The 1,107,864-nt window shown below is 38.9% G+C and overlaps 7 protein-coding genes, 2 long non-coding RNA genes and 11 other non-coding genes across 52 annotated transcripts; 9 read left to right on the top strand and 11 right to left on the bottom strand.

The window, feature by feature from the left end:
* Positions 1-9,101: 9,101 nt before the first annotated feature.
* LOC5567052 lies at positions 9,102-26,928 on the bottom strand. Its single transcript, XM_021846672.1, has 3 exons — positions 26,723-26,928; positions 26,054-26,662; positions 9,102-10,167 (listed from the first exon to the last, which is right to left on the bottom strand). The coding sequence occupies exons 1-3, from the start codon at positions 26,756-26,758 to the stop codon at positions 9,133-9,135; spliced, it is 1,680 nt and encodes a 559-aa protein (XP_021702364.1). The 5' UTR covers positions 26,759-26,928; the 3' UTR covers positions 9,102-9,132.
* A 4,820-nt stretch (positions 26,929-31,748) lies between these two features.
* Positions 31,749-42,770, top strand: LOC110676909. The gene is made up of 2 exons (XR_002500821.1): positions 31,749-31,862; positions 42,602-42,770. It is a non-coding gene; the product is annotated as an uncharacterized LOC110676909 (long non-coding RNA).
* Positions 42,771-45,595: 2,825 nt separating this feature from the next.
* On the top strand, positions 45,596-67,476 carry LOC5567722 (transmembrane emp24 domain-containing protein bai). 2 transcript variants are annotated; one of them, XM_021846636.1, is made up of 6 exons: positions 45,602-45,986; positions 46,067-46,187; positions 60,298-60,368; positions 60,569-60,580; positions 66,621-66,747; positions 66,822-67,476. In XM_021846636.1, exons 1-6 carry the CDS (start codon positions 45,798-45,800, stop codon positions 66,938-66,940), a joined length of 639 nt encoding a protein of 212 aa, XP_021702328.1. In that variant the 5' UTR covers positions 45,602-45,797; the 3' UTR covers positions 66,941-67,476. The 2 variants fall into 2 exon arrangements, with proteins under 2 accessions (XP_021702339.1, XP_021702328.1); XM_021846647.1 differs by lacking the exon at positions 60,569-60,580 and having other exon boundaries at positions 45,596-45,986.
* Positions 67,477-72,575: 5,099 nt separating this feature from the next.
* LOC5567723 lies at positions 72,576-74,467 on the top strand. Of its 3 annotated transcripts, none has more exons than XM_021846614.1 (3): positions 72,576-72,929; positions 72,996-73,194; positions 73,983-74,467. In XM_021846614.1, exons 1-3 carry the CDS (start codon positions 72,773-72,775, stop codon positions 74,317-74,319), a joined length of 693 nt encoding a protein of 230 aa, XP_021702306.1. In that variant the 5' UTR covers positions 72,576-72,772; the 3' UTR covers positions 74,320-74,467. The 3 variants fall into 3 exon arrangements, with proteins under 3 accessions (XP_021702306.1, XP_001657629.2, XP_001657630.2); XM_001657579.2 differs by having other exon boundaries at positions 72,577-72,902; XM_001657580.2 differs by having other exon boundaries at positions 72,577-73,194.
* A 10,636-nt stretch (positions 74,468-85,103) lies between these two features.
* LOC5567724 (UPF0565 protein C2orf69 homolog) lies at positions 85,104-191,237 on the bottom strand. 4 transcript variants are annotated; one of them, XR_002500814.1, is made up of 7 exons: positions 190,986-191,236; positions 117,434-117,466; positions 90,401-90,804; positions 87,159-87,391; positions 86,950-87,091; positions 85,999-86,889; positions 85,104-85,829 (listed from the first exon to the last, which is right to left on the bottom strand). XR_002500814.1 is itself a non-coding variant. In XM_021846572.1 (6 exons), the coding sequence occupies exons 3-6, from the start codon at positions 90,755-90,757 to the stop codon at positions 86,095-86,097; spliced, it is 1,527 nt and encodes a 508-aa protein (XP_021702264.1). In that variant the 5' UTR covers positions 90,758-90,804; positions 117,434-117,466; positions 190,986-191,237; the 3' UTR covers positions 86,036-86,094. The 4 variants fall into 4 exon arrangements, 1 of the variants encoding a protein (XP_021702264.1); XR_002500815.1 differs by lacking the exon at positions 190,986-191,236 and adding an exon at positions 153,872-153,952; XR_002500816.1 differs by lacking the exon at positions 117,434-117,466 and having other exon boundaries at positions 85,183-85,829; positions 190,986-191,202.
* Positions 99,512-99,584, bottom strand: Trnav-aac. Its single transcript has one exon. It is a non-coding gene; the product is annotated as a tRNA-Val (tRNA).
* Positions 100,467-100,540, top strand: Trnat-agu. Its single transcript has one exon. It is a non-coding gene; the product is annotated as a tRNA-Thr (tRNA).
* Positions 100,706-100,777, bottom strand: Trnah-gug. Its single transcript has one exon. It is a non-coding gene; the product is annotated as a tRNA-His (tRNA).
* Trnah-gug lies at positions 101,444-101,515 on the bottom strand. The gene has a single exon. It is a non-coding gene; the product is annotated as a tRNA-His (tRNA).
* On the bottom strand, positions 102,821-102,892 carry Trnah-gug. The gene has a single exon. It is a non-coding gene; the product is annotated as a tRNA-His (tRNA).
* On the bottom strand, positions 107,714-107,785 carry Trnah-gug. Its single transcript has one exon. It is a non-coding gene; the product is annotated as a tRNA-His (tRNA).
* On the bottom strand, positions 108,957-109,028 carry Trnah-gug. The gene has a single exon. It is a non-coding gene; the product is annotated as a tRNA-His (tRNA).
* On the bottom strand, positions 110,459-110,530 carry Trnah-gug. The gene has a single exon. It is a non-coding gene; the product is annotated as a tRNA-His (tRNA).
* Positions 111,636-111,707, bottom strand: Trnah-gug. Its single transcript has one exon. It is a non-coding gene; the product is annotated as a tRNA-His (tRNA).
* On the top strand, positions 113,573-113,644 carry Trnah-gug. Its single transcript has one exon. It is a non-coding gene; the product is annotated as a tRNA-His (tRNA).
* On the top strand, positions 116,710-125,908 carry LOC110673998 (TWiK family of potassium channels protein 18). 4 transcript variants are annotated; one of them, XM_021846600.1, is made up of 2 exons: positions 116,710-117,012; positions 124,593-125,908. In XM_021846600.1, exon 2 carries the CDS (start codon positions 124,703-124,705, stop codon positions 125,744-125,746), a length of 1,044 nt encoding a protein of 347 aa, XP_021702292.1. In that variant the 5' UTR covers positions 116,710-117,012; positions 124,593-124,702; the 3' UTR covers positions 125,747-125,908. The 4 variants fall into 4 exon arrangements, with proteins under 4 accessions (XP_021702292.1, XP_021702285.1, XP_021702280.1 ...); XM_021846593.1 differs by having other exon boundaries at positions 124,519-125,908; XM_021846588.1 differs by having other exon boundaries at positions 124,470-125,908.
* Positions 126,661-126,733, top strand: Trnav-aac. The gene has a single exon. It is a non-coding gene; the product is annotated as a tRNA-Val (tRNA).
* On the top strand, positions 175,042-178,553 carry LOC5567714 (protein aubergine). Its single transcript, XM_001657576.3, has 4 exons — positions 175,042-176,672; positions 176,741-176,950; positions 177,010-177,948; positions 178,012-178,553. The coding sequence occupies exons 1-4, from the start codon at positions 175,258-175,260 to the stop codon at positions 178,274-178,276; spliced, it is 2,829 nt and encodes a 942-aa protein (XP_001657626.2). The 5' UTR covers positions 175,042-175,257; the 3' UTR covers positions 178,277-178,553.
* Positions 191,238-236,765: 45,528 nt separating the features above from the next.
* On the bottom strand, positions 236,766-1,018,264 carry LOC5567734 (sex determination protein fruitless). Of its 24 annotated transcripts, none has more exons than XM_021846479.1 (12): positions 1,015,905-1,016,948; positions 937,163-937,270; positions 856,596-856,660; positions 784,192-784,233; positions 764,623-764,781; positions 355,250-355,397; positions 349,475-349,675; positions 348,919-349,398; positions 325,647-325,802; positions 282,603-282,743; positions 275,297-275,426; positions 236,766-238,092 (listed from the first exon to the last, which is right to left on the bottom strand). In XM_021846479.1, the coding sequence occupies exons 2-12, from the start codon at positions 937,181-937,183 to the stop codon at positions 237,686-237,688; spliced, it is 1,950 nt and encodes a 649-aa protein (XP_021702171.1). In that variant the 5' UTR covers positions 937,184-937,270; positions 1,015,905-1,016,948; the 3' UTR covers positions 236,766-237,685. The 24 variants fall into 24 exon arrangements, with proteins under 24 accessions (XP_021702171.1, XP_021702226.1, XP_021702145.1 ...); XM_021846453.1 differs by lacking the exon at positions 236,766-238,092 and adding an exon at positions 247,028-251,077 and having other exon boundaries at positions 1,015,905-1,016,947; XM_021846441.1 differs by lacking the exon at positions 236,766-238,092 and adding an exon at positions 255,036-256,760 and having other exon boundaries at positions 1,015,905-1,016,949.
* LOC110676902 lies at positions 262,230-263,811 on the top strand. Its single transcript, XR_002500811.1, has 2 exons — positions 262,230-263,386; positions 263,440-263,811. It is a non-coding gene; the product is annotated as an uncharacterized LOC110676902 (long non-coding RNA).
* Positions 1,018,265-1,107,864: the final 89,600 nt, after the last annotated feature.

Raw genomic sequence — 1,107,864 nt, 5'->3', positions numbered from 1 at the left:
TCACACGAATAAAGCAAAATAGCATTTATAGTAGCTATTTTGAGGCCGCTTGTTCTAGATGAATGTCGCTTCATCTTGAAAATGATTTTATCATAACGTCGATCTTGCCGGATTTATTCCAACGTAAACAAAATAAAAAAAAGATTGAAAACACAACTGTAGTTAATTGTTTCGTAGTGCTTGTTAAATATTCGGATTGATTTATTTTAATATAGTGCTTAAATCTCTAGTTCCGAGTGAGATTTACTGTGAAATGTGATAAAAAAAAGTTAAATTGCGTGTCCCCCCTCTGAAAGTGCTATATTTCAAGTTATTTAGCATTTGCTAAAAGGAACCGCCAGGAGAAGAATAAATCATATTCAACAATTCTTGGAGTGTTTGGGAAGTAATTGTGCTTCAAATTATATCAGGTCAGTTTAATCTTCATACCATAGCATCTTATGAGCGAATTCACGGAAATAATTTGATTTGAAAATAGTGAAATTATGGCAACAGGAGTGAAATTAATATGGCGGAACCATAATTGATAGATTGCCATCGACAAATGCTTTTTTGTCATCATGAATACACAAATAAGGGCACCTTGTTATGATTCGGCATTTGTGGATGTAAAAATGCCTTAACAAATGCTGATTGAAGACGATTCAGCTTTTTTCCGCTTTTTATGGTAACTAAGCAGCATTCAACAAAGTTTGACATTTCGGGTGTGCTGTTTTGGAGAATATGAAAAAAAAATGAAAACGGTTTTGCATTTTCATATCAGGAATAATTGTTCCTTAGTGATAACTCAATATAAGTGACGTTATATTCTAGTAACAAGTATTAAATGTGCAATGCTAATGGTGTTTTCGCATCTTATGAGCCCAAATACTGATTTGAGAGGTGTAAATAAGGTAAGTCATCAGAAACCAAGTGGAAGTCATGTAGTTTAAAAGCAGATATTATGACAACAAGGTGTATTATATGAGTCTTTTATCAAAGCCGTAACAAATAAGAATTGTTCAGCCACGGCAAGCAGTTGAAATAAGGTATTGTATGCTGCAATAAAGCTGGTTTTGTAGCCACAAAATTTTGGCTTTATGTTTTGGCTCTAAAAGGTTTTGAAAACAGCCAAGAGCCGAATTACAAAATATCATCTTTTGGCAACGTTGAATGTCGCCTCTAAGTATTGTAGCAATCACGTAACTGTCATAAAACATTAATAAATCCATACGAAAGCCAAGTTGCTGTTGAATTGTTACTTGGGTGGTAATTATAATCGCATAACAGTCAGATTGAGATGAGCCTCGTAATGTTGTAGGAATCAAATTTCTATCAGAATTATTTCCTGACTATTCACCCAGTATGCGATATAAGTTGTACACAATTTCAGCCTCAAATAAGCACTTTTGAGTTCTTGGTATTTTTAGAAATTTTAGTTTCCCCCATACTGCCATAACATACACACTTGGTATTCCATTTACTCCATGCCTCCTTTTGTCGAATGTTACGAATATGCAGTTATACGAGGCTCATAATATTATATAACCTCAATGTGACTGTTATGCGACTAAAATAAAACTTGTTTTTTTTCGAATTTTCTAGGACAATCTCACAGATTTCAGTAAGTTGATCGAAAATGTTCAACATTTGATGACTCTCCACGGTATTAACTCGAAATTGACAAAAATGTCGAATGTGACACACTCAAAATAATCCACACGTCAAGGCTACGTGAAAACACACGTAGTTTTTTTCCATCGCACTTTTCACGTAGCAGCTACGTGGATCATAGGTGGCACTGAATGAACTCACGAGTTAATGAACTTTTTTAGATCCACCGGAGTTTCACATAGCAGTTATCAGGGTTGTGAGTACCTTTTACGGAGCGTAACATTGGATTCTAAACATTTTTCCAGTATGTATTACGGGAACTTTAAATAGGAAAGACATTAATTTCAGGTTTTTTATCACTGTTCTAAGTTTTTTTTTTCAATTACTGGAAAGAAATTAAAATTTAAACTAACAAGCAATAACATTTAAACATTTATTCAAACACAAAAAAAAAACACTTTAGCTACACATTGAAAAAAAAAATTCCGTCTGTCATCGTGGTCCAACTCATCGTCTCCAACTCCAAATCCGATTCCAACTCTGTTGTAGACCAGTAAATCCGCTTTCAATGTTGAGTCCGGTGCATGGCTTTGCATGTCGACGATGCTGCTTTTCGTCCAAAACCGGATACATTGCAGGTGGATCATCAAAAACGCGACTGCCGTTGAAAGTACTGCACTCTCCGCTCAGCTCTATTATAAGAAATAAAAAATAAAGCAATAAAGGGAAAGTCTGTTTTAAACGAAGTTTACTTACCATTATTTTTCAATATTGTATGCGGTTCTGAAGTTCTTGCAGTTTATTATCCATGACCGGCGTTTTTTCAACTCACCATAACACAGAATGAACTAGAAGTTGAACTGTCAAAATTTCGGTTCATTCACCCGTACGTTCTTTTCACGTAAGGGTGATGTTCTTCAACAGTAAATGTTATTGAGGGTTCATTTCATATATATCTGCGTCTAGGTGATTGTTACTGTCGTCAGGTAAACTGAAGAAAAAATCATTTTTTTAGAATCTACATGATTTTTCACGTAGCCTTGACGTGTGGATTTTTTTGAGTGCACATATGCAGTTCTGTAATAGCATTCGACTATAAAACCAATTTGGTGTCGAGTTTTACTACCCACTCGACACCAAATTGGTTTTATAGTCGAATGCTATTACAGATTTTGTGAATTTTAAACAAACTATGAATAAATTTACGATGACGTCACGCTGCAACACCCAGCGGGAAGAAAGCCTTTAGTGCGGGCCGTGTTTACAAAAAATGAACGATTTTTCTGCGCATTCATCCACTCAATATTCATCCGGTGAACATTCATTCACTGGATGTTGATCCGGATGTCATTTTATGTAAACACGGACTGCATTTAGCGCGGAAAAGAAAAATAGAATCGACAATAAAAGAAGACCGTGGTTAAATCCGTAGGACCGTTTGATTAATCTTACATTTCCCTTTGATAAAACTACAAATAAATAAGACGAGATTTTCAAAAAGGACATGAGGACAAATAATAAGCATTACAATAATGAACCTTCTCTTGCATACAGTGAATTCTGATGCAAAATGCTTCAGGCTCCGAAACCGCCAGAGACTGTTACAAGACTATTCGACTGATTCCTTAAAAAATTCATCTCATATTTCTCGTAGAAAAACTTTCAGGAACTCTTACATGGATCTCTCCAGAAACTCTTCTGGAGATTCATCTTCCAATTCTCCCAGTTAATTTCCCAACGATTTGTCAAAGGATAGGGTGCGGAACCACTTGGGCACTTCCATGATTCACTTTGACATGGGGGGTTTTTCTCGGCCGAATTGTATGAAGCTTTGCAATAAGATGCACTTCAGTACGACGCATATTTTGGCCAAATATAAGTTCTGTAGCTTTCAAAAAACCCCACTGCCGAAGTGAATCAAAAGTGCCAAGAATAGGATCCGGCTCCCTATCTTGAGAAATTTCTCCGCAATTTGCTCCACGAAATGAACCGGCCTTTGAGCCTCAACTTGTACATTCTTTCGTTGATCGGCCACCACCCGATCACGCGCCTTTGCATATCACCCATCACTATAAACGCATTGGGCAAATACCTGAAATAATTTATAATGAAATTCCTTGAGAAAATAATTGAAAGATGCATACAGTAACATGAGCAGTATTTTTGTCGTAACGTCACGAGGAATTAAAAAAATATCTTATCTCCTCGTTCCTGATGTTTTTTTTTAATTCCTGTTTGTTCTCTTTTTAGTTCCGGTTATCATAGGTAATATTGATTCAGCAAAGTATCACTACCTACTTGCGCTTAAATGCAGAAAGTAAGCTGATACTTTTTCAGCTATGTCAGTGAAAAACACTAACATTCATTATATTAGCTTTTGAGCTTATGATAATGAGGACATTAAGGTGAAAATGAACCGAAACAGGCCTTAGTTCTGCGGAAACACAGTTCTGAAGAGCCGGACAGCTACTCAGGCTGCAAGCTTGATCGATTTGTCACTCGCTGGTAACCAATCGATCAGGGCTTCGTCATGAGTGGTTGTTTTGGTCATTAGGGTTGTGCTCTTGAAGGGTTGAGATTTGGATTCGGTTCAACTTCTCCTTAGATTGACTTCAAAAACCTTGAGAGACAAAGAAATCATTTCTGGGGTCCAACAATTAGTTACACAGGTAGTTTTCTTGAATTTTTTGTTGTAGGCGTTTGGAAGACACAATGATTCTAATTTCTGTGCCGACAAATAACAATTAAGATATGAAAAACGCAGTAGGCCTCGCCGCGAGCGGACGCGGGTTTTCATCTACTCGTCACGTTTTTTCGCTTTCTGCGTGATATTTTTCTGCGATTCCGCTGGGGGTTAGGCCGGTACTACGCCACCCGGACAGTTTTTGATTGTGAATTCTGTGAAAATTTGTTTCAAATACTGCTATCAAATTTGAAGTTTCCCGTTTGGACTGTGTGTTACGAACATTGGACAGGGCAAGTGTACCATTAGTAGTGCACCTAAGGGAAAACTGCTAAAATATGGTGATAAAATCATAAAATATATGATTTTAACGCATTATTCGATAGATCTCAAATCCTTCTATCATTCAAATGTATTAAAATCACGATTCATTTGAAATTTTCCTGCAAAAATACTTGCACCAATAATAAGAACACTGTTCCTTTAGCGGAGTTATGTTTTAAGAATGGTTCCTTTAGTGGCGCAAACCATTGATATCTTATGGGACCCTCCACTATGGGTACTGGTGCACCACTATAGGTACAAACAAGCAAAAATTTAGGCAAAAAATTCGGATTTATTAGTTTTACGGTTACATTTCATAAATATTATTCGATTACTTGTATCATTTTTGCATCGTACATAATAGAAAAATATCACATAATCATTAGTTAGTGCGAAACTTGCCAAAACACAACTACCTTCACTAAGGGAGCGTTAGCCCTATGGTTTATGGAAGAATAGTAGAAGATATTTATTTATATGAAAGTGATAGTGGATAAGGGTTCATTCAAATATTACGTAACGCAAAATTTGCCAATTTTAGACCCCCTCCCTCCCCCACGTAACAGCTTTTGTATGGAAAATTTTAAATTTTTGTATGGACCGTAACACTATGTAAGACCCCCTCCCTCCCCCTATCGCGTTACGTAATATTTGAACGATCCCTAATATTAGATGAAGTGGTTTAAGGCTGGTTTGCTACTGACAAGAAAAGGAATCGCCTATCTCGATGCGTGGAAAATTTCTTCCCAGAAATGGTCCAAAAAATCACATTTTTCTGATCACAGTACGCAGTTGAGAAGAAATGTCATTTCAAACGGGGCTCTCTGTAGGAAATTTCTTGGCCCATTCATTCAAGGAATTCCTTTGCTTTTCTTGAGCAAAACAGCATACTTAGCTTTAGAATGTACACTCCCGTGCAAAAGTTTGGGTTCACCCCCTCAAAAACATACAAAAGTGTTCTGTCCATATCTCTGTGATTACAAGTCCAATTCAAACTCTTTAAGCCGCATTCGAAAGGCAAAGAGTTATTCTTACTTTGTATGTATTTTTCCAAAAACATTTTTTTTTAATTTTGTATACTAAATTTATACTTAAAGTTGTAACATTTTTCAAAAAACACACTGAAAAATCATATCTAATTTCCTCAGCATTGGGTCGACCAAAATTTTAAATCAAAGTGTCATTAGAATCGTAATCTTATATTCTTTGAAGAGACCCCACGGAATTTTGGCGGAAAAATCTGGAAAGTATTCAAAATCAATAAAACAGTCAGTCAAGTCATCGTGCAAAAGTTTGGGTTCACCCCTCAGTATGATCCGAATCGTGCAAAAGTTTGGGTTCATCTGAGCCACACGCATATCATTTTTGTCAATATCTCTGCCATTTTTCAACCGATTTTAATAGTTTAAAGCTTTTTTGAGTGCAAATAATGGCGCGTACATGATTGGTTTGAGATTTCACAGATTTATGTAAGTTCAGGTGAACCCAAACTTTTGCCCACTGAGGGGTGAACCCAAACTTTTGCACGATGACTTGACTGACTGTTTCATTGATTTTGAATACTTTTCAGATTTGTCCGCAAAAATTTCATGAGTGCTCTTCAAAGAATATAAGATTGCGATTCTAAAGACACCTTGTTTTAAAATTTTGGTCGATTCAATGCTGAGGAAATCAAATATGATTTTTCAGTGTGTTTTTTGAAAAATGTCACAATTTTAAGTACATATTTAGTATACAAAGTTCAAAGAATGTTTTTGAAAAAATACATACAAAGTAAGAATAACTCTTTGCCTTTGGAATGCGGCTTAAAGAGTTTGAATTGGACGTGTAATCACAGAGATATGGACTGAACACTTTTGCATGTTTTTTAGGGGGTGAACCCAAACTTATGCACGGGAGTGTATGTATTTTTATGAAATTGATGACCCTGGAGGGATCGATTCTGCATTTTTTTACCGAGCATAATGTCACTACCGTTTGACGCGAGCTAATATCTTTCATTTATTTGTTTTTACGGGAAACAATATTGTCCATACTGTGAATAGCCAACCCGGTGCTAGGCAGCCATGTTCTCGTGGTCAGCATCAAACTCAAGAGCAACAACGTACATTGGCCTAATCTTATTAGGGAATTTTTCCTCCAATACTAAAATGTGTTTCTAGCTAATCACATCAACCCAAATCGACCCAAATGCTGTACTGCAATCCAATAGTTTGCAACCGTTTGCTTGTTCGAATAGCTGTTGTTATGCGGGAAAAGATTTTTTTCGGAGAAAAAGATTTCGCCATCATCGATTGTTATTCCTCAAACGGTTATTTGTTTACAAACATTGAGCTCTCAGTGGGAACCACTTCCCAGTAGGAACCAGAGATGTTTGCTCGTTATTTCTCAATGGGGTTGTATAGGCGGTGTCAGGAGGCTGTGAATAGCGCATTGCTTCATTGTTTTGATTGTCGGCATTCAAAAGATTAAATCTAAAACAGTTAAACATCAAATGCTCTGGGTCCATCACCAGCTTTTCAGGCGAATCCTGACCTAATACCTTTCCCAACCCCAAACTCCGTAGCACTTATAAGGGCGCCGCTGAGTCGGTGGCCTCTCATTAAGTAAAGGCTGGTTTGCTACTTACAAGGAAAGGAATGGCCTATCTCGATGCGTAGGAAATTTCTTCCCAGAAATGGTCCAGAAAATCACATTTTTCTTATCGCAGAACGTAGTTGAGAAGAAATGTAACTTCAAAGGGGGCTCTCTGACCCATTCAGTTTAGGAAATTCTTTACTTTTCTTGAGCGAAACAGCATACTTAGTTTAAGTGTTACATCAACATTTCCTTCCCCTATCAAAACGAGTTCGTGGGAAGTTACCAAGCAGGTTTCATCGAGGGCCGATCGACAACGGACCAGATTTTTCCCGTGCGGCAAATCCTCCAGAAATACCGTAAGTACCAGGTCCCTACATCACACCTGTTCATCGATATCATGGCGACATACGACAGTATTGACCTGTAAAGCTATGGAAGATATTAGATTAGATGTATGTATGATTCTTTTTGGCTAACGTCCTCTATGAGAAAGGCTTGGCGTCGTGGTCGAATTAGACCAGCCTCTTTTTTCCATCGAGAAGTTGGCAAAATCGGACCCCCACTGTTGTTCGCACATATTGAAACATAAAATGATAAGGTACCGCTGGGCAAGTGGGCAAATGGGGTAAGTGAAAACAATTGATATATTTTACTGAATATGTGAATTAACGTTTTAAACTCATGCGTAAACCTTTGAGGCCATTGAGAACATTACGATAGGTAAGAGATTTCTGAGATTTTTCAGCCATTATTGTATAATAGAGCGAAAAATTGTTAACCTGTTACTCCGTAAAATATTGGCGGCGTACAATCTTATTTTAATATTTTCAGTGGAAAAAAGTGGCGGAAAATAATTTCCTGTATCACTTTTTAGTTGTCCTCTGTGACAGTTTCAAACTGCAATAAAAAAAGTTTTAGAATTAATTCGACGTAGACCTAAAAATAACTAAATTTAAGCACCGTCAATTTTCTTATCAGGTGGGGCAAGTGAAAAGTTTATCATTAGAGATTGAATTTGTGTTTTCTCTTTAAGTAGCCATAAGTAAACATGGTTCGCAAACACTATACTCAAGCGTTAACGATCAACGCTCCGTCATCGTAATCATCGAGATTAAACGCTATTAGAAATCATGGAATTTCTCTAAAAGATGTTGCCAAACATTACAATATTAATATGTCTACTTCGGGCAGCCAATTAAAAGGAAGACGTTGACTGACGAGTTGCAATATTAGAGAACACACGGAAATCTCGTGGAATGTCTTTGTAAAGCTAGTTTAAAACATAAAAATGGGGTATAGGTCTATCCACATAAAAAGATTCTAAATACGTTATTGAAGGATTCCGTTTGATTTCTCCCGAAGGGTTATCCGACGTCATATCCGACTTTCTTAAAAACAAATAACGAGCGGTTGAAATGCTACAGAGCAGAAATGCAATTGCTGTCCTATAATGTAAGAACTAACATTGGAAATGTTGCAGTTATAATGTTGTCGAATCATTTCAACTAACATAACTGAACAGAAGAAAATTCAAGTGAAAAGAATAACATTTTCTTTTTTTTTGCATGTTACTTATGTCATTGTTCATTGGGAAGCCTTAATAAATGTTAAAGCTAATAGAAATCGTGAATATAACTGTTTGTTTTTGAATTTATTGTTCAAAACGGTAAACTTTTCACTTGCCCCACTTTTGGGGCAAGTGAAAAGTAAAGAGACATTTTCAAAAAAAAAATTTCTGTATTTTTTTCTTCAATTTTTCATAAAAATCAATTTCAGCATGCTGCTTATATTTGGTGGGAGTCGAGCTAAAAAATATACACGACCTCATTTGTTTCAATTTAAAGTCTCTAGAATTTGAAGAATCTCAACTATGCAAATTCCATTACCCACTTGCCCCACGGTACCTTAATTGAAAATGGACTGAACAAACTTGGGTAGAAACATATTGAAATTTATTCAAGAACTTCTTCCTCAACCATGCTTGTCACCGGTTTCAATCCAAAGATATTAAACTGCTCTTTATTGGCCAAGAAACCACGCATATCTTCGTAACGTTGAACACTTCTCTGGAGCTTAATTGCCTCCCGCTCATCCCGTCCTTGGTCGTCCTCCGAATCACTACTGTAAACCGTTCTTCTCGGCAGGTTTGGGCTTTCCTCATCGGCACTTGGTTCCTCGTCTGAATCAACGACATCGATTCCCTTGTCTCTCAACGCACGCTTTTCGCGTTCTTTGAATTCGACACTTATAGGCACGATACGTTCTCGCAACTGCACCAGGACTGGTTTGAAGTGTCGTTTTATAATTTTTGCGTTGATGCTTTCCAGATCATCGATCGAGTTCGATGATCTTCGGTCATCTTCTTCCACCCGCGCGGTATCGGTTCCATCCACCGCGAAGAATTCGTCTTTGATACAGGGTTTGTCTTGCTCGCTAAATACTCGATCTTCATTAGGCATCATATCCAGGGCTGGCTCTGCACCTTCTTTGAATCTGGCATCAATTTCTAGCTGCGTGTCACTATCATCTTTATTGAACAGCTTCTTCCATGTGATCAACAGTCGTTGACATTCGTCAGCCGAAGCACCTAAATCATTGATGACTTCTTCCATGGATAATGCTAGTTGGTCTTGTGTCTGGTTCGAACTTTTGCTCTTGACTAAATCCGTTACTGTTTCATCCAAAATCTTTTCGATTTCATTGTATCGATGGACGGTACTGTAAAGCTTGGCGGATAAACTCATTGTCAGTGTTCGCAGGTGAGATAGTTCAGGCGAAAGCGACTCTACTACTATGCGAGGAGCTCGTTTTCGATTGGGATCAACAATCGTGTTAAACTGAGACAAACATAGGACTGTTTGATCATCTAGTTTTGCACCAAGTTCCGACAGACCGCAACGACCCATGGCTGACAGCCCACAAGTAACAGCCAGAGCAAGACGCGTTAGTAACTGAGATTGCATGTAGGCAAATACGTTGTAGTAATCCTGAAAAATAAGTTCAAATATTAAGAGATTTACCTAAAAGATTGTTCAATATTTACAGTACCAACATAAAAAATGTCAATTTAATGATTCAACCTTGGGAAGATCACTAACTTTTTTTCAGCACGGAATGAATTAAAACTGGTCTAAAAATAGAACCAAAGTCCTGTGGCCAAAACAGGATACTCTACAATATATACATTGAATCTTAATCTAAGAGTAAGAGACATTTCCTTAATAAAAGAAACATTAAAAAAAATTACCTGATGGGCACTTAACTATGAACTTATCGCCTTGTACGATTGAAGAACACATGGACTAAGTTAAGACATGGACCAAGTTAAGACAAATAGGAACCTTAGAGACCTCTTGCATAAAAATAGACCAAACAGAATCCAAACAGGAACCAAAATGAAACCGGAAAACAAAGAGGAACCTAACAGGATTTAGGAGATATGCTTTTTATTTCTCAGAAAATCTTTCCAAACATTTCTCTAAGAATATTTTTAGAAATTCCTCATGACATTATGACAAGTATAGTTGCTTGTATTACTAGATGCATTTTTTCATTATCTTTTTTTATTTGCTTAAAGTTTGCAATTCACTTTTTCTCAAGGAAGTCTTCAAAGATTTTTTTCAGAGATGCCTTCAGAAAAATGCCAAGGATTTATTTCAGAGCTTATTGAAGAAATTAAAAACAAAAAAAAAAACAGAATGCATTTTAGAAAGAAACCCTGAAGTAATAAAACTTGATCAAATTCTAAAGCAATTCCTCGAAAATTATCGGATGGGATCCCTGATAAAATTGTGATGAATGATCGGAGGAATTACTGTTATACTTGCTGTAGTATTATTAGCTGATGTGAAATCTCAATTAAACTTTTGAATAAGCCATGAGAATTTTGCTTGAGAAATTACTCGAGAAATTGTTTGTAATAACTGCATGAGTATTTCTTAAATGCAATGTTGAAGAAATGTCTAGAGATATTGATGGAAAAACCTCATAAGGAATTCCAGGTCGAATTTATTAAAGAATTTCTGAAAAAGTATTTCCTCGAATAATCTCTGGAGGAATTTTTGGTTCAATTCCGAAAGTAAATGTAGATGGAATTCTTTGAAAAGTCCGTACGGAAGTGCCAAGAAGAAAAACTTGAAAAATAAATTGGCTTAGGAATTCTTGTAGATCTCATTGGAAGAATCCCTAAACGAATTTCTTAAAAAGAAGACTCCTAGTAATCACTAGGAGAATTACTGAAGCTTTTTTTTCGAGGAATTCATCTAATTTCTGAAACCTTTGAAATAGTCACGTAACGGTCTGAAGCATTCTCTGGAACCTCTAGAATTTATCAGCAATATTCACTGCAGGTCGAATAAGTATAAATGTGACTTCTGATACCTTTTTACTTAAAATTTAAAAACTTTCCGTTAGAGACCAAGCATCTAAAAAGAAACCTGCTACCAGTTCTTGTGTGATATATCCTTCAAAAATGTCGAGGTCTCAACGCATCATCTTTTCAACGATTTCAAGACGGCACAAGACAGTATCGACTGCGTAAAGCTATGGAAAATCATGGACGAGAACAGCTTTGCCGGGATGCTCACAAAATTGATGAACAATAAGTTCAAAAAGAAGATCAGTCAGGATCTAAAAACAAATACGGAAAGAGTCCAAACACAAATCAAGTAAATAAAAAGAAACAAACATAAACCTGGACGATGAAAGGTGTGTCAAATTGAATTAAGATTTCAGACTAACATTAATCGTTTAAATCCCGCCAGGGACTAAGACAAGCTGATGGTCTTAAGTGCCTGTTGTTCAATATTGCACTACGTGTAATGCGATGAGCCGGGTTTCACAGACGGGGTACGATTCAGTCAATTTGTTTGCACGAGATCCATACAATTTGTTTGCTTCGCCGATGATATGATAATTTTCGGCCTGGCATTTGAAAAGATTGCAACAAGAGTCGAATCGATGGTGAATGCGTCAAAGACGTTCGTGCTAGTTGGCGGAGCTGAACGTGACAGGATTTTTTCTAAGAAGCAGCTTGACAATAAACGAGAATAAATTCGAGGTCGTCGACATGTTCGTTTACCTACGACTGAGGGCTGATTTCTTCACCTTCGCTTTAGCCGTTTACCCATACGATTATACCTGGTTTAAGACATAAGCGATGGTGAAGAAACCGCTTATAAGTGTCTTAAAATAGGAACTTCGGAGACCTTAAGCTTGAAAAATAAGATCAAAAAGAGACCAAATAGAAATCAAGAAAAAAAAAAAGAAACCAAACATGAATCAGGAGGCAAGAGTTTTCAAGATGTTTTTCAAATAATCCGACCAGACTCCAAAGTTATTTTTAACAGTTTTTTTTTGTATTTTCACGTGATCCAAAAAAAAATGTTTGAGCTATTTTAAACAATCAATCTGATTTTTTTCCAATGATCATCCCAGAAATTACTACAGATATTTCGTCTGAAAATTCTTCAGCAAATCATCCAAAGACGACTTTTGCTGAAATTACCCAGGGAAGTGTTATTTCCACAGGAAAAATACTTTAACATATTACCCCAGAAACTTTACTTAAGATTCCTTCAAAGAATTTATTCTATAACTTAATATTCTACAGCGAACATTTTATGTTTTCGTTTTGTTACCCAAATGGATCTGATTCATGCAAAGCGCGAAGAAAAACCTTATGCAAATTGGCCACTCTGGATCGTTTTCTTGCACGGTGGGTCCTAACTTTTTTCAAGTTTTTTTTAAGTTGTTTTCTCGTATCATATTTGTCTTTAGATAATTAAGTAACTTTCCATTCTTTAAAGTCAATTATATATGAAATGTGTAGTAAGAATTCGAAAAATCTTAACCATGCATGTAAAGGAGAATTTCCGCAGTTCAAGGCTACAACTTTTGAAGAAAAACCTTCTTTATATTTTTCTTCGATTGACATACAATTTGGTGTTGCTCGGCAAATTGGACAATTCATCATTGATGTTGTTCCGGTAATATATGTTAATACTTTTCCATCAATCATACAAATCAATGGATTACCTGTTTTGCTTTTGTCCACAGTTGATCAGCAGTTCTCGTTTTATTTTGTATAGGGAAAAGAATCTAACTTCAAATATTTCGTAAATGAAAGCTTTAATCGAAAAAATATTTGGTCACGCCTGGCATCATCAGTACGCATAACCGGTACCAAATATTTTTTCGAAAATAGTTCCCAATATTGAGAAATAATTCGTTAGATGCAATTCGCAATACAAATATTTTATGCGTTATCTTTTAGCGATTTTTCGTGCATAGACACTAGCGCATGTGCGTTACTATGTGGCGAGTAGCGAATCAGGGCATGCATGTAACCCATTGAAACAAATATGTTGAAAAGAATTTTCAACATTCTCCATATGATTTATTTTGATTTTTCCTTTAGATATTAAATGGAGTACCATGGTCGTGGTCGTGGTTATGAATAAACAAGTAACCTACCTACCTTGATACCTTGATGGCTATAACGTAGCGTCACGCCATTGCCGGGCGTATTGTAGAGCTCCGTCTTCGTCGGTCTTGGGCGAAACTTCTCCAGTTGCCCCGAACGTTTAGGGTCGCCAGGTCCTCTACCACTGCGAACAGCCAGCGTTTTCGTGGTCTTCCCCGAAGCCGCCGACCTCTACCTGGTTCCCTGCTAAATTTGCACTAAGTAACCAGCCCACTGAAGTCTGCCGTATTTTACACGCTTGGTAATATTCGCATCTTTGTACACTTGATACAACACGTGATTCATGCGTCTGCGCCACACACCATTTTCGAGTTTCCCACCGAGTATTGTCCGCAGCACTTCACGCTCGAAAACAGCTTTCCGGTGTGACTTTTTCAACGTCCACGATTCGCGCCCGTAGAGAGCCACCGGAAGAATCATGTTTTATACAGGGCGAATTTTGTTTCCGTTTGAAAACTGCGGGACCTAAGCTGGTTACGTAGTCCGTAAAAGGCCCCATTCGCAGCCGCAACGCGTCTTTTCACTTCGCGGGAAACGTCGTTGTCACATGTCACAAGTGTTCCAGGGTAAACAAATTGTTGCGGCGTGCAACTGGGACTTCTGCTCGGATGAGCGGGAACGGAACGATCGGTTGATCGTCCGCCAACCTGTTGCCGGGAGCAACAGGGCACAGATAGCTCGACAGGAGGGGGCTTTATGTGGTGGTTTCTCCGGCCTGGACTTGGTATGGGGTTGCTTGGAAGAACCAGTCGGTTCGACCAGCGGAATCATCTTCTGGGTCGATCTCTGATTCGGGACTTCTCTCACTACCGGACGTTTTCCGGTGGGCATCGGGTTTGGCTCTTTCGCCGGATGGATTCCGGCTATCGTCGGGATTGACCTCGCTATCGGTGGAATCGTGGTTGGACACCGCAACCACTTGGATACCGAATGGCTTCCGGTTGACACTGGACACGGATGCTTCGCTGGACACATCTCGCTCATCTTCTGTGGCTTGCTGATTGGAGGGATGCCGGCTGACATCCGAGTCGGCTTGAAACTCGCAGGTCTTTCGATGGACGGCAGGACTAGCTTCGATACCGGAAGGATACCGATCGGCAGCAGGAACATCAGCATTGGATACATTTCGATTGGCAACCGAAACGACTTGGGAACCGTAGGAGGAATACCGGTCACATCTGGTGGCTTCGGAACCGGAGGAGGGATACCGGTCACATCTGGAGGTTTGGAGTCCGGAGGAGGGATACCGGTCACATCTGGAGGCTTCTCTGGTGCCGGATAGGATTCGACACTGGGCGGGAATCGTTTCAGAACCGAACGTGGTCCGGTCGCAGAAGATGGCTGCTCACGAATCGAATGAATTCTGGCCACACACTGGAACTTTTTGGCCACCAAATGGAACACGCTTGCAGATGGAAATCTTTGGGACACCGGCTGGTATCCCATCACACTGGACGGCTGCTTCATTACCGGAAGGAATCCGGCCACATCCGGGAACACACGTTGGAAAGGCTTCTCTACTGAATTGGATCTGGTCAGGCTGGAGGAATACTTCAATGCCGGAATGGATCCGGCCACACACGGGAATCGCTGCGGCGTTGGATGGAATCCGGCCAAACGGGATGACAGTCTCGACACTGGACCGAATCTGGTCCTACATGGGAATCGTATCACGACCAGACACAATCCGATCGCTCTCGGGAACTTGATGGGAATTGTGCGGAATCCACCCACACAAGGGAACCGCTGGAGCACCGGACGGGAACCGATTGCGCACTGGAACGACTGAGAACTTGTTGCTGGATTCTTGGGCACTGGAAGCACGTCAGTTGGCATCGATGGCAACCTGGGCGGTGGATGAAAACCGTGTGGCATAAGGAACGTCTTCGGTAACGCACCACATCCGGCAGCTCTCTGGGACGGCGTCGGCTTCGGATAGATTCCAACCAGATTGATTGGAACTGGAATCGGGTTCGTCGCTTCACAGGATGGAATGTTGCTCATGTTGTCGACAAATTGGGTTGACTCATTGCCGACGTGGAATTCCTCTGGGGTCGTCTTTGTTGGATTAGCAGAATGCTCATTCTGCTTGTTGCACGGATGGTTCGACTCGTCTTGGTAGGCAACGGTTGTCACCTCTTCACACCTCGTTGGCACTTTTCCACGGTGGGTGGAATCTTCTTCTCGATGGGCGGGTTGCTCATATTGGGTAGGCACTTCTTCTCGTTGGATTGCTTCTTCTTCACGGGAGCACTTCTGGAGTGTTGGAACATCAGAAGGCGGTACAATCGGCGTGGGTGCCGATGTCGACTTGATGACCTCGGCGAGATCACCCTCGGAACGGGCCAGGGCTGGTCCACACACAGGATTCATGGCAGAAGCTTTAGCGCTTGGCACTCTCTCTTTTCGGGGGAACTTCTAAAGTGGTGGAACATCAGAAGGCGGAACAATCGGCGTGGGTGCCGACTTGCACTGGATGACCTCGGCGAGATCACCCTCGGAACGGACCAGGGCTGGTCCACACACAGGATTCAGCTTCTTGGCAAAATGTTCAGCGCTTGGTGGCTGCACGAACAGGATTGGGTTGATGGGACTCGAACTCACCTTCACCTCGTTGGCTAGGGCTGGGAACAGTTGCTTCTCCGGGGAATGCACTCTCGGTGGCGACGTGTTTGGCTGCTTCATCACGTCTGGAATCGGAACGGCTTGTTCCGTCGTTGGGCTCGGGGATCGGCTACGCCAGCGTGGCGCAGTAAAATAGTTGGATGGCGGCGCTCGGCTGTGCTGATACCTGTTATCGGTGGTCGGAAAGGAAAGCAAAAAGGTTTCCACCAATACGCAGGCATCGAAATGGATTTCCTCGAAGCGCTCGCAATCTGCATCCAACTCTGCAAACCTTTCGGCTGGGAATGCAGACAGCAACTCGCCATACACTCTCTGGTACTTCTTGTAATAGCACTGCAGTTCGTTGTCGTATTGTTTCACTCGTGCCAAACTGGGTCGAATTGCACCATCTCTCGCATTTAGTTTCTCCTGGAGCTGTAGCACTTTTTCCTCGACGAGGCTACGTTCGGCGAATAGCCTTTTCACTTCGGCCATTTCGGAGCAGGAACAATTTCACACGCGCGCGGATTACTTTCGGGTGGAAGGATTCGGACTTTGTGACTTTTTCACACGCGCGCAAATCACTTTCGGATTGGTGGACTCGAAACTTTTTCACTGGCACTAATCACTTCTCTAGGGGAATTTCGTTTCCTCTCCGCCAATGGAAACCGGGAATATTCTTTCTAAACACTGTTGGGTCGAGCTACCGGGGCAGGAACAACAGCAAACCTCTCGGTAGGAATGCTGATTGCTATCGGCGATAGCAATTGGGAAGGATTTGTCTCAATCGGCTGATTGACGACACACACACGGCTGCGGTTGCAGCTTCCTCGGAACAGGATCCTCTATCCGGTTCGATTGGACCAAATGTTGCGGCATACAACTGGGATTTTTGCTCGGGTGAGCGGGAACGGCACGATCGGATGATCGTCCGTCAACCTGTTGCCGGGAGCAACAGGGCACAGGACCGATAGCTCGACTGGAGGGGGCTCTTAGCAACTCTAGCCTTTAAAAAGGCTATTTTGGTTTCCACTGGTGGATGGAAAGGCGGTTTGGTAACTTTACTAAACTCAACTACTGTATTTCTCTTCTAGTTGGTTACAGATCGGTGGTTGAAAATAAAACTGAATTGAATCTTGCGCATACAATCTTCTTAAATAGGCTGCAGGTAAAAACAACTTTGCATGCGCAGCGGTGTGGGGACGATGGTGGAAATTTCCACTGCATGCTATGTATTACTGAGCGAACGATGCTCGGGCGGGTGTCTTCACGCAATACATAGCTGGGATGGATGGTTGGTCGGCTTGACTGCGTACAGGTACATATTCGATCATGTCGCTCGGAAGGATGGAAAGGGGAAGCAAAACTAACGACGTGGTGCGTGTGTGTGGGTTATTTGGGATGGTTGTTAGTTGTCGAGATGAGAGTATTTTACTCGCGGCGGCTCGAGATTAGTAGGGACAGGGGTGGGAAAGACTCATAGGCAAACTCATAGGAAACTTCGCGTTGACGCGAACACAAATTCTTCAACAACTTCAATCACATCTCCATTAAACACTACCTCAGCAGCTACACCACCAAGCCTGACTCTATCTCTACCTGCAACCATGTACTTCGTTTTGGTAGAATTAATGGTCAGGCCTATCCTCACTGTATCCCTCTTCAGAGCATGTGCGACCTTGTGATAATAGTGCCATTTCTCTGCACGCCAGATCTCCTAATAGCACCCTCGAGTGCAAAGTTGAACAGTAAATTCGAAAGTGCGTCTCCCTGCTTCAACCCGTCTAACGTCACGAACGAAGTTGACACCTCATCTGCGATCCGAACACTTGTTTTCGAACCATCCAGCGTGGCACGTATCAGCTTAATTAGTTTCGCCGGAAAACCATGTTCAGACGATATCTGCCACAGCTCATTTCTTTTCACTGAGTCGTACGCCGCCTTGAAATCTTATACTCCCGAAATTTATCTAGGATCATTCGCAGATGTTTAGGCCCGTTGTCGAACGGCCCTCACGAAAACCACCTTGGTATTCGCCGACGAAGAACTCCTCGTGCGGTCTCAGTCTTTTGAACAGGATGCGCGACAGAATTTTGTACGCCGAATTCAGCAGGGTAATTCCACTGTAATTGGCACACTCCAGTCTGTGCCCATTCTTGTAGATGCTCACTTCCGTACTTGAGAAGCTCGACCGGGATCTCGTCTTTCCCAGCAGCCTTACAGTCATTCAGCTCTCTGATAGCATTTTTAACCTCTCCTATGGTCGGGGGGTTCACAGCTAAATCGTCATCATCAATGTTCATCCTGTTTGTCGTAACATTTCCATTTTCACCGTTCAACAATTGCTGAAAGTGCTTCTTCCACCTGGCAGCCACCGCCGTTTTATCGGTCAGCAAATTCCCTTCTCGATCATTGCACATGGCGGGCACTGGTACGGTATTGTGCCGCGCACCATTGACCGTTGCATAGAATCTCCGCATATCATTCCGGTTCATGCTTTCTTGAGCTTCAGCTACCACACTTTCTTCGTGCTGCCTTTTCTTTCTGCGTTGGATTCGCTTTGCTTCGGCTCTCGCTGCCCTGTACAGAGTTGCTTAATATCAATCATATCAGCTGATGGCTGATGGTCTAAAACTATCGCTATCACTTGCGAGCTATCAATATCATTTTGATTTGACAACCAACAGCAGTGATGCGACAACGCACTCTAGATCATAATCACTGCGGAATAAGTGATCACGTGGTAATTATCCATGCTATTACTGTTTTTCAGTGACCAACAAATAGTTTCAGCCTATCTGCAACACTGTCAAAAATATCGTACTGATAAATTGCCATTTTAACTGGTTAATTTAAGGCTAAACTTAACCCATCAGTGATATCCATAGTCTATCGCCATCATTGCACTTGTGATGGAGTAGACAGCATGATATTGATATGATGTAAATTGATCCGAATTGTATCGCAGTCGGCCTGTACAAATCAGCAAATTTTAAGCGTTGATAGTGACAGCGAGCAACTCTGGCCCTGTACCGCTCTCTGTTCTGTCGGGTACCGGCCACAAGCATACTGCTTCTGGCGACATTCGGCATGTCTGTCACTCTCTGGCACTCTTCATCGAACCAGTCGTTTCGTCTTCGTCATTGACCAATGCCAATCACTTCCCGCGCCGTTGTTGTCACAGCTTCGTGGATAAGGTCCTTTATTCGTTGCCGGGTTTGTTGCCGTAAAATCAATCCGTTTGTTCTACTTTTGCCTTTCTGGGTTGGTGAAGTGTCTTCTATAGGCCACCTAACTAGGGTTGCGCTACCTACATCGTGCTAGAGGGGCTGCGTCCTCGGTTCTGACACGATACAGCATTGTCCGTTTGTTCTTTACATGATGACCACGGTCATAGCCAACACAACCATCCACCTTTATCAGGGCTTTGGACCTGTAGCTCTGGTTCTCAATAGTTTCAAGTTCTTTCGGACATGCTACTATGGTGAGCCGTCATGCGCTAGCGGTGTTACAACCTTTATGGGAACGTATTTAGATGAAGAGCATTAATGGAATATGTAATTGTTTAATGCATTTGAAGAAAAAGGTTTTTTTCGCCGAAAAATGTAAATTTCGTATCCAATTTTGATTTTGATACTGTTTTGCTGTTTGCATTTGAGATGCAAATCTTGACTAAACGTTCTCCAAATGCGGTAACACAAAACTATCAAAGGACACCTAGCAACGATTACATAAATCACCGCCGCCCTAGCAAGGACAATCTATCTTTGACATCGCATTTCTTGGGAAAAATCTTATCGCGTTTGGTGTTCCTGCATTTGAAATTTGCATTTGAAACGCACACAGCAATATATCTCAGGAACTAAAGCAAATAGCATCTTCAAATTTCTGATTTTGCTCAATAATGTTGTTAGTAATAATAAGAAAATAACCAAAAATAATTTAGGAAATAAAACTGTTTCGATTTATGACCACCTGATCCTCCATAGGGCATGGGTCCATGGATATTATTTTATATTGAACTTCTTTGTTTGAAATTATGTGTTATTGCACTGTTCAGAAAACTTGTGAAAAATGTTAATTTGAGCAACTTTGATTAAGACACTTTTGGTCTAACTCTTCATTTGTGCTTCTAAAAGTTTGATTCTTTGATTGTAAAAGTCTAAACTAGCCTCGAACAATTGTTTTTACTTAACTTTTTTTGTTTCTCATTTAACGAGAATGTCGTTTTCGGAAAAGTTAGATAAATAAGCTATTCTATTATAAGTATTAAATACATTTGATACATTTGTTTAGTAATTTTACCAGGATAAATCCACGATTTTCACGACAGTATTTCATTCACTCGCGATTTTCGCGACTAGCGGAACAAATCCGCGAAATTCGCGACTGTTGAAACAGCCCTGCATATGCAAATGGTAGGCAGAGTTACAGAAATGATCGGCGAAGAAAGTGCTGGAGGTTTCCTGGTAAAATTACTAAACAAATGTATTCAAAGACTATGGAATGAATCTCTGAGGATTGAATTGAAGTTGGTTAAGAGATTAGAGCTATTGCATGAAAATATACAGTGAAAACGAGAAAATGTGTTCCAAGCGAAATGAATAAAACTTCTGAGCAGATAATATTTGAGTCAGAATTTATGCTACTATCAGCTGAGTTAGTTATTTTATTTCGGTGCCCCTTCTTAGAAGAACTCCTGTGGGAATTTTTGGAAGATCTTCTAGATAAATCATTTATTTATTTATTTATTTATTTATTTGACGTCAAGCATTTTGTAGACCATTCTAAATTACATTGTGTTCTTAATATCTATTTGATTATATACTATAAATTTGTTGAGTATACCCGATTCATAATACATTCCTCAGTTACTATTGTTTTGTATATCAAAAAAGTATTTTTTCAGTTTTGTTCGAGACATGTTAACATCAATCACAACATCATGATTTCACAATGCTGGTTATATATAGTCATCATCTGATTCAACGGACTAAATTTAGCGTAGTTCGTGCGATGATGACCTACTGTGAACAAGTAACGATTGCGCAAGTGACGAGTTGGAGTATAAAAATTCAGTTTTGAAAGTATATCAGCAGAATCAATGCGCTGTGAAACAATATCGTTAACAAAAGAAACCATAGCATAATCACGACGCACTTTCAGTGATTTCATATTGATAAACATGCATCGTGATTCATATGATGGTAGAGGAAGTACTGACCAGCCTAAATTACGTAGTGCGTATAATAAAAACTGCTTTTGTATCGATTCTATACGTTCTTCATGTTTTTTTTGTGTAAGGTGACCAAACAATACTACAATATTCTAATATTGATCTTACATATGCAACATAAAGTATTTTTAATGTGTAAGGATCACGGAAGTGTTGGCCAAATCGTTTTATGAAATTGAGCATATTTCCTGCTCTATGAATTATTGCATTATAGTGATCTACAAATGATAGTTTTGAGTCTAAGATAACTCCTAAGTCTCTTATTTTATCACATTTTTTTTACATGTTCGTTTCCTAAAACAATAGACATATTTGGTGTGGTTCGTTTTCTGCTATAACTTATGAGGTTACATTTTTTTATATTCAATTCCAATAAACTTTTGCAGCACCACGTGTAGAAAATCTGTATCTCATTCTTAAAAACATTATGATCGTCATCATTCTTTATTTCTAAAAATAGCTTCATGTCGTCAGCATATATAAGGACCCTCAGTTTGTTTAGAATATAAGAAACGTCATTAACATATAAAATAAAAAGAAGAGGGCCTAAGTGTGAGCCTTGAGGTACTCCAGATGTAACATGTATTGGATTTGATCTTTTCCCATTGAATTTTACTATTTGCTGACGGTCGTTTAAATAGGACTTGATCCACTTTAGGAGACTCATTTCGATTCCCATTTTTTCAAGCTTGAAAGTCAACATTGGAATGTCAAGTTTATCAAATGCTTTACTAAAGTCAGTGTAAAGAGCTTCTACGAAGTAACCTTTATCCATTGCACTCAGTGAGTAACTTACAAATTCCAGAAGGTTCGTAGTGGTCGAACGACCTTTGAAAAAGCCGTGTTGAGCGTTTGTTATACGATTTTTTATTTGGGCAAACATATTTTTGTTTACAATTGACTCGAAAAGTTTTGGAATACATGACATAATAGCAATACCGCGATAATTTCGAATGTCCGATTTCTTACCTGATTTATATATAGGTATAAGGAATGATTTTTTCCATACCTTTGGAAATTGACCAGTTTGAAGAGACATATTGAATAACCAAAATAATGGAGTTGTGAGTTCAGTTGCTAAGTTTTTAATGAATCCGGGTGGAATTTCATCTGGCCCTGATCCTTTAGTGGCGTCCAAATTTTTAAGACCAAACAAAATGTCTTGAACATTTATAGAATTAACGCCAACATCACTCGGAAAGTCAGCAAAATGTGAAAAGTAAGAATAATCTCGATCGTTTTCCGAAAATGTTGAATAATTTTCTTGAAAAAATTTTGCGAAAAGATTGCAAATATCTTCAGAATTATTTCCTACTTTTTCATCCAAAGTCATTGTTGATGGAAAGTTGCACGATTTGAGTTTAGTTTTAACGTAATTGAAAAAATTCTTTGGACATGACTTTATTTCATTTTCAGTTTTTATGTTGTACTCGGTAAGTGCTGTAGAAATGGCTAAATTGAGTTGGTCGCAAATAACCAAATATTTTTCTAAATCGTCTGGTTTTTTATATCTTCTGTAAACTTTGTGAGCTTTTTGTTTTCGATTTTTCAAATTTATGATTTGCTTGTTGAACCAAATTGGATTTTTTGAGTTGTGATTCCTTCGTCTCTTCTTAACAGGTACTTCCTCCCTAATGGTTTCCCACAATGAATTGTAAAAGATTTCTATTGCACATTCAATATTATTTTGATTTCTCAAAACAGATTGCCAATTTGCGTTATCTAATTTTAATCTAATATTAGTATAATTGGCTCTACTATAATCGAAAATATTCTCATACACATATTCGTGAGGAGTATGATAAATATGCATAAACATAGAATATTCTATTGCCGTGTGAAACGCTTCATTTTTCCATAATGGTGAAATTGACTCACTTACACAGAAATCTTCATGCATATTTGTCAATAAAAAATCTAGGTAACAGTTTTGTTTATTTTTTACGTGATTTATTTGATTAAGGCCTAAGGATGCAGTTTTGTCAAAAATAAATTGCAAAGTTTCATTATCGCCAACAACAGGGAGTAGAATACTCTCGTTTTCAAAATCAGGGATGAAATCTGCATTACGTTGATTGAAATCGCCATAAATATGCACCTTGTTTTCGGGAGGAAGTTGAGTTATGATTTCTTCTGCTATCAGGAAAAAACTCTCGTATGTTGACTTACAAGCCTGATCAGGGGGAAAGTAAACTGATACAAAAATATGAGTTTCATTACCAATAATTGATTTAACCCACACATGCTCAAATTCTTTAAATTTAGGTGAATCAATGATTTCAGAACTGAAATTTGATGATATTGCAACGACGACTCCTCCGCCCGATCTTCTTTGTGTCAAAAGTAAGTCACGATCATTGCGAAATACGTTGTAATTGCTACCAAAAATTTCTTCACTTTTCACATCATCATTCCAACTTGTTTCTGTACCCAATATGATTGAGTACGATGAACTTAATATATTTTTATGAATTTCATTAATTTTAAAAGCACTTTTCATGCGATTAAAGTTCTGACAATAGATTAAAATTTCAGTTGGCTGTGTTTCAGAAGAAATTATTGGTAGTTCGTTATTTAAGTCTGTTAAACCATATGGTGAATTGTCATTATTATTTGTTACCAAGTGCTGATTAGCTTCACCGGGTTGAATTGAATTATTTTCTGCCTCTGAGGGGTCCGTCAATTCCGTAGAAAACACGAATGCCGGCATGCACCACATGCTTCACAAGATCCACCAGTTGAAGATCCTTCCGTTGTCCAGTTCGGGGGTGGTACTGCAACGGACTGCCGGGGCGCCTCCCTCGCCGGATAAGGGTTTAAAATTTCTCCTCTTTTAAACTGCATGGTTGGTCGATAATTTGTTGGCGGTCTAGAGAAATGATGTTTCGCTGCCGCAAGAAGCTCTCTGTCAGGAGGAAGTTGATGACTCCTTTCGTGGTTATTGTTGAAGGCGAAATTTCCGTGATTGTTATTCTGTTGTTTGCTTACTTTGTGATGAATTTTGGATGGGACATTATTACGGCAATGGTGATTAATGTTCACGTTGTTGTTGTTAATGTTTTTCTTATTACAATTTTTGTTAGCGTTCCTGATTCTCCGCTTTCTACGCTTTTTTGCTTTATCGGCCATATTTTGCTGCCTTTTGTGAAAGCTTTGGCGCATGTCATATTGCGTCCAATCGGCTTTCCAAACTTTTCTGTTTCCAATTAGTCGCCATCCTGATACCTCAGCAATTTTATTATTCAATTCGGCTTCCAAACTTGGATATTCTATTGATGGTGGAGCCGACGTATTTTTGTTTGTCAATATATTTGCGGACAAAGACTTTAATTCATCGAGGATGTCCAGCCCCAACATTGGATTTGAATTCATCGCGCAACTTGCCGCTGTGTCAATTGATAATTGACTTAAATGGCTAATTTCGTCGTTTATGTTGCGCAGGTCAGTAGATATATCGGATGTCACCGTTTTTAGCGTGGAGTACATATTTTCAGTAGTTGCCGTTATTGCGGTATCAAGAAGACCGGTAATATGATTCTTGATGGCAACGACACTCCCAGCCAAGCTGCTGTTTTTATTTATTGCTGCCAGCTCATTTCTTACGCTAGTAAGCAAAATCTCCATACCTTCGATAGCTTCGTGGACAACATTGGGTTTTTCTTGATGAAGCGAGAGTCTGTGCATCACTTCCGTATTGGCATTCAGCTGTTTTTCGAGAACTTTTTGTTGCTCCAATAGTCCGTTAAAATCTAATTTCGCCTGAATTAGCTCTTGACAGGATTCACAGCATGGTAGTACGTAAGAGTTAACGTCCACTACCTTCCTGTCTCTCCTCCGCAGTGAACCCCTCTGCACGGTGACACCAATGCAGTTTGCATGGAACTTCCGCGGGCAGCCTACACATGACCACAAGACCGAGTCGACAGAAGTGTCGCAAGCACAAATTTCGCAACTCATTACGCGTGACAAAAAAAAACTGATTCGATTATAAATAATATCGCGCACGGCACCTGTAGCTACTAAAAGCTGATGTAATAAAAATTTAATCACAAATGAAAACGCGCACAGGTGGGCTGGAGCAATTAACAAACGCGTCCGAACTATTGGACGTATCTGGAGAAATTATTGGTATAGTACCTGAGTTTTTTTTCATCAGAGTAATCCTTGTGGAAATCACTGTAGGTAGTAGTGTAGAAGACCGCATTGATTTCGTGGAGCAAATTCTGGAAATTTCTTCTAAGCATTCCACGAAAAATTGCTGCAGGAATTTCTATACGAATTCCTGGCAGCATGGTTGGACAAATGCTGAGAAATTCGAGGGATTTTAGGGCAATCCTTGGAAGTATTCTACTAGAAATCTCTGAAAAAAATCACTAGAAAATTGGAAGAATTACTGAAGCTTTTTCTTGAATATCTGGGTCTCGCCCTAAAAGCCATTGGTAATCGAGTGTGTATCTCCTTGTTTCTAAGCAAATGAATGGATCAGACATATATCAGCCATTGAAGGAAATATTTTGATCTATTTTTTATGTTAGTACTTTTTACTTACTTTTATATCTCTAGGACTTTTCACGTTTGCAACGACGGTTTCGGAGAACAGTTCACAATCTTCCAACGACTCAATCGGGGAGTACAAGCTGTCCCATCTTTCCGTTAATACAAAATCCTGTTCCAATTGCTTCACAGCGCGGTGAACCGCTTTGATGGTTTCAACGCAACTTTTTACACAGTTGCCTACGAATGAATCCAGTCCGGATTTCTCCATCGAATCTTTCATCTCTCGCGAATGTTGTCTTTCGTTCAGGAAGAGCAGATTTTTCCTTACAGCCGTTTCAAACTGTTCCAACGAATGGATGAAAGTTTCCAGCTGTTTCATCTGGACTCGGTATCGGTATTTGTTGAAGCATTTTATTCCATAGCAGGTGCCGTAAGCGACAACCAAAGCGGAAATCGAGTTTTGCCATCCGCTTTTGAATTTGCTGGACAGGAAGCTAATTGCAACTGGAATCGAACCGAGAGCGGCTAATTTTCTGGCAGTGAGATAATGGCTTGATTCCTTTTGTGTGATTTCATTATAGCATTCCTCGAGGATTTCGACATGGTCAATTAGCAAACGTTTGGAGTTTAAGATTTGCAACAGCACATCCTTTTGAAATTTCTAAAAAAAAAAATCAGCCAGCATGAGATTGGACTAGAATTTTATTGAATTCTGACTTACTTCATAGCATTTGATTTCAGCAACAAACAGTGACATTATTAAATAAGTCGCTTTACAAACTTAACAGTATTATTACAAAGATATTTCAGAATTATCCAACAAAGTTATTCAACTATTTTTTCCCAAACGTTTTGCATGCCGGTAAAAATAAAATAAAAATGCATTTTCATGCACTTTTCTGATTTTGCATCAACAAACAACATCTGTCAAACGATTTGCATGCAGAAATGCATTTCTGCTACCAAAGAAACACAGTAAAAAATAAAATTGAGGGAATTTACACGGAAAATGAAATTGGGTTTTTAAGTGCTATAAAACGTTTGACATTTAGGGTCTGTCTCATTTGGGCAATTAAAAATAATTCACACTTAAATTTGACAGTTCGAAAATTATCTCCCTTCGAATTAATCGATGAGCTGTCAAATATGATTTTCTCCTGGTCCAATTCACACGTTGCCGAACAGGTGCCATCACAGATTGTGTTCGGCAAAAAAAAAACACTGTTTTGTCAATTGTTAAGAGCTCAGAATCATTAAAAGTTTGTACTCCTCAAGTCAAGCAAGTAATTTTGAAATTACCATGTATTTATATGGCTGCTGCTGTAATAATGTTCGATATTTGCTTTATTCCAGGAACGCGTGGTCTGTAAATGCCATCATTGTCTCGTGAGCCTAGATGATGAAAATGTTGATGCTTGATCACGTCTTCCCGTTTTAATTTATGTTTGATTTACGAACTTATGATCACTAGTTTGAAGTCCCTCTCAACAAACAACTTTATGTACGATATCTGTTTGCACCAGCCATTGCTATAGCTAGGCTGATCTTGTGTATCCTACGAGCTAATGTAAAAATGATTCGCAAACAGATTTTGAACCTAAAAGCTTTTGGGAACTTCCAAGACAAATGATTTAAAATCGTGGAAAATAATATATTTTAAGTTACATTCGCAGCTATAAAGCACAGCCATGCTTATAGGTTCTGGTTTTTTTTTTTCGAAATGTAAATTTCTTCATTACAACATGAATTACCATTGTGCCTGAAATACGATATACAGGCCTGACTCGTTTATCCGGAGTATCGATATATTCTTGCACTCCGGATAATCCAATCACAAAAATAACCGTTTCATAGATTCCAATTACACTCCTTGGCTATTATGACGTTGAATTAGAAAGAAATACAAAACTATTATAAAGGATTATCCATTTATTGGACAATAAATTGCATGAACGAAAGAAATCTCAAGTCTGTCAACAATACTTGCTGGATTTTAGCCAACTCTCATTATAATACCTTCAGAAATTTAGCACAACATCCAGCACATCACACATTTTTCAAAGAAACCTGGCATTTTTTTAGACCTTTTGCCATAAATTTGTATACAAGATTATCACCTCAATTATCGAAACGCTAAAGTCTCCCTGTATTGACTTCGAGATCAAAAAGTTTTTTTTAATAACAAAAATCATTACTGTCTTCATGTTTCAGTAAACTTGTGTAAAATAGTGACGTTAGTGATCATTTTTGTAATAAACGTGACTAGTAACTTTTTTGTTGCGAATAGTGACAAGTTGACCAGGTCGAGAATAACCAAATCACTAAAAAGTGGCTCGCTACTAGCCCTGAAATCGGTGTCTTCAGCTGGATCATCTTTCGTTAAAAGAAAAAGTTCTCCATTCAGAGACCTGCATGCTTTAATTCAAACCCGCTTTTTAATCGTACCCATGAAGACATAAAGCTGCGGTCATATTACCCAATAGTGGCAGCTCAGTCGTGATCATTTATGTTAGTCAAAATGTAGCTGTAACACCCACGAAGTTGTAATATGCTGCCCATAAACGCATAATTGTCACCGGCATTTGTTACTGCAGAATTTCCATTAACTTGCACTAGATCCGTTCCGTGTATGGCAATGACAATAGTATTTTCTCAACATATATATTATATTTCGGTTAATTCCATCCAGTTTTATAATCTGCCACACGTTTTAGGGAATGGTCGGGATGAATCCCTAAAAAATAGCGAGTGCCGGTCATTAGAATCACTAGAAACTTCATCCACCACAGCCGTGACCATGGATTCGTTGGCTTCTTTGGATTGGAAGAATAAAAGAACCAAAGGCAACCAGCAGATTCGTTATCGATCTCAACCGTAGCCGCCTTGTCCTCATGCTGTAATTATAAAATAGGAATCATATTGTTGGAGCTAACGTAAGAAAATAAGTATAAATAAATACCTTCCCGCTGATCCGCTTCTCATAAAACCATTCAAAAGGTGTTTACGGGTTTACATTCCCTCGAGCAACAATCTGTTTTCACTTGCTGTTACGGAACTGAGAGAGACAATACTGATAACAAACAATTCCAGCTGGAATCGAAGGACTGTCGTTCAAATTACTTCTCCTTTTCCTGATTATGGTCTCGAATCGCCAAAGTAGAAACAGTAAAGTATACGGAAACAGAGTAAACAACAAACACGACCGGTTGACCGAGCGAAAAATTATCAATCTGTCAAATTTAAGTCTACTCGGCAGCAGACTTATTTTTGACAGATCGAAATCCGAGGGGAAATGATTTTCGAAATGTCAAGTTTAAGTTTGATTTCGATTTAATTCACCAAATGGGACAGACCCTTACTGTGCGCCCTGTTTTCAAGTTGCCCATGAGAGAGAGAGAGAGAGAGAGAGAGAGAGAGAGAGAGAGAGAGAGAGAGAGAGAGAGAGAGAGAGAGAGAGAGAGAGAGAGAGAGAGAGAGAGAGAGAGAGAGAGAGAGAGAGAGAGAGAGAGAGAGAGAGAGAGAGAGAGAGAGAGAGAGAGAGAGAGAGAGAGAGAGAGAGAGAGAGAGAGAGAGAGAGAGAGAGAGAGAGAGAGAGAGAGAGAGAGAGAGAGAGAGAGAGAGAGAGAGAGAGAGAGAGAGAGAGAGAGAGAGAGAGAGAGAGAGAGAGAGAGAGAGAGAGAGAGAGAGAGAGAGAGAGAGAGAGAGAGAGAGAGCGAGAAAGAGAACAAAAGAATGTATGGCACGTACAGAGGCTCATTGTAAATGATTGAAAAAGATTTCAATCTGTTCACTCAATGACATTTCAATTTACATAAATGACAGTTCGTCCTGAAGTAAAATTTGTCGAGGGGTGATTCAAAAGTGATTTTCATACACGTAGCGAACTGGACTATGGAAATTCATACATGTTGCCTTATGAAAGGTGGAACGATTATTGCAATGCGAGCGCTTTATGTACCGTTCCAGCATCACTCCCCATCAAGGCGTCGATAGGCGCGAGGTATACACACGGGCCTATTGATCGCAAGGTTCTTGATTCGATTCCAGGTTGCCGCGGAAACATTTTTTGTTTTCAAATTTTGGTTTTATAAGGCAAATTTATGAATTTCAACCCGATTCCTTGTGGCGAATTTTCTTAAGGGGTTCTTAGGTATTTCAATAGTACATTTGCCTGAGTGTACTAACGAAAAATTCTGGAACTTTGGATGCTAGTTCAATTTTCAACGTAGATTCAGAATAAGGAAGAAAATGTATAGGGCTCATTCATTTATTTCATAACGCTGAAATTGACCATTTTTGACACCCACCCACCACTTCGTAACGATTTTTGTATGAACATTCTACAAATTTTATATGAGCCGTAACATCGTGATGACACCCACCCACCCCATTCAGCGTTTGAAATTTGTGAATATGCCCATACCCTATAAACAAGCCAATTACACCCGATTCTGGTTTTGCACTGATTTTTTACACGGCCATGCAAAAAAAGTTTCCATATAATTTTTTTCGCCAAAACCTTCCCAAGTAACCATGAAGCTATATATGAATACTTTAATTTTGCCTTAGAGAGCACTATACAATTTTATTTTAAAGTGACAAAACCCTATATACCTTAATAAAGCATATTTAAAGTCGAAAAGGGCCCCACTACAATCAAATTAAAGTAATACGAGCTGCACAGCAAAAAATTATGTAATATGACTCGATGTAAAAATGCCGACGTAACGAAAAATCAATGTAATCACAAATTTCAGATGCATAATAGCATCAACTGCGGTGTGATATCACATTGCCCTTGAATTACATTGAAACGACATCACTACTTTGCAGTACGTTGGTCCTGTGTAATATTTACATATGAAGCACAAACAATATTACACATAAACAGCTGCAACCACATCAATCCGACCTGGTTTAGTGATATTACACAAAACCGATGCTATTTCACATTCAACCTCAATGCGATAATAAATCTCGCAACACTGTCCGCATGTTGTTGTTCGATGGTCGACAAACGACAAAGCCATTGTGTTTTTCAAAGTTGTTCGCGTTTGAATATTTATTTTGTTAGTTTTATCACGAAAATTTAAAAATAAAATTCGAAAATTTAGTGATTTTAGACCACGACTACGTGTATTAATTGTGGTAAGTATCGGTTTCGGCGAAAAACAACATGATCCGACGGAATCAGACTTTCGATCGTCCGGTGGTTAAAATGAAAAATATCCCAGCGGTCGTTGGTGCGAAATCCACCAAAAATAACTTTTATATGAATATTTTCTCCCACTCAACAGGACCACGAAGAAGCGGTCATCCGGTGCTTGGGTCAACGTTAGCTTCAGCGGCAACAACTCGATTGAAGAGGGCCGTGGCAGTAATCCGGATAGGTCAACCATCAATGTGCCCTCAAAAGACGTCATTCCGATGCCTCCACTTTTTCCGGCCATTCCGGAACTTCCTGAACACCTGGCCAGGGGAACAAACCAAATATATGTAGGTGGCACGAATTTCGAATTGATTGCGTCCGAGAATCGGTTCGGCCAGTTTTGAACCGTCGGTGCAGTGATCGGTTCCGATCCGCGCTACAAGATGGTTTACCCCAGTATGGTATCCTGCTCTATGGGGAAGCTGGTCTTGCCGCCGGCGATTTTTTCTGGCGAAAGGCATGCCAATTTCAAGGAGCTGGAGAAACGGCGGGATTTGTAATTGCCACGGGATACGTTTGCCTTTGTGCAAAGGGAAATATTGACCACCAAGGCAGTTGAATAGAACGATGTTTACCATTATGGAACCATGAAGGAACTTCGTCAGCATATTTGGCTCGAACGGGTCTAATTCCAGCTACCACAGTGAAGAGGGTAATTATTCATATTATTTTCTTCTTCCAACGTCTACTTTTATTTAGCGTTACGGTCCATTTGGATCATACCCTATGTCTCAGCCGAACACTAGCCTATGAGCTCTACTTTCTTTGCTAATTATATATATGTTATTGCATTCTTATATCGCGTAACGTAGTCAGCACAAAAATACCTTGAATTTGAAGAAATTTTAAAGCTTTCAGTTGTTTTTTACAGATGCTGAGTGTTCTCTAAAATGTTTAGTGATTTTTGTATTAAATTACCATCAGTGCACCAGTATCCGCTCACTAGTGTAAAAATATTTTTTCGTGTGAAAAACCAACATTTTTCGCACGGATACATTCTAGAAATATTACCAACTTTCCAATGAAATCACCTGAAGTTATTTTCATTCGATAAAATAATTCTTTATATTGAAAACACAAGACCTCGTGAGCGGTTATCGGATCACTAGGTATTTTTGTGTGTTCCATTAACCGCTCATGCAAAAAATTAAACAAAATGTTCAAGAAATGTCGATTTTAGTATACAGCTTTCCTTATTGCAGTAGTAGCTATGGTTTGACCATAAAAAATATCAGGATGAATAACTAAACTCCAAAAAATGCATTTTTCAGTAAGTTCGTTGCGATTCGTTTTACCGTGAGCGGAAAAAGGAACACTTAGGTGCAGTAACAAATGCAATTAAATATTTGTACATGATAGTTTTTTTTTTATTTTGGTGGGGATTGCTCATCAAACCTTCCGGTCCGCCTCATAGTTACGTACTATTTGGTGCTGGGTGTAGTTCTTGTTTTTCCAGCTGTATTGAAAAGCATGAGCCATAGTCTTTGGCATACAATCGGATCTATCTTTAGCAGAAAAGAACCGAAATGTCTATCGACGACCGGTGATTGCTAGCAGATATAGTGGAGAGCTTGTCTTGAAACGTTCATCGCTTCAAGCTAGTTGAAAAACTGAATACACTGATTGCCTGTCGATCAGAGCCGAACTAGGCATAGATCGTCTACATACATCTGAATCTACATGTCTCCGATGTATTACATCGTTCCAGGTGGGAGTTATCTGATATGTGAATATGGTACCATAACAGAATTTTCCATCTGAACGAAGTGATAAATCATAATATTCCGCAAACTGTATCACACATCTACAGAATGTATTGCGTGAAGTTAAGACACAGCAGAGTATTGGGTACATAGGACCAAGTCCCTGCCGGGTGGCGCGAAACTGATGAGCGATAGACAATAGAATCAACAACACTGCCATAAGGGATAGTAAGCATGTGACTATTGTCGAAACTATGATTAGGAGGCAAATCAACATCCCAAGATCAAATTTTTGTTACAACCCAATGTAGGTATTATTAAATTAGGCTGTAGAAAATGATAAATATCTGATCACTTAGGAATGTGTTGCAAGGTAATAAATTCTCGTAGTCTGTTTTCTTCGAATACACATGTATAAATTGTTAAAATTGCCGAATCATACGCGGAATTTATTAAACGGATCATGAAATTAGGACTGAAATCATAATGATGATAGATTATCAACTTTCCTTTCGTCTTGCTATTTGTTACCGTTAGAATCACCAAACTGATTGGTTTCCCACTACTTACACCAATACAACAGCACGAAAACTGAAGTATTATAATCGCGCGTTGGAACTTTCAATATCCATTTATTACATCAATAGTGAATTCTTGTATGTAGCCAGTATAAATAACAGAATCATCAACTTCTTGAACATTCTTTAACTGAAAACAGGATGCTTGTTTTATCAAACATGCTCAATCTGCACCTAAAATCTCGGATCCAAATAGTTTTCTAAATAAAAATTGTGTCTAAATAAAACGTGTAGGCCAACAAAACATAATTGAGTAGGAGTTTACAAGTTACTTAGCACATAAAAAGCAGTTTAAATTAATCTATTACTAGATCAACACTAATGCTCACATTTTTATATTCTCATTTCATCATGGTCCTCATTGCTCGAGCGGAGACGAACACCCTGGAGATGGAAAAAATCGACAGCGCTACGATAAGGAAACGTAACAGATGAGAAACTATCGATACATTTATCAATTATAAAACCCCGTTTTAATGTTAACACTTTGTTTCTGTTTTTTCTGTTTTTTTCGTTTCAGCAATCAAATAACCGAACCAACTCTACTATCTTTTCATTTCTTCTTCGTTATACTTATAGTCCTTCTGGCACTGAACCGAGTGGTGCGCCTTCCGCTTTCTTACTGGTGCTGTTTTTCCTGTACATTTGGCATAGTGTCGGAGGTGGTGTACTGTATTTGCTATACAACGCGCTACTTTCGATATTGTGCTTGGCGTGTGGGGAAGCAGTACTAGTGGTGAAGCGGAGGGCGCCATTCGGTTTAGTGCCAGAGGGACTATATCTATTTAATGTATCTGAAGCTTGTGGGACCGCTTTAATTCCGGCGCCTGCTTGTGGAAGATCCCGGTGTGCTAAACGGTATAGGACATGTTAACGGGGGAGGCTTGGTAGGTCCTCACCCAGCCCGTGTCTAGATGGGCGGATAATTGTCTGCCAGGGTGTGGATTGAGCAATTACAATTACAATGATAGTTTTTTTTTATTTTGCCGCTGAAATAGTAATGATCGACACAGTAGTTATTTTATAATAAACATTTGAACACATAACTTTCCTTAAATGAGTGGGATCTGGTGCACTGCTGATTTTTTTCAGCGTGTCAAATTTTCAGCGTGAATGGCTTTCTGGCTCTCCAGATTTCTGCTATTGAAGCTGTGGCTTCGATGCCTCTTCACTTTAAGTTTCTACGAAGATTATGTTGAAAAAATCCTCCAGTTATAATCCGTACTGATCTATTACCAATACTTCCAGGAATTTCTCAATAAATTCAAACTTAGATTCCTCACGATGTATGTCAAAAAATCCATGAATTTCTCTAGCATTTCATCCATGGTATATTCCCGTAGTTCTTCCAGACCTTTGTAAAGCAATTTGTCAAGTAAAATCTCCATGTCATTTAAAATTTCAGGCCAGGTAATTAAAATGTAATTATTGTAGTTTGTTTTGCAATTATTTCAGGAATCGCGTCCGATGTTTTTTTTAAGTCAAAATCGTTCTGGATTTATCCAGAGATCTGATTGACTTCTTCTTTCAATTATCAATTTATCTTAGAAGTTCTCCAACCCTGCCCTTGGGTGATGGGATTGACGGTGATTAATCAAGTTCAATCAATCAATTAAAAACATCATTAACAATAATTTCCAATGTTTGAGAAACATTCCAAAATGTGCTGATTTACGCCATTTTACAATATTAAGGTTGTAGCGGAATTAGAGAAGTATTACTGATATATGTATAATAATTAGAAAACTAATGGCGCTGTTGTTACTGAAATGTTTCATTCTTTACTGTCTTTTATAAAATAATATAATATTTTTGAACAGAATGCTGTAATTTATAACTTATTTAATTCTCTAAACATTTTTGCACTACCTTGCATCCACACCAACACTGGCGACATTAGCGTTCTTTGGGTAGTATTTCTGTTATGTAGTAGTAACCTCTACCGTTTTTATTCTAACGATCATAACATAATTATCGTGAGCGTAGTAGTGGAAATAACATAGAAGTAGCTTTTGTATTTGTAGTTAAGGTACCATGATATTAGTTGAATCCTGTCCTTTGGTTCAGAATGGGGTACGGGCGCGTTCTGCCAACTCGGCAGAACAGAGGCAAATTTCTTGTGTGAACAAGTTACAACATGGACGTTGTAAAGTGCCAGAATGAAGTGTTGGGCTTGTGCGGAGCACTTGAAGATGGAATGGAAGGTCATTACTTCGCGTTCCTGCTATGCTTCTCTTTATCTATAAAATTATATACAATAACCGACCCTTAGCCTAATCTTTTTGAGCTAACTAACAAGTCGTCGCGTTAATTTTATCATAATGATCTTTTATCTACATTCGTCGAACCATTCTGAATGGCCGTTGTGAGAATATCATCAAGAACTTCTCACATGCAATAAAGCTGGATTGTCCTACATTGAAACATTAAGATTTTTGCTCTATCGGATAAATTTTATGTGGTTCATAATCAGTTTCAGGGATTGTTATCGTGGGAATCCAAAGAGCGAATTTTGTATGACTTCAGTGTAGGCCAATACTGCAATAAAGCATGTTACAATCACTAACATTCCTTCTCTCCCTATCCTTGTTTTCATTTTTAACCCGCCACTACCACGAGCAACAATGCAATGTAAACAGCGTAATGGCCGAGGAAACGCGGATACGGGAACGATCGTCGGAACCAACGGACCAACGAAGGATTGCAGCAACCTCCAGCTAAATGAGAGAAGTATCCAATATAACAGTCTAATTTGGTTCAGACTTAAAATCTATTTACACCCTGACAGAACTGCCTATCTCAAAAATAGGTAGAAGGGCGGGACGATGGTGCGAGCCTACCCACTCTGTCATCGGTGGGCGTCGGGCGTGCTAACTGGTATAGCATGGCCTATGGGGCTCTGCCTGCACAAATCATGTTTTCTTTCTCTTTCACTTTTTTGTGAATTGCTAACAAAATCCAAAAAGTAAATCCAATACAAGAATGCAGTGCAGAACCTCATAACGCCTTTTTCGGTAAACGTATTTCCCAGTGTGGGGTTTATAGGGATGTTTGTGTAAACAACGCAGATTGGCCATGGCTAGGGGGTGCGTTGATATTAGCAGATTAACAGATTAGCAGATCTTAGAAGTTCTCCAAGACTTTCCAATATTACATTTTTTTTTCTCAGAGATCCTTGTAGAAGTTAATCAAAGGTTACTCTAGGATTTTCTATAGAAATACTTCCCGGATCAAAAAAAAATTACAATAATTTTTGTAAAACTTTCTTAACATTTTTCTGGAGACATCCTTGGAAGAATTACTGAAAAATTCAAGACATTCTTGGAAAATTTCGCAAAGAACTTGTTCTTTGTTGAAAATTTGAAGAAATCTTGATCGAAATACTTAAAAATCCCTAAGGCATCTCTGGAAAAATTACTGATACTTGAAAATGTTATAAACCGACAATTTTAGATAAAATTCTGGGAAATCTATTGAAATTTGACTATAAAAATCTTAAGAGATTGTCGACAGAAGTTCTGAGGTAATTTCTGTGATTCTATGATCTTTAGGAAAATTTCATGTTGAATTCTAGATGGTTTCTAAAACCATTTTTTTTTTGTATGAATTCCTTATTCCTAAAAATCCTAGAAAAATCACCACTCCAGAAGAATTTTTCGGAGTTATATGTGAAGGAAGCTTTGGGCAAATAACTAACATACAGTATTGTACAAAACATTTGCAACTTTTTCAATTTTCCATACAAAATGGTCAACTTGGTAAGCTAGATCGCAGTTATTTATTGACCGAAATTTTCACAGAATGACACAGACACAACTTGAACTGTAACATATATTTTTAAATATTTTTTCCAATCACAAGTTTAAATGTAATAACGATTTAACTAAAGTGAAGTTTTTGACGAAAAATTCAAAACTATTTGTCTTTATATCTGATAGACCTATACAATAACTGTCTTTAGCAAACTTGTTCATCTCGTCAAAATCTACAAAATTGCTGAAGATACCATCAAACTATTCCTCCAATGTGTTTAGTTAGGTCAATTATAAAAAATAATCAGAAAATTCACTTTAGTTAAACCGTTACTGCTTTTGTAGTTGTGATTGAAAAAAAATCACTCAAAATATATGTTAAAATTCATGTTATGTCTGATGTTCTGAGAAAATTTCATTTGAATCGGTCCATAAACTGAGATCAAGCATACCGAAGTTGGTCATTTTGTATGGAAAACAAAAAAAAAGTTGCAAATGTATTGTCCAATATTGTAATTCATAACCGTTCTATCGGTGAAAATGTAAAAAATGTACCTTCTTTGGGTTTTTATAATCTTCTAGTGCAAACATAGCGTAGGAGAGTAAACAAGTTTTTAGCAAAGTTATTGACCAAATTGTTTAAGGTGACAGAATTGTCCCAAATTCATCAATATGAACTACTAATATATACATATTTCAGATATTCCACCAGATATTGCTCTAGGGATGCGAAATTTCCTTATGTAATTCTTAAGTGCTATGGTAATTATCATTATTGATCTACTTGGGCATTTCTATGATTTCACATTAGCATGGGGTGTTTGAAATTGTCTGACATTTTTCAATAAGAAGCATTTCGATACGACGCATATTGTGGCCAAATATGAATTTAGTAACTTTTATAGAACCCCCTGCCGAAGCTAATCAAAGGTGCCAAGCATAGGCTCCCTACTAGGATTCCATCTAAAATATTTACAGTGATGTTTTGACGAATTTCTCTAAGGTTATTACAGTGATACCTCCATGAGTCGATGTTCCATGACTCGATATCGACTCATGGAACCATACTAAAAACAAAATTTCATGGTTACTATGATGGTCCCTAAAAGTAGCTTTCCAAAGGATTGCTGTTCCATGACTCGATATTTCCATGAGTCGATGATCTCTTCAATATCGACTCATGGAGGCTTCACTGTACAACACTTTTATTGATTAATTCCATAAAAAACTGAAAAGTCATCCAAATTTCCACGAACTGCGCTACGAAACTTCCTTAGAAATTAAAATAGAGATTTACCAAAAAATAACTTGAATCTACACATTTCTATACCATTACTAGAATTTTATGGGTTCCATTCCACGTATTTCTTATCTGGAAAATATTCCTGCAATTGGGTTGTTTAGTGATGAAAAATACACGGTTTTTTGTAGCTTGATCGAAAGAGCACATTTTTGTAAGTCTAACACGATTTTATTGCGCTTTACTACCTTAATTTTGATATACTAAATGATTGAAAAAGATTTCAATCCGTCGACTCAATGACATTCAAATTTAAATAGTGACAGCTCGTTCCGAAGTAAAATATGCCGAGGGGTGATTCAAACGCAAAGTTCAAACGTGTTTTAAAAATAGTTCCCGGGCACGGAAAATTATGAAACTTTGGATTCTGGCTCAGCTTTTAACGTAGAATCAGAATTTATAAAAAACAGAATACCCCTAAACAAGCCAATTGCTTTTAAAATTTATTCAGGAATCTCGCAATAAAATTTGCGGGATATAATTTAAAGTTATATGTTGGAATTTTTTTAACAGATTTTAATAAACTAACCTGTGTATTTACGAATTTCTGGAGAGATTATAGATAATTGTCATTACATGAAGAATTTGAAAAATGTAACACATTTTCAGGCGTATTATGAATTCTACGAAGTGTAATGGTTTAATTCTCATTCCACTGCACTGGGTTTCCTGGTGTTCGGCTGCGTAAATGTTAGCAGTGCTATTGATCATATAAAATTTATTGTGCAAATGGTTGAAGACTGTCTTTTAAAAATCTAGATAGAACTAACATAGGAGCAGGGCCGCATTTACGGGGGGTCCAAGGGGGCCATGGCCCCCGGGCCCCCACATTTTAGGGGCCCCCACAAACCATAATTAGAAGCCGATGAAATGAATGATGAAACTTTTTTGAACCACATCGAACGGTTTGAAAGAAGTTACTAGGTGAGTTAGTTTCAAATCAGAATACTAAAGCTAAATACTTAAATGTTCATGGATGAGCTTGAGCTGCCTTTACAAGATTATTTAAGATTTAGAAAGACTCAAAAACAATGTGAGTCATATAATTAGAGTGCCAACTTTTTGTTTGAAATCGAAAAAAAATAAGCATATTTATTGAATCTCGACAATACTTGAATTGAAAAAAATAACCGAATAGGTAATAATTATGTCATATCAAATAACGTCTATGTACAGAACACTTCAATAACTTTTCGAAGTGTAACGAAGATTTACTTAAGTATGCTTAAGAGGATTGAATACTTTAGGACACAAATTATTTAATTTATTTGAATATCGCTTAAGCGGTCATAAGCAAACCATTCGTATTTTTTTAATTTAAACAAATAGAAAGAACAGCAGACAAAAATATGGAATCAATGTTACCGATGATGAAAAGGCTAAAAAAGTTGAATGTTTAAGACATAGCAAATCTACAAAAGTATGTTCGTGACGATGGATGGTCAAAGGGTTGATAATGGGGTAACATAATTTTAGATATCTAAGCAAATATTTGAAATAGAGATGGATAAAACGGTCAAAATTTGGGAGCGAATCGTAGGTGAGTCACTCACAAAAGTAAATCGAATTTTTTGATCGATTCATTGAAAAAATCAAGCATTCCGGTTCTTGAACCTAGAATATGACAATTTTGAAATGGGAACACATTTCATATAACTAAATACTTCAATTACTTACACATGTCTGGTGTACTCGACTATGTTAAGTGTAATTAAAATAAAAACTTTCCATGGTATTTTTGAGCTGACCTTCCATAAGTGCTAGTGAATCATGATTCGTTTGAAAAGAATCGGGATTCGTTCACTCATTTTTTTTTCATTGACTCTTTTGAATGATTCGTGAGTGGGGCTCTCAAATTTGAAATATTGTTTGTAGAATTTCATTAGAACACTCTTTGTAGAGGTCGAAAATTTCCAATAAAAAAGTTTATTTCTGAGACAAGTAGTAAATTAAAGATATATAATTTAGAAAATCTTAGATATTTTTTTTTTAAATTTAGGGTGTCATAGAATATTGAACTTTTAGTAGAATGAACACTATTTTAAAATTTTATTATAATCATTGTTATTGGAAAATTTGTCTGCTTTGTTCCTAATACAACCCAATCCAATTTATTTGATTCAATGTCATCTCCTCGATGAGAATCAGTCAATTTTCATACATTTATAAATTAGTGAAAATTATCGAAAAAAAATTAACCTTTACATAGACTTTACCCATGAACGTATTTCCATAATCCATCGAATACTACAGAAACATAAACTATAATCTACAATCCTAGAATTCTAATCAAAGTAGACGGTAACCCATACTTGAAATTATTTTGTGGTACATTTATGAGGATTTCAAGGTAGTTTAAAACTGACGTTTGGTAGTTAGAACCTTGCATAGCATTAAAAAATAAAATTTCTTAATGAAATTATCCCGTAGTCTATTCCAAAAAAGTTTACTGGGGAAAAGGCCCCCACAAGGTTATGGCCCCGGGGCCCCCACATTTGTAAATCCGACCCTGCATAGGAGTTTAAAAACTAAGCAAGCAGTGTGAAGTACCAGATATGTTTTCCTCAGAATACCATCAAGAGATGTTATGACATTTAAAAATGAATTTACGACTCCGTTTCATTCATTCCCAATTTATACATTTTGTTTAGAAAAAACTATCATTTCATGATAATTAACTTTTTTTATTAGAAGTTATTGTAAAATATGTTTAACCGCTTTTTGGAACAATTCGATATTATCGATATCAGCACAGCACTAGACATGCATTATCATTCAAAACATGCGAGTAAATAATACATGGTAAAAATCTTGGTGGAAGTATTAATCTTTGTTACGGTAAAATTTTAAATGTTTTTTTTTTGAAAATAATGGTAAAAAAATGAACAGGGACTCCTAACAAAATACAAAGAGTGTACTTGAAACTATTTGAGGAATCTGTATTTTTTTATTCTCTCAATCATTGCTTCTTATCTATAGTTATTTTTTTAGATCATTTTCTAATCTTTAGAAAGAAAATGTTTATAAATTTCGAAAATTATATTCTTATATGAGAGTACTTGATATATTCGCTAAACCTAGGGGTTTATTCTAAAATGTTGTATAAACTTTTCTCGATATTTATGTACATACTACGAATTTCAAAATCTACAGCCAATAAATAGATACTAAAAATCATAAAGTAACCGTAACTAATATTTCTTTTTATTTTTTAGGTCTCAAATGAATTAGCCTGGAGATAATTTTGATACAGCTCAATAAAGAATTCATTGCAGAATTTTGGCAGCAATTCACGATGAAACGTAATGATAAAAAATAATCCAGATTGAAGTTCTGAGAGTCTACAAAAAGAAACTTTTTCAGGATTAGTGCATCCGAGTAATCGCTGCAAGTGCAACGTCGCTCAAGTGAATTAAATTGTCAACTGTCGCGTCGCTATTTGAGAAACCGGCGTAAAACAAACCAGATTATTGTTTCATGCGCAAGGTCATCATAATGTATTGAAAAATCTCAAGATGTTCGACGTAGTTTTTTTTTCAATAAAACGTTTAAGACATTTTGTAAATGACCGTGGTACCGCATACAACTGTTAAACAAACCTTTTTAAAGCTTCAATATTGATTGGTTCTAGGGCAATTCCTATAAGAATTACAGTAGAATTTATAGTGAATGCAAGTAAAAATGCGTAATAATCTTGATTGAGTTCATGAAGAAACACTTTCAGAATTTGGTATAGGCATTACTACACGAAACTAGAAGCACTGCATTGAAGCCAAACTTAGAATTTTTAAAAGCACAAATATAGAAAACCAGACAACCGTTTGTGCTGAAAATTCAACTCACTGGTCACTCGCTGGTTGTGACCAGTTAGTGCTATTTTCAGCTATAACGATTGTATTGTTCTCTAGATTTACGCTTGAAAATCCGAGGTTTGGCTTCGATGCATCTTCACCTTAAGTATAACTCTTTTTTCTATCAAAGTTCTTATATTCAAACACGTGAATGTTATGTTCTATTTTCTATTAATATTTCCTTTTCGTTCTCTTTTTTCATGCCAGGTGAACGAGTTTGGATTTCCTGATCGAGCTGTAATCACCGTTCTATTGGCTGCTTTTAGAAAATCGGATCTATATTTCATGCATCAACGACCTTTGGGCCATACTTTTATGCCGTATTTAATCATGTAAATAATTATTAAATAGTGAATAATAAAAAAAAAACAATATATCAACGTATTTTCTTCGCTTCAATTACCATGCATCTGATTACATTTGAATTCTATTCAATGGCCGAATGAATTGCTATTTATCCTTTTATTTTCTAATGAAAGTTACGAAAATACAATTTTAACGCTCAACGCTCCGTCATCGTAATCATCGTCATCATCGAAACTTCAAAAGCAGTTTTTCTGTCCAAATCTAAAAATTATTCGATGAAAATATGTTCACTGTGTTTCGGTTGGGGAATAGAGTATATTGAACACATTTTCATGTAAATTTTCTTGATTTTGAACGAAAAAACTGCTTTTGAAAATTCCGAAATTAATGACGGATCCTGTCCCCTTAATTCAATAAAAGCTGTTTTTACACCTGCAAATGAAATTTATGAGCGTAAAAGGATAAAAAAGCAATTCAATCAGCCATTGAAGTAAATTCGTGATCGCTTTATTTTTGCATAAATCGCTTAGATTACATAGTTTCCATATTACATCGCATTGATTACATCGTATTGTGTACGTTAAATATATTACATCGGAAGAATTACATCGATTGCATTTATTACACCAATAACCCGCGAGTACGTCGAGCTGTGTAATATTACACAACCGAGGGAACGACTTGGTTGCAGCGGTTTCGATGTAATATTCAACAACTTTTTTTGCTGTGTGGCATGACTGTTGCCATTGCTAATGCAATATTAGTGCATATGCTTCATAACAGCATTTGAGCATGTACAGTTAGGGTGTACATTATATATGCTTAAGTCCTTGTTTATGTAGGGCATGCGTGCAAAAATAAACAAAACAATTTTTCCATTCATCAATTCTGTTATTCGCATCAGGCTTCGTTTTTTTTTGTGCATTGAAGCGAGATTTGAACCTGGATTGCTGAAGGTGTTGGTGATCCGTGAATCTCAGTCGTCCTTATCCTCTGTACCGTAGAAGCTTCCAAAATTTCAAGATATATGAGCATAATAAAAAGGAAGCATTGTGATGCAATATCGAAGTTATCGCATCGGGTATTTTATTCTCATCTTTTACACCTTGTGCTGGGCACACAAAAGAATCCACAACAAAATATATATATAACTTTAGGAAGTTGGCGCTATCATCTAGGAAAGCTCTGCGCGAAACAGAATGGATTTCGACAGGCTAAGTGTTTGTGGAACATCAATATGTTTTGGGGGCAAATTCTGTGCGCTCCGGTGTAAGCAAAAATATCCATTAAAAAAATCTATCTTCAGCAGTTGCTGAAGAAACAGTTCTAACGTAAAACAATGCATTTGAGAAAATAAAGGAATACGTTATACATCCTTCGTTATGAAATTTGTGAATGGGCCCTAACGTAAAACAATGCATTTGAGAAAATAAAGGAATACATTATACATCCTTAGGGCTCATTCATTTATTTCATAACGCTGAAATTGGCCATTTTGGACATCCACCCACCCCCTTGTAACGCTTTTTGTATGAATATTATTAAATTTTTGTATGGGCCGTAACATCGCTATGACACCCACCCACCCCCTCGAGCGTTATGAAATTTGTGAATGGGCCCTTATAATCATAGTTTTTGGGATTGTAGAGCAACGAACTTCAAACAAACCATCCAATATTTGTTTCTTTTCGATTAATTATCAATATTCGTCAACACGACCTGAGCTTAGCTTAAGTTGTGGCTTCTATAGTGCTATAAATGCTTGCCCTTTAGTGTCCCGGATAAAAACGTATCATTCAGTGAATGGAATAAACCATTAATGTACAATATAACGTATTGGATACAATACAGCGTATTGTAATTGAATGTCGAAGCAATATTATTCTTGTTTGGATATACAATTCAAAAACAATATAATATATTGTAACAGAACATTGTATTGTTTTTAATTGGTTTTATACCTTACAATTTTGGTCAAATTCCTATTTTCGCGTAAAACAACTGTAGCTTTTTTCTATGTAGCTTTGCTGAAAGAAATAAACAAAACAAGTTCAGAAAGCAAGAAATGTTGGGTGAAAAATATTCAAAAAGTAAAAATAAGTAGTTTTTTAGAAGTCACTTGACATTAGCTGTAACGACGTATGCAACCATGATACAGTTCGTTGAATTGTTTTTGTATTGTACAACAATACAAAAATTGCGAATCAAGACATTACATGAACATTATATCGTATTGTATTTTCAAAATGTTTGTATGAGAAAATATCTATATTTGTATTGTTACGATACTTAACCACCCATACATTATATTGCAAAAATCTCATATACCATACAGTGAACTGTTCGAAACAATATATTGTACTGTAATTGTGTTGTCATTTTACATATACTGTATTGTATTTCCAATATATTGAATGGTACTGTTACAATACGTTATATAGTTTTTGTATTGTATTTTTTTATCCGGGGTGCCATGAAACATTTGTCGAGGCAATGCAATCAGGCAAGATTAAAGCAATTATAAAATATCCAGTAATTTGAAGCTTGCATAATGCCATTGTAATGCGTCATGCCCTAACAGTTGTTACCTAAGGGCTAATTTGCATTAGCAATGTTGATTCTTCGTTGAATTATAAGCGGTTTCTTCACCACCGCTTAGGCCTTAAACCTGGTTTAATCGTATGGGTAAACGTGGTTTACGGCTTAAGCGAAGGTGAAGAAATCGGCCCTTAGTGCAATTATTTAATGCTTGTGCATGAAACGTCGAGAAACAGTGTTACTTTTTTTATGGTGTTTTTTTTCTTGGTAACCAAAATGGTAACCTCGCACAATAAACAAATATTGACACATTTTACCGCGCCGCTGCACAAACTCGATGGCCAGCTCATCTCGGCTTTGCGTTCGTGTGAGCTGTCAAATCGCCAAAAAAAGAGGAAAGCAACTTCGTAAGCAGCAGCAACACCAGCGAAGAAAACTTTCATTTTTCCCCAGTTTTCTAACGAAATTTTCCATTCGCGTAGAATATTTCTGGAGCCAGGAAAAGGGGAGAGAATTCGGGTAGTTAGTGTGGTTTCGTAGAAATCATTCCTTGGAAAAAATGAAGCAGTTATCGTCGTGCGGTTTTCTGTGGCTGTTGATTGCCGTCGTTTTCCAGCAGACGGAGGCAATTATGTTCCGCCTGGCACCGAATATGCAAAAGTGTCTCAAGGATGAAATGCAGGGCAACCAGATTGTGGCCGGCGAGTACGAGGTCACCGGGGCGCCGGGCCAGAAGATCAACTACGTGGTACGTGATGTCCGCGCGGGGATGTCGTTTTTTTCGCAGGAATTGAATTGTAGAGGAATTATTGTTTTTTGGTTTTGTAGGTTCGCGACAGCAAGGGCCACATTATGTCCCAGAAGGAGGACATCAGCAAAGGCAAATTTTCGTTCACATCGGAGATGTACGATACGTTCGAGATCTGTTTCATCTCACAGGTTCCGCCAAGTAAGTTTTCATTTTGAGAGGGAGTTAATGCGAAAGACAGGGCTGGTAGCGAGTATCTTTTTAGTTGACGGTCACTATTTTCGACATCGACATTTGTTCCAATGTTTCAACATTGGATATTCTATGTAACTCATTAGTACTATACCAGGGAGGAAGCTTCAAATTTTCGAAATTTAATTTTGAATCCTCTGTAGAGCTCTTTCTTCCTGGTATTACAACAGCTAGTCCAAAATTGGTGCAACATACAACATGGATGACCTGAAATTTTGCTTGAAGATCAAAAGCTTGCTCTTAAAACAAAGTTCCAATTTTCTGTTAATAATACAGACTTTTTGTATATTTGTTACATGTAGCTTTAAAGCCCTCAATGTGATTTTTGAAAGTTAATGTTTTATCTGGCATGAGCCCTAGATACTTAGCTTCATCTGACCTATTTATTTTCATCGTGACAACATGTCTACTTGAAGGTTTTAAATAAAGAGCTTTTGGTTTATGGGTGAATATTATAAGTTGAGTATTGGGAGCATCAGGAGAAATCTTCCTGTCGTAAATAGTTTCGACAAATGTTCACTCGGACTGAAAGGGGTTACATTTAATTAACCTCCAGAGTAATTTGTAGTTCACAATTCTTTATTTTGGGAGAATCATTTCAATTACAGGTTTACAATTCATGTGTTCATGATAGTTTGAAGTATAAATTATAGTCTTAGGAATGGATAGTATAAGTACATTTAAGTTACAGTTATTTCATTAGGTTTGCATGTAATATAACTGACGACCCGAATAATTTCAAAAGAATAATAACCAGATCAAACACCGGATTTACAATATTCCCAAAAAGAATCCCAGAATTGTTCAAAACTAGAATGCCTAACCCAGAATTACTATATGGATTCCAAAATTCCAAAGGAAATCAGAGAATCTGGGATGTCAGACCAGATGTGTCCCGAAAAAAATCCGGGACGCTTGTCAGTTCTCATCCCCAGTGAAGCGCTGTTTTTATTTGATGTGTCATTTACATTCATAATCAATTTAAGACATGAACTATATACTAAGTTAAATAAAATAAAAAGTATTGATACTGTACTGTCAAGTTAAAAATTGCTATGCCCCGGAAAATCCGGGACGTCTGGCACTTTAAAATAGCTGAAATCCATCCAATATCCGTGCATTCCTAAGAAACTACATAATTATTGTAATGAGTATCTACTTACTTGCCACACGATATTCACATGCAAAATGGTCAATTGGCATTGAAAGCTCTCATTTAATAACTGTGTAAGTACTCATAAGAACACTAAGCTGAGAAGTAGGCTCTGTCCCAGTCGGGACGTAACGCCAGAAAGAATACCAGATCTATCAAATAAATTCAAAATTCCTCACCCAGGGTGTCGACTACTTGGAAAGTCAGGGATTGTCAAAGAATTCAATTGTTGATCTGGAAAGTCAGGGAAAAATTATCAATAATATACTACAACATCAAAGGCTTGTTTTTCACAACAGTAAACTTATTATAAACGCATTATTAAATCCCTGAATGCATTCGTTTAAGAATCTTTTGATAAATTCCTCAGGGAAGAAAACCTAGGCGAAATTCATATCGTAATCATAAAATATTACCCAAAAAAAAATACCTGTAACGAATCATCGTGAAGTGTTCATGAAGTATTCTCTGGAAAAATGCTATTCTGGGAGAAATTTAAGGCGGAAATGTTGAAAAAAATTTAGGTGTTCATACGCAAAATTACGTTTTGGTCGGTTTTGAGTAAGATATACTTTAAAATTATCTTGTTTCTAAGCTTTCCAACGGTATTTTAGGTCTTTTTAGTCCAGCAGAAAAAATAACATAATCCGCAGAAGGCTGGCATGTTTAAAAAATTGCAAAACTGAAAAACTTTAGTAGATTTTCTCAACACTAGGTTTTTCCACTTACACTCTCCTGCTTCTAACTCCCTCAATTGTTTACAACTTTTAGAGAAAGCTCTGGATGCGATTCCTCAGATTAGAGGAATTCTTAGAAGAATTTCAAAAGAAATTTCTAGAGAAATCTCTGTTAAAACTTTCAAAATCAATTTACTTAGCTCAAATGAAGAGTTAGATCAAAAGTGTCTTCGACAAAGTTGTTCAAAATACTTTCTAGAAATTTGCAGAAGAGTGCAGCCACGAATTTCATCAAACAAAAAAGTTTGAGTCAAAATTTTAACTTAAATAAGGGCCACTCTATTCAACTTTTTTCTTAAAAGATGCAAAACTCATTTACGAATAACTTCTCTGAAGACATCGAACGTCTAAAACGACGAGAACAGAGAAAACACTTTTTTCCGGCTAAATTGTCGATTCGGTCCATTGTGCAATGCAGGATCTCGTTCCATGCGCTTCTCTAAGCATTGAACCGCTGTAATGCCATCAGCCTGCTATCCGGCAAACTAATCTTCTCGTAGCGCCATAAGAGTCCCGTTTCATATTTGACACCGTCGAATCGTGTCAATGTTTGTAACATAGTTTTAGCACGTTCGCTTTCCTTTGATATGCAGTTTTTCTCTGGTTTCGATATTCCTAAAGCTTCATACACTATACAGTCGATTCTACTAGACTAGTCCGAATAACACATGCCCACGTACGAGGAGCTCGAATTACACTATTGTTGCAGCACTATAAAACGGAAGAACAGCATGTGTTTCTCATAAGGAACTATTTTAGTTAGCTCTTCAGTTGCTCATGGCGTCAAAAGTTTTTTTTTAGTGATAAGTTTTGCAATTACAGCCGAATGGTAAAGCCTTTTGGTGCTTCATCATAAAAAGGATTCTTTCAACATCATTCTTCTTCTTCTTATTAGCATTAAAGTTCTCACTGGGACAGAGTCTGTTTCTCAGCATAGTGTTCTTATGAGCACTTCCACAGTTATTAACTGAGACTTTTCTTTGCCAAAGTTGCCATTTTTGCATTCGTATATCGTGTGGCAGGTACGATTATACTCTATGCCCAGGGAAGTCAAGGAAATTTCCATTACGAAAAGATCCTGGACCGACCGGGAATCGAAACCAGACATTTTCAGCATGGCTTTGCTTTGTAGCCGCGAACTCTAACCACTCGGCTAAGGAAGGTATTGCAGGTTCAAATCCGAGTTTGGGTCTTTATGATCCCAATATCAAACTAAGGTTAACTCAATAAGGACTGTTAACTACTGGTAATTCAAGGACTCGCGTGAATGCTGATTACTGAACAAATTTTCTAGCTAGATACGGTTTTGCTGCTAGCACAAAGCCCTTTTTTTCTAGTATTTTTCTGGGACTAAACTAAAAGCGAAACAAGGATGGGACTAGAGTTCCGCTGCATGGTTAAATATCAGTAGTACCGATTTGGCTCATCAGAAATTAAATCGATTATGTTTGCTAAGGGGCGCGCCTTCGCTGAGATGTAAGTCTCTATGAAGGGTGTAAATAACGGGACCTTTTCATAACATTCAATTTTTATCAGTCTCTGAGGAATCAAAACAAGAACTGTACAGAAATCGATGCTTCATTACATATCAATGGAAATTGAGCAACGCGACATGCACTATACACTAAGGATACGGGTAATGCCACAATAGATCTGAATAATGGTCGCAGAAGCGCACCCGAACAGAAAACAGGCAATATTGGCCACCCAGTGTTTCCGTAACAGATTCTGTAATTTCCGAAAAGGTGGCTGTTTGAAACATTTGAAGGAACTTGTAACTTGCAAGCCGTGTTACTTCCAGTCTCGATGAGACCCGCCACTCCCAGAACCCAGGTAGCCAAAACTACTCATGATTACTGAATACATCTCTGAAGAATAATCTATAAAATTCTAAAAGGTGTTATGAGCCGTATGGTTGGGTTCCATCCATCAAATGTTTAAATTGGTAATTTATCCAATACTCTTGAAAGCACTAAGTGACCAATGCTACCTTAGATAACTGTGGACAACTCTGATTAATTAGGGGGGTCTGTAACCTTGAGGTTACGCTTTCGCTTCATAAGCGGAAGGTCATGGGTTCGATTCCCAGCCCCTCCACAAAAAACCCGTCCAGCCACCAGAAGACGCCTCACGGAGGACTTTGCTTTGGGGAGCACATCCATCCTCCGTCAGTATCAGATGGTGACTGAGACCAGGGATGCCAGGTGATTTTTTCCAATGTCTTCCAATTGCACGGAAAAATGTCTTCCAATGTCTTCCACTTTAAACTTTTCAATTATCATGGTAACTTGAGGGCAACATAAACGGTGATCAATTTTTTTGGTCAAAATTTACTCCAAATATGTCAAAATTATTTGGACCAGTAAAAATAAAACCAACCGCCCGCGGATGCACCGGTGTTGTATTTTTTCTAATCAAGTTCAAACGTGATCGAAAAACAAACATGTTGGTGATGCTTGGAAAAGCAAAATTCAAGCTGAATCCCTGGAGGAATTTCCGTAGAAATTAACGTAACCACCGGAGGAATGCGCATTAAATATATCGCGAAATTTACAAAGGAGTTCCTGGCAAAGTTCATTCATCCTGAAATTTCAGGCTGACATAGGAATTTTTGACGTTTTGTATATTGGAACTCCTGGTGGAACTTATCGTTTCCGGATGAACTGTGACCTAGGAGACGAACTTAGGAATTCTTGATGGAACTCCCGATAGCCTTTTTTGAGGAACTCCTGGGAACGGAAGCCTCAAAAAATTTTGGAGTATCTCCTAGAGAAATTTATGGAAGAACTCCCGGGGAGATTCTGGAAAATTCCTAGAAGTATTCTCGTAGAAACACCTAGTGGAATACCAGCACTAACTTCGGTAGAATTCTTGGTGGAGCTGCCTGTGGGATTATTGGAGCAACTCACAGAGAAATTCCTGATTGAAGTATGGTGGAATTCCTGGAGGAACTCCAGTTTAATTTTGGAAGGAACTTCTTAGGAATTTCCGATGGAGCTCCTAAAGAATTTCAAAGGAGTTGCTGGATGAACTCCAAAGAAATTCCCGGAAGATTTTTTTTCCCGGAACAAATTTCGAGGCATTCGCAGCGGAGCTCCAAAAAAATTCCAGGCGGAGTTTTGAACGAAATCCCAAGAGGTATTGCTATTGGAATTCCCCTGAGGAATTCATGGATAAAATACCCGGAGGAGCTCTTGGGTGATATCTTCGAATAAATCTTTGAAATTCTCGGAGGAAATCAGCGGAAGAATTTCTGGAGGGAATGCCGAAGGAATTTCTTAATAAAAGCCCCTGAAGATATGCTGGAGAAAGTCACCGGAGGAGTTCTTGGGGATATCTCTGGAGAAATCTTTGAAATCTCCGGTAGAATTCCTGGAAGGAATTTCTTTTCAAAACCTTCAGAGGAAATCCTGGACGAAACCCCCGGAAGAATTTCTATACAAAATACCCAGAGGAATTCTTGGACGAAATCCACGGAGGAATTACTATTTGAATTCTCCTGAGGAGTTTCTAGAAAAAAATCGCCAGAGGAGTCTTTAGGGATCCCCGGAGGAATCCCTGGAGGAAATCCCCGAAGAAATTCCTGAAAGATATCTTCCGACACATTGTCAGAAAAAAAATCCTAAAAGAGATTCTGGATAAAACCCCCGGCGGAAAACAGAGGAATTTCCTAATTAAATCCCCGGAGGAATTCCTGGAGTAAATCTATGAAAGAATTCCTGAAAGGAATTCTCGGAAGAATTCCTGGAGGAAATCCCTAGAGGTTAATTTCTGGAGGAGATCTCTGGAGGAATTCTTGGAAGTAATCTGCGGAGAAATGCTATGAAAAAAATATTCTTGACGAAACCCTCAGAGGAAGTCCTGAAAAAATCTTCAGAGTCAGAGGTAATCTTGGACGAAGACCTATGTTGGTAGCAAAGCTCAAAGTTTTAAGCCAATCTTACTCCATTAGAGAAGCTAAGTAGAACACAGAACGCTTCGATGCTTACTGACTTTAAAATGGCTTGCTCAATTTTCACCACCTAATAAAATTTCAATCTTGTCGCTCCCTTGCAACGCCTATCCACCTAGTCATTTCCATTATTTACAAAAATCTGCTATAGGCTCTCTTTACCTTTGAGTCCGGAGGTTATGAATTACTCTCAGAATTTCTTCAGTTTTTTAACCTTAAGTTTCAATACTTCTTGATATTTCTCATTGTTTTTTTGTCAAGATTTCAAGGATTAGGTAGCCGGATCCTATTCTTGGCACTTTTGATTCACATCGGCAGTGGGGTTTTTTTAAAGCTTCTAAGCTCATATACGGCCACAATTGTCTTAAACGCGATTCATAGCATTGAAGTGCTTCTTATGGGAAAGTTTCAGACAATTCGGCCGAGAAAAACCCCCATGCCAAAGTGAATTATGGAAGTGCCCAAGTAGCTCTTTACCCTACTGGGATAATTTGTACATGAAATGCATGGAATTCATTCAAAAAAAAATCAAGCTAGCTCTTTTTATATTTGGAATTAAATGAATGATTTAACTATATTTCATTTTAAAATCTCCCAATAAATCTTCTACGAATTTTTAAAAAAGTTTGATGGGAATCAGAGCAGGAATTTTATTGAAATTTCTGTCTTTTTTTCTATCTTCAGGGGTTTTGTTTTTCAAGAATACCATGATCCAATAAAATCGTTAGAGATTCTCAAAGATTTTCACCAGACATTTTTCTAAGGACTACTCTCTTCCGAGAATATCTGAGGTAATTAATAAAAGAGCACTTCATAGAAAGTTTCGAGACAAATACACAAAAATTACCAGCATTTGAGCATCTTTTTCCTCTGCAAAAAAAAATAAATTGAAAAACAACCTAAAAATTTCTGAAAACGGTTTTAGTAGAAGACCCTTGAAAAATCTAGGAAGATCTGGTTTTTTATCTAGTAAAATTTTCATCACAGAAACTCCAGATAAATGGTTAATATATAATAACCCATAAGAGATCTGTGCCGATTTTCGGACTTTCATACAAAGCCAAAATTGTATGAATGGGTCGAAAATTGGTGCTCTTCCCCTAATTGTTTAAAATCTGGGTAGAATTTCATACAAAACTCCATAATTTGCTGGAAAAATTTGTTAGAAATTGGAAGAATTCCAGACAAACAAATCTTAAGAAACTTCTATAAGAATTCATGGAGGTATCGCCAGTGGTATCTCTGGACAGATTTGTGAACTTGCCTTTATTTCACTGGAAATTCTCGGTGCAGTGTAAGTCAAATTTTAATACGGTATACCTTTTTTAATTCTGAAAAGTCTTTAGAAGTAATCCTTAACATTCCATAGTGGAATTATGGATAGTATTCCAGGACGGAATGCCCAAAGAATTGTTTTAAGAATCTCTAGTGAAATGTTCAAAGTAATGACTAGTGGAACCAATGTTGCTGAACAACGATCGGAAACGCGAGGCACGATGAATTTTCGTAGGCATCAAAACAGAATCTGCGAATAAACACAAACAACCGTTCGGGCGCTTCATTCGTTCGTGTTTCGTTTTCGGATCGCTGTTTCTCCCGACGCTATCATCGGGTGATTTTCCATCGCTTGGTAATGTGAACGGTACGATCCACGCCGCCTGCTCTTCGCGAAGAACAGAAAAATATTCATTTCGATCATCTTCATGTGGGCTTGCAACAATCACGCTAAATTTGCACCGCTCAAAAATGAGTGCCGAGCGCACAAAATTGGCCTCTTTTCGTGCAGCACAGATTCTGTACAAAGGGGCTGTACACAATTTTGTGCAAACGGTGGTAAACAAAACTGAATGAGTGAATTGCGCACAGAGGAGGAACGCTTGGAATGCGGAATTCGTTTCCATTTTTGTTTTGCTTCTGAAAACAAAAATAAAACATTCCAATTTTAAAGATTTTCAGAGATTTTTTTCATTTGAATAGCCGAAGCGGAAGCAAATGGGGAAAAAACTTTCGCATTTGCGACCACCTTCCGGCTTTTCGCTAGAAAACATCTCAGAAAACTCCCCATCTTACCAACGGCCAGCTGTTTGCTGCCACGCGGGATATCATTGACAGTTCCCTTTCCATCGATCTCGGACAGCCGAAGGCGAAAACGTCGGCAACTCACAGAATTAGTGCGACCTACTCAAAATTTTCACTCAGTCAGCCAGTTCTGCATTGGTTGCCTCATTCTGTGTAGTTTTAACACATGCGCTGCGTGGAGCTGGCTTAGCGTGGAGTGTTTGCTTGACTTTACGAGAAGAAGCAACCTTGCAATGAATCACGAGAATGAACAGCACGTGGATAAATGAATCCTACGAGGAGAAAGGCTTCGCGAACCACTTATCGGTGTGTTCATTTTGCTTCTTCGACGTTGCATCCGTTCGCTTTTTGCGATGCTCTTCGTGACGCAAAAATGAAAAATGAATTTTGGCGAATGTTGGATCGCGAAGATGCGTCGATCATTGTTCACGAAGAAGATCCATCGCAACCCTGAGTGGAACTCTAGAATGAATAATTGAAGATTATATTTCAACTTTTAGAAAAACTCATGTTTTTGAAAAAAAAATGTTGTTTAGATTTTGCAATAGTTATTTTTAGAGAAATTTTTGGAATATGAATTATTATTTTGGTGAACTACAAGAACTGTTCCAAAGTCAAATTATTCTGTTAAAATGCATGTTGAATAGAATCTTCAAAAAATTAAGACACTTCTAATTAGCACACTTGTTTTTTTTACATTGCCCAAGATGTATGTATTTTAATCAGCAATAATCTTCATGGAACAAAATTTCAATTTCAAAGCACTTTTTATTGCACCTTTACTTCTGGTTGTTCAGGGTTTCTCTAGGACTTCACATGTGCATATCAGCTATGTACTTTAGGATTCATTCCCAAGCATCTCGTTCCCCGTTTACAAAATCGATAAAGAAATGATGTACAAATTCTTAAAAAAAGAAGCTTTTTAAAATTTCTCCAGACAGTTTTTAGAACTTGCAAAAAGATTTTTTCACTAGGATTGTTTCAATTAGTTTCAGCCCAAAGTATCTAGAGTACTCCACAGACTCCTTTGAAACATTTCTAAGAGTATTCCTAAACAAATCTGAAATAATGTCATTGAAATTTATTAAGGATATTTTTTGCAGATATTGTTTGAAATATTATCTAACAATTGTTGAAGGAATTCTGAAGAAGTTTCCGGAGAAACCAGTGGAAAAAATCTTGACAGATATCCCGAAAGTCTCTGGGATAATATCAGAAGCAAAGATTGTAGCAATCTCAGGAAAAATCATATAAAAATCTGTATATTTTTTTTATGAATTCGTAAAATAAATACACGAGAATCACTGAAACAGATTTTAGAAAAAAAAAAAACATTGTAGGGATCCCTGAATACCTTTGATGAATTTCTGGAGTAATATTTAAATGCATTACTAGAATGTTTTGCCAAATCTCTGTAAGAGTTTATAGAAGAAACTCTGGAAGAATCCTTGACAGAATTCTCAGATCAATATCCAAATAAATCAATGGAATATTTTCAATGGAATTCGGAGAGGGATAGCTGAAGATGGAGTAAGGTGTGCAAAAATCTTATAGAGGCATTTCTGTATTTTCCAACTCACATGTTTCTTTTAATCTAGGAATTGTTAAAATGCCAATAATTTAAAATTGTCTTCCAAATGTCTTCACAAATTCTGAAAAGTCTTCCAAAAATCTTCCGTCTTCCAAATGTCTTCCACACTACTCAAATGTCTTCCAATGGAAGACATGTCTTCCAACCTGGCATCCCTGACTGAGACAAACTGACCCTCTTCGCAGGCAGCTAGCCTCACTAACAGCAGAGCTCTCTCCTACCTGCTCGGTGTGAGAGTAAAAAGAGTAGGAGAGAGTGTAGATGTAAATATAGATAAGTTAAAAATAGATCTGTATCGGTTAAGAAGCTACAGATCAACTGATTCCGGCACAGTAGTGGCCACGAGCACGGAGTGCCTTACAAAAAAAAATCTGATTAATTCTCTATAAAATTTTGATTCTATACCTACACCACTGAGTGACCAATGTTATTTTAGATAACCGAAGACATTCTTCATAAATAATCTATGAAATTGCAAATATTGATGAGCCGCTCTCAGTCCCATCAAATATTTGAATAGGGTCCTAAAGCCCTATCCCAATTTTAGTGTCAAACGCTTAAGTTTAGGCCAAAAACACATATTTACTCAATTTTCTAATGTTTTCCGTTGGTTAAAGCCCAAAAAACATTTTTTTTAGATTTTGTCACATCTTTTGGCTTAAACTCAAATTTTGGGTGTATTTTGCTTTCCGTGTCCCTTACGAAATGTCAGATAGGAACAACCCCAGTGGTCGAACTAAAACCCCTGTGGTGTTTTTGTCGACTAAGCGAACGTCAAACATGATCAAAAGTGTCAAGGTTCATTTATGGACCAAATTTTTAAATTAAAGTTTAAACATGATATAGCCATTATTTGAGCGGGAAAAATTGCTAAAGTAGTTACAGTACCATGCTTTTTCGTGTTATTAAATAAAAACAAGATTTCATTAAAAATTTTAGGACCCAATTGATTATTAATCCGCGACTCTTAAAAATTGTTACGAAGCTACTTGATTCACAATTTTATTTGAGATAACTGCAGACATTTATGATTTAAGAGATAGGTTGTGCCGCGAGGCTCAGTTCCATCAACTATTGGAATTGGCCATTCTTACGTAACTCCCGGAACCTGTTACTGAGCCAATTAGTAGGTGACCATACATAACTGAAGATTTCTCTTATCAATACTGTGTGATATTCTGAGAATTTCTGAAGTTCTATGTCTATCACAAATTTGAATTGTACCTGTAGTGGAACCGCTAGATGGCCAATGTTACTGAAGATATCTCTATGGAATTCTGCTAATTTTAATGTGCCACGCGGCTCAGTTCAATCAAATTAATAAATTCGTCACTTATCCAGGAAACACGGAACCTGCTACGGAATCACTGGGTGGTCAATTTTACCTTAAATTCCTGAATACATCTCTCATGAATTCTGTACGAACTTCTGAAGAGTTTGATGGGTCTCATGATATGGTTTCATCAAATGAACAAATTGACTACTTATCCGGGAATTCCGGAACATCTTATAGAACCACTAGGAGACGAGTGTTATTTTGATACTTGAAGATATTTTAGATGAATTCTGTATGACAAATGACAACAAATTTTAGGGAAAAAAAATGTAGGGAAAGTGTACCAGTTATGGCCATAGTGGTTCCCTATTTGACCATACGTGAAATTTCGATAACTTTCACATTTCAAATATTTTAGACATTCCAGTAATCCCGTATGGCGAAATGAACCTGTAGAGTTGGTTTACAGTGGAACGTGTAGAATTTCGTCCGCGAAACACGTAGGATTGATAAAATAAGTTTGTTAACTTTTCTGACTTGAGTCTGTTTGAATAAGTCTTCGAGAAATAGTGACTCTGGAAAATATTTCAAATTTGAAATCGAAGCAAGCCAGGTAATGAAATTGTGGAAAAATAAATATAATTGTCATTCTGTTCCCGTTTTTAAAATAGTTAGCAATAAATAAATACCTGTTTTATTTAATTTGGCCAACACAACTCACCTCTGTCGAACTTTTGAATTGGTCACTTAACCGTAAATCCTGGAACCACTAGGTGGCCGAAGAGATTGCTGATGAATTATGTATACAATTCAACAAATTTTGATATATTGCACAGCTCAGTTTTACCAACTTTTTGAATTTCGTACTTGTACGGGAATCCTGGAACTTATTACGGAACCACTAGGTGGCCAATGTTACTTTAGGTAACTAAAATTATCTTTGATAATTTTCCTTGGAATCCTGCAAATTTTGATATGTCACACGGCTCAGTTCTATCAAATGTTTGAATTGGTCACTTCTCCGGAATCCCGGACCCTGTTACGGAACCACTAGGTAGTCAGTGTTTGATGAAGTCTCTTCGAAATTTACGAAAATTTTTAAGTGCCACACGGGGCAGTTCTATCAAATTTTGAATTGGCCACGCCTCCGTGAATCCCAGAACCTGTTACGAAACCACTGTGCTAACCAACATTGACTCATAAATTCTGAAATTCTGAAAAAACACAGCAAGTTGCATGATATGGTTACATCAAATGAATTTGTTTGTACAAACCGAAATTATCATCGCTATCTGTGCGTCAGATGCAGGAATCACCCAATTAGGTCAACTCTGTTCTAAACGGATCATCATGGTCCAATTTGACAGTTGCCTCCTACACGTTCCGGGACAACTTACTTCCGATGGATCACCTATAAAAGACCTCGAAAAAGCAAGAGAAGCCCTCTTTTTATCTTTGTTTTGCTCAGTGCGAAGAATATGAATCAAATTGAATTTATAGTGCAAGAAATATATTAATTATGTGCCAGTAAAAAGGACCCTAGATTAATAAAGTGAACTAAAATGTAAAACTGAAATGGTGTATCAATTGATATGAAGAAGTATTATTTACATGCATGTGAACTTGAAATGAAAAACTAAACTTACCTGTGACCGAAGAAATCTACTGAAGAAATCTAAGAAAAATCTAAAGAATTACTCTAATCTAATCTAATCTAATCTAGAATCTAATTACTAAAGAAATTTACTCAAGAATCCCGCAACCTATTACGGAACCAAATGGTGGCCAACGTTGCCTTAGATATCTGAAGGCATATCTAATGAATTCTATATGAAATTCTGAAAATTTTGATAGGTCGCATGATATGATTCTATCAATTGAATTAATTGGCAACTTTCCCAGGACCCCCCAGGGAATCCAAGAATCTGCAATGGGAACCCGTATGGATAAAGTTGCCATACTGAGATTACAACGTCTTGGATCAATTTGTTATGAAATTCTGCAAATTTGGATGTGACTCGGTTCTACCGTAAACATAAATTGGTCACTATACTCCGGATGCCCTGCCTGAGAACCATTCAATGGCCTCCGGAATTGACCCCTTGACCACTTGGTAACCAGTAGCGCCCTGAACAACTAACCAGTTGATTAGATATTATTTTCAATGCGTTTTAGACCATATACTATGTTTCACAATTCACATCAAATGAATTTTGCTCTTGCAAAAATGGCCAAATTTATTTCCACCAAATTGCATTACAGTAGGAAGCAACAAACAAAAGTTATGACGCTTTGAAATTGCGTTTCGGGTCATATTGACCCGAACCCCTCCTACGGTGTTAAATAACCGTACTCAGTACTGTCACATCCAATCTGGTTATTCAAATTACAGGAAACCTAGATTGTGCCAGTTTGCGCAAGACGATATTGAGGTATACCGAGACTTGACCGAAAAATCTTCAAATTACAGACTAGTGTGATATGTGTGCTCACTAAAAACTGAGTTGAATTTCATTTGGTTGCCCCCATATAGGGAAAGTGTACCAGTAATGGCCATAGTGGTTCCCTATTTGGCCACATGTGAAATTTTGATAACTTTTCAATTTTTAATCTTTTTGTAACATCAAGATATATCTTAAATCTAGCTACTACAACAAACCAAAGTTTTCAAAATTTGAAGACATTAAAGTAATCACGAATCACTATGTCCATAATTGGTACACCTACCCTATTTTACAAAATAGAAAAAAATGCAATTACGTAGGTCATATTCTTGTAATGCTCTAAAAAATCAATTTCCACTTAATCTTCATAAAATATTAGAAAAAAACTTTTCAATTATAACGTCTAAAAATAAAAACATATTTTGAGAACACGCGACCGCTCGTACTGAGTACTGGTGTACTGAGAACACGCGAAAAATGTTAAATTAAAAACACGGCTTTTTCGTATATTTTTCGTTGATTTTTGAGAAATATTTTTTCTCTCTTATTGCTAGTAATAAGAAGAATAGATCTTGGAATAGAAACAACACCCGTTTCAATGGAATTCCAACGTATTTTTTGACATTTCGTGAAATTTGTCTGCCCAGTACACTAGAGGATATGACAGTGGGTTAAGAATATGCATCCTTTATAAAGCATTGTTAGTTGAGACACCATGTTTCTTTGCAAATTTCTGAATATTTGAAGTCTCTTAAAGTCACTATTATTTTGCTACCAACCCTGGAAGAAACATCAGCTAATTATAAATTATTATTAAAAAATTTCAGCTCATCGCGGCATTGAACAGGACATCGCCCTGGACATCAAGAAGGGCATCGAAACCAAGAGTTACGAAGGTGTAAGTATGCGTCACTCCGACCGAAACCATTATTACCACTAGCAAATCGTTTCGAGATGCTTATCTAGTTTCTTCTTTTTTTTCCTTTGGAATCGAAATTACTTCGTTACTTTTTATCACAAACATGAACTTGGTAATGACAAAACAAATTGGTCTATTGCTGTTGATATGGCGGCTTTCAATCGTTTCCGAAAACGAAGTTCATGAGTGCCGTAAGTTAGCGATATCAGTTGTGTTATAGATAGTAAAGATTTGCTTGTTTTGTAGCTCCTACCCAAAACCCTATTTGCTAATGGAATGCAATTCTGAGACATAATTTAGAATGCTGCTTTGAACCCAAAACAATGTCATAAGAAAACTACGATCATCATTTTCATTGACTTATGTACCCTAGGTACTTAACTATCGAAGGGCTTTATTTCACAAAAATAAGCAGCCGCAATCAATCTCGAAATGTGTTTTCAATCATAAAAATACATGTGAAGTAAAATTGAGATGAAACTGCATACCACATGCATACTAACACGATAAGGTGAAGAAGAATCGAAGCCAAAGTTAAAATTTTCAAGAGCACGGATCTGGAGAACCAAACATCCGTTTGAGCTGAAAACCTAATCGATTGGTCACCACCAAGAGTTACCAATCGATTAAGTTTTCAGCTTAAATAAATGTTCGGTTCTCCAGATCCGTGCATTTGAAAATTTGAACTTTGGCTTCGATTCATCTTCACCTTAATATTCAAACCCCATTTTTTACAATAGAAGTTCATGTTATCTCGATATAGCTGAGATATATCATCCTGTAATGGATTAAAAAAACTGATGAAATTGACAGTGAGGGTGGTATTGATAAAAACGATCATTACGACTTTTAAAATGACAAAACACCGTATCAGAGGCACCAATATATTTGCACATTAACGTACCTACTCGCTGCTGAATTTAAAGCCATTCATCAGGTACCAGAAGCATTTTTTATGCAACGCTCTGAAATGTCTTTTATTTGAATGAGACCTTCCATTAAGTATTTTTTTTAATGAATTCTGAAGTCATATGTTTTCCAGTTTTGTTTCAAGTGAATTCTTGTGCAAAATTGTAAAGGCTCTAAAGAAAACTTCAGATACTTGAACAAAAATTTTTTTTTGCTAATTCCTTTAAAAAGCCTCGAAAAAAAGCTTCAGGAGTTTTAGAAAAAAAAAATCAGAGGTTTCTTCTTCATCAATTCTTTTAGAAATTCATCCAGCAATTTTTCAAGAGATTCTCAAAGAAATTTCTCCAAAACTTGCTCCGCAGAATCCTTAACCACTCTAACTAACGTCCTAGTAATTTACACAGGAATTTGCCAGGGGTTATTCTAGGATTTCGTCCACTACCTCTTGCACGGATTTCTCCAGTTGTTACTGTAGAAAAATTTCCAAAGATTTCTACAGAAATTTTCCAAAAACATTCACAAAGGTCTATTCTCGTGGATTGAAGAACTGCTCAAAACATTCTTTCTTGGGTTATTTTAACCTTCCTAATGTATTAAGAAAAAGTTACACATTGTGTATTAAGACCTATGATTTTGAAACGCTCTAAAAATCCCTTTTTAAACTGATTTTTGTTCTTTTAGCTTGAGCATCAGGAGGGCCAACAGATTTGACCGGATTTGTTCGAAATATTCCGGAACCGGTTCCGGTAGGATGTAATGTGGATGTGTGGAACTATATGATGTTCTGAAAATATCATCATATAGTTTCATTATGCGACAGCTCAAAAATCAGTTCTGGATGAAACATAATAGACAGGTCATGTTTTTTATCTATGATTAAAAACATTTGATCGCTGACGACGAATTACAACTTTTGACAGCAATTGCAATTTTGGGACCCGTTCAAATAGGGCTCCAGTAAATCTTCTGGAAGTTCAGGAAAACCTCTAGAGATTACTGCGAGAATTCCTCCCGAAATATATCCAGAGACTAACCCAGAGATTTCGCCAGGAATTCCTTCGGAGATTCCTCCAGGGCTTTTACCAGAAATTCTTCAAGATAGTCTCTACCGTAATTCCTACAACGATTTTTCTAGGAATTTTGCCAGAGTATCCTCCAGGAAGATCTTTTGTTCGTTAAGAGATTTTTAAGACCGGTTGCGATAGGGCTCCACAAATACCTTTAGCAATAACTAGCGAGCGGAAGTGCAAGACGAAAGTTTTTAACAAAGAACTATTTGTTGAGGCACTTCGTCAAGACGGCGATAACGAGGACATCGACGCCATCGAGGTAACACATAGGATGGTATCGGATTGTGACGCAACTATGCAGCGAATACTGGAGCGAAGAACAGACGGCGACTAGCTTACTGTTGGAATGAAACGCTCATCACGCTTCGCACTGCGCAGTGAATCAAATTGTCATCAAAGGAGACGAAAAACAAACAACAAAGCAAGTCGCTCACAACCCGTTTATATATACTTTTGCGGATTGGGATACTATCAGAAGCAAAATTGTCATGACAATCACAGGGCACAACATTTTTGCAACTTTTTCAACTCGTGATTAATCAGTTATTTTAAACACAAAACCGAATTTGTTTTATGAATGCTGATCGATAGTGCGCCAATGATTACCAACACAGAGAAAGTTCTCGAAAATCGCAATGCGTAGCCCAGAAAATCGCTGCGCACGTGGTGATCGATCTTTGTCATATTCTGTTCAAGTGGTGATAAACTGATGTTGCATAATGAAATTGTTGCAACAAGAATAGGAGATGACAATGTCTTAGTTGCTGGGTGTTGGGTGACAATTTATTCACTGGCACTGCGTGCCTCAGGACCAGAAGGCGGGCTCAGAGAGCAGAGACGGAAATGGAAAGAAGAGAGCGAAAGACGGCTTTTCGAGAAGCTAGGATCGCACTCAAACGGGAGATCAAGCTTAGTAAATACAATTGCTTCAAGGAACTATGCCAAGATGCAGACAGCATTCCGTGGGGTAATGCGTATCGAGTCCTTATAGCTAAGATCGAGGGCCCTTCGTCGCCAGCTGAGATGTGCCCAGACAAGGTGAAGGTGATCGTGGAAGGTCTCTTCTTGAAACATGATCCTACATCCTGGTCGAGGATCGGCAAGTGTCATAAACGTACATATTCTGGAAGGTGTTTCATAGATGTCTTGAAGGTAACTTCCCAGCAGGGTTGGGAAAAAATCTGAAATTCATTCTACAGTAGCCAAATAAAGCCAATCGCAGTCAGCGAAGCCAGTGAAACTCACGCCTATCGCTGCTGTAGGCAAGGCAAGAGCCTTGAAAATTGCAAAACACCCGTTGCTAAGGGCAACCCAAAATTACTGTAGAAAAATGTTTTATTTCCCGCTGCATTTCCCGCATTTAGAGCCTTCAATGACACTAACGATTTAGAAAATTCATGCACCCAACATAGGTTACTTGATGAGATTCACGTTTTTGAACTATTGTACTGGGAAAGCCACGTGATTTTCACGAAATTCAAGCCTACTACTATTACCATTACCAGCACTGCTTCCCAGGAATATGAAAGATCCAGAAGCTGGTTACTGCTGCCATAGCCAGGGAAGCCACTGGGAGACCTCATGTTGGCCCATTTGCCTGCTGGATACGATCGGAAAACTCCTGGAAAGAATCATACTCAACTGGCTGATGAAGTGTACGGAGATTGAGCACGGGATGTTGAAAATGCATTTTGGATTCCGCAAAGAAGACACAATTTGAACAGTACTCGTGTGTGCTGAGAAAGCGTCAAAGCAGAAACGAAGAGAAGATCGATATTGCGCCGTGGCTAGGATAGATGTTTAAAACGCATTCAACAGCGCCAGCTGGGAGGCCATCGCTGCAGCACTGCACAAAATGCAAGTCCCCGACTATCTGTGTAAGATCCTGAAGAGCTACTTCCAAAATCTTAGTGTACGAAACAAATGAAGGGCAGAAGTCAATGCAAGTGATAGTGGGCGTCCCTCAAGATTCCACTCTCGGTCCAACTCTTTGGAATAGCATGTTTGATGGAGTCTTGACACTGCGGCTGCCAAGGATGGTGAAGATTGTTGGTTTTGCGTATTGAAGCACCTGGGAGTAATGATCGACCACAACCACGTTGATTACGCATGCGAAAAGCACGAGAAGGCAACGAATGCAATAGGGAGAATCATGCTAAACTTAGGCGGTCCAAGCAGCAGTACGAGGCGTTTGCTAGCTAATGGAATTAGCTAGGTAGGCTAATTATCGTTGCTGTGTGTGTTATAGCCGGTATGTTCCCTATTTGCATCACTTTGGCGGAGGATATCGAGTGCTACCAATGAAAAGACGTCAGAAGCGTACGGAAGATAGTCAGAGCCGAATCTATGGCGAGGTTGCAGCACGAGTGGGACTGCGCGGAGAAAGGAAGATGGACCCACCGGCTCATCCCAAACCTGTCGATGTGGATGAATAGGAAGCATGGAGAGGTTGACTTCTACCTGACACAGTTCCTATCAGGTCATGGATGTTTCAGGAAGTATCTCCATAGATTCGGTCACGCAGAGTCGCCACACTGCCCAGATTGCCCAAACATTAAGGATACACCGCAACAAGTAGTTTTTGACTTCCCAATATTCGCTTAAGTGCGGAACGAAATGCTCGGAAGCTGCGACTGCGATGTAAACCCCAACAATATCATGCATAAAATGTGTCAATACGTAAGTACGTGGCACGTGGTGAACCCAAATCCCGTGACACGCGGATATCCCAAATCCTGTAATCGCTGCAACAAAAATGGCGAGAAGACCAGAGTAGACTAGATCCTAGGCTAGGAATAGGCCAAGTGGTTCGAGCGTCACGTGGTATCGATGATGAATAGTTAGGGCACCCAACCGGAATTACAGGACTGACCCCGGCACTTGACCGACCAACATCGCGTCAGAGTAGGCTAGGTCCTCCGCCGGGGACTAGCTTAGTAGATCGCGAAACAGCACCGACAAATGGTCGTCAGACTTGTAGCCCAAGCCAAATAATGTTAATGGACAAAAGTTCGAAAGACAAAACGTCGAAAGGACAACAGATAGAAAGACAAAAGGTCGAATGGACAAAAGGTCGAAAATGATTTGCTTCCCTCCTTTGAAAATAGATTTTCGACCTTTTGCCCCTTTTTTTCTGTACCACACTTGAGACGTGCATTCGTAATAGACCATTGAGTGAGAACCACAGAGCCTAAACCCCATTAGAATCCAAGATTTCCGGGGTAGGTGAAAGTTTATAGCTTTGCTGCGAAAATGCTATTAAAAAATACCTTTAGCCATTCTTCCAGGGTTTCGACAAAAAATTCTTCCAAGGATTATTAGTTACTGGGATTTCTGATGGATTCCTCCTGGATCTGTTCTAGGAATTCTTCCAGAAATACTCTTCAAAGATTCTTGCAGAGATGTCTTTAAGATTCCAGAGGTTACACTAGGACAATCTTTTCAAGAATTACTCTACTTCATGATTCCTCTAGAAATTTCTCCATGGATTCCCCTAAGGATTATTCCAGGGATTTCTTTTTGAATTTCTCCAGCAAAATTCCAGCAAAGCTCCTCCAGGGATTTGTCTTCCTGCAGAGATTTCCCAATCAATTTCTTCAGGAATATCTCCAAGGATTACTCCAGAAAAATCTGTATGATTTCCTCTGAAAAACATTTCCAAGAATTTCTGAAGGAATTCTTAGGATAATTTCTAATGAAATTCCTGGAAGAATTTCTAAAGGAATTCTTGTAGGAATCCCCGGAGGAAATTTTGGAAGCCCGGAACGAATCTCTGGAGATGTATCAGGGGGAAGCCCTGAAGGATTACTCAGGATGAATCCTTTTGAGCAAATTCGCTAATTTCAAAGGATACGAAGTACCTATCATATTCGGATTGACACACAAATGAGTCAGTACGCATATTATTTGTTATTTGATAGTTGAATCGACAATGGCCAGTATACGCTTTGATCAGCATACTGTGACTGAACATTGCTCTTTGTATGAAAATTAGCCCAAACGCAACACAAATAAGATAAAGACGGTCCACCCACCTAACTACCAGCAAATAGATATCCATAGACGCCTAGTATTAGTTTTTCTAGCTTTATCGAGATAATCTTCGCACAGATGAACAACCCGCATCCAATACCCGATTGATCTCTAAACCGAGTGCTGTTCTTTTGTTTGTGCTAAAACTATTTTTATTTTTGCGTGATTCATTGATAGTAGTGCTTGCTTATTCTAACCAAGCAAAATTTGACTCTTTCAGATTGGTGAAGCCGCAAAGCTGAAACCTCTGGAAGTGGATCTCAAGCGTCTGGAAGATCTGTCAGATGCCATCGTTCAGGACTTTGCTCTCATGCGGAAGCGCGAGGAGGAGATGCGTGACACCAACGGTAAAATCAGACTTTCTTTTTTTTTTTCAACCATATTACGATAACTCTTTCATTACTTTACCATCTAATTACAGAAAGTACCAACAGCCGCGTGCTGTTCTTCAGCATCTTCAGTATGTGCTGTCTGCTTGGACTGGCCACGTGGCAAGTGCTGTACCTGAGGAGGTACTTCATCGCCAAGAAGCTGATCTAATCTGAAAAACGAATTTGATTTTGATTTGGGCAGTAGCTGTGCGTGTATGTGAGCGTTCGCCATGAGTGCTAGAGAGCGTGTGTCCCATTGTGAGATCGATTGTGCGATTGTTTTCCGGATTTATATTTGGGTTCAACTCGGTAGCAAATCAGAAAGATGACATCTGTCGCGTTGTCCAGCGTGAAATGCAGCGGAACAAATTTGTTGAGTTAGTTTATAACCCGGCGCGAATATCGTGTATTACGTTTCTATTCAATTTTTCGACTGTTGGCAACTGATAACAAAAATCGTATTCACAGGAAAAACATATTATTCAGTTTAAAACATCCATGCAAGTAACTTTGGCTTGCAATTTCCCATTTCCTAAGTTTGTCGAAGGGGTTGTTAAAGGCCAATTTTAAATATAAGCTCAAATCTGAAAATATAAAGTTTTCTTTTGTTTTGGTTGTCTTAAACAGGTTTTATATAGTTTAATGTAAAAATAGACTTGGTACATTTGACGCATTCAAATAAAAGAACTTAAATAACGGTGTAAATTGGTTTACCATTTTTGAGAATGTTGCCCCAACTGACCAAAGATTTGAAGAAGTGAGATATCTTTTATATCTAGTAAGAAGCCGGATCCTATTTTCGGCTTTTTTGATTCAGGGCATTTTTGCGAAACAATATTTTTATACCATAAATAAATCTTTGTTTTACTAACAAGTTAACTGCACACTTTGCAATAAAGACATTACAACAAAAACAAGATGACAATAATTTGTTTTTTTTTTGGTTTTTAAATACTTCTGTAAGTATTTGAGAAAAATCGTGCCCAAAACTCATGTTATGTCCAAAAATCTTTTGTATCTGAAAAATCTGTGATCATCTGTGATCTGTGATCATAAATATCTCAGGGTGTCCCTGAGGAATTCCCTGGCTTTCCCTGATATTCAATGAATTTTTTTTTGTAAACTCTAGGCCACTGAATTGATTAATTTGAACCGAAATAAGTATGATTTTTTAAGATCATATTCGACTATTTGCATGATCAAAGTTATAGGTCGTATGAATGAACAGAGCAAAAACTTTTACTTTATTCACTTTGTTGTGCGTTTATTTAAGTTTTTTTTTTTAAGTAAAATTCCAACCATTGCTGAAGAACTATCTCGGAGAATTGGTTCTAATAATTCAACAGAGGTTTCCGTACAATTTTCTTTTCAAATAATTGGACGTATTTTTTCCAGATTTCACTCCAATACTTCTCCACCAACTTTTGAAAAACATTAAGAGTAGGCGTTGCCGCGAACGGTCGTGTTTTGTTTTGCTTGTCACACTTTTTTCGTGCTCTTCTTTTCCACGATTTTGCCGACGAATTGGCTGGTGATACGCCATCCGAATTGTAGTTCGAAATGATTCCACGTGATTATCTGTCGCGAATGTGTTTTTCGGCCGACAGTACAATAGATTCAAGATTCTAGGCCGAGAGTTCGGATAGATTCAAGAATAGAAAAGTGATTTTGTTAGTTGTGTTAATTGGTTGTGATAAGTGGTATGTGCGTCACAAGGAGAAGGGAATGCATATCAAATTTGTTGCTGATTCGATTTGATGACAACGCCGTCTTTGGTGAGATTGTTCTGATTACATTATTATCGGTACCCAATTATTAAATACGCGCCAGTTTCAAAGTAACTATCTTTGAAACAGGAAGTGTGTATGCATCATCATTATCCATTTGACAACGGTAATGCATACATGCGGGGCTTGTTGTTAGTGAAAGTGACTTCTGAATGGACGTGTCTCTCCAGCCATTCTGAAATGGGTCACCGGATCTGCAATAGAGCTATCACCTTCTAACTCCCGGACTGAAGCTTTTTGCAAAAATGTTATGCCAAACTTTTTTCCATAATACCACTGCCGGACAGTGGGGGTTAGATGGATTACACACACACACACACACACACACACATACACACACACACACACACACACACACACACACACACACACACACACACACACACACACACACACACACACACACACACACACACACACACACACACACACACACACACACACACAATACTTCTCCACCAACTTTTATAAGATTTCCTCCAGAAGCTTCTTTTCTGCTTATAGTTTTTTTTTTTTTATCACAAGGAATTACATTTACTGTTTTAAGTATATATGAAGGCGCATCATCATTTTGCGTGTAATAACTTTGAAGTGTTGTGAAAAGTTATTGAATTTTTTGATTAATCGACTCGAATAATGACATATTTTGAAAAATCACTCATTCATTCGTGAACTTTATACGACAACGGAAATCATAAGGATCTAGTGTATTTAATTAGAAATTGTTTAAAATCATGCAAAAATTTGAGGATTCTAGAATATTTTCAGCACTTTTCTCGACTTTTCCTTAAGGTCGCCAAATTGCCCCACTTTCCCCTACATTTATAAATAGTGTTCCAGCGACCGCATTTTTAGGCTTCGGGGGTCACGAGCGATGGGAGCCAGTGCTCGTTTAAAAATATAAAACTGGTAGTATTGGCATTTTCTAATTATTTCCTTTTAAATATTTTTTTTTTTATTTTATTGATGTACAAGGGGGTCAGGGGCCAAGTCTCCAGCATAAGTTTGAAAACTCACACCGTCCATAATACACCGGGGGGTTTTGGAAAATGGTTAGTAGGCAACGCAACATCTTTGACCAGAAGGTTCTTTAAGTTTTGCTTCTACTCTTGACTTCCAATACACGTATGAATGATGCAAGGTCAAAAGAACATGAATAAGTCATACATATAGCGGTAGTGAAGTGTTTTGCCTAAGGATATGGGTAAGGAGGGATTTTGGGTGGTATTTTGTAAATAGCTCTGTGGAACAAGTTTGTTATTAGTTAAAAATTTAGTTAATCTGATTCACCTTGCAATCAGTAATAAGAATATTTACAAAAACATGATACTTATCTTTTCTCGGCCAATACGCTGTCATGTCTTTCCTCTCCAATGGATTTTTCCTCGTTGTAATGGCGGGTTAGATATGAAAACAAGGATAAAGAGAGAAGAAATGTTAGTGATTGTTACATGCTTTATTGCTGTATTGGTCTACAATGAAATCATAGAAAATTCGCTCTTTGGATTCCCATGATAACAATCTCCATGCAGCTTACGAGAAACTCCATGGCAATGATCACTGTACGCCAAGTGCGGCATTCAGTACATCTCAACAATACTGAGGACGAACAACAAAAAATGAATCCAAAAGAGCGAAAACCTCTATGTTTCAATGTAGGATAATTCAGCTTTAATGCATGTGAGAAGTTCTTGGTGATATTCTCACAACGGCCATTCAGAATGGTTCGACGGATGTAGATAAAAGATCATTATGATAAAATTAACGCGACGACATGTTAGTGAACTCAGAACGATTATTGTATTTGCAACTGTTAATTTCGATTGTTAAACTTATGGTCGGTTATTGTATATAACTTTTAAGATAAGCAGGAGTAAAGCACAAACGCGAAGTAATGACCTTCCATCCCATCTTCAAGTGCTCCCCACAAGCACAACACTTCATTCTGGCACTTTAGAACGTCCATGTTGTAACTTGTTCACACAAGAAATCTGCCTCGACCGAGTTGGCAGAACGCGCCCATACCCCTTTCTGAACCAAAGGACAGGGGATTATTTCCTTTTAAATAAATATACAACAAAATTGATCAATGTTGCCCCGGATTACGGTACTTAGTTGATCAGAAAAAATCGCGCAGAAGACACCATAACGATTTGCAATAACTAGAGTGAATTTAGATAGATTTAGATAGGCACTCTAGCAGTAATTGCAACGATTTTGAAGCATTTTTAGAGCTTTATAAGTCGCGAGAAATTGTACCACAATGCACAAAAAGCAATCAAAGTAACATCTTGCTGAAATTTTATTTAATTATTTCGTGACGAAGCACACTGTGATCGGCGGCAAGGTGTGTTGGGCCGATGAGGCATGTGGGGAACATTCATAAAAGTTGTCACAAGCGATAGTACTATTAAGCTATGCAGTTATAGGTCCCCAAGCAAACTGCCACGAATACCAACGCACAATCAATCTTATACACAAGTCGATTTCGGTCAACGGCAGTCCAACAAGGAAGTGGTTGTTTTGCAGCAATTCTGTTTATATTTGGATTCTCACAGCAAACAAAAGCAATGTTGTGACAGTTCTCACAGCAAACAAAGAAAATTTTGTCAACATTGCACTACTACGCAGCAACTGGATTGGTCTATGGCAAAGACAAATACCTCCCTAATTCAATGTTCAATATCGAGTTAAGGAGAGTTGACTGTATATGAATGTTCTTGTGATCATGATGAAAGCCACAAGTTTTAAGATATAAAAAGTGTAACAAGATTTTATTTGATTAGGTAGGGGCAATGGGGGCAATATGAACATACGGGGCAATATGAGCCACCCCGGTTTTGACCTCAAAAACAGTGTTTTAATGTCTAGTGTCATTATGATCTGCTAAAGGATGCCTCAAATAGCCACCACAATAAAAACCGTAAGAATATTCGTTTGAACACTCAAGATATTTACAAAAATGTACAAATTTGTCCTTCGTCATGAAAAGCTTATAATTTTGGCAGTTTTTAATTAAGCCTATAAGACAATTATATTTATAATTATGGTAAATTTTACCAATCCTTTGAAACTTCTAATCATAATGAACAGTTCGTGAGCGAAATTAGATTTGTTCGTAAAAAAATTATTCTCAAGATGAAGGGGCGGGGCAAAATAAGCCACCTAGATTTAAGCAAAACATAAAACACCTAGATTTAAGCAGAACATAAAAATGCATTGCCTAAATATATCAGATTATTTTTTTACTGCATAGCCATCTTTATGCACCATTACAAGTGGAACACTTTGCTAAAAATACGTTGAACCAAGTATCGCAATTTAGTACTAGTATAACATGGTCTGTTTACTATGTATTATGCATCTTTAAAAAATAAGCCGCTAGAATCAATTATTTGAAGCAAAGCTAATACAATTTCCTTTCCAAAAATGTACTTTTCACCACTAACTCTTCTCTATACTGTTTTAAATAAAAATCATTCGATTGAATGAGGTGGCTCATAATGCCCCATATGGTTGGTGACCACGTAGAAAAACATGGTTTTCCAAAAAGTCCCTGACATAATTTGCAAGTTGATGTTAACATTAATTATCGACGTAACATGGAAGATAACATTTTATAGTACAACTCACTTGCATTTAAACCATATTTTTTGCTGTTTTTCTATGTATTTCATGACGTTTTCCTTAGGCGGCCCATATTGCCCCGATCACCCCTATGCAAATAACATTTTGAGTATTAATCGTTTACTGATCAAACAGTTGTCTTAATTTGAAACTGATGATTTTTAATTAATTAATTCAAAGTTTGGCTTCGTATTATAATCACCTCAAATAGACATTTGCTTAATTTCACCAGTTCTTCTTGACCGCCAGAGACTACCAGCGATACAAAAACAAACATATTGCTAAATAATGTTTAAAAACATTGTAGGTAAATACTTTAAATAATATTGTTTTATCATTTATGGAATCCCCCTGCAAACCAGAGGTAAACGTCACCTTGACGCGAGGCTTGATTTGCATTCAAAAGTCTATCAAAATCACGAAGTGTTGTAAATACGTAGCATCGCAGTGATAAACCAAGAGAACTGAAATTTAGTCAATTTTTTCTATATCCTACTATTTTTAATCATAGCATTTGTAGTCAATATAAAATCATTCACATATTCCTAAGTGATTTTGCCTTCAATAATTAGCACATAGGGCCAAATATGCGTAAAACATGGGTCAAACGGGACAACATCTATTACAAGCCCTTCTACAAGCAAAAGCTAAAAATGACCTTGCTGGGAGTTCTGCTGATGGCCATTGTCTTTTTCGGCTACCAGATCTTTTACATCAGTCAGTTGCAAACGGATTCGTGGACGGGTGCGCTCGTCCGGAAAGAAGCTGCCCCAAATCAGGCTAATAATGATCATCGTGTTAATTCGATAGGGAAGGAGGAGGCAGCCAAAGTCGCAGCAGAACCGATAGATGATGCAGGGAACAACAAGGTGCGGGATGAAGGCGGAGGAAGAGCAGCGACTGGCGGTAATGTCAGCAGCAGTAGCATTACTGGACTTGGCGGTGCTTTCGAAGACAGTCGCTACGTTTATGTTGAAAAAATCGGGAATTACGAAAAGAAGATTTTAAGGTAAGTTTGTTTATAAAGTAATCACGGTGTTTTGAAACATACATATTATCGAATTTATATGAACCTCCAATCTCTGTTCATTAAAACTTTGCCTTGGTTGTTAAGAAATGCTTGCTACATACCTACTAAAAAATCTTTCATCTGCGAAAATTTTCAAAAAGTTAATTTTTGTTTTTGTATACGTGTTTATATTAGAATAATGATTACACTAATTTTGATAAATTTCAACGGCTTAAAAACAACTTGACATGGTTTGGACACGAATAATTATTAATCATCGGATGTATCAAATTGAGCATAATTTCTTCCTGTCCTTATATTAAGTGACCAGCCCATGACAGTATACCGCATTTTATATTCAAAAACTTAACTTTTCAGTTTAGAACTGCTAGTTATTTATACGAACGCTTTGTATTATGCATGACAATTTTCTATAAGTTGGATATACAGTCGACTCTCCACATCTTAATATTGAAGAGACTATGAAGATAGAGATAGATAAAGAAAACTTGACTATTTGTTAAATAACGAATCCCAATGATTCCAATTATTTAGGAGAATCGATAACAATGATAATATTATGAGTTGTAGTATGTTTACTTTGTGTCGGTGGAAATTATGCTCAATGAACGCATGTGTGGAAGGAAGACAAACATATTTTTTTTTATTTACCGCGAGCTTTTCTTGACTATCAACTTTTAGTGAAAATGATTGGAGGTACATGTAAGTTCTATAATACCGTGATAATATAGCATACATAACTAATTTATATTGCAAATATATTTCAGGGGCATACGATTGCGTGATATCGATGCATATTCGGATCGTACCGCCGTAGTATTCCGTTGTTTGAATGGAAACCGCGAAATAAGTTGGAGCAGAATCAACGATGATTATTGCGACTGTCCCGAAGATGGAAGCGACGAACCAGGAACTAATGCTTGCGAGAAAGGTCGTTTCTATTGCCGCTTCCAGAAACGCCATCAAACCGGTCGTGGTGGATACGCATCAGTTCCCAGTTCGTGGGTTAACGATGGCGTTTGCGACTGTTGCGACGGCTCCGATGAGTGGCTTCGAAGCGATCGCAACTGTCGAAACACCTGCAAGGAGAAGTTCTCCCACTAAATTAACAGTGAACTGTTGATATTCCTAATGCCACTCTACTGAATCAAAGCTGGGATTGTATATTTTCGGAATGATACGATGCTTGTTACGTGTGATTGGGGATGAATTATGTACGTATGTTGAGAATAAATTATTCTAGTTTATAGCATTGCCTGTCGTACATCCTATACAAAAAAGATGATGACAATGAGGAGCAACATGGTTAACCTGAGAAAAACAATAAATCTTTAACAAGTTGTGCGGCTCCAGTACATAGATTTTGCAGACTTTTCTCATATCTGACACGTTGTTTTTTTTCTACTAACATACTTCGCCCCTTATTTTATATTTCATCTTTTGATTCAATTTCAAGCTAGTCTTTCAGTTAGATTCAAATGATTCTTTACATTCTGCTCTATTTTATTTTATCAATGATTCTATTCCAAGCTTTGGTATGTTTTTATCTTTAGCAGCTACCTAATCTCAGCTTCAACATTTTTGACCAGAAGGTTCTTTAAGGTGATTATAGAACGAAGCCATACCTCAAATTTTTAAGACCACAAGACTAGATAACCAAACAGCGTTCCGCGTAGAAAATTTATCCCATTGGTGACCACCAGCAAGCAAGTAATTTGATTGATTTTCAACGCAAACTGTTGTCAGATTCTCCAGTCTTGTGCACATGAAAATTCAAAGTTTGGCTTCGTTTTATAATCACCTTAAGGTTTGCTTCTACTCTAGACTTCCACAACACGTATGAATGATGCAAGATCCACAGAAAATGAATCAGTCATACATATAACGGTAGTGAAGTGTTTTGCCTAAGGATATTGGAAAGGAGACGACAAATCCTTGATAAGTTCCGGGAATAGGGGAAGACGGCGCCCGCCGCACAGTGATTCCTCTCCATACAAAACATGGAAAAAAGTCTTGAAATAGATTTTTCATATTCTTATTTATTTATTTATATATTTAGGTTTACATCAACAGACTATGTATAGTTCTAATGATATTAAAAATAAAAACAAAAATACATATTATTTAACAAAACAAACATGACAAAACATTGAATATGAAAAAGTCAAGATCGTAAAACATTTCAAACTTAAAATATGTCTTCAGTTCCTCCGGCCAGCGAAAAAACTAGAAAATTTACGACGAAGCATATTTCGTGTCAGATGGAAATCGAAGATCGACGCCACACGATTAAAAACACGTTGCAGACCATGAACAGCATTGCTCAATCCATAATTGGTGCGACGAAATGGAAGCTTCATCATCGAACTATTCCGCAGTGGACGAGGTTGCACGTTCAGATGCATTTGTTGCAGGATAGCTTCGCAATCGATTCTTCCGTTTAGAGTATAGACGACGGTTAAAGCTCTACAAACGTCTCTTCGAATTCGCAAAGGTTGCAAGTCGATCAGTTGGCAGCGGCTCTCGTAACTCGGAAGGCGTAAAGGATCTCTCCAAGGTAGCCTCCGAAGTGCAAAACGAAGAAATCTCCGTTGAACTGATTCGATTCGCTCGCATTCGTTGTTGTAGTTCGGACTCCAGACCGCAGACCCATATTCCAATGTTGCTCGAACGAGGGAACAGTATAACGCTTTCAGGCAATAGATGTCGGTAAAATTCTTTGCAGTTCTAAAGACGAAGCCAAGCGTTCTTGAAACTTTATCGACAATATAAGCGATATGATTGGAGAATGTCAGTTGCGAATCCAACAGAACACCCAAATCCTTAACGCACTGCACTCGTTCGATTGGCGTATCAAAAATGCTATACTCGAAGATTATCGGCTGTTTCTTCCGTGAAAAAGTGATTACGGAGCACTTTGCTGGATTGACGAATAGTCGATTGAGATCACACCATCCAGCGAAGACGTTTATCTGGTCCTGGAGATAACGGCAATCTTCAATTGATCATATTCGCAGAAAAAAATTTAGGTCGTCTGCGAAAGTCAGTCGACGCCCTTCCACAACAAAGTGTACGTCGTTAAAATACAAAAGGAAAATCAACGGACCCAGATGACTGCCTTGTGGTATGCCTGATGACGCGTAAAAGCAGGGTGATCGATATTCTCCTAAAGCTACCACTAATTGACGATCGGTGAGGTAAGAGCGGAACCATCTCAAAAGGCTACCTCCAACTTCAAGCCTATCGGGTTTGGCGATTGCAATTTCGTGGTTTAGCTTATCGAATGCCGCAGATAGATCGGTGTAAATCACGTCCGTCTGGGTCCGAACATTCATACTCTCAGTGATGTACGACGTAAGGCATAGCAGGTTGGTAGTAGTAGAGCGGCCGATAGTGAATCCATGTTGATCAGCACTTAAATACTGTCTGCAGTGTGCGCTTAGCGAATCCATGACCACCAGCTCGAACAGCTTAGCTACAGCATTCAACGATGTAATCCCACGATAGTTGTTAACGTCACGCTTGCTTCCTTTCTTATACACGGGAAACAATTCGGCTGTTTTCCAGCAAGTCGGAAATGTACCGCTGGTTAGCGAAAGCTGAAATACCTTGACAAGCGGTTCCAACAAGCTGCCGACCATTCTTTTCACAAAAGCAGCTGGAACACCGTCTGGCTCTGGCTTGAACGAAGTTTTGAGCTGTGATGCCGATTTCGAGATCGTTTCTTGAGTAAGGTGTATGCTGCTAAGCGTTTGATTTGCCAAAGGCACATTGTTGGCCGCGGTATTGATGGAATCGACGGAAATTTGTTCGTTTACAAACACACTTGCAAATTTGTTTGAGAACAGATTGCAGATTTCCTCTAGGTTAGACCCAGTAGTGCCGTTGAATGTCATGGATGATGGCAAACCAACTTCCTTCCGCTGTTCGTTCACATAATTCCAGAAGGATTTGGGATGCAATTTTAGTCGGAGTTGTATTTTACTCTGATGACGATGAAAACAGAAACGACTCAAATGCTTGTATTCATAGTTGAGTCTAACGTAGTAGCATTTCGATGACCATGTGCGAAATTTGGTAAACCGTTTGAGCGCTGCTTTCTTCTTCCTCTTCAGCAAAAGAAGATCGTTGGTCATCCACGGAACACGTGAATCGGTCCAAATGACTTTTCAGGGAACGTGCCTCACAATGACATATGCCAGGACGTGAGAGAAGGTTAGTGCTGCATTATTGCCATCCGTTATATCTAGAATGCAATCCCAATCTGTCTCGGACAACAATTCAGCTATACTACGGAAATCAGCTTTGCGAAAGTCATATGCAACAACCGATGGACTAGAGATGAAATCACGAACAACATTGATTTCGATGGCGACTACTAGCGGCGGATGATGAGAAACAATCTTGACCAAAGGTGTAGGGGCCGTCGATATGAAAGGAGCAATATTTCCAATCACGAAACAGAGATCCAGGTAGCGGCCATTTTCGTTCATCACGTGGTTGATCTGAGCCAGAGTAGCAGTACTATAACAATCAAGAAGATTGACAGCACCAACGTGGAGCAAAGTGCGTTGATAATCGGGACACAGAAAACCACTGTGGGTTGGAGTTCATGCGATGTCTGGCAAGTTAAAATCACCAAGAACGATCATTTCGTCACTAGGGGTGGCATATTCCGAGACGACGGCGATTGATTGACAGTGCGTGTTGATGTAATCCATATCACGAGTCCGGTCCGGAGGGATGTATACCACGCATAGATAGAGCTTGCGGTCGCTAAGCTGAATAGCCACCCAAACTTGTTCCACAGAAATCCAGGAATCGTTTTCGATTAGACTTGCTTTAAGCCGGGTATGGACTCCCACAAGCACCTCCAACCGTTTTGCGGCTGTTATTCGTATTTCTATCGCAGCGGAATACCTCGTATCCTTCTCCAAAAATGTAGCTCGAAACTGTTCGAGAATCAAGCCACGTTTCGGTCAAGACTATGACATCATAGCCGTGGTCCAAAAAGGCTAAATAATAGTCGTCTATCAGACCGTTCATTCCTCCAACATTTTGATAGTAAATTATGACGTCGGATGCAGTTTGTTGAGCAGCGGCAGCACTGGAAACGGGATTACTATCAGGTGCGGAAGCATTGGATTGCGGATGGTACTTGCCGACATTCGGACTTCGGAAGACCCCGTCACCCACCTCAAGCACAGGACCGGGACGGCTGCAGGTCGCTGGCTGGAGAGGCTCGACTGTGTTGGGAGGATCAGAGGCTTCCTTAGTGCCGACGGTGATTTTGCGTCCTGGTGATGAAGTATCTCCATTAGAGGAAAGCAGTTGAACGGAACGGTGAAGCGACTGTTGCGTGGAAGAAGTAACTCCATTCCATGGAAAAGAGCGTTCAGGTTGGCTGGAAAACGAAAAGCTATCAGGCGATGCAGAATTCTTTATTTGATCATACTTGCCGATATTAGGAGTTCGGAAGACCCCGTTTCCCACACTAAGCACAGGACCGGGACGACTGCAGGTCGCTGGCAGGAATGGCTCGACTGTGTTGGGAGGATCAGGGGTTTCCTCAGAGATTTCGGCAAGTGTGCGTCCCGGTGATGAAATGGAGAAAGGTAACGTTGGAGTTGAACGATGTGGAACGCAATGACTGCAAACCAAAATGCTTTTAGGCGGCGTAAACGTTGTTAGCTGAATATACTTGCCGGTTGCTGGGGTCTGGAAGACCCCGTCTCCTTCCCCAAACACAGGACCGGGACGACTGCAGGCCGCTGGCAGGAAATGCTCGACTGTGTTGGGAGGATATGGGGCTTCCTCGAGGCTGGCGGTAATTGTGCGTCCCGTGGATGAACTGGTTGGAAACGTTGCGACTCGAAGCAAAGGTGATGTATTTGAAGGCTGACTGGAAACCAAAATGCTTTCAGGCGATGCAAAATTCATTTTATGTTTGTACTTGCCATTACTGGGAGTTTGGAAGACCCCTTCTCCAGACTCACACGCAGGACCGGCACGGCTGATGGTCGCTGGCAGGAGGGGCTCGACTGCGGTGAGTAGGATAGGGGCTTCCTCAGGGCAGGTGGCAAGATTGCGTTCCGGTGACAGAAAATTAGAGATGTATCGAGACTGGCCTAGAGATGATCGAGTGTTAGTAATCTCTCTCCCAGCTAGCACATTGGTTCTACTCCTGTTGTAGGAGTTGAGTACTGCGAAGGTCCGGGCTTCTTTACTCTGATTGATTAGATTGTTCATATTTTGGATCTATTTATCATCATTGTATGATTACCCCCCTATTAGGTGATTTCTTAACATATCGGAATTTTATGTTATCAACATGTGATTTGGCTTCGTCAAGCTATACGGCACTTGAGCCCTGCTAGTAAATGGTTCGAAAATGGAATCCTTCAGTATCGTTATATTAGTATATTATGAAATGTTTTTTCAAACAAGTATGCCTTTTGATTGACACCCAAACAGAAGTATTCATTACACTCATTAATATATTACCGTACTCATAATTGTCACATTTAATCAGGTTAGTCAAACGACAGAAAACATATGTTGCGCAAGATGAGTCTATGATTTACCGAAACTTGATCGAAAAATCTTCAATTTAAGACTAGTGTCATACGTGTGCGAGTGTGTGTTCATATTTGGAAAAAGACTATTCAATTATCATATAAAAATACAACAATATTTTGGGAATTAATAGCGCAACTCAGTTTTTCGACTATTTTTCGCTCTCGCATCACTGTGCGCCGGGGTAAGACGGACCACCTTCAGTTTGGCATGAAAATGGCGATTTTCTTAAAAGTTCACCAAGCACTTTCCATAAACACAAGATTTTTGACATTCCGAACCATTTAGGGTGATATGTATTTATATTAAAGTTTTCCTAACAAATATCAAAAACAAAGTTTCTGCTCGTCGATATTGAATTTGAACTAAATTTAACAGATGCTCACTTAAGCATTTCGGAAGGGATTTTTTGTAAAAACATAACTAATTACGGCGTCCATGCATCAACATAAATGTGAAATATGCTTCGGTGAAGTGAAATATGAATTGTAAATATTTAGCTTTGAAATGAGGCCATAGTTGTGAAAATTTTGCAAGCGGGGTAAAACCGACCACTGTTGATGGGGTAAGACCGCCACCCCTAATTTATACAAAAAAATGTCTTTAATTTTAAAAGTTGTTTTTATATCCTGTAAATAAAGAATAAAATAATATGTTAATCAGTCTACAGTTCGGGAAGTCTCTTCTTCATGAGGCAGCCCGTATTTATAGCTCAAAAATCCCGTAGGTACTATCAAGTTAAAGGTACCAGAGTCATGAGGAATATCACTTGAGATAGGTAGACATGACAGTTGTAACTACGTTTTACATTACTGTTCAAGTAAAATGAAATCTATTTTGTTATAAATACAAGCCAAACCCACATATTTTTCCAAAATATGGGTGTCTCAAGGTAAAAATAAGTATATATCTATTTTTTTTCAATAATTTAACCCTAAAAATGATTCAGTATACCCGTTAATCAATGTAGAATTCATAGAACATTATACTTTTTAGAATCATAGGGAAGTGATATATTTTTTCGCAAAATTGTGTACGACAATTGTGGTGGTCGCTTTTACCCCGTGGGTGGGCGGTTTTACCCCGTCGCTAATAATAATCGTGATAAGACATTACTTTTAAAAGTATCAAAAAATAAATATTTTTTTACAAATACGACACCAGTGATATTTTTTGATCATGCCTAAGGCTTCAAAAAACGACATGCTGCGTCGAAAAAGGATTTATTAAATCTTGATTTTGACATATGAATTAAATTGCTTAGGCGGGCGGTCTTACCCCGCCTTCCCCTACAACTTGCAGACTCACCATCTGTTCATTCATTTTAAGGCGGTAAAGAGTAATAAGTTGTGGCAGATAATGATAGAACACAAACCGAAATCAAGTGTGCGGGTTGCGGATAAAATTTCGACCTCCTTCGTAATCTTAGATGAATGAAGCAAAGAGATGCGCTTTCGAACCTTTTGTTCAACATTGCTCTCGAAGTAGCTATTAGGAGAACAGGCGTTCAAAGAAGCGGTACCATCGTGACACGGTCGCATATGCTCCTAGGTTTAACGGACACGGAGACGGAATTCAACTCAATTTTGGGTTGTTTCAACGCAATTCCGTAGTTGAGCCCAATAACTCAATTTTGGCTAAATTTCCAAGGTCCCCACTAGGTAGTTTGGCTTTAATTCCATAAGAAATATATACTCAATTTTGGGTTGATTTAACGCAAAATTGAGTTCTCTCCACCCAAACATAAGAAAAGTTGCATTTACCCAAATTTGGCTTATTGGGCCAAAGTACCCCCATTGGGTAGATGCAGCTCTCTCTATTTTTTGACAACATTCATGTGGGAAAAAGAGAAAACCGAGAGATTTTGGGTTGAAACTATAATCGATATACTTAATTTTGGGTAAAGTAAACTCAAAAAATAGGTAAAAATATTTCTCCGTGGACGATATCGATTTGATCGGAATTAATCGTCGAGCCGTAGAAGATTCGTGCCTTTTAAAAGGGAGACAGCGATGATTGGACTTACCGTCAACATCAGCAAAACAATGTGCATGATCGCCGGTAGACATTTCATTCATTTATTTAGTTAACATCTACACAGATAACACGGAATCAACAATTTCACGCCACAATACTCGGTTCGTGGCCGCATCTCTCCATCCTCACTTGAACCATTTGATAAAAAATGCCTTAAGCAAGATGCATACTTAGGATGAGATCCTAAATACTCTGGAGGGGGCTTGAACTATTCTAGGGGTAGCAGACCTCCCTAGAAACCTCTCCCCACCCCGTATTTACGCCAATGCGTCTACTTCGGATGCTTGCTGACGGCCGACAACAACGTTAGTAGTGAAAAACAATGGCGCATCATCTGTGGAAGTCGTGCCTACTATGGGCTTCAGAAGAAACTGCGGTCAAGAAAGAATCACGCCCGCATCAAATGCACGATGTACAAAACGCTCATTAGACCGGTAGTCCTCTACAGTACTTACTTACATTTTTACTTTTTTACTACGTCCTTCAAGACATGACATGCGTCACAATGTTACGCCAACTAACTCGATCCATGGCTGCTAACCTCCAGTTTCTCGATCGCCCCACACTTCCAAGATCCTACTCCACTTGGTCAAACCACCTAGCTTGTTGCGCTCCTCTTCGTCTTGTACCGGCCGGATTCAAGGTGAACACCATTTTTGCGAGATTGTTGTCCGGCATTCTCACAACGTGACCCGCCCATCATACCCTTCCAGCTTTGGCGACTTTCTGGATACTGGGTTCACCGTAGAGCTGCGCAAGCTCGTGGTTCACTATTCTCCTCCATACGCCGTTCTCACATACTCCGACAAAGATCGTCCTAAGCACACGTCGTTCAAAAACTCCTAGCACTTTCAGATCCCCTTCGAGCATTGTCCACGTCTCATGCCCGTAGAGTACTAACGGTCTTATCAGCGTCTTGTACATGGTACACTTAGTACGGAAGTGAAGTTTACCAGACCGCAAGGTCTTGTGGAGTCCGTAGTAAGCACGACTTCCTACAATGATACGTCTTCGAATTTCTCTGCTGCAGTTGTTATCCGACGTTATCAATGATCCGAGGTAGACAAATTCCCCAGACAACCAAAATGTACGTATAACGCAATCACCTGGAGGCTTTGTTTGTGCAACATTTCACTTATAAGATGTCGCGAAAAGGCCTTCTACGGAGGCGATATGAGTGCATACATTATGTGATGAATAATAACATACATTGCGAGTGTATAAATTTTCTACCGAACTAACCTGTGATCTTATCCGACTTAACTTGTGATAACAAATGTTGATTTGACAGCTGCTACGGAGTGATCCGATTTTGTTTGTACGAGTGTACGAGACGAAACAAAATGTACAAGTAGAACTCAGAAAAGAAGTGTTTTATGCGAGGAAGGTCATCAATCTGACGAGTTTATCCACGGTGTTTTGCGGGTTTGATGTAATTAGTATGAATAAACGAGTTGTAACGTGAACTTTCATGCAATTTCTGGTTGTCTGGGTCGTCCACCACCTCGAACTCATCCCCGTCGATCATCACGCGTCTGCCAATGCGAGCTCTATCGCGCTCGGTTCCTCCAGCTAGCAGATATTTCGGCTTCGACGCATTTACCTTTAATCCAACCCGGTCTGCTTCACGCTTCAGCCTGGTATACTGTTCAGAAACCACCTGGAACGTCCTTCCGACAGTCTCCACGTCGTCAGCAAAACATATGAATTGGCTGGATTTATTGAAGATCGTGCCCCGCATGTTGAAGCCCGTCCGTTTCATAACACCTTCTAGTGCAATATTGAACAGGAGGCAGGAAAGACCATCGCCTTGTCGAAGTCCTTTGCATGTTTCCAACGGGTCCGATAATGCACCCGATATCTTCACACAGCACTGTACAATATCCATCGTTGCGTTGATAGTCATTTTCCCGGAAAAACCATTCTCGTCCATAATCTTCCATAGCTTCTCGCGGTCGATGGTATCATAGGCCGCTTGGAAATCGATGAATAGGTGGTGCGTAGGGACTTGATATTCGCGACACTTTTGTCTTCGCTTATGTCTGGACAAACATTTCAAAAGGGCACATCGACATTGGTAAACATTGGCTTTGCAAGACGCTGTTGAGCCCAATTCAACTCGATTACGCTCACCAATACTACTATCAGGAAGAGCTAACGCCAATCTTTCTGATAGTGGTGTTAGTTTGCGTGGGCGGGCTAAGAAGGGCTCAACAGCAACGTTTCTAAAAAAAGGCTCAAGACCTCTTGGGCCCTTTTCAAATGTTTGTCCAGATGTTTGTATCGTTCCACGTTTTGACGGGTGCCTTGCTACAGCATAATCGTTCGCTCTGCATTCTTCTCGTCCCATTCTCTTTTTACAATCTTTTTGTCGAAAAATTATGTTACTTTCTCTGCATGATGTTTCGGATTTACTGCGGAAAATTTGTTTGCACGTGCAAAAAGAGAATCGGTGAATTGAAATATTTTTAAATATAATGCATTATAAAGTAGGGAACAATCTCACCAAAATACAGTTCAATCTGCATTAATTCAATCAAAATGTTCTTCATTGCTCTTAAGGCTTTCAATATTCGCTTTTCCCGCATTCACTATACAACACTTGCACCCATATTCCGACACGATTCATTTTGATTTGCAGATTTTCTGGTTTCGGGTACAAGAGCTCAAAAAACTACGTTTGATCTAAAACACGACAAAATTCACTTATTATAAAAAAGAATCTCAGCTTTACTCGTATCATCCTTTTTGATTCCACACCATCCGATTTGTTGTTTTCCCAGCCGTATTAAAATCATACGCAGAGCCGAAAAAATGTGACATACCTTAGAAGCACGATCAAAACATCGCATATGTATCGGTCCATGATCGGCAATGTTTCACAAATTGTAACAAGTTTGATAAATAGCAAGAGCGAAGGAGTTTCGAGTGAAATGTGGGACATTGTGCGGGACAAATGATCAAAATACAAGACTGTCCCGCGAAAAGCGGGACGTCTGGTCACTTTATATAAGCTGAAACATTCAAACATGTAATAGATAAACAACTTTCCTGTATTGAAAATGTTCCAACGAAAAAATTTGATTTGAACATTTTAAAAGCAGGGTCCAAACCAGTTCAACGGAGTATCTCAAATGCATTGGCTCTTGCGGGAGAGCTCAACCATTGAGATTTGAGTATGAGACAACCAATAACGAATAAATGGACGGCGAATGTTGTTTCTATCTGCGAACAAAGGATATCTTTCAAATTCTAATCACTCAAACACTCACACATTAGATTCAAACGTGAAAACCTCTCATTTTTGCTTCAATTTTACATTCATTATTTCCATAGCAAACATGAATTTTTACCATTCATCCTAAACAGCAAAACTTTTTTGTTTTTGATTGTTTATTTTTTCCGACAGTTAAAAATCTATGATCTCTGTTTCCGAGTAAAATTTTCCTTATGACTGATTGCCGAAAAAGCAGTTATTATTTAGTGCATAGTAATGATGTACTAATCATTTTTTTTTTGTTCTGAAAAATACAGCATTGCTGCCATCCATTCCTAAATATCAATCCAAATTGAATACTTTTGTGTCGATTTTGTTTTATCACTTAGACTATTCTGAAATAATTGTAGTAGTATGTCGTCATGACCGTAGTATCCGAAAAAACTCGGATACTTACGCCTTCCCTAGCCTAGCCAGCTAAACTTAAACGTTACGCGATCGAAAGAAAGTCACAAAAATATATTATAATTTTTCGTATGATCCTGATTTGCGAACTACAATTTCAAAATAATAATTATTATTCATCTAAAATAAAGACTATCATCAAGGAAATATAATTATTCTGTGTTCCATCTGTTTTTTTCCACGCAATAAATTTTATGCAAAATATAATGGCATGATTGGTTTTGCTAATATAGGCTTAAACTGTACAATTTTCACCTATATATCACATACAATCATAATGCGGCGGCGTTTCACAAAAACAACGAAATGAGAAACGATTCTGTTGAACAGAAGAAGAAAAAAGAGCCCAATTAGTTGCATTATTGCACAGAACGCATTACAATAATCTGGTTCGATATTTAACTCAAATATATCGATCCTTAGCATCGAATAGAGTCTGAAATGTGATTCATGAAGGATGACAATTAAAACGGAAGTGTTCCACTTACCTTTATAAAGCATTCATCACTGGTTTTGCGAAAACTTATCGCAAGAGAAACTGTAAATTCGCTGGCTGAATTGGTGATTAGTTATACGTCACGCGATTACTTGGTACCACTTTCATCGTCTTCATCGTCTTCGACGGCAGCAGCTAATTTCTCGTCATCCACATCTGGATCGGTATCGGTAATCATTTGCTCTACACCAGAGGTAACCGTTTCACCGGATTCTGTTGGATGTAATTCTGATTGCGATTGTAGTTGCTGCTGTTGGAGTTGGACAGTATCTTCCAACGCGGTAGATAAGTTAGTTGCGGTTAGTTGCTGTTGTTGCTGTTGCAAGTGTTGTTGTGCGAAAACGTTGATCTGGTATTGCCGGAAACGATTGAGTACTTCGAAGTGGGTGAACAGATTTGTTGAGTTGGCTTCACTTGGATACAAGTGTCGATCGAAACAAGCACCCAGGCGTTTGAGCAAATCCGTGAAAGCTTTCTCCTCCTTGCGTATCCAAGGACGGTGATCGTCCTGGATCTGATATGGCGTAACATGCACGTGAACGTTGATACCTAACCGACAGAGCGTCTCTAGGAGACTTCGCGAGGTAATCCAAGTGTTCTTGCCGCCGCCATGGCCACCATCCAGCCAGTACATGTCTTTTATTCGGGAAACCAATCGCATCATTGTGCTATCGTCAGGGGTAAGGGTCTTATAGTAATGAAACTCGTAGATGAATTGATTGAGAACGACACATCCTTTGCTGAAACCCATTAATGCGAGGTTTGCTTTGTCTAGATTGAGACTCTCACGCCACCAGAGCAAATCGTTAATATCTGTATTGCTAGCCCCGGAACCCGTTACCGACGATGAAGCTGAATTTGCTGTATTGTTTTGAATGTCCGACTGAAAAAAGGTAATTTTTAATTATAACTCTCTACTTCTACTATAATTATTAAACTTTACCTGTAGAACATCAACGTCCATTTCTTGACTTCCTTCTAAACCTGTTTCACATAAGGAAGAATTCGTAGCCGCTATAAGCTTATGCAATAGATCAGGTTCCAGAACTGGTTTCGTCAACTTTTTCGTTAAATTGATTAGCAATCTGTTGATGTACATAGAAAAAAACATATTACATATTTATTTTAATGCATTTACAACAAGATACTAACTCCTCCAAATGTTGCAAAGAGAAGTGCATCGGAGTGTGATCGGGAATGCCAGCGTTGTTGCCCCGTACAAAGTTGTCGAAGCAACTGAACGTACTGTACTCCATGCGCATGGGACGCACCACAACGATATGGGCCCGCGGAAATGAATCCCTCAGAAGCAAGGCCGTGTTCTCCAGGTTCCATTTGATGTAGTTTTTATTGTCTCTGTTGGTTTCCATCTTTTCCGGGATGTCCTGGAATGAATCAATATTGATATCAATGAATATCTAGGGTCTGGGTCATTTGGCATAAAGCCATTTGGCATAAGGTCATTTGGCATAACGCCATTTGGCATAAAGGACATTTGGCATAACAGCCATTTGGCATAACGGTCATTTGGCATAATTTTGAACAATGTGAAAATAAAGGGTCATTTGGCATAACGGACATTTGGCATAATATCAAGCCATGTGTAAAGTAGGAATCAATTGGCATAATATCAAACCATATGTGAAGTAAAGGTCATTTGGCATATCGGACATTTGTTATAATATCAAATTATCTGAAAAGTAAGGGTTATTTGGTATAATAATGCAAAAACTCCTTTTTTCACATAGCACTGTTGTAATATTACGCAAGAGAATAAGTCATGTTAAAAAGAAGGGCAAATTCCTACATAAAAAATAACACGTCGAATCACTATAGCAATAACCCTAAAAAGAATACCTTATGTTTAAAAGAAGGGTAAATCTCTAGATAAATATCATGACTAAACAGGATAACAGAAGATGAACTAGGGTGTCAATCAGTGACGCAATATTTCATAATTTCAAATTAAAAATTGAAAACAAGGTCATGACTTTGAAAAACAGAAGAAAAAATGCAGCAACATTGCTGCTACAATTATCTTTTAAATAACATTTCGTTTTTTTCAACGAACCCGATCAACCAGTGCACACTGGTCCAGGAAGCTAATTTGGGCGGACATGCGGTTTTCGTCTCGATTTATTGATTTTAGAGCCATAGTTGCTTCTGATAATATGTTCAGAATTTTAGATTCCGGGTCATTTGGTCGAATGCCGTTCTGCCGAAATTGAAAACAAAAGTAAACTATTGTTAGCATGGATTAATAATGAATTTCAAAGAACATATTCAGCTTGCTCATGAAGAAGGTTACACCATCATAGATATACGCATAATTAGCTTTTTAGTAGTAGTTCATGAAACAGTTCGTGCTGAAAGAAGAACATCCTAAATGTAAGCAGTTATTCACTTCTCTGCTAGCGGTGACAGCCACCTGCAGATGTTTGTAGTTAGCTTTTGAAAGTAACATAAAAGGTTTTGGATCGGGTTTCTTTGATCCCTCGAATCGTACTATGTATGGTTCTAGCAACCACAAGTCTTGGTTTCTTTGATTTAAGTGTTTCCCGAGTCGTTTATTGCTATACGCAAGCAACGGTACAAAGTTCAGTTCACATGTTGCAATCTTAAACTTGGAGAAGAATGACATCTCACCCAAGTTGAGGTACAAAAAAAATGATTTGAATAAGACGTAAGAAAATCTGGGGTAATCTGCACCCTTGAGGCAAAACAACCCCACGGTGCCTTTTATGATTATTTGTAAAAAATTTGGAAAAAGATTCGTCAGGGGCGGATAGGAGTGATCATGTGATGACATTTGATTTTACAAATCCAACTTCCAGAAAAATGTCTAAATTTTTCTGAAATAGTTATAGAATCCCCGAAAAGTCGTTTTACTCCTGGGGTGCATATTACCCCTGATACCCTTATTATAAGCTTTAATATGAATAACTATGAGAAATACTTCACTCTTGAAAGAACAGCCTATGATCTAAAGAAGGAAAAATCTCTTATGAAAATTAAGGCAAGTGTAATGCATATAATAGTTTTATCAGTACAACTACAAAGAACTTCCGATGATTTAAAGAAGGTAAAATTCCCAATTAAAATATAAGCTGAACTATTGTCAATAGTAATGAAACCAATATAACTAGAAAGAATAGCCTATGTGCAAAAGAAGGAAAAAATCTGATGAAATCAATAAAACACATCTTTGGTAATCCAGAGGCGAATTAACCGTCACCTCAGAGTCTTGGCGCGATGTTAGGAGTTCACAACTTCGTCCTGAATTAACGGGTCGATTTTATCATTCTCTCAGAGCTCTTATAGAGTGACAAAAAATTACGTCCCGTCACATCATAAAAAATCAACAAATTAATTAGTTTATCAGTTATTGGGCCACACTTATGAAACCTACACATCAGAAGAGTTGTAATTTGATTTTACGATGATCACAAGAGTGAAGTAGAGGCCAACTTCTTTATTTTAACGAATCGTGAGTTGGTATGTTCAGCAAAGTTGTAGCAAATGATCAGAGTTGCTCAATATCGATCATAACAGCGTATGGCTGATTTACATAAACTATTGTCTGTTTCATTCGCAACAAAACGCGCTGCCAACTTTCGAACAGACTGAAAAAATCGTCGCCAGCAAACCAATCAAAGGAGGTGATTTGCCTTTGTGTTGGCTAGACTGGTGAAACGTCAAATTCACAGCGGTTGCTTGGCTGGCGACGATTTTGGCGACGGTTTCACCGGCGACGATTACAAATCGTCGCGTCCAATAGGGTGCAAAATTTACAATATTAATATCAGTTGCGAGCTATCAATATCACTTTGATTTGGCAACCAACAGCAGTGATGCGAGTATCATCGTACCTGCCATGCGATTTACGAATGCAAAAATGGTAACTTTGACAAAGAAGCCTTTCAGCTGTCGTCGCTCTTGAGTGTTTTATTTTTTAGATTTTTTGGCCTACTATGTTCTACAAAGTTTTAATACTTATCATTTCCTACAACTTTGCCATAGTTGTATTTCTTATGGTTTTAATGTTATTTTATTGTTTATAGTTTGTGTGCCTTGTATCTACAGAGAATACATAAATTATTATAAAATAGATTCAGCTGTTACTAAAATAAAACAGTAATAAAATGCTAAAATCTTTAATTTAAGTATGTACAGAAAATATATTGGAATTATGCCAAATGTCCGTTATGCCAAATGACCCTCATCTTTCACTTAGTTAAAAATTATGCCAAATGTCCGTTATGCCAAATGACCGTTATGCCAAATGCCCTTTATGCCAAATGGCGTTATGCCAAATGACCTTATGCCAAATGGCTTTATGCCAAATGGCCCGCTCCCGAATATCTAAACCCTGGCGGATCATAGACCCATCTCACCTGGACATCTCCACCGAAGTAGACAACTGCCGAGCAATCATCTTTGGAGCGCAACAATGGCGGACAATAGATGATATGGTTCGTTCTGTTCTGGTATCCTTTAATGCCATTTATCCGCACTGGGCCACCTTTGGGCAGCTGTGAAGTTTGCGACTGCGTCGATGCTGGTTGTTGTTGTGGCTGAGGCTGAACTTGGGGTTGCGTTGATAGCTGGAGGATCGACGTGCCTCCCAAGGTTGTTCCTCCTCCACCCGCTATGCCACCTCCTGTGTTCGTTCCTCCACTAGCTAAGGTACCGCCAGCTGCAGTTCCCACTGTTCCGGCTGTTGTTGCATCGTTACACCGCAATGCATGCATTGCATAGGGAAAAATGCCTTGAAAGTTCAGTTCAGCTCAGTAGTGTCCTGCAATACGACAGATAGAAATGTGAGGTTCGTTTTAGTGTCACTACCAGAATTACATTTAATCTGAAAAACCGGCCTAAGGCTGAGAGTCTCGTTGGTGAATGAGCAAAGATAACCTTACAATTCGTAGTTGCTACTCCGTGAATGGGAATGTGCACAAATCGAGAGCTCAAAATTTAAGAGTCTAAAATGACGCCGGCCACGTCCTTACGGTCATCGGGGAAGGGAAGGAATGTTAGCTAGACAACTATTGTTACTAGAGTCAAAAAATGTTCTGCATCTTTACAGTTGTCATGGAAAGGATATTGGGTTAGTGGGAAATGGTTAGGATCTGGGAGTCACCTATAATTGGTAATGCGATCCATCATTTTATCACGTCTAACCGGATTCACGGTATTACTCGATAAATGCACTGTACGACGCAAAGTGACGCTCGACCCCGCAAAAGGAAGCGACGCGATCAAAAGATCAAACACTACTAACGATCTGCGTCAATGCTCCATTTCAGTACGCGAATTAAAGAATTTAAATTATAGAGAGTTGTGGATTTTTTCCTAGAATAACCTAAGACATTAAGTGAAAATTGTTGACATTAACCCTTTCCTTCCCATGGTAGCACAGGTGATCCACCATTTTGCGTATGTCGTACATAAACTGTACAAGTTAGATCATATCCATGTTTTCACCACATGTTAACATATATTTCAAGAAATAATGTACAAAGTTTCATCAAAAATAATCACTTGGATTTTTATTTAAAGCACAATAATCGAAGTAAAGTCATTAAACAAAAATAAAAACAAGCTCAATTGTATTATTTTTCTAAGATTCAGTTGAGTTTTTAGAATATTTTTTACACAAAACAATTGATTTTGTGGAAAAGTAGGTGGATTACTGGTGATCCATTGGGAATAAAACGACAATTTCGTCAATTCTGTTCTAACCTCTCTTTTCGAAAACAAAACTTTCATTATGTCTTGGAAAATAATTTTAAGTTGGAAAGAAAATTGTAAGACGCTGAGGACGATCAATAAACCAACATACTCAGCAACAGCTATAAGCAAGGTATGACGGAGTAGAACATTAGCCCGTTGAATACCGTTCTGTGCAAATATCAATTATCATTCAGTTCATTTAAATGCACTAAGTGTGATGTTTGCTTTTGTCTCAAAAAAGGCAAAAAAGTCTCCCCAGCTTCTTTATTTTCCTCCAGAATTAACGAGCGGTGTGCTGAACATATTGTTCAAATAGAATGTATGAGTAAAAACAACGAAATGGGAAAAAATGGATGCCTCTTTCTTACCCTAGTTGCAGCCATCTTCCCAATGGATCACAGGTGATCCATCACAAAAAATATATTTTTCAGTTCTATTCATATTTTCGAGTAAAACTTTACATATTTTGTTCTGGTGATTTTTCCAGATATCATATTTTCTATTTTTAAACTACGAAAAACCTCGTGGGAAAAAAGGGTTAACTGAAATTTTTTACGAAACACTGCCGTAGATGTAATGTAATATAAGGTTCCAAATTTGATCACTATTTGCACCCCAAAAACTGTGAAAGTTCCCTCATACATTCAGATCTCCTATAAGACACATGGTTGGGTTATCTGCGTTATAGTAGACCATTGGCTATAGTTCTTAATCTACTGAACAACTTTGCTGAAGACGCCCTATTTTTAATTGAGTAGTGTTTGATTCTTCGACCTTGTCGCTTGCTCCTGCGGGGAGGGCGATAAGGGCAGGATCAAAGACAAAATAAAGACCTCTATGTCCCATGCAGTTGCCCATCATTTTATGGCACATTAAGTAATAGAGCAAAATCTAGAATGCCGTTAAAAGTGTACTGCGATCTGTCAAACTTGGGTACCTTTTGCAGTACCAAGGGAACAAATGCAGTGCAAGAAGTGGTACCCAATCTAAGCCCGAGTGGGACGGACCTGGCAGGATCAAACATGTCGCGAGTCGGTAGTACAGCTTGAGCTTGAGCTTGATATCATGATCGGCTAATATTAGCCGCCCGTGGATGCTACTCCAGTATCGCCAGATCAGCTGCACTTACACAAGGAACCAACCGAATGACTGCTTGGGACTAACAGGCATCCTCAGTGCTCCCCTGACCGTTATTATCAGAAAAAATCTCCATCAAATCTGAGCTCACCAGTCGTTTTCTTTAGCTATGCTGCATGTCTTGGCAACATTTTAAAAAAATCGTAGGGCCCGTTTTGAAGTTACGCCCTTTTGGTTGTATAAATCTACAAATGGACTTATCCACGGTCTTCTTTTATTGTCGACTTTCTTTTTCTTTTCCGCTGTAAATGCGGGCCATGTTTACATAAAATGACATCCGGACCAACATCCAGTGAATGAATGTTCACCGGATGAACATTGAGTAGATGCATATGCAGCGATATTGTTCATTTTTTGTAAACACGGCCCGCAGTAAAGATTTTCTTCCCGGTGGAAGTTGCGGCGTGACGTCATCGTAGATTAGTTCATGTAATGAAAATCTAAAATATTTGAATGGAATTTTATTGGTCGTGATTATCAGAAGTTTGGTTCGACGTAGGTGTTTTTAGTTATTTGTAAACTCTGGGCTGCGTTTTGAATGAGAATATTGTCGAAATTTTGAGTTACACCCTTTTTTAAGTGTAACTATTAAAATTACTAATTTTAAATAGATTAATTAGGCATTCTAATACCGGTAAGCATGTTCAAATGTTTTCAATGAAATATTGCAATTACATGCCGTTAAAGTCTATGACAATTGATCGATTTTCATCATCGATCAAGGCATTACGGAGCTAATTTTGTACTGTTATCAATAGTCACAAAATATTGTTGTAACCCAACAAGCTGCCTCCGGCTATTCTGGCTAACTTTGTACTACCCCATAACTTAAACCTCAATTACTGAGTAATGCAGTATTGGCCAAATTATGGCACTCAAGACCACTGTCAATACTTTAGTCACAGACAAACAGACGTAACACATCTATCGTTTTCATCACACAGCTGAATAGTGCCCAATTCTAATATTTGTTATTTGGCCGACGGGCTACTCATGGCGCTGACATCGCTTTTGTTCGAGTTTCACGTTTGCTCACTACCGCCACCTAATTGATGTATTTTTAGCAAGGGCGTATGTGTTCTTGTGAATATCTTTTAATTTGATAATTGTTCTAACTGTTACGTCTGTAAGATTTTATTTTTCACTAGTGGTCCCGGCAAACTTCGTCTTGCCATCAAGTAGGCTGTTGGAAAATGTCAAAAAATCCCCCATATAAAATTACCCCTTAGTCTTCTCCCATCCTCCCGATTATTCCGGAGACTTTCCCGAACTTTTGCCTCATACGAACACGTCGTATCCCTTGTGGAGTGCAACAGTGAAAAACTTGCGTTAATCCGTTGACCCGTTCTCAAGGCATTTCGTGACATACAAACACCATTCCATTTTTATTTATATAGATTAAAATATAGTGTTTTTTCACTGTGAATGGTTTCGATATCATATCCTCAAAAACAAGTTATTTGAATTTCAGTGTTACCCCGTCTATGGAGTGAGATTGTGTAGTTTTTCATCCACTTGTAGTACTGTAGTCGATAAATATTTTTCTATAATTGTTCATAAGTTGTTGATATATTATCAAAGTACATACACACCAAATGTGAAGTTTATTGGAGTTAAACTGCGATAAACTTTTTTGACCCATTCTCATCCCTAACGACGATAGGTGACAAAAACAAATAGGGTAATTTGCCCATTATTGCGGTATTCCCTATTATTGCGGTATAAGAATTGAACCCTCATTATAAATCGAAAACTCTATTATCTATGGATATTATTGATTATGATGAAAGCTTATAGTATTCCCAAGCTGTACCAGATGAATGCTTTAAAAATTAAACGATTTTGATCGTTGGAAGAACAGTTTTAAATGATGCATCAAGAAAAGTAAATATTTTTAACCAGTCTCTCTATCTACGGGCGGGTTTTCATAAGCTTAAATTTGTAAGTTTAGAACCAAAACAATTATATGTAGTGGGTATATCAGTTCAGTATGGATGTATTTACATGATAGATATTGAATTTTGAATAAAAGTTCTATATTTTTGAGAAAAAGCATATACCGTAATAATAGGACAATGAAAATAGCACACACCACAAAATGAGTGAAAATAGCTTTTTGCCTATTATTGCGGTATCTGTTAATCATTCGAAAATTCGATATTTTAATTTTCATTTTAAATTGCTGGATACATTAATTATATTATTAGGATACTAATTTGGGACATGTTATTCATACAAAACAAAAGGTTTATGTTTATTTTTACCCTGTTATTCCTCTTATTTACAAATATTTTGCAAATAAACACAATGTTTTACCAAAAAATCACGTAAACTGACTGAAAATCGTAACACATGCCAAAAATACGTTGAAAAACTAAGATATAAGATGATCGCAAGGAAGCAATCCTTTAAAATTGTGTTGCTAGTGGAAACTATTTTTAAAAGCATCAATATTGTAGGTTATACTTAAGTCAACAAATTCATTTCTTATATAGCGACTAGTGGTCTCAGATGGAAGAATCTTGTCTATTCACTTTAAAATTGTCCACCTACGACGAAAGAGGAGACGAGACCGGCAGAAAATCATTCGATTCTGTTGATTTGTTTTCGAATCGTGACATAAAGTAATGAATTAGTTTTCCTCATATATGTGTCCAAAGTCACACAAACTGACAGTACCGTGCAGTGTCATTAACATGGAGGGAGCATAATTTCAATGCTCGAACATTGTGTGGTATTGAATGTATATTGAATGTAATAAAATCTATGATTTTTAGTATACCACAATAATAGGACGGCACTACCGTAATAATAGGACAAAATACCACAATAATAGGACAGAGGAAAAGCTTCAGATTTATGTCAAAAAAATGTATATATGATTCCAAAAATTACTTTTCTACTTCACTATACTCCAGATAAAGGATAGTTTTAACACTTAACATTGCAAAATACTATAATATTTAGATTTTGGACACTGCAATACGATTTAAATTTCAACACCGTGCTTAAGTCCTCCATAATAAATTAGGCCCTGGTAGTGGTATGCTTTCAAATTCTTTTTAACAAAATGATAACGGATGTTCAATACTTTGCATTTTTTTTTTTTCATTTTGTATCGCTGCTTTTTACTTCGTTAATTTCATTTTATTCCCATAATCGAAAACTGAAGTCCGAAAGTATTCTCTGACGTCAACTTACGCTTCGATATACAACATGAATTGCATGTTAAATAATCTGTATCGTGAGTTCAATGCTTCACCAAACTATCCAGAATATTGTTGAATGAAAACTAATTTGGTTACATAATGCAATTGGCTCCGTAATGTCTTATAGCACTTGAGCATATGGAAAATCAGTTAATTGTAGAGGAATGTAAGAGCAATGTGTCATTGAAAAAAAATTAACATGCTTGACGTTATTATAATGCCTAATTAATATATTGAAAATTAGTATCTTTAATGATTACACCTCCAAAAGGGCGTAACTCCATATTTTGTTGATCTTCTCATTCAAAACTCCACCTAGAAGTTACAAATAACTAAAAACACCAAATTTAAACTAAGTTTTGGTTGTTTAGTACTTCTGATAATCACGACCAATAAAAATCCATTTAAATATCGCAGATTTTCGATTGAATTTGTAGACTTATGCAATCAAAAGGGCGTAACTTCAAAACGGGCCCTACGATATTTTTAAAAATTTAGCCCAGACATGCAGCTTAGCTATTGAAAACGACTGGTGACCACAGATTTGATGGAGATTTTTTTTTCTGATAATAACGGTCAGGGGAGCACCGTGAGTAGGCTTGAATTTACCTAAATTCAAGTGGCTCTTCTGACTGCAGTAGTTCAAAAACGTGAATCTCATCAAGTGACATAGGAAACCTGCATGAATTTAAAAACAACAAAATATTTTATTGCGAGCCGATGCAAGGCGTGGAACGTGTCACAATTTATCATACAAGTTGAAAATGACGTCGAATTGACAACTGTTGCATTGAGTACATTGTAATAAGAACAACAATATTTCTGAGCTAAATACATTCCGTATAATGGTATCTTCAACTTTCTAAAAGAATACCACCTTGTAAAACTTTTTTCTAAATGAGTTATGACGAAAGGTCCCACTTACACCGGATCCTCACTTGCCCGGGGTACCTTATGAAACTCTTTAGTGATCTTATTCATGAAGCATGTAGAATAGCACCCAAACTTTTATGTAGGATAAAGTTTGGTTTAAATTTCGATTGAATATATTTTTAACATTCTCGCAGTCTCCATTCAAAGTCTTCGTTTCTTCTATATAGCAAAATACACTACTTTACTAAATCATCAAAATATAGCTTTTGAGCATCATAAATTTTGTTGGTAAGGATTTCTTAACACATCAAAATATAAATCTGTGGTAAATTAATTAAATAAATCACCATACAAGCTGGTAGGCTTGCATGCAAGTTGACTGAAATCGTTAAATAATGCATCTTCAACCGAGATTTCGATAAAAGTTAGAAAATTTAGGTATATTCAACGATTGTTATTAACAATTGCAAAAACACGTTGTTAAAAATCATTTTCTTTAGCAAGGTGATGAACCACTGCTTTGATTTTGACAATATTTTCATTACAGGTTTAAGCGAAGTACGAACTTTGAAACTAAAGCACTCAAGTAAAATTGCCCCTAATTACCAAAGTAAATTTGACAGCTATTCCAGTAGGAGCGAAATGTCACTTTTACTCACGGAATAATTGAGCGGAACATTTTTCCGTCCGCAAAAGTGACAGCTTCATTTGATTTACATTGCAGGCGTTAGCGATGTACAAAATATCGGCTCCACTTACCTGCAGCGTACAGCTCAAGGAACTTCGGTAGCAGAATCATTCCTTGGCCGTTTCTTGTCCTATCCTTTTACAAACCACTTATGAACAGCGTACCACCCATTAAGTACAGAAAATTTTAATGAGGGTTGCTTGATTCATCTCAATTCTGTAAAATCTTCAGTCGTGAAAGGTTGCACAAATATTCAGTTAAATTAATGGAAATATCACTCTGAGTAAGACTAAAACTAGACAAAACACTGTAAGTTATATAAAAGTACATTGAAAAAATCGTACATGTATTTTAAATTGAATAATTAACAAAACAATATTACCCTAAAGTTCTGTAGGCAAGGAAAGGCAGTGTTTTCATTACCTCAAAAATGCCGAATAATGGTCAAAGAAAAATTAAAAAAAAGAAATAATATGCCCAAAATATGGGCCCCACCGGTCGAGGATCTTTTCGGGTTGGAAATTTTCTCGACTTCCCAGGGCATAGAGTATCTTCGTACCTGCCACACGATATACACATGCAAAAATGGTCATTGGCATAGTAAGCTCTCAGTTAATAACTGTGGAAGTGCTCATAAGAACACTAAGCTGAGAAGCAGGCTCTGTCCCAGTGGGGACGTAACGCCAGAAAGAAGAAGAAGAATGCCCAAAATATGACAATAGGCAAATATTATGCGCCACCGTCATAGAGGTCGCTGGGGAAGAACGAGAGAAATGTCACTGAAAATGTTTGTTTACGTTCAAAATTCAATTTTTAAACCCAAAAATTAGGTCATAATCAATCGATTATGGAAATATTTTTCATTGGCTCAATCATTGTGTATCATTATTCTTGCGATACGCAAAATTTCACAACAAATTTAACCACTAACAAAGAATCCGGATGTTTATGACCTATGTTGCCAAATATCAATTTTCCAATTTTACCCTACTAATCGTACATGAGCACTGACCGGATCTATACATTTTCGAAGGAAAAAAAGTTTATTATGTTTTTCAATCATCTCTGATCGTATACAAAACTAACTATTCCGAGAAAAAGGGTAAATTGTGTGGGCCTTCCTATGCTGCACACGGTACGATCTCAACCCAACCTCTTTTTGGCCAGTTCTCCTATTAGGCACCAGATGTCGGAGTGATCGTTTAGCTTTGCAAATATTTGCCTATTGTCATCAAAAATGATCCTCTTTAGCACAAATCGAACTGGCGCAAGTTTGTGTATTTTAGAAAAATGCTATAAATAAGTATATTTTTTATTCTAGGATTGAGCGCCATGACGTTTTGGACATGGATTTGTTTCTGGGGCACCGTAAGCAAGTTGTCAGAAATCGATAAATAATACATTTTCAGCAGTCAATATCTTAAAAACCAGACGTGCTATGCCCTATGACATTTTTAAAAACGACAAAATATCAGCGAACTCAAGGTAAGTAAATAGCGGTATTTTGGTACTTGGGCCAAAAATTTCTTCCGCTGTGAGATCGTATTGATATTTTTTACTGGAAATGTCATAGTAGGGTGCAGAGTTACATGGGCACTTCCATAATTCACTTTGGCATGGGTTTTTTTTTCGGCCGAATTTTCTGAAAATTTGCAATAAAAAGCACTTTAATACAACACATATTGTGGCTAAATATGGGCTCAGTAGCTTTCAATAAACCCTACTGCCGAAATGAATCAAAAGTGGCAAGAATTGGATCGGTTTTCAAATCATTAAACATTCAATGTCATTTTATTCGTCGTTATATTGTCGAACGATGATGATGTAATGCAACCACACTCAGCCAAACGTATAACTAAAATATCTGTTTCCGCCCGGGATCGAACCGGGGGCCTTCCGCGTGTTAGGCGGATGTGATAACCACTACACCACGGAAACTGAGATGCTTGTAAGTTTCTCGAAACACTTCACATGACATATACAGATTCAAAATAATCACATGATAAGAAATTAAGATGAGCGCATCGTTGTATTTAATAACGATTATTATTATTGAATAATATTAATTTCAAATAAGCGACAAATTTCAAAGTGCTATAGACGTTAATGAAAAGCTTTTCCATTTGCTTGTTTAAGTTAATTCATATAAAATAAGCGTCTTCAAAGTTTGAAAATTGAAACAGTAGGTTACACAGAATATTGATTTAAGGGCTCGAAAGGTAATAATAAAACAAAATGAAACAAATTTGTGTTCGACCACACGTAGCTCAGCTCAAATAGTCAAGCAAATATACCGTTGATTGCCACCTAAAAATCTATTACTTAAAGAAAAATCTCGATGTAAGCCCTTTAATTTTAATTATTGTTCATTTCCGTTAATTATGTTAATCCCATATCAATGACGCTTGTTCATGGGACAATGTCAAGAAAATTTAAAAGGCTTCGCGCAAACTACACACCCACGTAGCGCTGCAAAAGCCTGTTGCGGTCGCTGCTATCGACTCATCCCAGTGTGACGATTTAGAAAATTTCAATGAGTTGCGCCACAACAAACAGAAATCGCTTTCCAGTCCAGTTTGACGACGCGACTAGTTGAGGCGATGATGTGGCTCGGAAACATTTTGCTGTACGTAGGTTATATGCTTACATCGCAACACCCGTCGTCATAAATGCTACAACAATACAGACACATGCGGCAAATCACGTTTCAGCGCTGATCAAATTTATTGCCTTGTTTTGCTACCTTTCTTTTGGCACAATTGGAGGAGCGAGGTCAAGTGTGCAAAATGTTGTCACATGTTTTCCACTCAGAAGCCGTGCGGCGCCGTGGCTTAGTTGGTTAAAGCGCCTGTCTAGTAAACAGGAGATCGTGAGTTCGAATCTCGCCGGAGCCTATGTGGTATATATTTTTTTAAGCTCATCATACTGCTTTACCATACTTGATGAGCAAAATGAATGCTTTCATAATATATGAATCAATTTTGAATAGTGTAAAGAATGGATTACGTGAAAAAAAAAATTTACCCTCCCTCCGTGACAATGATCTTGTTATCGATCATTGCCGTGACCAGGATTCGAACCTGGGTTACTACGGCCACAACGTAGGGTCCTAACCACTAGACGATCACGGCTATCGGGAGTTATTGAATAATACAGAAAAAGTGGTTTATATGTATATTACATTGTTGATCGAAGCCTTCATATTTATTCGAAAGTTATTTAACATGAAAGTTTTCGATGAGAAGGCATTTCTCAGACTGCAACCTAGAGCTGGAAACCTTGTGCAGTTTTATTTTTAGCTCACTCGTTGCATTTTGTTGTGAAATACAAGTCAAACTGTTAGCGATCGCCACTCCGTACCTCTTATTAACATGCCTGCGAAAGCAAATCAAAGTACCGGGAAACGAGCCTGCATGATATTTTCGAAGTGTTTTTTTTGTTTTCTTCAATCACACCCCGCTCGACGGTATAAACCTACCCAAGCAGCTGGTTTCAATTTCACAACCGAACGAAAGCAAAAGTAAAATCAAGAGAGAGGGTAAATTCCCCCAGCTAAGCAAGCAACGAGCTTACCATCGCCAGGCAGCAAACAAAATCCGAAAGCGTTCATTTGTCGCGTTTGGTCTCTCCCCATGACTGGACTGATTGAATAGTGAAACGTGCGCTCTAACAGTTCAAACGATTTTCATCTTTTTAGTTAAGTTAGTTGAGTTCTGAAAACCCACAATTAATGACAGTGGGAATCCCTTACATTAAAAAATATATCCTCTCCGTGACAATGGCTAATTATAAGCCATTGCCGTGACCAGGATTCGAACCTGGGTTACTACGGCCACAACGTAGGGTCCTAACCACTAGACGATCACGGCTATAGAGGATCGGTGAAAGTAGAGCAATCGATATGTGAATACTTTCAAAATAAAAATATATGTTGAATCTTTGATTTAACAATCTTTGTCAAACATTTGAAAAAAAAAAATCCGGAATAAGGTAAAATTCCAATAAGCTACAAATACAAAATCAAACGTCATGCAACACTGCTAAGTTGATATTTTTTGACAAAAATATTGATATTTATTCACTATTTCTGATCATCGTACTACTATGTTGGAATTTATTAATAAATCGTGAAGTAGCTGGGAGACGCGCGTTTCGCTGGATAGTGCTTTGTGAAGCCCAAGCTGAAAGTGGTTTGTGGCTGCTCAGTCAAGGATGGAAGATCAATTGGTGAGCTCGTTTCATGCTTTAATTTCAAATCTGTTAATTATGTATGACTACACATTTTTATCGTTACAACTGTGGGAATGTTACGTAAACATGATGACTGTGCGTCACTGTGAGAGTCGGCATGAACTCTTATTTATAAGTCATTTATGTTTTACAACATTATATAAAAACACCCCCCTTTTCTTTTAATTTGCTTTTATTTTTATTTTTCGTAATAAAGAAATAAATGGTTCGACAATATACGTGTCGACTTACTAAAGGTTCACTTTATTCAAAAACAACGAACAGCTTAGCACTGTGAATGTGGTCCACGATGGTCCAATCAATTGAGTTCGTTTTTTTCCTTTCAAATAATTAAAATATGATAACACACGCTTTCGTCATCACAACAATAGCAATGTTGTGTTTACGTATTTGTTCAACAAACTTTAATGGTTCGTCACATCAAGTGTCGGTATTGATTTTCTTCCACTTGAAAATTGTAGCTTAGCATAGACTGACTACACATATCAATGGTTGCTATTCCGTGATTGAGCGAAGTCAGTGAAAATGCACAAAGAATCAATTAGAAGTTCGACTGGGATTGGCCATAATCTTCTTCAGTGTGCATAATTCAGTGCCTCTATTTATACAGGGTAACCATTGCTATTTGGAGACCGTGTTTACCTCTGCATCTCCACAAAAGTTACTGGAAGGGATGTTTGTTAATGGGGAGGATCGTTGGGTCACAGGATTCCCTTTTTAAGCGATTAGACCATGATAAACAATTGTTTGTGAAATATAGAAATGCTTATAATTATAATATTTTCAATTGATATTAAAAATTTCCAAGTAGAAAAAAATAATGTCGACACTTAAAATGAGGAACCAATCAATCGAAAGTGGGATAGGAACCTCTTATATTAAAAAATATATCCTCTCCGTGACAATGACTTATTGTAAGTCATTGCCGTGACCAGGATTCGAACCTGGGTTACTACGGCCACAACGTAGGGTCCTAACCACTAGACGATCACGGCTATAGAGGATCGGCGAGAAAGGTACAATCGATATGGGTACACCTTCAGCAATTTCAAGGACATTTGAAATCAATTGTTGAATCTTCAACAAACATTTGAAAAAAAAATCTACCATCAGTAAAATATCATTGACTACAAATACGCAAAAAAAAAATCAAACGCCGTAAACACGGCTAAGTTGATATTTTTTAAGAAAAATATTGATATTCTAACACTATTTCTTAATGATCATTGAACTAGGATATTGGAATTTATTAATGAACCGTGAAGTAGCTAAAGAAAACCCTTACCCGGACACTCAGAAGCCGCAGAATAGTTTGCATAAAAAGTCGTTTATTTATTTAAATTACACCACAGCGGTACTACATGGTGAAATAAAGTCATTTGATTGATGAGTTTCTTCACACGTACAGTTGATTTCGTCTCGTATACTCGTACAAAGCAAGTCGAACTATTCCGTAACAGCTTTCAAATATATTTTGTTATCGTAAAATTAGGTTGCATGAGATTACAGATATGGGGCGCAGATAGCCGTAGCGGTAAACGCGCAGCTATTCAGCAAGACCAAGCTGAGGGTCGTGGGTTCGAATCCCACCGGTCGAGGATCTTTTCGGGTTGGAAATTTTCTCGACTACTCAGGGCATAGAGTGTCTTCGTACCTGCCACACGATATACACATGCAAAAATGGTCATTGGCATGGTTAGGGTTACCATATTTGCTCTCACTGAAAAGAGTACATTTTTTCAACTCTGTAAAAGAGTACTTAAACCTACCTTGCAAAATTTTAAATGCACTACTAATTAATAATTTCGACATTTTCTTGCAAAAAAAAAGTTTGATTCTTAAGGCCCAAACGCAATGATAGCGTAACGGCAACTGAAAGCGGAACCGGTTCGCCAGCATGAAACACACCGTCCTGACTGAGCTGTCAACGAACGGAAGTGAACCAAGTCTGAGTCGACAAATATGCTATAATTCATGCTGGCGAACCGGTTCCGCTTTCCGTTGCCGTTCCACTATCATTGCGTTCGGGCCTTTAATAACAGCCACTTTTCATACATTTCAATTAAAATTATTTTTTTCAGGGAGACACTATTCTCAACTTTTCATCAAATATTTTACGAAATTTAATTCTTATTTATCTCATGCTATACTTTCATACTATATTGAACATTGACTATAGATGAATCGATTTTGTCAATCATTTTTTTTTAAATTATATTTACGATACCAAAAGTCGTTCGATTTTTTAAAATAATATTGTCTTTCAAATGAGGTTTGTTGTAAAAATTCTTAAGAAAATGTAGAACAATTTGTGTTTGTGAAGGAACCGAAAGAACTGAGAAGAGTGAAACGTGGATTTGTAAAGAACCTCAAGCATTGTCTTCGATTTAAGTTTTATTAAGGACTTTTTAAAACATTATGAAGCTTAGACACTTGATTGTTTTAATAGTTTACTCTATATGATTCTCATACTACACTTCAAACTGAAACCTTTTCATTCCCACATCTTTGTTCATAAAAAATTGCATCGCCAAAACGACGTTTCTAAAAAAAAAAGTTTGATAAAAAAAGTTGCTTCAATAAGATTAAATTGATCAAAACAAAGTGATTTTGAATTTTGGCTGGTTTTTTTTAATTGAAAATATTTAGTAGGTTGATGGTGTGCCAGTTTTTGTCGAAAATCGGTGAATTATCTGTATTATCATGGAAAAAGTTTTCTTCAACAAGTTTTTCGTTTTGACCTTTATCGTCAGTACTAACTGAAAAAGAGTACACTTGACCCCGTTTAGCAAAAAAAAGAAAAGTACCCAAATTTTTAAGGCAAAAAAGAGTACTTGTACTCTAAAAATAGTACGTCTGGTAACCCTAGGCATAGTAAGCTCTCAGTTAATAGCTGTGGAAGTGCTCATAAGAACACTAAGCTGAGAAGCAGGCTTTGTCCCAGTGGGACGTAACACCAGAAAGAAGAAGAAGAAGAAGATTACAGATTATCCCGTAATAAAATCCATACACTCGCATTATATGCCATTTTTCATCATATATGATATGGACGTATACCACATCCTTTTTTACGTATATGACATTTTCGCAATATCTTATACGTGAAACTTCAAACAAAAGGTGATTTGCATGTTCTGGTTGTTTGGGTATGTAAACTCTGATAAAACACCTAAAGAAATACCTTATACACTCTTACGAAGATTTCAGAAAAAAACCCTCTGAACTCTTAACGATGCCTTGGACGATTCTGTAGATAAACTAATGTAATAAATAGGATTTCAATCTACTTCGTCGCAAGCGCTATTATTCGTCGTATCAAACTTCAAATGTTCTACAATGGCGATTATTTAAACTTACTTACATGACCATGCGTGAAAGCTGGTATGGTTCGTCCACTTGTACACAAAAAATGCAATAAAACTACTGTATTTTGATGAATAACTTCAGATCAATTATCCACGTTGCACCTTTCCACAGACATCGCATGGACGAAGACGTACCGAGCGAAAACTGATTAGCGTTCGACTAAGCCATGTCACATAACGATTCAAATTTTGTTCCTACTCCTCTGTGTGATTGACTTCAACGGGTACTTATTTACACTCAAAAAAATCCAAACGTCATTGCTACGTGAAAAATCACGTAGATCATTCCAAATTCATTTTGCCTTCACTTCACCTGACTAAGATAAAGATCACTAAGTCATTCATAACCATCAAATAGTGAATCGGTAATTGTTACTGAGGTTACCTATCGCACCTACGTGAAATTCACGTAGATGCCTAAGTTCATTTTGACATCTGCATATTGTACGTACATTCGGTGTTGAGCGCAAATTCTAAGATGGCGCCCGCTTGATTTTTGCAGAACTTCAGAAGCTGCTGAACTTTAAACCCTGTGTTAGATTGATTTTAAGGTAAATATGCTTTGAATACCGAAGAATCCCTGCATAACTTCAAATTTTACATCTGATTTATAACCTCTATCAATTATAGCACGCGAAGGCTGCAACAAAACAGAACATACTCACAACATTTGGGGAACAAGATTCACAATGCTCAGATTGAATATAAAGATATCACAATCTTTTAGATTTGTTTACATTTTCCAATTGGGAATTAGCACAGATAACAGATGTTTATGTCCGATTGTAAAACTGTGTAAGACAATGATTGGTGATTTTAAGTGGCAACACAAGTAGCAACATCGTGGTGGCGCTGTTATCGCTAAGTTCCCATGGTGATGTCTGTGGTGAATATGAAACATTTCAAGATATTTATATTCACCACTGATTGCAGCAATTCGTTGTGTGGCGGCGCTAGTGTTTTCAACGTGTTTTAGTTTGAATATTTACACAAGTTTTCAGAAGATTTTTGTTCTAGCATAAACATCTGTTATCTGTGGAATTAGTTTTCTTCCAAAACCTATTAGAGATAAGGTTGGTCTATATTCTAGCTAATTTAATGCAAAACCATCTAGGTCCTATTGAAACGCTTCGTAAAGGCTACCGGAAAATCCACGTAGCTCTTACTTGTAGCGCCGGTGGAATGGACGAAGTTCAAAAGTTCATGCGTTCATTCTGGGCTACCTATGATTAACGTAAGAGCTACGTGAAAAGTGCGATGGAAAAAAACCACGTATGTTTTCACGTAACAATGACGTTTGGATTATTTTGAGTGTACACTGCGAAAAACCTTCGCACATCGTCACTGAAGGATATCATTCCAATCACGCGTCGTAAAACTTCAATAATTCATGAAATTTGGGATGGTACACAAATTATGTCACGCTTAATTTCAACTTTTTTGACCCCCTCCCCCCTCTTAGTCACACTTTTTTTATGAGTCCCCCGAAAATTTTGTAAGGCTTGTCACGCTTGGCTCGACCACCTCCCCCCCCTTGGAGCGTGACGTCATTTGTGCATGACCCCTTTTAAGAAATTTTCTAAACCAACTAAATACAAACTAGAACGTAAACGACGATTTTCAATCGTCTGTACTGAGGAAAAAAAACTTGTGCGCATCAATGTGTGCGTAATGTTCGACGTAGAAAACGGTTCCTTTGAATGTGTGTGTGTATACAATCCACCTCCCACTGACCGGCAGTGCTTTTATGGAAGAAAATTGTATGCATGTATTTATTGATACCCTTCGATATCTTTATATATGCAGACAATTTTAGCCCGGGAGATGAAAGGTGCGTAGAAAACGGTTCCTTTGAATGTGGTATAAATATTGTTTTTGCTGCACTGTGAGCCGTCATGCATTTGGTCGTTCAAAGGTAATTGTGCTTATATGTTTCCTATGTTGATGGATGATATATTATGGCTTTATTTTGATAAGGTCAACGAATTTTAAGGGAAATCCACATATTTCATCATGCTGTAGGAATGGAGGGGATCTTTCTAAATAATATAATCGAACATATTATTGTAATGTTGAAGTGTTGCATTTTGACCACTCACTAAATCACAATGAACCGTTAGTTGTGAGACGAATAAAAACTGATTGCGACCGAAATAAAAATGGATACGATCGATATAGGTAACGGAAAGTGATAATGTCATTGTATTTTTATTAAAATCTTGTTTCACTGATCACTGATCAAAGTTAAATAATATTGAAATAGTACATCACCAAACAGGAAAATTTACCAAACGAAATCATGGATAAAATCCTCCAGGATTTTTTTTATCCTCGATATGGTCTTGTATGCTCTTGAATGAATAGCTGCGCGTTTATCACTACGGCTACTTGGAAATATTTCGTAACAATAAAAAATTACTCTCTCCGTGACAATGACTAATTGCTAGTCATTGCCGTGACCAGGATTCGAACCTGGGTTACTACGGCCACAACGTAGGGTCCTAACCACTAGACGATCACGGCTATAGAGGATCGGCGTGAACAGAGCAGTCGATATGTGTACACGTTCAAAAATGCCATATTTGTCGTTCAACATTCTAGAATATGTTGAAATTTTATTAAAATACTATTGGTCCCGGCAAACTTTGTCTTGCCTTCAATTAGGTTGTTCTAAAACGTCATGATACATACCATACAAAATGACAGTTCCATACAATCTCGTGTTTCCGACTATTCCGGTTAATATCCTGTGCTTTTTATACACACAACCTCGTCATAGCACTACAGAAACATGATGGAGAGAATTTTAAAAATTCGATGGCCCGTTCTTAAGTCATTTCGTGTCATACAAACACCATTCCATTTTTTGATAATAATAGAAGATAGAAAGATATCGATGCTGAGAACTTCGCCCATTATCTAGCCGAGATATCAAACCGTTCTTCAGTTTGTTCATTGTGCATGAAATAGGACACACTTTCTATAATACCTATAAAATTTGGATTACATTAATGAACTATTGGCGGCAGGAGCTCCATGGATGCCTGCTGAATAGCTAAATAGCTAATAGCTACAACGGAATCCGGGAAAAAATCCCGTGAGATTCAACACTTTTGCGCAGAATATTATGATGGAATAAATAGATGCTGAGAAATTAGCACCTTATCTAGAAGAAACACCAAACCGTTGTGATATTTTGTTTGTCCATTGTGCAAGAAAGAATATCAGAAAATATTATGATGGCCGAATACAAAAGGTTTGTCATTTCCATAAAAGCTTCATATGAAGTGTTCTCAGCTTGATTCGTTTTAATTTTTTTCAAGCTTAAAAAGGATGATTTTTATAACTTTTGGAAGTGGGATGAGTTGTTCTTATAGTTTTCATTGTTGGTGTTATGTCCCAGTTGGAACAGAGTCTGCTTCTCAAGTTTTGCTATACGAGCTTTCCCATATTTACTTACTGAGAGCTTTTTAATGAATGTGTATTTTTTGCGTTTGTATATCGTGTAGCAAGGCTCTGGGAATTCGAGAAAACTTTCTACTCGAAAAGATCCTCTACCAGCGAGATTTGAACCCATGATCCTCGGTGTGGTCTTGGTGAATAGCTACGCGTTTACCGCTACGGCTACTTGGGAATAGGTTATTTGTCACATTAAAAAATAACCTCTCCGTGACAATGACTAATTGATAGTCATTGCCGTGACCAGGATTCGAACCTGGGTTACTACGGCCACAACGTAGGGTCCTAACCACTAGACGATCACGGCTATAGAGGACCGGCAAGAACAGAACAATCTACATGTGTATACGTTCAAAAATGTCATGTTTGCCGTTCGAAATTTCAGAATATGTTGAAATGTTATTGAAATATTTATTCATATACTAGTGGTCCCGGAAAATTTCGTCTTGCCATCAAGTAGGCTGTTTAAAAACGTCTAGAGATCTCACTTATAAAATTACAAATAAGTTTCCATTTTTTTCTAGAATTCTGGAGATTTTCCTAAACTTTATCGTCAGACGAACACTTCGCAGCCCTTTACCTTTCCACTTGTGGAATAATCACGAAAATCCGCTGAGCCGTTTTCAAGCCATGTCGTGACATACAAACACCATCCCATTTATTTATTTGTTTATTATCTATGCTGAGAACTTGGCCTATTATCTAGTCGAAAAATAAGCCGTTTTGATACTTAGTATGTTCATTATGCAAGAGAGGAAAGACACTGCCCAGACAACCAAAATGTACGTACATATAACGAAATCACCTGGAGGCTTTGCATGTACAAAATTTCACTTATAAGATGCCGCGAAAAGGCCTTCTACGTACAAAAGTGGATGCGATATACGTGCATATATTGTGGGATGAATTATAGCATACAATGCGTGTGTATAAATTTTCTACCAGTTATCTTATGCGACTTAAACATTGATAACAAATGTTGATTCGACAGCTGCTACGGATTGATTCGACTTACTTTGTACGAGTGTACGGGACGAAATAAAATGTACAAATAAACTCAAAAAAAAAGCGATATATGCGAGGAAACTCATCAATCTGACGATTTTATTCACCGTGTTTGCGGTTTTAATGTAATGTGTATGAATAAAAGATTTATTATTTGAACTTTCATGCCACTTCTGGTTGTCTGGGTGTCTATAATACCTATCATATCTGGATTTCAGAAATCAAATTACATAATATGCTGTGCAATCAAATGCACAGAATATTATGAAATACCACAGTATATTATGATGGGACTAATGCAATAGGCTTGCCATTTCCATGAAACCTTCACATGACGTGAGCTAGATTTCCTTTAAATCCTCCCAAACTTCAAAAGAATCCTTTAATTATGTTTGAAGAGGGATGAGTTCTTTCTCTACTTCTCTTTTTGGTGTTACGTGCCAGCTGGGACAAAGTCTGTTTCTCAAGTTTTGTTCTACCAGCTCTTTCACATTTACCTCAGTCAGTAGCTTCTTTTGCGGGTGTACAATTTTTGCATTTATATATCGTGAAGCAAGGATCTGGGAAGTCAGGAAAATTTCCTACACAAAAAGATCCTCTACCGGCGAGATTCGAACCCATAATCCTCGGTATACCCTTGATGTTGTGCTTTCTCCGCTAGGACTACTTGGAAATAAGTTATTCCTTACATTAAAAAATACCCTCTCCGTGACAATGACTGTTGGAAGTCATTGCCGTGACCAGGATTCGAACCTGGGTTACTACGGCCACAACGTAGGGTCCTAACCACTAGACGATCACGGCTATAGAGGACCGGCGAGAACAGAGCAATCGATACATGTAGTGTAGACGTTAAAAAATTTGCCATAAGAGATTTCAGAATATGTTGAAATTTTATTAAAATAATTATTTATGTATGAAAACTTTTCATAGTAAGATACAAATTCGCCAACTTTTAGAAAATCAAAATATCATTTGGGATTCAAGCAAAACAACGATGCTTTATCTACTCTTATATCGATTACGGAAAAGCTTCTAAATTTTCTCAATGCCAAATACAACAGTTAAACAATACCCCTAATACAATATCTCTAAAATAATGTTTAGCTATCCGTTAGATTTGTTATATTATATTATTTTATACTATAACAACATGGATTGTGGCTGATACGGTTTCTTTCTAAAAGCTATATTCAAAATTTTTGACCCAAAGTATAGGAGTTGGTAACCTTTAAAATTTCCATTTTACAAGTAAACGTAATATATGATAAAGGGGTTTTGTAAAGCTCATAATCTAAAGCATAGACTATGATTTTTCAAAATGATTTCTTAATTGATTGCATAACAGGAAGTAACATTGTTCACACAAATTCTATAATCGTGTTTAAACTGAACAGACGAGAACCAGTGCTATTCTTGTGGATTTCCATGTGTTTTAGCTCACTATAAAAGTTAGCCCAAAATGTAAAGTTTGTTTTTGATTACATAAACACAAATACATCATCTGTGTGTGAGTGTATAAATATTCAAATTTTGATCACAAAAACTACTAAAGTTACCCCGTTTTACGGTTATCTCAAAGCATCGATATACGGAGTTCCAACTGCTTCGGGGACTACGATTTGAAAACCACTACTCTATAAGCTTATCTGTCCTCTTATTTGAAGTTTTCAACTAAAACATGATTGCTGCATAGCACATACGCAGCATAGCGTACAAGTTTGTATTCAATATACAACGTCTTCCCTTCGACCGTAGTTTTCATCAAGTTGTGAAATTCCTACATGTGGCAGATTGTACGATTGAGCTTTCAATAATGAGTAGCGGTGTACTTGTGCTATCGTATGCTGGTAAACGGCGAATGAAGAAAAAATCTAACCTCTCCGTGACAATGACTGTTGGAAGTCATTGCCGTGACCAGGATTCGAACCTGGGTTACCACGGCCACAACGTGGGGTCCTAACCACTAGACGATCACGGCTGTAGAAGCTGGTCAAATGAACCATAATAAAATCTCGAACATATGCTTCATTTTCAAGGTCGTGTGAAGTTTTGATTGCTTTGGTATTTATAGAAACTCCCTTGCAGTTTGGTTTCAATATTAACACATGAGTGTTTTGGTGTACTGGAAAAGTAAAATGCGATAATTTGAAAACATCTTCAACCTACAAAAAAAAAAAACGATTCTACACATGATACTTTTGAAAATATTTTTTTTCTAGAACATATTTTAAAATAAAATGACGCAAATTTGATTGTATGTGCACTAAAAAATGCGTCGTTCTTTTAAAATTGCATCCAATGTGACGGAAAAGTCGTGTGATCCATACAATATTATGTTCAATGTGATGCAAAATTACGTTATTTGTGCCTTAAATTTACTTTATTTTACTTGCTTCAATATGTCGGGCGACGTCTATGACGTAAATTTACACGATGTTTTCTAAGTAAGCGACAACTCAAGATGCATTGATCGCATACTATGAAAAAAAAATGAACATGACATAAATTTCATATAAAGCGAAAAACCAGTGATTGGAAAGTTATGTGACTTGAAAATTTGACGCAAATTTGTTGAGTGTACGGATTTGCCCTTTTTGAAAAGTAAATGAAAGCTATTGAAACGAGATATTCTTTCATATCTGATTATCAAAATAGATAAAAAGCTAACTACGGTTTTAAATTAGCTAGCTCAGTAGCTTTGAAAATATATGTACATTGTATAAATATTCTTGTGTATAATATGAGTTCAATTTAACAGATAATAATTCCTTATTTGGAATTAATAAAAGCTATTTACAAGATAAGCTCTATCTAAAAAAATGTTGAAAATAGCAAGTGTTATTGTAAAAAAATCGGGAATCTGTAAGAAGCTTAAAGAAACAATAAGTTAGTCTAGAAGTTTGTAAGTTTCGTTTCCTCCATACGAAAAGCTGTTGCTTCGAATATAGATACGGGAATTTACGTATTTGTAGAATATAGTTACCTCTCATGTATTCGATATTTCGTAACTTAGACTACTGTAACATATGTTAATACTTCTATAAATCGATACTAGATTAGCGTTGGGCAAATTAGTCCAAAACATCGTTGTTAATGAATCGATTCACATTTGAACTTTCACCGATTCAATCGAATCGTTTGCATCGATGTTTTTGAATCGATTCGAATCGAATGGAAATTGAAATTTATAAAGTTTGACATTATAGCAAATGCATTTGCATTCGATTTCAACGTCTTTCACTCAAATCAGTTTTGAAAATCAATCGAGCAGATCTACTACTTCAAAACTAATTCAAAATTTGATTTCTTTTTCACCAACTCATTGAGAAATATTTATCGATTTTAACAAAATGAATCGAATCGAAAAAATCGAATACAGAGAATCGATTCACCCGATTTTAGGTGCTCCAAACATCAATTCAAAAAATCGATTAATCGGAATGAAAACATCGATTTTCGGAACATCGATTCAAAATCGCCCAACGCTATACTATGTAGATGTTTCCGAACTTAATGCGGTTTGTATCATTTTTTATCCTAAGTCTCAATTTAGTAATTTCATAAAAAGTTCCATAATAAGCTCTTTAAATGCTATTATATTATTTCGTACCTAGGTTTGCATTTGCTATTATTTTTTGTGCACATAACAAAATAAGATCGACATTGCAGAGTGAAAGTATTTAATATTTTAAGCTAATATCGTTTTAACTAAGATTAAACCTTAAAATACAATAGCGAAAAGACTTTACCTAACAATAAATATCAACCAACGTAATATCAATAACCTTGAACATGTAGAATATGAACACAATTCATCTGTAGCCCCCTTGCCAGTCCTTTACAGCCGTGATCGTCTAGTGGTTAGGACCCCACGTTGTGGCCGTGGTAACCCAGGTTCGAATCCTGGTCACGGCAATGGCCTCTCAACTGTAAGCCATTGTCACGGAAAGGTATGTTTTTTTTTGATTCGTTCAATTGCTTGATCCATTTCTCACAAAGTATCAATCGTCACTAACAGTTTCATCAGAACTGAAAAGAGTTTTTAACACTATTAAAATGTTATTTTTATTAAATGAATTTTCGCTGCAATTATCAAGCAAAATTAATTTCACAATCCTGTGCAACGAGCACAAAACGAACGATGCCGACATAAGCTCCCATTATACGTGCAACTTTGCATACAAGTTCGCAACGAGCGGTGTAAAACGAAAGCTTCGCATTTTCATGTAGTCTGAAGGTTGGTGAAATATAAAAAGCTCAGCAGTTTCCATCTAATTTCCTCGTAAAAAATAAGCGGCGCTGTTCAGAAATAAATAAGTATAGTAAGTTTAATCCAATTGAAAATCAAGTTGCTCAGGATTTTGAAAGCATTCAAGAGAATGTTTTCAGTAATTTTTGGGTTAGTGGTAGGTAGCGTATCGTTAACATATCTAACAAATGTTTTCAGTTGGTATCTGACAACTGGAAAAATGCCAAGATTGTACCAATTTGAAATCGGACAAAAATCCTGCCAAAACCTCTAGCTATCGATCAATCAGCTTGCTTTTTTTAAAGTCATTATAAAAGAATGATGATTTGTGTCGTTTGAATTTTTAATAGAAATCTGTCTGACCTGTCATCTTAATTTGATAAAACTAAATTAAGCTTTTACATGTTAACATTTTGTTAACAACATATTACATTTCATTTGATGGTTTCAAATAAAGAGCTATTGGTTTATGTGGGAATATTATAAGTTGGGTTTTGGAAGCATTAGGAGAAATCTTACATTTTTGTAAGTATGGAGAAAATATATCCAAACTTATTACAATATACAACAGAGTTTTCGTTTCGATCACCAAAGATTTTTAACAACTCTGATTTAAGTCAGGTAAATCAGATGTTTAAATAATACATAATATTGGTCTCAAAATGCTGCCTTGAGAAACACCACTCTTACAGGAAATCTTTCAGACTTGGAGTTCTGATAATTAACCTGAAGTGTACGATTTGACAGATAACTTTGGATTACTCTAACAATGTATGATGGAAAATAAAAGTTTTTTTTTAATTTTACAGTCAAGCCTTCATGTCAAACACTGTCGAATGTTTTTTCTATGTATAGAAAAGCAAGACCAGTAGAACAGCCTTCAGATATGTTGGAATTTTGGATTGAGAATACTTTCCTGAGTAACTTAATTTTAAATCGAAATAGTAAACCCTACACCAACATTGAGCGCGTTTTCGAACTGCATAGCAAGTTTTGAAGTATTCTCGCAATTAATTAATAACAGTTTGTTTTCCTCTTTTAATTTAGGAATTGTCCATATCAAGTTTTGTTTGTAAAGAAATGTTAACATCAAGATTACTATCGATATATGTTTCATATGTATACCAGTCGGCTCGAAAATGATTGAAAGTGGAGCTCATAGGATTGAGAACCGCTTCAAAATCAGCATGAGTAACTAGTTGGCTACCAAGGTGACTAGAGTATGTTAAGACCAAATTAATCGTAGAAGGGTTTCTAAAAGAGGAAAAATAAGTAATCATCATCATCAAATAAAATTGTACCTTCAGAATTGCTTTGCGAATTATTCCATAAGCGATTTTTGGCATTAACGTCACCAATGATATTTTTTTGAATTTTTCTTCTTCTTGGCATTACCGTTCTCACTGGGACAGAGCCTGCTTCTTCGTTTTTGTTCTTATGAGCCCTTCCACAGTTATTAACAAAGAGCTTTCTTTGCCAAAGTTGTCATTTTCGCATTCGTATATCGTGTGGCAGGTTCGATTATACTTCATGCCCAGAGAAGTGAAGGAAATTTCCATTACGAAAAGATCCTGGACCAACCGGGCTAAGGAAGGCCCCATTTGACTTATTGCAAGTCAATTTCTGCAAGTTTCAAGCAAAGGAATTTGTTTCCAGTGCATAGAAAATGCAAATAGGCAGCCATGGAAGTATATTTACCAGGCTGTGTTTCAACAGAAACACGCAAAGATTCAAAAACTGATAGCAACTTCACCTGTTCACCTCTCGAATGGTTTTAGATAAATTACGGAAGTATAACTAACTTGCAAATTCATAACCATTATCATCATTATTGATTTAAAGACAGCTTATGATTCAGTGAGCTTCAAACAAGTGAGCTTTGACAGATGTATGAACATGGTTTTCCGGTAAAACTTATTAAATTTACTACTAATTTGGATTACAGACGAGATTTCATATTAGACGGATTAAAACAAGAAGATGCACTTTTGAATTAACTGGTCAACAATGCACTCGAAGGTCGCTTTGCAGTCGACTTATGAATATTTCATCTCCTCCTATTTGTCGGGTTTAATTGATCTCTTAAACAAATTTCATTGTAATGGTTTGAAGAATGAGTTTTCACTATGGGATGATAAGTTTGCACTTACATTACAGTACTAACGTGTTTGGAACATTTTCCAAAATTTCACCATAGTAATTTCCATATAAATCTACGTCGTTTTTGGGCCACCTAGAAAGTCGAAAATTTCGCAGAACACTATTTTCATGGAATATATGGGAAATATGGGAGATTGGATTTCCAAACTCCAAGTGCCGCTCTATCCAGTGATCCCATAAATTTCTTATAATCCGTAGATATCTGTGAATCAAATCTGTTGACGTAATGCAGAGTGCCAGCTTATATTAGAAAATCACTACAGTCAGGATTAAGTTTAAAGATGAATTATTATACCATCTACCCCTGTATGATCTGCATACAGTCGCAAAACAATGCAAATAATTATGTTTATTCGAGCGCATAACTGTCATTATGAATTTACTACCTTTACGATATTTAGCTATTGCAGCCCCAAACAACTCTCAAACGTTCTGCGCTAGTCAACAGCAGGATGCCACTTAATTCTCAGTTCAGTTTCTTACTTGAAATTAGCCGGGTTAAACACACCAACACATATGCACCCCAAGCATCTCAAGTGGAAAACTCATGAAACCGTAGCAAATTTTCCGAACCAGCTCTCCCAGTTCAGAACGAGACTTACATCGGTGAAAACGCGCTTTTCCGAGTTCCGTCCTTTGCCACCGCGATCGAGCTCCGTAAAGTAGATCGACATCAAACGGCGCGAATTTAGTTAGTTCGGAGATCAACAGAACCAAAAAACTATCATTCCTTGCTGGGAGCGAACCGCTGGAAGTGATTTGCTGCATTTTACGATCGCGTAAATCACGGCAAAGATGTCCGAAAATGGAACGAATATGATTTGAGGCCTCTGCACCAAGTGACAGTTCCATCAATAAGGAAAATTCCGAGAGAGTGAGAAAATATTATACGTCGAGTGAGAAAATTTGAAAGACGAGAGTGTTATGAATCCAACACAAAGAGAGACACGTGCTCTAGCTGAGAAAAACTTGTTTACAAGATGAAGCATGGAACATTTTAAATTTGTGAACGATAAATTGCATTCATGATCGAACCGTTTTCGATAGGGATACTGGGGCCTTATTTAGTCTCATGGTTAAAAGTCTGCGGCTACAATGCAAAGCCATGATGAATGTATCTGGGTTCGATTCGTGATTGGTTTAACACTAAGCTGAATATCAGGCTCTGCCCCAGTGAGCACGTAATGCCAAGAAGAAGAAAGGATACTTTTAAGGTCTTAGCGATAATGCAATATTCGTTAGTTATTGATGGCAGACATGTATCTACAGTTGACATGAACGTTTTATTAACTAACCTTTTACGTTGCAGGAGAAAGTGTCGCACAAACCTGAAATGAGAGATAATATAATCTATTAGTACCTACACATAAATTAGATAATTCGGCAAAAATGCACATAGACGCGTTATTCTGACTTCAACGTACAAATTAAATAGAAAATAATATTATTTTACGGAATATTCATGTCAAGATGCCTTTCGGATATACTTGAATATTTACCATATTTTGATAAAAATGTCTAATTTAATCAACAACCCGACACAGTAGTTTAATTTCAAAAATGCATTATTTATGACATATTGTAAATTTGAATTTCAATTTGAGAGTTGTACTAATATTTGTATGGAACTTCATACTTATTTGTAGCCTACCTCTTTTTGAAGTATCGAAAATGATGGCATACTTGATATAATTATATGCGTCAACTTCGGGAGGGGGTGGGGTATGGCGAATTACTTGATGCTCCCTCAATAATTTTACAGGGGGCCAAAGTATCATCCACTCCCCATAAATTCTGACAAAAAAAAAATATTGTTTATAAATATTCAGCTATCTACAAGAAGATTGTTTTGAGTTTTCTTGGCAGATTATATGTCACTTATTCTACCCATAAAGGCATAACTAGAGTGCCCATCCCGGGACATACCGGGACGAAAAATCCCGGGATTTGACGAATTTCGGAATTTCCCGTTTCCCGGGATTTTAGCTCTGACATCCCGGGATTCTCGAAATGTACGTAGAATTTGATGAAAACCACTAAATTTCAATAAAAAACAATGATGTTAAACAAGATAATAAACGAGTTATCATTTTCGTAAAAAGACCAATTTAGTGAGGAACACATATTTGTCTAGTTGCAAAATTTTAATGTTTTTTCAACATTAGCTGTTTTTATGAGCCTATGCTGATATAGCAAATTTGAAAGTACACCTAAACTTAAGTCAATAATTTTTAGTGATAAACTTTTAGCATGATCTACAATACCCTTAATGATGTTTAATCGTTTCTTTTGTTCTGAAGTTTTTATGACTCTTCAAATGTTATTCAAAAATTATGACTTAAGGTGAAGATACAGTGCTGTTCTGAATAATAGCAGCGCATGTCGATTTTCATACAAAATGCTCAACTTTGACATGCTGTAGTTTTGTTCCCTTTCAAGCAATCGAGTTGACATTTTCTCCACAGAACTACAAATATGCCCAATTTTGTAAACACAAAATTTCAAAATTTTCTAAGCCCCTGCCGGAAAGTGAGATACTAGGTGAAATTGTTCGAAAAAATAGCAGTTTTAAAAATTTGAATTTCTGCTTGACATTATAGTTTTAAATTGTATATCACTTACCATTGGAACAATCTCCTCCTACTTATCAAACCTACACCTATACCGAAAATGTTTAAAATATTTGTAGAAAAAAAATTTTAAAATGAAAAACTGCTATTTTTTTGAAAAATTTCACCTAGTGTCTCACTTTTCGGCAGGGACTCAGAAAAAACTGAAATTTTGTAGTTACAAAATTGATCATATTTGTAGTTTTGTGGAGAAAATTTTAGCTCGATTGCTTGAAAGGGAACAAAACTACAGCATGTCAAAGTTGAGCATTTTGTATGAAAATCGACATGCGCTGCTATTATTCAGAACAGCACTGTAAATTGAAGCCAAACCCCAAATTTTCAAGAGCAAAAATCTGGAGAGCCGAACACCCGTTTGAGCACTAGCTGGTGGTGACCAATCGATTAAGTTTTCAGCTTAACCCTCTAATACCCAACCCCGCCTTTAGACGGGGTACACTTTGGAATTTTGTGTATTTTTTCGTAGCTCGGAAATCACAATGATTTTATTTTTGGCTAAAACCTTGATTCATAACACGCATATAAGAAAAGTTTGTTATGACTTTTGAAACTTTTTTGTATTTTTGAAAATTGTTTGAAAAATTGTATTCTTATATAACCTACAAATACCCGGGGTTCATTTAACGTGTGATAGAAAAAATCGTACCTTTTATATTTTTCTACGATCATCCTATCACAAAAGAAGAGCTTGGTGGTATTGAAATAATTTTAAACCTGTTTTTCCGTTAAATAACGGAAAATAAAAATATTTCCAGAAAAATATTAAAAATTGGATATTTTTAAAATTAGCGTAAAAATTCGAATTTTTATTATTGCCAAAACACAGTAACAAAAAGAGGCTTCAAGAAAAAATGAAAAAGTGTAGGGATGTTCAAAAATAAAAATTATAAAAATCAAAAACCGAAATCCATAGAATTGCGAATAAAAATAAATCATTGCCCAAAACGTGTTTAGAACGATTTTAGATAACTAAAAATGATATTTAGATCGAAAATAAAAATTTGGGTATTAGAGGGTTAAACGGATGTTTGGTTCTTCAGATTTGCGCTATTGAAAATTATAGGTTTGGCTTCGATTCATCTTCACCTTAAGTTTTTACCATACTTCCATTCATAGATGTTATAGCAAATTAAAAATAAATACATAGCAAAACCCGTAATTAGTAAAGCTAACATTTAATTTTCGTTAGGTTACTTCATAAGAATGAAAAAGTTTTATCTGAAATGTGATTGGCTATAATTAACATATTATCTTGGAAAGTTACATTATCAGTTTATTTCATCGACAAAAAAAAAACATATTGTTAAATTTGTTCATCCTTTTCAATCAAAATGCTTCTTGCATACAAACACCATTCCATTTTTATTTATATTGATTTGATAAATCCCGGGATCCCGGGATATCCCGGGGCAAGCTTAGATTTTTGTCCCGAGTCCCGGGATGAGCAAAATGGTCGGGAAATGGACACTCTAGGCATAACTGTTCCATATGGATTTTTGAACCTACCTTTTTTTCATTGCAACATCCATATTTTTATTTCAAATGTCCCAACATTTCACTTTATCAGAAAACTTGTGGGCTCAACTCCAAATGGTAGCTAAGGATGTTGCAATTGAACTTTTGTATGAGGGGAACTATTTAATACGACTTTTCATTCATTGATGTTTACATGAAATTTAAAGTATGATTCATCAAACAGTTTTGTGATTCTTATCCACTAAGCATGCAAAATGGGACTTTAAATTTCATTTCAGATATAATGTGGTTGAAATTGCACGATTGAATTAAGATTAAATCGATTTTTTTAACATGCTTGCAGTCTACATATAATTTTCTTTACGAAAAGATCCTCGACCAGCGGGATTCAAACCCACGACCCTCAGCATGGTCATGCTGAATAGCTGCGCGTTTACCGCAACGGCTATCTGGGGGATTTTAGTCATAAAAACCTTAAATTCCAGGAGTGTAAATTTACATCATATGAGAAAACGGAGAGGCGTACCGTAATTCGGGGTGTAGTTGATCAGTGGGGAGAAGTTGATCATTCCCGTACCCACGTGTATGAACTACCAAGAGAGCTATTATCCGTTTTCAATTATCACAAGTTATGTCATATTGTATTACTTGATAGCTGCTCTTGATGTTTTCAAATTCGTTTCGTCGTTCAATATAGTTATACCATGGAAAAAACAGATTTTTAAGGAAATGTTCGATGAAATATTAAAGGGTTCTACCCCAAACATTCGACTATTGCCAAGGCTATATAAAGACACCATTTAAATAAACTGTTTCGTACATTCCATATATGTTCTGTTAACCTAGTTTTATGTTTGCATTGAGGATAAAAAATCATTTTCAGAGATAAAAATGTTCTTTTTGTGAGCGAGTTGCCAATTTCAAAGAAAATTGCACACCTTTAGGCGTTTTATTTGGTGTATTCTGGATTTTACAAAATTCAATTCAATAAAATTGATTGATTTATCAACAAGTTGTATGATTTTTGAGACTTGATTCGGGATCAGGGATCGCAAATTTAGTAATTAGCATGTCTCTTTGTTTTAGGAAACATGTCACAGTAATTGATCAACTTCACCCCGGAATGAAAAATTCCACTTTTTGATTTTTAAAAAATGTTTTTGTTATTATGATAACAATTTGTAAAAAAATCGTTTCTATAATTCGATAAACGTCCAGCCAGTACAGGTTTGAAAAATATTTGGATGAGAATACCGTTTTGACTCATATTCCGAACACTTAAGGCCAAGAGTGACTTCAAATACATCTGATTGGCATAAATTGACTGATATTAGTGTAAATTTTCATTTCTTCGCAAAGCCTAACTGTTAGCTGTTGGGTGTACCAATAATAATGTTGATTTAATTAGTTTTAGTATTGTTTTTACGTAAAAGTATGAAACAACATTTTGATTCAAATGCCGAACACGTTGTTCATTCTGTCTCATATTCCGAACACCTTGATTCAAATTCCGAACAGCACGAATAAATCGTATCCAAATGGATAATTTCGCAAATAAATTCATCTGAGCTTATTTTACTGGTCTCAAACTAGAGAATCATCACTACTGCCGCGGTATAAATTATATTGTACACGTTAAAATTGAATTGCAGTTGACTGTCATTTCCTTGTTATTTGGTGACATATTTCAGCGAAACATTTCAACCAAACTGCCATACAAAAACTGAGTGTTCGGAATATGAGTCTGTTCGGAATTTGAGACAAAACGGTACATGCATCCTACTAGGCATTATAGAACAGAATCGCTCAAAAATGATCAACTTCACCCCATTTTACGGTACTTTGTTTTTGTTTACTTTTCCAGCTTTTGATAGTTCAAGATCGCGCTAGAGTTGTCGAAATAGTTCCTTAGTCTGAGGATTATTGATGGTGCAATGTTTTGCATAGTTTTATAGCATAATTAGGCTGATACAAATATTAATTTTCTTTTATGTCACCCCCCCCCTTCAAAAATCCGAAAATTTTGAAGGGGAGAAAAAAAAAATTCATCATTTTTTTGACATCAGTTAGGTTTTTTCAATTTACAAAGTAAAAAACAAGTAAAATAATGATCCAGAGGATGATTTAAAACAGTTTAACAACTATCATTAAAAATAAAAATTTCGAAAAAATAACTTTTTTTTCATTTTTATTTTTTTGTTCCTTATTTATTTTTATCCCCCCCCTCGTACCTTCCAAAAGGTCTCGGACATAAAAGAAATTTAATATTTGTATCAGCCTTACCGTGAAACATAAACCGTTTCATTTTACCCCCCCCTCCTGTTCATTTTACCCACAGTTCCCCTACAACGTTAAACGCCTTGAGGTATGCAACGCCATATGTACTTGAGGCCAAAGTAAAAATGGAGCAAATGTCAAAAACGAAAAAGCAGTTTTCGTGCTTAAAATCGACAAATCGAGAATAGTAAAAACACACAGCATTTTTATTTTGAAAATTAATCAGCTGTCTGTTTTTTTCCGATTTGTAGATTTCAACGGCGAAAACTGTCTTTCACTTTTGACATATGCACGATTTTTACTTAGGCCTTAACGTAATTCATTCGATTTTGTTGGGAAAGCTATGAACGGATAGGGTGTAAGTGTGATAGATTGAGAGTAGAAGATAGAAGCAAGTGAAAGATACAACTACAAAGTATGAGGAAAGGGACGAGCCTGGGATCGAACACACGACCTTCTGCATATGAAGCAGAAGCGGTGGCCATTAGACACCCAACCCCGTCTACTTATCAACAAAGTTCATAATACTATCGATGCTTAAAAGTTATTTTTTGATGGTTTACAAAAGTATTGTATTTTACCATAGAATAGACGTGAAGAATTTTGTATGAACACTGCATACGTGTTGAAAATGTCGGTTTAATCTAATTTTAATCGTGTAATTTAAACCAAATTATATCTCAAATGAAAGTATAAGTCCTATTTTGTATTATTGTTGGATTGAATCACTAAAAAAGGTGATAAATAGTGCTTGAAATTTCATGGCGAGCTGTAGCTCAAAATAGTGACGTGCTGGAACGTTTTTGAGAATGGCATCAGATTTAACAACCCCAAATCTACTAGAGACACAAAATTTGATCCTTGCGACACGCAAACAATTTTTTGCCGGATTTTCTAACGGTTTTTTTTTGGAAATCATCCCAAAAAAAATTTTGTATGAATGATCAGAGGAACTACTGGAATAACTATTGTATTATTAACTGGAGTGCAACCATACAAACTTAGGTTATTTTACGAATGTCGGTGAAATCTTATAAGCTTCAGTTCAGTAATGTGAATTAACGTATTTTTTACATTTTTTTTCCGTAATTACCGAATTGACCGAACTGTTCAGCTAATGAGATTACGTTAAAATTCTTCGAAATTCATAAAATGTGCTTCCTGCGTAAATAATGCAGACTTTAGAGGAATTACTCGAAGAAGAATTGGTAGTAATGCAGGAACATTTCCTGCAAGAAATGGTGAAATTCTTAGAGGAATGTCTCTAGTAACTTCATGAGGAATCCCTGATCTTGTTTATTGTACAACCTAAAAGAGCTTTTATTAGATCAACACTGTCGGATGTTTAATCAATTGCTGGAAGAAACTGTGGATGAATTTTTGGAAAAATCTTTATGAAAAAGCCTGAAAAACTTGCGTAGGAACTCTCCTAGAAGGATTCTTGTTGGGTTTCATGGAAAAATCCTTAAACGAGTTTCATGAAAAAAAATAAGAATAAACCTTTGTAGATATCCTAGAAGGAACTCCTGTACAAAATTGGGAAATGGAACAAATAACTGAGGGAAAACCTGGGATAATACACGCGAAAATTTGTAAGGATATTTCCTGTAGAAAGTAGTATGTATAGTTATAGTAGCATTGGAGGACAGAAGAATCCATTGTGAAAAATTCTGAAGAAATTCCTCTTAGTATCCCTTATTACGTGACGCTGACATTCTAAACTTTTGAATTCCTCCCCCTTAGAAATATTTCAAATACTATTTGTCATATAACATATTTTCGAACCATCTGTGCATAATCACTAATATACTATAAGTAGATTTGAGCATTAATTACTACCCTATGTATCCTAATTATTTTGAATATCGGAATTGGAAGGGCAATGGCTAATAATCAAATTCATGTCCCGTTCAAATTTAGAATGATCCATGCTTTGTTCCAAAAAAAGTAACGAAAGATGTAGGAAAATAAATTGTGATGAGACGCGTCATTTTTAGAGCTACAAATTGATTGCGTAGAGAAGAGAAGATGATGAAAATGAATTTCTCCGCTTATTTGCGTCTATAATTAGTGGAGTAAAGAGTATCGCGCGGAACTGTGAATGCCGCATCGGGTGAAAAGAGCAGCGAAACTAAAAACATTCTAACTGAGAATAGGAAGGCAAGCATCTTGCGAGTGACGATGAATCGGCAGAGATCGTCAGTGCGGAGTCGAGGATCTTCCTCGACGACCACAAGTGATCCCCGTGAAAAGGTGAAGGACTGCTGTAGGAAGTTTATCGCATTCATGTGCACCCAAGTCGGCGTTGGAGGGCTTATCGTGGTGTACGCCTTGGTTGGGGCTGCGAGTTTTATGTCCATAGAGACCCAGGAACCGAATCCATTGATCGAGCATGTGGAAAACCTTCGACGAAACTGTGCCGCTGAGCTGTGGGACGTTACAGAGCAGCATAATTTATTCAATAGTTCAATTTGGCATTTGGAGGCGGATATCGTTCTGAAACGGTATCAGGATGACTTTGCGGAAGCTATTCGGAAAGGCTACGATGGCCGACATCCGGAGGAAGTGTGGAACTTCCCGGCCGCCCTCATGTTCTGTTTAGCGGTATTTACAATGATCGGATACGGAAACATGGTTCCCAGGACTGCATGGGGCAAGGGCGCTACTGTAATATATGCTACATTTGGAATACCACTGTACATTCTGTACTTTATGAACATGGGAAAAGTGCTAGCATCTACCTTTAAATGGTTGTATACATGGCTGCATGAGTGCAGTCACAGTCAAGATGATGATATGAACATCGAAGACGGAAGTGGTGTTCCTCAGAAGAAACGAATCATAGTTCCAACAACGGCATGCCTTTGGGTCATTTCGATCTACATCGCCACCGGGACAATCATGTTTGCGGAGTGGGAAAAGTGGACCTATCTGGATTCGGCCTATTTCTGTGTAACCAGTTTATGTAAAATCGGGATTGGCGATCTTGTCCCAGGTGCCAACATTCTTGACTCTCAGAGTGGAAAACCTACCAAGTTGGTAATTAATTTCGTGTACATGTTGCTGGGAATGGGCCTTGTGGCCATGTGTTACATCCTGATGCGCGAGGAGGTTCGAATCAAGATGCAGGAAATCAAAGAAGACACCAGACTATGTTTGGAAGACATGAGCGCCAAATTCGCAAAGTGCTTCGGTAGCAGTAAAGAGTCCCAGTACTATGATTGAAATTCCACCAGTAGATCGAATAGCAATGATAAAACAAAATGTTATATTTAATTAGATTGTACAGCTTTCAGCCACTTTTTCCACGCATCACATTATGTTTAAAATTTTTAAGACAGAGCCAATAAAGAAATCGGAAATAAATCGCAGGGTGCTTGCATCTGTAAGGTGTGAGATGAGTTATGAATTGTTTATATCCGACCAGCCAGTTAGGGGCGTGAAATACTACTATCGATCGACAGCTTGTATAATTGGCATTCATTAATTTCGACATTCCAGTAAATATGGACAGTAATTGCGAATCTGTTAAGTTTCATCACTTTTGTCTATATTTAAACGTACCCAGTGCCACTTTTCGTGCCCCAAAATGAAGCGGAATAGGAATCTTTATGGTTGATAAACGAACGGCAAGTGCTCTACCCAACTCAAAAGCTATTTCTCAAATATTTGGAGAGTTTCACAAATTCAATCGATATATTTCTAGTTATACTCCTAGTCAAACTTATTTTGGTTATCGAAAAAAAAAACACACGGGAAGTCGTTTTCTTAATGAGTCAGAACTGAATCATGGCTATGTTGTGTTGCGCTTTCCTCGAAAGACCATTCGGCTGCTAGTTAATATTTTTCATCTGACCAGTGCCATCTCAACAGCAACCGGCAGCATCAACACGGAGCAGCGAAACAGGATAAATTAAATTTGTTTTGGTACATTTAATACCCGTTTCGCATTCGATTTTCACACCTCCCAGAGCGTGATTTAGTTGGTGGTAGGTATTTTAAGTATTTACACTCGATGCTTTTCGTGCTCTCTTATGCACTTACGCCTGTCAGGGGTACTGAACTGGTACTGAGAGCTAGGAGAGAGATTGTAAAAAATAAATATATGTTTGATCACCAAAGTGGGTAATAACAGCGCGGTTTCCGTGGTGTAGTGGTTATCACATCCGCCTAACACGCGGAAGGCCCCCGGTTCGATCCCGGGCGGAAACAAATATTTTTGGATGGGTGGAAGTTTCCTTCGTAGCGTAACACATGCATCAAATAAGTATGAAACAAATGGAAGAGCATAACAACCAGTACTACTGTTGTTAAATGTAATGATAATTACTTGACTTCGACGAGGAATACGACCTTGACCGAGCTTGGATGTTTACATATGTACTCAACGGTCATGATTCAACTCGTTTTTCTAATCTGCTTGTCTTTATTGAATTAGACGATGTTCTTCTCTAAACGAGATCTATGACTTGCGGTAATTTTCAAAAACAACAAATAGTTACAACTTGCAAACAAATCGGTTTTGACCTGAGTATCTTAAAAAAAATCTTTTGTCACACCTTATTTTATCAATTGAACGAAAAGACAAACTAGTGCAGTAATTCACCAATAAAACAAACCAACTACCAGATAAAACCCAACTCTTATTCTTCTTTTCGGAAATGTTCATTCCAACCGAGAAGGTCAAATAGTCATTATAAAAAATTAACTACCTTCGTTTTCACAAATTAAAATTTAAATAAACATTTGCACATTGCCTTCTGACGGAGTCTTCACTTCGCGGGAATGTTTTGTTACGCTCCGGATTTCGGTCTCAGCCACACCAGCTGAGTACACAAATCAAAGGACGACGCCACGCTGCTGCTGCAAGCAAAAAAGGAGGTGCAGGAGCAAGAGATTAATCCCCTCGTGGTCGGTTGCTGCACCGTAAATGGTATAAATTAGCCAATCCAACTCAAAGCACCTAGAGTAGGCGCACAGTGGCGCGCCTTCATACAAAAACAGGATAGCGTTAGCGTTAGCGTAGTTACGGTATACTTCGTAGATTGGATACTAGCAACATTCATGTTTCTTTTTAATAATCTCATCCTGACTACTTTCAAGAACAAGGCAGGGGAGTATACCTTGTTCAAATCATAAACAAGAATACTAAAAGCATGAATGTCGCTATTCCCGGCCACGCCCTTCTTTACCGTAACTTGGGATAGGGGAAGGAAATGTTGGTGTAGCACTTACTTAATGAGAGGCCACCGACTCAGCGACACCCTCATAAGTGCTACGGAGTTGGAGGTTGGGGAAGGTATATTGTCAGGATTCAACTAGAAAGCTGGCGATAGACCATAAATATTTGTTGTTTAAGCGTTTTCAAATTAATCTTTTGAATGCCGGCAATAGCTTATTTATAGTATAAATAGTATTTCGCGAAATGCTTGTCGATTGTGCAATAATATTTTTGCTCAATAACTAGTAAAAAGCAAAACCGATCCCTCCAGGGTCATCGGATTGAATAAAATAACGATACGCGTAATAAAAAATCACGCCTATTGAAAAACTGTACTGTGCCCATTGAAAAACTGTACTGGGTGGTACTGTATTTTTAGATAATCGAAAAACGAAAGGAAGCGCGTTCGAACTAAACACACTAGGATAACACAGTCGGTTTTTCTGCTCAAAATTATACGAAAATCAGAATCGATCCCTCCAGGGTCATCGAACGGTTAAAAAGCATCCACAACCGATTGTTAGTTGCGTAACACCCGCCCGGACAGAATGCGCAATCTGAACATAATTATCAAACTCCGAAAATAACATTTTCCGTTCAAGAAACGATCAGAAGTTCCACGACGCGGACGAAAACGATCCGGAAGGCTCACAAAAGAAAAAGTATCATACTGGAACAAACTCACCGGATTGATTCTCTAAATTTATGTGCTGCCTGTCACTTCCGGATGGTTCGGTGAACTTAGGGCAGCCAAAAACCAACAGTACTGAGGTCACAAATCAAACAAATCACTTTTTCATTTTTCACTTTTCACTATTCCATTTCTGAATGTAAAAACTGTCCTGCTTGGGCTTCACGAAGCACTACCCAGCAAGACGCTCCAAAACAGAAAAAAAAATCTCCGGCGACGAAAACACGCGCGAAACCGTGAGCTAAATCTATCGGACGACGCAAAACCGAACTGTCCTGCTTGGGCTTCACGAAGCACTACCCAGCAAGACGCTCCAAAACAGGAAAAAACAAAAAAAACTCCAGCGACGAAAACACACGCGAAACCGTGACTAAATCTATCGGACCCGCCTTCATACAAAAACAGGATAAAACTTTAAGTGCGTCCCAAATCACCTTAAAATAATAATTTAAAATTTTTCTTCGACATCCGGTAAAATCCCGCTGGAAACAAAAGTCAAATTGAAAATCAGATACAATTTTTGCTTTTTTACATGAAATATGGTTGTGATACAATGTTCCTGAGGACTACCGGTCTTACGAGCGTCTTGAACATGGTACATTTGACGAGTTCAGCTAAAAATAAGCAAAATATTGCAGAAATTTTCCGTTCGACAAAGCAAGTTACTGAAAACTGTCAAATCAATTTGGTATTTGTTGAAAAAATTGGTCTTTTTTGGCAAAAATTTCAAATAAGCTAGCCAAAATTTAGCAACATTTTGCTGAATCCAGCAAAAACTTCTTTATAGGTTTTTGAGATATTGTTCGACCATGCGTCACTGTGGACCGTCCCAAATGGCAACGTGAATCGGCGCTGGGAGTTGCTGAAGCTGCCAGCAGGTTAGTTTAGTGTGTTTTCGGTAAGTACTCCTTTGCTGAGAGGATGGAGGCGAAGGCATCATCTATTTCCGGCGTCTGTTGTAGCAAAGAGACAAGATCTCGTTGTGTAAATACAATTTCGCGTTTTGCATCTTTCCGATGCGATGTGGGGGAGTGCTGAGAATGAAAAGCTACCAGCAGCTGTAGTTCGGAGCAATAGGAGTCTGTGTCCTGTCGAAGATGCTTCCGCCGCTTGTCACCGACCGGTTCCCGAATGCGGAGTTGGTTTTGATGACGACGAAAAGCGGTTCAGTGGCACTTGGGCTGCAATAGTGAGTGAGTTTTTGTTGTTTGGAGTATTCGAGAGTTCACACAAAGCTGACGGTTTTTTTTTCTTCTAAGCTTGATTACCAAGTCTAAATCCCAGTTGTTGTACTTTTAGTCATCCGGTGTGTTTATCCCTTATACAAGTTGTTTGCCTTTCTGTTCATTTTTATTCCGGTCCGGTATTCGGGAGTTTCTTTTTTCTGTGTGTCATTTGCTTATGAATTTGTAGATAAAAATAAATAATAATAATCAGAAAACGGAAAAAAAATGTATCCTCACATCGCGATAAGTTCGTAAATCTGTAATAGACGAAAGCTTATAAATTTATTACATTCAAGTTAACAAGTCTTCATCTATTACTGAATTACGAACTTACGTACACGTACTAAAGAGGCTCAGATAAAAAAAAAATCTTTTATCTGAGTGGTACGTGAACAGCTAAGTGTCGTCAATTCAATCTCAGTAAAATTTACATAATTTTATGTTCACTTTCTTGGTGGTTCAGCGGGGAGTGGAATTGATATTTGATTCCAGACAGCTAAACTGATATTATTCTATGATAGCCTCAAAATAATTTCCGTCGTTGCTTTTTAGAATATTGCTTCTGGTATTTTTTTTTTAGAAATTTCTCCGGGGAATCTTCCACACAACCCTCTGTAAATTTCTTAATGATTTTGTCCATCAATTGCTTCGAAAATTCTTCCAGAAATTCCTTAAAAAATACTATATGTTTTACCGGAAATTGTTTCCGGAGCTTTTCCGGAAATATCTCCAAAAAATAATCGGTGTTGAGTCAGACTGGACCCAGCGCATTTTAATGGTTCCAGATAAATTTACTCAATGCATTCCAAATTACAAAATATTTGCATAATTGGCCGTAGTTTTGGATGTTACCTATTTGATAAAGTACAGATGCTTAGAATTCCATGAGAAAGATCAGAATTGATGGAGACCTTGCAGGCTTTGGAAAATTTAACGATCATTGACACACGAGCCATAATTTCATCCCATTTATCCGCCTGCATTCATACAACACGCATGATATTTATCGTTCGTGGAAGATAACGAGCCATGAACAAAAACAGGACAGACACACACCACCCACTGTTTGGCGCCGATCACTGTGTGTCAACACTTGTAACATTCGCTGACCCACTCTTATACTGATCAAGAAACAGAGGCGAATATTTTTTATTTTCTGTGCTATGTTTGCAACCTAAATAGTGTTGAATGATCCAATCGATTATAATTAGGATTTTAAAGGCTGCATTACCAGAAAATATGAAAGTTATTACCAATTTTATGCAAAGTATAAATCACCCGAATGGCTCGATACTGTTGCAGTCTGTGAGAGTTGCTTCTCTTGAACGCTCTCGTGCCACGTACCAAACGAGAGAGTGAATGTTTACATTCATAGGGCTCTCCGAATGCGATATGCAACGAACTGTTAAATTTTTGGCAAATTGTTACACTCTCCGAATATGGTTCGATCGGCTTATTCGGATCAAAATCCAAACACTGAGACCCTGACTAATCGTTAAAAGCCCAAAAAACATGTAGTCCGGTCAGAACACTGGCCAATTAATCCGCGCATTTGTCCAGGAACTCATCTGAGAGTTTTCTCCGGGTATTCTCCAAGGCCGGGATGGCCTCAGTGAACCATTTCAGAAACACTTCATAGCAACTGAGTGAGACTTTTTTGGCAAATTTACGACAAGTGAGACTGCAGTACACATTTATCATGATTTTTTCTACGAATTTCATCAGAGTTTAACGCAGGTATTTGAACTCTTCAGAAATTCATTAACAGTTTAATAGACTTTTGAAAATATATTTTAGACATATTTGCAAGAAATGCTTGAATGAAATGTGAGAGAAATTCCTAGAAAAAATCAAAAGGAAGTTAATTGTAACAGTTTTAATTTATTTAGGAATTATTGGAAACGTACTTGATAAAGTCTCGAAAAAAAAAACAACTAGGATTTTTTGGAGCAACTCTTGGGAGTAAGTGGATGGAATGGCGTTGGCATTCTTGTATGGTTTCTAGGAAAAAAAAATCCCTGAACAAATTTCTTCAAAAACACTGGAATAAACCTCCGTGGATTTTTTTTTTTTATTTCTGTAGAAGTCTTTGAATATCTTCTTGAGTAGTATCAGTAGACTTCGATTAAAGGATCGGTGGAAAAAATATCTACAGGGAATCCTAGAATAGTCTTGGAAAAAAATCAAAGCAATCCCTGGGCACATTACTGGAGGGATTCTACCCCATTACCCCGAATGACATTTCCCAGAATGCCATCACCCCGAATTCCATTACCCCGAATGTACCATTACCCCGAATTCCATCACCCCGAATGCTACTTCCCCGAATTTACAATTATCTTGACAAGATGATATTGATGACATTTCCCCACGATTCGTTCCCCACGGGGTCGTTCGGGTTGATGGCATTCGGGATAATGGGGTAGAATCTACTGGAGGATTGCCAGAAAATAGTTCAAATGAAATCTGTGAAAATAACTAGGATAATTCCCAAAGCTTTTTCTCGAAGAATTTGAACATAAATTCTTGGAAAAACAGTTGAATAAAGCCTGTCCACGATAAATTTCGGACACGGATGGCGGGTGTACCACAGAAAGTTCGAGAATTTTACAGAAAGAAGGATTAACATCCTTGTCAACTGTTTATTTTGTAGATATAACTCTTTTATTCTGAAATAAACAATTGTTTTTGTTGAATTATGAGTAACTTTTTTTTGCTGCCATTATTTGGGTGTCCGAAATTTAACGTGGACAGGCTTTAGTCAAAAAATAGTCCCTAAAAATTTCTCTGGAGTTTGTAGAATTGTGCAACATAATTCACTGTAATTAGAATAACAAAAAAAAAAGCCTTTAATTTTTACTGAATATAGATATCTTAAAGAGTTGTATTAAAATAGATACCTATAGAGAGACCTGATATCAGCCCTCACTTCAGGGAATTAGTGCGGAAATTTCTCAGGGAATTGTTTTAGGAATTCCTTAAGAGAATTACTCTCATAATTTTTCTAAGAACTCTCAAGGATTTTTTTTAGCAATGGCTAAGAGGCCTCCTGAAATTTTTCAATGATTCTTTTTCTCCAAGAAGTCCTCAGGAAATTCCTACAGGATTTTTAAAGTCAATGAATCTCAACAGTAACTCACTGTAAATTCTTTCCAGAATTCCCAGAGATTTTGTCCTGAGAATTTTATAAGATGAATTCAGAAGGAATCATTGAATAATACCTATAAAGGATTTTTTTAAGAATCCCTGAAGAAATCCCTCGAATAATTCCTTAAGATATTTTCTACAGCGATCCCATAAGGGATTCCTAGAAGAATATACAGTGGATTTTTTGGAGAAATCTTCAGAGGAACTTCCATAGAAATTTTTAGAAGAATCCACAAAAGAATTTCAAAAGGAATTTCTGAAAAAATTCCCAAAATAAATGCTGGACAAATCACGGGTGAAATTTCACGAGGAATTTTCGTAGAAAACAGAAAACGCTAGTTTAATTTCAGGAGTAAACACCTAAAAGAATGTCCAACGGAACTCTTAGAGCACATCGTAGAGCTTTCAGAGGACCTACTAGAAAAATTTTCGGAGGAACTTCCAGATGAACTTTCATTCCGGAATTTCGGAATTTCTCCAGGAATTCTTACGCGAATCTCTTCACGAATTCCTTTAGAAGTTCCTCTTGGAAGTTTTTTCAGAAATTATTCTGACTCCGGATATTCCTCGAGTTCCTTCCATTGGAAGTTCCTACCGAATTTCCTTCGGTTTTTTTTACGGAAGTTCTTTCGGAATTTCCTACAGAATTTTCATCGGTAGTTCCTTCGGAATTTCCTACGGAAATTCCTTCAGAACAAACGTGGCAAAAATGAAAGAAAGGACATTTCTCCGGAATGCACGGTTTCTTCCAAGGGTGAAATGATTAATGTTGATAATTGCATCGGAAAGAGCAATCAGTTCGATGCTCTAGACAAATTTTCTGAATACCAAATCGAAACAGCCTTTAGCCCAGGCTCTTTGCTTCAAGTGAGGAAACAAAGTGTGTCGCCTATTGTAATCAGTTGTTCCGAATTTGGAGGATTCAAGCAGGAGATCTTGAACTCCATTAATCAAGGTTCCCTTCTAAATCGCAAAGAAAGGAGACTGCCGCTTTTTGCCGGAAGCTCTTAAAGATCACGATTTTCTCAAACATCATGAAGAGAAGAAGCACATTTTTTATACTTGGGACGACATAACTGAACGTTTGTTCAAAGTCTTCTTGAAAGATCTCTCAACTGACTGACTATAAGTCACCTGAAGAGATCAAAAATGGAATATATGATTTACTTGAATATTTCCCCAGTCCAAGTAATCATGAAAAAGAGAACCCAATCTGACATTCATCGGAAAGGGCTTTCTCAAGAATAATATTTAGTTCACTTTAACAAAAACGATCTAAATAATATTAAAGCTTATGGTCGATGTCTTTGTGACATGGGAACATTTCAAGAAACCTGGAGGAAATTTCCAGAACCCCGCTCAGTGGCGTCGGTGCCAGAAGTGAGGTCATGATACAAAACATTGCCGCATGGACGTTAAATGTATGATTTGCGGAGGTTTTTCTCACGCTAAGGACGTCTGTCCTGTGAAGGAAACACCAAAAAGATTATTTGCGCAAATTGCAGGGGCAACCATAAGTCTAACTTTTGGGATTGCCCTTCGCGTAGGCGAGTCGTCGAGGCTCGTACCAGGCAGATGAACAGTAGCGTTTTTCGATCCCGAAATTCCCCAGGCAGAATCTCCAATAATGCTTATCTTTTAGTTAACGATCGCTTGCTTAAAAATCATACCCATCAGACAAATTTTAATCAAACTCATTCACAAGCTAATTTTCTTCTGTCGGGTAGCCGTTCGAATCTTTTGATTTCGAATGGATTTACCCAACGAAACTCGTGTGCCGATATTGAATCTACAATTGCCTTACATAGAGGCGCGCCTGAATTACTAAAATTAAGCGCCCTTCATACCAGACCTCAAAAAGAATTAAATCTACAAAGTTACAATCAACTGAACATAAACCATGAACAATAGTAATCATCTTGCAATCGTTGGAATAATTTCCGATCTGATAGTTTCGGTCCACTCAAGCTCGCAGCATCTGCACAGGCTTATCGTCCAGCTCTCCGAGCGAAAGAGGATTAGAATTTAAAATAAACTTCGGTCCCTTGAATAGCACAAAAGCACAGCCAGAATGACGAAACAAGTGAAGTTTTCCTTCCATCACTAAACTGAGCAACAAAATAACGCAATTGCACGACACGCGCTTCCATCCGCCGAATAAATATACGAAGTGGGTGCATTCTTGCGGCTAAACCCAGCTGCTACAAGGCCTCCTAAGAAGCGAAAATTTTCCAACACGGAACGGCAAACTGAAATCACTTTTGAAAGATAGAAATGTTTATGTAAATCTGGGACTGACTGTCGCTTTTGTGCCAATCTTTTATGGCTGTTTTTGTTCCATTGGGGAGTGTTTGAACATTTTTTAAAGATTTCCTTCAGTCAGTCCCTTCTGTTGAAATAAATTTACAAACTCGATTGTTGAAACAACTTATTTGAATATGTGATAATGTGCATGAGTATTTTTCCCTGACCTCAACTGAAATTCCCTGACTTGCCAGGTTAACATTCCCAAACTTTCCAGGTTTTTGACACCCTTTATAATGAATCACTTGATCATAGGCGATTTTTGTTCTGAACTTGGTTTTGTATCTAAAATTTGAGCACAACAGTTTTCGTGAACCTTTTTACGACGAAATGAATTAATAATGCCGGGAATAGGATACGTCTCCATATGGCCAATGCAATTAATATACGTTTTATTTTTATTTTTGTCGCTGAAGTTATATAAAACGCTTCTAATTCTTCAATTTACACAAAGTTCGTCGTAATTGAGTCACCACATTTTAATATCACATAAATATGAAGAATGTGGGCTAAAATGCTGCTAATCCCCCCACCGCCGATCGACTGGACAACCAGACCAAGAAGATGAAGTCCAATAGGTTTATGAAGAATGACGGCATCGTCCATCTATTTATTTACCACGGCCTGCATTATTCTGGCCAGTAGTACTAGTCTAACTTGAAACCATAAACATTTTGCACATACCTACCGGATGCTGCCGCCTTGCAACGATACACCACTAACTGGTGTTGCTACCAGGCTCAGGATGGCAGTGGATTAGTGAAATGGAAATTTATTCATAATCGTTGCAAGCGCACAATAGCAGCGAAACTTGAGAGCCCATCATCTCATCATACGCTTCCCTGGAACTTAGTCACCGACAGGACAGCTTTGAGGACATAACAAAGGATACGCGGACAGCTTGGCAGCTGTAGTGGGTGTAGGTGCAATGGGTGGTCGCGTAGTTCTTTCATATTTATGTAAATTTCCGCATAATAATAATTTAACTTAGATGGGTAACTAGACGAAAACTCGCTGGTAGGATTGCGACTGAATGAGTGCATTTTTACAGAAAGATTGTTGAAACAATGTTTTTTTTTTGAATAGTATGCTAAATAAAAAAGTACTAATCTTTCGAAAACGAAATTTTGGAGTTTATTTCTATGTGTTAAGTATTAGTTAACTCATTTTGTAATTCTCGCTGAAAACGCCTTCGGCACACATCGAAAGAATTCCAATTTGTTGTCGCTGTTCGCTAGAATATGCTAAAACTAATGAAGAAGCGTTCTGGTTACCTCGAATTGGTGGACCACTCGTTTGCCAGCAAGTTAAGCAGTTTGCCGAAAGCCCATTTTTTATAATCTATGATATTTCTTCATGCGATGTGTCTAATATTTCCCTCGAAATATACAATAAACTTAGTGGCATCGCATTAAGGAAGGATAAAGCTTTCAAAAAAGTTTTGGCGATCATTTTAAACTCTAATATGTTGAAGAAATCTCGCGTAACTTTTCAAAACGGCCTATCTAACAATTCACACATTTCGAGTAAATCGAGCTTGAAGGTTGTGAAAATATATTTTGAAACTGTATCAAAATGAAACAATTTTTCCCCACTGTGTTGCTTGTAAAGGGAAGCAGTGTAATAGAGATCAACGTATAAAATGAAATTTTGTCAATTTATTTGGAAATTACACTGAAATCTATAAAAACATCAGATAGGACGTTTTGACCAAAAATATGTACATAGGATAAATCACATAGGTCGTTCTGTTTTAACAATTGTTACATTGGACATTCATTTCTGTCATTTTGTTTCAGTTATAGTAACATCGGATATTTTGATTTGAGCACACCACAATCATGTTTTATTTCATTTTGTATCCACGTGCGTTGAACTGCTTCAACATTCAAGTTGAACTGCTCATTTTGTTGCGGTGTGATAATCGCATGCACCAGCTGTGCTTTGTTTTTATTCATTTAAAGAAGAGACGAATGACCTTCGGGTTAAAGTCTCTCGCGAACAACAACAATTTGATTCATTCAATGCCACGCCGTCAGTTTTTCCCCCCGTCTATGTGTCCTATGTAACAACAGAAGGAGGGGAAACGTTGAGCTGTATTTGCGACTTTTTGCTTTCTCACTGTTTCTCTCCCAATATTCCTCCCGTTTCAATGCTGGTTTCGCCCACACTTGTTCGTGTGTGAGTTACCCACTGCACGACGGGTGGTGACGACTGTGTTGCATTCGGCACCAGCCGTCGGCGCAAACAAGAAATAGCGGTGGGAAATGATGACGATGACGGCGCCGTCGATTGTGTTGTAGGAAACCAATACCAAACAAATACATACAGCTTCTCCGCTCTTCGGTGAATGATTGCTCTGCAAATATATGTGCGCAAGTCGCGCATGCACGTTGCTCGTGTTGCTGCCGTGAAGCATATGTATATGCTTCATCGACCATGGATCTGAATCGGATTGATACAATAAGATCATGATGCTGAATATCATTTCCCTACATGCACTCAATACGCTGATAATCGACATTTTGTTGCGGTGTGCTAATCGGAGACACCAGCTGTGCTTTGTTTTGATTCATTCAATCGCACGACGTCACTTCTTCCCATCCGTCTATGTGTCCTATGTAACAACAGAAGGAGGGGAAACGTTGAGCTGTATGTAGGACATTTTGCTCTCTCACTGATTCTCCCTCAATTTTCCCCCCGCCCACATGATCATGTGAGAGTTTCCCACTGCATGACGTGGTGGTGGTGTCGGCTGTGTTGCAATCAGCACCAGCCGTCGGTTGAAACAAGAAATTGCGGTGGGGAATGATGACGATGACGACGCCGTCCATCTTGTTGTAGGAACTCGAGAAAGGAGCCCACGTCTAACAAATACATACAGCTTCTCCTCTCTTCGGTGATCGCTCTGCAAATAGGTGTGAGCAAGTCGCGCATGTACGTTGCTCGTGTTGCTGCCGGGAAGGATATTTATATGCTTGATCGACCATGCATCTGAATCAGATTGATACAATGACATCATGATGCTCAATATTGTGCTCAATATCATTCCCCTATATGCACGCAATGCGCTAATAATATGAAAAGAGATGTTGCAGCTGATCCAATCCAGCGAAACGGTAAAACATGGTTTGGCAAAAAGACCAAAATACAGTTTTGTGTAACTCATTCTCTTTTTGTCACTTGAGCGTTTTCAATTTTGCGAGGCAGTGCGACTTTGAAAATATCGACTGAAATGATTGAGAAGCTATTATGGCATTATATGCATCTAAGTAGTGTCTCAGACACGCTTCTACAAATCATTCTACCTTATAAACTCCATTCCAAAGCTTTATTAAGGAATGTCCAATGTAACATTAGAATCGTGTTTATTCATAAATGTTACATAGGACATGTGGTTGGTTCTCCGATCAAAGGTCCAATGTAACAATTGATTAAAAGCGATGCAGTTTTGAACATTGGTCATTTTGTTAAGCTTTGAATAGATTAATTTGTTGTTTATATATCAGAACGAGTGTTCTAGTGCGCTGCTAAGTGGTGCAACGCAAATGATTTGCAATGATAATCTCGATTTGTTTACATTTGTTACTTAGGACGTTTTGAAAAGTTACGCGAGAAATCATTCCAGTAATACCGTCGATGGGGGTGACAATGGGTCTAGGGGGTGAGATTGGGTCAAAACGGAAAAATATGTTTTGTGAAATATTTCAGCTAATAACACTGATATTACTAAAATGAATAATTCATATGTTAGGGAACATATTATTACACATAATTCATAACAATGAGCTTGAGCTTGAGCTTGAGCTTGATTGGCCGCCCGTGGATGCACTCCAGTATCGCCAGATCAGATGCACTTACACAAGGAACCAACTGAATGACTGCTTGGGACTAACAGGCATCCTCAGTGTATAAGTGCTGGTGATCTTCTATTTTTAGGCAACAATGGCACCTGCCACGTCAGAATGCTGACCAATGAGGGGAAGGGGGAGGAATTGATGATGCATTGAACTGACTCCCACGTAGACCGTATATTCCACTGCATCCACGTCAGTTCATGCGGGAGTGTATGGATTGGGGGAAAGGCATGGCAGAGAGGTTTGCTTTTGTGGTTAGCAGACTGCCTATGTATCAGGCGTAAGAAAGGCGTGCGCGTGAAAGTAGGAAGCGTTAGGGAAACGGTTTCTTGTCCGTCTCTGGTTCTAGCGTTTTGCTATGAACGAATAGTTTGAGTGAGATATATTTAGGATGGAAGATAGAAGCAAGTGAGAGATATACCACTACAAAGTACGAGGAAAGGGACGGGCCTGGGATTGAACCCATGACCTTCTGCATATGAAGCAGAAGCGGTAGCCATCAGACCACCAACCCCGTCTTATTACACATAATTCATAACAATATACATTTTTAGAAACTAGATAAAATTTACAACATAAAATTTCTCCTGTACAAAGTATCACGCATGTACTCTAGCCTCTATCGTTGTATTAGTAGAATGTTGAAAGTCTTTTCATTACACATCACAGGTATTTTCCGGAATCTGTTTGATTTTCTCACAAAAAAATCATTGTTTTCGGTACGATGTCTAGAACATTGAAAATGGGGGTGAGATTGGGTCAAGCAAGAACGATGGTAAATGAAATTCCAAGTCCACTTTTTTGACATTTTACGGTGCCGGATGTTCTTTTTTTTCATTAAGATGTGTTTATTCTTTCTAAATACAGCATCTCTGAAACATCAAACAAGTATACTTGAGTATTCCGTGCATTGAATAACAATACAACGCATTTGAACAACTTCTCAAACCAGCAACTGTGTTTCGTGCGCAGCAACATCGTAAATTTTTATCAAAAGGGTGTTTTTTTTTCTAAATTTGATTATTTATCAGTGTTTTTATATTATAGAAACATTTTACGGAAGTACAAATGAGTTGGATCGCTGAAATACTGGGATTATGACGTCAACTTCTGCCTGAAATTTATTGATCGTGGAATGTCGCACCGAAATTTAACAATTTGCGAAGGTTTAAAATATTCACTTTATAGCAATGGGGATGAGACTTTGAAGACAATTTGAGGGAAAAACCAAGAAAATTTATTTAAACTTGACGATAAATGTTGGGTTTACATATTTTTTCTCATAGCTCTTCAATTTTCAGTATAATTTTTCTTTTAAGTGGGCTTATCATACTTGTGAAACATCTTAGATATCTTTTTTCTTGTTTGCATCGTTTTTCTGTCAATATTTTTCAGTTGTGAATGGTTTTAAAATCATATTCTCAAAAACAAGTTATTTCAATTACAGTGACCCAATGTCACCCCCTCTATGGGGTGAGATTGGGTCATTTTTCATTCACTTGTGGTGCCGCTGTGAATAAATATTTGTCTTCAATTTTTTGAACAGTCCCTTTTTGACCCATTGTCACCCCCAACGACGGTACCTTCAAGAATATCCTTGAGAATTTATTTAGGACTTCTGACAGAGATTTTCCAACATATTGCTAGAAAAATTATTCCAAGAATAATTTCAAGGTTTTTTTTAAGCATTCCGCCAAATAGTCCACCGTGTATTCCATTATTCCCCCCGTATTTTTTTTTAGAAAACTTCCTGGGCTTTTTTGCTAAAATTCCCCCAACGCTGTTTCGGAATTGTCTCCAGCAATTCTTGTGAGGGTATCTCTACGTATTTTTCCGCGAATTTCTCCAGAAACTCCTTAGGGAATTCCGTCTTGGAACTTCATCTTGGATTTTCTAAGCGAATAATAGGGTCCTAAAGCCCTGTCCCAATTTTAGTGCCAAACGCTTGAGTTTAGGCCAAAAACACATGTTTACTCAATTTTCTAATGTTTTCCGTTGGTTTAAGCCCAAAAAACATTTTTTTAGATTTTGTCACATCCTTTGGCTTAAACTCAAATTTTGGGTGTATTTTGTTTTCCGTGTCCCTTACGAAATGTCAGAGAGGAACAACCCCCGTGGTCGAACTAAAACCCCTGTGGTGTTTTTGTCGACTAAGCGAACGTCAAACATGATCAAAAGTGTCAAGGTTCATTTATGGACCAAATTTTAAAATTAAATTATAAACATGATATAGCCATTATTTGAGCGGGAAAAATTGCTAAAGTAGTTACAGTAACATGCTTTTTCGTGTTATTAAATAAAAACAAGATTTCATTAAAAATTTTAGGACCCAATTCCAGAAACACTTCACAGGGTTGCTAGCGCCTGAATGAAACTTTTTTTTGGGAATGCCTATTTAATTTATGACAAGTAAACCTGCTGTAAGTATTTTTCATGACTTTCTGAGTGTTTTGTAAAGCCCAAACAAGACGCTTCGTTTTCGGGACGCCGGGAGTTCGGTTTTCGGTTTGTGGGTTTTGCTGGGCAGTATTTTGGAAAGCCCAAGCAAGACGCTTCGTTTTCGGGACGCCGGGAGTTTGGTTTTCGGTTCGCGGGTTTTGGTGGACAGTGTTTTGGAAAGCCCGAACAAGACGCTTCGTTTTCGGGACGCCGGGAGTTCGGTTTTCGGTTCGCGTGTTTTAGAAAGCCCAAGCAAGACGGTCGTTTTTGGGACGCCGGGAGTTTGGTTTTCAGTTCGCGGGTTTTGCTGGGCAGTGTTTTGGAAAGCCCAAACAAGACGCTTCGTTTTCGGGACGCCGGGAGTTCGGTTTTCGGTTTGTGGGTTTTGCTTGGCAGTGTTTCGGAAAGCCCAAACAAGACGCTTCGTTTTCGGGAGGCCGGGAGTTTGGTTTTCGTTACGCGTGTTTTGGAAAGCTCAAGCAAGACGGTTCGTTTTCGAGGCGCCGAGAAGTTTTGCTGTTCACGCTGTGTGAGTGCGAGTGTTCAGTCGAGGATGGATTACCAACTGGTGAGCTCGTTTCATGCTTATGATAACACATTTTTTCATGTAAACGTTACTTTTTTGTAATATTCAATCAAACTTTGTATGGTTCGTCACTACAAGTGTCGGCATTATGCCTGTTTTATACAATTCTAATAAACATAGAAACTTTGTGACATTACTTAAAATATTTTTTGGATTGTTCGGCATTATGAATGTCGACGTTTATTTTGAAACTTCTACCAAAGACTTTTCTTCTTGAGGCATAAATGTTCAGTAATACTTTTATGTAATTTTCAAACAAACAATGTATGGTTCTTCACTACAAGTGTCGGCATTATTCCTGTTTCATATAATTTAAAACATACGCATATATTTTTCTCTTTTCGCCATTAATAAAAACTTCTTTTGAATGGTTCGACATTACAGATGTTGACGTTTATTTCAAATCTTCTACCAAAAACTTTTCGAGACAAAACTAAAAACTAGCTTTAGGTATAAACCGTATTTTTCCTCCTTATCCATGGATCGCATCACCGACCAAAGGTGACTCCCAGATCTTTTCCTTCTCCACTAATAAACACCCTTCCCGTGGTGATTGTGGAGATGCAGAGGTATTCTGAGCAAACGGATTGATTTTACGGCAACAAACCCGGCAACGAATAAAGGACAACGATTGGAAAGTTGGATCTTGGAACGTGAGAACTTCGAATGAACCCGCGCGTGTTGGGCTCCTGGCTCTTGAACTGCGGAATGTCGGCGTGAACGTGGCAGCTATTCCGGAAATACGCTGGCCGAGAACCGGAGAACGTGAGTTCCCAGCGGTGGACCCCATCGCCAACACTTCATTCAAGTACCACATCTACTACAGCGGTGACGACAGAACAGAACGTGGAGTTGGCTTCATAGTGATTGGGAAGCAGATGAAGCGAATTATTCGGTAAAAACCGGTAAGCGACCGCATCTGTGTGTTGCGAATGAAGGGCAAGTTCTTCAACTACAGCCTGATCAGCATATAGGCGCCAACGAACGATAAGCCCGATGACATGAAGGATGAGTTATATGAGAGCCTGGATAAGGCCTACGGAGAGTGCCCAAAACAAGATGTCAAGATAGTCATCGGCGATGCAAATGCGCAGATCGGGAAGGAAGATTTCTTCCGACCCGTCGTTGGAACGGAAAGCTCTCATTTCGTTACCAATGATAATGGCCTGCGGCTAGTAACCTTCGCTTCTGCTAGAGGGATGGCAATCAGCAGTATCTATTTCGCACGAAAGAATATCCGCAAACACACCTGGCGACACCCGAGTGGCGATGCCTGCCTCCAAATAGACCACGTGCTGGTTCTCAGATGTCATGGATGTCAGGACCTTCCGAGCCCCTAATATCGACTCGGATCATTATCTCGTTGTAGCTAAAATTCGGGCGCGGTTATCCAGCGTCACGAGTTCCAGAACGCTTGTCGACTGATAGGGTAGCTGCACAGTACTACCAGCAGCTAGACGAGCAGTTGGGAAGAATCAACGTTGCTGGAGATGTCGACCCTATCCACGAAGCTGTGACAACAACGGCGCGGGAAGTGATTGGCAGTGGTCAACGACGAAGACGAAACGACTGGTTCGATGAAGAGTGCCAGAGAGTGACAGACATGCAGAATGTCGCCAGAAGCCGTATGCTTGTGGCCGGTACCCGACAGAACAGAGCGGTACAGGGCACAGAGAGCCGAAGAAAAGCGATTCCACCGCAGGAAATAAAGGCAGCACGAAGAAAGTGTGGTAGCTGAAGCTGAAGTAAGCATGAACCGGAATGATATGCGGAGATTCTATGCAACGGTCAATGGTGCGCGGCACAATACCGTACCAGTGCCCGCCATGTGCAATGATCGAGCTGACCGATAAAATGGCGGTGGCTGCCAGGTGGAAGGAGCACTTTCAGCAATTACTGAACGGTGAAAATGGTAATGTAGCGAGGAACAGGATGAACATTGACATTGGTTCTTCCGGTGACTCTCTACGGGCACGAAGCCTGGACGTTGAAAGAGGAAGACCGGAAAGCTTTCGGTGTTGTCGACCGTAAAGTGCTGAGGACAATACTTTGTGGGAAACTCAAAAATGGTGTGTGGCGCACAAGCATGGATCACAAGTTGTATCAAGTGTACAAAGATGCGAATATTATCAAGCGTGTAAAATACGGCAGATTTCAGTGGGCTGTTCACTTAGTGCGAATGTCGGAAGAAAAAATTGCGAAAATAATATTTAGCATGGAACCAGGTAGAGGTCGGCGGCTTCGGGGAATACGCTGGCTGTACGCAGTGGAAGAGGACCTGGCGACCCTAAACGTTCGGGGCAAGTGGAGAAGTTTCACCCAAGACCGACGAAGATGGAGCTCTACAATACGTCCGGCAATCGCGTGACGCTACACTGTAGCCATCAAGGTATGGTAAGGAAACATATAGAGAATTTAATCAAAGGATTAGTTGAAAAATATCTGAAGAAAATCCTGATAGAAAAAAAAACACAAAGTAATGCCTAAACCAAATTACTGGAGGTAGTAGCGTTGGAAGCGAAAAGAAGAAATTGTGCACAGATCCCTGTAGGGTTCCCTGAAAATTTGAAAATTGAATTGACAGTGAATTCGTTTCAGAATTCTCCTAGATTTTATCCTGGGAATTTCTACAGATAAAATTCCTATAGGATATTTTTGAGAATCCCTGCAAAAATCCCTCGGAGAATTCCTGAAGACAATCGCTAGAGCAATCCCGCTAGGGATTCCTGAAAAAATTTACGATGGACTTTGTGGAGCAGTCTCCAGAGGAAGTTCCATAGAAATTTCTAGAAGAGTCGTCGAAGGAATTTCAAGAGGATGAATCCCCGGTGGAATTTTACGATGTATCTTTGTAGAAAACCCTGGTAGAATTTCAGAATAAATCGCATAGAAGAATGTCCGGAGGAACTCTTAGAAAACTCCCTAGATGAACTTTCCTTCCAGAACAGTTGAACGAGAAAACTGAAATTGAATGGGTTCTGATAATTCCACAGAGGATTCGAAAATATTCTGGAATTTATTGTTCCAGAAATTCCAAGGTTTTTTATTTCCGGAGTATACCGGATTTTTTAAAAGATTCTCCCAAAATATTGCCACAAATCTATTCTGGAATTCCTTCGGAGAATTCTACAGAAGCATTTCAGTATTTTTTTTTTTTTCAAGAAAGCCTCCAAAAATTTCTCAGGAAATTCTTTAGAAATTTATGTAGGTAATTACTCTGAAATTACTCCGAGATTTCCATGAAAGGCTCCTTTGGAAATTGACCGGAAAATCTCCAAACAATCTTCAGAAAATTAGTGCAGAAGATCATCAAGAAGTTTATCTGGATTTTATTGGGGAGTTTCTTCAGGAATTCCTATGGTCCTACGGACTATTTCAGAGATTCCTCAAGGATTTTCAAAAATTCCTCCAGAAATCTTAAGGTAGTTTTTCTGACAATTCCTACAGAATTTCTTCAGGAATCTCCTTCAGGAATTATACCGGGTATTTCTATGTGACTTCCTCGGTAATTTTCTCAGAAAATTCTTTGGAATTGTATTCAAACTTCTGGAGAAACGTCCTGGGTAAATTCCCATGGAAATTCTTGGAGGAATTTCTGGAGAAAATTCCTGGAGATATTTCCAGGAATTTTCTCCAAAAATTCCTCCAAGAATTTCCATGGGAATTTACCCAGGACGTTTCTCCAGAAGTTTCTAGGAGAATTCGTCCAGTAATTTCTCATAAAATTCCGCTAGGAACTCCTCCTGAGAAACACTCAAGGAATTTTCAGGGAAATTCACCATTAATTCCTCCAAGAATTCTTTAGGAAATTTTGTCAAGAAATGCCCCAGAATTCTTCTCATAATTACTTCAGAAGTTATTCCGGAATTTTTCCATGAATTATCACAGGAATTCCCCCATGAATTTCTTCACAAGTTCCAAAAATAGCAATACCATTGCAGTTACATGTTAGATTAAATAGAGTAAAGGATTTAATAGGTATCGAAATCTAATCTCATCATATTATCAGGGTTTTGTTCTGCAGCTGTTTGCTGTAGCATGTTGAGTAGTTCATAATTACTACACTTTTTTATATTAAACTTTGGGAGGGATTATTAGAGTATGTTTAAAACTACGAGCACTTGACACTGAAGAAGTCTGTAAGTCGCAGACGAAATAGGCCTATCTGTCAAGATAAGCAACACATATTAGAGTTTAAAGGTATTTGCTCACCTTAGTGATTTTAGTATTTTATTTTTTTTTGCAAAAAGTGAAGTGTTAAAGTTCATTTGTAGTTTTAGTTCAGAATTAGGTACGCAAATAATTTGCCACTTTTTCGTTTTGTTTTCATTCGATTAGCTCAAATTCGGAGGACTTGATCTAAGTTATTTATGAATTGTTTGAATGCAGTGGTGATTCCCTAACCTCAAATCTACCTGTTCCACGATTAGAAATTCTTGAACTTCAGCAACAAATTTGCTTATATGGGTAGAGATTTGTTAGAAAGGACGATTTTGATCATAACCTGTTTGATTTATAATCTAAATTTGTCGAAATAGTCATTTTTAGAGTCGTAGAACAGGTAGAAAGAGAGGTTACGAGTCGCCACTGTTTGAATGATATTTTTAAAATTCTTTGGGTTCAAAATAATATTGGTTTGAATTCCGCAGGAGTATTGCACAAACATTAAAAAAAATGTCAGAACTAAGAACTGCTGCTTAAACTATTTTTATACTAGGTCTTTAACTTTTTTTAAATCAATTCAAATTGTTGATCAAAAAGTCCCTTAAATTTTAGAATCCGGTGAAAAAAGTATTTGGCACGGCGGAAATAACCTCCCAATTGATGGCTTAGTTCAGTTCAGATTAGACTTTATTAGTGAACTCATAAATTCAAATTTGGTCCGGAATTAGGTTTTTGAAACTTTTATGCTGATTAAATCGTTTATGGTGAACTCGTTATGAACTTTAGTATCAAGTTCAATAAAAGCACTAAGCACACCTATAATGAACTTTAGTTTGATATGGAAGCACACATTAAGATCAAATGGTAACTTTAAAGCAACTTGGAAAGGATAAAGTTGAACTGGTTTCAAACTTCGTACAGTAAGTTAAGATTAAGTACTAACCGTACCGGTTTGGAACTTCTTTTGTACTTTGGAAAAGTAAACAGAACAGAAGAAAAAAAACTTTCAAACATCTTTATATGAGTAGTTTGATGCACTGCACAGTTTCGACTGTATTACATAACACACTAAAATTCCAATTCAAATAGATGTAGGAAGAAAAGAAAATTCCAGCGCTAAATAGCGAGTGCATCAAACAACGGCATTTTCATCGGCAACAAGCAAAGTTCCTACAGCTTCTTGGGGGTTTCAGCTTTGTTGGTACCGTGGACGTACCATATTTGACGCGGTTAAGAAAATTCTAAATTCAAACTCTTGTCAAATCGTCTAAATCTATCCGATTTTGTTGAAATTTGAACCTATGCTAGCTCAACTATTATAATATTAGGCAAAAATCAGTAAAAAAATATTAAACGATCTTTTCTTCATGTTTGATTGACTTTTTGTGAAACACATTAGGTTCCTTAATTGACGCATCAATTCTTCAATGTGCCTAATTTGACGCACTATGTTCCTTATTTGACGCACTTACAAATAATTGCTTAAGTTTAAAATATACAAGAGTTTCAGTATTCAATAGTTCAATTAAATGAAAAAAGCGTTTTAGAGAGGACATAAAAGTTAGAACCTTCGGAAAATGTTTTGAATGACGTCATCCGGTAGTCACTTTTGCTATGCGTTTAGTTAGTGTAGAAAATAAAACCGGCGATTGAGTTCAATCTATAGTTAAGCATTATTGTTTAGTTTAATGTATTTTCGTCGTGATATAAAACAAGGGAAAGGTTTGAAAACTACGTTGCGCTGGAACGGGGCAGGTAGTTGCTAAAATAAGGCCAAATTGGTCAAAAACTAGAACGAAAACAATCGGTTCAAAAATAACCGTTTGATAATCTTCGTTACTTATAACACGTGAACTACGCCTACTTGTCCCATGATCTATGTCACCCTTATGGACCCCGGGACAAATATGCGTAGAACCAACGGCAGTATGAGCCTCGAAATAGATCGAGAACCATATATGGGTCATACATTAAGTACGTCATGTTATTAGGGGGAAGGAGGTGCTCTGCAAGATGTGACGAATCATACAAGTTTTTTGAAGGCTCCATATAAAAAGTGTGAAGTAGGGTGGATGGGCGGGGTTTTTGTAGAAAATAGTATGTTTTTGTGACACGTATCTCATGGACACCCCCTATTGTATAAATTATAAGAAACAAACCATTGAACCTACACCTCACCTCCTGACGCATTTATTGAAGCTTCCTTGAAACATTAGGGGACGCCCATAAACCGCGATAAATTGTACAATTTTCAACCCCTCTCAACCTTGGCCTCATTTATTTTATGAAAAGTGCGAATATTTTGTATGAATCGTTGCGTTTCCCTGAACCTCCTCCTCTTCCTAAAAACGTAATCTATGAATGACCCTTTACATGTGATTACATAAAGCCTTGGGTTGTTCTGCGGACGGATTTTTTGAATGCAAGCCCCATAAATATTTATTTTCCTATTTCCGATTCAACAAAGCATGCTGAACAAAATAGCAAATAATTAGGAACATTGTGTGCCTAACTTGACGCACAAGATTTTCATACAAAAATATGTCTTAAAGCTTAAAAGTAGAAAACTTTCGACGTCAATTCATGAATAAAAGAATATTACTGACTGTTGTTGATAATATTGGTGTAAAACAGCACAATAATTTCACGAAAATTGATCAACAATAGTTAGCATATTCACTAAGGAATGAAAAAATTGACGCACTTGTCGGATGCATTTTCAAATAAATTTTATTTTTTAACTATTATCAATGAAATATAAACTTTTTTCGATTGGAATCCATCAATAACATGTAAATAAAGATTAAGCAATACATTTTCGAGTGCTAGTCTGATCTAGAATTAATTTATGATAACATTAATTAGAAAATGCGTCAAGTTTGGACCCGCGTCAAATATGGTACGTTCACGGTAATCCTCATTTAATCTTTAACCACAAACCTAGTCACTGGCGTCTATTGCATTATTACGTATATTTTATTTAGTTATGACTTTTTAATTACTTTTATTGCACAAGTATTGTAGCCCGTAGTTTATGAATTTGATAAATCAATCGCGATTCAAAACAAACTGAGGAATGTCATATGATTCAAGTTTACAAAAAGTTTGTAATAAACTTCTTGATACTTTCAAATTTATATTGCATTCTACCTCCACTTCTTGGAGATCTCAAAGTTCCGATAAAGTTCTATCTCTAATGTGTAAAAGCTCAAATAGACGTAATCAGCACATTGAGTGAAATCATAAGGATTTGCTCAACGCATTGATGGAGCAGTGGTATGTACTCAAGATACAAAGCGGATGATCCGTGTTCAAAACTGATGTAATGTTCTTCATGAATTTAACTAAAAATAAAATAGTGACAGGTGTTTCCTTTCAGAAAATCCAGCAGTAATAAATAATTAAAATAATAGGAAGAAAAAAATGCAACAGCTGCTTTTTAATGTTTGTGTAATATTTTTAAGTTTGTTATTTAGTTTTATAGCATTCTATCAAGCGCAGAAAACAACTTGTTGTGAATTCAAGTTCGATTAGTAATTTAAAAAGTAAGCCGAATAGCACGCTATTCATTAACTTATGATCATCTGATTAAGCCTAATTGTTCTGTGTTATCAGAAACATTGGTTGCTTGGACTTCCAGTATTTATTTTTAGTCGGTAGCACTAACTACGAAAAGTCAAGGAGAATCTCTAAATGTTGACCATAGCACACCAAAATAGAAAATTTTAATAGTCAATCCTTTCACTTCACGCCTTACAAATTATGCGTTAGGCATGACCCATAACCCTAAAAAAATCTTAATCTCATTGCATCCACGGAAAGATGGATAGGATCTCTCGCCAAAAGAACATTTCGACATAGATTTTTTCATCAATTCACCGTTGCTCACATTACATTATTGCAGAAAACTGATTTACTTTTCTTAACATGTTTTCGTGCTGTAGGAAAAAGAATAAGTAACTTCATAAACAACAAATATTACAGATTTGATTAATAAGGCAAAGTTAATAGCGAAATAGATGTTCGAAGAAAAGAATCCGCTCATGTCTCTTATGAAGGAACAGTGTCGATTTGATTGTTCCTCTATGAAGCTTAATAAAAAATTGACAAGTTAACATAAATCCATAACAGCATCTTTCTAGCACCCCTTAACCAAGAATAAGCAATAATAAATTGGCCCATACTTTTACTTTTAGTAGTAAAATCACTCCAGAAAAAATCCTTTTTAGATCAGCTTTCCACTAAGCGCTTGAATTCTACTGAGAATAAAAAAAATCTTTTATAAATCTTGTTTGTAGTGTTATAAGCTATCCACTACTTAACTTCCAAGTTATTTTCCAAAGCACCTTAAATTACCTGGTCAATTATCGCATAGATTCCCGTAAGAATCTCATCCTGCATATGCCATGAATCTTTATTTAAACCTATCATGCATCTCACCTAGAAGCTTGTCGGGAATCACTATGTGCCCTTCTTCAAATTTTTCAAGGATCTCAATGATGTTTAACAAAATCTCTTTTGAATTGGCTCAATATCTTGACGCCAGAAATGTTTAAATCATCTCAAAAGAAATCGGTAGAAATTGATACAAAAAATGCCATAAATCTCTTCAGGAAACCAACGATTTTCGTTAATTAGGATCACTAGAAACCATATACTATCCCTCTAGCATCGCACCAAAAGTTAATCATAATGCAAAGTTTGAGTTGTCAGTTGTGTATCTTGTGGCAAAATTTTTCAGTTTTCAGTGGCAGTTCAGTTCTACAGTACCTACTTAAAATTGAAAACAATTGATTCACTTATATTCGGAATACATATTTTTCCCGGTGTGTTCTACAATTTCCCGGGTATTTCCCGTATTTTTCCCGGCCAAATGAAATTCCCGTGTTTTTCCCGCTTTTCTCGCATTTCCCGGATGGATGGACACCCTGCTCTAGGAAGTTTCTTCTGAAATTCTTGCACCTCCGGCTATTCCTCCTTATGAGTACTTCCACAGTTATTAACTGAGAGCTTTCTTTGCTAATTGACCATTTTTGCATGTGTACATTGTGTGGCAGGTACGAAGATACTCTATGCCCTGGGAAGTCAAGATTTTTTTTTTTACGAAAAGATCCTCAACCAGTGGGATTCGAACCCACGACCCTCAACTTGGGCTTGCTGAATAGCTGCGCGTTTACCGCTACGGCTATCTGGGCCCCTGGGTCTCCGGAAGATCCTTTAGGTAATTCATCCATGAAATTCCTCCGAAAGTTTTTTTTTTCGAAAGTTCCTCTGGAGTTTCCTTCGGAACTTCTTTCGGAAATTCCTCTGGAGCTCCTTTCGAGTTCCTTCAGAAGTTGTTTTGAATCTTCCAAAGGTCTTGCTTCAGAATTTCCATCGGATTTTGAGTTCCTTCGGATTCTTTTCGGAAGTTCGTTCAGATTTTTTTTCGGGAGTTCCTTCCAATTTCTTTTCGGAAGTTTCTTTGGAAGTTTCATCGAAATTTCCTTTGGTAATTCCATCCAAATTTCCTACGGAAATTTCATCGAAATTTCCTTTGGAAGTTCCATCGAAAATTTCCGCAAACTAACCTCCGAAAGGAAATTTCGAAGGAATTTCCAAAAAAAAATCAGAAGGAAATTTCGAGGGAAATTGCGAAGGAAATCCCGAAAAAAACACAAAGGAACTTCATGATGGAGCTTCCTGAAAAAACATCCCCAATGAACTTCCTGAAGGATCTTCCCGCAGAAACTTTTCAACAGAATTTCGCGAAGGAAACTAGCAAAGGAACTTCGCGAATGAGCTTTATGAAGAAACTTCCCGGAGGAAAAAAAATGTGTAGTGATGATAGTGTTTTCTAAATAATGAGTCCTAAATTAAAATTATGTGCTTCCAAACTGCATAGCAACTTTCAAATTTTTTGATAATTTCCAAAAGGGTATACAGCAAGGAATCGATTGAAAATTTTATTTTCAAAAAGTTTACTTCTTAATGGAGAAAAACGTTTTTTGATTTATTTTTGCAGATCCTGCCATATAATTTCCGTAGCAAGATCGCGAGTGCGTTGAAATTGCCTTCTCCTCACGTTTTAAAGATGGATCAAGAGTTTAAGATCATTGTCTATTAACACGGATTCGAAATTTACTTCACATTTGATTTAGGTATTGCAATGCCCCTTGCTTCAACAATGGAATTTGTTAATGTTTCGAGAGTAGTGTCCATATCAAGTTTCATTTGCAAAACAATGTTAACATCAAGATTACTATCGATATATGTTGGATATGTATTCCAGTCGGCTCGAAAATAATTGAAAGTGGAGCTGATAGGATTGAGAATCGCTTCATGGGATATTTGAAATGTAACAGGGGCATGATCAGAATCAAAATCAGCGTGAGTAATCAGTTGGCTACAAAGGTGACTAGAGTCGGTTGAGACCTAATCAATCGGTTTCTAGAAGGGGAAAAACATGTAGGGCTATCAGGGTATTGAATTGAAAAATATCCTGAAGAGTACTCATCAAATAAAATTCTGCCGTTGGAAAAACTTTGAGAATTATTCCATGACCGATGCTTGGCATTAAAATCATCAATGGCAAACAATTTTGACTTATTGCGAGTCAATTTTCGCAAGTCAGTTTTTAGGAAATGACCTTGCTGTCCAGTGCAATGAACAGGCAAATACGCAACTACGAAAGTATATTTTTGCAATTCCGTTGCTAATCAATCAACTTTTCATTGAGAAGTTGATCAACATAACGGCCTACTTTTCCTACCGAAAGAAACAGTGCTGAAAAGTGCTACTTTTCAGCACTCTTTTCGGTGCTGAAAAGTAGTACTTTTCAGTACTGTTTTGGTAGGCGTCAACCGAATAACCCAGTCTCTTCATGCCATGCTTGTTCTGCGCGGCGTGTGAGTCGAGACGAGTCGTTCTCACTTATAGTGGCGTGAGGCGACTAATGTTAATAAAATGGAAGCGAGTCAACACCTCACCGACTCGTCTCGCACAGAATAAGCACAATTACATCTGATTCTGTCGTATAGCGAGGTGGCAATTCTTGACTCGAGTGAAGTGACTTTCCATTTGGTTTACAGGCGAGTCACTTCATTAGAGTCTACATCCGTTGTGCGATCTGGTTCCGACACAGGTTGGCGACTGATGTGGGATCAGATCGTCAGCTACTGTCTGTGCTTTCTTGCCTGTTCATTCATCCAAACCGATGGGAGCGAGAAAATTTGTGACATTCATGGGTGCTACTGTATCACAGCCTACGTGATTGAAAAATACTAAATTGAAACTACGCATGGCTGTATGCCCATGTGGGTTCTCTTGAAATGTTTCTTTGTGCTTTTAGAGTTCATCCAGTTGAAACGGCATTTTTCGAAATAGCAAAAAATGTTGTATGCAACTCGTTGCAAAACTCGTTTTTTTCAGCACTCGTTGTATTTATCCAACTCGGCGAGCCTCGTTGGATAAATGTACAACTCGTGCTGAAAAAATCATCATTTTGCAACTTGTTGCATAAATAACTATTACTAAGCTGCGTTGAGCAGTGAAGAAACACCAAAAGTTTCAAAAACTTTAGCTTCAAATGACGAAATAAGTTGATGTTTTATACGTCAATGAATGATAGTAGCAACTCCACCACATGCTGCATCCACTCGATCATTATAATAAACAAAAAAGTTTGGATCTCTTTTGAGTTTGGATCCAGGTTTCAAATAAGCTTCAGTAATTACATTCTGTTGAATCCCGTAGTCGAATCGTTACTAATTTCCGTCAGAGAGGTAACTTTGGATTGCTCACTTACCTGAAAAGAGAGAGAAAAGAAAAACTTTTGAACATTTCGGTATTTTGTGCTTTGCACAAGGCTATTTGGAAACTCGAAAAGTGCACAAACATTTTAAAATAAACACAATTAAACATGGTAAAAGGAGGATCAACTTTTATGCGTAATGAAATTCATGTCATTGCAGCAACACAGAAACTCAACTAATTAGCCGTATTGCCGTGCAGAGAAGTCTTTTTCTAGAACGGAATGATGTAATGCGAAATGAATTTTAGTGCATCGTTTTGTTCACTCATTTCGCTTGTGTGACTTATAAATATTTATCTTTTTCGAAGAAAGCGTCATTTCCCTTATACTCGTCTCATCTTATTTATGCCTAAAGTTGACTAGCATACGCTAAATGCCATATTTCTTCAAATGCACGAGTAGAAGGTTTCGGAATATAGTTTTCCAGCTAACTGAAAGTGACAGTCTACCGAGGAATTGTGCAGTCTTTTGCAGCGAGGATGGGGCTGATTGAGGAAAAAGTTATTTCCCTTCATCAAACGGCAGCAACAGCAGCCCCTACCAAACGACAGTCGACAGTTTTCGGAGCAAGTGAGCAAAAGTCATTTGCATTAATTATGATAATTTCGAAAAACATTATGCTCTCAGCGAGTAAACCTTTCCCCGAAAACGACGCACTTTGGAAGTTTTCGCGAACGAGCAATTTGTTCTATTTAATAAGCCTTTTGCCGGGAGTCATTTCTCATTTTCCAAAGGTACTTCTAGGACAGGCCGAAGAAATGCTGCACCCCGTACCGGTTCCGGAGCAAAGTAATAATTATTCTATTTGCTTTAGATCTGCTGACAGACGGCCGGCATGAAGATCGCGCAAATTTTTTACAATTTGTCATTGTTTCAACTCTTAAGAGCCACTGGCGATGACGCTCTAATTTATCATTTTAGTTCTCTAAGGAATTTGCTCGCTTGAAAGAAAATGGAAAATCTTTTATTTTCGTCGGATGGCTAGTTCATAAAGAAGTGGGAGTTTTATGGCGCCAGCAAGAGTGTCCATTTCTCCTTATGTTATAATTGTGCATTTCGTAAATGTTTTTTTTTTATTTGCGATTTTCCTAGTATTGCAGTAAACGATACTGATACAAACCGATGGTAAACAATTCTTTCCCAAAACGGCTTTCGCATTGTGCAGTAAGATTTTGATAAATCTTGATCATTTATTGAAATAAAATGCAATGAAATTATGACTTGCCGTTGTCTTTATTCGTCGTAAAAGCAGCACTTTTCAGCATCAGCACTGTTTCTTTCGGTATGAAAAGTAGGCCATTATGATGGTCAATCTCTTAACCCGTATAGGCCTGAGTGAAAGCAAAAATCTCGGGAATGTTCCTGTGGCCGGAGATATTCCGGTGGGTCCCTGGGTCAGGACGGGCAAAAAAGGGCTATTTTTTGGGACTCGACAAGTTATCTTTATTTAGTTGCAATGGCAATCATTTTAATTTGCATAAATCATTACGATCTGATATTCAACATTATAAATGAACTGTTCAAAATGTACTGGATGTGGCCACTCGGACTTAATGCCCTGAAGAACCGGCTATAGATTTGTTGGATACTAAACCGTTCCAATTCTCTGACAGTAGAGATCAAATACCATGACCCCACAGTTATGGATCAAATAGTGTGGAGTCCAACCTATGAAATTCAATAAAACGACATGAAAAACGTAAAATTGTAATTGAAAAGCACGAATTGAATCGTTTCAAATTGGAACTTCGGTTAGTTAACTGTTTTGAGTGTAATATTTACATAGGATTACATAAAAATTAAAAATTGCATTGGTTTCTGAAAACCATATTATGGATCAATTTTCATATTATGGATCAAATTGTGACATATTACGGATCAGTGCGCAAAATCAAGAGATTTTAAACTCAATGCATCTGTATTGCATGATTTGGTGAAAGTTAACAATGTGTCACATATTACTGCAAAAAATAGCATTGTTAGAGCTGAAAACAAGGGTAAAATGTCCGTTTTTGTGATATACTGCATTGTAGTAACTGAGGCATGAACTGTTTTCGCACCACACCAAGTTTTCCACCCATTTTTGTCTGCTAAAAAATGAAAATAACCAACCTTGATGTTCTATTAGTTTTATCCTTAGTGCTATTGTCTGAAAATTTCGAATCCAATGCTTAAAATGGTAGAAATCTACATTCTTTGGTAGTGATCCATAACCGTGGTAAACAATCATTTTCTGATCCATATTATGGATCACTAGTTAGAAGTGCTAATGTTCGGTATTTAGAATCAACAATGAAGAAAACTGTTTTCTAAAGATGAATTCACACTAAATCGAAGCGAACGAGCATGTTTTATCCTATAACATTTGAATTTTACCACTTGTGGGAGCTTATGAATGCTGACGGCACTTCTTACAGAAAACGACCATATAATGATAGCTGTGTGGTACCAACTAAACATTTGTCAAATACACCGTTATTAAGCGGTTGAATGTTGTGCTTAACTTTACAAATGCTTGAAGACAAATAGTATAACATGGGAAAAATATGTTTTACGTCAACGTTTATGTTTTGAGCGAGTTATCCGATGTTGAACGCATAAGTGATCCGTCACTGTGGGTGATCCGTAACTGTGTGGGCATGGTAGTTCCCATAGGCTTGACAATGTTTTTTTTCAGCAATGGAACCGGACACTATTCAAGATTGATGATTGTTTTTAGGTTTTTGAAATAGATGCGTCAACCTAAAGTTAATAAGCAAAAGCACTTCATAGTTTTTTGAAAAACGCATTTTTTCACAAATTCATAATAACACAATTTAAAACGATGACAATGGTTTTTTCGACATTTATTTGCTTGTTCGAGTGTAGTGAACACGTTTGAGCAGAAATAGAAATTTTCGTTTACACTCATAATTCCTTTCACTTAATATACTACAAAAAAAAACTTTTTTAAACCAATTTGCCTGTAACTCAAAATTTAATGTGATGACATATAGTTTTTTCGACATGAAATCGACTCTGAAAGTCAAATGAAATAGTTTGAGTAAAAAAAATAAATTTTCAAATACAGTTTGGACTCGATTATCCGGAATTCGATTGATATTCTTGTTTTTCACTTCAGTTTTTATTCATAAAAATGAGATAATTTAGTATTGCAATATACAATACAGTGAAACCTCCATGAGTCGATATTGAAGGGACCATCGACTCATGGAAATATCGAGTCATGGAACAGCAATCCTTTGGAAAGTGGCTTCTAGGGACCATCATAGTAACCATGAAATTCAGTTTTCAGTATGGTTCCATGAGTCGATATCGAGTCATGGAACATCGACTCATGGAGGTATCACTGTAGCAGTTTTCGACGTAGGTAAGAAAAGGAGGGTTCGAAAAAGGTTTTTTTTGCGTATGCCGATCAAAAATTGTTTGTTTTCTTCTGAAGACCCCCTAATGTTCCTATAAATAATTTCTGGCTACGCCACTGCATCGTGTAAATAAAACAACAAAAAAGATAATATTTAAGTTTTTTTTTATCGCAGATTTAAATTTTTCTCTTAGTGATTCTGGATTATCCAGAGGGAAAAAAATCGATGCTCCGGATAATCGAGTTCGATCCGTACACTCAAAATTAATTTTACCCAGAAAATACACAGAAAACGTATTTCCTGAGCATTTTTATCTGTAAAATAAAATTGACAGCCATCACATGTAGTTTTTTAAGCATGAATTTACTTGTAGAAGTCAAGTCAAAATTATTTTACCTACAAAACAATACAAAAAACTTATTCCCCTAGTTTGTTCGTCTGTAAATAAAATCTCAAAGCTATGATGTGTCATTTTTCGGCATGAATTTACTTGTAGAAGTCAACTGAACATGTTTGAGCAGAAATTGAAATTTTTGATTACACTCATATGTTTTTTACGTAATATATTACGAAAAACCTTTTTTTAACTCTCTAATACCCAACCCGCCTTTAGACGGGTACACTTTGGAATTTTGTGTATATTTTCGTAGCTTGGATTCCAAATGATTTTATTTTTGGCTTAAACCTTGGCTCATAACATGCATATAAGAAAAATTTATTATGACTTTTGAAACAATTTTGTATTTTTGGAAGAATGTTTGAAAAAAATTTTTTTTTTGAAAACCTTCAAATGCCTGGGGTTTATTTGACGTGTAATATAAAAAAATCGTACCTTTAATATTTTTCTACAATCAACTTATCACAGAAGAAGAGCTTGATTTTTTTTTTTATAAAATCTTCTTGTTTATTGTCATTTTGTTTGGAAATTACAGATTATCTACATAAATTTGATATTCTTCAATACTTTGATCTTCTTGTGCATTATTGATGATGTAACAAAACAACGCTCCCAATGATTTAACAATTCTATTCTTCATAGTTCGGCAAATTCTCTGAAAGTCTGGGTAGATGAATCGTTCTGGTTCTGCTCTTCTAAGGTTTGGTTCTAACGAATGGAAGAGGCGCTTTTGGTACATCCAAATACGTCTACTACCATTACACTTAAATAAGCGATGCATAACTGTTTCTTCTTCCGTTGGACATCGATCACAAAATTGGCTGTTGTCAGGATTCTGGTGATGCAGAAGAACATTATGCCGGATTCTCTCATGAATGATAAGATACCACGTTGACTTCTGTTCCGCCGTGAGAATTTTTGAATGAATTGTTTGGAACACTGATTTCCAATTTCTTGGAGCTTGCATCACTACAGTCGGATCCGGTAACAGCGAAACAAAGTACTGATACAAGCCATATCCCGAAATGCAGTCCAACACCCTTTGGGGCAAGTAAGCAGTTTCTTGAACGACGAGTCTTATATGTTGAAATTCGGCAGGGATGCTGGATAGGCACGGGGGATTTGACGACATTTCTAGAAACTGTGAAGCAAACGGTAATTCGTTAGCCATCTGCAAAATTCTATTGATCAGTAGCGCTTTCGACTTTATTCCAGGTGATTGCAAATTCAGTCCGCCTCTTAATTTTGGTAGACATAAGTTTTGGAAAGCGATTTTGAAGTTTCCAGGATGACCTATCCATAGAAATTTTCGAATTTCTGTGACGATTCGTGCCTCGAAGTTCTTTGGAAGATACGCGTTTGATGCGACGTACCAGATCTTGGAGTTCACATACGTGTTTAATAGTATCACTTTTTGTACCAGTGGTAGATTCCTGGGAATACAGGCCCAAATTCTGCGCTGTATCCCGGCAAATATTGCGTTCCAGTTTTGGTCCCTTGAAGTACGTGTATTTTCGGAATAGAAGATGCCAAGAATTTTGATGGAGTTTTCGATTGTCAGCCATTCTGTCCTTTCAGTCAAATTCACATTTCCAAGCATTAGGCCAACAGTTTTGTGCCTATTTAAGACGGCTCCTGCTACAATACCGAAATCATTGAATATGTTTGTTACACGTTCCAGCATCCTCTCATTGTCCATGAACATCGAGATGTCATCGGCATACGCACAAATAATGGCCCTCGGGAATGTTTGGACGATCTTGTCAATAAGTGGTTGAATGTAGAGAACGAAACATATCATTGAGAGTGGATCGCCTTGTCTCACAGAACGTTGAATGTGAATGTCCGAAGATAATCGGCCGTTCACCATAATTTTAGAGAAGGAGTTTCTCCAAATATTGCTCAACAGGTTTATCAGGTTATGGTTGAGGTTCATGTTATGTAACGTCGAGCATAAAAACTGATGATCGACGCGGTCGAAGGCATGGTCCAAGTCAAAGGAAACCAGAAGTCGATTTTCTTTGCGGTGCTTAGTCTCGCAGATTTTGTCGAATATCCTCGTGGTTGCTTCGAAGATGTTTCTGCTTCCATTCGCACATTTTTGGTGTGACGAAAGAACAAGAGGTAGCAACGGAGTCATACGATGTTTGATTATTTTGGATAGTAACTTGAAATCGAAGTTAAGCAAGGATATCGGACGAAACCCAGACAACATGTTGTTTCGATTACCTTTTTTCTTAACGAGCACGATGATTCCATCGAGAAATTTTTTAGGAGTGTTACCTTCCAAAGCCTCGTTCAGCACTAGCGTTATTTCTCTCGAAATGATTCTCCAAGTTTTAAGGTAAAACTCCTTGGGGAGTCCATCTGACCCAGGGGATTTCTTGGAGCAGCTGGCTTTGATAGTAGTTAGAACATCTTCTTCTTCTATTCTTCTCATGTTGGTGTTATTTGAGATGTTGTCACGAGGAATCGAACGGTGAGGGACGAAATTCCCACCATTCTGTGTTTCACTGTTTCCGTAGAGATTTTGAAAGTAGTTGACTATTTCCCTTTCGATGTCCTCCGATGTCGTCATAATACGTCCATCTTGCGTAGAGAGTTTCTTAACGCATGTCCTAGAACGACGCGAAGAACTTTCTTGAAGATGAAACACGCTTGTTTGTTCACCAGCTATGTAAGTACTGTTGTGCCTCCTTATGGTTGTCGAGAAATTCCGCTGCAGTTGAAGCATTTGTGCTTTTATGCGATTGATCACAACCTGTTGCTCCGGATTTCCTAGTAGTTGGGCATACGCTCTGTTTAGACATCCATTATAGATCTCCATAGTGCCCCGAAAGTCATTGTAAAAGATCGATGTTCGCCACTTCAAGAACGATTGCAGCTTCGGTTTGCAGAAAGTTAACCACCAGTCCATCCATGTTTGATATTGTCGGCGACATCGAACCCAATAGACCCATTTGCGTTCTAGTTCAGTCATCGTGTCTGGCTCGTCAAGTATTTGCGGCATTAGTCTCCACACTCCTCTGCCAACAGTACGTCCAATATTTGGCAATGTGATTCGCATAACATAAGCTTTGTGGTCACTGAAGGCGTTTGCTGTGAAATATGCATTTCTAACCCATGGTTGCATTGTATCTCTGACTAGAATTCGATCCAGCCTTGAGGCAGAATCAGCTCTAACATAAGAAAATTCGACACGATTTTTGTTGCGTATCGACCACGTATCAATGAGCTTGGATGCTGACATAATACGCTTTAGCATTGGACTGTAGTTGCTTGATCCAGTTGAGTCTGCTACATTCACGACTGAATTGAAATCTCCACCTAGCACGATTGTTTCGGATGAATGTTGAAGATAGTGAGCGACTGTCGTGTTGAAAAAAATTTCTCTGGATGACTTATTTTGCGCACCAGCGGGAGCGTATACGTTAATAAACGTGACACCTCCTACCTTAATTGAAATCAGACGCGCATCGATACTACGGTGTATGTTTTCATAATGCAGAGGATGTTTAACAGCAATTGCAGTTCCACGCTTTCGTTCGTCGATGTTAAATACAATATCGAAACCTGGTAGATCCAAGTCAGAGTTTTCCACTTCTTGGAGGAAGATTACGTCGAGTTCAGTTGATCGTACAAACGACTGCAGCATAGCGATTTTCGTTTGGTTGGTAATGTTATTAATGTTAATCGTACCTACATTGTAGCTTACGAAATCCATTCTAATGCCGATTTCTGGATCTAGATGCACGCTTGTTGTCATGGTTTTTAGTACCCGGAGACCCAGGACGTTTGAAGTTTTCCTGTGGGGTATTTCGCGACCTCGTCATAGGGCTGATTTTCCTTTTCGCTACCTCGGCTAGGGAAGAAGACGGAGTTGGATTGATCTCATCAATCTCGGTATCGCTGATCTCGGATGCAATTTCGATATCATTTGTACGTCTAGAGACGACGTGTGGGGATGAAGAACGAGATGGTGGAAACGTAGACGCATTTCTTGTTTCTACTTCGTCGAAGAGTTGATCGTCCTCGTTGTCAGCGGTAATTGTAGTGACAGACTTGGTGGCGGCAGTGGCGACGGCAGTGGTGATGGCAGAGGTGCTGGCAGAGGTGTTAACGTGGGCAACAGATGAAGAGCGACTTGGCACCGGAGAGATCGGCCGTGCATGGTCACTCAGCTCTCTTGCTTGCTGTACAGGTCCAGATGATGCTGTGTTGGTCATGCAGTGTGTTTGAGTGCTTGCTACTAGCGATTTGGCGTACTCTGAGCATTTCATGGTGTAGTGTACGCGACGTCCGCAATGGCGACACGTGGGAATTTGATTCTTGTGTGTGCATAGAGTCATTTCTCCAGCCACTACTACATACGACGGCAGAGGTTTTGTAATGCGCATTCGGAGAATTCTCACACCATTTGGAAGGCCTTTGAAAAGTGTTTGCCAGCTATCATTTTTGATGGATAATACCTCCCCATACGTTTTCATGTGTTCGACAATGGTTTGGTTTCCCATGTCGAAAGGCAAATCGTGTAATTTCACATCGACTGCACCATCAGCAACGAAGAATGGAATTTCGTATGTTGTTCCCTTGTATTCCGTGGTGTGTTTCATGTTGTTGTTTTCTACGAATTGCTCCACTGATTCAGGTGAGTCCATCTTCAGGAACACACACGACATGACGTTGTTGAGCTGCAAGCCTTTTACCTGCGCCCAGTCTAGTTGCACTTTACCGATGATAAATTCATGTACACGTGATGGTTTTGGCTTTGCTGGTATGATGCTGAAGTCAATAACAGCGCAGTTTTGACGGCGTTCCATGTTGTTAGTTGGATGAGCTTGTTCCGTTCGGAAAAGGTTGGAGAAATTCATCGGACAAACGTCCGATGTGCAAATAAAAACTCTTCACTCGGCTATTCGTATGATACGTGTTCACGAAACGAAAGCTGTGTGTCGACTAGATGGTATTAAAATAATTGCAAACCTGTTTTCCCATTAATTACACGGAAAATAGAAAAAATCCAGAAAAAAAATAATAATTTAATATTTTTATAAGTACCACAAAAACATGAATTTTTATCATTGCCAAAAATCAGTAACCAGAAGAAGCTTTCAGAAAAAATAAAAAAAGGATAGGGATGTCCAAACATAAAAATTATAAAAATCAAAAACCAAAATTCATAGATTTACGGATAAAAAGCAATGCGTTAGCCTAATACGAATAAAAATTTGTACATTAGAGGGTTAAACCAATTTGCCTGTAACTCAAAATTCAATTTGATGACATATAGTTTTTTTCGACATACAATTGCTTGTGAAAGTTAAATGAAATTTTTTGAGTAAAAAATAAGTTTTCGATAACACTCAAAATTTGTTTTACCCAGAAAACACACAGGAAACGTGTTTCTAGAGCATTTTTGTCTGTAAATCAAAATTGACAGCTATAACATGTAGTTTTTGCGGCCTGAATTCACTTGTAGAAGTCAAGTGAACATGTTTTAGTAGAAAAATATTTTTGACTACACTCCACTAGGCCAATATTGCTTTAGATAACTGAAGATATCTCTGATGAACTCAGTATGGAATTCTGAAAAATATGATGTATCGCAAATTCAAATTTTTGAATCGGCCACTTATTCGGGATTCCAAAACCTGTTATGGGTGACCAATATTGCCTTAGGTTACTACATAAATCTCCAATGAATTTTGTTTGACATTCTAAAAAGTTTGATATGTCGCATTATACGGTTGCATCAAATAAATTAGTTGACCACTTATTTGGGAATTCCGAAACCTGTCACGAAACCACTACATGACCAATATTGCCTTAGCTAATTGAAGACATATCTAATGAATTAGATATGAAGTTCTGAAAAGTTCGATTTGTAAAATGATTTGGTTGCATCAAATGAATGGATAGATTAATTAGATATCTGAAAATATTCTTGATGAATTGTCTGACTTTTTGAAGATTTTGATGTGCTACACGGCTCAGTTTTATCATTTTTTTTAATTGGCCACTTCTCCAGCAATCCCAGAATCTGTCACGGAAGCACTGGGTCGACCAATATTGACTTAGATAGCTAAGTGAATATCTCATGAATTCTGTATGAAATTCTGAAAAGTTTGATGTGTCGCATGATATGGTTACATTAAATGAATTAATTGACCACTTCTCCGGAAATTCCAGAACCTGTCACGGAACCAATGGGTGGCCAACGTTGCCTTAGATAAATGAAGGCATCTCTAATGAATTCTGTATGAGTTTCTGAAAATATTGATAGGTCGCATGATATGATTCTATCAAATGCATGACCTCCCAGAGAACCCAAGAATCTGCCATGGGAATCCATATGGACAATGTAGCCATATTCAGATAGCAACGTCTTGCATCAATTTGTTATAAAATTCAGCAAAATTTGATGTGCCGCACGGCTTGATTCCACCGAAAACATAAATTGACCACTACTCCGGATGCCGTGGGAACCGTTTAATGGCCACCGGAATAGGCCCTTTGGCCACTTAGTAAGTGCGCTGAACAACTAACCAGTTGATTAGATATGATTGTGGCCGAAATTTCCTGAGAATTCCAGGTTTCTTCTCTTCTTCCTCTTGGCATTAACGTCCTCACTGGGACAGAGCCTGCTTCTCAGCTTAGTGTTCTTATGAGCACTTCCACAGTTATTAACTGAGAGCTTTCTTTGCCAAATTTGCCATTTTCGCATTCGTATATCGTGTGGCAGGTACGATTATATTCTATGCCCAGGGAAGTCAAGGAAATTTCCATTACGAAAAGATCGTGGACCGACCGGGATTCGAACCCAGACACCTGGCTTTGCTTTTTAGCCGCGGACTCTAACCACTCGGCTAAGGAAGGCCCAGGTTTCCTCCAGGTTGAATAAAATTCCCTGATATTTTCAGGTTTTCCCAAGTAGTATACACCATGTGATAGGTCCTGTGACTTAGTTGTGAACCAGTTTTTTTTAACAAAACTGAAATATTTCAAGCTTAGGGGGTATTGTCAACTATTCTTCAATTCCTAGGTAGCCAATACCCTTTAACCTTCCGTCAGTCGCTCAAAAAAAAGTTACACCAGCGGTCGCATCGTGTACTGAAAACACGCGGAGCAATTTTGATTGTCAATTTAAAACTAGGCAAGATAGAATATTGACGCCTTGGGCAAATTTCTTCAGTTCAACGGTACCAATTGGTCAGTGGACAAATGAAACGTTGAAAACATCCTCAACTTCCAGTGGCCATCGGATTGTTCCCCGGGGAAACACGGAAAAAAATCCGTTGCCGGATTCATGAACTAAAAGTCATGATTTCATAAAATTTTATGTTTCATGATATCATGACTAAAAGTCATGAAATCGTGACTATTATGCAAGAATTCGTATGCTCAGGGCGTTACACAAATCTAACTGTCTTTTTCTTCACCTTAGTCAACGTGTCTCATGGCGATCGGTGATCTTATCTAGTGAAATTATAAAAAAGTTTTGAAAAAGTTTAAATTCGTCGGAACCTGTAACGGTATCCCGTTACAGCTATGTAAATGAAATCATATATAAATAACTTGTACATACTTGTTCGTCGTTAATCGTTACAAAACATCGCATGCAAAATCATATAACAGATTTAGAAGGTAACAGCTGGTAAATCTCACGCAATTTAAGTTCCACAGCGCCTGCGCATAGGCAATCGCTTGCAATATTGAAATCGCCATTCGCTGGGAAGTGGTATCGCTATCCGTTGACCCTCTCGCGAGATTTAATTGATTGCTCGCGATCGGGCCCAAAACCGAAGGTCAAGTTCAAAGAAGACCTTGAAATTGGGGAGAAGAACATGAAAGCCATACTTAGCAATTACTGGTGGGAGCGAGAGGGCGAAAACCGGAAAGGGAATGAAAAAGCTAACCCGAACGATCCGTTAAAAGACGATGGCAATTCCAAGGTTTCCTATCTGAGGGTTTCAAGATTCCTCATCACTTTGCCTGGATAGTCGAACCAATAAGGAAGTGTTTGCCCGTGTACCGCGAAATTGTAATTTGATTCCGATTGTAGATAGCTCAGTGTGAACTAACAGGTTTAAATATTACAGGATTGTTAGCTAGTTCCTCCGAGTGCTGAAAAGTTATACTGTAGTGATACCAAAGTGCAGTCAGAAAGGTATTAAAGTCGTGCGTTGCGTGAAGTGTGTGCTCTCTTTAACGCCCATTGTCGAACAGCCGTTCGACGGCTTTATTTCTCGGATTCAGGAAAACGCAGCAGTGACCGACCATCCGGCAAACCACCGGCCCACGTGTGACTTGTGGCTGAAGGGGCCGCGCCGCCAACATCGCGCCCATCGCTCTGTGACTCCGTCGAAGAACATCCGTCCGATCACGTGTCCAGAAAACCGACGCTAAGGAAGTTCGTCCAGTCTGGTAGGTGAATTGATCCCGCACCCCGCGTGAATTACGTAATCGTTCGCCCATGCGGTCTCCACAGTCAACCAGCCAAGCCAACAACGAACAATAGACTCAGCCCAAGCCGTCCAACAATAGCGACCATCATCGCCAGTCTCGTCGTCTGCGAAGCAGCCAAGCCACAGCAGCAATAGAATGCGGTAACCGAGAGTAAACGAAATCATGTGCACATGTGACGTCATTTCTGGGGAAATTTGATTCGTGAGGTTGACCAAGTTAAGTTAGAGAGCACGCACGCTTAGGTAGGATAGGCATCTTAGAATTGACTAGGAGGAATAAGAAATAAATCCAGAAATGTAAAATTATTCACTGTGTTGTTCCCTAACGAATAGAGCCCAGCCTACCGATTACGTAATATGTTTCAGTCTGTGGTTCACACGAGCGGTCTCCTTTTGGCGCTTTCCGTCTTTCATTGAGATTTTTGTTGAATGATGTGCTTTCGTATCGGTGCCGCCATCTGTGGTGCGGTGGTAGAATCTTCCAGTGATGATGAACTTTTATAGTGGAAAGCTTCTCTTGGCACGTGTCGTTAGGGTAAAGTGAGTATTGTTTGCTGCTGGATTATCGAAGTCTAGTAAGTCGGACGCTGGGAAAGTGGAGTGGGCAGGATTGTTCTTCAAACCTTTTAAAAGGTTGGATAATGGACCAACTTAGGTGGGTCTCAGACCGGGCATAAAATTAACACGAGCGGGAGGTCCTCTAACGAGGTGGCGCTTAAGCTTCTCGCTTTGCGAAGAATAATCGCGTCATTCCATGGTGGCGAATGACAAACTAGGGATATTTCCGGCCGGCCACGAACTACGAAGTTAGTGCGGCTACAAACCTTGTCTTCTTGGTGAAATTCTCGTGAGTTCCCACATTGTTTCACGACACAATCAATGTACTTACTTAATCCTGACTTTGCAGAACCGTTCAATGTTTGACTTTGAGCGAAGATTTTGTTTGACAAGCTCGGTTTGCCGATATCTTGGTAGAATATGTTCCGAGATTCGATTTTGAAAATTACCGAATTCTCAGCTCTTGGGTTGTTGGCGAAATGTTTCGCTGGGGTCGTAGACATAATGCAAGTGTGTACGGATCTCCATTTACCCGGTTCACCGTATCATGAGAACTTCCAAGATGATTCTACCTGGAAACCGCGTAGATATAGTGCGTTTTATGTGAGAACTTCTGTGCGTTTTACGGAGTCTTTTCACGCAAACATAATCAATGTATTCATCAGAAGTTCGTTTAATGGGCTAAATATAAAAAAGTTCTATTTTAATCTTGAATTTCGAGAATGAACCTTATATCTTTCATTTTATGTTGTGCTTGCCTAATAACTCACTGGTAGTGAAATATTTTGACATTTGACAATACGTGCACCAAATGTCAGCATCATAAGATGTTCAGAAAATAAAATGCTCACTGGCACCGAATTACATAATTCCAAATATAATTAACCATAACATTGCTTTCTGAATAACTTTGACGAAGACATCAAGTTTTGAAATAATCGGGAACTCGAGATTCTGTATTAGAAAAAATTGAATCAGGTGTAGCCTGATGTAAGTATTTGAAATCAAGCAGTCCACTGCATTTTAAATTGAATGTGGAAGAATTTTAAGTATATTTTACCCCTCACACTTCGGCCTGTGATACACAGAACAACTTCATCAAAGACATTATCTTTCTAATCTAATTTTATTTTCCTAATCAGGAGCCTGAAATATATCCTTTCGAAAAAATGCATAAACCGTGTTGTGGAAGAATTTCTAATCAAACGGCACATCACATGTTTAGTCCTTGATCAACTAAACAGCTTTGCAACAGTATCCAAAACAACCTGGCATGTTATCACGTCATCCAAGAACCTTTGAGTTACACTTCTTTAGCCTTGATTTGGGAATTTATGAAGTTTAATGTTGCCAGCTAGGTTTCAGAACCGACAGTTTAGTGGCCATTTCCCCCAGGGAACCGGGAATTCGGAACAATCCGACATGTGGTCAAGTCATTCAAATACATTTGAACCACCTTAAGACTTGATTTGAACCACCTTTGACATTGATATGTCGCAAGCCAGGTTTCAGATTCGCCAATATAATGGCCACCTCCACCAGTGTACCGGTATACGGAACAACCCAGCATGTGGCCAAGTCATCCAATATCGGTCGAACTATTTTTATTCAGACTTCGTTTGCTAAATCATGAAGTTGGTTTGTCGCAAGCCAGCCACTCGAAATTAAAGTGGTTACTGATTCTTCAAGTGGGATTATTTAAGTACTTCCCGTGATGAATCCAAAATTACGATAAATTTCTAATCGATAACCACGGTTCCAAAAACTAGAAGAATTTTGTGATCGACCCTGAACATTCAACTGAAATTCATTGAAAAACGGATGGGAAATAATATGTTGATATTGAAAATTTCAATCAAATTTGACGTCAGGCTCGCATGAATGATGAATGCATCCCGATAATTCAAACACATAAAACGGGTTGTGTTCCACATGGGATGTAAAGCCAACATAAGAAGATGTTCAAAACGTTTTTCCCAAACACCAGCTAATTCAAAACTGCCTAGTGAATATTTTTCTCGAGTTCAGCGCAGCGAACTGTATAGTGTGACAGTTATGCGTAGAAATACAGTAGTGGGACAGTTATGCGTGGAAATTCAACAATGGAACAAATTGACTTGGCTTGCTTTTCATTGAGTCTCCGAATAAAGTTAATTTTTGGTATGTGTTTTCCAAAACTATAATGAAAAATAAACTGTTTGATGACAAAAAGTCAAAATGCATAAAAAGTAACATGGGACAATAATGCGTACAACGGCAGTTGTATCACGGAAGCGTAGTTGTGGTCTTATCGCAATTTTCGTCAGCACAGGTGGATGGTGCCTACACATTTTTACGAGTGGGGACGGAGCCTGCATTACCATACAGTCGTTTTGTATTTCCTTAATGAAAAAGCACAGATCCAGTATGCGATTATTTTTGTTTTCCACATTATTCATCTGGCGGAGTCTAGCGGTACTATACGCTTCAAGAAGTTTCCACGAAGCCAGGCTAATCGAGGATCGGGTTGTGACGGGAAAAAGATAACCGTGAAAATTCCGTTGCCAAAAGATCGCACTTAAGTTGTAGTCACCCAGAATAACGAGTTTGTCTCTTGGTCCCATTTGTGAAACCACCCAATTCAGGGAGTCGAGATGTTTTTCGATTAAAATTTCGTCATTTACACGATCTGGTGGAATATAGACCACGCATAAATATAGCATTGCATCAACAGTGCTGATAGCGATCCAAACTTGCTCAACCATCGAACTTCCAGGAGGATCTATCACATGGGATTTGTAGTTAGAACGAACGGCTAGCAAAACTCCACCTCCTGAGCATTTATCACTATTCGAGGATGACCTATCTTGTCGATAGACGCAATAAGAGTCGTCAAACAGTTGGCTAGTAGAAATATTTCCGTTAAGCCAGGTTTCGGTAAGGGCGCAGATGTCGTAGCAACCGTCACTGAAGGCCAACTGGCAGGAGAGCTGTTGATCCCGCCATGCGTAAAATAATTCAATTTAATTCGAGTCAGAACTAACTCAAGTAAAATGTGAATTATATAAAAAAATATCCAGGGTGAAATCCGAAACTGATAAAGATTAAATACAGTCAACCCTCCCTAACTCAATTTTAAATGGATCATCGTGTATGGGATATATCCAGATAAAGAACATCTTTTTTATTTGACGCTTTTAGTTATTTTGACAAAATATATTCAAAAAGCCAACAATATTACTATATGCAAAGTTAAAGAATAAAATAAAATTTTAACTCATTAAAACTTTGCATGAAAATCTCGGGTTTAAAAGATGAACTTGTATGGAAAACTGAAAAAGACAGCATCGAGTCTCGGATCATCAAGTTGGAGAAGTATCCACTTACGTTTTAGGGTCAAAGTACGCTATATTAACGAAGCCCAACCTCAAATTTTCAAGCTCAAAACATATTATATCGCGTAAGGGAAAGGTGACTGTATTGTTCTCAGCACTCGTAAACTTTTTTTTTTTTTTCATATCGTATTGTCAAACTATTTTGGGAAGCCGTATCCAAAACAGATTGGAGGTGCTTTTCAAGTATCTGGTTTATTGATTCCTTTATTTTTTGGTGGTCTACCGTATTTCTTAGATTTTTTGGAAGACTTTTTCTTAACCACACCAGAAACACAGACATCATTGATAAATATCACAACTTCTGTAATTTTCTACCAAGCCGAGAAGACTTTCGCGGGGTGGAGCTCTTGGAATAGACTGAGTGCTCGTTGAAAATCAAGAGGTGTCTATTGGACCATATCAAAAGGACCGGATTGGACCAACACACATTTCGTGATTTTCATACTAGTTGAGCAGAAATAGTGCATAGACATATCAAACCGATATGATCAGATGAAAGTTTAGGCTTAGGGGATTCGATTATATAATAACACAGAAACATTGGATATTTATTGTCGCTGAAAGAAGCTTGGAAATAATGCTAACCGACGGCACACTAGAGCACTTCAAAACAACAAATCAATATAAAAATCAAACGAATTAACTGAAACGCGTCAAATTCATTGTGTTAGATCCAAGCCAGACGGTGGGTAGAAAAAGGGTACAAACGTTCTTTACAGTTTTTTTTTATTTTATTTTATTGATGTACAAGGGGGTCAGGGGCCAACTCTCCAGCATAAGTTTGAAAACTCATACCGTCCATAATACACCGGGGGAATTGGAGTTTTGGAAGTAGGCAACGCAACATCTTTGACCAGAAGGTTCTTTAAGTTTTGCTTTTACTCTAGACTTCCCCTACACGTATGAATGATGCAAGGTCGAAAGAACATGAATCAGTCATACATATAACGGTAGTGAAGTGTTTTGCCTAAGGATATGTGAAAGGAGGGATTTTGTGTGGTGTTTTGTAAATCGCTCTGTGGAACAAATTTGTTATTAGTTAAATAACAAGTTCATTTGATTTACCTTTCAATTAGTATTCAATGATTACAGAAACTTTATACTTATCAAAGGCGTGGAGTGCAGCAAGCTAGGTGGGCGGATCAAGTGCGTATCGATTTAGCGAGCGTGGGGCAGAACCGAGGATGGAGAGATGCGACCGCAAACCGACGTTTTCTCGGCCATTACGCTGCCATGATAAAAGATGCCTTTCCTCTTCGACGAATTATTCCTCGAAGCGGGTAAGATATGAAAACAAGGATAAAGAGAGAAGGAATGTTAGTGATTGTTACATGCTTTATGGCAGTATTGGCGTACATTGAAGTCATACAAAATTCGCTCTTTGGATTCCCACGACAACAATCCCTGAAACTAATGATAAACAACAAAAAATGAATCCGAAAGAGCGAGAATCTTGATGTTTCAATGTATGACAATCCAGCTTTATTGCATGTGAGAAGTTCTTGGTGATATTCTCACAACGGCCATTCAGAATGGTTCGACGGATGTAAATAAAAGATCATTATGATAAAATTAACGCGACGACATGTTAGTAAGCTCAAAACGATTATTGTATTTGAAACTGTTAATTTAAATAGTTAAGCTAAGGGTCGGTTATTGTATATAACTTTATAGATAAGCAGAAGTAAAGCATGAACGCGAATCCATCCCATCTTCAAATGCACAACACTTCATTCTGGAGCTTTAGAATGTCCATGTTGTAACTTGTTCACATAAGAAATCTGCCTCGACCGAGTTGGCAGAACGCGCCCATACCCCTTTCTGAACCAAAGGACAGGGAACTAATACCATGATACCTTAACTACAACTACAAAAGCTACTTCTATGTTATTTCTACTACTACGCTCACGGTAATTATGTTATGATCGTTAGAATAAAAACGATAGAGGTTACTACTACATAACAGAAATACTACTCAAAGAACATTAATGTCGCCAGTGTTGGTGTGTTAAATGCCAAGTAGTGCAAAAATGCTTAGAGAATTAAATAAGTTATAAATTACAGCATTTTGTTCAACAATATTATATTATATTATAGAAGATATTTAAAAATGAAACATTTCAGTAACAACAGTGCCATCAGTTTTCTAATTATTATACATATATCAGTAACACTACTAAACTATATCTAATACCGCTACAACCTACCTTATTAAATAACGCAATACCGTAAAATGCCGTAATTCAGAACATTTTGGAATATTTCTCAAAAATCGTAAATTATTGTTAATGATAATTTTAATTGAAATAATGATGCATTACCAGCATATATAAATAGCGGTATGGGCATACTTCAAAATTTTTCATAAATTTAGACAAATTTTGGACCAAATTCGCGGATTTAGGCGATGCGCTGAATTACGGTATTACTAAGGTAATAATTACTACATTGTTAGTAAACCTAACATAAATGTCTATTTTCAATGACCTGTGAGACGCAAAGACCACCCGCACCCATTCTTGCGCCTCGTGGTCTACTGAACAAGATTTATGTATATTGAACTAATACTACTATTAGAAATAGTGCTACTGATGAAGGTGATCGTTGGTTTCCCAGTCTTGTTAGTGATTTGAGTGTTAGTAGAGACTGGTAGTAGGCCCTGCCGGTCCCTCCAGCATTACGCGTAGTTATCTGGTGTTAGATCATGCGACAGTAACGAAACTCATGCTGAAGGTGTGATAAATTAAGTGTAAAATATATTTAAGCATTGAAACACATGTCATTATTTAACTTAAAACTATTAGACTAGCTTACATTTTATAAGTTATTGCTGTGTGCATTTGAAATGCAAATATCAAATGCGGGAACACCAAATGCGGTAAGATTTTCAACAAGGAAGGCGAAGTCAAAGATCGTTTTTCTTTGCTAGGTTGGCCGTGATATGAATCATGGTTGCTAAGTATCCTTTGATTAGTTTGTGTTACCGCATTTGCACGTCAAACGCAAACAGCAATATAATTGCGATAAATTTTCGCGATCAGTATATTAGTATTAGAGTAATTTTTCACAATATCAACAATATGTAATCACTTGATGAATCACCGTCAATCCCATCACCTATGGACAGGGGGTGCAAACGTTCTTTACAGTTGGGCCAATATTGAGAAATGCTTGATGGTCCGAATTAGAACAAGGTCCGAATTGGACCAGGTTCCCCTACTTTTCAATCGAACGTTTCAATAATAAACAATCGCGATAGTTAATAATAATTATAGCACTCAGTGACAACTTGTTACCTCATGTTTCATGTTCATAGAAACATAAACTTCATCACAGTTTATTCCTGTACGTCGAAGATTGCCGCAGAAAGTTTACAAGCATCTCATTGCACAAGTGTGTCAGATATGAGACCTGGCTTTTGACAAAATTTATTCGAATATCTGGCCAGATTTTGCCCTAAAATCGTTTCCTAAGTTTTGTCAAACTCTTCTTCAAAATTTACCAAGGAATATTTCACATTTTCCGTTGGAATCTTTCTTGACACTTTAATTTCCAAATCACACTGCGCTTGTATGTAGACTTTTTTTATTGAATATTTGTTTCTTGTTTTTTGACTTTCAAAAGTAGATCCAGCTCTTAGTTTCTTTATCGTCAGATCACTAAAACAGAGACTTTAGTGACCGTTTTTCTGAAAAAAAAAAGTGACTTTAGTGACTTTTTGTTGCAAATAGTGACCAGGTCGAAAAAAGTGACCAAGTCACTAAAAAGTGACTCACTACCAGCCCTGCATCAATATTCTATCTTGCCTAGTTTTAGATTAATAATCAAAATGCTCCGCGTGTACTCAGTACACGATGCGACCGTTCGTGTGACGGGCCCGGCAAAACAAAAAGTTACACGAGCGGTCGCACTGGTGTACTGAGTACACGCGTAAAAACTTAAGTTAAAAACACGATGTTTTCGAATACTTTTCGTTGATTTTTTGGAAAAATTTCTTCTCTACAAGCACAAAGAAGAGTAGATCTTGAAATAGGACCAACACCCGGATCAATTTGAAGATATTTTCAACGTGTTTTTCGGCTTTTCGCAAAGTGCGTGTACTCAGTACACTAGGGCGACCGACGGATGGGTTAAATAATCTTGTTCGATCAGGTCTGGGCTACTTCTTAAAAATGATAATTGTTAATACCCAAAATTTGCCAGTTTAGAAGAAAAACCAAATTGGCCTATTTGGGGTCGGTTCAACGGAGGTCCCATAAATAAGAAGAAAAATGCCCAAAGAAAAAAGCTGATGCCATTGCCTAAATTGACATCCGTAGACGAAACTATAAAAACAATTTGAAATGCATTCAGATTTATATCAATTAGTTGCGTAAAAGTTGATTGCGAAGAAAGTTAGGGTTTCTTTTACCCGGCTTGACCAACCGGAATAACTCCGAACAGATGTACATTTCCAAAAATTCTAATGACGATCGAAAAACTATACATCCAGACCATTCCATTCGAACTGAAACAAAAGTAATCCGCCAAAATTTGTCGAAATTGCGTCAATTTGAACTGTTTTCCATTTGCTTGGCGGATACGGGTTGAACGACGTTACTTCAGAGTGTTTTGATTTGTGGATGAGTATTTTAACAGCACCATAAATTAAGTGAAACAGGAGAATATTGCTACAATACAAGCACGTTTGACTGCCAAAGAGAAATTCTGGTTATTTTCCATGAATGACGAATCAGATCCCAACCATCTGTGGAAAGTTATGCATAAATATGAGTCGATGTTGACAGATTTTTCGAACAGAGTAGGTACCAGAATTTCTGACAGAAAATCATCACATTTTCTTTGCGAACAGAAAACATGCTGAGCATATGAAGGGCAGGTCGAAAGAGAGCCTAACATAGTAATAAAATATCCTTTTTGTGTGTTTCTTTCACGTCTGGTTCATATTTGAGTGGGTACCGATCGAATACGTTTATGCTTGTACATATTGGTGTGTAAGGATGATGGCGTGATCTGTACCTGATGTCTACAAACATGTTTGGAAATATGTATATCTCTATGCGTTGCTCTTTCCTAACGCCAGTACGAATCCATGTCTCTTGTCGATACTTTCTTTCCGTGAATCTGAACGTTTTTTTTTTTAGATTACAATGGCCGAGTATCGTCCACGTGGAGGTAACAATCGACCTCGCGGTAATGTCGGAGGAGATGGTAGCTTTCCACCACTCAATGGAAATAAGGGTCATCGCTCTAGTAATGGTACTTATCGAAATGATGGTCAGTGGAAGCAAAGCAATGGGAATGGCGGAGGAAGCAATCGTGGTTGGAAGGAATCTGGAGGAGGATATGACAACAGGAAGGATGCCAATGAAGGTGTGCGGAACGGAAACGGGAGACAATTTCATAATGGAGGAAGAAATCATAATCAATCAGGAGGTGATCGCGTTAATAATGGCAGACAATTTGTAGATCATCAACGGAACTCGAATGAACGTTATGGCGAGGATCTACGTCAGAAGCACCATGATGGAAACCCATGCAGTTCTAATCCAATTGTAGAAAAGCCAGTTCATAGTACGGAAACACCGCAAACTTTATCTGGCGTTGCCAGAGGGGGTATGCGTGGTAATCGGGCCATTGCAGAAATTGTTCGTACCCGTCCGATAGATACGACTATAACCAAGCAAGGTACGAGTGGAAGACAAATAATGCTTCAAACCAACTATTTCCGAGTGGCCAGAAAAGACGATGAATGTATTTTCCAGTACCGAGTGGACTTCAATCCACCTGTTGAAAGCAGCAGGTTGTTGAGAAGTCTGGTGTATGGACTGAAACCAACGATCGGCGGATATATTTTCGACGGAACACAGCTTTTCACGCGCCACAAACTTCGCAGTGATGAGGTGGAAATCACAACGAAAGATTCCACTTCAGATCAGGAATACATTATCAAATTGAGACGTGTTGGTGTAATTGACGGAACTAACGAAACGGCACTGATGATATACAATCTGATTAATCGCAAGGCAATGGGTGGATTAAATTTGCAACTGATTGGACGAAACTTTTTCGATCCAGCAGCAAAAGTAACAGTGAGCCAGTATGGCATTGAATTGTATCCCGGTTATGTAACAAGCATCAGACAACATGAGAATGATGTTCTGATGTGTGCAGAATTGACGCATCGAGTTATGCGAACAGATACGTGCTATACGCTAATGAAGCAATGCATGAACCATGGAGGCAATTGGAAGGATAATTTCAAACGAATGATACTAGGGTCCGTTGTGATGGCCACATATGGCAGTAATCGGACCTACACAATCAATGATGTCGAGTATAGCACTACAGCAGAGAGTTCCTTTCAGACGTCGAACGGACAAATCTCTTTTGTGCAGTATTTCCGCGAACGCTACAACATCATCATTAGAGATCCAAGGCAGCCCATGTTGGTTTCTCGGTCAAAATCCAGAGATATAAGAGCCGGCTTGCCTGAACTTATCTATCTGGTACCAGAATTAGTACGTGCAACCGGTATTACCGACGAAATGCGACGAAACTTCAAGTAAGTAGCTATTGCATTGAACCACTTATCAAAATTCTAATTTGAAAAAAAAAAAAACATTTTTACAGCTTGATGCGCACCTTAGCGGATCACACCCGTCTGACGCCGGATAAGCGAATCGAACGCCTGGAAGTATTCAACCGGCGTTTGCAGGATTCCAAAGAAAGCACCGAAATCTTTCAATTCTGGAAAACAGAACTTGATCGTCGTTTGGTCGAAGTCCCGGCACGAGTTCTTCAACCGGAAACAATTTTCTTCCATCCGGAGCAACCAAATTAGTAAGACGAATTAGTTGATGTTGTAATGGTCATATAAATGAAATAATTTTCTTTTACAGTGCGGTTGCTGCTGGGGAAATGGCCGAATGGCAAATGGCTTTCCGCAACAACCCCATGTACCACTCAGTTGCACTCACGAAGTGGTTCGCAGTCGTTCCAAAGGGATCGGAACGTTTGATAACCGATTTCATGCAATGCCTTCGACAAGCGGCACGTGGTATGCGTTTCCAGATTGAGGATCCCCAACTCATCGTCATTCCCAACGATTCACCGGCGGTCTACATCGACAGTCTGAATTCGATCGTTCAGCGGGACCCACAAATGATCATGTGCGTGGTTACGAACGATAAGGCTGATCGATACGCTGCCATCAAGAAAAAGTGCTGCGTTGATCGCGCTGTTGCAACACAGGTTATTAAAACTCGAACGATCACACCAAAAGGTGGTAATGTACGAACGTTGATGTCCGTCGCAACGAAAGTTGCAATCCAAGTGAACTGCAAGCTTGGTGGTATTCCTTGGATCCTGAAGAATCCTCTGAGCTCTATTATGGTAATTGGATTTGACGTTTGCCATGATACCCGAGATAAGTCCAAATCATACGGAGCACTAGTGGCGTCGATGTATGGGGCGGGATGTCGACATCCGAAGTATTTCTCCACAGTTAACCACCATTCAAATGGAGAGGAACTTTCGAACTTTATGGCTCAAAACATAATCAAAGCTGTGCATTCGTATCGCGCGGATTTCGGAAATGCGCTACCCGAACGCATCATTGTGTATCGCGACGGAGTCGGCGAAGGACAACTCAAATACGTCTACGATCATGAAGTGAATGCGATCAAGGAGAAACTCCTTCTAGCATGTAAGGAAAGGCGAGAAGCGGCAAGATTAACATTTTTCGTAGTTAACAAACGAATCAACACTAGACTGTTCCATCAGAAGCGGAATCCCGTGCCGGGTACGATCGTGGATGACGTTATAACCCTACCCGAAAGGTGAGTTCTAAATATCCAAGTCATTATAGGTAAATATTCTAACAACTTCTTACATTCTTCCAGGAACGACTTCTACCTCGTTTCACAAAGCGTCCGGCAAGGTACGGTTTCGCCCACAAGCTACAACATACTCAAGGACGAGTCCGGTTTGAATGCTGACAAGCTACAGTTGTATACCTTCAAGCAGACGCACATGTACTACAACTGGTCCGGAACGGTTGGCGTACCTGCGGTTTGCCAATACGCACACAAGTTGGCAGCATTGGCCGGGCAGCACTTGCATCAAGCTCCCAATAGTTTGTTGGAGAAAAAATTGTATTATTTGTAAATTTTGCATATTATCACATGTATTTCACACGAATAAGTAAAAACAAATATATAAAACTAAAATTCTATAAATTATGTGTAAAAGAAATTTGTTATCCACACTGCCCATGTTCGCATAGTCGACGTTAGCGCCAATATGATCAAAATGCATCAAAATAATAATAAAAGCACTCATACCAAAGTGAATTAAAGGTACTAATTAGGGAGAGATCCCCCAGTACCGGACACTTAAGCCACTAAGTTCATAATTCGAAAAATATTAGTTTTATGTGCTCGTGTTACCCATCTATGATAAACATTATAATTTTTATAGCGTACAAAAATAAAATTGAAAATTTAAATATGAATTTTTACATTGCATTTTGATGATGTAATTTAGTACCAAATTGATCGATCTTGAAAGGCGGCACCCAATACCGAATACGATCTGGAAATGCCTCGAATTCTGTAAATTTGAACATCATTGAATGTGTATAATATAAGAATAGTATATAATTGCCAATTCAATGCATTTGCAACATTTACAAGAACAATTTGAGTTTTTCTTAGTTTGCAAGATGTCCATCAAAAACCTCTTTCATATATGATGAAAAATAGCACATTTTACGATGTTGTTCTGAATATTCATTATTCTTAATTTTATTGCAAATTTGACACCATGATCGACGGAATCCACGAAAAACAAATGTATTTTGAGACTCTAACGCAATAATTACAAAGATATCGATAAAAAATCAAACATGGTGAAATTTGCTTTTCAATTACGCGTGGCGACAGTTGTCATTTTACTGACTTTTTCGGTAGTTCCAAAACCCAGTAAAATTTTACCGACCCCAGTAATTTAATCTAAGTGTGTATGTCATTTTGTATCTATGAGAAGAAGAAAAGAAATCTCGCATAATTTATGATCTCATCCTAAAAGCCATAGGTGACCAAGTGTGTAGCTTGTTATTACTGAGCAAACGAATGGATTTCCACTTTATTTCACAATGCTAAGATAAAGAGAAAATCCTCCTCTGTCTCCCAGCGGCGATAGTTTTTATTTTGGTCCGTTTATCTGCTTAATAACAACGAGATACAAACTCGGTTACCAATGGTTTTTAGGGTGAAGGTACATAGAAGCCAAATCTCGAATTTTCAAAAGCACAAGTCTAGAGAAACAGACAACCGGTAACTCACTGGTCACTCGATGGCGACGTCCAATCAATAAAATGTTCAACGCAAAAGGTTGTCAGATTCTCTAGATTTGTGCTCTTGATAATTGACTTCGATGCATCTTCACCTTAGGACGAGATGATAAGTTTTGCGAGAAATTTTTCCCAATAACTTCATACATCATTATGACCAATTCAAGTTCGATTTTCATGGCAAATAATTAAAATGACGCTTGAAACAGTTTTGCGATTATGCATATATCATATGTCATTTATGCTTATTACAGCTCGTTTGACCAAGATCAACTTTACCTTCCATGCCAAGGTGTTCAAATGGTTTGATCTTGCAGTTTGTCCCGTATTTCCATACGTTCAACGCAATGTGCGTCGGTACAAAAACACATATCCATAAATAGACCCCCGACCGATTTTTTTTATTTTTGTCGCAAATGAAAGAGCAAAGTCTAATTGTTTTCAGTGCGAAATTTCAGACTTACCTATTTTTTTTAATAAAGTTACTCCACAACCGTGCTCGGTGAGCGATTTCATATTTTCCATACGTCCTTTGCATACGTCATAGTGTGAGCTACGGTTAACGCTATGCTATTTTTTATCCAATCACCTATTACCCTAGTCAGCAAAAGCGTGGTCTAATTATTGATTCCTTATTCATCGTTATAAATTGATGATTAGAAGATAAACTCTGCTCACAGGCAAGCATGCATTGTGTGCCATCACTCTGCACTTCAATGCGATCCTTTCGCATTTTCTTCAGAAAAAAAAACTGATTCCACACAACACATTAATTAGATAGTTTTTTGTACTTGCACGGCGATTAAAATCAGTGCGATGCGGTGTTAGATAGTTATTAATACCGTTTTGACTCATATTCCGAACACTTAAGGCCAACAGTGACTTCAAATGCATCTGATTGGCATAAATTGGCTAATTTTTGTGTAAATTTTTATTTCTTCGTAAAGTCTAACTGTTAGCTGTTGGGTGTACCAATAATAATGTTAATTTAATAAGTTTTAGTATTGTAGTTACGTAAGAGTATGGAACAACATTTTGATTCAAATGCCGAACACTGTGTTTATTCTGTCTCATATTCCGAACACCTTGATTCAAATTCGGAACAGCACGAATAAATCGTATTCAAATGAATAATTTCGCAAATAAATTTATCTGAGATTGTTCTACTGGTCTCAAACTAGAGAATCATCACTACTCCCACGGTATAACATATATTGGAGACGTTAAAATTGAACTGCAATCGACTACCATTTCCTTGTTATTTGGTGATATCTTTCAGCGAAACATTTCAACCAAATCGCCATACAAAAACCGTGTGTTCGGAATATGAGTCTGTTCGGAATTTGAGACAAAACGGTATTATTATTGCAATCAATAAAGGGTCAAGCAGTCCTGCTTTTATCGCAAGAATCAACTAATGTAAGTCAAGGGGCCTTCCTTAGCCGAGTGGTTAGAGTCCGCGGCTACAAAGCAAAGCCATGCTGAAGGTGTCTGGGTTCGATTCCTGGTCGGCCCAGGATCTTTTCGTAATGAAAATTTCCTTGACTTCCCTGGGCATATAGCATATAGTATCATCAAAGAAAGCTCTCAGTTAATAACTGTGGAAGTGCTCATTGAACACTCAGCTGCAGGCTCTGTCCCAGTGAAGACGTTAATGTCAAAAAGAAGAAGAAGTCAAGTAAATTTTGGGTCACTTGATTCATAGTTAATCCTGCGAAACCTATTCATGTCTGAAAATCTCCTAGTCAGCCAATATTCTAAATTTGCATGACGCAATCAACTTCAGATTAACAATTCATTCCATTTGGGGAACATTTATGCTTCAAGTCAATTATATGTCATTGAGCCAATTTTAAGCATTGAAAATATAATGACTTACTAGATCAACAAAGTTTTTGAAAACTGTAATTTATGTGATATAATTTATGAATACTTAATTCAAAATTATCGTTTCAAGGCCTTGTCTTCACACTACTCATAAGGTCTTGTACAACACTTGGACCAACTTTTTTTTTGCGTGGCGTTCCATTTTTTCTTCAAATCTTCCTCCGTTTTCTCTTCCTTGGGATGCTTCCAAAGTGCCTACTTCATGATGACCCAGTACTTTTCAATTGACCGCAGTTCCTGTGCGGTCGGGGATTAAGATTCTTCGGCACGAAATTGATCTCCTTAGCCTTGTACCACTCCGACACTTCTTTAGAGTAATGGCACGAGGCCAAATACGGCCAGAAAATCGTAGAACCGTCGTGTGTCCTCAGAAGAGGATGTAGACGCTTTTGAAAGCATTCCTTCAGGTATACCTGCCCATTGACCGTTCCAGTTGTCACGAATGGGGTGCTCCGCTTTCCACACGAGCAAATTGCTTGCCAAATCATATATTTTTTGGCAAACGTTAACATCTTCTGCTTTCTAACGTCCTCAGGGACATCGAATTTATGATGAACAGTAAAAAACTGGAGCCCCGGAAGCTGCTGTTTTTACAGACGTCTCATCATTCATGGTTACGTCAACATCTGGGTGTTAAGAAATACACATTGAACAAATTACACCCAAAATTACAATAGAAAACACCCAACGAATGAAAAATTGAAGCCGTTTGAAAGTGGTGCAATTTAATTCCTTTAATCTTGTGTACTCAGGTTTCACTATTTTCAGCAAACATGAAATGGCACACTCGGGAGCGCCCAACTAACATTTACTCATTTAACAAACACCATTATGATAGTTTTATTCAGCACCATTTTTAATAATATTTCCATAATTCCCACGCCCAACCTTTGTTCAGGCGTTGTTTACACAAATTTGGAGAAACTTTAAAGCATGTCGTTGAAAACCAACTTTATTTTTCAGCTTTAAAAACGTTTTACAACCATTTAGATTTTATACGGCTGGTGTAAAAATAATTAAAAACTAATTTATGTTTCTAAATAGGCACTTTGAATGTAGTGTACACATTTATCATGATATAACAATCACATTAAAAAATCGCCTGAATACTGGATTCGAACTCGAGGCCTTCCAATCATCAGCAGTATGCATTGCCATCTGCGCCATTCTAGAATTGATGAATATTCCGTCTAGTGCAAAATATAAACCTCTCTAGGATGAATATTGATCATGTTTGAGCTTCTACTCGACAATGTCTAATTAACACATGGTAGCGTTATTTTTTACCGAACAGATTGATTGTGTATATGAATATATTAAAATAATTGGAAGGGTTCTGAAGACTATGACAAGATAAGTAATCAAAAATCTTGATGCGTGGGATTTTTTTTCAGAAATGTCCAAGTAAATCATTTTTCTTAGATCGCAGTATTCAGTTCAGAAGAAATGTTATTTCAAACGTAGCTCGCTATAGAAATTTCCTTTATCAATTATGTCAAAGAAATTTCCAGTTTTCTTGTACGGAACAACATCCCGAGCAGGCGAATAAAGCATAGCGTTAGTAAATTATAGTATGGATATCTAAAAGTTATATTAACTTGATAGCTATAAGAGATAAAAGAGCTGGAAATGATATCTAAAATTAAATTCTAGAACTACATTGACATGTCATATTTAGATTTCGTAACATTTGACCAATACGAATTTTGCTATGGTTCAGAAGTTCCATCAACAAAATTTTGATATTGTCTCCAGATATTTTATCTCTTATGTCATACAAGTCAATATCACGTTTTGTTTGTAAGAACTTCACTCCTACTTGGAATACATAGTTAAAATATTTATTTTTGTTTTTCAAAATAATCATATACATCTGGAGGCTGAGCATGTTTATTTTCTAATCGGCTTTTTAAAAAGTTATGATTGTATCTGATAACTATTTTATTTAGTAATTTGAACTTTGACAAACATTTGGAACTCAACACAAGTCTCGGATATTTTGTCCATTTTCCGAAAAAATAGCTAGAGTGACATCTTTTGCAAGGTTCGTTTATTGCTGAACAATGTGTTTATTAATCGCTACTTGGGCCTCTTTTGGATCAACTGTTCCAATAATACACTCAAAAAAATCCATCATTGCTACGTGAAAAATCACGTAGATCATTCCAAATTCATTTTACCTCCACTTCACCTGACTCAAATAAAGATCACTACACCACTCATAACCACCAAATAGTGACTCGATAATTTTTACTGAGGTTACCTATCGCACTTACGTGAAATTTACGTAGGTGCCGAGGTTCATTTTGACATCTGCATATTGTACGTACATTCGGTGTTGAACTCAAATACTAAGATGGCGCCCGCTTGATTTTAGAAGAACTTCAGAAGCTGCTGCTGATTTAAACCCTGTGTAAGATTGATTTCAAGGTAAATATGCTTTGAATACCGAAGAATCCCTGCATTACTTCATACTTAGCACACGAAGGCTACAACAAGACTACAAGAAACTCACAACATTGGCGAAACAGGATTCAAAATGCTCAGATTGACAATAAATATATCACAATCTTTTAAGTTTGTTTACATTTTAGAATTGGGAATTAGTTTTCTTCCAAAGCCTTTTAGAAATAAGATTGGTCTTTCTTCTTTCTGGCGTTACGTCCCCACTGGGACACAGCCTGCTTCTCAGCTTAGTGTTCTTATGAGCACTTCCACAGTTATTAACTGAGAGCTTACTATGCCAATGACCATTTTTGCATGTGTATATCGTGTGGCAGGTACGAAGATACTCTATGCCCTGGGAAGTCGAGAAAATTTTCAACCCGAGAAGATCCTCGACCGGTGGGATTCGAACCCACGACCCTCAGCTTGGTCATGCTGAATAGCTGCGCGTTTACCGCTACGGCTATCTGGGCCCCTTTGGTCTTTATTACAGTTAAATTTAATGCAAAACCATCTAGGTCCTATTGAAACGCTTTGTAAAGGCTACCGGAAAATCCACGTTGCTCTTACGGTGGAATGGACGAAGTTCAAAAGTTCATGCGTTCATTCTGGGCTACCTATGATTCACGTGAGAGCTACGCAAAAAAAGCGATGGAAAAAAATCACGTATGTTTTCACGTAACAATGACGTTTGGATTATTTTGAGTGTATACCGCAACTGAATAAGTACTCTATAAAATACTTATTGAGCTCTTAATCATGTTAATGTTAAACATGTTGAAATAGCTGAAGTGCGAAGCAAATAAAACGTTAGTTTGTCTTCTGAATATCCCTTTATACAAATACATTTGTTTGGTAGAATATTGGAAACGTTTAATAAGTGGTGTTATCTTTTGTTCATCCCAATGCATAGCGCTGAACATTGACCTAAGTTTGTATTTCAAAGCTCCTTTTTTATTCTCAATTTACTTATATTCGAATTGGTAGCTCATTTCGCCATTGGACATCACTTGAGCGAGGATCGATTGTATATGTTGTACTAGAGCGCAACGCCTAAGTTCACACTATTTTATTACCGTAATCCGGGGTAACATTGATCAGCGGGGTAACATTGATCGGAATGACTCACCTTATGAAAAGTTCGTATTATCATTTATTGATGAAACATTTTCAAATCATGAATGGTGCTTCTCTTTCTTATATTCATAAGCTAATAAAAGTTAATATTTTTGTGAAAATTGCGTTTACCTTATGCGTGAATTTGTCAACTTTTCGAAATAATGATTTTAATTGTTAAGGATGACACTACCGAAGATTCATGTCTCACAGAAGTTCTGCAAACGATATGAGCAAGGAAAATGCGGCTCTTACTAAAAATAGCTTCGCCGAAAACGATTTCGTTGTCAAAACTTCCATAAGTATGCTCAATTAGGCAACATTACTGAATTACTGTTAGGAATGTAAAATTCCCTTAGGAAATTGCCTACCTTTAGGCGTATTCTGCGGTTCGAGGTGTTTTTAATTTTAAAATAACTCAAAAAGTAAATGACTTGTAAGCGTTTGGTCTTCAAATTCGGCTTCAGGGGCCATTATTTAAGTAAGTAACGACATTTTCAGTGTTACCGAACGTTATTTATATAGGTGATCAATGTTACTTCATATCAACTAAATAAAAAAATCGCCTAAAACATTTTTTTTAATATGCTTAAATCTTTCAATAAACAAAATACAGTATATAGTCTCGAGCTATGGGTAGTTTCGATCAAACTGAACTTGTCTATAATGATAATGTTTTAATCAAAGTTATACTAGGCCAATCTAGTCGGCACTTAAACGAAGTCTAGGGTCAATCAGGCGAATTTAATTTTAGTGAGTTTTTTAATTTAATTAGTTTAAATTTTTTTCAGGGTGTAGAGCTGGTGCTGGTGCATGTTCTCGTGAACTAAGGCTGAATCAGTTTCACCCAATTGGAAGACACTGCACCGTTTTACAGGCGGAAATATTTGCTCTAATGGCTTTTTCCTTATTGGGTTGATTTTTAGCACATATGGCTAGTTCATCATCAATTTTATGCGTAGAGTGTAGTTAGCACGTAATGGATAAAGACCAGAGGCACGTCCACGTTCGAAACCATGGGTAGGACAAACGTTGGTAAATATTTTGTGCACGGTGAAGCTAACAAAAATGTGAACCCTCAAATGCAATGGAGTGTGCCATTTTGAGTTAAGGAACTTTTACTGGTTCAAAGCGTTTAAACGATATTTTCAGTTGGTTTTCTCGCTCAACAGAAGAAATAACATAGTTCATAGAAGACTGGCTTGTGTTTTTTTGACTTTCATTCAATTAGTATAGAATTAAAACTTGTTGAATATTCAAAGCAGATCTTCTCAAAACTAGTTTTTTTTTTACTGACACCGCTTTGCTTCCAAACCCCCTTATCCATATATTTCCTTGGGACATCCTGCAAGATTTTCGGTCAAAACATCTTGAATTCTATCAATAAATTCTCCAGAAATGCCGACAAGAGTTTTTAGGGATTACCTGTGAAATTGTCTTTTGGAATTTATGTTAGATTGCAACTAGAGATTTATTTTCCAAAAATACCTTCAGCAATTGCTCCACAGATTTCTTCTTAGGTTTCTGCAGAAATTCCTCCTGTAACACTTTGAGATTTTTTCAAGTAAGCCTTAAAAGTTTTTTTTCTTCAAGGAATGTGTCCAGGGAAAGGCCAAGAAAAATTTTCTGAAAAATAAATCCATGAGCACTTTTAAAGAATCCTGAATCCTGATCGGAGAAACTATTGGGGGACTTGTTGGAGTATTGGCTGATGTGAAATATTGAATAACCTTATGAAATCGCAAGGGAATTTTTCGCGAAAATTTTTAAAAAATGTTTTGAAAAACTGCAGGAGTAATATTTGGATGAAATGCCGGAGAAATGACTAAAAAACAATAGATTTTTCGAAGAACCTCTTGAAAAATTTTGGATTTCTGGGAGGAATCATGGATGAATTCTTGGTGGAATTTACATGAACCTGCGGGGAATATTTGAAATAAACTTTTGAGGATTTCCTCGGGTGAAATTCCGTAGAAATCTTAGGAACATCTTCTGGAGTAACAACTGGAGAAATCAGTTGAAAGATTAATGAAAAATCTGGCAAAAAGATAGTTTTGGCAATTTTTTGAAAGAAAATCATGAATACATGAGGAAATTACTGGAGGTAATAGCTTTGGAGTTCTCAAGGATTTCCTGGAGCAAATTCTGGAGAAATTTGTCTTAGCATCCTTTGAAAAATCTCTGAAAGAATTTCTGGGAAAATTGGTAGAGAACTCTCTAGAATAGAATAGAATGCAAAAATTTTCAGAAGAAACTGAAAGTTCTTGAAAATGTTCCATCGCGCAGAAACTCTATCAAATATTTCTCTGGAACTTATCCAACAATCGTGAAAAAAAAAACTTTCAGACAATCGTTATAATCTGCTCTGAATGTTCTTATGAATAATGCCACAAATATAAGTGGGAATTTCATCAAATCATTTTTCACAACTAACTGTGGAAGTTCTATAGGAATTGTCTTAAAAATCGTCAAGAGATTCAGCAATAATTTGATAGAAAACATCAAGAGTGATCGCACTTTCAGAAATCACTGGCACCATCACACTCGTGCTGTGTATAAAACGATGGGACTGGTCTTAGATCAATCCATTACTTCATCCAGAGATTCTTCAACAAACTACTCTGGAACGCTCATGGCAATTTGTCCCAGAAAATTTACAGGGTTGTCCGTAGATATTCTTAAGAAACCGTCCATTTATTCATTCCAACATGTCATGAAGGATTTTTTCATTTGTTTTTCTAACGGTTAAAAAAGTTTCATGTAACAATTCTTACAGTTAGTTTCCTATTGATATTCTCAATCGTTCTTCACACAAATTCAAAATTTTTGATGATTTTGTTTTTTTTATTGAACCTTGGGTAGCACAATCCTTTGACTGTCCTACCTGTCCTACCCACTTCCCGCGCCACTGATAAAGACATATACTTCTGTTCAGATAGTCAGGTTTTTATGAAAGATCTTGCTTCGGCTAACTTAAGGTCGAGGCTTGTTTGGTATCGCATGTCGAACTCAAATTGAGGAACTGAATTCAGTCAACTCTGTAACCCTTGTATGGGTACCTAGCCATTCTTTCATCGCTGGAAATGAAACGGCTGATGAGCGAACTCGCAATGAAATAACGTATGACTTCATCGGCACTGAGTCAGCTAGTCCAATTTTTCTGGGTGAAGCTTCAGTTCCTGTTGTGAAGCGACAAAGTTGCTAATCAAAAAACTGCTGTCTAAAATTCCATTGAAGTTTCTGAGCAACTTTGCTGACGACACGAACTTTCTATGAGATCGGGATCATGAGCTAGAGCCTATGATATGGCCAAATATATATGCACACCACCAAATTCGGAAAACCGCAACTTTATAGATAGTGAGAATTCCAAAATATTACATAATAAATAATATATTTAGTTTCAAACCAACAGTTTCTTCGATTTTGAAACAAAATATAGGATGTCCGTGGCACGAAACAAGCGTTGGGCAATATGCAGAACGTCTCTTGAGTTGGTCCAAGAGACCATAGTTATCAAAATTAGGAGTTTGTTCTTCAACAAGCGGTATAAGTTATCAAGTTTTTATTCTGAGATCAGTCTTCAATGTATAACTCGACTTCGGTCGTTCATTATGAAGTGAATAAGGCTGTCGGCCTTCCTTAGGTGATTAGTTAGGGTCCGCAGCTACAACGCAAAGCCATGCTGGAGGAGTTTGAGTTTGATTCCCGGTCCAGGATCTGTACACGGAAAAAACAGATTACCTATTTTTTTTTTTGTTGACTTTACCCAAAAATAAGTATATCGATTTTTCTCCCAACCCAAAATCTCTCGGTATTCTCTCTCTTCCCCACCAATGTTGTCATAAACCAAGAGAGCTGCATCTACCTAATGGGGGCAGTTTGGCCCAATAAGCCAAATTGGGGTAAATGCATTATTCTCAAGCTTGGGTTGAATGAACTCAATTTTGCGTTGAATCAAACCAAACTTAAGTAAATTTTTCTTATGGCTTGAAAGGCAAAGTACCTAATGAAGGCCTTGGAAATTTAGCCAAATTTGGGTTATTGGGCTCAACTACGGTTTTGCGTTGAAACAACTCAGATTTGAGTAGATCCGCGTTGCCGTTTAAGTAATGGAAATTTCCTTGACTTCCCTAGGTATACAGTATCATCGTACCTGCCACACGATATACGAATGCGAAAATGGCAACTTTGGCCAAGAAAGCTCTTAGTTAATAACTGTGGGAGTGCTCATTGAGCACTAAGCTGAGAAGCAGGATCTGTCCCAGTGAAAACTTAATACCAAGAAGAAGAAGGCTGTCGTTTCAAATGCTTGCCATGATGTTTCGTTGATCTGAGTTAAGATACTTGATCGAAGTTCCTGTTTTGGATGCGACAAATCAAACAAATTATACTCGATATTAAGCACTGATTTAAAGACAACACTGCACTTTTTATACATGTAATCTGTAATCTCTGCAATACTCAGAGATAAACAAATATACCAGTATCTTAGACATTCGGTGAAAATAATGTATGTTTGGCCAATCGTTAGAAATGACAATTCACCGAAAAATGATTTTTCTTGGTGTCCATGCAAGGTACCATACTTTAGAAGTAGAGCGCATTAAACCGCATCCGGATCCGAAGTTAGGTATCTCGCATAGATTCTAAGAAACACTCAAGTTCGGCGACAACCCATTTCTAACGTGAAAACGTCGACAATAAACGTTGGATCTCGGCTCATGGTGATGCCGAGTTTCGGGTAAAATATAACTGAACTGTATGAACTTTTTTTTAAGGAACCTTGGCAGACTGTTGACTTTTCTTCTTGGCGTTACGTGCTCACCTGTATTTAGCCTACTTTTCAGCTTAGTGTTCTAGAATCACTTCCAACCATAGCTTATTTTCTCTTACTGGAAATTTTAAGCTGAACTATTAGCATCATTGAATCAACTGAACCGCTTAAGCTCTTTGACGCGTCCTTTCCCAGTCAGGCAAAATAGAGTTGATAAAACCCACAATCTTACTTGGATTTCCAATCCGAATTTTACTTGGTTCTAAGGCCCCGTCTAAAAGTTTGTTGCTACAGAAACGACAGATATCATTCTGAACCTGACCGATATTCAAGTGATAGCTCGCCGGACAGCGTTCATTAGGTCAGTGTAAGTACAGAAACTCTCTAGTTGAGCTCAAGCATCTTCGTGATAGTTACATCTGGAACTTAAACTCTTTTAGATTGATTACACCTTGTGGTGACCATTAAGATATGGCAACGTTTAACTGGTGCGGTGATATTCTATGCCCAGGGAAGTCAAGGAAATTTATAAAGCGAAAATATTCTGAATCTACCGGAAATCTAACCCAGACTTCAGCATGACTTTGCTTCGCTAAATAAGGCAAATTGTTGATGCAGAGTGGAATCAATGATGTACCGGGACACGATTCAAGTGCTTAAACATCAGCTAGCAAACGAGAATTGTTCATTCTTTTCCAGGATCGATGACACAAACTTTCTAGATGAGTATGAGAGCCAAATTTTCGTTTTCAACTTTTCCTCGAGCAGAGAGAAGCGTATGATAAATCGAGTCGATTCTTGAGCTCCTCCTTGTCTGGCCACACTGCCGTCTATCCATAACGGATCACAAGATCTTGCGCGGCTCGACGTTACCGGCGAGTAAATACTGCTTCCATCAATCGTTGCGGTGGTCCAATCGCAACACTTATTTGCATCCGTTCTTCCATACCACCCGCATCCTCCACAAACTGCTCCGTCCAGGCCATTACTGGGACTCCACACTCATAAACACGTCCTTGACCCAGGGCTCCCGCAAATTGATGCGACAACGAACGATATTCGCTATTCTCCATTACAGGTTTTAGAAGCTATTATAGTGATTATTTACAAACAACTTCGTCGTTTCTTATTTTGTTTTGGCTTTTTTGCTTTTCGCTTTCTTCCGCAATGAAAATAGTGGCGGAGGGCGCCACAACAAACACACAACAAAGATGGCTTTGAACGCTTTTCGAGGTTAGAATTTCCTCCTCCTTCACAAACACGAAAACAAAAAGAAGCGATGATTTTTCTCTACTTACAAGCGCCGATGGGAATCCGCAAATTGTTATCCAATTTAAATCACTTTCCCGACGATAGACTGCCAAATGCGCACCAATTTCTGTTTGCACTCACTTCACGTTACGGAAAACATACATTTTCGTCAGAAAAACACCAAATTACGACCCGAAATTCAACCGCACAAATTTCCCTCGACCGAAGTATCAACAAAATATTCGTCGCGACAGCGATTTTTCAGCCTCTTTCGATGTTGTGTTTGATGTTGCGCATCCAATCTGTGATGCGGGTGTCTGTACACAACGGTAGCGAGAGCGAGATAAGCGAGCACCGTCCTGTTGCGAGAGTGAGATAGGACAACCCCCCCAGGTGGCAAATTTTGACAGCAGTGGAGTCAACATTGTGAAAGGGCGAAAGCGATGAAGCAACGTAAAAATTGGCACTGGTAAAAATATGTCATCAAAATGTTCAAATTTAAAATACAATGAAAATCCCACCTCCCAACCTTACACTCAGGCAAATTAATTAACGAATTTCATAAATTTTCCCTTATGAAGCATTAAAATATCTATAAAACTCGAATTCATAAGGCTAGAATGGATTTCATACCGTTTGAATGATAATCATAATTGAGAAAATAGTTGAATATAATGAACCTTAACATATTTCATTGCGCGCCTTATGATTTCCATAGCCGTCATTAGTGATTCCCTTAGTGATATCATGTTTCATAAGGCTATTTTGGATTTCATATTAGTTCGATGAAAACCATAATTGCGAAGCATATTAGGGGTATTCACTTAAGTTTGCGTAAACTGAGATAACCCTGAAGAAATATTTCAAATGAAATATTCCTATTCTGTCTCTATAGGTTGAAAAGTAAGAAACAACAATCTAGTAACCTCCCGGATAAAAAATACAATACAAAAACTATATAACGTATTGTAACAGTACCATTCAATATATTGGAAATACAATACAGTATATGTAAAATGACAACACAATTACAGTACAATATATTGTTTCGAACAGTTCACTGTATGGTATATGAGATTTTTGCAATATAATGTATGGGTGGTTAAGTATCGTAACAATACAAATATAGATATTTTCTCATACAAACATTTTGAAAATACAATACGATATAATGTTCATGTAATGTCTTGATTCGCAATTTTTGTATTGTTGTACAATACAAAAACAATTCAACGAACTGTATCATGGTTGCATACGTCGTTACAGCTAATGTCAAGTGACTTCTAAAAAACTACTTATTTTTACTTTTTGAATATTTTTCACCCAACATTTCTTGCTTTCTGAACTTGTTTTGTTTATTTCTTTCAGCAAAGCTACATAGAAAAAAGCTACAGTTGTTTTACGCGAAAATAGGAATTTGACCAAAATTGTAAGGTATAAAACCAATTAAAAACAATACAATGTTCTGTTACAATATATTATATTGTTTTTGAATTGTATATCCAAACAAGAATAATATTGCTTCGACATTCAATTACAATACGCTGTATTGTATCCAATACGTTATATTGTACATTAATGGTTTATTCCATTCACTGAATGATACGTTTTTATCCGGGCTACCCAACAAAAATGTCAGGCTACTCAAAAGTTAATCACAATGTTCGCAATGTTTTGTACGATTTGTGTCAGTCGAGATTTCAGTTTAGTGACGAGGCCCAATGATTTCTTCATGGTTCCCGAAATCTTTTCCAGATCGTCTCCAAAGAGCAACAATCTGCTCTCTTACCTTACTCATATTACACAGTTTGATCTGTCTGTCCTTTTGATTGCTTTGGACATTTTGATTGTTGAGACCGTGTCTGGATCTTTGTTCGGGTAGTTTTTCACGATCATAAAAGTCATCCCAGTGTTTTGCAATGGAATAAAAATCATATGCATAAGCATAAGCATAGATCACCATACAATTCGTAGTTGCTACTGCTGCCCTCATCGCCCGCCCCCACAGGAGCAAGCAACAAGGATCAAACACTACTCTGCAATGGAATAAAAAATCATATGGTCCTAAAAATAAAATAGTCAAATCTAATGCCTTTACTGCCTAAAACCTAATGTGATGACGAATGACAAAAACCGATGCACGTTGCGTTTAAATCTCGTAACATAAACTTATTTGAAAAGGACGAACAGTACCCGGAGAGAGCAGTACTTCTGACACGTTCTACCACCTTCATCAGTCGCATACATAACATCCCTTCAATCGTTTTCTTTAAAGCTCTTTGAAATCAACCATCAATCGTTTTCCTTTAGTGTCTGAGCACTGAGACGTTCATGCGAAATCAGTATTTATTTTAAATCAATTTTATTCGCAAGTTTTTTGTTCGACTCGTTTCTGAAATTGATGTTTTGTTTGTTTATAAATAACAAATTTGATGATCGTTGTTATAACGACCGACGCATTCTTGGATTGATCGACTGTGGAATCTCAACACATTGAAATGTTTTTTACACAGTTTATACAAATTTGTGAAATATTTGAGATACACAGTTTATCTCGATATACGCGATAATTTACGCCGATAAGTGAATACCCCTATTATACTTAATTACCGTATACCAATTTCATTAAGCTTCCTTATGATTCACATAGCGATGAGTAGTGTGAAAAACACATAAGGTTGCCATTATGAAAATTTGTAATTGGAAGCATTGTATTGGACGCTGATTGCGGATTTATTTACGGAAGCACCATCAATTTGTTCGGATACTTTGAAAGGTAATAAGTTGCTAATTATTCGACTAATTTGAAAATAATACGGAATTAAACTTTCAGATATAATTTCGCTAGAACTGAGTGAGATCGGAACAAAATCATCACCATCGTTTATATCCCACATAATGCGGCAGCTTCTTTAGAAGTCTTCAGAAGGAAGTACGACAATGAACAATTGGGTCCTTAAATTTTTAATGAAATCTTGTTTTTATTTAATAACACGAAAAAGCATGTTACTGTAACTACTTTAGCAATTTTCCCCGCTCAAATAATAGCTATATAATGTTTAAACTTTAATTTAAAAATTGACACTTTTGATCATGTTTGACGTTCGCTTAGTCGACAAAAACACCACAGGGGTTTTAGTTCGACCACAGGGATTGTTCCTATCTGACATTTCGTAAGGGACACGGATAACAAAATACACCCAAACTTTGAGTTTAAGCCAAAGGATGTGACAAAATCTAAAAAAAATGTTTTTTGGGCTTAAACCAACGGAAAACATTAGAAAATTGAGTAAACATGTGTTTTTGGCCTAAACTTAAGCGTTTGGCACTAAAATTGGGACAGGGCTTTAGGACCCTATTGTGGAGATAGGAAAAAATGAAATGAAAAATATAATAAAAAATGACGGAAATATGGATTAATAAACGGAGAACAATGGTTCAATTCTATTGAATATTTCATTAATCTGTTTTGCTTTAGAAAATGGCTTGACCAACGTGTGAAAATCGGATTTTCATTCTTCGTCGTGTCACAAATCGATATGCAATAGTACTTTGCTATTATTGTAAATCAAGAAGCAGCACGACAAAGTAAGTGGAAAATTGATTTCCACACGTTAGATAATCCTAATATTAAGTAGACGAACCCATTACAAATTCTGTAAATATTCAGAATGAAATGTAATGTGCATGAGATATGAAAAACGTATAGTGAAGTAATAATTTGTTTCATGAAAAGTAATGTAGTTTATATTGCTGATAGTAGACATTCTTAAATTATCATATCAAAGTTCATAATGCTGTTTTATGAAACAAGTTAGACACCACATTGACCTGATTCAGATCAATTCATAAGGTGAATCAATGAAATACTTACCGATTTCTTGTGGCTAATAAACATAAGGGAAAATAATGAGTATTCATAGTAGTTTTGCCTGAGTGTACGATAAAAATAGTGTCCTGTGAAATTTTCAGCTTCTTCGGTGGTGATTTAAAGGAGGCCCAAAGACAATGTAGGGTGATATGGAAATAACTATGAAGAAATTTGGAAAAATGTTCCGCACACGTTGGTACTGAAAAGTAAGTTCAAACTTATTACATTACAATGAAAACTCATTTATTAGGCCTCAAAGACAATGCACAGTGGTCCAGGAATCAGTTTTACGCGGAAGGATGCATTTTGAGCCTGGTGTAACTAACTTTTTCATGTGTAGAAATTTTATTATAAATGCTTCGGCAAAGTTGTAGACCATTCAATTTCAAGCAACAAAATTGTATGTTATATCAAAAAATTACAGATGTGTTATTTTTGGAACTCTAATAAAATGACTTGAAAAACAAATATTTTTTAACGCAAAAACTTTAATAACTTTTGATATAAAACAGATATCAACAATCTTTTTGCATGAAAATTTGCGTTTTGTTAAGTTCTAAAAGTCGTCGTGGACAATTTTGTTATGCCTTTTAAATGCCATCAAAAGATATTTTTTATGTTTGCCCCAATCAGAGATATTCTCAATCAAATTAGGCATGTTTTTGAGAGAAAAACAACAATAATTCCCAAACGGAAGGAGATAGCGAGTTTCTTCACTCACCAAATTACGCATTTTTCTAAGCTCTCAAAATTGATTCATAGACTACTTTGATGAGATATTAGAAATTAAAAACGCTAGAGCCAGAAAACCAGTTTTGCTCGAACCACCCTATGTCACCGTAGGAAAAAAGCTCTAAATCGGTCAATAGGGTCCTAAAGGCCTGTCCCAATTTTAGAGCCAAACGCTTACATGTTTACTAAATTTTTTAATGTTTTTCTTTTGTTGAAGTCCAAAATTTTTTTATTAGATTTTGTCACACTCTTTGGCTTAAACTCAAATTTTGGGTGTATTTTGCTTTCCGTGTCCCTTCCGAAATGTCAGATAGGAATAACCCCAGTGTTAAAACTATAAGCTCTGTGGTGTTTTTGTCGATTAAGCGAACGTCAAACATGAACAAAAGTGTCAAGGTTTATTTATGGAACCAATTTTTAAATTAAAGTTTAAATATTATGTAGCCGTTATTTGAGCGTGAAAAATTGCTAAAATAGTTGCAGTAACATGGTCTTTCGTGTCATTGAATAAAAACAAGATTTCATTAAACATTTTAGGACCCAATTTAAGAGATAAAAAAAAACATTTTTTGGTAAAATTGCTTCAAATTGAATGGTCTACAACTTTGCCGAAGCATGTATAATATAATTTCTACAAATGAGAAAGTAATTTTCAATAGGCTAATATTTTCAAAGCTGAACGATCACTTCGACATCTGGTGGCTAGTAGGAGAACCGTCATAAAAGAATGCACCGTGTGCAGCATAGGAAGGATCACACATATTACACTTTTTCTCGGAATAGTTATGTTGTAGACGATCAGAGAGCATTGAAAAACATGATAAACTTTTTTTCCTTCTAAAATCTACAGATCCGGTCAGTGCTCATGTACGATTTCTGGGGTAAAATTGGAAAATTGGTGTTTGGCTACATAGGTTATAAACTTCCGGATTCTTTGTTTGTGGATAAATTTGTTGTGAAATCATGCGTATCGCAAGAATAAAGGGTCAAAATGATTATGCCAATGGAAAATAGTTTAATAATTAATTGATTATGAGCTAATTTTTGGGTTGAAAAATTGAATTTTGGACGTAAACAAACATTTTCAATGACATTTCTCTCCTTCTTACCTAGCGACCTCTATGCTGGTGGTGCATTAAATTTGCCTATAACACCAAACAAACGGCCTTCCTAATCCAAACAACTTTGTGGAAGACCGTTTTCGTCTAATATTTCATTCTACGGCTAAAAATGCATCTTTCAGCATAAAACTGATTCCTTGACCACTGTGCAATGATAGCGGAACGGCAACGGAAAACTGAACCGGTTCGCCAGCATGAAGCACACCATACTGAGCTATCAACAAAGGAAAGTGAATCAACACGGAGTCGACAAACATATCACAGTTCATGATGGCGAACTGGGTCCGCATTCCTCTGCCGTACCGCTATCATTGCGTTTGAGCCTTTAAGGTTTTTTTTTAGAATCCTAATGCAATCCTGCAGCAACGAAAAAGGCAGTTTTCTTCGAGGTTTTCTTTCGAATGAGCAAAAAACAAGGAAAAAAAGAACGATGTTTCATTATTTTTTCAATTACGATTTATGGATGTTCTTGATTTTCGTGATTTCTTGACCTAACGGAAGAAAATTGTCTTTATGACGAATGCTACATTCTTTCTAAGGGGTCAAGCACAAATTAAGTCACGCTCCGAGGGGGGGAGGGGGTCAAGCCAAGCGCGACAAGCCTTACAACATTTCGGAGGACTCATACAAAAAACGTGACAAAGGGTGACCATCCCTAATGGTTTAAACCTCAGATAAGGAAGTTGCTGTAGAAAAAAAACCGTTTTGAGCATATTTTGTTTGGGATTTTTGCAGAAGTTTGCAGGGCTTAACTTGGGAGGGAGGCACAGATACTATACACGAAATATAACACAAAGTTTTTTCAAACTGCAGGAAAACACTAGGTTGCCAACGACAGTCAAGGCAGACTTAATGAATTTCACTAGTTTTCTTTTGTTCTGTACCCCCAATCTTTTCGGACAAACATGGAAAAAGGACGCATTTAATTTTAGTTTTTTTTGGAAAAAGTAAAATGAAGCGTATTTGAATACTACACACTTAAACTGTTTCGCCGAGAACCCAACAACTGATGTCTCGGTAATAATTTGACGATTCTCGGTCAAACTTTTACCGAGATCTCGGTAATCGTTTGCCGAATCTCGGTAACGTTCGGATTGCCGAAATATCGGTAAAATAAGTACCGAAATTCGGCGTTGAAAATTACCGAATTCTCAGCTGTTGGGTTCTCGGCGAAAAATTTTACTGAGATCGGTGAAATAATTTAAGTGTGTACCGGGTACCCCCGTTGGTTTGACCACATTTAATCTGAACACTTTTTAATTTGTACCCCGCTAATTTGCACATCGTTCAGATTAAAAATGGTTCAAACGTCATTTAGCTCATGGAACGGAGTAAAGTGGAATGGAACGCTGTGGAACGGGACGCATACTCAAAACAAAACAGTGAAAGAGGTAACCAGAAACACGTTTCTAGGGTGACTAGATGTTCAAATTAAAAATGAACCCCGATGGTTTGCATGAGGTATCGTTCAAATTAACGGGGGTGTACGGTATATGTTCAATCAGAATAAGAGGTACTATCATGACATTACTTTTGAATAAGCATGAATAGGCTTTTTCACATGACGTTTCAAATCAGCTGATTCGGAAGCTCTTTGACAGCTCTTCTATGAAAATGACAGGCCCGTGTTAGCACCCACGCTCGTTCAGATTTACTCACAAGTGAGTAGATTTCGACTCACTTCGGAACAAAGTGGAACTACTCAAAAGTGAGTAACACCATCGTTACTCACTTTAGAGTAACATTGTCAAATGTCAATATGGGAGTAACACTTACTCACTTCGTTTGATCTGAAATTTGCGAAAGTGAGTAGATGTCACTCACTTCAGGAAATAATATTTTTGGAAATAAATTTATTATGTTATTCATAAAATCAGGAGAAATATACAAAAAACATAACATTTATTCATTATCCTTTACATTACTATATGAATAATACATAATAACAAGTAAAAAAAATTTGATATTTGTGTTGAAAATTTCGCTGCTCTGGAATGGATCCCCGGATGTTATAAATCTCTGGGGGATTGATGAAACCATGGAGGATGTAGTTTGACCGTGCCAGTAGCTTTCCCGGTTGAACTGTAAAGAATTGATAATTAGCCCAATAAAAAGTACGACGGTAAAACTTACTGTTTATATTTTTTTCTTGTGATTGTTCGATCAAAACCAGGACTTGGTCATTTTCACTTCTACCTCGCTTCACTTGATACCAGGATTATTGACTTCGCAGCACTAATCTGGAATTCGCCGGTTGGACTTCCGAAGCGAAGTTTCAAGCAAACTAACTGCCATTGCTCTGCCGGATCGGCTTTTGTCTCGACTGTTTTTGAAAACAGTCCGACATCACGTCGACGGAAAAATTTTCACCACAACGGAGGATTTGTCAGTTCGAGCGCGCGATATTTTCACAAGTCTTTGACGTTTACAAAGTGAGTCGAATATGTTTGTGTTTACTCAAAAGTGAGTAAGGTCGTTTTCTTTCATGGTTGAGTAAAAAGTTACTCACTTTGATAAAATAAGGTTACTCACTTTTGACAGCTAACTTGAAACTTCAAAAGTGAGTCAAAGTTACTCTCTTTTGAGTAGATTTGAACGAGCGTGGCCGGTCTTCCACCGATTTAAACAAATGCATAGACGGACCTGTCACATGAAAAGGCCTATAGGCTAATATTTTCAAAGCTAAACGATCACTCCGACATCTGGTGGCTAGTAGGAGAACCGGTAAAAAAGAGGTTGGATTGAGAACTTACCGTGTGCAGCATAGGAAGAACCACACAATTTACACTTTTTCTCGGAATAGTTATTTTGTAGACGATCAGAGATCATTGAGAAATAGAATTTTTTTTTCCTTTGATAATGTACAGATCCGGTCAGTGCTCATGTACGATTAGTGGGATAAAATTAGAAAATTGGTGTTTGGCAACATAGGTTATAAACTTCCGGATTCTTTGTTAGTGGTTAAATTTGTTGTGAAATCACGCGTATTCGCTCCCAAGACGACAATTCGTCCGGTGGGGTGTGCTGCTGTCGTCATGATGATGGTTGACGAGAGCAATGTCAAACTCATTCATGGTTTCAAAACATTCAGAACAAAATATTTATTTTCACAGCTTAAGTGAAATAATAAATGAAATTAAATGAAATTCAGTGGTAGAGAATTTATTTCTCTACCCAATGGTATTTATAGAGACAGCGGAGAATGTTTCGAAACGTGTTTTATTCAAGTGCAAAAATCGCTCAGGCGAAAGTTCCATTGAAACTAACCTCACATATTCTGGTTTTCCAACCTCAAACTAGTGCTCCTACCAGCCGGATCTCAATTTTTATGAAAGTAGTGGAATAATATAAAAAAACAAAGGAATGTAGAACATCGAGCATGGATATTTCTACCTTTTTCACTCAACCGTTTCACTGTTGACTGTCTTTTATCAAAAAAAAATAAAACATTTTCCCCCACAGAGGCATGTGATGAATGCGTGAAAAATCAAATCTCTCATCCTCTAACTAGTTGCGCTATCAAAGTGTAGTTGGCTAACAGTATGTTGCGTTTCGCGATTGGAGGCCTATCGGAAGAATAATAATTCAAAATGATTATGCCAATGGAAAATAGTTCAATGATCGATTGATTATTACCTAATTTTTGGATTGAAAAATTGAATTTTGGACGTAAACAAACATTTTCAGTGACATTTATCTCGTTCTTCTCTAGCGACTTCTATGATGATGGCTCATTATATTTGCGTATAGATTCTCACCTTTGAAGAAATGCAAAAATCTATTACGCGCTTTCAGGGACTGTCCATCAATTACGTAGGGGGACATGGGGCAAGAAGGACACCCGGGGCAAAAGTGCCACCTCTAATTTCACGTAGTTCAAATCAATTTTTTGATGTTTAACGCAGGTGTCGCGAATTCTCGCGTGAATCCTCGGGATTCCACTCTTCCGCAACATCCTTAAGTTTTTGGGCCACAAGCACTGCAACACGGCTGCGTCAGTCACCACGAACTTCACTCAAATCACTGCCCCTCTGGATTTCTCCTTTTTCCCACGCACTCTATGTGGCTATCCAAAAGCACCAACACACAAGCCCTCACGATACGTTTCTCAGAGACTCCTCGGTTTCCCCCCTCTCTTTCACCCGAAACGATAGCCAAAGTTACCACACACAGGGCCGTCTATAATATCTGATTTACGCTCTCACTCACACAGTCTCCATCGATTCGCTCCGCTCAATTTATCTCTCCGTAAGCCATTCCACACGAACACACACGCCACGGCAACGAAGACCGGCTCAACTGAACTGCCGAGTAGGATACCTACATACCGTTATGTTCGGGTTGTGTTCGCGTGTCGCGAGTTGTCAGAATGTTAGCGATGTTCATCGATCGAAATGGTAGGTATGTTCAAAAGTTCATAAAATCGAAAATTTCATTTGTTGGAAACATTTTATTTATATTTCGTATACACTACATCCTTCTCTACCTGTACTCTATTGAAATATATGGTACACATATTTATTGTCGTAACGCACGGGACGTTTGATGGTATCTCGCGTTCTCAGGAATCTCGTATTAGTGTTAGATTCAACTGGTGTGTTGTTAGAACTCGGAAGCTCCAATAATCCATTTTGTTCTCCTGAATGCGTTAACTCTGGAATTGTCAACGTATTAAATGGCACCAAACAGTCCGCTATGTCATACTGCGCCGGTGCTTTTTTTACATCTTGGATGTGTCGCGTGTATTGTACGCCGCCTTTGCTAAGTACAATCAATTTAGAGCCATCTCTGGCGATAACTGTGAAAGGTTCCGAAGAAAACGTTGGGTCTGACTTGGTTTTCTTTTGCTGCAGAATAAGTACCACGTCTCCGACATCAACTCCCGATGGTTTGGCTCCTCTTTTTTCATCCGCATGTTTTGTACTGATTAGCTTGGCTTCCGCATCTCGCTCTCTGATGTCATCTCGATCCAGCGCTTGTTCTCGGTGACACCACAAACTAGGAAACGTACCTCGAAATTTCCAACCGACGAGCATTTCAAAAGGCGTCGCTCCTAAGCGGGAGTGAGGCACTAGTGTATTGCGGTTATGAACATACTGATTCAAGGCCCATCTCCAGTTCTTTTCCTCTAATTTTGCCGCCGACAGTGCTTTTGTTATACCGGGATTCTGTCTCTCAACCGCTCCATTTGTTTGAGGACTCAACGGTATAGACTTTCGGACTTTTACTCCCCTTCCTTCCCAGAACGATACGAAGTTAGAGCTTTGGAATGGGGGTCCGTTATCGCTTTGGAGCACGCGAGGTAAGCCCCATCTCTTAAAAACGTCACACAAAGCCGCATTCGTATGGTCTGCGTCTATCTGCTTCATTTCCACGACCGTTAGATAACGGGAATAGATATCCACGATCACTAAAAACTCCCCTGATCCAAAACCCGGCATGGAAAGGAAGTCTATCTGAATTATTTCCCAGGGGTTTTCCGGCATATCTCTAGACGACAAAGGCTGTGGTGGACCTTTCCGAGCTAGTAAAATGCAAGTTTCGCAGGTCTTTACGTATCTCTCTACTTCTTTTGCCATACCCGGCCACCAGAAAAACTCCCTCATAGTACGTTTCATATTCACCTCGCCAAGATGCTCACCGTGTGCAGATGACATAGCTTGTTGTCTTAAGAGAGCAGGTAAAACGACTCTATCGTTCTTGAAGACGGTGTGACCAAGAACATACAAGTTCTTCCTCTGAGCTTCGAACTTCCGTAATCGTTTTGGCCAAAAACCTGAACTAACTGCTTCGCACACTTCTTGAATTTCGCTGTCGTTTTCTGAGCATGTCTCGATATCGTCCCAAGTTATTTCTAGCACTCCGCCGTCTAGTGCATACAGCAAATTGCCAGAATCTTCTTCTTCGAATGGGACAGCTTCTTGTGATTCGTTTACCAACCTCGACAATGCGTCGGCCACGTTTAGATTTCCAGCCACTCGTTCGATTGAAAAATCGAACGGTTGTAGCCGCAACGCCCAAGCTTCAGCCCGAGAAACTGCCCGTTTCCCCAAACGATGCTGGCTGTTGAAAATAAATTCGTTTGCCTCTGCATCAGTTTTGATAACGAAGGTTCGGCCTATCAAATAGAAAGAAAAGCGTTCCGCTCCCCACACAACCGCTAAAGCTTCTTTCTGGGTCTGCGGGTACTTGCGCTCCGTGACTGTCAGCGATTTGGATGCGCATGCTATGACGCGGGGTATCCCCGCATTGTTGTACTGCATAAGCACTGCACCTAGGCCGACAGGCGACGCGTCGACGTATAGCTCAATCTTGTCGGTTGTACTGTAGTATCCCAGGGTTTTTATTTGTTTCAAAGCCAAATTCCTTAAAAAGTTAAACTCCTTTTCTTCCGCGTCCGTCCAATAAAAGCTGTCCTCTCGCACGAATCCAAACATAGCCCCTTGATTCGCGTCCTCTCGCACGAATCCAAACATAACTTCCTGATTCGCGTCCTCCCGCACGAATCCAAACAAATTGATACCCCCCCGATTCGCGTGTTCATGCACGAATCCTGAAAAAAATCAATTACCATTCCAACAACTATGAAGCACGAAATACAACGATTTGTCTGCTGTTTGCAATGTTGGCCGGACACGATATCCCTCATTGACCCGCTTGCCTTACGCAAAATGAGCGAGTAATGCAGAAACAAAATGGCTGCTAAACACTTTTCGGTTTCACGTTTTTAGAAACTTGTTCCATAGGCACCATCGAAACTACAATTTGTAAAGCACTTTTCCACTCAACAATCCATTTTTGTTAATACGTACCGGTCACTGGGAGCTGCTGCGCCATTGTCGCGAATTCTCGCGTGAATCCTCGGGATTCCACTCTTCCGCAACATCCTTAAGTTTTTGGGCCACAAGCACTGCAACACGGTTGCGTCAGTCACCACGAACTTCACTCAAATCACTGCCCCTCTGGATTTCTCCTTTTTCCCACGCACTCTATGTGGCTATCCAAAAGCACCAACCACGGTGTACTATATTTAAGAAGGTGATATATTCCGAAAACTGACAGCTACTTGACGACGTCATTCCTATCCACCTCGAACAAATTTTCAAAAAAAATGATCTAGTGGTCCGGATGGTATATGGTACGATAGGAGTGACGTCACATGTTTTCAACCAAACTTGATGTTTACATCAGTGAAGAGCCTGCCTTGTTAATTTTTTATGCCGTGGCACCAACACACAAGCCCTCACGATACGTTTCTCAGAGACTCCTCGGTTTCCCCCCTCTCTTTCACCCGAAACGATAGCCAAAGTTACCACACACAGGGCCGTCTATAATATCTGATTTACGCTCTCACTCACACAGTCTCCATCGATTCGCTCCGCTCAATTTATCTCTCCGTAAGCCATTCCACACGAACACACACGCCACGGCAACGAAGACCGGCTCAACTGAACTGCCGAGTAGGATACCTACATACCGTTATGTTCGGGTTGTGTTCGCGTGTCGCGAGTTGTCAGAATGTTAGCGATGTTCATCGATCGAAATGGTAGGTATGTTCAAAAGTTCATAAAATCGAAAATTTCATTTGTTGGAAACATTTTATTTATTTATATTTCGTATACACTACAGCAGGATAAGTATAAATTGAGTAATAATTGAGGGTTGTGTAAATATTACAGTTAAAAATGTTTAGTACAAAAAATTTGAAAAATGTCTTTAACTCACCAACGCAAAATATGCGAAATATTATAAGAATGTAAGACTGGAAAACAAGGTTTGACTCCCAATGAATACAAACCATATTGATTTTTCCGCACAGTATTGATGATTTTCAATTGTTTAATATAGCTGTGAGGAGATTTTTTCGAAAAAATCCTTTTGACATTAAATTTTACATATATAATAACAGTATGTCTTATGGGGCAATTTTCTCATATAAAATCAAATTAACTTTTATTTTTCTTGTCGACGGAGACGAACCAGCCACTGGCTGAAAGTCTCCTTAATAAAGATAGAAAAAAAAAAAAATATTTTTCTTGTTTAATATTGCATTAAGCCAATGTTTCCTACTAAATAAAAATAAAAATAAACCATCTTGGACATTCAAAATGGTTTCTGAAAATTTGTACTATTATTGTTACAGTCAAATAAGATGAAAACTAAATTAATTTCGTAAAATTACTTTTTAACTATAAGTCAACTTTCATCCCTCAGTTTTTATCTTTACTTACTCTACAATTTATCGTTTAGGCGGGGAAATAATAATAAACAAAATTTGTGGCATTTTGCTCTGGTGGTCCACACGAATGGCACTCTTGCCCCGTGCCTCATTTAAAAACCTCATAAGGAGAGACATTTTCAAAAACCTCAAATCATCATGTGCTTCTTATATTTTTGAAATCTATCGATAACATCAATTAGAACAAGAGGTGAGCTTGCCCCTACACTGGAATAATCTTCAAAAATTGTACTTATCAACCAGGATTTGAACCTATATATCTTAAGGTGTCCTTCTTGGCCCCAGCCCCCCTAAGACAATTTTCGGGATTTTTTGTACGAAGAAGAAAAATAAATTGTGTGGAGCGTAAGAAATCTCAGAACCCCCCCCATAACCCCTTCCGTAATTAATGAACGGCCCCTTATCATGTTTGTCCATTGTTTAAGATTCGGGCTCACAGTGACAGTTCGTGACAGCAGAATCTCGGCTCACCTCGACGTACCTAAATTTCGTATCGGTTTCTCCCTCCCAGGGCTTAACTACCATGTAAGGAAATATTAGGTTTGATTACCTATCTCATTCTAGCACACACATGCATATGGATTGTTTTTATACGGAAAACGGAAAACAACTAACAATATATTTTGGTCTTACTGAAAAAAAAGGCTGAAAGAGCCTTATGAATTTGAATATGTAATGACAAACAAATTCATGATTCATGAATACCACTTCTCCGCATTGAATCGCATTGAACGGATCTCTTCAGCAACGTCCTTTATATTTCTTTGAAGAAAGAGTTTTCAATATGCGATGATGCACGCTATGTCTAAACTAAAGAGTCTAAATTATAAAGAGACGAAATCTGATCATATTCAAAATAAATCAGCTAGCAACTATGCCAAATCTATTACGCACATTACGCAGCACTGCCAATGTTGAATCCCACGATAAAAGTGAGTCACAGGTTTTATGTGTTGAGTTTTCACAGGCTTGGGTAACGAATGAAAAATTGACTGAATGTGTGGAAAACCAATGTAATGAGTAGAACATTCTTTATGCAAAGCATGAAAATTGCAACCGACACTCAAGTATTCAGAAAATATGCTACTTCAGAAGAAGCAAAATTTTCGTGGGCGGCAACTTTTTGTGTGAGTTGTTTTCAGCTTGTGTGAAAAAGTGTTTGACAAGTCTCCTGCTGGATTGGAATGACATTGACAGTAAACTTGGAATTCCAATTGGAACATTTCGCTTCTTTGCTTATAGTTTCTTTAGTCTTAACCAGTGAACCCCGGATGTTTTCCCGCTAGATATCAGTACAGTGGGGATTCGCTCATTGGGGGTCCGCTACATGGAATGACTCGATGGTTGAATGCTCGCTGGTTGGAAAATATTCCAACTAAAAAGCACTCTAATGTCAACAAAAAATGTCAAACTGACTCGCATTGGAGTCTCCATATATAGAACAAATGCATATGTACATGGGCGTTTCGTGACGATTTGCTCTCCAGATGCATTAGTGTGGAGCATTTTTTCCAGCTGTCAGTCGTTCCAACTAACTGGTCGGATTCGCTAGGTGGAAGGCAGTCGTCTTCCAACCAGCAAGTCCCCTTAGTATTTGGTCTATAATGTCATAATTGGAAGGTTACAATATTTTCTATCGGTGAAATTGTTCCCATACCTTTTGTATGGGCTGAAATGTGTAAGAAAATGTGATTTTCATTGGTTATTAAGGACTGTATATAAGAAAATAACTAAAAAGTGGAAAAAAATCCAAATTTCACCGATGGAATATTTTAAAACCTTCCGATTATGAAAATACAACTCAAATACTGAACTCTAGCGAAAAAAATCCGAGGTACATCCGATTTGCATAATCTACTGGTTTTGACATAGCGTGTGATGAGTTTGTTCTTACATTATAGTACTAACGTGTTAGGAACAACTTGTTTTTGTGGCAGAAGTTACACAAAAGACGCCAGAAAAATATTCAAAATATTAGGGTAACACGGGAGGCTGTGTTATTTTTTCTCACTTATTTTTGTCTCACTCTAACTTTGCAGAAGCCAATCTAAAGTATTTATTGTGAATCGATAATGCTGAAAACACAGACAAACAGACGTCAATAATGACGGTAAATCCGAAAATATAGAAGGGTCCAATAGGGTCCTAAAATGTGTAAAGAAATCTTGTTTTTATATAATAACACGAATGAGCATGTTATGTCTTGAAAAGTGTACATGTTGTCTTCGATTTTTTTTACTCCAACATTTACAAATACAATTTGAGTTTTACTTGGTTTACAAGATATCCATCATAAATCTCTTTCATATGTTACGAAGAATATCACATTTTACGATGATGTTCTGAATGTTAATTCTTTTTATTTTTATTGCATGCTCGATACCGCGTTCGACGGAATCCATGTATCCAAATATGAATGTATTATGAGACACTGGGGCAAAAATTACAAATATATCATAACAAATCTAGATGTCCGAAACTGGGGACAGGTTAGTTTGTCCACATTTAATTTAAATATGATACAAAATGCATTCATACTTTCGAATTATAATTATATTAGATCATGCTTGCGTGATCCAAACTATTTTGCCGTATTCAAAATAATTACTATTAAGGCTCAAATTTAAGGCGATACTGCAACGTTTTAACAATTTTCGAACATCTCTACTTTTTTCAAAAAGGCATGTATATTTAAAGGATGTGCTGCTCTACGCGAACATTACTCTCCATAATAGCTTCCTTTTCTTGTAATGTACCATCTTGATTAGACCATGATTTCTCAATTTTTCGACTTTGTCCGGTATTGGATGCTGTCCGGTACTGGGGAATCTCCCCCTTTTCAATGAAATGACTAGGGGGACTGGGGGTAATTTGCCCACGTTAAAAAAACAGCGATTTCAGATGTGAAAAACATTATTTTATGTTATTTTTAATTTTGGTCGGATAAACAAACATGTTTTCTATTAAATAAGAGGAAGAAAAGTTATCCAGATTAGCTTTTCTGAGGTTAATTAATCAATTAAAAAAAATGCTCCCTTACTGCATATGTATTGTTTTGCGGGGTAAAACGCCCCGCTTGAGTTCGGCGTTTCTCGTGTCGTATACGTATGCACATAATCATGCTTGCATATAATGCATATACATCCGGGCGTTTGTTCAGATGATTTAAGGCCCAAGTAAAAATGGTGCAAAAGTCAAAAATGAAAAAGCAGTTTTCTCTTTTTAAATAGACAAACCGAAGAAAATAAAAACACACAGCTGTTTTATTTGATAAATAAAAAGGCTGTGTGTTTTTATTTTCACCAATTTGTTGTTTTAAAAGAAGAAAACTGCTTTTTCAGTTCTGATTTTTGTGCCATTTTTTCTTGCGCCTTAATACATGCTTGTAGGGAATAAAAGGATATTAGTGAAAAGAATTAAGGATTTGAGAGGGTTAATAAAGAAAAGGCTCATGATGGTTCCGAGAGGGTTAAGAATCGATTAAATCGACTTACCCTTCCGCGTGACTGTAAAAGGGAAGGGAGAGAAAATAGTATAAGTGAGAGCAACCAGTCAGTCTTGTGATTGCTTTTGGTAGATTAAGATCGGTCCTCGCTTTCGAAAAATGTTGGTGAGTTCGGACGTGCACCAAACGTAACTTTCTTGACAAAATGCTTAACAGTACTTAAGTAATATAAACCGAAAAACACTACAATGCTGATGCGAAAAAATATGTATTTGTAAGGTTCCAATTGCTCGTAACTTCAACGTGGCATTACATTTGGTAGAATTTGAATTCAAATGACAGTTTTGGTTTTATGAAATAGGGGTGGGCGATTTGCCTCCAAGAGTTGATTAAAGTTTAGGTCCTTCAATGTGCTTACTAAGGACAAATATAGCATAATTTTGCATGTAATACAAACTATGACATTGCACCAGTTAACTCTCGGCGATAGTTTACTTATTTGCATTTCAAAAACAAATGATTTATGTTGACATAAATAGAATCAACCAAAATCTATTCTATTCAGAATTTTATTTTTTTTACATATTCTTATATATTTATAATGGCGTTTATCCTATTTATAAACACATTTGTATGTGTTTTTTTTTATTAATTCTGTTTAAAAAGCTGATATTTAGCGTGACATAATTTGTGTACCATCTCTTGATTGTAGATTTTGTACCATAACACGAGGTAGCTTTGATATTTGTTGGAAAAAAATCTGTCAAGGATAAGTGACGAACTTTTGAAAACTTTATCAAATAGCTTATACTCCAAAACCGAAAATCGGTTTTCCATTATTTGAAAAATTATAGGTGCATTCAAAATGAATCGTTTGGCTAACTTTCGAACGCAATAACCAAGATACCAGTAAATGTTCTAAATGTTGGAAAGTGCAACCACTATTAAACACTAACACAGGGAATAGGGTCCTAAAATGTTTAATGAAATCTTGTTTTTATTTAATAACATGAAAAATCATGTTACTGCAACTACTTGCAGCAATTTTTTCCGCTCAAATATCGGCTATATCATATTTAAACTTCAATTTAAAAATTGGATCCATAAATGAACCTTGACACTTAAGATCATGTTTGACGTTCGCTTAGTCGTCAAAAACACCACAGGGGTTTTAGTTTTAGCACTGGGGTTGTTCCTATCTGACGTCTCGGAAGGAACACGGAAAACAAAATACACCCAAAAATTTGAGTTTAAGCCAAGGGGTGTGACAAAATCTAAAAAAAATGTTTTGGACTCAAACAAACGAAAAACATAAAAAAATTGAGTAAACATGTGCTTTTGGCCTAAACTTAAGCGTTTGGCACTAAAATTGGGACAGGGCTTTAGGACCCAATTTCACGTGAAAAAGAAAGAACGTGGATTTTATTACTAAAAATATGTTTGTTCAACGACCAATCGAGTCAAAGTTCTTTTTACACTAAAAAAAACAACAACATTACACGCCAGACGCCAAAATCATCATGAGGGGTTGACACATTCTGCCACTGACACCATTTCATAGGAGGGGTATGACACTGGTTAAGCGAGATATGTCAAATAAACATCTTTAGAACATAATGAAGAAATTATCAGATTCCCTTCCAAAAACCTATCAAAATTACCTCGTTTTACGGAATCTAGATTTCATGTACTTTAGGTTTGTCTATACCCGACCAGAAGGAAAAAACAAGATTATAACAGATTGTGTTCCCCTGATATGATTTTTTTATATCACCAGTTGTTATAAAACATGTACCGTAGTTAAAATAACAAAAATTCTAACAAAATTTGCACCAAACCAAACTAAAATATAACAAACCCTGTTATAATAATAACAAAATTATTACAGAATGTGTTGCAAGGATGTTACAAAATAACAAAATTATTACAAACTATGTTACTGTATACGACATCGGATGGTATTTGCAACAAACTTATAAATGCGATGTCAAAAATATAACAAATCTTGTTATAAATGTGTTACAAAAAATATAACAAAATGAGAACAAAGCCATTTTGATAACAAAATTATATCAACTTCTGTTATTTTTAACTGATGCTGATAGGAATGTGTTATTATCTTGTTATGTGGTTCTGGTCGGGTAGGCCTTTTCACATGATGTTTCAAATCAGCTGATCCGGAAGCTCTTTGACAGTTCTTCTATGAAAACGACAGGCCCGTGTTAGCACCGGTCCTCCACTAATGTAAACAAACGCATAGACGGACCTGTCACATGAAAAGGCCTATTGTACATTTCTTGCTTAATTTATGATCTGACAACCATTGGTAACTTAGCGTCTAGAATGTTGTTACTAAGCAAAGAATGGTTTGAAAATCGTGTTGTACTTTGCAAATTTCAATTGACTGTTTTGGGAATGTTAAGAAATACTTACCCAAGTTTGCTAATAATATACGAAAGGGTGAACATTTTGTCATCACTTCCGAACATGATTCGTATTCCAAACACTCATCTTTCAATTCATATGTTAAAGGAAATCACTCAAATTTCAACAATATATTTAACTTCAGAGATAGTTTTAACCTTTGAATCTAGTGCGGAATATGAATGAAAAAGGCATAACTTAGGGAATGTGATATCTTTCAAGAATGATATTCAGACAATTCGTAACAAAAGTTTTATTTCTGTAAAGCCTTTCAAGAAAATGAAATTGATTTTAAAGTTCCAATCTTCCATCGCATAATAGATCCAGCGCCATCAAGTTCAATGAAGTATTGTGATCATCGAACAAGTTGTCGATACTTACCCATCTTTCTATAAGGCTCAGCCTGAATTGCTCCAGTATACATCAGAGTAGATTCAAAGTCAATCATTTGTGCCAAAGTGTTTGATGTCGTCCAACAAGGTTAAAAAAAAGGCATTAAATGCAATGGACTCAAAACAAGTTATGTGATTATTTTAAAATCTGTTTATTGTTTATTCTCTATTGTAAATTTCAAAAATAGTTTTATTGGTTGTTTTTGCGATTTCTATGTATACGGATGTGTTTTTAGTTGATTTCTTCAAACTTTTCAGAGATTTTACTCGTCTTCTTCTCTCTCTTCTTGGTTTTTCTTGTGTTGATTGCAATCGGTATGCTCTTCGCAATCAGTTGCTCTCTTTTCTTCTAAATAACGTCAGATTGAAGTGTGTCATTTTTATATCTGTTCTGATTTTTTGTTTCTATAGAGGACATTATATACGTGTGGGAATCGGTTTAGATTACAGTTGTTTTTCGTTTCCGGAGGGAAGGAGAATTACAAAAAATATTTTACACGGTTAAATGTTTCTGGCTGATAATGCGATTCGATTAGTTTCTGGTTCAACTTGAATTATTATAAATTCGGCTTCATCGATTTGGTAATGACAAATCCTTTCACATTCGTCTAAGCTTTACTAGTCTGCTCGTTCTGTTCGTCGTTTTGTTTGATAGAGACGAACAAAGCACAATCACACTGTTAATTAAGATTTCTTTAGACATAATATTTATTGTATATAGGTTTGTCTTTATCTCTTTGTGGTATCCCTATCTCGTCAATTCTCTTCCATCGTTATAGCTTTGCGAAATGTAAGGTACGTCTTATCGATAAAAAATATCACATAAATTTTTCTCCAGTACACCAAAACGTGTATTTTTTTTTTATTACAATGAGTTCCATGCTTTTCAACCGATATTATGACTGTTTATTTGTGCTACGAGCTGATCCATTGATTTAATGTAACAACCGAAAAAAAAGTTACTGTAATTCCAGCATATATGGTTTTAAACAAAGAACAAACTTCTGAACAAATTATATGCATTTAACCTGGCTTGTAAATTTGAGCTTCTCTCCATTTTTTGCGTATTTATTATGGAAGGAATGGAAGGAAATTTGATTCTTTTTACATGCTTTTTATTATTTATATTCAAAGTGTTTTAAGATTTCTAATTTTGTCATTTAAATGCTAAGCTTTGAATAGTCAATATGAAAAAAGAGGAAAGATTTGATATAACTGTTTCTGTGTTGATAAAACTACTATTTTATTGTGAATATCGTGTCTGCCCTGTTTCTGCTGACTTTTGATTTTCGACCTTTTCTTTTTTCTAATAAGAGCAAATATTTTTGAAGGAAAGAAGAAAATGTCTATGCTCCATGGCTTTCTATGATTACTGTTGAAGTTTCTAATTTATTTTACAAGAGGCTCATAGAATAATTCTTTATAATTATATAAAATTTCTACAGTCCGAGAGGTTTTCTTCTTTATGTTCGACTTCTTTTGATTCTATTCTCAACGCTTTAGATTCGTGCTTTAATTAGGAGCTTCGTTTTTGTGAACTTTTCTGTACAGAGTAACAAAAACTTTCAAAAATATCAATCTCAAACTGAGTTGGCTACTTGATTCGTCGTCGTATCAAAACATGGGAAATGTCTTGTGCTTTTTACAATTATTCAATTCGAATTGATCGACTGCGGAGATAACGCTTTTTTTTTGCTGTTTTTGTTTTTAAAATGCTCGGATATCTAAATCATGTTATGCAATTTTGTAAGCGTATTTCAATCGCCCACCGCTGGCTTCAGCTGAAGTAGACATGGGACGATTTGTGCTGCTGGGGCTGACCCTGTGGAGGGCCAGGCCACAGGCGCATTTCAGTTCTAGAATTTTCACAGAGCTTTGATGATACCAGTTCATGGTGCGGTGCCAGAGATGCCTAGATCTCTGCCCACAAATATACACGTGGATAAAGAGCGCCGGGGCGAGTGCGTAGAGCAACGTGGATGATGGTGGGAACGCGTGACCGTCGATCGATTCAATACCGAGCTCCAAACCGAGATTTTTCCATGTGTTGATGTAAAATTATCTAGATAAGCTCGCTTTTTCCGTTCCGTTTCTTTCAACGTAAAGGTAATTACAATAGTGTTAATTTTCCTAGGATTTGAATATATTACGGGATTTAGAAGAGACAGTATGTCTATACTCAGTAGATTTCGATTGCGGATTATTACTTGTATAGTTCGCATTACACTGTATTCTGTGCTTTTTCGATTTTGACGTTTATTAACCGATATCGATTTGGTTCTTTCGTTGCTGTTTGTCTTTTCTCTTACTCATGGAGAGCATAATTCTGACTAGTTTTGATACTGGCTACGGTTAGGGCAGCTTAGATGAAGCATTGAAGAGCAAAAATGTGCAACGCTCGTAGATTCATGGAAAATGCTACAAATAAAGTAGTGCAAGTTGGAGAAGCACAGAAACAGTTTTATGCGCTTTTTGAACATATAAAGAGATAATCATCAATGTTTGGGCTTCTTTTCGGATCAGCTGAGGTAGCCGAGTACTGACGGTAGAGATATTTTTACAACCTTTAGCATATGACAGCTCATCATAGCAGCATGTTCTAAGGAACTTGAGACTATTCTGAAGTGGAGCTACAGATCCAAAGACCTGAAGATGGTGGGTTTATAGGCGTGGATCTAGAAAGTCTGGAGCTCGAATATAGGATCATTATTTCGTAGCTACTTAAACTTGGATGTGGTCATCCCGCTATCTTGCGTTATACATGAGTTCCAGAAATAATAGTACAATGAGACATATGTTTAAAGTTTTCAAGGATTTGAATATCAGTAGACTACTAGGGGGGCTGGGGGCAAGAAGGACACCTTAAGATATATAGGTTCAAATCATGGTTGATTAGCACAATTTTTGAAGATTATTCCAGTGTAGGGGCAAGCTCAGCTCTTGTTCTAAATGATGTTATCGATAGATTTCAAAAATATAAGAAACACATGATGATTTGAGATTTTTGAAAATGTCCCATCTTATGAGGTTTTTAAACGAGGCACGGGGCAAGAGTGCCACTCGTATGGGGCAAGAAGACCACCAGAGCAAAATGCCACAAATTTTGTATATTATTATTTCCCCGCCTAAAGGATAAATTATAGAGTAAGTAAAGATAAAAACGGAGGGATAAAAGTTGACTTATAGTTAAAAAGTAATTTTACGAAATTAATTTAGTTTTAATCTTATTTGACTGTAACAATATTAGTACAAATTTTCAGAAACCATTTTGAATGTCCAAGATGGTTTATTTTGATTTTATTTAGTAGGAAACATTGATTGAATGCAATATTAAACACGAAAAATAAAAGTTCATTTGATTTTATATGAGAAAAATGCGGTGTCCCTCTTGCCCCATAAGACATACTGTTATTATATGTGTAAAATTTAATGTCAAAAGGACTTTTTCGAAAAAAATCCTCACAGCTATATTAAACAATTAAAAATCATCAATACTGTGCGGAAAAATCAATATGTTTTGTATTTATTGGGAGTCAAACCTTGTTTTCCAGTCTTACATTCTTATAATATTTCGCATATTTTGCGTTGGTGAGTTAAAGAATAGAGATAGAAAACTATAGAGGACGAATGTCGCTGCTGTTCCCTTTGTTCTCGCTCAGAAACATGTCGGGTACATAAGTGTCAAACTGCATACTTTTTCGCGTTGACATTTATAGCCCCGCCTATCTCCGCCAGCAAAAGATGTTCCTGCCACGACGTCAGCGACATTCTTCCTCTATAGTTTACTACCTCTATTAGTTAAAGACATTTTTTATATTTTGTACTAAACATTTTTAACTGTAATATTTACACAACCCTCAATTAGTACTCAATTTATACTTTTCCTGCGTTAAACATCAAAACATGATTTGAACTACGTGAAATTAGAGGTGGCACTCTTGCCCCGGGTGTCCTTCTTGCCCCATGTCCCCCTACTGAAAGCTAGATGAACAGTTATGAAGAATCATAGTTTTTTTATGATGTCAACATATGTCAATTTCTTCTTCTTCGGTACGTAGATACTTTATGCCCTGAAGAAACAAGAAAATTTGTATTACGAAAAGATTCTCGACCAGTGGGATTTGAGCCCTTGACCCTCAGCTTGGTCTAGCTGAAACCCCCAGCGAGATGATGCCATATGAGATGCCATAAACGTAGCTGTGAAAAACAATTGCGCTTGTACTGGCCAACGATAAAGACGAAATTACTTGTTCAATGAAATGTGCCAGAATGTGATAGATGAGGATAATAACGCCAAGAGACGATACTCAAGAGTAATTCAGAGTAGCAGGAAAGGGTACAAGAGAACTAGGAAATGATGCGGCCACCGTGTCAACTTTATTAGTTTTCCTAAAAGATATCAACCTGTAAGAACAAATCTAAGCCAACAAACCAAGCCAATAACCAAGAGCCACTTCATCTTGGTTTCGCAGCTTCAACGAGCTTTCAAATGTGAACATCACTAGAGGGCTACCGACTATCCCGGCAGTTACTCACAGTGAGGTTATCAAATTATTTCAAAATTGGGTGGTTTCGCAATATGCGGCGCGCATTTTCAATTAGGAATTTCAAATTATGTCTGGCGAGACCCCCTGGCTTTGCTCGAAAGGAGCACCTCCTAGGGTCCTCTTCTACTTTTTAGAGACACCGCTCCGGTGACCTCTGCTGACAAGTGTTGAACTAACTGTAAGTTAAAAACACTAAAATAAAGAAAAAAAGAAGACGCTAATGAGAAAATTTTGAAGAAATTCCAGGAAATTTTTTTTGGATGAAATTCTTGGAGAACAATTTGAAGAAATCCCTGAAGGAAGTTAACAATTTTTGAGCCATTCATCGAGAAGTCCTTCGAGGAATGCTCACATAAGTTCCAAACAGAATCCTTGAGCAAATCCTGGAAGGAATTTCAAACAGTAAAGTGACGTCACTCGTTAGGCGCACTGTGAGTGCCACTGTGCAAGGCTGCTAGTTGCTTCAGTGATCATTCAGTCTGTACAACTTTTTGTTAAAGACAGTGTAGTGTGTTTTGCCATTTATCCCATATATATAGACCGGTGCTAACACGGGCCTGTCATTTTCATAGAAGAACTGTCAAAGAGCTTCCCGATTAGCTAATTTGAAACGTCACGTGAAAAGGCCTATATTTCTAACAGGTAAACAAAGAATAAATGTTTTGCGTGAAAAAACTGGAAACACAAGCCAGTGACTTATTCATGATTTTTTACAGTCGAGTTGCGTGAGCTACAACTCAAGCGTGAAAAATATCAAGCATAAGAAATGATAAGTTGAGTTTTTCGCATCAATTTCTGTTCATCGTTGCTCTCTTTGCATTATTGCGGAAAACTGATTCATTTTCGTAACATATTCTCGTGCTGTAGAATAAAGAATTACTATATCTTAATGCATGAATAAAAAATATTTCGATTTTTTTCACTTTGGCGAAATGAATAGCAAAATAGAGGATCGATGAGATAAATCGCTCATATCTCGCGTTCAGTATCATAAGGGCGTAACTGCAGTAATAGATTTCTCTTCATCGATTTTCTCTTTAGCTAATTACTTGGCCGGGCGACTGTTTTCGACTGCTAATTTTGACTCAGTGAAAAGTATTAACCGTCTTTCATCGTACTGAACTGTAAAATGTTTCGAAAATCGATTGAATTTCGTGTAATAATGCAAAGAGAAATCGATCACTGTAGATACACCTGTATGATACTCAACGCGAGAATATCAATTAAGCCCTTATAAAGGAACGGTGTCGATTTAAAAAATAACCTTGTGGAAATCCCGAAAAATAAACTACGAATCTTCTACCGAATCAGATGAATACTATCTAACAGTTACTACAATATGATTCAATACTCATAAGATTTATTGAATGTTCAACTAACTGTTTCAATAGTAAAACTATGGGGACGGACCTGGTGTAGTGGTTAGAACACACGCCTCTCACGCCGAGGACCTGGGATCGAATCCCATCCCCGAGATAGTCACTAAAAATTTCAGTGACGACTTCCTTCGGAAGGGAAGTAAAGCCGTTGGTCCCGAGATGAAACTAGCCCAGGGCTAAAAATCTCGTTAATAAAGATAAAAAAAGTAAAACTATTTATAAACAATCAACTGACAATTGAAAATCATTTTTTTAAACTGATTTCGGAAAATCCTCCTTTTATAAACCCTCGTATAAAGTCATGGAAAAATTTGCAGCTGAACATTTTTTTAGGTTTACCTGAAGGATTTCGGAAGTTAGTGTTGAAGATCAGGCTCCTCACACACCCTGCAGTGGGGTTGTCTATGGGTAAGAATTGTAGAAGTAAGGCTTGGCGAGTAAGATGTATACCCAGACATGGAATAATGGACAGGTGCTGACATGGCAGCGATATCAGTCAGTAGCACGTGGTTGGAACAGATAGCTTTGTTGTTTGTGTAGTTTTATTTTCAATAGGGGAAGTGGTGGTAAAATGAACAGGGGTGGTAAAATGAGCACCGTGCGTTTTACCGAGAAAAAAACAAATTTCGAAAAATTTTTATCTCGCAAGGACGATTTAGATTATACATTCACTAAATCCCTGTGCAACTTCGATTGCTCTGGTCAATCATGGAGTAGCAACTACGAATTGTACGGTCATTTATGCTTATGCTCATGCTCATGCTCGCAAGGACGATTTAGATTATAAATCTTAGTGTTCGAGTTGATACGTAGGTCAATAGGGTCCTAAAGCCCTGTCTCAATTTTATTACCAAACGCTTAAGTTTAGGGCAGAAACACATGTTTACTCAATTTTTAAATGATTTTCATTGGTTTAAGTACAAAAAATATTTTTTTTTGATTTTTGAGATTTTGTCACACCCCTTGGTTTAAACTCGAATTTTGGGTATATTTTGTTTTCCGTGTCCCTTCCAAAATGTCAGATAGGAACAACCCCAGTGTTAAAACTATATGCCCTGTGCATTTTTGTCGAAAAAGTGAATGTCAAACAAGATCACAAGTGGAACCATTTTTAAAATTGAAGTTAAAAAATGATATAACCGTTATTTGAGCGGGAAAACTTGCTAAAGTAGTGGCAAGAACATGCTCTTTCGTATTATTGAATAAAAACGAGAATTCATTAAACATTTTAAGACATTTTGATAGCGATGAAAATATGTGAAAATTAAGCCATTTTAGTCTGAATTCATGTAGCTGCTATAGATTCCATCCCTATTTTTTATGTTGTGCGATTGAACTATACAAATTCCTCATTTTTCTATCAGAAACAAGATGATTTCCTTAAGGTGTTCATTTTACCACCCCTTCCCCTAGTAAATTTTAAAGAAATTTGTTTTGGAGTTGTTATGGGACAACCTTATTGGACGATGTAAATGTAAATGTACGTCTGGTACTGTACAAATCATCTTTCTGCAACTTACTGCTTAAAGGTAGGTTTACTTGTACCGACCTCTTTTTGCCAATTATATTTAATCATCAGTAATTCAGCATCAAGAACAGCATCTACCTGTCACACGATATACACATGCAAAAATGGCCTGAAAGCTTTCAGTTAATATCTGAAGAAGTGCTCATCGAATACTATCAGCTTAGTTAGCTTTTTTCCAGTGGAAATGTTACGCCAGAATGAAGATGAATACTACCATTCGAAATTCCTTTAAAGTTTTTTTTAAAATTTGATTGCATTTAGGGCTACATGGCACTCATTCAGCTTACACATATTCTCACGTTCAGTATCATAATGGCATAACTGCAATGATTAATCTCTCTTCATCGATTTTATTGTTGGTTAACTACTTCGCCGACATCAGTTTTCAGGTATTATTTTCGATTCAGTAGAAAATAATCATCGTGCTTTGCAATGCTGCATCATATAATGTTATGAATATTAATTAAATATCGTGTAGCAATCCCAAGGGAAATTTGATGAAGAAAAATCGACCTATGAAGATACGCTTAGTTTGAATCGCGAAATATGCACATAGGCGTAGCTAGGATTTTTCACTGGAGGAGTTCTAGGGGGCCTAAGAAATTCTTATATTACACAAGTAATGTCGGATCGGTCGCAATAATCATGATTTTTACAAATTTGTGATATTTATAAATTTCAATTTTCACTATGGAAAATATTCATTCTATGTCCAATCTAGTATAATTCTTCCCAATTCTTCCAAAGAACTCATGAGAAATATCCATTGTGATTCTTCCACGAACTTCCTTGACCTAATACAAAGTTTTGTAACTAACAGGCTTACGTTAAATACATGAATTAATCACAAATTACTTTTCAGGAATTCAACCATATGATATTAAGAGACTCATCTGAGAATTTCTTCATGAATTATTTCCGTACTTTTTCAGTGCTTTCAGAACTCCTTAACCAGTTTTCACTTAGTTCCTCCTGAGATACCCGCGGAATCATTCCAGAAATTGATAGTTATTATTCAACAGATTTTTCCTAAAGTTCTTTTAGGCTTTCTGATCTTATCAGAAAATTTCTCGAAGGAGCTCCATCGAACTGCTTAAAAATATCTTGAAAAGTTCCACCAGAGGAAGCTTTAAAAATTCTTCCTTTAGAAACATTCATCCAGGAAGGTCATAGTCGTACTTAGAATATCATCCAGTTGTTCATTAATAACTTGTTTATGATTGTCTGGAATTACTTAATACTTCATCCAAGAAATAGTACAAGAAATTCTAGGAGTCTCACCAATCAGGGTTCAATTGGGAAAATGTTCTCAGCAATTTCTCAGAGCAGTTCTTCACAGATTTATCTACATTTATTTTAAATAAAATTCTCTAAGAATTTATCAGTATTATTAAAAAAAAATAATTTGACGTTACTTCCCGCATTCCTTAAAACCTCTCTTGAAAATAATATCGTCAAATTTCTTCAAAAAAGCCTACTCAAGGAAATTTTCTATAGAATGTTAGTGGAATTCATTCAACTGTTCTGTCAAAAACTCTTCTGTGTGAAAATACTCGAAATTTCTCGAGCAAATTGTGCAGTGATTTCAAAAAGATTCCAAAAGATAGATTCCAAATATTTTCCAGAAATTTGTTATAATTTAATAGTACTAGTGATTCTTATGAATATTTTGAAAAAAGTTTTTCGACAGATTTACTAAAGGATTTTGCAAAAATGTTCTCTAGAATTTCTATCAGGAATTCTTTCACATTCTGGAAATAACTCCAATATTTTTTTCGGATTTAATCCCGGGATTCTAACATAATTAACATCTAGAAATCAATAAACTCAGCATTTTTGTTTCAAAAACTACTCCAGAAATACCTCAGTATTCTTTTAGGGATTTCTTCAAAAAATACTATATGAATCTCTTCATGTCCATATCCAGTTTATATCAGATTTCTAGAATAACACACATAAAAAAGTTTTGGAAGAACTTTCAAAGACGTTTGTTTAATAATTTCATCTTAACTAGAATTCGCAATAACCGAAATTCATCGTAGAATTTCTAAATTTCTTTTTGACAAAAGTCCTCTGATAAACCTTATAGAAAAGTTTAAGTGATTTTTGTAGGATTTACTACAAAAATTCTTATTCTCTTTCTTCATCTTTTATAATGGACAACGATTGGCTTTAAAACGTGTGGAATCTATACTGAAGATATTTGTATCTAACATCCTAGAAAAAGTTATGCATGATCTCCGAAGTTTCATGATATTGCGGCGCTCATACACTGAAATGAATTTTATTGTAGAAACTACTGAATTCATGGTAAAATTAAGAACTGCACCAACGATTTTCAATCGACTACATTAATCTGTTAACTATACCAAAACCTAGTCAGCATCACTACACTAGAAAATATATTCTGTTTATTTAACCAGAGTTGTTGTAATTATGACTAGTAACATTCTGGATTTGACAAGCTTGGCATTATACTTTTGACCACACTGTGTTGTACGGTGGGTGTCACGGATTGAAATACAATGCCTTGTAGTGGATGCTATGGACATAGTCACATTTTCTCAGTGATTTTTACCAGATTATAGTAAACTTAACAGATTTTTGTAGTCGGTTGAAAATCGTTGGTGCAGTTCTTAATTCTACCATGGATTCGGTAGATTATACAACAAAATTTGTTTGCGTATATTAAATCCACATTTAGAAGCAGCGATAAAACGCAGACAATATACGCGCAATTCAAACGCAACATCGAAATTCAAGTAGGTTAGGATTTTTTTTCGTTCTTCTATGACGCGAAAGCTGCAAAAAAGGACCTACTAGAACCATATTGAAGTTATGACTTGTAACATTAACTTGAACATTAACTTTAATTGTACATATACAGTAATGCTTTTCCTTTGACACACCGTTTTTATGCATAAATTACAGCATGATTCCTTGGGTAAGGTTTGTACTCACGCTGACTCATATTTAGTCAACTGATCAGTGACCAGACAGACTGAACCAAATGTTTTTTTTGGATGGTTTCAGAAAAACGTGCCTTATGCTTTTGAATTAACAAAATATTAGCGTTATTTTCTGTAATAATGGTACTCATCTATTTAAATTTAATTGTACGTCTGTATCAAAATAGCATCGACAAAATCAGAAGAGATGGAAACCTCAAGATATCTTCAGAACGCCAAAATAGCATCTAGTCCGGTCTGTCTGAAAACCGATCAACTATTGTTCGTTGCCCCAAAGCTATAGCCAACCTAGTGAATAAATGTCACTAATCGCGCTGAGTTTAGAGCTGCCAAATCATCAAAGAACTCAAGAAAATCAGAGCTACTAACATTGGAAACATTTGTCGTTATTTAATAACGTCTCATGTCAGAAAATGACGTTTGCCATCGTTTTAGGTGGGTTTTAGCATTCTTAACGAAAGCTCAATTGAAACGTAGCGCAATTAAACATAGTGCAAGGAACAAAATTCGGCTGTAATTGCGTTCTACCTAGTTTTGGTTTCGACTATGTTTCCAGGTTGCCTATGAACTTCTTTGAGTAAAGGCCTTCAGACTTACAATTATTCGGATATCGTGTGACAAATACGATGATATTCTATGCCCAGAGAAGTCAAGAAAATTTACATTACGAAAAGATCCAGGACCGATCGGGGATCGAACCCAGACACCTTCAGCATGGCTTTGCTTTGTAGCCGCCGACTCTAAGCACTCGGCCAAAGAAGGCCCGAAACGAAATCTACTGAGTGTAAATACCTTCTCCCATAAATGACCCACAAAAACATGAATAAACGGAAAATAAAAACAACAGAAACGTAAAGTCTCGAGGACGCTTGCTTGGCTTTATTCGTGTCTTTCCAATCGATAATCCTAGTAATAATAAAAAAATACTAAAGGTGAGTAAAAATATTTTGATTTCGCTTTGTTGCATATTGTGCCTAGCAAAAATATTTACATCCTACTAAACTTAGGTGACTATTTTCTGAAATTGCAATGCATGAACTTATGTCCTAAAGTAAAAAAGGTATCTTTTCTTTTAAAGCTTACATGTAATAAAAAAAATCCTTACAGCTAGGCACCCGTTCTTGTTTTTTTTTGTTTGATTCCTTACTAGTGTTTAAGAACTTTTCCCTACATATCATTTCTTGCTTCCTATGTCTGTCTGTTTGTCTGTCAGATGCATGTGTTTGGACAGCATTAGCTGTGGTTTCTTCACATACAGCAAACCACTGCAACAAGAAATGACTTTTGTGCTAAATGTGCTTAAAAAACTTTGAGATAAAGGTAAAAAAACTATGTGGCTATCGGTGTAATCAGGAGGTGAGGACAACTTAATCGCAATAATATAAACCTGACAAAACTTACGTCCTAATACGCAATATGGTTGTGTTGCTTCTTGAGTGATTGTTTGTATGTGTGAGTTGACATTGTTCAAGTTTCGTTCGTTCTTCTGATGATGTACGTTGGCTGATTGGCTTGAACGTTAGCTTTTAATCAGCTTCTAATTCTCTTTCGCCGGCTAGGGTCATTAAAATAAAACAAACAAAATAAACTTAGATTATAGGTAACACGTTTTCAGGAATTTTCTTGTGGGTAGTGGCTACCGAAAAGGGGGGTTTGCTATAAAGTTAATATGTAGTTTTTAATAACTGGAGATCATTGGTGTCTTGCATCTGCGCTATTAGTTCGGTTAAAATTTTGACAAAAATAATCCTGATTCGACTGCATTTTCCGTGAGGAGTTGCGAGTTTTGATCGTACCTTTCTTTTTGTGCGCTGGCGCGTTTTCGTAGACAGGAGTATATGCACATATTGGATATGAGTTTCGATTTTAAACTGTTATACATTTATGCATATGGCACTTGTGGAAGAGACTTTTTCACAGCTTCATTCAGTGTGACTTCATTCTATTTGCCGATGTTTGCTGGTTTCGGGACTAGTTCTACTTTCAACCAAATGATAGCCGATCACCTGCAAGAGTTAGAGTGAGAGGATACCTGTTCGGATATGGGGAGGGTAGTCATCAGTGAGACCGCAGGAGAATAGTGAAGCAAATCACTTTTGGTCATTTTCATAGAAACACTCATTGTGGAAAATTGAAGAAATGTCTAAAAAAGTAAAACTCACCGATTTGGTTTTCTCATGATCAAAAAAGTGTTTCAATGTTCCCCTAGTTAAATTCGTCGTAACTGTTAGTGACCTGACCATAGTAGTAGTAGTAGCAGCAGCAGTAGAAGAAATTCTAAGACCGTGTAAGCTGTCCGCATTAAAAAAATGGATCGTTGAAAATAAACTGTCTCTTTATGTCAACAATTTTTAAAAACAGTAATATTTTAATTAAAAAGAATTGTTCAATTTGAATATATTTTAAGGGAGGTGATATTTCACACGAAACTATCTATTTTCTTATCATTTTCATTCATGAACATACTTACGGTTCTTTGAGTTCCAGACGGCCTATTAGTATCATTACAGTGAAATTTTAAAAAATGACGTTTTCTGTAAGCTGATACTAACCAGCATTTGAGCCATACTTCCATCGATCATCATTCACCATTTCGGATCAGATAGATGATAGTTATCCAAATGCCGTTTCGATTAGTATGAGGACGAATATAAACCCTTAGTCATTTCGGATAATTGATTTTCAATATCAGCTAGTAGTTGAGTCTGAGATTGAAATAATATGAAATAGAGTCTCCAAAGTAAGAAAATTTGGATAGCAGTTGAAGGAATCACGTTGCTCTCTCGACGATAATTTGCGAAACAATCTCCATTAAATCTGAGCTCACTAGTCGTTATATATGGTTGACTTTATGTCGTCAGTATTTGTGTTGTGCCTACAAGACATATTGCCTAAAGAATCTCCATGATATATCGCCAACACTGTTATTGAAAAATTTACTCGTAAATCTTCGATTGTTTCAACAGGGATTTAGAATAAAAAACTTGAATTGGGCAACCAGATGTAGCACAGGGCCTTCCTTAGCCGAGTGGTTAGAGTCCGCGGCTACAAAGCAAAGCCATGCTGAAGGTGTCTGGGATCAATTCCCGGTCGGTCCAGGATCTTTTCGTAATGGAAATTTCCTTGACTTCCCTGGGCATAGAGTATAATCGTACCTGCCACACGATATGCGAATGCAAAAATGGCAATGTTGGCATAGAAAGCTCTCAGTTAATAACTGTGGAAGTGCTCATTAGAACACTAAGCTGAGAAGCAGGCTCTGTCCCAGTGGGGACGTTATTGCCAAGAAGAAGAAGAATGTAGCACAATCAATTTAACACTTTTTCTCAAAGAAATGTCGAAATGAGTTCTTGGGTGATGTGCTAGTATCCATCGTATTAAGTATTGATCAGTGAGAACTGCAATTTTCCCAGTATTGCAGTGAATGATGCTGATACAAACCGATGCCAAACAATTCTTTCTCAAAACGGCTTTAGCATTGTACAATAAGATTTTGATAAATCTTGATCTCTTTTTGGAAATAATGCAAAGAAAATGCATCTTGCCGAATTCTCAATCCGTCATATTGTTTTCTTTTCTGTCGTAATCAGTTTCCAGATTCGTCTTACAACTTACGGCTTACTGTGATATAGTGAGTGGTCAAAACACAACATATCAACGCTATAATAAAATGTTTTACTAGAATATATAGATCTACGGACATCTCCCTCCATTCCTTCAGCATGATGGAATATAGGGTAGAAGCACCGGTTTGGCCATACGCCAGTTGTAGCCATAGGGGATTATACACCGTTTTACATAGCCAATCAGCATGGAACCTTTTATGTTCAGTAGATCACATTCACATGATAGAGCTACATTAATTTACTTGTCCAAATTGATTCAAAACATAAGAAAAACAACTCATTTTCCTTATAATTTTAACTCCCATACACCTAATTTGGCCAGGGCACTCCTAATTTGGCTACTCTCATGAGAAATCAATGCGATTGACCAATTTAGGAACCAAAGTCAAATCTCTGGCCGAAACTGGTTCCGTTAGCCGATATTGACCAACGGGATTTTCAAAGTGAAAAAATGGTTATAGCTTAGTTTTGATATTTTACACACATAATATGGATTGAAAGCTTTCATTTGACATATTTGTAGTATAAATACGGTTTCCCATTTAATTGTTATTTACATTTTCTCTTATGCTGGCCAAAACCGGTGCTTTTACCCTACTAATTTCCTTTAAAATCCATTGATCGTCATCAAAATTCAGCCCAAACATATGAACACAATTCCTTTTGACCGTACAATTATGGCATTTGCTAACAGTGCAGCGAAAACAACACAATCAAAGGAACCGTATTTTTACGTCGAGCATCGCGCACACATTGATGCGCACAAGCTTATTTTCTCAGTATGACGGATTGAACTTTGTTTACATTCTCAATTTTACGCGGTCGTTGAGGAATTTTCATAACATTTTTAAATTATAGAAGTTTTATGGCGTGTTATTGGAATGAAATCCTTCAATGATGAAGTACAAAGGTTTTCCATAGTGAAAATAAGTGCCTGGTGAAGTAAGTCACACAGGAGGGCGGGAAGAAACTTGTATCATAAAGTGGTGTGGCTTGTGTCGATCGTTAAGCATTTCTCTCAAATCGTGTTCGTCCATGCGCAAAATGGTGAAAAAGCGCAAAATGGATAATTGAACTTAAGTTATATAACGAAATGCAGTGGTTTAATTGCATATTTGGTGTACAAGTGTACAAACCATAACAGCTTTTACAAAATTACACTTGGAAAATGAATCTATGTTGCAGGTAAGTAGAACGAAACCCTATTTAAAATTCATATTGATGCTGCTCTGGAAATTCTTTTAAAGATTTCTTCAGATATTTTGCGTAAAGCGTTAAGTCCTTTAAAAAACTTTCACAATTCAAAATATGTTCAAAACATGTTTGCACATCTGGTTTCTCCTTTAATAATTTTCCTTGTAAAAATCCTCGGAAGAATTCACAAAAACAGTATATTATTTTTCAGGATTTCCCAATATAATACCTCAGATTGATCCATCAAAAAATCTCCATTAAAATGTCAGGAAATATTTGAAGAATTTATTCTTGAGAAATTTCTGAAAAAATCCTTGATTTCTGAAGCAGTCTCTTAGGTAGTACTTGTTTTTTTTAGAAATGCTTGATTCCCGAAAGAATACACGATTCTGAATGTTTTTTTTAAGTCTTTTATGAGCCATGGTGGAGTTTATAGAAAAATCTTAGAACGAAATTCGAACGAAAACTCAGATCAAAAAATCCGTAGGAATTATTAGAAAAATAGCTAGGAACATTGTTAGAAGAAATGGAGGAATCTGTGAGAGGAATTTTGAGACTAATTGCTCAAGATAGTTTTGGAGGTATATAACGATATATCTAGTAGAAAGTGTAGAAACATTTGAAGAAGTTTCTGACAAAATAAACCACACCTCTTGGAAAACTCTCATAATAAAATCCAGTGAGATTCCCTTTAACAGTGTTACATCAGTAGGAATAAGAGTTCTGAAAGAATTTAAGGGTCGGTTTTTAGGGCTTGTTGTAAAAAAATCGTGAAGTTCGCAAAATTTTGGAGAAATTACATGAATGCATTAATGGAAATTGTCAAGGGAATTTCTGAAGGAACTGTTAGACAAATTCTCCAAAGAAACATAGTTGAAGACTCTAAGAGCACTAAACTTATTAACTTTTAATGCTAACCGTAATAAAATTTAAAATATAAGAAGATTGTTGAGCGGCAAAGTAATTTAAGGCAAAATTACCTCAGATCTGCGAAAATCACGAAAGAGAGCAGTAACTAAAAATCCTTGAAAACTACGTAATTCGTAAAAACCATGATTATTGCGACGGATATTACATCCATCACACCAGAACATGCTAGGCCCCCTCCAGAAATATATCTTAGCTACGCCAATGATTATCAGAAGAAATATACCAGCAAAATTTGGTTCGAAGTTAGCTTGTTTAGCCCTTGGGTAACTAACAGAGATAGGTCAGGACAATTTGCATTACCTAGAAGCCCACAATATCCGCTGTGATATATAGCTAGAAAGAACAGCCTTTAATTAAAAGAAAGACAAAACACTGATGAATGTGTTAGCCATTTGAAAAAGTAAAATGATCATATGTTATTTCGGCCTAACGACCCTTTCGGCCTAACGGCATTCGGCCTAACGAACTGCACCCGTATATTTCTTCTGATCATAATATTTAATGAAAATCCGTTCAAATACCTAAGCTTACCTTTGAATTTGTTGATTATACCATTAAAAAACCCTTTTCCTCAAACGTAAGGAATTTCAAAACAAGAAAGAAATGTGGGATTTGAATCACAACGATATCATTTGAAAAGTAAAGCAATGTTGCCTTCTTGATAATGATCTAATAAGACTAATAAATCATTGCTAACATATTGTACACCCAAGGCGGCGAGAGTGATTCCTAGGTGGTTTACAGCCTTTTTTTTAAATGAATTCAAAAATTATATTTGTAGCTGAGCACCCCGCTCAGAATTCTGTATCAATCTTAAATAGGATTCTCTAATGATCTGACATAATTAGAATATAGTTCAGATTTTTTTAAATCTTGTCCTGAGCTCTATGGGATAGATTTCCATGTTTTTTCTTTAAATATTAGTCAGTAAGTGGTCGGAAATTCCAGGAGTATTTTGACAAGATCTTACCAATTTTTATTTTAAATCTTGCTAGATTTCCTGTGTACATTATATGTTCCGAATTGATCCCGGATTCTGTGAGAATTTCGGCTCAGCATTCCGTTAGAATCTTGCCCAAGATTCGGTTGTTCTGAAATTTGCGAGAATACTTTTCAGGATTTTATAAGAATCATGCTTGCTCAAGATTCATTTGAAATCGTACTCAACATTCTTTGAGAATTCTGGTCAAGTTATGTCCAAAACTTGGTAAAAAACCTCAAGTTTTGTATTAAAAAACCTGTGCATTTTTTGTGAAAACCTTGCATGGGACTCAGAGTTAATGCCGTCCATAAATGTGTAAAAACCATGCCTTGGATTATGTAAGAATCAAGTCAATGATTCAGTGAGGTTTTTTCGGCTTTTCGCAACAATTTTTGTCTGAACTTGATATGAATTCATTTATATTCATATTTATGTTCATCAAACCGTTATAACTCTCATAAGGAAGTTGTGGATGGAACAATGGGAGCATTCTTGTAATGCTAATTTAATTTATCATTGCGAACTTGGAATTGAGCAGTTCAAGCTTGGTTTCTGTATAGAACAATTCTTACGATGATTCAAACTGCAAAGGAGAAACTTAAAACTGAAATAATCAATTTGGTGAACTCTAAATTAAAGTTGGTAGAGCAGTTAATGGATAAAATTGGAGAAGAATCTTCAAATCCATTGCGGTTCGTAAAAAATGAAGGCACTCTCCGAATGCGGTACGTCATTCTTTAAAGTCATTTGGGATCTATTTGGAAAAGAGAGCTTAAGGTCTCAGTGATTTGTTAATCAATATTTCAAGTCAGTATGCACCTATACTCGCTTCAAAATTGAGAAGAAATCTTGAGTTCAAATTACAGCATTCTGGATTAATGAGGAACTATTGAATACTTTCAAAAATTCACTGGTACCCATATCAATAAAAATCCTCGATTCTTTAGAAGATTTAAAACACCTGTAGAAGTTAATGTAAGGTCAACTTTTGTGCTCTAGCTTTCCTTCGGTATGTGCCGTTTTCAGGTACATCTGAAACTATTCTTGTAAGATTGAAAGCCTTTACTTCACGAAGTCCTTAGATTATTTGAAATATCTGAAGAAAACAAAGTTTCACAAGTTTTTGTTCTATGTATACAGTAAATTCTCTAAAATAGCAGTGATTGAGAGGTGCAAACATGTCTACTGAACAGGAACAAAGAAAAATGGTCGCGAGCATCATCTGTCGTGCTCGCGAATAAACGAAGCTTAAGTGATTCGCGAGCGTCTTCGGAGTTTTCCAGATTCAAATGCGCGTTTAGGTTTTCAAAGATTTTTGACTACAGATTGGTAGTTTACTGTTCATTTGATGGATATACACCATGTTCGATCACTCGCGAGTAAATGTTCGCGAACTTTTTGCTATTTCTTTTAGTAGTTCTTTCGAGCAGGCGAGTGCGAACCAACGCACACCAAGCCTGTTCGCGAGACTGTCATGTTTGTTTTGCGTTGGTTTACACTCGTGAGGTGCTTCGTGATGCGAACATTCCCTCCACTGCCATTTAGTTAATAAGGTATTGAATTACAGACCACAAAATATGTGCAACTACGTTTCAAGGGACCATCGAGGCAGCCATGATAACCAACTTTTACTGTGGTTCTCTAGCTGGAACTCGAGATAACGAAAATCGAATTAGGGAGAGTTGCCTGCAATATTTTTTTATTACTGCACGTTGTACAAAATGTACCATCCGTTTGTGTTCGAGACGTAACATTGCGATCAGCTTTTTGATTTTTTTTGTGACATACCGTTTTGATTCATTACTAAGTAATTGTTGTAGGGGGACGGACGTGATGTAGTATTTAGAACACACGCCTTTCACACCGAGGACCTGGGATCGAATCCCATCCCCGAGATAATCAATTATGATGTAAAAGTTATAGTGACGACTTCCTTCGGTAGGGAAGTGAAGCTGTTGGTTCCAAGAGGAACTAGCCTAGGGCTAAAAATGTCGTTAATAAAATAATTTTAGCTCCAAAGATATTAAACTTATGGGAGATGTATGCTGCTATAAGCGACATGTTTAGACACTGTTGCTTCATAAAGACTTATCAGACTTATAAGCGGTTTCTTCACCACCGCTTAGACCTTAAACCTGGTTTAATCTTATGGGTAAACGTGGTTTACGGCTTAAGCGAAGGTGAAGAAATCGGACCTTAATCGAGTTCTCTTCATCGATCCCTAATAACTTCATTATTATTACCATTTATCTTTATATGAGTGGATTTTCTATTTATAACTTCATCAATATAAAACTTCCGCAATGTTTCTTGTTTACGATGCAAGATTCGACGATCCTTTATCGTACAACACTAAAAAATGGTACAAAAGGTAAATCAGTTTTCTGTAATTTGTCCCTTCTTTATAAAGATTTTGCATAGTTCCCATGTATTGGATCTTTCCCTAATGTGTAGATTTTTGGGATATTTTTCAAATCCTTCAAACATAATTTGGCTGCTATACGCTGCTATTTTTTATAGACTCAACAACTATCACAGCACGATTTATTGCGTACAGCAAGGTAACTAGGTAGGTCAATTGAACAACTGTCAAAAAGCTGAAACAACCTAGCTTATGCACACCTTGCCTTTATTTTTGTGCACTGCGAAATAGTATGCGCGAGTCGACTGGATAATATTAAATGTAGGGTGAGTCTAAATGGGTGTAAAAGTAGCAATATATGAGGTTTACTAAAATTAAACCGGGATAACAACCATGCAGACTACGATTATCCCGGGCGAGGATTACTAGAGGCTCTCAAAAACACAAAAAAGTACCGCTAACTGTGATCAATCCATGATTAATTCAATTCGCTTAATTTGACACGAAATCACCCACAGCAATCTGATTATTACCGATCAAATAAACACTACTCGCAGCATCATCGCCAGTATTAATGTACATTTGCAAATGCGACTGAAAAAATCAGCTAAAAAAATCCTTCTGAACCTTTTCCGGCAACTGGCGGCGGAATCACTTATGCGTATGAGCATCCTCACTCCCGCCCATTGAAGTCATACCGTAAATCACGGTGTACCTACTCCCCCATTTGGAAAAGGATCGCCAGTGGATGACGTCTGTCACAGAGTTTCTCAACTGGTGGTCCGCGGACCCCTGGGGATCCGCTGACGACTTCTCAACAGTGTTGATTAATTGTTTTCCAGTGCGAAAGTCCAGTCTAGAACTTCAAAGGGTTTCGACAAGGTTGGGAACCACTGGTCTGTCGGGTGTCTGGCGTTGCTCCCGTCATAATAATGATGGTCAATCGCGCATTTTTAATTCACCTCTCACCAACTCGGGCCAAACGATAGGTAATGCAACGCAACGAGAACGTATGAGCGAATAATTTCTCTTCCGCGGGGCAGTGCTGCACAATTTCGTTCAATGTGATGTGTGGGAAGAGTGTGGTCCCAGTTGTTTTGCGGATTTTTATATTTCTCGGATTTACTCGAGTGTCTTGCTTCTGTGTGAACTAAAGTCAAATTAAACTAAACTACTATTATGCCATTGAAGTGAATTATTAAAATAGGCACCAAACGGAGAAAAAGTGAATTCGGTACCACTGCAACGCAGTTCCGCCAGGAAAAGGTTGCACCTCCTCACCATACAGAAGCTCTGATGAATGGATTTTCTTTGCCGAATTTATTTTAATTTCTCGATTGCCCAAATTGTCCGAAATTCAAGGGGGGGGGGGGGAGTGGTTGGTAAAGAGCATTTTTATCTCGTTGTCGAAAAAATTACATTTCCGGTTTCCACACTTTTACTGGTGGCTGCCTCTCGATACACTTTCCCCCGCCCCAAGGATGTGCGCCACGTGACCGCGCTTGGACATTCCCAAACCGGACGACGACGACGACGGTTAATATATTCGTGAATTTTAATTTACTGTTTTGAGCAATGCCAATTTTGGGAGTTTCCCCGCGATTTTATTTTTCGTACTTCGGTTCAGTTTGAAAAGTTACCCTTTGTCATGTGTGTGGGCTGGGTCTGATAATTTTTACAATATTATTGAAATTTATTGACATCGAGCGCGGAGGTGGGAGAAGGCTTTTCCGCATTTGCATTTATCCTGATTTTGTGATTAATGCCACTCGAAAATTTGTTGTTGGGGCTGGAAACGGAACCGAAAGCTATGTTCCGAAAAAAAAGGTACAACAAGGCTAATAGATATTAAGTGTAGTCAGGAGATGTACAAGTGATTTATATTTTTCCTTATTTGCATTATTTGTCGACTGGTTTTTGATGAAAATCTAAATAAGTTGAAGTCAAACAATGCACTTAACAAATCAAGATTTTAAAATATTAAACTGTTCTCTTTTTAGATGCACATGCTTCAGAGGCAAGGGAAAGTTTTGAATTAAGTTAAGAACTGTCGCTTAACTGTAAAAAATAGCATTTTTTAAAATTTATGATCACTATTCATCTGCTGAATATGAAAGAACACATAAATTCTGGACACGATTTCAATTCTTCTGGATACTCAAAAATTGGTTACAAGAACAACATCATTAAATCACAACACGTGGGCCACATTGCACACAAATTCATAATCGGCTTGCGGACTGCAGTTTTGGCAACTATTGGTCTTTACTTTTTCAGATTTTTGATGAATGGTCTCACAGCGCAGAAACTCCTTTCGCTGGAATTTCTTCAACAATTCTGATAGCATTTCAGTGATTCTGACTCAAACTCTCTCAGAAACATCTATGCTGTGCGAGTTCACTAGTAATTGCACAAAATATTGTCAAGATATTCTTCTAAGAATGCCCTGAAGAATCAAAGGCATCCTCGGCCAGCACCAGCAGGACCACGTGCTGTGTATAACAAGTGTTCAAGATACTTAGAACATGATGCAACCGGTCTTCTTCAATAATTATTCCAACGATTATTCGGAAGTTTCCTCATTGATCTCCTTGAAAATTTCAGAAATTTGTCGACAAATACTTGCCGGAATTGTTATGGCAACTTTTCCGAGAACATCTACAGAGTTCGCTGTGAAAAATCGGTGGAAACGATATAATTTCTTGTTGAATCCAGGGTAGGAAAATCCTTTGACTGTCATACCCAGGAATTTCTGTGCGTGGGAAATCTCCTACCTGTTCTACACACTTATCGCACCACTGATCAAACATAAACACAACATAAAATGTTCGCTGTCCACAGATTCCTTGAGAAAGGTACTATAAGTGTGACCGAAACGTCGGATGAAAAGGTGAAATCCGTTTATTAGCAAACTGAAAGCATCATAGTCCTGCCCACGAGATACTTTATCGAAGGCTGCACGACAATTCTATTGAACCCAAAAAGCTTGAAAAAACCAAAAAAAGCTAAAAACCATAATGTTTCAAAAAATAATTTACAAGAAATCATAATTTTGCGCTTTGAATAACTTTTTCATAGGCTCAAAATGATGCATACAGTTTCAAAGAAGAATTGGTTTTCATATATTTTTTACGTTAAATATGCCATCTAGTGGCTAACAATGACTTAATGGCGTATTCCTAAAAAAAGAATTGGGTCGGTTTTCTTTTGAATTTTTAACATTAGGAATTTAAATTGAATTCAGGCTTATTATTAAGGTTTTTTTCAAAACATCTCAAATCTTAGGGAACTTGAATGAGCATTCTTAATAAGTCATAGTCGAAATAGACTCATCTGTCAGAACATAACATAAAGTTACAAAAAAAAAACAGGCTCTTCTGGACCAACACATCATAGGTGCTAAATTGACACGTCTTTAAAAATCTATTTTGTGCTGGTTTCTGCTTAATTTTCTCAAACTTCACGATGTACAGAGATGTTTAGTATTGCGATGTTTCTATATGTGTCATATACTTTGCAAAAAACAAGAAGAAATCATCCCAGGAGCAGGTTTTAAAAATGTTGCACCTGATGTGTTAGTCCAGAAGAGTTCGATTTTGTGCGAATCGCATTCAATTTATGTGTAAATTTATTTAAGTGTGCGGAATTGAAAGTTATCCCGTTCTTACTCATTTACCATTAAATACAGTCAGGTCTGCCAGACACTGCCACCCATTATCCTCCCACGGAAATTTATCAGCAGTTGCTCAAGGGAAGAAGCTGATTTTTTGTATGGGACTGGGGCTTAGTATGAGTAGGGGTACCGGGGGCAGTATGGACACCCGGGGCAGAATGGATACCCCCTGTATCTTTGCATAAGCGAATACTTTTACACTTTAAATGCAAACAATATTTCAGTTGCCTGTCGGAGGAGTAAATTTTCCACTAAAATTTCAGAAAAAATGTTCAAAACATTGATTTTAAATAGAAAAATTGAGCATGTTTTTATTTGGTTCGAAAATTATAACATTCACACCTCACCAAATAAGGTTTCAGAGGCAAATGACTGCAAGTTGACCGATAATGTTGACCTGCAAGTTGACTGCAAGTTGACCGATAATGATTGAATCTTCAATTATTTATGCTATATTCAAAAATATAGTAGATTTTTTTCTGGTACTTTAAGACATTGAAAAACTTATATAAAAATTTCTTATACTGTTGGGGCAATATGGACACCGGGTGACAAAGTAGAGCTGACACTTCAAAGAGAAAAAAATATACCTTCAAATACAAAATTATCCAAAAATATTTAGCATTCAATGCAATGATTATGAAGCGGAACCACAAATCAGTTGAAAATCGTCAATTCTTGATTAAAACTAACCTGGAGGCAATATTGAAAGCATCTCTACGAAAAATGTCGTAAATTGGTTTTAATCATGTTTCCAGTGGCACAGTGACCTGTCACTATGGTTTCGTGAATGTGAACTTCATTTTTCGAGGTTTTGAGAACGATCGCGGGACAATTTTCCTATAAACATTAGGGTGTCCATATTGCCCCATGGGGGTGTCCACTTTGCCCCGCTAGCTTGATGGCGACTACCAAATATAAGCTTTTTTTAAACCTATTTTTGAAAACAAAATATTTTTTTCCCAATTATGCAACCATGTTTAACAAATGCTTAAGAACTCTAAAAAGCATACTGCACATAAAAAACAGTACAATATTCATGTCCTCACAGTCAAAATAGGCAAATTCCTTAGGGTGTCCATACTGCCCCGTGTCCCCCTATGTGACAGTAGCTGAGAAATTGTGGTGGGCGTAAAGTGGGCGGTAGCGTCTAATAGGAGACCTGAGTGCACAGTCACAGTTGGTACCGTAAAAGAGGGTATCTTTGATAATGCGGGTAACTTTGATAGTGCGGTACCCCCACATATTAAACGGAATGACATACTTAAATTTTGTTTATCGGTTAACCCTTTCTTTCCCACTGCTTTGTTCGACAATTTAACTATCAAAATGGCGTTTCTAAAAAAAATGCTTGAACAAAAGTTAATCCAAATAAGCTATATTATTCAAAACCACAATAAAAAATGATTGTTTTTCAATAGTTAGTCGATTGTTTTTCAATAGTTTGACCCTTAGATCACTTATTTCGATGTTTGATGAGACAAATGAGCGTATAAATTTATTCCAATTATTATTGAGCTACTCGTACCAATTCGGTTTAGCCCGCGTTCGTTGAAAATCGGTGGATCACCTGTGCTACCATGGGAAAGAGAGGGTTAAGGGGGCAGGATTCGTCATTGATTTCGGAATTTTCAAAAGCAGTTTTTCGTTCAAAATCAAGAAAATTTACAGGAAAATGTGGTTACTGTATTCTGTTCCCCTACCGAAACACAGTGAACACATTTCCATCGAATAATGTTTAGATTTGAACAGAAAAACTGCTTTTCAAGTTTCGATGATGACGATGATTACGATGACTTAGCGTTGATCGTTAAGGCGAAGCAGGCCGTCTTTGAAATTTGTACGCGTCGTTGATGATTGTTGTAAAGTCACCTCACGATTTCGAACTAAAGAAAATCAGTTGGATTTGCACTGACTTAGCTGAAAAAGTATCAGTATTCTTTCCACATGTTAGCATGTTAATGTTGTAACGGGATGTAACGACTATGGACTTAATGAGAAAAATGATTTCATCGCAGTAATCCATGGCATGTCAGTGAAAAATAATACCTCCACTATCGGTACACAATTCCTTTAGTTGCGGTATATTTTTAATTTGTGTTCCTATAGTTGCGGTATCCGTTGTTTTCTTATGGGATCCTCCTCTATAGAAACACTCTACCGCAACTATTGGTACAAGCAAGAACCGTTTTAGCAATTTTAGTGATATTTCATGAGTTTAAAGTAATTTGAACGCTCTTTTCAATTGTTCCGTGTACCAACAAGCCAATACGTCGATTGGCAGTGTCGGTTCTGTGGCTAATGCAATAAAATAAGTAAAAACGGCACTACCGCAAATGACGCATAAGTGCGATAAAGACATCATACTGATCCCGTATTTTCTCTCACGTTTCCGCACTTATAGAGGGTCCAGTTAGCAATGCAATTTATAATACAACATTCTAACAGCTTTGCTCTTATTTTTCACTATTTGGATTGAAACAGCATGACTTATTCGTCGTGACCGGACTTTCTGCCCGCTCGATACAGACCTTTCTCTCTCTAGCTCTTGAAGGATGAAAACAAAAATACAATGAAATCAATATGAAAGAATGCATATGGTTGGTTGAAGTAGAACTAATACGGATACGTATCTAGGGAAACTTTGAAAAACGTTAGTGCTTTTCTGGAAACTTCACTATTGTTCTGTGAATCTCAAACTAATGTAGGTCTTCAATAGGTTACCGTTGTTCAACAGCATTGTCGAGGGGAAGGACCTAATGTTCGTGCATCACTTTAGGCATAGTAGTTTAGGTTTTGCGGCACAATTCACGTTTTTCCGCATGAGGATTCTGCTCTGTTTTCTAGTAGAGTTTGCAGATATTGACTTACCGCGCTCACAGCTCTGGGATATTTGGTAACACAACAAACATTGACCAACGGGATGGTTCGGCCCGCATTTGGTCCCGGCCCGAACCGTACAGTGTGTCTTAGATAGATCGCTTTAGGTTTTTGTATTGTTTTACAACTAAAAGCCTTAATTAGGAACTTGACTTGGAAATAATAATTTCTTATGGCATCGTTAAGCTAGGCTCCACAGCTGGACATTTAAACGATACGGTTTTTTGCTTCTTCTCTTCTTCTTCTTCTTCTTCAGCTCTTCTTTTGATTATACTGACGTCAAACATATACGTAGTGTGTTTAGGTGTGTGTATGTGGTGAACCATCAAACAGTGCGTGTTGTCGCAGGTTGCCCCTAAGTAGTGGGCGTGACAGCCCTGCCTACACGTATTCTTGGCGATGATCGATAGGTGTCGCCTTGTTCCCTGTAGTTATCCGGATGATCTGAAGGTTTTACATCTGCATTTTGCAGTTAGGTGGCGTGCCGAACTTGGGTGTGGGGGGTGCCGTAAGCCGGTCGGCGTGTTTGGACCGGAGATGGGACCGGAGCGTATCTATTCGGCTGTAGGACGCTGGACAGTACGGGCACACGGAGCGCTGCGGTGTGTGCGAATGGAAGTGATGCCAGCGGTTGGTGACCTCCTTGCCGCACGATCGGCACCGCCAGGCCGTCCCAGGTTCCCGCGATGGAGTGAACATGTTGTGATAGGACATCTGATGGTGCGGCGAAAAGTGTGGATGAAGGGACAGATCTCCGCCACCGCCGCCGCTGGGTCCATCGGGTGACGTTACGAGACAGGACGTGAGAATGCTGCTGGCGTGACGGGACAAATGGTGCTCATACTGTCCTCCCCCCGGCCCTGCAACCAACAGAGGAACAAAAACACACCGATTGGGCAAAGAAACTTATGAAGGGCCCCTCGTAGCTCTTACTAGAATAGGATCGTGTGGGTGGGTGTGTAGGTGTGTATGCATAGTGTAGAACAAGAGTGTGTTTGTGAAGGCGGTGTAGATGAAGCTAGAGAGCAAGTAGACAGTTTTACTTGGGTTGTGGTGGTTAAAGGATATGGATTGGTGACTTGAATGGTTTTTAGGTTGATGCACAAACGGATAAATAAAAGGGGAGAGACACAAAATAAAAGATAGAAATGAATTTGTGGTGATCAGAGCAGGCGCGCGTTAACGCTAATTTGCCTACTGGCGCTTACTCGGAACGGATAATGAATTCGCGTTTGATTATCCTAGTAGGCTTTTCTCTGCGTTTTCCAATAGTGATCGGGACTCTGAACACTGATTGAATTTGCCAATAAATCGGACGCACTAGCCAATACAGTTCATTATCGAAAGCTTTTTTCCTTGGAATTAGCAACAAAAAATAATTTAATTTTTTGTTGACTTCTTTCAGCCGCGCTAGTTGCAATCCGCAACTTTGATTATGATCGGAACATTATATAGGAGAAAAAACTAAATTCAATTAAACTTATGATGAGTTTGAAATGAAAATGATTGAATGACACCCCGGCTGGTGGAGTGAGAAGAACAAAAACAGATTTCATATGAAGAGTACAGATACAAAGAGGATACAATCAATCGCGTGCGCCACGTTTTCAGTTCAAATGATGTGATTATAGGGGGGAGTTTTGCGGGAACATAAATAGAGGGAGCCTATGCGTAGGATGGGGAAGAATATGATTGCTAATACGTGCCACGCCATTTTTAATTCTCATTCAGTTTGATGTTTTTTTCGTGATGGGTCGAATGGTTTCTAGATTGGTTACGAATGGAAACGAAAGTAACACAAAATCAATACAAAGCGAACAAAATGCTTGATGCGGATTACTTCGATGGGGATTCGGGAATCCTCCGGGAAAGAATGCATAATGGGAGAGAGACGTCATCCGCAATGCACGTTTGTCTCAATGCAAATGCTGTAAAATGTGAGTTTTTTGGTATTTTTGGTAGAATTTCAGGAAGAAAGATTAGAATTGAAAGTATTAGCCAAACTAAAATATCGTTGTGTACTAAAAAGTTAGATAAAAGAGCAAGAGTTAGTTCCAAAAGAAGAGCATAAAGGTAGAAAAGAGAAAGATTAAGAGAAAATAGTCAAAGTTTAGCTAAAACAAACGTTCGTTTTACAGCATAGTTAACGAAAGACGATCTTTTCGAATTCAATGCTACGATTTTCTGCAAGTCCGTTTACTAGGTTTGGAGCAAACTATAAGAAAATGATGAACAAAACAATAAATTCTATCCGAACAAAAAAATAAGATCGGCAATTGTGAGTGTGTGAAAAGGACTGAAACAGTAAAGTACGATGAGTTTTGGCGCATTGATGTTGATTGCAGTAATTGCATCAGCTCTGGTTGGAGGCTTAGGACGACTGGTGACTGGTTGGTGTCTTTACTTACTGTACACTTTGAAAGGCAACTGAACTGGTCTAGCGCCATCTTTCTTTCAGTTAAGCTTTTGGGTCTGATTTGCTTTTGCTTTCAACGGTTACCGATCCGAATTGATCAGATTTTTGGTGTTTGGTTTTTGAGAACAGTTTTCGTATTTGTTCTTGAGAAAAACGCTAGTTCACATTAATAAGAGATAGATGGCGCTTCACAGTGGCGGATTGTTTTCGCGGATTGATTGCACTTCTTTTGAGTAAGAGATGTCAGTAACAAGAAAAAAATCAGTAATCTCGATCGTTATAAGGAGAAGATGAGAACCGTTAAATAAAACTGTGCAAGAATCTTCGGTAGGAAAATGAGCGAAACAAACAAGAAAACTAAAACATCAGAACGAAGAATGAAATTGTTGCAGAGTTTGGAATGTAGAGGGAATATGTGAATTCAATGTATGAGGGGCGCATCAACAGTTTAGTTTCGTAGGGAAATCGATTCAAGTGAACAGTGAAGCAGAATAGTTAGACAGGGCCGAGAGGGGTTCGTAATAGTTAGTCCGTTCGGTAGGTCCATTGCTGGAAGATGGTATTCCGTCGTCAAGGGTGAACTTGTAGGTGCTCTCAAGGAGCAGTAGTGCGTCAATGTCTCGCTACCATCTTCACACGTTCAGTTCCGGATGTTTGGAACGGCAGTGCATCAGCAGCGTGTCACTACGGGTATAGACGGCCGAGCAGAGGCTGCACGAGTATTTGCCGGGAAAGTGCACATAGTAGTGGTTCCGTACGTTGCAGACAATCTTCCCGCAGAGGAGACACTTCTTGCGTTCGTCCAGGGAGTTCACTTTCTCGAATATTTGCGCGATACGGTACGTCTTCAGCTCTGGAAGTGTAACAGGAGAGAATGACAGAGACACACGCACATACACGCAGGGCAGTAGTTGATTGGCTAAGTTTGGAGGATTGGTTTTTGTTTGTCGTTTATTGTTTGCAGAGATATTGGGGAAGAGCGAGGGATCTCTGCTTTGATGTCGGTTTCCGACATTTGTTTTTTTATTTTGCGTTCGAACTGGATTATTTATTCTGATGTTGTTTAACTGTCGAGCGAATTCTTCTTATTAATGTGAAAAGCGTTTTTCTGGAGGGCCAAAAGTAACGAAACTTTGAGATTGATAAACTTTTTGATCATACATTGTGAGAGTACCGAGCGGAAAAAAAAATACTGAATTGCATTAAATATATTACGTGAGATGAATAATTACGGGTTAAGAGATAAGATTCGGAAAGATTCTGCTTTGAAAGAAAGTTGGTGATGAGTAAAAGGTTGAAAAAACAATGGAACAAATTCTTAGCTAGCAGAAAAAGAGATACTTTACTGGATCGTAACCTAATATTGTTTAATCAACGCAAAAGAAAGGCAAAAAGGTAAAGAGTTTTATATAAGAAAAAGAGAGAATATGAGAGTAATGATGAGAATAAGAATATTAAGAGATGAGTACGTCAAAAAATTTGTTTTGTGCGAGTTGTTCAATCATTTTATCTGTTCAGGAGCTCGTGCTTTGGATTTGTTTTTGGATCGTGAGCGCTGAAGTTTGCCAATTATACTGTAATGCAGTTACTTTTTCACTGTTGATGGATTGGAACTTTTTTTCACCAAGAGATAGAGAGAAAGAGATTGATATAATTTAAAATGAATAGTATCGAGCAAGCAGAAAAAGTCAAACCAAGCAAAGTTTTGTTTCTGTTTTATAATATAATATTTTGGAATGAAAGATGAAATATCAGCTTAAAATACAACTATCGCTGTATACTCAAAGAAATGGAACGAAAAATGGTAAACAATACAGAAAAAAGTAATACGCTCATTGCAACAAATGCTTCAATGATAACACCCAGAACATTTTCAGATAATCGTATATAAGCTTAGAGTTTTGAGCCCCATGGGTTCCTATTGGACAAGAGCCAAAGATAAAACGTTGGAAATGAGATGAACTCAACAAATTGGTTTCTGATTGAATCGGGCATATGCTTGGTTGTATGTCATAAAAACGATCAGATCGGATCGTTTTTCTGTCAAACTTAAATAATTATGCGTATTTAAGCTAAACCTATCGGTACACGCTTTGCCAAATGTGGAAATATTTGGCTAGGCGTCAATCAACAGACAAACATAGCCATCAAAGCCAAAAATTTGCCGTACTGATAGCTTGAGAAAATGTCAAATTTTCTCAAGATTTACTAGTATTCATTTGCAATGAACACATGGTAAGCTATTTGGATTACAAGAAACATATAATATTTCACATCTTGAATCAGAAATAGTGCCTAGATTTAAATATAAGCTAAAAAATCATAAATATCACATCAGATCCTTGAAAGTTTGTAGGAAAAACCTTATACTCCATCTGGCAGCAGATTTCCAATCCCGGCTCAAGTGGCCATCCATGCCGGAAGAACCTTCATTATACACCGCATTGAGCATGTTCTAGAGCAATTTTCTGGGTAACCCTCCCTCTCTCGAGAATACAATTGTCAATAATTGAATAAAAATAATAAAATTATTTCTCTCGTTTCCACTACTGTTGGATGTGCATTGCACAAAAACGTGTCGTCGTCGTCATTGTCATTGAGGACCAGAATAGCGGGACCAACCGGAAGGATGGTCGGCTTGTGCCAACTGCAATGCTGCACATCGACATCAGCTTGTCCACTTTTCCACTCGGGCTTTGTTGTGCAGAGGGTCATCTCCACTCCCAATTCATATATGTAAATTAGTCTGCTCTTCATATGGATATTACAACAGATTTTCAATTCCCATATCGTCCCCTTCACGACGAAGGGTGCAAATGCAGTGCGAAAAAAGCCGTTTTTTTTTTCATTTGAGCAATGCTTGCAAAAATCCATCCGAACATTCAGAATGCGTTTTCTATCAATTTATTAAACAGTGATCCGTTTTTTTCACCAAGCCATTAGAGAAGTTTTGAAGCAACTAACCGAAAAGAAATTTCCGCCTTAAATTCTCAAACAGTTCACATACACACATGAAGTCACTCATAACGGTAGGATGAATCGTTCACTCACTCACACTACAACATTCGAAAGATGAACACAAATGATTCTTCATGGGCTCCTATGGCCGTTTCCCATAATGCGTGCTGATTCCGTCGAACAAATCGTGAACCGCTGAGGCCGGGTTGTTGGGATCCGATTACATCCGTTTGCATTTTCTTCGCGCATTTTCTGCGCATTCATTGAAACTGCTTGGTTGACAAACACTTGCATTGACATGATGGGAATCGACTGAAATTCGGAATTGGATAGGTCAAAATGCAGGAGAGTTTTTTTTTCTGTAGATGCTTTGTCTATGTTTATTAATTTTTCATCGACACATTCGTCAAACTATAGAAATAAAAAATATACTTTTTTCCTTTCGTTAATTGTAATATAAATAATTTTAGTAATGATTATTAAAAATAATCATCAATTTCAATATAATCACCTTAAATCGATAACATTAATTTCAATTAAATGTAAGGTCAGGTAAGTATTGATTAATATCAAAGAAATAGCAATTAATTTACTCAATAAACTTTGTAAAAATACAGCGACTAAGAAAACATTTTTTTTTTTTTCATTTTCCGTTCAATTTAAGTTAAACCTCTGTTGCTGTTTTATTTCTTAATCTGGTTTAGCAGCTTTTGCTTCACTTACTGGGTTTATTAGTATGTAATGGTTTCACATGGTTTGTTTACATTTTTTTTGCGACAATTATCATCAATTACTGCCCATTTTTATTTTTTGGAAGGAAAACATTGAAAAGGTAACATAAATGACGATCCGATCATTTAGTTGCCTACCGTTGGTACGAGTAGACCAGCTTGACTCTCAGCCAAGTATTTTGTTTATCTGTTCCTAATGTTTTGTATGTGCCTGTTACCTTCATTATAAATAATCATAACTAGTCAATATTGCACGTACGGTTTCCTCAAATGGTTTTTATTCTTCCATTATTTCCACTATTTAAAATTACATTTACACAGTTTCCAATTGTTTCGCTTTCCGTAGTGTACACTCACAGCTTATTAAATTTACGACACTTTGCTCACTCGACGCCTTCTTCGTTTTCTCTTGCCAGCAATGTCATTTTCATTACTTTCAACCTAAATTTTTGACTCTATCTCACAGAAACTTACAAACATGCATCAATTTCTTCTTAGCACCATCTAACTTCATGTTTCGCACAAACGGAATAAAAATTTGCCAAATAGTTTTATCGGCCAATTTTGGCGACGTGTTTCACATTGACATAACATTCAAACCAAAAACAGTGCGCTTGGCATATTTTTTCATTATCATTACTCAGACAAATGCCGTTAATTTAACAGTATCACATAGGACATTTTTCGCTTATAAACGGGATATTATGCAATGTTGAAAGAAAATTTTGGTTAAAATTGCCGGGTAAGAGTTTGCATTGGTTTTCCATGGTTGGGTGGCCCTTAAGAGTCAAATGTCAAACATTGAGACGGCTGGTTAGCCGAAAGACATGGCGGCGGATTTGACAGAATCGGTTTCAATTGAAATTCAAACGACTTTTAACCAGTTGATTTCCGACCCGATGAACAATTACATCTTCGGAATACTAATTCGATTCCGCTGACCGCCGCAAGCCGCAAAGACTTTTGGCGAATCGTTGTCATTGGCAGTTAGCCGCTGTAGGGTAAGCGCTTCCTAAATCATCCAAGTGTTCTTTTTTTTACTGCATAGCTAAGAACTGAAGGATGACTTTCCAACAAGGAAGCACCGAATAAAACGACGTTTCAAATCGCCCATTTTTCTGATAGAACGAATATGGGAACCGGGGATGAACAACGAAACAGCTACCCTACTAATCCAGGAAGAGGAGTTTGAGGTTGACAAAACTTTTCCGTCTTTTCTCTTGCTACAATAATTATCGCTTTCCTCTAGCGTTTCCGTGTTTTTCTTCGTTCCTCTATCATCGTTGTTTTTTTTTTTTGGAGGTTATGATTAAGCTTTGCAGATTTTCCCAAGGACTTAATTGTTTTGTTGTCGTCCCCTTTTTATATCGTGAGATGTCCTAGAGGAACGTGAGTTCTTTTCTCGCGTTCGCTTCGTTTAACAATTGCGGGTGCAGTTTGGTTCTACACGGAAAAAAGACCACTGCGACAATGATTCCTGCACTTTGGGATTGATTTCCGGCGGCGGTTCGCCAGGGGACGAAAATGGCGCCCTTCTTCGGCGAGTGTGTGAGGGGATTTTGCAGATATAATTGTTATCTATGCGGCGAAGTGGGAATTACAACTGCCAGCACGAACAAGCTACGTGGTTGACAAAACTTGTGCCGGTCAAGTTTAGGTTGATTGTTTTGGGCGAGGATGTGAACAACCATTGCTGTTGCTAAAGTTCAGCAATTCGTTTAGCTGAAACCTTCTTTTACACAAAAATTTAATCACCCATAAAACAAACGTAACTAAAAATGTTTCATGATGTTTTCTATAACTAAGCAAGTTTTACATCATTTGAGATTTATGTACCGTGTACCCCCGCTAATTTGAACGGTAAGCAAACCGATGCGGTACATTTTTAATTTGAACTTCTTGTCACTCAACGCACAACGAAAAAACTTGAGTTGACCATTCGTTTGTTTTGATTATGCGTCCCGTTTCACTTCATTACGTTCCATGAGCTAAATGACGTTTGAATTATTTTCAATTTGATCAATGTTCAAATTAGCGGGGGTCAAATTAAAAAGTGTTTCGTTTAAGAGGAAAATAACCATCATCATTTTACAAATTTTCAAACCCAGTTTTTTTGCTCAAATGTGAAGCAATGTTCATGAAAATCTATCATTGCATTACACTTGCTACCTATAATAAAATGATAGATTTTCATGAGAATTTCTTAAAAATTGGACGAAAAAACTGGTTTTTCATTTTTGAGGATTGCTGATGATTGAATGATGGATTCTTGAGCCTTAAGAGCGGTCAAAGCAACGGGGGTACCCGATATAGTGAAACTCTTTAAGTCTAATTATCCAATAACTCATCACAATCTGCGAGAAAAGTTAATATTTGAGCCAACACGTGCACTCAGTTTGCAGATGAACGCAATAAAAAGGTGTTTCTGGAATTTGAACAGATAAGGGAACCGCCATTGTCGCATATGGGTAAGAATGTTGTTGTTGAATTTCTTACACAGACAGACGACAAAACGACTCGAGCATCACTAGTTAGCGGTTGGTCAACCACTTAATATTTGAATTGACCGGTAAATTGGTGTGCGATGAGAATATTTCTGGTGTTATGTCTGTTTTCCGTTGCTAAAGTAGTTGCAAGAACATGCTCTTTCGTGTAAATAAATAAAAACAAGATTATATCTATAATTTTAGGACCCTATTGCGAGTTAAAGAAACCTTTCAATTTTAGAATTTTGAATTTATTCTATTCAATCTTGGAAAAACAATGCAAACTGTTGACCTCATGTCGATAATTCGCTCTCCACATAAAAAAGATAGTTACGTACATCTCAAGTTCCATTAGATTCAAAGTGTTTCCTCTCTCTTATTTTCTCCGTGGGTGAGTGTCGGTTCATATGTCACTACGTGTGTCACTGGTTCAGAATTCTGTAGATCTATTTGGGATGGAGTTATGAAATACATTTTACTGCCCTACCCGACCGTCAGACTTAAGTTTGGCAAACTCTTACATTTCTTATGTTACTTTCTCCCTTCCTCTGATGACATTTGACGTTTGTGCTCTGTATTCGTACGAACTCTCTATTGCACGCGGTGAGAAAGTGTGTCTAGGCGGTACCGGTTTGCGCCGGGTTTTAATCTTAATTGTAACGTAACGGACAAGTGGGGTTTCGACAAACAAAAGTGATAAACAAAAACGGAAAAATTAAACAAAAAAAGAAAACGGTTAACCTAATAGGAATACAGAACTATTTACAATAGCACGTTGTGACAGCCGTTTAAATGAGGTAGTATTCACACAAAGTTGGGTCTTGTCGATTTTGTTTTTAATAAGTTAAGGAAACAAACAAAAACTATCTAGGGAGACATTGCGCGTTTGATAATCGTTCAAACAACCTAAAACAAACTTAACAATTACTTTTACAACACAACACTTACAGTTTTGCTCTCGCAATCTCTATCTCGCGTTGTGGATAAAACTAAGTAGGCTAAAAATGGTAATTATATCATATTGCACGTTGTTAGTAAAAAATAATCAGGTTTGCAATGCCTTGACTAATCTATTCTATCGAAACTCTCTCTCTCTCTCACACACACACACGAACATTTTCACTCGCTCTCTCACTCACACACATACACGACTGAATGATGTTTCTTGCTTGTGATTAGGTTGCTGTGTGTGTGTTTTTCTTGCTTGTTGCATGTGTCTATTTTGAGTATGTATTTGTATAAATGCCTTCGTTTCTTGTCTTAGCTGGCCATTTTATGACTGGTTTTAGTTGCGTTTTGTTATTTGTAGCTTGCTTACAAATGTTTACAGTGTTGCTCTCTTGGCAAACGAAGGAATGGTTTTACTGTTTTTTCTCCGAGTTGTCGTGTCGTTTTCCTTACGGCAGTAGAATGTATTTCATCTATGCTTGGTTTCACTGACTTGTCGCATAGTTGCTCTTCTTCTCGTGGTTGAAGAGTTTACATCTTGCATTATTTACATACTTTTTTTTTGTTGTGTTTAGCAAAGTTCCCATTTGTTTTCATTTCTTTGATTTTTTGCTTTCAAACCGGAGTTCGACTTTTAGTAAATATTTTTTTCTATTTTTATAAATATTTGCTTTTCACATTTTTTCCACTGTTATAAATATAAATATTTTGCCTTTACGATCTTTGCTTCTGGTTTCCAGCTGCTAAACCGAAGTGCAAATGGTTTTTTGAATGGTTTACTTCCCTTTTTAAATTATTTAATTTTCTGCTCAAACATAAACAGCTAACTTTTAGCGAAAATTGGTTTGTCTAAATGAAACAAAATAACCTCGATTAATTATTCTAGGATTGGATTACTTGCTTTCTGTGTTATAAATAATGAATAAATTATTACAATTAGGCTCCCTAAATGTTACACTTGTATGCATCATTTGACTGAATCAATCACTTAGTTAATATATGCCCGCGCGTTACAATGACCGTTAGTTTGCCTGGAAATTAGGTGGTTGAGGGTTTTGCTGAACAATGTTTCAAACTGCTCGCGCCGGTGTTGGAGTATTTCCGCTTCGAAAAACTATGACACCGTTTACTGAACGCGCCATGTAGGAAGGACTCAAACAAACTTCAATTACAACAAGGGTTCCTTTAAAGTTGAGCAAAGTTGTTATGTGTATTTTGTTGTTGTTTGTATAACGTCTTATCACTATCTTAAATAGCATTCCAAAACAAGTCAAGTTTACCTACGGTTTTGTGCTCTATTATTCAATCGTTTTAATATATCTGCTTTCGCTTGCCACCACTGAGTTGCCAGCAAATGAACATTCGTCGGCATGTACCACATTGCTTTCTACAAACGAGTTTTAATACGTTTTGCTTTTGCTCTAAAATCTAATCCTTCTGCTGATGACCCTGTTCTCAGCTTTTTTTGCTTCGTAATGTTTAATGTTTACATTGCATCCTTCAAAAACATACTTTGATCAGAGGGCTGACATAATTTCAAATCAAAATAGACATGTGTTTTTTTTTGACATTTGGAAGCTCAACTAGTTGTTTCTTATGGAGAATAGACTACTGCACCGATGAACTTTTTCATTTGATGCCAATCGGTAGCTATCCTGCTTTTTATAAGCGCTGATGGCTGTCACAAGTAAGCGATCCGAAAATTGACAGCAAATCGATAAGATCGATCATCAAACTGATCGGTTAGCTCTCAAACGACTTAAGGCAGCTGTCCGATCGTTTGATCTCTACCAGGAAATGATCTTGCTTGTGACGGCCATTATCGCTCATGAAACGCTGGATACAGATGTTTTCTTGAATGAGAAATCATACAATTTTTGGAATCGGTGCTATAATCCAACGATAAATGATTACTAGATGGAACAAAGAGGGTGGGGCTAAATTCACAATGCAATCTGGCTAATATGTGCACCACGCAAAGTAGGTGGGAATTGCAGTAACGTAATGGAGCTCAAAGTTCACTACTTGTCAACGTAGTGGCGTTGCTTTCCCTGTATGTGAAAGTATGACACCATTTCTTTCTAGGATTTACCGCAGCGGTGTTGACAAACATAAAAACGGGTTTATTGCATAGATAATACGCGCAATAGACATATTGTAAGCTCTGCTTGGGTTACCTTAAGGTCTACAGTCTATAATCTCACTAGTGCTTAATGTTTGTGGTTATGAATATAGTGTTGGAAAAGTCATTCAACTGATATGGGACTAGTACTACAGAATTCCACTACAAGGGATCTGGGAGAACGGAGGGGTTCAATTCTAGCGTTTCTAGGTGGGATTTGACTACCGTGTAACATGTGTCTATCGTGGTTATACGTAATACCGCATCAACTCGGCGGTTGGATTTGGCTAAAAGTGTTCGTTAAAAATTAGGAATCGGAACAGTAGATGGTAGTAGAATACGGCGATGCATTGTGAATTTGAGGTGTAGATTCATTTGGGTTATGGAATTTTGGGCTACCGAAAACTTTTTCCTTTTGACCGCACTGCAAAACATCGCAGTGCTGCCAAACAATTTCAAATTTTTTGTGACAGCTTTGGGTGTTAATGTCACTGAATAATCAAAATTATGTTTGAGAATGTTTAGCTTTGGGGCCAGGATTTAACCAATTCAGACGTTTGAACTCGGGGTTGGCTTCGACACAAAGTGGCACAGTTTTCAGTTGGATGTTCAGAACACTCGAAACGCGATATGATACAGTGAAAGCGAATTTCACCGCTGGAACCGCTGGCGATGGGTAAACGATATCATAATTTTTCGATAACAAAATAAAACAAAACGCGGTCTTACATAACATAAATAATAGCATCAATGGTGTCAGTATAAAATCTGTTAAAACAAAAACGAAACTATAATCTTCTTTGTAAAATTACAAAACAAGCAAGGCCTCTGTTCAGAAAAAAAATAACTTGTACAAGAGTGTAACCTTTCGTTTTCTTAAAGTTTGGCTGTATCAGATTTTCACATCCCATGCGAAAACGGGAAAAACCGTTAGAGATGCACTCAACAGTGTTTGCTATATATGGGTTAGATGGCTGATCAATTCTTTTAAATTTTAAACTAGCTATCGTAGCTGACCAACACGTTACATCTCAGCAGGCGGCTCGTCGGACTGGACTTGTGGGGGAGTTGTCGATCGTGTAGAAGCCATTGGCTCCGAACAGCTACCATCCAAGTGAACTACGAACTTCTGCCGACGGTCGCCGTCCCGATCATACGCCAATCGGTTACTTAGATCATTGTCCGCATCGCCGTTGCTTCTATCGCCAGTGTTGCCAGTGTAAAAGTTCCCAACGCTACTACTACGTCTATTGTTCAGACTATGACCATTATCGAGATTCTTCCAATTGCCAGCTGATTCATGGTTGTCGCCAAGGTGATTCTCTAAGTACGCCGGTGAAATATGAGCCGCCGACGTTGTGAACGCTGATCGGGCGGCGACTGTCCGTTCGCTAACAGGTACATTGGTTGTTGCTACCGTGTTTGTATAATGGTTGCCATGAATGCTATTGGTGACTACTGTTGAGGAACTATCTAGTTTAACGCCGTTATCGTTAGGATATTGAATGCTGCTATGACTATGACGTTTGCCGTACTGTAATGGGTGATGTTCTGTTGGACGCTCTGCGTAGTACCCATAATCGCTACTACCACCTTCGTTAGCACTGCTAGACTGGCCGTACGGTTGTGGCCAGTGGTATTTTCTATATCAGTCGGATGTACCACTCTGAGAGTTTATACCAGGCGAAGCGGAAGCTGCCGATGCAGCAGCAGCCGCCGCCGCAGCGGCTGCAGCCGTCGCATTTGGAATGGGAAAATCGGCCTTGAAAGGGTTGAGACCATAGTTGGCATTGGCGGCCACTGCAGCAGCTGCTGCGTTGAGTTCCGACTTGAAACTGTTCACGGCGGAAAAATCAGGCTTAAAGCTGTTGGCTGCGGCCGTAGCCGCCGATATGGCGGCTGCTGCTGCCGCCGCTTGGGAAACCATCGCCGGAGACATCATGCTATTATCGAACTTTCGCGTGTCCGGATTGAACATCGGGTGTTTAAACTTGCAGTGCGTCCTCAGGTTATCACTCCTGGTGTAGGTTGCCCGACATAGAGGGCACTCGAAGCGGCCAGGAAAGTGCACGTGATAATGGTTGCGTATGTGCGTCACTACTTTGCCGCAGAGCTTACAGCGATGCAGATTACAGCCGCCCGATAGACGTTCAAAGGTAAGCCGCATATGCCAGGCCTTGGAGCCTGTGGGAAAATAACACACAAAGAGACGGGGACAGCAAAACAAAGAGAGAGAGAAATTGTCACACTGCAGTTCGATTGTTGGCTTTGGTATTTTCTGAGGCTGATTTTTGAGATTGAAGGTTTTGAATTGGTTTTTGAGCACCTGTGGTGTGTAATGTAGTCGGAACTTAGACAGAGCGGAGGAAAAAATAAAACAAAAAAGGTGAAACAAAAAATAATAAAAAACAATTTTGAACGAAAAAACATAAACAAAAACACAAACAAAAACGGGTTGAAACGTTGGAAATGATAGAAATTATAACAAAAAAAAGGGAAAATAATAAACATAAAATAAAGTGGAAACATAAAAACGAAGAAAAATGAAAACAACCAAAACTGTACAAAAATATGTAAACATCAAAAATACGTTGATCACGGTTGATTCCGTGGGCGCGTGTTTTTTTTTATTTGTGTGGCGCGTTTTTAATACAGGGGGTTTTAGTTGTGTGATTAATTCACTGGTGTTGTTGTTTTAATGTTTGTTTATTGGCAGCTGAGGCGGAGGTTAAAAGTGAAGGTAACTCGTATGTTTGGTTTGGTTCTTAGAGAGAGAGAGGATATTAGATAGGTGTAGAAAGGTGTAATCCAATTAAATACAAATACACTTAGAAGAGAAAGAGAATAAAAAGAATACTTTGAATTTGGGTTTTCTGTATAGCATTGTCTTATCTTAATCAAACTGCTTTTCAGCGCAACACACTTATGTCTGGAACATCGTAACTCCAATGAAAAGTACAAAAGAAAACTGGACGCATAGATAAACACGAACAACTTGACGTTTGGCATGAAAGGTTGCTCTGCGCAATACTTGGGTAAAACGTTTGTGAATGTGTGTGTGATACGTGAAAACAGTGTTTTAGAATTTGCTCTTGCAAATGGGTAAGAAATAAAGAAATCACCAACCAGCACCAACGTAATGATGTTCAAACCAACTAGAAATCGAAATCAGGAAAATAAACATAACTACAACACAATGTTGCCTCTGGAGACACACGCTCGTTAATTTGGTGTTGTTCAACGTAAGAACTTTGTTTGATGACAAACGAGAAAGAAAAAAAATCAACTTAAAAAGAAAACACTTGATTACAACGTGTTAAAAGCAAAGTATACACATTTATATGATTAGTGGTAATATATTATTTACACAGAGAAATAGAATATATATAAAGGCTAGCAGAGAAACATATAGAGATCCAATTGACCACGAACACGAAACAACAGTTAGAATTGTGATGTTGAACAATTCGAAAGTCGCATAAAGTTGTGTATGTAGCTTTTCGGAAAAAAACACGAAGATTGTTGAAAATGGGTTTCAATCGAAGACGGCCGATCAAAAACGATTAAGGAAGATCGCGGAAAGGCAGTGAAGAGACAGGCTACTAGATTGAGAGACAACGAGGCGCAATCTGTTTCCGCCAATGTAATCCCGATAATGGACCGATAAATTGATAAGTTGCGACTGTATTCTGTGTTTGGATGACACACACAAACGGCGAAACGAATTTAAAGAGAAGGCAGCCAGCGACAGTGTAGGAGAACAGATAGACTGAATGAGCGATCGATTGATGCTGGTGTCAAGAGAGTTGGTACCAGCAACAGAGTGTGTGAGAGTGACAAAAAACAGAACAAAACCGGATTACAGAGTAGAGGTTAAGGACCAACAGCGATAAGTTAGACATGATCGATTAAACTTCACATAGAGAGTTTTGAATCTGAGTTGCATTTTGTGTTGATAATAATAATTGCTTGATCGATTTGTGTGCATTTCAACACCTGTTGCTCTGAAGTAACAAATTTGTTGAAACAATTCTTCAAGCAATTACTATAATCCGTGTCGAACTTGAGAAGACACAACATTGAGGTGTCGGTAATTTCCAACGAAACTGATACAGCCATGCTTTCTTGAATCCCTGCATAATGTCAGTTTACGAATAACTCAAATAAGAAACAAAATAACTCAACGGTGTAAACACAAAATGGAGTATTAACCCAACGGATAAAAAGCAAAAGAACATAATCCTAGAGGGAAACCAACGCCAGCGTCAGTCGCCATTGAATAAATTTCATTATTATTGCCGCCATAGTGGAGCGAGACGGTAATATCGGTTATAGTCGTTCCCAGAAGTTAGGCGAAAAGTCGTTTCCCTTGTTGGTCAACATAACCGAAAGGGTATGGCGATGCACTAACGTCATCCATAGAGAACCGAACGCCCCAATCGGAGGTTAGGATGGTAAGATAAAAACACTTTACAGACATGATTAATGGGGCTGCGCGGCTAGTCATCTAGTGGACTGTCTGCTGGTTCTATGCCAGATAATAATTGTTGACATGGATCTGTGGAGAGTATTGTGATTTTGTCCGCATAGTGAGGGACAGTTTTGAGATTTTGGATGCTGTTTGTTTGAATTGACAGCTTTGAGTTTACGGTACGATTTGAAGTAGTACTAATTTCTTCACAAAATGATCAATCCTTCTGTATTACAAGCCCTTTACATTAAAAAGTTTAAAAAACAGTAATTATAGCTTTTGAAATTGCTATAATTCTGCGAGTTTTATAGGGAAACCCTTGTACTGTTTAACTGACATGAAAATCTAAGTTGAATTGAAAGAAAGCTGAACGTGTTCAACTATTTTGTTAAATTGGTTCATCTGAGTTGCATTTAAATTAACTGACAAATGAAATGAATTCAATTCACCTTGCCTGAAAACTATTCCGGATTGAACAATCTGAACTCATGTTTCAACTGAGATTTGTTCAAGTGAGTTGAATTCAAGTCATCTGTCAAGTGAAATCACTTGCCTTGATTGACACGGAAACTGAGCTGAATAACTCAGTTGAATGCATTTCATTCGAAGGAATGACTGACTAATGTGTTCAGATGATTAGAGTTCATCGAACGATCATTTGAAAAAGTCTCAGTTGAAACCAGACTATGGACATGCCCTATATCAACTGCAGCGATTCGCAGTAGACAGGATGTCCCGGGTCCGATCCATCCAGGCTATCGACATGATGGAGACACCATCTTCTATGGTGACAGAGGGCTATGGATTGGATGGATCGGGCCCGGGACATCCTGTCTACTGCGAATCGCTGCAGTTGATATAGGGCATGTCCATTGCCTGGATCCATCTGACAAGCCAATCGAGCCTTTGTCACCATAGAAGATTGTGTCTCCGTCCATGTCGATAGCCTGGTTGAAACATTTAGTTTAGTTTATTCAATCAGGAATAGTTTGCAAGCAAGTTGAATGAATTCAATGCAAATGGCGATTGGCATTGATTCAATTGATCGATGATTTCGCAAGTGAATCGAATTTTATCGAATTGAACAACATATTTAGCTCATTATACTTTCATTCGATTCAACAGTTAAACAGGTTTACCTCAGAGTGGAATTATATGAGAGTGGCGTCGATATCAAAATTGGAATAGCGACGAACTGTCATTTCCATACAAATCCGCGTTCCAATAGGTCCTTTCATATGACAAGTCCGTGTTTGCATTTGTTTACATCGGTGGGAGACCGGTGCATACACAGGGCCGTCATATCCATAAAAGAACTGTTAAAGTGCTTCCAGATCAGCTGATTTGAAACGTTTTGTGAAAAGTCCTATAGGCCTTTTCACGAGACGATTCAAATCAACTGATCTCGATGCACGTTGAAACCGGACCTCCACCGATATAAACAAATGCAGACACGGAGCAGCCTCATGAAAAGGCCTATTGAGCAGGAGACCTGTCAAAATTGGATCATGACGTCACTTACAGGCACTCCAGTTTACCTTATTTGACAAATCAAGCGTGTTCGACAACAAGGGCGTAAGTAACAAAATCGATTTCTTTAATTTCTCCCTCGAGTTTCGCTGGAATAAACCAAGGAGGCAAGAAGAAAGATTGATTGAATCAATCTTATGCCTTACCAACTTTGTTCGCAGAAGAGAGGATCGTACAAGGAAAAATAATCATGTTCATTATGCCCTTATCCTAGCACTCGTATCCTTTGTGCGTGGATCTTGCCTCGAAAGGACCAAAATTGTTTGAAAAGACATAGAAACCAAAGGTCACGTCCCACTACAGATGAAATGCTAACTTCTGATTTGTTTTCGATGCCATACTGGGCCACGATGTGAGCTATAATTTTGAATGTTCAAAGATTACACTGAAGGGTAATTGGATATACTGTAATGCCCGAAGCATTAAATCAACTTTGAGTAATCCTAATGGTTGACTACTGCTGTTTGGTTGCTTAAAAAATGGGGTTGAATATTTTCTGTGACCATCTTGCACCGAAAACACCACTGTTCAATGCATGCATTCCCAAATGAATACATTAGCGTCCACTTACAAAGAATTGTAACTACTATCGAAGTGCGCATCGTCTTATTTCTTTTCGCATGTTTTATGTGTTTGCCGTTCATATATTTCACACCTTTATAGCTTTGTTCTTTTTCATTGGTTTGTGGTACGATGTTTTCTGTTTCTGTATTTGATTTTTGCTGCGCTTCCATCGTTCTTTTCTTCCTTTTTTGTTTGTAATATTACTGTTATATAAATATAGTTTTCTATATAAAAATATATCTATGTATATTATTCTACTTTTGTTATTCTACTGTGTATATGGCTGTTCTCATTCTAATCTTAGGTTATAGTTTATATTGCATAATATTTCAATCAAAGGAGAAGGGTCCATAGATAACTTAAGCTGCTTTGACTAGAAACCAAACATCGTAGGTTCAAACGAACGAGATGACAACTTAAACATTCCATACTCACAATAATAGTAATAATGTAATTGTAATAATAGTAAAAGAGATCTACACTTTGAACTATTCGCTACATTTTTTCTTACTTCAAACAAATCTACCTTTTGCACAAACGGAAAGCGGGGACTCAAATTCCGCCAATGCCTTCACAATGCGTTTTACTGACCTCTAGTGTGTATATTTATAGTTGTGTGACAGTTCCCTCGCATCGAGGGGCATGCCAACGGTTATTCGCAACAGAAGACTACGAGGGGGCAACCGATAAACCTTCTTTAGATGAATGTATTCTTCTTAAATTTGAGCCTTTGTTTGTTTCTGGCAGCGTTTAATCACATGTGTACAATGTGATTGTAGAAACGGTCCCTAAGTTCCGGATGTTTGACCTTGCAATGGGCCTTCATGTTGTCGCGGCGGGTAAACTTCTGGCCACATACGGGGCACTCGTGGCTCTGTGGCCGGTGAATGTTGGCATGGTGCCAACGGTTCGAAACGGTTTTATGGCAACTGACGCAACTGTACAGGGTGGGGAACGTTCCGGTCAACTGGATGAACAGCGAAGAGTAGTCAATGTTGTGGTCGCGTCTGGTCGAGTTGGACGAGCGGCTACTGCCGTCACATCCAGAACCGCCAGCGCCACCATTTCCGCCACCTCCACCGGATCCACCCGTTGTCAAGGAAAGGCTGGAACTGACTCCCGGTGGTGTACTGGACAGTAGCGAAGACGTGGACGACTGTTGATGGCTGATTCCGTTCATGCGGTGGTGTTGCTCCATGAAACTTCCCGGATTGTTGGGTGGTCCTCCGCCACCGCTCGAGTCGTGATGCAGGAGCGCAGAGTGGTGCCGGGTCGCCATGGCCAGACGCAACATTCGGTCACCTGTAAAGCACACAGGCACACAAGAAATGGCGTCACCGGCGCGCCTCACCACACACACAAACAGAGACAAACAGAAATGCTAGGCGGTTGTTGTAGATTTTTGTTTTCTGATTTTGGTTTGGTATTTGTGGGCTTTTCAACTACTAATTTTGATATGAATACGGCGTCAACTAGGTTTGCTTAGCTTATTTAGTATGTATGGTATGGTGGATAGAACGATTACTAAACTAAGTTTAATGCTTGCTTAAATTTCTCGATTTGGATTTGGATTTGCAATGGGAGTTTGAATGGCTTCTTGAGAGTTGATGTTGCTGTTTGTTGGCATTAAAACTTGGAAGTTGTTGCAAATATATATATATATGTAGTAGTATTTAGTGGATTCGGATGCACTAACACTCAGTAAATATTTCCAATAATTTCAAAACAAAAATGTATGAAAATCAAACACAAATTCCAGAACTCAACTAGTAACTCATAAAGATCTATTTGTATTACATTTGGCTTGTCGGGGTGATTAGGGGTAATAGGGTGGCAATCGATTCTTACGTTGGCTATGACATATTGCAGTTTGCTGTTTGATTTACAACGCGGTGATTTTCATACTAGCGTGAACTAAGGTTGCTAGAATAGGTAGGAACAATGAAGGCGATATGGGACTAGGGAAGGATATCTATGAAAGTCGGTAAATCTATGGAAAGCGATTGTCGGGAGTGAGTGGATGATGTATTGGGTAGGGAAAGGGGTAAATTGCGGGGAATTTGTAAAATTGTAACTAATGTAATCTAACTTGTTAACGACAAATGCACTTCGTTCTTGATGTTCAACAAGATGTGACCAGGAGCGGATTTCAGTAGTGGTCTGCTTGGCTATTTGTTACAAAACAAAGGTATTTATATATATCCATGTTGAATACTAATCCATTTTCGGTATATAGGCTCTAATATCATATATATAATACAACACTAAGGAATCTAAGTTTTTGATTTGGGTCTTTGTCTCACCAACTAACACAAGCTTGATTATATATATTGAAACAATGTGTGAAAGAAATTCGAACGGGAAATCATACGAGTTTGGATAAATAACTAAAACATTCTAGAAGCTTAATATCAAACCAGTTTGATTTATTTGTCGGACGGTATACCCCGGAAAAAAACATTTTTTTCAAATATGGTATAAAACTCGATGGTTTTTCATTTAGGCCTTATCAGCTAAGATCGATTCTCTTCATCGTGCTCTCTTCTCATTGTTACAAGAACCTGAATCATTGTTCGATATATTTTCTTTTGTGCTGTGCAAATAAGTTTCACTATATGTTGTTTCACAAGCAAGAAGCATTTATTAGCAAAAGAGAGGAACATCAAAGAACAGTGTTGACAGTTTCACTCTCAAATCTCAATCAATGAGCTCTCACATGAAAGCAAACTCATAAGAGATCTGCTTCGAAAATCTCATACTTGAGTTTATCGTGTCAAATCACTCAATCACACTCAAGCCGTCAAAGTCTTAAAGCTTGTCAAAAACTCGTGAAAACCAAATATTGTTGTTTACGTTAGGAAGAATTATTATAATTCTACCATACTAACAAGAAATCATTACTTTATGTGAGTAAACTGTGGAAATACGAAACAATGAGTCAAATCATACATGATTTTTTGGCTGCTGAGTTGCGTGATTGAGACACTCACGCATGGAAAATTTCAATCGCGGGTTATGGCGATTTGAGTTTCTCACAACACTATCAAAGAGAATCGATCATGGCAGACAAGCCCAAGTGATAAATCAGTAACATTTTTGGGTCAGTATGACAAAAATAATTATTTCGAATAATCGATTTTACTGAATCGATGTTAGAAGCACTGAAATTCATGTCAATCGAATTTCGAGTTAACATGCTCAATCCTTGAATTGCTTGGTTTTCCCATAGTTAGTCCCACACAAACCCTAAAGGGCTTGTATAATCTCAGTGTTCATCAAATTTTAAGACGATACTCATTATCTGACTCAAATGAGTGAAGTAGAGAAGAAACGCACAACCCTAGTACAAGGTACTTCTACTGCAAAGCCAAATGGAAATAATTTTACGTAAGAGATTATTTCGTCCAAGCTATCCCTAATTCAATCTATGGAAGTGTAACAACACATTAACACTTTCAAGTTGAAATTAACGACTATGCTTCATTGGTAGTTTTTGAAGCACCCGAACTTATTGTTTTATCTAGTCTAACCGCTACCAGTCACTGTTGCTCATCTTTACGGTTCCTCGTTTCGCACTAATCTTCCGTTTCATCATCCTTTCAAAACGAAAACGGAGCTAATCCCGATTAAGTCACCCGTTTACATAGAGCAATAAAGAAACCGTCAGGTCAGGAACTGTAAAAACGACGATGACGTTGATTGCCAGATTTGTAATGCTGTATACTACCTGTAGAAAGAGCTTTCTTACTGCTCTTTCATCGCCGTTACTTTCAAAAGAGCACAAAATATTTTATTCATATTTCAATCAATTAGGATTCTTCGAAGCACGGGAATGGAAGCTTTTGCTCAGTATCACATGTTCAGAGGGATCCATGGTGAATTATTGTTCGCAAATTGCAGTGTTTTTCAACCTATGGGTTTTAATCTAGAAGAAGGTGGATGAACTCAAGAAGAAGATTTTTTTAAGGTGAATCAACTTCAAGGCTTGGAATCAACTTCTAAGATTGCACTCAAACTTCAAAGGCACAAATCTCGCGATGAAAGTATCCAACAACAGTGTACTTTTCATATTGGCTTTGCACAAGTCGGCCATTGTGACTGCCATCTTTGGATTCCGAGATGTGCCACCATGTTCCAGTCTCGATCCTTAAACAGACGAAACAGATGAGTTTGAATTTATACCATTTTTGTTTGATGTACAACGTTTTGTTTGTTTACATTTCGAAGGTTTTGTTTGTTTACATCCTGGGTGGGGCCGGAACATAAGTCAAGGTTAGTGGTTCACCTAAAATGAACGAAGATGAACTTTTCGTTGAGGAAAAGTAAATTTTGAAAGAACTTTCACCAGCCTACTATGGGGATCACCAAAATGCGTGTCTCGCTCAAATCAAGCGTGTGCTAGAATAAGGGCGTAAGTCGCATCATCGATCCTCTCTTCCGTTAATAAAGGTGACAAGACATAAGTTTGTCAGCATTTTTTGACCTTAGGATTCAAAATTGCATGGTTGCCTAGCGTCCTGAAGTGAAGAAGTGCTAATAAACCTATATCTTGTCACCTTTATTGACAGAAGAGAGGATCGATGAAGAGAAATTGATCATGCGACTTACCCCCTTATTCTAGCACACGCTTGAATTGGCAGGATTCTCGGACCAAGTGAACTCAATTCATCGATAGATAAGTCAATGGACTCATCCATCGATGAATCGAGTTCATTCGATCCAAGAATTTTGACACTTGAATAGGAACAGAACACGTGGAGATCATTCAGAAGTGTGCTCTGCTGAAGTATCAAAATTCTTGGACAGAGTGAATTTAGTTCAACGGTAAGTAAGATAATAGTCAATCAACTTATTCGCATATCTTCATCAAATCATCACATAAAGTTCTTGACGCGAGTGAACTCAATTCACCAATGAACACATACATAGGAAAATGAACTTATTCACCAGTGAATTAATTCACTCGGTTCAACAATTGACACTTGGACGGATCCGGAACAGATGAAAAGCATTCAGGAGCGTGCCCCGCTCAAGTGTCAAAATTACCGGAACAAGTGAATTCAGTTCACCGGGGAATAACCAAAGTAACATTAGTAGCTGAACGATAGCTTGTTGAGCTGAAATGAGCTTAAGAGTGATTTGTTCAACTCTTATTCAGCAAAAATTTTTGTTGGGAAGTCAAAATTTACACCTAAAATTAGGGAGGATGATCTTATCTTTGAGAAGAAAGTAGATTTCGTGAACGTGATCTTATCGTTAAGAAAAAGTAATTCTACTTTTTACTAAACGATGAATTCATCCTCATTCATCTACTTTCTCGGATCAATAAAATTGCTAGGAAGTGGATCAACATCCTTTTAAGGGACCCAGTAAATGTTGAACCGATCTGGCAAATGATTCTTAATTTTGCGAATCTCAATTTCTTGCGTTCACTTAAAATCTTCAAGATTCGTATCATCTTCATTAGGTGGTGAATGGCGCGGCAATACCATTGGCAGTGGCAGTGGGAATGTAATTATTTAATTGAAATTGTCTCGCCTCCGGGAAAGATGAGGGTCGTGTGCCGTCGAATATTCATGCTCCATTCCCCTGTGGTGGTGTGATGAAACGTCACAAGACGATGATGGTGCAGGATTTGCTCCTCCTTTCGGAAGAGGAAGCGCGTACCTACCGACGACGACGACGCGACGGTGCAACAAATCGCTTAAGGAAGGGGGCTGAATGCAAAGTTGGTTTGGATTATGCATTTAATGAATAATTTAGTGATTATCTTTGTCCCGGGATGGGGGGACGGAAACTGAGAGGGTGAGGGAAGAAAACTACATCCGACTACCTTCGGTAGCTGGTGCCGGGAAAGAGTGATGAGCAAACTTGCTCTTCCATTTCACGCCCAGGGGATTATGGTTTTCCGGTGGCAATTGCTTGAAGATGAGGGATGAAGCGTTGTTTTGTTTACCTTTTAGATGTAAACAAACAAAAAGTTGTGCTTCAATCGAAAATGGAATGAATTCAAGCTCGTCTGTTTCATCTTTGGGTTTCAAAGTTTTTGAAGTTGAGCATCATGGCAAACGATAAGATGAATCCAAACATTGATTGACTTATGTATCCGTGAATTGAGTTCACTTGGTGCAAGAATTTTGACATTTGAGAGGGGCACACTTTTGAATGACTGTATCAGAAATGTGCTACGTTCATGTTTCAAAATTCTTGGTCCGAATGAACTAAATTCACAGAAAGATAAGTCATTTTATGAACAGATGAATGTTAAATTCATTTTTTGCCGATACACGAGTTCATTATTTGACGTTTGAGCGATGGCGTGTTATTTACGTGACTAAGGTAACGAGTGAATTCGGAACCGCTCAAACGTTAAACTAGTGAACTCGTGGGTCTATTGGAGAATAGAATTCACTCGGTCCAATAATTTTGACACTTGAACGGGGCAAGCTTCTCAATCACTCATTCAGATTGACTGATCCACCGATGAATTGAATTCACCGGATCTAAGAATTTTGACCGAGTAAATTTAATTTATCGATTGAATTGAAATTCATTCATCGGGGAATAAGACTATAGCCAGAAGCACGAGTTCACACGTTTGAGCGGTGCCGTGTTGTTTATATGACCGTGGGAACTAGTAAACATGCTAAAGAAGTTCATTCCGAATTGATGAGGATGAACTTCTCTTCAAGTGGAAGTTAATAGGCCAGGAGAAGTGGATGAACTTGTCATTCATTTTCCTGTCAAAATTCATACAAAATCTACTTTTTCTCTGCTATAAATTCACTCTAAGTGAACCACTTCCCCTGGCCTATTTCACAAAGTGAGTTTTTGTTACCTTGCTGTAGCCTATGTTGCATCTCTCATTTCTCTATAATTGCTATGTAGAAGACGGATTTAAGAAGAATGATGGAACAGTTAATTTCATCGGAAGTTCTGCGAGTAATGTTGATTGGCTCAATAAAATCTCCGCCTAATTATCATTTGTGAAGGGAGTATATAAGTCGATTTCAACGCTTAGATTCAGATATGAAAGACCATCGGAACATTTCCAAGCTAGCTGCATCCCGAAAGCTGTAGTGTTCAGCAGTAAATCGATCAATTTAATTGGCACGCTTTCCTTCGGGAGAGCCTCGTCGGCATTCGATTTACCAATCACATTACTCCACCGTAACGCTTCCATATTTAAGCGGGGTGTAATGCCCACAGCAAGCAATCCTTTCCGACGAGAGGAATTTTTAATTGCCGTCGTCTGTTCAAAGGGGGCTATGTATGTGTGGTAACAAAACACCCTGATTGAGATTATTCGTTTAGAATATCAATGCCACGTGTCGAATTCACTTAACGTAATTACGCCGCCTACGGTCGGCAAATTGTGGTGGCGGAATGATTCGATTGGTGTCCCATTTTAATTCGATAAAAAATCTGGCAGGGAGGTACTGCAGTCATATCGATGAAATGGAAGAAATTGAAAAACTGTCGTCGCTCATGAATTCGAAGCTAAATAGTTTGAACAGAATTTCGTGAAATTCTTTGAAATGTCCAAATAGTGAACTCAATTCATCGATGAATAAGTGAATATGACAGCTCATTTGATGGAGAGATATTCATTATATGATTCATTATGGATTCCTAACTCAAAAATTGGCTTCAATTTATCGGATGTAAAAGCAGGCATTGCATTTTATCTTATCAGATGATCATCTGAGAGAGATACGGATCGTATAACAAGATATAATCTTAGCACTCTTTGATCGATCTTTCATCGATATCTCTGGTTCATATGATACTAGATAAAATCATTCAAACTCAGCGGTCCACGCGCCAGTAATCAATATGAAAATCAGTGACATTATTTGCGAGTTCACAGTGCAACCAGCGAGTACCTTTAAAACCCAAAGCAGCAAATTTTAGGGGAATCCATAGCGGTAAGTAAATAATACAAATCTAATACTATTCATTATTTGGTTTTTAATTGTAGATTTGTAAACTACCGAGAGAAGTCCTTTGGTTTCGGAACCCCCTGAAAATGAATCAATTTACCATTAACTGGATTCTATCAGGACCTGGACGATGGAAATCTGTGCGTGAAACTACCGTTGGGCGTACGAAAAGATCTTTAAAATAAATTATATATTTTATGCTTTAACCAAAAGTTCCACCAATAATATACGAAAAAAAATCTAACAACAAAAATTGAATTTCATACGACGTAATTTCGCTATTTATTTGAATAGACATTCAGATAAACTACCTACAAATCAGAAGTTTTACTAGAAATCAGCCGCATAATTTTCAATAAAACAAAAAAAAATCTATCAGTGAACGCACTAATAAATCTTCTCACAAGAAATCGATAAGAATGATTAAAAGAATGCACTGTAAATCATCCTAGAAATCGACACATTATCAATCAAAATGTTATCATATATTCCGGCGAAAGAAAATTTTCTTCCACAATCCACCAGCAAGAAAATTTTCTTCTCTTCGAAGAAAATACTCCCGGAATTCGCCTACAGATTCGCCTACAGGGTGTTTCCCCAGGCCTTGTCGTTGTCATACATTGTCTTACAAAATAAAATGCAAAAGTATTTGGCTCGAAATCTGCAAAACATCTTGAAAATATTAGCCTATCTCGTAAGGCATCCACACACAAGGATCTTCAAAAAATTGCCGGAGGCCACAAAATTTCACAAAAAAACTCCCGAAAAATCCCATTGTTCGAGAATAGACTCTTTCTGTTTGCTGATCTACTCGATAGGTGGGTAGATTTGATAGTTCGAAAATTCAATCTGGATTCACTGTTTGCGCGACTCTTCATTCATCGACTCTGCATTTGTACACCAAACAACTGGCAAGGACATCTTTTGAAGCATCAGATCGAAAGATGGTATCACATCAAAGCGCTCTTGGATTGAGGATAATATCTCTCCACCATCCAAAGATGATCTAAGTGATCAGATGATATTGTAATGCCTGTGTAAAAGTTGTAAAAGATGTAAAAATCAGAGATGTTTCTCACAAATTCTGACTAATCAAGCCCATGTTTGACTTTAATCTGTAATTTGAAGTACTGTCACCTAACTATCGAAGTCCCACTGTGAGCACTGAGCACTTCCAAGGTTCTTAACGGGCGGTTTAGAACACATTCAACCAGTCCAGTATGTGATGACATTTCCGACTGCAAGAAGAAAGCCATTAATCATTTCCCGGGTCGGGGAGCCAACCGAAGAATGTGGGGCCTGGAACATTGTCGTCGGACTTACACGGCTGGGGAGTCGTTGCCATATAGGATGTGCACATAATGTGCTGCAGCAGAATGAACCACACAGAGTCAGAGAGAGAGAGGCCACCTACTTAGTGGTGAAGGCACATTCAGTAACGCTTAATCACGGAGAAACAGACGTAAAACATCTATCGACGTAAGTTTCAAATTCTACTATGTTTCAAATCTCGCAACCAGTGGCGCCCGCAACGTTTTTCCTCGTGTTTGACGTTTCACACTAGCGTCATCTGTTAGTCAAACCCGTATTTCGTGCAGCATGGCCTCCAGATGATTTCTAGTTTGCATTACATCCGTTTACCTGTGATCCAATGGTAGGTAGGTGGCCCATGTAGGTACCGTCTATCTTGGGTAAATAGCAATTTAAAGGCACAATTTCGTTCCCGGTCCCCGACCGACGGTCGAGTGGGGGTGGCGCCACGGTTGACGTAAATTCCGTGTGACCTTGGCGAAGTGAGAATGTGCAAAGTGGAAATTGCATCAGCGCAGCGCCAACCAGCCACAAATCATGCTGGTGTCACGTGGCAAGGATTTGGGCAGTTAGCGGGATGGGGGAAACGTGTCGCGTTTCTGGGAGTAAGCTCTGGCTGGGGTTGACTTTTTCAAGGATATGAATGTGGGATTTACCCCTAAAAGAAAGGTTTCCTTTGTGGCCTCGAGTTCGTCTCTCGCTGTGCATATATGGTATACAGCGAGCTTTTCATACTGCCACTCGAAGGTTAGTTGAACACTATGTTTATAATAGACTATTTCCGTCAGATATGTCCTCCACTTGTTGTATTTATATTCGAAAGATAAATGTTTTTGATAGTTATTAGCAAAATCACTAAGTATGTGCAGTAATGAGTTTTGAGATTTTTTCACAACTTTTCCATGTCATGTTATAAGCAAATTTTAATACTGAACAGGTCTAAAAATTAACTTTTCATTTTTTTATAATTCTAAAACTTTTCAATGTGATTTTTTATGAAGAAACAAATTAAATTAAGCAAAAAAGCATAAAACAATTTAATAAATTTCTGTGGAAAGCAGAAGTGCTGGGGATATGAGAGCACCCCTAATCATAAAAAAACAAATTTTCTTTAAACAACTGCAATAAAACAAAACATTACATATACTTGACAATAGGATTAAATCGACAAATTGATGTGAAGTTTGCGAGAAAGTTACACGTCTTGGCGGTGAGAATTCAACTTATGACGCCATGTTCACTATGAGAGGAGTCATGGACGCAGAAGTTAGCCTGAATTCGATGTCAGCTCAATAATCACGTGATGATCACGCAAAGCGAACCTCTTTCGGAAGAATTTGTTGCCCATCTAAATTTTCTTTAGCAGATATCATGAAAATGGCGGTAGAATGTGGCGGATAAGGTTTACTTGAATAAACCTCTTTGATCTGATTTACATCCATTTTAAGGCAGCGTCCATTTATTACGTAACGCTATAATTGACAATTTTGGGACCCTCTCCCTCACGTTCGTAACGCTTTTTGTACGAAAAATTTCAAATTTTTGTACATGCCGTAACGCTTGAGCCAATTCCCCCCTCCCCCTAGAGCGTTACGTAATTTGTGGACGCCGCCTAATACCTACTCTTATATAAAATGGCTTACTATTTTTATAGAATTAAAAGAGAGCATTCAAACAGATTTTGAAGTATTTATAATCAATACAATAAATTATCTACTGAAGAAAATAAGTAAAAATGGGAATAAATCAGACTTGAATTATTAAGTGGCCAGTAGATATCAAACCGTAGATACTTTCTCAAAAGTTAACAGTGGCGAATGCCCAAGGAACATTTCAGGTTTTTTCATGACTCTTAACCGACTTTTATCCATAAATGAGTTTCTTCCTTGTGAAATCTACTTTTATTGAATGATACGTTTTAAGGTTCAAGTATGACCACCATTCGTCAGCATGTACTCAGATGTAAGCAAAGTGCATAGGGGGAGTTCATTTCATTGGAATGAAATTTAACACTTCACACTCAAAAATAGTCGCTCAGTAGATAGTGATAGTCAATCTCTTTCGTTCACATCGATCTGATTGGGTTGTTGAAGTGTGTCCAGTTATTCATTATTCAGAAGTTAAAAATTACAAAAATATTCAAATTTCCTAAAATCTAAAAATCACTTTTCAATCACACTTTGGTTAATTTTCCTGCATGTATTTTGTACGACACACCCACAAACTACGCAAACATTGTCAACAAAATCATAAAACTTACCGTTAAAAATTCGAGTTTCAAAATGGCAAAAAATCACATTTTTTCAAATTATTGATTGGCCCCCTGCTTAAAACGACCAATGATCGATTCTCTCTCCTTCAAGAGGGCCTACAATCGGAAAATTTCACAAACTGGCATTGACTTTAGAATGGTGAGAGGCCAATGAATCTCTCTTGCTCATTCGCTGAAAACCAAAAGGGCTTAGCCTTGAGCCAAGGCACGCTAACAAAATTCAAGTTGGCCTATAAAAAAGGTCCATGCTTGTAAGAACATCGAAAATGGGCCATTTATACCCATATTTTTTCCACATTTTTGGCAATTTTCAAAAAAAAAAATCGCTCATTAACGTGTAGTAGTAGTAGGAAATTGTCACTCATCGAGCCACATTAATTGATTTGAATACTGAGAAATAGGAATTGAAAATGTGAGGAACGTTATTCTTATCGAATTTTCTCAGAACCAACGATCAGAGGATTGGCCCTTTTGAATTGTCACGTGAGAAATGTTGTTTTGACGATATGGCATCATCGAACTGCAAAATAATGAACTCTTTCACAATAGCTTGTGCATTATAGAACGAAACTATTGAAAGGAGCTGCCATTGTGTGAAAACGTGATTTTTTTGCACATATAAATTGAAAGAATCCAATTACCGTCGTGCAGGTTGACATTGGGCTATGAGAGTGACTTTGGACCACTATTTTTTACAGCAAACTAAAACCAAAATAATGAAAACAATGCGACAAGCTTCAAGAATACATTATTAATAGCCATTCGATGGTCAGAAATTAGTTTTTTGTCGTTCATATATTTCATATACATTGAAAAGGGCTATAAAAGTCACCTTCTAGGCCCAATGTCACCTCGCATGACGGTACACAAAAATTATATGCAACAAGGTATTTCACGAGCACTAATTAGTGAGTGGTTATTTTCAAGTGTGTACTTCAATATTAAACAAATTTGTTTGCCTCCAACAATTATACTTCACGTTTTCATAACGAAGTTTTATAGCTAGCCTTCAAGCCCTCGGCAATAATTTCGAAATAAAATATTGAAAAACTTGTACAACTGGCAGCCATGATTAGACTGTCGTGGAGAAAGCTGAAGAGACTAAAATACAAAGAGACGAAATCTGATCAATTAAAAAAAAATCAATGCCAATCTATCACGCACCACAGCCAATTACTTTGGGTAACGGAATTGACTGAATGTGTGGAAAACCAATGTAATGAATAAGGCGTACTTTATGCAAAACACCTCAACACACAATTGCAAACCGACACTCGTGTATTCAGAAAATATGCTACTTCAGTAGAAGCTACATTTTCGTTGACGGTAACATTTTTGTGTGAGTCGTTTTAAGCATGCGTGAAAAAGTGTTTAACAGGACTCCTTCTATATAAGGAGAGGAAAAAAGCGATTTTCTGATGACGTGACCGCGCAATGGGCAATTGACAGTTAATTTAGTATTTAATGGAACAATTCGTCTCTTTGTTTACAGTTTCTTTAGAGAAATCCATATAATTGTAAATGGGGACAATTCAGCTAAACGAAATAGCGATGAGAATAGAGGAATTCAGTTGGTATTCAAGTAACCCGGATCACAAAAAATTAACTCTTTATCAGCATTCGCCTTACAAAAGTAGATACGCCTTATAACAGTACTTGTCTGGCATTTAAACCTTATAACTAAATCATCAGAAATGCTTTTATGACCGTCGCATAGAAGTCTTAGCATTATATTGACTCTACATGCGCAAATAATGCATTGCTCAATGCTATCTAGTGTTTAGGCTGATTGATTGTTTGTAAGACAAAGTTTGTACGTCACCAGTACATAATTCTGATGAAAAGTCTTGATTGACTCCGACGATTTAGTTCGCGTTCGTCAAAATTTGTTGTTGAAATCGACCTGACAATAATTTCGAAATAAACTTTTCCATTGGAACAAATTGAAAAACTTGCATAACTGGCAACCATGATTACATTTTCATGGAGAAATCTATAAAGTCGTGAATGAAAAAAAAGCAGGTGTGTAAGCAAAACAAAATGGCGAAGGGAATAGATGAAATTAATAGATATCCAAGTAACCAGCCTCACAAATAGTTAGCTATTTATTAGCATTAACATTGCGTTATTCTCATTAAAAATGCAGTACGCCTAATAACAGCTCTTCTAAGGTATTGGAACCTTTTAACTCTATCAGTAATGTTTCTATACTGCTTTTAATAATGATATGACTATCCTTAATTTATCGGATACTGGCAAGTATAAATGAACAAGGAAAAATGTCATACCTAGTTATGATCAAGAAAACGAGTTGAGAAATATTTCAATAAAATCCATGTTAGGGAAATATGACAAATTAGGCTTTTTAAAATGATACTACCACTTATGCAAAACATCATGTTTAATTAAACAAATTTATTCATTTCGCAAGTTTCAATGCTTATAGATGAGAAAAGTCTTGACAGTTCCCTGTTGAAATTGACAAACTAACAAGAGCAAAACAGTGTTGCCAGATCGTGAAGTCTTAAATCATCATATATCACGACAAAAAAGTACAAGATTTGTTGCGCTCTCTTGTTTATGTAGGAAAACTTGCAGAAATACATGTTCGTACTGATTTATCTCTAAATATGTATTAAATAAAATAATGTGTACACAAAATGCATGATTTTAAGCAAGTTTTATGTGTTTTCACCTCTAAAAAATGCCATTTAACTGTATTTTTAACAAAAAAAAAAAACATCGTAGATCAGAATAGACCATCACAAACATGGTATATCAAGTTGTTTTAATCGATACAATTGATGTTGGACGGACATCCGTGATACACGTAAAGAATTTATAATAGGTACAATAATCGATCATTATCAATTTTTCACTCGAGCAAAATTTTCAGCAATAAATTTATTTACGGATACATTAAAACTGCATGCAAAGGCAGTAAAATGGCACTGTAATCTATTATTACAATATCGTTGTCTTATAGCTTGTTTTGAGACATTTTAAATCTTTTAACCCCTGTACCAGCAGCTTCATTTTTCAACGCAAAAAAAAACGAATCATGATTACTTTTTTATTTCTCAATATTTTGGCACCATTGCACAAGTTCTCAAAAAAAATTTCTAGTGTAAGAATCCGAGTCAATATTGATCATTGGTGATCTGCTTTTGAAGATATTTATATGTTCCTTGGGAGGCCGACAATCTCCATATAAAATGTCTTTGGCGGCCATTTTGTTTTTGGTCTAAATCTATAATCTCAGCCATTCCATGAAAAAACGATCTAATGGGTCATCGAATTCCGTGAAAATTTGCTATTTTGTTCCTCATCCGAAATAAGGATATTTTTTTTTATTAGGGTGACCATTTCCGAAATAGGGTATCCAGAAAATCGCGACTTTGCAAAATTTTTATTAAAAAAAACATAGCTTTTGAACCGCTTGACCGATTTTCAATTTTCTTGTACAAAATGAGAGCTAAAGATTTTTTTTTTTCCAAGAAAAGTATAAAATTTCACAAAAATTGTTTTTTTACATGAAAAAAAAATCAAAAATTTCCATTTTTTGTGTTTTGAAGGCCTTGAGAAAAAGGGGCTATTGCTGTTCTCATTTTTTCTTGAAAGTTCAGAAAATTTTACGTTTACGTCAAATTTTTAGCGATGTATGTTTTTTTAGTTTTTGAGATATATTTTTTTGAAAATAAAAAATCAGTCATTTTTTATCGGCAGACACTGTAGGTCTCAGCGCATTAGATTTTTTATTTAAAAAAAAAAAACATAACTTTTGAACAGCTTAACCGATTTTCAAACTTTTTTATGGAATGAAAGCTTAAGATTTCAACTTTTCACTCTGAAGAAAATATTTTAAATAAAAAAATATAAAATATAAAAAACTAGAAATTTTTATATTTTTTCATGTGAAAAAAAATCAGAAAAAATCAAGTAGTTTTTTTGATTTAACACTGATACAAAAACGTCGTAAGAAACTGAACGGCTTATCATTTTATCATACATTTTTTGTAGAAAACGATAGGAACTACCCAGTGTTTTAACGAGAACTGATTGTATGCAAAATTTAAGCGATGTACACGGCGAAACAATGTTGAAAAGGGAATTCATTTTAAAATAGTTTAAGAATACAAGTTGTGGTTCTTCTTAATAAATTTTCTCAAAACCGTATGGAAGTTACTTACGTCTATTTGGAAAAGTAATCGAGATATGATGATTTTTGAAGTTTTCAAGATCTCTATTTGGCCAGTATGGTACTAGAAAACTAAATGCTCATTACTCAAAGAGCATTCATTTTCTCATAACATACTCTCATTAATAGATTGTTTCGAAGAGTGAACATCCGAATACGGTTGAAATTATGTTGCCTGGAAAAATAATATGGGTTATAGTTACGCGTCGGTTCTCTAAGGAATTTTGGAATACTTCCGGATCCAGACAACCAATAATCAATATCGAATCTAAAACTAGAAGAGTTTTTTTTTTGAGAACTTGTGAAAAAATAATGAAAAACAAAGAAGCTATCGCGATTTGATTTTTTTTCTCGGTGAAAAATGCAGCTGCTAGTAGAGGAGTTAAACCTTTTTACCGATTCTTCAGCAAAGTTGTAAGTTTTTTTAATTTCGAGCAACATTTCCAAAACAAATTTTTTTTTTGAGGCTCTTGAATTGACCGAGGGCTTTTTTGTATGATGACATAGGGTGATCCAAAGAAAACTGGATTTCTGGCTGTAGCGTTTTAAATTCTAATATCTCTTCAAAGAAGCATATAAAACACTATTGAAACTTTAAAAAATTCTTGACTTGATGAGTGAAACAACCTTATCTTTATCCGTTTGGGAGTTATCGTTGTTTTTCTTGCAAAATCACGGCATATTTGATTGTGAATATTTTTGGCAAATATAGAAAATATCTTTTGACGACATTCGAGAAACAAATTTAAAATGCATATTATATCAAGAAATTACAGATGTGTTATTTTCGTAACTCTAATAAAAAGCCTTGAAAACCGAGGATTTGTTTTAGAAAAACTTCAATAGCTTTTGATATAAAACAGATAACACTAATCTATTCGCCTGAAAATTTTCGCTTCCATAAGTTGTAAAAGTCGTTTACAGATTACTTTGACAAGAAGCTAATGCAAGGAAAACTTATGTTGAAAAACTATTTTTCTTGGACCACTCTGCGTTAATTGGAGAGCTTGATTTATCGACTGTTAATAGTTTTCTTCGCTTTGGTTAATTGGAGAAAAATACTATAAATCGGTCAAATTTTGAGCTTCTGATTTTTGTTTAGGCAAATATGGTTAAAATTTGACGTTGGTTAGAATATATACCATTATTTTTGCAAATAAGAAAGTTTGTTATATTATTTATGTGATATTGTGAATCACCCAAATTTAAGATAACACTGAATACAGGACTACATTTTGAGAAATAATTTTGTAAAAGTCCGATTGTGTCTAAAATATCATTTTCATTTATGTCAACACCCTCTCCCACATCTTCAAAGAGTCGAAAATATTTTGAAGGGAGAAAAAAAACATTATTTTGCTGATCCGTGTGAGGTATTTAAAGTTTTACAGTACAAAAGATCAACTAACGGTCTGGAACTATTGAAAATTCAAAAAAGCAAATTTTCATGCAAAACGATTGTTGGTTTCTAGCTCAAAAGTAATAGAAGTTTTTCTGTTAAAAATTCGTTGCTTTTTAAGATTTTTTATTTGAGTTACAAAAAATCTGTAATTTCTTCATATAATTTGTTTACTAGGTTTAATTTTATTTAGAAACTTTTAAAGTTTTAGAATTTGTAATTTTAACATTTTATTTAATTTATTCATGTTTTTCAACATTGAATTGCATCTCATTCTTGCATCGTGCTTAAAACTAATCGAATCTGAGAATGTTGCTTGATCACACACGCAAATGGTTTACAAACTATAGCCTAACCCCCTCAGTAACGCGCATCGCGTTTGCTAATAGAAAACTTTTTGACAAGTCAATTAACTTGCCGCCGGAGTTCTCGCCGGCTATCAGGCGAAAACAGTCACTACAGAAAGCACAAAATCATTTCGAAACAGTTCCCCCCTCCAAAATGTCGTTCGGAATGCATAAACGTTTTGAGAGTTTTCACTCCGGTTGCGGAACAAAGTTATAAGATTTCCAAAACAAATCTATCAACCAACCTAGGAAAAACCAAAAATGAAAAGAAAGCGAAAAACTTTGCTGGAAAACCGAAGATGCAGTGATGATACAGAACGTGATTTACTGCGACTCCGGGTACGAAACGAAACGAACTTAAATCGAACGAAATAAGGAGAAACTAAAGTGAAAAATGGCGGACTAGAATCGAACGAAACAACTTGCACAGAACGCAAAATTAAGTGAGAAGAGTAGAGAGAGAGAGAGCGAGTAACAACACTAATATCGCAACATTCACATACGCATAGACAGGCTACAGAACTACACAACTCTCAATCAGGCACACTACACTGATGAATATATACGGGGAAGGGTTGCGAGCGTGACTCAAAAATGCAGCGAACAAATCTACGGGCGAGGGCGAGCACGTGCAATTACTAGATATCACTGACAGTCCGATTATAATGGGAGGGAGATTTAGAGGGAGTATGGGGATAAGCGAAGACTTGGGTGATGCCGTCGTTGAGCTGCCTCCGCTGCTAGATAGTGGCTGCGTGCTGAGGACGTGGCCGTCGTTTTTTTTTCGGTCGGTTGACAGCACTGCAGCTCGGCTAACGCTTTTCGGCGGTTCGACGCAGTAAGCGGGGTTTCGTTGGAGCGTGTCACTAGTGACAACCAATTTTGGAACTAGTTCTATGATTTAGCGGTGATTTATCTAAGAAAGCATGCATAAGACTATTTTTTAAAATTTTGATCATCAAATTATGTAAGAAATCGTTTTTTTTTAGAACACCAAATTACCCACATTTAATATCGATCAAGATCAGTTTTAGGGGATTCGAGGGATTGCATTATAGTTTTTCCGCGGATTTTTGTTTGTTCGATTGTCGTCGATTAATGTGTGTTTGTACTCTATAACTACAGCGTTTGTCAATCGGATTTGATTTAGTTTTACTCTAGCTTCTGATTCATATATTATACAATTATTAGCATAATTCTTGGGTGAGGTATCGAAAGAACAATCAGGGTAAGGGTTTTGAGGGAAAACTGAAAACGCAAGGAGTACGAGATCTTTGGGAAGAAAAAATTGACTCACATTCGAAGGACACAATTATCGTAAAGCTGAACCGAAAAGAGTTGGGAAAAGTAGCATTCGGAACAGAATGGTTTTCAATTTCGTAAACAGAAGGGTAAAAATGTGCGTGGCGAGGCGTATCAGATTTTTGAGGCTTGATTATTTGGAGCTGGAGAAGTTAGAGTTAGTTATGGCTTTTGCTTTGTTTTGAGGTTCGGCTTTGGCTGTACAGTAGCAATAACTGGCTTGTCGGAGGGGGGTTTCAAGCCCTGAGTTTGGTCAGAATTAGGAAAAACAGATGAGGAAATTGAAGGATAGTGGACGTTAGGAAGATTGCTTAAAAAATAGATAATTTGTACAGACTTAAATAACATAATATTTGTACAGTTGAGGGAAAGCGACCGGTATTCTTGATTTTCTTCTAAAATTTGATAGTATCCATCGATTTGTTTCCATATCTTCACATGTAGCGAAGATATCATATCAAGCGCATTAATCACTCTACTAACGAATTCATTTCCATTCCGAGCAGTGTTGCCAGTTTTCTTGATATGCTATCTTCCCGAGTTCATGTCACTTTCCCCAGCGAAACCAATTCGTGTTAGGAAATTAAAGTTAAGACAAATAATTAAAAGATGTTTGTACAATATTCTTTTGTGAGAAAATAAATAATCAATCAATTCAACCTATCCATAAAATTTTGTATAGTTTTGGGATGAGAACAAAAAAATCAATGATAAAAGAAAAAAAATGAAAATGGTAACGAAAACAGAAAAATGTATAACTTAACTGAAGATGAACGGAACAGAAAAAATGGTGATAAGTATTGGAAAGGAAGCTGGAGAATCGTGTTTTTAAGAGGGGGAACACTCCTAGCTCGTGAAGGGCGGCGGGGGAATGGGGAATGTGCTCGATAAAAGGAAGGAAGAATAAAATAGGTATGGGGTGTCTTTTCTTAGCTTTAAGGTTCAAGGGTGGGGGTCGTAGTACAGAAAGAAATAGGTAGTAGAAGTTTGTAGCAGAAGTAAGGTGAAAGTAAACGGTACTAATAAGAGTAGATAAAAGAGGCAAAAATGGATCGTGTTCGCTTACCGTCGATGTTGTCGGGATGGTCGGGATGCGAGAGGGAGCCCTCATTATCGCCACTGTCGTTCAGCGGAGGCATGTTGCCCTGTGATAGCATGTTGCTCATCTCCTCCGGATTGAGGTTCATCGGGATCGGCTGAAGGAAAAAAAAAGGTGGACGAGTGATTAGCGGATGCTGTCGCCTTCGGTTGTTGCTCTAGTTCTAGTTTTATGTGCGCAGTTATGAGATACGATACAAGGTGAGAAAAGCAAATGAAGCGAGCTTAAAGTTATGCAAAATTTAAAGAACTCAAATGGAAAACAGCTGATTATTCTTGCATAGGTGATCTTTGAAATTTAACATATATTACGTAGGATGAAAATCGTTCGTGTTCAACTCTTTTGATGACTTTATACTTTTTCATAGTAATTTACAACTCCTCCTTCTGAAGTATAGGAAGACTTATGAAATGTTGATTATTCGTGTGAATTAGTAAGCAGTGAGTCAAGGGACGTGGAGTAGTAATGCTTCTCATTTATGGCACTGCCCTAAAATCAAGAAATAACCTATTTTAAGGGTATTTTAGTTTTTAATCCAAAATGATCCACATTTAGGTACAAATTAAAAGCTTAATTTTCCCAAAATGATATAAGTTCCAATATCAGAATCAGAATTAAAATCAAAAACTGAATGAGAATCAGAATCAGAGAATCAGAATCAGATAATCAGAACCAGAGAATCTTCTTCTTCTTTCTGGCATTAGAGAATCAGAGAATCAGAGAATCAGAGAATCAGAGAATCAGAGAATCAGAGAATCAGAGAATCAGAGAATCAGAGAATCAGAGAATCAGAGAATCAGAGAATCAGAGAATCAGAGAATCAGAGAATCAGAGAATCAGAGAATCAGAGAATCAGAGAATCAGAGAATCAGAGAATCAGAGAATCAGAGAATCAGAGAATCAGAGAATCAGAGAATCAGAGAATCAGAGAATCAGAGAATCAGAGAATCAGAGAATCAGAGAATCAGAGAATCAGAGAATCAGAGAATCAGAGAATCAGAGAATCAGAGAATCAGAGAATCAGAGAATCAGAGAATCAGAGAATCAGAGAATCAGAGAATCAGAGAATCAGAGAATCAGAGAATCAGAGAATCAGAGAATCAGAGAATCAGAGAATCAGAGAATCAGAGAATCAGAGAATCAGAGAATCAGAGAATCAGAGAATCAGAGAATCAGAGAATCAGAGAATCAGAGAATCAGAGAATCAGAGAATCAGAGAATCAGAGAATCAGAGAATCAGAGAATCAGAGAATCAGAGAATCAGAGAATCAGAGAATCAGAGAATCAGAGAATCAGAGAATCAGAGAATCAGAGAATCAGAGAATCAGAGAATCAGAGAATCAGAGAATCAGAGAATCAGAGAATCAGAGAATCAGAGAATCAGAGAATCAGAGAATCAGAGAATCAGAGAATCAGAGAATCAGAGAATCAGAGAATCAGAGAATCAGAGAATCAGAGAATCAGAGAATCAGAGAATCAGAGAATCAGAGAATCAGAGAATCAGAGAATCAGAGAATCAGAGAATCAGAGAATCAGAGAATCAGAGAATCAGAGAATCAGAGAATCAGAATCAGAGAATCAGAGAATCAGAGAATCAGAGAATCAGAGAATCAGAGAATCAGAGAATCAGAGAATCAGAGAATCAGAGAATCGGAGAATCAGAGAATCAGAGAATCAGAGAATCAGAGAATCAGAGAATCAGAGAATCATAGAATCAGAGACTCAGAGAATCAGAGAATCAGAAAATCAGAGAATCAGAGAATCAGAGAATCAGAGAATCAGATAATCAGAGAATCAGAGACTCAGAGACCCAGAGAATCAGAGAATCAGAGAATCAGAGAATCAGAATCAGATAATCAGAATCAGATAATCAGAATCAGAGAATCAGAATAAGAGAATCAGAATCAAATAATTAGAATAAGAGAACCAGAATCAGAGTATCAGAATCAGAGAATCAGAATCAGAGAATCAGAATCAGAGAATCAGAATCAGAGAATCAGAATCAGAGAATCAGAATCAGAGAATCAGAATCAGAGAATCAGAATCAGAGAATCAGAATCAGAGAATCAGAATCAGAGAATCGGAATCAGAGAATCAGAATCAGAAACCTACGAGAAATTCTGGAGAAATGGTCGCTGGAAGCGCTGAAGGAATCTCTGATAGAGTTTCTGAAGTTATCCTTAGAGAAATTCTTAGTTGAAATGTTAAAACAATAGCAGCCAGAATTTCTGAAGGAATTATAAGATGAAGAATTTATGACCTAGAAAAAAAAAAAATCCCTGGAAAATTTACCAAGAAATATGATTGAAACTTTGAGGAATGAGGACTTCCTTTTGATATCATTTAACAATAATTTGGAGGAATTTCTGAAAAGATCTTTTATTAGTAACTTCATTATGATTTTTGAGATAGGATGAAATAATTGGCAATAGAAATTGAAATATCTTAAATAAGGAGCCCTTAGGGGTCGATTCAATGTTAGAAGCAATCAAACCCAGACCAGTAGATTACAACAAAATTGTATCGCAAGTATATCAAAAATTGTTACACATAATTTTATATTTTTGTTAGAAGCACTTTGAGTTGACGGAGCAAATAATTACATAATTAGATCAAAATCAGTATTAATATAAAGCAATATGTTATAAAAGATCTTAAAGAAATTGCTCATAAATTTGCGGTTTCATTTATGTAAAGAAAATAACAAATTTTGTTGTTATTGAGTTATGGAAAATTACAAAATGAATTAATTTTTTGTTTATTATAAGAATGATTTTTATATTTTTGTTTAAATCAGAACTTAATTTCTTTCTATTTTGTTTAGTGTAAAGGAAATTGTTATAATTTTTGTAAGGTGCAACAGACTGAAAATTAGTTTTTGTGCGGGACAAAGCGAAGCGCAATCACTTTCGGCCAGCGCAATAATTAATTCCAAAAAAATTTCAGCAAGATATGTTTTGAAGGCGGACAAGCTTAATACAGTGGGGATTCGCTGGTTGGAACACGACTGCCTTCCATCTAGCGAATCCGATCCGTTAGCTGTTGAAAATGCTCCACACTAACGCATCTGGGGAGGAAATCGTCACGAGACGCACATATACATACGCATTTGTTCTATATATGGAGACTGCAATGCGACGGTACTCAGACGTCAAAGTCAGTTTGACATTTTCTGTTGACATTTGAGTGCTTTTTAGTTGGAATATTTTCCAACCAGCGAACATCCAACCATCGAGTCATTCCATGTAGCGGACCCCCAACGAGCGAATCCTCACAGTAAGTACTTTGCAAGAACTTGTAGGTGTGAATCCTAATATATTTGGTAAAGTCAACAATAAGGTGGTGATGAATTATGATGAATTATGTTTATCGTGTTTAAAAGTTTCAGCAGTCACATATAAGTGAAATGAATTCAAGTGGAATTTTTGACGCGTGTACGAAACGCAAAGAGTGAAAATGATGCAACTCGATACCACACATCCCGAAGCACATTGCAAATAAGCACTGCCAGGGTGCAGATTAGAAAAGTTACTCGCGTACGTCTCCTTCGAATTTGAGGCGCTGTCTCGCGGCGCCGAAAGAGATTTGAGTCGCACTCCACCTTTGGTTTGGTGTTGAAGTGTGAAACACTGTTCATAGAACGTTAAACTGAAAAGCAGACCACGTATGTATTCACAAATTGAAGATAAACTTAGAAGAAATTGACAAATGTGGTCCTTGGAAACTTGAAACTTTAATCACAGACAAACAGACGTAACACTTAGAACGAATTTCTTTAAAATCTGTCGCCCAGTTTACACCAACATCATCTGGTGAGCATGTTGCACGAAAAACTAGCTGTGTTGTTATATTCACCAAAATGGTTTTAATGAGTGAATTTGATGGATAGAGCAGACAATTTTGTCTCAATGCATTCATCATATGTAGCTCGGTTGTTGCATCATGACCGGATTCATTTATCAGGCGCGTACTCAGTAAAAATAACAATTGTGAACACTATTAGAAAAAAAGCCACTGAGATTAGTCTGGGATTCTTCCGGAAGTTTATCTAAGATTATAAATTGAATCACTTCTCAGGAAATCCTTCCAGGTTTCTCCCGTAAAATTTCCCTGGAACTCTGCCGAAAATGTTTCAATGATTGCTTTCCAAAGGGATGGAATTCTTTGAAAAGTCTGGGATTCCTCTGAATTTTTTTTTTTGAAGATTTTCCCAGAAGCCTTTTGGGGTTTCTCACAAAAACCTCTCAGGATTTCTTCCGGAAATCCATCCGAAACTATTATATTGAACCCTATGAAATGTTTTCCAGAAATCCGCCAGATTCTTTCGTGAATGTCCCTGGGACTCTTTTGGATATCCCTCTTGGATTTTCTTAGGATATTCCGATTCTTCTGGGATTCTTCTTTTTTATGAATATCCAAAACTTTTCAAGAATTATCTCAGAAATTCTTCAAGACTGTTCAGAAATTGTTTGGAAATCCTCCTGGTCCATTTCTAGAAATACTTCTTCAATTCCAATGGAAATCCTGCTTTAGTTTTTACATAAATCTTTCTGGGAAAATCCGTCGGTAATTCTGATATTCTGATACAACCTCTCTGTGATTCTTTGGGAAATTTTCTTGATTGTTTTTTTTTTATTTTATCAGTTGATTTCCTTGGTGAAATCTTCTGAAAACCCCCCTTGAATTCAAATGGAAATTCTTTAAGGAAACTTCCGGACAGCCCTCGGGGATTCGGAGATTCTTTCGGAAATCTTTCTGAGAAACTTCTGAAAGTTACTCGTAAATAGTTCCGGATTTTTTTTAATTCTTCTGTAAATCTTTCTGGAGCTCATCTGGACATCGCTCTGGAATCATTCTGGAAAATATTCATGAATTCGTCTGGATGTCTGTAAATTTCCTGAAAACCTTTCAGGGATTCTTGCGAAATAACTTCTGGGATTCTTGTGGATATCACTGTGAAATACATTCCGAAAATCCGCATGGGATTCATTCATATTTTTACGAAAATACTTGAATAATTCCTCATGAAAAACTTTCAGTAATTTCTCTGTAATTCTTTCGCAAATATATGCTATGTATGCTTTCGAAAATCCTTTAAGAATCCTTTTTTTTCAAAGAATACCAATGATATTGCTGGAAATATACCAGACCAATTTACGTAGAATCTCAAGAAACTTCCGGTTGGTCTTGGATCCTAGAAGGTTAGATTTCAGTAGAATTTCTGCAAAAATCCTCGAAAAACTCTTGTAGGAAGCATCCTCTGCGAGATTTCCGAAAGAATCTCAGAAGGTTCTCTAAAAGAATCCTCCAAATATATCCGGAAGAATTCCAACAGATTTTTTCGAAGAGTCCCAAAGTATTTCAAAGATATTGACGTAAAAATGACAGAATATTTTCAAAAATATTTCCGGAAGCATCCTCGAAAGATATCTGTAAGTATTCCAAAAGGATTTCTGAAAGCATCTTAGGTAATTTCCGGAAGAATCTCAGACAAATTTCCGTAAAAATCCCAGAAGTAGTTCAGGGATAAATTCCAGAGTTATTTTCGGAAGAATTCCAGAAGAATTTCTAGTAGAGTCCTAATAGAATGTTTGGTAAAATCATCTAAAAATATCCGGCAGAATTTTTGGTAGAATTTTCCATTGTATATCCGAAAGAATTTTGAAGAAATTCATTTCCAGGATTTCAAAAGTAATCCTTAAGGACATACACGCGAAAACCACAGAGGGATTTCAGCAAGAATTTCAAAAAGATGCCCAGAAGAATCACAAAAGGAACGAAAGAATCTCAGAAGCAATATCGGAAGGGTAAAGAAAATTTTCTTTGGAAGAATGATAAAGCGATTTCTTGTAAGAATTATGTGATTACCAGAAAAACTTAGAGAGATATCAGAAATAATCCCAAGATTTCCAGTACAATCCTAGAGGTGTTTTGAAGGATTCATGAGTTATTTAAGGAAGAATCTCAGGAGAGTTTTCCAAAGAATTCTAGAGTAATTTCTTGATCAATAATTAAGGATTTTTTATACGATATATATATAAAAACACTTTGATTTAAATTAATTTCATGTGTAGCATTAAATTTCACTGTAGACACTGCTCGTAACATCAATATTAAATTAAATTTATAAATCTTTATTTGATAAACTGTTACATCGACCAACCAAGCCATAGAGCATCCAATCCAAAAATAATAATGTTTAACCTGTCATTTCAAATCGTGCGCCTGTCTCTTTCTGTGCCGTGCCCTTTCTGCAGAGCTGTCAAAACAGACTTTTGTGCTTTCCTTCTTTCGCTCTCCTTCACAACTCAGCTTAACTGGTAAGCTGTCTGGTTGTTGCAGGTGGACGCTTATCGTGTAGCACGGCATCATCATTGCAACCAAGATTGCAACTCACCAGAAAACGATAGGTTGGATTAACAACAGCCCTAGTAGTTTTGTGAAACAAGACCTGCAGATGGCAGTAGTGTGAAACGTCAAACACGAAGAAAAACCATGCGCGCGCCTCTGGTTGTGAGATTTGTAACAAAGCGAATTTGAAATGATCGTTAAATAAGAGGTCGTTGGAAATTTCTTTAGTGCTACGGCTGTTCGTCAGTGCTTAAACCTTCAATTCAAGGTCGCGATTTGGTATCTCGTCGGACACTTCGGAAGTAAGAAGTTTGGAAGTCTGTTACTAAAGACTTTCGAAATCGAGTATTGTGACAACGTTACACCTGTTTGCCTGTGGCTAAGACTGCGAGAACCGCCATAAAAAAGAAAACATGACATTTTGCATAAGGATGTTGAAACTGCTTTATGCGAAACATCCATTATACGAAAAGTCGATATGGTAAATGGGTCTTCCCCATCAAACAGAGACATTTAAAGGTAAAGAAAGTCGTTAAGTGTGATAATTGGAATTTAAAGACAACTGCAATCGAGACAGCTATGGTGGGAATTTTCCAATGCTGCAAAATCTCGGAAACAGCAAATTGACTGCGTTGTTACATTTTCCCGGCAATCCCATAAGGGCACATCATTTAAAAGCAATGGAAAATAATTTTCTACTAACGAAACTCAGCTGTTGGCGTAAACACTGAAAACAAAACATTGCCAAGAATCGAAGGCAACATCCCCACTGGGTAGTGGCAGCAAAGCTCAAGAGAAATTCAAAGCAAATTATATGAAAGAAACGAAAAGCGAAAACAAAAACTACTCTAAATGGTGACCATCTCCTGTCCTAGGACCAGGAATTCGACGGTCACTTTCATGCTGGCTAGGGGGTATTTACATGCTTCGACTTGTAACGGATATTGTTCAGATGCGAGTGTGATGAGTGGATCGGTGGTGGTAGTGGTGGGTGATCGTTTCCCGGACTGGAGGGTGTCAGCAAGCTGGACATCTCCTCCGGATACATGGACATCTTTAGGGGCTAAATGGAAAGAGAAAGAGAGAGAAAAAGAGACAAAAAAGACAGAACATAATGAGGTGGAAGTTTCTTTTGTGCTGGTCCTTCAAAGTTATGGAGGAGGGTTTTATGATGGGGGATGCGTGTATGCAATGAAGGTGGACTGACGTGATGGACATGGAGGCGCATGGTTTTTCAATGGGCATTGTGGAAGAGGAACGTTTCCGGTCTTGGAGTTTTGACGTCCCCAGATCAATTTCAATCCATCAGCAGTTAGTGCACATAATCGATTACATTGGATTTACAGTGCTCCCCTGACCGTTATTATCAGAAGAAAATCTCCATCAAATCTGATCACACCGGTCGTGACTAACCAGTTAAGCAAGCATCTCCATAGAAACCAACCGGTGTGTACAGATTTGATGGAGATTTCGTTCAGATAATAAGGGTCTTGCAAGTACCGTGGGCATACCATTATTTTCCAAACAACTTTATGTTGTGACATCATCCATTAATTAGGGCTCGTTCGATTGGAGTGGTGCACTTTATTTTAATTTTTCGCCACCGAAAATTTATTACGATCAACTTGTTTCGGAAATGAATCAATGTGGGGACCATCAATCTTTTCCCGAAACGACACACTCCGTGCCGTAGGGTTTGGTATGTGGCAGTAAAGTTACAGTTTTACTTTTCAGGACCATCCCGGACGGAACGGAACTAGAGATCCGGGATGGTCGTTAAATTTACAAAACCAACTGGGTGTGAGGTTGGATGATTTTGTGGGTACGACGGATCGTAACTGGGGGGAAAATTTACGATGAACGCGGTGGCGTCACCAGCTGTCGGATCCATCTTAATTTAACGTTGATGGAACCGGTTGGTTAGTGCCAGGTATGTGCTCGTTCGGTTATACCCGTTCGGAAGTCGTAAAATTCTGTAAGCAATTAAGGGCTCTGTGCCACAGTCGGATCCAGTCGGAAATGGTCAGTTGTCTAGGTGTTGGACAGACAGTGTCGCACTAAATTGGGACGACGGGAATCAACGTCAACATTTTTCGGGGTTTCATTCGAAACGACGCTAAGCTCAAATGGGCAGCGGAGTTTTCCAGGAACGGATGATGATTCCAGTCGAGAATGATGATGACCACCTGTTGAATTTACACATGTCATGAGACTTGAAGAATATCCAAAACAGAAAGTGACAATTTGAATCACGTGAGCAAGTATTTTGGGACGATATTTCTCAATCAATTGCTGAATCTGTTACTATGGAAAATCAGTATTGAGCAGTATTGGGGTCACATGAATACTGTTAAACTTCGAACTCTTCTTTCCCAATTTAGGTTAGATATAAATCAGAGGGCCTTCCTTAGCCGAGTAGTTATAGCCCGCTGCAACAAAGCAAAGCCATGCTGAAGGTGTCTGGGTTCGATTCCCGGTCGGTCCAGGATCTTTTCGTAATGGAAATTTCCTTGACTTCCCCGGGCATAGAGTATCATCGTACCTGCCACACGATATACAAATGCGAAAATGGTAGCTTTGGCAAAGAAAGCTCTCAGTTAATTACTGTGGAAGTGCTCATAAGAACACTAAGCTGAGAAGCAAGCTCTGTCCCAGTGAGGACGTTAATGCCAAGAAGAAGAAGATCTACAAGCGTGATCAATGGTCTATCAATATATTTTTTTTAATATGGAACAGTCTCTTAACTATTCATTTACATCATCGGTATTTTTTATTGGTCTGTACGGATGTTTTTGGTCCTTCAAGGACTCCATTAAATAAGTATTGGCCTTGGGATCTACGACCAGAATAATTGATTAAAGATTAGATTTCAAATACTACAAATGCCCTTAACCGTTCATACGAGTGAACGGTGTATTTTATCATTTTTTGCGGATGTTCTTCAGATCTCTATCGAATATAGGCCTTAAGATCTACAAGCGTAACCAATTATCAATAGATAGTTCTTTAATATTGTAAAGGCCCGTCAATTGAATTTTCGTAGACGTCGATTGAATTTGCGGGGTAAAAAAGGTAGCCATCTTGGATTTGAAAATGACGTCGGACATCGATTTTTGTCATCCACTCTTCGTGCCTGTTCCGAAAATACTCATATTGCATAGGTTTCCAACGATTTTTCCCAACTGGTGGACGCCATCTTGGATTTCAAGATGGCGTCGGACATCGATTGTCGTCATCCCCTCATCGTACCCGTTCCGAAAATACCCATATTGCATAGGTTTCCAACTATCTTCCCCAATCGAAGGCCCGTCAATAGAATTTGCGTGGAAAAAGAAACAAAGGTCGCCATCTTGGATGTCAAGATGGCGTCGGACAACGATTGTCGTCATCCCCTCGACATGCCCGATCCTAAAATACCCATATTGCATAGATTTCCAACGATTTTCCTTATCCAGAGGTCGCCATATTAGATTCCAAAATGGCGTCGGATATCGATTTGCGTAAAAGTTTGGGCATTTCTTATTTAAACCAATTTATTTGTAGTACAAACAATCGACAAAACTGAATTAAGAAAAAGCAGCTATGGAATAGATGCTAATGAAATGCAAGAAATATCCCTTATTATTTGGTTTTAACGAATTCAAAATCGTACCATTTACACACCATTATTTTGAATGTCTTATTCAAAAATTTTAAATTTTATTAGTTTATCACACAAGCTACAATTTAAGCAAAGAGTAAAACTAATCGTGATTTAACAGCTTGAAATGACTTTAACAACAAAGGTAAAATATGGATAAAACAGATTTGTTCATGGATTTTGCGCAACTTTCAATTTTAGTTTCCGGAAAATCTTAGATTTTTCTGCGACATAATCGGCTGGTCGATCATGAAGTGGTTCATGGCATTTTTTCTTCAAGTTCTGGTTTCGTTTGGACACATTAGCCATTAGCCATACCAATTATAAAGGCAAACACAAGAAGTCGTGCTGCTAGAGCTAAACAAGTTTATATAATTGTAAATACTCTAATTCTTACTGTGTTAACTTATAATAATGTGAAACATCTTCTTCTGGTTGTTAGTTACTATACGATGAGTCAATAATAATTAAGTCAGTCTATTGAAATCAAGCTCTGCATGCTTAATTTTCAATACAAGCTCTGCTCTACAAATTCTATGAAACAAAATAATGAAGGATGTGGCTATACTTTTCACTATTCTCTCCATTTTGTACCACTGCTGTTAATATCGGTAATTTCCTGTTATTTTGCAAACTAATTACACTGAATTTTATTGCTAATAAAATACAATTATACTGTTTGACTTAGTAGTACTCGATTAAAAATTGAAGCTGGAAAGGAAATACTGAACATAGCATAACAAATAATTGTCCACAATCAAAATCTGAAGATCCAAATGTTTTCAATAAGGTATACTGTGCTGTGTAATATAAAATGCACCCATGAGTTTCATGTAAAATTTATTGAAACCTGAGAACATTGGTTCACCAAACTATCCTGAATTGTGCTGCAAAATCTAATATAGTTACATAATGAAATTGGCTCCGTAATGCCTCATAGCGCTTGAGCTTATGAAAAATCAGTTATTTTTTTTTCAAAACTTTGCATGTTTGTAATCACGTTTTGCGTACAGAACATTTAACACGATTAACAAGTTGAAAAATAGGATCTATCCCAGTGGAAGCGTGATGTTAATATGACTGAAGCAGCTTAGTTAGATGGATGTTTCACTCAGGTAATGTGATACAAGAACGTGTAGCATTTTTAAGAAGCCATCCAGTATGTTAGCTGCTATGTGTTCAAAAAATAAAAACTGCAGAGATCATGTTTCTATGAAACAGACAAACAGGACCAATTGATTCAAAAAAGTAATTTCTAAGAATTTGGAAATTTCGTCCTAAGTTTTCTTCAAGAATTCATCTAGGGGTTCTTCACGGATATCAATAGAAATTCTGTTGAAACAATCGTTCTAGAATAAACCTTTAAAATTCAACCTGAAATTTATTCAATTATACTTCCAGGAGTTCTTCAGTCTTCAGTTGTCAAATATTCTTGTTCAGGATTGCCTTCTGAATTAAACTAGGAAATCTCTCAGAGATGTATCCACAAGTTTCTCCAAAGATTTTTCCAGAACAACATCAGGAATTCCTTCACAGCTCCTTTCAGACATTTATCGAGATCCTTCTTGATGAATTTTTCCAGCAGTATATTTTACAGATTTTCTGGATTTACACCACAATTGTCATGTAGGATTTCTTTAAGATTTCATCCAATAATTTCTCTAAAAACACGTCCATGAATTAGTCCACAGATTCCTTCAGGCATTCCTTCATAGATCCTCTCAAAATATATCCAAAGAAACCCTCAAGAAATTTCGTCCTAAGTTTTCTTCAAGAATTTTTCACCCCCTTCACGGATATCAATAGAAATTCTTTTGAAATAACCGTTCGAGAATTGTTTATCCCCCTGAAATTTATCCAATCATACTTCCAGGAATTACCCCTTAGAATCCTCCAAAGATTTCTCCGAAAATTTCTGAAGAAAGCCTTCAGTTCTCAACAAGTTTTATTCAGGATTGCGTTCTGAATTAAACTAGGAAATTTTCAAGGATGTATCCAGAAATTTCAGAAATTTATTTAGGAAAAACTTTAGGAATTTCTCCACCGATTCATTCAAACATTTATCGAGATCCTTCTTGATGAATATTTCCAGGAGTATATTTTACAGATTTTCTGGATTTACACCAGAATTGTAATTTAGGATTTCTTTAGGATATCAACCAATAGTTTATCTAACAACACGTCCATGAATTAGTCCAATGATTCCTTCAGGTATTCCTACAGAGATCCTCTCAAAATATTTCCAAGGAAATATTAAAGAAATTTCTACAGGATTTATTTTGGTGAATGCTGCTAAATTCTTTATCAATGAGGAAATTTATCTAAAAAATATTGGTTGAATTCATGAAAAAATCCGATGGTATTAATGTTGATTTTTTTTTATTATAGTTTTAGTTTTAGGCGGGTTCTCCTCTTATTTTCTTTTAAGCAATGTTTATGAAATAATCTTGGAGAATTTGTATAGGAAAATTGGAGGAGGAACTTTTCAAAGATTCAATTGAAAATTTACATGAAAAGAATGTTCGAGAAATGTTTGAAAGAGCTTGGTTGAGTATTTCCTGAGTAAATACAAGGGAAATGCTGTAAGTGGAGATCTCTGGATTAACTTCATGAGATATCTCTGTGCTAATCTACTAAGGCATCTTCATGACATTTTGATACGAATCACTAGTCAATCTCTTGGAGGAATTTCTGAAATAATCAAGGAATCGGTGAATAAAATCCATGGGGATTTTCTCAAAGGTTGCTTGGAGCAATCCTCAGAGTAATTTTGGATTGGATCCTTGTAGAAATCGTGGAGGTGGTTTTGAAGTGCTCCCTGGAATGGATCGATGAGCTGCTGCAAAACAATATTAGAATTTATTATTTCAATTAGGAAACTTCTCGTAATTTCATCCAAAAAACCCTAGAACCGTTCGAAGATCTCTAGAATATCTAGAAGGAATCGTTAGAACAAATACGTGAAGAAACGCTGAAAGAAATCCTTGGAGAAACTTCTTGAAGCTACAGTGAAAGTTTGAACGAGATCCGTCAACTAATCAAGCTTGAAGTTTGTAAGGAGAAAATCGACCTAATAGTCATGTATATGAATTTTCGTTCATAGGTGGTGTTGTAATCAATAAATATCTTCCACAATTTTTTTTTAAATCTTCAATCAACGAAAAAAGGACTTCAAGAAACCTGAAATCTTTTCGTTTAGAAACAAAATAATTATTTGTTAGGGGGGTCCGTAGCCTTGAGGTTACGCTTTCGCTTCATAAGCGGAAGGCCATGGGTTCGATTCCCAGCCCCTCCACAAAAAATCAGTTCAGCCATCAGAAGACGCCGCACAGAGGACTGTGCTTTGGGGAGCACATCCATCCTCCGTCAGTATCAGATGATGACTGAGACAAACTGACCCTCTTCGCAGGCAGCTAGCCTCAAACGAATCAGGAACACGGCAAAACGAACCACCGCAAGAGCAATGGACTATGGCGTATATGGAATTCGATTGGACTAACAGCAAAGCACTCTCTTACCTGCTCGGCGTGAGAGTAAAAGAGTAGAAGAGAGTGAAAGTAGATGTAAATATAGATTAGTTGAAAATGGTTTAGGGACAAAATGTCGAAAGACAAAACGTCGAAACCCATAACGTCGAATGCCAAAATGTCGAATCCCAAAACGTCGAAAGGGACAAAACGTCGAATGGACAAAACGTCGAATGGACAATCATTTTTAATGCAAAGGTTTTGGAATCAAAGATGACTATAACGTTGCCAAGGAAAATATGATTGCGAAAGGCGTTGCAAAATTTGCAATGTTCATCAAAGTAAGCATGGAACAAATTTTGAGAAAAATGTCAATTTTACAACCAGTTCGGACCAGAGAAGAAGCACGCGTCAGCACCTCAAGAGGAAGACTGAAAATGAAGCCAGAAGTAGGTCTTACATAAAAATATGAAGAAGACCAAGCATTTTTTCGCCTCACCTCTAGACTCACAAAACGGCAAAGGAAATGAATCTTGAGAGCAGTTCACTATTTCTCTTTCTTTCTGTTCTACGTGGGCAAACACAATCTTTTTTACCACCAGATGCATCAGAATATGGGAACTTCAACCGTTTTCTATATTAAGAGCGTTAGCCTAAGTTTAATTTGTTCTTAATCCTCATAAGCTTTAATGTTTTTTATTATTTTTGTGAATATTTAGCAGTTAAATAAATTTTATAAAATCTTTGCAGCACCTCTAAAGTAAATTGGATTTCTGGTTAAGCTATCTATTGATAAATAGTGTATTACTTATTCTTTTAAAATACATTCATTCTTTTAACAATTTAGTGACATAAACTTCATCAAATAAACAACTTAATTTTTAGGAATTAGTAAATTCTTTATTCTTCAGAAATTTGCTCGTTCTTCTCTCGAATAGGAATGGTTGACTCGATTTTTATTTCACTTTTTGGAAATAGAAATCCTTCATCAGGATATCCAGTAAGTCTTTAAATATGTTCTATTGGAGTATAGTATTCTCTACTTAATAAACTTAATGAATTCCATTTATTTTTTATTGTCGCTTCCGAGACCAGATACGAATTACAATTTCATGAAATTACATTGAAAAAGAATATACAATACTGGACGGAATAAAGTACACATTGGCCAATATTCCATACAAAACGGTCAAGTTTGGAGACATGGATCTCGGCTTCTAGTGCACAGTCTAGTAAAATTTTCACCGCAGCTTCAAAATTCAGAGCTTTTCAAAATCAAACTTTTGAGTAATCACAAATCTGCAATTTTAACTAAAACGATAAAATTCTTGAATTCAAAATAATTTGTGAAATGGAAATACTTAGAGTTATATGCATTTTCGCAAAAAAAAAAAAAAAAAAATGATGAACCACACAAGTTTGTAAAATAAGATTTTTGAGTATAACTGATTGTTTTCAAAATGGGATATTTTCAAAAACTTGAAAATTATTGTGATTTTCCAATACAGTGAAACTCATGTTATTTCTGAACTGCGGTAAAAATTCCATGTCAATGGGACCATTAGAAGCCGAGATGTATGACAAATGGCCAATTTGTACTTAAATCTGTTCAATGTGAATAATACTGTATCAACTACTCAAAACATTCTCTAGTATTTGGATTTTACGTTACATTTTTATATTTCACCGTTTTCTTTATTAATCGAATGAGTCGACATTTTCTTAGATATTACTCATACTTTTTTCAACGGTCAGTTCTTTCGACGTTTTGGCATTCAACATTTTGGCATTCGACATTTTATGTGTCGACATTTTGTCTTTCGGCGTTCCATCTTTTCGACGTTTTGTCCCTTCGACGTTTTGTCTTTTCGACGTTTTGTCCTTTCGACATTTTGGCATTCGACGTTTTGGCATTCGACATTTTGTCTTTCGACGTTTTGTCACCCAACCGTTGAAAATAGATCTATATCGGTAAAGAAGATACAGATCAACTAAGAGTCCGGCACAGTGGTGGCCACGAGCACAGAGTGCCTTTCAAATTAACATAAGGAAAAAAACGGGTGTATTCAGGGATGGAACAAAATATACATATCGTGGAAGCAACGATAACAAAATCTTTGATCTTTTATAAAATAAAGCCATTAAGAAATATCAAAACGAGACATTTAAGTCATCAGATCCCTACATCAATACAGCGTACCGCAATTCCATATGGCGACCGTAATATTGTGAATTTCGCTTATTAACCATCACATATGAAAAGGCAGCCACATCCTTTTCTTGGCACTTCTGATTCACTTCAGCAGTGTGGTTTTTTGAAGGCTACTTCACTTATATTTGGCTACAATGTGCATCCTATTGAAGTGCCATAAAGAAGAAGAACGTGAAGAGGTAAAAACTCGATAGCGATGCTGAAAAATTACAGTCAACTCACTAACACTTTATATTGAAAGGACTATCGAGTAAGTGAGAAAAAGTTACACTAAATCAGTTCAACAGCGATCCCTAACACCAACAAGGTAATCATGAAAACCAACTCTTAGGGGACATTTTCTTGAACTGATCACAGTTTAATATGGCGACCGTGACTTTTTTCAACACACTAGATGAGTTGCGCTTGCAACTCATTACCCAGAGCCATCAAAGATTTTCCGAAAATTTTCACCAGAAACACGTACAGAAGTTCGTTATAGGGTGATCCAGCTGCTCATAATTTAATTTCTTCTAAATGTTTTATCGAAGTATTACTGAGAGCTCGTCTGGAATGCATTCTAAAGTTCTTTAAAAGTTTCCCAAGCAACATCTTCTGGAAATCATCAAGGATATGTTTATTTGTATTTAGCGGCTAAGTTACTTAAAGATTTTTTTCTGTATTCTTGTGGTATTTTCTCTAGAAATATTTATGAGTGGGAAATTCGTTAACTCGACTACAATGCCTTGACATAGGTTTATACTACTTTATGATAGAACTATGGAGTATTTGTGTAAAGTGTTGGGCTGAAAATGTCTTCTTGAATTCAAGAAAAAACCCTTGGAGAGATGCATTCGTTCATTTCTCAGATAGTCTTGGATGATGTCCAAACCAGCCAGGTTAATGTTCAGTATGAATTCTGTAATGATTGCATACCGCTCGTGGGTACCGTATGTATAATTCAGCTAATGCCCGCAGCGAACCGCAGTCCAAAGATAAACATCATGCATCATGGGATAACATCGTAAAATTGCTTTACCACGAATAGCACATATGCAATTTATCCCATGTCTCCCTCAAGTCCCGTAGTAAGTTGTGATTTTTTCCCCAGCTTCTCGCCAGCTTCTACAAAGTGAACCCAGCCAGCAGGGCGGGAGCCAAGTTTACACACACGGAAAGCTCCCAATCCTTGAGATAACCACCACGCTCTAGGTTTTTCCTACTGCAGTCACTAAACTGAGAAAAATTTAGCCTTGGCACGTGCCATTCCCTTTCTACTCCCGGCCAGCTTGCAACTGTTGAGAGTAGCTGCTGTGTTCTGGGCAGCAAACGGAATGTGTGTGTGGAAAATTAACTTTTTAATTTAGCTGTCAGAGCATCCTGAGGGGCAGATTTGTTTACAGCTTGTAGTTTGTTGCTGAAGAAATGCTTCGCGCTGGAAGCAGTAACGCATCTCCCAATCACTTCCAGAGCCAACACGGTTCCGCATTTCCAAGGATCGGTTTAATTGGCAAATCCACTTTAGCAAACGATTGAAAAGCAAAGTACCGTTTAATGTACGTTAAGCTCTCACCGTTTACACATGCACTTAAATACACTTCTCACACAGCCCAGCTTCATAATCCTTCGAGGGTTGTTCGGTGCAAGCCAAAGTCAACTCTTTTCTCGACGGAAGTTTCTCGTACCAGCAGCAACCGGTCCAGGCTGGCTGACTTCCTGTCGGTGATTCGTCATAGCACTGCACTGGGGAAAAGTTTATCCTGTAGGAAAAATTCTTACATCAGCTCGTACAGGTGTGATGCACACACCGACAGACTATATCAAAAGCGCATAATAGGGTTGATGTACCATTATTGACCTCTGTAGCAATTGGGTCCTAAAATTTTTAATGAAATCTTGTTTTTATTTAATAACACGAAAAAGCATGTTATTGTAACTACTTTAGCAATTTTTCCCGCTCAAATAATGGCTATAACATGTTTAAACTTTAATTTAATAATTTGGTTCATAAATGAACCTTGACACTTTTGATGTTTGACGTTCGCTTAGTCGACAAAAACACCACAGGGGTTTTAGTTCGACCACTGGGGTTGTTCCTATCTGACATTTCGTAAGGGACACGGAAAACAAAATACACCCAACATTTGAGTTTAAGCCAAAGGATGTGACAAAATCTAAAAAAATGTTTTTTGGGCTTAAACCAACGGAAAACATTAGAAAATTGAGTGAACATGTGTTTTTGGCCTAAACTTAAGCGTTTGGCACTAAAATTGGGACAGGGCTTTAGGACCTATTGTACGAGTGGATCACAGACAATTTTATGATGTAATACAGCATCCTTGGAAGTGCTCATACAAAACTAAGCTGAGAAGCAGGCTCTATCGGATTGGTCAAACCCGGTGCACTTCCCCTCCTTGAGTTACGCCTGACAAAAGTCGTAAAAGCTTATCCGTCTTCTTCATCGTTGCTCGGATGACAGAGTGTACCATTAGAAAATGGAATGTTTTTCCGAGTAGGAATGGAATTTTGTCTTCATTCGAAAAAGTTGGCTTGTTGTTCAATGTAATCTAGGATCAAAGAACGGTTTGGCTTAAGAAAGATGACAAATCAATTCGTTGAAAGAGGTTCTGCTTCAGTGTTCAACGAGTATTTCAATATATATATCGTTCTCACGGAGAAAAGAGCCTGTCTATTTCAACTACCAGTTATTCGGAAAAATACTTCAACGAGTTGATCATGTGAAGGTTTTAGGTGTCATTCTGGATGCCCAACTAACGTTCAAGCACCATATGTCCTACGTCATCGCGAAAGCTTCCAGGACTTTAGGATTTATCTTCCGTATTGCTAAGGAATTCACCGACGTATACTGCCTCAAGTCACTCTACTGTTCGCTTGTACGTGCGACTTTGGAATATTGTTCGACGGTTTGGCACCCACACTATCAGAACGGCGTTCAAAGGATTGAATCGGTTCAACGTCGTTTTATTCGTTTCGCACTCCGCCGACTTCCTTGGCGCGATCCACACCGATTACCAAGCTATCATAGTAGATGCCAATTGATCCATCTTGAGACGTTACAGTCACGCCGGGACATAAACAGAGCGATGATAGTTGCTGACCTGTTGCAAGGGAGAATCGACTGCCCCGCTATTCTTGGACAGGTAGATATAAGTGCTCGCCACCGGAATTTGCGAGCTAATTCTATGTTACGACCACCTCTACGACGAACTAATTTTGGACAAAATGTAGCTATAAATGGGCTGCAACGCGTATTCAACAGAGTAGCACCAGCGTTCGACTTTCATCTTCCAAGACATACAGTCCGCCGTAATTTTGCCGAAATACTTACTCGAAGAATTGTTTGATTTTTATTGTGTACTTGTTTTTATATATCTTGACCTATTTTGTCGTAAATTTAAGTAACCACATTTCATTGGGACTAATTGTCTGTTGGTGTAAACAAATAAACAAACATATATTATAACTGAGATATTTCTTTGCCATTTCGGGCGATAGAAATTACATCGGTTGAAGAAAGCTTTCTATATAACACCTTCAACATGCTTTTGGTCGACAGCCGCGATGCATAACACAAAGCTAATGAAGGATATTACAGGGTCTTGTCTGGAATCTGCTTAGAATCACATAGCGATCCCGTCAACGGTCTTCAAAAGATTTAACTACGCTCTCGCCGACAATCTTTTCAAGATTTGGGAGGAATCACTCGTGAAATTAATCAGAAATCAATCCTAAAATCCACTAGTAATTGTCAAAAATATACAAAGTATTCGCAAGGAGTCCGCCAATAGGAATATCAGGTATAACTAACCAGTATAGAACCCTGCAAATCAGGATGCATGGTAATCCTATCCGCCAAAGATCACAACATGAATCGGACTAGATCCTCATTATGATCAACCAGGAATCTCACGGGAACTTCTTCATGGTTCATATAAGCCAGGAGTTCGATTAAGACTTCACAAGAATACACATTTATCAAGGCATACGTCAAGAGGCTCTGGGCTACTCGTTGGTGTCACCAGTTTCCAAAAAAGGCTTTAAGCATACGATGGGCGGGGCATGTTGTAATAATGCCGGACAACAATTCAGCAAATATGGAGATTGTCTCGAATGGGGTGGAACAAAAAGATCATCCAATTGAGCGAAACTTGGGAAGCGTGAGAGAAACTTGTGATAATTAGTGCTGGACTTAGTGAATAGGAGTAAAATTGTTCTATAGGTGCAGTCTTGAGGAACATTAGTCCAGTAAAAGTAAGTAAGTAAGTAAGTAACGGCAAGAATCTAGCAGTAATATTCCTAGGATCTAATAAGGTACACACTTAGAATTTCACTTTACCAATACGCAAAAGATCTTAACAGAAATCTACTATAAATACCATCCACAATTCCACTAAAAATAACGTCAGAAATTTTTTAAGGATCACACAGGATATTTGCTATAGATCTCGTGAAGAATTCACCTAGGATTTAACTAAGAACTGTCAGCTGGTTGAGCACGTAGTTCAACAATCAATCTAAATTTCTTTACTCGATCTGCCATCCGTTACAGAGCTAAAAATCCATCTCAGAGATGTCTTCCATTTCATAATATGTTGAGGTATTATTTTCTTCACAACAGTGTTCTCCAATCGGGAGATTTTCATCAGTCCAATTGGTGGCTTTCGTTGCAAACGTCGAATTCGATTAATACAGTGTATTCTGCGCTTTTTCGCCATTGGCGTCTTCAAATCGATACCTGTATAAGTTTTATTTGCTGTTATTTTCTGGGATGCTACTATGTAAAGTTACAAAGTCATATACATTATTAGAAGCAGTTCTTACATGTTTTCTTAGATATCGTTGATGTTTATGAAAACAAAAATAAAATGACATTGCGTCAAGTAGTAAGAAATTCAATGCTTGCGGATGTCCCCAAAGGGGAGTTCATTATGTGGAAATCAGCAGCAGATACGTAATTAAGGAAAATTATTTAGAATACTTCTTGTACTTATGAATTTGACGAAGATATGTTACGATAAAAACCAAAACTTCATATGATATTCCCAAGGTTCTGATTTAAACTTGAAGATAAAAATTGAGGAGAATATCATGGTAGCTATGCAAAAAGAGTCTTTACAAAGTTTAACTATTTCTACAAACACACCCTGTAACCTGTTCATGCTCTTGCAGTTGCAATGACTACAATAAGGTTCACCGCCGTACCTTGCCAAAGAAGGGTTCTAGATATTGGTCGCTCAACAGAGACGGCTATCGTGGCTATCATTTTCCTCATCTCCCGAAAGACCACACGCTTTCCACCATATGTATGTCTTCTGTGTGTACAAACCACAGAATCTTTTAAATGTTGAGCTCTGCTCAACAGTGATTGCGGTGGTGTCGGTCCAGTTGAACGCTTTGAAACCTGTCGATTCATTCATGGTCAACCTATTCCGGGTTGTCGTCGTCGATGTAGACGGTTATAAGGTATGCATGTTCTATTACCACCACCTGTCTGACCATAATTTGCTGGAATGTTGGGTCGAAGAATTTCTTTCCAGTGGAAAGTCATGGGGGAAAGCCAGAAGAGCAAACACATTTCTTTCATGTTAATTATAATAAATTACAGTTCTCAATAGTTTAAACGGGACTTGGAGGTGTGAAGAGCTGCTTCTTCTGGCTCGTGATGCCATGTAATGAAGCGAAGAGAGGCAGAGATGATGGAATTTGCTGAACAAATGAGCTTAGTGGCAGCAGCATTTTTCAGGCCTCACTTTCATCTCGACGTTTTCTCTCGCTGATGCCACGGAGGAAAAGTTTGCTCCTGCAGGAAGTGACATTACATTCCCTTCAACAATGCAGGGTAAATGCTGTGAAAGTGGAAGATTAAACGGACTTAATTAAATCTTGATAGCTCAAGTCAGTTTACAAGTAACATTATGACAGGCTTTATGAAGGTTTATAAAGTAACCTTTTAAGGAAAAATTGGATTTAAATACCATAATAATACATAATGGCATGTAAATATGAAGACAACTATTGAATCCGTCACCCTAAGCGTGCATTTTTTCTTCAATGACGTTACGTGAACCAGCAGCGCTTAAACGACGTCAACAATGGCGTTCAACAGCAGAGTTGAGTGAAAAACGAGCAAATACTTGGGTGATGTGTAATGAATTAACCAGGTGAAACGTGGTGCATGTCTGATGAACATACATAATTAATTACGCTCTCGCACTCTGTGGTGGGACATAATTGATAAAGGTCGCCGTAGTTCAAATGGCTTTAAATCGACGACTCATTGAGTTGTGATTCCTCCCCTAAAGATTTGAATTTGTGATAGAATAGTGTTCTTAAACAAGTTATACTTGTCACTGATTGTAAACTGATTTTCCGTGAAAGCAATAAACTTTTTTGATCATAGAAAGTCATCCATAAGGAAAAACTAATTTCGTAAATTGTATGAATTGGCCCTGTAATACCTTTGGGCGCTTGAGCCTGCTGAATAAATGATCATGCAAAACAAAATAAAATCATGTTCCTTCGTTTACTTGTAGAACGTGAATTCTAAAATCGTTATTTGCTTATAAATGCCTAATCTCGGGGCTTTTTTTTTTTCTTTGCTGTCTTTAGAGCTCGGACCTAGTTGATCCAAATCTCGGGGCTTCTGGAAGTTTCCCAATGCCTAAAATTACCTTAACTTATGCACCCTAGTGTAATCACAATAGCATAGACATAGACGTCTCAAACGAATCCCTCTACCCTTTCACTTTGAATCCACACTTCAAAGTGCATTGGAAGTGTATTGCTTCAGCATAACCAATCGAATTTGAAAAACATTCATTTGACTAATTCACCTTCAAACGACAATTCCTGAGTTCCCTTCCGATTCAGCCAAAGAAATGCACCGCTCATGTGATTCGCAAATTCCCTAAATGTACAGCATTGCCCATTCGGCAAGATGATACGGATGACGCCAGTATCAAAAGGGAACCAGCCGATCGACCCCAGGGCCTATCATTTCGTCATAATTTTATTATTGCGAATTCGAAAATGATTTCTCCCCCTTGCCGTTGAGAGAAGAACGTGGAAAATTTTCGTCGCATATGCTGTTTGCTGATATCGCACAAGGAAGACTGTCGGCTGCTTTTGGGATTCGATTGGCTTGGCTTGCACTTGGTTCCCTCTCGGGCCGGAAACGGATATCACAAAAACGGCAATTTTCTCGGCTAAAAGGGGTGCATTTGCTCTGTCTGTCTCTTCCTTTCTGGAGGTGTAATTGCAACTCGGTTTCTTTTGCTCTTCCATTGTTCGAATAGATCCCAACTGTCAAATGGTGGGTTTGGAGGTTTGAAAAAACATTGGCTTTTATATGTATTTTCAAGAAAAGGATTGAAAAGAATTTTGGGTTAATTTTTTTTGTTGAATGTTGAATTGATCTTGGAGTTGAATTTAAACTTGAATTTTGAATTAAATTTTGAATTGTATTTTGAATCGAATGCTAAATTGACTTTTGAGTTAAATTTATAGTTGAACATTGAGTTTAATTTAAAATCTGATTTTGAACAGAATTTTAAGTAAAAAATATTTGGATTTGGATTGGATTTGAATTGAATTTTAATAAGATTTGGGTTGGATTTATGTGCAGTTGTTTCAGGCTTCCGAACAACGCCCATACCCATATAGGCTCATTTAGATGTATTCTATTAGGTGTTGCGTTTTTCAAGGTTATCCTAGAATATATTTGAATATAGCCCTATAGATCTACCAGTAATCTTTCGGAGGTTAGTAAATTGGGTTCAATGTCAAACTAATTCTCACAAAAATGTGCAGTCAAATTTTCAACTGTTGGAAAAAAGGGGGAAACCTCAATCACACCACATATATTGGGCTTTGGAAAGAAGCCTACCTCATGGTAATATGGAGCCCCGTCTACCAGCCGTTATCGTAAGGGGAAATTTCACGCTATGCGCAGTCTTCGTCTCCGGGTTGCAGAGGTGGTCCAACAGTTCCGGTTTGGGGATGACGTCCGCACTGTCGGTTCATTCTTCGTCAGCTGGCTTGTCAGTTGCTGAGGTCGGTTCGACGATTCCGGTTGGAGGATAACCTCCGGTTCGTGGCGCTCCGACGACGCGAAGCCAAGCACTGATCTCTACCCTTCATGTCGCTGCTCTACTCTCCATCTCCGCTGAAGGCTTATCTGTGTCACTGTCCTATTTACCACGTCGTTGCACATCCGTTGGAAGACATTGTTAACGTTTACGTCGTCAGCGAGAATGGCTTCCATCTCCTCTTGTACCAGATCGAACCGCGGGCATGCAAAAATTACGTGCTCTGGAGTTTCCTTCGTGTTGATGCACTCGAGATAGGATGAAGACCTTGTGTGGTCGAACCTGTGCAAGTATTGTCTGAAACAACCATGTCCAGACAAAAACTGCGTCAAGTGAAAATTTAGTTCACCATGTGATCTGCTTATCCACATCGTCTGACTTGGGATAAGACGATGTGTCCATCTACCAGTCGCAGCTCGATCATCTTGATCTAAAGTGTAGTCACTCATGCTGGACCTCCATATCTGATGATCAATGTGGTCACGCTCGCTAGCAGCCGCTTCTTCTGATCGACGAATCGTTTGCCACGATTCGGGATAATGCCGTTATCGCCTTCGCTACTTTTTCACAGATATAGTGATGAACAATAAACAATAAACATTGCAATTAAGTCGATCCTCAATATCAATATCAAATGGAAGACACGAAAGAACGCGTTCACCTTCCAATCACTGAATGCTTTCAGTGGGATGTACGGAAATCACGCTCACTGAATCATTCCGCCGGGTTTCCAGATAGTGAGCGCTCATCAGCTCTCAAACACGAATTCCACTTGTGCGGAATCGGAATGTAAATATGTAATCATTCGCTACAATAATCGGATGCCTTGAATCATTCTGTTGCCGTTTTTGTCTAACTTGTCGCTCGGCGAACTAGTAGAAAGTGCATTGGAAGTTGAAACACTCAGCTTGGTTGGAAAAACAGCAACCTCGCTCTTGACTGCGTGTGGAACTGAGCGAGAGGAACGCAATAATCGAGTGAATGTTTCTCATGCTTGCCTCCTCTCTAGATTCACCGACCTGCTAGCGCAGCTGAAGCGTTTTTCACGTCGCGCAATAACGGTTCTTTCTTTTTTTTTGCTTCTGAGCTGTCTCCATGGTTTCCACAACAGTTTGGATGGCGTCCACAGTAGTCCTTGCTTTGCGGAAGCCGAACTGCATATTAGACATACCGTTCTCGCTCTCCGCATGCTTCGTAATCCTGTTCAGCATTACTCTCTCGAGCAGTTTGCTGGACGTATCGCACCAACTTTTTTTCTGTTCTGGAAGCCCTCATATTTGTGTCCAAGGCTTTCGCCACAATGATCAAGCCCTCCTTTGTTACTCGAGATTCATCGTAGTCTCCATCCTGCACTCCTTAAGGACTGGGCGACCAGGTTGCAGCTTCGTGCTGGGGGAACAGTCCGTCAATAATGACCTTTATTCCTCCTGGGCACCTTTCCGGTGGTATGGTTGACCCTTTTAACTTCGCCATGGCTACTCTGTATGCGTCGCCACACTGATTCACGTTTGCTTAGTCGCAAAGTTCTTGCAGACAACCTTTTTGCTAAGCCTTTTAAGTGCAGATCTTGCCGCTCTGTTGACGAGTTTACGTCTTTCTCTTTCGGCGTTGTTGCAAGCCCACTGCATCCTACTTCTGGCTCGGAGGCAGCTTCCATGATTGTGCTACTTTTCCCCGAATGTCGTTTCCCCGAATGTCGGTTCTCCGAACGCCAGTTCCCTGAATGACCCGTTTCCCCGAATGACCTGTTTCCCCGAAAAGTGGAGCAGTTTGAACAGATGCTAAAATCGTTGTCAGTGGCAGGATGGTGAATTAGAAAGAACGATAAACAATTAAAAGAAGGAGGTATTTGGTCATACTAGACTATAAAAATGTTGCTTGAAATTCTGAGGACGGAACAATTCGAAAGAACCGCCAATCAAATGAAGAAGAGTGCATATCAGATGACCAGTACGTTCATCTCCTTAAAATGTATGAAGTAATGACAAATATGAGAGCCAACAAATTTTCGGGGAATTGAATTTTTCTGGGAAACGGGATATTCGGGGAACTGGCATTCGGGGAACTGGCGTTCGGGGGAACTGGCATTCGGGGAAATGGCGTTCGGGGAAACGACATTCGGGGAACTGACAATCGGGGAAAAGTAGCACAACCAGCTTCCACGTAGATCAGCAATGATCGAGTTCCACCAGTAGGTTGGACGGCGGTTTCCCAACTCTCGGCATGATTCAGCTGGTTTTCCAACTCTCGGCATGATTGCATCGTACGCACGAGTTAGTACTGCCGTTAACTCGTCTGCACGGAGGTTCAAAGTGATGCGTTCAGGCTTAAGCGCTTCAATGAACACGTCCTTCTTGAAAATCCTGCCGTTTTCTGCTTTTATCTGATTTTTGCAATATACTGGCTGGAGCCTCACAGTATAATATTTTCTAAGTATTTAGCTATCAAACTGTAGGTAGGATACACAAAAGGACTGACACGGTTCTAGTTGCTATCGCGGTCAAAGAACTCAGACCAAAGGATCGTGTGGAAATTAAGAAGCACATCCTCGTTTCGGTTCTGCGGAAGTGATCAGTTATATTGATCATTCCTCCATGATCGAGGCATGGCTGAAATTTAATAAAATCCAGATATTCAACTCTACGGTCAATATATGGTTTGTAGTCGTCATTTTGTCCATGTGACCGTTCTATTTTTGGCATTCTCAAATGAAACAGAAAAGAGCTCTAGTGAAATCGAAGTAGCTTCCATAGATGGGCTCAGGATGTGATATTACCAGATCTTTAGCTTATAGTGCTGATAGTAACATGTTTTGCTGAATTGTGGGTTGAATGAGTTGAACTGCTTTGAGGTTATTTGAAAAATATAAACGTAAACAGTTTTTGGCTATCAGTAAGTAGTCATCTTCAAAACATCATGCTACCTACGAGCCTGTCTGACTTCGAACCTTTTCCAACGGAGAGATCATTGTTTACGCTCGTAAAACAGAAGGCTAAGATTTTAAGGAGCCTTAAGATAAACTTAAACGGTCTTTGGACTCAACGAATGATAGGTCAAATACGGTGAGCGTTCCCTAGGGTTCTTTTCTAATTCCGTAACGCAGGTAGATCACCTTTACGTGGTGCGTTACGAGGTAAGGTCAACCGGGGCAGTACCCGAGGAGGAACAAATAACTCCCCAATAACTTATGTATACCATATTTTGGTATCATACCAAAATTAGGTGTTGTTCAGGTGTCAATACCTAAATTTGGTATTATAATGGTATTGAAAAAAATCTTTAAAACAATTAAAAATACTTCATTGAAGTGTTAAGCAGCTATTGAGGTCTGCTGGAAGTATTGAAAAATTTCACTTTCATATGAAAATCCATCAAGTATTATTGAGGTATTACAATACCTGATCTCACATTCTTTGAATGAAATTGCCATTATGTATTGGACGGCGTGAATAAGTGAGACGCGGTAAATAGGGCAGCAGTCCAGATTATGCCGGTCCTGCAGGGGAGATGAAAAGAGGAACAATGGCATGTAACGTAGAGCACAATACTTGGATTTGGGTTAGAAGAAATAATTCGAGCGCCGCATGCCTCTGGGTGCCCAGGGTACAGAGTCATTTCCCACTCGAAAAGTCAGCCGACAAGACATTAAGAGAAGATTCTGGGATATAAAGATTGGAGTCGTTAAAAATGCGACATTTTGTTTTGGGGTGTAACTTTTTATCACATGAGTAAAAATTAATGAAATTTTGGGTAATACTAGTTTAGAGTGTTATATTTATGTGTGCAAAATTTTTATCGTGATCTCTGTCTAGTAGTTTTCAAGATGCATTCGAAACAAGAAGAGCTACGCCAGCAAATCTTGGGCGCGGTGATCGATAATCCTCGTCAGTCGCACAGATGGATCGGCAAAAGGCTTGGAATCTACCATTCCACCGTGTCCCGCATTGATAAGATGTTCCAGGAGGCGAAGACCATCGAGCGGCAAGCTGGAAGCAGCTAAAAACCGAAAACGGAATACCCAAAGAATGCGCGGTAGATAAAGCAGTACTTTAGGAATAACCCGAACTAGAGTTTACAATTTTCCCGGGAATTGACTTCCCGGGAAACGGGAAATAAAATTATCATTTCCCGTTTCCCGGGATCCCGGGAAATTCTAAAAACGTAAATGTTATGCTAATTTGATGAAATTTTTTGAAATAATGTCTTTTTTATGTATGTTTTATTTTTACCCATTGCATTTGCACGATTGGTTCTCTCTTTTTATGAGTAATTTATTAATGTTCCTCCAAAAATATTTGCTTCGTTTTTTGCTAGGCTTTTTAACAAAAAAGTTTATAAAATTAAGCAAAATTATATGTAGAGGTATCGTATGAAGTTCAAATGATATTTACCAACATTTAATAAATCTTTACAACACTAAAATAAAAAAACAAACAAGTAGAAACCTTGAAAACTTTATAATTCTACTCAAATCATGAAATAGATTATTCGAAAATTTCTTTATATTGTATTGCCAACTAGTTGTCCAGGTAAACGTTATATTGCCAACCAGTAGGCAGTGAAGTAAGCCATGTAGAAATCACCTATACAATGTCAGTGAAATACATCCCGTTTTCTTCCCTTTTTTCGGTTGGTTTTCACCAATATTTTAACTCACAAACACATCGTATATCTTCTAGTGAGGACATTGCTTGGTATGATATGAAAAGTAAATTGTGCGATAGTTTTTAACTGAATATACATGGTCCATTCTGTATTTAAATAGAGCTTCCCGGGAACTACAGAAATCCCGGGAAATACGGGAATCCCGGGAAACAGAAAATCATTTCCCGGGAAACGGGAATCCCGGGAAATCTCAATTCCCGGGAAATGTTCCCGGGATTGAAAACTCTAACCCGAACCATTCCACCCGAGACGTGGTCAAAAAAGTCAATTCATCGCAGGGGTTCATCCAGCAGACCATGAAGCGGACTGGGCCACATGTTTTTAAGGTCAGGAAGGCGCCAAAGTGGACTGACAAGCAAAACACGGTGACCAAATTGCGTGCGCGGAAGCTGTACCGTAAGTGGCTGGCCAAGCCAGGCTGTCTCGTCAGGGACGACGAGCCATACATCAAGGCGGGCACCAAATAAATTCCCAGCCTCGAGTACGGGAGGTACGAAGGTCCAATCGAAAAGTTTTTGGCGATATAAAAGAAGAAGTTGAAGAAAATCGGGAAACATTCAAAACCGATGAAGCTTTGAAGAAAAACTGGCAAAAAATGTGTAAGAAAGATGGGCAAAGTCTCGCCAGAGATCTCATAAGCAGTGTTAAGAGAAATGTACAAGCATTCAGCTTGAGGGAGAAAATTCAATAAATAAATGATGCCATAACATAACTTATGTTAAGTTAATTAATCCCGTAAAATTTGAGAAGTATCCGATTCGAAAAGAATTTTTTGTGTGTCTCATTTTTTTTGATACCAGGCTTTACGGCACCAACGACAGTGCGGACGCCAACCCCTACCGAAACTTTTACAACTCGTAGACGGCTGGTTTTTCGCACACTGGAACTGGTGGACAATCTCCATACCTGGTGGAGACAGGAGGATCGAAAAGAGGGATCGGGAGCTGTAGAATGTAGAACAATAGTAACCTTCGTTCACCTCTTTTCTAAAGCGCATCTGAATAAACCAAGAAGGTCAGAGAATAAGAACTACAGAGCCTAACCCCCCGGGCCTCTCGCCTAGCTAGAAATGCCAGAAATTATTAAAAAAGTATCCTCGATATTAAGCCTGTATGGTTATAGAGGTTTTTCACAAAGTTCCAAGAAATAACTGATTTAGCTTGTAGATCCGTAGACCTGCCTTTTCTTCTGGAAGTTCTTGGATAAACTCAACCTGGGGCTGGATCGTTGCTCAAAACCCTTCAGGTGACAGCTCATTACGCTTGTAGATTTGAACTCTTATTTTTGAAGACGTTTTTGAAAAACCGTCAAATGCCAACAAACTGGAATTGCGTTATTGGGCATCCCAGTGTATTACTAAGCATGTACACTGGAAGCCACTGTTATGCATCATCCAGCAAATTTCCGTACAAATTTCGCCACGGGTCGCAAGGCATCGTATTCGACAGAGGAGGGGTAGACGTAGAAAGTCACCACACGCCCGCGCTCCGGTGGTTATTGTGGCGAACGGATTGGAAAATGAGAACTGATTGCAGCAGCAGGAGCAGTAAACACGAGTGCAAACGGTTGGGATTGGGACTTTTGCTAATGGTTTCGGGTCGATAGGACTGCGGCGGGTGCACGGACGGTATGGCAAGAGTTTCAAATAATGTAATTTCGATTGTTTGTTTATGGATTGAGTTATGCATTTATAATGATGTCCGGCGGAGCGAGCAGCAGTCAGGGACCATGTGTACCTAGTTGTGATAGAGTGCAATCACGTTTGGCATTATTCAGCTGCCGTTTTGCGCGTTGGTTCTTCTGGATGAGCATTAAGGGTATTAGAGCCGGGGTGTGCCCGCTGATCGGACTGGGGCCCACCGAAGGCTGATTTGTCGCACTATTTTGGCGGAGGGACAATGGATTACGGTTGAATCTGGGTGATTATGTGCTAACAACGTCCAGGGACAACGGGCGGGAAATTATTATTTGGCTACGATTTCTGAATTCATTTTAGAAGTGATGCATGGTCAAATTTGAAAATGTTTCAGATTGGTAATCGAATGGCATATGTGTTTTTTGCAGGATGCGCGTCCAATTCCAATGTGCTATTTTCAAATTATGCAAATGTTACATATTTTTAGACAATGATTTGAACTTTCTAATATTGCAGAAATATTCTCTTCACAAAAGCTAGATTCACTTTTAACTTTGAACTACAAATTATCGCTGATGGTACTTACTATGCTCCATTCAATCTTGATATAATCCAACATATCATCCAATCTGCTGAGCAGTTTGGTCTTTTAAACGCTAATGAATATTGTTAAGCTCTTGATGATTGGAAGCTGCTAGAGTGCTACAACCACTGTGCTAGCGTACGAAACGCTCCTCCTGAGTTAATGTTCATGAAAAAGGACTGTTACATCACAGTCACATCTCGCCCAGAGCAATTATAATTACGAGGATGACTGTTGTTTTCGCGTAGTCCTGGATAGGGTGGCCTCGAAAGGCTCTCCCATCGCGATGAGATTTGGCAGGAGAACCTTGACGGTATGTGTCTCGACAAGCAACTATAAAATGAGCCATCAAGGACGATTAGCGTTCGAGAGTGTTTGTGGAGGAAGGCACCTAGTCTGCAATTCGTTCCTTTCCCTCTAAAATAATGGTGTCCAGATGGAATGCACCTAGCACTATTATTTATTAGAGTACGGTTTTCGGGTATTGGTGATTGGGGCGTGCCGATCGGAGTAATTTGATAAATTCAAACTTAATTAGCTATTGTTTTGCGAAGTGGGTCCTGTCTGGCCGAGCGAAAGCTATTGGGCAGCTCTTTCCATTTGTAGTCGGTTCCGGAATCCAGCGTTTCGGCGCATCAGCAAAGCCTAATTAAAAATGTAAATGCTCTGTTGTCCTCATTGAACGGTTGGTGGCGGATGGATGGCCATTCATCGGATTGGCAACGACGATCATACGATGCGATGCGATGGATGGCAGCTGGTTGGTGAAACAATTGCTCGCTACATGCAGGGTTGCCAGTGTGCCAGATTAATCTGAAAAAGCCTTTCTATTTTTTTCTATTCACAAGGCTAGATTAAGATTTTGGAACACAGAAACTGGATAAAAATATGTTTTTTTTTGTGAATTTGCCAGATATTCTTCAAAATGTATTTATTGTCAACTCTGGCAACAGCATCCGTCGTTAATTAGTGCGTAAAGCATTGCACAGTGCCCAAGTGTGTAAAGAACCGACGCGACGTGTCGTCTGGGGCGTTGTGGGATTTCGAATGTGAGGCCAGATTGTGACAAATGACGGCCAAAGATTGACGGATAATTAGTTTTTGCCAGGATGTGCGAATTGCCGGGGCCTCACTAATTGTTTGCAAAGTTTGGAAAGTTAATTTAGCGGCGGTTAGGGGGAGGCTTTTATCGTATTACAATAATCACTTTATTTGGATGCATGGCATTAGGGTGATTCGAAAAACTGTTCAAAAGAGATAAAAAGCTTAAAAGGATTTGATAATTTGTTTATTTTTGATCCTAATGTCACTTTCCTACGATTCTTATAAAGATGCAGAGGATTCATAAGGCTTTAGTAGCAATAAGTATCCAACTCAAATTCCTTTCCATATATCAATTGACTGTAAGGACGTGGCCAGTGCCGTTATTGGTTCCATTTTGATTTGTATTTTTTCCTTATCATAAGGAAGATTGTTTAACTGTTTCGCTTTCAATATTCGTTAATACTTGAGTTAATCACGGCTTGCATCTACGATGTGTATAGTGTATGATACTTGTGTTCAAAGGTAAAAATTCCCGGAGTTTTTTCAAGGAAATCTAGAAAATTCCATTCTAAACCTTTTTAAGTTATTTTTCCTAAAGTGCTTCCAGGATTTTCTCCAGGATCTTTCTGACATTAATCCAAGAATTTATCTAAGAAATATTTTTGAACTTTGGAGATATCGCCAGGAATGAGAGCGGGCCATTTGTCATGAAACCATTTGGCATAACGGTCCTTTGGCATAACGGTCATTTGGCATAGTGGCCATTCAAAGAATCTTTGATATTTGGTCGAATGACATTTAGTCAAATGGACATTAGATCGAAAAGAATTTAGTTCCTATGAGAAGCATATGAAATTTGATCGAAAGGGCATTTGAATAGGAACTTGAAAGATTATTTCACAGAGCGACATTTTGTCGTTAATACTAAGTGATACGTTTTCACGTTTTTTGCTATCATGTTTTTATTCAGGGAGTCGGATGAATCGCGATAAGCTGATCTTAAATAGAAGCAACCTAACTTTTGTCACCTCAATCTACTTTTCTCACTTCACACGAAATGTCTTTCGACGAAATGTCCTGAAGCCCTTTAAAAACATGGCGGTGAAAAAATGGTATGCCAAATGACCGTTATGCCGCATATACTTAATGCCAAACGGCGTTATGCCAAATGACCTTATGCCAAATAACCCAGATCCAAACCCGCCAGAAATACCTAGAAGGCATTTCATCAGACTGCTCCGGAAATTTTCCTCCAGAAGTTTTTCAACAGATTTCTCCTAGAATTTCATCCAGATAGTTTTACTGAAATTCTAAGAAATCTTCCATTATGGCTTTCAAGATAAGCCATTAGAAAATTTTGCAAGAATTTTTTTTTCTAGGGTCTTTCTTGAACGCCTCCCAATGCGTTGACAAAACATTTTTTACATTTTGGGAATTCCTCCAAGTATTATAAATTCATCAGGACTCTGGAAATTTTCCAAGGAAATTTACAGGTATTCCTTCAGAAGCATCACAAGAGATTTATACAGAAATTGTTCCAAAGATTCCATTCCCAGAAATGTTCAGATGTTATACCGAGATTCTTCAAGATATCTTCCAGAATTTCCTCTAAAGATTCTTCCAGGATACTTAGAGCTTGAAGGTATTGTGCACCATTGAATCTTTAAAATGTAAAATATATCAATTCCTGAAGGATCAAATAAAGACTTAAAATTCTTTTTCATGTTCTTTGAGATTATTTCTAAAATCCTACATTTACAAGAACGAGAAAGTTAGTTTTCTTCCAAAAGGATAACAAATCCTGAAAAATAAAAAACGTCCGTTTCTTTATTTTCTCATTTACGATGAATGGACGTTCTTGTTTTTCATGATTTGTTGACCTATCTAAATTTAACTGCTTTTAAAATTTTGACGAATGCTCCATTCTTACCATGTTAAGATCTTGTTCTAGCTAAAGAAAAAGATAAAAATGTTAAGATAGGCGTTCTTTAAGAAAATTCGTGATGTATTTTTGCAGGAATATTTAGAAGAATTCTTGGAAGAATTTTTAGAAAACCTCTGGAGCAACCTTCAACACATTTTTTGTGAAAGCTACTGAAAATGTATTTAGAAAAATTTTTTACTAATAAATTAAGAACTTGTCAGCAAAATCTTGGTAATATGCCTGGAGAAGTCCTTAAAAGAGTCTCAGATTAAAATATAATTGAAGGGAACTCTGAAGTAACTCTTCAACGATTCCTTGAAAATGGTGCCGCAAAAACTTCTGGATGAATTCATAGAGGAATTCACAGAACTACCCTTGATAAAATTTTTAAAGAAATGTCTGATGGAATTATGGTTGATATGCTAGCGTTACATCTAATGCAATTTGATGCTTTAGGATTAAATTACTAGAACGCTCTCAAACACAATGAACTTGAAACTTTAATAGCTTCAAGAATATAGCATGTCTTATGTTTTTTTTTGGGGAAATGGTACATTCGGGGAACCATTTTTGCGGAAGAAATCCATTTGAACAAACGTTATTCGGAGAAATTGAAATCGGAAAAATGATTTTCTGGGAAATGCCGGACAAGAGGAATCCTTTAAATTCTTGGAGTTAACCGTAGGAATGGATAATAAGTTATCGAGAAAGACTTCCAAAGGCCCCTTGAGCTATTTTTGGCGGTGTCTTAAGTGGAATTATGGTACATATAATAGAAAAATCCTTAAAAGTAAACTCTGGAGCAATCTGTTAGAAAATTTTTAAAAATCTTTGCAATACTTCTTGAAAGTTTTGAGAGAATGTAATCCTAGCTTCTAGGGTTCCTGTTCTCGTTTTTCATTTGTTGCATTCCTTAAAAAAATACCCTGAGGACTGCTTGCTCTAGTACCATTTTTGGTTTTATTGGAAATTTACATGCAGCTGGCTTTAAGTAATTCTTCAATAAAATCCTGTAGAAAGTTTCTATAAAAATCTAGTTTTTACGCGAAGAAGATAGCAAGTAAGCTGAATAGAATTTCTTTAGAGAAACTTTAGAACTTAATTCTTTCAAATAATTCTTCATAAGGATTCTTTAGAAGAACTTCAGAAGAATACTAGGATAAAGATTCGGAAGAATATCAGGAGGAGTCTTTATCTTAGTAACAATTTTTGTTTCCATTACGGTTTTCTATCATGATTATTGGTTTTAATTTTGTTATTAGCTCATGATAAAACCTGAAGTTAGCTAGTTCGGTAGACAAATGGAATAGTTGAGGAGAATCACTGAAAGCAACCTTTGAAATTTCCATGAAAAAATATTTCACTAAACTCTTTGAAGAAATTCGGGGTGTAGATAATCAGTGGGGAGAAGTTGATCAATTAAGTAAACTCATGTCTGAAAACAGAAAAGCTACAATTCTGTTTCAATTATAAAAATTTCTGTGACGTCGAGTAGCTATCAGACTCTTGATTTTCCTTCATTTGGTTTCACATGGCAGATGATTATATCATGGAAAATATGATTTTAGAAAATGTCTGTTGAACATTTGACGGGTACTCGATCGATTATTGCTCATAAATTACATACACAGTTCGAACGAAACGTGTAAATTTCTGAGACATATAATGCACATAATTGGAGCGTGGTATATAATGGATATTTACATGATATGTCATGTAAACTTCAATTATATGTCATGTAATCCAGCACGATTATGTGTGATTACATGACATATAACACATATTTACATGATTCCAGACTCAAATTTACATTATGTCATGTTTACATCGCATAAATGAAGTTTACATGACGTGTAATCTTCATTATTTTTAACTGTGTAGTTGTAATTTAAATTGAACCTAGTTTAGAATTAATATTGAAGATAAAAAAAATATCTGGATAAAAATATGTTTTTTTCGTGAATTGCCTACCTGGAGAAGAGAGGATCGATGAAGAGAAATCGATCATGCGACCTTCGCTCTTATTCTAGCACACGCTTGAATTTGGTCTTTTAGACATCAGGTTTATTGGATTCTATAGCATGAAAATTTTGTCTAATGAACATTTGAACGAATATTTTTTTTGTCGAACAGCTTGAAAATATTTTGTAAAGATTGTTCAAATTTAATTTCTTAAAATGGCAATTGAGTCGAAAAACAAGTAAGTTGATACATTAAAAAAAAACAATAAAAAAGAAAACTGTACAGCCAAAGCTTATTAACATTACTCCGTTTACTAGCCTACAGTATATTACATCTTTCCTACTTGGAACCAACTGTAAAATTACACACGCTCTTCCGCAAATCACCAAGGAATCGACCGCACGCGGATTGTTTTAAATAAATATAAAATTTCCGTCAACGGTTCCCCACCCTCTCATTTTCCTAGTTAGTTCTGCCGGTTCGAGCTTGGACAAGCAGGAAAACCCAAAGAACGACGATAGGACAGAAGGACACACGACAGAAGCGTGAATCGTGTGGCTATGACAGAGACTCCCGGCGCTGCTGCTTGCCGTTCGTGTTGCCTTCTGCCGGGAGTCCACCCCGCGGTGGGGGTGGATTTGCAGAATTTATGTTATGAGAACTTGAAACTAGCGTAAAACGTGTCTTACACTGGTTGGCGGTAGTCAGCAGCCATCAGACGACCAACTTCGTTGCTGGAGGGTTGCAAGGCGATGCAAGGGAATGACGGTGGTGGCTGTCGCCAGAATTAAGTCTCTTGGCTTGGTCGCAGCCACGGGGAAAAATGCAACTCTAATAGAGAGACTAGGGTGGATCATAATGGTCAAACTATAGAAATCTTAAGTTACGCCTCCTAAACTACTGTGAAAGTTTGCGTGGAATCTTGAAGTTTGTATGGAGAAAATCAATCAAATATAGGGAAAAAACTGTTTCAATTGTATTTTAGCCAAATGATACAATAGTTTAGCAAGTAACTTACAGATTCTCCTATCAATAGAGAAAATACTACAACAAACCTGAAGTCTTTTCAGTCAAATGCGTTATACAAAACAAAAGCTTTCAAAATTTTCGGAAAAATAATTTAACAAAACTTTTAATTATCAATTGTATCCAGAATTCCACCAGAATCTAAGTTAAGATTTTTTGAAAATTTTGTCCGGAACTATACGAGTATGTTAATCAGGATTTTCGAAGAATCCTGCTCAAAATTATATCAGAAACTCTTCTAAAAATCTTCCAGAATGTCACCATGGATATGAAAATCATGTCGACGATTCACTCAGAGTCTAAGAAAATCCTTTCTATAATTTTGTGTTATCTTGCTGAAGATCTTGTAACAAAATTCTGTGGAAATTCTAGCCGAGAGTTTATAACAACTGTATCCATTTTTGTAGCACAAGAGATTCTAATTGAACAAATTCAGGCGCTTCAACTTAAGATTTTCATAGTTTGATTTTCTCATATGACCTCATATTGACCACCCTTACATAGACTTCATAGAACGTGAACCAGTCGGGTGGTTGTGGCGGTGGCGGCGGTGGTGGTGTTTGGAGGCCAAACTGCTGTCAAGTGCCCGGGTGCTTCTTCATTCCGGGTAAGTAACAGCGTATTGTCACACGGCTAGATTTCCGTCTGTTGGTTCGTGAGGGAAAAACTAATTAAAAACAAAAGCAACACGACGCTCTCTGTAAGCAAGAGTTTTTTTTTTGGTGGCCTCGCGGAATTCCACAGTAGGTACATTTCCGCCATTTCGATACGAATTGGAGCTGGAACCGGAAGGCGCGGAAAGGATTATCCCTCGGCGTCTCTGGCGGGAAACAATAGATGTATCTTGTGTTGCTATTCCATTGTTTGGCTCGCTCGAGAGGGATTTGAATCCTTTTTTTTTGGTTGTGGGAAAATCGTAGATTCGTCAGCAGCACGGCGCGAATAAGTCAAACGAAATGGAACCGTTTGTCAATGTCTGGGCGTATAGAAGAAACAGACGTGCGACACGTGCGTTGTTGGCGTGACAGGGGTTATGCTGAGAAAAATTGATTTCAAAGTGTAATTTTGTCAGAATCGGATTGAAAAGTATATTGTAAATCAATCTCCGTTAGATGGATTCGGTTGCGATGTTGAAATTGATGAGATCAATCGGATTCCTACAATGTTTAGCATCAATTCATGAAAGCATGAATTTAGGAAGTATGCTTTTTTAGTAGCTATTTAAATTATGACAATAAAATTGCATTCTTCTTCTTTTTCTTGGCATTACATTTTCACTGGGACAAAACCTGCTTCTCAGTAGTGTTCTATGAGCACTTGCAAAGTTATTAACTGAGAGCTTTATTTGCCAAAGTTGTCATTTTCGCATTCGTATATCGTGAGGCAGGTACGATGATACTTTATGTCCAGGGAAATCAAGGTAATTTATATTACGAAACGATCCTGAACCGGCCGGGAATCGAACCTAGACACCTTCAGCTTGACTTTTCTTTATAGCCGCGGACTCTAACCAGTAGGCTAAGGAAAGCCCCTGAATTGATGTAGATACATCATTTGAAACAGGTAGTGCACAGTTAGAAGCAGACAATTACCCGAGTCGGCGTTCAAAGAGAACCGAATACCAAAATGTAAAATCAGATCAATTCACATCACCATAAGCCACTTCTATAATGAAAATTTGTTGGATCGCTATCTTTTAAGAAATCCGAATAAAAGTTCTTGAAATATCTTTCTTGACTACTTTCGCTGGATGAAAGCTGTAGTTGAGGAGTCGTAGCTTGTCTTACAGATGCAACATACTACCTACAACTATAGACAGTATTAAAATTAATTTGCACCGGTTTTACAGTGATTTTATACAGCCATTCTTTTTCAGGGATCATATTCATATATGAACACGCCACAATCGGTGTTGCACTAGGAATCAACCAGGAACTGATGCCTTCTGACAGCGAAGGAGAAAGAATTAGTTGTTCAATTCATCGATTGTAAGGCTTTTTAACCCTTCGTGAAGAACTAATAGCGAAGAGAGCAAATGTTCTCCCTGTAATTTCTATGGTAGTTATAATTGGAAATCAAGCGTTTCTACAATTCTACATTCTACAGGAGACGTGGAAGTATCTGTCCGGAAGCTGTTTTGAAATGTTTCCAAACTCATGCAGTCCTTCAATATTATGAAGAATTAGCAAAATAAACTGTTTTATACAAGCTCAAGTGCTATGAGGAATTACGGAGCCGATTTCAGTTTTACTTGCAAACTCCATTTATCGACATAGCAATCTGAATAGTATGAAGATCATACTTTCTGGTATTCGAAGCACTCACACTTGCACTTGCTAAGTGCATGTTGTTCAAATCGGGCGACTCAGTAATTAGTTATTGATTTTTGAATGAGTTGTAGAACTTTGGATGCAATTATTGAGCTGTTCTGCAGGCATCACTGGATATATATTTAATATGCCCAGGGGTGTTGAATAAGTATATAAACCATCAAGTTTCGATAGTTATTTTTATTTAATAATAACGAATAAAGCACCGTGATATTCAGTATCTCAGACCATATTGTATCTTAGCATATGTTTATGAAGACGTTTCGTGTAAGGACGTTTCGCATAATTTTAAGTGTGTATATTTCGCGTAATGAACCAATGTACTATGGTTTAGAAAGCAGTTTACGTGGAAAGACGTATTTTGAGCATATTAGGTTTAATTCTGGACGAAAACGGTATTCTGTAAAGTTGTTTGTATTAGTTAAGCACTTTGTTTTGCGTTATTGAAAAAAAGGGTAGTCTACATTTTCATAGAAATTGTACAACTAACTTTCTTATTTGTGAAAATTATAGTACACATAAGTAAGCAAAGTTTTAGACCATTCAATTTCAATAAATTTGCTTACCGGCATATCGGTCTATTTTGCTCGATACCTTTGTACGTCAATCAATTTGGGCAAAAAAGTATTTTTTTATGATTTTTTAATTGATCGAGAAAAAAAAACTCTTATTTTTCTAATGGTGATATAGGGTGGTACAAAGAAATCTTTAGTTTGGCTCCAGCGTTCTCAATTCATATATATTATCAAAGTAAACTATAATAAACTCTTAGAGCTTAACAAAATCGTAACCTTGTGAGTGAAGGAACTCTTTTTCTTTTTCCGTTTGGAAGTTATTGTTGTTTTTCTTGCAGAAACACGCCTACTTTGACTGTGAAGATCTCTGATTGGGGCGAACGTAAAAAAATATCTTTTGACGACTTTTAGAGGCTCATACAAAGAGATTGTTGATGTCCATTTTAGTTCAAAATTTATTTGTTTTTCTGATGAATAACCTTTGTTTTCAAGGAATTTAATCAAAGTAAAAAATATAATTTTGTTTAATTTTTTTGAATAGTATATAATTTTATTTTGTTTGTTGAATGCCTTTATACGATATTCACAATCGAAGTAGGCGTGTTTTTGCAAGAAAAACAATTACTCTCAAACGGAAACAGAGTTACATAGACTAATTTGATGAAGTATTAGAATTGAAAACGCTGGAAAAAGAAAACCAGTTTTCTTTAGACCACCCTATGCCACCATAAGAAAAAAAAACTCTGAATCGGTCAATTTAAATGCATCTTTCCGCATACAACTGATTTCCGGACCACTGTGCAATGGAATTATAGCTTTATATAAGTACTGAAACGTTTTCAAGCTGAATAGGGCACCTTCTGGTATTACGCCTAACTACAATGATTCACCATAGTTTTTTTTTATTTGACTAGAACTTTTTTTAACTTTATAATTAAAAAAAACAAACATTTAAACGAACGCTCTTCAAATAATATGGAAGTATGAAACATTTCTAGGAAAATACTCGATTGAAGAACGTAAAAATCGAACCACTTAAAAGTTTGAGCCTGAAGTTCACTGAAGTTTCTTGCGCTTCAAGGTTTTTTTTTTAGAAAAGCTATTATTGAAAAAAAAAGTTGTTCCATAAATCTGTCATACATATTAAAGCAACTTTAACAAGTACTCATAGACTTGTCATTAAATTTTATGACTATCTTGTTTTAGCCAGAAAAAGCTATTCCAAATTTCGGTGCAAGAAAATTTCTGACAACGAACAAATTAATTGAGTATTTTCAATTATTTCGAGCAACACGTCTAAATTACCTTCAGAATTTAATATTTCTGGACACATTTATGGGAGGTATAGCCAAACCTCTTTTTACGCTCACTTGAAAGTTACGCTCGAAATTTCAACTAACGCTTCTGCTTTTACGCTCCAAAAATTCCAACTTACGCTCCGATGACGACCCATGCGAATCATTGTAATATGGGTATTTCTGGAACGCAACCGATGAGGAGATACCGGAAATCGATGTCTGACGCCATTTTGAAATCCAAGATGGCGATTTTCGAGACTGGACCAATGAGAAGATGTCGAACATCGATGTCCACCTTGAATTCCAAAATAGCATCAGATATCGATTTCTGGCATCTACTCATTGGTCTCGTTCAAAAAATTGTATTCTTTCCAGGTGTTTTTAACAAACCGAAAGTTTCAAGTGAATTCTACAAACCGCAAATCGCCATCTTGGATTTCATCTCATTTTACTCATCAATCCCGTTCCAAAAACACTCATATTGCATGGATTTCAAGTCATTTTCACAAACCGAAAGTCACCATCTTGGATTCCAAAATGGCATTTTACATAGACTTTCGCCCTCTACTCATCGACCTCCTTCCATAAATATCCATATTGCATGGGTTTCAAGTGATTTTCACAAACCGGAAGACGCCATCTTGGATTCCAAAATAGCGTCAGGCATGAATGTTCGCCTTCTTCTTATCGTTCCCTTTCCAAATCTTCTATATAAATAAAAATTGAATGGTGTTTGTATGTCACGAAATGGCTAGAGAACGAGCTATCGGATTTTGAAAATTCTTACATACAGTGAGAGGCAAAATAAAGTGCCCACCTTACCAGTTTTCGAATTTCTCTCATTGATTTGGTTCAAATTAAAGTTAACACACCTAAATCTTTTGTGATATTTTATTTTTGATGTTCTTTTAAAGTTGCACTTACGAAATTTTGATAAAAAAAAGAATTTTACTTAAAGAAAAAGAAAATCAATTTGTATTGAAAAAAAAGTAGTGACAAAAATAAGTGCCCACTTCCTTCTTGGCCCCAGAAAAGATGATTTAAGAAAAATAAAAAGCAATTTAATAGTTAATGTGTCCTCCTTTGGCCTTAAGGACTTGCTGGAGGCTCTTCGGCATGCTTTTCACCAGGTTTTGTAGGTGTTGTGGATCTAGTTCTTCCCAGGCGCGCTCCAAGGCTTCAAAATAATTATTTTTGTTGGTAACACCAGTTTTTTCAACCCTGGCATCGAGAATCGCCCACAAATTCTCGATGGGGTTGAGGTCTGGGCTTTGTGGAGGCCATTCCAGCGGTTTAATCCGACAAGACCGGAAAAAAGACTTGGTCTTCTTTCCAGTATGCTTCGGGTCGTTGTTCTAGAGAAATATGAATTTCTCTTCAAGGCCCGTCTGGATCAGCGAAACCTCCAGATTTTCCAGCAAGATGTTAATGTAGGAATCTGCCATCATTATTCCGTCGATTTTCACGAGGTTTTCTACTCCACTCCATGAAAAACACCCCCAGAACATCACATTTCCTCCTCCATGCTTCACCGTTCCTTGGATGTGGTGCTCTGCATCACACACGAGCCCGCCGCTCTCGGTTAGACAGCTCGAGCTTCAGGAGCGCCACATCCAAGGAACGGTGACGCATGGAAGTGTGATGTGATGAAATGTGATGGTCTGGGGGTGTTTTTCATGGAGTGGAGTAGGAAGCGTCGTGAAAATCGACGGAATAATGACGGCAGATTCCTACATTAACATCTTGCTGGAAAATCTGGAGGTTTCGCTGATCCAGACGGGCCTTGAAGAGAAATTCATATTTCTCTAGAACAACGACCCGAAGCATACTGGAAAGAAGACCAAGTCTTTTTTCCGGTCTTGTCGGATTAAACCGCTGGAATGGCCTCCACAAAGCCCAGACCTCAACCCCATCGAGAATTTGTGGGCGATTCTCGATGCTAGGGTTGAAAAAACTGGTGTTACCAACAAAAATAATTATTTTGAAGCCTTGGAGCGCGCCTGGGAAGAACTAGATCCACAACACCTACAAAACCTGGTGAAAAGCATGCCGAAGAGCCTCCAGCAAGTCCTTAAGGCCAAAGGAGGACACATTAACTATTAAATTGCTTTTTATTTTTCTTAAATCATCTTTTCTGGGGCCAAGAAGGAAGTGGGCACTTATTTTTGTCACTACTTTTTTTTCAATACAAATTGATTTTCTTTTTCTTTAAGTAAAATTCTTTTTTTTATCAAAATTTCGTAAGTGCAACTTTAAAAGAACATCAAAAATAAAATATCACAAAAGATTTAGGTGTGTTAACTTTAATTTGAACCAAATCAATGAGAGAAATTCGAAAACTGGTAAGGTGGGCACTTTATTTTGCCTCTCACTGTAGTTATGTTCCTAAAGTGTTCCGGCGTGTTTATGTGTACAAAAAGTACAGGATATTGAACGGAAAAGTAGGAAAAAACGGGAGTGAACGAAACTGTCATTTTGTACGGGACGATTCATTGCGTTTTCAATAGCCTACTTGATGGCAAGACAAAGTTTGCCGGGACCACTAGTATACTTATATTTTATTGCATTCTAGCGATTTTCACAAACGGAATTCGCCATCTCGGATTCCAAAATGGCGTCAGACATAGACTTTCGCTTTCTACTCATCGAGTCCGTTCTAAAAATATCCATATTGCATGGATTTCAAGTGATTTTCACAAACCGAAAGACGTCACCTTGGATCAAAATAGGTCAGACATCGATTTTCATAATCCACTCATCGTTCCCGTTCCAAAAATACGAATGTTGCATGAGGTTTAAGTGATTTTCACAAACCGGAAGATGCCATCTTGGAATTCAAAATGGCGCCAGACTAAGGCTTCTTTCATCCCTGTTGATACCCTTGAGAACCTCTTGGCATAAACCTTGAGAACGGAAAGCTTTTTTACGCTTCTAATTATTTTGTCTCCCCAGTTAGAGGTAGAAAAAGAGGTTTGGCTGTATTTTAATTATTTTCCTGAAAGTCAAGGTGAAAATAGGAGTTTTAGAGATCTCATGCTTAGAATACAAACAACCAGAAACCAAAAAGAGACCAGAAAGGGACCAAATAGGAACCAATAAAATATTTAAAAACATATCAGAAAGCAAGATATAAACGTATTTTTCAGGTATTTTCCCAAAGAATGCTACAGATAATATTCCAACGGTTTCTTCAGGATTTTTTTTTAAATATTTTTATCAACGAGATTTCTAACTTTGGCTATTTTATCTCGCGATTAACGGTTTTACTGCAATTTTGATGGAACTCGTCATTGTAACCTTAACGCCATAATCTCAGGATGGGATTCGATTACAGGTCCTCGGCGTGAGAGGCGTGTGACTTAACCACTACACCTGATCTGCCCCCTTTTTTCACGGGTGTAATTTTGAAATTTTTACGCAAGTTTCGTTTTAGATATCTTCAAGACTGGAATTTTACTAAGGATAACCACAAAAGTTACCTCAGAGACTATATCAGGAATTCCTGCAAAGATTCTTCAGGAGTCCAGGAAATTTTCCAATGCCTCTACCATCACTTTCTCAAGGCTTCCCATGTGATTCTACCCCATTACCCCGAATGCTGTTTCCCGAATGCCATCACCCCGAAATTCATATCCCCGAACGATCCATAATCCCAAATGCCATTACCCTGAATTCCAATATTTTGGGGCAATGTAATTCAAGGTGATTGAACATTCGCGGAAACAGCTTTTGGGTCAATGGAATTCGGGGTAATGGTACATTCGGGGTATTGGCAATCTGGGAGTTGTCATTCGGGGTAATGGGTCTTGGGATAATGGGGTAGAGTCTTCCCAGGTAATCATAAGCCGTATATCGGACATAATCCCTTATATACGGCTAATATTCTATTATGCTGTTTAACGACTTATTGACATCATATCAGCCGTGAATCAACTTGTTTTAAATAATTATGATTCGTGGTTTACGGCTAACCTGACGAGTGGAAGTTTAACAACTACCGAAAAATGAAATATTACAAATATTTTGCAATGGATCATTGAATGTAGTTTTTGTCAGTGCTCACCGCATCAAAACAAAGGCGCCACTGTATATGGGATTGTGACAGTATTGCTGTTCGGTCAAACACACAAAGCTACGGTGGCACTATCTATGCTTTCCATAGCGACCGTTTTAGTTATTTTAATGATCCATTGGATTAAATTGAAAAATTGTTGTGAAGATTGCGAAAAAGTTACACGTTTTCTCGGTGATAATCGAACTCAAGACTCCCTGTTTTCTAGATAGGGTTGGTTGGTTTGACTTTATTAACGAGATTTTTAGCCCTGGGCTAGTTCATCTCGGGACCAACGGCTTTACTTCCCTTCCGAAGGAAGTCGTCACTATAACTTTTTACGTCATAAGTGACTATGTCGGGGATGAGATTCGATCCCAGGTCCTCGGCGTGAGAGGCGAGTGTTCTATCCACTACACCAGGTCCGTCCCCTTTTTCTAGATAGGGCGCATTACCCCTGCGCCACGAGAGGACTCATGAACGCAGAAATTAACCATCGATTTTCACTGAGAAGACGTGTAACTTTTTCGAAAACTTCACATCAATTTGTCCATTTAATCCAATTGCAAAGAATAGATGATGTTTAGTTTTTCGGTAGCTCGTAAACCAACATTTTGGCCCAAAATACGGCATATTGGGTACCTGGGTTCCACTAAGATTCCCGTTTTATCTTGAGGAATTCAACCCGTATTTTTTATTGATTTTTTTCAGAATTTCCTACAATATTGTAATTTAGGATTTCTAAACTAAGAGTACTTTTAGTAATGAATTATTTTAGAAATTTTCCAATGATATCTTCAAATATATTTGTCTAGTTATATTTCTAGAGATGTCTCCAGAAAAATTTGATTTTTGCTGTAATGTTTGGTGATTTTTTTTCCGAAAGTTTTTTTTTTAAGTTATTTGTTCTGAAGTAAAACTTGATGAGTTATCGAATGGAATGAATTACTGAAATGACTATTGTAGTATTGTAGCTTGCGTGAAAATTTATATGAAATTTTGAAAATCCCTATGAAGATTTAACTTGAGAAAACAGAAAAATCCTTAGAAAAAGTTCTAGAGAAGCTTCACGAGGAATCTTAGGTCGAATATATCTAGGAATTTTTAGTTTTAAAGTAATCAATATATTTCTGCGGAAAATCCTTAGAAATTTTGTAGCTATTACTAAGGTAAATGTGGAACAATTCTTGAAAAAAATCCATATGAAAATGCCTGGAATGATAACTGAATAAATTGGATCCTGGAATTCGGTTGGTTTGTTTAATTTCTTGAAAGAAACACTGTAAGTATCTATGGATGATCTGCTATACTAACAACTGGAACAATCAGTGAAAGAATTAGTTAAATACTATCTGGAGATAGTCTCCTGAAATGGTTTTGGAAATTTTTACAGCAATCCTTGTGGAAATTACAGGAGGTAGAAGCGCTCATGGATTGCTGTAGAAACCTCTAAGCATCCCTTAAAATACCGCTGGAAGAATTGCTGGAGGAGTCTCTGAAATCATGCTAGAAGAAATCTTTGAAGAAATCACTAGTAGAATTCTTGAGAACCTGTGAAATTGTCGAGTAATTTGTCTCTGGAAGTTTCTTTGATTTTGCTTAAAATAGAGACTTTAGAGACCTTCCATTAAAAATAGAGACTTTCAAGGGACTTCCTTTAAAATAGAGACCCATTGTCTAAAACGAGACCTGCTACCACCCCTGTAAAAGAATATATATGTGAAATATTTTTCAATTTGTTAAACAATTTCTCAAAGTCTTCTTAACATTTTCTCGAGGAAATTCTACAAAATCTGTGGGTGCTCCATAAGGAGTTGCTAACAAACTTCTAAAACATTGTTGCATGGTCCTAAATATACAACGAAATCTGTAAGGTTTCGTAAGAAAAAAACAAATATTACATATCATGTTTATCGGTAAACTCATAGCGTTTATTGGCATTCTTCTAGCATTCTTTAATCCTAGACGATATTGACATTATTTTTATTATCAATATTTTTCTGCAATATTTTTACCAAGTTAAAGTCGAGTCAGCAATTGGAGCTCCGCACCAATATTGATTAATTGTCATGATGCCGATTCGAACCAATCACCCGGCGAGCACAAAACACGCTGTACTTCGAGCGCTATCGGCTACCGAGGTCAAACTGAGAGGGGATATTGAAATGCACGATCAAACTTCCCAGATTTCGACTCAATATTTGCATCAATATATTGATGTCACACTCATACGACATCAATATATTGAGGAGTAACATCAATCCATCAATTTATTAAGTTCGTCTTGGAGCCATTTTAGGGCTTAAGCAAATCGCGACACTACCTGAAAGAACTTTTTAATATTTTAGATTCGACGAATAACTTCTGGAAAACCTTTAAGAAATATCTGAAGAAACTTAGTCAACAGAAAAAAATCTTGAAGTAGATCAGGTAACTGTAGCGTTAAACGGGCAGCTAGTGGGTAAGACCAAGCTGACGATCGGAGTTTCGATTCCTACCGGTCGAGGACTTTTTCGAATTGGAAATTTTATCGACTTCCCAGGAAATTGTTTATCTTCATACCTGACACACGATATACGAATTCAAAAAACATTACAATGAGAAGTAGGCTCTGCCCTAGTTGAGACGTAATGCCAGAAAGAAAAATACTAGGAAGAATTGTTGGAGTAATTCTAAAAGTAGCCTTTTCTAGATTTTTGTCATTAAGAACATTTAAATCAGTTCTCGGAATTGAAAAAATGCTTTAGAGTCCAGGATTTCTAGTAAAAGTTTTTGGAATTTAAAGTAATTTTTCATAGAATAGTGTTGAAAGGAAGGTCGATGGAAAGACATAAAGTTGATATATCAATAAGTTTATGAGCAAAAGGTTGTAAGAACAAAGGTGGAAGGACAAAAATAAAGGAACCGACCGACCTGAAAACTTATTTTCTTAAAAAGTTAAAATCTATCAAAATGTCTGAGAGGAGGCATTTTTCTTATTTTCCTTTTTTTTCGACGTTCTGAATCGTGGCCTTTTGTCCCTTTACTTGAATCCCATGTTAATTTAATAGGTTTAATGAAAATGCAATAATAATATATCCAAATTCTACATAAAAGAAAACGTATTAAGTGATTATCAGTGCGTTAAGACCATTACCATTCGTCGCAAACTACCCCTGTGATTCCCCAAGGACTTCTCAACAGAACGCAATTCACGCACCCACTCACCACACAGTTCGAATTCAACCACTGTTCATGTTTATTCGGTAATCTTCTACAGTTCTAACGGTTTACAATTGTTTTGACACAAAATATATTTCTCCATCCGCTAGGCGGTAAGGGACCTATAAGTTCGACTAACTTCTACTTTTGATTTTTTTTTCTCTTCCGTTTCATTACTGGTAAAAATAAAAACAAATCCACTGGCGGCGCCGGAAATCCAACTGACGCGCTATCCCAAGCCGGTTTCCGGATTCGCTAAAATTTCTCAAAATAGAAGCAAAAAACAACTTAACAACTAATAAGGATATACATCTATCTATCTATCTCTTCTCTCTGTCTCTATTTGTAGGTTTTAAAAGGCGCCAGAAGGGCTAGTTCTGGCGTGATGGCGCTTCCACGGGAACGGGGATTTGGATTATCACAAAATTCCACCTCCTACTTCTTCTCCTCCTCCTCCTGATCATCATTCTCATTCGTCATATCTCGAACCGTTGAGGAGGTTCAAGTCGCTCCACCGCCCCGGTCCTGATCCGTTTCCATCTGGGTGAGTTCCAGTTCCCTTTGCTCGCGTTCCTTGCACAGTCGGTGGGCTTTGCACTTGTCGTGGTGGTTGACGATCTCTAGGCGGAAGTTGGAGTTGCCTTCGACGAACGAGGTACGGATATCCGGGATGTCGTTGCTCCAGCGGCGGCAGAAAGCACAGTACATGTAGTTCTTCTCCTCGTCGTACTTGAGCCAATCGAACTGCTCGAGCCAGTTCGGCCGGAAGCGGCCACCTTTGCGGGAGGAGGAGGTTGTCGAGGGGTCTCGTCCAGCACGGGACGTTTGGCGGGGAGTTTGAGGTTTGGTGTGCACCGGCGGAGGACGATTCATCTCCTCTAGGAGAGACTCCTCGGCGGTTGCACTGGCACTTGTAGATCCACGAGATGGTTGTTGTTGCTGCTGCTGTTGTTGAAGAAGGTAACGGTGGAGGTTCGAAGGACTGCTCCAAGAGGTAAAGTTTGGAGTAGCAGCCGCAGCATTTGAAATGATTGATATTGTACTTTGGGCCAGCTGCAGCTGATTTTGTACCGAGGATTGCTGCTGTTGTTGCTTCAGGTGCTGCAGTTCAGCCAGCGAAGACAACAGCTGCTGGTGCTTGTTGTGGTGGTCTTGAGTGGTAGGGGAGGTGGACTCCTCCTTGATGGCAGTTATAAGGGTTTGGGCCGTCGAAGTCGTCGTCATCGGTTTACCGCCGGCGGACGTCGACGGCGATGGCTGTGATGAAATGGAGGAGGAAGTAGCGATCGCTTTGTTGGCCGACGACGACGGTGATGATGCTGATTCACTTCCCCAAACATTTTTCTGTCAAACATAGGAAGGGAAGGATACATATGTTCATTGTGTAGCAAACAACGTTTTTTTTGTCTGTGTGTGACTCGCTAGTTATGTGTTCTCCTGAACGGGGATCTCAAGAAAAGCTTTTACATCTACCAACAACTGGAGGGAACAATGCTTTGCAACTTTGAAATATGCATTTTGTTTTGCAGTACAGTACGGGATGCGTTTGATTTTCAACTATTATTAACTAGTTCGCAAAAGGGACAATGAACACATTGTTTAGATTTTTTCTTTTGACAGTCGATTCTTAGTTAACGGACAATGAGGATATCTTTGCTCTGTTTTGCATCATTTTTTTTTGTATTTTGGAAAAATTTTGATCGATCCGCATCAATTCCTTCATCCTTCGAATGAAATGACAAGAAAAATGTTTGTTTTTCAATTTTTCATCTCACGTCACTAATTTTTTCAACTTTTTTTACTGTGTTTTTGCACTTCGATTGCCGATGACAGTTGACTGTTTGACTTCTGCTGATTGGAAGCATAAGCTTGGGTTGATTTTTGTTTTTGTTTTAAAAAAGACCGAAATCATATAAATTATGCTAATTACTGATCGTTTAATATATGGAACCAAAAGAACCGGCTCAAAGAAAAAACCTAGACAAAGTTTCGAATTGATGAGGAAAATAACTTTTTTACAAGAAACCGAAGGAAATGATAGAAATGGAAACAACTAAAGGCAACTTAAAAGGAAGAAAACCGTTTTAGTAAGTAACAAAATAAAAAAAACACTCGAGTTACACTGTCACCAGGGGTATAATGTTAGATTAAGACTCGTACAACTACACGCTACTCCTAGGGGATTGTGGGGTTACGAAAGCGATAATGATACAGAAAGACACCGTATGGTAATGGGGATGGTCAGTATGCGGATAGATGGGGTAGGAACAACGATAATATCTATTCATTTGTAAGTTAGGGAAAAATTGGAAACTCATCACTTACCGGCAATAGTTCTGGATGCAGCGGATGATGGCGGCTGGGCAAGTCGGAGTACTCCTGTTTGATCGGACCGGAAAGCGAATGCATCGCGGCCGGTGAGCTGACTTTGAAGTCGTCGTCGGGCTTTGGACTTAGCTTGATACTACTGTGTGATGACGCCTGTTGGAGAATGAGGGGAACGGTTATATTGAATTGGAAGATTTTATTGCTTCGTTGTGAGGAATCTTGAAGTTATGTGTTAAGTATTATACATATCAAAAAAAAAAAAAATGATATATGTGCTGCTCAAACCCTTCCTAAAACATTTAATCTGGTTGTGTTAAGTAGATGTTGTTTTCCAAAATTTTTACTTGAATTTATCTTGATTTTAAATAAAGCCAGAGGTGCTAGTGGTCGATTAAACATTTGATAGTTTACAAGATGTTGATGTATTATACAAAGTAGTGGTTTTTTACTAATTGTGCCAACTATCGGAAGACTTAAGTGGGCTGGTCATTCGATGTGATTATCCGCGAAATATTTCCACATCAATAAGCAGATATGTCGCAGATATCTATAATGACGTTTAGGTTTCTAATATATAACCCTCATCATCTGTAGTATGTGTGAATTTTGAAATTAGGGAGTATTTGGTAGCTCTAAGTGATATGGTCGGTGTAAAACAAACCGGAAGCTCTTAGAACATCGTCAATCATTTAACTTATTGGTGTACTTTTTCTCCAGAACCGTTTCAGTTTACCAATTTCTAGCTACATATTGTCAAATCTGGAAAACTGGTATTGTAATAAATCTTATTGCTGTCGACTCGTTGAGCTTCTCCAACATGTAACATGCAGCCATCCGGATTCAGCGATTGTATTTTATGGTTCGTTTTCGAGCAACTCTTCAACTCGAGGAAGAAATCATACCCCATATGCGTTCATCAAACTACTACTCAATCTACTGTAGTCAATCTAACAACTAGTATTATTAATAAACATCCCTATTGAGCTCATTGCATGAATTCGAGACGAGTCGCTTACACATGAGTGACATGAGACGACTAATATTAATTAAATTGGCGCGAGTTGACAATTGCCACCTCATTCGATTCGTCTCATATCACTCGACTCGCAGAATAACCCTGAATGTTCATCATCAAGTCTTCAGGATTGGCATCAATTGTGTAGTAGGTCATACGTTTGTTGCTAGCTTTGAGATATCCCATGATCCTCCAAAAGCAATTGAGCCATTCCAGAGCATACATGCATGACAAATAAATACCAAATCAAGGAATCAACATTAAATATCAGCGTACTAAGTATGGACTGTGAAATGGTGAACCGACAACTAGGAAAGAGCGTCCAACATAGCTCTGGTCCTCACCAGTCCCTACCTCACGCTTCCACCGGTCAAACGATGACAAAGACCGCCAGCTAAGGGTTGCGTACTTAGCTGGTAGTGCAGCCTGGGCACTGTTGTCCTTCTGATATCAGCTACAGTGAGAAGGTGCGTCTTGAGCGTCTGTCCACCAAGGAGGTGCGGCTCAAACAGCGTCTGTTCTGGCATCCAGCGGCTTAGTATGAAATGCTGTATCACGTCAGCTACACCTAAGGTGACAGCCCCACCATCGTGATTGTAGGTATCACGACCCTGGTAAGGTAGCATATCGAATTTCTTACATACCACGAAAAAAGGAGAAAGGAGAAATAACGAACGATATTTTCGGCAATAGACCTGGCAACGAAATAAGGTCTATGATTGAAAACTCGGTACCTGGAATGTCAGGACCAGGGATTGAATCCTGAGAAAATTGAGAGAATCTCTCACGTATCGCTCTCTGTAACTATCATAACATGCTGCACATTATGAGAGACTGTTTATCGTATACTGCTACAACTTTGATCAGATTGGGGGGATAGTAGTGTATGATAAAACCCCTCTAAACATGCTCCAAGCCTGGGGGACACTATTGCTATTGGAAGCTCGTGGATTGTTTATCGTGCCAGCAAAGAAAAACACCTATCCCCAACGGTAAACAAGCGAGAAAAATGGATTTTATCATCGCTCTCTCATTGGGGATCTCGCTCGCTGCTTCCATTTATCAGACTCGTTACACCTTACGATACAATGACGATAGTGGACCGCAACAGATGGGATGTTTGTCTTTGCTTGCTTTGATCGTGCTTCATACTCAAATGAGAGCGAATTCTGCAATGCCTGGTCAGGACGTTAAATGAACCCGGATGAGTGAGCCTTTTGGCTCGTGAATTGCAGAAGGTTGGAGTGAGCGTGACTGCTATTCAGGAAAAAAGATGGCCTAGAACTGGAGAACGTGAATTCAGGGCGGTAGATCCCGTCGCCAACACAACTTTCAAATACAACATCTACCATAGTAGTAGCGATAAGGCAGAGCATGGTGTCGGATTCATAGTGATCGGGAAACAGATACAGCGAGATATGAGGTGGAAACCGATTAATGAACGAATCTGCGAATTGAGGATACGGGGCAAATTCTTCAACTACACGGGTAGAAATCAGAATCCAAAAACAAGATTATGACTCATGAAATCATGATTCCAGCGTATTTTCGGCTTATGAAAATACACCATGAATCCGACACCATGCTCTGCCTTATCGCTACCACTATGGTAGATGTTGTATTTGAAAGTTGTGTTGGCGACGGGATCCACCGCCCTGAATTCACGTTCTCCAGTTCTAGGCCATCTTTTTTAAGCAACCCTTAGCTTAATAATATTAATCGTCTCATGTAACTCATGTGTAAATAGACCACGTTTTGGTGGACGGCCGGCATTTCTCGGATGTCATCGATGTGAGGACCTTCAGAGGCCCAAACATCCAGTCTTATCACTATCTCGTTGTTAGTAAAATTCGTGCACGGTTGTCTACCGTGGCGAACACAAGAACACAGCGACCGTTGCGTTTCAATATCCAGCGCTTATCAACAGAAGGTGTAGCAGACCGTCAGAAGCTTGATGAACGGATAAGGGGATACAACGTGGGCGACAACCTCAACAATCTGTGGGAGTCTATCTACGGTGCGATGAGCACAGCAGTGTGAGAGGTGATAGGTACTGCTCAGAGACGACCCAGGAACGGTTGGTTTGATGAGGAGTGCCAGAATGTGACGGATGAGAAGAATGTTACCAGAAGCCGGATGTTAGTGTATGGTACCCGGCCGAATAGAGAGCGGAACAAGGAAGCTAGAGCAGCCGAGAAACGAATTCACCGCAGAAAGAAAAGGTACAGTGAAACCTCCATGAGTCGATATTGAAGGGACCATCGACTCATGGAAATATCGAGTCATGGAACAGAAATCCTTTGGAATGCAGTTTCGAGGGACCATCATAGTAACCATGAAATTTTGTTTCTAGTATGGTTCCATGAGTCGATATCGAGTCATGGAACATCAACTCATGGAGGTATCACTGTAGTATGAAGAAGACATCATTACTGAGGCGCAAAACATCATGGAACAAAATGATATGCGGAGATTTTACGAAACTGTCAATGGCGTACGGAGAAAAACTGCGCCGTCTCCCGTCATGTGCAATGACCGTGAAGGTAACTTGCTGAAAGATAAAATCTTGGTGGCTGAGGCTTTGAGCAATTGTTGAATGGAGAGAACACGAGCGCGTCTGAACTTTTCCCGCACGGTAGTGAGCAGCTGTACGAAATACTGCACCGTAGAAGAAGAATTGCCTGCTAGCTGGCTGGAGGGCCTCATCTGCCCTCTGTATAAGAAGGGACACAGATTGGAGTGCGCCAATTACCGAGGAATAACGCTCCTCAATTCGGCGTACAAAATAATGTCGCGTGTTCTGTTCACCAGATTGAGACCGCTGGAGGAGTCCTTCGTCGGCAAATACCAAGCTGGTTTTCGTGAAGGCCGATCAACGACGGATCAAACCTTGCGACAAATCCTTGATAAGTTCCGGGAATATAACTTGCAGACTCACCATCTGTTCATTCATTTCAAGGCGGCGTACGATTCAGTAAAGAGGAATGAGTTATGGCAGATAATGGTAGAACACGGTTTTCCGGCGAAACTGATTAGACTAATTCGTATAACGTTGGATGGATCGAAATCAAGTGTGCGGGTTGCGGTTGAGACTTCAACCTACTTCGTAACCTTAGATGGATTGAAACAAGGAGATGCGTTTTCGATCCTTTTATTCAACATTGCTCTCGAAGGAACTATTAGGAGAGCGGGCGTGCAAAGAAGCGGTACCATCGTCACCCGGTCGCATATGCTCCTGGGCAGGGTTGGTAACCATCGGTTTCGTCACTGACCGATGATGAAAAATTGAAAAAAATATTCAGTGCATAAAAAATTGTCATTTTCTTTGCTTTCAATGACTGACAAGGAGACCACGACGAAACAAAGCCGCAAAAAGTCCACGAGTAATATGTTTCGTCACTCTTCCCGTCACCTCTCCGCACTGAACCAACATAAGCTTCTAATCGTCATCGAGCGCACAATTGTAGACAAATAGAGTCTGAGCTACGAACTACTAGTCAACAATGTGTCTTGTGTTAGCAATTGGGCAAGAACATTCTCAAGAAGGTGTGTTAGTTTAGCCGGTAGGCGCGTGCAACCGATAATCTGAAGGTTTTTTGTTCAACTCTAGAAGCGTGCTGATTAGTTTTTGCGAGTTTCTTTTTTGGTCGGCCTTTTGATTGGCACCGATTAGTTGGCTGTCTTTCCATGCAAGCTGAACATGTTTAACGAAAACACATACAGAGAAAAACGGCAAAGATTTTTCGTCACGACGAGGTGCTTAGTTGCTGATAGTTGGGCGTCGTTGGTTGCGCTGAGTTGAGGTAGTGACGATTTTTTTTATTTTTCGTCACCTTCACTGATAGTCACTAACCCTGCTCCTGGGTTTTGCGGACGATATCGATATAATCGGAATTGATCGTCGAGCCGTAGAAGAGGCATTCGTGCCTTTTAAAAAGGAGACAACGAGGGATGGACTTACCGTCAACACCAGCAAAACAAAGTACATGATCGCTGGTAGACAGCGTGGTTCCAATCGTGACGTTGGTAGTGAAGTGGTGCTGAATGGTGAAAAATTTGAAGTAGTGGAAGAATTTGTGTATCTTGGCACTTTAGTGACGTGCGATAATGATGTTACCCACGAGGTGAAAAGGCGTCTTGCAGCTACGAATAGGGCTTTTTACGGGCTCCATAACCAGCTTAAGTCCCGTAACCTGCAGACGAAAACAAAATGCTATATAGAACACTAATCCTTCCGGTTGCTCTATACGGCCATGAATCTTGGACGTTAAAAGAGGTCGACCGGAAAGCGTTTGGAGTTGTTGAGCGTAAAGTGCTGCGAACAATACTCGGCGGTAAACAAGAAAATGGCATCTGGCAGCGTCGCATGAATCATGAGTTGTACCCCAAGTATATAAGAAGTGGATATTATCAAGCTCATAAAACACGGCAGGCTGCGTTGGGTTGGTCACGTGATATGAATGCCGGTAGAACGACAAGCAAAAATAGTATTCAGTAGAGAACCCGGACGAGGCCGACCGCTTCGTGGTAGGCCGCGCACACGTTGGTTTTTTGCAGTTGAAGAGGACTAAAGGGCACTTTACGCCCTGAACGTAAAGTGCCCTTGGAAGCGATTGGCTCAGGACCGATCCCAGTGGAGAAGATTATCCATTCGGCGTAGATTTAACGTAGCGGATTGTAGCCCTTCAAGTATCAAGTAAGTACTGAAGTATGCTATTTACAAGATTGCAATAAAAGGCTTGCTATTTTCTTTTGATCAAATTCCTTTCGTGGGGCCCAAATAGCCGTAGCGGTAAACGCGCAGCTATTCAGCAAGACCAAGCTGAGGGACGTGGGTTCGAATCCCACCGGTCGAGGATCTTTTCGGGTTGGAAATTTTCTCGACTTCCCAGGGCATAGAGTATCTTCGTACCTGCCACACGATATACGCATGCAAAAATGATCAATGGCATAGTAAGCTCTCAGTTAATAACTGTGGAAGTGCTCATAAGAACACTAAGCTGAGAAGCAGGCTCTGTCCTAGTGGAGACGTAACGCCAGAAAGAAGAAGAAGAAATTCCTTCCGTCTATCACCAGCTGTGTAAGGGTATGCGAAATACCGAATGATTCCGTCAAATACGCTTCGAAACGAAATTCCGCGGAATTCCACGGAACTCGCACAGGCGAAATTTGTATTTTGCTATTTCGTATCGTATCGCCAAATTTTTAAAATATTTCCACGGAAAATTTAAAACAAACGGAATAAAACGGAATTTCGCGAAATTCGAGTTTAATTTCGAACAAAAAAAAGCAAAGCGTTCGCTTCTACTCCTAGCAGCTACAGTCAAAAATGGGTCCGTATCATGGATCAAATCGACTCATATCATGGATCAGAACACTATAACAGCAAATTATCTGCGAGGCAAACGAATGGTGTGCTAGTGAAAGCATACGTTTTGGCGTCTTTTTAGAAATCGTCTTATCTTAGATTCATAACTGTGGTACCGTAAAACGGGGTAACTTTGATAATGGGGGTAACTTTGATAGTGCGAGACCCACAATACATTAAACGAAATAACGAAGTTTCTGTAAATCAGTTAAGCAAAACAAATGCAAAAGTAAAGAGTATTGGTATGACACTTCATGTCAAAGCTGTTTTCATTGTAATCAAGTGCATTTGAGGCTTTTTATACGAATATTAAAAATGGACACAATTTTAGCATTTTCGAAACGCTTACAAACAATCTGTTCTACGATCACTATTTGATGTAGTTTTGAATTGTTTGCCACTTATCTTTGACAGCCTAGTTATCATAGAACTTGAATACGGTCTCAAATCTCTTAGCGAATAGCATTTTGACAAACTGGGACCATTTTTGTAATCTAAGTCAGAAATTTCCATATAACGTTAAACGCCTAGAGGTATGCAATGCCCTACAAATGTTCGTTATTCATTCAATTTTGTTCGATTTATACTCCATTATCAAAGTTACCCCAAAACAGAAAACCAACTTTCGATTATATGAAAAATTATATATCCATTCAAAATGAATCTTTTGCCGATTTATCGACTGTAATCGATAGCTAGGATGCCAGTACTTGTTTTAAAAATATAAATTATTATTCTTTGAAACAGCCTGCATAAATATTCAAGTTTTCTTCGAAAAAACTATCAAAGTTACCCCGTTTTACGGTATGGGTTCTCGATTGGTTACTCGATGGCCAATCGATCAAGTGTTCAGCTTGAACCGCTGTCGGGTTCGTTAGATTTGTGCTCTTGAAATTCTATGCCTTCGATTTATATCCACCTTAAACAAGGAAGATGCATACATTATTTTATATCAAAAAATGATCCTAGGTTTATTCACGCTGTACCACACCACCAACTCCTCTCTCCTCTTATAACGTGACATAATTTCCTCACGACCCCCAATTGAAAAATAAGGATTGGAATTTGGCCGCAAGGCAAAGGTCTTAATCTTTTCAATACCGACATCAAGTTTCAAAATTCTCTAGTTTCGCCATCGTTCGATCGATTTTGATAATTTGTTTTAGTAATAATCACAAATCAGTTATAAATTTGATTCATACATTGCATGCACCATCAAAATTGGTTCCGGATTTAGATTCAAGTTTGGTGGGGTACCTAGGGTATTTCACAATAGAAAAGCGCAAAAAATTTTTTTTTCGATTTTCGCACATCTAAATCTCGAGAAAAAATAAATAAGCCAAACATTAAATTTAGCTCATTGAAATACGGATTATCTGAACGAACATGGGCGAACTTGTCAATCTTATTTGCGGTTCCTCTATGCTATGTAGTCCAGGTTCAAATTTTTTTTTCGAAATTTTCATGTATTTTTTAAAATACTCTCGAGGCTCAAAATTTAGAGAAAATGTGATTTTGTAGTCAGTTTTAAACAAATAATCTGAAAATGAGATAATATCAACAATCCATAATTCTTCCAGAAATCGTCCAGAAATTCCTTCACAGATTTTGGAATAGTATCATTTCTCCATTATTTGCTCTACAAAATAATAGAAATACTTTCAGTATTTTCTACAAGGTTTACTTTAAAAGTTTGCATTCATCCAGATTTGATCCCTCCAAGAATTAATTCACAGTTTATGCAAGGCTTTTCCAGAAAATTTATTAGGAACTTATAAATTAACCCCAACAGGCAATCCTGGTTAAGTTGCTGTCGCAATATCTTATTTAGAGTTCATTACTTTTGCAGTTCTTTTAAATTTATCCTGATTGATTTTTTAGGTACCGTAAAACGGGGTAACTTTGATAATGCGGGTAATTTTGATAGTGCGAGACCCACAACATACTAAACGAAATAACGATGTTTTCGTTAATCAGTTAAGCAAAACGAATGCAAAAGTAAAGAGTATCAGTATGACACTTCATGTCAAAGCTATTTTCGTTGGAATCAAGTGCATTTGAGGATTTATATGCAAATATTAAAAAAATATAAGATTTTAGCATTTTCGAAACGCTTACAAACAATCTGTTCTACGATCACTATTTGATGAAGTCATAATCAGTTCGTTGCTTATCCTTGACAGCCTAGTTATAGTAGAACATGAATTCGGTCTCAAATCTCTTAGCGAAACCCATTTTTACAAACTGGGATCATTTTTGTAATCTGAGTCAGAAATTTTCATGTAGCGTTAAACGCCTAGAGGTATGCAACGCCCTATAAATGTTCCGTAATTCATTCAATTTTGTTCGATTCATACTCCATTATCAAAGTTACCCCCAAACAGAAAACCGACTTTCGATTACATGAAAAATAATATATACATTCAGAATAAATCTTTTGGCAATATATCAAGTGCAATCAATAGCTGGGATGTCAGTACTTGTTTTAAAAATATAAATTGTAATTCTTTGAAACAGAATGCATATATATTTAAGTTTTCTTCGAAAAAACTATCAAAGTTACCCCGTTTTACGGTATGTGTTGATGGTTTTTTTTAAATTTGATTTAATTCAATACTCCAGCAAATACTAAAGCAAATATTCCAGTGATTCCTGTGTTCTACTTATTTTTCTTCTTCTTTATGGCGTTATGTTCCAACTGGGACAGAGGCTGCTTCTCAGTATAGTGTTTTCATGATCACTTATCGACTTGTGTCCCCAATCACATTCATTTAAGCCACAAAGCTTAAAGTACAGCAAAAAATATGAATATTATCATTATTCCATGTTTTATGGTATATATTAGCATAACATCACATCCACATGATTACAAAAATCGTAAGGCATTTCTAAAAATCTAATTAATTTTGGGCTCCTCTCAATATTTTTGAGATTGTTTTAAATGTTTGTACCGGAATCCGGGGTAACATTGATCAGCGGGGTAACATTGATCGGTATGATCCTTCTCGTAAAAAGTTCGAATCATCATTTGTTGATGAAATATTTCCAAAGTATGAACGGTGCCTCTCTTTCTTACATCCATAAGCTAACGAATGTTGAGGTGTTTGCGAAAATTGGTTTTCGCTCATACGTGAATTTGTCAACTTTTTGAATCAATGATTTTTATCATTATGGATGACACTGCCGAAGATTCATGTCTCACATAAGTTCTGCAAATGGTATGAAGGAAAGGAAAATGCGATGGTAACTAAAAATGGCATCGCTGAAAACGATTCCGTAGTCAAATTTTTCATAAGTTTATTCAATTAAACAACAATAACGAACTACTATTAAGAATAAAGAATTTCCTTAGAAAATTGCCTACCTTTAGGCGTATTCCACGGTTCAACGCGATTTTATTTTTAAAATAACTCAAAAAGTAAATGACTTGTAAGAATTTGGTCTTTATATTCGGCTTCAGGGGCCATGATTTAAGTAAGCAACGACATTTTCAATATTACCGAACCTTTTTTTACAAGGGTGATCAATGTTACCCCATATCAGCTTAATATAAAAATCACTTAAAACTTTTATTTAAACATACTTATATCTGTTTAAAACCAAAGTACAGTATATAGTCACTAGCGGTAGGTGCCAGTACTTGTTTTAAAAATATAAAACCAGCGACATTTGCATTTTTAAATGAAAAATTTGAGAAATATCCCAAAAACTGATCAATGTTACCCCGGATTACGGTAATTGCTTTTCGACTCACTTCTTAGTTGTAACATTTAAATTAAACCCACTCATTGCCTTGTGTTAATGTCAGATATGTTGAAATGAAACCTTATAAAGTTATTAAGAAGATTTCAAACAAACAGAAAAAAGTCTTACCAAAACATATAAGGATTCCGCTGAGCAACACTATGTTTCCATACGGTAGAGGATTTAAAAAGACGTTTTTTATGCCTATTGTAAAATTTCCAGCTTTTGACAAGAAAAAAAAAACTTAAACGTGTATTCCGCGAAACAAATTCAAAAATTTCGTTTCGTTTCGAAAAATTCCGTGAGCTATTTGGTTTCGTATCGAGTTACACGAAACATTTTTAAATATCGTTTCGTTTCGTCATTATCAGCGCAAGATATTCCGCGTATCGTTTCGTTTCGTATCGACATGGAAAAAATCCATATCGCATACCCTTACAGCTGTGCCAATCCTTTGTGTTGGAAATCCATACTAGGGATGGCATATAAATGGCGAGCAGCCGTCTCAGTTCTGCGTTTGGTAAGAACACCGACCATTACGTAACTTATTGGAACACTTTTCCACCAGAACTCCTTTAAGGTGAAGATGAATCGAAGCCAAAGTTCAAATTTTCAAGAGCACGGATCTGGAGAACCAATCATCCGTTTAAGCTGAAAACTTAATCGATTGGTCACTAGCTGGTGGTGACCAATCGATTAGATTTTCAGCTCAATCGGGTGTTTGGTTCTCCAGATCCGTGCTCTTGAAAATTTGAACTTTGGCTTCGATTCACCTTCACCTTAAGGAGGCCGGGTTCAGGAACCCCTCCAGCAAGCGTAAAGCAGCCGTCCCGCAACGCTGTTATCTCGAAAAATTCTTATTCTGGATCGGTTGCTACAACTTTATCCATCGAATGCGTTCGTTTCAACACATCTCCAGCTTCTCCTGCTGCAGTCTAGCATACCCTTTTAAACTACTGATAATGCTAGTAAACTCTTCAGAGCATGAGCGTAAACAAAGAAGGGCAGGGAGAGCCGTTGCCAACCCCTGGCCGACGAAATAAAAATGATAATCAACTGGTTTGAAGTGGTTTTCTTAAATCGTTGTGCTCTAATTTTATAAAAATTCCTTTAGAAATCATACTGATGTGAAATTTCATCAAACTTTTTGAATAATTCTTCGAATCCTTCTTGGAATCAGACATCTGTCAAACATCTTACCGGACATCATATGAAAGTTTTTCAACAGTTCGCAGTGAATCTTGCGTGGAGAGTTCTGTTTGATCTTTCGACCTTGACGCTTGCTTCTGCGGGAGCGGATGACGAGGGCAGGATCAAACATATCGCGCGTCGGTCGAGTGAAGTGAAAAAGTTCCGCGATCGGTTAGTTCTGTTTGATCTTCGACCTTGACGATTGCTCCTTGGCAGTGCGTCAAGAAAGCCCGAGCAGTCGTCAGTTGTTTTCCCTCTCGGGTCGTGCGCCTATTTTCTCTGAGTGCTTTTATGTAGCCGAGCAAACGAGTTAAGCTGAATGTGGATTGTTGCTGCTCAGTCAAGGATGACGGATCAATTGGTGAGCTCGTTTCATGCTACTATTTCTAATCTATAAAATATGTATGACTGCACATTTAATCGATACAACGATAGGACGTAAATATGATTTTTCAACAAACTATGAATGGTTCGTCACTGTGAGTGTTGACATAAACTCTAATTCATGAATTATTTATGTTTCACAATTTTTTGTTTTCAAAACACTTCTTTCTTTTTATCTTTATTTTTGTAATTATAAAAAAACTTTGAATGGTTCGACACTATAAGTGTAGACTTGCGAAAGGTTCACTTTATTCAACAAACTTTGGATGGTTCGCCACTGCAAGTGTCGGCATAAGAATAAGAGTGTTCTATGATGTTCCAGCCAATCGAGTTTTTGTTTCTTTTCAAATAAGTAAAATATAATAACACATGCTTTCGTCCTGACAGCTGTAGGAATGTTAAATTTAGATATTTGTTCAACAAACTTTGAATGGTTCGTCACCTCAAGTGTCGGAATAATTTTCCTTTACATAGAAATTGTTCATATCAAATGAAAATATTATATTTTCATAAAAGCATATTTATATTTGACAAAAAACTATTTATCATGGTCTAATCACTTATCAAAGTGAATCCTTTGACCCAACGATACTCCCCATTAACAAACATCCTTCCCAGTAACCTTTGTGGAGATGCAGAGGCAAACACGGTCTCCAAATAGCAAAGGTTACACACTAACATTCCTTCTCCCAATCCCACCTGACTGCAAGGACGTGGCCGGCGCCATTATTGATAATGTATAAATAGAGGCACTGAGTTATGCACACTGAAGAAGATTATGGCCAATCCCAGCCGAACTTCTAGTTGATTCTTTGTGGATTTTCACTGACTTCGGTCAATCACGGAATAGCAACCATTGATATGTGTAGTCAGTCTAAGCTAAGCTAAGCTAAGCTAAGCTAAGCTAGTTCGCAGTGAATCTTGCGTGGAATCTGCCAAACATCTGATTGGTCCATGAACCAATGCACGAGTTCACTAGTTTGACGTTTGAGAGGTGCCGAATTCACTCGTTGCCATGGTCACGTAAATAATACGGCACCACTCGAACGTCAATTAGTGAACTCGTGCATTGGTTCATGGACCGATACACGAGTTCACCCGGTGACATTTGAGCGGTGCCGTGTTATTTACGTGACCATGGTAACGAATGAATTCGGCACCGATCAAACGTCAAATTAGTGAACTCGTGCATCGGTCCATTTGACTTTTGAGCGGTGCCATGTTATTTACGCGATAATGGCAACGAATGAATTCTGCACTGCTGAAACGTAAAATTAGTTTCAGCAAATCTTTACGTATCATTGGGAAATGTTTTTCCAACGAATTTGAGATCACCAATTAGGAAGAGATCTTAAAAATACGGATCAAGCGTAACATTGAGAAGCCAACTCTGTGAAAATGAAATCTAATTTATGAGATTATCTCTCAAGTATGAAATCCTTGTCCGATGCTCTAAACTAATTCAGATACCCACTGTATCGATCTTTGATCTGTATCTGATGCAGCATTCAAGGGATATGAATCTTCTCTGGTCTAGTGTGCGAAGAAACAAACTAACGTGTCTCCGCTACCTATTTGAGAATTTTGATGGTCAGGATTCTAGATCTCGGGTACAAGGCAATCGCCCTTATTACCTATTACAATAACAACCAATTGAAGCATTTTTTTATCTTTATTAACGAGATTTTTAGCCCTGGGCTAGTTCATCTCGGGACCAACGGCTTTACTTCCTTTCCGAAGGAAGTCGTCACTGAAATTTTTTGTGACTATTTCGGGGATGGGATTCGATACCAGGTCCTCGGCGTGAGAGGCGTGTGTTCTAACCACTACACCAGGTCCGTCCCCTCTAATTGAAGCATTCTAAACGACTGAAGAACTTGAAAATTGAGAACTTCTTCGTTTCAGAGCTATCTATCTATCTATATAAATAAAAATGGAATGGTGTTTGTATGTCACGAAATGGCTTACGAACGGGTCAACGGATTTGAAAGATTTTTTCTCAGTTTTGTTCGTCAGGGGTTCCGACGTGTTCGTGTGTATAAAAGATAAATATGTAAGACGAAGTTTGCCGGGACCACTAGTCTATCTATATAAATAAAAATGGAATGGTGTTTGTATGTCACGAAATGGCTTGAGAACGGCTTAACGGTTTTTCACAATTTTTTCACTGTTGCAATCGTCCAGGGTTCCGACGTGTTTCTGCGTCGAAAAAGTTTAAGGAAATCTTCGGAATAGTCGTAGTAACGGGAGAAAACTAATGTATCATTTTTCAACAGCCTACTTGATGGCAAAACGAAGTTTTCCGGGACCAAAAGTTGTTTAATAAAAATGATTTTCGCTAAGTGATTTGAGTCCAAACTCATGTTCTATTATAACTAGGTTGTCAAGCATAAGTGAACTTTATCAAATAATGATCGTAGAGAAGAGCAATGTAGTCAATTTTCAATATTTGAATATAAAGCCTCAAATATGCTTGATTTCAACGAAAACAGCTTTGACCTGGAGTGTTATACTGATACCATTTCCTATTGCAATCTTTTTGCTTAACTGATACAAAGATAACCCGTTTACGGTACTAGTTTATATAAAACAACCAATTCAGCATCTTCTAAAACAAAAGCAGATGTTTTGACAAATTTGGCATTTCAACTCCACAATTGAAAATTATTTGTGTTCGGGTGATGTGCTTGATGAATACACTCGATTCTGTTTTTGCACGGATTTTTTTACACGGCCGTGCAAAAAATGCTTCCATACATTTTTTTTCGCCAAAACCTTATTTTTGCATGAAATGTCGAGAAATGTTGTTACTTTTTTTGCACGGTTTATGAAATTTTGAACTGAAAACTTTTTTTGCACGGTACGCATCCCCCGTGCAAAAACAGAATCGGGTGTACTGTCATTAATTATATTATGCAGTGTTGTAAAAAACTCAATTTCTCATAACTCATGCTTGAGATTTTGTATGCGTGAGTTGCCAATCACTCAACTCAGCATTCAAAAGATCACAGATGATTTGGTTCATTATTTTGACTTATTGTCTTGTTTTTCCATAGTTTTCTCACACAAAGCAATGCTTTCTTGTTAGTCTGAAGGGTTATAGCACGTCATAGTAATCCTTTCTAACTTAAACAACAACATTAGGATTTAACGAGTTTTTGTCGGGTTTTATGACTGAATTATTTTTAACGATTTCAGTGTGATTGAGTGATTTTGCATGAAAACTCAAGCATGAGATTTACAAAGCAGACCTCTAAAGTGTGTGCTCTCGCGGGAGAGCTCATTGATTGAGATTTGAGTTAAAGTCTGTCAACACTGGAACAACTCTGTCAACAACTGAAGTCTGTCATCATCTCTTATGGAAAACTGACTCCAATGCTCTCGAGGGATCGGATTCCTTCAAACCAATTCAACAGATTTGCGGTACGGGATAACCTTATCCTATTCCTTAGCAATAAAAAACCGCTCTTTTGATTACAGTACATTTTAAAAATTGCTTTAGGTGAGGTCTAATAGAAGTCTTGACTTTACTAACCATTCACTTAACCACAGCTCAAACGGCTCGAAAGCAAATACCATGCGTCCCCATAATCTCGGCGACTGACTGCCTTTACGGCCGTCATTATTCAAATCTATCTGATGTTCTTTAATGGCTTTCATTGATGACACTACAGAAATCCCCCTCACAATTTGAGGACTCCACTATGGTTCATGACTATGCACAGTGCAACAGTACCACCATAAATAATGCCATAATTTCTCTCTAATCTCAAGTTTTTTCCCCACTGCCAGCCGTTCCCGCCGCCAACCAGCCAAACAGTTGAACGCCCCGCAAACTTCTTGCTAAGTGAGCATTCGCCATTCATGAAATTCTTCTGAAGTTATGCTGGCTGAGCAGAGCTGCTGTTAGACGTCGTCATCGTCTTCGCCGGGGGCTGAGTTTTATTTCTACCCCTTAGGCACTGCCAACCCGGCACAATGTAATGCATATGAGGCACAGTGGTAGAGACTTGAAAAATCATGGCAAAAATGCGGAACACTTTTTTGTCTCAAGCACCAAAATGCCGCCATTTACTAAATTAAGGGTTGCTGAATCCATTGCTGTTTTCAAAAATATCATAGTACGTCTAGTTTTTGAGATGTCGGCTGTTTAAAATGCAAAATTTGACTATTTCAGCCAATTTGCATGCAAGTTTATCAGCTTGTATGGCAATTTATTTGCTTAATTTGCCACAGAACTCAAACTTCATATGTATAACAACACTTACAACACGCAACAACTTTGGCGACCTGTAGCTAAAAATTGTGACGAGCTGGAACTGAAAATGGCATCAGAACACATAACTTGATCCTTGAGACACACAAAAATGTCATTTTCGTTACGCTATGTAATAAATATTTTACATGTTTTGCCTGCTTTTTAGTAAGGGTATGCGAAATACCGAATGATTCCGTCAAATACGCTTCGAAACGAAATTCCGCGGAATTCCACGGAACTCGCACAGGCGAAATTTGTATTTTGCTATTTCGTATCGTATCGCCAAATTTTTAAAATATTTCCACGGAAAATTTAAAACAAACGGAATAAAACGGAATTTCGCGAAATTCGAGTTTAATTTCGAACAAAAAAAAGCAAAGCGTTCGCTTCTACTCCTAGCAGCTACAGTCAAAAATGGGTCCGTATCATGGATCAAATCGACTCATATCATGGATCAGAACACTATAACAGCAAATTATCTGCGAGGCAAACGAATGGTGTGCTAGTGAAAGCATACGTTTTGGCGTCTTTTTAGAAATCGTCTTATCTTAGATTCATAACTGTGGTACCGTAAAACGGGGTAACTTTGATAATGCGGGTAACTTTGATAGTGCGAGACCCACAATACATTAAACGAAATAACGAAGTTTCTGTAAATCAGTTAAGCAAAACAAATGCAAAAGTAAAGAGTATTGGTATGACACTTCATGTCAAAGCTGTTTTCATTGTAATCAAGTGCATTTGAGGCTTTTTATACGAATATTAAAAATGGACACAATTTTAGCATTTTCGAAACGCTTACAAACAATCTGTTCTACGATCACTATTTGATGTAGTTTTGAATTGTTTGCCACTTATCTTTGACAGCCTAGTTATCATAGAACTTGAATACGGTCTCAAATCTCTTAGCGAATAGCATTTTGACAAACTGGGACCATTTTTGTAATCTAAGTCAGAAATTTCCATATAACGTTAAACGCCTAGAGGTATGCAATGCCCTACAAATGTTCGTTATTCATTCAATTTTGTTCGATTTATACTCCATTATCAAAGTTACCCCAAAACAGAAAACCAACTTTCGATTATATGAAAAATTATATATCCATTCAAAATGAATCTTTTGCCGATTTATCGACTGTAATCGATAGCTAGGATGCCAGTACTTGTTTTAAAAATATAAATTATTATTCTTTGAAACAGCCTGCATAAATATTCAAGTTTTCTTCGAAAAAACTATCAAAGTTACCCCGTTTTACGGTATGGGTTCTCGATTGGTTACTCGATGGCCAATCGATCAAGTGTTCAGCTTGAACCGCTGTCGGGTTCGTTAGATTTGTGCTCTTGAAATTCTATGCCTTCGATTTATATCCACCTTAAACAAGGAAGATGCATACATTATTTTATATCAAAAAATGATCCTAGGTTTATTCACGCTGTACCACACCACCAACTCCTCTCTCCTCTTATAACGTGACATAATTTCCTCACGACCCCCAATTGAAAAATAAGGATTGGAATTTGGCCGCAAGGCAAAGGTCTTAATCTTTTCAATACCGACATCAAGTTTCAAAATTCTCTAGTTTCGCCATCGTTCGATCGATTTTGATAATTTGTTTTAGTAATAATCACAAATCAGTTATAAATTTGATTCATACATTGCATGCACCATCAAAATTGGTTCCGGATTTAGATTCAAGTTTGGTGGGGTACCTAGGGTATTTCACAATAGAAAAGCGCAAAAAATTTTTTTTTCGATTTTCGCACATCTAAATCTCGAGAAAAAATAAATAAGCCAAACATTAAATTTAGCTCATTGAAATACGGATTATCTGAACGAACATGGGCGAACTTGTCAATCTTATTTGCGGTTCCTCTATGCTATGTAGTCCAGGTTCAAATTTTTTTTTCGAAATTTTCATGTATTTTTTAAAATACTCTCGAGGCTCAAAATTTAGAGAAAATGTGATTTTGTAGTCAGTTTTAAACAAATAATCTGAAAATGAGATAATATCAACAATCCATAATTCTTCCAGAAATCGTCCAGAAATTCCTTCACAGATTTTGGAATAGTATCATTTCTCCATTATTTGCTCTACAAAATAATAGAAATACTTTCAGTATTTTCTACAAGGTTTACTTTAAAAGTTTGCATTCATCCAGATTTGATCCCTCCAAGAATTAATTCACAGTTTATGCAAGGCTTTTCCAGAAAATTTATTAGGAACTTATAAATTAACCCCAACAGGCAATCCTGGTTAAGTTGCTGTCGCAATATCTTATTTAGAGTTCATTACTTTTGCAGTTCTTTTAAATTTATCCTGATTGATTTTTTAGGTACCGTAAAACGGGGTAACTTTGATAATGCGGGTAATTTTGATAGTGCGAGACCCACAACATACTAAACGAAATAACGATGTTTTCGTTAATCAGTTAAGCAAAACGAATGCAAAAGTAAAGAGTATCAGTATGACACTTCATGTCAAAGCTATTTTCGTTGGAATCAAGTGCATTTGAGGATTTATATGCAAATATTAAAAAATTATAAGATTTTAGCATTTTCGAAACGCTTACAAACAATCTGTTCTACGATCACTATTTGATGAAGTCATAATCAGTTCGTTGCTTATCCTTGACAGCCTAGTTATAGTAGAACATGAATTCGGTCTCAAATCTCTTAGCGAAACCCATTTTTACAAACTGGGATCATTTTTGTAATCTGAGTCAGAAATTTTCATGTAGCGTTAAACGCCTAGAGGTATGCAACGCCCTATAAATGTTCCGTAATTCATTCAATTTTGTTCGATTCATACTCCATTATCAAAGTTACCCCCAAACAGAAAACCGACTTTCGATTACATGAAAAATAATATATACATTCAGAATAAATCTTTTGGCAATATATCAAGTGCAATCAATAGCTGGGATGTCAGTACTTGTTTTAAAAATATAAATTGTAATTCTTTGAAACAGAATGCATATATATTTAAGTTTTCTTCGAAAAAACTATCAAAGTTACCCCGTTTTACGGTATGTGTTGATGGTTTTTTTTAAATTTGATTTAATTCAATACTCCAGCAAATACTAAAGCAAATATTCCAGTGATTCCTGTGTTCTACTTATTTTTCTTCTTCTTTATGGCGTTATGTTCCAACTGGGACAGAGGCTGCTTCTCAGTATAGTGTTTTCATGATCACTTATCGACTTGTGTCCCCAATCACATTCATTTAAGCCACAAAGCTTAAAGTACAGCAAAAAATATGAATATTATCATTATTCCATGTTTTATGGTATATATTAGCATAACATCACATCCACATGATTACAAAAATCGTAAGGCATTTCTAAAAATCTAATTAATTTTGGGCTCCTCTCAATATTTTTGAGATTGTTTTAAATGTTTGTACCGGAATCCGGGGTAACATTGATCAGCGGGGTAACATTGATCGGTATGATCCTTCTCGTAAAAAGTTCGAATCATCATTTGTTGATGAAATATTTCCAAAGTATGAACGGTGCCTCTCTTTCTTACATCCATAAGCTAACGAATGTTGAGGTGTTTGCGAAAATTGGTTTTCGCTCATACGTGAATTTGTCAACTTTTTGAATCAATGATTTTTATCATTATGGATGACACTGCCGAAGATTCATGTCTCACATAAGTTCTGCAAATGGTATGAAGGAAAGGAAAATGCGATGGTAACTAAAAATGGCATCGCTGAAAACGATTCCGTAGTCAAATTTTTCATAAGTTTATTCAATTAAACAACAATAACGAACTACTATTAAGAATAAAGAATTTCCTTAGAAAATTGCCTACCTTTAGGCGTATTCCACGGTTCAACGCGATTTTATTTTTAAAATAACTCAAAAAGTAAATGACTTGTAAGAATTTGGTCTTTATATTCGGCTTCAGGGGCCATGATTTAAGTAAGCAACGACATTTTCAATATTACCGAACCTTTTTTTACAAGGGTGATCAATGTTACCCCATATCAGCTTAATATAAAAATCACTTAAAACTTTTATTTAAACATACTTATATCTGTTTAAAACCAAAGTACAGTATATAGTCACTAGCGGTAGGTGCCAGTACTTGTTTTAAAAATATAAAACCAGCGACATTTGCATTTTTAAATGAAAAATTTGAGAAATATCCCAAAAACTGATCAATGTTACCCCGGATTACGGTAATTGCTTTTCGACTCACTTCTTAGTTGTAACATTTAAATTAAACCCACTCATTGCCTTGTGTTAATGTCAGATATGTTGAAATGAAACCTTATAAAGTTATTAAGAAGATTTCAAACAAACAGAAAAAAGTCTTACCAAAACATATAAGGATTCCGCTGAGCAACACTATGTTTCCATACGGTAGAGGATTTAAAAAGACGTTTTTTATGCCTATTGTAAAATTTCCAGCTTTTGACAAGAAAAAAAAAACTTAAACGTGTATTCCGCGAAACAAATTCAAAAATTTCGTTTCGTTTCGAAAAATTCCGTGAGCTATTTGGTTTCGTATCGAGTTACACGAAACATTTTTAAATATCGTTTCGTTTCGTCATTATCAGCGCAAGATATTCCGCGTATCGTTTCGTTTCGTATCGACATGGAAAAAATCCATATCGCATACCCTTACTTTTTAGAAAATTGGACCTCTGTGTGCCGCCGACTGTAGCATGTATAGTCTGTTTTGCCCGCATATTGATGCACGACGACGAACTCGACGACTGCTAGCCATCAGCTCAGCATCCCGACCCGAACGGATAAAAGTTATTCATGTTTATGTAAATACGATCGCTCCCCGGAATGTGGCGCGAGGTGGCCACATCACCAGGGCTGGTAGCGACTGAGTGTCTTGGAAATGGGAATTTTAGAGTCTTCTTGTTTGAAAAAGAGACCGAACAGGAAACCAAAAATAGACCAAACCGAGATTACTCCGAAAATTTCTTCAGGAGTTCATTAAGTGATTTTTTTTTATGGAAATTCCTCCAAGAGTTCTGTTCTTGATACCTTCAAGTATTCGATTTTGATTTTTCCTAAAACTTTTCTGAAGAAAATCCTATATTACCATATGATGAAACATGTGTAAGTTCTTAAGTAATCCCTGAAAGTGTACTAGAAGAAATCCCCGGAGAAATCACTAGTAGAATTTCTGAGCTTTTCCTCGAGGAAGATAAGAAATTCTTTATGAACCTGTGAAGTAGCCGCGAAATAGTTTCTGTAAGGTTTTTGTGGAGCCACTACAATTTAGCATCAGGACACACTGCTAGCAGAATAAGGAAAAAGCGACTTTAGAGACCTTCCATTTAGAATAAAAACTTGCATTTTAATAATAACCAAGTGTCTGAATGGCTCCATCCCATTACCCCGAACGCCATTACCCCGAACGCCACTACCCCGAACGCCACTACCCCGAATGGGTCACTACCCCGAATGCCATTACCCCGAATGGGTCATTACCCCGAACGCCACTACCCCGAATGAGCCATTACCCCGAATAGTATGAGATACAGTACAGTATCTTGTTTTGCGTGCAAAAACGCGTCTCTAATGAAGGCTGGTAATTAATGGCACGTAAAATTTGTCGGTAAAATGTTCATCATATATTATCCCTTCTTTTATATGTCAGCTATTCTTTCGATATATCTTGATGGCAACTATATTCTTCTCATTCTTTCTGAGACAGTGCCTGTTTATCAGCTCAGTGGGCACCTTCGCAATTCAGGGGTTCATTCACAAATTTCATTTCGCCAACAATTGCCATTTTTAACACCTACCCACCCCCTCGTACTTTTTTTTGTATGGAAATTCTACGTATTGTGAATGGGCTGTAACATTTTGAGGACAACCACCCACAAACTGTTTTGCTTCCTTCAGCGTTACGAAATTTGTGAATGAGCTTTAATAAAATAAGCCTTTTATTGACTGAAAGGAATTCGAATCCATAACCATCAATATGGTGTTGCTTAACAGATGCGTAATCACCGGTATTTGGACTTGTTGGTGGTGTTCATATTTCAATTTTGTTTTTGAACAAATATTTTTCTTTCTTATGAATATAGGTTGTGTCATAGCATCACGTTGTTACAGTGATCATTCACGTCATAGCTGCAAACATTTCACCAGAAATTTGCCCTTCTTTTTTAAATAGGCTGTTCTTTCACGTTTTTGTTGGATAAGCTAGTCACTAATATTTCCATATAGAACAGCTTTTTATAAAGGAATATATCTTGAAGGCATTCACTAAAGTGATCCCTGCTATAATTCTAATCGGAAATTTTCCCTTTCTTTTATCTCCTTGTATTAAAACAGACAGGTCTCTTATGGATTTACTCACCACTTTTCTGCCATCATCATTTCTTCATTATCTTGAATAAAAAAAAAAAAAAATTTTTGTGGTTATCTCACAGAAATTCAAATTACCCACAAATCAACAAAAGTTCTTACTGTAGCGTCAATCAGAGGCCGCCGATTTTTCTAACATGCCCGACTCCTATAAAAATGAGTAAAGGAAGTGGCTACCGACGTCCAATAAGAGACTTTACTAAATCCTAATTTTGTACATATTATAGCTATTCTTCTCATAATAAATTCACCCTTCTTTTCGAAATAGGCTGTTCTTCAGAGCATTGCAATGTGGCTGTGTGAATCTTCCCAAAATTAGAGGACAAAATTTAGTGTGTAAAAATTATTTGCTGAACAACTAGCTGCTTTTTTATCTTCTAATATTTGAAAAATACATTTTTGAGCCAAACTCGTGAAATACTCAAAAGGAATCGTACAATTATCTCCTTACTCCTTAACTAGAATATGTCTCAAAATGTTATCCATTCGGGGTAATGGCGTTCGGGGTAGTGACCCATTCGGGGTAGTGGCGTTCGGGGTAATGATCCATTCGGGGTAATGGCTTTCGGGGTAATGGCGTTCGGGGTAGTGGCATTCGGGGTAGTGTCATAGAATCGTCTGAATAAAGGACCTGAAACTAGCCCTGCATCTCTAAAATTCTGACCGGCATGTTAAGAGCGGGGGTTGCATTTCTGCTGCTTGCATTTGCGCTTGCCAGTGAGTGCTTTAGGATTCTTCGTTTTGTCATTCATAATTTGTTTCTTCTTTGTTTCGGGGGGAGACGGAGTGGCGAAAAGTTTCCCCCTAATGCCGGGGCGCAACAAGAAAAGCTTTAATGGAATTTTAATATCTCCGAGCGGCCACCGCAAGTGATACCATTCGCAGAAGGCTCGATGTTTTCGGGAAGGGTTTGCAGGCAGATTTGCATATAAATTCTAAAAACAAGGCTTCCGACGAAACTTACCTGCGATTCGTATCCACCCGGCCGGTCGTTCATTAGGCTCGGTGTCGAGGGCAACGAGTTATCACAGGTGGATATTTTACGTTTTTTCTTACTCTCTACGGTCAAGTCTCGGTCGTCCGAGGGGGAGTAACGGCAGTCGTCGGTCATCGGCGTCAGCAGTTCGGCACTGGCACTGCGCTGATGGTCTCGCGCCTGCAGTTCCCGTTCTCTCTGCAGCTCTCGATGGGCTTCCCGCCTGTCTCGCTCCCTCAGCTCTTCCCGCTCGCGCAGTTCTTTGTCCCGCTGCAGCGGATGGTGGAGAGTATTGTTGTTGTTGTTATTAGTGTTGTTGTTGTTACTGTTGATGGTGTTGTTGTTGGTGACACTGGTCGGCGGTGCCGAGTCGCGTCCATCCCGCGAGTCAACTCTCGACCGTTCGGCTCTGCTTTTCTCCGATTCGGTTGCGTACCGGTCGGCACTGCTCTCGGTGAGGCCTCGTACCTAAAATGGCGGAAAGTATGGGGCAGGGATTAGTATCAGATCACAGGGATTACGGAGAATCACGCCGGGAACTTACTTTCAAACTCTCCGCCGTTTTGAGGAAGTTCTGCAGGTTGTGCTGGCCAACGTTCACCTCGCCCTGGTACATGAAATTGAGCAGGGCGCGCATCTCACTGACCTCGACGTCGCGCAGGTAGATGATCGGATGCGGGTGCTTGTTCTCGACGAAGATCTGCTCGAAGTACGGACTGCACGCCGACAGTATCGCTTGATGTGCCTGCGGAGGAGATGGAAACGGATGTGATTGGATTAGTGGATATTCATTCGTTAGACTAAATTTGAATATGTAAACCATTTTTAAAAGGACAAAACTTCAAACAGACGCCTGAGCTGGTAACTCAGGAAGTGTGGGGATGCCGCACCAACGACGACCCACTAAAACCAGCCCATTGAATTGCTCAAGTGGTGTACAGAGTTCACCGACATTACCCTTGGCCTTAGACCCTTATCTCCCCGGAACCACCTTACAGTATTTCTCCGAGGAGGAACCAGTCCATACAGCACTTAACACATGTAGCAGAAGTAGCATAGGCAAACTGCTTCTCCTAGCCGATTTAAACAATGTTACAGGGGACCAGCCTCGGCAGGACTACTCTGTTACTGCATTCCAGCACTTGGCACCCGCACACATTCTCCCTATTATATTGTCGGGGGGCGTGTCCTCGCCGCATGTAGCGAGCATTCGACCTCTCACAACAATGAAACGGGGGCAATCGAACACGAAATGCTCCGCTGTTTCCTTCACACCAGCGCAATTGGGACACGCAGGAGATTCTGAATGCTCGAACCTATGCAGGTACTGCCTATAGCAACCCATTATCCCATTCCTGCTGCCACCCTCTGATCGTTGATCGTTGAAGCATTGAACATCTTCCTTGATGATGAGCCCGATGGGCGTCATCCCGGCTATGATGCACTCGGCCTCTAGATACCGTTCGGTATGCACTTGTTTCTCTTAAGCACATGATCCTGAACGTGCTTTCTAACCGCTTTAGGTTTCTGCTCGTTCTTAGCGGTTTTGACCAGATTGTCCTCCATATCTTAGTATAGATAGTTGCCATGCTTGCCAGGAGCTTGCGTTTGCTGGCAATCACAGCAGAGCTGTTAGACATCATCCTCGATAGTGCCGCTATATCGTAGCTATAGCGGTAATTTGGACACTTGTCTGTCCCTTCTCTGTGTAATACAGTTTAATCCTACCATCAAATTAGCTTTTTAGAAGCTTACACATCTGCACCGGTACATTGAGGCGGTGAAGTGCGTGGGCTATCACTTCCCGGCTTGCGCTGTTGAACGCATTCTTTACATCCAGAGTGACAACCGCGCAGTTACGGATGCCGCTCCTTTTATGCTAGATTGCCACCTCAACTGTCTGAACGACCGATTGGATAGCGTCCAGAGTAGGTTTACCTTTCCTGAATCCAAACTGGTAGTTGGACGTATACGGTTCTAGCCTGTTGAGGATCAACCTCTCCAACAATTTGCCTGTCGTATCAAGTGGACAGATAGTAATAAATCTTCGAGTAGTTTAGTAGAACAGGAAGACTCGTCTGACTCTGGTGTTTTGTTTGCCTTCAAGATCTTGTTAAACTTCATCCTCGGCAGGCTAATGATCTACAAGGAAGGGGATTCCAGAAAAAGACTTCAACGGTGGATGCTATTCGGACGGTCATCGCGTGCGCGGAGATAGCGCTCAAGCAGAAGACGAAAGGCAATCGATACTGCGTAGTGGTAACGATAGATGTTAAGAACGCATTCAACAGTGCTAGTTGAGAGGCTATGGCCGCAGTCCTACAAAGAATACGTGTCCCCGAATCTCTGTATAAAGTTCCGCAAAGCTTTTGGGATTTTATCACGCATCTGCATCTGCAAAGCTACTTTCAGAACCGGGTACTAGTTTACGGCACAAACCAGGGACGGTTGTCAACCAAAGTAATGGCGGGAGTTCCACAGGGATCCATATTTGGTTCAACACTGTGGAATATGTTGTACGATGGAGTGCTAATCTTGACACTGTCGAATGGAGTCGAGATCGTCGGGTTCACAGATGAGGTCGTTCTTGCGATAATTGGCGAGACTGCGAAGGAGGTGGAGATGCTGACGGCGGAATATTAGTGATGGGCGACTCACTCACGAATCGTTCAAAAGAGTCGACTCTCCGAGAGCTCCGGGCCGTGATCGAGGTAGGCTAGATTCTCCGTCGGGGACTAGATCGAGTAGAGCGCGTGGCGTAGTATCGGCAATAAGTCGGCGGAGCGCTTGCAAACCGGAAGTCATTCCCCAACCGGAATTGCAGAACCGACCTTTGCAATAGGCCGATCAACGTCAAGTCAGAGTAGACTAAATCCACCACCGGGGTCTAGCTGAGTAATTCACGAAATTACACCGACAAATGATCGTTGGGGCGCCTGTGAAACGGAAGCTTTTCTCCACCGGAATCGTAGGACTGACCTCGGCATCTGCCGAGGAGATCTTTCGTCACCGGGAACTACTCTGAGTAGTATGTGACGTATTACGGGTTTGAGTCGTCGGAGCGCCACTGAACTCCTACCGAAATCGCTGGACCGACTTCGGAACTCCACCGGCCAGTATCGAAGCATGAAGAAATGCTTAGCCAGAGTAGACTAGCTCCGCCACCACCAGTTTTGGGTTGTCGGGACGCCAGTGAAGCGAAAGTCATCCTCCAACCGCAATCGCTGGTCAGGCCTCGACAGACGTCGTAGAGTAGCAAAGTTCACATGAGCATCCAGTAGAGTTTCAACAGGGCTCTTACGTGAGGCCAACTCAAGAATAGAATGCGTCGTCGCGCAGAAAGCTGCCCAAAGCACCGGGGAGATCTTCAACCGCCAATTGGGCAAAACGAGTTATCACAGAGACACCTTTAAAGTGTCGTAGTGAGCAGCGTTTTGACGAAATTATACTCTAGCAACGAACTAGCAGAACAGCTAGAGGCTTAGACTGACAAAGTGCATGAGCACAGCCGTCCCCCGATGAAGTTGCGTGATGTACTTCCGAGGGCGATCGAGGCATAGGAGCCGTAAGGAAAGTTTTTTAGCGGTTAAGCACGCCTAACGTGAGTCCCACACCATGCAAACACACAACAGGCCAAGCTTTTGAAGCTTTTTTGTACCCTAAAATCAATAAAAAAGGATCTTGTCGAGTAATGTTTCGAATATAGCTACGATCATGCTTCGGCGTTGCCTTTGGACCCCTGATCAGAGTCACTTCCAGTAGACTGCGCATTTTTGGGATGGTGGGAACGCAGCTGCTTTCAACCTCCCGAGCAACACTATTTCCCTAGCCCGTGGTCGATAAGTTCACCCGTTACAAAATGTAGGTAGAGAAGCGTATTAAACCAATACCAATAACCAGAATCGTTCATGTGCTATGCTTCGTTAGTTTACGGCAAGATGTTGCTAATTTGCACCGTCCCGAACTCTCCAGGGCAACCAGTTGATTGCTAAGGTAGTTCCAGTGATTCTGCTTGAAGGAGTCAGTGCTCCGCTATTGGCCAATAGAGTGCCAGTCTATCCAGCAATTCCAGGTGGAGAATGGCTTCCAGTTCATTGGCGCTCCGAAGACTCAAGTTGGTAGCTAGCGTGATACTAGGAGAGCGATACAAGGCAGCATGATCAGCTGAAACCCGAATCCATAGACGAAAATGTGATAGCCGAGGCGCCAAACAGTATGGAAAAGAACGATATGCGACGATTCTATGAAACTGTCAATGGCGTGCGGAGAAAGACAGCGCCGTCTACCGTCATTTGCAACAACCGTAAAGGTAACTTGCTGACAGATAAAACGTTGGTGGCTGCCAGGTGGAGAGAGCACTTGAACACTGACTTGGTCAAGCTGTGGAGCATCCGTCACTAAACGAGATGAAGAAGGCGATGAATGAGCTCTCGGCCGAACTTCTCAAGCACGGTAGTGAGCTGCATGGAATAATTCACCATACACTACTAAGGATATGGGACGAAGAAAGATTGCCTGCTAGCTGAATGGATGGTCTCATATGTCCTCTCCTTACAAAATAGGAGTGTGCCAATTGCCGAGGAGTAACGCTCCTCAATTCGGCGAACAAAATAATATCACGTATCTGTTCAACAGACTGAGACCACTTAGAGAGTCCCTAGTCGGCGAATACCAACCTAATTTTCATGAGGACCGATTAACGTCGTGCCAATTCCGGGAGTACAACTTGCAGACTCATCATCTGTTCATTGATTTCAAGGCGGCGTAAGATTCAGTGAAAAGAAACGAGTTGAGGCCAAAAATGGTAGAATATGGTTTTCCGGCGAAACTTATTAGACTGATTCGTGCAACGTTGGAAAGACCGATATCTAGTTTACGGGTTTAGGATGAGATTTCAACGTCTTTAGTAACCTTATACGGATTGAAGCAGGACCATGCACTTTCAAACCTATTGTTCAACATAGCGTTAGAAGGCGCAACTAGGAGAGCCTGCGTGCATAGGAATGGTACTATCATCACACGTTCATCAATGCTACATGGTTTTACGGATGATATCGACATAAATCGGAATTGATCACCGAGCCGTGAAAGGGGCATTCGTGCTTTTTAAAAGGGAGACAACGCGCCCTGGTCTCATTAGTAACACTACAAAAACTAAGTACATGGTTGCTGGTAGACATCGTGAGCCCATAGGTGTTGTTGGTAGTATCACCAGCTATTCTTTTGAAGAAGTTGAAGAATTTGGGTACCTTGGAACTTTATTGACTTGCGATAATGATGTTACCTGCGAGGTAAAAAGGAATATTGCAGCTGTGAGTAGGGCTTTCAACGAACTTCGTAATCAGCTAAAGTCCCGCAGCGCTCAGATGAAGACCAAACTCGCGTTGTAGAAGACACTAATTATTCCGGTTGCTCTGTACGGCCACGAATCTTGGACGTTGCAAGAAGTCGATCGGTCGAGCTTTTGGGGACTTTGAAGTGCTGCGAACAATTCTCGACGGTAAATTGGACAACGACATCTGGCGCCGTCTAAAGAATCACGAGAAATGGATGTTGTTAAGCGTGTAAAACACGGCAGGCAGCGGTGGGCTGGGCATGTAGCTCGCATGTCGGAGGAACATCAAGCTAAACTAATATTCAGCAGAGAACCAGGGAGAGGCCGTCGCCTCCTTGGCAGACCGCACACCAGATGGCTTTTTGCAGTTGAGGAGGATTTAAGGTCGCTTAATGTTCAGGGCGACTGGAAGTGATTGGCTCAGGACCGGGTCCAATGGAGAAAGCTTCTTCATTCGGCGTAGTTTCACGGCAATTGGTTCCCAACAAGTATCAAGTAAGTAATCAACTTGGGGATCTACTCCATACTGATTGAACACGTGCCGAGGTCGTTCTACAGTTATTGAAAGCGAACGGCATCCAAAATGCAGTTGCATTAACGTTCAATAATGGATACTCCGAAAAGCCAGAAAAAGTAGAGACTGTGCGTATTCGAATCTTTGCAAATATTTTCGGAATTTCTCAGAGGAAGTGGTCAAAATGCAACTGAACAAAATACCATGGCGTGACACATCAAATTGTGTATTTGAAACAAACGATTTTAAGTAACATTTAAGGTTGTATTATAGTTTTAAGGTAGCTTCGACACCAAACATTGGTTCATAAATTCGAAATGAAACCAATATTTTGACTAGAAATCTGGAATTAGCTTTAGCACCCCAGAAGTTGTAATCAAACATACTAATCTACAAAACTCAATCATGCGACATATTGACTTACATCTTTTTTTGATAAACAATGAATATTTTCCCCATAGAATACTTACTTTGACAATTCCATTATCGCAGGCGAGCGTGACATCACACAGTTTCTCATCTTCCAGCAGGGTTCTGAGCACGGTCGTCAGGTTGGACTGATGGTTGTTCCAGCGTAAGCAATACTGCTGGTCCATTGTTCCTGTGTCAGTGCTGTTCCTGCAAAAAGAAAACCAAGAAAAAGGAAAACCCGTTAGTCCTAATTGTTCCTGGGTTTAGTAGCAAGCAAGAAAAAAGAGGGAGTCAAATTCATGCTAATTTCGGTCGCACTTGTACTTGTTCCCAGGCCCTGGCAGGAAGTGGCCCTCATGCTACCCCACCCGTAAAGAACTTAAGCTTTTTATTATTTGCCACTTTAGGCTCCGTCTGTCGGTGTCTTACCACCCTCCTCGACCCTGATTGCCCGAGACTTGACGTGTTGGTCCGGTTGGTTTGGTAAACATCCCAACATTTTCTTTGTTTGATGGTTTTCCCGGGAAAAATGAAGGTAGCACAGTCGCAAAATTGGGAGAAAATGTACGGGTGCGGTGACAAATTAAATATACCTTCTCGACCACGAAAACACTCGAAAGGAACGTTTCGAAAAAAGTGCTACAGATTTGGTCCTAGCTATGTAAAGCCCTTGCTTCCTCAAGACGACCACCTGGGCTGGGTGATTGTGTGACGACAAGAAAATGGGGCCCGGAAATATTTGTTACCAACCTCGTCGAAGATTCTGTGGCTTGGTGCAGTTCTGTGTGCGATCTAGGGGTTGGAAAAAGGGGTTACTGCTGATGGAGGGGGAAAGATGACAGACTAAGAAAAACCGTAAAGACCATCATCAGGGTACAGAGACAGTGAGTCAGCGAAGATAGCTGGATGTTGAGAAGAGTGATCAACTTGAGATTTGTTTCTTGGCAAAGATATCGAACCCCATGTCGAAGCCTTTCAAATTAGAAATCATAAGATTATACATTCGTTACAATTCAATGCAGTGAGAGATAACCTATAACATATTCGTACTAATGTGAAGCAGATAACTACAAATTTACTGACTTCCTTTTTTCCTCCGAACATGTTATGCTATCTAATTTGAAATTTTCTCATCAAGATGGCACTGCCATATATGAGAACTTACAGCGCCATCTCTTATTTGAGAGCAACAGCCATTCAAGCTATTCGAGTAACAATGAAATAAATTACTTTGCATATGATGTAATCAGCGGTATGCACTTTAATTTGAATTAAAATATTCCATTCTAACTTGCTTTTAGTAACTGATCTTAATCTCAACTTGAGATTCTCAAGACTCGAAAGAATAGAGCATCTTCAAATTCCCCGTTTTCTTTGCACCCTAGCCGAATCAGGCAACCCGGGTAATACACCATGCTGTGCTGATGACAGGGTGATTGCCTCAAAGCTGATTGTTTGCATATATGACACTCTTCATTCTCAGAGGAACATGCCATGTAAACATTTGGGCCACCACCTTTTAGGGCTCCTAAGAGAGCAAAAGCGGCAAGGGTGCGGCCTCTGACAACCTGTCTGGAACTGTTGGCTGCTGGATGTGACTTGATTTCTGGAAAAGCCAAACGGTAGTTGAATGCTGAGCAGAGCATCTTTCCTGCCGACTAGAATGGGGGGTATGTTTGGCAGTAGTCAGCAGTGGTTATAAGACGATTGTCGGTTTCGATGATAATGCAATGGAAGAACGAAGGCAATTGTTTCTATTGGGCCAATGGAACAAAAGGTGGTGGGTCAACATGATTTTTGGTTACTTTTTCAAAGAGCTACTGCTCACTTCAGCAAGTGTGTATTTTATTAAGGATAAGTTACGGTACAGTGCATCTGGTGTCTGCTGGCTATAATACCGAAGAAATCGCATTTTTGCAAGTTAAATGTTCTCTCACTTATAATTGGATTGCTGAAAACATTTAGCACCTACAAGAGGAGATTTCCGGACTGAGTTGCAAGCCATAACAAGATAACACAACGGAAAATGTTTTTGTTTGAAGTCATTTACTTAATTAAGGGTTGCTGAATCCATTGCAGTTTTCAAAAATATCTTACCAGGTCTAGTTTTTCAGATATTGATTGTTGAAAAAATTGACTTGCAAACTTGCATGCAAATTTTCCAGCTCGTATGGCATTTTTTTGCTTAATTTGCAACAGCATTTAAACTTCATATGTATAACGATGCTTATCAACAAAGTTCATGATACTTTCGATGCTCAAAACTAATTTTTTGATGGTTTAGAAAGGTATTGTATTTTGTCATTTTTGCTCTTATAGAAACGGAGAATTTCGTATGGAGATTGCATGAATGTTGAAAAAATCTATTTAGTCTGAATTTAATCGTGTAATTTGAACCAAATTTTATCTGAAATGAAGGTTATGTCCTATTTTCAATGCTTAGTGGATTAAATTACAAAAATGGTAAATTATACTTAATTATTCTAAATTTAATGTAAACACCATTAAATCCAGTGTTTTATACAACTTTGGTGACCTGAAAACGGCATTCGATTCCATTTCTACTAGAGACACATAATTTGAATTAAAATGGTGCAGCTTTTTTTCATTTTTGAAAACTAAGCCCTTATTATTCTGAAAATGTTTCCGTCTGCCTAATGGAGTAATATCATAACATTAAATTTGCGTCACTTTGATTAAAGCATAATGATAAATGCCCATATTATCCAAGCATTATGAATCTTTTTTGACGCCCTCCTCATCAACTGAACAATAGCATGTAATAAAAATTGCACACCTTTGCTTCAGTAGAGTAAAGTGGGGCAAAAGTTCGAGTGGGGTAAGAGTTTTTTTTTAAGATTTCTAGCTCAATTCAAAACAAATCTCATAAATGTCATGGTGGTTCGAATGCTATTCAAGTAAGAGACTTTCAGTCCAAATATTATAAAAATCCATTGAGATTTGGAAAAGTTATAGCTATTTGTTGTTTTTCGACGTGAATATTGTAAATTTTGGTCGAACTTTCGTAGCATGGAACCAATTGACGATAACATTTTTTTCAATATTTTATGTAAGGGCGTTTCTAGGCCTATCATAAGGTTGCTTTGAGGTGTATTAGTTTTTGCATAAATGCTTGTAAACAATTTTTGGCCCATAGCGGGGCAAAAGTTCGAATCAGCGGGGCAAAAGTTCGACCCATGTATAAAATCACGGAAAAATTTGCAAATTGCCTAAAATCCACATATTATCTTCAAATTTAGTTAAATTTGTCTGATCGTGTAAAAAATGTCACCAAAATTTTACATTTCCACTTAGTTTTGCGAAAAACTGCTATTTTTGAGTATATTACAATTAACCCGGATTTGGGCAATTTTTTGATGAAAATTTAGTGTGTATTTTTCGTCAAACTTAAGTTTACGGCTGGTGTAAAGTATGCCTGTCATAAAAGTATCGATATTTTGCGTTTTAGCCAGCGAACTTTTGCCCCACACTAGATTCGAACTCTTGCCCCACCGGTGGGGCAAAAGTTCGAATAAGACAATCAATTTTGAAACTGTTATAACTAAAAAGGGGTAAATATTTTGACACAAGTTTGTTCAGCAAAATTATAGCCAATATAATGAAGGTTCACTGTATGGTATTTGTTTTGTTTTAACTGCTATTGTTTTCCTGGAAACTTTGATTATACCACTAAGGTCGAACTTTTGCCCCACCTTACTCTAATTATGAAATTTTTTTCATTAATATTTTTGAAGGTTTCCATCATCAAATGAAAATTGCACTTCTTTGATGTTATCCTCTACTCAACAAGCCATCTTCATTGAAAATTATCATGTAATGAAAATTAACTCCCTGTGATTGAGGATATATGACAATTTTTGCGCCCACCTTAAGTAGTCACATCATAAGGGACCATTCACAAATTTCATAACGCTAAAGGGGGTGGGTGGGTGTCCTCGTGGTGTTACGGCTCATACAAAATTTGTAAAAAATGCATACAAAAAGCATTACAAGGGGCCATTTTTGGCGTTATGAAATTTGTGAAGAAACCATAACGTTAAATTGAGGCCCGTTCGATTTAGGGATAATGACAAATTTTACAATCCACTTATTCTATGGGTTCTATTTTCTAAAAAAAGGACCACTGTAATCGAAGAATAATTTATTTTTTTCTTCATTTTCTCCATTGAATTATGGCATATTACAAAGTGTCTCCCCTTAAATTTAGTAATAATGGCATTTTTTTCATAAACTTTAAAAAAAATCTAAGATATACGCTTCTTTGATCCCATCCACTAGCCAATAAGTCACTGCAACCCAATGCAAATGGTGCCCCTATTATTCCGCCCACCTTCTTATTGTAATGAAAATTGCGCCTTTATGACTCAGGAACTATGGTTTTTTCCCTTTCAACACTCAAAAATGATCTATCATATAAATTTAGCCCCAATTATACAAGAATTAAATGAAAAAATGAGCAAAGTTGCGCCCATACCATTCATGAATTGTTACAATTCGTCCACCTATCTCCATTCATTAAATAATATCAACCAAAAAAAAAAATACGCCCCTTTTGATTCGCGAATTATAACTATATATGAAAACTTCCCCTTCTATATATTAATCACGGGGGTGTTGTTTCTTAAAAGTCCCGTGTTAGCGTGACATTTTTTGTGTATCAAAAATTATGAATCTATTTGGACGCTCACCTTCCCCATTGAATTATATCATGTGATGAAAACTGCGATCCTTTACTTTAAAAATTGTGACAATTTATTCACTAACTATTCAAAAGATTTCTATCATCATATGAGAATTCCGCCCCTAGAATCCAGGAAAAATGACAATTTTTCACTCCAATACGACGCATCTTGTGGTCTAATAAGAGCTCAGAAGCTTTTAAAAAACCCCACCGCCAAAGTGAATCAAAAATGTCAAGAATAAGACATGAATATCATGGTATGTGAATTGTGCTACTTTGCTTCAGTTTAATTTTGTTTTAAAATTATTTATGCGATTTATGTTATCTATTAAAAAGTGTGCTCCACTGATATAATCCTCTACTCAACAAGTCACTGTTATGTAATTAAAATTGGGCCACAATTATCCAGGAATAATGATAATTTTTCGCCCACTTTCTCATTGCAATATATCATCTATTAAAAAATGCGTTCCTATCATTGAGTAATTGTAACATAATTGCAGTAATTGAATAAAAATTACGCCCCTTTGAATAATGAATTAAAACTTTTTCTGTCCAATTTTTCACTAAAATTCAAATTATATAATGGAATCGATTCTGAAATTCTGGCATATTTTCATCCACATGTAATGAAAATGCGGGCACCATATTTCACGAGTTGGGGACGGACCTGGTGTAGTGGTTAGAACACTCGCCTCTTACGCCGAGGACCTGGGATCGAATCCCATCCCCGACATAGTCACTTATGAAAAAAAGTTATAGTGACGACTTCCTTCGGAAGGGAAGTAAAGCCGTTGGTCCCGAGATGAACTAGCCCAGGGCTAAAAATCTCGTTAATAAAGTCAAATCAATCAATCAATCAATTTCACGAGTTGTTTCAAATTTACCATTCACTTCTCATAAGGGTTCTATCATATAACGAATATTGCAACAATCAATTGTGTAAAAACTGAATACAAGGAAAAACAATCATACACAAGCATTTTGACGATTTTTGGCCACCTGATCGCCCATTGTGCAATTGTCATTCGACCAAACGTCATTCGGCCGTCAGTGTTTCGAAGCCTTTGAAAGGATAATGAGGTCCTTTCGAAGAGTAGACTACTTGATCGGAAGAAGTTATTATAGTGATTATCAGAAGGTTGTGATTAATCAGTTATATTTATTGCTAGTCGTATGAAATTATTCATGGCTACCGTTAATAGTGTAGAACATAAAATTTTTCTCGGGATGGTGACCTACAGTACTTGGCAGAATGAAGTACACATTGACCGTTTTTCATACGAAATGGTCAAGTTTGTAAGTCTGGATCTCGGTTTCTAGTGGTTCGATGAATCTGAAATGTGGCAACTCTCGTCATGTCTGCCAATCCATCTGTCTGTAATGCTTCGCGAGCGAGGTGGCAAGCAAGCTTGTATACAAGTGGAAGATGGGTGGTTTACCTGTAGGCGAAAGTAAATACATATTGATGGAACGCAAGACAAAAAATGAAGAAAAGTAATAGGAAAAAGCACAAATTACAAATGTTGTCTCTTAGTATTTGGAAAAGCTGTGGTTTGTCGTCATGTCTGTCTATCTATCTGCAATGCTTCGAGAGAAAGTAGCAAGGAAGCTGGCAAACATGTAAAAGACAGGAGGTACCTGTAGGCGAAAGTAGGTACAAATGGATGAAAGGCAAGGCAAAACATTCATGACTATCTAAACATTTTTGCATTTCCGCTAAATCTGGGAAATTTTCTTTTTGTTGACAACAGGCGAATGTCTGAGTTTGATTTGTGAATCATCAAAATTATAACGAATAAATTAACGTATACAAATAAATCATAATTGAAATTTGCATAAAACTATTTAAGATAGTGAAAATGTCCAGATCGAAAACGAAAATTGGTTGATTGATGTATTGAAGGGTTGCAAGAATTTTGAGAGAGTCGAGTTAATGTAAAAGTGATTTGTAGCCTTCAATTTGTTCTTGCGAGTTATGCAGATATTATATACCTCAAACAAATCAAGCACGTGTGTCTACGTTAATCAAGGATTACTGTATGCCTTTTCAGACTAAACATAATGAATATCATCCTTCAGTGGCTATCCACAAGGCTGTGCACCTTTTCAAAGCTCGCCCACTTGACCTAGGGTAGAGTACCCATATTTGAACTCATATCATCAACATAAGATTTTCACTCTGATTCGCTTCCAAATGAACGAAATTTATTACAATATTGCAATGCCAGAAACCCTAATATGCCCTTTGAGCCGAAATTGTATCACATAATCCATACCATGCCCTGAAGATTAACCCCAACCCTACGCTAAACCGCAAATAGTTGTCTTTTTTGGCAAACCATCTTAGCTCACATACGCACACGTGGCTGTAACAACTAAGCGGTGGCCGTCGTCATCGCCGTCTTCAGGTTCAAATAAATTGAATTCAATTTTTTGGGTTAAGGTTAACAGACCGCCACCAGCACTATCCGACACGCGCTGCCTTTATCGAGGGGCTGTCCATGAACCACGTGATCTTTTTTTATTTGCTCCCTTCCTCTCCCTCATGATCTATTGACCAGACCAAATTTTTGAAATTTGTGTGGACCGTGGTGATGACCCCAAGGTTTATGGACGCCCCCTTCAAGAGGAAGCTGATGCTTAGCCGTTGTGGCCGTGGCCGCTCACCAAACAATATTGAATGGCACATTTTGGCACACAAGTCGGTCTCTCTCACTCGCGCACAAAATATGAATGGTGTGCTGTAACGAGGACCGTGTAGGACCAAGCCAAGCCGAAAATCATACAATTTATGGGAATAATGTCGCACAAACAAACGTATACACTAGTGAGCGCGGATCTTAGACGCGTTGCGTTGCCACAGAGGTTCAGATTTTCAAAAAGCTGGCCAAGTTAAATTTGTTTGTACAATATCAGATCGGTAAGAACACATACGAGAGTTTTGGAAAACGTTGATAGCCTCAAAATGTGTGTAAAACAGCAATTTTGTTAGAATTTTAACTTGTATAGCGCGGCATTCTTGCCATGCCATTTTTATATCTGGACCACCATGCGTTACCAAAGGCAAGGGGCTCAGGCTCAGGGTGGGTCTGGCTGGCAAAATTGCGAATTAATGACGGTCACGCGAAGATCTCCACCGCGGCGTTGCTGCCGTGACACTCGAGTCGGTATCAAATTGATGGAGGGGATGGGGGAGCAGTCGTTTTGGACAACAGTCACTTTAGTGTGCGATTTTGTGTGTATTTGAGTTTATTAGATAATAGGAGATACGTCCACGTAATCGGACAAGATGAGGCTAATATTGAGGGCAAAGGCGAGTAGGACACGTCTAGTAACCAACTGCCACGTGATTGGTAGGATTGTGGTTTTCTGAACACAAAAACGTTAGATTTCTAAAATTCTTCTCCAAAAACCTCGATCTCCCTTGAGTCATTTCAAAGTTTATGTATGAAATTAGTAGGATATGAAGATTTCATACAAAACCATATCTTCAACATTTCACAGAGGATAAACAACTTCGTAATGTCGGGATTCCAAAACTTTCATAAGGCGGCATCCACAAATAACGTAACGCTCTAGGGGGAGGGGGGGAGTAGGCTCAAGCGTTACGGCTCACACAAAAATTTAAAAATTTTCATACAAAAAGCGTTACGGAGGGGAGGGAGGGGGTCAAAATTTCCAATTTTAGCGTAACGTAATAAATGGACGCCGCCTAAGATCCTGAAGGTATATAAATGCCTGTATTATGGCAGGTATACTTCAAGGATCCTCGAAGATTGCAGCAGATATTCAATGATGTTCATTGGTCTTTCGATCTTCTCACAAATACTGGAGATGAACCAGCCAGATAATAATAATAATCTTCACACAAGTCTACAACTCAAACGATGACAATAGATTGTCAGAGTTACGCTTTTAGTGATAGTGTAGCCTGGAGACTGGCATCTAACCGGCAATAATCATATTGAAGAAAGACTGCTCGAGCGTCTACTCATCAAGATTTGAAAGCGTCTGTTCTTATATCCAGCAGCTTAGTCAGAAATGCTGTATCTCGCCCAGATAAACTTGAAGTTGTAGTTCCAGCAGTCTATACGGCACTTGGAAAGCTAGACAGAGGAGGTAACTGACGCTAAGGTAAGGACCTACGTGACGTTAAAAAACATGGAACTAAAATTCATTTGTTTTCGAAGATTGTCATAGGCCAATCAACGATAAATTATGTTCGAGATTAGGCACATAAGTTGGAAATGATCCCATTAAAAAGTAACTTGGCACCACTGCTCTAGAAGGTATCTGGAATCACATTCATATTGGTAAGCTCCATCGAAGTTAATACGCCAATCGCGTATTATCCTCGATTTTACTATAGTAAAATCGAGGATGATACGCGATTGGCGTCGTAACTTCGATGGAGCTTACCACCATCAATACCAGCAGTACCAATATCAGTATCTCCGAATAAAAAAAAAAACAAATATTGCTGTGACGGGGAATGCAAGAAGGTATAGTTGAAGAACCAGAAGAATAAAGAATAGGCGAATATGCTACAACAGAACGCGAGAGCTGTGAAGATCCTGTGTAACAGCCAGAATTCAAAGACAGGTGCACTATTGGATGGAAGAACTATACCGAGTTATATAGGATGCTTGGAAGTTTAACGGAAAGCTTTCTTCCACAAGCAGTGTATTAGGCAATCACGGCAGTTGACATGTTTTCGTTGACATTGGACAGCCTTTGCATTCAGTATTCACAACATGAGCGGTCAAACGAATGTACGAAATAAAAATGTCAATTAAATGCAGCTTGCCACGATGGCGTTGAAAGGCAGCGGAACGGCTTTGCTCATTCCATTTTTTTCGTCATAAGAGCTGCTTTCACTGTATGCGTGCCACCTTCGACATAATAAGCATTTTTCAACTATTCTTGAAGTATTTGATCGGAAATTTCCGAAATCTATGCTGAATTTATGATTTGCGAAAATATCGTCGTGTCAGTTGACATTCATTCTACAGTTTTTGTATTTCTCGATGCATATTCTATCGCTCGTGCTGTATGTGAGAGGTGACGGTAGCGGTTGAGTGTGGAAAAAACAATTGATTGCTGACCATGGAAGCGAAACGAATGTTGAAAGAAATGTCGAAAGTCTACAACATTGGCGACAAGCCGCAAGGTGCAGTGATAGAGCGTCCGGTCATTAGGCCGAAGTACGTTTGGCTGAAGTTTGTTAGGTCAAATGGCTTGTTAGGTCAAAGTTCATTAGGTCGAATGGGTCTTTAGGCCGAAACTTTTAAAACTTGGCAGGAGCTAGAAAATTATCCTTCTGTTATTATAGGTTTTTCTTTATTCTAACATGACTTAGCCTTGTAGGGCAACTTTTATCAAATTTTTTACTAACCTAGTTAATATACTCAAGCAAAAAGATCAACAATTCTGTTATCTACGAGTCAAAAAAGCTTATGATTGTCGTATACTTTGGTAATAAGCATCACGCTTTGAAAAAAATAACACATTTAATCAAACTAGGATAGTTCGTTCAGTGTCGCAGTGTGTATGTCATTTAGGCTCGGAGTGCAAGGTGGTTACCAAAAATCCCTATGGAATACTTCCGGAAATCCTGTTGAAAAGCTTCCAGATATCTCTCGGGGATTTGGATTTGGACATCTTTTTAATGTAAATCTCTTCGAAATTTTTCGGGAAATTATTCTGAAATTGTATGAATTTTCCAGGGCAAACATTATTTGCAACTATAAACAAAACTATAAATAATTGGAATAAGTTTCTTCCATAAAAGCACTGCCGGTTCAGTGAGCGATGGATTGTACACAAACACAGAATTCCTCTGAAATTGTTCGGAAATCCTACTGGCACTCTTCAAGAAATCCTTTTCAATTCTTACGGAAATCCTGCTTTATTATTTCCAGACATCTTCCTAGGATAATTTCGAAAAATCCCTCTGTGATTGAAAAAGAAACTTGAAAAAAAAACCTCTGGAATTCTGGAACAATCTCTTTGTGATTCTTCAGGAAACTCATAGTGATGATGGAGGAGGTCTTTTTTTTTTGTTGGGATTTGAACCACTGCGACCATTAATTGATCTAGGAGAAGGTCTTAGAGAACTTGTTATTAATAGTCACTATAAACTATAGTGCTAGAGTCGATTGTGCTACTTTTCCCCGAATGTCATTTCTTGAAGCCCAGTTCCCCGAAAAGTGATGCAGTTCAAATAGGTGCAGGAATAGTCTTTGCTGACAGGGTGCTGAACTAGAAAGCACGATAAGTAATTGAAACCGTCTATTAAATAAATAAAGGTGCATATTCGATAACCGGTTCGTTTAGCACCTTGGAATGCAAAAATGGATTTTGGATGATTTTGGATGATATGATTTTGGAAACATAAACACAGAGGTTTGTATAAAATTGTTGAAAAAGAAATTTGTTCCTTTGGTTAAAAACCACTAAGATTAACACCGGCTTATAGTTTTCCAGCAAATACAGAGCCGCATATTACACTTAAATAATGCATAAATCACGGTACTTCAGAATACATAGTGTGACTTAATATATGCTTAGGTCTTCAGCGCTTCAGATATAAACACTTTCCATCATTTGACAAGTGCGAGTGTTCGAGACAAAGCCTGTGAAGAATTTCAGATCGCACAGTGGCCGCACTCCATGGCCAACAGTACAAATGTTAAATTGTTTAAAAACCACAATTGAGTCCTAGCATTTTGAATAGATTCTTGTTTTTATTTAACAATACGAAAGAGCATGTTCTTGCAACTACTTTAGCAATTTTTCCAACTCAAATAACGGCTATAACATATTTAAATTTGAATTTTAAAAATAGTTACAATTATGAACCTTGACACTTTTGATCATGTTTGACGCTCGCGTTGTCGACAAAAATGCCACAGGGCTTTTAGTTTAAACACTGGGGTTGTTATTTCGGAAGGGACTCGGAAAACAAAATATACCCAAAATTTGAGTTTAAACCAAGGGGTGTGACATACTATTAAAAATCGCAAGAACATGTTTTTTTGGTCTAAACTTAAGCGTTTGGTGCTAAAATTGCGACAGGATTTAAGAACTCTATTCAACGAGAATACATGATTGTTTAATGTAATCTGATTTGATATTGCTGAACCAAAAATTCGAATTTTCCAGTACATTTGGTATATTTACTTGATTATTAGCATTATTCTTCCATTTAGCTCATAGATCGATATCAAAATCAAAACATTTGAAATACGAATCAAAATCCCATCAAAACAAAGAAAAAGGGTAATTCTTTCGAATGAGACTGGTTGAGCTAGATTGATATTTAGCACAGAAATAACGGTTTGGAAGTAACAATATTTTCTAAATTTGAAAATTTAAAAAAAGGACATTTTTAGCTGACCTCTGTAAATGACACATGATGCTAAAAATCAAAATGTACACCAATTGATCTAAAACTTTATGGAACTATGAAATGGACAGATAACCCAGTGAACACACGATCGTATATAATAGGATATAATAGTACAAATGTGGAGGCGATATACGTACATATTGCATGCAGCTTAATGGCGCATGTACGTATATCGCCTCCACTTTTGTACTCATATGCGCTGTCGTATACGAGTTTGTGTTTACTGGGAAAATTCATATCCACTAAAAATCCAGATTCTCAACAGATGAAATAAATCAAATAAGTAAAATTTATTATTCGTTTTCATTTCCATTTGAAAACTACCATAGAACATTTTAAAGACTGTTCATTTTATGAAGTGGACACTTTGCTTATGCTATATATTTTTTAATTATTGATAAAATCGTAATCGGTTTTCTGTGTATTGTTCTAATATTATTATACAATGTTATGAACATATGAAAACTTACAAAATGCTTTTGGTTGAAGAACCAAATAGTTTTTGCAAAAACTCCAAAGAAAAACTGTTCGTCAAAGTTAAGCATTATTTTTCGCATGAAAAAAAAATTCTAAATTATATGAACAAATTGTATGTTGGTATCCTTTACTATTCTACTAAAGATAGAGCTTTGAAAACATCAATAAAATTCCATCAGTCCCTGTCACTAGGTCATATTAGTGATTTATTCGTTATGATCAAATTTGCTGATACACCATCATTTTACTCCCAGCAAAAAGTAAAGTAAAAAGCGTGTTCAAAACTGGTTTAGATTACTGAAGAAACTATATTTGTATAACAGAGAGCAACATATTGAGTATAAATCGCATTCGTAGGTACAAAATTTACTCTCGTTCGGTCGTTTTATTGAAAAAATCCATACTTTTAAAATCCTTATGCATGTTTATCGATTTAGAGCAGATTGTAAGAATTTTTCTCCAAATATTTTGATAGGTGATCTTAGAATAACACATTCTGAAAATAATACATGGAAAATAAATTCCATTTCATTACAGCAGTGTTCCCAATTTTGATGATTGTCATTGTGCTTTGAGTGGTTTTCTGAAAAAAGAGCATTTGTTATTATATTGTGCTTAAAATATGAAGTGACGACTAAATAAGGAATTATATGAAGGCGCAGGTTTTTTTTCATATTAATACTATATTATTACTTCCATCTGGGCGTACTTCAAACCTTGAAATTCTACTTATATCAGTTCCATTTAAATTTCAATATATTTCTTAAAAAAAATCGATAAAAAATGATTTTATGAAATCTGGAAAATTGTTTCTCCAAAAATAACTTGATAATTTTTAGCAAGCTTATAAGTGTGAAATTATATTATTTTGGTAACTTTTTTATTACCACAACAGTGTACAGTATTAGTCGAACGATGTACAGAAAACCGATTTCGATTTAATTGATAAATTAAAAACATATTGCATAAACAAGATGTCCACTTTACAAAATGAACAGTCCTTAAAATGTTTTTTGAATTTTTATGGGCCATACTGTAATTATGATTTATATGTTGAATCTCCGAAGATTTACTTCAATAACACAATTAGAATCATGCAATTCCATGAAGCATCAAGAGCAATCGACAATTGGTTTTAAAAATTTCAAATTAAATGTCGTATTATTGCAGTAGTTCTAGGATCCTATTATTGCGGTATGCTTCAACATAAGAAAGTTCCATAAAACAGCAATAATTATCAAGACGAGCTGACAATATCGCAATAATAGGACGTAAGTCCAGCAAAGGGCTGTACGCAATGGAAATGGAACGGCAACACAAACCGAACCGATTCGGGCAATTCGAATCATATTATCTCTACCGAGCTGACATCGAACGAGTGTGATCCAACTTCTAGTCAATAAGAACGGGGAGTTCGTGCCGAATTGGTTATGTTTCCGTTGGAAATACGCGCGAATAATGAGAGCCTGTAACGGGTGTTCAGTAAAAAATGAGAATGCTCTCTATACCTTTCTGTCATTAAAGTTAAGCGCGTATTTTTTGCTCTCCAAGAGAATTGCTCTCTGATCTCCCTAAAAATGTGTGGCATGTTTTTTTTCGCACGGGTGCTGTCAGTTCAATTGAAGATGGCGTCAAATCGAAACAGCAATCACTCCGCGAGCGTGTTGTACGGTTTTACGGTTTTCTCTTACGTGCCAAAGGAAAGAAACCTGACCATCTTGCCCCCAGTGCGTCTCATTGAGGATTTTTCAGCTCCCTCAGTGCCCTAGTGCACAAAAAAAATATTAGCGGGCCAAGGATACGAAGCAGTTGACCACGAGGAACTGGAATTGTATCCGGAAAATAGACGTCAGTGCACTGTAGATCGTACAGCCGTAACAGAAGCTTTACACAGTAAATTAAACAATATTCAGAATTCCAGAATCGCTCTGCCCAGAGTATCTCCGATATTCCAGACATTTTTGGATTAACTCTCTAAAGATTCAACTGACATGGTATGGTACGCATCATTATTATATGCAATTGAACAGCACTCAGCAAACTTTAATTCGAATGAAAAAAAAACTTCACTTTAAATTAAACTACAGTTTAAAGTAAAAAGCTCACCCAATTGTAATAATGTTATCACACAGCCCAAACGGCTGCCAACAGAATGTCCAGGTCCACCCTCACCGTAGTCCTCCCGCCTGTCACAGCTCGTCCACAAAAAGTGTGTACCTTTCGCACACATTTTACCGCTTCATTACATGGAGATGAAAGTTAAAATTACGCTTCAAACAAGGGCTTGAAATATTAATAGGTTAAATGGTGTAATAAATATCCACTCCACACCGTGTGCTGCTTCCATGGCTATTGTTGTACCTTGACTGGGCACATAGCTAGACACTACAAACACCGAGCTCAAGTTTTTCGGCTACCTATACTGCCGGTCAGTAAAGCTCGTTTCGTCCGCCGGATTGGCTCGGGATCCTATGGCTGTCATGCTGGAAAGCCAGTTCTCCGGTGCAGGGATTTTGTAAGAGCAAGAGTACGGAAAATTAGTTGCTGTTATCCCTGCCACTAGCGTAGCCTAGCGCTAGCATCAGACGGCGATGCTCGCTTCTTTGGGTAGTTGCTAGTTGCCTTTCAGATCGCACATAGGATATAGGCGGCAAAAGGATATCTTTCAGGATGCGCAATGAAGTGTGAATCATTGTTGTTATCTCTGTCGTGTGTGCGAACTGAACTTGCTGCACTCGTTTCCAACTTTGCATAGCGCTGCAGTGAGGCTCTGTTCAGCACAAGGGAAACTAGCAATTGTCCATGGTGGTGATGCACACCAGCTAGCAAAGTGCGACCATTCATTCCTATAGTTACCTTGTTTCGCTCGTCTGGAAGCAACATGCGAGGCTGCAAGGAAGATTGTCGTAAACTTGTTTTGTAGAGGAACGACGACGACGACAACTACAATATAGTTAAAGCGCGAGACAAAATTGAGAAATTAATTAGGTCGGTATTTTCGTCAAGTTCCGGGCGGCTACCGCTGTTGGTATGAGTAATGGTCGCTGGAAGTTGCGAGTCTTTCGCGATTAAACCGCGAATATACCGAAGGCAACAAGTAATGCGTGGAATGTAATGGGATTCTGTGCATGATGTCCTCTATGCAACTATGCAATTTCTGTGCGGTACAAGATGGGCTGTTGAATAAAGACAACAAAGACCTACTTTTGGCATTGTCGTTCACGCAAACGAGTTGTCCAATAATCAGTGAAACATATTTCGATCCAAACTTAGAAGAGATTCAAACTTTTTTGTTTATTGAAATGATCGACTGGATGGAACATGTGGTGGAGTTGCTATCATCATTCATAGGTGTACGAAACATCAACTTTTTTCGTCACTCGAAACCAAAGTTTTTGAATAGATGGGTGTTTCTATCGAAACACGGCTTGGTAAATATACTTTCATAGCTGCCTATTTGCCTTTTCAATGCTCTGGATAGCAAGTAAATTTGCTTTAAAAAGACTCGAGATAAGTCATTTTTTTTTTGACATTTTGTCACTTTAATACCCTGAAAGCCCTACTTGTTTTTCCTCTTCTAGAAACCTTTCTTCGATTGATTTATTCTTAATCGACTCTAGTCATCTTTGTAGCCAACTAATTACTCATGCTGATTTTGATTCTGATCATGTCCCTGTTACATTTCAAGCTCCAGTTTCATTTTTTTTCTTTAAGTCTTATCGGACTAGCGACTACTGTGCAGTACACGGATCATGACCACGAATATTAGTACCTAATTGACACATAACATATCACTGTCGTCATGCTTTCGAACACACGCGCATCCACCGGATCGGTTCGCATGGGAACAAGAGATGACCATGCAAACATCTATGTTTGTAACTTTGGCCAATTCATCCAACAACGCAAAATTTGAATTTAAAATACACTTTGAAGGTCAAATTATGCGTGATTTTTTCTCCACTGATATCAGAAGATAGACACACCACACACGGAATTCATCCGTTGAATTGTGGAAGTGTGCGAATACTTCAAACGGAGTCGCGATCTCGCATTTTACAATATATTTTGCTTGCTAAATAAAACATTTTTGGAATTGCTTCGCTGCAGATAGTAGTATCACTTCGGTCTAGGGTAGAAGCACCGGTTTTGGTCATAGCAAAAATGGACATTGAAAACTGACCAAAACCGATGTTTTTACCCTAAACTGCGATGATAGTGGTAGCGACGGAGCGCAACTTTTTTCGCCAATTCGGAATTAGGGCTTGCGGCTCGCTGCTCTGATGTGTGCAAGATTAATTGTCAGGCCATTAGGGTTCAGAAAATGTGAATTAGATTAATTTAATGGCACCGGACAGCGCACAAACTGGATGGCCTTGGATACAGGACGGCAAAAAATTTTGCGATCGTAACACTGTAGCTTTGGCGGTGTGGTTAGATTTAGGTTCAGTTTGCTACCATTAATAGATTAGATTTTGGAAGGAGTTAACCGGTTTGTTTGTGGAGCCTAAAATAGAAACGGCATTGGGCTGTAAATGCTTACCTTAATGGATGGCGCTTCTCATGCATGGAAAGTTAATGTGAATGACATTTGAAAGTTATCATAAATTTTACAAAGTGTACGGCTCTTGATGAATTGTCCTAAGCTAGTCTATTTATAAACTTGCAGAGAAATTGATAATATCTGAAGTCATTCAAATACCACAAGCTTTTTATACCTTTTTTGTAGATGTTCTATCAAGTAATTACTAGCAACAGATCTGCTATGATACCATACAATAAACGACCTTTATAACCATAAACCCATCACATTCCTGGCAGCACACATGTTGCAATAGAGTTATGATAACTGATGTAAGGCCAAACCAGGACAAACAGTGAAACCTCCATGAGTCGATATGAAAGGGAGCATTGACTCATGAAAATATCGAGTCATGGAACAGATATACTTGGGACAGCCCTTTTTATGAACCATCATAGTAACCATGATTGGTAATCATTAGTAGGGTTGACTGTAAAGTGACCGGCAAAAAAAAAACACATTTTACCGTTTTCCATACAAAATGACCAAGTTTGATGACTGAGATCTTGGAAAAAATTTGAAATTTTCTCTAGGAATTCTGAATGCTTTTGGAAATGTAGTGTGCTCTTTCTCTATTCACAAGAAGGTATGCTAAAATCGTGAAGTTCTTTCGGTTTCAGCAACTTAGTTACAATGCCCGGCGAAAAAAAGATCATTTCATACAAAATGGCCAAGTTTGAAAACTTGGATCTTGACTCCTAGAGCTCCGATTGGGTTGAAATTTTTACCGGAAATAACTTGAAGTTGGTGCAGTGAAAAATTCAGTGATTACCCATTTTAGAGAAAAAGCACACTACATTTTCAATTTAGAACTATGTCCCTAGTAGAACTACGCAGGTAAGAACTACGTCCCTAGAATCCTATTACATGGCGACCGTAATTACTACCTTAGAATCAATTTGAATTTACAAGAGCATGGATATCGAATATTGTAGATTCCGCAAATTTCCCTCAGTACTTATTCTAGTAGAAAAATTTGTGTCAGGGGACAATCTTGGAAGTGAGTATTCTAAATCAAAAAGCCCCTCTATTTGACTGGAATTACATCAGGTTCCCAACAACGACAGTTCTTTCAGGAATTCAATAATAATTTCTTGCAGTGTGTCTTCCAGGCGTTTTCCCAAAACCATTCGTGGAAGTTTCTTCTGATAACTAAGAACTTTTATCTGTTATTTCATTGATTTCATCAAAATTGATCAAAAACAGTTCACAAGATCTGCATCATAAACTCCTCAAAACATCTCGATGTTCTACATCTCGATATCTCTCCCTATGTCGATGATTGCTTCGGTCCGTTCATTCTGCATACGATTTCATTCTTCATATCTCGATATCCTCCTTATCTTGATATCACCATATCTCGATGTGTTCCTGTTGATTTTTTGTTCCCAATTTTCTCTTCATATGTCGATATGAACATTATCAATGGTTACTAGACCAGATTTAAGTAATTCAGAACAATTTGAAAACTTGAAATGAAGATTGTTTGTTTATCATTTTCCTAGTAACGAAGTGATTTTCAATCTAGCGTTTATTAAATGAATGTTCTTTGTCTCGATCTCTCCCTATCTCTATGATCTCTTCAATATCGAGATGTGGAGAGGCGGCTGAATAATTGATTTCCATAACAGATAAGCTCCTTCAAAAATTCTTCAATGAATTCTATAATTGCTCGCTTAGAAACTTCTGTATAAACTTCTTTTCAGATGATTTTTTATTTACAAACAAAAATAAGGATTTTTATTCAGAATTCGCTCATAAGGTTTCGCAAAAAAAACAAGCTGGTAAAGTACTTTTTCAAAAAGTTTCCCGAAAACTTTGGCATTGTTGCAGACCGTTGAAGGTTGCCACTGTTAAATAAATCTCGAAAATATTGTTTCTATCATGATGTAACTGCCAATTTCTTTGTGAGAGAATAACATTGCCTAAAACTAGGAGGATTTTATCAAGGAGAAAACAAAGGAAGTCACAGATCAAAGATTCGTCTAAAAATCATATTGGAAATCCGCCTTTTTTGAACATACTGTCAAAAAATTAAAACTACTCTCTTCAATGATTTCATAATAAATCTTTCGTTAGGTTTTTGTTTAGACCTCATGAATTATCATAATGCCAGTTGCCGGTATAGCTCCAATGAATCCTTCAGAAATTTTCTATCGGATGCGTTGTTTTTTCCATAGATTCCAAAAATAGTTGCACAGGGTTTTCGATGGATCTATTTGAGGATTTTCTTTGCAACCTCTTCGGACTTCTGAACAAATTTTTAAAGTTTTGCTTAGTTATTGGTTGATTTTTGTAAACTAATTGCAAGAAATACTTTTGCTTCAATTAGAAACTTATTTTTGATTTCCTAGATTGGTATTGTAGTCAGTGTCCTTCGTAAACTCAAGTAAACGGTTTCATTTTTTCACCATTAAAAGTGATTTTTTTTGGTTTCCTAGATTTGTTGGAAGCTGCTTGATGCACATCTCAGAGTAGTGTGTGGCCTTTTCATTCTGTTGCACGCTTCTGTGGGGCTAGAAATGGAATCAAAATCAATCGTGTCCAGTTAGCGAAGTGCGGGAGCGAAAAAGTATCGCGATTCCATGTGTTGAGGATGCTAGTGATGGAATTGAGAGTGATTGACAATTGCCTTATCTACGATGGATTATCAATTGATGAGCTCGTTTCATGTTTCTATTTCAAATGAGTAGAACAAAATCTTTGTGAATAGTGATCTCTTTTGTGACAACGGTTTTAATGTTACGTTTATATATTTATCAAATACACATTAATTAGTTCGTCACTACAAGTGTTAACATATTCATAACTAATTGAAATAATCATTTCTATCAGTGGTGCGGAAAGTGGGTAGGATCGGTAGGACATGTCCTAAGCCTTAAAATACCTAAGTAAGACAGTCAAAGAATTGACCCATGATTCAACAAAAGTATGCACAAATAACCAGTTGAACTTTTTAAAATTCAGCAAAAATTTGAAAATACCGTGGCAAAATAATTTATATAAGAACTAGTGATCCCGGAAAACTTCGTCATCAAACAGAAAAATGTCAAGTAGTCTGCTAAACAAACATAAGTTTTCTCCTATTATTCCGACTATTTCAAAGACATTCTTGAACTTTTCCTCGCACAAACCCGTCGGATTACTGGTCGAATGCAACAGTTAAACAAATATGTGAAATCAAATCAAATCAAATTAGTTTCCCTCGATTGTTTATTTCATTTAATTTTGATCTGGATACGGATTTCATTACAGTCTTAAACAATGGACCGGAAATATCAATTTGCTGTTTCCGCGATAATTTCTATCAAATTACCTGCAAAAATCATGTTATGTCAAATAATTAGCGTTTTTGAACGTTTTGAGTGAGAATTGTACTTTTGGCCAGCATTTGTATGGAGTGCGGCCACTGTGTTCTGATACCTATAGGGTGCAGAGCTACTTGGGCACTTCCACGATTCACTCTGGCAAGGGGCCGAACTGGCTGAAAGTTTGCAATAAGAAGCGCTCCGGTACGACGCATATTATGGCCAAATATGAACTCTGTAGCTTTCAAAAAACCCAACGCATAAGTGAATCAAAAATGCCAAGAATAGGATCTGGCTTCCTACTTTTATGTTTTATTTCAAAAATACGACGCTAAGGTTATCGATTTTTTTTTTAGAAACTGATAGAGGGCTATCTATTAAAGCTTTATGATGTTACTTGTGTATCCTCCCTACTAAAATAAGATTCTATCTGTGGTAATCATGGAGGTGCAGAGGTATACTCGGTCTCTGATAGTAATGGATATTAAAGATGGGCAGAACTGCTCAATTTAGTGAACGGATCCGATCCAAATCACTTTGAACCGGATCTTCTGAACGGTTCAGTGGCTCAGCGGCTCGCAAAGGAAGAGCGAGCTGAACCGAGCGAACGAAAAAAGAGCGGTTCATTCCCTATTGCGCGACATGCTTCGTACCTTTCAAATCTTTCGCTCTTTCGTTATTCGTATGTACATTCTTCCCCATGAACTCGGCAGATCCGAACTAAAATGTGCTTTGCTTTTTCTCTCTATCTTTCATCTGCCTTTATGCAAGTGGTAGGGGAAAATTAATTATTTAGCTGTGTATGCCGAGAGTGCGGAGCTGCAGCAAACTGTATTTTACATGTGTGCCGTGGCGCGCAAAGAAAGACAAGTGCCAAGCGTTATTATAAAGCTGTGGAACGAACACGAACCGATTCTTTTTTCGGTACATTTTTTTTCGGATTTGTGCTAATCGAATATACGGGCTCTCACTTAAAAAGCTTACTCGTTCTTTTAAGTGATCCGGATCATTCGAAACATAACACACAATCTTTGAACGGTTCGTCACCATAGACACATTTTATATTTAGTTTTCATAGAGGTTGCTTGAATCGCATCACTTACCAAGGTGATTCTAGGTTTTGTAGCTTCTGGATTCTTCCCACTAACGAAAACTCTTTCCCGTGACCATTATCAAGATGCAGAGGAATACTCGTTCTCTAGTAACAATGGATGTTATACTAACATGCCTGTCCATCCCCGACATCCGTAAGAACGTGGCTGGCGCCGTTATTGACTCTGTCATGTTTGAAATTCTCGAAATTGTGCGCTGAAGATGGTGAGCTACTCTTAAGCTCCGTCTGTTGATTCCTTGTGCAATTTTGATTGTTCTGGTCAATCACGCTCATCCTCATATCCTGAATTGGTATTGTAGTTTTTATCGTGAATTACTCCTAAGAATACTATTTCAGTTGCTTTACACATCCATACTGATTTGATCGTTGGGATTCCAAATGATAAAAATTAGTCCCCACTCACTCATATACAGAGCTCCTGCTTGGCGGTGAACTACGTAATGATATAACATAATTAACAGATCCTAACCATTTGTCGAACTAATTTCATGAGATTGACACTATTTAGTTTCAAGTAGAGAAACAATTGGTTAATAATACTGATCTTCAAGAAACTCGCAAAATTGATCCTAATGATCTCTTCCAGACATTTACGAGGATCTTTAATATATGTGATTTAACGCAAATTCATGGATAAATTGGGCTGCTTATCGATATTAACTGTGTGCAGACATTGAATAGAAACTTCAGCAAACAATACATTTAATGCTTTGCGAGCAGCTTGAAAGGAAAGTCAGAACAAACTTACGTATCGAACACTTGAGGTATCTCTGGAGAAATTCTTTAAGAATTCGAAAATATACCTAGTGAGCTACTTGAAGAAATTTGAAGATTTCGTTACGGAAAAACTCCTGAAGCAATTCTAGAAATAATGCTTCGATTGTAGAAGTTTGTTGAAACTATGACCTTCACAACTGCAAACGTTAACACAAGCCTGAGAAAGGCCTCAGCATCACTTGAAGCTGTGAATCAACTTTAACCTTCTAAATTTGCTACCTGATGTTCATCTTTTAAACGTCACAAACATTTATTTGCTCCGGAACCAAGCATACCCAGAACGTTATGATGCCATCGTTCATGTATCCCATTTATTCGCATTAGGCGAACAATTTAAATACTTCCCTGTTCAGACTGGCCGGTCCAAGAAATAAATGGCAAGGATGCTTGGCATCCATCGTATCATAGTTGAATAGAATATGAGATATACGTCAACAACTTGGCTTGGCAGACGAATGCAAAGCTTAGAACCATATAAACTGTAATCCAGCAGAACCAAGTGAACGAGGCAGCCCAGACATTTGATGAGATGGGCGTGATGGTGTCGTGATTAGTGTATGTAAACCACAGAGAAACAGAGTTAGATGTTTGATAGGTCCTTTCGAAAGGCTACAATTTTTCTGAGCAGGGAGTGAATCCCGAGAAAATTGAGAGTATCTCTCATTTATCGCTCTCTGTAACAATCATGATCAGAAACAGGTCTGATTGAATCGGGGGGATAACAGTGTATGATGAAACCCATCAAAACTAGCTCCAAATAAAACGCCAACCCCCAATGGTAAATAAGCGAGAGAAATGGGTTTTACCATCACTCTCTCTTTGGTGCTCTCGCTCGCTGCCGTTGTTTATCAAGCTTGTTACAACTTGCGAAACATTGCCAGTCGTGGATCGATACAGATGTAATGCTTTTCTTCGCTTGCTTTGATCTTGTTTCAAAATCAAATGAGAGCTAATTCTTCAATGCCTGGTTCTGAGTGTTACGTCTGGTTGTCTGTGTGTAAACGGTACTGTTTGTTCGTACTTTCCGTTGTACAGTTGGCTCTCTAGATCTCGATATCGAAGAGAAACATCAAGACAAAGCAAATATCGAGATATAGAACACGAAATCAGTGCAATTCTTGTGCATCGGGGTTGCCTTGAAATACTAACAGCTCCATTTCTCGTTACAGGGATATCAAGAGTCGACTGTAGTAGGCTACGGATTACCCTTCCTAATCGATAAGGTTTGCTCTAGAAAATCTGTGACCTGCTAGGATGGATGAAATAAAATTAAACCAAAGCAGGCAAGACGAGTTTTCGTTTGGATTACGGCGATAGGTATTCATATGCGTTTCCAAATTGTGTCCGATAGGCGACAGCGTGTAGTGTTACTGCTTAAGTATGATCCGAATTGAACGATTGAGGTTATGAATCAAACCGGATCATGAGTATATTTAGCAATTCTAATAATCTGAGCTAAAAACGTAGTAAAGTTCACGGCTACCAAGCAAAGCTTGAAGCTAAGCTGAAGGTGTCTGAGTTCGATTCTCGATCGGCTCAGAATCTTTTCATAATGAAAATTTCCCTGACTTCCCTGGGCATAGAGTATCATCGTGCCTACTACACGATATACGAACGCTTGAACAGTAACTTTGACAAAGAAAAGCGCTCAGTTAATTTCTGTGGAAGTGCTCTTAGATCACTAAGCTGAGAAGCAGGTTCTGTCCTAGTGAATACGTTATGTCAAGTAGAAAAAGACGAAGGATGTTGGGTTTAAAAAAGGGTTTTGAGATCATTCTATTTTCAGATTTGCCATTGAAAATGGATCCCAAGACAATCTTTGCAATTAGTAAACAAACTGTGCACGAAGAAACGAAACTAATCAAATTTGTAGTCAAAACACGAGCTCTCATTCTGTTATCCATCATTCAAAAAGTGACATTTAAATTTTGTGATTTTGTTTGATTCACGATTTAAAGGTTCAAGAAATCTGAAAAATTGTGCTCCGAAAACACCAAACTACCATGTTTAAACAAAATATAACAACTTTTGGAAAAAATTAAAAACTATGTTCAGAATTCCTTGCACTATCGCATTCAGCGCCATCATCACTTCATGAATGGATAAGCCGGAGGTCTGCGAAGCTAGCAGCAGTAGCAGGAAGCAATCAGCCTCCTCTGCACACACGCACGTACCTAACGTCATCTAATATGAAAACAATTCGCTGAAATATTCATTGATCGATTTAAATTCTCCGTCGCCATCATTTGGCATTCAAAAACAATACACGATTGGCCGCACAGTTTTTTTTTTTATTTTTATTTTTGCGCGCCGAATAGAATGGCGGGGAGGGGCCTCCCCCAGCAAATGGGTAGAGTGGGAAGTTTCTGCAATTGAATGAATATACCGAGAGCCTTCCATTTAGGAATCAATTTTAAATATTGCTCAAATTGACCCTCACCTACACACACACACGCACATCGACCGACAGTCTTGGTGGAATGGGCGAAAAAAAAACTCGACTCTAAATTTCACTGGAAGCACGACGGATTGGAGATAAATGCAAACATTCGGCTGTAGTGCACTTTGTGCCGAGTGAAGGGAGCCCTCGGTGAATTACTTAAACATTGCCAATTAATATGTTATACCAGCACTCGATTATCGAATCATTACTGCGATGCGATACCGTGGCGCGGAGTGCCTTTGCCAATGATAAGTGCTGCAAGGTTGATGGTATTGCCGAAAGTCTTTATGATCGACGAATTCGCTCACTCGAAGATGAAATAGAGGCAATGCGTTGAATACAATAAAAACTGTTAGGATTGTACTCAGGGGTTGAATTCTGAGAAAATTGAGAGTATGTATCACTTATCGCTCTTTGTAACAATCATGATCCGCTACACATCATGAGAGCCTGAGCAACCTCCAAACCTATTTCTAACAGGTGTTCGGGGATTGTTTATCATGCCAGTAAAGTAAAACACCTACCCTCAATGGAAAATAAACGAGAATAATTTCTGTTATCACTACTCTCTCTTTGGGACTCTCTTTCGCGGCTGCTATTTATCAAGCTTGTTACATCTTGTGAAACATTGCCGATCGTGGACCGATATAGATGCGATGTTTTTCTTCGCTTGCTTTGATCTTGCTTCGAAATCAATTGGGTAACGACTATTTGCATCGTTTTTAAATGCTTGCAACAGTTGACGCCAGCGGTAAGTATAGATTGATTAAGCCATTAGGCAGTTGGGAATTCTGAATTTTCATAGAAATCTATGAAAAATACTTATCAAAACGAGCTTCCAAAGAGCTACTTTTGATCGGCAATTGAAACCTTTCGTCTGAAATGTTTCCCATACAAAGTGCCGTGTCCGGAATTTGAAGCTGTACATATTTCGTTTTAATTCATTTGCGAAAAATTCTTCCGCATAGAAGTGACAAACAGAATCCAAAAATCACAGACATTTCGATCATTCCGAACCGTGGAACCCTTTGTACACCAATCCTCCCAACAATAACCTTCAAATGAGCAAGTCACCAATGTGTAAGCGACGCGCCCACACTCAAGTGACCATTCATATCTCTATATCCATCCGAATCCCAACGCGTCGTTAACACACCCACCCACCCAACTATCAAAGATCGCAGCAGAGCAAAGCAAAAAAAAAATCGCGAAACGAAACGAAAGAGAGAGAGAGCGTCAGAGCCGAACACGTAAGCGATCTGCACACTAGGTAGCGCCTACACATTTTGCACTTGAACACGCTTCGGTGACGAATATGATCACGTTTCGCATCGCCGCGAAGGGCAAAAGCTCCAAAAAATGATTTTCGGAGTAACGGCGATGACGTCGGTTTGCGAAACTCTCTCGCGCGAGCCGCGCACGTGCACTCACACACACTCATGCATGTTCGCGCGATTGCGGCAAAATGCTCTCTGCCGGTCGCAATAGAATTGCGAGTGCGATCGCGAATTTGCGCTTGCACTTGACGCTCAAATGCTCAAACAACTTTCGTAACCTTTCGAAAGGATCTATCTAACATTACTTCTGTTGCGTATTTTTTTGTTGTATGAAACGCTAGCCAATGACATTGCCTTTCTAATCTAACTTCCCAAAAACTTTAGTTTTGCATTGTTATAATCGAAAGAGAGCGAGTGCGGAGAGATTCGCTCATTGTCACGTCGTTCGTTGAAAAACCGTCCAATTCAATCAAAATATTTATCACATACGATGTGTAAATGAGCTTAAGCGTGCGCGAGCTCGTTGCGCTCTCCCGTTTTCATCGCCGCTCTGAGTTACTTAAGCCGCTTTCCGTTTTTTCGTCTACTCCTCGTTTCCTCTCACTTCGAGCAGCGTTTTTTGTCGTGTTGCGTCTTTACGTTGCTCCAAGGGTTTGCCATCGAAAAAAATCGCAGATAGCAAGACACATACTAACCATGTGTATAATAACAATAAACTCAAGTTGCCAAAAATATGGTGTGTACGTCAAACAACCAACACGCCAAGAACATCAAGCCGAAGAAGACATTACAGCGAGAACGTTATTTTTTGCTGCGTGATTTAGCGCCTAGTTCGTCTTTTTTCTTCTTCCTGCCTCTGCTGTCTTGAGCGTGTGTATAGATATAGGAACATACAGAAGTACCCAAATATAAATAAATAAAGAAAATAACAAGTCGCGGCGAGGAGCGCGAATAAGTACACGCGTGTGAGCCCCGTTCCTCCTGCGGCATCCACTCCTCCAGAGCACTTGCCATACCCTTACTGCCTGAGGCGACGTCACCCATTATCATCATCATCATCGCGGAAAATATTGTTTATAAAATCGAGGGCATAAAAGATCGTTTCCGAGATGTATGTACAATATAATATATAGGATACGATAAATTGTATTGTGATTCAATTTATGAGCAATTATTCTTGTTTGTAGATACAATTTAAAAACATTTCATTATTTCGTAGCTAAACACAATTGAAAAGCGAATCACTATTCAAAACAGTACATAAACTATTTGTGTTATCGTTTTACAATTAGAAAACCATTATCATTATAGTTTTTACAGCATCCTGCTTAATTTTGTCGACTATGAACAAGCAATACATCGTATTGATTGTCCAATGAGTGTATGAGGAGAAAGCAAAATTTTATTAGTTAGGATACTGAACAACCCTTACGTTGTACTATAAAAACCAAAGATACCATAGAGTAAATCGTTCAAAACAATATATTGTACTGTAATTTAATTGTTATTTTTACAATACGTTGGTTACGTTGGTCGAATACTTTATGGTTAAAACATGATGAAGAAGAGCCGTACGCTGTAGGGTCGTCTCAGTCATTGTATAGATTGCGCACCGCAACAGGCGGCACTCTCGGATGACGATGATGATGACGATGACTATCTAGCTAGGAAGTTCACTAACCGATAGAACAAACTATGCGCGGCGGCGGCGGCAGCGTCGACTACAAGTGTGCGGGTTGATATTTCGGGTGGCACGTTTAGGCACGTTTGCGGTGGGAAGGGCTCGCCAATTGGCGGATGAAGCGCGTGACGACGGAATAGGTTTCGGCTGGTTCGGCGGTTTCTGGCGTAGGAGGAGGGCGAAGTTCGGGAAGGTTTTGTCATTGAATATAGCGGGTTGAATGGACTCTGACGTATGGATGTGGATTTTTCGGCAATGATTCGTTTAAGGGTTTTCATATTTTTGTTGCTAAGTGGTGTATTTTGAGATTTTGATAAATTGGGCGTTTGTTTCGCCGGACGATGCTTTTGACTGATTCCAATTTCGATAGATGTTTTGACCCTTTTGACTTGTTATTCTAGTTTTCATATTTTCTTAGTCTAGACTCTAGAGACAACTAAGTCGATGTATGATATTTATTGCCTAAACTTTTGATCTCTCGATAAACCTGTTAATTTTATGTTGAAATCAGATTAATAAGGGACAAAAGGTCGAAAGACAAAGCGTCGGATGGACAAAATGTCGAAAATGATTTGCTTGATGAGAAATTTTTCTTTTTCGAAAAAATATTACCTTTTCTCTCTGTTTTTCTCTTTTCGATCTACTGTCCTTTCGACATTTAGACCTTCGTATTTTTGTCATAGATTAACTGAAAAAAGGTCGAAAGGACAGAAGGTCGAAGAGAAAAAATAAGGGACAAAAAGTCTAAAATCTTTTTTTTAGAGAAGAAAACATTCCGGCCAAGCAAATCATTCTCGGCATTTTATCTATCGAAGTTTGTTTTTCTATTTTATGTCCCTAAACCAAAATAATTATATCGTCTTTTTGATCAAGTATATATCATTTTGACGAGTTTTGTGTCAAACTCATTCCTGTTCCCCACAAGATCAGTGTTCTTTCCTTGTCGCAGTGTCCGCTTAGCCATGTCTAACGCTCATCTGCCATTCAGCTAAATTAAATGAAGCACTAAGGGAAGAGGGACCATATAAAAAATCAAGAAGTTTTATTTTTAGCTATGACTCAATTCGCACTCGCAGCTCATCAAACTGTTTCGCAATCCACTTACACAAACACACACACGCACAAGCCTTCATTCAACCGTGCAAAATATGTGTGTTATGAATATATCGCACAAAGCAACCAAAGCCTAAGAGGATCGAATAAAGGGAAGTCAACAGAGTCAGCATCCCATAATGATCTTCTGCGGTGATGAAGGCGACGACCACGACAACGATGTCGAACAGTCATCACCACTTTCTTAGCAAAATGTCCAAAAAACTGTGATCCGGTTGACTTTCGCTTCAGCGCCGAACGGATCGGCATCTGGTGCTGAAAAACGATTGACTTGTGGGGACGTGGCTGATGCGATCACTGCGACCCGGTAATCCCTTTTGGAAGCGTGGTGGTATTCTTTGATTGCTCGATTACTTTTTCAAATCGACGTAAGTAACTTTCATACGGTTTATAGAAAAAGAATTAGGAAACATCATAACCGGTCTTCTAAAACTGTTTTAAAATTAATCCCCTTTTTAACTTTTTTCGCCGTGTACATCGCTTAAATTTTGTATGCAATCAGCTCGCGTTCAAACATTAGGTTTTTTTTTTATTTATTTCCCACAATTATTTGGTGACAAAATGATACGCCGTTCAATTCAATGACTTACGACGTTCTTGTACCAGTGGACAATCGAATCAAGTTTGATTCGTAGTTAAGCCACTTTGTCTCTCCATATAAAAGCATTAAGCGAACATTAGGCTGGTAAATACTTCAGTTTTATTTATGGTGAACTTAATTCTATGCCTGCCATCTTTGACTGATGGCGTTGATTTACAGTCAAAAGTAACTTTTAACGACTTTATGCTCATACTGAACTCTTTATTATTCAGTTCAGCAATTAGACATTATGTTGGCCTACAAAATGCACGTTATCTGTCAGTTCTCGCATTCAGTATCACGAGGGCGTATCTGCAGCGATCGATTTTTCTTAGTCGATTTTATGTTTTGATAATTACTCGGTAGAGTGACTTTTTTTTCGACTGCTATTTTTTATTCATTTGAAAGATCCCATCGTCCCTCGTACTGCTGCACCGTGAAATGTTACAAAAATCGATTGAATTACGTGCACTGATAAAAAAAAATGGACGAAGAGAAATCGATCATTGTAGATACGATCATCCGATTCGACTCGCTAGTGTGAAATAGCTCGACAGTGTTCCTGCATAAGGACTTAACTGACATGAGCAATTTCTCTTCATCGATCCTCTCTTTGGCCAATAACTTTGCCATATTAATTAATTGGGAGATATTTCGTGTTCATGTAGCAAGATACAAGAAATTGATCATTGTATCGGTCACGCGTGACTTAACCAGTAAGGTACCGAAATGGCAATAAGGCTAGTTTGGTTGCTAAGAAAAAGTGGTCATTCGGGCAAATGGGGTCTATCTTCCACTCTTAATATATCACAAATGATCTATCACAGTCAGTGCTGGCATAATCTGGCGTAGATGCAGGGGTATATCACACCTACTGTTGGAGCCAGTTTAATGCATAATAAATTCCTCCTCCTTCCCTTCATTGGTCTGCATTCTGACGCGGCAGGCGCCATTGTTGCCTAAATAGACCAGCATTTATACACTGAGGGTATCTGTTAGTCTCAAGCTGTCATCTTGGTTGATTCCTTGTGTAAGTGCAGCTGATACGGCGATACTTGAGTAGCAGCCACGGGCGGCCAATCAAGCTCGAGATCAAGCTCAACTCGGTTGACAGGTTGAATTGAAAAATCGATTTTTTTTAAATATTCTGATATTGTGGCCAACTTTATCTTGAACCAGTGATGACATAAATACCGATTAATCTGTTACCAGGCGATAAAGATTTTTCAAATTCAAAATATGTCTAGCTGTTTTACAGAATTGCTCTCAATCTTATTAAAAATGATCATCAGCACATTACAACTAAGTACCACAAACAAATCATCATAAATCCTGTCAAGAATTAAGATAGGTTTTAAAAAAACTACCTTTTTTTATTTCTAGAGCAAATTAAATGTAAAATTAGTTCAGAAATTACTTTGATTTGTGGAGATATTCTATATTACAAACTCAAAGTTAGTATTTTTCATTGACAATATGTTACTCCTAGTTCCAATAAATTCGTTTCTTCTTTCTAGGTGATTTTTTTCGCAGAAATTCCACGAATTGACCACAGTTAAAGATTCATACTGTGGTGAGCTGTTATAATTTAGTACTTTTACCCTATCACCCCAAATCCATTTACACTCTCTTTTGGCACCACAAATCATCACCTCCATCTGCCACAAATCGGTCATAAATTAATTACCTGACCCATGCGGCGAGGCGCAAAGCATTAAGTAAGCTACGGCCGCAAAAAAACGTACCTAATCAAATTAGCAATCCGTGAAACTCTTAAGTGGGAATGGCAGATGGCAACGCCACCTCTAGGGTCTTTGCCAGCTAAACTTACCAACCTCAACATACACCTTGCCAAAAATCGATTCCTTCGAGTCGGAAAAAAGAGAAAAGTACCGTTGCAGTAGTTAGTGGGGCAATTTAAAATCGACCAAAACCTTGTCCCTCGGCGTTATCATCTTGATGAGCACCGGCACACACATGCCCCCTTACAACGTTCGATATTTAACCGAAGTGCAAAAAATACTCTCCAACAGGTTGGCCCTGTTTTAGCAATACGGATGATTATTGCAATTGTAAAAAAAATTAAGCAATCTTCTGTCTGCTCTCTTCGAACGAAAAAGAAAGCATTGCCCGAAATTGAAAAAAAACAGACCTATCCGAGCAATTTCTGGTACCAACTCCCCCACTAAAACGAGTACAGCAGCAAATTGTTGATGAAAAATTCATTTTTCCCCGGCCTTTGCGTCACTGTTGCAATTATCGGGTCCTTTATGACCCGCGTTCGCCCGCGTAACACTCAAAAGTTTCAAATTTTGGGCAATAGATAGATAGCCGCCAGTAATTAACCCTTATTTGCCCGGTACAGAAAATGTTATCTCACAATTTCTGTCAAAATTCGCAACCATTATTTCAGGAGGGGAAACCTTGTTGACGACGAGGATGCTGTGTTTCTTCCTTTCATCGCTCCGATAGAAAGTGATAATGGATAGTAATGGTAGCCGAGCGGATCAGTTCGTGAAGTACGTGACTGATATCGGCTAAAGCTGGACAGCGTTTTGACGTACCGTGAAGTGGGGTAAGTTTGATATTTTTTTAGAAGAAAATATGATTATTTAGGATTGTTTTTAGGGCAAAGTTTTGATTTTCTGTTAATGTGAAGCATAAAGACATTTTATATATTTGTTACATTTGGCTTGTATGCCCTCAAGGTGATTTTTGAAAGTTAAATTTTTATCTAGCATGAGCCCTATATACTTAACTTCATCTGACCACTTTATTGGAACTCCTCTCATTATGACAACATGTCTACTTGATGGTTTCAAATAAGTAAAGAGCTTTTGGTTTATGTGGGAATATTAAAATTCTTCCAAATTAGAAGAAATAATCCATTTTTGCAATTATGAAGAAAATATATCCTACTTTTTTTTGAAATCTGCTACAGATGACACACAGGATTCGTCCTTTGGTGGAGAGGCCTGTGTCATCCGCAAACAAAGATTTTTGACATCTCTGAGGTAACTTGAACAGAAAAAGACAAAATTTCAAAAATTTTGGTTTAAAATGACGAAAAAAGTTATATGCTTATGAATGATAACTCCTCCACATGCTCCATCCAGTTAATCATTACGATAAACGAAAAAGTTCGGATTTCTTTTGAGTTTGGATTCAGGTTTCAAATAATTTTCAGTAATAAATGCTATATGTATATAATTGGCTGTTAATTGTCTCTTCACCATTTAAAGAACAAGCATTGCAAGTCAAGACATTCGAAAAAAAAATGAGTCGGTTCAGACCAAATCAATTTAGAATGGTTTCTAGAAGAGGAAATACAATTAGGAATATCAGGTTATTGTATTGAGAAATATCCTGAAGAGCACTCATGAAATAAAATTCTGCCGATGGAATTGCTGTGCGAATTATTCCATGAGCGATGTCACCAATGACATAAAATTTTGACTTATCGTAAGTCGATTTTCGCAAGTTATTTTGAAGCAAATTAACTTGCTGTCCAGTGCATTGAAAAGGCAAATAGGCAGCTGTGAAAGTATATTTACAAAGCTGTGTTTTCACAGAAAAACCCAAAGTTTCAAAAATTTTGGTTTGAAACGACGAAAAAAGTTGATGCTTCATTTGTCTATGAATAATGACATCAACTCCTCCACATGCTCCATCCAGTAAATCATTACGATAAACAAAAAAAATTGGATCTTTTTTGAGTTTGGAGTTTGGATGGTTATTAGCTGTAAGAAAATTAAACAGCTCGTCTTTTTTTCCATTCAAAGAACGAGCATTCCAATTCAAAATTATCAAAGATCCCCCGTGTCACGGTACAGCACAGAAAACAACTCCACCGAACCGGTTCCATGTATTTTGCGCCAGCAATCAAACATGTTTGCACGCAAATTCATGCCCGAAAAGTGTCGATTCGCATAAGTTCATTAATTTTGACAGAATGGGTTCGTTGCTTTGCCAACATTATGTGTGTGTAACTTACCCGGGGCGGTGATAATTTGATTTGTGGCATTAGCGAATGTTTCGTAATATGGGACAGCTCCACATATAGGGGGCCCGTGAAGCGGAACAATTATCGGAATTAGTTGGCGCCCAACGGTTGGGTGGGTGTTTGAAGAAGGTAAGAATAACTTGCATGACAGATCGTCATCAGCTGGATGGAATTTGCAAGTCAGTTCGGATGGATATGCGATTTTTTGAAGAATTCTGGTGGATGTATATATGTTTGGAGGGTGTGGTTCACTGAGAAATCTGATGAGCTTCTATGGAGAATTCCAAAGAGGTTTGCTATTCTGAAGCGGTTTTACCAAGCTTTTACTAGTATAATCACGTTTTTTCAAACTAAGATAAAATTGTTTGAGAAATTCATTAGAAGTATTGGCCTCCGAAATTCAAAATTAAGCTAATAGTTAGATACACCTTTGGCACTTCCGTGATTTACTTTGTCATGGTTCTTTTATAGGTCAAATTGTTTAGGTTTTAATTTCCTTCTTGGATTTTATTGCTAATTTTGGGCTCTCGTTGAAAACCTCCATGACAAAGCGAATCAATAGTGCTACAAATATGATAATTTTCCCCATTACACTAGAATATTATACCTGCGGTCCCCATTGTTGTAAAACGTGTTTAAACATTGATGTACGTACCTGGAAATAAAATAAAAGAATAGCATTAGTATATCAGAAATACAGAATCATCTGGAAAAATTAAAAAAATCTTGAGTTCTCTTCGTACTTTTCGCATTATTACCTCTCGATATAGAATCACTTGAAAGAAATTCAAACTTTAGATGGATATGACAAGAGAAAGAGCAGTAGCAGTGTCTTCATTGACAATTTCATATATTTTATACCGAAGGATGTCTCAAGAAATATCAAGCTGATATTGATACGTCTAAACTAAGGCAGAACATTTGGTAAAGCAACAGAATTTTACTAGTATGAAGCAGCTAGAGTAGACTTCATGAATCGGTCACCAGCAGTAGAATTCTTGAATTCTAAATAAAATTCGAGAAACTTTTCCATAGCTAAGGCCAAAACAAGTGAGCAGTGAAAAATCTAAATAGCTTGCGAATGTTATATGTCGATTGTATCGGAAATATGTTGGAAGCATATTTAACCGTTCCATACAGTTAGTTCAATGTTATAAACAATTTGAATGCTGTGCATACCAATGAAAAAAACTTTTAGTAGTGTATTTTCATTTCCTTTAATTGCAATGGTATTTGCAAATTTTTTAGAACAATCATCAGATGTCTTATGCGATTTAACCTTAACTTGAAAAATGACAAGAAGTTTGTAAAAATGTTGAAAACTTAAAGGATTGTTTATACAATTTTTTTACATAAAAAATATATACGAATTTATAATATATGTTATATTTATAAATTTATACAGTCAGGTCTCCTATTAGACACATGGTTGGGGGGCGTCATAGGAATCTGCGTTATAGGAGACCCAGGGCTTATGGGATTTCGTTGAATATCTCGTATGGGGCGATCCATTAATTACGTAAGACAATTTTGGCGGTTTTTCGACCCCCCCTCCCCCTATGGTAAGATTTTTATATGAAAATTACAAATACTTTGTATGGCGCGTAAGAAATCTCAAACCCCCCCCCCTCCCCCCATAATCCCTCTTGTAATTAATGGACCGCCCCTATGCCAAAAGAGATAGCACAGTACTGTTTTCGGCGAAGCTTCAGTGCTAAGTACGATCTACCTTTAGGAGTTGAGGATCATCCATTTAGTTGAGAACTTGGCCGGTAGGGGCGCTATTTCTGATTTGCACTATATGAACCATGAGGGATAAGAATGTAAAATTTTGTAACAAATGATATCTCTGAATCCTGATGTTTTGGAAGGTTGGTGTCTTCGGAAGAGTTGTTCAGTAGCTCAAGGGTTGATATGTGGTGGTCATTCTGATACGGAATTACGCCACCAGGCGGCGCTAGTGGGCATGGAATTTTTGTTTTGCGCATAGCTCAGTTGCCTGGCCACTTAGAAAGATGGCGTCTTCGGCAAAGTTACCCAGTATCACAAGGGCTAACATTATTTGAGCTAAAGTTTCAAAATTTTGCCACTAGGCGGCGCTAGTGAGCAAATAATTTTTGTTTCGTGGATAGCTCAGTAGTTTGACCACTTAGAAAGTTGGCCTCTTCGGCAAAGTTGCACAAGGGCTAACATTATTTGAGCCGAAAGTTTCGAAATTTTGCCACTAGGCGGCGCTAGTGAGCAAATAATTTTTGTTTTGCGGATAGCTCAGTAGCCTGACCACTTGGAACAATGGCGTCTTCGGCAAAGTTGCTCTGTATCACAAGGGCTAACATTATTTGAGCCGAAAGTTTCGAAATTTTGCCACTAGGCGGCGCTAGTGAGCAAATAATTTTTGTTTTGCGGATAGCTCAGTAGCCTGACCACTTAGAAAAATGGCGTCTTCGACAAAGTTGCTCAGTATCACAAGGGCTAACATTATTTGAGCCGAAAGTTTCGAAATTTTGCCACTAGGCGGCGCTAGTGAGCAAATAATTTATTATGACTGATTTTTTATTCTAAAAAAAAAAAAAAAAATATCTATCTCAAAAACTAAAAAACATACATCGTTGAAAATTTGAAAGTAAACGTAAAATTTTCTAAACTTTCAAGAAACAATGAGAATAGCATAAGTCCGAGGCTTTCAAAACACGAAAAACGGATATTGTTGTTTAATTTGTTGTTTTTTCTTGTAAACAAATTTTGTGAAATTTTATTGAAAATCGGTCAAAGTCGCGATTTTTCTGGTCACCCTATTTTGGAAATGGTCATACTAATCAAAAAATCCAAAAACACTTGTATCCTTATTTCGGATAAGCAACAAAATAGCAAATATTCATGGAATTCGTTGACCCACTAGATCGGTTTTTCATGGAACGGCTGAATTACAAAAGAACAATCATTTTCCTTAAATCAATGATTAATAACAGAAGAATCTCTCATTGCTGTTATTGTCATAACACTTAAAGTGTATTAGCATAACTTGAGCCAACAATCATTTTTAAGAAAAAATACTTAACTCATTACGCGTGGTAAAGATGGAAAAACTTAGAGTTAAATTACGAAAAAAAATCCGCGTGCTCAGGTGGGATTCAAACCCACGACTCTTTTCTCTGGTTTCAAGTTTCAAATTCAAATCCCACCAGTTCACGCAGATCTCTCTTACAATCCACTTGGGTCACCAAGTGGCTCGCTAGCTATGTTGGTAAAGCACTTGTCTAGCATACAAAAGTCGTTGATTCAAATCCCACCTGAGCACGCGTAATGAGTTAATTAATTTAAAAACTTTGTGGATTGAATTACCGAACAGCTCAATATATGTGTCAATAGATTTTTAGGGTTTCAAAATAATGTAATCATCATTACTTCAGCATCAATAATAAGTAATTTTAATTTAATAACTTACTAGAACAGTCATATTAGAAAGAAGGGGAAAATTCTGTTCAAAATGTTTGCAGTTTTAAAGCTCAGGAAATGAAAATTCCTGATGTAAATTTGTGATTTAACTTTAGCAATTGAGGTAACATAGAAACGCTAAAAAAAGACCGATGCTGGGAAACAGTAAGGTTTACTTTACAATAACATCTACAATGGGGGTGGCCCATTTCGCATACGGACGTTATGCATAGAGCAGTTTCGTACAAGAACAAGTAGCATTTTAAAGAATGCAAATAATTCTCATTGTGCCAAATTTCCATTATGCCTAACGTCCTTATACGAAACTTTCTTATGTGAAACGTCGTTATGCGTTCCACCCCCATCTAAAATCACTTAAATAACCCGAAAACGAAAAAAAAATCTTAGGCTACATGGATTGATGCCAATAACATTTGATTGATAGGAGGCACTTCTTTTTTTTTTAGTTAGCATCACGAACATGATAGGAAGATCAGCTATTATGGGACCGGGGGGTCTCACATAGTGTTACGGTTTATACAAAAAAATTAAATTTCCCATACAAAAGCTGTTACGTGGGGGTGGGAGGGGGTCTAAAATCGAACAATTTTGCGTTACGTAATGTTTGAATGAACCCTATGTGGTAGGCTGATATTGACAGGACCAGTGTTGTAAGGCGGCAACCACAAATTACGCAACGCTCTAGGGGGAGGGGGGAGTAGGCTCTAGCGTTACGATTCATACAAAAAGCGTTACGAAGGGGGGGGGATCCAAAGTTTCCAAATTTAGCGTTACGTAATAAATGGACGCTGCCTAAGTAATGACGGCAGTCGACACGTTTTTGTTGATATTTGACAGCGCTTCCTTCCATCATTCACATCAAGAACGATCAAATAAACGTACAGAAGGGAAATGTTAATTGAATGCCTCTAACCACGACAGCTTCGCTAGGAAACGGTGCGATTTTATTAAATAAGGTGGGCGAAATTGACATCAGAGTTCGTATCAAAAGAGAATATCAAATGCGCCTTTATGTTTTTCTCACTTATTTCGTGAAAAACGTTATTTTTAAGAAACAGTTGTGCAGTATATGATAGTAGTTTATCAAATAAACTGTTAGGTGAATAAAACTCAATTTGTTTACATTTGTCAGTTAGGCCGTTGTTCTGGTACTGTATTGATTTATTTCTATCTTTTTTCGTAGCAAGAGCAGGTTTTTGTAATAACAATGTATGTGTGTCGTATGGAGTGCTTCGTGAAGCCCAAGCAGGACAGTTCGGTTTTGTGTCGTCCGATAGATTTTGCTCACGGTTTCGCGCGTGTTTTCGTCGAAAAATTTTCTGTCCATTTTAATATACAGTTATATAAGAATGCAATTTTACATTCAGAAATGGAATAGTGAAAAGTGAAAAATGAATAATGAAAAAGTGATTTGTTTGATGTGTGTCCTCAGTACTGTTGGTTTTTGGCTGCCCCTAGTTCACCGAACCATCCGGAAGTGACAGGCAGCACATGAATTTAGAGAATCAATCCGGTGAGATTGTTCCAGTATGATACTTTTTCTTTTGTGAGCCTTCGGGATCGTTTTTGTCCGCGTCGTGGAACTTCTGGTCGTTTCTTGAACGGAAAATGTTTTTTTCGGAGTTTGATAATTATGTTCAGATTGCGCATTCTGTCCGGGTGGGTGTTACGCAACTAACAATCGGTTGTGGATGCTTTAACCGTTCGATGACCCTGGAGGGATCGATTCTGCTTTTCGTAGAATTTTGAGCAGAAAAATCGACTGTGTTATCCTAGGGTGTTTAGTTCGAACGCGCTTCCTTTCGTTTTTCGATTATCTAAAAATACCGTACCACCGGGTTTTTTTTCAACGGGCGGTTTTTTTTATTTAATTTTTTATTTATTTATTTATTTATTTTTTTTTGACGCGTATCGTTGTTTTATACAATCCGATGACCCTGGAGGGATCGGTTTTACTTTTTACTGGCTATTGAGCAAAAATATTACAGCACACTCGACAAGCATTTCGCGAAATACTATTTATACTATAAATAAACTATTGTTTTCTCTTTCGATTGCCGGCATTCAAAAGATTAAATTGAAAACACTTAAACAACAAATGTTTATGGTCTATCGCCAGCTTTCTAGGCGAATCCTGACAATATACCTTCCCCAACCTCCAACTCCGTAGCACTTATGAGGGTGTCGCTGAGTCGGTGGCCTCTCATTAAGTAAGTGCTACATCAACATTTCCTTCCCCTATCCCAAGTTACGGTAAAGATGGGCGTGGCCAGGAATAGTGATATTCATGCTTTTAGTATTCTTGTTTATGATTTGAACAAGGTATACTCCCCTGCCTTGTTCCTGAAAGTAGTCAGGATGAGATTATTAAAAAGAAACATGAATGTTGCTAGTATCCAATCTACGAAGTATACCGTAACTACGCTAACGCTAACAATGTATGTGTGTCGTATGGTACATAACAAGGAAGATGAAACTATTCGTGCCTAACGCTAACGCTAACGCTAACGCTAACGCTAACGCTAACGCTAACGCTAACAATGTATGTGTGTCGTATGGTACATAACAAGGAAGATGAAACTATTCGTGTTGTTAATGATCACATGTGTCTGCATTCCGTGTAAAACTTATGATTTATGAAAATGTCATCGTACAGATGACATTCAATCCACAGTTTTTTTTTCCGTTCCTCGATGTTCATTCTACTGTCCGTGCTATATGTGACAGGCGAAGGTAGCGAATGAATACAGAACAATAAATTGACTGCTGACAATGGCAACGAAACGAGCGTCGCGAGAAGTGTCGAATGTTTACAACACTGAACAGGACAGAAAATCATCGATAAGCAAACCTGGAAACAAAATATGAGCACAGTTTAATGAAGTTATAAATCTAAAGCATTGAGCCAAGTGATGTCTAATCAATGCAATGTAAATCATGGTTTTTCACGGCATAATATATCTTAAGTCTTTGAATAATAAATTTCGCGAGTTATGATTTATTTAAACAAATAAGTTAGGGTAGTCCTGAAAACATCAGTTTTTCTTGATAACTTTTTATACAATAATTTCTCGCAAAAACTTTGTTCCGATTACTTTTAGAACTTTTGATTGCGCGACTTTTTGACGAAGAAACTATTGTTCTATCTCTTATGGTTGCAGAGTTATCAGGGATTTTCTTCGAAAACATGGTGGTTTTCAAAAGTCAATATCTCTGAAAGGTGCAAACGGTTTCCAATCTTTTATTGACATTAGAAAGATAGTATTTTTCTCTGTTTATGGTGAAAAAACTGTGAGGACGATTTTGTTTGAAAAAATTACCAAAATTTTGAAAATACAGTCATCTCTCTCTTACACGATATTGAAGGGACCATCGAGTTAGGGAGGTATCGAGTTACAGAACACAAAAACAGTGCAACTGCATTCCAAGGGACCATCGAGTTAGCCATGAAAACCAACATTTACTATGGTTCTCTAACTCGATATCGAGATACGGAATATCGAGTAAGGGAGAGTTAACTGTACTATGTTTTTGAACGAAAATCGTCCATAACTTGAAAAATAATCGAGATAGCTCTTTGGTGGCTTCAGCAAATATATGCAAAGGAAGTTCTGAAAATCAACGCTTTAGGATAAATTAATAATAAACCGAAATAATATGGTACAGAAAGCGAAAAAAGGTATATTTACTAGAACCACCGAAATAACTGTATGTAAAGTCATTTAAAATTGACTATACATGTTTTGATATAAGAACGATCACAGTAGGCGGAATCTAGGGAAAATTATTGGCTGAAGCAGTTGAAACAATGATGGATATGGCTTTGGGACCAATGTGCAGTGGCCACACTATCATGGGTCATTCACTATTTTAAGTCATTTTAATTTGAATTGCATTTGCAATATAGTGACTAATAATCGTGAGTAGGTGACCCAGAATAGTGTGAGAAGTGTACGTGTTACGCGAATTATGTGGACAAACCCAAAACTAGGCGGTTAAAAAAGCCTGGTTGGACAATACTAAATTGTAACAATTGCCAAACATAAAATTAAAAACAAAAAATTATTTCAGAAGACACAAATTATATGTAGAAAAATCGTGAAAATAGACATCGTTTTAACCTAGTAAAACAATTCGTAGTCATCAAAATCCAGAAACTCAACGATAACGCCAGACCCGCACAGTGCCACGGCATTCAAAATCCAACTGACGTCGCCCGGCGAGCGCAAAATTCAATGCTGCGCGCGATTATTTTGATGTTTGCATTATGTAAATATTTGCAAATATCTCATTTCCAATCACCGATTCCGGGTGATTGATACCGAAACGATGGCGATCGGGGCTTCCTCACACCCACGCCGCCATTTTTTTCTTATTTCACATTCAGCTGACCCTTTCCTGCCAAACGCACGTGTATGATGGGGATGGAAGTCCTCTGGCAATTTCTAACGATCAATTCGACAGTCTATTAGAGGCCGATATCCACCGGCGAATGCAACCGCTAAAAGTCTAAGCCAAGCCAAAATTTGCATTTCTCAGTAGCAGAAGCACACGGGCGTCGTAAAATTGAAGGCGATTTTATGACCTCGACTTTTCGATTTTTTCTCATGGTAGACACAAGATGTTAACACCTTTTGGGTTACTTGCGGTGACGATACGTCAATTACCTCTTATCGATCATCAGCGGTTCAGAGCACATCTAGGGAACGATCGTGTTGTAAACGTGTTGTACACAGCGTCGTAAAGGTTGAAAGGGGTTCGAGCAGAATTCGGAAATAGTAGAAAGTCACCGATGTTTTATCGTCGTTGGGTGGTTTCGCATTACATATTGTCAACGGGGGAAGGAAGGAAGATGAGTACCGCATTCGTCCGAAATGGGCAGCGAGTACGTGATTGGGCCCAGTGCAGAGGAGGAAGAGCACAATAATAATAGATACGCTCGAGACCGATATGCTAAACACGAATTTGGATTTCGACAGATTTTGTATGCAATTTTAAGCTTCGGTCATTTGACAAGGTTTTTCTGCACACGGGTGTCATCCGCTGCGACGCGTTGGATGACACTTTCTAATCACTCGATGGCGTCTCCTTGACCAGATGTCCCAGAGTTTGATTTACAGGCGACCGATCGTGAGGGGAATTAAGAAATCAGCAAAGCGACTAATTTAGCTGCTCGAAGGCTATTCGCGAGAGCGGCTCTTCATCCGCCTAATTGGCCAATCATGCGCCAAAGTGGAAGGTCTTCGACATTATCCAAAGGCGAATCCGTTGTCCAAATTAATCATCGCAGTTCGCTGTTTGAACTTTAGCAGCGATAGAGAAGTCGAATTTCCAACGATTAAGGATGACGTCCTATTGTCGGATTATGCTTATTTCTGCCTTGGCCGATTGTTTGACCTAGATTTGACTTATGCCACGAGCAGCCCGAATCCATTTCACGACAGTTCTAAACTTACGGATATTTGTCCTGTGACTTGTGACATAATCACTTCGCCGGTTTCTTTTTCTCGTGGTTCCCTCTGTAAACACACACCACCATTGTAAATATGGCAAGGCATGTGGCGTTTCACGCAAAAGATATTTGCGCAACTCGCGAATTTGCCGTTCCCTTTTACGCCCCACCAGCCTACGTAGAAAACGCTCCCCTTGCACCCATAGAGGGTCGTTACGGTTATTCTTTATATATTTTTTTTCATGGTCATATATACCGAACCGACACAGGCAGCTGACGACATACCCCCATTGACGTTGCGACTCGTGTGGACCCAAAATTCCTGCACCAAAATAAAAATATGAATCACTCTTGAACCTTTTCGTTAGTTTCGGCTAAAACGTATCGATTGTTAACCGTGTGCCACACCTGCCTCTTAATGTAATCCCCTTGCCTTCACGTACCGAGCCGCAATTCATGCAAAATCGCGAGCTGCGAATAACGCATTAACCCTTTCAGGGCGACTTTTTTTTATTTATGTATGAATTGAAGTTTGTTGTTCAGATATATTATAAAAACCATAGAAATATTGAAGTATGTCGAAAAAAACATTTTCGGGAAGTTCTAAGGCATGTGTTGGCAAAATGTGTTGGAATATCGTCACGTCATATATAAATGTAGTTTGAATATACTACGTTACTTTTATTAGAACATCTTCAAAGATTTCTATTTAACTCATGTTCTCCAAATTGTTTTGGAATTGAAATCTTTCGATAAACCAGAAGAACCACTCGATATTTTAACGTTCAAAAACAATTTCTTGATACATTTTTACATCTTGATCTAACCCATGATACATTTTGAGGGGAAATAAGATATTCTAGGTTCTCCAAACTGTTACAGTCGACTCTCCACATCTCGATGTTCTACATTTCGATATCTCTCCTTATGTCGATGATTATTTCGGTCCCTTCATTCTGCATACATTTTTACTCTTCATATCTCGATATCCTCCTTATCTCGATATTTCTCTATCTCGATGTGATTTTCATTCCCGATTTTCTCTCCGTATGTCAATATGCCCATTATCAAAGGTTACTAGACTAGATTTTAGGGATTCAAAACAATTTGCAAAGACTGAATGACGTATGTTTGTTTTAAGTTTTCCTGGCAACGGAGTGATTTTCAATCTAGTATTCATTAAAAATGTGTTATATGTCTCGATCTCTCCCTATCTCGATGGTCCCTTCGATATCGAGATGTGGAGAGGCGACTGTATAACATTTAATCTATCATCGAAACCAAGACTTGAAAAATGTTCCAATCAAAACGTGTCCGAGTAGATCCATTAAGTCCAAAGGCTATACAAGCAGTGAGAGTATGTAAGCTATGAATAACTTAGTTTATAGACGGACTGCTCATATCTATTGTAGTACTAATGATTAACAGGAGATATCTCTCGTAATAATTCTAAAAGGCCAATGATCAAATTGTAAACAAATCGGGTTTTGATACCATTCAATAGCATCTCCCAACACCTACAAACTATGTAAACATTGTCAACCTAATCATAAAACTAACCGTTATAAACTCGATTTTCCGAGCGGCCAATAATCGCTTTTTTCCAAATCATTCATTGGCCCCCTGCTCGAAACGGCCAATGATCGGTTCTCGCTCCATCAAGCGGGCCTACAATCGGAAAATTCCGCAAACTATCATTGACCTTAGCATGGTGAGAGGCCAATGACTCTCTCTTGCTCATTCATTGAAAACCGAAAATGCTTAGCCTTGGGCCAAGCACGCTAATAATATTCAATTCGGCCAATAAAAAAGGCCCATGCCTTGTTGAAAATCGAAAATTGGCCAAGCATTTAAATTCATCATTTATTCCACATTTTTGTCAGTTTTCAGAATGAAATCTATTATTAACGTGTAGTAATAGTAAATCTTCACTCAACGAGCAATAAAACACATCGATTTATTTGAATACAGAGAAATAGGAATTGAAAATGTGGTGAATAATATTCACATCGAATTTTCTCAGAGTCAACGATCTGAGGATTGGCCCTTTTGAATTGTTACGCCAAATATTGTGGTCTCCAAGCAAAGTGTCACGAATACTAAAGCACGATTGATCTTACACAATGAATGAAAACGTATCGATGTTTGTTTGATGTCATTTGAGCTTTCGGTCAACGTCAGTCCAACAAGGGTGTGAATGCTCGGCAGCAGTTCTGTTTATATTTACTTTCTCACAGCAAACAAATGTTGTGACAGTTCTCACAGCAAACAAAGAAAAATATGATTGAGTCAATTGAGTGATCCGTAGCTCTTTTCTGACGAGGATCGGTTCATTCGATCAGCAGCCATACAACGCATCAGATAAAAAGTGATTCGTAAAAAGAACGAAGTGATTTTCTTTCGTTCATATCTCCGCTTGTCTATAACGCTTACCATATGCCTTGCTTTGCGCGCTACGCCAAACATGCGAGTACAGTTTGCTGCTACTCCATGCTCTCAGCGCTCTCAGCACTCTCAGCATAGGCAGACGCAGCCCCGCCTACAGGCAAACGGAAGATAAAGAGAGAAAGTGCCCAACTGAACGGCAAAGCGCATTACTTTGCATCAATGCGGGTTCAGCTCCTGGTTCAGTTCTACTCTGGCTATTGAGTACAATGAATCAGCCTTGCTTTGCATCTTTTGTTCGGGTTCGGTTAGGGAAAATCGGCCGAACATCGTGTTCGTGGCCGGTCGAATCGTGAGTTTCTGGTGAAGAATGTAGCTACTAAGAATGGGGAAGCAAAAGATCGTACAACACATGGCGCGCGACACGGTTTGCTGAGCCGTAAAATAAATCCGATCACTAAAATGAGTGATTCGGATCGGATCCGTTCACTAAGAAGAGCCGTTTTGCTCATCTTGTGACAAAGAGCTAACTTAAAAAAAAGGCTGGTGCTTATACAAAATGTCAAAAAGAAAAAATCGGAAGAAAACAATTTTTTTTTGATAAATGATTCTTTTCAAAAGAAAAAATAATTTACTATGTGGCAAACGTACCTTTCAATAACCATGATGCGAAAAAAGCAATCTGGAAAACAATTCCAATGAAATAATACTATTTTTGACGTTTTGTCCCTTCGACGTTTTGTCCCTTTCGACGTTTTGGCATTCGACCTTCTGTCTTTCGATATTATGGATGGTCTTATTATTTAGTACAGAGATGACCTGTGGGAGGGTCCGCAATACCGTTGTAAATAAGTGTGATAATACTCCTGAATGTCACCAGACTTCGGTAACGTACTCTAGAGCAGCGTGCTGTCTTTGCCTATTTGTGAGGGATCGAAAAAATACTAAGCAGAAAAGATGCGGCACAAAACAAGCAGAGAAAAAAATCCGTTAAAAAAGAATGCCATCACAACTCGGCGAGGCCGGTTTTGTTCGGGCAGTTCTTTCAAAGTTTGAGTAAAGGTAAGCATAGCAGCAAGAGAGAAAGAGTACAAGAAAAAATCCTCGCATTTCAATGCACTCTCACTCGAATCGTTGGAGGATTTGTGTAGTGAATTTTGAGTTCAATGATTACTCCTCAGGAAAAAAAAACTCTAAATCGCCTCATTGTTGCATCGCAGAGAGAGCTTCTGTCAAGCCTCTATCCTCACTTGTTTTGCAAAAGGTTATTATATATGGGGTTAAAATTGATATTTTTTTGAGTCATCGTTGCTATTTTCATCTGAACTTCCATTGTCATTCGGCCAATAATAGATTAGAAGCCATAGGTATGATTGCCTTTTTCCTGGAAGTTTATAGGCAAACTATAAGAAATTTTCCACTTTTCTACTCAAACCAATATCATCTCGATTCTATCAGTAGAATTGTGCGAATGTTTTTTATGGATATCTGACAAGGTTTTTAAAGAGTTCCTGGTGATTTTTTTAATATACCTAATTAACCGTTATTTGACTCCCGCGAAGGTCATAAGCAAGTTTCTTAATATGTATTTTGGCAGTTTGTAGAGATGGTGCATGTAAATTTCTTGACGAGAACCCTGTGCATTCTGGTGGACGATTAAGGATACCAGAAGAAATCTTTTTCATCTTATGAAAATCTATTATGATGGTTCTTGAAGAAATTTTGAACGTAGCTACTGCTGGAAATATTTTAAAAGTTTTGCTGATAGTAGTTTTAGTTGGAAGCCTTACAACTACTTTATTAATGAATTTTGACAAGGTTCTTTTATAAGTTGCTAATCGAACTCTTGGCAAGATGTTTTTCAAAGTTCCTACCAGATTCCAAATAATCTTAGCAGAATACTTGAATTTTCTGCATGCAGACACACTATAATGGGTCAGAGAATTATATGCATCTCTGTTAATGAGGGGTTCAATTAATCATTCCTTTCAGATCCCAGGTCGTGGCTAATAGACTGTTCTCCGACTTTGGTAACAGACGGGAAGAAGATAAACCCCAACAAGAACTGTACCACCTACGAAATTAGTGCGAATTGCTCAATGCTTTCTGGGGTGAGTTACAGAAACTTTTGAGTGTGCCTGCCAAGGATTATTGTTGATTCATATAAGAAATTTTAAAGGCTTCCACAAGCATTAAATTCAAGAACATCCAATTTAAGGGGTCCGCAGGATATTTATAGAACGTCGACGGGGACCGCAGCTTCAAAAAGGTTGAGAACCACTAATTTAGAACATCTTGAAATAAATAAAAACGAATCATGAAAGTTATATACAGGATTTTAGATTCTGATTGAACTCAATTACTGTTAATAACGACATCACCAACACTCTAGTTGTTAGAAAGATTAGAACTACAAATTGATTTGTAGATTCAAGAACACGAATTATGGGCCCACAGAATTTTCAAAAATATAAAAGCACGTATAGTTTTTGACGTATTAGCAGTTGAAAATTCAGAATTTGACTATTTCAGCCAACTGGCATGCAAGTTTGCCAACTCGTATGGCAAATTATTTGCTTAATTTGCCCCAGAATGCAAACTTCATGTGGTAAACAATACTTATCAACAATGTTCGTAATACTTTGATGCTCATTGGTGATTCAGAAAGGTATTGTATATAAGAGAGACGAAGTATTGAAAAAATCTACTCGAGAGTCTCGAGACACGCAAAACTTTTATGATTGTTGCTGTGTTACCGTTGTCTAGAACATCATAAAATCAACGGCCTTTTTTCGAGTTTTCCTCTCAGTTAATAACTGTAGAAATGATCATATGAACACTTAGTAGAGTAGGGAAGTAGAAGGACACTATAAACGATTTAGTTGACCTAGTAGATCAAATGATAAGAGCTACAAGTTGATTCGGCAACCCTACAACATCAAGTATGTCAGAACATGAATTTGCAGGGCTGCACATAGGCTCGTAGAACATAGTTGAATATATACTGTTAAAAATAAAACAGTGAAGACATAGGTAGATCTATTAGATCATGAACTCCCGGATTATTTGATGGATCTAGAACATCTCATATACATAAGATTAAATTAATTATGACACATCGGCTAGAACAGTATAAATGCGTCTATACTGAACATAGTTACTACGCTACTGAACATAGTTAAATTTTAATGATCAATATTGAAGAGCTTACTCTAAGACCAAATACTCCACAAACGTTCTCGATACCTAGACTTTTCAGAAATAGAATAACTTGCATGTTTATATGTTTGCTGCAATACTGAGCTGAAGGCACCGGAGTCAATATGACGAATCCGTCCTCAAAGGGTTAATCGAAATAATACTTTAATGGTTCTTAACCGGGCAGCGATCAATTCATTTCACCTCTGGTTGTGTTGTCCCTTCTTCCTTCGACCATTCACTGAGTTTTCAAAACTTCTTGAATTGTATTCCATCCTCTTGCCTCACCTTAATTCACCCACGCCGCTTTCGCAGCCTGACTCAGAGGCGTGTGTGCGAACTGTTGCCACCACTACTAGTGGTAGGCTAATTATGGTCAGACAGCAAGTTGAACCTTCTTGCAGAGATTTTGGACTTGCTGCTGGGCTGGACGCCACCACTTAATGCCCAAGCAACTTTACATCAATAAGGGAACAGGAAAACAAAAATTTCTCAACGGGAGAAACGAGAGGTGTGATAATTGTTCTTCGGGGCGTAATGGAACTGGTACCTACTGTTAGGGAGTGTGGGAGGGAGAGAGGTCGATGAGATCATTTCGGTGAAGGTTTCGCGAGGGAACTGCGAACTCGCGTAGGAGGAATATGGGAATCAACGTGAAATGGTGTTTTTTTCGGAGGGAACGAGTTATGAATAATTAAAATAATGATTTCAGGCTAGTTTGGAAGCCAGTCAATGGTTAATAGACATTCGCATCAAATGAGGAGCCTGAAGGTTGTGAAATTTTGATTTTCTTAAAGAGCCAATAGGATTCTGCGGTTGTTAAAAGAATAGGTTTAGTTATCGATATAATTTGTTAATAAAATTGATCAGATTTCTGGCGAACTTTTCTTTACCATCAGGATATTTAGAACTGCATGATTGATTTCCGCATTATCAAAATTTGTGATAATGAGTTTTGGTATTTTGACTTCTATTACCACCATAAAAATAGGTGTATAGTATGGTGGTACTTAATATTAATACCATGATTGTTTATTCATTCACCATGTTTTTCTGGTATGGAAATATATATATATATATATATATATATATATATATATATATATATATATATATATATATATATATATATATATATATATATATATATATATATATATATATATATATATATATATATATATATATATATATATATATATATATATATATATATATATATATATATATATATATATATATATATATATATATATATATATATATATATATATATATACATATATATTCACCTCTCTTAGATTTTTCGTTTTAATTCTTAACATATATGCGTACAATCCAGTACATTAGGATGAAATTTATAATTTTTCATAGTTGCTCATACCTTCTCTAAAGTATAATAAACATTCACAATTTTTGTCTCCATCAGAGTGATTCAAGTAGCATTCAAGTGTCCTCAGTGATTTTTAATAAAATCCCTACCAGGATTCGAATTAAATCCCCGACGGAATTCGAGTAGAATGCCCAGCAGAATTTGAGTGGAATCTTCTGCTAGATTCGAGTAGAATTCTTATCGGGATTCGTGTAGAATCTTCAGTGAGATTCATGTGGAATTTTCAGCAGGATTCGTTTATAATCCTCAGCGGGATTGGATTTCAACCACCGGTGGGATTGGAGTTCAATCCTCACTGGCATTCAAGTGAATCCCCGGTAGGATTTGAGCGGAATCTCCTGCGAGATTCAAATGGAATGCCCTGCGAGATTCAAGAGGTATTCCATTCGATGTTTGAGTAGATTCTTTTGGGTAGAAGGATTTTGAGCAGAATCTACAGTAGGATTGGAGTAGCATCCAATTTGGATTCGGGTCCATCCAATTTGGGATTCGAGTAGAATCATATATTATGGATTCGAGAAAATTTCCATTCGGGATACGGATCGAACTTCTCTCAGGATTCTGATAGAATCCCATTCTGAATTCAGATTTTTCATTTGGGATATCAATTTTCGAATCCCAAGCGGTATAATGTCCAAATCATAAACGGGAATCTGTTCAAATCCTGAGGGCAATTCCATTTGAATCCTTAGGGAAATTCTGTCTGAATTACAAGCGAAATTCAGTCTGAATCCCGAATGAAAATTATGACCGCATCCCAAGAGGTTCGAATCCCGAATGGAATTTTTTCCGAATCCCGAATGGAATTCTGTCCGAATCCTGATTGGGATACTGTCCGAATCCCGAGTGGGATTCCGTCCGAATCCCGAGTGCGATTCTGCCCGAATCTCGAGTGGGCTTTTGTCCGAATCCCTAGTGGAATTCTACCAGAATCCCGAATGGGATTCCGTCTGAATCTCGAATGAGATTCTGTCCGAATTTCGTCTGAACCCTGGATGGAGTTCTGCTCGAATCCCGCATGGGATTCCATTCGAATCCCGAATGGGATTTTGTCCCGAGTGAGAATCAATGTTTTAATGCAAATTCAATTACGATGATTAGCGTCTCAGACATTCTGTGAATACCTATCAATAATAAGTCAACGTGAATTCATTGACAATCGGAAAAATGTCATTACCTTCAAAAATAAGTCGCATCGGAATTTGAGTCATGACAGTCTTATATCGCATTTTTCACCCCAGTCCCAATGTACAATCCTCAAAACAGGTGGAACGTTAAGCATGCAACGAGTTCTTTCTTGATTTACTGCGATAAAATTGTCCGTTTAGCAGTTTTAGCGAATTATTCACCAACATCAACCGCCGCCATCATCATGATCATGATGGCAAACGACGCGACGCGTCGCTCCTCACCGAAAGCGCTAATGTGCGCGCGCGTGAGAATGCGAAATAGATAAATTAAAAAACAAACTAAAATAAATGGCGATGGGCATACAAAAAACAGAACAAGTGAATTACCTTCAACTTTACAACAAAGTTTTACTCTCGGTTGTTGTGTTGTCAGCGCGCTGCCGCCAATGCTGATGCTGTTTCGACCGCTTTGTCGACGGTTTTGGCGAATTCTCTGTTCCTTCTTCGTCTTCTTCGGGTTCTTCTCTTCTGTGGCCGTTTCGCGAATATGTGTCGCGAATGTAAAATCAGTCAAAGCCTCACCGTCGCCACGGTTGTCGCGATTCGGTTGAAGGGGGGAATAGAAAATGATAGGACCGCGATCGCGAGAACGACGGTCGGAACTTCGCGGGGAGTCGCGCTTAGATGTTACGACAGCGAGAGAGCCGCGATCCCACAATACACATCGAACACGACACGAGGAGCTCTCGGGCAGAAGCGACGCGCAGTTTTGGCCTTACTCGATCGCGAATTTGCAAACGAGCCGCAGCAAAAAAAAATGATATGTTTAATCCAAGGTTACGGCTTAGGTTCGTCGGCGTCCACGGCGGAGCGCTTCACCGCTTCGCCACTTCTGGCTTCTCTTTCCGCGAGATTGTTTCCAGCTATTTCACTCACTCACAAACATCATTTTTTTTTCGGGAACATCATCTTCACAAACTATTTCTGTTCTGGAGCGTCGCGATTACTGTTGCTGTCGATGGGTCCCTCGCACCGAAGAATATTCCGGGTAAGGCTTCAGTCAGTAGTCTCCAAGTGATGTTTTATTTATTCTACCCTTGTTTGGGGTGATGATGATGATGCAGTAGGTGTAGTAGATTGGTGGCTTGGTCAGCGCAAAAAATGCATAACTTGTTCCCGGTTCTTCGCGTCTTGTTGCTGGCGCTGATTGAAATGCATTAGATTACACTCGTCAGCGTGAGGAGAGGACGATCCTCGAAGTAGCTGCCGGTTCCAGTACTGGGGGGAACATATCACAATGTTGAGGGGGTGGGGGATGTGTTGGGGTTGACAGATCCTGCGGGATAATCGATTGGAATGTTTTACTTTGGTGCATATTGATTTTGAATAATCCACGGATCCGTTTGCAGGGACACGTGATTACAGCGATTCAGCAGGGTTGGAGAGAGAAGGTCGTTGCGATGGAGGCGTTCCGGGCGAATATTGTAAGGCAATTACGTGACGATCGTTTGGACTGGAGCGTTGAGTTTCTGGCGTGGCGAGAGATAGTCTTTTCATGGTTCCGAATGAGCTCTGGCAGAAGGATGCGGTATAGTTGGAGAGCGTTGGCGAGTATTCATAATCGATGTGGCGTTCGGTCTGGATCGAGTTCAAATTTACCATTCCTAATTGATGCCACGAGCTTTGGCTAGTTTCCAATAGGTGGCATTTAACAATTGTTTGATTGCAGAGAAACTACATTGGTATATATTTTACCATTTCACGTATTTCGTTTCAATTCATACAGCAACAAATTCTTACAGACATTTTTGATCTTAATTAATTTCGTCCTGGCAAATGAGGATATCGTTCTAGGGACTTGATGGACTGTCCCACTTTTGAATTGAGAACTCTCAATTTGTCCCGTATCTTCAAAAATGATGTGTATTACAACTCTATAAATAAATCGGGGTTAAGCCAGAGTGATCCAACTTGGGAAAATTGGATTATTATTTCATAAGATGCGAAATTACTTCATCTCTATTTCCCTTTGATCAGATTTGATAAATGTAATAAAGTGTAAAAGAGAGGTAACAAATTCACTTTGAATTATCAATGAAAATCGATAAAAGTATGCAGTTAGAGTGGACCAAGCGCTTTTTACCATAACAACAAAAACGATCAGTGCGGTGAGGTATATGAGAAATTGCAAAACATTCCAAGAGATTTGTCGGATTTTTCGGAATCAAATGATTCTTCTTCTCATACATCATACATCTAACTAATATATATTACATTTTTTTTAATTTGATTTCCGGCCCTTTACCATATTTACAGGTGGTCAGAAATTGCAAAAATTTCAGTGCATATAGAGTGGGCCGAGTGTCAAAAAGCAATGAATTGATTAAGGTCTGAGGTCACGCTCGACCGTTAAAAATTTGAAATTACCACGTTTTACCGTTGAAAACGCACATGTTTGCTCTCTGGGAGAGAGAATTATCCTAAAAGATTGAGGCTGACAGTGTTGCCATAAGACATTTCAGATGAGATCCTGTTATAATCATTTCTCGGGTCATCTGCGCCGTTGGGAATGAAGTTTACAAGGGATAGAATTCTGGTAGAATACTGTACCGGAAACATTGAAAACTATAATGTAAAGTAGTTCTTGGTATCCCCGGAGGAATCCTTGAAGTTCCCGAAGGCATTCATGGAGGAAATTCTCAGACAAATTCCTTGAGGAAATCTCCTAAGGAATTCCTGGAGGAAATTCCCGGAGAAATTCCACGTGCAATTTCCAGATAAATTCCTGGATGAATTCTCTGAAAAAATCCCCAGGAGAATTCCTGGACGAAATCCTCGGAGGATTTTTTTTATGAAATCCCTAGAGGAAATCCCCGAAAAAATATCTGGACAAAATCCCCAGAGGAATTCCTGGATGAAATCCTCGCAGGAATTCTTGAGGGAAATTCTCAAAGGGAACAAATCCCCGGAAGATTTTTTGGAGGTAATTTACGGAGCAATTTTTGTAGTTGTAGTTCGTGTAAAAAGTAGTTCTTGATATCCCCGGAGGAATTTCTGGAGGAAATTCTTAGACAAATTCCTTGAGGAATTCTCCTAAGAAATTCCTGGAGGAAATTCATGGAGAAATTCCACTTGCAATTTCCAGATAAATTCTTGGATAAATTCTCTGAAAAAATCCCCAGCAGAATTCTTGGACGAATTCCTCTGGACAATATCCCCAGAGGAATTCCTGGACGGCATCCTCGCAAGAATTCTTGGGGGAAAATCTCAAAGGAACCAAATCCAATTTTTGGAGGAAAGCCCCAGAATAATTTCTGTAGAAAATCCCCGGAGAAGTTTTTGGGGGATATCTCCGGAAGAATCATTGAAATCCCCGATGGAAGTCGTGTAAAAAAGTAGTTCTTGATATCCCCGGAGGAATCCTTGAGGTTCCCGGCGGAATTCCTGGAGGAAATTCTCGGACCAATTCCTTGAGGAAATCTCCTAAGGAATTCCTGGAGGAAACTCCCGGAGAAATTCCCCGTACAATTTCCAGATAAATTCCTGGATGAATTCTCTGAACAAATCCTAAGGAGAATTCCTGGACGAAATCCTCGGAGAATTTTTTTTGATGAAATCCCTTGAGGAAATCCCCGAAACAATATCTGGACAAACATTTATAGATAATAGAATTGGACAAACATTTATAGATAATACAATTATTCTTCCAACACTCCTACGTGTTAAAAATATATATTAAAAAAAATCAAAGTTTGCAACATTTTTCAAATATATCCATTTGATCTGCTAAGTATCAGAAAATTGTATACATAATCAATATCAGAATTTACCGATATTTTTTTCCTGAGTATTGAAAGATTATCCCATAATTTAAACGATTTTTAAATCCTTGCCAACAATCTCTAAACTTATCGCATTTGTAAACAATTTTATTTGACACAAATATTCTTCCAAAACTATTTTTAATTGGAAAATTATTTAAAACCTGCCCAATGCACACATGTATTCTTCCAAACCAATTGCGTATTAATAAATAAATTAGCACATATATTCTCCTAAAAAATAAATAAATTTGCAAATAACTATTAAATTACCTCAGAAATAAGAAGAAGAAGAAAGAATTCCAGAATCTGGAAAGAATACACTATGAAGATTATAACTGCACCCTCTGATCCATTGTCACTCTCATTGACGGTAGTTTTTCAGTAGGAAACATCATAACATTTCATACAAAATTGAAGAATTTCAAAATAGCTTTATTAGTTTGAATGTTCTTCCAGATGATCTGCCTATTCACCAGTAATTGAACAATGTTCTCAACAAATAGAAATATTCGCCTGATCCATCACTATTGTTTCTGATTGTTTTTTTTTATTATTTAACATTTTTGACATGCATAGCTCAAGCACATGTTGCCAAATAATAACAAATGTGGTAATCATCGCATTATAACATGATAACTTTTTGATACGTTTTTTTACCTCGATATACAGTTACGCAATATCGAGTAAAAGAGAGTTGACACACTTATAGTGTAGCAGTGGAAAGAATGTATTTCTGACATGCAGATGAAGCCGATTGCAATTCTGCGTCTACTATTTTGCAAGGTCATTATGATGTTATTCTCATAATTTATAATCTCTTTTTCATCATTCCTCAAACTGTTTATGATTACTTTAAGTTGTTCAAGATGATAATGTGGAACTTGTTGTGGATTTTGTAGTTGCTTAATATTCTGCTCCAATCTTCTTCGGCACTTTATGTACCTTAAACCTCCTCCTTCCTGTAGCCTCATCGTCAATACGATTCGAAAAATGTGTAGGAGTGCAAAGAGTCAAATGCAAATTGCATTTACAAGTTCACCTTCCACTAGTTTTGACTTTGATTGGAACAAGGTAGGTGTGTATCGACAAAATTTTCTCAACTAACTGTTAATAATATCATGTTTGCAGAACACTGGCCGCAATATTGTATGGGGAGAAAAAAATATATTTTTGACCTACAAGAATTTTGTGCAAATTTTTGAACTTTTATACACAAATAGTAAAAACCATGTGAATGGATCGAAAATTAGTGATTGATAAAAAATAATGCCCTCACCCTTAAAAGAACTGGAATTATTAATGAAGTGTTCTTATTAGAAGTTATTTATAAATCTGGTGGCCTTCTTTATTGAGAGAATATCAATTCTTTGACCAATATCAAAAGAGATTTGAAGAGCAATTAAAGGCGCTTAAGCCTAGGCTTTAGAGCCCGGATACAAGGAAGAAATACCTGTATTCCATCCTAAGAGAAAAAAACATTCGGATATTGATATGCTACAAATATTATTACTGAGAAGAAAATAGGAGCAGACACTAATATTGCCAAGATGATTTTAATAATTGACTGTGCAAGCACTATAATAGAATAGAATATCACGATAGAAAAGGGGATTTAGGATTTAAGAAGCATTAAATTAGCTATGAACAGCTCCTTATTAGCGTTGCGAAGATCTTAAGCTTTCATGTCTCATGATTGAGAATTAACTCATCCGTTCAACTAATTGGCTTGTATTTCCACAGTTTTTTTTTCAACACAAAGCACTTTTTCTTTGTTTTTCTGCTAGAAATATAGCAAACATTTCTTATTGGGTTTTGACTAATTCTCGATGAGCTATATGATTGTATCATTTTTGACGGCATTATCGTGAGTAAAATCTCATGCGTGAGATATACGAAGCAGTCCTCAAACGAGTTTGCTTTCGCTGGAGAGCTGCATGATTGAGTTTTGAGTGTGAGTCTACCAACACTGCTCCTTATGTCTGTCGTTAATACCTGCAATTAGGTTCTATAATTCGAAATCTATTTGCAGTATCACAATTGAACGTGATGGTAGTACAGTATTGCCGACGGCACTTGCTTGACCCGAATAAATCTATTTCTGCTTGGGATGAACTACAGCAACCGAAAATTTATGATCTCTTCTGGTTGATTAGTGTTCTTTTTGTCGTTGCCGCTTCTATTGAGAAATAAAAAAGTAATCGATTATTATCAGGGTCGCATTTTCAGAAGGGCCGAGGTAGCCCCCACAAATCTCGACTAATATATGCATAGCTAAACTTTTAAGAATAATCAGAATCAATGCAATAGAACACACTTTTGAAATCGCATCCTATGATCTGATAATTTAAATTTTTGAATAAATCCGGCGAAATTTAAGCAAATAAACTTAAATAAATTTACGTAAACAAAATATACAAGTAGAGTGCTATTCTTTCGCTACAATTCCTAACGATTTTCTAAGCCAAAACGAGACCGAAAATGGGCCAAACAGGAAAAATAAAAACAAAGCGGACCTAATAGGAATCGGAAGATAAAAGTTTGTACTTCCTTGTGACATTACGACAGTATTACTGCTCGTTCTACTGTATGTACTTTTATTGATTTCCTATAGGGATGTCGTGAGAAATTAGGTGTTTTCCCAAATAATCAGAAGTTATTCTGAAGATCTCTCCAGGAGTTCATTAAGTGATTATTTCTCGTGGAGTTTCTCGAAGAATTTTCTTATGGAAATCCTTCAAGATTTTTGGTTCGGATATCTCAAAAATAGAACCTATATTTTTCAAAGGATAGCTATAGGAATTACCTAAGAGATTCCATCAGGAATTTCTCTAAAGATTCTTTTAGATATTTTTCAAGGAAGCCCAAAGTCCTGCAGTTTTTGATCCGATGATTTTGCCATCGATTTCCTTAGTATATCATCAAAGGTTTACGTTTAGAGCCGCTTTAAAAAAATATTTGTGAGATCTTTTAGAGTCACCACTGTAGAATTTGGTTGAAGGATTTGTGGAAAAATATGTGGAGGAACTGCTAATAAAGTCTTCAAAAAAAAAAAAAAACGAGGTAATCTCTGAGGAAATTACTGGCAGTATCATTGGAGTGCTTCTAGGAGAAAATCTTCAAAGCATCGTTTGAAAAAGCATTGGAATAATTTCTGGGATAATAGGTAGATGGATCTCTAGAGGAATTTCTCGAGAGATTCCTGTATAAGTCCCTGAAAGTATTCCAGATGAAATCTCTGGACAAATGACTCAAAGATTTCTAGAAGTTTTTCATTGAGGCATGTGAAACAGAATTCTTGAAGCACCTGCTGAATATCCACGTTCTCCTTCTTCTTGGCATTATGTTTTCACTGGAACAGGGCCTGGTGTTCAATGAGCACTTCCACAGTTAATGAATGTGCGAGCTTTGTTTGCCAAAGTTGCCATTTTCGCATCCGTATATCGTGTGGTTCCCTCCTTAGCCAAGTGGTTAGAGTCCGTGGCTACAAAGCAACGCCATGCTGAAGGTGTCTGGGTTCGATTCCCGGTCGAAATGTAAATTTCCTTGGCTTCCCTAGGCACACGATATACGAATGCGAAAATGGCAATTTTGGAAAACAAAGCTCTCATTCAATAACTGTGGAAGTGCTCATAAGAACACTAATATAAGAAGCCGGTTCTATCCCAGTGGGACGTTTATGCCAAGAAGAAGAAGAATATCGTACGGCAGGTACGATGATACTCTATGCCCAGGGATGTCGTAATTTCCATTACAAAAATATCTTGGACCGACCGAGAATCAAATCCAGATACCTACAGCACGGCTTTGCTTTATACCCGCGGACTCTAACCACTCGGATAAGACCCCTACTATAGGAGCGAAGAAGTTAAAAATTCAAAAGAATACAGATATTTAGCTAATAGGGGTATCAGGGGCATAATTGACACATTGAGCATATGCTTAAGACCATAGGATCACAACATTTTCCAGTTATCCTCAGCTGATTTCCAAGTTAGAAATAAGTACGACGTGCTGCATGCATTCATGGTGAGACCAATCATATCAAATGTCAGAAAAACGAGAAAGAATATTGGATAGAAAAAAAAATACATTAGCAAGCAAAACCTTGTCTTAGTTAGTTCCTTTGCTCAAACAATAGATTCTTCCACCGCCTTGCGTATAAGAAAATTTGAAGCTGCGGAAAAATTAGAGACAAATTTCGGAGGACAATTGAAGCTAACCATGGTTAAACGTCCAAATGCTTATATACAATAAAAAGGTTTCATACAGGTTATAAAATTTTAATGAAAAATGCATATTCTCAGATAATAAGAGGATGTGCATTTCGCCCATGTGTTCATCATGCTCCTTATCCCTCTTTTATGTGAACAATCGTGTTAGAAATCAAGAGTGCTAGAATTAATAGCTCCTATCCGGTACTGGACGTTGCCAGAAATAACGTCAGGGATTTTTATTGAACGTTCATAAGAAGATTTAGTTGAAAAAGTAGGACAAATTTCAGTGGAAATGTTTAGCCATAAGTAAGAAGTAGGCATATCGAAAACTGTCAGCAAACGACTCTAGATAAGTTCTATCAAAGTCCTGAAAAGCTTTGCATGAAATCTGTAAACATGTTAATTGTGTGGGTCCGTTAAAAGTTTAATGACATCTTGGTGAAGTCAATTCTTGGATATGGCTAAGCATATTGCAATCTGGTAACTGAGGTCGGAAGAATAGTACAAATTGGATTGTTCTGTAATGCAGTTATACCTTTGTCAGACAAGTTGCTGGTGAAAGGGATTTAAGTGTTTACAAGAAAAATCTAACAAATGAACATAAGCATCTAAAGTTGGTTTAAATCTCGCGTTAAAAAGGGCATATTTAATATCTATTTTTGTTTAATTTCTCTTTAATCAATAACTGAGCCACTTCTGTTGCGTTTTTTGTATGAAACGATAGCCAAGGACATTGTTTTTCGATTTATAGTGAAAAACTTCCCTATCGCATTAATACTGCGCTGTACGAAAAAAAAACGAAAGAGGAGAGAATCTTTCATTATCACATAGTTCTTTTTGAGAAACTACACGAGAAATCTATAAAACCTCATAACCGATATTGAACACGCCTAAACGAAGTTACTCAAAATAGAGTACTATTCGCACAAAATCAAGCTGTTCTGGACCAACACATCGCATGTGTAATTTTAGCACATTCTTAGAAACTGCTCCTGGACGGATTTCGCAAAGTTTACGAAGAAAAATCTGAGAAAAAAGAAGCAGAAATCAGCACAAAAAAGATTTTTCATGATGTGTTAAAATTACACACATGATAGTGCTGGTGTTGGAAGAATGGATAAACAAATCATAGTAAAATTGAGTTATGTAGCAGAAATCTTGTGTTTGGCTCACAGTAAACAAAAAAGTATATTAAATTTGGATCAGTCTATTCCTCCTTCTGATTCGAAATTGCCATAACATTGACTCAATGCGATATTGTTGTGTTCAGTGTTGTATAATTAAGCTTTTATTCACAACTCTCGTAACCTCCAGATATTTTCTTTTAGCATAAATTTTGTGTCTAAAAATGTCAATTCAAAACGGCTTATACATAACCCATTAATGGTGATAAAAACCATAAAAAAAAATGAAAATTGCCAGATCATGTTATTAAATTGTTCAGTGCTTACTATCTTGCATAACAAAAAGATCGTAAGCAAACAGTGAATCTTTAATTAACAATAAACTGTTAACCCGATCAGGCTCCACTGCAACCTGGAAATGTATACATTTCCAGCTTTTATCACCCCTCCTACAATTCGCTTCCAACAAAAATGATCCAAAGAAAAACATTACCTCATACGTTGACATTCACCTCGCTACCCGCACCGTTTTCAAGCGATTCAATCCAATTTCTTCTTATCAACTCGGTCACCGTTCAGCTTTTCCCCCTGAATCTGCACTGCAGCAGCAAATCAGTCCGTTTCTCGACTATTGTTGTTGTTGCTATTATTCCCGCACATTCGTTCACACTTGTCGCACTTTTTTATTCCCTACCGCGCGGACGTAAGCAAAACACACGAAGACGACGACGTTCCTAAAGCAGAGCAGATAATACAGTTTCCGAAGACGATTGCAAATCCTATTTCCGAACACTCCGAACTCCTCATCCGCTCCCTTGCGCCAATCCGGAAGGGTGGGGGACGAAGAAATGGTTTGTTGATGACCGTCTTCTTCTTCGCTGGTTCGCTAGCCGGCTCTTCCTTATCCTTGCCGTTCACTCACACGCGCTCCATCTTTCTTATTTAGTGGGTCAAACTCGAAACGCGCCTGTAAGATCTATCTCTCGTCTCGCTCCTTGCCTTGCCTCGCCAAGCCTCACCAGCTAGAGCTAATCCCGTCATCCCATAACACATCACATGAGCCAATCTCTCCTCCCGTGCGAGCAGCTTCTTCAGCTTCCTCTTCTCCCTGCTTGCGGCCAACCTGCCGCGAACATGGCACTTGTTGTTTGCTGTTTGCGTTCGCGAAAGGAATGCTCCCCGCTTTGCCCTGGCTCTGGCCCTGGTCCGTGTGTTTGCAAAACTTGCTTTGGTTTTGCGCTTTTAAATTTCCACTCATTCCGATATCCCGCATCCGCCAACGGAAGGCCGGTATCAGGGAAAAGGGAATGGGTCCATGGTCCAGAGAAGGGCGCGCGCGAATAGGCGAAATTGGACGATAAAATAAACTTCTCCACGGCTCCTTCACGGGCCGCGCAGCCAATTCCGAGCATCCGTCAGATCCGACGGTCGGAGTCCAGAGTTGTCGTATTTTTTGCCCCTACGATTTTTTTTGCTGCCTTCTTGTGCAGCAGCGCGGGTTGTAAAAGCGCAAAAATCCGTTAGGTTCGAGTAGTGCGAGAGGCGAAAACTCGTTTTCGCTTTTTTATTATATTTTTTTTCGCGTGCAAACTGCTGCGCCGCGGAGTGCCCAATCCAAGTAAGCCAGGAGCAACTTTCGGCGAACGCTGCTGCTGAACGGGACAGAAGCAGGCGAAGAGGAAGCCGAAGAAGCGGAGATTAGCGAACAGTAACTAAGGCCCAAACGATCGCCACCATGCCCTAGAAGGTTGGGGTTTTTGCTGGTTGAAGGGTAAACTGTACTAACACTTGTCACTCGGTTGAATTCGATTCGATGGTAGAATGGAGTCCCATGTGGAACGAATTATGCAGATTCTTCATAGTTCCATGTTGTCACGGCACATTCTGAGATTCACTGAGTTCAAACTAGTATCGTTGAGAGGTAGTTAGGGTTCACTTGTACTTTGATAGTATGTAATGTTCTTCACTTAGATGCTAGGTTCCTGAGGTAGTTGTTTGCAGGGCATGAGCTGCCTTGTACCGAAGTTGCAACACTAAATCACTAATGGTAGCTTAGAGAATGAATTATTTGGAAGGGCTCCCTGCTGCTTGAACGGTGGAGCACTAAGGGAGCGGGATAAAACGACGATCCGCGAGACGCGCAACGCAAACTAAAACTGTTCGAGAGTGATCAAGTGAGAGTGCCGATTTTGCACACTAGACGGGGTCCAACCCCGTTGATTCCGCGAGATATTTCGCACACCAAAAAGGCCGAGACTCGATCACATAAAGAGGAGAGGTCGCACCGTCGCTGCGCTGCGCTAAAGCTAGACACACATTTTTGGTTGATTTTTTTTTGCTCTACGTGTGTTGTGAACGTTGTGTAATGTACACATATCTAAGGCCAAAATCGCATATCGTCCCTTCCTGCTTGCTCCACCGCTTTTTTGCGCACCAGGAGAGGCACTGCGCCCTCTATGTCGTGAAGAATAAGATAAGCAAACGCTGAAAGGCCTCCACTTTGCTGATTTTTTGTGGTTCCTTCATGACAAGAGCTAAGATTAGTCGCGCGACAAAACGAGACAGAAATAGATGGAGCAAACGAAATAGGTTGATGCCAAAAATTTGCAAACTTCGGTCGGCTCTACCACAAGCTCAGCTCAGCTAAGCGGCGTGCACATGTGTGCCCGTACACGGATTGTCATTCTGCGCAAACACTGCCCGAATACGCAAGCACACACGTGATCGCGCACTAAACATTTGTTTACCATTCCACCACCCCAAATTTGCAACAATGTTCTTCAACAGTTCACGAACTTCAACCTTGCAACAACAATGTCCACCAATTTAGCACACTGCGCTCTCAATCGCTAACAAACCATGCCAATGTCCATGTACTAATCGTCCGTCACTTGTCCCTCCAACCTCGCTAATCAACGCTGTTCCCTTGCAAATTGACATCACACAAATACACTCACTATTCGTCGTTCCCTTTCAGCTGTAATTTGGCAAACACGAAACCTTGCACGTCACGCAACCGTTCGCTCGATCCGAATTAGAACACTTCGCGCTTCTTCTAGCACTCTTCTGTAACTCTGCGCGCGCGAGTAAACAAAAATTTCGCACTAAACAACCGACGGCTCAAATTTCGTTTTTTGCCTGGCTCTGATCTGATGGTTGGCGAGTGTGTGGTTCCCTCGGACTGCTACTCCCGTGCCGGGCCCGCGGACGTTCTGCTCGGGACTGATTCGGACGATTCCCGTGCGCAGTCAGATTAGGCCCAGCATGCCACGGCCTGGAAGAGATCTTGAGGAGGTTTTCTGGCTGTTGAAGGTTAGCATTCCGCCGTCGCTGCCGCCGCCGCTAGCCACCAGCCGCCGTGCCTCCTTCGATTGATGATCAAAGCAGATTTCACGCTCTCTCCCTTTTGGGTGTGCGGCAAAAAGGTACGCGCGCGGCGTTCTCACTCTCTCACATCATCGATCGCATCAGCGCGATCGCCGGCATTCGGCAACGTGCTTTTTCTCGCGATGTGCTCCTCTCGCACACCAACTCGCGCTTATGCTCAATAAAATAATCATTAAAAAATATGTGCAAAACCTTTACCGCTGCTGCTGCTGCTGCTGCTGGGCTGGCGCTGGTGGATGGCCGCTGCCTGTGCAGAATGGTTTGCCGATTTTTTCGATACCTTTTCGCGTATTCGCTCACTCTCTCTCTGTAATTTGCGCCGCTTGCGGTTGCGGTTGGCGCTCACCATCTCGCGTTGCGTTGCGGAGGCCTTTCCGATGGTCGGTCGGTTGGTTGGTTGAGAGCTGAGACGTGACATATTCGTTTGGGTTTTGGCAGCAGCGTCGGGCATCGTTGCTTTGATAACGTTTTTACTCAATGTGCGCAATTTTGGACATAAAAAATCCTTTGCGCGGCGTTGTTGTATAGATAGTAGAGTGAGTGGAGTACTAATTGATAACGATTTATTTTATTTTGCAGTGTCGGTGTATGTGAGGAATGTTATTACTCGGAGGGAATGGTTGTAGTGATGTTGCTAAAACGTAACCATTTCACCAATTACATCAATTCACGGGTAACGATAATAATAGTGCTGATAGGAGTAGCGTTAGGCAACACCATAAAATTGAGATATATTTAGATATGACTGCAAAAGTTGAAGGACGATCATCTATTGTATTTCCACCAAATGAATGGTAGCTACGACATTCTTCTTCATCTTTCTGGCGTTACATCCCAACTGGGACAGAGCCTGCTCAACAGATTAATGTTCTTATGAGCACTACCACAGTTATTAGCTGAGAGCTTTCTATGCTGATTGACTATTTTTGCATGCGTATATCGTGTGGCAGGTACGATGATACTCAGATGCCCAGAGAAGTCGAGAAAATTTCCAACCCGGAAAGTTCCTCGACCGGTAGGATTCGAGAGCCCACAATCCTCAGCTTGGCCTTGCTGAATAGCTGCGCGTTTACCGCTACGGCTATCTGGGCCCCTAGCTACGACATTAGACTGGTCCAGCTCAGTATGGGAGAAAAATAAAGTTATATGATTCCACGGGGCACCCCCCAGGATTGTTTCTTGGGGTAAGAGGAAGCCTTTCTGAAAAATTCAGCTCATTTGGTCGTTCCATGAGCTGGCGCATTTGAATTGAAGTTAATATGGGATTTTCAGCTCAAACATATGAGCAACAGTACATCATCTACTGTTTGGTTCAGGAAAATTGATGATCACGTTCAATTGGACCCAGAATGTCAAAAACACTACTTGATGTAATAGCGAAGAATATTGTAGAAGATTGTACCATGATCAAAATTAATAAAGTTGGTGTTTTAACCATCTGAATACTGCTTGTATTTCTTCAACATAGCTTGGAAGTAGCCACTAAGCGCATCATAGCCACCTATGACGCTGGGCGAGCTGAGGCACATGTCGCATGCATAAGTGACCGTACGAGAGTGCTGATCTAAGCCTAACTTACAACAACTGAAAGAGTAATGAAAATAAGATTAAATCCAGATACAACCTTCTGCAATTATGTTCATTAGGGTATCAACTAATGTATTTGTCATTCTGGGCTCATTCGAACGCGAATAATTAGTATACGGAACGAAACAGTGACATAGGATGAATTTTCAATGTATTTGAGACGAATATCCCATACAAACTTCAAATCTAATGCGCCAGCTGGTGGAGCAACCAATTGATTTGAAATTTTGAGAGAGCGTTTTTCTTACCCCAAGGCTCATATCTAGGGGATGCCCCGTTGAGTTTTACAACTTTTTTGTTTAAGGGCCAGTCTACTACGACATTATAAAATGTTATTTATGTTTATATATTATACAAACACATCAGCATACTAAACAAACACTGGCAGATTCGTCAGAACTCCAAGATGATGACCACAAGCGATCTTTTATAGTCTATGCCATTTAAAAAGATAGTAGACTTACAAGACCGATCTAATAAGCATGAACATTGATGACCGTACAATTACTCCGTACCTGACCTGAACATTAGAAGTTGCCCTGAAATCCAATAAATGGGGCTTGGGATTAGCTGAATATTCTCAATGTGCACAAACCGATAACTTAGAATTCAATAATGGTGCCGGCCCCGTCCTAACGGTCATTATGGAAGGGAAGGAATGTTAGTTAGACAACCATTGTTACTAGAGATCGAATATACCTCTGCATCTCCACAGTTGTCATGGAAAAGATAATGGAATGTTGAGATGAGGCAAGGATCTGGGAGTCACCTTTTGATGGTGACTCGAACCATATTCAGTGCGCATCGTACCTTCGTGCTGTGCGTACACGAATTCTCTTTGCTCTTGGAAGTTTTCTTATAAACTACATAAAGCAATAAAACAGTACTTTTCAGTGCTACATAAACAGTACTTTTCAGTGCTAAAATTAAAAACGGTACTTTTCAGTGCTACTAAAACAGTACTTTTCAGTACTATTTTCTACTATTGATCCCTTTACGATCCTTGTTTGGACTCGTGACTTCGATTTTTCGTTGGACCCGTTGGCGAAAGCTAGCGGTGGTAATCTTTCTTGGACACCGTCTTGGGAAAAAACCTCTCAAAGGTCACGTCTTCTTTCGTTTATTAATTAAACATGGTAACAACAACAAACAAAAGGAAGGGTGAATCTCTGAATTCACTACTTCCTTCCAAAAAAGTGGGTTTTAAAACTGTCACTACAAGTGGCAAGAATGGAAGAGAGGACGTTTCTCTGGAATGCGAACTTTCTTCCAAGGTTGAAATGAATAATTGTATCGAAATGAGCAATCAGTTTGATGCTCTAGACAAATTTTCCGAACACCAAATCGAAGCAGTTTCTAGCCCAGGTTTTTTGATTCAAGTGAGGAAGCAAAGAGTGCCGCCTATCGTGGTCAGTTGTTCCAAATTTGGGGGATTTAGGCAGGAGATCTTGAACTCCATTAGGGAAATCAAGGTTTCCTTCCAAATCGCAAAGAAAGGCGACTGTCGCGTTTTGCCGGAAACTCTTAGAGATCGCGAACTTCTTCTCAAACATCTTGAAGAGAAGAAGCACAAAATTTTTACTTATGACGACAAATCTTCTGGCATCCCTGCTGTGTTGATAAGCTGTGCATTCTTCGTGTCATCTGTTTTATTTACATCATCGCTGATTTCAATTCCCGCCACCAATTTACGCTGCATCAGAACGTCCGCAATCAAGCAATCTCTAAGCCCCACGAATAATTTGCATCATTCAGACAGGTAGGATTAGTGAATTTCATGTTATTCCGAGTCGGCTAGAGTGTGGTTTGAGTACTTCGCCACCCGCCATTGCCCAATACCAAAACAAATCTCCCACCTCGCCGCTCTCCACCTGTACTGCTTGAGCAATCACCGTGTGCCGTGCTTAGCATCAAAACAAAAACAATACGCATCAACCTTCATCAGTTTCCATCCGATTCGAGCTCCCAACAACTATCATTACGCAAACCCTGAAAACGTCATACACGCATCCAATTGTATCCGTCAAGCCAATACACTGTACCTGCTGCTGCTTATCTTCTCAATCCGCAATCCGAAATCCCCGCCAGAGCCACGTCAAGAGCCTCAACCGTTTTCCATTCCGTATCGCTGCAAGTTCATCTTCTCCGCTTCATCATCGTTCAAGCCAGTGTTGCCAGTATTCTCGACTTTTTTGGAGTAACGCTTGAGTGACGCTCGTGTAGTCAAACGACCGATTTGAATCGACCGTTGTTTTCACGATGGAAATCTGCAACAGTTGCGCTGTCATTATGAATACATCGGAAGTGGCATGCGGCGGTTTTTGCAAAGCAACATTCCATTACAAGTGCGCCAAAATATCGGAATCGTTTTACAAAGAAATTTGCGGAAACTCGGCCGTTTTTTGGATGTGCAAGGGATGTTGCGATATGATGAAGAACTCTCGATTCAAAAATGCAATGATATCGACAAACGCCGCTACTTTGGAACTCAAAGACGCTTATCAAAAAGTCGTCGAGGATCTCAAAACTGAGATAAAGGATAGTTTGATCGCCGAGCTGAAGCAAGAAATCCAAGGTGGTTTCAACAAATTGTCCCCTGCTGTGCTTTCACCAGTTCCACGTCATTTCCAGTTCAGGGGTCGCAACACTCCTAAGCGCATCCGTGACGAAGACGCCTCTGAACCTACGGAACAACCAACAAAAATCTTCTGCGGTACCAGCCAGTCAGCAAGCAACGCACTGGAAGCTAGATTTGACGAAAACTTCTGGGTGTATTTAACTAAAATATCACCTGAAGTCTCGGAGAACGACGTGCTCAATCTAGCTAAGGAGCGCCTGCAGACTGAAGATGTAGTAGTAAGATCCCTGGTTCCTAGAGGTAAGCCGCTATCAATGTTGTCGTTTGTGTCCTTTAAGGTAGGGGTCCACAACGATTACAAATCGAAAGCAATGGATCCAGCAACATGGCCTAAGGGAATACAGTTTCGTGAGTTTGTTGACAACGATTCCAATTCTCGACATTTTTGGAAACCTCCGCAACGCATCGATCCAGGAGCAACCTCTTCGATTCAATCGCAGCAACTGTCGAGTCATCCAGTCCAAGAGCCACTTCCAACGTAGATGAATCGCGCAGCCACCTCAAGTACCCCTCCAACTTCTCTTCAACCTTCCTGACAGTCTACTATCAGAACGTTAGAGGCATCCGAACAAAAACGCAAGAACTACTCTTGAATTTATGCTCTTGTGACTATGACATCGTAGTACTCACCGAAACTTGGCTACGCCCAGATATTTCTAATGACGAATTCGCCTCAAGCTACAACGTATTTCGATGCGATCGGAGCTCGGCTACTAGCAGCCTTCAACGTGGTGGAGGAGTGCTAATTGCAGTTAAGGCGGAATTGAATTGCAGATCGGTGGCACTAGAAAACTGCGAATCCCTCGAACAAGCCGTCGTTCAGATCAAGCTTCAAAAGTTTTCAGTTTACGTTTGTGGAATTTATCTACGACCAAACTCGCAGCCCGCGCTTTATTACTCACATTCCATGGCAGTGCAACAATTATGTGAACGAACTGCGAGTGCCGACAAGGTTATCGTCATGGGAGACTACAATCTTCCCCAGTTGATCTGGCAGAACGACGAAGATATTGACGGTCTACTGCCTTGTAATGCTTCATCCGAACAAGAAATCGCCTTGGTCGAAACAATGGTTGCTTCAGGACTGCGTCAGATCAATTGCCTACGAAACTTGAACGTCCGCTTACTGGACCTTGTTTTTGTCAATGAAGCAAGGGACATTGAGGTAATCGAACCACCGTCACCGCTCCTCAAAATTGATTATCACCATAATCCGCTGGTTCTTCGTATGGACTTAAACGATGCTCGTATGCAGTTTGCCGAGGATTCGAGCCAACAGCGTGACTTCGATTTTCAACGCTGTGATTTTGCGGAGTTGAACGATGCTATTTCAGCCATTGACTGGGAGATAGCGTTTGACGGTAGGGGCACCGACGAGACGGTATGTATTTTTTACGACATTCTGTACGGAATTTTGGACGAGCACGTCCCTCGTAGACGACGCACGCGTTGTTCTTACAAACATCCTTGGTGGACATCCGAGCTGCAACATCTTCGCAATGTTGTTCGCAAATCTCTAAGTCTTCGAAGACGTTATTTTCGAGCGCGAACTGATGAAAATCGAAACAATTTACGTCTTATCGAAACCAGTTATAATGAGTGTCAAACTGCTGCATTTCGAAGCTACGTCGCTCGTTTGGAGACGACCGCTAAGCACGATCCCACAGCCTTTTGGAATTTTATTCGAAATCGCAAACACTCAACTCGATTTCCTGCTGAAATGACTTACAAAAAAACTATCGCTAGCTGCCCTGAAGATGTTGCTAATATGTTTGCCGACTGCTTTAAGAACGTGTACAGTTCGAATCCACCAACGTTTTCATCGGACAACCTCAGAAATTGCCCAACTTACGATCTGAATCTCGCGCCTTTTGATATTTCGCGGCAAGATGTATATTCAGCTTTGAAAAATCTGGACGTAACCAAAGGAGCTGGTACTGACAATTTGCCGCCGTTAGTCTTAGAAGAATGTGCAGAATCGTTGCAAATGCCGCTGGAGATTATCTATAATAAGTCGCTTCGTAATAGCACTTTTCCGTCGATATGGAAGAAAGCCTCAATCACTCCTATCTTCAAAGCTGGTTCTTCTCATGCTGTCGAAAACTACCGTGGCGTTTCAATTTTATGCTCCGTAGCTAAAGTTTTTGAAGGTTTAGTACACAATGTTCTCTACGCTGCATCTACCCCAATAATTTCGGAACTCCAGCACGGCTTCGTCAAAAAGCGATCAACGACAACTAACCTTATGATGTTCACTAACTTCCTATCGACAGAAATCGAAAAAAGGAGCCAAGTAGATGCCATATACTTCGATTTCTCCAAAGCGTTCGACAAAGTGCCACACGAACTAGCAATAGCGAAGCTAAGACACTTGGGCTTTCCGGATTGGATAACGGAGTGGTTGCGATCGTATCTGACGCAACGCGTAGCATTCGTCAACATTAATGGCACACACTCTAGCGTTTTCCCTATTGCTTCTGGTGTTCCTCAGGGAAGCGTTCTGGGGCCACTGATTTTCATATTGTTTATAAACGACCTGTGCTTCCGACTGAAATCGGGAAAGCTGTTCTACGCTGACGATTTAAAAATATACAGAACTATAGCATCTCATCTGGATTGCTGTGCGCTACAAGCAGATATAAAGGAACTCGAGCTGTGGTGCATGGAAAACGGCATGGAGTTGAACATCAAAAAGTGTAAGTCCGTTGTATTTTCCCGTCGACAATCGTGCATCGAATTTGGATATTCGATTGGATCAGAACCATTGGAACGCGTAGAGTCAATCCGAGACTTAGGTGTTATTCTGGACAGTAAACTGCGGTTTAATGAACACGTCAATGCTACAACTGCGAAGGCGTTTGCAGCCTTAGGATTTGTTCGACGAAATGCTAGCTGCTTCAAGGACATCTATGCTCTCAAGGCGTTATATTGCTCGCTTGTTCGTAGTATTTTGGAGTATGCTGTATGTGTATGGTCTCCACAACATACTACCCACATTATCCGGATTGAAAAGGTCCAGCGTAGCTTCATCCGCTTCGCTCTTCGGCAGCTGCCATGGTCGGATCCGTTTAACTTGCCTGATTACACGTCACGCTGTAGACTCATTGCTTTGCAAACACTTTCTTCGAGACGCAGTAACCTACAAAGGCTTTTTATGTTTGACTTGATCAGAGGAAATCTTGACTGTCCATCGCTCCTGCAAAATGTTTCGTTCTACGCACCAAACCGACATCTGCGACAACGTGATTTGCTGCTCATCAGACGGCATAGAACTTCCTATGGTTTCAACAATCCGTTATGTGTATGTTCTCGATTATTGAATAGTGTGAGTGACTTGTTTGACTTTAATGTATCCAAATCTGTGTTTAAAAGTAGAATTAGAGTTTTAGAATAAGAGACAGTCTGAGGAATCGTACTAGATTCAAGACAGTGAATAAATAAATAAATAAATAAATAAATAAATAAAAACTGAACGTTTGTTCAAAGTTGTCTTGAAAGGTCTCTCAGACTATAAATCACCTGAAGAGATCAAAAATGGAATAAATGATTTACTTGGATTTTCCCCAGTCCAAGTAATCATTATGAAAAAGAGAACCCAATCTGGCATTGTTCGGAAAGGGCTTTCTCAAAGAATTTTATTTAGTTCACTTTAACAAAAAAGAACTAAATAATATTAAAGCTTTAGAAAAATCAAGACTTTTGTTTGATGTTCGTGTGACATGGGAACATTTCCAGAAACCAGGAGGAAATTACTAGAACCCCACTCAGTGCCGTCGGTGCCTAAAGTGGGGTCATGGTACAAAAAACTGTCGCATGGATGCTAAATGCATGATTTGCGGAGGTTCTTCTCACGCCAAGGACGTCTGTCCAGTGAAGGAAGATACCACCAAGTTCATATGCTCTGATTGCGGGGCTAATCATAAGTCAAATTATTGGAATTGCCCTTCACGCAAAAGAGTCATTGAGGCTCGTGCCAGGCAGATGAAAGATAATATCCGTTACGATAACGATCGCTTGATCATGAATCATACCCATCAGGAAGATCATAATCATGCTCATTCACAAACTTATTTTAATCCGTCGGTAGCCGTTCGAATCTTTCAATATCGAATGTATCTACCCACGGAAAATCCTTTGCCGATATCGTAGCAGGAAATTTGAACTCCTCCCCTGTTCGTACTATGAGTACCCATTCCTCATTCTACAAATCAAATGGAAAAACCCTACCGCCACAGCTAACTCCTACTCCGCTTCTTCGTCTACCGCAAATTATATTGGGAAATCATCAGATAATGTACCCACTTCAAGGGATATGTCTGCCTCTGATTTTAATTTTCTAACTGAACAATTGAATCTAATGATTGATGCAATGTGCAAAGCCACCACTATGACTGAAGCAATCCAAGTAGGTGTAAAATTTACAAATCAAATTGTTATTGGATTACGTTTTTCTAATGGATCCAAATAATAATTTAAATATTTTAATGCTCGTTCTCTGAATGGTGAAGAGGACGAGCTGTTTAATTTTCTTACGGTTAATAACGTGCATATAGCAGTTATTATCGAAACGTATTTAAAACCTGGATTTAAACTCAAAACTGATCCTAACTTTTTTGTTTACCGTAATGATCGACTTGATGGGGCATGTGGCGGAGTTGCAATCATCATTCATAGGCGTATAAAACATCAACTGTTTTCGTCATTTGAAACTAAAGTTTTTGAAACTTAAGGTGTTTCTGTTGAAACACAGTTTGGTAAATATACTTTCATAGCTGCCTATTTGCCTTTTCAATGCTCTGGACAGCAAGTTAATTTGCTCCAAACTGACTTGCGAAAATTGACTCGCAGTAAGTCAATTTTTTTTGTCATTGGTGACTTTAATGCCAAACATCGGTCTTCCAATAATTCTCAAAGTAATTCCAACGGCAGAATTTTATTTGATGAGTGCTCTTCAGGATATTTCTCAATTAAATACCCTGATAGCCCTACATGTTTTTCCTCTTCTAGAAATTCATCTAAGATTGATTTCGTCTTAACCGACTCTAGTCATCTTTGTAGCCAACTGATTACTCATGCTGATTTTGATTCTGATCATGTCCCTGTTACATTCCAAATATCCCAAGAAGCGATTCACAATCCTATCAGCTCCACTTTCAATTATTTTCGAGCCGACTGGAATATATATATAACATTTATTGACTCTAATCTTGATGTTAATATTCCCTTACAAACAAAACTTGATATTGACAATCCTCTTGAAACTTTAACAAATTCCATTGTTGAATCCAGGAGCATTGCAATTCCAAAATGTGCTATGAAAATTATATGGTAAGATTTTCAGAAAGAAATCAAGAAACAAAAATTTTGAAAATAAAATTCCTCAATTGGACCCTGGCTCTAAGCCCTTTTGGAAATTATCTAAAATCTTGAAAAAACTTCAGAAGCCAATACCGGCATTGAAAGAGAAAAACAAATTATTACTAACTAATTGCAAAAAAGCTCAAAAACTTGCTATGCAGTTTGAAAGTGCATTTAGGACTTACTAGTCCAATTGAAAATCAAGTTACTCAGGACTTCGCAAACATTCTCAATCAAGAGAACGTTTTCGAAAATGCCTGGGAGACTAATTTGGAAGAAGTGAGAACTATTATTAAAAAAATCAAAAATATGAAAGCTCCTGGCGATGATGGAATTTTCTACATCCTCATCAAGAGTTTCTTGATGAGGATGTAGAAAGTAGCTTATCATTTTTAGTTGATATATTTAACAAATGTTTTTAATTAGCATATTTTCCTGACAAATGGAAAAATGCTAAGGTTGTTCCAATTTTAAAACCAGACAAAAATCCTGCAGAAGCTTCTAGCTATCGTCCAATCAGTTTGCTTTCCTCCAGCAGTAAACTTTTTGAAAAGGTCATTTTGAACAGAATGATGGCCACATCAACGAAAATTCAATTTTTGCCAATGAACAGTTTGGATTCCGCCATGGACATTCGACCACTTTGATCCGGTCCAACAAATCTTAAGGTTATTCTATTGGTCTTGCTCTTCTAAACATAGAAAAAGTATTCAACAGTGTTTGGCATGAAGGTTTGATCGTAAAATTAAAAAAAAACTTTAATTTTCCAACATACATTGTTAGAATAATTCAAAGTTATCTGTCAAATCGTTTACTTCAGGTTAATTATCAGAACTCCAGGTCTGAAAGACTTCCTGTAAGAGCTGGTGTTCCCCAAGGCAGCATATCTATATATAAATAAAAATGGAATGGTGTTTGTATGTCACGAAATGGCTTACGAACGGGTCAACGGATTTGAATGATTTTTTCTCCGTTTTGTTCGTCAAGGGTTCCGACGTGTTTGTGTGTATTAAAATCCCAGGATATTCACCGAGATAGTTGAAAAACGAGAGTGCACGGAACTGTCATTTTGTATGGGACGATCCATAGCGTTTTTCAGCAGCCTACTTGATGGCAAGACGAAGTTTGCCGGGACCACTAGTTATACAATATTTTCACATCTGACTTACCTGAGTTACCTCAAGGATGTCAAAAATCCCTGTTTGCGAATGACACAGGCCTCTCCGCCAAAGGACGAAGCTTGCGTGTCATCTATACCGTTTTGATTCATATTACGGACACTTAAGGAGTCAGTGGAGTAAAACTGATCAAAAAGCATATAAAATAAATCAGTTTGTATGATTCCTCCGCATTATCGAGCCTTGAACACACTTAGCTTTCGAATTGTGAGTGAAGATTTTAATTCTGCAACGTGAATAATTTTAAATAAATACAAATGTGTGGACTTTCCATGATTCTTATTCCGGACGCTTCCTCACTTTTGCCTTGAGTTCCGGACACTTTGATTTGAATTCCGGACAGCTCATGAAAATCATAAATCGAGAAGTCAAATCATCAATTGAAATCGCTAAACCACTAAACAAACGTGTAATGCAGTTGAGCAATATTAATTTTCAGAGATATCGATGAAAAAAGCATAATTAAACGAGCTACAAAAGTGCGAACTTTTCAACGGCAAAAATTGCAATATTTCGTGTGAAATGTTTCCCATACAAAGAAGAGTGTCCGGAATTAAAAACTGTCCGTAATATGAATCAAAACGGTAGTCGATTGCAAAAAAGTTTGGATATTTTTTCTTCATACTTGCAGAAATGGAAGATTTCTCCTAATGCTTCCAAAACTCAACTAATAATATTCCCACATAAACCAGAAGCTCTTTATTTGAAACCTTCAAGTAGACATGTTGTCACGATGAGAGGGGTTCCAATAGATTGGTCAGGTGAAGTTAAGTATCTAGGGCTCATGCTAGATAAGAATTTAACTTTCAAAAATCACATTGAGGGCATTCAAGCCAAATGTAATAAATATGTAAAATGTCTCTATCCCCTTATTAATAGAAAATCAAAACTTTGTCTTAAGAACAAACTTTTGATATTCAAACAAATTTTCAGGCCAGCCATGTTGTATGCTGTACCAATATGGACTAGCTGTTGTAATACCAGGAAGAAAGCTCTGCAGAGAATTCAAAATAAAATTTTGTAAATGATTCTGAAGCTTCCTCCCTGGTATAGTACCAATGAGTTACATAGAATATTCAATGTTGAAACATTGGAACAAATGTCAAATAAAGTAATTAATAATTTCAGGTAAAAATCGTTGCAATCTTCTATTGCCACGATTAATGCGTTATATGTTTAGGTTAAGTTAGGTTAAGTATATTCAAAGCGTTTTTTTCTCTCTTATAAGCAGGTGAAATCAACTCACCTGTAAAAAATCTGAACTGCTACGGCAAATGAAATATAATATGTTGTTAACAAAATGTTAATAATATATGAAATTTGTTTTACCAAATTAGGATGATAGTGTTGTCTAATAACACAGAAGAAATTAAAAAAAAAAACATAATATATTTTTACCTAACCAGATTCACGACAGATTCCAAGCACTAAACTTTACTAACGTTTTTCGCGATACGCGAGAAAATATTTATAAAAAGTGGTCGAAGAAGTTGAAATTTAGCGTGACATGATTTGTGTACCATTCCTTATATGAAAAAAATACAACCCTTCACTAAATCACCAAATTTATACTTTTGAGCATTGAAAATATTATGGACTTTGAAAAACACATGAAGTTTGAATTCTGTGCTAAATAAAGCCAACAAATTGCCATATAAGAGAGTTTTGTACGGAACAATCACCAAATGATCTTAAACCAACCCAGACAAGATCAGCAAGAATTAACGGGATGGAATCCAATTTTTTTGTCTTCGTTTCGGGTTCATAATTACAATATGCGTGGGAAATTTCAAATTTATGACTGAGAAGAGCAAGTAAGCACTTATGATATAGTAATTAGGGCGCGTTGTTGCAAATCAAAAATTTTTGTGTCATTCCATCAGAAATTTTTCTTTGGCATGAATATCACGCGATTGTAAGGAAATTTACCGGCACGCAAAAAATGATTATTTTAATTTCAGTCGGCAGACATCATGACGGTTTCAATATTATGAAAAGGTTATGATTTATAAATTTGTTGGCTGATGTTTGTTCAATCATAAGCTCTTAACATTGGTTTTATTCCGTGTTTTAGGATATCGCAAAAGGTTTGATACCGTTAGGCGAGCTCAAAAGGACTATACATTAGCTCCAATTCATGTTTTATAGTTCACTACAAGGGTATTTACGATACAAAACTAAGATGTTTGGAAACGGTTTTACTGCTTGTAGAAAATGATAAAAAAACTAAAAATGTTACTTGGGAAACTTGCATGCAAGTTCACTGAAATAGTCAAATTCTGTTTTTTTAAACATACAATATCTCAAAAACTTTTTAAATGCGTATATTTCTTGCAATTCTGTTTGAATTTCAAACTATGTTTTTAAAACAATATTGATTGTTTTTGTGTTGATTTATTGGTATAAGATGAATTGTTTTTTTGGCTAAATGAATATATTTGAAGGATTTTTTTTAAATGTTATGTCAAACATCTATTACAATGCCTTGCGGTGTTTTTGGCACTCATAATTGTCATAACTTTAAAGAATTGGTGGTGATAGAACCAGTCATCTGATATGTAGGGGAAGGGGTGGTAAATGAACACCGTGCCTTTTCTCGAGGAAAAACAAATTTCGATGAATTTTTATCAAGCACCGATGATTTAGAGCATGAATCGGAATGTTTGGGTCGAAACGGATGTTAATTGAAGTTAAAATATCAACGAAAACTACGATTTTAGAAAACCACGTTTGGAAATTAGAACTGACGTAACTTTTAGCTCGGAAGTCTTGAGATTTTTCGGTAAGGTAAATATAGTTATGATATGATGTCAAATCTGATACTTTTAGAATTATTTTCGAATGGGTTACAATCATCAATGGATATATTTTAGGTGACGCAATGGAAATTTTCAGAAATATTTGTTCTGCTCACGTTTTTTTGCATGATGCTCATTTTACCACCAACAGATGTTCATTTCACCCACATAGTGCAGGTAAAATGAACATTTGCATAATTTTTTGCTGGCAATAAAAATATATGAAAAATTAGCTATTTTAGTCGGAATCCGTGTCGCTGCTATAGATAACATCCCAATTTTTGATGTTGTGCAATAGACCTATACAGATTCCTCGTTTATCTTTCAGAAACAAGATTATATCCTTAAGTTGTCTTTTTAACCACCCCTTCCCCTACTCTTTTATTTTGATTGGCGTTTCTTTCGAGTTCCACCGTCCTCGGAATTTTTGGCAATAGGTCTAGACGAATGACCAAATGCCTCCTTCTTTCGATTCCTTATCGTTCCTCATAGTTCACCACCTGTCACTGAAGTCTATATTTGTACCCTTGTGACCTATCATATTAGGCACAGAAACAAGTTGAAATAAACCTATAAAAAGCGAAGAAGTTTTCGGAAGTGATTATAACGTTTTTAGAGACGATCGTGATCTTCTTATATCACGAAGAAGGGCAGGAGAAGGAGTCCTTATTTCAGTTTCATCAAAATTTATGCTGATATTATTTCTTCTTCGAAATTTAAAGAGTTTGACCATGTTTGGGTAAAGGTAAATATATAAAACATGTATTTGTATCAGTGTACTGTCCACCTGATCATGCCAACAAACATGATTACGACTCTTTCTTTAAAAATGCCTAAGATATCATATCTGGCTTCCCCCCGATGTTAACGTATACATATATGGTGACTTTAACCAACGCAATGCTGACTTCATAACTGACTTTTAGCAAAAGGGCATTATTCTTCCTGTAGTCAGGGGAAAACGTTACAAGTAGTTTACGACTGATTGTTTGAAAAATTATTACAAACTCAATTGTAGTGGTTTTCGTTCAATTAATGTTCATAACTTACAACGTTCGGAACGGTTCCCTTAAGATCGATGTAAAAACCCTGGTGAAGTTACCCGGGAAGCACAAGAGAGATTAATCTAAATATCATTGGAAGAATTCCTTGCATAATGATGGTTATATTGAAAGCTTCTAGATTAATCGTAAAGGATTTTCAGATTCTTGAAGAATAAAGAAAATGTAGGTGTTCTAAGTGGTATGTCAATACCGATTTACGAAGGTATCCTTCAAGGAAATAAAATGAATAATATCTGGTATAACCGCCCCCCTTAGCCAAATTTATCCAAGAGATTCCTATTTTTTAGCGGTATTGTTCAATTAAACCAGGGTATTCCGGATGTTCTTCTCAGAGTTATAGAAAGCGAAATGTCTGATGAAATTTATTGAAAAATATAATGAAATTGAGATAAGAATGCTTGGAATAATTCGTGCTTCCTTGGGAATTAAATCTTGAGGAATTGTCAGAAGAACTATACTACTAATAGCTAAGAATTGAGGAGTATTTTGAGTATTGTTGAAAGAACAACTAAACAAGAGGAATTCCTTTTACTTCTTCTGCAATGCTTAGAATTTACCATGTATCGTGAAAATCGTGAACTATGTTCAGTAGCACGTGTATTGATATACAGTCATCCCTCCATGAGTCGATGTTCCATTACTCGATATCGACTCATGGAACTACCTATACTAAAAACATAAAATCATGGTTACTATGATGGTCCCTTCAAACAGCTTTCCAAAAAATAGCTGTTCCATGACTCGATATTTCCATGAGTCGATGGTCCCTTCAATATCGACTCATGGAGGTTTGACTGTGGCTTATTGGTATAAAAAATTGTACGATGCATCGGGTGACCATAAAATTGACTTCGAAGTTCAGCCAAAGATTGAGCATTAAGACTTTTCTTTATAACAATGTTTTGACGAAAGATTGGCAGAAATATAAAATAAAAACAATTTGAAAAACTACACCAACCATCAGGTTCAATATGGATCAGAATTGTTTTTTTTTTCGAACGTATTTTGGTCTTCTATTCTTATTTGAAAAAAGAAAACAAACTTTTTATATTTTAAAAACTTAGCTATTTAAAGTAATTATATGCAGTTTTCCCATGAACAGATACGATAGGCAACTTTGATTTGAACCTTGCAACTTGTGTTGAACCACAAACCTGCTTTGTCTCTGTACCAGAGTTTCAAACTGAACCCGGTACATGTGTACTTCGGTTCAAACTTAGGTTTAAATAATGGCACAAAGCAGACAGACAGAAAACGGTTGAAATCCACGCGGACAAATTTCTACGATCATATATGGAACTTCTAGGTTCAAATCGCATGATTCTTGAGGCTTGAATAAATGTTTAAATAGTGATAGGCTTTTTCACAGCATTTTTATGTTTTAATAAGGAAATTGTAGAACAATATCACTGACTGTTATGTTTTGCATATTGTTCTAGTTTTAACCAAATCTGTCAAAGTGAACTGGTTATAAATTTGGATCAAATAATAAATCACTAATAAAGTTTATATCTTCCCAATGACCTTGAAGCTCAATCAGTCTTGTGTTAATGATCAGCACGGAAACAGTCACTTTCAATTTGCTGTCAAGGATTTCATAAATTTGAAAAAATTTCTGAACTTTCATGGATATAAAGATTTTGCCAACGTTTGTGCTACCTATGGTTTTGAATGTGGATGCGCCTCTGAATAGCTGTATTAAGAATTGAACAATTTTGCCTTTAGACATGGTAATGTTACTTTTCCCTACACTCCCTAAACAACCTTTTTCTTCTCCGGTTATCTAATATTCAGGAAATTTTCTGGAATTAATCATTATCGACATAAAATGTTTTAAGATATTAAACGAACCGATTATCTTTTATGAATAATTTTAAAATAAGATTTCTTTCAAATCACTCTGTCCTCGGCATTATCAGCATAAATTTTTTACTTCCAATTAATATGATTTTTCTCTTCTTTCTAATTTTTAATACTACTGGAACGTGTTTGAACTGAGGGCCGATTTCTTCACCTTGGCTTGAGCCGTAAACTACGCTTACACATATAGTTAAACTAGATTTCAGGCCTAAGCGGTGGTGAAGAAATCGACCCTGACAGCATTGCAAATATGTTCAAATCTCAGTGCTCTGAAAGGAAACCAATAAACTTTGAATTGAGCAATACTTTACTTCGAATGTTGACTTTAAAGTTAGAATTATTTGTCTAAAAAATGTCGAAAGGTATTTTATAATGGTTTTATTTTTAATTTCGGTTTCTCGGAAGGGTCTTCAAATCGGGGGCCGGGAAATTCGCCCCCTAGAAACCCCCCCCCCCCCAAATCCGGGCGTGGTCCTCCATATTGTTAGCGAAGCAATTATATTATATTTGGTAGTATGCACACTCAGTTTTGATGTAATTCAATTTGCAATAAAAACCTTAGAAAGATGAAAATGTAGCAAAATAATCATCGATCCTCTCAAAACCGTTATGAGAAGCTTGAAAGTGTAATCCGAACTAATTAGTACTCCCCTAACTCAGTAGTTAAAAAACAGCCAAACCAAAAGTTTGAAGTTTGTTGAATAATTCTAAGTTTTTGTAGAAATAAATGATAACATGAGCTATATTTGATGCATACCTTGAGCAAGTAGTATACGGGAGGGCACTTTGGTTTCAGATTTATACAAGAAGTCACTCTGAATGTCTGTTCTGTGCAACTTTTTCCGACCGTCGGGTAGTTCTCCCCAGCGCGAATGTAACCCCGCTTGCCTTAGTTATGATGCAGCGAGCTTTTACGCTAGGATGAATGGGCTTAGGGATACCGTAATCCGGGGTAACATTGATCAGTTTTTTGGATTTTTCTTAAATATTTCATTTGAAAATGAAAATTTTGCAAGTTTTATATTGTTAAAACAAGTACTGGCACCCATAGCTCGTGGCCATATACTGTATTTTGTTTTTTGAAAGATTTAAGCATGTTTAAAAAAATGTTTTAAGTGACTTTTTGATTCAGCTGATATGGGGTAACATTGATCACCTATGTAAACAACGTTCGGTAATATTGAAAATGTCGTTACTTACTCAATTCATGGCTTCTGAAGCCGGATATGAAGACCAAACGCTTACAAGTCATTTACTTTTTGAGTTATTTTTAAATTAAAAACGCCTCGAACCGCGGAATACGCCTAAAAGTAGGCAATTTCCTAAGGAAATTCTACATTCTTAACAGTAATTCGTTAATGTTGCCTGATTGAACATTCTTATGAAAGTTTCGACTTTGGAATCGTTTTCGGCGATGCCATTTTTAGTGAGATTCGCATTTTCGTTGCTTATATTGCTTGCAAAACTTATGTGAGACATGAATCTTCGGTAGTGTCATCCTTAATCATTAAAATCGTTGTTTCGAAAAGTTGACAAATTTACGCATGAAATCAACACAGTTTTCTCACAAAACTTAATTTTCATTAGCTCTTGAATATATGAAGGAGAAGCGCAATTCATGCTTGGGAAATGTTTCATCAATAAATGATGGTAAGAACTTTTTACGAGATAAGTAATTCTGATCAATGTTACCCCGCTGATCAATGATACCCCGGATTACGGTACTGTTTTATTGCAACCCAGAACCTGACTTTGATTATTCAAATCAACTATAACACGATTTCCGCGTCAAGTTAAGTATAATCGACTATATTTGCAATGTTTTTTTTTTTAAATTTAATTTTGAGCGATTAAGAGGAGGGTGAACAATTTTTGATCCGATTTGACCCAGGAAATCCCTGGGTCACTCTGATTGCACAGTCCAAATGACCCCTTTACTGTTTTTTCTCACAAAAGATTTGTAGATGCCCATTCCTGAAATTTCAGTCGATGAAAATGGAGTCCAGGGTAATTTTTTGAAATTGAATACTTAACTCGGCGACTCTGGTGACTTTACGGTACTTAGAATCAGAAAAAATCATAACTGATCCGTTGAAGATTGAATAAAAGTCTGCCCCAAACCTGAGATCTAAACTTATTGAAGTGATACACGGTAATTATATTTGAATGGCTAAAACGTACTTTACTCTGTCCAAGAGCTTCTCGGCTATATATCTAAATTCATGCGAAGCAAAATCACTCACTTTAATTTCTAATGCCACAATTATCACATTTGTCTTAACGGCCGTGGTTATCTTTTGCTTCGTTTAACATTTAAAGCGCCACATTACCATTTCTAAAAATAAACCCACTGGTCAAACACTGACCGCCCCAAAATCCCGCGCCATCAATCTCCACTATTACGGACAGATGCGACTTTGGAGTTTATGGTGCGTACCTTCCTTTCAAATTTATTTGAATTTTCGCCATCGGTTCGGAGAATCGGTAGCCTTGTAGCTAACTTCAAGTGGTACCCAGGTGTAATACTTGGGTCGGTGGTGTTTTTGCCCCTCAAATTTGACCCACCATTAATTATTCAAAACCATTGAGAATACCGTTAGCGTGCGAAATTCCGAAACCTTTCACTCTTGAGGCCAACGGGGCGGACAATATCTGTGGCAGTCAGATTAACGGGCATTTAAAGAAAGGGATTACTATGCGTTTCTTGGAAAAATAATCAATAAAACTATTAGATGCAAAATAAATGTTTGAATATTTACAGCAAAGAAAAAAAAAATAAAAAAAGCACTAAAATCAATTAGGTAAATCGATTAAAATAAGCAATGACAAACTGTAAACTCGCAGTAAAAATCAATCGATATTCTTCTTCTTCTTCTTGGCATTAACGTCCCCACTGGGACAGAGCCTGCTTCTCAGCTTAGTGTTCTTATGAGCACTTCCACAGTTATTAACTGAGAGCTTTCTTGGCCAATGTGGCCATTTTCGCATTCGTACATCGTGTGGCAGGTACGATGATACTCTATGCCCAGGGAAGTCAAGGAAATTTCCATTACGAAAAGATCCTGGACCGACCGGGAATCGAACCCAGACACCTTCAGCATGGCTTTGCTTTGTAGCCGTGGACTCTAACCACTCGGCTAAGGAAGGCCCCCAATCGATATTGATATAGAAATTATAAACAAGCAAAAAAATCTTGAAATACTAATCAAGAACAAGAAACAGTTCATAATTAGCTCTAAATAATCAACAAATACTCCAATGAAAAATGAAAGTTAATCACTGAAAAACTCAAAAAACACCGATGAAAAGAAAAAAGCGTTTAAAAAGTTTTAATTAAAACTGTGAAAAATGATTACAATTCACAATATTTTAAGTCCGATTTTTGTTTTTTTAGTTTATTCATTTATTTTTGGAAATAAGTTATTTTATTTCTGTTTTTTACTGATCTTTCGGCAGAAAATGTATTCTTCAGTGCTATCTTGGATTTTTTTGCTATTCCATACCCAATTATTGCTTATTGCGAATTATTCTGTCTGTTTTAGGGTAAACTAGTGATGATAATCCTTTTCCAAAGGCAAGACAATATTTTTACTAACATCTAGCTGCCGGTAGCCAAGTGCCCTCCCCATCGTATCCGAAACTATTGCACCCGAAACGGCAAGTACTAACAACCTACCGAGGGATATTGTAGTGGGAAAAGTGAGCTGTCGAAAAAATAAGCAGAACTTATTATCAGCAATCGCAATTTAGCCGAAAAAAGGCCCCCAAAAGTTGGGTATGGTGTGGTCATTGGGGGCAGTCTTCAGTAGCAGTAACAGCACCAGCACCAGCGGGAGAATCGCTTAATTGTTCTTCTGTAGTTGGTGCCACTCTAAAACGACCAGAGAAGTGGACGTCTTTACAATCAACTGCGGAGGGGAGCAGCCGAAAGCCGAAAAAAAAACAATATCTCAGAAATTAAGAGTGAGTAACTGCCAAGCAATATTTTTTTATTTTGCAAACTAGCGAAAAGGCGGGAAGCCCTGTTTAACCCTTTGTCTGTGCTATGGAGTCAAAGTGACCCCAGAACACTATAACGGCTGTGATCTCTTCTGGTGGTGAACCTATTTATATTTTTGATTACGTTGCATTGTTGACTGTTATCGCTTTGATAAAGCTATTTCAATAGGTTATAATCAGCTTCCCTGTATGTAAGATGAGAAGTCCTACCAAAAGTTTAATAAAATGTAGAATTTGGGTAAATTGAGCATGATAACGATTGATGCAGCGATTCTTAATGCCAGCATTCGCTGTCTTATACTTCTTTCGCTAAGGAAAGGTTATGTCTATAGCTCATAAACAGTTTCCCTGCATATAATATGAGAAATGCTTTCAAAACCCCCGATTAATTGGGGAATTAGGGTAAAATGAGCATGGTCATGATCCGTGCGATCAGTTTCTATAAATGCTCCCCTTTCCCAGACTGTTTTAACTTAGAACACGTTATGTCAATATATATACAGCCATTCCATGAAAAACCGATCACCGAATTCCGTGAAAATTTACTGTTTTTTCCTTATCCGAAATAAGGATACACGTGTTTTAGGATTTTTTGATTCAGGGGTGAACCAGAAAAAAAAAACGAAAAAGGGTGACCAGAAAAATCGAGACTAAGCTTAATTTTTATTATTGTCGCGCGCCCACCAAACCGGAACGCGCGTGTGGGACACGCGACGTGTGACTCGTTCCGGACATAACTGTCATAATGACATGTGTGGCGCTGCATTCTTACGATGTTTATGAACACAGCGCACTATTCAAATATAAGTCGCGACGCTTGGAGATTGAGAAAAAATATATTAAAATAAAAATGTTTGTCCTTATTTCTGTGGGATCCATAATAAACAAAAAACTTTTGAACCGCTTGACCGATTTTCAATTTTCTTGAACAAAATGAAAGCTAAAAATTTTGACTTTTCAAGAAAAATATTTAATTTCACAAAATTGGTATTTTACATGAAAAAAAATCTGTTTTCGTGTGTTTTGAAGGCCTTGAAACCAAAGGAGCTATTGCTGTTCTTATTTTTTTTTCAAATCTTAAAATTTTACGTTTATTGTCAAATTTTCAGCGATGCATGTTTTTTAGTTTTTGAGATATAGTTTTTTGAAAATAAAAATCAGGGAGAAAGTCCGGGGGCAGTGCGTTGAGAACGCCCGAGAAGTTGTCAGTTTTTTTCCCTCTCGGGTGACGCGTTCTTTTCTGCCGGGCAGAGCGTCGAGAAAGTCCGAGAAGTGCGTCGAGAACGCCCGAGAAGTCGTCAGTTTTTTTTTCTCGGGTTGCGCTTTCTTTGGAGTGCATGGAGAAAGCCCGAGTAATTTTAGTTTGTTTTCCTCGGGTCGCGCGCCCTTTTTTTCTGAGTGCTTTTTCTCGTCCATATAGAGCAAACGAGTGAAGCTGAAAGTGGATTGTGGCTGCTCAATCAAGGATGAAGGATCAATTGGTGAGCTCGTTTCATGCTTTATTTTTGAAATCTGTAAAATATGTATGACCGCACATAAAATCGTTACATAAATATGATTTTTCAACAAACTATGAATGGTTCGTCACTGTAAGTGTCGGCATGAACTCTTATTCATAACTTTTTTGTTCTATATTTTTTATATAAAATCCCTTACCTATATTTTTTATAAATAAAAAAAAAGCTTTGAATGGTTCGGCCTGTTTGTCTGTGCGAGAAGTCTAGACTTGCAAAACTTTCATTTTATTCAAAAGACTTTGAATGGTTCGCCACTGTAAGTGTTGGCATAAGAATATTATGTGATGGTCAATCGATTTGTTTTTTCAATTTCAGTAAAATATCCTAACAGCTGTAGGAATGTTGCTTTTAGCTGTTTGTTCAACACTTTGAACTTTGAATGGTTCGTCACTTAAAGTAACGACATTATTTTCCCATATTTGAGAATTTTTCATGTCAATTGAAAATATTATATTCCTAAGTATGTTTATATCTTACAAATAATCATTTATCTAATCGCTTATCAAAGTGAATCCTGCGACCCAACGATCCTCCCCATTAACAACCATCCCTCCCAGTAACCTTTGTGGAGATGCAGAGGAAAACACGGTCTCCAAATAGCAAAGGTTACACACTAACATTCCTCCCCTCAATCCCACCTGACTGCAAGGACGTGGCTGGCGCCGTTATTGTCCATGTATAAATAGAGGCACTGAATTATGCACACCGAAGAAGATTATGGCCAATCCCAGCCGAACTTATAGTTGATTCTTTGTGCATATTCACTGACTTCGGTCAATCACAAAATAGCAACCATTTTTATGTGTAGTTAGTCTAAGCTAAGCTAAGCTTGACTATATTTTTTTGAAAATAAAGATCAGTTATTTTTTACAATTTGGTCATGGCCTAGGGTAACCAAACGCTTAAAATTCTATTTATTAAGATTTTTTAATTTATGGCGATTGGCCTAACAAGTCAAAATAGCAAAATGTTGATTTATTCATGCATTTGTTTTGTCAATCAGTTGTAAACTACATGTTTGCTAAATGCTATGTTGCATTGTGGCTTAAAGAGTTAATTTATTGATTTTAGATTGATCGCGACATTGTTATTTGACATGAACACTAGTTCCTACGAAAAATTTCACTTCAATTTGCATGAAATATTTTCTTCCTATCTGTAACCGTTCTCAAGTTTAAAAATAAAATCTACAAGTTTAAGTAAGTGTTTAAACGCCCGTTTTGAATGTTATTCAAGATGTCGAAGTGTGTACAGTAACCGTTAGGTTTTGACACGATTTTAACATGGTTTGATTTCGACAACCTACCCGTTCGATTTTGTCAAGGTTCGATTTAGGCAACTTAACCGTTAGCCACATTTTTTTATGGAGGTGATCCATTCCGCACAAATACGTTCCGCATAAAGACATTTGGCGTAATTAACGTTTCGCATAAATCTGTTTCATTTAAGAACATCTAGCATTTTATAGAAGGCATATACTTCTTTTAATGTCAAATGTCCATTACGCCAGACGTCCACCCATTAAATTATGCGAAACGTCCTTATGCAAATCATCTCTATGCGAAACGTCCCACTCCCTTTCTTATTGTTCCAAAGTTTTTCTTAAAAATAATTTTACAGACATATTATGATTAGTTTAATTCGTTGCACATTGTTCAATACAACAAAATTATCCTTCGAGTTTAAGAAAATACATATAAATCAAGATAGACCATGAGTCATCCACCTATCCTATTAATCATTAACTGTTCGATTTTGGCAACATGATTTTTTGGCTGTTTTATGCTTATCATCACGATTTAACACTGATCAAACATTTTATGCTTCATTTTTAGAGTTAAAAATTATCAAAATATTAACATCCTTTTCAAGGTTTTCAAATCGTATCAAGCAATTCCAAATTGGATAGTCACTTAAACGATTGTGCTACTTTTCCACGAATATTGTTTTCCAGAACACCAGTTCCCCGAATGAATCTTTTCTTCGAATTACCCGTTCTCCGAAAAATTTTGTACATCAAAAATATAAAATAATGGTATATAATGACAGTGTGATGAACTTGAAAGAACGATGTGCAATCAAAATAAGAAGAAATTGACGAAATATGAATTATTTCTACGCTGATTACAAATTAATTAAAAAAATAACATAAGAATCATTCCATTCCTGAACATCCTAATTAAAATTCCAATCCAGTGTTGCCACATTTCTATCTGTACCGAAGGCTCAGAAATCTTTTTTATCTGTACCAGAGATTCCAAAAATCTGTACCCAAAATCTGTACCACATCCATCATAAATTGTTGAAAGAACTCTTAACATCCAAAAAAAACTTGTAAATTTAACATAGTTTTTATTGAAATATTTTCACTAGTAATTCTTTGGAAATTATACCTTTCAATTATAGTTTTGTGAACATGAGTTCCAAATTTCACGAATCTTTTGGATTTTGTATCACAAAATTGGCAATTCCAAAAATCTGTACCAATCTGTACTTTTTCGTGAAGATCTGTAATCTGTACCGTACAGAATCTGTACCAAAAACTATAAAAAAATCTGTACCTTTCCAGATAAATCTGTACTTGTGGCAACACTGTTCCAATCATCTTCCGTTACAAATTGCCACAGTTGACCACTACCGTCACAATCGGTGAGTCAGCTGTCAACCCAAAGTTCGGCCACTAGAAGGCGGAAAAGTTGATAGCGACAAGTCGTGAAGTGTGGTTATCTTAAACCTAAAGTTTTCTTTTACTGGTAATGAAAAGGTGATCGAAAGTGTATCAGCTACACCAAAAGAGTCTCCGCCATCGAAGAAGCGTGAGGACAACGTGATGCAAGTGTAATATCGACCATGGACCATTGGACCTATGCACGGGATCATTATTTGACGTTTTAGCGGTGCCGTGTTATTTATGTCACCATGGAAACTAGTGAATTCGGCACCGCTCAAACATCAAATAAGTGAACTCGTGCATCGGTTCATGCACGAGTTCACTAATTTGACGTTTGAGCGGTGCCGAATTCACTCGTTTCCATGGTCACATAAATAACACGGCACCGCTAAAACGTCAAAGAATGATCGCGTGCATTGGTCTATTGTGCCTCGAGTTGGGGCCACTTTGCTGGAGAAATCCGTCGTCGTTATAGTGAATGTGTCGACATGATGGTTCGTGACCGCCCCTAGAAGGTTGGCGAGCAACGGAGACTTCCCAATTTTGAAGTAATCTGCCGAAGGAGAAATTTACTGGAGCGACATATCCTATCCGGCTCTGTTTACCCGTACACCGACCAGGGAGGGGCCCGTTTCGTCCACTGGCCAGGAGTTGGAGATCAAGCCCACCACCATCTAGTTAGTTGGTAATGTGTTCAACCAAAATTGCTATTCCTTTTTAATGTAAGAGCATGTGAATTTACTTGGACAAGATGATGGAATCGTAAATTCTTTTACCTTTTATTCCAAAATTTGCTAAGCCCCGATTTACTCTCTGATTTACTGAATCAAGCAATCACCTTTGACTCGTGATTTTAGGGAAGTCGTTTTACCTACCCTCCAATTTCTTCTCGGAGAAATTTTGTACGACCTTGAGGTCTAGGACAAAACTTGGACAAAGGACAAAAGGTCCTTATGACAAAGTAATTCTAGCATCGATTATCATAGCTTATCCACTGGTGAATTTATTTCACTCGATCCAAGAATGCACCATTAACAGAAATACCGCAGGAGAATGCTCTAGTGCCCAGTGCAGAATTTATACCTCTATCTGACAAGTTCAGTTCGTGGAGTACTGGGGTGAACCAATAGACAATGACAAAGATCTAGTTTCGGGGATCTCTTCCACTCTTTCAGAATAAATTGCTTATCAATTTTGGCAACGGAAAACGGATCTATTGGATCCAGCAAACAATAGCTTCTTACAGGAAAAATTTGCCGATAAGCTTCACAGCTGCTGGCTTTTAGTTTCCGTTCAAGATTTCAAAGATCATTTTTAGGAAAATAAGGGTATAACGGCGATACGGTTGTTATTTTTTACACCAATGCTAGTTACTTTCAATTGTAGTAATGTTGCTCGTTAGGCCAAGATCAATGCCTAGCATGTCAAATTATTTCGGAAGAATGCCACTTGGTGGTGCTAATGAGCATATAATATTCCAAACTCATATACTTCAAGATTGAGTTAGAAGTTAGAAAACGAGAAACTTCGGCAAAGTTGATCTTTAGTTCGACACTATCAAGTTAAATCGAGTTCGTATTTGATTTTTCTGCACCCTGGCACATCGAGACTACGGTTTAGGTGATTTGCTAATATCGTGCATTTTTGGTGTACAAGTGTACAAGAACCATATTAGCTTACAAAATTTCAATAATATCCGCCGTTGAGGAATACGACGAATAGCGCTTGCGCCGAAGTATATCGAAACTCAATGCAGACTATGAACTTTGTGAGAGTGAAGTTTTAAAAATTTAAAGAAGTAAGTTGTTAAAGAAAACAAAAAAAAACATATTTATTAGATTATGTAACGCATAGCCCTTGGTCTAACGAACGGTATAATATCAGTCTTCTATCTGATCTGCATTGAATTACATAAATCTGAGCTCAACGAACAACTTTGCCGATAAGACTGGCTTTCTAGCTGTTCTGCATCTTGAGCAAGATGAGTCAAAATTATTTGTAATTCAATGTAATGTTGAACTTACCCTTGAAAGGCGTAGACGACTTTATTGCACTCTCTTGCTCAAACCTGTAGACCGTATAGATTATTTTTGAGATTTTAGGTTTGTGGAGAGGAATAGTTGCACTTCGGATTTAGCTCACGGTTTCGCGCATGTTTTCGTCGCCGGAGATTTTTGTTTTGTTTTTTCCTGTTTTGGAGCGTCTTGCTGGGTAGTGCTTCGTAAAGCCCAAGCAGGACAGTTTTTACATTCAGAAATGGAATAGTGAAAAGTGAAAAATGAAAAAGTGATTTGTTTGATTTGTGTCCTCAGTACTGTTGGTTTTTGGCTGCCCTAAGTTCACCGAACCATCCGGAAGTGACAGGCAGCACATAAATTTAGAGAATCAATCCGGTGAGTTTGTTCCAGTATGATACTTTTTCTTTTGTGAGCCTTCCGGATCGTTTTTGTCCGCGTCGCACGCTATGTCTGAACCAGACGATTATAAAAATCGAATGTACATCGTTTTTTTTCGCGCTGGAGATCAGTATTTGGTCTATATTTTCATAATCGGAAGGTTTTAAAATATTCTATCGGTGAAATTTTTTCCATACATTTTGTATGGGCGGAAATGCGTTGAAAACTTGATTTTCATGGGATTTAGTATGAGAAATGGCTAAAAAGTGGAAAAAGTCAAAATTTCACCGATGGAATATTTTTAAACCTTCCGATTATGAAAATATAACCCAAATACTAAACTCTAGCGAGAAAAAATCCGATGTACATTCGATTTTTATAATCGTCTAGTTCAGACATAGCGTGCGTCGTGGAACTTCTGATCGTTTCTTGAACTGAAAATGTTATTTTCGGAGTTTGATAATTATGTTCAGATTGCGCATTCTGTCCTGGCGGGTGTTACGCAACTAACAATCGGTTGTGGATGCTTTTTAACCGTTCGATGACCCTGGAGGGATCGATTCTGCTTTTCGTATAATTTTGAGCAGAAAAACCGACTGTGTTATCGCAGGGTGTTTAGTTCGAACGCGCTTCCTTTCGTTTTTCGATTATCTAAAAATACAGTACCACCCAGTACAGTTTTTCAATGGACACAGTACAGTTTTTCAATAGGCGTGATTTTTTTTACGCGTATCGTTATTTTATACAATTCGATGACCCTGGAGGGATCGGTTTTGCTTTTTACTGGTTATTGAGCAAAAATATTACTGCACAATCGACAAGCATTTCGCGAAATACTATTGATACTATAAATAAGCTATTGTTTTCTCTTTTGATTGCCGGCATTCAAAAGATTAATTTGAAAACGCTTTAACAACAAATATTTATGGTCTATCGCCAGCTTTCTAGGCGAATCCTGACAATATACCTTCCCCAACCTCCAACTCCGTAGCACTTATGAGGGTGTCGCTGAGTCGGTGGCCTCTCATTAAGTAAGTGCTACATCAACATTTCCTTCCCCTATCCCAAGTTACGGTAAAGATGGGCGTGGCCGGGAATAGCGATATTCATGCTTTTAGTATTCTTGTTTATGATTTGAACAAGGTATACTCCCCTGCCTTGTTCTTGAAAGTAGTCAGGATGAGATTATTAAAAAGAAACATGAATGTTGCTAGTATCCAATCTACGAAGTATACCGTAACTACGCTAACGCTAATGCTAACGCTAACGCTAACGGAGAGGAATAGTTGCACTTCCAAATACACCCTCATAAAAATGTATACCGGTTAGTTATATTTCATCTGGACACGTGGCCTCAAATACATTCTATTTGAGCAGCGATTCTTCTGCTCGATTTTTCAGCGATTTCTTCGGCGAAACTTCAACTTTATGTATGTGAAACTGTATGCATGTCTCTTAGGTTTCAAATCGGAATCTTCTCAGAATTGTAATCAGAACCATCTAAGAAGTGTTATTAGAATCCTCTCAGGATTTTTAGTCTAAATCGTCTCATGGTTATGATCAGAATCCTCTCAGTATTGTAATTAAAATCCTCTCAGGATTTTAGTCTGAATACTCTCCGGATTGTAATCAAAATCCTCTCAAAATTATTTTTAGTATGGTTCCTCTCGAGGTTATGATCAGAATCCTCTTCGGATTGTAATAAGAATCTTCTCAGGATGTTAGCTTGAATCCTCTCAGGATTGAGAACACAATGCTCTCAGAATTATATGCCGAGTTCTCTCTGAATTGTAATCAGAATCCTCTAAGCATTGTAATCAGAATCAGATCAAAATCCTCTCAGGATTGTTTTAAGATTCTTTCAAGATTTTAGTTTGAATCCTCTAAAGAGGAGAGGATTGTGTCTCTGGCAGGCTTGGGAACTGTGACCACTATTCACCACAGTTCATCGATTCTACCAGTCAACCAAAACACAAGGCAGCAGCAGCATCAATACCATCAGGCGTTGCGCTGCCAACGGTTCACACACTATGATCGTTTGCGGCAGCAATCTCGAGGTTAATGATTGAAAAAAATGTCAAATTATTCAATCGCTTATATTTCGCTTGTGTTTTCAACTAATTGAAATCTATTAGCGCTAATAGCGAGAACACAATCATTCCGTTTCGATACATATAAACAAGTTCAATTTCATGCTCTCTTTATCGAGCGAAAATGCAAAACCCCGAAAACCGGAAAAATCAACATTAATGTCGTGCTCGAGTCATTTCGCATTCGGGTTTGAAAAAACGTTGGGAAGAAGAAGATTACAGTTTTGAAGAGCCGTGACATTTTTATGTCTTGAACGGTCATGGTTTGCTTTGGATTGTAGGACTTTGGACGTGTAGAAAAATGTGAATGTCGAGGTGGTAAACGTTTGCTACAGTTCATTTCCCATCCCTGTTCTCTGGATTGTAATTAGAAACCTCTCAGGATTGTAATTAGAAACCTCTCAGGATTGTAATTAAAATCCTCCAGGATTGTAATCAGAATCCTCTAATGATTGTAATCCGAATCCTCTCAAGATATTTAATCTGGTTCCTCTCAAGATTATGATAAAAATTCTCTCAGGATTGTTATAAGAATCCTCTCCGGATTATGATCAGAATCTCCTCAGAATTCTTTTAAGAAACCTCTCAGAATTGTTATCAGATCCTCTCATCTGAATCCTGCCGGGATACCAGTCAGAATCTTCCAAGGATTGTCATTAGAATCCTTCGAGAATTTTCAGCAGTATCCTTTCCGGCTTTTCATCAGAATCCTTCCAGGATTTTCATCATCATCCTGCATAGATTCTCATCAAAATTCTTCCCGAATTCTCATCAGAATCTTTCTGGGATTCTCATCAGAATGTTTACGGGATTCTCATAAGAATCCTGCCTTCTGGGATTCTCATCAGAATCCTGCCTTCTGGGATTCTCATCATAATCCTGCCTTCTGGGATTCTCATCATAATCCGTCCGGGATACTTATCAGAATTCGGGATCCGAATTTCAGGATTTTCATCATAATTCTTTCGGGATTTTCTTTAGAATCTTTTAAGGATTCCCATTTAAATCCTTCCGGGATTCTCATCAGATTCCTTCGGGGATATTCTCCAGAATCCTTCTGGGATTCTCATCGGAATCTTTGCGTGATACTCATCAGAATCCTTCCAAAAAATTTTCCGGATTCTCATCAGAATCATTCCGAAACTTTCATCAGAATCCTTCAAAAATCCACAACCGAGTCCTTCCAGATTTCTAATCCGAATCCTTCCGGGACTCTTATCAGAATCCTTCTGAGATTCTCATCAAGAATTTCGCAATTTTCATCAGAAATCTTCCGGGATTTTTATCAGAATCCCTTTTCATCAGAATTATTCTGAAATTCTCAGAATCATTTTGAGATTTTCAATGGAATCCTTCTGGATTTGTCAAATGAATCCTTCCAGGATTCTGATCACAATCCTTCCGGGATTCTGATCAGAATTCAGAATGAGAATTTCGGATTTTTTTCATTGGAAATCTTCCGGAATTTCCATCAGAATCCTTCCGGGATTTTCACCAGAATTCTTCTGGGATTATGATCAGATTCCTTCGAGGATACTCTTCGAGGATATGCTTCCGGGATACTTATCAGAATCATTCCGGTATTCTCATTCAAATCCCGCTGTGATTTTTATCATCAGATTTTTTCTGGGTTTCTCACCAGATTCCTGCCGGGATTTTTATCAGAATACTTCCGGGATTCTCATCAAAATTCATCCGGGATTCTTATTATAATTATTCCGAAATTCTCATCAGAACCTTTCCAGGGTTCTCATCAGAATCCTTCCGGAATTTTCATCCGAATCCTTCCAGGATTCTTATCCGAATCCTGCCGAGATTCTTATCAGAATCTTTTTGGGATTATCATCAAAATCCTTCCGAGATTCTCGTCAGAATCCTTCCGGGATTCTGTAGCCTGTGACGGCTAAGAAAGGTCTGAACATCTGGAAAATCAAAAACTTAAATTCATTGTAGTTATTGAGATTTAAATGAATATGAACCCAATGCACAGCCAACGTAACTAGTTTTCGGCACAGACAGAAGGTTTATATTGCGCACCACATTCTCAGGCCATTTGATGTAATCCGGGGCTACCAAATTTAATCTGGAAGAAAGGTGCCTAATTAGAGATTTGCACTAATCTCGCTAATTGAGTTAATTCATTGCGCAGCTACTGTCGCTGCCGTGGCTAGGTTCGCTCTGAGAAAGAACTTCGAAACGGGCTCAGAGGAAACAGATCATCAGTTGGGATGGACGGAGGGGGAAGGGGTTATGAAAAATTAAGCTACGTTGGGCTTGTCGCCGAGAGATGATCTGATCACAGGGGGAATTATGAGGCAGGGGAAAGAAATGTCTTGTAAGCTCTGCCAAGTGATCGTCATCGCGTGGTGATCGCCATTTGTAACCATCCTACATAAACGGAGCATGCGATGGCGATCGACTAATCCTAACGAGGTGTGCTTTTACTAGCTCTGAAATCTGTTGCCGAAGCTCGACGACTGCCGGCTGGAGTGAAATTTATATCCCCGGTAGCGCAGCAGCGCGTTAAATCAGGCGGAAGGCAATCAGGACCGGCGAGTCACGTACCGGGGGGACAGTAAAAAACGGTATGCAAGTGGTTGCAAAGTGCGATCTATTACCGATGATAGAGAGTAGCTAGGTACAGATTTTGACGGTGTCGGCGACACCGAGGAGGGGGTCGTTACGAGCAATAGTTACGCGTACCGAGGTTCAGGTCATTGGATGGCAATGGACGCGCTCGCGTGGCATTCAGTATCAGGGTTTATCAGTCGAGTTGTCGGTAGCCGGTAAAATTGATTGATTTTGGAAGTTGAACGATTTTGTATGAATATATTTGAAACATATGTAAACACTTACCTGTAAATTACCAAGGGAAGCATGAAAAGAGAGCAGATAACAAAATGAATTAGTATTTCAAATACATTCGGCAGCGTTTATATTTTACCTAAACATACTAATGTTTTTATTGAAAGTTTTTTTTATTCAATCTATATTAAAGACATAATGATATGATAAAAACTGAATCGCAAATGCAGATTATAGGATTTAGCAAATTCTTTTAAGAAATTTCGTTGAGAAATCCAACGGGGATTTCTTCATAAATTATTTCCGTATTTTTCAGTGCTTTCTCCATTTCTCATTTACTAGTTTTATTGATTCCTCCTGGGATTCCCGCGAAAAATCTTTCCCGGGATTTGTACTTATGACTCATCAGAAATTTTCTGAAGTTTTTTCAGGCTGTTCTTATCTGAATTTGTTTTAGACATTTCTCCAGGAAAGTCCTCTACGTATTAATTACATATAAATTTAAATTGTTATTTTAAAGTGAGGTCCAGTTTTTCAGTTCCCATGACTGGTGGGAGTTTTCAGAGCTGATTTCAATAGGATTTCCATGAGCTTACTAAAAGTTATCAACGATCTTCTAGAAGTTTCTATGGGCTCCTAACGGGTTTACAAATTTCTCCAAATTTCTTTACCAGTCCTTCCTTATGCGCTCACAGAACTTCTCATTGGTTTATTCCAACTAGGTTCCCATAACTCCTGGTGAGCCAAATGTAGCCGGCCAGAGAGGCTGAACATCCGATCTACAAGGGCGTTCAAAATATTGGATTAACAAACGGCTTATGCGCCATTTCCTAAAAGGACCACTTATTATTTTAATTGCCCGGAAAACTCAAACCCCAGCGCGATTTACAACTACCCGAACGTTTAAGTAGATGCTAAAATTCTTCAAGTAATCAGAACGCTACTCGTAACAGACGCAACGGTAATCAAGGACCGATATCCTATCGAACGATGACACAAGAGCTACTAGTTCTCATCACGGGCCAAACTATCTCGAAGACATCAATCAACACGTTGCACAAGCAACAACGAGGTACTGAAATTTCCAAGCAGATCATACTTGGAGTACATCACTACTTATTTCCAAGAGGTTATCATGAGTTACCAATGACCTTCTAGAAGTTTCTTTGGGAGCCTAACGGGGCTTACAAACTTTTCTGGATTCCTTACAAAGACTTTGCTTATGCTTTTTTTTTCAATTTTTTCGGGGGTTTGTGCTAACGTTTGGACTTCATGTACACTTATGTGTTCACAAAACTACTCATAGAATTGTTCTTGGGGTTTTCAGATGTTCTGAGGAGTTTCTCAGTAATTTCCATGGAATTTTCAAAAGGTTACCAAGAGATACCATCGACCTCATTGAACTTGTTGTGGGCTTCTAATTAGGTTCACAAACTTCTCTGGAGTCCATCTAATGCCTTTCCGCAAGTGTACGAAGATTATGTCATGGATTTATTTCAAATAAATTTCCATGACTCCTGGTTCAGAGTTGCCATAGGTTTCCCAGTGACTTCCATGGGATTTCTGAGAGGTTACCCAGAGTTACCAAAGAACTTCGAGAAGTTTCTATGAACTTCTTACGAGGCTTACAAACTTCTCCAGATTTCTTCTGCAAGTGCATCAATTCGGTGATCGCTGCCTAACTAGCACAGTTGAAGGTCCAGAGTGACCACTCCGCAGTACCGATTACCTCTCCTCTTTTGCTTCCGCGCCGTCTCCATAGCTGACCGTTTGGATGGCATCAACGGTGGATCTACCTTTCCGAAAGCCTGAGGGATCCAGGAGGCTTGCTCGGTTTCGGCAGCAGCATCAGCTTTTGTCGCTTTCAAATGTCGAGGAAGTTACCCTCATCGATACATAGAACGATCCTGAGGCTTTCACCACCACGATCAGCTCATCGTTCGTTACCTGGGCTTCTTCTTCAGCGTCATCCTGAGCTCCGTACGGTGTGGACGGCCAGTTCGTCGATGCGTGCTGCGCTTCGATGATAGTTCTCCGAACACCTATCGGGAGTTACAGCTGGGCCTCTGCCACTCTGTAGGCGTCGTCACCCCACGGGTTTGAATTTATCGTTGCGACAGAGCTCCTCCAGACAGGCTTTCGTGCTGAGCCTGATTTCTCTGTTGAAAGCGGGTTTTGCCGCCTTGTACGCTGCTGGTATTCGATCTGCGCCATTGCGGGCTCTTTGTATCCTTCTGCTAGCTCGAAAGTAGCTTGCACGCAGATCGGTAATCGTCGAGTTCCATCAGTAGGCTGGGCGGTGACAACGTCCCGGTTTTTCTTTTCCTCGGCATGGTTGAATCACACGTTCGTACTAATGCAGCTATCAACTCATTCGCAGTATAGTGCTGAGCATTGCGCTTCAACCTCAACGCCTCAACGAACATATCCTAGTCAAACTGCGACGTTTTCCACCTCCGCTCATTTAATTGAGTCGCACTTGCTTCCAACTGCCGTCAGCTACCAATATTGTACCAAATCGCTTGATGGTCACTGTGGGAATACTCCTCACTCATTCGCCAGTTCTAACTTCCTGACAGCCCAGGGCTACAGAAGATTACATCAATAATTAACTCTCGGCCATCCCGAAGGTATGTGCTATGGTGGTACTATCGTTGGCAACATCTATGTTGAGCCTTGCTAAAGCCTCCATTAAACTGCTCCCACTTGATTTGGTGAAGCGGCTGCCCCATTTTATGGCCTATGCGTTAAAATCTTCAGCTATGACCACTGGTCTACGATCTGTGAGCACTTCAGTCACCTTGTCGAGCATCTCATTGAGCTGGTCAATAAACCATCGCGGGGGTGCGTAGCAGCTACAGAAGAAGACTCCGTTAGTTTTGGTTATAACAAAGCCTTCGATTGCACGATGTACCACTTCTTGGAAAGATTATCCGTCAAAATCACCACTGATTTTGCGTTGTCTGCTATCCAGTTCCATTCGTCGGCCGGGACACGGTATGGCTCCGATATGATAGCCACATCGCACTTGTTCTCCGCCACAGATTGCCACAGCAAGTGTTGTGCTGTGTCATAGTGGTTGAGGTTCATTTGCATTACCTTCACTGTGGTTTAGCAGCAGTCGCTTTTATGAAGGCCGGGCATCGCAGCCTCCTGTAACATGGTTGTTACTCTCCCCGTTAGCGCAGATCAGGCTTCCTTGGATCTTCAGCATCAAATTCTGTGTGCATATTATCGAAACATTTCGACGAATTCGTCCACCAGTTTCTTAGCTGCTACAACTTTCAATAGCTTTGTTACATTCGTCCATGCACTTGCCTGAGCCTGATGCTACTGCTGCTCTCGAAGCTGCTGCTGCTGCTGTTCTTCCTGATCGTGCTGCTTTTCGCCGCTCCTTCTCCGATTTCAATAAGAGACTGTTCTATTCTTCCCAGAGGGTCCTTCCTCTGGGCCGCTATCATTTATCGCCGTACGTAATCGCCTTTCATGATCTGATGGTTAACTATGCAACCAGGGAGTCCATACATGGGTTGACACGATCCCTTATGAGAATCGTGTTCTGAGCCGGATCGGCGTAGATCGGGGTTTGGTCATCCGAACCTACTACTCATCACTTAAAATGGACGGGTTCCGAACGTATCCAGAGGCCTGTCAAAGTTTTACCGGGACGGTGGCAATCGCACCATTAGCCCCCGTGCCGATTCAAGTTGGCCAGCTCGGTGTCGCACTGTAGTTTATAATCCGTAATCCGTGTCCTGTACGTTATTCAGCGCTGTGACCAGTACACCATAATAAGGATTTTACTGGCATCCATCCTGATGTGAACTTTGGAAGCGGTACCAGGTCGTTTGTTTAGGGCTACTTGCAGATATAGGTTTTTTTTTTGTAGAGCCCAACCTCCACCACATCCTAGGTAGACCATGCTTGAGCCCCTGATCAGATCGACCAGACGCTCGGCCACCTCCCGGAGGGAGTGCCAAAGAATCCAAAGCTCCCACCTGGCACATCCTCACTCTAGCTGATGTCAGAAGGACAACAGTGCTCAGGTTGCACTACCAGCTAAGTACGCAGCTATGAGGACCAGAGCCATGTAGGAAGGAGCCTTCCTGGTTGTCGACTGACCATTTTGCAACCCCCTCGTAACTCTGGTTTGATAGTGTATACATATGTGTATGTGTGTGAGTGTACAATAGAATAATAAGGAGTGAGGAATGAGGAATGAGAAATGAGGAATGAGGAGTGAGGAATAAGGAATGAGGAGTATGGAAGGAGAAGTAAATTATGAGAAATGAGGAATGACGAACGAGGAATGAGAAACGAGAAATGAGGAGCGAGAAGTGAGGAAAGAGAAATGAGATATAAGGATTGAGGAATGAGGAATGATGAGTGAGATGTGTGGAATGAAGAGTAAGCAGTGAGGAGTGAGGAATGTGGAATGAGAATTGCGGAATGAGGGGTGAGGACAGACGAATGAAGAATGAAGTGTGAAAAATAAGGAGTGAGTAATAAGAAATGAGGAATGAGGATTGAAGAGTGTAGAGTGAGGAATGAAGAGTAAGGGATGAGGAATGAGTGAGGAATGTGGAGTGATGAATGAGGAGTAAGGTGAGGAGTGAAAAGTGAGGAATGAAGAACGAAGAGTGAGAAATGAAGAATAGGAAGAAAGGAACAAGGAATAAGGAGTGAGAAATGAGAAGTGTGGAATGAAAAATGATGATGATGAATGAGTGTATACGTAAGTGTATGTGAGGAGAGAGAAATGAGGCATACACTACACCTGAGTACTGCAAGCCGATTGAAGGAACAATATTATAGATAAATGAAAAAGATGAAAGCATTGAAGATTGTGAATCAACTACAACAAAATTCTCGAAATTTGAGACATGAATTAGTATTCATACACGGAAAGCATCTGAAAGGTTCGCTATCAAAGTGCAATTACATTATCAATTAACTATCCCTTACTCGATATTTCGTTTCTCAGTTTCAAGATAGAGAACCATAGTAAAATCTGATTTTCATGGCTACCTCTATGGTCCATTAGATCGCATTTGGACTAGTTTTGTGTTCTCTAAATCGATATCATCCCTAAGTCGATGGTCCGTTCAATTTTGAGTAATGGAGAGTTGACCATAGAACGCAATTTTTTTTTATTGAAGATGAAAATTATACAAGATGTACCGAAAGTGGAATATTTTATAGATATCAATTTCCATACCATATGCATACCCGACTGATAATGCCGATTACTTTCCATAAACCTCCTTTGGCACCCCTTTAAGCTCCTGCCGCGCTTTCATCCGCCCGGAGAGGGTTATTATTATCTCTATCATACTGGAACAAGTAGTGAGGGAAAAAGATCGCTTTCATAAACCTACAATGGCTCCTCATCGAAGGCGGAATGTCTAATAGAGGATAATTAGACTTCCGTACGGACGCAAAATAGATTCGACCAACTGTCAAGTACTGCTTGATAGCCCGCGCGAAAGAGTACCCCACTCGGCACTCGAGGGGAGGTGGCGCTTAGAAATGACTTCTTCTTGTTTTCCTTCTGCTTTGCCCGGCTCCTGGCGCTAGCCGAAAACGGCTCTCCAATGATACACAGCAAATGAGCCGAAAATGGGGAGCATCAGGCAAGAGCAAATGCCCAAAAAAAAAAACATAAGCAAAAAATATCCACACACAATAGGGTAAGGCGGGGAAAATGTTCGGCCATAGGGGAATAACCAATGTTTCCAGAAAAAAAAACTATAACAGTTACGTTTATGTATTTTTCAAACAAGCTATGAATAAACGATTCTTGTTTTTTCTTATAACTTTAAATTACACATACCTTTCATTTTTCATCATTGTTTGTGTAGATGCGAGGTATTCTCGGTCACTAGAAGCAACAATCATTACACACTAACATTCCTCCCCCATACAAACTGACTGTAAGGACTTGGCCGGCGCCGTTATCGATCAATAATATGAGAGCTGCCTAAAATGTGCCTTTCGAGGGTAGGTGGAAATAATCTTTCGCCCCACCTTCCCCTACATTGAGCCGAAGCAGGAAAAAGAGGTGTTAGTTTTTCTGGACTATTAGAGCACCTGTTTGGCCTGGAGGCTTTTGAAGACCACAAAAGGTGTTAATACCCTCCGGTACATCATCATCTCTCGATCACCCCACATCAACAACAACGAACGCGTCGAACCGGCGTTATCAGAGAAAGCGGTATCCAGCCCGTTTGTCAATGAACTCGCCTCGATCTGAATTGCTGAATTCCTTCTCCCCGGCATTACTTGCTGGGTGGTGGGTTGTTTAATGGAGATCGAAAAAGCATTTGGAGGAAATTGCCAATAATTAGGGGATCGTTATCTCAAAACCCTGAGAACTTCGGAGCCAGACGCGTTTTGTTGGCGCGCAGAGGAGTCTTCGTCTTATTCTTGCTCGCGGTAATGATAGATATGGTTTTGGAAATGCTTCTGTATCAATTAATGCTTCCGAAAAGTCAGTAAAGCCGCACCGTATCATGAGATGTTTCGCACAGGATTGTTTCTATTCCTTTAGTGCTGCAATTGAAGCCTAGTTTCATCTACGACAGCATCATAATGGAAAAAATGGTCATTTACTTGGAAAAGAATAACCATCACTAGTTTATCCAAAAAGTATAGTGGAGTATAAAATAGCTTCTAAAAAATCTCAAAATAACATTTAAGAACATATTTTTCGCCTATAAAGTAGTATGTCTAATAGTTGTATTGGTACCTTTTTTGAAAAACAGAGTGTTCCCCTTCTTTAAATGCTCGTTAATTTGGCTGCCACATCAAAATTGCGATGTGGACGTTGTGGTGGTGGGGTCATTTTTTATGTAACTGTCGGCCGCCAAAGCATGCTAACAGCCTAGATTACACCAATCAAGCTATCAAACGTTCCGGCTGCTGATGCGTGCCAATGGACTTCGGGTGCGTTTTTGTATGAGGGAGAGAGAGAGAGCATCCAGTCCGTGCAATAATGGTTGGTGCCGTAAATTATATTGAGCTTTGTGCCACTTACAGCACTACTGGGGCCATAGGCCTCGGAAATTGCACTGCGCGAATTAGGTACATTTTTCGCCAAGAGATGATATTTGAGACAATAGGTTGTGGCTCTGTTCAGCAAGACTAAGCTGAGGGACGTGGGTTCAAATCATACTGGTCGAGGATCTTCTCGTAGAGGAAGATTTCTCGACTTCACAGGGCATAAAGTATCTTCATACCTGTCACACGATATAGATATCATGTTCAAGGAATGTTTTAAGAACAATTTTGCTAAGATTCTAGCTGGTCCCCGCAAGTATGCTTAGCATAAAAGGTTGGCCAGTTCCATATTACTTTTAACGTAAAATTTAAATGGCGTGTACACTCCTAAATTTCTTTCAAACTTTGGGAATATCTTATACACTACAATTGACATCGTTTAAGGTGACACACTCGGAACTCAAACATGGCTGTCACAATGACCGGTTCGTGCCCCTACTGACAAATTTAAATGCACCAATCATCATGAGCATAGATGACCGCACATTTCGTAGTTGCTATTTCGTGATTGACCAGAACAATCGAAGTTGCACAGAGATCGGCGTTTCTCTCGAGGAGCAACCGGGCCCTGTAACCAGGTTTCTGCCCTCCAGTCAGTCCAGTCGAAATCTGCTATTCCACTACCCTAGTAAGAATGGATGACACCGCTCCGAAACGGTGAGTGGGGTAATGGTACGGTTGCCCCCGTCCCGGTAAAACAGATACGTTGAAAAATCGTCACTTTAGTCGGTGGAAGTAGGCTCAGATGCAAATTCCTGACTACCGCCGATCCGACTCTGAACATGGTACCCCATAAGGGACTTTGTCAACCCTAGCATGGCCTCACTGCTTGCATAGACAACCATGGGATCACGAGTGCGACTGCTCATCGCGGATAGAGATAGCGGTTTGGAGGGGGAACCTACATCATGACAGGAGATAACAACAACAACGTAGTGAATGCGGCAAACCTGTTCCCAAGAAGTGGTTTACTGAAGCCACCTTCAACGATGACAGAAGTAGAAGAACCAGTCGCAACCGTTGCAACAGTAGCAACAGAAGTAAGCGACAGAAGACGCAGTACCATGAAATGCAGGGTGCAGTGGGTTGAACGTAGTTCCACAAAAGCCGAAAGTAGTAGTGGCGAAATAATTCCACAATTACGTGGACAATAAGAACGACGTCCACAAGGAGATAAAGCTCATGATTGTACGGATCCGAAAGGCGGTGAAAGAGCACGATACGGCAGTGAGAGCCGAAACAGCGAAGTACGCATTGGTGACGGCTAAAGCTGCTCTCGCTGTTACATCGGATAAGCGGACGAAAGAGAGGTCAGTAGGGGTGGAATACACACCAGTTTCCATGACTTCAAAGAGAAGTAGAACCTCGCCGGGAGATGGGAGACCAAGTGGATCCAAGAAGCAGACACAGCAGGATACCAGGGACGCTGCTCCCAGAGAGATGCGCAGTATGAACGCCACTCCACGGGAGAATGAGTGGATAAAATTCGAAGGCATAAGGGAGAAAATCCAGCAAAAGCGGATGAAAATGAAGCAGAAGAAGAAAGAAAAGCCTCCATCTCGGCAGATGCCGCCGAAGAGGGACGCCGTACTCGTCAAGACTAACGATGCTACGACGTACGCAGCGCTTCTCAAAAGCGTCAGAGAAGACCCAATGCTAAGGGATCTGGGCGAAAACGTGATCAAAGACAGACGTACCCGAAAAGGCTGGATGTGCTTTGAGTTGTAGGAAAAACCTACAATTGTCCGATTTGTTATTCAGGAGCGCATGGCTCTCGCTGGGTGATAAGGCAGAAGTTGGATGTGGAAGTAGACGGCGATAACGAGCATATCGATGCCACCGAGCTAACACAAAGGATGATAACGGCTTGCGGAGGTCATCGCCGCAGTACACTGCACAGAATGCAGGGTTCCCGACTATCTGTGCAAGATCCTAAAGAGCAAATCAGAATCTTGGTGTACGAAACAAATGAAGGGCAGAAGTCAATGAAAGTGACAGCGAACGTCCCTCAAGGTTCCATTCTCGGTCCAACTCTTTGGAAGGGGATGTACGACGGAGTCTTGACATTGCGGCTACCCAGGAGGGTGAAGATTGTTGCTTTTGCGGATGATGTGTCACTAACGGTGCTGAGCGAGACACTGGGAGAAGTGGAGATGTTGACACAATCGAGGGCTGGATGAGCGAAGTCAAACTGCAGATAGCTCATCACAAAACAGAGGTGCTGCAAGTGAGCAACTGCAAGGCGGATGGAGATGTACTGGAAGTCACCCCCCAACCTGAACCGCAAGACCGATCATGACATCCAACCGGTCCGCTCAAAGAGCATGACGAGCAGCGCAGTGGAGTCAAGAGAACCAACAAGCACAGGAGTATCTATCATAACAAGTCGCACATGGATCAGGCATGTGGCTGGCCTCAAAATGTAAATGACGTGGCAGGGACAAATCGCAGCCAGAGCGAATAGAGCATGAGGTGACGAAATGGCGTAGAGGCATCAACAAGCCCTCAGCCCCCTGATGTAATTCTATGAGGTAGTTCCGGAGGGGCATCGGACTTGTAGCCGAAGCCAAATAAGGGTGGAATATTACAAAGACGGGTTTACGCTTTTTTTTCTCTGTACCATACTCGAGTGGTGCATCCGTAATAGACCGTTGAGTGAGAACCACAAAACCTAAACCCCTTTAGTACTCCAGATAAGAGGTGCAGTGATATCGAACGCTGGAACACAGTGTCTACAGATGTCATCCAGATAATGACAGAATTACAGCACCTGCAGCCATTAGTAGACTACGGTGAACTGGATTGCATGGAGCTAGTCTAGGCGAAGTGCTACAAGTACTGGCTTTTTTGAAGTAGTTCAGTAAGATGAGCACAACGGAGGACTTATATTTGTGACCAAGGGTTTAGTTTTTGTGGGTCGATGGATCTTTTTAGGTTTCTGGTTGCAGATTTCCACCCTTGTAGTCTCCGTTGTAGCCCTTCTTGTTCAACGAAACCTCAAAGTGCTTTCGCCTGACATCTACCATTGTTTTGACAGTGAGCAAACCTTCACGGTCATTGCATATAACTGGAAAGGTTGTCACCTTCTGGTACTCCAACTGGTAGTCGTCTTTTAGCAGTACCTATCATCACACAGACTGCAATGCTGACCACTAGTGTGGGTCAAAAATCCACTTTTTGGATTGCATTTAGGTCCCACAACAACTGTGCAAAATTTCAGGTCGATCGGTGAAACTTTATTTTAGCGCCAGCCGTTCCAAGTTTGTATGGGATTTACTATGAGAAAACTTACTTTTGCAAAGAAAAATCGCCACAGCAAAAAACCTATTGGCGAGGCGACGTTAATTAACACGTAAAGGAATAACAATAATAACAAAATAGGGCAAAATTTCAGAATAGTTCATGCTTAATAATTTTTTTGACAAGCACCGGATTGCTTTGTGGTCTTCGACAATATTATTCATCGTAAAAATACCTATCGTATTTTGTGTTTAGAATTTTTATAAAGGGTAATGGGCGACCCCTGGCGATTTTTCTTTGCAAAAGTAAGTTTTCCAATAGTGAATCCCATACAAACTTTGAACGACTGGCGCTAAAATATCTATAGTTTTAGCGATCGACCTGAAATTTTGCACATTTGATATAGTACCAAAATGCAATTTAAAAAGTGGACTGGAGCGAGAATCTAAATTTTTCACATAACCGTGTCCCAGGCTACTGACCACTGCGTGGACTGACTCCTACAGTTTGTTGAGGTTATCGTCCACGTTCATTTCTTTTATCGGCTCATCATGCTTTCTACAGTACTCAATACCCATCTATAACTTCTGTTGATAAGAGTAGGATATTTAAATGTGTTCTTACGGTAGATAACTATGATCGAACGTTGCTGACTGGCTTACTGGAATAAAAAAAAACTCAATTTCTGTTGTTGATTTGAACACACAAACATTCCACTGCCTTCCAGCGCCCTTGATAGCCATTAGTTTTGATTTTTCTGGAAGATGCAGAGAAACATTATTTACATTTCACCTCTCCATCCACACAAATGTGACTTGAGCTTTAAAGACCTCACCATCGAAAAAGAGCGTAACTCAGATTGGAGCAATCTTTCCCGAGTATCAAACCAAATCAAGGCTAATTGATCCAACGGAAGCTGGGCAGCGAGGGCATTTTTCCAACCCTAGGTCAAGTATCGTAATGTGATAAGTGGACTTCCACTGCCCAAACTCTGGCCATCCAAACTTCAAGTCAGCCAACCAGCCATACTGTACAGCTCGAATCGAACCGGAGCAAGAACCTCGCTGGTGCCAAAAAGCCGAGATCAAAGGGAGAAAGAAGCTCGCTGAAGGTATGTAAATTCGATCTGGAATGAACAGGTGCGCTCGTGTGCCGCCACTTTTCAGTTCCGGTATAGCCTCTCATTCTTCTCCCCGCGTTTTGCCTGCCTGGTGCGCCAAGCACTTCCGATTTCTTCTGCCTGCCAGCAGCAATTGGCAGCCCGAGCAGGGGGGAAATTAAGTTAAAAAGCTCGATAGAACATTCAAATGTACTGAAATTACCCGCGATAATGCGCGTTCCCCACCTCGCCTAAATTATCGGCATGGTCAGGGCCGGATTTATAAATGTGGGGCCCGGAAGCCACAGTCTGTGATTCACGGTTATTATCAAACATTCATAAGCCTCATTTGTTTGTTGCCCGGCTATTTGGCCGAATGCCGTTTGGCCAAACGCAATTAGGCCGAGTTACGACAATTAAGACATTTCAGAATTTGTGAAGGCATTCGGGAGACAATTCCAAGACTTGGAGAAAAAACACATGAGTTGGCAATTAAAAGAATCTCTTTCAGAAGATTATTACAATGCTTAATCAATCTATAGCAATATTCATCTGACATTCTTTAATGAATACTTCCAAAGTTTCTCCTATGAGCTGTCGAAGAAATTTGTAAAGAAATTCTTCATGTAATCTATTAAAGGATTCGGGAAAGGAATTCAGGGATTCCAACAAAGCTTTCTTCTAAAATCTGTTTCCGTAGATCTTGTTAAGTTTTTTCACCAACTCATCAAATAAATTTTTCATCGGTTGTTCCTAAGACTGCTACAAGCATTGCTTCTAAAATTATCCCTGATAGGTCTTTAATTTTTTTCCATGGTTTCTCCTAGGTATTTGTGGGTGGTTTATAGGGTATCCAGAATGTATGAACACGACTTTACCATACTGCCATTTCAAGACTAGTTCAGATGAAAATTTCCACACATTTTATTCTTATACTTATCAAGATTTTTAATTTTGAGAGAGTTTTTCGCTACCAGTTTATTCATGATGTTACATTTCCAGAAGCTCTTCTTATTAGTTTTCCACAAATCACGTTTTATCTGAGCGACTTTGTTATTCGAAATATGTGCAATCATAAAGAACGTAAGGTACCGCGGGGCAAGTGGGAACGAAAAAAACGATAGTTCAAGCAAATTGTTCAATAAAATTTTCAAATGTCAATATTTTTCAAATCCAACAACACAATCACGTTTTGGCAACATAGTAGATATTTGATGTACATAAGGGATCAACCATAAAATACGTTACGTTTTAGGAAGAAACCCTTTATTTAATAGTATGTTACCTCACATTTAATATTAACTGAAAATTCCTCAAAAAAAGCGTAAAGAGGAATTAAACATGTTCAAAATATATCATTTATAAGATGTTAATTAAAATGTAGCACATAAACAATCAATAATTGACGAAATTTTAAATATGTTTTGTTATTATTTATATGCATGGCCGAAAACCACCTTATGGGATAGAATTGTTTTCCACCACTACTTAATTTGGTAGAAATAACAAATAAAGTTCAAATAACATAGAAAAGCAATCGTTCTCATGATGCATTTCAAATTTCAGCTGTGTGTTTGTTCAATTTTGAAGTCGTATTTCAAAAATAAAAAAATAATTAAAAAATAAAGAATAATTACACTTTTCTTCTCCCTCTTATGCAATTACGTAATTTGAGGTTGATCTTTTTTGATAAAAATCAGTTGTTTGAATGTTTTAGTGCTACTCTCCAGCAAAATGTATGAAACGTGTACGAAAAGTTTTGATTCTGGTTTTTGTTTTGATAGGTCCCACTTACCCCAGGTACAAATATATTTTGGGGTAAGATAGACCATCGAAAATTTCATATGAAATGAAAACAAAATACTGGTTTATCGTAAGCAACTTGTAATAATACTAAAAATTATAGCTTACTGATGGAAATTCGATTTAAAACACATTTATTTTTTGCGAGTCAATGCAAGACGTGAAACGTGTCACAATTTGTCATGCAAGTTGGAAATGGCGCTGAACTGACAACTGCTACATGAACCACATGGTTATAAAAATAGCAATATGTTTAGTACTAAATACATTCCTTGTCATTGTATCTTCAACTTTTTAGAAGAATACCCCCATGAAAAACTTTTCCTAGTTGAGCTATGACGAAATGCCCCACTTACCCCGGATTCTCTCTTGCCCCGGGGTACCTTACAATAAATATCTAAAAAAAAATATTTATCATTGCTAAAACGATGAATGATCATTTATTCTAATGGAAATTATATTCTTCACTATATGAAATTTGAATAGAAACCAAAAATCCTATTTTAGCTGTGGTTGACTTAAAAAAAGGGTCCAAACAAATCCTTAAAATGGCGTTAAATCGTGTAAAAATTTAATTATTGTTGCCTATCCAAACGAATCAAAATATGATATAAGTTAATCTAAAATTAATCATTTTTGTTTACAGTTAAAATACCAGAAAAAAACTATTTGGGAAAACTTCCTTATGTGAAGAAAAAAAAAAAGATTTTTATAGAATTTTATATTTATTTTCGAATGTTTTCTAGGTATCTTAAGTACAATGTTTGAATTCACCACTTCGAAGGATTTAAACAAATTAAAAAAAAATAATCATTGTTAGTTCCAACAAAACATAATAGTTGGGTATGTGCTGGCTAGATAAGAAATGATTTTCTAAAATTAAAAAAAAAATCTACGTGAAAGGTTATTTTATCAAACAAAATTTGACACAATGCCTCAAAAAATAGCAATTATATAAAAACTACGTGTTTGTTTGAAAATATATTTTAATTCTCATTAACAAAGTCGTGCTCATACTTTCAGGAACACCGTATATTCAGATCTTTTTCATATTGTTTCTCCTGTAAACCCTTCAGAACTTCTTCAACAATCTTTTGCCATTATTTCGAACTAAAAAAAACGTGCTAAAACGTTCTTAATAAATATCCATGAAATTGTTTCAGATTCGTTTGATAATAATCTGAAATAGGTTTAAAAAGAATCCATGGAATATTTCAAATACTTATGGATGAATTGAAGCAATGCTAGTGAAAACCGCACACAAATAATTTTGAAAATTCCTAAAAAAAACTTCTGGAGAAATTTTCAGAAATTATACAGTTTTAATAGCAATTTTCTAATGAGTTTTTTAAACACATAATATTATCGTACGTATTCTCAACAAGATTTCCAGATAAACTCTAAACGGAAAACAAGGGTATCGTTTTAAAAATTCTTGGAAAAACCCCAGAGGACATTGGTGATATGCACATGACATAACAAGTGCTCTTTAAGTTCAAATTGAGTTCCATGATTGTTTGAAGTTGATTAAAATGCAAAAATCATGGACAATATGAAAAATATAAAACCAGCTATGCTACTTAAACATGTCTTAATTTATCAAACATTTTCTCAAACATGAATTTCATAATGTAATCATATTGTGGTAAACTTCATGACACAAATCTCCCAATTGGCGTAGAACGTGTCTCTGGTAGCGGCATTCTGATACTAATCATAACCTTGGTAATTCTATCAGAGATAATTATAGAAATTTCTTAAAATATGTTTCAGGATAACTGCCAAGCACTTTTCAGAATAAAAAAGTATACTTTCTTGGACTTTGCAATGAACTGCGTCAAGTATTTCCAGTGAATTATAGCCAGGTATTCGTTCACAAATCCATCCAGAGATACCAATGATAACACCTCAATGGTTTTTTTTTATTAACCATACACCGAATATTTATATTCAGAGCTTGCTTCTACAGTAAAAATATGAAATTATCAAATCTTTTCCATCTTAACACCGGCCGACAAAAATCGTTTGATATCTGGCTCAATTTTCGGCCGAATATTTTTTGCAACACTAATTCTCAAAGAAGTTCTTTCACAAATTTCTTCTAGAATTCTTTTATTTGCTATTATAGTTCTTGCAGAGTTGCTACTGAGCAACTACCAAACAAATTCTCCCATTGATTTATGAGAGATTCTTCCTATAGTTTTCTAAAAAAGTTCCATCCAGACTTGACAAGGATCTCTGAAGCATTTTTATTTCAGAAACTTTCAGAAATGAATGCAAAAGCCACTATTATAAAATTTACCAAAGTTGTTTTTTTCTGGAGATTCTGCGATGAAAAAATTCAAATTAGGATTTCCCAACGGATTTCTACTGGAACCCCTTCTATTTATTTTAAGTATTATCGTAGAAGTTTCTGATGTTTTTTTCTCGGAAGGTTTGCGAAAATTGCTTAAATATAGGTTCCAGAAGGAACTCTGAAGGAATTCCGGAGAAATTCTAGAACTCTTGAGAAATTCCCGGATGAACTCCGAAGGAATTCTCGGAGGATCTAGAAAAATTCTAGGAGTAACTACATAAAAATTCCCAGGAGACCCCGGATATTTCTGAGGAATTACTGGAGGAACTTTGAAGAACTCCTGGAGAAACTCCGATAAAATTCCTGGAGTAACATTGACGGAAATTAGAAGAAATTACCGGTGGAGCTCCAAAGAAAACCCATGCGGAACTCTGAAGAAATTCTTGGAGGACCTCCAAAAAATTGTTGTGGGAACTCCAAAGGATTCGCTGAAGGCTGCTGAATATTTTTTTTTTAGAAACTCCGGAGAAATTCCTGAATGAACTATAGAGGACATCTTTGAGGAACTCTGCAGAAATTTTTGGAAGAACTTCAAGGATTTTTTGGATAAACTCCAAAGATTTTATAAGGGATCTATTGAGAAAATCTGAATGAACTACCGGTGGAGTTCCGAAGGAATTCCCGGCAAAAGTTTTGAAACAGTTCCTGGAGGAACTCTTACAAGAACACCGAATAAATTGATGGAGCTATGGAGGGAATCCCGAAGGAACCCTGATGCAAATCCGGGAGGATCTCCAAAGAAATGCCTGAAGGAGCTCGTAGAAATTTCTGGAGTAAATTCGAGGAATTGCTCTGAAAGATTTCCTGAAGAATCCATAAAGTAAATCTAAAATTATTCTCGGTTCAGCTACGAAGGGATTCCCGTAGTGAGAATCATAGAATTCTCAGAGGAATTCTGAAGACATTCCTGGAAATCAGCGGAGAAATATCTGGAGAATTTCTTGGTGGGAATCTTAAGAAAAATTCCTGAAGGCTATCCTCGGATGAACTCATAGAGAAAATTCCCAGTGGAATTCCTGGAGGGAATCCCGGATAATTTTAGTAAGATATCTTCGACGATATTCCGGATGGAAATCCCATGAAAAATTCTAGAGGGAAATCCCCAGAGGAATTTTGTGGAGAAATTCCTGGTGAAAATCTTGAGAGCAAATCCTGGGTGAAATCCCCGAAGGTATTTCTGGAGTAAATTCCCGGAGGAATTCCTCGAGGGAATATCGTGGGAATTGCTGTAAGAAATCCACACATAAATTTATGGAATCCACGGAGTAATTTATAGAGGAGATTTAATGAGAAATTCTTGGATCTGAAGAGACATTTCTGGGATAATTCACCGGAAGGAATTCCTGGAGGCCCGAGCTACCGTGTTTGCTTTCAGGAGCCTTTGGAATGATTGATTTTCTCAAGTCCTGTCTGTTGATGCCGAATTGGTGAGCTCGTTTCATGTTAATGATAACAATCATTTTTATTGTGGCAATTGTTTTTAGGTGAATTGTATGGTCAACAAAGGCTATGTTCATGTGCATTCCACGTAGTTTATATGTTGATTTAAACATACCTGTAAGCTTAAAATCGCTCTTTGGAACATTGTATACCAGGGGATTTCAGCGTTTTGTTTCGTGGATCACTTTTTGTAATACAATTGTTACGCGAAGCATCTGTTCTTCATCATCACTTCGTTTGAAATCTGTTTTTTATACGCTCAAATCGACTTGACGATCGTGACGTGAAGTATGAATCATGTTGGTCATTCTTTAATTAATTGTAATTTTGTTTTTAAATATTGATTCCAATCTAGGAAACCGTTTTATTTAATAAGGCAAACTTTTTTGTTTTAAGGTTAAAATGTGTCAATTGGGCATCTAAATGAAAACTTATTTTTATTTTTCGTCAAATATTTGAAAATTCTCGGGTTAAAAATGGCAGAGCAGCTTTGGATGGAAAAAGTTTATACTTTTATTCTTAGGTTGAACAACTGGACAAGTTTCTGATGCAAAATATTTCCTTTTTAAGCCATAAATATTGTGTCTGAATGAGCTAACCGCAGATTCAGCTCTCGAAAATATTTATAGTTTTTTAAAAAAACTCTTGAAATAAAATTAATTTTGTATGGCTTTGTAAAAAGGGCTCCATCCCATTACCCCGAACGCCATTACCCCGAACGCCACTACCCCGAACGCCATTACCCCGAATGGGTCACTACCCCGAAAGCCATTACTCCGAATGGGTCATTACCCCGAACGCCACTACCCCGAATGAGCCATTACCCCGAATAGTATGAGATACAGTACAGCATCTGGTTTTGCGTGCAAAAATGCGTCTCTAATGAAGGCTGGTGATTAATGGCACGTAAAATTCGTCGGTGGGGCCCAGATAGCCGTAGCGGTAAACGCGCAGTTATTCAGCAAGACCAAGCTGAGGGTCGTGGGTTCGAATCCCACCGGTCGAGGATCTTTTCGGGTTGGAAATTTTCTCGACTTCCCAGGACATAGAGTATCTTCGTACCTGCCACACGATATACGCATGCAAAAATGGTCATTGGCATAGTAAGCTCTCAGTTAATAACTGTGGAAGTGCTCATAAGAACACTAAGCTGAGGAGCAGGCTCTGTCCCAGTGGGGACGTAACGCCAGAAAGAAGAAGAAAATTCGTCGGTGAAATGTTCCCTTCTTTCATATGCCAGCTATTCTTTCGAAATATCTTGATGGCAACTATATTCTTCTCATTCTTTCTGAGACAGTGCCTGTTTATCAGCTCAGTGGGCACCTTCGCAATTCAAGGGTTCATTCACAAATTTCATTTCGCTAAAAATTGCCATTTTTAACACCTACCCACCCCCTCGTACTTCTTTTTGTATGGAAATTCTACATATTGTGAATGGGCTGTAACATTTTGAGGACAACCACCCACAAACTTTTTTGCTCCCTTCAGCGTTACGAAATTTGTGAATGGGCTTTAATAAAATAAGCCTTTTATTGACTGAAAGGAATTCGAATCCATAACCCTCAATATGGTGTTGCTTAACAGATGCGTAATCTCCGGTATTTGGACTTGTTGGTGGTGTTCATACTTCAATTTTATTTTTGAACAAATATTTTTCTTTCTTATGAATAAAGGTTGTGTCATAGCATCACGTTGCTACAGTGATCATTCACGTCATAGCTGCAAACATTGCACCAGAAATTTGCCCTTCTTTTTAAAATAGGCTGTTCTTTCACGATTTTGTTGGATAAGCTAGTCACTAATATTTCCATATAGAACAGCTTTTTATAAAGGAATATATCTTGAAGGCATTCACTAAAGTGATTCCTGCTATAATTCTAATCGGAAATTTTCCCTTTCTTTTATCTTCTTGTATTAAAACAGACAGGTCTCTTATGGATTTACTCACCACTTTTCTGCCATCATCATTTCTTCATTATCTTGAATCAAAAAAATATTTTTTATGTGGTTATCTCACAGAAATTCAAATTAATGATCCCACAAATCAACAGAAGTTCTTACTGTAGCGTCAATCAGAGGCCGCCGATTTTTCTAACATGTACAAGTGTACAAGTGCGATAGCGGAACGGTAGTTTATTAGGTTGGTTTTTAGGCGGGTTCCATAGAACAACACTTGCAGCGACTATCTCAGGGTGAACTTCCATTACCATCGTTTACGAAACAAAATCTTTAAGAAGATCTTAATCTTGTTGCCCGACACCTATAAAAATGAGTAAAGGAAGTGGCTACCGACATCCAATAAGAGACTTAACTACATCCTAATTTTGTACATATTATAGCTATTCTTCTCATAAGAAATTCACCCTTCTTTTCGAAATAGGCTGTTCTTCAGAGCATTGCAATGTGGCTGTGTGAATCTTCCCAAAATTAGAGGACGAAACTTAGTGTGTAAAAATTATTTGCTGAACAACTAGCTGCTTTTTTATCTTCTAATATTTGAAAAATACATTTTTGACCCAAACTCGTGAAATACTCAAAAAAATCGTCCAATTATCTCCCCACTCTCTAACTAGAATATGTCTCAAAATGTTATCCATTCGGGGTAATGGCGTTCGGGGTAGTGATCCATTCGGGGTAGTGGCGTTCGGGGTAATGACCCATTCGGGGTAATGGCTTTCGGGGTAATGGCGTTCGGGGTAGTGGCATTCGGGGTAGTGGCGTTCGGGGTAGTGTCATAGAATCGTAAAAAGGGTTGAACATGAGTCGAGATTTTAACAAGGTAATGTGTCGGCTGATGCCCTACCACTACTTCGTACTTCTATCGAATAGGGTTCTTAGACAGTAAACAGTGCAGTGCAGGATACAGAGTCATCAATCATGTGGTGTGGTACTGCTCTGAATTCCGCATTAGATCCGATTTATGAGAATCGTTAAGAGCCCGACGGAAACCAGATAAGGAAGACATTAGAGATGTTCTGGGTAGACTGGATCTCGAATTCATGTTGGTAATTTAAAAATTTTTGAAGCAAATTGATGTCCTTGTTTGATTTCTTACTTTGGTTGTTCTGTCCACTTCGTCCTCACTTTGGGTTTCGTCTGTCCACCTTGTGTTCTCCGAATACGTCTGCTTGTACCGTTACAGGTTGTCATATCAACTCTATAATTGACCTGTAGCAACAACGCGAAACACTACGCTGCGGAACATCAACGAGCATCCCCTAAATTCTATCCTTCCCCGAAAATTATTGTACTCTCAAACCTCGACCAAACCGCGAGTTTTACGGTTCCCTAAAACTAACATGGAACGTTAAGAAGCACATGTGATTTTGTAAACAAAAAAAATACAAAAAACAAATGAATTCGGCTCCATTATGCTTAATGGCGCTTGAGCCTGAAGCTAAGTATGCTGTTTTGCTAAAGAATAGTGAATTTCTTACAGTGAGCCCCCTTTGAAATTACATTTCTTCTCAACTGCGATCAGAAAAATGTGATTTGCTGGACCATTTCTGGAAAAAAAATGTCCACGCATCGAGATAGGCGATTCCTTTTCTTGTCAGTAGCAAACCATCCTTGAAAAATAAATGATTAAGTAAAAAAAATGAAACAGTGATGCATTTTATAGCGTTCTGATCAAGTTCCAGTACGATTTGTTGAACACAGCGATCAAGTAGGCTTTAACGTTGTTCAGTTCAGAACTATGAACTCCTGGGTTACTTGAAATTGAACGCAATCCAATATGTCCGAAACGGAGCAAGACTCTGTGCCAAAGTTTTTTTTTATTCTCAGAATGTTGAATACAGTATTGAGAGTATATTAAACGAATTTACTTACTTTACTCTATAAGACTCTTTTCATCGGCCCCGGAGCCGCTCAGTTCCAGAAGGGAACTGGTTGCAACCCAAGACTGCTGGTCTAAGCCACGGCAGTCTGCTGGGGGGGTTCACAAGACCTCTTTTGGCTCCGGGTCTCAGGGCGTTTGGCGCGGGGAGGTCTTCGGAGCGCGATAATCCCTAACTGAATGTGTGCAGGACAATAATCGATTTATTAGCAAAACTTACAGTGGTGTGCGGGGGCAGTGAGGGCAAGCGGCGGTTCCTAGGTCCTTGTTGGAGGCGGGCGGCGAGGCTAGGGAGCGTTGCCCCAACCCGAAGAGGCCGAGGATGGTGAAGTTGAAGGCGGGACGAACCGGCCGAGGATGGTGAAGCTGAAAGCGGGACGAACCGGCCGAGGATGGTGAAGGTGAGAGCGTGGCACGGGCTCTCCTGAGCTTGTTTGCGTAGCAAGGGCAGGCTTCGCACGACGAAAGGGGATTTGGCTTGACTGGCGAATTGTTTCTCCGGAACTACGGCTCTAATGGCGGGTATGCAGCCGGTGATTCTCGGACCGCCTCAGGATGTCCACGATGGCTAGGGACACCCGATCCCGACGGTAGTCGGTTATGGTTGGTGAGTAGGTGAATTTGGCTGGTCGACCTACGGAGCAGTCGCACGATTGACGGCCGCTGGTCTTCAGGCGGTTTGGCGGTCACCGTATTTTTCCACACGGTATCAACGTTGAAGGCGAACTTCGATGGCACGTGGGCTTAGGGTTGAACACTTTCACACGGGGTAGATTACCAACCAACAATTTGGCACACCGAACTAAACTCCTCTAATGCCACCAACTTTCTGCTCCCGGTTCTCTTGAGCTCGGCCCAATCATCCTTCGCCTCGGGTACTCATCCTCCCACGAACTGGCAGCGTTTCGTGGTTTCCTGCCATTTCGCATTAGCTGCCGTCATGCACCCATTCGGGGTTGCTCATTCGCCGGGTTTGCGTTGCGAATGTCGACACCCCACCGCACCGTTCAAACTCACCGTTGAAGAACACTAGTTTACATTTTTTTTTACTAATTTATCGCGCTCATACAAAAATAAATAGTAAATGTTATCCGCCGGTAACAACTCGTTGCTTCCGTAAGATCTAGGATCCTGAAAATGAACTAAACGGGTTGTTCAGTTTGAAATACATCATTGCAAACGCTCAATGCTAGAAATACTGTATTTGCCAATCGGAATTGTGAAAACGTCAAACTGTTACAAAAGCGATACGAGCACCACAGTTGGCCAGCTATTGAGTATTTAAATTGAGCGCTTTTTCGATGTACATTGAAAATAATTTGACTGTAAAATCTGAAATATAAGTATCATACTTGTTCGGTTTAGAGTTCGCACAGTACAGTGATCGAATAATACCGCCAAACCTAGTTCTTCCATATCACTGGATTGCATCACCTACCAAAGGTGACTGCCAGACATATTTCTTCCCTTTCAAAATAGCCTTCCCGTGGTGATTGTGGAGATGCAGAGGTATTCTCGATCTCTAGTTGTAGCGATCATTGCACACTTGCATTTCTTTCCTATTCTAACTGACTGTTGGGACTTGGCTAGGGTCAATACTGATCCATAATTTAAGAGCTGTTAAATTGTGTACTATAGAAATAAGTGGAAACTACCAACCCTTGTTCATTCGAATTAAAGTGCCATTTTACCAGACCCGAACAATCACGGAGTTGCAACAATTGACATGTACAGGCAGTCTATGCCTATGCTATGTTTTTTGTTTTTATTTGAATATCTTACACTCTACTAAATCTCATCCATGTAATGGGATTTAAGTTCTTGTTTCAGTGTTTTGGTTTATGTTTGTTTTCTGTAAATTGTGTCTATTGTTTCGAATGTTCTAAAACTTCTGAATAATTTTGAATCTACCTAAAATTCAGAAAAGTTGAATCACTTCAATCGTATTCTAATTATTCTTATTAGTTATAGAATTGTTGATGATGTTTTGTAAAGGCCCCTAATGCGGCCCTGGGCAGAAAATGGATCGGTGGGGATGCAAGGCGCAGCCGAGAGGGGCCCCAATAGGAAGGAAGAAAATCTTCTTCCGAGCCACGCGGCACAACACGCGGCAGGAGTGAGGGCGCCGGTCGGTGTCTTAGGCGCGATATGGATGCGTTGCAAGCCTTCCAAAGAGAGGCCACTCCAAACCGAAGGCGAAGAGTTGGTTGGGTTGGGTTATTAGTTGAGGGAGGAGGGAAGAAGATAATGATAATAACCAAAGATGATGATGGCAGGCTAGTTGGTTGGTAGGCTCTGACTGGCCGGTAGGCCGGCCACACGAATCCATTTCTTGCGTACGTACGCAGCTACCTGTTTTCTTCGAGAGGGAGAGAAAGGGAGAAAGGTGAAGCCCGAGTGATCGACAGACTTCTTGCTTCTCTTATCATTTGGGGAATTTACAGTTGAATTTTTCTTTTTGCCCCACGAATTGCGTTCCTCTGGTTTTAACTTGTCAAAAGAAGTCCGCACACCCGCCAATGCACGGTGAGCGTTCCGGTGATAGATGCTGGTCAAAACGGTATGCTGATGTTCTAGTTGGCATTTTTTCCTGACAAATGGAAAAATGCCAAAGTTGTACCAAGTTAAAAAATATTGCAAAGCTTCTAGCTATCGTCCAATCAGCTTGCTTTCCTCCATCAGTAATTTTTTTGAAAAGGTAGTTATGAACAGAATGATCGCTCACAGCAACGAAAATTCATATTTTGCCAATAAGCAGTTCGTAGTTCGACATGGACATTGACTACTCATCAACTTTTACGTATAACAAATTTGATTCGTTCCAACAAATTTGAAGGCTATTCTACTGGTCTTGATCATCTAGACTTAGAAAAAGCATTTGAGAGTGTTTGGCATGAAGGTTTGATTGAAAAAAAAAAACTTTTATTTTTCAACATACATTGTCAAACTTTGTCTTAAGAACAAGCTATTGATCTTTAAAAAAACTGTCTTGGCCGGCCATTTTGAAATGTTACCAAATTAGGATGATAGCATTGCCTTACACATAACACCTGTATATAATAATGGAATAATACTAATAAAGGGGATGAAAAAAAAATCCATTCTAACGTTATTTGACATTTTTTCACCTTGATAGTTGGTTACTCAACAAGTTGAATTGTCATGTCTTCACAAGGCGTTTTATGACCATTTCTGTACGATCCCACTGTGCCGTCCCCACTTGGGTCCCCTCGAGCCAATACAACACACTGGTCCCCTTCTTGAGCCGATACCGATAGTGCTGTGTTCCAAAGGCAAATTAAGCTTCTTTTGAATAGTTGTTATTTTTTTTCTTTCTATCGAAAGCGTGCCTCTTATTAGCGCTAACAGGACTTGATAATGCAGTGCTTTCCACGCGTATATTTATCCGTTGGAAAATGGACGCGCTTTTCATTACGGACCCCGCGACGGATCGACGACTCCGTCTCCGGAGAGCGGGATGATGCAAAGGGAGGTGAAAGACCCCTAACACTAACGCGTGAAAGATAACAGAAACTATGATAGCTATGCGAGCAAGGAGGAAGTATCGCAACGCAACTGTTCTTAATGAGCCAGAAAAATTATCAGCAGAAGCAGCTGTGCTTGGGAGGATGGCAATCAGTCGGCCGCGCTGAGAGTCCACAAGAGCCCCAATCCATCGGGAAAAGGCGAGGCGGCTCACAACAGAGGGAGCTGTTCAAAGTGTGGCGCTTGCCAAATAACCTGCTCTATTAGATTGCGATCGGGTGGAAATTTCGTTTGAACGCATTATATCGTTCGGTACAAAGTGCTTCCGCAAAATTGATCCTATTTAGTTCAACAATTTTGTTTCTAGGTGTAAAACTTGAGATTTTTTCTGAGTTTGGTCTCTTTTACACAAATTTGAACCTTGTGTATGTTCATTGATAATTCGGGATACTGTAAGATCAAATACTGCAAAACGATCTTAGAGATTAGAGAGATATTTTTCTGTTAATTCATTATTTTAATAATTCCTACGCATTTTGAATTTGTAACGTTGTCAAACTTGGCCTTCTTAGTGGTACAAAAACAGTACTTTTCAGTATTGTTTTTACTACTCTAAAACTCTTTACAATCTTTGTATGGACCCGTGCCGATTTTTTGTTGAGCCTGTTAGCGAAAGTTAGCGGTGGATTTCCTTCTTGGACACCACCTTGGGAAAAACCGTCTTAGAAGGTCACTTTTTCTTTTGTTTATTCACTAAACATGGTTGCAACCTGAGAGAGAGGAGACAGCTCACTGACAGATGGTATGTCTTCTTGCCTTCTTTGACCTCTTTCTTTTATTCTTCGGTTGTGCACAACGGTCAGATGAACTTATTCTGGTCAAAACTATATTCACTTCTTGTTGTTCACTATGAAAAAGGTTATGAATATAAAAAAATCAATAGCAGTTTGCCAACACACAACTACATTTAGTTATTCAAATTTTGAAATGTGAAATCATCGAAAAACACCTAGAAATTTCAATTCAGTTTACTTGAATTTTAAAAGTTTTGCACGCTCCGCCCTCCGAATGTGCGGTTTTCCAGTGACAGTTGGTGACAGGTTCCCATGACTTTTGGGAGCTCGCAATCAAAGCCAGCTGTCTCCTCTCTCTCAGGTTGCAACCACGAACAAACATAAGGGTGAAACTCTGAATTCACAACTTCCTTCCAAAAAACAGTGGGTTTTAAAACTGTCACGAAACGTGGTAAGAATGAAAGAAACTCTTAAAGATCGCGAACTTCTTCTCGAACATCTTGAAGATAAGGAGCACAAATATTTTACTCATGACGTCAAAACTGAACGTTTGTTTTGAGTCGTCCTGAAAGGTCTCTCAAGTGACTATAAGTCACCTGAAGAGATGAAAAATGGAATAATGATTTACTTGGATTTTCTCCAGTCCAAGTAATCATTATGAAACAGAGAACCCAATCTAACATTCTTCGGAAAGAGCTTTCTCGAGAATATTGTTTATTAACAAAAGTAATCTAAATAATATTGAAGCTTTAGAAAAAGCAAGACTTATGTTCGATGTCCGTGTGACATGAGAACAATTCCAGAAAGCTGGAGAAAATTAACACAACCCCAGTGCCGTCGGTGCCAAAGTGGGATCATGAAACAAAACATTACCGCATGGATGCTAAATACATGATTTGCGGAGGTTCTTCTCACGCTAAGGACGTCTGTCCTATGAAAGTTTGTATGCGCAAACTGCGGTGGCAACTGTAAGTCTAACTTTCGAGATTGCCCTTCGCGTAAGCGAATTGTCGAAGCTCATACGAGGCAGATGAACGGTAATATTTTTTGTTTCCGAAATTACCCTGGCAGAATTTCAAACAATGTTCTTCTTCAGTTAATGATCGTTTGCTTAATAATCAAACTCATCAAGTATATTATAATCATGCTCATTCACAAGCTAATTGTATTCCGTCGGGTAGCCGTTCGATTCTTTTAATTAAGCTCAACTTTCAAGCAAACTCGTTTGCAGCTTTTTACGCTAGCTATAAAACAACGAGGGGTGATTCAATTTTGATAATTTGCCTATAGATTGTATAGCCCGATCCTAGCAGGCTGTAATTTTAGTTTGTTGATAGAACTGTCAAAAAAATTCACTACGTTTGTTTAACATCCTACTATTGGTTTGAATTCTTCTTTCCTTAAAGTATTTACCGAATTGATTATTTGATTTTATTTCAGTTGGGAATCCGAGGTTCAAGAAACACTCCGATGCCATACGCCATATAGTTCTCACCATTTCAAAAAATGACCAAACAAGCATTATTCATGTCATTGCGGTCTGCTAATGGCAAAGTCGTGGACATTGAGAGAGTTTTCCGATATTTCAAACTGCTGCTTATGTGAAGCTTATCGGAAAACAGAAGCAGTTAAATATACTTTAAAAAAAAAACAGAATAAATTTTAACATGTTTAGGAGAAAAAATGGCTGGGTTACTAAACAATTGGCAATGTCAATGTATGAAATTGTTTTCTGGTGGAGCCAAAAAAAAAAACGCCGAAGTTAAATTTTAGGGGAAAATGAGAAAATTTTGTATTGGCTGATTGAATTTTCTAAATTATGCTGACATGCATATGCCAATTATGTGTTTATTAAATTATACCTGATTCAAGTTTTTTTTGTGGTGAGACAATAGTCAGCCCCCATATTGAGTCGATGAACAGAGGAAAGAATAATTATATAACTGCGTCCTGAGAAATATCTAAGGAAAATAAAGTAGAATATTAGTAAAAACTAAAACTCTCTTAACAGGTCAGATTGTGGGGTAACTTAAGACCAGTCTTAAATGGAAGCCTTCTAGAAATCAGTTTGCAGCGTTGAACTGTGCCGCGTATAAAACATTTTGGCATATATTAAAACCAATGCCATAAACTTCCTGTTGATTAACTGGTGTCCTGCAAGAGAAAAGCAATTAGATTGGAAAGGTTTATAGAAACAATATTTAGAACACAATAATGCGTCAAACCGTCGTTGTAATCATAACTATTGTCTTGACCACTGAGCTTGTTTTCATCAAGCCATAAAATTCAGCGCGCATCATACCTTCGTGCTGTGCGTACACAGTAGAAGCATTAGCCTAAGAATGCTGATGTCGCGACTGTTCGTGTGACCAACATCTAGTTTTCCACGATCTGACAGCTTGGGTACCGGGTCTATGAGCGTCAAATCAATGTTTTTACTTAAAACAAAATATTCTCTACAACATGGCAGTAAACAAACATACTAAAACTTCAACAGTAAAGTGAAGTATGCACTTCAACAGAAAAGTAATCGCCTATCTCGATGCATGGGAAATTTCTTGCAAGAAATGCTCAAGAAAAGCATTTTTCTTTGATCGCAGTACGCAGTTGAAAAGAAATGTCAATTCAAATAGAGCTCACTGTAGGAAATTTCTTGACCATTTCTTGAGCAGAAATTTTTACTTTTCTTGAGCGGAACAGCATACTTAGTTTAAGTATTAATTAAATATTTCTGTTTTGTGATATCAGCGCCACTAGCGTTCTACTTCTAATATTTCTGTTGCGTACACGAATTCTCTCTGCTCTTGGAAGTACTTTTCTCTGCTACAAAAACAGAACTTTTCAGTGCAAAAATTAAAAACGGTACTTTTCAGTGCTACTAAAACAGTACTTTTCAGTACTATTTTTTCTACTATTGATCCCTTTACGATCCTTGTTTGGACCCGTGACTTCGATTTTTCGTTGGACCCGTTGGCGAAAGCTGGCGGTGGTTATTCTTCTTGGACATCGTCTTGGAAAAAAAAAACTCTTTCAGGTCTCGTCTTCTTTTGTTTATTCACTAAACATGGTTGCAACTACAAAAAAAGGAAGGGTGAATCTCTGAATTCACAACTTCCTTCCAAAAAAGTGGGATTTAAAACTGTCACTAAACATGGCAAGAATGGAAGAAAGGACGTTTCTCCGGAATGCGAACTTTCTTCCAAGAGTGAAATGGATAATGTTGATAGTTGCATCGAAATGAGCAATCAGTTCGGAATGGCATTGTTCGGAAAAGGCTTTTTCAAGAATATTATTTAGTACACTTTAACAAAAAAGATCTAAACAATATTAAAGCTTTAGAAAAAGCAAAACTTTTGTTCGATGTCCGTGTGACATGGGAACATTTTCAGAAACCTGGAGGAAATTACCAGAACCCCACTCAGTGCCCTCGGTGCCAAAAGTGGGGTCATGGTACAAAAAATTGCCGCATGGATGCTAAATGCATGATTTGCGGAGGTTCTTGTCACGCTAAGGACGTCTGTACAGTGAAGGAAGATACCACCAAGTTTATATGCTCTAATTGCGGGAACAATCATAAGTCCAATTTTTGGGATCGCCCTTCGCGAAGGAGAGTCATTGAGGCTCGTGCCAGGCGGATGAAAGATAATATCCGTTACGATTACGGTAGAGTATCGAACAATACTCATTTTTCAGTTAACGATCGCTTGATTAGGAATCATACCCATCAGGAAAATCATAATCATGCTCATTCACAAACTTATTTTAATCCGACGGGTAACCGTTCGAATCTTTTAATTTCGAATGTATCTTCCCACGGTAAATCCTTTGCCGATATCGTAGCAGGTAATTTGAACTCATCCCCTTTTCATATCTACAAGTGCCCATTCTAATTGTTTCAAATCAAATGGAAAAAACCACTACCGCCACAGGAAACATCTACTCCGCCTCTTTGTCTACCGAAAATTCTCACGGAAAATCATCAGATAATGTACCCACTTCAAGTGATATGTCTCCCTCTGATTTTATTTTTCTAACTGAACAATTGAATCAAATGATTGATGCAATGATCAAAGCTACCACTATGATTGAAGCAGTTTAAGTTGGCGTAATTTATAATTATTTAAATATTTTAAATTGGAATGCTCATTTTTTTGAATGGTAAAGAGGACGAGCTGTTTAATTTTCTTGCAGCTAATAACGTGCATATAGCAGTTATTACTGAAACGTATTTGAAACCTGAATCCAAACTCAAAAGAGATCCTAACTTTTTTGTTTATCGTAATCATCGACTTGATGGGGTATGTGCGGGAGTTGCATTCATCATTCATAGGCGTATAAAACCTCAACTTGTTTCGTTGTTTGAAACCAAAGTTTTTGAACTTTGTGTGCTTCAGTTGAAACACAGCTCGATAAATATATTTTCATAGCAGCTTATTTGCCTTTTCAATGCACTGGGCAGTAAGTTAATTTGGTTCGAACTGATTTGCGAAAATTGATTCGCAATAAGTCAAAAAATTTTTTCATTGGTGACTTTAATGAAAAAAAATCGGTCATGGAACAAATCGCAGAGGCGGCATCCACAAATTACGTAACGCTCTAAGGGGGGGGGGTAGGCCCAAACGTTACGGCTCATACAAAAATTTGAAAATTTTTTCATACAAAAAGCGTTACGGAGGGGGGGAGGGGGTCAAAAATTTCCAATTATAGCGTTACGTGATAAATGGACGCTGCCAGAGTAATTCCAACGGCACATTTTCTTTTCCTGCAAACAACACTTGATTTTGACAATGCTTTTGAAACTTCAACAAATACCTCTGTTGAAGCATGGGGCATTGTGATACCAATATGTGAAGTAAAATTCGAATCCGTGATCTTAAACTCTTAATACGTTTTAAAAACGTGAGAAGAAGGCAATTTCAACGCACTCTTGATCCTGCTATGGATGTTATAAAGGATCTGCAAAATGAAATTATAAAACGGTTTCCCCAATTTTGAAGATAACATTTCTCAAACGGACCCTTGCTCTAAGCCCTTTTGGAAATTATCTTCAATTTTGGAAAAAAAAAAAAATGTCAGAAGCCAATTCCGGGATTAAAAGAGGGAAACAAATTATTACTAACTAATTGCGAAGAGGCGCAAAAACTTGCTATGCAGCTTAGAAACGCACACAATTTTAATTTAGGACACACTAGCCCAATTAAAAATCAAGTTGCTCAGGATTTCAAAATCATTCTTAATCAAAAGAACGTTTACAAAGGTAAGTGTTTATATCTTGTTGGTAGTGTCCAACGCTACATCGTTTGAGACGACAAAATCAAACGTCCATCACATCGATTCCAAAACCGATAAAGCGTTCGCAAACGGTTTGCTGCGAGACCTTCACCCAACGGACGGCGACCAGTTTCGCAACGCCAGCACCACACAAAGCGATAAAACATTGGCTAAATTCCTGCGGGGGTATGCCATCATCGCCCGCCACCACGCTCACTGTGTTTAACTGATCATGATCATCATTTTCGGTAGGCACCCGAATCCGGACCATCACTACCGCCACCTTCCCATCGCGTCGTCGCCAATCATTCGCCGCCATCGGAACACTTTTTCCGCATCCACAATAGGGTGGCTCTTGATGAGCAAAAATCAAAAGCCTCCAAAGAAGCAACTGTGAAAGTTTGAACGGAATTCGTCAACTCTAAGGGCTACACGAGCTTGCTGATCATATGGTGAACATCAAATTTGAATTTCTATAAGTATGACTTATTTGTTTGCAACAATAAAGGATTTCCGGTTTCTTACAGTCTTTTCACTATTGAGAATCTGCAATCCAATTCAGAAAGAAATTCATCGACTACATCGCCACCGTAGGATGAAAAAGTAATTGGTACGTTTTTTTTCATATAAGTAGTCGATTTTCTCCAAACAAACTTTAAATTCGGGGACCAATCCTTTTGAGTTGACGGATTTCACTAAACCTTTCACAGTAGTCTCTGTGGGTTTCAATGAATACTTTTGGGGGCTTAACTTAAGACTTTTGCAGTTTGATCTTTCTTATATAAAAATGGGCCACCTTAATCCACAAGCATTAAGTGAGCAAACCAGCAAGTCAATTCCAAACAAGAGAGAGAGACCATGTAACCTGAACAAAACTAATCATTCCATCACATGGCAGATTGGAGAGCAGCACCGAGAAAAAAAAATCCGTCGTCAACATACACAATCGTGCCTTTCGCGAGTTCAACCAAACAAACTCATTCGGCCAACCAGTTTGTGTGTTGATGATCACATCATTTTTTGGCAAACCCCCCTTCCTCTCTCTCTGCATGGCCAATTCCCTTCCATACCCAAAACGCCCCCCTCGTCTTACGCCCTTTTACAGTATCTAAACCATCTCCAACACAAAGATCTGCTTTTTTTTCGCAATCTGCGCATCGGCTTTTGGTAGCGGTTCGGTTGGGCCAGCTATTTCTAGCGTGAGTCTCTCCGCCAAATGTTTAAAACATGTTTTATATTTTTGACCTATCCTTGTCCTTTTATATTAACGAATTCACTATCCGCATTGCGTGGCTACCACCATGCAGCGATCATTCCCCCCCGTCGCTTTCCCGCCCACTAAACAACCGACTCAGGTACAGTGGTGTAGAAATAGGGGGGAACCAGGCCCCTCCTGTATTTTTTTTTTCATGATTTAGGTGGCATAATGAATAAATAGTTTATATCAAGCGTATGCTAGAATAAGGGCGTAAGTCGCATGATCGATTTCCCTTTATCGATCCTCTCTTTTGTGAATAAAAGTGACAAGATGCAAGTTTGTCAGATTTTTTTCACTTCAAACTGCTTGGCAGCGATGCAATCTTGCGTTCTGAGGTGAAAAAACGCTGACAAACTTTCATCTTGTTTCTTTTTATTCACAGAAGAGAGGATCGATAAAGAAAAATCGATCATGCGACTTACACCCTTATTCTAGCACACGCTTGATATGCAAATAGAACTTGCTTTGAATCAGAATTACTTATTCAATACTATTCACGTTGAGAGAAATTTTAACACATTTCTTGTACATTTCTTTTTTTAATATTGCATGCACATTTCATTTTTTGTTTAATTTATTTCCCATGGTCTTATTACATACGCAATTTTACCAAAATAGTTTCCGAATTGTAACAAAAAACTGTAAACATCTTCCCTAAATTCATTGACTTTCCGTCAAACACTTCCTAAAATTTATTCCGTCAAAAATTCATTAAGGATTTTCATTGAAAAAAATAGTATAAAGAAGTTCTATCACAAATTTCGTGGGAAAGCTTAAAATGGATCAAATTGTTCATAATCTTGCGAAAATATTAACTTCAGACGATTAGCCAGTTTTTTCTCAAAATTTCGTAAAAAATATCGCCAGGTACTGCTCTAGAATTTCACCCCAGAGATTCGCTAAAATATAAAAATATAAATAAATTTCTAACAGAAAACAAAAGAAAAACTATATACGCCAATGTTCAGAATTGTTTGTCTCCATTGCTTCCAGCCCATCGAGTGACCTCGGGTCCTTTGCACCTCTCGCACACAGCTCTAATAACGATCGCAAATGTTAGAGAGAGCCATATCGCCTCTTCGTCTTGGTGTGCGCGATCGTGTTGCACTAGCTGAACCGTAGCACAGAAAAAAAAATCGCAGACCTCGATTTTGGAGATGGTTGCATAACTTAGTCAGTCAAGTCGCGGACAGCGATCTTCTTGTTCTTCTATCGAATCTGCTTCTTTCTTGGCCGAAACGAACCCATCATCCTAGGCCAGAGGGAGACAGATTTCGGAGATTAGGTATGGCAAGCGACTCCCTTTTGGCAACCAATCGACGACACGTTCCCGAGTTGCGATTTTTTTTGGTTGTTTTCGATCTTTTCGACCGGTTTTACATTCACTGTGTGGGCTCCCTTTCATTTCAGAAAAAAGTCCGCTTGGGAGTCTGCTCACTGCGAATTCAACTATTTTGCAAACAAATGAACACTAATGTAATTTAGTGGAGACGTGCGCTGGTTTCAGTCTTTAATTTTTTTGTTGCCATGGGATTGCGGAAGCACGGTTTCGGGGAGGTGTGAGCGCAACGTTTTCTAATTTTGGTAGGGTTCGCAGTATTAATTAGACATAAATCGAGACAATTTATGAAGTTTCCGTCATGGGCCATGTCTAAAAATAGCCGGAAGCTTTCGGTGAGATTTGTGCGTGGCAAGGTTTTCTCAGCACGTTTTCGGTAAGGTCAATTCAAAAAGTTATGATTTAATACCAACACGTTAATGCTCTCAGTTTTTGGGGTATGCTCAAGATTTTATCACTTCGCTTCACTGAAGTTTCTGAAACTGAATTCTGATAAATCATTTAATTCATAATGATACCGTGCAAGGGTAAAAGCGAAAAAGAACAATGTGGAAAAAAAATCATCATCGTCGCGTGATGTTTGCGAAATTATTATTAAACTGAAACAACTCTCATTTTCTGAATAGAAAGGAAATGAGTTATTCTTACTTCAAAGTTATTTTGACCAAAACTAATTTTAAATTTTTACACTTAATCTTTACTTTTACTTTTTTTTACTTTAAGTTTTGATATTTTTCAAAAAATATTATGAAACAAAAACATGGCTGAATTTCCCAGGAATGGATCGAAAAAAGTTTGAAATCAATACGACATTGGCGGAAGAGTAGTATTTGATTCTTCGATTCAGTTGCTTCCTCTTGGGCGGACGAGCGATGGAGTCGAGATCACACATGTTTGGCAAGCAATGCGTTTACTAAGTAACATCGGGAATTCGGTTAGCCATAAATCATAGAATGTATTACCAACCAAAGGTGACTTCCAGACAGTGGCAAGTCACAGTTTCGGGACCCGGTGCGAAGACGAATTTGAGGGTCCCCAAAACAGTGGTACAAGGGATAGGCAAAATTATTGAGATAGGCAAAATCTTGCCTAAATTCAAATGTTTGTGTTTTCAATCATGTATATATCAACCGGAACTATATCCAAGGGAGCATTAAACTTCAAGATGATGCTTCCGGGAAAAAATCAGTGCCATTATATGCTATGACCAATCTTACGTAGGTTACAGGTGCCCTGAACCCAGTATCCAGAAGGTTGCGAAAGCCGGAAGGGTGCGCTGGGCAGGGCATGTTGCAAGACTACCGGACAACAATCCAGTAAAGATGGTGTTCGCGTCGAATCCGGTTGGCACAAGAAGGCGAGGAGCACAGCGAGCGAGGTATCTTGATCAGGTGCATCAAGATCAGGAGAGCATGGGCCAAAATCGAAGTTGGAGAGACACAGCCATGGACCGAGTAAATTGGCGTAACATCGTTAATGAGGTTTTATCAAATTAATTGATGTAACACCAACAAAATAAACTAAATAAATAAGGTGCCCTGAAGGAAGTGGCCAATTAGGAGCATGTGAAGCATCTATATGGGAAACAAATGTTGAGAACGTGATGCTTTCGAAAGCATTTCCAGAACCATTGGCTGTCATAACCACTCTATAGTTGATTCCAAATACCCCGTGGGATGCCTTAAACCATATAAATGTGGGTATCAAACTTTAATATTTTTGAAGGTGAGGCTTCCGGCAGCATTTTCAGAACCACCGGTAGCTATGGCCCCTCTAAAGTAGGTACGAAGAGCCCGGGAGAAGAGCTCAATTCCGTCCATGTCCGGAACCATATTAATTTTGGCATCAAACAAAGTAAAAATATTTTCAGAACTCTGCCAAAATTCCTAAAATTATTAGAAGATTTTCTTGAGATTCCTTGTGATTTTTTAGTGATGCTTCTTCCAAGAATGTATTGCTAAGATGTGTCTGGAGAAATGTGCCGCTTGAAAAACTCGTTGCAGTAATTTCCGGAGTAAGTCCTGGACGAATCCAAGAAGGATTGCCGGGAAGAACTGAATGCCGAATCCAAAATGATTGCCAATTATCTGAGGAATACTCGCAAACTTCTATGATGAGGACCAGAAAGAAATACTCAGAGAAATATCATGTAGAATACTTGATATATCTAAAATAGTTCGTGTGAGAAAACCTGAAACTATTAGCAAAGGAACACTTGTGAAACTTTTGAAGAGGTTTGTTGGCAAAATTAAAAAAATATATATTTATATCAATAGTAGCAAAATTATTTTAGATCCATTTCACTTTGATCAGCTTTGATGAATTATGCAAATTGCGAGAGTCATTTGTTACTAATTTATTTTAGAATATCAATAAAAATCGATAAAAGTATAAATTTGAAGTGGACCAAGTGCTTTTAACCATAACAACGAAAATGATCAGCGTGCTGACGAATGCAAGAAAATGCATGACCGTCCAAGTGATTTGTTACATTTTTTGACATCGAATGATCCATCTTTTCGGCCATCAATGGAAATAGTTAAACTTTACATGATCCGTTACATTCGATTTTTATTCGTGGTTATTTACAATATTATATGTTGAAATTTTAGTTAGTTGGTCAGAAATTGCATATATAAATTGCATCTCTGTGCATACAGATTATTGATTAATTGATTGATTATTGTAGTTTTCAGTCGATTCCATAGTCCGATGGAAGTTTTTGCTAGTTTTATCCTGTCTGTATGGAATACCCCAGATCCCGCTCACTCAACCATTGATTTTTCAGGACTTAAGTAATAAGTAATCTTAAGTAACTTGAGTTACAAAGTCACTCTGACCAAATTTACATTTCAATGTTTCTGGTCTTCAATTGGAATTGAAGATATTGATTTTCGAAGAATTTTCGATACTGATATCTGAGCAGATAAGTTATTTGTTTATTTTAAAGATTTGAACTCAGTTGTCATGCCAGCATTTAATTTATTTTTTTATTTTCCATGTAATTGCTCACTATAATTGAGCGGTGTTCTCGTAAAAAAATCTCCTGAAAGATTCAAAAAATCTTTCATGATTAACTTAGGAACTTCTTAAAGGATTTGATTGTTTGACTTAGAGGACTTATCGAATGTATTCTGAGAGATTCAAAATCGCAAAAACTATGAGAGTCTCTCCAAAATAATGAAGTTCGATGTGCAGCATTGGATGCTACCATGCTAACACCTACAAAATAACCGGAACCGATTCCAAGGAAACCCAGATTCCTTAGCTTAGCATAGCTTAGACTGACTACACATATCAATGGTTGCTATTCCGTGATTGACCGAGGTCAGTGAAAATGCACAAAGAATCAACTAGAATATCGGCTGGGATTGGCCATAATCTTCTTAAGTGTGCATAATTCAGTGCCTCTATTTATACATGGTCAATAACGGCGCCGGCCACGTCCTTGCAGTCAGGTGGGATTGGGGGAAGGAATGTTAGTGTGTAACCTTTGCTATTTGGAGACCGTGTTTGCCTCTACATCTCCACAAAGGTTACTGGGAGGGATGTTTGTTAATGGGGAGGATCGTTGGGTCACAGGATTCACTTTGATGAGCGATTAGACCATGATAAATAATTATTTGTGAGCTATAAATATGCTTATACAGTTGTGTTCAGAATAATAGTAGTGAAAGCCGATTTTCATACAAAATGCTCAACTTTGGCATGCTGTAACTTTGTTTCTATATGAGCAATCGGCATGAAATTTTGGCAGTGAACTACAAGTATGCTCAATTTCATTATCAAAAAATTTTAAAATTTTCACACTACCGGCTAAAAAGTTAAGCACCAGGTGAAATCGCTCAAAATAATAGTAGTTTTAATAATTTAAATATCTGCTGTATTTTGAATTTTAGAATTTTTCTTTACACATCGTTTCAACCATTTCCACCCAAGCTTTAAATGTATAGACAATACAATTTTTTACTAAATTGTTGCTGAACAAAAATTTACAAAAGAAAAACTACTATTATTTTGAGCGATTTCACCTGGTGCTTAACTTTTTAGCCGGTAGTGTGAAAATTTTCAAATTTTGTGATAATGAATTTCAGCATATTTGTAGTTCACTGCCAAAATTTCATGCCGATTGCTCGTATAGAAACAAAGTTACAGCATGCCAAAGTTGAGCATTTTGTATGAAAATCGGCTTTCACTACTATTATTCTGAACACAATTGTATGTAAATATAATATTTTCATTTGGTGTGAACAACATCTATGTAGAGAAAAATTATGCCGACACTTGAGGTGGCGAACCTATCAAAGTTTGTTGAATAAAGTGAACCTTTCGCAAGTCTACACTCGTAGTGTCGAACCATTCAAAGTTTTTTTTTAATTACAAAAATAAAAGTAAAAGGAAAAAGGTGTTTTGAGAAAAAAAATTGGACGTAAATAATTTATGAATCAGAGTTTATGTCGACACTCACAGTGACGAACCTTCCATAGTTTGTTGAAAAATCATATTTAAGTCTCACCGTTGTAACGATTAAAGGTGCAATCATACATATTTTATAGATTAGATATAGTAGCATGAAACGAGCTCACCAATTGATCCGTCATCCTTGAGCAGCAACAACCCACTTTCAGCTTCACTCGTTTGCTCGGCTATATAAAAACACACAGAGAAAATAGGCGCGCGACCCGAGAGGGAAAACAACTGACGACTGCTCGGGCTTTCTTGACGCACTGCCCAGGAGCAAGCGTCAACGTCGAAAGATCAAAAAGAACTTATCGAACGCGGCACTTTTTCACTTTACTCGACCGATGCGCTACATGATTGATCCTGCCCTCATCGCCGGCCCCCGCAGGAGCAAGCGTCAAGGTCGAAGGATCAAGCACAACTAAGCGATCACGCCACTTTTTCACTTTCACTCGACCGACGCGCGACATGTTTGATCCTGCCCTCATCGCCGCCCCACGCAGGAGCAAGCGTCAAGGTCGAAGGATCAAACACAACTCCCGATTCCAAGGAAACCCAGATACCTATTATAAATTGACGGAAGGTAGGCTGATTGACCAAAACCAACAGATAATGTCGTTACATTTGAGCATAGCATAGCATAGACTGACTGTACATGTACACTGTACATGAACTGGTAAGACTTGCATACATCTCATATTATTCTTTAATAACGGCGTCGACCAAGTCCTTATAGTCAGTTAGGATTGGGAAGGAATGTTAGTGTCTAATGATTGTTGCTTCTAGAGGTCGAGAACACCTCTGCATCTCCACAATCCCTACAGGAAGAGCAGGAACAAGGGTTTATGACAACATCCATAGCTTGTTTAATGTTGACACGATGAAAATGTGTTATCATAGGCATGAAACGAGCTCACCAGTTAGTAAACCATCTTCGAATATGCACGAATATATTTTCGCGTTCACACAACGCGAACCAGACACGATTGATCTTGATTCCGTCATCCATTCGACAAGAGCATGCAACAGAACCAAAATACCAGACACTACTTCATAAGAGAATGATATTACATTTGAAATGATTTAGTTTAATATGCCATGTAATAATATTTGCTCTTCTTTAATAGTAAAACACCGGTTTTATGGTAAGCAAATAGAACGGAAATAGACGGAAGCCGCTAAATACTCGAAAATACTCGAAAAATAGCGAAACGGAGGTGACAGCTATCGATCCTCAGAAAACTTGGTTTCTGCCACTTGGAGTGGTCGTCACCCCGAGAAACCAGGTAAAATTCGGCTGATCTAGGATACCGCAGCAATAGTCGCTGGGGTCTCGTTCGATTCGTACCTGTTGAAATATCCCGATCACCTCACTCTTCTTCCGAGAGTTCTTAGTGGCTTCTGTCTATAGCCGTTTCTGGAGACATCAGAGAAATAAAACTACAAGCAAACGATAGGAACTTACAGATGTTTATGTTTCGTCGCACTTTTGAAGAACCTGTACAATTGTATGAGATCGAAGTCATAATGTTCGGTTGCACCTACTTTCCTTCCGCCCAGTTTGTGAAGAATGCCAATGCTGAACAGTACGCACAGCAGGATCCACAAGCAGCAGCCGCAATTAAAGAACACTGCTGATGGACGACTGCCTGGACAGCTTCAGAACGATTGACGAAGCAGTTCTGAAAATGTGCGATATCAAGTATGTCCACTCTATGGGCGGATTCGAGATTCGCAACTTTTGGAAGTAGTGTACAGCCTCTCCACTGAGAGCTGCATTATGGCAAAACGGCGATTTATAGCTCGACGTGGATCTCCAGCCGAATTCCATTCGGATAAAGGAACCTGCTTTCAAGGGGCGAGCAACGAACAACAACGAGAGACGGAAAGGCGGAATGCCGCTTTATCTACCACTTTTACAACAACCAAGACCCGGTGATGTTTCATACCACTAGCGGCTTCCCATGGGGACGGGAGGCGCATGGGAATGTCTTGTTCGTTCCGTCAAGGTAGCTAAAGGATCTATAGCAGACTTCCCGCGGAGACCAAACCACGAAGTTCTGGAGACCAGTTTGTTCGAAGTCGACGTTTTGATAAACGCGCGTCCTCGTCCACTCGAGTCGGCGGATGAGGAAGCCCTCACACCCACCTGCTATGGAGCAGTTGGAGACTTGCGCAGGCCATAACGCAACGCTTTTGGACAAGATGGCTGAAATAATGTCTTCCAGTAATCACGAGGAGATCAAAGTGGTTTGGAGAGGTCCGAGATACCGTTTTGATTCATATTACGGACAGCTTCAAATTCCGGACACTCTACTTTGTATGGGAAACATTTCACACGAAATGTTTCAATTTTTGCTGTTCAAAAGTTCTCAAGTTCAAGGCTTGTTTTAGTAAGCATTTTCCATAAATATCCTTGAAAATTTATAATGCCCAACTACCTTAGATGTCTCTTTAGTGGTTTGACGATTTCAATTGATGATTTGACTGTTCCATCAATGATTATCATGAGCTGTCCGGAATTCGAATCAAAGTGTCCGGAATATGAGGCAAAAGTGAGGGAGCGTCCGGAATAAGAATCATGAAAAGGCCACATATTTTGAATTATTTCAAATTATTCAAGTTGCGGAAGCGAATTCTTTTCCCACCATTCGAAAGTTAAGGGCTTCCGACGCTTGATAACGCTAAAGAATCATACAGAATGATTTATTTTGTACGCTATATGCTGGGTTATACTTCACTGAGGCCTTAAGTGTCCGTTATATGAATCAAAACGGTATAGCTGTTGGATACTTGGTATTAGTGGTGAATGGGACAGCCAAGGATCAATGAACGAGAGGACGTATTGAAGTTTTGATGGCTGGGCGTACCGTCAAGCCCTCGTCTGGACGGCTACCAGAAGTCATCGACGATGTAAAGTTGACGGTTCTTGACGTGGTTGAGCGTAGTGAACCCAGATTGGAGACTCCTGAAGAGGCATATCGTAAATAGTATTCACGGGACGGGGGACGTCAGGTCACCCTTTGCCATAGATCTACTGTGGTCGATTCACTGTGGTCACCGCCGTGCTAAACACATTTTGACCACTACAATGAACTAATGATATGCTGCGTAAAGAAGACGAACAAAAACAAATCGTATGCGAAGAATCATGCAAACCATCTTTTAGACTATCAATATTAGAATTTCTTTATTCGATTAAAAATTCTTAAATTAGAGTTGAGATCAAGTGTTAGTACATAGAGAATTGTATTACAAACTGTAGTACGGAGTAGCAGTTCGTGAATGGTAATTATGTACAATATTTCAAAGCGTGTCGTGAGTTTGAGTATCAAGCAGCTTTGCAGCCTCAGATAGAATTTTGATCGATCCAATAGAGCTTGATAAGACCCCTACATCTAAAAGGATACCAAAAATTCTTTTAGAATGTTGTGGGGCGGGAGAGTTTTCCAAAATATTACCACCACCTAAAACAACGGTTGATGAGATTTTGCGAAACAATAAAGAGAACAATATTAAATTTATATTAACAAAATTTCAGAAACTGTTTGACGCAACAAGATGTAATTGTAATCAAATAACTGTTTCACTAAATGATGGACCACGAGTTGGTTTTTCATTTTACTGGCATTCAGCCAACATAAATTATGCCTTGTAATATTATTCTTTTAATAATATTCACGTCATATTTCAAAATGTTTTGTTGAAATCGTTTTGGAAGTAACAAAAGTTTTCTGATTTGACTCATATTTGGACCATAGCTTTAGCATTTCACGCCTATTTTACTGTTTAAACGAAATAAGAAGGTTTATGTAATATAGCCTCAGCTGTAAACGCCCTGCTATTCAACAAGGCCATGTGTATTCGAATCTTGATCTAATCGAGAGGTCTTCTTTGGTGTTCATTCTGGGCTTATTGTTTTGACGATCCCAGTTCACGGGTAACAACTGTGGAAGTGCTCATAGAATGTTAAGCTGAGAGCTATGTTATGTACCAGTAGAAATATGACGTCAGAAAAAAATAAACAAAGAAGAACCGTTAGTGGCTCCTCGTCGAAAAAAAAAACGCCCAAATTGGATACACGTATAAATGGTTATTTTTTACAATACAAACAACTTTTAAAGTGTCACCCAGTAGTTTATACGAATTAAGCTTCAAGAGATGTTAAAGGCGATAACAAGCGCATTATAAAATCATCCTTTTAACATTCAACAAACCATTCACCACTGGAGATGCTATCTCAAGCTCGAATACCATCCATTAGTCTATTTGAAAACTTTAGCACAATCCTCAAATACGGAAGCACCGGTCCAAGTAATCATATTGAACGAGTTGGGAAACATACCCATAGGCCCCAAAAAGGAACCCTCGCAAACGCAGCGCAAAAGCAAGAGATGGAAATAATATGGGGAGGCGCACGCAAAAAGAACTGCGCAAGAAGAGAGCAATTTGTAACAATTTAATCGTAAATTTATACCCCCTTTAATTTAATGCAACCGGCGCGATGCTGCTGCCTCTCTCGGTGCCTGGCCGGCCATTCAATAGAACATCTTTTTTTGGTGTTTCTGGTGCCTCGGAAGCATGCGAAGCACAGTGGCACGCATTCGTAAAATGCTCGGACAAAACCTAGAAAGTATCATTATTTGATTGAAAACGGTAATTTAACAAGTTTACTTGATGTTCAAAATAATATTCAAGGAGACATACAAAAATAAATGTAATCTCGTGTTTTTGTGTATTTTGTTCAAATGATGTTTTTCACAAATTAGTGTATAAAAAGGCTGTTTTTACAAAAAACTAATGCAATGAAATATAAACAATAAACATAAAGATTATGACTATTCTATCGAGGAAGGACTACAAACTGGTGAGCTCGTTTTATGCTTGTGATAACACACGTTTGTGTCGTGTATTCTGTTTGTGTCGTAGTATTCCGTGCAATGAGTTTCCAAATAATTTGTTTTGAGTATAGCGTCTGTTTGTCTATGGTATACACATTTATATAAAATGTAAACAGGTAATTTTAAGTATTTAATTTTTCGAGATATTGTCCAACTGTGAGCCACTGTGCAACGAGTTGGAAAAGAATCTCTCGGCAAACAATGGTCATCCTCTGGTCCGGCTCTTGGAGATGGGGGTGCTTTTCCGCCTGGAAATCGCAACAGAGGAAGAACGGAAATCACGGTACTACGTGTGTAGGTACCTACTCAGACACAAAAAAAAAAACAAGATTGCCGGGTTGAAAGAGAACGGGTGAAAGGAAAATGAATTATAGTAAAAATTAACTTATTTACCGCTCATTACAAAAGGCGCTACCTGCTCTAGCTGGTGTGCGAAAAACCTCGGGAGCACTTTGTGGACCGCGTGGTGGTTTTTGAAAGGTGGGTGGGGAAGCGGTACCCGAGAGAATCATCGGAAAATGCGCAACCACCGCCGAAGTGGTGGCAACTGAATTTCGGGTGGTGCCGCCGATGGACGATATAATTATTTTCCCAGCCGAAATTTTGCGCGTTCAAACCTTCGGTTTGGTCACTAACTGTGCTCCAATCGACTGGATGGGGAAGTGGCCTACTAGGGGGTGGTGTGGGTGACAACAATAGGCCATTAAAATCTAATGCAGTTAGCTTAACAACTGATTAGTGTAGTGTTTCAGTCAAATTGTCGGATAGGACCATGAGAACGAAGCACGCTTCCCATGCCAATTGCTGTGAAGTTGTGTTGCTCGTTGGGAGGGAGGGTACTTGCTGGCTGGAATTGGTTACCTTATCAAACAGGATTGCTATTTCATGTTTTACAATTGGTAATAAATCAAGTTAGCAAATAGGCTCAGAAGCTTTACACGTAACGCGGGCATATCACCTTTTCGTAGTGCGTTACAGGGTAGGATCCACCAATTTGAAGCTAGGGTAATATGTTATGGTACTTCAAGGATTCGTGTTGCAACGTCTTTGCTACTGGCAACAATTGAATCTATTTACCTAGCAGATGGTTAAAGACTCGGAGTTTGTCAGTCCCGAGACTACGCAATTGGCGACCGGCAGTGCAAGACGAAGGCATTCGACAAAGATCTCTTCGTTGAGGCACTTACACCGACAGCGATGCCCTGAACTTGGATGCGTTAGGGCTGACAACAGCGATGGCAAGGGCGTGTGATACAACGATGCTACGAAAATGAGAGCCCCGTAACGATCTGTACTGGTGGAACGAGGCACTCAACGCCCTCCACGCTGCCTTTCCTTAAAGCCAGGAGGCGTTACCAGAGAGCAAGGAACGTAGAAGTCAAAGAGGAGCGAAAGGTCGTATTCCAAACAGCCAAAGCTAACGCTGAGCAAGTCTGAATGCTACAAGGAGATGTGTCGAGCAGCTGACAACAACCCCTGGAGGACGCCTATCGAGTGGTCATGGCGAAAATCAAGGGTCCATCAATGTCGGCTGAAACGTGTGCTGAAAAGCTGAGGGTTATTGTCGAGGGTCTCTTCCCAATGCATGATCTGACACCGTGGCCACCTACACCGTATGTCGACAAGGAAGAACCAAACGCCGAAAATCATCAGGTCTTCAATAACGACTTTGTAGCAGCGCCGAAAGAATTGAAGGTGAAAAAGACCCCTGGACCGGATGGAATACCGAATGTGGCACTTAAAGCGGCGAACCTAGCGTACCCGGATATACTCTTGAAGGTGATACAGAAATGCCTGGACGAAGGTCACTTCCCAGATATATGGAAGATCCTGAAGCTGGTGCTGCTACCGAAGCCAGGAAAACCATCCTGTGTTCCATCATCACACACGCCTATATGCTTGCTGTCACAAAGGCAGTTCGGATTCTGGAAGGAAAAGTTGACGGTAGACGCAACTCAGACGATCCTGGAGAGGGCCGAGAAGCATCGAAGCAAAACCGAAGAGGAAATTGTTACTGCGCCATAGTTACGATAGATGTTAAAAAAGCGTTCAATAGCGCCAATTGGGCCGGATTCTGCAGAGCTACATCAAGAATCGGGTGTTGGTGTATGTATGCAACCAACGCCATCCGATAAGACTTAAGAGCAACGGCGGGAGTTCCGCAAGGGGGGGAACGACGCTGTAGAATGGGATGGAAGACGGAGTCCTATCACTGGAGTTACCCATGGGCGTCGGGATCGTCGGCTTTGCTGATGACGTCGTCCTAACAACAATAGGCGAAACGCTGGGTAAAGTAGAAGTGCTAGTCACGGAATCAATGGACACGGTCGAGAACTGGATGAATGGAGTCAAGCCGAAGATAGCCCACCACAGAGCGCAGGTGCTACTTATAAGCAATCGCAAAGCGGTTCAACACGCTGAGATTACCGTCGGGGGACATGTCATAGCACCACAGCGGTCGCTCAGACACCTGGGTGAGATACTTGACGATCGGCTAAATTTCAATAGCCACGTCGACTATGTATGTTAGAAGGCGGAAAAGGCGACCAAAAGCACTTACAAGGAGTAGAAGGCGTCTTCTGGCTAGCTTACCATCGTCGATACTGAGATACGGAGTTCCGGCCTGGGGTGCAGCACAGCAAACCAAGCGAGGCGCCCTTTTCGGCTCATGGCCATGCCTCTGAGAAAGGTAGGTGGACCCACAGACTCATCCTGAATGTGTCGATCTGGTTAAACAGGGAGCATGGCGAAGTGAACTTCCACCTGACACAGTTCCTGTCAGGTCACGGTTGCTTCAAACAGTATTTGCATCAGTTCGGCCACGCACTGTCACTGTGCTGTGCCGTGTGTAGTGAGAGAGAGGAAATGCCGGAACAAATTGTCTTCGACTGCCCGAGGTTCAACATGGAACGAAACTGGCGGGAAGAGCAGCGAAACTAGTGGCAGAGAGCAATGCCTGGCATCGGGTTGTCGGGGCACCATCAGTGCGGACTTCTTCCCAATCGGTACTAGTGACAACCTACGACGCCGAGGGAAGTCAGGAGAAGAAAAAGAGAAGGGAAGAAGAGATGAACCACGGAAGGAGACAGAGAAGCAGAGGAAGATGAAAAGGCAGTCTGCTCAACAAGCAAGAGCAAACCACTGGAATACCGCGCAGAATGCAAGAGCACAGAGCGGGAAAACGTCAAGAGCGTAATGGAAGTGCAGATGCTTGAGAGGTTGAAGAAGCAACAGTAACACGGTGCCTTATAGAGGAGACTTGTCATGGAAAATACATAGGATCCAGCTATATCACCTGAACGGTGTTCGGAGAAGATGAAGTTTATCACAGAAGCCGCCCACACCGTATAAGACTCAAAATGATATCCAAGAAGAAAAATTACACACAAAGAGATGGTGGTGATGACGAAGCCTCAAACCCCATGAAGGCCCCGGAATTGAAAGACGGCATCTTTGAGATGTCTCTGAAACAAACCACCCAAGATTCAGCGTCGCGCGGTGAAAACTATGAGAGTACATACTTTCTCGATAACCAAATCGGGATGCTTGCCTTAGAAATACTGCTGTTTAACATAGCGCTGCTATCAGAAGATCTGGTGTGCGGAGATACTATTATCACTCGTTCTTATATGCTCCTTGGGTTTGCGGACAATATCGACATAATCGGGATTGACCTTCGGGCTGTTGAAGAAGCGTTGGTGCCTTTCAAGATGGACACAGCTAGGATCGGATGCATGATCAACACAACACAAACAAAGTATGTGAAAGCTGGTGGTCAACGTGGATCCGGACGTGTTAGTGGTAGCAGAAAGGGTGCTTGGTGGTGAAAAGTTTGAATGGAGAAAGAATTTGTGTATCTAGTGGAACACTAGTGACGTGCGATAATGATGTTACTCGCGAGGTGAAAAGACGTATTGCAGCTGCGAGGTGGACTCCCGTTATACAAGCACTGATCATTTCGGTTGCCCTATATGGCTATAAATCGTGGACATTGAAGGTAGTCGACCAAAGAACTGAAGGGCCCCTAACGTTTAGGGCGGCTGTAGGCGATTGGCCCAGGACCAACCTCAGTAGAGAAGACTTACCTATTCGGTGTAGATTCATTGTTTTAATACTCAACAAGCTTACAAAATATATAGAAATATGATTTTTGTGCTATACAGTTCGTTTACCGGAGAAGTAATCCACTGGCAAGAAGAGAAGAAATTGGTGATAGCTCATCACAAGAACAGGTACTGACATGATAAGGAACCCACTGCTTCAACATCTTCCCGTGTCCGTGAAGTTTGTACTGCTGGAGCTGCTGAATCTGGCGCAGCGGCGAGTTTCCGGCGAGACCTTCGTTGTTCCGATCCCAAACCGAACTGCCAAGAACTGCCGGCCTTGCTGCCTTACGACCTATTTTGCTAACCAGCTGCATGACGAAGTTACTCAAGTGGATTATCAATCACCTTTTAATTACTGAGCTGGAGTCGAACGGACGACTTGATAAGTGTTAGCACGCTTTCCGTGTGGGGCGTGGTACTTGCACGTACTTCGCCCGAGCTGGAGAGGACTCCGATGAGTACTGTTTGATAGCATCTTTGGATACAACCTGAAGTCATGGCGAATACGTGGTCGGATGATGAGCCTTCTGCAAAGCTTTCTCTCAGAGCGAACGTTTCAGGTGACGATAGGTGGATACACGTCCAGTGAACACAAGCTGGAAAATGGTGTGCCACAAGGATCAGTGTTATCCGTAACGCTGTTCCTGGTAGCGATGCAGTCCATCTTTTGGATACTGCTGGTTGGAGTTGTAAAAGGGGCTAAAAGCGAAGGATTACATCGGAAATTGCAGGTCGCCGTGAAGGCTGTCTGTAAGTTGGCGATGAGTGTCTGATTCACCATGTCTGCTACCAAGTCGCATGTGTTCTACTATTACCCAAACAACTTCATCGTTGACCAAGTCTCCCGAACCAACCGGCTGAAGGTTCTAGGGGTCACTCTGGATCGTACCTTGACGTTCAAACCGCATTGCAAAATGGCACAGAAAACATGTGAGTCACGTCTGAGAAATCTTCAGATTGCCGTGAGGAAATCGAAAAAGTTTGCTGTAGATTGGATCGGTGTTAGTTTCTGCAAAACTGACGTACGGAATCGGATTGGTGAGCCGACAACAAGGACCATCAACATTGCAGATCCTCGCTCCAGCATATAACAAAATGGTCCGGTATGCTTCTGGAACGTTGGTGCGCTGGTGACCATTTCGATCATGGTCGAAGCGGGCACCATACCGTTTGAACTGTAGGACCTATTGCATAATCACTCTCTAATTGTCGGGTCAATATAGACACTCGGCAAGTCAGACTGATGATAGAAGTTGAGTCAGACATTTGGGCGCGATCGGATTAGGCTAGATCCATCGCCGGAAGCTAGACCGAACGTAATCTGGTGGTAAAATTCCAAAACTATTAAACAACTCTGCCCAAGACGCCATCACTCTAAGTGGTCAGGATTCTGAGATATACGCAAATAAGCGTGATACCAAACTGCTTAATGGAGCCCGAAATCGTCAGGCTCGCAGATCACGTTGCCTTTGCGATAACTGATGAGACTCAGTGTAGATGCTGACCTTCGAGTAGGTAGCTGAAGCAGCTAGCACAGAAGCTAGGATCATCAAGGATATCATAGAAGCGTTAGATAAGTTACACACAAGGCACTGTCAGCGCCATCCAAATGGATAAGAAAGCTATGATGACGGCGTGGCAACAAAAGCGAAGCGGAAACCGTTATTGCGGAGTGGTTACTCTTGATGTAAAATATGCCTTTAACAGTACCAGTTGGTATGTAAACGTCGACTTAATGCGCAGAGTTAAGGTTCCCGAAGTATTCCTGTGTGTTTCTCAGGAGCTACTTTCAGAATCGAACAATGATCTACTAAACAGACTACGCCGAAGGGAGCACTAGCATTTCGACGGACGTTCCGCAGGGTTCGACACTCGGCCCGAACGCTTTTGAACGCCATGTAGCTACATCGTTGAATCACTAAAGGTGGTTGAACTACTTGCACCGGAAGCAGAGTATGCAGTATAAGAATAGATGAGAGAGAAGAAGTTGGTGATAGCTCATCACAAGAACAGGGTGATAATGAGCAGCATTCGAAAGGTTAAGCAACATGCGAGGATATCGATTGAACAGTGCGACATGTTGAAATTCAACATCCATGCCAACTGAAACCAACCCGGCTGAACAGCGCGTTTGGGCCGATTGCTATGCTTGTAACTAGCGCATATTGCACTATCTAGTCGGAGGCATTTTGAGTGATTCGTATCCTTATCTGTCTCTCTGAAGAAGACATCAAGTGCTACACGGACCGATGCACGCGGAGCAAGAGCGATACTATGAGGAAGTATCAACATCAATGAGATAGCGCTGAGAACAGTAGAATTGGTGAACAGCGAACCCGAAGAAGCGTATTTCGACATTTTGCAGTTTTTGTCGGGCAATGTCTGTTTTAATTAGTACTTAGACAGATTCGGATGAGGTTGCCGTTATGAACTAGGTGTGATGAAGTTGAGGAAACTGCTGAACACGTAGATTTCGGATGCTCGCGCTACAAACACGAACTGTGATACAACGAAGACGATTAGAGGGCCAGCGACACATTAAACAGCGGACAGTGCATGGCTTTGAATCGTCGGGGCTCCAATAAACCAGAAGCCATCTAGTCGTCGGGTGAATAATCAGTCTGTTGAAGAGGAATGTTGAGTCAGACAATTGGGTGCGACCGGAGTAACTTCCACTCGAAATTGAAGGATCAACCTCGGCACTTCACCAACCAATTTCAAGACAATAGCGTCCGGAGAACATTCTTCAACGGAAACTTTTTCTATCGGAGTAGGTGACAACTAGTTTAGCGGATTGCGAAGCAGCACTGGGAAATGACATTTGGGACGCCTGTGAACCTTGGCTACCTTCTCTCAGCAATGCACTCATCATCTGCCCGGATAGCGTCTTCATCGGATTAGGATAGATTCACCATCGGTGACACGAGACACTGAATTGAGTTGTCAGGGCATCAACGAACCGTAAGCCATACTCCAATCGATATCGCTAGAATGACCTCTGCACTTCACCGGCCACAAGCGAAGCGAGAACAAAGAGTTAAGTTAACCTTTGCGTCCCTGACCTATTTTTCACTACCAAATTTTTGTGAGCTTTTGGCTCTAATCTCCACAATTGTCAGCCGATTTCAATAAAATTTTGACACAACACCACAACACTATACAGATTTCATGGCCTGTACTAGGAATCCAATTCAGACGGACGGTTCCGGATTTATACGGATGTCTCGTGGGGTCTGTCCGAAGGTCATATGAGACAGCAATCATCGGATTGATGTCCGTCTCCAGGGTTCTGAAAAAACATCCCGGAAGTACTTGTAATTGACTCTGTGTTGCAAAAAATTATTCAATTTCCATTCTATTACACTCCCGACGAAAATCTTGAAGATTGATGAGCCGCATAACGTGGATTGTAATCATCGGATTGACGTCATTTTCTAAAGTTCCAGAATCAGTTCTAGGATGTTCCAGAAATACTTGTTGATAATCCTATGTTGCATACAGTTTCTTAATATGCATTGTGTTGTACTTCCGTTGTAAAATCTTGAAAATTGGTGTGTCGTCGCATGACATGGCTTGTGGTGATCAAATTTTGATCCCCAATTGATGCCCAAGGACCCGGTACTAGGGAATCCATGTATATCTGGAACTGACCGTCCAACTCAGGTTCCCAGTACAGGTCATGAAATGGGAATAGTATTGTGGTTTTGTATCAAAATTTCATTGAAATCTGCTGAAAATTGTGGGAATGAGAGCGTAAAGATCACAAAAATTGGATTATGAAAAATAGATCAGGGACGCAAAGGTTAACGGTTTTGGGAGATATTTCTTCATAGAGGAGCTCTCCACCAGAGAAGGCTAACTTCTTCGTCGAGGATTACGCTCAATAGAACCGATCGTGACAAACTACTAGTCGATCGTGACAAACTACTAGTCGATCGTGACAAACTACTAGTCGATCGTGACAAACTACTGAGTCATCGGATCGAGCTTTCTAACAAAAAGCTGTATTTTTGAGGAGCAATGGGAACCTTTCAGTACAGAGAAACACAAAACTATGGGTCTAGCTATTGACGGTAGGTTTCAAAATTACGAAATTCTTAGACATTTGCACTTTTTATTCATAAACTCGAACTTCTATAAAAACACTCTCCTAATATGTTAAGGATGCTAAGACTATTAATGTATCTTAACATTTCGAATTTTCCTAAAGAAAATGTCCTAAAACTTCCCAAACCACACGCAAAACACCGAAATCGATCTTCACCTCCTCCACGTTCGAAACCGTCATCGGTACGGTCCTCGCTCGGTTCAAAGTCAAGTCTCGGAGTACCCGGACAAAGGTGGAAATTATTCAATTTACAGAAAATAACCGACAGCCTTTAATTTTCGTTAAGATGTGGAGCTACCCATTTAGATCACTACCGACCGGACCGAGTGAGCTGGAAGCCGCGTGTGCGCGGTTTTCTTTTCGGCAGGAGATTTTTCTTCGCCACCTCTTAAGCAATCTGCAACAGCACTGCGTTGCGGCATGGCGTCGGCGGCGGCGGCACGGTAAACTCACTTTGCATTCCGCGCTCTTCTTTTTTTGGGGCTCTTTGTGCCTCGGTGATCAAGTGATTGACTTGGACGCCGGACCCGACTTGGAAAGCATATCAAAATTATATCGTAAATGAATCATATTGAGATATCATTATCTATCATATCAGTTATCTCCCTTAACACAAGTGTACCGGTGTGACAAAATTCCTTTTGGGGTGGGAATTAGTCTTGGGTAATCGAAAAACGCTATAAATTGCTGGGAATGCTCACAAGGATGAGGTGGAGCCAACGAAAGTGGAAAGCTATCTATCGAGTGGCCTCACTCCTCTCAACTCAAACTTTTGTAGCCGGCTAACTACTTGTGGCTGTTAAACTATAAGCCAACAGACTCAATAATAAGAAAACATCATGACTCCACTAGTTAAGCTATTAGTTTTGATATAATGACTCATCTTAGTATCCTATTATCCTATCCACCAAATGGAATACATACATTGACATCCTCTCACAAGATTATCTTCTTCGGTGGGGGCCCCGTATGCTGCACTCACTGTGGCTACTGCCGATGTCTGCCATACGATTCACTGCGCTTGTCCGCAACATCCGATGCACTGTTGAATGTCGTGTCACCTTCTAACACTGACGCATCACTTGCATCCAGTGTCGTTGCAGGCCAAAGATGTCACGCAGCCCTTGATGTCGCAGGCTTCCTTGTCGCATGGCACAAGGCGACGTGTTGCACCGATGCAGGTGATCTTATCGCACTATGCCGATGTCACTGCCCTGATGCACTGGTAGCTGGGATGCAATAACGAGAAGGTCCACCCCTCGAATGACGATTCTGCTTGTAGATCTTTGCGCTGGAATGCTAGGCCCTTTTAGAGTGATCTCCGGCGAAGCCGGATCGGTTTTTGGAACTTGAAGCTGGAAGTAAAAGGCCCTCTATTGAGGGTAGGCCTGTTAGTCCACTCCCAGCGGATCCCAAGGTTCATATGTTACCTTGCGAAGGCCTTGTGTTCCGAACGATTAGGAAATTCGTTCACTAACCCATTCCACGTGTTGCGAAAATGAACTGTCGTGCTGGTTAGCTTAGGTCCCGTGAATCATGCAAGTGGCACGCCTTTGATGCAATCAACCGATCCTTTAAGTGAAATGCATGGGTTATTGCACTATCGTACCCAAATTTAGGCAATTTTTTACCTGGTTAGAGCCCGCCAATGGGATTCAATTAGCGTGGGCTGTGAACACTTGTGCGTTTTCAAGTCTGGTACCTTGCATGGTGGAATCAAAATTAGTGTCTGATTTTTGGAATTGAACACCTCATTTTACCTATTTGATTGTAGGGTTTTTTGGGCACTTTGCATTAATCAAGCACAGTTTCACCGCACAGTATTAAAGGCATGCACTTTTTAGTGGTTTTCGGGGCTTTCACTTGGCCATCCACACTCGAGTATTGTTCGATCTACAATAGCTCATTGTATTCGAGTGCTGGATTCTGGGCCTCGTATCGGTGCGACACTCTATGTGCGATATTGAGGAATGTCTTTGCGTGTGTTAGACAATTTAACGGCGTTAAGGTCATGGTGCTGCAATTTATTCGGTTTCACTCAAGGAAATTTTTATTCCATTTTGTCGGCATAATTTCAAATTGTAACACAACATCACACAAAGGGTTACGAAATTTTTGCGAATGCTGCATTCGCAAAAATTTCGTCTATCTGCTGATGATCAGGTCTTGGAGAGGCTAATTGATTTTTATGCTATCTAACAATCTCGAACAGATCATCTTTTGGTTGTACATCGAGTATTGCGTATAGTTCTTATATATCTACGGTACTTCACTACACATCTTATTAGCTAACGGTATACTTGTTCTTGGTTACACGTTTCGTGCCAGATCAATTCAAGAAACTAATTTCTTCACCGCTGCAGCTGCGCTGCGGAATATCTCTAATGCTACTTCTAGTTCTACACTATGATTAGGGCCAATTGCGTCGCCAACACCTGAGTTACGATTTAGTTGTTGGGCGCCAGAAATTTTGCCAAGAAAATACATTTCAAATTATATTGGGATTATTGTGTGAGCTGCATTATATTTCATTACTAAACAGCATAGGATATATATATATATATATCTGAGTCATGAGAAGTTTGAGTTAGCAATAAGCGTTAATTTTGGCGTTCATAATACTCCAGACTTTAGTGAGTGATCTTTTTTCCCGGATTGAGCGATTACTATTGTTGATATGGGATCGAAAGCGTGCATTGGAGTGTAGGCTTCCGTCCTGCAACCTCAGTCTGAATGCCGTGTAGTTGAGATGCTCAAGACTACTTGCTGTGCCAAGGATGCCTGCTGAGACGTTTCGCCTTCTCGTCAGTAGCAATCATGTTCTGGTGGCGAAATACTCGTAGTCGGGCAGTGTTGGTTAATCTCTCCGGATAATGGCAAAGTCGTAGACTGGTAGCTATCCGGTATCGATGTTTTCCTGGCAGATGTTGCTGCTTGTTGACAGTGAAGTGCTGTGGACGTAGCTGAACGTTTTGGGTGGTTATAGTTTTGTTGCTTGCTGACGACGAGGTTTCTGTAATGTTGTAGGGCCTTCAAATTCGTCAGCAAACGAGTTCGTTGGCGTAGTCGCTCTTGGTCAGACTATGGAGAGTCATTTTCATAGCTGGTGCCTATGACGATTAGTCAGATTTGATGTCCTTCGAATGGTAAACACCAGATTTTGCGGTTCTGATGTCTTCCAACAGGTAATTGTTGCATCCTTGAACTTGACGTACTATACAGGGGATGAACTTTGCCCCAAGTTTTTTCGTCCGATGTTCAGCTGCATTTGACAATTCGAAGGATCTTCTCCATACTATCTCTCCAACCTCGAAGCTTCTGTTTCGTGCTCGTAAATCGTACCTTTGTTTGCTTGTGTCATGGGCGGTCTTGATTTTCGTTAACACGAAGTGTTGAATGTTCTGTATACACCGGATTCGTGCTTTCTGTGTGGCAGTTGGATCGTCTGATGAATTAAGTTTTGCTAACGGGTATTGGTCGGTGTATAATATGTGGTCCCTACCAAAGTTGCAAAAATAGGGACTGCATCCGAGGGTTTCGTGCTTGGCTGTGTTTATCGCACAAACTACTTGCTGAATGTGCACATCCCAGTCCCTTTGGTCTTCCTCAAGCAGGGCTCTTACACAAGTAATCAATGTCCGGTTGGTTCTTTCGGCGGCATTGCACATAGGTGTATAGAAGGCCGTCCTCATGTGGATTACATTGTAGCGTTTGAGCAGGCTCTGGAATACCTGTGATAGGAATTGTGAACCAGAATCAGAAACAATGATCCTCGGTGTTGAAAACCTGAGAAAGACGTATTGTTCCAGGAACGTGGTCATTTTTTGAGCATTGGCCGTGCGAAACGGTTCGGTTATCACGAATTTTGTTATCCAGTCCACTATCACCAAAAGCACAGTATTTCCTTTCGTGGATCTGGTAAGTGGTCCAATCCAGTCGATTGAAATCAGCTCCCATGGTAATTGTGCAGGTTTTGGGTTGCCTAGATTAGGAGTTAGAGTTGTGTTGGGTGCTTTAATAGCTTTGCAAACTTCGCAAGATTGTACATATTTCCATATATCGTTGGCCATTTGGGGCCAATAATAATCTCGCTGGATACGTTTGACTGTGCGATCGCCTCCCAGATGAGCTGCCGTTGGAACATCATGAAATCGGTGTATTAAGTCAAGACGTTGACTAGTTGGAACGACTTTTTTCCAGCGATGAGCTTTGCTTCCCACCTCGTCCTTAATGATGCAGTTTTTGTACAGATGTTCACCTATGATCCTAAAGTCAGGGAATTTGTCTTTATTAGTTTGAACTTCTTTGACTAATTTGTCAAACCATGGATCGGCTGATGTAGAGACTGCATTCACGATTTCTACTCGACTAAGGCAATCTGGCACTATGTTGGCACTGCCTTTACGGTATTTAATATCGAAAGAGTACGCATTCATTCGTAAAATCCATCTAGCTAAAAGCGAAGTAGGGTTCTTCATCGTCTTAAGGTAAGTGAGACTTGAATGGTCGCAGTAGACTGTAAAATGCGTACCTTCGACGTATCCTCGAAACTTTTCGATGGAACGAATTACTGCAAGACACTCACGTTGCGTCACCGAGTATTTTCTCTCGGAGGATGATAATTTTTGCGAGAAGTAGCATATCACCTTCTCTTGGCCTTCAGTTTCCTGCGTAAGTACTCCTCCTATGGCGACATCAGATGCATCGCAAGCAATTGCAAAAGGCTTGCTGTAATCTGGTGTTGCGAGTATTGGAGCCGATGTTAGGTGAGATTTGAGGGTTTGAAAAGCTTTCTCGCAATCATCTGTCCACTTAAACTTGATCTTTGTCTTGGTCAATTCTGTAAGTGGAGCAGCCGTCTTCGAGAAGTCCTTAATGAATCTCCGGTACCAACCACACATGCCGATGAAACGTTGAATTTCCTTTTTACTGGTTGGCGTAGGAAATTTGCTGATTGCCTCTACCTTTTCTTCATCCACATGCCAGCCAGTTTCATCAAGGACGTACCCCAGGTATTTCAAGCTTTTCCGACAGAATACTGATTTTTCCGCATTTATGGTCAAACCAGCAGCTTTCAACCTGCGTGCGATTTCATGTAGCAGCTCTAGATGTTCTTCAAAAGAATTGGTGGCCAGCACGAGGTCGTCTAAGTAGACAAAAACTTTTGGTTCGAGATCTATGAATAAATGATTCATGACCCGTGAAAGTGCTTGACTAGCTGTTGAGAGACCGAAGGGCACCACTGTGAACTGGTAGTGCCCGCGCTGGGGAATAGTGAAAGCAGTTTTCTGTTTCGATTCCTCTTCAAGTGGTATCTGCCAAAACGCTGATTCTAAATCAATTGACGAAAGATATTTGGATCCACTCAGATTGTTCACGATGGATGCTATTTGGGGAATAGGGTACGCTTCCTGAACCAGAACAGAATTCAATTTCCGGGCATCCAGGCACAGCCGCATAGAGCCATCTTTTTTCTTCACAGCCACCGTTGCGTTATTCCAGGGACAGCAAACTGCTTCTTCTATTACCCCTAGTGATAGCATTCTGTCCACTTCTTTATTTAGGTCATCTAATACGAATTTGGACGTTGGGTAATATTTTTGCTTGAAAGGAGATGCCTTCCCAGTATCTATTTTGTGGCAATATATGTTGGTCCTACCTAATCGACCCTGATTTCCTGATGTTGGAAATGTTCGAATTGCTTGCTGGAGATCTTGTTGTTGTCTTGTCGTCAGTGTCCCAATGACTGAGCATTCCGATGTCATGTTCTCCGTGATTCCACAGATGACAGGTTTTACCCCGAATTTATCCCAGAAATCCATGCCCAAAATCAATATGGGCGGCATTGATTCGATGAAAAGCATGGGCAATGTTACGTTCTTGTTATTGTAAGCGATCGGCACATGTGAATAGAATGAGACTGTATGCGGAGAATTGTCAGCTGTTTTTACTTCTCCTTTAACCGGAAACTTACTCAGGCCAAGTTCGTCAGCAATTTTGGATAGGGAACCTCCTATGAGACTGCATGTTGCGCCACTGTCAAGTAGTCCACGCAGCTTTCGTCCTAGAATTGATATTGAGGCATAAGGACGGTTATCTTTGTTGTCTGCATTTATGATTATGGATTCCGCTTTCTTGAAAGCGGGAATGTTGTTGAGTAAGGGAACGTCAGCCTTTTCGGGAGATCCCACCCCCTTTACTGCGGGTTCTCCCAATTCCGGTTTCCCGGAACCTGAGAGGCATTGTGCGCTTCTAATTGTCGCCAACGTAAGATACAGGCATCGCAGTTACGCGTAGTGCAACCCTTCTTGCCGCAGCTGTAGCAGAAAAGAAAACGTTTCGGGTTAGGGCATCTTAAGTAGGTATGACCAGGACTCTCGCATTGCCAGCAGACGATTGCTGTTGCTAAATCTCTGCTACTGATTTCTCCAGCCGATGCTTGAGGTACATTTTCAGACGATCGCCCTCTCCAGTTGGTCGCTCGCAGAGCGCTCACTTCTTCCACCGAGTTTCTCGCTGCTTCGTTTCGGAAAGCCAAATCTAGCTGGAAGGCTTCTCGTTCCATGATATTTGCTGAATCCGGTTCTTCCTCTACGTCTTGATTCAGTTCCATCATATTGACTTGAGCGGCTCCAAATTGTCTATTTTGCAGGGGCCGATTTACACTCTCCATTCTGTTTAAGACCGGCCGCTGGAATATGGTCTGTTCAGGGCGAGACGCTAACGCTCGTGCAGTTGTTGGAGCACGTCCTCGAATAGAGTAGGACCGTGACACCTCAAAATCCTTGCATACTGTGACGAGATCTCTGACACAGGTGGATCGCGATGCTGCAGCGATCGGCGAAAAATCCGAATTCAAATGTGATTTCAGAATGAACAGTTTCTCAGCTTCTGAAATTGCCGGTTCTACGATTTCGAATGCCGCCACCAAATCTCTATAAAAATTTGTGAACGGCTCATTCGGTCCTTGGAATCGTAAATACAAATCTTGTTTGACTATCTCTGAATAGTTTGGAGGCAAGAACTCCTGTTTGATCTCCGATTTGAAGATCTCCCATGTCGTTAGATCGAGGTACGAGCGTGTGTACCACTGAAGAGCACGGCCTTTCAGAAGATGCTTGATTGAGCGAAGTAGTGATTGGTCATCCATACCTTCCGTGACGGCATAGGTATTCACTTGATTCAAAAATTCTCCTAACTTCACGATGTTGTTTTCTCCAGCGTATTCGAATGGCCATTTGTGAACTGGTTGCTGAAACCGATTGGAAATAGGTTGTTGAAGGGATCTCGGTGTATTAGGCCTATATACGACGCCAGCCGGTGGTGTTGGAATGTTTCTGCGGGAATCTTGAGCCATCCCGGATTCTCGCTGTATCTGAGGACCCCAGTATCCAGATATGGATCCATAGGTGTAGTTTGGGGCGGGGTTCGCTTGCTGCTGCACCGCAGCCAAGCTTTGCTGTTGCTGCTGGTGTTGTAACTGCCATTCTAATTGCTGTCGTCTGTGTTGCTCCTGCTGAAGTTGCTGCTCCAACTGTTGCTGCTGCAATTGCATCTGATTCAAAAGTAGATGAAGGCTCTGCTCTTGCTGAAATCCTTGCTGTTATTCATGCTGCAGACGTTGCTCTTGATGGTTTGGAGGTTGACGGAGTTCGGCAGGATTCTGAAGAGATTGCTGCGGTATGAACTGCTGCTGTTGTTGTTTTTGATCGAGGAACTGTTGTTGTTGATGTGTATCGAGAATCCTTTTATCCTGATTTGAAGAGCCTTGCTGAATGTTCTCATTTTGTAGTTCTTGTTGAAGTTCTCGTTCTAATAGTTTTTGCTGCTTCCCTGCTTCGTCGATGCTTGATTGGAGCTGAGCAATCTTCAACCGCTTCAGTGTTTCCGGGTCACTAGGAAGGTCTTCAGGATCTTCATTTCCATCGTGAACGCCTGTGGTATTCTCCTGCAGGAATTCCTCGATTTGTTGAAGAGCGTTGCAAACTTTTGCTGCAGATTTTTTTGCATTTTCTAAGATCATAGAGTCCGATATAAGCGAAAGCCTAAACTTGTAATGCAGCAATCTTGACCTCAATGATGCCACCTGGATTTTGTTTCCTTGCTTGAAGGCTGCGTTCAAGGCGAGAAAGATTGGAGAAAGTGTTGTTTGGCAGTGGTATATGCTGTCCATGTCTGATGCAACGTGAGATGAACAACTAGGTGCCGGCGTCCCATTTCTCTCTCGGTCGATAAGCTGTATCAATCTTGAAATTTTCCAGTCCAGATCCTTCCCTCGAATTCCAGTCGTGTTGCGTAAAAGAAGCTCGAAGTCTATCTCCTCCGGTGTAAGATGATTCCAGTCCATTGTGATGCACTTGCACTTGCACAGCTCACTACACTGTCCCAATCGCTGATCACTCACTTGACAGACGCGTACGCGAAGACAACCGAACGCGAATGTGGGTTTTTTAGTCTGGGCGCCAATGTGACAAAATTCCTTTTGGGGTGGGAATTAGTCTTGGGTAATCGAAAAACGCTATAAATTGCTGGGAATGCTCACAAGGATGAGGTGGAGCCAACGAAAGTGGAAAGCTATCTATCGAGTGGCCTCACTCCTCTCAACTCAAACTTTTGTAGCCGGCTAACTACTTGTGGCTGTTAAACTATAAGCCAACAGACTCAATAATAAGAAAACATCATGACTCCACTAGTTAAGCTATTAGTTTTGATATAATGACTCATCTTAGTATCCTATTATCCCATCCACCAAATGGAATACATACATTGACATCCTCTCACAAGATTATCTTCTTCGGTGGGGGCCCCGTATGCTGCACTCACTGTGGCTACTGCCGATGTCTGCCATACGATTCACTGCGCTTGTCCGCAACATCCGATGCACTGTTGAATGTCGTGTCACCTTCTAACACTGACGCATCACTTGCATCCAGTGTCGTTGCAGGCCAAAGATGTCACGCAGCCCTTGATGTCGCAGGCTTCCTTGTCGCATGGCACAAGGCGACGTGTTGCACCGATGCAGGTGATCTTGTCGCACTATGCCGATGTCACTGCCCTGATGCACTGGTAGCTGGGATGCAATAACGAGAAGGTCCACCCCTCGAATGACGATTCTGCTTGTAGATCTTTGCGCTGGAATGCTAGGCCCTTTTAGAGTGATCTCCGGCGAAGCCGGATCGGTTTTTGGAACTTGAAGCTGGAAGTAAAAGGCCCTCTATTGAGGGTAGGCCTGTTAGTCCACTCCCAGCGGATCCCAAGGTTCATATGTTACCTTGCGAAGGCCTTGTGTTCCGAACGATTAGGAAATTCGTTCACTAACCCATTCCACGTGTTGCGAAAATGAACTGTCGTGCTGGTTAGCTTAGGTCCCGTGAATCATGCAAGTGGCACGCCTTTGATGCAATCAACCGATCCTTTAAGTGAAATGCATGGGTTATTGCACTATCGTACCCAAATTTAGGCAATTTTTTACCTGGTTAGAGCCCGCCAATGGGATTCAATTAGCGTGGGCTGTGAACACTTGTGCGTTTTCAAGTCTGGTACCTTGCATGGTGGAATCAAAATTAGTGTCTGATTTTTGGAATTGAACACCTCATTTTACCTATTTGATTGTAGGGTTTTTTGGGCACTTTGCATTAATCAAGCACAGTTTCACCGCACAGTATTAAAGGCATGCACTTTTTAGTGGTTTTCGGGGCTTTCACTTGGCCATCCACACTCGAGTATTGTTCGATCTACAATAGCTCATTGTATTCGAGTGCTGGATTCTGGGCCTCGTATCGGTGCGACACTCTATGTGCGATATTGAGGAATGTCTTTGCGTGTGTTAGACAATTTAACGGCGTTAAGGTCATGGTGCTGCAATTTATTCGGTTTCACTCAAGGAAATTTTTATTCCATTTTGTCGGCATAATTTCAAATTGTAACACCGGATAGCCTCAATGGTAGGGCCGTCAGGTCCAGGTCGTGGTTCAAATCCCGGTAAAATCGCGGTTTTCGAAAAATTATTCCGAAGCTTTTTTCGAATCATTTCATAAATATAGTTACACACTCAAAAACTTATAATTATAATTGATTTTTCTTAAAATGATATTTGTAACAGAATCTGTTGCAATTTAGATATGTTGAAGTAGATAAATTAAGTTATTTTGACATCATCCTGCAGCTAGTTTATAACAACCGTTGTTGAAAAAATCTGAAACTCAACTAAATAACGCATCCAGTTATAATTCTGTTACTTCCATCTAGTCGGGCAGCAGCAATGCAGCAGACCGACAGAGAGCAGAAAAAAAAGTGTTGAATTGAACTTTGCCGATCAGATCGATTGAATGGAACCACTGGTTTATGAATGGATGCGTAAAACTGATCCACGTCAGGCAAGCAAGCAGCTTGACCTTGGCCAGTACGGCGAAGGTTGGAGCTCTAAACGGTTTAGAGCCGCTTCCGGTTCGACAATGAAAGCGATTCAAACGCTCAATTGAAGGGCGGCACGAAGAAACAAGAAATAAAGGAATGGAAGTGTTGCAATGCAGGTGAATGGTCCAGCTGCTGCGCAGGAATGGAATTCCAAATAAAAAATAATGCGTAGGGTTTCGTTCTACTTCGTCGTAAGAGCTACTATTCGTCGTATCAAACTTAAAATGTTCCACTACGGCGGGTATTCCAACTTACCTGCAACATAGATTCATTTTCCGAATGTAATTTTGTGAAAGCTTTTATGATTCGTCCACCTGTACACCAAAAATGCAATGAAACTACTGTATTTCGATAAATAACTTCAATTCAATTATCCACTTTTCACTTTTTCACCGAAATCGCATGGACGAACACGGTTTGAGAGAAATGCTTAGCGATCGACATCAGTCACACCACTTTCGAACACAAGTTTCTTCCCGCCCCCGGGGGTGACTTACTTCGCCCGGCACTTATTTTCACTATGGAAAACCTTCGTACTTCTTCACTGAAGGATTTCAATACAATCACACGCCGTAAAACTTCAATTTATCATCAAACTTTACGAAATTTCCTCAACCGCCGTGTATAATTGAGAATGTAAACAAAGTTCAATCCATCGTACTGAGAAAAAAAAAAAAGCTTGTGCGCATCAATGTGTGCGCGACGCTCGACGTAAAAATACGGTTCCTTTGATTGTGTTGTTTTCGCTGTACTGTGAGCAAATGCCATAATTGTACGGTCAAAAGGAATTGTGTCCATATGTTTGGGGTGAATTTTGATGACGAACAATTAATTTTAAAGGAAATTAGTATATTCCATCATGCTGAAGGAATGGAGGGAGATGCCCGTAGATCTATATATTCTAGTAAAACATTTTATTATAGCGTTGATATATTGTGTTTTAACCACTCAATACATCACAGTGAGCCGTAAGTTGTGGGACGAATCTGGAAACTGATTGCGACGGAGTTGAAAACGATACGACGGATTGAGAATACGATAAGATGCATTTTCTTTGCATTATTTCTAAAAACAGATCAAGATTTATCAAAATGTTATTGTACAATGCTAAAGCCGTTTTGAGAAAGAATTGTTTGGCATCGGTTTGTATCAGCATCATTCACTGCAATACTGGGAAAATTTCAGCTCTCACTGATCAATGCTTAATACGATGGATACTAGCACATCACCCTACCTAGGCATGGTATTTTGGGGAGATATGCAACGGCAAGTATGCATTAAGTTATATAACCTCAAATACTACGCATCGCACTCTCGTGCTGTCGAACACTAATTCTTTCATCTGACGAAATTTTGAAACTACCTAAAGCAATAATATAGTACTTCTCAGTACTAAAAAAACAGTTATTTTCAGTGTAACATTTGTGGAAGATTACTTCTAAAGATTCACTGAATATGAAAGCTACCACAAACAAAAGGAAGGATGAATCTCTGAATTCACAACTTTCTTCCAAAAAGTGGGATTTAAAACTGTCACTAAGTGTGGCAAAAATTTAATAAAGGCCGTTTCTACGGAATGGGCGTTTTCTTCCAAGGATGAAATGGTTAATGTTGATAATTGCATCGAAATGAACTATCAGTTCGATGCTTCAGACAAACTTTTTGGAACATCAAATCGAAGCAGACTCTAGCCCAGGCTCGTTGATTTCAGTGAGGAAACAAAGAGTGCCGCCAATCGTGATCAGTTGTTCCGAACTCGGAGGGTTTAGGCAGGAGATCTTGAACTCCATTAGGGGAATCAAGGTTTCCTTCCAAATCGCAAAGAAAGGAGACTGTCGCGTTTTGCCGGAAACTCTTCGAGATCCCAAACTTCTTCTCAACATCTTGAAGAGAAGAAGCACATTTTTTTATTACTTATGACGATAAAACTGAAAGTTTGTTCAAAGTCGTCTTGAAAAGTATTAATGCCTTAATGTTCATGAACATTTATATCAATGGCTTCCTATAGTCTCAATAATGAACATTGTTTACATCCAGTAATCAGCTCATATAAAACTGTACAGCAAAAAAGACCTATCGATCAACATCGATCAATTCGCAAGACATCACTTCCAAAATCAGCAGAAAACAAACGCACTCAAAAAGCATAGAAAACAAACAGGAAAAAAAAACAAATGCGTGCGAGTGAGAAAAGATGATTGCAAACCAACCCTACACCGGAAAACAGCATTACCTTCGCTTCCAATTAAAATGAGAACATGCTCGCTCATTTGTTTGTGAGCTTCTACTTCTACTTCATGGATTATACGAAGCGCCACGAGGTGGAATTTCAGGAAGTATTTAAATCATCTCAACACCGCTAGCAGGAATTTCTTCCATTTGCCCGCGCCCTTTCGTTGAATTGAAATGGAACCAGCTAGCAACCTTAGCGAGGAACGCAGTGCGACGATTGGTTCGAGTGGTTAGATGTTATCGTTATCACCCCTTACATCGGAACGGATTCCATGGGTATTTTCCCGATCACATGGAAAAGTGTTATGAACTTGTTGTTAATAGGAGGTAAAACAAGACACATTCCATCTTTTTCTTTTGCCTGGAGCTACATTCCAAATGACGCAATCATCAACTAAGAGCTTTCCTTAAGGTGAAAATACATCGAAACAAAGCATAAAAATTTCAAGAGCACAATTCCGAAGAACCAGACAACCGTTTGCGCTGCTAATTTGATCGATTGGTCACTGCCAGCGAGTAGATGTTTTCAGCTTGGATGGATGTCTTATTCTTCAGATTTGTGCTTTTCAATATTTGAGGTTCTTTAAAATATTTCTCGTAGAAACGATCATTTAACATACTGTCTGAACATTACAAAATTATTATTTTTTGTTCTTGCATAAGAGATTATAATACAGGTCGGACTCGATTATCCGGAGTATCAATTTTCTTTTTCACTCCGGATAATCGAATCCTCCGGATAATCAAATCACTGAAAGAAAAATTAAAATCAACGATAAAAGAAGTTAAATATTATCCTTTATCGTTGTTTCATTTATAGGATGCAGTGGCGTAGCCAGAAATTATTTGTTAGGAGGCTTGAGAAGAAATAAATGTTTCGACCGGACAAAAAAAAAACATTTTTAAGCCCCCTTTTTCTTACCTACGTCCAAAACTGAAAAACCATTCATATTGTAAATTGACCATATAAGCCTTTTCTTTGAAAACCCATATTTCAATCGAATTGATTTATTATTTTCTTGGCTTGCATGTGCATCTGAGAATTCACTTGCAAAAATGCTTATTTTGTCTTTTGGTATAAATGAATGATAATTTTTTGTTTCAGGAATTGGATCAAGGTTAGAAAATCTTTCCTGAAGAAATATTTCAGCCTCTGAATAGTAATTTTCAGTTGCATAGATAAATTCCCAATCTTTTTCAAATTGGTCTTTCACCTTTTGCGAAACAGCCCAGTCGAAAAATTGTTTGGCGTTATTAATTTCTGCTGACTTTCTAATACTAGCATCTCTAGCCATTCGCTTAATGTCAAATTTCAAAAATGTATGCAACCATGAAAATGATTTTAAAATTAAAGCAGAATGGCACTTTTTCCCAACCTCACATGCAAAAGGTCCATGTGATGGTATCGGTGGCAACATTAGCGATGAAAGCTTATGAAATTACCTTCTCAAAAATATTTTTGAAAGTTTTTCACTAATTGAAACATAGTTTTTCCGGCTTTTCTTTACGAATTTTCTCAACAGTGAAAAATTTTGTGGAAAACTGTTTCCAGTAAATTTTTTTTTCTGAGAAAATTTGCTTTCATTTTCATAAAAAACTTTGTTTCTACGATGCTTCTTTCTTGAGTTATGATTTTTCAAAGAAAAGGCTCAAAATGGCACATTTGCACATTTTTACAAAATTGGCAATAACTCAAAAACGAAAAAAAGGTACATTTCAAAAATGTCATTGATTAGAGCTTATGAAATTATCTTCTCAAAAATATTTTTTTGAAAATTTTCTACGAGTTGGAGCATAGTTTTTCTTTACGATTTTTCCCAACGGTGAAAAATTTTGTGGAAAACCTTATCCAGTTAATTTTTTTTTTATTCATGAGAAAATTTGCTTTCATTTTCATAAAAAAATATTGTTTCTATGATGCTTCGTTCTTGAGTTATGATTTTTCAAAGTAAGTAGTGTCAGGGGAAAACAAGAAATTTCCAACTGATTTTTTCAGGAAGATAGGCGACCCTGAATTTTTCTCAATTTTTTATTCATATATTGATGAGCCCTGCCTGTGGAAAAAGTTTCATGAAAATCTGAGACCTTTCGGCCCAAACCCGTACGGAAATAAAAAAAATCCCCTACGGTATGTGCAATTTTACATTGGAAACAGTTCTAATTTTGAATTGGTAACTGACCGACTGACCAGCGATTTCACCCTGGCCAGTAAAAGACCCGGGATTTCCCTGAGTTTTTATTCTGCACTACAGTTGGGTGATATGCATAAGAATTCCATACAGTTCCTACATTTTTTGTTTGAGGTTAATTCCAACTGACAACTATCATGTAATTGCATGATAACTTCAGGGCATCCCTCAAGGATCATACTGAAGTTTAGCTTCATGGAATTCGAAAATATCCGGATTCTGAAGTTTAGCTTCATGGGATCCGAAAAATTTCTTGGTTGTTTATCAATTTAGATTTCCGAAAAGATTTCTCCAGGAAACTCTATTGTCTTCGTTTGTTTGTTGATCCTCTTCTCGGAGTTCTTCCAGAAATTTTTCATAGTACATAGCTAAAAATATGTTGTAAATTTAAGTTTATTTTCATGCACATATTTGGAGCATCAAAATAAACCTACATTTCAACGACCAATCCATTATTTTTCAATCGAATTCACTTTAAATTTACACGATCATGTAATATTCAACCATTTTTAGTTGAAAATTGAATGTATATTCATTCAAATTTACATGATGCTGTAACAACACACGAATTTGATCTATTTTTACAGTAGACTTCAGTTTACATCACATTGAAAATTAAATATTTTTTTCTGTATATCCCTTTCGGGACGGACCACATTAAGGTGATTATTTCAAAATTTACCTTATAAACTCATCATCTCGTAGAACAAAACTTTCTTTATTTTGGCTATTCTTACAATCCATGAACTTTTTAGGGTCAAATTCAGACCAGTACAATTGTGCTGGTCCGTCCCCAAGGCGGTCGATGTCCGAAAAAAATATTTTTTTTTTTGTATTTTTAAAAAATTGTTCCAGTCATGCCTTTTTGAAAAATTTTGGACCCGTATTTTTTTATTTCGTCATTAGGGTGCTCTTTCGTGAGATAGGGTGACCCAAAAATTCAGAAATATATTTGTTTTAAATATATTAAAATTAAAAAAAAATATATGTATATTTTAATTTATGATTTTTTTTTATAATAGGATCAAAAACAATGTACGAGAGATAAAAAAAACTTTATTTTATCTCAGATTCAAAGCATTAGGTGACGATGACGTTTGTCGCTATAATTCAAGAACTAGTCTACGTCATAGAAAAATGGGTAAACATACATGTGTGAATAACTTGAAAATTAATTGTCTCAACCAAACCATCTTGGTTTTGCTATGTTTGTTTATATCCTCAAAAATTATATAAGAGTTTTTTCTCGAAAATAATTTATGGAATAAAAATCAAAATTAAAAAAAATAATAAACCTTCGAATACTTTAGTGGAATACCTATAAATAAATTAAAACCGAATTCAGTACTGTACCAATTCACTCCACTAGAGTTTGTAGAGTTAATTTTTTAGAGACCACCTCCAACCTCTTTCACTTTACCTAACATATACACTATCACTTTTGAAATCACATAGTCCTCCTTCAAATGATACTTAAACGATTTTTTGTGAAGGTTGGTAACATGGAACTGATAAATTTTCAATTACTGAAATCATTCATTTTATTCCTAGAATTTAAATGGAAACATCAAAACATTCAGTCTGCGTAAGCAGCTTTCCCTGAAAATTCATGTGAATTTACGTAATATGTGCTCGACAGCTTGGACGTTAATAAACAAGAATGACGCATTTTAAGCGCAAATAATTACTATCAAATTTCTTTTTCTTCTTTCTGACGTAACAGAAGCCTGCTTCTCAACTTCGCATGAGCACTTCCACAGTTATTAACTGACAGCTCTCTTTTTCAATCTACCAATTTTGCATGTGTATATCGTGTGACAGGTACGATCATGCTCTACGCTCAGGGAAGTCGAGAAAATTTCATTTACGAAAAGATCCTGGACCAGCTGGACTCTAACCTACGACCCTCAGCATGGTCTTGCTGAGTATTTGCACGTTTACCGTTATGGCTATCTGGCTCCCAATATCAAATTTTACTTTATTTTATTTTTACATAGAGTATTTTGCTTAAAATTATTGAATTTACGTCATTATAATATTAGTTTTTAGTAGTTTGTAGGACTGAAAAAAACTTAGACGGATAACTTACCTCCAGCAAGCAAGCAGTTGAATTGATTTTCAAAGCGAACTGTTGTCAGATATTCCAGTCTTGTGCACTTGAAAATTCACAGTTTGGCTTCATTTTATAATCACCTTAACCATACTAAAGCATGAATTTGCTTTTTGAAATTGTTACATATATTCCAGCTTTTTGAAAAATTACATAAAACAATCAAATTTTGTTTCGATTGTATTTAAATATTTGGAAACTATCAAATTTGAAAATAAAGGCACTGACAATCCATAAGACAGCTGCGATTAGTAGGCTTTTTGGTTTGCCATGAGTTTTTAAAGTTTCGCGAACGGTATGATCATTAGAGTACAAAGGAAAATGTAAATCTCTGGCCATACTCGTAAGTTTTGTTTTCCCTTCCGTTTCGATTGCATGGGCACTTTCAGCTGTCAACCCTACCGTGGAAAGTTTCGTAATACGTTTATGACAAAAAAAAAACACTGTAGCGGGAATTGAACCTACACTTCTTTGATCGATACAGCTAGTTACCGTGCAACAATGAAGTCCAGATTTAAATTTTTAATATGTCAGTCTCAAAATTCAAGATTTGGAAAATATATTTTTTAAGGTAAAAGATACGAAGCGATAGGGGAATTTGGGGTAAAATTAACACCATTAGCAATTTTCGTGTTTTCTTACTTATGAATCTGTCAGATTCGTTTTAAATTGCACGAAATTGAAGAAGGATGTTTATGTCATGTCTTCTTCTTAGCATTAACGTCCCCACTGGGACAGAGCCGGCTACTCAGCTTAGTGTTCTTATGAGCACTGCCACAGTTATTAACTGAGAGCTTTCTTTGCCAAAGTTGTCATTTTCACATTCGTATCTCGTGTGGCAGGTACGATGATACTCTATACCCAGGGAAGTCAAGGAAATTTCCATTACGAAAAGATCCTGGACCGACCGGGAATCGAACCCAGACACCTTCAGCATGGCTTTGCTTTGTAGCCGCGGACTCTAACCACTCGGCTGAGGAAGGCCCCTAATGTCATGTAACGAGTTGAAAAATAATGTGAGGGAAATAGAATTTTATCAACATTATTATAGCATTGAAAATTTCTCTCCATAGAGTCAATGTTTCAAACATGTAGGTAAAATGAACTTGCACCGGGGGTAATATGAGCGTATATTTGGGAGTTAAATGAACATGTAATGGGGGTAATATGAACATGCAGTGGGGGTAAAATGAGCATCATTCAAATTGAACGGGTTGCGGCATGATTTTCGGAATCTGATACATGATTATTACAGATTTCTCAGACATTCTACAGTCGATGGAAAGTATAGCCGCAACCATTTAAATGGCTGTCCTTGTCTGTCTTTGTATTTTTCTCGGGTGTACTCTCGACATCTGGAATAAAATCCGGTAGTATACGCCCTGCCTCGGTGCTCATATTACCCTAAGGTGTCCAGACGTCCAATTTTCAACATGAGATTACAGCGTCGAATTTAATTCTTTGACTGAATAGAGCATTTAGATTATGACTTAGGCTAAAAATGAGTGTAGAATACACATCTTATACAAATAATGTTCGATTGGCAACTAGGTCTGACGGGGTGTCCAGCGTTTTGCGTTTTTCGAAAAAGTCGAAATTTAGCGTGGCATAATTTGTGTACCATCCCTTAGTAGTTTAGTTGAGTATTTTAAAGTACAGCAAAACTTATTATATATTCCAGCATAAGCTGCATACATCAATAGTATTCCATTTTAAAGACTCTGTAGTTCAGAAGCAAATAGTAAGTAAAGGTTTTTAGCTCCAGTTGTCTAACTTCATAAATATTACAGCAGATATTGAACCAGCATGCATTGTAGAACACCAAAATGGATTATCGTTTCAACATGATATTGACAGATTATCAAAGCAAGGGGACATTCAAATATTACGTCCATTGTTTTTAAGGCGAAGTAGGCCGTCATTGAAATTTGTACGCGACGTTGATGATTGTTGCTTATTCATCTCACGATTTCCAATCAAAGAAAATCCGTTGGTAATTTGTAGAGAAGGAGGAGGAGAGGGAGTTATATTGTATAATTAACAGTGTATGTAATGGTAGGGGAAGTAACGATTTCGTATTCGTTTACAGGTCCAGCAAGGGTCATATTAAGGTAAAGAGTCCAGCCTCTTTTAGAAAGATTATCAGCTGTCGTTCCTTTACCGCGTCTTTTTGGAGGGGGCTGTCGATACCGGTGATCTCGTGGATTATTCTTTGGTGCTCCAGAGTAGGACAGCTTATCCGAAAATTTTCGACAATATTTTGTGTCCTGCATGTCTCGCACTGGCGGTGGAAACTGCCCCCTCTGCTACCCATGTCGTGTGTCAGCCGTGAGTGTCCCGTACGCAGCCGAGAGAGGACGACCTGCTCCCGGCGAGCAGGTTGGTCTTGCCATGTTGTCGTGGTGTTTTTGATTTTGCGAAGGAATAACCCTCTGTTCCGGTGCCATTCTCTGGACTAGGTGGTCCGCAGTCACTCCTTCAGCCAGGATTTTACGTCATCATGGAGGATCTTTCTGGATAGTGGTGGGCTGTTACGGCCGATGCCAACGAGTGTGTCAGCTTGCTCATTGCCGGCGATGCCGCAGTAATAGTCGCAGGGCGTCGTGATGGCTACAAATATGGCCGCAGCTTCAGCCGAGAAAACGGAGCACTGACCAGGGAAGCTGTGGTAGTTTTCTGTAGTGCGACTATGAATGCCGAGACCGACCCGCTCCGCTAGTTTGGAGCCGTTGGTGTATCGTGCCAATTGAATTTTCTGTGTAGTACCTCTCTGAAAGCAGTCTGTAGACTCTGTACTTCCATGGGGTTGATGCACTGTCTCCGGAAATGGGTCTTTTTTTTGGGCTAGCTGGGGCCCGGCTACCGGAGGAAGCTGGATGTTGGTCACAGCATTAAGGGCAGAGTTCGCTTTCTCTTCGAGGATGTAAGTCTGCTCATCTTCCTTGGTCCTTTCCAGATAGCTGACGGTGTGGTTTCTGAGGGTCAAAGCGGCATTATACCGGAGAGGTAATACACAGGCTTCTGCGCAAGCTGAGTCAGCAGGAGTGGAAGGTAGTAGTCCAGAGATCGCACGGATGGTGTTGTTGTAGGTTTGCGCTAGTGTTTTCACTAGATTGTCCTGTGCGCGGCTGGTAATCTAGATTCCGTAGAAGAGGCGACTACGAATTACGGCGTCGGCCACTCGGTGTCGCGTGGCGCGGTCGCTGCGCGTCCGTTTGGAGGATATGCTACGGATCAAGTTGACACGGTTTGTGACTGTGGGAAGAATGTTTTCGATCAAGCGTCACTCCCAGCACTTTAAGTCTTCAAGGCGACCATCTTTCCGTTGGCCGTAATTGGTGATTTTGGTGGGCGGTGATTTGAGTTGCTGATTTGAAGTCTTGAGCTCTTTTCGGGCGCGATGTCAAAGCCCGTGTTGCCAGCCCATTTGGTGATGGCATTCACTACCACTTGCATCTTCCGGCGGATTGAACGGGGATGTTTTCCGGTGACTAGGAGCAAGATGTCGTCAGCGTATACTAATATATATATATATACTCCTTACGGTAGCACCAGAGGAAGAGTGTGACCGAAATCACAGAGCCTTGAGGCACTCTGGTCTCCTCCCTCGTGACTTTCGATCGATTCGATTCGATGATTTCCTATGAGGACCTCCAAGGTTCGGTTTGTGAGGAAATTCTTTATGAAATTCAACAGGTTACCGGATACTTCCCATTCTACTAGTTGCTTAAGGATGCTAGGGGCTCAGGCCCGGTTGTATGCCTTGGCAAGGTCGAGGGATACGATTTCCACGTGTTCCTGTGCCTTCATTGCGTCTTCGAGGATACTGCCGAGGTTCGTTAGGCGAGTCCCGGTATCATACCCTGGCCGAAATGCATGTTGGCGGTAATCTAGTAGGCCATTAGACTCAAGATGCTCCATCAGCCGACGATTTGCCATCCATTCTGCAGTTTTGCATGCACAGCTGGTTAGTACTATCGGGTGATAGCTGGTGGTACTGTTAGCCGGTCCGGAACTCTTGGGTATGGGGACTACAAGGCTGTGTTTCCACACTTCTGGTAGCGCGCCGGCAATCCATTCTTGATTTATTAATTCTTGCAGCTTGCTTTTTCCACTGTAAAACGTTTTTGATGAAAATACATTCAAGATTTGGAAGAATATTGATTGTTAAAATTCCTGTGAACTTATGGATAAACTTCTTGTTCAATTAATTGAGAATTTTGCAAGAAAATAAATTCACATTTGTTTATTTCAAGGATATGTAAAAGTTTTATTTAACCATTTTTTGAGATATGATCATGATTGGAATACTTTTGTGATAAAAATTATGCTGCCGGTAGAGGGGTTAATTATGATTCCCTATTGTTATCTTCATTCAAGCTTTAATTTGCGAATTTTCAGTCAAAATTCTTAGTATAACACCAAAAACAATCTTAGATACAAACGTCACGTATTTTTAGCTCCAATAATGTCAAGCAATTTGTTATGTAAATGTTATAACATTGTTCAATTGACAAACGAATAATTCAAACAATAATTTAAAAATTAGATCAGTAAATTATTATATTAGAGGAATATGTTTTTCGACGAAAAAGTACGAAAATGCTTTAGCATAAGGTTGTTATGGACTAATTCACACAAACATTGATCTCGATCAGACTATAGATAGACTATAAGTAAGAAAAAAGGCTCTCATTCCATAGATGATGATACTGCTCTCAGATTAATTTAGATTATTTTACTGTTGAATCATTTATGTATGATGGATTGAATCTCAATCTCCTTGTAAAACAGTTTAACACAGAAGCATGTTTTATTTTGGAGAGGTCGTTTTTAGCAAACTTCAGTTCTTTGATTTATTCCACCTTCTACCTCATTTTGAACTTATGTTCACATTTGAATAAATTTGGCAGGTATTTGAGAAAAATACACGTGGACATTTAAGGAGGTGCTATGGGTCATCAAAACGTCCACGCTTGTACACGGAAACGGGGTGGTGAGCCAAAGTCGGGGTTCTAATGTTCGCAATGTGTATGGAAATGAAGTAAGAACGGTTTTTTTACGAACTCATTGGAACATAGTTTGTGAGTTATCGGTGAAACATTTTCAGCCATTCCATGAAAAGCCGATCTAGTGGGTCACCGAATTCCGTGAAAATTTGCTATTTTGTTTCTTATCCAAAATAAGGATACACGTGTTTTTGGATTTTTTTTTTATTAGGGTGACCAGAAAAATCGCGATTCTTGGACGAAATGACAGCTAAAAATTTTGACTTTTCATCAAAAATATTCAATTTCACAAAAATTGCTTTTTTACATAAAAAAAATCGGTAACTTACGTTTAATCTTGTGAGAGCATGAAAACAGCAATAGCCCCTTTGGTCCCGAGGCCTTCAAAACACAAAAACCGAAATTATTGATTTTTTTTGTGTAAAAAAACAATTTTTGTGAAATTTTATGTTTTTCTTGAAAAGTCAAAATCTTTAGCTTTCATGCCGTCCAAGAATATTGAAAATTGGTCAAGCGGTTCAAAAGTTATAATGCTTTAAAAAATAAAAATTTTGCAAATTCGTGATTTTTCTGGTCATTGGAAATGGTCACCCTAATAAAAAATCCAGAAACACAATCCTTATTTTGGATAAGGAACAAAATAGCAAATTTTCACGAAATTCGGTGATCCACTAGATCGGTGTTTCATGGAATGGCTGTTTTTCAACTTTTTTTTATTTTGGAAACCATTACTTGATGCTCTCCTTTGCATTTTCAGATCCTTGATGTTTTACACAATCTCCTGTTTTTGTTGAGCTATGATAAATATTGATACGGATAGTCTTCGACAGTTATGACTGCCATTATCTCATTATTGAAAAGAGCGTATTAAGGTGAAGATGAATCGAAGCCAAAGCTCAAATTTTCAAGAGCACGGATCTGGAGAACCAAACATCCGTTTAAGCTGAAAACTTAATCGATTGGTCACTAGCTGGTGGTGACCAATCGATTAGGTTTTCAGTTTAAACGGATGTTTGGTTCTCCAGATCCGTGCTCTTGAAAATTTGAACTTCGGCTTCGATTCATCTTCACCTTAAATCATTGTTTAAGGCCCAAATTGAAGTAAAAATGAATCAAAGGACTGGCTAAATCATAATTTTTACAAATCTGACGAATTAGACAGTCATCTAGTCGAATGACTATTTGTATTTCCCAGATTTGTGTCTTGAAAATTTAAGGGGTTGCTTCAACTCATCTTCATCCTTAGATTCCAAAAACAAAATTAAATCTGAAGAAAAAAGTTTTGTTCGTAACAATTAACGCTTTTACTCGTTAAAAATAATGAATAAATCTTTGTTCTAATTTTTTTTAAATGTATTGATTATTCTTAGATAATCTGCTTATTTAAAGTGGCCTTAATTTTAATAGATCGTTAACGTTGTTACAAATAAATCATTGTTGGTTTCACTCTTACACGGTTTCAGGTGTTATCCTAATAAAAACCTTATATATTTTTCATAATCTATTAGTTAACTTACCTGATTTTTGAAGTTCGCATGAAAAGAAAACAACAAAGAATAAAATTAGTTTTGTTAATATACGACAATTCTTGGAAAAATGAACAAACATTAGCTTGAGCAACTATTGATGATTGCATTCCTTTAAAATTATAACCCTACCGAATTGGCTCCTTAACAATGAGTTTTACGCCACTAACCACCACAACATAACCCACCCTCGAGCAATGACTGTAAACGGGTGAACGAGAGTTCGTAGGACACGTAAGAGGAGGGTAAACGAAACGACAAGGGGCAGGAACAGCACACGTGTGCGAGCCAGACTATATTGATCAGTGCGAATTTGGTACTTTGGCACGACCGTCGGCGATCGCCTCGTCATCTCCCCCGCTGGATACCGGTCAATCAGTGTAAACTGCTAGTGCGTTGCTCTACAGATATTCGCATAAGACAGTATTATGATTAACGGTAGACTTACGAACCCTTGGTAAGTTAGGTGTAAAAAGGCAGTCAGTTTTACCACAGACAATATGACATAAAAGTTTGAATAATATTCAGAAACTAGATGATTCCAATGATACGTCTGTTTGTCTGTTGCTAAGTAGCAAGTGGGGAGAGGGCGATCTTTACTTCTTTCGTCCGAGACCTTTTTAGCACGATCGCCGCCTTTTAGGTGTGTTTTGTTGCCATTCTATTGAAATGAGTTGAATGTGTGGCCTTTTCACTGATTAATTGTACGCGAATGGGCGTGTGAGATACGTATAGGGATTAGGTTCGGTAGGTTTGGAACTAGCTAGAGTCGTTTTTCTTATTTTGTGTTTTTTTTTCGATCATTTGCCGATTTTGGTGGCGAGCGATACAACCAAATTTGCACACTAGTTGTCATGGTATGCATAATTCGGTGTGTTCGCCACCAAGCGTGCGTGACGTAGGGTTAGGGTGACCTACTTTTCTCGAAATTTGAGCGCGTTTTTTTAGCGTGGTCGTTCGTGAACAGAGAACTGACTGAGCAGAACCGGATGGTGAATTGATTAGGGCAAATGACATGGGCCATAAAAATAAAAGACTTTATTTTTGGCTCAGATGGAATCGAATGAACTGATATGTGCTTGGAAAGTCGAGCGATTGTTGATTATTTATGTGATCGGAATAAACATATATGGATCAGTAGCGAAAAAGACGAAACTAGAATGCTTAATTTTGGGAGAAAGTGAACACGTTTGATCCTTATGTTTTAATTTCGGCATGTGTCTACCGTAGAGCTCTGCTGTTGGGACAGGGAGCAGAGGCGTTAGTATTTCCATTCTACAGAAGACAAATTACAACTGCCCTTGTAACGCAGTATAAAAATACATACACTGTCTTCCTATGTACACCACATTTTTTAACTCGATGTCGTTTGTTTTTAACAGTTTTTTTAGAGATGCTGTAGAATAATCGCATCTGTGCAACGATGGAACACACCTCAATTTTATTCAAAATTAGTTATGCAAAATTTTCGTTCATACTCAGACCGTTGTTCTATCTTTATTTCTTACCTTTTTTGAAGTTTTATATAAATGTATTGTTCCCAAATTTATCTAAGATTAATTTATTTTGAACTAATTCTCACTCATTTGGAAGTTTGTGGTCTATTGTCAGAACTTAAGGTGAAGGTCCATTGAGCACGTAAACATAATGTTGTCACCCACTCGAGCCACCCGCTAAACCACCCTCTCGAGCCACCCAACACGGCGGAGCACAATGTTATGTGCGTCGGCCAAAAATAAATCATAATGTTCCATGTATACCTCCACCTACAGAATTATGTAGGCAGTATTACTTGCACACGTTTCATACAAATGTATTATTATCGATATGAATTCTTCAACAACTTCCTTAAAGCTCATAATCACAATTGATTTCATTTGATTTGATTTGAAAAATGTTTTTTTGACCAAAATTATAAGCATTTTTCACACCATGCGTGTGTTGTTTACTTTTTTTGGCAGTTTTCTCCTCTCTTCTCTCGCTTCTCACGGACGGAGAAAGTTGCCATCAGTATGCATTTGAATTCTACAGTCAATTGTACTGTATAATATCTTTTATTCATTTTTGCTGTTAAATTGCGTCGTACATTGTTTTTCTCATGCCCAAAAATGTTTTGCAACACTTGTGACATTGTACACCTTCTGAGTGTTATGAAATTGTAAAATACTTGGTTGTAGCAAGTGTATGAATATCCAAACAATTTTAATTCCAAACATAAATACTGACATCACTTCCAATCAGTGAGAGCTGCGCATCCGATTCATAAACAATGTTGGCCCTGTGAATTCGTATTCCGGTGTTATTTTTCGAGCACAAATCGGTGAAATTAAGTGTTTTATTGCTCCCAGCAGTACGGTGTGAGAAAACATAAAGTGTTACAAGTATCGCATCAGATTTTTGAATTGTCACGGTGAGTAGAAATACCATGAAAAGTGAATTTTAGAACGGGCACCGAAAAGCCTTCAAACAACAACACAGTGCGTGAAGAAGAAGTGATTCGGTAGTGCGTGATATTGAACAACACAAATCACAGCAATAACTACTTGTTTGCATTCAAAAACAGGTAATTTGTGAAAAACACATTATGGAATGCTTTCAGTTAAGAAACCACCGCTCTACAATAAGGTTAGTAACTTCAAATAAGTAACTTTTTTGTGATCGCTCTCCAAAACACTGTGAGAAGCGTGGGAGGAGGGAGTGGAAATTGAAGGGGGTAGTAAGGTGCCATATTAGAGGCCATTTTGGTACTCTTGAAGATATGTCCTTAATGTGCGAATTTTAATTACGGTTTGGTTACTTTGGCAGTCATTACTTTCGTTTTCTTGCACATATGCGCCATTCATGAGTTCATCTTAATGCTGCTACCACCTTTCGACTACCTCACGTCCAACCGTCAAGATGCTCTCTATTTATCCCTGCTGCTAAATCAAATTACATTCGACCTAAAAATTTGCAAATTATCGAAATAAATGCTGGTCAAAAACCAAATTTCCTTTCCTATAACAAATGTTCCTTTCTCTGAACTTTTGCAGCACGGTTAACGACGTGTCATCAAATGCTGTTGACTGAAGAAAGTAGCAAATGCCAAACAATTTCCGCAAAGGTCACAGACAAACATTCTCCATTTCATCTGCAAGGATATGTCCGGTACCGTTACTGTATCGTATACAAATAAAGTGTCTAAAACGTGGGAATGGCATGGAAATAATCACACCTAGCTTATCTTACAGTTAAATCATCGTGTTTTCAGTAGAAGCGGTTCCCAATACTTGCAAAATAGTCTAAAATAGATATATCTGAACTAGAAATAAACAGGTTAATGGTATCTTTTCTCTATTTTTGAAACGCGTGGGCAGCGAAAAATATTTGCAAACGCTAAATCCTTCAAAATTGATGATTGGATATTCGTTTTATTGCTCGCCTCATTTGATATTCATCAGCTTCGCCCAAATGTCTTCAGCCTTTGGAACTCTTTCACCCTGAAAAGCGCATTTTGCAGCATCTTACCACTAAAGGCACGAAACCAGCGACGTAATAGGTCCTCCTCAGCGCTCAGCCACAGCGTAGTTCATTAATCATCGGCTCAAATGAGTTTCTGTGGCGGGTCTTCTGGTCGGGACCCGCGTGACAACCTTTCCGAAAAACCCTTGTTGCCCCTAATTTTGCATCCCCCTCTCCCTCACACCTGTGCTATGATGATGAGTGGGCGCAAGCGAGACGGCACTAGGTCAGCACACCCAAACAAAACCAAACCAAACCAAAAGGCATTAGCTGCCTGTGTGTGGTGATGTCCACCTATGCAAAAATTTAAAATTCAAATCTCCTCTAACCCAATTGCGATACCGGTCGGTGCCGGCAAACGGTCAGCACCCGGCCAGTTTGCAGAAAGAAGGTTAGCCGAAAAATAGCAAAGGTCACCGCAGCAAAGGCTTTCGGAGACTGGGTGATGGCATCTTCACGGTACTCCTTAGGTTGTTATTATTGACAAAATCCATAAAGTCTGTGATCAATCGTCGAGTCCTGTTGCAAAACTGCATGTCTGGGCAAAAAAAAATGGTGGGATCCGTTTTGAAGTTACACTTTTTAGTCCACAAAATATAAAGAATAAAATGGTATTTACACGCTATTTCATTTACCCAAAAGGGTGTCTAACATCACATTGCATTATGGAAAATATGCTGTAAAAGATACCTTGGTCAAGATAAATCCCATTTACTTTTGGCATATTTATTTCATTCAAATTTACTATCATAATCATTAAACCCACTTATTAGTTTCTGTATTACATGGGACTAGATACCCGTAGCGGTAAACATGCAGCTATTCAAAAAGACCAAGCCTAGGATCGTGAGCTCGAATCTTACCAGACGATTTTTTTTCGAAAGGAAATTTGCTCTACTTCCCAGTGCAGTGCATCATCGTACCTACCACACGATATATACATTGCAAAAATGGTCGATCGGTGAAGAAAGCTTTCAGTTGATAACTGTGGCTGTGCTCATCAGAACACTAAGCTGTCCCAGTTGGGACATAACTTCAGAGAGAAGAGAAGAAAAAGAACACCATCCGGCTGCGGCTTCTTCTGTGCGGAATTCTACTTTTGCTACATGTATTCCCCAGATTTGACCTCTTTGAGATACTTCCGTAGCGCCCGCTTCAAAATTGTCAAGTAATTTTAGATGGGCCTAGGTTCCGGTGCGAGAGGTTCATGTTATTGAGTAGAAAAGTGACTGTTGGCATCGCAACTACATTTGAATAGTGGAAAAAAGCTAGATTTAGCTAGAAGATCGTAGGGCTCTCGTGTTATTTCAACAGAAGAAGCAGACACTCCTGCCGGATGCTGCCGGAATCCCGCCTTGACGTAATTCTCATCATCCATGATGAGACAAGACATTGTCAGCATCTGGACGTACAGTTTCCAGGGCCGTGACATTTCCACCGTATGTTGCCGTTCTTCACGATTTGGAGACTTCTGATCGTTTTGCCGGTCCTTGGTTCTCTGAACAAAAGACTAAAACAGATTGAATTTTTTGGCCACATTCCTGACCGAAGCATTGGGATTACACTTTAACGTCTTCACAACACACTTGTATCCTGATCACTAATAGAAAATCCATTCCGACCGAATTTTCCTCTACGTTCGTTGCTTGGCTAGTTTGCTACTGACAAGAAAAGGAAATCGCCTATCTCGAAGCGTGGAAAATTTCTTCCATGAAATGGTCCAGAAAATCACATTTTTCTGATCGCAGTACGCCGTTGAGAAGAAATGTCATTCCAAATGGGGCTCTCTGTAGGAAATTTCTTGACCCATTCAGTCAAGGAATTTCTTTACTTTTCTTGAGCGAAACAGCATACTTAGCTTTAAGCCTGATTCGCTGCTGACAAGTAATTTCTTGGCCTATCTTGATGCATGGGAAATTCCTGCAAGGAATCGATCAAGGAAGCGCTTTTTTCTGAGCGCAGTACGCAGTTGAAAAGAACTGTCAGTTTAAACGGGAGTCGCTGTAGAAAATGTCTGCAAAGAATCGGCGAAAAAATTCTTTAGCGATTCCTGCTCAGCAGCAAATCAGGCTTTAGAGTTTAATAGTAACTATAATCACACGACTCACCGTTGACTGAACGATTCCGAGTTGTTTCTCGATGTCCCGATAAGAGATTTGTGGATTTTCAAGATGCCTGCGCAAGAACTATTCACGATGTTGCTTCTCGGGTGACGCAATTATTCCCAATTGGACCTATGCACGGGTTCACTACACAGAAAAAAATCCGTTCTCGTATCCGTGAACAGCAGACGTGAACTCGTCAACAAGCAAAAATACACCGTGAACTAGATCATGTTTATGCGTAAACATGATGGTAGTTCATGGTGTATTTTTGACAGTTCATGTTTTCCAGAACACTTTTTTGAGCGTGTATTTGACGTTTGAGCGGTACCGAATTCATTGGTTTCCATGGCCACATAAATAACACGGCACCGCTAAAATGGCAAATAATGAACTCGTGCATTGGTCCATTGAATGCGTGCATTGGTTCATTCCGAAAAACTGACAGCAATAACAATACAGTGCAAACCAAGGTATCTAGAAGCGAGATGGTTCCATGTATGAAACCGCTCATTAAGCCATGTTGGAAACGCGTGTGACAGCTGGCTAGTATGTTTTGATAAGACAGACTAGCATGTCTTGAAATTGAACTAATTGTTTGGCAATATGTTCCAAACTGAGAGAGAGGAGAAAACTGCACTCTTAAAAATAATGGAAATTACTGTGGACGTACTCCATAGTATGACTGAATGACACATGATGTAAATGATAAAACGATACAAAAATGTGTCCCTGAAGATGTATTGAACGAAAAATGTAATTTCACACGTTAAAGGACACAAAAACGATGTCACTATGATCGGCATTTCCAGAATCAGACTCTACCGTGATGAATCAAAATCCAGACGGTATCAATATCCGGACACTCTGAAAATGTTTATTAATTAAAGGAAAAATTAAATGTTGTTCCTCCAGTTTTTAATCACATCAACTATTTATGATACTTCTGATCATTTTATTGTTTATTCTTATCTAGTAACCATTGCCAAATAATTAATAAAATGAAAACAAGTTACGCTGCTCTGGCTGGACGTCATTTCTTCACAGCGCAATTTCATTCGGTAGTAGTGTTGACAAACGCACGTGAAAAATATGTTTTATTTTCGTTAATAGTGAAGTGATTTCAACTCAAATAGAAATAAAACGATAGTTTTTTCTATTTAATAACATTACAGTCTTGGAATATGGTGTAAATGTGTACTGCGGGGTGTGAAAAGAGGGTGTCCGGGATTATAACCAAATGTTTCAAATCCGGACATTACATTATATCTCCTCGTTAAATAGAAGTGGACAAATATTTCAAATGTGATAGTGAAGGAAAACTAGTAAAACAACTACAGAACGCAACATGAATAAAAATGAAACGAATTATGGGGAAAAACTGTGTGATTTTTGAATACTACCGTTGAACTGTAAGGAAGTGCAGTGCAGGGAATTCAAATACAAATTTGACTCATCATTCATGCATTTGAAGCACTGTGAGTCGCAAAAATACTTCAAATTGTTAGATATATGGTATGTAATTGAAATCTAACATAATTTTAGTGATTTTTGCACAAATAATTCAAAATCGAAACTATTGTCCGGATTTCGATTCAAAAGTGTCCGGATTTAAAGACAACACTTGCTGCAGGTTTCCGGATTTAAGGACAAGATATGCTTCATTATTCTACCGATTTTCATTATAAAATCGTTATTTTTAAAGGAAAATGTATCACTCCCATAATTATCTGGTATAAAGCTATTCATTAGGTAATAGAACTTTAATTGTTTACCCAGAATACTTACTGAAAATGGTATTTAAACATTTGTCGCTGCTTAAGTGTCCGGGTATTGATGCATCACGGTATGGTATTTAAAATGTGACATACATTCCGTCAAACGGCTCACTTCTTTTATGTGCATCCGAAAGACGTAAAATCACATGATTTTTTCAGAGGGTGTGGCTTAGATTGCGACCCCCCAAAATTCAAGGGAACCTGTCACATGGCAGAGCGTGTAAAACCGTCACAATTCAAGTGAACGTAATTCAAATTTCTGGGTGTTTTTCCATGATTTCACATATAAGAAGGTTGAGTACCTAAATATAGTTGTGTGGTGGCTAACTGCTATTGATTTTTTTTGTTTTCATATTTATATCCTTTTTCGTACGGGACCTTCCTTAGCCGAGTGGTTAGAGTCCGCGGCGACAAAGCAAAGCCATGCTGAAGGTGTCTGGGTTCGATTCCCGTTCGGTCCAGGATCTTTTCGTGATAGAAAATTTTCTTGACTTCCCTGGGCAAAGAGTATCATCGTACCTGCCACACGATATACGAATGTGAAAATGGCAACTTTTGCAAAGAAAGCTCTCAGTTAATAACTCGCCCGCTGTCACTTCCTCCTCCCCCCACAGTGTACCACATTACTTAACTACTTTTAACCAAATTTTCAAGAAAGAATACTCAATGAGTAATTTAATACAGCGTTTTTTTTCGTGATGCAATTTGACGTGGGACACCCTTTATCAACGCTTGGCATCTTTGGCTAGACTAGGTAGCTTTAACCACTGGAAGGGTTTTTTTTTTTTCAAATTTTGGATGAACAAAAATTAGGGTAATGTCCTTTTTGAGGTTGAAGCTTGGTATGCTGTTCAGCTCAAAAAAAGTAAAAATTTATGCGCGATGTTCAAGAAATTATCTACAGTGAGCTCCATTTGAATAGGGCGATATTCATAACTGAAAAGGCAATAGATGTCTCTTTTTCAGCGGTAGTAAAATGAAACCCTGAAGCAAAGAAAGCACCACGGAAGATGAACTAAACACAAAAAGTTATGTATTCACTTTACACTTGATTTGTAATCACTAATTTTTTGATCCAGTTTCCTAATTGCAAGTAATTTACGATTTTCATTATTTTCTATACGTTTTGACAGTTCTCCGACTACCATTCTTCCATGCGCTTGTGTTGAAAGTTTAAGAAATTTGAGAATCCAGTGTGGCGCGATCAGTGGGAGGAATACAAACAACAGTGTCGTCGCTCGGCGGCCAGTGAAAGAAGCTGAATGTTCGAAAGGTTGTTGCCTGTACTTTTTGCCGCAGGCGCCAACTGTTAGCGTTTAAGAACGAAATAAACAGTCGTACCCTATTGACATTTCTTTTCAACTGCGTACTGTGATCAAAGAAAAATGATTCATCTGCAATTTTCTTAGAGAATTTCCCCCATAAATTTCCTTTCCTAAAAAAGGTTTTTGGATAAAAAAAAACCTAAATAAGCTCCTGAAGAGATTCTTGGAGAAGCCACAGACACGTAAAGGCTTCCAGTGGACGATTTGTTCTTTGAAGGAAGCACCACACTGGACAACGGACTAGCATGCAACGCCCAATTGCACAGTCGAAACACGTTCCTGACGAAAAGTTATCCAGACTGAATCGGGAATCATGACCCGCACTCCTTGGCTAAAGGGTTTGTAATTCTAGAAAAAACAATCTAGAGTAACTTGAGGAATCTCCGGTTAGATTTTTGAAAGAATCCCTGGAGAATTTCTTGCAGGAGCCTATCGAGGGATTTCTGAGGAAATCTCTGGAGGAATTCCTGAAAAAAAAAAATCAAAACCCTGGAACATCAAACATACTTTTTGGCTATGCAGTCTTTAGTTTTTCAACGTTTTTTATGTAATAAAGACTTCGTTGACGACAGGCATATTTCATTAAAATATGCAGTTGATTGTCTACCAGCTCATCCCTGGAACAATTTCTAGAGGAAATCATTTAGAGATTTTCCTGAAGCCATCCTTTGCGAAATCCCAGGATGATTTCTGGGGAAACTCCTGGAATCTCTAGAGGGCTTCTGGAAAACAAAATTCCGGAAGAATTCCTGGAGAATCATTGGAGGTATCCCACGAAGAATCACTGTAGAGATTTTGCTGATGAATTTGTAGAGAAATCCATGGAAAAACCAATGTAGAGATTTTTCTGGAGAAATCCCTGCAATAATTCTTGGAAAAATCCCAGGAGAATTTCCAAGAGGTTTTAATGTAGAGCATTTACTGGAGGAGTTTTTGTAGAGATTTTCCTGAAATTATCCCTGAAGCAATTCTTAGGATAATTTCTGATGAAATCCCTGCAAGAATTCATAGGAGAATCTCTGAAGGAATGTCAAGAAGAACTCTTGAAGGAATCCTGAGGAATTAGTGAGTTGTGGAATACCTGCAGAAATTCCTGGTAGAAGCCTTGGAGCGCTATGGGGAGGAATCCCGGAGGAAATCTCCGGAATCATTCCTGTAAGAATCCTGAGAGAATAACTTGGGGATATCTTTGTATGTTTCCTTGGAGCCTTCCTCGGAGGAAATACAGAACAAATCACTAGAGAAACATCTTCAGTAATCCTTGATGAAATTGTCCTAGTGTAACTCCTGGAGAAATTTTCAGGGGAAAATCACAAATTGAGCTTGAACAAAAAAGAATTCCTGAATTAGATCTTACTTATCCAAAACATGAATTATGACTTGTCAAATGATTTCGGTTTATTATACTATATTATTTTTCTGATTTGGTCACAACGGAAATGAAATTCGAGTATGATAACTTTATGTTCACGAGGCCCATATAGCCTTAGGGGCAAGATCAAACTAATGGGCAGAGGTTCGAATGCCCTCGGTAGAGGATCTTTCCGGGTTGGAAATTTTCTCGACTTCTTAGGCTTAGAGTGTCTTCGTGCTTGCCACAAGATATACAAAGGCAAAAATTGTAAAAAGGCAAAACTGCTGAGAAGCAGGCTCTTTTCCAGTAGGGACGTACCGCCAGGTGTTTGGCATGGTGTTTATTTACATATGATGGTCTGAAAATGTCCACATCATACCCTAGCGAAACCGGTTCCTGAATATTCCGACCAAATCCGGCCAAATATAAATGTTGATCCTCTTGGTGCTCTTGTAAATCGGAATGAAGAACCATGAAATTTGAACCGTCATTATACACATGTGTAATACCTTTATATCACATAATCGTGATTAGGTCTTTGAGAGCAATAAAAGACAATCAGTGTTTTTTTTTCTTGATAACTACTTCAATGTTATTGAAATTAATTATTTTGATAGATACGCTTTAAAAAGGACGTAACTTCAAATGGTGTTGTGTTGTTGTAGAATTTGTGATTATGCCGTCAAAAAAGCGTTACTTCAGAAGGATAAGCACATACTTGATGGAGATTTTTGTTTTTCTTATAATAACGTTTGAGGGCGCTCCGTGACCTTAGGTATCTACTTAAATCGCCGCGCGTTGTTTGACTTCACCTGAGAGAGTGTGGCCTCAATCACACCACCAATCCCTACACACAAGTTGTCGTGCCAAGGTTTTCCTAGGGACACCTCGCGGAATGGCCATGTCGTGACCGGCGATTAGTTTCGCCTTAATCCCACTCTCAGTCGATGTTTGTCCTACAAGAACCGGACCCAGACCTGTTACGCTGCGACGAATCATTCTACGGCGCATTATTGCAATAAAATTGCGCCATTTTCCCTGCTGAAGATGACTAAGAACAACATGCACATAAGGAAATATTTTGATTTCTCATCAAACTTTTCCTATGCGTTTGATATTATCTTGTCCTAGTGAGTTGTCCGGCTCTCCGGCAAGGCCTCTGGGACAGGTTTCGTGTCGCTTGCGAAGTAAATTTTTACGCAGATATTGGGATATTAATAGCCGACGACCTAATAGGCTTGTCCCGGAGGTCCTGCTATATCTATTCACCACACAGGTAAATGCTAACAGTTTGCAGACTGGGTCTTTTATCATGCCATACATCGTGGAAGTATTGATTTATTGGCTGGTTTTTAGTGGTTATGCTGGCGAGAGGGGAAAACAGTTATGCTGTTGTCTGGACCCTGCAGCGCCCAGGACCCAGGGTGACCGGGCCATAAGGCAGGTAACCACACTCAATAGCAGCTTTTTTCGGGCCTAATTGAAGCTAATTGGATTCCTGACCAGTTGGACTCGTGCCAGCCCAGCTTGGACTGGGGTCTGCCGGTTTGGTCAATCGATAGTTTATTATTCATCTAGCTCGTTACAAGCGCACTTGGCATCGAGGCGATTTGTATTGAATGTAATTGGTTTTAGTTCACTTTCGGAAAGATGAGATGGAGTGCTAATTTCATTATCGACGGGCTAGTGTCTTTATTTGCGGGATATCGTCCGTTCGTAGCACACTTTTGGAACAATAATAATAAAAACTATTATTCGGATTCGAGTTCGAATTTGTCTTCCAAGATTCAAACAAAGAATTCCGTATAACGTGGATAATGTTGATAATCGAAATGAACACCAAGTCGAAGCAGTCTCTAGCCCAGGCTCTTTGATTCATGTGAGGAAGCAAAGAGTGCCGCCTATCGTGGTCAGTTGTCCCGAATTTGGGGGATTTAGGCAGGAGATCTTGAACTCCATTAGGGGAATCAAGCTCTCCTTCCAAATCGCAAAGAAAGGAGACTGTCGCGTTTTGCTGGAAACTCTTAAAGATCGCGAACTTTTTCTCAAATATATTGAAGAGAAGAAGCACAAATTGTTAACTTATGACGACAAAACTGAACGTTTGTTCAAAGTCGTCTTGAAAGGTCTCTCAAGTGACTATAAGTCACCTGAAGAGATCAAAAATGGAATAAATGGTTTACTTGGATTTTACCCAGTCCAAGTAATTATTATGAAGAAGAGAACCCAATCTGGCATTGTTCGGAAAGGGCTTTCTCAAGAATATTATTTAGCTCACGTTAACAAAAAAGATCTAAATAATATTAAAGCTTCAGAAAAAGCTAGACTTATGTTCGATGTCCGTGTGACATGGGAACATTTCCAGAAACCTGGAGGAAATTTCCAGAACCCCACTCAGTGCCATCGGTGCCAAAAGTGGGGTCATGGTAAAAAAAATTGCCGCATGGATGCTAAATGCATGATTTGCGGAAGTTCTTCTCACGCTACGATCGTCTGTCCAGTGAAGGAAGATACCGATAAGTTCATATGCGCAAATTGCGGGGGCAATCATAAGCCAAATTTTTGGGCTAGCCCTTCACGTAGGCGAGTCGTTAAGGCTCGTGCCAGGCAGATGAATAACAATGTCCGTTACGATAACGGTCGTTTCCGGAATTTCCCTGGTAGAGTTTCGAACAATGCTCATTTTTCAGTTAACGATCGCTTGATTAAGAATCATACCCATCAGGAAGATTGAAATCATGCTCATCCATAAACTAATTTTAATCCGTCGGGTACCCGTTCGAATCTTTAAATTTCGAATGTATCTACCCAAGGAAAATCATTTGCCGATATCGTAGCAGGTAATTTGAACTCCTGCCCTTTTCATACTAAGAGTACCCGTTTGAATTGTTTCAATTCAAATGGAAAAAACCTGCCGCCACAGGAAACTTCTACACCGCCTCTTCGTCTTTCGAAAATTCTAACGGAAAATCATCAGATAATGTACCCACTTCAAGTGATATGTCTGCCTCTGATTGTAATTTTCTAACTGAACAAATGAATCTTATGATTGGTGCAATGTTCAAAGTTACCACTATGACTGAAGCAGTCCAAGTCGGTGTAAAATTTACTAATCAAATTAATCCAATACGTTTTTCTAATGGATCCAATAAAAAACAATTTAAATATTTTAAATTGGAATGCTCGTGCTTTGAATGGTAAAGAGGACGAGCTATTTAATTTTCTTACAGGTAATAACGTTCATATAGCAGTTGCTACTGAAACGTATTTGAAACCTGGATCTAAACTTAAAAGAGATCCTAACTTTTTTGTTTATCGTAATGATCGACTTAATGAGGCAAGTGGGGGAGTTGCAATCATCGTTCATAAACTTATAAAACATCAACTGTTTTCGTTTTTTTGAAATCAAAGTTTTTGAAACCAAAGTTGTTGAAACTTTAGGTGTTTCCGTTGAAACACAGCTTGGTAAATATACTTTCATAGCTGCCTATTTGCCTTTTCAATGCTCTGGACAGCAAAAAATGACTCGAAATAAGTCAATTTTTTTGTCGTTGGTAAATTTTGATTCTGATCATGTTGCATGATTGACATTTAAAATATCCCATGAATCGATTTTCAATCCTAACAGCTCCACTTTCAATTATTTTCGAGCCGACTGGAATATATATGAAACATACATTGACTCTTATCTTGATGTTAACATTTCTTTACAAACAAAACTTGATATTGAAAATGCTATTGAAACTTTAATAAATGCCATTGTTGAAGCCAGGAGCATTGCAATTCCACAATGTGAAGTAAAATTTGAATCCGTGATTATAGACGATAATCTTGAACTCTTGATCCGTCTTTGAAACGTTAGAAGAAGGCAATTTCAACGCACTCGCGATCCTGCTATGCAAATTATATGGCAGGATTTGCAGAAAGAAATCAAGAAACGTTTTTCACAATTAAAAAAAAAATTCTCATTTGGACTATGGCTCTTAGCCCTTTTGGAAATACTGGAAAAAAATTATTACAAACTAATTACGAAAAAGCTCACAAACTTGCTATGCAATTTGAAAGCGCGCACAATTTTAATTTAGGACTTACTAGTCCAATTAAAAATCAAGTTACTCAGGACTTCGAAAATATTCTTAATCAAGAGAACGTTTTCGAAAATATCTGTGAGACTGATTTGGAAAAAGTGAGAACAATTATTGAAATATTCAAAAATATGAAAGCTCCTGGCGATGATGGAATTTTCTACATCCTCATCAAAAACTTCCAGAAAGTAGCTTATTATTTTTAGTTTATATATTCAACAAATGTTTTCATTTAGCATATTTTCCTGACAAATGGAAAAATACTAAGGTTGTACTAATTTTAAAACAACACAAAAATCCGGCAGAAGCTTCTAGCTATCGTCCAATCAGTTTGCTAACCTCCATCAGTAAACTTTTCGAAAAGGTTATTTTGAACAGAATGATGGCCCACATCAACGAAAATTCAATTTTGCCAATAAACAGTTCGGATTCCGCCATGGAAATTCGACCACTCATCAACTTTTACGTGTAACAAATTTGATTCATTCCAACAAATCTGAAGGTTATCTTACTGGTCTTGCTCTTCTAGACATAGAAAAAGCATTCAACAGTGTTTGGCATGAAGGTTTGATCGTAAAATAAAAAAAAACTTTAATTTTCCAACGTACATTGTAAGAATGACTCAAAGTTATCTGTCAAATAGTACACTTCAGGTTAGTTATCAGAACTCCAGGTCTGATAGACTTCCTATAAAAGTTGGTGTCCCTGAAGGCAGCATTTTGGGACCAATTAAAACAACATTTCGACATCTTACCTATGACTTACTTCAGGGATGTCAAAAATCTTTGTATGCTAATGATACAGGCCTCTCCGCCAAAGGACGAAGTCTGCGTGTCATCTGTAGTCGATTGCAAAAAAGTTTGGATATTTTTTATTCACACTTGCAAAAATGGAAGATTTCTCCTAATGCTTCCAAAACTCAACTAATAATATTCCCACATAAATCAAAAGCTCTTTATTTGAAACTTTCAAGTAGACATGTTGTCACGATGAGAGGGGTTCCAATAAATTGGTCAGATGAAGTTAAGTATATAGGCCTCATGCTAGATAAGAATTTAATTTTCGAAAATCACATTGAGGGCATTCAAGCCAAATTTAACAAATATGTGAAATGTCTCTATCCCCTTAATAATAGAAAATCAAAACTTTGTCTTAAGATCAAGTTTTTGATTTTCAAACAAATTTTCAGGTCAGCCATATTGTATGCTGTACCAATATGGACTAGCAGTTGTAATACCAAGAAGAAAGCTCTGCAGAGAATTAAAAATAAAATTTTGAAAATGATTCTGAAGGTTCCTCCCTGGTATAGTACCAATGTGTTACATAGAATATCCAATGTTGAAACATTAAAACAAATGGCAAATATAATAATTAATCATTTCAGGCAAAAATTGTTACAATCTTCTGTTGCCACGATTAATGCGTTATATATATAGGTTAAGTGAGGTTAAGTAAATTGAAAGCGTTTTTTTTCTCTTATAAGCAGGTGAACTCAACTCACCTTTATAAAAAATTCTGAACTGCTACGGCAACTGAAATGTAATATGTTGTTAATAAAATCTTAAATTTGTTTTACCAAATTAGGATTATAGTGTTGTCTAATACAGAACACCTAGATATAAAAAAAAAACACATTTACTTCTTACACTTTATCCTATTCTTTTTCTTCTTCTTCTCTCTGGCATTACGTCCCCACTGCGACAGAGCCTGCTTCTCAGCTTAGTGTTCTTATGAGCACTTCCACAGTTATTAACTGATAGCTTACTGTGCCATTGACCATTTTTGCTTGCGTATATCGTATGGCAGGTACTAAGATACTCTATGCCCTGGGAAGTCGAGAAAATTTCCAACCGAAAAGATCCTCGACCGGTGGGATTCGAACCCACGACCCTCAGCTTGGTCTTGCTGAATAGCTGCGCGATTACCGCTACGGCTATCTGGACCCCTATTCATTGATGCCAAATGTAAAGAGATGCTCTGATTGAACATACACCTCACATTTGAATTTCATTTTTAATTGTCAATTTCTGGAATCACCCCGACAATTGGCCTCGAATCAAAAAGTTAAAAGCTTCCTTCCATCACCATTAGTTCTCCCCCAACTTGATCAAAGAATTCCATCCATCAAGAGCGAGCAGCAGCAACAGCAATCGAGTTAATAACATAGAACTTTTTCTCTCGTTGCAATCAGGAAAAACAGTTTTCCTAAATTTTCGGCAACAAATTGATAAAATAACATTCACCTTCCCATTTTCGATATCGGTAATTGGCTCCGGAAGCGCGGAAGTACCCATCAAGGACATTGAACTTCCCATATGCTGCTCGTGTGCATACCCGAACAAAAAAAAAACATTCAAATGAGTGTATCAGAACAAGATCAAGAGGTGGAAGAAGTCCAAAGAAAAAAATAATCTGCCAACAAACAGCTGAGTTCCGAATTGGCCCCGCCGGGTGAAGCAACCCGAGAGTTGCTTTTAATGTTTTTATACATCTCTTAATTTGAGGCAATCTCCCTCAGACCACACTACTCTTGTTCCGACTGGCGATTCAAATGCGATCGCTTCGGCACTAACAGGTTGCAGCAGCTCGCAGCTTTTCTGCTTCCTCCTGCCTCCAAGAGCCTCTAGAGGGGGAAGCAACGCAGGCGGAAAAAGTGTTTTTCATTCTTACCATTTTCACCCCAAGTGCCTTGCGTTCATTGGAAATTTGAATACCGTAAGCTAGGGTAACACTGGTATCTTGCAAAAGAAGTAGATATATATCGCAAAATACGCCTGAAAGTAGGCAATTTCCCAAGGTTATTCTGCATTCTATACTTTAATTCGCTGATTTGGCTTAATTCAACAAACTTAATATAAAATTAGCAATGCCATCATTTTCGACGATTCCAGTTTTGCTAAAAATCTGATTATCCATACTTACATTATTTAAAAACTCAACTTCAAAGCTTTTACTGCGAATTGCTCTAGTAAGTTGAAAATCTACTGCATTAGCTAAACATCACTTCTGCAAAGGCCTGAGTTTTAATTATCTTAACTACATAAAATTGAGAAGCGTTATTCAAACACTCAATATGTTCCAACGAAACATATTAACTTATTTTTTTTTCCAAGCCCGGTCACACCGATCAATGACACCCCGCTGCACGGTACTCTAAGCGCCAGAAAGCGGAGGCGGAGGAGGAACAGAAATAGACAAACGGAAAACAAAGAGAGAAAGAGCGGTTCGATCCGAATTGGTAAATTATTTAAGTAAAATAATTAGAACTATCGTGCAGCTCAACAGCTATCGCAATGCCCCGGTCAATGCGGGAATGTCTAGCCGTGTGGCGGTGGCAATCCAGTGGAGGTGGATAAGTAGGAACCAGCGAAAGATGCGAAAGAATGAATGAATATTTCCGATACGGGGTACCGTTGGGGATCGAACTCGGAACGGCTTGTTCACTTCCAAGTCGACCGATAGGTGCGTTTTAGAGATTATATTTATATTAAATCTATGTTAAATCGTTTAACATTTGTAGTAAGATAATGTCATGCGGAGTGTTTGAGCATTTGAGGAAATGTATAATGGGATCGTGGCATTCGGGAAGCCTGATCGTCGAAACGATAGAAAGTCGGTGAGAAATTAATTAATACCGTCTTGTCACAAATTCCAAACAGACTCCTATAGATGCTCTGAGAAACATTTTTATTGGCTCACCCAACAAATAACAGTTATGTATAGCGAAGAAATTGAAATATCATAAATAGCAGCTAATTTATGCTTATCATGTGCATTTAAAGTTACTATTAGCCTGAAGTGGTCAGAATATGAGGTTAAACGGTAGACGAAACGTTATGATGTTATTTCTTAGTTCATATGTTTTGAATTTCCAAAACAAAAAACGGACATTGTCTTAAGCTGCACAGTTTGTAACACTAGACAACGGACAAGCATGCTAAAATGGCACAGCCGAGAAACATTTACCATAGAAAGTTTCAAAGGCCAAAGCGTAAATCGAACCCACATCCCATAGCACATTACGCTTAACTGCCTGACGACACTAACCGCACGGCAACAAAGCTCACAAATCTTGCTTTCCAACCTTTTGTATTTCGACTTTTTGTCCATTCATATCTCTGTATTTTTAAGCCTATCAAAATATATGAAATTACTATAGATTCGGAAACCCTTGTCAGGAATAGGCATGCTTTGCTTTGAGCCCCCAATTATTGTAAGGAGTTTTTTTCTACTCCTTGTGAAGTTTTGAATAACATAATTCTGGATTAAATCAAAACCAAACAAAGTGGTACTTGCTTCAGTACGGTATTAAGTAATAGATTGATAGAATAGAACTTCAATTGAACCTATCGGTATGCAGGGTGGTGATGCTAAGTAAATCGTTGGAGGCGGAAATTATGAGTACAGTATTTCACCCATTTGTTCGGTTACGGTTTTGCGATGGTTTATATTTTTGACTAAAGTCTCTATTTTATCCAAAATGGTATCTCTATCTAAGTCTCTTTTTTCTTTATTTGGCTTGTAGTGAATTCTGATGCAAAATTCTGCAAGCTGAAGGTAGATTGGCCGCTCGTCCCAAGTAACCAAATAGCACTATAATTCGCCCTCCGCGCTAATATAAGGCTTTTACAGAGCTGACATGTCCTACAGCAGCCGTATAACAGCCCTATAAGCCCAAAAAGGCGAATTAGCGGGCTAGTGGTTACTTGGGGTGGTTGCTACTCCAATTTAGCCAGATCAGCTGCACCTACACAAGGGACCAACCAGATGACTGCTTGGGACTAACAGACACCCTCAGTATATAAATGCTGGTGATCTTCTATTTTTAGGCAACAGTGCACTGCACAGTGGTGCGATCTAGAACAAATGTTGGCCAAAACCTCAAACTCTCTTTGAAATAGCTTGAATTATATGTTTGACTTGTTTTATGCCATATTCAAGTAGTATGGGCATTTGTTTTGATATATTTATTCTTTTGGACTCATAACACAGCGTAACAAAAATGACATTTTTGCGTGCCTCAAGGATCAATTTGTGTGTCTCCAGTAGATTTGGGAATACTGTATCTGATGCCGTTCTCAGAAATGTTCCAGCACGTCACAATTTTTAGCTACAGGTCGCCAAAGTTGTATAAAACACTGTTTTTAATGATGTTTACATGAAGTTTAAAGTATTATTTATGAAAAAAATTGTGATCTTATCCACCAAGCATGCAAAATAGAACTTTAACTTCAATTGCAGAAATAATTTGGTTGAAATTGCACGAAAAAAGTTACATTAATTCGATTTTTTCAACATGTTTGCAGTCTCCATGTAAAATTCTTCGTTTCTCTTATATGGCACAATACAATAGTTTTCTAAACAATCAAAATATATGTTTTGAGCACCAAAAGTGTTATGAACTTTGTTGATGAGTATTGTTATAATTAAGCAAATAAATTTCCATACAAGCAGGTAAACTTGCATGCAAGTTGACTGAAATGGTCAAATTTTGCATTTTCAATAGTAATATCTCAAAAGCTAGACGTGTTATGATATTTTTGAAAACGGCAATGGATTCAGCAACCCTCAATTGAGTAGATAATGGTAATTTGGTGCTTGAGACAAAAACGTGTTCCGCAGTGTAATTAGGGTATACAATATTGCACAATACATTCGCAACTTTTTTGAATTTCTATACAAAATTATCAACGTGAGCAGGCTAGATCTCAGTTATTTATTGACCAATTTAAAAATATCAATTCTACCTGCACGTCAGGTATTAGTTTAATTTAAACATATATTTTTAAACAATTTTTTCTAACCATGGCTTCAAAAGTAATAACAATGGGCTTAAAAAAAAGACACGGACACCGTCTTCAGTCATTTAGCTAAACAAACTGTAACTTAACACTAGACACGTGAAACATTTTTGACGAAAAGTTTCGATGGCTGAAATGGGAATCGAACCCACACCCCATGACACGATGCGCTCACTGCCTGACGACACTAACCGCTCGGCCACGAAGCCCAGTGATGTTTTTTACGAAAAATTAAAAAAGATTCATCCATAACTATGAGAGCCTTACACTAAACCTGTCATGATCATCTCCTATAAATCTACAAATTTGCAGAAAATATCACGAAGTTATTCTTTTGATGTTTTGAAATTGTTCAATGCTTTCAATTTGTCAAAAAATCATTATGACCAAACTGTTATTGCTTTAGAACTCGTGATTCAAAAATCCCTCCAAAATATATGTTAAAATTCAAGTGATTAATTCAAATCGGTCCATAAATACCTTAGATCTAACCCTTACGCATTAAAAGTATCATCCATTTCATGAGTCTCAGCATTATTATTATGTCTATGACTTTAGTCTGTTCTCATACTTGTTATGACAGAAAAATCATGTCCATGTAGGAAATGAGATTTTCTATTTGTTTCAATTTATCTGGAGACTGCATTACGAAGAAGGTACTTTCGCTCGACCACCTTAATGAGCCGAGTTGATTTGTGTTATTGTAAATACAATAACCGTAAACCGTAAACCGTATTTAACGATACTAATAGTAACTTTCCTGACTTTCAAGCAACTCAAAAGTAAAACTCTTCCAAAATACCACAAATACTGCATCTCTGATGAATCATGGGAAGATGCTTTGTGCAGTTTTTTCTCCGTACTGATAAAATATTGTTTTTAGCCACTGCGTTTTTTTATGTCAAAAGCAAGAGGAAATTTTTGATTTGTTATTATGAATCTTGATAGCATTTATAGCATGATGTTATCTTACCATTCGATTATTACCACAATTTTTCATAACTCGCAAGATTGGGGAGCGTCCATGAAATACGAAACACTGTTAGAAAAAGGGAATGTTTAAAAGTATGACGATCCATATCAATATTATGGAAATGTAAAACTAAAGGCGTGATATGAGATGATTGAAATGGTACATTTTTACGTGATGTAAATTATAAACATATACTTGTTCAGATCGTTTCACAAATCACACTCCGTGCTTTTCATGGCTACTACGATTGCAATGCACGTATAAGTATAGCACAGTGTTGTTATTATTTGGTCGGCGTTAAGTCAGAGTGGACTAAGTGATATTTTTCATAATTTGAGAAAAATGGGTTTAAAGTCTAACGCTCTGTAATTTTTAAACTCGTTTAAATTTTGGTACAATATTTCTACACATATTTGTGTTACTTTTAAACAATATAATGTGAAGTGACAATCATGAAAAATCATAATAAAAACCTCTGATAGAACGATTTTTTGATGGACTATGTGTACTTGGTTCACTCTGATTGAACTAAATACCACCGTTCAGTGAGTTGGTTCTCTCTGACTGAACAATTTCTAGCATATGATCAATCATATGATGCTTGCATGGTCAAATTGGGTGCAAATCTCTAAGATAAACAAGTTATCAAGACCCTTCGACACCAGTATCGTAAACTCTTCAATAATCCATATCTTCAACACCGAAATCAGTGGGATTACGATAGCTTGAAAATTAAGGTTTTGCAGGGCCGGGCATTGAAGACCAGAAATATTCAAATATGTGTTCAGTCAGAGTGGACCAAGTGAAAATCTTGAGTACCGACCAAAATACACTGGTCCAATAAGCGGGTTCTAGGAGATTCCATATATATGCCATAGAACTATCATAAACTTCTATCGGACTCTAAAATTTAATAGAAAAATATGCAAAAATCAATCAGTTTATTGCTTTTTAACACTTGGTCCGCTCTGTCTGCACAGATATTGTTGCAATTTCTGATCACCGATCCAAATATGGTAAATAGTCAAAAATCAAAATCAAAAGCATCGAATTAATTAATGTTTATAAATTTCTATTGATAGATAAGTAGAAGAATCATCCGATGTCGAAAAATCTGACAAATCTCTTAAAATGTTTCTCATTTCTTCGCATTCCTCAGCGCGCTGATCATGTTCGCTGTTATGGTAATAAGCACTTAGTCCACTCTGACTGCATGCTTTTATCGATTTCTATTGATCAACCAAAGTAAATTTAATACATATCTCTCGCAGTATACATCATTCATCAAATCTGATCAAAGTGAAACGGAGGTAAGGTAAGTTCGGATCTAATAATAGAATAATCCAATTTTCTCTGGTTCTCTCTGACTTAACGCCGACCATTTAATAGAATTTGCGTTCCGTACACCTTCAAACGTGTCTCATGTGGTCTATCGCAACTTTTCGCAAAATAAATTGTACCTTACTTGAAAGCTCTTATTTAAAGCTTTCGAATGCACTTATTCTCATCGCGTGCATTCGCGGGCTACAAAAGTCTTAGGCTACTTTTTAGCTAGTGAACAGGCGTTGCAGAATTCGCTCTCATTTGAGAATGAAGCACGATCAAAGCAAGCAAAGAAAAACATCCCATCTGTTGCGGTCCACGATCGTCATTGTATCGCAAGGTGTAACAAGTCTGATAAATGTAAGCAGCGAGCGAGAGCCCCAACGAGAGAGCGATGATAAAATCCATTTTTCTCGCTTGTTTACCGTTGGGGATAGGTGTTTTTCTTTACTGGCACGATAAACAATCCACGAACTTCCAATAACAACAGTATCCCCCAGGCTTGGAGCATGTTTAGAGGGGTTTTATCATGCACTACTATCCCTCCAATCTGATCAAACTTGTAGCAGTATACGATAAACAGTCTCTCATAATGTGCAGCATGTTATGATAGTTACAGAGAGCGATACGTGAGAAATTCTCTCAATTTTCTCAGGATTCAATCCCTGCTAGTGAATTATAGACCGCAAATATACATTTTCTTGGAAAATCATGTCCACGGTCCACTCAAAGAGCTGTATTAAATTGAAAATCCAATGAATCTGCTTAAAACTTTGGTTTTGAACCACAGAAGTGTTGAGGAAGTCGGGAAAAAATTACTGTTCGGATAAAACAATTTTGATTTTTGACGGTTTGACCGCCCTTGGACCATTGTGCACTGGAGTTTGCCTCGTCAGTATGCAGACCTTTGAAGGGAAAGAATTAGTGTTGCATTTGTACTGGCCCACTGTAGACCGTGGAGTTCCGACTGCATCTGCGCCAGTTCATGCGAGAGTGTATAGTATGGAGTAAGGCATGACAATGAGGTTTGCTTTTGTTTTGCAGACTTCCTATGTATCAGGCATAAGGAAAGGCGTACTATAGTAATGGAAGAATGGTAGTGTAGAAACGGTATGTTTCTTGGCCGTCTCTGTTTCTAGTGATTGCTATGAACGAATAGATTAAGTATTTTATATTTATAAGGTTTAATCACAGCATGACTTTATTGTTATGAAAATTTATTGTCATTTTTTGGTGAACGCGATACATCTTAATTCTAGGTGATAAATTCACTTGAACATTCTTCGAGCCGGACAAACACTCAGTGCAAAACTTCTTAAATTTATCGCGGTTCAACTGTCTGTACTGGATTTGAAAGTGAACTAGTGAAATTCTACAAAATAAATATACAGAAATACAGGAATTCAACTATTTTTTTTTTAACTCACTAAATAATGATCGACATATGTGCACTACAATTGTTGATTCACAATACAAAACGGCTGATTACCTGCGCATAGAATATTTTGTTGTAATAGTATGTACCGTTGTGTCTGACGTACACCGTGATCTGTTATTTCACTTGACGGAATCTGCTCAGTCGCGAGGGAACGGACAGTGAATACACCTTCGTTTCGCGATCAACAGTGTTTCCGGTAACATCCCCCACCCCGTGTAGCACTTCCGGTTCTGGAACTACTTCATCGGACTTCCTTCCGTCATCCACAACGTCCAAAACTGCTGGTCTGACGTAGATTCCACGAGCTGTCTGCACGGTCTGCACCATCGCACATCGTATTTCCAATAGTCGTCCTCTTTCCCAACTGTTCCGAACCTTCTCGTCGATTATCACGACCAGGTCGCCCGGCTCTAATGGCTTCACGTTTTCGAACCATTTCATGCATCGGTAAATACTCCAATATCCATCGGCGCCAAAATTCGTTTACCAGATTGTTACCGATTACCCAACTGTCTCGAAGAGTGGTTCGCAGTTAGCGCTTCTTGGTCGGCTGCATTCAAAGGAACGTAGGAGAGTGGACGGCAGTTAATAATCCCTTCAGCTTCCATTATTATTGTTTCAAGCACCTCATCACTAGAATGATGTGGACTGTCTGAAATGGCTACAATCGACACTTTCTTCGACTTCACCATCCGCTTCCATGGTTCTCCCATGTGGGGAGCAGCAGGAAATAAACTATGTGCCAGTTCTTAATGAACTGCTCTTACTGTAAGACAGGTGAGCAGACATATCCAGCGCTGGACCAGTGTTGATAGACTCACACTCAAATCTCTACGAATACGCTCTTCCGTGAGAGCAAACTGTAATGTATCAGAAATCTCTATTATAGCAAAGATACTATTATTGTTTCTTTCACTGAACACAGATGTCACCATAGAGAATAAGCTATTGTAAGGAATATCTATTGTCTACTGTGTAGACTTCCTGTACTTATTGCATATAAAAGATGTATGAACCTAGGATAGCCCTCTTAGTTCTAGACGATCTACTGGACTGTAAATATAGTTTAGAAGTGGAAGTTCTGGTTTTTCTATGGTAAATCCGAACACGTCACAAACTCATTAGAGATCTGCTTCGTAAATCTCACGTTTGAGATTTTGATGCAAAATCACTCAATCAACACAAATTGTAAAAAATGATTCAGTCGCAAAACCCGTCAAAAACTAGTGAAACCCGAATATTGTTGTTACCGTCGAAAGGATTACTATAATTTTATCAGACTAACAAGAAATTATTGTCGTGTGTGAGTAAACTGTGGAAACACGAGACAATGAGTCAAAAAGGTGAGCCAACTCATCCATGACTGCTGAGTTGCGTGATTGACAACTCACGCATGTAAAATTTCAAGCGTGAGTTATGAGAAATTGAGTTTTTCACAACATTGCACTTCACAATGCTGCGACCGACTCTCACTTCAAAGTGACCCATATAATCCACGCCAAAGTACGTAGACGGACGAATGAAAGGAGTCAGACGAACCTTGGGAAGCGGACCCATCAATGGTGGAGCTGGAGACGCTCTCTAATATTACAATACTGACAACTGCGACAAACGCTCCGCACTATTGTTCACATCCTCAGAATGAAGAAATGCTGACTCAGCTCGTTGCAAACAGTTTCGATGGTAGCGTGTGACGTTGGTGAAAATTGAGTACGATGAGAAACGAAGCGTAGTTATTTTAATGATCCATTCCACGAGAGTTTGTATCCTTTGACAGGTATATGTATTTCGACCTCAACTGTAAGGCCGTATAGTACTAAATTGGGTTTTCATTTATTTATAGGTATTCCTCTAAACAGCTCGAACATTTATTATGATCTAAATCTTTTTGTTGTCATAGAAGCCACTTACATCAATTCGACCTTTACATGCCTTCTGATGATTCTACAAAAAACGAAGTACGTCAGTAGAGTTTGATCCGTTGCATGCTCCAGTTGAGCGAGCAACGAAATCAAGATCGTGTCCGGTTTGCGTAGTAATCGCACTATCGGTATCAGTCATCATGTGTATGCTCACGTATTCTTATCAAATTATATCTTTATGGTTTACCAAAACGAAGATTTTCCCATATTCAAACTCTCAATGTTTTCATGAAGAAATTCAGAGGACTTCCCAGTTTTCATAAAGCAAGTAATGCGTCTACATTTCGCTTCTATCTGGAAATTGAACTGCATTTGGACGGAGCCGGCTTCGTTATTATTTGTAATAATAATGAGAGCACCAATACTTACACATTGAAGATGCTACTAACCTTGAGTAGCATCTGTTGGTTCCCTGTGTAATTACAGCTGTTCTTGCAATAACGAAGTAGCAACTGCGGACGTTCAATCATGCCCATGTTCATGCAATGTGATTACTTTTCAAACTTCAGGGAAACTCGACAATTTGATTAAACATTCCATGAAATTCTGAGAGCCTTTTGGTGAAACCGAGGAAACTATACGAAATCCCATGTAAATCATCAAAAACCTGTGAAAACATCCAATGAACGTCCTTGGAACCTCTTGAAAATTCAGTGCAAACCATTTTGGACGCTTTAGGACCACCAGGGTAAATATTGATGTGCTCAGAAAACCACAAAATCATGAAGTAAAAAAAATATAAATCATCTGATAGAAACTTTCTTTTTTATCAGATAGTGATAGTATGGAATCTCAATTGCACTTTCAAAAAATGATAGAGTTTTTTACAGAGTAGGTAAGACATTTTTAAATTATTTTTTTTTGTCAACGATCTAACTCGACATTTCGCGAAATTTTGTTGTTAACCGAAAAAGCTCGGCAATTTTTTTCCAGCCAGACGAAACGAAAAAAACGGAAAAAATCGCTTTTTGGGAAATTTCAAGCTACATACAATACCCGGGGATAAACAAGAAAATGAGATTTGGTGAAGTCACGTGGATCATGAATACCTAGTAGAGAAAGAAGTGGATGGAAGCTTATAAAATACGACTTGCTGCTTTGGGTTGATCACGTTGCAGGAATGCCGAAAGAGCAACAAGCTAAGACATTATTCAACATAGAATCTGGACGGAGACGCTGGCTTTGTGTTAGACCGTGCACATGTTAGTTGTCCTGGGTCCTTCGTCAGCTTTCAGGCTCTCTCAAGTATCAATTATGTAGCACTTATGAGAGTGTCTCTGAGTCCGTGACCTCTCATTGAGTAAGTGCTAAATCAATATTCCCTTTCCCTATCTCAAGTTAGGGAAAAGATGGGCATGGTCGGGAATAGCGATATTCATGCTATTGGTATTCTTGTTTATGATTGGATCATGGTTTACTCTTCAACCATGTTCCTGCAAGCAATCGCGGTGAGAATGCCAAAAAGAAACATAAATATTGTTAGCATCCAATCTATGAAGTATACCGTAACTACGCTAACTCTAACCAACCATACCCAATTAACATTACCAATGTTAAATGTTGAATAACAGGTTATTCAGCTAAAATGCTGTTTAAACAGATTCTTTTCAGCTGAACCTACCAATGTTACCCAAGTAACACCGAAAACATATTTTCAGATAGCAGATAGCAGATCTTGTCATATAAGAGTTATAATGGTGAATACCATAACATCTTGTGTTATATAAATGTTATAAAATAGCTATCGGAAAACAAGTCATCTCAAAAAATTAAATGCAAAAATGACAACCTGACTTGGTTGATTGGATGCTCTACAAACGTACATAATAAAATATATGTTGTAATAATGCATTTTAAACGTATTTTTTACAAGATTCAAACATCAATAAACCCATCATCGTCGATACATGCTGTGTGTCATTCTAACATCAACTATTGAAGTTGGGACAAAAATGCCATAATCAAACCTTGTGGAGAAAAATTGAACGTAATGAAATCGTTAGAGGGTGGTTTTCTAAGTTCGGTTGCTTTTCATTATCACAAAAAATAATACAATCGGTTCGATACTATACTTCTGAAAAAAAAGGTTTCAGAGTGTACTGCGAATTGACAAAATAAATAATTTTGTTGTTGAACAAAACTTCTGCTAACTGCGTTTGCTTCTTCAACAAAAATTCGGTGAATGAATTTTGATATATTCACATTGGAAAATAAACGCAAAGTTTTAACACCGTGGTTGGCACATCACGTAGTCCAGAGTGTTTTGTGTATATCAGCACCATAATTTCAATTTTGTTCTGGTAGCAGAAAACACATGATCCAAATGATGTATATTTTACTAGTGTTAAAATGAAGCAGGTTTCTTCTGCGCGGGCCAAAATTATTGTAGTCGAATAGGCTCTCAAATTGGTGAATATCGTCGAAAATAACAAATAGCTACTGCGTGAGATCTGTCAACATTACTGCAATTTTCACAATGTTGACATTTGTAGAGTAATGTTTGACGTTTGGCAGATTAAAATCTATCCACCAAGCAAGAAGCTATATAAGTTATTTGGGTGTTATAAACATTATTGAGAAAACAATAAAATGATTTTTTAGATAACATGTTGAAAATATGTTTTTATGATGTATTATGAACGTTATTATAAGTCAACATAAATCCTCTAGTTAAGATGCTCTGGAGACGTTATTGCAACGTAATTTCAACTCATATCTGAATCAACATACACAAACATTTCACATTTTGCTAAATAAATAATCAGGCTTACAGTACCGGTTGAAAGCTTGAGTCACCTTACTTTGAATCTATTTAATTTGCATATCGATTATATTAAATAATTAAAAGAATTGATTAGAAATCAGAATCAATTTGATAAGTTGCGTCATTGACAGCGATACTAAACAATTGAGTATGAAAAATGTAATGAAATAATTGAACCGTTCGAATATTTTTGGACGGCGCTGTAAGCCATATTAAAAATCTGCCATCTTATTGTTTCGTGAAATTTATAGAAGAAGAAAATTATACAAAACAGCACAATTTTGGGTGGCTTCGTTATACATTTAGGAATTATTATAATGGCCCATGAATTATTGAAAAGTGAAATTGGAAGTTTCACCATTAATTTTGATCTGCATAATAAACTTCTCAAATATCGTTGAATACCATACTTTTTAATTTTATTCATCTCCGTGATGAAAAACAATCTTAGATTTTTTAGTTTGGAAACATTTGTCAGGTTATGGTAGCCATGTATTTTTGGAGGCAATTTTGTGTTTTTTTTTTCTGTAAGTTCCTTCGTTTTGCAGATTGGACATTTCAAGCAGATAGTATGTAATGCATTTGCCTGTATTATAATCTAGTCATATTGTGCCATATATATGTGGTGTGTACTTTAAAATAGCTCAATTACAGCACTTGAAGTATGTCGTTATATACACTCTCGAATTGTGAGTATTTAATGCTGAAAAATAACCTAATTATAACAACTGTTCATTATAGCTTATATTCTCATCATTATTATGTTAAGAGTATATTTATAAATCGTCAATAGTATGTGATTATAAGTGGTTGTCAGACCTATGAGATGTTATATAAGCCGCCATTTTTTGCGCTGTTTTAGCTATACAAGTGTTAGATATAAAGTAAATATCACTAGAAAAATACAACAGAATGTGTTGAAAACTGGAATTTTTAACTCTTATATAACTAGCTGTGTTACTTGGGTACCTAAGTACACATGTAAGTTGTTAGCCTTTGGCTTTTTGCTGTTGGAGATATCTTAAATGAACTCAACGTTTAGGGCTACTCGGAATTGAACTCAGTGGAGAAGTATCGACGTAAATTAATTGTAACGAATTGTGGCCGATGTATCGAAAATATAAGTTCATGCAGTATGGGAAGCTTTGATGGTTTAGTAGCAAACCATCGATTCCAAACAAAATGCAAGAATTTTGATAGCAAAAACGTGCATGGCATCAATAATGATCGTCCATTTTTCAGCTTTACGCCTGAACATTGTTGCGAGATAATATTTTAACACAGTGATAGTTCTCAACACTTAGGACTACCCAACCAGTTATGAGATTGAGTATCCACAACAAACATCACCTGCGCTTCTTTCTTGCAAACCATGCTAAATCGTCTCCTGCAAGGCCGATTCCCGCCAAATTATGAGAAAGATGAAACCAAAGGCACCCAACGCAGAGAAATTGCTTTATTGGCCTTAGCCGTCAGCACCGATAGCGCTCTGTCATTAGGTAGGTGGTATTTATTCGTTATTTAATTCGCTTGAATTGGCATTCGACTGTTGATTTGGTTTTCTCGGCCAACAAGCGTTTTATAGGAAATATAAGGAAAAAAATCAACAAGAATTTTGCGAAGCAACTGTTTTCTCCCTCTCTGAAACTGGTCCTCCCAACTCCGGAGGATTTGGCGTAGCCTTCGGGCGTTAAGTCAACCGGTTCAACTATCCAGAAGATGTTGTTTTTCTAAGTCATGCAACAAGTGGGCCTAACTGTCGCTGTCCATCGCTCGGCAGCATCCTCGTTTTACTCTACAAGACGGAGGGCTCACGACGACCGGTGGTTCCGGTTCTTTTCCTACGCTGCTGCTAAACTGCCCATTTGAATCGCCATATGCGTCCAGCGTAGATTTCACCTGTCCGGAATGGCGTGTGTGTTAACCTTTTGGGTTATGCGAGGAGGAAAGGGAAGATTCCGCAATGGGGTGGCTCATAATGATCAAAATACGAAAATCTTATGTTCTACCTTTTAAATTCATTCGTTTGAACCCACAGAAGCTACTGTGGAAGTTTCAGCAATATCAGTCAACTCTAAGAGTCGTCCAAACAAACTTCAAGTTTGTATGGGAAATACCGTTTTTTCCATATATTTGGTAGATTTCCTCCATACTAACTTCAAGCTCGCAAAGCACCCCTTAAAGATGACGGACCCTGATTAAACCTTCACACTGGCTTCTGTAAGTCCAAATGAACATTTATGGGGCCACCCTATTCCCCAACCGACACCAATCGGTGGTGACACTCACGCGTGACAACTTTGAAAGGTTGTAATTAATGGGGCCCGTCCGTCCGTTCGGAGAGAAAACGTTGGCGTCAAACAGGAACATTTTTCCACACGACGACGATTACGGGTTCAAGAGCGATGAGCTACGCCGAGTGTCATGTGGCTAACTGTATTGAGGGAAGCTCACTACTTATGTTCGGGCGATTGCTGTAATGGGTTTATCACGTACTTAATGCCTGACTTTAAATCATAATTGAAGACCATCATGTCGTGGAATTAATACCTGTCGTATAATCGGTGAATATTGAAATCTCACTTACAGGTAACCTGTTGAGTTGAACCCTAGCTATGCTGAGTGGTTTTTCTATCCTTATTGGACAATGATATGGAAAAATCAGTTTCAAATAGTTTGCTAATCAATTTGATGTCAATTGAAATAATGAAAATTTTCTTGCATCTTGATAAAAGCTCGCTTTCAATGCACAGTACAAGCGAGGTGGTGCTGTCGATGGCTGAATGTGCGACCATTCTTGAGTTAACTTGAGTAACTTTGATGAAATGCATATCCCAATCCAAATCCAATCCAATTCTAAGATATCGCCAACTCAAAGTCGATCAGGACAAATCAAATCCAATCCAAATCCAATCCAAATCCAATCCAAATCCAATCCAAATCCAATCCAAATCCAATCCAAATCCAATCCAAATCCAATCCAAATCCAATCCAAATCCAATCCAAATCCAATCCAAATCCAATCCAAATCCAATCCAAATCCAATCCAAATCCAATCCAAATCCAATCCAAATCCAATCCAAATCCAATCCAAATCCAATCCAAATCCAATCCAAATCCAATCCAAATCCAATCCAAATCCAATCCAAATCCAATCCAAATCCAATCCAAATCCAATCCAAATCCAATCCAAATCCAATCCAAATCCAATCCAAATCCAATCCAAATCCAATCCAAATCCAATCCAAATCCAATCCAAATCCAATCCAAATCCAATCCAAATCCAATCCAAATCCAATCCAAATCCAATCCAAATCCAATCCAAATCCAATCCAAATCCAATCCAAATCCAATCCAAATCCAATCCAAATCCAATCCAAATCCAATCCAAATCCAATCCAAATCCAATCCAAATCCAATCCAAATCCAATCCAAATCCAATCCAAATCCAATCCAAATCCAATCCAAATCCAATCCAAATCCAATCCAAATCCAATCCAAATCCAATCCAAATCCAATCCAAATCCAATCCAAATCCAATCCAAATCCAATCCAAATCCAATCCAAATCCAATCCAAATCCAATCCAAATCCAATCCAAATCCAATCCAAATCCAATCCAATCCAATCCAAATCCAATCCAAATCCAATCCAAATCCAATCCAAATCCAATCCAAATCCAATCCAAATCCAATCCAAATCCAATCCAAATCCAATCCAAATCCAATCCAAATCCAATCCAAATCCAATCCAAATCCAATCCAAATCCAATCCAACCATCCAATCCACCAAATCCAATCCAAATCCAATCCAAATCCAATCCAAATCCAATCCAAATCCAATCCAAATCCAATCCAAATCCAATCCAAATCCAATCCAAATCCAATCCAAATCCAATCCAAATCCAATCCAAATCCAATCCAAATCCAATCCAAATCCAATCCAAATCCAATCCAAATCCAATCCAATCAATCCAAATCCATCCAATTCTACCAGTGAACGACAATTAGTTGTTCTGTATCGTGGAAACGTCAGCCAGGTGATGAGATTTGTTTGGAAACGTCTTGCCCAGCAGAACGACTTTCGTAACAGCACGAGTCTCTGGGGCGGCAGCAAAAAAGCTTACTTGCAGATTTACCCATCACAAAAATAGCATGGCTGTTGATGGCAGAGGCTGCCTCAAGAAGGCTCCACAACCCCTTTCCCATCCACAGCAAAGCCAGGGCTTTGCAAAACTAGCAACTAGAAACAGGTTACAATCCTATTATGCGTCCTCTTCTGTAGGGTTGGAGTTTGGATTTTTGGCGAAGACCTCCAACCAGTCACCGGAGGGTACTTCATCGGCGGGGGGATACACCTTCTGCCCCTCCCCGCCCCCCTCGTATGACTCGTAATTCGCCAAGGCAGTAGAAGGGTGATCATTATCTCTAGTGACCCGTCTTGCACTGGACTTCTTCCTTCCCCGACCATCCAACAAACCAAGGAGATAACCCCTGCAGGGCTTGAAAGACCCGTAGACGGGCTGCGTTTTTTTTTTTTGCTCGCTTTGGCTATCTTTCTTTGGCCTGTTACACCACTCCACACGGATTAGATGCCAAAACATAAAACCTTGCAGTTTACGAACGGTTTTAAGGCAACTTGACTTTAACTGTCAGTTGGGTTTGCTGATTTTTTTTTTGCTGCTGCCCTCTCGTACATATAGGTACCGGTTTGGTACTTCGTTCGCCGCTGGAGCCACCTCTATGTGGGGCCCTGTGGCTTGTGCGAAACGAAGGGGATTCCACTAGAGCGGGGAGAGAGACTGAGAGCATGTGCCGCTTTTCGAGGGTACGATTGTGTGATATCTGCATCTATGGGTAGCCAAGATTTTGAAGTGAGCTGAAAGGAAAGCTTAACTTTTTTTTTGTAACTTACGAAGGCCTAGTTTTTAAGATTTCTAAAAAGCATCCCTTCTTGCAAGTAATTCAATCGAGTTTCCCTGCGCCACCAGTTTGTTTATATAGTTTTTGTGTATTTCCTTCTGAGGTATTTAAAGCAATTTGTGAAACAATTTTACAGACTTGGGAACAACGATTATATTGAATTTATTCTATAAAAAGTTATCACCGGGGTGAGTGTGGTTATAACAAAAGAGGATTGGTTGTTGATTTGATAAAAGCGAATGGAATTTTTAACAGAAACTTATCAATATATGTTTCGAAATGTCATGCAAATAGGGCAGATGTTGGAATATTACTCATTTAAACTTATGTTTTTTTTATGATTTGTGCTGTTTCTGTAGCGTATATCATGTAATTTTGATTTTATTACTGAATGTCATGAATTGTGGTAATTTTATATTGAACTTCACGTTAGGCAACACAATACAAATATCTCAATTAAGATATACTACTATGGTTCATCCTTGCACACCAATAAAATAGCACCAATATTAAGGCCTAAATTTGCATCATAGTTACATACAGGCTTTATAATTGCACTACAAATGCAGACATGCCTAATACAGGTATGTTCCGTTTTTGTCACGTTTCGATTTTATCACGTTCCGATTTCGTCAACACACAAAAATCCAAAAAAAATCTTATTTTGAATACTTAGAATATAAATCTAAGATTTATTTTCAAGCAATTCAAATGTTTCTCAATAGAATTATGGTTAATTTTTTGATATTATGATAGTGTTACGCACCTACGATACCTGGTAGGTGTCAAGCCTGGTTAATCTCTACTACATGTCATCTGACATTAGTCTTCCATGTTATAACCCTCCACGTGTACGCTTCACCAATGACAGTTCCTCTGTTGAATACGACCTGGCCATAAAACAAGCTCTTCATGGAATTCCACATCAACTTCGATGTATAACTATCCCAGAAATGTTTAACGCAAAGTACCAGAATGTCGATTCCCACAGGAGATATCTCACTGACGGGTCACGTATAAATGGATCCACTGGCTTCGGTGTCTTCAATGAAAACTCTTCCGCCTTCCGACAACTTCAGGAACCTTGCACGGTTTATGTTACTGAGCTGACAGTAATCAGCTTCGCTTTGGGGATGATCGCAGAAATGCTCGCAGACCACTTCTTCATCTTCTCGGATAGTCTCAGTTCTATTGAGGCACTCCGGTCGATGAAACCTGTAAAGAATGCATCTTACTTTCTTACAAAAATAAGAGAGCAAATATGTGCACTGGTCGAAAGATCATACAAGATTACCTTTGTATGGGTCCCCTCACATTGCTTAATTTATTGCAATGAGAAGGCGGACTCTCTCGCAAAGGTGGGCACCGAGAAAGGTGAGACATATGAAAGAAGAATTTCATACAATGAATTGTTTCATTTAGTACGTCAAAATTCTTTTCACGGATGGCAAACCGATTGGCGAAAAGAGTTTCCATGGCAGGTGGAAAAGTTTGGACCTGAGTCTAGATTCCATCGCGTGATGTCAAGACTTATGTCCAACCATTTCTCGATAGTTGCACATCTACACAGGATTAACCTCGCACTGAGTAATATTTGTAATAGGTGTGGTTCCGGTTATGATGACTTCGATCACTTAGTTTGGCAGTGCCCGGATATGGACGCCTCAAGAGCGCAACTTTTGGATAACCTTGCGGCCCGCGGTAGACAACCCTATGTTCCAGTTAGAGATGTGTTGGGCACCCGCGATTTCACTTTATGTGGTCGCAATTTACGATTTCCTTCGCTTGTCTTGTATAAAAGTTTAATTCTCTTGTGTTCTCTTCTCCAGCTTTTTTTTCTGTGTTGTCCCTTTTTTATTGGATTGAGGATCCTGGCCATCCGGCAGACGAATACCAGCAAGAATTTGGTATCAACGACTTGACACGATAATAGCGCTACCACGCTATACCTCACGGATGAGCTGCAGAGAACCCTAAACCCAATCCTTACCATGCCCTTCCCTTTCAAAATTGTGACCATTAACCTCGAGTTGCCACGAGTACCCTGGCTCCATCCCGTACTAATTTGGGTAATGAAAAGTAAATAAATGAATTTCGGCTCCGTAAAACGTTAAACGCGATTGAGCCTTAAATAAACGAACTAGTAAAAAAATATACTATTCAATAAGCTTTGACTCCTTCATATTCGCTGTTCGCTTCGCAAATCTCACGCTTGAGATTTTGATGCAAAATCACTCAATCAACTTAAACTGTAAAAAAAGGGATTCAGTCGCAAAACCCGTCAAAAACTCGTCCCGAGTAGCACACATGTTATAATTGAGCATTATCAACTGATATATGACTAAATATGGTCATATATAGTTTAAAAATACTCTATTATAACATCTGTGTTGCTTGGGGTGAAACCCAAATGTTGTTGTTTACGTCAGAAAGAACTACAATAATTTTACCAGACTAACAAGAATTATTGCCGTATGTGAGTATGCATTGGAAATACGAGACAATGAGTCAAAAAGGTGAGCCAACTAATCCATGATTTTTTGACTGCTGAGTTGCGTGACAACTCACGCATGAATAATTTCAAGTGTGAGTTATGAGAAATTGAGTTCTTCACCACACTAAATTTGGGAAAGCTTGTTTATGACTTTTGTGTTTTTAGTGAACCTAGTAAATATCAGAACTTTAGTTCGAAGGTCGTGCTGTTCTAGAATGATGATTAGCAAAAGTGGAACGTATACTCGCGAGTAACCGAACAAGGTGTGAATAATTATAGATTTAACAGACCAATTAATTGTAAATTCATCAAATCTACAGCAAACTACCAGTAAGTAGTCAAAAAACCCTTAAAAACCAGAAATCTGGATGGGGAAGAAGTTTTTTCCAAAATCTCAATTTACTACAAACAGCTGCGAAAAAAATCGCGAATCACTTTAGCTTCGTTTACTCGTGAGTGCGACAGATGCGAGACAATTATCACTCCAATGCTCGCAAACATTTTGTTTTGTCCGGTTCAGCAGACATATTCGCTGCTTTCTATCACTGATGATTAGTACATCCCAGTCAAAGTTGGTGGTTATAACTTTAGAAGGAAAATCATCACCATCATTTTACTGATAACATTTTGGCATTTCAAGGCCCAGGAACCTTTACATATTCGATTGTATTTGTAAAACTGACTGTAGCAAGATAACCTTCCATATAATCGCCAAACGGGTGTGTCTATAAATGCAAAAAATGTGCTTTGGTAAAAAGCTTTCGGTTCATAACTACAGAAGTGAAGAGTGTTGTAAGCAATCACGGTATTCGACACGTTTTCTCTGATATTCGGTAGCACTTACGTTAAACATTCACAACACAAGCGATCAAACGAATGTCGATGAGAAAAATGTCAATTGAATGCCACTGACCACGAGAGCTTCGCTAGGAAACGTTACGGTTTTATTTGTTTCTGTTCTGCTTTCACTGTATGTGTGTCACATTCGACATAACAGGAAAGATCAAACTATCCATGTTGTTTATGATCCGATGTCTGAATTCTATGTTAAACTTATGATTTATGCAAATGTCATCGTGTCAGACGACATTCAATTGACACCTTTTGTGTTTGTCGTCGTTGATTCTAAAGTTCGTGCTATGACTGCTGATTATGGCAACAAAACAAACGTCGCGCAAAATGTCGAATGTACAAAGATCTACGAAGATCAATTTTTTTGGAGTTGCTATTCTAAAAAAAAATATGTTTCAGAGATATGTTACAAAAAGGTTTCTGAAGATTTTTTCAACGAATATTCCAAATATTCCTAAATAAGGAAAACTGTTAAAAATTCCACTAAAATCAGGGTACGGCAGTTTAGATGCGCATTGAAAAAATTATATTTTGCTTTTGAACGAGACATCCAAAAAGCTGACGTATAAAAAACATTTTCAAAAAAATCGTCTAGCATTTAAAAAGAATCCATCTAGGAATTCCTACATTTATTTTCTAATGAACACCTTCAGAGATTGTTCTGGAAATTTTCTCAATTTTTTTTAGAAAAATCTTTGAGATTTTTCTCCATACATCTTTTCTTTGACTTTTCCGTTTTCCAGAGATAAATGGATACTCTGGCGTTCTGGTAGGAATTTTTTTGTTCTTTGAAATGATCGTTAGATTGTTTCTAATTTATTTCATCCAACTTATTTCATTATCCAACTTATTTCATGTTCACCTGATAGTTTAACTGCAGCCTCTCAGTATTTTTTTTAAGGATTTTCTCATTTTCCAGCCAATTATTAATTCTTTAGGAAATATTTCATCTTCAAGGATTGTGCTAATAACTATGTTTTTTTTTCTTCAAGGATTGCATCAATAATTCCTACAAGAAACACTCAAGATTGCTGAAAGGATTTGGTTCAGAAAGCTTTTAATGATATTGTCTTATGAATTTTGAAATGAATAATTCTGAAACATGCCATAGTTTTCTTCCAATGATTAGTGATTTAACAAATCTTCCTGTAATTCGTTAACAATTTTGATGGAAATTCGTCTTCTATGGTTGATTTTTCAGGTTTGCAATTTTTCACGGCGATTCTTCTAGAAATATTCTATAACCATTTCCACAACATATCATGAAAAAATAAGTGTCACTTATGCAATTATTAATGTTGCATGGCCCATCCATGCGTATTGTACAATCCAAAAGGCATTCAAAGCATCATTCAGAAGATTGAAATAGTGAAAAGTGTGTGAAATATAAATTTTATACAAGGATTTCGAAAGCATTCTGAGTAAAGATAACGTTATTGAAAATTCCTAGGGGACTGATTTGGAAGAAATGAGAACCATTATGAAAAAAATCGGAAATATGAAAGCCCTTGTTGATGATGGATTTTTTCTCCAGAAATTAGATTGTTATTCTTGATTCTTGGTATTTTACAAATGTTTGCAGTTGGTATATTTTCCTGACAAATGGAAAAATGCCAAGGTTATACCAATTTTAAAACCGGACAAAAATCCTGCAGAAGTTTTCAGCAATCGTCCAATCAGCTTGCTTTCCTCCTTCAGTAAACTTTTTGAAAAGGTCATTTTGAACACAATGATGGTCCACATCAACGGAAATTCAATTTTCGCCAATGGACAGTTCGGTTTCCAACATTGACATTCGATAACTCATCAACTTTTACGTGTAATTTGAACCGTTCCAAAAAAAAACTTAACGGCTTTCCACATTGTTAGAATAATTCAAAGTTATCTGAAGACTTCATGTAAGAGCATCGGTGGCCAATATTGTACAACATTTTCACATCTGACTTACCTGAGTTACCACAGAGATGTCGAAAAACATTGTTTGCGGATGACACAGGCCTCTCCGCCAAGCGACGAAGCTTGCGTGTCATAGATTGCAAAAAAGTTTGGATATTTTAACTTCATAGTTACAAAAATGGAAGATTTCTCTTAATGCTTCCAAAACTCAACTTTAAATATTCCCACATAAACCAAAAGCTCTTTATTTGAAACCTTCAAGTAGACATGTTGTCACGATGAGAGGGGTTCCAATAAATTGGTCAGATGAAGTTAAGTATCTAGGGCTCATGCCCTCAATTTAATTTTCAAAAACCACAAGCCAAATGTAAATAATATGTGAAATGTCTCTATCATTAACATCTAACATTACCAGAAACTCGAAACTTTGTCTTCAGAACTAGCGTTTGGTCTTCGAACGAATTTTCAGGCCAGCCATGTTGTATGCTGTTCCAATATGGACTAGCTGTTGTTATACCAGGAAGAAAGCTCTGCAGAGAATTCAATGAACAATTTATTTTTATTTTTTTTATATGTTTTCCATGAATCGAAAGATTTTTCAACATCGACTTATAGTATAGGATATCGACACACTGTATGTCAATACTTTCATTAATCAATGTAAGACTCAACAAAAAATCAAATCATGGGAAAAGACTTACATACAACATAATGACATTATTGTCCTAAAAATTAATGAATTTGATGGTTACCCTTTCAAGAGGTCATAACTCAAAATTTCGTCTACCATTTTTAAATCGGCTTCAAGATGCAGGACACTATACAAACAAACTAACGAAGGAAGAATCATGGAAGCCAATTTCGAACCAAGTTCACAGAGGGGTCATTATATATCACCACTTGCAAACTGCGTCCTAATAGGAGCAAATTTCACTTCCATCCATTAAAATGTCACAGCAACTAATAGATTTTCAAGGACTGTCCCCAAAAAATGCGCGAAATGAACTCGCATCGCACACACAGAGAAACCGAAGCCAGTAACCATCGAACAACAACAACAAAAAAAATGCCAATCTTTCCTAAACTTGTCGCCACAGTCTCGGGAAGACCTTCGAACACATTCGTGTATCCCCCCTTTACCCCCCTCATGTCATACTCAAGCCACGAAAACCAACCGCAGTTACAGCGATAACGCTGCCCAACCTAAACCACCACCAAATATATACAAACAGCCAAAACAAGAAGAAGAAGCAAAACACAGCAACGAAGAATCCCCGCAACTCGCCGAGAGACCTTCTATCATCTAACAAACCTACGCGAATGCGCGAATTGCCAAAATACCCCCCATACAAAAGAACAAACCACGCGAAAAAGAAGCAGATTTTTATAGTCAGCGCACAACAACCGAGGAAAAAAAATCGCAAAAGAACAGCTAGCCCAAAACTTGTCTTCCAGCGCGCAACGCATCATCATCAACATCATCAGCAAGCGCGTTTACAGGATGTTCACTATTCCCTGTTAGTAAAAACATGATCATAGATCAAAAAGGCTTTATGATTTTCATTTCCCAGTCTTTTACTAATTCAGTACATCTCTTATATTTGTCTTCATTAAGTATAGATAATGCATTTCTTTTTTATCCTAATTTCCAGTCACTTGTGTCGCTTCACAAGAAAATTTTTATGCAGTTTTTGGTTAAAAGTTCATATCTATGGAAAACGTGCGGGTCATCTTTAACTCCTTTGGAACAATGTATAGGGTCAATAATTGAGTAAACCGCAAAATATTTCATTTTATATTATAATGAATGAAAACTGCATATACACTGGAAATCAAAATTCAAATAAGCATCTTTCTCCTGTGTGCATTTATTTTACAGACAGAAAATAGCGATCACCCTGTAAGCCAAAGGGGGAGACCGCGGCGCGGTGGGGAACGCCGAGCAATAAAATAAATAAAACGCATACAGAGAAACCCTTCCAACTGAAAAAAAAGAAACCAAAACGCGAACCTCTCGCATGATAGATGAAGTTGGAGCTCCGAACCGGGGACTGGAGGAGCTGGATTTAATGACATTAGCACATGGAGTAGGTATGGATAGATGGGCTATTCGCGTATTTTAGCCTTCGGGTGCCCTTAAGCGAAAATCCCCCCTCTTTGTTAGCGATTGGCGTTTGTAGGTCGTACCTTTTGCAAACGGCACAAACGAGCGTGGAAAGTTTGCAGAAACTTGATTTTGAGTTTGTCATAGACATAATTTGTCTTCTTGGTTTTGAGGTGCGTCAGAGTTCCAAAATGGACATTTTTTGTAAATTTTAAATTAGTTTATTACATGTGTGACCACCGCAAGGAATTGGCAGTTTGAAATATTAGTTTTATTTGGCTTGTTTTCTTTTCAGAAAATCATTCTTATAGAGAGCCGTATCCTATTCTTTAAACTATGGATTCACTTCAGCAGAAGAGGTAATCTTTAAAAATATAAATGGAACGGTATTTATATGTCACGAAATGGCTTGAGTCAAGTCGGAGAACTTTACGAGAAAAATGAAAAAAAAAAACAGAAAAAGAAAACGAACACATATTTTTCAAATTTCGTTTCGCATTATTAACCAGTCAACTGCGTTGCAGAACAAGGTTTGTCAGGTCAACGAGTTATTAATATTTATTGAAGTGCTTCTTGTCCCAAAGTTTGAGACAGTTCGGCCGAGTAAGGCCCCCAAGCCAAAACGTATGATTGAGGTGTCCAAGTAGTTGTTTAGATCATCCAGTAAATTTAGGGTTGCTGAATCCGTTTCCGCTCCCGAGCAAAGTCGGATAACTGGATGATATCAAATTGATAACAACTTTCATTTTCGCTGTTATCTTTTTGATATTCTGTTATCAATGATAACCGAATGCAAACAAAATTTGTTATAATTGTATCCGTGACAGACATGTTTGATAACAATTTGATAACAAAATATGTTATCACACATATTTTCCGTAAAGTTTTTATAAAACGTTTGTTATTGAACAAAATTGACTTTTCATCATACAAAATTTTGTAAACTTATTCGAAGCATAATTTTAATCCAAAACACCTCTCAAAATTGTTCCTTGAATTATGACCATAAATTTAAAAACATATGATGATGCTAATTTAGTTATCAATTTGAACTCAATGATAACATAATTTGCTATTGATTTGTTATTCAACGAACAAATTTGAGTTCTCATTTTTGTTATGTAGGCTGTTAATTCAGCCAAGGTGATAACAAAGTCAGTTATCAAATGAGGATAACCAGGAAACAAGATTTGTTATCATTTTGCTATTCAACTTTGCTCGGGCTTTTATTCATGTTCCAGCACGTCATAATTTGGCGCTTTTTCTTCTTGGCATTATGCCCTCACTGGCACAGAGCCTGCTTCTCAGCTTAGTGCTCTAATGAACACTTCCACAGTTATTAACTCAGTTAATTTAACTGAGAGCTTTCTTTGTCAAAGTTGCCATTTTCACATTCGTATATCGTGTGGCAGGTACGATGATACTCTATTTCCAGGGAAGTCAAGGAAATTTCCATTACGAAAAGATCCTGGACCGACCGGGAATCGAACCCAGCCACCTTCAGCATAGCTTTACTTTGTAGCTGCCAACTCTGACCACTCGGCTAAGGAAGGCCTATATTCATAATATAAACCAGTACGTTTTAAAAATAGCCCTAAAACCGCAGACTTTAGGCCAAGGCTCAGGATGGCCTCCATGTAGTCCTCAGATAACCGGATCGAGCCATCTTGAATATCGAACAGCTGTAGTAAAACAGAAATAAATATTTCCATATTTTGAAACCTTTAATCGACATAAAATACATAAAACATAAAATAGACTTATTTGAAATTCAAATTGAAACCACTACTCGTTGTGATAGCACATCTAAACGCATGGACTCTTATATCTGTCAATTATTATGTAACATAAACCATCCAAAAACACGAGTAGCCCCTTCTTCTGTTCCGAGAAAAACCCTTCCAATACCTACAATCGCATTCTCCGTGATGGCCCAAATAGGTAGCTACCCAGCAAATTACTCCGTTACAAATTTGATTAGCGAGCCTGTAGGTTCCAATACAAACAGCAATGACGTCAGCCAGCGGGTGCTAAATTTGATTTTTGAAGCATAAATGATAACGCATCATCCGTCCGTAGCGTAGATCCGCCGACTGAGTGGACGCGCAAGGTAGCGGCGGCGTAAGGAACGGAGGGTACTTAGCAGCCTGCTCTTGGGCGGCGACCACTCTAATTTCGGTTTTGTTTTGACCTGCTTTGTTTTGGGAACAGGGATGCCAGATTGAACAACATGTTTTCCACTGGAAGACATTTTAGTGGAGCGGACATTTGGTCGGCGTTAAGTCAGAGTGGACCAAGTACAAAACTTGGGAAAATTGGATTATTCTGCCATTAGATGCAAAATAACGTTATCTCCATTTCACTTTGATCCGATTTGATGAATGTTGAAAACTGGGAGAGATATGTAACAAATTTACTCTGGATGATCAACAAAAATCAATATAAGTATGCAGTCAGAGTGGACCAAGTGCTTTTTACCATAACAACGAAAACGATCGATACGCTGAGAAAGTCAAGAAAATGCAAGACATTCCAAGTTATTTTCCAGATTTTTCGACATGGAATGATTCTTCTTCCCATCCATCAATAGAAACTCATAAACATGTCTTAATTCGATGGATCTTATTTTGATATCTGGCCATTTACCGTATTTGAGTAGGTGTTCAGAAATTGCAACAATTTCTGTGCAGACAGAGTGGACCAAGTGTCAAAAAGCAAAAAAACTGATTGATTATTGCATTGTTTGAGTCGGTTTCAGAGTTCGATAGAAGTTTATGGTAGTTCTATGGTGTATGTATGGACTGTCCTAGAACCCGCTTATTGGACCAGTATATTTTGGTCGGTACTCAAGATTTTCACTTGGTCCACTCTGACTGAACGCATATTTGAATATTTCTGGTCTTCAACGCCCTGACCCTTCAAAACCTTAATTTCCAAGGTATCGTAATGCCACTGATTTTGAGATTGAATATATGGATTATTGAAGAATTTACGATACTGATGTCGAAGGGTCTTGATAATATGTTCATTTTAAAGATATGCACCCAGTTTGACCACGCAAGCATTAAATGATTGTTCTTTTTCTTGAAATTGTTCAGTCAGAGTGAACCAAGTGCACATAGTCCATCAAAAAATCGTTCTATCAGAGTTTCGGATTGTGATTTTTCATGTTTTTCACTTCACATTATATTGTTTGAAAGTAACACAAGGATGGGTGGAAATATTAAACCAAAATTTTACTGAGATAACAAAATATAAAGCGTTAGACTTTGGGCCTGTTTTTCTTAAAATATGAAAAATGTCACTTGGAGTTGAATTTGAGATCGATATACGCGTATCTGTCGATGGACACAAACTCTAGTGGTTTTCATTTACTTGTAAATTAGTTGGCAATTACAAAAAACTCTTCTAGCACTTCACCGACAATTCATCCATGATACTTGTAGGATGTCTGTAGTCTGTAGTAAAATACTTATCTAAGAATTGTTTCAAGGATTGCTTGAAAATTTCCTTCAACGATTCTTTTCAGAACTTATCGAAAAATTATTTTTTGCAATTCCGTTGCAAATCAATCAACTTTTCATTGATCAGTTGATCAACATAACGACCTACTTTCCTACCGAAAGAAACAGTGCTGAAAAGTGCTACTTTTCAGCACTCTTTTTGGTGATGAAAAGTAGCACTTTTCGGTACTGTTTTGGTATGCGTCAACCGAATAACCCAGTCTCTTCATGCCATGCTTATTCTGCGCGGCGGTGAGTCAAGACGAATCGTTCTCACCTCGAGTGACGAGAGACGACTAATGTTAATCAAATGCAAGCGAGTAGACACTTCACCGACCCGTCTCGTCTTACATGCCGCACAGAATAATCACAATTGCATCTGATTCTTGGGTTTATTCTACGACTGGCGTGAGGTGAGAATTGTCGGTGTCGTATAGCGCTGTCACTTTACTAGAGTCTATATCCGTTGTGCGATTTGGTTCCGACAAAGGTTGGCGATTCTGGTGTGTGATCGGCTCGTCCAGCATTTGTAGTCAGCTACTGTATGTGCTGTCTTACCTGTTCATTCCTCCAATAGGAAATATAGATCTGCTTAATATTGACGGGAGCAAGAAAATTTGTGACATTCACAGCCTACGTGATTGAAAAATATTGAATTGAGCCTACGCATGGCTGTATACCCATGTGGATTCTCTTGAAATGTTTTTTCGTGCTTAGCGTTTATCCAGTTGCAACGGCATTTTTCGAAATAGCAAAAAATATTGTATGCAACTCGTTGCAAAACTCGATTTTTTCAGCACTCGTTGTGTTTATCCAACACGGCGAGCCTCGTTGGATAAATCTACAACTCGTGCTGAAAAAATCATCATTTTGCAACTTGTTGCCTAAATAACTTTTTTGCAAATCCATTATATATTAGTTTACTTTTTATCAAGAGAATGAACGACATAACGGCCTACTTTTCCTACACTCATTTCTGTGCTGAAAAGTAGCACTTTTCAGTTCTGTTTTGAGAATTTTCAACTTGATATCAATGATAATTCATGAGGTTAATGATAACAGTTCCATTTTCGGAAAGTAAACACATTAGGTAAATTCAAATAATGTTAAATTATTTAATTGAAAACTTAGAGAGTTACTTATGTTGGTAAATGTAAATAATACAATTTGTCAAATGGTTAAACTGCACTGGGTTTGGCGTTGATGGTGTCGAAGGTGTCACAAACGAGTGTTCTTCATCTTGATGTGCTGCTGAGGGCAAGGGATGATCGGAATTTGCTACTGTTTGGCGATCATTCACTTTGTTTTCAGGACTAACATCTGATGCTCTTGAGTGTCCTGATTTCTCCCCAGCATCGCCAAAAATATTAGTGGCAATATTTTTCTTTTGCTGCAATGAACTTTCCACACAACCTTTATTCGCTGGACGCTTCTCAGCGTACGAACGAAACAGATTCGTCATGTCGATGTTTTTGTGTTAGGGATGGTGAGCTTGAAGCTGTCCCCTAGGTCTTCAATATCACTCAATGATACCTTCATAATCTCCTCACGTCGACATGCTCCGTAGATTCCAACAATACAATTCATAAGCATTAATTTTAAGAAAAGTTCTCGTTTAGTTTTCATAAAACATACCTTTGTCACTAAGTGCACGTTGTTGTCGGCATCAATAAAAAAAATTGTAAATCTGCTCCTTGGTTAAAACATTTGACTTGTTATGACGATATCCATCTGATTTTCGTTTCAAAAACGAAATCAAATTCATAAAGCCAGCTATATTGACGCCCATCTTTAAACCGATCGGGGCTTTTAGCATGGAATACTGGCTCCATTTCGTTGAGGGATTCATACTTGTAAGCTCTTGAGAAAAATATTCCAGAAGGCACTTCTCATCAACCGTCTGGAATTTATTCTTCGCGCGCCATTCGTCGAATTTCTTGAAACAGCCTTCATACAACGATTTGAATTTTTCCGGGAGCAAGCCAACCATAGCTGCTTCTGCTGCTGCCTCCACATCCATTGGGCAGTCCGAGTCCGAATCGGTGTCGTTCATTTTGTAATATTCTTGATGGCTTGTGATAACTTGACTTTTCTAGATGGGAGCTGGCAAAATTATGAAACCCATAACATATCACAGCCCACTTGATCGAGAAATGAACGTCTCCGCCATGGACATGGACGTCTACCTGTTTTCACTTGAACTACATATTTGAACTCAAAAATTATCCAACTCGGAAAGTTTTATTCGTAATTGCAAAAAATGTTGTATGCAACTCGTTGCAAAACTCGATTTTTTCAGCACTCGTCGTATTTATCCAATGTACGACTCGTGCTGAAAAATCTTCATTTTGCACCTTGTTGCATAAATAACTATTATGTATGTTTTTCAATAAAAAGGTCAATCAATTCAATGATGCCACAAAATGTTTTAGAAAAAAAAAAATACGAGGAAATTCTTCAAAATACCTACCAATTTTTCTCAAACAACTTCTTCCAAGGTGATAATAAATCTTCGAGCTGTTTAGTAGAATACCTATAAGTAGATGAAAAATCCGAATTTAGTACTATACCATTTAATTCCACTAGAGTTTGTATCCTTTGACAGATACGCGTATAGTACACGACACTCGAGTCTAGTACACGACACTGAAGACGGCCTTACAGTTGAGGTCCTAGTGGAATTAAATGGTATAGTACTAAATTCGGTTTTTTCCATCTACTTCTTCGAAGGTATTCATTTTTGATTTCCGCATATCACTTCCCTAGTAATTACTCTATACATTGTTCAGGAAATTATTGCTTTCCCAAGTATATTCTCTTTTGAATTATTTCAGTATATACACCTAAAATTACTCCAGGGAATGTCTCGGAAATACTGTCAAGGATTTTTCAGAAATCCTTCAAATAAATGCTCGGACAGACTGGACTGAGGAAAACGCACTCCAAATTTTCGGAATAATAACAAATTTGCGTTATTTGCAGTAACATTGGAGCTTACTTATTAACCTTCTAGTCATCGCGCGGTTTGCCACCGTCAGAACCACCGCGCTGCTGTTGTGAATGAAAAGCGAGGTTTTTTCAGCAATGTTGTACAAATACAACAGCGCGACGACTATAGTGTTAAATGACGTATCTGTATCAAAATAGCATAAACAAATTAAAGTTGATGGAGTCCTTGACTTATTTTTACAAGGCCAGAATATCATCTAGTCCGGTCTGTCTGAACACCAACCAATTCATCCTACAATTAGGCTCATATTATCTAGGACAACCTTCAAAAATTTCTGAAAACATGCATTAGCGCTGCAGAGTTTTTTTTTTCTTAGATGCAAAAAGATTTGTTTGAACAATTCAAACACTTTTATCAATACTAGTTCTAAGAATTTCTGAAAATTTGAAGTTTATTCAAAGATTATTTTTAAAGATTTTTCTCTTGGGGATTCTGGGCGTTGATAACCTTTTTTGGGTTAATCATAGAGTTTTCTAGATCGAAAAATTCTCAAGTAGCAAGGAATAGATTTTTCTGGAGTAATTAGAAACCTCCAGAAAAATTCAACCGTAAAAAACCTGGCCATATGATTGGCGAAATTCTACGTGAAATCACTTATTATCGAAGGATCAATGAGGTAAATTTTGGAGATTTTTTTGAAAGAAATGACAATGTTTTCCTAGAGAAGTCGTTAAAATAATTTCTGGAGGAAATGCATCTCCTCTCAAAGAATTCTTGGAGAATTGTATGAAGTTACTTGTTAGGATACTCTTATAGTAATACTTATAGTATTTCTCGATGAATTGTTTCGAGTAATCCAGAAATAAAGTTCTTACTTTATTTAATAAAATCACAGATAAATTATTGTGGAAATATTTATTTGTAAATGAATACTTTGCTGAATACTCACAGCGATATGGTTTCGGGTCATTTGACCGAACGCCATTCGGCCGAAAGGGTAATTCATTTAAAAAAAAATAGTGAACCATATTTAACATGCATTTGTAATGAATTTCAAAGAACAGCTTCTTATCAAAGAATAAAGCATCATTGACTTACAAGTAATTAGCTTTACATTGCCAGATCTAGAATCAGTCTTCAGCTCTAACTGAGAAGAGACATCCTAAATATTCTAATAGTACATCCTAAATGCAACTATTATTTTCTCGACTATCAATAGCTGCCGGTAGAGGGTTTTCTTATTGTGTTTTTTATCAACTTTTGACAGTCTCTAAACCGGTTTACAACTTATTCGTTCTTCTGCAGGATCGGTTTGCTTCGATATCTGAAAAATCGTACTTAGTAATTTATTTCATATTTTAGTTATCAAATTAATATGCAGCTTATGCAAACACGAAATTTTGGCTAAGTCTTTTCACAACAAAAAAAACAGTGAGCTTTTTTGACGTGAGTGTACATCGATTCATTCGGTTTGCTGCTTCACCTAAGCAACGATGCAGAGTTAAGTTCACACATTGCAATCTTAATTTTGGAAGAGAATGGCCTGTGCTGTTTTGAATAAGACTTTTTATGAACGTATTATACGCCTCTTATGAATTTCTTATGAAAATATGAGCAAGAGTAATGAAAATAACTGTTATGTCAGCTGTAACTACAAAGAACTGCCGATGATAAACTTCTCTTGTACAATTCCCAATTAAAATATAAGCGGAATTATTGCCAATAGTAATGGATCCAGTACAAGTAGAAAGAATAGCCCATGTTGCAAAGAAGGAAAAATGTGGATGAAATAATTGAAAATCATTTTAAACTTCAGCACACCATTCGTAACCCAGAGACAAACCAATCATCAGCTTAGAGTCTTCTCAACAAAAATGACGCTCCATCATATATTGGACCGCGCTTCTGAAGCCAATACATCAGCTTTTAGATAATTTTTTGTTAGTAATTCGGTCAAACGGCCCGTTCGGCGAAATGGCGTTCGGCCAAATGGTCGGACACCAAGTGATTCATTCATAGATCTTGGAAGAATGTCTTTACGATGTTGGCTTTGAATACCAGAAAGCATCCCTGGAGAAGTAAGTGGATGAATAAACGGAGAAATATTTTTAGCAATCAATAAAGCAACTATAGTGATTTATTGTGGTGTTCCTGGCTGAGCGTTCAGACAATTCTTGGGAAAACCAATTTCAAAAAGGAAATTCTCAATTAATCAAGATGTTTGTTGATGTTATTTCTTAAAACATTAATGGAATAGTTCTTGAGGAAACATTTGTGGCAATTCTTGGAGGAGCCAAATAAAAATCTGATGCGAATCCCTAGATAATTTTCTTCAACATGCTTTATATATTTTGTGGCAATTTGTGGAAGATACCACAGGTATTCATAGAGTTCATAGAGTTATTAAGTCCCCGGAAAAATTAATTATGTATCCGAGGGATAATTCCTAGAAACTTTTTTCAACATGCAGTTAATGTCTGAAGCAATCTGTGGGTAATTGCAGAGGATTAATGAAGAGCTTAGCAATATCTATGACTATGAGAAATTGTTAGAACATATAGAATTATTAGTGCAATTATCGATTTTGATTCTGAAGTAATAGTAACTCAAATGCATTCATTATTTCTAGCTAACATAATCCATAGACTTTCATCAAAGGAGAAGATTTTAAATATATTCTACTTATATTTTAGAAATCTTCTGCTTTCTACAAGCCCTCTGCTTCTGAAATCATCCGAATGCAAGAATGGCAAACAATTGCGGCAAACCAAGCAAAAAGTCGTGTTTCTTAACTCTTCATAAAATATCATGAATAAATAAGTAAGTAAAGTAAATTCGTATTCAAATGAATTTCAGAAGTACCAACATATTATCCATAGCCTTTACTTTACCTAGAGAACCTGACCCTCGACAAAAGAAAACCATCGGAAGCCTTTCTAGTTATTTTGAATATAGGTAACCATTTCAGGTCCAGTTTCAGAACCCCGTTTATTGCTAAAAAATCCGATTTTTCCAATAAGATACAAGCCATTTGCATAAAATTCAATAACACTATTTCAGCAAATGGAAACTTTTATAGGTAAAGTTGGGACATTCTGAACGTATAAGGGCCATTTTTGTTCAGTAACCCCGGTATTTGGTTCCAGAATTTAAATGAAAACTTAAAGAAAACTTTCATCTCGAGATATATTAAATCCAACTGTTTCATGAAAGTAAAACTATCGGAAGATAAATTTGAGTATTATAGATAAATTCGATCGTTCGAGATGAGAATCCTAGAAAAAATCGGATGAATCCTCTCAGGGATCTCTCAGAATGCTCATATAATTCTCTTCAGTATCCTCTTTTGACTCTTGTTAGGTTTCTCGAAGGATTGACATAAGATTCTTTGCAAGCAATTATGCTTTTCGGCTAGGCAGTCTTAATTTTTGCAACGGCTTATTTATTTGCCCGACGTTTCAACACGGGAATTGTGTCTTCCTCAGGGGGTAAATATTGTTGTCGTTTGTAGTCTTATGTTTTGTTTAACTTTAACTGTCAGGTCGGGATATTTTGGGTACATGACTTAGCAAAAATAATTATCTTATTAACACAGCTTGTACTAGCAATGGCGCAATTTCTCTTCTTTACTGGCCACACTTTGGTCTATCATATCTGTTAACTGTTGAGGGACACAACAGTCGTCGCGTGGTTGACCACCGTAAGAACCACCACGCTGCTGTTGTGTATGCTAAGCGATGTTTTTTCACCAGAGCTGCTTCCATTGTTTGTGTGTCCTATTCGATATAACAGGCTAGCTCAAACTATTCTTATTGTTTATTACCGGACATTTCTGAAGCCTTTGCATGACTTATGAAAATGTCATCGTGTCAGATGACATTCATTGCGCAGTTTTTGTGTTTCTCGATGTTCATTCTACCGCTCGTTGCGAAATGGTGACAGCAATGCACCCTACAAAATTGATTTTGTTCTGATTTCAGTGCGTATATGGCAACCCAATCTCAACTTTTGGTTTTGACAGTAGGTAAAATCAATTGAGTATCCGCATCACAATGCATTTAAGTATCCTACGGTTGCTTAGAACATGTTGGAATCGAAAAGATGACAGCATCGCATACTGCAGAATTTCTGATTTTCTCAAACTGCACGACGCACAGAGATGCATTGCGAAGCTGTGTCAAATACTTTGCAATAAGAAAGAATAAATTATCCTAGGAGCAGGTTTTTCAGCATGTTGTTATACTACACTTCTGATGTGTTGGTCCAGAAGAGCTTGATTTTGTGTAAATTATACATAATTTTGTGTAACTTCATTTATATGTGCATATTCCGATCTGAGATCATCAGCTTTGGATTCTACTCAATTATCAAGAATTTTATCAAAATGGATACATTTTTTTTGACAGCAAAGGGCTTGATTTTCTGATTTGACCTAAAATTTTGATATAGGTATATCAGTGATGGAAGTTTCACTGAGAAGTAAAAACTTTGAAGTCGAACATATCTAAAGAATTTTTTACTTTCAATGAAAGACATTAAAAAAAAATCACACCTGGCATCCCTGCTCTGGACGACGATTATCAGAAAAGTATACTCGCGCACTTGAGTCTTGAGTCGATTTCCTCTGTTCGCAAATTGGCATCGATCAGCAGCAACGAGCGGGAAGCAATACCTGGACGTGGTTAACCTGTTGATGAGAACGGTCGGTTCGGTGGTGGCTTTGGCTTGTCCGTGGAGCCTCTTTATCATTGGCTGGCTTTAATGGACGCGAGCACGTGCGAGATATGTATCTCTGGCTGCAAATGAGGAGCTTGCTCCCCTAAGTTATCAGCTTTTCCTCGTGCTCTGTTTGCGTGTGTGGTGGGGGAAAATCCCAATTTACATCCAACCCCTTCCGATATAGATTTTTTTTCGGGATTCTTCGAAGAGGGAGGTGCTTGCTAACCATTTTCCGCGTGCGCGAAACGTGTTGAAACAAATAGCCAACCCCCGGAAGGGAGGAGGCACTGAGCAGATCACCAATCGGCGCCAAGAAAAGCCGGAAAGTGCTCCGATCGACGAAGCATTGGCAAGTGCGATAATTGGGATGTAAATCATCGAAAAAACGGTAATGAATATAATAGTAAAAATGGGATGTAATTGATTTTGCGGTGGTTCCTTGGCTATGCAAAAAACCGGACGGTTGCAAAGCGGAAGGTGCGATATCGGAGTGGCTTATTAGAATCGCACCAACCGATAACTGGTTTTACGCACCGCTTTGCACTTGACTAGGAATGGGCGCAAAATTACGCACAGAGCCGTAGCATGACCTCATGGCGCCCTTGCCGAACTTCTATTTATGCGCCCTTTGATAAAAAACTTCGAACTAGAATATTCTACATGTTTTTAATTATGAATCGTGGTTTACGGCTGTGGAAGTTTAACAACTACCGGTAGTTGTTAGAATATTCTGCTATTACTGTTATTATTTTTTTGTGAACAACGTCAAGGATTCTCTCAAGAAGCTCGATTCACATTTTTTTTTAGTATTTAAAAAAAAAATCCTGTTCAGAAGTATGTCAGATTTTTTTTCTGGATTCTTTTCAAAGCCCACCTGAAATCCTGCGAGAATTTTGTCCCGGTTTTGCAAAAATCGTGTTTAATACTATTAAAGAAAACTTATAAAGATTTTATAAAATATCTGTTTTTTTTTTTATTTTAAAGCTCATAACTCTGTTTGATTTTTTGAGAATTATTTTAAATTCTATGGAAACCTTCATCTCAGAGTATTGTGAGAATCCAGCGAATCATTCAATTAGAATGCAGCTAGATTTAATGGAAATTCACATTGCTTGTCTGGTAGACAAACAATCGTCAAAGAGATACACATCTTATCCCTCTTAAAAATAATATAAATGATTAAAAAATCCTTCTCATCAATACAAACACCACGAAAATAAAATGCATTCTTTTAAAACTATGACCTAAATATGACTATGACGCCCTCTTCAAATACGTCACGTCTGCATATTTATCCGTAATTCGTCTTGCATTAGGCGCTCCCTGGACCTTGGAGGGTCCGCACCAGGCCAACCGCACGCTACGGCACTGATTACGCATTAACCATAACGGGAATAGTTCACCAAAGGTCAGAACCGGTGGTATCACACGGACAAGGGTTCCGCACCACTTGTCAAGGAAAGCGCACTGTGGTTAAGCAGGATGTGAGAATCGTATGTGCGTTGACGACGATCAAGATTATGGGTCTCCTCTGTCCTCGGTCTTGAATGTGCAGTCACACTGGTTCCGTTGGTGTTTTCCGTTGTGGTGATCAACCATAGAAAGGTAGGGGAGGGGGAATCGACATTCAAATTGTATTGATTTAAGATGGAAGATATGTAATGAGGTATTTGTATTATATTGTTCCATTTGGGAGCAGGTTTACGCGTGAGGGCCGGTTGTGGAAAAATCCGTTAACGAAACAGGAGATCAGGGTTTTTATGAATTAGGTTTATTAGTATTGAAATTATCTCCTGTTAACGGTATCGAACGACAGCGCCACGGCAAAAATGGGTGCTGGGCAAATTCCTAAGTTGACACAAAAATATCGCGATTATCTTTTGTCGTTCAATAAGGATGTAGTAGTTAGTGATCCTTTATAGAGAGATAAGCGGAAGTAAAATGGAATGATTTGGCAACAGACCAGCAGTGCTGATTTTGCTCGGCGTCGAGAATAATATTGTAACACGGACATGACTTCATCATTGCTATAAAGTGTATTTTGTTTCGTTATAGATCTTTGAACTACATATCAAAACTAATAAACAGCCGAAAAAAAATCAAAAACTAAAAATCGCATTGACAAAAATTCAAAAAAGTAAAACGTTTTATTTGTTTGCTTCATGCAAAATTACTTTTACCGAAATAATTTCAAGGGGATTACATTACTCCTCAAGAAAAGTTCAAAACAAACATAACGTATGTTCGTTTGGCTCACGCTTTGACAGCTCTCGCTGCTCGATTGGCTCACACTTTGACAGAAATGTCAGCTTCCGCGAATCTCTCTTATAAAGGATTTCTAGTAGTAGTAATCGCTAGTAGTAAAGTGGTCCAATGATACCTAATGGTAGCAAACCGTCAACATGGGTGTTCCATTTAAAATTGTAATGGCTCAATTTATGATTATGTGAAAATACGAGAAGCACGAGTATCAACTTCAAAAAGTTATATTAAATATTAGTTTAATATTAGGAATACTATGAAACTATTTTGCTGCAAAAAATACAACGATGTAATGCGTTTTGCAGTATAATCGACCAACCATATATATAATCAACAATTTCATTAGGCATATGAAAATAAAGTTTTTTTTTCAGTTTGATTGAATTTGGGTTCTAGAAACTCGGAGCACTATGCTTTAACAATTCTGAATAGCACATATGCAAAATAATAGTTCAGTTTACTTCAAAATTCTATCTCTTGCGCACTTCAGAAAAAATATAAAACGACATGCCAGTAGCTGCTGGTCCTGGAAGCTGATCGCTTGTTTACATATTTTTCGTGACTATACTACGAACTGGACCTGTTCTCTACACGCAACCCGAGCCTGTAAGATAACAACACAATTCTGCATGATTCTAATTGCCCACTGAGGTTATCAGAGAATCACTCTCTTTTCCTCCTTCGGGAAATCTGGAAACAATGGTGCCAGTTGACATGGAAAGAAGTGAAAGAAAACGGAGAAGTATTCAGCCATTCCATGAAAAACCGATTCAGTGAGTCACCGAATTCCGTGAAAATTTGCTATTTTGTTCTTTATCCGAAATAAGGATACAGGTATTTTTGGATTTTTTGATTAGGGTGACCAAAAAACCGCGATTTTGAAAAATTTGTTTTTATTTTTAAATTATAACTTTTGAACCGCTTGACCGATTTTCAATTTTCTCGGACGAAATGAAAGCTAAAGATTTTGACTTTTCAAGATATATATGAAATTTCACAAAAATAGTTTTAAAAATGGAAAATATAATAAAAATTTCGTTTTTTTTTTGTGTTTTGAAGGCCTCGGGACAAAAGGGACTATTGCTGTTTTGATTTTTTTCTTTAAATTTCCTAAAATAACTGGAAATTTTTATATTTTTTCATGTCAAACATTTTTTTTCAGAGTTTTATATTTTTTCCTGAAAAGTTGAAATCTTAAGCTTTCGTTTCATAAAAATAGATTGGAAATCGGTTGAGCTGTTCAAAAGTTATGATTATTATTTAAATAAAAAATCAAATGCACTGAGACCTACAGTGTGTGTCGATAAAAAATGACTGAATTTTCTTCAAAAAAATATATATATATCTCAAAAACTGAAAAACATACATCGCTGAAAATTTGACAGTAAACGAAAAAATTTCTGAACTTTCAAGCAAAAATGAGAACAGCAATAGCCCCTTTGTTCTCGAAGCCTTCAAAATACGAAAAAAAAAACGATTGATTTTTTTCATGTAAAAAACAATGTTTGTTAAATTTTATATTTAAGTCAAAGCCTTTAGCATTCATTTCGTCCAAGAAAATTGAAAATCGGTCAAGTAAACTGTAACTGCCCATCATTTGGTTTTAATAAAATTTACAAATAATTTATACGATCACGTAAATTCAAACATTCTTTATTGAGAGTTAAATGCATTGTGCAAACAATCTTACTATACCTAGCACAATTCAGTAGAGTAACGTGAGATAAGAGTTCGAGTGGGGCACGAGTTCCTAGCTCAATTCAAAACAAAGCTTATAAATGTCAGGGTGGTTCGAATGCTATTCATGTAAGAGACTTTCACTACAATAATTATTAAAAACCGATTGGGATTTGGAAAAGTGTTGTTTTTTGACGTGAAAATTGTAAATTTTGGTCGAACTTTTAGTGCATGGAATAAAATAAAGATTAAATCTTATTCGACTTTTTATATGTTCGGGCGTTTCTAGGCCTCTCATAAAGATAATTTGAGGTGTATTAGTTTTTGCATAAATGATTGGAAACAATTTTTGGTCAATAGGGGGACAAAAAGTTCGAATCAGAAGGGCAAAAGTTCGACCCATATACAGTTCCTTCTCGATTTTGCCAACACCCGCTTTTGTGTACCTCCGATTTTAGCAACACTTGTTTTTGGCAACATTTTCTTAAATTAATTAACTCATTACGCGTGGTAAAGATGGACAAATCATGGGTGAAATTATGAAAAAAATCCACGTGCTCGGCTGTGCAGCAAATGAGTTAATTAATTTAATAACCATGCGGATTGGACTACCGAACAGCTCAATATAAGCGTCAATTTAACATTTTCTTCCCAATTTTGGCAACACATTGAAAAATATATTTTGAATATTAGGTACTGAAACATAACATTTTGAGTTAAAACATAGTGAAAATGAAAATGGGGGCGAACATTGCAAGTTAAAAAAAGATAACGTGGAACGTACTTATGAGTAAAACTCGCATATTTCAAAGTTAGTGTTTAACGTACTGTAGAAGTCTCATTAATCACATTTATATAGCTATAATTATTGCTACATTATTTAATAGGCGTAAAAAATTGGTGGAATAAGACAGTAATCGACGGTAAAAGCAAGTGTAATAAAAGCATAAAATGTCAAGATGATCAGCTTTAACGTGTTCATTACAAATGTTTTGTTGTTATTGGGCAAGTATTTTTTTTAACATCAATCAGATTATGTGTGGCGGTCTGAAGAGCCTGTAAATATTTTCAAATTATCTCGTTAGGTTCTATCCCGTTAGGCCGAAAGGGTCGTTAGGCTGAAAGGGTTACTAGGCGGAAAATGACCGATAGTTCTAATGAAAAGTCGAATGGGTAACTAGCAAGGATAGGTCAGGATAATTTGCATTACATAGAAGCCGCCGAATGAATTATTAGTTGTTAGATCAGGATAATTTACATGACCTAGAAGCTCAAAATATCCGCTGTGAAATATAACTAGAAAAAAAAGGAAAAACTTCTGATGAATGTGTTAGCCATTTGAACATTAGTAAATTATCAAATGTTATTTCGGCCTAACGACCCTTTCAGCCTAACGGCATTTGCATTTCGGCATTCGATCATTGATTAGTTAATCCGTAAAGAGTTTTATTGAATAATTGATGAGTGATTTATTTTAGGTGTTTTAGTCTGAAATGCCTACTAAAACAATTATTGAGGAAAACTTTGAGAAGCTTTGTTCATAACACTAGATGACAGTTTGAGCAAAATGTTGAGAATTTGTTTTGAAGTATTCATTGGAAAATATTTATAGAATAATTCTTAGAGCGAGTGAAAGAAAAACCCATGTTCAAACTTCTTTGGACATTGTAAAAATGTATGTGGTTTCTTGTCGCATTTATCTTATACAGATATTTGGAAATTATCTCTAGCAATCTAGACCTGATTGACGCTTCTTCAGCAGTCAAAAGTTTTTCTGACCACATCCTTTTGACAGGAGAGCGGAGAATATTTGGATACATATTTCAGACATTTTCAAGCACCTCTACAATAAAAAAATTTCACCAAAAAATAAAGTTTAAAGTTCACACATTATTCTGCAAGGAAAAAAAAGAAGTTATGATAACACTTTTTTTTTTCACTGATTCCGCAAAATCTATGCTACATTTTTTCTGCTATCCGTTTTGTTTTTCAGAAAATCCCACAGGAATAAAATCAAACATTGTATCCCTATGCCTATAGTAACCTGTATTCGAAAGCTGCTAGTTTCAATATGGTCGGGCTTAAAAGCTGCCGCAAATGTTCACTGGAAGTAATACCACACTTGTACAGTGTAAAACAAGTGTGTTGTTCAGATGGTGCATGTAATCAGTACATGATGTCCCTGTTTTTGAGCCAAAAGCTGAACTGAAGAAAGCTCCCAGATATTTTTCACATCATTCGTAGTAGTTGCCATGCATGTTCTGGTACTTCTAGAGATTACAATGGTAAAACACATAAGCATTTCAAAATTCCTGAATTGGACAACATACCCATTTTGGCAACATAAATATTACGCATTGTTGTCAAAATCGGTCAAAATTTATAAATTGCCTAAAACCTACATACTATCTTCAAATCTAGCAAAGTTTTCCTGTTCTTGCGAACAAAAATCACCCAAACTTCACATATTCACTAATATTTACGAACAACTGCTTTTTTTTTGGGTAAATTACAATTATCTCTGTTTTGGGCAATTTTTTGATGAAAATTTAGTGTATAGTTTTCAGTAAACATGTTTATGGCTGGACAGTGTCTGTCATAAAAGTGTCAAAAATTTGTGTTTCGATCAGCAAACTTTTGCCCCACACTAGATTTGAACTCTTGCCTCTTCGAACTTGATTTAAAAACTGTTATAACTAAAAATGGGTAAATATTTCGGCACAAGTCTGTTCAGAAAAATGATAGCCAAATGTTGATGATCTACTGTAAAGAATTTATTTCTTTTCAACTGTTATTAGTTTTCTGTAAATATTGATTATACCACTAAGGTCGAACCTTACTCTATATATTTTTTGCAGTTTGTAACTTAAACTTCGCCGCTTATAATGCGTCATAAAAAAAATAACAACAACAACCAACATTGCGAATCTTGTGCGATGAAATAAGCAAAATAATATGGACCAACTATTCCTCTAGCTAGTTGAGTCACTTATAAAGATTATGGCTTTATGAAATGTTGCGAACACAAGACCATCCCCAAGTATATAATCACGTACGGGATCCTTATTCATTACTAGGATTGGAGGTAATATCGACTGCGATGAAGCTCTGGAATGTAATCGACGTAATGCTGACTTGCTGTTCAAATGATTTAAAAAAAAAAACATGATGATACTGAAGAAAAAAAATACAAATTTTGATGGAATTTAAAAATGTTGCCAAAAACGGATTCATTTTGTTGTCAAAACCGGGGAGTGCCAAATATGGAGCATGCCAAAAACGGAATCCCACTGTGTTTTCACCAGTGTTGTACAAATATACAACAGCGTGACTACTGAAGTGTTAATGAATCAATGGATGAGTAATGGCATTCGTACGGTGAAAATTTTACAGTGTTTTTTACTATCAAACTTTGAAGAACCTATCAAAAGTATTCTTTTTATGACGCTATGCATTTGTCGCATCTAAAATAAGGGCTCTAGCAAAAAGCTCAAGCTAACAATAAATCTTAGTATACGGATGTTGCATCGTTTTCATACTGTCACTAGCTGTAAATTTCCGAAGCATAGGGGAAAATACACAAATGCAAAAATGCATAAAGAGTTGGGTAGGACGCTTTTGGTGAAATTGGTTCATAACGCCAGAAAGCTATAAATGTTACTTGCAAACGATCTTTTTCTTTTAAATTCTCGCTGAACATTACTAGAGGACCTTTGTACAAATGAGAGATTCTCTCCTCTCTCGTTCTCTTTCTATTATAACAGTAGAATACTTAAGCTTTTGGGAAGTTTTTCACAATAGATCGAAAGGCAATTTCCTTGACTAGCGTTTCAAAAAACTTAACAGAAGAGGTTATTGTGACTCAATTATTGATTAAAGAGAAAGTAAACAAAGAGAGCCTCTCAATGTTAGATAGGTCCTTTTGTAACGTTGCGCGAGAATTCTTTATTAGTATCATTCTAAATATTACACTCATTTCTTATATCTAGGTGTCTTGTGTTGGACAACAGTATCATCTTAATTTGGCATAACAAAGTTGAGCTTTGATTAACATTTTGATTAACATTCATTTGCCGTAGCAGTTACGATTTTTTTTCAGGTGAGTTGATTTCACCTGCTTATAAGAGAAAAAAAATGTTTTCAATTTACTTAACCTTATTTAACTTAAATATATAACGCATTAATCGTGGCAATAGAAGATTGCAACGATTTTTGTTCAAAATTATCATTTATTTTATTTGACATTTGTTCCAATGTTTCAACATTCGATATTCTATGGAACTCATTAGAACTACACCAGGGAGGAAGCTTCAGAATCATTTTCAAAACTTGCAAACATTCTCAGTATAGCTTTTGTTCATGTAGCAACAAACTCAATTAATGTTATGTGGATCATGGCAAATGTCCATTATAGCAAACGTACTTTATGGCCAACTTCCTTTACTGTAATTGTACTTTATGCCAATCGTCTGTATGGTAACGCATTTTTGCCTAATAGGATGTCATCACAAGGATTTGTTATTCTACGCACACATTGCTTTCTATAATAGCTTCCTTTCTTTCTACTACACCATCTTGATTTCTCCATTTTTTGACGTCCGCTATTGACTACGGTCCGGTACGGGAGGATTTTCCTCTGAAGTAATTTCATAAATTCCAAATTCTTCATTAACACCCCCACCAGAATGACACTCCCTTTTGCGCCTTAGTAACGATGCCTCGAAAGCCCACCAAGTTCGCTAGGCTGACTAGGAAAAGCTCCAAAAGTAATCTGTTGATACACTTCGTCAAAGTGATTTATGCTCCGACAACATTGCATCGTCGTGCCCCGTGAAAGAATTTCACCTAACGATGGAGTACAGCGAGCAACGAGCAACATTAAATTAAAATCTAGATTAAGGTTATCAACAGCAGTAGCAACATCAGCAGCACTGCAAGTATTTAGCGGAGTGACAGACAGAACAAAGTCCCGTCACGGTGGTGGCGGTTGACGATGCAAGGAACAAGTGAAATATTTCGCCTATCTCTGGACCAGATCGTCCCCTATCGCACATCTTTCTGGAATGAAGGTGGCAGGGGATTCCAGGGGATGGAGCGTTAAATATGTGCCAAACTTGCGCGCCGGAGATCGCATCGCAGCATCCAACTTGTTTGCATTTACCTGCGGAATTGTGAGGTGAGGTCTTGGCAATAAAACTAGTTTAGGAGCGCATTTTTTGCGCTAACTTTGCTCCGATAGAGGGAAGCTATGGGTTGGAGATGCAGGATAACAAGGCTTGGATGGAAATTACGGTTGTTGTGCAGGTCGCATTGGGCTCGCTTTGATGGTTGGTGATATTATTGTTTTTGGTTTGTGGGGAATGTCACAACTCGGTCAAACTAGGACAAAATACCAAATAGTCATAGCTAATCAGCAAGGCTACGCCGAGCTTCGTGGGTTCGAATCTTAACGGTACAGAAAAACGGAGTTACACAAAATCGGGCTCGTCTGGGCCAACACACCATGTGTGTAATTTTTACACACGCTGAAAACATAAATTTGTGCTAATTTCTGATTATTCTTATTCTTGGCATTACGTCCCAACTGGAAATGAGCCTGCTTCTCAGCTGAAAGTTGCCATTTTCGCATTCGTATATCGTGTGGCAGGTACGATTATACTCTATGCCCAGGGAAGTCAAGGAAATTTCCATTACGAAAAGATCCTGGACGGACCGGGAATCGAACCCAGACAACTTCAGCATGGCTTTGCTTTGTAGCCGCGGACTCTAACCACTCGGCTAAGGAAGCCCCGCAAATCTACTTGCTAGTGCCTTTGTAGGTCGGGTTAAGAGTAATGATCGCAAGGTATAACCATTGGCGTAGGAACAGGATAGGGGGCAGAGGTCAGGCCCCCTCTAGAAAAAATCCAGATGCTGGTAAATATATAAAAAAAAAAAACATTTTAGGTGCATGATACTTTATTCCCAGGGAAGTCAAGGAAATTTCCATTGTGAAAAGATCCTGGAACGACCAGGAATCCTACCCAGGCACATACAACATGCCTTTGCATTGTAGTCACGGACTCTAACCACTCGGCTAAGGAAGCCCCTATTTATGATATCTGTTTTTTTGATTTCTGATTATTTTTCAATATTCTGCGAAGCATACCGATGTTTAAAAGTGCAAAGCTTCTTTAAACAATAACCCTGGAGTAGGATTTTCATCATGTGGTCCAGAAGAGCTCAGTTTTGTGTAGGGGAAGATGGTCCAAAATGCCAAACTTAAGCTCAAGCTCATATTACAGGGATATAACAAAAAGAAACTTGTAACGTAGCACAGCAGTGATGGAAAAGTTCGCATCACGAAGCAGCTCATGAGTACTCCAACGCATAATAAACAGCACAGACTCGCAAACTGGCTAGGTTTGAGTAAGTCCGCACCCGTCTGCTCGGGAGAACATGTCAAAAGAAGTATTAACAAGCTCGGGAACGTTTAAAAGACAATTTACATCGTCTTCAGCACATAGGCTGCACAGACTGAACGATCACTAACATTAGGCAACGGACAACACGAAACACCTAATGAACTTTTTCATTGGACGAAAACTTTTCACCGAGACAATGGAGCGGGAATCGAAACCACACGCCAAATGGACGAAACAGAACGAACCAAAACATTGAGATAGGACGAATCAAAATATTGGGATAGAATGCACTGTTAGATTGTCATCGTGCTGTGGGGGTGCTCTGATGTTTAGAATTTTTCGATATTTCAGCTGATGCGATAGAAAGAAAAAGTCGATTTATCTGAATATAAATATTGGCACTGAGAATTAACAAAATTCCAAATTAAGCAATTCATGGTGGCGACCTCCGGTTTGACAAGATCATTGAAAACCCATTAAATATGGATATTTATGAATCGGACACGACAAGGGGATGACGAAACTCGATGTCTGTCGACATTTCGAAATCCAAGATGGCGTCCTTCGATCTGAGAAAATCGTTGAAAACCCATTTTTGAATTTTTGAAACGAGCACGGCGAGGGATGATGAAAATCTGTGTCCGACGCCATTTTGAAAAGCAAAAAAAAAATAGTTAAAAACCCATGCAACATATTTTTGGATCGGGCACGACGAAGGGATGACAAGAATCGATGTCCGACGCCATTTTGAAATCCAAGATGGCGTCCTTCGGTTTGGGGAAATCGTTGGAAACCCATACAGGGCCGACGAGGGGATGACGAAAATTGTTGTCCGGTCGCCATCTTGGATTTCAAAATGGCGTGGGACATCGACTATATAATCTATCAAAGAATTGGGTTGTTTAGTGATGAAAAATTCGCAGATTTTTGTAGCTTGATCGAAAAAGCACAGTTTTCTAAGTGTAACACGATTTTATTGCGCTTTATTATCTTAATTTTGATATAGTAAATGATTAAAATAGATTTAATTCCGTCGACTCAATGACATTTCCATTTACATAATGACAGCTCGTCCCAGAGTAAAATTTGCCGAGGGGTGATTCAAACGCGATTTCCATACGAAATTCAAACGTGTTTTAAAAATAGTTCCAGGGCACGGAAAATTATGAAACTTTGGATTCTGGCTCAGTTTTTAACGTAAAATCAGAATATGTAAAAAACAGGATACCCCTAAACAAGCCAATTGCTGAACCTCATGACGATTTTCAGAACAATTCCTACAGAACTCACAGAGCGACAAGATGTTCTTCAGATGATTCAAAATTGCCGTAGAAAATTCTGGACGTAGTTTTTGGGTTATTCTTGAAAAATGATTTCATCAATTTCCCGCTGATATTTTCCGGTCAAGTAGAGATTTTTAGTGAAAGGTCTCTAAAGTCTCTGTTTCAACCAAAATGACCTCGAAAGTCTTTTTTTTTTCATATACAGGCTTCAGAGAAACCTTCAGAGATTATATCCGATTCAACAGTCTCTTCACGAATTTCGTCTCAAATTCCCCGAGGAAAAGCTCTATAACTATGACACTATAAATAGTGACTTTATTTAGAATACTTTCAGGGTCTCCTAGAGAGATCTCTTCTGAAATTCTTCCAGTGATTTCTCTGCCAATTCACCGAGAAATCCCCCAAGCGATTTTTCAAAGCATACTTAAAATAATTTCTCCAAAATTTGCTCCATGAAATCCATGCGAACTCCAAAGCTACTGCCTCCAGTATTTTTTTCAGATAATATCTAGTTGTTTTCTATGGATAGTTATAGAAAATTTCTTCCAGATATTTTTTTCACCAATCCTTGAACCGAAATCTCCAGTTGTTACTGAAGGAGATTCCCCAAAGATTTCCAGAGGAAATCCACAAAGGTTAATTCCAGAGTTTTTGAACAACATAGCTAAAGGGGTTTTTTCAAGTAATCTGCAAGCATTCCTCAGCCTATGCATGTGGATTCCTTCAAGAATTCATCTACCTTGCTTTCCAGGGACCTAGGAATTCCTTGAAGGGTTCCTCGAACAAATCTATTTTTGATCTAGGATTTTCTCCGGCATTTCATTTATTTATTCTCCTGCATTTAGTCCAGATAATACCCCTGAAGTTGTTACAAATACTTATTAAAATGTTTCTTCAAACATTCCCATGCAATCTTCAGAAGTCTTTTTAAGCTATAACACCAGTTAATACTACAGCAATTTTCCCAATAACAACTCCAGTGATTCCTGCACAATTTATTTCGAGATTTTGTCTAATGTTTTATGAGAATTTTTTCTTAGAAAATTCTGCGAAATACTATCTCAAAAATCGATAGATTTATTTTCGATTCTCTCAACAAATTATCTTTGAAATCTTCTCAAGCTTCCTCGTTAGTCCAGGAATTCTTTCAGAGGTCCTTGTTCGTTAAGGATGACTTTGAAACCTACACAGGTTTTATCAGAGGTTACTTTAGGACTTTCTTCAGAAATACGCCACGGATTCCTATTTCAGAAAAAAACGACGATCTTCTCTGGTGTATTTTTCAACTACGTCATAGTACATTGCCTTAGGGTGTTTTCTTAATCTCTCCGTTTGCAACAGGTTTTTCCTAACTCCACCATGAAACCCACTTGAGCACATCCGACTGTCACCTGTTCGCCACACGAGATATCTGTCTAGCTCTGTGCCATGATAAATCCCGCATCCCCCGGACGACGACGACTCGACTCGAGTCAAGGTGTTGATCCGTTGCAAATTCCTTCCATTTAAGCTGCATTTAATATCCCCATTTTCCCCCATCCATGATCCGATTGTATGCACACGTATGTGGCTCCTATAACTGCAACATTTTCCTTCGGAACGAAGGAAAGGAAGGGCCCCCGCGGGAAGGGAAGTAAACCAGTTGCGGGTGGGGGGGAAGGAAAGGAAAATAAATCATTATAACGGCAAATCAGTGTTTTAGATTCTGGTTTTGACCTAATCCGGCCACCAGAAAGTTATCTCTTCGGCAGTTCGCTCTTTCCCACCTGATGATGCAGATGCCTTCCTGCAAACATTGGTAATATTATGTTTATACAGTACCAATCATGAGTATGCGGACTCGCTTGAAACACTTAGTTGAAAATTAAATCACCTTCCAAAACAGTTAAGCATTAACTCAAAACAGGTAGGCCTTTCTTAGCCGAGTGGTTACGGTCCGTGGCTACATAGCACAGCTATGCTGATGATATCTGGGTTTGATTCCCGGTCGGTCTAGGATCTTTTCGTAATGGAAATTTCCTTGACTTCCCTGGGCATAGAATATCATCGTACCTGCCACACGATATACGAATGCGGAAATGGCAACTTTGGCAAAGAAAGCTCTCAGTTAATAACTATGGAAGTGCTCATAAGAACACTAAGCTGAGAAACAGGCACTGTCCCAGTGAGGACGTAATAATAATTGATAATCCGTATCGTGAGATATGTATAGCAATATGATAGTGCCTGTATTTAGGTGGTATAATATTCAGCATTGTGCTCATATTTTCCTTAATAAATCTAATATTTATGACAGGCAGTGTGCCTCTATAAAGTCGCACCGTGGTCGAACGAAAGGGCCAAAGACGACGACGACGGTGCCGTTTTTCTTTTCTCCGGCCTTCCACAGGAATAAACTTTTTTTTTCATATTATTGTAACTTCCCTTCCAGTTGCGAGCTGTTGGTGGAACCGATGCACCTGTAATGGTCGTAAACCGGTTGGATTAGCACAAAACCGACGACCTATGAAGGCGCATTAGACTTTTGCAATGTGCTTTTTTATGCGTTCAATTCAGCCAGCGGTCCTATGCCTATAGTGCATAAATTCCTGCTGGGAATGGATTCCGGCCGTCACCATCGCCAGCATTGAACTTGGATGTGCCTTTTTTAAGGAACTTGCCCTGTGTGCTAACGGTTTTCCCTGAAGACGGACGGAGCCCATGTCGAAATCCCCCACGATTTAGCGCCAACTAAGTTAGATGTACCGGTGTTCGCCATAGTACCAATATACCATCTTATGACACAATTAGGCATAAATATGTTAGTGTTCAGGGGCCTTCCTTAGCCGAGTGGTTAGAGTCCGTGGCTACAAAGCAAAGCCACGCTGAAGGTGTCTGGATTCGATTCCCGGTCGGTCAAGGATCTTTTTGTAATGGAAATTTCCTTGACTTCCCTAGGCATAGAATACCATCGTGCCAAAATAGAAATTTTGGCAAAGAAAGCTCTCAGTTAATAACTGAGAAGCAGGCTCTGTCTCGGTGAGGATGTAGTGCTAAGAAGAAGAAGAAGGAGGTTATTGTTCAACCAATCATTTTGAAATGATGAGGTAATATTCACAGAAATCTAAATATTTCTGAGAAAAAAATGTTGTTCTTGAAATTGTAGCTTCTTTGCTCCTCATTTCGCCATGATGGTCCATAAGAAATCAATGCAGGTGGCAAATCCATGATTCAGTTGAAAGCTTTAATTAAGTAGCATTTCGGCAGTAAGTCTTTTGATTGATTTATTTAAATATATTTCCTTAGGCTGGCGAATACAGGCACACCTACCCTACCAGCTGCTCCGGTTATGGCCAACGTGTCGCCAGGGTGACGAATAATCAGTCTATTTTTGGCCAAACCAGCCGATGGACTCCCACCGGGTAGTCGACACGTGTTATTGGCTGGTAATCACGAGATTTGCACTCCAGTCCATGAGTTCAACAGAACTATACAGCATCATTGAGCGTAGAATATCTCGTTATACTGTTCCAAGGTTGATAGATATTGAGAGCATTACAGCTCTGAGAGGTAACGAGGCGTTAAGAGATGGAAAGGGATTGAGAAGAACTCAAAATGCTCCAAATCCATCATACAAAGAGGATAACTTGAGGAAGAGTTTCACACTAACAGAGTCATGAATATGATCATAGCTGATAAACGAATTCATGCAGTTCTGAAAGGAATGAACTTAAAAGCAAGGTAAATTAGTATTCTTAAACCACTGGTAAGTCCAGAGAGATCAATTTCATAAATTAAGCACTTTCTTTATGTGAACCACCCTCAGCGTGCTGGAGATGTGAGAGTCGTTATAGGCCTTTTTTTCTCTCTCTCTCTCTCTTTCTCCATCTCTCTACGAAGCAGTAAGCGGAGGCGCTCGCATGTGGCTTGAAATGATTGTCTGGTGGTATTAATAATAGGAATGTGCGAAAAAGCACTCAAATGCGAAATTGAGAGAGAAGGTTAACTTTCGGGTTTGTTGTCTGCTGATTAACTTTGTGAGCGATGGGCATGAAATCAGGCGAGGCAAATGGGGATGGAATGGTGTCAAAATTTAGCGATAGCTAGATTGAAACATGGATCATGGGCAGACTGTTTTGTGTTTTACTGAGCCTGCTTTACTAAACGGGGAACACTTACGTAAAATTAGGTGTTTTTTTTTCTGTTTTTTGTTTTATACTTTTATAATTATTTCAAATTAAAAATATATTTGATTTCCTGTGAAAATTTTGGATTTTGATGGAAATCTTCGCAGGTTTTTAAGAATTTGGAAGTCATTTTGAAAAAAAAAAGATCTTCTTATGAAATCCTCAAAACATGATCCTTTAACGTATACAAAATTACTCGGAAAAATATTAGAGGAACGACTAACTCGCAAAACTATCAATAATCAAACTATTTTGAAAAAAAAAAAACAGTTTGCTCAAGATTCCTGTAGAACTATTTGATGCAGTGTTTCACATTGACTTTCAATTGCTGACGATTAACTTCCAGGAAATTTATCATTTAGATTACAAATCATTATTAATTTATGACAATTTTTTATAGGACTCTTGTAGCGTGAATTTTTGATATAACCTAGAGTATATACAAATATTAACGAATTACCAGTAGTTCAACTTCTAAAAAAATTATGTTAAGATTTTTTTTTGCAGAAAATTGAAAAAAACCCTTGCTAAAGTTTTTAAACATATTCGGTGGAGGAATTATGAACAAAAGTATTGAATAACTGACCACTGTATTTCAAACTATACCACAAACTGATTCAAGAATATCTGTAGAAATTCACTAGAATGGAATTAAACAGTCCACAAATTTTTAAAATTTCAGAAAAGACACATTACTAAATAATTTCCTTAGCTTCGTGGAATTTCCAGTAACGTAGTTATAAAATAAAACTTGTTGTGGTACCAATTTAAAATTTAATAAAACATTTTATAAAACAAATTAGTAATTATTGTGCAATCTGTGTAAAGAAAGTCGTTGGAAAATCCTTAAAAAAATAAAATATTTCAGTATTACTATGAGTACATATCATAACAGCTTAAGTTTCTAGTGAATTGCGTATTAAATTTTGCTTCGGAATTGATAGGAGCAACAGGATTTAGCACGACATTCTAGAGAACAATGCTATGTAAAATTTAGCTGAAAGATCACCAGCTGAAATTCCCAAAAAATAAAATATCAGCTTTTATCAGTTATTCATTAACAGATATCCATAGATTTTTTGTAAAATTCTTGAGAATTTTTCTGAAGATTTATTCATGAATCCGAAATTGTCACTTGAAATTTCGTCATGAATTTTACCGACATCTCAGACATCTAAGAAAAGTAATTAATGGAATATATGGATAAAGTATTTAATTTTAAAATCGTTTGCAGTGTACTTTTTTGAATTATTGGCAGGACTCGACGAAAATCCATGTGGAATTTATTTGGGTTTCAAGAAAAAAAAAGTTGGTTTCAAAATATATAACTGAGTTGTCATTTGAAAACAACTACTTTTCGTTTTGAACCTTCATTTTAACGTAATGCCATGCAAAATAGAGTAGTCATGTCAATACAATCCATGCATTATAACGATATTCATAGCATGTTTTGTGATTTTGTATATTTTTCTATATGGTATTTATCTATATTGGTGGGTTTCTAGCTGGGCTTGTTCATCTTGGGACCGACTTCTTTTCCGAACGAAGTCGTCACTCTAACCATAATGTTTTTTGACTATCCTGGGGATGGGACTCGATTCAAGGGCCTCGGTTAATAACTGTGGAAGTGCTCATAAAGAACACTAAGCTAAGTAGCTGGCTCTGTTCCAGTGGGGACGTTAATGCCATGAAGAAGAAGTAGAAATCCTCATTTTTGTGAACACAAAACACATAAAAATTGCTGAAATGCCAAATTTTCGGTCCCGACAAAAGAGTAGAGTAAAAAGCGTTTTCAAAGTTGGTTTGGAAACTATAATAGTGTAATAAAGAGCTTAATGGATCATTGAAGGTCGTTTTTGTCAGTGCTCGCCGCATCAAAACAAAGGCGCCACTGTATATGGGATTTAATATAGTGACAGTATTGCTGTTCTGTCAAACACAAAAGGCTACAGTGGCGTTTTAAACATGTACGCATATTTACCGATCTACAGCAATTTGAAAACGATTTTTTTTTTCAAATATTTCAATTGATCATCTCAGAAAAACGTACCACGGAAATAAGACACGGAAAATAAATTAAGTTTCTTTACAGCAGGGTTGCCAATTCAGATGATTATCATTGTGCTTTGAGAGGTCTTCTTAAAATCTGAAATCTGCATTTTCTTCTCTATTGAGCTTTAAATATGACGTTAGGTAAAAAAGCAACTGAAGGCGTGAAGGCGTGGGATATTTTCCATAGAAAGACTAAATTAACCCATAGAAACCCTTGAAATGGTCACAATGTTGAGACCAGTAGATCAAATAATTTGAAATAAATTTCAAAATAAACGTTGGTTAGTTGGTCTTACAATTTTTGGGTGAGAAATCCCCTCTGACCCCACTCCTTTTAAAGGTAAAGGAAAAAAAAACTTGGACTCGAGAGGTCCAAAATTGGCCTCAAACGAGGTCTCACCCAAGGATAGTTTTTTTTCTGTTAACATTTAACATTTATTAACATATAAATTTTACACATAATTGACATATCAAGCATTCAACTGGTTAATTACAGTGATTTGTAGCCCCCAGTGAGCTTAAAGCTCTTTGAAGGGGGATTATTTTACACTGATGTGAAACATTGATGGCTTTATCTTAAGTATAGAGTTACATTAGATTTTAAGTACATTTTTAATTCTTTTTTAAATTTTGATGACGGTGTATAATTTTTTAGCGTCTGAGGTAGTCTGTTGAACAAAACAGGTCCTAGGTAACCAAAACTTCGTTTTCCGTAGTTAGTCCGCACTCTTGGAATCGGTAGGTGATTGGCTCGCCGGGTTAAACGGCTGTGTGTTCTTCTTGAAAAACGCATGTTAGTGAGTACATCTTGTCGATTTACTACACTGTACGTATTAGAGTGGCTCAAAAAATCGTTTTTGCCCCACACAGCTCATTCGATTCTAGATCAAATTCTGAGTGTCCTCCCAAAATTTGAGCTCATTCGGATGAAAACTGAGACTGCACAAGCCCTTCAAAGTTTATATGGGAATAACTATGGGAAAAGCAACCAATTCATTCAATCGGTCATAGTGTTTGCCCATGTGCTCTTGGAGATAAGAACTACGTTGATACTGTGAGATACAATAATCAGCTACAACTTTGCCGAAGACCGTTTTCAAATCGGACGCCCCAGTAATTAGTTATGAATTGCTTGCTTTTCCCATAGTAATTCTCATATAAACTTTGAAGGGCTTGTGCAGTCTCAGTTTTCATCCAAATGAGCTCAAATTTTGGGAGGACACTCAAAATTTGATCTAGAATCGAATGAGCGGTGTGGAGCAAAAACGATATTTTGAACCACTCTAGTACGTATGGATCATCAACTGTTGGTGGTATAGAGCACGAATCGGTAAAGTTTTTATTTTACTATCTGTAAAAAGAAGAGCAGACGAATACAACTTGGATCCGCTTTAGCCGTTCGTTACTAGCAGAGCCCCAAATGATTGCGAGATGCTGAAGGTGAGAGTGGAAGAATGCAAAAATAGTTTTTCTAGTGCTTTGAAAGGCAAGAAATCAGTTAGTTTTCGTATCAATCCACACATTCTTGAAAGTGTAATTGATAGCTGATCAATATGGTGTTGCCACGTTAAGGAAGAATCCATTATAAGTCCAAGGTACTTGAAACTATCAACATATGGCACTGTTTCATCGTCTATAGTCAGTCCTGTAGGGTTTGATACCATTTTGTGAGTTGATCTAAATAACATGAATTTGGTTTAAGAAATGCTTTCATTAAACATGTTTGTCAAAAAATAGCTTTTGAGGGTACGCAAGTCTTCTTCAGCATCTGATTTAATCTCTGCTTGAGTTTTACCTTCATAAAAGATAGATGTATCATCCGCAAATAGTCTGACAACTCCTCTAAGGTTGATGTGGGGCAGGTCGTTCATGTATATTAAGAACAACAGTGGCCCCAAGTTGCTGCCCTGTGGTACACCGATTGGAATGCATTTTGAACCGCTGGATACTTGATTAACAACTACGAACTGCTTCCTTTCCGATAAATAGCTTCGAAGAAGATTATTTGCTTGACCACGTACACCGTAAGCAGCTAGCTTGGCTAGTAAAACTTCGTGGTCCAGAGTGTCGAAAGCCTTTTTAAGATCGATGAAAACAGCACCAACCATATTCCGTTTTTCAAACGATGCGTACAGAGAATCGACTAACTCACATAGCACATTTGACGTACTGGACCCAGACCTAAATCCATATTGCATATGATACAAAATATCGTGCCGATCAAAAAAATCATTTAAGCGGGAAGCCAATAACTGCTCTATTATTTTGTTGAAAACTGACAATACTGCAATCGGACGATAGTTCTCAATATTTTTTTTTGTCTCCTTTTTTAAACACTGGAACCACTCTGGCGATCTTCAAGGAATCAGGATAAACGCCTGTCTCAACAGAGTAATAAAACACATCACGTAGTAGTTGGGCAAAGAAAAGATGGTGACATTTTACTAAATCAGCTGGAAAGTCATCTGGGCCTCGTGCCTTTTTTGAATTGAGATTGTTTATTAGGATTGTAACCTCTTGCGAACTGGCTAGTCTCAAAAAAATTGATGCATTATTAACTTTGATAGAATTGAATTTAGTGATGTCTCTGTTAGTATCAATTCTAGAAGCTAAATCGGATCCTATTGAGCAGAAATATTCATTGAATGCTGAACTTTTTTCAAATTTGCCTACAACTAATTCCCCGTTCTTTTTTATCTCGACAAGATTGTCTTGCTTGACATTTCGACCAAGCAATTCGTTCAAACGACTCCAAAGCAATTTTTGGTTTGGTGTGTTCAGTAAATTGTGGTAGTATTGATTTTTCGCAATACGTTTGGCATTAACGAGTTTATTTGAAACGTGTTTTAGAAGCTCTTTTACATTCGAATTATTTGGTTGCTGTTTAGATTTGGTTAACAAGTTGTCTTTTATTTTATGCAATTTCCAAACATCTACGTTCATCCAGGGACACAAGGGAATTTTAAGTTGAGCATTCACGAAGATTGTCTTGGAGTTACGTTCTTTTATGGATTTTTATTCGTTGATAATCAATGAAAGCTTTTCCACGGGTCCTAGTTCCTGCGGAATATTTTGCAGAAACTCAGAGAACTCATTGTTGACCTTACGGTGATTTACAATTATTTTTTTTCAATTTTGTGCGAAATGATTTGAATGTACAGCTGATCGTAGTGATAACAAAGTTATGGTCACTCACATCGTGGAAAACTGTATCATTGTATATGCGTTGTAGCAGACTATTAGAGCATAGTGAATGATCGAGTATTGATCCAGACGCAGATCTTGTCGAGTGCTCATTGGTAATAGCATAGTTGTATGAAGTAATAAGAGATTGATAGTGTTTAACCATCGGAACATCTGGTTTATTAACAGGAATGTTAATGTCACCGACTATTATGCAATCATTGTTCGGAGGACAACTTGAAATTATGTCCTCTAACTTCTTAAGAAACGGTTCATGACTTTGAGACGGAGGCCTGTAAAATGCATGCAAATTCAACAATCGAGACATGTTTGTAATTTCAAGGTGGATGTGGTGAAAATCCAAGTCCAAGGGAAGATAGCTCGTCGCGTACCAGTACGTTACCGGGCTTACCATTAACTGGCATTCCATTCACAACAGTGGATAATAGCTTACCATGTTGCTTTTTAGTCGCGAAGAAACGTTCTTTGATGCTCGAATCGGTGAAGACGATTTTAATAGGGGGATTTCCCCCCTTCGCATTTTTCGAAACCATTTTTTTTTTATATTCTTTATGATACTTCCAAACATTACATTCATTATTTCTTATATCTAGGTGTTCTGTGTTATTAGACAACACTATCATCCTAATTTGGTAAAACAAATCTAAGATTTTATTAACATATTGTTAACAACATATTACATTTCATTTGCCGTTGCAGTTCAGATTTTTTACAGGTGAGTTGATTTCACCTGCTTATTAGAGAAAAAAAAACGCTTTGAATATACTTAACCTAACTTAACCTAAACATATAATGCATTAATCGTGGCAATAGAAGATTGTAACGATTTTTGCCTGAAATTATTGATTATTTTATTTGACATTTGTTCCAATGTTTCAACATTGGATAGTCTATGTAACTCATTGGTACTATACCAGGGAGGAAGCCTCATAATCATTTTCAAAATTTTATTTTGAATTCTCTGCAGAGCTTTCTTCCTGGTATTACAACAGCTAGTCCATATTGGTACAGCATACAACATGGCTGGCCTGAAAATTTGTTTGAATATCAAAAGCTTGTTCTTAAGACAAAGTTTTGATTTTCTATTAATAAGAGGATAGAGACATTTTACATATTTGTTACATTTGGCTTGAATGCCCTCAATGTGATTTTTGAAAGTTAAATTCTTATCTAGCATGAGCCCTAGATACTTAACTTCATCTGACCAATTTATTGGAACCCCTCTCATCGTGACAACCTGTCTACTTGAAGGTTTCAAATAAAGAGCTTTTGGTTTATGTGGGAATATTATTAGTTGAGTTTTGGAAGCATTAGGAGAAATCTTCCATTTTTGCAAGTATGAAGAAAAAATATCCAAACTTTTTTGCAATCGACTACAGATGACACGCAGGCTTCGTCCTTTGGCGGAGAGGCCTGTGTCATCCGCAAACAAAGATTTTTGACATCCCTGAGGTAACTCAGGTAAGTCAGATGTGAAAATATTGTATAATATTGGTCCCAAAATGCTGCCTTGGGGAACACCAGCTCTTACAGGAAGTCTTTCAGATCTGGAGTTCTGATAATTAACTTGAAGTGTACGATTTGACAGATAACTTTGAATTATTCTAACAATGTATGTTGGGAAATTAAAGTTTTTCAATTTTACAATCAAACCTTCATGCCAAACACTGTCGAATGCTTTTTCTATATCTAGAAGAGCAAGACCAGTAGAGTAGCCTTCAGATTTGTTGGAACGGATCTAATTTTTTACACGTAAAAGTTGATGAGTGGTCGAATGTCCATGGCGGAATCCGAACAGTTCATTGTCAAAAAATGAATTTTCGTTGATGTGGGCCATCATTCTGTTCAAAATAACCTTTTCAAAAAGTTTACTGATGGAGGAAAGCAAACTGATTGGACGATAGCTAGAAGCTTCTGCAGGATTTTTGTCTGGTTTTAAAATTGGAACAACCTTAGCATTTTTCCATTTGTCAGGAAATTATGATAATTGAAAACATTTGTTAAATATATCAACTAAAAATGATAAGCTACTTTCTGGAAGTTTCTTGATGAGGATGTAGAAAATTCCATCATCGCCAGGAGCTTTCATGTTTTTGAATTTTTTAATTATAGTTCTCACTTCTTCCAAATCAGTCTCCCAGGCATTTTCGAAAACGTTCTCTTGATTGAGAATATTTTCGAACTCCTGAGTAACTTCATTTTCAATTGGACTAGTAAGTCCTAAATTAAAATTGTGCGCACTTTCAAACTGCATAGCAAGTTTTTGAGCTTTTTCGCAATTAGTTAGTAATAATTTGTTTTCCTCTTTCAATGCCAGTATTGGCTTCTGAGGTTTTTTCAAGATTTTAGATAATTTCCAAAAGGGCTTAGAGCCGGGGTCCAATTGAGAAATTTTATTTTCAAAATTTTTGTTTCTTAAATCTGCAAAACGTTTCTTGATTTCTTTCTGCAAATCCTGCCATATAATTTTCATAGCATGATCACGAGTGCGTTGAAATTGCCTTCTCCTCACGTTTTTAAGACGGATCAAGAGTTTAAGAGCATCGTCTATAATCACGGATTCAAATTTTACTTCACATTTTGGAATTGCAATGTTCCTGGCTTCAACAATGGAATTTGTTAAAGTTTCAAGAGCATTGTCAATATCAATTTTAGTTTCTAAAGAAATGTTAACATCAAGATTAGAGTCAACACACGTTTCATTTATATTCCAGTCGGCTCGTAAATAATTGAAAGTGGAGCTGATAGGATTGAGAATCGCGTCATGCGATATTTGAAATGTAACAGGGACATGATCAGAATCAAAATCAGCATGAGTAACTAATTGGCTACAAAGATGACTAGAGTCGGTTAAGACCAAGTCAATCGTAGATGGATTTCTAGAAGAGGAAAAACATGTAGGGCTATCAGGGTATTGAATTGAGAAATATCCTGAAGAGCACTCATCAAATAAAATTCTTTGAGAATTATTCCATGACCGATGTTTGGCATTAAAGTCACCAATGACAAAAAAATTTGACTTATTGCGAGTCAATTTTCGCAAGTCAGTTTGGAGCAAATTAACTTGCTGTCCAGAGCATTGAAAAGGCAAATAGGCAGCTATGAAAGTATATTAACTGTGTTTCAACAGATACACCTAAAGTTTCAAAAACTTTAGTTTCAAATGACGCAAAAAAAAAGTTGATGTTTTATACGCCTATGAATGATGATTGCAACTCCCCCACATGCCCCATCAAGTCGATCATTACGATAAGCAAAAAAGTTAGGATCTTTTTTTAGTTTGGATCCAGGTTTTAAATATGTTTCGGTAATAACTGCTATATGCACGTTATTAGCTGTAAGAAAATTAAACAGCTCGTCCTCTTTACCATTCAAAGAACGAGCATTCCAATTTAAAATATTTAAATTATTATTTGGATGCATTAGAAAAACGTAATCCAATAACAATTTGATTTGTAAATTTTACACCTACTTGGACTGCTTCAGTCATAGTGGTGGCTTTGAACATTGCATCAATCATTAGATTCAATTGTTCAGTTAGAAAATTAAAATCAGAGGCAGACATATCATCTGATGATTTCCCATTGGAATTTTCGGTAGACGAAGAAGCGGGGTAGGAGTTACCTGTGGCGGTAGGGTTTTTTTTTCATTTGATTTGGAACAAGTAGTATGGGTACTCATGGAACGAATAGGGGAAGAGTTCAAATTACCTGCTACGATATCGGCAAAGGATTTACTGTGGGTAGATACATTCGAAATTGAAAGATTCGAACGGCTACCCGACGGATTAAAATTTGTTTGTGAATGAGCATAATTATGATCTTCCTGGTTGGTATGATTCCTAATCAAGCGATCGTTAACTGAAAAATGAGCATTGTTCGATACTCTACCAGGCAAATTCCGGAAACGACCGTTATCGTAACGGATATTATCCTTCATCTGCCTGGCACGAGCCTCAATGACTCTTTTGCGTGAAATGCATTCCCAAAAGTTAGCTTTGTGAGGGCCCTTGCAATTGGCGCATTCAAACTTTCTGGTATCTTCTTTCACAGGACAGTCGTCCTTAGCGTGAGAAGAACCTCCGCAAATCATGCATTTAGCATCCATGCGACAATTTTTTATACCATGACCCCACTTTTGGCACCGACGGCACTGAGTGGGGTTCTGGTAATTTCCTCCAGGTTTCTGGAAATGTTCCCACGTCACACGGACATCGAACATAAGTTTAGCTTTTTCTAAAGCTTTAATATTATTTAGTTCTTTTTTGTTAAAGTGAACTAAATAATATTCTTGAGAAAGCCCTTTCCGAACAATGCCAGATTGGGTTCTCTTTTTCATAATGATTACTTGGACTGGGGAAAATCCAAGTAAATCATTTATTCCATTTTTGATCTCTTCAGGTGACTTATAGTCACTTGAGAGACCTTTCAAGACGACTTTGAACAAACGTTCAGTTTTGTCGTCATAAGTAAAAAAAATTGTGCTTCTTCTCTTCAAGATATCTGAGAAGAAGTTCGCATGAAAGCAACTTGAAAATTCGTCGAGTTTGAAAAGTAAAATCTGATTTCAAAGTCAGTTTAACAGTCAAGCTCAAATTTAACATAGCATAGTATTACGTTAAGCATGTCGTTTAATACCAACTTAACTTTGAGCTCTAAAAGCGTTATACAAACATTTAGTTCAGGTTTTATACGGTGGTGTAAACATATTTTTTCAAAGGCACTTTATAAATGCAGTGTACACAATTATCATCATATAACAACCTCATTTGAAAATCGTCTGGATACTGAATTCGAACTCGAGACCTTTCAAACGTCAGCGGTATGCCTTGCCGTCTGCGACATCCTAGAATTGATGAATATACCATGCAAAATATAAATTCCTCATAGCTGCACAGTACCAAAAAATAATGTGATTTACGTCTTTTGGGATGCACATAAAAGAAGCGAGCCAAATGACGTAAATATGTGCCCAATTCCAAATATGTTAATGTCTGATTCGGGAAATGTCGATCACAGTTCCATCGTTTTCGTGTCCTTTAACATGTAAAATTACATTTTTTGTTCAATACATCTTCAAGGACACGTTTTTGTGTCATTCCATCACTTACATCATGTGTCATTCAGTCATAACCAGAATTACGTCCAGAGTAATTTTCATTATTTTTAAGAGTGTGAATATTGATCATGTTTGAGCTTCTATTCGACAATGTCTAAACAATACATGGTACGCTAATCAACTGAACAAGCGTATTATTCCGCTGATATTTAATGCTGATCCAAGTTTAGTTCAGTCGGCTATTTTCAGCGCATAGTGAGTAAATTTATATCAATGCACCTATTATGCATTTAAGAAATAATCATCTGTGTGAATATATTGTAATCATTTTAAGAGTTCTGAAGACTAGCAATAGCAAATTATGATCCATATAGCATACTGTGATATTTACTTTATAGATATAAGAGATTAAAGATCTGGAAATGATATCTTAAATTAACATGGTATGTCATGTTTAGATTTTGTAAGATTTGATCAATAGCTGCGAGCTATTTATTAAATCAGAGAAGATCAAATTCTGCTATGGTTCGGAAGTTTCAGGAACAAAATTTTGATATTGTTTTCAGATTTTGTATCTCTTATGTCAATTAAGTCTATATCACGTTTTGTTAGTCTGAATTTTGCTCCATCTCGAAATACTTAGGCAAACTACCTATATTTGTTTTTCAAAACAATCCTATACTTCTGGAGGCTGATCATATTTATTTTCCAAACAGCTATGATTTTGAGAAAGCATCAGTTATGATTCTATCTGATAACATTTTATACTAGTAATTTGATCTATGAAATGCATTTGGAACTCAACACGAATTTCGAAAATTTTGTTCATTTTCCAAAACTTTAGCTATAGTGTTTCAAGGCTTATATATTGCTAAACAATGTGTTTATTAATCGTTATTTTGGCCTCTTTTGGATCAACTGTTCTTATAATATACCGAAGCTGAATTAGGATTTTATAAAATACTTATTCAGCTCCTAATCATGTTTATATTAAACATGTGGAACTAGTTGAAGTGCGAAGCAAGTAAAACGTTAGTTCGTCTTCTGAATATTCCTTAATACATATACATTTGTTTGGTGGAATATTGGATAGGACGAACATGTCTTGTTTAGTTCATTAGTAAAACAATCTTCACAAGTCAAATGAGAATCTTTGGAAACGTTTAATTAGTGGTGGTTCAACTTTTGTTCATTCCAATGCAATGATAATTGACTTAAGTTTGTATTTAAAGAGAGTTGCTAAACGAGTGATATGTTTATTCAGCTGTCATTACCATTATTAAACAATAATCAAACATGTATGCTTATTTGTGGCTCTAAATTGTTAGTTGGACAGTTCTTAGTGGCGTGGTATGGTAAAAATCTGCAATGCACATACATTTCAAGATTCCCATCTAATTTTATCACGAAACCCCCCGCATTCACCCGTCCTAATGTTATTTTCGCAAATACCAAACCCTCGTGTACACACCCACAACGGCCGGCTGGCTCCGCATTTCGCACAAGACCAGCACGCCATGTGACGACCGCGCGATTATCTGCTCGCTAAGCTGAGCAGCATTTATAACCGCACATCCACCATCATCAGCGAGGTCTCTCTATAGCGTTGTTGGCCCATGTCGTCGTCGTCGTTGGTTGTAAGAGCTCTCGACTCCACACTCAATTCAATATAGAGGCGTTAGGACCGTGTCATTACCTCTATAGTAAGTATGTACACTCCCGTGCAAAAGTTTGAGTTCACCTCCTAAAAAACATACAAAAGTGTTCTGTCCATATCTCTGTGATTACACGTCCAATTGAAACACTTTAAGCCGCATTCGAAAGGCAAAGAGTTATTCTTACTTCGTATGTATTTTTCCAAAAACATTTTTTGAGCTTTGTGTACTCAATTTTTACTTAAAGTTGTGACATTTTTCAAAAAACACACTGAAAAATCATATCTAATTTCCTCAGCATTGGATCGACCAAAATTTTAAATCAAAGTGTCATTAGAATCGTAATCTTATATTCTTTGAAGAGACCTCACGAAATTTTGGCGGAAAAATCTGGAAAGTTTTCAAAATCAATGAAACAGTCAGTCAAGTCATCGTGCAAAAGTTTGGGTTCACCCCTCAGTATGATGCAAATCGTGCAAAAGTTTGGGTTCACCTGAGCCGCACGCACATCATTTTTGTCAATATCTCTGAAATTTTTCAACCGATTTTAATAGTTTAAAGCTTTTTTGAGCGCAAATAATGGCGCGTACATGATTGGTTTGAGATTTCACAGATTTAAGTAAGTTCAGGTGAACCCAAACTTTTGCACGATACACCATACTGAGGGGTGAACCCAAACTTTTGCACGATGACTTGACTGACTGTTTCATTGATTTTGAATACTTTCCAGATTTTTCCGCCAAAATTTCGTGGGGTCTCTTCAAAGAAAATAAGATTACGATTCTAAAGACACCTTGTTTTAAAATTTTGGTCGATCCAATGCTGAGGAAATTAGATATGATTTTTCAGTATGTTTTTTGAAAAATGTCACATCTTTAAGTAAAAATTTAGTACACAAAGTTCAAAAATTTTTTTTCGAAAAATACATACGAAGTAAGAATAATTCTTTGCCTTTCAAATGCGGCTTAGAGAGTTTCAATTGGACATGAAATCACAAAGATATCGACTGAACACTTTTGCATGTTTTTTAGGGGGTGAACCCAAACTTATGCACGGGAGTGTAGGTATACGTCGTTCGCGCTGTCACTTTGCCGCTGTCGTCGATATTTAGTACACAGCCAGCGGAGTGTACAACAACAACAATATTGGAGCAGCTACACGTGCTGACTCCCTTTGCGCTTCCACGGTCTTCCCTGTTCAGGGCACCACCTGCTTATACTATCCTCAAACGCACGTTGGCCGTGTGTGTGGTGGTGGGGTCAGGTATGCGATATAATGAATTAATTCGTGAAATATCGTTCGAAACGAAATACCATGGAATTACACAGAATCCTATGAGATGAAATATTTGTTTTGGGATTTCGTTCCGTTTCGCCCACTGAATTTTGCGAAATCTTCTTCTTCATCTTGGCATTACGTCCTCACTGGGACAGAGCCTGCTTCTCAGCTTAGAATTCAAAGAGCACTTCCACAGTTATTACCTGAGAGCTTTCTTTGCAAAAGTTGCCATTTTTGCATTAGTATATTGTGTGGCAGGTACGATGATACTCTGTGCCCAGGGAAGTTAAGGAAATTTTCTATTACGAAAAGATCCTGGACCTGGAATAGAAGCCAGAATCCTTCAGCATAACTTTGCTTTGTAACCGCAGACTCTTACCACTCGGTTAAAAAAGGCCCCTTTTTGTTTCGTTTTGTATTAACATGAATAAATGCGTATCGCATACCCTTAGCGTGGTGATTGTGAATATGTGCTTCATTGTATTCATTTGTTTGCCATTTTTGTATCGACCGTTGTTGATGCGAGGTAACGTAGAGAGTGGCTCCTCCGCACATATGCGTCGCGACGATATGTTTCGCTGCGCGCTTGGTGGCTGCCTGCCACTTACGCGGAATCGAGACGGTGACTAGAATGACGATATGATGGATTCAATTTTCTCGGCAATTGCGTGTCCGATTCTGAGGCTGGTTCCTAGCAACGCCTGATATGTGTGTAAGGGTAGCTATTTATTTTTTGTGGAACGATCGCAGCTAATTGATTGGACCGGTTCCACTTAACGTTAATATTCGGCTTCTTCGAAATATTGAAGTTGACAGGGTAGAAGAGTAGCTTTAACTTGGGATATAGCGACTAGAATTAAAGGTTTTGTGCAAAAAATATTGTTATCATCAATAGGGTGTTGAAGCCCTATATCTTTGTACCGAACGTTTGAGCTGACGTCAGAAATACACGATTACTCAATTGAAGATAATTCAATAGCTTTAATCTCCACTACTTGTTATTAGGAATCATATTCGCCAAATGAAACTTTTACTTTAAAGTAGAATTGGAAGAAAGTATCGATTAGCATGATCATAGATGATCATGCAATTCGTAGTTACTATTATGTGATTGACCAAAACAGTCGATATTGCACGGACCGATCTATACAAAATGCGTCGTGTAGCTTCGATGTACATTATCTTTGAGAAGCTATTTTTCGTTATTAAAGTATGCTAACAGAATTCAGAATTTCTATAACTAAATTCAGAACATCACAACTCATCAGAGGAACAGTTCACTGTATTATTTTGATGTCGTTGTTTTTGTTTGCTCCAGAGACAAGATTAGATTATTTTTGGCAGGCAGGGTACTGGTTCCTTAATGTTTTTATTGAGGCACGACTGATAATCATACTTCAACCCAAGCCATGTAAAACTGTAACCACGAAGGGAATTGGTCAAATTTTTGTTATCAAACTGCGCCAAATCGGAATTGTTCGCTGAGGTGATAACTGCGCGTCGTGTTACGAAGTGAATATTACCGCTGCTAAGGAGGAAACACTTGGAATGGGAAGCTCTTATCTTGAAGAATGCAGCTCTCATAAAGGGTTTATTACACAAACACCCAAGTGCTGTAAGATAATGATTTGAAATGAAGTCGAGGTGGATTATAAAACCTTTGATGATATTCTGACTTGAATAATCAGTGATACAATAGCAATAATAATTGACTTACCTATTGATTGATCCAAATAATGATTGAGGAAGCATGAAAGTAGAAAAATAAATGAGTTAATAAATGGTTTGTTAAACAAGATATTTACTAGCTTAAATGGTTAAATAAAGTAGACAACATGGAGGTACTCCTTCATGTACACAAAATCTCAATACCCCAACCCTTAAGAAGTTTAACATTGAGGGTAGGTGTTTTACTTTACTGACATGATAAACAATCCCCGAACATCCTACAGCATCCTTTAGGTGGGTTTTTATCGTGCACTCTTTTCCCCCCGATTTAATCAAAGCTATAGTAGAAGATGATAAACAAGGTCGCATGATGTGTTGCAGATCATGATTGTTACAGAGAGCGATAAGTGTAGTGTAATTGTGAATTAAGAAATAGCTTCACACTTTTCTCTAGACCATACAATGACATTTTTTTCAAATCACTCCCGGCTAGTTTTCAAGTTTGATATTAGTACAACGTGTTACATTAATTCATGGTAATAAAAATCATATCATATGCCAGAAAAGTGAGATAAAAAATTAGGTCCAAAACAAGGCTAGTAAAAAGGTATCGGGGCAAAATGAATACTTGCATCAAATTTAATGATTCCTGTCAATCGTTCCTGTTGAGAATGATAGAGCATGCCGAAGTATTACAATAATCTGAACATAGAAGGCCTTGCTTATTCATTAACGTCAAGACAAAGTAAAAGAAAATAAGTCTTTCAACGAAAGTTAAAGAGTGAAGACGCAAAATTCAGATAATAATGGCTCACCAGGAGAAGCTCCGGTCACAACAGTTCCGATGTGTAAAACGGCTCTCCCTCTATCTTAAGAGCTAAAAGAACCTTTCTGGGTTTGTAATTTTGCTCCAAAATTAGATTCTCCCACCGCCTTGCTAATATGCCAATTTGAAGCAGAGAAAAACTTAAAGTCAAATTTTCAAGGACAATTGAAGCAAAACATAAACTTTTTTACCGTCAAACATTTCAAATGCAATACAGATTTCATGCAGTGTATGAACTTTTGATGGAGTATGCATATTGTCAGAGACTGAGGGGGTGTCCATTTCGCCCCAGGTGTTCATTATGCCCCTAATCCCCCTAGTTCTAATTTCAGGTCAATCGGTTCATTGGAAGCTGTTGTACAGTTCCCTAAATGTGACCATTTTGTTTGAAAATCGGTCTTTATGTACTTTATTCTTGGCAGTACTGTATGGTTATGGATTTTACTAGTTAAGTAAATCCAGAACCTTGACCTAGTAGAAAGTTCCGTCAAATTCGATAAAGTTCCAGCGGTTTCAGCTTTCCATCACCGGAATCGAAGAAAGAATTATTTCGGTCGCATGTCTTTTTTTTCGTGTCTTGATGTGAAGGAAGTGCTACGAAAATTGGACGCTAATATTTTTGCCTATTTGGAGTGCGTTGTAGAAAGTCGCGTGCCGTAGATTTTTTTTTATTCGGACTGTGGTTTTTTCAGTTTGCACGTTTAAGTAGGTCAATCGTTTTTTTTTAACAATGCGATGATCCCTCAAGGGTAAAAAAGCAGAAAACTACTACCGTTGAACACGTAATCAATTTGTTTTTTCTTACGCGAAACAACATTCTTCATGCTGTAAATACCATATTGTTTCTCTCTTGATTGCCGGCATTCAAGAGATTAAATTAAAAATAATTAAACAATCAATGCTTTGGGTCTATCGCTAGCTTCTCAGGTGAATCCTGACTTGAAACCCCTCCCAACCTCCAACCCCGTAGCATTTATGAGGGTGTCGCTGAATCGGTGGTCTCTCATTAAGTAAGTGCTACATCAACATTTCCGTTCCCTATCCCAAGTTATGGTAAAGATGGGCGTGGCCGAGAATAGCAGTATTCATGGTTTTGGTACTCTTGTTTAAGATTGGATAAAGGTTAACTCCCAAGCCTTATTCCTGAAAAAAATCTGGATAAGATTATCAAAGAAAAAAACATGAATGGAGCTAGTATCCAATCTATGAAGTATACCGTAACTACGCTAACGCTAACGCTTTATTCTTGGCAGTACTGTATATTCTATGGATTATAATCAAAGTTTACTCGATGTCTTTACTGAATTCAAAGAAAATCTTGTTAATTACGGTATACAAAATAGAAAAGTATTTACAAATATTGACTGCCGCGTCACAGAAGAATTTCCCATAAAGTTCAAGTTATTGATAGAATTGCAAATATATTTAAATTTTTAAGTTCTGATAGGAACCAGGTAAACTAATTGAATTGAGTAGTGCTTAACAGATTTAACCGTATTTTTTTTAAGATCTTGCAAAACTAACTAGATAAGAATTTTGAAGATGTTGGCATCATAATCGTGCTTTTTATAATATATTAGAGGATAATAATAGACCGAACCCCCCAGATAGCCGTAGCGGTAAACGCGCAGCTATTCAGCAAGACCAAGCTGAGGGTCGTGGTTTCGAATCCCATCGGTCGAGGATCTTTTCGGGTTGGAAATTTTCTCGACTTCCCAGGGCTTAAAGTATCATCGTACCTGCCACACGATATGCGCATGCAAAAATGGTCATTGGCACAGTAAGCTCTCAGTTAATAACTGTGGAAGTGCTCATAAGAACACTAAGCTGAGAAGCAGGCTCTGTCCCAGTGGGGACGTAATGCCAGAAAGAAGAAGAATATACCGCACCATACTGTGAGATTCAGATATTAGGGGAAAAAATCAAATATTGGACAGTTCACTTTATTGTTAGAATCATATGTCCAAATGTCTGAAGAGAAAATAGTGTATGATGTTTCAAAATAGTGTCCCCAATAAACTAAACATTCCAAGTCTAATATTTTTCAAACAAATGTTGGTTTACAAAAAGTGTTACTCTACAAAGTATTTAAAATTCTGAAAATCATTTGAATATAAGCGTTTTCCTAGAAATTTCCTAGCTAAAAAAGAAACAGAGAAATTACTAAACCGTCTCGGGCAACATAATTTTATGTAAAAACCATCTACTTCCTAGTTTATATCCTTCGAGAAAACGATTCATTTTGACTGTTTACACAACTTTGTAGAACAATGTTGCTACCGAAAATCTCATATTTTAAAAATATTCGAGGAAACTATTTTTGGGAGCCGTTTATAAAATACCTCCATATTTTGAATATGTGACTAGATATAGACCAGTTGTCTTTGGCAATATTGTTTGTAATAAAATTGTCTACAACTTTGCCAAAGACACCATATTTATTTATCGTCATTTCAGAAATTTTAATTTTGCAGTACCGTCTACAGCAAAGTTGCGAATAAACATTTACCGCAAATAAATAAGCTATATTTTCAAAAAATGTTTGTCCGAAGATACCATTCCACAAAATTACGTTTGAGAGTACTACTGAATTAAGTTGACGATTTAGGCCTATCGAAATACTGTGAACTGGCATATATTGGAAGAAAACTAGAAGAAAAAATTCTCTTCAAACAATACTTAATGTGGCATTTCCTTCTCCTTCAACAATCATCGGTTGACTTGGTGTATTCAACGAAAATACTAGTAGCAATAACATTGGTCAGCATATTTAAAATGGCTTCTATGCTTCCATGTCTCGAAAGTAACGAGCAGCCCAGCTTCTTCATCTCCGGTGTTTCCTACAACTTCCGACCGGCATTCCAGCACCCGAGCCACCCACCAAACCGGCGAAAGGTAGAAACCCATCCTAAAAGGGAACTTTCTATTGATTTTCCGACCCGACTACTGAGAGGGCCGGCAGACTTACATACCGCTACACTCAAGCACGCACGCACGCACGAACCTAACCCTAACCCAAACCGCCATCGAAGGGTAGAGAAGCCATACAGACGCACAAATACATACAGTAACAACGTCTACTTCGGTCGGAACAAACCGTAGGTACCTAACGATGTAACCTTCAAAGTTCCTTGATGATGCTTTCGCAGTAACACGGAAGGCTTGTGCTAGTGGTAACGTCCACTGTTATAAAACAAAGCCACCCTTTAGGTGTCCGGGTTCGATTCCCGGTCGGTCAAGGATCTTTTCGCAATGGAAATTCCCTTGACTTCCCTGGACATAGAGTACCATCGTAGCTGAGAAGCAGTCTCTATCTTAATTTGGACGTCATACCGAATAGAAGAAGAAGAACTTTTGTTACGCCACAGGTCAGCAAAATTCGGGCCCAAACTCTTGACAGCGGAAGAAAGCCGGCCGGCTTCCTGGTGGGTGGTGGCGAGACGCGGCATCGTCATTTGGCGAATCTAGGGCAACACGACTACGAAACTCACTCTCGCTTTCACTCACTACGTTTCGTTTCGGAAGCCGGCATTCGGATGATGGTGATATTAGATGCTGGCTGCTAGTGTGTGGTATTGGCAACGACGACAACGACGAATACGGTGCCCAACAGCTCTTTTACTTGGAGAGTGTGTAGAGGTGCTCCATTTTTGGGTGTTTGTTCACCCGTTAAATCCCAGTGTCATATTTAGAGGACAGACACGTTCAAACACTAAACGCTTTTCGAAATATATGGCGCTTCGGATGACCGTTTGAATGATTGTACTTTATTCCCTATTCATCCATAAGAATGTAAGACCCAACGACTATGAATACGAGGAAGCCTTTGAATACAAATCAGCAGACTATGAAAAAATTAAATGTAGATTAAATAGTGTTAATTGGCAAGAAATAATCAGAAATGAAGGAAGTGTCGAAACTGCTGCATACATATTCAATGAAATTGTACTAGAAATCATAAAACAAGAAATTCCTTCCAAAAAAATACGGCGAAACCTCAGTACAAAAAATCCAATATGATATAACAACCACATAAAAAATCTGAAAAATCGGTGGCAAAAGGCACACAAAATTTATAAGAAACACCAGAAAGATGAAAACTTAGCAAAATATTTGGACATTTGCAATCAATTGAATCTTGCCATCAGTGATGCTTTTGAAGAATATAATTCAAAAACTGAACTTGAAATAAAGTTCTGTCCAAAGAATTTCTTCAATTACGTAAAAACAAAACTAAAATCTGACAATTTTCCATCTGTTATGCACCTTGATGACAATGTGGGTGACAACTCAGAAAAAATTTGCAATCTATATGCAAATTTTTTCCAAGAAATCTATACTACATTTTCGGAAGAAGACCGCGATCGCAATTATTTTGCGTTTCACCCGGAATTTTTTAGAGATATTGGTGTGAATCAAATCAATGTGCGGGAAATTTCAGACGCTCTAATGAATTTGGACGCTTCAAAAGGTCCCGGCCCTGACACGATTCCACCAATATTTATGAAAAATTTAGCAAAAGAACTTACAGCGCCATTGTTTTGGCTTTTTAATAAATCCCTTGAATCCGGAATCTTCCCAAAAATATGGAAAAGCTCCTTTTTAGTGCCTATCTTTAAATCTGGCCGAAAATCTGACATACGTAATTATCGTGGTATAGCCATTATCTCTTGTATTCCAAAACTTTTCGAGTCAATTGTCAACGAAAAACTATTTCTTCAAATCAAAACTAGAATTACTGATACACAACATGGCTTCTTTAAAGGTCGCTCGACCTCAACAAATTTACTTCAATTTGTTGACTATTCATTGAATGCAATGGACAATGGATACCACGTAGAAGCTCTTTATACGGACTTTAGCAAGGCATTTGATCGCATAGACATACCAATGCTACTTTTCAAACTAAAAAAAATTGGAATGGAGCCAAGACTGCTGAAATGGATTGAATCGTATTTAACTGACCGCCAACAAATAATAAAATTCAAAGGAAACAAATCAAAACCAATTCAAGTCACTTCGGGTGTCCCTCAAGGCTCTCATTTGGGACCTCTTCTTTTTATTATGTATGTAAACGACATTTCCTTCATTTTCAATAAACTCAAAGTGTTAATTTATGCCGATGACATGAAGCTCTACCTGGAAATAAGAAATGAAGAAGACATCAATGTATTCCGCAATGAAATAGAAAAACTCTACATATGGTGCAAAAAAGCCTATTAGAACTGAATGTAAAAAAATGCAATCTAATATCATTTAGCAGAAAAAGAACAACACCACGAATTTCAATTTCATTAGGAAATCAAAATGTAGAAAAATGTGAAAGAGTAAGGGACTTAGGAGTAATCTTAGACTCTAAGCTTTCTTTCGTAGACCACTACAATACAATAATTCACAGGGCTAATAACATACAAGGGTTCATAAAACGCTTCTGCTACACTTTCATGACCCATACACAATTAAAACTCTATATATTGCATATGTAAGATCAATCATGGAATACTGCAGCATTGTATGGTCTCATTTCTCAATCACACACGAAGAAAGATTAGAATCTGTACAGAAACAATTTCTACTATATGCTCTTCGTAAATTAGGTTGGACATCATTTCCACATCCACCCTACAAAGCACGCTGCATGCTTATTGACATACAAACTTTGAAAGAGCGACGTGAAATCGCAAGAGTTTCATTTGTAAATGATATCGTTTCGCAACGTATTGATTCTACAGAAATCTTATCAAAATTAAATTTCTACGCTCCTTCTAGGCAACTACGAAATCGTAACTTATTCTTGACAAATCATAATCGAACAAATTATGCCAAAAACGGGCCTCTAAATCAAATGATGGCCATTTACAATCAACATTGCGAATCTATTGACTTTACCATGTCTCGGCAAAATCTAAAAACATACTTCAAGTCCATAAGAAATCGCAACGCATAAAATAAAACAAAATGAAATTAACATTACTTACACTACACTTTCTTTTTCAATATTTTTTTATAAATTTCATAATTTTAGTATTAAGAAATGAAACAAAAATATGTATATGTAAAATGTACTAGTTTACGTCGGTTGACAAAAATAAATAAATAAACTGTAAACTGCAGCCCTGTCGTCGTAAAATTTGAGCTTCTTAGTCGCCCTTTTTTGAGGGGGCGTTGCTGTAGCCCAGAGGGCGCTTCTACTCCCAGGCGTTATGATGACGTCTTATTAGAAATATGACAACAATTCGAATTTATAGGGATCGAATATGATGGAGATTGTGTTGCTATTTTCGACTTTCAGTCTATACAGATCATCAACGGAAATCCTGAAACGGAAGCTGAATTAGTTGCAACATTTTAATATATAAAAATTACGAATATCACAAATACTTCAATGTACAATCCTAACAAACGAAAATCAATATGCATTTTTTGTTTCTGTTTGTTTGTGTTCCATTTCAATAAGGGACAAAGAGATCATGTACATGGACTTAAACATTATTCAGCTGAAAAATTTCGTACAACGACTTCTTTACATGTGTCTATTTTATAAAAGGTACTCAAATTCAAAAAAAGTGTTCAAGTTTATGGATCAATTGAATTTATTATAAATTATCAAATTATTCCTCAGGTAAGAGGTTCAATAAATAATATGAAACTCCAACGCTTTGTGATCTGAACTAAGAGCTGAACAAGCACCGTCTTGGAAGTTCACTATCTACTGTACATATGAAATGAAGATTTTTTCAGCTTCAAACTTTAACATATTTCATCGAAGCTCTAGATTTGCTTGAGATAATTCGATCGATATTGATTCACGCATGCTGAAGTGTACGTCAAAATTTCAACATAATTTTGCTTTCCGTAAGAAAAATGTAATTTATATACCAGTGAGCGAATTAAACATTTATTTGTGACGATGGGGCGATAGTTCGGAAAAAAAAATGGATAAACACTACTTTTTCTTTCAACAATTCGTTCATTGACTTTCAAGTGGATCATAAAGATCCCCTGAGTTTCTACAAAACAATTAAGGGCTATGAATAAACCACATTGTTTAATTTTAGAGCTTTATGAACCCATTCGCATCCCAATCATCGTGTTTTTTGTCCATACATTTTTTTTTTTTCAATTTATATAAACCGTGGTTTTGGGCCCCTTAATGATCACTTGCTTTTATCGAGAGATCTCTCGAAATAATTTAACCAGAAATTTCTTCAATAATATTGAAATAATCATTTACTTAACGTTCAACGCTCCGTCATCGTAATCATCGTCATCAATCAATAGGTACTTCAAAAGCAGTTTTTCTGATCAAAAAAGAAAATTCTTCGATGAAAATGTGTTCAGTGTGTTTCGGTTGGAGAATAGAATACAGTGAACACATTTTCCTGTAAATTTTCTTGATTTTGAACGAAAAAAATTGCTTTTGAAAATTCCGAAATCAATGACGGATCCTGCCCCCTTAAGGGGTTGTGCTACTTTGCCCTGAATATTGTTACGAACGACTTGCTCAGGGTTTGACCTTCTCAGGGTTGACATGTTTTTGCTCTGGGAGACTTCCTTCTTAACTTTCTCATAAATACACGGAGAGAAATAATTTGATCTTTCGAGAAGGAGATGTGTTGAAACATTCAAACTTTAAGCTTAACTACTATTTATTCTTAAGTAAAAAGACGTTACATCGAGTAGGGGGGGGTCAGGGTTTCGTTGCGGCCGTTTGCAGGTGATTGGCAATCATGAAGTGGGTATGCATGCAGAGAGGAGGGGTGGCTTTTTCTGGGGCTTTGAGTGATTTACTTGCCGATTAGCTTCGAAGTCTGGTTGATTCCAATCCGTTGCTGCTTCGTCCTTTCACCGTCGTTTCATTCCCAGAGGGGGGGGGGGGGGGGGGGGGGGGTGCGTGGTAGTGCTTGGTCATGGTACTTCAATTTACAGCTTTTTCCAGATGAAACTCTTGGTCTCCATCGCTGACGTTCCATTTGCTCACAAACGAGCCAAAACTCATCGGATATTGAGTCTAGTGGGCTCACTAGACTCGCACCTCCAAAACTGTGGTTATGGGACACTCGTGGTGTGTGGAGCGGTAATAACGAGTGGGGCTTACCGACCACCAGCAAAGAACTCGCCAGCGTACATCAATCTCTGGGATTCGTCTTCTACACGTGCTTGCATAAGATCCGTAGTCGCAACTTCGGGGACGATCCAAGATCGAACACAGTTCGTCGAAAGCACCGTACGTTTTTTCCGTCTTCACTTCACGGATTCTATATCTTCACTCCTATCCCGATTTCACATCGACCAGCATTCAGACGCCCGACGATTCCCTCTCTGATTTCGACCTCTCTCACTTCTCTTTCTGTTCCGACCTCCTTCTCTCATGCAACTTCCCTTGCTCTCATCCCTCTTCCTCTTTTTCTCAATTCAAAGTATGCCGCGTAATGGTTGCCAAAGTTTCAGATTTCATAGATGTCGGAGTCAAGGGGTATTAAAATTAAATTACATTTTTATAGCAAATCTTAGGCTGGCTATGTAATAATTCACTTGATTGTTTCCGAAATATCGGTAACAATATTGGTTCCCCAAATGTCGTTTACTCGAACGCCAGTCCGCTGAAAGTCTATTCTCCGAATACCCCGTTTTCCCAAAAAGGTTTTGGTATTCAAAATTATCAGAAATTCATACATTTCAGAGTAGTGAACCCTAGTATACACCCTTCTTTACTTGGTTGGAGGTTCTTTCAAGTTTCACCGTCCTCATCATATTTGGAAAAAGGTCAAAAATGACCAACAATGATTGCTAATCGTTCTTTCTAGTCCACCATCCTGTAACTGAGGACTATTCTCGCACCTTTATGAACTGCATTACTTGTCGGAAAAACGGAAAAATGGCAATAAAATAAAGATATTATAAAACAATATATAACACACATTTCAAACAGAAAGAAGTAATCAAAATCTATATAAATAAAAATGGAGTGGTGTTTGTATGTCACAAAATGGCTTGCGAACGGGCCACCAGATTTTGACAATTCTGTCACTAAAGTATTCGTGAAGTGTTCCGACGTGTTTGTGTGTATGAAAAGTTCAGAAAATTCGCCGGGAAAGTCGAAGTAACGAACGTGAACGGAACTATTATTTTGTATGGGACGTTTCATGGTGTTTTTCAACAGCCTACTTGATGGCAAGACGAAGTTTGCCAGGACCACTAGTATTAAATAAATTGATCGGAATATACAATACGTTAATCACCATTGATCCTGATTGCGTCACTCGTTCCCGCAAGAGCAGACGACGCAATTACAGGATCAAACACTCTTCTTCACTTGATATACATTAGTTAAAGTCATAAAGTAAACACAATTTGATTGGTTTTCTTCAGGGCGTTAAGACGCAGCTGATCTACGTGAAACAAGGTATAATCACTCCAGGGCGTTGATACAGATTATAAAATTTGATTGATTTTTTTTACAGGGCGTTAAGAGACAATTCATCTATGTAGACTAATGTTAAATTACTGCAGGATGTTGATAAACCTTGGAATTTTCAATAAATTTCCTACAGAGGTTTGAAATGTACCTGATCTACGTAGGATAAAGTCAAATTATTTCAGGGCGTTGATATTGCTAAGAATGTGTAATTGATGTCATACGGGGCATCAAGATGATCTACATGAAACAAGATTAATTATTATAGGGCGTTTCGTAAATTTCGATTGATGTCATACAGGGCCTTAAGATGCACCTGATCAAAGTAGAAGTTGCACTTGATCTACATAGGATGAGGTCAAAATAATTCCAGGGCGTTGATACAGTTTGGAGTTTTATATTGATGTCCTACAGGGCGTTAAGATGCACCTAATCTACATGAAATAACCTTAAATTATTCCAGGGCGATGATAAAGATGATTTTTTTTTCAATTGATGTCCTTGCGGACGTTAAGATGTATCTTTTATACATGAGAAAATGTCAAAATAATCCAGCGCATTTAAAAAGCTAGGCATTTTCAATTGATTATTCAGTTAACGCCCTGTTGCGCTTGCTCTACGTACGACAAGGTCAAATTATTCCAAGGCGTTGATACATCTTGACTATTTGGATTGATGTCAAACAGTTAAGATGCACTTGATATTCATAGTATAAAGTCAAATTACTCCCCAGAGCGTTGATACTGCTAAGAAATTTCGATTGCAAAGATCAACGAGGAATAAAGTCAAATTACTCCAGGGCATTGATATAGCTTGACCGATTGATGTCATACAAAGCGCCAAGGTGTTTCTGAACTACGTAAAATGAGGCCAAATTACTTCATAAGGCTTGGACTTTTTCATTGATGTCCTACAGGGCTTCGAGATGTACTTGATCTACATGGAATGAGGTCAAATTACTCCAGGGCGTAAATACAGATTGGAATTTGAATCGATATCGAACAGGGCGTTTATATGACGCTGATTTACATGGCACGAGGCCACATTTCTCCAGGACGTTGATATATGGAATTTTCAATTGATGTCCTACAGGGCGTTAAGATGCACCTGATCTACGTAAAACATGTTCAAATTAGTGAAGGGTGTTCATATATCTTGACATTTGTCCCACAGGCCTTTAAGATGTAGCTGATTTACATGGAATTAGGTCAAAACAGTTGGAATATTCAATTGATGTCCTACATGACGTAAAGATGCACTTGGTCTACGTAAGATAAGGTCAAATTACTGCAGGGCGTTCATAAAGCTTGAATTTTCCATTGATGTCCTACAGGTCGTAGAGGTGTACTATATCGATATAGGATTAAGTTAAAATACTCCAGGACGTTGATAGAGCTTGGAGTTTCTATTGATGTCATACAGGGCGGTAAGATGCATTTGGTTTACATGGGATGAGGTCAAATATATCCAGTGCGTTTATACAGCTTGAAATGTTTTACATTGTCTAGAGGGCGTCAAGATGCAGCTGATCTGCGAGAAAAAAGTTCAAATTAGCCAAGGGCGTTTATACCTCTTGACATTTGTTCCACAGGGCGCTAAGATGTAGCTGATCCACATGCGGCAAGGACAATTTACTCCAGGGCGTTGATTAAACCTGGAATTTTTAATCGATGTTCTACAGGGCGTTAGATAAGGTAAAATTACTCCAGAGCATTGATACATGTTGGAAATTTCGATTGTTGTCTTATGGGGCATTAGATTGTTGTTGATTTTGCAAAGCTCTATCACATTATTTTTTATGACTTTGAATGGAAAATTCTAAAAACGTCTGAGAAAAGCTTCTTAGTCGTCGACTAAGCGTGACTAAGCAGGACGACAGGGCTGGTAAACTGTAAACTCATCTTTTCATTTGATGATTTTCAAATAAGGTGTTTTTGGCAAAGATATAATGAAATTGAAATAAGTTTTCTAAATACACAATTTTCTGTCTAGTCACCCTACCGATATATGAAGATATTTCATGAAACATTCCCAACTCTCCCTCACTCAATATTTCGCATCTGGAAATCGAGTTAGAGAACCTAATAGTAAAAGTAAGTTTTCATGGTCAACTCGATGGTTCTTTGGATCGCAGTTGCACTGGTTTTGTGTTCTGTAACTCGATACCTCCCTTACTTGATGGTCTCCTCAATATCAAGTTGTAGAGAGTTGAATGTATGTTCATTTTATATTTTATGCCCATTATAAATTATAAAAATTTCGGGACTTCAGTAACATTGTGGAAATCCTCGGGCTTTAATGGGTCAACTGGCGGGCGAATGGCGTTGCCAAAAATGAGACGAAGAAAAACCTTCCCACCAAGACCACGATAGGTGGGAGAAGAGCAGTGCTGTGGCAGTTCTAAAAGGAACGACGCAAAAAACAACACAGTCAATATTCTTCGTTACATCAACACCCGCAACAGTGTCCCACTCTCTCCCGACTGTCCCATCCCTGGATCCGTCGATTTTCGGCTTCCCATACCAATGTAGACGACCTTGAACACGCTGCGGTGCGGAATTCAAAAGAACGAGAGCAAAAGTAATGGCGATTGAGGATGAGATGGTCGGTCCACACGAATGTCGACTAAGCAGCGACTGACTGGACAGAGAGCTCGGGTGGATCCGGGTTGGTCCAAAGGGGGGTGGGGATGGGGAAGGAAAATTGCCGGCAGCCGAAGGGAGACGTTTCTAGGGAAAGGTTTTTGCAAGTCGATTCCGGTTCTGTTTTCGGGCCCATTCGATTACATCATCAGGTAATTCCGAGATCGATCCGGGTGTACGGTTTTTGGCTTGTGCCGCAGCTTAGCTGATACTGTCACGTTCGGGATGCCGATATTGGGAACGTCGTTAGCGACACGTGTCCGAAGTGTTTGAATTATCAATTATTGACGGATTTAGTGGCTTAGGAACAGGTTTTTGCTGGATCAATGGTATCGACGTCAATCCTTTCTGAGATAATTAAATATTATTAGATTTTTTTTTTCAAAGAGAAAATGCTTAGCTAACATACGTTTTCTAGAAGCTAGAAGCAAGAAGCAAGAAGCAAAAAGCTAGAAGCTAGAAGTTAGAAACTAGATGCTAATAGTTAGAAGCTAGAAGCAAGAAGTTAGTAGCTAGAATCTACAAGGTAGAAGCCAGAAGCTAGAAGCTAGATGTTGAAACTAGAAGCTAGAAGCTAGAAGTCAATAGCTAGCAGCTAGAAGCTAAAAGCTAGAAGCAAGAAGCTAGAAGCTAGAAGCTTGGAGCTAGAAGGTGGAAGCTAGAAGCTAGAACCTAGAAGTTAGTAGCTAGCAGCTAGAAGCTAAGAGCTAGAAGGTAGAGCCTAGAAGCTAGAAGGTGGAAGCTGGAAGTAGAAGCTAGAAGGTAGAGCCTAGAAGCTAGTAGGTGGAAGCTAAAAGCTAGAAGGTAGAGCCTAGACGCTAGAAGCAAAAAGATAGAAGCTAGAAGCAAGAAAGTGGAAGCTAGAAGGTAGAAGCTTGAAGTTTTGGGCTAGGAGCTAGAACCACCGCCAGGAGATCCTGCTTCATATAGACCAATATGCTTGCTGGATACTCTTTTTAAACTTCTGGAGTAAGTCATCCTCGGCAGGCTGACGATCTACACGGAAGGCGAGTTCAGGATTCTGTAATAAGACTTCGACGGTGGTTGCTGTTCGGGCAGTCATCGCGTGCGCGGAGAAAGCGTCCGAACAGAAGAGGAGAGGCAATCGATACTGCGCAATTGTAACAATAGACGTCAAGAACGCGTTCAACAGTGCCAGTTGGGAGGCTATCTCCGTAGCCCTACACATAATGTGGGTTATCGAATATCTGTGTAAAGTTCTGCTCAAACCAGGGACGGTTGTCAAACAAATTAACGGCGGGAGTTCCACAGGGATGGTCCAATACTGTGGAATATGATGTATGATGGAGTGCTAACCTTGACACTGCTGAATAACTGGCGAGGCTGCGGAAGAGGTGGAGATGCTGACGACGGAATCGCTAGACATTAAATTTTGGGTCACTGGATTTGGATCATCACAAATCGGAGGTGGAGCTGGTTAGGCTAAATTTAAACAGCCACGTAGACTATGCCTGCGAAAATGCAGTGAAAGCAGCTTACACTGTAGCTAGGACCATGCCCAATATTGTAGGACCAAGAAGCAGTACGAGACGTCTTCTGGGGACCGTAATGAGGTACGGAGTTCCGGCTTAGGCTGCAGCGTTGCGAACCAAACGTAACCGAGAGAAGCTGGCAGGTACGTTCCGGCTCATGGCTATACGGGTGGCGAGTGCCTACCGCACTATATCATCGGAGGCAGTGTGCGTTATTACCGGAATGATCCCCATCTGCATCACTCTGGCTGAGGACATAGCATGCTACCACCAAAGGGATACAATGAATGTGGAGAATTCCATCAGAATGGATACAATGGCCAAGTGACAATAGTAATGGAATAATTCAGAGAAAGAAAGGTGGAACCACAGGCTCATTCCTAACATGTCGGTGTGGACGACCAGAAAACATGGAGATATTAACTTTTTCCTGACCCAGTGTTTGTCAGGCTATGGAGACTTCTGGAAATATCTGCTCAGATTCGGACACGCAGAGTCTCCACATTGTCCGGCCTGTCCAAATATCGAGGAGAAACCGGAGCATGTTATATTCGACTGCCATCGATTCAGGGATATACAAAGCGAGATGATGACAGAAATCATAAGCATCTGGACAACATCGTGCAGAACATGTGCCAGCATGAAAGCACTTGAAATGCGGTGAACAGAGGGAAAACGCAGATCAAGTAGTTTCTGCAAAGGAGAAGGCGTGAAGACCAGAGAGCTCCGGGCGCGATCGGAGTAGGCTAGATCCTCCTTCGGGGACTGGACCGAGTACAGCGGGCGTAGCATAGTATCGGAAATAAGTTGTCGGACACCTGCAATACTGCACCGGAAGTCATCATCCAACCGGAATTGCAGAACCGACCCTGGCACTTGGCCGACCAACGTCGAGTCGGAGCAGGCAGAGGCCACCATCGGAGTCTAGTTGAGTCACGTTGTAGCACCGGCAAAAGGTCGCCTGTGAACCGCTTCCCTCTCCGGACTCGCAGGATCGACCTCGGCATCTGCCAGCATAGCATCGATTCGGGATATCTTCCGCCGCCGGGGAAATCTTCGTCGGAGTCGTCGGAGCGCCAGTGAACTGGGAGCCATCCTCCAACTGGAATCGCTGGACCGACTTCAGCACTTCATCGGCCAGTATCAATGCATGAAGAAGCGCGTAGCCGGAGTAAACCATTTCCACCGTCAAGGACAAGGCCGAATAGCATCGATCGCCATAAAGCAGTTTTGGGTCGTCGGGGCGCCGGTGAACCGGAAGTCATCCTCCAAACGGAATCGCTGGACCGACATCGGCATCCAATTGGTCAACGAGGAGAGCTCGAACAACAGCAGCAGAGAACGAGTCATTGTATAGCAACAGCATACACATGAGCATCCAGTAGAAGTCCAAAGCCCCGGCGAAATCTTCAACCGCCAATTGGGCAAAACGAGTAGTCGTAGAGACACCGTAGAAATGTCGTAGTATGCAGCGTTTTTGATGACATTAAGCTCCAACAGCGAACTAGCAGAACAGCTAGAGGCTGAGACTGACGAAGTGCATGAGCTAAAAGTAGAAGCAGGAAGCTAGGTGCTAGAAGCTAGAAGTTAGAAGTCAGAAGCTACAAGCTAGAAGCTAGAAGTTAGAAGCTAGGAGCTAGAAGCCAGAAACCAAAAGCTAGAAGCTAGAAGTTAGAATTTAGAAGCTAGAAGCTAGAAATTAGAAGCTAAGAGCTAGAAACTAGAAGCTAGAATCCAGAAGACAGAAGCTAGAAGCTGGAAGCAAGAAGCTAGAAGCTTGAAGCAAGAAGCTAGAAGCGTAAAGCTAAAAGTAGAAGCTAGAAGGTAGAAGATAGAAGGTAGAAGCTGGAAGCTAGAAGCTAGAAGTAGAAGCTAGAAGCTTGAAGCTAGAAGTTAGAAGCTAGGAGCTAGAAACTAGAATCCAGAAGTTAGAAGCCAGAAGCTAGAAGCTAGAAACCAGAAGCTTGAAACTAGAAGCTAAAAGCTAGAACTTCTAGATGCTAGGAGCTTGAAGTTAGAATCTAGAAGTTGGAAGCTGAATGCAAGAAGCAAGAAGCAGAAGCTAGAACCTGAAGGCTAAAACCTGGAAGCTAGAAGTTAGGAGTTTGAAGCTAGAAGCTAAAAGCTAAAAGTTAGAAGCTAGGAGCTTGAAGCTAGAAGTTAGAAGCTAGGAGCTACAAGCTAGAAGCCAGAAACTAGAAGTTAGGAGCTCGCAGCCAGACACCAGAAGCTGGAAGCTAGAAGCTAGAAGCTAGAAGCTAGAAGCTAGAAGCTAGAAGCTAGAAGCTAGAAACTAGGAGCTAGAAGCTAGAAGCTAGATGCTAGAAGCTGAAAGCTGGCAGCTAGTAGCTAGAAGCTTAAAGTGAAGCTAGAAGCTAGGATCTAGAAGCTAGAAGCTAGAAGCTAGAAGCTGAAAGCTGGCAGTAAGAAGCTAGAAGCTAAAAACTGAAAATGACGCTAGAAGCTTGAAGCTAGAAGCTAGAAGCAAGAAACTAGAAGCTAGAAGCAAGAAACTAGAAGCTAGAAGCTGGAAGCTAAAAGTAGAAGATAGAAGCTAGAAGCTTCTAGCTTTGAAACTAGAAGCTAGAAGCTACAGACTAAAAACTAGAAGCTTCCTAGCGTAGAAACTAGAAGCTAGAAGCTAGAAGTTAGAAACTAGTAGCTAGAAGATGGAAGAAGGAAGATAGCGACTAGAAGCTAGAAGATGGAAGATGGAAGATAGAAGATAGATAGTAGATTATCGTTAGACCTTTGATTTTCTCTCTTTTTGCAGAACTAATCGCTCTCTTGGCAAGTAAATCGTTAAATTTTCTGGAGATGCAAAATGCTAAACCAATATACAAATAAGTTGTTCAGAATGCTTGTGTCTATAAAGTGGTCAAACACATTATTGCCAATACAAACTGTGTTCGTAAGATATCAATTTCTGAGAGTCATGTACCTAAAATATCCAAACTTGACAGTTAAACCTAAACAAACAATATTTACCCCCTGAGGAAGACACAATTCTCGTGTGGAAGCCTTAAACAAATCTCGAAAACTTATTCAAACAGACTCAAGTAAAATAAGTTAACAAACTTATTTTATCAATCCTACGTATTTTGCAGACTAAATTCTTCACGTTCCGCTCTAAACCAACTCGATTTTTCATTTTTAGAACGTTTAATTTCGGGATTTGCAAAACGGCGTAAGTAAGATTTTCAACTTTCGCAACCTAACCATTACTTTCGCTACTCCGTTGTATGGAGAGACAAAATGACTAAACCACGAATCAAACACTACTTGAGTCGATTTTACACTGGTACAAAAACGTCGTAAGTAACTGAATGAAACGGCTTATCATTTTGTCATACATTTTTTGTGGAAAACGATAAGAACTACCTAGTGTTTTAACGCGAGCTGATTGAATGCAAAATTGAAACGATGCACACGGTAAAAAGTCTTAAAAAGGGGATTCATTTTAAACCAGTTTTAGAAGACAGGTTGTAATTCTTCTTAATTAACTTCCTTAAAACCGTGTGAAAGTTACTTACGTCGATTTGAAAAAGTAATCGAGAAATGATAAAACCGTTGTAAAAATAAAAACTGCGTAGCCGAAAAGCGTACTTGATTGAATCATACAGTCGATTCCTTACGAGCTAATTGAAACTGTAATTAGAGAGTCGTTTAGTCGTTAAGAAGAAAATGTAATTTGAATGCTGGTAAACAATTCTACGGAAAAGAGGTTTGCCTCAGGTCTAAGGACAACAAAATAGTTTGAAACGTGTCACACAAGATACTGAAACACTTGGTGAATGTGTACCCTAAAATTGGTGTATCGAGGTTTCGTAGAATTGTTAGCTTTGTCATACTTAGGTATAAATACTTTTCTATTAACGTTCAAGGATCCGTCATCGTAATCATCATCATCATCAAAACTTCAACTTTGTCTTAAAAACAAGCTTATAACCTTCTAATTAATTTCAGGCTAACTGTTGTAATAACACGAATAACAAAATTTGAAAATGATTCTGAAGCTCCCTCTCTGGTATATTTATGATAAATAACATATCACATCAAAAACAAATGTCAAATGAAGTTATTAATAATTTTAGACAAAAATATCTGCAATGTCACATTTGTACCAGATAAATTCCATTATTTTATTCAGCCTACCCTTGACCAGCAAACCCGATAAGAGACAGCCGTAAACAACAAAGCCACAATTGCCTCCGCTACCTTTTCGGATTCTGCGGTGGTAAACAGTGTGGCGGTTATAAAATTATGCCAAAACGTATAAACAACTTTACGCACATTTCTTTGCCGTTTGATAATTCCACACCAAAATAAAAACGGGAAATACCATCAAACGCTTTCAGCTGTGAGTCAATCTCCACCACCAACCAACCGGTGGAGCTCCATCAGCTTGTCGTCTTCGTCGTTGTCGCAAATAAATACTCACACATCTAAGCAACCCGTTCAAAGTGGGTTCTCTCGGCTCAAGTGCGATCAGCAGAGGGGAGCCGTCTTGGGGACGTAAACAAGACGAACAAGAATCATAACACGACAGATGAAAAGTAGAACTTTTCCTGCTCCGGATCCTCTCTCCGAAGGGTTCCACCGCTATTTGGCTCTTCAGTCGGTTAGATATAGCCTATTAATTATTCTCTAGGACGAACACATTTTTTTGGAAATGCTATAAAGGTAACCACTTACATTTTGATAGCTAATTGCCCGATTCGCCATTCACCCTCAATTTTGGACGTTTCTTGGTGTGCCGTTTTGCGGTAATTCCCGTCAGCTGCTGCCGCTGGTAGCGATGCAAAAATTGAGCAAATGCGAAACCCGATAAATGGTCACTTCACTTAAAACCTCTTTTTTTCCACACACCACTCGGTATTGCAAAAAAATTCCGGGAATTATCTGAAAACACTCCGTCGAAACTCGGCTATCTAGCTATCGAACAGCGGACACTCCACACGGAACCGGGAAAGGTCGACGACAGCCTGCGATGGGCAGCTTTACGACCGTGCAGCCCAACCGAGGAGCCCTAGAAACCCTTAGAAACTGGCTAATCTCCGCTTCTAGCAGGCGGCACGAAGTTCTCTCGCGCAAAAAAATTGCCATCACATCAAGTAAGCCGACCCCTAAATTTACTTAGCACACAAACATACCGCCACACAGTAGGCCACCGCCGATCGACGACGACGAGTTTGGTTCGGCTCTCCTGTTTGGCGAAGTAGGCACAGGGAGCACACACACGCGTCGAGTCCACCGAAGGCGATGAGTGTTGCTCACCTCACCACGTGTCTGCTACCCGGCCGTTATCTCCACAGCAATCCACCCTACGGCCCTTCCCTTGCGATTCTTCCTGCCACGTGATTTCCCTGTGCCGACCGCAACCTGTTACCCGCGTCGCGCCGGTCGCCACTCAGTGTGAATCGAGCGGCGAGTTTTGGAGCACCCGCACACAAACGTAGGGCATTAGCAAACATCGAACGGCAATGAGAGGGAATATTGGTCTTGGCGATTTCTTATGCCGATTCCACCCACTACCCCGCCGGTCCCGTCCATCACGTTCAAGGGTGGTCCTTCGAGTGGTCAACCCTTGGAACTCTAACATGACATGTGAAAAGGGCCTATTTCGAAAATGTGAACAAATCTCGAAAAAATATTCAATCAGGCTTATCTCTTAAAAGTAAACAAACTAAGATTCAATTCAAGACATTCCACTCTAAACTTACTCGGTTTTCAAAAAGTCGATCTTACAATGCACAGTGAGAGAGTTCGTGATTTAAACGTTCTTAATTAGGCTGATACAAATATTAATTTTCTTTTATGTCACCCCCCCCCTTCAAAAATCCGAAAATTTTGAAGGGGAGAAAAAAAAAGATTCATCATTTTTTTGACAAAAATTAGGTTTTTTTTTAATTTTTAAATTAAAAAACAGGTTAAATAATGATCCAGAGGTGGATTGCAAAAAGTTCAACAACTATCTTTAAAAATGAAAACTCAAAATAAAAACTTATTTTTATTTTTATATTTTTGTTCCTTATTTATTTTTATCCCCCCCCCCTCGTACCTTCCAAGTCGTCTCGGACATAAAAAAAAAAAATATTTGTATCAGCCTTATGCTTTCTAGCGTTTTGGTGTCTTCTTGAAAGTTTTTCAGTAAGTTAATGCGCTTCTTTTGCTGTATTCTGCATTTTGACCTGTCCCCTTAGAAGTGAGATAGAATATTCATTTTTTGATCTTCTCAATAAACATGGTCGGTGTCTTCACAAAAGTTATAGAAAAATCTGTTTTATACAACTTTGTCGATGACACCAATTTTATTACTTTTCAAAATATAATATATTTCTGATATAAGCCCAAAAATACTACATCATCGGAAATAGCTTGTTTGTTTCAAAACTTAGCAAGATGTCGTATTCTACAAAGTTGTGTATTTTAACGATATATAAAAATGCATAGAACATTCTTGAACTGTAAAATCAAAATTGCAAAAATTATGCCGAAGGGGTTTTATGAGATATAAATTATACTTGAAGAGTACCGTAATCCAGGGTAACATTGATCAGTTTTCTGGATATTTCTTAAATATTTCATTAGAAAATGAAAATGTTGCAAGTTTTGTATTTTTCAAACAAGTACTGCCACCCATAGCTCATTACTGTATACTGTACTTTGTTTCTTGGAAGATTTAAGCAAGTTTAAAAAAATGTTCTATGCAATTTTTTTATTCAGCTGATATGGGGTATTCACCTATGTAAATAACGTTCGGTTATATTGAAAATGTCGTTACTCGGCTTCTGAAGCCGAATATGAAGGCCAAACGCTTACAAAACATTTACTTTTTGAGTTATTTTAAGATTAAAAACACCTTGAACCACGGAATACGCCTAAAGGAAATTCTAGATTCTTAACAGTAATTGGTTGATGTTTCCTAATTGAACATTCTAATGAAATTTTTCACAACGAAATAGTTTTCAGCGATACCATTTATAATAAGAACCACATATTCCTTGCTCATTACCCATTGAAATCGTTGTTTAAAATAGCTGACAAATTTACGCAAGAATAAAAGTAATTTTCGCAAAAATCTTAATTTTCATTAGCTCATGAATATAAGAAGGAGCAGCGCTGTTCATGCTGTGCTGTAATTTTTCATCAATAAACGATGCCACGAACTTTTTACGAGATGAGTCATTCCGATCAATCTTATCCCGCTGATCAATGGTACCCCGGATTACGGTAATAAAGTTATGAAATTGGTGTCATCGACAAAGTTGTTTAAAACAGAATTTTCTACCACTTTCGTAGAGATACCGACCTTGTACTAATACAGTGGGTCTGGCCATTTTAATATTTGTAACATATGACGGATATACTGCAAATATTAATGCTGACAAGAAAATAATGGGAGAAAATTCGGTATTTCCAGGATGCTTTTCAATATTGACTCTGCAAGCACTTAGAATAGACACCGACCTTGTACTATTCTCTATAGCACTTTTAGGGAGATAGATCAAAATGCTGAGTAGTATTTACGTACTGATTTTTTTTGTCCAAGAAGACACGAAAATACTAGGAAGTTTAATAAGGGCGCATTTAATATTTTTTTCGGAAGAATCTCAAGGTAACAGTAAAATAATTCCCTAAAAATCCCTGAACAAATTACTCGGGAAATCTTTGAGTGTTTGAATGCTAGGAACTTTATAGGAATTTTGGAATTCTTTAAACACTCTTGGTTAGGCATTCTTGAAAAAATAACAAAATCAAAACTAATTTAAAGATAGTTTTGAAGGAGTGCGAGAAGTTGCTCCTTGATTTCAGAGATTTTTTTAAAAATAATTATCTGTGAAGAAATCATACAGATGTATCTGCGGAGAATTTCTCTAAAAAATCGTGAAAAACATTTTTCCAGTTGAATTCTTTTTGATTGCTCATGAATTTCTTGTGGAATATTACGAGGAATCCCTACAGTAACACCTGGAAGAGTTAAGGCTGAGCTACAATGATGGGAGCGGCAACGCGGCGCGGCAGGTTTTGACAGAAAATGTATGGGCTAACTGTCAAATCCTGCCGCGCCGCGTTGCCGCTCACACCATTGTAGCTCAGCCTTTATTTAATAGTTTTTATTTTGCAGGAAGTCTGGATATTTCTTGCTGCGATTTTTTCAAACAATCCTGTTGAGAAACTTTAAGAAAAACTTCAAAGGAAAAGTTGGAAAAACCGTTGACGAATTCTCTGAAGAATCCGCGGAATAAATCCTTGCTTGGTGATCTTGAAGACATTTTTTTGTGAGGCTTTATGAATTTTCTGAATATATTTTGGAGATATCCTCAGTAATTCCAAAAAATTCTAAACAAATTATCAATGAACAACTAGAGGATACCTTAAACTAACAATTGGAATTTATATGAAATAAATACCCAAAGAACCTTCTAGGAGAAATGATCAAAAGAATTTCTTATGCATTCTCTGGCGGAATTCTTCAAAAGATTTTTTAAGCAATTCGATAGAGATTATTCGAGAAATTTTCGGGAGAGATCAGAAAGTCTGTGAATAACTTTCCGTTGGAATCCCAGGACAAGCTCAGTGGAAACTGGTAAAGGAGTTGTTGGAAAAAGCACTGAAAAGTCTTCGTAAAGGAATCTCTTCAAAGCACGTATTTGAATACCTGAAAAGATCAAGGAAGTAACACAAGCGACATTCCGTTGTGAGTTTTTTGCTGGAATTCTTGAAATAAAATTAACAGGATTACAAAAAGAATGAATCTTTTTTGAAATTTATCACTAAATGGCGCGAAATGGGACAAAATAGGAAATAAATGCAATCAATACGAATCTGTTAAAACTGAAAATTTGTAAAAAATCGTGATTATTACGACCGACATTACTTCTGTAAAGCAAGTATTTTCCAGGCCCCCTTCAGAAAAAAAAATCCTAGCAACGCCAATGATATGAATACGAATTTGGCTAACGTCGGATAGCAACTTCAAAAATATTACGGAACATGAGCCAAAGAGACGCACCGCCGTACTTCTTATCCTGCATTAAGTTGTATGGTATTGATATCATTATAGAAAACATACACGGAATACAAAGAAAATTGATCAATTTTTGCTCAATGTTACGGTACTGTATTTTGCTAACGTCTTTAAGTATTATATTAATCAATCTTTGCAGGTGGTCTCCAATATCGGATACTTGAGGAGAAAGGATAACTTGATAAATCAAACCATCTTAAACATTGATATGATTTATTTGAGATTGACTTGGTCTTCCAGAGTCCATTAAAATGTATCTTAATATATGATGAAAAAAGACACTCTCAATATACTTGTTCTGAATGTTGATTTTTCTCTCGTTTAGTGCTTATATTACATGATGATCACCAGAAATAATGGACACGTAATTTTATTTAGGAACCAATACCAATTTCCTACAGAAAATCAACTTGTCCTAAACGGGGTGACAGGAGATGCATGACTAGGATAGTTTCTTCAAATATGGTGCAAAATGCAATCAATTACTAACTGCCATGAAAGTGTTCACGGAACACTAAGGTGAGAATCAGGCACAGCCCCAGAGGGGACGTTATGCCAAGAAAAATTTAAAACAAATATTGTACTCCAAAAAGTTACTTAAATTGTGATAACTTTTTTATATTTTTGTTATTTTTGTAATATTTGTACTACTTGTACTCAAGGTTTATAAAAATCTTCCATTTCAAGAAATTGTGCCAGTTTAGATCATTGATCGGTCACCTGGTTCTCCAGATATTCCCACGCTCATTGAGAGACTTCAATTTCCAATATACGCTTTCTTCGATCAACATTTTGTTTGTGATAAAATTATCAAAAAATAATACAATGTTAGGTTTTGGGAGCTAATCTAAATACATCACGCAAAACAGTGAAGGTTTCTCAGAAAAATCTCAACTTTACAAAATTACTTTTAAATATGCTTGCTTAAATTTGCTCACTTTTTATCTATTAAGACTCTCGTTAATGTATTAGTTCGAAAATAATGGGACTATGACGAAATAAATTTGGATAATTTAATGTACTGTAAATTTTCCAATAGCTCCACTTGAATCTTCAAAACGTCATTACAGATTAAGGAAATGATTCAGAATAAATACTGTACCATAGTTGAATATTAGTGAGGTAACAAAAATACTCAAAACAAAATTTAATGACGTGATATGTATTTTGTAAAGTTGTTAGATTAGCAGTCATGTGAACAAAATAATTTGGAATAATGAAAAATACGCATATCTTTTACGATTTTTTATGCTTCACCTAAATTGGTAAATAGATCACATTTAAGAATATGATCATATCAAATATGGTCATATTATTAAAAGTGATCTATTTCACACAACCAAACAGAAGGGCCAATATTCTATATTGATAACAATTTCCTGTGCGTTCACCCTACCTACCACAAGCATGCGACAGCGACGATTCGCACACCGCACGATCTAAATTCGAAAATTCTTCTAGACATGGGCCATTGTAAAGACGACCTGAGAGAAGGGACTGCAGGCCCTACAAGAGGTTGCGTTGGGATAGGTTGGGGAGCAGCGGTGGAGCCGGTGGCAAATACATGCACGAAAACAGATTGTCCAGGGAGAGAAAAACTTATGTTGAAGCGGGAGAGGGAAAGACACACACCGATGAGGGCCAAAGCCGGCCTATCGACGACGACCATTGAGTGTATGGGTGGGTCGTCGTGGGGAGCAAAACGAGCGACGAACGATAACGGCTACGCAATGGGCAGGGATGCTAGGTGTTTTTGCATGGTTTGAAATGTTTGTAATGACGATTTGATGCAATAAACATTCAAGCTAGGTATTCAAATTCTTCAAATGTCTTCTATTTATCCTGAGAACCCGCTCAAAACTCTCAATTGTCTATTTCTTCCTTTTCTTCTTGGCATTACGTTATCTCTGGGACAAAGCCTGTTTTTCAGCTTAATATTTAATGAGCACTTCCAGTTATTAACTGACAGCATTTTTTCACAAAGTTGCCATTTTCGCATTCGTATATCGTGTGGCAGGTACGATGATACTTTATGCCCAGGGAAGTCAAGGAAATTTCCTGAACCGACCGGGAATTGAACCCAGACACCTAAAGCATGATTTTGCTTTGTAGCTGCGGACTCTAACCACTCGGCTAAGGAAGGCCCCAGATTGATTTAATTGACCCACGCAATTTTATCTTTTTATCTGGCATCCCTGATCAATTGGAGATTGAAGAGTGGGCTGTGAGGTAGGGACCGGCGAGCAAACGCGAGGAAAACTCGGCACGTGCAAGGAAACCACCGGGTTTTGCGTAACGCTTCTAATCTGCGAATGAAAGAGAAACCAACCGATGAAACGCCCGGTAGGTAGGCAGCGTAGAAACCGAGGCGAGCTTAAGAAACGGTGCGGACTGAGAAAGCCTTCTCCATGTTATGTTGTTCAGAAGCTTGCGGATGTTGCAGTAAGTGAAAGCTCGCTGGAAAAGCGTTACTGGATGATCCGAGGGGGAGAAGGTACTATGGATGGAACTGTGACATTTTAGTTTGGGTGAAACATTATTACTAATTTTTGTATGTTGCTAGTCTGTTTCTAACATAAAATTTGACCTCCTTGATTTGTTTGCAGCGACAAATGCTAATGGATTAGCGCTATTAGAATAAAGCCTAGTTCGGGTAAATTGATATTGATACAACTAGGATATTTTTGTCTGGAAATGGCCGCAATATTCTTACTTTACATTTATACAAATCTCGTAGTTCATGTGATCTGTCATTTCATCCTGTATCCTTGTGCTCTTTGGACAGTTTAAAAACAGTTCTCAAAACAAAACAATCATTTAAAGTAAATGAGATGCATGGATCCGAAGCATCACTTAAAAAAATTCTATCGAACTTCCGCCAATAATATTTTTTACGTGGGGGGGGGGTTGCTTTCCTGGTGTATTGGTAAGTACACATACCTCTCACGCAGCAAACCTGAGATCTAATCCCATCCGCAACATAGTCACTTATGATCTAATTAAAGTTAATTAAAGTTGTTGGTCCCAAGATAAACTAGTCTGAGGTTGAAAATGATGTTGATAGAAACAAAACAGATGCTCTCTGCAGCGTCTATCTCAAACAGGGAAAACAAATATTTTTATATCACTTTTAGGCGATTTTGTTACCTGACTACTAGTGTCAAAATAGTAGTTTACGAAACAAGTTGCAGAATGATGATTTTTACAGCACGAGTCGTAAATTTATCCTACGAGGCATGCCGAGTAGGATGATTACGACTAGTGCTGTAAAATGGAGTTCTGCAACGAGTTACGTACAACATTTTTTGCAATTTCGTAGAAGACTTTTTGAGGGTATCAGAAATTATATCGGAATGAAATCATGAAATCGGCAAAAAAAATCACTGTGCCTTGTTCATTTTTCAACCTCTTCCCCTCTAAGGAATGAACTTGAGTAAATCTGAAATGTGTTATTATTATTCCAAATAAAATACACACAAATTTATAATTTCGTAATGTTTTCTTATGTGAAGAGTAATACAAGTGATTTTTGGAATTTTATCATTTTTTCAAAGGTTCCTTAGCAGAAACAAATTAGATTTATGTGAAACATCAAAGATATAATGTACATAAGCTAATCACAGCGAACAAAAGTTTGATAGAAATAATTTTACCTAGATGATTTTCAACAATACAAAAAAGAGGTCTGTGCTGGCCAGATAAGGATTGAATTTCTTATATCAAAATATCCAATGTAGGTAAAATGTTTTTTTTTTATCTAAAAACAGGAAGCGATTGAAATAGTCTGAAGAAAAAAAGTAATATATATTTGTTTGTTAGAAAAATCACTTTTTGGGAAACGCTATACAAAATTAACTAGAAGAAGCAATTGTAGTACAATATTGTGATAACAAAATGAATGAAACATTCTGAATCGCAAAAAATGTTGGCATATTATTGAAAACTGCATCTTCAATCAATTACGGATTTGTGTCTGTGAAAGAAAAACAATCTCCTGATAATTTCAGTTTATTTTCCGTGCGCTGCGCATCATACTTGCATTTTGTATGATATTTGCGGTTCAAATGTGAAAGAAGTCATACACTTGTATGCTTTCAATCGCTCTCTGTTAAAGAAAAAGATAACAAATTCGTCAGTTTATTTAAAATATAGTTTTTTTCTTTATGTTCAAATTCATCAACGAAAACATATATTATTTCAAGAATTTCATAGTATTGCTTCAGTTAGATTTCATGAGACAAATTAGATAACGGTCGTTGTGAATGTAGCCATCATTTTGAATAAAGAATGATTGTTTCTTATATAAGTAATGGATTCTAATTAGTGGAAGATTTCTGGTTTTCCAGATATAAAAAAAATGGAGTTGTTTTGAAAATCTGCAGAATGCGGTCCAATAATGGAAATTTCAAAGATTTTAGTAAAAACTGTGAAATAACAACAAAAAAAACAGGACTTTAGGCTTTCTGTTAAAATTTAAATATACTTGAGAGATATTTATGTAAATTTAGGGGTTATATATGAAGCTATCTAACAAAATCACAGGAATACAAAATAGCTCCAAGAGTTTATAATAAATTTAAAATGAATTTGGAAAACTTTGAAACAAACTGAAGGATTAGATACCCAAAATAGAAAATATATGGTGAATAGTTAATCTAAAAAAATATCTCCATAGATTCCTACAACAACTCTTTAAACGATACCTCCAGGAATTACCATAAGGACTTTAAATTATTATCTAAGTAAAATGTAATGTATATAATCTGTCTATCAGATACATTTAGTTCATAATCCAAGATGACTTTTTTTCTAAAGCAAATACCTCATTCTATACACAACATAAAACACGTGCAAATCCCGCCGTTCCCAACTCCAAACAGATTCTTCTCGCCTCGTATAACAATACCTACTCAGCGTACTCGATTTGGTCCGAAAGAGCAGCATCATACAGGAGTCTGAGAACTTGTAACCAACAACGAAATCACTCCTTCCTTCCAGCCCCCTCCCCCAAAAGCCCATCCCAAAAAGTATGAATCGCCGCCACGGAAGAGAGGGTGTTATGAATGTAATTTGTTTCCTGTTGAGAATTGTGAATTGTGGTCGGTACATGAGTAGCGGAAAAAATCTCAATCTGTACGTACTGTCTAGAATAAAGTTACACAAAATCGGGCTCGTATCATCACACTAAGTTTGTCATATACTTAGCAAACAGGATGAAGAAAGCATCCCAGGACCAGGTTTTTCTGGTCAAGTGTCAAAATTTCACATGTGATGTATTGGTCCAGAAGAGCTGGATTTTGTGCGAATCGTTCTCAATTTTGTGTAACATCGTTTAAGCGTGTATAGTCTCGGGTGGACCATTTATTGCTTGCCTCAGAACTAGGCGCGGTTGGCTGCTGTTGGGCAGGGAGAAGACCGCATGGTCCGTGGCTTCTACAGCAGGTCACTGTGGGGATGTTTTAGCACGAATTGTTGGGAACAATTGCACACGTGTTGCTCATGATAATGTATATTTTTTGCCTCGTTCTGCTTGTTGGGTGTTGGAATGTACTTTTGGTTAAACGAATGGAATTGATAACTTTAAATGAAGAAATGCCCGCCTAATGCTTACAGTACTTAGCTACGTTGTAACGAAGCTATCATCCTCGCATTGCAAGTATGGTAATCAAATTGGTTCCCTTCCTCTGCAAGTCGTGTTCATTTTGAATGCGAACTTATGGTTCCAGGCAATAAGTTGCGAACTTCCTTAGTCTTATTATATGTTTCCCCAGGATAATTTTACTTGAAGATCACCTTTACTCTGCGCTATCGTTGTCGGTGATATTGTTTTATACTCTCTTGGAACTGCAGCTGGAGCCCATCAGAAGGCAGCTCACGTACCACTAATAGCGGAGAGCACAGTTTACCTCTGCTGACTGCAAGCAAACCGGGGTATGGAACTCAGCTAACCAGGTAAAGTGGCTCCGTACAACGGGTGGTAGGGATGACTGGATCCGTTTACAGTGAAACATTCATGAGTCGACATTTGAAGGGACTATCGACTTTCAGAAATATCAAGTCACGGAACATAATTTCTAGTATTATTCTAGTAGTATGATTCCATGAGTCATAGCTCTTCTATTCAGGGAGGTTTCACTGTAGATGAAGAGCATATGGAGTTGTACAGAGAGCAAAAGTTGGTTGCTTATTGAAGCTTTATGACATGACACGCCGATGCTGCACTACTGCTGAGATGCAGTTCCAGTTCCAGTTGCCCCTTTACTGGAAAAACGGTGTAAGGCAGGCACGTGTGTGACATACCTGTACACCTCCCATCTACAATTTCTTGCTGGGTTTAAGCTGTGGGCCCTTAATGGAAAATGAGCAATGAGATTAAACATTTTATTTCGTTGAGAAGAAAGCCTGTTATGCTTATTGACGATTTAAGAATAGCTAACAAGTATACCTTTATTACACATTGGTTGACATTGAATTGAAATCACACCTGTATAGACCATGGGCGAAGTTAATCTCGTTAATCTAGACAATGATGAATGCAACCTAATCTTCGCCTCGATTTCATCAAAGTTATACTAGACCCGTTTTGTAGAAAGGTAAACGACGCATAGACCCAACCAGGTGGATAGTGAATTAGAATGGCATTTAAACTATTTAGTTTTGATTTTTCTCATAGTGTTAATTACCCAAATTTGAGTTGAAAAGACTAATTTTTTGGGTTAGTCTGATTTCTCTGTGGGTACGAAAGTGGTGAAAATTGGAATGTTTTCAGTTTTGTTTGGCATTGCCGTTTGATGTAAATCAAGACGTTGAATTATTTCGTAGAGGTTGATGTTGGAATCAATTGGTGGTGTAAGCAGAAATAGTGACGTCATATATTTGGCACTAGACAATTATTGATTTTATGCGGGTAAGCTTTAATGGAGTTCAGAGGTCGCGATTCATGTATTTTTAAGATTTGTTTTTTCTTGTTGCTTGTAGTAAATTTAAATTGTGGATAAGAATATATGTTATTTTATGTTTATAAATGACTCGGTATTATTCAGTGTAATGTGAATAATTAAGTTGGAACACAATCAAATAAATAATATTGCGCGAATTCTTCAAATAAACCCGACTCAATTGTGTTATGCTTAAGGATTTGTTGTGAGATCAAATACATCAAGGCAATGCATAAACTCACCCGAGATCAAATCAATCCAAATCAATTCCCCCGGAAGGGAAAAAAAATCCCCCCGAGAGGGTAACTTAATTTTCTCGGAGGAATGAGGTGTTGGTAAATGACTGGGCATGGCATACCATTGGTACCTCGCGTACCTCAAGGAATAAAATAGACCCCTCCGTGCGGTCCTTAGCCTCTTGCCCAGCAACTCCTATCCCTACCTCCTCAAGGTACTGGCCAGGGTACGAGCAACCTTAGGGAAGATCGGGTAACCAACCCCTGGTGGGAACTTTGGTCGTATGCTGACAGGGAAAGGGGGGGGGGGGTTTGCTTTTGCTTTTGCTTCTGCAAACCTTGAGTTTCTGTAGTCCATGTTAGGAGCGGCTCACAACAGCGTCTGTTCCCCATATCAGGGGCGGCTGATCATCGTCCGAGTGCCAGAGAAGGATTCTGAGCTAAACTGTGCACTATGGTCCTCCGAACATTTAGGGGGAATGGTCCTCCGGAAATCTAGGGGGTTGGTGCTAGCCAGCCGTAAACAATGAAGCAATGAATAATCAACGAGAGAATACGAACCGGGACAATCGGCGAAGATCACAGCGACGTAAAGGGACTAGTGAGGAGTGAGAAATGATGAATAACAAATGAGGCGTGAAGAATGGGGAATGTGGAGTTAGGCGTGAAGTTTGAAGAGTGAGGAGTGTTGAGTTAGGAATGAGGAATAAGGATTAAATAATGAGGAATGAGGTATGAGTAGCGAAGAACGATGAATGAGGAATGAAGAGTAAAAATGAGGAATAAGGAAAGAGAGATTAAGAAAGAGGAATGAGCAATAATAAATGAGGAATGAGAAATGTTAGATCAAGAATGAGACGAGGAGCGAGGTATGAGGAATGATAAATGAGGATTGAGGAAGGAAGGTGTGAGTGAGTGAATGAGGAATGAGTAATGCGGAATGAAAGGTGAGGAATGAGGTTTGAAGAGTGAGGAGTGAGAAACGAGGAGTGAGGTATGAAGAGGGAGGAGTGAGAAATGAAGAATAACGGATGAGACGTGAGGAGTGAGGTCTGAAGAGTGAGGAGTGTGGAGTGAGGAATAAGGAAAGAAGAGTATAGAATGAGAAATGACCCAAGTAACAATGGTAGCTGAATAACAGCTTATTCATCTAAAATGCTGCTGAGGAATGCTGCGTGAGCAATAAGGAATGATGAGTACAGAATGAGGAGTTAGAAATGCGTAATGAGAGATGAGGAATTAGGAGTGAGTAGAGAAGAATGAGAAATTAGGAGTGAGGTGTTAGGAATCAGAAATGAGGAATTGAAGTGAGAAATGATGTGTGAAGAATGATGAATGAGGAGTAAGAAATGAGAAATGAGAGATGATAAATGATGAGAAATGCGAAGTCATGAATGAGAAATGAGGAGTGAGGTGTGTGGAGTGAGGAATGAGCAGTGAGGAGTAAGGAGTGAGGAATGAGGAGTAAAGAATGAAGGAATGAGGAGTGAGGAGCGATGAGTGAGGAATGTGGAATTAGGAATTCGGAATGAGGAATAACTATGATGAAGATGATTATAATGTTGAAACAAAATGTTCTAACATTTTTAGAATACAGGTCAGACTCGATTATCCGGAGTATCGATTATTTTTTTTCAATCCGGATATTCGAATCCACCGGATAATCGAATCACTATGAAAAAAATTGAAATCTTCGATAAAAGAACTTAAATATTATTTTTTTTCCTTGTTTTATTTATATGATGCGATGGCGTAGCCAGAAATTATTTTTTAGAACGGTAGGGGTCTTTACAAGAAAATAAAATTTTTGATCAGCATACACAAAAAAAACACTTTTTCAAACCTCCCTTTTCTTAAATACGTTCAAAACTGCAAAACAATTCATATTGTAGGGAGTCGATGCCGGTTATGGACCCCCTACAGAAATCATAAAATTAACACTCAAAGCAACTTTATTCCTATGAAAATCCACCGGGGGAACTTCGATTACATTGTTAGTCAGCAGTTTCAGACAAAATATTTGGTTTGAGACGCATAAATACAGATATCTGAACAGTTTTGTAAATGAAACCACACAAGAGGGTCCATAATACGCATTTCCAGGTGGGTCCAAGTTAACACCTATTCATTCGACTCATCAATATAACACACCGGATACCGATCGCCTGCGATGCGCTGACGCTGCACCACGCGCTGCAATCAACCCGTGTGGAATCTAAGCCGTTGTCAACGCCGATCTGCTACTTAGGTTGCATTTTATATTTTCATCATAATTGAAATAAAATTATTTCTCACTTCTGTTTCGACCGTCAACGAGTCCGCGTTCTTTTTAAAAACCCGAACAGGCCCCTCAGGTCTTAACTGGCGCCCGAATAGGGACCCTTTTTAACCAGTAATCGTATAAGTGTTTAATCACGAAACTGTCTTCAGCCTCCGGATAGGATCTTCATCGACCGGACCCAGCTCCACTCGCTATCAAATTGGCGACTTGCATCTTCGAGGAACGGCGAAAAGACACACTGGAAAAAGGAACACCCGCTACCCCGCATCAGTGGCCACAAGAAGTCGAATCGCTGCAACCGACAGGGAAATGAACACCCTGCTTCTCTATTTGTAAGTAAATACTAAACATAGAAAGAAATTAGATTAAGATTAACACGACACTGCTTGCCGTTAGTGTCTTAAACCATAATCCCTACTAATTCAGAGTGACTAGGCCAGACCAACCGGAACCGAATCACTGAATATCACAGATTAATCCGAAAAACTAACCCTAAAAACCACTTCAAAAGATAACCGAGAACGAACCGCGAGTGACAGTGAAGTGAAGTGCTAGTGAAATCTTAGTTAGAAAAAAATGGCAAACCCACCAAATCCAATCCCTCTTTTGCAACCTGCACGTTTAACGGTGCGAATTAATTCTTCAAATCCAAATGCCACCCAGGCAACACAAAGATATGCAATCGATGCTTCTGTTAGCTTTTTAGATAGAGGTAAAATCCCGAGTATTGTGAAGGATTTACCTGAGTTCAATGGTAATGCACGAGATTTATCCACTTGGATTCTCGATGTTGAAGATTGCCTGGAATTGTTTGATGATTTCCGGGACAGTTTCAAATATCATCTCGTGATGAAAACAGTCAGGAGAAAGATAAAAAACGAAGCAAATGACATTTTAATTTCAAACAATACATCCAACAATTGGGATGAAATCAAAGAGGTTCTGCGGTTATATTATGCCGATAAAAGGGACCTCATGACACTCGACAATCAATTGAAAACCATGGTTCGAAGGCAAAATGAAACCATCGAAACTTATTACAGTAGAGTGCGAGAAATGATCACCTTGATCAGCTCAGCCATCTCTACAGACGAAACTTGGAAAGGACATGAGGCCGCCTTGATAAAACTGTACAATATGATGGCGCTAGACACATTCATTAGAGGTCTAGGTGAACCGCTATCACTTTTTTGCAAAAATTACAAACCGAAATCCCTTGCTTCAGCCTATCATTATTGTGTTGAGTTCCTAAATTTGAACGCTCGCAATGCACCCTTCAAATCACATCCTCTACCACCTATCCCAGCTCCTCGAGGTAACATTCCGGTACCACCGCCAAAACCTATTCAAAGGCATCCTCAACAAGCACCACCGCCTCCACCTAGAAACCATTATCAGCCCCCACCAATAAATTTCAGACAACCACCCCCTTTCCAAACACAAACTCAAAACAAACCCTACATTCAAAACCAAACTCCATTTAGAGCGTATGCTCAAAACTCGCCTAACGTCTTTGCTCCTAATAGAACCTTTTATCAACAGCAACCCAAGCCTGAACCAATGGACGTTGATAGATCGATCCATTCTCGTATGTTAAATTACGGAAATAGACCAAATTTCAAAATGTCTAGACCAACAACCGAATCAATGCAAGCTCATAACCCCCCGACAAAACGAGTTGCTCATCAACTGGAAGATTGTTCAAGAGAAGAATATGACGAAATAAGAGAATACAATTTCAACCCTCCCGCAGAATTATCAGATACTTTAGAACCACAAGAACCAGTTGAGCCTCAAGAAGGTGAATCTGAAAACGAGCCAAATGTGATTTTTTAGAGAACGATCTGGAATGGGTGAGCAAATGGTTCGATTAAAACCTACAATCTCTCCCCTTCCATACATTAAAATCCCTACTACTAGAGGTGAAATGAAGTTTCTGATTGACTGTGGAGCCAACGTAAATTTAATTTCAAAAAAATGGGCATACCACTCCGGTAAACCCGTATTCAAAATTCCAGATGCACCCGTAAAAGGAGTAACCGGTAAAGGTTTTATTTCCGAAATGATGCATCTTTCATTATTTGAGCCAGTAAGAAAAGAACCTTCAGAATTTTTGGTTTTTGACTTCCATACCTTCTTTGACGGTTTAATAGGAACCGAATTTATATTTGGGGAAAACTACAATCTCATATCTAGTTTATCGACTTTCCAAGTGTTCGGTAACGACACAACCCTTAACATTCCTTTGCATTTTTACTTCCCTTCACCGAGCCCACGCAAAATTAACCACGTTAACCAAACTTCCGATATTAGAACTTCACATCTCACCGAAGAAGAAAAAAATGCTTTACTACCAATTTTGAATTCTATCAAACAAGTTTTTCACAATCCGGACAACAAATTATCGTGTACAACTAATGTTGAATGCGATATACGCACAGAAGATGATATCCCCATCTACCAAAAATCTTATCCTTACCCCGTCGCTTATAAAGAAGAAGTTAATGCACAAATTACAAAACTATTAGATGATGGAATCATTCGACCATCCAGATCTCCATGGAACTCACCAGTTTGGATTGTTCCAAAGAAGATGGATGCGTCTGGTAAAAACAAATTCAGACTTGTAATAGACTTTAGAAAACTAAATCAGAAGACAATATCTGACAAATACCTGATGCCGGAAATTTCTAATATACTAGATCAGCTTGGAGGTAACCAATACTTTACTACTTTGGATTTAGCCTCTGGGTTTCAGCAAATAAAGATGAATCCTAGAGATGTTGAAAAAACAGCATTTTCCGTTAACCATGGCAAATACGAATTTGTTCGTATGCCATTTGGTTTAAAAAATGCTCCAGCGATTTTCCAAAGGGCAATAGATGACGTTTTACGTGAACACATTGGCAAAATTTGTTATGTGTACATGGACAATGTCGTTGTATTTGGAAAACATTGGAAGAAGCTACAAAGAATTTGAAAATAATTTTAAAAACATTACAGGATGCAAATTTGAAAGTGCAACGTGATAAATCTGAATTTTTGAAAAAATCTGTTGAATTTCTCGGATACGTAATTACAAAAAACGGAATAAAACCGAACCCAAAGAAAATAGAATCAATAGAAAACTGGCCTGAACCTAAAACAGTTAAAGAGTTAAGAAGTTTTTTAGGATTAATCGGATACTACCGAAGATTTGTACAAGATTACGCTAAAATAGCAAAACCTCTTACAAATCTCTTCAGAGGGGAGAGAGACCCTTCATCTAACAAAAAAATTACCTTTGGAGATACAGAGAAGGAAGCTTTTGAACAACTCAAAACCATAATTACTTCCAGCGATATATTAACGTACCCAAGCTTTGATAAAAAATTTCTTATTTCGACAGATGCTTCTTATTACGCTATAGGAGCAGTTCTTAGCCAAGGTGAAATAGGGAAAGACAAACCAAATCACTTCGCTTGTCGGACGCTGAACAGAACCGAGGAAAACTTCTCAGCTACAGAAAAAGTAATGCTTGCCATCTACTGGGCTTTGAAAGTTTTCAGGAACTACATTTACGGTCAAAAATTTGTAGTAATAACAGATCACCAACCCCTAACTTTCTCTTTATCTTCAAAGAATACTAATGCTAAATTAAAACGTTGGAAATCGTATTTGGAGGAACACGATTACCAAATCATATATAAACCAGGACGGACAAATGTTGTAGCGGATGCATTGAGTCGAATTCAAATTAATTCTCTCACTCCAACACAACATTCGGCCGAAGACGATGACAGTAACTATATTATATCGACTGAAGCCCACCTTGACGCATTTAAACTTCAAATTATAATTAAGCATACCAAAATTAATCCCGAAACGATAGTTACGACTCCCTTCCCAGGTTATAAAAGAATTTTGATAAAACGGACTCAATTTACGGAACAAGTACTTACTACCATTTTAAAAAACTTTTTTGTACCTAGTAAACTTATTGGCCTACATACATCTGAAACCATCCTCGGACAACTTCAAGAAGTATACAGAAAATATTTTAGCAGAGCAAATTTATTAAAAATCCGATTCACACAAAATCTCCTTATTGATGTAACCGACCCCAATGAACAAGATAAATTAATTGAAAATACTCATGAAAGAGCACATCGAGGCATCAACGAGAACAAGCAACAAATTTTACGCACACATTACTTTCCAAAACTCTCTGCAAAAGTGAAAGATTTCATACGAACCTGTGACACTTGCAATACAACGAAATACGACAGACACCCTTTAAAAATCCATATCCAAGAAACTCCTATCCCTAACCATCCTTACGATATCATTCATATAGATATTTACCAGAATGACAACAATTACTTTTTGTCCAGCCTAGACAAGTTTTCAAAATTTGGAAGAATGATACCTATTAAATCACGCCATGTTGTTCATATTCGTCGAGCATTTGAAGAAACCATAACTAATATTATTCCTTCAGCCGTGACAACGGATAACGAGAAAGCATTTCTGTCGCCGGAAATAAAAGGCATTATGTTAGATCTGAATATTTAAGCATACGTTACCCCCAGCAATAAATCTGAAGTTAATGGACAGGTTGAACGATTTCATTCAACCATCACTGAGTTATACAGAATTCAAAAATCCCTAAACCCATCTTATCCTTGTCGAAGATTGATGGCAATATCCGTGAACAAATATTACGACACAATTCATTCAACCACCGGGAAAACTCCAAAGGAAATTATTTTCGGTAAATCCAGTAATCCTGTCCCTATTGAAGAAATTGACCATGTAAGAAATAGACGCTACGACGAAGTTATTGTACAATTAAAAGCGAAACAAGAAAAACTTTTGGAAACACATAACAGGAAAAGACAAGAGCCCCCAGATTTAGAAACAGGGCAAGAGATTCTTGTAAAAGACAGTATTTTCAAAAGCAAACATAAACCCCTCTTCAAAAAACATTTTGTTCAAACCAATCAAAGAGTAACGGTGAGAAACGAGAAAAATCAAAATTTACATAAGTCAAACATAAAGAATATCAACATACGAAATCAAAACTTGTAAGATTCCAGCGAACCAATAATCCTTCCTCTAACACCGCACCATTCTTTTCATTCCAGCATACCCCCTATCCTTGCATCCCTACAAATCCACAACCTGGATAAAAATCCCATTGCTATAGTAAAATTAAGAAACGGAAGAATATTAGAAGGCTACACAAAATTCATACACACTGTCAATGTGACGTCTATTCAAACTACTGTAACCTACCTTGAAGATATTGTAAATGAAAAAAAATGTTCTAATCCAATACTTACTCATAGAATCGAAACATTAAAAAATAACCTAGCACAAGTACAGTCACCCCACAGTTATGGATCAACTAAGGGTCATTTTTCAGAACAATATATGATTAAAAAACATGGTGACGCTGTACAAATAGAAATTACCTTCCTGACACTGCAGAATATAGTTGTTTTTGTGAATACAGCTCAAAATTCGCGGTTATTTATCAAAAAGTGTCGATTTCAATAGAAATTCCAAACGAAGTCTACCCCACAGATGTGGATCAGTGGAAGAGGCAGATCCCTATTATGGATCAAATCGACTCATATTATGGATCAGAACACTATAAAAGCAATTTAACTGCAGAGTAAACGAATGGTGTGTTAGTGATAGCATACGTTATGGCGTTTCTTTTGGAATCGTCTTATCATTGATTCATAACTGTGGTAGGGTTTCAATACCCCACAGTTATGAATCAACGCTTCTGGGAATACGGTTGACATTTTATTTTCCGAGATGACTGGCTGTTTGGGCACGTCAGGAGTTAATCATCAATGTTAACTTCCTTTTCCCGATCAGCCTATATAGCCGCGTAGTGTCGGTAGCGGTTGTTTCAACTGGCTAAGAATTAACACTACGGACTGCCTGTTCCGGTGGTAAAAGTCCACCTCACAGGTGACCCCTAATTCATACGGCTTTAAGCTTACCGTGCCTAAGAATGAATGGTTAGGGGGGTCTAAATAAAACCTAGCCGCAAACGGAGCCTGTGGAGTTCCTGGGCGCCCTCTACAGTAATATGCCCTTCCTGTGCTACCCGGAGCAATGGTGCAGGTGACCTTGTGTTTCTCCGAGATAATCGGCTGCACTTCTTCATTCTCAAGCCTTAGGCTAAATAAGGGTGGGATTATTAATACATTGTAATTTAGTTTAAATCTTCACCTATATGGTTTCGCATTATGCGTTTTACTCAGCGTATTCTGTGCTTTTCGCCTTTGGCGACTTTTAAGAGGTACCGATCTGGTTTTTGTTCGCTGCTGATCTTTTTCGTTCTGAGATGGCGAAAAGCTTAATCCTGCCTAGTTTGGGTAGTGGCTACGGCTAGGATAGCTTAGTTAGGTCAATCTCCAGCATAAAATGTCAGCAACGATCAATCTTTGTAGACTCCTGCAAATGGTACAGCTCAAGTGGCGCTAGTTCAAAAAACTTACTTTTGTGAACTTTTATCTAGGTAACCTAGTGGACCCAAGTTTTTGCTACTTTCAGAAACATGAAATGGCATACTCCCGTGCCATGCCTCGTGCATGCGTGCTCGTAAATAGCGCTGACGTCGCTACACTCATTTCTGAGTTAGCAACCAGAGATGTATGTGCTGTCACAATTGATATTTTTGTATGTGACCTCAATAGGAAATACGTCTTTCGTTTTGTGGTGTATTTACCACATGATGAACCATCCCCAATGGATGATTTCAAACGAGTTGTCGTTCACTGCCTATGAAAAGGCCTTCTGCTGATTGTGTGCAGTGATGCTGATATTCATCACATCATCTGGAGCAGCTCAGATATCAATTTGAGAAGCTCCAGTCTGATGGAATGCTTAAGTAGTTCAAATCTTGGATTACTTATTGTAGGAAATCGCCTACATCTCTATATGAACATAAGAATGTAAATTCGCAGACTTTGCGTTTGTTATACTCCACAAACTGTGAATTGGTTGTGACCAATTTTCATGGATTTTCTCCGTCCATTGGAAATCCTAGTGATTTGGATGTTTCCACATCCGGTGAATTGGGACACAATTGTCCTTGTTTCGAGTGATCTCAAAATTGCTTGTCACTTTGCTTATAGGAAATATTTCTCACAACTCCCTTCGCGGGACGAGTGGACGTCTGTACATTACTGAGCCACCCCAAAGGTGGCTAAGTATTTAACAAATCTGTCAAAGCAGAATTGCAGTCGCTTGGTTACAACCTTAACTGGCCACTGCCGACTCAACTATCACATGACAAATATTCAGTGTGTGATTCCGATTATGGAACTTCTTATCACCTGATATGTAACTGTCAAGTTCTCGCGTAATTGCGATTCCAATTACTTGGTAAACACTTATTAAGTGAAACTGATTTCAGTAACCTGAATCTTCAGGACCTTTTGTTATTCTTAACCCGCTGTGGTAATGAGCTATAGGCTCTCTTTGCGCTCATGCGTTTTGCAGTGCTCTTTTTAGGGCGCTGTTCGAACCCATTGTGGTATGGAGCTATATGCTCTTAATTCGCTTATGCGATTTTCCCTCTTCAAGGGACCCACCTCCTATTTCCTCCCATATTCCCCTTCCCTTTCCTCTCCCATCGGGTAGATGATGAAATAGGCTCAAATATGGCGATGGCACAAATCTCCCAAATGGTGGGGAACGTGCCTCTGGAGCCGGCCTTCTGATACCTGATACTATATAAGCAATTTAACTGCAGAGTAAACGAATGGTGTGTTAGTGATAGCATACGTTATGGCGTTTCTTTTGGAATCGTCTTATCATTGATTCATAACTGTGGTAGGGTTTCAATACCCCACAGTTATGAATCAACGCTTCTGGGAATACGGTTGACATTTTATTTCCTACGGACGGAAAAAAAATATTTCAGCATATTATGATTGATTGCGATGCTATACAGATTGATGATCAACGTAGGTAAAATGTGTTCGGCAAAATTGCACCTGTATATGATGAGATATTCCCATTTTAATCCAGCTCTGATCCATATCTGTGTGCTATCCATAACTGTGGGGAGACTGTAAAACCCTTAAATAGCAAAAGAGTCAGAAGATGGGACGCTTTAGGTAAAGCATGGAAATGGATGGCTGGATCTCCTGATTCAGATGACCTCAAAAATATAAATAGTTCGATAAATCACCTTGTTGACAATAATAACGATCAAGTAGAAATCAACGAAAAATTAGAGAAAACACTTACAAATTTGACTATCTATTTGAATGACATAAGCTTCTTAGATTCTCAAAATTTTAACGAAATATCAAAGGAGTTCGATTCACTGAAAATTATGTTTCATCTAAATCTAATAAATGACGAAATCGAAGCTATTAGAAATGCAATAATATTTTCAAAATTGAATATTTTAAATAACAAATTGTTAAGTCCAACAGAAACCGAAGAGATTACATCCAGCTTAGATACACAAGGAATTCACCAGAACCTGATAGATGAAGCCTTGCAGTTCGCTACCACATCAGTCGTCACCAACGGAGAAGTCATCTTGTACATTGTAGGCATCCCCAACTTCAGCAACACTACATTTCAACAACTTCGAGTCGAAGCTGTGATCAATCAAGTAGAGCGTATTATGATACCCGGCAAAATCTTCTTTAAAAGCGTGTCAAACCTTTATCTGTTGATAACACCATGTACGGAATTGGCAAATTGGACCATTTGCAAAACATCGGAACTTAAAGACGTGTCCACCGATGGTTGCATTAGCAACGTCATAACAGGTTCTCCAAGCAACTGTTCATACGAAGTCATCTACCCAAGTAACCATAAGCACTAATAATAAGCCCTTAATCAGCATCTTAAATGCGTACATGCATTATAATAGCACCACAAATGCTTACACACCCTATAACAGCACTTCCGCTGCATAGAAACCCTATTACACCATCATTAATGCTTCTAAGCCTGATGCATACGGGCATTAAATAAGCACTATATTGGCTCTATATTCGCATACAGGGCCTGTTTAAATGCCATCCAGTGTTTTGACAGATATACCACGTGCTTTGTGTTTACATATAGTGGTGAGAGGGAGTCAAACATAAGTCTTCTCACGATTCTATACCATTACCCGGAATACCATTACCCGGAATGCAATTTACCGGAATACCACATACCGGAATGTACCATTACCCGGAAAAACCATTTACCGGAATGTACCATTTACCGGAATGCACCATTACCCGGAAAGCCAAATCTTCCATTTTCGACGACCTTTTTCAGTACATTCGTATACAATTTTTTTTCTCTATAATTGATTCTCAGCACAAATTAGGGTTTCAATGCTAGTAATGGACCCCTTAGTAGCTGAAATTCATTCTCGACGCTTTTCCGCAATGATATCTCAGACGGATATACGTTTTGTGGAGTCTAACAACAAGTTCATTGTCTTTACTTCTTTACTTTACTTAATAGGAATGTTTACAAATTTGACGTTTGCATTTGATTCCCATGTAATTCGGCTTGCTGCCGACGAGCCTATTATGGACCCACCTGGAAGTGCCTATTATGGACCCTCTTGTGTGATTTCATTTACAAAACTTTTCAAATATCTGTATTTATGCGTCTCAAAACAAATATTTTGCCCAAAACTGTTGACTAACAATGAAATCGAAGTTCCTCCGGTGGATTTTCATAGGAATAAGGTTGCTTTGATTGTTAATTTTATGTTTTTCTGTAGGGGGTCCATAATACGCAAAGGGTTCATAACCGGCATCGACTCCCTATGTTACGCTAACCACTTGACTCCCTCGGTTTCCATAAACACTTTTTTAAAAGATATCTGCAAACAGCTATGGACCAAATATGTTTTTCTTCTTGCCGACATTATGAATCAACTGGGACAAAGCTATTCTAGTAGCATTTCTACAGTTAATAGCTAAGAGCATATGTCAATCAAAAACTTTTGCATTCGTTCAAAAGTTTGACAAGGATGTAAGTACTCTAGCTCTGAAACGTCGTCAAATTTGCCAACCAGAAATAATTTTGAACCGGCGGTATTCAATTCTACCAACCTCAGCTTGATTTTTCTGAATAGCTTAACTTTGCCGCAAAGAATATTAGGATACCAATATATAATTGCACATGTCATTTATTTGCGATTTAACAAGAAAAGAATCGCCTGATAGGGTGCAGAGCTACTTGGGCACTTCCACAGGTTCTTCTCGGCCGAATTATCTGAAATTTTGAAAAAAGAGGCACTACATTACGACGCAAATTGTGGCCAAATATGAACAAAGTAGCTTTTGAAAACCCCCACTACCGAAGTGAATCAAAAGCGCAAAAAAAAAGATCCGACTCTCTATAGAACGAAAAACTATGTCTTCAAATTTAGACTATAAAGCTAAACATTACAGGCAAAAATAAAAAAATGCAAAGAATTATTTTCGTTATGTATATTTGATGTCAAATATTAACGAGGTCAACATGAATCGAAAAAATCGCCTAACAAATAAGGTAGGTTGCATTTGAGTAAATGGAACATCTCAGCATTTAAAAATGCTTGGAATATGATGGTTTCCTTATTCCTTTACGTTAAAACAGATCAGAATCCAATTTCAATATTGTATCAAAATAAAAAAAAAACTTATCTTGCGAGGGAAGCAACATACAACAATTCTCATGTCAGTTTTATCAGGTCCGTCCCACTCGGGCTCAGATTGGGTACCACTTCTAGTACTGCATTTGGTCCCTCGGTAGTGCAAAAGGTACCCAAGTTTGACAGATCGCAGTACACTTTTCACGGCATTCTAGATTACCTTATGAGCCATAAAATTTTGGGCAACTGCAAGGAACATGGAGGTCTTTAATTTGTCTTTGGTTTTATGGTTTGGCGAAAGCTTAAAAAATCAAGACGAAAACTAAGAGTGCCTTGGTGATTGAGAGTAGGGAAACTATTTGCCATTGTAAATCCCATCTTTGGAACCTCAATAAATCTTTTTTTTCCTTTGAATTTGATTGATTGCGCCATTTTTCTCCAAATGTCATAACTCTGAATGTCTGTACCCCAAATTCAATGCCAGTGTAATAAACAAGAAAGAACAATATGCATTCAAAATAATAAGATATTTGGTCATTTTCGACTAAACACATTTTGCCAAAAATGCCGAGATCGGTGGAACTCGAAAGAACCGCCAACCAAATAAAGAAGGGTGAATATTAGATGACCCGAAATGGGTCATTCTAGAAAAAGGAATACACTGGGGATTTACAATCGGTTGATTGACGTTTGTGGAAACGACATTCGGCGAATTGCCACTCGGCGAAAAGTATCAGTTCAGCCAAGACAAGCTGAAAAGATAAGTTGAAAGAACAGCTTATTTTTGAAAGAAGGGTGAATCATTTACGAAATGCAAATATATCAAGATGGTGCATATTGACATGATCAATATGGTCTCTGGTGCTTATGTATTTTGAACTAAGAACCTTATCATTGGTGGTCATTTTCAATATGTTTTAGTCAACATACTGACATGAATGACCATAAAACGGTTTAAAGCACGTGAATGAAAAAAGTCGAGAAATGGAGATGTAATTTTCCGGTAAATGGTCCTTCCGGGTAATGGTTTTCCGGTAAATGGTTCATTCCGGTAAATGGTTTTCCGGGTAATGGTTTTCCGGTAAATTGCATTCCGGGTAACGGTTTTCCGGGTAATGTCGGAGAACCTCTTCTCACTACTACAATTGCAGCTTTTATGACGGGGAAAAGTGGTGGTTTAAATTGGTCACTTTTCTTTCCAATACTATTCATCTTATGTGGGCGAAGGAGCAAAGGAGCAGAACTTCAGCAACTCAACAATACAGGTGTCGCAGGTTCGAGACGCAAAATGAGGAATTTCATCATCATAAAACAAGGATCAATATGTGGCAATTTCAAGTCCTCAAAAGGATTAAAACCACCAAAATGAATAAGTCTGATACGGAGAAGTACTATCTCAATCATTTTATTACATTTTGCATACTATTCGAGGTTTCGATTTTCATTCATTTATTTATTTACCTCGTGTACCAGCTGCTTGGCCGCATACGCGAAAGCTCTCTGGCTGCGTACGCGAAAGCACAAAATATTCGCCCGAAAAACCTGGCGAAAACAACTGACGTTTCTCACGTGGTCTTATATCAGCACTAGTGATGCCGAGAAGAACGGTTATATCTTCGCATTATAATGGCACGCTATTTCGCCTTTTCTGGCATTATAATAGCATTATATGCGTATATAAAACTGACAAGCATCAAATGATTACCCTATATGCGCATATAATGCTGTTACCGTGCCGCATTATCGTGCTTACTGGTTACTTGGGTACAATCATATTCCAGTCATCGAAATGGGAACCACAACAGTACTTCTAAATGATGTACACGACACTCTACAAAATACCTGTGGAGCGACGAACAGACAGTTACGAGGCTCATATCTCATCGTATACGAAAACTGTTCTGTCACCTTTCAGAACTTTACATTTACAAACGCTATAACCAGAATCGTAGAACAACCGTTCTTTGCACCATCAACCGACCTAAACATATCCAGGACCCAAACTTATCAAACTGTTGGCATTAACAAAATACACCAACTTCATCTGAAAAACATCAAAAAATTGGAATATCTGCACACAAAGACAGATGTAACATCGTGGTCATTGTGGGGAGGATTTTCATTCACCACAACATTGATCATTCTACTAGGATTCTACATCTTCGTTAAGGCACGTCAACAAACAGCTTCAGTTAACATCATCACACCTCAAGAAAAACCACAAGCCACTCCGCTACATTACATTTATCAACCACCGACACTTGCTGACACGTACAGTTCTACCAGTCGTTGATCCAGGAGGCTCAACACTTCAAAGGGGGAGGGTGTTAACTACTGTTAACTGTTCATTCGACTCATCAATATAACACACCGGATACCGATCGCCTGCGATGCGCTGACGCTGCACCACGCGCTGCAATCAACCCGTGTGGAATCTAGGCCGTTGTCAACGCCGATCTGCTGCTTAGGTTGCATTTTATATTTTCATCATAATTGAAATAAAATTATTTCTCACTTCTGTTTCGACCGTCAACGAGTCCGCGTTCTTTTTTAAAAACCCGAACAGGCCCCTCAGGTCTTAACTTCCATAGTAGGCTCGTCGGCAGCGAGCCGGATTACATGGGAATCAAATGGAGGGTCCATAATACGCAACGTCGAATTTGTAAACAATCCTATTATGGACCCCGGGAGGGTCCATAATAGGCATTCGGACAACAGTTTTTCAAATGCATATTTCACTGGAAAAATCGAATGATTTTGTATGTTTCATAGACGTACTATGAAGTAAAGACATTGAATTTGTTGTTAGACTCCACAAAACGTATATGCGTCTGAGATATCATTGCGGAAAAGCGTCTAGAATGAATTTCAGCTACTAAGGGGTCCATTACTAGCATTGAAACCCTATATTTCAATACCTAATTATCGCAGATTTATGCATAAAGATTGAAAAACAAGAACCCCAAAAAACAGATTCCAGATAATCGAGTCTAAAATTCCGGATAATCGAATCCCGGATAATCGAGTTTCTGGATAATCGAGTCTCCGGACAATCGAATCCGATCTGTATACGTATGATATATTTACAGTCTCCCCACAGTTATGGATAGCACACAGATATGGATCAGAGCTGGATTAAAATGCGAATATCTCATCATATACAGGTGCAATTTTGCCGAACACATTTTACCTACGTTGATCATCAATCTGTATAGCATCGCAATCAATCATAATATGCTGAAATATTTTTTTTCCGTCCGTAGGAAATAAAATGTCAACCGTATTCCCAGAAGCGTTGATTCATAACTGTGGGGTATTGAAACCCTTACCACAGTTATGAATCAATGATAAGACGATTCCAAAAGAAACGCCATAACGTATGCTATCACTAACACACCATTCGTTTACTCTGCAGTTAAATTGCTTTTATAGTGTTCTGATCCATAATATGAGTCGATTTGATCCATAATAGGGATCTGCCTCTTCCACTGATCCACATCTGTGGGGTAGACTTCGTTTGGAATTTCTATTGAAATCGACACTTTTTGATAAATAACCGCGAATTTTGAGCTGTATTCACAAAAACAACTATATTCTGCAGTGTCAGGAAGGTAATTTCAATTTGTACAGCGTCACCATGTTTTTTAATCATATATTGTTCTGAAAAATGACCCTTAGTTGATCCATAACTGTGGGGTGACTGTACTTTGAAAGAACTCAAGGACAACAAGGAATGAATAAACTAATATGAATATATTTTCTCATTTTTCACGAGCTCGGCTGTGCGAATCTTAGTTTTCCTATTTTAACAGAGACTCAGCTAAAAAATTGTCTGGTTGCTTAGCAGTGAAGCACGATTTACTGATATTCGGCTTTTACTTCCTGAGATCCCAGGAAATTTGTTTGCCGACTACTCGGCAGTGCGAATCTCGGTTGGAATTTGCCGAGATTTCGCATTCTAAATTAAGTGTGTAGAAAAAACGATCTTATTATTATAAAAACAGATCCCTACATTCTAGGGATTGAGAGGGGTACTTGAGAAGATCTAAACTTAGCAGAAGGGCATATAGTTTCGATAACAACTAAGCAGACGAAAATAATCCGTCAGTCTTCGAGCGAAGAGGTAGCGCTGGATTTTCTCCTATTGCAATTCCGCTGATCGAGTCATTAGTTTTGAATGTGCCGGTTCCTCCCTCTGGACACTACACACTCCATAGCACGTTTTCGAGGCTTTCTATGTGAATCAGATAAAAATGCGGACTGTTACATGACGCGATATCATGGAAGAAGCAGACGGTTTCAGCGTAGAACTAGCAAATTCTTCCTCATAAGATATCATTATTGCCGAAGTGTTTTTTAAAGGCAGAAGAGTTTATTGCCTCTGCTGCCGCTCTGCAAAAAATATACCTACTCTATGCAGACTTTTGTTCCCAATGTTTAGTTGTACCTACAAAATGTGTAATTTCCAAGTTTTACTTGAGCGCTTAACTTGCGATAGCCTACATCATTTATTCTGATAGAAATTAAATGAAAATAAACTGCTACAGACTCCATCAATCGTACCGTGAATAGAATGCCACTAATGCGCCTATTCTAGCCAGCTAACACCTTGTAATGACTTCTAAATAACACTTCACACCCAGCACTAGACTAGACAGAAACTGTTGACATTCCATTACAAACCCACGGGCCCCACCCTCCCCGAATTAATCCTTTCAACCTTGAATCGCGTGACTGCCTGATTTCGATGCGGTTCCGTACCGTAGGCCTGACAGCGAGAGCAAGTGGCATTAAGCGGTTGTAATCTATCGCGTCAAATATTTACCTTGGAAATCGATCGGCAAACAGCACAGCGTCCCACTTCCGTTACCTGACCTTATGCACACCCTGATTACCCTTTCGATTGCATCCGCCCAAGCATAGGGTCGCATCACGTGTCGCTGGATGCATCATATCAGCAATAGCAGCAATGCAGTTTAGGGGTTCACTTCCTAACAGTTGGACCAACAACTGGTAGGTACATGATGGGCATACGCGCGGTGCGGTTGGGATTCCGCAGTCCAAACACCAACTCAATCCGTCTGTCTAATTAGTTTTCCACCGGAAATGGACGTAAACGGACGGTTGTTTCTGATTTCTTCGTTCGTCGTCAGTTTCACGCTTTGCGTGGCCGCCCAGCTGATGATGATGCAGGACCAGCAGCGTAGAGCTGCGCCAGCTGACGAGAGCCATTTCCGGCTGGTCAGCGACGGAGCCGTGTTGATTTTACATTTCATCTACCTCGTTAGTTCCCGTGATTCCGGGCTGGGTGAGAGATGTGAAGATTCACGCGGAGGTTATTTAGATATTATTTTACAATTATTTGCAGTTCAACCGGTGGACTGCTTTCGATTCATGCTCGACGGGATTGGACCGCAATTAGCTAGCGCTTACGTTTACGTTCAGTTCTTCGCGTCAGTAATCGGAAACCATTACATGTCACTCTGTGCGTGCGATATCATCGTGGAATACGTGGACGTTTTGTTGGAGCACCGCTATCAAATGACGACGACGCAGCCTTACTGGAGACGTTGGCTTGCGTTGGGATCGAACCTTCTGTTAACTATATTCAACTGCTGTAGCATGCACTGGACAACTCCCACCTACGGAGTCTACATGAAAGTTCTCTTCATTAGCTTCTGGTTGCTGAAAATATGGCTTAACGTTGGCGTCGTTAAAATCAGCGGACAAGAACTAGTTGTGATCCTCCCGGTAACTATCGCCTTACTACTTCTTCTGGTAGCAATCAAGGAGTTCAACTGCTTTCCACCAGACATCACATCAGCAAATCAAACAATTCTGCTTCCTCTGTACGAGCACTTGATACGCATAAAGTGTCCTGAGCTTCCGGTAATCGCGTCCTGCTACTATGCTGGTTCCATGAACAATTACTTCCTTGCTCTAGAACCAAGCCTTATGGCAGCTCAACTTGAACACTTACCCTGCGTCTTCAAATTGTTCAATCGTCATACCAACTCTCCCGTGCTTCTCCTTGCCGTCAAGTTTGCCGTTACGTTAATCGCTGTTGGATACCTCAAGGACGACTATGACCTGCTCGGATCAGTCTGGAACTATCTGCTCCTCACGAACGCCTTCCTGTTTGACTTCGCTCTGATGAAGGACCACTGCACCGCCATGATGTGCTCCAACAGTGGCAAACTTCAAGTGGTTGCAACGGTGACGGTACACCTAGGCTTCCAACTGGCAAACATCGGTTGGATCTACCACCGCTTGACTGGATTAGCGGATATATTGAAATTTCTACTGTTTGTGATTGTAGTGGCAAAAGTGATGTTCAAGTTGATCGAAAGCGGAGCCATCATTGAATTTTGCATAAACACATTGAAGCTGGAGTGTCATAGCCGGCCAAGTGAGGACTTGAAACCAATTACTGCAAAGAAGGTCCCGCTGGAGAGCTTGGTGTGATGATCAGTTGGTTACACATTAATTGGGATAGGCTCCGTTTGACATTGTATATCAACAAACGCTGTAATTTTCCGAGGAACAAAAGTCAGCCACACCAGATGCAGCTGCCGAGGTCAATTTCGGAATAATCGTCAAGGTTAATTCACTCGTTAATAAATGGCAGAAAATATGAGCGCAGTGGCTGTGTATTATCTCTGGGTGAACTGTTTGGATTCAGGTACCACTTGATTGTCAACGTGCTTGGGGTGGAATTATCTTTTTTTTCGAAATGTGTGTAAGTGTGTATATTTGCACATACAATCAATCAGTCGGTCCATTGTGTTCATCATCGCACCCGATATGGTATAATCCCTCCGGGATGGGAATTGCAACGAATTAAGCTCAATAAAGAACGAATCATAGCAACAGTACGTAGAGTGGGATTACGAAAGGATGTACAAATAAGCCCTAGCGGATGTGCTGAAACACGTTATTTTTGGGTTTTATATGATTTTTCACATGTTTTACATCAACCATCAGCTAGTATGATATGAGTCATCGTTACTGATACTCTACACTAAGATTTGAAATCTAAAACTTCCATTTATTAAAATGGGCGATAGTACGTCAACATAATTTAATTTTGAGATCGACAGGTCAGTGGTGAACTCTGTGGCAAACAGGTCTTCAGATCTACAAGCGTAACCAGCAAACTCTTGAAGGTCTATGAGCAACATTTATTCCATTATAGGACCATCAAAATATGTCACATTTTGAGTTTAACGACCATTCAAGATTTAGCAAGAACTGCTGTTATTGTAGGTGATCAGATCTACAAGCGTAACCAGTGTACTTTCGAAAAATTGTGAACAAGTACAGCAACTGCTAAGAGTGCAGTCATCAGCGTAACGTGTGATGCCTCAGAGACTTGTAAATAAAACTCAAACATGCTTATTTAATAAGGTTTTACCAAGTATTAAGTCCTCAGATCATTTACTACGTTTTTGAGCACAGGGCTTGAGAACTTCAAGCGCAACGTGGTCGTGGTCAAATGCTTCGTATTCTTGGACCGCCAATTATTTTTGTTCTCTATGGCACTTCTTCTTCTTCTTAGCATTAACGTCCGCACTGCACTCTTATAAAATTTCATGTAAAATTCAGTCCCCTAAGATGCACATAAAAGAAGCGAAATAATTGACATGAATTTACATCCGTTCTGAAAATTACATGAACACGACAAGCAAAAAAAAAACACGGCATGACGTGAAAGTAAGTTTTAAAAGATTTACTTTCACGCCATGACGTGTATTAGCATGTGTACAGCAAACTGATAATTGAATATAATAATTTCAGAGCGCTGGTTATAACATGAATTGAGTTTTTGAACACTTACCATTTAGTAGCAAAATATCTGATTGTCGTCTTTGTTGGTCCTTATTAGAGCAATTTCTTACCCTGTAGCAAGAACTTCTCCGCAGTGGAGACTCCACCACATAATATCCTCGATGAAGAAACTGTCTTCCTAAAACACAACACAAATTCCCATCACTCATAGAAAAAAATATTCTTCCTACTGATTATTTTAATCAGTGATCAGCATAGAATCACACATAATTTTTTTATACCACATTATTATCATAAATCACCAAACCAAACCATTTGCATAATGCACTCTGGTACGGGATCCTGCATCAGTTGAAACGAAATGTTGTTCTCTTCCTGATCGGGTTCCAAATATTCACGCACAAAAAATCGACCGCCACACGATCAATCCCAAGGGAATCATATGCAGTGAAGAACACATCGAAGAATTTTCAATATTCCACGAACGGAAATCAATTTTTATATTTCTTCGGAAGTTTTTTTGCGAACAACACTCGCGACGTCTTCCACCGACTACGTTTGAAAACAAACTTGACAATTTTCATGGCGTTGTCACCACGGTCGACGGACATGTAAATTTACGCTATAATAAACATAAAATGCAGTCTGTCATTGAACTTTCATGGCTAGGAAAACTGAAATTTGTGATCACATAGATTATTTCTTATGTTGCTGTAAAAGTATGTTACTGAATATTTAAATTCTCTAATACGTCATCTGAAACATAAAATTCAGTTATATTTGAGCTTGAGTCGCAAAATTATTCAGTTCAATCACGTTTACGTCACTTGTAAAAGTCATTATTTTTAAGAGTGTGGGACAAAGCATGCTTCTCAGCTTATGACCACTTCCACAGTTGTTATGTTCTTATGTATGTTCTTATGACCACTTCCACAGTTGTTAACTGAGAGCACTCTTTGGCAAGTTTGCCATTTTTGCATTCGTATATCGTGTGGCAGGTACGATTATACTCTGTGCCCTGGTAAGACAAGGCAATTTCCATTACGGAAAGATCCTTGACCGTCCGGGAATCGAACCCAGACACCTTCAGCATGGCTTTGCTTTGTAGCCGCGGACTCTAACACCACTTGGCTAAGGAAGGTCCCACTACGACTTGAACCACGGCTTCGAAATCCCTCTGGCGATGTATAGCATAACTTTGTTTTTTTTTTTCAAATGTATGCTTAAACTTATATTTTACTTCGGGTTGTGTGACCGACTTGTCACTGGAATAGTAGCTGTCCTTTCCTGGAATGTGGGTCTTCGAGAGCAGAAAGTAACTTTCGTCGTCCAGGACGAACGACGTTCCGCGGTAGTTTCTTGTCATCCACCGGCACTGCGATTTCACGGTCGCTATCTGCTCGTCCGTTTACTCGGGGGACCGAGTTTTCTTCCGACAGATGATGCCCTCCATCTAGAGGGTTCGGTAAATCAAGGTATGGGAGAAATAATATTTTAGGCAAGCGTCACGCAAATTTGTTTCGTCATTGTTGTCGAACAGTTTTATCAATGCTTCCTGCTTCCTCTTCGTTGGACGGCTGGTACCGACCTTCTGCTCCAAGTTCAGATATGCCAAGATCCGGTAATCTGTACTCATTGGCACGTTTTCGTCATTTACGCTCTTTTCTTTAATTACAGAAAGGTATTGAAATCATTCTCTTTTGACGTAAGATCACGTCTTTCTTCTCTATACAGGAGTGAAATGGGAATTTCAAAAACTAGAGCATTACGTTGGCATGAATTATTTTAAACTTATATTATTTCTTGCTGGCTTTACGAAATTCATTGATTAGCACCTCAAGTGACAGATAAGGCATCATGTCGTTTACTTACTGAATCCCACATACCTGTCAAAATAATTTAATAACTGTTTCAAAAGAGCACGTTGATTTTAAGCAAATCTATTAAAAGGGGTGCTAGAGAAAAGTTGACGTCATTTGCTTTTCACTCTCCGCTCGGATCGCATCATACACGCTAAGCCTGCTCAACGCAGCGCATGTGTAAAAACTACACAGAAGCAAAACAAAAATGGAAGCGAATTCCGCCTTCCAAGCGTTCCTCCTCTGTGCGCATTTCACTCATTCGGTTTGTTTACCACCGTTCACGCTAAACTTGTCACGCTCAGAAATGAGTGCCGAGTACACAAAATCCGCCTCTCTTCATGCAGCACAGATTCTGTGCAAAGGGGGCTGTACACAGTTTTGTGCAAACGGTGGTAAACAAACCGAATGAGTGAAATGCACACAGAGGAGGAACGCTTCTAATGCGGAATTCGCTTCCATTTTTGTTTTGCTTCTGGAAACATTAAAAAAAACATTCAAATTTTCAAGTTTTCAGAGATTTTTTCATTCGAATAGCCGAAACGGAAGCAAATGGGGAAAAAAACTTCCACATTTGCGACCATCTTCCGGCTTTTCGCCTGAAAAAATCACAGAAAACTCCCCATCTTACCAACGGTCAACTGTTTGCTGCCGCGCGGGAGAGATTGATAGCTCCATTTCCATCGATCCCCGCACAGCCGAAGGCCAACACATCGGCTACACACAGCATGAGTGCGACTTACACAGAATTTTCACTCAGCCAGAGAGTCCTGCATTGGTTGCCTCATTCTGTGCAGTTTTTACACATGCGCTGCGTTGAGCAGGCTTAGCGTGAAGTGCTTTGCCATTCCCGTGAGTTTTCTCTCTCTAGCTTTCATCTGCTTGTATGCTAGTGTGCGGGCAAAATTAGTTGGATGGCTCTGTAAACTGTGCAGTAAACTGTGTTTGCATGTTTGCCGTGGTGCGCAAAGCAAGGCACGTGTCAAGCGTTATAATAAAGCCGAACGAAGGAGAATAGAGGAAAGAATCCCTTCGTTCTTTTTTCTGATCCGCGCTAATCAAATGAATCGACTCTCGCCAAAAAAGATCCACTAATCACTTGTTCATTCGAGTAATCTGGATCTTTTGAACGGCTCCGATTCTTTTTGCCCATCTCCAGTCCGAAGCCAAAGACTGCCGCCGCCAAGAAGAAGAAGAGGAAGCAGTCCACAGGAGAATGAGATAATTGTGGCCGCCATTGCAGCCCTAAACGAACGGAACGGGTCCTCCCTGCAGGTGATCGAGAAATACATCGGCAGAAACTTCAACTGCGATGTCGGCAATATTGCAAGATTGGCAAGAGTGAAGTGAAATCCCAGGAAACTGTGGCTGTGGCAGGCATCCGAGAAGGAGGAGGAGAAAAAGAAGGCAGTTCCTAAGCAAAACCCCACCAAGATTCAAAGACCGCTGCGATGAAGAAGACCCCGAAGCAGCTGACAGTCAAGAAAGTCGCCGACCCAAAGAAGCCCGCATCCAATCCTAGCATCATCCGCCGACTCGGCGGAACGCCCAAAAAAGTACTTCTCAGGACTACTAAAAATCTCGTTTGCTTTCAAGGGAATAGTTGTTTGCTGATTAGAGAGTTTCAACATTGACGATTGGTTCGCCCATTCGCTATTCATCTGTGACAGCATCGAAGCTAGGAAAGCCATCGGCCCTTTTCAGGCCCATCGAATGTGTGGAAAAGAGTTAAAATAATAATAATTCCGACTTTATTACACCCTACATTCCAAAATAATCTCAAAGCTTCATACAAAATTTCATTTGTCTTGAATAATTTATGATACGATAATTTTAGACTGTATTCGCGGACGCTACTGCAGTGCCGTCGGGGTGAGTGCTCAACGTTTCACAACGATTGTAAAATAGAGTGGCATTTCCAACAGCGTCTTTTATTTTTCATATTTATTGGGAACACTTCGATTACGAAAATTATTACATGTAGCAAAATTGCGACATATTCAGAATGTTTTCGAAAAGGAATTCTCATTGAACAATTTTCATCATTTTGGCACCCATGGATCAGAAATTTACCTTCATAATAGAGAAAATAGCTAACTATTGAATACTTAGTAAATGTCAACCTTTCAAACGACTTTGGTTCGACCATTTTCTCACGCATTATTGGCACATACCCATTTGCTAGATTGGTCGATCAAAACGAGAAGCGCACAAAAGGGCGGAGCATCATCTGCTATTCTAAGATTATAAAACATGCTTCCTTCGTCGGATTCGGTTTTTTTTCAGTTGACGGATGCAAAACGAGTCGCATCGTCATTAAGAGCGTCAATAGTAGCAGCAGAAAGGCAAGGAACTGGTAGCAGGCAGACTGTGACGAGGTTCTGAAAAGTCCCCTCGTTGCAGGTGTCTGATAAATAGAGGTTCCCGATCCGAAGATGGATCATCATCATCAGCGAGCGAACCGTCGACAGCATGGGCCGTCGTCGTAAGAAGGCCGACACGAATCAGTCGGTGAACACCATAGTCAGCACACCAGATCTGGCGAAGAAGAAGAGGAAGGACGATGAAGCTTCCATAGTGGAATCGCTCCTCTCCAACAACCAGTACAGCACCGGGGTGATACTGCTGTCCACGACAGCGACCTGGGGGACTTCGGCGAAATTCAGCGTGAGGAGTCGACCCACCACCCATCCAACCAACATCAAGCAGCCGGTGTCACCATGAAGGTTAAGCTTCCACCGCTGGTAGTTAAAAACCTGTCACTGAACCAGCTAACCAGCAAGATTCCCGCTCTACGTGTCTCCGCGGAGTACAAGCTAACCAGTACACGAAGACGGATTACGGCAGGGTGTGTTCCATCCTGAAGGAGTCGAAGGTGGAATTCTTCACCCACGACATCCCTGGCGACAAACCCTTCAAGGCCGTCACCAGGGCCATGGACCGTAGAAGATTCAAGAGGAGCTTCGAAATCGCTACAAGTTGGACGCAACCGTGCTCTACAAAATGGCGCAGCGTGACGAGATTGCGAAAAAGTATCCGGATTGCCTCTATCTGGTTCATTTTCGCAAACGCTCGGTTACGCTGAATGCTCTTCAGGCGGTCCGACAATCGGATACATCACCGTCAGATGGGAACCATATTGCGGAGGCCACCGCGATGTTACCCAGTGTCAGCGGTGCCTCAACTTTGGACACGGCACCAGAAACTGTAACCTCCAGCCACGCTGCAGTATCTATGCCGAAAGCAATGGTTCTGCTCTCTGCCTTTTGCATCTGGTGTTGGCATTTAAGTGTGCCAACTGTGGCGAAGCACACCAGGGCTCCGATTGTCGGCGCCTGAAACGTGAGACCTACAAGCACCTCCGAAAGGCGGCATCAGCATCGAACCAGTCTGGACGCAGGAAGGAAAAGCTACGGCGTTCAGGCCTGAAGCTTGCCCAGATGGTGGTAATTTCCTGCAGGTGACTCACACCTGGCCGAGTCTGCAGCCTTCTGTCGCTGCGAATCAACCGTCCGGTGGGCTACGGATGAATCCCTGTTGTCTTATGAGGAGCTGGTAATGCTGGGCATCGCTACATGGAACGCTTGCTCTGTAAGAGCAAAAACATCAAGCTTGCTGAAACAAGAAAGTTCTTCGGCAAGCACAGCATTGACGTGGGGCCATCACCAAAACCCATCTCAAATCCGGCAGAAATGTCTTATCCCTGAATATGCTTTAATAGGCAATCTGTATATAGTAGATTAGGTTAGATTTAAGTTGTATTAAATGGTGAATTTATACAAGACAAATTGTCTTAAATCATGTACATTATTATCAAAGAACTTGCACTACAGATGAAAAGGATATTTCCCTGTATCACTTAAGATTCTTACATATAAAACCACCTACAAAACTCTGAAATACAGATTATTTGAAGTGAAAAAAAATATAAAGTCAAGTCGGATTCGGTTTCATTCCATTTCCGCTTTCGAACTGGTAAGAGCTCCTCTGAACTTGCGCAGCGAGGAGTATCGCGCTGCTAGAAGCCTGCTGAGCTCTTAATCTTTAAGCTGCAAATCCAGCGTCTGATTTATGGTTTCTGAAAACCAGATTTCTAGGTTGACCGACCTGCGCTTCCAGATTTCGACTCGTGATAAACTCAGCATCGATAGTGCAGTCAAGAAACAAACCCGCTAGGCACCAGTACCACAGCCCCCTGAGTGGCTGATCCGAAAGGCTGTTGCTGTTGTGCACTGATGAAACATTCAGCTGGTTTGTTGTATAAGTAGAGAACTTTTGTTGGCGATTCTCCGTTTATCCATGGCAATAAATTGATAACATATCGTAGTGCTATTCATCTGTGACAGCATCCAAACTCAATGGGCCATTTTCAGGGCCAACAAATGATCATAAAAGGGTTTATTGAATAATATTTTCTGATTTATCCATCATGATCTAAATCTCGCGGTATTGTACACAACTTGATTTGGTTCACAAAATTTATCCCACATAATCAAATGAAATTTGAGAATTTACCCGTGGACGCCGCTGCAGCGCCATCGGACCGTAATAACATCATTATGCTTAGTATTGTATGGCAGTTCTAACAGCGTCGTTAAATTATCATACAATGGGGGACCACTTCCTAGATTCTCGAGTACGGAAATTGCAAAATGTATTAAAATTGCGGCAGATTTTAAATACTCTTCACTAAATTGCTTATTGATCAGTTGTAATGAGGATCTATAAATATAAATCTGAGCGTTCTTATTAAAGCTTGTGTTAGGTTTTGAATCCGAATTTCCATAACTTTTACGCACATTGATCAGAAATATTTAAAATTTGCTCGAAAGCAAAACATTCGTAATTTTCATTCATTGTAAACTATTGAAATAATCTTGATATTTTCACCGTTCATCCAAACGCGCCTGTGCATTTAACATTGAATCCCTAACCAAAACATCAACTTCATATACCTTGCTCCAAATTGGTCGACCAGAAGAAGGCGAAGAATACGAAAGGGAGGAGCATCGTCTGCCATTCAAATTGTGTAAAACATACTACTTTCGACTGATTCGGTTCATTTCATTTACACTTTCGAGCTAGTAAGAGCTTCTCGTGATAAAGGCAGCATCGATGGTCGCGATCTCAATTTGGAGCAGACGGTGAAGGAGTACATTCGTACTTGTGAGAACGAAGAAGATGGAGAGCAAGAAGCATGAGGAGTTTGTTCGAACGGTTTCCACGATTCCAAACGATGATGACATCGAATATTTGCCAACAGGAGCGCTAAACGCAGTCAACAGGAAGCGCACCAACGGCATGTCAAAAAAGAATTATTGCGCTATGGTACGGGCTACCAATGTGGAGCAGCGTGACTTGATCTTGCATGTAATCGATGGAGTACATAGTTATAAAGAGTTCAATAAGCCATTGCAGACTTTCTTCACGGGTCCTGTAGGATGCGGCAAAACTTTCACGCTGCGCATCCCGATGGAGACAATCAATCGCTTCAGTCAGGCTCACAATGCTCATAAGAACGCGTATGTCGCATGTGCTTCCACATGAAAGGCAGCTGTTGCTATTGGAGGAACAACTGTGCACTCTGGTTTCCGGATTACAATGTCAAGACAAAAGAACTTGAAGCTTAGTAATGAAATGCTTCAGATGTACCGGAATGCTTTTTCAAATATAAAAGCTGTTATCATCGACGAGGTCAGCATGATCGAACCGTATGTACTAAATACTATAGACACGCGTTTGCAAGATTTTACCGGAAATCATCATTATTTTCTGCGGTGACTTACGGCAACTACCACCCGTAAATGCAAGAGCCGTTTACAAGCCAACTGGACACTTTTTCTATGGTGCTGTTCTATGGCAAGTGCTTAATTTCTTCCCGCTTGTCATAGTTATGACGCAGTCTGATGTTGAATTTCCCAGTATACTTACCAAGATTGGTAACGGCCAGAAAATGACTGCCGATGAAACTAAATTGATCGAGAGTCGATACCGTACTGGTGAATGGTGCAAGCAGAATGTGCTAGGATCAATAAGACTGTACCGTCGGAACATGGATGTCGAGCAGTACAATAACGAGGCGCTAAATGATCAGAATACACTGGAGTGTCCGCCGATGACGTACCGTTTTGATTCATATTACGGACACTTAAGGCCTCAGGGAAGTATAACACAGCATAGATCATACAAATTAAATTATTCTTTATGATTCCTCAGCGTTATCGAGCTTCTGAAACCCTTAACTTTCGAATAGTGGATAAAGAATACGTATCCGCAACTTGAATAATTTAAAATAGATCGAAATGTATGGCCTTTTCATGATTCTTATTCCGGACGCTTCCTCACTTTTGCCCCATATTCCGGACACTTAGATTCAAATTCCGGACAGCTCATGAAAATCATTATTAGAAAAATCAAATCATCAATTGAAATCATTCAACCGCTAAAGAGACGCCTTAGGCAGTTGGGCATTATAAATTTGCATAGATTTTTGTGGAAAAAGTTTATTGAAACGAGCCTCGAAAATGTGAACTTTTGAACTACAAAAATTGAAACATTTCGTGTGAAATGATTCCCATACAAAGTAGAGTGTCCGGAATTTGAAGCTGTCCGTAATATGAATCAAAACGGTATTTGCTGGATATAGGGATGCCGCTCAATTGGATTGTAGGACACTTTCCAGAAAGTCAAACCCCAGAACGACATTTCCTAGAATGACGATCCCCAGGATTCCATTCCCCAAAATAGGAAAAAAAATACCATTGCAACACATAACGTTTAGAATGGAAAGCTCTTATCTTAAGGAATGCAAATCTCATAAAGGGTTCATTACACAATGGTAATGATTTGAAATGTAGTAGTGATAGATTATAAAACCTTTGACGATATTCTTACTTAAATAATTAGTGATACAATAGTTATTATAATTGACTTACCTATTAATTGTTCCAAATAAAGATTGAGGAAGCATGAAAGAAGAAAAATAAAAGATTTATTAAATGGTTTATTTAACAAGATTTTCACTAGCTAGAATGGTTATATAATGTAGACAACATGGTGGTACTCCTTCATAAAAATAAATATCTTGATATACCCATATATAACAAACTAAAAACCGTCTTTTCCGAGCTTTTCCTAGTCAGCATTTGAACAGTTGATCGGCAAAAATAGAATTTTCTTTTATGTGAAACATAATTCGGTTCAGAATAGCTTTATCAGAAAATTTATTGATAACCCAGACAACCAAAATGTACATATAACGATATGACAATTTGCGTTATGCGATGCTTATATGTGCAAAGTTTCACATATAAGATGCCGTGAAAGGCCTTATACGTACAAAAGTGGAGGCGAAATACGTACATATATTATATGATGAAAAATAGCATGTAATGCGAGTGTGCAGATTTTATAGCGAATTATTCTGTACTCTTATGCGACTTGATTTATCATAACAAAAAAGATTTGACAGATGCTACGGATTGATCCGGCTTACTTTGCACAAGAATACGGGAGAATTCGAAATGTACATATGAACTCATAAAATAGCGTTTTATGCGAGGAAATTCATCAATCAAACGATTTGACCCACCATGTAGTGCGGGTGTGATGAAATTTGTATAAATAAACGACTTTTCACGTGAACTGTAATACGACTGCTGGTTGTCTGGGAAATGAATGCAAGCTGGAAGGATTGCGGACAACAGCTAGAAACAGGCATTGCAGAATTCTTTTCGAAGCACGATCAAAGCAAGCGAAGAAAAATATCCTATCTATGGCGGCCCATGATCGGCTTTGTCTCGCAAGCTTGATGAGTAGAAGTAGCAAACGAGATCCCAAAATAGATAGCGAGGATTGAATCCATTGTTCTTGCTTGTTTTTTACTGGAGATATTTTATTCATCTTTACCGGCACGATAAAAAAATCTCCTCCGATAGCATTAGTGTCCTCAGGTTTGGAGCTTGTTAAGAGGGGTTTTATCATGCACTGCTATCCCTTAGATCTAGTCAGTAGCAGTAGTTAAGCACACTTTGATGATGTGGTGCAAATCATGATTGTTACTCGCATGCCATCTCCTCGAATTTCACTACCCTGAGTGCTGTTTCCCCAAATGTACAATTACCTTGGATGACATTGCCCCGTGATTTCGGAATTCGGAAAAGGTCGTTCGGGGATATAGAATTCGAGCTAAGGAAAGCCCCCTTACGATATACACATACCAAAATAGCCAATTGGATACAAGTTCTCAGTTAAATAATAACTGTGGAAGTGCTCATAATACACTAAACTGAGAAGCATGCTCCGTCCTAGATGGGACGTTGTGTCAGGAAGAAGAATAAGATCCCTATCGTTAATCGAATTTGAACTACATTGCTTACCAACTTTTGTCGTTTACTCTTCCTACCCACACGAGCTCGGAGAATAAGCAAAAATGTATATCTCTAAAGCATACTTCGTATCGATATGTAACAGCGTAAGACAATCGAAACGAATTGATATTTCCAAGACGATACCCACATCCCTATCGGTAGCTCATGATCGGGATAATTCATTACACCTCAGGAACACAAAACCCAATTCCCATTTCCGGTATCTGTTTCCAGCTCCATCGCTTCCAATAATGTAACCGGTCGGAGCTGGCGGGATGGCGCATCCCAGAACAATTTCTTCCGCAATGTGTTCCGCTTTTTTCCCAAACGAACCTTATTTATCTTTCTGTTTTTCCTGCGGCAGTCGTCGGGCATCCTTGACATCGTCGTCCTGCTGGTTGGTTTGCTGTGGCACCTTTGGCACAAAAGCTACATCTCTAACCCACCGCCGACGCCGACTCTGCCGCCGCCAGCACCAATTGCAATCGAATCAAGAGTAAAGTGCATCCAAGGGATTTGCGGGGCATCCTAAGATATAATAACAATATTCGAGTTTTACACACTACTGTGTTGCCCCGCGTCGTCGCAGGAGAAACACGTTATCTACCATGAATCATATTCTTGCGCTTGCCTCGTCGTCGTGGCCCTGTGCCATCGCTGACCTCTGGCACCGCCGGAACAAATTGCTGCTCTGTGCTTGACACCGTAACTTGGCCCAGTTGGTTGGTAGCAACGCAGGAAAATGGGAGTGCATGGATTGCGGCTGCAGTAGTAGGGCTGTTGGAACATTTTTTTTTCAATGCTTCCTCTAATAAATGTCCGGTGATATTTTATCTTATCACTATGAGATGGGACAAGGTGAAACTCTTTTGTTATGGATGTTTATTCTTACACGTGGCTTCTGAACTTGGTCCATCTAGGGATAAAATGTAATAATTGCTCAATTTGAACTGCTAACTTACACATTTCGTTGAAAAGCTCAAGATTTTCGATATCGCCAACAAAGGGTCATAGTTTCAGTTTTCCCCAAGGTTTTGCAGATGTTTTCAACATTTCAAAGTAGTTCCCTCCACCCACTGGCTTCCACAATTTCATGTTTTTTAAGTTTTCCAGAGATCCTAAAGTGGTTTTCATAGGTTCCTATGAAGATCTCTGTGCTGAACTCCACTGAAACCGTCTTAGAGACTTCTGGGAAGACCCATGTATACATTCCAGTGGAAACCTATGTGGAGACATCTGTAAACAACTCTGTATAGACTTCTGTTTAGACCTGAGTGAAGTCCTTTGTGTGGACCTCATTTTTTTCGTAATTTCTTGGAAGCTTCATACATTTCGGCTATCTAAATACTGCTGGGGTTAAGGCTCTGCGGTATAGATCAACTTAATGGTCACAGTGGTGTCATGTTCCCACAAAGGAAAAAAAAGGCTTTGCGGTTCCCATTAAATAGTCTGACTTTTCAATTTTAACCTTCAAAGAATCAGCAGTTCAACGAACAGCTTACGTTGCACCTAACCATCCTTCATGAAAAATTAGCGAAATCAGGTATTACAACCGAATTTTAGACAGACAGCTTGGTTCTCTGCGAAGGTCTCTTCACAGAGGTAGCAGACAGATGACAAAAATAACTCCTTTGGGTATAAGCCAAGTTCAAGTTGAATCAGCAGGGAATGTCTTAAAACTCAGTTCAAAGCAAAAAAACCTTCTCGCAACTCCGAAATTAATTGTGCGTCTCCAATTATTTGTGAGTAAACTCTAAGCAAGGATCAAAAAACAGTAGGTTTTTGTGCGAGACAAAAGGGAAGCACAATATCTACTTTTTCAATCTCTTTCGTGCCAGTACAAAATTCACTCTAGGAAAATGTCAGTAAGGTATGCCTTGAATGCGGACAAACTTAATAGTGATCTGCAAAAAGGTAAGTTTGGTGAAGTCAGTAACATTAGGTGGTAGGAAACTATGTTTATCGTGTTTAAGAGTTTTAACAGTCATATATTAGTGAAATGAATTCAAGTAGAATTTTTGACACGTGTATGAAACGCAAAGAGTGAAAACAAGACAACTCGATACCACGCATGCAAGTCCATACTGCTGAGATGGGCTCGTCTGGAAACAGCTACAAAGCATTTTGACTTAAATCTAGGATATTTACAGAGTTAGTACATGCCATATGTTATCACAGATACAATTTAAAGATAAAAGCCACAAAATCAGAATCTCACTACAACACATGAGAATTACTAAGGGACTATCACACATGGTTTAAAATTCAGAACGGACAAAATCCGAGGAATTTTAAAACTACAAACTAACCTATAGTGAGGTCACTAAGGCAAACATTAAATCCGACTGCCTGAAGCTTAATATTGAAATATAATCCAGCGTCTTTGACGAAGAATATCAATGAAGCTATCTTAGGATAGGCCGTCCTGAAGGACGTCTCGGATGCTGCCTGAAATCCCGTGCATCTTTCTCGAATTTTCGTACAGTGGGCATACACAAATGTAGTGCTTGACAGTATTGTTTGTACTGCAGACCTCGCAGACCCGTTGGAAAGGTTACTAGGTTACTAGGTGGTGTCCACCTAGTTTGTGGGCTTCGTGGCCGTGCGGTTAGTGTTACCAAGCATTTAGCCGCATCGAGTCAAGGAATGTGGGTTCGATTCCCGCTTCAGTCCGGAAAACTTTTAGTCAGGAACATATTTCGACTGTGCCTTCTGGGTGTTGCATGCTAGTCCGTTGTCGTTCAAAGGACATTATTGTCCACTGGAAGCATAGCGTGTCGGTGTTAGTTCACAATACGCCTAAACGGCTGACGCCGCTAACCGCACGGCCACGAAGCCCACTGAATTTATAGTATTTTTAAGTTTTCCATAAATTCAAAAAAGGTTTTTAGAGGTTCTTGTGAAGACCCCTGCGCTGAACTCTACGGAAAACCTAATACAGACTTCTAGAAGACCAGGTGCAGAAGTTTGCGTCAAATGACTAGGTTCGTTTTCTCAAGGTCGGCTTAACCTGCTCGGAAGACACGCACTTAATAACGGAGCAAAGAAGACGGTACAGTACCATATCAACCCAATGCAATGGCATGCATCAGATGGTAGGGTAACCAATATATTTTGGACCTCTATATATTTTGGACCCCCTGGGCCATTTTCCTGCAAATTTTCCAGTTTAAATCGAAAGACCAATACAATCCGCATGCCATTTGGAAAGATAGGACCATTCCGCTCTTGCATCAAGCGTTTGTGCATGGAAAATGTGTTTATTTTATCTAAAATTAACTTAATTTAATCGGTTCATCCATGCAACCGTTACAAAAGTTACACACAGAAATTGAAGACGTCAGAAATTTTTCAAATGTAAACAATAACATTTTTCTAATTTCTCAACTAAAAGCGTAGAATTTCTTGGCTTTTCCATTGTCAATTTCAGGGATTATTAAGGGATAAATTAGGAGAATAACTGAACAATATAAAATTAAATGAGCATCTGAAAATTCCTAAAGCGATCTCTAAAATATTTAGTTTAGTAAAGAACGTTTCCAAATGAAACCCATGAAGCATATTCTTTCAAGAACCCGTTCAAAAGTTCTCTCTTGAATTCTACCAGTAATAAACTCAAAAAAAAAAAAACATTTGGAATATTACTTGAAATTTACCATGCTTCAGTAGTTTCAGTAGTATGCTAAGAAGTTTTTTCATAATATTCCTCCAGGATTAACTTTAGATCGCAACCACTTTTATTGGATTGGTTTCGATAGGGCCCCATGAATACCTTCAGTAGTGCATCCAGGGCTTCTACAGGGGTTTCTCTTTCGCATGAAGGTTCACAAGTAATTCCTATAAGAATGCTTCGAATCATTCGTCCAGTAAAATCTTTGCTGGAATTCCTCCAGGAATATATCAAATGAATCTTGCAGGGATTACTCCAGAGTTTTTTTTTTCAGGGATTCTTCAAGCGATTTCTCAAGATATTGTTTCAGAGATTTCTTAAGAAGTTCTTCAAGAGACTCCTTCAAGGATTCTTCCAGGAAAACCTCTATATAGATTCTTGCCGAGATGTCCCAAGGATTTATCCAGGAAATCCTTCTTCCTTCCAAAAAAGTGGGGTCTAAAACTCCATTAGGGGAATGTAGTTTTTTTTCTAAATCACGCAGAAAGGAGACTGTCGCGTTTTGCCGGAAACTCTTAAAGATCGTAAACTTCTTCTCAAGCATCTTGAAAAGAAGAAGCAATATTTTTTTTACTTATGACTACAAAACTGAACGTTTGTTCAAAGTTGTCTTAAGAGGTCTCTCAAGTGATTATAAGTCACCTGGAAAAATAAAAAATTGAATATATAAATTCCTTGGATCTTCCCAAGTCCAAGTTATCATTATAAAAAGAAGAAACCAATCTGGCAATCTTCGAAAAGGTCTCTTTCTAGAATAACATTTAGTTCACTTTGACAAAAGTGATCTACAAAATATCAAAGCGTTATAAAAGGCAAGACTTATGTTCCATGTCCGTGTGACATGGGAACATTTCCAGAAACCTGGAGGAAATTTCTAGAACCCCACTCAATGCCGTCGGTGCCAAAAGTGGGGCCATGGTACAAAGTATTGCCGCATAGATGCTAAATGCATGATTTGTGGAGGTTCTTCTCACGCTAAGCACGTATGTCCTGTGAAGGAAGATACCAAAAAGTTTGTATGTGCAAATTGCGGATGCAATCATAAGTCTATTTTTTGGGATTGCCCTTCGCGTAGGCGAGTCGTTGATAAATGACGATAAACGGTAGCGTTATTCGTTCCTGGAGTTCCCCTCCATTTTTCATACAACGAGTTACCATTGTTTCAAACCCAATGGAAATACCCATGCCACCACAGAAAGCTTCTATTCCGTACTGAAAATCCTAACGGAAAATCATCAGATAATGTACCGGTACATGTACCTACTTCTAGAAATATGCCTTCCTCTGATTTTGATATTCTAACTGAACAATTGAAGCTAATGATTGATGCAATGTTCAAAACCACCACTATGACTGAAGCAGTCCAATTTGGTGTCTAATTAAATTGTTATTGGATTACGTTTCTCTAATGGATCCATTTTTTTAATATTTTTTTATTGGAATGCTTGTTAATGGTAGAATTTTATTTGAAAAGTGCTCTTCAGGATATTCCTCATATCAATACCCTTACAGCCCAACTTGTTTTTTTTTCTCGTGTAGAAACCCTCCTACGATTGATTTTGTCTTAACCGACTGTAGTCTCCTTTGTAGCCACCTGGTTGTTCACGCTGATTTTGGTTCTGATCATGTCCCTGTTTCAAATATCCCATAAAACGATTCTCAATCCTAGTCTTTTTGAAAATTTTTGCATGCTTCGGAATGAAAAAAATCTTGTGTTTAAGAATAGTGCTTAGTGAACTTTTGAGAAAACCGCCATTTTCTTGCCAAACTAGTGGTGGTCCGTCCTGCCCCGGCGGGCGCTCTTACCCTGTCTTCTCCTAAATTCCAATGAATCCTTGGATATCCTTGAATATACGTTGAAATTAATACATAACATTTGACGATAACCTAAAAATGGCTTCCAAGTTGTTATACGAGCTAAATATTGTTTACTATTTCGGTTTCACTCGTTCCACGAATACCAACCACTTGAGTACACTCCTTACAGGAAATCAAACAAAACACATGCTATCCGAAAGGATTTTTCTTCCTTCGAAATAACACCTTTCCTCGCACTGAAACCACTTTGCCATTGGATTGAGTGCCTAAAGGAAAACGACGACTACGATGCCATACAAACGGTAGATAGGTACAAGGTTTGCTATCAACAGCTTGCCCGGCATTTCCTCGAATGAGTTCTTCCATTGACGATGGTATCGCGTGATAGAAAGACGTTTCGTCGAACTGGAACAAAATCGACTTCAAATGTAATCCTTCAGTACCTACTCTCTCGCTCTCTATCATATATCACATTCGGTATCGGTGTCCCCCGCCCCCTAGCAAATTGCAGGGTTTCACTTAAGCAAAGGAGGAGGTGCCGGAATAAATTTCTATTAGCGCTAGGTACTTTTATCAAACCGTTGTTGAGCAATCGTTATAGCTGATTGTTAGGGATAGAAATTGACGAAACACCGTGTGCTTACTGTATAATTAAAATTGACACGAAACGTGTTGATAGTTTTCACAGGCATTTGCTTTTTTATTGACAGATAATTTACTTCCCATCAGTCGTGACTGAATGACAGTGCCGAGCTAGAACGGGGTGGGGGGTTGGAAGCGTTTCCGCTCGCATTTCAAACTAGGTACAAGTACGATTGCGTCAAAACAAATGTAATCCTTGCACGCGAAACACGGTGTCCTTCAAACGGATGGACAGTGACCCAAAGGTGGTCAAAAGTCACAAAATAGAATTTGCAACTTTTTTCACTGATGTTTTTCTGGCTTTCTTTAGAACAGAATAGCAATTCCACTAGTTTTCAAATCGATTGATGTGTATTCCAAAAAATGTCAGTGAAAACAAACTGTTTTGAATTTTTCAAATATTTTGGTTGCTATACCAAAACCACTGTTTTTGTAAGCAACCTGAATCGAATCTAGCTCAAACGGTCTTATTTGTAGAGAATACCTCGTTCTTTGTTTCTAAGATGTTTAGAATCGTATTGGACATATATTAAATCTGAGAAAGTTAACAAGTGTACATTTTTGACACATGGAAGAGTAATATCTTACAAGAGATATCTCACACAATATATGAAAAAAAAAACAATTTTTTTGCAAAAGTTCTATGTCTAATTCTTAAAAAAAGATATTTTTCATACATTGTGTAAGATATCTGGTAATTGTTCTTAAATGATCATTTAATCTTCCATGTGTCACAAATATTCTTACTTTGCTTAAGCGATCATTTCCTTAAAATTGCTTTGTACTTTTGGCCAACATTTTTATGAAATGCGATCACTGTCAGGCTGTCGGTGCACGGATTGCACCCGGTCAGACACTCTAGCACTCGCGAGAATGATAACCACTTTCTAATCCAACCGACTGACATGACCCCTGTCACTCCTACCAGCCCTTCTTCCGGTCCCAAGCCCTCCCCTCCCTAGGTTCACTATTTACATGTCAATTTAGCAAAAACACATTCATCTCCCGACCCGGAATGGGATTCCATTCCCCGGCTAGGGATCTGATCCCGTCCATCCATCAAATGGACGTGGATTGCATCGCAGAATACGTTGGGAACAAAAAATAAAAGTCTGGAAGCTTTGTTAATTCAGGTCACAGTTGCCGAGTAATTAGACCAAAGTCACTCAAATCGGGTGACGTTCGGTTGACTCGAGGCCGAGCGATGGGGGTGTTTGGTGGACTTCGATGAATTCGGAGTAAGGGATTAGGATGGAGAAAGTTTGAGCATCCCTCGTTGTTGTTTGATAGGGATTTTGGGTTGTAATCCTGCAAATGGATAGTTGTCCAAATCGAAACCCAAAACATCTGCTGCAGCGATGGAATTCTTGCAAACAGTGACATAAAGAGGGTTCTGTGATAGGAGTCTTGAATGGTATTTGGGACGAGCCTTGTGATAATGTGAAATATCCAGAAATCGTCACAATGATTGACTTGCTTCCTCGCGGAGGTTGAATGAATTCTACGTTAATAGAGAACAGCACAATTAGATGCTAGATCGAGTTGCATTGATCATGACGAATCATGGGGTAAGGGTGCTCGATTCCGAGCAATAATTCACTTTTGCGAGTACCATAGATAGGTTTTTGATCTTGAACGTTCTGAAAGTAAACTCATGAATAGTTGTCAAGATTTGGCATAACATCGGAAAAGGTGTGCTAGTCGCTGTATTGTTCGCCTTTATTTATAAGCAAGTAAAACACTCAGGCATTGCAGAAATCGTTCTCTACTGATTTCGAAGCACGATCATAGCAAGCGAAGAAAAACATCATCGGTCCATGATCGGCAATGTTTCGCAAGTTGTAACAAGCTTGATAAATAGCAGCCGCGGAAGAGAGGTCCAAGGAGAGAGCAATGATAAAATCCCTTTTTCCGCTTATTTACCATTGGGGGTTGGTGTTTTACTTCACTGGCATGGTAAACAATCACGAACATCCTATAGCAATAAAGCTCCCCATGGTGGGAGCTAAATTGGATGGGTTTTATCATTCACTGTTATCCCGATAAACATTATCTCATGATGTGTTGCAGAACATGATTGTTACAGAGAGCGATAAGTGAGAGATATTTTCAATTTTCTCAGTATTTAACCCCTTATAACACTGTCAAAATAGACATCTCCAGAAGGTCTCACTAGAAGTAGTGAGCGGAGCGGCAACTCTAAAGAAAAAAGTAGATCAGCAGCTGTCTAATGGAAACTGGCAAAGAAAGTAGATAATATGAAAAATGGAATAACCGAAGAACCGTTGCGTTAATCTACAAACATATGCTCAACTTTAGCGAGTCGCATGGACTAGTCATCAACACATCCTCCTTTATCATTTTTTCCGTAATTACTGTGTTTCGTTATAGATTTCGCAAGGATTTCCTACAGGGGCTTCACCACAGATATTCCTGAACATGTCTCTCTAGAGCTTTCATCACTTTATTGAGGAATATCTGGAAGAATCTCTGGATATCCGTAGAGAATCAGAAACAATGATTTTTAAAGACTTTTTTAAAAATGCTGAGACAATCCCTGGTTGAATCCATAGTGGAATAATATTCATAGGAAATTTTTAGTATATGACTGATAAATATCTGACATCATTCTTTGAGATACACAAAAAGAAATGCCTAGGAGAACATCTGGAAAAATTTCATGGAGAACTTTCACAGGTATCCATAGATATACAGTTTGGAAGACCTTTGGACATATTTTCAGAAAAAAACCTTTCAAAAATGTGCTGTTGAAGTCCAAAGAGCTAGGGGGGTCTGTAGCCTTGAGGTTACACTTTCTCTTCATAAGCGAAAGATCATGGGTTCGATTCCCAAGCCCCTCCACAAAAAAAATAATCGTCCAGCCACCAGAAGACGCCGCACGGAGGACCGTGCTTTGGGTAGCACATCCATCCTCCGTCAGTATCAGATTGTGACTGAGACAAACTGACCCTATTCGAAGGCAGGTAGCCTCAAACGACTCAGGAACACGGCAAAATGAACCACCGCAAGAGCAATGGACTATGGCTTAAATGGAAATTGATTGGACTAACAGAAGAACACTCTCCTACCTACTCGGTGTGAGAGTAAAGAGTAGAAGAGTGTGAAAGTAGATGTAAATGTAGATTAGTTGTTAGTTTAAAAAAGACCAAAGAATTATTACTAGACTTTTGAAGTCCCGGAAGAAGCGTAAATTACTTTTTAATTCACGAAAAGAATTTAAAAATGAATACCATAAAAATCCCTGGAGGAAATTTATTTCGTGAAATTCACTGAGATATGCTTCTTGTGAATTTTGGTCGATTTTTTATTCTATTTCCATGTAAAATAGCTGCAGTATTTCCTATTGAAATTTGGTTCATCAAAATTCCTGATATCCCTGGAAGAGTTCATAAACATACTTACTTACTTTTGATGGCGCTACGTCCTTCAAGACATGACCTGCGCCACAATATTACGCCAATACACTCGGTCCATGGCTGCTAGCCTCCAATTTCTCGATCGCCCACACTTCCAAGATCCTGCTTTACTTAGTCTAACCTTGGGAGGGAGGCACCGATACTACACACGAAATATGGCACAAAGTTATTTCGAACTGCAAGAAAACTCCAGCTTGCCAACGATAATCAAGGCAAACTTGATGAAAATCGCTAGTTTTCATTTGTTGTGTTCCTTCGATCGTTCTGGACAAACATGGAAAAAGGGCCAAAGTTTTCTATGCATTTCATTTTCGTTTTTACTCGAAAAAGTAAAATTATGCGTTTTAAAGACTTTATATTCAATCAGAATAAAAGTTGCTATTGTGACATTAGTTTTGAATAAGCATGAATAGCTTTTCAATCGATTTTTGGTCACATTTGATAAAATGCAGAAATATGTTTTAATCAATTACGCGCTTTTATCATGTTTGTCCATTGTTTTAGGTTCACAGTGACAGTTCGTGACAGCAAAATCTCGGCTCACCTTGACGTACATAAATTTCGTATTGGTTTCTCCCTCCCAGGTCTAACCACTTGGCTCGTTGCGCTCCTCTTCGTTTTGTACCAGCCGGGTCACCGACTGTATCCTTCCAGCTTTGGCGATTTTCTGGATACTGGGTTCACGGTAGAGTTGAGCAAGCTCGTGGTTCATTCTTCTCCTCCATACGCCGTTCTCACATTCTCCGCCAAAGATCGTCCTAAGCACACGTCGTTCAAAAACTCCTAGCGCTTGCAGGTCCTCTTCGAGCATTGTCCACGTTTTATGTCCGTAGAGGACAACCGGTATTATCAGCGTTTTGTACATGGTACACTTAGTACGAAGGTGAAGTTTACCATACCGCAAGGACTTGTGGAGTTTGTTGTAAGCACGACTTCCAGCAATGCTGCAGATATCATCCGACGTTACCAATGATCCGAGGTAGTCAAATTCATCCACCACCTCGAACTATCTTTCATCACACGTCTGCCAACGCTAGCTCCAGCCAGTAACCCGTTCTGCTTCACGTTTCAGCCTGGTATGCTGTTCAGAAACCACCTGGAACGTTCTTCCGACAATGTCCACGTCGTCAGCAAAGCAGATGAATTAGCTGGATTTATAGAAGATCGTGCCAGCACGTTGAAGCTTGCCTGATATATAACACCTTATAGCACAATATTTAACATGAGGCGCCTTGTCGAAGTCCTTTGCGTGTTTCAAACAGGCTCGGTTACGCACCATATATCTTCACACAACACTGTACACCATCCATCGTTGTCTTGATCAGTCTAGTCCCGGGAAAACCATTCTTGTCCATAATTTTCCATAGCTCTTCACGGTCGATGGTATCATAGACCGCTTTGAAACCGATGAATAGGTGATGCGTAGTGACTTGATATTCACGACACTTTTGGAGATCTATCGTCAAATAAAGATTTGATCTGTTGTTGATCGCCCTTCTACGAAACCGGTTTGATAACTTCTCACAAATCTGCTTACTAGCGCCGATTTACGGGGGAAGATGATCTGGGAAAGCACATTATAGGCTGTGTTAAAAATGGTGATTGCTCGATAGTTTTCACATTCTAACTTGTCACCCTTTTCGTATATTGAGTATAATACTCCATCCTTCCACTCCTCCGGTAGATGTTCTGTATCCCAGAACCTGGCGATCATTCAGTGCTGACAAGTAGCCAACCTGTCCAGGCCCATTTTAATGAGTTTCGCTCCAATCCCTCCCAGCTACTTTGTTGTTCTTGAGCTGTTGGATAGCATCCTCAACCTTACCTATAGTGGGACTTGGCACGTCTCCCTCATTCGCCGTACGAATGAAACTATTCCTCCCACGATACAGCTGCTCCATCTCTTCGCACTCCATCTCTTCCAGGCGCATTTTATCTCGGAATAGATGGGTTTGCTGTCTTCGCTTCTGTATCATTGGGTTGGCGTTTCCTTGAAGTGGACTGTAGCTGGGCCGCCAATCCCCCAACACGAATGGGATTAGGTGATCGTAGGAGATTGGGAAGACTTCTTCGACTTTTATTAGAAGCCATGGATCCTATCCGTTGATTCCAGAGTTTCGGTTCATATTTCTTAGGTTCTCGTAATTCACACGCGACATCCGATTCAGGACTTTTAAACTAAAATGTTAAAATATTATAAGGGATAGACACCCGTTTGGACCGAATAACCAATCTTTAATGCTCGCTTGTCTAGAAAAGATAGGAATACAGTTTTTGATTGCCGAAGCTAAAATAACAGAATAACAAAGGCTCCCGCTCATCAAACGATTTCAGGGATGTAGTTCAGGGTGACCCACGTTACTCCCAAAACACTTCTCGTCGAACCAACCGTTCCGTCGATTCCCTTCCACGAACCCAATGGCACGTTCCGTTGTGTTCTTAATGTCTGCTTTGACACTACTCCAGCAGTCCTCAAGAGGCACTTCGGTGAGCTCTCCCTCGTGCGGCAACGCTGCTTCAAGGCTTCAGTTGCGACTTCGGGTAGTCGTTCCAGATTGTACCATGGTGGGCGTCGGTACCGAATGTTGTTCACAACGGAAAGTCATTGGCGCACTTTTGCCATCACAAGGTAGTGGTCCGGATCAATATGTTTGTGCCGCAATAGGTTCTGACGTCGATAATGTCCAAAAAGTATATTCCATCAATCAAAACGTGGTCGATTTGCGATTCAGTCTGATAAGGTCATCTCCAGGTATACCGATACGGGAGACCGTGACTACTACGTATGACCATGTTCTTGGAGGCGGTAAAATCAATCAGTCTAAGGCCATTTTCGTTCGTAAGCTGGTGTGCGCTAAACTTCCCTATCGGTCTGAATTCCTCCTCCTGGCCAACCTGAGCGTTGAGATCTCCGATAACGATTTTGACATCATGGCTTGGGCAGCTGTCGTATTCACGCTGCGCGTAGAAAGCGTCCTTATCGTCATCGTCACTTGCTAGGTGAGGGCTGTGCACGTTGAATATGCTGTTATTGAAGTTCTTAAATATACGCCTGAGAATTCATAGAGGAAAATTAAGATGAACTTTTGAAACAAATGCTGGTGAATTTGTATAGGAAGATTGAGTTACTTTTCCTAAAATGTCGTTTTCCCAAACAATGTTTCTCCAAATAAAATAACTCGAGAAAAGTGCTGTTTGTGAAGAGCAAAAATAGTTTTCAGCCGCTGTTTAGAAAATAAGTACGATCAGAGGGGTGTCCGGCCATTTTCCCGAATTTCATTTGGGCGAATAATGTCTGGCTGAATGTCGTTTGGCCGAACACCATTTGGCCTAATGTCATCTTACCGAACGAGCCGTTTGACCTAGATACGAACGGGAGTGTAATCTAACTTCTACGACGCTGATGTGTAGGATTCATATGTGTGACCCAATAGTGTCGGGCCATTTGACCGAATATCGTTTGGCCGAAGTTCATATGACCTAACAATAATACATATATACTACAACGTTGAGGTGCAGAATTCAAAAGTGTGGCCCAATAACTGATCAGCTGATTTATTTGTTGACTAGTGGATCCGTCAAACTTTGTTTTGTCATCAAGAAGGCTGTTTTTTTAGACTTTGTCGTTCAACATCATGTGCTTTTTTTGTACACAATCACGTCGGAACGCCTTAGGAACATAACTATGGAATAATTTTCAAAATCTGATAGCCCAATCTCAGGCCATTTCGTGACATATAAATACCATACAATTATTATTTTGCCATGGCTTTTGAAAATTTCCATGAAAAAGTCACATGAAAAGGGACAGATTATTTTTCTCACGTTTTTCAATAACTCCGGAGACGTTCCTGGACGCATTCTTTCCACGAACACGTCGGAATCCTCGATGAATGCATTTCCAGAGGCATTCCTGACGTAAAAAGATCATTCCATTTTTATTAATATAGATTTTGTGATGTGACGGGGCGTTGTCGCTATAGGGTAAGTGTACCAGTTTTGGCCACCCTAAGGAAAAATATTGTTTATTTATAAATCAAAAGACCTTTGGTTACTGTCTGGACATTAAACGAAAGCTTTCAATCCATGGTCAGCAGGGAAAATATAAAAACTCATCAGAAACTTTGTTTTTGTATTAAAAATGGTGGTGGCGAATACTGGACCACTTGCACCAGTATTCGCCACGATTTTAATTTCGGTTCCTGAATTCGCCACTTACGTTGATTTCTTATGGAGGGTGGCGAATTCAGGAACAGGTGGCGAAAAATAGGCGCAAAGGAGCAAAAAGTTTAAGGAAAATGATTTTTTTCTATTATTTTCTGAGAAAATTTTGCGGTTTCCAAGAATGTTTCCGTATCATCTCAAAGCAATTTAGCAAACACTAAACAATTGGCAACCATATATGAAGTAAAACGGTATAAAATCTGGGGTGGCGAATAACTGGTACATGGCGAATACCGGTACACCTTCCCTATAAGTGCTCTAAGAGAATGATTAAATCCACCAAAAGTATACATAATTTCTATTGAAACTGATATCTTATGTACAAGTTTATCTAACTCTTACTGCCTCCATAAATACTTAAGAGAAATCACTCATGGATATTTTCCTAGAATATTTTATGGATAAGATAATTTGAAAAAAAAAAATCTAGCATTTAAGATCACTTTTTGGAATACGCAATCGGATGGATATGTTTAAAATCATTTAAATTATAACAAATTATCTTTACATGTGACGTTCTCATTATACTCGCTTTCAATGTCCATCACCATTCTATTGCACCAATTTATAAAGCCTATCAAACTAATGAATAGAAGTCTTAGAAAGCAGGCAACCTGTATACATTATTGCTACATAATGTATACAAGTTGCCTGCTTTCTAAGACTTCTATTCATTAAGCAATAACATTGCTATATAAGTACGTCTCACATTACTTTTCTTTGCTCTCAAAGTTCACCACCATTTTCATTTTTAAGTGTTTTCACTTTGTTTTATTAAAAAAAAAAGAATTCAGTATTTACTAATCAATTGAATATAAATTTTAAATAATTTTGCCAAAATCGGGAAGAAATTGTTGCCAAAAATGAGTTTTTCCAAAATCGGGAAGGCACTGTATAATGATTATTTGCATTGAACTATGTTACAGATTATTCCGTCTTTGCTTTGAAAAAAGAATTTCTCATAATTATTGGCTTATAATACATTCATAATAAGTGTTAGCAAAAGCTGCGTGTTATTGTGGCTGTAAGAGTTATGAAATAATTTACTTACAGGATGTTCAATAAATTCGAATACAACTTTCCATCGATGAGGAGGTACGCATTATGTGTTTTGGTATAGGTGTCAGCTTTAGCCTCGTGTAAAGACCAATCCAATTCCCTGCGTAGTAGTGTAATGTTGACAATATTTTCTTAGTTTGCTGTCAAAACTGTCACAAAAATACTTTTGTTTGCTGTGAGAAAATAATATAAACAGAATGACTGCTAAGTATTAACTTCCTTGTTGTACTGAAGTTGACCAAAAGCTCAAATGACGTCAAACAAACATCGATACGTTTTCATTCTGAGGAAATCGATTTCGGTAAGATTGATGGCGTGATTGTGTTGGTGGCATTTTGCTTGTAGACCTTGCATCCATTTGTTGTTTATTTATTGAGGATTTTGCCCGCTAATAGACTCACACCTAAATAATTTTGTCACACCAAAATATTCTCCCACCATGTTTGTCATATATTGGATGGTGTCGTAGCTAACAAAACCACAAGTAACGCACATGTAACGCATTCTGTTGGATTGTACATTGAATGCAAGGTGCGTGCTTCTATTAAAGTGCCATATAAACTGACGTGTGAGTATTTATTTATCCACGTTGAAAATGTGCACGATAATCTATTCGTCAACAAAACGAACAATACCGCGCACAATGAAAGGGTACCACGACGTCATAGTTAAGTTGTTAGCGAGGGGTGAGCGATCCAGTGACATATTTCGGTGGTTTAAATCCCACGGGATGAATCGGAATTTTATTTATACCGGGAGACGGGTGCGGCCAAGGACCGTGTCAGTTCCGGGCGGCCGCTCTCGACTAAGCTGCCAGCAGCCATCAAGGTGGTGAGGGAACAAGTTCGCCGAAAAACTAACCGCTCCGGAAGACCGCTGCTGACCTGGATGTGTCGATCGGGACTGCTCACACCATCATGACGAAGGACCTGGAATACAAACCGTACAAGAAACGCAAGGTTCATTGAGTATCGGAGGCTACAACGAAAAAGAGGCTGGACAGAGCCAAACTGATACTTCGTGTTTTCTTATGAGAAACTCTTTGTCTTGCAACAACCGCACAATGCCCAAAATGATCAGCTGTGGGCGCTGACATTCGCTAGCATCCCGCCAGCATAAACATCCCACGGTTCCAAGACCCCGCGTCGGTGATGGTTTGGAGGGCCGTATCCAGGCGTGGGAAGCTCCCACTGGTATTATTAGACCGAGATTCTGGAAGTTGTGACCTCTACATGAAGGATCATTACGTCTTTCAGCAAGACGGTGCACCGGCCCTAACAGCGAATATCGTCCAAGCATGGTGTCGAGAGAATTTGACTTATTTTTTGGGATAAGACACTGTGTCCTCCCAGCAGAGCAGCAGCAGAGAAGTAAATAGTTGCTTACATTTCCAATGTTCTTCTTTCTACCTTGAGCATCTGTACATGCCATAAATTGTATTGTTCTTATAAGCTGTTCTGTGAAATTCAACTTTGAAGTTCATAACCAATGTATGCTCGGCCAAATACAAATAGCGCTCAGCCAAACGGCATTCCGCCAAATGACCTGAAATTGGACAGAGCCTATGAAAACGAGAAGAGGTTTAGTCGTTTTTGGTGGAAACCTTGCCGCAAAAAATACACTTAATATTATGTAGCTCGAAGAAATTACCAATTTAATAATGGTGGGTGCGTATCAGATTTCCGATTTATTCAGCAGTTTGAAAGTCATGAACTCAAGATGGTTATGAGAAACGAATATAAGGGAACTCATGTCCGTTGAAAAGTAGCTTAACAGAAGATTTTCCTACACCAACCATCTCAGCTGAAACTTAGGAAGTGGTAGCTGGTATAAACTCTGTAAGGATTCAAGGATGAATTTCATAAGTTTCTGTTAGAGAATTTTTTCAAGGTTTATAATGAAGGTTTAATAGATAAATTCTTACAAAATATGTAGAAGCTTTCTACGGAATTCTACGAGTTTGGTCAGTATAGTGTGTATACTATTAGTAGGTTTAGATTGTGATATAAGCATCTGCATAGCATAAACATTGATGACTGAACTATTCGTAGTTGCTACTCCTTGATTGACCAGAATAATCGATGATGTACAAGGAATTAAGAGATATAGCTTGGGAGTAGCTTTCCATCTTCAATGTACACTTTCAAGAACTCCAAACGTTAAAAAGTCAATGACGGTGCCGGCTACATTCCTATGGTCAATGTTTGTTGAATCAATTCATTTAAGTAACATTCCCACCGTTGTCTTGATATAAATACGTTCCATAATATATTGTTCATTTAAAATAAAAGCATGAAACGAGCTCACCAAATTGATCGTCCATCCTTGATTGAGCAGCTGTAGCTTCTTTTATCAGCATGCACATTTTACAAAAGCAACGACGAGATGACCTGAACTAGATTGCACTTAAAACGTATGCACACTTTGCTCAGGGACCGTTGTAAGTAAGTTTAGATTGTGATATAAGGAAATGATGGTTGATGGTTGATGGTTTCTTCGAGCCTCGTAAGTTCAATCTATCGTAGCATAACCTAGTTTGATGAAACAAATTTGATCATCAAAACACTTTTTTCGGGGATTCGTGGAAGTTACATTGGAGTGATCTCTTGAAGAATTATTAAAGAAGGTATTATTAGGGTTACTAATAATAATAACTATTTACAATAGTTTTTTTTCCAAAATTGATTGCCTTACTACGCCGAAGTATCCGGCGTTGATCTCCGTTCGGTTGCCACAAGCTCATTCTTATTCCATTTTCCCTACCGCACTGGAAGAAGTCCGATGAACAGTAAAACATCAGTCCTATTCACGGGAGGAAAAAAGTCCAGTGTATCTCTAGGGCCAAGGGCACCAATATCCATCAATCTAAAATTCTGTTTCTACTCCGGAGATTGCACCACCAGCACCCGGTAGGACTCAAAAGACTCGCCTGGAAAGCAGAGAAAAAAAGCTTCCTCCCTCATCAAAAACAAAGCAAAACACAAATGTAAATGCAATTGCAATCCGGCTGATGTCCATCCGAGAACGAAATCGGCAGGTTTTTTTACTACGTCGGCCATACGATACAGATCGCCGCATGTAAAAAGGAGGATTTTATGGTGCGGGATAGCAAGCCGAGGGGTCTAGATAGCAGTAGCGGTAAACAGCAAGATCAAGCTAAAGGTTGTGGGTTCAAATTTCACCGGTTGAGGATCTATTTAGATTGGAAATGTTCTCGACTTCTTTGTACCTGTCACAAGATATTCAAATGTAAAAATAGTCAAATGACAAAGAAAGCTCTCAGATAATAACGCCGAGAAGCAGGTGTTGATCCAGAGGGACATAACGCCAGAATGAAGACGAAGCAGCAGTAGCCGAGTTGGACCCACTGGTTGCGCACTTCGGATTCAATGGGTTTGGCGCCGCCCTACAAGTGGGATCACTCAATAGCACCATTGTTACGCTGCTGCCGTTCCGTTATTTTCCGCTTCCGTTGCCATTGTTGGCCACCGTCTGTCTATGCCGTTCCGAGACCATGTCGAACCTACCGGCCAGCAGAACAACGAACCGAGGACGGGAAGCTGTAGCGTTTTACAATTTCCGGTGTATTTCGAGCCGAACACTAGACCTGAGTGCCGAAATATTTTCAATAGTAGTGTCGTCATAAACCCTTACTCCTGTTTTATAGAATTTAAATATGCACAGACGTTTATTTTTTCGTTATTCCTAAAAAATATCCTTTGAATAGTTCTACATTATTAATTTCGACTTCTGAAAATATCTTTTCACCGTGAGATAAAAAATTAAAACTAGTTTCAAGTAAGAGTCTTTTTTTCCTTCTTATCGCATCACAGACCAAAAGTGACTCCCAGATAATCTAATCGACAGCCTTCCCTTGCTGGTTGTGGAGATGTAGAGGTATTCTCGGTCTCAAGAAGCAACAATCATTACACATTAACATTCCTTCCCCATCCCAGCTGATTTCATAGGACATGTCGTACATACAGTTTTCATTTTCTAAACTGAAATGTTTAACAGCATAGAAAAATCGACAAGACGGCGCACAGGTCTACCCAACACTATCGCACCCGTCCTTCAGCTTCATAGGATGCTCTTCGTAGAATAGAGAGAACTAGTTTTTTGCCGACCAACACTTTTCCCACCTCTATCGTTAAGTTATTTTCGCTTGTTAACTCTATGCAAACAGTTTCACGCTAGTAATGCGAACCATTTTTTTTCTCACCGTTTTACAGATGCGGAGACTTCTTCCCATGAAAGTGCCCAGCGGTGGCGATGATGACAACAACATTGGTGAAGTTGTTGCTGGTGATGTTTCAACTGTACATTCCATCTGTGTTGTTTGGCCGCAAATTCCAGCAGAACAGCAGCGGAAAACAAAGCGCCCCTCCCCGTTCTCCACAGGATGATAGCGGGAAAGTGTTTAGGTCTGAAGAACTGGTGCCACAGGATGGGACGACAAACAACGCAAAAGTGAAACTCTAATAAACTTGTCTGTCCCCCGTGGGGGAGTTCCGGAGAGTGCAACACGCGACAGGCATCGGACACCGATGTGGTGGGGAAAGTAGACACCTCAGTGTTTGCATTGGCGCAGAGTTGGAAGCTGGGCGTTTGGAACAATAGCTTCCAGGTGCAAATGCTGTTGCAGCAACAACTGGACGTGGAAAACTGATTAACGAGCGTGGTGTAATTCTTGGCAATTTGCGATTGATTGCGGAACTTTGCTCGCTTTCGATGGTTTGTGCTAATTGATGTTTGACGTGAGATGTCCCAGGCCTTGTTTGTTCTGTATAATGTACTGTCCTCTCTGGTACAAACCTATCTTCAATTCAATCTACTTCAGTTCTCGACGAATCGACGAAATATGTGTTTGTTATTATGGGTTTGCATGTACAAATAAAGACGCACTAATTTTTGAAACCTACTATCGCAAACACAGCATGAAGACATTGCGGAGCATAAGGACTTATTGTATTCCACAGTATTGTGCTTTGCATATACAGTCGCATCTACACATCTCGATATCGAAGGGACCATCGAAATAGAGAGAGATCGAGACAAAGAACAAATTTTTGATGAGTACTAGATTGAAAAACAATCCGTTATCAAGAAAGTAATACACAAACAGACGTCTTTTTGCGCTCCTAATTTGTTTTGAATCCCAAAACTTTGATCTAGTAACCTTCGATATTGGTCATATCGACATGCGGAGAGAAAATTGAGAACAAAAAATCAACAGAAACACATTGAGATATGGAGATATCGAGATAAGGAGGATTTCGAGATATGGAGAGAGAAAATGTATGCAGACTGAAGGGACCTATGAAATCATCGACATAGAGAGATATCGAGATGTAGAACATCGAGATGAGGAGAGTCGACTGTACTCAGTTTGGGTGCTGCTTTGGTCTAAAACTTGAAGCAAAAGAAGAGTAGGATTATCCATATTGCTCAAATTATCAGCTATCAATTGTGGTAAGCATTTTATACAGTGTATTCTGTGCTTTTTAACCATTGACGTCCAATCATCATTACCGATCTGGCGCCTTCGATACTATTTTTTGCGTCCAGTGATTGCAAAAAGTTTAATTCTGCTTAGTTCGGATAGTGGCTACGATCAGAATGTTGAACCAACAAAGTATAAAGAGGCTCTCACGGCAGGTTACAATCGCAACCAGCTTAGCACCTCTTATTAATTCAAGCCTGGATATTTACAATGACATTCGCTCATAACGCTCTATCTTAAAAATTCAACTTCAGGCATCACCGCTACAGGCTGATAAGTGTATCTACATTTCAACATCTCATCACACAACCTCCAAATCGCAAATCATCGATGAATTTCTTTCTGGTCCTTCATGCTCCTTCTGGCACCGAACTTATTCTAGCATCCTAGCTGCCGAACTTCCCCTAGCCTCGAGTTACTCCTGGTCATCCGCATCAAGCTCCTCATACCTACCGCGTTCTTTTGAGCGCTTTCAAGCTCGTTCTCCGATCATTCAGAGACCGCAACTCCCTAGTCTCAACAGTCGAATTTAGAACTCCGACTATTCGTTTCTCGATTAGCCTCCTCCACATTGTCCTCTTCGTCATAACCTTCGGTGTGTCTGTTTGCCCGAGATATTCGAGATCTTCGCGATGTAGACTGTTTCGTGTATTGTTCTGTAGAAATTAAGTAAGTGTCTGAATATATGTGAGCATCGCTCACTACACATTATGCAGCCACATCGCAAAAATTTCCGCTACTCAATGGGCGGCCATTGGGGGTGGTGTAGTAGGAGCCATGATGGGTCGATTTGCGATACTGCTGGAAACTCTAGGTTGAGGGTTCTGAAAATGACATCCACCATTACTCTGGATCATTATCAAGCCAAAAGTGAAACAAGATTGATGTCTAAAGAAAGTTAAATTGAGTTTACGTAACCAAACGAGAGAATTTGATTTCAGTGATCGAAGTGACAAACTCCGGAATATCCTGGTAATAGTGTGACCAGAACTCATTCGCACCAATCACTAAACTGTTGGGTGTTTAAATGCCCACAGGACCCTTGGAGTTATCCTTGGAGTGATCTTGGCCGTTGCCGTTCAACCATCCTTGGCGTAGAGCGCAGACCTTGGAGTGTGCGTAGTACACCCGAAGACTTGAGGGTTCCTATCGCTTCGAAGTACGCTGCAATGCTCTGACGTTGCTCTCGAGCGTAACAGTGTCTTGTGCTTCGGACTATGTCTGTAAACGCCATTTTGCCAGCAGTAACGCAACATCGTCAAGCCATGTCCTAGGAAGGTGAAGACAAGAAAATGAAAGCCGTGAGAGTAGCCACGGTAGCCATCCGTCTGAAGATAGGAGTGAATCGGCGGCGTTGAAGGAAGGACGAAGTTGTGGTAGTGGAACAAAGAAGGGGCTCCGCCACCAGAAGAAGAGAAGAATATGAAGTACACAGTTAAAAATTATGAAGATTACACGTCATGCAATCTTCATTTAGGCGATGTAAACATGACGTCATGTAAATTTAAGTCTGAAATCATGTAAAAATGTGTTAAATGTCATGTAACCACAGAGGATCCTGCTGGATTACATCACATATAATTGAAGTTTACATGACATATCATGTAAATATCCATGATACTCCACGCTCCAATTATGTGCATTATATGTCTCAGAAATTTACGCGTTTCGTTCGAACTGTGTAGTGTGAGGAAGTAATAAAAGATACCTGTGTGCCAGAAAATCCAAGTGCTTTCTTGGTCGCGGATTATCAAGCGCACATGCCGACCCTGAGACAGTGTAGAAGAGGGTCTCATTGATACCGGATAGGAAGCTGCCTAATTCGTTACATCGTCAAGGTTCTGCCTCATCGTTGTCTACCCTATATCAACAAATTCTTACTGACGTCTACAAGCTGCATAAGCTATTGGTGGTTTGCATATATCAATAAACCAATCCTCGTCGAAGTCCGAATGTCACGTCGACGACCATATGTTACTTTAATCTATAAGCGATGTACGGTGATTACTAGCTTTCACCAGAGTTCGCGCTTCATGTTCTTGTTTGTCTGCTATAACACTCTGCTTAATCGAATTCTACATTGATAACCTCAATTGTCTGAAAGCATGTAGTTGTAGAGAAAGTTGCTTTGGATGCTGAATTCGTTATCCTGTGGTCGGAGATCCAGCTACACGAGGAACCTTGCACGGTTTACGTTGCTGATCTGGCAGAAATCAACTTCGTTTTGGAAATGATCTCCAATATGCCCTAAGACCGCTTCTTCATCTTTTACGGATGGCCTTACACAGAAAGAAAAATCAATGTAAATTTCAGCGTAAAATCATGCACATGAAGGAAATGCCAGACATCTAGCATGGACTCTAACCGATTACGCGAAAATTTGCATAAATTTACATGATGTTGATGTAATATTGCACGATGTGTCATGTAAATTTGCGACATATCTGGCATTCCCTTTATGTGCATGATTTTTCGCTGAAATTTACATAGATTATTCTTTCTGTGTAGTTCTATTGAAGCACTTTGATCGATGACCTTTTGACTTTCACCCTTTGTCAATAAGTTCCATACGATATTACCTTTGTTTGGGTCCCCTCACAATGCCTTATTTATGGCAATGAGTTGGCGGACTCTCTTGCAAACGTGGGCATAGAGAAAGTTGAAATTTATTATAGAAGACGTTCATACAATTGTTTTTTTCATTCAGTACGTCGAAGTTCTGTACAAGGTTAGCAAAGCGATTAGCTAATTATCGGATGATATGTTTCACAATTGTTGCCAGTTGGCATATTTTTCTGAAGAATGGAAAGATGGCAGGGTTGTATCAATTTTTAGACCGGATAAAAACCTGGAAAAATAAACAATATAGCTACCCAAGTAATCAAAAGCACTATTAATAAGTCCTAAATCAACATCAAAGATGCATACAGTCATTCTAAAAGCACAATAAATGCTAACACGCATAATAACATCACGGTGCTCCCCAGACCGTTATTATCAGAAAAAACCTCCATTACGCCAGTCGTTTTCTCTAGCTAATGTAGTGGCCGTTTTGAAGTTGCGCCCTTTTTATGATAGAAGTCCACAAATGTAAAGAAAATCAGTGATATTTGAACGGTTTTTTTTTCACTTTCCATGACTATCAAAAGAAATATGTCATCAAAACATGATTCAAAGTAGGATTTTCTAGTTTTTTTCTAACTTCTGGGCGGAATTTGGGCTTGGCTTGTGGGCTTCGTGGCCGTGCGATTAATGTTACCAAGCATTTGGACGCATCGTGTCAAGGAGTGTGGGTTCGATTCCCGCTTCAGTCCGGAAAACTTTTCGTCAGGAACGTATTTCGACTGTGCAACTGGGCGTTGCATGCTAAACCGTTGTCCAGTGCGGTGCTTCCTTCAAAGGGCTAATCGTCCACTGGAAGCATTAACGTGTCGGTGTCTTTCAAAAAAAAAAAAAAAAAAAATTGTGTCGCAAGATCGATCCAATTTAGAGTTACGACTTTTCTGAAGCGCATCCATAAGGATTTAATTTTACAAAGTTCCAAGATGTAATCTCGTTAGGCGCCGTTCACAAATTACGTAACACTCTAGGGGAGTGGGGAGTAGGCTCAAGCGGTACGGCTCATACAAAAATTTGAAATTTTTTATACAAAAAGAGTTACAATTTGTCCATTTAATCCAATGGGAAGGTATATGTATTACTTAGTCTTTCGATAGTTGTTAAACTTCTACTCGGCTAGTTAGCCGTAAACCACGAATCATAATTATAACAAGTATCTAAAATTGGCCTACAGAAGATGTGGTTGATGGCGATGACAAAATCGTACGATGACGTACGTGCTTGTTCTTACCGTTTATAGGGACTGGATTTTGAATAAGTGAATTACTGGAAAAACCCCGTGAATCATCTACACATTTTGTTGATTTCGCCTAAGGAAAAAGTTCCATAAAGAACTTTTTGTCGAAGCACTAAGAAGAGAAGATTCGATATTGAACTTGAGCTCGGAAAAGTTAACGGCGTGCATGCGACGCATACATGCCAAAAAAGATCGTGTCGAATCGAAGACGTCGCCCAGCTTAATGGTGGAATGAGCCAATTCGCAGCTTTCGTGGAAGGTGTCTCAGAGCCAGGAGACGAATGCAAAGGTCTAACACCGAAATCGAGAGACAAGAACGGAGAGTAGAGCTTTGAACAGCAAAAGCCACATTGAAGCAAGAAATCAAGCGAAGCAAGAAGGCTTGCTTCAAGGTGCTGTGCCGTGATGCTGATGCAAACTCATGGGGAAACGCCTCTACAGGATTGTGATGGACAAAATCTAAGGACCAGCTGAAACATGCCCTGAGAAGTTGAAGATTATCGGCAGATTGTTCCCACAATACGAGCCGACGGTAAGGCATCCGACTCTGTACGGCCAGGAAGACGAGGACATGGTAAATATTACCAATCAAGAGCTATTAGCGGCGGCCATGAAAATGATATGTTCAGAACATCACTGATGGTGTTACTCGGGGTTTTCAACCGGACTATTTTTGTTAGATTCTACATGTCGAAACATGAAAAACCCCAAAGCTTTTCGGGTGATGGACCAGTGGTGTAGCCAGGAGGGGCACTAAAAGGGGCAATTTGGTACGTATATTATATTATTAAGCTAATTGGAAATTTGACAAACATATTTATTTTAGTAATCATTATGATGGTAGAGAACTGAATTGACATTGGTGTATGTTTAAAATGTATTTTTTCCAAGCCATAGGCGCAATTGGGATGGGTTTCTTGTTGGTATTCTATTTCAATAAAACCAAATTTGTTTTGGTGTCCATATTCCATGTTAGTTACGCCAATGGCATAAAAATACATTACAAACATATATTAATGTCAATCCCCTCCTGCCTACATCACTGGTCCATCACCCGAAAGGCTTTGGGGTTTTTCATATTTCAACATGTAGAATCTAACAAAAATAGTTCGGTTGAAAACCCCGTGTAACACCATCGTGACCTTCTCTTGTTATAGGAAGGACATTTTCCGTACCACGGGAAAAGGCAAAAACTAGTACTGCTACCAAAACCGGGTAGACCCCCGGTGAACCAGGGTCGTTGCTTGATACAATCGGTAAGCTACTGGAGAGGATCATCTTTAATAGGCTGATGGCATTTACAGAACACAGAAAGAAAAATCAATGTAAATTTCAGCGTAAAATCATGCACATGAAGGGAATGCCAGACATGCCGCAAATTTACACGTCCCATCGTGTAAAATTACAATAACATCATGTAAGTTTCCGCTAAACATCGTGTCGGACTGGACTCTAACCGATTACGCGACAATTCGCATAAATTTACATAATATTGATGTAATTTTACACGATGTGTCATGTAAATTTGCGACATATCTGGCATTCCCTTTATGTGCATGATTTTTCGCTGAAATTTACATGGATTTTGCTTTATGTGAAGGCGAACATGGACTGTCGACGATGCAGTTCGGATTTCGGAGAGGGAAGTCAACGATAGATGCAATCAAAAGGGTGGTGGATGCAGTCGACAAAGTAAGGACGACAGAACGACGAGGCACCCGCTTTTATACAGTTGTTATGTTACGATCGATGTTAAGACCGCATCTAACAGCAGCTAGCTAGTTACCAAGAGGCGTCGACGTAGGATTTTCAGACGACATAACGCTGCTGGTGGTTGGCGAATCACTGGAAAGAGTGGAGATGCTTACCAAAGAGGCAGTGGACCTTGCTGAAAACTGGATGCGGGAGAAAAAGTTGACCATTACTCATCAGCAACTGTAAAATGGTTCAGAAGGCTGAAATCACAGTTGGAGAACACGTAATAGCCTCGAAACGTGAACTGAAACATCTCAGCATAATGGTCGATGATTGGCTCAACTTTAATAGCCATGTCGATTACGCCTGCGAGGAGATCATAAAAAATAAGCAGTAGCAAGAGAAGGTTATTGGCTAGCGTGTCCTCATCCATCCTTATATACGCTGATCCAGCGTCGGTAGCTGCGCTGAAGACAAAGAGGAATCAAGTTCAAGCTGATGGCCATGCGGGTATCGAGTGCTTACCGCACCATATCGTCGGAGGCGGTATGTGTCATAGCCGGAATGACCCCAAACGGCTAAGTTTTGGAAGAAGATTGTAAGTGGTACGAGGCTAGGGACACTAGAGGACCTCGGAAGACTGCAAGAATCGACACAATAAGGAAGTGGCAGCAGGAGTGGGATGCCGCTGTGAATAAAAGATGGACCCGCCGTCTTATCCTGAACATGTCGAAATGGGTAAACAGGACACACGGAGAAGTCAGATTCCATATGCCGCAGTTCCTATCAGACCACAGGCCATGTTAGATCGCCGCTCTGTCAGAGAGCGCCGATGTAGAGGAAACGCCGAAACACGTAATTTTCGAGTGTCCACGCTTCGATAGGGAGCGTAGAGAGATGAAAAGATGGTGAAGACGTCCGAGTAAGCAAAAATGTGACAAAATGTGCAGTGACGAAAACATCTGGAATGCGGTGAATACAGCGCTGGTGAAGATAATGGCGGAAATGGAGAGAACAGCAAACGAGTGATTGACGGTACAATTCGGGCCGGGTGTCGTTCGACGACGACAGACGGTGAGCACTGCTGGAACAGAACACGATAGAACGCGAGACCCAACGGGCTCTGTATGACGATCAAGAGGAGAGAAAGTCCAATTCGCGTGGTAACACTGGAGCGCGGCATGACTCTCGGTCGATTTTCGTTAGATCTTCCAACGGCGTGGAACTCTCCGACAGAGTAGGATAGATCCACCGCCGGGAATTATCCGAGTAGAAACGAAAAGTTCGAGAGCTAAATGGCTCACGGTCGGTGGTGGGTGAAATTTCTTTATTGAGAATCAACTGATTCCAAGATGGGTCGCTGAATGGTGGCAGTTGAACAAAGTTGTTTATGCTAACAGGATCGCTGAATGGCGAAAGTACAGCATATTACCAATAATAATAGCAGGAGCCAAAGGGCTTAGCATGATGGGCAAATAGCTTAAGATGGGTCGCTGAATAGCGAAAAACGAGAGCATTACTAGCTACTAACAGGAGGCAAAAGGCTCAGCATGACAATGATACACACTCCGAAAAAATCATGTGATTTTACGTCTTTTGAATGCACATAAAAGAAGCGAGCCGTATGACGTGAATTTATGTCACATTTCAAATACCATAGCGTTTGATTCACGAAATGCCGATCATAGTGACATCATTTACGTGTCCTTGAACGTGTAAAATTACATTTTTTGTTCAATACATCTTCAAGGACACATTTTTGTGTCGTTTTATTATTTACATCATGTGTCATTCAGTCATACTATGCATTACGTCCACAGTAATTTCCATTATTTTTAGGAGTGTAGAATACGTCAAAATTTAACAAAGCGGTGCAAACAGCGCCTAACACTTCTTCTTCCAAGTAATACTGTCAGGTGGTGCCGGAGGGGAAGTCAGGTGAAAGGGATCCTAGGAGAGTTTTTTAGTTGGAGGGCACACAAGCGCCCACACAGCGCCAACCAAACCTGTACACTGGCATGTGCATAAACAATACACATAACAGGTCAAACTCTAGAATATTTTTAAACTCCTAGATGCTCACAAATGAAAAAACTAAGGAAAATTGTCCTTGTTAAAAGAGATGTAAGAACTTCTCTACAGGAAATTTTCCGCAGAATTCTCACCACGGATGAGTAAACGTGGTAAATGACTGGACAATGCGTACCATTGGTACTTCGCGTACCTGCAGGTATAAAATAGACCCCATTTGTGGTCCTTAGCCTCTTGTCCAGTAACTCCTATCCCTACCTCCCCGTGGTGCCGCCTGGGATACGAGTAACCGTAGGGAAGATCGGGTAACCAACCCTGGTGGAACCTTGGTCGTATGCTGACAGGGAAGGGGGGCTCCTCTCCTCTCTTCTGAGGGTGTAGCTTATCAGAGCGTCTGTTCTCCATGTTAGGGGCGGCTCAAAACAGCGTCTGTTCTCCATGTTAGGAGCGGCTGATCATCGTCCTAGTGCCAGCGTGGGACTCTAAACAGTGCTGTGCACGATGATCCTCCGGCGAGACAGGGGGTTGGTGCAGGCCTTACAAGCCAGCCGTAAAAATCATCAGTACAGGAAGCATACAATGTAAATAATCGCTTGAGTTGATGTATGATCAGTTTTACTCACTTGGTAGACACTACGCTGTTTATCAGGCGGATATGTATGCTTCTGCCAACTTACGAACAAGGTTAGTTCTCGTATGTCATGCTCAAATAGAGGAACTAACTCTGTAAAGCTTCTAGGGTATCTGGCCATTATTCCATCGCTGGAAATGTTATGAGAGCCTTAAAATACTTTTAACAAGGTCCTAATCATTAATTTCTCTTTAAAAGATTAGGGACAGCTTATTCATCCACGCAGGGAGCCTGCAATGTGTAAACAACAAATAACTGCCACAATCTCATCAAAGTTGACACCAATGAAGTGAAATGCGCTTAGAACCGGAAGTGACAGTTTTCCCCACGGTGAAAGAAGCGTTTTTTTCCGTACCCATCCGACGCTGATGTTGTTATTATATTCATCCTCATACGGTAGGTATTTGCACTTCGTACGAGGGGGGTGCTGCAACGCCCCGAGGAGTCCGGAGTAGAGTACACATGCTTTCCTGAATAAACATGGTGGTGGAACAGGAGCGTTCCGGACCAATGTATTTACGTGAGTGGCGGTGAGGGATCCTTTTTTTTCCTGCCAACACTGCCATTGGCCACCAACTGCGAATGGAAACGGCGGCGTGGCGTTGTTGCTAACCCGTGTGTATAGCTACTGTTGCCCAATTAAGAATGCAAAATATTTTTCCAAATGTGTTTAGCGAATGTTGCCGCTAGCTTTGTCTCCGCCGCCGCCACCATTTGGACCATTTGGGCCACCACGCACAGAGGTCCGGCTCTCTAGGAAGCTGTTCAAAATCCTATTTTTCAAACATGTTTCTGGTTAAAATGAAAGTTCTATACATCGATATCTCTCCCTATGTGTATCGAAGATTTCTTTAGTCCCTTAATTCTGTAATCAGTCTCATTTTTAAGCTTTTTTGAATGATTTTTTAAAAAATTACTATTAGCTGTTAAGATCTTATATTTAGAGGTAGATGTTGATCACCATAAAGACTTGACCCTTTGTCATCCCTAAGGCTCAATTTAACCCCGACGACGGTATCAAGAATGCGTATTTTGCCAGTTTTTATTTTAAATCCGGACCACTGTGCGTCGAGAGCTTCGTATTGAAGCTTTCTAAAGCCGTTTCCGGACCGAGCAGTTGCAGGCTGCGTTGAGGCGGTCCTGGGTGGTGGACAAAAATTGCTAGTTGGTTGGTTCGTTACGAAAATTTATTCTACTAACTTTATTCCATCCAAGCGAATGACTGTGCTCGCAACAGCGTATTCCGCCGTGTGGTTTGGTTTGGGCCAGGTTAGGTTTGGAGCGTTTTTTTCTCTTCCTCATAGTCTACTCAAGGATACGTGACGTTTATGCAGTGCACTAACCTAATGAATGTTCCCACATTAGGGACTGAGTACACATAAACGGTTTTACAGAGTTTTAGAGATGCGAATTTTGTAAATTTTATTCACGCCCCCTAATCGACTTGTCGTTGGAACGGCGCTGAAAAGCGTCTAAGTGATGACGAAGTTACTTTTTGCTACAAAAATCGGTAGTACGGAAATGGAAAGAGAAAATGATTAAATTATATACAAACGGTAGACACTACTGTTGAGTATTCACATTTTACAAACTATTGCCATGAATGATTTACTTGGATGAAGCACAAAGGTGTAACAGGCTTACCCTAAGCGAAGTCTTAAGCCAGACGATACGATACGGAACCAAATGTTCTAAGAACTTCTTTAGGTGTCCTGTCACCAGTGCTGTGCAACTTTTAGAGTATGCTCCCGTTCCACACAGACACGAACGGAATCCAATCGGAATCCAGGAGCGTAAACTTTCTGCAGCGGTCAAATTCTACAAAACCCTGAAAACAAATCTCGCTTAAGCGCCAACACACCCAAGTGGTGTGATGCGAGATCGCACTTTAAATTGCTTGCCCAACAAAACTCTCTCAAGGCGGGTTTAAACGAGCTTTACGGGATACTCGTCAACGATAAAAGCGCAAAATATATCAAATTAAGCGAAAGGATCAGACTTTTGATATTTGGATTTTGATTACAAATAAACTAACGTGTGATTGCGAAAACATCGATACTGATTGACAATCTCATTATATTTAGGATAAACTTCATGACCTAACACTTGCGCAAGTATTCCCCAGTAATCTTATAGCTAGATAAAACAATGTTGGATTAGATCTAACCTGAACGTAGCTTAGCTACCGGACGGGATCCTGGCTCACGGACGATCGCTTCGACGTAATCTCGTTCCGCCACGGACCGGTGCCGTTGATGATGTCGTGCCGTACCGGGTGTCGACGTGGACCGGCTTCTTGTCGTTTAGGTGGGTGGCGACGTAGTAGGTGGGATATTCGAATGGCGGTGAGGTAGAGACTGCTTGCTGATTCGGCGCGGAGCGGGAACGTGGCTACGGTTTCTTGCGCCGGCAGGCCGGTTGGGAGCGACGCCACGGACGGTGCCTTGCCGCACTTGCTTGCCAACCGCTCAGGATCGATTGGTCAGGATCGTCTACCACTCGCCTAAAACTGAACGAATCTGTGGCCAGATCGTAGGTGGCACCTGATCGCCACGGTGCGTTAACCACTCTCGCCGATGGGGCGATTACAGCACTATTCTTCAAAGGGTCGAAACCAGGATCTGCGTAGGCCAAAGATAAAAACCTTCCACATCCACATAAGCTACCACATCACACAATCACATTTAATTTGCATATACCTGATATTTTAATAATAAATTGCAATCTTTCTTGCAGAATTCAACTATTCTCTGTTTCAGCTACCGTGCCTATTAACGGTAAATAATACTATAAAACTTAAAATTTGAGTCAATTCTTCTCTCATTACGATTTTACACTTCACTCCGCAAATACTGTGCCTTTTAAGCGGTTCTATAGATTCGTATTATAAGTTCACTTCTTCTTCAAAAAATCGACTGCCTTGTTCAATCACCAAAAAGCAAAGAGACTTGATTCTGCGCTTTTCTTTCCTTAACGACTCCAATTTTAAAGCGGGTGGTGTTATCGCGAACTGATGAGGCTCATCAGTTTGTGTACCTCAGTTTATATTCATTTATTTTTAATTATTATTGCGAAATGATTATGGCTGAACCGTTATACTGAAACGGTTTTGGTTGGTGTCCTTGCTAAAAGTTTGCACTAGTGAGGCACTACCGATGAGGTAGTGTTCACAGCCGACGGATTAAGAAGCGTTTATGACCTGTGTTTTCCTTGGCACACAGGTTATTGCAACAAAACTGTTACAAAGAGTCCTGGGATGGAACCCACAACCTTCAGCTTATGAAGCGATTAGACCATTAGACCACCAACCCCGTCTGCATTATCTTCATGCTGTGGCGTTGAATGGCCAATAAACGACTATTACTTTTGTAACCTTTTGCTCCCAAATCCAGTACAGTTTGGATGAACTTTCATCTATTGAAACTTTCCTCAAGTGTCTTTAGAACTGTAGACCTTTTAGTTTTAAGCTCCATTGGTTTTCTTCGTTGATTTAACATTGGCTTTGTTGTGTATATTTCTGATTTTTGCTGGAGACAGTCTGCCTGCAAGCATTGTTTAATTTATTACACATTCACAACCTTAAAATAAAACACAAGTTGTAAAAGTTACTGTCCGTTGCTCTATTTGTTGACAAGTTAAGGCATTTCCAACAAAATGAATTCATTGAAACATTTGATAAATTCCACTGTGTCATGGTTCCAAAGAATCAACGAACTGATCAATGAGAACCGCCATAAAAACCATTCAAAGAAAAACCTATGAATAATTCCCTCTCTAGTCAATTCCGAAGCAGCACATCAACAAAACGATCCAACGGTGACTCCCTGTAGGTATTTCCTGCGCTAACCTTCCTCAACGAGGACCACGGAAGAAGGAAAGCAGCGTGCTGTCATTTCGTAGCGGCACAGATGGCTGACTCAAATCTCCTTTACGTTGGAATTGTAGGGATTCTGAAGAAGAATTGGAAAAAAAATTGCCACCTTCTTGCCGGGCTTTGAATAAACTTGCTTCCTCTGATTTTTTTTCGGAATTCGGGATGCTAATAATTCCGCACGTTCCGTTCCTCCCATAAAGCATCATCGAAGGCAAAAACGTTAAAACGAAACGATACGGTTCAGTGGAAGCATTTCTGTCACAATTTCGCGTTCAGATTTTGCTTATGAATTTCTATCGATGATGGTTGCATCTGTAGGCAGTGTTGCCAGTTTGTACATCCAAATGCCCTTTTTGACGATTCATTTTAACTGGCTTCCTTTCTACTGTTGATGGAATAGCTACTTCCGCCACTCCTGGAAGTTTCCATTTCGATTACCAATTCATCGCTATGTCTTCCTAGTAGTTAGAAGGGAAAATCAACTGAGTAATGGCATCGATAGACGGCGAACAGCTGCATATCCTTTATGTCCCACGAAAATAGGACAGAAAAAACCGACGGCGAGACGGTGACAGATTTATCAAATTGGGAGGCAGCTTTGGTCGCATACACATAAGACACTGTGAAATTGATTCGCGGACGACGCGGTCCACACTCTGCTGGATTTTCGGTACTCTTTATGTAATCCTTTAGCACTTGAACTGGTGTCTCTTTCCTTCTCCCAAACGCCGAATTACTCGCAGAAGTATGATGGCGTCAATTTTTTCACTCCATCTGATGGGAAGTGTCTTTGGAACCATTCCGTACTTCACTGGTTGCAATGGATTTTTTTCTCGCCACGACGAAATTATGACAAATCGAGACAATTTGTTTCTGCTGTGAAACTTTTCAGCTTCTGGTTGGTGAAGAAAGGCGATGAAAAAATCACTGCACCGCATTTCATCAAATCTGTGATGCCAGGAAGGGAAGAGAATCCTTTTGTATGAGTGGAATGAAGTGCTTATAAGTTCTAATGAAAATTTCACAAGTTGTCTTGCTTTCAATCTTTAGCAGAAATGTATGGTTCATACGAAATTAGTGATTTTCATCAAGTGTGTAATGCACCCCACACACACTCAGTCTGTTTGATCAACACTGGGTCTGCCCCCAAGTTAGTTAGATTTTACACCAACATCATTCACCATATTTTGAGTGATCTCTGCTCGTATAGAATAGATGTGATTATGCAACCGGTATGGAAAATGTTATCGGTTGCTAGGACGGGGTTGGTCGTCTGATGGCTACCGCTTCTGCATCATAAGCAGAAGGTCATGAGTTCAATCCCAGGCCCGTCCTTTTCCTCGTACTTTGTAGTTGTGTATTTTACTTGTTTCTGTCTTCCACTCTTAATATATCACAGTTGATCTATCACTATTCATAGCATTTGCTAGAACCCGAGACGGACAAAAAAACGTTTCCCTATGCTTCCATTCTTCTATCATTATAGCACACCTTTCCTTACGCCTGATACATAGGCAGCCATAAAAACTATACCAGCCCTACACTTTCCCGCATGAACTGGCGAAGACGACAGATATATACGGTCTACTGTTGAAGCCAGCTTAAGCCATCATTAATTCCCCCTTCCCCTCATTGGTCTGCATTCTGACGTAGCAGGCGCCATTATCGCCTAAAAATAGAAGCTCACCAGCACTTATACACTGAGGGTGTCTGTTAGTCCCAAGCAGTCATCAGGTTGGTTTTTTGTGTAAGTGCAGCAGATCTGGCGATACTGAAGTAGCATCCACGGGCGGCCAATCAAGCTCAAGCTCAAGGAATGGAGAATATTTTTTTTTTTTTGCGGGAATGCGATGCTGCAAAACAACATCGAAGTTCAGGCTCTTGAACAAGCTTGAACAATTTGAATATCCTCTACGTATTTCCTCAGTATTTTATCAAGAGCTTTATCCAGGAATTTCTAAAGGAAATCCTCCATGAACCGCTATACAGAAACTCATCCACGTATTTCTTTTAGAATTCTTCCTATAATTTACCAGGGATTACTCCAGAAAACCCTACACGGATTACTTCAGAAATTCTTCCTGAGACTTCTTCAAAAGTTAACATCCAATATGTCTTCAGCAATGTCACATAGAATTTCACCAGTAATTCGCCAAATTCCTTCAGGAATTGCTTAAAAAACCTCCAGAGCTTCTCTTTAAACTTCCTCCAAAAATTCCACCATGGAATTCTCCAGATATTCACATCAGAAATTTATCCGGAAATTTCTCCCAAAAAAAATGCCAACAAATTTCTCAAGTTACTCCTTCTTTATAAAATCTTTCAAAAATTGCGTCCGGAAAATCCTCCATGAATCCATTCAGCGATTCATCCAGAAATCTCATTAGGGATTACTACATGAGGTATAAGATTGCTTTATAATTATTCCAAAAAATCCTCAATGAATTGCCGAAAATTATCCCGTAGATGCCTTTACTCTAGGATTCAAGAAGTTTCCTGAATGATTTATCAACAAAATTTGTAAAAGCCTTTTAGAATTCTAGAAATAGATACTGATCGAATTTGTGTTAGAATACTGACGGAACCAACGAAGGAACTTCTGGGAGAATCCCTGGAAATTTTTGGTGGAAGCTTTGAAGTATAATATAGAGGAAAGATTGTAAATTTGAGAGAAACCAAGAGAAGTTTATGAAGTGCCTTCTGGAAGCATTTCAGGGCGGATTCCTGGCAGAATTCTTGTGAAAAGCCGTGCAACAATTCCAACATAAATTCTCGAAGCTAATCGCAAAGGAGTTCATGGAAAACAATTTGAAGGAATTAGTTATAAATATTTATAATATATTACTGGATGAATTTGTACCGCTGAAGGAATATTTAAGGAATTTCTATAAAAATCTCTTAAGAATCGTGGAGGAATCTCAGTAGAAATTTTGAAGAAATCCTTAGATGAATTCCTAGAGGAATTTCTGAAGGATTCCTTGTAGATTTTTTTGGAAAAATTCTCAAAGTATCTCTGGACACATTCCTAGAGGAATTTTAGAATGAATTGGAGGAGGAGTTTCTGGAGGAATATGCCAAATAAATTGATGGAAAGTTCTTCAAAATGATTAGGAAGAAGCTCTGTAGTCACTTGCGAAGAAGCTCTGTAGTCAAATAAAAAAGTTCTTGAATAATATCTGAAGTAATTTCTCAAGTAATCACTATAAGATTCTCCTTGAGGGTTTTCTGAAGGAGAACTGGTTTTTTCAAGATAAACTTTCAATGAAATTTCTGCAAAAATCTCTAATGGTAACTGAAGAAATAGGAGGCGATCGGCCAAACCTTAGGTGGCCATGAAATGATGAGGCATCCGATCGTGTCAGAAACTTCAATCATTTCACAACAAGCCTTCAAGCAGACAAGGCGTGTTTTATTATACTTCAATAAAGCTATTCTAGTTTAATTCGAAGCTCACTTATTATCTGCCCATCCGAAGAGAACCTCCTTTAGTAACTTCTTTGTGAAATTCCTGGCGTAATTTCTGCAGAAAATTCTGGATGCATCACTGAAGAAATTTCTGGAGGAATTCGGAATGTTTCCAGAAGGAATTTCTGGAGGATAATGAAGAAGCTGAATCTCTGAAAGAATCACATAGAATATTCTAGTAAAACTCCTGGAATAATTAAGGAAAGAAACCCTGGAAGATTTTCTGGAGCAATCCCAGAAAAAATTTTAGAAGGAATTCCTGAAAGATGAATACTTTGGGAATTTTTTGAGGATTTTTGTAGAAATTCCAGGACAATTTGCTGAATGAATGTCTGAGGGTTTTTCATTCTCAATTTTAAGAAATAACTGACAGAAATGCCGGAGGATTTTCCTGAGGAAACCATGGTAGAATTTGTGGATGCATTCCTTGTGTCATATCTAGGACAAATTTTAGAAGAATCTCTGTTGGTCGCATTTGATGGAACTTCTTGAATCCTAAAGTAATTTGAGGAAGAAAGTATGAAAGCATAGCTGGTTGATTTTTTCGGCAAATTTTCAAAATAGGGAAACCATTATGAAGTTGTTTGGGAATTCTTTAAAGATATTGTGGAGGAATCTCCTATGTTAATTTCTGATGGATTATTTCAAGGAATCCTTATAAAGATGCAAGATTCCTGAAGAAATTTCCGCTGGAACCCCTGAAAGAATATTTTCCCTGAAAGAAATTTCTTAGGCGTATTCCAGGAGGCATCTACGGGATAATTAGAAATATATACAAGAATTCCATTCAAACATTTGCAGCTGAATAATAGTTAAGTAAATTGAAATAAGCTAAGAGCTATTTGTGAGCTCATATTCAGGAAAAACATTTATTGGGTTGTTTCTGAAATTCCTCCAGATATTTTTCCAGGGGATTATCCGGGAATTTCTTCATGATTCTTTTTTTCAAGAAACAAGCCATTAATTACTTCATGATTTTTCCGGTATTCCTACAAAAAAATCTGCAGCGATTGCTTCGAAAATATTCCAAAGATTTTTCCTGGAATTTCTCAGGAGATACGAGGAGTTTTTTGTTTTCAAGTATTCGCCCAGAAATTTCGTCAGGAACTTCTTTCAAAATTCTCCAAAAGTTTATTCAAAAATTACTTTAGAAATTCTCCCAGTTATTCATCATGATTTATATAGAATCTTCCAGGTTTTTTCTTCACAAATTCCTCCTGATTTATTTTCAGTGGATTTCACTACAAATTTCTCCAACAATTCCTCCAGTAATTGCCTCAAATTTTGGGCAAAGGAATCTTTAAAATATTTTACCATGGAATCCTGCAGGAATCCTAATTCTTATTCAGAAGTTTTTGCATATTGTTGTTTATTAATTCTTTCTGTTTTTTTTTTTCAGAAACATCTTAATATACTCACCAAGATATTCCTCCTGGTAAACCACCATCAGGAATTCCAAAGTAGATGTATCAATTTTTTTCAGAGATTCCTTCTAGAGTACTTGCAAAGATTTCTTAGGGGAGTTTTCAGGTATTTCCGCAAGTATTTTTCATGGTATTCTAACAGCAATGCTTCCAAGAGTTCCTTCTGGAATCCTTCCAGAACTTTTCCCCGAAATTCCTTTAATTCATTTCAGGAAATTCTACAGCGGTTTTCCTGAAATTCCTCTATGAATTACTTAGTGATGTTTAATATCTTTTTTTTTTTCAAGAGGAAAATCTGTATTTTGAGTGAACCGTACTCAGCTCTGTGTAACTGTGCAGAACTGAACCACAGATCTACATAACCGTAGTCCTAAGCATTAATGTAGACAGGGTTTATAAAACAGAAGGGAGAAGGAATCTAAGCCTGTAAGATTTTTTGAGAAAAAAAAATTAATAGACACCTGGAGGTCTTTCCATACGAATTCTTCCAAATATACTGAGTATTCCAAATATTCATGAATATTTTTTTTAGAAATAATTATTGAAAAACCTGTTAGCTTCTTCAACAAGTTTTTTTCCGGGAATTCCAAAACAATTTTGCAGAAACATCATTCATTAATTAATGGTGTAAAATTGTAATAGCAATTAATCTGCCTAACAAACAATTGTTATTCTCGACTACGTTCCATATTCGCCAAATCTTGCAGCACCTGATCAGCCTATTTATAGTACCCGCTTCGCTCCATGCCTTCTTGTAACTAGATTTTTCCCAGACAATATTTTACTAATTTCCAACAGATTTGTTATTCCATGAAGAAGTGTAAAATAATCAAATTTCTCAAGGAATATCAAAGGGTAGCTTCAGAAAGTTTGTTACGAATGTCCTGGAAATTATTCAAATAATATTGTGGAATTTGGTCATGTATTCAACGTAAATTCTTCCTGGAGGTAAACCATTTTTTTATGTTTAATTTTTATCCACAAATAAATTCCGGAATATGTATATGAGATATTTCGCTGAAAGTAAAAAGCCCTCAGTAAGTTTCTTCAATTAGTTTTCTCTTAAAATTAATAACAAACTCTTTCGCGAAGTTCATTTAAATTCCTTCTGAAATATATCACAAATAACTTCGGAAATTCTTCTTTTTTTTCTGGAAACTTAACTATGTAGTGTTTTTGAAATCTTCAGAGGAAATTTGTTGGAAAACCACATGAATACTTTTGCTCCCGACATTAGCATATCGGTAAAGGAAACTGTGGAGAAACATTCAACAGAATGACTGGGAAGGAGGAAGGAATTTATTAAGATATTCATAAAGAAATTTATAAGGATCTTCCTTAAAATATTTCTTCAGAAAGAGTTTTATTAGTTATTGGCAGAATCCATATTTTGAGATTGAATTCATGTCCAATTCCAGGAATCCCTAGAGGCTTTCTGGCAGAGATCTGGACAATCCAAAAATATACAAAAATTAAATGTGAATATACGGAAACGAAACGTCGGGCTTAGCCAAACAAGCCGTTTTAATTTATAAGACTGAGAAAGCCATAATATTACAATTTGTTTTTTTTTTGAGTTCATACAAAACGTTCTCTTAAATGTAAGATACAAATATCTAACCCATTTAACACCTATGATTACCTTTTACAAAAGACTAAGAAAAACAGAACAAGATTTTTTGTAGTACACCACTTTAACCTTTCAGTCTAGTATATCGTAAGGAATTTTGTCCAAAAAATTCAGAAATTCAACGTTGTAGTCTTGCATTTCCCGGAAGGAATTTAGTATTATTTCCAAATTCAATTTAAGCTGAATTATCAATAAAATTGCTTAAGAATCTCTATATTTTTTTGTGTGTATGTGTGTTACTTTAGAAATCTGATTTTAATTCGAAAAGGACACGGAGAGATTTATAGAGTAATTTGTGAAGAAATATGGAGGCATCTTTGGAAACAAAGAATAAAATATTGTTTTCCAGGGAATTTTGAAAATAGGTGGAGAAAACTACAGAGAACTTCTTTGAGAAATCACTAAGAACATTTTCCCAATTGAATCATGCTCAATCGCCTATGAAAATCTTGTGAAATATTAGGAGGCATTTTTTGAGCAACACCTGGAAGAATCATTTAATTTTTGTTTGCATGAATTCACTAGGACTTAATTCCTAGATGATTTTTTCTGTGAATTTTTCAAACAATTTTTGAAGAAGTTCTGAGAGACTTTCTGAGGGATTTGTTAATGAAATCTGAAGAGGAATTTAGGAAAAACAGCAATGGCAAAATTGAAAACACTGTTGGTGAACTCTTTGAAGAATTTGTGGAAGGAATTCCTGCTCAATCCACCAAAACCACGAAATTTGTGTGAATCGTGATTATTGCGATCGAAATTACTTCTGTGAAACAAGAATTTGCTAGACCCCCCTAGGCACCTTCTAGAAAAAATCCTAGCTACGCCAATGTTGTCAGTCTTGAAAGTTTCCCAAGCTGTTCTCATCAAGATTTTCTATAACTCTTTGTGGTAGACGCCGCTTTAAAATTGATGTTATTCACTTCATTTCTAGAGGATTTGCTGTACAGTGAAGATTTGGTCTGTCACCGAGTGGTCGTTGACGAAACCTGTTTGTAAGCTTCCCACAAATGAGTTTTATGAGTTCAGCTCCCACACCATTCCTACTAGCTGCCTTGTTGTTCTTGAGGCGGTGGATATCATTCTTAACTTCCCTCAATGTGGGAGCAGGTTAGTATCCTTCATCCGCCGTGCTGACGCAGTCATTTTCTCCGCTGTCATACCTGTGTCCTCTCTATGCCATTCAGGTGTTCATCGTAGTGGTGCTTTCACCTTTACATCACCTCACATCCGTTCACCAAGATGCACATATATTTATCACTGCACGTTTCGACTTGCTTCACAAACCCTCTTCGGGCTGCGTTGAGCTTATCGTAGAACTTTCCCTATTTCGCCCAACATTTGAGATTATTACATTAGTCCCAAAAAGATATTTCATCATATTAAAGCAAGCAAAATCCGAGGTACTCGCTTATACGTGGTGTAGAATGGCTCCTATGTGGTTCACTTAATGGGATGATCCTAATTCAAATATTCTGAACTTAAAAAGAACTATAGAACATTCACTATGATACAGCCTCAAACCATCTCGAAAAGGCCCCACACCTTGTTTTCTGATTAACATCTCATCACTTTTGACAAGCCACCCTGCTTCTTCTGCTGTTCAATTCCAATTTATTCAGTTTATTTGCATGAGTTTCGTTTTACCATCATCCAACAAGCGCGGTTGGCCTACAAAGCCTTTTCCGCTCCCGGTTGTATTGTTTTCCAAATCAAATCCTTGATGGCAATATTTGCCTTTCACCAAATATTGCACCCCAGCCTAGGAGGACGAGGATGACGACGACGACGACGGTGATGATGTGTGATTGCCATCAAACAGACAAACAACGTCTAGCCCGATACCACTTTCCGCCTCCTCGGGAGCATATCACTCCGTTTGAATCGGTTTTATGTTCAGGTGAGTGAGAACTCACCCTTCTTACGTTTTTTTTCGGTCTTGGGCCGTGACTTCAGTGAGTGCATGTGAATTCCATCCCCCCTCGCAAGCCCAGAAAGGTAAAAGAGCATCCTTGTACCTTTCATCAATTGCCCTTTTCCGCGTCGTGGGAAGGGGAGAATTTTTGATAGACAACGAGAATTAGGAATGCACTCTGACACTGCTCAATCGGAAGCAGGTGGGGCAATTTCTGGAAAAGCTAAATATTACAGTTGAAACAATTATAGCATTTGTTTCAAATTGAGCTAAACATCTCAAAAGGAACCTTTAGTTCCACTCGTACTTTTGCCCCACCTTACTCTATAGGTACTGCGAGGCAGGGTTAACAACGGGGAGGCCACACACAGGCAGCGAGGTGGCGACGACGAGCGGCTATAGTGCTGACAGTAGGATAATTCGTTATTTCATTCGATTTTTCCCCGACATTGCCGAACAATTGAAACCGGTTATTTTCTATTCAGGTGAGAAAATCAACACCAATTCGAGTGGTGGGTTTTTGTTTTGTTTAATCAATATCCAGGCCAGTGTTTTACACGGGAGGGAATTTTTCCGCTGTGGCCACCATCCAGAACGGATGGATGGTGAAATGGCCAAATACTTCGACCTCACCGAGTGGCGGCAGTATCGATTGATTCTTGTTCGGGGGGAAATATTACCATGCCATAGAAGAAGGAAAACCATCACGGAATAACATTTATGAATATATTTTTTTGTCTAAAACATCGAGAAAAAAAATTAAACTGAGTTAAAATAGGATCGATGGAAAAATCCAAACAAATCAACAATTTTCGTAATTGCAAAAAAACTTGTATGCAACTAAACTGTGTGTTTGAAGTATTTCTTATGTCTAATTCGTCGGTCGGTCTTTTTTTTCGTCTCCGTAAATCTCTAATTTTTCCCAAATTTTCCGAAGTCTCCGGTGTCAGTGTGCCTCCGGAACTCAAGTTTGCTTCCCCGGTATGCGCTGCGTATGGAGTTTCTACGAAAAAAACCATAATTTCCAGAAAAAAAACGTAATTAACGCGAGTGCTTGGTGTGGCAAAATATCTAGCCCATCATAACCTAAAAATTAGCTGATTCGTTAGTTTTAATGTATTAGTGACTGTCGTGTTAAGAATCGTCCGCGTAGTGTGTCTTTATCACCATCAGTAAAGAAGAAGATAAATGTGGCCAATGCAAATCTACCGCTCCTCCGTCCAGGGGAAAAAAGTCTGCGAAGCGAGCGCAAAACATCAGCTGGATATGTTGTGACAGCTGCTCTGTTTGGTTCCATTTTGCGTGTGTGCGGATCAGCAACGCCCTCAGCAAGGACATCCAGCAATACATTTTCTTCTGTGAAAACTGTACGATTCGAGGAAATCTCATCCTGAAGCCATCAAATCCTAGTACCGATCTCGTGCAGTTACAGAAGACAATCGCTGAAAACTGAGCTTGAAAGTGTTCGATGCACTAGTAAGTAGCAGTTAGATAGGATGCATAATGGTCGGAAAAATGTGAAGTTTGGCCAAAACTATTTTTATCGCCTTAATCGATGAAATATGTAATATGAATATGTTCTTTGGCGTTTTTGTTGTTTCAGAAGGGGTTATTCACAAATTACGTAACTTTGAAAAAAAGATTTTTTTTAAATTAAAATTGTTATCAAACTGGACTGAAAGCACAAATTTTGTTTATAGTTCATCGAGTTTGATCAAAATGTGTATGAATAGTGGTTAAATATATTTTAAATAAACTTTGTATGAAAAATATCATCAAAATATATGTAAAATATTGAATTATTCAAATAGCTCTAACTTGCAAATCAGCAAATTTCTGCAAAAATTTTAAAGGTTTTTTTTGAGATCTAAGGATGTTTTTTGATGTGCAATATTCTAAATGCCGGCGACATGACGCGACAAGAGTTGTTTTTCATGTTCAAAATCATCAAAATCACTAAAGTGTAATATTGAATAGAGTTAAAACTTCAACCAAATATTTTTTTCCATCCTCATGCTCGATAAAAGTGTTGAACCATAAGCTTTCAGATAGTGGGTAACTTTGGGGAAATATTGCATTCCTTAATTATAAATTTTGTGCTTTATTTTATAGTTACATTTTTCAATTTTTGGACTTCAGCCAGTTTGCCGTCATAAAAATCATAGAAATTTAAATTTTAGTTTAATTTCAGTTAAGGATCATAATAATATAACACATGAGGTATATTTTACAATTAAAAAAATCATGAAAATCTCAAAAAAGTTTTTGGTAGTTTTGGCCGCCCCTTTATATGGAGCCCGACCATTGTGGCATAGTAGAATCAACAAAGTCGATCAAGCAGATTCTGTACGTAATAGGCAAAACAATTTTCATGTAGAAGAACAACTACAAATCATCACGGAAGGCGCAAAACTTGCCAATTCGTGTGCTCAGAAGGTAAACAGCTGCCGGCTGGCCATTAACAAGGTCCCTTTCCATCAGAGTGAAAACGTTCGAACGATCGTCCAAGACGTCCTACATTTTCTGGACGTTCAGGAAATGATGGGCAATGTTTCGAACTGCTCCCGTCTTCAAGTGAAACCATCGAAATGGACTGATCGAACGTTAACTACCACCATCGTTGTCATCTTTGACAAGCGTAAATCTCGTGATACCGTGTCCCCAAAAGGTATTTCGAGAGACACAAAAACGCTAAACTGTGCCATCTGAAACACGCCCCCGCACTCGAATATCGATTCACAATCAATGAAGTGCTGTCTCCACAAACCTTTCTAATACGGAATCTCGCCATTCGCCTTAAACAGCAAAAAGTCGTTCGATCGGTGTTCATACGGAATGATAGTGTGGCCGTCCTTCTTCCTGACCAAAACCGTTATACACCGATTGAGAATTCAGCTCATCTTCTCGAATTGGTCAAACAACATCAATCGCAAACGGCACATGATTCTTCTTCTGTCTGCTTCGATGCTTTATCAGCGGATATATCCGCATCCACAAACTGCTAGGTTTTCAGCCACTACTACGCGGACATTCTAGCTCTAAGATGCCTCCGTCCTGCCTGTCAAATCTTCGAATCGGCCATCTCAATGTTAGAGGGCTGGAACGTCATATTGATGGCGTCAAAATTCTACTCGACCAAAATCAATACCACTTTTTTGCCGTAACTGAGACCAAACTAAAATCGTCGTCTCCAATTGGGCCCATACGTGTACCGGGGATCTACCCCATTTGGCATAATGCCATTTGGCATAACGCCATTTGGCATAATGGCCATTTGGCATAATAGCCATTTGGCATAATAGCCATTTGGCATAACGGCCATTTGGCATAACTTGAAGAATACATGTTCACAAAATGTTTTTCTTCACTCTGGACTTGTTCATGACCTGCTCAAACCAATTATATGTCATCTTTAACTCTCTATCCTCTTGTATATTTTTATCCATGAAAATTTATTTGAAGCGTATACTTAAATTGGTATTATCTCTGTCTACGTGGCTTATGCTTCTTTGAAGGTTAAATAATCATAGTTTGACCATAACATTATTTTTTTAATATTGAAAAGAATTATCGACTGCCACGCTTGTAGCTGTGAGTACTCATTAGTATCGTATCTCGTGAGGAGCATAACATTTGGCTCTAGATAAAGCATGAGATCTATTTCTGACCGTGGCTTTAGTGCAAACGCAGTTATATGAAACCGTCTGCCTTAGTAGTCTGCAATTAAACAGCAGCAAAACAGCGGCAAATACTGCATTCACATCTGGTTGGGTTTCTATTACGTGTTATTTTTTAGTAGAGTGACGACAATTTGTTTTGAACTCTTTAACATGCAAGCATAGCGCATAAGGTTCAAAATTCACTTAATATTTGAATTGTTTTTCCGTAACATTTGGTAGCACATAAATTTATAAGCATGGTTAGTTTGAAGAACAGCCATCTTTTGAAAGAAGACAAATTTCAAGATGGGTGTTTTGCCTTATAGGTGTGCTACCATAATTATTCAGTATTCAACATTTCGCCTTCTTTCGCATATTAGCTGTTTTTTTAAGTGTGCGGCATAGTAAATCTTAGATACATCCTGACTGATGGTCATTTACATCGAAGTGCCTTGCTATAAAATTTATGTTTCTCTAAACTGCAAACTCGAAAGAACAACTTATGTAAGCAAAAAGGTAAAATATTGGTACACAAGGATCAATTCAGATAAGTAGAATTGATCCTTGTGTACCAATATTACACAGTTAAAGACACATTTAAATTCCTAAAAAAGTGAAACATTTTGGCTGCGAAGTTTTCCAGGAGGCAGTGCGAGGCTTACTTTTGCAACTTCAATTCCTTGTTATACATCTATAACGAATACGTTAGTCTTAAAGATTCCAATTAGGAATACGGTTGAACGGTGCACACGGAAATCGGAAGCTAAAGGAATTAAAACCTATTCGTTCTTATAGCCAAATTCTGGTTCGTAGTTTGTGTTTCACCACACTAAAACTTGGAAAGCTTGCGTGTGATGCTGTATTGAAATGTTTTACCTTGTTTCAAATTCTGAACATTATTGAAAAAAAAAACTGTTTAAGGTCGAGTTTTCAGGATATGAGGCATGCTAGGAATTTGTTACAAAACGGTTTTTCTATACTAAACGACCTTAGACGTGACAAATACTGGCTTTGCTTAAGTTTTTATCAAAGGGTTGTCTATAAACCATGTAATCATTCTTTTCGGATTTTCAGAACCCCCTCTCCCCTTGTTGTCTCTTGCCCAAACAAAATATTGAAAAATTGTATGAACCATGGTTATTGTTCAGACTCATCCTTCTATATGGCTACGTGGTTTATGTATGACCCCCAATAAGCCTCCAACGTACAATTTGTGAATTTTTGTTCTGTGTGGAAACAGCCCACTGTGTGTTATTGCCACGAGGCTGTCCATAACTATTTGATATCGCCTCAATATACTCTTGAAAGAAAGCAAAATGAAAAAAATATTTTTTTTTTTTGGTTCCTAAATTATGCCAAATGGCCTTCATGCCAAATGGCTATTATGCCAATTGGCCATTATGCCAAATGGCGTTATGCAAAATGGCATTATGCCAAATGGCTTTATGCCAAATGGGGTAGAGCCTGCATCTACGTAAAAAAGGGAATAAAGGCCACACCTGTAGTCAAATCAACCCTTGATCCGGATATTCCTCTGGGATCACGGACCGAGTTCCTTGCTATTCAAGCCAAAGTCAACGAGATTAACATCTGTTTGGTAGCCTTCTACAATCCACTCTGTTCAAATCCGCATTTCTGCCAAAGCTACGAAAAAGTCCTTCTTGAACTGCTGGAAATTGGGTTTGACCGGTTATACATAGTAGGAGACTTTAACATCAACATTACTTCGCAACAGTCATCCGCAAATCTAACTGGCTTGCGTCGCATTAACTCCGTGTTCAACCTAACTATTCTACCAACCGGCCCAACGCGCATCACTGAGAATACTGCAACAACGATCGACTTACTTATCATCGACACTCCCGACTCGATAATCAAGTCGAAATCAACAACTGGCAATACAATTTCCGATCATGAAGTGATTTACCTCATTGCCAACGTTAGAATTCCTAGGCCCGCCCCTCAGAGTATCCGAGTGCGAAACTTTCAAGCCATCGATCCCCTACTATTACAAGCAAATTTCCAGACCAGGGATTTCAATCCATTTTACGCTGCTGAAGATGCGAATACAAAGGCCAACTTGTTGACTTCTGAACTAGGACAGTTGCTCCAGCATCATGCTCCAGAACGTAACATCGTCGTCCGAGATAAGCGTACCCCCTGGATCACCGAAGACATCAAACGTGCCGTTGAGTTAAGAAACCTTGCTTACACGCTCTTCACATGTAATTCGAACAGGGTTCGAGGCGATTACCAATGGCATGACTATGTTCGACAGCGTGATAGAGCAAACTCACTCATCTTCCAAGCAAAAAAATGTTACGCCGATCAACACTTCGACCACAACCTACCTGCTAAAAAGCTATGGTGCAACTTGAGACGAGAAGGAATCCATAATGCCGCAAGAATCGCACCTGCAGTTGAAACCAACGTCGACGAATTAAATCAATTCTTCAGTGAAGGCCATCTTTTGCTCCCCAACGCAAATCGACCCAGACCTTTGGCCGAGCCACCACACCGTACTGCGGTTGATCGCGGAGCTGCTAATTTCAACTTGCTCCACACTAACACCGATGAAGTCTGCCGCAAGATTTATGAAATCCACACAAATGCTACAGGTGTCGACGAAATCCCAATAAGTTTCATCAAACTGCTCTGTCCTTTCATTCTACCAGTCCTCACTCATCTTTTCAATGCGATCATCGATGCTGCTATGGCGAAAATAGTCCACGTCATCTACAGTAATTTTGACGACAATCGCTGTACTGTAATGGTGCTTGTCGATTTTCCCCTTGCTTTTAATTGCGTCTATCACTGGATGCTTGAGATCAAGCTGCGAGAGGAGTTTCAGTTTTCCCAGGCTGCCTGCGATTTGGTATCCTCATTTCTTGCCCAGCGGAAACAAGCGGTACGTTTAGGAAGTACTGTATCTGCAGAGCATGACGTTCTCGACGGCACGCCTCAAGGATCATCACTAAGTGCACTGCTCTTCAGTTTATACATAAATTGCCTACCGTCGTCACTAAAATGCAAATACCATCTATACGCGGATGACTAGCAAGTCTACATATCCGGTCCAACGTCTGATGTCGATAGCCTTGTCAACTCCATCAACGAAGATCTTCAAGTTATCACCACATGGGCCGAAGCAAATCACTTGTCACCCAATCCGAAAAATACCCAGGCAATCATCTTCACCAAAGCAGGCACTATCATCCCCCACAACAGCATTGTTTTCTGCAGAGAAATCATACCGATCTCCAACAAAGTTACGAACCTGGGACTACAGCTTGACAACAATCTGTCGTGGAACCACCAAGTCAACGAGGTGATAATGCGATCTTACAACATTCTGCGTACCTTTCGTCGATTTGCTCCGGTGCTTTCCATGCCGACGAGACGGAAATTTGTGCAGTCGGTAATCATGCCCATTTTTATGTACTGTGATGCAGTGTATTACCCTGGGATTACAGCCAACCTGAAATATCGATTGCATCGGTGTTTCAAGTCCACCCTGCGGTTCGTTCATGGACTTCGTCGAAGAGACTCAACTCAAACCGTTCGGAGTTCGATATTGGGACACGATATACCGTCTAATTACAGACTGCGAATCTGTTGCTGCATGCGACAGGCCTACTTCGACCAGCTTCCCAATTATATCATGGAGAATCTATGACATTTGGTCGAAAGACATTTGGTCGAATGACGTTTAGTCGAATGACATTTGGTCGAAAGTACATTTGGTCGAAAGTACATTTGGTCGAACGGACATTTCGTCGAATGGACATTTGGTCGAAAAGGTTTGGTTGCAACAGAAAGCATAGGATATATGGTCGAACCGACATTTCGTGTAAAGGATAGGGGTCGTTTCTAAATAGTATGGAAACAAAGTTTTACGTTTAGTCTGACTATCGTCAAGAGCAGCATTTTGTCGCTAATACAAGAGTGATTGAATAATTGGAATCTATGACATTTGGTCGAAAGACATTTGGTCGAATGACATTTAGTCGAATGACGTTTGGTCGAAAGTACATTTGGTCGAACGGACATTTCGACGAATGGACATTTGGTCGAAAAGGTTTGTTTTCAACAGAAAGTATGATATTTGGTCGGACCGACATTTCGTGGAAAGGATAGAGGTCGAATCTAAAAATATAGACACAAGTTTTACTTTTAGTCTGACTACCGTCAAGAGTACCATTTTGTCGCTAATACAAGAGTAATTGAATAATTGAAAAAGCACTAGCCATTTAACCAACAATCTATGTGCGATTAGCAAAATTTTGTTATTCTATTCTATGAACGCTCTCTCAACATATTGATCAACCTCTTGCGTCTTTGACGTTTCATGCTATTTTTCGTTCAGGCATGTTCTGCGATTTGAGTTAAGCTGATCATAAATGGAGGCAAGCCAATTTTTGTCGCCTCATTCAACTCGTCTTCCCTTACCCAATTCATAGAATTTGCACAATTTTTATTTTTAATTATTCAAAGCTTCCATGCAAACTCTATGACAACGTGATTATAAAAATATCAATCCAAACATTGTGATTGCTGAATTCCATGAACTTAATTGGAATATTTTTTATTCGAATACAGATCCCATTACATTAATAAACATATTTAATCAGTACATTAAATCTTTGCACGACAAATGTGTTCCATTGAGACGTGTTAAAAATTCTGTTGCTAGGCACAATCCATGGTTCAATGCAGAAGTTCAAAGAGCAATGATTGATCGGGATCGACAATACAAGAAATGGAAGCGTACAAACGTTGAAGATGATTTTAAGCTATTCAAAAAACTAAGAAATGCTGCAAACACATTGATTTTAAGAGCTAAACGTAATTATTTTAAAAGTCAGTTAGATGTAAAAATGCCTTCGAAACAACCTTGGTTAAAACTACGTGAGCTAGGTTTCTCCACTCGTCCTTCCAGTGCTGAAATTGACTTCAGTGCAGATGAAATCAACAAGTCGTTTCATCAACACTTTTCTTCACCCTCTGAAGATATATGTTGCACAAAATGGTTTCACATTTCAGAACATCAATGACTACGACACAATTAATGCAATTTTTGAAGTAAATTCCAACGCTGTCGGGCTCGATGAACTACCTATAAGATTCATCAAATTCATTTTACCATTGCTCCTTCAGCCAATAACTTTCCTTTTCAACTGCATAATCAACTCATCAGTTTATCCCGATGCATGGAAACTTTCGAAAGTAATACCTATTAAGAAGAAGCATAATTGCAATACGCTTGAGAATCTGCGGCCGATAAGCATTCTTAGCGCACTGTCCAAGGCTTTCGAACGAATTTTAAAAAAGCAAATTTGCGCTTATGTTCACGATAAGCAATTACTTTCCGATTATCAATCGGGGTATCGTCCAGGTCACAGTACCAAAACTGCAATGATAAAGATCTGCGATGACATTGGTATCATCTTGGATAAAGGAAATAAAGTCATTATGATATTACTGGATTTCTCAAAGGCCTTCGATTCCATATCACATTCAATGGTGTGTAATAAGCTTGCAGAACAATTTTTATTTTGTAGGCAATCTGTGCAATTGATTCAATCATATTTGCAGAATCGTAAGCAGGCCGTTTTTTCTAATGGTATTTTATCAAGTTTTCTTAATGTCAGCTCGGGCGTTCCGCAAGGATCTGTTCTAGGTCCTATCTTGTTCAGTTTATACATAAATGATCTCTCATCTGTTATTAAATATTGTTCTATACATTTATTCGCTGATGATGTTCAGTTGTATTTTGATTGTAAAAAATATGATGCAGAGACTATTGCATGTTTCATTAATGAAGATCTTGAATCTATCAGGAAATGGTCTGAACTGAACTCTCTCAAACTGAATGCTCGAAAAACCAATGCTCTTTTAATAAATCGTGGAAATTGCTGTGAATGTCCAAAAATTCAAATATGTTCTGACCCCGTAAGATTTGTTGATAGTGCAACCAGTTTAGGGTACACTGTTGAAACTTCTTTCAAATGGGACAAATACGTTTTAGGTCAGTGCGGTAAAATTTATGGTGTTTTACGATCTCTTTATTCAAAGGCTAATCTGTTCAGCTTCGATATGAAATTGAAATTGTTCAAAACTTTCATTTTACCATATTTTATATCTTGTGATTTTTTGTTCTTCAGTGTAACGTCTAGAACTCAAGAAAAACTTAGAGTAGCGCTTAATTCATGTGTTCGTTTTGTATATGGTTTAAAACGTCTGGACCATGTTTCTCACCTTCAACAAACACTGTTGGACAACTCCTTTCATGGTTTTTACAAGGCACGTATTAGTTTCATAGTCCATAAGTTAATTCTTACAAAAAATCCTAGATATTTGCACACAAAATTGAGATCCTTAAGAAGTAATAGAAGCAGAAATTTTTCCATCCCAGTTCATTATACGTCACAATATTCAGGTATATTTTTCGTGAAGGGTGTCGGTTTATGGAATGCTCTGCCGAATTTCTTAAAGGAAATAAATTCAATTATAGTGTTTAAGAAGCAATGCAAAGTACACTTTAATTAGTTTTAGTATATTTTTTTTTTCTGTAATATGTAAAAGTAAAAGTGATTGTTACCATGACGCACTTTATAACTACTTTGTGGCAATTATAAGATTTATATCTTACGCTGCTTGTGAAAAATGCAATAAATAAATAATAAATAAATAAATAATAAATAAACTCTACTATTCAGCCGAGGTCATCAACACTATCAGCAAAGTCTTATATTTGCTTGAGGAATGGTATTGAGCTGGTAGTTACAATAACCCAATTGGCCATAAGTAAAGTTACCGAAACTCAACATTCACTTCGCCATAAAGGTTTTCCTTGAAGCAAATTTGTCCTGCCGTTCTAATTCTGATTTCTGCATTTAAATAGCTTACCTACGTCTGTAAGCTGCAAGACCCGGAATTCAAAGAAAGATCCCATTATTACTAAAGCACTCTCTCCAATCGCTTCCATCAGATGAATATCAGCAGCTCATTACGAAGAACGATGACATTTAAAAAGAATAAAAAATAATAAAATATTATGTTAACATCATTGAGTAATAAAATAACTAGTTGTGCAGTTTTTCAAAGAAAGATGATATTTTCAAAGAATAACAAATTCACTAGAGCAAAATACTTCAGTCAACTGTAATGTACAAAAAAAAACTACTTTTAATATGTCCCATTCCTTTTTTCAGCAACAGTTAACGATTCAGGTTATACAAAAGAATACGTTATCTTACCAACTTTGCGAAACGTAGAAAACAATAACAATAACAATAACAATAAAATCAATTTTACCAAATGATCTTACAATAAACCATCTGAAAATAAGTTTTCAACCCAATTTTCCCTCAACTCGTCATTTGACCAAAATAAATGTTCTAAAGCAATTCGACCAAATGTCCTTTCGACCAAATGTCCTTTCGGCCAAATGTACTTTCGACCAAATGTCATTCGACCAAACGTCATTCGACCAAATGTCATTCGACGAAATGTCCTAAAGCCGAATAATTGCCATTGCCATTTTACCAACAATGTATATGCGATTAGCAAAATTTTGTTATTCAATTTGATGGACGCTCTCCTAACATATTGATCAACCTCTTGTGTTTCTTGCTGCTTCTTCGTTTAGGCATGTTCTGCGATTTGAGATAAGCTGATCTCAAATGGAAGCAAGTTCTGTCGCCTCAGTCAACTCGTCTTCCCTCACCCGATACATAGAATTAGCATAATTTTCATTTTTTATAATTCAAAGCTTCTACTGCAAACTCTGTTATTTACCCAGTATCTTAAAAACTGTCAGCAAAGCCATATATTTGCTTGAAGAATGTTATTAAGCTGGAATTCACAATAAGCCAATTAATCATAAGTAGAGTTACCGACACATAACATTCACTTCGCCACAAAGGTTTTAATTAAAGCAATTTTTTATGCCTTTTTAATTCTGATTTCCGCATTCAAAAACCTTACTCAAGACCCGGAAATCAAAGAAAGATTCCGAACACTATCTCCGAAGGCTTCCATCAGATGAAGATCAGCAGTTCATAACGAAGAATGGTGACATTTCAAAAGAATAATAAATAATAAAACATTATGTTCACATCGTTGAGTAATAAAATAACTTGTTGAGCAGTTTTCAAAGAATGATGATATTTTTAAAGAATAATAAATTCACTAGAGCTAAATATTTCAGCCAATGTACAAAAAAAAAAAACTCCTTCTTAAAAGTTCATTTGAATAACCATCGAAATATTAGATTTTAGCATACCCTCAAATTTCAAATAAAAAGATGTATGAGATTCAAAATTAAGACAACATAAAATGTCCCATTTTTAATTCAAAAACAGTTATTGACTTAGATGATTCAAAAGAATACGTTATGCTACCAAATTTGCAAAACTTAGAAAACAATTAATCAATTTTATGAAATGATTTTTCAATAAACAATTTGAAAATAAGCTTTCATTCAAGTTTCCGTACAACTAAACGTCATTCAACCAAAATAAATGTTCCAAAGCAATTCGACCAAATGTCCTTTCGACCAAATGTACTTTCGACCAAATGTCATTCGACCAAACGTCATTCGACCAAATGTCATTCGACGAAATGTCCTAGAGCCTATCATGGAACATATGCAGCACGGTCGCCAGGAACGGACGCGTTCCTTTACCGTCCCTCGACACACAACATCAAGTGGAAAAAGCTTGCTGATTCATGGTGCTTCCTGTTGGAATGGGGTACCTCATGCAGCTAAAATGAAGCTTACATTGACGTCCTTCAAAACTGCTCTTAGAAGATTAGTCTAAAGAACAAATTTGTTAATCGTTACTAATTTTTCAATAACGTTGTTTTCAATTGTTTTTGTCTTTTGTTAGTTTTCAATAGTACACTTTAGCTTCAATTGTAACTTGACATTTTTATTACCTTCCAATTTTTCTAAATGTAATATCTGTACGTTTCCTTGACCCGATGTTAAGTTCAACTAACAGGTTATCGTTTATAATAAAGTTCGAATTACAAATTATTGTATTGACTACTTTTTGGTAACACTAAAAATGTTTCCCTTCTTTAAATGCTTTTCAATTTGGCTGCCATTTTTGTTCCGGGGGGATATTGGGCAGCTGACTGGAAATGGGGTGTGGTGCAAAAAACCGGCGGGGAAACGGTGGTAAATATCATTCCAATAGGTTATTTAAACGAACAATTGCATGTTTATTATGGTTAAACAGATGGCACCCCGCGAATGGGCCTGTGGCTTGTCCTCACCAACTCCCTTTTTCTTGCTCCCCCAACCAATGCAACTCGGTTTCGAGAGTGCATTCAAATAAGCGGTTGCAGTTTTACCCCCCATTTTAATATCGGGTGTTGGATAACACCCGTTCGATTGATGGGTGGATGAAAATGAAATGACCAGTTATGGATAGTTGTTTAGAAAATGAATTGAGCTGTTTGGTGAACGGGAAACCAATCGCAAACTGTAAACACTATCATCCCGGGAGTGGGTGATCTGAAGTGCCACTGGTTTTATCGGGTGCTATTATGACACTCTGTAAAGTGATAAATTTTGAATGAGTATGAAATTGTGCTGGTGGTTGAAGAAGGCTTAGGAATAGGGGGTGCTGAGAAGAAGGGTTCTCCAAAATTTCAAGATCCCCCTTCAATGAATCATTTTTTTCGAATCCAATATGTGAAACACATTTTGGATTTCTGAAATCTACAATACAAGCTAAGAAGCAAGTTCCAGTTAGGACGTAACGTTATTTTTTTTGTAATTTACTACAGATGACATGCAGTCTTCGTCCTTTGGCTTAGAGGCCTATGTCATCCGCAAACAAAGAATTTTGACATCCACGAGGTAACTCAGGCAAATCAGATGTGAAAATATGGTACACCATTGGTCCCAGAATGATTCTCGGAAGAATACTATATATTGTAAGAAGTCTGTCAGGCTTTGAAATTGAATTTTCGTTGGTTGTGAATTTGAATAATAACTTGTCATAAAGTTTAGTGAAAAAGGAGAGCATATTTATTCGGCAATAGCTAGAAACTTCGGTAAGATTTTCGTCCGGTTTCAAAATTGGTACAACCTTGGATATTTTCCATTTGTCAGGAAAATATGCCAACTGGAAACATTTGCTAAATTCGTCAACCAAGAATGATATGCTTCTTCTTCTTCTTGGCATTGACGTCCTCACTGGGACAACGCCTGCTTCTCAGCTTAGTGTTCTTATGAGCACTTTCACAGTTATCAACTGAGAGCTTACTATGCCAATGACTATTTTTGCATGCGTATATCGTGTGGCAGGTACGAAGATACTCTATGCCCTGGGAAGTCGAGAAAATTTCCAACCCGAAAAGATCCTCGACCGGTGGGATTCGAACCCACGACCCTCAGCTTGGTCTTGCTGAATAGCTGCGCGTTTACCGCTACGGCTATCTGGGGCCCTGGGAATGATATGCTACTCTCTGGAAGATTCTCGATCAAGATGTTACATATTACATCATCGCCAGAGGATTCTCATTATGAAGTTTAAGATCTCCCGCCTAGAACCAGTGAATTCGAAAATCCTGGAAACGAATGGCGGTATAGTTTGTTTCTTCACTTAAATCGAAGATCCTGGACTTGCGACAGATTGCAGTTTACTATACAACTCTTAACTTTTAATTCTTTTTTTATTTACAATGAAGCAAGCATTTTGAAGAACTGCAAAGGATATCGTTTACAGTGAAACATGCCTTACACAAAATCTCCGAAAACCGTTCGCTACAAGTTCAAGTTTGCTTTTACCGAGAAAGTCCAATTAATTATTGTAACGAAGGACGTTTCCCCTTCCCTCAGTACGCCGTATTCAAAAATCCATTCACAGAAGCCGATCAATCGAAGTAAAACGGAACAAGTTTAAATAAAAACAAAAAGTCCTTAAATTGACACCGAAATTGCGCGCCTTGCTTCTTTGCCGAACCATCCGAGGTGGAAAATCGAATTCCCCGTTCGCAGTTCTGTTTCTTTCCGTTTGTGCCATCGCTAGAAAAGAAACAAACCCTGGGCAGGTAAAGCCAAACGAAAAGCGGAAAACTATTTTCAGACTTTTGTTTATTATTCCCGGTGTCGACTTTCGCGCGAACCCTCTTCCTATTGGCAATCAATGCAGCCCCTCCCCTCTAGTCAGGACACGCTTCTCTAACTGTTATTGAATCCTTTTTTTTGTCCTTCTTCTGTAGGTGTTTCCGTTGGCGTCATCTGCAGCGACAACGCGAGCAACAGGAAATTGATTAAAATAGTTAAGCCCTTTTCCAGTGCATTGAAGTGGCATCAATTTGGATTACTTAGAGGAAATGGATTTTAATTTGTGTGCTGGCGCGTGGACGAATTGGTTTTGGATTTTTTTTTGAATCGCGGTTACAATCGCGGAAGGGCACTGAACCGCATTTTTCGATGACCAATACTCACTAAGGAAGGGTACACGACATGTCGAATGTTTCCGTCAAACAGTGTTCGAAACAAAAATCCGCGAAATTCAATTAATTAAAGTTTTTTAATTTTTCTTCATATTGAAAATAAAAATGGGTAACTTTTTTGAGCTTTCACGAAAAGAAATATATTCCGCGAAAAAGAAATATTTGTAAATTCAATGCTTTATCTGATTTTGAATCGAGCTTCACGGAACATTTTAATATTTCGTTTCGTTTCGACATAACCAATGCTACGAATTCTTTTCATATCGACATGAAATAAATTGCATATCGCATACCCTTACTTCACACTGCACTCCGAAAGGGCGCGCGCGCACTCATGTAAAGCTCTGGTGCAAATTATAACTATTATTCGTAAAGCGACACCACCTCTGGCTGGCGATTGCGATTGTCGCCAACTGAGCTCGCAAATTAGTTCCGGCTGGATTGGCCCAGTTTTCGTTTTTCGCACCCCGTCCGCACCGGGTTGTGGCCAGCCATGGGTGGAAGTGAACCGGAAATGGTTATCCTCTGGTTTGCCTGTTCCCTTGCATCCATTCCTCTAGAGTCGTGCTGCACTCACTTTTCCACTTTAGGTGTTACGTGGGTATAGGGGTGGTCCATGTTTATATGGAAAAATTAAACTGTAAAAACCTTTAGTTACAATCCCCAAATTTGTTTATTTAAACCCCGTAAGCTGTAAAAATTTGAGCGAAACCCTTTAGCACTAAGAAGACTTAACGAACTTAAAGTTTGTATGGAGAAGACCTACTAAATATGTGGAAAAAACCTATCCAACTACATTTTTTACCGAAATAACTAAAATAAAAAATTGTCCAATAATAAAGGAACTTTCAGGTCACAAACGAAAGCATTTCATCTACAGACGTCTGTGGTTGAAATGTAGTTAGATCAGTTTTCCCCATACACAAGTCGTTTTTTTTTGCATACAAACTTCGCGCTCGTTCAGCCATATTTATGAGTTGACGAATTCTGCTAAAACTCTCAAAGGAGCTTCTGAGGGTCCAAGTGAATGATCTTAGGGGGTATAATTCAATTGTTTTGTAGTTTAAGAGCCACCCTAGTGGGTATGCCTACCACATAGATTGTACGGTTGTGCGTTGAGTCGAGTGACTGAAAAAAAAAAAAATGCAAGAGGCAGCAGAGTGCGGTTTGGTTCATTTGTGGTTGAACATTTTTAACGGTCAGCATTGGTGAACATGAGATTCACTTCAATGCTGTACTATAACCGGCCATGTTCTTCTGGAGTAATTTATTCTGATTTAAGAAGAATATTGTATGTTATTACAAGGATACTTTCAGTTTTTGTAAACGACACTGTATGTTTTACTGATTATCAAGCAAACCAATCGCGAAATGGGATTGCTTATTCAATCATATATGGTTGTATAGGGTGATGCGCTAATTTCCATCGTAAAAAGTTTTGATCATTGAGAATTTTCCTGTCATTTTCCCAGTTTTGCAGTGAATGATGCTGATACAAATCGATGCCAAACAATTCTTTCCCAAGACGGCTTTTGCATTGTTAAAAAAAAACAGTTTTGATAAATCCAGATCGTTTATCGAAAATAATGAAAGAAATTATCACTTTCCGTTGCCAATATTCGTCCAATCCATTTCTTTTTCGGTCGCAACAAGTTTTGATTCGTCTTACAATTAACGGTTCACTGTGATATAGCGAGAGGTCATAATGCAACCCTTCAATAATATAATAAAATGTTTAACTAGAATATCAAGATCTTAAGGCAACCACCCCCCCCCCCCCCCCCCACCATTCTTACAACATGATGAAATATATGGATTTACCTTAAACATCATTGGTCCCATCAAAATACAGCCCAAACAGATGAGCACAATCACTTCTGACTGAACAAATGCATGACATCTCAAAGTGCAGTAAAAACAACCACATTTAAAGGAATCGTTTTCGAAGCCGAACACAGTGCACACATTGAAGCGTACATTTTTTTTCTCATAGTCCGGACGAATGAAAAACATGGTTTACGTTTTTAATTTAATGCGATCGTTGAGGGAATTTCCTAGAGTTTCGTGAATTTTTCGAAATACAGTAGTTTTATTGCATTTTTGGTGTACAACTGCAGGAATCATAATAGCTTTCACAAAATTACACTTGAAAAAGAATCTTTATTGTAGGTGAATTCGAATATTCGCCTAAGTGGATCATTTTATGTTTGTTTTGACGAATATAAGTGCTTGCGACGAAGTAGATTGAAACCATAATATTCTAACAAGCTATAGTAGAGACGTAAAATACAACAAAATAAAAAAAAATCGTGGATTGCGACGAACACACTGGTTACATGGATCATTTGTCTCTGAAAAGGGTAGCATTGGATCACGAGAGAAGTGGACCAAGTTGTACGAGCGTTACGCACAGTGGTAGATTTCGAGATGTCTATAAAGTAGAAGTCACCTTCCACCGATGTTACAAGACAGTTCACGTGACCAAATAGCGTGATTTTTCGACAATTTCTGAGGATCATATATGTCACCGAAACGTTATAAAAGATAAAATTACAATATTTGGGTATTGTTATTACTAAAAAGCTTTTTTTGTGTCGAAATCTTCAACAAGCCATCAAGAAGCATTAAAATTGCGTGCTAATATATTGCCATTATACAGCCGGCATTTTCAATTGTAACCTGTGTTTACAATTGGGTAATCTTGTGTTGTTTTTATGTGGAGTGTATTTTACACCCTTTTTATTTTCCGTGTCAATTTTACCCACATTTGAGTGTTTTCAGCGTGGTGTGTTTAACGTCACTTTATGTTGATTTATTTTCATGTTTTGTTCAGGTAGTGGTTGGCAACAAACACACCAAATTTAAAATTTTAATTTCTTGTTTTAAATTTTAATTTGTTAGTTTTCGCATTAATGCTTATTTAGAATGTGTAGGTAATACTTTCATAATAAAGGGGAAACAATTATCGTGTGAAGTGTATCGGTGAGCTGAACAAAAATAGGTCTCCATCTTTTCCCGTAGCTGAAAAAGCGGCAGCCAACATAGACAGCATAACTGTCGAGCACGGTGGCAGGAGATGGTGACGTTTGTGTGGTGTACTATGGGCGATGGGTGGCCAATTATCGACTTGTTCTGATAGGTTCTTCTGGTATATCAACACATAGTAAACACTTATATTAAGATATTCCTGGAATACTGGAGCAAGATTCTTTGTAGTATCATTGATGCAGTTTGTCAAAGTTAGGGCTTCAAAGAAAAACAATGAATTCAGTACAAATACAAGCTACACGATGGATGGAATATATTGCAGAATCGTAATATTTCATACATATTTTTATACACTGTTTGAAAGCTTACTAAAAAAGCAAAAATATTTTTGGCCACCATTCCGCCCATGGTGTTGTGTCTTTTTGGTCGGACGATGACGTTAAGAGGAGGTGTTTTCCACGCCGCATATTCTATAATAATAATAGCTGGACAAGATTGTTCCCAGCATCGTCGCGGGTGATCCGTCAGGGGTTTTCCAACGGAGTGGTGCCGGCCCGCGGTTCGGGAACCTCACGCTAAACTTCATCCGCTCAAAAATGAGTGCCGATTACACAAAATCGGCCTCTCTTCATGCAGCACAGATTCTGTGCAAAGGGGCTGTACACAGTTTTGTGCAAACGGTGGTAAACAAACAGAATGAGTGAAATTCGCACAGAGGAGGAACGCTTGGAATGCGGAATTCGCTTCCATGTTTGTTTTGCTTCTGAAAACATTAAAAAAACATTCCAATTTTAAAGTTTTTCAGAGGTTTTTTTCATTCGAATAGCCGAAGCGGAAGCAAATGGGGAAAAAACTTTCTTATTTGCGACCATCTTCCGGCTTTTCGCTGAAAAAAATCCCTGAAAACTCCCCATCTTACCAACGGCCAACTGTTTGCTCCCGCGCGGAAGATGACTGACAGTTCCATTTCCATCGATCCGCGCACAGCCAATGGCCAACACATCGGTTACACATATCATGAGTGCGACTTACACAGAATTTTCACTCTGCCAGAGAGTCCTGCATTGGTTGCCTCATTCTGTGTAGTTTAAACACATGGGCTGCGTTGAGCAGGTTTAGCGTGTTGTGAAATGCTAGTGAGTAGTGTTAAAGGGTAAGACCCGCCACCATTTTGGGAGAGCTAACCACAAAGGAGTTGTTCGCTTCCCGTTGGTCAAGCCAAAGGTTCTCGAAACCCGCCGTTCTCACTGTGGGGGCTCAGTCAATAGCGTTTCTCGCCCCCACAGTTAACCACCAAGGAGAACGAAGACAGACGCGTAAAAAGAGGCTTACCGTCTGTGGTAATTAACAGCGGTTTCTACCAGGGCCTTCTACGGCGAGTAGTTGGTCAGGTGTTTCGACACCAGCGTCGCTAGGGGAATCCGACAAAGAAGTTTATCTCCTTCTCCTAGCTAATAGCCAACGACCGTCACTTCGGCGGCGTTTTGAGCCCAAATAGTGAAGAAGAAGAAGAATGAAAGGAGCTTCGCACAGTCCGTGCGGAGCTATAGAAAGCCGACTACCGCCACCGCTGCAGTAAGGGCCCAACGAAACGACCAGTGCCGTAGTAAGGAGGAGAGTTGAAAGGTTAGGGTAGAATATAGGTTTATACAATTGAATATATTCTACTTTTTCCCAATTTTAGCCTATCCGAAGTCCAAAATCTAGTGTTAGTACCCTGCTTTAAGCCGCCCTGCCGGTCTGTTATGTTCTTCTTCTTGGCATTAACGTCCTCACTGGGACAGAGCCTGCTTCTCAGCTTAGTGTTCTTATGAGCACTTCCACAGTTATTAACTGAGAGCTTTCTTTGCCAAAGTTGCCATTTTTGCATTCGTATATCGTGTGGCAGGTACGATGCCCAGGGAAGTCAAGGAAATTTCCTTTACGAAAAGATCCTGGACCGACCGAGATTCGCATGGCTTTGCTTTGTAGCCGCGGACTCTAACCACTCGGCTAAGGAAGGCCCCTATGTCTTACACAATATTAATCTATAATATCCCTATAAGTCCAAAAAGGCAAATGAGCTAGCCAGAGGTTACATGGATGGCTTCGCCATCTGACTGTTCAGCATCGGAACCGATTGAAGAAGATTTTTCGTCCTCGGGAAGTTCTTCTTTGGAGGAGGCTACTCTCGTAACGGGGGACTGTTCCGAGTAGATCACCGAACAGCTCGGGGGATTGGTCGCCAGATCACCTGTGTACTGGAAGTCTCCATGGGCGTAGCCAGAGGGGGGCGGGGGATGACCGAAATCGAACGAATTCATCTAGAAATTATAGGGATTCTTCATTGTGTTTGTTTGAGACGAGCTCCTTTGTATATATTTTTTTAAGAATTTTTTTCATGCATTCTTCTCAGAGATTTTCTTTAAAGTTTTTACATCAAACTCAATTTTATTTGAGTAATCTGAACAATGCCACCAGAAACTACTTAGATTATATACCAATTCCTTCAGGAATAATACAGAATTTTTTGCAAGCATTCGATTAAGAATTGCAATTTTTTGAAGTAATTTTCCTAAAATAGTTTTTTGATACTATCCTCAAATTTATCCATAAATATCATTTGAGCTCCTTCAAAAAAGACAAAATTTGCAGATAACCTCAAATAATTGTTATTTGCTTAAAAATTTTCATTTGTTTTTTTTTTTTCTTTTTTTAAGACTTTCCTCCTGGAATGTAATAATTTAAAAATTACTCTTAATACTGCAAAACAATATCATTTAGCAACTAAAACACACTTTTTTCCAGGCAGTTCTTTGGGATTGCTTCAAATAATTTTTATAAGAACTTCATCTACAAAATCACCTAGGGATTCCTCCCTCATTTCATGAGGAATTTACAAAAAGATCCCCGAGAAATGTTATGGAAAATTCGAAAACTTCTTAAGCTCTTCCTGATGAAATATTTTTCGAATCCAGTCAAAAGTAGACAAAGTGATATAATTTGATTTTAAATAGGAATTACTTCTCTAAAACGCATCGTATTGATTGGTCTAGGATTTATTAATGTGGTTTCCCTAGGAACAAACTAATGATTTTTCTCAGGATTCCTCCAAATATTCAAACAGAAATTCTTGCAAACATACATTAGGAATAATTTCAGAGATTTTTTCAAGGCATCATTTGATGGTTCTTTGAATCAAAAGGAAATTTCTTCTTGGATTCCATAAGCTTCTGATGAGAAGTAAAGAGAAGAAATTTCTTAACAAGTACTTGGATGTATTTTCGATACATTATTGCAAAAAAAAAAAAATGGAAATCTCTGGATGAAATTCTGGAGAAATTGTTTCAAACTATGCATGAAGGGATTCTAACAAGAGCTCATGTGGAATTTAGTGTTGTTATTTTGGAGGAGTTTCTAAAGAAATCCGTGGAAAAATTCTTATATGAATCTTTGTAGGATTATAAAAAGAACCCTAAAAGGATAGTTTATGACAAAATTAAGGTAAAATTACCAGGAGTAATATCTTGATGATATTTCAAGCAAAATACTCGTTGAAATTTGGAAGCATTCCTCTAAAAAATATTGAATTTATTCCAGAAAATACATTGACAGTATTCTTAAATCATTCATTAGAGAAATTCCGAGTTTAATTCTTGAAGGAATTCAAATACAAATGCTTCATAAGATCTATTGAGGCAAAGCAAATTACCCAGCAAGTTTCTAAGGGAATCCCTTGTTAGAGGAAAAGAGATGCCAGGCAAAATTAGGGAGTTTTTCCTAGAAGAAATGCTGGTGGAATCAATCTTTGGGAATTCTTTGAGAAACTGTATGAAATCCTCATATTCCGTTTCAATAAATGGCAAAACGGAAATTCACGCTCAATAGGAACTCTCATATTTGAAATTTTTTGCGACATGTAACAAGATCCTTGGTTGGCTTAAGGGTAACGTCTTTGACAAGGTTTGTTCAGCAGAGTAAAAATAACCAGGCAGTGGAAAAAAAATTTGGAACTTTTCCAGAAGGGGACACTATCGGCACCAAATACTGTATTTCAAGATCCGAATAATCTCAAATGTTGGTGTCTTTAGTAGTGTTATTCAGAAAGTAACCCGAAAGTAATCGAAGCCAATCAATAATCGAGTTAAAGTCAAAGAACCATGAACATCTTGTAAAGGTACTTAAATCTTCTACTGATTAATGAATCCTTAAGCTTTGAACGGCCTTCCTTAGCTGAGTGGTTGGAGTCCGCGGCTACAAAGCAAAGCCATGCTGAAGGTGCCTGAGTTCGATTCCCGGTCGGTCCAGGATCTTTTCGTAATGGGAATTTCCTTGACTTGAGTTGAGAAGCAGGCTCTGTCCCAGTGGGGACGTAAATGCCAAGAAGAAGAAGAAGAAGTAGAAGCTTTGAACAATGAGTGGAATAAAATTGTTTGAAATTAATTTTCTCATGGTTGCGTTTCAATTACGCTTTCAGAAATCCCACAAAATCTTCAAGGGGTTAAACAGAAATCAGAGATCAATGAATAGCGTCGTCCCCAGTCGAAAACGTTATCATGTTCTCTCTTGAGTAGGTACCAAGCCAGCATTCCCCACTTGCCACAAAAAAAAAGTTTGCCATTCCGTGGCTACGGGTCGTTTGGAATCACAACACACAGTCAAACGTTTGCAGTCTGAATAGAATAATAAATATTTACCATGCAACTCTGCGAGAAGTTGCTAGCACAGAGAACATTTCGCTTGCTCGTTGTCGAACCAGTGAAATGCAGCTTCCGATCCACGGAGGTTGAAAGAAACCGAGATGCAGCGCATTAGTACCCCAAGCTGTCAATTTTGGCAGCTTCTTTTCGGTCGAGGCGAAGAGTGCCTCTTCTGAGTTAAGCTGATTGTGTACTGCCAGCGTTGAATAACAAGAGAAGGGTTCTTTTATTTTTACATTTACTCTTTACCGCGTCTCCGTCGTTGTCGTCATCGTTCAAGTGCTCCACGTGTCATCGTCAATCAGATCGAGAAAGTCAATCTTTCCAATATTTGCAATAGCATCAACATCCAACGACTGGCAAACACAAGCCAGAGCAGACACGGTATCACGGTGCTCCCCAGACCGTTATAATCAGAAAAACATTCCATGCAATCTGTGCTCTCAATTAGTTTTCTAGACCCAAGCTATAGACAAACAGACGTCACACTCTCATCGATAGCCATTCATCACCTTTTCAACGGTCGATTCAAATTTATTAAAGGTGGCCAATCCACCATTCACGGTGCTCATTTGTTCGTTTTTGACGTTTACACATTACCGCCACCTCTTGGCTCATCGGACAAACACAGTTATTTCACCATTGGCCGTCCATGTTCTCGCAAATGTGATTTTGATCGCGATTTGTTTTGAATGTTATGTATATTTGTCTGAATATTCAACAATAAATAATGTAAACTCATAATAAATCTTCGAGCTGTTTAGTAGAATACCTATAAGTAGATGAAAAACCGAATTTAGTACTATACCATTTAATTCCACTAGAGTTTGTATCCTTTGACAGATACGCGTATTTCGACCTCAACTGTAAGGCCGTCTTCAGTGTCGTGTACCGTTTTTAATCATATTACGGACACTTAAGGACTCAGGGAAATATAACCCAGCATAGAGCATACAAAATAAATCATTCTGTATGATTCCTTAGCGCTATCAAGCGTCGGAAGCCCTTAACTTTCGAACGGTGGGTGAAGAATACGCTTCCGCAACTTCAATAATTTTAAATAAATCAAAATGTGTGGCCTTTTCATGATTCTTATTTCGGACGCTTCCTCACTTTTGCCTCATATTCCGGACACTTTGAATCGAATTCCGGGCAGCTCATGATAATCATTTATGGAACAGTCAAATCATCAATCGAAATCGTTAAACCACCAAAGAGACATCTAAGGTAGTTGGGCATTATAAATTTTTAAGGATATTTATGGAAAAAAATTACTAAAACGAGCCTTGAAATTGAGAACTTTTGAACAGCAAAAATTGAAACATTTCGCGTGAAATGTTTCCCATACAAAGTAGAGTGTCCGGAATTTGAAGCTGTCCGTAATATGAATCAAAACGGTACTAGACTCGACTAAGTCGAGTGTAGTACACGACACTGAAGACGGCCTTACAGTTGAGGTCGAAATACGCGTATCTGTCAAAGGATACAAACTCTAGTGGAATTAAATGGGATAGTACTAAATTCGGTTTTTCATCTACTTAATGTAAACTGCTTTAATGCATTCAGGAATGCTTGCAGTCTTGAGTGAAAGTGAAGGTTTTTTTTGCTCTGTTTACACTTATTAACTTACAAGACTGAAAAAGCCATGAAGCTACATGAATCCTCCCAGCCACAACACTTTTGCCTAAATTTTCGTAACATACGATGCTGATACTAACCGATGCCAAACAATTCTATTCCAAGACGGCTTTCTATTCGTCGTATACATTTTCATTTCGATCACAATCAGTTTTGATTCGTCTCACAACAAGCGGCTCACTAAGTAGTGAGTGGTTAAAATACAACACTTCATTGTTATAATAAAATGTTTTACTACAATATCTAGATCTACGTGCATTTGCTTCCATTCTTGCAGCATGATGAAATATATGAATCTCCTTTAAAATTCATATTGGCGCCATCACGCACACATTGGCACAAGTTGTTTGGATCAGTTCGGACGGATGAAAAACTTTGTTTACGTTGTTAGTTTCATGCGCTCAGTGAGGGAACTTCCCAAAAATTTGTAAATTATAGAAGTTTTACGGCGTGTGATAGGAATGGAATCCTTAAGTGAAGATTTTATCTGATAATATCAGTCCGGGGACCACCGTGACTTCCATTCTCCCAATCCCTTGTCTCTCTATCGACGATTCCAAGGCGTTGATTTGTGCAGCGTTGAACTATCACTCTCTATCTTCTATTGGTTTGGACGCCCGTTCCGAACGTTGTGAATAGTCTGACAGCTGAATGAGATTTGAAGTGATGCGGAAAATCTTTCCCGCATTCAATGCACCTCTTGACTGGTTGGTTGTCAGGTCGCATTTACGGTATTGATTCCGCTTGTGGACGGATCAAGCGAATGTTTGCATTCTCCGGAACGGTGTTTAGAAGAACTTTCGGTGAGTGAATTTCAGCCGAAAAAAAGTGGAACTGTATACGGATTCGATGAGAAGGAGGCGCATGGTACCGCATCATTCCCTTATAATGCTATCAACGACTAAGTTTTCCTTGGCGGGAAAACCGCAAACAATCAGCCAGAAAGCCACTTGTAAATTTTAACAGCGCTCGTTGTCGCGTGGGGCTCTGCTGAAAAGCCCTTGTTGAACTCCGAAAACACGAATGAATGTCGGAATGTGGTCACAAGTAACAAGCTGTTTCTAGTTAGCGCACAGTCATAACCGTCATCCTAAGTAGTTTGCCAAATAGCAGCTGTGTGAAGTCGTTTTCGTTTCACGAAACTGAGGAAAGCGGGAAAACTAGCATTTCGATAATAGAGAGATTTATTCAGAATCGCAGCCAAATTTCAAGCTTCAGTAGCGCTCATATATATTGGTTCGATTAATCAAGTGTCGCATGATGGAAATTGAGAATTAATCACGATATCGTCAAGCTCGGGTGAATCAATTTCCATTGAATATATTAGCATCTATGTTGCTGAACAACATTGCCGTAGACGCCATCTTTCTAAGTGGTCAAGTTACTGAGCTATCCTCAAAACCAAAGTTTCTTGCTCACTAGCGTCGCATAGTGACAAAATCACAAATTAATTGGCTCAAATAATGTTAGCCCTTGTTCTACTGAATAACTTTGCCGAACTTCCAAAACATCAGAATCTAGAGACATCATATGTTATAAAGTTTGCATTCTTATCCTCCAACAGTGGCGCGGGAAGTGGATAGGATCGGTAGGACATGTACTACGCACAAAAACACCTGGGTAGGACAGTCAAAAGATTAAAGGATACGCACGATTTACCAAAAAAAAACGAGGGCAGTAGAAAGCTCGAAAAATAATTTTCATCTGTTCAGTTTACATACAAAGTCGAACAACGTCGTAATTATCCTTATGAAGGGTTAAGGGTTTCCATGGTATTCTCATGCCTAGTGAAGCGTGACATGGTTTATAAATGACCCCCAAAAATTCTGACTCGTGAGAAGAACGATTGAGAATAACCAAAGTGAAAATATTGGGAAACTAACTGTCTTCTTCTTCTTGGCATTAACGTCCCCACTGGGACAGAGCCGGCTTCTCAGCTTAGTGTTCTAAGGGCACTTCCACAGTTATTAGCTGAGAGCTTTCTTTGCCAAATTGCCATTTTTGCATTCGTATATCGTGTGGCAGGTACGATGATACCAGAGAAGTCTAGGAAATTTCCATTACGAAAAGATTCTGGACCGACCGGAAATCGAACCCAGACAGCATGGCTTTGCTTTGTAGCCGCTGACTCTATCCACTCGGCTAAGGAAGGCCCCTAACTAACTGTAAGAAACTTATTTAATCGTTAGAAAGACAAATGAAACAATCCTCTAGGGCATTTCTGAATGAGTCAATGCATGGTTTCTTAAAAATATCGACGGCCAACCCTGTATACTTTCTCGGACAAATTGCCGTGAGCATTCCTGGTAGTAATTAATGAGAAGTTTCTGGAGCATCCATAGATAATTATCAAATGATTATTAAAGACTCTTTGGATGAAGTAATGGATCCATCAAATACCGTATCCTGTTATACACATCACGAGTGTGATGGTGCTGGCAATTTCTGAAAGTGCAGTCACTCTTGATATAATCTATCAAATCATTGCTGAATTTCTTGACGATGTTTAAAGCAATTCGTATAGAACTCCTACAGCACACTCTCTAGAAGTTTGGATATTTTGTGACAGCATTCATTAAAATATTCAGTGTAGATTATGACGATTTTTTAAAGGTTTTTGTTGTAGAATTATTGAAGAAATGTCAACGAAATATTTGTTAGAGTTTCTGCGTTAACTTAAGAGATCTTCCAAAGATTTCAACAAAATTTCTTCCGAGGCTGCCCACAAAGGTTTATTCTAGAGTGTTTGAAAAAAATAGCATATGGGGTTTTTATAAAAGATTCTGCCTGTTCTTCAAGAATTCATCCACGTTTATTTCCAGAAATCCAAAAATCCTTGAGGGGTTCTCCGAACATTTTTTTCTAAGAATTTTCCAGCATTTAGTTCCTCCAGTTTACCAAATATTTCTCAAAAAGTTTCTAGGAAATTTCCCATGCAATCTTCAAAAGTTTATTTGAGTTTTCACGCCTGTTGATAGCAAAGCAATTTTTCGTATATTTCTTACACAAATTTCTATAGAGATTCTATCCAATATTTTTCGAGAAATTTCTTCAGGAAATCATGCGGAATTCTATCCAAAGATTTGATTGATTTTTTTTCGATTATCTTAATAAATTATCTACGAAATCTTCTGAAGCTTGCTCAAGAGTCCAGGAGTTATTTTGGAGTTCCTTGTTCATTCAGGGTGATTTTCAAACTCTCGAAGAAGGCAGAGATTTCGATTTTTGGTTTGCTGCCCTACTCCAGGTCCAGGTGGGTATCAAGACCTTGATCGATACCATCCCCAATACGCACAATTTTCGACAAGGGTCATTGGTAGTCTTCTGTGGGAAAATAAATAGTAATTTTCTTAGGCAGCTGTCTCTGGAGGCCGAAATGAATAAAAAAAAACTGCCGTTTTCTTCGGACGAGCTATGCTCGAAGATGATTGACTGAAAAATTATTATCGACGACTAAGGTTGACTTCGAAACATACCCAGAGTTGTATCAGAGGTTACTCTAGGATTTTCTTTAAAAATATCTCACGGATTTATTTTTCAGAAAAGTTTCCTTGGCATTTCCCTACAAAAAAATGTTAAGACTTATTTGAGAAAATCTCAAAGAATTACTGAAAGAATTTCTGTAAAAATCTTAGAAGGAACCTTTAGTGCAATTCCTAAAGGTACCTTTAGAAGGACAATTTTAAAGAAAATCGTCAGAAATTTCTTATTGATTAATTTTTTTATTATATTAAACGTTTTGACCGGGAATCTTTTATGTGGTTCTCCTTGGAAATATTTAGGTTATATTCTTGAGGTACCCTGAACCAAGTTATTGGAGAAATTCTCTAGAAAAAAATCATGGAGAAATTCCTTGCGAAATAATCACAAAATTACAATGCTTCAAATTTGATTCCCTTGAACATAGTAATTTTTCAGGGTTAACATTTTTCTTAGTTTGACTATGTACACAATATTTGCCAGCGTTTGTCCTACCCATGGTTTCAAACGTAGACGCGCCTCTGTTCCACAAGCTTCAAACAGTCAGGTCTCCTATTAGACACATGGTTCGGGTGCATAATAGAAATTCACGTCTTCGACGGAGTTTCAGCACTCAGTAAAATCTACCTTTAGGAGTTGACGACCATCTTTTTAGTTGAGAACTTGGCCGATAGCGGCGCTGTTTCTGACTTGCACTACATGAACATTAAGAGATAAGAATGAAAAGGGATTTTTTAATTTTGCATTGTCATCCCTTCCCAGACAACCAAAATGTACGTATAACGAAATCACCTGAAGGCTTTATATGTGCAACATTTCACTTATAAGATGTCGCGAAAAGGCCTTCTACGTACAAAAGTGAAGGCGATATGCGTGCGTACATTATGTGATGAATAATAATAATATACAATACGAGTGTATCAATTTTCTACCGAACTAACCTGTGATCTTATCTGACTTAACTTATGATAACAAATGTTGATTTGACAGCTACTACGGAGTGATCCGATTTTGTTTGTACGAGTGTACGAGACGAAACCAAATGTACAAGTGAACTCAGAAAAGAAGTGTTTTATGCGAGGAAGGTCATCAATCTGACGAGTTTATCCACGGTGTTTTGCGGGATGAAGTTCTCAACTAAAAGGATGATGCTCAAATCCTAAAGGTAAATCGTACTGAGTGCAGAAACTCCGCCGAAGACAGTACTGTGCTATCTCCTAACGCATACGAGATATTCAACAACATCCCCAAATTGATGAAATCCCATAAGTCCTGGGTCTCCTATACAGCTCTAGTGTGTCTTATACGAGTGCGCGTAATAGGAGTGCGCCTTATAGGAATGCGTTTAATAGAAGACCCGACAGTATAGTACTAGTGAGAAAAAGCGCCCCTACCGGGCAAATATTCAACTCTGGGTCTCCTATAACATTCTGGTGTATATCTGAGACGAGACTCGCGAAGACGGTCTTCTTTTTCTGTGATTGCTGATTTTTTTTTCTTATTCCACTTTGTGTTTATACCAATCATGCGCAAGCCGTTCAAACCTTCACATGAACCTCTCAGCAAAAAATGATTGCGTTTGCATCACACCGAACCATGAATGGCCTTTTGAGTGAAATTTCATGCCAGCACACATTAGATATAACTAATCTTGTGTATAGATTTATCAGCAACTTTGGAAAAAACTGCTCCGCCGACTAAGGAGTGTGCGTTATAGGAATGCGCGTTACAGAAATGCGTTTAATAGGAGACCCAACTGTACTTGCTAATGCTATATTAAATAATCAAGACCTTCCATAATACTCTGAAGATGATATGTTTTGGATCTACAACCTTCTCTAAAGTTTACTCAATTTTACCCTTGTGATTTGTATTCTTAGCTCCGAAAAACCCAATGTGTTGGTCACTCTGTACGGTGCAAAGGCATGGAGTTAATGATAAATTTCAAATAACTAGTCAAAAATATGAAGGATACTTCAAAGCAAGGCTGGAATGGTAATAGTAGTAGGCTTGAATTTTGCGAAACGCACGTGGCACTGCTCACTACCGTGCCTGATAGAAATCCGTACACCTAAGAAATGAATCTTAATTCGTCCACTTCATACAAAACGCCTACTATTTGTTTGAAGTGTACGGATTTTGAGCCTGTATGAACTAATCTACGCTGACGTCACGCAGCAGCTTCCATCTAGAAAAAAAAACCTTTACTGCGGGCCGTGTTTAAAGAGAATGAACGATTTCACTACACATTCATCCACTTCATGTTCATTCGGTGAACATTCCTTCACTGGATGTTGGCCCGGATGGCATTTTATGTAAACACCGAAGAGCGGAAAAGAAAAAGAAAATCGGCAATAAAGGAAGACCGTGGATAAGTCCATGGATTTCGGTCCCTCACTGTACAGTAGTTTAAAATGCGAAGAGTAGTGTCATCACCGGCTATAAATGCGGGAAATAGAACATTTTTCTACAGTTATTTTAGGTTATCCTTGGGTAAGTAATCCTGTGGTTTTGCTGCTTTCAAGGCATTCTGCCTGCAGAAGCGATTAGCGTGAGCAAAGCATCTAAAAGGAAGGTAGTTCAATTTGTCAGAATACTTCATTCGTCTTGTTGAAATACCAGTTGACAGCTGACAAGTTTATTTTGGTTTAGGGATGCTAGAAAAAGTGAATGTTTTAATTGAATTAAAACACTAACTTTTGAATAAAGTTTTCGGACAGGCTTATGTAGATAATTTCATGTTCAAAATCGCCAAAACACATAACAGTCTTATGTTGGCAGTAACGTACGAGGTACTTCCACACATTTTCCCCTAGCCACGCTCCTTTTAGATTTGTTCGTTCATTCATACCGATGGGAAATTCAACGACTCAGAAATTTCTTCAAATTTTAAACATCAAAACAATTGTTTATTACATCATTCCAAACACAAAAAGAAAGCAAATTTCACTGAGGAATGTAGAAGAAAAGAATTCGTTTTTTGTGCTAAACCATCCCTAACAATCCCATAGAAACGATACATGCAGAAATACTCGCCAGCTGTCACTTTCACCTCTCCCGCAGCTGACCTCACCGCGCCCAACATTTGACTGCTTAGATTGATCAACCTCCCTTCAGGAAACCTTGGGTGTGAGTTTCACTGGCTTCGCTGGCTGTGATTTCTTTTGTTTGGATACTGTAGTGTGGATTTTTTATTTTTTACCAACTCTGCTTGTAGGAATCATAGAATAACATGGAGAAATCATTGTGATGAATATTTGGAATCATTCTACAAGGGATATTTTGCGAGCTTACTGTTGAAATTAGTAAAAATAGGATGAATTAATGAAGGAATTTCTTCCTAGGAGGAATACCTTGAAAAACCCTTTTCAGGTCTGCTCAAATATCTATAAATATCTGAATAGAATAATAGAAGCAGGTGGCGAAATTACAGTAGAAGTTTAGTATAAAATATCTATGAAAAAAGTTGTCAAAATTTCATAAGGAAGTCCATGAAGGAATAATTGCTGAATATTTCTGAAACTTGTGGATTTTATAATGGTGTCATATCTTTGCTCCGCTTTTCCCTATTGAGGTTGTATGGAACATTCTTGTAGACTTTTGTTGCATGCTGGGCACTTTTATAAATTATCGGATAGGTTTGGGCCGGAGGTTCTCCGATTTGCATGAAATTTTCACCAGAGGTAGATCTCGTGGATACATGACCAAAAGTGAAATTCAAACAAATTATAGTGGCCTATTTTTCCGGAAAACTCTAGATGAATTCCCTCGATTTTCCTATATACGTTAAACTTTAAAAATTCATATCTCCTGAACTATGCATCGTAGAATAAAAGTCTTTTAGTTAAATCGAAAGGAAATTTCCTCAGCAATCTATTAAAAATTAAAAAGAAAAACATTTCCCAGAAAATTTTTCACCATGGAGAAATTTGTCGGAAAAATATCGGAAAAACTATCGTCTGTATCATGAAAAAAATTCAAAAAATTCTCTTTCATCAATCCATACTCCAGCTTTCGTCCATAGACGCCAAGGTAGTATCTTTTACCGTTTAGGCGACAGAACTGAAAAACCAATGACCACCCGCACGCTTCACATAGGAAAATGTGTTCTATTGTGGGCCTCTTAACCGTGCGCTAACGGCGGCAGTAATTTACACGCATTGTAAGTGTAATGCAGTAAACCATCCTTCCCTTTCCAGTCAGAAGAAGCTTTTCTTCAATCGGAGCACTCTCCATTGGTCTGTTTGGTGTTTTGTGTGCCCTACATCAGCAACGTTATTTAGTATTAAAGCTAACAGCCTCTATGGGAGCCGCACGGGAAGTTCTTGTTACAATCAATCTTTATGCTAACGTTTGAAGGATCAAATCTCAAGATCCACTCTCTTTGAAAACTTATCAATATATTGCATATATATTTTAAATTGTATAATATATTGTAAATATATTGTTTCGGCCAGGACGTCTTTCCTACATTATGTCTGAATTTGGAATTCCTCCAGGAGCTTCCTGAAGGAACTTTCTGAAGGAACTTCGCGAAGGAACTTAGCGGAGGAGCTTCATGAAGGAACTTTCCGAAGGATCATCCCAAAAGGACTTCCTAGATGAACTTCCTGAAGAAACTTGCCGAAGGAACTTCCTGGATGAACTTTCTGAAGGAACTTCCAGAAAGAACTTCCCAAAAGAACTTCCCGAAGGAACTCCCTTCGGAGGACATCCCAAAAGTACTTCTGGAGGTGCAGGATTAAAAAAAAAAAAACTTGCTAGAAAAACCTCCGGAGGTGAACTGGTTTCGTGATACAACTTCGTAGCCCGAACAAGGCATTACTCGATATACTCCTAAAAACGATTCACTTCAATTTCCTACATGCTTTATTTATCAGTAGTAAACATTCTTTGTATTCTAATTATCAAAATCCTCAAATTACTATGATAAAGTATTCGTGAGCGTAATCAAATTAGCCTATGATCACGTCCCTAAATGAACACCCAACTGCATCCAGCTCCACTAGAGTTTGAACAAGATTCACGTCGTTCCCGAGTAGCTTCTTCGGTGTAGAAGCACTTACCAAAGTGAGACAACCAAAAGTATGAACCCCCTGGACCAGGAAGTTCATGATAATCCAATAAATATTACTATCCCACAAAAACAACTCCTCCTCTCCGTAACAAAGTAAAATGCACTTGAAAAAAACTTCTCGATCTTTCGGTAGCAGACCAGCATCGTCCTGTATCCTGATGCAATCGACAGAGGATGCAACTCCCTTGGTGCAGCGTGTAAAACTTGTTTGTCAACTTGGGTGGCTACTGCCAAAAATCCCCATAAACAGTCTTCTATACCCTACGAAACGCCCCCTCTCAACTTCTTCGACCCAAAGGTCCAATCCGAGTGCCAGGTGTATCGAAGCATGTAGGGGAAATGGGTGTAGAATGCACTATCGGTGTTAAACCCGCCACCACCAGGATAAATGGTATTTTAGTAAAATTCGATCATATCATGCGATATCTCTATCAACTTATTATTATTATTATTAACTTTATTTGTGAGAGTTTAATACTGGCAAGAAAAAACATTTCCAAACCTGCACAAAAACAAAAATAAAAACGCAGAAACTATTTTGGCACCTTTGAAAGTAAATGACGTGAGGCAAAATGCGCCATGCTCAATGTTCGCTCTGAAACCATCAGAACTTGAATGATAGCCAGATTTTGAAACAAAAAAAATGTTTTGAATTGTGAACTGAAGAAATGAAACCAACGATTTTCAACGTTGGTTTCATTTCTTCTCATTTAAATTTCTTAGATATGATTGCCTCAGCGCAATGACTGTAGTAATTTAGTAATTGCGAGCTCAATAATGCGACTTCTTTATGAACCCTGTTAATGTGAAGAAAGTTAGAATTGAGTTTTTCTTTAGGGGCACACATTACCCCGATTTTTCCTCAAAAAAAGCATGCTCTTCTCGGTTTAATTCCGGCTCACCTCAAACTTCAACGCAAACGGAAGAAACGGAGCATGGTGACCAGGATCCGGTCCGTAATTCTGTTACAAAATTCACATTCTAATCAGATTCGTCGGAAATTATGGGGGTCAAACTGCAGCAAAAAAAAAAATGAAGCCCTCATGCTCCTTCGTTCGGGGATAAGAATTTTACATTTTTAGGCACAAAAGCTGAACTGTATCGTTCTGCTTGTTGGGAAGCAACGTGTATCTTTAAGTCTGGAAATTTGTTTTATGATTCCTGATTACAACGATCTACTGCTTCAGCTCGGGAGGGAGTGACTGGGAAACAAGTGGACAGCTTAGTCCGGTTAGTTATAGGGCTATCAAAAAAGCTACAAGGTAGTGTGCGAATACGGAAGCAAAAAAGGAACATCAACGACGGGATTGCCTCTGGTTTATGGAGCTCAAAATCCTCTCGAGATTGCTACCGAGCAATGTGTCCAGAGTTGGAATGCAACAGCTTCGACACGGAGCTATAAACAGAATGTGACCATAGCTTGGCTTGTTTTACAAGCAGTTAGGAGAAAGTTATCAGGTGTCTGTCGATGCAGTAGTGTGTTGTTTACAGGAAAAGTTTTCTTTAACTATTTCAAGCATTTTGTGGTTCATAAATTCGAAGCACCAGATTAAAGCGAGTTGGTAACATAAGAGATAATTGTTGTTCGCGGGGATGAAAATATTCATATTCTTTTAATTCATTTTTTTATGGTTGTGTGTCATCAATTCACAGAAATCATTAGTCACTGCAAAAAAAACAAAATCGATAAAATTGAACACTTCTTTTTAGCTAAAACTGGGGGCTGTTCGGGCACGTCAGGAGTTAATCATCAATGTTTACTTCCTCTTCCCGATCAGCCTAGATAGCCGCGTAGTGTCGGTAGCAGTTGTTTCAATTGGCTAAGAATTAACACTACGGACTGCCTGTTCCGGTGGTAAAAGTCCACCTCACAGGTGACCCCTAATTCATGCGGCTTTAAGCTTACCGTGCCTAAGAATGAATGGTTAGGGGGGTCTAAATAAAACCTAACCGCAAACGGAGCATGTGGAGTACCAGGGCACCCTCTACAGTATTATGCCCTTCCTGTGCTACCCGGAGCAATGGTGCAGGTGACCTTGTGTTTCTCCGAGATAATCGACTGCCCTTCTTCAGTCTCAACCCTGAGGCTCAATAAGGGTGGGATTATTAATACGTTGAAATTTAGTTTAAATTTTCTCCTTTATGGTTTCGCATTATGCGTTTTACACAGTGTATTCTGTGCTTTTCGCCTTTGGCGACTTTTTAGATATACCGATCTGGTTTTTTCGCTGCTGGTCTTTTTCGGGCTGAGATTGTGAAAAGCTTAATCCTGCCTAGTTTGGGTAGTGGCTACGGCTAGGATAGCTTAGTTAGGTCAATCTCCAGCATAAAATATCAGCAACGATCAATCTTTGTAGACTCATGCAAATGGTACAGTTCAAGTGGCGCTAGTCCAAAAAACTTACTTTTGTGAACTTTTATCTAGGTAACCTTGTGGACCCAGTTTTTGCTACTTTCAGAAACATGAAATGACAAACTCGCGTTCCATGCCTCGTGCATGCGTGCTCGTTAATAAAGCAATCGTTGCTACACTCATTTCTGAGTCAACTACCAGAGATGTATGTGCTGTCACAATTGATATTTCTGTTGGTGACCTCAATAGGAAATACGTCTTTCGTTTTGTGGTGTATTTACCACATGATGAACCATCCCCTATGGATGATTTCAAACGAGTTGTCGTCCACTGCCTATGAAAAAGTCTTCTGCTGATTGTGGACAGTGATGCTGATACTCATCACATGATCTGGAGCAGCTCAGATATCAATTTGAGATGCTCCAGTCTGATGGAATACTTAAGTAGTTCAAATCTTGGATTACTTATTATAGGAAATCGCCCCACCTTCATGGTACCTGCTAGAGAAGAAGTGTTAGACATAATGCTCTGCTCGAACAGAATCAGTCACGAGTTGACGAATTGGCATGTATCAGATTTTGAATCATTATCTGATCATCGCTACATCTCTATATGAGCATATGAATGTAAATTTGCAGACTTTGCATTTGTTATATTCCGCAAACTGGGAATTGGTTATGACCAAATTCCATGGATTCTCTGCGTCCATTGAAAATCCTAGTAATTTGGATGTTTCCACTTCCGGTGAATTGGGACACAATTGTCCTGCTTCGAGTGATCTCACAATTGCTTGTCACTTTGCTTATAACAAATGTTCCTCACAACTCCCTTCGCGGGACGAGTGGACGATTCCAATTACTTGGTAAATACTTATTAAGTGAAACTGATTTCAGAAACCTGAATCTTAATGACATTCTGTTATTTTTAACCAGCTGTGGTAATGAGCTATAGGCTCTCTTTACGCTCATGCGTTTTGCAGTGCCCTTTTTAGGGCGCTGTTCGAACCCATTGTGGTATGGAGCTACATGCTCTCATTTCGCTTATGCGATCTTCCCTTTTCTAGGGACCCCACTCCAGGAATATTTCCTCCCATCTTTCCCTTCCCTTTCCTCTCCCATCGGGTAGATGATGAAATAGGCTCAAATATGGCGATGGCACAAATCTCCCAAATGGCGGGGAACGTGCCTCTGGAGCCGGCCTTCTGATACCTGATTTCAAGCATTTTGTGGTTCATAAATTCGAAGCACCAGATTAAAGCGAGTTGGTAACATAAGAGATAATTGTTGTTCGCGGGGATGAAAATATTCATATTCTTTTAATTCATTTTTTTATGGTTGTGTGTCATCAATTCACAGAAATCATTAGTCACTGCAAAAAAAACAAAATCGATAAAATTGAACACTTCTTTTTAGCTAAAACTGAACTTTATTCATAACAGAAGGAATCGGGAATTTTGTGTCACGTTTACCACGTTCCGTGTTTTTGAAACATGTTGCGCGTCGGTCGAGTGAAAGTGAAAAAGTGGCGTGATCCTTTAGTTTTGTTTGATCCTTCGACCTTGACGCTTGCTCCTGCGGGGCCGGCGATGAGGGCAGGATTAAACATGTCCCGCGTCGGTCGAGAGAAAGTGAAAAAAACCGCGATCGCTTAGTTGTGTTTGATCTTCCGACGTTGACGCTTGCTCCTGGGCAGTGCGTCAAGAAAGCCCGAGCAGTCGTCAGTTGTTTTCCCTCACGGGTCGCGCGCCTATTTTCTTTGAGTGCTTTTATATAGCCGAGCAAACGAGTGAAGCTGAAAGAGGATTGTTGTGAATGTTTAAGGGAAGCACTGCCGAATATCAGCGAAAACGTGTCGACTACCGTAATTGCTTACAACACTGATTATATCTGAAGATAATTTATGGAGTCTTGTTTTTTAGTGCTCTGTGATGGCTCTAGCAGTTCAATTTGTTTCGCGCGGCTCGTTTTTTTTCTATCTCATGTGTGTGTTAAGGGTGTTGATTCAAACATGGAACGTGGTTCGTGGATGCTCGGTTCGGGATGGGTTATGAACTGCAGTTTTTTTTGTCAATTTTTTGTGCGGTGCTTGCATTTGGATGGGCAGTTTTAAGTTACGGCTCACGCTATTGTTCATTATTACAAGAGCGATGGATTGCAGAGGAGTTCCAAAATAGTTTGTTGGTGAGTTTGTTCTGATCAGCAGCGCATGATCACAATGCGTAAATATTACCCATTTGTCGGCCAGAACGTCTACCGAACGTATTTTATGGCACTACCCTTTCCATCAACATTTCACAACTTCCCGTAACACCTATGAGAGGTCGTAGAGTTCTCTGCATCTTTCTTAGGTAAGTGTTCAATTAATCAATCCCCAGCTTTCGCAAGGACGTGGCCAGGACAGTTCTCAATTATTGGAGGATGCGTCAATTTTGTCTTAGAGTTAGAAGTTAGTCCCAAATTTCTGACGTTGGTAACGGACAGGAAGGAGGCAACCCTTATACAATGGTCTAGGACTGTACCACCTACGAATTTGTGCCATCGAACCATCGAATGTCACGAAATAATTCTATATATTCAATGTTCTTTCATATAAACATCCAAAAACACATAGATTGGGCTCAATTTCACTATATTAATGCAGGAGTGCAAAATCTCCTACGAAGAAATATTTTAAAAAGCACAGATTTTGAAGTACTTAATTTGTATCACATTATACTTCCGACGAAATATTTGAAGATTGATGTATCGCATGATATGGATTGTTATCATCTGATTGATGTCCTTCTTTCGGAGTTGGCTCCAGAACATCCCGAAAGGATTTGTAATTGACCATACGTGGCAATGAATTATTGTATGTAATTGTATCTTTTTATACTGCAAGCGAAAAACCTTGAAGATTGATGTGACGGCGATGCGGATCAGACCATCGAATTCGTCAAGCAAAAGTTTGTTGACGAAAACTTTGTGGCGAGTGGAACTTTCTGGCGGGGAATCCAGTTAAAATGTGATGAAGCTGCAGAATAAAGGGCAGAAAAAAAAGTGTAATACGATTGTGGCAAGTCCGGTCACCATCGTCATGACGGCCAATCGCAACAACAGAAGAAGAAGATTCCCGAAGTGATAAGAAGAATAGTGCACGCAAAGCTATCGAAACGGAAAGCCCGATTTGTTTCACGATTGGGAGCAATCGGAGAGTGGTTCGTGGCACGTTGATTGTGGCTGCTTGAGCCACATGATAAATAAGCGAGCATTTTTTCCGCGAACTGAACAAAAAAGTGAAGATTGAAGACGAGATCTGCCGATATCGGAGAAGGAATTATGAAGTACGTTGACAGTGACGCCCACGTGAGAGACATAGCCTTCACGGAGGTTTTGTACCTTCCAAAGCTAGACAGTAGCTTGCTGCCAGTGAGGAAATTAACGCAAAAAGGACTGAAGGTCTAATTCGACGGGTCAACATGCATAATAGTGAATACAGATGGGAAAGAAGTGGCAGCGATGCCAAGCTGTGCAAGGAGGCTCGTCATTCGGATAGCTGCCAGCACACATGGCATTGGCGGTTTGGACACCGTGACCCGGCAGCACTACAGCGGTTAGAAGCAGAGGATCTCAGCGATGGCTTCCAGGTGACGGGTTGCGGAATAAGGCAAATCTGCGAATACTGCCGGTAACGGAAACTTTCTCGTATTCCTTTTCATAAAATGTCAAGTAACAGAGCAGGTCGTATTCTGAACCTGCTGCACACATACGTATGTGGCCCCATGAAGTGTGTCACGCCCGTAGGTTGTCGTTATTTGATGACCCTTATAGATGACTATAGCCGCTATGCTGTGGTCTGTTGTTTGAGACAAAAGTCTGAGGCGGCCGGAGAATCCAAGCTCAGTACACGGCTGCCTACTTCCCACAACAGAACGGGGTTGCAGAGTGGAAAAACCGCTGCTAGATGCAGGCCTCGATAAGCAATACTGGGGAGAGACAGTCATGACAGCAGGCTACCGGATGCCGTCGCGATTAGTGGATAAGTTCGAGAGAAGGTTCGGAAGGAAGCCATCGCTGAAGCATTGTGCGCTGCATACGTGCACATCCCGGATGTTAAACGTGGCAAGTTTGAAGGCTCAGAAGCTGTTGTTTGTGGACTACTGCGAAGACCGCAAGGCTCACAGATTCCTCGATCCGGAGACCAACAGGATTACCATTAGCCGAGACGCTAGATTTGTCGGAACGCCAAGGATGATGAAGAATGTGTGGTACTCGACTGGGGAATGACCGGTCGGTTCAGGAGGAGCATCAAGAGTCGGACGAGGAATATCACGATTTGGAGGACGAGGATGAAGTTCCTTTTGGCCGAGCCATGCACGGAGACCTGTTTCGTGCACAAGAGGTGTGCTTCCGGAGCATCTTCGAGATTATGTGGAGGACGTTGCAATGGCTGTCGAGCAGGAGCCTATTAGCTACGTGGAAGCGATTAGGAGTTCCAACAATGCGTTGTGGAAGGTCGCAATGAAAGAGGAATACGACTCGCTCATACAGAACGGGACCTGAAAACTTGTGGAATTGCCTACCGGAAGAGAGCCCATTGGCTGCAAATGGGTGTACAAACGGAAAGAGGATAGCGTCGGTAACGTGACCCGTTTTAAAGCTCGTCTTGTTGGTTCTCACAACGTGCTGGTGTAGACTATGTAAGTGTTCGTAGTTCAGTGTGTAGTGTTTTTGAGATTTTGTTTAAATTTAAAACGAGAATTTGTGGAAATAGTTGCAGGTAGTGTTTGTAATTGTCGTGCAGTTTTCTCCGTCAACAAACCCCATGTTAGTCCGTAGTATAGTAGCCTACCATAGAATGTCACCATCATCCATCCAACATACGATGCTTCCATCACCCACCACCAGAGGGATAGGCAGAGTCTATTGGTAACCAAAAACGGATAATGAAACGGATTATCAAGATGGACGGTCTAACGGGCACGATGATTTCACGGAGTCGACACGAATGGTCTGGGTCACTGACCAGGACTTAAAGGACAGTGACCCAGGTTTACTAAAAATCACTTTTCTTGTGACCCTCAACCAAATACGGTCGTAAACTGGAAGCGTAAGCTAGTGATAGTTAATTAGAACACGAAAAGACGCAGAGGAGTTGAGTGAAGTGAAATAGGACAGCAGGAAATCAGGTTCTTCCTCCAAGGCCGCTCTCAACAAACCTAACACCTTATTATGGATTCGTAGAACCCCGCTGTTTTGGACAGAACTTCGGTTCTGGCGGTCCTTCACCCCCCCCCCCCTTACGTTGGGCAGTTCCGGCGAAGCACGCCGTTGACCGAGTCCGTCACCATACTCGGAGGCCCGTGGAATGGACGAGGTCCAGAGTTCGTCATCGCCACCCAACATGACAGCAGGAGCAGGAGAGAAGCCGAGGATCAGCGTAGACGTAGCCATGGAGAAGGTCGAGGTGATGGATGGTGGAAGAAGAGGGGCCCCGAAGAAGTTAGAAGAAAAGGACAGGTTAGAGTAGATTAAGAAAATGGGATAGCTGTGAAAGTTAAGACCGGAAAAGTCCGGAATAAATGTAGTTTGTGTCGAAACCAAGTGACGTGAGTTTTTATGTGTGACAGTGCGATCATTCCCTGCCTCGCGAAAATCTGTAGTGAATAAGCATGCCGACCCTGAGGTCATGTGTCAGGGAGTCTCAGGAAGGCTCCCCTCTGAGCTGACCAGCAGTTACAACTACGACACGATTTTCGCTCCAGTGGCAACCCAAAATACTCTGCGGGTCCTGCTTACCGTGGCGAGGTACAAACGGATGAGCGTACACCATATCGACGTGAAGTCGGCGGACTTCCACGAGCGATTGCAGGAAAACCTGTTTATGGAACAACCGAAAGGATTCGCACAACCAGGCAAGGAAAAGCTAGTCTGCAAGAAGAGCCTATACGGTTTAAAGCAGGCGGCTAATTTGTGAAATGAAACCATCAACGGAATACTGAAGGAGTTGGGGTTCAAGCAGCCACATACTGACCCGTGCTTGTAAGTTAAGGTTTTGCGAAACGGCGAGCGAATGCGTTCGATTCCCACTTCAGTCCTGAAAACTTTTCGTCAAAAATGTATTTCGACTGTGTCATGCTAGTTCGTTGTCTAGTGCGGTGCTTCCTTCAAAAGGTAAATCGTCCACCTAATGTTATGTCATAAGTAGAGGATAATGACATTTATTAACGCCACCACTGCGATACCGAAGATGAGTCAACAGTGCAAACCGAGTAGCAGCAGGTATCCTATTTCAATTACGAATGTACCGCGAACGAATAATGCTGTATTGAGACCGAGCTCCGCGTGTTGAGTTTTCTCTTCTTCCCTCGTTGCGCGCAATTTTTAATCACAGAACGTGATCATATTTATGATTAATCATTATCGCTCTAAAAAATAAGAAATTAATGTAGTTTTCAGGAAGAGATCTTCGAGCAAAAGGGTCCTAAAATTTTAAATAAGAGCGTGTTCTTGTTACTATTCTGGTGAATTTTCACGCTCAAATAACGACTATATCATGTATGGACTTTATTTTCAAATGAGTCCTTGAACCTTGACACTTTTGATAATGTTTGACGTTCCCTGGGTCGCCAAAAACGTCACAGGGGTTGTTCCTGTATGACAGTTCGGAAGGGACACGGAAAACAAACTAACCTAACATTTGAGTTTAAACCAAGGGGTGTGACAAAATCTCAAAAATTGGAAACAATGTTTTCTGGACTGAAATCAATAGAAACCACTTGAAAAATTAGCTAACATGTGTTCTACTAAAATTAGGATATGACCCTATTTATGAAACAATCCCTTGGCAAATTGTGAATAAACGACCTGGAGTTAATCCATCGAGTAATGAACCAATTTTATCATCACCATTTTCACTATTTATGGCTCCCCTTTAAAATACAATTAATTTTTCAGAATTCTTTCTACCTTATGTAATGCCTATTGATAGAAAATTGATGATGAAACTGTGGCAACGAATAGCTTTCCAACTGACAAAATCGGGTCATGATGCCCGAGCAAAGCTTGAGATTATATTGAAAACTAATTTTGATTTTGTGGTGTCGTGAGTTTTGATTACTCAGTTTGCTGTCATTTTGGTCGCTTTAATGTTGGATGGAACTAGTTTTTTTTACCATCCCTAGTTCTAGCTTATCCTTTGAACGAATAGATCAACTGTGATAGATTAAGTGTAGAAGAAAGAAGCAAGAGAAAGATGCAGCTATAAAGAACAAGTAAAAGGACGGGCCTGTGATTGAACCCATGACCTTCTGCTGTTAAAGCAGAAGCAGTAGCCATTAGACCACCTACCTTGTCTATAGTTAATACGAAGTGCTCAACGGTAGATATCTGAGAAGAAACGCGAAACTGGCGCCTATCTGAAGCATAACTTATTTAACCATAATTGGGTATTGTTCAGTACTTCACATATTGTCCACACCTTAATTTGATATATTTAAGGCATTAAAAATAAGGTTCAAATCAATTTAAAATATCATATGTCAATTTAGTGTTCCATCTTTCTGTCTTGTTCATTCCACTGGAATCGTAAAAACGCGAGGGGAACTACTCACCTCCTAATATGAAATAGAAATATGTATGCGCGTAAAGACAGACAGTGCCTTTCGGGGCATAAATCATTCTAACACAACATCGAAGATCGACAACCTTCATCGAATTGAACATCAATCATCGGGCGCGCGCGCCCTCCAGGACTATCAATAATTGCCAATTTGGCAGTCAAAGTTTCGAAAACTACAAAACTGTCTGGGCCGCCTCGGGAAAACCTGGAACCCCATCCATCTCAACGGGCACAACCGGGTGGAAAATTTCAATTTTGCTCAGCACTAATCACCGAGTAATAAGTTCGCTTTTCATCCGACGTTTGTTTTCGACGATTGCTCCCTGAGAGAGGAGCGGCGAGATTGATTGATGATCCTGACCTCTCCGCATGCTGCATCAGCCTTCCAACTGCACCACCTTCAGTTGATCGGAGCAAGCAAATGATGCCCTCGAGGGTCTTTTAACGTTTCCCTCCGTGCGCTTCTCCGGAGGGGCGCACTAGGCACTCTCAATCTCCGGCTTCGCTGGAATATCGAGACATGAAAGCGTAATCTGTTTCTAATTAATTATTAGTGGGAATGGTAATTGCATTGTAAATACGTAATTATAGCCTCGAAATGCCAGGAAAACAATACGCACACGAACAAACTCTCTCTCCCTCTCCGGACTTGCCTTAGACAACCCTCTCTCGCTTCCAATGGCAATTGCATTCTAGGTTTATTCAATTTCGAGTTGGGCAAACTCTGCACAGCTTCACAGCTAACCATTCGACAATATGGGATTAAATACTTCCAATTGAGAGAAAGAGATGCAGGGCAATGGGGTCAGGCAAACACGTGCACCGGATATGATAGTTATTAGATTTTGATCGTTTGTCAGCTCTAGGAACCGAATCTACCTGCGCTTTGTAGATGTTTTCTGCAAGGGTTTTTAGTCTTTCAATATTTATGCGAGTTGGATCGAAGTAAATCCTATAGGGCTCTCCATGCGTTTTGATGAAGGAGTTGTAATCTTCTGGAATCGATGTCTCGCATTGGAAGATTATAGTGAATATATTCATATATTTGATTTTATTTTGTGTATTTTCGATAACTAATTACAGTATTGAAACGATGTGCAACATTTGTCTCAAGATGCACTCTATATTTCTGCTACTTTTCCCCGAATGACCCGTTTTCCCGAGAAGTGATGCAGTTCAAAACGGTGTAAGAATGATCTTCAGTGTGATAAAGGATGATAACACAGTGCAACACGCCAAATTTGTTTGAAATATGGAATTGGAATCAAATCTTCTTCATCTTTCTGCCGTTACGTCCTAAATCGGACAGAGCCTGCTAATCAGTTTAGTGTTCTGATAAGCAAGCTGAGCTCTGCCAATAGACCAAGTTTGCATTCGTTTATCGCGTGGCAGATACGAAGATATTATATGCCCTGGGAAAACGAGAAAATTTCCAAGCTGGAAAGATTCTCGACCAGTTTGATTCGAACTCACGACCCTTAATTTAGTATTGCCAAATAGCTGCACGTTTACTGCTACGACTACCTGGGTCCCTATGACAGCCATATGCTTGTTCCTATTCTTGCTTTGATGGTTATTCCCGATTACGAATGTAATCCTTGATCTGAGCATTTCGACCATCAACTTAATAGTTCAAAACATAATATTTCACTTTTTCACCTTATGAAAAGCAAAGCTAGAAGCTTCAACAGATATAATCGCTCCAACATAAACACGGATTCACAACTCATTGCACCCACCGTTAACAACCTTGACGCCTCAACCCGGAAGACGCTGTCTTTATCTTGATGATGTTGAATCGCCTTTTTTGCTTCGGGAGCATCGATATATTAAGACTTGCTATTACGGATAGGACAACTCAGATTCAAAACCTCAAACCTCAACCTACATTTTCTAAAGCCATTCAGCTATTGAGAAATCACGGAATAACAGTTCATTTTTCGTGACGTATCCAAAAGACGCCCCCTTTTCATAAACTGCAAACTTCCAGGCGATGACGATACCTAGAAGAACTGAAAGTGGCATGCTGATGCACCGGGTAATCTGACTGTTGATTGCTCTTCCAAACGTTCGTTCCACGATGTGCAGTTTTAAGCTCCATTGCTAGCTTCAGCAAGCTAGAGCTAGGCACGGGCATAAGGGCTATAGCTTTCATAAGTGCTGTCAGTTTCAGTCAACCACCACCACCACCCTTGGATGAGTCTCTTGCAACGAACGTTAGTAGTGTGGCCTGACAGAAGGAGGAGCCTTCACAGGAAACAACTCCCGTTTTGTGGGTGGGTATGGTCGCGGTGCAGCGAACTGCATTTGCAGACTGCGTTGAAATAAAAAGAGAAATTTTTAGGAGCTTCCACAAGCTGGTTGTCATACTATGTGTAAATAAACAAATTGAATAGTTTATATATCCAGGATTTTCTGCTGGAATTTCTTCAAGGAATGTTGAAAGGAAATTTGTTCAAGGAAATCTCTAGAAATCTCTATAGCAAACCCTCAAAAATTACCAAGGTTCGAACGAAGTTTTTTTTTTCAGGAAATCGTCAATTTTTTTTAGAGAAATCACTTTTACGATGCTATAAAAATTCGCTCACTGTAACGATTCTTACAAGGTATGATCGTAAACAAAAGTTGCTATGCCTTTTTATTTCTGTTATCTCACAGGCTGAATTTGATGTCACCTAATTGAAGTTTATGTTGCATGCCATTGAAGATTACACGACCTATATATACCCTCCGGGCCATTTTCCAACAAATTTCCATCTTTAAATCAACATACTAACTCGGTTCGCATGTGATTTGGATTAATAGGACTATTTAACACTTGCGTTTGTGTATGGAAAATGTAATTATTTTGACTGAAATCAATAAATTTTAATTGGTTCATCCATACAACCGTTACAATACGTTACACACAGAAATTAATGCATTTAGAAACAAAAACTTCCGCAACACATCATGAGGTACTGTTTATGGGCTACTGCTACTGCTCTGATTATATCGGATGGATAACAGGGCAAGATAAAATTCATCTAAATAAGCTCTTAACGTTCAACGCTCCGTAAGCCTGATTTGATCATCAATGATTCTCATGCTGTTGTATTAGTATGTCTGAAAATAATGAATTGAAATGTGTGTGTGGAAAGCCGAACACGTGCTTTACTTTTCGTATGCTATGGATTTTCGATGACTATTGAAATTTTATTCAATATTACGTTTGTTTTTTTTATGAATTATCTGAAGTAATGTTTATTTTATGAGGTAAGGGACGATATTAGTTATGTTTTTGATATTTATTGAATTATATACAATTCAGTAACGTATATATTTCATGTTTCACTCACTTTTCTAATGCGTTAGGAAAATATTGTCTATGTTATGCCATATAAAATTGATCAAACATAATAGACATAACATTAAGACAATTTACACCTTCTTCAGCACATAGGCTGCACAGACTGAACGATCACTAACATCAGGCAACGGACAACACGAAACTCCCAGTAGCCAGTGAATTTTTCGTTTGACGAAAAGTTTCCACCGACTGGAGCGGGAATCGAACCCACACCCCGTGGCACAATACACCTAGTCGACTAAGGCAGCTAACAGCATGACCGCGAAGCCCATAGTTGGTTTTCCGTCCTGTTTTTTTACGCGCACTATGATTGGGTACCTACATAATTTGGTCTCTCACAGACTGATGTGTATTACATCCTAGCACACTCCAAGCGCATACGTCATCCGCTTTTATTTAACGGGATACAAAGTTGCTCATTGGGCCTTCCGTATTTTGAACATTTTTATTCCATCATTTCTGCACATTAGAGAGAGTCACGCTCAGTCATGCGATAAGTTTGTTTACAAAATGATGGGAGGAAATAGGGAGGTATCAAGATAACAGCTGACTAGCAATGTTGCCAGGTGGTAGGATGGTGATCATTTGCTTTTGAAATATGTATCTGGTAAATGTAACAAGCAAACGATTTTTCACTCCCCTTATTATAAAAAGATCATACAATGATCAATATCGCTTTTCAAATGACACTTGAAATCATTTTCATATTTTTTGTCATATTCTGTGAGTTAGCGTCTTGACTTTTGTGGAAAGAAGAGATAAATAATTCTGGCAACAATTGAATGATGATGCCACTTCCATTCGCTTGTTCTACAGTGTGAGTTCTACCAGCAGTGCGGGTTTTATTGCAATGCATGTCGAATTTGAAATGTGATTGTTTTGAAAGGTCATATCTGCTTGATGCGCAAGTTTTTTGTGAGTCGCGATGTTTAACGCATAGGCAATACCGACAAAACATTCGTCCTGTGGTTTCGAGTCTTGAAAAGTACTTTTCTGGAATTCAAGAGTGATAAAGTGAAAAATATCAATGTATATTGAAATTAATATGTGTTTTCCAGGTGATGAATTGTTTTTTACCGCAGGAATGTTTTGAAAATAACGAGAATTTTCATTTGCAATTTTCGAGTGGCGGTGTCTTGTGAATGTATTTGTTATAGCAACGACACGTGTACATGGTATTGGTGAGGATTGTAAATAATTCGTGATTAAAAAATACCAGTTTTTGGAAATTTTAATCGATTTTGTACGAAAATGAATATTCTACTGCAACATATTTCATTTAAATCATCCTGTGAACATTAGCAGATGCAGGTAAGTTGTGATTTATAATAAAATAAGGCTTAAATTAGTAAAATTGTTAGTGCGCACTAACACTAAGCCAAATAATCATTGAAATTACAATAATTCATGACGGATTATGCCCCCTTAACCTGAGGAGCACTTTTGCTATAGGATGTTCTTTATAAAAGTATACATACAAGTAACACCTACCCATAATGGCTGATAGGCGAGAAAGTGGTTTATGTTCGTTTCCTTTTTGAGGCTCTCTTTCGCAGCTGTTATTTATCAAACTTGCGTACCGCGGTGAATCAAAATCCGGACAGTACCAATATCCGGACACTCTGATGAAATTCATTGAATAAAAGGAAAATATTGTTTAATTATTTAGAATTTTGTTCATAACTTCTACTTTCAATAGTTTTGAACATTTTATCAGCATTTGTAATCTAGTAACCATTGCCTGATAATCATTAAAAAGTAATAACAATAAGCTGCTTCAGTTAGACGTCATTTTCTTACAGTGCAAGTTGTTTTGGTGATAGTGCCGCCTACCACAAGTTTTAGTTTAATATGATGTGTGAAAGTTATGATATTTGAGAAGCATTTTCGATAAAAATGTGAATAGAACTGTAGTTCAACGATTGGAAAACACGGCAGTAGTAGTATATGGTGTAAATATACATTTTTCGACGCAAACAAAGACTGTCCGGGAAACCATCCAAGTGTCTTTAATTCAAGTGTTCAGAATGCCTGTTATGCAAGAAAAGCTTCAACTTATTGATTTAGTTTGAACCACAAGCGGTTGATTGGATATGTCTAGGATGCAGTAGAGGTAAACTATGCGTTTATGTGCATATTAATCATTCTCTCAAGCAATATGCATCACATGTGAGTATTAAAATCTTATAAATTTTATTATCTGTTCAATAAAGACATGCCTTAAGCATTTCTACGAATATTTCATATAATTACATAACTGTCCGGATTTTGATTCCATAGTGTCCGGATTTAAAAACAAAGCTTCTTCAGGTGTCCGGATTTAAGGACAAGACATGCCTTTTTAATTCAACAATTTTCATGATAAAATCATAATATTCACCGTCAAATTATTTTTTTATTATAACAAAATGGTTCAAAACTGATGGTAACATAAGGTGGTTTCATATAAATCTCTGGGAAACATATTGAAATTCAAGATTAAAGAATTGCTCTTGCTTAAGCGTCCGGGTATTGATGCAGCACGGTATAGCTTGCGATGCATTATCGATCATGGACCAATACAAATGCGATATGGTTTTTCGCTTGCTTTGATCGTGCTTCAAATCAATGCCGTTGGCGTCCGAATCGACCGCCCGGCGGCAAAATTGCCCCACTGTCCCAGGAAGCATGAGGAGAAACGTCAAGTGCGGGAGCAACATCATCACCAGCAGCATCCAACCCACCCGAAGCCAGCAGCAGTGTGCGGTCACTCACTGATGTTAGCAATCACTCATGAGTGACACGCGCACATGCAACCAGGGTTGCCACATATACAGACTTATCTGTTTTCTACAGATTTTCTCGATTTTTTTGTGGTCAAGAATCTGTATATACAGATTACAGATTTTTTAGAATAATACAGATATATAGATTCTGTAAACATAATGTTGCTAAAATTATACAGATTTCTACAGATTGCCGAGTAAAAAAGAAAATACATATTGTTGAAAACCTTAAAATTCATGCTGAGTTGTGACAATTTTGCATTGTAGTTACAAATTAATGGTATTTTTTGAATTTCTTGTTAAATTCTCATGCCTCAATCCATTTTTAGGGATACAGATTTAAAATAGAGATATTTTGCTCCAGGATACAGAAACACAGATATGTCAAGTAAAATATACAGATTTTAATGTGGCAATCCTACACAGCAAAAAATTCTCAAATTTACATGGCACATAATTTTTTATGATAATCATGTAAAACGAGTTGCAACTGAATATTCAACGTTTATTAATGTAAACTGTATCATTGCATTCGATAATGCTTGCAAACTTGAGTGAAACTGAAACATTTCATGATCTTTCATCCAACATTCGCCAATGTTGCATGCTCTCTTGCATCTTGAAAGTGAAATTGCAAACAAGAATTCTCGGTTTACATGATTCTACGCTGAATATTCTGTCAAAAATAATGCACATGGATGGATCGACGGCTTGTCATTTCATGTGCATTATTTATGATTGAATTTTCAGCGTGAAAATCATGTAAACCGTGCCGTTTTGCATGCAACATTCTTCGAGAGAAGACGCTTCGCGTTCAATATTAAGGATTTTGGTAACAATGTTGTATATAATAGATGTGTTTATAGGTTTTATCATTGAATAATACATGAGAAATGGATTTGCATGATTGAGGCTAATATTACGTTACGTGTAAATCTAAGATTTTTTTGGTGTGTACATGCAACCACCGTTGAGGGATCTCACCGTCATCGCGCGCAACGGATAGGACAGCGTGACTGGCAGTGCAACCAGATTCCCGACATTTCTGGAGTGTTTGAAATTGGGACATGTCCAGAACAGTATCATCTGACCCGGCAAATGGTCCAGTTGTGTAAAGTGAAGTGTAAACCAAGCTGGCTAAAGCTAAATAGGGTAAATAGTATTACAGTGAAGTGAATAAAGTGCTAAATGGAAAAGTAATGCCACCCGTGTTTCTTTCACCCAAGAAAGAAATTTCCGCTCAACACGGTGCTCTTCTGTGGAATGCGCGGACTGTTCCTTGGTAGCGAGTGCCACTTGGTCAGCACATGTCACTCTATTCAGCCATTGAGACTGTGAGAGCTGTAACCATAATTAACCCCGTCCTAAATCAATGAGCCTTTCCACACAGAGACTACCGCTGACTTCCCTGCGATTGAGGGCAGTGATCCATCTGAGGGAGAGTCAGAGTCCGTTCTGGAGGAACTCTCCGATCAATCCTGTGTGACCCAGTTCCTTCACGAGGTGACATGTGATGAACAACCGGTTTTTGTCCATGCAGAGTGTCGCCTGGCATCCAGTGGAAATCCGAGAGATGGCCCTGTCGCTAATACCAACCAAATGGAGCCCACTTCAAAGAAATGGAGCTTGCTCAGGAGGAACCCACAGAGCAACCAGAGCCCAAAGTGAATGATGCTCATCGTTCATTCGGGATTTTAAGTAGTGCCCCGTACTTGTCAAACCAGAAAGGATAACCCTACTTAGAAATATTTAGAGTTGGACGCTTTCTGGGAAAGGAGCTGCGTTGCGGATGAGGAACCGCGTATCTATCAAAGCCAACGAGAAGACTGTACATCAAGCCAGTGAAACCACCACCAGCGGCCATTGCGAGCCTTCCGAGATCAGCAGCGCAAACTGTATGACCCAACTGGCTTGTGAAGGAGATCTAACGAGAGGAATGCTTAAGCCTGCGTCTCCCTGAACCGATCAACCATTTTAGCGATGTGTCGATCGGTTTGAGTCTGATGAACAGCGACACAACTCCTTCCAAGCAGTTGAGTCCACCGGAAGTGAGGAATACCAACTCAGGAAGCCCAACATCGAGCAGCGATGGTACCGTAAAACGGGGTAACTTTGATAGTTTTTTCGAAGAAAACTTGAATATTTTTGCATGCAGTTTCAAGGATTTACAGTTTATATTTTTAAAACAAGTACTGGCATCCTAGCTATCGATTACAGTCGATAAATTGGCAAAAGATTTATTTTGATTGGATGTATAATTTTTCATATAATCGAAAGTTGGTTTTCTGTTTTGGGGTAACTTTGATAATGGAGTATGATTCGAACAAAATTGAATGAATAGCGAACATTTGTAGGGCATTGCATACCTCTAGGCGTTTAACGTTATATGGAAATTTCTGACTTAGATTACAAAAATGGTCCCAGTTTGTGAAAATGCTTTTCGCTAAGAGATTTCAGACCGTATTCAAGTTCTATGATAACTAGGCTATCAAAGATAAGTGGCCAACTATTCAAAACTACATCAAATAGTGATCGTAGAACAGATTGTTTGTAAGCGTTTCAAAAATGTTAAAATTGTGTAAAATTTTTAAATTCGTATAAAAAGCCTAAAATCTTCTTAATTCAAATGAAAACCGCTCTTACATGAAGTGTCATACTAATATTCTTTAGTTTTGCATTCGTTTTGCTTAACTGATTAACAGAAATTATGATATTTCGTTTAGTATGCGGTGGGTTACGCACTATCAAAGTTACCCGCATTATCAAAGTTACCCCGTTTTACGGTACCACAGTTCCCAATCAGCGTCAGACTGCGCTCACAAAAGAAGTGACGACTGCAGGCACTAATGGACGTACATCAACGTGTCATCCAGCGAGAAATGCTAAGGAGTTTTGGAAAAGAATCCAGATCCTACAGTTACAGCTTAGTGAACTAAAGAGGTCCTACAGAGTGCAGCCAATAATTAACCAACTGTTTTACACTTTGCGGCCCCAGAAAGAACCATGGCAATCCCTAAGGCAACTTGAAGATCGAGAAACCTGGTATGCAAGATTCATCCAGTTAGCAACCGCTCTACGAATCCTCGGGAAGGAATGTCATGACATATTCACGAGCGGACTTCATAAGATTGTGAATTCAAGATTACTCAGAGTTGCTATGCACTACTCAGTTTCCCTTGTCTCGGTCTTAGTTTTGTTATTAAACATCACAAGCTTTTCTTGTTAAGCGAATAGAATTTTGTAAAATAGATCTACAAGTATGGTTTTCTGGGTGAAAGATATGCTTAGTGACTTAAATTAAACATAAATGTGTTTTCGAAATCGGAAACTACTAACAAGTTCTTTGTTTACAAGGATGTCAATGTTGTAAGCAAGCTTAACAGAAACTGCTCTGCGATTCAAAAATGAGGTAATTTTGATGTTTTCTGAGAAGTATAAATAAAACTCAAAACTCTTCACACAATTCCTCAGACGATTCTAGTGAGAGTGCAACGAAATGCGAGGATTTTTTTATTGTACTCTTTCTCTCTTGTTACTATGCTCATCTTTTCTCACATTTCAAAAGAACCCTTGCGTGACCCACCTGAACCGGTGGGGATCAAACACTCACGACTCCCTTTAACGCTTTAACGTACAAGCTGCAGTGCCCCTTGGCAGACTTCGACGCTCGGAGGCGAACTGTACTCGATTACCACGAAGCACATGGGATCATCATTTCGTAGTCTGAATTTCCTTCAGTTGTATGAGATGTACATTTGACACATACATCGTCGAGTACATGTGGACACCAAAGTTGTGAGAGAGATGTCAATTTTAGTCGTCGGCTTCATGACAACTAAAATATGGCAATGTCAATGCTTATCAGCTTTTCATCTCATAGTTTATTATTTGTAGAAAAAAGAACTCGTTATTTTTCACTCAAAAAAATTAACAAAATCGTTTACGGTTTTCAAGATTTTGTAGAAGTTTTCCATCTCGTAAATTTACAGGAATTTCCGCATCACTGTTTGGGCTGTATTTTACAGCCATTGCTGCTTTTTGTTCTCTTCTTTTGAATATGACATGAATACGAAAATTTTCCCGTCAAAAACTAAACCACGTGTTTGCAGCAAATTACAGGAGTTGGTCTCTTATAAAGACGTTTAAAGACGTTGGTCTCTTATTAAGACGTCGCATAAAGACCTTTCGCATAAAGTAGTTTCATACAAGAACTGGTAGCATTTTGATCTCATAATGCCAAACGACCTTATGCGAAACGTCTTTATGCTAAATTTCCCACCCCCATAGATAATGTACACCGGTGCAAGTTGAAATGACAAGATGAAATGCGAAGTTTTGAACATGATAGCAACCAATGTTTGCTAGTTTTTCTTCTGTAGAAGTGTTTTTAATCTAACAATTTAATGTTTCTGTAGGTAATTTTTTCAACATTCTAGAATTTTACAATGATACTTTGCCATTTCATCTAACCTTAGCCGTTTCAACTTGCTCCGATGTACCTTATAAGAAGTCACTGAACATGATAAGTGTGCCGGCTGTCATATTCAATTCATGTGCTTTTTGAGAAGTTGTAGATTCTGTAATGCTCAGTGATCGCTGTAATGATATTTTGAGTTACAGACAGATAATCGCAGCTTTTGGGTTCAACGTGCGACTACAGTCTTCTTTCCATGAGATATCCCAGTCCTGGTTTTGAAAATTTCGTTTCGTTATTCTGCATCAAATTATGTTTTGATTTGTCGAGGACAGCTTTAAGTTCCCCTTTTCTTACGTCGCATTCTGTTTCCAAAATGCATGTATGCAGCTATGCAGCTTAATTTTCCTTTAATTTCCGAACCCGTCTCGGAATCTATTACCCTCCTTCTGTAAAAAAAAACACCTGAAATGCAATCGAAAACAAAAGACACCCGTCACCTAGAACCCGTTTGAAAGAACGATTTAGTTTTCAATCCCCTTTTCCCTCATGTAGACCTGTTACCCCACCCCTCGGTAGAATGACATCGGGAGCTTCCTGTTGCACGTGTTATGATGAACCCGGCAAACAGTGGCGAAGCCATTATTCCGATTTGCATTCACCAAGGAGACCACCATGATTGTCTACCGGAGTTTAGTCACCCAAAAAAAACGTCGTGAGTGACTCCCACCAAAGTACTTACCAGCCGTTAAAGGTCGGCTAAACCGTCCCATGGTTACTGCGGCCGCTGACAGTACAGTGGCCCAGATTTACGTGTTGATTCGCTGATTGAGGGAGAACTGCTGGCAAACGCTTTGCGCCCGTGCTTCGTATCTCGGATGTTGACAGGTGCGCTTGTAGATGCGGCGTGAAACGCCGGTAGATTTCGGATAGAACAGTAGATTGATGATCTGACAGGCAGATTTTTCGGATGTGGCGTTCGTTGACGAACACAGAAGCGTTGCCAGTTTCGGATGGTTGTTCGTTGCAAGGGAAACGTCACATTTTTTTTAGTTCGGTGGGAGTTTAGATGCTTGAATCGATCAATTGTACGCGGGGAGTTTTTTTTTTTGTTTAAATTGTTGGAAGAGGGTTAAATAGTTTGGTTTAACTCTTTTGTTTTAATGTACAAATTACGTAACTAGGTTTATATCGGTAATAAATTGGGTTAAATGATGCTATATGATTCACTGGTTGCATTTCATTCGTTTTTCTTTTGTTTAGCTAAGTTCGTTTTGTACTCGGAAACTCTACGGATCATTTACATGTCTTGTTAATGTTCTTTTTTGCTTTAACTGGGTTAACTTTTTGTTATGATGATAAACTGGCGAATATCACTACAGGAAGCAAAGCATGACTACCGCGTATTGTTCGACGAAACACTACTGAAGCGAAGAAAGTTTCTGTGCACTTATAGTTAGTCTTTTTGAAATGTATATTTCGAAAATTTAAGCAATATTTATCAGCTCGTTTGTTACAACTTTTTTTACAGTTCACAATTGTATACTTTTCCTTGTACACTTTCTCCAGGAGGAACGGTTAAAGATATGCTTTTTATTTCTCACTTCAACTACTTTTAAAAGTTTAAATATAACGACTTTGATAAAATGGTTAACCTGAATTGCTGCTACGTTTGACGTTATTATCGTATATTATTATCGTATTTGTCTATTAGTACTGCTTTTCGTTTTTTTTACAGGATATCAAATGTTTGCAGGTGTATTTGATTTCTCATCTTTGATAGACGGCTGGCGTTTTTTTGATTGTTATATTTATTAGATAAGGTATATTCATTGCAAGATTTATCATTTCTTTATTTTTTTATAGTACATATGTGTGTTTCCCTTGATTCAAGCTCGCATGGTAAATGTACAAGACACGATCGATGACGCGATCGGTCAGAAGATTCCATGATGATGTGTGCTGGTAAGATCAGCAATGGTTATACGGTTGGCGATTTCTCGCCTTAATTTTGTGTCTATGGAAACCCCGCTCAACATACCTTCGGTGCGATTGAAGCTTACGACAATCGATGGGTTCTGCCGGGTCGACACCGTTGATCTGGGGATAGCCGTTCAATGCCGGGTAACGGTTATTGTAATTGGGCATTGCAGGCGGCGATGACATACTATTGAGAACTTGCAACAGTAACTTGAAGGAGCTGAAACAAAAGGAGAGGAAATGGAAAATAAATCAATTAGGTGCTACAAAGTTATGGTCAACATATGTTTGAGTTCATCGAGAGTTTGTTTTCCATATAAATTATATCTAGATATTCAATTAGGCTCAGTAATCCATGGAAAGTACTAATTGTTTTTATTTTTCCGACATTTCCATATGATTTTTATCATTTTCAGATATGCAAGTAATTAAGTTATCAGTTAATCATACTTCCGGTGGCTTTCTACGAACACGAAACGGTGCATCGCCAACACTTCATTCAAGTACCACATCTACTACAGCGGCGGCAACAGAGCAATACCAACGTGGAGTTGGCTTCATAGTGATTGCGAAGCAGATGACGCGAGTTATTTGATGGAAACCGTTAAGCAACCGAATCTGTGTGTTGTAAATGAAGGACAAGTTCTTCATCTACAAAATGTTCACTATATATGTGCCAAAGAACGATAAGCCGGATGACATGAAGGATGAGTTCTATGAGAGTCTAGATAAGGTATATGGAGAGTCCCCAAAACAAGATGTGAAAATAGTATACGGCGATGCAAATGCGCTGCTGGGAAAAGAAGATTTATTCCGGTCCATCATTGGAATGGATAGCCTCCATTCCGGTACCAATAATAATGAGCTGCGACTTGTAACCTTCGCTGGTGCTAGAGATATGGCAGTACACACATGGCGATACCCGAAAAGTGATGTCTGCTTCCAAATAGACCACTTGCTGGTTGATGACCGACATTTCTCAGAATTCATAGATGTCAGGACCTTTCGGGCCCCAATCGGGCCATGGATCATTATCTCGTTGTTGCTGGGATTTTGGTGCGGTTATCCAGCGTCACAAATTCCAAAAATCACAGAATGATGTATTCCAATACAGTACTGGCCCGATTTTATCAGCCCCCGATTTTGTCAGCTTTTCGACCCGATTTTGTCAGCCTATTTTAAATATATAAAAAACATTGTCTCCGTCATGTTCAACCACTTACTAACTTATTTGGCTTTACACCAATTATGTTGATAAAGCCTCGCCAACTATATTTCGCCAATTCACTCGGTTCATGTCCGCTTCTCTCCATCCTCGACTGTGCCACGCTCTCTAGGTCCTGGTGCACCTGGTCAACCCACCTAGCTTGCTGCGCCCCACGCCTTCTTGTTCCGACCGGATTCGTAGCGATCACCATCTTCACAGAGTTGTTGTCCGGCATTCTTGCAACATGCCCTGCCCAGCGTATCCTTCCAGCTTTAGCTATCTTCACGATACTGGGTTCGCCGTAGAGTTGAGCGAGCTCCTGGTTCATCCTTCTCCGCCACACGCCATTTCTCCTGCACGCCGCCGAAGATCGTCCTTAGCACTCGGCGTTCGAAAACCTCAAGAGCTTGCAAGTCCTCCTCGAGCATACACACCAATAAAATCTTAGATTTACACGTAACGTAATATTAGCCTCAATCATGCAAATCCATTTCTCATGTATTATTCAATGATAAAACCTATAAACACATCATATACAACATTGTTACCAAAGTCCTTAATATTGAACGCGAAGCGTCTTCTCTCGAAGAATGTTGCATGCAAAACGGCACGGTTTACATGATTTTCACGCTGAAAATTCAATCATAAATAATGCACATGGAATGACAAGCCGTCGATCCATCCATGTGCATTATTTTTGACAGAATATTCAGCGTAGAATCATGTAAACCGAGAATTCTTGTTTGCAATTTCACTTTCAAGATGCAAGAGAGCATGCAACATTGGCGAATGTTGGATGAAAGATCATGAAATGTTTCAGTTTCACTCAAGTTTGCAAGCATTATCGAATGCAATGATACAGTTTACATTAATAAACGTTGAATATTCAGTTGCAACTCGTTTTACATGATTATCATAAAAAATTACGTGCCATGTAAATTTGAGAATTTTTTGCTGTGTAGTCCACGTCTCATGCCCATAGAGGATTACCGGTCTTATGAGCGTTTTGTACATCGTGCATTTGGTGCGGGGGTGAATCTTTCTTGACCGCAGTTTCTTCTGGAGCCCATAGTAGGCACGACTTCCGCTGATGATGCGCCTTCGTATTTCCCGACTTACATTGTTGTCAGCCGTCAACAAGGATCTGAGGTAGACGAACTCGTCCACCACCTCGAAGGTATCCCCGTCTATCGTAACACTGCTTCCTAGGCGGGCCCTGTCGCGCTCAGTTCCGCCAATCAGCATGTACTTTGTTTTCGACGCATTCACCATTAGCCCGACTCTTGTTGCTTCGCGTTTAAGGTGGGTGAACAAATCTGCCACCGTTCCAAATGTTCTCCCAATAATATCCATGTCATCCGCGAAGCAAACAAATTGTCCGGAACAAATGGTGCGTAGGGACCTGGCACTCACGGCATTTCTCGAGGATTTGCCGCACGGAAAAGATCTGGTCCGTTGTCGAGCGGCTGTCGATGAAACCTGCTGGATAACTTCCCACGAACTCGTTTGCTATAGGTGATAGACGACGGAAGAGACTGGGATAGCCCTTTATAGGCGGCGTTTAGGATGGTAATTGCACGATAATTTTCACACTCCAGTTTGTCGCCCTTTCTGTAGATAGGGCATATAACGCCTTGCTTCCATTCCTCCGGTAGCTGTTTCGTTTCCCAAATTCTGACTATCAGCCGATGCAGACAAGCGGTCAACCTGTCCGAGTCCATCTTGATGAGTTCGGCTCCGATACCATCCTTGCCAGCGGCTTTGTTGTTCTTGAGCTGTTGAATGGCATCCTTAACTTCCCCCATCGTGGGAGCTGGTTGGTTTCCACTGTCCGCTGTGCCGACGTAGCCGTCGCGTTCGCTGTCCTGACCTTCTGTGCCTGTTTTCTCTGCGCCATTCAGGTGTTCATCGTAGTGCTGCTTCCACCTTTCGATCACCTCGCGTCCGTCCGTCAAGATGCCCCCATCCTTATCCCGACACATCTCAGCTCACGGCACGAAGCCTTTGCGGGATATGTTAAGCTTCTGATAGAACTTCCGCGTTTCTTGAGAACGGTACAGAAACTCCATCTCTTGGCATTCCACCAGGTCCGTCACACTCGGGCTCAGATTGGGTACCACTTCTAGTACTGCATTTGGTCCCTCGGTAGTACAAAAGGTACCCAAGTTTGACAGATCACAGTACACTTTTCACGGCATTCTAGATTACCTTATGAGCCATAACATTTTGGGCAACTGCAAGGGACATGGAGGTCTTTAATTTGTCTTTGATTCCACCTCTTCCAGGCGGCGCTTTTTGTCCCGGAATAGGCGCGTTTGCTGTTTCCGCTTCAGTCTGTACCGTTCCACGTTTTGCCGCGTACCATGCATTCTTCTCCTCTAAAACCTCCTGGCACTCTTCGTCGAACCAATCGTTTCTTGAGCTCCGTTCCACATATCCGACAATGCTTTCGGCAGCGTCGTTAATGACTGCTTTGACTGTCCTCCAGCAGTCCTCAAGATGGGCCCTATCGAGCTCGCCCTCATCCGGCAACGCTGCCTCAAGATGCTGCGCGTACGCATTGGCGACATCCGGTTGTTTCAGCCGCCGAGATTGTACCGGGGCTGACGTCGGTACCGTACATCATTGATGACGGATAGTTTTGGGCGCAGTTTCACCATCACCAGGTAGTGGTCGGAGTCAATGTTAGCGCCACGATAGGTTCTGACGTAGGTTATGTCGGAGAAGTGCCGTCCATCGATCAAAACGTGGTCGATGTGCGATTCTGTCTGCTGAGGTGATCTCCAGGTGTACCGATACGGGAGGCTGTGCTGGAAACAGGTACTACAAATGGCCATGTTCTTGGAGGCGGCGAAATCTATCCGTCGTATGCCGTTCTCGTTTGTCAGCCGGTGGGCGCTGAACTTTCCAGTCGTCGGTCTGAACTCCTCCTCCTGGCCAACCTGAGCGTTCAAATCTCCTATGATGATCTTGACGTCGTGGCTTGGGCAGCGGTCGTACTCGCGTTCGAGCTGCGCGTAAAATGCTTCCTTGTCATTGTTTCGTCCAGGATGAGACGAGCCCTGATATTGTGATATGACCGACGGGACTCCGGGCGACGATGAAGAAACAAACTGAATACTACAGTTAAACGATTTATTACTCCCCACCGAGAGGCAGTGCTCCTGCTCGGTAAGGGATATGATAAGCACACTAAAAATACATTGATTCGCTTGCGCCTCATATAGGTGCAAGCAGTACGGTTGAGATATGAATACAACACAAGAGAAGCAGCACGCTGTAGATAGCATTACCATGCCTAGAGTTACATATTTCTCAGGAGCACATAAATGTACTGACAAGCCTCCCATCAAACCGTCTCTCAACGCATCGGAATCCTAGTGTGGTGCGCTGAACGGTGGCTCACGAAAATTCTTAAAGCGCGCGCTAGGTGATGTGCTCTCGGGGAGATTCGTCTCATGCTCTGCTCGGCGCTACGCCTCGCAAGTTGTGAAACAACTGCTTAGTAACGAAGAGCCTCTACAACAATTTTCGCCTCATTATGCAGGTGTCTAGATGGTCTACATCATATGGTCGAAGACTAGCGATCCAAGAGTTACAATTTCGATCCTCGTTGAAAACTTTTGTAATCAATTCAATTATTGCGCTGACTTTTAAACAGCACATGTGACGGAGCGCATGAGACCGCAGTGAGACACATCTCAAGAAAAATGAGGCGCATCAAAAAAGGTCTCACAATGTACAGCGCACCCGTGCGCTGGCAAGCAATGAGGCTCCTGCACCTAAGGCTACAGCATGTGCACAGTAACTCTAACCATGCCTACCGTTGCTCTCGGCTGTTTGCTGCTATGCGATCAATGGCGAACAATAGTGAATGGACTACTGCGCTGCTTTGGATTGATTGAAGCAGCCAACGATGACGCCGACTGCGATGCGAGAGCGAACAGTCATCATCAGTGCTTCCGGAGTTTGGGCTAAGCACGTTGATTATGCTGAAGTTAAAGAATCGGCCTTTGATTCTTAAGTTGCACATTCGTTCATTGATCGGCCACCACCCGATCACGCGCCTTTGCATATCATCCATCACTATAAAAGCTGTTCCCAGCTCGCGTGTGTTGTCGCAGCTCTGATAGATGGTATGATTACCTCTAAACGTTCGCACCAATGCTCCTGTCCAGCACACCTCCTGCAGCGTTACGATGTCGAAACCGCGGGTCTTCAGTACATTTGACCTGATGATGATGTTCGACGTCATGCAAGCAAGACGTGTTTAGGACCTTTCTGTGCTTACTGTGAAAAAGTAGGGTTGATATCCTGCATAGTTTTATGGTTCATGCAAAAAGGGTGCAGAGGCAGTGTATAAAGATCGTTTCGGCACGAAATTTGAGAATAAAATTGTGAGGGCCACTTTTCTCCTCCCTGATAAACAAGAAACCTAGCTACGCCCATGTCCCTTGTCCCCTTTAAAGTCCATGTAGTTTGTAAATTTGGTTCATAAACAAATATCAACACGACAAAATTTGAATAACAGGAACGAAAAATGACCCGATTTTGTCAGGTTCCCCATTTTGTCAGACTAAAATTTATCGAGGGGCTGACAAAATCGGGTCCCTACTGTATCTTGAACGCTGCACAGTACCGTCAGCAGCTAGCCGAGCAGTTGGAAATAATCAACGTTTGTGGAGATGTCAATGGGACCCTACTCATAAAGATGTGACCACTACAGCGCGAGGAGTTATTGACGAAGGCGAAACGACTGGTTCGATGAAGAGTGCCAGAGATTGACAAACGTGAAGAATATCGCCAAAAGCCGTGTGTTTGTGACCGAAACCCGACAGAACAGGCAGCGAGAGTTAAAGAAAAGCAAATCCACAGCAAGAAAAGGCAGCACGAAGAAAGTGTGGAAGCTAATGCTCAAGATAGCATGAACCGGAATGATATGCAGAGATTTATTCAATGGTCAATGGCGTGCGGCACAATACCGTACCAGTGCCCGCCATGTGCCTTGATCAAAAGGGGAGTTCGCTGACCGACAAAACGGTGATGGCTACCGGGTGACGGTTAAGCTGTGAACCCACCGACCATAGGAGAGGATAAATATGCTGTCAACGAGCTGAAGAACCGTAAAGCTGCTGGGAAGGACGTGAACCCAGTCGAACTTCTCAAGCACGGAAGTGAGCAGCCTTACCAATCGATGGATCGATGGAGGTACTTCGGAAGGTATGGGAGGCAAGCATGGGAATCATTCACTCGAATATTGCATTTCTCTCGCTCACATCCACAAGCGGTCAAGAGCGAGATTGCCGTTTCTCCGACCAAGCTGAGTGTTTCCAATTTCCAATGCGCTTTCTTCTTGTTCGCCGAGCGACAAGTTAGACAAAAACGGTAACAGAATGATTCACTATCGACTCCTTGTGCCGAAGGCATCCGATTGCTGTAGCGAATGATTCTTTACATTCCGATTCCGCACGAGTGGCATTCGTATTTGAGAGCTGAAGAGCGTTCACTGACTGGTAATACACAAGGCGAAATGTTTCAGTGAACGCAAAATCTGTACATTTCGCAGGAAGCTTTCAGTGATCGAATGGCGAACGCGTTCTTTCGTGTCTCCAATTTAAGAGAGGATAGGTGCTCTCTCCGCTCCGTATATCTTTTCATTTTCGGTTTATCTCAATCGTTTACGATTCGTCGGGATTGCGCTCACCCTAGTAGCGTTCGGCAGTCATTGAACATTCGGTGGCAGCAGATACTTTGCAGATATTTTATCGGTAGCGTTCGGGTGAGTGAGTGAATTTTCCCATGCTTGATGGGAGGGCAAGGAAATGCCAACAAATTTACATGGCATGGAGTGCGCCAATAAATAGAACTATTTTTTCTAACTTGAAGAGTAACATAGAGATGTCAATGCGGTCAAACGCTTTGCTGAAAACAGAATACAGAGCCTCTATATAGTAACCATTGTCCATTGCATTCAAGGTTTAATTTGTGAATTCTAGTAAATTTGTAGAAATGGAACGGCCTTTGAAAACCCCTTGTTGTGCATTTTTAATGCTGTTCTTTAATTGCCCAAACAATTTTCTGTTAACAAGGGATTCAAAGAGCTTTGGAATACAGCAAATTATAGCAATTCCACGATAATTACGTATATCAGTTTTCTTCCCTGGTTTGTAAATAGGTACTAAGAATTTTTTCTTCCAGATTTTAGGAAATTTGACGGATTTAAGTTCTCAATATGTAACAGCCAAAACAAAGGAGATGTTAATTCAACAGCAAGCTTCATCAGATCCTGCATTTTTTGTGCCATCCAATCATTTCCCAAACATGTTCAAACTCTTTAAATTTCGAAGAACGAATAATTCAAAAACAAAATTTCAGAATCAAATTTTGAAGAAACTGCAATGAGGGCTCCTCCTCCTGCCTTTCTTTGTGACGTAAGAAAAGCTCGGTCGTCTCTTAAAACGTTATAATCACATCCGAAAACTTCTTCACTTTTTATAGATTCGTCCCAACTTGTTTCTGTGCCTAATATGATCGAAAAAGGTGACGCTATGTTTTTATGGATTTGCTTGATCTTTGAAGATCCTCTCATACAATTAAAACAAGAGCCTTGGAAGCTTTTGGAAGGTCTACATCATGCCTTGCATTAGCAGATTTATTTAAGTTTTCATCATTTAAATTTATACAATTCATGTCATATTAATTTCCGGATACATAAATTGCGGATCCACCATCTGTTTATTGGTTGCAAGGCAGTGTACGATTCAGTGGAAAGAAATGAGCTGTGGCAGATTATGTCTGAACATGGTTTTCCGGCGAATCTAATTAGACTGATGTGTGCAACGCTGGATGGTTCGAAATCAAGTGTTCGAATTGTAGATGAGGTGTCAATCACGTTTGTGACGTTCAAATTTACTGTTCAACATTGTACTCGAGGATGCTATTAGGAGATCTGGCGTGCAGAGAAATGATGAGGGAGACAGTGAGGATTCTCCTGATCATTAATTCTAACAAAACGAAGTACATGGTTGCAGGTAGGCCTTGTGGTATTGGTGGTGAAATATTGTTTGATAGGAATGTGCGTGAAGTTGTATGAGAGTTTGTCTACCTTGGAACACTTGTGACTAGTGACAATGACGTTTCCCGCGAAGTGAAAACGGACTACGTAAACAGTTATGATCCCGCAACTTGCAAACGGAAACAGCATTTGCCTGTATAAAACATTGATTCTGCCGGTAGCTCGACAGGCACGAAGCTTGGATGTTGAAGGAGGCAGACCGGAAAGCCTTCGGTGTTTTCGAGCGTAAAGTGCTGCGGACTATACTCGGTGAGAAACACGAAAATAATTTGTATCGTAGACGTAGGAATCACGAGTTGTATCAAATGTATAAAGATGCGAATATTTTTAAGCGCGTGAAATCCGACAAACTTCAATGTGCTGGTCACTAAATGCGAATGTCGGAAGAAAGAATTGCGACAATAATATTCAGCAGAAGGCCAGGTAGAGGTCGGCGAGCGGGGAGGTATATGTTCTAACCACTACACTGGGCCCGTCCCCAAGATTAAAAATTTACTCAAGACTTTCCGAAATTTGTTTCAAGCGAAACGTTCATACGCAGAACCAGGCTTGGGAACTGTGACCACAATTTACCACAATTCATTGATTCTGCCAGTCAACCAAAACACAAAGCAGCAGCAGCATCAATACCATCAGGCGTTGCGCTGCCAATGGTTCACACACTGATTGAATGTTTTTGTCTCTCCACTATGATCGTTTTCGGGCAGCCATACCGAGATGGATGATTGAAAAACATGTTAAATAATTCAATCGCTAATATTTCGCTTGTGTTTTCAATAAATTGAAATCTATTAGTACTAACAGCAAGAGCACAACCATTCTGTTGCGATACATATAAACAAGTTCAATTTTATGCCGCCTTTATCGAGCAAAAAGTCAAAACCTCCAAAACCGGAAAAATCGTGTTACCACTGTGCTCGAGTCATTTCGCATTCGGGTTTGAATAAACGTTGGGAAGAAGAAGATTACAGTTTTGAAGAGCCGTGACATTTTTTTGTTTTGAACTGTCATGGTTTGCTTTGGATTTTGATGGTCGTGTAGAAAGATGTGAATGTAGAGGCGGTAAATGTTTGCTACAGTACATTTCCCATCCCTGGGCAGAACCAATTCGAATCTGTTATTATATTCGCTCAATTTCTCTTCGTTACCAACAAACTTAAGGTAACACACAATGAACTCACTGTGTCATTCATGAATAATCTATGTTCAACTCATCGTTGCAAAGAAAATATTTCTGTTTTAATCATATCGGTTATACGGCGATCTATCGGAGCATTTGCATGCTAACAACAAGCACGTTGATATAATTTCAGTTCATGTCTGTCCGATAAAAAATGATGCATATTCCCAAAACTTCAAGATTGATCATCATTTATGGAAAGCAAACAATTGCACCTATAGCACCGCCAACACATTTTCAATCGAAAGGATTTTGGCGTGCTGGAACTAGCAAATTCTTCGATGTGCAGCAGAGCAGTGATAGTTAGTTCGCTGGAACTTTGCCTCGGAAGTTCAACCGGCAAACTCCAGATTGGTGCTGCGAAGTCAATATACCAAATTAAAGAGAAAATTTGAGAATATGTTGTGCTTTGCATTGAGAGATGGATTTTTTGGAAAGTTGTGTATCGCATTTCGTAGGTCACCGAACAGTGGCTTCAAAGATATCAAGCTACTTCCATCAACGGCCGCTCGACAACGGACCAAATCTTCACTGTACGGCAAATCCTCCAGAAATGCCGTGAATACCAAGTCCCAACGCATCACCTGTTCATCGATTTCAAAGCGGCTTATGATAGCATTGACCACGATGAGCTATGAAAAATCATGGACGAGTACAGCTTTCCCGGGAAGCTCACGAGACTGATAGAAAGTGTGAAAATTTGCGTGAAGGTTTCAGACGAACATTCCAGTTCGTTTGAATCCTGCCGGGGACTACGACAAAGTGATGGACTTTCGTACCTATTGTTCAATATCGTGCTCGAGATCGAGATATGTTCAAGATGGTCGAAGAGTTCGTCTACCTTTGATCCTTGCTGATGGCTGACAATAACTTTTGCCGTGAAATACGGAGGCGCATCATCTGTGGAAGTCAGGCATACTATGGCCTCCACAAGAACATGCGGTCAAAAAAGATTCACACCCGCACCAAATGTGCAAAACGCTCATAAGGCAGGCAGTCCTCTACGGGTGAGAAACGGTTACGATGCTCGAGAAGGACTTGCAAGCACTTGAAGTCTTCGTACTTAAACCACGAGCTCGCCCAACTCTACTGCGAACCCAGTATCCAGAAGGTGGCCAAAGCTGGAAGAATACGATGGGCAGGGCATGTTGCAAGAATGCCGGACAACAACACTTCAAAGATGGTGTTCGCATCGGATCCGGTTGTTACAAGAAGGCGTGGGGCGCAGCGAGCTAGGTGGGCGGATCAAGTGCGTATCGATTTGGCGAGCGTAATGCAGAACCGAAGATGGAGAGAAGCAGCCACAAACCGAGTATTGTGGCGTGAAATTGTTGGTTCTGTTTTATCTGTTCAGATGTTAAATGAATAAATGGATGAAATCTTCCAAAAATGTAATCGAGAAGAACACTGAACACTATTCCTCAGATACAAACAAAATATTTTGTTTTATTTCAAGCTACCGTTGGGAGATTAAGCTTTCAGGTTTTCCCATGGAGCGTTATTCAGGAACACATTATGGGGTTGCACCTAGCTCTAGGTAGCCTCAATTAGGCATGCAAATACATTATATGTGATATCCAAACAATATTTGCATTATAATTCAAAGATAACATTAAGAATATTATCGATTCTGTTTGGTGGCTCGTTTGTTTGAGATATCACTGTTAAGTCTACGAAATCTAAAACTCTACCATTTAGCATTATTTCGATTGAATTTCATTCCAATTCATGGCATGGAGATATACCTTTTGTTTTTAGCACAGCATTACATGCAGAACAAATATAATTGCTTGTAACAACATATTTGAGAAAAATAGCTAGTCCATTGTTTTAAACAATAGTGTCCGATAGACTTATGAGGATTCCCAAACAAACGATTCAAGTGTGCTGTGAATCTTCTTGAAAAATCTTACCGATACACGGTGAGGGGAACAGTCATCAGACTGCCTAGGAATTTGCAACAATTTTTCATTTTGATTCCTCCTTGCGATTTACCTGCGAAGAAGGAGAAAAGATAGGAAGGAACCAGAGTAAATCAAAGTGATGGAAACATTTGATTAGAGGTTAGGGTGGCCCAAATTTGTATGAAAAACGGAACCACTCTCATTGACAAGAAAACACATAGAAACACCCTAAACTTGCTCACTAGGACGTACCGGAAGACTGTGTGTTCAATGCTATAACGAGTTCCCTTTTGAAAGCTCAAAAGGTTAAGTTACTCGTACAAATCGACTTGCTTCGACGAATTAAGGTAATGTGTGTCCGTGCTTATGTGTGTGTGAGTGAGAAAAAGTCGCTCATAAATGAGGCACATGCTTTTCAACCAAATTAAACAAACTTAGCAAAATTGTCCCGACGTGTCATAATAGTTCAGACTGGCATGTGGATTTTCTGGCCAATTAAGTGTTCCGGATCGGAGGAAACTGACAAAATTAATTCCAGACCAAACAGTATGACGTGATATATCCAGCATAATTCATTTATTTAATCATACATCTGTTGTTAATTATCCCCGTCTATCGCTAGACTACTTACTAGGAGAGTCTTGTCGCGTTCGGTTACGCCTTGTATTTGTTCTTTGTTTTTGAAGCATTCATCATTAGTCATTTTGATCTTCACCAGTTATTCAATGTTGCGCTAGGAGGTGCTGGGCGTAACAGCCGATGAACGATTTTCCACAGATTCAGTTAATTTGTTTGCTTCGCGGATGATATGGGTAAAGTCGACCAAACATTTAAAAAAATTGGCAGATACGACAGATACAACCGCCTGAAAGGTGAAACAGCGAAAGCCGGACGGGATCATTAGGAAATGTGGTTATAATGAGTATTGCCATCTAATAAATCAATTCGAAATGTTAAATGCTCTTTCAGACTTGAAGCAAGGATGGATCAAGACTTTAAGATCATTGTCTAAAATTCTGGACTCGAATTTTATTTCACAATTAGGTTTTGCAATGCCCCTTGCTTCAACAATGACAGTAGCGTTCGCACCAGGATCCCTGTAGCATCCAATTATATTGATAAAAAGCATTTATTTCAACCTTATGGAACAGTTATTTTAAACATAACGTCGTGTTTTTTGATTCAGAAATACATGATTATGTTGATCAAGAAATAACTTGAGCTGGAGGAAACCAGTAACTGCTTTGGAAATATTTCTATTGTGAGTCATATCCCAAACCAAGCCGTTCTACAATCAATGTGTGCACTCCAAAGATTACTAAACGATTATTCCATAGGTGTACAGATTCATCACGACGAAGCTGCAGGAATTCATTAATTGATTTGTCAACAAAACAGTTTTTCAAGAATATATACAAATACTCCTCCAGGGATCCCTACAGGAATTATTATAAAAATTATGTTTCTCTCAGGAATTCAATTTGAAAAACTTTAAATTATTTTTCAAACAATGCTAACAGAAAGTACCCCAGAATTTTCCACTGAAAATCGTTCATCAGTCCAACAATGTGATAACTCCGCTAATTTTTCCAGAAACGCTTACAAGATTTCCTAGAAAGTTGCTTTCAGCCATTACCATCTCAGTTTCAAAACTACAGATATACTCCTACCTGAATACTTCCAAGAAATTATGTATACTTTTATTCCATAGTTGGAAAAAATCATGTACACAATTTTTCCCGAAATAAAACAAGAAAAGCTCTCATGTTATTTTTTTTAGTATAACTTTCTGTCATTCACGAACCACTCCTTGAGGTTATCATCCACAGATTTTCACAGGAGTTGTTACATAAATTAAACCACAAAATTTACAAGGAATTCTTTCGAAAATTCTACAAGAGATTCAACCGGGAATTTCTCTTACATTTCTCCAGAATTTTTTAGATTTTTCAAACATTTCTTGAATAACTTGTGAAGTGACTTCTCAATATATTCTTAACTTTAATAGTTCATTTAGGGTTAAAGTCACAAAATGCTTCAGCAACTATTCCAGTATTTCCTTCAAAAATTCCACTCGAGATTTTCCAGATTTACCACCAGCAAATTTCATTTGATAATCTTTCCAATAATAACTTTATTAATTTTTCGTTACACTTATTCAAAACGTTCTCAAGAGCCTAGAAGAAATCCGAGGATATTTTAAAAGCATCTCCTTTGTAGGAATTTATCATCTATTTTACCAGAATCCGCGATATCTTTAAGATTTACTTTAGAAATATCCACCGGATTTTTTTTTCTTTTCAGAAATTCTCTACATTCATTTCTGGAAAATTATCTAAGCATCATCTTGGAGGCGTTCTTAGAGAAATCCTGGATGAATTCTTTGAGAAATTTGTTTGGAGATGATAACCCACATAGCTAAAACCCTGATTCGAGACATACAGACGGTCAGCACAACAATAGCCGGTTTTCTCTATTGCCGGGTCGTATTCTACAGTTTGTTGTGTCTGGCCTATTGTTCGTCAGACGTTGCAGAGTATCATAGATCCTGCAATCATCGATTTCCGTCATCTACTCATCTGTCTCATTCGAAAAGCATCCATATTGCATGGGTTTAATGTGATTCTCACGAACCGGAAGTTGCCATCTTAGATTCCAAAATGGCGTCGGACTCCGATTTCCGTCCTATACCCATTGGTCCCGTTCCAAAAACATCCATATTTCGTGGGTTTCAAGTTATATTCACAAACCGGAAGTCGCTAGTTTAGATTCAAACGTCAGACGTGGATTTCCGTCATCTACCTATTGGTCCCTTTCCAAAAATACCCATATTTAGTGGCTTTCAAGTGATTTTCACAAATCCGGAAGTTGCCACCTTGAATTCAAAATGGCGTCAGACTATGGTTTACGTCAACCCTATTGATACCCTTGAGAAGTACCACGGATAAACCCCACCTCTTCGCAAAATTTAACGAGAATAAATAAAAAGCTTTTTTACGCATCTAATTCTTATTACGCTCCAAATTCCAACTTACCCTCCCTCTTTTTATGCTCCGATTCTTTTTGCTCTCCCCGTAAAAATAGGTTTGACTGTACTAAAAATACTAAATTTCTGATTTCTATGGGAGAATCGCAAGATGAGCTCCGAGAAAAATCACTTTCTCGAGAAATGAATCTTTGAAAAAATTGCTGGAGTTATTTCAGAGGGTTTTTTTTGGAAAAAACCCTGGATCAATTCTTCTTTCAGAACAAAAATCTGCGGGGAACTCCTTGTTAAGTTTATGAAGGAATCGATTAATGTAGTTCAAAAGAAATCTTCGAGTTATTAACTGGAGAAGACTTCAAACAAACATCATAATTTAGTTTTTACAAAATCATTTAATACATGTAGTAATATTTGGAGTAACGTCACTAGAAGTCCCTACAGAAAATTTTAGAAGTACCCTCTGAGAGATGACTGGTTGGATTCTCTGAGGAATCCTTATACAGTTGACTCTCCCTTACTCGATATTCCGTATCTCGACATCGAGTTAGAGAACCATAGTAAAAGTTGGTTTTCATGGCTAACTCGATGGTCCCTTGGATCGCAGTTGCATTGGTTTTGTGTTCTGTAACTCGATACCTCCCTAACTCGATGGTCCCTTCAATATCGAGTAAGGGAGAGTTGACTGTAGAAACGTGGTTCTTGATCAGTTTCTTTTTGATCATATTTTTCAGGCACTGGGTCTCTAAGTTTATATTTTAAGATACTTAGGTGCTACCAGTCCTGTTGACTACACTGAAATGAATTTTATTGTAGTAACTACTGAATCCATGGTAAAATTAAGAACTGCACCAACGATTTTCAACCGACTACATTAATCTGTTAACTCTACCATAACATAGTCAACAAGAAAGTATATTCTGTTTATTTAACCAGAGTTGTAGTATTTATGACTAGAAACATTCTAGATTTGACAAGTTTGGCATACCGTTAAGTCACCAGTCACCGTGCGGGCTCCATTCACCGTGCACAAATACAAATTCCTACAAAATATTCATACAATTTTCACAAATTATTCTTTTGTCAGCAAAATAAGATAAAACTAATAAAATGAAGTAGTTTTTGTCACAAAGCATTTTGAAAAACCTAGTTTACGTAGTCAAAATCATGTAAATTCTGTTTGATAATGAGATTTTTCAACACTCTTAGTAAAAACGCCAAAAATTACCATTTTTCATTTTAACGTTAGAGTATGAAATTTTTCAAAATTTCAACAAGTTTACATTGTGGATACCACTAGTTAGATGTATTTCATCGTATGAGCAATGAAATTTTATGCAATTTATAATTTTTCATTGTGTTTCAGTCAAAACCCAAATGCACGGTAATTGGACCCTTTTCAATATGTATGGTTCCCATTACCGTGCATTACTGTAAAAAGCTTGAAATTATTCGGTAATATTAGATTTATTGTTATGTCGTGATTAAAAAACTTCATTTTGAGTGTTTAAGTGAATATGAAATGGTTTGGACAATACAGTCAAACCTCCTATAACGATTTTAATGAAAAATTATTTATTTAGTAAATTTTTAAACGTTTTATGGTTTTTATTATAAATGAAGATTTTAATATTCTTAAAAATGAGTGCGCACACTACTAGCAACATAGTTGCTCCATTACCAACGTTTCTTCAAGATACAAAATTAAATCATGACGAAAACTATATGCACGGTGAATGGTGCACTAGTGTGCACGGTAAATGGTGACATAGCACGGTACGAGGTGACCTCAACATTACATTTTCAAACATATTTTTAGAGTATTTTTTGTTATCCAACAATAGTTTTATATTTTTTCCTGAATTATTATATAATTGCACGCTACGTAGTGGTATTCTAGTACGCATCAAATTATTTGGCAAAGTTGAACAATTTATTGAAGTGCAAATTTTTCTTAAATGCACGGTGAATGGTAGCTTGACGGTAGTACTTTTCACCATACTGTGTTGTACGGTGGGTGTCACGGATTGAAATACAATGCTTTGAAGTCGAGACTACTATGGACATAGTCACATTTACTACACTGCTCAGTGATTTTTACCAGATTATAGTAAACTTAACAGTTTTTGTAGTCGGTTGAAAATCGTTGGTGCAGTTCTTAATTCTACCATGGATTCAGTAGGTACTACAATAAAATTCATTTCAGTGTAGTCTCATGTCAATTGGTCGGAGTTCTGCTAAACCGCACCAAGTGCCAAAATCTTTATTCCGAGATATTTTACTTTAAAGTATTTTCCTGTACTAGTTTACGGCGGATGATATTTTTTTTTATCGCTCACATGCGATTAACAGTGTTGAATAAATAAACCGAGAATAAATATACTAGTAAATCATCCAAAATTAACGATGTAATTGGATTTCATTAAACAATATGAAGCACTCAGTTCACTCTGGCTGAACAAAAATTGAAAAATATGGTTCTTGGTTCGGTATGGTTGGATGTGTTTCACAGTTTTAACAACACAAGTAAAATTGGAGACAAATGATGCTTATCATCACCGTGCATGTTGGAATCCATATCACAAGTGTTTATGGGAAGGATTCGTATGTATTCAATCAAGGTTCTCACGTGTTCATACATAAATCCTAATGATCGAAGAAAACCATGAATTCGCTCTGCTAAAGCGCACCAAGTTGCTCCCATTTGGTGCACCTTTGCTGATCAAGTTCACAGTTCAATGCGTGAAGTGTTTACCAGGAATGACCATCATTTCAGATGTACATTGACCTGCTGGTGTTTTACTGCAATATAAAAATAACTACAGAATCTAAAAGTTGTTTGATTTCCATCACCATCAGATAGAACATCAGAAAAAAAGTTTCATCGGGAGTCGAACTCGTGCCTTCTGAGTGGTAATCTAGTGTGCTACCACTAGGTCATCTTCACTTCTTGAAGGAATGGTGATAAACTTGAATCAAGTAATGTGTACTTTGTCTGACGGGGTTTGATGGCGAAAATGCCATTTTCTTATCAACTAAAGCGCACCAAGTCCACCTGAGTTGTTCACACAGTAACAGATTGAATTATTTAGTTTTTTCATTACGGCTTCTGTGTGGATTGATAAACATGTTACATAACAAGCAAATGCAAGTATTTATGGTATGTAAATGCCTTTACTTCATGTCTAAATGTGATTTTCAGATAAACAGTACTTAGTGCGGTATGGCTGAATAAAATTTCAAAGAAAATAGATCAACGCCACCGAAACAAATATATAATTTTAATAAATCAATTGCTGCCCAATTTAACTGGCCTCTGTTTCTATGAGTTGCTTGGAATGGATAAATTGTAAGAATATAGAAGGAAATTGAAAAAAAAACATAGCTTTATATCTGAAAAATGAATTCCCTCTGATGACGGCTGAACAAAATTACAGTTTTACGTGTTCTTCCAAACAAAATTTATGATCTAAGATTACAAGGAATTGTTCAAATCACTCGATATGTTTTATGGTAGAGAGGTTATGATTATGTAAGTCCTTTGGTGTGAAAAACTCAATTCGGGAAAAATGGCACTTGGTGCGGTTTAGCAGAACCCCGACCAATTGTCCTAGCGACGCACACCCCTATTTTAAAGGGCCCCCGAATACGACTCCTTACCGGGCCACGAAAACCCTAGCTACGCCACTGAACAATGGAATTTGTTAAAGTTTCAAGAGCATTGCCAATATCAAGTTTTGTTTGCAAAGTGTTAACATCAAGATTATTATGTGTTCCACTCGACTCGAAAATAATGTAATGTGGAGCTGATAGGCTAGAGAATCCTTTCATGAATTATTTGAAATGTAACAGGGACATGATCAGAATCAAAATCAGCATGAGTGACCAGTTGGCTGCAAAGGTGACTTGAGTCGGTTAGGACCAAATCAAACGTAGATGGGTTTCTAGAAGAGGAAAACCAAGAAGGACTATCAGGGTATTGAATTGAGAAGTATCCTGAAGAGCACCCGTCAAATAAAATTCTGCCGTAGGAATTGCTTTCCATGAGCGATGTTTGGCATTAAAGTCACCAATGACAAAAAAATTACCTATTGCGAGTCAAATTCCGCTAGTCAGTTTGAAGCAAATTAACTTGCGTAGAGCATTGAAAAGGCAAATAGGTAGCTATGAAAGTATACTTACTAAGTTGTAAAAACTTTAGTTTCGAATGACGAAAAAAGTTGATGTTTTATACGCCTATGAATAATGATTGCAACTCTCCAACATGCCACGATCATTACGATAAACAAAAAAAGTTTGGATTTCTTCTAAGTTTGATCCAGGTTTCAAATAATTTTCAGTAATAACTGCTATATGTAGATTATTAGCAGTTAGAAAATTAAACAGCTCGCGCTCTTTACCATTCAAAGAACCAGCATTCCAATTTAAAATATTTTAATAAAATATTTGGACCATTGAATTGCTCCGGAGCTTATTCTCCTTTTTTTCTACTGACAGCTTAATTTTCCAAAATTACTATTTGTCGTGTGTCAGAAACGATAATACACTACGCCTACGGATGTCAAAAAAATTACCCCTTAGACTGCTTAGAAATTGAAACTTGACACATTCAGCAGGACTTTGTCCGAACTGATATGAAATGTATTAGGCGGAATCTCTCTTTTGATGGTGTTCCACATCATCTAATTTACTGGTTTATTCTCTCAACCCCCCAACACTAAATAGCTTAGCACAAAATGGTATTGGCAGTGGATTCCCAGTGTCTTGTTTCTTCCTACCATACGCTCTAGCGTATGTTCATCGTTATCTATTGGTCACGTTTCCGTAGCCACTTCGGTCCTTGTCGCTATCCGACGGATCGAACGGAGGACGTGATTTTTTACAACAACAGCTGCATAGATGCAGTAGTAGGTAGCACAGACAACACAGACGTAACACGTACAACAATTTCCTTTGAAATCCATCGCCCACTTCACACAATCATCATCTGATGGTCTAAAAAAAAGATACGCGCGGCTCTGGTTGAATGCAGAATGATCGTTTAATGCTGGTCTATGAAATTTTCGTTTGAGTTCCGTCCGTTTGTCTGTGATAGTACTGCATCGTGGTCCCATCCATGCCAGTATCGGTTCGCTGTATAGCTGATGAACGACAAAATCGTTCAATAAACGTCATACCCAACAATGGAGCGTGTAAAGTATGGTGCCTTTGTATGCTTGTAGCTCTGTAGCTCTCTTTTTTTTTGTTACGTTCGAGATTCTAATGGAGGATGATTGCTTACAATTTTTCGCCAGAATCGTCAACGGCTACGGCTGGTGGGCGCCTGTAAGTAGACAATGGAATGGAGAAAGAATCGCAATGAGGAACTATCTTTAGTGCAGTTGGGCGAGTGGGTGAGTGTGTTTGAAAATTGTGGGAATTGTGTCACTTCGATTGAATACGGTTTTGTGGTAGGTATCAAAACAAAGTGTTGGACTATGGCTTGGTATGATGGAAGATGCCGACTTCACGTTTGATTTTCTATTATCGTACTTCAATGGTATCAAACGACAGGAATAATCGTCAATTAAGTTATTTCATATGAGTTGATATAAAGATCGTTATTATTATTCTTCTTCTTTGCATTACGTCCTCACTGGGACAGGGCCTTTTTCTCAGCTTAGCGCATTCGTATATCGTGTGGCAGGTACGATGATATTCTATGCACAGGGAAGTCAAGAAAATTTCCTTTACGAAAAGATCCTGGACCGACTGGGAATCTAACCCTTCAGCATGGCTTTGCTTTGTAGCTGCGGACTCTAACCACTCGACTAAGGAAGGCCGAGTGTGCTGCAGCGAAAATTGAATCAATAGTTAGCGCAACTCTTTGGCGAACCCAGTATACTGAAGGTTGCTAAAGTTGGAAGGGGACGCTGGGCTGGGTGTGCTGTAAGATTTCCGGATTTAAATCCAATAAAAAGGTTCTGAAGAAAACTATATGGTGCAAAGCAGTGATTCAAAACCTGTAAATTATGGCCGCGCACATACCATGGGCAATTAATCCCCCATTCGATCGCACTACATCCATCAGAACAACTTTATCTACTTATATAATCACTCACGCCCTTACGCCCCCATCGACTATTATCGTTCACGTGCACCGCTCAATTATAAAGCCATAAAAGAATCACCAGCGATAAGGAATCTCCCCCGCAAAGTTCACACACATTCATAAACCCAATTGCATTGCACTGTGCGAAGTGTCGTCCACCAGATTTCAGGCGTCCAATCGGCAGGGCCCAGTGTTGGGACCAATTATTCCACCATTTGCAGTCAATATTTGTCGGATAGTAATTACACAAATTAATGGGGCCCTGCCCGGGAAGGACATTCTTCCCGGAGTGCAGTTCCCCGCGTTTTTCGTCGTTCCTTTGTGGCATCAGAACAACACTGAAACGAAGCACAGGCAGTGCATACGACATCAAGTCTGCTTCTTTGTGGAATTACGTTCCCACCAGGACAGAGCCTGCTTCTTAACCTAGTGTTCTCATTTGCACTCCCACAAATGCTAACTGAGAGCTTTCTTTGACAATTGACCATTATGTATATCCTGTAGCAGATACGAAGATACTTTATGTCAAACTCGAACCCACGACCCTCAACTTGGGCTTGGCTGTATAGCTGCGCGTTTAACGTTACGGCTATCTGGGTCCCGCACACGACACCGGGATACCCTCGATTGCTGATAATCATCGTCGAAAATTACAGCTCTTGCACGTTCTCACCGTCGCGACGCTTCGTTAGTATGGACGGGTGGGTGATGGTGGTGAGTACCCAATTGTTGCTTCAGGGTAAAGTAGCGGACCAAAGTGGTTATGACAATAACCACTTTCACACTTCATCTTTGGGAGCCAACCTTCGAACGAACGACGAGCAGCCAAACAACTCGCTGTAACTCATGGGAGTAACCAGTGAAGGGGAGAGGGGGTCCTAACAGGATTGACCATTTTAATTGTTTTCAAGAAACGCTACTGGTTTTCCAAAGTACTTCTTAAAAATCCTAAAGAAATTCTTATAAAGATTTTAAAGATTAACAGTTTTAACTCGGCAACGAATTAAGTAGAGCTATTTTTGTATTTTCCAGGCTTTATGCCTTGATTTTTTTTTCTGAAATTATCAAAAGGTTTGTCCTACCCCTATTAACGCCCGAACTATTTCACATTCATAGTAACTACCTGACTCTTTCTAGGGTATCGTTATGACAAAATAATGCTGAAACCGCCATTTAAATGGGTACATCATGGATCATATGCACGCAAAATATTGAAAAAATAAAAAATAAAACAGTTCTTTTTGCGAATGCTTGATTCCAATGGGATTCTTACAATTCCCGCAGTATTTCTGCACAATTCCCACAAAGATCTCAGAGAATTTTTACACGACCCATATGGGATTCTTACATGATTCGCAAAGCACACAGCTAAAAATATTTTGTAAATTTAAGTTTATTTTCATGCACACATCCTAAATTTCAACGACCAATCCATTATTTTTCAATCGAATTCACTTCAAATTTACACGATCATGTAATATTCAACCAATTTAAGTTGCAAATTGATTGTATATTCATTTAGATTTACATGATGCTGTAACAACACACGAATTTGATTTATTTTTATAGTAGACTTCAGTTTACATTAAATATTTTTTCTGTGTATTTCCACAGGATTCTCTCAGGAATACTAATTGATTTCCACATAACTCTCACAGTTTTTCCTCCAAACTCACATCGGATTATTCCGGAATTTCCAGATGATCGCAATTTATTTTCAAACGATTTTCTCACTACTTTCGCACTACTTGCACAGTATTTCAACGCTCACATGATTCCCATTCAACCAGTCTTCAGGGATTGAATCCTGAGAAAATTGAGAGAATCTCTCACGTATCGCTCTCTGTAACTATCATAACATGCTGCACATTATGAGAGACTGTTTATCGTATACTGCTACAACTTTGATATCAGATTGGGGGGATACTAGTGCATGATAAAACCCCTCTAAACATGCTCCAAACCTGGGGGGCACTATTGCTATTGGAAGTTCATGGATTGTTCATCGTGCCAGTAAAGAAAAACACCTATCCCCAACGGTAAACAAGCGAGAAAAATTGATTTTATCATCGCTCTCTCTTTGGGGCTTTCGCTCGCTGCTTCCATTTATCAGACTTGTTACACCTTGCGATACAATGACGATCGTGGACTGCAACAGATGGGATGTTTTTCTTTGCTTGCTTTGATCGTGCTTCATACTCAAATGATAGCGAATTCTGCAATGCCTGACCAGTCTTAATGGAATGCTTGAATCCTCATTAGAATACCAAAATCCACACTAGAATACCAGAATCTTTGCTGGAATATAAAGATCCACACTAGAATCATAAAATCAACACTATATATTTAAAACCCACACTATCATCCCAGGATCCGCTGGAAACTGGAAATCACGACTGGTATCCCAATATCCACACTAAAATCCAAGGATCTACACCGCAAATCCAAGATTCATGCTGGAATCCCAGAATCTACTCTGGAATCCGAGAACTCACACCGGAATCTTTGAATCCACGCTGGAAACCTAGGATTCACCTTGGAAACCATCCATGTTCCAATCCCTGGATTCACGCTTAAATCGCAAGATCCTACTATGAAATTTTAAGATCTACAGTGGAATCTTAAGATCCTCACCGAAATCTCAAGTTTCACACTAGAATATCATAATCCTTACTAGAATCTTAGGTTCCACAGTGGAATTCCACGACCCACTTTACAATCCCAGGATCCCAACTGCAATACCAGTATATACACTGGAATCTCAATATCCACACTGAAAGTCTAGGATCCACAATGCAGTAACACAATCTACACTAAATAGAATCCATGAATCCACCTTAAGATCCAGACTGAAACACCAGGATCCACATTGCAATCACCGAATTCACACTGAATTGACAGCATTCACATTGGAATCCCCGAATCCATACTGGATTCCAAGGATCCACACTGGAATCCAAAGATAAACACTGGAATTCCAGGATTCACACTGGAATCACAGTATCCACACTGGGCTCCCAGGATCCGCACTGAAATCCAAGTATCCACACTGGAATCCCAGTAATAACACTGGAATCGAAATAGTTACACTGGAAACCCAGGATCCACACTAACATACGAAAATTCACCCTCGAGGATCAACAATTGATTCTCAGTTTCCACACTGGAATCCCAGTATCCACAGTGCAATCCACGGATAAATTTTTACTCCCTGATTGAAACCCAGGATCCATACTGGAATCCAAAGATCCACACTAGAACTCCATTATCTACACTTAAGTCTTAGAATCTACATTAGAATATTTGGATCGATACTGTTACTCCAGGATTCACACTGGAACCCCAGAATTCTCACTGGAAATCCAAAACATTCACACTGAAATCTCATAATTCACATTGGGACATTGGAATCTCCACTAGAATGCCTGATTGTTCACTAAAATACCGTAAACCACACTGAAATCTCAGCATCAATACTGGTATCCCATGATCCACACTAGAATACCATGATTTACACTGGAATTCCACAAATAATTAAAATATATTAGGATCCATACTAGTATACCAGGATTTATACTGTAACAGCAGGATTCTCACTGAAACCCCAGTATCCACACTGAAATCCCGGTATCCACGCTGGAATCTCAAAATTCACTCTGGATTTCCAGAATCCATACTGTAATCCAAGGATCCTCACTCGAATATCAGACACTGCAATTCAAGCATCCACACTGGAATCCCAGGGTCCATACTGAAATCAAAGCATTCACATAAGAATACCCAATTTTTAGTATAAAAATAACTGTATTTATAACAGTAATTTATCCCTAAATAGATCACTGGGCGTTAATGGGTTAAATTGGTTGCAAAATTTTGTTTTGGAATTAATCCAGATATTTTTTGGGTATTCGTCCAATATGTATGAGATTTTTTCTATGAATACAGTCAGAAGTTCCTCCAAGAATGTACTAGAAATTATGTAAAAGATTCAGCAAATCATTTGTTTATGATCATAATCATGATTCATCATTGAGTTTTATTGAAAAAAAAAACTTTCAAGCACAACCCTATTTTTCTGATAAGGGAAGGTCACGATGGTGTTACACGGGGTTAGCTTTTCCTTAAATTTGCCGATTTCCAAAAAAAAATTGTTTGATGAATTTCCTTGAAATTCCTCACAAGGGAAGGTCACAATAGCGTTACACGGGATTTTCAACCGGACTACAGCAAAGTGCACCTCTTTCGGAAGAATTGGATGCCCATCCAAACACAACGCTTTCTATACATATCCAATGCCTAGCCCGAGAACGCATTATTTTTAAGGTAGTGAAATGCCTTACATCACTCTCCACCGACGTGGTGGCTGATATTTCTATTGTGCAGGCTTCCAATGGGTCTCGACGTTCTCAAACGACCGGTTACGGAACATGAGTCCGTTGCTCGATAAATACTTGTTTTTGATTAGGAATTGTGGTTTACGGCTAACCAGCCGAGTGGAAGTTTAACAACTACCGAAAAGCTAAAGATTACATATATATTGCAATTGGATTAAATTGGCGTAGGGGTAACGCGCCCTAACTAGAGATCAGGAAGTCGTGAGTTCGATTCGCGCTGAGAAGACGTGTAACTTTTTCGCAAAACTTCACATTAATTTGTCCATTTAATCCAATTGCAAAATATATTTAATGTTTAGCTTTTCAGTAGTTATTTTTTTGTATTTATTATGATGGTAGAGATCCGGATTGATATTAATGTATGTTTAAAATATATTTTTTCTATGCCATAGGCGCAATCGGGATGGGTTTCTTGTTGGTATACTGTTCTTATAAAACCAAATTCGTTTTGGTGTCCATATTGCATGTGAGTTAAGCCAATGGCATAAAAATACATTACAAACATACATTAATGTTGATTCTGTTCATTTCTATCGTATTTAATACTGGTAAAAATCTTTTTGACAAATTTTCAATTGACTCAATAATATTATATTCGTACAAAATCGACCCTTTCAGAGCTCCCCCTGGCTACACCACTGGTCCATGACCCGAAAGGGTTTGGGGTTTTTCATATATCGACATGTAGAATCTAACAAAAACAGTCCGGTTGAAAATCCCGTGTAACGCTATTGTGACCTTCCCTTGTGAGGAATTTCAAGGAAATTCATCAAACAATTTTTTTTGGAAGTCGGCAAATTTAAGGAAAAGCTAGATTCGGAGAAACCCTTGATTGGAGTAAGGTAGGACAAAATATCGACCTCAGTTGCTTCTCACCTCTCGACGAGTACGGTTGTGTTTTGTATCCAGCTGTGGCTTAGCACAGAAGTGTAGCGTAAGATTCTTGGGAATTAATTTTTCTTGCAATCTTTTTCCCACCTTCGTTTTTCAGTTCGCATATTATTCTACTACTACACTAAATGCTGTAACAAAAAGGGTTTTCCGTTTGACGCTCTGGAAGCTAAGCTTCCGTATTGCGTTATGGATCAAGACAGCGATCACTGCAGGGAGCCTCAGCTAAGATCAAGCCTCCTGATCCGAATGGTCATGTACAGCATATTCAGTCGATTTTGCAATAACAGATTCCTGACTCCTGACTCTTTTCCACCGTCGTCATCGTTGCCATCACTCCAGCCTATCCCAACACCAAAGCCACCGCAATAAAAACGGCTTAGATGTTACCCAGAGTCAGGCTTGATAGAAACTCCTATGCGATACAAAGAGGAGGCAATTTTGCCGTTTTTCTGAGGAGTAAAAACTGAACTAAAAATTTCCAACACAGATCCTCAAGCGATTCGAGTGAGAGTGCAAACAAATGCGAGGATTTTTTTAGGTACTTTCACTTTTTGGTTACGATGCTCACCTTTACTCACACTCTTGAGTGTGCCGCCCGAACGAGACAGTCCTCGGGGAGTTGGGAGAGCCCCCTTTATTGATGGAATTTTACTCTGTTGTGTTTTGTGCTGCATCTTCCTCGCTCATTTTTCGTTCCCTCTCTGCTTAGCATCAGTGATGGAAAGTGGTGAACATATCTGCCGAACTGGAACAAAAACAAAACCAAAGGCTCCCGAGTAACCGAAGCTAAAAATAATTGGCGAACGTGTTCGAAGCTGTTCAGAGTCATATTGTGCTTTTGGGAAAAAGCTGCTTTCCCTCCGAGTTCTATGGTTTCCAAGAGTTTTCAACTATAAACTAGTAGTTTACTGTCGATTTGATGATTATATGATAAATTTGTCTGTCAAAACCATAATAAATCACACCTTGCTCAGTTACTCGCGAGTAAACATTCCCGAGCTTCTTGCTTCTTCTTTTGACATGTTCTCCCGAGCAGACGGGTGCCGACTTACTCACACCTAGCCAGTTCGCGAGTATGTGATCTTTGTTATGCGTTGGTATACACTCGTGAGTTGCTTCGTGATGCGAACTTTTCCACCACTGCTTAGCATTTTTTCGTTCCCTCGCAAAGAGACAGAGACAGCACACTGCTCTAGAGTATTTCACCAAACTCTAATGATGTTGGGGAGTATTATCAAGCCTGCCCAGAGTCTCTGAAGTGTTCGTTCGTCAAAAAGATAAACCAGTTTAGGTACTGCTTGTATCTGCCGAGGTTTATACACATTTTCGGTCGGTCAAGGAAGTCAAACAGATCGGGTTTACTAAGGTTCGCCTTTGCTTTTTTGATCGTCTAGATGTGATGTGTGATGTGATGTGTTATGAAGCCACCACCAGTGAAGCACTTGCCATGTCGTACGGTTCCTCTTAATAGCAAGATCAAGGAGCTGGACTATGAAATACTCTCAATCCAGTTGTATGAAGGGCCAAAATGGAGTGTGGACCCATAAGCACTTAGACCTATGCGCAATCCACTTCAGGAGTAGAGAATCTCCTTCCAACCGAATGATCATATCATACGATTCAGCAACTCGCATTACATATTAAGATTTCCGTCTGGTGGTTTGTAACAAAATATTACCTATAGGGTGCGTCGAAAAATTACAGACTGTTGGAAGACATTATCAATTATGGTCAAAATCCTAGAATTTTAGCCATAGAAGCGATCACCATCTTGCCTGATTGTCTAGAAGCCAAAAATGTTGTTTACTTCTGCAGACTCCAAGGAGTTTACATCCCTAGTGAGAAAGTTGGAATCGATGGCGTAAGCAATCAAGCCGAGATGGACTTGAACTACCGTTTTGATTCATATTACGGACACTTAAGGCCTCAGTGAAGCATAACTCACAAAAAAGCATGTAAAATAGATCACTAAGTATGATTCCTCCGCGTTATCGAACCTTCAAGCCCCTTAACTTTCGAATGGTGAGTGAAGATTTTGATTCCGAAACATGAATAATTTTAAATAAATAGAAATGTGTGGAATTTACATGATTCTTATTCCGGTCACTTCCCTACTTTTGCCTCATATTCCGGACACTACGATTCGAATTCCGGACAGGTGAAACAAATCATGGATAGAAAAGTCAAATCATCAAATGAAATCGTTAATCCACTAGAGAGACGCCTAAGGAAGTTGGGTATTATAAATTTTCATGGATATCTATGGAAAATGCTTGTTAAAACGAGCCTTGTAAGTGAGAACTTTTGAACAGCGAAAATTGAAACATTTCGTGTGAAATGTTTCCCATACAAAGTAGAGTGTCCGGAATTTGAAGCTGTCCGTAATATGAATCAAAACGGTACCTAACTAATAAAGGTTACGGAAAGATCAAGCAATGACGTGTTCGGGTTGAGGATAATGGGAAAACCTATTCTCCCAGTAACGAAATTCGAGTCACATTTGAAGCTACCATTCTTCCGGATTATGTTGAGATTGTGATAGAGCTCTCATTCGTGTGTGCGTCTGCACGCCGAAGTATTAGAAAGTCAGCAGAAATTAATAACGCCAAACAATATATAAACAATTTGAAAAAAGATGTGAATTTATCTATGCAACTGAAAATGACTATTCAGAGGCTGCAAAAATTCTTCAGGAAAGATTTTCTAACCTTGTTCCAATTCCTGGAACAACAAAATATCATCCATTTATACCAAAAGACGAACGAAGCATTTTTGTTAATGAATTCTCAGATGCACATGAAAACCTAGAAAATACAGCATTCTTTGTTCTTAATAATACAAAGAAACGAAAATCTTAGCATGTTAGCAACCAAAAACAATCTTCCCGGTTGAAAAAATAGATAGTATTAAGATGAAAATGTAAGTTAAATACTGAATAATTGAAAAAATAAAATTAAAAACAAATTATAATAATCTTATTTGTTCCATAGAAAAAAAGGAATCCCTTTTCAGTGTAATGAAAAATTGAGGCAGAAACAGTTTTTCTTAGCGGTGTAATTTTTCATGAAAAATATCATCCAATCCCATATCTTTTTTTAAGAAAATTTGCAATTGCTTTGATAAAAAATCTTTGTTTTTCCGATTGAAATATGGGTTTTCAAAGAAAAGGCACAAAATTGGCCATAACTCAAAAACGAAAAAAAAGTACATTTCAAAAATTTCAGCGTTTAAAGCTTATGAAATTACCTTCTCAAAAATATATTTTTGAAAGTTTTCCGCTAATTGGAACATAGTTTTTCCAGCTTATCTTTACAAATTTTCTCAACGGTGGAAAATTTTGTGGAAAACTGTTTCCAGCTAATATTTTTTTTTTGTTCCTGAGAAAACTTGCTCTCATTTTCATAAAAAAAACTTTGTTTCTACGATGCTTCTTTCTTGAGTTATGATTTTTCATAGAAAAGGCTTAAAATGGCACATTTTTTACAAAATTGGCAATAACTCAAAAACGAAAAATATACCATTTCAAAAATTTCAGCGATTAAAGCTTATGAAATTATCTTCTCAAAAATATTTTTTTGAAAATTTTCCACGAGTTGGAGCATAGTTTTTCCGGCTTTTCTTTACAAATTTTCTCAACGGTGGAAAATTTTGTTGAAAACTTTTGCCAGTTAATATTTTTTTTATTCCTGAGAAAATTTGCTTTCATTTTCACGAAAAAACTTTGTTTCTACGATGCTTCGTTCTTGAGTTATGATTTTTCAAAGTAAGTAGTGTCAGAGGAAAACAAAAAAATCCAACTGAGTTTTCCGGGAAAATAAGCGACCCAAAATTTTTCTCAATTTTGTTTTTATTCATATATTGACGAGCCCTGCCTGTGGAAAAAATTTCATGAAAATCTGAGACCCTTCGGCCCACTGTGTATGGAAATAAAAAAAATCCCCATAGATACCTAAAATTTCACATTTGTTTCCATTTACATTCCACCGTCGACAAAAAATAGATAGAAATAATTTGCGTGAAGTTATTGGTCAAATTCCGCAACCAGCATATTAGGTGATTTCGACTCCCATGGCACTGAATGGGGAGGATCGGTAGACGATCCTAGAGCGAACATTATCTATGAAATTTTAAATAAATACAATTTTGCCGTTCTGGATACGGGAGAAGTAATTCGAATAGCCTGTCCACATCAAAATTTGTAGCAGAGTAGATCTTTCTCTTTGCTCTTCAGCGATAAGTTTATCCTCGTCTGTCATGAACGATTGAAATGATTATTCGTCATTGATTTTGCAAACTATTGATTGCACCAATGAGTACACGTGATTGTCAAATACTATTACACGGGTAAAAATGCGGCACTCGAAATAAAGAGAATGAGTCATGATTTCGGGAGGAAAGTGTGTTTTCATGTTATGAAAATACACCATGACCAAAAGTAATGAAATCATGAAGCATTTTACCGTAACGCCGGCTGTACGTTTTCAATTTTAAGCGTAGAAAAATGTCAATTGTGACCCACAAATCATGAAGCTTGTATGCTGAAACCATGAATAAAATTCATGGAAACATAAGCACTATACATGGATCTAGTCATCTGTCATTTATGATTCCTATTTTTGATACGAAAAGTGGCAATTTTGGTCATGAATTTATGAAGCAGGTTCTGATATCATGAAAACATAAGCACTTTTCATGTATTAAGATGCCTGTCATTTATGATTCCGATTTTGGTGCTGAAAAGTGGCAAATTGAGTTATGAAATCATGAAGCAGTTCATGAAAACAAAAACTATATGTAAATTTATATCTCAGTTTATATTTGCTATTAGTAAACAAATGAAATGAAGATTAAAATCTTTACGGCTTTTGTAGTTTCGTAATAAAACGTGAAAACATTCCACAATTGTCAACCTGAAGAGTGCCACATCTTTAGCAGGAACGCGAACATTCGGTGGTGAGGTTTGTTCGCAAACTACTATTTTGAACATCAATTGAATTGGCAAATGATCCCTAAGCTCACAAAATGCTGGTGGATTGCATGAGTTATGGAACACTCCTTAACGACTCTGCGGATGTGTAAAGTGGACTGGAACATCCGGCTACCGAAGTCCTACTGTGAGCTGCTCTGGTATAGGACGTGGGGGATGCATCACATCCGAACAGTTAAAATCGCCGACGAGCTTGTCAAGCGAAATTTTCGCTCAAAGTCAAACATTGTCCGGTTCTGCATAATCAGGAGGAAGGCTTGCAAGTATATTTTTCAACATCTAACAGCTCCGGCAGATTGTTTGTATAGTGACACAATGTAAAAACTTACGGAAATTTCGCCAAGAATGTCATCGATATGATGACAAGGTTCAATTTAAACTTTTTCAGAAACAAAGCTTTTTTTATGATTTAACTAGAAAACATCACCGATCGTCAGGAGACACGTTGACTGAGGTGAAGAAAGTGACAGTTAGATTTATGTAACGGCCTGAGCATACAAATTCTTGCATAATAGTCACGATTTCATGACTTTTAGTCATGATATCATGAAACATAAAATATTATGAATTCATAACTTCTTGTTCATGAATCCGGCAACGGATTTTTTTTCGTGTAGCAACCGAAATACAATTGGGTTATACCTCCAAAGAAGAACTGGCGGTTATATTTTTAGGCACTAAAGGTGCTTATGATTCAGTTTTAATTGAGATTCTCTAAACTAAACGAATTCAGGGTTCCAGATCAACTAGTAAGCTTTTGTACTCTTTGCTATCGTATGAAAAAATACACTTTGAACAGAACGACAAAATATCGCTTACACGTTGTAAGTATTGTAAGCCCTCTTCTTCATAAATTGTTTATTGCAATATCACTTACATTACTTACACTTGCACTTAGTTTTATTCACAAAAAACTGCGTTTAGTTCAACACGCGGATGACAGTTGTTTTTGAACGTTTGTTAAAAACATATAATTCGCGAAACAGTATTTGCAAACAATATTGAATAACCTCATAAATGGCTCAATGACATTGAATTTACGATTTCACCAGGTATAAACTGTAGTATTTTCAAGAAAACTTTCCCCCGCAAAAGTTGAAGTACAACTTGGGTCAAAAAAGATTCCTACATCATCAAGTACAAAATATCTTGGAGTTTGGTACGATCAGAAATGTACATGGAAAATATACATTGAGTATCTTGTCACGAAATGTCAAAAGCGTATACAATTTCTTCGAACAATATCTAGTACATGGTGGGGTGCACATCCGAATGATATAATTAAACTTTACAAGACAACCATTCTGTCAGTAATAGAATACGGTTGAATCATGTTCCACCATGTTCCAGTGAAAATCCATTTTTTGAAACTAGAAAGGAATCAATATCTAATGACTTCCACCCACACAATTACAGTCGAAATACTAGCAGGAGTGCCTCCAATCAATGTAAGATTTCTACAACTGAACTCTAAATACCTTGTATCTAAGCACATATCTTCGTCGCCTATTCTCAATAGCATTGTTATGCATATAGACTCTGTTTAACGATCTGGACCTCAAGAACATTTACACTGCTTCGACATAGACCACCCATCTACCTTGCCTGATATACCATTCGATAAGTCTTTAATGTCTGCAGTTAGCTATGTGCCAAGCGTTGAACGTAGAATGATATTAGCTATCTGTCACGAAAAATTGTCTGATTTTGACGAACAGAACCTTTTTAACACCGATGGTTGTTAGATAGACAGGCTTTGGAATTTACAATTTTGATCACCAAGTATATTTCACATTAGTTGAAAAATGTTCAGTATATATGGTTACAGCAATATGGTACGTGTTGGATTATGTTAAGCCTTTATCACCAGGCGAATTCCTAATATGCTCAGATAGTTTGAACTCTTTGGAAGCCATTAAAAATATTAGATTATCCTCCAAAACTATTCACATGGTACTAGAAAATAAGAAATGGCATTTCTGAATTACAAGGAGAAAATTTCATTGCTTTGGGTAGCTGTTCATTCGGGGATAAAAGGAAATGAGTACAGTACGAGAAGAGGTTTCCATCGGGCAATGGAAACAATAATGTCAAGTACACCACGATACACAAATTTGACAAAATCAATTAAATCACAGCAGTGCTGTAAACGTTCGACGCTTTGGCGCGACGTTTGTTTCTTTCTTATGGTCAGCAGTTATTTTATTTTTCTGCATTGATCCGCTACCATCATCTTTCACACTCAGCACGAGCAGTAGAATTACAATGAGAAACACAAAAAACTGTAAATCGAATATCGACTGACACGATGACATTTGCATAAATCATAAGTTTTGCATAGAATTCAGACATATCGAATCATAAACAACATGCATAGTATGATCTCGCTTGTTATGTCGAATGTGACAAGCATACAGTGAAAGCAGAGCCTATTACGAAATATGACAGAAACAAACAAAATTGTAACGTTTTCTAGCGAAGCAGTCGTGGCCATAGACATTCAATTGACATTTTTCCTTCAGTGTTGTGAATGTCTAAGGGAAGCGCTGCCGAATATTGGCAAAAACGTGTCGACTACCGTGATTGCTTACAACACTGAATCGCAGCGATCTGGGGAAGTTCTGTTAAACTAAAACCTTGGCATACAGGAATCAATTGCGACCGCACGTTCATAAAAAATATGTCAATACTCATTTATAATCACTTCACTCTGAACGCTCATCTCTACAAATTTAAGATAACTTAAAGGTGCGAATACAACGAAGACTACGAACACTTCGACTACATCCTTCGGAACAACAACAAACTTACGGATTTAAGAATCACGATGCAGAACGCTCTGAGTCGAATTTCGAGACCTTTTAACACTCCCATTAGAGATATTCTTGGAATGATGGACACCCCAACTATGCGAATCATCAATAACTTCATATTTAACACCAAAATCAAAATATAATGTGTAGAACAACTTAAAAAAATGCATAGATTAAATTAACTATTTTATAAAAAAAAACAAGGAGCCCAAATAGCCGTAGCGGTAAACGCGCAGCTATTCAGCAAGACCAAGCTGAGGGTCGTGGGTTCGAATCCCACCGATCGAGGATCTTTTCGGGTTGGAAATTTTCTTGACTTCCTAGGGCATAGAGTATCTTCGTACCTGCCACACGATATACGCATGCAAAAATGGTCATTGGCATAGTAAGCTCTCAGTTAATAACTGTGGAAGTGCTCATAAGAACACTAAGCTGAGAAGTAGGCTCTTTCCCAGTGGGGACGTAACGCCAGAAAAGAAGAAGAAGAATAAAAAAACAACTCGATGTATCGGCTACGAACTAATTTAAATTTCCTGATAAATCGTGGGTTTTGTTCTTATTCAAAACAAAAAAAGATCGACCTAAATAGTATAATAAAATTTGCCAGGAAAACTAATATGCACCATGGTACACCATGGTTAAAAAGAAGTAGATACCACACAGTAGATGATCTGTTGGCAACAATTTTGCTGAACAACATTATGGAAATCCTAACTACGCCCATGCTACAACCTATCGTCGCTAGCGATCACACATATGGTCCGATGGGCGTGTTATTCACTATTGCTTCACTCGATAGCTCCATTTATGCAAGGGAACGATGGTTGGTACGTAGCATTTGGGCAAACATATCTAGATCGGTGCTACTTCTCGTCGAGTCGCGGTGGTCCCGGTTTCCGGTGGGTGTTTTGCTAGGAAACAAATTCTGGCGCTCTATGTTCGGTCGGTTGGTTGGTACCTGTCTTGTCCGTTGTTCGTTCCTGCCATCTCTACATTGGGGTTGAACGGTTTTCCGTTTTCGTCGTTCCTCGAAACAGGTGTTGCATGTTATGCCGCCATAAAGCGATTAATTTGGGTTGATAATGAAATTATATATCTGTTAAAAATTAAAAACGTGGTAGTGTGCACTTTACACCATTATGGCGCACAAGGAGGTTGTTTGGGGATGGCAAGCATGGTTTTAAATGTGCTCATGGTGATTCGGCTTAGAACAGCAGTTAATATAAAATCGACATTTGCAATTTCACGTTATAGAACCTTCTTTAAATTCCTATATTAGTATTGTTTCATTTATTTTTTTTATATCATGGTGTTCTGTGTTGGCCAACACTATCATCCTAATTTGGTAAAATTAAATTAAGCTTCTTTAAGCAGTTTGTTAACAACATATTTAATTTTATAAGGACTTAACCGTTCAGAACTTTTGCACGTAAACTTGAATTCATCTTTAACGATTTCAATTAATATAACCCAACTCAACCTTAATATATAACGCTTTTATCATGGCTGTCCACGCAAGGGAACCCTCTTCGACAGGTCTTTTCGCCTACAACGGCGGAGTGGACAATCCGGGATAGGTCACTGGTTCACTGGGGGAAAGCACTACACTGTGGGGTTTTCGGTCGGGAGAAAACTAGACTTCACTTCGTCAACCTTTACTACAACGGTGTATTCGACCGGACGGGGAGAAAGTGCGATAATAACTGATCTACTGATTGAGTGTGCGATTCAACGATCGGCGGGATGATGTAGGATACTCTTTGGTGAAATTGAAAACGGGTGGTAATGTGGAGTGTCTAGATGTGCAAAGTGTACTGTTAACAAATTCTGTTGGGGTTTTGTCGCGTATTCTATTGCGGTGGACACAACAATGGCAATAGAAAATTGCAGTTAAGAGACCTTTCAAGACGACCTTGAACATTCAGTTTTGTCTTCATAAGTAAAATAAATATGTGCTTCTTCTTCTCTCCAAGATGTTTGAAAAGAAGATCGCGATCTTAAAGAGTTTCCGGCAAAACGCGAGAGTCTCCTTTCTTTGCGATTTGGAAGGAGACCTTGATTACCCTAATGGAGTTCAAGATCTCCTGCCTAAAACCCCCAAATTCGGAACAACTGACCACGATTGGCGGCACTCTTTGCTTCCTCCCTTTAACGATCAACGCTCCGTCATCGTAATCATCGTCATCATCGAATCTTCAAAAGCAGTTTTTCTGTTCAAAACTAAGAATTATTCGATGAAAATGTGTTCACTGTGTTTCGGTTGGAGAACAGAATACAGTGAACACATTTTGCTGTAAAATTTCTTGATTTTGAACGCAAAAACTGCTTTTGAAAATTCCGAAATCAATGACGGATCCTGCCCCCTTAATCAAAGAGCCTGGACTAGAGGCTGCTTCGATTTGATGTTCGAAAAATTGGTCTAAAGTATCGAAAGCGCGCATTTCGGAGAAACTAATATATGAAAAAATAATGTCTCAAACATCAGCTTTATCACTACATTTACACCTTCCAATAAAGACGTAGTCCTAATTATCAAGAAAATGAAATTTTCTTTAAACCATAGCTTGCATCATCATTCAACGACTTACCAAGCACTATTTTCCAATCATAATGTACGGTCAGAGCAATAAATGTCCAAATCTTCCCACTGAATCCAGCCAATTAGCCGCGAGAACTAATGTACTGCTCTGCTTCCGGGCATCTAGTGCATTACTTAATCGAGCAAACACCGAAAACTGTGCTAAATCCCGTCAGCCGTAGTTTTCTAACATCGTAACTCGTGCCGTTCCACAGCCCAAGCGAAGCAACAAGTGTTTCCCATCCAACCAACCGTTCAACCAACAGATGCACCACCAACGGAGCCCGAAATTTTCCCAAACGACATCGCGTTGATTCGATAACACCAATTCGCCTTAAATGCAATCTTAGCCCCAGTCGCTTCCCATCTGCTCCTCGTTTTAACTTTTCTCCCTAGAAACGTCGACCATGACGACGACGACGACTGAAAAACTTTCCAGCAACTGGCGACCAGTGGTCGCATCAATTATCAAAAACAACCCTCCGCTCCTAGCGCGGGTACAGCCCCGTCCCATCCAGTACATTTCCTATGGACTGCTCCGACAATTCGCCGAATCAGTTACAAGAAAAGTCCCACGAAGACGTCTTACTCCGTTCCTTTCCACTTGGGCGAACCCTCGTCTTTGTCCAACGGCGGAAACGGAAATAGGAAATCAGTTCCCGGAACAAAAGCTCCACTGCACAGCATCCCGATGGACGACAGAACGACACTGCACCGGGTTGCCAGTAATATGATTCGGCTTATCCAGCGGGAATGGATAGGGCTAGTCCCCGGGAAGATGGCATCCCTTCGCTCGTCAGCTTGCACGGAACGGAAAACGATTCCGACGGCGACATTATTTGGATCAAGCATCCACCAATTGATGTGGGTTGGGGTTCTTCTCCAAAACTGTTCCGTCGACCCCCGCACCGAAATAAAAGCGGTTTTGCTGTTCCTTGGTGGAAATCTGGCTGGTCTCGTATGTTTGTTCAGATGTGTGATGTAATGGAAACGGGTGTAATAGCAACAGTTGAATGTCTACTGGCTGACGGTTAAACAGACATCAGTTTATGATGTCAAGTAGAGGTTTCCTTGGAGTTGTGTCTTCTGCGAAATATAAAATTCTAAGTAGGGTTTTGTTCTACTTCGTCGTAAGCGTTACTATTCGTCGTATCAAACTTTAAATGTTCCACTACGGCGGATATTCAAACTTACTTGCAACATGGATTCATTATCCAAGTAAAATTTTGTGAAAGCTGTTATGGTTTGTACACTTGTACACCAAAAATGCAATAAAACTACTGTATTTCGGTAAATAACTTCAGTTCAATTATCCACTTTGCACTTTTTCACCGAAATCGCATGGACGAATACGATTTATGAGAAATCTCGATTACTTTTTCAAATAGACGTAAGTAACTTCCATACGGTTTTGAGAAAATCAATTCAGAAGAACCACAACCTGTCTTCTAAAACTGTTTTAAAATGAATCACCTTTTTGACATTTTTTCGCCGTGCACATTGCTTAAATTTTGCATACAATAAGCTCGCATTGAAAAACTAGGGAGTTCCTGCTATTTCCGACAAAAAAATTATTACAAAATGATAAGCCGATTTATTCAGTTACTTTCGACGTTTTTGTACCAGTGTAACATCGACTCAAGTAGTGTTTTGTTTTGATTCGTGGTTAAGTCACTTTGTCTCTCCATACAGCGGAGCGGCGAAAGTAGTGGTTAGATAGCAAAAGTTGAAAATCTTACTTTCGTCGTTTTGTAAATCCGGAAAGTAAACGTTCTAAAAGTGAAAAATCGAGTTGGGTTAGAGCAAAGTGTGTAGAATTTCGTCTGCGAAACACGTAGAATCGATAAAGTAAGTTTGTATACTTTTTTGACTTGAGTCTGTTTGAATAAGTTTTCGAGAAATGCTTAGCGATCGACTGAGCCACACACCACTTTCCAACACAAGTTTCTTCCCGCCCCCGTGGGTGACTTACTTCGCCGGGCACTTATTTTCACTATGGAAAACCTTCGTACTTCTTCACTGAAGGATTTCATTCCAATCACACGCCGTAAAACTCCAATAAATCACCAAATTTTACGAAATTTCCTCAACCGCCGCGAATAATTGAGAATGTAAACAAAGTTCAATCCGTCATACTGAGAAAAAAAAGCTTGTGCTCATCAATGTGTGCGCGACGCTCGACGTAAAAATACGATTCCTTTGATTGTGTTGTTTTCGCTGTACTGTGAGCAAATGCCATAATTGTACGGTCAAAAGGAATTGTGTTCATATGTTTGGGCTGAATTTTGATGACGAACAATTAATTTTAAAGGAAATAAGTATATATCATCATGCTGAAGGAATGGAGGGAGATGCCCGTAGATCTATATATTCTAGTAAAACATTTTATTATAGCATTGATATGTTGTGTTTTAACCATTCAATACACACAGTGAGCCGTAAGTTGTGAGACGAATCTGGAAACTGATTGCGACGGAGTTGAAAACGATACGACGAACTGAGAATACGGTAAGATGCATTTTCTTTGCATTATTTCCAAAAAGAGATCAAGATTTATCAAAATGTTATTGTACAATGCTAAAGCCGTTTTGAGAAAGAATTGTTTGACATCGGTTTGTATCAGCATCATTCACTGCAATACTGGTAAAATTGCAGTTCTCACTGATCAATGCTTAATACGATGGATACTAACACATCACCCTATTAATTTCTACCAGTTTGGAACGAGTTGGTATTGATTAAGGGATGTAGAATACACATTAAACTATTCCGATGTCTTTTTTTTTAATATAATCTTGAATTCGGATACTAGAGCTAGACATAACAAAAAAAAGAAGATGAACTAAAAAATGTTGATTTCTGAAGATGCTTTGAAATACATCATCAGCGATGTACGTTACCGACGCCCGCTTCGGTACAATTTAGCGCAACTGAAACAATCAGATGTCGCTAATGCATACGTGCAGCATTTTGGAGCAGTGATACCGTGTTACAGTGAGGGCGAATTCGATGTGATGCATCTCGAGAACTTCCGCAGGATCTCAAAGCAGTCGATGATGCTGCCAAAAGCTTTATCGGATACTTGGCATGAAGCTCAAGAATCGATCGGTTCAAATAGGAATTCATTCAAAAACTAGCGCTTGCAGGTCCTCTTGGAGCATTGTCCACGGCTAATGCCCGTATGAGAACTATTGGTCTTATCAGTGCACATTGGTCCACGGAACGAAATTAAGTGGAATAAATTAATAACTTGAAAAATATAAGAGATAGGGTTTTGGTGTCTTCTGAACATTTGTTTGTCTGGTCAAGGCGCGTTATATGCAAAACTGTCCTAAGCGCCAAATTTCATAGCTTTCGAAATTCGCTCTCAAACTTTTTTATTTCAAAAGATAGCGCAACAAAATGTTCTACAATATTGAAGATTATAGAAAATATGAAAATTTTGTAGAACATCATTTTTTTCTATATCTGATAGTTTTAGAGATATAGGTCACTTTAGAACTTTATGGTCAAAAATCGGGTTTTCCTCAATACTAACGAAAATATCAATTTTTCAGGCCTACTATGTTCTTAGAGTTTTAGATATGAGCAAAATACACATTTTCTCTGAAGACGTCATACCTCTAAAATTTTCATATGAAAAGATATAAGCGTTTTTGTAGATTTTTCACCCACTTTTCCAAGCGTAACATTTCAAAATGGCGCAAGTGAAATCAAAAACTTTTCGCGTTACTTGAATAAGCATATCTTAAAGTGCATTTTAAGAAAATTTGGTGATAGTGATTTTTGATTTTATCTAATAAATGTGTTCTGAATTATCCCTTAATTTTACTTAGAAAACAGATTTTTTCAACTTCTTGAGATTCTTATTCAATTACAGTCGAACATTTTGTAATACATTCAAAAATACTGAATCATTCTTGGCATGAACAAGAAGATTGTAGATGTTTATCATGCCTATTTTTATTCATATCGTTAATAATTACAGAGATTTTCGTTCTTTGCCATAAAATAACGTCAATGGAAGGAAAACTCGACGAATTTAAATGAATGAAGTCTTGCCAATATAAGCTAAAGCTTTCACTAGATTGGACAATGCCAATGCAGTTGCATTCCCTTTTTTTTAGGTTTGTATAAGTTTGAACTAGTACACAACACTGAAGACGGCAGTTGAGGTCGAAATACGCGTATCTGTCGAAGGATACAAACTCTGGTGGAATTAAATGGTGTTGTACTCAATTCGGTTTTTTATCTACTTAGTAAAAATGAGTTCAAAGCTACTAAAAATAAATATATGTACCCCGCTTAAGGTGCTTATAAAACGAAGCCAAACTTAGAATTTTCAGGTGCACAAGACAGGAGAATCTGACAACAATTCGCGTTGAAAATCAATCAAAATACTTCTTTGCTGGTGGTGGCCATCAATGGAATAAATTTTCAACGTAGAGCGCTGTTTAGCTCTCAAGTCTTGTGCTCTTGAAAATTTGAGGTGTGGCTTCGTTCTATAATCACCTTTAATGAGGGATTAGTAAAGGTAATAAATAAACGTGCATATAATTGACATAGTTAAGTATTGTCTAGTTCAAAAAACATTTATACAAACTTAATAAAAGGGAATGCAACTGCATTGGCATTGTCCAATCTAGTGAAAGCTTTAGCTTATATTGGCAGGACTTCATTTAAATTCGTCGAGTTTCCCTTCCATTGACGGTATTTTATGGCAAAGAACGAAAATCTCTTTGACCATAAAGTTCTAAAGTGACCTATATCTCTAAAACTATCAGATATAGAAAAAAATGATGTTCTACAAACTTTTCATATTTTCTATAATTTTCAATATTGTAGAACATTTTGTTGCGCTATCTTGTGAAATAAAAAAGTTTGAGAGCGAATTTCGAAAGCTATGAAATTTGGCGCTTAGGACAGTTTTGCATATAACGCGCCTTGACCAGACAAACAAATGTTCAGAAGACACCAAAACCCTATCTCTTATATTTTTCAAGTTATTAATTTATTCCACTAAATTTCGTTCCGTGGACCAATGTGCAGTGTCTTATACATGGTACTCTTGTACGGAGGTGAAGTTTATCAGACCGCAAGGTTCAAGGTATTGCGAAGCGATACGTCTTCGAATTTCTTTGTTGCAGTTTTTATACGAGGTTTCCTATGATCCGAGGTAGACAGATTCATCTTGGTCGATTGAGAAATTTTCCCACATGTTCGACGAGATGATAGCCGAACTATCTAATAGGCAGCCAGTTGTGATAGCTGGTTACTTTAATGCATGGGCAGTAGAGTGGGGTAGCCGCTGCACCAATCCAAGAGACCAACTTTTGTTGGAATCATTCGCGTCAAATAAGGCACCGTGACCCGATGGTTGCCCTAAAAGTGGCAGTGAATGCGGATCCGTACATGTTCAGAACCACGATGCATCGCTGTATAGATAGATTCCTTGATCTATGCATTTCTCGGGTGTATGGAAGCGACATAAATTGATGCTACTACTATAAAGGCGGGTGTACCCCCAGGTGACCCGTCGGCATACATACCTATCTGTCTACTAGATACAACGGCAAGTTGTTGGAGAGGTTGATCCTCGACAAGCTTGTACCGTACACGGAAGGTGAGGACGCCCTGTCCAACAACCAGTTTGGATTCAGGAAAAGTAAGTGTACTCTAGACGCTATCCAGTCGGTCGTTCAGACAGCTGAAGTGACAATCGAGCATGAAGGGAGCGTCATCCGTTACTGCGCGGTTATCACTCTGGATTTGAAGTATGCGTTCAAAAGCGCAAGATAGGAAGCGATAGCCCACGCACTTCATACTTTAAGACGGTACTGGCGTAATTGCTCAGCTTCTAGAAAGCTATTTTGTTGGTAGGGTTCTGCTTTACGACACAGAGGAGGGGCAGAGAAGTGTTCGAATCACCGCGGGAGTATCTCAAGGTTTAATCACGGGCCCGATGTAATAGAACGCGATGTAGGATGACGTACTGAGGCTGCCCCTTCCACCGGGTTTTAAGATTGTTGGTTTCGCCGACGATATCACCCTTGTGGTCTATAGCGAATCGATAGAGGAAGTAGAGTTGAAAGCAGCGCACTCTATCTCATAGGGCCATAGTTGAGGGATGGATGAATTCTAGGAAACTAGGACTGACCCGTCACAAGGCTGATGTGGTGGTGGTCAACAACCACAAGCCCGAGCAACGGGCGCTTATCTCTGTAGATGATTGCATCATAGAGTCCAAGCGATACCTTAGGCATTTTGGGGTAATGATCATGATGATGATAAGGTCAGCTTCGCTAGCCACGTTGAATATGCCTGTAAATGGGAATCTACGGCGCTTTCGAGGATGATGTCTAACAGCTTTGTTGTAATTATCAGCAAACGCAAACTCCTGGCATGCGTGGCACTATCCATACTAAGATATGGAGAACCAATCTGGTCAAAAGCGACAGAAACCTAAAGCGGTTTGAGAGTACGCATATGATCATGTGCTTAAAAGTAGCAAGGGATCATGCACAAATTACGTCACGCTCCAAGGGGGGGGGGGAGGTGGTCGAGCCAAGCGTGACAAGCCTTACAAAATTTTCGGAGGACTCATACAAAAAGTGTGACAAAGGGGGGGGAGGGGGTCGAAAAATTTGAAATTTAGCGTGACATAATTTGTGTACCATCCTAAAGCGGATACCGAACAGTTTCTTACAAGGCCGTGTGCATCATAGCCAGGATGACGCCCATCAGGCTCACCATCAAGGAAGGTGTTTAATGCTCAGAGGTTGGCAGCGCAGCAGGAATGTGATAACTCAACTAAAGGTAGATGGACCCATTGGCTGATAACAAATGTGCCAGATTGGTATAAAAGAATCCATGGGAAAATGAACTTCCATCTGACGCAGTTTCTGTCAAGATATGGTTGCTCTAGGCAGTACCTGGTTGGATGCCAAGGTCGGTCTTGCGATTCCGGTTGAGGAGTGACTTCCGGTATGCAAGCGCCCTGACGACCCAAAGCCGTCGATTCGTTGTGATTGATACTACACGGCGTAGTTACCGACGGTGAAGCTAGCCTACTCCGATAAAGAGTTCCCCGATGGAGGAATATCTCTCGAAACCGGTAACGTTACGCTTTGTTCTTACTCCATTGCTGGCTGGTAGAGTGCCAAAGTCGGGCTAGCAATTCCGGTTGGAGGATGCCTTCCGGTTCACAGGCGCCCCAACGGCCATTTTCCAGTGCTGTTTCACTACCTACTCAGCTAGTCTCCGGCGAAAACATAGCCTATTCCAACATATTCGTTTAAGTGCCAGGGTCAGTCCATCACCGATACTGCGTGACGCTCGAACAACTCGGCCTAGTCCCCGACGGAGGATCTAGCCTACTTCGATCGCGGCTCAATGCCCTCTGGTCTTCTCGCCATTTTTGTTGCAACGACGACATGATTTGCGTTATCGCCGCGTGCCACGTACTTGCGTGTTGATCATTTTCGTCACGATGTTGTCGGGGTTTAAATCTCCGTCGCTGCTTCCGAACATTTCGTTCCGCACTTTCGAGTATCTTGGGCAGTCAATAACTATATGTTGTATGTTTGGGCAGTGTGGCGACTCTGCGTGCCTGAACCTATGGAGATACTCTCTGAAACATCCATGACCTGATAGGAACTGTGTCAAGTAGAAGTTCACCTCTTCATGCTTCCTCTTCTTCTTCTTTCTGGCGTTACGTCCCAACTGGGACAAAGTCTGCTTCTCAGATTAGTGTTCTTATGAGCACTTCCACAGTTATTAACTGAGAGCTTTCTTTGCCGATTGACCATTTTTGCATGTGTATATCGTGTGGCAGGTACGAAGATACTCTATGCCCTGGGAATCGAGAAAATTTCCTTTACGAAAAGATCCTCGACCAGTGGGATTCGAACCCACGACCCTCAGCATGGTCATGCTGAATAGCTGCGCGTTTACCGCTACGGCTATCTGGGCCCCATGCTTCCTATGAATCCATATTGACAGGTTTGGGATGAGCCGGTGGGTTTCACTGCATAATCCCACTCGTGCTGCCACCTCGCCATTGATCCAACTCTGACCATCTTCCGTACGTATCTGAGGTCTCTTCGTTGGTAGCACACGATATCCTCCTCCAAAATTATACAATTGGGGATCCTTCCGGCTATAACACATACGGCCACTGACGATATTGTTCTATACCCACTTGGAACTTTCACTGTCAACAGTCGAACCCCTCTGTTCAACTTTCCACGGTTCCGGTTTGTTTCCAGTGTCCTGTCCCAAACAGAAACTCCATACTACAGTATCGATGACGAGACATTAGCTAGCAGACGCCTCGTACTGCTACTGGGACTGACCAAGTTTGGCATGATTCTCCCTAATGCATTCATTGCCTTCTCGGACTTCTCGCAAGACTCCATCATACATCCCGTTCCAAACAGTTGGACCGAGAATTAAACCTCGAAGGATGCCCGCTATCACTTGCATTGACTTTATTTCCTACACCAAGATTCTGCTCTGGACGTAGCTCTTCAAGATCTTGCACGGGGGACCTACATTCAGTGCAGTTCTTTCTCAGCACACTCGAGTACTGTTCGAATTGCGTTTATCGTCGATACTCATTAGCAGAATCCAAATTGTTGAGGATGATTCTTTCCAGGAGTTTTCCAAGCGTATCCAGTAGGCAAATGAGCCTAAGCGAGGCTGAATCTCCCAGTGGCTTCCCTGGCTTTGGCAGTAGTACCAGCCTCTGGAGCTTCCATATTCCTGGGAAGTTACCGCCGTCAAGACACATCTGCAACACCTTCCTGAACATGTTCGGATAGGCCAGGATGGAAGTTTTCAGCGCCACGTTGGGGCAGATTTCAGGCGTTTTGCCGCTTCTACAAGCTCTTCGTTAGATACTTGCCGGTCCTCGGCGTTTGCTTCTGCGTCTTCACCACACAGCGGTGGTGGCCAGGATGTTTGATCGTGTTTCGGGAAGAGACCTTCCACGATCACCTTCAGCTTATCTGGGAGCATCTCTGGCGTCAGAAGGCCCTTGATCTCTGCCATAACGCCTTACCGATTGGTGTTTGCATCTCGTCACAGCTCCTTGCAGCTATTGGATGTACCAAGCTTGATCTCTCGTTTGGGTGCGGTCCTAGCTTCTCGAAAATCCCCTTCTCCCCATTTTCATCATTGCTGTCTATGCCCACCTTCTGGCTCTGAGACAAGCAGTGCGTAGCATGCTGAACGTGCTATTTTATCAGTAAGCTGATCGCCGTCTGTTCCTCGGCTCCTGTTTTCACGACATAGTTGCGTCACCAGCCGATACCATTCTATGTGTTGTCTCAGTGGTGCTATTACGTTTTTTATTTATACCGTTGATTTTGGCAAGCCTTCATCTAAATTGTCCGCCACTTCCTGGATAGCGAATCACATAATTTTTGTCTTTGACTGCCACAACAGCTGCTGTGCGGTGTCGCAGTGGTTCAGATTGATCTGACTACACAGTGAACACACGATCGTTTGTTTATTCTTTTGTACTCTTATGAGCTAACATTTACGAGTTTGTACAAACTGGGTAGCCTTTTATCGCTCTCTTGTAGTCAAGCCATATGAAGTTACCTGTATGATTGTCGTTTCCATCTAATGGAGTGCAGACCATGCACTTTGGCCTCTGCGTGCAGTCTTTCACAGTCGTTCCCCCACAATTGAATTTGCTCAGCCATTGAAGGCGCCTGTCCGGTGTCCAAACACTTGTATTTGCGGGAGATGTAGGCAAACAGCATCGGACCGACTCCTTTAGCAGGCACAATTTCTGTATAGCAAGTCAGGGCTATGGGACGTTCGCGGAAACGGATCAACGCAGTAAACAGCGACGAAAGATAAGATGATCGATACCTTTCAGCAAGGCAAAATTCAGCGATACTCCGAATGCTTTGGCCGCAGAATCCCCCCCCCCCTTTCCCCGGTTTATTTGGGTTTGTCACTGGGAGCACTAGGAGGTACCAAACGCGCTGGGAAGGATGCGCCGTTGCTAGGCCATTGCTCGACTGTAGGCCGACAGACAGAGTAGGCCGGTTTCATAGCGTTCTCCTGTGAACCTAGTTAGCGACTGGAGTAGGGACAGCGCTCGTTGATCCTCGACAGAGAGAGGTGCTTCAGAAGACTTCAAGATCCCCAAGCTATCCAACGCAAAGTAGTTTTTTTTTAGAGCCGATGTGATTAACGGAGTGCACTGGACTGGTTTCATCTGTGGATCTTCCTCCACAAACTGTCCATCCTATACGTTTCTTGACAGCGACGGGATTGCTCGGTTCACCTTCGCGGCACTTGAGAGCAAAGCTGAGATGCTGGTTCTTAAGGATGAGGATACGTGGCCGAACGCTGTGGTATGATTCGATCGGCAGACCCACTAGGTGAGGGTAAAGCAATGCGAGTTCTTCGGTGTCCATCGTCTGGTGCGGAAGCATAAGTTCGTTCACAGTAAGTACACCGTTGATAGTGAAACTCTTAGCACCCTTTTTCTCTTGACGTTGCGTGCCACCGACCCAGTAAAGACAAAGCGTCCGCACTTCTCAATCTAGCTCTAGTTTATCGGCTAACTCTTCGTCGAGTAACGTGAGATCCGAACCGTCGTCGAGGAAAACGTGTGTACGGACCGGTCTATACTTGCCGTGTAGCACAGCCGGAAGATAGCGAAACAGTATGTCGCTCGATTTACTCTGCTGTGCGTGGCAACTAGGCGTCGAAGGTTCGGCTCCTGTCTTAGGAGGCTCCGTACCGGCGGTCGTCAATGGGACTGATTCAGTAGATGACTGCGTTGTTGATGAAGCGGGTTACGGGTTGATTGTTGCTTTTGGTCTTTGTGCAGCAATGCGTGGTGCTTGAACTGACAACCATCCTTTCCTCAAAGTTTGGCATGACACTCACCGCTCTGTTGGCTGAGACAACGACGGTAAAGTCCGAACACTAGTAGCTTGGACCAACGTGAATCGCAGTAAAACTCTAGGGACCGCTTCCCGAGGAGGAAAGAATAACTCGTCAATAACTTATGCATACCATATTTTGGTATCATACCACAATTAGGTATTGTTCAGTTATCAATACCTCATTTTGGTATTATAATGGTATTTGAAAAAAATGTTTTAAACAATTGCAAATACTTCATTTTGGTATTCGACAGCTATTGAGGACTGCTGGAGGTATTAAACTATTATTGAAAAATTTCACTTTTATATGAAAATCCATTAAGTATTATTTAGGTATTACGATACCTGATCTAGTTATCAGCTTGGTATTTGTAGAATATGACGAAGGTATTATTTGAGGTATTTTGCCTCTTATGCAGGGCTTATTCATACCTCATTCAGGTTGTAAGTATTGGAAATTATCTGGTATGGAATACCTCAATTTGGTATTCAGTAGTTATTTTATTCTGCTCGGGTTGCGCTTGTCGACCGTCTTGCAGGCGCCTCACAAACGAGACTTTCTCCGTTGTCGTTTAGCGCTTCCCACTCGAAGGATTTGTTGAACGAGATTCTGAAAAGACGTTTTCGGAATGAGCGTTCACGAAGAAATTTCCCTTCTTTTTTGTGCGACTCTCTCTCCGGATTGGTCTGGAGTTCATTACGTTTGGGATTGTAACTGCACTAGCAGCTTCAGCGAGGGAGTATATCCAAGTACCAAACGCCGCTAAATTGACTCCCGGAAGTGCGATCCTGTACTGCACCCAAATCAGCTTGATAGTTGGTGGTAGCTTGCTAACTAGCTGATGCAGGAGAGTAGAGTTGTACAGGTATTCAGTCAGACCGCAGGCATCCACAGTCGCGCAGAAGTTTTTGATACTGATGGCGAAGTCCACCAGACTCTCAATCGGCATTTCGACTATCCAATCGATACTTTGCCTACCTCCAAGGTATGGGAGTAGCTGTCACTGAAGATGAAATATCGCTATCTGTGCGCCTCTATACACATTCCTCAATCGGATCGCTATTTGCACGTTGCCTAAGTTACGCTGTGACTTGAGTTTCTCCACTCAGCTCTCCTTCCGATGTAATTTCTTTCAGATCCTTGCAAACAAGTACATACGATATTCGGGCACTTAGAGATTAAGCCATGTGCTCCTGAATAGCCAAACTGTCAGTTTTAGGATTCTCCTCCAACTCAAAGAGCATCTCACCTTTTTGGGTACGTCTGGATCTGACCACGTTTTCGCCCAGATCCGGGCTCTAACGCTCTAGAGAAGCGCTGAGAAAGTCGTAGCATTGTTAGCCTTGATGGCATCCCTCTTCGGCGGCATCTACCGAGGTGGAGGCTTTTCTTTCTTTTTCTTCTGTTCCATTTATTGTACCTCCGCCCGCTTCTGCTGCTTTTTTTTCTCCCTTCTACAAACAATTTTTCTCTACTCATTCTCCCGTGGAGTGGCGTTCATACTTCCAGTATCTCACATCTTTCTTGGAGCGGCGTCGCTAGCATCCTGTCCCGTCTGCTTCTAGCATCCACCTGGTCTCCCATCTCCCGGCGAGGTTCTGGCTCTCTGTGGAGTCATGGAAACTGGTGTGTTTTCCACCCCACTGACCTCTCTTTCGTCCGTTTATCCGATGTAACAGCGAGAGAAGCTTTAACCGTCCCCAATGCGTACCGCGTACTGGTCCCTCCCAAAAAAATACCGTAGTGTTGTTTTTGGCAAAGAATGCTCTCAGTTAATAACAGTGGAAGCAGCGTTGCCAACCTTCCAGATTTGTCTGGAATATTACAGATTTTTGAGGAAGATCCAGATAAAATGTTTAATGTATTTGTAGGGTTCTGTCCCAGAAGAAGAACATGTAGCAGTACCATGAAGTTGTACCGAGAAGTGATCAGGTTTCTCTCTCAAACCAAATGAATTCGGCGTAATACCAAATACTTTTTACGCTTAAATCTCTGCGATCGGCAAACGACTACTTTAGGGCCTAAGTCCCATTGACACTGATATCAGTGCTAGCAGTTGAGGGTTTCTTGCTTTCAGTAGTTCGATGGATCTGTTACAAAAAGATGATCCACCGCAGTAAAAGCAAATGCAGAAACCCGAATAAATGCGCGAAATGTCTGGCAATGTACCCCTTTGTTATTCGATTATATCAATTTTTACCGGATGCAAATGAATCTCTTTTCGAATGCGGTTCTAATCAAAACGAGCTCAACGGGCAGCAGAAAAACAAGCTCGATTCCACCCGGTGAAAACAACGCCGTCGCGTGACGTGTAAAAGTATCATCCCGGAATTATTGGCCATCCTCCGTCCCCAATGGAAGCCATCAGAAAGGTATGATTTGCATATTTACAAAACTGTTCAGCCGGAACAATCGCACGTGCAGCCGCCGCTCGGTAGAAGCAGGATTAGGATCGGACACTAGTAGCGGAAAAAAAAAGTTATCCGATGTTATTTTGCTTATTGTCATACCGCCATCGCCACCTCCAGCAGTAGTGGTCGCATTGAGGCGCTTCCAATCGAAGGTGTTTGTTTATTTTGCACTGGGCCGAAGCCCAGCAACAATAACATGGATGCCGTCGACGACAGTTCGAGTCCAAAAACAGTTATCGTATGGTGGCCGGTTTGTTTACAGTAGCTAGTTTTGAATTTTAGATCACATCAGTTTCGGTGAACATTTTTTAAACGGAAATTAGATTCAATGGATTGGAGAGAGTTAAACCGAAGCGGATGCTGGACGGAGATTCGATTTATCGTGCGAATAAACCACACACTTATTGCTGTTTTCCGGTTTGGGTTGGGTGGAAATATATGGACTGCGGTAAAGAATCCTGGCTGAAGAAAATTTACGCTCGTGTCGCGCCATCAACCTACTTTTCCGATGTCATTTCAGAGTAGTGCGAAGACGGTAAGTGTCATCGGATTATACAGCACAGTATGCCTCCGCTGCATGGAATCTCGTTGAACTGTTCCGCGTGCAGCTATTCTCTGATGCTGCAATTAAAGTGAAGAGCGAGAGAATTGCTCTCTGGACGCCCTAAAAATGGGTGGCATGTTTCTTTTCGCTCAGTTGCTGTCAGTTAAATCGAAGATGGCGTCGAAACAGCAAGCACTCTTTGAGCGTGTTGTACGGTTTTACGAAACGCATGATCAACGTGGAAAAAAAGTTTACGGTAGAGCACTTTCGAGACGAAAACGTGCCCGTGAGTACAGTTTACCGGATCCTGTCAGTATGGATGGAAAGTACGTCTTCTGGCAGCTGAATTCCAATCAAACTTCACATACTCATCTTTTATGTTCTGGAAACAAATAAATGAATCTTAATTTGACCACCCAAGTCACTTCCCTCCAACTCCAACTCTCCATGTTTATGTCAGCGACATCCTTCTGTAGTACCAACAGTAGCAACTACCGCAACGAACAGTAAAGGAGGTGGTCGGTGTATCATCAGCAGCGATGAAGCGATAAGATGGAACGAGAAAATCTCATGAAATTTATCGTTTTATGCAATTCTATCAAGGGAAGATTTAAAGCACGGTTGCCGGGAGATGCTACCGGGATGTTTACAAGGAGAACGCATCCAGCTGTAAGGAAGCTCCGTGCCAGAAAGTGACAGAGAGATAGAGAGTATGATGTCAGTCGGTGTGGGACGGAGGGAGCGGTTTCCTGCTCTGATAAAAATAAAATGCTTCTTACATGGAGGAAACTATTCGTATCAAACCGGAAACCGGACTAGGAAGAACCGGGTGGAATAAAGCCATTAGGCAGCCGGCGAAAGTGTGGGGAAGGGCACACAGAGCAAGTTCCAATCTCGATGGTTGGCGAAGATCATTATTACTTTCACTTTGTCAGGTTGCGGATGGTAACTTGCTTTTATTATATCATCACATCCACTTTCCGGGGTGGTATCTAGTTGGGACTGACTGGCAAGAGGAGGAAACTGACTGGATGGCGCGTGGTATTTGTATCATTCCGAGATGCTTGATTAAATCGGAAAACGTGAATTCCTGGAGAGCTCCATGGGAATTTACTGCTCTTTGCTAATATTTTTCCGCGGAATGAAGACGAAAAATCGATTGCTGAGAACGTAAGCATCTACGGGGCTTAAATAAACGACAGTGATTTACATTAGTCATAGTATTCCGCACATGGAGAAGGTTATCAAAAGCTTTCCAGCTTCTGTTTTAGAAGCTTCTAGCTTAGAAGCTTTACAGCTTCTTATTAAAAAGCTTTCTAGCTTCCAGTTAAGAAGCTTTCCAGCATCTGGTTTGAAAGTTTCTAGCTTCTAGTTAAGAAGCTCTCAGGCTTCTAATTAAGGAAATTTCCAGCTTCTAGTTTATAAGCTTTCTAGCTTTTAGTGCAGAAGCTTTTCAACTTCAAGTTTAGCAGTTTTCCAGCATCAAGTTCAGAAGTTTATCCGCTTCTAGTTAAGAAGCTTTCCAGTTTCCAGTTAAGAAGCTCTATAGGTTCTAGTTTAGAAGCTCTCTAGTTTTTCCTTAAAAAGCTTTCCAGCTTATAGTTTAGAAGCTTTTCAACTTTTAGAAGCATTCTAGACTTTACGCTCAAAACTTCTAGCTTAGAAGCTCTCCAGCTTCTATCTTAAAACCTTTTCAGCCTCTAGTTTAGAAGCATTTCAGCTTCTGAATGAAATTTTTTCTAGATTTTGTAGTTAAATGCTGGACAAATTTTGAAAATGAACTTTTCAGCTTCTGGATGATAAGTTTCAAAACTTCTGGATGTGAAACTTTCCTGCTTCTGAAAGGGAAGCTTTCCAGATTCTGTGTAAGAAGATTTCCTGCTTTTGGAGAGAATGGTTTCCAGCTTCTGGATAGGATGCTTTCTAGCTTGTGGATTAGATCAAACCAGCTTGTTATCGTAGTCAGACCAAATTTAAGTGCATGATATGATTAATATGTTAGCCATTTCCTAGTTACTTCCAGGAATTCAAAAACTAAATGTAACAAATTTGTTCGAATCATTTTCCAGAAAATAGAAATCAATTTGCAAATAGTAAAGCTCGCCCATGCTGCTTGCAGCGTAATTCAATATATTGCTGCTTGATAATTACTTCTTATTTACCCCTGCAACATGTGTGCATTGTAACAATCTAATTGAATTTGTCGAAATTATTTTGATTTAATTTACACATTGCTCGCTGATAGCGCTTTGTTGTGAATAGTTACGTCGCCCCAAGCCAACGCCGCAGTTCGTAATAAGCATAATGCCACCAGCATGTTTCAAAAGGGCGTAACTGTTCTTTGGTTGCGTTGGCTCTCTCAAGTGTAGGCTCACTCAATGAGTGAGGTTATCCCATTCCTGAAAACTCATTGATCGCACAGCTTCTAACCACTTGCAAAAGTAATTATCTGTTACGCCCTTTCGAATTACCACTCATCACACGTCTTGCAGGTTGGTACTTAAATGCAACGCATGTTACTGCCTACACTAATAACCATAGGGAGGCTCCTCCCGGCCCACCATCGCAATGCATCCCGCAGTAGTTTCATAGATAAACAAAACACCCACTAAAATCATCATCACCTTTCGTCTGGTCGCATTCCCCACGGCCTAACTTCCAGGAGGGCCCTGAACTGAAACCCCTGTAATCTGATTAATTATGGAATAATTGTTTTGTTATTATTGCTCTCGGGTGGTTTTTGCCAAACGAAATTGGCGCACAGCTTCGGTGGAAAGTGGTTAGCGTAATGGATTATTTAGAAAGCAGGGGTGGTGGTAGCGGAAAGTGCAAAAGTGCGGAGTGAATCCGAATGAAATGAATAGTTGAAGTCGGGAAATTGAAATGAATTGAGCCGATAAGTGAATTCTCAGTGGAGTGGATTTATGATGCCCCTTTCTAATGCAGTGCGTTTTTATTAGGTGTCTGAATACGGGGTATTGATCATTTCCGCACTTGCAATAACTCGCTATATGGACAAACCATCAGATTAGACGAGTTGCGAGTAGTCATTTCAACATTTCTTGCTGAACTTTACTAAAGGACATATGAACAATGAGAGATTCTTCCTTGTTTCACTCTTTTTCGGCTTTAACAGTGCAATACAAAAGCTTTTGAGATTTTTTGCAATATGTATCGAAAGACAATGTTCTTGGCTAGCGTTTCATACCAAAAAACGCAACAGAAGATAATAATGTGACTCAGTCATTTATTAAAGAGGAAGTAAACAAAGAGAGCCACTTTATGTTTGATACGTCCTCTTGAAAAGTTACGCGAGCTTTCAACTCTAAACTGGTCATGAAGTACGAAGGAGTAACAGTCATGAAAAATGCCACCGGAAGTCTAATGTTTTCTATTTTTCAAGCGAAAGAGCCTTAGTGTTATTGTGAGCACTTCCACAGTTATTAACTGAGTACTTCTTTGCCAATAGGATCCTAAAATATTTAATGAAATCTTGTTATTATTTAACAATACGAAAGAATATGTTCTTGCACCTACCGTTATCCGGGGGCAAATTAATCACTATTTCATAACTTTTTGTCATGTTTTCCTTTGAAATTGAAAAAATGTCAAACTTATTTCGGTAAAACCAGTACTTCATTGATCTCTATAAATTTATGTAATTCATGAAACAAAATTGAATATTTCATTAAATTAGTTTTAATATCAAAAATTGAAACTGACGCAATGGAGCGAAATTGATCACTATATAACTAAACATATTTTAAAATGTAAAATTTTCTTATCTGCTAAATTTGGGTCTCCTGAATCTGAAAATGATGTAAAAATTCTTACAACTTCGTAAATTTGCATAATACGCCGAAATGTATATAATTTCTCTTGGTATAAGCACGTTATTCAACAATAAAAGTTTTCATGAGCAAAAATTTTTCTTGTAATGATGTACGATTTAATAAATGAGTTCAGCCGTTCATACTGAAGCTTACACAACTCTTTTAGCACTCAAAGTTTACATGCAGGCTTAGCAATACCGACATTTCCAGCAGTTATGTTAGCACGTTCAAAAACTGTGAATATTTCCATGCAAAACTGACCCAAAATAAAAATTAAAAAAAAAAGTTTAAAATCATCATTAGACATCTACAAAATATGGACTGTCTGTGATGGCAACGAAGTATTAGGCATCCTTGAAAGGAAATGCTATTTGGTACCGGCCTGATCAAATTTACCCCAGCGATCGATTTGCCCCCGGATTACGGTACTTTAGCATTTTTTTCCGCTCAAATATCGGCTATTACACATTGAAACTTCAAATTTTAAAATACGTTCAATTCTGACCCTTCACAATTTTCATCATATTTGACGTTCACTTAGTTGACAAAAACGCCACAAGGGTTTTACTTTTCAACACTGGGGTTGTTCCTATCTAACGTTTCGGAAGAGAAACGGCAAACAAAATAGACCCAAATTTTGAGTTTAAACCAAGGGGTGTGACAAAATGTCAAAACCCTTTAAAACATTTGTTAGGGCTTAAACCAACAAAAACATTTAAAAATTGAGTAAACATGTGTTTTTAGCTCAAACTTAAGCGTTTGGTACTAAATTTGAAACAGGGCTTTTTGACTCTATTGACCATATTTTAATTCGTACATCGTGTTGCAAACACGAAGATACCCAGGGAAGTAAAAAAAAGGTATTTCTTAAAAATGCTCGAGCGGTGAAATTCAAACCCACGACCCTCAATTTGGTATTGTGCTTTTACCACTACGGCTATCTAGGCCCCTAAGTCAAACGGCTCGTTGCTATACTCCGACCTCACGGTAAGACAGGGACATCCTAAGAGGGCCAACGCAAGAATTGACAACTTAAGCAGTGAATACAGAGCCAGGGTTGCCGTATCAAAATCTACATTTTTTCCTTGAATGATATGTATTTATGTTTCCTTTACTTAATACCTGTATTTTTCATCTGTATTCCTTAAATTTAAGATATCTAAGAGATTTAAACAAGAAATTCCAAGGAAATACCAATAATTTCTAGTTACAATGCAGAATTGTCACGTTTCAGCAGAATCCTTTACACAGAATTTGCATATTTCCAAAAAAAATCTGTAAGCTGTGTATGCAGATCCGTGATTACAAAACATCCGAGAAAATCTATAAAATATAAATAAATCCGTATAGAGCTTGTTCCAATAGTCTCAACTACACGTCATACCAATCCCGTAACGCAGGAAGATTACCTTCACGTTGTGCGTTACGAAGTTGTATCAATCGGGGCATCCGGGACTAAACATGAAACATGGGGTATCCGGCGTCTAACAGACTCTATCAGAATCTCTGCGAGTTAGGGTGTTGCACAGGATGTGGTGGATGTCACAGTAGGCTCTGATACACCTTCATAAAAACCACAAAAATCCGAATGCATTTCTGTCAAAGCAACTGGTGCCGCTTAAAGTACCAAAGCACCCTAGCCCAAACTAACAGGAGTGCCAACCGGCACATCATGATTGATGCCAGTAAGATCCTGATTATGGCATACTGGTCGCGATACAAACGCATAAGGCATGGAACTACGAGTAGGAGTGCTTCGAGCACATTGGGACCGATGCCCCTTCCTTGACTTGGGCATACTCAAGGTAGGCTGGTCGGTTTGCCGGCTGAGCATACAACAGCCTCCTGAAGTTTGCTTCAAGTGTTTCGGGAAGGTCCAAAAGTCGTGGAATTGCAATGGTTCCGACAGAAGTAAGATGTGCAGAAAATGCGGCACCGAAGGCCATAGGGTAAGCGATTGTAAGCAAATCGCTAGGTGTCGACAGAGCAGACAACGGACACTTAACGGGCGGACCCAAATGCCCGGGCACAAGTGGAGTATCAAAGCAGCCAAAACGGAAGTAACACAGTTAAACTTAAACCACTGTGATGCAGCCCAGCAGCTGCTTTGGCAGTCAGTCTCGGAAACCAAGACTGACGTGATGTTACTATCGGACCCATACCGCATACCAGCCAACAACGGGAACTGGTTGGCGAAGAGGTCTCAACAGCTAGCAGCTATATGGACGACAGGACGATACCCAATCCAAGAAGTAGTCTCTAGCTCAAATGACGGTTTTGCGATAGCAAATATCAACGGCGTGTTCTGTTGCAGTTGTTACGCGCCCCCAAGGTGGTCGATTGAGGAATTTTCCCACATGGTCGACAGGATGACAGCCGAACTAGCTAATCGGCAACCAATAGTGATAGCCGGTGACTTTAATGCATAGACAATGGAGTGGGGTAGCCGCTGCACCAATCAAAGAGGCCAGCTATTGTTGGAATCCCTGGCCACATTAAATGTAGAGTAAATGTGGGTATAGTGAGTACCTTCCGCAGAAATGGTGCAGATTCGATTATCGACGAGGCGTTTTTTAGTCCTAACCTTCTAGGTACCATGAACTGGCGCGTTGATGACGGTTATACTCATAGCGATCATCAATCGATTCGCTATAGTATAATACCAGGCGGGCAGACGGCAACGCGATGTAACTCGACCCAAGCCCAAGGATGGAAAACAGCGCGCTTCGACGGCGAAGTATTCACTGAAGCCCTTAGGCGCGAACGGAACACTCTGGACCTAAAGAGACGGTGACGGACCTAACGACGGTGAAGCGCTAGTTGCTGTGATATCACGAGCGTGTGATGCTTCCATGCCGAGAAAAAAACCCTCCTAGAGAGAACAGGCCGCCGGTGCACTGGTGGTGCGAATCAATTGCAAATCTTCGAGCAATCTGCCTTCGGGCTAGACGAAGAATGCAACGCGCACGCACAGAAGCACAAAGAGAAGAACTCGGTGCAGCATTCAGAGAGGCAAAGTTGGCTCTCAAAAAGGAAATCAATAGTCGAAATCGGGCATGCTTTGATAGTCTAAGCGAGAGTGCCAATTCTAGTCCATCGGGTGACGCCTACAGTGTAGTAATGGCTAAGACCAAAGGTGCCATGGCGCCCCAAGAGAAGTCGCCCGAGTCCCGCACCATCCCATAAGCCCATGGCCCCCAGCGCCGTATGCGGCAGATGAAGGAGAAGAAGTGGCGAGAGTGACGAACGAAGAGCTGGCAGAAGTCGTGAAATCATTTGCGTCAAACAAGCACCGGGACCTAATGGTATCCCGAATGTTGCCTTAAAAGCGGCAGTGAACGCGGATCCAGACATGTTCAGAACCACGATGCAACACTGCATTGATCAAGGAATCTTCCTGGATGTAAGGAAGCGATAGAAATTGGTGCTACTACCAATGGCGGGGAAACCACCTGGTGACCCGTCGGCATATAGACCTATCTGTCTAGATACGACGGGCAAGTTATTGGAGAGGTTGATTCTCAACAGGCTAGTACCGTATACGGAGAGTGCGGACGGCCTGTCCAACAACCAGTTTGGATTTAGAAAAGGTAAATCTACTCTGGACGCCATCCAGTCGTTCAGACAGCTGAGGTAGCAATCGAGCATAAAAGGAGCGGCATCCGTTACTGCGCGGTTGTCACTCTGGATGTGAAGAATGCGTTCAATAGCGCAAGTTGGGAAGCGATAGCCCACGCACTTCACCGCCTCAAGGTGCAGTTGTGTAAGCTTCTAGGAAGCTATTTTGACACAGAGGAGGGGCAGAAACGGGTTCGAATCGAACTACCGCGGGAGTACCTCAAGGTTCAATCTTGGGCCCGATGTTATGGAATGCGATGTACGATGACGTACTGAGGCTGCCCCTTCCGACGGGTGTTAAAATTGTTGGCATCGCCGATGACATTACTCTAGTAGTCTATGGAAAATCGATGGAGGAAGTAGAATTGACAGCAGCGCATTTTATTGCCATGGCTGAGGAACGGATGAGGTATAGGAAACTAGGACTGGCCCGTCACAAAACTGAGGTGGTGGTGGTCAACAACCGCAAGTCCAAGCAACGGGCGCTTATCTTGGTAGGTGTTTGAACCATAGAGTCCAAGCGATCCCTTTGCATCTTGGGGTAATGATCGATGACAAGCTCAGCTTGAAAATTCCAGTAAAGGGCATCTATGAATATAGCGGCTCTATCGAGGATGACATCTAACAGCTCTTCTGTAGGTGACAGAAAATGCAGGCTCCTAACAGACGAGACATCCATACTGAGATATGGAGGTCTAATCTGGTCAAAAGCACTTAAGAGTAGCGAGCGCATATCAAACGGTTTTCTAAAGAGGCCATGTAACGCCCATAGGGCTCATTACAAATAAGATGTTCAATGATTCAACCAAAGACTGGTACCGCAACGCGTGTAAAGAGGCAACGCTCAGAGGTTGGCAGCAGGAATGGATTAACTAGGTAGATAGACTCTCCGACTAATAACAAATGTATCAGATTGGTATTGAAGAAACCATGGGAAGTGAACTTCCATCCAGTTTCTGTCAGAATATTATCGTTATTGGCTGTATCTGCATAGGTTCTGATACACAGAATCTCCTAAATGCCACAATTGTGCTGGTGTGGAGGAGACAGTTGAGCATGTCGTGTTCGATTGCCCGCGTTCCATTGGACGGAAAATATCTGGATGCGGAACCACGAGTCGGAGGCCAAGATGCGATCGAGGCTGACGAGATGCGAATACTGATTGATCGAAGGACGAGCTCGGAAGAGCTGGAGAACACTAAAGTCAGGAGGATCTTGGAGGACGGCACTTTGTGTTGTTACTTGGGGTTACTTTTAGGGAAGTTGCCAAGTAATCGAAAAGCATTATATTTTACCCGGTGTGCTAGTAAAGTGCTATAATGCAGCTGATTTTCTCTATATTAGCCGTTTTATAGCCTTGCAAGTACAAAATGGATAGTTAGCAAGTTAGTGGTTTTCTGGGTTAATAGAAACGAATGAAGTGCGACAGAATTCCACTGGCTGATCATTAAGAAGAAAAACAAAGTGAATAAATTATTAATAGCGAATCAGGCCAAGGTCGGCGTCTCTGTAGAAGACCACGAATTGTTGGATGTGAGCAGTAGTAAATTATGTAGACAACTTAACCGTTCAAGGTAACTGAAGAAATATCATCCAGGTCTACGAAGCGCTGGCGCGAAGCTTCGTTGCAGTCATCCAGATATCAGGATTTCCTTGGGATTTTGGACCTGCATAACTTTGGAAGTCGTGACAATATGTTATGGCTTCAAATCTTTCACATGCTGATCGAACACTCCATCGTAGAGGAAGCGTCTTCATTGTCAATTTTTGAGGACGAGTGAATCTCCATATCATATATTATAACCTACAAATATCCGAGTCTCATGGAATGTAAATTTCTAAAAATTCGTGGAAGAATTCTTGCAGAAAATTATTATGTTTGGAAGTTCCTGAAAAACCTCTTCTGACGATTGTTAAAGATTTCTCTAGGAGCTATTCTACAGATGTCTCTATGGAATCTTTCAGCAGAAAAAAATGTCAATATTTCGAGTGGAGAAAACCATTACATTTTGTTGGTCCTGTTAATTAAGTTAGGCAGCACAGTTCCACACCTGTCCAAAGGTAGAATCATCAGGTACTCTCATGCAGCAAACGATATGCCATATATGTCTTTCGTCCTTCGACGGACGGCGTGTGCCGCTGTGCATTTCAGTTTATTGATGGGTGTCGTTTGTATTGATTGCTTTATTGAAAAAAGGAGTGATGAATATAAGCGCAGGCACCTCTTCTGTCATACGAGCGCCAGCACGAAGTTCTATGACGAACACAAGGTGTGACCGTTTTTTTTCCGCAGATTCAATTCCGTTTGCAAGTCCCATTTTAAAATTTTCCAGCGCAGATTTGTCGTTCTTCCGATGTTACGAATGATGTTAGTGGAGTATCCATTTGCCTAAAATGTTGTTCGCAGTCACAACCGTATCATTCTCGGATTGGGAGGCGTTGAAAACCAAATCCGTCATCCTCGTCTACGGAAACAGTATCCGTAGTCCGTCGTTCGCAATTCGGTTCAGCACTGAGCTAGCAGGATTTAGACCAGTCGAAATCGGTAGACATTGTTTGTGTAATTTGACAAAGCTCTTGCACGAACAGGCAGCAGTGCGGCTAACGATGGATCATAAATGCCCATTCCAAATCCGGTGTATGTGTATTTGGCAGATTAGAGAGAAATTTTCCGATTTTTTGGCTTACTGCTGGACATTGCGATTCTACGGGTTCTGGCAATGGATATTGCAATAATAATTGATATTAACGCAGACGAATGTGATGCTGAGTAAATAAATTGTATGCTCCTTCTTTCTTTCTGGTTTGGAGGTAACACTGCAAAGGGACAGAGACTGCTTCTAAGCTTAGTGTTCTTATTGGCACCTCCACAGTTATAAACTGAGAGCTTTCTTTGCTAAAGTTGCCATTTTCACATTCGTGTATCGTGTGGCAGGTACGATGATACTTTATGCCCAGGGAAGTCAAGGAAATTTTCATAACGAAAAGATCCTGGACCAACCGGGAATTGAACCCAGACACCTTCAGGATGGCTTTGCTTGGTAGCCGCGGACTCTAACCGCTCGGCTAAGGAAGGTGTGTTGATTAATTATGTTTATTGTTTATTTGTTTAATTTTTTGAGGCATTTCGGCAGAAAACTTTTTGGATAAATCATTTAAGGAATTCTTGGAGAAACACTTGAAAATTTAAAAATAAAAACACTTTGGTGGATCTCTGGAAGAAATGCGGATTGAATTCCAAAAGGTCTATTTAATTGTGTTTATTCTTGTTTAATAACTTGCCACATGATAGTTAAGCATCACTTGGATCGACCATTCCAAAAATAGAGCTCTCGGAGCCTCTCACGGTTGTTACTGCCTTCCAATCGAGCCCACCCATTGCGTCTACAAAGTTTCCCTACAGACTGATTTGTCAGCCCTCATCTGACAGATTCTGTCAGATGGAGATGGCTTGAGGGTAGCCTAGTTTTCCATCACCCAGAAAACAACACGTCCGTTGATAGCGAGAATCACGTCCCACAACTCGGACTCAAATCCGTCGTCGTCATCACCACCGCCACGACCAACAATGTCAGACGCAGTTTGCGCTGTCAAACACTCGGCCGACCACGGTTTTTTTTGTTCTGGTTCTCAAACCAACATCTTCCAAGGAAAAAATGAAACTAGACGGTTGTCTCAGCACCAACGCAATGGGCGCTCTACTGCACAGTGGATGAAAGCCGGACAAAAACTCAAAAGTTGATAAAACAAACAAGGCTAATTTTAAACTCAATAGGGTCTTTAAGCCTTATTTCAAAGTTTGTATCAATTGATTGAGCTTACATGAGAAATATAAATATAAATGTGTACTCGATTTTCAAATGTTGTCGCAAAATCCAAATACATTTTTTTTGAGTTTATACACACCCCAAAATTTTAACTCAGATTATGTGTGTATTATGTTTTCCGTGTATCTTCCAAAATGTCGGATAGTCAAGGATAATAAAAAGTGAGAAAGTTGAAGCTTCAAAGCATTTGTTTTATTCAAATTGAATCATAAACATCTTCTTCTTCTTGGTATAACGTCCTCACTGGGACAGAGCCTGCTTTTCTGCTTAGTGTTCAATGAGCACTTCCACAGTTATTAACCGAGAGCTTTCTTTGACAAAGTTGCCATTTTTGCATTCGTTTATCGTGTGGCAGGTACGATGATACTCAATGCCCAGGGAAGTCAAGGAAATTTCCATAACGAAAATATCCTGGACGGACCGAGAATCGAACTCAGGCACCTTCAGCATCCACACTACGAAAAAATCATGTGATTTTACGTCTTTTGGATGCACATAAAAGAAGCGAGACGGATGACGTGAATTTATGCTACATTTCAAATACCATAGCGTCTGATTCGGGAAATGCCGATCATAGTGCCATCGTTTCCGTGTCAATTAACGTGTAAAATTACATTTTTTGTTCAATACATCTACAAGGACACATTTTTGTGTCGTTTTATCACTTACGTCATGTGTCATTCAGTCATACTATGAATTACGTCCGCGATTTTATTCATAGTTCTAGCAAACACAAGTTTTCGCTTCTTCTTTTCTCGATGGAGAAACAGTGAGCTTATTTGACGTTCACTGAATCGTTCGATTTATTGATATACGAAAGCAACGGTGCAGAGTTAATCTTGGAGGAGAATGAAATCTTACCTAAGTTAATCCTTGCGCTAAAAATATGTTTTTAATAAGACTTTTTATGAGCGTATTATAAGCCAAAATTCCAATAAACTACGAAAAATATTCAAATATGAAAGAACAGCCTATGATCAAAAGAAGGAAAAATATCTTATAAAAATTAAAGCAAGTGTATTGCGAATAATTATTATATCAGTATAACTACAAAGAACTGCCGACAATTTAAAGAAGGTAAAATACCTAATAAAAATATAAGATTTATTATTGCCAATAATTATGGAACCAGTACAAATCGAAAGAATAGCCTATGTTTAGAAGAAGAAAAAAATTCTGATGAAAATCAATCAGGAGTAAACCTAGCACACCGTTGGTAATCCAGAAACGAACCAACCATCAGCTTAGAGTCTTGACGCGAGTTCAAAACTTCGCCCTGGTATAACGGATCGTTTTAATTATTCTCTTGGAGCACTAATATAGCGACAAATATGATGTTCGGCCACATTATCAAAATCAACAAATGAATTACTTGATTAGTTATTGGACCACACTTATGACTCCTACTTATCAGCGTTGAAGCAATTTTTTTTCGTGATTCGGCCAAACGGCATTCGGCCAAATGACTCGTTCGGCCAAATGGCATTCGGCCAAAATATGAAATACACATGATATGTAAAAGTTGACGCCAAATAGTCAAACTTTCTGCCACATTGGATCATATTTGAGATTATGACCGACTTCTGTATGGAGCCATGCCACTGTGCACTGTGGCTCCATTATCCTTGGCGCTAGTAAACGTTCATTCAATTTATACGCTCCTGCCAGCTTAGCTTCTTTCCAGTTGGACTTTCTTATAGTGTTTTTTTACTCTTCTGCGTGATAGAACGACCTGTTGTTGCTCGCCAGACGGTCGATAGAGTAGGTATTGCCTGTTCTAACGTCACTTCCGAGAAGCAGTTGCACCGATGCGATGACGGGCGGATGGGCGGAGCCGACACGTGCTTCAACTTTAGCCCATCGCCGCCCGCTGCTTCCTGTTATCATCGTTTCACGGTGCTTCGTTTACCGATATTTCACAAATAATAACATCCAAGTAGCAATTAAAAATTCACTCTGCGTGCTAATATGGTGCTATTATACAGCTGGCCTGCACTTTATTAGCCATATAATAGCCCTATAAGTCCAAGAAGGTGTTTCAGCGGACTAGTGATTGCTTAAGTTGGGACCTTCCTTAGCCGAGTGGTTAGAGTCTGCGGCTACAAAGCAAAACCATGCTGAAGGTGTCTGGGTTCGATTCCGGTTCGGTCCAGGGTCTTTTCGTAATGTAAATTTCCTTGATTTTTATGGGCATAGAGTATCAACGTACTTGGCACGATATACAAATGCGAAAATGACAACTTTGGCAAAGATAGCTCTCAGTTAATAACTGTGCAAGTGCTCATTAAACACTGAGAAGCAGGTACTGTCCTGAGGATGTAATGCTAAGGAAAAAAACTAGAACAATTTTATCTTTTAACAGAAACGTCGTGGCTTTCTTTTTCTGCTCAATGAAATGTTTCTGACCAATAATGTTCTAAAAACAGCTATGCTCTAAAATCTTTCGTTGCAGTAAAGCCTGAAGGGACACATATTCGAAGACATACAGTCCCCGGTACGCTATCGTAGGCTTCTGCTGGTCAACGAGGCGATCAGTAGAAGTGGAGCCTATTCTTTCTGGTCAACGAGGCAACCAGTCGAGGGAATCCTACTGGACAACGAGGCGAACAGTAGAAGCATCCGTTTTCCGTGGTCAACGAGACGACCAGTCGAGGAGATTCTGTCGAATAGCGAGAGGTTCGACACCATCGAAACCTTCTACTGGTCAACGAGGCAAACATTAAAAGCAGGACCCGTTTATCCTGGCGAGGTGACCAGGCGAGAATTTCCGCGCCGATCAACATGTCGATCGGTCATATCGCCGCACTTTACTGGTAAAAAAAGGTGACCACTCGAATAAATTCTGCCGACAGTGAAATCAATACGAAGCACGACATTCATGCCGCCGGCAAGGATATCAAAGAAGAAAGATACATTTATCGGAAACAGCGAAGCCTTCTGCTGATCAACAAGGTATCAGTACAAGCAAACCTTGTATCCCTGGTCAACAAGGCACGCAGTAGATTCGGCATCTGCGTCCCGTGGTCAACAAAGGGATCATTCCATAAAGTTTGGCTAGCCAGCAAGCCGACTTGTTTGAGGAATCCCATGAGCTACTACTCACCGAGAGCAGGGAAACCCCGCATAGATAAGATACAGAAACTTTTCCATCTACGTGACCAAGTCGCCCGAAAGGTCACGAACATTATTCGTAACCTGGAGGAGGCGACGGATGACTTATCCAAGATGAGATCTTCACGCCTGCGAGAAGAAGCTGGGTATGTATTATCGAGAGTTCTCCAACCTTCATCGGAACGGGTTCCAGCGACGGAGTTCGAAGAGCATGATGAACTGTCAAGCAACTACAGGGGATTGGCAAAATGATTGAGATAGGCAAAATTTTGCCTAAATTCAAATGCTCATAACTTTATGAAAAATTGATAAAATTGGATGCATCTGGAAGCAGTCGACGGCAAATTTGGTCTACTTTCAGGAACATGCTTGGCCATGCATATTGGCCGCTGGACACCGGAGATGTTCCGGATTTTCCGAGGTCATGTCTAAATGTCATTTTTTCTGTCACTTGTATTTTTGTGCGGTGTAAAGTTGGATAGATATTTACTATTTTCCTAGAAACTAGAACTAATAGGAAGTCGAATGCCGTCGGACGCATCAAGATTGGTTGGAAATCTTCAGAAATATGACCATTTCCGTAAAATGGTCCCGGAAAACATGGTCACTCATGTGTGTATTTCCAATTATGTAAATATTAACCAGAACTATATCCAAGTGGGCATCAACCTTAAAAATAATGTTTCCAGCAGCATATTCAAAACCATTAGATACGTAGACCACTCGACAGAAGGTTCCAGGTGCCCTGGGGAAAGTGGTCAATTAGGAACATATCTGGAACCATATCAATATGGGCATTAAACTTCATGGTTTTCAAAGCTTATGCTATCCGAAGCATTTCCAGCACCACTGGCTGCCATGACTACTTAATTGTAGGTTCCAGGTGCCCCAGGGGATTTGGCCAATTTGGCTGTTCACCTGTTAAGAATCACCTTCTACCATGAACAGTAGGATCCATGTGACTTGAAGGATGTGGAGCATTTTCAGAATCACAAGATTAAATAACCACTCTATAGTAGATTCCATGGGCTCCTAGAGATGTGGCCAATTCGGAACATAACCACATCCCCAGGGCCTATGGAAACTATTACACAGTGCACAGTGGTTCGATCTAGAACAAATGTCGGACAAAACCTCAAACTCTCTTCAAATTAGCTGAAATCATATATTTGACATATTTTATGCAATATTGAACTATTATGGACTTTTATTTTCGATTTTTTCTTGTTTTGGACTGATAATTAGAATGTTCAGGTTTGGACAATACATTTTCAACTTTCCAATCTTCCATACAAAATGGTCAACTTAGGCAGGCTGATTCGCAGTTATTTATTGACAGATTGAAATGAAATTTTCACAGCATGCCAGGCATTACTTGAATTTCAACATATATTTTGGAGTAATTTTTCCATGCACAACTGCAATAGTGAAAACAACTAGACTAAAGCGCAATTTTTGACAAAAAATATTAACTATTCATCCAAAGATATGGAAGCTCTACACAAAAACCATCATAAGTAAATATGTTCATCTCGTCTCAATGACCACCTTATTTTTTAATTGCGCCAATTTTTTGCAAATTTGTAAAAAAAAACACTACGAAGAACTCGTGATTGGAAAAACCACTCAAAAATTAATGTTGAAATTCATGTGACGTCTGAAAAAAAAATGTGAGAAATTCATGCACATTTGTCCATAAATATCTCAGATCTAACCCTGCCTTTATGCAAGTATTATCCATTTAATCAGTTTCAGCATGTCATGTCTTTAGCTTCAGTCTGTTATCATACTTGTTTTAATAGCTAAAGCAAGTCCACGTAGGGAATGATTTTTCCAATTTGTTTCATTTTATCTGGAGGCTGCATTTCGAAGGAAATAGTTTCGTTCAACCATCTTAATAAGCCGAGATAATTTGTGTTATTTTATTTAGTGACAGCTCAAATTTAAATTCAAGGAAGTTCAATATCCTAATAATATCAAATAAAGGTATAGACAATATTTTATTAAGGTATAACACCAAAATATTGCATACATAGGGGCCCAGAGAGTCCTAGCGGTAAACGCGCAGCTATTCAGCTAGACTAACCTGAGAATCGTGGGTTCGAATCCCACCAGTCGAGGATCTTTTGGTAAAGTAATTTTTCTCGACTTGCCAGAGCATAAAGTATCATCGTACCTGCCAGACAATATACACATGCAAAAATGGTCAATCGGCAAAGAAAGTCCTTAGTTAATAACTGCGGAAGTGGTCATAAGAACACCTGCCTGCTTAGAAGCAGGCTTTGTCCCAGTTGGGACGTAACACCAGAAATAAAAAGAAGAAGAATATTGGAGCGAGTTTTTCGTTTCTTCTCGGGACGGGATGCAATTCATGGCTACTGCGATTGCAATGCATGTACTAGCGTATTACAGGATTATTTTTATTTAATTAGAATTGCACTCCGTACACCTTCAAACGCGTTGAAAGTGGTCTATCGCAAGTTTTCGCTAAATTATTTGTACCCTACTTGAAAGCTCTTGTTTTTAGCTTTCGAATGAACTTATTCTCATCGCGGGCATTCGCGGGCTACTAATGTCTTAGGGTACTTTTATAAAAAATAATATGTTTTTTGAACAATTTTAACTTTAATTCACTTTGTATGAATATAATGAAAATTTCTATTCAACTCAGGTGTGCTTTATGTACATACAAACAACTTCTCTGAAGATACCATTGCGGCTTAAGATCTCTTTAAACTCATAAATAGCTTGCGTAAATGAATCGTAAATATTAATTTTCTTGAAAAATCATGTCCACGGTCCACTCAAAAAGCTGTAAAAAATTCAAATATCAATGAATCTGCTTCAAACTTTGTATTTGAACACCAGAAGTGTTGAGGAAGTCGGGAAAAATATTACTGTTCGGATAAACCAACTTTGATTTTTGAGGTTTTGGCCGCCCTCGGACCATTGTGCAGTGCAGTGGTTATATAAATATGTTGCACTGTAAATGCTTCTAGTAGCATAGCCTTCAAAAAACTTGATGTTTATACCCATACTGATGTGTTTTCGGGCATGTTTTGAATTGGCCACATGCCCGGGGGCACCTGGAACCTACTATAGAGTCGTCATGGCAGCCGGTGGTGCTGGAAATGCTTCGGAAGGCATAACCTTTGAAAATCATGAAGTTTATTGCCCATATTGATATGGTTCCAGATATGTTCCTAATTGACCACTTCCCCCAGGGCACCTGGAACCTTCTATAAAGGGGTCTATACATCCAATGGTTTTGAATATGCTGCTGGCAACATCATTTTAAAGGTTGATGCCCACTTGGATATAGTTCCGGATAGTATTTGCATAATTGGGAATAAAAACATGACTGACCATGTTTTCCGGAACCATTTTACGGAAATGGTCATATTTCTGAAGATTTCCAACCAATCTTGATGCGTCCGGCGGCATTCAACTTCCTATTAGTTCTAGTTTCTAGGAAAATAGTAAACATCTATCCAACTTTACACCGCACAAAAATACAAGTGACAGAAAAAATGACATTTAGACATGACCTCGGAAAATCCGGAACATCTCCGGTGTCCAGTGGCCAATATGCATGACCAAGCAAGTTCCTGAAAGTAGACCAAATTTGCCGTCGACTGCTTCTAGATGCATCCAATTTCATCAATTTTTCATAAAGTTATGAGCATTTGAATTTAGGCAAAATTTTGCCTATCTCAATCATTTTGCCTATCCCCTGTATTCACGAGATTGGCTAGTAGGTAGGCAATAGGTGAAAGTGAACGCTTAGTTTTGGAAAGTTTCCGAATTAGGCAGCGGTCAGAGCACGGCCAGGAGAAGCACTGTGTCTCGTCAAGTGTTAATATAGCAGACTCTACACCAAGGAAAAAGACTCCGAGTCATGCTGTATGGATTCACTTTATCGCACCCGGCCGAAATCTAACCGAAGAAATCTCAAGAGGAATCAGTATTCTCCAATTCACCTCGAAATGTACTGTGACGTCCGTCATGCCATCAATCATGGGACATCAGGCAAGTGGTTGCCTTGAACATCGTCAGAAGTCGATTCGAGAGGAGTCGCCCGTGTTGAATAGCTGGTACATCAGACACCCTGCAGTGGAGATGTCTTTGGGTAAGAATTGTAGAGGTAACGCGTAAATATATGTATCCAGGCCATGTCTCCTCGACCAGGTGCTTCCTCGTGGTCCCTCATCGGCGTCGCCTCGGCGTCCCCAGGCGTTCTTGGGCCCGTAGCCTGTTCAAAATAAAACTACAAAACATAACGAGGCTCCAAGCTCCTCACTGTTGCTGAGTTCCTTCAGCTCTCCGGGCTCGTCCTCTCTGATAAGCCAACATCCGCACCTTCAGCCTCGTTCTCAGCATCTTGGCCTTAAACTCTTGAGCACCTCGTCCAAGCTGCCTTCCGTCCACTCCACCTCCCGTCCAGGCTCAACCTCCTCACCGAGATTCTGCCTCCTTGTCCAGGCCACGTCTCCTCGTCCAGATGCTTCCTCGAGCTCCTTCTGGCAAACTGAGCCATCCTCCGAGCTCCTCACTGTTGGTGAGTTCCTCCAGCTCTTCGAGCTCGTCCTCTCCGATTAGCCTACAGTGTGGAGAAGCCTCGTTGTGTTTAGCAGTTTTATTTTCAACAGTTTACGGGCCCAGGAACGCCTGGGAACGCTGAAGCGACGCCGATGAGGGACCACGAGGAAGCACATGGACGAGGAGGCAGAATCTCGGTAAGGAAGTTAGGCCTGGACAGGAGGTGGAGTTTGGACGGGAGGTGGCTGAGGGTAAACCAGACCCAAGCAGTACGAAATGGTGCCAATGTACGCAACTAGGGTTGTCATGTCCATTACGGCTTAAATCAGCCGATGGTGTTGTTGAAAAAAACCCGAAGGTCATAGACACAAAAGTTAATTTGGACAAATTGAGATGTAAAATTTTGAAAAAATAATAGAATAATTCAGATGGGCTTCGATCCCACGACTCCCAAAACGCTACACTGGGCGCGTTAACCAACTACGCCACAGAACGATATGGTTACCAACCATCTCCGACTGTCAAGGAGGTATCGGAATCTGCTCGGAAGAAACTTTCTGATCAATCATGTGCGGCCCAACTTCTTCACGACATCTGCTGTACAAACGGATTTCGACGAGCGTTACCTGGCATCCAGTGGAAAACTGAGTGATGGCACTGTGGTCAATCAAGTGGAGCCATTACAGCAAGACCATTACAGAGATTCATGGCAGGCTATCGTTTGTAAAGTCAATGAGTATTACAACAGCTATCAAGAAAATGGAATGCTCAAGAAGATCCCACCTAACAATCAGCGAACGTGAAGACATCACCAAGTCAAATAATGCTTTTTACTCTTTCAGGATTTGATATAGTAATTTTGAATTAGAGCCCTGATCTTATACCTTTTACAGCCCAGTGAAGTGGAGAGGTCCTACAACGCGCAACTAATGGACCAACTCTATTACGCTGTTCCACCTCAGATTCCTGCATCACCTCAAAAATGGACAAACCTGATGTGTAGATTTTCCTCATTTAGCAAAGAAGTTGCAAAACAATGCCGATACAATAGAATTCAACACAGCAGAAGTTGAGCGCGTTCCACGGTGGTGTCACGATCACCGGTGCATACTACGGTAAATCTACCTACACATAGCAGTAGTAAAGATAACAAGGAGGATTAGGGATTCAGAGTCCAGTGCACACTCCGAAAATGAGCAACAATGCTGCTCAAAGAGGGCAACAACTTGAAAACTCGAGGTTGACGGAGACGAAGAATAAGGTCGATCAACTCATCCAGTTCGTCAATGTCCGGCACAATGTGCATACCACGATCAAGACCATACTGACGGGCATGAAATCCTATGTAAACGCTGCCATGAACGAGCAAATAGCGCTGTGGATGAGAGAAGAGCTTGCCGAAAAGCCACTGCAAAAGGTTGTGGGGCAAGCAGCGGCTGACAAGCTTAGGACTCCGAAGGTACGAAGTAACGAGCCTACGAAGAAGCGAGACAGAGAGTCTACAGGGGAAGAGGAAGACTAAAAAAGGAGCGCAACGAGCAAGTGTGTCAGAAAATGAAGGGAACGATACGGATGGCAAACCGCCGTCAACACCAAACATAAAAAAAAAATAAAAAAAATAGAAAGAGAAGGTGGAGAAGAGGAAGGACGAGACAAAGAAAGCAAAGAGACGCCCGCAGCGTGAGTGGTCGATAGGGGATGCCATACTTATTAAAGCAAAGGACCGAACAACATATGCAGATATCCTTCGAAAAGTTAAGGACGATCCGAATGTTTGATCTGAAGAGTGATCCAGTGGACGAACGGCGAACGAGGCACATCCACCCAAGCACTTACTCAGGAAGCAGTTGTTGAATGCAGATATCTGGACGAGATAACAACCGTAGACGAGGTTTGTGAAGAGAAAGAGGTAACTTTTGAAAAGACTGAAGAATTGCCCAAGGCACTTGCTTTGCTCACTGGAGGAAGAAAACACTCATTCGACGGACATCTTCAATTTCCGTGCGTACCAAAAGGCGATCGCAACCTAGCAGTAACGGAAGTAACGCAGCTCAACCTGAATCACTGCGACACTGCACAGCAACTATTGTGGCAGTCGACAACAGAAACTTCGTGCCACATTGCGATAATAGCTGAACCGTATCGAGTATCACTCAAAAACACCAATTGGATGGGGATGGACCTGGTGTTGTGGTTAGAACACTCGCCTCTCACGCCGAGGACCTGGGATCGAATCCCATCCCCGACATAGTCACTTATGACGTAAAAAGTTATAGTGACGACTTCCTTCGGAAGGGAAGTAAAGCCGTTGGTCCCGAGATGAACTAGCCCAGGGCTAAAAATCTCGTTAATAAAGTCAAACCAACCAACCAATTGGATGGTGGACAGGACAGGCGCAGCGGCGATACAACTAACGGGTAAGTTTCCTATCCAGGAACTGGTTGCCAGTTCAAACGCGGGGTTCGTGATCACCAAAATCAACGGAATCTACTATTGCAGTTGCTACGCGCCTCTCAGATGAACGCTCGAAGAATTAAGTTAGATGTTGGACCATAGCGATCATCAGGCAATACGCTACAAAATTGTCGGAACACTGCGGCAGTGCAGAGGAAAACAATTGGCAACCGGCAGTGGAAGATGAAAGATTTCGACAAAGATCTCTTCGTTGAGGCACTTCGCATCGACAGCGATGCCCTAAACTTGGATGTGTTAGGCATGTGATACAATGATGCCACGAAAACGGGAGCCCCACAACGATTAACGTCCTGCGTACTTGATGAAACAGCCCAGACAACCAGAAATCGCATGAAAGTTCACGTTATAACTCGTTTATTCATACTAATTACATCAAACCCGCAAAACACCGTGGATAAACTCGTCAAATTGATGAGTTTCCTCGCATAAAACACTTTTTTTCTGAGTTCACTTGTACATTTTGTTTCTTCTCGCAAACTCGTACAAACAAAATCGGATCACTCCGTAGCAGCTGTCAAATCAACATTTGTTATCATAAGTTAAGTCGGATAAGATCACAGGTTAGTTCGGTAGAAAATTTATACAGTCGCATTGTATGTTATTATTCATCACATAATGTATGCACGCATATCGCCTCCACTTTTATACGTATAAGGCCTTTTCGCGACATCTTATAAGTGAAATGTTGCACATACAAAGCCTCCAGGTGATTTCGTCATACATACATTTCGGTTGTCTGGGAGGTACTCAACGCCCTCCGCGCCTATTGCCTTAAAGCCAGGAGGCGTTTCCAGAGAGCAAGGGACGCAGTAGTCAAAGAGGAGCGAAAGGTCGTATTCAGAGCCAGAGCTGCTTTAAACCGCGAGATAACTCTGAGCATGTCCGAGTGCTACAAGGAGCTGTGTACAGCAGCTGACGCCAACTCCTGGGGGACGCTTATCGAGTAGTTATGGCAAAAATAAACTTGTGCTGTAAAGCTGAGGGTTATTGTCGAGGGTCTCTTCCCAACGCATAACCCGACATCGTATGTCGAAGAAGAAGAAGCAAACGCCGAAGATCGTCAGGAGCTTGTAGCAGCGGCGAAAGCATTGAAGGTGAAAAAGGCCCCCGGACCGGATGGAATACCGAATGTGACACTTAAAACGGCGATCCCAGCGAACTCGGGTATGTTTCGGAAGTTGATGCAGAAATGCCTGGACAATGATCACTTCCCAGATATATGGAGGATCCAGAAGCTGGAAAACTACCCGGCAATCCATTATAATACAGGCCTATATGCTTGCTGGATACACGGGGAAACTCTTGAAACGGGTCATTCTTAATAGGGTGACTAAATGTACGGAGAGCAAGAACGGACCATCAGAAAGGCAGTTAAGGAAGGAAAAGTCAACGGTAGACGTAATTCGGACGATCCTGGAGATAGACGAGAAGGCATCGAAGCAAAAACAAAGAGGACATCGCTACTGCGCCGTAGTTATGATAGACTTTTAAAACGCGTTCAATGGTGCCAGTTGGTGATGCACAGAATGTCAGGAATCTGTTCCGTATTCTGCTGATCTACTTCGAGAATCGGGTGTTTTGGTGTATGCAGTTGAGGCCGGCCGAAAGGAGTTGAAAGTAACGGCGGGAGTTCCACAAGGGTCCATACTGGGTTCGATGCTGCGGAATGAGATGTACGACGAGGACTATCACTGGAGTTAACCATGGGCGTCAAAATCGTCGGCTTTGCTGATGACGTCGTTATAAGCGCAACGCTTGAGGAAGTGGAAGTGATAGCCACGGAGGCAATGGGCACGGTCGAGAACTGGATGAATGGAGTCAAGCTGGAGATAGCCCACCACAAAACGGAGATGTTACTAGTCAGCAATCGCAAAGCGGTTCAACAAGCTGAGATTACCGTCGGGGACATATCATAGCATCACCTGGGCGTGATGATAGACGATCGGCTAAACTTCAACCAGCCACGTCCACTATGCATGAGAGAAGACGGCAAAGGCGACCAACGCACTCACAAGCATCATGACGAACGCTCTTGGCCCGAGAAGCAGTAGGAGGCGTCTTCTGGCTAGCGTATCATAGTGGATACTGAGTTACGAAGGTCCGGCCTGGGGTGCAGCACTGCAAACCAAGAGCAATTGGGACAAGCTCAACAGCATGTTCCGGCTCATGGCCATGAGAGTAGCAAGCACACACAGAACAATATCGTCGGATACAGTATGTGTGATCACCGGGATGATTTCGATTTGCATCATCCTGGCATAAGACATCTAGGGCTATCCGCGGAGAAGCACTAGGCAGGTGAGAAAATAGGCGAGAATCGGCATGCTGGTCAAGTGGTATCAAGAAAGGGATACACCAGCGATCCTATCCTTTGGAATCTGGTATACAATATGGTGGTTGAGATAACGTCTATCTTGCAGAGAAACTGGCGGGAAAAGCAGCGAAACGAAAGCCAGATGGCAGTGCCTTGCATCGGGTCGTCGGAGCGCTAATAAACCGGATGTCAACTCCCAACCGGAATCGTTTGACCGATCTCGACACTCAAGTCAGCCTGACGGAAAAAGGAAACAAAGATCTCCCCTGCGATAGCCGCCGGTATGGCCGATAGTATGAACGACGGAAGGAGACAGAGAAGCGAAGGAAGCTGAAAAGGCAGTCTGCTCAACATGCAAGAGCAAACCACTGGCAGACTGCGCAGAGTGCAAGAGCACAGAGCGGGAAAACGTCAAGAGCGTAATAGAAGCGCAGATGCACAACTCAACTTCATTTTATTAAGGATTGTATGTTCAAAAATGATGTATAAGAATGATGAAGTCGGCTCCGTAATGCCTCACAGCGTTTCAGCATGCCAATAAACAATAAACTATAGTAGAGGTCTTAAGAGATTCAATAATTACATGAACATTGATTTCGACAGTTACGCCTTCAAAAGGACAAAAGTCAAAATTTTGTCAAACGATTTTTGTAAAAATGGATCCAGAGGTGTAGAACAACTCCAAACAAACTAGCGTTTTCTTTCTTTTGAAGTTTTATCTTGATAACAACGGCAAACGAAGCACCGTGTGCGTTCGTGTTCCCGATGTCGTCTTTATCGGGATCCAAACCAACTCAAGGCCGTTATGATGAATTGTGTGGGAAGAATGGAAAAGTAATTCAATTATGGGTTCGGCGAATGCCTGCTCCCCCCTCAAGATCGCTGGTCAGGCTGCTGTTCATGATAACGGTTTGAGATTCTTGGATGCAACTGAAGCAACAAAAACAGAGCCGCGTGGAGGACAGGCAGGGAGGAAAGTTGCTGATGTGATGTTGGACAGATTTATGACGGATTTGTGGTAAGTTCTTGACTCTTGCAGACGATGGATGTTTGTGCGCTTGTGACGTTGTAAAGCTTCTTCGAGATGACGGGGATCAGAAGTGGAGAAGAAAATTGGCTGCATGTGCGACTTTGCGGGTGCAACTATTTCACTGCCAGGAATTGAAAACGATTTTCTGAACAATGCTATTGTGAGTTATCTTTTGTTGCCATCTTTTTGGCAGCTTTATTCGCTTTGTAATGGAGATATGTCACAGTAAGAGAAACTTCTTGCGCATCTGTATTTACAGCTATTTCTGGATAGTAATGATTTGTGTGCAGAGATAGGAATGGTTGTCATGAAAGTCATTTCGTTGTATGTGATCCAGAAAGTATGACGGCATATTTTTTTACGGTTAGGCGTGAATATTTCATGGATCGCTTCCAGATATCGTGCAATCAGCTTAGGATAATAGTGTTGCCTAACACAGAACATCTAGATATAAGAAATGAATGTAATGTTTGAAATGATACTAATAAAGGAATTAAAAAAGTATCAACCGCCATTTTAGTTTGGAAGTAAGGACAAGTCGAAGATGAACTAGAAGATGAAGAAGTGATTCAAAGTTGTTTCTATATAAAAGCTCAATAGATTCGCCACGGGTGCGCAAAACCCAGAGGTCTGCAATTGAATCACAACTTTTGGCCTGCTGGTCTTTCGGTTGCATCTTCTGCTGCCCAACGAAATAAAAGCAATCCCAACCGACCAGGGAACCGCAAAGAGAAAAATCCAGGCCAAAATATATCATGGCATGAAAGGAAAAAGTTTTTCTTTCTCGAGTTGCACCAACAAAACGCAACCCTTGGCTTCACTTCACATGCCACCCGAAGCCGGTCGGTCGTTTACAGATTTTCCGGAAGGGCGGCTGCCGACCGGGAGGCACTTAGGAGACTCACCCGAGAGAAGAAGCGCTTTATTTGATTGCTCTTTATTTGTCATGTAATATAATAAATCGTAAATCAAAAGAAGGCCAACAGAGAGATGCACTGAATCGCATCCACAAAAAGAAAACACCAGTCAAGAAAGTCTCCTTGGCACCACACTACGAAATGCGATGAAAAGATTAACACACAAGTTGAGACAGCTTCTGAAGCAGCAGGATCAGCAGCAACAGACATTCAGCGAAACGAAAAAGTCAGTCATGGAGAGTGTCCCCCCTTTGTCGAGTTCCGTGCGTCAAATGACGCGGGACCCTGGAAAACAGTTGACGAATTCCATGTCAAATCAGTCACAAACCGAAATTGACTTTCTTCGATTTTTATAAAACTTTACAGGTATTGTGTTTATTTTTTATCCAGCCATTTAGCTGCACAGAGTTATTTTTTCAATTCATTTAATAATATCTTCAGTTTTTGTTTATTTTACGATCGAGCATTCATGCCAAACACTGTCGAATGCTTTTTCTATATATAGAAGAGCAAGACCAGTAGAATAGCCTTCAGATTTGTTATAAATTTGTTACACGTAAAAGTTGATGAGTGGTCAAATGTCCATGTCGGAATCCAAACTGTTCATTGGCAAAAATTGAATTTTCGTTAATGTGGACCATCATTCTGTTCAACATGACCTTTTCAAAAAATTTACTGATGGTGGAAAGCAACCTAATTGGACGATATCTAGAAGGTGTCATTTTCTGTAAACACTCTGAGGGGTCCAAACCAATATCAGTTAAATCCAGAGATGACCTGAACAAACTGTTGAACAGAAAATAAAAGTTCAGCTCCAAAATATATGCAGAATTGATAGCAATTTAGCAACCATAGAGAATAATCAATCTAAAAACGTTTACTTGGAATCATTCGATGAACTGATTTTGCCAACCTCCTTCGAGGGATTAAAATTATTACAAATTAATGCTCGAGGATTGAACCGTTTTGAGAAATTTGACCTGCTGAGTGAATGTGTGCGAAATTTGCCTGTGGTTGTGGACGTTTTGCTTGTCGGAGAAACTTGGATTAATGAAGAGAGATCCAGATTTTACAATATCCGAGGGTACAGCTGCGTTCATTCTTACCGTACAACAACAGCTGGCGGGTTGGCCGTTTTCGTTAAAGAAGAAATTAAGTAAGAAATAACTGCCAATTCAATAGATCTTGAATGTGCAGTCTACATCCATGGATTTTCCCGTCCTCTAGATTATGAATTCATCAGGTTAATCACCCGAATCGAAAGTGCCATAGCCGTTTTAGATACAAAATCTATTCAATTCCTGTTAGGGGACATGAATTTGCCAATCAACAACTCTGCTTCTAGAGGAATCCAGACTTATCTTCAGCTTCTCGCTGCATATAATATGGTTGTAACAAACACGATTGTTATGCGACCCAGCAGCAATAATATACTGGACCATATAGTTGCTGATGCAGACAACTCCCACAAAATTACCAACTTTACCGTGGATTGTAACTTCAGTGATCATCGATATATCTTCACTTTGTTCCACACTAAAGCTTAAAAGTGGCTAAAGTCACACCTATTTTCAAATCCGGTGACAAATCTAATCCTTGTAATTATCGTCCTATTTCAACGTTGTCCGTTTTTAGTAAAGTTTTTGAAAAGTTGCTTGTCAGCAGAATTACAGATTTTTTGAACAAATATAATGTGTTATATAAATTCCAATATGGATTTAGAAAAGACTGCAGTACGTCTACTGCCATTGTAGAGCTTGTTGATTTTTTGATCAGAAAAATCGATAATAAATTCACTGTTGGAGGCTTATTCATCGACCTGAAAAAAGCATTTGACACTTTGAACCATGATATTCTTTTACAAAAACTGGAATGTTATGGCATACGAGGGTTGGCATATGAGATAATTCGAACCTACTTGTGTGATCGGCAACAATTCGTAATGTTACAAGATGCGCAAAGTTCTCTTCAAACTGTTAACATTGGGGTTCCACAAGGAAGTAACATTGGGCCACTTTTGTTTCTCTTATACATAAACGATATTGGAAACTTGCCACTGAAGGGCACTCCAAGGCTGTTTGCTGATGCCACAGCACTGTTTTATCCTCATTTTGAAACTTCATGCATTATAGATTTTATCAATCACGACATGCTTTTGCTTGTAAGATATTTCGATACAAATTTACTCTCCCTTAATTTGTCAAAAACAAAATACATTTTGTTTTATTCACCGAGGAAAAAACTTGTATCACACAACAACCCTATTGTGGGAACAACGGCGATTGAAAAAGTGAAAAATTTCAAATACCTTGGTCTGATATTAGATGCCACCCTTTCCTGGAAAGAGCATATAGAGCATCTTCGAAATAAAATTGCTTCCCTTTGTGGTCTAATGCATCGCGTGAAAACATTTGCACCGAAGCATACACTGTTAAGTTTTTATTACAGTTGTATCCACTCACATCTGTTGTACCTCATTATTGTTTGGGGTCATGCAAGCAAATCAAACCTTCAAAAAATTCAAGTTTTGCAGAATAGATGCCTTAAATCATTTTTCATTTACCTCAACTATTTTCCACTGTTCAGCTCTACTCCAACGTTTCGCAGAACATCCTTCCTTTACGTGGCTTATGTAAGTTACAAACATGCTTGTTTATGTATGATATATTGAAACAACCAAATATGTATCAGAACCTCAGCTTCACTGTTTCTAATCATGAACACAATACTCGTTACGCAAATAACTTATTGCGCTCACGAGCCAGTACTTGTCTAGGCCAAATGAGAATTTCTTTCTTCGGACCATCCGAATATAATGCACTTCCTGAAAGTTTAAAAACTCTGAATAATCGATCGTTGTTCAAAACTAGTTTAAAACGTCACTACAAATCCAGTATAAGTGATTTTTTGTAGAACCGTATCAGTTGCCAGTATGATTTAGTATGATTTACAATCTGTCGTCTTTTATTTACAATTTGTCGTGTTTTCACATATTTAATCAATATTAAAATAAATTCTCCCAATTTAGTTTTAAATATCATGAAATAGGGCTCCCTTAAAAGGAATTTTTATTCCACTGGTAAACCACCTATATATTCATAGTGTATAAATGCCTCATCACTGTTCATCCATTCAATGTAAACTGTTTAAAAGTTACGTGTTTACTGTTGTGCTTGTTTTTTTTTTTTGTAAAATATAAATAATACGATAGATGCGTCCACTACCAGGGGGCTCCGAAAATGAGTCTCTTGGTGTGGGGGATAGTAGTGGGCCATAAAACAAAAAAAAGCCTTTAACGGCTACTAAGGTGTATACCAAAACTATTACTAACTACAGACGTTTGGACGAACAGTTTCAAAATTATCTTAACTAGTTCGACTTTAGAACACTGTCTCCAAACGACCGACTGGTAGCGATCTCTGGAAATTACACGAATCTTCGTCAAATTCATTCAAGTAGTAGATATGTTGAAGCGCGTTTCAAAAATAACTGCTGTCCCTGGTTTAACCTGGAAATATGGGAACTAAGCAAAGCATCCAGAATACTATACCAAAGATGGAAACGCAATCGACAGGATCAGCAACCAAAAATTCTTCTTGATCGTTCGAACAAAAAGCTGGCTGAATGCAAGAAACGAGTAAAGTCTGCGTATTATTGAAAAATATTATCGACCGATAACCCAAAAAATCTCTGGAAGGGAATCAACGAGCTGATTGGAAAAAAGTCAGTGAAAGCCAAACAACATGTTCTTCGAATCAACGGAATTGAAATCACAGACCCTGAGAAAGTTGGTGATGCTTTTAATGACTTTTTTTCGACGGTCGGTTAACAACAAGCTCGCAACTTGGCATCAAATGGCGATATAAATATGTTCAATACTATGGACAAATGCAATCTCTCTCTATTTTTGCGACCTACGTCGAAGGCCGAGGTATTTTCAATCATTAGCAATTTGGATGCCACAAAGGCAACTGGAATTGACGGATTTCCAATAGCTGCGTTGAAGCAACACTCTACGCACCTTTCCGGCATATTAGCAGATTGTATCAACGACAATATCAGTATTGGTGTCTATCCTGAATGTCTGAAGCAGTCGCTAGTGTTTCCAGTTTTTAAAGGAGGAGATCCTATGAACCCTACTAACTATAGGTCCATCTCAGTTCTAAGGACTGTTCATTTAAGTAAGTGGACACCTAAATATTAACATTTTGGTGTGAAAATTCCATAAAAACAAATAAAATTTTGTTTCAGTGTGTACCCAAGTGTTTATTTTGACAGCAGACAAAAGTTGACATAAAAAATTATAAATTCCAAGCGATGGGTCGAATTGACATGGCGACTCGCAATTTTTTTCTGCACAAATGGCGTTCCGAGATTTGGCTAAAATCGCGAAGTGTCCAAATTGAATTTTTTCAACGCTTTGGGCAAAACAGATATTCCTGACGACGTACGATACATCCCAACAGAAAAATTTGGGAAAAATGATTTGTTATGGCAAGCAATTTGCTCCTGCAGTATGAAAATACTACATATTTCACGACGGGTTCAATCAACAGCGAAAATTACAGAACTGAATGCATTAAAAAATTGCTTCTGTCCATCTACTGAAAGCATACCATGCCTCCATTGTTTTTGCCAGACTTAGCATCGGCTCACTATGCTTCAGCTACTTTGGAGATGCTCAAGAAGGAAAAAGTCGAATTTGTAGAAAAATGATCGAATCCATCAAATTGCTCAGAACTACGCCCCATTGAAACATATTGGGCAATAATCAAACGACATCTTAAGAAGGATGGAAGAAAAGCAAGCTCCATCGATTTTTTCAAGAAAATGTGGTCGCAACGAACAGCAGCACAACGAAAAGTTCCGAAAAAAGTTGTGCAGAACCTAATGGGAGGTAAGAGCATTCTCCAGCAATGCTCAATAAATGTTCAAATTTATGTGAATTTGGTCGAAATTACGTTGATTTCCATGTATTTTAGGTAAACTCATGAATTTGTTAGAAAATAAGCAGTTTACTGTAAAAACACGTGTCCACTTTCTTAAATGAACAGGCCTTACCCACGGTCAACAAGATATTTGAAAAGGTGGTTGTTCACGCCCAATTACAGTCAGAAACGATAAAATCGGATTTGATGACCTGTACTGTTATGTAACCGTAACGCATTTACACTCAAGTGGTATGCACTCATGCACTCTCAACACTTCCAGTAGTTTTACCGCCAAATTCAACTACAATGCACAATTATCTAACAATGATGGGTGACTGACCACATCAAATTGCCTTTAGAAACAGTTTAGAACAATTAGTAAATGTGCATTAGAATCCTATATAAGACCATATCATATTTGAAGCCAATTAGTAACTTATCAGAAGTTAGACAGCATACAGTACAGTAATCAGTGCCATAATGTGCAATGTCCAAGAACCAAACAGTCCAGAAATACAGAATATAGTGAAGCTAGGTGTCCAATAAATTAAGTATTAGTTCAGAAGAATATGTGTATCAGTTAATCGTCGAATAAATGTTACGTTCGTACAGAACTTTTGCGTAGTTATCGTCTTCTCAGTGCTCATAATCACCGCGATCATGATTGTTAAGTGTCCGACCGATACCGACTACCACAGACGCTATTATGTGCGACAACAGTGGTCTACATACGATTCTCGAGTTTCATTGAGACCACCGGAATGCTGTATGAACATCAGTTTGCATTCAGACAAGGATCATCAACCTGGTGGATCTGGAGCTGGTAGACAAAATTCCAACTGCTGTGGACAAAAAGAGTTGTGCTGGATCCATATTCTTGGATTTATCTAAGGCATTCGACACAACCAATCATGAGATGTTGCTGAAAAAGTTGGAAGCTTACGGCATCCGTGGAGTTCCTCTCAATATCATCAGAAGCTATCTGTTCAATCGGTATCAACAAGTCGTCGTCAATGGAATGAAGAGCAAAGCCTGCACAGTATCTTGCGGTGTACCACAAGGGAACAATTTAGGTCCCTTATTTTTTCTCATTTATCCAAACGATATATCAAAACTACCACTTAGAGGTAAACCAAGACTCTTTGCTGACGATACTGCCATCTCATACAAAGGTCCAAACGCGGAAAGAGTCGTAGATGAGATGACACAAGATATGGAGCTTGTCACGGCATATTTGGAAAACAATCTGCTAGCCCTAAACCTGAAGAAAACCAAAATGATGATTTTCAGCTCACTCAAATGTGACAAAGAGATTTGTGAAAATCTGATGATTAATGGTACACTAATTGAAAAAGTGACAGAATATGAGTATCTGGGAGTATACATCGATGAGCGCCTTAGCTGGGACTTCCACATTCAAACAATTGTCTCCAAATGTTCATCACTCTGTGGAATCCTACGGAAACTCTCCAAGTTTGTTCCAGCCCATGTTCTGATGAAAATCTACTACTCTTTCATCCATAGCCGTTACCTATACGGTATCGCAGCTTGGGGTTTTTACAATAAGGTTAATCTAAAACCATCACAAATTCAACAAAATCGCTGTATAAAGTCAATCCTAAGCTTACCGTACCTTTTTCCAACACGTGACCTCTACGAGCTACCTCAACATAAAGTGCCACCAAAACAAGGACTTCACATTCTTCAAGTTGGAACTTCAATGTACAAAACCATCAACGAGCAGAATATTCACCATAACTGGTGTTTCGCAAGTGCGTTTCATCAACACCTAACCAGACATGCTCATCATCTTCAACGACCGGGATTCAGAACCGGGGTTCAGAACCGGATTCAGGGCCGAGTGTATATAATCAAATCCCAGAACAGATAAAAACAGCCCCCACGCAATTTACTTTTAGACGGAAACTAAAACAATACATTCTTAATAATTGCAGAAATTTGGTAATTAACTAGTGATAAGAGTCATCTGAATTACAAACTACTTTACTATTAGACAGATAGCATACTGAACAACCCCTTTTAAAGAACAATAGTTCAATAGGGAATGTTCAAAATTATTGTATCGTATTGTTTAACTGAAATAAATGAAATGAAATGAAAAAAAAAAAACATAATTTTTTTGTATCATAACCCCACTTTTGGCACCGACGGCACTGAGTGGGGTTCTGGTTATTTCCTCCAGGTTTCTGCAAATGTTCCCATGTCACACGGACATCGAACATAAGTCTAGCTTTTTCTAAAGCTTTTGATATTTTTGTAAAAGTGAACTAAATAATAGTCTTGAGAAATCCCTTTCCGAACAATGCCAGATTGGGTTTTCTTTTTTATAACAATTATTTGGACTTGGGAATATCCAAGTAAATCATTAATTTCATTTTTGATCTCTTCAGGTTACTTATAGTCACTTGAGAGACCTTTCAAGACGACCTTGAACAAACGTTCAGTTTTGTCGTCATACATAAAAATGTATGCTTCTTCTCTTCAAGATGTTTAAGAAGAAGTTCACAATCTTTAAGAGCATCCGCCAAAACGCAGCATCCTCCTTTCTTTGCGATTTGGAAGGAGACCTTGATTCCCCTAATGGAGTTCAAGATCTCCTGCCTAATTCCCCAAAATTCGGAACAACTGACCACGATAGGCGGCACTCTTTGTTTCCTCACTTGAATCAAAGAGCCTGGGCTGCTTCGATTTGGTGTTCGGAAAATTTCTCTAGAGCAACGAACTGATCGCTCATCGCTCGGTCGGGCTCGATTCTCGATAATTTTGACTCATTCTGGATGGAATTCTGTAGTTCGCTTCGCAAACCACAAGTTATCACCATCCCCCGCGCGTGCTTTCAATGCGATGCAATGGCGACGACGACGACGACTAGACGTGGAATGCAGTTGCAGCAAAAGAGAGAGAGAGAGAACAAAAAAAAACTGGGCGCTGATGTAGGAAAATGTGGAAATAAATGTTAATAACGTAATTTTGATGCACGTGGCGACGACGAGTCTTGATGCGTTTTTAACAGACGACGACGACGACAACGACTAGGACGAACGGGCAGCTATGATGATGGCCAGTGACCGAGATAGCCAATCGTGCGGTGGCAGCTACAGATGTAAGTTTCAGATTTTTTCGCGTTCCACTTGCTGGCTGTGACAAGTTGATCGGTTCTTTGTGGTAAGGACGGGAATTTGCGGTGTGTTGGTAGTTGCTTTTTTAGGGAAATGAGGATGCATCCAGCTACTCATGGACTACTGCAGACAAAGTGAAGAATAATGGGAAACTATCACGCATTTTACCGTTTTTTGCATGTGTATATCTTGCGGCAGGTACGATAATACTCTATGCCCTAGGAAGTCAAGGAAATTTCTATCACGAAAAGATCCTAGACCGACCGGGAATCGAACCCTGACACCTTCAGCATGGCTTTGCTTTGTAGTCGCGGGGTCTAACCACTCGGCTAAGAAAAGCTCTTAGCGTTATGTGATGTACACAATGTATTCTGTGCTTCTTAATTTTTGGCATGTGATTGCGCCAAACTCTAATTAGAATATTTAAATTATGTTGCGAGAGCCACCCTACTGTGTGGTCACTCACCGCCAAAACAGTATACAACCGAACCGCATATCACCGCACACTATTGCCTGTGTACAGTATACGCAATAGGCTTTTTGGTACCGATCGCCTCCCGATCGGGTGTTGTGATCTTACCAGCCAGGAGAAGCAATAGATAGTTCAAAATAAATCTCCGTCGCGTTCGGTCGGAATAAACACCACTTGTAGTTTGTTGTTTATTTACCGCAAAATAAAGTGAAGTGCATTGACCTTAAATCACTGTTTCTTAGTGAGAATTATCACCGCGCGCGTCCCCGTCGATACCGTGTTGATTAAACGATCCTTCGCTCTATGTGCGTGAACATAAATTGGTCCTTCGAACCGGATCAATTGCGGTGTCGGACAGTTGTGCGTAGTTCGGAAGTGTTTCGCGGTTAAAAAGGGACGCTAGTGCTGGACAAAGGGCGCCCTTGTGAAGTGCGAACGAGTGAAATTTCGTCATCACGATAAGTGATTTGCGGCGCGCGGTTTTTGTGTAAACCCGCCATTGAAGTGAAGAAAGTGGATGATGATTTTTGCTGCTGTTGGGAGAGGACAACCGGAGAAGATTTTTTTGCGTGGCTTTTGGTGCAACCACCTTGGGACGGACACGGCGATCAGAGGACAACAGTGACCACGGACAAGCTGCAATTCAGGGAAGTACAGTGCATGTGTGGGTCTGTGGCTTTCTATGCATGAAGATTGACATTAGACTGTGGGTTAAAAAGTCACACTGTAAAGTGATTGACAATAAAACATCAATTTGCATGCGAAATTGTGTCTTCTCCAAGAGACTCTGGTCCCTGTGGTTTGTTGCATTCCCCTTCGCGGTTGTCAATCATTGGTGGTGCAGTATATTCAATCAGTGCAAACGAACTTTCCAGTGCAATAATTTTGAACAGTGACTTCGGTGTAATTAGTTAGTGGACAAAACAGTGACGATGAAGCCGGAAGACCTTAGAAGTTTGTTGAAGCGGGAGAAATGCCTTCAAAATAGTTTAGAACTGGTGGAGAAGTTCGTTAAAGACTTTGACGAAGAGCGTGATAAGCGGGAAGTAGAAGTTCGTTTGCAGCTGCTTGAAAGCGTTGTTACGGAATTCTTTGAAGTGCGTGATAAAATTGAAGTGCTGATGGATGAAGTAGCTGAAGACGAAGTTCCAGATCCGGATGAATCCGAGAAGGCTCGTAAGGCAAGGCTGGCGAATGCATCGAAAAAGAGGGAGGAAGAAGGTTTAGCCATCGCCAATGATGTGCAGAACCGTTACTGCAAGGCCAAATGGAATGGATTAATGGAACGGCGTCCGAAAAAAGTTTTGGATCATCCCGGAACGTCGACCATGGCTGCCGGAAGTACGTTTCCGAAAGAGAAGCTGCCGGAGATTAAGCTCCCAACGTTCGGCGGGAGACATCGAGACTGGGTATCGTATCGAGATGCATTTCGAAGCTTGATCCATCAAAACCGAGAACTCACTGACATGGACAGGTTTACCTTCCTTCGTTCATCGTTGACCGGAGAGGCACTTCAGGAAGTCAGCTCCATTGAACTTTCCGCCGCCAATTATGTAGTTGCCTGGACTGCATTGGAAGATCGCTACCATAACGAAAAGCTGATGCGGAAAGAAAGCTACGAAGCGCTGAGCCAGCTAATCAGCGACTTTGAGAAGAATCTCCAGATGCTGCAGAATCTGGGACAGTACACCAATGGCTGGAGCACTATCCTAGTGCATATGGTTTGCTCGAAGCTTGATGGCGTCACCCTACGATTTTGGGAGTCGTCACACAACTCCAAGGAAGTGCCCACCTACCGAAACCTGATGAACTTCCTGAAGAATCATTGTGCAATTCTTCAATCAGTTGATGCGAGCAAACCCTCCCCCGTCGAAGCGAAGAAGCCCAAGATAAGCGTCAGCAACTCATCAACATCCTTTGGAAGGTGCTGCTTCTGTTCGGAAGCATTCCATTCGGCGTTCATGTGCAACATGTTCCAGAAATGGAAGATCTCGGAACGCTACGACGCAGTACGGTAGAACGGCCTGTGCATGAATCGTCTCTCGTCAGATCACTTGGCGCAAAACTGCAGCATAGGATCATGCCGTCAGTGTGGGAAGGGGCACCATACTAATGTCGTTTTCGTTTTTAGGAACTGGGTCGGTGATCAACACATAAACAAACAAACGTCAAACAAATTGTAGTCCGGTCGAACCTGAATCGGGTTGGGGTTGAAACTGTGATTCAGAACGGGTTGCGCCAGTTCCAACCTGGGTTCAAAAACGAATTCGACATAAGCTTCACATGGACTACAGTGTCAATCCGAAATCCTCCGTTCCACAGACGACAAAAAGGCCCCCAAGTGAACAGCAACATCAAACACAACAAGCACAGCCGAATCCACCAACACATCAGAAATCACCAACCACAAACCACACCGAACCCAGCACTTCATTGTCAATCGTACAAACACAATCGCATAGCACCAACCCACAGATCGCCACAGACCAATCAAACACACAGCTACACACTGTAGCGCTTCCAACACAAACAAACCCTTCCACACGTCAAGTCTTATTATCAACCGCCATAGTGCGGGTTTGCGATGCCAACGGCTGCTCAATGCTGGCCAGAGCACTGCTAGACTCGTGCTCGCAGTATTGTTTCGTTACCTCCGATTTTTGCCGACGCATGGACCTGAGCGAATACCCTGACTATCTCGCTGTGAAGGGAATCGGTGGTTCAGGAAGCGTTTCCCAGAAAGCTGTCTGCGCTATAGTTTGCCCCCGTTTCGCCAGTATTTCGGACTTCGAGGAAGTTATGCGATTCAACGTTTTGTCAAGGCTAATGATTCCGCTCCCATGTGAAGGGTTCGATACTTGCCAGTGGAACTTGCCGGACAACGTTGTACTAGCTGACCCCGAGTTCTACAGGACTTCGGACATCGATATGATCATCGGTGCCGAGTATTACTTGGATCTGTTGCAAGATGGGCGATTCAGACTCAACGAGGATGGTCCAACGTTCCAAAACACCGTGTTCGGATGGATCGTTTCCGGTCGCATTTCCAACAGTGCGATCTCCGCAGTTTCACCATCTGCGTCATTGTGTTCCATGTCGGAAATCCAAAAGCAACTTACTCGGTTCTGGGAGCTAGAGAGCTGTCATCTAGCGAGCACCTATTCCGTGGAAGAGTCCACATGCGAGGAGCTCTTCAAGCAAACAACCGTTCGAGACGAAGACGGACGCTTCGTCGTTTCTCTGCTCAAGAAAGAGCACATTATCCGGCACCTGGGAGATTCTCGATGCATAGATGAGCGTCGATTCACGAGCTTGGAGAGGCGGTTCGCTACAAATCCAGAGATGAAGAGGTTGTATTTCGAGTTCATGGAGGAATACGCGGCGATGGGCCACATGAAGAAGGAGATAGTAAGTCTGTCCCGGGAGGATCAGGTGAAAGAATCCTCGAGAATATCTCCATTGAATCCATATCTCCGAGATGGCATACTGCGCGTTGGCGGCTGGCTTCGGAACGCAGCCGTTTCCGAAAATCGGAAACATCCGATTATACTCGACCACCGTCATCTCCTCGCCACGTTGGTAGTCCGCCATCACCATCTGAAGATGCTTCACTCCGGACAACAAGTCGTCATCGCAAGTACCATAGAAAGGTTTTGAATCCCGAATATTCGCAACCTCGTACGAAAGGTGTTACATGAGTGCGTCACCTGCTTCCGGATCATGCCCAGATGTCAAGAACAGCTGATGGCAGAGCTGCCACTGGAAAGAGTGAATCCGGCACCACCATTTCTCAAGGTCGATGTAGATTATTGCGGCCCGTTCCTGGTGTCCTATCCGCAGCGCCGTAGTGGTTCCGTTAAATGCTTCGTAGCAATATTCGTTTGCCTCGTTACCAAGGCCGTTCATGTCGAGTTAGTCGTCGATCTCACCACAGCGGCATTTCTGGCGACATTACGACGATTCACTGCCCGTCGAGGAAGTCCAGCCGTGATCATGTGTGACAATGCCAAGAACTTCGTAGGAGCAAAGCGGGAACTTCGACAGCTGTTGAGTTTGTTCGAGCAGCAACAGTTCCAGAATGCTGTAGCCAGCAACGCCGCAGATGAAGGGATTGAATTCAAGTTCATACCGGCCAGATCGCCCAATTTCGGTGGTCTATGGGAAGCTGCCGTGAAATGCTTCAAAAACAGCTTCAAGAAGATCGTCGGTAGTCGAACGCTGCTGTATGACAAAATGCAGACAGAAGCAGACAGAAGCCACGAGGGCCTCCGTTCCAGGCAAGTTGTTGTATTGTACATAAATCCAAGTGAAAAAGCACCCTCTCATTTGCAGCAACGAAAGATGCCCTTCCCCGTCGTCGAGGACGACAGCAAGGCAACCGTAGGACGACCAAATACCACCCCGAAGATGTCCCCTTAGCGATCGATGGTATCTCGCTCGGAGAATCGTCATCGCCATCCAAGAGAGAGGAATCGACCACAGCCTCGTAGAAGTACCGGAATGGCACACCGGCGTTTGATTCGTCGTCAGCAATCAAGTTGCAGACGCACCTGAAGATCCCGCAACTACCAATCCCTTCGCGATGTGCCCAGAAGGCATAGCATTCGTCAAGAAGAAGCACCATTACCCACGAGCCTTTATGCGCACGGCACCCTAGCACGATTAATATCACTGCAGTTTATCAACGTTCTTGAAGAACATCAATCATCAATGAAGTGTCTATACGCTTAACCGTGAATTCACATTGCACCGACAAGAAATCTAGCAACCAATGAATTCGAACCACTAGATTTGTAAATAAGATTAGGAAGCCATTATAGAAATTTAGAATATCAAATTAGTTGAAATCCGTAGGCTTCAAGGCGGCATATGATTGCGCCAAACTCTAATTAGAATATTTAAATTATGTTGCGAGAACCACCCTACTGTGTCACCGCCAAAACAGTATACAACCGAACCGCATATCACCGCACACTATTGCCTGTGTACGGTATACGCAATAGGCTTTTTGGTACCGATCGCCTCCCGATCGGGTGTTGTGATCTTACCAGCCAGGAGAAGCAGTAGGGTAGAAGCACCGGTTTTGGCCATACGCCAGTTGTAGCCATAGTGGATTATACACCGTTTTACATAGCCAATCACCTTGAAACCTTTTGTGTTCAGTAGATCACATTCATATGATAGAGCTACATTCATTTACTCGTCCAAATTTATTCAAAACATAAGAAAAAGAATTCATTTTCCTTATAATTTCAACTCTCATACACCTAATTCGGCCAGGGTACTCCTAATTTGGCCACTCTCGTTAGAAATCAATGTGATTGGCCAATTTAGGAACCGAAGTTAAGTCTCTGGCCAAAACTTGTTCTGGTGGCCTATATTGACCAACGTTATTTTCGAAGCGAAACGATGGTTTTAGCTCAGTTTCGGTATTTACACATATAATATGAATTGTAAGCTTGCAGTTGACATATTTGTAATATAAATACGGCTTCCCATATAATTTTTATTGACATTTTCTTTTACACTGGCCAAAACCGGTGCTTTTACGATAGATAGTTCAAAATCAGTTCAAAATAAACCTCCGTCGCATTCGGTCGGAATAAAAACCACTTGTAGTTTATCGGCCAAATAAAGTTTGTTGTTTATTTACCGCAAAATAAAGTGAAGTGCATTGACCTTAAATCACTGTTTCTTAGTGAGAATTATCACCGCGCCCGTCCCCGTCGATACCGGATTGAATTAACGATCCTTCGCTCTATGTGCGTGAACAGCATGTTTTAATAGATAATGGTTACTTGCTTTTGTTGTGCTGTTGATCTTTTTTTCTGAAATAATTATAAAAGCTTCTTCTAGACAAGTTAGACTTCTTAGAAACTTAGAGATGAAAGTTCTTATAGTTATTGTACTGTTCGAAAAACCGATTGTAAGTTGCTGAAATGTTCAGTAATGTAACACGTGTAAATGCATTTCAATAACGTTGCATTCTACTTTAAGAGAAACAATGTAACAGCCAGAAAACATGAACAGCAACGACATAATTCGTTCCTTAAAATAAACAACTCAGCCGTTCATCCCAACAGCCAACAATGGAACCCCACTCGACAATATCCGCCCTGACGACGGTTTTCGGCTTATTTACGAGAGCCAATTGTAAATTCACCTCAGCTTCCCACACTTTGGGCTACATACCGTTTCCAAACAGTTAGGTAAAGTAACTTATCCACCATCCCAAATTTGGAGATAAAGGGGATCTAGGGTTAATCAAGTAAAAAATTCGCGATGTAATTTACACAAGTCACAAAGAACTTTTCAGAGTCGATTGCAGTACAAAATTTGCTCACGGAATTTCATGAGGCCGAAATTTGATTGAAATACCCTACACCCCTATACAAATATAATACTTCAGGGCTTCAGCAGCGCCTACGCCTTCCAACAATAGCTTAAGTTTTGCAATTTGTTGCAACAAAAGACGACGAGTGCAAGGTGTGGCACTACAGGCAGAAAGTAGTTCTTATCCGGTCTTACCGTATCACACCAGGGTAATCAGAAGTGTTACTCCGCCAGATACAGGCCAGGAAAGCTGTGACGAGCGAATTGAGGCACGATGAGACATGCGATATTTGCACGTAGATACGGAAGTTGGAGGCAAGTGGTAGATGGATGAGATATTTACATATCCTTACAATGAAAAGTAGAGTTATACGTATCGGTACATTACCAGTATCCAGTAGCAGTAGCTAGCACCATCAGTAGCAGTGTTTCGCTAAGCTGATTAACAACATTTGAAGAATCCAGGACCTGGGTATGGGCGAGACGGGGCCGAAAGTATTCCTCCTCCACGACCGGGAAGTGGATCATTTTCCAGTTCTGAAGCAGGATTTCAACGAGCTACTTTGACTGTGGCGAAGAGCTAAAGAAGCTGCAAATTTGTTTTCGGGAAGTTTTCTTCCCGACTGATTGCCGGATGTGGGTGGGGGTGGTCGTTGGTGGGTAGATGTTTGAATCTGCTGTGAAAGTCGAGCGTAAGTAATGGATTACATTCACGGAGCAATTTATGAACTTGATTATGAAAGACAATGGGAAAGGGATAACTGGTGCAGTTTCTGTTAGAATAGATAGATAATAACGACTGCTATTTCAAACGTTGTGAATTGCACTACACTTCACCTCAATCAATGATTCTTAGATAGACTGTGCTTTTTTGTTCATACTTGTAGAGGTTCAAAGGGATGAATACCATTAAGTTTTGAATTCTATCGATATACTTACCCAGGCATTGGGTATTATTGATACAATCTGCGAATTTAGATATTTTTTTAATTCAATATTTCTTTTGACCAGCATCCATCAGAAATCTCAGTAATTTACCCATGGGATCACTCCCATTAAAAATGTATAAAGTTATCTACAGAGTAATTCAAAGAAGTTTCATGCTGTTTTGAAATTAAATTCCTGGATTATGCATTTTTGTACAAATTCTACTATTTCCATACAAGCACCGACAGAGAATTCCGCTTCCCTCACGATATGACTTCAGCCATAGCTACCATGGCAAATGCACTGAGCCATTGGACTTGAACCTGATCCGGCCCAGGGAAGAAGGAAATTAAAAAAGCCATCCAGCCGTATGAATACCACTGCCAACCATCCAGCCAACATCGTCCGTATCTGTTCTCTACCGACAACGAAGTGGCTGGCCATCAGAGGGCTCCAATCGATACGGACCAGGCAATTTTCCACATTTGCTGGTTCGGCGGCTGTTACTGGCCCGCAGGCCGTATATGTTCCAGACTAGGTTGGTGTACTGATAGTAGGTAAGTTATTCAACCAAAGTGCCGAGTGTTCTTACCTTGATGAGTTCAGTTGACGATCGCCATTGCCTTCTGAACTGTCACTAGCGGAGGGAGTTGTAGTCTGCAAGAGAAAAAAAAGGTGTAATTGTTAATTTCTGTTAATGTTGCTCTATAATTGAAAAAAAACTAAGGATTCATGAAATCTTGTGGAAAATTTTGGGTGCTTGTAAATCGGGTTTAAATCAATTTGCAAATCCCCGAATAACTTCGGCTTGAGCCGATCAGCGTGCGGATAGCCTTTTGCCACCGAAAAATCACCAATCGCTCAACCCAATCCAGCACCCAAAAGGGAGGCGCTTTTATTTCACCGTGAGTAAATAATCTACCGACTCGTTAAATATTGATTCGGAGACCGAAACCGCGGGCCACCGACCGGGTATTTGCGAGGAATGTTGCAAACCAATCGAAGGCGACGAATTATGCGCGCCAGTTAAACTTACGTGCATTGGTTGGCATGGGCGTAGCCTGGATTTCCGTCAGGGGGTTGGGGGTGCAACAGGTACAGCATCCAAAATATGCTCTCTTTTCAACTGTGAAAGTACTTCTTCAATACTACGATGATCCATTCTTCGGAAGTCGTACGATACAGTAGTAGTGCGAAATCTGCGCTGACGACGTAGATTATTCTTTGATGATTAATCTTGAAGCACATGGTAAGCTAACGCTACTTGAGCTGATAAATCAGCAGTTGGATAGTAGCTCCAGAATGGCAGGATTTTTGCGATTTTTTTGCAGAAGTTGCATAAGGAATTCATTTAAAAGTTCCTCCAAGTGCTGCGTGTTAAATTTCTGTTGGAGTTTTCTCTGACAATTTTCCAGCAGATCCCACTTAGGTTCCTGTAGGGACAAACTCTGGATTTCCTCCAGGAGTTGCTTCTTTTCGAAGTTTATTTTATAATTCTACAAGGACTTGTTTCTGAAATTCTTTCAGGTGTTCCTTTTGCAATACCTAGTTTATCTTCAAAAGTTTCTCCAGGAGATTTTTTGCATGGAATCCCCGTGGAATTATTTTAGAAATTGCCTTTTTTCCAGCAGAAGTACCTTTTGAAATTGCTTCTGAACTTTCTCCAGAAAATATCTCTGAAAGTGCTCCTAAAGGTCCCAAAGTTGCTTATGGAATTCCTTAAGGAGTCGTTTCGGTTGTTTATCTTGGAGTTCTTTGTGAAAAAGCACGAGCACAATTCTTCAAGCTGTCTGGTATCCCTCTGAATGCATTTATTTTCATAAGTTTATAAATTATTAAGAGTTTTTAAGGATTTTTTTCGGAGTTTCCATTTGGAATGCCTCCGAGAGTTGCTCCTAAAATTCATTCGGAAGCTTCTCCTGAAATTTCTCAAGGAGCCACTTTTGTCATTTCTTCAGAAATTCATTTTGAAATCCTTCACATGATAAGGTAGGTGTACCAGTTATGGACATTATGGTTCCCTATTTCGCCATACGTGATAATTGTATTAAACTAAAATTTTCAATCATTCTGTGCATGTAAGTAGTTTGATATCAAATATATCTGGATGTTGAAACATTCAAAGAGATTCAGAATGTGAATGTTTTCGAGAAAATAATAATAGGGAACCACTATAGCCATAACTGGTACACTTTCCCTAATTCTAAAACTTCTTATGAAATGTATTCTTAATTTTTCTGCTTTTTTTCTTCCAAGAGTTGCTGCCATTATTCCTCTTGCAGTTTCTTGTGAAGTTGTTTGAAAATTTCACCAGGATTTCGTTCTGTGATTCCTTTTGGATATTTCTCTAAAGTACTTTAAAGACTTTTCTTGGGAGTTGTTTCTGAAATTCATCTATAAGTTACTACTGATTTAGTTCCAGAAGTTTCTCCATGGACTCCTCATCTAAGGAGTTTTTTTTTCTGGAATTCAAAAATTTTTTTTTTGCCATTTGCTCTAAAAATGTCGCCAGAATTTTCTTCGATAATTTCCATAGAAGTTGCTCCTGGAATTTCTCTGGCAATACCCAAGTAACAATGAAAGCTGAACAGCAAGAGTTTTCGCTGAATAATGGCTGATCAATGGTGTACAAGGCTGAAGACCGTGACAGCTGAACAATAATTTGAAGAAAAGCTTATTAAACACTCTTATTCAGCAGTACACTCAAAGCTGAATATTGAGTTGAACAAACTATTTTCCATCTACAGTTTTAACTTTTGTTCAGCCATCCTGAATGATATTGATTAAAGGTTATTTAAAGCTTTAATCAAATCAACAGCCATTGTCGAAAAATTGTTCACCTGTATGTTGATAAAAATATACATACCGAAATATATACCTACATTGGGTCTAACACTAAATTAATTATTATAAAACTGTTTCATCGAACTACAAAATTTTCACATCCCGAAGCAAACGGCCTATCATCTGTCGAAAAAATTCCTGAATCCGGCATCGATGACCTTGTGTGACAACAAGATAGAACACTACACTCGATGACGCAGATTTCTTCGTAACATTTTTAATTAACTGAACGAAATTGAAATCATTACCAACTTGCGTTGACAACAATTGAATAGCAAAAATTAAAAATTACCGAGGATTCTATTTTGAAACAAAAATCACAGCACACTTTTACAGATAACTCAAGTGTTTTTGCATAGCGCTGTTATCACTTCTTCAGCCTCAATGCAGCCTTTAAAATAGCCCTTATTCAGACAAAACAATATGTTAGTCCCTTGCTGTTGATGATGCTCACACAGTCTCATGTGGAGCAGATGTCAAGGTAAGTGGTTATAAATCAGCGAATCCCAGTTCAAATCTCAATGGCACATATTTACTAATCTTCATCTTTAAATTCCAGCACTTTTCTACACTATGTGTTTGAAATTGTTAGTTGCGTTGATAAAACCCAAAACTATAAACCTGTAAATACTTTTTATTTTATTTTTTTGGTTAATTGTTGAATAATGGATGAATAAGCGATCGTTAAGCTTTCGAAGGTTGCCATCTGTTCTAAAAATAGAATTATGGTTATTGAAAGAGGCCTGAATAAGCGCATGCTAGACCTTTATTCAGCCTTCTATATAGCTTCAATTAAGCTTAAGGCTGAATAAAATCGCCAGAATTAGATGTTTAACAGCTGAACAACAGTGAATGCAGGCTATGAACAGCTTTTGTTCAAACAAAGGCTGAATTGAATTAGCTATAAAAGCGTTTGAGCAACTTCAAATTGTTACCTGGGTAGCCTCTGAAATTTCTGGGAAATGCTTCTAGAATTCTAACACGAAATCCCCTTGAATTCTTACGAGAGTCTACTGAAATTCTTCAAAGAGGTACTCTTGGGTGTTCTTCATGATTACCTCTTCAATTCCACCAAGAGTTGCTTCTAGATCATTTTTAAAAGTTGCTTCTGAAGCTCCACAACAAATTTCTTAGAATTTCTCCTGGGGCCGCTTTAGGAGTTTCTCAAGAGTTCCTCCTAGTATTTTCCGGGAATTGCTAGAGTAATTGCTAAAAAATTAGCTTTTGCAAATGCTGAAAAGTTGCTTGTGGAATTATTCATTGGTTCTATGAGAATAAACTCTGGAGTTGCTTCTGAAATCCTTCAAAACTTCCTTGTGGAATCCCTCCTGGAGTTGCGTCTGGAATTTCTCACGTAAACGCTCTTATAATTCCTTTAAAAGTTGCTTCTTCAATATCTCTGGGAGATGATTTTGAAACTCCATCCAGAATTTACCCTAAAAATTCTGGATGGAGTTTCAAAATAATCTCCCGGAGGAATTGAAGAAGCAACTTTTAAAGGAATTATAAGAGCATTTACGTGAGAAATTCCAGACGCAACTCCAGGAGGAATTCCACAAGCAAGAGTTGTTTTGGACATTGCAAAATCCTCCCAGAATTTCTCCGAGAGTTGCTTGTGTTATTCCTTATAGAGTTGTTTCTGGAATTCCTCTTATAGTTTCTACTGTATTTTTTCGGGAGCTGCTTATCCCTTCAATAAAATCCTCTAGGGAATAGTTGCTGCTTGGATTCTTCAAGGACTTGTATACTCTTAGAGTTCCTTCTATAGTTGCTCTGGTGTTACTAAAAAAAATTTCTGGTACATTTTCTCTCAAAAGTTTCTTCTGTTATTCCTCAGAAGGTAGCGTCTAGAATTTATCAAAGTGTTGCTTCCAGATTTTCTCCTGAACTTTCTCCGAAGATTACTTCTATGAATTCCAATGGAGATGCTCTTGGAAATTCTTCAATAGTTGCTTCTGAATTTCCTCAAGGTTCTTCTGGAATCCTTTTAACAGTACCTGCTGGAGATTCTCCGGGGGTAGCTTCTGAAATTTATTAAGGAGCTGATGTTGCAATTCCTCAAGTCTTCTGAAAAAGTTGCTCTTAGAGTTGCTCATGGAATTTTCCTACTGGAATTCCTCCGAAACTTGCTTTTGGAATTCCTTCAAGAGATCCAACTTGAATTCCTCCGGGAATTGCTTCGAGAATCTCAACAGGTTTCTTCTGGAGTTTTCCAAGAGTAGCTACTGATTGTTCTCCCGGAAGAACTTCCAGAATAAGTCCTGCAATATCTCCAGAATTTTTTTCTACATACTTCGATTTTTTTTTCATGAGTTCGGCTGTGCGAATCTCGGTTTCCCAATTTTAACCGAGATTCGGCTAACAAATTGACCGGTTGCTTAGCAACGAAGCACAATTAACTCATACTCGGCTTCTATTTCCTGAGATCCCAGGAAATTTATTTGCCGACTACTCGGCTATACATATCTCGGTTAAAGTTAGCCGAGATTCGGCATTCTAAATTAAGTGTGTAGATGTTCTTCTGGATTTCCTTCTGTAATTTCACCGGGAGCTGTTTCTATAATTCCTAAAGGAGTTTCTTTTGCAACTCGTTCAATAGTTCTAATTATAGTCCCTTAAGCCTATTTTTCGCGAAATTCATCCAAAAATTCCAACAAGTGCTGTTTTATTGATTTCTTAAATAGTCCCTCCTAGAGTTCCATAGGAAAATGCTTATGGATGTCCATCAGAAGGTCTTTCTAGAGTTCCCCCCGAAGTTGCATTGGGAATATTTCCCACACTTGCTTTGGAAGTCCCTGTAAGAGTTGGTTCTGGAATTCGTTTAAGGCTTCCTTGAGTATTCCTTAAAAAAATCTTCTGGAAATGTTTCACAAATTCATCCACAAATTCCTCCAAGAGTTGCTCCTGAAATTCTCAAAAAAAAATGCTTCTGAAATTCTTTCCAGAAACTCTCTTGTAATTATTCCAGAAGTTCCTCCTGGAACTCCCTGTATATTTTTTTTAATTGTTCATGGAATTACTTCTTGAATCCTTTATAGAAAACCCCCTGGTTCTCCAGATGTTGCGTCTGCAAATTCTCAAGGAGTTACTTTTAAAGTGTCTCACGTTAACGTTCTTCGACTTTTTCCATAGTTGCTTCTGAAGTTACTTATAAAATCGTTGTTGTTGTAATGGAATACCTCCGAAAGTTCCTCCTAGAAATCCTCAGAGAATGGTGTCCGGCATTTTCTAAGGAGTTGCTTATCGAATTGCTTTAAGAGTCTCGAATAAATTTATTTTAATCTCTTGAAATTTATCCAAGAGCTTCTTCTGTGATTTCTCACAAAGTTGCTTTTGGAATAGCGTCAATAGTTGCTGCTGGAATGCCTCAGGTAAATGCTTCTGGAATTCCTCTGTAATATTTAATTAAAACTTATCTATATTCATCTGAAATTCCACAGGAACTAGCATCTGACCACCTCTTGCGCTTAGAATTCCTTTGAAAGCGGCTTCTGGAATTCTGTCGGGAGTTCCTCCTGGAATTCCACTGGGATTGAAAAAGCTTCAATAGTTGCTGCTGGAATTCCTCAGGAAGATGCTTATGAAATTCTTTCAGAAGTTTCTATTTTTTAAGAAGATACTTTTGGAATAATTCTGAAATTCTTCCGAGAGTTGGCCATGAAATACTTCAAGGCAGTCTTCAAAAAATCCCTTTCCAAGAGCTGCTGAGTTTTAAAATCACCAGAGCAAGAATTGTTTCGCGCGCATTTTTTGTATAAATCCAGGCATGATTCATTGCCACGTGTATGGGAGGATTGAATCCCAAAATTCAATCCTAGATCAATTGTTTGATGGTAGAATAAATCGAGTCAGCATTGATATTTCTGGCAATGTTAACTGAAATTTTTTGTCTGACAAGGCGTTTGTGATGAGTCTATCGATGTATATCGATATATCGAATATGAATAAAATTCTATCAAAATTTCAGATTTGACTTCCGTGAGAGATCTGACATTCTCTCATTTACCAAACATAGTGCTGTGACGCTCAAATATTTGACTTGATACATTACACCAAGGCTAGTAATGACTGCCAGTAGGGCCAGCCACTAGGTTGGTTTGATACAACTCTTGAACGTTTCTGACGACGGATATAATTTTCCCTACTACTGCGCCTCTCATTCCATAGGTTTGGTTCATCCCAATCCTCATTGAAACGTTGAATATTCATATTGGACAGGAGGAACATTTTGTACTATTCAATTCGGGGAGCTTCTTGCATTCAATTGATGTCCTGTGAGCTTATGACAATGATTCAATCCTGAGATTGAATCCTGGCACAAATCCCGCACGCTGAGATTGAAACAATCAGGATTCAAAACGATCCCGCTTATTGAGATGAATTGGTCGGCGTTAAGTCAGAGTGGACCAAGTAACATTTTTCATATTTTGAGAAAAATGGGATTAAAGTCTAACGCTCTGTAATTTTTTTAACTCGTTAAAATTTTGGTTCAATATTTCCACACATCTCTGCATTACTTTCACACAATATAATGTGAAGTGATAATCATGAAAAATCATAATCCAAACCTCTGATAGAACGATTTTTTGATGGACTATGTGTACTTGGTCCACTCTGACTGAACCAAAGACCACCGTTCAGTGAGTTGGTTCACTCTGACTGAACAATTTTTAGGAAAATAACAATTATTTAATGCTTATATGGTCAAAATGGGTGCATATTACTAAGATAAGCAGATTATCAAGACCCTTCGACACCAGAATCATAAATTCTTCAATAATTCATATCGCCAATCTCGAAATTAGTGGCATTTTGATAGCTTGAAAATTAATGGTTTTGCAGGGTCAAAGCATTGGAGACCAGAAATATTCAAATATGCGTTCAGTCAGAGTGGACCAAGTGGAAATCTTGAGTACCTTTTGGTCGGTATATAAGCTGGTCCAATAAGCGAGTTCTAGGACATGCCATACATACACCATAGAACTACCATAAACTCCTATCAGACTTTGAAATCGACTCAAAAAATGCAATAATCAGTCAGTTTATTGGTTTTAAACACTTGGTCCGCTCTGTCTGCACAAAAATTGTTGCAATTTCTGACCACCCATCCAGATATGATAAATGGCCAAAAACCAAAATCATATGCATCGAATTAAGTAATGTTTATGAATTTATATTGAAAGATGAGTAGAAGAATCATTCGATGTCGACAAATCTGATAAATCTCTTGAAATGGTTTAATTTCCTCGCATTCCTCAGTGCGTTGATTATTTTTGCTGTTATGCTAATAAGCACTTGGTCCACTCTGACTGCACACTTTTATCGATTTTTATTGATCATCCAAAGTAAATTTATAACATATCTCTCGCAATTTACAACATTCATCAAATCTGATCAAAGTGAAATGGAGGTAAGGTAATTTCGCATCTAATGAACGAATAATCCAATTTTTCCAAGTTTTGTACTTGGTCCCCTCTGACTTAACGCCGACCAATTCAAAGCATGCTTGTTTAAATCTTGGAGCAGAAGGATGATCTTAGAAGACTGCTTCAAGGAGTTGCTTCTGGAAATACTGAATGAGTTGCTTCAGAAGTTTTTCATAAGCTCCTACCGGAATTCACCTGGGGGTTGCTTCTCGAATTCCTTTAATACATTCTTATGGAATTCTTCCAATTATTTGCTTCTGCAATTAATTTTTCAAATTTCTTAAAAAGTTGCTTTTGGAACTCTTATAGGAATTGCTTCTTGAATTCCTTCAAGAGTTGCTCCCGATGTTCATTCAAAGCTTTTCTTCCTAAATTCTTCCAATTCTTATGTAATACTGCTGGGAGTATCTCCTGCTACTTTCCTGCAATTGCTTATGGAATTTCTTCAACAACTCTCCTAATATTCCTGCAGAAGTTGCCTCTCACATTGTTTTAAGGTTGAAGAATCCATTATTTAATCCTCGGTAATCATAAAAATTTAAAAACCAGTTTTTCCGTTCAAATTTATAGAAATTTCCATGAAAATTAATTACCGCATTACAGATAGCAAGTGGAGTGCAATGGTAGATTTTTATGAACAAAACTCTGATTTTGAAATTCCCCACGAAGTATCTTCGGAGATTTATCACGGAGTTGCTCTTGGAATTCCTTCAAGAGTTGCTTCTGTAATTCCTGTAACCCTTAAAAGCCTTAGACGAACCTTGATTTTTTAAATGGGCACGATTCGTATACCAGTTGATCAATTAGTTGGTTAGTTGGTCTTATAATCATTGGGTGAGATATCCAGGTACAGATTATTTAAAAAAAGATACTTTCGCCACCTAGTGAAGCAATTCCCAATCAGATTCTTCATCAGTTAGCTTTTGATCTGCTGAACAGCTTTGCCGAAGGCACCAACCTTCTAGCTGATAAGGGTCTTGATAAACAGTCAATTAAATATAATTTGTCACTAGCACCTCCTAGCGGATAAATTCTCTATTAGATTTTTCACTTCCCGATGGTTCTAAATCTGCTGAATATGTTTACCGAAGACATCAACCTTCACGATGATAGGGATCTTGAGGTATATCAGATTGAAGATTTATTTTTCAGCCATTCCATGAAAACCCGATCTAGTGGGTCACCGAATTCGGTGAAAATTTGCTATTTCGTTACTTATCCGTGGTTTTGGATTTTTTGATTAGGGTGACCATTTCTAAAATAGGGTGATCTAAAAAACCGTAACCTCGCAAAATTTTTATTTTTTGAAAAATCAGTTCAAGTTTTGAATCGCTTGACCGATTTTCAATTTTCTTGGGCGAAATGAATGCTAAAGATTTTGAATTTTCAAGACAAATATAAAATTTAACAAAAAATTGTTTTTCACACACATTTCTGTTTTTTCGTGTTTTTAAGGCTTTGGGACCACAGAAGCTATTGCTGTTCTCAATTTTTTCTTGAAAGTTCAAAAAATTTAACGTTTACTGTCAAATTTTCAGCGATGTAGGTTGAGATATATTTTTTTGAAAATAAAAAATCAGTTATATTCATCGGCACACACGATAATCATCTATCATCAGCGCATCAGATTTTTATTTTTTTTAAATCATAACTTTTGAACCTTTTATACATCGCTGAAAATTTGAGGGTAAACGTAATATTTTCTGAAGTTTCTGAAAAAATGAGAACAGTAATACCCTCTTTGGTCCCAGAACCGAAAAAACCCAAAAACTAAAAAAAGCCTATATCACTATAATATTTTATATTTTATCATGTAAAATTTTGTTTTAGGGTTTTATATTTTTCCTGAATCTTAAGCTCTCATTCAATAAAAAAAAATAAAAATCAATTGAGCTGTTCAAAAGTTATGATTTTTTAGAAAATAAAAAATCTGATGCGCATCGTTGAAAATTTGACAGCAAACGTACAATTTTCTGAACTTTCAAGAAAAAAATAGAACAGAAATAGTCCCATTTGGTCCTGAGGTCTTCAAAACAACGGAAATTTTTAATTTCTTTTTCATGTAAAAATTTTTTTTGTTAGATTTTATCATGTGGTTTTGCTCAAGACACCAACCTTCTAGCTGATCTTGAGATACAGACAATTACAGAAAATTGTTACAGGCGCCACCTAGCGGGAAAATTCTCAATCAGGCCCTTCACTGCCAGATTGCTCTTGATATGCAGAACAGCTTTGTCGAAGACACCAACCTTCTAGTTGGTAAGGATCTTGAGATACAATTTTGTCACTAGGTGCCACCTGGCGTGTGAATTCTCAATCAAATTCCTCATCGCCAGATAGCCCTTGATATGCTAACTTTGCCGCAGACACCAAACTTCTAGCTCATTTGGATGTTGAGATATCCATTTGAGGCCAATCTTGGACCCCTCGTGTCCACGCTTTTTCTGTTTGTCCTAGACAACGGAGAAGGGTCAGGGGGGATGTCTCACCTAGAGTTTGTAAAACAGTTAGTTGGTAAAGTAGCATTTACTTTAAAATTTATTTCAAATTAATTGATCAACTGGTCTCCGAATTGTGGTCATTGAAAAATTCAATCCGCTATCGTTAGTCTCGGGCTTTTAAGGGTTAAAAGTTCCTCCTTGCATTCCACTGGGAATCCTGGCCCCTCCTTCAAGGGTTTCTTCTGTAGTTCTTTCGAAAGTTCCTCCAGTTATTTTGTCCGGGGTTGCCTCTGAAATTCCTTGAAGAGTTGTTTCTGGAACTCCTTAGGGAGTTTCTTTTGGAATAATTTAAGATATAAAATTTAGAATTCGGTCAAAAAAATGTTTAATGAATTCTTGTTTTATTTAATAATACGAAAAAGAATTGTTGGCGGGGAACATATCAAGGAATCCGGTCAGACACAGGGTTGTCAGCAGTATAATAAACACGCACTAGAATCTGCGGTTTTATACAGCTTTAAACTGTAAGCAATTATTTATTATATATAAGTATAATTTCAAAGGTTACAGAATTCAATCTTACACTTTCAGTGCTTCTTCTGGGTACAACTCCGATCTATTCTCCCCGACGCAACAAATGGATAATAGTCTAATTCGCTAAAACCATTTTTGATCGCAGTTCATTGTAATAGTTTGAATAGATTTAGATTATTGATCCGAAGTAGTTAAACATGATTTCACTAACTTTTAGATATTAGATTTAGATAGAATAACAAATTACAAGTAAATATTTTAGATTAATAATTGAAATAATAGTTTAGGTAGCACAATCAAATTGTATAGAATTCTTCAAATGTATGATGAATCGACGTTTTCACCTCTATCGACTCTTCTTAATAACCTGCCATTGTCTCCTACTGTCGTGGCTCAAACCTAACTACAAATTTGGCATCGGTAGTGCTCCCAGCGGCAACAAGCATGTTCTTGCAACTACTTTAGCAATTTTTCCATACCATATATAAACTTTTATTTCAAAAATGGTTCCAAATATGAACCTTGACACTTATGATCAAGTTTGACGTTTAGTTTGTCGACAAAAATGCCTCAGGACTTTTAGTTTTAACACTGGGGTTGTTCCTATCTGACATTTTGGAAGAGACACGGAAAACAAAATTCATCCAAAATTTGAGTTTAGGCCAAGGAGTATGACAAAATCTAAAAGTTATTAAACATGTTTTTTGGGCTTAAACAAACGGAAAACATTTAAAAAATTGACTAAACATTTGTTTCTGGCCTTAACTTAAGCGTTTAGTACTAAAATTAGGACAGGGCTTTAGGACCCTATTACTCTAAGAAATCCTCCGGAAAATGCCTCAGGGATTCCTCAAGGTGTTGCTTCTGGAATTTCTTCTTTAGTTACTCCTGGTTTGTCCCCGGACGTTTCTTTTATAATTCTTCTATGAGTTTTTATGGGATTCATTCGGAAGTGGCTTCTAGAACTCTAAGAGTCCTTCCTGAAATTCTTTCAGACGTTTGTTCTATTTAGATTCACGATAAGTTACTGAATTAAGTTAGTTAATTTGACTTAGCTCCCTTTGTCCAGGACGGACAACGCCCCCCTCAGGCTACGCCCATGCCATCTGGTTCAACTCATCGGCACTGACTGCACTGGAGTGGAGTGGGACTACGCACGTGTGTTCATCACGGTGGGCACCAAATCGGGTTAATTCGAACGCGGTCACCAACGTGGACACATTCACACTGGAATCGAAACCACAATCGGCGTCCCTGCGGTTATTGGTTCGGTGTTCCGGGATCAGTCCCGTAGCAGTGAGATAGCAATCGGCGGCGTCCACCAACTGGTCCCACACCACTACTAGTGAAATGAGTCCCCCCGGTCAAGTGGATGGCATATTTGCAGTTGGGGTTCGGGGTTGGGTCAGGAGCTGTCAAAAATTGAGTCGGTGTATTTATTTTAAATATTTAACATTTCACGCGGTCGGTGGCTCTATCATTAATGTTGATAGCTTTTTCAGCTCCAACTGACTGTTGTTTGGTCACTTAACTGTTCGATGTTGGAAAAGAGCCCCGGTAGGGTCGGAGGAAAAAATCTGCCCCCATTCGATGTCCATATGCGGATTATCGCCAACCGCCTTCGCAGTGGTTCAAAGGCGGACAAATACCTTAAAAATTGAAGCGGTCCTACCGCTTTGTCCCAAATTTAGTACCAAACGCTTAAGTTTACACCGAGAAGACATGTAACTTTTTCGCAAATTTCACATCCATTTGTCTATTTAATCATATTGCAAAGTTTATGTATTGTTTAGTTTCTCGGTAGGTTTTAATATTTACTATTCAAATGAGAGGTTGAGGTATTGGCCATCAATTTTCGTGAATCGAACCACTATGCAACTACTTAAACGCCAGTTGTGTTTACAGCTGCTTCAAAATTGATATTCGCTATCACAGCGGACAGCTCTTTTTTAATTCGTTCGGTCAACGGAACGTGCACGGTGTGTGTTTACATAATTATCAAAATAGCACAAACAATAATGTCTCATTAACTCGCTATTAATAGTTGATTACCCAAGGGGCAGGCAGGAAAGGGTGCCTGAATAAGGGGGGATAGGATGGATGACCCCCACAAAGCGGGTCGTCTCTCCTTGACCCAGTTGGAGGGCCGAAAGCCATGGCAGGATTCGGAGACACGTGGAAGATGGTTCCCATAAATTAAAGCGGTAACCACGATTTTTTTTTTGTGCCGTGGAGGTGCATACCCTTTCAATTCCGGAAAGTGGCGTATGCTAATTAAAATTTGTGTTGAACATAATCTACCGGCAAATTGACGCATATTAATAATGCATTACATAATTAAAAAGGTGACGGAGATGCACCTGGGTGAGGTTGGAAGTTGCAATTGGGTTCGGGTTGTTCACTCGATGTAGTGATTTTTTCCCGATTCAAAGCGATAAGCATGGTATCAGGTATCAGAGGGTCAGCTCTAGAGGCACTTCACCCCCTTTTGGGAAATTTGTGCCATCGCTATGAATTGAACATGTTTTTTTTTTCAATTATCCATAAGTATGATTTCAAACCTCACATTTATTTCTTACTTCTAGGATGATATCTGCGTTTCAAACGTACAGAGTAATAACTTCATAGCTTTTGGTTTATATGGGAATATTATAAATGAAGTTTTGGTAGCATTATCGGAAATCTTCCAGTTTTGCAAGTGTAAACATAAAATATTCATTTTTTTTTTCAATTTCCTACAGAAAACGCTTTATTTTTCTTTCAAAGAATAGGGCTATGTTTTATGCAAACAAAGATTTTCGACATCCCTGAGGTAATTCAGGTAAGTCAGATGTGAAAATATTGTATAATATTGGCCCCAAAATGTTGTCTTTAGGAGCACCAGCTCTTACAGGTAGTCTTTCAGACTTGGAGTTCTGATAACCTTTATTCTGAAGTGTTCGATTTGACAGATAACTTTGAATTATTCTAACAATGTATGTTGAAAAATTAAAGTTTTTAAATTTTACAATCAAGCCTTTATTCCAAACACTGTTGAATTCTTTTCCTATGTCTAGAAGAGCAACATTAGTAAAATAGCGTTCAGATTTGTTGGGACGAATCAAATTTGTTACACTTAAAAGTTTGTAAGTGGTCGAATGTCTATGGCGGAATCTGAACTATTCATTAGCCAAAAGTTAATTTTCGTTGATACGGACCATCGTTCTGTTCAAAATGACCTTTTCAAAAAGTTTACTGACGGAGGATAGCAAACTGATTGGACGATAGCTAGAATCTTCTGCAGCTTTTTCGCAATTAGTTAGTAAAAATTTGTTTTCCTCTTCCAATGCTGGAATTGGCTCTGAGGTTTTTTCAAAATATTAGATAATTTCCAAAAGGGTTTAGAGCCAGGGTCCAATTGAACATTTTTATTGTTGTCTTTATTGAAAATTTTGGTATTGCAATGACCCTTGGTTCAACTATGGAATTTGTTGAAGTTTCGAAATCATTGTCAATATCAAGTTTTGTTTGCCAAGAAATGCTAACATCATGATTACTATGTATGTTCCATATATATATTCCAGACAGCGCATCATGGGATATTTGAAATGTAACAGGGACATGATCAGAATCAAAATCAGCATGAGTAATAAATTGGCTACAAAGATGACTGGAGTCGGTTAAGACCAAGTAGATGAATTTCTAGAAGAGGAAAAACATGTAGGGCTATCAGGGTATTGAACTGAGAAGTATCCTAGAGAGCACTCATCAAATAAAATTCTGCCGTTGGAATAACTTTGAGAATTATTCCATGACCGATGTTTGGCATTAAAGTCACCAATGACAAAAAAATTTGACGTATTGCGAGTCAATTTTCGCAAGTCAGTTTGGAGCAAATTAACTTGCTGTCCAGAGCATTGAAAAGGTAAATAGGCAGCTATGAAAGTATATGTACCAACAGAAACACCTAATGTTTCAAAAACTTGAATTTCAAATGACGAAAACAGTTGATATTTTATACGCGTATGAATGATGATTGCAACTCCCCCACATGCCCAATCAAGTCGATCATTACGATGAACATACAAATTTAGGATCTTTTTTTTAGATCGGATCCAGTTTTTAAATAATTTTCAGTAATAACTGCTATATGCACGTTATTGGCAGTAAGAAAATTAAACAGCTCGTCCTCTTTACCATTCAAAAAACGAGCATTCCAGTTAAAAATATTTAAAATATTATTTATTTGTTTCTATGGAAAAACGAAATCCAATAACAATGATTAAGGGTTATAATTAATAAACAAATATAATTTTTGGTAGACGAATAGGCGGAGTAGAAGTTTTCTGTGGCGGCAGGGTTTTTCCATTTGATTTGAAACAATTCAAACGGGTACTCATAGTATGAAAAGAGGATGAGTTAAAATTACCTGCTACGATATCGACAAATGATTTTCCTTGGGTAGATACATTCGAAAATAAAAGATTCAAACGGCTACCCGACAGATTAAAATTAGTTTGTGAATGAGCATGATTATGATCTTCCTTATGGGTATGATTCCTAATCAAGCGATCGTTAACTAAAAAATGAGCATTGTTCGATACTCTACCAGGAAAATTCCGGAAACGACCGTTATCGTAAAGGATATTACTGTTCATCTGCCTGGCACGAGCCTCGACGACTCGCCTACGCGAAGGGCAAGCCCAAAAATTCGACTTATGATTGCCCCCGCAATTAGCGCATATGAACTTATCGGTATCTTCCTTCACTAAACAGACATCCTTAGCGTGAGAAGAACCTCCGCCAATCATGTATTAAGCATCTATGCGGCAATGCTTGGTTCCATGACCCCATTTTTAGCACCGACGGCACTGAGTGGGGTTCTAGTCATTTCCTCCAGGTTTCTGGAAATGTTCCCATGTCACATGGACATCGAACATAAGTCTAGCTTTTTCTAAAGCTTTAATTTATATAGATCTTTTTTGTTGAAGTGAACTGAATAATTTTTATGAGAAAGCCATTTCCAAACAATGCCAGATTGGGTTCTCTTTTTCATAATGATTACTTGCACTGGGGAAAATCCAAGTAAATCATTTTGTCCATTTTTGATCTTTTCAGGTGATTTCTAGTCACTTGACAGACCTTTCAAGACGACTTTGAACAAACGTTCAGTTTTGTCGATAAGTTAATAAAAATGTGCTTCTTCTCTTCAAGATGTTTGAGAAGAAGTTCACAATCTTTCAGAGTTTTCGGCAAAACGTAACAGCCTCTTTTCTTTGCGATTTGGAAGGAAACCTTGACCCCTATGGAGTTCAAGATGTCCTGCCTAAATCCTCCAAATTTGGAACAACTGACCACGATAGCGGCACTCTTTGCTTCTTCACTTGAATCAAAGAGCCTGGGCTAGAGGCTGCTTCGATTTTGTGTTTGGGAAATTTGTCTAGAGCATCGAACTGATTGCTCATTTCGATGCAATTATCAACATAAACCATTTCACCCTTGAAAGAAAGCGCGCATTCCGGAGTAACGTCCTTTTGCTCATTTTTGCAACGTTTAGTGACAGTTTTAAGTCCCATTTTTCTGGAAGGAAGTTGTGAATTCTGAGATTCACCCTTCCTTGTGTTCGTAGTTGCAACCATGTTTATTTATTTATTTGTCACTGTCTCGAATTATTGAAATCCCACAGACTGTTTCTTAATCTAAATCCTTAATCCTATTCTTAAAAACATACTTAGACACATTAAAATCGAACAAAGCACTAACACTAGTAAACAAACGAAGGCACTTGGACAGCGGATTGTTGAATCCATAAGACGTTTTATGCCGCCTGATGAGTAGCAAGTCCCGTTCTCGCAAATGGCGATTGGGCGCGTAGAATGGAACATTGTCGAGAAGCGATGAACAATCTAAATTCCCCTTTAAAAGGTCGAATACGAAAAGTCGCTGTAAATTGTTGCGTCTGGAAGCAAGTGTCTCGATATCTATCAGTCTACAGCGGGCTGGGTATTCTGGCAGGTTTACGGGATCAGACCATGGCAATTGACAAAGAGAATATCGAATAAAACTTCGCTGGACTCTCTCCAACCGAACGATTTGTGTCGTGTGATGCGGTGACCACACACAAACTGCGTATTCTAAAATACTACTCTTTAGCAGTAGAGCGACTTGAGTGCATATACATCCTTAAAATAATTGGTGGTGCGACGAACGAATCCTAGAGCGGCAAAAGCCTTGGCGGTAGTGAGGGAGACATGCTCATTGAAACGTAGTTTGCTGTCGACAGTAACTCCAAAGTCGCGTATTGATTCCACGCATTCGATCCGTTCCGATCCGACCATATACTCAAAATCAATTCGTGAGTGTCGACGAGAGAATGCAATAGATTTACATTTTTTTATATTCAGCTCCATACCGTTCACATGGCACCAATTCACAAGCTCATCTATATCGTTCTGTAGCGCACAGCAATCCAAATGAGACTTGATTACCCTGTAAATTTTCAAATCGTCCGCGTACAACAATTTTTCTGATTTTAGTCGGAAGCAGAGGTCGTTGATGAAAAGAATGAATATCAGCGGTCCTAACACGCTACCCTGCGGCACGCCCGACGTGATTGAGATAACGCGAGAACGCGTGCCGTTGATACTGACGAACGCCTTACGCTGCGTTAGATAGGACTGCAACCATAGAGGAAATCCAATCCAATTTGGAAAACCTAGGTGTCTAAGCTTTGCAGTAGCGAGATCATGCGGGACTTTATCAAATGCTTTGGAAAAGTCGAAGTAGATGGCGTCTACCTGGTGCTTATTTTCAATTTCGGTCGAACGTCATGAGATTTGTCGTAGTTGAACGCTTTTTGACGAATCCGTATTGAAATTCTGATATTAGAGGTTGACATGCAGTGTACAAAACGCTTTGGATTAATTCTTCAAAGACTTTCCCCAGGCAGCATAAAATCGAGATTCCTCGATAGTTTTCAACTGTACGAGTAGAACCTGCTTTGAAGATCGGAGTGATCGAGGCTGTTTTCCAGAGCATCGGAAAAGTGCTGTCATGGAGCGATCGATTGAAAATTATCGTCAGCGGAATTTGAAGAGAATCAGCGCACTCCTTGAGAAACAACGGAGGAAGATTATCTGTCCCTGGTCCCTTTGTGATGTCGAGTTTTCGCAAGGCGGACGAAACATCTTGCTGTGTGACATCGAAACGTGCGACATTCAAATCGAATGCTGGACAATTGCTAACACTGTCAGGCGAGAACGTTGGTGAGTTTGTGCAGTACACGCTTTCGAAAAATTCTGCAAACAAATTAGCAACGCCTTCGGGAGAGTTGGCGACGGTGTCATTGAATGTCATTTCGGCAGGGAATCTATTAGCACGCTTGCGGTTCCGAATAAACGTCCAGAAACCGGAGGGATCCTGCTTTGCAGTCGTTTCCATGTTGGTAACGTAGTTTCGGAACGAGGTTGTTTGACATTCATTGTAACGGGATTTGATGATACGAAGACTTTCTCGATTCTGAACGGTCCGCGATCGAAAATAGCGTCTACGAGATTTGCGCACAACGTTGCGAAGGTGTTGCAACTAGGATGTCCACCAAGGCTGTTTGTAGAAATGTCGTCGGCGTCGTCTACGTGGAACATGCTCGTCCGGAATTTCGTACAAAGTTTCATAGAAAATACATACCGTTTGATCAGTGTCCATGCCGTGAAACAAAGAATTCCAATCAATGGAAGAGATAGCAGCTTCTAGCTCAGCAAAGTTGCATCGTCGAAAATCAAATTCATCGGCTTGATTTAGATTACCTGCCAACTGCCTACGAATATCGCTCACGTCAATACGAAGAACAAACGGCCTGTGGTGGCGGTCCACCCGGAGGAGAGAAGACGGTGGCTCGATCAACTCAACGTCGTTTACTTCGTTCACGAATGCAAGGTCCAGCAAGCGGTCATTTGAATTCAAAAGGCTATTGATCTGATGTAATCCGGAGGCAACCATTCTTTCAACCAAGGTGATCTCTTGTTCGGTGGAGGCGTTAGAAGGAAGCGAACTGCCGACGTCATCATCCATCTGCCAGACTAATTGAGGAAGGTTGTAGTCCCCTACAACAACGATTGTGTCAGAGCTCGAAATGCGTTCACAGAGTTGTTGAATGGCTGCAGAGTGCGAGGCGTAGAGCACCGGCAGCGAGTTGGGGTGGAGATAGATCCCACAAACGTAAATCGACGACTGCTGGAGCTTCACCAGTACAACAGTTTGCTCGAGGTTATTGCAGTTTTCTAACACTACTGATCTGCAGTTCAACGCGGCTTTCACGGCAATCAGGACCCCACCGCCTCTCTGAAGGTTGCTAGTGGCAGAATTCCGATCACACCTGAATATATTGTAGTTTGCAGCAAATTCGGCATTTGTAATGTCAGGACGCAGCCATGTTTCTGTAAGAACTATAATATCATAGTCGGAGGACGATAAACTCAAAAATAGTTCTTGCGTTTTGGTTCGGATGACCCTGACGTTTTGGTAGTAAACTGTCAGGTAGTTCCGAGTAGCGGCAGTAGATCTCGTGGAACGGCGGTTTAATTCAGAGTGATGCAGGGCTGCGTTGAGGTTTGCTGACTGGATTGGAGTTGATTCGATGATGATGCTCCCGGGTCTATGCGCTGCGGGGGCTTCCAAAAATGTCGGGCGTTCGACTCTTGGTCAACAAATTCGCGGAACTGTATCCCTTGGGGCCAGGTAGCGGGATCCATCGCTTTGGATTTGTGGCCTTTATTAACTCCAACCTTGAAGGACACAAATTAAAGCATAGATAATGGCTTTCCACGTGGAACTAGTGATTTGGCCACGACTTCGCTAGCTTGTAGGCATTCTTTCGCAAGATTCAGCACGTCGTTCTCAGAGACTTCTGGTGAAATTCTCGTCAAATACAACCAAAATTTATCGTCCGGGCTTGAGGTTGACTCACTTAACACATTGCTCGATGATTGGCCAGTGCCACAGAAGATTTTCGGTGGATGTTCCGTCGGCCCGGATGTATCGTCATGGCGCATTCGCTTAGGTGTTGCACGATAGTTGAATTGTAAATGCCGAGGAACTGGAGAAAGCACTGCAGGGGATAATTTGTTGAAGTCGCCTTGGATTTCCTGCTGCAGCTCGGCGATAAGACTTTCTTTAATTTCCGTTTTCAAGTCTTCGACCACCTTCTGGTAAGTATCCTTGAGTTCCAAAGTGGCAGCGTTTGTCGACGTCATAGCGTTTTTGAAACGGGCGCTCTTCATCAGATCGCAGCAACCTCTGCAGAACCAAAACACAGCTGGGTTACCGCAAATCTCCCTGTAGAAAGACTCCGACACTTTAGCGCATTTATAATGGAATGTTGCTTTGCAAAATCCACTACATACAACTTCCGGAGCATTCATCATTATTGCGCAGCTGTTGCAAATTTCCATCATCCCTTCAAACTGTCGATTTAAATCGGCGAAATAAAAGCGCAGAAGCGTCACCCAAGCGTTACAGCAATAAGCAGATCAAAAGTCGGCGGAACTGGCAACACTGGCGATGACAGATGCCGAAATGTCGTTTCTCTGACTTTCTACTCACAAAGCTGTCGGTGAAGTTTGTATTGTTTACCTTGGCAATCGTCAGCAGAGCAAAAACGATGAAGTTACAGCGATGCAGAAATTGATGCAATTTGGGTTCGGTCCTCTATGCGGGGTTGGTGGGAATTTCGGAAGAACAGCAAGAGCAAGTGAAGTTTATTGGCTCAGCTGATACAGGTGGGTGAGTTTGGAGCGATAATTAACTGCAGTTAATGCGCTGCTGGCAGGAGCAATGTATGATTGTTTATGTTTTGGCGAATAGTGTAATGCACGGGGCTTGCAAGAGCAGCGCAGGTGGAGAGTGGCGAGGTGGGAGATTTTTATTGATGGGGCAATGGCGGAGAGCGATTTTCTCAAAACCACACTCGAGCCAGCTCGGAATAGCACAGAATTCACTGATCCTACCTGGCTGGGAGTAGCAGATTACTCGTGAGGGAAACGATTGGCCGGGTTCAAGCGATCTGACGTTGCGTAGATGAATTGTGGGTGGCGTTTTTCGATGAAATATTGATGAAACGGATGACACAACAAAAACACAGCTAAGTAGCGCAGCAGGGTTGCCAGAGATGATGTTTAGTGAATAAACGAAAGAAGACGTGACCTTCTAAGAGGTTTTTTTCCCCAAGACGGTGTCCAAAAAGAATTACCACCGCTAGCCTTCACTTACGAGTCCAACGAAAAGTCGAAGGCACGGGTCCAAACAAGGATCGAGAAGGGTAAGGGAAAACATAGTACTAAAAACTACTGTTTTTGTAGCACCGATAAGTACTGTTATATTGCTTTAGGTAGTTTTAAAAGACTTCCGAGAACAGAAAGAGTTTGTGTACGCACAGCACAAGGGTACGATGCGAATTGTTAGCTGTAACTCCTATATTTCATCTCAAATCTCTTATAACCTACTTTTGAATTCTCAGCCATCCATTTTAAATTTACGTTGTTGCCGTAGATTCCCGTAGATTGGCGTTACACTGCTAACGCAGAAGATTCCAACGAATTTTACATCTCGGCAATCGGCGACTGCCAAAACCAATAACCAACGAAACCTATTGAAAGGCAGAATTTCAATCGGAATGGAAAATTTATTGCTGGAAATTTATCGCTCCAGGTGCGACGGCGAACGACGACAACTAAATATTCTCAGAACGGCGGCAGCCATAGTCTCAACGTTCTGCCCTGCGTTCTTCTCGTCTTCTATTACTGTATCCTGGTTACGAAAATTGGAAATAGGTACTCATTCCAGTGACTGCGGTATCCTTGGATGAAGGATGTCCTGGAATTTACTATACCATACCTTGTGCGCTGTTATATTCTTTTGCACCTGCTTTGCTAATCAGCCTTTACCTACAATGTTGGTAAGTATAAATTTCAAAGTAGTTTTAATTCTGGCTGAAATTGACCAAGCCTACAGTAAAACCCACTATAGTAGAAGAAATTTCAAATTAAATAAGTTTTACAAGCCTTGCTTCTTCTTTTCTTCTTCTTCTTCTTGGCATTACGTCCTCACTGGAACAGAGCCTGCTTCTCAGCTTAGTGTTCTTATGAGCACATCCACAGTTATTAACTGAAAGCTTTATTTGCCAAATTTACCATTTTCGCATTCGTAAATCGTGTTGCAGGCACAATGATACTCTATGCACAGGGAAGTCAAGAAAATTCCAATAACGGAAAGATCCTGGACCGACCAGGAATCGAACCCAGAAACCTTCAGCATGGCTTTGCTTTGTAGCCGCGGACTCTAATCACTCGGCTTAGGAAGGCCCCAGCTTTCACAAGCCTTGCATCCTCAGTAATCCAGAGAGGACGTTTTTATTTTTGCGGTTTACATGTCAGAGTCTTTACTTCTCGTTCAAAGTATTCTGCTGCATGAGCAAAACTTTTTATATAAATTAGATTATCAATTGCTTCCGAGAAGTCAAAACAATTTTGATTGATATGATTGTATTTTTTTTTTCTTGAATTTATTAGTATCATTCTAAACATTACATTCATTTTTATATCTAGGTGTTCTGTGTTATTAGACAACACTATCATCCTAATTTTCTAAAACAAAATTAAGATTTTCTTAACATTTTGTTAACAACATATTACATTTCATTTGCCGTAGCAGTTCAGATTTTTTACAGGTGAGTTGATTTCACCTGCTTATAAGAGAAAAAAAAACACATATCCAATTCACTTAACCTAACTTAACCTAAACATATCCCTTGTATTTATTTAGATATACCAACAGGCCGACAGTGGCCCCAATGGTTCTGCCCTAACGCATTGATCATGGCAATAGAAGATTGCAACGATTTTTGCCTGAAATTATTTATTATTTTAATTGACATTTGTTCCAATGTTTCAACATTGGATATTCTATGTAACTCATTGGTACTATACCAGGGAGGAAGCCTCAGAATCATATTCAAAATTTTATTTTGAATTCTCTGCAGAGCTTTCTTCCTGGTATTACAACAGCTAATCCATATTGGTACAGCATACAACATGGCTGGCCTGAAAATATGTTTGAATATCAAAAGCTTGTTTTTAAGACAAAGTCTTGATTTTCTATTAATAAGGGATAGAGACATTTTACATATTTATTACATTTGGCTTGAATGCCCTCAATGTGATTTTTGAAAGTTAAATTCTTATATAGCATGAGCCCTAGGTATTTAACTTCATCTGACCAATTTATTGGAACCCCTCTCATCGTGACAACATGTCTATCATAATAACTTATTTGTCATTGTCTGGATGCAGTCTACATCGAAAACTACGAAATCACTTATTGAACTAAACAAAAAAATCAAAGCCATCGATTAATTGCAATTTCCCTACTCTTCCAACTCTGTCTTGGAAAATGCGAACGATTACTCATTAGCTTTGCTGTCCACAACCGCAAAACTATCCTGCAGCATCATGAAGGAAGAGCATCGCAAACATTTCTTTCCCGTGTTTTTCTGCTTCCTTTGAAAAGTCGCTATGGTTGTGTTACTAATTTCAATTGATTCTCTTTTCAGACGATTCTCAATTCATGCTTAATCATCATCTGTGAATAGTGCGAAACGATCACATCAAATCGATTGATTAAGATGTTCGTAGCTTAATTATTGCATTATAGTTAAGTGGATGTTAAAGAAGAAACGTTGGATTTTTTGACGCTTTATTTTTGTGTATGTCCAATGGCGTTACAACCGGACAGTAATTTTTATAATTTCAACGACCGTTATCGGGGGGTCGTAAAAAAAATCGGTCGTAAAAAAAATAGGGTTATAATTATGTTTTTGAAAAATCCAACGTCTAGATGCGGAAATACTGATTCGAGATGTTCAGCAAAGTTGAAGCATGGCTTGAGAACTTTCCAAAATAGCCGTTCAAGTGTTCATATTTTGGTAATAGATGGCAACACTGCTCGATTGTTATCAAAAGAGCCAATTTTATGGCGGTGTAATATGCAAATACCAAAAAATTTTAAAGATAACGATACCGAATGTTCACCAAAGTTGAAGGAAGTGTTGCGTGCCATACAGTCGGCCGAATCACAAATGTTCATGTGGCTGGCAACACTGTTTAAGAAGAATAAAGAAAAGATCAAAATCATAAAACTTGAGCGGAATTGAAAAAAAGAATGCTTAGCAGCATAGCAATACTCTTCAGCTGTAATCCGGACCGTCGGTAGAAAAACGGTCGTAAAAAAAAAGATTGGAGTGTATCACACACGTCGACTGTTTCATAGTATTTCGATAGTAATGGTAACGCCACAGATAAACAGACGTAACTTTGATGAAATTTCCGTCGATCACTAATTGGATGACCATTCCAAATTCGCTATGTTGCAAACCTTACAACCAGAGGCGCGCGCGCATCGTTTTTCATTGTGTCTGGCTTTTCACACTACTGACATCTGCAGCATTTCGTGCAACAAACTCATCATGATGTGAGCTGGGCGAAGAATTTTAAGGTGGAGATGCAACAAAGCCAAACGTCAAATTTTCAAGAGCACAAATCTAGAGAAGCAAACATCCGATTAAGCCGAAAATTCCATTTATTGGTCACATCCTGGTGGTGACCAATGGCTATGGCTGTTCGGTTCTCCATATTTGTGCTCTTGAAAATTCGAGATTTTGCTTCGATTCATCTTCACCTTAAGACTCAAGAATCCTTCATGCAATCATCAGTAATCATCAAAATATAAGAACCATTTTTTTTTCCTTAAAATTCCAATAAATCCGCATTAAAATCTATCATTGCATTAGAGATAGCAACCCAGTGAACACAAACTCGTTTATGATAGCGCATAAGAGTACAAAGGTAGAGAGGTACCGTTTTGATTCATATTACGGACAGCTTCAAATTCCGGACACTCTCGTTTATATGGGAAACATTTCACACGAAATGTTTCAATTTTCGCCGTCCAAAAGTTCTCATTTTCGAGGCTCGTTTTATTACGTTTTTTCCATAAATATCGTTGCAAATTTATAATGCCCAACTACCTTAGACGTCTCTTAAGTGGTTGAACGATTTCAATTGATGATTTGACTGTTCCATTAATGATTATCATGAGCTGTCCGTAATTCGAATCAAAGCGTCCGGAATATGAGGCAAAAGTGAGGGAGCGTCCGGAATAAGAATCATGAAAAGGCCACACGTTTTGATTTATTTAAAATTATTCAAGTTGCGGACGCGTATTCTTTACCCACCATCCGAAAGTTAAGGGCTTCCGACGCTCGATAACGCTAAAAAATCATACAGAATGATTTATTTTGTATGGTCCAAGCTGGGCTATACTTCACTGAGGCCTTAAGTGTCCGTAATATGAATCAAAACGGTACATATTGCATGCAGCCTTATGGCGCATGTACGTATATTGCCTCCACTTTTGTACTCTTATGCGCTCTCATATACGAGTTTGTGTTCTCTAGGTTTCTTTCTCAAATGCAATCATAGATTTTAATGCGGATTACATTGTTTCAATATAAAGCAAAAAATAACTGGTTTTGAAAATTCGTAAAATGATGATGGCTATTTTCCTCTTAAAGAAACTTGGTTTAAGTGTTACGTCGGTAGTATGTGATGCCGCTACGGATTTCAACCGTTCTTCTTCTTCTTGTTCTTCTTCTTCTTGGTATTACGTCCTCACTGAGACAAAGCCTGCTTCTCAGCTTAGTGTTCTTATGAGCACTTCCACAGTTATTAACTGAGAGTTTTCTTTGTCAAAGTTGCCATATTTTTGCGTTCGTATATCGTGTGGCAGATACGATGATACTCTATGCCCACGGAAGTCAAGGAAATTTCCATTACGAAAAGTTCTTGCACCGACCGGGAATTGAACCCAGACACCTTCAGCATGGCTTTACTTTGTAGCCGCGGACTCTAACCACTAGGCTAAGGAAGGCCCCTATATTCAACCTTTAGGAACTATATTAATCGCACTAATGAATCTACCAAAGGAAATCATTATATTGGAGGTACAAAAGTGTGCTGTTCCAAATCTAGCAGGCAGCAGATCCACAAGATGTCGCTTTATTTTGCTCGTTGTCTTCTAAACTCAGGCGTGGATATTTCAATTGGTCAATCATCTACTCGGCGTGATCTTCAACGATGGAGATATGTATTAAACCTTCTAGCGGTTTAGTGGAATACCTATAAATAAATGGAAACAAAATTAGCACTATTCCATTTAATTATACTAGATTTTTCTCCTTTGAACGATACGCGTATTTCGACTTTACTTTAGATTTGGAATCGTGAGTCATTCCCCTGTCTATCACCTTCCGATTTTTTTGTATTTCCGCTCAGTGTTCCTTGAATATAACATCGAGAGACCGCTCTGTTTGACTAACGTAGACCTTGTTGTGAATAACTGATTTTGGTCACACCAGCCTTGTTCAGTGTGTTTACCGGATCCTTGATAGAGGCTAACGAACTCGAAATCGATTTGGAAACTCCTCAACTTTGTGCGGAGATGATTGGTTATGTGTCTATAATATGGAACGGAGACTCTCTTTATGAGTTCGGCGATAGAGGTGGGCGTCTTCAGAGTACTCCTAGTGTGCTGTCTTTTTTTCTAGCTGATTATGGCTTTACCATCCTTTTCTTGTATCCATGGAACCTTGCCATCTCGAAAATATATTCCATTTCCTTAGTTTTTCCATCTTCGCTGAGAGGTAGAGTCTGCATCCTGTAAACCATGTAATGAAAAGCTGCTGTTCTGTGCTGGAACAAATGATTGGATGCCTCGATGGGTGTTTGTAGGCTTCATATAGATTTCGAAGTTGAACGATGAGCTTTCTTCCCTGATGACAAGAAGATCCGAAAACGGTAGTTTTCCCTCTTTCTTCTCCTCGTGGGTGAACTTGATATCTTAGTGTGCGCTGTTGACTGTTTGTGGATTTTTGGAATTTTTTGGTTCCTTGGATGAATGTGGTTTTCTTCTTTCAAACGATCCTCGCCAATGATCGCCTTGCAGTCCCTTAGAGTTATGTCCGTAAGCTTGATGAGTCCGAGTAGTGGATCCACTCTCAAATGTCGGCAGAGGCCTTGGCGAATAGATGGAGGAAGTAGAGTTGACAGCAGTGCACTCTATCTCCATAGTTGAGGAATAGATGAGGTCTAGGAAGATAGGACTGGCCTATCTTAACTAAGATTCTTAAGGCTTAAATTGTGGTGGTTAACAACGAGCGATTCCTTAGGCATCTTGATGTAATATTCGATGACTAGCTCAGCATCGCTAGTCACTTTGAATATGCCTGTAAAAGGGCATCTACGGCTATAGCGGCACTTTCGAGGATGATTTCTAACAGCTCTGCTGTAATTTCCAGCAAACGCAAGCTGTGGCGCTATCCATACATAGGTATTGAGAAATAATCCGGTCAAAAGCGCTGAAACGAGCAGAAATCTAAAGTCGATGGAAAGGACGTAAAGGATCATGTGTTTAAGAGTAGCAAGCATATACCGGACGGTTCTAAAAGATAGAAGGGAAGACCCCACCGGATTTATCATCAAGGAAGAAGTTCAATGCTTCAACCAATGAGGTACCAGAGGAACCCGCAATTCGTGTGACGAGACAATGCTTGAGGGTTGGCAGCAGGAACGGAATAACTCCACTAAAGGTAGATAGACCTAATAGGCTAATAGCAAATGTGTCATGTTGCAAAGGTTGATGTTAGTTGAAGTACTGTAAATAAAATTACTTAAGGTGCTAATCTCACTCAGAGGAGTGGAGATCGTTGATTTTGCTAAAGATGGTAATCTGAGAATCGTTGGATGAAGTGGATGTGCACTCAGACGTTTGAAAAGGTGGAAATCAGGATGAGTGGGAGAAGTTGGCATTAGCCTATTAATATATTAAACTAGCATGATGATTATCAGTAACCGTAAGGCAGTACAGCAAATAAAAATCATAATTGGAGAATCACCTACCATCTTGAAGCGAGAAATGAAACAAGCCATTTCGTGACATACAAACACCATTCCATTTTTATTTATATAGATAGAAAAAGAAGTTATAAGATAGATAGATGACAAGAGTTTAATTTATTGGTTTGGGACAGTAGATTCGAGTCGTTTTCCAATAGACAGCGTTAGTAAGCATGTTTTTTTTAACCTGCAGATATTTCAGGATCCTGACTAATAATAGAAATAACATCATGGGCAAAGTTGTTGAGTAGGTCAAAGTTATCATTATTCAATCCGGTAGTTTCGAGATTTTGCAATCAGACGGAGATACTGAACATGCAATTCTCGATTCGCAGATATTGCAAGATTCTGATTACTTACGAAATAGCCGTCCCAACTTTTTTCACGCAAACATGGAGCCATTTGCTGCAACACTTTTCGTTTATCATAAGATGAAACTTAACTTTAGATTTTATGCCGTTCCAATATGGGTCTGCATCCTAGTGTAACCTTACCACAACAATTTTAAGAAAAAAAAGTATATAATGAAGGTTGTTTTTAAGAATTTTAAGAAAAAAAACTATATTTGTTTAGCTGTGTTATTCTATCTATGGAATATTATTTACTTTATTTCCAATGATTAAATTGAGGAGTGCACCATGTCATGTTCATATAGACTTTTTCGAATCTTCCAGTAAACACCATTTCCGCCTCAATGGCGGGCGACGCTGTAACGTCGTAACAAAAAAGTCCGTAGCTGGTATCGTTGAAGGCAGCCTCGAGAAAAGAACAGCTTTTCGAAGAAAGTTGATGGGAAATTCGAGAAAAAAGAACGATGGAAGCTTTACTTGGCGCGCGCTGATTTTTAGCTTCCTAGCTTCGGAGACAGCTTCCAACCAAACGAAACCGTCTCCCATCTGCCCGAAATAGTCTGTTTATATAAACTGGTTGGCAGTTGGCCAAAATATACATTTATTAGTTCTACTATATTGCCAGCGATGTGATGTTGGGCACTGAATGTCCTTTTCCGCGATAAACTTCGAAATGGGGGTCCGGCACTTACACACGTGTGGCCTTCGACATACATACTGAGAGGGAGAGAGCTGGTGGGAGAAGCAGCTGGATGCATTATCAAGTTACGAAATTTCACTTGGTTTTACGACAAAATAACAGTAGCCTTGCACAATGCTCTCCTTGCCATTGGGGGAGGGGGAAGCCGGGCGGTTGCATTTTGGGTGGGGAATGCATTTGGGACCAGTCTGAGTCCTTGGTCCCAACTTCCGGCTCATATGTGTGTGCTTCCATCACCCCTCCTCTGGGTGTAATGATCAATGGCACTTCCAGGAGGGGGACAATGAGCATTTTCTTAGATGTTTAAGTTGATCAATTCGGAAATTTCATGATGAATATTTGGAGGAGACTTCTATTTTGTTTTATTGTTTTTGTTAAATGTTTTGGAAATTTTGGAGAATATACGTGGAAAAAATACCTGAAAATATCAATGAGAACTATCTGAAGAAATTCTAAATATTTGCTGAACGGAATTTCAAGAGAGGTTACTACAGCTCAGGAAGGATTCATTGATGAATCCATTGTTCATTCTCTCTGAAATATACTTTTATGAGTTTTGCTGTAAGGCCAAAAGCAGAATCTCAAAGAATTTCAAAACAATCTTTTTGGGCAGATTCCAAGATGCTTTGTTGAATTTTTATGAAGATCTTGATTGATCCTTATAAGAGCTTTGGCTGGTTTCTGATTTTCAGTTGGACTCTAAAATTCTTCAAAAAGTTCTTCATGATGCAGTTTTTATGGATATTAGTAAGACAATATTTGAAAAATTAAAAAAAAAAAATAACTTCACTTAAAAAAGTTGGCTTTTTTTCATCGTTGGAAAGAGGGAGGGGGTGGTTTCAGCCATCCCTGGCTACGCCCATGACTTCCGCTTATCGATGATGACGATGTGACTTCGGCTAGGGCCCTGTGCATCCAATAGCTAAGGGATGACAAAGGAAGAGGGGTATTGCTGCAACAAGAGACGTTGCTGCGCTCCTCTAAACTTTAGCGCATGGGGACGTCCATTTAATGCTTTTTAATTTTGGCGCTTGCTGTTTAGTTGCAATCCTTGCACTTCATCCCAGCCGTACTAGACCGTTGGCCATCACCAACATCGCACAGTAGTCCAGATATAAAGGAATCATGACAAAATCACGCATGTCTAATATATCACAAATTTTCATCGTGACAAATTTTGAGGAACAAGTTTTAGGGTTGTGGATCCTATTTTGGGCATAGTAACCATATTTTGGCATTCGTTATAAAAAAAATGCTACTTCTCAAACATTTTGAGGCTCCTACCTTTTCAAAAAAAAAACGTTAAAATAAACATAGGCAAGATGACTCTTCCTAATCTGTTCCTTGGACTCAATAGAGTTTTTTTTTTTCAATTCTCGACTATCTGATTTTACAAGATGTTTGATTTTGTTCTGTCAACTAATAACACATTTGGAAATTGAATTTTTGCCAGCTTTAAAGAAAACTGGTCCTCCGTGCACCGGTGGGATACGGTCCAGTCTCTTAATGGGACTTTTACGACTGGAGCAATTTGTCCATGGACGAAAATGTCCGCAGAGCAGTGGACGATGGGGTCACAGCAGTCTTGCTTTTGGCCCAGGCTGGTCGAACGATGTACGAGCGAAGCAGTATAAGAAGTAACGATGCCATCCGGAGTGCGGTTCAAAGGTTCTGCAGTGGCAATAGAAAAAAGACCGTTCGAAGATCATTTCGTCAGTATCGGTTAATGGCGAGGTTCATTTTAGCGGTAACTACAGCTGATCGCAGTTCAGTGCACATAAGTGGTCCAAATTCTTTGGATTCCAGGATAATATTGAACATTATTTTCTGGATTATGTGAAATACTGTTGGATTTTTGGTATTGGCGTTTCACAAAAACAAAGATTCAGCAAGTCAATTTTTGGATTCCCTGGCTAAATTTCTTTCAAAATTTTTAGTCATTGAAGAAAATAAACTCATAGCGCGTGTGTAAAGAAGGACACCTTTTGATAAAATCTGACTTACCTGAGTTACTTCAGTGATGTCAAAAATCTTTGTTTGCGGATGATACAGGCCTCTCCGCCAAAAGACGTAGCCTGCGTGTCATCTGTAGTAGATTGCAAAAAAGTTTGGATATTTTTTTCTTCATATTTACAAAAATAGAAGATTTCCCCTAGCTCAACTAATAATATTCCCACGTAAACCAAAAGCTTTTCATTTGAAACCTTCAAGTAGACATATTGTCACGATAAAAGGGGTTCCAATAAATTGGTCAAATGAAGTTAAGTATCTAGGACTCTAAATGCTAAATAAAAATTCAACTTTAAAAAATCACATTGAGGGCATTCAAGCCAAATGTAACAATATATAAAATGTCTCTATCCACTTATTAACAGAAAATCGAAACTTTGCCCAAAGAACAAGCTTTTGATCTTCAAAAAAAAATTGTCAGGCCAGTCATGTTGTATGCTGTACCAATATGGACTAGCTGTTGTAATGCTGGAAATGATACAAATAAGGGAATTAAAAAAATGGCTAAACATCCACAATTCGCCCATGTTTTGCTCAGGAGTTCTGCAAACAACAAGTCATCATAGCAATATAAAGTCAAATCCGTGTGATTCAAACCCTTCAGTCAACATGGCACCGACCAGCCAACCCCAACTTGTCGTCATAAATTGACACATAATAATTCAAGTTAATATTCCAGCTGGCTCCTGAACGTCCAACAGCTAGGAATTCTACCCAGCAAAAAAAAAATGGTTGTGGAAGCCACTGAACCAAAATTAATGATAAAATATGCTCTGGTTTCAGTGTTCTACCTATCCGTTGCACAAGCAATGTCCTCCGAGATTCTTACTTCCATGCAAAGTCGAGCACGAAGCTCGCTCTCACACTCTTGAGATTCCGATCGAAAGCCACATTACCACGCGTATAACTACGACGACGGCAACAACGATGACGACGCAGACCCGATCCATCCAGCCGAGTTAATCGGAAAAGCAACCCACAGCCTGAAGGGCCAAACTCGGGTCCAAGACTCGGGACCATCGACCAGCAGCTGTCCACTTCAGCAAACCTCAGCCACCATGGAACCAACGGCGATGCTTATAATGTGTAAACTAAATTATCATAATAAATAGACGAGGCCAGCCGCACCATTGCTCTATTAATTTTTTCCACACATGCCGGCCGTCGTCTTCTTCTGCGCCTCGAAGTGGCAAGTTCTAGGTCGTGGTAGAAGATTGAACTTGCCTCGGCACTAGAGCTGTGCGCCGCCGTCGCCGTTGATTATTTCAGCTCCGAAAATTCAAACACTAGGGAAAATGTACCATTAGTGGTTCACCTAAAACTTGCTGCTAAATAATAAAATATGTGATTTTAACTTATCAGTCGATATATTTTAAATCGTTTTAACATTCAATTGTATGAAAATCACGATTTATTTAAAACTAGTGGGCCCGGCAAACATCGTCTTGCCATCAGTAGGCTATTGAAAAACGCTATGGATCGTCCCATACAAAATGACAGTTCCGTTCACGCTCGTTTTTTCGACTTTCTCGGTGAATATCCTGGGATTTTTATATACACAAACACGTCGGAACACTCAAGTTAGAGTCTGCGGCTACAAAGCAAAGCCATGCTGAATGTATCTGGGTTCAATTCCCGGTTGGTCCTTGATCTTTCCGTAGTGACTTCTTGACTTCTCTAGGTATAGAGTATCATCGAACCTGCCACACGATGTACGAATACGAAAAATGGAAATTTTGACAAAGAAAGTTTTAAATTAATAACTGTAGAAGGGCTCATTGAACACTAAGCTAAGAAGCAGGATCAGTCCCAGTGAGAACGTAATGCCAAGAAGAAGAAGAAAAAGATCCTGCAGGAATTCTTCTACGGATTCCATTGAAAATCCTTTCAAGGAGTTTTTAGGACAACTGCTGAAATTTTTCAGGGATACTCTATACACTCCCGTGCAAAAGTGTGGGTTCACCTGAGCCTCACACAAATCATTTTTGTCAATATATCTGCCATTTTTCAACCGATTTTAATAATTCATAGCTTTTACAAACGCAAATAATGTCGCGTACATGATTGGTTTAAGACTTCACAGGTTTTTTTTTTAGTGTTTTATTTGTAATTGTAATTTTAATGTAATTGTATTTATTAATCTTACGATAACCAGCTCTAACATTTTTATCGGGTCAAGGAAGTCACAAAATGAAAACTACTTATTGGAGAACTAGTAAATAACAATTTTCAATGATTGCTAACTGTGAGGGATTCCACGGAGGCATGCAAGTCGATTCTGATCGACCATTTCAAAAATATCTGAAACTTTGCACAGTTTTTCAGTTCCATCTAAATCGTCATTTTCCGATATCAAATCTTCAAGTTGAGTCACGACTAACTTTTCAAAAGGGTTTATGTGAAAATGGTTCAAAAATATTCAAAAATCTGCACAGCAAAAACGGTTCGTTCGATTGTTAGACAACTAAAGAAACAAAGTTAGACAACTAAATAAAGATTCCAAAAAAAAATACAAACACTAAAAAAAATTTTTTTTTTTGCATTAAAAAACATCATTTTTGTCACAAAAACTCAAATATCTCAAAACCCTATCGGAATACCAACGTAATTTTTTGAGGGAAAACGGTCCATTATATTAGCTATCAACCATAAAAAATTTGGTGTGTATGCACTTTGATGGTACATTAACAACTGTTCAAAAAATTAAAGACAAATATTTATTCACAGCGGCACCACAAGTGAATGAAAAATGACCCAATCTCACCCCATAGAGGGGGTGACATTGGGTCACTGTAATTGAAATAACTTGTTTTTGAGAATATGATTTCAAAACCATTCACAACTGAAACATGTTGACAGAAAACGAGGCAAACAAGACAAAAAGATATCTAAGATGTTTCACAAGTATGATAAACCCACTTAAAAGAAAGATTATACTGAAAATTGAAGAGCTATGAGAAAAAATATGTGAACCCAACATTTATCGTCAAGTTTACATAAATTTTCTTGGTTTTTCCCTCAAATTGTCTTCAAAGTCTCATCCCCATTGCTATAAAGCCCATTCAGTTTTCCCAAAGGTGTACTGAAACAGTGATTATTTTGAACCTTCGCAAATAGTTAAATTTCGGTGCGACATTCCACGATCAATAAATTTCAGGCAGAAGTTGACGTCATAATCCCAGTATTTCAGCGATCCAACTCATTTGTACTTCCGTGAGATGTTTCTATAATATGAAAACACTGATAAATAATCAAATTTAGAAAAAAAAACACCCTTTTGATAAAAATTTACGATGTTGCTGCGCACGAAACACAGAAGCTGGTTTGAGAAGTTGTCAAAATGCGTTGTATTGTTATTCAATGCACGGAATACTCAAGTAGACTTGTTTGATGTTTCAGAGATGCTGTATTTAGAAAGAATAAACACATCTTAATGAAAAAAGAGAACACCCGGCACCGTAAAACGTCAAAAAAGTGGACTTGGAATTTCATTTACTATCGTTCTTGCTTGACCCAATCTCACCCCCATTTTCAATGTTTTAGACATCGTACCGAAAAAAATTATTTTTTTGTGGGAAAATCAAACAGATTCCGGAAAATACCTGTGATGTGTAATGAATAGACTTTCAACATTCTACTAATACAACGATTGAGGCTAGAGTACATGCGTGATACTTTGTACAGGAGAAATTTTATGTTGTAAATTTTATCTAGTTTCAACATGCAAGTTTATTGATGTAATACACAAAAACTTCTATTTCTAAAAATGTATATTGTTATGAATTATGTGTAATAATATGTTCCCTAACATATGAATTATTCATTTTAGTAATATCAGCGTTATTAGCTGAAATATTTGAGGGATTCCACGGAGGCATGCAAGTCGATTCTGATCGACCATTTCAAAAATATCTGAAACTTTGCACAGTTTTTCAGTTCCATCTAAATCGTCATTTTCCGATATCAAATCTTCAAGTTGAGTCACGACTAACTTTTCAAAAGGGTGTATGTGAAAATGGTTCAAAAATATTCAAAAAGCTGCACAGCAAAAACGGTTCGTTCGATTGTTAGACAACTAAAGAAACAAAGTTAGACAACTAAATAAAGATTCCAAAAAAATACACACACTAAAAAAATTTTTTTTTTGCATTAAAAAACATCATTTTTGTCACAAAAACTCAAATATCTCAAAACCCTATCGGAATACCAACGTAATTTTTTGAGGGAAAACGGTCCATTATATTAGCTATCTACCATAAAAATTTGGTGATGGTAAGCCAATAAACAAAAAAGTTATGACATTTCAAATATTTCACAAATTTGACACTTAGTGAATTTTTTTTTTCATTGTTAATTTCTTTTAGGACCGCAGTTTGTTGCTGAATTTTTTGTTAAGGGTACCACATGAGGTTAACACGTTGTTTTCATGATATTTTATTTAATTATTCATAACTATTATAGCATCTATTAGAAAGTTAGACGCGATCCAGTGTTGTGATCTAAAGTCTTGATAGTGTCATATTTTTTATTGTACGTAACTGAAGAAAAATTCTCTCAATAGTGTTGAAACCTTTTGATAAAAGAAACCTATAAGAAATCTAATATTGAAGACAAAAGCTACAAAAAAAGTTTTCTATACAGGTATACGACTAGTTTACCTGCAAAAAGTTTACCTCGTAGAGAACAAGGCGGGTCTATACCCAGGTGATCTAGTATACGTAAAGCAGGTCGGTTTTCTCGGCGCTGGTTTTCTCCACAAAGTTAAAATCTGATTACACCTGGGTATAGACCCGCCTTGGTAGAGAATAGACTTTGTTAATCATATTTGGGAGAAAGCGAGTAACTTCAACAACATCAAAAACATGATAGGTACATACCATGAACATACTCACGAAAAAGCTAAAAATATACTACCACTATGGTTATAAAAGATTTAATTGTAAAATTTTTCTTCAGTCAAGCAAACGACACCAAACTAGTCAGTAAAAACTTAAAAGTGATTTTGTTTATTAAAATCTAACGAGCAACATGAGTAGTCGCTTTCTCAACTGTTGCAGGCCGTTTGCAGAAAAAAAAGTGTTCGAAAGAGCTACGAAATCTCACCGAAAGCACCATAGATAAACTGAAAGCGGCTGGTTATGCTCCAATGTCTACATTGAATACAAATTTACGCATTTGTACGTCCTGCCGTTTAAACGTTGACAAACGGGCAATCTGTACATCATCGGTGGATCAGGTTGCAGGAAGTTCGAAAACAACAACAACTGAGGAATTACTAGATGCACCGACTACAACTGAGGAGTTACCAGAAGTACCAAGTGCAGATAGTCTTGCCACGGTACCATCAGCGACATCTGTTTCAACAAATCAATCAGAAGATGAGTGCATCCAGAAGGTCAACATCGAACGCTTCAACGAAGGGATAGCTGGAATAAAAGTGACTCCGATTAAATGGACGAAGATGGGTTACGTCAATTATCCCGAGAAAAAATACCGTGAAATCAACGAAGCTGTAGGAAGAAACCTCTTCAAATTAGGACCTGAGGATGTGGAAAATACAGACTACGATGAGGTAATTATGAATATGAAGGAAAGGTTCTCGAATCTAGCCACGACAAGGAAAGAAAAATTATTGATTTTGTCGATGCTGCCAAGCTCGTGGTCTATTCAAGACGCCATTGATGAGTTCAAAACCAATAGAAATACAGCAAAAGAGGCAAAACAATTCAAAAATAACTGTCTTGCAACCAAAAATGCTAGGTCGAGTACTTCATTAACAGATAAGACAAAAGAAAAAATAATTCAATATTTTGAAGACGATGAAGTAAGTAGAGCTATGCCTGGCCAAAAAGATTATGTATCTGTAAAAAAAGATGGAAAGCGTCAAGCAATCCAAAAACGATTAATGATGACTACTTTGAAAGAAGCGTATACACGCTTCAAGGAAATTAACGAAAATATTAAGGTAGGTTTTTCCTCATTTGCAAGCCTTCGTCCAAGGCAATGCAAGCTTCTATCCAATTCAGGAACACATAATGTTTGTGTGTGCACAACACACGAAAATATTAACCTAATCTTACATAGTTTGAAAAGAATCAATTTATCAAAGGATATTAAAATGTTAACTGGTAGTCTTTTGTGTGAAAATACAACATCAAATTGCTATCTACGATCTTGTTCGGATTGTCCAGATTCTTCATCATTGGAAAATACTTTATTCGCTGAGTTTGAAGAAAATTATATTGATCAGTTATCATTTGAGCAATGGGTGACCACGGATAGGTGTGACCTAGAAACTATTGTAAAACCTGTAGATGAGTTTGTGTCATTTTTTTTGCTTGAAATTAGAAAGTTTAATTCCTCACGACTTTATTAAAACAGAGCAATCCCGCTTTTTAAAAAATACGAAAAATACATTACAAGATGGTGAATTTTTAGTCATTTGTGATTTTTCTGAAAACTATAGCTTTGTATTGCAAGATGAAGTGCAGTCCCATCACTGGAACGTACAACAAGCTACAATTCATCCATTCGTTATTTATTTCAATGGAAGTACGCAAATTGAACATTTTAGTTTTATTGTAATTTCCGAAGATTTAAGACACGACTCAGTATCTGTAAATTTGTTCATTGCCAAAATGATTAACTTTTTACGCATCGCAGTACAAAAACCGTAAGAATTTTTCGAGCCTATGTCAATTTAAATCAAAGTACGGAATTGATGCAGAATGGCATTTCTTTGCTACGTCACATGGCAAAGGTCCTTGTGATGCTATTGGAGGAACCATAAAGCGCATGGCCACAAGAGCAAGTTTAGCCAAAGAACGTGAGCATCCAATTAAAACTGCAAAAGAACTATTTGATTGGGCGAATCGCAGAAAAGAAGAAGATTTAACAAAATTATCATTTTGTTTTACTACTACTGAAGAGTACGAATTAACGGCATCAGAGCTCAGCGAGCAATATAATAACGCGAAAACGATCCAAGGAACCCAAAAATTTCACTGTTTCATTCCATTGTCAGAAAATAAAATTAAAGCAAAACTATACTCGAACTGTACTGATAATGATGCAAAAGTGTTCGATATTGTAAAAAAATTGAATAACAATAAATAAATAAATAAGTATTAATAAAATGTTTTCATGATCTCATAACGCATACCCAAATCCAAAACTTTTAAAGTTTATATATAACATTTAGAAACTCATCGATCATACTCTAAAAAAAATATCCTGGTAAAAAAAAAAAATTATTTTCGTGTAATCTGTTAATTCATTTTAATTTATACATATATACATATACATATACATATAATATTTATACATATACATAATATTTATACATATAATATACATAATACTAATGAATACATGAAAACGACTTGTTTAATTCACGCAAGGCCCTTAACAATAAAATCAGCAACAAACTGCGGTTCCCGTAATAATTTACACCGAAAAAAAAATTTTTTTTTCTACTAAATGTGAAAATTGTGACATGTTTGAAATGTCATAACTTTTTTGTTTATTGGTTTACCATCATCAAATTTTTATGGTAGATAGCTAATATAATGGACCATTTTCTCTCAAAAAAATACGTTGGTATTCCGATAGGGTTTTGAGATATTTGAGTTTTTGTGTCAAAAATTATGTTTTTTAATGCAAAAAAAAATATTTTTTTACTGTGTGTATTTTTGGAATCTTTATTTAGTTGTCTAACTTTGTTTCTTTAGTTGTCTAAAAATCGAACGAACCGTTTTTGCTGTGCAGCTATTTGAATATTTTTGAACCATTTTCACATACACCCTTTTGAAAAGTTAGTCGTGACTCAACTTGAAGATTTGATATCGGAAAATGACGATTTAGATGGAACTGGAAAACTGTGCAAAGTTTCAGCTCAATAGAAAAAAATTAATTAAAAAATTTACCAAATTTTGGTGCTGTTGCTTGGAATCACTCTATAAGTGATGGTATACCATCCGGTCTATATCCCGTAGACGATTTAATCTCCTTACTAGCTGCGATAACCATATCATCGTTTATGATGCACAGTTGCCCAGAGCCTGGAAGACGTGGAGCGTTCCTGATAACAAGGGCAACATCATGTGAATCGAGGTGTTCTTTGGTGAAAACACGACTGAATTGTGAACGAAACATGTCGGCAATCCCACCGATGGAGTCGGCGACCGATGAACCGTCGTTCATTATTGAGGGTAATCCGGATTCTTTCCGTTGGTCATTGACGTACCGCTAAAAACTTTTGGGATTAGTCCTTAGTTGACGTTGCATACGGTTTTGGTAGGCGTTGTACAAATGGTCGTTGAGTTGCTCTCGTGGTGTCCGTACGAAACTTGCTGTGTCGTCGAAGTGCAGCCCTCTTCACTCTTTTCAGGTTCTTGAGATGAGCATTAGACCAGGGTGGTTTTGCAGGTTCAGGTCTGGATTTTACGGGAACGAACTGGTCGATAGCATACAGCAAAATTCCAGACACTGTCGATGCTGCAAGATTGGCATCGTAGTCCCGAAGAATCTCGTCCCAATCAACGTGCACAAGAAAAGCATTCATACCGTTGAAATTAGCCTTGTTGAAATCGTAAGAGATGCTTTCGGCAGTGTTGTGAAAGTGGCGAATCGGATATATTTGGAAATTCATCAGAATGGGGGGATGATGTCTGCAGAGTTTGACGAGAGGCGATGGAGCTTGTATAATCGTGCAGCTCTCCAATAACTGGTCGCTAACAAAACACAAATCGAGCATCCGATTATGTTCATTTTCAATCCCAATGGCTTGCTTGAGTCCAGCAGTGCTGTATGCATCAAGCAGATCACAAGACGTCAGGCTAATCGAAGATCTTGAGGCAATCGGGTAGTAGAAGCCAAGAGAATGACGCTGCCAAGAGATTGAGCCCATGTTAAAGTCACCCAGGATGATCACTTTGTCCCTAGCTCCAAGTTGAGAAGTTGTAGGGGCTTGTGCCTACGATTTTGATACGGATTCGAGACGTTCTTTCGGACGATAGCTAGACTATCGGGTTTGGTGGTCTGTACTGAACTAAAAACTATATTTACATCATCGTGTGATAATTCTGTGGGATGTGTGTATGTATGGTTATTACGTAATAATTTAAGGAATACATGGTAGTGTTATACAATTCGTGTGTACAATGGGTTGCTGTGTCGGATACGCCACACTACTCCCCCCTTAGTTTTACCAATATCGACGAGGGATCTTCACGCGGCGTCCAGAGCGTGTTTGGTAGGTAGTCTGGTCTGCTGTAGTTTCGTTTTCGGCGCATCGATCATCTGCCTGTATGTACGCTGCTTTCAAACGATCGATGGTAATAGCAGTTGGCTTGCCGTTCACGTCCACAATGAAGACTTTTTTCTTCCGACGAACCACACGATATGGTCCATCGTACGGCTGTGAGAGCGGTGGTTTAATTGCTCCTACCTTGACGAAGACGTGGCTGCATGTAGTTAGTTGCTTCTGCACGAAAACAGATTTCCTTGAATGGTTGCTGGTAGGTGTGGGTCTCAGCTTCGACATTGTTGATTTCAGGTCGGTGACAAATTCTGGTGTTGGATTTTTATTCTCCTCAGAGACGAAAAACTCACCGGGTAGTCGGAGCGATGTACCATAGGTAAGTTCAGCGGCCGTTGCTTGTAGGTCCTCCTTCAGGGATGATCGAATTCCGAGGAGCACGATAGGCAGGGTTTCGGTCCAACGAGTGTTTTGATGACACATGATAGCTGCTTTGAGTTGACGGTGAGTGCGCTCAATCTGCCCATTTGCTTGAGGGTGGTATGGAGTGGTACGCAAGTGTGTAATTCCGAGCATTCTTGTGAGTGTGCGAAATAATTCGGATTCAAACTGTCTGCCACAGTCGGTAGTCACGTTTGTTGGGACACCGAATCGTGCGATCCATCCGTTGACGAATGCACGTGCTACAGTGAGTGCCGTCATATTAGGCAGAGGAAAGATCTCAGGCCATCGGGTAAATTTGTCGATGATAGTGAGACAATACATATTACCTTCAGATGGTGGCAGCGGACCGATGAGGTCCATGTGGATATGCGCAAATCTGCTGTCGGGTACTGAGATCCTGGTTATCGGTGTCTTGTTGTGTCGTTGTATTTTGGACTTCTGGCAGGGGATACACTGGGTGACGAACTGCTTACAGTCACGACGAAGAGAGGGCCAAATGAATCTCTCTGAGATGAGACGAGTACTGGCGCGAACTCCGGGATGGGATACACCGTGCATTTTCTCCATGATTGTTCGCCTATATTCGTGTGGCACGAACGGACGAATGGTTTCTGTAGAAATGTCGCAGAATATAGGTGTAGATGCTAATGGAGATTTCAATCGCTTCAGTTGGACGGTGGTGTTAGTTGGTGGGTTCTCCAAAAACTGCTTCAGCTCGGGATCGATCTTCTGCAACTCAGCCATTCGGTCGTAGTCGATCGCTTCAGTTGTAGTGATGGTGTTGATGCGACTCAGCATGTCGGCGACTTTGTTCGCTTCGCCCGATACATGCCGAATGTCGGTGGTATACTCACTGATGTAGCTGAGCCTGCGTTGTTGTGTTGGGGTTGCCTTCTCTGGTCGTTGTTGGAAGGCGGTGATAAGGGGCTTGTGATCTGTATAGATGCAAAACTCACGAGCCTGTAGAGTATCGCGAAAGTGCTTGACTGCTTCGTACATAGCGATCAGCTCTCTATCGTACGTGCTAGCCTTTTGTTGACTCTCGCTTAATTTTCTGGAGAAGAAAGCAAGGGGTTGAGGACCATTGGTTGTGATTTGGTGTAGGACGGCTCCGATACATGTGTTGGAGGCGTCGACATCGAGTGCAAGCTTCGCTTCGGAAGATGGGTGAGCAAGCAGAGTAGCGTTTGCTAAATCCTGCTTACATCGTTCGAAGGCGTCGTTGGTGGTTTCGTTCCATTCGAGTGCTGTGGTATCGTTGCGGATATTTCCACCAATCATCGCTTGCAGAATTCGTTGGTTTTCTGCGGCTCGTGGGATGAAACGTCGGTAGAAATTAATCGTTCCGAGAAACCTCTTCAGCTGCTTGGCGTTTGTTGGCCTTGGGACATCCAGGATGGCTTGAACTTTGCTGCGCTTTGGCTTGATTCCGTCGGAAGTGACTTCGTGGCCGAGAAAATCAACGGATTCCTGACCAATCTGGCATTTGGCGGCGTTGATTACGAGTCCATTTTGTCTCAATCGTTCGAACACGATGCGGAGGTGTTCTTTGTGCTGCTCTACATTGTCTGACGCTATGCAGAGATCATCGATGTACGGATAAACAAAATCAAGGTCACCTAATATGGCATGTAGGTGCCTTTGGAGAGTTTGTCCCGCGTTTCGCAGCCCGAAGGTCATAAATTTGAACTCGAAGAGTCCGAAAGGGGTTGTTATGGCCGTCTTTGGGACGTCTTCTGGGGCTACTGGAATTTGGTGATATGCGCGCTGCAAATCAATACAAGTGAAAATTTTCTTACCATGCATGATGCTGGAGAAGTCTTGGATGTGTGGCACGGGATACCGGTCTGGCACGGTGATGGCGTTCAGATTCCGGTAGTCACCACAGGGTCGCCACTTGCCATTCGACTTTTTGACAAGGTGAAGTGGGCTGGCCCAGTTACTTTTCGACGGTTGACATATGCCTTGATCCATTAGGAACTGGAACTCAGCTTTTGCTTCTTTTAGTTTGTCCACAGGTAACCGGCGTGGTCGGCAGAACACAGGAGGGCCGGTAGTGATGATCTGGTGAACGGTACTTGCCTTGGTCGGTCTGTGCTTCATGTTGAGAACGGTGATGTCTTGATAGTCGGCGAGGATTTCAGCGAAAGGAGAATTGGCATCGAATGTGGTAATGGCTGGTTCGGTCACAGCGTGAATGTTCTCGATTTCCAGCCGGGTGGTATTGTCGATCAACTTGTTTCTCCGCAGATCCACCAGAAGATCGTAATGCTTGAGGAAGTCAGCACCGATGATGGGAGATTTCACATCTGCAATGACGAATATCCACACAAATGGTCTTCGCAGTCCAAGGTCGACGGTGATCCGCTTGGTACCGTATGTCTGGATTCGGGTACCGTTTGCGGCGAAGAGTTGTTGCGATGCTGTAGGCTTGAGGCGCTCTTTTGGAGAAGGCGGAACGACTGAAATGTCCGCTCCGGTGTCGATGAGGAATCGATTTGATGACTTGAGATCGTGTATGTGGATTCGTTGGACGTCCAAGGTTTGGTTCAGGATTCTGGGGTTCTGGTCGGTTGATGGTTCGCTGCTTGATGCGGTGGGGTTGTTGACGCTGATTGTTTGATTTAATTCTCCCTCGGTCGAGTGTACACCTCGACATTCCCATCGAAAAAAATGCACTTGATGTTCGGGTTGTCGCTTCTGTTCTTCTCACACTTCCGAGCTTGGGCACCATGTCGGTAATGGAACCAACAGATCCAACGACGAGGTGTTTTGCTTCTCGCTGGAGTTCCATCTCGCCGGCCAGATGAGCGTTGACGTGCACGGCTGCTGTGTCGTTCACGCCCACGGAAATTACCTGATAGGGCTTCATCCAGGCGTCTGGATAGGGCTTCGATACGTTGCTCGAGGGATGATGTTGATGAGGTTTCGGGTTTCTGAACGGCTGCGATTTGCTCACGGGGTGCTTCCAAAATTTTGTCCGCTACTTTCGCTTGGTCATCCAACGAAGCAGATGGCATAGCAGCAATAATGGAACGAGTGGTGTTTGGAAGGGCTCGCAGCCAGAGGTTAGATAGCACATTGTCGGTGCAACCTACTCCGCCCAAGCGACGCATCTCGGACAGGAGGACACTTGGCTTTTGATCTCCTAGGGACATACCAGAGAGTAGGCTGGTCAATCGCTGTGTTTCTGACGGTTGGAAATGCGCCAGTACCGCTGCTTTGAGGCGGTCGTACTTGTCGTTGACATTCGTCGCATTACAGTTGGCGATCACTGTGTGCACAAATTTCGCGCGCGAACCGAGGGCAACGATTACCGCATTGAATTTTAACTTGTCGTTCCGTATCGAATTGACACTGAATGCAGCTTCGAGACACATGAACCATGTTTCAATGTCGTCCGGATCGAAGTCCGGGAAACTGATTTTGGCGATAACCGTTGGTTCCTTAGAATCAACATCTTCCAGCTTCATATTGTTCGCGGTTCCAGAAACGCTTCCAGAAGCTTCTTCGGTCGCCATTGTGAATTTTTACGGCAATGAAATTGGCACTTTTTTCGGAGATTTCGCGATATCGAAACGGCGTTTTGACGATCGCGGGTCGATAACTATCGAACAATTCGTGATTCTGATACTTCCGCGACGTCGGGGTCACCAGTTGTAGGGGCTAGTGCCTACGATTTTGATACGGATTCGAGACGTTCTTTCGGACGATAGCTAGACTATCGGGTTTGGTGGTCTGTACTGAACTAAAAACTATATTTACATCATCGTGTGATAATTCTGTGGGATGTGTGTATGTATGGTTATTACGTAATAATTTAAGGAATACATGGTAGTGTTATACAATTCGTGTGTACAATGGGTTGCTGTGTCGGATACGCCACAAAGTTATCCAGCTAAGCGACTCGACGTGTTTGTCAATTAATGCTGCATCGTTAACACGGTCTGGAGGGATGTAGACAACGCAGATGAATAATGTTCCATCGACAGTAGAAATGGCGACCCATAATTGCTCCACCAAAGCATTGTTCGGAGGACTAAGCGAACGCGATTTAAAATTAGAGCAGACAGCTAGCAAAACACCACCCCCGGTACTTTTGTTGCTGCTTAAAGATGATCGGTCTTGTCGATAAACGGAATATGAGGCGTCAAACAGTTGACATGTCAGAGTATTACCGTTGAGCCAGGTTTCGGTAAGGGCGTAAACGTCGTAGCAACCATCACTCACGGCCGCTTGTTATTCAGCGAGGGAAGTATTAATCCCGCCAACGTTTTGATAGTACAACAGGACATCGGACGAAGCTGGTGCTGATGTACTATTTCGAGAAGTTGCTTCTGGTGGCAGCAACAAATTTGATGTAGGGAAGGTATACCGGTATTCGCCATGTGCCAGTTATTCGCCACCCCAGATTTTATACCTTTTTACGACATATATGGTTGCCAATTGTTTAGTGTTCGCTAAATTGCTTTAAGATGATACGGAAACATTCTTGGAAAGCGCAACATTTTCTCAGAAAATAAAAGAAAAAAATCATATTCCTTAAATTTATGGCTCCTTTGCACCTATTTTTCGCCACCTGTTCCTGATTCGCCACCCTCCATAAGAAATCAACGTAAGTGGCGAATTCAGGAACCAAAATTAAAATCGTGGCGAATACTGGTGCAAGTGGTCCAGTATTCGCCACCACCATTTTTAATACAAAAACAAAGTTTCTGATTAGTTTTTATATTTTTCCTGCTGAGCATGGATTGAAAGCTTTCGTTTGATGTATTGACAGTAACCGAAGGTCTTTTGATTCATAAATAAACAATATTTTTCTATAGGGTGGCCAAAACTGGTACACTTACCCTACTGGAATTGGAGATACTTTCAGGCTCAGGAAATACCGGATGTAAATCGTACTTGCCGGAGGTGGAGGTTCGGAAGACCCCGTCTCCCAGCTCAGACGTAGGACCGGAACGACTGCTGGTCGCTGGCGGCGGGGGCTCGACTACGCTGAGAGGAATAGGGGCTTCCTCGAGGCTTGCGGCAAGTATGCGTCCCGGTGTCCAGTTAGCAGAAAGAGGAGGTTGGCTTGATGGAATTCGATTATCAAGATTATGGGACTGAATGTTCTCGTCGGGACATGAGCGCACTATGCTCGTAGGTTGTTGTGACAGAATAGCGTTGGATGGAGCAAATATTGTAGATGGACTAGTAGCAACAATCGGTTCAGGATATGGAAAGCTCATAAAATCATCGTACTTGCCGGAAATTTGAGTTCGGAAGACCCCGTCTCCCAGCTCAGACGTAGGACCGGGACGGCTGCTAGTCGCTGGCAGCGGAGGCTCGACTACGCTGAGTGGAATAGGGGCTTCCTTGTGGTTAGCGGCAAGTGTGCGTCCCGGTGTCCACTTTGCGGAAATCGAAACCTCCAAAGTGTCAGTGATAGGTAAACCACACGCTGAACTAGTTGAAGATGAACAGCTGGAAGCGACAGATGTTACCGGAGGAAGTATGTTCATATTGTGTGAATACTTGCCTGCATTAGGGGTTTGGAAGACCCCATCTCCACACTCGTACACGGGACCGGGATGTCTGGAGGTCGCTGGCAGGAAGGGCTCGACCGTGACGAGGGGATAAGGGGCTTCCATGAGGCTTACAGGCGTGCATCCCGGTGCTTTGGATGAAGTTAGCGATGAAGGCATGAATGACGAACTACTTGGGTTGATTAACTTAGATCCATAGTGGGAGTGACGGGTGAGACATCCTGAGGAAACAGATTGGAAGACGCACCACAACTAATCACAGAGCCGGGACGATTGTGAAGAACGGAGGCGGTGCTTTGCTCGACTGGGTCAGACGGGTCGGGAGCTTCCATAAGGCCTTCCACATTGCGGCCTGGTAGATGGAACTGGGACGTTGAAAGAGAATTCTGGTGCAAATTCGCTGGTGGATCGTCATTTTCGGAAGAGCTAGAATTGTTTGAAATGTCACCGAGTGAATGACCGTTGTGATACGCATACTTGCCTGAAAATGCAGGCTGGGAGACTCCTTCATAACCGCCGTAAACAGGACCAGGACGACGAAGATGGCAGGATGCAAAAAACGGAGGCATTCGAGGTTGATCAATGAACCTACAATTTTCTCAGTATTGTAGTGAATGATGCTGATACAAACCGATGCAAAACAATTGTTTCCCAAAACGGCTTTCGAATTGTACAATAAGATTTTGATAAATCTTGATCGTCTTCTTGGAAATAATGCAATGAAATTTCATCTTGCCGTATTCTCAATTCGTCAATAATGCAATTAAATTGCATCTTGCCGTATTTTCATTTCTGTCGCAACCAGTTTTCAGATTCATTAAGATTCATTAAGAAACTTGTATCGTATAGTGGTGCGGCTCAGTCGATCGCTAAGCATTTTGCTCGGATCGTCCTTGCGATTTCGGAGAAAAAGTGCAAGGTGGATAATTGAACTGGAGTTATTTATCGAAATACAGTAGTTTTGTTGCATTCTTGGTGTACAACTGCACGAACCATAACAGTTGTCACAAAATTACACTTGGAAAATTAATGTATATTGAGTAAGTGTGAATATCCGTCGTTGTGGAATATTTTAAGATTGATGCGACGAATAATAGCACTTACGACGAAGTAGAACGAAACCCTATTTGTTTTTCGAGGATTTCTCAAAAATCGCATTATTTTTTTACGGCGGTTCCCAAAAGATTTTAGGTTAGGGAGTCCACCCAGAAATTGTTGAAGTAGAATCATTCAGTACAAAAGTTTTCAAAGGGCAAAAAGTTCACACAGGGAAAAATACTCGCAGTGGGTCTTTTTGACCACATGAGAAAGAAATCCTGGGAACACTGTATGGGTTTGATGCCTTATTAGGCAGTTCACGGCGAAATTCTCTCTCTCTCTTTCGTTCTTCAACAAAACTTGGAAATAATGGTGCCAGTACCTGTCAACTTTGAGAGGTACTGGCACCATTGTTTTCAGATTTCGCGAAGGAGGGAAAGAGAGTGATTTTCTGATGACGTCATCGTGCAATGGGCAATTAGGTCAGCTGTTCACAAATATAAACAAATGCACTCTCATCAATGTACTAAGAAGCATTTCGAGTCATATAGCTGAATGGCATCTGGCCGAAAAGATGGATTGGCCAAATACTATTTGGTCGAGTGCCGTTTGGCCGGAAATGAAAACATCGAAGTGAGCTAAATTTAGCATAGCTATCTAGTAGCTGTATTTAGAAATCATAGTAAGCATCAATGAATGTCTGAACTAGAGATGGGCAAAACTGGACATTTTAGTGAATGGATCCGATCCGAATTACTCATTTTAATGAACCGGATCTTTTCAACGGTTCAGTAGCTCATTGGCTCGGAAAGGAAGAGCGAACTGAACCGAGCGAACGCAAGAAAGAGCTGTTCACTAACTGCTGCGCGACATGCTTCGTTCCTTTAGTATCGTTCGCTCTCTCATTCTATCCCAAAAACTCAAGAAAAACTCGGCTGATTTCCCCTACCCGAACCAAAATAAAGAAGCAAAATGTGTTTTGCCATTGAAGTGGGCAATTTTTCTCTGTATTTTTCATCTGTTATAAGGCCAAGAAACGAACGAAGGAAGGTCACTTTTGTCTGATCCGTGCGGATCAAATGAACCGACTCTCTCCGAAAAGGAGCCACTGATCACTCGTTCTTTTGAATGATCTGGATCTTTTGAACGGCTCCGATTCTTTTTGCCCATTTCTAGTCTAAGCTAAATTTCAATGAATAGGGTAACGACTGTTTATTTTGATCTTAATCGCTAACAGTTGGCGCCAGTGGCAAAAAGTACAGACAACAACCCTTCGAACATTCAGTTTATCTGTGCTGGCCGCCTAGCGGCGACACTGATGTGTGTATTCCTTTCACTGATCGCGCTACGCTGGATTCTCAAATTTCTCAAATTTTAAACACAAGCGCATGGAAGAATGGTAGTCGGAGAACTGTCAAAACGTATGGGAAATAATGAAAAACGTAATTTACTTGCAATTAGGAAACTGGATTGAAAAAGTAGTGATTAGAAATCAAGCGTAATATGAATACATAACTTTTTGTGTTTAGTTCATCTTCCGTGGTGCTTTCTTTGCTTCAGGATTTCGTTTTCACTACCACTGAAAAAGAGTCATCTATTGCTTTTTCAGTTTTGAATATCGCCCTATTGCTTTTTTCTCAAAGAGCTACAATTCATCAATGATGTACAAATAAGATCACAAATAGTCAGTTGTGAAAAAGGAACATCCTAAATTAAATGCCAATTAACATATCGATAGTACCCGCCAGTTATGAATTTAGTCTGTAGTCAACTTTTAACAACAACTCTCTCCTTCATTCCTCCATTAAATTTGTAAACAACAAGGCCAGTAAACGTGAAAACCAGAACAGGGCAGAGCCCCATTTGACCGTCTACGGGATCGATTTTCTTTGATGACAAAGTTAATTTCGAAGGAGAATGACGTTTCACTAAAAAATAACCATTTCAGTTCGTAGATAAGTGAATTGTGCCATATATTATAATCACAACATTGAACCTTGCTTTAAATTAATCTGGGTTAAATCTGATGTCTGTATTACACCAAGGCTCAAGAATCCATCATTCAATCATCAGCAATCTGTTGTTTGTTAATATTTCAAGAAATTCTCATGGAAATCTATCATTGCATTAAATGGTCAAAATGGCTTATGGGTTTTGCATGCATTTTTTTTTTAATTCTATTTCAATTTTCACTATAGAAACTTGATAGGAAACATATGATTGGGATAAAGTTCCAAATTAGATAAATCTATATAAATAAAAATGGAATGATGTTTGTATGCCACGAAATGGCTAGAGAACGGGTGATTGGACTTACATGATTCTTTCAGTGCTGAATTCGCCCAGAGCTCCGACGTGCGAGGAAAAAGTTTAGGAAAGCCTTCGGGATAGTGGGGAAAACGGGAGAAAACTAATCTGACATTTTCTACACGGGATAGCGTTTTTCAAAAGCCTACTTGATGGCAAGACGAAGTTTGCCGGGACCACTAGTTTTTAATAAAAAAAAGTGTTTCTTAGATCAACTTTTGGTCGATTTGAAAAAAATGTTTATTGTCAAAATAAATACGTTTTGATGAAACAATAAGTGTCATGAGATAATTCTAAAATATAATGATTATTACGATTCTAAAGAAGGAATAAACCATTTTCAAGTTATTTCACGTTTAATGCATAAAATATTACTTATATAATAACATTCGCCATTTTTTTTAGTTATTCGTTGTTCTCCATCAAGGAAAATAAGTCAGTAGGGATAAATATAATTTGTATTGTAGGAAACCTTAAGTTCTTAATGGAAAATCGCCAATAACCAATGTAAATGGCCTGTTTTATTGTTCAATTTCTGTTTGAATGTTGAATGTTTGAATAAAACTTCAAATTACTCGAAAATGTCTGCTGCAAGAAAGGTGATAACAATTTTTATTATGGATTAGAATAATTTCAAGACACTCGTTTTATTATCAAAACGTATTTATTTCGATAAAAACCCACAAAAATTAACCTACAGTTGTTCTTAAACAACCTTTTTATGAAAAAATTTCTGCAATATGAAACTTTGTTTCAAACATTTGTTTCCTATCAAGATTCTGTGGTGAAAATTAAAAAATAAGAAATGTATTTTTAAGTAGTTGAAAATTTTATTTTTAATTTTCCATAATAAAAAGTAAGATTGTTTTTCGGCTTATGTACTTTTTTCTTGGAGCCCAAACGGTTCACTACAACTTTTCCTAAGAAAATTTATCTCTAAAATCCATAGTTTTGGAGCTAGATTTTTAAATAAATTACGTGCCAAAACTCATAGATCATTTTCAAAAGTTATTCTCAGGTCAAAATGATCGATTTACCTATTGAAAACACGGTATGATAGAACCGAAAACATGTGCAAAAATTACTGAAAATCGAAGCAGGCCGAGTTCTGTAACTGACTGATTTGACAATTTGTCATAAACTATGTGTAAAATACGGATTTATGGAGAAATCATTTATAATCAATTTTAACACACCGTTAATAACCCAGAGATTAACCTGGAATTAGTCTCTCATGAAGTTTTTATATTGTGACTGATCAGTCATTGGCCCCATGAATCCTACACGTCTGCATTTTAGAAATCTAATTAATTTGAGTTCCTAATTCGGCCAAACGGCATTCGACTAAATGACCAGATACCATTACGTTTTTTTTTTTAATTTAATTTTGCTTTAAACCGTTCTAATCTATGATTCAAAAATTGTTTGATAAATGTTTTGTGTGGTAAAAAATAGAAAAAAAAAATCTAAAAAACTCTAGTGCAAATCTAAGAAACTGTTTGTGCTTTATAATATGAAAGATTTAGGGTGCGTATAATTAGATGTGTTTGTTTGGAGGCCTTCCTTAGCCGAGTGGTTAGAGTCCGCGGCTACAAAGCAAAACCATGCTGAAGGTGTTTGGGTTCGAATCCCTGTCGGTCCAGGATCTTTTCGTAATGGGAATTTCCTTGATTTTCCTGGGCATAGAGTATCATCTTACCTGCCACACGATATACGAATGCGAAAATGACAACATTGGCAAGGAAAGCTCTCAGCTAATAGCTGTGGAAGTGCTCATAAGAACACTAAGCTGAGTAGCAGGCTCTGTCCCAATGAGGACGTTTATGCCAAGAAGAAGAAGAAGAATAATAATAATTAGATGTTTAAGAAGGTACTTGAATAATTTTGTTGCTACCTTGGCTTTGAAAATAATACGTCCAATGCCAAAACGTCATAAATAGAATTAGAAGGAAACGAAAGTTTTTGGAAGAATGATTATTTTTCGAAAGAATAAATAAATCACTATTCCGTCCTTTCGACGTTTTGGTGGAGACCAATCGACCAAGTTTTCAGCTCAATCGAATGTTCAGTTCTGCAGATTTGTGCTCTTAAAAATGTATAGTTTGGCTTCGATTCATCTTCACTTTATCTTAATATACGAATGCAAGAAAGCTAATAGAATTTGATGAAATGTGCAACATATTATGAAAGTGAATTTCAATTGCATTTTGAAAGGTGGATCTGTTTTTGACAATATTTTTGCCAAGCGGAAGAGGAATATTTCAAAAACAAAGTAAATATTTTTGTATTGTAGCTAGTATTCTGAACTCCCTCTCCTCTTTTTTGTTATAGGGCGTTCCATGTCTTAGTTGGTAAAGCCGAAATACACAATCCCCAATGGTTGAAATACTTAAATCGCTAAGTGATCAAGCATATTCTGAGATAGATTTTTCAAGAGCTGCCATAAACTTGTTGTTCCTTGACTTCTTTTTCAGGATGAACTTTTGCCTTATACAATCTGAACTTTTTTCATGACATTTGGGCAAAAGTTTGCATTTGACTTATACAGTCGATTCTCCACATCTTGATGTTCTATATCTCGATATCTCTCCCTATATCGATGATTTCTAAAGTCCCTTCATTCTGCATACAATTTCCCTCTCCACATCCCGATATCCTTCTTATCTCGATATCTCCATATCTCGATGTGTTCCTTTTGATATTTCGTTCCAAATTTTCTCTCTGCATGTCGATATGACCAATATCGAAGGTTACTAGACGGATTTTTTGGAGTTCAAAGTAAATAAGGAACGTGCAATAACGTTTGATTGTTTATTTTTTTCTTGGTAACGGAGTGTTCTTCAATCTAGTATTCAATAAAAAATGTCCTTTTTCGATCTCTTCCTATCTTGATGGTCCCTTCGATATCGAGATGTGGAGAAACGACTGTAATACTAAATAAGATATTTCTTGAAATACAAATTACACTTTAAAAACATCTAGTAATACGTTTCGAAGGTATTATGCTGACCTAGAATTTATGTTATCAGTCGGAGTTCAAAGTTATTGCCAGGGGTTGCCAGGGGTTGAATTAGATATAATTTGTTAAAAGTTAGATGTGAACCTTTGCCCCGCGTTACTCTATATGTATGTCTAGAAGTAATTGCCAGGGGTCGAATTCTGAGAAAATTGAGAGTATCTCTCACTTATCGCTCTCTGTAACACACATGATACGCGACACATCATTTTCATTCATCAGGATTTTTTTTCCTAAAAACTTTTTCCTGTATTTTTCCGATTACTGATTCCTCCACGTGATTCTTCATTGATTGTTCCACGAATTGCTTCAGAAATGTTTCGAATGACTGCTTGGGTCTTCGCAAAGCACTGGGCAAACGAACGAAGCCACCGAAAAACACTCCGAACGCGCGAAAATGAATCGGACTGCTTGGGTCTTCGCAAAGCACTGGGCAAATGAACTAAGCCACCGAAAAAAACTCCGAACACGCGAAAATGAATCGGATTGCTTGGGTCTTCGCAAAGCACTCAGCAAACGAACGAAGCCACCGAAAAACACTCCGAACGCGCGAAAATGAATCGGACTGCTTGGGTCTTCGCAAAACACTGGGCAAACGAACGAAGCCACCGAAAAACACTCCGCACGCGCAAAAATGAATCAGACTGCTTGACCTTCAACGCTGGGTCGGTGTATCTCTCTCTCTGTTTTTGAAAACATTGCTGTTGAGAAAAAAGCAAAACAACTAAACTTTGTGCAAAATTAAACGCAGTTTACTCAAATTTGAGTAAAAAAAAACTTATATTTTGGATAGTCTGATTTTTCCGTGTATAATTTAACAAAACCATGTGCTTTCAGCAGGGTTGCTAGTCTGTATGTTTTACTTATTCGTTTATTTATGTACAGGCCCAAGCGACTTTGTCGTGCTTGTTTTATAAAAAAAAACTAGCATATAAAACATTTGTAAAAGCTTCTATTCCGCTTGGAATAGGCTCATATCGATAAAATATTTCGGCGCACAAGTCTATCCCGCACATGCTCCATATAGTATAAGCACCAGAACCCGTTGCACACGGCTAATAGAGAGCCATCTTTTCTGGTAGGGAGGACCTCGAACAGATGTGCCCCATTATTTCTCGTGACCGCAGATTTATATAAATGGGAGGAAATTTAAAGCCTATGTACCCACTGTTCTGGCCAGCTGAAATCGGTGGCGTAAAAGGCGAACACTCAGGATCAGCAAACCTGATGCATAATAATGACCTTCTTAACCCTGCTCGTAGCAGCGGTTACAACACCGATAATGGGGATAAGCCCATTCCTTCAAGGTAGCTCCCGACTCGTTTGATGATTCATTGCACATTCTTGTGGCAGAGACCCAGAGTGGTTTATCCTGATTCCGGAAAACTGCTCGCTTGCAGAGGAAAGTACCCATGGTGACGGAAATCAATAGGGTCCTAAAGCCCTGTCACAATTTTAGTGCCAAACGCTTAAGTTTAGGTCAAAAACACATGTTTACTCAATTTTCTAATGTTTTCCGTTGGTTTAAGCCCAAAAAATTTTTTTCAAAATTTTGTCAAATCCTTTGGCTTAAACTCAAATTTTGGGTGTATTTTGTTTTCCGTGTCCCTTACGAAATGTCAGATAGGAACAACCCCAGTGGTCGAACTAAAACCCCTGTGGTGTTTTTGTCGACTAAGCGAACGTCAAACATGATCAAAAGTGTCAAGGTTCATTTATGGACCAAATTTTTAAATTAAAGTTTAAACATGATATAGCCATTATTTGAGCGGGAAAAATTGATAAAGTAGTTACAGTAACATGCTTTTTCGAGTTATTAAATAAAAACAAGATTTCATTAAAAATTTTAGGACCCAATTGACCATTTCGGTTGGAAATCCCCGCAGCTTCGATGTTGATTGATTTGCACCGTTTTACGAAGAGATTTTTTCCTGGAAGCTTAGTGTCAACATTTTCCTGAACGATCTCAATGACAGTGGCAATTTCGAATCGTTATAACAATTTCTTTTTACAAGTTCCGCATGTTTTCTTAGTGCAATCTTTTGAGTACTTTGACTTGCTGAGTAGTGGTTCGCAAACCCCAACAACCCAAATATGATCAAAAGTAAATCCAAAGGTAATTCAAAGCCTATTTAAAGCCATTCCAAAACCAAATTAAAGCAAATCCAAAACCAATCTACAGCCCATTCAAAATCTATTCAAAGTTTATAATGCCGATGCAATGCTAAATGTAAATCTGTTGAGAACCTATTCTAAGCCTCTTAAAATCCAAATCCAATCCCAATCCAATCCAAATCCAATCCAAATCCAATCCAAATCCAATCCAAATCCAATCCAAATCCAATCCAAATCCAATCCAAATCCAATCCAAATCCAATCCAAATCCAATCCAAATCCAATCCAAATCCAATCCAAATCCAATCCAAATCCAATCCAAATCCAATCCAAATCCAATCCAAATCCAATCCAAATCCAATCCAAATCCAATCCAAATCCAATCCAAATCCAATCCAAATCCAATCCAAATCCAATCCAAATCCAATCCAAATCCAATCCAAATCCAATCCAAATCCAATCCAAATCCAATCCAAATCCAATCCAAATCCAAATCCAATCCAAATGCAATCCAAATCCAATCCAAATGCAATCCAAATCCAATCCAAATCCAATCCAAATCCAATCCAAATCCAATCCAAATCCAATCCAATCCAATCCAATCCAATCCAAATCCAATCCAAATCCAATCCAAATCCAATCCAAATCCAATCCAAATCCAATCCAAATCCAATCCAAATCCAATCCAAATCCAATCCAAATCCAATCCAAATCCAATCCAAATCCAATCCAAATCCAATCCAAATCCAATCCAAATCAAATCCAATCCAAATCCAATCCAAATCCAATCCAAATCCAATCCAAATCCAATCCAAATCCAATCCAAATCCAATCCAAATCCAATCCAAATCCAATCCAAATCCAATCCAAATCCAATCCAAATCCAATCCAAATCCAATCCAAATCCAATCCAAATCCAATCCAAATCCAATCCAAATCCAATCCAAATCCAATCCAAATCCAATCCAAATCCAATCCAAATCCAATCCAAATCCAATCCAAATCCAATCCAAATCCAATCCAAATCCAATCCAAATCCAATCCAAATCCAATCCAAATCCAATCCAAATCCAATCCAAATCCAATCCAAATCCAATCCAAATCCAATCCAAATCCAATCCAAATCCAATCCAAATCCAATCCAAATCCAATCCAAATCCAATCCAAATCCAATCCAAATCCAATCCAAATCCAATCCAAATCCAATCCAAATCCAATCCAAATCCAATCCAAATCCAAATCCAAATCCAATCCAAATCCAATCCAAATCCAATCCAAATCCAATCCAAATCCAATCCAAATCCAATCCAAATCCAATCCAAATCCAATCCAAATCCAATCCAAATCCAATCCAAATCCAATCCAAATCCAATCCAAATCCAATCCAAATCCAATCCAAATCCAATCCAAATCCAATCCAAATCCAATCCAAATCCAATCCAAATCCAATCCAAATCCAATCCAAATCCAATCCAAATCCAATCCAAATCCAATCCAAATCCAATCCAAATCCAATCATCCAAATCCAATCCAAATCCAATCCAAATCCATATCCAAGTCTGAGTTGAAATCCAATCCTGCATTTGAAATTGAAAATCTCTGTTACAATTCAGCCCGACGGATGAGTGGCGACATCGGCAACGAAAAAACTTCCAGTTTGGCCTGGTTTGCGACAGAAAAGAGAAACGGTTCTGTAATACTTGCCCTCGGGAAGCTCTCTTCTGCTTCGGTTTTTATAGCCCGCTTTGCCATTTCCTCTGTCAAATTGTGTTTGTGTAAAAGGCGGAAGTGTTTTTGCCCCCTCTTTTGCCACTAACCGAAACAGAAACCAGAACAGTCAAACACAGTGATCCAGATTTTTAAACAATCCTGGCAAAATTTACTCATTCTTAATATATGATAAGCTTTGACTATTACAAATGATGTGGAACGTGTTTCGGGGTTGCAAATCCTGTTTTTGGCATGTTCACATTATTTTGGTTTTCACAGAACAATTTTTTTCGTATTTAATAAATTTTGATGAGCTCAACTTAAAAAAAATGTTTAGGCAAGCTTAGACAAAATGATTTTTCTCTTACCGATTCCTAAAAATGAATTACAGGCCATAAAAACCTATGCTTGAAACTTTATTTGCTCAAATTTTAATGCTGCTGCAAAAAAAAAATGTTCGAAAATTATTGTTTTTTTTTTTTGACAATACAAAAAAACATTTGTTTAATTTTGAGTGTTGAAATCGTGTTTGAAAATTGTGTTTTCGCCAGTTTTCAAGAAAACTGGACCTATATGAGTCATTCCAGCGCCGAGACAGAAACGGCGAGAGATCCTTTTGCTGGACTTTCAGTGCAGCAATTGCAGTGCGAAAATATACCTTGAACTTTATCGTTTTGTTTGTGTTCGATTGTACCTCCGCTTCGTCACTTGCTTTATTACAGTTACCAACTCCAGCTAGTAGCTAGTGCTACCAGGAAGGCTGATTTCGTTCGTTTGCAGACTTCATTTTCTGTCGACGAGGGGAAGGGGAATGGAAAATTTTACTTACTTTTCAAGACGAACCATACAATGGGACTTTCATAAGCAGCATTTTGGCGACCACAGGGCAAGGGAATGGCTACCGGAACTTTGGCAGCCAATTGACATAGTTTTTCTGGCGCATTTTTTGTGTATATGTGTTTTAGATGAGTCTGCAATAGTAAGTGAACTTATTGAAATATATGGCTATCGATTGCCGGTTTAATCCCATTTTGTTTTGTTACTTAAATGTACCTTGTTAGATTTGAAGAAGCCCAAAATAATGATAGTGATCATATCGTTTGTAATTGTTTTGGTTTTATTACGGTTTTATACACGCACTTTTGGTTAAAAATCAGTTTTTAAACAGTGGCAGAACTTGAAATCGTTACTTGAGCATAAGACTAAGGTATAGCAAATACTTCACGATCATTACTTGTTAACAATTTGAGTTTCATTGCGATTTAAAGACAATCACAAATTGACAGGGTTGGTGGTCTAATGGCTATCTTTTCTGCTTCAAAAGCAGAAGGTTATGGGTTCAATCCCAGGCCCGTCCCTTCCCTCGTACTGTGTAGTTGTATCTCTCTCTTGCTTCTATCTTCCACTCTTAATCTATCAAACTATAACTATTCGTTCATGGCAATCGCTAGAAGCAGAGATCGACAAGAAACCGTTTCCCTACGCTCCCATCCGTTCTTCCATCATTATAACACGCTTTTCCTTACGCCTGATACAGAGGTAGTCTGCTAACCAAAAGCATTCATTCTGCCATAAAATTAACTTACCTCTGTACCTTCTCGCATGAACTGGTGTTTTAAATGCATCGGCAATTCCTCCCCATTTTCCTCATTGAACTGCATTTTGACGGAGCAGGCGCCATTGTTTTCTAAACATAGAAGATCACCAGTATTTATACACTGAGAGTGTCTGTTGTTCCCAAGTCATCTGGTTGGTTCCTTATGTAAGTACAGGCGATACTGGAGTAGCAACCACGAGCGGCCAACCAAGCTCATGCTCAAGCTGAAACATCTGGTCGTGTACCGGTTTCGATGTTATCAAGGATGTACTTATCATGAAGATCCTTTGGAATCGTTTCAGGAGTTCCATCTGGATTTTTTTTTAATTTCTTCTGTAAGCTTTCCAGGAATTCCTACTACAATTTTTTTCTAAAATTTCTTCAAAAGTTCCTTCAGAAAGTTCTCCGAATAATCTTTATGGAATTTCTTCAGAAGATCTATCTAAATTACCATCAGGTTTTCTCTCAAAAATTTATATGGGAGATTCTTCTGGACCAGCCATTTTTTTCTTCCTAAAAGTTCTTCAGGATTGTTCTGGAATTTATCCAGAAGTTTATTCTTACACCTTTTCATGAGTATTTTCTGGAGTCCCTCCAGGTGTTCCACTTTTATGGAATTTATCCAAAAATTCCTTATGCAAATCCTATCTGTTGTTTCTTTCTGAAGTTCCTTCTGGAATTTGTTTTTAGTTTTAGTCTGGAATTCTTCCTGCTGATATTTCTTCACAATCTCCTTCTAAAAGTTGTCCAAAACCCCATTAGGGATTTTTCCGAATTTCTGTCTCAAATTCTTCCAGGTATTCTCTCTGATTTTTTAAACAGGAAACTATTCTGTAATTCCAGGATCAGCTCTTCTTGAAGAACCTTTTGGATCAACTCCAGCTATTCAATTCTTTTTGGGACTCCTTTTGGAAATTCTTCAGAAGATTCATGTGCATTTTCTCCGTGAGTTGCATTTGGAAATTTTACTGAAAATTCCTATTTGTTTTCCTAAAAAGCTTCGATTTGAGTTCCTTCAGGAGTTGCTACTGGTATTCCTTCAGGAGTCTCATCTGAACTTCCTGCAGGTATTCCATGTGGAGTTTTTTCAGGAAGTTCTCCAATAGCTTCTTTTAAAAATTTCTCAGCTGTTATGTGAGGAGTTTTTTTCTGGAATTTCTGTAAAGATTTCTTCTGGAATTTATAAAACAATCCCTTTTAAGTTAATTCTGGAACTCTTCTGATTTGATTTTATCGGGAATTTCTTTAGAAAGTTCTTCTGAAAATTTTTCATGAATTCCATCAGGAGTTTCTCAAAACGACACAACTGAAATTCTTCGAAAAGATTAAGTTTGTCTAGGAGGGCCGGCTGAAATTCCTCTGGAAGTTTCACCTGAAGTTTCCAAAGAGTGTTTATGGAATTCCTTCAGGAATTCCACGTGGAGTTCTTCCAGAAGCTCCTTTTGGATTAATTTCAGGAGTTACGCATGGAATTACCCATGAAGTTTTTTTTAGAATTCTTCCAGAAATTACTTCTGGAAATTTTTCATGCATCCCCTTTGAAAGTTCTACTAACTGTAGCCAGAAAATATATCCAAAATTCCGCCAGGTGTTCCTTGTAAAGTAAGGAGTTTTTTCTGGACTTTCCGGTCAGTATTTTTTTTTTCTTGAATTGCTTTACGATTTTATTCTGGAGTCCACATAGAGTGTATTCTGGAATTTTTCTAGGAATCCTTTTTGGAATTTGTATTGGAAATTCCTCAAGAGATTTCCTCAAGACAATTTCCAGGAGTCCCATCCGAAATTTCTTCAGGAATTTCGCTATCTGAACAACTTAAGGTGTTCTCCAGGAAACTCTCTAGGGATTCGGCCAGTAAAGTGCTACAGGGCTCCGTCACAGAGTCTCCCAGAGATTCCGCTAGGAAGTCCTTCAAGAATTGAGCAAATAAGTCCTCCAAGGACTCCCCTGAGATTCCTCTTGGAAGTCCCACAGTTATTCCGTTAGGAAGTCATCCAGGCATTCCATCAGGAATTCCTCCAGGGAATTCGCAAGGAAGTCCTCCAGGGAATCCGTTAGGAAGTCATCCAGGGATTCCGCTAAGAAATCGCCCAGGAATTACGCCAGAAAGCGCCCCAGTGATTACACCAGGAAGATTACCAGACAGTTCGCCAGATATTCCGCCAAGAAGTTCTCCGGGGATTCCGCCAGAAAGACCTCCGGAGATTCTGTAAGGAAGTCCTCCGGGACTTCCACCAGAAGATCATCCATGGACTCCGCCAGGAAGTCTCACATTAATTGCGCCAAGAAGTACTCTAGGGATTTTTCCAGCAAGTCTTCCTGGGATTCTTCCAGGAATTCTGCAAGAAAGTCTGCCTGGGATTTCACCAGGAAGTCATTCAGAGAATCCGCTGACTTCCCGGATTCCGCCAAATAGTTCCCTAGGGATTCCTTCACAAAGTGCTCCAGGGATTCCGCCCGGAAGTCTTCCGGGGATTTTGCCAGGAAGTACTCTGTAGAAGTCCTTCGGGGATTCCGTAAGGAAGTTATCCAGGGTTCCTAGTCTTTCCGAGATTCCACCAGGAAGTCCTCCAAGGATTCCACCAGAAAGTCCTCCAGGGATTTCACTAGGAAGTCTTTCAGGGATTCCGCCAGGAAGTTCTCCAGGGATTCCAATAGAAAGTTATCCAGGAATTTCAAAAGGAAGTCTTTCAGGGATTCCTTCAGGAAGTCCTCCAGAAATTCCGCAAGGAAGTCCTCCAGAGATTCCGCCAGATAGTTCACCAGGAATTCCTTCAAAGATTTCACGAGAACGTACTCTAAGGATTCCACCAGGAAGTCCTCCAAGGCTTCAGGGATTCCGCCAGGAAGTCCTCCAGGAATTACGCCAGAAAGTCCTCCAAGGATTCCGCGAGGAATTTCGCCAGGATGTCCTCCAGGGAGTCCGCCAGGATATCTTCCATGGATTCTGTCAGGAAATCGTTCAGGAATTCCGCCAGGATGGCCTCCAGGAATTCCACCAGGAAATCCTCCAGGGCTTCAGGGATTCCGCCAGGAAGTCCTCCGGGAATTCTGCCAGAAAGTCCTCCAAGGATTTCGCGAGGAAATCCTCCAGGGATTCTATCATAAAGTCCTTCATGGATTCTATTATGAAGTCCTTCAGGGATTCTGTCATGAAGTCCTCCAGAAATTCCGTCTTGAGTCCTCGAAGAAGTTCTCCAGGAATTCCACCAGGAAGTCTTCCAGGGTTTTAATCAGAAATTCCTCCAGGGCTTCCACCAAGAAGTGCTCTAGGCATTCCACCAGGAGGTTCTCCAGGGATTCCACCAGGAAATCTTCCAGTGATTCTGTCAGGAAATCGTTAAGGAAGTCCGTTAGGAAGTCCTTCAGGGATTCTGCCAGAAAGTCCTTCAGGGATTCCATCAGGAAATCATTATGTGAATACGTCAGGAATTCTTTCAGGGTTTCTGTCAGGAATTCCGCCAGGGGGGATTCCTTGGCCGAGTGGTTAGAGTCCACGGCTACAAAGCAAAGCCATGCTGAAGGTGTCTGGGTTCGAATCCCGGTCGGTCCAGGATCTTTTCGTAATAGAAATTTCCTTTAATCCCCTGGGCATAGAGTATCATCGTACCTGGCATACGATATACGAATGCGAAAACGGCAACTTTGGCAAAGAAAGCTCTCAGTTAATAAGTGTGGAAGTTCTCATAAGAACACTAAGCTGAGAAGCAGGCTCTGTCACAGTGAGGACGCCAATGCCAAGAGGAAGAAGAAGAAAAATTAATTATTGGCAAATCGAACTCCATTGAGAGACAGTGTTCAGATTCAAGTAGATAACTCTAAATCAATCACTAATTAAGTGCAATATCTAATTCAAATCACACAACTCAACCAAAGTAAACTTCTGTTACCGAGTTTACAACCACGCCAGTGAATAGCAGTCAGCACCGATATCGTACACCATTTGCAGCATATGTGCGCTGACGATAAAAGTTTACTCGTCGACAGGTTAATTCAATAGACGAATGGACCATCATCCTCCCGGTTCGCTCATTTCCAGTCCCAGATGCCCCCAGGATGATGATGTAACTCCGGAAAAAACTCCAATACTTCCCGCCCATCCTCCTATAGTCGTCGGTCTCTATCGGCCATGCCTGTTATCTGCGCCGAGTGGATTTGGCTCAAATTCGAGCGGACGCGTAAAATTAGTTCAAAGTGCGATAATTAAATTTAATAAGTTTTCCACGTAAGCTGCACCATCAGCGGTGTTTATGGCACCCGGGAAGCTCTGCTCGTGGTGCGGTGTGGTGTGTGCATTAATGAAGCAGGCAGGCTGGAGTGCAGGCGTTTATGATGGAGCGACCCCGGAGAATACTCCGGACTGTGGAAAACTGTGTGGTTTTGCGATGTAATGGCAACGCTTATGAAGCTACTTCGAGGCACCAAATTTTCCGGCTGCTGAGCCGAGCGAAGTTTATGAGCGTAGCCAGAGGAGGGCCGTTACAGAAGTTCTTTCAGGAACTTTCCATATATTCTTCTAGACATATTTCCAGAGATTCAGCCAAGAATTTATCCAGAGATTCTCATATATAACCTTCCTCTTAGTGTTTTGAATTCATCCAGGGATTACTAAGCAATAGCTACATTCAATTAATTCCTAGAAAATCTCTTTAACATTTTTTTTCACACATCCATGATTTTTCTTATAGATGTCTCAAAAGAATCTTCCTAACAATAATCTATGCAACTTTGAAGAAACTTTTAAGAAGAGCTGTTCCATGCATTGATCTACAACTTCTTTCAAAGAACATTCAAACTCATTTACAAATTCTTCATGAATTTTATTCACGGAATCCCTCTCGAATTCCTTCATGAATTACAATGTTCAATACTAGTTATCGATTTTTCAGGATCCACTTAAAAGCTTTTCTTAATGTATCTTCTGAAATAACTCAAAATACGTTTTATTATTTATTTACACCGTCTTCGAAATATCGTACAGACTGATTTTAACATTAAACTAATTGTAAATAAATTTCTTATTCTGCCTAAAAATATGGATTTCGTCACGTCAACATCAAATGTGTCTCCAACATCGTGAAATTCTCGCAAACAAAAACTCAAGGAGCTGGTGATTTGGTATATGCAGAAGAACAGCAAGAACAGAAGAACTCAGCAAATCCAGCAGTGCAGGGCAATCTGGTCAGAGCCCCATCGGTGCGGTCGTTTCCGATTCCGAAACTGACGGACAACCTTTGGCGCGAGGGGAAGACCTGGAAGAGGGAAATAAAGCCACCAACGTGGGAAGCCAAGACGTGGGAAGACAATACTTTCAATCAATTGGGGCGCGTCGGGCTATACCCGCTACCCCAAAGGACAGCGTGGGAAGTCAAATTTCCTTTCATCAAACAAATACTGTAACTCAATTTCTTGGGGTTTGTGCTAACGTAAGAACCTCGACACCACTTATAAGACGCGACGTGAGACAGGACACAACACTTATTGTTCTTACAACGATTAAAAGGAGTTAAAATTACCTTTTTTGTCGACCGGTTTCGGGCTCGATGTTGCCCATCTACGGGACGACGTCCGACTGATTACATAATTTACTAACACTAGTATTCGTACTGTAGTCAGTATACGTCGAGAAGTGTTGAAGGTTACTGCATTTTCAGCTTAGTCAGGTGGAAGAGTGGAGACATAATTGGAGCATCGTCCTCATTCATTAGAGGACGATCAGATGTTGCGATATACATGGACTCCCATGCATTCAAGTGAGATGTTTTTCTGACGTTTTTAATCAACTTTGCATTCTCCCAGTCGACAGTGTGATCTAGGGTCGATGTATGTGCTGCTACACTTGGATCATTAGCACGTTCGTTTTCGACCGCGTTCCTATGTTCTCGTAGGCGAATTTTGAACTTGCGCCGAGTCTGGCCGATGTACACTGCAGGGCAATTACTACATGGTATTTGGTATATTCTTGATTTTTCCTCCTGCGGGATTTTGTCTTTCAGGTTGCATAACAAATCTTTTAGTGTGTTGTTGCTTTTGTAGACTACATGAAAACCGTGGTGTTTGAGAACTGCTTGGATTGGGTTAGTGATCTTTGGGTAGAACGGGAGACTAATTCTTTTAACCTCGTCTTTTGTCGATATCAGTGTTGTGGCATTTTTCCTGTGTTTTTTCCTTTCATGTTTTCGTAGAATTTCATCTACGAACTCCTTACCGTAACCATTCAGTTCGCCTGCTCTGTGAATTCGATTTCTCTCTTCCACAAAATCCTCTCTTTCCATGGGTATATTATAAAGCCGGTGCGCCATGGAATGAAACGCGGCTTGCTGCTGAGCACCGAAATGGTAGGAGTCAGAAGTTATATACCGATCCGTGGATGTTGGTTTGCGGTATATTCCAAATTTTAAATAGTTGTCAGCCTTTCTAGTAATCATCAAGTCTAGGAAAGGAAGATTACCATCTATTTCCTTTTCTATGGTGAATTTGATGGTTCTGTGTTGAGAATTCAACATATCTAAGGTCTGGGACAGATAACGCTCTTTTACCACCGCAAAGATATCGTCAACATACCGTCGCCAGATTCGAGGGAAAAACTTTTCTTTTTGCAGTCCTACTTCGAAATCGCTCATAAAGATGTTCGCCAACAATGGGGAGAGCTTACTGCCCATGCTTAGCCCAAACGTTTGTTTGTAGAACTTACCTCTGAATGAAAAGTAGTTCTGGTTCATACAAACCTCGGCCACCAATAGAAGCGCATCGATTTGGTTATGTGGTACACGATTTCGCTCCAAGTGTCTCCTTAGGCTCCTCAAGGCATCAGTCACAGGTACGTTTGGGAAAAGGGCGGTTACATCAAATGACACCAGAACTTCACCACGTCGAATTTCGAGGTCTTTCAAATGCTCTACCAACTCAACCGAATTTTGGACGCTTTTACCATGAGTAATTGGGTATTTCCTCATTTCCTCCACCAACCAAGCAGCCATTCTCTCGGTAGGGGTGCAGACATTTGATGAAATCGGTCGCATTGCCACTGGATCCTTATGTATTTTGCGTCCAAAATTCGGTTGAGTTGGTAGAGCATTTGAAAGACCTCGAAATTCGACGTGGTGAAGTTCTGGTGTCATTTGATGTAACCGCCCTTTTCCCAAACGTACCTGTAACTGATGCCTTGAGGAGCCTAAGGAGACACTTGGAGCGAAATCGTGTACCACATAACCAAATCGATGCGCTTCTATTGGTGGCCGAGGTTTGTATGAACCAGAACTACTTTTCATTCAGAGGTAAGTTCTACAAACAAACGTTTGGGCTAAGCATGGGCAGTAAGCTCTCCCCATTGTTGGCGAACATCTTTATGAGCGATTTCGAAGTAGGACTGCAAAAAGAAAAGTTTTTCCCTCGAATCTGGCGACGGTATGTTGACGATATCTTTGCGGTGGTAAAAGAGCGTTATCTGTCCCAGACCTTAGATATGTTGAATTCTCAACACAGAACCATCAAATTCACCATAGAAAAGGAAATAGATGGTAATCTTCCTTTCCTAGACTTGATGATTACTAGAAAGGCTGACAACTATTTAAAATTTGGAATATACCGCAAACCAACATCCACGGATCGGTATATAACTTCTGACTCCTACCATTTCGGTGCTCAGCAGCAAGCCGCGTTTCATTCCATGGCGCACCGGCTTTATAATATACCCATGGAAAGAGAGGATTTTGTGGAAGAGAGAAATCGAATTCACAGAGCAGGCGAACTGAATGGTTACGGTAAGGAGTTCGTAGATAAAATTCTACGAAAACATGAAAGGAAAAAACACAGGAAAAATGCCACAACACTGATATCGACAAAAGACGAGGTTAAAAGAATTAGTCTCCCTTTCTACCCAAAGATCACTAACCCAATCCAAGCAGTTCTCAAACACCACGGTTTTCATGTAGTCTACAAAAGCAACAACACACTAAAAGATTTGTTATGCAACCTGAAAGACAAAATCCCGCAGGAGGAAAAATCAAGAATATACCAAATACCATGTAGTAATTGCCCTGCAGTGTACATCGGCCAGACTCGGCGCAAGTTCAAAATTCGCCTACGAGAACATAGGAACGCGGTCGAAAACGAACGTGCTAATGATTCAAGTGTAGCAGCACATACATCGACCCTAGATCACACTGTCGACTGGGAGAATGCAAAGTTGATTAAAAACGTCAGAAAAACATCTCACTTGAATGCATGGGAGTCCATGTATATCGCAACATCTGATCGTCCTCTAATGAATGAGGACGATGCTCCAATTATGTCTCCACTCTTCCACCTGACTAAGCTGAAAATGCAGTAACCTTCAACACTTCTCGACGTATACTGACTACAGTACGAATACTAGTGTTAGTAAATTATGTAATCAGTCGGACATCGTCCCGTAGATGGGCAACATCGAGCCCGAAACCGGTCGACTAAAAAGGTAATTTTAACTCCTTTTAATCGTTGTAAGAACAATAAGTGTTGTGTCCTGTCTCACGTCGCGTCTTATAAGTGGTGAAATACTGTAACCTACACAAGCAACCCAACAATCTACGATGCCTTATCGCCAACCATCGTGTCAGTAGATTCTTCCGTGCAAAACCTTGGGCACCCCGGGCATTCCATCCCGGGTGGTAAGTCCCACCCTGTCATTAGTACAATACATCCCTTTCCGGACCCCATCGTAGCTCAACTGCCATCGACTGCAATGCTACAGCCTCATTTAGAGTTTCCCGGGCCATCTTTTTCGGAATACCGGCTTCGAAGCTGTTACACCCTTTCTGGACACCTTGGAGACTCCTCTCCGAGTGGATCGTTCACAAAGCCCCTCAAGCACCCGAATCCAGAAGACATCGCCGCCTTGCTGCCACATATCACTCCTTCTGTTCTAGCGACAGGGCTTCTTGGACGTTTTTCAATGGATGACCGGCCTCGAAGCTTAGACGCACTGTTTTCTGATTGTGAGCACCTTAACCCAGATGCCATGGCAGTGGCACCACAACCGATCGTTTTATTGCCGCCATCATCTGGCACCGCTGGCGATCTTCTTTGGACAACCGGCCACGACTTATCAACACCTTGTTTTCCGAACGCCTCAACTCCGACGGTTCCGCAGCCGCCCTAATAGTGGCAGTTCTGGGTGACCACCGATGCCTCGACACTTCATCGTTTGAGTGCCCTGAGCACTTGAACCCAGAAAGCAAGGATTATTCAAGGTTCATTTTATTTAGTTCCGATGAAGTTCCCTCAGCAAACCCAATCCCGCCTGCGTCGTCAATATCTCCGGAATATCATCAAAAAACTTTGTCCCAGTTGGGACGTAACGCCAGAAAGAAGAAGAAGAAGAAGAAGGAATCAAAATTGACGGGCAACTCATTCCAAATAGGAAGACTGTACGGACGTTAGGAATGCTGATTGACCGTTACCTGCAATTTAAGGAGCATTTCAATGCTGTCAAGGCAAACTGCCGTTCTCGTCTGAATACCATTAAAACAATATCCAAGGCACATAGGTCCAGCTCTACTCGCTTCAGGGTAGCACAAGCTATCGTAGAAAGCAGGCTACCTTACGGTCTCGAGATAACCTGCTTGAGCCAACAAAATCTTTTATAAATCCTCTCACCGATTTTCAACAGGTACGTTCGCACTCCGGCATTCTTCCATCAACCTCCACCGACGCTGCATGTACAGAAGCTAGTATTCTTCCGTTCCGCAATCGAGTGCTCGCAACCATCTGCCACAAAGCAACTGCTTACGCTTCAAAACAGCTAGAAACGACAGGGTGGCTCTCTTTGATCAAGCAGATCGAATCCAATGCCAATTCCTGTCTTCCCCCTGTGGCTAGAGTCCACTGACAAGGAGCGAGCAGTTGGAAGCTACCCCCTCCGAACATAGACAAGCAGATAAAAAAGAGTTTCCGTAGTGGCGATGATTCCACGGTGCTTAGAACATCCGTACTTGAACTACTGCGGACTTAATACCCAGAACACAGACGGCTCTCTCTCCCATCGTGGAGTAGGTATCGGTATCTCCAACGCCGATTTGACACTCTGTTAAAGTCTGCCAACCGAATGTTCGGTTTTCTCTGCCGAAGCAGCGGCCATCTTTTATGCAGCGATCTCACCAGCGAGTGCTCCAATCTTCATCCTCACCTATTCCGCCGATACAGGGTATACGTGCCCATACTCCTGGTACAGTCACCTTTACCTGGGTCTCTGGGCATTGTGGTATACAAAGAAATGTGGAGAACTTATTAGCTGGTACGGGACACCAAATGTCTCGCTTTACCCTCTCTGTTCCACCCCAAACGTAAAACGCTGGGTTGTTAAATCCGTCAGAAAGTACTGGGCCCAAGAGCGGCATCAAAATACCTTGGCACAGCTTCGAAAGATAAAGGGAGATACCTCTAGCTGGGAAAAGCTTTCCTCGCTTTGCGACCAGCAAATTATTTCATACCTTAGGACCGGACATACCCGTTTTGCCTACAATTTTGATGGCAGATCTTTCCGTTAAGAATGTGATCTTTGCAGTGCACACAACTCAGCAGAACACACAATCTGCCACTGCCCTCTATACGAACACCATAGAAGAACACAAAGCATTCCCGGCAGTATCAGCGATGCCCTCGCAAACGATCCCGCTTCATTGGCGGTCCTAATTTGCTTTCTTAAGAAAGCCAGACTCTACTCTCGTACGTAACGATTCTACAATCCGAACCCAACGACCGGTGGGCTTCCCGAAGATAAGGGTTCGGGGTAAGTCCCATCCAACTATCGTAACTCCATCCACAACCGCGCCATCGTTTCAACCAACCTGCAAGAATCATCACGCCTACACGACCAGTGGTCTCCCCGAAGGATTCCGAATTCGGGGGATAGACCCATCCAACAACCAACAACAAAATCATCAACGATCCCTCCTCTTCCGTTTTCGGCTTGCAGAAGTCGTCGGCCCATCGAAGGCAAACGTACCCCTTTTTATAAGTGGTGTTATCCATCGTCCAACGTTTAAGTTTGTTTGAAAGTTCATCTATAACAGATCCGTTCTAGCCTTCTGCAAGCCGGCTTCCAAAGCCTGCAAATCCTAGCCTTTGCCATTCTTAGCAGTGTGTATGAAAAAAAAATAATTGTCAAAAATCCACAATGGTGAGACCCCTCGGTAGGGCTCAAAGGCTGGCCCCTCTGGCAATCCTTCCTTACCCCTTTTTCATGAAATGCCCATCCGGCATTCCCTTGGGGCACCCTTCCGGTGTTCCGAATCAGGTGAAGAACTAGCCATATGTCAGTGTGCTAAAATTCGCCTTAATATAAGAATAACAATATTTTTTTTTTGTTTTCAATACGAAGACCTCTGTTATCAACGAATTTTGAGGATGCCATCGACGAGTAAATAACGTCAAATGTTTGTTATCATAAATCGATCTTAATAACCAATTGATAACATAATGAGTTATCAATGAGGGAAATTGGCTGTATAACAAAACTTGTTATCAATGTGTTTCAAATGATAACACAATGAGATATTTATATGATATCTTTAGTATGAACTTTTGTTATCACGTTTGTTTTGTTGCCTGCTTATTCAACCAAAATGAAAACCGTTAAATGTAACAGTTACTCAACCAAGAAAATGATCCAATGCGCGTTTTGGACTCCATAATGTCAATTGTTAAAGAACAAACACACTTTTGAGGTAGCTTGCCCCCACTTCCACCCCCTAATGAAAAACCTGTGTACGCTTAGGGCAACGATGGTTGAATTTTGAACGAGATTCGAGTGAGACCCCAAGAGGTACTTCTCCTGGGTGCATATGATCAAAGATGATAAAGTGGCTTCGGAATGGCCGCTGGCACCAACCGTTGTTGGTAAATGGCGAATTAAGTAAATTTCCAGTGACAACCCGTGCCTTCAATCTCTGGTGAAAGTATACCAACGGCAGTCAGTTCTACTAACTTGCGACGGAAGAAAATAATGTGGCACGAAGCATTTTTCTCGACAGGAAATGCACGTTGGACACATAGCTACTGCATACGTAGATGAAGGTCACCTAATGGCCTCCCTGCTTTCTTCAAACAGAACTGGATCCTTAGGTGGAGTTTCCCTCAACTGGTGCACCGTGCTGTCTGGTGGAGACGTAATGAACTCAAGTGGGTTTACTGTCGGTGTGGAGACCCCTCGCAGGGACGGAAAACTTTTTCCTTCGACAACAATAGCTCAGTTGATGCCGTGTTTCCCCTGCACTGGCAATACAGACAAACAGACGTAACACACGGAATAAATCTCTTTAAAAGAATTTGACCAGTACATACTATCACTATCCAGTGAACTTTTTGCGCGAAGCACTATTATGTGCAACAAGGCCTGCAGATGGCGGTAGTGTGGAACGTCAAACGCGAAGAAAAGCGATACGTGCGCCTCTGGTAGTGAAGTTTGAAACCTAATGAATTTGAAATGATCATCAAATGAGTGGTCGATGGAAATCTCATCAGTTTTACGTCTGTTTGTCCGTGCTGGTATGTTGAATATAAGAAGTGCTTTACACGGCGGCACAGGAACGTACCTTTGCCTGATCAACATATTCATAACTTACACTTGTTTACGGTACCACCGTCGTCAAGTTGGTGAATTTATGGTTACATTTACATGCATATGCCTCGCGGCAGGACGAGACACTGTTCTATTCATATTTCCATTTTGCAGCCCGTGAGCGTTGGACTGCGAAGTGCTTTCTGATGGGAGTTTTCGGAAGTTTCGGAATGCTGTAAAATGTAGATGGCGCTTTAGTTCACTGAGCATTGTTTCGGATTCAAAGCCCGGGAACGAAGCTGTATCGTAGAATAGTGTTGGTTTTATAACTGACTTTGAACCATTTTTTCTGGTAAAGCGTAATAAAACTAACATTGTTATTTTTCTAAATCAAATTTGCTATCATAAATAAAATTAGCCTTCCTTCGCCGGGTGATTGGAGTCCGCGGTTACAAAGGAAAGCTATGCTGAAGGTGTCTGTGCCCGATTCCCGGTCGGTCCAGGATCTTTTCGTAATTAGAATTTTCTTGATTTCCTTGGGCATACTTAAAGTATCATCGTACCTGCCACACGATATACTATGCGAAAATTGCAATTTTAGCAAAGCTCTCAGTTAACAACTGTCGAAGTGCTCATCGAACCCTAGGCTGAGAAGCAGGCTCTGCGCTAGTGAGTACGTAATGCCAAAAAGAAGAATATGACAAAGAAAATGATAGGCTTTGTCATAATTTTGGGAACTTGTAATCAGAAGACACAGTGTATTTGTTTGACAAATTGAGACATGAATTTGCGAAAAAATACGCAATCTAGTGAGACTCGAACTCACGACTCCGAGTACGCTAGACCGGCGCTTTAACCAACTAAGCTACAGAACACCTTATGATTCTGCGGAATAGAAGCTTTGTCATAAATTTGTTTGACTTTTGGCCAAAAATTTTACATGCAACTGTGAGAAAACCACAACTATTACAAGGGATATTTATTCAGCATGTATTATATCTAACTACACAGGTAGAAATCAGAATCCAAAAACAAGATTATGACTCATGATATCATGATTCCAGCGTGTTTTAGTCTTATGAAAATACACCATGATTTAGACTCATGATATCATGAGTCAGATTGCCGTAACGCAACACACGCATTAGGTTTTTGTAGCTGATTGCTCGGAATCATGATTCAAATGCCAAAAATGCTGAGTCGCACATCCGTTTATGATCGACAAAATAAAAAAAAAAGTAAAAAATAGCATATATTGAGATTCGAGCCAAAAACCTTCCGATTGTGAGCCACGTACTCTACTACTCAACCACTTCGTCATCTTGAATTTAGAGTGATCGATACGAATGAGATGAAGCAAAGTGCGCCGCTAAGTGTTTTCACACTGGATGTTACGCTTATGAGGAATCATGATTATGACTCCAGGAACCATGATTTGTGATCCTGATATTATGACCTAACCAATTTATGAATTTCATGATTTGTAAATCATGGTGTGGGGATCAGATTTTTATCCGTGTATTATGCAAATGGGGCTATCGTTAGTAATACATTGAGTTTTATCATAATTTTATGAATTACCATGCCAATGATTAGTCTATTAAATCGTAATACAGTCGACTATCCACATTTGGAAAATACTTCAGGAAATCCCCAAGGACGTTCTCCAGTGGTTCAGGAATTCTAACAGGAGGTTCTCCACGGGAACATCCAGAAAGTTTCCATCAGTATATCCTCAAGCCCTTCAGGAATTCCACCAGAAAGTCTTTCAAGTGTTCTGCCAGGAAGTTCGCTTAGAATTTTGCCAAGAAGCCCTCAGAGTATTCCACCAGGAGGTCCTCCAAGGATTCAACCACAAATTTCTCCATGGATTCCGTCAGGAAATCCTCCATGGATACCATCAGGAAGCATTTCACGGTTTCCGCCAGGAAGTATTCTTGAGATTTCATCAGGTAGTCCTCCAAGGTATCCATCAGGAATTCCACCTGGAAGGCAATAGGAATTCCATCTGGACATCATCCAGATATATCGCCAAGAAGTCCTCCAAGAATTTCACCAAGATTTCTAGTAGGAAGTTTTTTTTTGGTAAATCTTTGAGGCATTTCGCCAGGAAATCATTTGGGAATTATTCTTATTATTCTGCCAGGATGCTCTTCAGGTAGTTTGTCAGGAAGTCCTTCAGGGTTTACGCCAGGCAAACCTCTAGGATTCAAACAAGAAAACCTCCAGGGATTCTATAAGGGCGAAATGCAGGGAGTCGTCCAAGGATTTCATCAGAAAGTCCTGCAGGGAACCGTCAAAAAGTCTGACAGGGATTCCACCAGAAGTCCTTCAGAGATTCCGTCAGTAAGTCCTCCAGGGGCCTCACAAAAAGGTCCTTCAGGGGTTTATCTTGTACTTTGATGGCTACAGCGTAGCGTCACGTCATACTGGGCATATCGTAGATGAACCTCTCGTCGGTTCTTCAGTTGCCCCAAACGTTTAGGACTTGGCGATCCTATTCAACTCCGTATAGCAAACGTATTTGTGGTCTTCCACGAAGTCACCTACCTCTACCTGGTTCCCTGCTGAATATTATTTTCGCAGTTTTTCTTCCGGCATTCACATTAAGTGACCTGCCTACTGAAGTCTGTTGTATTTCACACGCTTAATAATATTCGCCATCGGAAGAATCAACGTTTTATACATGGCGAATTTCGTTTCCGTTTGCAAGTTCGCAGCCGCAACACGTCTCTTCACTACGCGGGAAACGTCGTTGTCACATGTCACAAGTATTCCAAAGTAATCAAATGGTTCAACAACTTCAAACACATCTCCACCAAACACAACCTCAGCATCGTGTTGTTGGTGCCTGTCTCTATCTCTACCTGCAACCATGTACTTCGTTTTGGCAGAATGTATGGTCAGGCCTATCCTCGCTGGCTCCCTTTTCAGAGGCATGAAGGCCTTCTCCACTGACCTGCGATCGATTCCAATAAGGTCGATATCATCCGCAAAGCCAAGGAGCTGTGTGATGATAGTGCCGTTTCTCTGCACACCAGATTTCCTAATAGCACCCTCGAGTACAATGTTGAGCAGTAAATTTAAAAGTGCGTCTCCCTGCTTCAATCGGTCTAACGTCACAAACGGCGTACAATTCAGTGAAAATAAATAGACTGTTGCAATTAATGTCTGAACATGGTTTTCCGGCGAAACTGATAAGGCTGATGCGTGCTACGCAGGATGGTTCAAAACCAAGTGTTCGGATTGGAGACGAAGAGTCTCCAATCTGAACACTGGAGTTTGAACCATTCAGCGTAGGTTAGGTCGGAAAACCATATTTACACTTTATTTGCAACAGCTTCTGAATTGTACGCCGCCTTGAAATCGATAGACACATGGCGAGTCTGCAAGTTATACATGGTTTACAAGTTATACAAATTCATAATTTAACAAGGTTATGGTGCCATTGAAGGAATCATGTTGAATTATGAGTCCTTAGTTGAAAACCCAAGTAGCACTGGTAACAAATGCAATATTTTAGAAAAATAAAACAAATTACATTGCAGTTGCATTTAAGATAATTTGTAGCATGTTTTGTTGACAGTTTGCAATTTTGGTTACTAGACTATTGCATTGTAACTTACGTTTTGTTTACATTACATAGGTGTTGCATTTTGCCTCGCATGTAACTTAGCCTAGAGCTGTCAAAATGAATAAATTACATTGAAATTAAATTTGTGGTTGCAAAGAAACACATAACAAAGTAGGTTACATATATATTGCTAAGTCACTTGTGTGTAACAACATGAAGTTGTATGTTTGGTTACAATGTGTGATAGAGGAAGAGGTGAAAAAATGAACAGGGAAATGAACACCGACCTTGTTACGCATGAAAAACAAATTTCAATGATTTTTATGACGATAGAAATATGTGAAAACTCATCTATCTTAGTCTTAATTAGTGTCGCTTTAATAAACATCTCTATTTTTGATATTGTGCGATAGAACTAATTATAATAAATAAACAAATTAATAAATTAGGGAAAATTTCGCGAGTAGATATATCACAGAACATTGAGTTACATTTGTAATGTTCTCTTTACTACTTTTGTGGGGAACGTCAATTTTTGAGCCCCACGGGATGACGAGGTTTCGTTTACGGGGGCAGGATCCATCATCAACATGATAATTTTCAAGTTTTTCGTTCAAAATCATGAATATTTTCATGAAAATGTGTTCACTGTATTTTATTCTCCAACCGAAACACAGGGGACACACTTTCGACCAGTAAATTCCAATTTTGAACAGAACAATTGCTTTTGAAGTTTCGATGATGACGATAACGGATCCTTGAACGTTAAAATGTTTGGGTCCTCTAGTCAATCCCATAACTGATTGTATTTTGTTAAGCTCGATGACTTTTAGTCAACAGCAGATCAGTTGTTGTATTCGTTGTTAAAATTTTGTATAGATCCATTTGTGCACTGTCATAATTTGTGTCACGTGCAAAAATATGTTAAATTTGTCCTTAAAAAACTTATCGAAGGAGCTAAACTTTAATCAACTCGTGGGGGATAAACCCCCACCCCTTATTTTATAACACCAAAACCGCTGTTCAATTCAAACTCTACCAACCGTAATGCCACGCTGAAGTAACGCACAAATTGGAACCTTACAAATGTACCGCGTCAGCATTATTTAACAATAAAATCACAAACGCCTGCATTATATATGCAAGCATGATCGAGTGCGTACACGGAGCCAACCCAACTTTGACTTCTTTTGACGCAATTCGGCTCTTCCGTGAGATAACCCAAATTTGGGTAAACTGACATATACCTATCATTAGGTTGTTTTCATTTGACAACGGCAAAACAAACAACTCAGTGCTAAAAAAAATCTACCCAGCGTTAGCTTTCGAAGTCTCCGTGATGGGTAAAAACAACTTAACGTTGGGTAAACTCGAAAGAACCCAAATTTGGCTTATTCCATTGAACCTCGAAGATGGGTCGGTGCATCTCTCTCTGTTTTTGACAATATCGCTGTTGCGAGAGAGGCAAAACAACCCAACCGTGGGTAAAAACTAAATGCAGTTTACCCAAATTTGAGTAAAAAGAACTTATTTTTTGGGTAGTCTGATTTCTCCGTGTACGTTTACTGTACCACTAACCGTCTTGCTTCTAAGGCAGCGTCCATTTATTCATAACGCTAAATTTGGAAATTTTGACACCCTTCTCCCCTTGAACTGAAAAATTGCTAACAAAACCGCATCTTGTCACCTTTAATCACAGAAGAAAGGATTGATGAAGAGAAATCGATCATTGGACTGGCGCCCTTTTTCTAGCACATGCTTGATTTTGCCTTCTTTCGAGCTATTTGAGCACGTCACAAACCATGTGCTTTCTTGGATGGAGCATTTAATGTTCATACCTGTAAGGTTCCAGTCAATTGGCTTGAGGATTTTTGCACATTATTTAGTGATTTATTGCAAATGCATCATTTTCCCATTAGAAGCAAGACGATATCCTTAAGGTGTTTATTTTAACACCCCTTCCCCTATTGACAGTAGTGTAATTTAATGACAGTTTCAGTATAGTTACATATCAGTTTCAAAATAACATAAGATTTCTGGGTAACTGATGTGTTACAAACGAGTAACTTGCTGACTGTGGTCAACACTACAGACCAAAAATGTATACGTATCGTGAATTTTGATATAAGAACTTGACTAGTTTATGATCAGTTATTGTTTTCATAGATATTTTTTCAGTGATGAATTAAAATTGTTGGATTCACAAAATGCAGCCATTCTAACGACTTTTTAATAGTTGTCATCATTTTAGATTGGCTGTCTTCAAACAGTTATTCGGAAGTGTATATGCAGCCAGATGAAATTAAATGGCGGTTTATGATAGGCAATCAAGAAAATCTAACAGCGGGATACGAAAAAACGTGATTTTGAAATCACTAACAATGAAATACAAATGAAAAACACTACTGATTTGAGTAACAGTGTAAATTTCCATTTTTATGGTATTTACAAAAGCATATTTTCTAAGCAATCCACGTATCATGTATAATTTAATTTAAAATTATAAGATATTTTATGAGCGCGTCAATTTTGAGCAATTGAAATAATTGATTTCACCGCAATAAATAAAATTAAATAATAAAATTTAATATGTACTTGTGAATAATTATGCATTCCAAGATCATAGGCATAATATGTTAGATTTAAGAATTGAACATTCCTAATAAAATGTGGTGAACTGATGTATGTATATTGCTTTGAATTGAATAAAGAGATAGTGGTTGATCTGAAGTCAAACCGATCGGTGTCGGTTTTGCGTTTGTTGAGTTATGTTTCGATATCGTAATCCGAATATTGGGTGGTGAAAACTCGGTAAACTAACATTTTGGGGGCTCGTCCGGGAACCCAGATGCCCTTGGATACGTGTTCGAAGACTTTTTAGTGGAAAGATGTTGCTGGGTATGGAAGCGAGTGTGAATTGGCAAAGTGCGACTTGCTATGGTTCCCAATGGGGAAGTATCGCTCCATATCAGCATACAGATGTGTATGATAGCATAATAGATCAAATAATGCGCGCCAATCTAGAAGTTATGCAATTAAGTAAAGTTATAATCGATATGAACAATGAGATTTTGAATTTGTCCCGTAAAAACCACCAATTGAGACGTGAATTTTTAGAATTAGAAGATCAAAACACTAAATGCGATCTGCATAAAGCTAATGAAATCGATGATGGCGCAAAGAAGGATGATAATTTCAATTACAACAGTGGATGTGCTTTACCGTATGAGAATGGAATGTGTGAGACTGTCCAACCTGTCCAACCAATAGTGATGGTATGCAAACAAGATGTGGACAGCAATCTGCTACCGAACGCAGCACTCCGTCGCTTACGTTGTAGCCGAAACAAAAGCAAATGGCATAAGCAGCGATCTAGCAAGTATTGTAGTCAACGGCGTTGGAAGTTTTTCGTTTTTGCATCACCTGTATGGATGAAGCGGTTAATCAGAACTATTACGAACTCAGTCAAATTTCATCAAATAAATGGAAACAAAAAGAAAGAAAATATAGTTTCCTGCAACAATGATGATGATTGCGATGGTGATGAGAACCAAGAAGGGGGTTCACCATCGGAGGCCGATGGTGGTCAGGATGGCCGATTGTTAGATTTAAGAATTGAACATTCCTAATAAAATGTGGTGAACTGATGTATGTATATTGCTTTGAATTGAATAAAGAGATAGTGGTTGATCTGAAGTCAAACCGATCGGTGTCGGTTTTGCGTTTGTTGAGTTATGTTTCGATATCGTAATCCGAATATTGGGTGGTGAAAACTCGGTAAACTAACATAATATTTGTTGACATTATATTCTAAAATGGTTGTTCGGTTTCAAAACTGTCAGAATGAAACAATAAGTTCAACGCCGTACCTATTGTTTTGTCGCAGGAAAACCCATGCGTAATCAACAAATTGCATAACCGTCGCCAATAAACTTCTTATGTAACGACCAACAAGTTACATATGGCTCGACTTTTTGCGCTTTTTCGGTTACATAGCAGTATGTTTCCATGTTACAATGTTTCCTGTTGTAACTATAGAATATGTTAAGTAGTCGTTGCTGTTACTTACTTGTAACAATGCGTGCTGCTTGGGAAAACTATGTTTTGAACAAAAATGTCAATTTTTCAATAACATTGCTTAAGAAAAGCCTCCAGGGATCCCTTCTGGAAGTCCTCCAAAGATTCCTTTAGGAAATCTTCCTGTCTAGGAATTCCACAAGAAAGATCTATAAAAATTCCGCCAAAGAATACTCCAGAAAATCCGTCAGGAAGTCTTCCAGGCATTACTCCAAGACGTGCTTCAGGAATTCCAACGAGAGGTCGTCCAAGTATTTCACCATAATAACTCCACCTTCAGGTCCCGTCAGGAAGCCGTAGAAAAATTTGGCCAGGAGGATATATTCCAAGAATTTCGACAGAAAGTCCTCTATGGACTTCGCCTGAATGTTCTCAGGGCATTCCGCCAGGAGGTCCTCCAAGGATTCCGCCAGGAAGACCTGTACATATTCCGTAAGGAAGTCTTTCTAGACTTCTGCATGAATGTACTCCACGCATTTCGTCATGAAGTTTTTCACGAATTCCATCTGAAAGTCCCGGAGCTATACTCCATGGGTTTTACAAGAAAGTCCTTCAAAGATTTCGTCAGGAAGTCCTTCAATGGTTCTATCAGAAAGTTTTCTAAAGGTTCCACTAGAATGTCCTTTGGGAGACCGTCCGGAGGTACTCCAAAAATTTCGACAGCTTAACCCCCAGGGATTCCGTCGGGAATTCCTCGAGGAATTTCAACAGAAAGACTTCTATAGATTTATCCAGTACCAATGGTATTCCACAAGGAAGCTCAATAGGTTTTCCAGCAAGAGATCCACCAGCTAGAAACTCCGCATGGCAGTCTTCCAGAAATTTCACCAAGAAGTAATTCAGCGATTTCACCAAGAAGTTCTGTAGACAGTTCTTCGGGTATTCTGCCACAAAGTCAAACAGAAATTCCCCAAGCATTCTGCCAAAAAATCCTTCAGGGATTCTGCCAGGAAGTGCTCCAGGGTAAACATTCATTAATGTAAGTACTCCAGGGCTTCTACCAGAAAGTTTCTCAAGGATTCTGCCAGGCCGTTATTCAGGGATTTTGCCAGGAAGTCCTTCAAGAATTTCGCCACAAAATACTCCAGGGATATCACGAAGTCTCCTCCAAGGATTTCATTAGAAAGTCTTCTAGGGATTATCACCAAAAAGTATTCCAGGAATTCCGTCAGGAAGTTGCTGAGTGGTTCTACAAGAAAGTCCTTCCTGGTTCGCAAAATAAATAAAAATACAATTTATTAATGATATGCTTCTATTAACTAAATTAACTCACCCTAAAGAAGTTAATAGAACCACAAAAGTGGGCCTCAACCAGCAATAGATAGTTAGATATTTGCATAAAGTCACTTGGTATACACCGTTTATACGCATGCACTGAGCATGGAGTTAGAGAATCCCAGTTGAAATCTTTGGAAACTTAGTTGAATAAAATCTGTAATAAAATCTGAGACACCGCAAGAGAAAATGTTAAATGATATTTTAATTTTTTTGAGACATTTCAAGAGAAAATCTTAAATGATAATCAGAAGGTACTCCTAAAGTAGATCCCTAAAAAGTCTAAGGAGTGTTTCTAAGAATCATCTTTACAGAGAAAACACAAAAAACTAAAGCTTCTGAGAGAAATTTTTGATGAAACCACCGTAGTAGTAACTTTGAAAAAATAAGTGTGGAGGAATTAATGTAAAACTTTCTTTAAAGAATCTTAAGAAATTCTTGTATGAATTTTGAAAATATTCCAGCTTTAGAAACGATCTCAGAGCATACTCCCGAAAGTACCTGATAACATAATTTGAAAACCCCTAAAAGAATTCAAAGAAGGATACCTTTATTTCCGAAAGATATTCCTGGAGAACTCTCTGGAAGAATTGTTCGTGAAAATCCCGGAATTCTTAGCTGAACTAATATCTGATTGAAATATTTTTTTAGAAAGTTTCAACCTAATGAAGGAGTCCTTGAGTTTTTATGTGACTCTGAAGGAAGAGTTCAATCAATTAGAGGATTTCCATTACGAGTCACCGACGGCTTACAACGATGTCTGCAGTAAATCTAAGAGATCTTGAAAGAAAAAATTCTGCCTGAAATTCAGGGAATTTCAGCTGAATTTCCTATATAAAAAAGTTCTGGAGAAGTTTATGCAGATAATTTTGGAGTTATTACTACCATGGACGAAACATGTTCGACGACATATTATTGGAATAATTTGTTTAGGAATTCGTGGAAGCTACCCTAGAGAAAAAAAATCACGGAGAATTTCATGGAGGACTTCTTGAAGGTTCAAGTGAAATGTTTCCAAAAATATCCTTAGAGGTGTTTCTAATGGAGATTTCTAAATAGTGGTCATAAAAGATAAATCGCTGGTGTAGTTCTTGAAAGAATATATTATGGAGTAATTGATGAAAGAAATGAAAAACAAGTATCTTATAATAATGTACTTTGTCAGTTTATGGAAAAAAATGTCTTTTTTAATTTGGAGACGTTATATCTCTCTTCCCTGCTCCACAACAACATTTTCAAATGCTGAAGATAGGGAATCGAAGGAAATTCGACATTTCCCTGATCTTTATCAGACAAAATCTCAATTCGAAACAAAGTCATCAAAAATGAGAATAAAGTTGGAATAATTTAAGTTTTTTTTTTAATTTGGATTTCCTCCATAGAGTTATTATACCTGCATAATCGAATCCTTCATAATGACTACTTTTTTTCCTTGGAGTGTAACTGCTCTAAGCAATACGTTTCTAGGTCCAATTGTTGGGAAACGGTTTTGGTCGAGTACCTGCAAATGAAAGTAGAATAGAATAATTAGTAGAGATTCAAAATTTTGTTTATCTCAGCCTTCACATTTCAATACAAAATTTAATGGAAGAATATATAATAAGTACACGGGTAAAATTCCTGAAATGTCACCAAACGCAAATAAAATAACATTTGAATTCATATCAATTTCATCGAATTTATCGTACAAGAATTTCTTGCATGGAATATTGTACACAAGCACCATACTCGGTGAAAGCTGTAGTTTTAAAAGCAAATGGAAAAATGTGCTTATATGTGGTCATTTTGTAACAGGCAACTCGATGTAACATTTTTAACTGTTTAAGATTATCTTCAGTAGTAGCTATGAAACTAACACTATAATTTGTAACCTTAAGGATTTGTTCTTATATACTCCATCGGCTTGAGAGGTCTAGTTGGAGAATCATATCCTTTTTCGCGGAGAAGCGTGACTCTACGCATTCAAGGTCAGTTGAGATGTGCGGCGCTGTTAGAGGAAAGTTCCATTTTACCCACAAAAAATATAGCATTTGCTAGGCATAATAAGCCAAGAAGCAGTGTCAGTAGTTGCCTTGACCTAACCAGCCAATCAAAAAGCAGCCGAGGCCTGCAACGAGAATTCTACATGCAAAAAAAAGAGGAAAAACTTTACACAAACCCAAAACGACTAACCAAACTGCACTTCGCATGTGCCCCTCGCTCTAAACTGCTCGAATGAACTTCGAATAGACAGCAACTCGGCAGCAAGCACGTGCTGTCGTTCGGTTCTTGTAAAAGTGGGTGGTGCAGAAGAGTAAGGCGCATCATGGACGGAGTTTTGCCTTGGAGCCATCCGTACGTCTTTTCTTTCAGATACCTAGCCAATCCTATCGCCATCCTTCAGAAGTTAAGAAAAAAAATACACTTTTGGTCATATCACTTCCCTTGCATCCAGACTTGGTGCGGGAATACTGAGTTCAACGTACAGTTGCGGACAATCAGTCGAAGGAGTTTTTACAGCTTGATGGATGCACTGCAAAGAATTCGTTTCCAAAAATAACACTAGCGTTCGATACCAGCAATACAGAATTATAGCTCAATAGAGTCTTAAAACTACCTGTAAACATCGACTCATTTATTTAAAAGTTTCTTTTGAGATTACCTTTAAAAATCCGAGAACTCTTCCAAGATATTCTCGAAGGATCTTCTCTGAACTTTTATAGATATTTTTTCCAGGAATTCCACCAAGAAGATTTTCCGCTAGCTCCAGAAATTTAACAAAAAAGTTTCCATGAATTCTTACAGGATGTCCTCCACGGATTCCACCAGAAAGTCCTTCGGGGACTCCACTAGGAAGTCCCTCAGGAATTCCACCAGGAAGTTATCTAGGGAGTCCATCAATAAGTCCTACAGCGATTTCACCAGGGAGTCCTCCAGGGTTTCCACCAGCAAGGCCTACAGGGATTCCTCCAGGAACACCTCCAGGGATTCCTCCAGGAAGACCTCCAGGGATTCTTCCAGGAAGGCCTCCAGGGATTCCTCCAGAAAGTCCTCCAGAGATTACTTCAGGAAGTCCTCCAGGGATTACTTCAGGAAGTCCTCCATGGATTCTTCCAGGAAGTCCACCAGAGATTCCTCCAGGAAGTTCTCTAAGGATTCCTCCAGGAAGTCCTCCAGGAATTCCTCCAGGAAGTCTTCCAGGGATTCCTCCAGGAAGTCCTCCAGGGATTCCTACAAGAAGTCCTACAGGGATTCCTCCAGGAAGCCCTACAGGGATTCCTCCAGGAAGTCCTACAGGGATTCCTCCAGGAAGTCGTCAAGGGATTCCTCCAGGAAGTCCTCCAGGGATTACTCCAGAAATACCTCCAGGGATTCCACCAGGAAGTCCTCCAGGGATTACTTCAGGAAGTCCTCCATGGATTCCTCCAGGAAGTCCTCCGAGAGTTCCTCCAGGAAGCCCTCCATGGATTCCACCAAGAAGTCCTCCATGGATTCCAACAGGAAGTCCTTCAGGGACAAAAAGTCGAATTTGTTTTCCATAGAAAATAACTAGACGAGAAGTTGGGAAGAGTCAACGTTGCTGGAGACGTCGACAGCCTGTGGGACCCTATCCACGAAGCTGTGACAACAACGGCGCGGGAAGTGATCGGCACTGGTCAACGACGAAGGCGGAACGACTGGTTCGATGAAGAGTGTTAGAGGGTGACAGACATGAAGAATGTCGCCAGAAGCCGTATGCTTGTGGCCGGTACCCGACAGAACAGAGAGCGGTACAGGGCAGCGAGAGCCGACAAAAAGCGAATCCACCGCAGAAAGAAAAGGCAGCACGAAGAAAGTGTGGTAGCTGACGCTCAAGAAAGCATGAACCGGAATGATATGCGGAGATTTTATGCAACGGTCAATGGTGCGCGGCACAATACCGTACCAGTGCCCGCCATGTGCAATGACCGAGAAGGGAATTTGCTGACCGATAAAACGGCGGTGGCTGCCAGGTGGAAGGAGCACTTTCAGCAATTGTTGAACGGTGAGAATGGAAATGTAGCGAGGAACAGGATGAACATAGATGATGACGATCAAGCTGTGGACCCACCGACCATAGGAGAGGTTAAAAAGGCTATCAGCGAGCTGAAGAACTGTAAGGCTGCTGGGAAGGACGAGATCCCGGTCGAGCTTCTCAAGCACGGAAGCGAGCAGCTTTACCAGTCGATCGACCGAGTACTTCTGAAGGTATGGGAGGACGAAGAATTGCCCACCGGCTGATTGGATGGCCTCATCCGCCCTATCTACAAGAAAGGGCACAGACTGGAGTGTGCCAATTACAGAGGAATTACCCTGCTGAATTCGGCGTACAAAATTCTGTCGCGCATCCTGTTTAACAGACTGAGACCGCTCGAGGAGTCCTTCGTCGGCGAATACCAAGCTGGTTTTCGTGAGGGCCGTTCGACAACGGACCAGATGTTTAGCTTGCGAATGATCCTAGACAAATTCCGGGAGTATAACTTGCAGACTCACCATCTGTTTATTGATTTCAAGGCGGCGTACGACTCAGTGAAAAGAAATGAGCTGTGGCAGATAATGTCTGAAAATGGTTTTCCGGCGAAACTAATTAGGCTGATACGTGCTACGCTGGATGGTTCGAAATCAAGTTTTCGGATCGCAGACGAGGTGTCAACCTCGTTCGTGACGTTAGACGGATTGAAGCAGGGAGACGCACTTTCGAATTTACTGTTCAACATTGCACTTGAGGGTGCTATTAGGAGATCTGGCGTTCAAAGAAATGGCACTATTATCACAAGGTCGCACATGCTCCTTGGCTTTGCGGACGATATAGACCTGATTGGAATCGATCGCAGGTCAGTGGAAGAGGCCTTCGTGCCTTTGAAGAGGGAGACAGCGAGGATAGGCCTGACCATCAATTCTACCAAGATGAAGTACATGGTTGCAGGTAGAGATAGAGTCAGGCATGGTGGTGTAAGTGCTGAGGTAGTGTTTGATGGGGATGTGTTTGAAGTTGTTGAAGAATTTGTTTACCTTGGAACACTTGTGACATGTGACAACGACGTTTCCCGCGAAGTGAAAAGACGTGTTGCGGCTGCGAATAGGGCCTTTTACGGACTACGTAACCAGCTTAGGTCCCGCAGCTTGCAAACCGAAACAAAATTCGCCCTGTATAAAACATTGATTCTTCCGGTGGCTCTCTACGGGCACGAAGCGTGGACGTTGAAAGAGTCAGACCGGAAAGCTCTCGATGTTTTCGAGCGTAAAGTGCTGCGGACAATACTCGGTGGGAAACTCGAAAATGGTGTGTGGCGCAGACGCATGAATCACGAGTTGTATCAAGTGTACAAAGATGCGAATATTATCAATCGTGTAAAATACGGCAGACTTCAGTGGGCTGGTCACTTAGTGCGAATGTCGGAAGAAAGGATTGCGAAAATAATATTCAGCAGGGAACCAGGTAGAGGTCGGCGGCTTCGGGGAAGACCACGAATACGCTGGCTGTACGCAGTGGAAGAGGACCTGGCGACCCTAAACGTTGCTTTAATCGCTCGCCTGTAAAACGTATCGCTCAAGAAAGCATTTTGCACCACACTCCCATTGCTGTTTCCTTACTCTGATTCTCTGTTTACCACTCTTTACAACTCTCAAACACGGCACCTCTCAGGCGAAGGAAAGGGTAAACTGTGTACTTTTTTCGTTGTTTTCCATTTTTCTTCGGAAATCACAACTTTCGACGTTATTTTTTCCTCTTTATTTTTTCTTTCTCAGCTGAAGACAAATAAATGCCGTTTTGTTTAGTTAAAGTGGTTTGTTCAATTTTTCTGGATGCGTTCGAAGATTGCCGCCTGCCGGACGAAGACGACGATGACGACGACACTATTAGTGGAGGAAACAGAAAGTTTTCCTCCGCCGGGGCAACGAAAGAAAGAATTGCGACACATTGACATATGGACGAGTGACGTTTGGTGGCGCCAGCGAGCTTCGGTTGCGAGATTTATTTTCGACACTGATCGATGAGATGGCGCGCGGGACGGTTTGTAATGGTTTATTTTGTAGTTGTTTTGTAAAGGGAGTTCACTAGCAACAAAAAAAAAAGTGCTACACTAGCTTTAGGGTTTTCAGACAAATTGAATAGAATGATGCAAACTTTAGTCAATTTATTTACTTGTTTGAATAGAAGAAGAATCAAAATGTTTGGTTTTAATTTGTTCTCTTATGCGCGGTCTCCAACAAAAATTTCGTTCTAAGGATGATTTTCAATTTTAACATTAAGGTACCGCGGGGCAAGTGGGAACGAAAAAAACGATAGTTCAAACAAATTGTTCAATAAAATTTTCAAATGTCAATATTTTACAAATCCAACAACACAATCACGTTTTGGCAACATATTTGCTGGTATGTGCATGAAACTAATCGAATAATTTCGAAATTGTGAAAACCTTGGAAGAAAATTTTAGAATGAGCCAATGGACGCAGTTACCTCGCTAAGCGGGGCAAGTGAGACACATCCAGTTTCATGTGTCAATCCACATCAGTAAGTCAACCATTACAATAATAGGATTGATCAGTCATAGATTTTTGATTTTAAGTACATATTTGATGTACATAAGGGATCAACCATAAAATACGTTACGTTTTAGAAAGAAACCCTTTATTTAATAGTATGTCACCTCACATTTAATATTAACTGAAAATTCCTCAATAAAAGCGTAAAGAGGAATTAAACATGTTCAAAATATATCATTTATAAGTTGTTAATTAAAATGTAGCACATAAACAATCGATAATTGACGAAATTATAAATATGTTTTGTTATTATTTATATGCATGGCAGAAAAGCACCTTATGGGATGGAATTGTTTACTTAATTTGGTAGAAATAACAAATAAAGTTCAAATAACATAGAAAAGTAATCGTTCTCATGATGCATTTCAAATTTCAGCTGTGTGTTTGTTCAATTTTGAAGTCGTATTTCAAAAATAAAACATTAATTAAAAAATAAAGAATAATAACACTTTTCTTCTCCCTTTTATGCAATTACGTAATTTAAGGTTGATCTTTTTTGATAAAAATCATTTGTTTGAATTTTTTAGTGCTACACTCTAGCAAAATGTATGAAACGTGTACGAAAAGTTTTGATTCTGGTTTTTGTTTTGATAGGTCCCACTTACCCCAGGTACAAATATATTTTGGGGTAAGATAGACCATCGAAAATTTCATATGAAATAAAAACAAAATACTGGATTATCGTTAGCAGCTTGTAATAATGCTTAAAATTGTAGCTTACTGATGGAAATTCGATTTAAAACACATTTATTATTTGCGAGTCAATGCAAGAGGTGAAACGTGTCACAATTTGTCATGCAAGTTAAGAATGGCGCTGAACTGACAACTGTTACATGAACCACATGGTATAAAAATAACAATATGTTTAGTACTAAATACATTCCTTGTCATTGTATCTTCAACTTTCTAGAAGAATACCCCCATGAAAAACTTTTCCTAGTTGAGCTATGACAAAACGCCCCACTTACCCCGGATTCTCACTTGCCCCGGGGTACCTTACTTTGATTTCTTATATATAGGTGTTTTGTGTTAAGCAACATTTCTTCTTCTGCTTTTTCTTTATCTTGTTCTTGTCCTTCTTCTTACTGTTGTAACTTCCACAGTTAGTAACTGAGGAGAGCTTTCATTGCCAGATGACCATTTTTGCATGATTATATATCGTGTGACCGGTACGAAGATACTCTATGCCTTGGTAACTTCAATGAAAATGCTTCCTAGGTCAATGGGTTGTAAGTTTTCACTATCAATAAACATCCTCACCAGCAAACAAATAAACAAACATTTTTCCAGACACTTCAACAACAGATATTTTCCTTGAAGTCTCCCGTTCTTCAAACAAAAAGCGATATGAGCATGACAAACAGATTCTCCTGTAAACACTACTTGCTTCCGGCTAGTCTACTCTCAATTTCAAATCGTTTCGACCATCAGAACAGGACAAACTTCGGGTGGAAAAAAATAGTGAAATCTCTTAAGCTGCTTACAAGCTTACGGGACCGCACTTGTACTTGTTGGTGCAAAACATCAATGCGGATTCCTTATCCACACCGTAATTGCTCAACACTTATTCACGCTTGCTGCCATTGAGACCAGGGAGGATGTTTGGCGAACCACGCATACAGGGTGCTCATGGAAAAAAAATCGACAAACGATGCAAAGTTGAGGTATCATTCAAGTGTACCCTGTAATTCACAGTTATTACCACTTTTCCAAGCTAGCCACGTGTTTGCTACCAATGATACCCACACGCAACGATTTGGCAGATACCTCTCAAGAATCAATTATGTGTTCTCAAACGAAGACCCTTTCTACTTGTCTGTGATCAAAGCGTTTTTATGCGTGTGGAACTTCCTTAGAAGTGTAATAATCGTCAAACCAGGTGCAAAGACTGGCGCTTAAATCATACCAAACGCTAGTGTCGGACCTTCACTTCCGTTCCCACCCGGCAGAGACGGTCAGTCATCCATCTTGGTATACTTCCGCGTCAGACAGCTCATCCGCATGGATGAGCCCATCCCGGTTTCCGGTCCGGTTTTGAATGAATGATTTTCCCTGTTGCTTCAATGGGGAGCAATGCAACGAAACGCTCATACATCAGTCATACCGGTTTGAAAAATAATGCTGTCGCTCACTATGGCACCTCCCCCCGCACCGATGGGAATAAACTGGTTCTTGAGGTAAGCCGCCGCTATCATATGCGGAAAGTATTCCCTTCACCGGGGAACTAAAACTGCAATAAATTCATAATGCCGGGTGCCCATCCGTGATTGAGCTTGACTTTCGGGAGTTTTACTTTAACCGCTCACGTCTTGGCCAACTAGTGTGCTAAGGTGCGCTAGACCTGGTGCAAGGTAGCTGTGTTAGCCAAGAAGCGTGATTTTGATTACTTGGAAAACTTTTTGCTTGAAGGGGGCTATGGGAAATATATGGACCTGTTTGATAAAAATTTTGATATTATCGGTAAGTTCAAGTCTGTTGTTGGCCCTCTGTCACCATAGAAGATGATGTTTCATACATGTTGATAGCCTGTGCCAGTGGCAATATTTCTCCACCTGTGCACCCTGTGACTTATATAACACATCTCAAAATCCTACGGACTGCTTCACTTCTAGTTTTATATAAAGCAAAAGTTCTATTCATTTCGAGTAATACTTGTTTTGCTAGCACTAAGTTTCCTCATTATGCGCGAATCTCTAATTTCTAAAATTTCTTCGCAATAATCGTCTTTTTTGGTATTTTTGGTCAAATACTTTTCCATATTTGCCCCAAGTACTGCCGAATCTTCATATTTTCCTTCTTGATGCTTGAGCCATGCACATGCCATACTTCCAAGAACAACGTACAAAAGTGGATGATCAAATCCTGGGAAGCCTTCCACACTTTGATTTGAAAAGGTCGATCTCCAAAATTTGAGACAGATCTTCTCAAAATTTCCCATTTCTTGCCTAACAGCTAACTTCAGGTTTCAATGCTCTAGCTGAGTGTTCAATTCCACATTCTTCATTGCACTTTTTCGGTTGTATTGGTATTTTTTTTTTCATCTGTACCGTTTTGATTCATATCACGGACAGCTTCAAATTCCGGACACTCTAATTTGTATGGGAAACATTTCACACGAAATGTTTTAATTTTTGCCGTTCGAAAGTTCTCACTTTCGAGGCTCGTTTCAATAAGCATTTTCCATAGATATCTATGTAAATTTATAATGCCCAACTACCTTAGGCATCTCTCTAGAGGTTTGACAATTTCAATTGATGATTTGACTTTTCTATTTATGATTTGTTTGACCTGTCCAGAATTCGAATCGAAGTGTCCGGAATATGAGACAAAAGTGATGGAACGTCCGGAGTAAGAATCATGCTTATCATGATTTTTAAAACATTTTTATTTATTTAAAATTGCGGAATCAAAATCTTCACTCACTATTCGAAAGTTAAGTGCATTGAAGGTTCGACAACGCAGAGGAATTATACAGAATGGTTTATTTTACATGCGTTTTGATGAGTCAACCTTCAATGTGGCCATAAGTGTCCGTAATATGAATCAAAACGGTACATCTGACGCAAGCTTCTATTTTACTTTCTCTTATCTATTGTAGGGTCGATGTACCAATAGCTGCATAGCTAAGAACAAACCGCTAGCCGCTAGCGTCATTACTTTTACATCATCTGAAAGCTTTTTATCTTGGTTTTGTGGGAAAATATGAAAACTACTAAAACTCATATGTTAGTATTTATTATCACTTGTGCTACTATAGGTCCAGTGATTTGGTCTGTAGCAATATCCATTGCATGAGCATTTAGGCTCTGTACATTGATACTCATCAATATGCAGGCTTGGCCGCTATGATCCAGTATTTCACGCAGTTCGTCTCAAAGCGTCACTAATCGATGATTGCCTAAGCGCTGCAGCTCATTCCTCAAGTCAACCCTCTTGGGAGAATTGCTGCCTTTGGGGTGATGGAACTTAAAAATATCGGAAAAGTTTGTCAAAAATAGTCCTTGCAGTGAAGTAACCCGCGACAAACCAACATATATCAATTGTTGATCCTGGCTTTTGTCACAGTCATACACGACCTCGGGGAAAGCTCCACCTTGCGACTTATGAACAGTAAAAGCACAAGCACTAACCATCGGGAACTGAATGCGTTTGCATTTGATTATGCCGCACAATTTGAAAGTAAAATAAAAATTCTCTATACAGGAGTGAAATTGGAATTTCAAAACCAAGAGCCTTACATTGGCATGAAATATTTTGAACTCTTATAACTGTTTGCTGGTTTAACGAAATTCCTTGAATGGCACCTCAATTGAAAGACAAGACATCAAAGGGTCATGTCGTTTACTTACTGAATCCCACATACCTGTCCAAATAGTTTAATAACTGTTTTAAAATAGAGGGTTGATTTCAAGCAAATTTATAAATAGAGGTGCTAGAAAAAATTTGAAGTCATTTGCTTTCCATTCTCTACTTGGATCGCATCTCAGCAGGCAATAGATCGTCTGGCTCTGACCGGGCGTGCTTCTCAGGCACAGACATCGATAGCGAAGGACCTCCCAGTTTGTCTTGCTTCGCTCAAATCAAACTGTCGAGCGAGCGCGAGAAGATGCCGTCCAAAGCCAAAGTCATCACCGCTGCCGCCGCCAAGAAGAAGAACAAGAAGAAGAGGAAGCAGTCCACAGGAAAATTTGCGGTCGAACTGTGAACACGGTCGGGCAAGTCATTCTCGCTTTGTGCTTCACCGCTTGTTTGCGTTCACCCAGCCATCGTCATCGCCGCCATCATCAGATTTCGACTTAATCCCGGTGATCCACTACCTGTTACTGTTGTGCGCCATCCACGCCCCGAAACTTTCGGTTCGTCGTATAAGCAAATAACTTGCTCAAATTTATACATTAGAGTTGAGGATTCCCCGTTTGACCATGGCAATCAACTGATAACATCCCGCAGTGTTATTTATCTGTAAGAGCATCAAAGCTAACAAAGCCATCGGCCCTTTTCAGGGCCATCGAATCAGTGGAAAAGAGTTAAAAGAGAAATATTTCCGACTTTATATATGACTTCTTATATTCCTAAATCAATTGCACAGCTTCATACAAAATTTCATTTGCCATGAATAATTTATGACTAAACATTTTGAGACTGTTAATCTTCAAGCTGCCAATCCAGCATCTGGCTTGTGAAATCGCTCAAGATTTCTAGGTTGACCAATCCGCGCTTCTAGATTTCGACTCGTGGTAAACTCGTGGTCACAGCATCCAAGCTCAATCGGCTCTTTTCAGGGCCAACATACGTTCATAAAAGGGTTTATTGGATGATATTTACTGATTTATCTATAATGATCTAAATATCGTGGTATACTACAATTTGGTTCACATAATTTACCCCATATAATTACATGAATTTGAGAATTTACCACTGCAGCGCCGTCGGACCGTAATAATATCATACTACTCAGAATTGTATGGTATTTCTAACAGCATCGTTGATTTATCATATAATGGGGGAACACTTCCTAAATTCTCGAGTATGGAAATTTGAAATTGTATTAAAATTGCGACAGATTTTAAATACTGTTCAATAAACTGTTTTCTGGCCAATTGTAATGAGCAACTATTGATCTGAAAGTTACCAAAGTTGGTCATTTTGTATGGAAAATCGAAAAAGTTGCAAATGCATGTGAATAAGTTGGGGCCTTCCTTAGCCGAGTGGTTAGAGTCCGCGGCTACAAAGCAAAGCCATGCTGAAGATGTCTGGGTTCGATTCCCGGTCGGTCCAGGATCTTTTTGTAATGGAATTTTTCTTGACTTCCCTGGGCATAGAGTATAATCGTACCTGCCACACGATATACGAATGCAAAAATGGAAACTTTGGCAAAGAAAGCTCTCAGTTAGTAACTGTGGAAGTGTCATAAGAACACTAAGCTGAGAAGCAGGCTCTGTCCCAGTGAGGACGTTAATGCCAAGAAGAAGAAGAAGAAGAAGAAGATGTGAATAAGTTCTCAGTTTATTCGACAAACCAGCTAAATATTTCATGGGTGCACAACAGCAACAGGGTAGCGGATCACAGGGATTTAGTTGAAATCTGGAAACGTAACTCAATCTTGAGCGATTTCACAAACCAGATTCTGGATTAACAGCTTAGTAGGCTTTTAGCAGCGAGGTACTTCTCGCTAAGCAAGTTCGGAGGAACTCTTACCAGCTCGAAAGCAGAAATGGAATGAAACTGAATCCAACGAAGGCAGCATGTTTTATAGCCTTGGAATAGCAGATGATGCTCCTCCCTTTTGTGCTCTTCGCTTTCTGATCGATCAATCTGGGAAATGGGTATGTGCTAATAATGTGTTGGGCTTGGAATTACTTGAAAATTATGGAGAATACTAATACGGAGAAATTGGTCGAACATGAATTGTTGGAATGATTGGCATTCCCTAAATATTCAATACGAGCTATTAATAATCAATAGTTTTCTTTATTATGACGGTAAATTTCTGATCCATGGGTGCCAAAATTATTACAATTGTTCAATGAGAATGTCTTATCAAAAGCATTCTAAATATGTCGCAATTTTGTTACATGGGATAATTTTCCTAATCAAAGTGTTCCCATAAAATATGGAACATAAAAGGCGCTGTTGGAAAAGCCACTCTATTTTACAATCGTTGTGAAATGTTGAGCACTCACCCCGACGGCACTGCAGCAGCGTCCGCGAGTACAATCTCAAATGGTTGAGTCATAAATTATTCATGACAAATGAAATTTTGTATGAAGCCGCGAAATTGATTTAGGAATATTAGAAGTTATAAAAAAAAAGTCGGAAATATTTCTCTTTTAACTCTTTTCCACAAATTTGATGGCTCTGAAAAGAACCGATGGCTTTGTTAGCTTCGATGTTGTTACGGATAAATAACACTGCTCGGACCAGCAAAACTCAGGGGGCTTCTGGTATTTGCTCCTTACGGGATTGCTTCTTGACCACCAATGATGATTTCATCACGAGTCGAAATTTTGAAGCACGGGTCAACAGCTCCTCGGGCGATGACGATGGCCGGGTGAACGCAAACAAGTGGTGAACCACAAAGCGAGAATGACTCGCCCGCCCGTGTTCACAAGTTCGACCGCAAATTCACCTGTGGACTGCTTCCTCTTCTTCTTCTAGGCGGCGGCAGCGGTGATGGCTTTAGCTTCGGACGGCATCTTCTCTCGCTCGCTCGACAGTTTGATTTGAGCGAAGCAAGGCAAACGGGGGGCCCTCGCTATCGATGTCTGTGCCTGAGAAGCACGCCCGGTCAGAGCAAGCCGATCTGTCGCCTGCTGAGATGCAAGCCAATCGGAGAGTGAAAAGCAAATAAAGTCAAATTTTCTCTAGCCATCCCTTTTTATAGATATGCTTGAAATCAACGTTCTATTTTAAAACAGTTATTAAACTATTTGGACAGGTATGTGGGATTCAGTAAGTAAACGACATGAAGCTTTGATGTCTTATCTTTCGATTGAGGTACTAATCAAGAAATTTCGTTAAGCCAGCGAAAAGTTATAAACGTTTAAAATATTTCATGCCAGCGTAACGCTCTTGGTTTTGAAATTCCAATTTCACTCCTGTATAGAGAAGAAAGACGTACTTCTACGTCAAAAGCGTTTCCATGCCACAAAGCAAACTCATGGAGAAACATTATTGCTAACTACTAGTTCTCCATACCCCATTCATTTGGTCATTTCGAACCACCCCCATTTTTGGTCAACTTTTCTACACGATTTAAACCCGTTAAAAAACTTAAATTTGGGAAATGTTTCCATAATGGTAGCTATCAAATATTGTAAAGTTACTGTTAGAACTTCAAATGGTGTTAAAATGTGGATCTCATAAGGGCAAATGTACCATTAGTGGTACCACCTAAGGGAAAACTGCTAAATCATGGTGATAAAATCATGAAATATATTATTTTCACGTATCAGTCGATAGAATTTAAATTCTTCTATCATTCAAAGGTATAAAAATCACGATTCATTTGAAACTTCCCTGCAAAAAGTCTTGCATTAATAATAGGAACACTGTTCCTTTAGTGGAGGTATGTTTTAAGAATGGTTCCTTTAGTGGCGCAAACCATTGATTTCTTATGGGAACCTCGACTATGAGTACTGATGCACCACTATAGGTGCAAGGGAGCAAAAATTTAAAGCAAAATAGTTGTTTTAAATAGTATATCGGGTAAATTTCATGATTATTCGATTACTTGTATCATTTTCGCAATGTACATCTTAGAAAAATATCACATAATCATTTATTAGTGCGAAATATGCCAAAACACACTACCTCCACTAAGGGAGCGTTTGCCCTAGGAGAAAACGACACAAATCCTTAAAGTAGCATTTTGGACCATTTGACCATAACTTGCTGCTACAAACCTGCTGAGCTGTTAATCCAAAATCTGGTTTGTGAAATCGCTCAAGATTTCAAGATTGAGCTACGTTTTCAGATTTCAACTAAATCCCTGTGATCCGCTACCCTGTTGCTGTTGTGCATTCATGAAATATGCAGCTGATTTGTCGAATAAACAGAGAACTAATTTTCTTCTTCTTCTTCTTCTTCTTCTTCTTGGCATTAACTTTCTCACTGGGACATTGCCTGCTTCTCAGCTTAGTGTTCTTATGAGCACTTCCACAGTTATAAACTGAGAGCCTTCTTTGCAAAAGTTTCCATTTTTGCATTCGTAAATCGTGTGGCAGGTACGATTATACTCTATGCCCAGGGAAGTCATGAAAATTTCCATTACGAAAAGATCCTGGACCGGCCGGGAATCGAACCCAGGCACCCTCAGCATGCCGTTATTTTGTAGCCGCGGACTCTAACCACTCGGCTAAGAAAGGCCCCGACTTATTCACATATATGTAGAGAAAAGCTCATGTTGAAGAAAAATAAATTAATGAATGAATTTTGAACACAATGTTAGTTCTTAAATAATGTCACGCGTAGAATAGGCACAACAAAAGTTTCAATACTGTCTTCTCCCTATGATTTTCCACCTCGTGACTCCACTTCGTATACATGGTTGACTTCCAAAAGAGATAAATAACACATAACGATGAACAGGTGGAGCTCTTTCAACATATTGTCAAGTATAAAACCGATGGCAATTCTGAGCGTAAGCGACTGAGCGAAGGGACGAATGACCCTCGGGTTAAAGTCCCCTTCATCAAACAACAACAACAGCGTAGGCCATTCAGTAATCGAACGCCAAAACGGACGAAACGTTCAGACAGCGACGAATCACACCATCAACGAAAATAGCGCGAAAGCATTAACCAATCGCGTGCGAGTAGCGAACGGAGCGACGTAACAACCAAGCGAGAACCCCACCACTTGCCATCGGTGAACGGAGCTGGGTTTTATTTGCTTGTGGTTGTTCTGCTCCCAGCTCATTCGTAAATCGAACGGCGTAACGAACGGAGCAGCAAGGAAGAACGCCTGAAAGCCACAGTAGTGTGCGAGTAGCGAAAGTAACGAGAGAGCAACGAAGCGATAGCCCACCATTCAACAACTGCAAATCATTCAGTGGACAGATTCCTAGTCCGTACTAAAGGAAGGACCTGTTAGAAAGTAACGCCAACGGAATAAACATCACCTGCCTCTCCTTACCATTCATTTTCATTTACTTGATGAATTCAATGAAATGGTTTGGTTTGGCGATGATACCAAGAGTTGTTTAGAATTATTTTCGCTGACAAACAGTTATCGATAAATATTTCAATCAATAAGAGTTATTTTGAAATAGTTCACTTTTAGCAGAATTTTATTCGGAAAATTTCTGCTTTACCAAAGAGTTGTTTATGAAATTCCTGCAGCAAAGGATCGAGTTTCTCCCCCACGAATATTTCCGGCCTGGACCAGTCATGGAGGATAATCCATCCCGAGCACCACTACTCCCACGGCCACTGTCAATCGGAAATTTCGACAATATACACTTTCGTTGGAGTTTCTCTGTTTAACCATGGCAATCAACCGATAACATCCCGTAGTGCTATTCATTTGTGACAGCATACAAGCTCAATCGGCCCTTTTCAGGGCCAACAAACGTTGTTAAAAGGGTTTATTGAATAATATTTCCTGATTTATCTATCATGATCTAAATCTAGCGGTATTGTACAAAACTTGATTTGGTTCACATAATTTATACCACATAATCTCATAAAATTTGAGAATTTACACGTGGATGCCCTAGCATCATAATACTCAGCATTGTATGGAATTTCTAACAGCATCGTTGATTTATCATATTATGGGGGAACACTTCCTAAACTCTCGAGCACGGAAATTGGGAAATGTATTAAAATTGCAACAGATTTTTAATACTGTTCACTCAACTGTTTCTTGACCAGTTGTAATAAGCATCTATTGATCTGAAATTTTTCTACATGTTAGTTTTAATAAAGAAATCCATTGAAAATGTCATATTATATAAAGCAGAGCATTCATATTAACGCTTGTATTGGGTTTTGAATTCCGACTTCCGTAACTTTTACGCACATTGATTAGAAGTATTTAAAATTTGCTCAAACATTCGTGTTTTTTTTTTCATTTATTGTAAACTACTGAAATAATGTTTTATTGACCATCCGAACGTGTCCATGAATTTTCAAATATAACACTTCTACGTAAACCCCGCGGTAATGTAACAGACATTACCCACCTTAATTTTTTTTTACATCTGTACCTCTGACGTAAGCTTCTATTTTACTTTCTTTTATCTATTGTAGGGTCGATGTACCAATAGCTGCATAGCTAAGAACAAAGCGCTAGCCGCTAGCGTCATTATTTTTACATCATCTGAGAGCTTTTTATCTTGGTTTTGTGGGAAAATATGAAAACTACTAAAACTCATATGTCAGTATTTATTATCGCTTGTGCTACTATAGGAACACATGTGCCTATAGAAGCACATTTTCTATTTTCTATTCCTATAGTAGCACTAGCATTACGGCGATGTACAAATCAAAACCAAATTTCTACAAAACTTATATATTTTTCCTTCAAAGTGTGGATTGAAATCTTTCGTTTGATATAAAAAAGTTCCTAATTCATCAATTATTTCGTGTAACAAAAAATAATTTCTCTCAGAAGTGCTACTATAGGAACAATAGGTTTACTATAGGCGCAATGGAGCTCAAATTTTAAGCAAAACTAATTATTTCGATCATGTTTTGAACAAAATCAAGCTGTGTATCAATGGTACAATTATTTAAATAGCTCCCGACCTCCATGTCAAAAAATATTTTGAAACGATTTATAGCAAAACGGCCGTAAAAAGCCACTAGTGCAACTATAGGGGACTGTCTACTAAGAAAACACAATTGTGTCACTTGCCTTTGAAGGTGAGAACAATGCAAAAAAGGTAAGGATCAGGGTTGGGAAAAAATCTGAAATCATTCTACAGTAATCAAACAAAGCCAATCACAGTCAGCGAAGCCAGTGAAACTCACGCCCATCGTTGCTGTAGGCAAAAAGCCATGAAAATTGCAAAACACCCGTTGCTAAGGGCAACCCAAAATTACTGTAGAAAAATGTTCTATTTCCCGCTGCATTTCCCGCATTCAGAGCCTTCAAAGACACTACTGATTTAGAGACATTCATGTACCCAGTATAGGCTACTTGATGAGATTGACGATTTTAAACTACTGTAGTGAGAGAGCCACGTGATTTTCGCGAAATTCAAGCCTACTAGTATTACCATTCCCAGCACTGGAAAGGATCAATCGTGTCCGGTTCGTGCAGTGCAAAGAAAAAGTGGCGTGATCGAATCAGTAGTGTTTGATCCATCAATTTTGTCGATAGCTTCTACGGTAGCAATTGTTCTGGTCAATAGCAACTACGAGTTGCACGGTCATCTATGCAAATGCTCATGCTCACGTTAATTAAAATTAAAGGGTACCGTAATCCGGGGTATCATTGATCAGCGGGGTAGCATTGATCGGAATGACTCATCTCATCAAAAGTTCGTGTTATCATTTATTGATGAAACAATTCCAAATCATGAATGGTGCTTCTTTATTGTATATTCATGAGCTAATAAAAGTTAACATTTTTGCAAAAATTGCGTTTACCATATGCGTAAATTTGTCAACTTTTCGAAATAATGATTTTAATTGTTAAGGATGACACCACAGAAGATTCATGTCTCACATAAGTTCTGCAAACGATATTAGCAAGGAAAATGCGGTTCTTACTAAAAATGGCATCGTCGAAAACGATTCCGTTGTCAAAAATTTAATAAGTATGCTCAATTAGGCAACATTACGGAATCACTGTTAAGAATTTGAAATTTCCTTAGGAAATTGCCTACCTTTAGGCGTATTCCGTGATTCGAAGTATTTTTAATTTTAAAATAACTCAAAAAGTAAATGACTTGTAAGCATTTGGCCTTCATATTCGGCTTCAGGGCCCATGATTTAAGTAAGTAACGACATTTTCAGTATTACCGAACTTTGTTTACATAGGTGATCAATGTTACCCCATATCAGCTTAATAAAAAAATCGCTTAAAACATTTTTTTAAACATGCTTAAATCTTTCAATAAACAAAATACAGTACATAGTCTCGAGCTATGGGTGGCAGTACTTGTTTTAAAAATATAAAATTTGCAACATTTGCATTTTCGAACGAAATGTTAAAGAAACATTCAGAAAAATGATCAATGTTACCCCGGATTACGGTACTCTTGGAAACTCGATGTAAGTGGGCATTTTTTTTTAAGGAACGACATAGTAGGGATTGGGATCACACAGAAAAAAATCCGTTCTTGTATCCGTGAACAGCAGACGTCAACTCATCAACAAGCAAAAATACACCGTGAACTAGATCATGTTTATGTGAACGCGTTGCCTAGTTCCGAGAACGATGATGGTAGTCAACCCCCCCGCGTAGTGACAGGTAACGTTTGTTTCGTGTACCTACTTGCAAAATGCAGATGTCGCTCCGCAACGTAAACAACGGGGCCGTCCGCTGCTACCGGCACGAGTTTTCTCTACGGCGAATCAAGTTTTTGTTTCGTTGTTGATGGATGCAGAACACCGAATAGAATGTCTTGGAAAAAGGGCGAGTCTGTTAATATCGTCATATAATTGAAACATAATTAATCAATTTGACGAATTGATTGTCTCTTTTTGCGCTTTATGCATCGAAAATTGATAAATAAACATATAAATCAAGCTCGTACATTGTTCCAGACGAAACAGAATGAAGAAATTGAATGACCGTTTTCAATCTTCGCTATGTGAATGGATGCGTTTCCACTGTTGCCGCTTCTTCTCTCTGTTGATGTATTCATTCTGCATCTTCTGCACATCAACTTTGCACATAATCGTATACCACAACATCAGTGGTGCGACGGGTGCGACCGCTTCATTTTATTTTCATTCTAACAGAGACGTTGCTAGCATTCGCACGTGTGGTTCGTTTGTGCAACCTTAAATATCGGTTAACTAGTGAAGATTCCTTAAGAAGACGGCTTAGTTTCGATTTTTCGTTTTATAGCCTATAATTTTATACCATATTAATCAAGTGATTCATTTTGGACTCATTCAATTTAATACAAAACATACCAATAACTATAGTGTAGTTTAAGAAGTGTACATACTAGTTTTAGAGAGTATTTAAGCAGTTTTAAAGAAAAAATAAGTGTATATATTGTTTTTTTTTTAAATTTTATTAAAGACTAATCCAAAATGCGTTGTGTAATCAATCAATGTTTGCAAGATCTCAATGACTCATCAAATGTGAGCAGTCACAGGTAAATACAAAAATAGGGACAGTATAAAGCTGCGAATTTCAAACATGTTCTTTGAAATTCGATGTGGAGTTTATAATATATATTGCCACATTCGATTCAAAACTTAACGAAAAAAAAATCAGACTACTGTTTGATTCAATGTCATAAGAGTTTATTCACAAATTTCAAAATGGCCATTTTGATAACCTCCCAGCCCATCGTAACGCTTTTTGTATGACTGGTCTAAAAAAATGTATGTACTGTAACGTAATGGAGACACCCTTCAGTGTTATCAAATTTGTGCCTACAATGTTATTAAATTTGAACGTAAAAAATAGAAATAATTCAATTGAAATATTTCCTATGAAAAGTAGTGATCGGAATATTTTACTGTAAATAATTTAAATCAAAGACTCCTGTTGTGCTGCAATTTTAGAGAAAACTTTCCATTTTACGGTTCAACAAAAAGCTTGCTGCTGTCACATCACTGATTTGCACTTGTAAATCATCAGTAGACTTCAAAGATACTTGGGTACCGTCTTGATGATTGTTGTTTGTTGCTATTTTTCATAGCGTTTTCTCTTTCAAGCATATATATACTATGATTCAATTGTTTGCTTCAATGATAGAATGATTCCGAAGGCTGCGGTAGAACTTTGACAGCTGGCGGTTGAGCTCCACAGCTACCGTAAACCGGAAAGTTTTCTTAACAACCGTGATATAATGTCAAATATTACACGATAGAAATATCAATTCTTCATACCATTTTTGAGTTTTAAACTATAAATTTGAGTACAGAAGAATCTGTTACAAATCGGGGTTAAATTACAGTTCAGTTTGTTTCTCTTCATTCCATACCAGTTTCCAAGGTTCAAAATGAATGCTACATATCTGTTGACTGCTATTGTACCTTGGGTTAAATTTGTGATTTTTAATTTATACACGAAATTACCCTCACCGACATAAAAAACATCACAGATAATATTGGGGATGGTTTCGCAAGTATTAACACTACCGGGTATCCCCGTTGATTTGATCCTGAGAGAGAGGAGACAGCTGGCTTTGATTGCGAGCTCCCAAAAGTCATCGTGATTCTGTCACAAACTGTCACTGCAACCCCCACACTGGTTGGTCAGAGCGCAAAAATGGCATACATTAGAGTACATGCAATTTAAAATTTAGGTTGTTTTCCTATTTATAAGATCATATATATCGTCTCCATCATTGTGTCGGACATAAGAGATAAATTTATGATTGTACCCACAAATCGATTTCAGTTTCGAATTTGAATAACTGAAATTGAACAATTAAAATTGTTTTCACAACAGATTTGTAACTGCAGTTCTTAAGTTATTTATCTGAAGTAAAAGCACGCTATTTAAATACAGAACTCTTAAATTGCTTAAATAATTTTAATAAAATATGGGATAATTTTAATTCCCAAATATACAAAACATTCAACGTGATTTCGAAACTTCTTTGATTTATTTAGTGGTAGCAAGTGAAGTGCAATGATAGATTTTCATAATCGTAATTATGCTTCGATTTTGAGCAAAAAAAATCTTTGAAATTCGTAAAACGATGATTTGAATTGATTTATTTTTATTTTAATATAATTGAATTTATAACTTAACGTAAATGTGGAAATATTTTGTATTCAGTTCATATTTCTTAAATAACGTTGAATGGTCACATATGAATCAATATATGGCTATTATAGTATCCGTTAAGTAAACAACTGTAAAATTTTGATCCTACACCAAATTCAAAAATAAAACAAAGAATTTCCTTGGTTTCTAACCATAAACATTAAAATCTAAATTAAAATTTCTATACAGATTTCCGAAAAGTGCAAACGAAAGAAAAAAATGGATTCGATCCATTTTGGTGTTGACTGGTCAGCGAATTGATGCGAGTTCGGCAGCCAAAAATCGCATTTGTGGTAATCATTTTGCCGATGATGACTACAAAAACAACGGAAATAAGCAAATATTAAGAAAAAATGCTGTACCCACCATGTTCACCAAAACAGCGAAAGAAGAAACGTATGTAGTGTCTAATGATAGTAAATAAAACATATTTTAATAAATTATTTTACAAATTTTCAGTCAAAATTTGGAATTCCTTTGTTCCGATGATGAATCAACTGAAACGATAAATGCGAGTTTGATGCGGTGAGTTTTCAATCTCATTTTCCTATACATTGATGTATTTTTAAATAAATTTTGAACAGGGAAGAAAAAGGTCATGCTGACGAGGAACTTTTCATTTCTCCTGATGAGGCTTCTCGAGCATACCCTCGTCTCTACAAAGCACATGAAAGGATGAAAAAATCGAAAATTAATTTGATGCGAAAATTCAGACGTTTGCAACAGCGAGTGATTACATTGGAGCAAGCACTTGTAGAAGCCCAGAACAAAAATATGATATCACAATGCGCAGCTGATCACCTAAAAGTAATATCAATAGATTTTATATTTTATACTTTTATTAATATATTTTTTGTGCAGGTTTATTGTGAAAACGATTCATTGTTAGATGAGTTGCAGTCTTCGAAAGGTGGAGAATACAGTGAAGAATTAAGGTGCTTCGCTGTGACTTTGAGTTACTATTCCCCTCGTGCATATCAATTCGTCCGGCAATCATTTGGAAATCGTTTGCCTCACCCAAAAACCATTTCTAAATGGTATCGTTCTATTGATGGTGAGCCAGGTATAACCTCAGAATCAATGGCTGCACTGAAGATATTGGCAGAGGAACAAAAGGCTAAAGGCGAGAGAACACTTGTATGTTTGATGATGGATGAAATATCTATTAGGCGTCAGATTGAGTGGAATCATCGAACGAAGAAATTTGAAGGATCTGTGCAATATTCCGGGTACCTGGCAGAAGGATCAGACGATTTGCCAATGGCGAAAGATGCTATTGTGTTCATGGTTAGCGGTGTTAAGCAAAAGTTTAAAATTCCCGTTGGCTATTTCTTTACCGACTCGCTCGATACCGAACAAAAAACTAGTCTCATTGAAAGAATATTGACTAGCCTCCACGATATTGGTATTACCGTGATTGCTTTCACGTTTGATGGATTGAATACAAATATAAGTACTGCAAACTCCCTGGGTGCCTCGCTGAAATTTGATGACAATTTCAAAACCAACTTTAACCATCCGTGTACCAATGAACCAGTTTACATAATAATGGATGTATGTCACATGCTGAAACTTTTTCGGAATACTCTGTCAGCCAAAGAAGTTTTCAAAAATGGATCAAAAATGATTAAGTGGAATTATATTGCGAAGCTAAACGAGCTACAAAACTTGAGCGGTATGAAAATAGGAAAGCTTACAAATAAGCATATTAACTTCCACAATGAGAAAATGCGTGTCGATTTAGCTGCTCAAACTCTGAGTCGAAGCGTTGCAGGAGCACTACAGAAATTGAAATCTTGTAAGAAAGAATTCCATGATTGTGAGGAAACCATCAATTGTGTTGAGTTAATCAACGATTTATTCGACATTTTCAACAGCAAACATCAAAACGCTCATGGTTTCAAGCGGCCAATGAATTCAGAAAATATCAAGGAGTACAGGCAACGTTTTCAAACTGCTTTTGAATACATTTCCAAACTTCAGGTGCGACAAGAAAAAAAAGGGCAGAAAGTATGGACCAATATTACAGAAACTGTTAATAAAACTGGATTCATTGGATTCCTGGTTGCGATAAAAAGTTTCAGAAGCAAATGGTTACAAAACTGAAATGTGAGCAGTGTTTAATTGAGTTGCTTCAGACTACGGAGCAAATTTCAGTAAATAAGGACATTCTAGTAATTTGCAAAATTGCGGAAACCGAGCTGAAGATTTTGACAAATCAGAACAACAATTTAAACGTGGGAAAGTATTACTCGCGTTTAGAAAATCGCATTGTAATGAGCATCTATAACTCCCAACAGCATGTGTTTTCGAATCTTTCAGCACATATCCTAAATCACGATGCACTGAACAACCATCGAAATATTTTAATAAAACTATGTATCGATTTTTATCTGAAGCTACGCTTAGAGCAATACGCTAAAAATATTGGAGGATTCAAAGATTCTGTACGTAAGAAGCTTACTAAAGTAATTCTTTTTCGAGGTGATTAGGTGTTGAGATGATCATGAAGTAGGATCAATCATGAAGTAAGATAGTAATAAAGATATGCAGATGTGAAAATAAAAAAAGGTTTTTCAATGACATTTTACTCCCGAAATAACAGACTAGACCGACAATTTTACTCTATTCTCAAGAGGGTTAAAATACGTTATATTTCAATGAAACAGACAACCAAAACCAAAAGATTCTAGAAATTTCCTCTCAGATTTTACATTGTATCTTTGGGGAAATGTGTGGGTAAATAAACTTTATTTTTATTTATTGAAAAGTGCATGGGTTCGTAATTTTAATAGTTTAAAAAAAAGGAAGAGAAGATTTGATTCTGAAGATAATTTAATAATAAGCGCGACACTATTCAAAAGCAAAAAGTGCGGATTTAATGTGCAGACAAGTATTGTTGGGCCGCCACCAAACCAGATGATACACAACTTGCGACGCGCCTCAACTCACCGCGTTTTATAATCATGATTTCATTGGTGCAATTTTAATGAGCTTGATTCTTAAAATTTTCATGAACACTGCACACTATTCACATACTAGATGTTCGGGGATCAAGATAAAATAGATTACATACCGTTTTGTCTCAAATTTCGAACAGACTCATATTCCGAACACTCAGTTTTTGTATGGCGATTTGGTTGAAATGTTTCGCTGAAATATGTCAGCAAATAGCAAGGAAATGGTAGTCAATTGCAATTCAGTTAAAACGTTTTCAATATAATTTATACCGTGGGAGTAGTGATGATTCTCTAGTTTGAGACCAGTAGAACAAGTTCAGATAAATTTATTTGCTAAATTATTCATTTGTATACGATTTATTCGTGTTGTTCGGAATTTGAATCAAGGTGTTCGGAATATGAGACAGAATGAACACAGTGTTCGGCATTTGAATCAAAATGTTGTTCCATACTTTTGCGTAAAAACAATACTAAAACGAACTATATCAACATTATTATCGGTACATCCAACAGCTAACCGTTAGACTTTGCGAAGAAATTCAAATTTACACAAATATCAGCCAATTTATGCCAGTCAGATGCATTTGAAGTCACTGTTGGCCTTAAGTGTTCGGAATATGAGTCAAAACGGTAATTTTGTTTGTCTTGATTTTTGTCGGATTCATAATACTGATTGATCTGGTGGACATGATACACCGCGCAGCTTTTACAAAGTTTCCAAAAAAGCGGATGTGCCATATGATGATACAGCGCTTCGAGTTGAAAATTTGATCGATTGGTCACCACCAAGCAATTTGATCAACTTTAGTAATAAGGTGCTAGTATGAATATTTACCTTTTTTCCTCTTTTTCTGCGCCAAACTATTATGAAAATAGTGCAATTTAAACTTGAAGATTGTAAGAATGATAAGCCATGCTCTAAACATGATTTCAGCACGCGGCGAGTTGCGGGTGGTTTGTGCGCCAATCTTTGGCTTACAATAAAATCGTTCTTATTTTCAATGGTACATTAACCTTCTGGCATCACTAACATTGATTTATAATCAAGCACACATCATGGGAAAAATTTCACAACTTTTTTATTTTGATCATGCATAATTTCAGTTTTCGCCCTTTTTCGTGCGCACTTCTGATTTCTCAGAGTTTGACAGTACCACGGACCAAAATTTTTAGGTACATTGGCATTATACTGCGGCTGTCACGACGCTCCCGGGTTGATGGTAGTACACGGTGTATTTTTGACAGTTCACGTTTTCCAGAACTCTTTGTTTTGAGCGTGCAGGGTTCTCTGCTGCTCATCCGGGAGGTAATAGTAGTAGCTTGATCATCGTGTCATGGCGTTGGTAGCACAAAAAAAAACGGAGAAGGGAACACATGTGAATAAAACTTTTATACGAGACAAGCGAATGATCTCGTACAAGATCATAGGGTTACGGTTAACTTCCTGGAACAACATGGGTATCCAAAAGTTGCATTCTCGAGGCGTCCGCGTCCATTTCCGGGCATTGCTAAAATACGTGATCGATATTTTCATAGCCGAAATCACACCTATTACAAATATTGCTCATCGCGAGGTTAATTCTGTGCAAATATGCATTACTGGTGGCTTTTAAATTATCACAATATTGTACAACGATGTACAGGAAACTGATTGCAATTTCATTAATAAATTAAAAGATACAGCATGTGCAAAGTTTCCAATTTATAAAGTGAAAAGTCCTTATAGAAAACCTATATTCAACAAAGTTGTTAAGCAGATCTAGGACTGATATGCAGTGATCAATCAAATTCGGAATTCCGAGCCTGATCACAGAAAAAATGCGTCTTCGGAAAAGTTGTTCAGTACCTCAACAGATAGCATTGTTGTTGTCAGGAGATTCGATATTATGCTACTAGGTGGCGCTAGTGAGCATGCAACTTTCATTTTGCAGTTATCTTAGAATCCTGACTACCGTAATCCGGGGTATCATTGATCAGCGGGGTAACATTGATCGGAATGACTCATCTCGTAATAAGCTCGTATCATCATTTATAAACGTAACATTTCCAAAGCATGAATTGCGCTTCTGCTTCTTATATTCATGAGCTAATGCAAATTAAGATTTTTGCGCAAATTGCGGTTACTTCATGCGTAAATTAGTCAATTTTTCGAAACAACGATTTTAATAGTTAAGGATGACACTACCGAAGATTCATGTCTCATACATGTTCTGCAAGCGATATGAGCAAGGAAAATGCGGTTATTACTAAAAATGGCATCTCTGAAAATGATTCTGTTGTCAAAATTTTCATAGAAATAATCAATTAGGCAACATTAACGAATTACTGTTAAGAATGTAGAATTTCCTTAGGAAATTGCCTACCTTTAGGCGTATTCCGCGTTTCGAGGTGTTTTTAATATTGAAATAACTCAAAAAGTAAATGACTTGTAAGCGTTTGGCCTTCATATTCGGCTTCAAAAGCCATGATTTAAGTAAGTAACGACATTTTGAATATTACCAAACGTTGTTTACATAGGTGATCAATGTTACCCCATATCAGCTAAATCAAAAAATCACCTATAACATTTTATTAAACATGCTTAATTCTTTCAAAAAGCAAAATACAGTATATAGTCACAAGCTTTGGGTGGCAGTACTTGTTTTAAAAATATAATACTTGCAACATTTGCATTTTTAAATGAAATATTCAAGAAATTTCCACAAAAACTGATCAATGTTCCCCCGGATTACGGTACTTAGAAAAATGACGTTTTGAGCATTTACATGCGAAGTTTCTGCTTACTAACGCTACACGGTGGCGAAATTTTGATCCAACTAGCTCGAACAATGATAGTCCTTCAATTACTGAACAATTTTGCCGAAGACGCTAACAATCTTAGTGGTTAGGATCCTGAGATATTTGCAAAACAAAAGATTCATGCTCACTGGCGACTCTTGGTGTCGAAATCTCGAACCTCTGGGCCTAATAATGATGGCCATTGAGCTACTTAACAACTTTGCCGAAAACGCCATAATCCCAAGTGAACAGGCTGCTGAGATATCGGCAAAATAAAAATTGCATGCTCACTAGTGTCACCTAGTGGCAAAGTTTTGCATCAACTAGCTTGAACAATGATAGCTTTTGACTTATTGAACAACTTTGCTGAAGAAGCGATCTCAGAAGACAGGCACCTGAGATGGGGGGACTGGCCTGGTGTAGTGGTTAGAACATGCCGAGGACCTGGGTTCGAATCCCATTCCCGAGATGGTCACTTATGATCGTAAGGTTATAGTGACAACTTTCTTCGGAAGGGAAGTAAATCCGTTGGCCCCGAAATGAATTGCCCAGGGCTAAAAAACTTTTGTAATAATTATAGAAAAGAGTCCTAAGATACCTGCAAAACAAAAGTAAAAGTTTCATGCTACTAGCGCTACCTAGCGGTAGAAATTCACATTAGGGGCCGTCCATAAATGACGTAGCATTTTTCCACAGATTTTTACACCCCCCTCCCCCCTCGTAGCATTTCGTCACAAATGTTGGTACTCCCCCCTTGAAAATACGTAGCATATCGAGCACCCCCCCCCCCCCATTTTTTTTTAATTTCCATAGTGACTGGGTTGAAACAAAAAATTGGAATTGAGAAGTTCAATACAAAGTTTGATATTGATTACTGACTGAAATGAAGGGATAATCTATTCTAACAGTTTGATATACAGTAGCGCTCAAAAGTGATTTGGAAAATGTTTAAATAAACATTTTCCTTGGTTTTGGTTTCCAGTTTCTTAAAGACTAAATTATATTACTATTGCTGTTCTTACCATATAAAACAAGTTTACTATAAAAAATGTGAAAAAAAAATTGATTGGATTGATGAAGCTCGTTACTGTCGAGTTAGGGTCCATTATATTTTATAATATATTGAACAAAAATTTCGTTATATTAGAGGATTGTTTTTTTTTTATTATTCGTTGTAAGGAAATAGATTTCAATGAAGATGATCAAGAAAATATATTAATTTGAAATGAATCATCGTTAATATTATCCAATTTCAAATCATTTTAGCAAACAGTGTACATAAAAGATTAAACTTGAAATATTTGGAATGTTTAGAAAATTTTAGCGATTATTATACAAATACAATAATCTCTATTATTATTTCAGTTGATTTTCCTTATCGTTTCCATACTGAATTAATCTTACAAATTACCGAGTTCTTAACAAAATTTAATGATAAGGCAATTTTATTAACACTCGAATCTATTATCCCCATTAATAGTCAGGCTATTACATCAAGAGCATTGATATATCAAAACAAATGATGAGTTGATTGGGTGGAGATCTCCTGCAACATTGGAGGCATAATTCACGGAATAAATATCTTGCTTTGAATGTAATATTTGCCAAGAAGAGCATATATTATTTTCTTGAAGAAATAAAGCCCCAACCGAAAACATGGATAAAACTAAAACGACTAACTTTATGTCATGTTAACAAATGGCAAAAAAAATGTACTCCAAGTAATTAGAGCATTGATTTTTATTCAATTCATTAAACTTATTTCGTTCATTTATAAATTTATTAATTTGGACACGAATATAATATAATGTTCACATAATTATTTAAAGCTTCAAAACATCTGTTTGATTGCATTTATCAAGAAAATCTGAAATTTCATGGATATTTTTTCAATCTTGTCATATGAATGTTTTGAAGCTTAATCATAATTTTATAACCCAAGTTTATAAGTAAAAAAAAGAAGTGTCATAAAAAATAATTGTATGCAATTTTTCTCAGCGCCTTCCTTTTTACGGACTTGATTGAAAATGCTACGTCCACTAGCTAGGACCCCTCCCGCCCCCACGTCACACTTCGTCACAAATTCGCGAAGACCCCCCTCCCCCCTAAAAAGCTACGTCATTTATGGACGACCCCTTAGATGAGGTACCATCAGATAGCTCCTCGCCTTCAAAACAACTTCACTGAAGACCTGTCGGGATTTTGAAATATACCGGTTCCAAATTGAAGTCTACTCGAACCGCATTGTTATTCGACTTCTATATTCGTTTGTCGATTTTACCTTATTAATGAGGGCCATAATGTGAAGTAAATTTAACGAGTGTTGTCTAGATTTATGAGGAATACATTTTTGTTTGGTATCGATAAATAACTCTGTTGCGCAGTAATAGCATATCAATCACAACTGCAGTGCAAAGTAATTAAGGTACAAGATGGTTAATATGCAAATTAGAGTTAATTTATTATTGATTCACAATACAGCAGTAGATGCTGCTTTCACTACGTAGCGAATGATCCAGAAAGTTCAGGAAGTCATAGGTTGGATACGAAAGTAAAAACGAATGCATGTCTCTGGATGAATATTGATTTGGTATCCGATCTCTTCGAGACCATCTCTATACAACATATACAGCAGAAAAATATAGCACGGGACGTCATCATAATCATCTTATCCATTTGAAGAAGCAAATCCCAAGAGCCACTCCATATATCGATGCGAAAAATGTATCACTATGATTCTATATATGTAGTGCACAACCCAATACATTTTCAGCTTCATCGGTTCACTAAAACTCGAGATTTGCTTCCACAAAGTTTTGATGATAATTGTTAGAGTGAGACAAAAGATAGGGAAAATAACACGGTCTCCCGTGTCCCCTTAAAATTTGTTCTTAAGAATTCTTAAAATGTTCGTCTCTTGCAAAATGAACCACAATTGAAGTCTATAATACTAGATTTCTTTTAATTTTTTTTTTTTGCTTTTTGGCGTAACGCCCTCACTAAGCACAAAGTCCACTTCTCAACTATGGCAAAAGGTCGAAAGGACAGATCGTACCTAGACGAAGAAAGTAGGTAAGGAAAAAAGTTCAAAAAGGCGAATTTTTCGCCAAGCAAACATTTTTTGTAACAATTGTTCTTTTGACGTTTTGTTGTTCGACCATTTATCCTTAAATCAATCTGTTTTGGAATAAGTCAGACATTCTCCATATGTTTTTTTTTATCCGACGGCTTCTAGGTGATGCAAATTTTCCTGACATATTCCTGTTAATTACCCATTCGACCCTCCGGTTCATTAAAACTATCGACTATTTTTGGCCTTATTACCCTTTCGGCATTCGGCCGAACGACCCCAACGACATTCGGCCTAATGGCCTTCAGCCTAACAATATTCGGCCTAAAGGCATTCGGCCTTACGGGATAGAACCGAAACAGTTTCCCTTTGTCAACAGTGTCGTCATCCGAATTCCATCCAAATCAATCAACTCCCCGTAATTCTTTTTGATTATGATTCAATTTCATTCATTCCGTAGCAGGCAGCATCATTAAATTGCCCCTCATTCTGTGCCATTCGCAATGCGGCAAGCATTTGATTTTGTGGCAATGGCATGGCGATGCCATGGCACGCGCTTATTGAAGTTGACATTTATGGAAATGTTGTTACATCCACTGCCAACGGAATTTTGACTGCCATTCAATGGGCATTCTTTTGCCCCAATCCACGTAATTGTGTATGTATTTTATTAAAAAATCATACAGTTTTTTTCGTTTCCCTTCTCTCGCTCGTGCTCATGTATGCTATTTAATGTTTGCGGAACCTTGGCAGCCATCAAGCGTCAATTGTATCCGTCGGTGACGTGATTTTTATGAAAATGTCATTAAACCCTTTTCTCCGTGTGGCAGCTACGCTGCATCGACGGATGCCGTTGCATTTGCTGGTGCATCGGTGCAACGACGAAAAATTACCGGAAAATCAATTTTTCACCAACTCTCAATTTGTCGGCGTCCCTTGGCGGTGGCAAAAAGGGGGGATAGGGGTGTAAGCATTAAAGTAAAAGTTTGGGCCCCTTTTGCGGAAATTTGTCCGCCGCTACAGTGCAGGTTTTTGGAAAACAATCACAAATAAGGAAAAAAAGTACTTCTAGCGCACTGAATATGGAATCGGAGAAACAAGCTCGGCCAAAGAGAAAGCACCTGTCAAAAAATGCACACCAGGTTGGCGGCTTTTTACATACTTCCTGTCGAATATTTAATATTTTCAAACAACCAAATGCGATTTTAAGTCATCAATTGGCACTGCCGAAAGTAAGCTGATGGAGCTATTCGGATCGATCCACTTTTGGTCAAGAGAGGATGTTTTTATCAGACCTAGCTCAGCTACGGTAGAAGAAATCTCTGGAATTCTTGGAGGAATAGGTACGTGGAGAAATGCTAAAGAATTCTCTGAAATAGAAAAAAATTAAGAGGTTGTTTCCGAGATACGACCGCCAAGTTGACGTTGGATAACGTTAGCTTCTTTTATTTCCTGGTTTGAGACCGTCACGAACTTATGAAAGATTTGTACTGTTAAAAACCTAATCAATTTTCACACTATTTGTTGTATGTTATATATGACTTATTATTTATGGACATTGTGTATTATTATTTGCTTGGTTCAGTTAACACTTCAACACCGATAGAATTGGTCGATGGAAGAAGAAGCATGAGCGGAAACTCTTGCTCTCCAAACAAATATTCCAGTTGAACGTTAGGTCCACAAATGATTCACTAAGATTGATTGCTTTAGTGGGTTCCAGTTTTAGGTTGAGGTATTAGGTTGAGGTACTTCTCCATGAAGTCCGCGAACTCCATGTTATTTTGTTTGCTCATACCGATGTTGAAGTTGCCTGTCACGATGATTGGCATGGTCTCCTTTTGATACTCGAAGTTCCACGCCATAAAGAACTTCTTCTGCTTCGTCGTGGTATCCGGGAAAATGTGCCTCTACATCTACCAGTAGTGCCCGACAATTCATTATAGTGATCTCGGCAGCGCATATATCACCATTTTTTTTTTTTTGTTGGGAAGGTTAAGCCACTGCGTCCATTGGATTGAACTTTTGTGGCATATCCCTTTTTACTATTCGCATCATTGAATAGTAAAAAGGGACATGCCACAAAAGTTCAATCCAATGGACGCAGTGGCTTAACCTTCCCAAAAAAAAAAAAAAAAAAAAAAAAAAAAAAAAAAAAAAAAAAAAAAAAAAAAAAAAAAAAAAAAAAAAAAGGTGATATATGCGCTGCCGAGATCACTATAATGAATTGTCAGAAATATCACCATAATCATCGGACAAGCCCAGCTATACATCATAACAGGTGCAAATATTGATGCAACCTGCAGGGAATCAACGGTGTTTGTGGTAACTATGGATCATTAAAATAACCAAAACGGCCGCTATGGAAAGCATAGATAGCGCCACCATAGCCTTGTGTGTTTGACAGAACAGCAATGCTGTCACAATGTTAAATCACATATACAGTGGCGCCTTTGTTTTGATGCGGTGAGCACTGACAAAAACTACTTTCAATGATCCATCCTTGAATTGTGTTAAAGAATGTTTATTTCTATGAAAATAATGTAACATTTAAAAATCATGTACGGTGTAGTATTGGCAAACATCTATAAACTTCTAGTTCTAAACAAGGATTTGATCATGGTATCAAACCTGAATGTTTGTAAGGATGCTTAAAATATATCCCCGAGCCCGATTTCATCTTCTAGACTCGTACCAATTAGCGCATACGGTTGAAATAATTTAATTTCTGTTAGATATCAGGGATTTTCTTAGGAAATTGCCTACATTTAGGCGTTTTCATTGCAATTCTTGAAATTAACTAGGGTGCCGGTACCAATGGTTGTAATGTACCAGTAGATTAGACTATGGAATAAAACGTACATTTTACGATAAAACGATATGTGCTATTTTTGGTGGTTAGATCGCCTCTAGTTTAGTCGATTTGCCAATTTTCAGCTTTTTATTTTATCAAAAAGTCATATAAATAATTAAGTTTGTGCAAAGAATTTGCTCCCTTGCACCAGTAGTTGCCGTCGTGTTCCAATAGTGGATCAACGGATGGAAGCAGTTTTTAAAATAGATGTATAAAAATGTAGAAAAGTTCCAGAGATGATCTTTATGCTTCATTCAAAAGATATTAGTTGCTGTTCCGAGGGAAAAATGTTTAACCTACATATGTAAAAATTTACCATTTTGTTTAAAATGCCTTGCATCATTCCCGAACGTCTACTACTGGAGCACTAGCGCAACTACTGGAACACGTGTACCAATAGTGGCTCAAGCGATTTTATGTTAAAGAAAATAGTTTTATCACTCTTTTCATATTTTTCCCATATAGTAGAGGTTGAAATCTTTCTGTTGACGCCAAAAGATCTCTGTTAAGGCTTTTCGTTATGATTTTTACAGCTTTTACACTAATGGCACCGGCACCTTATTCATTATTTCTTTAAATATTGCATTACAGTCAAGCCTCCATGAGTCGATATTGAAGGGACCATCGACTCATGGAAATATTGAGTCATGGAACAGATATTCTTTGGAAAGCTGTTTGAAGGGACCATCATAGTAACCATGATTTTATGTTTTTAGTATGGTTCCATGAGTCGATATCGAGTGATGGAACATCGACTCATGGAGGGATGGCTGAATTAAGAACTTTACAAGCATATTCGGATTCAGGGAGTTGATATTCATTATGTAGATTCGTTACAAAAAAATAACAAAAATCGTATTGACAAGTGATCAATTTCACCCCGAAATGGGATTCCTCGATTTTTTATTTAAAGGATGATTTTTAGCACTAATAACACATTTGTTAGAAAATTTTGGCACATGACCGTCGTTCTTGTTTTCCTGCATTCAGTCGTTTGGCATTTTCAACATCATTGAAAACAGACAAGATGTGGAGACCATGAAAAATGATCAATTTCACCCGAAATTACGGTACATGTAAACTTCAAAACGTCAAAACCTAATAAAAGCAAAAAAAAAAGTGCTTTTCTATGTAAAATAAGACATACCTCGATATATCCCAATTTTTCAATAGTTTAGTCATGGAAATCAATAGTTTTCATTATTGTAGTAGATTCGTAAAAAGATTTCCAATCGATTGGTGCAAAAATCTTGAAAATCTATCCGGGCGTTAGTAAGTTATTAACAGTCAAAATCTAACCACTTTTCGTGACGCGAGCGATTTTTTGTTATTCGAAATTGTACCCCAGTATGTTGCCGTAGGACGTTATCCAACGTCAAAAGAGTTGAGAGAAGATAAATCCTTGGTAAAACAATTCTGGAGGATCATAGGAGAAATTTTGAGAAAATCTCTGGAAAAATCTCTAAAAGAATATCTTGAAGTTTTGGAAAAATTCTAGGCAGCATCTCGGTGGAGTTCTTAGAAAAAGCTCTAGAGAAACCACTAAGTGGATTTCCTGAAGGAATCGTTGGAGGATTTCCTTAAGTAATCTTCAATAAGCCTCATTTATGGAGGAATCCTCAGTGAAATTTGTGCAGCTGCCTAGAGCACTGACCGCACCAACGAATAGTAGAGTGCTCTCAGACAATACGGATCCTCAAAGCCTTTTGTAGTTCACATGATAATTTTGTAGGCTTTAGTTATGATGGAGCTACAGTGATCTTGAAAGGTCATACCGCAATACAGCAAAACACTAAGATTCTTAAAGATAGATTCACGCTTGATGGGTTTTTTTAAACAGCGTATAACAGTAGATAAATGGTGACTTCTTTATAGTGAAACTAATGACAGCGCATTTTGAAACGCTAACGAAACTTGAACGATTGGGAAGGTACGACTCCAACCATTAAACAAATTTGTTGGAGGCACCTAAATGTCTGAGCTAAGTCAATAGTAGAGCATGGTTGACGCGATCAAATGCAGTTTTGTTGAAATTATAAACTCCTTTCACTATGTACCTTAAGCAAAAGGAGCTAAGCTAAATTAGGTTGATTGAACGATCAGGATAAAGTTTCTGCTGATCTATTAAAATATAATGCGCAACTGCAACTGAACGCTGCATTGACTAACCAATGAGAATCTCAAAAAGTTTCGACCCCTCACATAGCGAGGTGATTCAACGATAGTTGGTAACAAGACAGCGGTTGACTTTTTTGAATAAGAGGATAATATCAGTTCATTTCCAACCCTCCGGAAAACGTATTGAAAGAGGGACTGATTGATGATTGCCTGCAACGAATTAAGTAACGAGTTAGCGCTGTTTTGAAATACTGATTAATAGCTGATTGGGCTTCTTGTTGCGAAAAGCTATTAATTTTGATGTCACAAACACCAACTGGAAAAAACGTTACAATCTCATCGATCTGCTGACCATTAAGGTTGCTAAAGAAAGCAGCGTAAAGACGCTGGAAAAGTGTTTCACAAATAAATTGCATGTTTAATCAAAAAATGACGACGTCATTTCACCATACACTATTTGAGTTGGTAGGCCATATTCTCCTGAAGGATTCCCGATACAAATCTTGTTGGAATTTCTGGTGGAATAAATGGAAGTGTTTCTGGTGAATTACCCAAAGAAATTTGTGGTAAAATCAGAGAAGGTTCTCAAAGAATCTTTATAACAATTCCTGAAATTATCTCTCTAAATAGAATTTTCGGTTGAAACCTCGGAAGAGTTTCAGGTTAAATCCCTTGAATCACTAGAAGCTCAAAATAAAATGAACCCCGATGGTTTGCATAAGGTATTGTTCAAATTAGCGGGGGTGCACGGTATTTGAAAAATGCATTGCTTATGATATGTAATAAAATGTCTATCAAAGTCATATTTCGCACTTGAAATGGATTTTATTTACTTATGGATCTGGTTTGTAAAGTAAAAATCAGAGCATTGATACACGCTCAAAAAAGAGTTCTGGAAAACATGAACTGTCAAAAATACACCGTGAACTACCATCATGTTTACAGGAACGTTGTCAGAACTAAACAACGCGTTCATATAAACATGATCTAGTTCACGGTGTATTTTTGCTTGTTGACGAGTACATGATTGCTGATCAAGGATATGAGAACGGATTTTATTCTGTGTAGAAACATTGCAGAAACTTGAAACTAAACATGTTGCTTGTTAAAAAAATAATACTGTCTGATGAAAATTTCATATTTAATCTGATAGACCGATGGCTGTGAAATGGTGAGCCGACAACTAGGAAGAAGCGTCCAACATAGCTCTGGTCCTCACAAGTCCCTACCTCACGCTTCCACGGGTCAAACGATGACAAAGCCGCCAGCTAAGGGTTGAGTACTTAGCTGGTAGTGCAGCCTGGGCACTGTTGTCCTTCTGACATCAGCTAGAGCTAGGAGGTACGTCTCCAGCGTCTGTCCACCAAGGAGGTGCGGCTCAAACAGCGTCTGTTCTGGCATCCAGCGGCTTAGTATGAAATGCTGTATCACGTCAGCTACACCTAAGGTGGCAGCCCCACCATCGTGATGTAGGTATCGCGACCCTGGTAAGGTAGAATATCGAATTTCTTACCTACCTCGAAAAATGGAGAAAGGAGAAATAACGAACGATATTTTCGGCAACCGACCTGGCAACGAAATAAGGACTATGATTGGAAACTCGGTACCTGGAATGTCAGGACGGTAAATTAACCCAGACGAGAGAGGAAGGTTGGAGTGAGCGTGGCTGCTATTCAGGAAGTAAGATGGCCTAGATCTGGAGAACGTGAATTCAGGGCGGTGGATCCCGTCGCCAAAACAGCTTTCAAATACGACATCTACCATAGTGGCAGCGATAAGGCAGAGCATGGTGATCGGGAAGCAGATGAAGCGTATTATGCGGTGGAAACCGATTAATGAACGAATCTGCGTATTGAGGATACGGGGAAAATTATTCAACTACAGTCTGATCAACATCTATGCGCCGACAAACGATAAACCCGACGACACGAAGGATGCGTTTTATGATTGTCTCGACAAGACCTACGGAGAGTGCCCAAAACATGATTTTAAACTTGTTATCGGGGATGCCAACGCTCAGATCGGAAAAGAGGATTTTTTCCGCCCAATAATTGGTACGGAGAGCCTTCACTCCGCCACCAATGACAACTACCTAAGGCTAATAACTATTGCTGCAGTTAGAGGGATGGCCATCAGCAGCACCTACTTTGCACGCAAAGACATGCAAAAGCACACCTGGATGCACCCAAATGGCGAGCTCTGCAACCAAATAGACCACGTTTTGGTGGACGGTCGGCATTTCTCGGATGTAATCGATGTGAGGACCTTTGGAGGCCTAAACATCGACTCTGATCACTATCTCGTAGTTAGTAAAATTCGTGCACGGTTGTCTTCTGTGGCGAACACAAGAACACAGCGACCGTTGCGTTTCAATATCCAGCGCTTATCAACAGAAGGTATAGCAGACGAGTACCGCCGGAAGCTTGATGAGCGGATAAGGATATACAACGTAGGCGACAACCTCAACAATCTGTGGGAGTCTATCCACGGTGCGATGAGCACAGCAGCGCGAGAGGTGATAGGTACTGCTCAGAGACGACCCAGAGACGGTTGGTTTGATGAGGAGTGCCAGAATGTGACGGATGAGAAGAATGTTGCCAGAAGCCGGATGTTAGTGCCTGGTACCCGGCAGAATAGAGAGCGGTACAAGGAAGCTAGAGCAGCCGAGAAGCGAATTCACCGCAGAAAGAAAAGGCAGTATGAAGAAGACATCATTACTGAGGCGCAAAACAGCATCGAACAAAACGACATGGGGAGATTTTACGAAACTGTCAATGGCGTACGAAAAAAAAACTGCGCCGTCTCCCGTCATGTGCAATGACCGCGAAGGTGACTTGCTGACAGACAAAATCTTGGTGGCTGCCAGGTGGAAAGAACACTTCGAGCAATTGTTGAATGGAGAGAACACGAGCGCGTCTGAGAACAGATTAATCATCAACAACGATGGACAAGCTGTGGAGCCCCCGACGCTAGATGAGGTTAGAAGAGCGATTAAGGAGTTGAAGAACTGTAAGGCTGCTGGAAAAGACGAGCTCCCGGCCGAACTTTTCAAGTACGGTAGTGAGCAGCTGTACGAAATACTGCACCGTACTCTGTTAAGGATATGGGAGGACGAAGAATTGCCTGCTAGCTGGCTGGAGGGCCTCATCTGCCCTCTGTATAAGAAGGGCCACAGATTGGAGTGCGCCAATTACCGAGGAATAACGCTCCTCAATTCGGTGTACAAAATAATGTCGCGTGTTCTGTTCAACAGATTGAGACCGCTGAAGGAGTCCTTCGTCGGCGAATACCAAGCTGGTTTTCGTGAGGGCCGATCAACGACGGATCAAATGTTTACCTTGCGACAAATCCTTGATTAGTTTCGGGAATACAACTTGCAGACTCATCATCTGTTCATTGATTTCAAGGCGGCGTACGATTCAGTAAAGAGGAATTAGTTATGGCAGATAATGGTAGAACACGGTTTTCCGGCGAAACTGGTTAGACTGATTCATGCAACGTTGGATGGATCGAAATCAAGTGTGCGAGTTACGGATGAGGCTTCAACCTCAGATGCGCTTTCGAACCTTTTGTTCAACATTGCTCTCAAAGCAGCTATAAGGAGAGCGGGCGTGCAAAGAAGCGGTACCATCGTCACCCGGTCGCATATGCTCCTGGGTTTTGCAGACGATATCGATATAATCGGAATTGATCGTCGAGCCGTAGAAGAGGCATTCGTGCCTTTTCAAAGGGAGACAGCGAGGATTGGACTTACCGTCAACACCAGCAAAACTAAGTACATGATCGCTGGTAGACACCGTGGTTCCAATCGTGACGTTGGTAGTGAAGTGGTGCTGGGTGGTGAAAATTTTGAAGTAGTGGAATAATTTGTGTATCTTGGTACTTCAGTGACGTGCGATAATGATGTTACCCGCGAGGTGAAAAGGCGTCTTGCAGCTGCGAATAGGGCTTTTTACTGGCTTCGTAACCAGCTTAAGTCCCGTAGCATGCAGACGAAAACAAAATTCGCGCTATATAAGACTCTTATCCTTCCGGTTGCTCTATACGGCCATTAACCCTGGACGTTAAAAGTGGTCGACCGGAAAACGTTTGGAGTTTTTAAGCGTAAAGTGCTGCGAACAATACTCGGCGGTATACAAGAAAATGGCATCTGGCAGCGTCGCATGTAATACCAAGTATATAAAGAAGTGGATCAACCTCATTAAACACGGCAGGCTGCGTTGGGCTGGTCACGTGGTACGAATGCCGGAGTTACGACAAGCAAAAGTAATATTCAGTAGAGAACCCGGACGAGGCCGTCGGCTTCGTGGTAGGCCGCGCACACGTTGCCTTTGTGCAGTTGAAGAGGACTTAAGGGCACTTAACGTTCAGGGCGACTAGAAGCGATTGGCTCAGGACCGAGCCCAGTGGAGAAGAATTATCCATTCGGCGTAGATTCAACGTAGCGGATTGTAACCCATCAAGTATCAAGTAAGTAAGTAAACCGATGTGCATATTGAAGCAAAAAACGTCAGTCATTACAAAGTCTTGAGTGAATTAGGTATGAAGGTTTGTGTACTGGAAAATTCCAAAGTGTTTTCTGTAGTGAATTTCTCTTCAGAACTCGATATCTATTTTAAAATCCTTCTAATTTGGGGCAGTTTGGTTTATTTCTTGTTTGAAGGTGACTAAATACTTGCACGTTGTCCCGCAAAACGAGGTAGCTTGGATGTTGCGGAACCCACAACATTAGAGATGGGCAAAATGACTAATTGTATTGACAAGGTAGGTACAATTCGATCTAAATCACTCATTTTAGTTTTAGAAAATAATCAAATGAATCTACTCTCGCCAAAAAAGAGGCACAGATCACTCGTTCGTTTGAGTAATTCGAATCTTTTGAATGGATCTGATTCTTTTTGCGCATTTATAAACGAATGCAAACGCACGGAGCTTCAGTACCTATGACAATTCATGACAGAGCTTATTTAGTTGAAATCGAGGGTTCTATCCCGTTAGACCAAATGTCAGGCCATTAGGCCGTATGCCGTTAGGCCAAAAATGACCGATAGTGCTAATGAATCATAAGGTCGCAAGTAGAAACTAACTAGTGTAGGTCAGGATAATTGGCATTACCTAGAAGCCCACAATATTCGCTGTGATATACAACTAGAAATAATAGCATTTGATCAGAAGATGGAAAAAACACTGATGAATGTGTTAGCCATCTGAAATAGTACACGGATAGAAATCAGAATCGAAGAATAAGATTATGACTCATGATATCATTATTTGAGAACGTTTTCAGCTTATGAAAATACACTATGATTTGGACTCATGATATCATTAGTCAGATTTCCGTAACGTAACACACGCATTATGTTTTTGTTGCGGATTACTTGAAATCATGAATTACATGCCTAAAATCATGAGTCGTGCATCCGCTTATGATCGACATGAACAAATAAAGAAAAGCTAGAGCGAGATTCGAACCTTTTGATTGAAAGTCCCGTACCATACCACACTACCACCTAATCATGTTGAAACCATGATTTGTGGTCCTGATATTATGACTTAATCAAATTATGAATTTCATGACTTGTAAATCATGATTTTAGAATCAGATCCGTGTAGTAAATGGTCAAATGTTATTTTGGCCTACCGATCCTTTCAGCCTACCGGGGTTTAACGGCTTTCGGCCTAACGGCATCTGGCCTAACGGCATTCGCCCTAACGATCTGCTCCCGCAATCGAGCTCATTTGAGACTTTGTACTAATGTGATTTTGTTGTTCCTGAAACGCTTACAAACATTGGTTGTACGATCACTATTTGATGAAGTTTTCAAAAGATCGTCGCTTATCTTTGGACAGCCTAGTTCTAGTAGAACTTTATTAGGGTAACGACTGTTTACATCGTTATTCAACTCTAACATTATCTGGCAGTGGCGAAAAGTGCTTCCGAACATTCAAATTGTTTCATAGGCCACCGAGAGGCAACACGAAGCTTTGTATTCCACTCACTGATCGCGCTACGCTAGGTTCTCAAATTTCTCAAACTTCCAACACAAGCGTACGGAAGAATGGTAGTCAAGAACTGTCAAATGAATGGAAAATAATTGACAACGAAAATTAATTGCAATCAGAAAACTGGACCGAAGAAAATGTGATTAGAAATCATCCGTAAGGTGAATATTTCTCGCGTTATCATATAGGCGTATCTACAATGATCGATTTTCTCTTTGCTAAAGAATTTCGTGTTTTCATAAGGAGAACTTCTACATATAGGTAACATTGTGGACCCAGTTTTTGCTACTTTCAGCAAACATGAAATAAAGAACTCACGTGTCATGCCTCGTACATGTGAGCTCGTTAATAAAGCAATCGTTGCTACACTCAACTCTGCGTTAACAACCAGAGATGTATGTGCTGTCAAAAATGATGTTTCTGTTGGTGACCTCAATACATTGTCTATTGTTCGATATATTTACCAAATGATGAACCATCCTCAACGGATAATTTCAAACGAGTAGAGAAGTGCTTTCGAATGATTACAACCGTTTCTCCACAACTCGCATCCAAAAGTACCGAATTCAGCGGTAAGCACACACACCCAACACACGTGAATTTTTGGAAATGCGACGCTTCGCGATGTGATGATCGGAAACCAACGACGTAAAAACGCGGGGAAAATTTTTATAACAGTGCACAAACCGTGCCCCCGGGGGAAGGATCCAGAAGCAGCGCGAGGATAACGATGGCGAGGTAAAAATCGCGCCAATGTACAATCGTCTGCTATTCACCCCCGCTCGTCATCCATCCCTCGATCGGTATCTGTCATTCCCGCTGCTCCGCAGCAAACGTTTCGATTTCCGATGGGAGCTAGATGGGTGCATGAAGTCAGCGCTGCCACAGTGGTATCTTTTGTAGGCCAACAATCGAATTTCAAATTGCTCAGTGTCAATTTTGAAAGTTAAAATTTTATCTAGCACGAGTACAACATAATTAACTTCATCTGACCAATTTATTGGAACCCCTCTCATCATGACAATATGTCTACTTGAAGGTTTCAAATGAAGAGCTTTTAGTTTAGGTGGGAATATTATAAGTTGAGTTTTGGAAGCATTTGAAAAAATCTTCCATTTTTGCAAACAAGAAGAAAATATATCCAAATATATTTGCAATCTACTCTAGGTGACACGCAGGCTTTGTCCTTTAGCGGAGAGGCCTGTGTCATCCGCAAACAACATTTTTTGACATTCCTGAATTACAGGTAAGCCAGATGTGAATACTTATTAGCCTCATGTGAATAATATTAGCCCCAAAATGTTGCCTTGAGGAACACCAGCTCTTACAGGAGGTCTTTCAGACTTAGAGTTCCTAAAATTAATCGATTTTTTTGTTCATTCTGAACATGGAAAGGGGAATATTTGGAAAATTACTTTTTGTAGCATATAGCTTTTTAAAATACAGTTTTTTTCCTATGAATGTATGTTGAAAAACTTTGAACAATCTTTGAATAGCCATCAATTACAACAACAGAGTGTTTTCAATAGTGAAAACAATGTCTATGACAATATCTTATTGTATTTGTCACCATATATCATGGAACAAGATTTATGATCGCTTCGTAGGACAAACGCAACCACTGTTTGCCTGGCCGGGCGCCGAAGAGGCAAACATGGGATGACATGGAATCGATGCCGCGGGAAGCAACTGACAACCTCCCTGCTGCTGAAATATGCTGAAAATGCCTTTGATGGTGGTCTCGTCGTATGGTGGCAGGTCCCGAGCATACGACGCGGAGGAGGGAAACCAGACTTGTAGAGACCAATAATAACAACCGAAAGCTTCGGGGCACGTGCCCTCGATTTTAGAGCATCGTTTTCACCTGGCAAATGTAAAAATGGCTAATACCTAGGTGAAGGGTTGAGGCGATAGGTGTGCAGAACTACACCCCCCGTTTTATATGGCAAGGCAATTGATAGAGCAGTTGAAGTGATTTGCTTTCAAGTGTGGTTGCATGACAAACGGTTTAAATGTTTTTTTTTACGAAAATTTGGGTGTTGAGATTGAAAAAGATTATTAGCCGAATATCCATGCCGGAATCCTAACTGTTTATTGGTAAAAGTTGGATTTTCGTTGATTTGGACAATCATTCTGTTCAAAATGACCTTCTCAAAAAGTTTTCTGATGGAGGAAAGCAAGATGGTTCGCCGATAGCTAGAAGCTTCTGCAGAATTTTGTTCTGGTTTTAAAATTGGTACATACAACTTTGTCATTTTTCCATTTGCCATGAAAATGTGGCAATTGAAAACATTTGTTAAATATATCAACCAAAAATTATAAGCTACCCTCTGGAAGCTTCTAGATTAGGATGTAGAAAACTCCATAACCATATTTTTGAATTTTTAAATAATAGTTCTCACTTCTTCCAAATCAGTCTCCCAGGAATTTTCGAAAACGTTCTCTTGATTGAAAATGCTTTCGAAATATAAATATTCTTTTTTTTTGTTTTAGAATTCACTTGATTTTCTCTTGGGCCTTAGAATCTATCATTGATTACATAATTTTCAAAAGCAGTTATTTCGATCAAAATGAAGAAAATTTACACGAAAATGCAAACACTGTAATCAATTCTTCAACCTTGGTGAATCAATACCCGGACGCCTAAGCAGAGATAAATGTTCGAACTCTATTTTTAACAACTATTTTACTAATTAAATTGAAGTATTATATTTAAGCATATAGTTTTATACCAAATCTTGATATGAACGATGTTTTTCATGTAAAAATTTATAAAAATATCACCAAAAACATTAAAATAATCAAGAATGTATTGTCCTTAAATCCGGACAGCTATACGAACGTTGGTTTTAAATCCGGACACTTATGAATCAAAATCCAGACACCTGTAACGTAACATGAATTATCTTAATGAAATCCATAAAAAGTGTATACACATTGATGATCATTCAATAAAAAATCGATGCGGGCATTTGTTTTACGATGCAAATCGAAATGAAATTTCAGTAAGTATATGGTTCAATTACCTCTGCTGGCTCAAGACTCACGCAGACACATTGTGATTGGGAACTTGGTGTTTAATAATATCACAAACCATATCACACTGTTTTTTTTTTTTGCACTTTTAATCACTAGTAACACTTTAATGATATTAGTTTCTGCTTTTCTATTAATTTACTTTCCAAATTTTAATTCACACGGGAGAAACACAGTGCTTTAAAGCAATGTCCGGGTATAATGCCACTTGTCTACTCTCCCGGACAGTCTCTTTTTTCACCATTCAAGGTATACTCTCACATTGTAAGGACTGTTCATTTTATAAAGTGGACACTAGAGTGATGCAAATTTTGAAATGTTTGCTCCCCTATGCTTACACGATTTATATTATGGTAAATAGCATCCTCCCAAAGTTTGAAACGATTCGGAAGAAATTTGACTGTGCACAAGCCATTTGAAGTTTATATGGAGATTACTATGGAAAACGCCAACTTTTTGTGTTCAGGCCTCTATCTCTTTGAAGGGAATTGATATGAGTAAAATATTTTGGTTAAAATTACGTCCTGACGGAAGTGCTAACATAGTATTAACAGGAAAAATAACTTACGTTTTCATAGAGTTACCTATTAAGTCCCCACGCCATATTTAAAGCACAATAGAAACACAATTGCTTTATTCTTAGAAGATTTATCAAAGTACATTGACAATCATCAAAATTGGCAACACTGCTGTAATAAAATCGATTTTTTTCCACATATTTTTTTCATTATATATTATTTTGAGATAACCAATTGAAAAATTCGAAAGCGATGCCTTTAGTACAATAGTAAAGGATACAAACATCTAATTTGTTCATAAAAAAATAAGATTTTTGATTGCGAAAAATAATGTTAAACTTTGGCAAACAGCTTTTCTTAAGAGTTTTTGGAAACACTATTCAGGTCTTCAACCGAAAGCATTTTCTAAGATCTTATATATTCATAGCATTGTAAAATAATAGTTAGACGATACTCAGAAAACCGATTACGATTTTATCAATAAATAAAAAAGATATAGCATAAACAAAGTGTCCACTTTATAAAATGAACAGTCTTTAGTACAAGTATAGTGCCTCAGAACATCTAATCATACGTTTTATTCACTGTTTTATATAAAACACTTCTAGAATCGTGTAATTTAATCATATAATTGTTAATCAAACGTTGTGGTGCGTGCGTCGAAACTTTTTCTGTATTGACTTCTTCTTCTTTATGACATTACGTCCCAACTGGGACAGAGCCTGCTTCTCAGATTAGTGTTCTTATGAGCACTTCCACAGTTATTAACTGAGAGCTTTCTTTGCCGATTGACCATTTTTGCATGTGTATATCGTGTGGCAGGTACGAAGATACTCTATGCCCTGGGAAGTCGAGAAAATTTCCAACCCGAAAAGATCCTCGACCGGTGGGATTCGAACCCAGAACCCTCAGCTTGGTCTTGCTGAATAGCTGCGCGTTTACCGCTACGGCTATCGTGGCCCCTGTATTGACCCACACTGCAAATAAATCACTTCAAACTGGAGCAACATATTTGTTTTTATTTTAACCAATTATTATGAAATGCTAACTAGATTACGAATGAATCTGAAATGACCAATAAGGTTGAAGGAAGAAGTTATGTATAAAATTAGGCGAATGATTCTTTAAATTTTACATTTAATTAATGATAATTATCAGAGTGTCCGGATATTGGTACCGTCCGGATTTTCATTCACCACGGTACACAGTTAACACATTTTCATCGAAAAATTTCAGATTTTAAAACAAAAAACTGCTTTTAAAATTTTTATTATGATGATAATTACAATGGCGGATTCTTGAACGTTGAGGGGCAACGGACAGATCTCCTATTAGACAACACTTACTTTCTTTCCATGTGGTTGACACACAATATGAACTTATTGCCTATCGAATTTCACATCAATCTATTGAACGACGGCTTAGAAATTGCCTTGGGCGGAAAGTGGGTGGCAGCATCTAATAGGAGACCTGGCTGTATTGAGAATCGCAAAAACTAAACGGCTGTTTTCTTCCAAATGGACAACAAATCTATAAAAATAGAAACGTCCATTTAATCATTTTGTCAATCATGCACGATAAATGTACGTTCTTGTTAAAACCATGTTGGCTAAGCAGTCTTTAGGGAATTAAAATCGCTAGTTTTTTTTATATTTTTCCCAACGTTTCTATCCGTTTGGGGTCTTTTTCAAGGGTTCAATCACTACGGTTTTCTAGTCAAGATGGCTTTGCTAAACTCTGTAGGACGATATAACCAACATGTGACACATTAAAGTTAATTTAAAATCTTCCAATTTAGACCGATAATTCCGCATGACAGTTTAGCATTAAGCAAAGCCATCTTGACTAGAAAACCATAGTGATGGTTCTGAAGAAAACTACTTCTAAAATGTTGACAAATGCTCCGTTCGTACCAGAGCTTCAACACTAGTAGTGTTCTTTTTTTTTGTCTTTTTACACGGCTCGAAATTATGAATGAAATAAGTATTGGTCCACTCACACAGAGGCGACATACCTACTGTTTTTTTGCGTTGGAGTTACGCCAATCCACTCACAATCTTCCCGGTTATATGCACCAGAGTAAATGATTGGCGCATTGCCGCCAAATTTTACAACAAATAAAAATCAAACCTATCCACACGAAACCCAAAATTTCCTTCAAAGTTCTGCTTCATCATGGAATGAGATCTCTTTCTCGGCCCAAATGCACCATCGATTCGATCGAATGCAAGTGCAATAAAAAAAAGCTGCACAAACAAAGACGCGTGCTCTCAGTAGCTTCTGTTCCATCGGAAACATTTATGGAAAATTCTTGCCAAAAATAGAGAGAAAAATCCCCGACTTCGAAAATACGTACCATCAGACGACAAACAAACGAACAGAACGAAACGCAACCGAAGGACAATTACTTTCTGAAGGCCAAGCTCCTTGCCGCATCGCAACAACCCGGTAGAGTCTCGGATTTTTGGCGCAAGTTGTAAGCGATCCATTCTTTGCAAATGGGTTAATGTAGAGGAAAGTGGTGGTAAAATGAACACCTCTGGGATTCGTTTCGTTTTTGATGTTCAAACGATAAAATGGAAAGTTTTAATTCATTTGTTGACTATTATCAAAATTCACTAAAGTTTGTTTTTTTGCTCCTATAATCGGGTTGTTCATTTTACCACCATTTCCCCCATAGAAAAAATAGTACCATTTTTTCGGATGGTCCGGGCAGAAGAACAACGGAAACTGGAATCGTTTGTTTTTGGGGGTGTGTGTGATGAAACGAAATTTATTTCATTGTTTTTGTCGAGCCTTCGAGCTTCGACTTCATTGTCAGTCGTATAGCCGTAGACGTCCTCTAGATCATAAGGAGTGCATAAACAGACGCGCGCGGTAGTGTGTAAACGGATTGCTACAGCCAACCTTAACCAAAAATGGTACTATGTTTATTCTGCGTTGAAGTTACACAGCGGAGTGCAGGCAGTAAAATGACAACCACGAAGAGTTATGAAATGCGGAAGTTTCACACTCCATTAAGCTGCTGTATGACTTGTGTCGATTTTCACAATGGACAGACGACGGAAGTTGGCCATCGTGAGGTTGGGCAACCTTGCATTCAAAAAAATCTAGTAGACCAATCCGGAATCTCTTGAAAGTTAAGTAAATCAGTCGTTGATTATTTGAACATGAAGTAATTTAGATCTGAATCATTAGAAAATGATTAGAAAGTATATCAAACATGAATTACTGGAAAGAGCGGCGAAACAAATAAAGATAAACATAAACTAGAAACGGATGAGACCTGAATTACTTAAATAGTAAGTAATACCCATATGAATTACGTGAATATGGAGCAATTGGGCCATGTATTACTTTAATATAAAGTAAATCATGCCTGATGCGCTTGAATACGCAATTATTCTAACCATTCTTGAGTCACTTGAATCAGATGTAAATCAGCCCTGAATCACTTGACCATAAAGTTAATCAGACTTCAATCACTTGTATATGAAGGAATGTGACCTGAATCACTAAAATATGAAGTACAGGTATGAAAGCCACAGTCAATCTCGATTAGGAAGAGTTTACAACCTAAATCATTTGAAAATTAATACCATCAAATCTGATTCAATAGAACATAACTTTATTACTTGAAATTTAAGTCAATCAGACCTGAATCACATGAAAATACAGTAAATCAGTGCTGAATTCTTTAAACATAAAGCAAGTCAGACCTAATACACAAAAAATGAAATGAATCAAACTTGAAGCACTTGAAAATGAAGCCAATCGTACCTGGAATACTTGAATATGATGTAAATCATACATGAATCACTTGAATATGAAGTGAATCAAACATGAAACAGTTGAATCTGAACTTAATCAGATATGAATCATTTGAACATGAAGCGAATCAAGCACGAATCACTTGAATATGAAGTGAATCAATCTTGAAACACATGTATATGCAGCATTAGCGTAGCTAGGATTTTTTTCTGGAGGGGACCTAGGGAGAACTCTGGTCTTATGCTAACAAGGAAGGGGAGGGTTTGCTTTTGCTTTTGCTTCTGCAAACCTGGAGCGTCTGTACTCCATGTTAGAAGCGGCTCACAACAGCGTCTGTTCCCCATGTCAGGGGCGGCTGACCATCGTCCGAGTGCCAGAGAAGGACTCTAAGCTAAGCTGCGCACTATGGTCCTCTGAACATTTAGGGGGAATGGTCCTCCGGAAATCTAGGGGGTTGGTGTCAGCCCTGCAAGCCAGCCTTAAAAAAATCAAGCAACGAATGATCAAAGAGAGAATACGAAACGGGACAATCTGCGAAGATCACAGTGACGCATAGGGACTAGCGATTGGAAGCTCGGCTCGTGGAACTGTAAATCTCTCAACTTCATCAGGAGCACACGCATACTCGTTGACGTGCTGAAGGACCGCGGACTCGGCATCGTAGCGTTGCAGGTAGTGCGTTGGAAGGGATCAATGGTGCAAACGTTTAGAGGTAACCATACCATCTACCAGAGCTGCAGCAACATACACGAGCTGGGAATAGCTTTCATAGTGATAGGTGATATGCAGAGGCGCGTGATCGTGTGGTGGCCGATCAATGCGAGAATGTGCAAGTTGAGGCTCAAAGGCCGGTTCTTCAACTTCAGCATAATAAACATGCACACGCTTTTTACGCGCAGCTCGAACGCGAGAACGACAGCTGCTCAAGCCACGACGTCAAAATTTTCACAGGAATTCTAAGCGCTCAGGCTGGCCAGGACGAGGAGTTCAGACCGACTAAGTTCAGCACCCACCGGCTGACGAACGAATACGGCTTACGACTAATTGATTTCACCGTCTCCAAGAATACGGCCATTCGTAGCACCTACTTCCAGCACAGCCTTCCGTACCGATACACAAGGAGATCACTACAGCAAACAGAATCACAACTCGACCACGTTCTGATTAATGGACGGAACTTCTCCGACATTATCGACGTCAGGACCTATCGTGGCGCTAACATCGACTCTGACCACTATCTGGTGATGGTGAAACTGCGCCCAAAACTCTCTGTCGTTAACAACGTATGGTACCGACGGCTGTTCCGGTACGACCTAGAGCGGTTTAAGCAATCGCATGTCGCAACTGCGTACGCGCAGCACCTCGAGGCTGCATTACTGGAAGAGGGTGAGCTGGATGAAGCCCCTCTTGAGAACTGCTGGAGAACAGTGAAGGCAGCCATCAACAATGTAGCTGAGAGCAGCATCGGGTACGTGGGACGGAGTCGACGGAATGATTGGTTCGACGAGGAATTAAGGCAGATTCTGGAGGAGAAGAACGCATCGCGGGCGGTCATGTTGCAGCAAGGGACCCGGCGGAAACGTTATAGTCGGAAACGGCAACAGCAGACTATTCCGAGAGAAAAAACGCCGCCTGGAGAAGACGAAGTGCGAGGAGATGGAACAGCTGTGCCGGTCTCAAGAAACATGTAAGTTCTATCAGAAGCTCAACGCATCCCGCAACGCTTCGTGCCGCGAGCCGAGATGTGCAGGGATAAGGATAAGAGCATTTTGACGGACGAGGGTGAGGTGATCGGATGATGGTAACAGCACTTCGACGAGCACCTGAATGGCGTTGAGAGCACAAGAAATGAAGGGCGGGACAACGGAGGAAATTTCTTCGTCAGTACTGCAGGCGATGGGAACCAACCAGCCCACACATTGAGGGAGGTTAAGGATGCCATTCACCAGCTCAAGAACAATAAAGCTGCTGGTAAGGATGGTATCGGAGCTGAACTCATAAAAATGGGCCCGGAGAGGCTGGCCATTTGTCTGTACCGGCTGATAGGCACAATCTGGGAAACAGAACAGCTAGGGAAGGGAAGGAAGGGATAATATGCCCTATCTACAAGAAAGACGAGCGATCACCATACTAAATGCGGCCTAAAAAGTATTATTGCAGATCATCTTCCGTCGTCTGTCACGTGTAGTAAACGAGTTCATGGGAAATTATCAAACCGGCTTTGTTGACGTCTGATCGACAACGGACCAGATCTTTACTGGTCCGTAAAAACCTCCAAAAATGTCGCGAATACCAGGTCCGAACGCATCACCTCTTCATCGATTTCAAGGCGGCATACGACCGCGTAAAGCTCTGGAAAACATGGGCGAAAACAGCTTCCCCGGGAAGCTCACGAGACTGATAAGAGCGACAATGGAAGGTGTGCAAGATTGTGTGAAGATTTCAGGCAATCACTCCAGTTCGTTTGGGACCCGCCGGGGACTACGACAAGGGGATGGACTTTCGTGCCTGTTGTTCAATATTGCGCTAGAAGGTGTTATGCGGAGAGCCGGGCTTAACTGCCGGGGTACGATTTTTACGAGATCCTTTCAATTTGTTTGCTTCGCAGATGATATGAACATTGTCGGCCGAACATTTGAAAATGTGGCAGACCTGTACACCCGCCTGAAACGCGAGGCAGCGAAAGTTGGTCTGGTGGTGAAAAGGGATCAAAAGGTAGAAAAATAGTACTGAAAGGTATAAGTACTTTGAAGACTATGTCATGTCCAAAAGTACAAGTCACTTCCTTTATAAAATATTTAATTACGAACGCATTAAAAATAATCACATTTTGCACAAAACTTTGTGCCAGTTTTACTGCTGGTGGCACGAACCCAAACCAAACAACCCACCACTGACCGTAAACAATCGCCTAATTGGTGCTAATCTCACCATTCGTTACCGGGCAGAAGAAAATTATCTGCTCAACCTCTCGAGCTCGAGCTGCTGCTGCTTCATTTGTCTAGTAATCTTCACCCAACCTTGCAGAGCAAAAATAAGGATTGAGCAAGAAGGCATCCAGCCCCAAGGAAGAGCCAAGAAGTTTCAGATAATTTCACTCGTTTGCGCCCGTGAGCTCACCTGTCTGTGTAACAAATTTCATTTCATAACTCACAGCTTCAGGTTGGGGCCTTCCAACCTTTCGCTAACTCGAGCGAGAGGTAAGCAGTTCACTTGGCCTTGGGTTTTAACTCGCGCCTCGGTTGGTCCCGCGGTTGGGAGCGTGCGGAAAAGTTTCAAGTGTTTTTCGCGGAACTGGACGCACTTGTTAGCTCGCGCACGAGGCTGGCTCAGGTAGTAGCAGCAGCAGCGCGCTCGCTAATGGGTTGAGAGAAAAATAACAAATTGAACAGTCAGTAGTAGCTCTACGAAGCGTCGTCATCGTGGCGCGATTTTGAGCAAGGACGGGAGGGTGCGAAAGTTTCGCAAACATGTGTCAAACCTAATATTTGCCACAATTTATTTCTCGTACTGAACTTTCAGCACGGTGCTCGTTGTCTCCAGGCACTGACTGGAAGGGAGATCAGCGCTATTACTGAGTCCATATTATCCTTAGGTATTTTAAGCGAAAGGGATGTTTTATAAAGTGGGATGGAGATGTTTTGATGATGAGATATGACAGTGTAGCTTGTTACACTGTGGAAAACATGCATAAATGAGCAATTAATGTTAGGAAAGTTAATTCGTTCCGAAGACGGGATATGTAACGGAATGAACTGAGTGAACAGTAAAATTTCGATGATAATTGGATGTTGATTATACAAGATATTTACAAGGTGAATGTAAATGTCTTGAACTTCAAATAAATTTAAAACAATCGAATTTCATTTGTCATGATTCAATGTTCCGTTATCTCAATTCAATACTCTTAATGCTCTACTTGTTTTTCCTCTTCTAGAAACCTCTCTACAATTAAATTGGTCTATCGACTCTAGCCATCTTTGTAGCCAACTGATTACTCACGCTGATTTTGATTCTGATCATGTCCCTGTTACATTTCAAATATCCCACGAAGCGATTCTCAATTCTATCAGTTCCATTTTCGATTATTTTCGAGCCGATTGGAATACATATGAAACATATATCGATAGTAAACTTGATGTTAACATTTCTTTACAAACATAATTTGATATTGACAATGCTCTCGAAATTTTAATTAATTCCATGGATGAAGCAAGAGGCATTGAAATATCAATATTTGAAGTAAAATTCAAATCCTTGATTCCAGACGATGATTTTTTAATCTTGATCTGTTTTACAATAGTGAGGAGAAGGCAATTTCAATGCGATCCAGCTATGAAAATCATATGCCAGGATCTGCAAAAAGAAATTGAAAAACGTTTTTCTCCATTAAGAAATAAATATTTCTAAAAAAAAGCTCAATAGGACCGTGGCCCTTAGCTCTTTTGGAAATTGTCCAAAATTTTTAAGAAACCAAAGGAGCCAATTCCGACATTAAAGAGAAAAAATAAATCATAGCTGACTAGTTACAAAAAAATCTCAAAAACTTGCTAAGCAGTTTGAAAGCGCGCACAATTTTAATTTAGGACTTACTAGTTCAATTAAAAATCAAGTTACTCAAGATTTCGTAAGCATTCTTAGTCAAGAGAACGTTTTTAAAAATTCCTGGAAGACTGATTTGGAAGAAATGAAAACTTTCATTAAAAAACCTAAAAATATGAAAGCTGTTGATGATGAAATTGCCTACATCCTCATCAAAACTTAACAAATGTTTTCAGTTGGCATATTTTTCTGACAAATGGAAAAATGCTAAGGTTGTTCCAATTTTAAAACCAGACAAAAATCCTGCAGAAGCTTCTAGCTATCGTCCAATCAGTTTGTTTTCCTCCATCAGTAAACTCTTTGAAAAGATAATTTTCGTTAGAATGATCCTTAACATCAACGAAAATTCATTTTTTGCCAATGAACAGTTCGGATTCCGCCATGGACATTCGACCACTCATCAACTTTTACGTGTCACAAATTTGATTCGTCCCAACACATATGAAGGCTATTCTACTGGTCTTGTTTTTCTAGACACAGAAAAGGCATTAGATAGTGTTTGGCAAAAACGTTGGATTGATAAGGGAATTGAAAAAAATCGTTGAGTCAAAGTTAGACTTAGTTTCTATAGGAGCGTTGTTTCACAACACATGAACGAAATCCTCGAAAGGTCCGTTACAAAAAAATGTACATATCTAATATGAATATATTTCCCGTATTTCGACGACAGCACCGACGGCGTTTACATCAACGAGTACGACACCGACGCTTACTATAAAGGTATCGCAATGTGACCGAGAACTCACCGACGGAAAAGACCCAGGATCCACACGATGCGCCGGCAGAACATTAAGGACCCATGCTCCATAGATTTTCCACCGGTAGCTTTTCTTGGGTTTTCCTCTATTGCTTCTACCGAAAACTGTGGGTGACACAAATCGGCTCCGGTGAAAGGAGATGTAAAATTGCACATGAATATAAATTCCATTTATTTATACCTCATCTCCGGGGTTTACCAGCTGCTGCGGTGCACCCATGGTGGTGACTCGGTGATGAAATATAGTGGGAAGTGGGCTCAGTTGGTTTATTGAGCAAGACTTTGCATAGTCGCAGCTGGACAGGGTAGGTTCGACTCCAGGTGCGGTCGAAGATCTTTTTTAAGGGAAACTTTCTCGGCATCATAGGCACAGGTTGATACGTTAATTTTGTCATACCATTTAGAAATATATTATTTTAATATGTGTGTGAACGCTAATATCAACATTGCTCTGCATCAGCAGACAGAGTTCCAGAGGGGACGTAGAGTCCAAAAGTAGACAAAGAATACACCTCGGTAGGAATACCAGGCAGGGAAGTTGTACCTACAATGAAACATGAGTTTTATTCCGAGATCATATTCTCACCTCACCACATGCTTGGAGCCGAAGTAACGTCGATTGAACCACAAGGAAATGTTCAGATATGTAATGCATTTGCACATTGGAAGCGATAGAAGTGTTTGTGAGTAAAGTAACGGTAATCGTACCCAGGCAATACTGAGATAATTTATTCAATAGGATAATGTGGGAGTTTCATTCGATTGTTAATTAACGCTGCAATTTTGAGGAATGGAGTGAATTTATTTTGAATGCTGATTTCAAGATAATTTCTATCAAACAGCAGCAAACACGCAAATTTATTAAGTAAGGAAAGAAGTAAATGAATTAATATTTCAAACAATTTGATAATTGCTTGATTTTTTTTATCTTATCCTTGAATTGTAAATTATACATTGGAATCAGAAAATATTTCCTTGGATTTTGTAATGGATCTCTCAAGGGTCTATATGGGCCATGGGTCAATATGAAAAAACAAACTGCTTCAAGGCTCGGATTTTTCATTTTTTCTTTTGTAAATATGTAAATTTTCATAGTATTTCTAGTGTTTTATGAACATGATAAAATTAAACGAACAAATTTTTACATAGAATCAGCATTTAAAAACAAATTGCTCATATAATTTAAGCGTTGTTCTTGAAAATCTAGGACCAAATAGCGTTTTATGATAATGATCGACAGTTTTACAATGCCTAGTGAAAAAAATGAACATAAGTAGTATCACACTTCAGCAATAATGAAATTTCAATTATAAAAGAAACATGATTTTGGCCTTTTGAAGGATTCAAAATTTACCTAAATTCCACACTTATCAAATAAATACTAATACTTCCAATGCTAATTTTGTAGTCTACATAAAATAGAACTGATTGCTGTGTATGTGATTAATGCCAACAAGGAGAACAGTATTTTCCTGAATAGGGCTATAGTTTTAGTATGCAGGATGACAGGTGATAAATGCATACTAAAAAAATAATTGAAAAGCGTAGTGAAATTTATTGTATGTATTATGTACATTTCATACTTATGAGTTTTTAGTTCACATTCAAGTAAACTGAGACTGCTACATGCTAAACAAAACTTGGTAAACTTGCTATTTGTAAATGATATTTTGTAGAAATTGTTTTGTATCTAATCGTTTTCGCTAAATTATTTCATATATTTTTCAATTGTTCTTATTATGATAAACTTTTAATTAGTATTCAGTTTTACTTCAAGTCAAATCCGGGCACTAATTGCGCAATGATTTATTTAAGCATTAGATTCATTCTATTGTAAAGTCAGTTTTGGGGCATCATCAAGCTGCATAGTTATTTTTTTTAACATCAAGCTTCAAACCTTATACCATGCCCACACAGTTACGGATCACCCACAGTTGCAGATGACTTTGGCGTTCAACATCGGATAACTCACTCAAAACATAAACGTTTGTAATGTTAAGCTATGTCACAGCTATTATTATAGTGTTGTTTTCTGTAAAAAGTGCCGTCAGCATTCATTAGCTCCCACAGGTGGTAAAATTCAAATGTTATAGCATAAAACATGCTCGTTTGCTTCGATTTAGTATGAATTCATCTTTGGAAAATATTTTTCTTGATTGTTGATTCTAAATACCGAATATTAGCACTTCTTACTAGTGATCCATAATATGGACAAGGAAATGATTGTTTACCACGGCTATGGATCACTTCCAAAGAATGTAGATTTCTGTCATTTTGAGCATTGGATTTGACATTTTCAGACAATAGCACTAAGGATAAAAGTAATAAAGCTTTAAGGTTTGTAAATTTCATTTTTTAGCAGTTAAAAATGGGTGTAAAATTTGATGTGGAGCTAAAACAGTTCATGTCTCAGTTACTACAATGCAGTATCTAAAAAGAGAGCATTTTACCCTTGTTTCCAGCTCTTACACTGCTATTTTTTGTATTAATATGTGACACTTGGTAAACTTTCGCCAAATCATGCAATACAGATGCATTGAGTTGAAAATCTTTTAATTAAAAATTGTATCGGTTTCTGACAATCATATTATGGATCAGTGTTCATTTTATTGATCAAATTGTGACATATTACGGATCAGAGCGCAAAATCTGATCCGTAATATGTCACAATTTGATCCATAAAATGAACACTGATCCATAATATGATTGTCAGAAACCGATACAATTTTTAATTTGTATTCAATCCTATGTAAATATCACACTTAAACAGTTTACTAACTGAAGTTCCAATTTGAAACGATTTAATTCGTGCTTTCAAATTACAATTTAACGTTTTATTGAATTTTATAGGTTGGACTCCACACTATTTGATCCATAACTGGGGTCATGGTAATTTTAAATAAATAAACTATGAAATTTCTGAATAGTTCATACACTTCTGAAAATTATTTGCCTGAAATAAAAATCAACTAAACAAAATAAAATGCGATAAAATATTTTCTGATAAAAATCATTTTTAATTTCGATTTACAGTCAGTGACATAAGTTAGTAACCAAATGCTGTTTTTCCATACAAAATGCCCATGTTTGAGGTGCTGTACCTCAGCTTCTGGTAGTCCGAGTTGGCTGAAATTTTGATGACGAACTACAAATAACTTGAAGTTTTGCCTGTGAGGGAATTATTGCATTGCAGTCATTTTACAGAGAGTTTCAGAGGGTTGTTCAAAGACAAAAGTAAGTAACCGAGAGACTTTGTAATTCAATTCGAAAACGGTAAGTTGTGGGTTGTTGGTCTGTTCGACAAAGTTGTTCAATTCCAGAAGTCACACAAATTTGAAGAACACACCAACTTTCCACGACTTACCGTTTTCGAATTAAATTATTAAGTCTCTCGGTTACTTACTTTTGTCTTTGAACAACCCTCTGAAACTCTCTGTAAAATGACTGCAATGCAATAATTCCCTCACAGGCAAAACTTCAAGTTATTTGTAGTTCGAAATCAAAATTTTAGCCAATTCTGACTACCAGAAGCTGAGGTACAGCACCCAAAACATGGGCATTTTGTATGAAAAAACAGCATTTGGTTACTAACTTATGTCACTGACTGTATTATAATTTCTGGAAAAAATGGATCAAATAACAAAAAAAAAAAACAACGTTTGTTAATGAACCAAAGAAATGAGAAAATAAACTCACTGTTCATTTGAACATGAACATGAACAACAATTGCAAAATTTTGCTGTAACAAACAATTATTTGTTCTAACAAACACTACATTTTTATGTCGAAGTTTTTGTTATAACTTCCGATATAAAAAGTTATCCTGTTTAGAATTTCAATTTGTCTTGCACTGCCCATAACTGCATAACAGTCACATTCGACATTTTTGACAAATTGGAGTTAATACCGGGGAGGGTCATCAAATGATACATACTTTCGATCAACTTACTGAAATCTGTGAGATTGTTCTAGAAAATTCGAAAAAATACCAAGTTGTTTTGTCACATTGGCAATTATAACCGCATAACAGTCACATTGAGATTATAAATGAGTCTCGTAATGTAATAGCAATGAAATTTCTATCAGAATTATTTTCTGACTATTCACCTAGTATGCGATATGAGTTGTACAAAATATCAGCCTCAAATAAGCACTTTTGAGTTCCCGATAATTTTTATAAATTTTAGTTTCCTCCCATACTACCATAAAATGCACACTTGGTATTCAATTTACTCAATGCCTACTTTTGTCGAATATTACAAATATGCAGTTATGGGCAGTGCACAAATGTTACATTTTTAGCCAATTGATTTTTCTCTGGAACTAGCCGAATATATTTCAACTCCCGTCGGTCAATGATATTTTCGGGCTTATCAATTTTTCGGCTTCGCTAGCCATAGTGTACCTTTCTGCCTGCTCTATGATATAAACTTGAAAAATATAGACAAGTAATGCTTTCACTTGATAATTGTGAAAGGTCTCATAGAATAATGTAGAAGCAGACTTAGTCCAATAGTGCCAAGAAGCGTCAAAAGTTTCATTGTCATTTCGTTATAGATGTTTCTTGTTCATCAATCGACTGTTCCGTATATTTATGCGTTTTACGACCGGAAAGAGTGATTGTGTTTTTGTTTCCAGTCCTTCATTTAAAAAGAAATGTTGAATTTCCAATGGGAATTTTATGTTTCTCTGTGTCTTTCACATTTTGTTCCCATTCCCGAGCAGAAGCGAAGCTATGACCATCAAATCGAGATATTATTTTTTATTGACATAAGAGATAAAAGATCTGAAGATAATATCAACATTTTATTCCTGGAACTTCTGAGCCTTATCAAAATTTTATGTTTGCAAATCTAATCCAAATGTTGTACACATTTACATCTGTGAAATGTGATAAAGACAACCGGGGGATGCCGAATTACGGTCTACCAATCGATAGAACACGACTGGAAGTTTACCAAAAACTATAGGAAATCAGTAGAGAATCAGTCCACGATCTATCAAGTAAGAGCCATGACTAATAGACCAAGGGGCGAGCTATCTATTCAAAAAAAATTTTGTGTAGTTAGTAAAACTATTTTGTTTTGCATTTTCCTGAAGAGAGTCCGTTTATGTTTTGAGCTAAGAGTTGTCAAAAAATGGAAGTGTTTGATTTCATATATAGCTAATTTTATTGTGCATACGTATAGTTAGAATAACCGGTATCTTAATATATACATGACAATAGAGTAAATGTTCCCAATATTTCTTAAAATCTTTTAGGGCAAAACTGAGACCGCACTTATGTAACTTTGAATCTAGAATGAGTTACCTAAAAAAAAAATACTAAGCATTATAAAAAAAAGTTATGATGAATTTTGAAAATACAAATAATGTATGGAGAGTGCGGACTCCAACATTTTGGTCATTCAGTTTGAACACAATATTTTCCACCAGTGCTAATCGTTGTTTTTTTTCGCTAGAAACCATTTCCAGGATTCCTGCTAAAAATGATTTACACAAAACTTCGCCATTTTAGCGAAGACAAAATATCGAAGAAATCACCTAAATCATTCTAAATGTTTCTGACCCTATATAAGTGGGTAACATATTTGTGAAAATTTTGAAAGATTGACGATTAAAATAATTAACACCAAGAAATTGCCACAAAGCTATTTTACGAGTAAAAGAGTACATACTTTTATAAATAACGCAGTAATTGCGTGCCATAGTTAGTGTCAATAAAGTTGCTATTGTATGTGTAAGTGGCACATGGTCAAATGAAAACGTTAGAACTATTAACTATTAACTATTATTTTATCAATTGACGGTTATAACATTGTTAGACACGATTTGGTCGTCTAGGAGGCGGAGAGTTTATTTATATCAAATGGTCGGCGTTAAGTCAGAGTGGACCAAGTGACATTTTTCATATTTTGAGAAAAATGGGCTTAAAGTCTAACGCTCTGTAATTTTTGACCTCGTCAAAATTTTGGTTCAATATTTCTACACGTCTTCGAATTACTTTCAAGCAATATAATGCGAAATGATAATCATGAAAAATCATAATCCAAAACTCGGATTGAACGATTTTTTGATGGACTATGTGTACTTGGTTCACTCTGACTGAACTAAAGACCACCGTTTAGTGAGTTGGTTCACTCTGACTGAACAATTTCTAGGAAAATAACAATCATTTAATGCTTGCATGGTCAAACTGGGTGCATACCTCTAAGATAAAAAGATTATCAAGACCCTTCGACACTAGTATCGTAAATTCTTCAATAATCCATATCGTCAAACCCGAAATTAGTGGCATTTTGATAGCTTTGTTTTGCAGAGTCAGGGCATTGGAGACCAGAATATTCAAATATGCGTTCAGTCAGAGTGGACCAAGTGAAAAACTTGAGTACCGACCAAAATATACTTGTCCATCAAACGAGTTCTAGGACATGCCATACATACACCATAGAACTACCATGAACTCCTATCGGACTTTGAAATCGAATCAAAAAAGCAATGAACAATCAGTTTATTGCTTTTAAACACTTGGTCCGCTCTGTCTGCACAGAATTTGTTACAATTTTTGACCACCCATCAAGATATGATAAATGACCAAAAATCAAAATCAAATGCATCGAATTAAGTAATGTTTATGAATTTATATTGATAGATGAGTGGAAGAATCATTCGATGTCGACAAATCTGACAAATCTCTTGAAATGGTTTCATTTCCTCGCATTCCTCAGCGCGCTGATCATTTTCGCTGTTATGGTAATAAGCACTTGGTCCACTCTGATTGCACACTTTTATCGATTTTTATTGATCATCCAAAGTAAATTTATTACATATCTCTCGCAATTTACAGTATTCATCAAATCTGATCAAAGTGAAATGGAGGTAAGGTAATTTCGCATCTAATGAGAGAATAATCCAATTTTCCCAGATTTTGTACTTGGTCCCCTCTGACTTAACGCCGACCAAATGTGATATACCTTATCACCTGGTAGCCAAATCCGATAATCAGATTGGTGTTGTCACAAAACATTAATCCATTGAAGTAATTTTACAAAATGAAAAACTATTGCTAACTGCTTTTTACAACCCACCTGAAATTTATTGCACTGAGCCACTTAAACACTTGCTATAATTATATGGTAATATTTACAGTTACGTTTCCCTCCTAGATGATTTCAATACTAATCTTTCTGTCAATTCACCTAAATCAAATTGAATGCAAAATATTTTATCTATCCATTTAATACAATACCTAGGCAGTGAGCCCACGTTCTTCTATAGAAAAGGATCAAATCAATTGGATTTAATACTAACCAACGATATGTCTGAAATTTTATGCTTCAGTTTTTCATACAGCTGTTCGTGGAAGTTTTTATCGCTCAAATGATTCAAATCAACAATAAGAATTTTTAACGTCCTATTAACAGATCTACATAACCTGTATTTTGTTATACGATCTACAAACTCCAACAATAAAATCAGTCCGTGGTTGATCATGAAATTGGTAAAGCTATTGTAATTTGCCAAAAATATGAAAAAAAAAATTCTAAGAATGAAAATTAATTACAAGCTTTTCCTCTAATTAATTATTTTCCTCTAGGCTTAACCCAAATCTTTCAGCAAAAGAACTGTGAAAGAATGTAAAAAATATAGAGATAAATCTGCATTGTATGCAAATAATGAATTCTTTTACTGCTAAAAAATCAATCATATGTATTGTCAACATTTTACAGACATTTTTTTTTTGATCAATTAAATCTAAAAATTATGTTGCTCATGGCCACCAATTATCCCTTTTGAAATTCTCACTTTTTTCAGGTTTTCTCGGTATATTTTTCAAAATTTTCCCGGCTTTTAAATTAGGGGAACATACGCACAAAAACGACCCTTTAATCGGTTTTTAACTGAATATACCCAAAAATTGTACTTCAGGCTTTTCAACGGTATCTTTCTGTGATTTTTCCGTCCAATAAGAAAAACAAAATCGTAGAAGATTGGCTTTTTTGGCTCTCGTAAAATAAATATGGAATGAAAAATTGTTGAAAAAAACATTAAAGTCGATATTCTCAAAGGTAGGATTCTGTCACCCATTTGCTTCTGCTCTTGGAACTGTTGATTCACTTCAGTAGGCCCAGTAGGCCGTAGAGGCCTTAAAAAATATCCCGAAGCTCATGTCAAATTTACATTTCCCGTTTTCTCAACCTACTTGGAAGACTTTTAAAAATATTATTCCACTTAAACAAATCGAAGCCCTTGATGAAAACAAAAGTGAAAGAATTGTTCACATCGGTCGTTCCGTTCTCAAGTCAACATGTGACATACAATTACCATTTCATTTCTATTCGCATACCTAGATATGCCCCTCTTGTTCATCCTATAACCGTATTTAAAGTATTTAAATTTTCAATCTTGCTTTTTTTATAAAAATAAAGAGTTCTCAAAAGTAATGAAGTTTAAGGTGAAAATGAAACAAAGCCGCACTAAACTAAAGTAACTAAAGAAAATTATGAATCCAATATGTTTGAGTGCTTGAACCTTCTGCAAAAAGTTTGAAAACTCTGATTCTGAACTTTGATTCAGATAAGTTTAAGGAAGAATTGAGCCCTCATAGTAAGTGAAAAAATCTTAACATATTTCGAAACATTACCAACCAACTTGAGTGTGGCAAACTAGACTGTTTCTACAAGAAAATAAATCATTATTGTTTAGAAGATATTTATCGAAGATGACAGATGTCCCATATCAACTCGAAGATGACAAATGATCACCATATCAACTTTCTACAACTTATTTTTGGTGTTTTGTAGATTTAGAGCTTGAAGATGTTCGTTCAAAATTATTTTAACGATGACAATCTCAATTTCCGTCTTTTTCCCGCTTTTCTCGTTTTTCGCGGTTCGGTGGCCACCCTGTATGAACAATTTTACTTCGATAGAATAATTGAAACTGATGTCGTGTTTGTTCTGATCTCAATCAAATCGACTGCTCTTGGTTTAGATATGTTACCAATGAAATTTTTGAAGGCTATTTGTCCAAAATGATTAAGGAGATACGGGAGACCGTGTTATTTTCCCTATCTTTTGACTCACTCTAACAATTATCATCAAAACTTTGTGAAAGCAAATCTCGAGTTTTAGTGAACCGATGAAGCTGAAAATTTATTGGGTTGTGCACTGCGTATATAGAATTATAGTGATACATTTTTCGCATCGATATATGGAGTGGTTCTTGAGATTTGCTTTTTGAAATGGACAGGGTGATTATGATGACGTCCCATTTGACTTGTTTTTCCTATTTTTTAAAAAATCATATTATCTCATTAGAGTAGCTGAAAGAGCATTGGAAGGTATGTTGAAAACTGAATTCAACTCAATTTTAACCAAAAAGCAGATGGGACTGACTTGCGATTCACGACAGTATAAGTAGATTTAATTTGTTGTGTCAGTTTCTATCGGGATATCGTTCGAAACATAGCACAAAAACTGCAATACTTAAATTGATGATATTGGTATTGTTGTGGATAAGGGACGACTTGTCGTACTTATTCTTCTTGATTTTTCAAAAGCATTTAATAAGGGGGTTCTACCCGTTACTTCTCGAGTACGTACCACAGGGTTCAATTGTAGGTCCAATTTGATTGTCTTTATTAATAAATGACCATACCTTGTGTTGTGAAAAATTGCCAGATTCATCTTTTTTTGCGTATGACGCTTTGAAAACACATCAATGAATCAATGAATATTATCAACGGATTGATGATTGGTGTCGCGAAAACCTGTTCACATTGAATGCTCGGATAGCTAATACCGTTTTGACTCATATTCCGAACACTTAAGGCCAACAGTGACTTCAAATGCATCTGATTGGCATAAATTGGCAGATATTTATGTAAATTTCAATTCCCTCGCAAAACCTAACTGTTAGCTGTTGGGTGTACCGATAATAATGTTGATTTAATTAGTTTTAATATTATTTTTACGTTACAGTCATGGGCGTAAATAGCCATCAGACTTGAGGGGGGCCACGGCCCCTTCTCATGAGAGTTAAAAGTCGTAAAGGATTTAGATAACTTAACAATGCTTGTTTCGATAATATTTGTGAACCGATTATAGTCGTGTACTTTCATACAGAGGTAGATGAAAACCTAAAAATTGACCAAAACCGACTGATCAATTTTCTTAGATACCAAATGTCACTTTTATGGAAAAATAGTAAACATTTATTTAAAAATCTATGTTTTCGTTTTATATTGCCAAGATGACGTATTCAACCCAATCTTATATTTAGATCTCGAATAAAATACAAGGATTAAAAAGCAGATTGTTATCAGGATTTACCTTTCCAATTCGATTTGAACTAGATGTTTTCAAAGTATTAAAATCAGACATCATGTATACGCGCTTTATATTAAGAGCTTGAGATCAGCTTGCCATGAGCGCACAAAAATAATCGCGCGCTTGAGCACGTGCTATGGTGAAACACATTTTTTAGATCACATGTAGCAATGTACTAGCTCAAACGATCACATCTGCACTGGCTCATGCGCCGTCTCATGAGAAAATCACAATGTGACAGTGCATTTGAGCCTCGCAGGCGAAGGTTTCAGAAGCAAGGAAAAGGGATTAAACTATGGATCAAACTGCCCGTAGGCAGTTTCAAAGGACTGACGTGGTTCAACGCGGTTTAAATTCTAGAATCTGAATTGAAAAACTTGGGCTGGCCACCGAAGAAGCATAGGCATAGACCGAAGTCGTATGCTTCCGTGGGCTTATTGTACTAGGCAAACATAACTGCATGAAAGTACTCCTAGTAAGCGCATGCGACGAGCCTCACGAGATGTCTCATGAGACTCGCTCACTAAGATATGTTTTGTACGTATCCGTATCTCGTGTTTCACATAATTTGTGAGCTGCGATATGAAATATCGCATGGCACAATAGAATTATTAGTAGTAGAACGCTAATAGCGTAGTTGTCACAAAACTGATTTTAATTTTTATTACCTTAAATTATGGTTTTTCATTGTTTGTTATATACCATGATGTTGTTTTGGTTCTTAAAATTAATCTGACACTTTGAAGCCCGGTACTCACGCTGTCAGTTCGTGGCAAACTAGATGTTGGTAATACGAACAGCAGCGACATTAGCATTCTTAGGTTAATGCTTCTACTCATGGCACACTAGCTCATTTAGGTATACATGAGATACACGACACTCTGATTAAAATAAGATAAAAATTTAAATGTATCACCCAAGCCTTTGAAAAAAAAAATGCTTGCTAGTTTGAAAATATGGATTATTGTTGCTCAGCATTTCTGTAGCAAACGATTCATTTCTCTAAACCTCTCGAACACAAAATTTGAACATGGTATTGAATAATACCTTTAGAGTTAAAAACTTCAAATCCTAAAGCTGCTTGGCTACCATCATATTGAAGGATATAAGTTTTTTTTTGTATTCAAATAAAGCTGTTGTCAGAATATTCGTACGATAACAGTTATTTGAAAAAGGGATGGAAGGTATTTTGCTCATGGATTTATTAATATCCAATCATAGTAAGGCAGAGCAAAAGTTCGACCTTAGTGGTATAATCAATTTTTTTTATAAAAACAATAGCAGTTGAAAATAAATACCATACAGTAAACCTTCAGCATCTTCTTTCTGGCGTTTACGTCCCCACTGGGACAGAGCCTGATTCTCAGATTAGTGTTCTTATGAGCACTTCCACAGTTATCAACTGAGAGCTTACTATGCCGATGACCATTTTTGCATGTGTATATCGTGTGGCAGGTACGAAGATACTCTATGCCCTGGGAAGTCGAGAAAATTTCCTACTCGAAAAGATCCTCGACCGGTGAGATTCGAACCCACGACCATCAGCTTGATCATGCTGAATAGCTGCGCGTTTACCGCTACGGCTATCTGGGTCCCTTCAGCATATTTGCTACAATTTCGCTGATTGTCTTAAACAAACTTTTGCCCCATCGGTGGGGCTCGACACTTTTACGATAGACATACTTTATATAAACTTATGTTTACAGATAAATACACTCTAATTTTTCATCAAAGAATTGCCCAAAGTCCAAAAAAAACGTTTTTTTACAAAACTAGGTGAAAATGTGAAATGTTGGTGACTTTTTTCGCACGATCAGGCAAATTTGGGGTAATTTGTAAACTTATTTGCTAGATTATATCATGGGTCGAACTTTTAGCCCGCTGATTCGAACTTTTGCCACACTATGGGCCAAAAATTGATTCCAAGCAATTATGTAGTTACTAATACACCTCAAAGCATCCTTAAAAAATCGAAGAAGATTTTATCCTTATTTATTTTCATGCAATGAAAGTTTGATAAAAAATTATAATGTTCACGTCAAAAAACAACAAATAGCCATTATTTTTCCAAATCACAATCGACTCTTATGATATTTGTAGTGAAAGTCCCTTACTTGAACACTATAGCATTTGTAAGCTTTGATTTGATTTGAGCTAGATCCTAAATCGAATCCTAAACATTCGATTTCTTATCATTAATCTAGAAACAAGTTTTATCTATATTTCATACAAATAACGCATCGTCTTCTAATTACAGAAATTTTACATGAATGCATATATATTTATAACGAAAATAACATCTCTGAACCGAATTGATGTGGTTCCCATTCTGGAGATAGTCACTTATGACTTAAAAAAGTTATAGTGGCAACTTCATTTGGAAGCGAAGTGAAGCTGTTCTTCTCGAAATGAATTATCCCAGGGTTAAAAATCTCGTTAACAAAGACAAACAAAAATCGTGTCTTAAAACAATCTTCAGTATGAATAAGGTTTACGTTTATTCTACAGAAACAAATAGTAACATGGTCTTATTATCTTTCCAATCAAAAAACTTCAGAAAATTGGTGTCAACATAGCATAGAAAATTGTTGCGACATTTACGATTTTACATGGTTCGATGTGATTTTTTGTACGAAACCGCCACTTTCTTACTATATGTAAAAGAATTTCAATGTTCACAGTTTTGTTGTCAGATTTGAATGCAACTGCATCACCGTCGTCTACGTACGAACTGCTACGCTTACTGCACAATTGTTTATTTTCGAGATTTTTTTTGTGGAACTTTATCATAACTCTCACACACAAACATTTTCCAGTAACAACGATTCGTTCTATATAAATGATCACAAAATATCGCAGCTTGCTTAAAATATGAAAAGACTTTGGTTTTCTAATTAACAAAACCACTACAAATGGATCAAGTCAATTCTTATAGTTCTAAAACAAACAAGACAAAAAGGAAACAGTATGGCAGTATGTGATGTTTTAAAAGTACATATTGCTATTGCCTGTCAAACAATGATCATCCATAAATTCATATTCAAAATGCATTTAATGCGTCTAGTATCATAAGTGTTTGATACTAAAAACTAGTTTAAACTGTATTGTCATTTCTTCTCCATTTTTTTTTCGGGGGGGCCAAGGCCATGGTTCGGGGGGGCCAGGCACCCCCTGGCCCCTCCCTATTTACGCCAATGGTTACAGTACGGAACAGCATTTTGATTCAAATGTCGAACACTTTGTTCATTCTGTCTCATATTCCGAACATCTTGATTCAAATTCCGAACAGATCAAATAAATCGTATTGAAATGAACAATTTCGCAAATAAATTTACTTAAGCTTGTTCTTCTGGTCTGAAACTAGAGAATCATCACTACTCCCGCGGTACCGTTTTGATTCATATTACGGACACTTAAGGCCTCAGTGAAGTATAACTCACCAGAAAACATACAAAATAAATCTTTTTGTATGATTCCTCTGCGTTATTGGGCCTTTGAAACACTTTACTTTCAAATGGTGGGTAATGATTTTGATTCCGCGACATGAATAATTTAAAATAAATAGAAATGTGTGGACTTTTCATGGTTCTTATTCCGGACGCTTTCTTACCTTTGCCTCATATTCCGGACACTTTGATTCGAATTCTGGACAGCTCATGAAAATCATAAATAGAAAAGTCAAATCATCAATTGAAATTGTCAAACCACTGAAGAGACGTATAAGGTAGTTGTACATTATGAATTTGCATAGATATCTATGAAAAATACTTGTTAAAACGTGCCTCGAACGTTAGAACTTTTGAGCGGCAAAAACTGAAACATTTCGTGTGAAATGTTTCCCATACAAAGTAGAGTGTCCGGAATATGAAGCTGTCCGTAATATGAATCAAAACGGTATAAATTATATTGGAGACGTTAAAATTGAATTGCAATTGACTGCCATTTCCTTGTTATTTGGTGACATATTTCAGCGAAACATTTCAACCAAATCGCCATACAAAAACCGAGTGTTCGGAATATGAGTCTGTTCGGAATTTGAGACAAAACGGTACTCTCTTCATTTCAAACTGTGCCTTTCTGAACTCGTTAAAATCATTTTAGCATTAGCATCAGCATTAGCATTAAGCATTTCACATACATTTGTAGGTGGTACAGTCCTACACCATTGTATGAGGGTTGCCTCCTTCCCGTCCGTTACCAAAGTCAGAAATTTGGGACTAACCTCTAACTCTTAGACAAGATTGACGCATCCTCCAATAGTCGAGAGCTGTCCTGGCCACGTCCTTGCGAAAGCTGGGGAATGGGAAAGGATGATTGATTGAACACCTACTTAAGAAAGATGCAGAGAACTCTACGACCTCTCATAGATGTTACGGGATGTTGTGGAATATTGATGGAAAGGGTAGTGCCATAGGATACGTTCGGTAGACGTTCTGGCCGACAAAATGTTTACGCATTATGATGATGCCCTGCTGATCAGAACAAACTCACCGAATTCCTTTTTTGAAACTCCTCTGCTATCCGTCGCTCCTCTTATAATGAACAATAGCGTGATCCGTAACTCCGTGATCCGTAACCGTGTTTCTGGTTACCATAATCCGGGGTATCATTGATCAGCGGGGTAACATTGATCGGAATGACTCATCTCGTAAAAAGTTCGTATCATCATTTATTGGTGGAACATTTCCAAATCATGAATGGTACTTCGCTTTCTCATATTCATGAGCTAATGAAAGTTAAGACTTTTGCAAAATTTGCGTTTACCTTATGCGTAAATTTGTCCACCTTTCGAAACAATGATTTCAAAGGTTAAGGATGGCACTACCAAAGATTCATGTCTCACATAAGTTCTGCAAATGGTATGAACAAGAAGTAAGCGGTTCTCACTAAAAATGGCATCGCCAAAAACGATTTCGTTGTCAAAACTTTTATAGGTTTGCTCAATTAGACAACATTAACAAATTACTGTAAATAATGTAGAATTCCCTTAGGCAATTGCCTACATTTAGGCGTATTCCGTGGTTTGAGGTGTTTTTAATTTGAAAATAAATCAAAAAGGAAATAACTTGTAAGCGTTTGGCCTTCATATTCGGCTTCAGCGGCCATGATTAAAGTAAGTAACGACATTTTCAATATTACCGAACGTTGTTTACATAGGTTATCAATGTTACCCCATATCAGCTAAATCAAAAAATCGATCAAAACATTTTTTTTTAAATGCTTAAATCTTTCAAAAAACAAAATGCAGTATACAGTCACGAGCTATGGGTGGCAGTACTTGTTTTGAAAATATAAAATTGCCAACATTGGCGTTTTCAAACAAAATATTTAAGAAATATTAAAAAAAAAAAAGATCAATGTTACCCCGGATTACGGTACCTTTTTTTTGTTTTGTTTCGATTCTGCGTTCCGTTCCACAGCCTTCCATTTCACTTTACTTCGTTCCATGAGCTAATTGACGTTTGAACCATTTTGATTTTGAATGATGTGCAAATTAGTGAGGTACAAATTAAAAAGTGTTCAGATTAAATGTGGTCAAACCAACGGGGGTACCCGATACACCACTTTCTCATAGGATGTCGCTTAGAAAATTTCAGTAAACTTCGTTGTTATCTATTTTTACACAAGCTTTCTAGTACAAAACATCAGATTATTTAGACAACAAGCCAAAACTTGCGTTATAAAAAACACATTTACCACGATATCCATGGGTAAGTTGTAATATCGAGTAACTTGTTATTTGGTATTTGAATTGGAAGGCAGTACAAAGTTTTTCAGGATTACTAGTGCTTCTTTCGTTTTCGGCTTTATGTCTCTATTATGGAAGAGTCTGCTTTTCAACTTAGCGTTCTTAAGAGCACTTTCACAGTTATAAACTGATAGCTTTAATTGTCAATTGACCATTTTTGCAGATATTTATTACCGTGAGGCAAGCACAAAGCATGCTTTAGGAGTCGAGAAAATTGTCAACCCGAAAAGATCCGGATTTCGGATTTCGGAGCGTAAATGACGACAAAATTTTCGAAATCGTGTACCAATAAAAACCAATAGCGTGCAATTGTGGGACAATGGTCCTATAAATGGTACTACTAAAGGTCATTAAAAATTGAACTCAAAATCCAAAATTAACCCTGATAAAAATACCAGCAATTAGCACTTTTTCGCAAAACTAAGTGAACATGTACAATTTCATAAAAAAAAATCGCACAATCTGGTGAAATTCACTAAATTTGAAGATGGTATGTGATAACATGTAATTTTTTCGGTGAGTTTATGCTAGAGTCGAACTTTTGCCCCACTATGAGCCAAAAATTGATTCCAAGTATTTATGCAAAAACTAATACACCTCAAAGCTTTCTTAGGCCTGGAAACGCCCCTACATAAAAATCGAATAAGGGTTTATCTTTATTTAGGTCTAAGCAATGCAAGTTTGACCAAAAATTACAATTTACAAATTAATAAAAAAAAGTAGTGATAACTTTTTTAAATCATCGATTCTTATTATGTTTGTAGTGAAAGTCCTTCTTCTGAATATCATTCGAATCACCATGGCATTCATTTTTTTTTAAATGAGAGCTAGAAATCTTAAGAAGAAGCTTTTGCCCCACTCGAACTTTTTCCCCACTTAACTCTTTGTATGTTTTCTGGTTATTACGCTACATTGTTAAGTCAACTGTTTCAAAGTGATGATTGTATAAACTCATCATTCAATTTAAAGAAGATTTTTTTGCATAATTAGTTTGACGATGATTAATTGAATTAAATAAGTTAAAATTCCTCAATTGCCGATAAGGAGTATAAAAATATAAACCTCATAATAGGTTAGAAGAATAAATACGATGGGAAAGAATATCCTTCACGAATGAAATCATAGCGAATTTTCCATTGTTAGTTTATCAATGAGCATGCATCCTGATTCAGAAGTTGGAAGAGGGACAGAAGTACAGCCATATTTACGTAGATCATGTTACAGAAATAGATTTTGAACTGGTTTAATATGTTCTTCATGCGTCTTCATGAGACCAAACAAAACAATATTCTTATATAGACCCCATGTAAGCAACGTGAAAAGTTTGTGTATGGATTGAGGATTTTTGTAATAATTCCATTTATATAACGTCGTTAATCGAAGGGCATAAAGTACTATAATTTTACAAAAGCATCATGCATTGGTACGCATTGATTGACAAGAACAAAAAATCTTGGCGCCAGATCCTTTGGCAGGGCCCAACATGCCCAACCGCACCTTACAAAACTGTGCACAGCCAAAATCAGTTTTCAAAATTCTTGGAAATTATATTCCAACGGAAAAATCAAATTCCATCTGCCACGCAGAAGCGCATCCTTCCCGGCCAAAGCTTGCATTACAACTGTCGGAATCCGTTGCTGGCGCCCGACGACGACGACGACTACATCGCCCGTTAGTTTTACTGGCTGCCGAAGCTGAAACCCTCTGTCTGGCCATAAGCAGGGGAAAAACTAAAGCACTTTTTCGTTCCTGGTCTTCGTCTCGTTCGACTCAACGAAATTCGTAAAGGGGAGGGTGAGGCAAGTCGACATTGCATGGAGTTGTAACCGCGCTTCGTTTTCGCCGGTCGGGGTGCTAGTACCGACGGCCGAGTACTAAGAGCATGATGACGTTGGTTGCCGTCGCTCGGCGCCGAACCAGTGCCAACCATCAAACGGAGCGCTCTCACTGTATTTAAAGGATTTTGCACATGGTTTGTTTTTACTTTACAACACACGTGGGATGGGGGGGGGGGGTTTGTTACTCAATGCTTCTGCATTGACTTCAGACACCCATTTTTGGTTTTTCCATGCTGTGCAATAACTAACTCTACAGTCGCATCTCAATGACGACGGGGTGGAAGCGTCCTCAAACCATTGAATGGTGGGCATGGTGGAGTAACAACCCCATCCCCTCATCGTATTGTATGGGTAGATTGCAGTCTCCTGCCTCTTGCTTGACTTCTGATGCGAAAAGCGTGGTGCGAACAGGATGGGTCAGAAGAAACAGTACTTTGCAGTACTGTGTTTCTACGATTGATCGTTTTTTGATCCTTGTTTGGAGTCGTGCTTTTGATTTTTCGTTGGACCTGTTAGCGAAAGCTAGCGGGAGTAATCCTTCTTGGAAACAGTCTAGGAAAAAAAACCTCTCAGAAGGTTACGTCATCTTTCGTTTATTCACTGAACATGGTTGCAACCACGAACAAAAGGAAGGGTGAATCTCTGAATTCACAACTTCTGTACAAAAAAGTGGGATAAAACTGTCACTAAACGTGGCAAAAATGGAAGAAAGGACGTTTCTCTGGAATGCACACTTTCTTCCAAGGGTGAAATGAATAATGTTGACAATGGTATCGAAATGATCAATCAGTTCGATGCTCTAGACAAATTTTCCGAACACCAAATTGAAGCAGCCTCTAGCCCAGATTATTTGATTCAAGTGAGAAAGCAAAGAGTGCCGCCAATCTAGGTTTGCTGTTCTGAATTTGGAAGATTTAGGCAGGAGATCTTGAACTCCATTAGGGGAATCAAGGTTCCTTCCAAATCTCAGAGAAATGAGACTGTCGCGTTTTGCCGGAAACTCTCAAAGAGCTCGAACTTCTTCGCAAACATCTTGAAGAGAAGAAGCACATTTTTTTTTACTTATGACGACAAAACTGAACGTTTGTTCAAAATCGTCTTGAAAGGTCTCTCAAGTGAGCACAAGTCACCTGAAGAGATAAAAAATGGAATGAATGATTTACTTGGATTTTTCCCAGTCCAAGTAGTCATTATGAAAAAGAGAACCTAATCTAGAATTGTTCGGAAAGGGCTTTCTTAAGAATATTATTTAATTCACTTTAACAAAAAAGAACTAAATAATATTTAAGCTTTAGAAACAGCTAGCCTTCTGTACGATGTCCGTGTGACATGAGAACAGAACCCCACTCAGTGCCGTCGGTGCCAAAAGTGAGGTCATGGTACAAAAAATTGTCGCGTGGATATTAAATGCATGATTTGAGGAGGTTCTTCTCACGCTAAGGACGTCTTTCCAGTGAAGGAAGATACGAAAAAGTTTATATGCGCAAATTGCGGGGGCAACCATAAGTCTACCTTTTGGGATTGCTCTTCGCGTAGATGAGTCGTCGAGGCTCGTACCAGGCAGATGAACGGCAACATTTTTCGTAGCCGAAATTCCCCAGGCAGAATCTCAAATCAATTCTCATTTTTCAGTTAACGTTCGTTTGCTTAATAAGCACACCTATCAGGTAAATTATGATCATACTCATTCACAAACTAATTTTCCGTCAATTCGTTCGAATCTTTTAAATTTGAAGAGAAATACCCGAGACAACTGCTATGCGAATAGTGTAGCAGGTATCTTAAGCGCCTCCCCTTTTCTTCTAAGGCGGCATCCAATAATTTTAAATTCTTCAAACAAAAAGCGGAGAGGTGGTCAAAAATGTTCAATTTTAGCGTTACGTAATAAATGAACGCTGCCAAATGGTTAACCGTTTGAATTGTTTTAAATCAAATGGGAATACCCCTGCATCTGCCGTCGCATGTAACTTCTATTACGCCTCTTGATCAGCCGAAAATTCCAACGGAAAATCATCTGAAAATGTAGCTACTTCTAGTAATATGTCTCTCTCTCTCTCTCTGTTTTTGATTTTTATCTGAACAATTGAATCAAATGATTGAAGCAATGCGCAAAACCATCACTGAAGCAGTACAAGTTGGTGTGAAATTCACAAATAAAATTGTTATTGGATTACGTTTCTCTAATGAATCCAAATATTTTGTATTGGAATGCTCATCCTTTGAATGGAATAGAAGAAGAGCTGTTAAATTTTCCAACAGTCAATAACCTACATATAGCAGTTATTACTGAAACCTTTTGGAAGCCTGAATACAAACTTAAAAGAGATCCAATCTTTTTTGTTTACCGTAATGATCAACTGGGTGAAGCATGTGGTGGAGTTGCTGTCATCATTCATAGGCGTATGAAACATCAACTTTTTTTCATCACTTGAAATCAAAGTTTATGAAGCTTTGAGATTTCCTGTTGAGACACAGCTTACTAAATGTACTTTGATATCTGTCATTAAGCATTTTCAATGCACTGGAGAACAAGTTTTTTTGAAGCAGATGACTTTCGGAAAATGACTTTGATTTTAATATTTAATATAAACAATTAAATCAAATGATTGATGGAATGTTCAAAACCACTTCTATTGCTGTAGTAGCCTTAGTTGGTGTAAAATTTACTTAACAAATCGTTATTGGATTACGTTTTTCAGAGTGTCTACTCATTTACAGAAATGAAATTTTCTGAGATTTCCAGGTTTTAAAAATTATTCTAGGGTAAAAAAAATTCCCGAAACATACGAATAGGTAATTTAAGACAATTAAACTTTTTTTTTTTCAAATGTAAGATATCTTAAAAAATAAATTTATCTTGGAAAAAAATTCGAAAAATGTGTTGATTGTTGTTGTTTGCCAAGAAAATCAAGAATGTTTATCAAACTACCTGAAAGGGCCTTTAATCATTAAAGTCAGATATGAAAAAAATAGTCGATGCGATCTTGCGAAAAATATATCCTTTCCCTTAAAATTGGATTCAGATGTATAGACTTCATTGACGTACCCACAATGTTTTTCTGGAGAACGTTTTGCTTTTTTTGTTTGGGGAAATCAAGGCTGATAGTAAAATAGTATAAGAAATAATAACTTAAGACACTTCTAGTTAAAAAAAACGAGACCATACCTACATTATGAAAACTAAGAGACAACCTAACTATAAACACGAGATGAGAGTTTGATTGTAACGTTGATCATACATTTTTCTATATATATTTCTAAGGTCCTTTTTTGGAATTTCTCATGACATTACGACAAGTATAACAGCTCAATTTACTATAGATTTCTTTCACGTATTACTTCACAGATCTCTTCAGGAATTTGTTTTGAGATTTTTCACGTACTTTCTAAGTAATTCTTCCAAAAAAATTATATTCCGTCAATCAATCTGGAATTTTTCTATCCAAAAATGATTTTTTTTCTCTAACACTTCCTCCAGCATTTCTTCAAGAATTCATTCAGGAATTCCTCAATTTTTTCTTTTTGAAGAATTTTCAATTATCATTTATCCAAATTTCTAGGAAACTTAAATTGTTTTTGAAAAAAATAAAAATAAAAAATCTGCGTTGAATTTCGAAAGACAATTCTGGAGATGAAACCTGTGTGAGTTCTAGTACACCTTCCTTGAATTCCTTCGAGAATCTCTGAAAGACCCACAAAATGTTTGATGAAATTCTTCCTAAAATATAAACAAATATTAGAATCTTCAAATAATGTTCAACAAGACGTTTTGAAGAACATAATTGAAATAATTCAGACTGAATCCCTGAACCTTGAATACAGTTTCAAAGACTCCATGGAGATTGGGAAATTTTAAAGAAAAAATATCGAAGATATGTTTGAACCGCAGCAACAATATTTCGATGATATGCTGGTGGCATTCCAAAAGAAATTTCTGGAGAAACTTAATGAGGAATCCTAAAAAACAAACTAATCGAGGAGTTCTTTGAAAAATTCATAATAGATATTATCAAATAATGCCTGAAGAATTTTTGGAGCAATTCCTGAAAGTAATCGTGGCTGAATATTTGAAAAATTTGATTTCGTGGAAAAGTGTCGAAAGGAATAAACTTTTGAGAAAGCGTTAGAGCGCTCTAAGATTTTTGGACCAAATCCTGAATAAATTTCTGAGAATATTCAAGAAATTTCTGAAAATATTAAAAAAGAAATCACTGGACATATTTTTTTTGTCAATCAGAAGTACACCATTTTGTTACAATTTTACACTTTATATTATATAGTTTGAAAACGTTATTTTCTAAATCTAGTTCGAATTTTGATATGACATAAATTTTTGTTTTAGTTCCGATTTCGTCATAGTAAAGTCTACTACGTACGTCTACGTATTACTAAAAGCATTCTGAAGATCTGAGTAAAATATCATTAAGAATTTTCAAACAAGTAATAATATACATATATATGCTCAAAAGAGATCCAAATTTTTGGTTGGAGTATGTGGTGGTTGAAACACCAACTTTTTTCGTTGCTTGAAACCAAAATTCTTGAAACTTTATGTCAGTGGTGCTCATCTTGCGGCCCGCGGGCCGCATGTGGCCCTCTGAGCCCAAGATTGCGGCCCGCGGAACACTTTTGAAGAAAAGAAGAATATTCTTATTCTACAATTACAAAAGTGCATAACATTTAGTAAGGACTTCCAATACTTCCAAAGAAATGGGAAAAAACCTCGTACTGGCCATTATTATTTTTGTGGTTCTTGTTTAAATGTTTTGGGATCTCTTGTCAAATACGTCGTTGGGAAAAATGATATTATCATATGTAACAGACAAATGACTGATTTAATGCTGAAAAATATGAATATTTTCATAATAATTTAAAAAATCTGGATTTGATCTTGATTATGAATCTGGTTCGTTCACAATTAATTATTTTCAATGTTTATATTCACAGGCAGAATCTTACAAAAAAATCAAAACAATTAATCTGCAAATCATTCTGAATCTTTTCTTATAAACAAAACCAATAAAATCTTTTTACCCTTTCTCACAGTTTTGGTCGACATTTTATCCGTCAATATGGCGTTTTTAAAATAATTTCTTGAGCAAAAGTTGTTGCAAATAAGCAAAAAAATATTCAAAATGAATAATTTTTTTTAATCGAAATCAATTGTTTGTTTTTTATTTATCGATGGATGCTACCATGAGAAGAAGACGGTTAATGCAGGAGAAATTAACAGTGATGTTTTGTAAATACATTTAAAAACATCTGGGAATGTCAATCAGTCCATTTATTTTGTTTTATATAAAAAAACACTTATTTTTTCATTATTTAAATTTAATGTGTATATTCTGAATTTTGAGAATTTTGGATCATTAAATCAAGCGTGTGCATGAATGAAGCCAAATGTAACATAATCGATTTCTTTGCAACGATCTTCCCTTCTTCGAATAAAAGTAACAAGTTTCTTTACCTTTTTTCACGCTAGTCAGCGAAGTAATCTTACGTCCTGAGATGGAAACATGCCGAAAAATTTGAATCTTCTCTCCTTTATTCACAGAAGAGACAATCTTTAGAAAGAAATCAATCGTGCTACATTTGATGTGACACAAAAACTATCAATTGTTGGAAAAACGTTTACTTGGTATTATTGATGCGTAAGTTTTTCAGAACTTGGAAATTCAGAAACTATCTAATTTAGCTGATTTATTGAGCTTATTGCCTGCATCAAACTGCAAAAGCTTTGTGTGTAGTATTTTAAGTGCGCATCTTGAAAATGGTTTCCTGCGAGACGAGCAAATAAACAACGGTTAGCACTGGTAGAAAAATTTGTGTTCAAATTGAATGACCAAAATGTTGGAGACCGCACCCCTCAGATTAAAATATCCCAATGCGGCCCGCTGCGCTGATGAAAAATCATGATTTGGCCCACAACGTGCTCCAGCTTGAGCACCACTGCTTTATGTCTTTCTGTTGGAACACAGCTTGGCAAATACCCTTTCATAGCTGCCTATTTCCCTTTTCAATGCTTTGGGCAGCAAGATAAATTGCTCCAAACTGACTTGCGAATATTTACTCGCAATAAGTCCATTTTTTTGTCATTGGTGACTTTAAATGCCAAACATCGGTCATGGAATAATTCACAAAGTAATTCCTACGGCAGAATTTTACTTGATGAGAGCTCTTCAGGATATTTCTCAATTCAATACCCTGATAGCTCTACTTGTTCTATCGTCTTCTAGAAACCCTTCTTCGATTGATCTGGACTTAGCCGACTATAGTCACCTTTGTAGCTAACTGGTAACTCACGCTGATTTTGATTCTTAATTTGTTAATTTAAGACTCACAAGTCCAATTGAGAATCAAGTTATTCAGGACTTCGAAAGCATTCTCAATCAATTGAACGTTTTCGAAAATTTCTGGGAGACTGATTTGGAAGAAGTGAGAACTATTATTAAAAAAATCAAAAATATGAAAGCTCCTGGCGATGATGGAATTTTCTACATCCTCATCAAGTAACTACGAGAAAATAGCTTATCAATCTTGGTTGATATATATATATATTAACATATGTTTTCAGTTGATTTATTTTCCTGACAAATGGAAAATGCACCATTTCAAAACTGGACAAAAAATCTTGCCGAATCCTGTAGCTATCGTTCAATCAGCTTGCTTTCCTCCATCAGTAAACTTTTTGAAAAGGACTTTTTGAACAGAATGATGGCCCACACCAATGAAAATTCAATTTTTGCCAATGAACAGTTCGGATACCAACATGGACATTCGACAACTAATCAACTGTTACGTGTAACAAATTTTATTCGTTGCAAAAAATCTGGAGACTATTCTCCTGGTCTTGCTTTCCTAGACATAGAAAAAGCATTCGACAGTGTTTGGCATGAAGGCTTGATTGTAAAATTAGAAAAAATATTTTTCCAACAAACATCTTTAGAACAATCCAAGGTTATCTGTCAAAACGTACACTTCAGGTTAATAATCAGAACTCCAAGTCTGAAAGACTTCCTGTAAGAGCTGGTGTTCCTCAAAGCAGCATTTTGGGGCCAATATTGGACTATATTTACACACCTGACTTACCTGAGTTACCTCAGGGATGTCGAAAATCCTTGTTTGCGGATGACACAGGCCTCTCCTCCAAAGGACGAAACCTGAGTGTCATCTGTAGTATATTGAAAAAAAAAAAAAAAAAATTGGATATTTTTCTCCATACTTGCAAAAATGGAAGATTTCTGCCAATGTTTCCGATGCTCAATATGAAACTTTGAAGTGAACAGAGAAAGTCGCTTAATAATTTTGTATGATATTTTTAGTAAGATCAAGTTTTGGCAAAAAAATCAACAATTTTCAATTCAACGTTTCACAATGATAAAATCAAACTTTTTTTTTCATTTTTCTCTTACCCCTCCTGTATTTACGAGTTGGAGCCAACCCCCCTCTCAAGTAAGGACGGGGCTTTTTTCGAGAAGCTAGGAAATTACTTTTTCCCTCCAAGTGCCAAGTGCCCCAAGTAGATATCTGGTACAGTGGGTAGTAGTGCACCGCCAGACGACTCGTGCAATCGCACCACCATTGCTGCTGCACTTCATTCCGGGCACGAACCGAACCATTGAGCATAGGCATAGGCATGGCCCGGTTGGTAGTTTTACAGATTTCCAGCCTTTTGACTAGGGAGCAGCAGTTGAATAAGCCTGGTTGAATTTTCGATCCGCTTTTTACACAAGTGGCTTTCCAGAGCTCTTTCATCAGACAGAACACAACAACAGTGACGGTTTCGGACTTACCTTGTCCTTGTCGACGAACGACGATGACTGACCGTTTTTCAATGGGATGCCCTTGCGGCGGTTCTTGCGGGACTTTATTTTTGTTTCGATTTTGACTCACTTCACACGATCACAACGGGTTTTCCCTCAATGAGGAAGCTTTCGAATTCGGAGTTTGCAAGAGCTTGGACACTTCACTATATTTCAGGTTGTTGATTACAAAGATTACAGCACTCTTAAACACTTCTAGTTATTCGATAGACACTGACACAAATTAGCACGTTTTTTTCTTTCAGGAGAGTAGTCACTATTTTATATTTTCACTTGGTTTACCGTCTTGGCGATTTCGAGAGGATGTACTTTTCTAGACAGCTAGAGAAAGACAACGGCGACACCTTTTATGTAACACTTATGCACGACAAACACCGAGAGCAGAAACGACGACACACTACAGCGACGGAAACAGGACACGAATCAACAACGACCGGCACTTACTTCTTGGGTGACACCCCGGATGCAATTAAGTGTGTTTAAATTTGAGCCAACTCAATTACAACGTGCTCTTAAAAGAGACACTGGTTACAACCACTGCACGCCAGAGGACAGCACTCTAGGAGTAAGTTAAAGTCTGCGACGGGCAACACAAGTCTTTACTTCAGTTCGAAATCACTCGACGGAGAGTGTCACACGACTTCCTACTGCACCGGTTGACGTCCAAACAGGAAATGCATCCACGAGGATGCTATTTGGCTGCACTGAGCTCGCAACGCGCTACTGCTGCACCGTTGTGTAACTCGATGGAAAACAAGTCCAACCTCGGTTCTGTTGCGCTGATCTAAAGTGACAGCTTAGGACCCCGCATCACTGATACAAATACCCAGGAACCAGGAAAAGGCTTCGACCTGACCGCTTGGAATCTCGCGATGCACTAAATAATGACTTCGGTACAACATTACTTTAAATGTACTGTGAATTCTCTGATTTTACTAACGACACACTCCGGGACTTGGCGCGATTGCATACAGTGCGGCGCTATGCCCACGACCGACGCCTGGATGTATGTAAACTGCTGTAGTCGACGTTACCAACTACTTCCTCGTTTCGTCGGCGAAGCGCACTCAGCAGCAGCTAGGCAAGGATGATTGGGCGCTCTCACTCACTCGTATACTGCACACTACCCCCACGATGGCAATAACAACCCGAAAAAAAGCAGGACTGCACATAAACATCGGCAGTTCCACACGGAAGCGATAGGGAAAAGCGCACACAACAATTACAAAAGTTACCGGGACAGAATCAGGTGACGGCTGCACAGCGGAGCGGGTTCCATCGGTTCTGCAACCCTATTTACTCACTAATACAACTATCCAGAGTCAGCTACTGTGAGCTGGTCGGGTTCCAATGCACATGGTAAGCTGCTGGCTGCTCACTCCCTAGCGTGCGCCCTCTTGTACTCAGCACCAGCACTAGTACCAGTCGCTCCACAGCCGGCCTTCCAACCCGACACTGAAGAAAAACAAACCACACAGTACAGCGCCACTACATCCCGAAAGCAGAGACGACGACGACGAGGATGACGACGACAGCAAACACGACCAGGATACCGACGACGACGAGAAACAGGAAGCGATGCGCCCATGGTGCATTTCATCCATGCACAAGTGCAGCCCCTCCGTTAGCCGATTACAGCCGAACCGAACCGTTGCATGCAATGCAACGACCACACGACTGCCGACTGCACCCGAGCGCCATCCGAAGTCACACTCCCATGCATCGTCGGTCGCAACTCGTTAGAATTATTACCCCATTCATTTTACTTGCAGCCCGCATTCGCGCCCCCTCACAAACAATATGCGCTGTCTATCAAAGGTACATATATTTTACTGCTCACGAGACCAAGGACCAAGTACACCACCAGCCGACGGCGAGTGAGGGTCCTGTCGCTGCACCAGCACGAGACGAGGGGGACACCCCATTATTTACATGCGCACCGAGAAGCACTCACCCAACAGCGCCATCGGCACTCAAACCGTCTGCCGGTGCCGTCGACGAGCCAGACCTACCTCAACACTCAGTCTGTAACCCAGACACCCGTTCTCACCTTTCACTCACTCAAATCGCTCACTCTCGCACCACTCACTCACTCAGCACTCACCATCATTGGGTGTCATCCAATACGGAAGTGAATTTTCCTGTCCTGTTTCCAGCCTACGAATTCCAATCACCACACCACAAAACTTCCGACGGCAATCGCCAGTCCCACTGTTCACCTTTCTTCAACCACCAATCTCACCGATTTCGCACTTTTTCACCACAAAACATCTTCATCCAAAGCGTCGCACCGACTGACCCTGAAAACGAACTGCGGTGATATGATGGAGCCTGTGGCCTGCACTTTCGTAATAACTTCTTCCGAGTTGTTATCAGTAAATGTATGCACCACACGCGCGCGAAGGCAACCGAGAGAGAGAGAGAGAGCGAATCCTGTCGGGCGAAAAAATGCACTCCAACCTACACTCAAGTAGCGCACAGCTAGGACGACGTTTTCGTGTCAAGTTACACTAACACCAGGGAAATAGCTATTGTGCAAAGGATGTGGGGTGAGTTACATGATGACGATGACGACGAAAGTGGAACGGTACGTTGATGATTTCGCAATGAAGTTAACCCTTTTTACATGCACTTTTAGCTGGTGCACCACAGTCGTATGCAAAATGTACGTGTGGTGTGGTGTCGTGTGGATACCGTCGGCGTTCGGGAGTGGATGAAGGGATTTTCACGACTATGCTGACTTGCGTTGGTGGTGACACGAACGGGGTTATGAATTCAGAGGGAAATTCAATAGGAAGTTTGGAGAGATCTCTCTATATCTATAAGTAAGCATGTAACGTTTACTTGGTTGAAGGATATGAAGGAGCCTGAAATAGGGTTCAGTATGCAGAAAATGAAAGATGAATGAATGAATTACCCTTTAAGAAGTTCTTGAATTCAGTCAAGATTCTTGGGATTCCGAACAGATTGGAATTCAAGAAAGATTTATGGAATCCCTGAGGTATTCTTGAGATTCCAGAAGAATTTTTGAGATTCTTCTTCTTCTTTCTGGCGTTACGTCCCAACTGGGACAAAGCCTGCTTCTCAGATTAGTGTTCTTATTAGCACTTCCACAGTTATTAACTGAGAGCTTTCTTTGTCGATTGACCATTTTTGCATGTGTATATCGTGTGGCAGGTACGATGATACTCTATGCCCTGGGAATCGATAAAATTTCCTTTACGAAAAGATCCTCGACCAGTGGGATTCGAACCCACGACCCTCAGCATGGTCATGCTGAATAGCTGCGCGTTTACCGCTACGGCTATCTGGGCCCCAATTTTTGAAATTATCAAGGAATTTACAAGAATTGAAGAAATTTTTTAGATTGCTGTTGAATTTTTGGGATATCAAAAAATTGATAAGGGGTTTCAGAGATATTTGTGACATTTCGGAAGAGTTCATAAATTTCTAGAAGGGTGCTTGGAATTCCGATGGGTTTCTAGGGAGAGCAAATATTCTTCTTGGGATTCCGAAGATGTCGAAAGAATTTCAGAAGAATTTTCAAGATTTTGTAGGAGTTATGGACTTCCGGAGATATTCTTAGATTTTAGGAGGAATTCTTGCGGTGTAGAAGGAATCCTTGTGATTCCATTGGAATTCTTTACACTTTGGTTTTCTGAGGATTCTTTGAGTTCTGGAGGTATCCTTGAGATTTGGGAGGAGTTCTCGGGACTTCTAAGAGATTCTTGGGATTTTGAAAGGAGTTTTGAGATTCCGATGGAATTCTTGTGATTTTGAAATTGATTATTTTGATTTAAAAAGAATTCTTGAGATTTCGAATGAATTTTCTCAAGATTCCAAAAGTATTTTTGGAATTATATACAGTGGAATTCTTGGAATTCAGAAGAGAATCTTGGGATTTCTTAGGATTTGATTCAGTGGTTCAGGTGGTTCAGTGAATATTGGGGATTTGTCGGCGCTTGGGGATGGATGAAGGGTTTGCACGACTATGCTGACGGGTGGTGTTTCGAACGGGATTTTGAATTCAGAACAAAATCCTAGTAGAAGTGGTACAAATAATTATCTGTAAGCTAGCATGAATGGATGGTTTGAAAGAACATGCAATAAGGTTCAATGTGCAGCATATGAAAGAAATATAAGCATGTTTTCTAGAATCACGCCGATTTTCTTTATTCTGAAACAATTTTTGGATTTATATGGAATTCTTGAGCGATGATTCTTGGGAATAAAGAGAGAATTTTGAGGTTTCGGAGAAATACTTTAAAATTCAGAAGGATTTTTTAAATTTATAATTATTGTAAGATTCTGAAAAAAATGGAGATTCCGGAGAGATTTGTATTGTTTCTGAGGTTCTGATAGTGCTCTTGGGAATCCAGTGGGATTTTCAGTGGGAGTATATCATTGAGGGAACAGATTTATGGAGTTCGGTAAGGATTTTAGAATCAAGTTTCTCAACGGGGGTCCGCGGACCCGAACATGTAAAAATCACGCTGAAACGAACACCTCACAGCGAGAGAAATTTCAGAGAAACTGTTGAGATTCCAAAGCATTCCGATGAAATTGATAGGATTTTGGAAGGATTCTTGCGATGCTGGAATGATTCTTAAGATTCCATTGTAATTCTTGATATCCTGAAAAAAAAATCTTGGTGTTCTTAAAATACTCTTCAATTTCAAAAGGATTCTTGGAATTTTTGATTCTTGGGATTTTTAAAGAATCAATTGATCAATTAATCAATGAGGAATTGTTGAGATTTCGAAGGAATTTTATCGATGCTGAATACTTGGGACTACATTCCGAAGGGATTCTTAAGATTCCAAAAAAAATCTTAAGGTTTCAGAAGGATTCCTAACAATTTCTTATAATTTTGATGTGATTCTTATGATTCTGAATTGGGATTCCAAAGGATTTTTGAAATTTTATAGAAATTCATTAGATTATGAGAAAGATTTTATGTTGCTGATTAATAAAATTTTAATAGTTTCTAATAGTGGTAAGCTCCATTGAAGTAAATACGCCAATCGCGTATTAACTTCGATGGAGCTTACCACCATAAGTGTTCTTGAGATCTCGAGATAATTCTTGGATCTCCAGGGGGATTCAAGGGATTCCGACAATATTTTCAGATTTTGAAGAGGTTTTTGAAATTACGGAATGGATTTTTGGATGTCTTGAAATTACGACATGATTCTAAAGAGATCCTGACAGGGTTTTTTAAATTTCTTAAGAGATTCTTGAGCTTTCGAAAAACATACCGGGATCCCACAGAAATTCTTGTGAAGGGAATCTTGGGATTTAGAAGGATTTTAAAGAGACTCTTCGGATTCTTCAAATGGTTTTGGGATTCCACAAGAACTCCAAACGGTTGTTGTTGAGATTTTTGATTTCGAGTTGATTTTCGGGTTAACTTTCGAGATTTCAGATTCTGAAAATATCAGTGGATATCAACAGGATGTTTGGAATTACGAAGTAAGCATTAGCAATTGTAAGGAATTTTTGAAATTCTGGAATGATTTCACGAAAACGCGACGTGAGACAAGACATAACACTTATAGTTCTTACTATCGTCAAAAAAGCTTGAAAATTACCTTTCTGTCGACCGGTTTCGGGCGCAATGTAGCCCATCTACAGGACAATGTCCGACTGATTGCGATTCGTACGATGTTCGAACACGTCCGAAGAGAAAAACTGCTACTGAAGTGTCGTGTCCACCAGATCAAACAGACACGATATGATGGGGGGATCGTCTTCATTCATCAGCGGTCCGTGGTTGTTGCTGATGAACATTGATTCCCAGGCGTTTAGGTGAGAAGCTTTTCTTACACTTTTGATGAGCTTTGCATTTTCTCAATCTATTTCGTGATTGCAATTTACCGCATGAGATGCCAAACTGGATTCGTTTATTGTATTGGAAACAACTGCATAACTATAGTCTTAACCTTCGGGCTGTCGCGCTGTTGTACTTTTTACAACAGTTGTGATTTATATGCTATCATTTTGCAACAAAAATATCTATCGACACCAAACCAAAATGTATTCCTGAAGAATCTTTTTAAGAACATTACTCGATAGTTCTAATTTACAATATGGCCCTTTATAATACGGTAAAATCAACAAATGTACATGGAAGTCGCATAATAATGAACGCACTATAGACGGTTAGAGTAAACCACAGTTTAAATCGGTATATCTCAAAACCTAGATAATATATAAAACTTGGGATCTTTAGTGAAGTTGTTCTGGAGGTGCAGCGCTTTCTGATGGTACCTCATTTAATTCGGAAATTTGACCGCTAGAAGTTTTACTTTTGTTTTGCAGATATTTCAGGATCCTGACCATTTAGAAAGATGGCGTCTTTAGTTGGCATAAAGCCGTTTGTGTTGTTGAGTAAGTAAAGGATTATTATTGTTCGAGCTAGTTGTTTCAAAATATTGCCACTCGGTGGCGCTAGTGAGCATGAAACTTTTGTTTGCTGATATCTAAGGAGCCTGACCACTTAGAAAGATAGTGTCTTCAGAAAAGTAGTTCAGTAGCTCAAGGGCTATCATTATTTCCAAGAAATAGGAAATTTTACCATTGTTTTTTGTTTTTTTTTTTTTTTGTTTTGCGGATACTGCAGGATCTTGATTTTTCAGACAAACACCTTCGGCAAAGTTGTTCAGAAGCCCAGGGATTATCATTATTTTACAAAATCTCGAAATTTAAGGATTAAACAAAGGAAGAATTTGAGCTACTGATCAACTCTGCCGAAGACGCCATCCTTCTAAGTGATCAGGCGCCGCCTGGTGGCAAGGTTTTAAATCAATTAGCTCAAATAATGAAAGTCCTTGAGTTGCTCAAGACGCCATCTTTCTAAGTGGTCAGGATCCTGGGATCTGCGAAAAACAAGTTTCATGCTCACTAGCGCCGCCTAGTGGCAAAATCTCGAATTTCTTGGCTAAAATAATAATAGCCCTTAATACTGAAAAATTATGCCGAAGCCGTCATCTTTCTAAGTGGTCAGACTCTTGAGATATTCGCAAAACCAAGGGTGATGTACAACGTACAACGCGCGACTACTCGCGTTACAAAAATTCACGCGACGACCGAAAGGTTAAAGGCGAACTCTCACTTTCCGGCGGGTTTGGCCGATGTAAACTGCCGGGCAATCTCTACAAGGGATTGGATATACATCCGATTGCTCATCCGGTGGAACTTTGTCCTTGAGGTTACACAATAAATCGCGCAAAGTCTTGTCGCTTTTGTGAACAACATGTAGGTCTTGTCGACGAAGTATATTCTTGATCGAATTAGTAACCTTCGAGAAAAACGGCAAACTAATTCTTCTGACTTTTTCGGCATCCTGTTCAAGTGTTGTGATATTACGTCGTTGTCGTTTTCGTTTGTGTTTGCGGAGTATCTTTTCCTCAAACGATTTGTCGTATCCGTTTACCTTGGCAGCTACGTGAATCTGGTGGGTTTCCTTGTCAAATTACTCTATGTCCATAGGTATATTGTAAAGCCGGTGTGCCATGGAATGAAACGCAGCTTGCTTTTGGGCACCAAAGTGGTTAGAGTCAGATGTAATGTAGCGATTTGTAGAAGTTGGTTTGCGGTAAATTTCCAATTTTAGTATGTTGTCTTCTTTTCTGCTCTAGAAAAGGTAGTCGGCCTTCAACTTCTTTCTCTAATGTAAAATTTATTGTGTTATGTTGAGAGTTCAACAAATTCAGTGTTTGGTCTACATAACGCTCTATCACTGGGGCAAAAATATCATCCACATAGCGCCACCAGATTCTTAGAAAGACTTTTTCTCTCTGAGCATTAACCTCGAAGTCGCTCATAAAGGCATCTGCCAGCAAAGGAGAAAGCTTCTTGGATTCTTGGAATTTCAGTGGTATACTTGAGGTTCCATTAAAACTTTTGAGGTTCCAAAAGTACTTCTAGGATTTTAAAAGGATTTCTTAAATTCTGGAGTAGTTTCGGATTTTCCTTATGATTGATGAGATTTCAGAACAATTTTCAATATTTCGGAGGAGATATTTGAATTCTGAATAGGTTCTGAATTTTTTGAAACTTTTAGAGGATTTTGTAGAATGCTTTCCTTAGCCTAGTGGTTAGAGTCTGCAGCTACAAAGCAAAGCCATGCCGAAGGTGTCTGGGTACGATTCCCGGTCGGTTCAGGATCTCTTCGAGATGGAAAATTCCTAGAGCATAGAGTATCATCATACCTGCCACACGCGATAGGAATGCGAAAAATGGCAACTTTGGCAAAGAATGCTCTCAGTTTATAACTGTGGAAGTGCTCATAAGAACACTAAGCTTAGAAGCAGACTCTGTCCCAGTGGGGACGTAATGCCAAGAAGAAGAAAGGGTTTTTAAAAAATGATGAAGATTCCGTTAAAAATGTTATGAGATTCCGAATAGTTTTGTGGATTGCGGATATCACGGGGTATCCATAATTCTTGAAAATATCTTGAAATTCTGTGGGAGTATGGCTCATAACAGTGAACTTATCCAAGAATTTCTACAGGGATTATTTTAAAGAATTCCTCCATTTATTCATAACAAGGTCTACTATACATTGTTTAAGGTGTCTTCCGAAAATTTCTCCCGATTTTATGTTAAGAAGTTCTTACAGGGTTTCTTAAAGTTTTCTACAGAAGAAAAATGAAAAAATTTCACCTTTTCTTTAGGGATTTCTCTCAGTATTTCTCGAATGATTTCGTTCAGAACTTCTCCATACATTCTCTAAGGAATTTCTACAAATTTAGATAGGATTATTACAGGTGGTTGCATATAACTGTTGCTTCAAGAATTTTTCGAGGAGTTTATCAAAATTCGCACTTTAAGTCATTAGGAGCCATTCATGATTTTTTCCAGTAATTCTTCCAAAGATTCCTCCAGTACCAGTATCTTTAGAGAATCCAGTAAAGTTCCTCAAAGATTTTCTCAAGGATTCATCGAAAAACGCTTCCAACAATTACTCAAGGAATTTCTGAAGGAAGTTTTTGAATTTCTGTATGGCTTTATCATAGATTTTATTTTCTTTATTTGTACTAAGATTACGCCAAGCATTGCAATCAATCAAGTGTTCGTCCAGGGATTTTATTTTCGCTTGGATTGTTCCATGAATACTGCTTCAAATTGATTAATGAAATACTTAACAAATATTTCTAAAAGAAATACACTGTTCATTTCTTCAGGATTTTTTAATTTTGTTTATTATCATTCTTGGCGTACATTTCATATTTATACATCGCATGCTTCACAGCTTAGACGTATATTCCACTGTTATTAGATTTCTTTGACTTTGAGTCATTTCTTCATTTGTCTGTCATGTGTCTAGTAGAGATGGGCAAAACAATTTGGAGCCGTTCAACAGATCCGGATCACTGAAAAGAACGAGTGATCCGTGGCTCTTTTTTTGGCGAGAGTCGATTCATTTGATCAGCACGGATGAGACAAAAAGTGGCCCGATCAAAAAACGAATTCTACCACTTTCTATGGTGACAGAGGACCCAATTGGCTTGTCAGATAGATCGGGCCCGGGACATCCTGTCTACTGCAAATCACTGCAGTTGATATAGGCCATGTCCATAGTCTGACTTTATTATAACGTTTGACACGTGCCTTGCTTTGCAAGCACAGTTTGTTGCAGCTCTGCATTCTCAGCATACACAGGCAAAGAACTAGTATTAACCTCGCTCATTTGCATAAAGGCAGAGGAACGATAGAGAGCAAAGCTCAATCGGCCGAGTATGTCGTGAGTATCTGAGAAAGAATGTACGAAAAATGACAGAGCGTGAGATACGACGCATGTCGTGCAGCAAGGGGTGATCCGCTTTTTATTCCGTTCAAAAGATCCGGTTCACTAAAATGAATGATTCAGATCGGATCCGATCACTAAAATGAGCCGTTTTGCCCATATCTAGTGCTCATATAATATAGGATTTTGACTCGGAAGTTCTCATACTCCAATTTGTTGACTTTCTTGTGGATGGGGCCTATTACCTGTAGGAGTAGAAGTAATACCACTCCTCTAGTAGTTGTTCTGTTACCAGATTGTGCCGATCAGCCGGTGCATGCTTCTCTGAACCCGTCTTGATGAGTTTAGCTCCAACACCATCCATACAAGCTACTTTATTGTTGTTGAGCTGTTGAATGGCATTCCTAACTTCCCTTAATGTTGGAGCTGGTTTTCTTCCATCGTCTGCAGTACTGATATAAACATTTTTCCAGTAGTCTTAAACCTCGTGGCCTCATTGCACACAAATTCTTCAACTACTTCAATAGTATCAGCACCTAACATCACCACACTACCAACATTACTTATGGGCCCACGATGTCTACCAGCGACCATGTACTTTGTCTTTGTGTTATTAATAATGAATACAAATCGTGTTCTTTATTAATAACACAATAATATTCCCTTTTTTTAAGAGAGGGCAAATGAGACTATCCATCCAGTTAGCAGGCAGTTCTTCTTCCTCATATATCCTTATAAGTATATAGTGAGCAGCTGCTCATACCGTACTTGAGAAGTTCGGCCGGGAGCTCATTCTTCTCAGAAGCGTTGTTGTTTTTCAGCTCCCTAATCGCCTTCTTCAGATCACCTAGTGATGGAGGCTCCTCAGCTCATCGTTGTCGATGTTTATTCTGTTCTACGATGTTCTTTCATTTTCACCATTTAGTAAGCTTTCGAAGTGCTCTCTTCACCTGGCAGCCACCATCGTTTTATCTGCCAGCAAATTAGCTTCACGGACGTTGTACATGACGGAAGACGGTGCTGACTTTCTCCGCACGCCATTAAAAGTTTCATAAAATCATCGTGTATCGCTTGGTTCCAGTACAGTTTTGCGCTTCGGATATCACATTTCCACCATACTCTTTTTTCTTCCTGCGATGAATACGCTATTGGGCTAATCATGCTTCCTTGTACCGTTTTCAGTTCAGCCTACACTAACATCCACAACGTTCTTCTCATTCATCCCCTTTCAAATTACTCGTCGAACCATTCGCGTCTTGGGCGTCTTCGAACAGTACCTATCGCCTTTTGCGCTGTTTCACTCACCACTCCATGGATTTAATCCCATATATTGTTGAGGTTCTCGCTCACATCGATCTCACTTATCCGCTCGTTCAGCTTTTGGTGGTATTCTGCAGTGAAACTGTCTGCTGAGCATTGTTCACTGTGGTCTTGAATTCTCTACAGTAGATAACCGTGCTCCAATTTAGCTGATGAGTCGACAGTGATCCGAGTCAATGTCAATGGACCTTTAAAACTCCTAACATCGATGACATCTGATAAATGTCTGTAACTTGCAGGCCGTGTTACTCCCAGCCTAGATGAGACCCCCCGTCTCCAAGCCTCAGGGTCGGCGCTACGCTCGTGACATTCCGCGAAAGAAAACACTTACTGATTGGCTCAAGTAAAAATCCTCACAGATGAAAATATTGAAATATCAATGTGGTGTTAATTGCAGAGTACTGTAGAAATAAACCAAATCCATGTATTGTTACAGCATCATGTAAACCTATATGAATATACATTTGATTTTCAACAAAGAATGCTTGAATTTTACACGGTCGTGTAAATTTAAAGTGAATTCAAAAGTAATGGATAAGTCGTTAAAATAAACGATTGTGCATGAAAATAAACTTAAATTTACAACATATTTTTAGCTGTGCTGTTCCTCTCTCTCTCTCTCTCTCTCTCTCTCTCTCTCTCTCTCTCTCTCTCTCTCTCTCTCTCTCTCTCTCTCTCTCTCTCTCTCTCTCTCTCTCTCTCTCTCTCTCTCTCTCTCTCTCTCTTCTCTCTCTCTCTCTCTCTCTCCTAATCTTTCCTTCTCTTTATTTGCGTCCGTCCTCAACACCGGACGACGCCTCCCACTTTCTTATTCTACTCCTACCTTACAATTTCTTCACTTCTTCGGGGCCCCACGCACTGCAACACCTTCTCCACTCTTTTGCCGACTACTGCAACAACTTCTGCTATCCAGGCCAGGGGGCGGGTGACTTCTTCCTTCTCCTTTCTCCTCCTTCGTTTGCATCCTCTCGAGGAACCTCCTGCCTGTCCCGTGCGCCCATCGAGTGTGGTGACGGACTCGAGCCTTCAGTGATTCGTGGATTCACTGGTAATCCTGGGTTTCCAAGTGCACTCGGTTGTCCTTCTGAGGTACAGGTCTTCACGGACTCACTCCTGAATTAGCCGCCTAGGGTCAACGCAGGTAGGTTGCGGTGGAATGGCTCAAACCGCAATGGCGTTTTAAACAAAAACCGCGATGGCGATTTGAAATAAAAAATCGCGAGGTCTTATGGATGGAGTACATGGTACAAAAGGACGAGTATTAGAAACTGCTCGGTTGGGCTTGGTACGGGGTCATTTAGATCCGGGTTTACCTGGAAGTCCAGTTATCCTTCACACTGACTCCGAACCTTTGGCCGTAGACCCATCTTCGTCCATCTACGTCATCGATGATCCGCCTCATCATGGATTTCGCCACCCCTGTGGCCGCCCATTCGTGTGGTTTAACACAGCCCTGGTGGTGACTAGCGGCACTACTTCCGTCCTTCTATAGGGTGGATCACTGTTGGCTGCGTTCGTGGGATCTTTCGGGACATCTTACTCAAACCTATCTAAAAACGTTTTTTTTTTTTTGCAATACATATTATTTTCGACACTACACACGACAAATCTCATCAACACTAGAAATAACACTGACACTGGTTACATGTCGCCCATCCACCAGAAAATGATCCATCTGGTTGCAAATATTACCATTTTGGTGCTTCCAGGTGTGCTTCCGAATATCCTTGCGCAAAGTACGTGCTGTTGATGGCGAAAGTTAGTGACTCGTAGGCGGTTGTCATTGGTAACAGAGTGTAGGCTGAACTTACCGATGATTGGACAGTCCTCTATTCCGACCTGAGTGTTTGCATCTCCGATGACGATTTTCACGTCGTATTTTGAGCACTCTCTGGGGTATTCTTGCCCTTTATAGAACGCGTCCTTCATGTCATCGGGTTTGTCATTTGTCGGTGCATAGATATTGATCAGGATGTACTTAAAGTATTTGCCTCGTATTCTCAGTACACAGATTCGCTCGCTATTCGGTTTCCACTTCATAACGCGTCTCATGTACTTCCCGATTACTATGAAACCGACTCCATGTTCTGCCTTATCGCCGCTGCTGTGGTAGATGTTATATTTGTACGTAGTGTTGGTCAGGAGATCAACCGCCCAAATTTCACGTTCTTCAGGACTAGACCACCTTGATTCTTGATTGGTGGCTACTCCAACCTTCTGCAGGTCACGAGCCAAAAGGCCTGCTCGTCATATAACGTGCTGACAATCCAGGTACCAAATTTCCATTCATAGTCCTCATTTCGTTGCCGAAAATATCGTTCTCTATTTCTTCTTTCTCAATTTTCGTGGTAAGTTGAAGATTCGGTATACTACCTTACCGGGATCCCGCTACCTCCATCACATTGATGGAGCTGCCATCTTAGGTGCATCTGACGAGATACAGCCTTTCATACTCAGCCCCTGGATGCCATAATAGACACTGTTTGAGCCAGACGCTTGAGACGCTGATCTCAATCTAGCTGATGTCGGAAGCAAAACAGTACCCAGGTTGCACTACCAGCTAAGTACGCAGCTTAGCTGGCGGTCTTTGTCATCATGGAAGCGTAAGGCAGGGGCTTGTGAGAAATAGAGCTATGTAGGACGCTCCTTCCTGGTTGTCGATTCACCATTTTGCAACCCCACTTCCACGTATCGACCCACAATCGCAAGTCTTTTTTCGTTGCTGTGGTCGTCGCCGATTGTCCCGATCCGTATTCCCTAGTTAATTTTCGTGTATCAAGTTAGCATTGAAGAATCGATGGGACTACGATCTAACCTATGATCTACTGCTTAGTAAGCAGAAGCAATAGCCATTAGACCACCGGTCCCGTCCTTACTTACTAGCTTATTGGTCCTGGGCACCCTTCCTGGGCGATTACCAGTGTAAACTTGAAATTATTCCTTTCAATTGTCGCCATGTAAACTTAATAAAAAGACTGCATGGTTCGGTCGTTAGAACCAGAATGAATCTTTATTGTAGGTCTTGACTTAACCTAAGCTGTATGTACTGAAGGTACCTGAAGTCATTATGTAAAGACGGACCATCAGTGATCAATGCACTGATTGAGAGAGAGAGAGCAAAAGAGAGACCACACAGTCGGCACTGCCGCGCGACGTGTAGCTTGGAAACAGTCGGGTACAGTCATAAATTATTGACCCGGTAAAACGACACTTTCATGAGAAAGTGCTTATGCAAATGCAACGGCCATCGGCTCAATGGGTTGCTGACTTATTGGGTCTCAGCATGACGCAAGGGTTGCGATCTGCTGGAAATGAAGAAGGTTTGCTAACATGTGCGATACACATGTTACACCACCACCGTTTGGGAAAAAATGATTGAAGATCATTTTTCTTCTGACTTCAAATACCTTTCACAAAATTCTTGAATTACGGATTTATGGTTTGTATTTTAAATTTTGTTTTTCTTAGTTTCTAGCTCATCCTCCCCTTTCGAGAAGAATGGTTTTACATGGTATAATCATTCCTAAATTTTTAATATAATATTGTGTTTGAGCTGAAAAATGTAAATTTATAGTTAAGTATGAATTATATTTTATTTTGAATTATTCGATTTTTATGAACTATTTGTTCATCTTGGTTGATTATATTCTTAATTTTAACGTTTGGATGTATAATTTGTACAATTTCGAATGGACCAGAATAGACTGGGTCCAGTTTTCTCCTATTCTCCTTTTTTAACCAAACTTGATCTCCTATCGCTACTACTATTGGATTTTCTTTTGGTTTGTGGCTTTGATTTCTTATTGATTTTGATTTTTCTAACAATGTTTTTGCTTTGATTGAAGCCTGTTGCATTTTGTATTTAAGTTCGAATAGGTAAGATTCGTGATTATACACTGGGTCTATTATTGTTGCATTAGAAAACTCGCTCGGTATGTTTGCTTGTTTTCCGAAAACTAGTTCGAAAGGGCTATATGAATGGTCTGTGTGTGGTGTAGTATTGTAGCAGAAAGTATAATAGTTAAGCCATGAATCCCAATCATCTTGGTTTTCATTAATGAAGCTTCTAAGGTACTCGTTGAGACAACGATGGTTCCTTTCGAGGCTACCTATTGTCTCGGAGAGAATTTTTGTTGTATTGCTAACAGTTTGCATACGTTTTCGAAAATCTCGTTCTTATACTCGGTACCCAAATCTGATTTGATTGTATTCGGACAACCGTATTTAAGAATGCAATTTTCTACTAGAGCTTTTGCTAACGTGTTTGCTTGTTTATCTGGTAGTGGGGCTGCAATTATGTATTTGGATAGATCACACTGAATTGTTAATGCGTATCTATTTCCATTCCTAGATTTAGTAAAAGGTCCAATCGTATCAACTGATATGAGATCGAAACATTTGGTTGGTGTCGTTGTTTCTACAAACGATTCGTTTGTTTTTGTTTTATGTTTATTTTGGCTACATTTCACACATCGTTTGACAAAGTTTGCTATGGTGTGTTTCATGTTGTGCCAATAATATTTAGATCGTAATCGGTTGAATAATCTGGTTGTACCAATGTGACCTCCCGTAGGTGTGTCATGGTTTTCAGAGATTATTTTGTGTATAATTTCCTCATCATTTACGATTTGAGCTGGGTGGTAGATGATAATTGTCAAATTTTTAAGTACTTCGTTGCATGCTTTTTTAAATATTTGGCGAGGAATCATTGTAAAAATTTTATCATCGTTTTTCATTGCTAGCGTTTTCAAATTCATTTTGGCGGCCATTTTATCAAGTGTCTGCAGACATTCTTGTAAATTAACATTTCCACTTTTGTAGGATAATTGCTCGCGTGCAAGGATCCTTTTCAGGGTTTTAGTCAAAATTCGTAAATTTAGACTATTGTCGTTTACTTCAAATATTACTTTCGGCATGTTAAATGCGTCAAGGTTGTTTACTGATTCATAAGCTTTGAGGTGATCAATCTCAGTAGCAGATGAATTAGTTTGTGTGTCATTATCATTTTGGTTGTTTTTCTGTCTAGTCATGGACCTAGTTTGAATTGGCAGTACGGAGAGATTTTTGAGTTCTTCAGAGTCAATCATTACGCGGGATAGAGCGTCGGCGCCAACGTTCTGTTTTCCGCTGATATGTTCGACATCAAAGGTAAACTCCTCTAAATCTACTCTCATTCTGGTCAGTTTTGAATTCGGATTTTTCATCGAAAATAGGTAAACAAGTGGACGGTGATCTGTTTTCACCGTAAAACGTCTGCCATACAAGTATGGTCGGAAATAGTTGATTGCCCAATGAATTGCAGTCAACTCTTGTTCAATGGTGGATTTGTTACTCTCACCTTTTGTAAAAGTTTTGCTAGCATAAGCTACTGGTAATTCTATGTCACCATGAAGTTGAGCTAAAACAGCACCACATGCAATTTTGGAGGCATCTGTGCTAAGAATAAATTTTTCGTTGTAATTTGGAAATTTCAAAATTGTTGGTGACAAAAGCTTTTGTTTTAAATAGTCAAATGCCTTTTTGCAGTTTTCATTCCACTCAAATTTTACATCTTTTCGTAAAAGTTTGTTCAAGGGAGCAGTTATTTCGGAAAAATATGGAATAAACCTTCTGTAATAATTACAGAAAGCAGTAAATCGTCTTACATCATCTGCATTTTTCGGTTCGGGGTAATTAAGGATTGCTGAAAATTTCGCTTTATCGGGTTGAATTCCCTCACTAGATATGTGATGTCCAAGGTAAGTAACATCACTACGAAAAAACATACACTTCGATGGGTTCAACTTAAGATTGAATTCTCGAAGTTTTAGAAAAACTTTTTCAAGGTTTGAGAGATGATGTTTTAGAGTACATCCAACGATAATAATATCGTCTATATAAAGGAAAGCACATTCCGGAGGAAGACCACTCAACGCGATGGTCATCATCCGTTGAAAACTATTAGGCGAAATATTTAGTCCAAAGGGAAGCCTATTAAATTCATAGTGACCGTTTGAAGTGGAGAAGGCTGTGTAATGTTTTGAAGAATCCTTCAATTCTATCTGGTGAAAACCAGACATTAGGTCTAATGTTGTGAAATACCTTGCTCTTCCCAGTTGATCGAGAATATCGTCGATTCTGGGGAGCGGAAATTTGTCGGCAATAATATTTTTGTTCAGTCGCCTGAAATCAACTACAAGTCTCCAATTTTTATTTGTACCTTCGTTTGATTTCTTAGGCACAAGCAATATTGGTGAGTTGTAGGGTGATATTGAAGGACGAATAATGTTTTCTTTTAATAATTTGTTCACTTGCTCGTCTATTTCTTTACGGTGAACTTCTGGGAGTCGATAATTTTTGGTATATACTGGCGTTTGATCATTTAACAAAATGTCTTGTTGGTAAAAATTATTGCATGTTAATTTATCATCTTGGAGTGCAAAAATGTCACTAAACTTCGCGCATAAACTAGTTAGGCTTTGTTTAGCTTCATTTGGGACTCCATCAAGTTTTAGTTCTGACAAGAGACGTTCTTGTCTATGTTGCGTATTAATTTTGTCAAAAGTAAAAATATCAAAATTTTCCAGCGGTTCGTATGTTCTATGGAAATTTTTGCTAATTGTGATTATTTCTGGATTTGTATTTATAATTTTTATGAGGTGATTTCTGGTGTTTACAATAGCTTTCGCACAAAAAACACCTGGATGAATTTCTGTTGAGTCCAAAAAGAAATTTCCGTGAAGTAAGCCAGAGTCAATAATTCTCAGGACTTCGCATCTGGGTGGTATAACAAAATTTCCACTAAGACTATCCTGAATAGTGAATTCAATTTCGGTATTTTCATGTATTGCTGTGAGTATCCATGTATCGTAATTAATACTGCAGTGGAATTTAGTAAGGAAATCCCTTCCTAAAATTCCGTCAGTTGGTATTGGGAACTCTTCTGAGATTAATTGAAATTTATGAGTAATGAGAACGTTATCGGGACAAATAATGTCTGTTGATATCGTTCCGATAGTTTGTAATTTTTGTTGGGTAATACCTGTAATTGAGCACGTTTCGTCAATGTTTACTAGTTCGCTTTGGTTAATTATGTTTGACTTTAATATGGAAATATCTGCTCCAGTGTCCACTAGAAGAGTGCACACTCTGTCGGAGGCAGTTAGTTGGATACTTATGAAATTTGCGTAAGACGTGTTGATGTTAAAACATTTTAACGTCTCACGATATTCGCCAGTGCAACTTGTTGGTTTTGTAAAGGAGCTTGGTTCGGCTGTTGCGCTAATTGTCCCGGATTGCCCATCATGCTTGCCATGCCCCCAACGTTCACTTGTTGGGGGACATGCATGTTTTCCGCTTGCGCATAAAAAACACGGTTTTGTTGGTGGAAATTTCTTCCTCTGAAATTATTTCCACCTCTGTTACCGAACCCATTACGATAACCATATCCACCTCGACCACGAGATGGATAATAATTTCCCTGATTCGTATTGTGTCTTCCAGGATTTGCATAGCCACCGCGAGGTGTGAGACCTCGAGCATTTCGTCCACGTTGACCACCTCTAGCGTGGCTGTGCGAGTTGCTGTTGCAGAATAAGACAGAGTTCGACGTGGTGTTTTTTTCATTTTCGTTTGCCTTGCCTATCGCTTCGGCAAGGGTGTCAAATTTACCGGCCTTTATTATCAGCTGCGATTCTTTATTACGTAACCCGTTTGCAAGTGCATTCGTGCCCGCTCGAACGGCTTGCCTCGATGCGGTTGCAATGGGTACGTTTTCTGCAATGTAGGCGCTTTCTAATTGCACAGTTAATTTTTCGACTCGCTCCGTGAACTTTAATAATTCAGAAGTTTGTCGCTCGTTGGCCAATTTTGCGAGGATTACCTCAGGTTGGCATGTCACCGCACATCTTGTCTTTAGCCCATCAATGATGGTGTCTAATTCTGGTGGGTTATCGCCCACAGCTGGACAGCTGATTTCCAGAATAGACGTCATTTTAATTTTTTGTTTCAATCTATTAGTTATTATTATAGCTGTGACAGCACCTTTGAATGATACACGTTCAGAAAGACGCTTATGTTCGACTAGTTTTTGGATAACTTTGAAAACATTCGAGGCTTTTTCAAGTATGGTTTTGTTTTCGATACTAGGGTCAATTTCTGCTAATTTAATTATATTGTTATATAATGTTTTTGCCGAATTGGCTTGTTTTGTTAAAATTCTATTTGACGATCTTAGGTCTACTTTTGACTTTAAATCGTTATAAATTTGTTTTAGTTTTTCGTATTTTGACTTCATTTAGAGATTATGCACGATATGGTTTAATATTGTATTTTTTTTCCGAAATTATTTTTATATTAAGGTTAAATTTAAAAAAAATTGAATTAACACGTATCATGAATAAATGCACCATTCTTACTCTAATTTCCACTTACTTCGGTTATTATGAATTTTGCTGCTTTGATACCTCTCGATCCTTGGCCAGGTTGTCTAAAAATCCCGCTTGCCGGTCCTCCGACAAGGGTCTCTCCTGCAGTTGTTGTATTTTATTGTATTATATATATATTTTTTTTTTTTGCACTAAATGTTGGGGTGGAGGCGGTCTCCTCAACACCCGTCAGCTGCTGCTTACGTATTATTTTTATCGCGTTGCATTCAGAATTTGTTATATTTTTGCTAAGTCCGCCACTGATTTTGCTGCTTTCAGGGCTTGTCTTCTTGTATGTTCTTTATAGAGCCTGAACAGCGTAATTAACAGTTGAATGGTCACTAGCACTAGGATAAGGTTCAACTTGAAGTCATGTTGCGTGTGGAGCTCTTCGTGTATCTCCAGTTGATTCAACACTGCAACCTGGGGGTCTCCAGATATTTGCGCTTTCTTGGATTGAGTTTTCCCCATTTTTGTTTGTTTACACCAGTTAATAATTCCGATGCACTACACTGAACGATTATCGGTTTACGTTTGGAAAGCCAACAGGGCTTTTCTCGCGCTGATTTGCCATTCAATTAAGAGCTGATAGTAAAATATATCACCAGTCCAAGCGCCAGTAGCGTAATTGCACTTTGCATTAGTAGGACTCTCATCGTTTTCACTAGTAATTATTTTTCACTAAATTTACTAAGTTCACTAAGTTCAATTTGGATTAGAACTTAGACTGTCTACGGTTCGCCATGTAAACTTGAAATTATTCCTTTCAATTGTCGCCATGTAAACTTAATAAAAAGACTGCATGGTTCGGTCGTTAGAACCAGAATGAATCTTTATTGTAGGTCTTGACTTAACCTAAGCTGTATGTACTGAAGGTACCTGAAGTCATTATGTAAAGACGGACCATCAGTGATCAATGCACTGATTGAGAGAGAGAGAGCAAAAGAGAGACCACACAGTCGGCACTGCCGCGCGACGTGTAGCTTGGAAACAGTCGGGTACAGTCATAAATTATTGACCCGGTAAAACGACACTTTCATGAGAAAGTGCTTATGCAAATGCAACGGCCATCGGCTCAATGGGTTGCTGACTTATTGGGTCTCAGCATGACGCAAGGGTTGCGATCTGCTGGAAATGAAGAAGGTTTGCTAACATGTGCGATACACATGTTACACCAGTTAACGCCTTGACTTGCGGCCAGGTTAAATTGCCATCGACTTCTTTTATTTCTTTGTTGAGGCTGCGCCGCCATGAACCTCTGGGTCTGCCTCAGCTGCGATGTCCTGCTGGATTCCATTCCAGCATTCCAGCAGGATTGCAAATTCCTTCTTGAATATATTTTCTTGATTTCTTCAGTATTGAATAACAATTCCCCAAAGTTTCAGATCGATCGGTGTACATTTCGATTTTTCACAGCATGTGACCTGGAGAGATGTCAGCTGAAAATGACCCTTTTGAATTCTTCAAATTTCGTGAAAGTTATTCTATAGAAATTGCAGTTTCTGTACTAAATCATGACCAAACCTTTCTCAACCGGTCTCATTCGAAAGAATATACCTTAAGCTTTGTTTTGAAGATATTTTAAACCATATTTGACATGTTTACCATTTGAGAATGTCAAGAAGTGTGTAACATAGAGCTCCTTAAAAAATAAGTCATTTTTTCAAAGGTAGTGCAAGATATCTGGGAAACGCTCTAAAATGATCAATTACCCCTCAATGTGTAGCAAATATTCCATAGTTTTCGATGTACTATGGCTTCACTTGCGCTTTTTTGCGCCAAGAAAAGAAAAATTATTTTTAGTTACACTACGAATCAGCCCATTAGAACATCATACTTGATATAAATATCGCATTTTTTACCTTTATAAGCTCCCGAATAGATTCAAAAACCATCTTGAGCTTGCCCACGATATTTAACTTCAAATTGGCATCAAAAGAATGACGTTTCATTTGATTTTGATCTGGATACGGATTTCATTGATTGAATTACAAAAATGTGCTTTTTTAAACAAATTCTGTCAAATGTACCGGAAATATCGATTTTCTGTTTCAGCGACTATTTCTATCAAATTACCTCTAAAAATCATGTTTTGTCAAATATTTAGCATTTTTAAACGTTTTGAGTGAGAATTGTACTTTTGGCCAGCATTTGTATGGGATGCGGCCACTGTGAGCCGTTGAGTGTTCTCCGCTGATACACACGACGTTTCCCTGGCGTATAACAGCACAGATTTGACATTGGAATTGAATATTCGAATTTTGGTGCGTTGAGTAATCTGACTGTTCTTCCAAATATTTCTTAAGCTCGCAAAAGCAGCCATCGCCTTCTTGATCCGTGCACCTATGTCGATCTTGATACCGCCTTCAGACACCAGTTGGCTGCCAAGATATTGGAAGCTTTCGACGTTCTCCACTGTTTGCCCGGCTACTGTAAAGCTAGAAGGGCCGGCAGTGTTTACATCCAACGATTTGTTCTTGTTGACATTGATGTTGAGACCTGGCGCTGAGGAGCGTTCAGCAAGATCGTCTAGCTTACTCTGCAGTGATGGAGCTTCGGTGTTAACGCGACTAATACGCCGAACCCTAGGCGGATCATGCTGAGGTGTTGGTGGCCGGGTTGACACTTGGAAAAGTTGTTCGAAGTGCTCAAACCAGCGTTTTAGCTGGTCAGAGGGGTCGATTAACAGTTGTCCAGTTGTGTCTTTCACGGGCATCGTCGTATTCATCTTTGCCCCGCTAAGGCGTCGTGAGATATCGTAGAGAAGACGAATGTCGCCGGTTGCTGCGGCTTTCTCACCTTCGTCAGCAAGGGAGTCCGCCCACGTTCGTTTGTCCCGCCTACATGAGCGCTTAACTTCCCTTTCTAGAGCCGAGTATCGTTGACGGGAAAGTGCCTTGGCTCCTCTGGTTTTCGCCCGCTCTATCGTGGCTTTGACTTCTCTCCGCTCCTCTCTCTTCCTCTAGGTTTCATCGGTAATCCACTGTTTTCTCCGAGTGCGTAGCTCACCCAGATTATTTTCGGTGGTAGTGATGAAGGCATTCTTAATGGCGGTCCATTGCTCTTCTACGCTGCCACCTTCCGAAATATTAGCAGCACGAGTCTCCAGTTCTTCGACGAATGACCATTTCACTGTGGCATCTTCTAGTCGGCGTGTGTTAAATCGACGTCCGACTCTTTCCTCCTGTCGATGAATTCGTGCAATGCACAGACGCATCTCGCCGATGAGAAGGTGATGGTCGGATGCAACGTCAGCGCTACGTTTATTTCGCACATCAAGAAGGCTCCGTTTCCACTTTCGGCTGATACAGATGTGGTCAATTTGATTTTCGGTAAAGCCGTCACGGGAGACCCACGTTACCTTGTAACCGGACGATGGGGAAGAGCGATCCCCCGATCACCATGTCGTTATTGCCACAAAACTCTGCCAAGAGCTCTCCGTTTTCGCTCATTTCTCCGAGACCATGGCGTCCCATGACGGGCTCATAGCTCGAGTTGTCGGATCCGACCTTCGCATTGAAGTCGCCCATGTAGATCTTGATATCACCCTTCGGCATCTTACCACGACAGCATTGAGTTGACTGTAAAAGTTCTCTTTGTCCTGCAATTCGGCAGCATCGGTTGGCGCATAACATTGGACTTTGGTAAGGTTTCGGACCCGTGTTCTAAATCTGGCGACGATTATTCTCTCATTTATGGGCTCCCACTTCATAAGCGCGGCGTAAGCTTGGGCGCTGAGCAAAAAGCCAACTCCACGGTGCCTAGGAGCGTGTTCACCTCGCAGGCCAGAATATAGCAGAATCTGTCCCGATGGTATTCTGTGTTATCCAAAGTTTGGCCAACGGACTTCGCTCAGTCCTAGGATCTCCAGCTTCATGCGACACGCCTCGTTGGCGAGTTGTGCCAGTTTACCCTGCTGGGCTAGGGTTAGTACGTTCCATGTTCCAATTCGTGTCCGTTGTTTCGCGCTAAAAGTCGTTGCCGTTAAATCAGTTCCTAATCTTTCTCTATCGGTTTCTTGAACATTTTTTGATGTTTCGGGGACAGTAGGTTGTTAGCCTAAGGTTCCCTATCCGCCGTGATGGGGCTGCTATCTTAGGTGTAGCTTCCGGGAAGAGCATTTCTTATTCAGCCGCTGGATGCCAGACAGATGCTGTTTGAGCCGCACCTCCTTGGTGATCAGACGCTCGGTGGGCGTACCTCCTCAATCTAGCTGAAGTCAGAAGGACTACAGGACCCAGGCTGCACTACCAGCTATGCACGCAACTCTTAGCTGGCGGTCATTTGTCATCCGTCGACCCGTGGAAGCATGAGGTAGGAACTTGTGAGGACTCCGTCGACTCACCATTTTGCAGACCGGTCCCGTCTACAAGGTTTTTTTTTAAACAAATTCTCGTTGCCCTAAATAATGAAGCACATAGAAACAAATGTAAGATTTTTTTTTGCATAACACATGATTGTTTAGAAGACGTGAAACAAATCACAAGCTTCAATATTCAAAACAAAACTCATGCTCTCGACTTTGAAGGGTCATTCGTTCCACTTGTTCATTAAGGACCAGATCAAAGTAAATTTCTGCATAGGAAAATAATATTTCTACACAAAAAAAAAAAATAAAAACTTGGACCACTTCCCAACCCCATTTCGCTGCCATGGGCAGTAATGAAAAGCCTAGTTTAATCGTGTAATACTTGTAAATCAACACTCTCCTGTATGGTGACGCAGATTCGCCTCTCTTCAGTAAAAACCACTCACCTACACAGAAAAGCAGTGCCCATACACGAGCTGCACCATCACATACCCGGTCGAATGTAACTCAGTCTCGACCTAGATCTACCCGAATCTTCACTTGGTTAGACCGATGATGTCGGATAGCGTCTCGCCACATTTTTCAAGTTCCACACTTGGCGGCCTCCTGCCCCTGTGCAGACAGTCTCTCCAGTAAATGGCAAAGTTCAGATTGCGTCCGAGGGGATGTTCAACGGTGAACAAGTTGCTGAACGGAATGTACCTGCGGTACATTGGGAGGCCCCTGGTTCGTGAACGATGCAGAGTTTACATCCTCCTTCCCATCCTTGCGAATGCAAAGCAGCGCCAGGAACGATGCGAACGATGATGGCAACGGCTATGTAACACCTCATCCCTCCACTCATCGAACACCTCGTTCACGTCCGTTTTACATGACGACGACGCTCCTGAATGAGGTGGGTCGGAAGAACAGGACTTCAACCTGCTTTCTCTTCCCCGTAGCAGTCATTGACATTGCTGGTTTTGGACGGAACGGAACCGGAAAGGGGTGAGCTGAGCAGGTGAAGGATCAACCTTGCACGTCTCTGTTTTGATTCTAGCTTTCGTTCGCCGCTGACGAGAAAGTTCGGAGTTCAGGAGGTAGGGGCAAACCGTTTACTGACGATAACCGGAGGGTGAGAATTATTTCGATGATGACGGTGGTCATCATCATCACCATCCATGGCAATAACCGACGAAGCAACTGTTGCCTGTCGTTCTGGACTGTGGAAGGTTTCGTTACATCGCATATACCAGGGATGCATCAGAAGGATGCATAGAATTTTCTCAGGAATTTCGTTCATGCTAGGTCGATGTAATTTGCTTTGACGTTGTTGGGAAATTTATGTTCACAACACTTGATATGATTTTCAAGATTTGTTAAAACTAGCAACGCTCTGTTGTCGTGAAATAAGTTTTACTAGCGAAAAATTACAATTGAATGTCATGTTTTTTTTTGCGAAAAAGTCTAAGTTTACACCTTTACATAAAGCCTTTCATTGAAAAAACATTTACAAAGCTGAAATTTCCCACTTCCCACGTACTCCTTTTTCCGATTGGACGAACATCAGAAGGTTCAACAAGCTAGTAGCTCTTTTCCCCGTTCCCGATCAGTGTCACGTGCAATGGATTATACGGCGAATCATGGTTCCGCAGGTCGTTAATGATACATTATGGAGATAAAGTGGGCGACGTGAATTTCTTCGTCCATTTCTGGAGGTTAAGCACTATCACCGTAGCCAAATTCGTCACCCCACAGGGGAAGTGTTATGTCGCCGTAAACCGTGCATATAGAGAGAAAACCTTCAAAGCATGGTCACTTTCTTCACTTCCTTATCCGTAGCTTTTCGTAGAACAGGATAATTTCTGCTGGTCTACCCACGTAGTCTACCAGCAGCGAAATACTAATGCTTGTCGATAATTGGAGAGACACAGTTTTGTTTGCAACGTAGGGCTCCTACAGGTGAAGTGTTTGTCGGCCGCTTGGATACGTAGTTAATCATAACGTTTCTTCCCAATCAGTCTAGACAGCCATGTTGTAACGGTGGTGATAGGTTCAATTCGATAAAAATAACACTTCAGACGGTCCGCTTTAGTAATGAGCGCCTCACAGATGGACCACCCCTCCACCCTAGGATTTGTCTACCGAGTGTAGCTGTGCAAATATGTATTGGTTGCTGATTTTAGGCACGATTCAGCTTACATATTGTCGATTGCTTAGAAACCAAGCACAATTTACTAATATTCGACATACACTTCGAGTCTTGCTCATTTCTAAAGATGGCGCAGTCGACTAATTTGTTCAGTAAACCAAATGCTGTAATTGTTCATGCTATGGAATTCGAGATTTTGTTATCAGGTGGCGCTAGTGATCATGAATCTTATTTTGTCGATATCGCAGGAAAAATGGCGTATTCTGAAAAATTGCTCTGTTGAGCTACAGGGCTATCATTTGAGTCAAGAGAGCCTCTTGATTAGGATAAAGTTTTTTTTTTGAACACGCCATCTATCTTAGTGGTCAGCATCTATAGAAATCCGCAAAATTATAGTTTATTGCTCACTAATGCCAATTGTTGGTAAATTCTCAAATCTCTTAGTAAGAATAGTGGTAGCCTAATAGTGGTAGAAGTTCGTAATCACTTATTAATGGAACACTTCCAAAGCACAAATGGCGCTTGTCCTGCTTATATTTAAGAATAAAGAGAAATAAATATGTTTACGATAATTTCGTTTACTTCATGCATGCATTTGTCAACTTTCCAAAACAACGATCTCAATTGTTAAGAAGACTACTAAAGATTTATGTCTCACAAGTAAAATGTGGTTCTCACTAAAAATGGCATCGCCGTAAACGATTCCGTTGTCAAAATTTTCATTACTAAGTTCAATTAGGCAACATTAACGAATAACGGTTGAGAATGTAGAATTCCATCATGAAATTTCCTACTCTTAGGTGTATTCCACGGTTTAAGATTGTGAATTTTAAATTGCTCTAAAAGTAAATGATTTGTAAACTTTTGGCCTTCAAATTCAGTCTCAGAAGCCTTGGTTTAGATAAGTAACGACATTTTCAATATTATCGAGCGTTGTTTACATATGTGATCAATGTAGGATTAATCAAAAAATCGCCGTAAACATTTTCTCAAACATGCGTAAATCTTTCAAAAACCAAAATACAGTGTAGAGTCACGAGCTATGGATGGCAGTGCTTGTTGTAAAAACATAAAACTTGCTACATTTGAATTGTCAAACGAAATATTTAAGAAATATAAAAAACTGATCAATGTCACCCCGGATTACGGTCGGCAGGCTCCTGAGATACCCGCGAAACAAAAAATCCATCCTTATTAGCGTCACCTGGCGGCAAAATCTTGAATCTCTTAGTTGAAATAATGATAGCTCTTGAGTTACTGAACAACTTCGCCGATTTCTTTGAATGGCCAGGATCCTGAGATATCCACAAAACAAAAAATTAACGTCACTAGCAACGTCTGTTAAAAGTAATTGAATCTCTTGACTTGAATAATGGTAGCCCTTGAGCTACTTAACAACTTTGCCAAAGACGCCATGTTTTCAGGTGATCAGGATCCTGAGATATGTGCAAAACAAAAATTCCATGCACACGTCGCCTGGTGGCAAAATCTTGTAGCTCATGGCTTGAATAATGATAGCCTTTGAACTACTGAACAACTTCACCGAAAACGCCATCTTTCTAAGTTGTCGGAATCCTGAGATATCCAAGACATATGTTTCATGCACTCTAGCACTGAACTTCCACAGTGTTGCCAGCTACGACGAAATTATGAATCCTTCATGAAAAACAGGATTACAGTTGAGGAGTATTCCTTTCTTGCTAAGCATTCTATTTTTCTATACCGCTCAATTGTTATGATTTAAATCTCTTGTTAAATCTTCTTAAACAGTGCACAGTGGTCCAGGAAGCAGTTTTACGAGGAAAGATGGATTTTGAGCTTGAGAATGAAGCATTAGACAAAAACGGTCTTCTACAAAGTTGTTTGTATTAGTTAAGCTCTTTGTTTGGTGTTATTGAAAATTAGGGTGGACCACATTTTCATAGAAATTATGTAACTAACTTTCTCATTTGTAGAAATTGTATTATGCATGCTTCAGCAAAGTTGTAGACCATTCAATTTCAAGCAACTTCGCTAAAAAGATTTTTCTTTAAATCTCTTAAATTCACCGATTGAGAACTTCTTTCTTACGATGACATAGGGTAGTCCGAATAAAACTGGTTTTCTGGCTCTAGCGTTTTCAATTCAAATATCTCATCAAAGTAGTCTATCAAACACTTTTGAAGCTTTAAAAAATGCGTAATTTGGTGGGTGAAAAATCTTGTTACCTCCTTCCGTTTGGGAGTTATTGTTGTTTTTCTCACAAAAACATATCTACTTTGATTGTGAATATCTCAAAATGCATCTTTCCGCGTAAAACTGCTTACTGGACTATAGTGCAGTGTTGCCAGCCACATGAAAATTTGTTTTTCAGCCAACTATATGACATGCAACTCTACCTTCAGCTCTGCATGTAACACCCCCATATAATTGGCTCTTTTGATAACAATCGAGCTGTGTTGCCATCTATCATCAAAATACGGAAAACTTGAATGACCATTTTGGAAAGTTCTCAATTCATGCTTCAACTTTGCCGAATACCTTGAATCAGTATTTCCACATCTAGACATATCATTTAACAAAAACATAATTATGAGCCTGATTTTTTAACGACGATTAATTTTACAACCTACCGATAACGGTCGGTAAAAGAGGTTGGGGTGTATAACATAATTAAAACAAAATTTGTTATAAAAACTTCAAAAGCAACTAATTATAACAAAGTTTGTTATAATTCAGTTATAAACAATATCAAAATGAGTTATATATCTCATTTGAAACATAATGAGATATATTTTTGTTTAAATTATAGCATGTTTTGTTTAAATTTTGTTTCGTGTAGAAGAATATTGTGTAATATTTTTTAATATTTTAACTACTAGTTATTATATCTTTAGTTAGACAATAGCTGCACGCCGACACACTTCTTTTAAACTAACTTTATTATTTGAAAAATCAGTACAAGAGTTTATAGAAACTAATAAGGCACGTCTGATCGGTCCAACCGCCGGATGGTGAAAGAGACCGTTCTCACTCAACGTGGAAGAAAGTAGCCTCTTGCCATAAAAATCTTATTTAGTACTTGATGGTTGGTACCTCATTTATAGTAAGGCGAGGGACACTACACTAATCAGCCAAAATTATAACATATTTTGTTAGAAAAAAACGCGCTAACTGAGTAGCAAAATCTGTTGCAACTCTATTTCAAACCACTGATCGGGAATACAGCTCTGAGCATAATACAGGTCGGACTCGATTATCCGAAGTATCGATTATTTTCACTCCTGATCAGGGATGGGAAATGTACTGTAGCAAACATTTACCACCTCGACATTCACATTTTCCTACACGACCATCAAAATCCAAAGCAAACCATGACTGTTCAAAACAAAAAAATGTCACGGCTCTTCAAAACTGTAATCTTCTTCTTCGCAACGATTTTTCAAACCCGAATGCGAAATGACTCGACCACAGTGGTGATACGATTTTCCCGGTTTTCGGGGTTTTGCATTTTTGCTCGATAAAGGCAGCATGAAATTGAACTTGTTTATTTGTATCGCAACGGAATGATTATGCTCTTGCTATTAGCGCTAATAGATTTCAGTTAGTTGAAAATACAAGCGAAATATTAGCGATTAAATGATTTAACATTTTTTTTTCAATCATTCACCTCGTGATGGCTGCTCGAAAACGATCATAGTGGAGAGACAAAAACATTCAAGCAGTGTGTGAACCGTTGGCAGCGCAACGCCTGATGGTATTGATGCTGCTGCTGCTTTGTATTTTGGTTGACTGGCAGAATCGATGAACTGTGGTGAATTATGGTCACAGTTCCCAAGCCTGCTCCTGATAATCGAATTCTCCGGATTATCGAATCACTAAAAGAAAACTTATAATCTGCGATAAAAGTACTTAAATATTATATTTTATCGTTGTTTCACATATGATACAGTGGCGTAGCCAGAAATTATTTCTAAGAGCATTGGGGGTCTTGATAAGAAATATTTTTTTTTTTTTTGACCGGCATACCCAAAAAACCTATTCAAACCCCCGTTCAAAACTGCTAAACCATTCATATTGTATATTGCATAACTAAATTACTTCAAATTTATGCATAAAACTGAAAAACATATATTACTTACTTTTGCTGGCGCTACGTCCTTCAAGACATGACCTGCGCCACAATGTTACGCCAACTAACTCGGTCCATGGCTGCTAACCTCCAATTCCTCGATCGCCCCACACTTCCAAGATCCTGCTCCACTTGGTCAAACCACCTAGCTCGTTGCGCTCCCCTTCGTCTTGTACCGGCCGGATTTGAGTTGAACACCAGTTTTGCGGGATTGTTGTCCGGCATTCTCACAACGTGTCCCGCCCATCGTACCCTTCCAGCTTTGGCGACTTTCGTGATACTGGGTTCACCGTAGAGTTGCGCAAGCTCGTGGTTCATTCTTCTCCTCCATACGCCGTTCTCACATACTCCGCCGAAGATCGTCCTAAGCACACGTCGTTCAAAAACTCCTAGCGCTTGCAGGTCCTCTTCAAGCATTGTCCACGTCTCATGCCCGTAGAGGACTACCGGTCTTATTAGCGTCTTGTACATGGTACACTTAGTACGGAAGTGAAGTTTACCAGACCGCAAGGTCTTGTGGAGTCCATAGTAAGCACGACTTCCGGCGATGATACGTCTTCGAATTTCTCTGCTGCAGTTGTTATCCGACGTTATCAATGATCCGAGGTAGACGAATTCGTCCACCACCTCGAACTCATCCCCGTCGATCGTCACGCGTCTGCCTATGCGAGCACTATCGCGCTCGGTTCCTCCAGCCAGCAGATATTTCGTCTTCGACGTATTTACCTTCAATCCAACCCGATCTGCTTCACGTTTCAGCCTGGTATACTGTTCAGCAACCACCTGGAACGTTCTTCCGACAATGTCCACGTCGTCAGCGAAACAAATGAACTGGCTGGATTTATTGAAGATCGTGCCCCGCATGTTGAAGCCCGCCCGTTTCATAACACCTTCTAGCGCAATATTGAACAGGAGGCAGGAAAGACCATCGCCTTGTCGAAGTCCTTTGCGTGTTTCAAACGGGTCCGATAAAGCACCCGATATCTTCACACAGCACTGTACACTATCCATCGTAGCTTTGATCAGTCTAGTCAGTTTCCCGGGAAAACCGTTCTCGTCCATAATCTTCCATAGCTCTTCGCGGTCGATGGTATCATAGGCCGCTTTGAAATCGATGAATAGGTGATGCGTAGGGACTTGATATTCGCGACACTTTTGAAGGATCTGCCGCAACATGAAGATTTGGTCTGTCGTCGATCGCCCGTCCACAAATCCGGCTTGATAACTTCCAACAAATCTGCTTGCCAGTGGCGATAGACGGCGGAAGATGATCTGGGAAAGCACTTTATAGGCTGCATTAAGAATGGTGATCGCTCGATAGTTCTCACATTCTAACTTGTCACCCTTTTTGTATATTGGGTATATTATTCCCTCCTTCCACTCCTCCGGTAGCTGTTCTGTATCCCAGATTCTGGCTATCAGTCGGTGCAGACAAGTGGCCAACCTGTCCGGGCCCATTTTAATAAGTTCCGCTCCAATACCATCCTTTCCAGCTGCTTTGTTGTTCTTGAGCTGTTTGATAGCATCCTTAACTTCACCTATTGTGGGAGTTGGCACGTCTCCCTCATCCGCCGTACTGATGAAGCCATTCCTCCTGCTGTCTTGATCTTCCTCCTCTGCGCCGTTTAGGTGTTCATCGTAGTGCTGCTTCCACCTTTCAATCACCTCACGTTCGTCCGTCAAGATACCACCATCCTTATCCCGGCACATTTCGGCTCGCGGCACAAAGCCTTTGCGGGATGCATTTAGTTTCTTGTAGAACTTACGTGTTTCTTGAGAACGATACAACTGCTCCATCTCTTCGCACTCCAACTCTTCCAGGCGGCGCTTTTTATCCCGGAATAGATGGGTTTGCTGTCTTCGCTTCTGTTTGTATCGTTCCACGTTTTGACGGGTGCCTTGCTGCAGCATCATCGCCCGCGCTGCATTCTTCTCGTCCAAAACCGTCTGACACTCCTCGTCGAACCAACCGTTCCGTTGATTTGCTTCCACGAACCCAATGGCACCTTCCGCTGCGTTGTTTATGGCTGCTTTGAGACTACTCCAGCAGTCCTCAAGAGGGGCTTCGGTGAGCTCTCCCTCTTCCGGCAACGCTGCCTCAAGGCTTTGCGCGTATTCAGTTGCGACTTCGGGTTGCTTGAGTCGCTCCAGATTGTACCGGGGCGGGCGTCGGTACCGAATGTTGTTCACAACGGAAAGTCGTTGGCGCACTTTAACCGTCACAAGGTAGTGGTCCGAATCGATGTTTGCGCCGCGATAGGTTCTGACGTCGATAATGTCCGAGAAGTGCCTTCCATCAATCAAAACGTGGTCGATTTGCGATTCAGTCAGTTGGGGTGATCTCCAGGTGTACCGATACGGGAGGCTGTGCTGGAAGTAGGTACTACGTATGGCCATGTTTTTGGAGGCGGCGAAATCAGTCAGTCTAAGGCCGTTTTCGTTCGTAAGCTGGTGAGCGCTGAACTTCCCTATAATCGGTCTAAATTCCTCCTCCTGGCCAACCTGAGCGTTGAGATCTCCGATAACGATTTTGACATCATGGCTTGGGCAGCCGTCGTATTCACGTTCCAGCTGCGCGTAGAAAGCGTCCTTATCGTCATCGTCACTTGCTAGGTGAGGGCTGTGCACGTTGATTATGCTGATATTGAAGAAACGGCCTTTGATCCTCAACTTGCACATTCTGTTGTCGATTGGCCATATATGTATACTCCGGATAATCGAGTCTAATAGTGTGGGCTTCGTGGCCTTGCGGTTAGCGGCGTTAGTCTTTTAGGCGTATTGTGTCACGGGGCGTGGATTCGATTCCCGCTCCAGTCGGTGAAAACTTTTCGTCAAACGAAAAATTCATCGCTAGTAGCGATGGATGTTTCGTGTTGTCCGTTGCCTAATGTTAGTGATCGTTCAGTCTGTGCAGCCTATGTGCTGAAGACGGTGTAAATTGTATATTTTTTTTTAATTCCGGATAGTCGAGTCCGACCTGTATTTCATGGATGACAACCAGAATTTACGTATAACGAAATCACCTTTTGCGTTATGCGATTCTAATTTGTGCAAAGTTTCACGGATAAGATGTTGCGAAAATGCCTTATGAGTACAAAAGTGTAAGCGATAAACGTGCATATTTTATGAGATGCAAAACAGTACATTGCATGCTGTGCATAGATTTTATTAAGATTTTTTATGTACTCTTATAAGACTAAATTTTTGATAACGAAATTGATTTGACAGCTGCTATGGATTGATCCGACTTACTTTATACGAGTATACGGGACAATACCAAATTTACATATGAACTCATAAAATAGCGTTTTTTTTTTTTTTGCAACGAAACTCATCGGTCAAACAATTTCATCCACCATGCAGTTTGTATAAATAAACGACTTTTTTCTGTAAACTGTTATGCGACTTCTGGTTATCCGAGATGCAGGCCCGGATTTAGGGGGGTGCTGAGGGGGCAAATGCCCCGGGCCCCCCGATTAAACGAGCCCCCCTTCGGAACCAAAATTAAGAACAAAAACATTTTTAAATACCTTTCAATATTTTCTCTTTAGACATTCAAATATATAACTAAAACGTTTCAGCCAACTTTCCAATATTGAAGTAAATTGTTTTTCTTCGCCTAATATCGGAATCTCACAGTATGATTTGATCAATGAATATATCACACAAAAATATGAATGTTAAGCAAATATCTTCAAAATTCTTCTCTAATTAATTTAAAAAAATATTGGAATTTAAAATGCGCTCAAGGTTTTTACATGATCTTAAAAAAATACGGCTAAACCTGTAAATCACTGTTTAATTAAAACAGTTTACTGGGTTCCTATCAGAACTTTAAAATATAAACATATTTTCAATTCTATCAGAAATAAGAGAAATTCTTTTGTGACACAGTAGTCAGTATTTTTAAATATCTATTCTATTTTATATGCCATAGTTGATGAAGTTTTCTTTGAATTCAGTATAAGCTTAGCTTTTCTTCAGTAATGGCTTAGCTTTGAATATAATTCATAGAATATACATACGATGTTTATACAAAATTTTAAAGTTTAGGGAACTGTATAACAGTTTCTAACAAATCGACTGACCTGAAATTTGAATTGCATCTCATAAATAACTTGAAATTGACGGGAAATTGATCAAATTCTATTCAAGAGTTTGGAAGAAATTAGAAAGAATACTATTTTGAAAAAAAAAGCCACAAAAATTAAATTGCAATATTTTTTATTTGATTTGGTTTGATATTTAGAAGTAGGCATGCTTTTGCAATTTTTTTCACTTAGATGAATTGTAAAACCTGGTAGAAGATTATACTTATCGTAAATTGATTGTTTCCAAAATATCTGAGTTTCAAAATATGGACATTTTTGGGAAGATGTTTAAAAACTTAAACACTTAGACGTTTTTGCATATAGTTTGATGATTTATTCACAGATCTAATTTAAAATTATTTCCAACATGCAGTTCAAATTTCAGGTCAATCGGTTTGCTACAAGCAGAGGTCTTCAAACTTGACCATTTTGTATGAAAATCAGCTTTAAGGTGAAGGTTCATTGAGCACGTAAACATAATGTTGCCACCCACTCGAGCCACCCGCTAAAGCACCCTCTCGAGCCACCCAACAAGGCGGAGCACAATGTTATGTGCGTCGGCCAAAAATAAATATCATGTTTCATGTATACCTCCACCAACAAAATTATGTAGGTAGTGTTACTTGCACACGTTTCATAAAAAGGTATTATTGTCGATATGAATTCATCAACAACTTCATAAAAACTCAAAATCACAATTTATTTCATTTGGTAGTGAAAACATGTTTTTTGACCAAAATTATAAGCATTTTCACACCATGCGTGTGTTGTTTACTATTTTTGGCAGTTTTCTCCTCTCTTCTCTCGTTTCTCACGGACGGAGAAAGTTGCCATCAGTATGCATTTGAATTCTACAGTCAATTGTACTGTATAATATCTTATATTCATTTTTGCTGTTAAATTGCGTCGTAGATTGTTTTTCTCACCCATAAAAATGTTTTGCAACACTTGTGACATTGTACACTTTTTGAGTATTATGAAATTGTATAATACGTGGTTGTAGCAAGTGTATGAATATCCAAACCATTCTAATTGCAAACATAAAAACTGGCATCACTTCCAATCAGTGAGAGCGGCGCATCCGAATCATAAACAATGTTGGCTCAGTGAATTCGCGTTCCGGTGCTGTTTTCGAGCACAAATTGACTAATATAAGTGATTTATTGCTCCCAGGAGCATCGTGCGTGAATAATCAAAGTGTTTCAAGTATCGCATTAGATTTTTGAATTGCTACGGTGAGTAGAAATGCGATTGAAAGTGAGTTTAAGAATGGGCACCGAAAAGCCAGCAAACAATATCTCGGTGCGTGAGGAAGAAGTGATTCGGAAGTGCGTGGTATTTTACAACACAAATCACAGCAATAACTACGTATGTGCATTCAAAAACTGGTGATTTGTGAAAAACATATTATGGAATGCTTCCAGTTAAGAAACCACCGCTCTACAATAAGGTTAGTAACTTCAAATAATATTTTTTTGTGATCGCTCTCCAAAACACTGAGAGAAGTGTGGGAGGAGGGAGCGGAAAGCGAAGGGGGAAGTGAGATGCCATATAAGAGGCCATTTTGGTACTCATGGGGATATGTCCTTAAGTACACAATTTATTGTTGCCAGTACTGTAAATACTTTTTTCTAACTGGAGACAAACTTTTTTTTTACTATTTCGTTTATTTGAGGCTCAATCGCGTTTAGCGCTTTACGGAGCCGAAATTCATTTTTAATGAATACAATTCATTGACTTTTGCAGTATAAAATCATATGGGATGGAGCCACTGTACTAGTGGCAACTTGAGGTTAGTGGTCACATTTTTTTAAAGAAGTCCCGACCATGAGATAAATTGGAACCTTGTAGTAAATGGATTAAAAAGAGCTTTGGAGTATTACGGCTTTGTAGATTTTTAGCTATTTTTCACTCTTTTCAAATTATATAGAAGCGCGGTAAATGCGCAGCTATTCAGCAAGACCAACCTGGGGGCAGGCTTGATAATTCTCCTCAACAGCATTAGAGTTCGGTGAAAAACTCTAGAGCAGCGTATTGCCTATGCCTCTTTGCGAGGAAGCGAAAATGAGTAAGCAGATAGGCAGCGAAAAATGAGCGATCTGCACAAAACACAACAGAGTAAAATTCCATCAAAAATGTGTGCTCTCACAACTTCCCGAGCACTGCTTTGTTCAGGTGGCGGACTCAAGAGTCCTTTTGAAGTGTGAGTGAAGGTGAGCATCGCAACAAGAGAAAGCGAGTACGTGAAAAAATCCTCGCATTTTTTTGCACTCTCACTCGAATCGCTTGAGGATCTGTGTTGAAAATTTTGAGTTCAGTTTTTCTCCTCAGAAAAACGGCAAAATCACCTCCTCTTTGCATCGCAGAGGAGTTTCTATCAAGCCTGCCTGAGGGTCGTGGGATCGAATCTCACCGGTCAAAAATCTTTTCGAGTTGGAAATTTTATCGACTTCCCAGGGCATAGAGTATCTTCGTACCTGCCCTGGTCATTGGAACAGTAAGCTCTCAGTTAATAACTGTGGAAGTGCTCATAAGAACACTTAGCTGAGAAGCAGCCTCTGTCCCAGTGGGGGCGTAATGCCAGAAAGAAGAAGAAGCAGCCGAAACACGAGCCAGTCTTCTACGAATTGTTATAGAGAACGGAAAAATCACCTAAAAACACTGTTGGAAAACTTGAAAACAGTAGATTTTTTTAATATATAGGGAAAGTGTACCAGTTATGGCCATAGTGGTTCCCTATTTGCATTATTTCGATAGCTTTCACATTTTCAATGTTTTAACATCAAGATAGATCCTATATCTTACTGCTAAAACACACAAAACTGTTCAAAATGTGGAGACACAATACAATACATGGATTAGTTTTTGTCGGTCATCGGTAGTGAGGCACCCCCACTTTTTCTGAGTTACCTTCTCAACGGTCTAGTTGTCCCTCATGTAAGAAAAAGAGATTCGCAAGCTTGTAGTTCATTCTTCTGCTCCATACACCGCAAAAAATAATCAAAATCAACTGGTATGCTGCAAAGGTGAATGTTAAATTTGAATTTTTAAAAGACGGTCAATAAGATTCATGTTTTTGTAAAATTGCTTCCTGATGAACTTTTTGAATAATTCTTCAACTTTGACAGATACGCGTATTTCGACTACCACTTGTAGTCTTCTTCAGTGTCAGTTACTCATATCCACTGAAGAAATCGTCGCATCTCTCTACCTTAAATACTAACACCAGATAAGTACCTACACAATCAATCTACCCAGGAAAAATTTCGACAGGAGTATACCTGTCATGTCTTGGTCAAAAATTGAAAAGGGGGATAATAATAACTATTCAAATCCCAAACTATCTACCTATGTATTCAACCTCGTTTATATGTCTTAGGTTCAAACTTTAACAGCCTTGACTGTCCGTTTCCTTGATCCCTATTAAGAAGTAGTGAAGGCTTTTGTTTGTAAATTTCTAAACCTTCAGCGACGTCCAGTTTCCAAGATGAAGATACGCTTCGTACGATGTCTATGTTATCGCTTGTCATTTGATGTCCATCCTGGAAAACATGTTCAGCCACTTTTGATTTAAAATCATACTAATCCCTTTTCTAATTCCTTGCCCGCTTTTTTTACCTCAGCAATATGTTCTTTGAATCTTATTTATAGAGTTCGTTTTGTTTGTCCTATATAGATTTTATTACAATGGGGGCATGAAATTTTATATACTCCTGCTCTATTCAGTTTATTAATTTTATCCTTTGTTGATCCTAATCTAGATTTAAGCTGACTACTCCTACTGCTGAAAACCAAATCTACTCCATATTTTCGAAATTTCTTAGCCAAAGGCTGTGTAATCTTGGTATCAAAATTCACCTGTGTTCCAAGGCTGTGTAATCTTGGAATTTCCACTTTTCCTTACCAAGGTGATACAAGCAGAGGAGTGCGAAGTGTAACAGCATTGCCGAAAGTCCATTCTATTGAAGGTTTTGTGGTCAATCGCTCGACGCAGCAGTTATCAGAAGAACAATTGACAAGTATCTGTTAAGTTATCTTGAAATAAATTCATCCAGGAATTCTTCGAATAATTTGCAATGAAATCTGATTAGACATAGCTCCACATATTTAATAGGAAGTTCTTCTGGGAATCCTCTTTAGTTTTAACAATATATTTTTCAGTAGATTGCCGAAGAAATTTAGAACATGTTATTTTCAATAGTTTATTCCAGAGATTGTTTTTGAGAGTAGCTCATCATTCTCCATCGAGTCCTCAGCAATCTCTCAATATATTTTTCTGACTTTCTAGAAGTTTATTCTTGATTTCTTAAGAGCATTTAGATGAAATGTCTACAAATATTTAAATAAGAATTCCTCTCTAAATACCTCCGAGAATTGAATTCTTTTTGAAACTATTCCAGAAATTTAATTTGCCTTCTAATAAAAATACAAGCTTTACACCAAACCAGGAATATTGTAAAAAATACTCCAAGGATTTTCCTAGTTATTCGGACTGAGTAGTTTTAAGATCTTATCGAAGCAATTTCAACTGAAATGCTGATTGCATCGCATAAAAATTATATGATTGATCCGGTAAGTATTTCTCTAGGAATTTTCCTTGGATTCCATTAAGAATTTTTGAGGAGCTTAATAGAGAGCTTTGTTTATATAATTATAATTCATTTATGAATAAGGTGTGGCTCACTCAGAATCGGAACAAACATCTTTGGTTCTTACAACGAATCTAGCGGTCCAATTTAGAAGCTGAACCGTTCATGTGTGCTCTTTAACAAAAATAACATCACATGATATTTTTCACAGCTTAATTCGAACGCACTTCTAAGAAATTCAATATGAAAAAAGAGGTATGGGAAATAAATGCGCACAAAAATTTGAATCGGGACCCCTCCCTCCCACTCGTCATGCATCGTCCCAATTCCGTGAAGACCCCCCGCCCCCTAAAATGCTACGTCATTTAGGGAGGGCCCCTTAGGTTTTTCAATAAATACTGTGTGACTCGTACTGAATAAGTACGAAGTAACTATTTTGACAGACCGCAAGCCACAAAAGAAGCGTCGGGTAGTTACTGTACACCAGCTGTGGATTAAAATCAGTACCGTAAAACGGGGTAACTTTGATAGTGCGAGACCTACAACATATTAAACGAAATAACGAAGTTTCTGTTAATCAGTTAAGCAAAACGAATGCAAAAGTAAAGAGTATTAGTATGACTTCATGTCAATGCTATTTTCATTGGAATCAAGTGCATTTGAGGCTTTTTATACGAATATTAAAAATTGACACAATTTTAGCATTTTCGAAACGCTTACAAACAATCTGTTCTACGATCACTATTTGATGTAGTTTTGAATAGTTGGCCACTTATCTTTGACAGCCATCATAGTTATCATAGAACTTGAATACGGTCTCAAATCTCTTAGCGCATAGCATTTTCACAAACTGGGACCATTTTTGTAATCTAAGTCAGAAATTTCCATATAACGTTAAACGCCTAGAGGTATGCAATGCCCTACAAATGTTCGTTATTCATTCAATTTTGTTCGATTCATACTCCATTATCAAAGTTACCCCAAAACAGAAAACCAACTTTCGATTATATGAAAAATTATATATCCATTCATAATAAATCTTTTGGAAATCTATCGACTGCAATCGATAGCTAGGATGCCAGTACTTGTTTTAAAAATATAAATTATTATTCTTTGAAACAGCAAGCATAAATATTCAAGTTTTCTTCGAAAAAACTATCAAAGTTACCCCATTTTACGGTACCATTGATTCATATCCAAACATTTTAGACCGCGATTTTTCCAAAAAGTTCAGTGGTACCGTGCAGTACCTTGCACGGTACTTCGGATATTGATGCTTCGATTATACCATGTCTGCAGTCAACCAAATAGGGAACACAATTAGAGAAATGTATCCAAATTCCGTACCATGAAGTTCTTTGATCAAGTGTTGATGGAATTTAAGGATGTTTTCATGATAGTTGATACCCTTGTAATAGACCCCAACTCAGCCCAATTAGGAGATTTTGGGCTATTATGAAGCGGAAACTAAGAGCGAATCAAAGTATCGCCAAAATATCGACGAATTGTAAACTAAATGGGATAAACTTGTCAAATATATGGTTGACAATAATGTGCGCAAATTAATCAACTGTACTCCGGGAAAAGTCCGACAATTTCTTACAAAAAGGAATGAATATTTTTTTATTATTTTTCCTTTGAAGTTTACAAGCAATGAAATATTTGAGTTAAAACAGAATTAATTTTCGTTAAATTATATCCAAATTATTCCAATTTGTGTATGTTACAATTCTAAATGGGCCACACCGTATCTCTAAGAACACTACTAAAAATAGATCAGCATCTCGAAATATTGCTCCTTAAACTTTATAAATTTCTACTAGGGAAATGCCTAGAAAAAATCCTGTATGAATCCTTGGAAGGCTTGCTGAAAGAATTCCCGGAGTATTTTTAGAAGAAATTCAGAAACTTCTGGATTTTCATGAAATTGTTTGGTAAAAATACATATAGAAATCTCTAGAAAAAACATTGGATAAATCTTTTGAATTATTCTTTAAGAATGTTTAGAGTTGCACCGGAGAAAATAATTTTGGAGTTTCTAAAGAAATCTGCAAAGAAGTTTTATTTTATCCTCTATATACATTTTGGTGATGCAATTTTTTTTTTCTTGGAGTAGTTGTTAGAATTAATAATTCTGAGATTCCAGATATGCGTAAAAGTGTACTGATAAAAAAACAAGTTTTTCTGAAAACCGTCCAAAGCTTACATGAAATTCTTCCAGAGAGATCGATGAAAGAATCGTTGATAGACTTCTCGTACAGATGAAAGTACTATATCCCCTAGAATTCAGAAGAAATTCTTGAAATAAGGTTGAATGAATTCTTGAAACAAACATTTACAGCATTTCTGAAAGAAACCGCAAAGTAATTTTGAATGTTTTTGAGAGGAAATAATAGGAGGGGTTTTTTTCTGAGAAATTGAACGTGGTGGAGTTCTTAGTGAATGGAAATTTTCTACGCTTTGCAACGCCCTGCACCTGATATACGTCAATTAGAAAAAAATAGTGAAATTGAAACAAAACTATTGAACATCTGTGCCTGATAAGCGAATCTTGTCGATAAGAATGATTTTTTGGACTTTGTTTCAAGGTAGTATACATATGACGGTATTAGTGTACAGTCAACTCTCCATATCTCGATATTGAAGGGACCATCGAGTTAGGAAGCTATCGAGTTATAGAACACAAAATCAGTGCAAATGCGATCCAAGGGACCATAGATTTAGCCATGAAAACCAACTTTTACTATGGTTCTCTAACTCGATATCAAGATACGGAATATCGAGTAAGGGAGAGTTAACTGTATAACCAAACCTAACTCGCCAGCTGTCACTTCTTATTTCAAAATGGCTGAATGAGAAATCTGACAGATTGTACTACTTCTCTTCTAGATACATTGTTCTAAACTTCAGTGCAGACCTGAGAGAAACTTGCGAAGAAATAAAATATCAACGTCATATGCAGCCCAGATCCCGCTGTCATGAAACGTCAAATGCAGCTCGTCATTTTAATGGCTGAAAAAGTGAAAGTTATTGTATTCAAAATAAACTATTATTGAAATTCTCAGTCAGCGGAGCAGAGTTTCCAAAGATGCTAATAAATCCAAACACAAAACTTGTTATTTGAAATGTCTGCTACGTTTGCTGGCATTAAATTTCACTCAAAATATGTTATGTTTCGGTGTGATGCAAACGCAATAGTTTTTTTTGCTAAGATGGTCATGTGAGTACTGAACGGCTTGCGCAAGATTGACGTAAACACTGAATGGAATAAAAAAAACTCAGCAATCGCATAAAAAGAAAATCGTCTCGTCTCAGGTGCAGACGAGTTAACGGCAACACAAACTCTAGCATTTCATGCAACTATTAGAAGGCAGGGAATCAATTAAAGGACACAATCTCACCTATTGCTGCTGCTAGTATCAGGCTTCATAGTGCTCATCTTGAACAGATAGATGGAACAAACTCGTACGCTTACAACAATTATGAGTCAGCATTCGATGTGCATTGTAAAATCCTTGGCTGAGAGAGTAAAGAGAAACGCTGCCTCTAGCCAAATAAACGTCTTCCATTTGACCGCTCTTGTTTACTGCAAACGCATCATCATTGCTTTTGGGATGAACTGTGGTTGGTTTCTCCGTCAACGCAAGAGCATGATTTCGCTATCCTCTTTGCCCTTTTGAGCAAAGAGCTGCAAAGAAACAACGAAGAGCTGCCTGGAAATGCTCTTTACCGAACTGAGAAATAGGAAAAAATGCTCTCCACCGAACTGAGAAAGGGGAAAAACTTTGGAGCACTGAGGTTGTCAAAACAAATTCTTAACAATTGTGGGAATGAAAATATGCAAACACAAACGTGTTAACTCTTCATCCCGCAGAGTACGGACGCTCAGTTTGTGTGTGGGTAAAATCGCTTCTCTTTAGTGGTTGATCGTTCAAAGGGGGAGTAAGAGGTTAAATCTAGAGCAAGGAAGAAGCCTGCCTAAGATTTGCCTTCTTGAACTCACAAACTTCTCGGAGTATAGGTATTCAGATATAGAGAGGTAACCAGTGCTCATCTGGAGCTTTGCAATCCATGTTCACGTGAGATCAAACAACTCTGATAGGTTATTCAAGTACTAAATTTAAGTATTTAGGACTAAAATCTACACGCATTACTTGTGACGATTTTGAATAAAATTAAAACCCAAACAGACTCAACCAAATATTTGCTATTGAGATTCGAAATCTATGGTTGTTAACATTTATCCAAAAACTTGTTTGAGTTAAGGCATTTTATCTACACGTGTAACCAGAGATCTTCCGAAGGTTTATAAATAAAGGTTCATTCCCAAGTAGTCTTAAACAAACATATCCAATCAAGTTTGGAGTTCAATGGCTTTCTAGGGTTATTTAAGAGCACCGATGAGCCTAGGTCTTCAGATCAATAAACATAAGCAGCTCTTGACGATAAATCAACAAGGTTCATAATCTAGAAACATAGTTTGTAACCCATCTGACTTTAATGAGTAAAATATACAGCCAAACAGGCCTTTGTATCTCCCGTTGAAACCAGAGATCTTTCGGACATGTTTTTATGAGCCTATGTGGGTATGAATCTCATTTATCAATCTACGGAAGATCTTGTAGATTTGAAGGTCTGTGGTCGAAGAAGTTCTTGTATAACCTTGAACAGTCGTTGAACTCAAAATTTGTCAGACCATGTGTTCATGAGCCAATATGTGTATAAATATTGTTCATAAACGTTCGAGAAATCACTAGTTAAGTTTCTAGATCTGAAGACCTGGACTCAAAAGAATTTTGGGACAACCTTCTATAGTCGCTGAGCTCGAAACATGATAAATCTAACTGTATGAACCTGTGTGGAAAGTATCCTAAATTGCAAGCTGACATTTCAGAAATCATTGCGCTTGTAGATCTGTTTCCTGTACCCAAATAGTTCTTGGATAACTTTAAATAAGTCTTGAACTCAAATCTTGGTAGAAAAAAAATATATAGGCCTATTAATTCTTCCCTCGTTCTTTATCCTCTGATCACTGGTTACGCATGTAGATTTGTTGGCCTTTACTCAGAAAAAATGTGTGTAATCTTGAACGGTCGTTGTATACAAAACTTGACAGATAATATTTGTATGAGCATATTTGGGTATAGATGTTGTTCATAAACCTTCGAGAGATAACTAGTTATGCTTGTAGATCTGAAGACCTGTACTTAAAGGAGGTTTTGAATAGTCGTTGAACTCAAAACATGGTAAAGCCAAACTATATGAGCCTGTATGGATATAATTCTAGTTTGCAAGATTCTGTAAGGTCACTGTTAACGCTTGTAGATCTGATGACCTGTACTTCAAGTAGTTCTTGAGTAATCTTAAATAGTTGTTGAAGTCAAAGTCTGGTAGCGGGTAATAATATAGGTATCAACCTTGTTCTTAATCATCCGAAAAGTCATTGGTTTCGCTTGTTAATCTATAGGATAGGCCTTGTATAACTTTTATCTCAAAATTTAGCGGAAAATATAGCCTATATAAGCATTAATGGGGCCTTCCTAAACCGAGTGGTTAAAGTCCGCAGCTACAAAGCAAAGCCATGCTGAAGGTGTCTGGGTTCGATTCCCGTTCGGTCTAAGATCTTTTCGTAATTGGAATTTCCTTGACTTCCCTGGGCATAAAGTATCATTGTACTTGCCACATGATATACGAATGCGAAAATCGCAACTTGGCAAAGAAAGATTTCAGTTAATAACTGTGGAAGTGCTCATAAGCACTCAGTTTAGTGAAGTAGGCTCTGTCTCAGTAATGTAAAGAAGAAGTAGAAGAAGATGACCATAAATGTTTTTTATTAGCTTTCTAGAGATCACCTGACCTAGATCATCGAGGCACATTAGCATACAGTTGACATAGCTTTGTCAAACAAGTATTGCTGGTAGACTTTTCAATATTTTTTCAAAATGTTCATCCAAGTTTTTTGAATATTTTGAAATGTTCCACGTTAAAGATTCCTTATGATTATAAATGTAATACAATGTAATACATGAATTACAGAACTGCTGCATCAGCTGACCCACAATTCGATGCCACATATCCCACATTTCCGACTCTGACTAGAGAATTCAACATAAACATAAACATATAATTTCTAATTTATGACATCGATAATTATAATCACAGCTTAACGACCAGTGAAATTACCAATTACCAATAATTAATTTGTTGACGTTACGTCCACCAAACTCTTTAACCATCGGTGATGGGGCAGAAGGGCGCAAACATTCGCCATTACCACCAATATAGGCAGCCTCCAGCCAAGTAAGAGAGAACCATGGCATGGATTGCGAGGGAAATGTAGGCTGTATAATTTACACATCGGGTGTTCTGACATTATTAGTGTGCATTTCGGTTGTAGCTTGGCAGTGAAGAACTGCATCGCAGCTTCTCCGGTGTTTGGATTTGAGACGCTCGTTGTTCAAATAATGGGGGGCTCTACGTCTACGATGGAGTGCGCAGGGTTGGTAGCAGGTCTCTTATTAGAGACTTGATCACGTTTTTAATGAAATGAAGTCCTGCTCGGTCTCTTTTTGCCTCTTTGAGGTCGCTAAAGTTCCTATTTATAAGACACTAAGTCGCTACTAGCCCTGGAGTGTCGATATGGGGGGAGCTTTCGTTGAAATATATGCAAAGCTGTGAAGGAGTTGCGATTGTGTAAAGAGCATCGGCAGGAGTCTAATAGGACTGAGTTAATTCCTATGCATAACAATAACCATCATCGTCAAGCCGATTAGGCAAGTGCTAGACGGCCAGACGAGCAACGACATCAGCTGGCATCCGCCCATTAAGCCCCGTAACCACACTGACTGACTGTGCTCCCACCTCACAGCAGCAAGGCAGCCAGCAAAACCTTCCCCAAGAATTCAATTTTCTCTCATTTAGGTAAATAAATTATTAAAATTTCCAAAACATTCCTGGCGAAGCAATAATAAGCTTGATAATCTGTAAATTGTTCCCAAGCATGCAGTTTGCAGCAATTGCCTTGGAATCTTCTTCCGAACAGTCGACCGATGCCTGGTTTTGCCACTATGGAACCAAGAAAGCGACCATATCCCCCTTGGCAGAAGGGGATTTTCTCTGGAAACGGAGACGATGACACTATCAAAAATGCATAATGCTCTCATGCTTGCAACCTTCGCCACAGCACAGGAAGTTATCGAAACAGGGACCGGGTGTCATTGATGGGATACTCTGCTTCTTCGGCAGACAGTTTGTGAAAGAATCATTGTCAAGGGTGTGCTTCTTACAGAGGGATGCCGATGGTGATCGATGCAGTTGCATACAACATGTGATGATAGTCTGTTCACTTAGTGGGTTTGCTTGCAGTAATATCAATGGTGGCGTGCTTAGACTAAATAGTTATATCAATTCATATAAAACCGAATATTTTAATCCATCCAGCGTTACACGTATGAGCTGAATTTCCATTTTATTATTTATTTTCCCACCGTTCTTCGTCACATTTTGATGAAAGGTAACAAAAATAAATTAAGATTTTTTCCGTCCTAACTAAAATCGAATGTTGCAGAAGAGAAGCACGTGCACAAAACTCAATGTCCGACATCCAACAAACGTGTTTCAGAGCACTTTTTAGAATGGGAAGTGTCCAATGATCATTCACTTTTGACGACTAAACTTCCTTATCAGTCATTAAACCTAACGCTCCCTGCTTCCAAATGCTGAAAAAAAAAATCTTCATGGGACTTCCAAGTCTCCATTCTTCCGGGAACCTGAAGTACAAGTTTGGCACATTTTACGCCAGAATGGTCGGTGTCTATTTCTCTCCTCGCTTTACCACACAAAGACCGCAAGAAAAATAGCCTCCAGAAAATATGTCCATCTTCCTGACATCAACTGATTCGAGGAACTCGCTCAGCTTCACCTGGCTTCTTTTACAAAGCGGCCGCAACCATGCATGAAACTCGCCTTGCCATTACCCAAACCCGCAGCACCCACTACTTCTCAAGCAGTCATTTCAACCAAACGGCTTGCCAGTAGTCGTGAAATCGCCTTCGGGACAGTGGATGCTTTAGGAAAATTAACACTGGATAGTGCCACTCGCATGCTTTCTTGGGAACTGACGTAATGGTAGGGTAGGTGTACCGGTATTCGCGCCCTAAGGGACCCGTAAACTGGGGTAATATTTATTACTAGTTTACAACTTATTGGTATTTGGTCTTCAGGAATAACGATATTTTCAACCTAATTTTGACAAAATCAGTACCGTAAAACGGGGTAGCTTTGGTAGGTATTTTTTCGAAGAAAACGAATATTTATGTATGCTGTTTCAAACAAATATAATTTATAGGTTTAAAACAAGTACTGTCATCGTAGCTATCGATTGTAGTTGATAGATTGCCAAAAGATTTATTTTGAATGGATCTATAATTGTTCATATAATCGAAAGTCGGTTTTCTGTTTCAGGTTTACGTTACATGGAAATTTCTGACTTATGCCTTGTTCAGACTACGAAGTTGTATCATGATACAAGCGACGTGATACAACTGAGCGGTTCCACAGAAAATGACGACTTTTTTCCCAAATTTAATTTTTATATTTTTTGATTTGGATGAAATTTTGCACATGCTTTCTTTATGCCCAAAAATGCCTTTTTGCATCATCGGTTCGCCATTTTGACTCTAGCCTTACTTTTGAGAAGGGCCTAAGAAAAAATTCCTTAATAATTTCCAAAAAAACTATAACTTAGGAACGGTTTGTCCGATCAGTTTGGTGTCTTCCGCAAAGTTTTAGGTTATTGGGAACTATCTGGAAAAAATAAACACTGTAAAAAAATGTAATTTTTTATATTTCAAAAATAAAGCTTAAAATTAATTTTCTCAAAAATCGTATTTTTAATTTCTTTTATTTTTTATATGTTACAGTAGACAAAAAATGAAGTCTTTTGCACAGTGGGTCAAGATGGAGAAACCATGGACAAAAAAGTTATGATTTTTTTAAAAAAGGTGATTTCTTGAAAATGGTCATAATAAACTTTTTAAATGTTTTTCAACTCAATTTTATGAAAGTACGCAAAATTTACAACAAAAAAGGTATATGGGAAAATCAGGCTAACTTTTACCGTTTTAAAGATACAGCGATTTTAATACAAAATTATAATATAATTTTCAATTTTCGGTCATTTTCGAATGTTTTTTGAGGCTCATAAGCCTAGAAATTTGTTCATTGTCTGGAAGAACAGATAATTTTTGACTAAAATGTTTGAAAAAATATTGATTTGGTAATTTTTCATGTTATGAGGCGAAATAAAAAATGTGCCCTACAAAAATGATTTATTTGTTTTTTAACGAAACACAACTTCAACATTCAACATTGTGATATTTTGATATGTAATTATCAAGAAAATATGGAACAAAATGTTAAAAGTAAAATAATAACAAAAAAACGAATGTAAAACAATCAATACGTGAAATGCATTTATATCGATTTAAGATAATGGAATATTTCCATTCGAAAACAAAAGCTTTATGAGTAGAGGAGTAACGTGCCCAGTTGTCTCACACAAATATACTTGATGTTCTCTTGAAGTACAGCACGTTGGTAAGTTTTTGTGGTCGGACAGTAACGTACCTAATAGTTGATTCAAGTACCCATGTTGGTATTAAAAAGAGCTGATGCAGCAAAGACACAAGCAAGTGATAATCAAGTGAAAAGTAAAAGATAGCTTAGAACAATGAAGTATTAAATGAAAACCGTCACAAAACAGAAGGAGGAGTTTGTTTCCTATTTCATTCAAAAGTTAGAAAAATTGATACCACATGATTTAGTTAAAAAAGAGCAGTCTACATTTTTGAAAAATAAAAAAAAATAACTTGCAGGAAAGAGAATTTGTGAATTTGTGATTTTTCAGAAAATTACACTTTTGTACTTCAGGATGAAGTTCAAAGTCATCACTGGAATGCGCAGCAAGCAGCTATTCATCCATTTGCGATTTATTTTAAGGAAAATGGCATGCTCAATCATTTAAGCTTTGTAGTAATTTCCGAAGATTTGCGGCATGATTCTATATCCGTTAACTTATTTATCCCAAAATGATTAATTTTATACGCCAAAAAAAGCACTAAAATTAAAACAAAATTTATTTCATGTCCGATGGAACTGCATCACAATATAAAAATAGAAAGAACTTTTCTAGTCTTTGTCAATTTAAGAAAAACTATGATATAAATGTTGAATGGCATTGAATGGGCTAGTTTAGCTAAAGAACGTGAACAGGACAGCCATCGTACGACGAGGCTGTTTTCGAGCTACTCTCGTCTCGGTAGCGGTGATCATGCAGAGCCGCTTCCGGCATGACGTCCGGCTACGACACCAACAACTTCAAAACCCCTTCTTTCTAAGCTATCTAGCAGTTCGTCCACCACTAATAACCACAATAAGGGAGAGAGTACTCCCCCTTGAGGGCACCCCCTTGTAGCCATTACAGTAATGCGCGAATCACTCAGCTCAGATGAGATCTGTTGATTTGCTAGCATAGCATGTACCCAGGTTGCAATGCATGAGTCGAAGTTTCTCATCAACATTGCCGAACCTATAGACGAATAAGAAGCGTTATCAAACGCGCCCTCAGCTTAGCTTAGCTTAGCTTAGACTGACTACACATACCAATGGTTGCTATTCCGTGATTGATCGAAGTCAGTAAAAATGCACAAAGAATCAACTAGAAGTTCGGCTGGGATTGGCCATAATCTTCTTCAGTGTGCATAATTTAGTGCCTTTATTCAAACATGGTCAATAACGGCGCCGGCCACGTCCTTGCAGTCAGGTGGGATTCAGGAAAGGAATGTTAGTGTGTAACCTTTGCTGTTTGGAGACCATGTTTGCCTCTGCATCTCCACATAGGTTACTGGGAGGGATGTTTGTTAATGGGGAGAATCGTTGGGTCACAGGATTCACTTTGATAAGCAATAGACCATGATAAATAATTATTTGTGAGATATGAACATGCTTATATGTAAATATAATATTTTCGTTTGATATGAACAATATCTATGTAGAGAAACATTATGCCGACACTTAAGGTGACGAATCTTTCAAAGTTTGTTGAATAAAGTGAACCTTTCGCAAGTCTACACTTGTAGTGTCGAACCATTCAAAGATTTTTTTTAATTACAAAAATAAAGGTAAAAATTAGAAGGTGTTTTGAAAAAAAAAATGAGGCATAAATAATTTATGAATCAGAGTTTAAGTCGACACTCACAGTGACGAACCATTCATAGTTTGTTGAAAAATCATATTTACGTCTCACCGTTGTAATGATTAAAGGTGCAGTCATACATATTTTATAGATTACACGGAGAAAAATAATTAGTAATTACAACCAATCATCAGTTTATTTCAAACAAAACTTTAGTCTGATACATGTACAAACAAAATTATGATTTTAATCAACAATGCATCGTTTGAAACAAACTAAGATTTCATGTTGTTCGTACCACTACATTCTAGATAAATTCAACAAAATCTTAGTTTGAAACAACCAAAAAATGTTGACAGTTCTTGAAACAACCAATATTGTTGGTTGTTTCAAACTAAGAACAGTGGTTTGATTTAAACAAGAATCAATTCAAAATAAACAAATTTGCTAGTTGATTTAACCTTTTTTTTGGTTTTGATGAGGTGCTGATCTGTGTTTCATGTTTTCATTATTAATATTGATGAAAACAAACATATTTTATGAAGTATATCATGTTATTTATTTAGGTTTCGTTAAATAGAAATAGTCTTCTAAGATAATTATTATCATAATTCGTTTAACACCAGGCTCTTGCTATCGAAAGCTGCACGCCCTTTTCTTCTGAAAATTTTCGACCATGACGCATACTTTCTCCAATCTGAAATGATATTTAACTAAATGTTTTTATCTGCAAAATCTGCTTTACCATTCTGCTTCGGAATTCAACAGAAAAATGAGGGGTTAGCCGCAGCATTTCTCGTTCGTAATAGGATCTAGAAAAAAAAGCAACAAAAGTATTGAATGAACAAAGTATAGAATAAATAATCACTCAAATTACCTTCACAAGCTTATCACTGGGAACAAATTTCAGTTACTTAACATAATTGAGTTGACCAGTTTTGCTTTCGCAGAAACAACACATGAAGTTGGTTAGTTACAAACTGAAATTTTGGTTGTTTCTAATCCAAATGAAATCTTAGTTTGATTCTACATGCAATTTTGGTCGAACCAACCCATTATTCTATTTTGACACAAATAACCTTATTTTAAGTAAAATCAAAGCAGCCGTTTGTAGAAACAACCCAAAAGTTTAGTTTGATACAACAATTATTCACATTATAACGACACAAGATTTCATATTGAAACAACCTAATAAACAAATTAGTTTTAAACAAAACAAGGAATTTGGAACAACAAATTTTGGATTGAAAATAACAAAATATGCAGTTTGAAATTCAACAAACATTTTGGTTGTTTCAAACTAGAGTGTTTTTTCTCCGTGTAAAAATAGTAGCATGAAACGAGCTCACCAATTGATCCGTCATCGTTGAGCAGCAACAATCCACTTTCAGCTTCACTCGTTTTCCCGGCTATATAAAAGCACTCAGAGAAAATAGGCGCACGACCCAAGAAGGAAAACAACTGACGACTGCTCGGGCTTTCTTGACGCACTGCCCAGGAGCAAGCGTCAACGTCGAAAGATCAAAAAGGACTTATCGAACGCGGCACTTTTTCACTTTACTCGACCGATGCGCGACATTGATCTTGCTCTCATCGCCCGCCCCCTCTGGAGCAAGCGTCAAGGTCGAAGGATCAAACACAACTCCCTATAGACGAATAAGAATCGTTATCGAACGCGCCCTCAATATCAAGAAATGCTGTAAGAGCGATTTCTTTTGCATTAAAGGTTTTCTCGATCTTGTTCACTAGCGTGTGCAGTGCTGAGACCGTTGATTTTCCGCTTTGATAAGCAAATTGGGATTTAGAGAGAGGCATAGTTTTCATAAATTTAGAATCTATACACTCGCATAAAACCTTCTTCATGATTTTGAGCATTATCGAGGATATGCTTATCGGTCGGAATGCTTTAGGGTTGGTTTTGTCCTCTTTTCCTGCTTTCGGAATAAAGACAACTCGAACTTGACTCAACTAGGGTTGTCATGTCTATTACGGCTTAACCAGCCGACGGTGTTTTGAAAATACCTGAAGGTCGTAGACACAAAAGTCAATTTGGACAAATTGAGTTGTAAGATTGTGAAAAATAATAGAATCGTTCTGGTGGGCTTCGATCCCACGACTCCCAATACGCTAGACTGGGCGCGTTAACCAACTACGCCACAGAACGGGTAATGATTCTACAGCGCAATCGGCCAACCTGAAACCAAAGTCCGTCACGACCCCATTTTCTCCTTCACAACCCTACACCTCCTTTGGCTCTCTGAGATGCCTAATTCGACTCTCCTAAGCGTGCCTACGAATTGGGTAACCCCAATTCAAGGTGTGATGCGAAAAACCGTGCTGAGGAATGAATGGTCGAAGGGGTGAAAAAGATGTTCGGCCGTTAACGGAGCCTGTGGGGCACCTGGGCACCCCTCACAGTATTTTGTCCCTTACCGCGTTAATGCAGGGCTCTGGCGTGGTGGACCTCTTTTCCCGTGCTACTCGTGGGATCCAAAATGAGTACAAATTCAAATAATAATCAGATTAGTAGTGGTAGTGCAGGTAGTAGCAGTAGTAGGGAAGCGAACCCCTTCGCAAGAAGTGGGCTAGCTAGATCTCCGTTGAGGAGAGTAGAAGCAGGAGGAGGCAGCAGTGCACGTAGTGCCAGTGCTGGAACCCATATTTCATCCCCGGCTAACGCATCGGGTGAAGTTATGGATGGAGCGTGGTTGATGAGGGCCATCAATAAAAGAAGAGATGGGCTCTCTGCGATGGAAGTGGCTGCACAGCAGCTCGACTCCATAATTGACTTTGCGTCCTCGAAGTCTAACATCAGCAAGGACCTCAAGCAGGCCTTGTTTAGACTTCGTAAGTCAATGTTGGCGGTCAAGCAGAACCATGCTGAACCCATGGTGACTGTGGCTGCGGCAGAACCCGTGGAATTGAAGGTGCCGAAGTCTACCCAGACGGAACCCTTCGTTTTCGCGGGCAGCCCCAAAAGCGTGGAAGCGAATGCTTACAACAAGCAATCGCAGAAGCGCGCGAGGCAGCCGTCAGGGGAGGAGCTACCCGGCGGCGCTCGTAAGGCCAGGCGGATACTAACCCCGAAAACCGGCAGAAGTGCCGGAAAATCGGACCCCAGCCAGGCGTCCCTGAAAGCCGAGAAGGGTGGGCCCGAAAAGGCTGGCCCCTCACGGAGTGATGGGAACAGGGGTTGCGACCATTGAGAGGTCCTCCATCACCACAGGTCAGGGCGGAGCAGGTGGGGACGCCCCCTGGACAACCGTAGTGAGGAGGAAGAAGAAGAAGAAACAGGAGAATCAGGAGCGCAGGGATACCAGACCTAAGGAAGGTAGGAGGGTAGGTGCCAAGCGCGAAAAGGGTGATGCGATCATCATCAAGACGGAAGAGTTCAAGTACTCGGAAGTCCTGAAGGCGATGCGCAGTGACGCGAAGCTTGCGGATCTAGGAGCCGACGTACGCAGTGTCAGACGCACTCGTACAGGTAAAATGATCCTCGAGCTTAAGCGCGACAAGGAGCGCAAGGGCGCCGCCTAAAAAAGTTTGGCGGAAGAGGTCCTTGGCGCTGGTGTTGAAGTGAGGGCTCTGACGCAGTCAGTGACTCTGAAGGTGATGAACCTTGACGAGATCACCAACGCAGAAGAGCTCGTCACGGCACTGCGGCAACAGTGCGAAGTGCAGGTGCCCACCACCGCCGTTCAGCTACGGAAAGGTCCGGCAGGTACTCAGGTGGCCTTAGTACACCTACCTGTGGCAGACGCAAATAAGTCCGCTAAGGTAGGTAAGATCAAGGTTGGTTGATCAGTATGTTCACTGAACATACATGAGCAACCAGTGATCTGCTTTAGGTGCAGGGAACCTGGACACAAGTCCTGGGGCTGTAAAGGCCCTGATAGGACCAAGTTGTGCAGGCGTTGTGGTGAGGAAGGTCATAAGGCACTAGGCTGCAAGAACCCTCCCAAGTGCTTGATTTGTTCCAGCAAGTCCGTGAACAACAAGCATCCGACGGGAGGCTCAAGGTGCCCGACCTTCAAACGAGCCATCAACGAAAAGTCACAGTGCAGGTAACGCAGCTGAACCTGAATCACTGTGACGCAGCTCAGCAGCTGCTGTACCAGTCAGTTGCTGAGTGGGGGACGGACATCGCCATCATATCGGACCCATACCGAGTACCCGCCGGCAACGGCAACTGGGTCGTGGATGGATCCGGAAAAATGGCGGCGATATGGACAACGGGTAAATACCCTGTCCAGCAGTTGGTATCTACTACCTACGAGGGCTTCGTGATCGCCAAGGTAAACGGGGTCCTCTTCTGTAGCTGCTATGCGCCTCCGAGTTGGTCGACCGAGCGGTTCACGCAGATGCTGGACTGCATGACGACCGCGCTGACAGGGCGAAGGCCAGTTGTAATAGCGGGTGACTTCAATGCCTGGGCCGTGGAATGGGGAAGCCGTAACACGAACCAGCGAGGTCAAATCCTGCTAGAGGCACTGGCCGTGCTAGATGTCGATCTGGCTAATGTTGGTACCAAAAGTACCTTCAGCCGTAACGGAGCGGAGTCGATTATCGACGTTACCTTTTGTAGTCCTGGCCTAACGAGTAGTTCGAACTGGAGGGTAGACGATGCCTACACTCATAGCGACCACCTGGCGGTTCGCTACAGTATCGACTACAACAACAGCAGGCAGCGGTTTGAGGAAGCGGCTAGGTCAAGGCCAAGCCCTCGTAGGTGGAAGACATCGTACTTCGATGATGAAGTACTTAGGGAGGCGCTCCGCCGTGAGCGTAACCTACTCGGCCTAAGCGGGGACGAACTGGTAGCGGTGCTTACGCGTGCATGCGATGCGACCATGCCTAGAAAAGTCCACCCTAGGAATGGGAGACCACCGACATACTGGTGGACTCAAGCTATTGCGAACCTGCGCCGTGCCTGCCTACGGGCCAGGAGACGGATGCAGCGAGCACGTACCGAGCAGGAGCGTGAAGAACGACGGGCGGTGTTCACCGCTGCCAAAGTCGCGCTGAAGTCCGAGATAAGGGCAAGCAAAAAGGCCTGCTTCGAGGGACTCTGTCAGAGTGCCAACGCGAACCCGTGGGGTGATGCCTACAGGATCGTTATGGCGAAGACAAGAGGTGCAATTGCTCCTACGGAGCAATATCCACAGATGCTGGAGGGGATCATCGAGGGGCTCTTTCCGCGCCACAACCCTAGCCCATGGCCTCCTTTCGTAGGACCGCCGGGGATTGGGGCTGGCGATGAGGATAGAGTAACCGATGAGGAACTTGTAGGGATTGCAAAATCCCTAAGCATGGGGAAGGCACCAGGTCCGGACGGAGTGCCAAACCTGGCCCTCAAAGTCGCAATCTTGGAGGCTCCTGGTATGTTCAGATCTGCTATGCAGATATGCCTGGACGAGGGAGTACTTCCAGATGCGTGGAAGAGGCAGAGCCTGGTACTATTGCCAAAGGCGGGGAAACCACCCGGTGACCCGTCGGCGTATAGACCAATATGCTTGATTGACACGGTGGGGAAAGTGCTCGAGAAGATCATCCTCAACAGACTGTCGAGGTACACCGAGGGTGTAAATGGTCTCTCAAGCAACAAGTTCGGCTTCCGGAAAGGGAGGTCCACTGTAGACGCTATCCTGACGGTTAAGAAAACCGCTGAGATAGCACTCCAGCGTAAGAGGAGGGGTATTCGCTACTGCGCAGTAGTGACTCTGGATGTAAGGAATGCATTTAATAGTGCCAGTTGGGCGGCTATTGCTGATGCGCTCCTGCGTCTGGGGATACCCGAGTACCTGTACAAGATTCTCGGAAGTTACTTCCAGAATCGGGTATTAGTCTATGACACAGAGGTGGGTCGGAAGTGCTTTCACATAACCTCTGGAGTCCCGCAAGGTTCCATCCTGGGTCCGGTGTTATGGAATGTCATGTACGACGAGGTGTTGAGATTAAAATTCCCGGCGGAAGTGGTCATCGTTGGCTTTGCCGACGATATTACGCTGGAGGTCTACGGTGAATCGATCGAAGAAGTGGAATTGACTGCAGCCCACTCGATCGCAATTGTGGAGGAGTGGATGAGCTCCAGGAAACTGGAACTGGCTCACCACAAAACTGAGGCTGTTGTGGTGCAGCAAGCGGTGATCAGTGTAGGCGACTGCACAATCACTTCGAAGCGCTCCATCAAACACTTGGGGGTGATGATCGACGACAAGCTTACCTTCGGTAGCCATGTCAATTATGCCTGCAAGAGAGCCTCCACAGCTATTGTGGCACTGTCCCGGATGATGTCCAATAGCTCTGCGGTGTACGCCAGTAAGCGTAAGCTTCTGGCCAGTGTCGCCTCGTCCATACTGAGGTATGGTGGCCCGGCTTGGGGCACGGCTTTGAGTACGGATAGCTACCGTAGCAAGCTAGAGAGTACTTATAGGCTAATGTGCCTGAGGGTTGCGAGCGCGTACCGTACCGTGTCACACGATGCACTTTGTGTCATCACCGGTATGATGCCTATTGGTATCCTTATCATGGAAGACATAGAGTGCTTCGAAAGGCGCGGCACAAGAGGCATACGCAGGACTGCCAGAACGACCTCCATGGTCACAGGTTGATTCCGAGGTTAGATATCTGGGTCAATAGGCGCCATGGGGAACTAACATTCCACCTAACACAGGTCCTTTCGGGTCATGGATGCTTTAGACAATATCTACACCGTTTCGGTCATGCGGGTTCTCCCGAATGTCCAGTTTGTGCAGGTTTAGAGGAAACGGCGGAACACGTTTTGTTCGTGTGCCCGCGTTTCCGCACAATGCGTGACCGCATGTTCGCCACATGCGGTCGGGACACGACTCCGGACAATTTGGTCCAGAGGATGTGTGCAGACGAGTTTGGCTGGAATGCCGTTTCATCGGCTATCACCCATATCGTCTCGGAACTCCAAAGGAGGTGGCGTGTGGACTCGAGGAGTGACTAGTGCAGACGCTAATCAACAGGTGGTCCAAGGGTTCGCAGTCGGCTACGCAGGTCATACCGGTGCCCTACGGTCGAGATCGACCCTTACAGCGATTAAGTGGCCGCGGGGAGAACATCCTGGTAGCGCTGCTGTCGTGGCGCCGGCCTACTGGGTGGATACGAGCCTCTGGTTGTTCGGGGCAGGTGGAGGCCCCTTCGTCAGCAATCCCAGCTGGTGCTAGCTGATAGGGCCTGAGCCTTCAGTAGGTCAAATTGCGAAGCCCGCAGTATCAGTTCTTGATACCTGCGGTGCAGCTGGGCGCGGGCTTAGTGGTCGACCCTGCCCGCCTTCAGCGGACAACGGGAGGTGAGGACCACCTGGGAAGCTGGCAATGCGCCAGCATGCTACCTTGGTGGACCCCCATAAGCGTGTCATCGATGTTCGTTGCTGCATGGCTACGCAGCTAACCTGGAGGATGCGAAGTGCAATAGCCCCTCTCCGAAGCAATGCCTTCTTGGTGGTCCCGGAGAGACGAAGGGTTTGGCGGCAATGGAAATGGTTTAGTGGGTCGGGGGTGTAGTCCTGTTTCCTGCTTGTACGTAGTAAATGGTCCCCAACCCCACACTCCCGGACCTCGGTCCGGAGTCTGTTGAGCAGATTATCCCCCCATTGCTTAGAAGGAAAAAAAAAGCGTGCCTACGAACAACAGTGAGAGATTTTTTTTTAGCGTCGCGCTGTTGCCTTGTTTATGCCACACTACTCATAAGCCAACGTTGGCTCAATGAGATGGTTAGTATGGGTCCGGCTTTCGACGTGGTCGTATCTCGTCATATCGACCCCTTTTGCGACCTTTACCAACCCTAGTTGAGTAAAATTGAGCGGCAATCTCTCTATCGTCCATCGTTGCTCTGATCAATCTTGTGAGCTTCCCGGGAAAGCTGTTCTCGTCCATGATTTTCCATAGCTCTACGCGGTCGATACTATCGTATGCTGCCTTGAAATTGATGAACAAATGGTGCGTAGGGACCTGGTACTCACGGCATTTTTGGAGGATTTTCCGCACGAAAAAGATCTGGTCCGTTGTCGAGCGGCCGTCGATGAAACCTGCTTGATAATTTCCCACGAACTCGTTTGCTATAGGTGATAGACAACGGAAAAGAATCTGGGATAGCACTTTGTAGGCGGCGTTTAGAATGGTGATTGCACGATAATTTTCACACACCAGTTTGTCGCCCTTTTTGTAGATAGGGCATATAACGCCTTGCTTCCACTTCTCTGGTAGCTGTTCCATTTCCCAGATTCTGACTATCAGCCGATGTAGACAAGCGGCCAACCTATCAAGGCCTATCTTGATGAGTTCGGCTCCGATACCATCCTTGCCAGCGGCCTTTTTGCTTTTGAGCTGTTGAATGGCATCATTAAATTCCCCCATCGTGGGAGCTGGTTGGTTTCCACTATCCGCTGTGCTGACGTAGCCATCACCTTTGCTGTCCTGACCTTCTATGTCTGTGTTCTCTGCGCCATTCAGGTGTTCATCGTAGTGCTGCTTCCACCTATCAATCACATCGCGTCTGTCCGTCAAGATGCACCCAGCCTTATTCCGGCACATTTCAGCTCGCGGCACGAAGCCTTTGTGGGATGTGTTGAGCTTCTGATAGAACTTCCGCGCTTCGTGAGAACGTTACAGCAATTCCATCTCTTCCAGGGGCCTATTTTGTCCCGGAATAGGCGTATTTGCTGTTTTCGCTTCAGTATGTATCGTTCCAGGTTTTTTCCGCGTACCATACTGCAGTGTTGCAGTCCACGCTGCATTCTTCTCCTCCAAAACCTCTTGCTAAATCTCATCGAACTAATCGTTTCTTGATCTCCGTTCCTCATATCCGACAATGCTTTTTTTTTCTATCTTTATTAACGAGATTTTAAGCCTGGGCTAGTTCAACTCGGGATCAACGGCTTTACTTCCCTTCCGAAGGAAGTCGTCACAATAACTTTTTACGTCATAGGTCATAGAACAATGCTTTCGGCAGCGTCGTTCATGGCTGATTTGACTGTCCTCCAGCAGTCCTCAAGAGGGGCCTTATCGAGCTCGTCCTCATCCGGCAACGCTGCCTCAAGATGCTGCGCGTACGCATTGGCGGCATCCGGTTGTTTCAGTCACGCTAGATTGTACCGAAGTGCGCGTCGGTACCGTACATCATTGATGACGGATAGTTTTGGGCGCAGTTTCACCATCACCAGGTCTGTCGTCGGTTATGTCGGAGAAGTGCAGTCCATCGATCAAAATGTGGTCGATTTGCGATTTTGTCTGCTGAGGTGATCTCCAGGTGTACCGATACGGGAGGCTGGGCTGGAAATAGGGGCTACGAATGGCCATATTCTTGGTGGTGGCAAAATCTTTCAGTCGTAGGAGTAGAAGCATTAACCTAAGAATGCTAATGTCGCTGCTGCTCGTGTTACCAACAGTTCTAGTTTGCCCCGAACTGACAGCTTGAGTACCGGGCCTCAAAGTGTCAGATTAATTTTAGAAACCAAAACAACGACATGGTATTGAACAAACAATGGAAATCCATAATTTAAGGTAATAATAATTAAAATCAGTTTTGTGACAACAACGCCATTAGCGTTCTACTACTAATATTTCTATTGTCGTAGGCCGTTCTCGTTCGTCAGCCGGTGGGCGCTGAACTTTCCAATCGTTGGTCTGCCTCCTCCTGGCCAACCTGAGCGTTCAAATCACGTATGATGATCTTGACGTCGTGGCTTGGATAGCGGTCGTACTCGCGTTCGTGCTGCGCGTAAAACGCGTCCTTGTCATCATCATTGCTTCCGGAGTGTGGGCTATGCACGTTTATGATGCTGAAGTTAAAGAATCGGCCTTTGATTCTTAACTTGCACATTCGTTCATTGATCGGCCACCACCCGATCACGCGCCTCTGCATATCACCCATCACTATAAAAGCTGTTCCTAGCTCGCTTGTGTTGCCGCAGCTCTGGTATATGGTATGATTACCGTAAAACGGGGTAACTTTGATAGTTTTTTCGAAGAAAACTTCAATATTTATGCATGCTGTTTCAAAGAATTACAATTCATATTTTTAAAACAAGTACTGACATCCTAGCTATCGATTGCACTTGATAGATTGACAAAAGATTTATTCTGAATGGATATATAGTTTTTATATAATCGAAAGTCGGTTTTCTGTTTTGTGGTAACTTTGATAATGGAGTATAAATCGAAGAATTACGAAACATTTATAGGGTGTTGCATACCTCTAGGCGTTTAACGCTATATGGAAATTTCTGACTCAGATTACAAAAATGGTCCCAGTTTGTAAAAATGGGTTTCGCTAAAAGATTTGAGACTGAATTCATGTTCTACTATAACTAGGCTGCCATGGGTAAGTGACGATCTCATTATGACTTCATCAAATAGTGGTCGTAGAACAGATTGTTTGTAAGCGTTGCAAAAATGCTAAAATCTTGTAAATTTTTACTATTTGCATAAAAATCCTCAAATGCACTTGATTCCAACGGAAATTGCTGTGACATGAAGTGTCATACAAATACTCTTCACTTTTGCATTCATTTTCCTTAACTGATTGACAGAAACTTCGTAATTTCGTTTAATATGTTGAGGATCTCGCACTATCAAAGTTACCCGCATTATCAAAGTTACCCCGTTTTGCGGTACTTCTAAACGTTCGCACCATCGAACCTGCCCAGCACACCTCCTGCAGCGCTACGATGTCGAAACCACGGATCTTCAGTACATCGGAAAGTATGCTAGTGCTTCCGATGAAGTTGAGAGATTTGCAGTTCCACGTACCGAGTTCATTTCCGTCGTTGTGGTCTTTGCCGATTGTTCCGGTCCGTATTCTCTCGTTGACGTTCCTGTGCTGATGTGTTTTTACGGTTGGCTTGCAGGGCCTGACACCAACCCCCTAGATTTCCGGAGGACCATTCCCCCTAAATGTTCTGAGGGTCATAGTGCGTAGTTTAGCTTAGAGTCCTTCTCAGGCACTTGGACGATTATCAGCCGCCCCTGACATGGGGAACAGACGCTGTTATGAGCCGCTTCCAACATGGAGTACAGACACTCCAGCTTTGCAGAGGTAAACCCCCTCTTCCCTGTCAGCATACGACCAAAGTTCCCACCGGGGTTGGTTACCCGATCTACCCCAAGGGTTCTCGTACCCCGGCCAGTACCACGAGGAGGTAATTACAGTTTGAAGCATCGCAAACCATGAAATTAACGTCGTGCTTATGTATTGATGTAAACTCGTAGTCCAACCAGATTTCTCTATCTGTCTCTATCTACCTGTTGAAACAATATCTAGCAGATAAAGTAAAATATTTTTGAAAGTCATAAATTTGCTGATGAATCGTTAATATATTTCAAAAATATCCTTTATAACATTTTTAAATGAGAAAAATATCAGCAAAGGTTTACAGCAGCCAAAAATAGGAGCAATGAAGAAATTTAGCTTTTGTCAAACTCTACGGAAAGCCATAGGGTCACCGCTAGCGCATGACGACTCACCATAGTAGAATATCCGAAAGAACTTGATACTATTGAGTATCAGAGCTACAGGTCAAAAGCACTGATATAAGTGGATGGTTGTGATGGCCATGACCATGGTCATAATGTTAACGAACATACGGACTATGCTGTATCGTGTCAGCACCGAGGAAGCAGCCCCTCTAGCACGATTTAAGTAGCACAACTCTGGTTAGGTGTCCGGCCGTAGACTCTTCACCAACTAAGAAAGGCAAAGTAGATCAAGCAGATTGATCTCACGGCAACAGACCCAAAACACAAATAAAGGACAACGGTTGGAAAGTCAGATGTTGTTGGTACATGAGAACTTGAAATGAACCCGAGCGTGTTCGGCTCCTGACTCGTGAACTGCGGAATGTCGACGTGAACGTGGCAGCTATATAGGAAATACGCTGTCTGCAAAACGGAGAACGTGAATTCGGAGTGGTGGATTCCATCGTCAACACTTTATTTTTATTTTAAGTATAACATCTACTACAGCGGCGTCGACAGAGCAGAACGAGGAATTGGCTTTATATGTAGTGATTGAGAAGCAGATGAATCGAATCATTCGATGAAAACAGGTAAGCGTCCGAATCTATGTGTTGAAAACAAAAGGCATGTTCTTTAACTACAGTCTGATAAAAAAAATAAATGCGCCAACGAACGATAAGCCCGTTGACATGAAGGATGAGTTCTATGAGAGCCTAGATAAGGCCTAAGTAGAGTGCCCAAAACTGGATGTCAAGAAAGTGATCAGCGACGTAAATGCGCAGATCGGGAAAGAAGACATTTTCCGATCCGGCGACCCGGATATCAATCAGCAGTCCCTATTTCGCCCACTAGAATATCCGCAAATACACCAGAACTAACAGAACGCTGCGTTCCAATATGTATCGCTTGTCGATTGATGGGGCGGCACAGTATCGCCAGTAGCTAGACGATCAATTGGGAAGCATCAACGTTTCTGAAGATGTGAACAGCCTGTGGAACCATTTCCATGAAGCTGTGACAACAACGGCGCAAGAAGTGATTGGCAGTGGTCAACGACAAAGACAAAACGACTGGTTCGATGAAGAGTGCCAGAGAGTGATAGACGTGAATAATACTGATAGAAGCCGTATGCTTGTAGCCGGTACCCCGCAGAAAAGGGAGCAGTACAGGGCAGAGAGAGAGTCGAAAATAAACAAATCCACCGCAGAAAGAAAAGGCAGTATGAAGAAAGTGTGGCAGCTGAAGCACAAAATAGCATGAACCGGAATGATATGCGGAGATTTTATGAAACGGTCAATGGCGCGCGGCACAATACCGTACCAGCCATGTGCAATGATCGAGAAGGGAATTTGCTGACCAATAAAACGACGGTGACTGACAGGTAGAATGAGCACTTTCAGCAGTTGCTGAACGATGATATGAAAATGTATTGAGGAACACGATGAGCCTTGATGATGATTGAGCTGTGGACCCACCTACCACAGTAGAGGTTAAAAAGGCTATTAGCGAATTGAAGAAATGTAAGACTGGTAGGAAAGACGAGATCTCAGTCGATCCACCGAGCACCTCTGAAGATATGGCAGGACGAAGAAATGCCCACCGGCTGATTGGATGGTCTCATGAATTACAGAGAAATTACCCCGCTGAAGTCGTACAAAATACTGTCGTTCATCCTGTTTAACAGACTGAGACCGCCTGAGGAGTCATCAAACTGGTTTTCGTGAGGGCCGCTCGACAATGGACCAAATGTTTACCTTGCAAATGATCCTAGATAAATTCCGGGAGTATAACTTGCAGATTTACTATTTGTTTACTGATTTCAAGAGTGAGATTTGTACTAAGAACCTTCTGATTGAGAGCCATTTACTCCACCAACAAGTTGAATTGATTGATCGATACAAATAAGTTAAAGCAAAGCGCACCACTTAGTGTTGTCAATCAGGATGTTACGCTTATGAAGAATTATGATTATGACTATGGTTCCTGAATTTATGCTTCTGATGTCATGACCTAACATATTTATGAATTTCTGGACTGGTTTGGGAATCAGATACTTTTCCGCGTGAAAACCGATTCAATACCCAATATTGGCACATCTGCCCTACTTTGAAAATGTGTATACTCTTCATAAAGACCAGATAAGGTTTCGTCATCATCGTTTAGAGCTATTTTTAACACATCCTCCTCTCTCACGTAAGCATGGGAAGCTCTACATAGGCGCGGTCTTATCAGGGGAATTATTATGACTTTGGACACTTAGTTGTGCTGCAAAGTTTGTTGTTGCCATGTTTTTTTCTTTTCTATTTTAAATAGCTACCTTACCGCACAAAGTGGCTGTTGTTCTCGAGATCCTGTTTGCTCTCCCCGGCGAACTTTCAAACGGATAATCCAACCTAACGGGAAATACTTAAAAGCCAACGAAAAGGAAATCTTATTTCCCTTCCTTTATGCTGAACCTGCTGCACGATGGTGGTCAACAGCCGCCGCCGGTGTAAAATCACTGCACAATCAAAGACAACGACAACCAAGAGGACGACGATGGCCGGCGTAGGAGGAAACGATAATAAAGCAATAAAATCTATTTTATATTAATGTCCCTTGTACTCCGGGGGGTGCCTTTCTGGTTGTATGATAAGTTTGCTGGGTTTGTACTACACGATGCACCGAAGTGTAATGGGGTCTTCAACCACTATGTTTTTATTCGATTCGAGATTTATGCACTTTTGAAGACTTCCCTAAAATTATATAATAATTATATAATATAAAGGTGACTAGAGTCGGTAAAGACCACATAAATCGTAGAAAAAAGAGTATCAGGGTATTAAGTTAATAAATATCCTGAAAAGCACTTATTAAAAAAAAATCCTGACGTTGGATGTACTTTGAGAATTCTTAATGACAACATTTTACGACCAATGAACCAACCCTATTCCTATCTTCCGTTTAAGAAATAACGTCCCCGAATAAGCATGAGCACGACGAGCAGTTCCCCCCAACAAACGGCAATCATTGTTGATGATAGGTACCTCTATCGTGCCACTGGACCCCAAGATAAGGAAAAGCAAATTCAATTTGTCTTGAATGGGCCAACTACATCGCCTCCCAGTTTTTCCCATCTAGCACACCCTACGAGGAAGCTATATTTTCTCACACATCTTGCTGCGGGGGCCTTTCGCTCTTCCTGTACATCTTATTTCGATAGTATTTATGTGTATCTTTTTAATGCTGCTGCTTTGTTTACATTTCATTTTAAGAAGATTTTCCACCGGTTAGATTGCAGCCGGGTTTGTCTCTAGACTCTCTGCATTATCGAGTTTTGTTGGACCTTCGAGCAGGATGCAATTTGCGTTTGCCTTTTTGTACGAGGAAAACAATTTCGAAGTTATTACTACCGGAGTTGAAAAATGGACTCTCCTCGGGAAGGACGTTCGTTTGTCGAAAGGTAAGATTTTACCTTTTCATATTTTTTGTTCATTGAATATTGTTTTGCATCTTAATGTGCTGATCGTTTTGAAATTGGCTATTTGAGCCATGTAATAGACATTTGAATTTAAATAAGATTGGATTTGGATTGGAGTTAAGGATGCAGGCTTACTTCCATCAGTGATAGTGAGCAACAAAAATCGAGAAAACAGATTTTTCCACAAAAACGTAAATTGTCATAACCATTCCACAGTCAGTTGAAATTAGAATAGAAAGTGGAACACCACTTCACCTGTCCAGCTTTGTTAGTTTAATCACAGAAAATCTCACCAAGAGTGTTTAAAAAGTTTTACCTTCATTCGCAAGCTTTCCTGCTTCCGGTGGCTTGTTGTACCGTCATCGTCGGCGGTCGGTTGGCCATCCCAAAAATATTCGAAAAGAGATTTCGAAAGCGAATCGACAAGATACCTAGATGAAAACTTTTTGATATGCTAAACGCTTCTCCGGTGTGGCCTCTGTTCTATCAGCTCTGCTGGCTGGAAACTTCCTTCCGGTCCAGGTCTGGAGACTTGGTGTGAGTTCAATGCATGTCGGTTTGTGAATCTGCTCTGCCGGAAAGTCCATCATTAAAACTATCTCCGAAAGTATCTATGGGCAATAGAAGAATGTTTCAAAGTTTGATAATCGCCCCAGGTGATGTTCATCAGAATCGTTCTTCGGCGGAAACGGTGGAGGTGGAAATCGTACTTCTGAGTTTAGGTGGAAAAACGTTTGTCGAAAAATGAACACGAGTAACACATTCAGGACTGCCTTGCAAGCTGATTCTGGTCTGAAAGTTTGGACTGTTGGAATCAGCATTTTATCTTGATTGGCGCGGAACTTTAATTAAGAGTGTTTGAACTGACATTCGTGTCATTCTACGTTTCTCATTGGTTTGCTGATAGATTTTGGGTATTATTATTGTCTATTACCGTCAAAGTTATACATCAGGTATTAGAAGGCCGGCTCCAAAAGCACGTTCCTCATCCATGAATGAGCAGAAGCGTCGGCCGTGGGCTACACTTTTCCAGTTGATTCTACACCATTACCCCGAATCCCATTACCCCGAATACCATTAACCCGAACGCCATTACCCCGAATCTCTTATCCACGAACGATCTATCACTCCGATTGTTTGAGGTCACCAGTTCCTCTTCTATTGCGTCCAGCCAGCGTATTCGTGATTTTCCACATAGACGCATACCTCTACCTGATTCCCTGCTGAATATTATTTTAGCAATTCTTATTTTCCGACATTCGTACTCCGGAACCAGCCCACTGAAGTCTGCCGTATTTCACGCGCTTAATTATACTGGCATATCTTTAAACTTGATATAACTCATGATTCATGCGTTTGCGTCTCACCCCATTTTCTAGTTATCACTCAACGCTCGAAAACACCGAAGACCTCCCAGTCTGTCTCTATCAACGTCCAAGCTTCGTGTCCGTAGAGAGCCACTGGGAGAATCAATGTTTCATACACGACAAATATAGACTATATTATCTCTATCAATTGATAGACGGATGGAGATACTATCAGCATTTTTTCAACACTGCTGGATCAAGCATATCTTTATCTTCTATCTTTGGGGAAAAATATACTATCAGCAAATTTCCATAGCTATCCCTATCTATCCTATCATTGAAACAAAAAGCGAAACCAAAATCTTGCGCATAATGGGAAAGAGCTAATAGAAATAACTCAAAGTACGTTCTCATGGGTATTTTCGGAACGGGCGCGACGAGGGGATGACGAAAATCGATGTCCGACGCCATTTTGAAATCCAAGTTGGCGGCCTCCGCAATAGTGAATGCAATATAGGTATTTTCGGAACGGGCGCGACGAGGGCCGCCATATTGTATTTCATTTGGATGATGCCGTTGATACTACAACATCCTACATTACACAACGTAACAAAAATGACATTTTTGCGTGTCTCAAGGATCAAATTATGAGTCTCTAATAGATTTTGGGTCACTGAATCTAATGGCGTTCTCAGAAATGTTCCAGCACGTCACAATGCTTAGCTACAAATCGTCAAAGTTGTATAAAACACCGGTTTTATTGATGTTTACATGAAATTTAAAGTATGATTGCTGGCAAACTTGCATGCAAGTTGGCTGAAACAGTCAAATTTTGCATTTTCAACAGTCAATATCTCGAAAACTAGACGTGATATTTCTGAAAACGGCAATGGACTCAGCAACCTTTAATTTAGTAAATAGCGGTATTTTGGTGCTTGAGACAAAAACGTGTTCCGCAGTGTTATAAAAGCTTTTGAAGAAGCATGTCCTCTGCGGTCTGTGAAGACTACAAGAAGGGAACCTATGGTGGAATTCCGATCTGACTAGACTCAGGAAACAATGTAGAAGGAGTTGGAACAGACGCCTTTCAGCTGGATCACAGTCGTTCAAGTCGGCTCGCAAGGCTTACAAAAACCTTTGTACAAATGTTTCCAGCTTGAGTGAGGTCAGTCGGCTGAACAAAATCCTTGCAAAATCTAAGGATTTCCAAGTGAACGAAATTTGCTTACATAATGGTGACTTCACTTCTTCTGATGAAGAAGTTTTAGAACGTTTATTCAATACACACTTCCCCGGATGTGTGGACATCTACGGATGCACCAGATGTCTTTTTTATGTAGTTACGAGTGCACAGTGATTTTTTTTGCCGTTTTCGTGATCGAAATAGAATAGCGTCTAAACTGTCGGTTTTAGTGAAAAAGTTTGTTCAGAGAAGTTTCTTGATTTGTAAAAGCGCTTCTTTTGATACTAGCGTCCAGGTGATTAAATCACCTAAAAGTGAGATAAAAAAATAATTTTTTTACCTGTACGAGATAGACGGTCGGTGTCTTCAGCAAAGTTGTAGCACATGTTAATTCAAGACACTTTGTCTAAGACACCAAATTTCTATCTCTTATACATTACAAGATATGTAATTTTATCTTAAAATGACCCTTAAAAATCAAAATTTTAGTATAACTTTTTTCTTAAATTTTTTACATTTTTTGTGTCTTCTACAAAATTGTTCAACTACCAAAACTACATGTTTTTGCTGAACATTGCAACTTGCTATCTCTTATGGTAAAATAGTTATTTTCAAATAATAGATTTTTATGGGGCTTTTTTGGACTAATAGCATTAGTTTGGACGCAGATTGACGCACATAGCGATTTGCGATTCTGAAAGGACTGTTTTTTCACTTTCAAATGACACTAATAACTTTTGGCCAGAAGCGGTCTATTGATTTTTATGTTTAAACTAGTTAAACCATAAAAATGCATTTTTTTACGCTTTCACGACTTTTTTCTCGTTTTCATAACGTTATTTCATATATAAAATGTTGGATTTGATACGTTATGATCATTTATATAATGTTTTATATACTACCTCACCCACAAACTTCATTTAGCATGGAAATGCTTTTATTTATTTTTTTATTTTTGTTTAAGTCATAACGTTTGACCCAACTTTTGACTCTCGATAGAGCGTTACGTAATTTGTAAACGGTGCCATTCGTTTGTTACGCAACTTTCATTTGTGGCGCTACCATGTAATGTCTTTGTTCCTTTCAAAATCTCGCGATACGCGGCAAAGCTAATAAAAATCCTCTTTGTGTTATACAAATTCTTCTATGATATAGGAACAAAATTTAAAAAAAATATCGAGAATAATATGTGTGCTGACACTTCTATAGTGAATGTAAATTTCTCTTATACTAATACAGACAAAGTAAATGCTGATTTGATATAAAACTGTAACAGTGAACGCCGATTGGACATGAATCAGAACTTTAAGGACATGTAGGAAGGAATCCCTGTCATGGCAGGGAAAATGGCCTCCTCACACATACAAACACTTTTTTTCTCAAAATATTTCACTTACCTAATATTATTCACTCCCAAATTGCTAACTGTACATCAGAACACTGTTATGTTACCATTATTGTAGTTAAAGTAACTCATAACTAGCCAAATTTCACAAATCGTGCTAATTTTCAACACGAACGACGAACATTCTCTCGTTTGTTTATACTTACTCACCCGCTAACGAAAAATACTTTTCGCCCAATTTTATCATTTCCGCTACACGTAAAACTCCGTACTCAGTTTACTTTCAATAATTATTTATTGAAAGACACCATCTCATTGATTTCTGATGGATACAACATAAAACTTTATAGATCCGTGCTCAAAACAATCACCCGTTCTCAACTTTCCGCTTTTTTATTTTTCTAATATCAAGTCGGCTGCACGCTTGCAGTGCTGTCAGGAATGTTGATGGTTACGCATGATATCAAGCAATATTATTCAGTTGAAATTAAAAAGACTGGAACTGATGCTGGGATTAATGCCAACGGAGTCTTATTAATTGTAACTACACTATTACCAACTAGTAAGAGAATATATTTTGTGTACCACTACTTTGAAACGGAAGTTTACGGATTCAAAGGAGTATCACCTTAAATTCAGTGCATATTATTGAATTCTGTTATAACTGTTAGAAACTCTGTGAATTCAGTGAGAGCTGTTGAAAAATGTCTGGTCCAACAAATACAGGTATAAATTTGTTAAAAATTAGTTGTACCATTCCTTATTATCATGATTTATCATTTTCATTTGTTTGTTTAAAACAGACCGATGATGCTCCGAGTAGGAGCTATAAAATGCATTTTTATGGTTTAACTAGTTTAAACATAAAAATCAATAGACCGCTTCTGGCCAAAAGTTATTAGTGTCATTTGAAAGTGAAAAAACAGTCCTTTCAGAATCGCAAATCGCTATGTGCGTCAATCTGCGTCCAAACTAATGCTATTAGTCCAAAAAAGCCCCATAAAAATCTATTATTTGAAAATAACTATTTTACCATAAGAGATAGCAAGTTGCAATGTTCAGCAAAAACATGTAGTTTTGGTAGTTGAACAATTTTGTAGAAGACACAAAAAATGTAAAAAATTTAAGAAAAAAGTTATACTAAAATTTTGATTTTTAAGGGTCATTTTAAGATAAAATTACATATCTTGTAATGTATAAGAGATAGAAATTTGGTGTCTTAGACAAAGTGTCTTGAATTAACATGTGCTACAACTTTGCTGAAGACACCGATCGTCTACCTCGAACAGTAAAAAAAAATATTTTTTTATCTCACTTTTAGGCGATTTAATCACCTGGCCGCTAGTGTCAAAAGAAGCGCTTTTACAAATCAAGAAACTTCTCTGAACAAACTTTTTCACTAAAACCAACGGTTTAGAAGCTATTCTATTTCGATCACAAAATCGGCAAAAAAAATCACTGTGGAGTGTCTGGCCTCGGCTCGCAGTATCGTAACTACTGAATCGATTCAATGGGCACTTAATAGTTTTGCTCCTTTCAAATCTCCAGGAGCAGATGGGATTTATCCTGTTCTGCTCCAGAAGGAATTTTAGTTTATCAAACATGCTTTGAAAAAGCTTCTTGTAAGCAGTTTTGCTACCGGGTACATTCCCAGATCTAGGCGTGATATTACTGTAAAGTTTATCCCAAAAGGAGGACGTGCGTAGTATGAAGTAGCGAAGAGCTTTAGACCAATCAGTCTGACCTCTTTTCTTCTGAAATTTCTGGAACTCATTATCGATCGCATTATCACATCACAAGTATGTCGGAGTCATTCTAGATTCCAAACTTTCATGGACACCTCACATTGATTTCAGAGTCAAAAAATGGCTTTCGGTCAATGCCGGCGAACCTTTGGTTAAAACTGGGGCTTCAGACCCAAGTATATCAAATGGATTTGCACAATTGTTCGACCAATATTGGCATATAGATGTCTTGTGTGGTGGCAAAAGGGCGAAGCGAGAACAATCCAATCAAAATAGGGCCATCTCCAAAGGATGTGATTGATGGCGATGTCCGGTGCGTTCTCTACAACTCCCACAGCAGCGCTCGTGGCCCTTTTCGACGTTGCGCCACTACACATACCTCTTAAAAAAGAAGCACTTTCTTGCTCTTACCGTTTATGGGTACTGGATCTACTGGAGAAAAATCCAGTGAATCGTAGATCTACAGACGCTTCGTTGTTTCCCCTTTTGGTGAATTGGGACAAAATTGTCCTTGCTCCAAGTGATCACACAATTGCTTGTTACTTTCCTTACAGGACATTTACCACACAATACCCTTCACGAGAAGAGTAGACGTCTGGCTATTTGGAAAGAAGTATATCAAACAATATAGTATGTTACACTGATGGCTCCCTTCTTGAAGGTAGAGCTGGTGCAGGAGTATATCCTCGTGAGCAAAGGCTGAATCAGTTTTACTCACTTGGTACAAAATGCATTTTTTTTTTCAGGCGGAAATATTTGCTCTTATGTGTGCAGTGCAATATACTTCTGTTCAGATAGTCAGGCTGCTATAAAAACACTTGCTTCGGCCAACTCAAGGTCGAAGCTTGTTATCGCATGTCGAACTCAAATTGAGGAACTCGCGATTGAGCATCGCATGACTTCATTGGCCCTGAGTCAGCTATTCCAATTTCGAAGTGCTGGAAGAAGCTTCAGATAAATTCTTGGGCGGCAACTCAGCACAAGCATTACTGAGCCATCTCCAAGGGTGGCGAAGTATTTATCAAATCTGTCAAAGCAGAAGAAGTCTCTTGATCAGAGCGTTGACAGGCCACTGCTGACTCAACTATCACATGGCAAATATTCAGCGTGCTGACTCATTTGTTTGTGATAGTTGTGACTCCGATTATGGAACTTCGTATCACCTGATATGTAACTGTCCAGTTTTTTCGCAAATGCGATTCCAATTATTTAGTAAAACACTTATTAATGTAACTGAATTCAGAAGCCCGAATCTTCAGGACATTCTGTCGTTATTAACCCGCTGCGGTAATGAGCTATAGGCTCTCTTTACGCTCATGCGTTTTGCAGTGCCCTTCTGATACCTGATACCCAGTGCCGTAGCGTGCGGTTGGCCAGGTTGGCGACCGCCAAGGGCGCAAACCTTCAGGGGGCGCCAAAATGCGTTACGCTTTTTGTCAAATTTTTAGAAAAATTTCGAGAAATTTTTTTTTGTTAAAAATAAGGACTGTTAAAACACTATCTGAATCGATTCAAGCAAAATATTTTGAAAGCATACCATAAGATGTGGAATATTCGTAAATTATATTTTTTTTAGATATTTTTTTATTATTTCCATATTTATTAAATATTTTTTCGAGTTTGATATTTGTAAATCAGTTGTGACAAAAAATATTTTAGAAAATCCGTGGATATCTTAAAAATAGACGCCAAACAAATATTTATACTTTGAAAATTGAAAGCTTAACAGCGGAAACCACAGAATTATTGACGAACGGGACTTTCAGAGAATTGTATAACATTGAAATTAGAACATAGAATAGGCTATTGTTCCTAATAATAGTAAAACTTGTTTGTTTCTAGAAAAAAAATATTTGATAATCCGTACAGAACTCTCAACATTTCAAGAAAGGCTTGTGTTTAGTGACAGCATTTTCGATTTTATTCCGTGCTGCCATTTTTAATGCAACTAGAGTCATGATTCCTAATCGGGGGTACGTGGACCTTCATTCCTAAATAATCTCGCTGAAAAGATCACCATTCAGAGCACTGTTTCCCCGTGATCATGTTAGAAGGTTAGAATATAGTGTTTTAGAGGATATCTTGACAAAATTTCTTCAGAACAGAATTATTTTTCAATCTCTTTTAGTATGTATAAAACTTCTTTGATTTTTAAACAAATTTTCTTGAGTTATTTTTAAAAAAATCTGGAAGTCAATTTTTGATTCATGGAAAAATATAAAAACAAAATATTGAAAGAGTTGCGTAAGAAGTTAAAAACAACCCTCCGAAGTCGAATTCGGAAGGAAATTTCTAGATTAGGTCGACAATATAGTTAATACATTGCAGTAAAAAATTTTCTGAAAATTTCGTTTGCAATATTAAACAAATATATTAAAATACTATGAAAAGATGGTTCAGCAATATTCACAATAGTTCATTTAATAATATGAATTTCACTGAGGTTGAAGGTTAAAGTTGATAAATCCGGTAGTGTCGACGAATAGACAGTAATTTTATAAACTATTTGTTCAAGGTGAAGATGTATCGAAGCCAAACACCAAAATTTCTAGAGCACAAATCTAAAGAACCAGATAGGGTTTCGAGCTGAAAATTTGATTCAACAATTGATCTATCGATCAAGTTTTCAGTCCGAGCGATTGCCTGATTCTGTAGATTTATGCGCTTGAGGAGTTGAAGTGTGGCTTCGATTCATTTTCTTCTTAAGGCGACACGGGAGACCGTGTTATTTTCCCTATCTTTCGTCTCACTCTAGCAATAATCATTAAAACTTTGTGAAAGCAAATCTCGAGTTTTAGTGAACCGATAAAGCTGAAAATGTATTAGGTTGTGCACTACATATACAGAATCATAGTGATACATTTCCGCATCGATATATGGAGTGGTTCTTGGGATTTGCTTCTTGGAATGGATAGGGTGATTATGATGACATCCCGTGCGGCCTTAAGGCGAAGTAGGCCGTCATTGAAATTTGTACGCGTCGTTGATGATTGTTTGTAATTCATCTCACGATCTCGAATCAAAGAAAATCAGTTGGCTTTGCACTGACACGGCTGAAAAAGTATCAGCATACTTTATGCATGTAAGCGCGTACAGTGATACTTTTTCAAGTCAATATAAACTATCAAGATTGAGTTTTATCACCTTAAAATACAAGCTGAAAAGTCATCATTGTTGCCAAAACGAATGACGGGCTACTTAGCCTTAAAGAATCTTCTAGATAACCTCCAGACCGACTGACTCTCAGACAGTTCGGCTGAAGATAAATCGACGCCACACCTCATATCTACTAGAGCACCAAGCTAGACCTAATCAGACAGCCATTCAAACTCAATATCTGATCTATAAGTTACTCGCTGGTAGTGGTGATCGATCGATTAAACTTTTAGCTTGAACCGCTATTTGGTTGTCTAAATTTGTGCTGTTAAAGTTTTGAGGAGTAGCTTTGATTCATCTCCACTCTAAATAACATTCAGTATTCAGTAGCTTGATCACGAATTTTAAAAAGTATCGTGGATGTTTTTCTTAAATGTTTCATGTAAACTTGTAAAATGTTATAAAACAGATGAGCTTTGACTTAAGGGCGCACAAATGGTAGTTCGCCAAGGGCGCCACGGCACCACGCTACGGCTCTGCTGACACCTGATAGATGGCGGAGAAGCGTCATCGATGCCAGGAACTAATGGCTCTAAAATCGACTTTGACCACTATCTGTTGATGGTAAAACTGCGCACAACAACGCCCTAGAGCGGCTAAAGATGTTGGATGTATCATTTGCAAATGTACAGCACCTCGAAGCTGCATTAGCAAGAGTAGGAGCTTGATGGAACCTGCCTTAGAAAACTACTGTAGTTCAGTAAAAGAAGTCATCAACGATGCAACTGAGAGTAACGTTGGATACGAGAGATGGAGTGGACGGAACGATCGGTTGGACGAGAAGTGTACGAAGATTGTGAAGAAGAGTGTAGCGTGGGCGCTGCAGCATGGAACTGGCCAAGGCGTAGAAATGGCAACAGTTTACCCGCCCTTTTCGGGAGAAAAATTGCTTCACGGCGAAAGTAGAGTACCATGAGATGAAATAGCTGTACCGGTCCTAAGCAGTGAATCAAATTGTCATCAAAGCTGACGAAAAACAAACAACAAAGCGAGCTCGCTCACAACCGTTTGTTCCAACTGTTGCGGATAAGGATACAATAAAAAGCAAAATTGTCATGAAACACAAAACCTAATTTGTTTTATTGATGCTGTTCGATAATGTTTCCATGTTTACCAACATGGAAAAAGTTCTCGAAAATTGCAATGCGAAGCCCAGAAAATCGCTGCGCACGTGGTGATCGATAATTGTCATATTCCGTTCAAGTGGTGATAAACTGATGTTGCGGAACGAAATTGTTGCAACAAGAATAGGAGATGACAATGTCTTTGTTGCTGCGAGTTGGGTGACAATTGATTCACTGGTCCTAAGAAAAGCAGAATTTCTACCAAAAGCTTGCATTACGCAATGGCGAGCTAATATGTGCAGGGAAAAGATGGGACCATCTTGATGGAAGATGATCGAAAGTTGGAAACAGTATTACGATGAACACCTCAACGGTGCTGAGGTGGCAAAAAAAAACAAAGAACTTTGGCAAAGAAAGTCTCAGTTAATGACACGACACGCTGAGAAGCAGGCTCTGCCCTAGTGAGGATGTAATGCAAAACAAAAAGATGAAGAAGGAATCGACTTTCTGGTATTATTTATTGAAAATACGATGAATAGTTATGAATCGAATTTGAGCTAGAACAAATAAAATTGCTTACGATTTATTTATATCAGGAAAAAAAAAATAAAAGTCATTCTGGATACAACGTGAGGAAAATTTGTTCCTTCTTATGAATCCTTTCCCATAGGTGAAACTGACTATTATACCCACGAGGAGATATCCACTTTTTATCAAACAGTTTGCAGAAATAAACATTTGGTTAAACATGAATGGGCAAAAAAAAATATTACATTCGATTGCACTTTCGTGTACAGAAACTTCTAGCTCTCTACCCAGCAACTTGTCTGCCACTTTGCTAGCCATCAGCATCACCATCATCATCTACCAAGCTAAAAAGTTCGGAAGCCCGCCAGGCCAAAGGAAATAAAACCACAAACCCCCAAATGTATTATTATTGAGGAAATATGTATGTATGAAAACGGTTTCTCACTGCATCGACAGCTGCGGCAATGGCGACCGATTTGGGCAGCAATCAGTGTGAGGAAAAGAACTCCAACTTCCTACGCCACCTACTCTATTGTGGTTAGCTGGAGAGTCACGGATCCGGCTGACGGCGATTGCTGGAGCCATTTAGACTAGCAGCTTACAACGTACACGAACGGAGAGCTGGCTTCGAAGGTCCCGTCAAGGGGGCGCTCGATAGGAATTTTGGATGATTTTTATTAGTTACTTCATTAGTACCTATTATTTGAAACATCAAATTCATTTCAAGCAACCCCTCTCATCGTGACAATATGTCTACAGCCAAACCTCTTTTTGTGCTCACTTTTGTTACGCTACCTCTTTTTGCGCCCCCTCCATTTACGCTCCAAATTCCAAATAACGCTCCCTCTTTTTACGCTCCAAAAATTTCAATTTACGCTCCTGCCTGATAACGACCCACGAGAACCAATGTAGTATGCGTATTTCTGGAACGGGACAGATGAGTAGATGCCGGAAATCGATGTCTGACGTCATTTTGATTTCAAGATCGCGGCTTCCGGTTTAGCAAAATTACTTGAAACCCATGCAATATGGCTTATTTTGGGAACGGGGCCGATGAGTCAATGACGGAAATCGGTTCAAAATGGCGTCGGACATCGATTTCCGTCATCTACCCATCGGCCCCGTTCCAAAAATACCCATATTTAGTGTGTTTCATGTGATTTTCACAAACCGGAAGTCGCCATCTTGGATTCCAAAATGGCGTCAGACTATGGTTTACGTCATCCCTATTGATACCCTTGAGAAGTACCACGGATAAACCTCACCTCTTCGCAAAACTTCTCGAGAAAAAAAAGGCAAATTACGCTTCTAATTCTTTTTAGGTCAAAATTAGAACCTACGCTCCCTCTTTTTACGCTCCAAATTCCCACTTACGCTCGCTCTTTCTACGCTTCGAATTCCAACTTAAGCTCCCTCCTTTTGCGCTCCTCCAGTTAGGGGCGTAAAAAGAGGTTAGGCTGTACTTGAAGATTTCAAATAAAGCGCTTCTGGTTTATATGGGGATAGTACAAGTTGAGTTTTGGAACCATTAAGAGAAATCTACAAAAATGCAACTATGCAAAAAATATACCCAAACTTTTTTGCAAGTCCTACAGTTCTTGGCGGAGCTAATTGGACGATGGCCGGAACATCTGCAGGATTTTTGTCTGGTTATGAAATGTACACAACCTTATTATTTTCCTATTTGCCAGGAAAATATGCCAACTGAAAACATTTGTTAAGTATGTTAACCTAAAATGCCAAGCTACTCTCTGGAAGTTTTATGATGAGATTGTAAAAATTTTCCATCAACTTAAGGGCTTCCGTATTTTAGTTCACACTACTTCCAATTTAGTTTCCCAGTTATTTTCGAGAAAGTTCATGTTCCAAGGACCCCTCGTTCACTCGTCATAGAAAATCGCCCGCTCAGTTTAGCTTTTCCGGTTATTGAAGTGTATATCAAATTTGCAATAGACGGACCGAGGATGAATCGCACCGTTTGCCACAATCGCGCGAGAGGCATCGCGTGGAGCTTTCGGTTAGCCATGCTTGTTTTTCGCCGTTGTTGCTTCAACTGGACAAACCGTTCTCTTTCCGTATCGGTTTCCGGCGTTAGGTTGGTCCGTTGGCCCTTTATATGTTTTACGGCACGGGAGACTGCAAGATCTCGAGCTACCATTCGGCAAAAAAAAGACTAACATTTGAACCGCTTGCAAACCAAACGGCAAACATGAACTCAATAATTTATTTTCCCCAACACGCGCGCCTCGTGCGGTTCCTACTGTTCTCAGAAATCAAACTGGGATTCGTTCGGCAAATCGGAACACCTCTGGGCGAACGCGAGAGAGTATTTTAAAAAGAAATAAATCGTATCGCCATCAGGAAAAATATAAACATCACTACCGGATATGGCTCATTCTGTATTGGAAGGGGGATCGGCATTTTGTTCGGAGTCTTGTTTGTATATTTTGTACTGTGCCGTATAGGAGTTAAACGTCCACGGTTAATGGTGGACAAGGTGACGAGACGTAGAGGCTGATGTTGAACAACAGGAAACATTCAAAAGCGCCTCTGAAAACGCTGGTTCGAACACTGAGCTACCCGTCAATTGAGCCCTATTATCAGGGTTTGCATCTTGTGAGGTTGTTTCTTCAGCCATAGAAATACAACTGGAAAGCTAGTTGTCAATCATAAGAATGAAACAAAATAGGCAGTAATACGAATGAAAGTCGTTCCTAATGCTGTTGACTTAATCGTTCACACAAAGTTTTGGAACAAAATGCAAATTTTGGTTTTCAATTTTTTCAGAATAATTTTGGAATTTCCTACAAGGATTCTTTTAGATATAGGTTGAAGGATGTTTCTATGAATTTCTCCCGGTTATCCTCTGCGGCTTCCATTGATATAATTCTTTTCGCGAAGTTTCTGGAAATGGTTCTTGGAATTCGTTTAGCGATTCATTCTTAATTTTTTTCTATCTTTATTAACGAGATTTTCAGCCCTGGGCTAGTTCATCTCGGGACCAACGGCTTTACTTCCCTTCCGAAAGAAGTCGTCACTGAAATATTTAGTGACTATCTCGGGGATGGGATTCGATTCCAGGTCCTCGGCGAGAGATGCGTTTGTTTTAACCACTACACCAGGTCCGTTCCCGACTCATCCATTAATTTGACCATAGATTTGTCTCTGAATATCTGCAAGGATTTTATACTCCACATCTAAGTTTCTAGCAGCCCTGGAGATTGTTTCAGAAATTTTAATAAATTTGGTCACCACAGTTTTCCGGGGATTTATTTAGTATTTATTGTCATTAGTTTTATTGTAATATCAATATTTTACCAATAAATGATGAAATGATGATAAACTAGTATTTACTCTTTGAATAAAATTAAGAGTTCCTTCCAAAATAAGTCCAGGGATTTTCCTCAAAGATTCCCATATAAGTTCTTCAAGGAATTACTCTAGAGCATCGCTTCTCAAACTTGGTTTTTGCCACCCACCGACGTCTCGGCGGCAGCTTGATTTTTGTACTACTCGCAAACCGAGTCGCTGGCAGGTCGGAGGGGTCCCGAACAGTGATGGAAAGTGGCTGTCTGCTGAACCAAAATGAAAACAAAAGAAAATGCTCGCGACCATCAGAGCGCTGATTTACTCGCATGTGTCGTGATCGCGAGTAAAAGAAGCTAAAGTGACTGGTGGGTGTGTTCAGAGCTGTTCAGAGTCTATTGCGTCTTTAGGGAAAAATAATACTAGCCTCCAAGATTTCTGGTTTTGAAAAGTTTTTGACAACAAACGTGTAGTTTATTGTCGATTTGATGGATATACAACTCATTTGTTTGTCAAGGCCGTAATAAATACCACCTTGTTTGGTTACCCGCGAGTAAACGTTCATAAACTTTTTGCTATTTCTTTTGGTATGTTGTCCCTGATAAGCAGGTGCGAACCTGTTCGCGAGTCTGTCATGTTTGTTTTAAGTTGATTTAAACTCGTGGAGTGCTTTCCACCAGTGGTCACGAAAGCCATGTTTGGGAAACGATACTCTAGCGCAGTGTTTCCCAGAGTTGTTTGACTTTCGCCTCCAAGAGGCCAACATATTTTAGAGTCGCTCCCTGATATGTTTTCGAAATATATGTATTAAACGCTTAGAATTTTAGTGGAGTATCAATATGTACCCATAAGTGTATCAACAATTGATCAATTGATCAAATCTACTTATGTAAAAAACATATTTGATTTTGAAGCATATCTTACACTAAAATAATCCCATCATTTTCATTTATATCCTTGTATCATCAAACCTAATTGCAGATCTGCAAATATCATGATGTATTTTCTCAAATATCAATAAAAGACAAAAATCGATAGAACCGTTCGGTTGATTGCCGTCAGTATAAGAGCACATTGAAGCCTCCTGTATTTTGCCTTTGTTGGTAGCAAAGCTCAACCCCTTTTCCAGTAGAGAAGCTAGGCAAAATACAGGACGCTTCGATGCTTACTGACTTTAAAATGGCTTGCTCAACTTTCACCACCTAATTAAAAATTTCAATCTTGTCGCTCCCTTGCGACGCCTATCCACCTATTCATTTCCATCATTTGCTTCTATAGACTCCCTTTAGCTTTGAGTCGCATGACCGCTAAAGCCACAAAACAATTAAAATAAAAACAATCACGGTCGATAGCTTCTCCTATAAATAAAAGACAAATATTTAAATGGATTCCTGGTAAACAATTTCATGGAAATCTGACTTAAAATTTTCTCTGAAATTTACAAAGGATACTGTCAGTATTATAAGAATATCCCACGCATAATTCTTTTGAAATTTAGGCGAAAGTTTTTAAAGAACCTTGTGAAGAAGTCTTTATGAATCGTGCCTTGAATTTGGTCAGAATCTTAGAATTTTGCTAATAATGTTGTGAAAGTCTTACACATGTTTTTTTTTTGCGAAAAATCTGACATATTCTATAAAAACCCAGTAGAAGACTTCCCTTAATCAATCTCAGGATTGTAAAACATTCATTATTCCCGGAACTATCTAAAGGAAATACCTTCAAGTATAATTCTGGGACTTTCCATTGAATTTCTTGAATGACACTTCTGAGAATTTCTTCGTTAATTTTTATAGGAGCTTCTTGCAGAGCTTTGGGGAGATAAGGGGCTGTTGCGAAACTGGCAACCCCGCCAGAGCGAAAGCAGAACTAGCGAACGTCTGACGGAACGGGAGAACAAATGTAGAAACGTCAAGTACAGATTGCCCAGGATAAGTACCTATACGTATCGATGTAATGACGATGTGATTTCTAGTGCGTGGCACAAATTTATATATATCTGGAAAATTTATATAATAAAGCGTATAATTTGGATTTTCGGAAGCAAGGCAGGTGTGCAATGCACAGGTAGATGTGAAGTGGATAAATGAATTTATACACGATTTTGGTGAATTTCAGGTCTTAGGTTTTGACCACATAGCACCACTAGAGTTCTAACCAACGCTGGACACTCAGAAGTAGTTTATAGTCCAATTACCGTGTTCAATTCGAGGAGTGAGGTTTTTTAAATATGTATAATTTTCTCAATTACCTGATTCAATATTTCATTTGTAGCCGGTGAAAACCCGTTAAAGTTAAAAGGAAAGCTATTGTTGACAATATTCGTTAAATTCGATAAATACACTGAAATTGTAAGTGATAACTTTAACTATACCAAATGATCTCCAATCAGTAATAAGTAATTATCTTTTAGCTTGTAGCAGCTGCTAACGAGAATCTGCGTTTAGTTCAAATATTCCTCAACAGAGGCCATCAATTAACTTTTAGGCAGTTTTTTTATCCCCCTCTCGCCATGGTAAGACTGTATTAATAATCAAAATAATTTGTATGACGCGTGAGAAACGTCTCACCCCCTCTCAATCCATAAACTTTAACGTAATCAATGGATGACCCCTGTATTCCTGCTAGAGTTTTGCACGTTCTTCTTGAATTTCATTATGGGCTCCATCGGTAAATTCTTCGAACATTCTTGAATTTATTCAGCTTTACTTTGAAAAATTTCTCCAGAATATTCTCTAAAGATTACTGGAGAGATTCCTGCAATTATTCCAGCGAAGATATCTCCTGGTTCTTCCATGACTTTTTCAAATATTGTTCCCTTAATTTTTTCTAGGGGCCCAAATAGCCGTAGCGGTAAACGCGCAGCTATTCAGCAAGACCAAGCTGAGGGTCGTGGGCTCGAATCCCACCGGTCGAGGATCTTTTCGGGTTGGAAATTTTCTCGACTTCCCTGGGCATAGAGTATCTTCGTACCTGTCACACTATATACGCATGCAAAAATGGTCATTGGCATAGTAAGCTCTCAGTTAATAACTGTGGAAGTGCTCATAAGAACACTAAGCTGAGAAGCAGGCTCTGTCCCAGTGGGGACGTAACGCCAGAAAAGAAGAAGAATTCTTTCTACTTTTCTTCAAGTGATTATTGAAGGAATTGTCCAAGAGTCACTCACAAAATGTATCATGAATTGCTCCCAAGATTGCCGCACGGGCTCATGAAAAAAAAATCTACAATTTCCCTATGTGCGCTTTATCCATAATAATTCATAGATAGGTTCCCCTAGGCACTTCATCACTTATATCTCCAAGGTATTTTACCAAGATTTGCTGCAAAATCTTTTTGGAGGTTTTTCAAAAGTTCTAGCTATGTTTTGCTAGAATATTCTCAAATAAAGATAGATTATGTTCTTAGAAATTATAACAAAAAATCTCCATGGATTCCTTCAGAAATCATTCAATTTATTTAAAAAAGGACAGCATTTTCATTTTTTGTCTTTTTTTAAGTATTTTGAAATAGAAATAGTTAATGATTTGATCAATCGTGTGCGGTTCGCGTTGTGCGGATAAAAAAAAGAAAAAGCATCAAAATGTGCGGATGCAAAAAAAAAACAACGAAGAAATTCATCAGTATAAACTAGAGTTACTGTGCACGTGCTGTAGCCTTAGGTGCAGGAGCCTCATTGCTTGCAAGCTCACGGGCGCGCTGTACATTGGGAGACCTTTTTTGGTGCGCCTCATTTTTCTTGAGATGTTTCTCACTGCGGTCTCATGCGCTCCGTCACATGTGCTGTTTAAAATTCAGCGCAATAATTGAAGTGATTACAAAAGTTTACAATGAGAACTGAAATTGTAACTCTTGGATCGCGAGTCTTCGACCTTATCATGTAGACCTTCTAGACACCTGTATAATGAGGCGAAAATAGTTGTAGAGGCTTTTCGTTACTAAGCAGTTGTTTCATAACTTGGATACCGTTGGTGCGCCGTAGCGCCGAGCAGCGCATGAGACGAGTCTCCCCGAGAGCACATCACAATAGAAATATTAGTAGTAGAACGCTAGTGGCGCTGTTGTCATAAAACTGATTTTAATTGTTATTACCTTAAATTATGGCTTTTCATTGTTTGTTCAATACCATGAGGTTGTTTTGGTTCTTATAATTAATTTGACACTTTGATGCTCGATACTCACGCTGTCAGTTCGTGGCAAACTAGATGTTGGTAACACGAACAGCAGCGACATTAGCATTCTTAGGTTAATGCTTCTACTCACATCACCTAGCGCGCGCTTTTAGAATTTTCGTGAGCCTCCTTCTAGCGCAGCACACTAGGATTCCTATGAGCTGAGAGACGGATTGGTTGGAGGCTCGTCAGTACATTTCTGTGCTCCTGAGAAATATGTAACTCTAGTATAAACTGGTCCGTTGACATGCTCCATTGTAGGCAAGCGAAGGAATCCAGATCAATCGTGTTCGGTTCGAGTTATGTGCATATGACTCCTCGACTTCCATAAAGTAAGTAACATGTCAACATTTCCCTCCCATCCCTAAATTGACCTGCATTTGGACGCAGCCGGCGCCGTTATTATTTGTCATAATAAGGAGAGCGCCAGTTCTTATACATTGAAGATGCTACTGATCCTTAGTAGCGTCTGTTGGTTCCCTGTGTAAGTACAGCTGTTCTTGCAATAACAGTGTAGCAACGGCGGGCGGTCAATCATGCTCATGCTCACAGTATGTCAGTATTTTTAACTAGAAATAGGTAATGATTTTTAATGACAAACGGCGACTAATTGCTTTGCGATTATAGCCTTTTTAAAGCAATCAACGAACGTAAGGTAATGTGCTAGTATTCATCGTATTAGGCATTGATCAGTGAGAACTGCATTTTTTCTAGAATTGCAGTAAATGATACTGATACAAATCAATGCCAAATAATTCTTTCTCAAAACAGCTTTAGCATTGTACAATAAGATTTTGATCTCTTTTAGGAAATAAAGCAAAAACAATGCATCTTGCCGTATTCTCAATCCGTCGTATCGTTTTCAATTCTGTCGCAATTAGTTTCCAGATTCATCTCACAACTTACGGCTCTCTGTGATATATTGAGTGGTCAAAACACAGCATATCAACGCTATAATAATTTTTTTAGTAGAATATATTGAGCTACGGGCATCCATTCCTTCAGCATGATGAATCATACTAATTTCCTTTAAAATTCATTATACGTCATCAAAATTCAGCGCAAACATATGAACACAATTCCTTTTGACCGTACAATTATGGCATTTGCTCACAGTGCAGCGAAAACAACACAATCAAAGGAACCGTATTTTTACGTCGAGCATGGCGTGAATTATAGAACTTTTACGGCGTGTGATTGGAATAAAATCCTTCAGTGAACAAGTACGAAGGTTTTCCATAGTGAAAATAAGTGGCTGGCGAAGTAAGTCACATAGGGCGGCGGGAAGAAACTTGTATCATAAAGTGGTGTGGCTTGTGTCGATCGTTAAGCATTTCTCTCAAATCGTGTTCGACCATGTGATTTCGGTGAAAAAGTGCAAAGTGGATAATTGAACTGAAGTTATTTAACGAAATACAGTAGTTTTATTGCATTTATGGTGTACAAGTGTACAAACCATGACAGCTTTCACAAAAATACACTTGGAAAATGAATCTATGTTGCAGATAAGTTGGAATATCCGCCATAGTGGAACATTTTAAGTATGATACGACGAATAATAGCGCGTACGACGAAGTAGAACGAAACTCTACCTTGTTTTTGATTGTCAAAATCACAAAAAAAAAACAAAAAGCAGTTTCATCCACGCCGATGTACCCTGCTAGCGCCACCACCAAAAATTGTAAACAGCGTGGCGCCATGACGCCGCCGCCGCCGCTGAAAAAACGCCATGACGCCGCAGACGTTCCTAAATATATTGGCGCACAGGTCTAGCTCAGATACCACCCTTTCCAGCTGCCTCATTATTCTTGAGTTGATGAACGACATCCTTAACTTCCCTTAAAAAGGGACCTGGTTGGTTGCATTTTTTCGACACCTCGACACAGTCATTTCTCCCGCTGCCTTGAACCACTGTGCCTCACAGAGGTCCAGATATTCAAAAAGCTGGCAAACATTCATTTTCCAAACTTAGTTTTAAGTTGAAAAACAAAGTCAAACATTCATCTAGAAAAGAAAAATATTTTTCCACATCTTCTTCTTCTTCTTTTTCTTCTTCTTCTTCTTCTTGGCATGACATCCTCACTGGAACAGAGCCTGCTTCTCAGCTTCTCGTTGCCATTTTGCAATCGTATATCGTGAGGCAGGTACGATTATACTCTACACTCAGGCAAATGGACTAACGATAAACATAGGAAACCCTTATGAAAATTCGCCACAAGAATTCGGATTGAAATTCATAAATTTGCCTTATGAAACCAGAATTTGAAAACCAAAAACGTTTTCACGGCAACCTGGAATCGAACCAAGAACCTTGCGATCGATAAGCCCGAGCGTACACCACGCGCCTATCGACGCTTCGATATGGAGTGATGCTAAAACGATACATGAAGCGTTCGTATTGCAATAATCGTTCCACCTTTCATAAGGCAAAATGTATAAAATTCGATAGTCCAGTTCGCTGCGTGTATGCCCAGGGAAGTCAAGGAAATTTCCATTACGAAAAGATCCTGGATCGACCGGGAACTGAACCACCTTCAGCATGGCTTTGCTTTGTAGCCGCGGACTCTAACAACTCGGCTAACGGAGGCCCCTTTTCCACATGATGCCTTAATTTTTGCTTCAATACTCTTCTAATTCATTTTCACCAAAATCCAGTGCAAATATGGGTTTTAGCATATTTCTTCTGTTCGATAGCTTAAAAATAGATTCAGCATCCTCGGATGCAAATTTATATTCGTGTGTCGTTAACCTTATTAAATTAATACTCATTTTAATAGGTACTTCAAATAATTAAAGAAGAGCTTCTGCATACCGTACAAAACGCTCCCCGCAGAGATTTGTTGCTCAAAAGCTCGGAATCGATTGAAGAAGATTATTTTGGCCCATGTATTTGCCTAAACGATAATTGTTTGAAAAGAAAATGTATGAAAAACAGCATTTTTTGTTAGAATTCAGCTCTATGAGAACCCAGAATTTGTGATTATCTGGGCATAATATAATAGAGTATTCAACCCTTGAAATGGCTAAATTTAGTAAAATATTGAGAATACGCAATTTCTGCAGTGATTTATCAAAATTGAACCAAAGTTTGCCTATGCCATCAGAAAGCTAAAGGGTGTAGTCACAACAAATTGCATCACGAATAAATAACAACATTGTGAAAAAAATACACATTGGGTATTATTTCTCTTGAAAATTTGGGAAGAAGTAGTTTAGTGTATATTGTTTACACTGTATTTACAAAGCTGTCAGTGTTTCGAAAATTGGCAAGCTTTGGAAAAATTAACGATCGTTGACACACGAGCCATAATTTTATCCCATATATCCACATGTATTAACACAGTACGCAAAGAAAACAAGAAAGACACACATCACCCACTGTTTAATGCCGAATACTATGTGTCATCACTCATAACATTCTCTGACACGCTCTCATTCTGCTCAAAAAATAGCAGCGAAATTTTCCATTTTCTGTGTTTCGTTTACAACCAAAGGGGTGTTTTATGATCCAATATATTATAATTAAGATGTTCAGAAAATATAAAATTTATTACCAATTTCATGCAAAACATAAATTACACTGATTACTTAAAACCGTTGAAGTCTGTGAGAGCTGCTGCTCTTGAACGCTCTCTCGTCACGTACCAAACGAGAGAGTGAATATCAACATTCATAGGGCTCTCCAATTGTGAAGCTTAGCTTAGCTTGGCTTAGACTGACTACACATACCAATGGTTGCTATTCCGTGATTGACCGAAGTCAGTGAAAATGCACAAAGAATCAACTAGAAGTTCGGTTGGGATTGGTCATAATCTTCTTCAGTGTGCATAATTCAGTGCCTCTATTTATACAAGGTCAATAACGGCGTCGGCTACGTCCTTGCAGTCAGGTGGAATTGAGGGAAGGAATGTTAGTGTGTAACCTTTGCTTTTTGGAGACCGTGTTTGCCTCTGCAGCTCCACAAAGGTTACTGGGAGGGATGTTTGTTAATGGGGAGGATCGTTGGGTCACAGGATTCACTTTGATAAGCGATTAGACCATATAAACATGCTTATAGGTAAATATGATATTTTCATTTGATATTAACAATATCTATGTAGAGAAAAAATATGCCGACACTTGACGTCACGAACCTTTCAAAGTTTGTTGAATAAAGTGAACCTTTCGCAAGTCTACACTTGTAGTGTCGAACCATTCAAAGTTTTTTTAATTACAAAAATAAAGGTAAAAGGAAAAAGGTGTTTGAAAAAAAAAAAATTAGACATAAATAATTTATGAATCAGAGTTTATGTCGACACTCTCAGTGACGAACGTTTCATAGTTTGTTGAAAAATCATATTTACGTCTCACCGTTGTAACGATTAAAGGTGCAGTCATACATATTTTATAGATTAGAAATTGTAGCATGAAACGAGTTCACCAATTGATCCGTCATTAGACTGGCCCAGCTCAGTATGGGAGAAAAATAAAGTTGTACGATTCCACGGGGCACCCCCCAGGATTATTTCTTGGGGTTGGAGGAAGCCTTTCTGAAAAATTCAGCTCATTTGGTCGTTCCATGAGCTGGCGCATTTGAATTGAAGTTAATATGGAATTTTGAGCTCAAACATATGAGCAACAGCACATCATCTACTGTTTGGTTCAGGAAAATTTATGATCGCGTTCAATTGGACCCAGAATGTCAAAAACACTACTTGATATAATAGCGAAGAATATTGTAGAAGATTGTACCACGATCAAAATTAATAAAGTTGGTGTTTTAACCATCTGAAGTATATCATGCAATACTGCTTGTATTTCTTCAACATAGCTTGGAGGTAACCACTAAGCGCATCATAGCCACCTATGACGCTGGGCGAGCTGAAGCACATGTCGCATGCATATAAGTGATTGTACGGGAGTGCTGATCTAAGCCTAACTTTCAACAACTAAAAAAGTAATGAAAATGAGATTAAATCCAGATACAACCTTCTGCAATTATGTTCATTAGGGTATCAACTAGTGTATTTGTCATTCTGGGCTTATTTGAACGCGAACAATTAGTATACGGAACGAAACAGTGACATAGGGTCAATTTTCAATATATTTGAGACGAATATCCCATACAAACTTCATATCGATTGCGCCAGCTGGTTGAGCAACCAATTGAGTTGAAATTTTGAGAGAGCGTTTATCTTACCCTAAGACTCATATCTAGGGGGTGCCCCGTTAAGTTTTACAACTTTTTTGTTTAAGGGCCAGTCTAATCCGTCATCCTTGAGCAGCAACAATCTACTTTCAGCTTCACTCGTTTGCTTGGCCATATAAAAGCACTCAGAAAAAATAGGCGCGCGACCCGAGAGGGAAAACAACTGACGACTGCTCGGGCTTTCTTGACGCACTGCCCAGGAGCAAGCGTCAACGTTGAAAGATCAAAAAGAACTAATTGAGCGCGGCACTTTTTCACTTCACTCGACCGACGCGCGACATGTTTGATCCTGTCCTCATCGCCGGCCCAAGCAGGAGCAAGCGTCAAGGTCGAAGGATCAAACACAACTCCATAGGGCTCTCCGATTGTGAAGTTCCACGAACTATTATGGTTCAAGAGCTGTTACACTCTCTGAATATGGAGCGATCAGCTTATTCGGATCAAAATCCAAACACTGCCACTAAAGCAATCAATCTTAGTGGATCATGCGTGGACCTAACGTTTACCCGGAATATTTGTTTGTAGAGCAAGGGTTACCACATACGCATTTTCTTCCACAGACCGGTTCTATCGGTGTTGAAGTGTTAACCGAACCAACCAACAAACAAACCAAACGGCCCTTTTCAGGGCTAATATCCCAATGGAATAGAGTTATTTTGAATTAGTTGCTCCAAATTAATAAGCATAATGTATATACTCAAAAATCATTTCTTCGGTACAATCGCCTAAGCTTCTGAATATATGTAAAGTTATTATTTTGTATTACACTGAATAATAACACACAATGTCCATAACAGGTCAGAATTGACATGCAACAAATAGTGTGAAAATTGATTGGATTTTTAGCAGTAGAAATCTTCAATAAGTTTGTGACGGTCTCAAGCTAGGAAATAGAAAAAAGCTAACGGCGACTGGTATTTCCTCCCACATCTATCGATTACTGGTTACAAGTCATTGATACTCGCATGATATCAGAATTGTACGTTCCAGGTACACTCGAGCTCGGTCCAATTTAATCCTTGTAAGTAAATCTACATGCATACACTTGTAAAACCTTCTTATTTATCATCACCCGGTTAAGGTGTCTGTCGATATCAGTGCTTCTTAGGGTTTCACCTAAGCAATCTCACTCGCCTTAATTTCCTGCCTGCAGCAAGTGCAGTGCATCGCTTTCTAGAGTCTAAGACAGCAGAGCGTAATTCATCTCGATCGAATGAGTGGTCTATCCGAATGCCTTCCGCCTTGATTCGTTAGTAGTAGTGGTCGCCTTTGGCATAGGAAAACTAATGGCCGGGTTTATAAATCGAATCCCATTTTCTTCTCCAGACATCAAATGATGAGCCAACTAATTCACGCTTCATCAATCATCATAAAGCTTCAAACTCCTTGCGTTGCCGGCAATAATGAATTTGTTGAAAACTTATCAAATTCTAGCCATCATCATATTTTTTCCACGCTGAGCTGACTGCCAGGTTGGAAACTCAAATGAAAGCGCTGGCAAATGATGCGATGATGATTTTGATGAGAATGCATTTCAATTGTTTGCATACATGGAACCGTCCGAACCCCGATCCACCAACCGGAAACTCGTCGAAGACAGACACCACTTGGGCAGACATCAAACTTCGGGGGAGTTTATTTTCCCGAAAGAACGGAGCGGACAAGAAAGTCCAAAGCAAAATATCCATTATTACTCGCATTTTTCCCCCGACGACGCACTAAGGGGTGTTTGGATAGTCTTGCTGGCCAAAGCTGTTTCGAGTAGGGACGTTCCGATATTGAAAAGCATCGAAATTTTATTCGATATAATTATCGAATCAAAGTATCAATACCACCGATATTTCAAAATATCGGTATATCATATGATATATATTAATAGACCTAACTTCCTTAATCGCTTAGTGTTCTGTCGTTAAGTTTCTCGTCGTCTTCTTTTTCTCGGCATTACGTCCTCACAGGGACAGAGCCTGTTTCTCAGCTTAGTGTTCTAATGAGCACTTCCACAGTTATTAACTGAGAGCTTACTTTGCCAAAGTTGCCATTTTCACATTCGTATATCGTTTGGCAAGTACAATGATACTTTATGCCCACGGAAGTCAAGTAAATTTCCATTACGAAAAGATCCTGGACTGACCGAGAATCGAACTCAGACACCTTCAGCATGGCTTTGCTTTGTAGCCGCGAACTTTAACCACTTGGCTAAGGAAAGCCTCACTTACATAGACTTGAATTAAGAGAAATTGAGTATGCGGCATTATTCCACAACTGTTTATGTGTCAGATGCAGCACATTAAATATTTCAAAATCAGAACAAATTTTGTCCAGTTTGATTCACAGAATCACCCATAGTGCGACGTAAGTATTGCAATCACCCCGGCCACGTGGTGGTGTTGCATTCGCACACAAGGCCACACGAAAGAAAAGTGATAAATTTTGATAAATTATACCACGCAAAAGCAGCAATGGCAAGTTGGGGTCGCGCCGCCGATTTTGGTACGGTATAGTGCAGTGGCGTCATCGTAATCGTTCTTCATTGCAACTACAAGGGACGCCCATCTTCACCGCACCAAACAAGTCATCGGGATTCGTCTTCGTCAAATGATTCTTGCCACGAAAAGTGCAATTTGTAAGCTATCAATCATTCCCGGTTCCGGTGCCTTCGCCGTGTGATGGGAAAAGGACAGGCGATGCAATGAAGTGTCACGGTTTAATGTCCGCGTGAAGGGTTGTATTTTTGATGAATTCTCGAGTGGCCCTACAGAGAATCGTCGGGTCCCGACTACCTGTGTAAAGCTCTGTGAAGCTTTTTTTCCGAATCGGGTACTGGCTTACGACACGAATCAGGAACGCATGTCAACCAGAGTCACGGCTGGAATTCCACTTTGGAGTATTATGTACAATGGAGTGCTATCGTAAATGCTAAAAGAAGTCGAAATCGTCATATTCACGAATAACGTCGTTCTTGCTAGGGTAACTGGGGGTTAAACGCGCCCTTTAAGGGAGGAAGCGTTTTTGGCTCTGAAGTACATTATTAAAAGCTCATTTTTAATCATTATATCATAGACAAACATGTTTTCTACCAAATAGTAGAAACACCCATCCATTTTCGTTTTTCTGGAGTTAATAAATCAATTTTAAAAAAATGCTTGCTTATCTGCATTTTTATTTTTTGCGGTGTTAAACGAGCCTCCTGATCTCGGCGTTAGCCGAACGCGTTTGCATATCAAGAGAACTTTGTGATTAGGGATTATCTGACAAAGTCACAACAATGAGAAAAGAACGGTTGAAATTTACGAGTATCCAGCTTTATACGCTGGCTATAAAACGAAAAGGGGTGAATCGATTTTGACATGTTTTGCCTGGGTTTTATAGCAAAGTCTTAGCAGGCCATGATCTAAGTGTATTGATTGGGTTGTCAAAAATTTTCACAATATTAGTTTTGAACTGTTTTGTATTAGAGCTTTACTGTTAGTTTCAATTTTTAGCTATTTGAGGCGCCTTAAATCTATTTTTTTTTTATATTTTAGGTAATCAGAAGATCAAGCACAAATGATGATAAATGTACGAAATGGGTTAGTTGCTGCATTAAAATTCGAATAACTATTTGACGTAGGGAGCCTGTTAGAGAAGACTCTTAAATGCTGATTTGGTTTGACAGGAGAACCCTCTTTGATGTCTATTTTTTTATTTTTTTTTTTTTCAAAAACGGATACTGCAGTCTACAAAGTTTAATCATATGTTGCGTCCATAACGCATTGGCTATGGGCAAAGAATCTGACTTAAAAGTCAAATTGCAATCTAAACTATGATCATACACAACACCAAGCTTCGTAGAATCCACAAAGACATACTGAAAGGCGTCCAGCTTCGCCAAATTCGACCAAATAATATATCTTCGAATTTTAAAGACAAACTCTTCTTTTAGCTTAATAGTATTACAAATCTGTGTAGATCGCAATGTAAATCCGATAAAATTTGTTGAACCTTTGAGGAGCGGTGAATTTTTTTTTGGTAGATCCGAGAATACTAGACCTACAGATTTAATTGGCCACCACAAATTTCAAACATCCGATGAAGATGGAAACATTATAA

The sequence above is a fragment of the Aedes aegypti genome, chromosome 1 (genome assembly GCF_002204515.2).
Source record: "Aedes aegypti strain LVP_AGWG chromosome 1, AaegL5.0 Primary Assembly, whole genome shotgun sequence".
Lineage (NCBI taxonomy): Eukaryota > Metazoa > Arthropoda > Insecta > Diptera > Culicidae > Aedes > Aedes aegypti.
This window is presented reverse-complemented; position numbering and strand designations above follow the sequence as displayed.

What these genes read in the sequence shown, in the direction of transcription:
- LOC110673998 (XM_021846600.1), top strand. Translation starts at nt 124,703, where the DNA reads ATGAATCGGCAGAGATCGTCAGTGCGGAGTCGAGGATCTTCCTCGACG.
- LOC5567052 (XM_021846672.1), bottom strand. Translation starts at nt 26,758, where the DNA reads ATGTCACTGTTTGTTGCTGAAATCAAATGCTATGAA. An exon ending in CTGAAATCAAATGCTATGAA is followed by an intron (nt 26,663 to 26,722) that starts GTAAGTCAGAAT and finishes TTTTTTTTTTAG; the next exon opens with AAATTTCAAAAGGATGTGCT. An exon ending in AAAGTCCTAGAGATATAAAA is followed by an intron (nt 10,168 to 26,053) that starts GTAAGTAAAAAG and finishes CTTATTTTTCAG; the next exon opens with GATTACTACAACGTATTTGC.
- LOC5567722 (XM_021846636.1), top strand. Translation starts at nt 45,798, where the DNA reads ATGAAGCAGTTATCGTCGTGCGGTTTTCTGTGGCTGTTGATTGCCGTC. An exon ending in GCCAGAAGATCAACTACGTG is followed by an intron (nt 45,987 to 46,066) that starts GTACGTGATGTC and finishes TTGGTTTTGTAG; the next exon opens with GTTCGCGACAGCAAGGGCCA. An exon ending in GGAGATGCGTGACACCAACG is followed by an intron (nt 66,748 to 66,821) that starts GTAAAATCAGAC and finishes ATCTAATTACAG; the next exon opens with AAAGTACCAACAGCCGCGTG.
- LOC5567714 (XM_001657576.3), top strand. Translation starts at nt 175,258, where the DNA reads ATGGCCGAGTATCGTCCACGTGGAGGTAACAATCGACCTCGCGGTAAT. An exon ending in GAAATGCGACGAAACTTCAA is followed by an intron (nt 176,673 to 176,740) that starts GTAAGTAGCTAT and finishes ACATTTTTACAG; the next exon opens with CTTGATGCGCACCTTAGCGG. An exon ending in GTTATAACCCTACCCGAAAG is followed by an intron (nt 177,949 to 178,011) that starts GTGAGTTCTAAA and finishes ACATTCTTCCAG; the next exon opens with GAACGACTTCTACCTCGTTT.
- LOC5567734 (XM_021846428.1), bottom strand. Translation starts at nt 937,183, where the DNA reads ATGAAGGATTCGATTATGCAG. An exon ending in TGAAGGATTCGATTATGCAG is followed by an intron (nt 856,661 to 937,162) that starts GTATAATAACTC and finishes TTTCTCTTGCAG; the next exon opens with ACTACAACTCCCTCCGCTAG. An exon ending in CGTCAACTGAACTCATCAAG is followed by an intron (nt 784,234 to 856,595) that starts GTAAGAACACTC and finishes GTCTACTTACAG; the next exon opens with GCGCCCACCAGCCGTAGCCG.
- LOC5567723 (XM_001657580.2), top strand. Translation starts at nt 72,773, where the DNA reads ATGCGTAAAACATGGGTCAAACGGGACAACATCTATTACAAGCCCTTC. An exon ending in TACGAAAAGAAGATTTTAAG is followed by an intron (nt 73,195 to 73,982) that starts GTAAGTTTGTTT and finishes AATATATTTCAG; the next exon opens with GGGCATACGATTGCGTGATA.
- LOC5567724 (XM_021846572.1), bottom strand. Translation starts at nt 90,757, where the DNA reads ATGCATGCATTGCGGTGTAACGATGCAACAACAGCCGGAACAGTGGGA. An exon ending in ACTTCGGTGGAGATGTCCAG is followed by an intron (nt 87,392 to 90,400) that starts GTGAGATGGGTC and finishes GATTCATTCCAG; the next exon opens with GACATCCCGGAAAAGATGGA. An exon ending in TGGACGTTGATGTTCTACAG is followed by an intron (nt 86,890 to 86,949) that starts GTAAAGTTTAAT and finishes ACCTTTTTTCAG; the next exon opens with TCGGACATTCAAAACAATAC.